Source organism: Hippopotamus amphibius, chromosome 4 (genome assembly GCF_030028045.1).
Source record: "Hippopotamus amphibius kiboko isolate mHipAmp2 chromosome 4, mHipAmp2.hap2, whole genome shotgun sequence".
Classification (NCBI taxonomy): Eukaryota; Metazoa; Chordata; class Mammalia; order Artiodactyla; family Hippopotamidae; genus Hippopotamus; species Hippopotamus amphibius.
In genome coordinates this window covers 25,349,777-26,503,209 of record NC_080189.1, presented here as the reverse complement: position 1 = coordinate 26,503,209, position 1,153,433 = coordinate 25,349,777, and the positions used below count along the sequence as shown (strand labels likewise).

Here is a 1,153,433-nt window from a genome sequence, read left to right as displayed (position 1 = left end):
ATATCCACTACCAAATGTAAAACAGATGGCTAGTGGGAAGCTGCTGCATAGCACAGGGAGATTAGCTCCGTTCTTTGTGATGACCTAGAGGGGTGGGATAGGGAGGGTGGGAGGGAGGCTCAAGAGGGAGGGGATATGGGGATATATGTATACATATAGCTGATTCACTCCTCTGTTGTACAGCAGAGACTAACACAACATTGTGAAGCAGTTATACTCCAATAAAGATGTATAAAAAATAAAAAAATGAAATAAAGTGGAATTAAAGGTAAGACATCAACTAGAAAAAGCTCTGTGTTCATTAGAAGCATGTTTTCCTGAATATACTCTTTTTAATTGGAGAAATATTAATTTATTGATATTACTAGAAAGTAGGAGCAAATTGTCAGAATTCACCTTAAAATAAGGATATTGTTTTAGCTTTAAGATGACTTAACTATTAACATATTTATATATTGCTTGTAAATAGTTTTTCCACATTAATTATGTTTCATATCACTTCTGCTTACATGCATGCATACACGCACACACACACACACACACACCCCATTTAGAGGACTAAAGAAAGTAACTAGAAAACATGTCAAACATCCTTATATTTGTAACATCTCGCAGTCACATGCTTTGATTTCAAAACTGTTCTAGGGTTTGATGCAGATTTAAATGAAATATCAAGCTGCATGGAACTCAGATCTAATCTTTGGTTCATTTGGCTACTAAGCCAATATAAGAAAAAGAAAGGAAATAAAGGGAGAGAAAGGATATAGAAAGGAAAAGGAAAGAAAAGAAAGGAAATGAAATGATATGATAGAAAAGGAAATGAATTTGTAATGAGAATTTAAGTCACTGAAGAGTTAGACTAAAGATTTATAAAAGCTGAGGTTTATGTGCGTATTACATAGTGGTATATTTTGTATTGCTATATATTTTGCCTTTTATTTATACTTAACGTTTAATTATACATTATTCATTTTTTAAGAATTAGATTCAATAATAGATAGGATAAAAGATTTATTATTCACTGTATTTCACATATCTATTTAAAATTTAGTCCGAGCAACTAAACACAAGGTGGACTCCTACATCTACTACAGAAGTACAGTGATTACTAAAATGTTACCAGGATAATTCAGTCTCCAAAATGTACTTCTTCCAAAGTCAAAAATGAGATGAAGTGGCAAATGTCAAAATAAAGGAAAAGAGATAGATTGCATATAGAAAATAAGAACACATATATAATGTCACCACTGTATGTTCTGTAAAGAATCCTTGGTCATTCAAGTCCAACCCCACTTAAGCATTGTCTGTGTGTCCCCCTAAAGTGAAAAACATAAAAATCCATATTCAGAAGGGAACAGAAGCTTCTAACTTAAATAGCTAGACTTGCTTCAGTAATTTTCTTTATATCTTTTGAATTTGTAGAAGTCAGTTCTGGTGCCCCTGAAGTAATCACACAAGGAAAAGTCTCATCTGTTGATAGTCAGCCACAATTCAAGGAGACACTTTGTATAATCTTATTTTAGGATGGCAGAGTTTCCACATAGCATTTTTCAGAAAATGTCCCAAAAGGCAGCTTAGCAATAGCCACCAGCAGCAAGTCAATACAACAGTCAGCAAAGAAAGTACAAGCTGTCGGGTAGAATTGTTTGCAAAAAGCACTTTACTTGTTTGATAGAGAGACTTGGGATGCTTTGTTTTATTTTGTTTCTTTAGAGTAAATCTTTTTACTTAGTTTCTGGCAAGTTCGGTTGTCACAGGAAATGCCTTAGTAAGCTTTCTCAGTGCCCTTTGAGATAAGAGTATAATTTCAGAGAATACATAATTAATCAAATTATATTCAGTTATTGTGAGAACAATTATCTGGTTCAATATGATCGTATAATTCTAAATCAGGTATCAGTATACATAATTGTACATTCTTAGCTTATTATACCCTCTTCAATCTAAATTAATTAAATGGAAACATTGACTAAACATAGTAACTCAGATAAAGCAGCCCTAGAAATAATCAGGTTCTTCAGTACGCTTGAATCCCAAGCTTCTAAATAAATAATTATTTTATTTTGATTTTCTTGCATATAATTCTCCACATAATATATAATTGTCCCACTTATGATAGTAAACTTAGTATAATTTACTTCTGTTTTATAAAACTTGACAACATCCTTTAATTGAAATAAAGTTCTAATTGATGTTTAATATACTCAGTGGACAAATTTAGAAAATGGAATGGAACCATTTTATGACACTTAGTAATGGATAGCACTTATATTTATATTAAAGGATGACAATGTTACATTATTATATTTATATTAGTATGTATGCTTTCTTTATGTAATTTTCTGGTTTTAAAATTTCTGCTCACACCATGATATTTTGTACTAATCACAAACTTTATGATGAGCTTGTGTTTTGAATTCTAGGGTAAAGTATTTTATCCATTCTGAATAAGTAAATTCTTAAATGCTCTTTGAATGTCAGTGGGTTTTATGCACAGCTCTTTAATGTTGCTGTGCTTCAAGACATGCATCATTGCCTGTTCTTTCACTGCCCAGAGTACTCTAAGCTGTTAGGATTTTGGTTAATTTCCTATTTTTACTGGTCTCAAATAGAGGTTTTGTCCATTAATTTCCCTGCTTCAGGTAATTGGGGAAAATAGTATTTGTATTAATTGAAAATTGTTTAACTACTAGGTTCTCAGATAGAGGAGAATTTTGTTGGAACAATTGAGGTTTTGTGTTTCTGTCTTAAGGCTCCAAGGAAGAATGGAATCAACAGTGTGGGTGTTGGATGGATGGGAGAATGATCAGTCAACAGTAGAGTTGAAAATGACACAAAAGAGCTGTCCAATTTAAGAGTATATCAAATACAGTTATCCAATTTGGAGTACAGAAAAATAATCACATGTACCTTTATTTGAATGTCAGTGATTTACCACTGAATACATTAACAGGTCTTGAGCACATCTCAGTATTCTGGTGCCTTACAGTAATAAAGCAGTAACATATTCTCAAGGTGCAACTGTATTCCATTGAATAACAGACAGATACTGGATTGCGGCACTTTCAGAGAAATCTACTGCATTGGCAGCTTTAAGTTTTTTTGTTTTTTTTTTAATACCTCAGTCTTGAATTCACAATAGCATTTTAATTGCACAACATGAGAACATTTAAAGATATGGGTTTGAGAGTATGTATGATGTGTATGTAAGGAGAGAGAGAGAGAGGCAATGTAAAAACAGTCTACAGCATGAAAGTACTCAGGGGATGCTGCAGTGTGTTGTATGATATGACTGAGTAGACACTTAGGCAAGCTTGGAAGCTATCACCACGTGTACCTTAATTTAAGTACTAACGAAATCTTGTCATTTTAAATTCAACCTGGGATTCCAAATGTGAAAAAAATCTCTGTGCAGTTTTAAAAATTATTGAAATGGATTTTGAGAGAATCCTATCTTTGGCTTTTGAGAAATCAGAGCTCATTCTTTGTTCTCTCATGGTTTTGATGTAATTTGTCCATTATAAATCAGTATAGACCATGGACCCCCATTCATAGAGGTAAACGGCCACACACTCAACAGTGATTCAGTGGTTTGTTTAAATCAAGTTTCACCCCCCAAATGCTGCATTCTTAGCACTCTTCCCTCCCCATGTCACTCCATGAATATTCAGCTAAATGCAGCAAAGCTAACACAGGAGTTATTTCATTCAGAAAATGTGGAAAAATTATATTCTTCAATTTGTGAAATTTTAAAAGCTTAGGAGAAGAAAAGGGAATATCTAAGCATGTGGGGTAAAGAAAGGGTTTTTATTTTTTATTTTTATTTTGTTTTTTTTAATAAATTTATTTATTTATTTATTTATTGGCTGTGTTGGGTCTTCATTGCTGCACACGGGCTTTCTCTAGTTGTGGTGAGTGGGGGCTGCTCTTCACTGTGGTGCACGGGCTCCTCATTGCTGTGGCTTCTCTTGTTGCGGAGCACGGGCTCTAGGCACGTGGGCTTCAGTAGCTGCGGCACGTGGGCTCAATAGTTGTGGCTCACGGGCTCTGGAGCACAGGTTCAATAGTTGTGGCGCACGGGCTTAGTTGCTCCGCGGCATGTGGTATCTTCCTGGGCCAAGGATCGAACCTGTGTCCCCTGCATTGGCAGGCGGATTCTTAACCACTGCACCATCTAGGAAGTCCAAGAAAGGGTTTTTAAAGCAGACTACTTCTATTGTCACTGTTCTCAACATATAAATTAACTATTACATTAAAAATGGATTCTCTATAAAATCTGTATTTGGTGTACTATTTGATGTTTTACAAATGCTTTTTCCTGGTAAGGATATGCTTTTATGAATTAAAAATGAACTTCCTAAAATGTCTAAAACATTTACTATGGAAAATTAAGATGTGTACAAAAGTAGTGAGTAAAGCAAAATAATCTCCCATGTAACCATTACCAATTTTAACAATTGTGCAATGGCCAGTCTTATTTCATTGATACCCTACCCAATAAATCCCTTGGAACTTTGGAAGCAAAGGCCTGATATCATTTAAATTTAACTCTAAATACTTCAGTGTTTATCTCTGAAAGATAAGAATTCTTTTTTCTTAAGTAATACCAAATTCTTAGGAAAATAAGGGTAATCCTTTAATGTCATTAAATATCCATTCACTGTTGACATGTCCCTGGTTGTCCTAAAAAAGTTTTTTGTTCTGCTTTATTTTTGGATTTTTGGTGTCTTGATTTACATAAGGTTCATACATTGTTTTATCTAACATTTTTAATGTTTAGGTTCTCTCCCATTTGAGGCTAAGTTAAAATATGATGCTGTATTCCCACTTCATAGTTCAGTATATATTTCCTTAGTGCTAAACACAGTGCAGTTTCTAAAAAAAATAACAAAGTAACATTGAGAGAATACTATGATGTAATCTGCCAAAACTCAGTATCACTAATAGTCTTGTCTTTATAGGAATACCAAAATTCAGGTCAGGATCCAATTCAGTAGATTATATACATTTAGTTGTCATAGCCTTCAGTCTCTTTTAATCTGCAGTACTCCTTGTCCATGGTGAATTTGAAACTTGGAAAAGGACAGACTAGATTTTACTCCTTTGTTTTTTCTTTTCTTTTTCTTCTTCTTCTTCTTTTTTTTTTAAAGTCACTCAGTTTTGGTTCGTGTAATGTTTCCTTATGAACAGAAAAAACTCATGCATTCTTAGTAGAAATACAAAGATCATGTTTTATGCTTCTTAGTGCATCATCTTGGGAAAGATGATTTTGGATTGTCCCATAACTGGTAATAATAACTTTAATCACTTGGTTAACATGGTGTCTGACATTCTTTCCATTATAGCATTACTATTTTTCACTTTTTAATCAATAAGGAATCATGAGAATGTACTTGAGACTATGCAAAATGCTATTTCAGATCAAACATTCCTCACTAGGTTTGGCATCATGAATGATTCTTGTGTGAATTAATTATTACTATGATGGTTTGAAAATGGTATTCTTCTAACTTTGTCAAGAGTGGAGTTAGGGATGCTGGTAATCAGTATCTTTGATGATGGTTGACATTTTATTATAAGGAAGAACTTGTATTTCCCCTCCCTTAATAATTTATCAACAAATTTTATTTTTTGTTTATTAAATTTCCCTTGTCTTTATACTGAAATAAACATCTCAATAATTATTACTAACCTTATTAGTAACCTTAAATACTAAGAAACTATCTCAAAACTGATATCCCACATGACTCAAAATCAAAAGCAAAAACAAGCCATTTAGAGTTCAATATTTGTTTATATTTGTTCCCCCCTTTGCTCCAGAGGTGGTATACAGTCAAAATATATTGTTCAAAAGTGATTTGGGTTGCTGATGTCTCTCATTTTTCACCTTCTCAAGGACTTTGCTCTTGCATTTATACCTTTGTACGTGCATTTGTCCATTTTACCTTGTCCAGTTCCATCAGCATATAATGGCATTTTGTATATCTCTCATCTTAAAAATGAAAAAAAGTGACAGTTTTACTTTTTCCCTTCCAATTTGGATGCTTTTTATTTCTTTTTCTTTTCTGATTACTATGGCTAATGTTCTATTCAATATTGTGTTAAATTGAAGTGGAGAGAGTAGGCATCCTTGTCTTGTTTGTGATTTTGGGGGAAAAGCTTTCAGCTTTTCAACAATGATTATGATGTTAGCTGTGGATTTGTCATACATGGCCTTATTATGTTGAGGTAATTTCCTTCTATACCAATTTTTATGAGAGTTTTTATTATGAGTGGATGTTGAATTTTGTCAAATGATTTTTCTGTGTTTATTGAGAGGATCTAATTTTGAGAATTTTGGAGAAAGGCAGAAGGAATAATTTTAAAAATGCAGTGATTTATTCATTTATTTATTTATTTTCTTTAAGAACTTTTAATGGGATACAATTGACCTACAATAAACAAAAATGCAGTGATTTCAAATTCCTGAAGAAACGTTATGAAAGAATCTTCATTTTTATGGATCTCAGTTGCCTTTCATATTTGAAATTGTTTGCCTGATGCCTTCATAAGCCTGTTTACTACACACTTAAGCACATCTGACCTTAGAAAGAAATGCTGTTATATTGGAAAGAAGTAAGTAGTTTCTAAGACATCAATAGCATAGTGGAAAGATTTTAAAACATTTAAAACAGCTGTATCCCGTTGCTTTTAAGTCTCAGATACTGTAGGTGGCTGCTAGATATTCATTTAAAAGAATTCAAAGGTAAAAATATGGCTGAATGAATGTCAGCCAGTAACCTGAATGCTACTGGACCTGCCACATACGATTCTAACAAAATGACTTTACAGAGAGTGAATTGAGTATTGTATAAATAGGGTCATCAGTGTTCATTGTTTGATATTTGCATTATGATATTGTATCGACTAAGAAATCATCATGTCAGGCCACAGGAGGGGAAGAGAGAGCTGCTGATTGAAGTCCAGGACAACTGTATTTTTAAATGACGCACCTAGGAATCTGAGCTGAGAATTAACTTTAAATTCAAACCGAAATAAAATTAGAAGATGCTACTGTATTTTATTTTTTTCTTTGCCAGACATGTAAATTAGAGGAATTATTGTTAAAGTATCACTGTCCTTAACTGTGATCATTATCCTTGATTCAGCAAAATAGCATTTGCCAAGGAATTCCCACTTTGCAATTGAAGGGAAAAGTGTGGCTGCTTTCTACTGTGGAAGGGGTTGATAACTTCCAATGGTCTTGCGATGTTCTATATAATAAGAATTGCTCGGTGTTAATAGACTCAATAATTGGTTTGAATAATAAGAATTGAGAGATCCATTTAAAAGAGAACATATCTTTACTACAAACATATCTCTGGAACTCTAAATCAGGTGTTCAGAAACAAAAACAATCAATCAGGCGATGTAGCCAAACAGTACTTGACAGCCATAGTAATTTTCATTTCCACTAAATTTTGTGACTTAAAATTGGTTGTTGTAAAAAAAAAAAAAAAAATTGGTTGTTGTCATATGAATACAATATTCTATTAATTATAAACTAAATTTTCTAAAATTCCATCTCATCTTTTAGCACAATATTCTGTTTAAAGCTGGCACTTTATAAACTTTTGTTGACTAAATGAATAAGTGAACAGTGTAAGTACATGAATTGCTCTTTCCTTGCATTGGTGTTCATCTTTCCTTGTCTATGTGACTTTATTATGAAGGAAAACTCAGAATCGTTATCTGGATGAGATACATAAATTTAAATGAATGCCTTTTTAATTTACAGAAATAACCTCATCCTATTTTTCAAAAGGTGTATCAAAAGCTAAGATGCATTACCCCACAAAGAATAGACTGTAGGGTTGTCTGGGCATAAGTGGGGAAAGAGCTTTATTGCCCTGGATAGTTTCATTGAACTAAACTCATACATGAATTAGAGATGGACGAATGAAATGAAAAAATGTCTCCAAAAAAGATGGGTACATAAAGGCTTGGATCAATTTACTCACAGTAGCCAGAAGCCAGAAGTAACTTGAATATTCACCAACAGAAGTATGAATAAGCAGCGTTAGTATATCCAAACAGTGTTATACTACTCAGCAATAAAAAGTGAGCATCTTCAGATAATACACAATATAAATTAATCTCAAAGGTATATTATTTTGAACAGAAGAAGCCAAGCACTAAAAATTTATATGATATGACTTTATTTATGGGAATTCTAAACAGACAAAATGTGTCTATAGTGGTAAAAATTAAAACAGTGTTTTCCTGTGAAAAGCGGTGGGGATGCCTGGAAAGAAACACAAGGGAATTTTTGGCAGTGATGGAAATGTTCTGTGTCTTTGATTTGGGTGACAGTTATATGGGAATATACATTTGTCAAAAAACATTGACCTGTGTGTGTACTTGGCATCTATGCATTTCACTTTATAGAACTAGAAATACAGATTAGAATCACCTGGGAATCATGGAATAAAGAATGAGTTAGTGATATACACATCAATCTAGATGGATCTCAAAAATATTCTATTGAATGAAGGAAGCCAGGCAGAAAAGAGTACATTATGTATGATTCTATTTATAATACTTTCAAGAATATGAAAAACTAATCTGTGGTGATAGAACACTAGTTTATCAGTGGGAATGAGGTGGCCACTGACCGGAAAGGATCACTAGAGAACATTCTTGGAGGATGTTTTATAACTTGGTTGGAGTGTTGATTTCATGGGTAGGTACATTTGATAAAACTTACCAAATTGTATATCAAAATTGGTACATTTAATTGTATGTAAATTTTACCTTAAAAGTTAATAATACAGAAATAAATCAATATATTGCATAAAAATATCTTTGATGGCTGATAGTGGGAAATTGATTTTCTCTCCCTCTTATTCTCCAGATGTGAAAATGTCATATCCTTTACTGTGAGGATATCCTCTTCATATAGGTGAGGACGCCCAACCTCATTAACCCACAACCCATTTCTTCAACTTTGGATTCATAGAAGCTGTAGTTTGGATGTCAGTAATTCTTGTTTTCATTCAAGTAAACCACATCTACAAAAAATATAGAAACATAAGGAATAGAATTGACATTCTTTTAGAGTAACTAGCCACATAAAAATTGGACCGGAACAATGATATGTTGAAAATATTTTCAAGAATAAATCCCTGCATTCAGGCCCAAGAATCAACTAAATGAAGGCTAATTTAATATGAATTAGTTTCTCTAAATTAAGACTGTATACTCAAGAATATGTTGAAAAATCATCTTTAATATAGAACAAACTGTAATATCTGTATTGTCTGATCTCTCTCTATAGGATTTATTTTATTATTTTCCAGCTCTCTTGAGAAACTAGATACCAATCCAAAAGCTCAACGTAGGTTCAGTTAGTAACAGGACTTCAAGAAACAATACTTTCACTATTTTTTTCTTCCAATCCTCCAGAGCCCAACTAGCAACAGACCAAAAAAACAAGCAAACAAAAAAGAAATAATAATGGAAACTTACAGATAATATTGAATTTATCCCCCTTTTAATGTACATTGTGGTTCCAGTGAAGCAGAAACTAGCAATTTACAGTTGATGGAAATGCCACAAAATGCCTAACTTGAAAATTAAATACACACTCCCCTAAAAAAAAAAAATCAGGGGAAACGAAACACAACAAACAAGCCAACAGAAAATGTCTTCTCCTTATTACTACGAAAAACCTAGCCCAGTACAATTCCTGAACTCAACTATTTTCTGCTCCCGCACCTTCTCTACCCAGTCACTTTTTGCTTGTTAGACAGAAAGAGAGCATAACAGAAATAAGAGAACCAGAAAGAGAAAAAAGGAGAATGTATATGCACTAGAAACAGGGGTGCATCACACTAACAGAAGGAGAATTAAAAAGAATAGTGTTCTACTGCAGTCTCTGACATTGTTTCTTATTGATAATTGCTTCTTGGATCAATGTATTTTCTCTTATGTATATATGTACTAAAACTTAATACATGTGTATGTATTAAAAACATCCTTTTCTGTTCAAAAGAAATATCAAAATAGGAAATTGGTTATTCTTAATTCTTCACTGATGAAGCATAAAAAATTCTGTTGCTAAAAATCATTCAACAGGTTGATGGTTAATAGTTTCATCTCTGGGGGGAAAAAGATGAAAGGAGTGTTGTTAAACTCCTTTACTCTGCATCCTGGAGATAAATCCCACTTGGTCATGTATACTATCCTTTTAATATGTTGTTGAATCCAATTTGCTGGTATTTTGTTGAGAATTTTTGTGTCTACGTTCATCAGAGGTATTGACCTTTAGTTTTCCTGTCTTGTAGTGTCTTTGATTTTGGTGCCAGGGTAATGCTGTTATTATAAAATGAGTTTGGAAATGTTCCATCATCCTCAAATTTTTGGAAGAGTTTGGGAAGGGTTGGTATTAATTGTTCTTTAAATGTTTGGTAGAATTCACTAGTGAAGTCTTTTGGTCCTGGATTTCTCCTTTTGGTCTTTGATTACTGACTCAGTCTCCTCACTCATTATTGGGCTGTTCAGATTTTCTGTTTCTTCGTGGTTCAGTCTTGGTATGTTGTATTTCTAGGAATTTTTCCATTTCTGCCAGGTTATCCAGTTTATTGATGTATAATTGTTCATAGCAGTCTCTCATGATCCTATTACAGCAATTTTGTTTATCTTTTGAAGAAAACAGCTTTTAATTTCATTGTTTTGTTTATTATTTTTCTATTTTCTGTTTCACTTATTTTGCTGTAATATTTATTATTTCCTTCTTCTAGTTTTAGGTTTAGTTTGTTCTTTTTACTAGATCCTTTAGGTAGAAAGTGAAGTTGAGTTAAGGACTTGAATAGACATTTATCCAAAGAAGACATGTAAAGGGCCAACAGGTGTATGTAAAGATTCTCAACATCACCAATCATTAGGGAAATGCACATCAAAATCCCAATGAAATATTGCCTTACACCTGTTAGGATGGCTGTTATATTTTTAAAAAAGATAATAAATGTTGGCAAGGAGAAACTGGACCCTTGAATTCTGTTGGTAGGAATGCAAAATGGTGCAGCTGCTATGGAAAACAGTATGGGGGTTCTTCAAAAATTTAAAAATATAACTGCCATTTGATCCAGCAATCCCACTTCTGAGTATTTATCCAAAATAATTGAAATAGATCTTGAGAGCTGTTAGAACTTCCATGTCCATCGCAGCACCATTCACATAGTCAAGATGTGAAAACAACTTAAATGTTCATCAATGGATGAATGGATAAAAAATGTGGTATATACATTACATACAATGGAATATGGTTTGACCTTAAGAAAAAAAGAGGAAAATCCTGCAGTGAGTGGCAATATATATGAACCCTGAGGACTTTATGCTAAGTGGAATAAGCCAGTCACATAAGGAAAAGTGTTGCATGATTCCACTTTTGTGAGATATCAAAAATAGTCAAACCTGTAGAAGCAGAAAATAGAATGGTGGATACCAGAAACTGGAGGGGGGGGGGGAGTAGAGAGTTGCTCATCAGCAGGTATGACATTTGAGCTAGACAAGATGAATAAATTCTGGAGATCTACTGTCCAACCTTCTGCCTGTAGTCAAAAATACTGCATTATACACTTAAAAATTTAAGAGGGTGGATCTCATATTAATATTCCTTTTACAAGAAAAGAGGAGAAAAGTAAAGAAAAGAAACGAAAGGAAATCTTAGCTGTTCTTTCTTTGTAGGCTGGGAATGGAGAGCATGGAAGATGGGAAAGCCATAGTCAGTGTCCTGGCATTAGTGGGAAAAGACACTTGTAACTTACTTAATTCTTGCCAAAGACCCACCTTGGCTTCCAGTATCCAGCCATCAAAATGAAGATACTCTAAAGGCAACTGTGTCTTAAAATGCATAGCTACATTTGCTGTGTATCGAAAAATTTCCCAAAACATTTTTTAAAAAGGAAAATATATAACTATGTTGTAAACAAACAAACAAAAAATATTGTAAGGGTAATGATTATTGACAATAATTGTGCAATTAACTGCTAACTTTTCATTCATTTGCCTGATTTTTAATTTCTAAATGAAAAACAGTAAATACTTGAAACAAAATCTAAGCAAACACAAAGCAAACAAAAATATTGGTTGGCTAACACGAATTATAGAAGGCATGTAGACCATGGTCTCAAAGAATGCTGCTTCAAGTTCCTAGTCCAACTGGAGGGCTTCTCCTCCAATGTCTTGTAAGGTTTATAAGCCATGCAACTAGCCTGCATGAGATGCACAGTCCTGCAAGTGGAATGAGAAGGGACTAAGTCTGGGCCAGTGACCTGGAAAGGTGACAGGGCTTTGTATGCTGGGTAGGGTTGGGGTGTGGTTGCAGGATGGGTATGCATGTTTGACACAGTGGCCTGGGGAAAACAGTGACAGCGTAGTGACTAATGCACAAGGCGCATGAGTCATTAGGACACCTTGAATCTAGGAAAGACAGCAGACGCCCCAGCCACTGGCTGCCATACTTTGACCTTTAACAATGTCTCTATTTGTTTTTATTATTTTATTACAAAAAGTGAAATCTGGAAACTTAAATGCTGCGTTTTACTTTATTTTAAATTCCTAAATTTTCCATTAAAGCAATAAAATTGGATAAACCTGGTGTGCCCATGTAAACATATCTATGCATTATTCAGTGGAAACTCAAGAAACACTCTTCATTTAAAGCTCAAAATCTTTATCTACTTTGGTGTTTTGAAGGGAATTTAAGGTTCCCAAATTGTTGGAATAGTTTGGAAGCAGCCTAAACATCACCTTGGAGATTTTAACACCATTGTCATAGCAAGAAATGAAAAGTAGAGTGCTTAGTGAGGAGGCATAGTACCGCCTTGTCAACTTAGAAAGTGCTTCTCCTGAAATATCACGCTGCAAGGTAGCATTTCCAAGTGGGTTTAAAAAAAAAAAAAAAAAAGAATCTTCTTAAGAATGTGCTTTAGTAAATAAGCAAAGGCTGTTTTCAATCAAAAATCTTCTGTGAGAAATGTCCCCCCCCAAGGAGATTTTTTATGCACTTTGCCTATTTGCATTTTTAGATATAAGAAAGAAAATAGGAGTAAATTGACATATGTAGTTTGAAAAGAAATTGCAAACAAATAGTGACATCTCAAGTGAGATTTTGAAAAAGAAAGATGCAGGTTTAATTGTTTACCATAGTCTTCCAAATTAGTTGCTTTTATTTTAATTTGGAGAATTCCAGAATGAATTTAATACTCTTTTATCAAATTCAATTCCAGTGTGTAAAGATACACAATGCATTTGTCCTAGTCAATGATTAGCTTTCTTAATCTTTTTTTTAAAGTTATGGCTCATAAAATATATGTTTTTGTTGATAAAATAAAACTGTACTACCAATCTCCATGTTAATAATTTCATGTGACAGCTTTGTCTACCCATCTTGCAATTCCACCATCCTCTCTGATAATCACTATAATACTTTTTAATTATCTGTGGCCAAAGTTTTCTAAAACAAACTCTATAAACGGTCACCAAATTTCTGGATCTGAATCTGAATTTGAGATGTCCTTTTTTCTTCTACATGATCCGTGAGAGAAATAATGTAAAACTCAAATTATGTTTTCAACAAATAAGGAAGTAAAGAATGCCTCCACTCTGTAATGTACCTAAAATTTGATTTTAATGAGAAGTTGATTAGATAATAGAGATCAGTAATGTCACAGATAAATTTTGGATTCCAGATACCATCATGGTTTGTTCAGGATAGAGGAAAGTACTGTTACTAGGAAAATAGCTGCCTGGCCTCAGTAATGAAATTCTAATTTTTCTTGGTAATGGAGAATAGAAAACAATCACCTCTCCTACCTCAATTCATACCTATTATTTGTTGCACTTTTTTCTGGAGCTAAAGTTGTAAGTCACAACTAGAGAATTATTGGGCGTTGTTGGAGTGATGGTCTGAGCGGGCCCACAGTGTCTTGTGCTTGCTCAGTGTGGACTGGGTAGGGGAGGCAAAGTGGCCAGCCATATGGAGGAAAGAGCAGCAGCTCTAACTTTTATTAAGCGAAACTCTATGCTGGACACTTTACATATATTATCTTACTTATTCCTCTCTATAACCTTGCAAAGTAAGTCTGACTCATGAATCTATATCATGTTTTAGTCCCCACAAAAGATGGTAGATGTCAGAACTAGAATGTAAACCCAAAACTGAATTCTCTCCATTAAACCTGTCTCCCTAAAGTCAAAGTGTCATGATCTATAGAAATGTACTCATATCTTCAGACTGAGGAACTCTGAGTATCAATCCTGTGAATATGATAAGCAAATGAGTTAGACATGTTAAATCACTTTATACTGAGATGTTATAGGATGTGTATCCCCTGGGTTAGAAAAAGTACAGGTCTTAAAGTCCAAAGACTGAGATTTATTCCCTGCTTTATCATTAACTGCATACACTTACACAAATCAACTTCTACTATACCTTCCTTCATCTTCAGCATTCCCTTCTTGTCCATGTTGTGAGGAGCAAATAAAATATCATGGTAAATAGGATTTTTAAACAATAAATCATTATGTACATGTTTATTATGAATAAAGAATTGTTATTAGAGCAGTAGCCCCATACTCAGATGCCTATAGCCGAGGTATTATAATGATACCTTAAATTTTTTAATCTCAAAGATGGATGATTTTAGCTTGAGTATTAATATGACGGAATATTCTTCACTTACAAAGGAATGTATGGTTTCCCTCAACTCTTTTTTAGAATCATGCTATGCTTTAAGTGTATTTTTATTTTATATTTTTTGATAGAGATGTGTTTGTTGTGCAGGAAACATTTTTTCCCCTCTTGTTTTTACTGTGAGAAAAATGGCAGCATAAGTATAAAGAATAAAAATTGGCCACTCATGCCTGTCCTCAGTGTTCAGACACCACAGGAATGGCTTGACACATTGACAGCCTAAAAAATCACATGCCCTGTGGCTGTGTGGGAAGAGAGATCCAATTTAGTCAAATTTCCCAGGTTTTAGAAAGGAGTCTCTGATCGAGAATTTTTGTAGTTAAGCCTAAAAACTAAAGATTACCAACTAGTCATACATATGAGTATATTTATATATGTATGTGTATATTTATGTGAATGAGATATAGATATAGATATATATATAGATATAGATATATATAGCTATAGATATATCATTGTGAAAGGACACAGGCAGTGGCAGTGGTGGACATCTAGGCCAAAAACTCAGCCATCATCTGGCAGAGAGATGACAGTAACCCAGATGATAGTAACCCAGAGTAAAGAAAGGCTGAAGCATGTGGATTTGAGATATTTTCTTGCAGAAATAGAACTAATACAATTGACTGATTAAATGCAGGCATGAAGTGAAAAAGGCTTAAAAAATGACTGTAAGAGTTTGGGCCTGAGCATCTGGATAGATGGTGCTTCATTTTACCAACATGGGGAACATTGAGGTGAAGCTGATTTAGAACAGCAAGAAGCAACCAGTATTTGTTTTGGCTGTGTTAAATTTAAATGCACATTCATTATACAACTGCAGAGTGTAAATTCCTGTGGGTAAGTGTATATGTGCATGTATGTGTGTGTATCTCTGTGTGTTTCTAGTAAATACCAAAAATGTATGGAACTGCCTGTCCCCTAACAGCTATTCTGATGAGGACAGAAATAGTCATTTAATAGCATATAGGCTTGTGATTCAGTTTTCAAGTTACTTAGCCTTAATTTAAGATGGTTACAAAGCTATGTATGTGTTTCAGAGGCTTGGTTGTGTGTTTAATGATGGTGGGAATAGGCCCGTTGGGGGCACTTTTCGGCCAGGCCAGCAGGAGCTCAGCATGAGAACATGTTCTTTCCTGCCTGCTGAATGGAAGGCTGTGTTTGACTGGTCCACTGAGCAGTCTCTCCAGGAGCAAGATCAGAAACCACTCGGGCCATGAAAATCTCCTTGCTTTGAATAAATGAAGCCTGAAAAGAATATTTACCCAGGAAAAGTGGCGAATTCCATGTACTTTATACCAAAAAATAACTTCATACAAGAAATCGGAAGCTGAAAAAAGTTGGATCTATTGACAGAAAAAGGGTCTGAGAGGCCACTGTAGTAGCCTTTAAAACAGGAAGTGCAGAAGTCATCGGAAACTCCTACCAGTGATCTCAGCTGCCTGCAGCACCAGAGTAGGTACTTTACAAGGAGACTCTGAACCTGTGGGCAAGAGTTCTCCCTGGTTGTCCTGTCCCCTGAAGCCTGTGTCCTGCCTGCTTCTGCAGCAGAAGCAGTACTGGCTTCTGCTTCCCTTTTCCTTTCCAAATATCAACAAGTGACTGTTTTGGCAAAACCTAAGCTGGCTGCAAGGAGGCTTTGGGGAAGGATAGACATGGAGAAAAACACAAAAGAGTTGGGGTGAACATTATAAACAGTATGCAGCACACTCACCTGTATGACCAACACCATGTTCTGGGAGAGTGAAACTCTCCCTTCCTTCACAAGCATTGTCTTTTAGTGGAGACTGCGGACAATAAAGTTACAAACAAATTAAGGTGAACTATTATGCCAGGCAAAGGTGAGTGCTGTAAACAAAATACAGTAGGACAAAGGATGAGAGAGGGTTGAGCTGGGGGTGTGGATGTGCTTTATTTTAACTAAAGTGTCAAAGAAGACTTTTTTGATGTGGTGGTTGCTATAGACTGAATGTGGGTAGTCCCCCAAAATTAATTGAAAGCTAACCCCCGATATCATCGTATTAGGAGGTAGGGCCTTTGGGATGATTAGATCATGAGGATGGAGCACTCATAAATAGGGTTAGTACCCTTAGAAAAGAAATCCCAGAGAGCTCCCTTGCTCACTTCTGCCATGCAAGGATACAGTGAAAAGGCTGCTAAATGAACCAGGAAGCAAGTTCTCACCAGACACTGAATCTGCTGGTGTCTTGATCTTGGCCTTCAAAAGGCTTCCAGAACTGTGAGAAATAAATTTCTGTTGTTTAAAAAGCCATCTACTCTATGGTAGTTTTTGCTATAGCAGTGCAAATGAACTAAAACACTTTTATAAATGTTACAAATATTTTCTCCCTCTCTGCTATTTTTCTTTGATATTATCATTTTGATATTGTCTAAAAAAATCTGTCAATTTTTATAGGTTTGTTTTAAAGAATTTCTGTGCCTCAACACTGTACATATATTTTACTCTTTATTTTTATAATTTTGTGAGTCGTACAAAGTAGAAATGGAGCTTTATTTTTTTTTAAGAATTGATCACTTCTTTCCAAATTATTTTTTAATTAGTCCACACTTCTCCACATATTTTAAATTCCAACTTAATCATATTAAATTCCCATTTGCACATGCATCTGTCATATATTCATTTTCAAGCTTGGAATGAGGAGTGGGAAGAGGTTGAAGGTGAAGAATAGCCCAGACTTTTCTGGACCTTCTTGTTACTTGAGGCCATGCAATGTCATCAAAAGTCTTAAGGTCTTTCTTAAGGTGTACCCATTAAGCTTATAAACCCTTTGGAAAAAATGTTTTATATTCCTTGAATATGAAGCAATTTGACCATTAGAGCAAAGTGTTTATCTACAGTTTACTTTGTAATTATAAAATAAGATATTTCCAATTTTTCATTAGTATTTTAATTGTATTTTATTAGTATGTGGGAGTTATTCTGATGATGTAGTGTAGACCATTGCTAGTAATTTCTCTCCTCAGCCCTACCTTCCACAGAAACAAAATGATATTTCCTTATGTCTAATACTATCTGTTCACTTGATTCAGCAGTAAACATTATTTTATGTAAAAATAGAATTGAATATCACTATAATGTCTCTCTTTTAAAATTAAGGTTTAGGAAACAAATGACTTTTCTAGAGCCAATGTGCTCCTTTAAAAAATATCTCCCTTAGTTGACAGGGTAAGTCTTGTAATTTATCATATACCTTTTGTCCTTTGCACACAAGAAAGTACTGAACCAAATGAGTAGCCCAATTTAAAAAACTGCATGTAACTCATAGCTGCATACTCTCTTAATTCACATTCATATTTCCCATGATAATATATCCCTTTGTTATGATTGTTTTACTGTATTGAGTATATTCTAAGAAAACTGCCTCAAAGTTTCTGTGAAATGAATCTGAGTGAAGTTATATTTATGACATATGTAGACAACTTAAAACACAAACAGCACAACAATATAAATAACTGAGGAAATAGCAGTGAAGTATACTAATAGTAAGAGAAATAAAATGAAGCCAAGGATGAAGTACATGCCATAAGGTCCTACACAGTTGTTAGAATTGGGCCACAGATTTTCTCTGAACTTTCTAGCAATCACTGTCAAGGGAGAAAGATCCTCAGTTACGGGATTCACAGGGCCCAAAATTAAAATGAAGTTTGGAAACTCTATTCCCATTTCTAAGACCTCTGTGAATCTTGTCCCATTAATCCTCATAAGGACCATACATTGTGATGTATAGATCACTATCATCAATATCTACAATAAATAACTTCAATTTCTCTTCTCTGGCAAATATCCACAGAGCAGAGTTTTTACGTTGCTAATTCAAGGAATCCCGCATGTTTTAACAGTAAGCTAATGGGCGATGGGGTTTTATCTATTGTGAAAGCTGAGGCGTCAAATGAAGACTCATGCCTAAATGGCAGGCTGCTCTACCTAAATGTAATGAAAACTGGATGACAGAAATATGTATACATATACGTACTAATTAATTCCAGTGTTAGGAATACGCACAACATTCTCTTCAGAGACTATGTTTTAGTGAGTTTACATGTTCATTGCCTTGCATAATGAGGGCACATCCAATATATTATCACTCCATGTACAGTAGAGCAAGATGTTTTGTAATAAGGTTTAGGTATGATTTGAACTGAACAAGGTGCTTAAATTTCTCTAAATGAAAAGTGGAATTGACAGCACTTAACCTGCAGGGATATTATAAAAATAAGTGCAGTGGGTGTTTGAGAGACACTGTATATGTAATTTCTGTAAATTACAGAAACTGTAAATTCTCTGCAGCACATGTATTCTGTATAAAGCAATAATATTGACAAATTATTGTAAGATTGCTAGAGTTCTGTTTAATTACTCAGTTTCTATATTACAATGTATATTTATTATGCTTTTAAAACTGCAATCTGGGCTTTAATGCATTTTAACCAAGGCGTTGTAACATATACAATAAAACTACAAAAGATGCAGATAACCATAGAAATCACATATCAGTATGATACCATTTTAAGAAGCAAATATGTCTTACTGCTGCCTTGGCTGAGTAAGCATTCACATAAATGTGTATTTTGCACAATAAGTATTTTAAAAATTTTCTTCAACTTAAAACTATCTTTGGACTTAGTATAGGAAATGAATTGATGTGAAAGAATATAGTTCTTTATGCAAAAGGCACATGTATATAAGATCTTTGAACTAGGACCTTATCACCAAGTAGCCCAGCATACATGTATTCTGAGATGTTTTCATAGAGTCTGTTCTTTCTTTTAGAGTTCAAATTACTTGCACTTTATTTTTTATTTTTTAAATTTTTATTGGAGTATAGTTGATTTGCAATGTTGTGTTAGTTTCACGTGTACAGCAAAGTGAACCTGTTATAAATATACATATATCCAGTCTTTTTAAGATTCTTTTCCCATATAGGCCATTACAGAGTGTTGAGTAGAGTTCCATGTGCTATATAACAGGTCCTTATGTTTTGACCCAAACACTTCTTTCTCATGACTAATGGAACATATCAGCAAGTTCCCAAGTTTGAATGTATAATCTATGACCAAGGAAATAGGAATTAAAATGACATCAAATGAGATAGCATATAGTTCTACCTTAGTTTGATTAGAACTATATGCTAATCAACTTATGTAATCAGGAGAGGGATAAACTATAAAGTATAGCTCTGCCTGAAAAAAAATACTACTGAATTTCTGCATTTCTTTTTATGAGAATTATCTAATTTCTCATAATTTACATTATAAGAATCTGTATTGCTTAATACCTTTAATATCCAAAGTTCAGTAAACATTATATCTAAGTCTGTTCAATGTGAAATTAATGACAAAAATAATTGAAAAGAAATGCAATATCATTGTTCTGATACAGAAGGTTTTACTATATTCCTACTTACATAAGTTCTATGTTATTTTTAGTGTTATTTCAAATGTGAATTTTTTTAATGAAAGGAGTTCTCTAGAATCATTTTCAATACAGTTGAAGAATTCTTATATTTTTATGTAATGCAATTTATTAGGGAAGTAAAAGACATTAAAGTTTTTCAATTTGAAAGAGAAATAGGGCCCAGATTTATTTCAGAAGAGTACATCCTTTTGAAATTTTACTTCTTTTACATCTTCATTTTAAAACAACTTATATAGTTGGTCCTTCATACCATGGATTCTGCATCTGTGGATTCAACCAACTACAGATCAAAAATATTTGAAAAACAAATTCCAGAAAGTTCCAAAAAGCAAAACTTGAATTTGCCTCATGCCAGCAACTGTTTACATGGCTTTTTTCCCATTGTGATCCATATTGTAAGTAATCTAGAGATGATTTAAAGTATATGGGAGAAAAAAAAAAGTATATGGGAGGATGCACATAGATTATATGCAAATAGTGTTCCATTTTATATAAGGGATTTGAGTATCTGTAGATTTTATTGCCTTCTGGGGATCCTGGAATCCATCCCCACAGATATCAAGGGACGACTGCATCTATCTCTGCCATAACTAACATATTTTAATCTGGTTTTAGTATTCTACAGAACATAAATTGATAAAGATCTTTTAAAATTTCTAATTATTTCAGTGTGGTTTTGACATTAACTTTTGTTCCCAAGAAAGATAAATGCCAACTGAAATTGTGTGGAGGATTATCAACATTCTGTTGCCCAAGTCTGGAATGATCACAGAGGATTTGTGAATAAGGCATTGGGGGGGAGGGAAAGATACAGAAAGTGTCTCAGTGTTCACTAGGAGAACCTCAGGAAGAAAGATTATGTCTAAGCCTCAGATTATTGAAAATAAGTACTGTTCCAATAGTGTATGCTTTTTTTTTTTTTAAGTAATATCAATACTTAGATTATCTTCATTTTGTTTTTAATCTTTATTGGAGTATAATTGCTTTACAGTTTCTGCTGTACAACAAAGTGAAAGAGCCACATGTATACATATATCCCCATATCCCCTCCCTCTTGAGCCTCACTCCTAACCTCCCTATCCCACTCCATTAGGTCTTCACAGAGCATCAAGCTGGTCTCCCTGTGCTCTGTAGTAGCTTCTCACTAGCCATCTGTTTTACATTTGGTAGTGTGTATAGTTTGATGCGACTCTCTCACTATGTCCCAGCTTCCCCTCGCCCTGATGTTCTCAAGTCCGTTCTCTATGTCTGCATCTCTGTTCCTACCCTGCCACTAGGTTCATCATTACCATTTTTCTAGATTCCGTATATGTGTGTTAGCATATGGTATTTGTTTTTCTCTTTCTGGCTTACTTCGCTCTGTATGACAAACTCTAGGTCTATCCACCTGACTACAAATAGCTCAATTTCATCCCTTTTTATGGCTGAGTAATATTCCATTGTATGTATGTGCCACATCTTCTTTATCCATTTGTCTGTTGATGGACATTTAGGTTGCTTCCATGTCCTGGCTATTGTAAATAATGCTGCAATGAACATTGTGGTACATGTATCTTTTTGAATTATGTTTTCTCTGGGTATATGCCCAGTAGTGGGATTGCCGGGTCATTTGCTCATTCTATTTTTAGTAGTTTAAGGAAACTTCATACTGTTTTCCATAGTGGCTGTACCAACTTACTTTCCCACCAATAGTGCTGGAGGGTTCCCTTTTCTCTATACCCTCTCCAGCAAAATGAAATTATCTCAACTAAAATCCACCCTGTAATACACTGACAGACTAAATTTTCTAACATATCACTTTCAGCTGGCCAAGCCCTGGGACAAGAATGTATAATATCTCCCAAATAAGCATTTTAACAAGTTGAACCACTACTTATATCTTCTATTTTTATTAGGTGAGATTCCTCACTAACAAACTTATATTTCATTTAAGTAATATATTCTGAGTGAATAATATGTCCCAAAAAGATACAAAGGGGCAGGTCTTGTAAAGTTATATTAACTATATTAAAGAATATGTACGCTATCCTAAGTGCACTGAGAATCTATTAATTTTTTTTTTCCTGAGCAAAGTAGTAAAGTCAAAGTCTAGAATTCCCAACTAATATCTTAGTTGGAAAAAAGACAGCCTTTATTTCATATTTGAAGACATTTTTATCTCTTTTAGCTTCGGGTCAGATGGGGCTGAGGATTGAGACCAAGATAGAATTCTACAGAAATATAAAAATAAATGAAAAATGTTTTGAACTGCTATGGAGTGATTTATAAAATGTATTTTTAATAGAATAAGAAAGCCATGATAAAAGAATGTATACAATATGCCATCATTTGCTCAAGTAAAACTAAATAAGAATACATGTATTTTCTTAGTTTTGTAAAAATAAGCAAAAATCATACACCAAAAACTAGTCAAATTGACAATGTATTGTGGATGGAACTGATATGAAACTGATATAGGAAATGTGGCTTCTCTGCTTATACCTTTTGTTTTATATATTCAAATAATTAATGTGATTCAGTGAGAATTAAAAAGTTTTTACATGTGATTATCCCAATGCAGTACAGCTGAGAAGAGAAAGAAGAATGGTAACATGCAGAAAAATGTTTAATGAGCAGAGAGCAGACAACAATCCCAAAAAAGAGACAAGGAAACCAACAATAGAAAATCAGAAAGGAGTAGGAGGACATTGGCAGAGTTCTGTGATAAAAATCAAGGGAGGAGGGATGTTTTCCATTCAGTGCTACAGGGAGGGAAAATAATAAACACTAGGATGACCCATTGGATTTGACAATTAGGGGAAATTATTAGCCAAAAACCTGAAAGGAATTGGGGTGGGGAAAAGGGAAAGAGAAAACTGTAGATCAAAAAAGGAGCTCAAGATGTCCCTCAAAGGCAAATATTTCTTCACCATTTTGCCCAAGGCTCACTCCAGAATTAATATATTTGATGAACTGGTTTAATTCAGTTCTTCAGTGTTCATACAAACAAAGGAGGCAAATGTAAAACAAAATAAAACAAAACCAACAAAACAAAGAAGAAAGCAAGCAAACAAGAAGTCCCCAGATGATTGTTTAAATTAATCTCTTAACAACAGGGTTTGTTTTAGTTTTTCTTTGTTTCTGTGTTCAAATCTGAGTCTTTTGCAGGAAAGCATGTCTAGGGCTAGAACAATTCTCCAGAGGCCCTGGCCCTGGAAATCCTTTCAGGATGTTTTAGTTATTTTCCCATGCACGGCGTGTTTTGCCTCTGAGCCCATTGTTTGAAATGTCTGTTGCTCTTCAGGTCACAGAGGAGCAAATCTTTTAAAATGGCCATGCTGGCTTAGCCCGTGGAGAGGGAAGTCGACATACAAGAAGTTCAATTACTGTGAATTTAAAACAGAAAAATGTCTTTCTAAAGTCACAGTTATGTTCAACTAGAAGCATCCACATCTCAAAAACGGCATTTTTCTGTTTTAAATGTACAGTCATTGCTATCCTGCTGCTCTCCCAGGGGCTAAGCTAGTGCTGTCAATTGCATTGTTCTGCTCTGCTGTGAACAGAATAGTCATGGTGACTTCACATGGGCTTGCCGTAAGTAGAGCCAGGTCTGTTAAAAGAAAAAGCTCTTCATATATGAACCCCAACATAAGTGCTGATGAGGATATAAAGAAAATAGATAATAAATAGAAAGATGGATACACACACACACACGTAGATGGACAGACAAAAGGGAGAGGAAATTAATGTTATCTGAAGGCTTCATAGGAGTGGAAACTAGGTTTTTTTTGTTTTCTTTAAGAACTTTTATTGAGATGCAATTGACATACAATAAACTGCATATATTTAAAGTGTACAATTTGATATTTTTTTCTTATTAGTAATGTATACATGGCAATCCAAATCTCCCAATTCATTCTCCCCCAACTCACCTCGCTTTCCCCACCTAGTGTCCATGTGTTTGTTCTCTACATCTGTGTTTCTATTTCTGCCTTGCAAACCGGTTGATTTGTACCGTTTTTCTATATGAAACTATGTTTTTTGTTTTCCCATAGAATGAGGAGTATCTCTTAATAGAGGAGGCAAAATCTACCCCTGAAAACAAGAAGTCATATTCCTGTTGGAGCTTAAGTGTGGGCCCCACACTCACAACATTTTGAGAAGCAAAGAAATTTTTAGTTCCTAATGTCATTGTCCCAAACAAATTTATAGTTCCAGGCCTAATCCTTAGCATTGCCAAAGATCCTACCAGAGTTTCAGTTATGTCCACAAAAGGAAATATAAGTACAAAAGAGAAAACTTGGTTCAATCTTGCCTGAATGTCAGTGATTCTATACTAGTTTTATACGGTTTGAATGCCCATGTAACGTTTCTCACAAATTGAGCCATTTTTGAGAAAGAATGAACTGGAGGGGAAAAATGCTAAAATATTGATTTTCTCTGTATTTTTCTCTTGAAACTGCCAAAGTTCTTCTATTTGATTTATTTGTTCAAATCTATAAGAAATATTAAATGAGTCTGCTTGCTATAGTCTCTCCACAAAATTAAGAGATTATATCTTAATATGGCTTCCCGCTCCTTCTTGAAGGGTATTATCAGGATGAGTCTAAGATATTATCTCTTTTCCTCTTTCAGTTGTATTTTGGCCTCTGCCATTGTGTAAGTCAGGACCACCATAGTAAATAGCTATCAGACTCAAATTAGGGTAATTTAGTAATTAACAAGGGACTGTCTACAACAGTTTGGACACAAACTGTACCACAAGGGACAGTGCAGTCCCCAGGACTAGTGATGATAGACAGTTACCACACTTAAACCTAAATGGAGGAGGAGACATAGTGATTAATAGAATCTAGAAAGATAGAGTGGTGTTGTTAATACTCCAAAGCTTGAATGGGTGAGGGAAGGGAGCAGATACCTAAACCCAGCAGAATCGTATAGAGAGGGCCAACTTGAGAGGAGCTGCGACCGTCAGTGAAAGGATATAGCCAACCTAAGGAGAGCAAAAGAGAAAAAGTCAAGATGGTATGCATCCCAGTATCACTCAGTAATGTCTTCTTCCCTCTAATCTCCTCATAGGGCTCCCCATTGACTTAATCAAAACTGAAACTGCCCATGGGAGCCCTTTCATGTAGCTCATACAAGTCAGTTCCCCAACACAGAGAGCAGGAAGGGAAAAAAGTGGAGAGAGGTTCTGAGGGATAAATGCAAGAAAATTGCAACCATCTATATCTTTTACCCTTCGGCAGCCACTCTGTCCTTTGTGTAGTGAAGCATGTGTGTCTTAGTCACAGAAGGTCCACAGATTGCCATCAAGATATGACATCATCTCAGGGTTACTGCAAATGTATTATACTCCCAAGTTGAAATCTACAACATTAGTCACACATAACATTTTCTTCTATAAAAAAAAAAGCATGTCCTCTGGTTGAAGGCAGTATTATTGATGTAGCAGATGCCATGGCTGTGTATAAAGGATTCAGGAAGTGATAAAATAATAGTATGGACAGAACCACTACAGAAGGGAAAGGCACATCCATACCTGGGACACATATGTGTTCTGGTAACAATAAAGTGCCATGTTGCTGTGAAAGGAGGCGTCTAACATGGTAAACCTACTGCTGGGAAGCCAGCTGGTTTCCCCAGAGAATGATGATATACTAGGGATCAGCATTTGCCTCTGCTATTGGAAGGTCTGGGTACTCAAACAATCTCTTCCTTTACATTAGGTGACCAAACAGCTTTACCACCAAAATTGTGCCAAGTGAGAAATTTTCCCTTCGAAGTATAAGGATAAGGTCACTGCTAAGTGATGCAGTAGTGTGAAAGCCATCAACCTCAGCCTAGGTTAGAATACCGTGAAAGTTTTCCCATAAACTTGGCCATTGCTTTTTTCTCTTATGTTAAATGACCATGGTTTGAGATAGAAGTAGTGAAGTAGTTAACTCTAGGAGAGGCTATGCTCTGACTCTATTTTGGGATTTTTCAGAATCTCCTACAGTATAATTCTCTGCTTTAGACCTTCCAGTATGAACCTCTGTGGGGTCATATGATCTGAGTGGTAGGGTGTCTTGTACTACAGCCTAGATCTGCTGCAGAAATTTGTGCTCCAAGTCTCAATCGTGGTTGTCTTACATAGGGATTATCTACAAGATGGGAAGAGAAGAACAGTCAAGTGTAGAATATGTTACTCTAAAATCCAAGTGGCCTCACAGAGCACTGTGCCTCCTGCTCTTGATGGGTGGTGTGAAGTGAAGCAAGGTTGTTCTTACTTTACTAGGAATATCCCTAAATGCTCCATACCACTGGGTCCTTAGAAACTTCACCAGTAAGGTAGGTCTTAAATTGTTGAGTGTCTACCACATTCTTGGAAGCATATCCAATAGTAGGGCTTCTAGTATTCTTACTGCTTTTACTAGATCCAGCTAACATAATATTTTCAGTGTAATGGAACTACAAGATATTATGAGGGATATCGAGATGACCAAAAGTGTTTTAAATAACATTGTAACCAAAAAAAAGTGCAAGGCAGTAAAGGTATACTATTGTCCTCAGTACATAAATGCAAACTGCTTCTGGTTTTCCTCACTTATGGGAATGTAACCAACAGCATTTGGCAGGCCTGTAGCTACATACCAGGTGCCAGAGTTAAGATTATTTTCCCCAGTAAAATATTGTATCCAGTACGGCAGCTGCAATTGGCATTAGCATCTCATTAAGTTTATGGAAACCTGCTCTCAACTTCCCAAGCACATTAGACTTTATACAGGCTATGCAGGTGATATAAATGGGATGTGACAGGATTCACCATCCCTGCATCTTTCAGATATTTGATGACAGTTCTGTACTCTATATTTGCCCTAGTGAAGCTATATAGTTTTTAATTTACTGTTTTTATAGGGGTTGGTGACATTTCCAGGACTTTTACTTTCCCCTTTCTGCCATAATGATTCTCACTTCACAAGCTAGGAAACAATACAAGGAATCTATCCGTTAGCATCTGTTTCCCCATTCAGTCTAGAGTTACAGGTTGCGTACAGAATGGCACTATCTCCTCTTGAAACTAGAGTTTTTTTCATTCCAAGTTGTGGTAGGAACTGTGGTGGACACTGCCAAAAGTGACCTCCAATGAGCCACGCCCTTACGTAAGTAATTCACTCCGCTTTAATGGCGGTGGACTCTGTAACTTGCTTCTAACCAATTGAACATGGCAAAGGTGATAGGATACCACTTTCATGGTTATCTCATGCTTTATGGCAAAGGAGAGGGGATTTTACAGATGTAATTAAGGTCCCTAATCTTTTATTATTTCAGTTACCCAAAAGAGAGGACCATCGTGAGTGGTCCTGTTTTAACTGGGTGAATCCTTTACAGCAGAGCAGAAGCCGTCCTGAAAGTTAGAATCTGGAAGAAGTGTGTGTGTGTGTGTGTGTGTGTCTCTTTCTCTCTCTCTCTCTCTCTCTTTCTCTCTCTCCATTTTGGCCAGGGATTCTACAGCCACCATAAAACGAATTCTGCCAACAGTCTAAGAGAGCTTGGTTGCATCCTCATGGGAATGCAACTGAGCCAGCACCTGTTGAAACCTTGAGTAGAGAACTGAGAACGCAGCTAATCCTCACCCAGACGGCTCATCTGTAGCGGCTGTGAGATCATAAACAAATTTTTTTTAAGCTTCTGTTAGTGGTCATTTGTTTCAGAGCATAGAAAACATGTATAAAAACTTTTACTGTGGTCCTAAGAGCAGGATTTCTCAGCTTCAGCACTCTGAGATTTTTGGCCAGATAATTCTTTCTTGTCAGGGCTTGTGCATGTAAGGTTGTTTTGCCGAAAGCCTTACTTTCTGTTTCAAGGCTTGTTGGATTCGCTGGCAAAATAACCAGTCTACACTCAGTTAAACAAGAATTTAGAGACAGTTTACTGAATTAACAAATATTACAGCATACTAAGAAAGAATAGTAAAGACAGAGGTTTATACATCACCGAATTGGGGAAGCACCTACATCCAGATTCAAGCAGCGCTGGGAAGTTCCGAGTGACAGCAGTCTGGAGCCCCAATTGGGAAGGGTCCCAGGCCGTGTGTCCACTCCATGGGTGAGACTTCAGATTGGAGTTCTAGGGACTTCTGTTTATAATTCCAGGCCGCAAACTGTTTTCATGAGTTTGCATGCAAAAATGCAGCTCTGGATTTACTTTAATGATGTTGTTGGTTTCACCATGTGAGTCACAAGATTTTCCAGGTCCCGGGTGACTGGCCAGGTCCTGAGGGCTCAAGAAATTCCAAGACCCGCTCCCTTTCTTATCATAAGCGCCATCTGACTTGCTAGCAGTGATTGTTAGGTATGGAAGCAGGCACGCAGTCCAGGCAGGGTCACAGGTCGGTCAGAGGCCTGCTTCTGTCTCTGAGGCCTGGACAAGACTGTATTACTGACTTCCCCAACAAGGATGTTTAGAAGCATCTCTGGCCTATACTCATAGATGCCAGTAGCACCCACCTTCCCAGTTGTGACAACCAAAAATGTCTCCAGACACTGTTAGGTGTCCCCTGGGGGGACAGAAATCACCCAGGCTCACAACTACTGCCATGGAGGCAACAAGGAGTAGCAGGGAGGGGCCCATAACAGAACCAGCACGCTCTTGTGAGGTTGTACAACAGTCATCAGGAGTGCAACCATTAAAAGCATTTTTTTTTTTTTTTTTTTGGTACATGAGAGAATCGGTTTCCTCCATAACAAATGTGTCAGGGAAATCTAAAATTTCAAAAATGTTCATCTCACTCATATCTTTCCACAAGTCTCTATGCCTCGAAAACCTGCTCCCTCCCCAACAACACCCTTACTTCAGGCTTAGAAGACTTTTGATCTTCCTATCCTATCAGACTTTATAGAGAGTTTGGGAACATTAAAAACAACGTTGTCACAATCGACATCTTTCTTGAATCTTTTTAATGCAAACTTCATATCAAGTTTCACCAAATTCTAAAAAGATCACACTGATCAATCAGAAGAAACTGTTTTTCCTGCTTACAAACTTTAACAAAATATCACAAACACTTTACATTTTAACATGCAGCCTGAGAAGTGGATTATCTGGGAATGACCCAAGGAGAATACTCTATGTTACCTGAACAATGAGTCACCTGCAACCTGGGGTCCACTTCTCCATGAAAGTGTTTGTACCCAAACTCTTCTTTTCTAGTGTCTAGTGCCTTCCTTCTTCTTGCAGGAGGTACTGTTCCTGAGCCCAACTTCCCATTGGTCCCAAAGTAGTCCAGGTAATGGGCAGATGTCTTTCCCAGGCAACAACTGTAAACAGATGGAGCTGCAAATCAGACTGCTTGGTGCCCAGTAATCTGATCACCCTACTGCTGAAACAGCTACTTCTAAGAAGGTAAGGGTTGTAGAATACTTCCTCTTACTGTTAAAAATAAAATATGTCACTGCATATCCAGCAATTTTCTTGATCCTGCATGCTTCTCCATGAGATTATTGAAAGGAATGGGAGTCAAAAAAAAATGTACCTTCTCTTCTTATTGAACACCTGGCTTGTACATTTTCCCTGATAAAATCCATTCTTTAGTTTGTGCCTTGTGTTGTGGAATTGGCCTGATGAATGCCAGGTAGTGACCACAAAGGGATCTTCTTTACTTAGGTAAATGTCCAAAATGATTCCCAGTACTTTTTAACCAGATAGAAAGAAATAAATTCCTCTTTATTGGGCTTGGAAAATAGGACTTCAGTTTAACAGGTTCTCTACGTATATATTTTCAGTAATCAAACTTACAAGCAGACTCTTATTATGACTTTTACTCAGTTGAAAGCTCTCCAGTGATAGTATATAAAATATTTACAAAGAAAAAAGCATAGTATACTATACTATTATATACTACATAGATGATGTGTATATATGTACTACATTATATGATACATTGTACTATGAAGATAGCCTATGTAGATACCGTAATAGACTACGCTATGGAAACATCTATAATTTTGCTGGCATATTATTTACAAATCAGAAATATAATTGCCTTTCTACAGTTTCTAACCTTAGCAACTTAAATTGTTTTTTATTCAGTGATGGAAAACAAGCTCTAATAAATGAATTGCACAGGCATTACAGATTGGAAAAAGCAACTATGGTTTTTGCAGCGTCAGTTCTATTCTGTCCCTCTTTGTATAAATAGCCAGAGGCAGACTTGAATATCTTACTTTCATTTGAAATCGACCAGTGATTTCAGATTTATTCGTTCCCTGGCTCCACCCCCAGCAATGCTGCTACCACTACATCTATGCATATATAAACTTAAACTCTTGTTATCTTTAACCTAGGGGTTGAAGCAAGGTTCTCGCAAACTATAGCAATGTTTCACAAGTTAATGTATGGTTATCTCCATTTCAAGCATGAATTATAAACAGAGAAGAAAATGAAAAAGAGGTAAATTAGAATCACCCTTTGAAACAGTTTTATAATTCCCATCTTAGCCCTTAAGCATAAGTTGTTGAAAATTCTAGTATTAAATTCACTATTATTTCTGTCTCCATCTATACCAAATATTTTCCCCATTATCTACTTCAGGAGTCTTATTATCTTGCTTGTGTACAGCTGTTACTTCCTGTGGTCAATGAGTGAAGGAATGAATGAACACTGATGACAATGTTTTATGTTTGTAAAAGTATTTTAGATATCTGCTATTTTTTTTCTTTTTTCTTTTTTTTGTCTTCTCCACCTCTTTTCTTTGGGCACTGGCCTTCCTGAACAAATACTGAAGTACTTGACTCATGTCAGTTAATCAGAGGACTCTGTTCTCCTGGACCACAGTTTTGCTGTAGGAGTTTGCACGTGACTCAAGTAGAATGAACTTGAGGTGGGAGATAGCCTGTCTCTTTCCTTTTGAGAGGGCAAACTATGACAGTCATGTAAAGCCTGAGTGGCTGAAGAGTTATTTCCAGTTGTTGGCAAAGCTCTCACTAGGGAATGAAGCCAAATAACTGAAAGCAGAGGTGAAAACGTAAGTAACACAGAGACGTCATTTGATAACTGAAAGAGTCTATATATATGTGTACATATATGTATATATTGTGGTTTAAAAAGTCATTTTGAGTTGTTTATGATGTTTGGAAATGAAAGATTTCTGATTGATATAATTGTCCTATATAGTATAAATTTCACCACAAATCAGAATAACATTTTGGCCTAGTTCTTTTTTTAAAAGACGAAAGGCTATAGTAGTTAGGCTTCTGGCAGGAAAAGCATTTGGCATTCCCAATGGGTAAATTGAAAATAATTATTGAAGAGACTACTCATAGAGGTGTGGCAGGGTCAGAGGAACCAGTAAAATATGATGAAGCTAAAATGAAAATGTCCTAAAGTTCATAATATTTTAAAAATTAGCATAGTATTCATATATACAAGACATATTTGGATTTTTGGCCTTTTCATCTCGCTAGTGAAAATGTTCTAGAAAAAACATAATGATAAGCTTTCTAATACATTTTTGCAAACGCTTCATAAAATTTCAGTTGCAATACTTTCAAATTTATTGAAAAAAATTTTTTACTCAGAAAAATGCATTTGCCAAATCTAAAAAAAATGTGAAACAATAGTCAAGAGATTAACCAAATTAGAACATTTCCAACATTATTGATTTTTCTTTTCACAATATCTACCCAGAAAGAATATGTGAATATTTAGAAAGTTTTTGTGAAGATATAATACATGTTTTTAGATAAGTTCCTTAGACAATGAAAGAATTGCCAAATTTTCCTTAAGCCTGCTAGAAATTTCTGTTGTAGCTTACCTGAGAAAAGAACATTCCCAAGTAAATAATATTAATATATTTTAAGTGTAGAATATACAGATGGTTGAATCATTCAGGGGCAAAATATACTTAAAACAAGTTTCAAAAGCCATTCTGTGAATAAAACGAATGATTAATTTTGTCATAAGTTATATTTGATACTAGTTTGGGCTAGAAACGGTCTCAGTTATCCTCAGGTAATTTTTAAGGATATATTCTTAGAAACAAGAAAAATCACAATTATATTACATATGTTTTCTAAACATACAGAATAAATTAGATTCACATTTTAATCACTTCAGAGGCACAACTTTTGCATTATTGAAATATTTGATTGGCTTCATTTGCTTTATTCCCTCAGTTCTCTCAATCTGGGAGTAACAAAAACTAATGACTACCTAGAAATTTCATTCAGCGTATTGGAGCATTGCTTTTTGATAGGTGCTAGTGTGTTAATATCAAAATAGATTCTTCCTGCAGCCACATGTACTCCTGGTATACAGTTGGTGCTGAGTTCTATGTCAGGATTAGAACTGGATAATATTAGAGTTAAGTGAACACTAGGAGACTCTTATTTTAATATTTATCAAGAAAGTGAAGTTCAGATAGCTTAAGGAATCTGTTTAAGAGTATGTAGCTACAGGAATAAACGCAGGACTGTAAACCAGATGTTATTTAGGAGTGCGTTTTTGGATGCTTGGTGGAGACTTTACTTAAAAAAAAAATTACAGCTATTATAGTGCAGTTATTACTATTATTATTATTATTTTTATTGCTTGATTCCTATCATTAGCAATAGGCTAAGAATCATTAGGTTATTGTAGTTTCTCTTGTAAATTTGATCACTTGCATTAGCCTCAGTGTGTTGGTTTTAATAATGTGCCATGCATGGTGCACACCTGGGATTCCTACAGTACTTATGATAGTGGCTTGTACTTCATAAATATTGAATAAGAAGCTATACATTGCACCCATGTAAGCCGTCTCCAAGCTCAGAAGTCATGGCTGTAACTGTTGGGTCCATTTTTACCATAGGTCTCTATCACTAAATCACAGCTGTTACATCTCAAAGTTGACTCTGCCCAGTGTCCTTTTGCCTAAACAAAGATAACATAACATGGTAATAATTTATTTTGTTAGGACATTGATTACTAAATACTTTGAACCATGATTTCCTAACTGACAGTAGTAAATATATTTTTTTAATGACAAGGAAAATATAACTGTTTATGAGACAGGAATACTTCATTCATAGTGGTAATAAAGTGATATTTTATGTTTCAAGATATAAGCTGAAAATTTTTGGTCAAGTCAGTGTTGAATTCAAATTGCTAAAAATTCTGAGATGATACCTAGAATGAAACTTCAGCTTGTCTAAAAAACACTTTGAAAGTTGGAGAACGAGAAGTTCCTCATGAACGCAGTGATATTCGTGCAATAGGTAATTCGGTTAATAGCTTGGGAAACCTTCTTCTTTCAATTTTAGTTGTAAAATAGAGATCTACTTCCTACTTTTTGCTGGATTCTGGAGAGCAGAGAATTCCCTAGAGAAAATTCAATTTGAAACTGTTTTTGAAAAAAGCTTCTCAATGAGGAAATTGTTGAACTATCATTTAAACTGCATAGGATTAAGATGCAAAAGCAATAACAGATATGGTAATACACAGAAACAGTCTAGTGAGTGTTGGGGCATCAGGAAGTGTTTCAAGCAAAGATAAGCCTGAAGCCTTGAGGGATAGTTGTAATTTGAACTCGGTTTGGTCTAAGATATCCTGGATGCAAAAATATTTACTGATGAACCTTTTAGTGCCCCTAGAACAAACGTCCAATTTATAGCTATCTTTATTTTAAATTTGAAGATTCTTTAGTCATTATCAGTGGAAAATAAGTTAAGCAACACTTATTTAAGCAATAAGCAGTTAAGTATATTTTCTTTTACAATTAAACATAGCTTGAAGGATTTTGACCCAAAGCACTTGCTAAGTCCTCAAAGCGGTAATATGAAAGATTAGCTTCTGGACACGTTGTATTTAATGAACCACTCCAGCAGGTATCATTTTTTGGCTCTTAACATTAAAATCAGAATGATTTTATGTCACTGAGCTAGAATATGATTTTAAGAGCCCATGGAACAGGCCCAAGGACATCTAGTGTGTCATCTATTTCTGTCAAGTGGGGAAATCCACCTAATTGATTTATATTGCAGCATATTTAAAAATAAAAACTGAGCAAAATGACTAAACTAACTGGCTTCTGTGAGGGAAGCTAATGTAAGCCTTTAAATAAGGATTATATTTGCCTAGAGGATTGAAACCTTGTTTATCGCTCATGGCAACACTCAGCTAAGAATTACTCAGTAACGCTTCCCAAGTCCGTTTTAGGAGCTGGATAGAGTTGTGACTGATGCATTTGGTTTTCTCCAGAATGTTTCTAATAAATACAACATACTCAGAGCATCTGGGCCTGAGCTTGCCTCTGAAGCTGGGGAACAAAGCATGTGATTCCATTATTCTTAAAAGGCATAGTAACTTGTTGTAAAACCCCAGAGCCCTCAACAGGGTATCATTTCACATTCTTTTCTGTATGTACCGTTCTGAGCATGCAGGAGTTCCAAAAGACATTAGAACTGTCAGATTCAGGAAATGTTTGGATCCAATAATTACCATTTCCTTCATTGTATATTAATTCATGATGGTTTCCCTTTTGTTTCTTAAGCATAAATGGTGCTGTGTGTTTTTTTTTTTTTTTGAAACAGTTGGAATATGCTTCTATTCAGGGTGATCTACAGCTCCTTCGGCAGCCAATCTGTTTTTTTTTTTTCCCTTGAATAAATGCTGAAGGACATTATTTGGGAGTGAGAGGACAGATAGGGGCGGGTGATTTCCAAATAGTCTTCTATTCAAGAATGTCATTATTTCAACATATTTCTAGAAAACAGGTATTCAGTATTCTGCTTTCCATGTAATGTTTCCCATAAGGTCACAATAATATAATAAAAAATATGTACACATACATACATTGTTCATGAGGAAAATAGAACAAAACCCACGTGATTGCAGGTCATATTTTTTCACGAAAAAATAAGATTTATAATTTAAGATTTAAGCAGTCAACCGACATGCCTGATTATATAATATAACCTGTAATTGTGCCTCTGTGTGAGGTAATTGGGAAAGGCTATCAAGTAAAAAGACACAATCCTTGCTCTTGATCAGGTTACAATCCAGTGTGTGAGACAGATAAGCAAACACAATGATAACACAATGAGGTGAACGCTGTAGTGGAGGCATATGGGAGAGTGTAACTGGCATTCCAAGAGGCAAGTGGATTGTGGTTAAACTCAACCTTGACGAATGTGAAGGATTCCTTTATCCAGCAAGGAAGAGAGGTATTTTAGAGAAAGCTACCAGCACATGCAAAGTTCTGTAAATCTGAGGAAAATGGGCACGCAAGTAACAGAAGGACATTCCTTTAAAAGAAATACCAAAGTAGATGTTGTAGAGGGTGAAAAGTGAGGTCACTAAGTATTGATTAAAGAATAGGAAAGACAATTATGGCTGTTTTTTAAAACAAGAAAACCTTAAGGTTAGAATTTTTAGAATGATGAAAACAAGATTTCAGTCCCGACAACAGAGATCAGTATCCAAACATTCAAGTAAGGAATTTTCTAAACTACAACCAGAGTAAAAATCTTGTGACAGAGATAGCTTAAATAATAAAATATTGAGGCATAAGGTCTAATAGTCTTCATTTGCTGGGCCCTTGCCTAGAATCGACCAAATAAAATGTTATTGTCATTCAGAATAAATATGCACTTGCATAATTAAATTTGCATTTGTAATTTGGTAATATATTTTTTAGAGAGGGCATCCAGATTGTGTAAGCTTTGGGCTGCACAAATCCTGGACTCTTCCTTGCCTAGAGGATAAGTCCATGAAAGTACTAAAAAAGTCATAACTAGAAGTCAGGAAGTCAAAGTAACTGATTTAATTTCAAAAACTAAGTAATTAAATTATAAGGAAGAATTATTGCTGTTAGGTATACATGATGGACAAAACAGAGATGTTTTTATTCTCACCTACAAACAGGAAGTGTTTTTTTCCCACCAATGGGGATTTAAATGCTGCCCTCAACTACCCATCCCAGCCCTGACTTGGGGAGAAGTCTGCCACTGATCACACGACGTCTGTTCTCTGATTCCTTGGAGATGTGGTGTGCACAGGTTAGAGACAGTACACAGGAGTTCTGAAATATGGTTGCTCCATTACAAAATTATACAGAGCATATAGGAAGGAAGCAAAATCGATTAATAAAGTATCTATTCTACTATTTAAAAAACTGCATAAAGAGGGATTATTTTAGTAAAAAAAAAAGAAAGTTATGAGAAATGGAGAAATGGAAATACTAGTGCAGAATAGACCACACGACATAATAACAATGAGATCCACAGGAAGGAGGAGATTAGATGACTCCAAAAGGTTTAGGATCCACATGCCAAGGGATTGTATCAATGACGCTAAGCATATTTTAAAGAATATTCTATGTCCTGAATTTTCTATAATTGTGCTGCTTATTGGATTTAGTTATTAACGTCAACTTATACAAAGCTGGGATATTGCTTATCGAATCTTTCACGTTAAACAAATGGGGGCACCTATCATCAGATAGGTCATGAATACAGCATACATACAGGTGACAGTCATATCTATATCTTCATATATGTAAACTCAATTTCCATAAAGTGAATGCCCTTGTATAATCATCACCCATCTTTTAAAAAGAATATTACTGACACCCTAAAAAGTCCTTCTCTGTTCCTTTCAAGGCACTATTCCTACTGACAGTAACTATGATCCTACCAGGTTTTAGGATAACTTGAGAGGTTAGTGTTGTCTGCCTTTGAAAAGTCATACTGTATTACTCTTTATATCTGATTTATTTGCTTAATTGAATATATAATTTATCCTTGATGAATATAGAGTGGTTCATTCATCTTCATTTCTGTATTGAATTCCATGGTATAAGTAAATATTTAAAAATATATGAATCTTCCCCACTGTGGACTGACATTTAGATTGTTTTCAGTCTGGAGCTTGATGAAAGCTCTGCTAGGAATCTTGTTTATGGATGTTAGTGAATATAATTAACACTTCCATTGGGTACATAGCTGGGTCGTAAAGTAGCTGCATAGTCAATTTTAGTAAATGATGTGAAACAAAATGCTTGTCAAATTTATACTCTCAGTGGCAGCATATGAGAATTCTAGTTGCTTCATATATCTTTAACTATTGCCATTTTGGTTGTTTAGTAATATCTCGTTGTGATTTTTATTCCCCTGACGTTTGGTGAAGTTTACTGTCCACATGTTTATTGGTCATTTGGATATCGTCTTTTCTGAAGTGTCTGTCATTAGTTCATTGTCCTGTTGGAACATCTGTTCTCTCTCTTTTTTTTCTTTTTTGATCTGAAGGAACTCTTTATATATTGTGGCTCAAAAATTTTGTTATATGAAGTACAGCAAATACCTTCTCCCACTTGGAGGCTTGCATTTTGCTCTCTTAGAAATAACTTTGATGAACAAATGTTCTTAATTTTAATACAGTGTATTTATGTTTCTCTGATTTTTGTGACCTTCACACAAACCTTTTGGTTTAGGTAAAGAATATGTTGTCCTGTATGTATAATATATCAGTGAATTCTATTTAGAGAGTGACTCCTAAAAATGAAACAAGTAACTCATGGTCAAGAGAAAACATTTTAGTTCCATATGGCAAAAAAAGTAGATAAGTAAACATACATTTTTAGGTAACTTAAATTCTCCCTAAATAACATCATTAATTTTTGTTTACTCTAAAAGGAAGAATACACCTTGGAAGCAAACTTTCTTTATCATGTATATCTCTGCATACTCTAAATTACTTTTATTTATTTGTCTCTATATCATGTATATCTGTGCATATACATATACTATTGTATTTGTTATTTGTGAGAGATATGTCTCCTCAATTCAATTGTGACAATATACAAAAAGATGGCAAAAACTCTAAGTGAATTTACAGCTATATTTATACTCGACTAAAACATCTAATTGGTTTATCTGTGGCTGCCTAAACATTAACACAGAAAGTGTAGAATTTTAAGAAAAGTAAGTTAATTCAACAGTATTTACTCTTTGGTGTATACATGATGGAAATATCAAAATAAACAAAAGGAGAAGGAGAAAGGAAGGAAGAAAGGAAGGAAAGAAGGAAGGGAACAAAGGAGAAAGTATAGTTTTATTAATTTGTGAGAACAGGGAAAATAGTGTTTATACAATTATGATAGTCCACTTTACATAGTGGTATGGTTCTATTATCATAAAACGATATTCATCCATCTGCTTGAAGATTAGAAATATGTGCTTGAGCCACAGCTGCTGCAATAAATGCTATTTGTGAATTGAAGTCGACTGATTGTATTGTTCTCAGATTTAAAAATTCACTCCTGGTTGACATGCACCACTTTATGGACATGCTAAAGCAATATTAAGTAATTACATGGCAGAATGTTATCTCAGAGTTTTTCTCCTACCATTCATAAACACAGTGCCTTCATGGTCATACCTTCAATAATCAAGAACAATCCTGATAGAATTCTGGCTTTCATCTAATGTGAGACGTATGCTTAGATTCTCTGTTCCATCCTTATAATGACAGATATTGGGATATGTTAATTAGCCTGATAGTGGTAATCATTTCACAGTGTATATGTATATCAAAACGTCAAGTTGTACACCTTAAATACATATAATTTTCCTATGCCAATGATATTGCTCAGTAAAGCTGTTTAAAGAAAGAAAAAAAAAATCATCAAATCCCAACATTTTCCTTGAAGCTGGAGAATGACTAAATTATCTAAGTCAGAGAGTTGTCATTCTCTGCTTAATGAACTTAAGAAATAGGTCTCCTCAAGCTCTCTCAGTAGAACTTCCAGGGTTTTGTTTCTCTTATCATCTAATATGACTTTTCCTAATGTTTAACTGAAATGATTCTGGCTATAGTATGAAATTTCATAGTTGTAATTATATTTACATAACATGTCTTATTTTATTTGTATCTACCAATTAAGTCAGCCCATTGTATTTAAATTTTTTTCCTTCCTTTAAGCTAGATACATCTAAATACTGTACCCTTTCCATGTAATATGTGAATTCCATTCACTTGGGCATTTTACTTTTTAGTGTTTATGAATCATCACTATCTTTTCTGAATTAACCACAATATTTTTATTCATTTCTGAAACCCGTTGGTTTTCTCTAGAACTTTAAAAAAAACTCTGTTACACCAAGAGTTAAAAAGAATGCAATTCTAATAAAAGGAATACTACTCATACTCAGTACTCCCTCTGTTATTTCCCATTGTGTGACTTATGTTTTGTAATCATCATTGCTCAACTAGTCCTTCACCATTCTTTTCGTTTTCATTAGGTAGAGGTCAACCTTCAAGCTCATCTAAATTAAATTTAACTCTTCAAAATGATAGATTTTGATAAATGAGTGTATATCTGAATATCAATGTTTTATTTTCAAGTTTGATGACTGTGAAAAGAGATACTAAAAATGATTATGCAAGGGTCAAGGAGTCAAAGTGCTCTGTGTGTTATCTGAAATGATCCTCACCAAATCTTACAGCTCTTTACCAGTGTTGAAAAAAACAAAAAAAGAGGTTCCAAGTATTCTCCATTCCTGGGTTCAAGAAGGCACACCACAACTCAGGGAGCTCTAGAGAAGTTTCCCACCCCCAGGCCTCTAGACATTTAAGTCAGTTCCTTCCATCTCCACAATCTTCATACCTCCATGACAAAAATCCTGCACCTCCCCCTCCTCCTCCAACAAACTCAACTTCACAGCAACCAAAAATGCCTATGATGCTAAGGACTGTTGTTATACAACCTTTATCTCTGTACACCCCAAGAAGACAAGAATTCCCACTGTTCATCCCTTATTCTCCATATAAGTCTGTGTTGGGAGTGAGCAAGTAACCTTTATACCATACCCTGTCAGGATTCCCTACTTTATTTCTATAAATAGCACTATCATCTTGACATGTTATGTGTTTTAATTAATTATTTGTTTTTCTCTCTTTACTTGAATGTAAGCCCTAGAAGGGCAGAGATTCTCTTCTGTTTCATTCACTAATATATCCCAAACAACTAGTGCAGTGCCAGACACTTAGTAAGCAAACGTGTGTTAAATGAATATATAAATACAAATAAATTTAAAACAATCATTTAAATAAGCACAAATATATGAAAATTATATCTGTTATTAATTTATATTGTCAGTGCACATTATATATTCACAAATAATTAGGTCTAGACAATTTTATATTGATTTGCTTGTATTAGTTATACAGCAATAGAAGACCAGTATAACTATGAAGTCCTCAAGAACTATATTATTATCTCTATCAGTCAAAAAAAGTATTAACACATGTAGGCCTCAAATATGTGAATGTCAGAGTAGTTATTTACCTAAAGAAAAATATATCACAATGTAATAATAGTAGTTTTTTTCCATAAAACCAGTTGTCTCGTGTTAGGAACACTTAATCCTCCTGTTAACATTGCTTGCATTCTGTTTCTTGCTAAAAGAAATCATGGCTTTGTCACAGTCAAGGGTTCTGCCTTTTTCCTGGGAATTTTTTCATTTTAAAATGCCTCCATAACTGGGAACATTTCTGCTGGAGCCATACCAGATGATGGCACCATCCCAGAGATGTTGTCTTTGGCCCTTGTATTGAAAGAGAAAGAGTGGGAGGAAAGGAGATGGAGAGGGAGGGAGGAAGAGGAGAGGAGAGAAAACAGAGAAGGAGGAGAAGGAAAAGAAGGAGGTGGGGAGAGAAGGAAGGAGGAGGACAGGAGAGGGAATTGGGGTGATTGGAGCCAGATTATAGAAGAGGACAAAAGAGACCTGAAAGGTAAATTAGTAAACATTCAAGAATAAGTCACAGTAGAAAAGATCTGGCAATATTTATGGAAATGAATAGTGTCCTTCATTTATCAGAAGAATGCAGAGGGAAGCCTGGATTTGCTAGAGACCTAGAAGATGAAGGAAATAGTAGAAGGAGATGGATGAAGGAGAATAGAAATGAGTAGATAGAAAGTGGAAGAAATGTGGAATATAAAGCTGACTAGATGAACCATGTGTAGAGGGCCACATAATTCACATTACGGATTTTTGAAACACTACTGAATGGTGTAGTGAAAAATGAAAAACAATCTGATATGTGTTTTATGAAGATTACCTGACAGCAGGGAGATGATGTATAGGAGAATAAAAGTGAATATCAGGAGACTAGTTTTGAGGTTCTGGAGGTAAGAAGGCAATATATAACTGTAACTTAACCTTATGTGATGGTGATGGTGATTGACAGATATAAACTTTTTACAAAATGATTTCCAAAATAATGGTCTTATCCTGTTACATCATGATGTAGTCAGATTGTCATGGTTTTATTGTTGCTCTCATATGCTAAAACTCAAGAATAAACTGCTCCTAAGTTATCATATTGTAAACTTTTGTTTTTTTTAAGTTTGACTTTGTTGTCAGCTTTCCAGCACCAGGGTGTAAAAATACTAATTCCCAATTTCCAAACAAATCTCTCTGGCAGAGTGAAAGCGTAATACCTATGCCAGAAATTCTATTGTCTGCCTTTATTTTTGCAAGAGGACAGTAAAAAATATCAGTTTAAATATCCTTGGAATTATTATTCATTGTCTTCATTCAGGTGAATAATGCACAGTTTTAAAAGCACACAGTACATATTTTATGATAGCATTTTATAAGCTTCCACAGGGCAAAACTATTTTATTATTTATTAGTTTTGTACACCCCTTCACAAATTTTGGATAGTGTTATTCTCCACCTCCTTAAGTGCTACCCTTTTCCTATCTTCCCTCATGTGTCAAGAAACAGAACAAGAAAAACAAATTTTTGCATTCAATTCAATGGCCATTTATGTAACTGATCTCACGTACAAGGGGAAGTGATAAATTAGAAGCCCTGGTTTTTATATGAATCATTATTTAATCCCGGCTGAGTGTAACATACAGGCAAAGTGCCAATGTGTAAGTTTTGGATCAGAATGTGATTAGCAAAATAGCTTTGACTATTATTTGCATTTTCTTATATATTTTAGAGCAGCTTCTTCATATTTACAAAAAAAAAATACTGCTTAAATAATTTTGAGGGGATTATTTATTTATTATTTATGTATTTGGTAGTATGGTAATATATTTTAATAAACTAAATTTAGTTGCTTTCCATATATTTCTATTTCATGAAAATATTATGTATCATGACAACTATCTGTTCCTTAAAAGTTTTTAGTGAGCCATTTGCCTTGAAGTCGTGCGCTGGAGAAAATGTTTTGGTTGCATTTCTACCGTCTTCTAATTGCATTAAATCTATACCTAAATTTAGATGATTTTCATCAGAACTATGCTAGGTCTTCTAATTCATGAGCTTGGTGTATTTTCTTTGATAGTAAATCTTTGATTCTTTTTATCTGCATTTTGTGTTTTTAGCATACAGATATTGCATATGTTTTATTAGATTTATACATTAGTATTGAGAGATGTAGTATTTTAGAGATCTAGTAAATGGTATGATAGATAAATTGGCTTCCAAAGGTTGATTTCCCAGTATACAGAAATAAAATTGATTTTTGTATGATGACTTTGCACTCTGCAACATTCTAAATGCACCAGGTTTAAGGAGATTACCTGTAGAACTTAGGGATTTTCTACTTAGTTGTGAACAATTATGTTGTCTACAAATATTTGACAGGCTTATTACTTTAGTTCTAATATTTCTGACTTTATTTTTCTTACCTTATTTCATTGGTCTGGACTTCTGATATAATTCTGAATAGGAGCAATGTCTCCAATTTTATGGGGAAAGAATTCAGGTATTCAGAATTAAGAGTAATGTTAGGTTTTGGCAGATGCCATTTATCAGGTACTTCAATGTAGCAGGGTTTTTAACATAAACTATGTTGAATTTTTTTCAACTGCATTTTGCACAATTAATGTTATGGGGTCTTTTTTTCCTGCTTTACTTTCTTAAAAATGATGAATTACACTGATTTCTTTTTGAATGATGAACCATCATCTATTCATGACTGGGGTAAATTCCAGTTGGTCATCATGCATTTTCTACTTTTTGTTTGTTTACTTGTTGTTTTTAATTAGTATATATCACAAGCTTCATTTTTTTTGCTTATATGTATTTCTCTGTTCTATCATTAGAATATAAGCTTTGAAAACATGAGTTCTATATGACCTTTTTCAAAACCCATTTTATGTACTGTATTTATATCCCAATACTTGACAAAGATTTGGTGGTTCACATATTTCTGAGAGAAGGGAAGAAAGGATAAAAGAAAAAAGAAAAAGCAAGGAAATTTGTGTTTCAGTGACTGTATCTTCAGTCAGCTATATGATTAATGTTCTGTTCTCTAAATTACATGTAAATATAACTACCAGAAGCCAAGTTAAAGTTCAGTCAGTTTAAGCAATTAATTTAAATTGTGATATCTAATAATGTAACAATAGTTGAATATCACAGATAGCCATATTCTAAGATATCCAATTATCTTAGGAAAAATCTCATACACATTTTCAAGAACAATACTCAATGTAGTAACAGTGAAAAATAGGTAAACAGTATGCGAACCATACTCTTTCTTTTCTTTCACAATTAGAAAAAAAGGTATGGTAGAATGAATTGAGTTGTTAATAAAATATAATGCATTATTAATTCCTCAGTGAAGTGTCATTTAACATTATTATAGAAAAGTCTATGTCACATCAACTGATTCACGCATATATTACATGTATAGTGTCTGTGAATGTAACTATGAAATTCAAACTATATAAATATTGATTATTAATCATTAGTTGTTTATTATAAACATTATATTGTATTACTATAAATCTATCTTATTAATCTTAGGTTCATACTACCACTCCCTCTATTTCATGATTACATAAAACTAAAGTGTGGAAATATTCTAACAGTGAAAAAAAATTTCCATCTTCTATAATAATCATATGTACATTGCATCCAATTTTTCTTATGATCTCCATTCCTTCCTAATTAGCCTTTATCATCAAACAAAAAACCCACTGTATATCATTAAAGAATAGTCTCTCAATGCAAAATCACCAGTCACCTTAATGTATAAACATCAGTGACATTTAATTAAATTATTTTGCATATGCTATAGAATTAAATCAACCTAATGTTTTTAAAACTTTGAACACTGGATCTGTATGGGTAGGAATTTTGCATGTTTGGGAACACTACAGTTAGAATTTTGTTTCTTTGGTTATAGGCTCTATCTATTTATAGGTGAAGATATTCAGTAAAAAAGATGCATTAAATATTTCCTAACATTTATACAATAGAATAAATTAGTGTATAAAACCTTCACCTAAAGGAACAATTATCAAAATTGGAAGGGAGCAGAGAAGTTACTGCCATAAAATGGGTCTGGAACTTTCTAAGTTTAACTTTTTCTGTGTTAAAATTTGGTCTTATCTAGGGTAGCAGGTAACACAAATGTTTATAATGTGGCAAATAACTGGAATTGCTCATCACTGGAATCTTGTGGAATTCCTTTGTGAAGTGTTAAAATTCACTTTTAAGAATCCTCTCACTGCAATTTTTAGATGAAAAGTTGTGGGTGACTTTCATTTTTCCACTTGGGACCAGATGGAATGGTATGCATTTTTTAAAACCATCTGTCATGCAGCACCTTAATCTTCTTACATCAACTAGAAGAGAATAAGAACATCTGACTTTGTGGAGATAAAGTTAACATGACAAGATGTCAACCAAACTCTTTAATATGGTGCTTCCAACATTTTGTCGAGTCACTTTGAGATCTTTTCAGTTAGCTGTCTTATGGGCTTAAGAAAGCAGAGAACACAATGCCTATTTTAGAAGCCTGTGAATGTCATTTCTTTCTTGCCAATATGTTTTTTTTCAATTCATCTAATTCTCCAGAAGGTCAACCTGAACAGAATATTCCCTCTTTGGAAGTGGCAGTGCATAAATTACCTTTAACTATCACCAACTATAAAGCTTACCATAAATAATATTGTATTGATATCTCAAGTACAGAATTTTTGTTTGAAAAGAAACTTAGGCAAGACTAAGTATTAAAGAGGTAGGTTGAAGTCATCTTTTCATCCTTTACTTAAAACGTTGTGTAATTTAGGGTCCCCAAAGAAAAAAGGTAGCACAACTAGAGTAATTGAGGGGAATTTAATGAAGGGACAACTTTCTTTACAAAGATGAGAATAGGATTTACGAGAAAACATCAAAGGAAACAACCCAAAGGTAGCAAGAGCTGAGAGGGTTCACCACTCCTAGTCCTGAATATAGTAAGGGAGGGATAGGCTTCCAAAATGCAGCAAGAGCTAGAGTTGATTTTTTTAAATGGGCCATTTGACCCTAAAAAGGAGCTGTGGCCTTAGGCACTTTCAGTTTAAGCTTATCAGGAAAGGAACAGGGGCAAATATACTCTGATCTTCCCTTTCCCCTCTTTCTTACTTTGGCTGAAACTATACAGAATCTATAGGACATGAAGCCTAATTGATGCAAGTCAAATAAGTCAGCTTCTTGAAGCATATTAAATTATAAGAAATGGTAGACAGTGGATTGTAATGAGAATTAGAAAATGTCTAACACAATAATTTATTGTAGATGTCAACTAAAATATGATTCACAACCCAATAGTTGAGAGTTATGTTTTATTGGGCAGGAATTTTTAGGACTTCAAGCCCTGGGGGCAGCATCTCAAGTAACCCTGAGAGAACTTTTCTGAGGAGGCGAGGTGGGGAACCAGTTATACAGAAGTTTTGCAACAAAGGGCAGTAGCCTGAACATCAAAAGATTATTGTTAATTAAAGAAAACCAGATACCCCAAGCACTTTTCTATGTATGGGAAGATGTAGGAGTCTGGACTCACTGAAATCATTCCTTTGATATGCACCTCAGCTGTCTGGGGCCAGTATCCTGTGTTTTCACATCCTGAGTTTCCTCAGGGCTCACTGTAGGGAGTGGCTGGAGTCTGATGGCTGTCCTCAGGGCTCATCCACTCACATTGCAGGGCTGCAGTTGCGGATGTCTGTGACATCCTTTGTTTACTGATATGGCAGGAAATATTCCATTTCTCAAAGGCATTGTATTCCCTTTCTTATCACCTTTACACTTACCAAAATATTCAGGACTGAGTGTGAGGAATTATTCAGTCAGTCAGTTAACAACTGGAATAGAGAAAAATTTTAGTCATATGGAAATTTGCTAAGAAGAGCTATCAAAATCTCATTTTGAGGATACTCCTACTAAAATTTTTAAATGTAGCATATGTGTTCATTAGGCTTATCCTAGAACACAAATATCGGGCTCTACATTTTGAGGATACAGGAGATACAAGACATAATACCTACTCTTAAGTGTGTTATCTAATATGAAGAAAATAACAAACATACATAAAAAATAACTAAGGATACAAGAACAGATAAAGATAACTTTTTTCCCATATGACCTAGACTTTAATTATTATAAATATGAAGAGGAGAATGTTATAGCAGTAGTAAAAACTTACTGTAACATCTATCTCTAACTGAACTTAGACTGTGTAGAAAAGACAAGACATTCCAGAAAAATAAATTTAAGAAGCAAACACCAAATATATGTAATTAGAAATTGGAGTAGACTGAGTCAAATATGTTGAGGAATTTTGGAAAAATAACACTTGTATAAGTTGTTTAGGATCATATATCAGGGGGAAAAAAGACAGACATTTTTTATTGCTACTTATCTAGAAATATTTATCCCTTGATGGCACATATAATAAAGCCTAATTAATGAGGAGGGTAGCCAAAAGAAAATTTGTCAAAGTAGGGAAAAGTACCATTTCCCTGTCCATGGAAGATCTACACAAAAACAAAAACAAACACGTCATCAAACTAATGCAGATTTTATTTTTTATCAGTTCACTTCATTACCAGGAGATGTACATCTAAGCCAATATAAACTATTCAAAGAAATCCTTTAAAAAAATCTAAATTAAGCAGTGAACATCCATATGACTACCTCACTCGAGTATCAGTCATCAAGTTCCTCTTCTTGGTAACGTAGTGAATCAATCATGCTGTGTCAGATAGTGATTCTGTGTTAACTAAGAATTATTTTCTTATGTCCAAACTGACCCTGAAGCTATGGAGGTGCCCATTTATATATTAACCAAATTTTCCATTAAAGGTGTCCAGAAATCTGTAACCCACAAACCTTAAATATAAGATTGGCTTTCATTGTTTAATTTTAATTTTCAGGGAGATATTATCCATAAAATAAAATGTGAAGATGCTATTATCTGGCAGTTTTTGACATCAGATTTAGAGATGCTGCAACTAAGTTCAGACAAACAAAAAAGATGGAAGGAAGAGGGAAGAGAGTTACTGATGTGGTAATTGTCAAATTCTTTTAGTGTTCAATCACTTTTATTTCACTTTTTGGCCAAAAGTTGTAAATTTGAAGAGTTAGAAAATTGGTATTTCCGTCCTGCCTTCTCTTGAATTATTGAATATTATTTATAATTCCATTATAATTTATATGTTAAATGAAAAAACTATTCCTTTTGCCTTTATGTTTTCATTTATTTTAGTGATTATAATATATAGTCTTAATATTTCACTTTAAGCCTTCATGTTCTTTTTAATGTAAAATTGATAAATGTTGCAAGTGTATAGACCTTTCCCATCTACCCTGTTCTTAATGCAATATTTGTTGTGTGCATTATAAATATATGACAAAATCCATATGACAGTACTATAATCATTGCTTCAAATAGTCCTATGCTTTTTATAAAAATTAAGAATAGAATAGTCTTTTCTCTTTATCCAGATATTGAATATTTCTAATGCCCTTTCTTCAGCTTTCTCTGGAGATACAAGTCTCCAAATGGTATCATTTTCCTTTAGCTTTAAGAAATACTTTTATCATTTCTTACTGTGGGTCTGCTAGTAATAATTTCTTTGAGTTTTATTTGAAAATGTCTTTATATTTCTGTAATTCTTGTACATATGTGTTGACAAGTTTTATTTTTATGGTTTCTCCTTTTAAATTGAAGTATAGTAATTTATAATGTATTAGTTTCAAAATATATTTTGTATACAAAATATACTATTTTATACAAAATACAGACTATTTTATACAAAATACAAACTATTTCATACAAAATGTATTTTGTATACAAAATAGTTGTCCAGTATTTTTTGGTATTGTAATTCATTTAAAGGTATTGTCTACTATTGGTTATATTCCATATGCTGTACAATATATCCTTGTAGCTTATTTATTTTATATATCCTAGTTTGTACCTCTTAATCCCTTACCCCTATCTTGCCCCTCTCCACTTCCTTCTCCTCTCTGGTAACCACTAGTTTGTTCTGTATCTGTGAGTCTGTTTCTGTTTTGTTATATTCATTCATTTTTAAATTTTTTATATTCTACATATAAGTGGTAACATACGATATTTGTTTTCCTTTGTCTGACTTATTTCACTAAGCAAATACCCTCTAGCCATCCATGTTGTTTCAAATGGCAAAATTTTGTTACTTTTATGGCTGAGAAGTATTCATGTATTATTATTATTATCATCTATATCTGTCACATCTTCTTTATTCATCTTCTGATGGACACTTAGGTTGCTTCCATATCTTGGCTATTGTAAATAATGCTGCTGTGAACATTGGGGTGCATGGATCTTTTCGAATGAGTGTTTTGATTTTGTTCCAGATCTATACCTAGGAGTGGAATTATTGAGTCATAAGGTAGTTCTATTTTTAGTTTTTTAAGGACCCTCTATACAGTCTTCATAGTGGCTGCACCAATTTGCATTCCTACCACCAGTGTACTAGGGTTTCCTTTCCTTCACATCCTCACCAACATTTATTGTTTGTGGTCTTTTTGATAATAGCTATTCTGACAGGTGTGATTTGGTACCTGATTGTGGTTTTGATTTGCATAACTCTTATGATTAAGGGTGTTGAGCAGCTTTTCATGTGTATTCTGTATTTATAAATCTAAAGATTTATGTTCTGCTGAAAGCCTTACTTTCAGTTTTAAGGTTCGTGGAATTCTCTGGCAAAATAACCACTCTACACTCAGTTAAAGCAAGGATTTAAAGAGAGTTTATTGAATTAAAGTTTACAGTATACTAATTGAGGAAAGAATAGTATAATTAACTAAGGAAGAATTATAAAGACAGAGGTTTATATGTCACCGAATTGGGGAAGCACCTCCATCCAGATCCACGCAGCGCTGGAAGGTCCTTGGAACAGCAATCTGCAGCCCAAATTGGGAAGGTCCTGGGCGGTGCGTCCATCTCACGGGTGAGACTTCACATTGCTGCCCAAAGAAGTCCTGCTTTTATCACCAGGCGGCTCTGGCTATTATGTTAAATGCTTGTATTTCTAATCGTAAGTCTCAGAATGTTCTTGGATCCCCAGGAACTGGCCAGATTCCCAGGACCCAGGAAGCTTCGCAACCTACTCCCTTTGCTGGTTCTCAAGACTTGCTGTACTTACTCCCTTCTTTATCTGTTAGTTCTCAAGACCTACTTTCATGGCTTCTGCTGCTCAGCAGTTTGGCATGTAACTCTTTTCAGGGTCTCTGTGTAGTCAAAGACCTGTTATTGCCTTTGAAGCCTGAACAAGACTCTTAATTTCCCCAACATTCTGCTGCTTTTGAATGGAATGTCCTATAGATATCTATTAATGTAAGTGGGATGTTAAAGTCTCCTACTATTATTATATTACAGTCAATTTCTCTCTTTCTGTCTGTTAATATTTGCCTTATATATTTAGGTCCTCCTATATTAGATGTATATATGTTATTTTGATCCCTTTATCATTCTATGATGCCCTTTTTTTGTCTTGTTATGAACTTTGTTTTAAAGTCTACTTTGTCTCATATGAGTATTGCTACCCCAGCTTTCTTGTCATTTCCACTTGCATGGAAAAATATCTTTTTCCATCCCTTCACCATCAGTCTGTGTGTATCTTCAGCTCTGAACTGAGTCTTTTGTTAGAAGCACATAGATGGGTCTTGTTTTTTCATCCAATCAGTAACCCTATATCTTTTGATTGGAACACTTAGTCCATTGATATTTAAATTGATTATTGGTAGGTATGTACTTTACTGCCATTTTGTTACTTGTTTTCTGGTTGTATTTGTGGATCTTCTCTGTTCTTTTCTTCATTTAGTTTCTTCCCTGTGGTTTGATGATATTATTTAGTGGTATGCTCCTGTTCCTTACTCTCTAGATTTTGTGTATCCATTGTAGGTTTCTGATTTGTGGTTACCATGGGGTTCAAATATGTTGATTTACAGATATATCTACTTGTTTTAAACTTCTATTCATTTAAGTTTAAACACATTCCAAAACATCCAAATTGTTTTTAATTTCCTCCACCACATTTTGTGTTTTTGATGTCATCTTTTACATCTTCATGTTTATTCCTTCACTGCTTATTGTAGTTATAATTGATTTTACAATTTTTGTCTTTTAATCTTTGCACTAGGTTATTTAAGTGGTTAACCCATGGCCTTTACTATATATTTGTCTTTACTAGTGGGATTTTTCCTTTCTTACAAATTCTTCTTATAGTAGCCTTTTCTTTTCCACTTAAAGAAGACACTTTAACACTTCTTTTTGGAGTCAGTTTAGTATTGATGAACTCTTACAGGTTTTGCTTGTCTGTGAAGTTCTTTCTCTCTCCTTCAATTACGAATGATAATCTTTCAGGACAGAGTATCCTGGGTTATATGTTTTTCACTTTCAGCATTTTCAATATATCATGCGACTATCTTCTGGACTGCAAATTTTCAGCAGAAAAATCAGCTGATTGTCATATGGGGATTCCCTTGTATGCAACTCTTTGCTTTTCTCTTGTTGCCTTTAGAATTCTCTCTTTTTTAATTTTAATTGTTATATGTCTTGGTTTGAATCTCTTTGGGTTCATCTTGTTTGGGACTCTCTGTGATTATTGTACCTGGATATCTGTTTCCCTCTTCAGATTTGGGAAATTTTCAGCCATAATTTCATCAAATATTATTTTTGATCCTTTCTCTTCTTCTGGAACTCCTATAATGCAAATGTTAGTGTGTGTGATGTTGTCCCAGAGGTCCGTTCAAATGTTCTCATTTTTTTAAGTTGTTTTTATTTATTTTTTTCTGTTTGGACAGTTTATATTTTTCTGTCTCCAGATCTCTAGTCTGCTATTAATTCGTTCTTGTGTGTTTTTCATTTCAGTTACTGTATTCTTCAGCACTGACTGGTTATTTTTAATATTTTCTAGCTCCTTGTTATAATTCTGTGTTCAACTATTTTTTCCCTAGTTCAGCTAACATTCACTTTACTAATACTTTCAACTCTTTATCTGGTAAATTATTTATCCCTGTTTCATTAGTTGTTTTTTTTCAGGTTTTTTTTTTTCTTTTCTTGTTCTTTTATTGAAACAAATTTTCATTTTGCTTAATTTTCTCTGTGTCTATGAAATTAGGAGAAACAGTTACCTATCTTGGTCTTGAATGAGTGTCCTTGTGTTGAAGTATCACTATAAAGTCTACATGTGCCCAATAACTTTGGTAGGAGATCTGGATCTGAAGTGAGCATGGGACATGTCTTCTATTTTCAAACACTATCCTCCCTAGTCTCTTTGACCCCATTTTATTTGACTCCAGTCTTACAAATGTTAGATATTCACATGTTGCTCCACAGGTCCCAGAGGCTCTGTTCATATTTCTTTTAGTATTTTTATCTCTATTTTTCAGATACAATACATTCTATTGATCTAATTTCAAATTTACTGACTTTTTGTCATACTTTTTCTAGTTAATCTCATGAAGATACTTTCATTTAAGCTATTTCATTATTCAGTTCTAGATTTTATATTTGATTGTTTTTAAATTTCTATTTTCTGCTGATTTCCTACTTTTTCATTCATTGATAGCATATTTTAAATTATTTTATTGGCCATAGTTTTAATAGCTGCTTTAAATTCTTGCCTACTAATTCCAACATCTGGTAACCTTGGAGATAATCTTGACTCGATTGTCTTTTCTCTTCTATGTGTGTCATATTTGCCTGGACTTTCATTTGGATTGTATCCTGGACATTGTGGGTGATATTTTTGGAAATTTTGTATTTGTTATGCTCCCCTGAGGAGTTTCGATATTTTTTTATGTAGCAGGCAATTAATTAGGTCAGAGTCAAATGTAAACCTCTATCTCTAGCTTCATGACCCACATCGCATTACCCTCACACAAAACACAGATTACACACATTGAATTTGTGCTTCTTTGAGTCTTCCTATGTATGCATGAGTCATGGATGAGCCAGTGACGAGGGTTAATTCATTCACATCATTTGGGTGAAAGGCTAACTGTGAGAACCAAACGATCTCTTTGGGAGGTTAAATAGAGTCCCCTCATATCCTGCAGTGAAAGAACAGATACTGCTGAGCATCAGACTGAGTATTTGATAGAGTCAGAAAGCTACAAAGATGCTGAAATATGTCATCCAAGGATGATGTGCTCATCCATGGTAAAAGCATTGTGCTAAGATCAGAACCCTGACTGAGAAAACCTGGAACCCTCCAACATAGCTTGGGGACATCTAGGTGGATACCCCTGATTATGTGGCCCCTCTTATCTAATAGTTTTCAGAAGTAGTCCAGTCTTCCCTAGTGAGAGGTAATATTTTCACCATGTTAGGAAATGCTGCAAAGACCTCACCCGAGCAATGCAACAGATGCCCTTCAGAAGTTCCTTCTATTTCCTCTTTTGGATGCTATAGTGGTGATTAGGGTTAAATCTAAGCATATCTAGGTCTGAGAAGGGAAGAAAAGATATACACCAGAAGAGCCACAAGACCAGTTAATGACCAGTTAACACTTATAGAAGCAAAATAGATGGGCAGGCAGCAAAAAAGGACTTACTTAATATATAAAACTAGAAAACATCTTAATATGTAAAACTAGAAAAAAGCAAGAATGGAAAATAGGATGATGAAATGGTCACCTGAGGAAAAGGTCAGTTTTCAAAAAGGAGCCACTTTTATAATCACCAAAGAGGTGGCTGGATCCTAGGAAAAAGGATGCTGCAGTGTCACACCAAGTATATACTATGATGAAAAAAAATTTATAAGCATAGTTGCAGGACAAGAAGAACAAATTCTGTCTCAACTTGGTCTCTTTCTGTGCAAATAAATGACAGGTTATAGAAGTGCAGAAAATAAAATGCTTCCAAAATTTTTCTTCTGTGGCAAGATGTCTCTCATATATGAATATAATAGGAAAATATCAGATAAGCAAGGGCTCAGAATATATAGAACTGAGTTGTCTTTCCTTATAAAATGAAGTGGATACAATATTAAATGAGTAATGTCTCCAGCTGAAATCCTTTTTTACTGAAAGATTTTTTTTTTTTTTTAGGAAATCTGCAGGTTCTGAATTAAGGAAAATATTTCATTTGTGTAAATCAATCAAGAATATGTTATGAAGGAACTTAGACCAGAATAGTCTTAAAGGAATACATGATTTCTGAAAGTAAAACCAAGATGAACACAATAAACATCATGGATAGCTCAGAAAATCAAATTAAGGAGTTAAATGACTAATATGAGAAATTTATTCTAGAACCCAAAGAAAAGTTTGATACAAGACAATGAATAGGGAAGTGAGTGAGATGAAGGAGAGATTCAGGTCGTTTACTTTATGCTTCATAGAATATTCACTAATTGTACAGAAATAATTTGGACATGAACAGGATTTGCACTGTACTAAGCAAAATTAATGTTTTTGAAATGTGCATACCCAGACTTAATCTAGAATATTTTAAAATGTCATGTATAAACAAATCATTTTAGGATATTCCATTTTGGAAAAATAAGTTGTTATAATAAATGAATAAAAATCATCCTAGCTTGAGTCCCTCTTCACATTTGTAAATGTATGATGGTAAAATTGTATTTACAAGGTCTTAATGAAAATTAAAAAAAAGATGATCACCCAAAATTTCTGTAAACAGTCACATAGCCATCCCTTCTGAGGGCAACTCTGTGATATCCCCATGTATTTGAGACTTCAAAAATTGGAATAATACTTTATATGTTCCCCAAAACATTTTTTTTTCAAATGTTTGCTCAAGAACACTGAAGGTAAACCAAAACAAGGAACTAAAATTATAAATTAATAAAGAAAAAGAGTTGGCAGCAGAAAAAAAAAGTAGCTAAATATAGAGCTAATCCAAAATGAATCTAATATTGTAGATTTTATTGGCAAGACTTGTGAATTTGTGAGAAAGGCAAGAGGGGTAAGTAATAACGTGAATTTTCTTATCATATCCTTGTTATATATGAAGGTTACCAAAATACACCATTTTCACTTACTATTGATGAAACAGTAGAGAAAGATAACTATCAAAATATTCTAAAAATTAAAATTACTTGCACAAAATATAATATTTGAAAATCCAAATAATTGTAAAGAAAAAGCAAGTAAACAAAAAAAAACTATTAAAATACACACATAAGGATGCCTGTATATGTACATACATACACATACTCACATATTCATATATGGAAGAAAATAAAATTTTCAGATGTTATCTCTTTGGTGGGATTGGAAGTGATCTAATTTGAAGTTATTTAAATGTTTCTTTATAATTTTTATATATGTATGGTATTTTTTATCTATTGCAAAATGATTATTTATTCCTTTTATATTTTATGAAGAAAATAAGTATGGTGAAAGAAAATATTTTTAAAAGCACTGAGATCTGAAGTAAGGACTTGTAGATGGGTGTAATCCTATTACTCTCTCCTTGATACATCCATGTTATCTGTTGGATGCTGAGCAGTCATGGGCAGAGCTGCAGCCTAAATCTCAATCTATAAGCATGAGTTTATATAGGATCCCAGAGGCCTCCAGGATAAAGAGGCTGAGACTCCCAACTCCTTTGCTTTGAATTTCAAAGAAATTAAAGTAACTTGGTTTTGGGGCTAACCTAAGCCCAACACAAAATGCTATAGGTAATAGTCAGCAGGCTCCCTATGGCAAAATTCACCAGGGAGTTAGAAGAACTGATCTGAAAGTCTGTCCTCCACACCAAGGACCAAGGATTTAGGGGGAATAATGTGATTTCTGGTTTGTGAGGCAGCTTTAGAGAACCTGCTATCATGGTGGAGGCTTTATATTATAAAGGAGATGACTGTATGACTTAATCTAGAGCTGTAAGTATAGGGACCTAAACAAATTTGAGCTGTGGCTACACTTGGACAATTGTAAAGCAAGAAAACTGTTCCCCTTCTCAATTCGACCAGTCACCATGGCTGAAGTGAGCTCTACATTGTACATGTTGGCAGAGCCTGAATCAGGTGGCTCAGCTGGAATCACGTCTACTGTAACTCAGGTGTTATATATAATAGCAATAACCAAAACACCCACATATAAAATATCATGTGTCTGAGCTCTTTAAATACAAAGTTTAATTCTCTGAACAGCTCTGTAAGACAGTGCTATTGTGTCAATTTAATAACAGAGAGAACCGAGACACAAAATGACTAAGGACATTGATCAAATGGTGGAGCAAAGCTCTGTATTAAAGCAGTGTCATTCACGAGTCTGTGTGCTGCATCACTACACTATGTCAGTGGCAACAAAGGTTATAGATAAGCCTCTGGGGATTGCATTACCCATGTGTAAATTACAACATCTAAACTATCCTTAATCACTAATATGTTGAAATTAAATTCATATTAAGATGGCAAGGTGTCATGTCAATAGAAACGTATAGATTCATGGATTATGATGACCGTATACACATTCCCTTTAAAAAGAAGTGCCAAAATCTATCCCTGCCATGGGGCCCTTATTTTTCTTGCATTTTGGTAAGATTTAGACTGATATAAGCCTCTCTGAAGACCCACAAGAAACGAACCTCCAGAAAGTGACTGTCAAGAGAAGCTGTTATTTTGTGCTTCAAAGTAATAGCTATTTATATTAGCCTTTATTACTTTCTACTGCTTAAATGGAAGCATTTCTGATAAATTAGACAAATTTGCATTGTCTTGATTACCCAGTCTAGGCATTAGACTGAAAGCAGAGATCATCCAGCAGGTCTTCAGGAGTAAAATAGTAATTTTTAAATATTCAGAAGAAATGGAGAGATTTCATCCTGAGCATATGTAAAGATGATACAGAATCCAGAGCTGTATTCAAATTCTGAGATCTAATTTCATTAGGTATCGTTATTTTATAATAATCAACAACAGTTATACCTTTTCTCCTGGGAAAGTAATATTCAAGATCCATTGGTTCTGATTCAAGATCCATATAGTTCTGAAATACTAACTAGAATCATAAGTTTCACATAAGCTAATCAAAGAAATTTTAAAAAGTGAAAAGAGCTATTTCAATCCATGAGTTGTCAGGCACAGGGTAATTGATTAATGCAGATATTTACAGAGGCTACCAATTACTGTGCATTCCAGTTCCTCAGTGAAACATATGAAGCCTGGAAGACTTTTCAAGAGGGTTTGCTTTTCTTTTATTATAGTTTTATCCAATCTTTTCAGATAAAAATATGTGAAAGAGGGATAACAAATAAAAATTAATGCAGAAATACCTTGGAAAATAAGTCATGGGAGAGATCTCACGGGGTATATTCAAATATAATTAGGCTTCTAGCTTTAGTTTTGTGGTGTAATTTTATGCATTATATGAAATTTTGTTCTTGAGCAAATTGAAAAAGGCTTTGATTGGAATAAGGTGAATTCCATTAATATTATATTTTCCTTCCAGTTGTTTCTCTTACTTTTTGTCTGTCATGATGATGATGCATTTGTTCCTCATGTTAGGCATTTTTTTAATATGTAAATAAAAGTTAAACAAAAACATTCCTGAACCCGAGGAGAGTTTCCTAGTGGAACGTTTCATTGAGGAAAAGGATAATTTAATTATACAAATATTAATTGTATTTTATGTTTTACTATTTTTAGGTTTTACAAGAAAAGGTTGTCTTGATACAAGATAAAAGAAAATGTTTAGGATAACAAACAAATACGCAAAAAACTCCAAATGACAACAAAAAAATCAATGTTAGCCAGTGTTGATTTCACACATAAAAAAATCTAATCAATGATTAATTTTACCCTAGCAAAGAACTCTTCTTACATAGCTTGTGTCTAATGATTTTAGGCTCATCTCTTGTTTAGTTTCGCTGCATAATTGTGTAGCAACGTCAAAAATACTATGAGGAATTGAACTCTGCTTACTCCCATTGGTCTGCTGTACATTTTCTGTGCACTTACCCTGCTGTTTCTGGCTCTATCACACATGGTGGGAAATCATATCTGTTTAGAACTCCTAGGATAAAAGGTCTTCTCTAAAATCCAATAATCCAATAATAATAAGACAGAAACACCATGAAGTGGATAAACATTTTACTGATGAATCATTGTGCAAAGAAAAAGAGAGTGAATTAACACTCAACCTGTTCCATTGCTAAACATTCACGATGAGAATTTAACATCTGGACTAAAGAAACCAGATGGTTACAGTGAGAAAATTAGGCAACTTAAAATAACGTCTTCAGAAAACTAAGAGCTCCCCAGCAGGGGGAGCATGATAAAGGTTGATAGAGCTTAAATTCACCTAAAACGATAAATAGTCACAATTTTCTGTTATGGGTACCAGCAAGAGGCATATGAAGTACATTATGTGGAGACAGTTGGGCCATTTTAATTCCTCTTTTAATACTTTCAATATTGATCATAGATTACTAAACTGTAAATTTCATGAGGTTTGCATCCTTCTAACGCTAATTCTCATCAGAATGCTTAGCACAGTACATATTTGATGAATGTAAGAATGCATGAATACATTGATGGAAATACCTGCATTTACAAGTTTTTAAGAGTACGTATTGTTCACACTGTTACTATGTTCATGTTACAAGAGAAGCAAACTATTAAATCTTCCCTTTGCCAGATTTATAGAAAATTTTGCTCATTCCATATTTCAGTAGAAACTTCAGGTTATCTCTTCAGTTCTTCTGTATATTTATCTTCTTTTCAAAATCTATACATGTTCAAAAAGTGTTGTCTACCTCTCAAGTTATTCAAAGAATTCATTCCTCAGATTGCCTGTCTATTTTAGACAGTCTTCAAAGATAAAACATGCATTAATATCACTGAAATACTGTTCACTGTGGAGCCAAGTATAGAGGTAGTGGCATGACATTCATTATTGGACTATAACAAGTTAATTCATTGACCAATAAGTGTCACTTGTTTAGAGATTCTGCATACACACACACACACACCTCTCCCCTGGTGGAATTCTCAGAGCGGGAGGAGGAGAACCCCCAGGCGTTTTGCTGCATGCAGCCTTATTCCCGAATACTAGATGATTTATAAACAAAAATTTAACTTTATCACAAACTGGCTACCTAATGAAATCTTCTTAAAAAAGTAGATTATTTTTATATGTAAAAAGCCTTTCCTCCATAGGTTTAAACTGAGAGTCCCATAATAATGGATTTACAATATTGCTTACACTAATAGTATGACGACAAAGACCAATGTTGAGTTTAGCAATCCTAGAGGAAATATGTAAGTAATCTGTTTGGGTTTATTGGACAATTAAAAGGATTTTGTTTTTGTTTTTGTTTTCCTCAATTGTTTCTTCGTTCAAGACCCTCAACTCACGTCCAATTTTCAGATACACACTTTAGTCAGTTAAAGCACAGTATTTTAAAATGTGTGCAAGAAACATTTTTTATATTTCATATCATCCACCATTGTTATAAATTATATAATTTAATTTAGCTTATTTTCAATATCTCATAAAAATGCAAAAAAATCCTGTTTTCTTTGCTTGCCAACAAAGGAGCAAGAAGAGCCTTTGAAATTTCATGAGTACCAGTAAACCACAGTGATTCTAACATAACTTAGAATGTCGGCAGTCATATACACAGGAGTGCCTGTGGTGTGTCTTAGAAGAACTTAGTGAATAAAGTAGGGATGCCAAAGTCCATGTTTTAGCTGGGATTCCACTTCTGTTATGATTTATACTAAATATTGGTTAATATAAGTGACTCTTGAAGTCTTACCTCAGATCTGGTTTAAGGGAGTAGAATGTGCCTTGACCAATGTAAAGAGAATCATTTAAAAAAAAAATCAGGTGTAGCTTGAACAATAATTACACTTTATGGGCTACTTTCAGTGGCTACCTTAAGATCATTCATTCACACATGAGACTGTTTTTCAAGCATTTCAGAGCCCAAAACCACATAATAATAAAGGTTATTCACCTTTCTATGTGAACATTCCATTACGATGTCTCATGATACTGCTAATCCTATTGCTGTCATCGTTCTATTTTGCACCATAATATGTATACCAAAGTCTTCATCTTGCAATAACAAGTAGTCACCCGTAATGCTTAACTGTGGTTATCAAAGCCAGTTTTATACTATTACATGTAACGAAAATTTCTTGTAATGGTCCTTATATTAGTTTGCTAGGGCTGTCACAACAAAGAACCACAGACTAGGTGCCTTAAACAACAAAAAATTGTTGTCACACAGTTCTGGAGGCTAGAAATCCAAAATCAAGGTGTCAGCCGGGCAGTTTCCTTTGAAGGGCTATGAGGAAAGGATCTGCTTCAGGCCTCTCTTCTTGGCTTGTTAATGGTCATCTCTCTGGGTCTGTTCACATTGTCTTGTCTCTATATGTGTCTCTGTGTCTAAATTACTCCCTTTTATAAGGGCATCAGTCATATCAGATTAGGGTCTACCATAGTAACTTCACTTTAACTGGCTTACCTCCATAAAGATCCTGTCTTGAATAAGGTCACATTCTGAGCTACTGGGGATGAGGACATCAACAGATGAATTTTGGGTGGACACATTTAACCCATAACAAACCACATGAAAAAGTAATTTAACATTAAATGATTAGATAAATGATTAAGGACAAAGCCTCGATCCAGATTTTAGGGGTTATAAATCCTGGCCCTGCCTGGTCTTCCACTTGCTATGTGTATATAAGCTGTTTGTGCCTCTGATCCTTGATCTGTAAAATGGAGATAATGTTATACCTAGTTTGTTGGAATGTTCATAGAACTATCATTGTTCTCTGTATTATCACTTTTTTATTTGCCAGGAATACATATGCATGCGTGTATGCGTATCTGTTGTTAATACCTAGGTATTATTATTTTTTTACTCTTATGATGTGCTTTATGGTTTCCAAGGTATTCCCAATGTATTAACAGCACATACATACATATACGCGTAAGTATTTCTGGCAAATAAAAAAGTGATTTTAAAGTGTTTGCTATTAGTATTAGCAAATAGATTAAGGGTAAATGCTCTTTTAAGCTTTGTTATAGTGTTGATACCTTTGCTGCATATAACAGAAATAATGCCAACTTATTATTATTGCAAGGTACACATTTCTTTTTTTTTTGACCTAAAAAATAAAATAATGTATAGTGCTCAAGGTAGCTATTCAGGAGGATAAGACATTCAAATTCAATAATTTAAACTACTACTTAAATAAAACTCATGTATTTTCAACTACTGGTAGAGTACATAAAAAGAAGACACTGATGGAGGTATAAGCTGAGGAAGGCATATAACTTACTAGTTTCAGAGCATGGACTTTGAGTAAAAAAATGTTTTTCCTCCCTCTCCTATCTGATCTTAGGCCAGTTACTTAACCTCTAAACTCTCAATTTTCTCAGGCATAAACTTAAGTGAATAAAACTAATTAAATTATTAAGTGGTGGCGAGCATTAAATAAGATAACATATAAGGCATCTAGCAAATATCCTGCCCCATGTAAATTCTCAGTTAGTTGTCATTACTTGTATAAACTTGGGCAAAATACTGAACTTCTGACCTGGAAGTCCCTAATATGTAAAATTGATATCTGACATCTCAGGTTTTCATTACACTAAAAGTTTATAATTTTTTAAATTTATAAAGCAATCTCAGGCAATATATTGGGTTGGTCAAAAAGTTTGTTCAGGATTTTTAATGATATGTTACAGAAAAACCCTAATGAACATTTTGGCCAATGCAATAAAACAAAGTCAGTGAAAAATGTAAATTTTTTCTCATTCAAATAATATTACTAAATTCTTATTTTAAAAATACACTGTGTTTTGGTGACTAACATTTCACTTAACATAATATCCTCAAGGTTAATCCATGTTGTAGCATGTACAGGATTTCTTCCTCCTTCATGGAATAATATTCCACAGTATGTGTATGACACATATCATTTATTCATTCATACATCAATGGACACTTAGGTTGTTTCTACCTCTTGGCTATTGTGAATACTGCCGGTGTGACCATAGTTATACAAATATATCTTTGAGGTTCTGTCACACTTAAAAATAGCTAAGATGGTAAATTTTATGTTATATGTTTTTTACCACAATGTAAAATTTAAAAAGATATATAGTCCACATCAAAATATATTCTCTAACTGTGTGTGTGCTTTGTTCAAAATATTCAAAAGTCTGTTCATCAAAAAGAAAATTTATGACAATAGAAATTTGTAAACATAAGTCACATCAATGAAATTTTCCACATGCTTAACAATATTTAAGAATTATAATCTCAGAAATATTATTTTATACTTGTTTTCATATTTAATTCCAGGAACTCAATGTTCTAGGACTATTCATTATATTTAAAATACCAAAGTCTGTGCATTAAAATATAATGTGATAGTCAAACAATGTAGTTATCTCTTGATAGGTGCTATGACATGTTTGAGATAAGGACTTGAGAGAATTATTGCCACTTTCTTGTTTTTGTTTAGATATTTATAGGAGCACAACTTTTGAATAATGGAAATGTCTAAAATTAAATAAATTCTGTTTACCAATGAGTTATTTATGAAAAATGAAAGACCTGCAGGTGGTGTAAGGTTTTATTTTCTTTTTTAAAGTTCTTTATTGAAGATTTTTTTTTCCTTGTTACCATAGTAAGGTTGAAACTATATGAGAATCAAGTTCAATGATCAATATATACAAAACAGCAAAACCTGTGGGACAGTAAAGAAATTTTAATGAAAAGATAATCCATTTCCCTAAGAAATCATCTCTCTGTGGAATAACTGTAAAAATCTCATTGGGTTAAGATCCGTGGAATCTGTGTTTTTACTTTTGTTTAGCCAGCCATTAAAGTATATTGTGATGGATAGCAAATCACATACAGCCCTGAGCTTCAGTTTCACCTTTTGTTATCTTATTTCACTGAAAGGATAGATAATCAGAATAAGAAATCAAAAATAATTTGAAAATGTAAAGTGTTAGAAATTATCATTAGGGAAAATGGGATACATATGATGTCTTATTTCATGATTCATTTGATCATATTTTCCTTGTTGAGTAAGATATTCCATTTAGTAATGAGTCACTAAATTATTTAAGAGGGTTGTGAGTTAATTTTCAAAATGCCTTATAATTCTGGTACTTCTACAGTTAAGTTGGTCATTAGCAACTTCTAAATTAGTCAAAGGCATAAAGCAGAACTACTGTAATTAGCATAATGCTCGAACATTGTGGACCCTCAATAAGTGTTTGCTGGACCAATATTAATTGGAAATATGAGGCATTTATACTTGTACAGCATGCAAGTAACTATCTTTGTGAGAACATAATTATTCAGTTGTTTTGCTTTTATAGACATAGCAGTGGTGTAAAATAGTGTCCTGAAAAAAGCACAGGATTTAGTGTCATACAGACTTGTTTGAATCTAATTTGGCAAGAGTGAATGATTTACTTCTGTAATTCTCACTTACTCATCTACTAAAAGAAACAATAACATTATATTTAGAAAAAAAGAGGTGTAGTGTTATCAAAACTACAAATTGAAACCAGCCATAAGTTTTTTTTACATCAATTGAAAAAAAAGATTTATGAAGATAAAGAGGAAATTGGTATATTAATTTGAATTATATCAGTGGACAAGATGTTCTCTGAAGGAATTTTTTGGTAATACTAATAATCTGAGATTCTATTAGAAATGAAATTTAATGTGAATGGCAAATATGTTTCAAGTAAATTTTAGCCTACTGAAAAGTCCAAAACTAGAATAGATATTTTTCCTATCTTAAAAATAACCTTTTTGGAATCACAAAAGACCCCCAATAGATGAAGCAATCTTGAGAAGAAGAACAAAGCTAGGGGCATCATGCTCTCAGATTTTAAACTATGTTACAAAGCTAAAGTAATAAAAACAGTACAATATTGACATTAAAGCAGATGCATGGAACATAATAGCCCAGAAATAAACCCACATATATATAGACAATTAATTAATAACAAAGGAGTCAAGAATATACAGTGGGGTAAGGACAGCTTCTCAGATAAATGGTGTTGGGAAAACTGAACACTGACATGCATATGAATGAAACTGGACCGCTAGCTTACATTATACACAAAAAATAACTCAAAATGAATTAAAGACTTGAATGTGTGACCTGAAACCATACAACTCCTAAAAATTATTACTTATTTCTTTGTCATAACCATGTTCACTTTTTCTTCTAGCCATTTGAATATATGTAGTATATGTATATTGATAATAGTTCTTTTAAATGTCCTAATCTGTTAACTCCATTAAATCTGGCATTTTTGCTGTCTTTTTCTTCCTAATTATTAATCATATTTTCCTGTGCATTTGCAAGTACGGTGTGATAGAGAGACTCTTGGGGTAGCCCTCACAATCACCACTTCCCAGTGTTCATGCTTTTCTGTGATCTCCTCCTTGTGAGTGTGGATGGGTCCTGTATTTTGCTTCTAACCAATAGAATACAGCCAAGGTAACAAGATTTGCATGACTGTTTACGTGGAATTATGTTACATAAAATGGTAGCTCTCTCGTGCTGAGTTCTCTCTCTCTCTCTGTCTCTCTGTCTCTCTTTCTGTCTGTGAGGAAGCATGCAGCATGTTAGTAAACCCCATGTGGTGAGAAACTGTGGTCAGCCTGTAGGGATGTACCTCCTGACAGCTGAGAAGACAGGAAAAAACCTGAAGCTATCAATATGACAACTGCAAGGAAGTGAATGTTGCCATACACCACACAAGTGGGGCAGTGACTCCTTGTCTAGTAGAGCCTCTGAATGAGAAACTAGCCCTCACTGACATTTTGATTACATCTCTGCACGGGATCCAGATGAGCCAAGTCTGGACTCCTGACCCAGAGAAACAGAAGATGCATGTGTTATTTTAAGCCACTAAGCTTGTGGTAATATTGTTATGCAGCAACAGATACTATAGATTTTGGAGATGGGGGGCAAAATGGAGGCAGCAACTGTTTGGTGACACACACATGTTGGTGATCTGCTGAATCACACTGTTGGTGTAAAGCAGTGGCTGGGTCTTCAATTACTTTCCCTTCCCTCCTGGATACTCCTTCAGTTTCTCCAACTCCTGACGTATGCATTCAAATCTGGGATAAATGGTCCTGGATTGTACAAGATACCATTTTCTTTGTCACTAAGGTTAGAGACAACAAGAATGAACATGGGTGCCATTCTGATCTCATGGGATTCCAGCTTGTGCTCCTGGGTTCCAGACTGCTTGTAAGTTTCCCTTTCTGTCTGTCTGCCTGTGGAATTTTGGGCTCCAGAATTATGTGTAGAGACAAACTTGCAGAAACTGCTTAGCCAGATCCCATAATAATATAATCTAATCCCCTATAAAATATATTTATTATATATAAAACTGTATATATTTGAAGATATAAATAAATACATTTTATATATATGAATAGGTTGATTTTCTACTGGTTCTACTCCTTTGACAGAACACTGACTCACTGACTAATACAACTGGTAATTGGAGATTGAGTGCTGAACGTTGTAAATCTTACATTTGAGCAATGGATTTTGTTGTATTTCTCTAAATAGTGTTGAATTGTGCTTCGAATGTAATTAAGTTATTTGGATCAGTTGAATCCTTTCAAGGCTTGCTTTAAGATTTGTTAGAGTAGAGATCAGCTGTTACTATGGACATAATTAAACCCCATTATTAATTTAATAATATTCTCAAACCTTGCATGATCTATCATGATCTATGGGTTAGCAGGTCTTTCTATTCTGGTTAATAGGAAGATAAATTCTTCCCAACCCTGTGTGAGCTCCAGGAATTGATAATCCTACTACTTCAGGTAATTTTCTCCCTGCCCTTGTGTAATTTATTTTTATATATAGCTATAGTGATTCTCAAGTAAAACTTGAAGAGGCCCCTTTGAATATCTGTGTAACTCCCTTTTTTCCCAGTATTCTACCCCTCCCCCATTCTATCTGCATTAGCCTACCTGAATTCTGATATTGATCCCTTCAACAGAATAAGATCTCTGGATTCTATTTGCATTTCCCCTCCCTGCACAAGGCTTCATCCTTTGTTTACTTTCACCCAGAGATCACAGACCTGTCTTACCTGTTGTCACATGTGTGAAAATCATTATTTTACACCTTCTGTTCAGTTTTCTAGTGTTTTAAAGCATTTGAGACAATTCAATCTTTGTTAGTTCATCATGGTTGGAAGCAAAAATGCTACCATTGAATCTGTTACGCATTTCCTCTTCTCTTCTTTTGTACCGCCATTTATTATTGTAGGTAATTAGCTCTTTGTGATGATTATTATGCTGCCTAGCCTATTCCTGTTTACACCAGATAGTTGTAAATAGACACAATCCTGATACTTTTTTTTTTTGTCTAAGGTAAAATCCTGAAATAGAAAGCAGAGACATTCACTGTCAAGTGAAACACTTCCTATGACTGTTTATATGTTAGTAATTGGCTGTCACAAACTGACATAAGCCAATTTTTCATTTTGTAAATGACAGGTCCTTTTGGTAAAATCAGGAGCCTTTGATGATTGGATGCAGGTGGGATCTGAATGTATTGTACTTATCTCTGAACGCTGTTATTAGGTTGTGCATCACAATGAAAGCAAGTGCATATTTTGCAATTCTGCCAAGAGAGCAGGGAAACACAGCTTTGCTTATTGTCTGTAGTTCAAAGTGATCTCTCTTTCTTTGACCTCAAAATCACAGACTAACACCTTTAACAATATGACAATGTTTTTTTTATATTAGGAACAACACCCTAGTTGAACTAGATGACAAATCCTTCGATGAATTGGAGGCAGTACGGAGCAATGTAGCTAGATCCCAAGTGCTGAAATAATAGAACCCTGAGATTACCCACCAAGATAAACCAGTCTGGGACCTCCTCAGTCCCCACACATGGAAGGGTATGGAAGCTTGGAGGCCACTAGGATCTCCCATATTCCATCATGGGGTACATTCTCTCTGGTGCTAAGAGAGTTACAAGAAGCTGAGATTTTGGTCTCTTTGACACCTAAAAGCAGTGTGGGTCTCAGGGACCATCGCAATCACTCCAGAGTGCAGAGAGGGCCCTTCTTTATTCCTGGGGCAAATACCCAGCTCTGCTGGGCCTCCACCCTTGGGAGAACACCTAGACCCTTGTGCCAGATCCAGACCTTGTGAGGCCCTGGAGCAGTGGGAGAAAGGGAGATGGAAGTTTGCCAAGGAATCTGTCCTTATTGAGAGTAGGGGCCCAGGCCATCTGAATTTAAGCCCTTGATGAGAAATTGGGAGATATGGGATGGTCCCTTCCTTGTGCCCAGGCCGGGCCTCTGAACAGAGCCTCTGCTCCTGGAGGGACAGTGTCTGAGAGGATGAGCCGGAGCATGATAGCCAGCCATCCCTGTTTGCCAACTGCCTGCCCACTTCAGGGATAGCACCAACAGGGCCCAGATTCTCCACTGGGAAGGTGGCAGAATCCCAGGGCTAGAACCTTAACTCCAGTCCACAGCAACCCACCATTTTGCCCCCATGACACCCACCTGCTGGCTTCCCTGGCTTCTAAGAGTTGGGGCACTACAGCAACCTCTGGAGACTCAAGTCCCAGCTGCTGTCACTCTGCAACAAGGTCACTGACCCCCACCAGGCCACCTACACCAGCTCCTACTCTCAAAACTACCAACTTCCCAGACACCCAGTAAATCAACAGGTATTTAATATGTAATATATCCAGTGGAGATGTTGCCTATAAAGAGAAAAAAAGGGTGTGAGGCATGTGTATAGCTCCATCAACAAAATTGTGTCCCCAAACAATGTCCTCTGTGTCCATCATCAAGGAATTGCACTGTCTTCATCACATGTTCAAATGCTTCAAGTCTCTCTCAGTTCTTTCATGGAAGACTACTCATACTTTAACAACTCAGTAAATTAAAATGATAATATTTTATCTACTTAGATAAGGATTCTAAGCATGTCTCTAGACAGCCAAATACCCCTGGAATTGGGGACAAATGACCCCTAATTGAGAGCCACTAGAACTACATATTAAAAAAAAAAATTAATAAAAGAAGATAACCCAGAAGAGCCAAACCAATCTTGAAAAAGGAAAACAAAATTGGAAGACTCACACTTTCTGATTTCAAAACTGACTGCAAATTCTCATTAATTAAAACAGTGTGGTGCTGGCATAAGGATAGACACAGACCAGTGGAATAGATTGAGATCCAGAAATAAAACCTCATAATTACAGTCAATTGATCTTTGACTAGAATGCCAAGATAATTCAACGAAGAAGGAATATTCTCTTCAACAAATGTTGCTGGGACAGCTGGGTTAATCACATGCAGAAGAATGAAGCTGGACCCCTGCCTCACACCACATACAAAAATTAACTCAATACAGATTAAAGACCTAAATGCAATAGGAAAACCTATAAAACTCTTAGAAGAAAACATAGGGGAAAATCATCATAAACTTGTATTAGGTTATAGATTTTTTAGAAATTTTAATTCCACATTTTATTTCAGAAAATATTCACTGGAAACAACTGCCTAGCCAGTACCTGTTTAGACTTAAGTTATTTTGCACACCAGAATGACATGAAACATTCCCAGTGCGTGTCCATGCTTTTGAGGCTGGAAGCCACCTGAGGTGCCTACTGATGGTTTTTCATCCTCAGAAAGGAAAGGATGTTGAGGCTGGTAGCAGCTGTCTCCCATGGTTTTGCCCTTTGATGCCAAGATGCTAGTAGCCATCCATTGGGTATCTTGATGCTCCTGCAGCAAATACCAGAGGACTGAGAAGTAAGTTCCAGTGCAGAGCCACACTGCTGGAAACAGAGCAAGACTTGGGCTCGTTGTCTTCATTACAATACAAAACCTTCACCTTCCAAGCAAGGAAAGTTGTGAAGTGGCACACATTCTGAGTGGCTGTTAATCACCTAATCTTACATTAAAGAATAGCTTTTGAGTGCTGTGTTCAGTTTCCAGGTGCTAAGGGGTAGAAGATAGCACACATCAGCTCTGATAAATTCTGCACTGGAAACTTTGCATTTCAAGATGTAGACACAAAAGAGCACAAACAGTAAAAATTCAAACTACCAGAGAGAATTCTTTGATACCTATTTCCATTTTCAGATCACATCTGATCTCTTATATCAAAAGAAAATGATGAAACACTCATTAACTGATTTCCTGTTATTATTTCTACCCTTAGCAAAGATTCTAATTTTTCCCAGCTTGATTGACATATAAATGTATATATTTAGGGTGTAAAAAAATGTGGTCCTGCTTCTTTTTCTCTGTCCTCTCCTTGGATTTCCCATTTAATGTATGTTTGTGCACTTGAAGCTGTTCCATAGGTTGAGTTTCTGTTCATCTTTCTTCATTCTTTTTTGTCTAATGTTCGGAAACTGCCTCAGGCACTAAGCTGAGGTAAATATGAAAGTATGGGATGCATCTTTCTTGCTCCCTTTTCCTTCAGAATTCACTACCTGTTGCCCAGTGACAGAAAACTATCATCATTTCACATATATTGTCCTATTTTCTATATGTGGTTGGTGAGAGGATAATTCTCACAGCAGTTAGCAGTACTTAGGTCCATTTTTTTTACTACTGACTATTATACATTTGTATCCCTGTTTCTCTATTCCAAAACATGGTAGCTGTAATATTTTACTATGAATAAAAAATTGGGTTCTGCTCTTTATAGATATAAGAAAAAAAATTCTGCATTTAAAACAAACACATAAAACAGTCACAGAAGTAAGGATTTCATATGTAATTTAAATGCATTTTTAACCTTCTTTATGGAAAATTAAGGGTCTAAATATTATATAAAGGCAGAATTGGCAGCTGTGAAATACTGATTTAAATTTTGTTTCAGTTCTTCAAGTAAAAAACATACATAAAGAATAATGGGTGCAAATGATATGTTTTTTCCTAATGATTTGTGATCCTGTGGCCTCATTGACTTTCCTACCATCTGATGTTACCACTCTCTCATATAACCCACCTGCCATAGTAATGTGAGTAATAATTATATCCCACTGGCTTCCCTTGCAGTGCTTTCATGTGGCTAGTCTTTTATTGTTATTCCTTGCTGAGCTTTTTCTCCAGCATTTTAAATTCCCCACTGCCTTAATTTAAAGTTGCTGAAGCATATAAGCAAAAATATCATTCTCTTTGAAAATAGCTTTTTGAGGCTAGTAGAAACTCCAAATCACTCACTCATTTGGGGGGAAGAAAACCCAAACTAATTCAATATTATTAGTGTAAATTTTCTAATAGAAGACTTGTTCATAGAATATACAGCAGTTTGGAGGACTACCCAGAACTTTGGAAAACTAAGCTCTGGATAGGTATTATCTTACATTGTGGATAAAATATTAGTGCAGAGAATGGCTTAAAATATTTGCACAGAAAAGGGAGAAAATAGTGTAGGTTTTACCAGAATCCAATTTGAAAACCAACTTTGGGGGTTTATATAATTTTATTCTTAAAACAAAAAAATAATATTGTCTATAAGGACAAACCACAAGAGGCCATAAATCCTCTTGAAGACATTCTTTTGGAAAGGACAACTTAAAAAATAATTATATTCAAGATCCAGAGATTTTATTCCTGAAGAGTTACTTGGTGATAATACTGGAAAATCAGCAGACATATGTAATAATTACACTCATTCCTAAAATGTTATTTTGAAACAATAGCAATATTAAAGCATTCTGTCTTCATAATAGCTTCATTGAGCTATAACTCACATATTATAAAGCTCACCTTTTTTAAAGTATACAGTTCAGTGTTTTTTAATATAATCACAAAGTTATGCATCATCACTGCCATCTAAATTTAGAATATTTACACCCCCTCCCCCCACAAATCCCATACCTATTAGCAGTCACACTCCACCTTCCCCTCCCCCATGGCCACCAGAAATTACTAATCTACTTTCTGGACATTTCATATAAACGGAATCATACAGTTTATGGCCTGTTGTGTCTGAATTCTTACTTCTAATCTGTCCCCATGTCACAAAACTTCAACCACCAAAGTACTCCTCCAATATATTCTCCAATACTACTATTGTCTCCAATACTACTACTAAGGATCTATTCAAACTGTCATAATTTCTTAAATAATTTGTTGTATTCATCCACTAAATTATTTGTTTATTATCTCTGTTTATAATCAGTCTTGGTACTTCTCAATAAGCTCAGTGAGAGAGAGGGAGGGGCGAAGAGAAAGAGGAGGCTGAACAGAGAGAGAATGAATGCTTGCTTTGCTTTTATTGTACCTTCATCATGTGTAATGTTGAACTACACAATAAGAGGTGATAGTCATTCATGTTTTGAATACATATATGAGTGAATGAATGAATGAAAGGTTGAATGCATGACTGGAAGGCTTACTCTCTGTTACCATAGTGATTTTTTCTAAATGTAAATCTAGCCATGTCATTCTCAAGCTTAAAATCTTTTACTCTGTGACCTTAAATATGAGGCCCACATGATGTAGAATCTAAGAATATCTGTTGTATCAGTTTTCACCACTCTTCCACATACCAGTATGTAGCTTATAGTCAACCATTTGATTTTTTTTATCCTTCTCTGAAAACACCGTTTTATTGATATCCATGTCTGTGCATAATAAAGACATCTATAGCACTTCTTTAGACATTCACTTCCTAAAGAAGGCTGAGCACATTATTCACCTCTATCACAGGGCTATTAAGTTCTGTTATGATTTTTGGTTTAGTATTTATCTCCTCTGCGTCCCTTTAGAAGGTGAAACTTTCCAGGAAAGGATGGAGTCTTTGTATATCCAGGGTCTTGTAGACTCCTCTGCACTCAGTAGACACACAATATGTACTATTAAATTTTTTTTAAAAATTAATGAGCTAAGACAAACAACATAAAAAGTGGGCTGGTACATTCAGGTACTTACACAAGGTTTAATTTGAGCTAGATATCATTAGATTAAAGATCTTTTTTCTTCTTTTTTCAGGTATCCAGACAATTTGTAGACTTAAGAGATTTGATACTTTGAGACTTGAGTTGGAATTTAATATTTCTGCCTTGCTATATATTGATAAGCAAAACTTATAGGAATTTCCAACAAAGGTTGGGGAAAAGATGGCCACAGAATTTTCTAAAAAATGGTGCTTATTGCCCATACATTTGAATATGCATATCTTACTTGAAAAGTATTAACAGTTTTAGTTACATACTCAAACATTATTATCCCTGTCTCACACTCAAGAATATTGAGGCTCTGAGATGTTAACTTTTCCAATTTCATACAGAGAAAATAGCAGAGTTCCCAAATTCCTCTATGTTGTTCTAGCCCCAGAATAATGGAGAAGCCACTATGTTGAATTTTGATGGCCTCTGTAGCACAAAGAAAAGTGAGATGTCTGAAGACTGTTACACCAACAGCTTTATAAATGCTTTGCCTGGAAATAACTCATGTTACTTCCACTAACGCTTATTGACTGGAATGAATCACATGGCCACATTTAGATGCATATATTTGTAACTGTTATGTTTTCCTGAAGACCCTTTTATCTTTATAAGATCTCCATCTTTAGTAACACATTTTGTCCAAAAGGCTATGATGTTAGTGAAGTCTGATATTAACATAGCCATGCCAGCCCTCTTCTGGTTACTAATTTTATGGTGTATCCTTATTCATCTTATCATATTCAATCTATATGTCTTTGAATCTAAAGTGTATCTCTGGAAGACAGTATATGATTGTATAAGGTTTTTTTTAAGATTTATTTATTATTTATTTTTGGCTACATTGGGTCTTCGTTGCTGTGCACGGGCTTTCTCTAGTTGTGGTGAGCAGGGGCTACTCTTCGTTGAGGTGTGTGGGCTTCTCAGTGTGGTGGCTTCTCTTCTTGCAGAGCACGGGCTCTAGGCACTCAGGCTTCAGTAGTTGTGGCTCACGGCCTTTAGAGCACAGACTCAGTAGTTGTGGCACATGGGCTTAGTTGCTCCATGGCATGTGGGATCTTCCTGGACCAGAGATGGAACCCGTGTCCCCTGCACTGGCAGGCAGATTCTTAACCACTACACCACTAGGGAAGTCCCTGTATAATGGTTTTTAATCATTCTGCCATTCTCCAGCCTTTAATTAGAATGTTTACTCCATTTACACTTAATTACTGAAAAGATTATATTTGTGTCATCCATTTGTTATATGTTTTCTATGTGCCTTATATCATTTTTTAATTTTTTCCTCCTTTACTGACTTCCTTTGTGGGGTTTTTTTTTTTTTTTTTTGAACTTTTATTGAGATACAATTGACATACAATACCTTTGTATTAAATAAATGTTGTATAGTACATCTTTGTGAAAAAAAATTAATTTTACCCAAAGAGAGATCTGGCCTCTGCCCTTAGCTCCTGGGATGTAATATCTAAGCCCTTGGAATGTCTCACCTGATAAGAGTGTATTTGTGTATGTGGGAACTTTGAGCCACAGAAGGTAGTGACAATGTGGTTTATTTTGAGGATTTTCGGCCATGAAGTATCAGCTTGACCTCTGGAGGGGCTGGAGGTAAAGATCAGCCCCACATGTAATCAGCCATATCTACATGACAAAGCACCAAGAAAAACTTGGGCACCCAGGCACCAGCGAGCTTTCTTGGTTGGCAGTGATCCATGCATAGTGTCTGCCACACCTTGTTGCTAGGAGTCAGTGTTCTCCATGACTTTTCTGGGAGAGGAACACTGGAAGCCTTGTATTTGGAACTCTCCTGGACTCTTCCTCATGTGCCTCTTCCCTTAGTTAATTTTAATCTGTATCCTTGTACTGTAATAAACTGTAACAGCGAGTATAACTGCTTTTGGTGAGTGCTGTGAGGGCTTCTAGCAAATTATCAAGCTGAGAGTAGTCTTGTGGATCCCTGAATTTGCAACTGGTGTTAGAAGTGAGGTAGTCTTATGTCTGATTTCCTAACTTTACAATGGCATTTTTAAAAATTAATTAATTAATTAAATTTATTTATTGGCTGCATTGGGTCTTCGTTGCTGCACACAGGCTTTCTCTAGTTGCTGCGAGTAGGGGCTACTCTTCATTGTAGTGTGCAGGCTCCTCGTTGTGGTGGCTTCTCTTGCTGTGGAGCACAGGCCCTAGGCACGTGGGCATCAATAGTTGCAGCACACGGGCTCAATAGTTGTGGCTCACGGGCTTAGAGCACAGGCTCAATAGTTGTGGCACATGAGCTTAGTTGCTCCGTGGCATGTGGAATCTTCCCAGAGCAGGGCTCGAACCCATGTCCTCTGCATTAGCAGGCAGATTCTTAACCTCTGCAGCACCAAAGAAGTTGCTACAATGGCATTTTAATTCTCATGTTCCCTTTACTATATTTTTAAAGTTATCTAATTACCCAAATGTAATCCCCATGGGGATTATAATTAACATCTTAATTTAAAGCAATCTAGTTTGAATTAACATCTTATTTTCCATAGTATATAAAATTTTGCTCCAGTATAGCTCTGTTCCCCTCTTTTATTCTGCTAATGCCATGCAAGTTACATTTTTATACATTAGAAAGCCATTAACACAGTTTTATATTTATTGCTTTATATGGTTGTCTTCTATGTCAGAGAATTATAAATATAATGTTCATATTCTTTTTAATAGTTAGCTATGTAGTTATCTTTACCAGTGCTCTTCTGGTGTAAGTTTGAATCATGGTCTAGTGTGCTAGTGTTCCTTTTTTTTTCCTTTTTTTTTTTTTTTTTTTAAATTCAGGCTGAAGGACTCTCATTAGTTATTATAGAAAATTTCTGCTAGTGACAATTTCTCTCATTTGTTGTTGATCTGTGAATAGCTTAACTTCTCATCCGTATATGAGGAATAATTTTGCTGAATATAGAATTCTTAGTTGACAGTCTTTTTATCCTTTAGCAGTTTGACTTTGCCATACTGTGCCTCTTGTCTTCATGATTTATGAAAAGAATTCAACTGTTAATCTCATTGAAGATCCCTCATGTTTTATGAGTCACTATCTCCTGTTACTTTCAAGATTCCGTTTTTAGTTTTTGGCAGTTCAACTCTGATGCAACAAGGTGTATAATTATTTGAGTTTATTCCAGTTGGAATTTATTAAGATTTGTGGATGGGCAGATTAATTATATTCACTAAATTTGTGACTTTATTGGCCATAAGTTCTTCAAATAAACTCACTGCCTCTTTCTCTCCTCTCTTATGAGATTCCCATTGTACATAGGTTGGCATACTTGATGGTGTCTCTCAGGTCTCTGAAACTTTGTTCATTTGTCTGTATCTTTTCTTACTTCTGTGTTCAGCTAGATAACCTTAATAAGTATATCTTCAGGTTAGCTGATTCTTTCTTCTGCCAGTTCAAATCTGCGGTTACATTTCTCTAGTGATTTTTTTTCATTACAGTTACTGTACATTTCAACTCAAGAATTCATGTATTTTTTTTTAATTTTTCTGTCTTTATTGATATTCTCTATTTTTTAAAGTGTTATTCTTATACTTCTTTAATTTTCTAGATAATGCTTCCTTTAGTTATTTGAGCATATTTATAATAGTTCACTTAAACTCTAAGTTCTATGTCTAGGATTCCTCAGAAACAGCTTTCTTTGCTTTTTTTTTTCTTGTGTATAGGCCACACTTTTCTGTTTCTTTATGCATTTCATGGTTTTTTTTTTGTTGAACACTGGACATTTTAAGTAACAGAATGGGGCATCCATAGAAATCATATTTTACTCAATTTGTTTGGGTTTGTGATTATTGTTGGCTGCTGTTGTCATTGTAGCTGTTTGTTGATAATTATTTGTTTAAAACTTTTCCTGCACTAATTCTTTATAGCCTCTACCCTTTGTCAAGTGCAGCCACTGAAGTCTATGCTTGATTGACTTAATGGTCAGACAGTGATCAGATAGGGATATCTTTAAATACCTTGAATCAGTAAGTCTCCCGGTCTTTGTCTGGGAGCTCTGCAGGCTGTGGGGAATGCTTTCAATGTTCCAGTAGGAAATTTACAGCTCCAACTTAGCCTTCATCATCTGCTTGCACAGACCCTCAAGGTTAGCCACAGGTGAAAATTTAGGCCTTTTTCAATGCTTTCCTGTACATGCACACAGCCCTACACCTATATGTGACCTTCATAGTCCTAAGACTATGTCAGAGCTTTAACAAGCTACCTATGGAAATCTCTTTTTCACTTAGTCCTTTTAAGACTTTTGGTCAGACTGTTGTTACCCTCAGTGGGTAACATATTGGTGAACAGCGATGTTAAACTACTGTTGCTGATTGTTTTCAACAGGTGTCCTAGAGAAAGGGCAGTTCAAACGCAGTTCAAACAAAGGTGTTTCTAGGTCAGATTAAGTAAAACAAAATTCTGATAATGGAACTTCTCAAGGAATTGTCAGCCATGACAAATGGTGAGAGTTCTATTGGTTTCTGATTTTCTTTGTTACCTTACTTACAAAACTGTTGATTTTCAAGGCTGCCCCTCAGCTGAGAAGAGAAGTATGGGAATAGGATAAGTTAAAATCCACAGATTTTTTTTTTTTTAACTGAGGTTTAGCCATTCTCTGGATCATTACAAGCTTTTGGTTAATTTTCATAGTTCTGAAAAGTGTTGATTTTGGTAGTTGTTGTCAGTGTTGTCATTGTTTTTGTGGAGAAATGGACTTTCAGAGGTCATGTCTCCACCATTTACTAACTTTGCATGTAAAATAATTTGAGCTAAATATGAAACATGAGCTTTACATCAAGCACTACGAATGGTGCAGACTTGGAAAAATGAAAATAACAGGAAAACTAAGAGAAAAGTCAGATTTTGAGGGCTTGTTTTTATTTTTATCACCAACTTCAAAATGAGTGAAATAAAAAAAATGAATCAGTTTTAAATGTGAGAGGGTGGGGCGAGGGGGGAGAGAGAAAGAGAAAGAGTGTGTGTGTGCACGCGTGTCTATTTGATTCACCAGGCATTGGGCTTTGTAAAACAGGTCCTGAGGAAAAATAAAATTAATATTTTTCATGATTTTATTATCTGAACCCTTCAGAGGTTAATGGGATGTGTTTTATAAGAACCTATTTTATGTCATGTTTATATTGACCTGTAAAATAGCATCTGCTAGTCTAATAGAAATACACAATAGCTGGTTCCCCTGTGGTCTCCCAACAGTCAGCAATGCAGTGGAATTTCAATTAGTCAAGTGACAGTCAGCTGCAACCCCAAAGGAGTGGATCAGATAATATATAGGACGTTGTCCTTATGTTGGTCTGAAAAGCTTAATTATGAACACCAATTATTTATTTGGTCATTATATTATTAGTGTAGATGTTGCTTTATCAGCGAATTCTGGAAATGTTATTTTTGCCACCTGGTTATTTTAGTGATCTTGCATCTCAGAGTGTGATTCAAACAGCCCAGGATTCTATTGGAAATGAGAGAGAAAGAGAGAGAGCAACAGGCAAACAGTCTCATGCCAGCAGTCCTGAGACTTTGGGGAAAGACGTCTCCTTTCATTTCCTACGTAATAACTGTAACTTTCATTTTATTCACGTGCTATTTAATTCATCTGGTGGTTCCTGCTCTAATCCAGTTGGTGACTAAACTATCAACTTGATAAGGCAAGGTGAAATAGGTTAGGGAAAAAACCTTGGATTGCTATTATTTATGAATGTTTAATTTGAGAAATCTCAAAGAGAAACTTAATTTTCTTGTTAAGGAGGGGTGTAGTTTATTATGGTGACTTTGATATTTTTAAAAATAATGTGTGCTTTGCCCATGTTTGATACTAAATGAAGATAAATGTTCTATCTATGTCTGATTATGTTCTCTCTACTATGCCCCAAGTAATTTTGATGAGTTTACATTTATCATTATATTATCTTAAGACAGAAATACATATGTGAAAATATAACCAAATAATTTAGATTTATATAGATTGATTTGCAATGACTCTGCTTCAAGAATCCTAATATTCCTTACATGCCTAATTTAAATCAGGCATTTTTTTTAAGCTCTTTATTGGAATATATTTGCTTTACACTCTTGTACCAGTTTTTGAGGTACACCAAAGTGAATCAGCTGTATTTATACATATATCCCCATATCCCCTCCCTCCCGCGACTCCCTCCCACCCTCCCTGTCCTGGCCCTCTAAAGCATCATCCATCATCGAGTTGATCTCCCTTTGTTATAAAGCAACTTCCCACTAACTATTTTACATATGGTAGTGTATCTATGTCTCTGCTACTCTCTCACTTCATCCCAGCTTCCCCTTCTCCCCCAACCCCAGCCCCATGTCCTCAAGTCCATTCTCTACATCTGCATCTCCACTCTTGCCCTGTCACTGGGTTCATCAGTACCATTTCTTCAGAATCCATACATATGAGTTAGCATACTGTATTTGTTTTTCTCTTTCTGGCTTACTTCGCTCTGTATGACAGTCTCAAGGTCTATCCACCTCATTACATATAGTTCAATTTCATTCCTTTTTTATGGCTGAGTAATATTCCATTGTATATATATATATATATATGCCACATCTTCTTTATCCATTCATCTGTTGATGGGCATATATTTTTTAAATGCCATGTATAACAGCAGCAGTGGTGATAGAAATCTCAAAGTGCAAATCTGAAAGTCTTTTATTTCAAAATGGCTTGTTTTCACCAATTAAATGTAAAATGATGTTGAAACAGGTAACACGTGACATCTGCTAATAACCACATTTGGGAGCTTTACCTCTCCCATTGTTAGCATTTACCAGATTCTTGTGCATGGTCTCTTCCTACTTTTTACTTGAACTCCTGGTGTGGCTATAAGGAACCTAAACATATTGACCTAGCATAACAGCTTTGAAGAATAACTTACATTATTAAATGCATTACTTAAAATAATTTATTTCAACAATAAAACCTGTGGTGGTATCTTAGTTCACTCTTTTAGGGTCCATTTAATGATATATCTTGTGATTATTTTTTTTTAACAAACATAAATCAATACGAGCCACATTCTTATACTGTCAGCTAAAGAAGTTTGGTTTTGAGTTAACACAATGTGTTGTTGCCTTAGGAATACTTACTACAGTCCCTTGAGGTGGATGGACCTAGAGTGTGTCATACAGAGTGAAGTAAGCCAGAAAGAGAAAAACGAATACTGTATGCTACCTCATATATATGGAATCTAAAAAAAATGGTACTGATGAACCCAGTGACAGGGCAAGAATAAAGATGCAGATGTAGAGAATGGACTTGAGGACATGGAGTGGGAGGCAAAGGGGAAGCTGGGACGAAGTGAGAGAGTAGCATTGACATATGTACACTACCAAATGTAAAATAGATAGCTAGTGGGAAGCTGCTGCGTAACACAGGGAGATCAACTTGATGATGGGTGATGACTTAGAGGGCTGGGATAGGGAGGGTGGGAGGGAGTCATAAGAGGGAGGGGGGATGTGGGGATATATGTATAAATACAGCTGATTCATTTTTTTGCACAGCAGAAACTGGCACAACAGTGTGGAGTGATTATACTCCAATAAAGAGCTCAAAAAAAAAAAAAAAGAGTACATACTGCAGTCATTGAATTTGAACTCTAAACAGGACAATAATTCCTTTTGATTTATTCACTATGTTGTTTGTGCAGTGTATATATGTATGTTTATATTTGTGTGTGTGTATATGTATTGCTAGATTTGGTGTTAGTTAAATAATTTTCCAGGCATTCTATGGTGATTGTTAGAGCTACACTTTTTCTCTAGATTAATTTGTAAATAAAGTAGAGAAATAGTTAAGAAATTCTAAGACCATTTACTTAAAATTACCTTATAATTAAGGAGCAACTTAATGAGAAATTATTTCATATTAGTTCCAAATATCACAGTTATATTTGATTTTACATATATGCACACATGTATATTTTACATATATATATAATCTCCTAAATAAATATTTCTCTAAATTATCTACAACTAAACTGTAAATATTTACAGATTATCAATTGCTAATAAATTACTAAACTCTTTGAGAATAAATTTTACTCATATGAATTATGGTCTGAAAAGAAAAAAAATTATACTTTAAATTATTTTCCTTTTTTTGCAACTGGAAATGCTACCTAAATCACTTATGTAATATAATAATACAATTTTAAAATGTCCTTATTTGTTTCATTAACAATAGGTACAGAAGATATCTCTGAAATTTTGTTGTAGGGCACAATTTTTGTACTAAGATACCTGATTAGGTCCTATATCATACAGAGTTCTTCAGAGAAACAGAATCAAGAGGATATTAATGTGGTTGTGTATATATTGATCTATTCATAATGTATATATAATAAACATATATCCATATCTATCTAATATAATGTTTGTGTATATAAACACACACATTAATATCTTATGTAATATATATAATTGTTTGCATATCTATTCATATTATATAGATATAGATATGGATATTGATACAGGTTTATTTTAAGAAATCAGCACATGCAAAGTGGCAGTTGGCACGTCTGAAATTTGTAGGGCAGGCTATCAGGCTAGATACTCAGGCAGGAGTTAATGTCGCAGTCTTGCGGCACAATTTTTTTTCTCGTGGAATCCTCAGTTTTTAGTCTAGAGGCTTTCAACTGATTGGAGGAGGACCACCGACATTATCAAGGGCACTTTTCTTTACTCAGAATCAACTAGTTTCATTAGCACACAACCACATGTTCACAACATCAACGAACAGCCTTCACAACAATGCCTAGATCAGTATTTCATTAAATCACTGGATATTTTAGTATAGCCAAGCTGACACATTAAACTACCACATGTATATGTCTATGAATGTAGCAAATCCAGGTCTAATTACCTTAGGCATATGTATATATTTCCAATCTCATTGAATTACATCCATTAGATGCTAAATATTTTCTACAAGAACAGAAATTAAGTGCATAGAAGAAAACTTAACACTAGTGGTTAATGAGTGGGCACCTGATTTTTTCAGATGTCAAAACATACTGCATAAAGCATTATGTTCAAAAGCTTTGGATCAGATATGAATTCAAAGGTCAGGTCTACCATATGCTAGCTATGTATCTTTGAACAATTTGTGTCATCTCTCAGAACTCAATATCTTCAACTGGAAAATAGAGATAACAATATGTCTGGTGCATAATGTGTCCAGCACATCATAAGCACTCCCTAGACAATGTTTTATATGCAACAGGAAAATATTTTGTTCTCTCAATTGCATTTAACATCAACAAAAATGTTTTTGTTTGTGATTTATGATCTTTCCACTACTCAACTGTCACTGCCCTACTCTGTCTTTTCTAAATCAGTGGCTTTTGATAATTGGAACACCTGTTTTCTAATCACACATTCATTCTCACTATAAAGAACTTTCACATTCTTAGAGGATATTAATTGTTGGCTTTGAAAAAGCTGCGACAGAACTCAACAAATGTACATGCAAGGTGAAAGACCAAGAATAAAATGTTTGAAGAGGCTGAAGGCTGGAGCCCCAAGGCTAGGGGCCAGGGAGAGGTGACTGAGAATCTAAAGGAGAGAAAACTAGAAGACAGCAATTTGGTAGAAGAGACTTGTTCAATGTCCATTGATAACCATTATCACCAGCATTGCCCCTTCCTCTAAAACAGATTCTCAGTGAAATTCATACTTTGCACTCTGTCTTCTGGAATATATTTTATTTTAGAGAAATAAAGATACCCATTGAATTCTGCTCCAGATTTGGTGTCAGGTAATAGCAGTGGTAATAACAGGAGCCACACTAGCATTTTAGGATAATCATTTATTTGGTCCTGGGATGAGGAGAATGAGCAAAACCAATAAAAAGATATAGAGTGTTTAGAAACAGACTCAAGTGTGCATATAGAAATTGTATACATGAAGTGAGGCATTTCAAATAAGTGAGAAAAAGCTGGGTTTGTTCAGTAATGTAGATGAAGTGATGAACTCTTTGGGGAGGGGGAGGGCATTACACCAAATAATTTGAAAATAGATTATAAATTGTAACATTTCCTAAAAGCCATTATTATACTAGGAGAAAATTCAAGCTCTGTATAGGAAGGGAATTTTTTTTCTTTTTTCTGTCATGTTTATTTATGTACCTCTCATTCCTAGAAAAATAACAGGCACGTGATTGGTATTTAGAAAATACTTATTAAATTAAGTAATAAACACTGTGAAAAATATCTTAAAGGATATTCTTTTTAGTTTATCAGATTATTTATCCTAAAATAGATTGTCAAGACTAGCCAAAATTTCTCCTGCAGCAATTTTCTTCTACTAGTTCCAGAAGTAAAGTAAGCGGCCTTTGACTGAAACCACTTCAACAGAGTCTACTTCTACCCATATTACCCAGGAAAAAATCCTTCTCTATTTTCATGGTAATGTCTCTAAATAATCCTTAAAAACCTTAGGATCTTTAATAAAACCTGAAGAAACTACAAAATTTACAGAGTACGGAGGGAAATTTCTGTTAACCCATGAACAACCTGGAAACATAATTAATATAACACTCCATTACCAGACAACTAGTCTAGCTTTTACTATAAACTTAATAAATGTGCTTAAAATAAAAAGATCATTTCGAATAGATGCAGTTTCCAAGATATGTTTCATGGAGGTAGTAAGTTGAAGATCTCAAGAAAGTGAGACAGTCTTTGGCAGAGAGAAAAGAATAGAGCTTTCAGCCAGTGGCAATGAAATGAGAAATGGATAATTAAGGATTGAGTTAAAATTAGAGTTTTGAGCCGTCAGTGGACGCTTCAGTGGTGGGAGTAATGTTGAGCCCTCAAGGCCTGACATCATTTGCGAGGAACCTCAGAGAACCCAGCCAGCATGCCAACAACAGCAGCGGCCCATGCCACTGTGAGATGGAACAGTTTCAGAGTGTGCCCAGAACCATGGTGACTTAAGCTTTGTTAAGAGTTTTAGCGAGATGCTGAAAAAAATGCAGATTTGCGTATGCATTAACTTAATCAAGAAGTTCAAACTGAAGAAATAGAAAGGCATCTCTCATGACCAAGTTAATTTTGCATAGAAATATAATTGATAGTGAAAGTTTAAAGTGTAAACCCACCTGTTAAACCTTTTTGTTATCATTAATAGCTTTCTTGCTTCAGAAGTGCAGTGGAAGAGGCTGTTCTTCCTGTACAGTTCATTGAGTTGGTATAGAGTTTGGGGCTGGGCAAATGTTTGTGTGGCCTCCTGAGTCCAGCTTTTGTGATGATATTGTTTGTGAATTAATAAGAATAAAGTGAATTTTTTTTTATACATACACATACACAAGAAAACAAAACAAAACCCTAGTGAACTGGTTTGCTTGTCTCAGTGTATCTGTATGAGAACTTCTTTTTATTAATTATATGAAATAGCTGCATCATCCATAAATGATTTATATTTATACTTTATAAGTTATATATTCATAACTATATATATTTGTTACAATTTTTAGAAAATTTTGAACTTTAAGATATTTAAAAATGTGACTAATTCACCATGGATAATATGTAAGACCAAAAACAACAACTAAAAGTCCTCAGATAATATTTTATGACAGTGTTCTGTATTGGTGGTGTATTCCTCTCCACCACTCCAGAGCAAGAAATTGCTGGCACATTGCAACAAATAATCGAATAATATTGTCCAAGTGGCTTCACAAGAAATATACATATAACTGTTTAAGATATTTATATCATTTTAATATATATAACATTTTAATATAAAGTGCCATTTAAAAAATCACTTGAAAGAATTATAAAATATACTAAATTTCAATTTGCATGATTTTCTAGAACCAGTAGAAAGATTGTCATATCTTCTTTTTAGCTTTCTCAGTTATATACATATTTTTTGACCAGACTTCTTTGACTACTCCTTCAAGAAGCCATAATTAATCTTTCATGTTCTCTTGGTTCAGAAGAGAGATTCCTCTATGAATTTATTTTTTTGTCTCTTAATATCAGTTGAATTTCTCTTCTGTTGATTAAACAACATTTCCTCCCGGGACAGCGTGGTTATTAGTGATGTTATGTTCGCTTTTCATTATCATATTAAATCCAATATTTCTAAGGAACTGAGGCAATTTTCAAAATCAAATACTTGTCTCCTACTCCTAAGGAATTGTGTAGTAACCATAGATGTGTTACCAGGACCACACAAATTATAATGGATAATTAATTTTTTTTGATTATGGAAAAGTTCATGAATACAAAAGGAATGATAACATATATATACTAATTATAAATACTAACAAAGACCCAAACACCCAGTTACCAAACAACAAGCATGGAAAATAGAACATCTCTCATATTTTGAAGGAGCCACTCCATGATGCTATCAACCCTCCTAGAGATAAATAGTATCTCTAATTTTGAGTTTATTGTCATTACTTATGTATCTCCCTACAATATAGTATTAGTTTTGTCTGTGTTTGAATTTTAAATGCATGAACCCTACTGTGTTTAGGTATGAGAGTATGTTAACTTAGTGCTTACCTTGCTGTTTAATAAATTTATATTTTTTTATGGAAAACAACTTCTGACACCTTTAGCATTGATCTAAATTGATGCCAGTGTTTGGAGAAAATGTTCTCATTCATCCACACAAACATTTGCCAAAGTAACACTTAGCACTTGGTGGCATGGGACAGTTTCCCAAGTCTATAGTCTGATGACATCTTGAGTCTTGTAGAATTAAATTCTTTGGAGTTATACTTTAAAACCTTAAGAAAGGAACTTCCCTGGTATCCCAATGGTTAAGACTCCATGCTTCCAATGCTGGGGGTGTGGGTTTTATCCTGCTCAAGGAACTAAGATCCTGCATGTGGCATGGCATGGCCAAAAAAAAAAAAAAAGTAAGAAAATAGTAAGTTAATTTAGGTGTAAATTGTAACTCACAGTGAGGGCTGAGGGAAAGCAAGAGGTAGTGAGAAGTATTTGAGTGCTATTATGAATGAATTAGATGGTGATTCTACATTTTCTATAACATAAATGAGTTCAATAAAATGAGTTGAATTCTGTAACAATTATCTAACCTAACCTGAAAGTTATTATCACTGATTTTATTCCATCATTTAATTTTAATTAATTATTCATTAAGTATTTTAATATTTTTGAGCTCACACTACCTACTAGGGCCTGTGCTAGGCACTGGACAATTAAACAGGAGCCTGAGCCAAAAAAGAGAGCTCACTATAGATCTTGCAAACTAGTATTGCAGAAAGAAGTTAATCAAGCAAATACGTGAATAATTGTATACTTATAAACCATGATTGGTTCTAAATAAAATCTGACTTGAGGTAGTAATAGAGAGAAGAAAGCCATAATTTATCTTCCTTCACTGGTAACATAAAGTACAGAAAAGTAAGATTAGCCTCTGATTCTAAGCAGCAGTTTTCTTGGTCACAAAAAAAGTAATAAAATCCAAAAACCAAACCTCAAACTAGCTATACAGTCACAGTTATTTCCTAAGTTTCAAAAGCCAAATTATAAGACCATTCAGTAACTAGCTAAGTAATCCAACCAAAGGAAAGAAAGGAAGGAAGGAAGGAAGGAAGGAAGGAAGGAAGGAAGGAAGGAAGGAAGGAAGGAAAAAGAAAGAAAGAAAGAAAGAAAGAAAGAAAGAAAGAAAGAAAGAAAGAAAGAAAGAAAGAAAGAAAGAAAGAAAGAAAGAAAAAGAAAAGAAAGAAAAAGAGAAAGAAAAGAAAGAGAAAGAAAAAAACAAGTAGCTTAAGTAGCTCTCAGGTCCTGGTCAGACTATAAAGGGAAATTTTTAATAATTTTTTTGCAATTATTACATCACTCAGCATTATATTGGTAATCAGAGCTCACTTCTAATAAATTACCATCTAATAAGTTTCTATTTATGTCTAAGCATTATGTGTGCAAAATCAAGTAGGAATACGTAATTTGGACTATAATATTAAAAGCTGGACTATAATATTTACATAAACTGGAAACATAGTTTATGGACTTCTCATTCTATGATCAACATTCCAGGAATTATCTTTTTTCTATTTTCCCATTATCTTTTCAACCATCGTTCAAGAAGACCCTATAAGAATTCAACTATAAAGCCATCTCTTTTTAATTACTACCAAATGATTTATACATGCGCTATTTCCTTTTTTATATTACAGTGATTATGAAATCAATACAATCAGATTGTCCTCTTGCAGATTCTAATAATAATTAGTCAAATGACTAGTATCAGAATACTACATTTCATCTACTTTCAGAAGGACAAATATAAGACTCCCACTTATTTTAGTATTCACTTAGATTCATGGTCAATTCTCAATTTTCTCTGTCTTATAGCAGCGGTAATTTTGCAAAGATAAAAAGACAACCAGGATTCATCACTCTAAGGATTTTTAAATGTATACTTCTGAATATTTTGAGCATTGATAAAATGATATATTATTTCTAGGATACAAATGAACTATCTGATTACACTGATGGTAATCAGAACAAGAAAGTAATCTATGTACTTAACCCTTGCCCTACAAATGAAAAAGAGTCCCTTCAAAGTATATGAATTTATAAATTCTAGAGACTCCAAAATAATAGTAATAATAATGATAACCTGGAAAAGATAAGCGCAATCAAATAGCATTTTCTAATGCCTTTCTGAGATAGCCTACAGGATTGCTCTCTGAGTGATAAAAAAGGAAAATGCATAAAAAGGGTTGGCCTCACCTGTAATAGACTGTAATAGATAGTTTCTGTTAATGAAAATAAATGGAATGGACTGCAATTAGACATACTAAAGGCAATACAGACCTGTAATTTGAATTAATATCCTTAAGAAATACAGGAATTACACATATCAATTCACAACAATGAAAACATTGTTTAGTGTAAATAAATTGAATAACAAGGTGGTTCTGGGAATTCTGCACGTTTCAAATAAGAATTTAGTTTATAAAAATATTTATCAAGTATCTGTATACGAAAGATACCAAGCTATGGACTGTAAAAAAGAAAACCATAACATTCAAATATTTTTTCCCCAGGTAGCCTATAACCTGGCACATTATACATGAATAAATGAAATTTCAATCTTTGAGTTAAATATGGACAGAAAAATCAGAATATGTGAATAAAAATTTAAGATTTTATTCCATGGAGTCCAATAAAGTTGTCATTATAATGTGTTTTTATTGTCTACATATTTTCTTATTTCATAAACACTAACTGTGTGCTATATACAAATAAAAATAATTCAGGAAGTAAAAGAAAAATATTATAAACATAATTGTACTGTCTAATGACAAAAAACAAAAGCTTTAGAATAAAAATACTTATTTACTTCTATTATTCATTAATATAAATAATTCTGAGTTCTCCAACAGAAACTGTTTAAGAAAGAATGAGTTACTGCATAACACAGGGAGATCAACTCAATGATTAGTGATGACCTAGAGGGGTGGGATAGGGAGGGTGAGAGGGAGGCTCAAGAGGGAGGGGATATGGGGATATATGTATAAATACAGCTGACTCACTGGGTTGTAGAGCAGAAACTGGCACAACAGTGTAAAGCAATTATACTCCAATAAAAAGCTGAAAAAAAGAGAATGAGTATCAATAGTACAATGTATGTCTGATAAACCATTTTATAATATAAAAGATTAAGAACAAGAGTAGGAGATGTAGGAAAAGATTAATAGCAAGACATAGAATTAAATTGCTCACATTGGTTGTTCTGTAGTCAACAAAATTATTCCTAAAAATAAATAAATGATGGAATGGGAAAAAATGAGAGATGAAAAGACAATGCAGAGATGAAGGGAATAAATAAATTTAGACAAGTTCTTAAAATGTTTGTTTTACATTAAGGAAGCTACTTAAAGTTTTAGGTCTGACATGTAAAGAGATTGGAAGTCATCAACCTCATCCTTACAATAAAAATCTGAATGAACTGAAAATCAGTGACTTTTCTTGGATCCACCAGTGCACTGAGGTCACAAGGCAAACTATCATGCAAAACTCTGGAGACAGGTGCAACCAAAGAGGCATAGCATAGACCTGTTTACATGGAGCCAATATCCCCTAGAGCCACATACTAGTAGGAACACTAGAATGGTCATTTTTTATGAATTACTGGAGACTGAGGGTTACCATGAGTGAGAATTCCCCTGCAGACTAAGGGGAATTCCAATATGGCATGGGTTTTCCTTCCAGGAATTCCATCAGGTTCCCACACTGAAAAACCTAGAAAAATCACCTCATAGTTCTGATAGGAGCAGGAAGGGAATTAAAAACATCGTTAATAGACCGAAAGGCTTCAAGGAAATTGATTGGGAATGCTACAGCCAGGGAAGAGAGTAGGAGTGAGGGCAAATGTATACACTAAAGAAACACTTAGGAAAGTTATAGCCTTGAGACACAGACCTAAAAAACTAGATTTAACCATAAAATTATTGAATGTTCCTCCCCACATCAGACTACTGCATCAGTAAGGATTTAGTATAATGATAATGGGTTACAGCTAAAAGAGTTCACAAGACACTGTCTGTCTCTGATGAGTAGTATTTAGGGCAACAAATTCAAAAGGGAAGACAAAAATAAGGACACTAGGCACCCATAACTACAGGAAATATTAAGTTCAAGTCCTAGACAGATTTAAATAAACCCTCACACCAGTGGTCTATTTACCTTAATTATTATTGTCCAATAAAACATATCTGGCTTTCAACAAAAAATTTACAAGCAGGCCAAAAGGCAAGATAAAACACAATCAAAAGAGACAAAGCAAGCATCAAAATCAGAGTCAGATATGCCACAGGTTTTAGAATTATCAGACAAAAAATTAAGATAACTATGATTAATATGTTAAGGGCTCTAATGGAAAAAAGTATACAGATTGCAAGAACAGATAAATGATGTAAACAGAGAGATGGAAACTCTAAGAAAAACTCAAAAGGAAATGCTAGAAATCAAATACAGTGTAACGTAAGAGGAAAAAATGTCTTTAATGGGTTCATCAATAGATTACAGCCAAAGAGTTGATGACCTTGATAATAGGTCAATAGAAACTTCCTAAATTGAAATGCAAAGAGAAAAAGGATGGAAAAACAAAAACCAGAAAACCAAACCCAAAGAGAAAATTGTGGAAAACAGAAAAAAAAATTAGCCATGCTAATTTCATAATAAATAGACTTCAGAACAAGGACATTTGTAAGGAATAGAAGTCCTAGCAGGATGATAAAGGAGTCAACTCTCCAAAAAACTTAACCTTAACAATCTTAAGTATGTACCTAACAAAAGGTTGTTAAAATATATAAGGCAGAAACTGATAGGACAACAAGGAGAAATAGAAAAATCTGCTGTTATGGTTGGAGACTTCGACACCTTTCCATCAGTAACCAAAACATTGTAAAGGCAGACAGTTTGTAAGGACATAGATGACTTCAACAACACTATGAATCAACTTAATCTAATTGACACCAAAACAATACTCCATCTAACAACAGGCGAATATCTATTCTTTTTGGTCTCACAAGAAACATTTCTGAAGATAGATCACATTCTAGGCTGTAAGGTAAATCTTAACAAATTTAAAATAATAGAAATTATACAAAGTATATTCTTAGGAAATATTGGAATTAAACCAGAAATCATTACCAGAAAGATAGTTTGAAAAATCCCTAAATATTTGAACATTGACATCAGTCGATGCAGAAAGACTGCACAATACAATACCTCTCGTGGTCAAAATTCAGCAAACTAAGAATAGATAAGAATTCCTCAACTTGGTAAAGAACATCTACAAAAACCCTATCGCCAACATCATACTTAATGGTGAGAAACTGAACATTCTCCCTCTCAGATTTAGGTTATGAATATATTTTGAAGGTAGAACTAATAAGGATAGTGAGATGGAGAGATTCAGATGGACAGATTATGGAAAATGAGAAGAGTCAAAAAAGAATTCAGGATTTTTAATTTGGGCAACTGAAAATAGAGAGTTGCTCTGTATTAAGGGAAACCTCTACTACTGAACCCACCATATAGCATAATTGGAGCCCTCCCTGATTGCTTCATGTCTCAATAGGCTCCAGTCATCTGTGTGTGGCCATGCCTTCCAATTATTTTTCCTTTTTTTTGATTTACCTCTTACTCTTGGGGATTCTGAAGAGATACCAGGTAAATATTTATGCTTACTTGCCATTTTGAACTAGAAGTCCAGTTGTTTTTCTTTATAATGTAATTGATTGTGTTGGTAGATACACAAATATATAAACTTGTCCAAGCTCATAAAATTAAATACTTGAAGTGTATGCAAGTATGTTTATAGCATGTAAGTTATGTTTCCATAAAATTTATTAAAATAATCAGGTAAAATAGATGACAGGCTCTTATTATTATTAGGCTCTTATGATAATCAGTTCACCAATATAAATAAATTGGTTTATAAATAAGTTTGATTACTTTGTTCTAGCTTCTCAGAAAGACAAGAGTGATGGGTAAAACAGAGTTCTCTCCTCTCAGAATTAATAGTTTTTTCTTTGAGATCTGCACAAGAGTGGTAACTGATAGTTTAGGTGATGAATGGTCACTCATCTATCACAGTACTCAGCTTTCAAGGCTCTGCCAACATAACTCAGTAGGGAAACAGCAAAAGAAGTAAACCAGTTTTTTTTATTAAAGAAGCAGAATCCAACATGCAGTGCTATAACTTCAAATAGGTAACTCAATTTACTTATTGAAAAGTATACTTTATTAAATTAAAAATTCCTGCATGTCAATAGAAATGTTTATCCTTCAAGCTGTATCATCTTTTCACAAAAATTTTAAAATTGATATGTAAATAACATGTTCAGTGTGGTTTGATTGGCATTGATGCTTTTACTTACCAGGGAAGGTACATGACTCATACCTGGCCAGTTACAGTTTAGCACCTGAATAATAGCCACCATTGTCACAGAGGAAAGGATGGGAAATAGAACAGTTTTATGATATCATTTGAACTTCTTAATTATCAGTACCTGAAAGCTCCCAGAAATCCTGGTTAAATGAGTTAATACATCCTTACCTCTTTAATCTATGTTGAGTTGGGTTTCTTCCAGTTACCAACAAAAAATAGTGTATAAATACAAATGGTTCATTTGTCAAATGACATTGTGAAGGCTATGTGTAACATAAGCATTTGGAACACTCAGAGAAACACATTAGAAATTCTCAGCAATCCAGCTTCATTTTATTTTATCCAAATGTATTTGACAGAAAAAAGTTATCTTCTTTTTTTTCCCCCCAAAGAACCCTATTTGTATTTTACAGGGCTAGTTTTCAACATGACATTCTTTCATAAATGACAGCTTTTAAGTGGTATTTTTTAATTTAGCTAGTGATAAGAAAAATGTATATAATGAATGTAAAAGAGAATATCACTTTGTTCTGATAGTTATTAATTGATAAAAGTGTAATGAAAAGTGAGGTGCTCTATCCCATATATAAAACCATGGAGATATCTATACTTAGGTGGCCTTTCTATCAAAGAGAAAATTAATGGTCTTTATCAGTAACCCAGAAGGCTATCAATAAATTAGAGGCTGAAGAATTCATGGACTATCTAAAACCCCATTTGAGACAACCTGGGCAAACTTAAGTAGGACTAAAATAGGATTGAATTCAATATGATACTGTATTGTTTAGGTTGTCTGTGTCCATATTCATGAGGGATATTGGCCTATAGTTTCCTTTTCTTATAATGTCTTTGTCTAGTTTTAATGATGGCCTCATAATTGTTTTTGGAAATATTCCCTCCTCTTCTGTTTTCTGAAACAGACTAAATAGAGATTGTATTATTTCTTTAAATATTTGGTAAAATTCTCTTGTTAAACTATGTAGTGATTGGAGATTTAACTTTAAGAAAGTTTTAAATTATGAATTCAATTTCTGTAATAGGTATAAGATTATCCAGTTATCTGTTTCTTCCCAAGTGGGTTTTGGTAGTTTTCTCAAGGAATTGGTCCATTTTGTGAAAGTTTCTGACAACAGAGTTGTTATGGTATTCTCTTATTTTCCTTTTTATGTCTGTGTGGCCTGATGTGATGTCCTTTATCAATACTGCTATTAGCTGGTTTTGTCTAATCCTCTTTTTACTGGGTCTAGAAGTTTACCAATGTCCATGATCTTTTTAAGAAGCTGACTTTTAGGTGCATGGGTTTTCTGTATTATTTTCTTGGTCTTAATTTTACTGATTTCTCCCCTTGTCCTTGGTATTTCCTTCTATTTTTCTTTGAGTTAAATTTGCTCTTAATATTCTAGGTTCTTAAGGTGAAGCTTAGCTTATTGATTTGAGACCTTTGTTCTAATATAAGATTTTAATGCTACAAATGTATTTATCAAAAGGCACTGCCTAATTGTATCATTGTGATTACATTTTCCTTCAGTTCAAAGCATGTTTTGATTTCGCTTGAGAATTCCTCTTTGACCCATTTGTTATTTAGAAGTGTATGATTTAATTTCCAAATATATGGTGATTTTCCAGATAATTTTTCTTGTTACCAATACTTTAGTTTCATTCAGTTCTGACATGAGAACATGTTTTATATGATTTCTACTCTTAAACTTTTTAAGGTTTCTTTTATGGTCCCAAATATGATCTTGGTGAATGTTCCACATGCACTTAAGAAGAATATGTATTCTTCTGTTGTGTGGAGGAGTTTCGTATAAATGCTAATTAGGTCAAATTGAATGATAATGCTGTTCAGATCATCATATACTTACTGATTTCATGATTGGCTTGTTTTATCAGTTACTGAGAGATGGGTGTTGAAGTCTCCAAATATAGTTGTAAATTGTGTATTTGTGCAAAAACAGTTTTTGCCTTATGTTCTATTGTAAGATACATACATATTTGATTGTTATATCTTTTTAGATTGTTGATCTCTTTAGCATTATGTAATGTCCCTCGGTATCTCAGATAATATTCCTTATTCTGAAGGCTGCTTTGTCTGAAATTAATGTAGCTACTCCAGCTTTCTTTTGTTAGTATTTGTGTGGTACATCTTTTTTGACCTCTTTACTTTTAATCTAATTTAGTAAATCTAAATTTAATGTGTTTCTTGAAGGCAGCATACACTAGGATCTTCTGGGGTTTTTTTATATAATCCTCCAATCTCTGCTGTTTAATAGATTATGTAGAGTCTTTATATTTAAAGTTATTACTGTAGCAATTAAATTAAAAATTTAGCATTTTGGTAGCTACTTTCTATATGTTCCATTTCTTTTTGTTTCTATTATCCTTTTTTCTACCTTCTCTCAAGTTAGTATACAATTTTATGATTACATTTTTATCTTCTATTTTTTATTTATTATTGCTAACTTTAAAAAATTTTTAATGTATATGCTAGGATTACTGATGGACATCCTTAATTAATCAGAGTACACCATCAGATACTATTGTATGGATTTACGTGTAGAGTGACTTTCTCTCTACAGTATATTCTCAATTCCTTCCTCCCATCTTTTATGCTATTGTTTCTGTAGATTTTAATTTATCTATGCTATAAGCCATAGCACACTGCTATTTTTGTTTAGATAGGTATTTTTAGGTCAAATAAATAATACCTTTTATTTTACCTTCATTTATTTAATTTTTTTGTCTGTGTGTGTGTCTCCTTGTAGATTCTAGTCTCTGTATAGTAATATAATATTTCTTTGGCCAAAGGGGCAAAAAACTTCCTTCAAAAGTGTAAACCTACTGGAAATTATCTCAGTTTTTGTTTCATTAAGAAAGTCTATCTTTCAGCTTCATTTTTTTAAATCATAATTTTACTGGGTAAAGAATTCTGTATTGGCTGAATTTTAACTCCTCTCGGTACTTTAAAGTGTTACTCCAGTGTCATCTGACTTGCCTGTTTTCTGATAAGAAGTCAGCTCTCTCACCACATTGGCTTTTGAGACCACCTGGTGGAGTCCATAACAGGAAAGCCTGAGAGAGTGTCCAAAATCTGCTGTATCTGGCTTCTAGGTCTTCTTTTATCTTATACCGTTTCACAGTTGCCTCCACTAATTTGTTAACCGCTGTGGCTGAGTGCTTGACTGCACAGCTGTGACTCCCCAGTTAAGTGGCCACAGCCCACCTTTCCCCTCAGGTGATTGTCTCCGTATATTTTGGACAGTAGGTTGCCCTGTATTCTTCACTCTCAGAAAATATATACAAATTTGTGTTTTACAATATGGGAAAATCTGTATAATGTGGGTTATCAAGCGATAAAACAGGTTACTAATAGAATCCCCTAAGCACTTGCTAGGACTACTAAATCATTGTGATTTGTTACTTAATCAGATTTTTAGCAAACAAGTCATTAGTGTGGTAGGCACTCTTGCAAGAATGTGGCAAGGTGTTCTTTGCTAGCCTAATACAAAAGTATGATTTTAATTTTTGTAGGTTTTCTGTTATGGTTATCGTGTGAGCAAAAAAATTGTTTTTTTCATTTTTCTACATTCTAACTGGAAGTTAAGGTCCAAATTCCTTTAAAAGGAGTACACAGAGGACTCAGTTAAGCTAGATGGTTGCCAACTAGGTACTGAATTTACTTTTTCTGATTCCTTGAAAAGTGCTTTTTTTTTTCCCAATCAATACTACAGATGAATTTAAAATAAAAGAAAGCTAAACAACTTCAAGAACCCCAGCCACATTCACAACCAAAGCAACAATGTGATCAGTTAGAGCTAAGCGAAAATATCTGAGTGCTGTGTTTTTCAGAATTTTATTTCTTACCTATGTATAGAGAATCTAACATATTAAGGGAGGACTCTAAACTGCCCTCAATTATCTAAGAACTCTGACATGCTTACCTGGTTGTCACCTCAAGTCTCACAATGAATAATGCTGTCAATCAAAACAGACTGTTTTTTAAATTGTCTCTTAAGACATTGCTAGTAAAAGGAGGAATTGTAGAAAAGCAAGCTCTAGGTATCAGATATCTTTATTCTTTCTTGAAAGAAAGAAGTCTTTTCAAATACCTGTCAAAAAGAACATGTAAGTATATCTTTGATATATAGCTCATCATAGTCTGCTAGAAAATTCAAGAAGGACGAACACAATACTCATGGAAATGAATTCTTTCAGCATTGCTCAGTTGGAACACAATTTAGAATATGATATTACTTCAATTCATTGATCTTTCACTTTAAAGGACAAAATAAATGAACAACTGATGAATACAGCATTAGCATTCTTAATAGTGCTTAGACAATGGCTCTCACTTAGTGACTTCACTGAGATAAAATGGAGATATATTCTGTACTGAATGTACATAAAGAGAATTAGATTTGAATACAAGAGTAAAATATAGGGTGTTTTAGAAATGATTCTCTTTGTTTCTTACATTCTCAAATGAAAGAATAACTATTGCTTTAAAAGTATAAAGTATGCTGGGGAGGAGAATTGGAAACAATGATCTAAGCAGTATTATTATTATTATTATTATTATTATTATTATTATTAATTTGTTTTTACTTATTCTAACATTTTTAAAGAAAAAATATTTGATCACCTGGGACACTGTTCTGGAGTTTATCATTTTGGAAAAGAAATTAAGCAGTCAAGTTATGGGTAGAACTTAATAATTTTTTTTATCATTTATTAGTTTTTACTATGTACTGGTCACCATTTGTAGGGTTTTATATGCATCATCTCATTTATGTAAAAGACATGATATCAATTAAATACTTTTGAAAGTGGGTAGTGTCCTGGTAAAGGAAAAGGTTGTTATGGCAGTAGGGAGGTGACATAGATAATAAGTAGGTTTGAAAATAGGTGTTAAGAAGGTCAGTGTTAAAATGCTTTAAAAATTTTGCTTTTTTTATATAAAAACGTGGATTGTTAGGGAAAACTGTCACCATATAAAAGGAAAAATGCTTAAAAAACAATTGCATAAAGGTAAAACAAATTCTCAGGCATTTTTGAAAAAAATAAAGGTTGTATCTGGCCTTCACATAAATGGTATTTTAAACAATTAAGAACTTGATTTCAAATCTAGCATCTTTTTTTTTTAATGAAACAAAATAGATGGAGGAAACATTATTTTGTGGTATGGGGAGATATCATTAAAGTACTCTAGCTCTTTTGAAACAAATTCATCACCTCATCCCCTCTTTGAGAAGAATTTTGATGGGTTCTGAGAGATTACAAAATAGTGGTCTCAAGACGTTTTAGTTGGGAGGACAGAGCTTAATATGATGAATTTATGAAACATCCTATAACTACTCTAAATATGTCACAAGTGAGAACATAAAAAACTACTGAATGCAAATGTCTGAGCAGAGAGTGCTGTGGGTTCTGGACTAGCCAGTAGGTACTTCACAATGTGAGCGAGTCAAAGTAAATTTTAAGTATAGATAAGAGGAGAAAGAAAAGAGATTTTTCTGTTGCAGGGGACCCGGCAAGGATATATAGTAATGTATTTGTTTTTCTCAAAGTTCTTGATTGTGGTAAACATATCTGAAAATTTGTAGGCTACTAAATTTATTTGAAAATTAAATTGATCTATGTAAATTTACTGTGGCTATCATTTGATTTTAAGTAAAGAAATTTTTGTATATTCTCATTATCATATCTGATGGATTGATTTGTAAAAAATAATTAGGGGAGAGCTCAATTTAGATTATACCAGTTTTCTTGTTGTAAAAGAAATGTGATATTTATATACAAGGTACAGAGTTTGGCAGTTACCTTCAGTCTTTAATATGTATAATAGTGCTTGAAGTTTCATCCACTATTTTTTTTTTCATGGCTGAATTTGTAAGATTTTCAACTCTTCCTTTTTTTGCTACTTTAATATTCTAGAACTGCATAAAGACCAAAGTCTGAAATAATGTCTAAGCTAAGATAGGAAAATTTCTTTAGCTATAAAGTCTACATACTAGGTGAATAGGAGAACATATTCAGATTGATTTATGGACACAGTAGGCTTGAATTGTCTAAGTAGAGAAGGAATCTGTATATTCACATTTCTTTCTCTTTCACAATCCTTTGGACATCAGTACCAATCTATATAATATTGAATTATCTTTCTGATTTTTCCTGTTTTTAATTGAGAGTTGGTTGAGACTGAGAAAAACACCTGTATAGTTCATCAGCAGGGAAAAAACAAATGAATAAAATTACAGTTTTCCAATAGAACAAATTAAATCCTATTTGAATGCCAACCAAAGTTCCATATTTCTAGATTAGCCAGTAAACTGATAAAAGTTTTAAAAAAGGTGATAATACATATTCTAATTTTAATATCCCAGAGTTCAGAGCCAATGCTATTATAATGGAAGAGTATTAGACCTGAAGTCATAACACTTAATTTTGAGGACTAGTTTTATCATTTCCTGGGTTTCGTTAGTCACTGAATGGCTCTGAATTTGTTTTCTCGTTTACATAATTACACATCTCATCATTTGATACATTCTAGTATAAGATTTACAGACAGAAAGAAGCTTCTTTAAGGCAATTGTGTAGGTAAGTGAACATCATCTTTTTGAACGTCACCTAATACTAAAATTCATTTTTGATTTCCAAAGTTGTTCTTATCTCAAACCTTCAGCATTGGAATTATAGTTTTTTGTTGTGTTTATCTTCTCTCTTCTCTTATTTTATATGACTTTTTTATTCATTCCATTGCTTTCCTCTTAGAATATTTATAAACTCAGCTTGTGAAAAGTTCAGTACAAGTAATACATCTATAACAATTTATTTTTATACTGCACTGATAGGAAGATGTGACTTACCACCTCCTTTATGAAAGATGATTATTTAGTACCTCACACTTTTTCCATATTAGTTTCGAATGTACTCAGCAGATGAAATAAAAGTAGAAATAGTTTTTTAAAAAGTTCTTATCTGGGAATGGGCCTGAGGATGGGAAGAAATGAATTGAGCATATGTTGCTTTAAATTATGAGTTTTTCTGTTTTTATAAGTATTTTTTCATCTGCATGTGCTACTTTGGCAAAAATAAAATTTAGAAATAATATGAAAAAGGAAAAATCTCTTTCCTGTTAGAAAACATGACACCATTGATCAAGTGGCATAGACACAGCACTTGAATTATTATGATATAAAATGGTCCCTAATTCCAGGATACTTGGTGTGTATGAGGAGGAGTAAAGGCAGTTTTGTTTAGGGCATTTATTTACACAAGGACAAAAATTGTTGTGAAGCTTCACTGATTGGTCTTATCTGTTTTTATCCTTAATCTATTCAGAGATAGGTAAAGGTAGAAGGATGTGTAGAGATATTTAACTCAGTTCGACAGATCATTTATTTATCACCTGCTGTATGTTGTCTATTATACTGTCCTGGGTATTAGAGATACAGAGATGTAAAGTCATGGTCCGTAGCCCCCAGGAAATCAGTAGAGAAAAATATGGGGAACTGTGCAAGTTGCTGTTTTGTCATCTATATTTCATGTTACCTTCAGAATCCCACAGAAAATCTGTACTGCCGTGTGATGGAAAGAGAAGGGCAGAGGGAAACTGCGATAGATGAGGTGGTCACCAAAAGGGGAGAACTGTCATTAGGGAGATGAGTAATCACTGAAGAATGAGAAACTGACAGCATGTGCAGAACCAAGAGAAGGCTGAGAACAGGAAAGTCAGAGACCCTCGTTAATTAATACCTTGAAGATATCCAGGGCAGGGGGACTTCCCCAGTAGCACAGTGGTTAAGAATCCACCTGCCAATGCAGGGGACCCAGGTTCGAGCCCTAGTCTGGGAAGATCCTACATGCCGTGGAGCAGTTAGGCCCATGCACCACAGCTACTGAGCCTGTGCTCTAGAGCCCGTGAGCCACAACTGATGGGCCCAAGTGCCACAACTACTGAAGGCCACATGCCTAGAACCTGTGCTCTGCAGTAAGAGAAGCCACCACAATAAGAAGCCAGCGCATCACAATGAAGAGTAGCCCCCGCTCTCCGCAATTACAGAAAGCCCGCAAGCAGCAATGAAGACCCAACACGGCCAATAAAAATTTTAAAAAATAAATTAATTAATTTTAAAAATCATTATTTTATATATATACATATATATATATATGTATATATATATATAAAAGATATCCAGGGGAAAAATGAAGACCAGCATAGCACATGGAGAATCAACCCAGAGTGATATGACAAGAAGTCTGAGAGGCAGGCAGGGGCCAGGCTCTGCTGGACCATGGAGACCATGAAGACCATGAAAAAGTATTCTGGGGAAATTAAAAGATAGTGGGGAAGGAAGAACTAAGGCTTAGTGTTCATTCAAAAGATGACACTAAGGGTAGTAAGGGGAATGGATGGTGGGAGACATGTGAAAGCAGGGGTGTCAGCTGAAGGCATATTGCCTTTAGTCGGCTACACTGGTCAGGACAGCACAGCGGATCCTGTGATAACTTAACACCACCAACGTATCAGTGACTCCTGGCAACAAAGGTTTATTTTTCACTCACACAGCATTTCTGTTGTGGGTTGTTGAGGTTACTGTGTATGTAAACACCGTCCTTGGGCTGGGATCCAGGCTGATGAAGCATGCCGTCTCTGATACATTGTCAATGACTGTTTCAAAAGGGGAAAAGGGGAAAGCATAGTTATCTCTTAAAACTTCTGCTAGGAAGAGGCAAGTCTCACCTCTGCTCACATTTTATTTGCTAAAGCAACCATATGATCAAACCTGACTTCAGTGGAGCAGAAATGTATATTCTCCCCCAGGTTAGGGAAGTGGATATTGATGAAAAGTAGTATTGTCTACTGCACCAAACAAGACATGGTGGTGGCTTTGCTCAAGATAATGATCGTGTGATAGAAATAAGTAATATTCGAGATATATATTTGGGACTTGAGCTAACAGGACCTGATGATGAATAAGAGAGTGGAAGGAATGAGCTGACCCAAGAATAAATCTTTTGGCTTGAATACCTATGAAGATAGTAATAGGTCCATTAACTGAGATGGGGAAAAGTGAGAGGCCAAGATTAGAGAATGAAGAAACTATGAATTACATTCTGGCATGTCTATAAGCTATATAACTGGAAAGATCGTCTTATATCTATCTATCTCTATCTATCTATCAATCTATCTATCTATCATCTATCTATCTGTCTATCTATCTATCTATCTATCCATCCATCCATCCATCCATCCATCCATCCATCCATCCATCCATCCATTTATCTTTCCATCTATCTATCTCTTCAGTTCTGATCGCCTCCCTGGCTCCACACTTAATATCTTTCTTTAGAATATCATTAGAATATGAGATTTAAGGCCATGAGATGGAATGAGAACGATGAAGAAGACAGTTCATATAGACAAGAAAAGAGGGCTCAGAAAAAATGCCTGAAGCACGCACAATTTACGGGGCACAGGAAGAGCAACTAGAAAAGAAAACTAAGTTGTAGCCATCAGCTTAAAAGGATGAAAGCCAAAAGAAAACCAGAGAAAAGTGTTTAGGAAATAAAGGATAAGCCCAATGAGTGAAAATGCCACTGTGAGACCCAGTAAGACAAGAACAGAAAAGCAGCTGCTGCATTTGGCAACACAGAAGGTGTTAGCAACCGTGACAAAAGCAATTTCAGTGGTTTGGAGGGAAGGGTTTGATCGTGATAATATGGATACAGGAGATGTTCGAAGACATAAACAACCTCACAGGTGATATTTGAATCCATGAGATTGGATTAACTCATCCATAAAAAATATTTACAGAGTGAGGGCAAAGGGAGCAGAGTTTAGAAAGGCACTGATATTTTAGAGGCACTATATTTAAGAGGAAAGAAGAGGAAGATAAGGAGGCAAACAATATGAAAATAGAAGATAGAGAAGAATTAAGAAAATTTGAATAATATACTCTCAGAAAGCAGAAGAGTAGAAAGTTTCAACAGAAAGAGAATAAATGAAAGTATCATGAGTGAAGCACAATCATAATAAATGGAACTGATTGTCAGTGGGGTCTCAACTCTGTGAGAGTAGCTGCAGGTATGAGGCAGAGCTCAAAATTTGGCCGTGTCGGAGAGTAGGATTGCAGCAAGCTCTCAGCACAGTTAAAACGGGAGAAGGAGGCCAGCCATGACTAGCTATATATTACAGGGTGCCAGAAGGTAGGGTAAGGTGGAGGGTGGGATTAGCATCAGATGCCAACATAAATTGTTTAAGAAAAAAGCTATGATCTGGGCAGCAATGTGAAAGATGCCAAACCATGATTCAATTTTGGAGGAACAGATAAGTTTGCAAACAAAGATGCCAGGTTAGCGTAAGGCAATTGCCGATTCAGAGTAGCTTCTTATATACTGAATTTTTCTAATACTTCTTGTCCTCCTACTGCTCAAAACTGACTCCTCCCGTAGTAATCCATTCCCTGCCCCCCCTTCTCATCCTTTAATGCATCTTTATCCTGCCTAAAATGAATCTTATACATCTGATAGTTCACTGAATTCCATCTGGACTAGAGCATAGGATTGCAGAGGATTGTATTGTATTGTAAGTGCAGATAGTAAATTGAGGCCTTATTACAAAAATCATTGAAGAATATATAAAAAAAGTATTAATTTGAGGTATTGAGCATGTCATAGATGGATAGGAGGAGGATGTCTTTGGCATCTCAGAAAAGATTTGAAAGTAGAGGTAACAGAGAAGGAACTAAATAAAGACTATAATGAGAAAGGAAGGTAAAAGGCATAGATATAAGTTAAAGATTAAAATAAAAATTTTGATCAATTGAAATTGAGTGTAAATATTGAGATAGACCCTGAAACATGTATGTGTGAGTTTAGATGAAGAAAATATGTGAAGAAAGAATAGGAGAGTATAAATACAGAAATCCAATGATTATAATGAAAAATTATTATACACTATGGTATATTTTATAACCAATATAAAATGTTTTAGAATTTAACTTAAGTGGAAGGATGAGAAAAGTAGCAGAAAACTTTGTCTCCCCCGCCATTGGTTAAAACCCAGTACAATCTATTTGCTTTATTCATATTCGCCAAATAGTTATCTAATGGGAAATGAATATGTATTATATAAATGTCCATAAAATATAAATCATCTAATATTTTAAACTTGTAATCAAATTCTAATCTTAAATTTCAGAGAAAGTGGACTTTACTGGCAAGGGGTATTTTTCTGTTCATAAAACAGAGTCTAAAGATTATATATGACAGTGTGTTTTGGTACTTCTGTCCCCTCTGGGTCCTTTCTTGATGCTAAATCCCACTTGCTAAAATTCCTTGATGCCAATAAAATTCAACTTGTACCAAAACAATATTAAAGCATTCAACGAACTTCTTTTGAGTATATGTTGCTTTTTGTTACTGAAAGTTTTGATATTGTCACCAGAGTATGTTCCAAGTTTCCTCTCTTCCTTTCCAATAGAGAGAGTAAAATTGCACTATATTACCAATTCTCTCACTTTAGCTGTTTACTATGAAAAATAATTACTTCAAATAGTTAGTGAAAAGTCAAAGACCAGGGAATAGAACCAAACAAATTAGCTTTCGTGGAGATGCACCTCATGCTTGTTTCTCTCTTAGTATATTCTAACTAACTAAGCCACATAATGTAAGAACAGTCATAAATTATATAACTGAGGTAATCTAGGTTCAAAAAGATAAAGCATAACTGTGGGAGAGTGATTGATTCAGAATAATTTTTGATCCATTTACATAAAATGTCACGGAAATAATGACATTCTAGTGAGTCATTGGAGTATACTATTTGAGCACACTAGGAAGACAGTAAATAAATTATTGTATTCTGAAACTTGGAGAATTAAATTCTGTTAGAACAAAGGGCTGCAGAGTTCCTCAGAATGACAAATAAATCAAACCCAAATCATTATTTAATTCCTCCAGTATTTTGCTTGTATAAAAATTAAAAATTAAACCAATTAAAATTTCTTTTATTTGACACGTGTGGGGAAAGAAAAGGAAATAGGGAAGAATAGTTGTATTTGTTAAATAATAATAGAGTGTAAACTTTCAATTTGAAATTTTTGTTGCCATTTAGCAGTGAGTCAATAAATATTAATATTTTAGGCTCTATACCCTATTCCAATGCGTGGAGGGGTTTTTTCTCCCCAACACCATCAAGCGATGCTTAGGTCTCGAACTGAATATCCTACAGTTCAGCTCAATTCTGATACTATTAACCAGGAGATGGCATCAGATTCCAGTCGCATGACTGCCCTCCACTTCAGAGATCAATTGCAAACCCAGGTTGTTAGCTGTGCTTCTGGCCACCAGCATACAGTTGGGAGGTTCCCATGAGCCCCTCCTTGAGTGCAATTAATTTGCTACAGAGGCTCATAGAACTCAGCAGACCCATCTACTCACTAGATTACCAGTTTATTGCAAGGATATTAAAGGATAAAAATCAACTGCCTGTTGGAGATATATAGAGTGAGATCTCTAACTAAAGATCTTCTGTCCTCATGGAGTTTGGGGCCCAGGAGTGTAGCACATGAAAGGTTCTGGTTCCCCAACCTGGAAGCGTTTTGGACCCTTCCTTTTGGAGTTTCATGGAGACTTCATTACGTAGGCTTGGTCGATTAGCTTATGGGACGTCGGTAATTGATTCAACCTCTAGTCCCCCCGCTCCTCTCCCCAGAAATCAGGGGGTGGGACTAAAAGGTTAGTTCTCTTGGCAACCAGCCCCCATCCTTAGGTACTTTCCAAAGGTCACCCTGTTAACATAGACCCAGTTGTGGTGGAAGGGGCTTATTGTGAATAACAAGGTGCCCATTTCACCTTCATGGGTCTGAAGTGTTGGCAAGAGACCAAATACTATAACTAAAGATGCTCCCATTGCCCTTATCACTCAGGAAATCCCAGAGTTTGAGGAGCTGTGAGCCAGGAACCGTAGATGAAGACCAAATATATATGAGAAATATATATTTGAGTTATCTTAATGACCAAATATTATAGTTCATGTAAATCACAATATCACAATTAGTAATTCGCTATTATAATTGAAGTTTTATTATAATAAATATATGATATATATAAGTATAAATACAGATAATTTATATGATATATTTATAACACCCCCAGTTAGACTCAGATGAGATTCTGGTTAAAGCTGAACTGTGTACGAGTGTTATTCAGAACCTATTAAGTGCTTGATGCATATGACTTCCATTGTACTGTTTTGGTATTGCCTGAAGTCTGAGCTCATCTGATGCAACTGGGAAAAAGAAAACAGGTCAGTTGTATGGAAGGTGACTCCTGCCCATTTGTTTCAGTTCTTGTAATTTATCTAAAGTGGACCCTTGACCTTCGTTACTTTTACATACCTATAATGCATGAATAGCTCAGAAGTATAAAACATGGCACTAGTAATTAAGCAAAGCTTAAAATATTACTTTGGTGAGACCATGGCTTGGGTGAATGGGTTCTGATTTTCAAAATGAATTTATTTCCACTTAATACAATACTGCTGTCATCTTATCTTCCAGTGTGTTGTCCAGTGTTTCAATTGCTGCTATTTCAATGAAAAATGAATACATGATCTGCACAAGAATTCTCATTTTCAAAGCAAGCAAAACCTCACCTAGCTAAAACCAATCCCTTCATTTACCAGAAACTGCCAGAGAATAAAAATAAAAAAAGGATGGAAAGGACAATTTGATATTTTGACATCCTACTTTACTCAAGATTCAAGATGACTAAAGATCTGACAGGAAATAAAACAGTTTTGAAAAGTTGGAGAAGGTGACAAAATTGAATCAGATGATAACATTTATAGAAAGTAGCAACTTCTGTGAATGACCATTTATCAAAATAGATTGACTAAGTTTAGTGAGCATGTCCAGAATATAAAATATTGAAATAGTAGCAAATGTACAGAAAAAAATTATGACAGAAAATTTGGGATAATTTTTGGAAATATTTTGTAATACATTATTTCTTTCAACATTTCGGGCAAGGAGTACCAGGAACAAACATCAGCATTGTCACTACTTAAAAAACAGTTGTTTTTTTTTCACATGCCAGAATCTGCAGACCGTAGAAAGTATATTTCATTTTACGTTTTACCTGTAACTGGTGGAAGTGTAGCCATGTTTCAAGTTTATGAAACTATGGCTTCAGTCAGTAAGTTCTTGTTATACGTGTATTGTGTGCATAACACTGGAGAAACACACACTCACACACACACACAAATAGTAAAACTTTAGTTAACTAGAATTTTTTATATTTCTTTCTCAGTAAAAAAGCTTCCATACAAATATTTTAAATTTTCTTTATTAAGTGGGATTTCTGTATCACTAAAGGGTGACCTCCCTAAACATCAATGTTTACAATTCTAGGAATGTAGATATGTAAGTTGACTTGATTAAATGGAACTAATAATGACTGATCACATTGTTTTACATTACTTCTTTCTTTCTTACAACATGTCAGGAAAAAGAATACAATAAAATTTGCTATTCCCGATCCAAACCAAGTTAAGAAAATTATGGCAGTTCTTCAAGAAATTTGTAATTTACATAGGTCAAAAATAAAACAAAACATGGACAATAGAAAAATTATATAGAAGCAGAAGTTTCTAAAAATTATATAGAAACATTTTTCTAGTTTCACAGAAAAACGTGCAGTTGAAAATTATTCTTGGCTCTCTAGAACCTGCTGTGATAGCAGCCATTTCCTTTTTCTTGATATGCTTCTCCTTTTTAATAAGTAGAACTTGGATTGTTCATAGTTTATTCTAAAACTGCTTTCAGTTGACTATGATATAATGACAACAGAAGGTAAGACTCCTTCTGAGAGTGTTTGCATTAAATAAAAATGACTCAAAAGGATTGAAAAGCTTCTGTTACCGTCACAGTAGAACAACAAAATTGATGGAATGAAAGGATGTGATAGAAATTCAGGTACAGGGAGTCCTGCCTATGATCTCTTCACATCACACTCAAATTACATCTGCCGTTATAACAGATTGTGTTAGGAAATTATCTTTATCAGACTGGAAAGGATGTGATGTAGTTGTTAAATGCAAGGAGAACTTGGAGAATAAATAAATCATATATTTACAGTGTATAGGAAGAACTTAATACAAACTTGGACTATAAGTATGTCAGGTGTATCTTCACCTCAACAAATCAAAATGTTGCCACCCTTGGGCACCTGAGCCCTCGAGAGAGGAGCAGCTCTGATCTCAATCGGCAATGCTGGAGAGTTTGACCTCAGGCAAAGACTACACATGCTGCCTCTTGAGAGATTTTGAGAAACTACATGAGACCTTCTGTGGCTTTTGGAAGGATCTTGAAGAAATGTTTGAGTGGCTGTGAAAGGCTACAGAGATTGAAGAGAAAATTATTAAGGACTTTAGCAAAAATCAACAGAAAGCAATCGAAACACTGACTGATAAAAAAAAGAAATTTTTTCAGTAATTTCGTGAATGACAAATTTCATATCCATTAGAGGAATTTCAATATGCAGACAGCCCGGAGATCCTTGATATCGGTGGCAGGAGGCAGAACCAATACAATGTGTAAACAGAGAACAAGCATATAAAGGTTCTGTTGGCCTGAGTCTGTGACCCAGATAATTTGGTGGTCTAATCAGCAAGCCATAGAAAAAGACTTGATTCAGAGTTCACAAAAGGCATGGTAAATAAGTCAATACCTTCCACTGTCATCTTCTGAAGCTGGTCAGCTTAGGGTCCTTATTTGTTATGAATTTTTTTTTTTTCTATCATTAAGCTACATATCCCTAGGTGAAGTCAGTTCTCCACCTGTCATCCCTATCTTGGCCAGGATGGTATTAAGGAATTAAGGTGAAAATAATGTGGGTTTACATCCTGGAGACTTATTGTGGAACAAGAGGCACAAGACAATGGACAAGTAGTAGAACTTCATTACATTTACAATATTGGCCAACAAGGTTACAAAGGCCATGTTCATGCATTTCAAGAATAAGAAGAAGAGAAAGAGAAGAAGATGAGTATTAGAAAGAGGAGGAGGAGGAGAGGGAGGAAGGAAAGAAGAGGAAAAGAAGGAGGAGGCAAGATTTGAGCTGTCAGAAGAAAAGAGTTACAAGCCATGAGCTGAGCAGAGACACTGTACAAAGCATTGTATATGTGGGGAGGGCATAAAGAACTCTTCAACTATTAAAAGGCAACGCAAACTGGGGAGCAGGGCAAAGGTTTTGGTTTCCGTGCCATTGATAAAGCTGTTCATTATGATTTCCTGACTAGGAAGTAGTATGATAAGTACAAGGAAGAGTCATAGGGCAATAGCTTCTCAGTGTGAATTGGGAACGTAGAGGTCAACAAGTTTCACCTCCTATTAGATGCTGTGTACCTATCAGACAGTAATTGTGCAGCTTAGTTATTGGAATGAAGAAAATTCTGTGATTTATTAATATTAATTTCTTAATGATTAAATTAATAAAAGGATTAATTCAAACAAAGAAGACTCCTCCTTTATGAAAGCCTCAAGTCGCATAATTTAGAAATATCATGGTAAGATGAGAAATATTTGACCAAGTTCTGTGTCTGTCTAAATAATCAAGACCTCGTTCACTGCTCATTAGGTTGATATTTTATAAATTATCTTCGTAGAAAATTCACATAACACAACTCCCACCTAAGTAATCATTCAGAGAAACTGCGACTCAATGTAACATATGAATTAAAGGTGCTTTGGAAAGGATACATTGCTCGCTGACTGGAGATGTGATTCTGCAATGAAGACTACTTAAGGGAGAATACTGAGGCTGAACAAATCACGCAGCAATGACACAAAAATAAAGCAGATTAATTCTCAATATTGTTTAGAATACCACTGGAATGGAATTGAAGTTCTGCTGTCAGAATTTAAACTTTACAAAGGAACGTAATTGTGCACTTAATGCCACTAAATATCGGTTAAAACTTAGCTGAAGGAAGCTATGTTTGGGGGGTTTTCTGAAGGATACTCGCTACAAGCATTCTGCCAGATTCTTACTTGTCATCTCTAGACTGGCAAAACACACAGGTCAGGGGCTTTGCCTCAGCATGGTGTGATTAACCCCAGCTTGCCGCACCCCATCCCCATGACACCCTAGCCAAACACACACCACGCGCGGTGAAGGGCATGCACCCGCCCCCCACCCCCCACTCGGACAGCTTTGCTTTGTGCTTTGGTATGAGGACATGGAAGACTATCTTAAGGGTCAGAGTGAATCTTGCTGCTAGAATTACTGTGAAAAAAGCTGCTTTGGTTGAAAGTATTTTCTTTATGAAGATTCTTGGGAGAAGTTTCTTTATCCTCCTAGTGTCATCGATACTTGTGTCTTTTCCAGTTAATTCCAAGGCTTTTCTCTTTTGGACACTGTGAATTATGTAAAACTAATCACCTTCATCTTTTAGCATTGGCTAAATGAAAGCATAAGGTTTGTTCGGGTTCTGTTGCTAGAAACTGTAAAGTTGTCATGGTACGCGTTTTGTATCAGCCTCACTTGTGGTTCCATGTGATAGCTCAGCCCATGTTTGTCCCATATGTCCTTTTTATCTACTTCCAATGTTTGGCATTTTGCTTCATTTCATCTGTATTTTATTTACATTAAACACTTTTGTAAATCCACTTTTATCCAAAAGGTTTTCCATCTAAAACGAGAGACGGAAAGCAGGCAATTTTTCCAAAAGCAAATTTTTCTCATTTGAGGATGGAGATTGGGAATAATACTTAATGCAATATCCAGTATATATCAGTATCAATAGGAAAGACTTTTAAAAAGCAAAGTATAAAAATCATTAGGGAAAACATATTCAATTGAGAGCTTTCCATTCTTTCATAAAGAAACTAGCGCTTAGAGGAGAACTTCAGTCAACAAAGCACTTTTGGAATCTGATTTTTACTCAATATAATTAAATTAGAAGTAAGCCTATAGACTTTCTTACACCATACACAAAAATAAACACAAAATGGATTAAGACTTAAATGTAAGATCTGAAACCAATAAACTTTGAGAAGAAAACATAGGTAGTGTGCTCTTTGACATTGGTCTTAGCAATATTTTTTTGGATATATCTCCTCAGGCATGGGAAACAAAAGCAAAAATAAACAAATGAGACTACATCAAACTAAAAAGCTTTTACACTGCAGAAGAAACCAACAGCAAAATGAAAAGATGACATACTGAATGGAGAAGATATTTGCAAATGATATGTTTGATAAGGTTAATATCCACAACATATAGAGACTTCAAACAAGTCAGTATCAATATCTTGTCCAAGAATGTTCATAGCAGCCTTATTCATAGCTACAAACTGAAAACAACTGAATATTCATCGAGAGAATAACGTATCCTTCAAGTGGAATACTACTCATCAGTATATAAAGGAACAAACTGCTAATAAGTGCAGCCACAAGGATGAATCTCACAAACGTCATGCTTAGTAAAAGGAACTACACAAAAACTGTATATAGGAATTTCAATAACAAGTAAAGCTAATCTATGTTGATAGAAATCAGAAAAATGGTTCCCTGAGGTAGGAGAAACTGTCAGTTTTCAAAAGAACACAGGCAACCTTCTGGGGGTAAATTAACATTTTTAAAGCTTAATTGGGGTGTGGTTATATGACTGCATGTTTTTGTCAAAATTCAGAAAAATATTCATTTAATGTCTGTGTATTTCACAGTCATTTACATCTTTTTTAAAAAATAAGGCCACTTAAGATTCAATTCATTCAGTTCAGTTAACTCCTGGAAACCAACAATGGTATGGAATTTATAGTATGAAATACAGGCTGTAAGGGGAGCTAGAGTAGCACCTCTGCATGTAATGATACTGTAACGAAGAAACAGTGAATAACTGCTTCAAAGTTTCTACATAGCTTAGGAGGCAGGGCACACAGATGTATGGTAATCAGAGGCAAGATGGCTCATTTCAAACATAGACCTGGGAAAGTAAACATCACTAAATTTTTTGCTCAACTGAAATAACTTTTTAACAGACTATGAAGAGGAGAAGTAACTCTGTTATCGGTGAAGACTTTATAAAAGCCACAGCTATGCATTAAACAAAAGTTTTTTTCAGAAGACATATAAACCTTTTCAGTTTTCAGCTAACTTATGGTTAGTAATAATCACCTCCAAATATCTTATTGATCTTATTACTTTAACAAATATTCATTAACTCACATGCAATAAATATCTTTCTAGTTAATATAGATGGATAAAATTCTACACTAAATCATGAAGAATTATAGTTACAAGATGGCTTAATTGAGGGGAGAAATAGTACTCAATATTTTATTTTGCTGGGGACTATTTTAATTATTTATCAACTTCTGAAAGTGTATAAACTTTTTAGAGTGCCCATACATAGTTTCTTTACAGTATTATAGTGTTTAACCCCACTTATTTTTTTTGACCCCACTTCCTTTTTATAAATGGAATAAAAGTCATTGGAACTAAGATTTAAAAGGGGCAAAAATTATTTCTGATGCATGAGGTCTGATTATTATTACCTCCCTGTTTAGTCTCTTATGTTTTCCTATTATTTACTTTTCTTCTTTCACTCTTAGAAAAAAAAGCTCATTTTCTGATTAACTGATTGCTCTTAAAATTTTTCATTTCGTATGTGAAGCACTAAGGAATAAGTTCCCTGAGACACTTGTTATTTATTCCATGTCTGTCCACCCAACACAAAGCATAATCTTTAGTACAGAGTGATAATTTTTAAAGATTATTAAAGGCATGCACATATGAATGACTTCAAATGAGCAAATTAATAAATACAAGTTTAAATTATACACAGTCATTTCTTTTTTGTGGAATAGTTTTTATCTGAGAAAATAAAAATCTTTTATTTTTAGTTACACTCTAAATTAACTAGGTTTTCTTATTTTTAGTAAAATTGGGGGAAAATAATTAATGGCATTGAATGAAGCAAATTCCAGAATCATTTACTTATTCATTTAGTAAATATTTATTGAGAGCTTAGTATATGTAAAGTGCTATTCGATATGCCTAGAGTATATTGGAGAACAATATCGATAAATATTTCTACAGTTATGGATCTCACAGATGAGGAAATGAGCAGAAAACTATCCCTATCTTCTGTATCTTCTGTTGTCCACATCTAAAATAAGATACAACGAAAGGTGAAAGTAAAAATGGTGAATTGATGCAAGATGTTTTCTAAAATAAACTTAAATAGTGCACCTCCAAGATAGGGAAATAAACAGATGCTTGCAGAAATTTATAAACAATAAGGATTAAAACAAATAGAAATTTTAGCTTAACCAGCAATTATCCTTAACAAAAAATACATTAGCACACATTTTAATTCGTATGTATCGCAGCTTTTCTCTTCTGATGTAGTAAAGTAACCATCTACTAATTAGAGCTGTTGACTAAAAGTGAGAATGGAATAAGAGAAAAAAAAACTACAGAAATTTGTCATTAGGTCTTAGATTTGATTAATAAAAATCAAAGTGCTCATATCACAATCTAATTTACATTCATCCTAATCTAAAGAAAATTCCAGTATCATGCATGTTTAACATTGTCTTATCTTTATTATATAGTAATATGTTAATTACCTTTAAATATTGCTAACTTATTTAGACTTCTAAGTTTATAATAATCCTGTTTTATGTCCAGAGTCAAACTATCTAGAAGAAAATAAAATATCTCTTCATGGGGAAACTGTCAAATAACCAAACTTGACTCATTATGTAATACTAATAAATAACAATGGTATTATACATGTGGCAATGAAATGAGCATCTATATGTTTAACACAGACTGTCCTATATCCTCAGTTTCTTATCCCCCCCTGCCAAGAATTTGACCTAATTTTTATTTCTTATGTCAGCATGCATTACTGGCCCTTCTCACCCACTGTAATGCCTGAAAAGGAAAGTCTAGAATGTTCTAGTACCTGTTATAGGAACTCTCATTCATTACTGGCAAAAACACAAAATTGTCCATCTACTTTGCAAGACACTTTTGCAGTTTCTTGTAAAGTTAAACATAGATTTACCATGCACTACACCAGTTGTATTCCAAAGTATCTGTCCAGCTGATTTGAAAACCTATGTCCAAACAAAAACCTACACGAGAATGCTTGTAGTAGCTCTATTCATAATCACCAAAAAATGGAAGAAACCAAGATGTCTATGACAGGTCAATATGTAAACAAACTGTGGCATATACATACGATTCACTGCTATGAATTCATAAGGTATTAATTGATGCAAAAATTATGGTCGAATGTAAAATGCATTTTACTAAGTGAAAGAAACCATACCTCAAAAGCTACATACTGTATAATTCCTTTCACATCACATTTGGAAAAGGCAAAAATATAGGGGTGGAAAACAGAGCAGTGGTTCCTAGGTGATAGGGTAAGCGAAGGTGTTTGACAAGGGGAAGGACAGGGAACATTTTAGGGTGGTGGAACTAATCTGCATTGTACTATTGTGGTAGATACTCAAAATTCTGCATTTATCAAAATCCATAGAACTTTACAACACAAAGATTGAACCTTAATGTATACATTAAAGAGGTTAGAAGATCCTAGGATGCCCTGCAGATTGTGATGAAATAATATAGCTGTATTACATCTGTATGACAACCTCACTGAGGGGGTTGGGTGAAAAGTATGCTGACTTAACCATCTTTGGAAAATGATGTTTTGACTGGAAGCTGAAAACCTACCGATAAAAGGAGCTGTATGTAAAGAATACAGGCTATTTAGCAAAGTTGTTTCCCATGGGTGTAAGGGTTCACCATTCTAATACCGTTATATATGTTATATATGTCAATGAACAATTAAATGTAAGGATGGCAGAGGGTGGGAGGCAAGTTTCTTACTTTGGAGTGGGTGGTTACAGATAAGCAAAGAGAATGACCCATGTGGTAATGGGTTAAAGTTAGAAACATCAGTATGAGCTCAGTTTTCTGCTTAATATAGATACCAATGTTACATATAGAACAGTGTATGCATATATATGTGTTAGTATACACCCATATAGTTGCTATCTGTCAGCGAAAACGGTCTAGAAGTAACAATACTCCAGTAGCAGTGAACATACTTAGAAACCAGATTGTGGCTGATATTGTTCTCAAAAAAAAAAAAAAAAAAAAAAAAGGAATCAGCACTCCTTGGAGAAGGAAATAATATGAACCTGGAGCTTCCAATGCCAGAAAATAAGGAATTCCTAAAAAAACAAACAAACAAAAAACATAAAACAAAACAAAAAAGTATAATGAGGGGGCTACATCAAAGAGACACAGGAACCAACTGAAAGAGCTCCCAGGGGCCAAAGATGGAACAATTTGAGCAACAAAACAAGCAGATTTGGATTATAACTCAAAGTATAATAAATATCTGTGAGTTCATGCTGATACATATATAAACGATTGAATAGATAAATGGGGAGAAGAGGCAACTCTAGGGGTAATTCCAGATAATTTGTGTAGATACTCTGATCTCAAGAAGGAGAGCATAACTCCTCACTCCTTAAGTATGAGCTGCACATAGAGACTTCCCTCCAAAGAGTACAGTAGGGAAAGAGGGAGAAGAAAGTAACTTTACAGTGAAGAAAGATGACAGTCACTCATTCAGCCAGATGATCAAGGTTAACATCAACAGTGGTGAGTCATGTTGATGTATCTACCCTTGATATATTGTGATGAAAATGGCACTTTACCTCTGTGCTCTTCCTCCCTAGAAAACATAACCTCAGTTTAATAATAATAGTAAAAGAAACTCCAACAAATCCCAATTAAGGAACATTCTACAATGTATACTTGACAGTATTCCTCGAAGCTGCCAAGGTCATCAAAAAAGGGAGAGTCTGAGAAACTGAGACAGCTAAGAGAAGCCTAAGGACACATGACAACTAAATGTGATGTGGTATGCTGGATGGGATCCTGGAACATAAAAAGAATTAGGTGAAAATTATTAGAAAATCTGAATATAATATGGGCTATAATAATAATAATGTATTAATATTGGTTCATTAATTGTAACAAATGTGCCTTATTAATGTAAGATAATAATCATAATGGAAAAAGAGTGTGGAGTGTATGGAGTATATCTGAACTATTTTTGCAGTTTTTCTGCAAATCTAAAACTGTTCTAAAATTAAAAGTTGATTTCAGAAAATAAAAAGTACTGGGAGAGCTGCTTCAGGAGGGAAGCTATCTCAAAAAGCTTGTCATTTTTCAACGTTTCCTTTTTTTGGCTTCACAATGGGTTGGTTGGTTTGCTTGGTGGTTTGGGCCAGCTATGGTTCAATGGTAATTGCTCAAGATCAGGTTTTGTACCTTGAAATTTCTTACAACTTAAGTGCTTTTCTCAATTCCTGAAACTACCTTTAAACAGAAATTTGATCCAAAGTTCGTGAGCGGTAAAGGATAGTTTCTCCACAGTGTCTAGATTGAAAATACATTTTCCATTCATGCAGCAGGAATTCAGATCATGTATATTAAACATTCCCAGGCATTTTATTAATTATCACTGTATGTCCAGTATATGGGGGTAAAGAAATAATATATATGTCAAATGTTGCGGTAAATTCATTATAGGTGCTAAAAGAACTGTGCAGCCCATGAGTCCACATGGGATAAGAACTTTTTAACCTGTTTTATACTGGAAAGAGGTCTGGCACCATGGAAATTCTTCCAAGTGATGGGTCCCCTCTGAGGAGGCTCTGCTAGCTATGCTTGCTGAGAAAAGACAGGTGTCATAGTGAGTGTTGGTGGTGGGAGAACAAGGATAGGTAGCCAGGAGAACCTCCTGAGTACTCAGGTTGCAACTCACATTTTCTGCCCACAGAATTTTTCCTAAGAAAATGAGTGGGATGAGTTCATATACCTGCTCAGTTCTGACATTAGTAGGCAAATTTCTCTGAATCTCCAATCTTTACCCAAATCTCCATGAAACCAGTATAGCTTATTTAGAATAAACAGGGAGCTTCTCAACCCAGCTTGCATGTTAGAATCCACTCTGGAGCTTTTAAATTGCCATGCTTGGGCCCCACGCACAGCCAATCAGAATCTCTGGTGGGGATGGGGAGCATAAGCATCAGGAGTTTTTAAACCCTCCAGGTGATTCTAAAGTGCATGCAGGATTGAGAGCCTTTGTGGTAGAGGAAGCTTTAAACCCCTATGGACCTTAACCTTTTGAAAGTGAAGCTGCTGGTACAGGAAATGCATATAGGATTTCGCCTGATCCTAATGTTAAGCTCTTGCAACTTTCAATTAAAAACGAAAAAATAAAATGGAAAAAGAAAAAAAACACATGCACATAAGAGAACCAGAGAAAATGCTCTGGGGACTTTCTCATATCTTATGGAAGAGTGACTTTAAAAATGCTTATATTTAAAATTCTCTCTCTTTTGTTTTTTTGTTTTGTTTTTTGCATTTCTTGACATAATTAGGCAGAGGCATATTTCTGACTTCTAAGAATAAAAAACCAGTCCGGGCTGGAGCTACTGAGCCAAGAAGAGTACCTGGGAAAGTAAGAAGGACGGTATATACCTAGTTCTTTAAATCATACAGACTGGAGCTTATCCCTCAGGTACTCTGTGTGCTCCATAACTCCAGCATCCCTGACATCATTGTGTTCCTAAATGCAAAAATTATAGGTCAATTATAAAGATAATAAAAAAGCCTCAGACACAGGATGCCAGGACTCACCAAGCAGTACTGAGGTATTAGATCTAAGTAGCAATGAAACCTTAACTCTCTGAGACAGTTCACATTCAAGAAGAAAGAGAGGTGATTTATGACACTCAAATTTAAGCAGAAGGAGAATTCTAAAATATTTTTAAAAATCTGTGAAAGTGTGGCACTTTTGACTCTATGCATTTTTATTTCACTGTTTTAATCCAGAGATGACTTATTTTTGTGATCTTTTCTTAGAAAAACAATTATTAGTAAATAAGCAGTGAAATGAGACACTAAATAAACCTATATCCTTAAAAGCTTCTTATAGGTGAGAGTAGAGCTTATAAATATGTACATCTTATTATACCATCTGCTTTTTAAGATAAATAGAATTGTTATCACAACTTGTATCTGAAATTTATTAGCTTAATAATTTCCAGAAATCACTAAACTGAGTATGTTGTAGCAAATGAAGTATTTTATCAAACTAGTGAATCTTCTGGTACTAGGGAAGATTCACTGGGTCTTTAAATGCAGCCTATGAGAGTGTGTTTGGCCAAGAAAAGAACCACTAACTATCTGTAAACTCACAATTATCTTTAAACTTTCAAAGTAAATGGTTTTCAGGGGGACACTTGCCTTTCTAGCTTCAGATGCTCTAAAAACTGTAACAAACTGCAAGTAGTCAGGTGACTCCTCTGAAAAGTATGTTCAATTTGGGTTAATGTCAGTTTAGGATAAATCTTGATAGGAATATCTTCACTCCCCTCTACTAGGTACAGATACTATTCAATAAGTTATAAAATACCTAGAAAAATCAAACACCTTTTCTGTCTCCTTGGTACATTAGATTGATTTTTCTGCAATAATATATCAAACCCATTGCCTACTTTCCACCCAGTATCCAGCTCTCAATAAGTATGAATTAATCAAGGACTGCAAAAATGAATATATTGCTATCCCTGTCTCACATAATCTTAATCTAAACTCAGCAGTTGAACGATAAACAGTTACAAGGTATCTACTATATGCCAGGCACTGTGCTAAGTTCTAACAACACAAAATTGAATACGAGTTTTATTAACCCATTTCAGAAAACAAACTGTTTTTCATAAGAAATTCATAATATTTCATAATGGCTAATAGCTGATGGCAAGTGAGTATTTCATATTCCTGATTTCAATGGAAGCTCAACTTATGTATACGTACCTCAGAAAAGGACACTTGAGAAAATATTAGAACTGTTTATGATAGATCTATTGCCAATGTCAGTATAATGTGCTGGTCAAAAGTAACCCTCTGAGTTCAGATTCTGACTTCTTTGCTAGCTGCGTGGTTTTGATCATGCGTCTCGGTATTTGTAAACTTCAGTTTCCTAATTTGTAAGGTGGGGAAATAATGATAGTGTCTGTCTCGTAGTGTCATTGTGACAATGAAATGGAATCATCTAAATCTGAAATAGATTAAACATTTAGTAAAACCTACTACTATTAGGTTCAGTAGTGGGGCCAGCTTTACAAAACAGGGAGACACAAAGATGGTGATTTCTTTGCAAGTAGATAAAACTAGTTCGAGGCTGTATTTGCAGAGCAATTTACATAAGATTGAGAAAATATCTTGGGCCTTTCTAAGTATCAAAGAATAGGGGGAAAAATGGATGCATCTCATGGGTATCTAAGGTGCCACCAGAATCTCGGCTGCTGTCACCATTAGTATTTATTACTTCATGTTACCACTTCATGAGGAATAAGGAAAATATGTCACACTAAACTCTGTTAGTTGCCAGATATTCCAATTTTTTAGTATTGTGAAAAGAGAACTGATAATTGAACATAAAAATTATTCTCTTCACACTGCAGATTTAAATGAAAACTCTAAGGAATATGAGGAGCCTCAGTAGGAAATCTCACTGCCGGCCCTCATTCATTCATTCATTCATTCACTTACCCAGGTATTTGCTTATATATATTAAAAAAATGGTAACGTCTATGAGGAGCATTTTTTGAGACGCACACATTTCTAGCTCACACTAGTGCTGTTATAATGATCAAATTAAAACAGAATTTATGCAAAACAAAGTTCTTTCTAAACCTCCTGCGAGGACAAGAAAGAAAAGCACATTGCTGAGTAAGCTGTTTCCTGAAAAACAGAAAAAGGCAACGATAAGTCTATGTCAGTCAGCAGGGAATTCCATCAGTGACGTTGTGTGATTGCGTGCAGTGGGGAGCAGTAACAGTATAGAATGTTAAATTAAACATAGGTTGGATTTCTTGAACATTTTTGGAACACTCTTCATAATCAAATATAAATGATGAGGAGGGTGGGAAGGGCAAAATCAGTGAGAAACTACAAATTGCAATTTAAAATTATTAACTGCATTGCAGGCTTAAATGTGGTCCATGTAAATTAAATTCCCTGTAGCATAGGGAAGTCTCTCATGAGGTCACATCACTGCAACAGTATCCCTCTTTTCACTCTACAGTTGCATAATTATCATTTTGCCAGTATCCAAAATATATACATTTATTTAATTTTAACCTGTGAAAGCTGTCTTGCCACTCATTTCTGAGCCCTATCACTCAGGCAGTGAACTACCGAGAATTGCCAGCTTAGCCACTTCCACCAACCACCAGTGAATGCTGAGTTTCCCAACCATTCTAAACTCTGTGTACTCTTCTGGGGACACATTTGCATTGTGGGCCCCCACTTTGAAATGACAAGATCTGAGCACAGTCAGAGCAGCATTTGAAAACCTCTGCATTCTCCTGTGACTGTTTTCCCCCATTGCCAGTGCATCTTGTTAGCACTGTGCTTGAATCCACACCATTAGAGCAGTAGCCCAGCTGCTGTCATTCTCAGTTATCTAGGGCTCCTGCTAAGACAGACCAACTCTGAGAAAATGTCTCTGCCCCCCATTTTATCACCCAGAGGCAAAACCTTGAAAACATACAACCAATTATTTGAAGTCTCTGCAAGACTCATAGGATAGAGCCAACTGCCTTTCCAGACTCAGAAAAAGAGCTGAACTAACGCAAATAGGGCAGGTCAGGGCTGATCAAAACTAACATTCAGACAGGAAGGACCAATTAAGATGACTGCTAGAAGGGAATGCAAGATACCAAAGAAGCAAGTGTTTTCAATCATTTTTTTCCGTTTAATTTGAGAGAATTATAAGTAAAAACTTCCATGATAATCTACAATTCAGTAAGTTTTTGTTATAATTTTAAACATATATCCCTTGTATTATTTCAGGCAGCAAAAGAGATTACACTCAAGGTGTGTGCAATGAATTAAAGTGTGATAAAAATTTATTTAAATTAGCAAATAAAAGATGGAAATATCTTTCATGGATTTAAATACACTTAATTATAAGAGGGTTTTTTTTTTTTGCTATTTTGGAGGCTAGTTTCTGATATTAGATGAGTTTTGAGATTAAAGATAATTTGAATGTTTAAAATTTGGGTAGGGGAGGACTTCGACTTTTGACTCTAAACATCAGTTCTCAAACATGGCTGCACTTCAGAATCACTGGGGAGCTTTGAAAATTATTTTATGCCACTATAAGAGTGTAAACACTAACGATTAAATTATCACTAATCATAAAGTGTAAAATGCATCCTCATTTCAGAGAGATTACACATGCAAAAAATAGTGAGATGTAGAACTGATAATGACTGTAAAGTTGACTTTAGAGGTTATCAGCCAGGGGGAATGATCTAATTAAATTTTTCCTAGCATTGGGAAAATAGGTACAGGAATAGAGAAGATAAAGCCAACTAATCATGAAGAATCTTACTTGTCTCTCAACTGTGAAGTTCTAAAGGAAAACACTGATGGCTATCTAAAGTTCAAGGGATTTTATGACACTAGTTGGAGAAATACTAATCATATGAACAATGTGATTATGATTACTTCTCTGATTTTTCTTTTGAGGGAGTCTAGAAATGATAACATTTTCTTTTAAAAACTATATGTAAATGATTTGAACTCTAAAGGCTAATATATTCCCACATATTGTGGGGTGATTTTTACAGCCACATAAAATATGTGGGACAAAAATGTCAGTGATTTACATACTGTGTTACATTATGATCCATTTCTGTTGGTGTACACCTTTTCTATCACCAATTCATCACACTTGTTGACATGGTATTTCTTTATGAAAGAAAATATTTGTACTGTGCAAAAACAAGGAAGCTATCATGTGTAAACTTTGAAGATAAACATTTATCTATGTACTAAGTATACACCCATATTCAACTCTTAAATCCACTCTTAGAATTAAAATGTTGAAAGAAGGAAATATAAAGTTTACTTTAAATTTTCTGTGGGCTTTGCTTCAAGACTTTCATGAGTAGAGTAGGAATTTGTACACTGATGTATCACATACTCACCATGCACCTGATAACCTAACTTAATAAGTGCTACGTATTCCCTGTTCTCAAGTTTTTCTTGATCCTACACCTCACATGGTTAATCAAAGATTGTGTCTTTGTTTTTATCAATTAATAACAGGACACCCCACTCAAGCTGGTTTAAACAGAAAGGAAATGAACTTTCTCATATGACTGGAGATTCAGAGGTAGTGCACGTGTCCTCGTTGATATATCCTGTGGTTCCAGCTTGAGTTGCCTCTTGTCTCAGACCCCTTCCCTGTGAGGTTATAGCAATTCTGAACCTCATGTCAATGACAGGAAAGTCCAAAGGAAAAGAGAAAAACAGAAAGTGTTTTCTGGAAGTATCCCAGAGGATGTCAAAGAACTTTCTCAGAAAATTGCTCTTAGTATCTCTGTGTGCCCAAATGCTAGTGATTAGCCAATCATTAGAAAGTGAACAGGACTGCTTTTAGACCAATTATATGCATTCAGCCCATGAATATAGTCGCCTTTACCTGAGACAGAGGGTCTCATAGGAGAGGAGTGGATTTCTGAACATGATTATCATTCTCTTCGGAAGGCACACGGAAGCATGGATGTTTGGTGGGAAAAAAAACAATGTTCACGGCAAGGAACGATGAAGGCAGGGGGGTTTGCAATAGGTAGACTTTGCAAACAACTTACATGTCCATCAGAGGAGGTTTTAAAAAGTATCTTACATCCAATACAGATAAACTCTCTGTGCTAAGATGGAAGATGACTATTAGATCCTAAATAAAAAGCAGCATTACCTTATGTTTTATACAAAATATGTAAATAGAAATGTATATCTAAACATATCAAAATACATGAGTATGATATCTACAACACATATATACAAATAGAGATATACTGGAATTTAGGAAAGTACCAACAAATGTTATTTTTAAAATATCAGTATTGCGGACTATCTTCGAGTGAAAAAAATCTCCTAGGTGATTTATATGTTAAAATATGTTAGATAATTGAGTTCAGTTGTACATTTAATAATGAAAAAGCAAAATGTTTCAATAACTTAAGAAGTTTAAAAGCTGTTAATTTGTATAAAATGAGTATTAATAACTAAAATAGAGAAATAGATTGACTGTTAGTATGAATAATACAAAAGCACCTTTGCTAGGTAACTTTAGAAAAAACACAATATCCTTGTCAAGTCAATAATCTATTTAAATCATTTAAATTATAATACAATCCTGAAAAGCAGGTCCTAAATATGGTAATTCCATTTTGTTGAAATGTTAAATGTGTTTACATGAATGTTATAATAGGAAATAATAACTCTTACAAACTGCATTTAATAGCTAGTTGTTGAATTCAATTTAAGATATTAGTTATAAGGAAGAAAATCTCCAAATCATGAATAACGACATCATAACAGCAATAACGATATGAAGGGTTTTAAGACGAGTATTAGAGAAAAATGAAATTAACCCCACTCTACTAAAATCTTTAACTTGTATGAACATCTGGTAAAACTGAGCCTCTATTTCATTTTGTAAATGTAAGATATAAGGACCATAGGTCACTCTTGCATAGAATAGTGCTGAGAATTTTTTGTTACAGCATTATAATTTCAAACATTTAAATGTGTATAACTGAAATTTTTAGTAATGCAGCTGAAATAATTATCTTAAATAAAATTTATTCTTGTAGTATAGAAGTTCACTCTACTTGGTTTTGAGTAAATGCTTATGCTCATACTTTACTATCTCCCATGGAACCAAATGGTACTTGGAGAGACATCTATTATGTGTGTATGCCTATGTATGTATGCATATACATATATATATGTGTGTATTTATATATATTTAAATATGCTTATATCTTTACATATGATGTATGTGCATGTACATATATGTATATGTGTGTGTATGTGTGTAAGAGGGAGAGAAGAAATTCTAGAAAGCTTTTTAAATTTTTAATGATAAATATCTCTGCAGGGTGTCATCAGTGGAACTTTTATTTCCAGCACATGTATTTCTATTTTGAGTGTTTTATTTTTAACATTGATTACATCTCTAATGAGGAAAATTAAATATAGGGAAAGCACAGTAGACTTTGGTTTTCAGAAAGTAAAGACTAAGTTCTTTGGGAACTTAGAGTATATTCACACTGGAGCAATCATCCAATTAAGACAGAGAGTAAGGTTAAATCCCATTTAGGACAATTATTCAGTTAATTACTCTGGTGTTAGTATAGCATTAGTTTAAGAAACATAGAACATGAGCCTGTATCTAAAGGGGAAGGAGGTCAGGGCCATTTCCCCAGCAAACCAATTTAGAAGATTTAAGTGAGCTGTTCTTTAAGCCAAGAAAGAATCACTTTTTGAAAAATTAGCATTTAAAAGGATAGTACCCTTAATTAGTACTGGACACAAACCCTAAACACAGACTTATCACCAGAGACAGATGTCAAGAGTGGAGGATTTTTACAATCAGGTGGCCGTTGGAATAGTTTAGCATCTTTATCATGCCAAGCACAAATTGTATGTAAAGTCATTCATTCACTTACTCTTTTCTTTATTTGCTATGTAAATATTTATTGGGTGTCTAATAATGTAGATGAAAAGTGTCTGCTGTTTTAAGATGAGGGAAAAGTCAGAGAAGCCAAGAGATAGAATGGGTATTTTCTGCTGCAATGTGAATTATAAGGATCAAAAATGCCATTTGGAGGATCCACAATCAGTCTTGAGTAATGACCCACAATTGTTTCCTTTATTCCAAAGACTTTTATTTTACTGTGTTTGTATCTTAGCTATTAAATGGCATCTTTGTGCTGCCCATCTCTGGTCCCTTAATATGCAAAAACCAAACCACTACTCAGTCATGATGCAAAAATCCAGATATTTGTTCTGATATACCGCGTGTAGGATTATACAGCTAAGCTCCAGGAATATTTGCCTTGTCTCTGTAATGACATTAAAATCCAAAACAAATGAGATACTAATGTTGTATTTTTTTTCCCTTCTTCCCTTCCCCCTTCCCTACCTTATTAGTCTGGCATTGGGTTTGCAAGGATAAGCAGATGAGGCCTTTTTTTCATCTTTCTGCATCACTGAAGAGTTCATGGAATGAAATGGATCTGTTTCCCAAAAGGGGAAAATCAGAACTCTTTGTTTCCTTGCACTTGGAAAGCTGCTCAAGCATGAGGCTCTTCTTATTGACAGTGCATCTTCCATTTAAAAAAGAGTCTCTGGGTTTATTCTGGGTTCTTGAGAGAGAAAGCAGGGAGAAACATGCTGTCTGTTAACTAAACCATGTGGGTGATTCATTTTTTAGCTGGTGTAATCATGGTCCCTATAGAATGAAATTGTTTATTTCGAAATTTATATTATAAAATTTATAAGAATACAAGTTATAGCATTAATTACAAATTTAATCTCATGTCTTTAGCTAAGATTCTGTTTTACTGAAGTTTTAGGATATTACTTACTAAACTACTGAATGCAGTTCAAGTTTTTCCTAGGATCCTGAAAAAGAAAATTATTTGTGAATTGTCAGGCTCTGTATTGATCTACTTAACTCTATGCCTCTGAATCCCATAGAGTATTGAATCTCTCCCAGAATTTTGGCCCTGCCCCAAATGTGTAAGCAATCTTGTTCCCAGACAGGAAGAGTAGTAAGACCCTTTCATCAGTAATCCATGAGATCAGAATTAAGTCCGAATTGCTTCTCCTACTCTGATGTTTTAACTTCTTTCTAGTAAGTAATCTCCTGCCTCATTTACCTATATCAAAGGGAGTATGTAAAACTCATTTCCAGTGATATTCTTATATTTCTTATCTCCTTTTATCTAAGTAGTTTGGAACATCATATATGCAATTAGTTCATGTAATTTTGATTATGTGTGTGATTTTTTAAAAGTAGCCTGTTTTTGCATATGTACTTTTATGTATATATTACATGTAATGTTTTTTCTGTACATTATTTTACATACTGTATATTTATAGATGAAGATTAATTTATAGGATCATCTAAATCAGATTATGTTCACTATACTTTATGGGCCATATAAGATATTGTCAAAGTCAGTGCTGACTCATTGAATTTTGCCTTCTGTGATTAATTTAGAACCTAATTTCTAACATATAGCTTCTGTATTAATTTTCCATTGTTGCTGTAATGAATTACCACAATTTTTTTTTACCATTTTTATAATGTTGAATTACCAACAATGTTGTTTTAATGGCTTAAAACAGCACAAATTTCTGTCTTACAACTCTGTAAGTCAGAAGTCTAAGAAAGGTCTCATCTGGCTAAAATAAAAGCATTGGCAGGGCTGGATTCCTTTCAGTATGTTCTAGGTAGGATCTGTTTCTTTGCCATTTCTGGCTTCTAGAGGTCTCAGGTATTCCTTGGCTAAAAGCTTCCATGTATCTTCAAAGCCAGCCCAGTGACAATTCCAGGCTTTTTCACATTGCATCACTCTGACCTTCTCTCCTGCATCCCTCTCCCACTTGTAAGAAGCCTTGTAATCACTCTGGGCTCACCCACATAATGAATGATCACCTCCCTATCTCAAGATCTATACCTTTAGTCGTAAGTGCAAAGTTCCTTTTGCCATCTAAGGTAACATATTCTGGAAATTAGGATATAGGTCTCTTAGGAGTCATTATTCTACCTACCACCTCCATTGTGTTTCCAGCAATATAGTTACTGTGGAAATTGTATCGTCTTGCCTCTCACAAGAATTAATAGGGGCGAAGAGAGCAGACAGCAGCATCAAGCAGTATCAGCCGTGTTTCATCTTGTGGAACTGAAAACCACAGCCACAGAAAATGAAAAAGCAGAGGACTTTGTACCAGATGAAGGCACAGGATAAAACCCCAGAAAAACACCTAAATGAAGAGGAGATAGGCACCCTTACAGAAAAAGAATTCAGAATAGTGATAGTGAAGATGATCCAGGACTTTGAAAAAGACTGGATGCAAAGATCAAAAAGTTTGCCAAAGACCTAGAAGAATTAAAGAGCAAACAAACAGAGATATGCAACACAATAACGGAAATGAAAACTACACTAGAAGGAACCAATAGCAGATTAACTGAGGCAGAAAGGCGAATAAGTGAGCTGGAAGACAGAATGCTGAAAATCACTGATATGGAAAAGAATAAGGAAAAAAGAATGAAAAGAACTGAAGACAGGAGGGTGGCGGGGACTCGAGGGGGGGGGAGTCAAGGAAGGGAGGGAATACGGGGATATGTGTATAAAAACAGATGATTGAACCTGATGTACCCCCCCAAAAAAAAATAATAAAATAAAAAAAAAAAAAAAAAAAAAGAACTGAAGACAGCCTAAGATACCTCTGGGACAATGTTAAATGTGCCAATATTCGCATTATAGGGGTCCCAGAAGGAGAAGAGAGAGAGAAAGGACCCAAGAAAATATTGGAAGAGATTATAGTTGAAAACTTCCCTAACATGGGAAAGGAAATAGCTACCCAAGTCCAAGAAGCACAGAGAGTCCCAGGCAGGATAAACCCAAGGAGAAACATGCCAAGACATATAGTAGTCAAATTGACAAAAATTAAAGACAAAGCAATGTTATTAAAAGCAACAAGGGAAAAATGACAAATAACATACAAGGGAACTCCCTTAAGGTTAACAGCTGATTTCTCAGCAGAAACTCTGCAAGCCAGAAGGGAGTGGCACAAATATATTTCACGTGATGAAGGGGAAGAACCTACAACCAAGAATACTCTACCCAGCAAGGATCTCATTCAGATTTATGGAGAAATCAAAAGCTTTACAGACAAGCAACAGCTAAGAGAATTCAACCCCAGCAAACCAGCCCTACAAGTGCTAAAGGAACTTCTCTAAGCGGAAAACATAAGAGAAGAAAAGGACCTACAAAAACAAAAATGAAACAATTAAGAAAATGGTAATAGGAACATACATATCGATAATTACCTTGCATGTAAATGGACTAAATGCCCCAACCAAAAGACACAGACTGGCTGAATGGATACAAAAACAAGACCCATATATACGCTGTCTACAAGAGACCCACTTCAGACCTAGGGACACATGCAGACGGAAAGTGAGGGGATGGCAAAAGATATTCCATGCAAGTGGAAATCAAAAGAAAGCTGGAGTAGTGATACTCATATCGGATAAAATAGACTTTAAAATAAAAAATGTTACAAGAGACAAGAAAGCACATTACCTAAAGATCAAGGGATGCATCCAAGAAGAGGAGGTAACAATTATCAATATATATGCAGCCAGTATAGGAGCACCTCAATACATAAGGCAAATGCTAACAACTGTGAAAGAGGAAATGCAAGGCAGAAATAGAAACACAGAGGTAGAGAATAAACACATGGACACCAAGTGGGAAAAGCAGGGGGTGTTGGGGGGGGGGATGAATTGGGAGATTGGGATACCAAATTGTACACTCTAAATGTATGCTGTTTATTGTCTGTTAACTGTATGTCACCCTGCTGGGTGCCACTCATGATTGATTGACATGAGGGGTGTAAAACCTAGCTTAGAACAACCTTGAAAGTCCATTCTAGTTCAAGAGCTCCCCATGGAGTAGGCTAAGTCTGTTATTGGACCTCCATCACACTTGGACTTCATCCTCTACTCTGTCCTGCTCCCTTCCTTTACTTCTGTAGGGTTTGATCCCAAGAGCACCCCATTAGTAAACATTCTGCAAGCTAGTATCTGTTTTAGTGTTGGCTTTACAGAGAACCGAAATTGTAACACCCTCTCAGAAAATGAGTTGCCTTTCATACTAATACGTGTTTTTATTGTCTTCATAAGTTTCAACTCAAATATTTTTCTCTTAGAATCTTTATAACCCTTCTAGGCAAACTGAGTTATTCTTCACAGGCTCTCCCATAACCTGGAACAGAAGACCTTTCACATAAGAAGTTAAATACTAAATTGGTAAATATTACTATTTCTCTTTACCTATCACAATGTGTTTTCGCTGAGAATAGGCATTGTGTCTCTTTTTCTCTTTCTTGTTAGCTCTCTAACGTCTAATGCAGAGCTTGGCATAGAGATGCTTAGTAAATATTTTTAATGATTGTCTGAATAAGCAGTCTCTTCTGCATCCATTGAAATCCCAAATTAGTTAGGGTTCACCATATTCCTATTCATACCGAGTTAGCACAGCATATAAAATCTTCTTTGCACTAAATATGTATTCCACCCTTGCTCTATCCCCACACAATCATACTTTACTACATAGTTTAGGAAAATAGAGTTCATAGGCCATGCTAGGTAGACTAAATTTCTATCATTTGGAATGCTTTTTGCAATTCTTCTCCCCAGTTGTTTTCTTATAGCTTGCTCCCCAGTTCTCAATCACGTTGTCTTTCCTGCCTATCTATCTATGTAGGTTGCACCTAGCCAGGGTCCAATTATCAGGAGATGGTCAAAATCCGTAATGCAAAATCACTCATAAAAAATTGCATGAGTATTGTCTACCTATGAGTAGAACTGGAGTGCTTTATATTCTTAATGGGCCTGCTTCCTTGGAGAGGTATTTGTAGTCAATCAGAAAGAGTGGAATACCAGTGAGAGTTCATCTTGCCCTCTTAAAAATATTCTCAAGCCTCTAGTTCACTACAACTTTTCTCTTTATTTCAGTTGCTTAAGAATTAGGAATTATCTTCTACTTATTACATATGTGTGTGTGTGTATAAACTTATTTCCTTCTCCTTGGCATAGTTATATTATTATATTATATTATTCTCTGATTTTCACAGCACTGTTGACACTTTAATGCACTTTAATTCCCATTTATTTGTGCTCTTTGCCTGTTAATCAGTAAGTATGCTGGGATCAGGGAGATGAATAAACAGCTTTAAATCTCAGTGCCTGATATTTTTAAAATCCTGATATCCAGACTGTTTTCTTCATTCATGATTCTTGTTGTGACTTCTCCTGGTTGGGCTATGATCATGCTTCTTTCAGAGTTTTCCATATTTCATCCATAACATCTAAAAAGAAATGGCAGTACCAGACTCAGAAACAAGTCTGGAAGGTGTATGGTGCTTCATGGAGTATCACGTCAATGGTCTCATGATAGAACTGCCATGGTGTTGTCAACCTGATATTTACCTAGAATGCAGTGATTATACTAAGACAAAACTTCAATTCCTGCAAAAGTGATAGCATTTTTCTCTTCACATTATCCCCAAAGTTCAAGAATGTTGCTTTAAATTTATCTTCATATGGGCATATTTTGAAATGTAAAATGTCAAACTAAGTAAAATCATACAAAAAAATATTCATTTGGTACTTCTTATAGCTTAAAAATAAGAACTATGATCCACAAATATTATGGAACTGTCTTATTTGTATATAATTTATTTATTAAATTGAAGTATTACTCTATAAATAAAGTAACATGGAAGTCAGAACTAGAGGAAGATGAACAAGTATAAAATATGATAAACAGACTTCCTAAGAATGGAATTTAGACAGAAAATACTGAATTAAGAGAAAAGGTGATCAGAAGTAATTGACAAGATTGATTATCCCTTCAATTGGATGTTAAATTATTGCTGTAACATTTCTATGTTTGCACAGAGAAGTAATCTGTTGTGGAATGCGCTAGAGAGAGTGATGAGGCTGGTGATGAAAGATGTGGAGAGTTTATATTTTGTCTATTTAAAGATGGGGCTACAGATGGTATTGCTGACTTCTGAATATAATAAGAATGGTGGAGAACAAGAATTGGTGACCTAATGTTCTTTCCATGCTGAGTACAAATCTGTCTTACTGATTCTGTCTATTCATAAAGACCTTGGTGTTGGCAGCTTTCTCTTTGGGCTTAGAAGCTGCATGACACCTCACCAAAGCAGGCTCCTTATTTATGAATTGTGCATTTCAGAGCCACCCGGTCATATCTGTTCCTGAATTATTGCATCAAAGACATTCAAGGATGTCCTCTTAACTAAACTAAAGAATTTTTCAAGATACATAAATTTGAAAAATAGAAATAGCCTCATATTTGTCTTCAGATTCCTTATACCATCTTCCAGCTGAATTGAACACACATGGTTGGATTTACTAGAACACATCAACTTACTACTCATTTAAAATAAATTAATTTAACACAACCAATCTTATTTGGTAATGCCCTAATCAACTGTACTATCTCAATCACTCAAGAACATCTTGGGGAAACAGTATTCACAGTAAGCTGTCCTGGGAAATCATAACATTTAGAGATTTTAAAAACAAATTCACTTTGAAACAGTTCCATCTTTTTATTATGTTCTCTTATAATAATAACATAGCAATGGAAATTTAAGATCAAATGATATGTGAAATGTTTGGCATACAGTAGGTGCTAAAAAATAACTACTTCCCCTTAGGGTCCCAAAGCAGGTAACATATGTAATTGAGGAGGTGCAAGTTAGATCTTCCTTGACAGCATCATAACATACATGGATCATTATAGTTTAATTGGAAAGTACAGGCCAGAATCAAGACACGAAATTGTCCTATTTGCTTATGTAAGGGGAGGAGGAGAAACCTCAAAGCCTGGTCCAGGGCAGAGGCAGGGAGTAAAGAGCCAAAGATGATGGTCATTTGCGTAAAGAGTAATTTCTAAATATCAGTTCTTTAACCAAATTCTCTAGAAATTGCCAGTAACTAACTAACCATGGAGCCTAGAGTTTCAAATTATAGAAACCATTCTTGACTCAAGAAAGAGAAGAATATATATTTTAGCATAGGTTTATTCAAATTCTAAAAGATCCAAAGGCAACAAAAGATTTAAATTTTTACCACTGTTTGCCAAGTTTTCATCTGGCATTACTTAGATCTCTTTGTTTTTCTCCTGCTTACCTCTTAATTGTTATATCTCTAATCAAATTCCATTAAATAAAGCTATTTCTCACAGACTCCTAAGCACTTCCTACCCACATGAAATTTTAAAGAAAGCTTTCTGCAAGTGTTCTCTGTTTTAACAAAAATCATTGGAAGTGATTTTGAGCTTACATCTCTCTGTAGTCCCCTTCACTTTCATTCAATGAGTGTATCTGAAGCATTAGCCATGTTCTGGACGTGCTCTGATGCACAGGGTATAAAATAACGAACAGGGTCATTCCAGTCAAGCAGCTTTAAATATGTAATAAGATTGTTGATCCCTGTTAGTGATGGCTTAGTTATTAGAAATACATTTGTTTTAAAAATGAATAAATATATGTCTGGTAAAGTGTTATATTTTTAAAATGAATACTGAAAACATCAATCCATGGGACTACGTGCTTTAAGAAGTTTTGCCATAATGATTGAACCTTTGCCAGGTCTTGGGTACTTGACTTATATTATCTCTATTTTTTCATTATAACAGTATTATGAATTTGGCATTATTATTCTCATTTGTCACATTAAAGCAATGGAGGCCCTGAGAGTTTTGGCAGTGTACCCAAGGTTAAGCTGCTAATAAGTAGTGGTGCTATTGTATGAATAGCTCATGCTTTTTCATGTAGCATTTTCTATAGTTTGCATTGAAACCATTGATGCACCTGACAATTTCACTGCATAGGTGCTTTAATTGTCATATTGTAGTGTATTTTCTCATCCTCACCTAATCCCTATACAGTGTATTTAATGAATCCTAGATAATAATTATGCTTATACTCTTAGAGCATTTCGTGAGTAATGAAACATTTACAGTGAAGCTCAGAGGTATAGGCTGCCAGGACGAGCAAGGCCTGGGGTAAGATAAATGCATATAGTGTGTACAAAATTATAACATTGGAAATGCCAAGATAAAATTAAGATTGGTTCCTTTTATGACTTTAACTAAAAACACTAATGAGGTTCTAACATTACTAAGGATCAAGAAATAGAGTGGGGAAAAATAAAGAAGGCAATGATAGAAGTTGAAACTTTTCCAGGATAGTTGTAAACAGATCTGTGATACCAACTGATGTGATAGGACTGTAGTTTGCAATGTCATTTCAAATGAATTATTAGTGTTCTATCTTGTGATGCAGTTATTATTAACAAATATAAAGGATATATACTTTGTTATTTATACTAGGATGTCTGAAGTTGTTTTTAAGCTTCATGCTTTTGTTAACTCTTAGCACACTTGTGGAGTTTTTAAGATATGTTCTCTTACAACTTCATTTTTAATATGGCAATTCATTATGTTATATAATTTTAACAATATGTTTTATTAATCTAATCATCAAATACTTACTGAAAATTATTAGGAAAATGATTGGACATGATGATATAGTCACTCTCCTAAAGAAGCTTATAGTCTAGTAGGTGAAATAGCATGGATATACTGATAGAGAAAGAGAAATAAAAGGACACAAGACAGTATAGAAAGGATAAGCAGAGTTAAAAAAATGCTCCTAGGTGCTTCATGGCATTTGAACATATTGTTGAACAATATGTGTCATTTTAACCTACAAGGATGAAGGTCACGTCAGTCAGAGGACATGACACAAATCAAAGCGTTTATTTAGCATGTTCAGGGAAAACCAAGTAATATTCTTTTGGTACAGGATACATGATATGTAGTCTTATAAGATGGGCTATTTTAACCTCAGATTTTTCAACAGCTTGAGATAAGTCTTAATAATATTTTTTATAAAATAGAGAATTACTGACAATTTATAAAAGAAGGTTGAGTATATAATCAGAATGGTAATTTAAGAAGGAGTATTGTGGTAATTTCCTGAAATTTGCACTAATCAGTGGAATGGACAGTAGACAAGAGATCAGTTAACAATAATCCAGGTGTCAGGAAATGAGAGACTAAACTAGAGTGAGGACAATGGGAATCACAAAGAGATTTCTGGCATAAAAATTAAAAATTAATAAGACTTGCAACTCACTGGATTTAGGGATTAGTGCTAAGTGAAGGAGTGGTGAATGGATAATGTGACTTTTCAAGGTCAATAATAATAAAATGCAGAAGCCACAGGAGGAGTTACTTTACAACTGATATCTAAGTTTGAAATATAAGGGTTAGGTTGGTTAAAGATGGTGGAATAGAAGGACGCACACTCACTCTCTCCTGTGAGAGCACCAGAATCACAACTAACTGCTGAACAGTCATCGACAGGAAGACCCTGGAACTCACCAAAAAAGACACCTCACATCTAGAGACAAAGGAGAAGTGACAATGAGAGTGCAGGAGGGGCACAATTGCGGTAAAATCAAATCCCATAACCTGTGGGTGGGCAACTCACAAACAGTTATACCACAGAAGTCTACCCACTGGAGTGAGGGTCCTGAGCCCCACGTTAGGCTTCCCAACCTGGGGGTCCAGCAATGGGAGAAGGAATCCCCAGAGAATCAGACTTTGAAGGCCAGCGGGATTTGATTGCAGGACCTCCACAGGACTGAGGGAAACAGAGACTCCACTCTTGGAGGGCACACAAAAAGTTGTGTGCTCACCAGGACCCAGGGGGAAGGAGCAGTGACCCCACAGGAGACTGAACCAGACCTACCTCCTGGTGTTGGAGGGTCGCCTGTAGAGGTGGGGGGCAGCTGTGGCTCACCACAGGGACTGGGACACTGGTGGCAAGGGTTCTGGGAAGTGAGTCCTCCCAGAGTCCACCATTAGCCCCACCAAAGAGCCCATAAGTTCCAGTGCTGGGTCACCTCAGGCCAAACAACCAACAGGGTGGGAATGCAGCCCCACCCATCAGCAGACAAGCAGATTAAAATTTCACTGAGCTTTGCCCACCAAAGCAACACCCACCTCTACCCACCACTGCTCCCTCCCATCAGGAAACATGCATAATATAAGCCTCTTAGATAGCCTCATCCACCAGAGGGCAGACAACGTAGCAAGAACTATAAGCCTGCAGTCTGTGGAATGAAAACCACAGTCACAGAAAGAAAGAGAAAATGAAAAGGCAGAGGACTTTGTACCAGATGAAGGAACAAGATAAAATCCCAGAAAAACAACTAAATGAAGTGGAGATAGGCAACTTTCCAGAAAAAGAATTCAGAATAATGATAGTGAGGATGATCCAGGACTTCAAAAAAAGACTGGATGCAAAGATCGAAAAGATGCAAGAAAGTTGAACAAAGACCTAGAAGAATGAAAGAACAAACAAACAGAGATAAGCAATATGATAACTCAAATGAAAAATACACTAGAAGGAACTGATAGGAGAATAACTGAGACAGAAGAATGGATAAGTGACCTGGAAGACAGAATGGTGGAAATCACTGCCATGGAAGAGAAGAAAGAAAAAAGAATGAAAAGAACTGAAGACAGCCTAAGAGACTCTGGGACAGCATTAAACATACCAACATTCACATTATAGGGGTCACAGAAGGAGAAGAGAGAGAGAAAGGACCCAAGACAATATTGGAAGAGATTATAGTTGAAAAATTCCCTAACATGGGAAAAGAAATAGCCACCCAAGCCCAGGAAGCTGAGAGTCCCAGGCAGGATTAAACCCAAGGAGAAACACGCCAAGATGTATAGTAGTCAAACTGACAAAAATTAAAGACAGAGAAATGTTATTAAAAGCAACAAGGGAAAAACGACAAATAACATACAAGGGAACTCCCATAAGGTTAACAGCTGATTTCTCAGCAGAAACTCTGCAAGCCAGAAGGGAGTGGCATGACATATTTCAAGTAATGAAAGGGAAGAATCTTCAACCAAGAATACTCTACCCAACAAGGATCTGGTTCAGATTCAATGGGTAAATCAAAAGCTTCACAGACAAGCAACAGCTAAGAGAATTCAGCACCATCAAATCAGCCCTACAACAAATGCTAAAGGAACTTCTCTAAGCAGGAAACATAAGAGAAGAAAAGCACCTACAAAAGCAAACCCAAAACAATTAAGAAAATGGTAATAGGAACATACATATTGATAATTACCTTGCATGTAAATGGGCTAAATGCTCCCACCAAAAGACAGACTGGCTGAATGGATACAAAAACAAGACCCATATATATGCTGTCTACAAGAGACCCACATCAGACCTAGGGGCACATACAGGCTGAAAGTGAGGGGATGGAAAAAGATATTCCATGCAAATGGAAATCAAAAGAAAGCTGGAGTAGTGATAATCATATCAGATAATATAGACTTTAAAATAAAGAATGTTGCAAGAAAGAACACTACATAAAGATCAAGGGATTAATCCAAGAAGAAGATATAACAATTATCAGTATATATGCACCCAATATAGAAACACCTCAATACATAAGGCGAATGCTAACAACTATGAAAGAGGAAATTGACAGTAACACAATCATAGTGGGGGACTTTAACACCTCACTCACACCAATGGACAGATCATCCACACAGAAAATTAATAAGGAAATACAAGCTTTAAATGATGCAATAGACCAGATAGATTTAATTGATATTAATGGACATTCCATCCGAAAACAGCAGATTACATTTTCTTCTCAAGTGAACATGGAACAGTCTCCAGGATAGATCACATCTTGGGGTCACAAATCAAACCTTGGTAAATTTAAGACAATTTGAAATGGTATCAAGCATCTTTTCTGATGCTATAAGATTAGATATCAATTACAGGAAAAACACTGTAAAAAACACAAACACATGGAGGCTAAACAATACGCTACTAAGTAACCAAGAGATCACTGAAGAAATCAAAGAGGAAATCAATGAAATGTAAGGGTTGAGCTTAGGAGGGAGGTTGGGAATGAAAGTACTGATTTAGGAATTTAAAGAGAGATGGTAACTAAGCCCGTCCAATTGCAACAACAGTAATAAAATGTCCACAGAGTGTAAGAAAATGACCTCAATGGAGGTAAGAAACAGTGGCTTGGGAGATAAGAAGGCGATGATGAGATCAGAACAGTATAGAGAGAACCTAACTGAGCACTGCATCCAGCAAGAAGAGTGTTCTTAACGGTGACTCGGTGAGTAATAGGAAATGCTGCAGAGATAAAGAGAGGTGCAGCTCCAGCAAAGGGCATCAGCTCAGCAACCTTGACGTGCCTGTGTGCACTCAACTGTGACTCCAAGGATGTTTTCCTGTATCTACTTTGAGCCTGTGCACTGTCCTCTGGTGTCAGCATCTCCCTTGTGTCCACTCCCAACCACAGCCTCCATTACCAGGTACATAAAGTTTAGAGAGTATGAGACCAGGTTTTAAACTGGGCAAGAATACACACATGTACATTTTTGTTGTTTGTTTAATTGGAAATATCATCATCCTATTCCAAAGATAAAAAGGAATTATTTCGTATTTCTTATGCAAGTTGTCTATGCACACTTTCTTACCCCAGTGCAGCTATGATTCTGTAAGATCATCATAGATTTGTCTACTAAATAACAGGATACACCATGAAGGGCCACTCTGGTAATTTAAAGAGAGATTTTTCAGGATAGAAAATAAAAGGCAGAGATTTCTCAATAGATGGTAAACAGGGATATTTATTTTTTACAAGGGGTAATCTTACAAGATACTTAACTATAGTCAGATTCAGAGCAATATTAGACATTATAAAGTACTCCGGTATTTTTAAGCATTTACGTATGCTCTTTTTATTCATAAGTGCCAGGGTCAATTTGTCAGTTTCTGTTGTTATCCAATGCTAGTTGTGTCTGAGTACATGCTTGAGAGGAGAGGTGTGTGTGTGTGTATGTGTGTGTGTGTGTGTGTGTGTGTGTGTGTGAGAGAGAGAGAGAAACAGAGACAGAGCAACTAAGAGCGAGAAGAGGAGATAGAGGAAAAGAAAGAAAAAATGAGAGAAGAAAGAGTGAGGCACTCTGCTATTAGCACAATGTGCTTAGTTCAAAATGGTATAATTCTAATAATTAGGACTGTGATATCCTAAAGTATCCTTATCTTCGCAAATTCTCTGTGCATGAAATGAAAAAGAAGACACACTTCTAACAGGGGCTGGTTCCCCAATACTCACAGAACAGGCTATTCATTTTCAGTCATTTCTTTCCTGCAATACATTTTGTAATAAAATAAGGCAAAGGAAGTGACTGGTCTCTGACACTCAATTTGCCCTCCTGGGTGCTCTTCCTTATCTCACGTCTCACATTTCTTCCAGATGCATGGCTCTGAGCCTCTGTTCTACCTCCTCCCTTGTTTCCTTGGGTTTCACTGAGCAGTGCAGTGATCAAATAGTAAGCTACATTTCTTGTGGCTTATGAAAAGATCATTTATTCATTCATTTAATCACCACTTTTGTAACTCATATAATTGGATGAAGACAAAAGTCTGAATGAGCTACTTAGACTAGACCTCTGCATGTCATTATTTATGATTTCTTGATTACAGCTGTTCTTTTCCTATCTGTGTTCCTTTTTTCTGTTGGCCTGACACACAAAAGGAGTTAAATTGCATTTCAGATAATTGATACCTCTACTTATCTTGGCAAAAGAAGGAAGACATTTTATTTATCTCATTACAATGTGAAACAAATATGATTGAGCATGTAGAAGCTCTCTCAGCTCAGTTTTCTGTAACTATTCTGATGATCTGAAAGTCAGTTATTAAGAGCATTCACTCATTCAAAATACACACACACACATTCATATTTTTAACAATTTTGTATCCTGTCCTATCTACCCCATCAACATATGTATGTACAGAAAGTTAAAGTGCATTGTTATTACTTATAAGAATAATTCAGTTTCTAATGGAAAAATTAAGACCTCAGTGTGAGATTAAATGATGCTGTGTGATACTCAAGGAACATATTTGGGGGCCTCATGAAGTATAAATCCTGGGATGAGATATCTATGCTACGGAGGAAAAGATAACTGCGTTCCTTGTTACCATTATGTGCCTTCCCTGACCTAATAGGAATGTATTTGGGGTTTGTTCTTCTATCAATGCCAGGTGTCTTCTGGTTTTATCCAAGTTTATATGCAGGAAGCATTCGATGGTTAATATGTGCATATTTTAAGAAATATTGGTTTTTAAATGGAAATTTTAAAAATTAAAAACTAAAAAGCTCCCTACAGTACTTGGAAGTTCTACCATTTCAGACTGTTTCCTTAGGATTAGAGTTTTCTATAAATATAGACTGGAGGCACGGATAAAAAATAGATTGGGGCACAGGAGAAGTAGTTTCAAATTTCATCTTTACCAGGGTAGCTCACTGTATGCCTTTAGGCATATAAACACTTATTACACAGTCGTCCTTAAATGCCAAGTATCTTTTGAACACGCTTTCAGTATTTTGTTAATTTTCCCTTTTGTGAATCCTACCTCAGCAAGGTAGAAGCCCGAATTTGCCTTTCCAGTCTTGCTTAGTGATACAACACAGGTTTGTGTGTGGCTTAGAATCCTTCAAAGGATCACTCAGAATAAAGTAACAGGAGGATGGTGGCCTTGAGCAGATTCAGTATGGATGGAGAGGGTGGTGGTGTGCTATCGAAAAATTAAAAGCTCTCTGCAGTAGTGCCAGAAGCCCAGTGACACCATTGGAGGCCTCGTGACACAGTGCTGGCTGTGGGGCCCGTGCAGAAGCATTAGGACAGCTCACATGATCAGTCTACAGCTGTGATGTGGCTGTTGTTCTTAGTGGCATAGCTTCCAAGCCGGATTTTCGGCTCCTCCTACAGTTTATGAAAGCTATCTACTCTCTGTTATCAAATTGTTTTTGCTAAATTTGTTAGACTAGGTTCCGATGTTTATAAGTAAGATCCCTAACTGAACTGAGCCCTAACATATTACGGAATGTGCAGTTTCTCAGACCTGTAGGCTAGCATTCATATCTCAAATGCCAATGAGAGACAGATCTTTTAAGCAGAGTGGAGCCAGTGTGTTTCATTAGTGAGTGGCGGGGAACTTAGTGACTGGGGCTTTGCTGTACCCCCACTAGTGTACCCAGCTCTAGCTATTAGGCCCTACTATTGTATTAGTTCAGTCTTCTAGCTTATGCAAGAAACTAGAAATATATTTTATTACTTAGAATCTTCCAATTTTGTAAATATTGGCTATTAATAAAAATGTTTTAAAGCATGGTGGGATCAGAGAAAGCATTTATATTTTGGATGGGGCCTGTGGGCTTCCAATTTGTGAACTTAAAATGATTTTTCATGATGCTACCTTTCTCGGGGATATTAAGCTGAAATGACTCCTTAAGTATTTCCTTACCATCACCTATATATCTACATCCATATCTATATATCTGTATCTATATACATATCTGTATCTATATCTATATCTATATCTATATCTATATCTATATTACACACATGCACATACATGCCAGGGGTAGAAAGATGACTTTATTCTTCTAGGGTTAAAGATATAAATTGGAAAAAAAATTAATTTACCACCTTCTTATACCTCAAAGAATACACTAATAAAGAAATGAGTCCATATTTCTTGTAGTCCATCCATAGTGCCCCAGCTGAGTAGAAACTCAATATTTATTAAATCAATTATCATGTCTTTATGAGTACACACTTCAGAATAAAAAGTGCATGCTCTACTGCAAGAACTATTTGTTTAGTAAAATTATTGAACAATAGCCATTTAGAACCAGAAAAAATTTTTAGGCATAATCCAGCTCAGCTGTATAAATTTGCCTATATGTAACAGAGACACAATGAAGTAAATCAACTTGCCAAAGCCATAAACTTTCCTGAAGCAGAGCTGGGACAAAGCCCTGAAAACCCTAGATTACAACACTGACATGGCTATAGAGCTGGAGTTTGTGATATGCCCTATAAAAAATAAGTTATTTTTAAACAAGTATATAATTGTATCTTGAATTTAATGCCTTTAAATGGAGAATAAACAAATCCAGACACTTTACACATGTGCAAAAATCGCAATTTAGACATGCATAAATGTATGCATGCCTTGTATTTGGTTTAGCTCCATTTTAATACGCTGTTTTTCTACTGTGATTTTGTATATACTGTTTAAAATATTAGAGTTCATCTACGTAAAGTTTGAAAATGTTTTTAAACAAGAAATATCCTGTTGGTAAGAATGTTTCAGAGGTTTTCCAGAATGTTCTTTAATTATGCCTCTGTGTCTCCATTTTCATACTTTTGCCATATACTCTGCTGTTGATTGCTTCTCTTCCAAGTAATGGGAAGCAGTTTCCTGCCATGCACTTGCTGCACACTTGTATATGAGATGCCAATATACATAGCCAAGGGCTGTGACTGCTATGCAGGTGATTTGATTATACGGAGCCTCCATATTCTATTCCTCAGCCTCTCTAGGGACTATATACCACCTCCCATACCCATTCGTTTCACATAAATGTTACAATTTTATTTTCAAATTATATATTTTCTATTTCTTCCCACATTGTTAAAATCTAGAAAAACACCTTAATTTCCAAATAAAACACATATTATTTTTAAAGTTTGTTAAAAAGAAATCACACTTGGTGACTCGCTTGCTGCCAACAACATGAGGAATTAACACAAGCCATAGAATGAGTAAAGGATTTACCATTAAAACTAGTTTAAATGCCAATGACTATAACCTTGAGCAAATTAATTAATTATGCTCCATAAGCCTCAGTGTTCCAATTTGTAACATGTTGATAAAGGTCCCAATTTTGCCAGGTTGCTGATAAAATGAAAAATGAATTGTTTTAAAAGGTTTAATAATTGCTTTTGTGTTTTTAATCCCTTGTTGTTTTAGTTAAGATCAGATACATGGCAATTACACTCCAAGATAACACTAGCTCTCCTCCAAAACTATAGTGTTGCAACCCCAGCATTCCTTATACTCTGGACCCATTACACAGCAGCCTGCAGTGTGGAGGTATTGACCTGTCAGGAGCTCCTGGGATTGAGACCTCACCCCTCCTTGACACAGTAGACTAGCTCAGGAAGAAACAAGTTGAGTTTTCTAATTAAAGCCCTAGACTTTCATCTAACAATTAGAGGAAGAGAGACTCTATTTCTGGATGTTTTTAACATGTGCCAAATTGAGGACAAAGCAAAAACATGGAAAAGAATCTGTACAAGAGAAGCACAGAGAATTTTATTATATTGTTGGTGAACATTTTATATCAGTGCACTACCATTGACTCAAGGCAGTAAACTGCAGGTTATCTAATCATATTTATGTTACTCAGCATTTACACCATTTCCTAATTTTTAGGCTTTTTAAAAAAGATTCTGAAATCAATGTATTTTTGCTAGTATTTTTCTTGTTTCCTTGAGATTGTTTCACCGGAGTTAAATTATTGGGCTAAATAATATGAGTGTGTTTACAGCCTTGTAACATATTTCCACAGTACTTTCCCAAACTGTTGTGACCATTTTTTCTCCTTCTCTTTACTGATGTGTGAGGAAGCGTGTTTCTCTGCATTTTGTTCACTGTTAGGAATTATCTTTGAAAATTGTTTTTCAGAATTGACAGACAAGAAATATTCCAAATCATATATTAATTTATGATTTCTTAAGAGTTGATTAGTTGAAATGTTTTCTTTAATATGCTTAATCATCATGGCAATCTTCCTTTCTTAAAAGGGTCCATTTTAGATTTGAGAGCAGGATTTTTAAATAACGATAAAGAGCAAAATTTTAGAAATGTGTATATCATGTGATTGTAACTATGTAAAAATCAGCTAGTCATAGAAAAAATACTAGAAGCAAACAGAATTGGGTCCTGGTTTTTGTCCTTAAATTGCTGTACATTAAACTTCCTTAAACTGACTATATTCTATTCATATAAGATTTTAAATTAATGAAATTACCTGAAACTTTAAAAAATAAGTGCAAATGAATATTGGATTTTACACTTTTCGCAGGGTAATTATGAACTTCTACATTTTTCACAAGGTGATTATGAACTTCTTCTTTGTAAACCACAAAACAGCAAAGCTAGTTTTTATATCACTGTTACTACTACTACTACTACTACTACTACTACTACTACTACTACTAAGATGATGATGACACTAGAACATTTGCTAAACAATTATGATGAAAAACCTAAGATTGAAAACTTCCAGTCAAATACCTCACACAAATAAAGGAAAAAATATTACCTGAAGATTGCTTGGAAACAAACGCCATAAATATATAAACATACAAGTGAGTTAAGAATTTTTTGTGTCTGAATAAACAGTCTAATACTGTATATGAAGCATGCTTGAAGCTGCTTGAAAAAGTAGCCAGATAACAAATTTCAAAATATTTGAGAACATTTTAATATTGAAGAATTAAATCTTTAATCTCTCTAAAAATGTGCATGTTAATCATAAAATCGTATTTAAACTGTACACAATCCCAGCTGTTGCCACACAATTCCCACTCCTGTCTACAACCAAAGGGAACAAAACTTAAATTTTCTCTCATCTTAGGAATGTCATGCGAACAATTGAATTATTGCCTCAAAATAAATTTAATGGAATATAGGTGTAATTCTAGAATTGATATTTCCGGGATCTTACGAGGAAGTTCTTGCTCTCTCTCTTTCTCTTTGGCTCTTGCACTTGTTCTTTCTCTTCTGAAAAAGAGTTTATAGGATAATTTAAGTTGCGTGAATTCACATCTACCAAAATCCCCACAGCTGGGATATGGGGAGATTTCTAGAAGGACAAAGAATAGAGATTCTGAGAAGGAAGGGTAATGAAGTGTATTCTTGTTAGTGTTAATGATTGTGCATAGACTAATGATCTCAAAACTAAAGAGACAGCAGTTGTTTAAAGAAAACCTGCATGGAACTAGTCAGGACTATAATTTGAAATTTTTTAATAAAGATTATATAACTCTCTCTGTGTTTTGACTGCTACCAGGGCTCCTCCATTACTTCATAGATTAGCACACTAAGTGTCCTATGTCTGATTGAAGAGGATAACAAGAGATCTAGCTGCTGGTCAAACTTGTCAGATACAGTCTGGGAGACCTGAGTTTTTTAGTTATTCCATTATGCATAAGAAGCCCATACATTCTGAACAAGAACACAATGAAAACTCAAAAAGATTAAAATATTCCACATTTTGCACCCTTGTTCTAAACATTTCCCTTGAGTGAGTTTACAAATTTGAAATGATTGGGATGGAGCCTGTGCAATTCTAATGAGCAACATAAACCTCTGTTAAGGTTTTATTTAATGGCTTGTTTCTAATTCTTTATATGATGCATTTCCTAGGTCATGTTAAAGAGAAATTTGTAAGGTATGCACTTTTTAAAAAATTCTGGTGAATTAAATGAACAAATAACTTACAGACATGAGTCCAAAATCACAGATATATTTTTATATAAAAATAAAATAAATTTTGCTTCACACCAGTTTAACCATATCCAAATAATAAACATAAATGACCAGATTTTCTTTATCTGTGCAATACGAGAGTTAAGCATATGTATCATGACTCCAGAAGAAAAGTGCAAGATCATGTGAGGCAAAAATGAATTAGTTGGAAAGAGAAAAATAACAAGGAAGAACAACCAGAGAAAATTAATCTAGCCCAATTTGTCAAGTTTGTAGCAAATGGCCAGAAAAACATGTAGCTATTTTTTTCTGCCCTAGGAAATTTCTAGATGACTACCTGATCCCACTTGACGGAAGTCTAGTAATTACTAGGCTTACCGAGTCTAATGATTTAGTAAATATTATTATAGTTTAGCTAGATCAGTTTTTCATTTTAAATCCATTTATTTAAAAAAAACAAAAATTTAAGTGGCTATTTTAGTTATGTAGGAAAATTCTTGTGGCTTGTTTCTCTTGAAATTAAGAGTGGGTTATTAAAACATTCTTTATTTAACTCATCATGATAAAAATTCATCCGTAAGAGTTGAAAGGAGATCTTATTCTATTTTATCACGGGGTACATGTTACTTAATTCAAAAAATATATCACATTAGCCGTATTAAATCTACTATATGATAAGAAATATACTTATGTGTCTATAGATAATTAATTTTATGTAAATTTGTGTATAATTGACTTACACAATAACTACTTATATATGTTAAAGACTTGGCTATCATCAATCTAAATTATCTTGTTTATTTAGTAATGCACACACATACAGAGATGTGAAATTCAGACTTTCTGAACCCAGAATTTTGGAACTTCAAAAGTGAATTTACAAATGGTTGCACTTAGTGGAATACAAGAGGAAAAGTTCCAAATCTGTGTGACATTCTAAATCTGTGACTATTAAAAACATCTCTGGGATATATTTACCATAATTAACAATAGTGCAGAACAAAAGAAATTTAAACGGATATACTCAGACACGGGGGAAAAAAAAAAAAAAAACAGTGAAGCACTCTCAGACATAATTAACACCAAACCCTTTGGAATCAGTTATGTTGTTGTATCCTGGCCTATATAGTGTTGAGAGAGAAAAGTAGCCTCTAATATCTGGAAGCTGTCTTGACACAGGCAGACCTTCATATACTCCTAATGAGCATAAACAACTTTATAAACATCAACATCAGACAAGGCCACTCCATGATCAGGGGATTAGACAGAAACAAGACCACTCAGAAATCACATCTAAACACAGAAAAAAACGTGAGCAATTTTCATATGACAAAAAAGAGCAATATCCTCCTATCTTGGCAAATGTGACTGCTACTTCTTTGCCAATTACAGCTTTAGTCTCTCTCTCTCTATTCTTTTCTCCCTCTAGAAAAGATTTGTTAAAATGGTCAATCATATAATTACCCCTGCTTCCTGACACCATCCAATTTAGAGCGAAACCCCACTTCCTTAAACCCTTCCCCAAATCACTGACACAGGCCCAAATCCTACAATAACCCCTCTTTAACACCCTCTTAATAGGACAACTAGTGGTTCCCCAAGGAATTTGTTCTCCCTCAATGCAGTGATTAATAAGCACTACCTGTTCAACCAGTAATTGTTAGCAAGAGAGCATTGTCAGAGAAAAATCATCAAATAGGCATTTATAGACATGTTACACCTGACATCAGTTGTATTATTTATTAATGCTCTTGCTATTTATTTTTATAATATATTCTCAGATGCTAAAACTATAAAAGTACCCATAATTCAGCTTTTTGGTTGAGAAGTCTTTACATCATATTTATTTACATAGATTTTTTTGAGTTGGATGCACAAGTTTAGGATTTAAGTGTATAAAACCACATATGATACCAAAGTTATCTAACCATCTAAAATTAGAAAAACACAGAATAATTATTGTTTGTATATGAAATGTCAACCTAAATAATTAGCATTATGAACAAATGTTTGGTAATTTAATAGACTAGCTGGAATCTGTTAGAACTAATGAGATAATTCAAATATTCAAAAATCAACATTATCTTATGTATCTAGGAGACTAGAACATAGAACAACATTCCCATATGAAACAACATCAACAACAATATATAAGTAGGAATAAACTCAGTAAGAAATATCTGGAACATATTTGATGGAAATTTTAAATTTTTATGCCCAGATTTTTATAAAGATTGAATGGAGATGTGTGTAGGAGGGATGTTAGTTTCCCTTGTACTAATTTATAGGATCTATGCAATTCAAATTAAATATCTAAAGAATGTTTCTTGAACTTAATTAGTTGTAAACCAGTTTCTAAAATAAATACATGAGAACATTTTTAAAAATAAAAGCTTATGAGGATACACTAAGGCCTGCCAGAGATTAAACTGTAATAGAAATCAACAAAATTCAACATATTACAGCAGGAGTATACATACCAGACCAGTAGAATAAAATGAAAGCCTCAATGATATACCATGGTATGCAAAAAGAACTTACCAGAATGTAGTAGGCAAAATAATGTCCCCCACTCTCCACAATGTCTATGTACTTCTCCCTAGGATGGATGAACATGGTACCTTATGTTGCGGAAGAGACTTAGCAAATGTAATTAAGATTATGAACCTTGAGATGGGAAAATTATCCTGGATTATCCAGGCAGACCTAATCTAATCATGAGTCCTTAAAAGCATAGAAGCTTTCCTTGCTGTGGAGAGAAAGAGAATCAGTGATAGAAGGGTCAGATCAATGCAGCATGAGGAAGACTTTACTCACCCGTGTCTGCTTTGAAGATGGAGGAAAGGGGCCGTGAACTAAGAAACACAGTCATCCTCTAGAAGCTGGAAAAGGCAAGAAAACAGATTATTCTCTGCAGAATCCAGAAATGAATGCAGCCTTGCAGATATTTAGTGTTAGCCCAATGAGACCTATGTTGGATTTCTGATTTCTAGAATTGTCAGATAATGTGTGTTAATTTAATCCACTAAATGTGTGGTAATTTCCTGTAGCAGCAAAAGAAAACAAAGGCACAGGAGATATTGTAGCTTCCTAAATCCATATGGCAAAAGTGTTATCCAATAAATGGCACTGAAACAAGAGGTTAAATTATTTTAAAAGAAGCAACATTATAGATCTCCATCTTATACCTTACAATGACAAAATCCATCAGTTATGAAATTGAACAAAAAAGAAACCATCCTCGTTAGATGATGTAAGGGCCCGTTTACTTACTCTTAGGATGGATAGGATCTTTTAAAGCACAACAGCAATTGAAAAAGTGATGAAAGAATAGAACAATAGTCCATGAAAGTTATAAAGGCTGGGTATCAAGAAACATTGTGGGAAAGTACTAAAAGGCAACGAAACTCTAGGAGACAATAACTTTAAAATAAATATAACAAAGGGTGAGCTTTCTTAATAGGCAAAGGGCTTACATGTGATGTATGTATGTTATGTATATGTTTTCTATATATATTTACATTTATAAAAACCTAAAATTATCACAAATAATACTTTAAAAATTAATATTTTTATCAATAAAGTGATTTTGTAGTCTTCTTTCTAAATGTCTGTATTTTCTAAATTTTCTTCAACATGCGTATATTTTGGAAGACATTCCATAAGACCTATTCAGTCCTTAATAAGCTGAAGAATCAGCTGTTATAACATTAAACTGAAGATTTATTTATTAAACTCCTGTGGCTCTTGTAGAGTGAAACGTCACTCTGAATCTATCACATTTTTGTCCTGTTATGAGAACAGAAAAAGCATAAGTGATGGTATCTACACTATTCTTCCCATTTGAGTATTTTGGGTAAAATCCCATATTTATAAATTATCATTAATGTTGTTTTAATGTTGTCATTTAATGTTGTCAAAATGTTGCATTTTTCTAACTTTCCATTTTCAATCTTTGACCTACGTATACAAGCTATGTAGAATTGGTTTTGCATTGTGATCAACCCTGAAAATTATTTTTCTTTTAATAGGCAAGTTTAACACATACATTTCTTAATATTACTGACAATTTTCTTCTTATCACTAACATTTTTTTGATGTTATGTTTTCCTCTTAAGTTTTTGTTTTGCATAAATCTTCATATATACAAGAAATCTTGTATTTTTGGTTTAGTGGTTGTTTTAATGTAATAATTGATCCCTTTTAAACAATATCTATTTCTTACCTATTCTATAAATAATTATTGGTTTTGCCTGTCTTTTCCTCCCTTTCCCCTTTTTCATATCCAATTTAATCAATAGTATTATTTTTCTTCCTCTTCACCTTTGTACTATTAACGTGCTTATATCTCTATGATGAGATTTGTGTTATCACATATGAGGTAATCAGCTAGATTATCCTACTTACCACCTAATTCCCCTGACTTCATATGCCAACTCCTATTATTATTATTTATGCTATTTCTGTACTCACTGGATGTATAACATCTACATTATATTCAGTTACCCTATGCACACCTTTGTTTTAGATTTGCAGAAAAATATATTTGGACCTTTTGCTGAGATTCCCCTCAGTGACTTCTAGCTTGAAGTTTATCATCTAGTTGTTTCCTAAGAACTCATGTGAACAATATCCCATGAGTTCTTACATGTTCAAAATTCTTTGGTTATAGCTTTTATCCTATAAGCACTACTTGACTTGATATAAAATGCATGGCTTACACATCTTTCCTTGAGTATATCATAAGTGTTCTATTTGGATTGTTTATTCTTTAGTATAAGAGAGGGATTCTGATCTATGTTGCCTACAGTTTCAACACAAGGTCTATAGAGAAAATTTTAATTTAATACATTTCATTCTCAAAATAAGGAACTATATTAGGAGAAAAGTCACAAAGAAAGATATGCCTCTGATAAGACAATAGCCCTAAAGCCTATCCTTCTCTGAGGAATGTCTTCACAGTGTGCTGACAAAAAACATACATGGAAGCATTCACAAGCTGTTAACTAAAATCACGTTTGATTTTCCTATATTTAGATACTTAGCATGAAAGAGCATTATCAAAAGAATCTCAGTTTACCATAAAGTGAAAATTCTGGCTGTATCATCACATGAAATGTCATTAATTTCATTTAGAATACACTGGCAACCCCTATTTCTTCTGTAGCAAATAAGCTGTTAAATTATTTCTGTGGCATTGTACATTCCAATAAAAAATTAAAGGCTCCTGTTAGGAACATCTGTTTATGTAGATAAATTGACAGGCCAATTGACATCTACCTAAGGGTTTTGAAAGAACTCAAGGGTAAAATTAGGAAACCACTAGCCAAAATGCACAATCTTTAATTATAAACAACTATATTATTGAGGAAATAGATAATTTTTAATCAGATTTTCCATATACAGCAAAGATGTAAAAATCCTCCTTAGAGGATTGCAGTGATTTTCTTACTAATCTCCCTGCTTTTAGGTGATGTTCCTACAGTTCAGCCCATACACAACCGCAGGAGTTCTAGTCCTCTGATAGTTTATGTATCAATTCCTGGCTCAGAAACCACTTACTGTATAAAAGGCAGGCTCCTTGGTATTTAACACCCTTCTCAGTAAGATATCAATCTCTTCTTCTAATTATATCTCTCATCATTTTTCTCTTAGATTAGCCCTCTTTGAAAGATCTAATCACTGCTCTTGGAACATATAAAACAGACCTCTGTCTTTGCTTATATCCTTTTCTATTTTTTATCCCTAAATTACCCTTTAGGATTTCTTGCCATCTCCTCTCCCTTCTCTCTGTGAATATCCATCATTTCATTGAATAGTCAGTACAAATCCTACAACTTCTGTGAAACTTTGTCCACATGTTGACACTCTTCCTTGAAATTTTGTAACTACTATTGAAATAGAGACAAGTAGACAATAGATTTGAAAGAGAAATACTAAAGTAAGGGATACTTAATATTATAGTTTGGACTTATATATCATGTTTTTAAATTCTAGAGGAAAATCAGCACAAAATAAAATTTCTAAGGCTCTGCATTTTATAAATATCTGAAGATATTTCTGTTAGGTGAGAGACAAGATGAGAATGCTGCTAATACAACTTTTAAAACATTTTTCTGAAGACCTAGGCAATAATATAATAAGAATAAAGATAAGAAACCAATGTATCTTAAAGGATATGATGAACATAACTATTTACAGGTGATAGAATGTTCTGCCTCGGAATCCCAAGAATATTACTAAAATTACAATGCATATTAAAAATGAATAAGCAAAATAAAACAACTCTCTTTTGTATCAGTGAAAAAATAATTCCAAAAATAAGTTAAAATTATAATATATTAATTTAATGCAACTGAAATAAAAATCCATAAGCAAACATTAAATACTTCAATAGAAGAGGGTATAATGATATGAAAAATACTCATTCACTCTTAAATAAAAAATATTGTTTTGTTTAGAGGGTAAAAATGAAAGTAATTATACCCAGCATGGAAATAAACAAAGATCACCCAAATTAGAACAGCAAAGATTATTTATTCAGAGCTTACTGTAACAAGGGAGTCAGCCACCATCACCTGATGGGTCCAAGTTAATGATACTGGGCCATGTCCACAAAATAGAATTCAATGGGACCATTCGTGAAGATGATAGTTTTGATACAGAAAGATAAGCAAGTGAAAATAGCATTATTACAGTATTATTCAATTTTTGTAATATGCATATATGTATATATGTGCATAGAAAGTCTGAAAGGCTATAAAACAAAATATTAACAGTTGTTATCTCCGAATGATAGAATTGTTTTTTTTAATGCTTTTCAGTAAACTGTCGGCATTTTACAAAGAAAATATATGACTTTTGTAATCACAGAAACACCTGTGAAACTGGTTAATAAAATATTAATACAGAGAAACTCCTAAATCTACAAAAATAAATCATGGTGTTAAGCTATTAGGCAACAGAGAGGTATTCTGAAGTATGGCTTTATATGTACTTTAGCTTTTTTTTCCCCCTAGCCAAATGGTTTTCAGTATGGGCAAAACAACCTGATAGAATTTCAATTAAGGCGGCACTTTGGATCTATAACTGGAATAGAATTGTGACTTTTTGTTCTGTCTGCCCTATACTACTCATACCCTCAGGGCAGTTTATCTCAGTTAATGTTCCTTCAGTCTGGCTGGTTAGGTATAATTTGGAATTCATTGAAAAGGAAGGAAGGAAATGGCGGGGGGGGGAGAGGAAAAAAGAAAAAAGGGAGAAGGAGGGAGGAAGGAAGGGAGTCAGCCACTGCCCCTTGTATTTAGCAGAGACGCAAAGGCAGGCAGAAGAGTGGGAAAGCTTTATAGTGGAAAAAAAGGGAAGACTTCAGGTATTCCCTATTGGAGGTTATTAGCATGGGGAAATTGTAGGCAGGCTAACTAGAAGTGGGTGTTCTTATGTGATAGGTTAGGGTGTGCATATTTGGCTTTCTCTGGTTGGTTTTAAGTTGGAAGCAGGGATAAAAGTTAGAAAAGCTGTCAGTTATTAATCAAGTCCTGGTCATTTGGGGCCAATTGCTACAGGGCTATTGTTTGGCTTCCTAGACTGGTTTTCAGAGATAGAGGTCTGACTTTCTAACATGTCTGACTTACAGATAGTAGGATGGCTTCCTAGGATGATCCCTGCACATTGTGGGTCAGGATTCTGTTTTTATGTATGGTCTGGCCATTGTCTGATTGTATATTCAGTTTCTCTCTAATGTCACAATATTTGACTAGCGGTAGGACACACACGCACTATCAGTGGGTATGCAAATCAGTAACATTCCAAGAAAGATAATTTGGTATTTTACATTGAAAGCCTCAAATTTCAAACGATGTTTGAAATGGTAATTCCACATCAGAATTATGCTACAAAAGTGTTGATGATGCATATACAGGGACACATTGCAGCATTGTTTAAAGTAATTAAAAATTAAGAGGAAAAGCTAATGTCCAACAATGGAACGAGGAGGAGGAGGGGTTGAGTAAATTAAGTTAATCTATAATTAAAATACTACTCATTTGCTAAAAACTAAAATCATGTAAAATTATTTATTGGCAAGAGGATTTGTTAAAGAATGTACGTAAACTTTATATAAGCAGTCTGAGAAAAAGCAAACTACAAAATGTCATTATAGATAAAAGATAGAGAGAAAGACCAACAAGGAAAGAAGTTAGGAAAAAAGGAGGGAAGAAGGACAAAATTTAAGATACATTCTAGAAGGAAAGTAGTAATCTTTGGATCCTCATAACTAAAATAGAATTTTACTATTTACCAGGTGTTCTTCTAAGCATTTTACCTGTGTTAACTCATTTCATTTTCATCACAACATTATAAGGAAGGTTCTTATACAGATGAGGGATCTTGGGTCCATAAAGAGTAAAAAACTTGCCAGAATTACAGAGCAAGTAAATAGCGGGGTTGGAATTTGAACTATTGTTGTCTGACTCTGGATCCCAGCATGTAATTTTCTCCTTTATGTTTTTTGATGTTGACCAAGTGTTCTGCAGCTATTTATTAGTTCCAGCCCTCTTTAGAGATTTTTTTTTTTTGCTGAATATAAAGCCTTTTCTCTTTTGAAGTATATGGTACTGTGCTCTTCTTTTTATTTCCAGGGAATAGAAGTCTCTCTAGAAATACATTTTTTTATATTGCTATAGTGCCTTTAGCATAAATAATAGCAGTAGAAGTTAAAGAATTTATGGAAATTACAGATAATTATCGTACATGTGTTTAAAATTAAAGGACATTGTCCCTAGGACACAGTAAGGACTAAGATTGTGATAAATGATAAATGATGATTAAATAATAAATGAATAAGTATCTACTAATCAGTAATAGTAACTAATAAACCAATGCCTGTGGGATGCCTGTTACATTAAGTATAATTGATATTTATTGCTTCCAGTGATATTTTAAAGTAAATTACTATACTATACACATATAGAGTGGTCTATAGTTATTAAAATTTAAAAAAAAAAGAAAAAGCACAATAGCCACTTGTCCTTTACTTGCACTTTTTTGCCAAAACATTGCGCAACTGGGGCATAGCTAGGAATGACTTTTTTCCTTTATGCTAGTTTTATTTAAACATAAATATTTTATGCCATTGTCTAAGGGTACAAAGTAATCTTTTTCTCAGATTGTCATTAATATCAAGGATAGCATTCTAAAGAAATATTATCGCATGCTCTGGAGATTGTATAAAGATTAGAAAAATGTAACACACCATAAAATAATTATTCCCCGCAACGATAACATTTTGGAAAGAAGGAAAAACATACATTCTCATGTTAAATGTATAACCATACATTTACGTTTGTGATCTCAGTAGTTTAGGTTAGTTCACTAACTTTAATATGATATTAATGTTTTTATCAACTGATAAATGTTTTGAAATTCAAATATCTTTTTCTTACAAGCTTGAGGGGATCAAATATATAAGACTGTTTATACTAGATAAATTATTTAATTTTAAAAATGGAGTACTCAAACACAAAATTGAAAGAGTTCCAGTAGAAAACAATATAAATAAATACCCAGTGAAAGTGAGTTTAAATAGAAATAAGCACTGCTAATTCCCAATTATAATTTTGTCTTACCTGCATAGGCTATTATGACAAAAATTGGACATATATTGGATTTTTAAATTAACCTTGAAACAAACAAGCCAATGATGCTAGAAATAATGAACCACCTATTGTTTCAATTCACATAAAAATGGCTACAGTAAATGATATGAATCTCAGCCCATAAGTATACATTTACAAAATAATCTTAATTCCTAGCTCCCATTCCATTCAGGAGGGAGATTCCATCCTCCACTTTTTAGTGTTCTCCACAATTATGAGGATCACATGGTCCCAGAAAACAATAAAGGCAAATAATACAGTATTTTTCAAACTTTGAACAAAAGTGAAATACATTTTTATGAAATATTTATCCCATTAGATTTGTTAGTCTATTAATTTACTTAATTTTTCTAATTCAATAAAAATTCTATATACAATCCATATATGCAATGCATATCATCTCCTAAAGGTTTGTGACCCACAGTTGAAAATCACTGCTGAAATAAATCAGATTTCCCCCACTAATATCTCCAACATCCAGACCGCAGTGATCTCTGGACATCCTGTGGCAGTGTGCTTCCTTTACTTCTGCTAAATAAAGGAGTATTTATTGAGGCAGGAAACCCCAGTGCTTAAGGTTCAATTGCTTGAGATAGATCATATAGCTAATATACCTGACTTCCTACTGCCTAATTTCTCAGAAGTGTAATAAAATGTTTTATTTCATTGCCCTCAGCAGACCAGGGGAAGTGCCTTTCCCTTTCCTCCTACTTCTCACAAACCACCTTCCACCACAATTTACAGAACCTGTAACAGACTCTCTTCTTGGGATCTGGCTTTTTCAAAACATGTGAGTTTCACATGTGTAGAATTCCTGACACAAGTTGTTTTAAAGTAGCTTCTCTTTTGAAGAGGGGTTATCAGAAAATATGTGAATGACTTTTGAAGATATCAATCAGAATTTGAGCAGTTCAGTCATTTGAATTTTCTAGGACTTACTCTCCACTTTGATTAATGAGGTTTGTGAACTCTTTAATAATCCAATTTAGCAATTTTTCATGGATCCATTATTCTAAGTAGTTTGAGACTACAGATATGTTCATTTTATGCCATTTTGCTTTTATGTAAGAGCTACATTAGTACCTGTTTTTGCTAACCAAAATAAATCCTAGGAGTATTTTCCCTTTTCAAAAAAAAAAAAAAAAGTGAAAAGCAAAAATAGCATTTAGCATTTGTTTTTGCAAGGAGCCTTATAGAGGCAACACATACCCAAGCAGCCAGCATGGCACCACCAAGTTCCTTCCTCAGGAACCACACTCAACATCTCAGCATCAAGCCACCATAGCTTTGAACTATGTCTGTGAGCATCTGTGCTTTATTTCAATTTATTTTGTACACAGTTATCAAGATGTGTGCTAAGCTAATTGCTTCTTAGCTTTAAGCCATTTCAGATTGTCCAAAGGTTTCATTGGAACTGTCTGCTTTTGGATAGCTGGGAAACTTCTCTGCATGTGTCCCTTCTATTTATTCATATGTTGAATAATGATTAAATAGCAGCTAAAAATAATCAAAAATTATAGAATCAGTCATATTATACATGAAACCTTGCTACTGTCCATGTGACTTTGAGCCACTTAAGCATATTGGTGCTTGGTTTTTGTATATGTAAGTTGGGAAAATATATCAATACCTATGCCAAAGGGATAGTGATTCAGAAGATTAAATAACATATTATATGTAAGATTCCTGCTGTAGTATTTGTGAACTAAATGGAGGGTAACCTCCCTCTGCTACTTATCACTATAATTATTATTACTCTCACCATAATCATAGACATTACTATATATTCACATAATCAACATACTTTTTTTTCATAATATGAATCAGGGACAGTACTGGGTAAATACTAGTGGTTAAGATGTGACTAAAATTAAACCAAAGCCAAATCTACAATCACAGGTCAAAATATTGGTCTATGCAGGAAAGATAAATTATATTTCAGAATGCCTGAACAACACTAGCACTGAAGCCAATTATTTAAATAATTCACTCTCAGTCTCTAACCTGTCTTTGAAGAACTGGCCAGAAGCCTGCATCTCCATTTTCCATATTATGTTCGAAGGAACAGTAGTCACGTCAGATGTTCCTGGGGAAAAAGAGCAGGTTTCCATGATAAAAATAAGTTGGGAAACACTGCATTATGTCTCCTTTGGAAATTCACAGTGTGTAGTGGCATGTTAACACCTCTGAGAAGTTTTCCAGTGAAAAACTGTTTGGTTTTATTTATTCCCAGAGCATTAAAAAAAACAAATTTGACTTTGGAAACCTTTTTAAGTAAAGGCTTTTGACATCCTTTGGAGCTACTTTATGCAAAGGTACCCAATTTTTACCCAATAAATTATTAGTAAAATTTATTAGACGCATCTAAATAAGAACTATGTGAACCTTCAAATGTCAAGTCACTAAAAGAGTTTTACAATATAAATAATATCTCTGTGCATGTGTGTATGTGTATATGTATACACATATTTTAAAGTTGTAAAGCAGTTGTTTTTAAGAGGTAGGATTACTGGTGATTTCATTTTTTAAATACTTTTTTCAGTAATCCAAATTTTCTGCAATGAACAAATTTCTTAAATAATCAGGAAAATTAACAAGATATGAACTTACTGTAATTTAACAAGGTATAAACGTACTGTAATTTATCTGAATATTAAAAATTAAAATCTTATCTTAGTAATTATTATACATGTCCCAGCATGAGGGTTGTTAGATAACACAAAATGAATTTTATGAAAGAGCAATAATTATCTAAATATTTAGTATTTACATAATTTAAAATTTATGCCATTATCTATTAGTCATGTAAAGACATCAGCAATTTTCTAATGATCCCCACATTCTAGACACTATACAGTTCAAAGGCAACTTAAAGTATTGATCCATGAGTTTCAGATAGTTCCTTTCTATCTGTAACACTACCTTAATAACAAAGAATAACGTTGCCAATTTAAATATGATGTGACCATGTGGTACATGTATGGCAATAAAACAAACACATTGATTCTATTGATTACTGAACTTAAGGCACATACAGGTTTTTCATGGGAAAAAACAAACAGGGAATCGTTTACTTTTATATTATCAAAGAGTCAATTCAGTAAAAACCTGCTTGACTCAATTTTATTTTAATTAGCTTTGCTGTATTATTTAAGTGAAAGTTAAAGAAAGCTGGTTACTTTTCTCTAGAAAAATTTATAGCAAAAATTTATTTGTAGCAATATTTTGAGGTGCTTAAACATAAAAATAACAATGCATTAACTATATAATAAAGAAGATTTAAGTGTAATCTATCTTTTTATATAATTCAGCAAATCAAATGAGCTGGACAATGTTGCTAGCTGTTGATAGCAATTCACTCTCTAAGCAGTCCACAATACCTATAGAATGCCCCAAATTTTGCAGTTCCCAGAGTGTATAGGACAAAGCAATGTTTATATTTATTTTCCTGTAATTCCTTTACATCTTCTTTCTTTAAGGTGTGTAATCACTCTAGGAAAGATATGAGATTTTCCACAGCTATTCAGTTCACACACACATGATACCTAGAAGCAAAATTCAGTTCTTCTACATAGGTGCAAAAAAAATCTTACATATTTTAGGTCATCAAGATCTTGCACTGAAATTCTTGATCAGTGAGTACTTCTTATCTTAGCAGCCTGTTAATTCATCAGTGCCTCAAAACTGCAGGAAAATCAAAGGAAAAACTGGAACCCTGCTCCTCTGATAATTTTCAGAATTGCTATTAATGAGGAAAGATATTTAAGAAAGTTGTCTTCTATTACTCTTTTCCCCAATATTAAGTTTGAGTCAGAGTGTGTGTGTGTGTCTGTGTGCGTGTTCATGTGTGTGTGTTTGTATTACAGGCAGGGAAAGAAGTCAGGATACATTGTTTCTACAACACAAGAATTAGAATCAATCCTATCTGTGAAGGACTTGAACTTTGAACTAAAGTGTAAATCAACATTGATCAAAAATAATTGAAATCCAAAAAAGTGAAGAAATTTTGCAGACCACTTCCCTGCTGTAAATGAGCTTAACTCCCACTGCCAAAAGAAATTTACTCCAGGGCATTGTGGTATCACACAGATGAGGAGATGTCAGTTACTGTTAAGAAATCACAAACTTTCTCAAGAATGGAGCCAGAGAAAATTTAATTTACAGGAGGAGTTAGAAGATAGGATGAAAAAAAGCCAATGAAATTTGGTGCTAATTTTGCATTTCAAAAAAATTTATTTTTTATTGTGGTAAAAACACTTAAGAGATCTACCCTCTTATAATTTTTAAGTGCACAATACAGTATTATTAACTATACGCACAGTGTTGTACAGCAGATCCTTAGAACTTATTTATCTTGTATAAGTGAAACTAAGATTTCAAAGTGAATTTGTAAAATGATAGATTGTGAGCACTTTGAAAACAGTGAAATTCATGAAGACCGAACAATATATTCACTAGGAATGAATAACAAGAAGAGGTTTATTACCATTTTTTGCTAGGGTATCTACATTAATATATCAGAGAACTATGGTAAAAACAGCTTATCTGAACTTCAGCAAAAGATTTCATATTATTTTTTAAGTAAGGGAGAAGATTTGGTTGACTAACCCGTTTCAGAGAGGTGGATTAATAGACTGATTTACTTAGAAAAGTGGCACCGTTGGCAATATGTAAGGATCCAGTTTCAGCCGTTTCTTGATTCCTTATCAAGCAAACCTTTACCACATGACTCCTATATGCCAGTCAATGTACTAAACACCTAGATAAAAAGGGTATACCATCCACTGGGGGAGACTTGCATGTAATCAGGAAATGACAGCATTGGGGGAATATGGAGGGAATGCAAAGAAGGTCTATAGAAAGTCAGCTACTGAGGTGAGTTGTTGAGTAAAAGCAAAGTTAGGATTAAAAAAAATAAATAATAGCAAAAGGACGCACAGTTCACATGAGAAATTGCAAGTAAAGCATAAAGCAGGGGAGAAAGTGGAAAAGATGTGAACCTAATATTATAATAAGAATTCATAAGAAAAAATGCAACGTGAGTCATGCTGAGAAGTTTGCACTTCACCTTGAAGACTACAGGAGAATATTTAAAATATATAGATGGTACCTGTTAACTTGAAAAATTATTCTAATTGATGGAAGGGGACTCAAAGATCAGAAGCAGGAAAAACAGTAGAGAAATTATTGCAGTCATTCAGGTAGGAGACATGATGGCCTCAGAGAAAGTCACTGAGGATGGAGGGACAGAGCATCTTTTAAATATGGAGGTTGATGATTCATTGAACAAATATTTGTTGAGTTTATTATGTGTATGCAGTTAGGCACTAGGACTCGAGTGCTAAATTTCACCGATTCCATTTTTGCCGTCATGAACCAACAAGTGACAGGTAATGAGAGCTTACCAGGTGCCAATTACTGTGCTGAAATCATATTCTCAAAGTATCTAATGCTATTTTAATCTTAGCACCAACCTGTGAGGCAGATTGAGATGAGGAAAAATAGACTCAGAGAGTCTCTTTTGTCCAAGATCAGTAATGACTATTAAAACGAGGTGCATCTGGCTCCCAAGACTCCACATCTTATTTATCCACTGAGATGAGTTTCAGGGATGCCCAGAGATTCTATCAAGCAGAACATTCATTCCAGTTAGTAAAAGAGAGGGATAACAAATTCATTCAAAGGGTGATTGAGAAGAGGAGAGGACAGAAAATGAATGGGAAGTAGTCCAGAGATTAGCTGTGGAAAGAAATCATTACTATCCTAGGGCTAGGAAGAGGAGGGACCCCTGCCACAGCAAAGTCAGGGCTATCCCATTGGCAGCTGACACCACAAAGGAATTGCAGCCATTTTTAAAGACAAAGGAGGAGGTTTTTCTCTCCTCACTGCTCTTCCTCCAACTTGCCTCCAATTCTTGCCTCTATCCCCCACCCATATCTCCCAGTGACTGAGCCTAGCCAGAGCAGAGGGAGCTGGTAAGAGAAACAGGGAAAAGGAGTGTCCAGGATTGCCCCTCTACCTATGCAAAATGAAAACTTCTTTGCATCTTCATGGAGGTTGGCCTTAATCTATAGATGTTTGAAAATGTCATGATTCTTCCTAAAATAGTGAACAGTAGCTTAAGGTTTGTGTTTTAGATAGATCCCTTTTCAGTTGTAGTATGGGTAAAGAAATTGAAGAATGCAAGACAAACCAGAGAAGCTAGCTGGAAGATGTTTTGATTAGTTCAGAAAAGAGAAAGGATTCAGTGGCAGCGTGATGCCATTAACCCAGAAAAGGGAATGGGGGTGGGGGTGGGGGTAGGAATAGATTAGACTAAGGAGAGAAGGTGGTGGGTTTAGAAAAATGCTAAGTTTAAGGTGTTCCAAAAGAGAACTGTGGAACAGGGAGTCTGTAGCTTAAGTGCTGTCAGAAAAGAACATTTATTTTTGAAAGCACTTGGTTAATATAGATAGTAGTTGAAGCCATGGGTGTGGTTGAGGCAATTTAGAGTGAAAAGAGAAATATAATGTCAAGATGTCCCCAGAATGATATCATCAATTCTAACTAGTGTAAGGAAAATCAAGTAATAAACCTCTCTGTAACATTTTCTAAAAATACAACTTACATGGATCAATGGGCATAGAGCAATGGAGGTGAGCTAAGTGGTCTGTGAAGGGCCCTCTTTTGTCCATTTAGTGCCACTAATGTGCACTAAGTAAAGGCAGGAAGCAGAAGCGGATAAAGTCTCAATCTTTTAAAATAGATGGAGAGTGGCTATCCAGTGTGAAGTGTGTGTGAAATAGCTATCCTAAAAAATAAATTCCCTTCTAAAGTTTTAGATTTTAATATGATTCAATGGATTTGTATTTCTGGAAACTAGATAATGCCTGTATTTTGCCCTATGGATAATGAACATATTCATAGATATAAAGACGTTTTCATTCACATCTTGATAGAATCAATTGATACGAATCAAGAATTTTATCTATCAAAGAGATTATAAACATATAAAGCATGTGTTAATGTATGTACATCTGTATATACACCTTTAAGAAGCTTGCCTAAAACAATACATTTTAGTGATTTGAAATGCCCCACAAATCACATGTATCTACATGATATATGCCAAAAGTTATAAAAGGAACATTACTCAGTTCAAAACATTTTAAACATCTCATATAAGTAACACCTGAAAATTAGTGAAAAAAATGTAGAAGGCTATATATTTACAATTACAATAGTGAAAACCAGAGATTTATCTGATTACTTGATGAATCACAGAATATTTTAAAAATAACTGGGAAATCACCAGGCAAAGAAAACACCCTTCCCATCAGAGCAGTTTTAAAAGACACTAATATGCAAGTTATTTATACACATTCACCCAGACATATATTTTAAGAACTACTCAATATCTTAAAAGCAATCACAAAATCAGTCTTTAGCTTAATTCTCATCTGCATTTTAATGATTTCAAAATATAGCCACATTATAGGGCTTGAGGTTGCATATTGCTGCATTACTAGTTTCATAACATTGTGGCTTTCCATCTTGGTAGCAATAAATTTTAGTAAACAGAGCCATTAACAGCATTTTTATAGGGTCAAATGGAGCTATGGCACTAGAAGTGTGGTGCTAAGTAAAACTTGAAGGCTACTATGTTATACTCAACTATTTATTAAGGCATTAAAATCAAGTCTTCCCAGGGATGTCTGAGTGTTTTTTATGATCTTTTCTCCCCTTGGCAGTTTTAGCTTTTATGTGGCAATTTGGAAAAAAATGATTACCTAAGATTTCACAAAGTTTGAAGTTCTCATTAAAATATGAGCTTTACAAAAGAATACTGCATTCTAAATAAAACTAGGTGGTAAGTCAAAATGCTCATGATCATATTTAGAAATCTATATATTACATTAATAATTTGAATACTCATAATAATGATTTTGAATATACATAAAATATGGAGCTTCTTTAATTAATAAAATTCATCAAAACTGGGATTCCCTAGTTCTCCAAAAAGGTGTCAAAGAAAGTTTTGTCTTAATAAATTGAAATACCAATATAATGTTACCCTATAAAACCATTCTTTAGTTCAGAAAATTGTTCTTCACTCACCTAAGCATCTTTTCAGGTTGTAAAAAACATGTTGTAGTAAGTCTTCTTACACACGTAATTTCATGTGAGCATAAAAAATGAAAAACTTATATAAACTTAATTTTATATTTTGACTCTTATTTTGAGCACATAAAAATAACTTATTCCTTGAAATAACAGACTACATAATTATATCTTAAATATCTTGTAATATCAATTAGGTTTTACCATAATTTGAAAGATACTAGTGTTGAAAACAAATTTCGTGCTGCGTTACTAGTGATATGGGAGATTATTTTAGTTTGTTCATAGGCAAACACATTTTATATAAACAACGTGTTTATTTTAATCCAAATTAGAAAAAAATACGAGTCAAATTTCATAAACACACGATTTCACAGCTACTACTGCTTGGAATGAGGATAAAGTGAGAATATAAGTTTTAGAAACTAAGTTGACAAAATAATATTCATTAAGCAATAGCAAAAATGGCACATGAGTATGATGAAAATCTTGAAGGTGATATGTGAATAACTAATACCAGAGAAACACAGACGTAGTCCATTCTCTCTGCATTATTATGAGACAAACTGAGGTGCAGATGATTCACACCATTTAACAAAACTCTTAAGTACAAAAGCGAATCAGAATACCTGCCTTCTAGTACAGGTCCTTCTGTTAGAGGAGGGTAAACCACCTTTCCTCTGCTATCCCCTTCACAACTGCACTAATTGGAATAGAACAGAGTATAAAAGTTATAAGTGCATGCATGTAACACCTCTTTTAAGAAAAATTGTAGACACTGATTCAAGCAACCAACTAGAAACAAAACTACCCATAGATACATAGATACATACCCTGGCACTTTCTAGAAACAAAAGGAGTGCCGCATTGTCTTAAATCACCTATACAGTTTTTGTTATGAGAGTGGGTAGTCATATTTTACTACATTTTGGTAAAATTATTTTTGTGTTAATTCTCTTACTAAATTAAAATTTTAAATAAGCATTTGATTGAAATCTGACTTTCCATCTCTTCACCTGTTTTGTTCCAGTACCTTTGTATGCCACGTCACACATAAATATTTCAAAATATGGTCCACTGCAACATAATTTACATACACTTATGCTTTAAATGTATTACTTAAGCATAGTAATTTGGATTATGCTTACGTTATTGATGTGTATTTGCTCCAAAACAAATGCAAGGCTAAAAATTCAATAGGTGGCTGTTAGCATTTGTACCGCATTTTCAATAAAACTTTTCCCCATGGATCCTAAAGAAATTCTTTATAAGATAATTTTTAAAGTGTTTGCTCTTTTTATTCTCTACTGGCGAATTTATCATGAGCTATGCTTTCATTAAGATGTCTCTCAAGATGTGCAAGCCTTTAGTTCAACCATAAATTTTGATAATCCATTCCCATATAGTAGAACTTAGTAGATTTTAATGTAAATAAAAATGTTCTTCTTTTTAAAGTTCATAAAAATAGAAACTTTTAATGGGTGTTCTTTTATATACCTACCTATGAAGTCTTCTCTAAGATCTATTTCCCTAAGTCTGTTCCCTCATTGTCAGGGAAAGCTATTCTTATTTGAATAAGTTATATTTATATGTGTCATGTATATAAAGAAGATCTACAACCTATTTGACAACTTCCCAAATATTCAAATTCCAATCGTATAAGTTGTTTATTATGAAAGTCCTACTCTTTTTCTCCCCTTCTTCAATGTTGTAACCATTTTATGTGTGACACACCCCTAGCAACAGCAAGAAGAGAGATGGAACACAAACTTAATCATCATGTTTAATTACTGATTAACATGGCAGTTAATGAAACTTTCCAAAACTGAAATGAAGGATTTCAGTGTAAGATTTCCATTAATGGACTACCCACAGCCTCTTTCAGGAAGCCAATTAAAATTTAATTACAACTAATTAGATTTGAGACACTACCACACATCTTTCAGAATGTCTTTAAAAGTAAAGTGACCGTACCAAGTGCTAGTGAAGATGAAGAGTAACTAGAACTCATATACATCATTGATGGGAATAACAGATAAGCTGAATACTTGCCAACGAAGCAATGGACAAAGGATTAATCTCCAAAATATACAAGCAGCTCATGCAGCTTAATACCAAAAAGGCAAATAACCCAATCCACAAACGGGCAGAAGACCTAAATAGACATTTCTCCAAAGAAGACATACAGATGGCCAACAAACATATGAAAAGTTGCTCAACATCACTAAATCATTAGAGAAATGCAAGTCAAAGCCACAATGAGGTATCACCTCACACCAGTCAGAATAGCCATCATCAAAAAGTCTAGAAACAATAAATGTTGGAGAGGGTGTGGAGAAAAGGGAACTCTCCTGCACTGTTGGTGGGAATGTAAGCTGGTAGCGCCACTATGGAAAACAGTTTGGAGGTTCCTTAAAAAACTAAAAACAGAACTACCATATGATCCAGTAATCCCACTATTGGGCATATTCCCAGAGAAAACCATAATCCAAAAAGAAACATGTACCAAAGTGTTCATTGAAGCACTATTTACAATAGCCAGGACGTGGAAGCAACCGAAATACCCATCAACAGATGAATGGATAAAGAAGATGTGGCATATATATACAATGGAATATTACTCAGCCATAAGAGGGAATTAAATGGAGCTATATGTAATGAGGTGGATAGACCTAGTCTGTCATACAGAGTGAAGTAAGCCAGAAAGAGGAAAACAAATACTGAATGCTAACTCATATATATGGAATCTAAAAAAAAAAAAAAAAAATGGTTATTGATGAATCCAGTGACAGGGCAAGAATAAGGATGCAGATGCAGAGAATGGGCTGGAGGACACGGGGTTGGGGGGACAGGGCGCGAAGGGGAAGCTGGGACGGAGTGAGAGAGTAGCATAGACATATATACACTACCAACTGTAAAATAGATAGCTAGTGGGAAGTTGCTGTATAACAAAGGGAGATCAACACGATGATGGGTGATGCCTTGGAGGGCTGGGACAGGGAGGGTGGAGGGTGTCATGGGAGGGAGGGGATATGTGGATATATGTATAAATAGAGCTGATTCACTTTGGTGTACCTCAAAAGGTGGTACAAGAGTGTAAAGCAATTATATTCCAGTAAAGAGCTTAAAAAAAAAAGTTTCTCAGTCTCTTGTGAAGTTATACCTACACTTATCATCTGACTCAGAAATTCCATTCCTAGGTTTTTACCCAAGTGAGAAAAAAAATTTCTTTACACAAAAGCATTACATGAATGTTCATAGCATCATACCTCAATTTAGGAATGGATAAACACTCAGTGATGAAATACTTCTCAGCAATAACACAGAATGTGTTAATGTTATACCAGTAACGTCAATGAATAACAGACCTACCAGTTAAGTGAAAGAAGCCAGCCTCCAAAGGCTGTATACTATATGGTTAGTGTATACAACATTCTAGAAAAGGTAAATCTTTAAGGACAGAAGACAGGTCAGCGATTGCCATGGACTGAAGAATGGAAAGCAGGGTTTTATACAAAGGGCAGAGGGAAATTTGGAGACACGAAGAAACTATTCTACATGTGGATTATAGTGATGGATGCATTTGTTTCTCAAAGCTTACAGAACTGTACACTAAAAAACCATGAATTTTACTGTATAAAAATTATACCTTAATAACAATATGGAAAATTTTCCCTGTAGAAATCTTAGAAGTGGTGTAATGGGATCAGAGTCATACTTGAAATAATAAGTTCTGTCTTTGACACTGATGCAACTCTTTGATAGAAGTGTGGCCTCAGCAATTTACTTCAACTGCTTGGATCTCAGTTTTCTCATTATGTGAGGATAGGTTTTAATAACTTTAATAATATTAACACAGGAGGTCTATTATGAGGGTGAAAATGATATCACAGATGTGAAAGTGCCTAAAATGAATTGGATTCCCTAAAATAATATTAGGGTAACAGAGCTTTCCCATTGTCTGGATCCATTAAATGCAAAGAACTCCAGTGTTTCAACAAAAATGATGGTCTCATAATACATGGCAATAATAAATAATGTTTTGATGGAGTCATCCACATTTTATCCATCAGCACCAGCTAAGTGAACTTGAAGTAGAACTAGCAAAGGAAACAAGAATGCAGTATATTTGGGGCTTAGACTAACACTAACTTAACAGGATTTGAATTTTTATTGGAGAAAACAGTCTTGCTTTGTGTTCCCACAAAATGTGGCACATAATGTTTTAGAATATTTAGCATACTGTTCAGAGAGAAATGTCTTGTATTCTTACCTGCCACATGGAAATTTGCCCAGTCTACTAAGTCAGCCAGCCCCCAACCTTATTGGCACCAGGAACCGGTTTCATGGAAGACAATTTCCCGCGGACTGGGTTGGGGGGGTTGGTTCAGGCAGTAATGCAAGAGATAGGGAGCAGTGGGGAGCAGCGGATGAAGCTCAGCTCCCTTGCCCACTGCTCACCTCTTGCTGTGTGGCCTGGTTCCTAACAGGTGGAGGCCCAGGGGTTGGGGACCCATGTGCTAAGTGATTTGTCATTAAATAAGTGAGTTAGAGATTACTTTAAATTTTTAACTGCCTCTGTGTTGGCCTTTAGACCTCCATATTTACATCAGTTCCTACATTTGTGAAGCTGTTGATTCCATCCCGCCATGCTTAAAGGGGAATTTAAAGTACCTTTGAGTTTATTTTTCTAAACTTGCTACAACAAAACATTTTGTTGCTATCCTGAAGAGAGTGGATGTCCACAATACCCTGGGGTCTTCCCCTGAACTAAATACCATGTGATCTTTGCATTGTTGAGTTTAATATTGAGCAAGGAAAACATTTTATAGCCGAAATATCAAGTGAAATAAGGTAGCGAAGGCAATAGGCAGATTTTTCTGGATTTTAAAAATTAGTTTAAATCCCACCCTGAGATAGTTATACAGTTATATGGCTTTTCATTACTGTTTCAAACCAGAGCATGGATGGCTAAAGGAAATCAGAAAATCATTTTTATTTTAAAGACATTTTGCCAAATTCCTCACACAACAGTCATTGTAAAATTGGGGGCCATGCATATTATTTAAATGTCACTTTTGCATTCAGTTTTTTTGCACATTAATGTTATGAAACAAGTATTCAATAAAAAGAGAGTAAGTTAAACTGGATCCACACTTGTGGGGTGACATTTCTGTGCTTACCCTGGTCTCAGGAGGCATAATGCTGTACGTTTACAGCCTTTATTATTCTTCAGTCATTTCTGATAGGCGCACCAGGCTTAGATGTGTACTCTCTCTGATGCATGCAGTTGCCTTCAAACAGCCCCACTTAGATCTCTAATAAGCATTTCAAAGTTTACATGCACAAGGCTGAACTGTTGATTTACTGCCCCCAAGCCTACTTATCCCCCAGTGTCCTGCATCTCAAGTTTAAAAAAAAAATTAACTTTGCCCTTCTACTTTCTCTCTTATCCTACATCCAGTCCATCTATAAATCCTTTCAGCCTTACCTTCAAAGTGTATCCCGAATCTCACAATATCCACCATTATTACTAATTCACGTTATCACTACCTCTCACCTGCAACAACGAAATGATGTCCTCACCTCTCTATTAGCCTTTCTATAATCTATTCTCCAGAGAATCCTGATTTTTAAATATAAATTAGATCATAGAATACATAGTACCTTCCAAAAATTTTCCATCAGAGGTGACAGTCAGAATTCAGCTCTCAGATCCCTGACTGAAGGGAGTATGTTGGACTGATGATGGCCCCAGCTTCTGCTTCTGAAATCCATCATCTTTTTTTTTTTTTTCCTTTTTTATTTTTCCTAAGAACTTTTATTGAGATACAGTTAACAGACAATAAACTGCATATGTTTAGAGTGCACAATTTGGTATCCCAATCTTCCAGTTCACTCCCCCACAACCCTCCCAGCTTTCCCCACTTGGTGTCCATGTGTTTGTTCTCTACATCTGTGTCCCTATTTCTGCCTTGCATTTCCTCTTTCATAGTTGTTAGCATTTGCCTTATGTATTGAGGTGCTCCTATATTGGGTGCACATATATTTATAATTGTTATCTCCTCTTCTTGGATGGATCCCTTGATCTTTATGTAATGTGCTTTCTTGTCTCTTGTAACACTTTTTATTTTAAAGTCTATTTTATCTGATATGAGTATTGCTACTCCAGCTTTCTTTTGATTTTCATTTGCATGGAATATCTTTTTCCATCCCCTCACTTTCCGTCTGTTTGTGTCCCTAGGTCTGAAGTGAGTCTCTTGTAGACAGCATATATATGGGTCTTGTTTTTGTATCCATTCAGCCAGTCTGTGTCTTTTGGTTGGTGCATTTAGTCCACTTACATTCAAGATAGGTATTGATATGTATGTTCCTATTACCATTTTCTTAATTGTTTTGTTTTGTTTTTGTAGGTCCTTTTCTTCTCTTAAGTTTCCCACTTAGAAAAGTTCCTTTAGCATTTCGTGTAAGGCTGGTTTGGTGGTGGTGCCGAATTCTCTTCGCTGTTGCTTGTCTGTAAAGCTTTTGATTTCTCCCTCGCATCTGAATGAGATCCTTGCTGGGTAGAGTATTCTTGGTTGTAGGTTCTTCCCTGTCATCACTTTAAATATATCATGCCACTGCCTTCTGGCTTGCAGAGTTTCTGCTGAGAAATCAGCTGTTAACCTTATGGGAGTTCCCTTGTAAGTTATTTGTCATTTTTCCCTTGTTGCTTTTAATAACTTTTCTCTGTCTTTAATTTTTGTCAGTTTGACTACTCTATGTCTTGGCGTGCTTCTCCTTGGGTTTATCCTGCCTGGGACTTTCTGCACTTCCTGGACTTGGATAATTATTTCCTTTCCCATGTTAGGGAAGTTTTCAGTGATAATCTCTTCCAATATTTTCTCAGGTCCTTTCTCTCTCTCTTCTCCTTCTGGGACCCCTATAATGCGAATGTTGGTGTATTTAACATTGTCCCAGAGGTAACTTAGGCTGTCTTCAGTTCTTTTCATTCCGTTTTCTTTTTTCTTTTCCTCATCAGTGATTTTCACCATTCTGTCTTCCAGGTCACTTATCTGCTCTTCTGCCTCAGTTAATCTGCTATTGGTTCCTTCTAGTGTAGTTTTCATTTCAGTTATTGTGTTGCATACCTCTGTTTGTTTGTTCTTTAATTCTTCTAGGTCTTTGGTAAACTTTTCGATCTTTGCATTCCAGTCTTTTTTCAAAGTACTGGATCATCTTCACCATCATTATTCTGACTTCTTTTTCTGTAAGGGTGCCTATCTCCTCTTCATTTAGTTGTTTTTCTGGGGTTTTATCCTTTCCCTTCATCTGGTACAAAGTCCTCTGCTTTTTCATTTTCTCTCTTTCTATGGCTGTGGTTTCAGCTCCAGTAGATGAAATACTGCTGATACTGCTTGATACTGCTCTCTGCCCTCTTGTGGAAGAAGCTATCTAGGGGGCTCCTGCGTGCTTCCTGATGGGAGGGACTGATGGTGAGTAGGGCTGGGTGGGTGGAGCTCAGTAAAACTTTTATCTGATTTGGTGGGCAGAGCTCAGTAAAACTTTAATCTGCTTGTCTGCTAATGGGTGGGGCTGTGTTCCCACCCTGTTGGTCATTTGGCCTGAGGCTACCTAGCACTGGAGCTTACAGGCTCTTTGGTGGGACTAATGCCAGACTCTGGGAGGGCTCACGCCAATGAGCACTCCCCAGAACCCCTGCCACCAGTGCCCCCTTCTTCTCGGTGTGCCATAGCCACCCCCCAACTCCACAGGCAACCCCCCAACACCAGCAGGTAGGTCTGGTTCAGTCTCCTATGGGGTCACTGCTCCTTCCCCCTGGGTCCTGGTGAGCACACATTTTTGTGTGTCCTCCAAGAGTGGAGTCTCTTTTTTCCCCAGTCGTGCAGAGGTCCTGCAATCAAATCCCACTGGCTTTCAAAGTCTGATTCTCTGGGGATTCCTCCTCCCGTTGCTGGACTCCGAGGTTGGGAAGCCTGACGTAGGGCTCGGAACCCTCACTTTAGTGGGTGGACTTTTGCAGTATAACTCTTCTCCAGTTTGTGAGTCATCCACCCAGCATTTATGGAATTTGATTTTAATGTGATTGCACCCCTCGTACCATCTCATTGCGGCTTCTCCTTTGTCTCTGGATGTGGGTCTTTTTTGGTGAGTTCCAGTGTCTTTCTGTCGATGATTGTTCCACAGTTAGTTGTAATTCCAGTGCTCTTGCAAGAGGGAGTGAGTGCACATCCTCCTACTCCACCATCTTGATCCTATCCTCCCTAGCTGATCTTCTAACGTCCACTCTCTTCTACAATCTGTCTTTCACTCAAAGAACTAAAGATATCCTCCAAAGACACTGAGCTGATTGAATCCACTCACTTCAAAACTTTAAATGGTCCTTCATTGCTTATTGACTAAAGCCCAGACTCTTTTAGAGTAGCAACTAATCTCTTCAAACTTATCTTCAGGAAGATTTTCTGGCACTTGAAATCCATCATCTTATTAAGACAGAGACTAGATTCTTCACAGGCCACTCCCAGCCAGTGCCTCAGCACCACAGAGATACTGATACAGACTCTTTCCCAGGCATCTGCAAAAACCAACAAAAAAATTATACTCAGTGGTGAAGAACTTTCCCCTAAGATCAGAAAAAAAGCAAAAGTGTTTACTCTCACCACTTCTTCAACATTGTATTGAAAGTCCTGGCACTGGAAATAATATAAGAAAAAGGAATAAAACATTTAATTGGAAAAAGATATGTAAACAGTCTTTATGTAGATGACATGAATGTCTATATAGAAAATCCTAAGTCTATGAAAAGTTACAAAATCTAAAAACATGTACTTTGTAATATCACAGAATACAAGTTCAATATATGTATAAATCTATTGAATTCCCATATTGCAGCAACAAACAATTATAAATTAAAAAATTTAAGTATCATTTAAATGCCTTTAGAATAGAAAAATTTTAAAGGGATAAATTTAACAAAATATATGCCTGATTTGTTCAATAAAATATACAAAGAAATCTTAAAAAACACAAATAAACATAATAATAACAAACATGGATCTAAGACTCAATATTGTTAAAATGATAGTCCTTCCCCAAATTAAGTATAGATTAAATAAATTCCAATTAAAATAACTTTTTGTAGGAATTCACAGCTAAATTTTATATGTAAATGCCGTGGATCTAAAAGACCACAAAATTGTGAAAAACAGCAACAAAGTTAGAAAATTTATACTTTATTATTTTAAAGCTTATAATAAAACAACAGTAATCAAGATAATATAATTTGATGTCAAGAAAACATATAGATCAATGGAATAGAATAAAGAATCCATAAATAGACCCACACATATATGACCAATTGATTTTCAACAAAAGGTGCTAAAGCAATTCAATGGGGAAGAACAGTCTTTTCAAAAAGCCATGGTGGAATAACTGAATATATGCAGAAATATAAATTCTGGTCCTTACCACTCATCGTGTTCAACAGTTAACTCTAAATGGATCAAGGACCTAAACGTAACAGGGAAAACAAGACAACTTCTAGAAGAGAACATTGAAGAAAGTCTCAGTGGCTTTGGGTGAGTAAAAATTCATTGAGTAGCATACAAAAAGTAAATTAGGCTTCATCAAAATTTAAAACTTGTGTCCTTCTAAAGGTACTCTTAAAAAAAAGGAATAGAGTGGGAGAAAGTATTTATAAACTACATATCCTATAAAGGACTTACATCCAAAATATATAAATAATCCTTACAACTCAATAATAAGAATGTCCAGTAAAAATGTTGATTTATAGAGAGACTTCAACAGAGTACATACAGAAGTGGCAAATAATCACATGAAAAGATACTCAACATAATTCATCATCAGGAAAATGCAAATTCGAAATTAAAAAATGCTGTTAAATATACACTAGACTGAGTAAAATGAAAAAGACTGACAAAACCAAATGTTGGAGAAGGATGTCTTGAACTGAAGCTCACCCATTGCTAGTTAGAATGCAAAATGGTAAGTCACTTGGAAAACATTTTGGGAATTTCTTATAATGTTATGATTCTTTTACCATATGTCCCAGAAACTCCACTCTATTAGGTTGTTTATGGAAAAGGAAAATATATATTCACACAAAGATGTGCACATGAATGCTTGTAGAAACAATAATATTAATAGCCAAAAACCTAGAAAGAACTGAAATGTTGATCATCTGACATATGTGTAATCAGGTTATATCTAAACAATAGTACATTACCTAGCAAGAAAAAGAACAAACTATAGATAGATGCTATGACATGCCAGAATTTCAAAAATATTCTAAGTGAAAGGAGCCAGAGGCAAAGACTGCAAACGATAGGAAACCCTAGAAAAGGCAAAACTATCCATCCTATTACAGAGCAGATTAGGGAACTTCTGGGGATGATGGGAATGTTCTGTGTTATGATTACGGTGATAGTTACACAACAGTATACATTTGGCAAAATCATTGAATTGTATGGTTCAAGTTTATAAATTTTAGTTTTGTAAATTATATCTTAATAAAGCTGACAAAAGCAAAACAAAACAAAAAATTATTGAGGACCCAAAATAGCTTTTGTTTTCATGGGTTATATATATTGGTATTTATTTTATTATAAATTAATACTGTAAAAATTTGAATATGTATTAATTTATTAGAAAACATTTTTCTGTGAACACTTCTGAAATAGTTTATTACCTAAAATATACATAATGTACAGAGATTATGAACAGAAACAAAAATATATTTCACTGTCTTTGAAAAATAAGTCTACTACTGTTTAACATAAAATATTTCATGAAGAATATATTTTTCAAAATAAAATTAATTCTATGAGAAGAATAGCATTATTTTACATTTTGCAAACATTTTTAATGTCTGGCTTAATAGATAGCTGGATTCTCATATCTATTTCTGTATTTAATTTGTTGTTATATGCTTATGAAGAAAATCTGGTCTTACACATGTAAGTATTTTGAATTGGGAGGAATATTTTATAGCCTCTTCAAGTGATAGTTTCTTAAAAGTGAGTTACGTTATGGAATGGGAAACCCTATCAATCAACCTTCTTATTATTGCATTGTACCTTTAATGGATCTAGTATTACCCATTTATGTAATACCAAACATTGGCTAAGATATAAAGCAGTAAGACCTGGTATGCATTCCTGGTGAAGGAAAAAATGCTATACGCATACAGTGAAAGCAATCTGACATTATCTTTTAAAACTGAACAAGTATGGACCTTAGAAAAACTTCCACACCTGTGCCCATACAGACAGATATGAAGATATTTACAATGGTAATGGTATCGTTTCTAATACCAAAAAACTGGAAATCTCCCAAATGCCCACTATAGAATAATATATAAAATAGTCACACAATGGAATATAATTATATAGCACTGATGAAGATTGACCAAAAGCTGTTTAACAACATATACAGATTTTTGAAAAGTATTATTGGCTGAACAAAAATAAATTGCTTAATTACATGTATTATGTAATGCCACGTTAAAATCAGGTTTACAAGTAGATAAAGCTGAATAAAATATTATTTAAGGATATATGTATTGTGACAACTGATAATCACAGCAGTAAGTAAGGAAACAATTCAAAATCATGAGTACCTCTGAGGGGAAAGAGGACAGTATCTTCCCCAAAGAGTAAGGTTTTATTTCCAAAGTTGGTGTTTGTTTTATCATGATTATGATTCATAACTTACATATAACTTGCACGGGTTACATATTTTATCTATGTACATGTGATAGGATTCGGGAATCATTTAATCTTGAGGTAGGCCTAAGACATAACATTGCCCACTTCCATGATGATATGTTTTCTGAAGATTTTTGAGAAGAGGACTTTGCATCTTCTTTATAGTCTGCGGAGATCTCATACAGTTGCACTTATTTAAAGTGGGACGTAACATAAAGTAGTATCAAATATGATAAGATTTTCCTAATAGTATGATCAAAGAAAAAAACATATTTTTTTCAAAAATCCACATAATATGCACACATGTAGACATATGCTACACAATTATATAAAATAGTATTATGACTGTTAACACAGTTGAGACCAAATCAGTGACCCATATTCTTTCTTTCTATTGTTCCATTAATTTCTATTCTGCACAAACACAAGCAGCGCTTTACATGAAATATGCCCAGAAATTGCCGCACAGACATCCATTCTTGTGAAAACAAATAAAAATCAGAAGCAAACTAAATAGAATCTCTCATGCTATTCATTGCATTTCCTTTTGGTTTCTGAGGGGTTCTTTTTAGACCTATGCAAATTCATTTAAGCTCTGGTGATGCAATACAACATTTATTTTCATGACTGCCCTATTAAATTTAACAGTCAGGCAGTAACAAGGGACTATATATTTTCATGGCATTCTTTCAGGATATTAAAGTATAATAACTTTGAATTCCGACCTTATTTTCAAGGTCAGCTATACAGTTCATGAAAACAATATTTATGGTTTTGTAATAGAATATTTGATGTTATGCAGAAAAAATTCTCTGTAGGATTTTATAGGGAACTATCATGAATATATTTTATTTAGTAAGATCCATTGTTGACTGTGAAGTGATATAAAGAACAGGCTATTATCTGATACACAGCCTCAGTGGAATGGTCACAATTGCTATTTGGGCAACATTAGTAATGCTCTTTTTTCCGATTATCTAGCCCTTAATTTTACTTTGTATTGACTTTAATGTATTTCAGGTTTAAGACAGCTTTGTAAAAGAGTTAATACACTATACCCGCATTGTAAAGGTGCCTTTAGGAGTCATATATTTTGATCATAATAAGTAGGCTGTATTATGTTAAGGATAATTATCATTGACAAATTTACACGTTTGGAAGCCAATAAAGAACCAGTAGTTTTATACAATTACAAATGCTCTGAAAGGAAAAGAATATGTGCTCTTTAATTGATAATACACATTTCTTTCTTGAGTCTCAATAATAAAAGAAAAGCAGAAGAATTATAAATTATAATGTGTTGAGCTAATTTTTCATTTTAAAAGATTTCCTTTTTGTGTGCCATCAATAGAATAAACCTATTATGGTAAATCTACTGTTATTGCCATTTATGTTTTTATAATAAAAAGATGTGTAGAATATTAATTTTATTATCAAAACACTACAGTACTACATCAAGAAGAATACCATTCTTAATTACAGGATATCCACCCTATTTTATTTTATCTTGCATGAATATAGATAGTAATAAATGATATATTACCTTCATGTTCTCCATACTCAAAATTGTCATTCAAATATATAAAATGTCTCAATTCTAATTGTTTAAGAGTTATTAAACTTGTGGCACCTTTGGACTTTATACTTATAGGCCATAACTTAGAAGACTGGGGTCAGGGATGCCTGATTACCTTATATAATTCTGGTTCAAGGAAAAATGCTATTATAAAAAATAATTCATCCACATATATTGCAGTTACCTCAAATAGAGAAAGACAAAAACACAACCACACTTAGAGGCTAAAAATCCTGAAATAGTAAAGAATAATGGATCTTCTTCTTACTAGTACAGCCAATAGTCAGTACTTTCAAGTTAGGGATGCTTGAAGTATCTTCCCCAGTTCTTCCATAATTCTCTACACTTCTTCATTTGTAATCCCTGAGCTTGTTGGAATGCTGGATTTAACCCAGTCACTAGTGTTCACCAGTCATGTAGATGGCAATTTGGAAATTAGACTGTGGAAGCTATATCCTGAACTTGCATAAATGAAAATGAAATTGAAAAAGGCTGGCAACATCAAGTTTGAAGAAGATAACATAGCACCAGAAGTTTCAAATTTACAACTGTTACAACTACTCTGTTCTAGATCTAACTGAAACAATTGATATCTTCGTCCCTGGTATCTCAAAAATGTTGTCCAAAAAAAATACAATTTCATCTACTAACAAATATGCACATCATTAAAAATGAACAGTTTGATTGCACTTTTTTTTTTCCAATTGGTCTTTCTAATTTGAATAAAATCGGGTTGGTGCATATAAGAAGTGCAAAGGTTTTACCTGAGTTCATTTGAAAAATTAAAATGGTTTAGAATACAGACACTAGAAAGACATTTTCCTGGATTTTTAGTTTGGTAATTATAATCTTTATTTCTCACCTTCCCGTGCACACCCTAACTCTTCATACTTGCCAGGGAACAGAAATAAAAAACCATAAACTTCAAGATTTTCTGATGAGTATGTGATAGGACCCAAAAGTGACATAACGCTGGAGAAGGTACAGTCGTCACTGGCTTGAAATATTTCTTATTGGCCAGTGGGACAATCACAGCATCAGGCACTCAGCCCCAGTGCACACAGAAATTTATTTTCAAAGTGGCTTAGACTTCTTCTTAAATAAACTTTTGGAGCCTTGGTCTCTGCAGAATTAAACTCTGAGAGGCACAATATGAAAGGTCCTATATAAAAGCATGGCACAGGGAGAAGAAAAAATGACTTATGTCCAATTCCTCTCTCATTCTTTGATTTTTCTGTTAAAAAAGTAAATACACATCAAAAATTCCACTAAAAAAGAAACTAGAATTTTAAATAATGTCAAAAGGTACCTGTGTTTTTAGGTATTTCCTAAATTTGAAGACTTGTATGATGTTTCATCTACCCATTTTTATATAACTTTTGTAAGAATACAGACTTCGAATAGTTAAGTGCATCTTGTGAAAAAGTAAGGTATATTCAGATTTTATAATAGATATATAATTATGAATAAAAGAATAAAACCAGAAGTTGAATAACCATATATGTAAATGTCTTGTTGGAAAAGATATAATTACTAAAAAACAAAACAAAGCTGAATCTACTTGTCTTTTGCAAATGAACTGATCAAGTTTATCTAATAATTTACCATACCATAGTAAGTTTTTCTGGAAGAGTATATATAAAATTTGGCACAGAAAGATTTTCTTTATCTCAAGACACATTAGAATAAAATTTAATACATCAGTGGGACATATTTTTCATTGTACTTACTATATCTCCCTTAAGATAATGAACATTTTGGTAGCTTGAATCCAAAGGCTGGGATGAGATCCAGGGTGGGTGGATATAGAAAGGCACGATGTAGGACAGATGTCTTTGTAGGTTAACATCATGCCAAAATCCTGCAGAACTCTCTCTTGGGTTTTAGTGCATCAGAGCCAGTTCTCCTGAAGCTGACAGAAATCTCTGTATCTCTAATTGTTATATAATTGTAGAGGAATAATATCACCCTGTTTTGATTTAGCAAATGGAATTTTTTCCGGGAAACTCTATATCAAGGTTCAGTTGAAACAGCTGTGCAGCTCTTGCATGAACCAAACAAAAGCAGACCTTTAAAGCATAGACAAAATTCCATGCTTTCTAAGCTCCTTTGACATAGAAAAGAAGCATTTTCTTCCCAATAAGAATAACGTGATATCCTCACAAGGTCATTTTCAATAGAATTGAAAATCAAGTTATGGAGGGATTTTTCCATTTTTCTCCTATGATGATCAAAATATATAACTAAAACTGAGCAGAGGGCAAAGTCGTCTCCAGTGTTTACATCACACCCACTTCACCACAGTGCCCCCTGTATTATCAGTTTATAAAGCCCTCAGTCATGCAGTTCAGACCATGGTGAAGAGGGTCTTGAGTAAATATGTGTTGAATTATTCATGGACTCCTTTTTTTTTTAAAATCACTTTTGCTGAACTCATTTTTAGTATAAGTAAAAACTACTTTTGACTACATTAAAAATTTTTGGACAGTATTAAACAACTCCCGATGTGAAAGATGGAAAAAATTAGCAGTCGTATGCCCTACCTAACATCTCCCAGCTTCTTGATTTTTAAATTATATTTTTAATATTAAAATGTCTCAGTTAAATAAGAACTCAGTTAAGCCACAAGTTATACAGTTCTGAGGGTTACAGAAATGGATGTAATGCAGCCCTTAAGCTTAAAGAGCCTCATGTGGACAAAAACTAGTAAGTCACAACCTAGGATGAGAGAGACTAGATGAAGAGTGCAGGGTAGGTCAGCTTGTGGAATGTGTAAGACTTTCCACAAGAGATACAGAATGTTGTACTGCTGTGACAAGTGGGATCTCATAATCCTAATTGTTGGTAGAAAATGAGAACATGACAATATTAACTTATACTCTTTTTGAGGCTTTAACTCCCAACTTAGCATTTCTGTCCTCTCTATGAATCTTTTAAGGAAAATTTCAAAGAACTCGGAAACTAATAGAGCAGGGTTTAACTAGAGACTAAACTTTGAATCAGTCATGTCTATAGATGTGGAATTTATCCTCGTACATGTCTACCTGTATAGGTTTCTTTGTATGGCTATAAGGGCACCTGGGAAGAGGAAGTTCTTTCCCATGTAGCTGGGAGACAGGGCATTAGAGCATACTATGTAATGGATAATTCTTCCACATCTGTGTGGAACAGAGAACTCTCTAGGAATTTATGCATCAATGGAAGCATCACAATCACAGCTACAGTGAGCCTGGGGAGAAGGAATCCCCACTGAAAGGCAGCATCTCTCTTTTGTTGAACATCAAAAGTTTCTATAACAAGTGACCTTGTTCAGAAGAATGTGTGAGAATGCTCAGATGTCCTTGTGAGTAGGGATGGGGAAACTTTTTAGGGGCCAAAGTTCTAGAGTTGAGCTGGTTAGGAAGATGAGCCAGGACAATAATAGTATAAAGGTAAAAGTAGCCCTATTGTACCCACAGGCTAGTGGTAGCTGGAGAAATTCAGGTTACTTTAGAGAGATTCAGGTAAAACTTCATTCTTTTCATCAATTTATCCAGGGACTTAATTAGGTGACTCACAAAGTTGCCTAAAATGATCTCTGAATACCAAAGGGAGCACAAGAGGTCTCATTGCACTAACTCCAGGGAGCTGCTAAGAGAATGCTTTCCAGAAGTAAATATGTATGGAAGTATCTATCAGCCAAAGAACCATTAAATGCCTTGAAAATTAATTTTTACCCTTTTAGCTATAAGGGTAACCTTCCATAATTCCTTCAACTGGTAGATTTAGATTTTGCAGTTAAAAGAAATTTTATTTCTTTTATCTCTTTTCAAATTAAGACTTTAGATATAATGGATATCATATTTTCATAGTAGAACTTTCTTTTGTTATTTGCTTAAAACAGGCTTCAATCCTAAAGAACACTATGCGAAGTAGGACAACTTGAAAGGTTTTTATTTTACCCAAGAGATAAATTTTTGCAACTAATGAGAGAAAACGAAGTTAAAGTACCTATAGAATTCAAAATATCATATAGGTATAGAAAGGGGAATTAAGAAATTATGATGCAGTATATTTGTGATCACAGATACAAAACCCAGTTGTCATTCTCAAAATGGGAGCCATACCCAATGTGGCATCAACAAGTACTGCCAATCACATTGAGTGATAAGCACAGAGGTATTGGCAAGGAATCCAAGGCCACACCTCTGAGCATCCTGACATTTGAGCATCTCTGTGATAGTTTGACTTTGTGAACAGATCCTTAAAGCAACTCAGGTAATAATGTCAGTTCAGATATACTTTCCTCTGTGTTTCACCACCTGCAGCCTGAAAGCATCTTTTAACAACTCTTCTCAAGGGGCTACAGAGACTACCAGAGATAGCATGTTACCAGAAAAAACATTCACAAGGGAACTATTCAGTTTTGTTAACTATAAGGTATTGACGTTATAGTTGTACCCAAGGGATGTTGCTTGAGAAAAAAATAGGATAACATATAAAATATATGCCAGTCTCACTTATTCCTTTATAATGATAGGAAAGGTATACTAAGAAAGAAATATAATATTTGGAAGCTTAAAAAGAGTGAAATAAAGACATATAAACATTTCTTGCAAAGGGGAAAATTCTCTTTTTTTTTTCTAAATAAATGATCAAGATGTTATACAAGACAGAAGAGGCACAACAAAAAGTTTCCGTATCTCTGGTATTTAATATTCATTAATATCTCCTCTACTCCTCTCTGCTCATTTTTGGTCGTGAAAGGAATCTAAAATGTATTTTCCTCATAGAGATGGCTCCCTAAGAACACCTTTAGCAAAATCAAAAGAAATTTTTTAAAAGTACAGAAAATTAAAATTATTGGGAAATAGTTGTATTTTTTTATACCAACTACTCCTCCCTGAGGAAGGAAAGGGATCAGCATTTATTTAAGACAATTGGAAACTATATGTGGCAAAACATCGTAATGCTTTTAGTAGCAAAGTTACAAAGAGAAAATGCTCTAGTGTAGTAAAAAGCCAATAAAGAGCAACGCAATTTGCCTTTAGGAAAAATAAATCACAAGTAAAACCTCCCTTTTTCCACTCTCCCTTGAGGATTTTTATAAGAGCATTTCACTGATTTTAAACAAGAGGATTTGTGCATGTGGGAGAAGACATTGTTTAACAACTGTGTTAGTATACTTACAAAAGAGAAATTGATGACAGTTTTGAAATAATTTTAATATTGTGGAGGTAATTAAGGATGAGAAAGAACATTTGCCTGTGTTGTTTGGCATATAGAAGACATTTATGAAAGTTTGATAAATTAATGAATGACTATATGAACAAATAAAGAAATGGGTAACTTATTTGGCTAGAATACTGATTTTGCTCTAGAATAGAAATGACTGGAATTCTGTATCCTCCATAAGCAGGGTTAGACTTCTGACACTAATCACGTATAGCCTCAAGTTTTTCAACTGTATCATCATTACCTTTGTTAATAGTTCATGTGTGGACTGAATGAGATCATTGCATGTTAAAGATTTAGCAGAAAGCTTGGCACATCATAGGTTCTCATTATTTGGTAGTCATTCTTATTATTAAGATAGGTGCAACTCACTGAACTTCCTGAAAAAGACATGAGAATCTTCAAAGAAATTTTCAGATGAGAGTCACCTGCTCCAATAATTCCCTGAACTATTCTGAACAATTCTTTTAAACTGGGACCTAACAAACACAACAAGTAAGGTTAATACAGAATGATAAAATCTATATTAGTAAATATAACATTATTTAAATATAGTTAATCTAAACAATTGTTCATATGCAACAAGTCATAAGTAATACATAGTGTGAGGCCAGTATGATTTACCACATTTCAATATTTACCACATTATAAACTAGAGAAAATCTACCCAAGAATGATTAAGGAAAATATTTCTCTTCTTGTCTAGCTTTTATCTTCTTCCTTCATCACCCATTAATGTTTTTATCCACACACTGTCACTCATGCCATCTAACAAAATGGTCCTTCCTGTTTGTCAGAGTTTTAGGATCAATTAAGGTGAACTCTCAGTGTTTCCATTGTTCTCTACTGTCATATATCAAATACAGAGTATTTGTCGACTAGCTGCTCTGTCCTGATTTGCTCTTGCACAGAAGTCTTCATTTTTCCAATATGCCTGTAATTGCTGGCTGTGGGGTATTGAGAGAAGGAAAACTTAAAGGCAGAGAGTGTGGATTTTAAGATCCACTCTAAACTGTATGGCTTTTCACAAATTATGTAACCTCTCTGCAGCTTAGTATCACCATCTGAAAAAATGAAGCTAAAAATAGTACCAGGAAATTCAGATCAAAAACCACAGTGAAATACTACCTCACACCTACTAGGATAGCTACTATTTAAAAACAAACAAACCAACAAACAAAAACCAAAAAACATGCACAAAATAAAAAATGTTAGTGAGGATGTGGAGAAATCAGAACACTGGGCACTGTTGGTGAGGATGTAAAATGGTGCAACCACTATGGAAAACAGTATGGTGTTTCCTTAAAAAATCGAGAATAGAATTACCATATGTTCTAGCAATTCCATTCTGGGTATATATTCAAAAGAAATGAAAGCAGAATCTGAAAGATATATTTGCCCGCCTATCTTCATTATAGCACTTTTCACAATAGTCAAGAAGTAGTAGCAACCCCAATGGTTATCAACTGATAAATGGATAGATAAAATGTGGTATGTATATGGAATATTATTTTCAAAAGGGAAAGAAATTCTGATGCATGTTACAACATGGATGAATCTTGAGGACATTATGCTAAGTGAAATAAGCCAGTCACAAAAAGACAAGTGCTGTGTAATTCCACTTCTATGAGGTACCTAGAGAAGCCAAATTCATAGTAACAGAAAGTAGAATGGTGGTTTTCCGGGTCTTGGGAAGGAGAAAATGAGGAGTTGTTGTTTAATAGGTATAGAATTTCAGTTGGCAAGTTGAAAAGTTTTGGAGATTGCTTGCACAACAACGTGCATATACTTAACACTACTGAACTGTACACTTAGAAATGGTTAAGATGGTAAATTTTATGTTACATAATTTTTACCACAATAAAAAATAATTAAAAAAAATAGTATCCAGCTCATGGGGCTAATGTAAATGTTAAATAATACATGTAAAATGCTACATTAAAGAATAATGACTGAAACCTTGTAAGTACTCAGTAATTGTCAGTTATTATATTTTAGAACTAAATTTCTACTACGTCCATTTCTCTTTTGTCTGTGTCGTAGCTTGCTAAACACTGCTTAGGCAATGAATGACCTTTATATGAATTTGCTTTTGTAATAGAGAGTGCTTACAAGCTTTTTCCATCCAGGAAGTACACCTGTAGTAGATATAGTTCATGGCTTAATTCCCACTGTCAGAAACTTCTGGCTCTCTCACACCTGGATTTTTGTTATATAGCCATTTCACTTATGTATAGGCTACAAAAATCCATAAAAACTAAATAAAAATATAACTGATATTTTCAGTATGTTTTCTAAAATCAGTTCAGAATGGGACTTACATAGGTCATTTCCATAAAGTTATGTGAATATTATTATTTATAGCAGCATGTGGACAAGAGGTGTCTTGTTTGATTTTTTCTCCACTAGGATATATAATTCTTGACCACCTTCTCTCTCTTCACTTAAAATTTATGAAAAAAAAAGGATAAAATCAAGGATAGGGTATTTTTCATGTTTATCTAGATTTAAGAAAAAGTTGTAACCATCAAACACAGCTGTGATTTCTATCATGATGTCATTTTTATATGCCATGCCAGAATTTGTAGGTTTGTCTTATTTGTAAGCTTATGAAGATTGCTTTTTGCATATGATTGAGAAGTGCTTTGCAATCCATTCCTGTGTTACCATTTCTATAAAAGTGTCTACTAGCCTGCTGTCACTCTTCATTCTGTTGCCAGAAAATATATACATTGCTCTGAGACATAAATCTCCATCTTCAGTGGTATAATGGGTTATAGATGAGTAATCTAAATTTTTAAGATGAGAAAGCAAGTAAAAACCTATTCCTCAAAATGTCATAACATGCTGCATACCTGAAAAAGAACTCGTATGGAACCCCCTTCATCATCGTAGCAGCTGTGATTGTAATCCGTTTTAAATGATGTGTTCCACTGAAAGGGGTTGATCACACATTTTATGCAAAGTTAGAATACCCAAATATATCTCCTTGTCTTGTTTTGTCATCAGATGAATGAAAGCTTATCTGCTGCTCTTCATAAAGTCTAAATATATTCTATACACCTCATCATTGCAAAACAGTGTCTATCCTTGAAACCTAGTCCTCAGTTACTCAGGTGTGATCCTAAATACATGTAAATGACATGTAGCTTTTAAAAAAAATAATTCTAAAACTTCATCGTTAAATATGGCAATATTCTACTGTTCATATATTTGAATCAATTTGAGAATGTAGTGTTTTCTTTCTTAAATATTTCTAGAGAACTTCTAGATTATCTCTGTCTCCTTATCCATAAAACTGAATGCAATAAATTATTTCTTTTGGGTTGAGGACGCTATTGTCTTATCACTTTGAAAAATATAATGGGACAATAATGGTGATGTGTCTACTACATGTCTTTTCTACAGAACTGGAGTGTATAACTTCAACAGAGAATGTTCTTGCAGCATCCATGAAATCATGAATTTCTTCTGAAAGTGTTCACACAGGTCTCTGTGAACTAAATCCACCCCTATAAGAAGAGTCCACATCTTTGTCTAGAGAAAGTTAACTGTGCCTACTTGAGATTCAGTACTTCCTGCACTCAACCTTCGTTTGACCCCAACCACACAGGTTATAATGTGTCTATCTTTAACCATATTTCACAAGATGCCTAATTCTCCTAGAAATACCAAAATACCCTCCTCAACTACCTGTGTCTTTACTTTTTATCATCCACCATAGCCTATTGGGTTAGAACCCAGAGTCACCACTAGCTTCTGTCATTTTCCTTCTCTGTAATTTGGATTCTGATTTAAATTTGCTTTCTTTCCACTCCTGACCTTAGAGTTACCATTGGCAGAGAAATCCTCATGGGAAAATTCGTGTAAGACAATTACTGTCCACAAAACTCTCAAACTTTCAGCTGTCATCCAGACTGCCTACTAAGCCCTGCTTACTTGCTTTTCATATCACAGCTCCCTGTGTGCTGAACTGCCTGGCTCTGCTCTTTTTTAGCTGTGTTTCTGAATTTGGGTTGGTTATTCCAGATCTGTTCCTAGAGGCAGATTTCCACCCTGGTTTCTGATCATCCCTTCTCCCTGACAGAGTTGCAATGATATGAATTTCTCCATACTTCATGCTTACACCTGTCTGGTGGCATGAACCACAGGAATAACACATTGGGATTAGACTTGGAATTAATGATTTTAACATATATTTTATGCACAGAGACTGTGGGATTTTGCTAAGCATAAATCACATGTATTTATTATTTTTTACTGCATTATTTAAAAAAATAATTAGTGCAAAGGCATGTTAATACAGCAATGAATAGCTAAATTCCAAACTAATAGCACGGATGCTTACTATTTTGTTTAGACAACTACATAATAAAATTATTATGGCTGTTCTTTCGTTATTATTAATGAAATGTTTAAGTCATTTATACACTAAGTCTGGGCTCTTAGCAAGGCCCCCATCGAACTCGGCTAATTTGGATACAAATTCCATTTTGTTCTCTTTGAAATTACCTGCTTTTTATCATCTCTAACTTCTCAATATATTTCATTGTTTCCTGCAATGTTAGATGAGCTATTATTAGTCATAAAATAACTATCATTTATTAAATATAATTTTGTAATAACATCTATTTTAATTTTCATACCTTTAGGAGATAAGTATTTTAAATATTATTATGTAAAACAAAGAAGTTATAAAATTAGAGAGATAAATTTCTTGTCCTAAGTCGCTAGGTCATACTTCAGAGACCATGCTATTTCCTCTCTTCTGTCCCCTTTTAAAACAAGCCTGGCCATTTTGTCCCTTTTTTATCCTCTTCTATACCTATCACATTTATTCACAGACTGACAATTGTTTCAACTCTACCTAAGAGCTTATCTAGTTATTTACATATGAGAAAGTATGGGGATGGTACAGCCAGAGCTAGGCAATACAAATAGAAAGGCTTAATCTTGTGCTTCCCAAAGTATCATTCATCTTTATTGGAACCCCTTTCAAACATCAACATATTTGGGGACCTTTACATTGTGCAAATACCTCCAGTATTTACAGAATGAGGAAACGTATGGCTAAAATCAAATTATGTATTCCATTACACCTTTTCATGTTTTTATTAATCTACCTAGCATATACACATTCTAAAAGTTTTTATATATTAGTATGTGAATTATGTACACTATAAACACTACTGTTATACACATTAGAAATATATAGCACAAGTACATTATTATAATTATACACATTATACATATGTATATGTAAGTTCATATGACAAATTGTATATAACTAGTAGATATAAGTATATATTAACATATGTGTCTATATTAAAATGCTTTTTAATTTTAATTAAAATTAAAATTAAAAATTCTGTTGCCAATGTTGAATTTTCATGACACTCAGAAAGATACTGTCCTTTCCTTTCTCCCACAAACCCACTTTCTCAACACACATACCTATAGGTACATACACACACACACACACACACACACACACAAGGGTGAGCCAAAAATATGTTTTCTCTAAAGATTAACTAATTTGATTAAGTTGTTAGTGTGTTTTCTTTAGAGATTCAAATATTTCTCTCTACTAGAATCCACATATGCCCATTTATTGATATTAAATGCATAATATCAGTTAGAATCTACTACCTCTAAATAAAGAGAACTCCTATTTAAATTGGCTTAAAGAAACATTAAACTCATTGTGTCAAAAACAGTAACATACTCTTAAGAGAAAAATAACAGAATTTAGAATCTCTACAGTTTAACAGTAACAAACTAGATATGGAAGTAATCCTCCTCATTTTTTTCTCTGTTAAATACCAGCATCATATTCAAGAATGAAAGACTAAATGCTTTCTACCTAAGATCAAGAGCAAGGAAACAGTGTCTATTGTTATTACTCTAACATCACAGCCAGTGCAATAAGGCAAGAAAATGAGATAAAATGCAAAATGATTGGAAGGAAAGAATTTAAATAGTCATTAATTTCAGATGACATAATCATGTATAGAAAACCCAAAAGGATCTACAAAAGGCTATAAATTACTGGAACTAATAAGGGAATTTAATAAGGATACAGAATATAAGGTCAATATAAAAATTAATTATATTTCTATACTAGCAATGGGCAGTTAGAAGATGAAGTGTTAAAACATCCTCATTTATATATAATATCAAAATATTTATGAATATATTTAATGATATGAATGATCTGCTCACTGCAAAAGATTACAAAGAGAAATTCAAGAATATCTAAATGTTGGGTTAGCCAAAAAGTTCATTCGGGTTTCCGTAAGATGTTATGGAAAAACCGAAATGAACTTTTTGGCCAACCCAATGAATGGTGGGCCATACTGTATTTATGAATTGGAAGACTCAATATTCTTAAGATAGTGATGTTGCTAAATCAAAGAAGTCAAATACAAAAGAGTACATTTTGCATGATTCTATTTATGTGGAATTCTAGAAAAGGCAAAACAATAGGGACACAAAAACACTAAAGAAAGCACATTAGTTCTGGAGATTTTGAGAGAGTGTCATAATTGGACAGGGAAAGGAGGCTTCCTATCCTTTCCCACTCACCTTGCTTTATGCATCTCTTCCATATGTCTCTTGATTCATATCCTTTAATATCCTTTGTAATAAACTGGTAATCTAGGCAGTAAACTGGTTTCCTGAGTCCTGTGAGCTGCCCTAGCAAGTTAATAGAACCCAAAGAGGAGGCTGTGGGAACCTCTGATTCACAGCCAGTTGGTTACAAGCACAGGTAACACCCTGGACTTGGAACTGGTATCCAAAGTGGAGGACCATCTTACAGAACTGAGCCCTTAACCTGTGGATTCTGATGCTATCTCTGGGCAAATAGTGTTAGAATTTTGTTGAGTTGTAGGATACCAATCTGGTATCAGAAAAACTACTTGGGGGTGTGGGGAAGAACTCACCTACAGACATTGGAATTGGTGTCAGAACCTTTAGCAACCACATGTGACTTTTACTTGACTCAACTATTAATATGGAAGTTGCAAAATGGTGTTTTTCTCACTCTCTTATTCCTTGCACATTTCTTACTCTGCATTTTACTGTAAGGAAGAGCTTTTCACCTTCCTCCACTTAAGTGTGTATATATATGTACATGTTACAGCATTTTAATTTTCTTTTTAAATTTATTTGTTTATTTTTGGCTGCACTGGGTCTTCGTTGCTGCACATGGGCTTTTCTCTAGTTGTGGCAGGTGGGGGCTAATATTCCTTGCAGAGCACAGGCTTCTCAGTGTGGTGGCTTCTCTTGTTGCAGAGCACGGGCTCTAGGTGCATGGGCTTCAGTAGTTGTGGCACTTGGGCTCAGCAGTTGTGGCTCACGGGCTCTAGAGCACAGGCTCAGTAGTTGTGGCACACAGGCTTAGTTCCTCCATGGCATGTACCCTGCATTGGCAGGCAGATTCTTAACCACTGTGCTACCAGGGAAATCCTGTTACAGCATTTTTAAAAGTAACACTATAATAATAGCAGGAGACTTTAAGACCCCACTTACACCAATGGACAGATCATCCAAACAGAAAATAAATAAGGAAACACAAGCTTTAAATGACACATTAGGTCAGAGGGACTAAATTGATATTTACAGGACATTCCATCCAAAACTACAGAATACACTTTCTTCTCAAATGCACATGGAGCATTCTCCAGGATAGATCACAAATTAAGCCATTGTAAATTTAAGAATATTGAGTTTGTATCAAGCATCTTTTCTGATCACAATGCCATGAGATATCAATTACAGGAAAAAAAAAAGAAACTGTAAAAAATGCAAACACATGGTGGCTAAACAATACACTATTAAACAACCAAAAGATCACTGAAGAAATCAAAGAAATCAAAAAATACCTACAAACAAATGACAATAAAAACACAATGATTGTCCCTTTAGCTCCGAATTTTGGTTCCTGATGAATGGCTTGTGGAAGTGAGCTCCACAGTCTCAATGTAAAATCTCGAGTTTCTGAAGACCCCTGCTGTTTCTATTCCCGCCCACTGTGAACCTGCCCTTTGTGAATTTAAGCAGAAAAAGGGTCTGTTTTCTTATACTTTTTCTCTTCTTGTCCTTTTGTAGGAACTTTGCCCAAAGTAGAACAGTCAAATAATAAATCATAGCATTATGTTAAAGACAAAAAAAAAAAAAAACACAATGATCCAAAACCTATGGGATGCAACAAAAGCAGTTCTAAGAGGGAAGTTTATAGCAATACAATCCTACCTCAAGCAACAAGAAAAATATTGAATAAACAACCTAACCTTATAATCTAAAACAATTAGAGAAAGAAGAACAAAAAAAACCCAAAGATAGCAGAAGGAAAGAAATCATAAAGATCAGATCAGAAATAAATGAAAAAGAGATGAAGGAAACCATAGCAAAGATAAATAAAACTAAACCAGTAGCCAGACTCATCAGGAAAAAAAAGGGAGGAGACACAACAGAATTAAAAATGAAAAAGAAGTAACAACTGACACTGCAGAAATACAAAGGATCATGAGAGACTACTACAAGCAACTATATGCCAATAAATTGGATAACCTGGAAGAAATAGATAAATTCTTAGAAAAGTACAATCTTCCAAGACAGAACCAGAAAGAAACAGAAAATATGAGCAGACCAGTTACAAGCATTGAAATTAAAACTGTGATTAAAAATCTTCCAACAAACAAAAGCCCAGGGCCAGATGGCTTCACAGGAGAATTCTGTCAAACATTTAGAGAAGAGCTAACAACTGTCCTTCTCAAACTCTTCCAAAATATAGCAGAAGGAGGAACACTCCCAAACTCATTCTACAAGGCCACCATCACCTTGATACCAAAACCAGGCAAAGATGTCACAAAAAAAAAGAACATTACAGGCCAATATCAGTGATGAATATAGATGCAAAAATCCTCAACAAGATACTAGCTAACAGAATCCAACAGCACATGAAAAAGATCATACACCATGATCAAGTGGGGTTTATTCCTGTAATGCAAAGATTTTTCAATATATGCAAATCAATCAATGTGATACACCATATTAACAAATTGAAGGGTAAAAACCATATGATCATCTCAATAGATGCAGAAAAAGCTTTTGACAAAATTCAACATCCATTTATGATAAAATCTCTACAGAAAGTAGGCATAGAAGGAAACTACCTCAACATAATAAAAGCCATGTATGACAGACCAACAGCCAACATCATTCTCACTACCTCAACATAATAAAAGCCATGTATGACAGACCAACAGCCAACATCATTCTCAGTGGTGAAAAACTGAAAGCATTCCCTCTAAGAACAGGAACAAGACAAGGGTGCCCTCTCTCACCACTATTATTCAACATAGGTTTGGAAGCTTTAGCCACAGCAATCAGAGAAGAAAAAGAAATAAAAGGAATCCAGATTGGAAAAGAAGAAGTAAAATTGTCACTCTTTGCAGATGACATGATGTTGTACCTAGAGAACCCTAAAGACTACCAGAAAACTGCTGGTGCTAATCGATGAATTTAGTAAAGTAGCAGGATACAAAATTAATGCACAGAAATCTTTTGCATTCCTATACTCTAACAATGAAAATTCAGAAAGAGAAATTAAGGAAACACTCCCATTTACCATTGCAACAAAAAGAATAAAATACCTGGGAATAAACCTACCTGAGGAGGCAGAAGACTTATATGCAGAAGACTATAAGACACTGATGAACGAAATCAAAGACAATATAAACAGATGGAGAGACATACCATATTCTTGGATTAGAAGAATCAACATTGTGAAAGTGAATATATTACCCAGAGCAATCTACAGATTCAATGCAATCCCTATTAAATTACCAATGGCATTTTTCTCAGAACAAGAACAAGAAGTTTTACACTTTGTATCGAAACGCGAAAGACCCCAAATAGCCAAAACAATCTTGAGAAGGAAAGACGGAGCTGGAGGAATCAGGCTCCATGACTTCAGACTATACTATGAGGCTACAGTGATCTAGCCAGTATGGTACTGGCACAAAAACAGAAATATAGATCTATGGAACAGAATAGAGAGTGCAGAGATAAACCCACACACATATGGGCACCTTAATCTTTGACAAAGGAGGCAAGAATATACAATGGAGAAAAGACAGCCTCCTCAGTAAGTGGTGCTGGGAAAATTGGACAGCTACACGTAAAAGAATGAAATTAGAACACTTTCTAACACCATACACAAAAGTAGACTCAAAATGGATTAAAGATCTAAATATAAGGCCAGACACTATAAAACCCTTAGAGGAAAACATAGGCAGAACACTCTATGACATAAATGAAAGCAAGATCCTTTTTGGCCCACCTCCTAGAATAATGGCAATTAAAAACAAAAACAAACAAATGGGACCTAATGAAACTTAAAAGCTTTTGCACAGCAAAAGAAACCATAAACAAGACAAGAAGACAACCCTCATAATGGGAGAAAATATTCACCAACAAAGCAGCTGACAAAAATTAATCTCCAAAATATACAAGCAGCTCACTCAGTGCAATATCAAAAAGCAAACAACCCAATCCAAAAATGGGCAGAAGCCCTAAATAGACGTTTCTGCAAAGAAGACATGCAGATGGCTAATAAACACATGAAAAGATGCTCAGAATCAGTAATCATTAGAGAAATGCAAGTCGAAGCCATAATGAGGTATTACCTCACACCGGTCAGAATGGCCATGATCAAAAGATCTAGAAACAATAAATGCTGGAGAGGATGCAGAGACAAGGGGACCCTCCTGAACTGTTGGTGGGAATGTAAATTGGTACAGCCACTATGGAAAACAGTTTGGAGGTTCCTTAAAAGACTAAAAATAGAACTATCATATGACCCCACATTCCCACTACTGGGCATATACCCTGAGAAAACCATAATTCAAAAAGATACATGTACCACAATGTTCATTGCAGCACTGTTTACAATAGCCAGGACGTGGAAGCAACCTAAATGCCCATCAACAGATGAATGGATAAAGAAGATGTGGCACATATATACAATGGAATATTACTCAGCCATGAAAAGGAGTGAAATTGAGTTACTTGTACTGAGGTGGATAGACCTAGAATCTGTCATACAGAGTGAAGTAAGCCAGAAAGAGAAAAACAAGTACCATATGTTAATGGATATAAGTGGAATCTAAAAAAACGGTACTGATGAACCCAGTGGCAGGGCAAGAATAAAGACACAGACCTAGAGAACAGGGTGGGGGGTGGGGAGAGGGAAAGCTGAGACAAAGTGAGAGAGTAGCATTAACATATATACACTACCAAATGTAAAATAGATAGCCAGTGGGAAGCTGTTGCATAACACAGGAAGATCAACTGGATGACTGGTGATGACTTAGAGGGGTGGAATAGGGAGGGTGAGAGGGAGCCTCAAGAGGGAGGGAATATGGGGATATATGTATAAATACAGCTGACTCACTGGGTTGTACAGCAGAAACTGGCACAACAGTGTAAAGTAATTATACTCCAATAAAGAGCTGGAAAGAAAAGTAAAATAAAATACATTACTGTCAGAGCATTAAACAAACAAACAAATAAATAGTAACACTATAGATTCCTGGATTTTATTTTAATTCAATATATTATAATCCATTATTGTATTACTCATCTTGATGCTCTTTCTCTCTGTATATGTATGTATGTGTGTGTTTGTATTTTTTTAAATTTTGCCAGTGTGAACTCCTACAGTCTGGCTCCTGTGTACTTCTGAAATGTCCCCATCATTTTGTGAGCAATATCTTACTTTCTGGAACGAAAGGATCTCCCAGGCCCTTTCACTTCCCCTTCCCCAGCCCTGGAATCATCATGTAAGAGAATGTCTTAGTAATTTATATTTAGAAACCAAGATTTGGGAACTAGCTGTGCTCATTGGCCTAGGGGTATCACAGGTTCTAGAAAACAGGGCTAGAATACATATATTCAAATCACTAGTTCATCCTGATACCTCAAATTTCAGTCTAATACAACAGGATACATTCTTTTCTTCCCTCTTTCCTTAGTTATACCCCACTCTTCCTCCCACAATGAAAACCCTGAGTCTGAAAAGCAGCAGTATATTTACATATTTGCTGAATCCAGTTGTACAGACACACATACACACAAATAGCTTTAGAATACTGGATAACAACAAAAACATTAAAGTTCAAGATGTTTTTCTACTTTATTCTGTCTTTAGACTGAGCTCATACTGAAATTACTTGGAAATAGGGTATTTTGTTCTGACATGTGGTTATGTTATCAACTGGATATAAAGTTAGTTTCAATGTTTTTCTGTTTGTTTTAAATGTATATTTGTTACCCTTGAAAAGACATAACTATTTAGAAATATACATACATATACACAGTGTATTGTCACTCCTCCCCCTGTCTCTTGCATACTTTTCCTGTTTTCCACTCTATGGGCAACAAACTTTGTTTATTCATCTTTTGTTTTCTCAAGCACAAGCACATTTCTGCACACCCACACACTGGAAATAACTTATCAGTTTATTAATAGTCATATTGTACTATGTTGCATAAAAGTGAAATATTTCAATCAATTATTTTTATGTCTGGACATTTAGGTTATTTCCAATATTTTGCAGTTATTTAAAAAATGCCTCAATAAATACCATCATATATATGTACATTTTGTATGATTGGAAGCGTCAATTATGGTAAATTCCTATGTGTAAGTTTGGTGGTGTCTTAGTCCACTCAGGCTTCTGTAACAAAATACCACACACTGGGTGGCTTAAACAGCAGCAATTTATCACTTATAGTTCTGCAGTCTGGGCAGTCCAAGATCAAGGTGCTAACCAGGTAGCTTTCATTCTGAGCTCTCTTCTTTTAGCTTGCTGGCAGCCACCATCTCCTTTTGTAGTCACCTGACCTCTTCTTTGTGTATGAGTGGTGGGAGTGAGAGATATTATACTCTCTGGTGTCTCTTCTTATAAGGATACTAATCGCAGCAGATCAGGGCCCCACCCTTATGATCTCACTCAACTTTAATTACTTCCTTATAGGTCTTGTCTCTAAATGCAGTTTCATTGGGGGTTAGGGCTTCAACAAATGAATTTTGGGAGGACACATTTTATTACATATCAGTTGTGGAAACTGTTTTTTTTCCTGCCATTGTTTAGATTTTCCCTCACTATGTTTTCTTTAATCTTTTTTTTTTTTGTAAAATGTATATATAATAAAATGTAAAAACTTCTATTATTAGTTCAAAAGTTTTAAATTATCCAATGCAGAATATATAATTTTTCCATCACTTTAGAGATTTCACTCATGCCCCTTTCTGGGACATTTACCCCCTTCCAGAGGCAACCACTTTCAGACTTTACTTAGCATCATGTTTTTGAGCTATGGCTGTTAGTGTGTATATTCATATTCCATTCCTGTTCATTCAAAATAGTGTTATTGAGATTCATCCATGTTGCTTTGTGCATCTGTAACACATTCTTTTTCATTGCTAAGTATCATTTCATTGTATGACTGTAACACAGTTTATTGATTTATTTTCTAATTGGTGGATATTTATGTTATGTCCAGTTTGGGGCTGCTATAAGTAAGGCTAATATGACCACTCTTGTACAAGACTTTTTGAAAGCATATATTATCATTTCTCTTTAATAAACACATAGAAGTGGATATATAAATGTTATATCATAGAAATATGTTTCATTTATAAGAATTTCCAATTTTCCAAAATGATATACCATCTTATGCTCCTAGCAGTGTATGGGTATTCTAGCTACTCCATTTCTTACTAACATTTGTTATTAGCAATCCTTGATTTTAGCCATATTTGTGTATTTTAATTTGCTTTCTGTAATTAATAATGATTAATATTTTTCATGTGCTTATTTCTTTTTATATATCTTCTTTCTTGAAACATTTATACAAATCATGTGCCTGTCTTTGAGGGTAGTTTCCCTTTTTAATGTTGTTCTGCAAGAATTCATTATATAGACTAGACACAAATCCTTTGTTAGGTAAATGTAATGTGAATCTTTTTTCCAGTCTGTGGCTTGACTTATTTATTTTCTTAATCACATATTTTAAGTCAATTGCTTGCTTTATCTCTGAAAGCCTGGTTTAGATTTATCCCATTGAGTATTACATAGTGCAAAGATCTTGGCAGTTTCTCAGAACAAAGAAGGGCAGGTGAGGGCAGCCGGAGCATGGGTTCACTCCTGATTGATCCTGGAGGTGTAGAATCACTTCCATTCAAACTGCCTTGACCTTAAAGTAAGTGCTGACCACCTAGTACTGCCCAAGAGACCCTTAGCATGACAGAAAATGTGCTTACCTTTTTTGGCTGTGGAATCACTATAATAAATTTACTAGTCTTAAAGCACTGCTTATGCAATTATAGTACTTACAGTTAATTGAGTGTTGTAACCATACGCTGTATATTATCCAAATAAATAAAATGATATGGAGGTTTGTTTTTCAGTAAGCCTCTTCTTTTCTTTTGAGTAACTAGAAAGAATAAAGGCATAGGTTTAGACTTTTTTTTTTTTAATCACTAAACTTTTTCTCATATCTATAGCCCTGGTTGCAGGTGAATTTGCCCTTTGTGTCCTCCAGGCTGGACTACTGTGAGGAATTCTAATCCAGGGTTTCTTGAAGAGCTTCTCATAAGTTTCCCTAGTTGCAACCAGGGGAGAACACAGCATAGAGCTTGTTAACTGCCTCTGATTGCTAAGGGTGTGTACCCTGAGGGAACAGTATCTGAATATTGCCTCCAGCTATGTAAACCTCCCAAGGTGCTTCATTTGATATTAATGGCTGAATCAAAACTCTTATTTACTGAAAATCCTTTTTTAGCCACTTGAAGATGGAGAATTTAAAAACTTTTTTTAAAAGTCCCTACCATATCTAGGCCTTTTCCATTTTCTGTCTTTATCCATTTCAGTTTGAAAGTCAGGGTCAGGTCAGCCTGAAAAGAAAAGGTAAGCCTGCATATTTCTCTCTTTCTTTTTTTTAAGCTACAGTGACTGCTAAGTATCTTTGTTACTCTTAAGACCAAAAATAAAAGTGAAAACAAAACAAAAAAAGCACCATATACTCTTAGAACAATTAACCTTAAAAGTCCATTTCTTTGATGTATATACATATGGAGTATACACGTATTTATGTTTATGTATAATGTGTAAATATATATTGTCCTATGTACATATGAATGGCAGAAATTTAAGAGTCAAAATTATAGCCCCAAGTGGCAGAAATTAATGATGCTAGTTATAACACATTTTGGCATAGCTATCCCTTTGAAGCCATTTGATATTGTAGTACACAGACCATAAAGTTAAGTATTTATGGCCTATGCCTTTCTTAGCCCTCTCCTGAATGAGAAGAGAATAAATGCAAAGTAAAACCTTTTCCCTAACAAATATTTTACAGGGTTGCTGACAGGAAGTCACATGCAGAATGGAGTTTTATCTCAGCTCACATCCCTACTTCTTGCTTACACTCTGATGCTAATGAGCATGGCAGTGACTAAAAGGTCTGAAGCAAGAGCCAGGAGAATAAGGGGTAGGGTCCTGGATGAAAAGATTTGATAGATGGTTCTTGAACCCTCAAGTTGTTCCTTGAGGTTGTCAAGTACGAACACACCCATGTTCTGTCTGCAACGAAGAAGGTAGCTCACATTATCTAGGTAGTTTATTAATCCAAATGCACAGGGTAATTGTTTGTAGTTTTGTAGTAAACAAAGAATTCTAGCCCACTGATAGATTACTACCTAAATAGTACATCTTTGATACTTTATATTTGTAAAATACACTCACATGTAGAATATCATTTAATCTGTTTTGCAGTATTTTTTCCTTTTATAATTGAAGAAACTGAGGCTTGGAGAAGTTCTGTAGTTCTTTATTTTACGAGGCTAGTAAGTATCAGGTTATTGATACAAATATGCCTTTTAATCTATATTTTTAATAACTCTATTTATAATATCCATATAAGAAATAATGCTGAAAATTACGTCTTCAGTAGTTCAGATATTGGCAAAGAGAAAACGTGTGATATCAGTGGGTTGGTGGTTAAGAACACTACCCATACAATTGTACTGGAAAGCCATAACAAATGGGCTTAAATTCCTGGATCTGGTCTGATAGACAGAACCCCTAACTGGAATTTCTAAGAAAGGTCTGTTATTGAGGCATCATGGATAGCAGTGCCATGGAGTAGGACTCATTAGAGAGGAAGGTGAAGGAGTGGAGAAATAGGTAGCTGGGAGTCTGGAACGCATCAGAATGTTTTGGGTCTCAGGACAGGTTTCAGTCTAAATTGGTATTAATTGAAAAAAAAAATTAGAAGCTAATTTGAATAAAAATTGACCATGGAGAGTTATGAGAAAGTATGCCACATACTTAGGTACAAATAGTTAGAAAATAGAAGAGGTTGGAATTTTAGTCATTCTAAAGTGGTAGAGACACCTCTTGTAGACAGTTGGTTCTCAATTGTTGACTCCTTGAAAGGCTACCAGAGAAACTTGTTGATCAAGTTAATTTTATTAGATTTACTACAGTAAGGGAGAACACAACCTTGACAGAGTCTTAATAGTCTCAAAATGGGAAATGAAGACAAGGGATTTGTAGAGTTCTAGGGACTGAACTGGATGATCTTAAGGGGGTGTTGCAAAACTAGAAATTAGTTAGAATTTGGTAGCATTTGTGACAACATAACATTGTGTTGCTGGGCACATAAAAGCAAGGATCTTGAAGCATGTCTTGATAGGAAGCTGTTAGACTTGATAAGTAATCCGGTTAGTTGGTTCTTACTCTTATCTTCTAGAAGCAGGTATTTCCTGAAGCAAGCAGCTAAATTACTTCTGCTTGGTTCCAGCATAATTTAACACAAGGAGAGGGAATTATCTGGGGTTCAATTCTCATAACCTAGAAGAATTGAATTCCAGTGGCCCTGTATGTGTGGGGCGGGGGGGAGGGATGCTGAGAGAAAATTATAATTTAATTAAAGTAGATAGTCATCATCCCCTAATTGTTCCTGAGATGCAAAACGTAACTCTGATATTTCCTTCAGGTATCTCAGTCCTTATGGTGAACATATGATTCACAAATCTAAAGTATTTTTCATAAATTAGGGCTTATAAACACAGATATGTTGATTGGCCTGGTACCCAAATGAAGAAATGGAACTATCTTTAGTCTTTGAAGGTTTACAGGAATTTTCAAAGATCAGTTTCCTATTAGCGACTTTCACCTTACCGGTTGACAATAGCACCCCATCCTGCATTAGTTATCATTCACTCTACCAAAGCATATGGCACTTAGTTTCAATGTGATGCCTACTGTGGTCAAGGGAAGCCCAGGTAGGAAGCAGGCATGAGCGTGTAGGTATCTATCTGGTCTTAGGGACTACTCCAGCTAATTAGAGATGGAGAAGGGGGAGCTGACCTTACTTAGTACTTATAACCATTAATAAGTCTTTTCAAGGAGGCAGACAGAGGTAAGGAGAAAAATGCTACATAGACAGGCAAATTTAACTGCATTTAAAACAGAGGTTTCAGGCACATTAAAACAACAACATATTTTGATAGCCTCACACATTTATCTAGGTGCCTTTGCTTTTTGCCTAAAAATAAATGAAGGAAAATTACTGAAAAGTATAACACATGTCAGCAGGATACTTCAATTGATGACTATGATGATTCCACATTTCTATCAAGTATTTTGACACTTCTAGGTTGTCAGTGTTTCATATATTATCAAATATTTAAGCATTATAAAAGCTAGCTTTTGTCCGCAGTTGCTTTCACATGCCCCTAAAATATGTACCACCAGATTATTTTTTGACAAAAATAAGCTTCACATATGCTCCCAAATTAATAAAACTAGTAACTGGTAGTATATTGATTTTATTCTGAAAATAGAAGCTTGGATTTCTTAACTGCATTATTTTGGCCTAATTTCTCATGGAATAGTCAACTTAGAAGGTTCTAGACAGAAGCCTTTGTATTATAATTAAAAAGCAAGACTGAAATATTTTTTAAAATTAGAACTGTGCAAAGATAGAATAACTGCTTTGTGAGATAATCACTTTAACTGTCAGAGCTGATAAAGAATCTTGTGAATGACTAGCTCTCAGACTAACTCTCAGAGTCAACCAAAAAGGAATTCCTACATTGGGAGAAAGTTTGGAGTACGTGACATTTGAAATTCTTAGACTTTTCTAAAGAGAGTTTAGTGTAAGAACTAGCTCTAAAGCCTCGTTAGGTAATTTGGTATGGTATCCCATTTTAAAATACCATTTTATACTGACCAAGGTGGACTTAAAATTTCCCTTAGCTTGACCAAATTTTAGATAGACTTCTTCCTGCTTCCAGGTCCCTGACCTCCCTTTCCTTACAGCATTTACTTTAGAAAATTGTACTTATAAATTCTGCCCCTTTGAGATATAAATTTTTTAAAGCCTTCTGTCAGTTTTACAACACAGGACTGTCTTTTTCAAGGACATGGGAGTGATTCCTTTGAAATACGATCATCAAGGAAGATGGCACCCCATCTCCCTGTCTCTTTGGGAGGATAGGAGGAGACTAACTCCAGTAGCAGCCTAACTTCAGGACGCACCTTGGTCCAGGTAGTGCAGTGTAACTAAAACAAGTTTTCCTGAAGGGAAATAAAACCAGAAAATTAGGTTGATCTAAGTCTTGGAGGGTCTTGATCACCAAGCCAAAGATTTTGGATTTTATCCTATGAATAGTGAGAAGCTGTCGAAGTATTTTAAACTAGAGAGAAAAGTGGTCACATTTGCATGCCAAGAAGTGCACTTGACAAGATGCAATGGTTTTAAAACATTTTTGCTTATATATTCCCTAAAAAATATTTTGAAAAAAATATAGCAACTCATAAAGATGTTTTCTCAAAAGCAATATTTTGAATTGGCATCTTGTGAAGAGGACATGAGAAAGGAATACCAGCATGATGCCTTGTTCACAGGAGCATTCTCAGGCCCATGGAATCAGAGGATGTGGAAAATGATTCCCTTAAAATTATCTGGCCTGATGTATTTCTTGGCAAATCTTTACCATTCCCATCAATACAAATACAGTGTTTTGAAGACTGCTGAGGGACAATGCAATGGTGAGTATGAAGGCTAGAGATAGAACAAGAGATTTTTATATTAGTCTAGACAAAAGTTGTTTAGTGCAGGAAAATGGGCAGTGGAAGTGGGCTTTAGCTATTACTGCATAAAAAATCACTTCAAACTTATTGGTGTAAAATAACAACCGTGTGTAGTTGCTTATGAATCAGGTAAAGTGGGTGGTGTTGGCGGATCATGGCTTGACTTACTCATAGATCTGTAATGTGCTGACAGGTAGGCTGGGGCTTCCCTGGTTTGAATGGCCTCATTCACAAATATTGGCGACCTTTCTGTTGGAAAGATGAGAGTAACTGGGACATATGTGTTTTCTTATCCATCAGGCTAGTCCAGATTTGATCATATGGAAGTGGCAGAGTTCCAAGAGAGAGCAGAAAAGAAACAAACAAGACATCTTGGAAGTCTAGGCTTGAAACTGGCACAATATTGTATCTGCTACATTCTGTAGACACAAATATATCACAAGACCGGCCCAGAATTGAGGGGTCAGGTTGTAAACACTAACTTCTTGCTGAGAATTTTCAATTATGTGTTCCGAGAAATATTGTCAAGGTATAACTAAAAGAAATCCACAGTGAGTTTAAAATTCAGCTTTCATCATTAACTGCAGCCACTTTCCTTTTCAAGTGTTTAATAACTGATCTGCATGTTATCCTAAATCATGATATTTAAGAATGAAAAAAGCCTTGGAGAGAATCTAGTCTAGTTGTTCTAAAACTATTTTGTCAGGGCTGTGCAGATATACCTTATGTGCTGCTGAGAGGGCAGGACTCCAGATTTAGTCTAGGACCCAGAGCAGTTTTCCTGTTATCTGCCTTCCATTCAGGTGTTTGGTGTAGTTTTCTTCATTGATAAGGGTTTTTTTTTTAAATAAATTTATTTATTTTATTTTTGTTTATTGGCTGTGTTGGGTCTTTGTTGCTACGCACAGGCTTTCTGTAGTTGAGGAGAACGGGGGCTACTCTTTGTTGTGGTGCGTGGGCTTCTCATTGTGGTGGCTTCTCTTGTTGCAGAGCATGGGCTCTAGGTGTGTGGGCTTCAGTGGTTGTGGAGTATGAGCTCATTAGTTGTGGCTCGCAGGCTCTAGAGTACAGGTTCAGTAGTTGTGGCATGGGGGCTTAGTTGTTCTGTGGCATATGGGATCTTCCCAGACCAGGGATCGAACCCATGTCCCCTGCATTGGCAGGAGGATTCTTAACCAGGTGGATTCCCTGTGCTACCAGGGAAGCCCCAGATAAGGTGTCTTAAGGATACAACTACTTTTCAAAAACTTAAACCACCGGCGGTCTAGTCCAACACACTTTTTACATGAGGATATTGATGTGTAAGTAAATTATAAGTAAAGTCACTTGCTGAAGGTAATAGAGCTAGTTGTTGGCAGAGCTGGGCAAGGATTCCTTTTCCCAACTGCCGGCCTCCCTCTACTTTGAGGCAGGCAGAGGAGCAATGGCAGTGAAAGGAGGAAAATAATACATGATATTCAAAGGTAGAACATGAATCCCACATGATTGCCTGAGAAATATAGATATGCCTGCAGCTAGAACACACATTTGTTATGTAAATAGAGGGATAGATGCAGTTATAAACACAAACACATGTGTGTATATGAGTGTCTCTGATCATTGCGAGTGCTCTCTCTCTCCTAAGATGCAGGTCTTTGGACTCACAGATGCATGAAAAGACTCCATCTGTGAATCTTCTATCATACCCCTTTCTGCCTTATTCTCTTTATCAGATATGATCAGACAGTGGCTAATCAGTGTTCTGTTTAATCAGGTCTCCTGATTAATAAGTAGCTGTACATATTTTACAGATAATTAAATTTCCAAACACTAGAATTCAAGTAAATATCTTTGACATTAAGCCTATATAAAACAAAATATAATTTTTCTTTGTTGAATCAACAACCCTAATAGTTCACAGTTATTATGATGAGTTTCATTACCATCTTACTGCTGAATTGCAGAATGGTCTATCCACCGAGTTCCAGGAGCTCTGGAATACCACACAATAGGCAGATTGTGCGTAAAAGAAGACAAGAGCGAAAGAGATTTCCCTTTTTGCACATCCTGCAGAGACCTTCCTGTTTCTATTTACAAATTTTACACGTTTACCAATGTTCATTTTGGATAGTAAGACTGAGGAAGAAGCCCGTTAGCATCCTGATAGTTACAACAGATGGTGTTAAGCATGTAAGGATGTTTGATATACAGAAAAATGACTTGTTACTTAGGGAGGGCTCTGTCTTATACAAATGCTTAGCATAATGCAAATCAATTAACTCATAGTATTTTAAACCAACGTCTAATGGAAAATTTAGTTACTGAGAATTGGGGATAATATAAAAATTAGGTTTTAAAGAAGTAAATTTAAATATTCATTCTGGATGTAAACAAAATAATAGAATTTGGTAATCCTCAGTCTTTAAATGCTTTCTGAAGCTAAATTTGTATAGGCAATATGATCTCTGAAGCAGACAAGTTTTATGAAAGCAATAATTTTATTCAAAGAAGCAGAATTTTCCTATGACTAGAATATAAGCTATTAGGAAAACCTCAAGGCAAGAATATTTTTCAAAACCAGTTTCTCCTACAAGGTAGATATGGAAATAATAAGAAGAAGTTTCCAAGGTTGAAGAAAGAGTCATATATATATAATTATTTTCAAAAATAATAATCAGATTTCTGAAGGGGTCTTTGTAAATTGCAAAGTAAGCTTATGCACAAGGATATGTGTTTTTGTATGTGCATGTACAAGTTCTTTTGTGTATGTCTTATATGGAGGAAAAATTGTCAAAATTTTTATCAATGTCCAGGATTATTCATTCATTCAAAAAACATTCACTGCATGTCCACACAGTGCCGAGCACTGTACTCAGCACTAATATATAACAATGGTTTCCATTAATGGGTCAGTGTTGTGAATCAGATATCAGAGAGGTCTGGCTCACCCTTGTGATTCAGGAGACCTTGATTCTGGAGACCTTTGTGTCTCTATATGTTCTTTTTCATTCACCAGTCATCACTGTAGTTAAATATTTAAAATAAGTATAGGATTTTAATGGTTTTAGGAACAGGTTATCAAGATCAGATACTTTGCCAGTCATCCTCCAGGTCAAGTGCCAATAGAAATACCAAATCTTTCCTACATATAAACTCAGCTTACAAATTCCATAAATGGAGCCTGAGATCTTGCTAGCCATTGGTCTAGACTACTGGTCTTCAAAAAATTTGCTCATATACTTTGTTAGAAGATTTTCTTTAAACCATGCATCCCCAAATGAATTTTAATTTTGAATCTCGGATTTTTGTCACATTTATTATAGTAAATGTGATTTCTTTAGAATTACAAATAAATGTGGCCCCTATCTACTCTGCAGACAATTGACACCCACAATCAAACATTTTAAAATATATATGATCAAAGTTTCTCTAAATGGTCAGAAATTTCATGTCCTTTCTTTATTATGGGTGTGCTGAGAATGTATTGCTATATAGGCACCATTAACTTCATCCTTTCCAACATGTGAAAAGGTGGTGAGGGTATGATTGTGATGAAAATTAAGAGGAGACAGCAGAACATTCTATAATAATAAAATATCCAAAACAGGAACCATTCTGAAAGGCAAAGTACACATCATTCAAGAAAAGGACTGTGCCTCGCTTAAAAATATCCAGGGACAAAATGTCTAAATTCTTCTTTAGTGATTTAGAACTTATGAACAGTCTTTCGGAACCCACACCACTATCAGGTAGAAAACCTTCTGCGTTCCCAAAAACACAATGGAAATAAGGAACTATTCAGTAATAACCAGTGACCATTATTCCAAAGATTGGACTCTTTAGTAATCTGAACTACAGTAAATAGCTTAGACACTAGCTAATGGGCTTCCTACTGATTCTCAAACTTAAAGCCTTAACACTAACCAGTACCAGTAATTCCCAAGCACCTAACAACTTGTGTGAAAGAAGAGATAAATAGGCTGGCTGAAATTATGCCCAGTGTGACGGATTTGGACTCAGCTTTCTCCATCTGCCTTCTGAGTGTGGAGAAAGACTCTGAGGTCACCATACTCATTTATGACATAATTTAATGTATGGAATAATCTTGCCAATGTAAAGTTATTCTAACAAAAGCTCAGAATATAACTAAATCAGGTGAGTATTTTATCCTTTTAAGTAGGAGTGAGAAGGTGTAGGCAGAATCCCCCCATAATGCAAGACTGTAGATTGAAAAAAGTGCAAAGAATGACCAACTTTGTTCATTCCAGGTAGTTGATCTGGCTGTCCATTATGGTAGCTAATAACCACATGTGACTATTTAAGTTTAAATTAATTAAAAGTCAATAAAATTAAATGTTAAATTCTTCAGTCATCATAGCATATCAAGTGCTTAATAGCTCCATGTGGCTAGTGGGCATCACATTTGACTGGGCAGATATAGAACATGTCCATCATGGAAGGAATGTTGCTTTGGCCATCATCAAACAGGTGGAAAACTGGTTTTGTTTTTTTTAATAATATACCCTTGGTTCTTTGTAATAAATATTAGACTATTTAAATATCACAACATATAAATGTTATGTGAGTAATATCATATGACTCATCCCTAATATAAAGGAATAAACAACTTATTTTAATAGATGTTAGCATCTTTAAAATCACATGAATATCATTTGATGTGTGGAAAGATGAGATTTTTGTACTAACCTGCAGTTTAATAAATTTCCAAAACTGAGCAATTTATAGGAAAAGCTCAGGTCTCTAGTGTTTAAAGCAATCTCATTATGTAAAAATAATTTGTGCTAAGTCACTCATCTAATACTGAGAAATAGTTAACTCAGATAATTGAGTAGTCATTTTAATCTTGACTTTAAGCCTTTAAAATAGGTGTATGATTATTATATTGTGATATAGATGAAGGTGTGTGTATGCATATGTGTGTATCTGTATGTGTGTGTGTATCTGTGTGTGTTAGGGTTTTTTTTTTTTAAATAAAGCTTTATACTTTACACACCCATTGTAAGTGCATAGTTTGATGAATTTTTATAAATGTATGGTTATGTAACTGTACCACAATCAGGTTATAAAATATTTCCATCATCCCCAAAGTTCCAGTGACCCACTTGGCAACCCTTCTCTACCCTAACACCAGTACCTGGAGACCACTGATCTGCTTTAGATTAAACTTATCTTTCCTGGCTTCATATAAGTGGAATTATACAGTATGTATGCTTTCATGCCTGGCTTCCTTCATTCAGCATAATATTTTAAAGAATAATCCACTTTGTTTTGTGTATTAATAAGCAATATTTTGATACTGAGTATTAAAATATATATTGTACTTTGTTTAATCATTGACAAGATGATTGACAGAGGGTTGTTTCCAATTTCTGGCTTTTATGGATAAAGCTGTTATGAACATTTGCACACAAGTTTTTAATTGGAAATATGTTTTCATAACTCTTGGGTAAATAATCAAGAATGGAATTTCAGGATTACATGATAAATTTAACTTCAAAGAATATTTCAAGCTATTTTAAAAATGTTATACCACTTTCATTTTCAACAGCAATGTGTAAGACTTATGTATCTTTTCCAGTTTTAATTTGCATTTCCCTGATAATAATAGAAGCATCCTTTCAAGAACTTATGGGTCATTTGTATATCTTCTGTGAAGTATGTGTTGAAATGTTTATTGGATTGTTCGTCTTATTATTCAGTCATAAATATTCTTTATATATTCTTTACAAATTCTGGGTACAGTTAAGCTATGATCATTGCAAAAATACTTTCTCCCAGTTTGCGGTCTGTTGGTTCACATTCTTAAAAGTGTCTTCCAAAGAACAGAAATGCAGAGTGTAGAGAACTCAGTCTGGTGCCACCTTGCTCCCTGTTGATACTGGGTGGGGGTGGAGGTTCAGCTCCTGCTCCACCCCACTAAGCCCACCCTGGGAAGGTATCAGAGCCTTGCCTGCTTCTGCAGGAGGGGAATGGAATATCAGCTCCATATTTAGCCTTGGAGATACCATGACACAGGGGAATCTAAGTGTAACTGTGCCACCTGCTTTTCTATGGACAAGGGGAAATGGGCTAGTAAAGCAGCCTTCCTTTGGACCCCACTTGGGGGTGGGGAAAAAATATTTTGTAGGTGTTCAGCTGAAGTAGGGTGGGTGTGCTAAAAAGGCTTTCTGTGTTTAGGCCACACTTTCCCCATCCTTTGGCTAGAGAAAACAGGTTTTTCTTAAAGACTTACCTGTACCTATTGATAGTCTGTAGAGGCTTCTGGGTTGCACTGTCTGGGGTATATGGAAAACCAAGGAACTCACTGCCTTGCATGTCTCAAGTCCTAAGGTCCCTAGGGGCATGTCTTCTACTTTTCAAATTAAAGAGACTTCCTGTGCCTGCTGGTTATGTTTCTAAGGGTTTCTAGTTGTAAGGAGGAGGAATGGAGCTAATATTTCTATTTGCCAGGAAAAATATATAAATTTTAAAATCCCGTTTATAATAGAATCGAAATATCAAACACTTAAGGACTATATCATCTAATTACTAAATTTCATATGTTAAAAAGTATATAAGATTTTTAACTCCCAAACTACAAACTTTACTGAAAGAAACTAAAGAGGACATAAATGAATAGAAAAACAAAAACGCTGTTCATGGATTTGAAAACTCAATATTGAAAAATATTTTTAAATAATCAATATATAAAAGCAATCCCAATCAAATCCATAGATGAATATTCTGGATATTAGCAAGGTGATTATAAAAAAATATTTGGAAATTCAAATAACCTAGAAAAGTCAAGACAATATTGAAGAAGTGAACAAAGCTGGAGGAGTTACACTGAAAGATTATGACTTTCTACTCATTAAGGCAGCACAGTATGTTCCCAAGGGTAAACATACATACTAGTGAAATAGAAAGCCCAGAACAGATCTGCCTATATTTATCAAGCTAACATATAGTGCAGTAAGAAAAATATTTTTTTTAATAAATGATGCTTAGGGGGTGGTATCAAGATGGAGGAGTAGGAGGATATGCGCTCACTCCCTCTTGCAAGAGCACTGGAATTACAACTAACTGTGGAACAATCATCGACAGAAAGACACTGGAACTCACCAAAAAAGACACCACACATCCAGAGACAAAGGAAAAGCCACAATGAGATGGTATCAAGGGTGCAATTTTGTTAAAATCAAATCCCATAAATGCTGGGTGGGTGACTCAAAAACTGGAGAAGAGTTACACTGAAGTCCACCCACTAAAGTGAGGGTTCTGAGCCCCACATCAGGTTTCCCAACAAGGGGTCCAGCAATGGGAGGAGGAATACCCAGAGAATCAGACTTTGAAAGCCAGCAGGATTTGATTGCAGGACCTTCACAGGACTGGAGGAAACAGAGACTCCACTTTTGGAGGGCACACAAAAACTAGTGTGCTCACCAGGACCCAGGGGAAAGGAGCAGTGACCCCACAGGAGACTGAACCAGACCTACCTGCTGGTGTTGGAGGGTTGCCTGCAGAGGTGGGGGGCAGCTGTGGATCACCAAAGAGATGGGGGCACTGGTGGCAGGGGTTCTGGGGAGTGCTCATTGGCCTGAGCCCTCCCAGAGTCCACCATTAGCCCCACCAAAGAGCCTGTAAGCTCCAGTGCTAGGTAGCCTCAGGCCAAACAACCATCAAGGTGGGAACACAGCCCCACCCATTGGCAGACAAGCAGATTAAAGTTTTACTGAGCTCTGCCCACCAAATCAGATTAAAGTTTTACTGAGCTCCACCCACCCAGCCCTACCCACCATCAGTCCCTCCCATCAGGAAGCACACATGAGCCCCCTAGATAGCTTCCTCCACAAGAGAGCAGACAGCACTATCAAGCAGTATCAGTAGTATTGCATCTTGTGGAACTGAAAACCACAGCCACAGAAAGGCAGAGAAAATGAAAAGGCAGAGGACTTTGTACCAGATGAAGGGACAAGATAAAACCCCAGAAAAACAACTAAATGAAGAGGAGATAGGCACTCTGCCAGGAAAAGAAGTCAGAATAATGATGGTGAAGATGATCCAGGACTTTGAAAAAAGACTGGATGCAAAGAGCGAAAGGTTGCAAGAAAAGTTTACCAAAGATCTAGAAGAATTAAAGAACAGACAGAGAGATTTGCAACACAATAACGGAAATGAAAAATACACTAGAAGGAACCAATATCAGATTAATTGAGGCAGAAAGGTGAATAAGTGACCTGGAAGACACAATGGTGACAATCACTGAAGTGGAAAAGAATAAAGAAAAAAGAATGAAAAGAACTGAAGACAGCCTAAGACACCTCTGGGACAACATTAAATGCACCAACATTCATATTATAGGGGTCAGAGAAGGAGAAGAGAGAGAGAAAGGACCCAAGGAAATATTGGAAGAGATTATCATTGAAAACTTCCCTAACATGGGAAAGGAAATAGTTATCCAAGTCCAGGAAGCGCAGAGAGTCCCAGGCAGGATAAACCCAAGGAGAAACACGCCAAGACATAGAGTAGTCAAATTGACAAAAATTAAAGACAGAGAAAAGGTATTAAAAACAAGGGGAAAATGACAAATAACTTACAAGGGAACTCCCATCAAGTTAACAGCTGATTTCTCAGCAGAAACTCTGTAAGCCAAAAGGGAGTGGCACAATATATTTAAAGTGATGAAAGGGAAGAACCTACAACCATGAATATTCTACCCAGCAAGGGTCTCATTCAGATTTGATGGAGAAATCAAAAGCTTTACAGACAAGCAACAGCTAAGAGAATTCAGCACCACCAAACCAGCCCAACAACAAATGCTATAGGAACTTCTCTAAGTGGGAAACATAAGAGAAGAAAAGGACCTACAAAAGCAAACCCAAAGCAATTAAGAAAATGGTAATAGAAACATACATATCGATAATTACTTTGAATGTAAATGGACTAAATGCCCCAACCAAAAGACACAGACTGGCTGAATGGATACAAAAACAAGACCCATATATATGCTGTCTACAAGAGACCCACTTCAGATCTAGGGACACATACAGACTGAAAGTGAGGGAATGGAAAAAGATATTCCATGCAAATGGAAATCAAAAGAAAGCTGAAGTAGCAATACTCATATCAGATAAAATAGACTTTAAAATAAAAAATGTGACGAGACAAGAAAGAACACTACCTAAAGATCAAGGGATCCATCCAAGAAGAAGAGATAACAATTATAAATATATATGCACCCATTGTAGGACCACCTCAACACATAAGGCAAATGCTAACCACTATGAAAGAGGACATCAACAGTAACACAATAATAGTGGGGGACTTTAACACCCCACTTACACCAATGGACCGATCATCCACACAGAAAATAAGGTAACACAAGCTTTAAATGACACAATAAATCAGCTTGATTTAATAGATATCTATAGGACATTCCATCCAAAAACAGCAGATTTCACGTTCTTCTCAAGTGCAAATGGAACATTCTCCAGGATAGATCACATTTTGGATCATAAATCAAGCCTTGGTAAATTTAAGAAAATTGAAATCATATCGAGCATCTTTTCCAACCACAACGATATGAGATTAAAAATCAATTACAGGAAAAACACTGTAAAAAACACAAACACATGGAGGCTAGACAATACGCTAAGAAATAACCAAGAGATCACTGAAGAAATCAAAGAGGAAATCAAAAAATACCCAGAGACAAATAATAATGAAAACACAACAATCCAAAACCTATGGGATGCAGCAAAGGCAGTTCTAAGAGGAAAATTTACAGCAATACAATCCTACCTCAAGAAACAAGAAAAATGCTAACAAAACAATCTAACCTTACACCTAAAGAAACTAGAGAAAGAAGAGCAAACAAAACCCAAAGTTAGTAGACGGAGAGAGATAAAGATCAGAACAGAAATAAATGAAATAGAAACAAAGAAAACAATAGCAAAAATCAATAAAACGAAAAGCTGGTTCTTTGAGAAGATAAATACAATTGATAAACCTCTAGCAGGACTCATCAAGAAAAAGAGGACTCAAATCAATAAAGTGAGCAATGAAACAGGAGAAGTTACAACAGACACTGCAGAAATAAAAAGCACCATGAGACTACTACAAGCAACTATATGCCAATAAAATGGACAACCAGGAGGAAACGGATAGATTCTTAGAAAGGTATAGCCTTCCAAGACTGAATCAGGAAGACATAGAAAATATGAACAGACCAATCACAAGTAATGAAATTGAAACTGTGATTAAAAATCTCCCAACAAACAAAAGTCCAGGACCAGAAGGATTCACAGGTGAATTTTATCGAACATTCAGAGAAGAGCAAACACCCATCCTTCTCAAACTCTTGCAAAACATAGCTGAGGAAGGAACACTCCCAAACTCATTTTATGAGGCCAGCATCACCCTGATACCAAAACCAGACAAAGATACTACAAAAAAAGAAAACTACAGACCAATATCACCAATGAATTTGATGCAAAAATCCTCAAGAAAATACTAGCCAACAGAATCCAACAACATATTGGAAGGATTATACCCCATGATCAAGTGGGGTTTATCCCTGGAATGCAAGGAGTCTTCAATATACGCAAATCAATCAATGTGATACACCATATTAACAAACTAAAGGATAAAAACCACATGATCATCTCAATAGTTGTAGAAAAAGCTTTTGACAAAATTCAACACCCATTTATGATAAACGCTCTCCAGAAGATGGGCATAGAGGGAACCTACCTAAACACAATAAAGGCCATATACAACAAACCCACAGCATACATCATTCTCAATGGTGAAAAACTGAAAACATTCCCTCTAAGATCGGGAACAAGACAAGGATGTCCACTCTCTCCACTACTGTTCAACATAGTTTTGGAAGTCCTTGCCACAGCCATCAGAGAAGAAAAAGAAATAAAAGGAATCCAAATTGGAAAAGAAAAAGTCAAACTGTCACTGTTCGCAGATGACATGATACGATACATAGAAGATCCTAAAGATGCCACCAGAAAACTACTTGAGCTAATCAATGAATTCGGTAAAGTTGCAGGATACAGAATTAACACACATAAATCTCTTGCATTTCTATACACTAACAATGAATGATCAGAAAGAGAAATTAAGGAAACAATCCTATTCACCATTGCAACAAAAAGAATAAAATACCTAGGAATAAACCTAACCAAAGAGGTAAAAGACCTGTACTCAAAAAACTATATGACACTAATGAAAGAAATCAAAGACGACACAAACAGATGGAGGGACATACCACGTTCTTGGATTGGAAGAATCAACAGTGTGAAAATGACTATACTACCCAAAACTATTTCAGATTCAATGCAATCCCTATCAAATTACCAATGGCATTTTTTACAGAACTAGAACAAGAAATTTTACGATTTGTATGGAAATGTGAAAGACCCCGAATAGCCAAAGCAATCTTGAGAAGGAAAGACAGAATTAGTGAAATTAGGCTTCCTGACTTCAGGCTATACTACAAGGCTAGAGTGATCAAGACAGTATGGTGCTGGCACAAAAACAGAAATATAGATCAATGGAACAGGATAGAAAGCCCAGAGATAAACTATGGTCAACTAATCTATGACAAAGGAGGCAAGGATATACAATGGAGAAAAGGCGGTCTCTTCAAAAAGTGGTGCTGGGAAAACTGGACAGCTACATGTAAAAGAATGAAATTAGAGCACTTCTTAACACCATACACAAAAATAAACTCAAAATGGATTAAAGACCTCAATGTATGCCAGGCACTATAAAACTCCTAGAGGAAAACATAAGAAGAACACTCTTCGACGTAAATCACAGCAAGATCTTTTTTGATCCACCCCCTAGGGTAATGGAAATAAAAACAAAAATAAATAAGTGGGACCTAATGAAACTTCAAAGCTTCTGCACAGCAAAGGAAACTATAAGCAAGACAAAAAGACAACCCTCAGAATGGGAGAAAATATTTGCAAATGAATCAACAGACAAAGGATTAATCTCCAAAACATATAAACAGTTCATGCAGCTCAATATCAAAAACGGAAACAACCCAATCAAAAAATGGGCAGAAGACCTAAATAGGCATTTCCCCAAAGAAGACATTCGGATGGCCAAGAGGCACATGAAAAGCTGCTCAACATCACTAATTATTAGAGAAATGCAAATCAAAACTACAGTGAGGTTAGAATGGGCATCATCAGAAAATCTACAAACAGTAAATGCTGGAGATGGTGTAGAGAAAAGGGAACGACCTTGCGCTGTTGGTGGGAATGTAAATTGATACAGTGACTGTGGAGAACAGTATGGAGGTTCCTTGAAAAACTGAAAATATAGTTACCATATGACCCAGCAATCCCACTGCTGGGCATATACCCAGAGAACACCATAATTCAAAAAGACACATGCACTCCAGTGTTCACTGCAGCACTATTTACAATAGCTAGGACATGGAAGCAACCTAAATGTCCGTCAACAGATGAATGAATAAAGAAGTGGTACATATATACAATGGAATATTACTCAGCTGTAAAAAGCAATGAAACTGGGACATTTGTAGAGACATGGATGGACCTAGAGACTGTCATACAGAGTGAAGTTAGTCAGAAAGAGAAAAATAAATATCATATATTAACACATATGCAGATATAGAAAAATATAGAAAAATGGTACAAAATCAACCGGTTTGCAAGGCAGAAATAGAGACACAGGTGTAAAGAACAAATATATGGACACCAAGTGGGGAAAGTGGGGTGTTGGGGGGGAGTGAATTGGGAGATTGGGATACAAAATTGTACACTCTAAATATGTGTAGTTTATTGTATGTTAACTGTATCTCAGTAAAAGTTCTTAAAAAAAAGAAAGCAGGCAAGAGAGGCGGTAGCTCAGACTAAGGCCTTATCTGTGGAGGTGAATCGTGAAATGTGGTGGGATTTTGGATATATTTTGAAGTTAGAACTGAAAAGATGTCCTGACCCCAGTAACCGTGTTCTTATTCATTACATACTACTGAATTGATTTAAAAAAAATGCTTAGATAATTGTCCAACTATATGGGAAAATTAATTATCTGTCTTCTACTTCACACAATACAGAAAAAAATGCCAGATATGTTGTGGATCCTAAGGTGAAAAATTATAACATTGAAAGAAAGGGAAAAAATCTTCACTTTGGAATAGGCAAATATTTAATATGCTTAACACAATATCCCTAGCCATAGAAGTACATTAATATTAAGAAATTCTCTTCGTGAAAAGACTCCATTGAGAAAGTAAATAAAGAGGCCCCTGAGTGGGAAGTATATTTGCAACACATATGTATGGCAAAGAAATTGTTGCCAGAATAGAACAAACAATAAAAAAGGCACACGGCCTAATAAAAAATGTGCAAAATATCTGAACAGATGTTTAACAAAGAATATTCAGATGGCCCGTAACATATGAGAAGATAATCTAAATCCATAATGCAATACCACAAAACACCCACTAGAAAGACTAAAATGAAAAGAAAAAAAAAGACAATAACCAGGTTTTGGGATAGACATTCAACAACTGGAACTGTCATGTGCTTATGGGGGAGTTTGGCTTAACACTTTGAAAACTGTTTATCCTTATCCATGAAGATGTATCATAGTCTACGGTACAACAATTACATCCTGTGGTATATAAACCCCCAAATATGTACGTACATACCTTTATCAAAGCATACTAAAAAGAAAGTTGCTAGAAGCACTACTTTTAATAGCCTAAAATTGGAAACAAGTAGCTATATATATATATATATATATATATATATATATATATATATTCCAGTATCCATTCAATTAAATACTATGCAGAAATGAATTAACAAACTATAACTACACAAAAACAACATAAATTAATCTCACAATTATGCTGAGAAAAAGAAACCTACACAAAACACATACTGTGGATACCATTTATGCAACATTTTAAAATAAGCAAACTGATTTATGGTAGTAGACGTCAGGATGATGGTTTACGTTGCGCTGGGAAGATTGTGATTGGAAGAAAACAGAAGGGGGGCTTCTGTCATGCTGGTGATGTTTTATTTCTTTGTACAGGAGCTGGTTACATGAGTGCGTTCACTTCTGACTTGATTGTTTCTATATGTATGTTATACCTGAGTACATTTCCTTGGAAATGAGTGTGTATGTATGAATATGACCACCCCCTACCATCTACACTGTAAGTACTCTGATTCAAGTTGTCAGCATCCATTGCCTAAACCTTTCTATAGCTCTGCCCCTCACCCCACCCCACGCTGGTATCACTACTTCTACCCTGGCTTTTCTTCAGTCTAGTCTTCACAGAGCATCAGATTTTTCCTTTTAAAACATAATTAGATTATATAACTCCTCACCTCAAAGCTCTTCAACAGCTCCCCATTCCACTAAGAGAGATAAGTTCAGTGCCCCTGTTCTACCAGGTAAATATGGTCTACCTACCTCTCTAAGATAATTTCCTTCCACATGCTTCATTCAGACTCCAGCTACACAGGCTCTCTTGCATTCCTCAATCATACTTCCTGTGCTCCTGCCTCAGAGCATACACCCTGGCTGACCTCTTCCTGATGTGTCTTACTTTCATATATCTGCATAGCTCATTCTCTTACATCCTGTAGGTTTCTTCTTATATAGCACCTTCAGAAGGGAAGTTGGGCCCATTACTTTTGCAGAAGTTGAAAAAAGTACCATCATTAAGATAAGGAAGAGAAAGATTTGTATCCATCTTTTTGGAACGTGTAAGGTGACAGTGAAGTCTCACAGTTAGAGAATTAGTGGATTTTGCTGGAGGAATTAGAGATACTCTCTAGTAAGTGGGTAATTCCTCTTCCCCAAACACTACTGTTTTGGCCAGAAATTTTCACCCCAAATAGGTAGTCAGCAGTACGTGTGTTTGATCTTTGTTCCTGATTAGAAGAGCTAAAATGAGAGAATCCTGGACTCTCAGCCCTTAGCTTGATGACTACAATCATATTAAACAGATCACATGTTTTTCTTTTTCCCCAGCAGAATATTTTTTTTTTATATAGAAAACAAAGATAAATACATCTCAGCCCTGCAACCTGCCAGCATGCCTTGTTTGTACAAGATGCAAGTTAGTCCATGAGACTAAGTAGCAAAGAGTCTTTAGGAGCATTTGGTTGGGAGAAATAGGAAAAACAGATCTTAGGGAAGCCTGGGCAAGCCCGAAAGCTGAGATACATCCCTGAATATTAGAGCAGTCCTTATCTTTTCAGATTCTCATTTATCTTCTTATTCACAACATTCCCTGATACTCTTCTTCAGTATCAGGCTGGCTGTAGTGTCGTTCTGATGCCTTCTGTAGTTTCAACTTGGCCTACAAGAAGATGGTGTCTTCAGTCTGTTTCACATTAGCAAGGTTGGCAGCGTTTGGACTGCCCAAATACCTAATGCCATGAGTGTGACGTCATTCATCAAAGTGCTGCTGAAAGGCCTTGGGACCTCAGTGGCTGTAATTTCCACAGATCTCACAGTTATAGTTGATATTTATGCCATGAAACTTTTACAGCCAGTAAGGAATGGGTTTGCCATTCTAACCAAGGGACAGGTTTGGGGGATTGTAAAAAGATCTCCTAGCTTCAGTTATTTTCAAGGATTTTGTCTTGATCCATCTCAGCTGTACTGTAGCCACTGCCTGTAGTGGAAGGTGATGATTTAAACCCTGGAGGTATCAATGACAGTAAGGACTGGATCTTTATTTGTTATCCCAGGGGGAAAAAAAACTGTCCAGATACTGTATCGAATGCTCATATGTATTAAGTTGATCATCCTGTATTTTTCAGATTGTATACCCCATGAGCCCTCCCAGGGTCTGTTCGTGATCGTCCTATATGAAGACCTCAACTTACTTGGACTAATGACTAACCTCAATCTCAATTCTTGTAGGTATCAGCTTCCCTAACTCCAGCCTTTACAACTGGCAGCAGATACTGGGTCTGTACTTTGGTAACACACCTATTTCTGGACCCAGCCTTCCAGGTCTCTCCTTTTATGTTAGTGAGTAGGTCCCTAGCATTCCATTCTAAGAGAGAATGAGATCCCAAAACAATTCACATGTGGATATGACCTAATAAAAATGTGTTTTCAGTTTATATGTTTTCATAATATGTGATCAACTAGCCTGTTCAGTGTATTTCTTGAGAGATATTTGGTATAATCAGAAAATTTCTAAGAGCAAACAGAATATACTTAACTTCAATATCATTAGCCAAGAATTAGGACAAAATTATCAAGATCATTGTCCTCTCTAGCAATTATTGGACTCAAGTCTGAATAAGTCATACCTTTGTCTAAATAAATATTCTCTATATCTATTGAAAAGGGATTACAACAAATGTTTAATTAATTTTCTCTGAAACAAAATAGTTCTGTAAAATGTTGTTCCCTATACAGTTTCCTGAAATTTGGCACTTAACTAAGAACTCCCTATATACTTTTAAACCATTTCATCCTCGTAACTGAGTCAATTTCATAGTTCATCAAAGAAGAATTGTGAGTGACTTATACTCATAAATTCACCATTAGGGACAATTATACATTACAGTGGCTCTAAAAATCATTGGATCTTCAGTAGGACACAGCAGATATTAGATGTGAAACATCCCTTAATGCACATCATATTAAAGCACAATACCAACTTACAAAAATGTGGTTGTTCTTAAAACTTTCTAAAATTCAAACCTTACTGAAACTAACTTCTTATAAATATTTGCAGAGCATCAGTTTATAAAGATGGACATGCTTTACAACTGTTCAACTTCATTAAGAGGATATTAAGGTCTCTTTTGTAGAAGTAATTAAATTCAGTCTCACTTGCATACATTTCTTTTGCAAAATTGATTAAGATTTGAGAACAGAAATGCTTTTTGGATAGGCTTAATCAACTGTAAATGGTCACCCAGGGACAAGGCCGTGAGCACACATGAGCAAAATCAATAGCTTCCCATCTTGTGTGATTTGAGATGCTCAGGGAAATAAGTACATACAAACTCCTCCCCCCCTTGACTTGACCAGAAGAGTTGCAATTCAGTTACTACTCACATATTCAGTTAAAGAATGGAGGCCCTTGCATAAGATATAAATGTTGTCTAAAAGTATATCATTTATCATTTTTCAACCATCTAATTGTTATATGGATTAATTAAACACTTAGTAAGACCTTAACTGCTTACTCTTAGGAATGATAAATTTTGATAAGGATAAAAACTGTCCAGAGTACAGTGCAATAAGCATCTTTGCACATTGTAACTAGGAGCATTCAGCGGCAACTTCCAAAGATCTGTCAGGCAGAAAGAGTGAGAGCAGAAAAGAGGATACAGAAGGATGGAAATAGGGACGTAAAAGTGAATTTCACATGCTTCAAAGCTGGGACACATTTTGCCATTGCACAGATGTTGTAGAACCTTTTTAGAGAAGTTTATGGATTCATGTCTTCAGTCTGTATATGTGCAGGTCAACAGTAGTTGAGTAGTTTGATGTAGCATTTACATGCTTGCATCATATTAAATGTAGCATTTATTCCACCTGTGAATCTATGAAATTTCCAGATCACAGGGGAGAGAACATTTTACTATGTCATATAACAGGCTGGCTGCCCACACTCTGCTGTATAAGAGAACCTTCTGATTCAGCTTGCACAGATATTCTTATTGCTTCATGTCAGTTATCACAGATGTTTAAGGCTGTATGGAAACTCTCCTTTATCAATGGCAGTATCTGGATAAGGAAAATTTCCAACCAACCAATTTTTTCCTCTTCACACTCTGCAGAAAGTTAGAAATGTAGTCTTTGGGGCAAAGGAAAAGCATGGAGATGCTGCCTTATCTAGCTCATCTCCAACCGTATGACTGCTGCCAGCACTGCCCTGGGAAAAGTAACTAACAGCATTAACCATGGACAAGCTGCTCAACACTCATTCCTGACCATGTCCTTCTCTATACACAGTAAAATCAAAGAAATTAAAGTCATTCTGTCACATTCAAAGTAAGTGTAGTACTGAGATGGGAGAGGACCAGTTTGTCTTCTCCTAGTATCATAGGAAATCACTAAAGCCATGAGATTTTTGGAAGGGAGAGTATGATTCAATAATGATGTTGATCATCCTTATAATTGCACATAAATTATGAAGCTTTTTACTACTCCAATTGTATCATATAGTTAGAAAGTAAAAGAAGAATATTTCCTATTTTCTGTTCCTGAAGGCAGATTCTTACTTTCTGCTAAGCTAGCAGTAGAGAATAGGATGCGCTAAATCACTGGAAGAGAATGGATAACTCTGAAAGAAATTTGTTAATCCATAGACATGTTCTAAAGTACCCATGCATTCTACTGTTGTTTACAAAATTAAAACGTAACCAAAAATAATGCCTAAAATGTACTCTGCTCAGCCTGGATGTGCAGTTCTCAGAATCGGTGGGCGTTTTCTTTCATGGTGGGGCCCTAAATCAACAGAGACAATGTTATTCATAGAACAGGGACAACAAAAAGCTGTCAGCTGTACAAGCAAAACATCAGGCCAGTAAAGCTGCCAGCTATCTGCCAATGAATATTTATTTAGACGATACCCTCTGGGAATCCTTATTAAGTGTATATAATTCTCAAGATGCTGCAGCCTCATAGACACTGTCACTTGTACTCAAAACCCGATCCCATAAATTCTACCACTCCAATTTGACAAGAAGTTATCAACCCAAGTGCATTAGTCCACCCATAAATAAAGGGCTCCTCTCTGCTCAGTTTGCCTTCCTTTCTAAGGCATTATTCTGGCTGCTTAACAGAGTTGTGTCAAATTATATTGTTATAGTTTTATTTTTTATTTCCTTAGTTATGTTTTGCTCTAGAGTTTACATTCGGTACTCAATTAATTGTCATAACAATCTTATTAGATAGATATGGTTGTTAAACTCCTTTTATATGGGAGGAGGATGAACAACAGACTGAAAATTTTCCCACATTCATGAAATTTATAAGTATAAATACGGATATAGAACCAAGGATTGGTTGATCTAAACTGCTGTGCTTTGCTGCCTCATTAGTACTGGCCCATGATGGCTCAAAGAGGAGCAAATAGTTGAAACATCAGTGTAGTGTGTTCTAAGATCCTTAGTGAATATGCACGTTATTTATTCACCTGATAATAGATTCAAAAGGTATGTCTAACAGAGATTCTGCCTGAAAAGGAGTATATATTGTGTTTCTTAAGGATAAGGACATTGCAACGGGTTTTCCCAATAAAGACACTAATTAATAGATTCCCAGAAATTGCTTGGAAACAAACAAACAAAACGAATGAATAGGTTTCTAGTCAGGCATGTAAGAAGCTTGAAAGTCACCACTCCATCCTCAGAAAAAGTAAAAGCTGAAATAAAAAATCAACAATTCTTTTTTTTTAAGAACTTTTATTGCGATACAGTTAACAGATAATAAACAGCATATATTTAGAGTGTACAATTGGTATTCCGATCTCCCAATTCATTCCCCCACAACCCTCCCCGCTTTCCCCACTTGGTGTCCATATATTTGTTCTTTACATCTGTGTCTCTATTTCTGCCTTGCAAACTGGTTGATTTGTACCATTTTTCTATATTCTGCATATGTGTTAAGATATGATATTTGTTTTTCTCTTTCTGACTAACTTCACTCTGTATGACATTCTCTAGGTCCATCCATGTCTCTACAAATGTCCCAGTTTCATTGCTTTTTACAGCTGAGTAAAATTCCATTGTATATATGTACCACATCTTTTTTAAATCCATTCATCTGTTGATGGACATTTAGGTTGCTTCCATGTCCTGGCTATTGTAAATAGTGCTACAGTGAACATTGGAGTGCATGTGTCTTTTTGAATTATGGTGTTTTCTGGGTATATGCCCAGCAGTGGATTGCTGGGTCATATGGTAACTTTATTTTTAGTTTTGCAAAGAACCTCTATACTGGCTCTATACTCCATAGTGGCTGTATCAATTTACATTGCCACCAACCACGCAAGAGTGTTCCCTTTTCTCCACACCCTCTCCAGCATTTACTGTTTGTAGATTTTCTGATGATGCCCATTCTGACCGGTGTGAGGTGATACCTCAATTGTAGTTTTGATTTGCATTTCTCTAATAATTAGTGATGTTGAGCAGCTTTTCGTGTGTCTCTTGGCCATCCGTATGTGTTCTTTGGATAAATGCCTATTTAGGTCTTCTGCTCATTTTTTGATTGGGTTGTTTGTGTTTTTGATATTGAGCTGCATGAACTGTTTATATATTTTGGAGATTAATCCTTTGTTGATTCGTTTGCAAATAAAAATCAACAATTCTTAGCGGCATAAGAGAAGTGGATTCACAGGGCAAATTGCTGCCCCCCAAATTGGACCAACCCATAGATGAAGAGAGAATCACAACTTACGCACAGAAACCTCTGAGCAAGAACCAGTGCCAGGGTCAGGGAACCTGAACCCTAGCTAATGAATTGCTGGAGACTCAGTGTGGACATCTCTACGTGTAAAATTCCAAGGGGAGCCTGTCATGGGATTCCCAACATTTTTGTTAGTTTTACCTACAAGATCTCTCTTGGTCTTCACAGGGAATGTGGAAGAAGAATCCCCTTATACTTCTGGCGGGAGGGGAGGGGAAAAGAAATGTATTTAACTATATCAGAACATTTTGTTCTTCTTAACAAGCTATGCTCTCAGGAAGAGGTATTTAACCAGAGTCTAAGCTGTTGGGGTATTATCAGAGCCTACCTAACATGGGAGAAGGTAGATACCCAACTCCAACCAGCTCCAGACTTCCTATTCACCTAAGGGGAGGGGATTGATTTGCACCTTTCAGTCAGTTCAAAGTTCACAATTCAGAAGCATAGGCTTATCTAAAAGACTCAAAATACTAAAGCCTATTTACAGCAGTTCCTTTTATCCTGTACATCATGCCTGGCTGTCAAGAAAAAAATTCCGAGACATACTTAATGGCAAAAAAATACAGTTTCAAGAGACAGAGCAAGTATCTGAACCAGACTCAGATATGGCAAGAATGTTGGAATTATAATACTAAGAATTTAAGACAACTATGACTACTATGCTAAGGGCTCTAATGGATAAAGTCGATAGCATGCAAGAATGGATGGGCAATGTAAGCAGAGAGAAGAAAATTTAAAGAAAGAACTGAAAAGAAATGTAACACAAATGAAAAAAATGATTTTAATGGACTTATTTCACTGGAAATGGGTGAGGAAAGGGTGTCTGAGCTTGAAGATATCTTAATAGTACCTCCAAAACTGGAAAGCAAACAGGAAAAAAGACAAAAAAGAAAAGAACAGAATATCCAAGAACAGTGGGACAACTACAAAAGGTGTAACATACATGTAGCGAGAACACCAGAGAAGAAACAAAAGGACAGAAGAAATACTTGAAAAATTAATGACTGAGTACAGGTATTCCTGCTTTTTGAAAGTTTGCTTTATGTCATTTTGCTTTTATAGAAGACCTACACTAGTTTCTGTTTTAACTAACTGAAAGAAACCTGAAGAGTATTTTCACTTTTATTTTAAAAGGTGAAAAACAAAAATAGCATTCAGCATTTGTTCTGCAGCTAAAGCCATTACGTATAGAGGCAGCACACACCAGAGCAGAGAGAGTGGCATGAAAAGCTCCTTCCCCAGGAACTACACTCAGCATCTGGTCATCAGGCCACCGTAGCTTGGAACTGTGTCCGTGAACAGCTATGCTTGATCTCGATTTATTTTGTGCATCTGTTAGCAGGATCTGTCCTATGGTAGTTGCTTCTTCATGTTATGCTATTTCAACTAACAAAAGGTTTCATAGGAGTGCTGTACTTTTGGATAGCAAGGGAAAACTATGTTTCCCCAAATTAATGTCAAATTCCAAACTAAAGATTCAGGAAGCCCACAGAAAACCAAGTAGGTTGAATACCAAAAACCCCAACAAACAAACAAACAAAACCCCACTGTACCTAGGCATATCTTTTTCAAATGATGGAAAATGAAAAATAAAGAAAAGAATCCTCAAAGGAACCAGAGGGGAAAAAATACCTTGCCTATAAGAGAGCAAAGATTAGAATTACATCCAACTTCTCAGGCACTATACCTACAAGAAGAGAGTAGAGTGAAATATTTAAAGTTTTGTGAGAAAAAAATTACCAACCTAGAATTCTCTACCCTGCGAAGTTATCTTTCAAAAGTGAAGACTTCCCAAGCAAACAAAAATTGAGGGAATTTATCGCCAATAGACCTACCTTGCAAGAAATGTTGAAGAAAATCCTTAGCCGAAGGAAAATGATATTGGTCAGAAACATAGATCTTCATAAAGACAGCAAGAACATCAAAGAGGGAATAAGTTGACATAAAAAGATAAAATTAAAATTTTTATTTTTATTTGATTGACGTAACAGATAATAATTAGGGCCATGGAGAGCAAGCTTCCGAGAAAATGAAATTCAAAGTGAATAGAAAAGAACAGAGAGGTTAAAAGATTAGATTAATGATAATAGAGACACGTGATGACAGAGTGTTACGTATAACAGGTATCTCTACAGAAGAAAACTAAACAAATAGAAGAAAAAAATATTCAAAGGTACAATTAGGTAAAATTTTCCTGAACTCAGATTTAGAAAATTGAAAGAATGCAACATGTCCAAAGGAAAAAAGGGATACTGTCAAATCAAGCCAACTTATAAATTAATAAAGAAAGGGAGCTTCAGAGATTGAAAAAACTTTGGATATCTAGACAAAAATATTAAATCACCTAAGAGTGATTAAATCCCCTCACACTCATCAAATACCTCAAACCTTGGTACAATACAAGGTCTAAATTCAGGGCAAAACAATTTATATAGTGAAAGTACAATCCACAATAAATTTCTGACACTCAGGTTCAAATGCCCTAAAACATTCACAACAATTTTGATCTCATATTAAGGTATAAGTAAATCATCAACTAATTCTCCAAAGTAGAAATAGTATAGATGGCATTATGTGCTTATCATGTAAGGAAACTGGAAATTAATAACATAATCATAGAGCAAAGGAAATGAACAAACATCTTAAAACCCTAATCTAGAAATAACAGTGATGATGATGATGATGATGATGATGATGTCATAAAATAATAAAATATTTAGAAACTTTTGGCTTAGTTGGGTTTATGAATTTTACACAAGGAAATATAGGTAAAATACTCGAAAAGTGCCTAGCACTTAATAATTGCTCTATAGGCGCTAGTTTTTTTATTATAAATTGATGATGGATATTGATGATTATCACTGCTAGAGAGTTGACAATCTTTCATAAATTTTGGATTGACAACTCTTTTTGCATTTTTTTTATTATTATTAGGAATCAGGAATATTTTGATAGTTTTTCCAGAATCTTGAATGTGCCCAGGACTAGAGTCTAGCCCAGAGTGGCCTGTTGTTGAACAGTGTGTGGGCTAAAACGAAGTAATTGCCAGTAAATTAAATATCCTGCTTCACTGTGTTTTAATTACCTTATCAAAATATTTTTCAGTTACTCATACCCATAATTTTAGATATGATTTTGCATATTGTGAGCTCCATGAGAACAAAGCCAGTTTAACCTTTTTATCTCCAACAGTTAGCCCAGCATCCAGTTGGTAGGAAAGAAATGTTGAAAGTATAATAAATAACGAATAACAGATTTTACTAACAAGGATAGCTCTAAGTTGAGAAAAGTCATTTGCTATCCATAGAAAAGATATTGATTTATATTTGTTCTATTGATTTAGACTCTGCAAGGAAATCCCATGCAGAAAAGTGGGGCAATAACCACCGTAGGTATAATCCAGAAGGGCGGGACTCTCCAGACTCTCAGCTCTCAACTCCCACCGCAGGGTACATGGTGAGCCAGGAGGACCTAGAAGTCCAGATCCCTTCATATCTTTTTCTTGCTATTATCAGTTTCACCTAATGTGATTCCAGGAAACTAAAAAGAGCTTGTTCAAATATTAATATGAGCAAGTGAATAAAAGGAATAAATACTAACATTGATGTATGCATTCCAGTGCTCAGGTCTCAAATGGATACTGTGCTATTGACTCTTTTAAACAAGAGGCTAACTTTCTAAGTAACTCAAGTTTGGAAATACATCTAATTAATAGTTAAAGCGGAATTTACATTAAACCCATAAACAAAATATTTTTTTGATCTTCCTCTGTATGCTTCCTCTGTATGAAACCAACTTGTTCGGTTGAGATATTCTATTTTAGACTGTTTAATAGTTCCATAGTGTCTTTATTCCTTGACCTGGCCCCAAAGGCCATCCTATGATTGAGCGTCTGCTTACCTTTCTGGCTTCTCCCACTTTTTCAATCTCAGTTTGATCCTTGCAATTGGGGATCTCTCTGCCTGGAATTAAAACAAATATTTGTTGAATGGCTGAATGGATAAGTTGGCTACTAAGAATTAAACTCTCTGTTTAAAAAATGAAATTGACCATTCTTTAGGTTTTTTAATGCCTATCTGTTGAACTTTGCTTCCTATGTCATTGTGCATGAATGAACTTAGAACTTCTTTTCTTTTAAGGTTAATATTACAAACCACAATTCTAGCATATTATATCATCATGCAATTACCTCTCTTCTTCACAGCCTTACACTATAAGTAAGTGATATTTCAATGCAATTATCAGAAAATGTGAGAGGAAAAGAACACTGCCTGATTGGGCATCTGTGTGGAACGGAAGGTGTCTCTTGGGATCATGACTGACCAACTTTCTCTGAGATGCCGCTTTGTTCATATTGCAAAGGAAGTGCAACTTCCTTCAGTGTTTTTAGAGAAGAAACATGTGAATAATTAGGACACCAAAATTCTGAAACAGAAACATTTTGACTTAAACCTCCCACTTGGGGGAAGATATGATTTAATTTTGCAAAGCACTGGAGTGTATTTTGGGGCATTTACTAAGATAAACAACTTTAATTAAAACTTGAAATATAGAATACTCTCTTAGTTGCCATAAATTAAAAGCAAATTGTCTGCAATTTTATTGTGGTAAAATACTGAGAAAGTGCCAATCTAATGGAAGTGACCACAGATTGTAATACCATAAGCTTACTTTTTCTGGCTTCACTTTAATTGCTTTTCTAAGAAAGAAATATAGATGATGCCGAAGAATGTATTGGTTAAAGCTTAGGTTATAGAACGAAAAGTATATATCCCTAAATACTTAAGCACTAAAACTAGATATGAATATATCACTATAAATAATTATTTAAACTTGATCTGAGCAAGATGCTTAATAGCATATATTGGTTCTATCAAAGTAGAGATCTTGGGACTTCCCAGGTGGGAAGTTAAGAATCCACCTGCCAATGCAGGAGACATGGATTCAATCCCTGGCCCAGGAAGATCCCACATGATGTGGAGCAACTAAGCCCACGCATCACAACTACTGAGCCCTTGCACCACAACTACTGATGCCTGTCCGCCTAAAGCCCATGCTCCACAACAAGAGAAGCCACTGCTCGCCACAACCAGAGAAAGCCCCAATGCAGCAACGAAGACCCAATGCAGCCAAAAAAATAAATGAAATTTTAAAATAATAATTAATAATAATAATAAAAGTAGAGATCTTACTCCACCCTGAATTCCACTTGCTTAGGTATTGGTAATACTAACAGGCTATTTAAGCTGAGAATCATTAAAGCTATTTTTTTCTGGTTAAAATAAGCAGATAGGCAAGTTTAGATGATAAAGTAGCATTAGGAGTAGCAGCAATTAATATTTATTGAGCACTTACCATGTGCCACTTTTCTAAGAATTTTATATATGTTAACTTATTTATTCTGTTACGTTATTCTCATGACAACCACTTAAAGTATATATTATTATCTCTTTTCTCCAGATAAAGAAACTGTCTTCTAATTTGCCCAAAGTCATTTAGCGATTATATACCCTGCTAATATGGAGTCAGACTCAAGAGCCGGCCCTCTTAACCACTACACTGTACTTCATTGTGTCAATGTATACATGTTTGAAATGGCCATGAGAAGCTAACTTATTACAGACAAACTCATAAGAGAATAATTTCCTATCCAGGTGCTAATTCATTATTTGATAACTTGCCAGCTGACTTGGATATCCAAGCGGCACATCACTCTTTCCGATGGAGAATTTGACACAAACTCTGAATTAGGTTGGATTCTAATTGTTTTGTGAGTATAGAATCAGAACAAGGGAGGCTGAATATTATTATGGGATATTGCTATCAAGTTTCAATAATATGATGGATAGGTCATTCATTTGGGGGTATTTTTTTAAAAGCAATAGAACTGTTAGTCTATGGTTATTTCTGGGTGATATTTTTTCTCTAGACATCATAATATTTTCCCCCTGACAGTGACTCATTTGTTACTTCTGACATATTTAAAATAAATGACTGAGGAGTTTTTTTCCTTTTCTTGTTTAAAACTTTCCACTTCTGGCAACAGAATCTGAATTCATTGTTATTAATAATTGTTTTAAGTATCATTATCCTTGACTGTAGTTTTTGTAGGACAAAAAACTTGTTATGCTCCTTCATACCTTAGAAAGTCAATATAATTCTATAGATTGAGGATGAAATTCAGAAAACATTGCATCTGAAGAATAGAATGAAAATTGTGCTGAAATACCAAGCTAAACATCTATTAATGACTCAGAGTCTTCACTTATCTAAAAATTAACAGAAATTATGGAAATGCAAAGTTACTAGGAGAATTAGAAACAAAGGCAATTCTATTTAGTAGAATAAATCAAATAATGTAAAGAGCTGTATTACAGTTTGAAATCCTATGCCAAATTCTGAATTATATGACATAGAGAACATGTGATTTAGAACAAGAATGGAAAAAACAACCAGAAAAGGGAAAACTTTAGTAGCTTCAATGAGATTACCATTAGTTTTTCTTCCTTCTAAATTTAGATGCACTTTTCAGAAGCCTAAGGGCTTCCAGAAATATCTATTAATAATTTTATCTGTTCTCTACAACAACCCTCTCAATTATGGCTTTCTATTTTAACCAATATTTTTCATGTTATAAACAATATATATCTAAAACTGAAAATTTTGGGAAATTTTAAAGCAGAATCTTTAAAGCACTCATTTTTCTTTAAACAACATAAAATAAATTCAGTTTTGATGTATTTCCTCTCTTTTGTATTTGTTAATGCTTAAATTATACTTCATATGTTATTTTATAGTTTAATATTTTTTATTTTAATATTATTTTCTAAGTAATTTTCTGTGCTACAGATCTTCATCAAACAACCTGCATAATGGCAGCATAAGGTTCTCATTGAACAGAAAAGTTATTGTTTGAGCATTTTCTTATTGGATATTTTGGTTTAGTAAAATTTTTAAATCTATAACTAATAATACAGTGATTGGTTTTTAACATTCGTAGCTGTACACTTTTCCAGTTACCACTTTTTAGAGTAGATTCTTAGAGATATAACAACTGGGATAAAGGATATGCACATTAAAAAATCATATTCTTTATTATTATATGAAAGTTGTTTTATTTCACACTCCTTCCTGCAGTGTATGAAAGTGCCCAATTCATTACACCTTCAGTACCATTGAATATTTGCATTAGTCATGTTTGTCTAGAGAAAGAGAGAGAGAGAGACATGAAGTTGAGAGGGAGAGAGAGAGGGAGAGAGAGAGGGAGAGAGAGAGGGAGAGAGAGAGGGAGAGAAAGAGGGAGAAAGGGAGAAATTTATTATAAGGAATCGGTTTATGTGATAGTGGAGACACTTCTATTCCATGATCTGCCACTTGCAAACTCAAGACCCAGGAAAGTCCATGGTGTAGTTCTAGTCCAAATCTGAAAGTATAAATCCGATCCCAATCTGAGGGCAAGAGAATACTGACATCCTAGCTCAAACAGGCAGAGAGAGAGTGAACTCTTCCTGTTTTTTAATTCTGTTCAAGTCCTCAACAGGTTGAATGATGCCCACCCACATTGGAGACGGCAGTTTGCTTTACTCAGTCTTATCGATTAAAATGCTAACCTCATCCATCCAGGAACACTTACAGACACACACAGAAATTATGTTTAGTCAAATACCCCAGGATTCAGTCAAATTGACCCATAAAATTAACCATCACAGCCTTATTTTTATTTTTCTCTTTTCTGACTTCATGGATGAGAACTGGTCTTCTATTTTTTTTTAGTTTATTTTTTCATTATTTATCATATTTTAGAACTTTTTAGCAAATTGTTTCTCTTCTTATTTCACCCTAACACTTCTTTTCTATTGAGGTGTTAGTGTTCTGCTTATTTTTATTAATCCTTTACATTCTAAAGGTAACATACAGCTATGTATGTTCAAATATGACTTTGTTTAACATTTCTAATAATTTTATGTGTCATTTCAATTGATGATTATGTTTTAAGCATGATGCCCTCTGGTGCAGAAGGTTCTCTTCATTTCATCTTGGCACTGTAGAATGAGCAAGGTCTGATAATTCTGAGAGTAGTTAGCTCTATTTGTAGAGTGTGCGTCGGTGTAGTTTCGGCATTATTTTGTGGCACTTGTTGACAGTGCCTCTACATTTTTTTTTTCATTAGCCCCTTGTTTGTGTTCTGTGGAATCTGCCACGCAAGCTACTTTCCGTGTGAACAATAGTCAATAAAGGCAAAGAAAATATTCACAAACAAAAGTGTATAGAGTAAAAAGGATGCTTGTGGGTGGATGTGGATTTATGAAGCTTGACAATGGACCAGCTAATCTGAGGGCAGGTCAGCTTGCCTCTGAGAAATGTTTTGTGGATAAACTCAGACCTCCAACCTGCACTATACCCCATTATCCTGGTTTCTCTTTGCCCTATTTCTTCTACTCAAGGAACAGTCAGAATTTGTCTCAAAATAGCATGTGCCTTTATCTCATTGCAAATAACTTGCGTAAAAAAAATAATATGTATTTTATGGAAGAAATTTTAAATCTTGTGCCTGAGAGAACAAATGAAGTACTATAACAATACCCAAAGAAATAAAACACAAATCAGTCCTACTATTCCATCTAATTATAAGCTCTGAATTTCTCCTCATGTAAATATGTTTGTGGCTTCCTATTCTTTCCACTTGTGTTTGGTTCTCTGTACACATAGGTATACTTTGTTGTTGCAGCAAAATTCCTGGCGTGGATCAGCAAACTGTGTTTACTAAACTCAGCGTGCCGTCCGTGAGACAGCACTGGAATTACTACGAAATGGTCAGTGCTGCTTTGTGTTCATCCTGTTCATTTTCCACAGCTTCCACTGAACTCTCTGGAGTCACTGGAAAGAAGATGTTTTTCGCAGCAGAGCCTTAATGAAATCTAGGCAAGGATAGGTCTCCACTGAGGTGACCTAGGATACCTCATCTCAGGGGACCTGTAGGCTTTCCTGATAGGCTACTTGCAGAATTTCATCTTAGAGGAAAGGAAGAAAATCTTGAGAATGAGTTTTAACTTTTCTCTTTATTTTAAATATTTGCATTTCTTAAAGAAAATTGTATACCATACTCCATGGCTGTTTAAAGCTCTTTAACAATTCACTGAGGCATAATCCTTCCCATGATATATCTGAAACAGACAAGAAAACTTTTTATTGAGTAGCTATTCCAAAAAAAAAATGTTTGTTTACATTGATGTTTAAAATAACAAAGCCCATAACTAAGCTGCATGGCTTTAATGTTTAGATGTGGAAATAGGTGAAGCTATAGGAAAACCAGTGTTTGAAATGAGAGATTGTATATATGGCATTGATTGAAGTTATCAGGAAGTGATCGGTCATAAGGCCATAAAGCCTCCCCCATTTTACTAATGCCTGACAGTTCACTATTAGACCTCTGACATTTTTTTTTAAGTTTAGAAAAAGTAGAACTCTCCCACTGCCTTCAAAGAAAGTTCAGATGCCTTGCTGTACCCATAATACAGTCCCTGCCTAACTCTTTAACCACATCATCCCTCTGTCTCACATCTTTTCTGTGCTCAAAGTGATCATATAAGATAATGTCCAAACTGAACATCTGTGACCAAAAGTGAGTATCGTTCATTATGCTAGAACAAGTATGAGCTAGGAGGGCCCCAGAAAACTTGGGACGTATTCTTACCATGTCATTTGCTCTAGACTTCATGTATCACTTATAATTTTCCAAATGGATCAGTGCCCACTGCCATATCACTAATCATGCTACTCCTTCTGACCAAATTGTATCCCCCCCACCCCATTTCAACACAGCCACAGGGCAAATTTGCCTCAAGCTCATGTGAAGCCCCTTTTGGAACACTCTGTGTCTGGTACATGACTCTCACTGCACACATGGTTTAGGAGTAGATTGTATAGCACTTGTCCCATTAGAGATGCCCACTGAATAGATGGATGGAAACACTCAGTGCATTTATTAGAATTGTAAGTCCCCTATCTCAGAGTATTGATAAATTTACCTGATCTTCCTGAGGTAGTATTTTAATGAAGAGAAGAAGAAGAAGAAATGTGGATGTTGGCTGCCTTGCAGAAAAAAGGGAAAGGAACATCATTGTTAAATGGGAAAGAGTTCAGTAAAACAACATTATGCATAGTGAGAAAACGTTGCCTTCTTCAGTTTCACAAAGGTCCAGTCCCATCTGAAGCTGATCGTTAGGTTCCAGGAGTCGGTTTATTCTTAGAATGAAGTGTTTTGTTTTAATTGAACGAGGCTAGTACTCACTTTGCATTTAGAACTGATTTCTAAATTAATTTTTTCATTCCCCCTTGTCATCTGAAAGCATCTAAGGTAACGCAATTTCCAACAATTTAAAACCAAATGGCTTCAATTCAACTGCCCTATATTTTATGCCTTTTAAAAAATTAACTGTTATCACAGCTCGGTGTGCCAAGTGTCACCCTTATCAAAATTCTCAGTGCCCAAGAAAATGAATCTAATTGCTTCCTCTCTATGATATATTGTACATAATTGGCTTCCTATCACAAAGCAGCTGGAAAATATTCACAAATTCTGAAAGAAGTCTGCATTTGCATTTAAAGCATAGGCTCAAATGTGTATTTTCACTGTAATGTAAGTTGTGACAAAAGCAAAAATAAAGTTTTGGTTGATATAAGGGAAGTAACAAAAACAAATAGAAGAATTCATCAATACTTTCGAAGCGTTTTTTAAGAAGTAAATAAAGCCACTGAGGTCAACTCTGTAATGTCTCTGACATTTTATAATCCTATTAATGTAATTGCAATTGCATGTCACTTCATGTTCTAACATAAGCGAGAGTGTTAGTATTGAGATTTAGATATTTTCTGTACCACTTAGAAACCCATGTGGGACATTGATGACAATAGTAATATTTATTCACCTATAATTTATAGAGCACTGGTAGTTTGTCAGAGCCCCTGAATGAGAGCTCGTACCCTTATTTGTTTGATTGCACCCCTATTATGTTGATGACTAGCATGCTTCTGGTACCTCAGATAGTGACACAGGGGAACCGGATGAACTCACCTGTGTGAAATGTATTGCTTATCTGCTAAAGGAACATCGTTGGCTAAGGGATCCGGCTGCTATACTGTGGGTCCGTCATTATATTTATTCCAAGGTCATGCTTACCGTTGGCTGCTTCCAGTCAATGTGAAAACATAGCAGGGGTAACAAAGAGGTCCTTTTTTATCCAACCTGGGATCCTCCTATGGAGAACTTTGACTCAAGGACTCACCACTGGCCTGGCTACATTTTCTTAGAATTCTGCTGCTGTTTGATACTCTTGGTACACGATCCTCCATTCATTCCCCTCTCCTTCAAGGTATCAGACCTGCATCACTGCCATTAATAAGCTCTCTCCTCCTTCTCCTGGTCCCTCTCTTTTTTCCTTTACTGGCGCTTCTACCAATAAATATCTGAAATACCTAATTCCTTCTTGACATCTGCTCTGTAAAGCCCTTGAAAACACATTGTTTACTCTTATCTTGAGGAATTGTGTCTCAAATACTATCTGTTCTTGGGTCCTATTGCATAGAACAGAACCAGGCACAAACCTTGAGAACCATATGAATCTGTTTGCCTAAATGCCCACCAGGTCTGAGCAAGTACAGGCCATGTACTTCACCCTGTTCTACCCCTGCTTACCTTCCAGCTCAGTGGTCCATAAACTTTTTTGAAGTTAGTGGCCTCTGAAAATCTGGTGAAAGATATAGACCCCTTCACAGAGAAAAACACACATGCACACAAATACAAAATATAGCATACATTTTCAGAGGTTTGATATATTAAGGACCCATAACTAAATGTTACTCTTTTAAAGAAAGTAAAAGCAGCCGTAGTTAAACTTAACTATAATTATAAATTGGCAGGACATTATTGAAATAATTGGTGAAATCTGAACAAGTTATATAAGTTAGATAATAGTATTACATCAGTGTTAATTTCCTGTTTTTGATAATTACACTGCAGTTATGTGAAACAATATATTAGTTTATAGGGAGACATATTGAAGTATTTAAAGGTTGGGGGGCATGATGTCTGCAACTTACTCTCAGACGGTTCAGAAAAAAATTATATTTACATAATAGACAAGGACAGAAAGAGAGAGAGAAGCGTATGGCAAATATTGTTAAATGTTAACACTGAGAAATCTGAGTGAAGGGAATTCTTAGTAATATTGCAACTTTCTGTAAGTCTGATACATCAAAATAAAACGTTTTGAAAAAATCAATCCCAAGTGATAGCCAAAAGCATATTTTTTAGTATTTTATTTGAGGCATATGGAGCCTATCACCTTCAGTCATTATCCTAACTGAAAGTACACATTATAACATGGTTGCTGTTATAGTCTACATCTTAATGAGTTAATAGCTAATAACTCTGGATAAGTAATTATAAGCTCTAAAAAAGTATAAGCTAAAAATAATAATTAAAATGTTTACATTAAAAATAGATAGATCTACAAATGAACATCTGCTATTGCCAATTATGTTTAGAGAAATCAATATTTTAACTAACTGGCTAATCTTTGATCAGTAAGCATATACGGATAAGGATGACTGTGTGTGTCTGTGTGTGAGTATAATAGTGGCAGAGACTTTGTAACTAAACCGTGGTGTTTGTCCTCTCTTTCTGAGCTTTTATTTTTTAAGCCTTCAACAATATCTCTTGACACCATCATGGTATCACTGGGATCTTACACAGTGTCTGGCATGCACAAAACAGATGACTCTCAAAATTACATAAATTAAAATCTGAATATAAAACAAGAGAATCCTAAACTGTGTGTAAGAAAAGGAGATCACAAATTTTGATCAGCACACTCCTTTGGTAAATCAGAAAACTAATCAACACAAGTCTTCTATTTAAATCAAGATTTACCATTAATACACACACACACACACACACACACACACACACACACACACACATGCACTAAAGAGGGTGCTTCTTAAGAGGTTAAACCAGTTATTCTTCTGGAAAAAATAATGTTCCTGTGGCAAATTGCCTTTTTCTTATAGTTTGCCAGTCAGAAAGTAACATGTATCACTCTCTTCTTACTAGAAAGATTAAAGTGAATACAAATAGAGCTGAGAATTCTCCATTTCCTCCATACATTCATATATCTTATCTTTGTGACATTTTGGAACCTTTCAGTAAGAGCTTTGAATGTGGAAGTGGAGGTGATGATTGAAGGGCCAAAGTACAATGCTAGTGCCAGACATAAAGGAAAGCTAGAGTATAAGATGATAAGGGATTCAGGGAGACTCATCTCTCACCTCTAACAGCTTACTGGACAGAAATATAATCAATCAACAGAATCATCAGCCTTGGGTCAGAGAGAAATTTGTTCAGGCCAAAGGCTGGAGAAATCATATGAGAGTCGCCAGATATGCCTGGGCTTAAAGAGCCAGCCCACTTCACCTCCAATAATCACATATACACACACACACGTAGACACACATGCACGTGTGCGCACAGCCATCACCTCTCTCCAACTATAGGAAGATGGATGGTTACTACTCAGAATAAATAATTATCCCTCCTCTCTTGTCAGAGACCTAATCCATTAGAATCTTTATCTTCCTTGATTTTCTTCAATGTTTTTAAATTTCTTCGTTTGTGTGTCCTTCTACCTAAAAGAAGATGTGATTATCTTGAAGTCTTAATGAGATAGATATGTGCTTAGCATCTTTCTAAATAAAATCCCTCACTTACTTATATAAAAATCACTTGTAAATATTAAGATTAACTTTAATAATTAATCATGTCCAAATCCAGACATGCAGGGAATCGAGGAAGAGTAGATCACAGTTAGAGTTCACTGACATTTGGTAATCTGGTGATCAACTCAGTTTTAGTGTTGTCATCCTAACTCAGAATTTTTCATTTATCTCTTGAATTAACTTTCTCCTATCAGCAATAGTGCATTTAAACACTGTCCAGGATAGGAATATTTTAATTAACTGCCTCAATATTTTAGATGGAAATCTTTCCCTAAAATTTTATATAATGATGATTTGAAAGAAGTGTTTGGATATGATGCTTTAGAGAAGAGATTTGTGATCTAGTGGATAACAGCAGAGAAGAGATGGGAGAGCCAGATTCTAGTTGTATGATTTTGAACTTCAGACAAATTATTGCAACTCTACATACCTCATTTTCCTTGACTATAAGAGAAAGATAATAATAATTCCTAATTTATAAATTTGTTATAAGAATGAAGCAGATTGATGTATAAAAGCACTAAGCCCAGGGGCTTCTTAGGTAGCACAGTGGTTGAGAATCCGCCTACCAATGCAGAGGACACAGGTTCGATCCCTGCTCCAGGAAGATCCCACATGCCACGGAGCAACTAAGCCCATGTGCCACAAGTATTCAGCCTGCGCTTTAGAGCCCATGAGCCACAACTATTGAGCCCATGTGCTGCAACTACTGAAGTCCATGCGCCTAGAGCCCGAGCTCTGCAACAAGAGAAGCCACGGCAATGAGGAGCCCTCACACCACAACGAAGAGTAGCCCCCACTCACCGCAAGTAAAAAGAAAGCCCCTGCACAGTAAAAAAGACCCAACACAGCCAATAAAACAAAATTAATTAATTAATTAACCAAAAAAGCGGAAAAAAAGCACTAAGAACACTAAGTTTTCAGTAAACGTTGTTACATTTTGTTTCTCACTTTAAATAATGTGAAAATTAAAGATCGTGTTCATATCTGTTCAATAGGAAGGAAAAATAATTATTGACAAATCTTTCTGTATTTAAGCTCTATCCCCTCCCTCTTCTATATTCAAGATTCACTAGCTCCTTAATACACGTAAATAAACTGACAACTATAGAGGCTCAGGAATTTGCCAAAATGTCAGAAAGTGTAGACAAAACAATGAGGATTCAAGGTCCGGGCTTTTGTACTGCACAGTTCTTACCTTATCACCATCTCACTTTGCCTTTCTAGTTATGTTTGAGAAGGACATGAAAATTAACCATGGACTGAGAATATTTAAGCACCGTATTTGCATAAATACGGTTCTTTATATCCTCTCCATGGCATACAGTTCTACCCCAAGGGTCAATTAAGATGTAACAAAGCCCTAAGCAGAAGTTTTGTGGCTTCATTAATATGTCATTATCATGTTTTCCCCTTCTCATCCTTTTTGCCCCAGAGAAAACATTAAAAGCAGAAAAATGGAACAGGAAGGAAGTGGAAGGGTAATGAATCTGTAGCTCACTTTCTGCTGATGTTGGAGAAAGACAGCTGGACACAAGACGATACCAGACTAGTGGAAAGAGGATTGGACACTAGATTCCTCAGGGAATTTCATCTGAAAATGGTTTACGAAACTGCTCCACGCTGTGAGGCTGAGTAAAGCACTAGGGTCAAATGGGCTTAGTCATACTCCACTCAGTGGAAATCGTTAGCTTGTCTGATCCTCCCTGCCTTTGGCATACCCCAATCATCTTCTCAATGACCTGCATGTCTCACATGGGCAGTTGGTGCTTGCTGTCCTCACATCCATATGCCAGGAGTGAACACTTTATAAAAATTAGTTGAATAAATAAACGAGTAAAATAATTGACGTATTTTTGTGAATATAAATACACACACACACACGCCTTCACTGAGAGCATAAAATAAGGTATATTTGTAAAGACCACATCAGTATGTCATTCTAAACTCTTTTTCTGAACATTACCAACTGGAATGGTATTCAGTATTTTGAAAAACTCTTTGTACATTGTTTGGGTTTCAGGTATAATGAGATGCATCCCAAATGTAAAAACAAAATTAAAATTAAATTTCTGTCTGTTGTTTTAAGTTGTTGAATGAATTTGAAACATTCGGATGGATAATCACCAAATTTGCATGGCGTGTTTATAGAATAGGACATGTAGGTCCTCACAATTCTGTTTCAAGTTATCTTGGTGAGTACCTCAGAGAAATAAGCAGTCATTTTTCAGAAGATGAAAAATATGCTACCAAGGTATGCCTTGTGACCCACAGTGACATGCATATAAATCATGACATCATGAACAGAAAACCAACATTGGTTTCAGCTGCACACTCCAAAATTGGAAGCTTTGATGGCTGATTCACTGAACTTGGTTGCTGATTTGTAATTGAGCTGCTCCTCACATGGACAACTCTATACACTGTGCTGCAAAGGTTGTGGCAACACAGACATTTATTTAATGATTGTTAACAATATTCTCAAGAAAAAAGTGGATAATAAAATTAACATTTAAATAACATAGGTCATGTTATTTATATCAAGTTTTCATATCTTCCACCATGATATAAAATGTTATTTTTGACTGACACTTCCTTAAGTCATTGAATAACTCTCTCCTTCTCACTTCTCTTAGCATTTGTGTCTGGGTTGCCTAATTTATAGAGGATACTATTGGGAAAATACCAATCAGGAAGGAGACAGGGAAGTTCTGAAGATAGCAATAGATTGTGATTCTGTGACTGTAAACACAATAAAGGCACAACCCAGCTCTCTTTCTGACCTAGGACTTTGCAGTTTTGCATTAATGAAACAAGAGTTATTGATTCCTCCAGAAATCTTAGAGAATTTGTGAAGAATAATGTAAATTGTCGATATAGGTTATCTCAACGTGGCAGCATGTACTTGACAAGAAAACTGAAAATTCATCTTATTTCTTTCTAAATTTAGATCCTTTGTGCTTCCACTGTTGTGAAATTTTTGTGAGAATTTCTTTAAAAATGTGAATTTCTTTGCTGGCATCATTTCCTCTGGGATATCTTCATCTTTTCCATTACAACCACTTTCCTCATTTATGTTGGTAAATTCACTGTCATTAAGCCCCTCTGGCTGCATATCTAGGGTCTTTCAAATGGAGTAACATTAACATTTACAAGATCATCTATTTCTTCTTTAACTCCATTTGTATTCTATTCTAATTTTACTTTTAGCGTTATCAGCTATCACTTTTTCTTTCTTTGCTGCACTTTCTTTTTTGTTGGCCAGTTTTCTTTCTCAATTATCACTTTTGTAAAATATTCTGTGAGTTTATTATTGAGAGACAAAGAGGTAACACAAACGCTTTGCTGTCTGTGCATGAATTGAATAACAAATACACAATGGCCAGTTATCAACAGACTTTGAAATAAGTGATATGATTGATCACTGATGATGAAATGTATCTGTTATTTATGTAGCAACTTGTGGACTGAAGAGGTAGCAGCAAAGTTTGTAATGTAGGCAATCACCTCGAGTTAATGCACTATGGTACCTGGAATAGGAACTGTTGTTGGAAGGCTGATATAATTTAAAGTTTGGTTACTGAAATGTGTGTATCCTGGGACCAAACAAAGTGAGGACTGCCTTATTTAAGATGTCTTTTAGATAGCCCCATGTAGATGTCAAGATAAATTATTCTGAAATTCAGGGAAGAAATCTTAGAAGTGAAGAAAACCAAATCAAAATTTGGAGTCATTGAAAGCAAGAGGCAGACAAAAGTTCTGGAGCAACTTTAAGATTTTACTATCATGTTTATAATGCATTCCAAATACATAGATTTGGTGTTGTATTCCAAACATTATATGTCAGGGATCCTCACCTAACTGAAAATTATTACGTTCAAGTTTATATATCCTATAAAGCACTTAATGATTTCCAGCCACATTGTTAGTGGTGAACCTCCCGGGCCCTGGATTTATACTTTCTAGGTTGATCAGACCACAGAGCGCTCTATAATTGTCTAGGGTAAGGTAAGTATTAACTTGTATTGGGTCACTTTATTCTTTGGCATAATGCTCCATTTTAAAAAATTACATTGTTCATGTAGTCAAAGAAAATTCAAGAACTTACTGAAATGCTCAAGAAACATTTGTCCAAGTATGTCACAGAGGGGAAGAACCTTTAAATCTCCATAGCATATTAGTTCCAGGAAACACAAATTCAAGAATTGTGCCTGAGCTATCTCAGTGTGTGTGATAATTTTCATAAGAAGTATGTAGTGTAGCTTTAGGAAAAAGTAAAACCAGATGAAACAAACTATTTTGCCTTAATAACTATTTAAAAATGGTTACTTAAAACTGCCCATTTGTATTCTCATTCAAAAACTATAAAACATTTTAGGCATGCTGATATTAATAAATGTTGAAATGTAGCCTTATTATTTTAATTAATTTATTTATTTATTGACTGTGTTGGGTCTTTGTTGCTGCACACGGGCTTTCTCTAGTTGTGGTAAGTGGAGGCTACTCTTTGTTGTGGTGTGTGGGCTTCTCACTGTGGTGCCTTCTCTTGTTGTGGAGCACTGGGACTTTAGTAGTTGCGGCACATGGGCTCAATAGTTGTGGCTCACAGGCTTTCAAGTGCAGGCTCAGTAGTTGTGGCACACGGGCTTAGTTGCTCCACAGCATGTGGGATCTTTCTGGAGCAGGGATGGATGGAACCCGTGTTCCCTGCATTGGCAGGCGGATTCTTAACCACTGTGCCACTTAGGAAGTCCCTAAATGTAGCCTTATTCTTACACTAAGAAATTTGCTGTGTCTTGATCTCAGTAACTCAGTATCAAAGATCAGCGTATCTAATACATGCTCTTTATGTAAGACTATGAATTAGAGGGGAACATATTATGTGATTTTAGATAGTGAACCTTGTTATTCTTCCTACCTCCCCACCCCATTTATGGGGCATGTTGATTCTGGGCACCACTGTCCAACGAGTAATCCTCAGTATTCTCCTACTTCTGATTTTATCATGTCTCTTTCCTCATCATGGTGCTTCTTTCCCTTCGATTCCCTAAGATCTTTATAAGCTACATCCTAACTATCTGAGATTCCTTCCTGTGAAACTGTACCTTATCTTTCTCTCCCGGGCAGACTTGCCATATTCTACATCTTCCCTCCGTCATTTGCGCCCTTCAAAATGTACTTGGCTTATCCCAGTGCTTAAAAATTGATATAATAAATTGTTAATAGCTAATAATAGGTTAACACCTCTATGGAGATTTGAATTTTAATCAGAAATCACTATATATACAGTTCAATCAGAAGGAATTTTGTTCAAATGGTGGTATTTCCGCCACCATGGCTGACTACTTGGGAAGATATTACTGATTAATAACCTGAATCACTATGCAGTTGGTTTCCTTAGCAACCACAGCAGTAGGTTCTCCCTTGAAGTTTTTTTTTTTTTTTTTCCAGTCTAAACTCAGAAAGATCTTGAAAAAATTTGCTTTTGTAAGGACATTAGTGGGATTTCCCTCTGAATTTGAAATCGGAAGTCTCAGAACTTAAAAGCATCCTCAAGATCATCTAGCCCCTGAAACCCAGTTAGGTTAGATGACTGACATAGGGCCTCTGAATTTCCTAATAGAATTACTTAAACTCCTAGTCTCTCCGTTGTGCCTTTCTCAAGTGTAGAAAAGATGTAAAACATGTGGTTTCAATACAGAGCTTTAAGCAGTGCCTGCGTAGTTGCCAATGGAGTATTGAATGCTGTAACACCAGTAGGTGGATGCTGAGCTTGAAGAGTGGACTGCAGTTTCCAGGGGTGGCTTGGGTTGGACTGTCATTGCAGTGGGGAGCTGCCATCACTCAGCATTGCTTTATGATAAACTACACAACCAAGAAGACACTTCAATCAGAGTCTGAATTTGCAACAGTCAAAAGCCTGAGCTCTCTCCGTGACTAATAAGTATAGGAGATGGATAAACCAAGGTTAAGATCCTGAAGAGGGAGAAAGACACCGAAGACAGGTTGGTATTGGGGCCAAGGGCCCAGGACTTCCTTCCACACAAACAATGGCAGTGAGTATCTAGACCAGGAATCTTTATTTTTCCTGATGTGCAAAAAATACTCAGGGGTATTCTAGCATATGAACATAATGCTGAATTGTTTAGGCTACAACTCAACTCAGAGCACACCCCACAATTAATGAGGCCAAGGTCACGAGTTTATTCCTTTGAGGACAAGTTTAATTTCATTCTGTTCATGCCCTCTGACTGCAAACTGCCATGGCTCTTTGGGAACTAGAGGAGCTCTACTACTGGAAAAATAACTGGAGACTGTCTTCCCCTGTCAGAAAAAGCACAGAATCATTTATACATTGGCCTTGAGCTCTTTTTTTTTCCGGACTAAATCATTTAATTTATATCTAAACTAGTGAATAGAATGGTTTTGTTCCACTTTATTTTAGACAATCAACCTAGTTGTATAGGATTAACAATATGCAATAAGTAGGAGGAAAAATCAAATTCTAGTTTTTAAGACTAAACAAATATATAGATATTTACAAATACGTTGCTTCTGACTGCAGAATCACCTTAACACATGTATTCGACTCATTGAAACTGCAGTCAGGATGGACACTGCAACTGGATTGAGCAAGTGTATTAGTTCTCTTTTGAAAATAGCCTAAATCAGTTGCTAAAGGAGAAAGAGGAAGAGGATTACAGTGAGAAGGAGGAGGGAGAAGGAGAAGAACGATTTGAGAGTCCCAAAGCCTTTTTTTTTTTTTTACCATTTTCTTCTGTTAACTTCGTGATTTCACCTTAAGATCACCTGTAGTTTATCTTAAACTGTATTCAGTTTAGTGTCTCCTTATGTAACAGTGTTAGGCAGGAAGCCAGTGATATTTCAGTGAGCCATTTCCCCATCAACATCCAGTAAACTCTTTGTACTAAATTTTTAGGTAGCTGTTCGTGTGCCTTTATTCCTCCATGTGTGCTTTGTGTTGTTTATCAAATTTCACAAAACAACTTCACTGAAAATTTTACAAATTAATTTTATGAAAAGAGACATTGTTGTGAAATGAAATTGTACCATCCAAGAGTGTGACATATCTCTGCATTTATTCAGACCATCTCCTATATCCTTTACTATAATTTTAAAGTTTTCCTCATTCTCTGTTCAGATAATTCCTGTGGTTCACTTTATACACCTATTGAGGCTTTAATATTTTACTAGGAAAATACGTTTTCTGTCACCCTTAAATTGCTTTCCCGACTCCTGCACACTGTTGGTATAATTATTAAGCCAAACAAACTCGGAACATTCTTTGAATAATTCTTTGAAGGCCTTGCTACATAGTGAGAGCCCCAAAGTTATCTGTACTCTACTTGAGTACAACGGCTAAACCTAAACCCAGTACAGATCTTGAAGCCGTCACTGAGACTGCCAGTTTGCATTGATTTGAGAGTTGCAAAGATCTCTGGTTTGGGCGGACGCTTTATCGCCAGATGAAGAGCAAATAGTTCCTGATAAAATTAGCGTAATAGAAGCCTGCATGCATCTGTACAACTGATGTGATGGTTAGCTAATTGTAGGTTTGGATTGGGGAAAACATATGCCTCTAAATGTATTAGAACATGTATAAATAACGATAAAGTATAAATCCAGTCAGAAAATTGAAAGGCACGTGCTTGATATAAGACCTATATTCATACTTTAACATTTTAAAAACTAAACTGACAAACATTGCATGTTAATTGTACTTGAGAGCAAAAAAGAAGGATACTTTACAGAAATTAATGCGACTGAATCTCTGAAGCAGTAAATCTCAAATGAGAGGGCCATGTTTTTCAGTATTTCATAAAGTACTTGGTATTATTATAAGATAAGCAAAATAAGTGATTACTGAATTTCTTGAAGTAAAACAATAAATTAAAAATACTAAAGATATGCTATGTAAGACAAAGTAATTAAAGAGATGTTAACCTGAAAATCTCCAGAATCCTAAGATGCTCTCTCTTTACCTGCAATTTTCTTTTCAGCCCCAATTCTCCTTCCCTTAGTATTCTAATTAACTCCTACTCCTTTATCAGTTAATCAGTTTAGATTTAACTCCAACTGGGAATCTTTATTAAAAACTGTTGCTTGATGGCCAAACTTCAATTAATATTTGTTTGATGAATGAATGAGTGAATGTCAAAAAAAGGGAAAGCCCAGGAACTGACTCATACCCTCCTTTTTCTCCTCTTCCTTCTACATCCCCCCTATCAATCCTCAAATCAAATTATCTGGTACTATATTGATCTTGCCCAGGTTATGTCAAGACTATTTTACAAAAATAATTGACTACACTAATATCATTTTAAAATCCCATTATGAATCATGGAAATGTTATGGATACAATGTACCCTTCACCTTTTGAAGGTATATCAGAGCTCAAAAGAAAGTAATACATACATCAAGATGAATGAAAAATGAATAGGAAGTAGAAAGTAAGCATGGTCAACTGGGAGTGATATGTCACTTGATTACTTGCTGATCTCAATAAAAAGGAGCTTTGGTTCTAACATGAATTAGGGGACAAGAGACAAGTTTTGGGCTGATTCACATTGGGAAGTGGGATAAGTTGCTCACACAAAGCCTGGATTCTCAAATGATAACAATCTCAATAAATGGATAGACTAGAAATAAACAGCTTAAAAATTTATTCGCGGGGTTAGGGGAAATGGGGAGATATTAGTCAAAGAGGCTAAAGTTTCAGTTATATAGGATAAATAAGTTCTAGATCTAATGTACAGCATGATGACCATAGTTAATAATAATGTATTGTATACTTGAAATTTACTAGAAGAACAGATTTTTAAATGTTTTCACCACCCACCCACACACACACACACACACACACACTATGTGAGATAATGGGTATGTTAATTAACATGGCTATTGTAATTACTTCACAATGTATATGTATATCAAAACATCATTATGTACACTTTAAATATATACAATTTTTACATGTCAGTTACACATATATAAAGCTAGGAAAAAATGAGAAACAATGAGGCTTCTAGAACAAAGAGCTCCCCTTTCATCTTTAAGTTTCTAGGCTTCTGTGATTTCTTAGCAAGGTGTGAATGTACATTTTGCTACCTATGTCTTGGTTTTTAAAAGGGAGTTACTAATTTCAATAAAAGAAATTTTTTTAAAATCTTCTATTCAGGAAAGAAAAACTTTTCTCTTTTGATATGAAATCTTAGAGGGAAAAAAATGTTTACCCCGAGAAATTTTAATCATCTGTCCTTAATTTAGGTTCAGGATTTACATTTATAATAATAGCACAGCCCTCCCAAACTCCAAAAAAAAAAAAAAAGGAAAGAAAAAAAATCAAAACAAACAAAAACCTTAAACCACTTGAAATAGAAAAACCTTTCTAAAGCTGGTGAGGAACATCTGTAAAAACCCAATAGGAAACATCACACTTAATGGTTAAACATTAGGACTGAATGTTCTAGAGGAATATAAGGATATCCACTATCATTACTTCTGTCTAATATTGTGCTGGTGGTTCTAGGCAGTGTTGTGATAAGAAAAAGCAAAGAACTGACTTAAGGAACAGAAAGATAGGAAATAAATGCCAGTGTTGAAAAAATATGTGATCATCTTGTAGGAAATCCAGGAGGCTCTACAAATGAATTAACGGAGTTGGTGAGAGTGTTAACAGTCTCCCTGGGTATATGGTTGATATTAAGAAATCAAGATTTTTGTTATATATCAGTAACAAAATGTTAGAAAATGTAACCAAAACCAGAATGTAAGTAATACTAGCAATAACATATATAAGATACTTAAGAATGATTACAACAAAAGATATTTAAGTTCTTTACAGAACAATTTAAATAAAATTTAAAGACATTATCCAAAAAGTTTTTAAATGGATAGATATATATCTGCTATTATTAATAAGCAAACTCAATGTTGTAAAGAAACTAATTTAACCTATAAATTCACTTGCATTGCAATAAAATTCTGATAGCCTGTTTCATGGAATTTAACAAGGTGACTCTAATTTTGTATGGGTGCAGCAAGGTATCAAGACTCACCAAAGTAATTCGATGAAGTGCAACAAAGTAGGAATACTTGCACAGCTAGATAGCAAAACTTATTATACAACTGTTGTGAAGGCAGTGTGATGGAAACATCATTGATGGAGACAGAGTCCATAGTGCAATAGATTAATAAATATTTCAAAAGAAAGGCATAGGTAAACTTGATATGTGATCAAGGTGACATTATATTAACAGGGAAAGAACAAATTATTGAATAATTGCTTCTAGACAATTGGATGTTCATGTGTAAACTTTTAAAATTGAATCTCTGTCTTATAAAATATGTAAAAGTCATTTCCAAGTAGATTAAAGCATAATTTGGTCTTATTTAGTAATAGCAAAGATTGAATATTAAAAGACCCAAAAATACTACTGTAAATTATATACTGAAGGAGAAAACCTTACACGTTACTGAACACAAGTTTGTGTGCCGAACGCACAGTGAAGCCAAGCAAACCAAAATGTCAGAGTTTGAAGCAGTGAAAGGTTTATCTCAGGGCCAAGCAAGGAGACAGGTTGCTTGTGCCAAAAAATCCCCAAACTCTTTGAAGGGTTTCAGCAAGGCTTTTTTAAGGCAAGGTAAGGAAGAGCTTGGTTAGTTGTTGCAAAGTTCTTGATGTGGGAATCCTTTATTCTTGCAGCTGTCCGCATAGGTCAGGCCACTATGTTCCTGTAAATCTCCAACAAGACAAATGTTATTCTCTGTTCTGCAATTTTTTCTCTCTATATGAATGGACTCTTAAAGGCCAGAGCCCCACAAGTAGGCTATCCTGTATATTTCAGGCTATAGGTAACATTCTTTAACAAAAGGTGCAGAGGCAGCATGTAAGCACAGACAGCAAAACACAAAAGGTTAAAGGAAAAGGAACAGATCTAATATGGAGTCAGATTTGTTCTTCCTTATTACAGACATATTTATATAGCTAGTTGTACAAGCATGTTTATATTTTTGTAATAACCAAAAAATGAAATATCCATCGAAAGAAAACTGGACAAATAAAATTGTGATTTATTGAGAGAATGAAAATTTGCAGCAAATGAACAAATCAGAGCTACATGTAACATTTTGGATAATGCCATAGATATAAATATGACCAAAAATAAAAAGTTTCAGGAAGAAAAATATGGTGAAACACAACTTGTATAAAATATATTTAGGGAGGACATAAAATACACATGCATACATGCAGCATAAGAAAGATAAACAGCAACATCAGGATATAAAATGATCATTATTGCTGTTCATCAGTATTTCCAGTTCTTATGCCTTTCAAGCCCATAGCAGGTCTGTACTTCTCATGCCTTTTGGGTTAATGGGACAATGTGATTTGTTCCAGTCAATGATCTGTCAGTGGAAGTAACATAATTTCTTTTCAGGTAAAGCATTTGTTGTTGGTGTGAGACTACAGAAATCTCCCTTTTCTTACTAGCATGGAGGATATCCAAGTTCAGGATAGTGGCGACTCTTATGCTGGGTCCTTGACTGCCTGCCTACGTGGACTTTTACCCTGAGTAAGAAATAAATGGTTGTTATTTTACACGACTATGATTTGGGGCATAGTTTATTATCTAGTCTATCCTCACTGATGTACAGATATAGTTAGCTCTGATGTGACTGTAGAGCGTTTCCATTAATTTCTTCTCAATTATATTTACTTTGAAACATTTTTGGCAAAATGGCAAAATGAAATATTTGTTAGATTTAGCCTTAAAAAAAGATTGATAAAAGGTAGGTTGTGTAGTGAAGTGGAGAATTCACATAATGGTTTTGGAATGAACATTTCTGATATACTTTAGAATAAAAGCATATACTTTAATTCTACATCTTCCTTCTTTTCATTTTCCCTTCTCTCTCATTCAGTTTCTGCACTTTCCTCCCCACACCATCTCCTAGACTAAAAAAAAATTTAGAATAAGCTAAATGTAACTGCATTACGAGAATGTTCTGCACTACAAGGCAGCATTTTCTGTCCACAGCTCCTTGTGCAGGAGTGTGTGTGGGTAAACTACTGAATTGGAATCCATACAGTTTCCAAAAAATTACAAGGTAGATGATGTTGATGATGATGTTTCACAAATATTGCCTCACTAAAAGAAATCACAAATGATAAAAATTTAGTGTACCTCAGAAAGACCCTAAGGAGGTATTAGTCTTTTCCTTGAATAACATTTCATAACTTTTTTCCTCATCGTGGATAGAAAAACAACCCATTAAAAGTGCTTCAAGAAGTAGCAAAAGCAGAAAAAAATGTGTCAATAACACAACTGCATTTCAGAAGATGAATCAATTTTAGAAACCAAAAGAGTTTTTGAGTCATGAAACACATTCCTTCACTCTGCAGAACACAGCTGAAATAATCTTAATGACTTGCCTCCTACTCAGAATACTTCAATTTACTTTTATAGTGTTACATTATTGTGGTATATGAACTGAATAAATAATAGAATGTTAATTCCCCATGATAAATTAAGAAAGAAATCAGTGTAATAGCCCTCTTCAGGGAGACGTGATAGGAGCAGTTATACGATCCATTAATGAATCATATTTATTAGCTTCTCAAGAGGGACTTCTATTTAAACATCAATACTTTCTTCCCAATATGCACAATTACCTAGAAATTAGGTATATTACTCATGGAAGGTGTTGTCATGGGAAGTTTTGCCATAATTCAGTCAAGTGCATAACTTTGGGATTTGTCTAACCTGTCCTCTAATCCTGTCACTCACTCACAATGAAATCTTAAGTGGTTATCTTTTTATGCCACATATGAAGACGATAATTCATTCAGGTGTTTGGGGGTTAAATAGGTTACACCAAGTACTTATCATAGAAGCTGAAACATAATACGTGCTAAATAAATGACATAAACATCATCATCATCACTGGCTTTGTGAATTAAATGTTATTATCACTAGTCAACATTCAAGGAAGTTGAGTATCTGAGAAGTTAATTATCTGGTCCAATTTCATACAGATGTAAGGAGAAGACACTAGTGCTGCCAAATTCTTCTGTATCCTTACAGAGCCAGAGTATTCAATTGTAGTTTGAATATGTGCCTAAAACTGTCAATAGTACTTTTTGAGTAAGACAAGAAAATTCAAATATATGCAAGTAAGCACAATAAGTACCATTTTCTGAGAAACATTCTGTGGGCATGTTATCCCAAACCTTGGTTGGAAATATCTCTAATTTTTATTTATCAATCTAAATCAAGGTTGAAATATTAAATCTCGACTTCCTCAAGTCTCAGCTATCAGCTTCCTTACTTTCAAACTGCCACTTAAATAACTCGAGAGTGGAAAAGACAAAAAGGGAACACTTTCAGTCCAGTGATGCATGTAGACTCCAAATTGATACAAGGGCCTGAAGCCACCAGTGCACCTTTTGTGATGTATGTCATGGTTCATTCATCTTTTTTTTCCTTCAGTAAAATATATATTAGATGTCTTCTAAGAGCGGGGAAGCGTATTATGCCCTGGGCACAGAAAAACTCTACCCCTACTTTGGGAGGGACTCACTTTCCAAAGTGGGAGGACAATAAGGAACCAAATTCACAGCAGACTCAATAGCCCTGTGACAGATGTCAGTCGTGTGCTCAACTTCGTTCACGAAGTAAATGTCTAAAAAAAGTGCTCTAAATGGATTTGAAAATAATATTATGCAGGTAGACATGGAGATGAGAAACAAAATAGTGTTTTCAGAGAAGGGCAGAAAATCAAATGGTTGAAAATGAGATAGACACTAGTTATGTGAAAGAATGGTGAAAACTGACTTAAAAGATGTTCTTAAATTGCACATCAGGTAGGCGTCGTATTTATGGCCAGAGTAAAAAAAAAAAATCAAAGATGAGAGTGGCATGTTTAGATTTACATTTCAAAAAATCAGTATGAGTACAGCCTACAGGATGGTAGGCTGAATACATCTTCCCAGTCATGCACTCATCCCCTTATTCATTTATTCTTATGCGTAGTGTTCAAACATATGTTTTGCTCACCTACTATATGTCAAGCGATGTAACACATACTGGAGATACAGTGAAGAACAGAACAAGCATTCATTCTCCCCTCCCACCTTTAGCTCCCTCCATCCCTCTCTCTCACGAAGCCTATTGAGACGTGCTGGAGACTGATAGTAAACAAAGATGGATAATAAACAGAATAATCTAGGGGACAAATACAGTAAATCACATAAGAAATGAAGGGGGTTTGAAATAAATCTCTAGTAGTAGGATTGGAGAGGCATGAGGAGGTTGGAGAAGCATTTAAGAGGTAGAATTTATGGGGCACAGAGATTGGTGGAAAGTAAAAGGCAGAAGAGAGAAATGTTTAAAAGGACTCTAAGGTCTCAACTCTGACATTCTGATGAAGCCAAGCCACTGGCCTATTTTACTGCTTTACCAAATAGGCACAGTCAGATTGTTTGGTACAACTGAAGGCAGCCATTCTGAGTTTCGGGCATCTATTTACAGGTGGCCTTTCACTCGTCTGGCGGGATTAGGATCATTAAGTCACGCAGTATACCAGTGCTTACACACGTATATTTAGAGAAGAAATGGATAATTTTGAGTTTTCTGTACCAACTCTCTTTGTCTCATAGTCACCTAAGAAACAATGGACCGAGCACATAGCATGCAAATCTGAGACCACAGCCACCCCAGCCCAAGGTGAGATGACCAGACTATCACATCAGGATTAGGTCTGTTGGGGGAAGGTGGGGGGGGGGGGGCAGTAAGGAGAGTGGTAATTATAGAGCATTTGAAAACATGAAGTAGGTGAAAGAGTCCACCTTATCGGAAGCCCAGGTCATGGTGTGTGACACCAGCCGTGCCTGCAAGTGTTGGTTTACACGGTGGAGATTTTTTCTTAAATGGACGCAGCCTAGAAGCCAGGAATCTTCAGATAGGCCCATGTGTTAGTAAATATATTAGGTAAGAATGGCAGACACTTACACGTGGTGCCTCTCTGCGGTGTACACACCCTGGAACCAGATACAACTTCCAACTTTCTGATTTCCTTTATAACTTGGACTGTAACTTTTTTTTTAAGAAAAATCATTTTTACTCAGCTAAAAGTAAATCTTTGACAAACTCAAATTTTGGATAAATCCTTCATCCTTAAATAACTCCGTGGCTTTCACGTTGGTCACTTACACCAAAGCCAGAAAATCAGGAATGTACTATTTTGCAGCCAGTTCACCACTCTGGTATCTGTTAGCGACAGAAGAGAGAGCGGAATGAAAAGGTGTTTGAGTTCCTGTTGAGGGTCATTCGTTACTACTTCGAATGGTCCACACTGCTCCAGAACTCATGGTCTATTTATCACAGTTTTTCCCCTTGCTTCTCTCCCCCGTCCCTTCTTCCGGTGGTCTTCCACAAAGCCCTCTGTAGCAGACTGCCATGAGGGAGCTAAAGGGGACACCACTACATCGATGCCCCACGTATTGTGGGTTTCATTTATTCTGTGCTCTCGCTAGGGAAGATGAAATAGCCGTCTGCTTCTCAATTCTTTGCCACGTTGACATTCAGGAGAACAAGTTACTTGTAGCAGTAGCCAGAACAGCATGTTCAGAGTTTGGCCACCCATTCTGAGTGGTCAGGAAAGGTCCTTAAAAAGAATAATAATTTAAAAAAAAATAGTGACAGAAATGCCTAAGAATAAGATAGGACAGTGCCCAGTTTTTGAACTTGAGAATTATAGGAATCTTTATGGAGAAATGAATTAACTTTATAGCATAAATGAAGGCTAGAAACACCCAGAGATCATATATGCAGATATAAACATGAAATGTCACTTTTATAGATGCCTTCTAGCTCTGATAATTAATACCTTCAAGGTAAGTGGCAATGGATGTGAGAACTAATTTCCTGAGTAGAATTTTAGAAGTAACTGACCTACATTTACCATAGAAATGCTTTATTAATTCAGGTTCAACACATCACTTTTATATTTTTATAACCTGTTTCATATGTGGTCAGAGATAGCCAAACTCCACAAAGCAAGGTGCCTAAATCCTAATAAAATGAGCACACCACCAGACAGAGTCTATAGGAAGTATTATTTCCATAAGGCATTACCTGCTCTATTCTAGACCTAACATTTAAGCAAGCCTGGGTTGCTTTGGGTCACAGTAATCAAGTTAATTAACAAAAGCTAATGCAACCTTTCAAATATGAAAAAGAAATGTACCAACTCACAGAACATTTTTTCTTCACCCTGGAAGCAGACAGGGAGTACATAAATTAAACACTTACTGGTGGACAAATGACTCTTCACTTATCATCTGCTTAGTACCATTCTTTAGAGTGAACCTGACCTCAAATAAGGCTTGGAGTTTTCTGTTTTTCTTCAAAGCAAATCTAAGGGTAATTAAAAAGATTTCTAAATCACTAATTCATAGAACTTCTATTAGGCACTTCTATAATTTAATGTGGGTATCTGTTCATTTAACACTCATATGTAGGGGGTCTACTTTGTTAAAAGCATTATGTATTATAGTTTTGTAAAGGAGAATAACACCTTTAAATTCATCCAGTTAGCATTTCTTTCACATGTACTAATAAATGTTTTTCACCACCAGATAGTGTATAAACTAAAAGAAAGTTACTTATGAAAGTTAATAGTATAAAATAAAAATGAAAGAAATGTAATAAGGTATGTGTTTAAATGGTGATATAGGAAATAAGTTCAGAGAAGGAAACATTACAGCAGAAGGCAAGCAAGAAGGCTTAAATTAACAAGTATATAGTGAACTCTAACCATAGTGCATGTAAGGGATTGTGCCGGATAACACTGATTGCAGAAAAATACACCAGGAGTTTAATTTTGTACCGGATGTAATCAATGAGAATGAACAAAAATACAATCAATATGGCATAAGTCCCTAAGTACAGGATGATCATTTCTACAAAAATTTAGAAGAGGCAAGTCACCTGTTATGATGATGGAAGATTTTATGTAGAAGGTGGTTTGGATCAAGCCTTGAATAATAGTTATACTTTTATATAAATGGGGTATTTTAGTTAGAAGAGCTGTTTTCAGCAAAAGTTTTCATTTGAATGAAAGTTTTCTGAAGTTAGCATTTGCCTTGGCGTTGATACCAGAGTCTAGGGCCTAGGATCGTTTCCACACGCTCAGAAGTTTGATTTTGTCAGCTTTCCAGGAGTGGGTCAATTGCTAAGGATGAGACTCACATTAATCAAGTTTGCAGAGCCTGAAGTATAAATGAGAATATCAATTTATTAATCTACAATACAAGCAGAAGTACTTGGGGAGCCAACTTCTAATAAAAAGTTTGCCTGGTGAGCAAGAAACCAGAGCAAGACTGTAAGAGGATTTTGTTGTAAATATTCGACATCGGGTTATGTTAATCACTTACTTCCATCTCTAGAATAAATAAATGCCTAACAAAATTAACTGAGCCCTTGAGTCTGCAGGTTGGTCATATGGAGGAGTTGCTTGTGCAATCACATGCGGATGGGTTCTTCGTCTTGCTCAGCCCCATTTATCTCTGCCTCCACAGCAGGTCTACTCAACAGTCCACCAAAACACATTCTTTATTGCAGAGGAAATGTGTTTGATTTTATTCCAAATTTGATATTGCAGGAAATCCAGTTAGAACTATAGAATATTAGAGCGTTTAATTCACTACCGTACAATAAGTAGTCTTTATTAAAAAAGTAGTATATGGTCATTATAAAAAGTTTCAGAAAATACTAAAATATTCAAAATAAAAAATGAAAATCTCCTTCCTCTACCAACTGCTGCCTTAATTCCTCTCCTCAGCTGTAGTTATTGTTAGCAGTTTGGGGTGTATTTTCTAGCACTTCTTTGCATGCACATGCAAATAAAAAAGCATGTGCGTATGCTGTTTTTAGTGTAATCAAACTATGTATACTAATCTCCACTTCTTTTGCTTCAAAATGAAATTATGCATAATCTTCCTATAGCAAAACTCATAGCTATAAATCACTCTTCATTAATGGCTCCATAGTATTGCATCTTAAGTGTGTAGCCCAATTTATGCATGCGACCTAATGTCATTACTATGCATTGAAAATCCTTGTACGTTTAATGAGCACTTGTTTGAGTAAATCTTATCATAGGCTAACTTTCAGATGACATATGTAGTTTATATTTTGAAAAATTCCATAGTTTCCCTACAAAAATTGGTACAAAGCATCTGTACGCTTCTGACAAAGGGTGTACTGATGCTCCCCTGTTTTAAATGACATACAATTTTATAAATGTTTACAATATTTGCCAGTCTAGTTGGTAAAGAAACAGCTAAATGTTGTCTTATTGGCATATTTTAATTAAATGACGTGAGCTTTTATGTATGCTATTAGTCATTTATACAATGTGCGTGTGTGTGTGTACGTGTGTGTGTGAGAGAGAGAGAGAGAGAGGCTTTCCAGACCCTTTCCCCATTTTATGCAGTTGTTCATTAAAAAAAATCATTAATACTTATTTATAGATTAATGAAATTATGCCATATGTACTCTAAACATTTTTTTCAGAATTTTTTAAACTTTATTGACAATGAATCATTTGGAGTTTATTTTGTTGAGAAAGGTAAGAGTCCAGCTCTTTTTTATTGAAACATAGCTAGTTTATCCTAATGCAATCTGTTGAGTAATCTGTCTTTCCATCACTGAGTTTTGAAGACCTTTATTTATCATGTACTAAATATCCCATCCCATATAAATGGTTCTATTTTTGTATTCTGTTCCGTTGATTTTTCAGCCTATAAGCCATTACTGCATGGTTTTAATTAGCACAGCTTAGTTAATACTTGACAGGAGTAGTTCTCTACCATTAAAAACCTTTTTTGTCTCTTTTTCTTATCCTTACACATTTATTTATACATACAAATTTTAGGAATTTTTTTCTAAAATTGAAATCAAGAAGTAGAATGAGAAGGAGGGGAGGAATTAGGATAGAGAGTTATGATACTAGTTGATTTAGATGTATTCAACTTATATTGCATCTACAATAAATTGATGTGACTATTTCTATGCAATCACAAGGTATCATACTCTAGTTATTAAATGTTTCTTTCCTGTCTTAATAGAAATTTAAATTGTGTATACATTTATCCTGCGGAGGAGTTTTTGTTAAGTTTCTTCTTAGGTGTTTTGTACTTTGTTATCATTTTAAAAGGCATCATCTTTTTGGAAAGCTACTTTTTGGTTAATGTTTAATTTGCCCTGATCACAGTTCTGATTGCTTTTAGCTAATAGTCATCATCCGCTTCACTCTTTCCCCTTATCGCCCAAATCTATACATTTGCCAGTTCTCTCATTAATGCCTCGTAAGTACCAATAATGTTCAAATTTCTTCTGTCTTCTCTATTGCTACAAACCATGCCCACCCAAATTCAAACTTGTTATTCCCTGGACTGTGCCATGCTCAATTTCATTTTTTGCTAAAGTATAAATCTATATATTTCATACTTAAAATTCTTTAGTGATTTCCATACATGAAAAGAAAAAAAAAATCAGGTTTCTTAAACTTGCACCACTGTCTCTCAGTCCCCATTGTTGCCTCTCCATAATTCTCATTTTATACCCCAATCAGCACGCAGTGAGGCTCTGAGAAGTTTGTGTCTCTGGACTTTGAATTTCCTAGAGCACACCCTCAATTATCTCTCTCCGCACTGGAATAGCTCTATCTACCCCTCTAGGGTAAGCATAGTATCTTCCTCAAAGTTGTTCCAGCCCAGACTGAATTCTGTGTGTTTCCTCAGTGCTCCCATAATACACAGTTTACAAACCTATTTCATATTACAATTTGCCTTATAATTATTTGTTTAAACATTTGTCAGCCAAGTATATGGAATTTTTGAAAACAGATTTTGTTTCCCATTTATCCCAGATTTCTTCCCATATGAACTTGTTTAGGTGAAAGAAAGATCAGATGTTACTGAAGGTCTATTATGTGTCAGGCACTCAATTCTAGGTGCCACATATACAACAGTGAACAAAACACGAAAATACCTGCCTTCATTGATGTTACATTGCAGTGGATAAGGAGAGTCCATCAGAAAATAATTAAGTAAATATGTAGTGTATTGGGGATTAGTAAGGCTTAAATAAATGGAGAATATAGCACAGCATGGGAAGTTTCAGTTTTGTAATGATACACTTATCTCAAAACTGATCAAGAGATTCATTTCAATTAAAAACAACTGTTTTCTTTTCCAAATTGAGACATTGATTCTCTATATTCATTAAATAAATAAAATTTAGTGAAAATTTCAGAAGATGGTAGAACTAATGAGTTGTAGATCCCTGTCGGGTTGAAAAATTGTTTTAGTAAAGGTACTAGAGGGGATAATATGGAAAAGGGGATAAACAGAAGCTCATTGTTTATTATTATTATTTATTATTATTATTACCTGTCAAATTGCTGCAAAAGTGTGTGAACGGCTACTCTCAATTTCTGCTCTAACTTCAGAATGTGTGGATGAGCTGCATGTGGCAATGTGGGAGGATGATCAACTCATCCTGGTTTGCCTGGGACTTTCCTGGTGGTCAGAGAATGTGGTAATTACAGATATTGGTAATGACAATTTTTAGAATATGTCCCCTTGGAAGTCTCAGGAAGTGTCAAGAACAAGAGTATTATAGGTCACATATCTAAGAGTCAAGGTTATTGGAAGAATTACCTACATGGATATTAAAATTGCCATGGCATTAGCAATTTTGGAGAAAATAATAGAGAACCAGGAGGTAGAATCCTTAAAGGATAAGGAAGAACAATTGGGGTTAAAAGCATTCCTCAAAATGTGGTCCACAATTTTTTGTTACTCATCCACAATGAGAATCATTAAATCTAATAATAATTTTTAAATGACCTTCTGGTTTATGCCCATTTTGCTTCATTGTCTATAATTTTTTTAATCTTATTTACTGCTCCAAAATAGATTGGGGAGAAAAAAGGCTGGTCCTTCCCCACAGATAGTTTGATAAGCACTGGTATAGTTGACTGTAACAGGTAGGTTTGTGGGTAGTATCCTAGCAGTGGAGATTTGGTGAGACATTGTCTATTCTGAATAGATACAGTTGTCCAATGGGGGGGAGATTTCTGGTTCCTGGTAATGAGACCTTGTTCTCTGGAGAGAGACAATGCCAGCTTCTAGTTTCTGACTTCTCATTTATCCAGCCTCCATGGGGACTATCAGCTTTGAGTTTGCATTTGTTATTGTAGGATGCTCATTCCACGTTACATTCAGATCCCATTTCAGGATGGCTGCTCCAAGAAGACATGTGCAGATGTACCTTAAGATTAACTCTAAGTTGCCTTAAAATGGCAACTGCCTCTGAGAAGCTTTTGAACAGGCAGAATTGAACCTCATGGGTTGGCAGCTAATTCCACACGTGGTACGGGAGCTGTCTTATGAACTCCTGTCATAGGGAGCAGCGCCGTCTGCCTTGTCCCTAAATTAAACGTCCTGTCTTAATACCAGTGTAATTACCTTTCTATAAATAGTAAATTCCCATATATGCAATTCCCACTCCCAGTTCATCTTGTTAAATTGAAAGTAAAGCTGTAACATTCCAGCTTAGGGGATGCCCCGCAGTACTTTATGAATGATATTGGCAGTGGTCCTCAGACTTTAATCTATATGTGAATTATCTAGAAATCTCATGCAGAGTCATAAGATCTGTTATCGTGCAGATTCAGCGGGATGGGGGTGGGCCCTGAGAGTGCGCCTAACAAGCATTGGAGATGCTCGTCTGAAGACCACACTGGGAGTAGCAAATGATTAAGGGCTTTGTAACTAGCATCATCTTTGAGTAGTGCTTTTTGCAGGCTTCATAGTAACAGTTGCTCCCACCGAAAAATTTCTACTATTGGTAGCTCTCAGCAACTTAGCCTCCCTGCAGCAGACCCACTACAGATATTTTCAGTCAGATTCTTGATGTCTTTCATCCCTTAGTAAAGTTCCTTTGAGCCCATGGGTAGCCCAGGTGAGCATAGTTGTTAAGAGCCTGGGCACTGCCATTTAAATGCAAGGTGACTTTAGGCAGTTTTCTTGATTTGTATACAGTCTCAGTTTCCTCAATAATAAAATGGATGAAATAATGATGATGATAATTAAAATATCATATAATCCCTAAGAGTGTTATCAGGATCAGTGAGATGATGTGTATGAAATTTTGAATATGTAGCACTCAATACATATATTTTATTATTATTGATATAACTGCTACTATCTGGTTTTGTGTTATCTCATGGAATTAGTATCACATCTGCCCCTCAATACTTTTCTAAATTCTGGGTTATCTTGTCCAGTTTAGCTTAAGGTGAGGTGTCATCCCCTCCCAAGGCTATACAAGAGGCTTATACTGTAGTATCCATCAGTACCTCTTAGCATTATCTGAATTCAGACCTCAGCGAAACTTGGAAAAAGCTCCAGAATTTTCTTAATACTCTTGACCTACTCAAAAGCTTAGGGTACCCATACAAATAAATTATAAAATTTCATAATTTTCCAAAGTATAACTAATATATGAGGGTGAGTCAAAAATTATTCGCACTCCGGTTATATTGAAACATTTATAAGTTCTACAGCCAGAGTGCAGATAATTTTTGATTCACCCTCATACTTTCAGTTACTTAGGAAAAATACAATTCTTCGCTTAGAGCAGAATCCATCATTGGAAGCACATGTTTGGCAGCGGTGAGGTGGAAGCTGGGTGTTAAGTGAGAGAGGTGAGTTAGCGTGAGATAATTGTATTTCTTAGACTGTGTATGATTAGGTTGATATTTTTTTCTGTATTTAGCAACTAAAAACGAACTTCAGAAATGGCTTAATTAATCCTCGAATCATGTCAATTTTACCCTCCGCTGGATAGGCACTAAGAATTTGTATTTAATGAAACTCCTTTTCTCTTAGATCACCTGCTGATTCCTGCAGGAGACCTACCTCACCCAGTAATTTGTATTCCTATTTAAAATTATGTATAACCAACATTTAGGTGACTCCTATTAACAGACAGCTGCAGGTGCAGGAATAAAGAGATTCTTCCCGTTTAGATACAGTGCACACTTTTGCTCTCGCTATCAGCAATTTGAAGTTCACAGATTTGCTTGTCTGTATATTTCCCAAAGAGCTTTGCTATTATCCTAGGAGAGGAATATCATCTGGGCACCAAAATGTTTTAGGTAGCGTGCAATTTTGTTTTGTTTTGTTTTGTAATTCCATTGCTTTTGGTCACAACTGTTCCTGGTATGTACAGTGGACAATTTCCTATATAAGCAATAAATTATCAGAGATTCTGAGACATCCCACACCATCTAACGTAATTACCTACATCAAAGTTCTTTACTTTCTAAGAAAATGGAAGAAATGAATACTATGAAATAAAAGACTTTGGAATTTATGGTTGAGGAGGTAAAATTGGCTTGATTCATAGAGAATTTAGGGAATCCTGAAGCAAGTGGCTTAACTGTCACAAGTTCTATCTCAGACTTTCTGAGCAACTGATGAAATACAAAGAGCTGTCAACTCAATCATGTTGGTAAGAAGTCCGACAAATCACTCACATGTCAGATTAAGTGCCTTTTATTCTGTCCTCACCTCCCAGCCAGATTTATACTGAAATCAGTCCAGCAAATGAACCCACGGAGAGGAATTTTACAGAGGTGAGACTGTGGATAGCCTACAGGGGAGGTCTCACCCACTCTTTTTTTTTAATAGTTTCAATTATTATTATTATTATTATTAGCCACTCCGTGTGGCATGCAGGACCTTAATTCCCCGACCAGGGATCAAACCCGCACCCCTTACATTGGAAGGCGAAGTCTACCACTGGACTTCCAGGGAAGTCCCCTTCACCCACTCTTAATATGCAAACGTATACCTTGTTTTTGGATCTTACCAAGAGTCCAGCATCCCATCTTGTGTCAGTGGTTGGGAATACTAGAGGCTAATGCCGGTCCGAAACTACTGTCGTGTATTTCCTCAATTCTGTGTCGGAAGACTCTGACCAACTGACCTCTTCAGTGCTACTTGCAACATTTTATTTACTAAGGAAATTTCAGAATCGTTTTAGAACAACATGCAACAGTTAGTACCACATTTACCATGATTAGTTACTCAAATATAAAAGAAAATGTTTTTAGAAACAAAATTATCTTAACTGAAATAGCCATTCATTGTAGATTTCCCAATACTTTAACTGACTGCATATTTTTACAGAAATCTATTATTGGATTTTAGGATGTTTTGACCAGCACTTTTTAAGTCTACTATAAATATCAGTATTCTCTCCTAGAGAGATACAATCCTAGCATCACTGAAAAAATGTCAGTCACGCCTGTGACTGTGTAGGTACACACACAGACTAGTTGACTTTTTGACGGATTTGTCTACTATAAGGACTCAAAATGATCCAGCTGGTGCAATTGTCAACACGGCCTATGTATCAAAAGTTGTCAGGCTCAGTTGAAAATGAGTGTACTTTCTTAGCATCACTAACAGCTATCTTAATAAAGCTGCCAGCATGGCCAAATACAGCTTGCTGGTTGAGAAGCTGAAGTCATGTAAGGACTTAGTGTACAAATCTAGAAGCGATTAGAGAAATATCACATGGTATGTTAATTGGATTTGCTGTTTTCTCATTTGATACTTGATAAATGAGTTGTGTTTTCAGTGCTTGTTCTACGCTCACTAAACCAAAATTATGAGAAAGAAGTTTGTGATATCCCTGTAAGGGGTGGGTGGGGGGGAGAGAGAGAGAGTGTGTGTGTGTGTGTGCGTGCGCATGTGTGTGTGAGCACATGTGTGCGTGCGTGTGTGGCACTTTAGAATTAAAGTTACACTTTCCTGAGTTCTTCCTATGTGAGTTGCATGATTCACATGTTTTCTTTTCTTCAAAGTACATACACACACATACACACACACACACACACACACACACACAATATTTACCATAGGTGAGAATATCTTGTTTTGATAGAGCAGTTTTCTCCAGTACTTGTTACTCTGTTTTTACCATTTCAACTTGCACTTGCACTTCTTCATGTTGTCTTTTAAATTTTCTCTAATGATTTCAAGTATCTGTTTCCCTTATTGACAACAAGATTAAAAGGAAACAAAAAAGCTATTTTGAAAAGATATATGCACCTCAGCGTTCATTGCACCATTATTTACTATAACCAAGATATGGAAACAACCCAAGTGTTCAATAATGAATGAATGGGTAAAGAAGATGTGGTGTATATATACAATGGGACCCTACTAATCTATAAAAAGGAATGAAATCTTGCTATTTGCAACAACATGGGTGGTCCTGTAGGATATTAGTGAAATAAGTCAGAGAAAGACAAATATTGTATATTTTCACTTATATGTGAAATCTATAAAACAAAACAAATGAATAAGTGTAACAAAATAGAAACCAACTCACAGATACGGAGAACAAACTGGTGGTTGACAGAGGGGAGACGGGGGGTGTGAAATAGGTGAAGGGGATTAAAAAGTACAAACTACCAGTTATAGAATAAATAAGTCACAGGGATGTAATATATAGCACAGGAAATATAGTCAATATTTTATAATAACATTTTATGATGTATAGCCTATAAAATTATCAAATCACTATGTTGTACACCTATAAGTCAACTATACTTTAATAATTTTTTTAAAAGTCAGTGGGAATGGGACTTCCCTGGTGGTCCAGTGGGTACGACCCCACACCCCCAATGCAGGGGCCCAGGGTTTGATCCCTGGTTGGGGAACTAGTTCCCGCATGCATGCTGCAGCTGAGAAGTCCGCATGCTGCAACTAAGACCTGGCGCAGCCAAAATACATTAAAAAAAAAAAAACGTCAATGGTAATGACTACCTTCCATTCTTTTGTATTCCTAAGGCATTTTGCAATGTATTGAGCACAGAGGAATTGTAAGCACAGATAATAAATAAATGCAAATGTATTTATTGAATGCTCCTAGTGTCATGCATGGGCATATGGTTCACCAAGGTAACTGCTTTTAACAGTGTCCTACGTAAGTCTTTCAGAATACACACACACTCGTCCTTGTAAAAAGTTATCTAGTGACCATTTAATATACACAGTTATGTTTCTTAATTTAACTTCATTTTATTTAATGGCTGCAGAGTATTATATTTTATCAGTGTATTATAACTTATTTAACCATTTTCCTGTCAGTGGTCATTATTTCCAGGTATTTTTGCTACCACAAACAAAGTTATAACAAAGATCCTTGAACATATATCACAGCATAATTTTGCAAGTGTATCTGTAGAGATAATTCTTAGCCATAGAATTGCTGGCTCAAAGAGTGTGGCCATTTTTCAATTTGATGAATATTGACTGTTTGCCCTTCACAACATTTATACTAATTTAGGTGTTCATGGTGCATCTACATTCAAACTATTATGAACTGTATCCCAATTGGAAACTTTAAATAGGGAATCTCTTCCAAACTATTTCTGGATAGTTCAAATCAGGATTTGATAGAGAAATCCACAACATAACTCTGGGCCCAAGATTCCTGGAAATTGTGTGTTTATGTGGGCAACTTCATTTTTCCCTACGGAAAAAGTCCATAGTTTTTATCCGATTTTCAAAGGAGTTTGTGATCCACCTACACTCACAAAAGTCCACCTATTTCCAGAAAAAGTTTAAAAAATACAGCCATTCAATTTTTTTGTCTTTACTAATTTAATATAGTTGTGAAAGTAATTTTTTTAATTCTTGATTTTTTAATCTTGCTGATAGGAAAAAAATAAAAAACACCCCCCAAATAAAAGAATGTGACATCACTTTGGTCAATCTTAGAAAATGTCTTACTGATTGCAACAATACCTGAACCAAGATTGAATCTCCAGCAATCTTCCCTCTTCCCTCCTTTCCTCTCTCCGTACCACAGCCCCTCTTCCCAACCACCATTTTATCCCTCCAGCCTTGCTAGACAATGCTGATTTGCTGTTTCTACCTACTCACTTGTTTTCATCCAAGGTTATGTTAGTATATAAAGCAGTCATCTCTGTGGTATGAATCCCGAATTAGTCAGAGTGGGTGAGTTTATGCAGCAGTAATGATAACCCTAAAGTCTCAAAACACAAACTTCCTTCAGGTTAGTTTATGCAGCAGTAATGATAACCTTAAAGTCTCAAAACACAAACTTCCTTCAGGCAGCAGTAATGATAACCCTAAAGTCTCAAAACTCACAAACTTGAGTTTCATGGCTCTTGCATCTTAACATAGCCTCGTGATCTCTGTGGCAGGACAACAGAGAGTGTGCAGAATCGAATTCTAGCTCTTTAGATACAGCCTATTGGTTAGAACTCATCCTATGTCTCTGCCTGACCGTAAAGCTACAGGGAAATTCAGGAAGCCAATGTAATATGTGAGAATAGTGACTGCTTCTGTCACAAACTTCCATCAAAGAAGTTTTTTGGTTACAAATACCTAACAGCTATGATTAGCATGTGTCAGATGCTGTTAAAAGACTTGCATGTATTATCTCATTTAATCTCATGAAAATCTTATTGTAAATTTGAAAATGAGTCACAGAGTGATTATATAACTTGAGATTAAGTGGAAGATACAGGAATCAAAACTTAGCAGGGCACCTGCAGAGCTCCTGATTTTACCCACTATCTACACTGCCTTTTTCATCTTTTCATGTATGCCGCAAATACTTACCAAGAACCTGTGGTGTATATGATATGGCGGTAGGTGCTAATGAAATACCTGATCCTGGTCCCAGGGAGTTCATAGCCTTATGAAGGACACAGGTCAGTGGGGAAGGGATTCAAGGTTAAGAGAGTCGCATATGCAAAGGTAAAGAGATGTGAGCATGTGTGGTGGGTTAGGAGAAACTGGAGTGTAGAGCATGAGGGGAGGAATGACAAGATATATGACTGGACAGATAGGCAGGAACCAGAATGGTAAGAGCTGCTGGTGCCTGAAATTAGCTATAAAATACCAATTGTGACATGGTAAGCATTGCTCTTTTTGCATTGCTGTGTTACAGACCAGTTCCCCTAAGGCAGTGAGCTCCTTTAGTAAAATCACGTTGACTACTTCCACTGTGATGAGTGCCTCCCATGTTAGTCTCCAGGCACCTTCCCTTAGGGAAATCCCTTCATCGTACTTCTCCTGATTTTTGGAAACTCATCACTCTCTTCCCGCAGACTGTAATGATTAAGGACATGTGTGGTCAAGTTCATCTTGGATCCCCAGCAAGAAGGTCAAAGTGCCATGAAAGCATTTAGCTTTTTATTTTTACTCTCTCTATTCTCTTGAATAACAAGATATTTCCAAAAGGCTTGGTTGCCTTAGTCCAATCATAAAATACTTTATTAAAAACATTTTCTCTCTTGCTACTAAAATTTGATAACATAGACAATATTAATGAATAAAAATATGCAATGTGTTAGGTATTCCCATCATGAAAAGAAAGAGCATAAAGGTAAATAGAGGCCAAAAAAAACCCCATACTGCCTGTAATACCTATCTCTTGGGATTTAATAAGATTTTTTACTCTTTGAATATAAAGGAAAGCAGTCTTGTCAAGTCATAAATCAAGTAAGTATTTTGTAACAAAACTGAGGTGGTAGCTGCTTCTCTAAAAGATCAGGGCCTGGACATCATTAACCAGTTTTCTCCCTTACTACTCATCAATTTCTAAACTGAATACCTTGCCCCAAATAATTGGTGTAAGGAGAATAAGGTTCTTTCCTGGATTATCAGCATCTGTCATTTGGGAAATATCAGTAAGGTCTCAAATAAATTCAAGGCTGCAGTTTGAATTTACTTAAACTTGTCTATTGACTAGAATGAGTGGCTACATTCTCAGGTACTATGAACAAATACAATTTTAACCATCTTTAAGTTAAGGTTTAACTTAATTTTCTTCTCCAGTATATTTATTTAAATCATCAAAGACCTAAAAATAATTCTGGTGTGTTGCCTTCTTCTATTTTCCTAATACTTATTTTTAAAAACATACTGGACATCTGAATGTTGAGTGTTTCTGATGCTTTTCTCAGTGGCCTTTGATGATAATGTCCCAAAGATGAGTCTGCATCATTTGTAGTCTGTACCAATCTTTATGGAACTTCCCGACTCTGGAGACATCTCTGTGGAACAGAAACTCGAATTGTATATAGCCTGTTACCTCCAGCTGATTTTTGTGTTGACTTGACATATCCTGCCTTTTATATTGTGTTATTTTCCCTGTTTCTGTTGAACTGTTTGTTAAGAGGGAAATCTAGTTCCCCTGGCATTTTTTTTTTCTTTCTCAGAAGCATAAACATAACCACAGTATTGGCACCTTTTCTCTCTGAGTCTCACTTCAGTTTGCCCAACCAGTGTATATATGCCTGACCTTTACCACTTCTAATTTGTATTCTTCTATCTTTCTAATGCCTAGTGAAGATGTCATGATTTATGCTACTCTCTAAGGGTTTTCTAAGAAGAGTCATATGTGACAAAATGCTGCAAACAGGTATGACTTGGTTTACTGATATATTCCTTTAGCTCTAAGATGCTACCTAGAGAATCTTGGCACTGGAAAGGGCTAGCAAATGTGAAAACAACAGCCACATTTTCCAGATAAGTGAACGATGGCCTGGAGAGTATCGCTGATTTATACAAAGTTCAAGGCGGAGATGTGAATGAGAGCCCGGGAAGCCAGAGTCACTTCCACAGCATACAGCTTCTCTCTTTTGGAATTGCCTCTAGTGAATAAATTTGACTTTGGGGGTGACCAGGATTCATACTCAGGTGAGTGGGAATCCAAAGGAAGACAAGAGGCAGAAACACTGCCACATATCAAGGCTGAAAAGAGGGTAGATATTCCTTCCCCCTTAGGTTCTAGATGATCTGAGCATAAGCAGTCAGATGACCTTGTCTTGATTCTTGAGGGATTGAAGCAAAAGGAAGGGTCACTGAAGAATTTTTTGTGGTCCCTACAATGGAGTGGAGAGTCCAGTGGTGTGGTGACAAGAGTTCAGAGTGCTGGAGTCCGGTAACCAAAGGATGTCTAGAGGTGATGCCAGTTGCAGAAGTGGCAACCAGTCATCAGTGATGTTGGCTCTGGTGTTGTCTTGGCTCTGCCTTGCTTGGTTTACAGCATAGGCTGTATGTGGCCTTCCTGCAGAGTCTGTGAGATATCCCCCACAATTTCAACATACTCATTTTCTACTTAAGTCACCCAGAGTCCATTTAGTTATTTGTGACTAATAGAGTAACTGTAAGAAACCCATTAGGGATGCCGCTACTAATTTCCTTGGCAGAAAGGCAGTTTCTCTTTCTTCTTATCTATTGTCAGATCTCGCTTTTTGTTTTTATTCAGATTCAATCTGAATCTATTTCACAGCACCTGATACTACAGATACGTGCTAAAACAGCAAATGTAGAAAGACCGATGAAAGGAATAAAAAGGGAAGAAGGAAAGAAAGGGTGAGAGAGGGAAATGGAAGGAAGGAAATGGGAAGGAAGAGTAGAAGGAGGACAGAATCTTCCACATTTTCCAATTTCTGAGGCTAATCCTTCAATAAGAGTCAGCAGCTCTGATTCAGTAGTTCCTGATTATCTTAGGATCATGTTTCATTCTTTATTTTTTATCTTTAATCTCTTGCTTCATTGGTACCTTCCCTATAAACTTCACATGCATTTAGTGCTTTCTCATTCTTAGAAACCAACAAAGCTTTCTTTACCTTGCCTCCTTCGTAAATTTCCACATTATTATTTTCTTTTCTGCTTTTCAAATATAAAGTCTTGAAATATTAATATTTCTGACATAGCTATTAATCCTCTACAAACTGCCTTTTTTTCCTACTGTTTATCCATCTTTCAGGTACACAACATATATTTATTGGGTATTTACTTGCTTCACACGTTGTTCTAGTCAGTGGAACACAATATAATTGCTTTTTAAAAAATTTATATTGAAATATAGTTGATTTACAATGTTATGTTAGTTTTAGGTGTACAGCAAAGTGATTCAGATCTATATATATTTTCTTTTTTACATTCTCTTCCATTATAGGTTATTACTGTAACTGCTTTGTTATCAGTTACCCTGGGTGGAGAGAATAAATAAGCAAAAGAAAAAATACTAATAATAAGCAAACAATACAATGGCTTTACAGAGAAACACAACTGGGTGGCCACTCCTAACTGAGAGGTCAGAAAAGATCTATGTGAAGTGATGATTTATAAGCTGTGTGTATTTGTACAGTGAGTGATGGAGAAGTGCCTTGTGGGGAATTGCTTGTGGAAGGCATGAAAGTATGTATAAGGCTATTGAAGTCATCCATCCAGGATGCTGTGGGGTTTTTGGACAAGGAGGATAGTACTTGAGATGGTGAATAGTAGAGGAATTTATGATATATTTCAAATTTAAAAGCCTCGGAACTTACTGTGGTATCTATTGGATGACATGGAGTGGGGAAGCGTGTAATCAAAATTACTCCTTGACTTTTGGCTTCAGGAACTGGGTGGATATTGGCTGGATGTTAAACCAAGATAGGGAAGAATCTGGAGAAAAGAGTGTGGATGGCAGATGGAGCACAAACAAACCAGAATTATGATTTGGATGTGATAAGTTTAAGATGCCTGATAGCCATCCAACTAGCTCTATCAGGTTAGTAATTTGGTAACTTTATATTATAGATACAGTTAAGAAGTCATTAGCACAGGGACTTCCCTGGTGGCGCAGTGGTTAAGAATCTGCTTGCCAATGTAGGGCATACGGGTTCGAGCCCTGGTCCAGGAAGATCCCATGTGCTGCGGAGCGCCTAAGCCTGTGTGCCACAACTGCTGAGCTTGCGCTCTAGAGCCCGTGAGCTACAACTACTGAAGCCGACATACCCAGAGCCTGTGCTCTGCAACAAGAGAAGCCACCGCAGTGAGCACAGGCACCACAATGAAGAGTAGCCCCTGCTTGCCACAACTAGAGAAAGCCCACGCGCAGCAACAAAGATCCAGTGCAGCCAATAAATAAATAATTTTTTTAAAAAGTCATTAGTACATAAATGACATTCTAAACCAAGGTACTAGGCAATATTATCTAAGAATAAAGGGTAAACAGAAATGGAAAAGTAGCCAAGACCAAATTCTGGATACACTCCTACATTTATATTTCAAGTAGAGGAGGCAAGTCCCATGCAAAAGACCGAGAAGGAGCAGCCAGCAACACAGGAGAAATAAATAGAAGAGTGTGGGATCCTAGAAGCCAAGGGAGGAAAGCAGGAGTCACCTGAGATGAAGGCCAATGAACATTCAAATGAGAGAGGACAGAAAAGTGACCCCCGGGTGCGGCAACACCCACATTGTGGGTTGCCTCCATCAGCACATACATTAATGGCCTTCGTCAGTACTCTTTCAGTGGAGTGGTGCAGAGGAAAGCCCGATCAGAGTGGGTTGAGGAGAGGTGTACAGATGAATTAGTAGGAGTAGTAACTACAGGCAACCCTTTCAAGATATGTTTGTCTGTGAAGAGAAAAAGTAGGGCAGTAAGCACAGGGAGCTGTGTCATTGTTAATGTTCCCCTTAGAGTCCTCCTAACCCTATTGAAGCTGCCTTCTATCATCATGTTATTATCGGAGCTCTCCAATATGGTATTTGCAGGCTCTTCACGAACGATTTCATTCATTTGGATTGCTTTGACGAATTCATACACTCAAGTCACACACTTGGTTCCAGCTGCTTCCTTTCTTTTCAACACAAAAGTCTTTCAAGCCCCTCAAATATAACAACTTGTCTCAGAGCAGCCTCACACCAGCTTTCTCTTTTGTGTGGTCCATATCCTGCCCATAGGAAACATTCACATACTTTGTCCTGACAAATTCTCGGAGTGGAATGATGACTCATTCTTGACTCAGCAATTTCTCCTTTGCTCTTCTGACTACAGTTAGCTTGCTTATCTCTTAGCTTATATATATATACATTATTATTATTTTGTATATTTATAAATTTTTATTTTATTACATTTAACATATAGCCCCCTTTAGTGGGAGTGATGTGGGGTATAACATAGTTTAAAAATCATCCTCAAAAATGCTCTTTAGCAACAATACCTGGAGCTTTTATACTTAAGACATGGGGAATGTATTCAAAAGCCGTGAAACCTTTTTTAGCTAAAGGCTTAGAAAATATGTGACTCTTTTACCTTTTTGTGAATGGTTCTCTTTATTATATCTTGTACCTCAGCAGATGCTTGCCTCTAACATCCTTCTATGTCCTATTTTATAAAGCCAACTTTCTCATTTCTTTGGAGTCCTGGGACTTCTGAGTCTTTTAGTGCTTACTGAATGACAAGCAGCAGAAGGTGAAATAAGACTGGACAGTACCTAACCCAAAAGAGGATGCCCAGGTCAGTTAGAACTGTCCCTTCTTTTTAGAGCCCGTAAATGATCACGAAAGTTGATCATTTTTTCCTGGAATACATGTCTCAAATCTGCCCTCTCCCCTTTTATCCAGTCACCGTTGACCTTCTTCATTCAGGGCCTCAGCTAGACCACCGAGATCCTCTCAATTTTCCTCCAGCATCAACCCTCCAAGTTGTGGTAATTAGCTTTCAAAATCACACATCTGGACCTATCCCTTCCTTGCTTAAAAGTGTTTCAAAGACATCCCCTTGCCTAGTGAATAAACTCTAAACTCCATCACAAATTAGTCTCTAATTCCTTCTCCAGAATTCTCTCCTGCCAGCTCTTTCTCACACACACATGCAGTGATACTGAACTATAGTCTGCACATGGGGTGATGGCAGGGCACTTCTTAAATAGTTGGAAATAAAGGAGACAAAATTATCTTCTCATAGTTAAATTATAAAGTCATGTTGCAATAGAAAAGAGCAGAGAAATATAAATTCACTTTAAAAAGGAGAGCATGATTTCTGTTACGGTGGGTTTATTATGCCAGCAGACCAGAAGAGGAAGAGCAGAATTACTGGTAGTGGTATTTGACCCTGATTTTCATGAGGGGCCAGACTCGCTTCGTGTGTGGAGTATAGACCATAGGAATTGACTCCCTGGTGAGTTTCTTGGTGCTTTTATAACTGGTAGTAACCATAACTGGCCAACTGCAGCAACAGCTCCCAAAGAGCACGCTAGTCAAGGACTCCGACTCCTCAGCGATAAAGAGCTGAGGACCGGTGAAGGATGAAGGGAACTTATGATGACTGGTAGAGAAGGAAGATGATAAAAGTCAGTTCCTCAGCAAAGACTGCGGCTGCAGGTATAATTCTTATCCTGCTACAGTTCCTTTCGTAAGTCTTTCTTTTCTTTTCTTTTTTCTTTTTCTTCCCCAGAAATTGTTAGTGACCACCAACTTAAAGCACCACTGACAGGACAGATTGAATCTAATGTGCGTCAAAACTGGATCTGAGGTGGTACAAGGGGTTTATCCTCTCTACCCTCAGCGCCTCAGCCATCACCACTATCCTAGGGCTCACAGAGTCTCTGATTAATGACATTCGACCTTACGTAATGTTGCCTTGGACCAAGGAACCCACTTTGCGTTCAACAATGGGCATATAACCAGAGAATCCACTGCTCCTACCATATGTACCAGAAGCTTCCAGCCTAACAGAACATTGGTATGCCCTCCCAAAATACATTTGAAGTGCTAGCTTGAGGAGTGGATATGATCATTCAAGGTTCAGTAAGTACTTTGAACCAACCAAGATTAGGAGGTGCTGTATTCCTTATGACTAGAAGATGTTGATTTGGAACCAAAAGTAGATGTGGGAGGAAATCTCATTATCCCCTCATTATCCCTTGAGGAACTTATGCTTCCCTTTCTTACAACCTTAGTTTTAACCAGCCAAGAGGTCTAGGGATGGAAATGCTTCTACCAGGGAATATGGTAAGTGTTTGTTGTCACTTAAACTTAAGACTGCAGCCTGTTCAGACCACACCCATTCAATGTTCCCATCCTCAGTGTCAGGCTCTGAGTTTAGCAAAGACTAGCCAGGGCTCTGAATTCAGATTTGTTTGAAAATTCCCTAATCTCACAATCATATCTAAAATGTAGACTTCAGCCCATTCTGTCCTCTGGTTATTAAATAAGAATCTCTTTTAATGGTGCCCAAAGACCCTCTGGATTTCACACTGTGCCTTGAGTTGGTAGTTGAGTGACCTGAGCCTGACATTTGTTTTTCCTTCAGTGTTTCAATGACACTTGACAACAACCCTCTGACTTCCCAAACCTTGAATTTGCCATTGCCCCAATGTTTCACAAATACCGGAGATATATAAACAATGCACCTCCTTCTACCAATATCCCAACACAATTCAGCATGGGTGAGCATCTTAATAATTGTGATACCACAGCATGCCTGCTTACCATCCTCAAGGCTAGCATCCCTTCCTGAAGGATCTGAGTATGGAAGCAGTAATTCTCCAACCTTTTCAGCCTGCTGTATTCACTGGTAAAGCAGGCTTCAGGGATGAAAGAGCCTTCCAACAAAGAAATGCAGGTGTGGCAGCTGACACCCTTTCAGTAGATAGGGCAGAACAGATCGGCAGGGCAACAAACACATCAGCTCTTAGAGTCAAGGCCAGGAAATTTCGAAGTTTTCTAGATCTTTGCTCCTTCTCAGTTAGCTCTCCTCCGAACAAATTCGTGACTTTCACAAACTCCTTGTTTCAAAATATAAAAGAACTATTGGAGGACTTCCTAGGTGGTGCAGTGGTTAAGAATCTGCCTGCCAATGCAGGGGACCTGGGTTTGACCCCTGCTCCAGGAAGATCCCACATTGCCACGGAGCAACTAAGCCCGTGTGCCACAACTACTGAGCCTGTGCTCTAGAGCCAGTGAGTCACAACTGTTGAGCCTGTGTGCCACAACTACTGAAGCCCGCGTGTGCCTAGAGCCCATGCTCCACAACAAGAGAAACGACTGCACGGAGGAGCCCACGTACCACAACAAAGAGTAGCCCCTGATCTTTACAACTAGAGAAAGCCCATGTGCAGCATCGAATACCCAACACAGACAATAAATAAACAAATTAATACATTTAAAAATAAATAAATAAATGTTCATTTTTAAAGGACTATTGGAATTTTCCTGATGCCTCCACCAAATGAACTACTCCACGCCTTTATACACTATACACAAATGCGTTAGAATGTCCTTCTCTGATCCCAGCCTGTACAACTATTTATCGTTCCAGAGAGTTTAGATTTTCCCTCCTCCCAAAAATATTATCTGTTTCCCTGGTTATCTCTACTAAGAAGTCACTCCTGCCTTTCTACTTCAATGGAACCTCATGCTTCACTTTATTACGGTTCTCCTCATACTACATTGTCACCCCATGTGTCGTCCCAGCTATGCCAGGAGATTTTTCATGGCCTTACCTGTCATGGCTTAGCCTGATGTCTGGTATATACTAGACAATTATACAGTGAATTAAGGAAATTGAAGAGATCCATTAACCTTGAGAAGTATTTTCTCCTTTGGTTTAGCTATCACAATGAAAAAATGAGAAGATAGATATGAACCAGAAACAAGGAAAAGTTAATTTCATTAGAAGCCAGTTACTAAGTCATCATCATATATTACAGACATGTTTTTAGAAAGGGTCTGTGAAATCAAATTACAACAACGTATGCAAGCAAACTGAGCTCAAGAAGAAATATACTGGGCTTCCTATGTGGTGCAGTGGTTGAGAATCCGCCTGCCAATGCAAGGGACATAGGTTCGATCCCTGCTCCAGGAAGATCCCACATGCCGTGGAGCAGCTAAGCCTGTGCACCACAACTATTGAGCCCGCGCTTTAAAGCCCGTGAGCTACAACTACTGAGCCCATGTGCTGCAACTACTGAAGCCCACGTACCTAGAGGCCGTGCTCCGCAACAAGAAAAGCCACGGCAATGAGGAGCCCGCGCACCACAATGAAGAGTAGCCCCCACTTACCACAACTAAAAAGAAAGCCCATGCACAGCAAAAAAGACCCAACACAGCCAATTAAATAAATAAATAAATGATTAATTTTAAAAAAAGAACAAATATACTTGAGGGCTTTTAAGTACAGACTTAATTAAATTACTAGATAATAACTACTACTATATTTCTTCCCTTCTCCCATGCTCTACAGTCCTTATCTTCCTCTTTCATTTTACTTCTCTCTTTAGATCTTATAACTATAGTATCTGAGCTCTAACTAGAAATATAAGCTCCTTCGGGATAGGAGTTTTTATGTTTCTGTTTTATTATTGAATTTCTCAATGCCTGGAAAAATTGCCTGACTCACAGTAGAAACTCAAGCACTTATTAAAAGATTGAATAAATTTAACATTTTAAGCAATATCCATGTGATGTATTACTTTGATTACAATTTTTTTTAAAAAGAATAAACACAAAATTAAAAGCTTTATAAATGGTGTTGCCATAGACAGCATATAATTTGTGTGTTTAAGGTAATAATTTGAGTTACTTTCAAATTAAAAAATATATTTATTCAATTTTTAAAATACAAATACTTGAAGTTATTGGGGAGAGACTTTTTAAAGCAATAGGAAAATTTAATTGGGAATATCTATACTATGGAATGTAATAAATAATTACTATACACACACATGCATATAATAAAATTAAAACTATTATATAGCATCTATTTAATTCCTTATTATTACAGAATTGTTGAAATGTGTAACCAAAAGTGACTAAGGAAGATGTATGTTCTCATTTGTTTTCTCCTTCAGCTATGCATTGTGTTGTTATATATACCATCTAATCTATAGCAAGGTGGCTTCACTGAGTTAGAACTTTCCATTTGTTCATATAAGCATCACCCTCTTGTCTACCTTTACTCCGAGTATATTTAAATTATAATCTTGATCAACTATATATTTGTCACTCTGTCTTTGTTCCTGGTTTATTACCAATTAATTGATACAGTACTATACTTCTTAAAATAACATGATTCTTCAAAAAGGAAAGAGAGATTTGGTGTAGGCACCTGTTTAGTAGAGGAAGAAGAATCTCTCTTTCTGGGCTGCAGCTCTTGTCTGTGATAGCCATCCCTGACCAGCTTGCTTCTCCTCTGAGCTGCAGCAGTGGGATGCGGAATATAGGCTTCCCTGGCTTGTGACACGAAGTGATTTCTAAGTCTGAATCCCCCCGAAGTTATTGCTCCTATAATGTTTCCTGTGTCACACCATGAAATGCAACCCTCTGTTACAGCCCAAGATTTTGTGATTAATCATTAGCTGTGGATTCCATAATTGTTGCTTCATCTCTTAGCTGGAAAATAGTGAGGCAGGTTTTCCTTCCAGCCTTATATCCCTTTTATGAGTGAAGGGGCTTGAGTCTATGGCTTGGTAACATGATGGGTTTTGAGGTAAATTTCCCAAACTGAAGCAAGAGTAAGAAATCTGGAAGGGGCTTCTGAATTCATCTTTTAGAAGGACAGGAGCTATTAGACTCTGGAGAAAACAAATAGCAGCTACAGAAGGTATGGAGGACTCCAGGTTGGATTAGGGATGTCAGAAATAACTAAGCTGTTCATTTAAGGGCAACTGAAGGAAAATAAAAGGATTTGAGTTGTTTGTCTTAGCTGAAAGCACTTTAAATGGAGGAAGGCATCTTCAGCACTTACTTATAAGCTTAGGTAAAGAATTAAATTGAATTTCATTGGGTTCTTTGATAGCTCTTTCCATGGACTTAGCCTATATTTTATTGGATTTCATTCTAAGACTATCTTTTGACCAAATAAGCTTTCCCAGAATAAACTATTTCAGAGTAGCATCAGGCATACCTTTCTCTAAAAGATGTTTCTTCCTGTTCACTACCAAAATGAATAGGCACCCTTTTCATATGATCCTTTGGAACAGAGTCACACACTTAGTTATATAATAATAATATTATTATTTATTGAATGTCCATGTGCTATGCATTATATCATTTGATCTTCACAAACATTTGGGAAAGGGGCAACATTTTCTGCAGTTTATTAATGAGGGTCACAAAGGTTAAGGGACTTGTGGATAGAAAACTCCTTGTTGATGGCAACACTAACACTTGAAGTCAGAACTAGTTGATTAGTGGTAATTAGCACTCAGAAGCCAGACTTCACCAGGTATGTATATCAGAATCGAATGAGAGGCTTTCCAAACCCATAGCTCAGGCTCCATCACACACGTAGGACCAAGACTTTGAAAAAGCTGCCTATGTAGCTAAAATCCACAACTCTAGAGGATGAACCCAAGTTGCATCCCATCTATGTCCCTGTTTGCAGATAATGCTGAAGGCAGCACTCTAGGCCATACATACTCACATAGGATAATGACAGGACTTCTGGACAGAGTTCTGCTTGCCTTATCACTGTTCAGTGTCTAGTGAGTGTAAATGGAGGGACTGTTTCCCTCACCACTAAGGAGTGGGCGGCACCAAAATGTTGACATCAAGTTTTGTTTACTATATTGAGGAGGAGAAACAACAGATCCGGGCAAAAGGAGAGTCCAGAAAGAGATTGGAAAAGTCATTTTCTTGAATAGAATTTTGGAAAATCAGAAAATGCTATTTTCGCCTTTCTTCCTGGCATCATGGTTCCTAATTACAGTGATGGAGCCATGGTCCAGGATGCCTTGAGTAGTGTGGTCCAGGATGGTCACCTGTGCCCTGAGCAATAGAAAAAGGACACAACTAAAAGAAGGTACTGAATCATCACATGGTAGAGGTGTGTAGTGGAAATCTCCCTGGGTGGGGTGCTGCTAGGAACAAAGAATGGTATGAAAAACTAATGAAGCAAAAGGCAGTGAGTTGTCTCTCGTAGTTTCTCCCAGAGGAAACAACTCCAGCTAGGGCCTGTTTATGCATTTACTCATTTATTAAATAAACATTTACTGGGTATCTTTTCTGTACTTGTACTAAATCCCTGGGATGCAGAGTTGATTAATCAGCCTAGATTTCAAGGAAGGGAAAAAAGCTTTCAAACCAATGGCTGTGCCCAGCTTTTGAATTGCTGATAATTCATCTTGTATTTTGTTTTCTGTTGTTTTAGAGAGAAGCTCTTCTACCCACTCCTGGAAGTGGGAAATGTTTCAAAAAGTAAAATGATAATAATAATAATGCCTACTGTGACTTGGGTGGGAAGAAAATCTTTCTGCTTCTCTAAACTGGATGATTAGAGGTCTGTGCTCTTAAGAGCTGAGGTTTCTTTATGATAGTTGATCAAGCATTTTTGGGTGGATCATCAAGCCCAATTAAGGGAAGGGAAGTGAAGAAACAAAATTAGGGAAAAAAGGTGCTTTCTTTTTCTCTCTTGCCCTAATGATATGCTGGGAGGAAGTGACCGAGAAAAGAAACTTGGGTTCTAGAGTTTAAATCCTTGGGTTCTATTCCTGTGATTGCTCAGTCTGTGAGTGGGACCAGGGAGAACTTACCGAGAGGATGAATTACTCTCAGTTACTGAGCCAAGGTAAATCGTATTTTCAACTCTGTATCTGGAGTGGTAGGATACCATGATTGTCAGTATAATCAGACCACGACCAGAACAGGGTGAAAAGAATGGTTTCCCAAAGAAAAATCTTTAGAACAAATACACACTGGCTATATTGATGTTAGCTAGACAGTCAACCCAATTGGGGTCTACGACACCTCTAGCCAAGACATATTAACTTATCTGTCCCTTCATAAAAATACAGAAAATATATTAATCCTTTATAAGCGCTTAATAAATAGGAATATAATTAATGGAAATTGAGGCTGAAAACTTTTATGTATATGTGATATGTATATTCTTAAACTTGAAAATTTTGGTTTTAAAAAGCATATTAAGAGCAGATGTGGAATATTCAATAAATGGTGTTACAAGAACTAGGTAGCCTTTTAGAAAAAGTGAAAGTAAAGTTTTTTCATAACTTGCAGCATAAGAAAATGAATCAAAGATATAAATCTTGAAATAATAAAAATACTAAATCATCCATGGACATGTAAAAATATGATATTGGTGAGTATTTTTTCTAAATATGAAATAAAACCCTAATTCAAAACAAGAATTTGGTAAATTTTACATTAAAAAAAAAAACCTATAGTGACAAAGCTTCCATAAGAAAAGCCAAAAGAAGAAGAACGTGTTTCTTTAGAAGATATAAAGCATTGATACATCAATGAAAAATTCTCCATCAACACAGCACGAAGAAACATGAGCAAATGGTTTGAAGGAAGAAGGGAAGGGCCGAGAGGATCAAGATGGCAGAGGAGGAGGAGGTGCACTCACTCCCGATTGCAAGAACTCTGGAATTACAACTAACTGCTGAACAATCATTGACAGAAAGACAGTGGAACTCACCAAAAAAGACACCCCACATCCAGAGACAAAGGAGAAGCCACAGTGAGACAATAGGAGGGGCGCAATTGCATAAAAATCAAATCCCATAAATGCTGGATGGGTGACTCACAAACTGGAGAACAGTTATACCGCAGAAGTCCACCCACTAAAGTGAGGGTTCTGAGCCCCACGTCAGGCTTCCCAACATGGGAGTCCAGCAACAGGAGGAAGAATCCCCAGAGAATCAGACTTCGAAAGCCAGCGGGATTTGATTGCAGGACCTCCACAGGACTGGGAGAAACATAGACTCCACTCTTGAAGGGAACACAAAAAAGTATGCTCACCAGGACCCAGGGGAAGGAGCAGTGACCCCATAGAAGACTGAACCAGACCTACCTGCTGGTGTTGCGGGATTGCCTGTGGAGGTGGGGGGCAGCTGTGACTCACCAAGGAGATGGGGGCACTGGCGGCAGGGGTTCTGGGAAGTGCTCATTGGCATGAGCCCTCCCAGAGTCTGCCATTAGCCCCACCAAAGAGCCTGTGGGCTCCAATGCTACATGGCCTCAGGCCAAATGACCAACAGGGTGGGAACACAGCCCCACCCATTGGCAGACAAGCAGATTACAGTTTTACTGAGCTCTGCCCATCCAGCCCTACCCACCATCAGTCCCTCCCATCAGGAAGCACCCACGAGCCTCCTCCACAAGAGGGCAGACAGCAGTATCAAGCAGTATCAGCACTATTTCGTCTTGTGGAACTGAAAACCACAGCCACAGAAAGACAGAGAAAATGAAAAGGCAAAAGTCTTTCTACCAGATGAAGGGACAAGATAAAACACCAGAAAAACAACTAAATGAAGAGGAGATAGGCACCCTTTCAGAAAAAGAATTCAGAATAATGATGTTGAAGATGATCCAGGACTTTGAAAAAAGACTGGATGCAGAGACTGAAGAGTTTACCAAAGACCTAGAAGAATTAAAGAACAAACAAACAGAGATATGCAACACAATAACTGAAATGAAAACTACACTAGAAGGAACCAATATCAGATTAACGGAGGCAGAAAGGCGAATAAGTGACCTGGAAGACAGAATGATGATAATCACTGAAGTGGAAAAGAATAAAGAAAAAAGAATGAAAAGAACTGAAGACACCCTAAGAGACCTCTGGGACGACATTAAATGCACCAACATTCACATTATAGGGGTCAAAGAAGGAGAAGAGAGAGAGAAAGGACCCAAGGACATATTGGAAGAGATTATCATTGAAAACTTCCCTAACATGGGAAAGGAAACAGCTACCCAAGTCCAGGAAGCGCAGAGAGTCCTAGGCAGGATAAACCCAAGGAGAAATATGCCAAGACATATAGTAGTCAAATTGACAAAAATTAAAGACAGAGAAAAGTTATTAAAAGCAACAAGGGAAAAACGAGAAATAACATACAAGGGAACTCCCATAAGTTTAACAGCTGATTCCTCAGCAGAAACTCTGCAAGCCAGAAGGGAGTGGCATGATATATTTAAAGTGATGAAAGGGAAGAAACTACAACCAAGAATACTCTACCCAGCAAGGATCTCATTCAGATACAATGGAGAAATCAAAAGCTTCACAGACAAGCAACAGCTAAGAGAATTCAGCACCACCAAACAAGCCCAACAACAAATGCTAAAGGAACTTCTCTAAGTGGGAAACAGAAGAAAAGAACCTACAAAAACATAAACAAAACAATTAAGGCAATGGTAATAGGAACATACATGTCAATAATTAGTTTGAATGTAAATGGACTAAATGCACCAACCAAAAGACACAGACTGGCTGAATGGATACAAAAACAAGATCCATATATATGCTGTCTCCAAGAGACTCACTTCAGACCTAGGCACACATACAGATGGAAAGTGAGGGTATAGAAAAAGATATTCCATGCAAATGAAAATCAAAAGAAAGCTGGAGTAGCAATACTCATATCAGATAAAATAGACTTTAAAATAAAAAATGTTACAAGAGACAAGAAAAGACACTACATAAAGATTGAGGGATCAATGCAAGAAAAAGAGATAACAATTATAAATACATATGCCCCAATATAGGAGCACCTCAATACGTAAGGCAAATGCTAACAACTATGAAAGAAGAAATTGACAGTAACACAATCATAGTGGGGGACTTTAACACCCCACTTTCACCAATGGACAGATCATACACACAGAAACTTAATAAGGAAACACAAGCTTTAAGTGACACAATAAATCAGCTTAATTTAATAGATATATAGAGGACATTACATCCAAAAAGAGCATATTACACATTCTTCTCAAGTGGACATGGAACATTCTCCATGATAGATCACATTTTGGGTCATAAATCAAGCCTTGGTAAATTCAAGAAAATTGAAATCATATCAAGCATCTTTTCTGACCACAATGCTATGAGATAAGAAATCAATTACAGGAAAAAAACTGTAAAAAACACAAACACATGGAGGCTAAACAATACACTACGAAATAACCAAGAGATCACTGAAGAAATCAAAGAGGAAATCAAAAAATACCTAGAGACAAATAATAATGAAAACACAACGATCCAAAACCTACGGGATGCAGCAAAGGCAGTTCTAAGAGGAAAATTTACAGCAATACATTCCTACCTTAAGAAACAAGAAAAATGCTAACAAAACAATCTAACCTTACACCTAAAGAAACTAGAGAAAGAAGAGCAAACAAAACCCAAAGTTAGTAGACAGAGAGAGATAAAGATCAGAACAGAAATAAATGAAATAGAAACAAAGAAAACAATAGTAAAAATCAATAAAACTAAAAGCTGGTTCTTTGAGAAGATAAATAAAATCAATAAACCTCTAGCAAGACTCATCAAGAAAAAGAGGGAGAGGACTCAAATCAATAAAATTGGAAACGAAACAGGAGAAGTTACAACAGACACTGCAGAAATAAAAAGCACCATAAGAGACTACTACAAGCAACTATATGCCAAAAAAGTGGACAACCTGGATGAAATAGACAGATTCCTAGAAAGGTATAAACTTCCAAGACTGAATCAGGAAGAAATAGAATATATGAACAGACCAATCACAAGTAATGAAATTGAAACTGTGATTAAAAATCTCCCAACAAAAGTCCAGGACGAGATGGCTTCACAGGTGAATTTTATCAAACATTTAGAGAAGAGCTAGCACCCATCCTTCTCAAACTCTTCCAAAACATTGCAGAGGAAGGAACATTCCCAAACTCATTTTATAAGGCCACCATCACCCTGATACCAAAAGCAGACAAAGATACTACAAAAAAAGAAAACTACAGACCAATATCATCAATGAATTTAGATGCAAAAATCCCCAACAGAATGCTAGCCAACAGAATCCAGCAACACATTAAAAAGATCATACACCATGATCAAGTGGGGTTTATCCCTGGAATGCAAGGATTCTTCAATATACACAAAAGCTTTTGACAATATTTAATACCCATTTATGATAAAAACTCTCCAGAAGGTGGGCATAGAGGGAACCTACCTCAACATAGTGAAGGCCATATATACGACAAACCCACAGCAAACATTCTCAATGGTGAAAAACTGAAAGCATTCCCTCTAAGATCAGGAACAAGACAAGGATGTCCACTCTCCCCACTTCTATTCAACTTAGTTTTGGAAGTCCTTGCCACAGCCATCAGAGAAGAAAAAGAAATAAAAGGAATCCAAATTGGAAAAGAAAAAGTCAAACTGTCACTGTTCACAGATGACATGATATGATACATAGAAAATCCTAAAGAAGCCACCAGAAAACTACTTGAGCTCATCAATGAATTCAGTAAAGTTGCAGGATACAAAATTAACACAGAGAAATCTCTTGCATGTCTATACACTAACAATGAAAGATGAGAAGGAGAAATTAAGGAGACAATCCCATTCACCATTGCAACAAAAAGAATCAAATACCTAGGAATAAACCTAACCAAGGAGGTAAAAGACCTGTTCTCAGAAAATTATAAGACACCAATGAAAGAAATCAAAAACGATACAAACAGATGGAAGGACATACCATGTTCTTGGGTTGGAAAAATCAACCTTGTGAAAATGACTATACTACCCAAAGCAATTTACAGATTCAATGCAATCCCCATCAGATTACCAATGGCATTTTTTACAGAACTAGAACAAGAAATTTTACAATTTGTATGGAAACACAAAAGATCCTGAATAGCCAAAGCAATCGTGAGAAGGAAAGACGGAGTTGGTGGAATCAGGCTTCCTGACTTCAGGCTATACTACAAGGCTACAGTGATCAAGACAGTATGGTACGGGCACAAAAACAGAAATATAGATCAATGGAACAGAATAGAAAGCCCAGGAATAAACTATGGTCAACTAATCTATGACAAAGGAGGCAAGGATATACAATGGAGAAAAGGCAGCCTCTTCAATAAGTGGTGCTGGGAAACTGGACAACTACATGCAAAAGAATGAGATTAGAACACTCCCTAACACCATACACAAAAATAAACTCCAAATGGATTAAAGACCTAAATGTAAGGCCAGACACTATAAAACTCCTAGAGGAAACCATAGGAAGAACACTCTTCAATGTAAATCACAGCAAGATCTTTTTTGATCCACCCCCTAGAGTAATGGAAATAAAAACAAAAATAAATAAGTGGGACCTAATGAAACTTCAAAGCTTCTGCACAGCAAAGGAAACTATAAGCAAGACAAAAAGACAACCCTCAGAATGGGAGAAAATATTTGCAAACGAATCAACAGACAAAGGGCTAATCTCCAAAATATATAAACATTTCATGCAGCTCAATATCAAAAAAACAACACAATCAAAAAATGGGCAGAATACCTAAATAGGCATTTCTCCAAAGATGACATATGGATGGCCAAGAGACACATGAAAAGCTGCTCAACATCACTAATTATTAGAGAAATGCAAATCAAAACTACAGTAAGGTATTGCCTCACACCGGTCAGAATGGGCATCATCAGAAAATCTACAAACAGTAAATGCTGGAGAGGCTGTGGAGAAAAGGGATCGCTCTTGCACCATTGGTGGGAATGTAAATTGATACAGCCACTATGGAGAACAGTATGGAGGTTCCTTGCAAAACAAAAAAGAGTTACCATATGACCCAGCAATCCACTGCTGGGCATATACCCAGAAAACACCATAATTCAAAAAGACACATGCACTCCAATGTTCACTGTAGCACTATTTACAATAGCCAGGACATGGAAGCAACCTAAATGTCCATCAACAGATGAATGGATAAAGAATATGTGGTACATAGAATGAATATTGCTTTTTACAGCTGAATATTACTCAGCTCTAAAAAGCAATGAAACTGGGAGATTTGTAGAGACATGGCTGGACCTAGAGACTGTCATACAGAGTAAAGTGAAAAAAGTCAGAAAGAGAAAACCAAAAATTGTATATTAACACATATATGCAGAATATAGAAAAATGGTACAAATCAACCGGTTTGCAAGGCAGAAATAGAGACACAGATGTAGGGAACAAACATATGGACACCAAGTGGGGAATGCAGGGAGGGTTGGGGGGAATGAATTAGGAGATTGGGATACCAAATTGTATACTCTAAATATATGCTGTTTATTGTCTGTTAACTGTATCTCAATAAAAGTTCTTAAAAAAAGAAAGGAAGGGAAGGATGAAGGAAGGAAATAAAGAAGGAAAAACAGGGAAGAAAATTCACAGAATGAGGCATATAAATATCTTTCAAACGTATGAAAAGATTCTGAACTTCACTTGTCCCAAGTGATATATGAAATCAAACTAGGATTCCACTTATCCACTATCAGGTAGATAATGTTCAATAGCATACTGTAGTTACAGAGGTATGCAGAAACAGTTCTTTCAGACATAGAATATAAATCGAAATAGTCTCTATGGAGTCTAACTTAGAAATATCGGTCAAAATGTAAAATGCATATTCCCATTGGGTGGTTAATTCTATTTCTTAATATTTGCCCCATATATTAACTGATGTGTGTGAGAATTGGCATTTATTCAAGGATATTCACTATAGTCTTATTTGGAATAGCTGAAGACTTCACTGGCCTTCACTTTGTGTGATGATGTTTTAATAATATAATGGGATATTATGCAGCTATGAAAAAATTTTTGAAACTGAGCAAGCTCTTTTTGTACTGATATGAAATGATTTTATTTTTTAATGAAAAAAGTAAAAACAAGGTACATATATTATGCTAGCTTTTATAGCTGCTGTTGTAACAAATGAACACAAATTTAGAGGCTTAAAACAACACAAATCTATTATCTTACAGTTCTGCAGGTTAGAAGATTGGCATGGGTCTCACCAGGATAACTCAAGGTGTTGTCAGGGTTACATTACTTTCTGGAGGCCAAAAAGAGGATCTGTGTTTTTGCCAGTTTCTCCAGGTCCCTCACATTCCTTAGCTCATCTTTCCCTCCCTTTGTCTTCAAAGCCAGCAGCATCACACCACTCTGTTCCTCCTCTGTAGTCACACCTCTCTCTGTTCACAGCTGGGGAGGGTCGTCTGATTTTAAGCATTCAAGTGATCAGATTGGGTTCATCTGGATAATCCAAAATAATCTCCCCATCTCAAGTGCATTCCTTTATTTACATCTATAAAGTCCCTTTTTCCGTGTAAGGTAACACAGTCACAGGTTCAAGGGATTAGGGATGGACATCTTTGCGGGCAGTTACACTCCTTCCACAATACACATTCATGTGAATAAAATGCTAATGTTTCTTTTTAAATGATAAAAAATAAAAAAATAGTGCTAGAATTTTATGTAAAATCATCAACACAGGTTTCCTGAGGGGAAAAGGAAAGACATAGACCTGAGAGGGAGACTTCTCCTTGCGTTCTCTTCTGTACTGTTTGAATTTTGAATCATGCAAATTATTATCCTACAAAACCTACATGCTTTTTTAAAGGAAAAATCAAGCCTCTTTGCAAAATATAAAATGAAGATACATGCCAACTGATTTCATCCCAGTCTGGGACTGTGAGCCCTAGTATTTGATGAATAATCAACATGCCTTAGAAACACCCCAGGGTCCTTGTGAAGGAGAGCCAGTGTGAGAGAGCTAGGGGAAGAGCTAGAATGTGGTCACCAAAACATGGCAGGAGTAGCGGGGGCTGCTTCATTGACCTCTTCCAGCTGTTAAGGTCTCCCTGTATTTTTATGTCAGCAATTCCACAGGAGCCTGAAGAGAAACTTGCATTGCAACCAGCCACAGGAGAGAAATAGAAAAGGGGAGGGAGATTCTGCTCCTTTTATTGGCATTATCCCTTTCAGACTCAGTGGTAGATGCTCTGATTATAAAAGACAGACTACAGGGGGCAGAATGAGAAAAGTTGGTCCCTCTCTCAAGTTTTTAATACTTGAAATGGTGGCCTGGGGACAGAGGTTTTTGTGTAAGAGGTTAAATACCACTGATAGAGTAGCAAAAGATATCCTTATGGAAATTTAATTAGTTAAAATTGACTGGAGATATTTTTCAAGTAAAGAATGAAGTCCCTTCCAACCAATCATTAAGAAAAAACAAATAATTGACTAGATTTAGGCAAAGATGCCAATGGAAAATTCAAACTTGAAAACTTTAAGTGGTTAAAAAAACATGTGAAAAGTTTAGCCACAATGTTAATGAAAATTAAACACAAATCAAAGTAAAAAGAAATACCACTTCACATTTAATAGATTGACAAGTTTTAAAATTTGACCATGCTAAGTGTTGACATGGATTTGGAGAACCTTTAACTTTTCGGTTCAATTTGGCAAAAACTAGTAAAGGTGAACACACACATATACTATAACATGGAAATTCCACCACTGGCTATGCACCAGTGAAACTGGCATTTGTCCACAAAACGATGTGCAGGGTTGTTCATAACAGCTTCAATTTGTATATGAAAATAATAGAAACAATGTCAATAACCAGCAAAGTGAAAATAGGTAAGGGAATATAATATAGTCCCTAATGGAATACTCATCACAGTGAAAATGAATGAACAAAAGGAAAGAATATCATCATGGATTTATCTTTCAGTGATAATTAGAGAAAAGCAACCTACAGAAGACTACATAAAGTCCAGGTCCTGTCCGTCTGCCTGGGCTATTATATCAAAACACCATAGACTTGAGTGGCTTAAAGAGCAGACATTTATTTCTCATAGTTCTGGAGTCTGGGAAGTACAGGATCAAGGTGCAGGCAATTCCGTTCCTGGTAAGAGTACTCTTCCTGGCTTGCAGACAGTGCCTTCTCATTGTATCCTCACATGATGGAGAAAGAAAGAGAGGAAGCAAGCTCTTTGGTGTCCCTTCTTATAATCCCATTGTGAAGGACCACCCTCATGACCTCATCGGAACTTAATTAAAGACCCCATCTCCAAATACCATCACACCATCACAGTGGGGATTAGAGCTGCAACATATGGACCAGGGATGGGGTGGGAAAGGACTCAACTCAGGCTATAGTAATGCCCGGTATATTAAATTTAAAAATCTAAAAAGAAAATTCCATATTCTCAACCTTTCTAGTAAAAGTGTGAACACTTGCATGGGAATGATGAACACCAAAGTCAGGATGGTTATTCCCTTGGAGATCAGGCATGGCAGATGGGAGAGGAGAAAGAGATCAGTAAGACATGCTTGGGAAAATTCAGAAATATTTAAAATGTCTTTTTCTCTAAGTTTGGTGGTTGTTTTGAGTATTTGTCATATTCTTAACATCATTTTTATTTATTTATTTATTTATTTATTTATTTATTTATTTATTTATTTATTTATTTATTTTAAGCTCTTTATTGGAATATAATTGCTTTATACTCTTGTACCAGTTTTTGAGGTACACCAAAGTCAATCAGCTGTATTTATACACATATCCTCACATTCCCTCCCTCCCACGACTCCCCCCCACCCTCCCTGTCCCGGCCCTCTAAGGCATCGCCCATCATCGAGTTGATCTCCCTTTGTTATACAGCAACTTCCCACTGGCTATCTATTTTACAGTTGGTAGTGTATATATGTCTATCCTGCTCTCTCACTTCATCCCAGCTTTCCCTTAGCCCCCCATTAGCATCATTTTCATATCTAAAATGTTTTAAAATGTTTAAAGGGGGAAGGGATATGGGAATATATGTATAAATACTGCTGATTCACTTTGGTGTACCTCAAAAGCTGGTACAAGAGTGTAAAGCAATTATATTCCAATAAAGAGGTTAAAAAAATGCTTAAAAACACAAAGCTTTCTATTAGCATGTACAGCTTTGTCTCACATTCTAATTTTAGTAAAAATCTATGGAACCAAACACAGCTGTTTCACTGAAAAAAGAAATTAAAACAAATATATTGAGATTAAGTTTATCTTTCAGTGATAGAAAACTCACAAAAGGGTGACTTCACCAAGACCAAGATATCAGTTTATGTTTGTCATGTTACTGAAGAGGTGAACAGTCCAGACACAGGAAAGAAGGTGAGTCCACAATCATTGCACAACACAGTCCTTCTGGTTTTTTGCTCTCTATCTTCAACATATTTGGCTTTCACTTCTTGACCCAAGTTCGCTGTTCCAGCTCTAATCACTACATCTATATTTCAGCCAGCAACTAGAAGGGAAAGAGGAGAAAGGCATGTCATTTCCCTTTATGTACACTTAACAAGAAACCTGAACACACTATCACTACTTGCATCCTACTAGCTAGGATTGTCACGTGATTATGACTAATCGCAAGGGAGGCTGGGAAATAGTTTATTTGAGGTCACCATGTGCATTGTTCTCAAATGTTAATTGCTGTTGTTGATATAACTTTTATCAAAAGATGTATTATTATTCTTACAGAAAGGAATATTTTGGGTTATTACTGATCTGTTTATTGATTGCAAAACCAGAACCATAGGATTTGTAAGTAGTGTAACACTTTAAAGCATTGAAAATGTATAATACGTTTAAAATACATAGTATATAACACATTTTTGTCTTCATGTGAAATATTTACTGTTCTTCCAGGTGAAATTTACAATTAAATTACAAGTCCTTCTCAAACCTCTGCAGCAATGCCAATATCATTTGGAGGGTTGTTTTTGCATCATTTATTATAGCTATAGCTCTGTACCTATTAAAATATATCAGTATGTATTAGCAAAAAACATAATTTTTTCATTAAAACGTTTGCTATCTTTTTAACTTTAGAAAAATATCATCAAAAATGTTCTACAACTTTAATAATTTTTGTTTAAGATCTGTCAAAGACTAAGATCCATGCTAATCTCTCTCTTCCGCAGTTACATTTTTGTAAATTTCTAATACTATTATTTGATCTATATAATTTGATTTTTAGCACATCAAAGTTCATTAAATCAATTATTCCTTTTATCAGTGTGAAACAAATCTCTGTCATTTTTGCCTTTTGCCTGGAATTCAACTTTTCTGTAAATCATGGGCATTATGTTTATAGGTTGCTGCTTAATTTTTGTGCATCCTTAATTTCCAACCTCTAATTGTTCTAGATGTGTTTCTTATGAGAAGCCTATAGTTAGATATGTTTTTAAAATATTACATTTATATAAATATTTCCATAACCTATGTGTGGTTATAGTTCTCTCACATAATTTTATTTCTTGCTATTTCCTTTGTTTTCTCTTTTGCTATGTGAATTATGCCTTGGTTCCACAGTGATTTGGAATTCTTGCATTTGTAATTCTTCAAATGATTTTCTTTGTTTCTCAAAAACATTATCCAGTGTATACTTCTCAAATTAATCAACCAATAATAGGTCATCCTTCGCCTATTCTTTACAAAAGGCTATACATCTAAAACCCTTTATTTTTATCTGCTTTTCAACTCCCCATTTGTCTTCTTCTGCCAACACAAACTTAGTCTTTCTTGTAATAGACTGATCATTTGTACAAAAATAATTTCTATTAAATTTTATTAAATTATATACTTACCTTTTAATTATCCCATTTTTGTAACCATAATTGCAACGGTTATTTTAACCTTAGTTTTAATCATTTTCAATATCCTCTATCTGCCTTCTGTCTCACCATATTTATTTATTAGTGCTTTTAATCTTGGTTCATGTTTTGTTTGGCTAAAGTAAGTTTTTCCAAGGTCACCGAAGGCATATATTTCTGAAATAGTTTTTGTCTAGAATTGTCTTCTATTTCTATCTTACTGTCAGACAATCCTCAAGAATCTAAAATTCTTTGCTGGTGATCTTTTCATCTTAAATTTGTACTGATCTGTGGCTCTGAACCTCTTTTGGTTTCAAACATCTTTAGGAATTTGATGAGAGGTGCAGGCCTCTACATGGAAAGCAAGTGTTTATCTATTTAAAATACTAACAAAATTTAACAGAGGCTTTTATAACTCAAGAGCTGCCTAAAGCTCATACCTTAATCTTCAAGTTAAGAATTTCTGAAAAGATGTTTCTAAAGGATGAATGAAACTAATCTTCCGGTCCTTTGTGGGTAACATGTTTTACCTACCTAAATGTTTATTTGTAAGATTTTATCTTCATCATAAAAATCCATTACTTTTTCATTGCTTATGTTGGGTTGGAGTTTTAATTTGGATTGTTTTTAATTCCGCCTGCCCTGGGCCCTAGGAGTCGGACCTAATCATAGAACTACATCAATGGCTCTCTTGCCCTCTGGCTTGAAGCTGGATTCTGCCTAGGGGAGCACCAGTAGGAGATTGAAGAGCAGGAGGGAATGACTCCAGCAATGTATTCCCTAGGCTCCCTCCTCCATTCTGTGTTGTTTGCTGTAGGTTGGGTGCCTACAGCTCTGGACAGTGGCCCCTCTCCAGACAGCTACCTTCTTTGGGTTCAGATAGCCACTCTCTCACTTCCCATCAGACCTGAGGTGACTTCACCAATGTTACCAAGCAATCCTCTATCTGTCTCTCTATCTCATGATTTCTGTTGCTTTATGATCTCTGTTAATGCATACTTTCTATTTACTGCATTTTCTCTATTGTCTTTTAGCCTCTACCTATCCTTCTGTTGGCTTCTTTCTCTGTGTGTTTCATAAAGGAGGACAAGAACTGCCAGTCTGTATCCACCATGGAGAAACCTCCTCTCCTCCAGCAGCCTACAATGGCTGATGTGGATGACAGGCAGCAATCACTGCCCCAGTTTCATGAAGGCAGGTAAGTGGAGTCACGTGACAGAGTGAAGCATTTAGTAAGAAACCTCTGAGAGGTAGCCTAAAAGCATGGTAGAAACACTGCAGATGAAGAGAATAGAGCTCGTGACTATCCTATAACATTCTTACTTTTCTAATATATCAGCTTAAGTTACTCTTTTCATGTTCAGTATCGATCTAGAAACTGCTGCATTGGAGTTCTGGTGGTGAACACTGACTTAACTTCTTGCATCCTTCCAAGATTCCCACCACTCCTCTAATCACGCTCCCTCCTGTGGATGTGCACAGACACATGCACTAGAGCATACACATTACTCCCAAACGGAAAGGCTTCCACTCTTATTTCTGTGCCCTAAATTTACAACTTTTCATTTAACCTGCTTTTTCCTGTGTCAGGGTACTTAATAACATTTGGAGCGGGGGCAGGGGAATGTATCAATTTTTTCCATTGATGTTACATGGAAACCAGAGGAGAGTTTCTGAAGCATTTGAGTGATTTTTGTTCTTGTCCTGTTGTGATTCACATGAGGATTTTTCCGACCATAATTTGGTTATTTATTTCCATTCCAAATCTTTGGCTTTCTTCCTCCAGAAAATTGATTATTTGTAGTTTTGATCCCTATTCTCTGTCTTCCAAAGTAAAAATGGTGTTTCTCATTATTTTCTTGTTTACATCCTTGATGAATTTATTTGAGAATCAATTCTGCTGCTTACAGCTGCCAATGAAGATTTTAATTCCATCATCATGATTTCAATTCCTTTCAGACTTCCTCCCTTTCTCATCTTATTCCCTTTTTATTTCAGTTTGTTGCCCTTGCCTCTTATTTTGTGGATTTTTAAAAATTTCCTCTATTGTATTTTATCTCAGTAATTATTTTTCTATGACTCTCTGCTCCAGCTTTATAGAAAATTCACTTTCATTAACTTACAGGTACCAGTTTTTTTAAATATTTATTTATTTTGGGTGCATTGGGTCTTAGTTGCCACATGTGGGATCTTTGTTACATCTTGTGGAATCTTTCACTGTGGCATGCAGGCTTCTCTCTAGTTGTGGAGTACAGGCTTAGTTGCCCCACGGTATGTGGGATCTTAGTTTCCCAACCAAGGATTGAACCCGCATCCCCTGCACTGGAAGGCAGATTCTTAACCACTGGACCACCAGGGAAGTCCCTACAGGTACCAGTTTTTGAAGATTCTTTGAAGACTCTTCTACTCATCAACTTATTAATATTTTTTTTAGAATTAGGTCATTCCCTCTCCTCTGTGTAACTTTCTTCTGATACTTCACACATTTTGTTGTTGTTTTGTTTTTTTGTTTACTTTTCTTCAAAAAACAAAAAGCTGACCATGCTCAGAATCTGCCAACTGGGAGAAAATTTGGATTCCCTGTGTCCCTCCTCCTTTCTCACGTGGGTGCTGATCAAATCTTGTTCTTAAACTTACAGCTGGGGCAGTGGTGAGTCTAAGAACAAGATCACTTCCTTAACCCAGTTCTAGTGGGCAGAACTCCTCATTTCCTGCAAATCCGCTGGACCATAGTGCCCTGTTTCTGGGAGGATGCAGTCTCTACCATGATCCAGGCAACTGGGGAAACAGATTTGTGAATCTTGGCACAGAATGTTGAGAGGGAATGACATAAAACTGGAAAGAATAAAGGTGACATAGAAATATTTTCCATGTAATAAAGGGAGTACTACCCAGCTTTCTGATGGGTACAAATCAGTTCCTATGAATTAGTGGGTAGAAAGTAGAAGAAAGCTAAAGTATCTCTTCTGTATTACTTATAGATGGTGGTTTGCTCTTTTCATGAGATGAAGCATAGGCAGGCCACCCATTGTTTTTCTCCAGCCACTTTCATCATTTTTAGTAAGTGAAATTCCTCTGAGATTTGGACATTTCATTGGTTTTCAGAGTTGATACTTGATTTTTGTTTTACTCATCTTGAGTTTCAAATGAAAGTTTGAAGAATTTCAAATGAAAGTTGAAGTCTGCTAACTAGACACAACTTTTAAAGGAACCAAACTGAAATTCTTACAAAAAACAATCTATTTATGCTGGACAAGTTAGATAGATGGATAGATGATAGATAGATAGATAGATAGATAGATAGATAGAGGTATAAATATATATTTTTCTTGCTACCACCTACTTTTATTTAAATTGCATTTGGCTCATAAAAACTTCATTATTTTCATAAGAGTAGATTTTGAATTTGTCCTATGACATGTTATCATGTTGGAAGAGCCATGGCTTTTAGAGTAGCGTGGTATACATCTAGACATGGCCCGCTAAAGTTACCATAGTAGGTTTTATATGTAAAGGTAATTTTAAATAAGTATTATAAAAGTTGCATGAGGCTTGTACTGAGAAATCTAAAGATATATGTTTTCATTCTGCTTTTGTTGGTAACTAACTCTGTAAGCTTGAGAAGATTGTTTAATCTACAGATTTATCAATGTCTCCCCTCTGAAAAGTAAGAATATGTCCCCAAATTATTTGCCAGAATTGTGATCACACAAAACATAAAGTGATTAACAACTGCAAACTATAATAATTGATCCAATCATCTTATTTCATATATCTCTGTGACGTTATATATCAATTTGTTTATTTGTTTAATGCTTATAGCTCCTGATTAGAATCTAAACTCTGTAAAATAGCCTTTTCCTGTCATAGTCTCTTCTGTATCTCAAGACCTAATGACACTCCCTGTCCCATAATGGGCGCTGAGTAATTGTTGAATAAACAAATGAAGAAGCCAGCAGGGTATTGGTGATATAAACATAAACAATTTATAGTCCTTGACCTGCTGAGTCTCACATTAGCCATAATTATAAATTTAGAACATTCTTCATAAATGTTTCCAAATGAAAGTTCATAAATACAGAGTAAAATGTGCTCATTAAGAACAAATTCTAATTCTGAGAAATAATAGGCCCAAAGTACTTAGGTCAACGCCTCTTTTTTGTGGAATAATTTTACTTCAATTTTAGTTTCTTACTTAAATGTCTACTCAACTACTCTTTATTTAAAAGAAATAAATCAGCTGGTTCTTGCAAAAATTTATCCACCACATATAAGCTACTGACTTCTTAATATGCATGATTCTTTTATGCTAAAAACCCAAGAAAGACTTGAAGTTGAATATCAGACTTACTCATAATATTTCACTTTGAATCCATATTTAAGAAAGTAGTTTTAATCTGAATCTATGCTTAAGTGTAAACAGCTGAGAGTCTTTATTATGCTGGGATTAACAACTGTCCTTCCCTCTTCAAATCGTGTCAGTTGTTTAAGAGATATCTTTGTTACATATATAAATGTTTAGCAGTTTGATATGGAAAAGTAATTCTCAAATTTAAAAAAAATTCCAGATTAACTAAATAAGAATAATATGTCATTCAATCAGGTAATGTACACCAACATGTCCTGCAGACAAATTGCTGTGTTTTCAAACCCTGACCCTTACTTCACACAATTATTTATCCTCTCTAAACTTCGATTTCCTTATCTGCAATTGAGAATAATGTTGATACTTACCTCACAGAGTTTTACAAAACTCAAATGAGAAAATGCAAGTAAGGAACTATAGCTCACAGTAATTGCATTTTTGAGTGCTTCCTGCCAGGCACTCTTCTGTGTGTGTGTGTGTGTGTGTGTGTATACACACACACACACATATATATATATATATGTCATCCATTTAATCCTCAGAAAGATCCTTTTCAGTAGGTGCCACTTCTATAATCCCCAGTTTACATGTGAAGTACTTGAAGTAAAAGGGTTAAAGTGTGTGTTCATAGCCCGATAGTCAGGTTAGGTTGTGGGCATCTTTAGTAGAACATTATTCTGCCCACCACAGGCACTGAAGGGTGACTGATTAGATGAGAAAGGAGGAAGTAAAAGGCATGGAGGATAATTCGTAGGTTTGTAACTGGTGGGAATAGAGAAGTCGATTATCACAGGTGTCTAAAATGCTATACATAGAGCTATGAGCAAGAAGGGGCTGTGTTATCTCAGAGTAAGAAACAACTAACTGCCTGTAAAAACTGGATAGTTTTCCCAGAGGAAATGGAAAGTGTCCTGGATCTTCAAGGGTTACTGGAAGCTTACCAGGCAGAGAAGTGTGGAAAGGGTGCATTAGAAACCAACTGGGCAATGCCAAGGAACATAATACAAGTTACTAATTCCCTGTGCAATTCTAATTTTCTGTTTAATCTAGTTATTCAAGAGCAATGTTAAAATGGAGTTTAGCTGCATCTTGAATTCAAACCCGAAGCAAATTGTGAGCTATTCCAGGGACACCAAGACCAACATTACATATTCCATATGCTCCATTTCACTACAAATGAACAGCTTTATGACCTGACTCCCTTGAGAGTCTTCAAACAGAGATTTAATTAGAAAGCATTAGTGAAACTCATCCTGAAATAACAAAGGCAGTGGTAGCCATAGGAAGATATTACCCTGGTGAGAACTTGGTATACTCACTGCAGATACTATTTACGAAATAGGCAAATGAGAAGATTATCTCTGAGGACAGAATTTTGCAGTATCACAAGAGGTATTGGTACATATAAGCTTACCTTAAAATAATAAATGTTTCTAAATGTATTTCTTTTAATTAGGCTTAGTTTATTAATTTCTGCATCATCTGTGGAAACCTATCAGGAAAAAGGTTTAGGAGATATAGTGAAACAGAAGAGAGCTCTCTGAAAATGATGATTGCTCTTTCTGTAATTATGAGTAATTTATTATAATTAAAATTTGCATTATATTAAATTACCAGTGTTTATAATAAATATTTATAAATATGATAAACTTTTGATTAATAAATGACTGATACACCTATTGATGACTTGATCTTTATTTATACTGTTGATGTAATTTTCTAAGTTTATATGATCTCTTCAGAGCCAAGTATTCATTATGCAAACAGTGCTAAAATACATATATGCATGAGGTTGCAATTGCTATCTATTCCAGAATCATAGATAAGGTCTATTTTAGAAATAACTGATTTTTGTCTAAGAAGAAATGAGGAATACTTAAATGTCATGAATAACTTTTCCTCATATATAAGGTGGAACTAGCTGTGGGCCATTGCATTTTGTAGTCTTTGGTCTAAACAGCTCTTGCCAAGAGTTTTTCATTCCTAAGCATATGTTAACAAATATCTGACACAGCCCGTATTTGAAGTGAAAATGTTTTTCACCTACTGACTCATCAATGAAAATCAGGGTTCTGTAGAAGAGCTAATAGGGTGCATGGTAAGGAATAAGGTAGGGCAAAGTGGCTCTTAAGATGGATGACCATAATGAAAAATAAAGGAAAAAGAAGGAAAAGAACGAGAGAAAAAGAGTGGTAGTACACACACACACAGACATACATGCAGGACCTGTTAAAAATTAGGGATTATAAATGAACTTTCGTATTAAACAAGTATTTGAGCATCTACTGAGGTTACAGCACTGAGGATACAGCAGGGAGCATGTGTCTCTGCATTCATAGTCTTATGTTCTGGAGTGGAGAGGCAGACAATAACAAGAGGAAATTAGTGGTAAGAGAAAAATAAAGCCAATAAAAATCATAGAGAAATGAAAACGGAGTAGCACTCTTAGAAGCTCTCACTGATAAGGGGTCATATCAGCAAAGATGTGAAGTAGCAATAGCAACCCATAAGGGTATTTGATGACAGAAAGAATAGCTACCATAAAGGTCTTGAGATGCCCTCTGTGTTCCGTAAGGAGTGGGAAAGCCAGAGGACTGGAGCAAATTAAGGGAGGAGGAGTATGGTAAGAAATGAGGGCACGGGGTTTGTGGGATGCTGGATCATGTAGGTCTTGTTGATTGTATTAAGCACCTAGGACCTGTGCTATGCAGTACTGTTGTCATCGACCAGATGTAGCTCTTGAGCACTTGAAATCTGGCTAGTGTGACCAAATATTAATTTAAATTAATTTAAGTTAAGGTAAACCAACATGTCCTGCAGACAGATTGTTAAATTAATTTAAATTAAAATTTTAAAATTGATATGTGATTCAGTTATTGGCAAGCTTTTAAATATGTTTCGAACAGCTTGGATGTGTGAATATACTTTTTTAATTGTAAATTTAATCAATTCTAAACATGAATCAAGTATTTTCAATTAAAATTCAGTGTCTTAATTGAGATGTGGTAGATATATAAAATACATACTGATTCAAATATTTAATACACTTGAAAATATCTCAATTTTGATAATCATATTCAATCATCATATTGATTATATGTTGAAATGATGTATGTAATCTGATTATAAACCATCCTAATAGGCAGAGGAGTATTATTAATTGTGTGAAAGTGAATATTGGTACATTTCTGTTGGGATCATATAGTACAGAACTTTCTGGGAAATATTTTTGAGAAAATACAGCAAAAACTGTTAAGCAATTTTACATGTAGAAATATGTCATACAGAAGTAAATATCACAAAAATAAACCTATGAACATGCTCCTTGCAATTTATTTAAAAAGGAACCAAGCTAAATAGCCCCAAATAGGGGACGCATTAAATTAATCATGATATTTTCATACAATTAAATTCTAGGAAGCCTTTGATAAATGTATGTGTCAATATGTAAGGTTGGTCATAAATTATTAAGTTGGAGAAGTTGATTATCAGTGTGTACATATACATTTTGTAATATCATATTATAAAATTTCATAAAATACAAATAATAAATATAAGTAATTTCATATTTAAATTTATCATATTTTAATTTAATTACGTATTTTAGCTGGATTTCTATTTATCTTTCTGAGGGGTACATGCCAAAATTTTAACAGTTTTTTTTTTATTATTTGTAATAATATGAGTAATTTTTATTTTCTACAGTTTCTTATACTCTAAACTTGCATACATTTTTTGTAACATTGATGTTAAGACTGCAATGATAGTTAATAATGTGAAAAACTAAGTGTTTATTCTTATTTTTTGCTGAGGGACTTTAAGAGTACAGTTTGAAAAAATGCATATATGTTTCAAAATCACAGGCTGTTGTTGAAGTTTACTGGTCTCCTTTAAGTCGTGGAGATGAAATTTTAATAGGTGACATCACTGGTAACAATCTCATTTTTTAACAGTCGAATGAGTTTTAAAACACATATTGTTAAATAACTTTCGCATATGTGTCAATGAAGTACTAATGAAACATTTCTAACACACTACAATGTAAGCTATTATACAACAATTAATATAGGTTATATAAAAAAAGAAACCAAAATAATGGAAAAAAATCAGTTTCTGGTTCAGAAGAATTCCCTGGTGTCATGAGCTCTACCTTAAGTGAATCTAAGTTCTGCTGGGCTTAAAGAGACTGCTTTATTTTTATTTTGTTTGTTGTTGCTGACTGTGCAAAGTGCAATTTTTAGGTGAGTAAAATATCATTATGACTTATTTTACTGGAAAAGAAAAGGGGAAATTTCATTCAAGGTGCGGAAAATATTCTTAAAGATTACAAGAGGCATAAACAAGCAGAGTGCAAGGAAAGGAAGTTGATGTAGTCTTGCGGACAGTTTAGAGAAAAAAAGTGTGTGCAGGGAAAAAGTGGGAGTGGTTGCTGGAGATCCTTGAGGATGAGCACTGAGGCCTTATGAGACCGCTATAAAAACCCGTGACGGCTAGATCAGGGGAAGAGTCCTGAGAGTCTCTTTGGAGATTGAAGTGATCACTACTATGGTCATTGAAACTAATAAGCCCTAACGACCTCTTTCAGACCTTGGAGTCTACATTTCTTTATGTGTCAACATATGTGTCTGGCTCATGCCCTGCTCAACTTCACAAATCCAACAATTTTACAAGAGGACAAGCAGGGGCTTAAATAAAATGCTACCTTTTATTTGCAGTAAAGCTCTTCTATTGTGTTGGTGGTACAGGTCAAGGATCACAAATGCAATCATAGGCCTCTCGTAAAAGAAATACCTATTTTGTATATTCAGCACTTATGCAGTTGACCTTCCACTTGACTCAAGCAATAGGACAGTGAGATTGCTTATACTAGGATGTATCTTTCTGATTTTCTTTAAGTAAACACTAATGTCCATCTTCCAGGGAAAATCTTTTAAGATTTTGATTAAGCACTCTTGATCTCCTTTACCTTAGTGATCTTTTAAGAAAAATCACTCTCTTTGAACCATTCTCAGTGAGTTATATACACCACACTTACAGTGTAGGACCAGATACAGAATATATAAATGGCACTAAGAGCACACCTTAATCTCTCAATTTACTACATTATTTCAAAGATTACTAAATGTGATAGCACAGAGTCCACTCAAACTAGCAAAAGTGTTTAATTAGAAAGAGCACACAGTTTAAATTTTAGTCTTGTTCCGTGAACTATTTCTACCTTTTTCTGTGAGATAGAGAAGAGAGAGAGGAGAAGAAAGAAGAGGAAATGGGCCTTTCAATTCTAAATATGTTTATGTCATTTGCTTGTAAAATGCAGAATAAACTTGGGGTTTAAAAAGCAAAAGAAATAATATTTGCTGTAGTTTTTGTTATGACATGAAGCATCAAAATAAATGATTTTGCTCAAAAACTGAATGAGCCATAGCACGAGCCCCACAAAAGAAAACACAGTAAATTGCTCAAATAATCAAAAGACTCAAGCACCGAAGATCACTGAAAAAAGACTCAGAATTTTCGGAAAGGCCAAGGAAATGCTTCCGTTTTCAGTCTCGAACATTAAAAATGATCTCTGTCCTTGCAAGCTCCAAAAAAGCTGTGGCTCCAATTCTATGGCCCAATAACCTTGTTAGCTGCTTGAGGGAGTTGGGTCAGAATTCTCACCCAATCCACCATTAGCTTTTGCTATCACCATGACAACTTAGTGCTGGTTAAAAGGGCTCAAAAGGCTTGTTAGCAGAAAATTAAGGTAATGAGTTCTTCATTTTCTTTTTTGAAGTAGTTCCTAATCAGTTCTCTCAGCTATGACCACTCAATCATAATATAGTTTTAAATAGATTGGATGTCTCACTCTGGAGCAAATGGGAGTTCAAATGAACTCTATTTCTGTTTGCACCATTAATAACAATAAATCCACTACAATATCAGGGACTTTATATATATAGATCCTTCTTGTGGAGAAGCACAATGCATTTCACATTCCTTGAAAAATATATTTGGCAAAAAGTTTGCTCAGAAGTAGCTAAGAACTAATATTGAGCATTGGATTGCACAATAGAATTATTTCATATATGCATCCTCTCTAGCTAGCACTCATCTTATTTAGTGCTTTAATTTCTAAGCATGTCAGGACATCCTAGGTGGCGCAGTGGTTAAGAATCCACCTGCCAATGCAGGGGACACGAGTTCCATCCCTGCTCCAGGAAGATCCCACATGCTGCGAAGCAGCTAAGCCCATGAGCCACAGCTAGTGAGCTTGCGCTTCAGAGCCTGTGAGCCACTGCTATGGAGCCCATGTGCCACAACTACTAAAGCCCACGCGCTAGAACCCGTGCTCCACAACAAGAGAAGCCACAGCAATGAGGAGTCCGTGCACCACAAAGAAGAGTAGCCCCCACTCAACACAACTAGACAAAGCCCATGTGCAGCAACAAAGACCCAACACAGCCAATAAATAAATAAAAATAAATAAATTCCTAAGCATGTCAAATATAGTCTCAATATCAACTTTACTCAACCTTTTTTCACATGAAATTTTATAGAATGTTATTTATCAATGCATGTAAATTATTTTACACATCTTCCTCCATCCCTGAGAAATATGGATACAGTCTATCAGAAGACTGTGCCTCTTATGTAAGAACCAATTATATGTGGAATCTGAAAAAGCTGAACTCATAGAAATAGAGAGTAAAATAGTGGTTACTAGGGGCTGGGGGTTGGCGGAATTAGGGAGATGTTGGCCAAAGGGTACAAACTTCCAGTAAGAAGATGAATAAGTTCTTGGGATCTAATGCACAGTGTTGTAATTATAGTTAACAGTACTGTGGTGTTTACTTGAAAATTTCTGAGAGAGTAGGTTTTAACTGCTCCCACTATTAAAAAAAAAGTGGTATTTATGTGATGTGATGGTGATAATCAGATTGGAATATGTCAACTATACCTCAATAAAGTTGGAAGGGAAAAAAGAAAGAATTGCTTCTGTATTGATTCTCTCCATTCTTTTCCTCTAACTCAACTTCTTTGTCTGCCGAAGTCATTAATGTCTTCAAGGTAAATTCTTCACTCTCCTCTCTCACTGTCCTTTGTTAGATTTCCCTCCCACTAGACTTAGTGAAGGTTTCTCATTTACTTCATAAATGTTTGGGTCCTGAGCATCACTTTTATCCTGCACTCAGTTCCCTCTTGTGGGTTCTCTTCTGCACTCACTCGACACCTGCTTCCACCCCTGCTGAGAGCTGAATGCCTGCTGCAGTTCTCTTGGGGCTGGACCAGCACACAACCCCATTTAGAATATCCCGTGGATTCTTGATCATTTCAGCAGTTTCAGATTTGGAGTGTTCTGATTTTCAGTCAGGCAATTATTTCTCTGAACAGAGTTTTAGGTACAGATTTCCAAGAAATAATAATTAAAAACATTTAAACTGCTTCACTGGTTTGCAGATAATTAGAAACGTAATATGACCTCTAAACTTCGGGGAAACCATTTGCTCACTTTGAAATATCAACTTCCAAATACTTTCTTCCATCTCTATATCTAAATATTATTCTAGAAATTCATTCACAAATATAAAATCCCTTTCATAGCTATTTATTCTTTGACATAAACTGGGAGTACATAGAACTAAAAATGTCAAATATATTTAAAGGCAGGTAGTCGGCTAAACCAACAATATCACATTCAAGGCAGACAATACATTTGCTTCTTTAAAAGTAAATCAATACATCCATCACATACACATGCTTGAGTAAATTTGATCAATTATTCAGCCATCTCTCTGAGTATCTCAGCAGTTTTTAAAAGCTTACTCTCAAGTGTTCTCTAATATTCTCATTCATTTCCTAATTAGAAATTGCAATTTATTGAGTCTAAGCCTATTACAGATATGTGTGTTGCAAGGATATATGTGGAGGAAGCAGGGGAAAGTCTCCAAAATACAGATTTCTTTCTTATGGGAAAGAATGAAAACTATAAAACTAATTTTTTTTTTTGTTACCCAGTTTTGAGAGTCGTGTTGCACAGTCTGTCTATTGAATGGGCTTCAATTATAGTTGGTATCTTTATATGACACGTAAAGGTGTTAATCAACTCAGGACAGAACTGTACTTGGTTGTAATTCAATCTTCCATTAAAATTTTAGAACTGAAGCTTGTTTTTAGCATTACCATTCCTCACAGTTGGTGTTTCTCTTTCTTCATGCTGACCAACATCTGTTTTTGCCCTTACTTCATCCCTCCATAAATATTCTCACTCTATGCAAGACCCTGAGATTTACACATATTTATTTATTCAGAAAGTATAATTTAGAGTTTTAAATATTCTTTGACTTACTGATAACACTCATTATATTACCTTCTGCTATAGGCTATTGAATTTAACAAATGACCCAAGACGTCACCTAAAATAATGTAGCTCTAAGAGAGAAATCTCACGTTTTAGTAAAGGGATTTGAGGATGGGGTGGGAAATAAAGGAACTTTACTATATATATGTACCTAAAGCCAATCTCAGTCCTACAGCTTGGAGCACACAGATTGTTTAAGGATAATACTTCAGGGAAAATGTGTCATTCCAAGCACATTTTTCATATCTCATGAAAAGTTATAGGTCACTAAACCATGTAAAAGGATCTTAAATCTCTCAACTTAATATCATGCCAATTTTTTCATTTGTGAAATGAGGGTAAACATATAGGCATAAAGTATATATTATGGAGCTATGAACATTTAATAAGTGACCTTAAAGTGCCATATTGCATAAATGGTAATAAGGCATTAACCTATGTTAACCAAAATATTAACCTAAAGTTTGTTTGCTTAATTGAGAGAGCATTTGTTTTTTCAAGAGTTTTCTTCCTTTTTTTACTTCTTTCTTGCCATTAACTTTAAAATGAACTCACCATAGAGTTATATATTGTTTAGATTATTCCCCCAATTCCATGTGGAACCATAATCCCTATGTTTCTATAACAGAATCTTAGTTGTTTTCCACCAGTTTCTCCAATTTTCCCCATCTCTCCTCAGCAGTCATTCTTATTTCCTCTAACAGGAGGAGAGAAGGGATAAAGGTACCACCTTAGTCTTTTTCTTTAATTTGGAGAAAATAAGTGTGATAGACACAAAGTTACATACCTGACATAGGTCCACTCTTCTTTGCTAAGAGAATCTCATTTTGAGTCTAAAGATGATGCACCTGGTCCCAGACAGAGACTCATGATTTGATGAAACCAACCGCAGGGCTGCTGTCCCCACCCATTCTCACACTTCACTCATCCACATTCGACCAGTGATATAAAGAAAATCTGCAATGGTCACTCCAGGAAAGGACTGTGCTTTCCCAGTAATGACTTCAAGCTCTGAAAATACGTATCTGGGGAGACAAGAGGTAGGCAAAGGGGACCGTTTTGTTTTCCACTGGTTAACAATTTTGAAGTTTGTGGTTTAGGAGTGTTCTGATCAAGTTAATGGCAATAGATTTCTTTTGCTTATGTTTCTAATTGATGTTAGTTTTATTAAGTATTTGCATTAAGAAATTTTTATGATCTTAACTTTACTCTTCCACATTTAGTTAAGATATTCCACTAGATTTCAAACAGATGTGTTTGCTACTGCTTATGCTGAGGGTGAATAACAAAAAAGTATATCTATTTGGTTTTACACCTCACCCAGTTTTGGAAATATGCCGTTATGAACACATATACCTGTGATCTGTGATAAAGGAAATAGAGCAGTTTTCTTTTGGTGCTCAGAGTTTTTAAAATAGTAAATCTTACTAAAAAATCTAGAGAAGGTGCTAAAAATTGGACTGTTGTCCAAAAAGAAAATTAAATTCCTGGATAATGATATAGTATTTGGATATTCATCAAGAAATGTGGTCTGAGGAATTCCATGGTGGTCCAGTGGTTAGGATTCCATGCTTCCACTGCGGAGGGCATGGGTTTAATCCCTGGTCAGGGAACTAAGAACCTACATGCCACGCAGTGCGGCCAAAAAAAAAGGCAAAAAAAGAAATGTGGTCTGGATTGTCATTTTCAGAAATGAAATCGAATAATGGTAAACAAAAGGTAAACACAAAGTTAAATTCTATAATGGAGCAGTACGAGGACAACCTAAAGGGTGTGGTGTACATATATTCTCTTTTCACTTTGTCCTCCCAAAACTGCATCAAAATTTGGATAAAAAAATTGGATCAATAATCCAAGTATTTTGTATTATCACAGATCGCAGGTATATGTGTTCATAATGGCATACTTCCAAAACTGGGTGAGGTGTAAAACCACATAGATGCACTTTTTGGTTTTTTGTGCTCAATGTAAGCAGTAGCAAACAATGTAAGCAGTAGCAAACACATCCATTTGAAATCAAGTGGAATATCTTAACTAAATGTGGAAGAGTAAAGTTAAGATCATAAAAATTTCTTCACTATGGGATAGTGAAGTCTTGGTAATCTAGATTGCTGCTGTTGAAATAAAATGGCTCTAGTTTGTATAATAGTGAATAGCCATGTCTAATTGAACACACCTGTTTTCATTTCTATTTCCTTTAAAATAATAAAAATCACCAAAAACTGTCTCTAATGGCAAAACGTCAGATGATGCTGATAAAGCAAAACTGAAATGACTAGGGAAGTCCAGAACTTGCAAGTGAAATTCAAAAGGCTTTACAATTGCTGTGTAAGTTGGCTGATGTGGCAAATCACATTTAATGCTGACAACTGTTAAAAATAGTGATAAATGGGGACCAAAAATAAGCAGGTAAATGAAGCAAGCAAACCAGAGTCACTGAGCTCCTAATAGACAACAGAAAGTTCTGGCATGGGTTGAAATCCTTTGAATGGTAAGAAATGTGAGAGGGAGCATGGAGGAAACTGATTTACTAATCTCATGAGTTTAAATCCTAAGTGTACATTGTTTCCACATTAATATTTTAGCCTTCTAATCTGCCCCAAATTGTGTCTGAAGTAGAATTAAAAATACACATTATGTAGTTTTTTAGATAAAGAAATATTCAAATTTATAAACTCCTAGACAAAAACTAGTTTGAAAGGGAAATTGTTCAGTCTTATTTTTAAAAGCAAATTTTATAGAAAATGTTCCAAAATAATTGGCACACCTTAATGTTGTTTCCCACTCCATCCTGAAACTGCCTGATGTTGACAAATACTGAAGTTAGAAATCATATCTTACAGGTCTTGAGATTAAAAGAGCATTCCAAGCCCGATTCATATTGAGACAACTATTGTAGCTGGTCCAAACACTGTCTTTCACATTCATGACAAAAGGAAAGGTATTTGTGGGAGCAAATGAATGGTTTTATGAATCAATTCAGTATTATAATAGGAATTAATGATAAGCTTCCTCAATCAGCTCTAAGCAGGCTGTGTTGCCAGGAGAGTGTATCAGATAGCAGGTATACATGTGCCTAATAACCCTTTTAATCAGATCTAATAAAAAATAACTTCCTGTACTACCGAAAGCAATTTACAGATTCAATGCAATCCCTATCAAATTACCGATGGCATTTTTCACAGAACTAGAGCAAGAAATCTTACGATTTGTATGGAAACGCAAAAGACCCCGAATAGCCAAAGCAATCTTGAGAAGGAAAAATGGAGTTGGTGGAATCAGGCTTCCTGACTTCAAACTCTACTACAAGGCCATAGTGATCAAGACAGTATGGTACTGGCACAAAAATAGAAAGGAAGATCAATGGAATAGAATAGTGAACTCAGAAGTAAGCCCAAACACATATGGGCACCTTATCTTTGACAAAGGAGGCATGAGTATACAATGGAAAAAAGACAGCCTCTTCAATAAGTGGTGCCGGGAAAATTGGACAGCTACATGTAAAAGAATGAAATTAGGACACTTCCTAACACCGTACACAAAAATAAACTCCAAATGGATTAAAGACCTACATGTAAGGCCAGACACGATAAAACTCCTTGAGGAAAACATAGGCAGAACACTCTATGACATCCATCAAAGCAAGATCCTTTATGACCCACCTCCTGGAATCATGGAAATAAAATCAAGAATAAACAAATGGGACCTCATGAAACTTAAAAGCTTTTGCACAGTGAAAGAAACCATAAACAAGACAAGAAGACAACCCTCAGAATGGGAAAAAATAGTTGCCTATGAAACAACGGACAAAGGATTAACCTCCGAAATATACAAGCAGCTCATGAAGCTTAATACCAAAAAAGCAAATAACCCAATCCACAAATGGGCAGAAGACTTAAATAGACATTTCTCCAAAGAAGACATACAGATGGCCAACAAACACATGAAAAGATGCTCAACATCACTAATCATCAGAAAAATGCAAGTTAAAGCCACAGTGAGGTATCACCTCACACCGATCAGAATGGCCATCATCACAAAATCTGGAAACCACAAATGTTGGAGAGGGTGTGGAGAAAAGGGAACTCTCCTGCACTGTTGGTGGGAATGTAAGTTGGTACAGCCACTATGGAAAACAGTTTGGAGGCTCCTTAAAAAACTACAAATAGAACTACCATATGATCCAGTAATCCCACTCCTGAGCATATACCCAGAGAAAACCATGATCCCAAAAGAAACATGTACCATAATGTTTATTGCAGCACTATTTACAATAGCCAGGACATGGAAGCAACCTAAATGCCCATAAGCAAATGAATGGATAAAGAAAATGTGGCATATATATACAATGGAATATTACTCAGCTATAGAAAGGGATGAGATGGAGCTATATGTCATGAGGTGGATAGACCTAGAGTCTGTCATACAGAGTGAAGTAAATCAGAAAGAGAAAGACAAATATTGTATGCTAACTCACATATACGGAATCTAAAAATGGTACTGATGAACTCAGTGACAAGACAAGAACAAGGACGCAGATGCAGAGAATGGACTGGAGAACTCGAGGTTTGGTGGGGGTGGGGGGTGAAGGGGAAGCTGAGACGAAGTGAGAGAGTAGCATAGACATATATATATACTACCAACTGTAAAATAGCCAGTGGGAAGTTGCTGTATAACAAATGGAGTTCAACTCGAGGATGGATGATGCCTTAGAGGACTGGGATGGGGAAGGTGGGGGCGAGACGAGGGAGGGAGGGAATACGGGGATATGTGTATAAATACAGATGATTGAACTTGGTATACCTCAAAAAACATAAATAAATAAAATAAGGAAAAAAATAACTTCATTGGGGTGATTGTGTTATTCTGTCTGCTAAATCAAATGTCTATGAAATGTCTATGAATGCACTTTGTAAGTGTCAAGTTGGTTTATCAGTATGCAAGAGCATGTGCTATGAAGGATTCTGGACTAGTTTCCTCCAGCCAGAAACAGCCGTTCACATTTACTCTGTGTTGATAAATAAATATTATTTTTTATATATGTCATGATGTCAGAATTGCGGAAACTACAGAAAAGCTAACATAGGATTGCAACAGGGATTATCAGTGTCATCAGCAGAATACTGAATAGCAAGTCCAGAATTTGGCTGAGAGGACAATGTTGGTCATTGCTGCTAATAGGTATCAATATAATTTATTTTTGTGTTTTGATCTTGTATCCAACCATCTTGCCAAACATATTCATTCTAATGATGTTCTGTAACGGACATTTTGGTTTTTTATGAAATGGATTCCATCATATGAGAGAATGACGGTTTGTTCTTGTTTTTTCCTTTAACTATCTTTTTTTTTGTTTGTCTTTTTAACTTATATACTATTATTTGCTGATGCCTCCAGTAAAATGATGAAGTAAATATGGTCATAGCTGATATTTTTGCTTGTCACTGATAGAATGAAAAAAGCTTTCAACAGTAAAGACATTTTGCTATAGAATATTGGAAGATAATTTACCACATTTAAGAAGGTTCCTTTTCTCCTTAAATTACTAAGCATTTTAATCATGAATAGGTGCTGACTTTTATCAAATACTTTTTCTATATCTTTTGAGATAAGATTATTTTCCTTTCATCTGTTACTATAGTGAACGTCATTTATAATTTTTTTAATCACCACTTTTTTAATAACCACTGGCTCAGTCATGATACTTAATTTCAAGTTCCTAGATTTGTTGTTTTCATATTTTGCTAGAGTGTACAAATAATTTGATGTATTTATTGTTGACTTTTCATATATCATTCTCCCTTGCCTGTTTTTACAGTTCTAGGTTAAGTCAGCTCACAGTTGAGTAATGTTTTCTTGATTTCCTGTGCTCTGCAAGAGTCTTTATGATACTCATTTCTGACATTTCTGGAGGTTGCTTTATGACCACGTACATGCTCAGTTTTCACGTATGTTTTCTTGCATGCCTGAGGATAATGTGGGTTCTCTTATTGTTCCCCTCAGGGCTCCATATCGGTGCATTAAATTAAACTTACTCATCTTCCTGTTCAACGTTCAGTTCCTTCTCTAATACGTGCTGTTGCTTTTAAAGCGATTCTTGGCGTGACTACGATTATCAATTTGGCAACTTCTCTTTTTGGGTCTATCAGTTTTGTCTTTACATATTTTGATTTCATTAGAGGTACTCAAATTTAGGATTTTTATATCACTGGTGAGTCGAACATTTTATCACTATGTAATATATCTCTTACTCCTATAAAGTTCATTGTGGATTAGGCCTCATGCTTGAGTATATGGTGTCTTGGAGATACAGACTGCTACAATATGGGGGCAACAACTCAATATATGGCTTCATTGTCATTTCTTGAAGAAACAGTAGAGAGGGAAAGAGGACTCTAGTTTCAGCCTAGAAGGGACTCATGCCATTTTTACTCATGTTTCATTGGTCTGAATGAGTCACATGGCCATTGAAGGTCAACCAAGGCTCTGCCCCATGTCATTCTCCCTGAACCTGGCAGAGGAAAGCTCCATCTCCAAGCTTTCTTAACTGTGAAGGTATAAAAAGGAAAGATGGAACATTATATATTGACTTTTAAAGCTTTCACTTGGAAGCAACAGACAGTATTTCCACTCACATTTTATGGGCCAAAAAAGTCACATGGCTAGGCCTAACTTCAAATGAAGTGGGCAAATACATTTTTGACAAGCCCTGGGAAGCAGACAGCTCAAAATACCCAGTGAACATAACTATTGATTAGCATATTAGTTAAGTAATAATGATTATATGGACTGAGAAAGTGGCAGAGATGGACATAAATGCATTCTTTTTAATATATTTGCATGTACAAGCAACAGAATGTGCTGAGTGATTAGATAATGAAATAAGTGACTTTTCCAGCATGCTGCCTTAGTGGGTGGTACTGTCAATTAGAGTTATGTGGAAGAATGGGGAGAACCTGGTTTTATTCTCACTGACGCAGCAGGGGAAATCAACTTCATCTTTAATTATAGAATGTAAAGCCAAAATAATGTACACATTTTTAGTTCACTGCATCTCCTTTTCATAGTTTGGATATGCAAAGCTCTCTAAGAAGCTGTAAACGAGAGGAAAAACCCTAGTTCCTTATGTAGACATATGAGAAAGGAGCTGTTTAAAAAAGGAAAATTTCCCCCATTATGCCCAAGGCCACACCAGTGTCTATTGTTTGCACTCCTAGTTCAAAGTCCACTTTTTCTGTGGCTCTTTTAAGAGGCTCTTGTCAGTTTAAATTTTTTGGCTGTCAGGTACAATGGTGATGTGTTTCATCTGGTTGTGTCAAGCGCATCACTTTATTCCTGTTCACAATGAAGAGAGTTCAGCTGGAAAGGCATGCTTTGGGGAAGACTTCAAACCAACTAAAATCCAGCCTTACCTTTTAAAAAGATTTAAATTAAGTTTGACATGAAGTATGGCATACTGGACCATTCAGATTGCAATTAACTTTAACAGTGTTCAATTGATTACAGCTTTTATTGTGATTATACAGAGACTGTTTTGCATATTAAATTCCAGGATGTTAGCTATCCAAAATTTAGGTCTCCTTTATCTCCAACTGCAGAGGTATATTATTTGACATTTTTCATGAAAAATATTTATTCTTCACATAAAAAATCATAGACGTCTCCACAATGCTTAGAAGAAAACTTTTAGTAAGTTCAAAATTATTCATTTTTGTTTAGTTCAAACCTTACTTTCTAGCCTTATTTTCCCCCAAACTACTACATAGGTTGGTGCATACCACTATCAACATGCTCTTAATTTCAGTTTATCTAGATTAAACAAACAAATGAGTTGAGTGTTAAGAGAGCTCCAGTTCTGTTTCTCTGTCACCCTTTTGGCCACACCTTCCTCTAGGGCACTCTAGCCAGGCTCCCTCATGGGTTAGCTCTGCAAGATTCCATCCCCCACAGAAGCAACTCTTCCAGTAGGTCCTCCAGAAAAGAAATAAAGCTCTTAGACGTCAAATATCCAGAAAACACCTTCTTTAGTCTGTTTTACCCAAACTGGGTCAAATATTTATATGCGAACCAGTCTCTGTGATTGGAGTATGAGAGTTTGGCTTTATCCAATTAAGGTCATTGTCAGGAACAGAGAGTGGGGGTGATTGAGGTCAGATCCAACTTATCATGGCTGAGGCGGGGGAACAGGAGTTCCATCAAAGGTGAAACAAGCACAGGAACTACATATTATTCATTTGTTCTCTTACTATGTAGTATTCACAGATGTTCAACAAAAATTTAAAGGGTGAAAGGACTGTGGTCCTTAACATTTTAAACTTTTGTATTACACTAAATAGTAAGTTTAAATTATGCAAAGGAAGAAAAATGGATAAAGGCTGTAACCAGTGAAAGTAAAAGTATATTCTGAGAAAATTTGTCTTCATTATGTTTTTTTCTCAGTGTACTCCCTCCCCCCTTAATTTGCTGGCCTATGCTTTCTCCATAGCTTCCCTATTCCCACACAAAGCCTTCTTTCAGCTACATGTTTATTGTTGGCTCATGAGGTGACTTCTGTGAATTAAGAAGTTTCCACTTTGTCCAGGAGAATAGAGCCCTACTCAAAAGATTCTGGGATGCATGGCTCAATAGCTAGACTATGTACCAGATGTCAGCCCCCACTCTCCTCTAGCTCTCTTCCATGACCCTTGTGCAATGAACATTCTATACAACCATTATATTTAGGAAACGTAAACAACTGACTGACTTTTTTAGAATCTTATCCCTCACATAGTATTTGCATTTTAAAAGAGAAGATGGAATCATATATATATATATATATATATATATATATATATATATATATGCTGTGTGTGTATATTTATATATACACACAACACACACATACAGAACGAGAGTGGGAGTCACACATATTATATGTATCGTACATAATATATATAATTGTATATATATACATATATATTATTATATCAGTTATAGCATATACAGTATTATATATTATATATTGTGAATTATATGTTATATACTAGTATATAAAAATTATATCCTGTTACATATTGTATAATGTATTTTTATCTGATTACATGTTAGATATAATATATACATTATGCATGATATACATTATATAGTATCATGTTATCATACAAAATTAGATACATTTTATGCTATTATTAAACATTATATGTATATATGGTTGAAAAGAAAGAAATAAAATGCCTTTATTCAGAGACAATAAGATTGTGCAGGTAGAAAATCCTAAGGATTCTACCAATAAGCTACCAGAAATTATAAGTAATTTAGGAGAACATCAGATAAGTATACAAAAGTCAATTGTATCTTTATAAACTAGGCAACAAATAAACTGAAAATGAAATATAAATATACCATTTGTAATACATTTAAAAACAAAATCATTAAGAAGAAACTTGGTAGAGATATGCAAAGCCTCTACCCTAAACCCCACAAAATATTGTTGAAGAATATGTTTTATCTGCATAAATGGAGAGATCTTATCATGTGCATGGAGGAGAAGATTCAATATTATTAAAATGTTCATTCTTCTAAAATTGTTCTGTGTTTTCATCATAATCCTAAAAGGCTATTTTTGGCAAGGGGAGAATTGGCAAGTTGTTTCTAAAAAGCATATAGAAATACAAAGGCTATGGAATAGCCAAAAAAAAAAAAAAATCTTGAAAAAGAGCAAAGTTCGAGGACTTAGAGCAGCTCAATTCAGGACTTACTCTACATCTAAGATGGTCATGATAGTGTAATATTGGTGTGAGGATAGACAAATAGATCAATGAAACAATGCGGAAAGCCTACAAATAGACCCACACTTACACTATCAATTAATTTTCATCAAAGGTGCTCAGCCAGTTAAATAGGAGAATAAAATCTTTTCAACCAAAACTGCTATAGCTAGTTAACCATATGGAAAAAAGTTATTTTTCTCTATTTCACTCCATCCAAATATCTTAATCCTATATGAATAGCAGGTCTAATCATAAATGCTAAAATTATAAGTTTCCAGAATGATTCATTGAAGGAAATAGAGAATGTCTTCACAACATTGGAGTAGCACTAGTTTTCTTGGAGGGTAAACAAAAGCTCAAACTATAAAAGAAAAAATGAATGAGCTGAACTTAATTAAAATGTAAAGTTCTGACCATAAAAAAACATAATTATCTTGCCTGTGTAAGGAGGAGCTTACCTTACAGTTAGACTGGGTCAGCACCATGCTTATATCCAGGATACCTGGAAGTCTGGTACAGACCCTTGGCCAAGATAAGGATGAGATGTGTTGATAAGTGAATTATATTGTGCTATTCAAAGTTTGAAACATCCCTGGAGACACCCAGTACTAGCATGTCTATGTTGTATACTGATGCATAGATTGATAGTTTTCAAATGACTTAATCAGTTATACCCTGGCTTTAGCTCCCTGATTAGAGGGGTATGAAAGACTCTGCAGCAAACTCAGGTCTGGGTTCCCATGAAACTGAGGTGCCTCACACATACCTTGGTCTTTCATAATCCAAAGAAGAAGAGCTGGGGAACTGATCCTGACAGTTTTTGGAGCTCTCTGTGGTTGTCTGCACTTTCTTTCTCCTCTTATGGATGGTATGAAATAATGTTCAAAAGTAATTTTTACCAGTTGTTAACCAGCACCATAGTTAACTGATTGTTACAGCACCTTTTGCTGAAAATACATTCCTTTTCCATCCTTTATTGAAAATGCATCCCTTTGAGTTTTATTTAAGCCTTAGGTGAGTACACCCTATAGAGTCCTTTGTAAAAAATATTTTATTGAAATATAGTTCATTTACAATGTTGTGTTATTTTCAGGTGTACAGCAAATTAATTCAAATATATATATATTTATTCTTTTTTAGATTCTTTTCTATTATAGGTGTTATAAGATATTGAGTATAGCTCCCTGTGCTATACAGTAGATCCTTGTTGGTTATCTATTTTATATGTAGTAGTGTGTATATTTTAATCCCAAACTCCACCCTATAGAGTCTTGTGTGTCCTTTTATTTACAGGCATACCTCATGTTATTGGGCTTCACAGATTTTGCGTTTTTGACAGATTGAAGTTATGTGACAACCCTGCATTGTCAGATGACGGTTAGCATTTCTAAGCAATAAAGTATTTTTTAAGTTATGTACTTTTTTTTAGATATAATGTTGTTGCACACTTAAAAGACTGCAGGTTGGTGTAAACATAATTGCTACATGCACTAGGAAACCAAAAAATGTGTGTGACTCTCTTTATTGTGATATTTGCTTTATCTAACCCACCGTATCTCTGAGGCATGCCTGGATCTGATCCTGAGTAATAATTCCTCTCCCATTGCTGCACTACTGAATATAGTGCTGTGGTTAAGATCATGGACTTGTCCTACAATTTATGCTTTGAATCCTTATTATTCCAATTATGAGATGTGAGTTTAGAGACCAGTAGTTTACATTTCTAAGTTTTGTTTCCTCTTCTGTATAATAAGTGTAATTGTAGTACCAACATTATGGGTTTGTTGTGAGAATTAAATGAATAATTATATGTAAGGTGTTTAAAATTGTGCTCAAATAGCTATTATTATTATTATTATTATTTATTGCAACCTCCATCATCAACACTTCTACTACCGATACTACTACAAGTATGTCTATTATTATAACTTAATTATTAGCTTATTATAGATTTGGGGATTGTTCACACTAGACGTCTGTTGAATTCGGTGCTCTACTGTCTGTTCTAGTCTGACTCCAAATTATATTAATGGAATATTTTGCCCCTGACTTTTTAAATTCAAATAAAGTTACATTTTAAAAAGAAATTATCATTCAAACTCAATTACCCTAGCAAAATATGTCTTGGCTTTTGCCCTATTTATTTATTTATTTTTGGTTGCATTGGGTGTTTGTTGCTGTGCGCAGGCTTTCTCTAGTTGCAGATAGTGGGGGCTGTTCATTGAGGTGTGTAGTCTTCTCATTGCAGTGGCTGCTCTTATTTCAGAGCAGGGGCTGTAGGCGCACAGGCTTCAGTAGTTGCAGCCTGTGGGCTCAGTAGTTGCAGCTCTCAGGCTCTAGAGCGCAGGCTCAATAGTTGTGGTGGATGGGCTTAGTTGCTGGTGGCATATGGGATCTTCCCAGACGAGGGATCAAACCCGTGTACCCTGCATTGGCAGGCAGATTCTTCACCACCACCCCAACAGAGAAGTCTCTGGCTTTTGCCCTCTTAAACGTGGTACATAAAATTCTCTATCGAATATGCATGCAACTCATTCTAGGCTATCTTATCTGTATTTCCAGCATAGTTTACAACTCAACTCCATTTTTAGAGGAACAGATAAATTCTGATAGCTTAAATTGAAAAAGTAGGATTAGATATGAACTAATTTGGGGGGATATGAGAAAATTTGCACTATCCTAACTCAGATAAAAATTTTAGGAATGTGTCAAAACAAACATGGTCTAATTAAAAATAAAAGAATGTTCCAGTGTTTTCCTAGAAATGGATCATTCAAAATAAAGATAAAAGTATTCCTCATAATGTCTTTAATGTAGTTTTAATTAAGAGCAGAGAACCCAGTGTTTCAGTTGCTGATATATAATTTTAATACCTAAAACAAAAGTCGAATCAATGATTAGTGTGTAGATTTGCATAATTGCAAAAAATATATCTTAGGTATTTGTTTATAAATCATATGCTATTGTATTAATGACTTAATATGTTATAAAATATGTAAAATATAAATTAAAAAATAAAGATAAAGTACTTCAAGTTTTATTTTATTTATTAATGATTTAGAAAACATTTCCCTCATAGGTATTATGATAGAAAATGCTTTGCTAATTTTGAAAATCTAGCAAAGCTCTTTGAGTCCACAAATTCAAAGTTTAATTCTTTAGTTTATATAAATAATTGATTTTAATTCCTGTTGCAGATAAAAAAAGACAAAATGAGGTTATTTTCAAACTGAAGAAGTACTGTCAACTATGCCTACCATATCATGATTTTAATATTTCAGTCACACACACAAATTCTGTCAACATTTTTACTGAAATTGTCCTGGTAAAATTTCATTTTCCCTAATACTCAGTACTTCTTGTAAGCTGATCAGAAAATGCTGCCTTTTAATATTGTTAACAAGTAGATTCAACAACCATGGAAACATTCATTTAGAAGATTTTTAAATATGTTAGAAAATTTTATTTCTGAGTTTGAAAATCTAAATATTTTTATAGGTGACACACATTTATTCTTAGCAACAATATCACATAATGGAAATAATCACCAAGTAGCCATATCAAAAATTTTTACTCTGTAGCACAAAAACTCAAAACCTACCTATTCACTGTTAAAATTCTACTGTACTTTGAAGGGTCACATTTTCTCTTTAATATTTGCCTAAAACCATATGAGAAAATTTCAATGTATTTGGAGAATTTCTTTTTTCTCTAAAATAAAAAATGTGTAGTTCCTATCCAAGTTCAGCTCTTAAGTTTTTGTGACAAAGCAGTCAGCACATTTCTAAGAAATACATGTGATTATCAAGGTCACATCTCTTCTCATTATGAGCTATTTTAAAGTTTTACTATGTATAAAGATTTTGATTTTTAAATTAATAATATGGACATAGTAAAGCGTTTTGTACACTGCTGCCTTTATTTTCCTTGTTTTAATAGCTTGGCTACAAATAATGTAATAAGTGCATTTCATGCATGATGTGATTTCCTCAATGTTATTTTCCACACATTAAAAAAAAAAATGCAGTCAAGGCAACCAGTCTATGGTGGTTACATTTACATATTTTTCTAATTAATTAAAAGAATTATTTACTATTAATTAAAAGAATTATTTACTGTTGAAATTTTATTCAATGCATATCATTTTGAGAGGTTCACAGAAAAAAATAATTTGAGTATTTTATCATCTATCAAATTTCCTAAGGTAATGCTTGTTAGAAATATGTTCTTCCATCCAACTATATAGCAAACTCCCACACTGTCCTTTGATCTATTAGTTGCTTTTCTAAATCTTCAACAATATTTTCTATGTATCTTATAACAGTATTTTCTGATAAAAGAACACATTTTAGTTTAAGATCAGATTATTTTCTGTGTATTATTTCAGCAAGTTTCGCTGTGAAGATAATAAGTGTTTCTCCAATTATATCTGATTATTCTTTTTCAAGACTAAGAATTCTCAAAAAAGCCTTCTAAATATTTATCATTATGTTGACATTCAGTGATACTTTATAAAGCGTTGTACTGAGCATTGTTTTTAAAAATCACTGAAACTATTGTAGATGTTTTTAGTCCTGTTTTGTATGCTTAGTTTTAAGTGTATTTTGTTATTCATGATGAATTCATGTGATAATTAATATCTAAAAGTAAAATATTTACTGAAAGTGTTGAACATTTTAAGAATAATGTTATAAATCCATGTTACAAATATTATCCTTAAATGTGAATGTTGAGAGCAAATTTATGTTCAGGTCTGATTAGTTTATTGTTGTTTTAATTTTGTGCTGTGGCTCATGAAATGACAGGCTAGATTCAGCAATGTCAGGTCTGCCAATTTGACACAGACTGAGTGAGAATGCTAGTGATGATCTGTATCACATAATAAAGAGAAAGGGGTAGAGTTGCTTGAAGAAATTATGGTCAGAAACTGCTAAAAATTGATGAAAAACAATGTACACAACTCAGAAGCTCAACAAATTTTACATAAAGTCAAAGGGATCCACATGCATCATAATCAAACTAATAAAAACCAATGGCAAAGAGTCTTGAAAATAGCAAGACTGAAGCAACTCATATACAGGGAACCTTAATAGAATTAACAGCTGGCTTCTCCTTGGAAACCATGGTGGCCTGAAGGTAGTTGTCTTAGTCTGGGCTGCTATAACATAGTACCATAGCTGGGATGGCTTACAAACAACAGAAACACAGTTCTGAAGGTTGGAAAGTCTACAATCAAGGTGCCAGAATATTCAGCGAGTGGTGAGGTTTTGCTTCCTGGATCATAGATGGCAGTCTTCTCACTGTGTCCTCAAAGAGCTTTCTGGGGTCTCTGTTAGAAGGGCACTAATTCCAATCATGAGTGCTCCATCCTCATGGCCTAATCTACCCCTAAAGGCTGTCTTAACACCATCATATTAGGAGTTAGGGTCTCCATATATGGAGGATCTATAACAGTAGTAAGATGACATATTCAAAGTTCTAAAAGAAAAAAGCTGTCAACCGTGAATTCTGTATCCAGCAACTATCCTTCAAACTTAAAGGACAAAATAAACATTCTCAGAGGAATAAAAACAGAAAGAGATACACACTCTAGGGCTATTAGACTTGCCCTGGAAGAAATGCCAAAGGGAGTTTTCAGGCTGAAATGAAAAGGCATAAGATAATATGTAGAACCTATAATATATATAGGAAAAAAGGTTTTGTATAAAACCTTTAATTAAAATTAAATAGGTATTAATTCAAACTAGAGTGTTAATTTATTGTTGATTATGACTCCCAAGGCAACCACTAAAAAATAACTCAAAAACAAATAATATAAAAACAATGAGACTGATAGACAAGAAAAGATCTGTTTAACTCTTACAAGGCACTATTGGGGGAATTAAGGAACAGAAAAAGATATAGCATAGAGAAAGCAAACAGCAGATTGGCAGAAGTAAGTTCTTTTCAGTAATTACTTTAACTGTAAATAGATTAAGATCTCAAGTTAATAGGTAGAAATTGTCAGAATACTATTTTTCCCCCTAAGATCAGGAATAACAAGAATGTCTGCTCTTACCACTCCTATTCAACATTGATCTAAAATTCATATGAAAATTCAAGGGATCCTGAATAGCCAAAATGATGTTGAAAAAGAAGCAAGTTGAAGGACTCACACATGATTCCAAAACTTACTACAAATCTGTAGAAATTAAAAGAGTGTGATACTGGCATGAGCACAAATGAATATGTCAGTGGAATAGAATTGGAATTACAGAAATAAAGTCACACATCTATGTTCTATTGATTTTAGACAGCAATGCCAAGACTATTCAACTGAGGAAAGAATAGTCTTTCCAACAATTGGTATTGGGACAATTGGAGATCCACATTCAAAATAATAAATGTATTATCTCTTTCCCTCATATTATATGCAAAAATTTACTTAAAGTGGGTCAGAGGCTAACTATAAGAACTAAAACTAAAACAGAAAGAAACATAGGTATGTATCTTCCTGATTTTGGATTAGGCAATACTTTCTTGAATATGACACCAAAACCACAAGAATATTAGAAGATAACTATTAGAATGGGAGAAACTATTTGCAAATCATGTATCTGAGAAGGGCCTGAATATATAGAGAATCCTTAGAGCTCCACAATAAAAAGACAAACAACCCAATTTAAAAATGAAAAGAGGATTTGAATAGATGTTTCTCCAAAGAAGAGATACAATGACTAATAAACCTGAAATGACAAATAAAAATGAAAAGACCTTATTTAAAAAAAAATAAACAGAAAATAGCAAGTGTAGGTCGTGTCAGTAAGTATGTGGAAAAGGTGAGACCCTCATATATTGGAGGGCATATAAAACACACAGTGACTATGGGAAAGTTTGGCAGCCTCTTAGTAAGTTAAACAGAATTACTATACAACCCAGTGATATAGCTTCTATGTATATACCCAAGAATATTGAAAACATATGTTAACACAAAAACTCATACATGAATGTTCATAGCAGCATTATTCATAATAGCCAAAAAGTGAAAACAATCTAAATGTCCATCAAATGGTGAATAGGTTTTTTAAAAATGTATCTACACAATGGAATATTATTCAGCCATAAAAAGGAATGAAGAAAGTCCTGATACATTCTGCAGTATGAAGAAATTTGACAACATTATGCTAAGTGAAAGAAGCCAGACCCAAAAGGTCACCTATGCATGATTCCACTTATGTGAAGTGTCCAGAATAGACAAATCTGTGGAGACAGAGGGTAGATCAGTGGTTGCCAGAGGTAAGGACGAATTGGGAGGTTTAGGGTTTCTTTTTGTGTCTAAAATTAGTGGTGAGTGTTTCACATCATTGTGAATATACAAAAAATAACTGAATTGCATACTTTAAAATGGTTTTAAAAAATAAAACTATCCTCAATATTACTATCCAATATCCCCTGAAATGCATTTTCACAGTCTCACCTTTGGGAGATAACCCCTGTCCAGAAGGATCCTATTGCAGTGAAAGATGCTCCTATGTATGCTGGTCCATTAAGTCCCACCATTGCAAATATAATTAATCACCTACCCAGAATAAGGCAACTGGACAACAGCAGCTGTGAGAATAGAGAAATGACGATGTGGTCAGCTCCCAGACACATTGTCAGTTAACCTCTGCATATAGAGGCAATGTCAACGTGCTGCAGGAAGAAGGCTTTACAATAGAAGCAGGATTTTAATGGAAACCGGAAGTTTAAGGGAAATGTAATTACAAAGTAAGGAGTGGACATCAAAAGCAGAGGTAACAGCATGAGCAAATGTGGAAGAGTGAAGTAGGACGAAAAGGTATGCTGCAAAGAGTACAGGTTTCCCCTGCTATCTGAATGGAGAGTGTTCCTGTGAAAAATTCTGTAAGCTGAAATGGTGTAAAGTGAAGAAGCAATTACCTTAAGACACATCTTGATAATGGATGCACAAAATAAATCAGGCTAAAGCACAGATGTTCACAGACACAGTTCAAAGCTATGGCGGCTTGATGCTGAGATGCTGAGTGTAGTTCCCGGCGAAGGGGCTTGGCGGGGCCGCCCTGGCTGCTCTAGGTGTGTGCTGCCTCTAGGACGGTTGGCTGCAAAACAAACGTGTAAAAGCAAAAAGCCTTTGGATTTATTTCAGTTAATGAAAACAGGTACTAATGTAGGTCTTTCATAAAAGCAAGGTGGCATAAAGAGAACTTTTGAAAAGCAGGGAATGCCTGTATCTACTGATGCAGGATAGGTGCAGCTCCTCAGAATGGACTGTGAACTTATGGCAGCATAACAAATTCAAACCATAAATTTAGATTGTTCCTTACTACTATTATTGTTATTATTACTATCATTATTATTTTAAGCAAAGAATACAAAACTACCATAGCTCCACGTGGGGATGATGACTCTGTCATCAATGACTACCCAGAAAATTAGGAATTTTTGGATTTGAAAATCTTAAATTTTTGCTGTATCCCAGTATGTTTATAATTTGGATTCTCATCAGTTTTCAGGGGGAAAAAACATATTCAATCATTTTATGCTTTCAATAGAAAAAATTACAGACAGCTGGGCTTTCTTACCTTATGCTCACATTGACAAGATCATATTCTATTTTAAGGAGAAAGCAATTTCAGTGCCTGGCATCCCTTGTTTCCTTTCTCTACTCCCCAGCTGTCCAACCTTCCAGAAAATTATTTACCTTCAAAATCAGGATGAAACCAAGTGACTGAATACCTTGAAAGTTACACTAAGAGGTTAAATTCCTTACATAATGATATTCAAGAAGATTAAAGAGGAAGGTAGTGATATGAGTCTACCAGTGGATGATAAGAATATATAACAATGTGAAAGGCTAGATTGTGGGGCAGTATAGAACATGGGTAGGAGGGCATTGCATAGTCATCGTGAACGTTGATGAGGGTTTGAAGTAAGGAACTGGCAGTACAAATAGAAAGGGGAAGTGGAAGTAGGGACTGCTGCACAGGTAGTTTGGTAAATAATTGGCTGTAAGACAATGAAGACAAGGAAGCCAGGGTGTTGGGAAGAATGGAGAGACTACTGTACAAAGGGGAGAAACAAAGACATATTTCAAGAAGATAATGGTTCTGATTCTAAAGCATGCTCAGTTGAATTATCAGTGGGAATTCCAGTGGTAGATACTCAGCAAATAATTGTTAATTGGTGTCTGTTACTCAGAAAATTAATTTGAAAGAAGATTTTGAATTTGAGACATATCAGTTTAGAAGCAATATTTAAGTCTATTATAGTGGAATAGAATATTTAGGAAAATAATTCAGTAAGAAAAGTGTCCTCCTGACTATTTCTAAATCACTGTAATATGCTTGTGTACCATAAACCCTTACAGCCATAAACATGAATCCCAAAAGTGCTGAAACTATCCCAAGCAAAATTCATAGACTCTGTTCTGCTTGAAATGTCTCTCATTCCTGTTCTGTTTTCCCGTGGATCTGAGTTAGTAGACCCATATGTCATTTACAAAGTTTTTACTTGGGGTGTGCCTTTTTGGATCTGCCAAATGGATAATACAACATAGAATTTCTCCCTGATTGCCTTCAAGAATTTAACGGTCACTTTCCCTGATGGTAGTTATTTCTTCAATGTAAAATTTGCTGCCACATTTCCCTGTCTCTCTCTACTTTTTTACTGAAAATCTCCTTAAATGCTAGTCTTTCCATCACTGCTCATTCTGTCTTGAACCTACACCAAGCAAGCGTTTGTTTCCAACATCTGAACAAAATTATTATTGTCAAAGTCATGAATGACTTCATATTGCAAATCCAAGGATACATTCTAAGTGTTCATCTTCCTTGACTTCTCAAAGTACCTGATACAGTTCACTCTTGCAGACCTCTCCTTACTTGGCCTCTTGGAGGGATACATCATTGTCCTCTTGCTGTCTTGCAGTCTTCACTTTTTCAATAGGCTTCATTGGATTCTCCTCTTTCCAACCAGTACTCCTTTTGGGGACCTATTCTCTCTTCTCATCTACACTCAACCCCTGGTTATTCTATTCAGACTCATACTTTTAAATACAACTTGGAAACTGATGACTTCCATTTTTACAATTCCAGACCCAACTTCTTCCATAACTCAAGACTTTTATCCAATTTGCTATTTAATATCTCCACTTATATGTCTAATAAACTCAAATATATCTGAAACTGAACACAATTCTCCCCTACTCTGTTTCTGACTCGGTTTCTCTATGTGAATAGATGTCACCAACATTTACCCAGCTGTCAAAAATATTGGAATTATCTCTGTTGCCTCCTTTTTCTCCACCCACATTCCTCATCTACTCCATTAAAGTCCTTCAGTTATACATTTAAACTATCTTCTGAAGTCAGATCTTCCTACCACATTTGCTGTTGCTCTCCTAAACTAGGTCCTCTTATCTAGCCTAGGTCACCATAATAAATAACTTGGGTTACTGATATCATATTCTACCTGGTCTCCCAGCTTCTACTCTTGTCACACTCATTCCACCACCCCAAACACACACACACACACACACACACACACACACACAGAGTTGATTCTCCATATAGCAGCCAAAGCCACTGAAATGACTTCTTTTGAAGATCATACCTCTCCCTGCCTGAAATCTTCCCATAGAACATACCATAAAAACAAAGAATGCACTATGGCTTCAAGGTCTTACATAAGCTAACTTCTAGCTACTTCTTTGCTCTAATTTCCAGCCACTTTCCCTTCATCTAACTTTCCAAAAATGTCAATATACATTCTTCCTTTAAGCCTCTGTTTGTCCTGCTGCCTAAAAATACCTTTTCCCAAATATTCACCCTGTTCACTCCCTCACTTAAGTCCCAGCTCAGATTATAGCACCAGAAAAAGCCCTCCCGGATACTGTCTAATCTTCTCCCCTTACTTTGCTTTATTTTTCTTCTGTCTTTTTTTTTTTTTTCTGCTTTCTTTTTCTTTTTCTTTTTTTTTCTTTTTGGCCATGCCAAGAGGCATGCGGGATCTTAGTTCCCTGACCAGGGATGGAACCCACACCCCCTGCAGTGGGAGCTTGGAGTCTTAACAACTAGACCCCCAGGGAAGTCCCTCTGCTTTATTTTTATTTACAATACTTTTCAATATCTGATATTTCATTATGGATTAATTTTTCCTGTCTTCTAGACTTAAGCATCATGAGGACAGAGAATCTCTTATTTTGATCCCTATTTTATCCCTAATACCCCAAATCATGTCTGCTACAGAGAGGGCTCTCAACTTTTTGTTGAAGAAATGGATGAGTGAGAGGATTATCAATACTGTGAACTGATATAAAAGATGTAATGAAAAGAGTCTACTTCATTTGAGTGATAAGAGGCCTTTTATGACTTCAGAGAGGGAAGTAGTATAATAGGGGAAGATATTAGAAGAAATTGAATGTATTTTTGTGAATGTTCCCAGAGTACTTGGAGGAGGAGATTATGATTTTGACAAAGCTAAATATGTTATTATAGGTAGAATAATAGATAATTAAAAAAAAATTCTTTCAGTAATTTGTTTATTTTTTTTAATTTATAATTTGTTTTTTGTCATACTGGATTATTACATCTATAACAAAACACATTAAAACTTGACATAAACAAGCATTATTTTGAGTATTTAACATCCAAGGCAATCCATGGGACAATTGTCAAAGGTGTAATATCACTATAAGTCTCTCTTCAGAGTAAGTTTGGACACTAAGCCAAAATATAGGGTGTAAAGTATTAGGTTTTTAGCAAGTTCTTAAATAGGAATTCTTGTTCTTAGAGTACAATAGAGATGTAACTTACTGTTTTACTTCAGTCAAAGGGAGAGAATAGTCACTGATGAGATTGAGTGACATCATGAACGTGTCAGCGCAGAAGGGCAAAGTAAGTCATAAAATTTGGTAAATTAGTTTCACAAGAAATTTCGTATACCCGGGAAAAGTACAGATCATTGGGAACATATGAACTGCTCTAATGTAAATAAGTAAATGTATTATGACTTAGACCTAAGCCTTTTGGCACTTTTTCTGGTCAGTGCTTTTTGACATTACAGTGAATCCTGCTGTCATTCACAATGAGCTTTTTCATAATCTGCAATTCCAGCCATTCTGGAACTTTTGCTGCTGCTACAGGAAGGGGTGATTAAGTTTATAACTATCTATCTTGGTAGCAAAAATGACAGTGTTATAAGAGGGCCAGTTATTTGTTACAGCAATGTTACTCCTCAGCTATATATCCTCCCTCCCCCAAACACACACACACACACAGACACTAATATTAGCAGGAAAAATCCAAGGGACTATACTTACACTGAGATAAACAAATATTGACTCCAAAAACAGCTTTACCAATGCATATTTCAAATAGAGTACAAAACCACGTGATGTTTGACTTTGCCCTGGTTTTGCCCCTCAGAACAAAACCATTATGATTAGGTCTTCTTTCTTTGGGCTTTTGATTCTCAATACCATTAACTGCTTGGATGCTGGCACGCTGGAAACGTAAGTATATCTAAGGCAACTTTGTCAGCTGAAAGGCATTTTAATTTTCAAGACAAAAATATTACTGCACTATTTCTGTACCTGCTCATTAAAGAAATCAAATTTTGTTTGATCAGTTACTTCAGATCACATTATTAAAAGATTATGTTTCAGTACAAACTGGTCATTTTGGGACAGAGGAAGCAAATTAGATTGTAATTCAATTCAGGCTGACAGGTTTTAGATCAAAGACTGGTTCCTGGCAATTTTTGTAATTATGAAACTATCTATAAACATGAGGCTTGCGATACTTAATTAGAATTCAGCATGGACCACTTTCTCCTGGTGTATATAGAAATGTGTCACTTGTTTTAAATGAATAAACATGACTTTAGTAACAAGTTCTTGCATTAAAGATAACGCGCTGATTATTCTTTTAAAAATCACTTGGATTTCAATAAGTTCAGTTTGTTAGATCGTAGTGTTCATGGGAGTCAAGTCCCTCGTATAGACGAGTTAGTTTCCCTTGGCTCCATGGTTTCAGATAACATGCTAACCCTGACTTATTACAGATTATTATGACTGGTCCTAAGGAGGATCAGGCTAAAACTTTACATCCTTTAGGGCAAACTCAGCCCTTTGAAAGGGAAAGAAGAGCAAAATTCACTAGGGAAAATCAATGTGTCACTAACCCGGATAAAGTTCTATTGTCATGCCATGTTTTACATGTTTGGTATTCACATCATATTGCATTGGGACTGTGACTAAGAGAACATTGTGAAATGGTTCACTGGGAAAGGAGTTTTTTCTTTGTTATATGTTCTTTAGTCAGAACAAATACTTTGGAGCTAGGTTAGAAAAAGCCATGCCCCAGTTCCTATTTTGTCCCGCTGGGAAATATAGTATCAACACTTTCCTGAGATGCTGGTATTCAAACCAATTTTTATTCTCTTTTATAACACTTCCAAATGCCAAAGGGCCATACACAGTGTCAGTAATTATCCAAAGCAATTTTTATTGGGCATCTAGTACACAGTGCTTTAGGCTCGTGGGAAGAAAGCATCTGTAATGAATCAATTTCTGTTTATTTTTTAAAAATCAAGATAATAGACTATGACCTCAAATGCATAGTCTTTGATGCTGGGTTGAAAAATTAACTTATGAGGGGGGGATATAGCAGTTTTAGATGATTTGAGGTTTAGAACAAAGGAGGAAATAGAGAAGTTGGGAAAATAAAATGATGAGAGAAGTAAGGGAATCTGGAAAGAGCATGGCAATGGTGCTGCATACTCTGTGAGTCTCCCTAAAACTCTTTGTAAAAAAAAAAAAAAGAGTAGCCAAATAGGAAAACCCTAAAACCAAGGTACAACATTTAAAATTAACAGGTCCCCCCAAAAAATAATAAAAAAAAATTAAAAAAAATAAATAAAATTAACAGGTGACAGGATATCCTCCATGAACTCCAGAATACAAGTGGGAGGGAAAACATCTCCCACAGACTCAAGATGTGCATTTGTATTAGCATCTGTGTGGGAAGGAGCAGAAAGAGGCTGAGGTATGGACAGATCTAAGAACAGAATCCATAACAGCCAATATGCCAGCACTGGAATGTACATCAGGCCAAATTTAGAACAGCAGCTCACACAAAGAGGGGTTTAGATACATCCAATAACTGGTATGCAAGGGGCTTACTGTCGAGTGTGAAAGCTGGAGCAGTCTAGATCTGTGATCTCAAAACTGACCAGCCAAAATTGCCTTCCTGGACAGGGCGAGACAATGGGATGAGACTTCTGGAATATGATTAGAATGAAGCACAATGGAGACAACAGAAAGGAAGAAGGGAAGATTCAGATAAAGAGAAGGGAAAATTGCAGAGAGCCATGAAATCTCAGAAAGCTGTTGTGAACAACATCTCTCTCTAAAACCTTAGGGGAACTAATTTTTTACAAAAAAATAAGCAAAAAAAGGGGTTGAAGTCAAATTCCACACAATGTTACTATAAGAAAAAAGAAAATAACACATCCATGAAATTAAAATCATCAATATTTTTCAAAATGAGCTAAAATTTTAAAATGATACAAAGTATAAAAGAATGACATAAATCAAAATTTTAAAACTTAAATAAGATAACGGAACTTAGAAAAGAATTACAATTAAAGGAAAAAATTCAGAAATGAAGCGTAAATCAGAAAGAATGAGGGAGCAAATAACTTAATAGATAATGACTTCAGAGAAAGGAAACTATGAAAAGTAACAAGATATTAAAAATTAAAATGAAATAAATCAATGAAAATGATTCAGGTAAAAACATATATTGAAAATACAAGGAAAAATTAGCATGGGGATAATAGAAATATCTGAAAAAGAAAACCAAAGCAAGAGAAAACAAATGCTAAAAATATTAAAGAAAACTCACTTGAAATTAACAACAAAAAAATTGAAACTACATATTCTCTGCATACCAGAGAATATTGACTAACACTAAGGTATAACTGGTAAAATTAATGAGCTTTAGAGAAAATGCCAAAAAAAAAATACTTTAGGGATCTAGGCTAAAAGAGTATGTGATGTATAAGAGAAAGACAATTAGATGTGTGGTAGATTTTTTGTAAAAATGGACCATTTCCCACTCTGAGGTAGTTCTCTCTCAGTGAAACTGGCTTTGCCCATGTGTTTGCGTTGGCTAATGAGGTTTAAGAAACTTAATAAATACTTGCACACTGAAGTGTGCCATCCCTTGTGGCTCTTTGGAACCCTACAACCACTCTGATGACTTCTGGGTTAGCCTACTGGCTGATAAGAGACACGTGACCCAGTCATCCTCATCATCCCACTTGACAGCATCAAAAGCCAGACACATGAGTAAGTTTCCTGCAGGTCAAATGAGGGACAATTTGAATTCCAATAAGTATAACAATAGCAATGAATTGAAATCCATTGTTGTGGACTGAAGTTTGTGTCCTCCCAAAATTCATATGCTAAAATCCTGAGCTCCCTAATGTGATGGAGGTGGGGTCTTTACGAGGTGATTAGGTCAAGAGTTTGGAGCGCTCATGAATGGAATTAGTGCTCTGAGAGACTCCAGAGAGCTATGTTACCCTTTCCACCATGTGAGGACACAGCAAGAAGTCCTCAGTCTATGAGCCAGAGGAGAGCTCTCACACAGCCTGACCATGCTGACCCCCTAATCTTGGACGTTCAGCATCCAGAACTGTGAGAAATAAATTTTATAAGCCATTCTGTCTATGGTATTTTGTTACAGCAGTCTGATCGGACTGACACTCATAAAATATGTTTAAATCCATGAGTTGATAAAGGTGCAAAAAAAGGATAAAAGAACTAATTTGTTACTTTCAGACGGTATTAGGGGACTAATTCACTATTGTGGGAAAAAATGGAGAAAAAAATGAAACATTTATCCTGCCTTACCAATATGATTGGGTATCAAAGTAACAGTTGAGGGAGACCCTCTATGTATAGAATTATTCCATCCAGTAAATCAAAATTAAATAACAACAATGAAAGACCACCATTTTATAACTCCCATCAAATTAATGGACCTAGTCATAGCATTCACAGCTGCTAATATCACAAAAAAGGACAACCAAACAGCATGTGCTTCCTAATAAAAGAACACAATATAACTTGCAGTGTTGCCAAAGGAACTGAGTCTGAGTCTAATCAGATCTCTGCATCAACTGCCAAATTGTGGGAAATGCAGAGGATAGAGGCATATTCAAAACTACAGGTCAGATGGACCTAGTTTTTCAAAAAATAAATTGTAAGAATAAGTAAGGATGGAAGGCAAACATATAGAATAATAGTGACTTAAGAGAGAGATTCAAAACTCACCCCAACCCCCCTCAAAAAAAAAACAAAAAACTAAAAACAGGAAAGATTAAATAGTTTCTAAGGATGTATACTTGAGGAATGCATCTTCAGTGACTTAACTTGTTTAGGAATTTATTGAATACATGCAATTTACAGAGCTCTAATCTAGTCCCTAGAATATCAAGGTGATAAGACTATAAAGAAATGCAAAGAGATGGTTAGTATAAAAGAAAAGAAAGTTGCCACTTTTGTTGTGGAGGAAGGTGATTATAATGAGATGGAGCACATAGAGGACCTTCTGGGGTTCTGGGCATAGTTCAGTTTTTTGCCATGAATGGTGTGTTCTAGGGTGTTGGTCTCATGATAATTCATTAAGCTCTATGTTCATATTGCATATTCTTCTGTATTTGTATGTTATTTACATTTTAAAAATTAAAACAAATAAATTCCAAAGGTTAGGAAAAGTAATTCCATGGTGACACCTAGAAAAAAAGCAGGGAATTGCCATTTTTATTTTCTTGACCCTTTCAGTCCTGGGTGACATGGTCCCAGTGCAGTAGCCAGAACTGAGCTCTTATTTCCAGACTGTTACCTGCTTTAGTTTTCCTTCTGTATCTCTAGGGATCAAAAGAGAGACTAGCACATATTAGGTGCTCCGTAAATATTTGTTAAGTGATTTAATATCTAAGTTCAAAGTTTTTAACACCTCTTAAAATCTTTAAATCTAAAAAGAAATGCTCTTTTAATGCTAGCTGGGGGAAAACTGTTCTTTGCAAGCTTTAAGAGGAGCTGGCCTTGTAATTTGAACTCTTCTTCATAATAAGGTATCCATTAAGATGCTTTCATGAATGTGCAGTTCCTATTTTCCTGATAAGTTTCCAGATCATCTTTATTATGTTTTGCTTACCTAAGTAACAAAGACTAAATCATTGCTTTTGTAAAATTTAGGTGCATCAAATGAATCATGGTACAAAATAGCCCTGATTCAAAGCTAAACAAATTACAGCTGAAATTCTGGTAAGAATATACATCATAGGATCAGAAAACAACATTAAGCCAATGATCAATGATCTGTAATTATTTAATTTTAAAACTGTAAAATGTCTTATTTATTTTCAGTTTTATGCTGGGAAGATTCACTGTCAAATCATTAAATTTTTGTTATCAATTTCCAATATCATTTCATATATAAAATTTATACACAGAGATCAGTTTTCTTATCCAGGTGTGTTAGGATTATAGACAGTCTTCCCAGGTTCTTAAAAGCAGATGAAAACAAAGGGCAATATACACTGGTAAACTTTAACTTTTTCCCTTTCTATTCCCATACTGAGGCTGATAATACCAAGAATAAAATGGTAAGAGGTTTCACTGGAAGTACGTAAATTTTTTTAAGCTCTTTATTGGAATATAATTGCTTTACACTCTTGTACCAGTTTTTGAGGTACACCAAAGTCAATCATCTGTATTTATACACATATCCCCATATTCCTGCCCTCTCTTGACTTCCCCCCACCCTCCCCATCCTGGCCCTCTAAGGCATCACCCATCATCGAGTTGATCTCCCTTTGTTATACAGCAATGAAAGTACATAATTTTAATAGCCTTGATCATAACCAAAGTTTCAGTTTCCCACTTCCTAGAAAGAATGAAATAAAGGCATAAATGAAAATTAAATGGGAAAAAAATCAAAGCCAAAGTCAGAAGCATCTGTTCATAAAAGATTAGAAACACTTCTAAAAAACAGGAAAAAAAAAACAAAACCCTACATGAAAGGTTGTTAAAATCACTAGAGCTATTCAGAAAACAATTACACTAGATGGCATCCTGAGGGGACGAAAGAACCTAAACACAAAAGGATAAACCTCTACAGGTTGAGTGATCCTTACTTATTAATCTTTTCCTTGTTCTCCCAAAGGTTCATTTGTATTTGGATACTGGTTACTGTGTGACAGTCCACAGATTAGGTTAATACATCTTACATCCCAGTTTCTTTTATAATATTCAGTGCATTAAGGGTTAAATCTGGAAGACTCAGTTCATAAGGGTTCTCCAGTAAGAATGAAGTGGTGGTCTGGGACCATGAGGTCACCAGGCTTCCTAATCAAAGGGAAAAGGAGGCTAAGGTGTAGGTAAAAGGCTGAGAAAAAACAAAAAAGAATAAAAACAGACTATTTATCTCTGGCCCTATGGTATAGTACAGAGGGTGGTGAAAGAGGCAGATATGAGAGTCTAGGCTTATCACACACACTTGGCATTGGCTGGGGACAGGGAGAAGCAGCAGTTAAGTAACCAAAGGAAAAGAAGAAGTCTTGACTCCACTCCCCGTTTGGAACCTTCAGAGGAGGCTGTCCTCATTACCAAAGGCTCAGGTTGAACTTTAACATACAATAAGTTCTATCTTTGTCTTTCTCACCCCTCTAGAGCTAAGCTTTGGGTCACCAAACACCTTAGAGCCGATTATGCTGAATCCAACTGCTTACCACAGCAAATATTCTAAGACTTCTGAGCTTCAACTTCTACATTGATAAAAATAAAGGGATTGGTCAAATTCCCTTTTGATCTTTGGCTTTGAAATCTGATGATGGTAAAGTAGCAGGATACAAAATTAATGCACAGAAATCTCTTGCATTCCTATACACTAACAATGAAAGAGCAGAAAGAGAAATTAAGGAAACAATCCCATTTACCATTGCAACAAAAAGAATAAAATACCTAGGAATAAACCTGCATGAGGAGGCAAAAGACCTGTATGCAGAAAACTATAAGACACTGACGAAAGAAATGAAAGACAATACAAACAGATTGAGGGACATACCATGTTCTTCGATTGGAAGAATCAACATTGTGAAAATGACTATACTACCCAAAGCAATTTACAGATTCAACACAATCTCTATCAAATTACTGATGGCATTTTTCACAGAACTAGAACAAGAAATTTTATGATTTGTATGGAAATGCAAAAGACCCCGAATAGCCAAAGCAATCTTGAGAAGGAAAGACTGAGCTGGTGGAACCAGGCTCCCTGACTTCAAACTATATGACAAGGTGACAGTGATCAAGACAGTATGGTACTGGCACAAAGCCAGAAATATAGATCAATGGAACAGAATAGAGAGCCCAGAGATAAACCCAAGCACATATGGGCACCTTATCTTTGACAAAGGAGGCAAGAATATACAATGGAAAAAAGACAGCCTCTTCAGTAAGTGGTGCTGGGGAAATTGGACAGCAACATGTCAAAGAATGAAATTAGAACACTTCCCCACACCATACACAAAAATAAACTCCAAATGGATTAAAGACCTACATGTAAGGCCAGACACTATAAAACTCTTAGAGGAAAATATAGGCAGAACACTCTATGGCATACATACATTTTTGACCCACCTCCTAGAATCAGGGAAATAAAATCAAGAATAAACAAATGGGACCTAATGAAACTTAAAAGCTTTTGCACAGCATAAGAAACCATAAACAAGACAAGAAGACAACCCTCAGAATGGGAGAAAATACTTGCCAATAAAGCAACTGACAAAGGATTAATCTCCAAAATATACAAGCAGCTCATGCAGCTTAATACCAAAAAAGCAAATAACCTGGTCCACAAATGGGCGGAAGACCTAAATAGACATTTCTCCAAAGAAGACATGCAGATGGCTAACAAACACATGAAAAGATGCTCAACATAACTAAATCATTAGAGAAATGCAAGTCAAAGCCACAATGAGGTATCACCTCACACTGGTCAGAATGGCCATCATCAAAACATCTATAAACAATAAATGTTGGAGAGGGTGTGGAGAAAAGGGAACCCTCCTGCACTGTTGGTGGGAATGTAAGTTGGTACAGCCACTATGGAAAACAGTTTGGAGGTTCCTTAAAAAACTAGGAATAGAACTACCATATGATCCAGTAATCCCACTCCTGGGCATATACCCAGAGAAAACCATAATCCCAAAAGAAACATGTACCGTAATGTTCATTGCAGCCCTATTTACAATAGCCAGGATGTGGAAGCAACCTAAATGCCCAACAATAGATGAATGGATGAAGAAGATGTGGCACATATATACAATGGAATATTACTCAGCCATAAACAGGAATGAAATTGAATTATTTGTAGTGAGGTGAATGAACCTAGAGTCTGTCATACAGAGTGAAGTAAGCCAGAAAGAGAAAAACAAATACCTTATGCTAACATATATACGGAATCTAAAAAATTGTTATTGATGAACCGAGTGACAGGGCAAGAATAAAGATGCAGATGTAGAGTACAGACGTGAGGACATGAGGTGGCGGGGGGTGGGGTGAAGGGGAAGCTGGGATGAAATGAGAGAGTAGCACTGACATATAAACACTACCAACTGTAACACAGATAGCTAGTGGGAAGCTGCTGCTTAACACAGGGAGATCAACTTGATGGGTGATGACTTAGAGGGCTGGGATAGGGAAGGTGGGAAGGAGTTGCGGGAGGGGGGATATGGGGATATATGTGTAGATGCAGCTGGTTCACTTTGTTGTACAGGGAAAACTGGCACAGCAGTGTAAAGCAATTATATTCCAATAAAGGGCTTAAAAAAAAATCTGATGATGGGTTTGCTTAAAAAAAAAAAAATCCGTGGTCTTATTTTGCTATTCAAAAAGATGTTTCTGCTAAACCTGTATTATTTTTCTCTTGTATCTCCCTATTACTTATCTTTTAACAAACTATGAGAGTTAGCTGGATATATTGAACTACAGTTTTATTGTGTAAGAAAGAAAAAATTTATTAAAGTTATAGAATCACAATTTATAGTAATAAAGCAAACTACACTTCTTCAAGAATCTTATAAATACAGAAGTAGAGATGGGTCAACAAATCATACAGTTTGCAGAGAAAATAAAATAGGATCTGAGCAAAAATTATCTAGGTTAAGAAAAGTTATAAATGTGAATATCTAAACATATTTATGTTTTACCACCAGAAATAGTTTTCCTCTATAAACTACATATTCTTTCCATTTGGGGAGAAATTTCTCTTAGAAGAGTTTTATGACTCTGGACGGTGTGGGTGGAGGCAGGGGATTGAATTCCAACCTTTTATGTTACTCATACCATTTCCATGCAAACAAGAGACAAAGGGAAATCAAATACTATTAGGTGTTGGATTATTTCCATCCCAGGCTAAAATATTTTCTTAACTATGACAGTGACTCTTTTTCCTTAAATGTCTGCATGATTGAATTCTCATAAGCCTACCTTGTAATCTACTCAAAATCAGTGATATTTTACCCAACAAAACCTAAAGGGCTGCTACATAAATATCTCCTGTTCATTTAATGCTACTTAAGCACTTGGCTTATCTTATTATCATTACAGCAACAAAAGACTTTCCTAATGACCATATAAATGAACCTGAGGAGCATCTCTGGACCTTGCTTCTACTATGAAGGTACAACTCTCATTCTCATGACTTCATTTATCCTCTTGGTCCTTGCACTTTCAAGGAGGAGAAAAAGACATAGCCTTCCTGGGGCTGCAGTTATCTGACTCATACTTGCTTAAAATAGCGCTTTATCCACTACTTGTCCTGGTCACAGCATACATTGATAGAGATATACTTAATTGAAGGAACTGAAGGCTAATTAAGATAAATGTATAGACAAAGTAAGTGAAAATTTTATGGAGGAGCTAAAGTGGGATTTAAGACAGGAAAATCAAGGTCACAGTCTATGGTTGGTTATCATCGAAGAAGGCAAAAAACATCAAATAATTGAAATGATACATATTTTATGGGAAAAGAACAATTTTTGGATGACCACCAACAAAGACAGGACATATGGTAGAAAACCTTCTGAAATTAAATACCTACCCTACAGAGACAGAAACAAAATAATTCAAGAAAAGTCATTCACACAAGCAGAGTAAAATAGCCAATGCAATTATTTGAATGATTAAGAACAATTACCGACAAAAATACTTGCTGTTGAGAAAAATAAAAAGATTTTCCTCTTAATATCCAGATTGACTGGCTACATTAATCTAATTCACAGGATTGATTAATCACTTAGCTTTGTTTTTATCAGCACAGCCTTGGTGTCCTAAAGCCTTAAACTCTGTAGGGTATACTTTAGTCTCATTCTCTTCAAACTGAATCTTTGAATCAATTAATCACAGAATGTTTACTTACTGTGCTCCATGTATGTGTGTCTCACAAATAATATCATTTGTGATTAAAATGTATTTTTTAAAACTCAACATGATTATTTGTTTTTTAAAAATTTTAGCTCAATAAATAACAACATTTATTAAACATCAACTAACTATATACTAACTCCTTTTTCACCTTAGTAATGACCTTTTTTGGCAAACAAACAGTGCAGTTCATTTTAAATAATTTATCTCTTTAGGCAGATGTTCCTATATCACCCATCTTCAACTTCTCCAGGCCTCAGAGATGATCTTTTAATACCAAAATTGCCTCTGTCATATGTGATCAGAAGAAGCCAAGTCTTTACCCCTTTTCTATTTTTGAGAAATCCCAATAAGTGCAGTTGTGTCATATGCAGCCTGATGGCCTCTTATTTCCCCTCTTCCTATAGTCCTCTATTCTGTCAAGTTCAGCTACTGTCTCTCTCCCACACTGTGTCATCCTAAAGGACAATGTCAACCCTTCTCTCAGCTCTCCAAATAAATTGTCATACCTGGCTATCACTTGTAGTAAAAAGTCACCAAAATCTTGGGCATAATAGAAAGGTAAAGCAATGCAAAAGTAGATTAAGAAGGAAAAAAAGGATATTCCTAGTCATAGATCTTCACAGGTTCTCTTACTGGATGGATGTAGCTCTCAACTCAAGCCTACTATGATTTCAAGAGGCCAGTTCACCAACCACATGGGGGGACCCCCTCTCTCAGGTCACCCTGCCTGGCTAGACTCTCACCTTTTCTGAAATTCCTAGTGAGAAAACAAGAGCTTTCCTCCATTGTTTTATGTTATTTCACTGTTATTTCCCTGAATGTAAACCATGTCACAGATGCAGCTTCATCTAAAAGAAAATAAACTTTTAATTATTATGCATATTTTCATCACTATTCAGCTTATCCTTACCTCTAAATGTTCCCTTCCAGACTAGGATAGTGGCCTTTACATTAGAAAATCAAAAAACCTATGAAGGCCATTCCCTTCTTCCCCAAAGTTAAGGTACAATGTGCTCTCAAAATTGAACTCAAAATGTCATATCCTAGAGAACATGAAAAAAAAAATTGACAGCTTTAAAGTTGCTGGGTTTTTCCCCACAATTAATTATTTAGGTTTTAGTAAATCCTTGGATCTCATCCTTGCTATGGTACTCTTACTATATTAGAAATTATTTACTAGCTAGTTAGTAGCTGGTTACTCCTAAATTAATCATTGTGCAAATGAAATCAGTGGAGAGTTTCTCAACCAATTTGCATGGGTAGTTCAATAATATGTCTGAGTTTATGGATGTTTTGACAATGTCCTTCCTTAGCCCAATATGTTGGAAACTTGAGAAACACAGGATGCATAATTGACTTTAGTTGAATATTGTTGGAATGTATGGAGCTATGAGTCAAATCATTTATTATCTAACTGAATCTCACTTTTAAAACACCATGTGGGAATTGTGCAGAGCATTTTAATTATTTTAAAACATAGAAAAAAGCCCTATACACATCAGACATTGAATTGTTCACTTAATCTGCTTTCTCCCAAAAAAGAAAAAGAGAAACCATCTACAACTTTCACATGAGACAGCAAAGCACAACTATTTTAAAATCCTAGATACTTTTGGAAAAGAGCCAGATATGTAGTCTTATTTTCTAGAAATAGTGCCCACCCCACATAATATTAAATTTTCCAGTTTACATGAAAATGAATTATGGATTTACTCAGTGGACAAAAGGCAGAATCTAATTGGGCTCTAATCCATAATTTGGAAATAAATTTTGGTTGGGAATTCTTTTACAATTAGCACAGAATATGATGGCCAAGTCCTCAAAACTCCTGAATGTCATATCCATGTTTTGTGAGAGCCTCGACTAGATTAGGTGCAAAGATAGTAGGACAGTATTTATAGAGTATTTGCTTTCTGTGTCATGATTATTAGAAATTTCCTATAAACCAAATCAGGAAAATGAAGAGACTATGATATTAATAACAAGAGAGGAAATCATAAAAGGAACAATTGATTTTAACAGTGAAGAGTTTAAAATGTTTATTTACTAAATACTACAAGTATACTCCCCAAATATCCAGTTATTTGTTTTAATTGATTTTCTCAAACTAGTTTATGCTTACACATAGCCCAATTCAGGCTTTTCTTTTCGTGCAATTTGTTGTAGATTTATGATGGATTTATCATTTTTTCTCTCCATGGCTAGTTCTTTCATTTCCTCATACCCAAATTTCCCTAGAAAATACTTATGCAATCTTGCCCAAACCGTGTACCATATTTAGTAGTTTATTATTCTGTATAAGACATGCTGGGATTATAGCTAGCTTGTTGACAGGGAGCAAGCTTCTGCCACACCATTTATTTTCTTCATGCATACATTTATTTATTTATTCAACAAAAGTTTAATGAATGAGAATGATGGTTCTGTTGGATTTATTTTCTGCACTTAGAAAATAAGCATGAAAAGGACAAACCATATCTGCTTAGATGAAGCTCATCATTTACCAAGGGATTCTTACTGGTTTAAGTATAGAAATTTTAATGTATTAATTATACAGAGAATATTGACATTTTATTATTAAAGGTGCTAGTAATATAACTGGTTAATGGGACAAATTAAATCATTTTCTTTGTTCTTCCTAGAAGTTGTTATGACTCATCATAACTGAAATAGGTTTGAAAAAGTAGAGAGACAGACATAACTATCAGGTAGCTGTATTCTGTTAGGGTAGGTTAAGAACTCAGTACATGATTGGGATAATCAAACTGTTCTGAACTGCGAGGACTTTTTATTAACCAACTAATTGGAATAGTTTATATCTTCTTTGATCTTTATGTTTTCTAATGAAAATTCTCTATTTGTCAACAAAGCATCCAGAATTAAGCTGGAAATGGTGGTGATTTGTAATATCTGGTACTCTGGACTATGTGACATACACTTAAAGGATATTTAAGATAACAATGTAAAAACTTTAATTTGGGAGTCATATCTAATTCTAATTAAAAGAATGAAATGTGAAATAGTTGCAAGGATGAAATCTGCTCGGTGCAAAATAATCAGAATCACAAACCAGGGACATTTAACATGAAGATGATGCTGAGAGCGCCAGAGAGATGAGGATGCTGTGGGGCAGCTTCCCAGGGACCTGCAGCCCCCACTGAAATCAGCCACTTTTATTTAAAAGTAGCACCAGGGATTCTACCTTAAATGCCACCATATTGATAGGATAGTCTTTTGAATGAGCTCCGTTTTCTAAATTACACTCTAGTAAAGAAAAAAAGGATGAGGTAAATAATTATAAAGTGATAAAGTATTAAAACTATAAAGTTAAGTGTGTGAACAAGGATGCCCTGAGGTCTGGGTGCAATATCAAATTGGAATCGCTTAGCGGCCGAAAACATTGTCTTAGTCCAGAGCCGGATAGTTACTCAGCCTCAGGAGTTGAGTTTCCATGGCGTAGGTAAGAATCCATGAGCTCCTGAAATTAAATCTTCTCATCCCATATAACACTCTTATGTTAAAGAAGGAGAGAAGAAAACATAGCATATGTATCAGTGTTACAAGTATTGGTATGATAATGAAATACATTTAATTGTGCATTTCATTTTTTTCTGATTCATTTAATTAACCTCATGACCAGGAATGTTCTATTTAAACTTTTTAACTTTTGAAGTAATCATAGACCTAGACCCACAAGAAGTTGCAAGAAATAGTGCAGAGTTTTTGTGTACCCATTACCCAGATCGCTGCAATGGTGCCATCTTATATAGCTGTAGAGCATTATCAAATGCAAGAAATTAATTAGAACAGTACAACACACTGTACTACAGACCTTACTCAGGTCTCATCATTGTTTGCATGCACTCATTTTTGTATGTCTTTTTAACCAATTCTATGACAATTGATCACATATATTGCTTTGCATAACCATCATCATAATGAAGATACAGAATTGTTCCATCACTACAAAGTGCTTCCCTCGTGCTACCCCTTTATAATCACACCCTACCTCCTCTTCCCTATCTCCTGTCAACAGAGCAATGTGTTCTCCATCTTTATAATTTGCCATTTCAAGAAGTCTGTATAAATGGAATCATAGGCTATGTATGATTTGAGACTGGCTTGTTCTGGCATCAGAATGCCCTTGAGATTGAACCAATTTGTCTCACATATCAATAGTTCATTCCTTTTTATTTCCAAGTAGTATTCCATTGTCTGGATACACCACAGTTTAAGAGTTCATACTGAAGGACATTTGAGTCATTTCCAGTTTGGGGCTGTTACAAATAAAGCTGTTATGAATATTCATGTACAGATTTTTGTATAAACATAAGTTTTCATTTTCTAGGATAAATGCCCAGAAGTACAAGTGCTGGGTCATATGGTAAGTATATGTTTTACTTACAAAGAAACTGCCAGACTAATTTCCTGAGTGGCTGTATCATTTATATTTCTACCAGCAATATATGAGAGATCCAGTTTCTTCACAACCTCACCGGCATGTGACATTATCGAGAGAGATATGTTTATATTTTTTAATTTTAGCCATTCTAATATATATGTAGTGCTGTCTCCTGGTGGTTTTTTTTTTTTTATAAATTTATTTATTTACTTATTTTTTGGCTGCATTGTGTTTTCATTGCTGTGTGCGGGCTTTCTCTAGTTGTGGTGAGCAGGGCCTACTGTTTGCTGGAGTGCCCGGGCTTCTCATTGTGGTGGAGTCTCTCTTTGCAGAGCATGGGCTCTAGGCATGTGAGTTTCAGTAGTTGTGGAACATGAGTTCAGTAGTTGTGGCTCTCGGGCTCTAGAGCGCAGGCGTAATAGTTGTGGCACAGGGGCTTAGTTGCTCCACAGCATGTGGGGTCTTCCCAGACCAGGGATTGAACCTGTGTCCCCTGCATTGGCAGGCAGATTTTTAACCACTGTGCCACCAGGGAAGTCCCTTGTGGTGGTTTTAATTTGCATTTACTAATGACTAGTGTTGTTGAATATCTTTCCCTCTGTTTATTTGCCATCTGTATATATTCTTTGATAACATGTCTGTTGGAATCCTCTGCTCATTTTGTAATTGGATTATTTGGTTTCTTACTGTTGAGTTTAGAGAGCTTTTTATATATTCTGGATATGAGTCCTGTCTGATATGTGGTTTGAAAGTGTTTTCTCTAAATCAGTGGTTTGTCTTTTCATTTTCTTAACGTACTTTTTCACAGAGCAAAAGCATTTAATTTTAAGGAATCCAATGATAGTTTTTCTTTTATGGATCGTGTCTTTGGTATCATATTGAAGAATTTGTTGCCTAACACTAGGTCATGGAGATTTTCCTCCTATATTCTTTTCAAAAAAATTTTATGGTTTTACACTTTACGTTTATATCTGTGGTCCATTTTGAGTGAAATTTTGTTTAAAGTGTGGGCTTTAGGTCAAGGTTCATTTTGGGGGGAAATTGATGTAATTGTTCCAACACAATTTGTTAAGAAGATCTTTCACTGAATTTTTTTTCCTTTGTCAGAAATCACCTGGGCATATTTTTTCACATCTTTATTTTAACCAGCAGAAAAGTCAAAAAGAGAAAAGGAAGTTCATGCTTATACCAGCTACATGGAGATAGGAAATATGGTTTTTATTACAGATAGGTATGTGTCCAGCTGAAAATTGGGGTATATGTTACTATATAAGAAGGGGGTAATGAATATTTGGGGACAATTAAGTCTCTACAAAAGCAGTCATCATTGAAAAACAAAAACATGATTTAGCAGTTTGGCAAGTCTTCCTTCCCATCAAACTCTGGCAGACAAGTGACATGGCTGACATCTTTGGGTGCTGAAGGTCCTCAAGTCCTTTCTACCTTCTTCCCTAAGCAAGCTTTAGTATTTAATTCCAACATTTTGCCTCCCTCTCCCCCTAATGCTATGCCAACTGCAGTTTTCTAGACTTGAGTCTACTAAACCACCCTTGATTTCTTTCAAGTGACTGTTTCACTCATGGCTCATGATCTCTCTATTTCTGACTCAATTCTGGTCAAGTTTAGATGATATATTAGCTAATAACTTGTCCCTAAAGTCCAATATTTTTGGATCTTGGGATTATCTTGATTTAGATAAAAATGATAAAACTGCTCAAATGGAACAGCCACCGTCCCTGTCTCCGAACATTGAAAGTTATAGGGGAAAAATGAGTGACACAGTTGGAAGGTGGATCTGGATTGAATCTCAAGGCAAGTGCACATTTACACTTACTTTTATGCAAGTGCCGGGAAACCTCAGGCTGAAGCTACAGGGAGGTTGAGAGAGCAGAGATTTGCCCTTTCTCATCCTTATTGACAGTAGTTGTGTACCACTTGATATCTAAATGGTACCCAAAGGATCCTTGACATATTTCATTCAGGTGAGAAACAACTAAATATTATTAGAAAATTTTCCTTGTTTAATCATAGGCTGAGTCGTTTGTGGTTCCAGGAGAGGACCAGGCTGGTCCCTATGTGGTTCATTTGGCACCAAGGTACAGCTGGAATGGGAGCTTGGCTAGAACAAAGAATGCATGTTGTCAGAAGATGAATCTGATTGCCTTGGACTCATTGAGTGAAAAACTGACATTCCTGTTACTTTATTATGTGTTTCCTTTTAAAAATGTTAAGTTTTGTAAATGAACACTAGGCTTTTCGCAAGTGACAAATAGGTGGATTGACAGTTTTAGAATTCCCAAGGGTGCCCTGGAAAGATGATCATAGATCTTTTTTTAGCATTGGTCACAATCCTTTTTAAACTGCAGAAAACTGAGAAGTTAGATCAACCAATAATATCTATATCAGCTTTAATGCTGGTTTACATGAATATGTCAAAAACAAACAAACAAGCAAAAAAACTCTCACGTACCTACCAGCATCAGGTATTAAATCTTGTCATTAATGGCAAATGCATTTTGGCACAATTATCATTGGGCTTCGACATCAATCCAGAGAGGGTGTTTAATAATCAACTTTGACCTACATTTCACTGTACTAAAAGATGTGTCACATAAAGGGAAGCAACATTAGTACTGCATTTGTAGGAGGTAAGTGGTTAGAGTGTGGGCTTTGAAGGCAGATGGACTGAGCTCTAATTTTGACACAGCTATTTAATAGATGGTAACTTTAAGTGAAATGCTTAATTGTCTGTGCCTCATTTTTCTCACATGTAAATCAGGGTACTTTTATCAAATACCAAATAGTTATAATATAGGAGATAATCCCTATAAATTGTTTGAACAACTGTAGAATATTTTATTTTTATCACATCTTCCAGTATTTTGCAAATATTTATTCATTTATTTACTCAGTCAACAGATATTTAAGTACTTAAGTACTTATTGTTCTAGTAAATTACAATTTAACAGTAAGTATAACCAAAGAAAATCTCTGCCCTTGGGAAGTTTCCTTTTTTTTTAATGCTTTTTTTTTAAATGCTTACTCTGAGTATCCAAAATTTTGCTTACTTGATTTATTTTAAAATGGCTCATTTTCACTGCATCTGAAACAATTGAACTTAACTTGCATGTTATCACTAATTGTAATCACAGCCTCATCTCTTCAGAGATGATCCAGAGAAGCTAGTCTCGATTCTAATGCTGATGACTTGATTTAATAGGAGAACACTGCTCTAACAAAGGAAGACCTTTACCAGGGCACTTGTCTGTGGATTTTGACAGACACAGGTGGTAACACCAGCTTCATTCCTTAGCCCTTGGCTGTTTAATAACCGTTTTATCCATTCAACATGTTTTTAAGAGAATGGGACAATGTGTCACTAGTTGCATTCTGTGCTGTCACTTATCTCATGTTGGATGAGAGTAAATGAATTTGCAACTTTTCTTAAAGAATTTAAGAGCAAAAGTTATTTAAGGGATAATATGATTTAAAGCCCTCAAAAGCACAACATTAACTACATAGAACTGTTTTTCTTCAAGAGACCTATTTTTAGAGAAAACCATATGTTGTTTTATTTTTTTATAGAAATGTCTTTTCTAGAGCTGTTTAATTGTACTGGCAAAATTTGGCAACTCCACAGAATGTTGATTTCTATAGTAACATCTTAGTTTCCTGTTTAACATGTATAAATAATCACTTTTTATAAAGAATAAAAACTCATTTTCTCACCGTAGCTTTAATGTATTAATATAAGATCTGGCACACCTTTAATCATTGTTCCTTTTCATGAAAAATTTCAGTGATCAAAAGATTGATGTGATCAAAATGATTGCTAGGAGATCCCTGTCTATTGTTCTTGAACTGCACGTGTATTTTGAAATGGGGTGAAAAATATAGAACTTATTCCTCCAGTCTTATTATAATGTTTCAGTTTTTCCATATAGAATAAAGATCGTGCAAAGATGCGCCTTACTTCTGCTTGTGCTCTTGCCACATCTATTCTTCTCACTAAATTTTTCCTTCTTTCTTTTTGCCTTGTCTCCCCATTGCTCACTTTCCAAATAAAATGGAAAACAGAGAACCAGGCACACCTAATTTAGACAGTAATCAGAGGAGAAAGCTTCATTTTCCTCTTATCTCAGGCCCAAAAAGCAGATGTGTATGTGGCTGTTGGTCAATTTTAATGCTTTGTAAACTCCTCAACTATTTAACTTTTTATCTTATTATGTTACCCAATACGAAAACTACCTCCTATAGCCATTTATTCATAATTAATTTGCACAGCCATTTCTCCACTGATAGTCAAGAATCATACACTATTCCCAAAAGCAGTGTAACGTTTTGCCTTTCACTAGCAAAGCAAAGCAGAATCTACTGAATTCACAGTAATCCAGTTCATGAATTTGTTACCACGCGGAGCTAAATCAGACTCCCTGTTAGATCTGTTTCTTTGACTTTAACCTTTGCTTTTTGTTGTTTTTGTTACTGTAATCATACATGATGGCCTGCCTCCCAGAACACTGCCCCTCTGCCTGAATGTTGAACTAACTTGCCTCTGTTCAGCCCACCAGCAGACAATCTGCCCTGCCCACCTGTGTGAATGGCTGAAATTAACATATCCCCTCATTGAGGCTGGTTATTCCCTGGAGATCTTTTGTAAGACTGATGGCCTTTTAACTTTACTTCCCCACAGCCCCTCCCTCTCTGGTTCTATAAAACAAACTAGCATCCATACCCCAGTGAGATGGTTTTCTAAAGACACTAGTCTGCCATCTTCACGGATTGCTGGCTTTCCGAATAAAGTTGTATTCCTTGCCTCAACACCTCGTCTCTGATTCATTGGCCTGTCATGTGGCAAGCAGTGCGAGCTTGAACTGGGTAACAAATTCAGATACCTTTGATCTAAAACTTTTTTTTTCCTGCCTGAACCATCTAGATTGGCTGCATCTGTAGCTCAGAGGTGCTAAGAAATTGGGCAGCCCTCTGTTTTGATGAGTAAATATTGACAGTGTTAGCATCACTGATAGTTGAAGATGTTTTATTTTGGCAGGGGACAGGAAGGTTGGGGAATCAGTGGAGACTGTAATCTGATGCTCATTCAGGTTGCCAGACTATTTTCACTGAAATCAGATAATTTAGTCTTAAACCAATCACATCAATCTTCCTACATATTCTCCACTGTCATAGATCAACAAAGGACAAGTTGATATAAGTAGTTGACCTCATCAGGTCAGATTTTGTAGGTTATGGAAACAGAGCTGCCTTCAGCATTTTAGTTTCCTTCCTTAATCTAAAAACCCACCTAGAAAGAAAAGTGATCAGGTAACGCACTGCTACATTTTAACATTGAGATGATTCTGCATAGCAATATTCATGTTTAGGTTGAAAATATTGTTACTGTACTGCTGTAAGAGATAGCCAAAGAAGAGTTTTGACCAAAATATTTGAGTCATTATGACCATCTTTGGCCAATCAGCTTCCTGTTGCCACTGCTCAACTCAACACAAACCCAAGAAACAGGTGTCTTATTTGATGGATTCATAGGTTGGACCTCAATTTTGTTAGCATCTATCACAAAGCTCTCCTTCATGAACATCATGTATTTAACATTGTAATGAGTCTTCAGTTAGGAGTTGATGATACATATATTTTGAGTTTATCAGACTTATGCAATTGTGTTTGAATCTATATCATTTGAAAAACTAAAACAAAAATAGGCTTTAAAAATCAGTTTCTTTTTAGAAAACAGAGGCGTATATCTTCAACAAGTACTATTGGCAAGAGTTGCTGATGTGAGGGGAACTATACAGTCTACTTCAGTTTATTTTGACCTTGCTATTTTGTGTAGTTTCTTCTCTTTTCTTTTCTTTTTTTTTTTTTTTGGTCTTATGCCATTTTCAAGAAACAGTTCATTTTCTTAAATGAAGAAAGAGATTGTGAGAAGCAGTCATTCCAAACAGTCTCCAGAACACAATTTCAAGCTACTGGTCCAAAGTATTTGGCACTTTAGGCAATAATTTATAATCCTCCATTAGACCCTGTCATTTGAAATCATCACAGTTTTGTTATTTTATCTTGAAAATTGTGTTCTCTGGGACTGCCATTCAAAGAAAAATATACCAAAATGTAGATAAAACCAATCATTCTGTCATTCCCTGCTCTGCATCTTAATGGAGATGATGGTGACAGATAAAAAATCTTTGAAAGAAGGATTGCCTGTGTGTATCAACCCAAACGTAACTTGTTTTGCATTGTCAGATAACAATGCTGACTGGAGCAATGAGAAAATAAACATGGACAGGGGCATCAGTGGAAAAGTCCATCACTCAATTTCTACCAATAATAAATGAATGGAGAAAAAATATATATTCATTACATGGTTGAGAGACCCGAAGCCCATAACATTTAGAAATGCAATTTCCAAACATCCTGTGAGCATTTTCAGAAGCTGTAGCTGAATATCAATAGGGTATTTGTTCATCCCCAAAGTCACGTCATTATTATTTTTTCTTCCCCATGTTTCAGTGTGTCATACTTCCTTTGCTGATCCAGTTAAACATAAAGGTTGACAAGGAGTGGATCAGAGCTACTATAAAATTGACAGGTATGTTCATGATGAGAGAAATTGGTGGAACTAGGTATCTATCATGGAGAGACACACATAATATTGAGGTTACAGCATTTTTCATACTTTCCAAATTAGAGAAGTTTTGCTGTTAATCAGCTGACATTGTTATTGTCAGGAGTCCCAAAGTTTTGCAACCATCTTAACAAGATGCGCTGAAGTGAATTGGAATGATAAATGTCTGATAAAAGGTCATAAAATCACTGGAAAGGCAGTACTATCTTGCATTTTGAGGATTGCATTCTGGATCTAAATATACAAATTAACTGCATTTTTGGACTGATCTGACCAGGCTAACCAGTCTGAATCAGACCAGCAATCAGAACAGAAAAGTCAGCCTTTGTGAATTGGATCCGATCTTCTCCAAAAAATGGCAACTGAGTGATACATGAAAGCAGAATACTTAGCAGACAGTGGGTACACTTTCAATTTTTACTTAAAATGAATTTATTTTCTCTACCTACTCTTTCATTTTCTTCAAAATGAAAACAGTCGCCTGACTTTCAGGATATGCATTGACTATATAACTTTTCCAATCTTAATGTTTACGGTGTTATTCTCAGAATTTCTTTCTACTCTTGCCTGTTTTATAATGTGGACCAAAAGAAAAACTGTCTTAAGCTGTGGAAGCTCCAGAGAAGTCAGTTGAATCTGGAAATTAATCAGGATGCTTCTTTTCTGCTCTTGGACTTTTGTTTGTTAAGTACCCCATAACATTGGGCAATGCAAGAACTTTACCTCACACTTGGTCACCTGTCATTATGATTTTTCAAAGGAAATGTATGTTTAGGAGCATTCAATCTCTCCTACGTCAGGCTGAAAGATCCTTGGCTTCTCATCCTGTTCTTGCCACAGACTATCTCTAGGTCAGCAGCAAAGCAATTGGAATATGAATATTGCAGAATTTTTGTGTGTTATTTTTTCTTTTCTTTAAAAAAATTATTTATTTTATTTACTTATTGGCTGCGTTGGGTCTTCGTTGCTGCACACGGGCTTTCTCTAGTTGCTGTGAGCGGGGGCTACTCTTCATTGTGGTGCACAGGCTCCTCGTTGTAGTGGCTTCTCTTGTGGAGCACGGGCCCTAGGCACATGGGCTGCAATAGTTGTGGCACACGGGCTCAATAGTTGTGGCTCATGGGCTCTAGAGCACAGGCTCAATAGTTGTGGCGCACGGGCTTAGTTGCTCCGTGGCTTGTGGAATCTTCCCAGAGCAGGGCTCGAACCCGTGTCCCCTGCATTGGCAGGTGGATTCTTAACCACCTCTCCACCTAGGAAGTTCTGTGTGTGTTATTTTCTTGAGTTATAAAATTAAAAGACCAGTATGAAAGTTTTCAGAATAGATATAAAAGTAATCATTATCAAAGAAAATTTCAGTCTCTTCCATGCTAGAAAGCAAAACTTAAGAATTTTTCTCTCTTTTAGGTTTGAAGAAATAACTCAATCCTGTAAGAAATGAGCTCTAATCTCTCCATTCCTTTAGATTAATGTCGTATGTTGGCTATAAATTGCAAGGAAACTAAAAATGCATACAACAGCAGAAGTTAGAGAAGGAAGGGACCCTCAGGGATGATAAGGTTGAAACTCCTTACTAGAGGTGAGAGAGGCTGTAAAACAGTCACTTGACGCAGAGCTGGGACACTACTTCTTTCTCAAGTATGCATACTGAAGATCTGTATCCAAGAAGATGGTATTAATTCAGATTCCATTAACTTGAAGTATATTATCATTTGACCTGGTCTTTATGTAGTTCAGTTTTATGCTCTCTCTTAAAAAATGAAACATATAAAGTATCATAGAAAATATGTTTAACCCATTTGAAAGAACTGTATTTAACGACTTTGTCACATTAATTAGTTTTGTATAACTAGATGTTGCTACTTACAAACCATGGAATCATAGGTCATGATCCAAAATGATCTTGAAAGGTCATCTGGTTTAGCCCTCTGTCTCCTAACCAGTGAAATCCTCTTCTATTCATTTTGCAGTAAAATCTGCTAATGAAAAGAGGTCAGTTGATACCTAGAAATATCTTGTGAGCAATTAGTCTTATTGTCATGATTGTTGATGTTTCTCTGGGTATAACAACACTGCGTTCTTAAACTAGTCTATAGTTCAGATTTTCTCCCAGATTTGATTATCCTGTCTCCTAATTAGTACCATTTAGAGGAGTCTTCCTATGGATGTGTCTGCTTTTACTCAATTTTATGCACAGAATTATGCCCTAACTTGTCTAAGTCATTGCTATATTTTTGTCTACTGTATTTAAAAACTGTGGTCGGTTTTTGTTTTATAAGTGATCAAGGCATTTTCATTTTTATCTGATAATTTCCTGGACCATCCTGTTAAATTATGTTGTACTCTATATGAATGACAAGTAGCATAAATCCGACGTGGAAAATATGTGTGTATTTACAAGATATAGCTATAATGAGATTAATTGGGTGTATGACTCGGGAACAGTTTTGCAATTTTATAACCATCCCTTATATGATTATAAATTTATTTTCCCCCAAACAGTTAAAATTTATGGGAAAAACTACCCTTCAGTCTTTTTGGAAACAGAGTTGCTGATAAGTAAATTCAGAAATATAGCACTGCATAATGCTTTGCAATCATCCTATTCCAGGAGCAGATCATGTAAATTGGACTGGACTGGTAGAGCTCATAAAAGGCCTTCAAGCCAAATAGGCAAAGAAAAAAAAAAAAGCTGCCAGGCCAGCTACTCATATTTGCTAAATGATTTTCACTTACTATTCTGCATATAAAGTTAACCCCATTATTTAGTCACCTGTCCTTCCTCCCGTGTGCATCTGAAAGAAGGCTCAGGAGGAAACTTGGAAGATAGGCTGACCTTCCACACCTATTAGGCAAATGGGTCCTGCTTTACAAAGTGAATTGGTACAATGACTGGGAAAAGAGAGACAGTGTAATGACTACAATAAGCTCGAAGTGAATAGGAATCTAAGGCTGTTAGTTATGTTTGTTTAATTGTGATCACTCGTCTTGAATTACAAAGTAAAGGCAGGAACTGTGCTTGCAGAGGGAGTAGGATTGGTGAGGAGAGTCAGTGGCTCTCTTGGATGATGATAAGGCAGAACCCTGCAGCATAGAGAAGCTGACCACATAGTATTCTGTGATTGTAAAGCTGTGTCTCTGAGCACCTAAAGACCTAGGGTGCAGGATGCCCTTTTCCCTTGAATTGACCTTCAATTCAGAAGCGTTTGTTCCGTGTCTGAATACACTACTTGGCATCTATATATCACTGTGTCACTTCCCTAGGATGGGACTTATTCTCATTAGTATTAGATTACGTCCATAGCCTTTCCCCTAACTGTCCCTCTAACACCTCCGGCCTTGTGATGATGTTCTACATCTTCACGGTCTAGTATTGCAGCCACTAGCCACGCGTGGCTACTGAGCACTTTCAGTGTGACTGATACGACCGAGGAACTGAAATTTTAATTTTAATTAATTTAAAATTGAATAGCCACCTGTGGCTATGGCTTGGAAACAGCATTGCTTTGGCAAAGTCACAAGCTACATTAGCGTTGACAATCTGAGAACATAAGAGGTGCCCACCTCTAGGGGGAGCTCGAGACCTTCGCGCATACCTCTGACTTCTCACCAAGGATAAAACCAATTCCTGGTCAGAGCCTCCCTACCCAATGAGATCAAGTGTTACTCAGGGTTGAGAATACAGATAAGAGCACTGAGCAGTGAATGTGGAGCAAAAAGATCACGGTGACTGCGTATATGTGTTAATATCCACGGAACCTGCATGATCAGGAGGCAATCGATGCCTGAGGCTCAGAAGGGAGAAGACTTGCTAGCTAGTGTCCCTGAGCCTCCTGAGGCACTCTTTCTATCTTTTCTTTCCTCTCACCTCTACTCTAGGACAAGAGTAAGATATTTAGAAGCCATATGCACTTAAAGATCATGGTGCTTCATCCATGTATCACTGTAAAGGAAAACAACATTAGAATAAACTGAACGTAAAGAGGGTTAGCAAAGTTTTTTTCAAAAATGGTGTTGCACTAAGCACAATGGTGCGTCTGTTTTAGATAACCAGGGACATCCCTGCCTCCATCCCGAGCACTTTTCTATTGTCCAATAGCTCCTGCCCTGTTTCGGCAAGACCTCTTGGTCTTTTGGGCAGGCAGCCCAAACCAACCCTCTAGAGTCCGTGAAATAAATGCTTTCCCTTATTCTGTCTCTCACTCCTTTTCCTCTCAGTGTGGATCTGCCTCTTTCCCCATTCTGAATTAAAAGCTAAAGACAACTTTGGGGGTAAGTAGAGAAGGACAACCCAGGGGCCATGGTTTATGTTATTCTTTTATGTTTGTGGTTCTTAAACTTGAGCCAGCACATCAGAATCACCTGGAGGGCTTGTTAAAATGCAGACTGCTGGGCCCCATTCCAGAATGTCAGACTTAGTAGGTCTGGGGTGGGGCCTGAGAATTTGCATTTCTAAGAAGTTTCCAGGTGATGCTTATGATGCTGGTCCAAGGACCATACTTGGGGAACAACTGCTTTAGTTCTCGCTTTAGAATTTAGGATCCAAACTCCCCCTGTAATGATAGGTTGTCTCAGCTTCTCTGCCAGCTCTGTCACGTGTCTGTGTATGTGTATATGTTCTCAGGGAACTCTTAGAGGAGCAGTTGTGGCTGAGGGCAAGATCCAGCTTTCCTGAATCCCCTAACGAAATGCAGCCTTTAAAATGATATTTTAATGGTGCCCAAGAAAGGGACCCAAATATCGCTTCTATTTTCTATTCTCTTTTCTTCTTCCCATGCTGCCATCTTTCATTAATCCTACTCTATGCTGGTGATCCTGTGGCTTTTCATTTCCTGAGCTGTAGTCCAGAGTCTGGGATATTGGCTAAAACAGAAACAAGCCAACCAGCCACGCCTGTAAGAGATAAGAAATCAGAAGCGCCTCCCATGACGTTGCCATTTTTTCCTGTGCCTATGGGAGAGGCAGAGCCTGGGATGGTGGTTGCTGGGCTGATATTGGTCTGCAGGACTGAACTTTCTTCTTTGGTAGAGAGGAGTTAAGGTTGAATTTGAGGTCTTAAGAGGTAAGGGAGAAAGGATATGAGGCTGCCTAAGACCATGTCCTAAACAGAGAATTAATGTTGGGAACCTGGTCATCACCTGCTCCAGTGGGGCACATCCGTGAATGGGCTGCTCATCAGTGTCCTCTGTGGGGCTTCCTCAAAGTACAGCAGCCTGGGCCTCACTCCCAGGGGGTCTGATTCAGTGGGTCTCATTTCATAAATGAGACACCTGAGAAGATTTATTTGTTATCACACCTACTAGCATAGTTGGATTTGAAATTCAGTTGCCTGAAACAATCAGTGCTGCTTCCACATCTGCCTCTCCTTACATTAGGTGACACTAATGATTCTCCCCCCAAAGAGAAAAATCGATCTTCATCCCCTCAGTTACAAATGGCAGCATTGCTGGGAGCTAACACTGCATGGGAAAAGGAATTTTATCCTTCTGACCCTAGTTAAAAAGCTGTAGAAATAGGAAGCATGTATCATGCTTACCTCTTCTATGAGAGCAGTCCACTTTTGTAAATAATCCGTATCTCTTAGGGCTCCAAAGACACACTTTATAAAAATCCAGATGTTCACAGACACTCTGCAATCAATTTCAACCTTGGATAATTGCACTCTGTCTATCCAAGGGCAGTTTCAACAGGATATGATATATTTTGTTTTCAGTTGCTATAAGTACCAATATCTCAAGAAGTGCTGTTATAATAACCCACTTTATCCCAGCTAGTGGCTGACTTCCAGGGAGCTTAAAACATTTTGTTATTAGTTTCTTATTAGTTATCAAAATTGAGGTCTTCTGAAGGAGATAGAAAGTCTTATTACTTCCATTTTACAGATAAAGCAGTAAAGGCCCAAAGGCTAAATGATTGTTTTGTAGCCTCACAGAATCTGGAGCCCTTGTGTTTCTGGGGTTAGGGGTCTAAGATCTAGAAATAAAAGCAAAAACAAAGTCCTGCTGTGTGAAATATTTGTCTTGTCATCTCCTAATCTAAAAGAGAGTAGAACTTTCTTTCTGGCAAGTCTGTCATAATTTATACTTGACTCACAGAATGACAAAACATTTTTCTATCTCCTCTCATTGTCTGCTTTTTTTAAAAAGTAGATTTAGGCATGAGATATTAAATATCACCTTTGTAAAATTGAACGTGTTTTTCTTTTGTCTCAAGAATCAGCTGTATTCAGAAAAATCTGTCCAGATTTGGAGCTTTGTGAAAGCATAGATGGGACTTAGAAACTCTGTGCTCTTCTGCAGACTTCATCTTTATTCTCTCCTGTCTTTGTGACACATGTGGCTGTGTATAAACACTGACAGTCCAGAGGAGGAAGAGGAAACCATCGGTTAAGTCCTCCTATTTGTCCCCAGAGCTCCCCATGCTTGCTTCTAACATAATACCCATCACCCCAGCACACCAGCTTGAAGTTACCTCTTTACTTGTCTGAGTTCCTGGAGGGCAGAAATTGTTTCCTTTGTCATTGTACCCCACATATGTAGAAGAGACCTTTGTACATATTAGTTATATGTGTCTGATCTATTCCGTTTGCCTCTCTAGAAATCCTACCTTTAATACTCTGTCCTGTGCCTGGTAGGCTAAGCCACATGGAAGCCATCCAGGCACTGCCTTGGGTTTAGCCAGTAGGAAGCATCTCTAGGAGATTTTGAAGGCAGGAGAGTGAGGCTGAGGTAGGTGGTCTTCTGTCTCCCTCTTTCCTGGGTTGCCATGGGTAGTTCTGTCCATCGTGATTAAAAAAAGCCATGTAACAATGTTCAAAAACATTTCATGACACTGTGTATAGAAATGACACACTTAAAAAATAAAAAGAGAACAAAACAAAACAAAACAAAAAAGGCAAACCGTTTAATGCTATCCTTTCCAGAAACCTGAAATTTATACTAGGTTGAATGTCAGGCAACTATTAAAGGTAATTGATATGGTTTGCTGTTAAAATACAGATTGAGACATTTAAATAAGTTCTAACATGTTCATATTTGCATTTCACAATGTTTGTTTTTATTTATCAGTAAATTATACACATGTATACCTGGAAGAGACCTGCTTCAGGCTGATATATGATTAGTCATCCTGAGCAGATAATTTTTAAATTGTTTTTGAGAAATACCTACAACCGCTCATAGTCACCAGTACCAGTCTCTGTGGTCAGGGTATACTTGCTAGAGTCATAGGAGACTTCTCTGCTGTCTAAGATGGTTTGGTTCCAGGTTACTTTGAGTTGACAAATTTTGAACCCTTGTTTCATCTTACTCAATGCCATGTTAAAAAACTGTATGATGTTAAATCTCAAAAGGCACCCACAAATCAGAGATTCTTAGAGATGAAATGTTGCCCAACTTTGAAACTCGGTAGGGATTTTTAGCTTTTTCTCTAACATCTATCATAGTTGAGACCACAGATGGTGTCTTTATTTCTCTGTGTTCTTTGCAGCCCTTGGCAGGATGACTGGCACATTGCAGGTATTCAGCCCATAATTGCTGGAATAATCTAAGGCATCATCTAGTTGCACCTTATGATTTAAAGCAAGAAATTTCTGCACATAATTTCTTAGAGATGGTCATATAGCTTCCATCCAAAACCTTTCTTCCTTGATAATTTGACCAAATTCAATCCTTCTTCTAAGGACAGCCCATGAATCTGAAGTCAGTTATTTTGCATTTGCTCTTTACTTAAGTCTTCTTTCAAACTTAACATGTGTAGTTCTTTTTTTTTTCTTCTTCAAAAAAATCCTACTCTATAATGATTTCAATTCATGTTTATTTAATTATGCTCCAATTTGTTACTATTTCTCTTCAACTGGCACCAAAATATAAACCTATACATTTGGTCTCATTAATATGGAATGTGACAAACTTGTCCTCTCATATTCTGAATACTATGCTTATTTTAGTGCTGAATGAGATTCCATTGCCTCCAAAAAGTGAGTTATTGCATTTTAGTCACCTAAGTGAAAAGACAACTGTTAGCATTTTTAAGAAAAGAAAGACAGTGGCATGCCAAACAGCACACCATTATCCAACAGGTCAGTGAGAAAAGAGGTCCTTTTCATGAGGGTTTTTGAGATCTGACTTCTCAGTAGAGCTTCTGCTGTTTAACTAGCCATCATCCTGGGTCACAAAGAGGCAAGGGTCTGGAAAAAACACATCATGAATACTTAAGTTTTTTTTTTTTAATTTGTGCAAAAATGCATTACATAGACCATTAAAAAGGACAATTTGATAACACGAGGCAGTAATGTGGACCAATAAGAGAGATGACATTTTTAGAATTCTTAAAGAATAATTAATAATTTCCATAAAGTGGTCTCACTATCTATTACTGTTATAGCCAATAGTCAAATTGAACAAATTTTGCATGCCATATTTACTCCCTAGAAACCCATGAATGATAAATTTTTTCTATTTAGTTTTCTACTCCTTGCTTGAGATACATGACTAAAACATTGGTGGGAGAATGACCCCTGTTATTCATGTGCATGTTTAAAATGCAATTCTACTGATTGAATGAGGAGTGCAGAGTAGAGTAAGATCAGAGGAAAGTCTTCTCTAGTTTGCCAGACAGAGAAGTACATGTTATTGGCCTTTGGATTTATTAAACAGAAAAAAGGTAAAGTTAATAAAGGTGTGTTGAAGACTTTTCATTTAGATCAAAGAAAAAGCCAAGATAGATTCTTCATATCATAGAGGAACCGTATATGGTCTTGGCCATTTGAAACTCTCTCCTGTAATTTCATGGTCAGTTAAAACCTTCATATACTTATAAGTAATTATATTATGGTACAAAGAACCTATAGAATTAAGGCTAAAAAATAGTAAAATTTGACAAGAAAAACTACCTGAAATGCACTGTGTATCATGGACCATTTATGGGAGAAATTTTCTCCAACTCATCCTTCCAATCCAGTGGTTCTCAAACTTACTGAGTACAAATACTCATTTAAAAACAGATTTTCAAGACCCATACCGTGAAATTCTAAATCCGTAGGCCTCTAGCAGGGCATCATAAACTACATGTTAAACCACATCCCAATAGACCCTGATGCAAGTGGTATTCAGGCCACTCTTGGAGACACTTTGGATTAAAACTATCCTTAAAGAATTTTCATTTTAGTTGGTTTCTGAAATAACTGTGTTCTACTTGACCATCAAAGTAAATTTCTGGGCTTAGTGGGTACTAGTCAAAGAAGAGAGGTGAGGCAAATTTATTTAAACAACTTGTATTTTAAACTAGTTTTAGTCTTACATATTTATAGATTGTTTTTAAAGGCCTGGCTCTTAAATGGTCCTTCTACGATGCTAAGCATGGTGAAATGGTAATATAAATTGTGGTAGACACACAAAGACTGAGCTCCCTGTTTGCTTCTTGCTTATCTTCTAAAGTGACTTGCCCACATATATTTATATAGGCTTTACATATTTAATTTAGAAAATTGTCACCATTTACTGATATACACTATACACTCTTTTTTGTTTTTGTTTTTGTATTTATATGCTTCATAATATGATGCCAGTCAGCTTAGTCTGTGGAGAGACCATACCATATTCATAGCATTTAAATTAAGTCCTAAAACTATATAATTTTAGAATATACTCTGAATATTTACTGCTAAATTTTCCATTAAAAAAAACTATCTGTAGTTTATGCAATAATAAATAAATCTTATGCAGCCATTAAAAAGTTCAAGAAATTTTTTTATCAGCATGTTGCTATATTAGTGACCTGTGCACAACCTCTCAACAAAATATCTCCATTAAATATTTCAGTTGCATAGTATGGCTGAATTTTGTCATTCCTGCATGTTCAAAGTGATTTTAAATATTTATTTAGCTTAATTCAGTATGAGTCATTTCCTCCTGGATTTTAGTGCTAACCTTGGAACATATAATGATTGAAAGAAGGAATCATTATTATGTATTAATGTTGAAAATTAAGTTAAAATATATTTTAACACACTTGTGAATTTCTAAAGCTGACAGCAAGGAATATACTAAGAAGACATTTTCTCTTCATTATTCATATTAAATATGCCACTTTTATATTCCTTAGGCAGAATGAGACCCATAAATATGGTAATTATATTTGAATACTATGCAGTCAATACACTCAGAAACTAAATATGTTGAAGCAGCCAAATTCTTCTCTTAGAGGTTACTAGTAGAGAGATACCTGCTCTGTGGGGGACAGCTGTCACTGTTAGTTAAAAATCCCTACTGTGTAAATTAGTATTTAGGTACTTTTGAAAAGTGAGGGTTTTGCTATGGTAGGCTATTATAGCTTCTTCATAACAATTAAGGCCAGTCACATTAATCCTCTGTGTTCTGGTTCACTGACCTACTCCATAAAGTCATTACGGATGATTGTGTCTGTCCAACAGCCCCGCCCCAGGGCCCCATTAAAGATCTATTTCAGATCTCAGATCCCTGCTGATAGAAGACACATGTTCTCAAACCCCAGTTACAATGCATGAATAGGTACAACAATTTTTGAATTTGAAGTTTCTATTTTACATAACACAAACTTGGTCTAGTTTTTGCTTCTTAAAAGTCATCACAAATGTTGAAGTGCGTGTGTCTTTGTGTGTGTGTCTTTGTGTGTGTGTGTGTGTTGGTTAGGGGGAAGTAGGGGAAAACTGGATGAGACTGAGACTATTACAACCTTAAAACACCTAAAAAACCTTTTTCTTAAGTTGCACACTGGACCCAGTATAGTGCAAATAAAGGTGCTTGTCAACTGACTATCCAAACACTTTTCTGCTCACCTCTGACCTAGAAGATTGGACCTGCCAGTAAAAATGCAGCAAGGTCTCTGCCAATTCTGCCTTTTTGCTTTGTCACTGTTTCCACTGTAATAGACTCCAAGACTGTAGACAACTTCTTCTAATGGCAAATGCTAAGGTTGTGGGCCCAGTAAATAGCCATTAGGTAATAACACTGGTCAAGACAGAAGGAGGATGGCTGGGCTCCGTTTGGCATAAGGGGTATTAGCCCAACATTGTGGATTGTACATTCCTATTCTTGGCTCAATTAGTGATGGGTGATTTGACATTGAACTTTAATAAGCTTCAGCTTTGGTCTTCCTGTATGTAAGATGTTATGATAATAATGTCTATATCTTAAGAAGGATATCGTGCACTGATTACTAAAGAAACCAGTTGTGCATGAAAGAAATGATCACAGCTTGCCATCCTAAAAATATAGGAACACATTTACAAATGATTTGAGTGAACTTCTGAATAAAGTTACCCTATATATAGCGATTATAAAACTAGGTTGATTTGTGTGAACTTACCAGTAAGTTGTAAATATATCCCTCAAGTGGTCTTTTCTTTTTCATTTTTTACTTCTTTCATAGTATTTGAAAATTTTCAAATGAGATATAACAGATCATAAACCGTGAAGAAAAAGGCCTGCATTCTGTGTCTGGTCTTATGATGTACACAGATAATTGTAAAAATTGCACATTAGAGGTAACTCAGAATAAAAATGAAAACTCTCAAGCAAATAAAAAAGTTAGCACTAACTTGAATTTATCCAAAGAATATCCCTCATCAAAATATATCCCCTAGAATTAGGAAGGATGTATAGCTGTCCTGGAACAGATCATGATACACGAATATCAGAAGCCAAGTCAAAGGATTCCAGGAACATGAATAGACTTGTGCCTGATATTCCTAGCTGATAGTGTTCTGACTCTCAGGTGACACATTCTGTCCAATACATAGCTCTGTACAAGCTCCACACCTAGGCACTATGTGATCTCCAGCAAGTTAGCTAATCAATCTTCTTCTCTGTTTCATCATCTACAAACAGGAGTAATGATAGTACCAAACCCACAAAGTTACTGCAAGATTTACTCCAGTGCAGCACTTAGAAAGCTGTCTGATATCAGAGTGTCATAATCTTACCGATTATAATTTTTATTAAATTATTGTAGTTGTTCTTATCATTAGGTGACATCATCTCCGAGCTTGTAAGCTCTTTGCATCTCCACACAAGAATTAAGATATGATTTTCACATCATTCTTACTGAAGAAATAAGCGAATGATTGAATGAATTAATGAATTTTTTAAAAGGCAAGCCCTTGAGAAGTAGGGAGCTTGTATACTAGCAGAAAACATAACGAAAGTAGTATACTCATGCAGCCCCTTAATATTTATTATAATCTCAGGCAATATCCCATATATTTACTTATTCTATGTTTCAGGCAGATAGGAGTATTTCTTAAGAAGGCAATTGACCTCAGACGAAAAGAGAGTTTTGATTGGGAGTAAAAAATAATTTTCCTGGGGTAGATTCTGAGGCACATCTTTCACTTTAAAATATCTCAGAAGCCAAGGAAACAGAAAGAGATTAAAGTTGATCCAAATACCCACAGGCCATTCCTGAGAAAACAACAACACTGTATCAACAACTACAACAATAATCAAGCAAAATATAAAATACTGCACAAGAACTGGGATAGGCCTCAGGAGGTAGATAAGTGCTATTGAGAGACTAGGAAGAAATAAAATCAGCTCAGGGATCAGCCTGGAAGAGGGAGTTTAGAGAAGAGAGAAGGATTTGGTGACATCAAGAGATGATCTGAGACCCTGCTGAAAATATCACAGAGGGAACAAATGCTCAAACTATTTCCTGTCTCCAAATTTATCCCAGGATTTCTAGAATTATTCCAATTAGTGATCCATGCAGCTTTAAAAATGCAAATCAAGGAGGCTGGGTGGGAAGAAATATTGGACATTCACACTTTAGTATGAATTATGTTTCCTTCCATTCATTCTTCTCACAGTCTCATCATCTCCATAAACTGCAACCATGCTTTCAGCTACTTAAGACAACCCCTGGAATCACCCTTTTCTCTCAACCACACCTATGCATCAGCAAATTAGTGAAATTTTCTATTAAAATAGAAAGTTTAACCAATTTTCATCACCTCCACTGCTTTTCTCAGCCCACTCCATGATCATGTCTACTCTGGATCATCCAAGAGTCTGTAACCAGTGTCTGTGTTTCTGTCGCTGCCTCCTTGAGGCTAATCTCATCTTATTACCAAATTTATAAAGATGCAGTTAAAATTAAGACCCGTATGCCACTCCTTTGCTCAAAACCCTGTGAGGGTCTCCCATCAGTCAAGGTAAAAGTTCCAGTTCTTTCAGTGATCTACAGGGCCCTTCAAGATCTTCTTCTCCATCCCACTCCTCGCCTTCAACTTACCTTGCTCTAAATATGCTCCTGTCTCAGGACTTGTCTCCTTCCTGTTCCCTCTGCCTTAGAATTCTCTTCCCCAAGATGCTGTATAAATCAATCCCTCCTTTTCTTCAGGCTTTTAATCAAATGTCATCTTTCCTAGCCACCCTACCTAAAATTTCAACCCTGTACTCTATAAATGTTACTTCTTAACTTATTTCCTATCCATTTTCTCTAATTTGTTTATTTTTCTCATCAGTATTTATTACTGTCTTACACATTCTATATTTCTACATTTATCTTATTATTTTTCTCACAGAAATATAAATGCCATGGGGACCAGGGTTGGTTTTGTTGTTGTTGTTTTTGTCCACTGTTATATTCTCAGCACCTAACAATATCTGCTACATAGCTGGTCCTCGGTAAATAGTTTCTAAATAAAGTGAATAATTAAACTATCTTAAATATATGTTTTATTACTTAAAATCCAGCTGTAGTAGCTTCCTTAGGGGCCTTTGATATGCCTATTTGATATCTGTGTGTGTTGAGGATGGGGACAACTTTGACATAGAAAACTAATGTGGGATTGAGGCACTGGAGCACAGTAGGGTATTAGTGGGTCCAAAAATGGAAAATGGAAAAGTGGATCTCTGAGTACCTAGAATGTATGAAGAAGCTGTTCTCGTCGACTTGATGACATCTTCAGGAGGTATGAAGAAATTCAAGAACATTATGAGAAAAAAAAAAAGAACAGAAAAGTCAAGTAAACCACGTCTCATCTATTTTATAATTTTGCTTCCTACACGTTGCTTCTTCTTCCTTCTTCCAGATTAGTAAAGATTCTCATTGAGCTCCAATGCTACTAGTATTCCATTCAGAAAATTGAAATGAGCAGTAGATGGGGCTTCATAAATTCTAGGATATGTGTGGGAAAGCAGAGCTCTATGCATCATACCTCTTCCCTTGCCAACTCTGGCCTTCTGACTGCAAAGACTTCACTCTTGCTTCTCTTGCCTGGAAGATGCCAGTGGTGGGATCTGAGAAAAGACTTTTTGGGGATGGATCAGGGTTAATAGCCAAGGACAACTAGAAGATATGCATGGATATGGGATAAATTATACATGGTTTGTCATCTTTGGGGACACTCTTGAAAAACTAATTTGCCCTTTTAGGGTAATATACTATGAAAAAAGGGAGAAGAAATACCTCCTAGAGATGACAATACCTCTGGGACCAAAGGAAGAAGTCACATTTTCACAGATTATTTGTGGGACTGCCAGATAGGGAACTGTGAGCTGAAGGCAGCTTCACATTTATTCACATTAATCCTCCATATCATCTTATTCAATCCAGCCTCTGAATTGCACACACAGTAAAGAGGAAAGATAGGAAAGAATAATTAAAACTGATTTCCATCTCAAAACCCTTCCTTTACTAACTTGGATTATCTTAATATAATTTTAGGCATGTATGTGTTTATTATTCAGATACTGCAAATGCAATGCTTGAAATTAGGAAAAAAAATACCAATAAAATATAACTTGGAAAAATTATCCAAAACCTGGAAATAGGCAAAAGATTAATGGTGAATTTTTTTTCAGTACAGTTCTACATTTGCATTTCTATCAACATGGTTATTTTATAGCTCTGTAGATACGTGTGTTAATTTGTCAATTTTTATCCAGTAGACAACTAATGTCTGTCCAATGGAAGAGATAACCTCTAAGTTTATGGTTTATTACACCTTAAGACACTAAACTGGCTTTCTATCTAATCCTCTGATTTATTCCAATATTTATATACATATATTAAGTATATTCTATATATCATTAACTTCTCAAATGCTCCTTGTACTAGTTTTAACATCTTACTGGTTCCCTAATTAATAATTGAATAAAATCCTTGACTTTTTCATTTTACCTCTTTATGAAAGTTGTATTTTTAACTCTTTCAGAATTGTACTTTTAACATTCTGATAGTTTTCATTAGCTCTCAAGAGCATCCTATGTTCTAGTGAACTTACCTAGTGAAACTTAGTTCGTTGACAGGCTAACTTCAAAATCTGATACATCACACTGATCATTTGCCTTTCCTGTTTTCTATAACCACATCACCCCTACCTCCCATTCCAAGTCATTACATGGCCAATTCTTAAGTTTTAATAAGTCCCAATCCATGCCTGGCCTTCATGATTTTGTAACAAGTTATTTGTCAAAGTTAGCTTTGCTAAAGCTATTTAATTAGGCAGTGCACAATTAGAAAAATAAATAATAGGTCAAATTTCTTTTTTCTATCCTTATCCTGAAAGTAGGCAAAATATAGTACAAGGCTTTACATTTATAATACACTAAGTTCAACGGAGAGAAAAATATTCTAAATGTTCCAATGAAGGGTTAAATTAAAATAGAAAATACTGGCATCCATAAGTCATAATATCATTAAAGTTTATGCTACAAAAAAAAATTTGTAAGGAAAAAACTGAAATAGAACAGTCATAGACAATATTTTTTTTAAACAATTGTTCTTCTTTTTGCTATTATAATATGACACTTTCCAAGAATGACAGCAAGTTTCTGAACATTCATAGACTTCATTTCTTCTTTTCTTCTAGCTATGGTCAGATGTTTCTTCATTATTCATATCTCCATTAGGGGAAACCATAATAAAAGCAAAAAGAAGCATTTCTAAAGATTATTTTGTATGATTAGAATATTCTGTCGTTTGGTATTATTTCCTATTCATCGTTTCACACAACCTTATTGTTATTTTTAGCAATTTTATTCTAAAAGATGGATAAAATACTGACATTAAAGGAAATTAAATAAATGAAATGAGAAAAATTGGTAAGGTTGCATAATAGAGTTTAAGAATGTCTTTTCTTCCACTGTTGACTGAATAAAGCATCAGTGTGGGCTAACATAATTTAGGAAATTGTTAGTATTCTTTCTCTACTGTCATAGGTAAATAATAGAGAATTTAGAGTCAAAGGGGAAGGAAATAAAATGACACAGACTTCTGTTCATAGTGGGATTTCCTGTAAAATGGTATTTAAGTTAATTTGAAAAACTACAATCCTGTTCATCTGAAATGCTAAATTTTCTGTAAAAATTTCTGATAAATACTAAAAATTAAGCTTAATCATTTAGTTTCATATTCCAGTGGTCATCCCTCAAATTTAAATTTATGATTAGTTTTCCTTAAAAATAAAATTAGTTTGTGCCAGATCAACCATCATGGATTTAGATGCTTTTAAATATTAGCTAGTATAAGCTAAAGTTTTTTTAAAAATTGGGGTCAGATTTGGTTGGCCCAAGGTCACACAATATATAGCTTATTTTCTACTAGGGACATTTGCTGAATGTTACCTTAGGCTACATTTTTAGCATTCCCTCTGGCATGCTGAGATTAGATGTGACATTTCTTGGCCAGAATAAAACACAAGGTCAATTTCTAAAGAATATGCTACTATATTTTTTCCATGCAACTCTACATTTGCTTATCTACAGTACACAGGCAGTTCGTTTTAAAGCGTGGGACTTACGAACCACTACTGGCACATGCTAAATCCTTCTCCTTACAGGGTGCCTCCCCACAATGTCCCAGCCTGTATAACTATCTCCTGAGCCCTCAGCAAAATCCCTGAGAAAATTCCCACAGTGGAGGTCAGAGTGCTGTAGCTCCTACTGTAAGAGGTTGAGCGAGTTTATCCTCCCACTGCTGGGGAAGGGTGATAGTCTATCAAGAAGAACATTTCCCACTGAGATAGTGTTATAAAGCATGATTGGCATATGTAAATCTATGAGAACTATTATTCAACTTAAATAAGATTTTGTAGGACACCAAATAAGTATCAATTATTTATGAAAGTACTTAGGAAAACAACCCATTAGTAAGTCTGTAATAGGCAGAATAATTTTGAAACTTCATGAATTTTACTTATTTTATTTTTCTTCCTAAAGCCTTGAAAGAAAAAAGTAATAATAATAATAAAAATCCACCGTTGGCCTGAGAGCCAGCTTTGCTCTTATAATCATCCTGTTGCATCCACTTACCCTGACTAGAGTCAATTAGTGAAGGAAAATATGAATATATACTTGAATTTCTCTCTGAATGAAATGCAAGGCTTATAAAATTTCAGCATTTTTCTCAACCAAGCATGTATATTTACTAGTTTTAAAAAAATCTTTAAAATGACTAATAATCTCTAATACAAAAAAAACTGTCAGTTTAAAAATTAAAATACAATAATAATTACTTTTCTTGGCATGGCTGTTGGTACTGAGCTACATGGCACAATAAAATAAATATGCAATTATGAGTTTATTTTGTTTTAAACGCGGCCTTATCTAGAAAGGCACACCTAGAGGTGGGTTTACCATCCTGATTACAGGATTGTATTTATCAGTAATTCAGATTATCTGAAAACTTGAAAACAATACGTTCTCTCTTGATTTAAATATTATCTACAAACAACAAATAACTATTAGGAGAAACTCAACAAGAGGCCAATAAGTATGCATTTCCTTCTGCATGCAGCTCTCTGGCTGGGTTGGTACCTAGGAAATGCTACTCTATGCTGAAGGAGGCTGAGCTATGCTACTTCAACTCTCTCTATTAAATAAAGTGACTGTCAATATCTGGTTGAAGCTACAGAGCACAGACAGCTCTTTATATCTATAAAGAGGGCAATGAGCCGTCCAAGCTAACTCAGCAGAGAGAACATTTACTAACAAAATGATTGTAGAGACCCATTGACTTGATGGATGTCTGGGATTGTGTAGAATAGAGGCACCCATGATGAAAATGGTAGCAGATTTGAAAGCCTTTAACAGGGTCCTCTTATCCATCCTGGCATGGTTTATTAGCATGACACAGGCTCCCTGTTTCTGCTCTCTTTAATGATACTCTTCTATGAACGAATGAATGTTTTCATTTGGAAAATAAGAAAGCATTGACATGTTATCTGAACTGTGGTTTCTTTAGTGATGCCAAGGGAATAAATATGCTAATTCTGTGCTTCGAAGAATGTGTTGGGTAAGGCCCATTACTTCACTGATTTCAGTGGATACCAGGCCCAGGTAAGAAAAACTTCATATTCCACACCTTGGAATATTTCATTATGCAAAAGTTTGACTTAGGAAATGGAGAATTTCAGTGACACTTGGATATACTTTTAGATGGTGGTTTTCAGATCGCATTCTCCCAAGTCAAGTGTAACTCATCACTTGTTAATTATGATACCTGAAGCAAGTGACCTCAAGCTACTGCTTGATTCTTCATGAAAGAAGCAGTTACTATGAAAAGCTACCACAGAAATCTTGAAATATTCACAAAATCTTACACAAATAACTCTTTTCCATATAGAAATAAAAGACAATCTTCTTCCAATACACGCAAATGTACAAAAACACATTCCTCGAGGAAATAGTATTTTCTTGGCACAACAGGGCTTTTAGAGCAGGAGTTAAATAACAGCAGAAGTGCCAACTGGAAAGAGTTTTCCCTGGCTTTAAAACTGGAACGAAACAACTCTCAACATTTGCAAAACATTCCTTTATTATTAGAAATAAATTATTTGTATAAAAAATTGCATGCGTCAACCATTGCATTTAGTTTTAGCACAACCCAGGGCTTCAATCCGGTCAGCCATTACAAGAAACAGACTCAATGTCTTATACAAGTTGAACAATGTGGGACAGGAACGGGAGTTCTCACAATCACAGAAAAATACTTACAAGAATAACATCAGACATGGTTTATTTCAACAGCATTTTTTTTTTCCACAAGCTAACATTAGTTTTCCTTTTGTGATTTTTTTTTTTAACTGCTCATGAGTAAGCAATACTTTAGCTTGACACTCATCAGTTGTATTGTATAAAACAGGTGTCTTCACTCCCTGTTATTGATACTTTTGGCTTTTGGCTACTTTTTGTTCCTTACAAGATTGACTATTGATTTGATTGATTGTAGTCTACAGAGATCTCCAGGAGTGAGTGTTGGTGGTGTCACGTTCATCGTTTAAGATCGCATACCACATTTCTTCCTATTGTGTCATTTCCCTGTTTCAGATTGAATGATTGCTATAGCTGATATATGTCGTCTTGGTAGAAGAAGCTGTTAAGACAAATTAAGACAAATTGTAGTACAGAGTAATAAATTAATTTGTTAAAAATGATTTTAAAATTCAAATCTTGCAGTGATTTTTTATGGTATGTGGTCTTTACAACATGTTACTTATTATTTTAAAGTGTAGTAGGAATACTACAATTTTGAAAATAAAAATGCAGCAGAATTTTTAATCTGTAAAACCCAGTCTCATTTATAGTGTAGACATTTAGCATAAAACTAAAAATGTCTGGTCTTTAATATATTTAGGTAAAACTCAATTTAAATGTGTATTTTGATTAACAGATACTTGCAATATAAAAATGAAAGAACAGATGAATTCTGTATCTTGCAAAATAAAAAGAGAATTTTTTTTTACAACCCACATTAAAGACCTCAATTCTTTGAGTTTGATTTGATGACCAAAAATGGGTTAGTCTTTATAATTAGTTCTGCTTTGAGAATGAATATATCTCCCATTTAAAAATAATACTTTTAGACTTTATATGTGAACAGAGTAAAATATCAATGTGTACTGCCAGCACATATTTATGGTCTAGTTTCATCCAAAGGATACAAATGGAGATGTTTAAAAAATAAAGACTCAAAGAAGGAAATGAATAATTGTCTGGTACCAACTTACCATGAAATAAAACTCATTATTGTAAGATTATTAGAAAGATATGAACAAGAAAACATTCTAAGCCAAATTTATATTCATACTTAAATTTCCAGAAATACAAGCCTAAATCCAAGTAATTCTTCTGTGTTTTTGAAAGATGTGATGGAATAAATCTCTGTTCTAAAATTCAAATGTGATGTCCTCTTTTTCAATGGAACTCTGGAATGAATAATCATAAGAAGAAAGAAGAAATACAAAACATGTATGTATTTCACTACATAAATCCAATTCAGGGTGAAATAGATTTTAGAGAATAATTTAGTTTTGAACATTGAATAAGGAAATTGTAAAGTTCCTTTAATGAAATAATTGGCATTTAGACTCATCCCACTGTAGTGGACATGAACACTAGTAATTGACCGACAAGTTCTTACCAGAGAACAGGATCCTACAAAGTCCACAATCACTAAAATTAATGCAGGTAACCCAGGAAGTGCTAGTTGTAAATGTTTTTGCTATTTTTTATTTCATTGAAAATTATGAGTTTCATGCCCCAAACAGGTGGGACCTATCTGCTTATCTTTCTATATTGCTCCCATTAGGTTATTATTGAGTCACAGTGGAAAGGAAGTAGATCTTAGACTTGGTTTTAACTTGCATTCTCTTCTCTACAAAATGATTGAAAAAAGGTCACTAAACCAGGTTACAGGGCCTCGGTTTCATCACTGCTCCACAGTCCACAACATTGGATTTTTGTGAAGATGGAGACAGGGTAGCTTTGTTGTCTTAGAGAATCCATATAGAAAGCTACTTTTCTATTTACCCTTCTAAAAGGTAGGGTGTCTGTTACATTTGATTTGCTATGAAGTGAAACAGTGATTTGATTTTTATGGTCTTTATTTTATTTTTTTAATTTTTAATTTCTAATTTATATAATGTTCTCATATGTCTAAATATTTTCTAGGAAAATAAAATCTGTACTTCGACTATGCTTTTGAAAGACTTTCATATGATCTTTGTAGACACGATGGAGAAAAATTATGTTAGAAAAACGACCCTTAAAAAGATGGTTCAGCTTCCTGCCCTATTCAGTATATTTAACAGTAACTAAAAATGTATGAAATGTCTATCAAATTTTTAGATAGCTAGAAAGAAAAAATATGGTTGTAACAGGGGAACAAGAGCCAAAAGACCTTGACAAAGATGATATTCAGATGGTAATCTTCAAGGATCATTCCAGCTTTAAGACTCTAAAGCTCTTTAGAAATTCATATTTCATTTTTTGAACTCTTAGACATAACCTTCAGGGAAAAACATGGTAGAATTCTATTGAGAACTAAGACTATAATTTACAAAAGAAAGTAATCTTATTTTTTCTGATTAGAAAAGGGATGTAAAGCTTTGGAAACATTTAGTTAACACTGAAATGATGATAAGGGGCAAAGTTTGTGAATGGCAGATATCTTGCAAGAATCTTCCCTTTTTTCTTGCAAGAAGAAAGAAAGATGGATGCTAAAACAATAGCATTTTTGAATTTTAAGTCATATCTTTTCTATTAATCGCAGACCAATCTAGATTTTGTGGGTTCACTTCCAGACCACTGCAATTAAGTGATTATCGCAATAAAGCAACTCACATGAAATTGTTTTGTTTCTCAGTGCATATAAAAGTTATATTAACACTATCCGATAGTCTGTTAAGTGTGTAATAGCATTATGTCTAAAAACACAATGTACATACCTCAATTAGACAAAAATACTTTATTGCTAAGAAACGCTATCATCTGACAATGCACAGTTGCCACAAACGCTCTTTTTTGAAAAAAATGAAGTATCTGAGAAATGCAATGGAGAGAAGCACAATAGAATGAGGTACGTCTGCCTATTTTCATGGCAGCAATTTTACCTTTATCCCAGAAGTGTTACAGAACAAAAGGGATCAGAGATGTACCTGTGAGCTAATGTAATACTTCCAATGATGAATATGCTTATATGAAAATCAGGTTTGAATACAGCAACAATGAACTTCCTGTGCACACCACACTGTGTTCATAAGCTAGAGAAAGCAGGTCTACCTCCAGCAGCAGCTGTTTTCATGAATTATGCATGAACAGAGCTTAAGGAATACCATGTTACAGCATTTGTTATTTGAGTACCATTGATAAAATTCATATATCAACTTTGTTTCTAACTCTCTTTCCACACTTTATGAAACAACACTTGACCTTTTTATGTGTGAAATGTAGTATTCTGCAAATTCAGTCATTAGCATGGACTCATCTGGTCTCCCTTCCAGCTTCACATTCCTTTTATTTATTCTGTGTACCATTAGAAGCTTTAAAACCTTAAACGTGATAAAAATTTCTGGCATTAAGTCATCTTTAAGATGAAATTTCTAACTTGGTGTACCCCCCAAAAAATAATAAATAAATAAATAAAATTAAAAAAAAAAAAGAAAAAAAAAGATGAAATTTCTAAGTATGAAGGACTTGTAGAACTCCATGGCTATGAAGGAAAAACATTGCATGTATATCATAAATACACAGTTAATTGGTCAGAAAAAAATCCCAACTGTAGAATAGTAGCCATAATTATCAAACTTCTCCATATATTAAAAAAAAGGGATGCTAAAACAATAGTTTTTGAATTTTGTCTTCTCTTTTCTATTACCCATAGACCAATCTGTATTTTCATACATTTACTTTTATACAGTGATTTATAGTTTACAAAACACTGTCCTGTATATCATTGTCACATCATTGTAGTAACAGTGATTTATCAAAAGTCTGGTAGCAGAAAGTATGAGAATGCAGCAACATGGGTACTGTTCCAGTGGATTAACTAGTCCTAGATTGATTGAGAATAAGCTCCACCGGTTTTGAAAGGAGGTATTTTAAATCTGAGGAGGCATGGTACTAGTTACAGGGAGTTGAATGGCAAAGCTTTTCCAATATTCAATTATACTTATAAAGACGTAAGACACACTTCTAGGAGAGAAATATTACATTTAAGCTCCTCAAGTTTTTGGTAGTTTTAGAGAGTTTGTGATTTTGGAAGACTTTTTACTCAATTCAAACCACTGGTATGTGTGGTAAAGGGAACAGGCACACAACTAGTCCATGGTAGCTAGTCTTGTAAGTGAACAAAGGTTAGCAACGGGTACCAGGAGTGGGATTGCAGAAGGATGTGTGAAAATTTCCTACAGTGTCTCTCCTGAATGTGTAAACTATAATCACTTTATCTGAGCCTAATTTATTCAACCCAAACCATTCCTGTAAAAGATGAATACTACAATAAAATCCCCAAAGTACAATTTAACCTTCTTTGAGGTCATAATTGACTTTATCTTGATTCACCTTAGCTTTCTTTTACCTTCCAAATGTGAGCATTCAAGTCCCCTAGAATATTATAGGCTTACCTGCCATATAGGCTCCACATTTGTAATCTTTCATTCTTATTTTCAGAGGAAATAGGGAAATGTACACATGCTATGACATTTCCATTTCTACATCAACAGAAAATAATAAAAGGAAACAAAATGTATGAGACCTATTTCTATGACATGGGATTAGTCTTTACCAATCCCCGAAATTTTCCCTTCAGAGGACCAATTTATTTTTTAAAGGGGTAGAAAAAGCTTATTAATTTTTCCTTACCACATTTCAGAGGATAACTGGTATTTATTTTATTGCACGTTTGGTTGTTTCCACTTGCAACCATATTATATAAAGTTTTCTGGATTGCTGCTAAAAACCAAGTGCAACTATAGACTCTGGTGAGTCATACTGAGAAATGCCAGTGTTCAAAGTATATCACTGGCCAACAGTAGTTTATTGGCATCCTACAATAGGTTTTAACTTCCTGCACTGATGCTTTCAAGGCAGAGAAGCACATAAAATTCTGCTCTGAAATCACAAGCATTCTACTCTGATGCCTTTGAGAGTAGTTACAGTACAACCTTTGCTAGAAGCCCCAATAGCTCCACTATTAGTCAGTTGCTTACCTGTAATCAGAGATGATTATAACAATTTGATACCAAAACCCATCCTTATTGTGGCTTCTCGTGCACTTTCTCAAGATTTCATGTTTGCAGAGGGGTGAATATGTGGGGAGTGTCTGTGAAATTTTTAAAAGGCTTCTTTCTCTACAAGCGACTAAATTTGATATTCATGAACTGAAGGTCATCTTCCTAGCAGACCTGGACAATCATTCCAAGAATTCTGATAGTAATTGAAGCCAGTAAGTTTAATTAATCAATACTTATCTTCTAGGGATAGTTCTGCATATGGGGCTTAGTGTAGACAGTGTTCATCTGGAACTCTTAATGCAGAGGAAGGTTTGTGAATCTAGTGAAGACTATAAGTTGTTATAATAATTAAATCAGATAAAGTCAACTCAGTCTTCCCTGTATTTCATGTCAAAAGTAGAGAAAAAAGGAGATACAGCCTCCTGGCAGAATCCAAGAGGAAGAGGGTATTTTTGCATAGGGCTTTATCCTTAGTTATTAAATACCCGTATTATATTTCCAAAAGACAGGAAGCCACTCTAATGCAAGGGCCTTAGCTTTTTTCTTTTTTCTTTTTGAACCATCTACAGAAACTTTTAATGTAAAGGTTTTATACATATATATATATATATATGTATATATAAATTGTTTTCCACTGTATTCAGCTTTCTGGTATTTTGCAATATATACCTTCAATCTATTTGCTACTCTTCCATAGATTCCAGGATGCACTTGAACAGCTCAGTTAAACTCTACTGGCTTAGTTTCGTACCAGTGTATTGTTATGTGCTTCTTCAGGGATGATTATAGAGAAGAAGAAGATAGGTGAGGAAAGGAAAAGTGGAGTGGTGGTTGTAGAAAGGGTACTATTTTCAGGGTCATGAGGCTTTCAGAGAAGAGCTCTAATTATCTTAATATATCCAAGAACGTAAATCAAGGGAAACCAAAGAAGGGGATCACTTTGGGGAAACAAATATAGATTATGAGTTAACATAACATATTGGCTAACCAGTTTTCTCACTTTCTTGAATACCTAGATAATATATCATTTATTTGTGTAAGATCTTTGGTAGCCCTCTCCATAAATACTAGTTAACTATTAATTCTGTGAAGTGACAAGTATTGAAATAACAAAGATTGTAGAGTAGTTCCTAAGCACTAAAGGAGAATTTTATAAATGGAGCCTAGTTCCAAGCTTCAAGCTCTGTAATGCTTCAGAAGAGAGACCTGAGCATCACACTTTGTAAGAGAGATTTTGTGTTTATGTTCATGCTCTGGAGAGGACCCACTCGCCTTGAAATTGTTTGGTTCTAACCAACTGGTTCTAACTGCTGTGATGGTCTCATGGTGTGCGAGTACCACCATGCCCCTGGAACCATGTAGCACAGTCCCCAAGACCAGTAAAAGAATGTTCAACGTACATCTATCAGGAAGTGCTCCCACTCTTGACCATCGGAAAGTCTACGGATGACTTACTGTTGGTTTCAAGACTCTCACAGAGTTCGCTTTTCACCTCGCCATTTGGTCTGTCATTTCCTTTTTGGATCAGTTTGCTTTGCATGGTGGCAGCTGTCACCACAGCCTTGAAGCTCCTCTTGCGTTTTTGAACATTCTGCTCTGGATGAAAAATTATAATATAAACCTTAGGCATGTAGAGCATGCCCAGTGACACCGAAGCACTTAAACTCATGGAGACAGTAAGTGTTGTTGTCTGGATGTACATCTGAGGAAGGAAAAAACAAAAAAGAATCAATGTTGGTAAGCCTGATAGAAGATAAAGCAAATAACATAGCCACTTTGTGAAATCATTCCAGCTTCTCTGCTAAAGGTGCATTAGAAGGTACTTATTAAAATTGCCCTTAATTATAGTCAAACATTCCTTTATCCCCACCTGCAAATGTGGGTAAAGTTGTACTGTTTATGAAGCCCAATGTTTTAAAACAAACAAAAAAAACAAACAAATAAGCTGATGGAGCTTAGTTTCCTTTTAAGGTTATAATTAAGGGTGTATAAGGAAGGCAGCAAAACCAGTCTAACAAAAGACGAACATTTTATGTCACACAAACCTTTTTCAGGAAGGTATCACAGGGTCAGATCTTATTCTTTCAACAATAAACTTAACCTAGAAGGTAAATTATATATAGTGAAGATAGAGTGGGGGTGAAATAGTCCCGGACATCACTATTGTACACCACTGCTTGAATGATGCTAGTGTTTGGCTCTTTACATAATTACTTAACTCCAGCTTCCAAACCTGATAAATCACAGGCATGCCATAGGAGCTTGATTCTTTTTAACAGACCCCCTAAAGGATAATTCTGGAGGGTTTCTAGAGGATTGCATCAGATCAAAATAAATGTGGGTGCTTTTAGAAAATACAGAAGACTTCCTCCTTCCAAGATTGAAATATGCCCTTTGGGGATGGGTCCTGACATCTGCATGTTGAAAATTCTCCCCCTGTGCTCATTCCTTATCCTTATTTCACTGAAACTGACTGCTCTGGTACTTACAAAGAGAAGTCCCTCTGGAAGATTTTTTCTTCCTACCATCTAGAGGTTAATGAGCTGAAAAAGTCAAACCTAAAATCACTGCTTTGGGCTTTTTCATTATGTTATGAAAACAAACATGATAGTATTTTAATCTTTTTTTCTTCCCCAATGTTATTTAGGTATAATGAAAAAAAATTGTATATTTAAGGTGTACAGCTTGATGTTTTGATAAACACGCACTATGAAATGATCATCTCAATCAAGTTAATTAACATATCCATCACATAGTAAGTTTTATTTTTTATTCTTTCTTTTTCTTTTCTTTTCTTTTCTTTTCTTTTCTTTTCTTTTCTTTTCTTTCGTTCTTTCTTTCTTTCTTTCTTTCTTTCTTTCTTTCTTTCTTTTCTTTCTTTTGTGGTGAGAATGCTTAAGATTTCCTCTCTTAGCAAATTTGAAGTAAACAATACAGTATTGTTAACTGTAGTCACATATTCATCTTGCATAACTAGAGGTTTGTACCTTTTGACCAATATCTCCCCAGTTCCCCTTCCTCTACTCCTGGTAACCACTGTTCTGCTCTCTGCTTCTATGAGTCTATTTTAGATTCCACATGTAAGTGAGATCATGCAGTATCTGTCTTTCTGTATCTGGTGAATTTCACTTAGTATAATATCTTCCAGGTTCATCCATGTTGTCACAAATGTCAGGATTTCCTTCTTTTTTTAAAGAGTCAATAATATTCCATTGTATGAATATATCACATCTTTAAAAATAAAAACCTTTGATCTATTTACATTTTTCATGTCCAGAGCTCAAAATATAATTTCTCCCACATAACTTGGAATACTGAGGCACAAGGTTGACATGTTTTGAGATTATGAAAAGATCTCTTTATCATCTCTTTGATCTTCATTAATATCTGTTCACTCTAACAATACCTCTGAAAATGTAAATTTGTCAGATTGCTTCCAGCAATCCCCAAACTAATCGTGTCCTTTTTAATAAAGTCTCAAAATACATTTACCTTCAAGAGTAAATACCTGAATCAGCCTTATGGCTGCCTTTTCCTAGGGGAGACTGTTTCTCATAACAGATGATAAAGCCTTGAGGTAAGAAACTGTCCAAATCATGAAGAAACTTCAGGCACCAGTAAAGAGACTGTCCCTGTCTGAGAAATCATATCCTGTGGATTACTGAATTTACTGTTCAATTTATCTACCACAAAGGCTGTCCTTTGCTTAAGACCGTATTGTGAGTATGGGAACACCCTTCAATAAGGTGATATTTAGGATTGATTTGTTTCAAAGTTCACCTCCTCCAGGAAGTCCTCCATGATAAATCTTAATTATAATCTTATTTTACTTCTAAGCAGTAGTGCATTAAAAAATAAATACAGTGGAGCACTTGCTAATGTGTAACTATGTGGTTACAATAATTTATATGAACTTTGTAATAATTCATAAAAAAATGCACAGCCAGGGTATAAACTTTCTTAGTGTCTATAATCTACATTTTTCTTATATACTTCTAAGAAATTACACAATAATTACTCAGATACCACTCATTATTTTTAAGTATATAAAGTTCTTTAAGAACCCTTAATTTACACAAATCATGCAGAATATTCTTTCCATAATTTTCCACTCTTGTCAAATGGACATCAGGGTTGATGGCATTTTAAGTAAGAAACACAAAGTGATGAGGTATGAATCCATTTTCTAGGTTGGGCTCATGCATACCAGCCTCAATAGAGACATGATTCAAATGCATCCCTTGGCAAAATGATAAATTACTACATGTCATGACCTCTTAGGCTACCTGCCAACAAGTGAAAACCCTTGTTAAATTTGAGAGAACCAAAGATCTACGATTAATAATCTCCTGATAAAATGTGAATATGTGCCTTTAAACCACATGAACCTCCCTAAGCTTTGCTACCTACTTTTAAGCAACTTATTATTATGATTACTCATAAGCTTCTCATGTGATAGTTAATCCTCTTTGAATTCCTGCAGAAAGGCTATGCAGAAAATGGGCTGCAGAGAAAGGATGTACAGATAAGGAAAGGACAGAGCCAAATGCAAACCACACACATAAATATTCCAGAGCCAGTCAAATAGGTAACCATCAGTTCTGTCCTAGTCAGACCCAGGCAAGTCACTTTAACTTAAAAGACAAACAAAAACCAAACAAAAACCCTCCAGAGGTCAAATAGCCATGAACATCCACATTGATTAGTTGGATTCTTTTCATGTCTTAACCTGCTGGTCTTGCTAAAACATGTAATATCAATCCAAATAATTCATAAAAACCTTTCTAGTTTGACAATCTTACAAATTGTATCTGCCACCATAAATATAAGTGATAATTTTCTTCCCTTATTCAGAACAATTTCTGTAATACACAGTAAATTTGATTTTACTAAATATTAACCATGAAGAAGATTCTGGAATGCTAGTTTCCACATTAAATATATTTTTGCAGTCTATCCTTTTAGCAAAACAACTCAATAGAAGATGTAATAAACATAGACATTAGGATTAAATAGTACTATGCTTAGTGTCCCAAGCCCTCCATTAGACTCTGTGCTTCCAAATCACACCATAATGCTGATCTTACTTATGTGCTCTCTTATAACAGCTTCTGAAAAATTTTAATGTGCATTTAATACATAAAAAAGCATCTATACAAAAATCTTACCCTAAAATCTAAAACCTTTGTACCCTTACAGTAGCCAAGCCTTTGTTACAGGATTTTGAACTATGAGTAGACTGAGTTTTTGAACTTCATCTTAGAATATTTAATGAAATGAAAATGTTGTATATATTATAACCTCAATGAAAGCAATAAGAACAAAATAACCAAGGAAATAAAATGCCACCGACTGTCATTCTAGAGAAGCTAATTTCTTATCATCATGGATTATAGGATTTTCAATATCTCCCATATTTGAGAAGAAATAGAAAGATTTTATTAAAAGATTGAAAATGAGCACTTGTTTCCAAAAAACTCATGGATTTTTTTTTATGCCTTTTGAATATTCTAGTTACTTGAGCCATGTAAGGAAGGAACGTGTTGGAGCAGACCTAAGCTTGGATTCCAGCACCACAGCTTATAGTTTTTTTTAAAAGATGAAGACGTTTACAGAGAAACTCTAGAGTTGCCTTGTGGGTGGTAAAAGCCCCTAGTCAACCCACCAGGTGACAATCCGAACTCTAATAAAACTTCCCTGGCAATTGAACAGTTGTGAGATCTTGTGTTCGTCTCTGACCTTTAATTTCTTACCTATGAAAGGGGGGGAAATAATACTTTTCTCACAGAAGGGTTATAGGTGGAATGACATAATCTTATCAAATGTCTCAAAGGTACAAAACAGGAGTAGCTCAACAAAGATAATTTGCCCTACAACTTTGAATCTAAAAGGCTGCCAACAAAGCATCCTTCTATGGATATAGAATGAGAGAGGGGCCTATGAGCCAGTTATCCAAAGTAGACAGTTTAGTGAAGAGTTGACATCTCTGCTCTAACTATATGTCAAGGAAAATGCTTTTCTAATCTTACTTCAAAGTAGGCAGAATAAAATTTTGCCCAAAAGTCAACTCCTATTTGCTGATAGAGAATAGAATAGCGCACTGGCTCTCTGTATCAAAGTTACAACTCACCAGAATGCTGTAACTATATTAGAAGGGAACTATATTAACTCCCTATAACCAACATAAAGCCATTGAGAGATGCTGACAGTGGTCCTGGATATGTTAATGTAACTTTCTTTTTTGCATCCTTCTTTTATGCCCCATCTTCTGCCCTCCGTCACTCCAAAATATTAGTGCCTGGAAGAAGGGGAGTGTCTTTTCTATCATGTCCACTGATAGCCTGTCACTTCCTCTGCCCGCACGGCCCCTGGGCATTTTGAACCTGAAGCAGTCAGATGCAGTGAAGCAGACTTAAATGATCTCTGGCTAAGTCAGGGAGGAGTTGGCACAATGGAGCAGATTAACATGACATCTTTTCTGGGACCTATTACAGCTTCCTCTTCAGTCTCTGCAGGAGTCATTTGTGCGCATCCAGGGTCTACTGAATATAGGTCGTGGCCTGTAATCACTAAAGACTCCAGGAAGAGTGAGGAGGGAGGAGATTATATTACTCCAAGAAAAAGGTCAGTCTTTTACTTTCAGCCAGCTGCCTGCACACAGAACTCTACAGAAATCCAAGCTGGTAAGCTTTCAACCCCTAAGTAACCTGTTATGAAATCTAACACCCAAGACGGGTTTGTGCCATGTCAGAAACAGATTCATTATTCCTCAATATTTCTGCCTTACCCTGGATGGTTTCATCTCACTTTTTGCTGCAGTTGACTAGCCAGGTCCTATTTGGCTGCTTCACACACAGTCTGACCAGTGAGAAAGCTACATTTACACTTAAAGCCTGCCTTTGCCTTTCTCTGCTTTCATTATCTATTCCCTCATCTGTGCGTTCACCAGAGTGGCACCTGCATCCACAAATGGATTTCCTGTTTTTCAGAAGGGTTTCAGCCAATGGACTTCAAAATCTCATTAATTACTAGTGACTAAAATAATTTTTTATTTTAAGGATAGAGAAGTTTACAGAGAAACTCTGGAGTTGCCTTGTGGGTGGTAAAATCTTCATATCAACTCATCATGAAACAACCCAAGCTAATAAAACTCCCCTGGCAATTGGACACAGCAAACACCAGAGGTGGGACTTCCCTGGTGGTGCAGTGGTTAAGAATCTGCCTGCCAATGCATGGGACATGGGTTCAATCCCTGGCTTGGGAAGATCCCATATGCCGCAGAGCAACTAAGCCCCAGCGCTGCAACTATTGAGCCTATGCTCTAGAGCCTGTGCACCATAACTATTGAGTCCATGTGCCACAACTGCTGAAGCCCATGTGCCTAGAGCCCATGCTCCTCAGCAAGAGAAGCCACTGCAATGAAAAGCCCACGCACCACAACGAAGAGTAGCCCCCAATCACTGCAACTAGAGAAAGTCCCCACACTGTAATGAGGACCCAACTCAGCCAAAAATAAACAAACAAACAAACACCAGAGGCAATAACCCTCCAGCTCTTTGGACTGAGCCTGGATACTAATGAACCATCCCAAGTTCATATCATTTTATTATTGTTTCTGTTTTGTTGAGTTCAAATACCTTGCTGGCTTCTCCTTCTCAGTCAGTTCTGAGAGAACCTCCTCATTCTCTCTAACATCTTTATCTTGAAGTATCCCAGACCTCAGTCCTATATCTATCATCTATCTATCTATCTATTTGGCCACATTACTCTCTTAATGATAACATTCAGAATTATGGCCTTAAAGCAAGACTAGCTTTCTGGGTGCACTGCCTGTACAGAGACTCCTTCATTCAGAAAGGCCTCACACCTAGTTTGATGTTCTGCTGTCACTGCTTTGAAATTCTTAATAATTTTTGAATAAGGAAGCCTGCATTTTCATTTTTTTGGGCCTCACAAGTTATGTAGGTAGCCCTGCCTTAAAACTATTTATATGTGGATCAATTCCAGGCTTCCCTCAGGAAACTCAACTGCCTTCTGGGTAGCTCCCCTTGGACATCTGACATATGATCCAAAACTAACAAGCATCTGAGTCCCATCTTCATTCCTAAACTACTTCTTCCAGTGGTCCTCCTCATCTTAATTCTCTTTTCAGTTGTTGGGATGAAAACAAATAGAAACTATCCTTGACTCTTCTCTTACACTCTATCTGTGACTGAATCCTGTTAATTCTACTTTCAAAATTTGTTCATATAGGTTATTTTCCACTACCCCCACTGGTACTGCATTAGTCCTAGCCAACGTCACGTCTTATTTGGATTTTCACTTGACATCTATACATTTCTCCTGTTCTGCTCTTACTCTCTTCTATCTGATTATCTGATTGATTTTTAACACTGTAGCTAGAATTTAATGCCATTATTCATAAACTGGGTTAGGTGACCCCTGCTCTCAAAACTCTACGATGATTTCACATTGATGGTGTCCCTATAATGGTCTACAAGGTCCTCTGAACTTGATCTGGCTTTTCTCTTTCCCTCATTCATTCTCTTCCCATCATACTGGCCTCCTGGTTAATCTTGGAAGATATCAAGCATGCTTGTGCTTTGGGGCTTTTATATTTGATGAACTGCCCCTTCACTTCTTTCAGGAAGTGTTCCTTTCTGAACTGTTCTTTCTCAGTGAGACCTTTCCTAAACATGAAGTGAAAAATTGTAACTCCCATCTCTCCATCAGCTTTTATTTCCATAGCTTTATTTCACTCCTCAGCATGTAGCATTTTCCAGCATAAAAGTCTATACTTTACCTATTGATAATTGTCTCTTTCCCTTAACTAGAGTAAAAATTCCATGAGTCCAGGGATTTTTACCTGTTTTGTTCACTGCCATAAGCTCAACACCTAGAACATTGCCTGAGTACATGAATTTCCTGTTCTTTAAGGCAGTGTGGATGCTTCTTCTTGAATTTGACATTGAAAGGAAATAACCCATGTAGTTTTAAGAGGAAAACAATAAATCATATTGTAAAGTTAGAAAGTATATGAAAATTTGAGGACCCTATACCCCTCCAAATCAATACCTAGGCTGGGACAGAAACTCTTGGATAGATAGACATGATGATCATTTTATTTTGGCCTTGCCACGTGGCACACGGGATCTTAGTTCCCTGACCAAGGATGGAACCTATGCCCGCTGCAGTGGAAGCAGGGAGTCTTAACCACTGCATATCCAGGAATTCCCAATATGATGATCTTTTAAGTATGACAATCAAAAGTCAATTGTCTCCACTCTGGGAACATGAAAGCTCTGGGCTGTACCCTGCATCCCTCCCCAACTTAAGGAATGTACAACAGAGGATGAGGCATTCTCACTATTTATAAACTTCCACAGACTTAAAGAATTTAAGGAGGCAGTGTATGTAAAGCAGGGGCACAGCACCTGGCACACAGTAATCAATAAACAGCAGCTATTATTATTATTACTTAGCCTTGACTCTACTCTCTCTGAGTCTTCCTCCATTCCTCACACAGTAAAGACATAACAGTACCGCTCTCTCAAACTCAGCCATGTCTTTTTTTAGCCTTTTTAATAAGGAATGCCCACACGCAAAAAATATTTGTTCATAAGGAAATATATTTTATGCTTGTGGAAAACACATTCAAAGTGTCATAGTCTAGTTTCATTCTGGAAAAAAAATCACCATTCTGAGTGTTTTGTCTCTTCTGTCAGGTAGAGATCTTAGGGTTGCTAACCCGTTGGCAGGTCAGAAACATTACATTGTGTTTTCATCAGTGGAGATGGAGATGGGTTTGCTCTGACTCATTTGCCGTCTGCCTTTTGGCCCCTTTTGGCCGGAGACACATGTTAGCACAATGAAGAGTCAAACCAAAGGGCGAAGACTATGGATGCAGAACTGGGCTTGTTCACACATGAGGTCTGAATCCTTAAGCTTGGACTTATTGAGAATGGTGGGAACCAGCTTCAGAGAATAATAAAGCATCCACCAATAAGTGAACGGTCAGCTTTGCTAAAGATAGGAAAGGACAAGTGTAAGGAAGCTCAAGATCCTCTAAAGAAAGATATTAGATGTATAATGAGTATTTATAATTAAATATACATGGTATTTAATATTTGGATCAGTAAATAAATTTTCTATTAAAGGCTGATAGACATTTCTTGAAGTAGATGTTTTAAAATAGAGCATTATTAAATAAAATGTAGTCTTTAATTTTCAATTATTCTCCATAAGTATTATTTATAGAAACATAATAAAAAAGTCATTCAAACAGTGGTGCTATATTTTCGACTGTGACATCTGCAAATGAATACAAAACATCTGCTTGCTGAGTGCTTATCATTTACTCCTTTACAGGTATTTTTTCCTCCATGGTTCCCTCCATGGATTCCTGCTTCCATGCCACCTTTTAGCCGTTTATCATTTTTCAACAGTATGTTCAGAACTGAGAATAGAAGTAATGGAGATACCTTTAATTATTATGATTTTAGCAGTATCTATTTGAACAGATAAAATGTAATCAAGAGACTATTTACACAGAGAGACCATTTTTTTTTAGGAAGAAGTAGAGGAGAAGAAACAATTATTGTAAGAACAAAATTTATCTAGGAACTGTGTAATTCACACACACACACAGACGGTCCCCAACTTAGGATGGTTTGATTTGAAATTTTTTGACTTCATGATTATGCAAAGGTGATACTCAATAAGTAGAAGCCATCCTTCAATGTTTGAATTTTGATCTTGCCCAGGGCTAGTGCTATGTGCTATGGACACTCTCTCATGATGCTGGGGAATGGCATCACCACAGTTCCTAGTCATCCGCATGATCAAGAAGGTAAACAACCAACACCCTTACAGCCATTCTGAACCCACACAACCATTCTGTGTTTCACTTTCAGTACTGTATTCAATAAATTACACAGTCCTATATTCAATAAATAACACCCTATTATAAAATAGGCTTTGTGTTAGAAGATTTTGCCCAACTGTGGGCTAATGTGTTATGATGTTTGGTAGTTTAGGTGTATTAAATGCATTTTGAATTACAATATTTTCAACTTATGATGGATATATTGGGCCATAACCCCATAGTTAGTTGAGGAAAATCTGTATATATATCCCTATCTATCTATCTATCTACCTATCATCAATCATCCATCTATAGTTATCCTATAATTATCACTGAAGATAGAAGCTTTGCTGAAATTTAAACTCTAGGATAAATTTATTACATAGGTTGTATTATTAAAAGATATTTGGTAACATTATGGAAATAGTTTCAACCATAGTTTTCTAAAAGGCACTAAATCATTGTTCCAGTAGACACTTCCTATATAACACTTTCTAAAGCCAAAAGAATTAAAGCAGTACCTCAGTGCAGGTACTTTTGTGGAGGCATAAGACGTTGTAGAAATACTAATTTTTTTCCTGGTGATATTACTTAATGCAGGAAGAACTCAGAGTAATGGTGTTATGGGCTGAATTGTGTCCCCTCCCCCTGCCCCAATTCACACGTCCAATTTCTAGCCCTCAGTACCTCAAAATGTCACTGTGTTTGGACGTGGGGTTTTTAAGTAGGTAATTAAGTTAAAATGAGGTCTTTAGAGTGGGATGTAATCCAATCTAACTGTTGCCCTTATAAGAAGAGGCGGTTAGGACACACAAAGTCACACCAGAGATGTGCGTATACAGAGGAAAGACCCTGTGAGGACCTCACAGAGAGAGAGTGGACATCTAAAAGCCAATGAAAGAGGCCTCAAAGAAACCAAAACTGTCAATACCTTGATTTCAATTTTCTAGTGTCCAGAACTATGAAAAAACAGACTTACGTTGTTAAAGCCACCCTGTCTATGATACTTTATTATGGCATCCCTAGCAGGCTAACACAAATGGAGAGTTAAAGTCACTCAGAGAGTTATAAAAATTCTTTGATTGTAGTTGGTTTGTGCTTATACATACTAACAGGATTTCAGGGATCTCTGATATTGATTAAAGAGGTGAATTAAAGAGGCTGCACAACAATTACAGCCATAATATCTATTAGTTATTGAGGATCAGGTATCAGCATTATTGCCAAACATTTTTGGACATTAACCTTTCATAATAATCCTGTAAATTAGGAATGGGTCCATTCTGGAGAATTTAAATAACATCTTGCAGAGTCACACAACTCATGAAGATAAAGTGGAGGTTTAAACTGAAGTTTGTCTGACTTAAAAGCCCATATCTTTAGCACACACCATACGGCTCCCGTTGATATAGAGATGTGAAAGAGCAGGGTTAGTATGACTTGAATCCTTACCAAGTCAGAAAATCATCCTTTTCTAATAGAGTTGGGCCAAATTTCTTAAAAATAACAAAGTCTCAATGAAAGCACCTGAATTAATATTTAATTGAGAACCCAGAGAATTTTTTCGGACGGCTGTTATCCATCAGCTACTTTCCTCATTAAAAAAACCAAAACCCAAAAAACAAAACAGAAAGCAAGCAAAAAAATCTCATTGTGGATCCTGGAGAAGCTCTTTCTTAGAACTATATCTTGTTGAACTTGACAGAATCACCTAGCTGGAAATACAGACTTAAAGAGATGGATAAATTCATCTTTTTAAATGAAGATACGTCGCACCCGGTTTGCACTGGCCAGAGAGGAGTATCCGATGGAACCACCGACCACCAGAAGGGACAAGGATTCCCTCCATTCAGAAGACAAATGGCTGGAACATTGTTCCTGCACAGGCAGTGCTCCATTTCCACAGCCATCAGACAGGCTGCTGATTCACAGATCCAGATGAACAGACGCTGAGGATTAGCAAATACTCAGAGAAAACTGATACTATAAAAGAGAAGCATCAAATTCCACAAAAAGAATAATAAAAATCCAAGAAGACAGATCCACTAATGTTAGTGGAAGAAGACTTTAGAGATGAAAATAATCATCTTTGCAAAATTTTGAAAGAAAAAGTATCAAATAAATACCATAGAAATGAATATTTTTATCATTAAAATTAAAATCTCAATAGATGAAGGACTTCTGATTCTGGCTATGGAAGAGTAGCTGTGATCAAACCAATTCACCCATTGAGAATAGCTATAAAAGAATCATAAATTTGAAAAAAATGCTTGGAGGCATCAGAGAAAAAGCAAGGCAGCCAAGACTCAAGAGGGCTAAGATCTTAGGACACATGCGCACACACACACACACACACACACACAAACAAACACACACACACTCTCTTATGTGAGCCAGGCATTTCCCATTGCTTTTATCCATTGGGAATGCGCTGATTCATTGTATGGGTATTAGAGGGCAGAAATCTTTAGACGGGCATTTTATCAGTCTCATGTGGCTGGCAAGACAGAAAAATGGAATTCAGGGTTACCAATGCAGCCAGGTCTCAAGGACCCAAGATTCCAGGGTACTACAGAGAAGTGAACCTGAGATTTACACCAATATTTTTTCTTTAGAGTTTGGTATATCTTAAGTGGGAGGGAGCAACAGACTAAAAAAACAAACAAACAAACAAACATAATTCAGATTTAGAGGCTAAAAAGTTAAGCAGTGTCATAATGCTTGGGAAACAAAATTTGGAATTTGGGTCAGTTGAGGAGGATGGGTAATTATAAACATCCTGGACTTTCAGCTGATATATCTGAAGGGATATCCTGCAAGAATAAAGAAATATCAAACATGGACAAACCCACAGAAAGCCTGGAACCTAGTCTCAAATTATCCCAATCTTGGATTATATCAAGGTGAAATGCTTCTACTTTCATTGTGGACAGGTAGAAAACTGCAGCTTCTCTGAAGGAAAATGGCAACGTCTATAATATCTACATTTTTAAAATGTACAATGTCAGATATTCAATAAAAGATTACCAGCTACCAGCAAAGCATGTCAGAACATAAGAACAAATTACCAAAACCAAAGAAAAAAAAAACCCAAGAGACAAAATGGTGTCACAAATGATCGAGATACTGTATTTCTCAGACAGAAGTTTACAAAAGCTTGAACATAAATGTATTGAAGAAAATACATAGTAAGATAATGAATTGAACTAGGGAACTGGAGTGTGTGTGTGTATATATATATTTAAAAATGTATTATATATTTAAATGTGCACACACATTTAAAAATTAAATTAAAGGGCTGAAAAATATAATTATTGAATTCAACAGATGATTTTAACAACAGATTAGATAAAGTTCAGGACATGACTAACAAATTGAAAGATCTATAGAAAATATCCATATTGAAGCCTGGAGATAATAAAGAAGAATTGACAGTGAAAATTAGAAATTATTTTGAACTGAATAATAATGAAGATTCAACATATCAAAAGTTGTGGGATGCAGCTAAAACAGGCTTCATATTTATTAAGAAAGAAGGAATTGTGCTATAATTATCCATCTCACAAAACTAAAGAGAGAGAGAGAGAGAGACGAGTATACTCAATGAATATAGAAGGAAGGGAGTAATAAGGATGAAAGATAAAAGTCAATAAAGTAGAAAAACAAATGCAAAATAGGGAAAAATCAATAAAGCCAAAAATTCCTTGGAAAGACTGTAAAATTAACAGCTCACAAGGCTGACCAAAAATAAAAAGGACAAGACATGGTATAAAGTCAACAAAATATACCAGTAAACTAGTTCTGGAGGTCTTTAACAAAAAAATAAATAAATAAAAGTAAGTAAGTAAATAAATAAATAATAAAGCATATGCTTAAAATTTAAGGGCAACCTAAAAAAGTTAAAATAAGACCTAAAACTTCTGAACTATCAAAATGGAAAAAAAGAATGAAAATTTGATCAGTTAAAAAAATGGAAAGGAAAAGAATAGAAACATGAGAGTACAGTAAATAGAAAATAAACTGGCAAACATAAACCAACGATTTTCATGATGTAAATTAAATTCCCCATTTAAAAAACACAGGTTATCAGATTGGATTTTAAATGTAATTCCAGTAAGGAGAAAGTTATATGTCAAGGCTGAAAATAAAGTAATTGGAAAAGATGTACCAGAAAAATGTAAAGACAAAGAAAGATGAAATAGTAATATTATTATGGAACAAAATAGAATTTAAGATAAAATCTTAAATTATACAAAACACATCTATCTATATAGATAGATCACCAACAATACATTATCACAATGTGTGAAGCAACAAATTATAAAAATACAAGAAGAAATGGACAAATTTATAATCATTATGAGAAATTTTAATTCATCTTTTCAGAGATTTAAATTTAAATATACAACATAAAAGTAAGGTTAAAAATAGTTTAACTCAAATAAAAATTGAGGTTTTTTTGCCAAAGAATTTCCATTTTGATTGCATTATTTTAAAACCTAATGGGCTCTTCAGAGAAATCAATCATGAATTAGATTACCCAAAAACAAAAATTAAAACAGGAAACTTACAGGCTACATTCTTTCCCCTCAAAAGGCAATCAAATTAGACTTAAAATTAACAAATATATAAATAATTGTTTTTATTTGGAAACTAAACAGCATGCCTGTAAGTAACTTGCATTAAAAAAGGAAATGGCAAACTATTTTAAAATGAATGATTATGAGAACAGTACCTGTGAAAACTAGTGGATACAACCTAAGTGCTTGAAGGAAAATTTAAATCTAAAACAGCAATGTTAGGAAACAGGTAAGTCTCAAAATTAACCACAAAACTACTCAAAGTAAAAAAATTAAACTCAATAGATCTAGAAGAAAGGAAATTTCTGAGATCAAAGAAGAAATGAATGAGACAGAAAGCTAAAGCCAGCAGATGTAACTAACAAAACCAAGTCACATTTGGTAATATTTGATTTAAAAAAGAAGATAAGACATGACTAATTAACACAGAAATTATAAAGAGGATATAAATATAGATACAAATTAGGTTTTCAAATTATAAGAGCAAATTATGTATAACTTAATACCACTATATATATACATCTAGAAAAAATGCATTATTGCCCAGGAAATAGATATGAGGTTAAGGGGGAAAAAAAGATTAAAAAAAAACTGGATTTTTTTGGGGGGGGAAAGGACCAGAAAGGTGTTACATGATTGACAAAAGGATGGTAACTCAGCACTGAGGACAGAGCCAGCGTTGGTTGCACTATACCGCTGGGTGAGGTGAGAATAAGGAAAGTGCCCACCCCAGTTCCCATTCGGTTCCCACCTGTCACCTGGTGACATATTTACATCAACATTTCTTTGGTGTTTTTGCTCTTGTATTAGGTAGGGCCTAAGACCTTGGAAAGTTTACAATCCCATTCAGAGTTAGTGATTCAAGTGCTCATAAAATATACTGGCAGAAACAATTTTTCTCAGGTTCAGTCTCCTCTAAATCTTCCCTCCTGCCTCACTGCTATTGGAAAGGAAGAACATGGCAAAGCGCCTCCTTCTCCCAAGTGCTGAAAAGGCTACAGTGGTGATGCACTCACCCCTTTATCTGTGTGCTATCTCTGGGGAGCATGAATATTTATTACCAGTGACCCCTTTACCAAGATTAGCCCTAAGACAAGGTGCATTGGGAATGATATAAATGTAACTCTATTGGAAAAGGTGACAAATCCACATCCAACTCAGCCTCAAAGACTCAAAACCCTCTCTGTGTTCCAGACCCTAATGAATAACATCTTCTATAACTTAAGGACCATGACTTCTCTGCCCCAGCAATATTGTTATCTACTCTTGCCATGTCCCTGCCTGGCAGTTCTGGACTCATCACGTCACCATTTCTGAGATAATCTATATAGGAACATTTTTGTTTCCAGGACTAGTGCTTCTAGAAGATACAGTTGAAGGCCAAAGTAGCCAGGTTTCTATAGATGAAAAGCCTGAGACCTAATATTGCTTTACTTCATACAACTGTCTTCTACCATGTCTGATATCGACACACAAGTTTTCCTGGATGCCAGCTCTGGCTGAAGCTTTCAGGAGAATTAAAATTTTACCCATACATATGCTGACTTCCCTAGGTCATCACACCTAGCCATGGTGAAGATGCTACCCATATCAGACCAGGGATCTGCTACACAGTGTATGGATCACACATATTGGCACTGGTACTAGTTCTAGTACCCAGTTCTCTCACACTGGAGACCCAGTTCTTTGTAGTAATGACAGCTTTCAGGAAAAGAAAGAATTATTTCAAATAGATCAAAGACATTGAAATACCCAGCAATCCGACCAGTGAAAGGTGGAGCATACTTTCAGCAGGTCACAGCTAAACGTCCTTTTCCAACAGGTATAAAGTCTATGATGTGAAAGAGAGTTTGGTTGTTCTGCCATCCCACCTAACGCTGAAAAAGCTCATCCAGGTTTAGCAAAGGCATGCTTACTGTGAATGAAGCATCTAGCAGTGCTTTAAGATGACCATGGCCAGGCACCTGACGAGGCTAAATGCAGAGAGTGAAGGAAAAGAACCTCTGTGTGATATTCTATGAGAAACTAAGCCAAGGTCCCTCCCACATGGTTTGATCCAGCCCCCCCAGGACCATTTCCCTTAACATTCACACTAGCTTCCTGGTAGTCCTGCAAATGATACAAGTTCTCAGAACAAGAGACGTGTGAAGCATGGGCTAGAACCAAGAAACTTTAAAGCATATTCTAGAGCCAAGAATCAATTAGTATCTAAGTCTTCCAGGATACTGAACCCAGAAGTTGTCTTAGATTTCTCTCCTTCCAAAGAGTCTAGTGCCATTATTGGCTTCAGTGATAAGCTGGATGCAGATGACCCATTTTGTCCCCACGCAGGTCAAGTGGACCACGGCGTGGGTCTTGACTGGCCTGACCTGTTGGTATGTAACTGAGTTTTCTCCTGCTGTGTTGTTCTGCTGAGACTACAGCTACCAGATTCTTCCTGCAATCATTAGTCCACTTCCAAAGCGATATAGCTCTGGCATGAAATAGTCTCTTCAACCATCAAGCAGAATACTTTGAATTTTCTTGAAACCTACTCAGCTCTTTGCCCTCCCCTCACTTATAAACCAGTCTTAGAGTGCTTTGTAACTCCTTTTCCACATAAACTCCTCTACATCCTCAATCTCTTCTCCCTGCCTCCACCCTGAGGTCTCAACTGAAACTTCTCTTTTCCTAAAATTATTTTCTCTCCAGCCTCATAAGAGATGGTTGTTTGTATTCTCTGAATCCACATTCCTCAGGGAGGGTGATAAAGGCGGGGCACTGCTTCCTCCCCTTTGCTGCTTCTGGATCATTACACAGGCTCATCCTTTTCCTCAATGTCCTGTCTTTGAAACTGCCACAGCCTCAGATACATATCCTCCTTCATCCTTGTTTTTGCTTTGTGTGTTATCATTTGTCCTCATGCATTGGACCCTCTGGCCCTGACCCACAGTCTTGCTCTCTGTCCCAAGCAGTGTGGTTGTTTTGAATGACTTCTGTGTCCATGTACGTGATTGTTCCAGTCCCCTGACCTATCATTTCCTTAACCTCCTCATTTCCAGTGATGTCCTGGTTTACTCCATCTCAGCCAATCTCTTTCATGATTACAAGTGGATCTTAAATACTGTTTTCATTTTTTGTTATAAATTCTGTAAAATACTTTTGGCTTAATATGTTACTTTTTGGTAAGAGATTATTTACATTATCTTGCATTTTCCTCTAAGCCATTCCACTGGCCACTTATAATAAATAGAAAGTTATGTTCACAGGCTTCAGTGATGTGAACACTGTTGTTGCCCATGAGTGACAAAGAGCTAATATCCAGAAGGGATGAGTATTTCTCATTTCTCATAATGCATGTTTCCATATGGAAATAGCCTACCAGGTAGACTATTACGGTGCCAGTGTTAATGTAAATGCATACAGGGACCTTTAGAAGTAAAAGTTGTTATGACTTGTTCCAAGTATTTTAAAATTGGGGTTGTTAACTTTGACCATACTTCCCTGTGATAGAATGTCAACTTTTCCAAGTGTGAAAATACAAGTATTAAGTAGTATGACTTGTATTTTCCTAAATAATAAAAAAGTAAACCGGGTTATTATAAAGTATGTGCAGTTATAATAGCTGTTTGATACATTGTAGTGTCAACATTTTAATTAAACATTTTACATTCAGAAAATGACTTTTCATTTCTAGGTTTTTATGTTAATTCCCAATATCACAACAACAATATTTACTACAGTTTTTATTTCAAAGTTCCTGTGTCTAAATTAGATGATAGGTTAAATGGGCTTTTAATGGATGTCATAGAGACAATCACCATATGTGATATTGTATGTATAAAATAATATCTCAAAGACCACAAATCAATTTATAAACAGAAGTTTAGAACATAAACCATTCTTAAGTTGGAGGACCATCTGGATGCTATTATTAAAACTGTTTTTCTAGGAGTAGGAGTAGAGAATTATGTGGATAAATTATTCCACTGGTAAATCTGATAGACTGAGCTCCAAGTATGTTCAGACTATTGATGCTTCAGTCTTCAGAATAATTACACCCAAGTGAGACCTTTAATTGCCATGGAGGAAATAGCATTGAGTATGCTTTCTTTTAATGTTATGGAAAAAATAGTCCTGTACTTCTTTTTCTTTTACTACTTTTACATGGCAACTTTAGGTGCAAAGTTATAAATAAAATAGCTCTTCAAGGAGAAAAATATGAGAAAAAAATACATTTTTAATTGGCAAAATGGGTGTGGCAGGGGTATCAAAATGGGTGCCCCTCCTTCTATTGTATGGAATTGTTTCTGGGGAGTGCCTAACTAACCGGTCTACTCCAACTAGGACCTAGTGTGACCATTTGACTAGTTTTTGACCAATATAATGTGAACAAAAATGACCAATGTCAAAAAAGTGTTTATTACAAGAAACCAAGAAATATTTCCCCTTGTTGTTGATGGGTATTTATGATAATGAGGCTGAAAAAGCTACAGGATACAAGAAATAAGGGTTCCTAAGTCACTACATGGAATGGAGCTGCCAGTCAACCAGGATGTCTCAGACTATTGCGTGAGTGGGAAATAAAACTGTATACTCAGATCCTATGCTTTGAATTATTTTTCTATAAATGGTGGATTTGTGTTGCACAACTGGTTCCTCTGCCCCTCTGACTAATGTGTGATGGCTGAGCAGGGTGAAGGATAACGGCTATGGCTATGGCTGGTTATGGCAGAAAAATGAACTTTTGACATCCTCGGATAGATGGTAACTATTGACCTCATTCACATCATTACCATGTTCTGACAAAGTGTCTAGATTATCAAATATAATTCCAAGCCATTCAATTTATTCCTAGGTTCAGTGACCTCGGTCTTTAGTTAGGGAAAGAGAGAATCGAGCTGGGTTTTCTATTACATTTTCAAGGAAGAATCATTTCAGGCACTTTATATAGGTTTCAGTACCTGAGGGAGATTACAGGAAAGGAAGCCTGTATAACTCAGCACTTCTGAAAGGAAGCGGGGTTGTCAAATTAATCGTCTAAAATTCCGAAGTCAGCAACTTAGCACTTGTGCCTGACATACAGCTTTCTCTTTTGACCTCTTTCCTGCAGGTAGTTTATATCTGACACTGCCTCTAACCAACTTCTTTGTCACTGGAAACAACTATCTCTGAGTACCTAAGGAAAAAAAATATTAAGCTACAGAATTATCACTGAGACCTCTTCTCTCACAGAGTAAACTTCTCCCAAAGTCTCTTCTTTCTTATTTTTTTTTTTTAATGTTTATATTTTGTATCTACTGCAAAGACATTCCCCTGTATCCTTTTAAATTTATGAATTTCTGTTGTATATTATATTATTTCCCTCAATTATTTACTCTGCTCTTCCTCATAATATGATTACACACCTTTGCCCATTATCCTATGATTTCCAGAACCACTCCTTGGGAAGGAGCTTTCTTCTCCATCCCATCTTTGTCAAGGTTCATCATGCGATATGTTTTAAACAGTGAGTCAACAGAAAGAATGTATACCATGCCTAAGCAAAAGCATTAAGCATCACTGAGTGATTAGTCCTTGCTCTTTCTCTTGGCCAGGAGAATGGTATCTTTCAGATGGAGGCTGTCCATCAGCAATGCAGTCGTAATCCCTGACGTGTAATGTAGGCAAGAAATAAAGCATCGTTGTTTCGACAAGCCACTGATTTTTGTGTTGCTTATTACCGCAGCACACACTAGTAAAAGCTGACTAATATATTATGGAGACTCAATTTTATGCAGTCGAAAGGCCATTGTATTGAGAGTCAGAAAACCAGTGCTAAATGCTTGCCTTTGTCACTTCTGGATATGGTAATATATTAACTTCTGTGAGTCTCTTCCTCTCATATGGAAAACAGGAAAATTTTTCTTCTGACCTGATAAACAGACAGGGTTGATTGTGAATAATGTATAAGAACGTGTTTTGAAAGTACCTTTGGGTGTTAATATTATTCAGTATTGATATCTTCCCTCAAGTATTTCTGCCTCCAGCTTTCCTGTCAAATATAAGGGGTTTGGGAACATCTTGCTTTCATGAAGTGTTGATAATCGGCAAGAAGAATGAAGCAGCACAGCCAAGCAAAGAGGTAATTAGAAAAAAAATTCAGTCATCCGGTCAAGACCACGATCCCACTAGGAACTCAGAAAACCGTAGACAAGGTGGGGAAAGCAAAACTTTCCTGCCATAGAGACTGAAGAAAACCCAAAAGACTGAGTGCTAGAAGGGAAGACACTTCTGGAAAACCTAAGATAATCAATAAAGTGTATTTTTACAATAGTGTTTATTATGTGCCAGGCTCTTTGTAAGCACTTTACATGACTTCTCTCTTTATGTGAATTTACACAATTGTTTAGGGGGGTACAATGTTTATTCCCATTTTGCAAATAAAGAAATGAGGCACAGAAATGTTAGGCCACTTGCCCAAAGTCAAAGGGCTAGTGAGTAGCACAACTGGAATTCCAACCTAGGTAATCTGGCTTCAAAGTCTGTGTACTTCTCTTTAACCAGATTTGTGAGTCCATGACTCTAAAAAGGAAAGGGAGCAAAGTCCCATAAATTTTGAAAAAACATTGGACTCGAAGGGTCCATATAAAAGAAAATGGATGCTTAAAGTAAATCTATCTATTCCTATGAAAACTTATTGCCATCAATGCTTAAAATATTAGGGAAAATAGAAAATTTTACTGAATCCATTTATTGTTTTTCAAGCCAGAAATGTCTTATTAGGAAAATATTCTATTTAAAATAAATGAAAAATCAGATATTTTGGACAAAGATTTATTTACAAAGATGTTCATTAGGAATTACTTATTAAAAATGAGAATTTAGCATAACCCAATGACCAAAAATATAATGAATACAGATATCATGGCATAGCCATAATTGATATTTATGAAGAAATTTTAGTGACATGGTAAACAATATATAGAATAATATATGTTGAGACAGAACTATATCTATACTATAATCTCTAAGGCCAAAGTTAGAAGGAAATAAACCAAAACATTAACCCTGATTGTTCATATGAGGAGAAATCATGAGTGATGTTTATTTCTTTCTGGTTTTTTGATCTACATTTTAAAAATTTTCTAAAATATGTGCAAGTTACTTTTATAAAATGAAAAAAATAGTGGAACTTAATCAAAGGAGACATTCTTCCTTTTACAGGTGAGTGTATGTATATGTGTGTAACATTAAAAACAAACCAACAACTAATGAAAGGATAGAATGAGATCAGCTTTTGGTAGCTCCCTCTTGCCATGGGGGAAGTGTTGCTTAAAGTCAACTAAGCAAACCATATTCACTCATTATCCCTTATTAACCAAATTTAGAGAAATATGAGGGATTTGTGTGAGTCTTTGAACATGACAAAGAATGAAACTAATTGCCGTCATAGAGAATTACTCCTGTCTTTGGTATAGGGATTATCTTAATGAATTATAAAACAAACCTTTTAAATCCATAATTTTAAATATAGGAATATAATAATTGAATAATTATGCAAACATGTACTATACACATATATATTTATTTACTGTTAATTTTGCAATCCATTTGAATGCTAGTTTGCATTTATCAAATATATTTCTACAAGGTCAACAAAAATTTCTTTATAAAATGTATCTTACTTCAAAAGAACTATACATTATTAGCATTCAGTCCATTAATATGTATGTGAGCTATTTTACATGTTTATTTACATTTACTGCAAGACTAGGCAGTATGAACTTAGGAGTTCAGGAATGCCCAACTGTTGGTGAATTTTGCTGTCCCAAAATATATACAATTTGTTACTATATATTTCCTTTTTATTTTAGGAACTTATAATCTTTTTCATGAGACTAATTTCCTTTTTGGAATTAACTCATGTTTAGCAATAACATTCAGTTGTTACATTTTATATAATAAATTGTATAATTTTGTATTATTTTAAATGAGTACATGTTTTCCATAATTAGAACAGTGTGAATATTAAGTGTTTGGCCATAGACATTTAAAAGTACCTCTTAGATATTTTCCAAGTCTATTAATCTAATTTTAATAATCACATAATTCCAATACTATTGACAGCATATATTAAAATAATATCCTGGTGTTACATATTTAGATTTTTGTTTCTCATTTGGTGACATATTATCTAAAATTAAACACCTCTTCACTCTCTATCCTTACTTCAAAGCTTGAACTTTCAGCCCCTCACAACCTCCTGTTTACTACATACCTACACTTACTCCACACATTTGTGGATATCTTTTCTCAGGTATTTTTACTTCAGATATAACATTTCTTTAAAGTTATTCTTAGGAATAGATTTATTTAGTACAAAATATTTTGAGCTTGTATACAATGACCTTGTTAAATTTACTTATTAATTCTAATAGCATATCTGTAGTTTCTTTAGGAATACCTGTGTCACCTGCAAATAATGAGAAGTTTTGTGGGTTTTTTGCTTTTTCGGGTTTTTTTGTTTGTTTTTTGTTTTCTTTCTAAACGTTATTGCCTTTTATTTGTCTTCTGATCTTGCACTGGATAGGAGCACCAGCACTGCAGTGAATAACAGCGGTAGTGGGCACTCTTGTTGTTTTCCCAAATTCAGAGATATAATTTTCAATAACTCAATAAGTATACATTTGCTGCCTTTTCTGAACTACCCATTATCAGATTAAGGTAGTTGTTTTCTATTTTTAGTTTGATAATAATGCTTTTTAAGTTATAAATGGATATTGATTTTAATGAATTTCCGTTAAGAATTGGCATTTTTATATTTTTTCTTCCTGTCTACACAATACCTACTTTATTTATTCAGATCTTGTTTTAAGTCTTTCAATGGAGTCCTGTAGTTTTCTTAAAATAGGTACTATGCTTTCTTTTTAGTATTATTCTTGGAATTTTAAGGTCCCAGTATAAATAGCGTATTTTTTATTCATTACATTTTCTAATTGGTTATTACCAGGATACGAGAAAGATATTGATTTTTTTGCTATTCATACTGTATCTGGTCATTGTATTGTGACCTAAAATTTCTTATGAATATAAGATGGATTTATTTGATGTCTTTTGATATTCTAGTGATATGATGGGAAGGTTGGGAAAAAAAGATACTTTTCTTCTTGCTTGTCAAGAACTAGAACTCTTAATCTTGTTTAATGTCTAATTGCATTACCCTAAATTTCTGGAAAAATTCTGAATAAAATTGATGCATATTCCTTATTTTGTTGCTGATTTTTGTAAAGAAAGCCTCTAGAATCTCATCATTATGAATAATTCTAATTCCTGGTTTTAGTTACGTATGCTTCATTATAAAGTGGGAGCATTTCTCTATTATTAGTTTTCTCAGAGACTTTTTTTTCTTTTAAAAAAGGACAGATATTGAAAGTTTCACGGATTTTTTCATACTCCATTGATAGGATTGTAAGGCTTTTATGATTTGACCCATTAATTGAATATTCTGGTATATTTATTATCTTTACATTTTGAAAGTGTTGATGTTCTGTTGAATAGTTGCCCCCTGTATTTTATTTACTATCATATATCTATATTCATAAGAATAGTTAGTCTAGCACCTTTTAAAAAACATGTACATTCTTAATAACATACTGCCTTACAAAAACTAAGGCATCTTAGGAATTACTAACTGTTCTTTAAAAATAAAAACAGTGTTTAAGGACAGGAGAGAAACAATATGAAAGTATATTCTATAACTAAACTAAAATGTGTTTTAGAACTTAAAGATAATGCACTTTCCTTATCATAAATTCCCATTGCATAAAATGGTACACAAAGATAAGACTTTTATGAAAACATCAAAGAATAGTTTTCATACTTAATAAATGTCTTACATTCACCATTCTCAAACATATCCATGTGGAATATGTTCCCATGAAAAAACATTGTCATTTCCCAGCCATACCAACTTTGGCAAATGATTTAATATCATCAAACTTCCATTTCCTCACCTATAAAATTGTTATAACAATGCCATCTCTAATTGCCTCACTAGATAACTATGAAAACAAAATGAGATAATGCATGTGAAATTGCTTCATAAACCGTAAAGACCATAAAGTATTGTGGGACATTTTAGCTATGTGGGGTTGACCATAAAATTTCAATATCTGCCCCTGTCACTTGCCTACAATCAAAGAGAGACAACGGATGCAAATAAAATTAAAATGCCGAATCACAAGAGAAAGCACAATGTATTATTTATATAATATTGGTGACTTATCAGACTAATTATTTCTCTCTCTATTACACAATTCTTGCTGCTATCACCATCTACACTGATGATCTGTCCAATTTCATGGCCTCTCAATTTCTTGTATTCTTCACTTGTAATAATCATGCCCTGCATCCCATTTGTTTTAACAATAACTGCACACCTGCCAAAGTCTCAACTTCAAGCATCCTAAGCTCTGTCTGATAAACCTACTCTTTCAAGCCTATTTCTTTCAGTGCCACTGTCAACAATTCTTCAACCTTACAATTTCCTCCAAAACACCAGTGCTTAAGTCCTCTCTATTCCTTCCTTATCTGTCTTAGATTTCATTGTCTGTCATTAAGAGCATTGCTTTGAAAATACCCTCTACTTCCCTGTTCCTCTCCTGTCATTGCTTGTGTCCAGAAAATATAATTCTAACTCCATTTAAATAGAACTCACTGCTGCTTCTATGTCTGTACTGACTGGAAAGCTAAGAGTGAGCTTGTTATAAATTAGTCTCATTTTAAATTGTTAATAATAAGCCTCAACTGAGCCTCAGTTAGCCTTCAATTCTATTGGATGGTCCTCTTCAGTTCAGTATCCCATTCTTCAAGAACATGACTAATTCGCATCTCTTTCCTCAAAACTGCAATACCCATTCTTCTCCTCACTTTCATTTGATAACTAGCTTTTGTCTGGATTTTTTTTGTTTGTTTGTTTGTTTTTGGCCTTGCCACATGGCATGTGGGAATCTTAGTTCCTGGACCAGGGATCGCATCCCTGCAGTGGAAGCTTGGTGTCTTAACCACTGGGTCACCAGGGAAGTCCCTGGTAACTAGTTCTTATTTCACTGAGAACACAGAAAAGACAATTAGAGAACTTTCACGCACTTCTGTACCACTTTCAGTAACGTAATGACTTCTGCAATAATTATTTCTGTCTTTTCTCTGGTTACTCTCTAAGGCCAGCTCACCACTTGTGCACAGGATTCCACCTGTTTCTTCTCTTTCAGCACTTCTAATGATTTCCCCTCTCTTGTCTACATTGTCAGTCTTCCCATTTCTACTGGATTATTCTCATCATAATAGAAATAGGCTATCATATCCCATTTTATGACACTCCTTCTGTGATTCCCTCATTTCCAAACATTAAAAAATGCTTGTTTGCATCATTTTGCAGCAAAAGTCAGTGAAATTGTTGTCTCCATTTGCTGAATCCTCTTGTCTTCCTCTCAGTTTCTGCTAAACCCACTCCAGTGAAAATTGTTTTGGTCAAGTTCACCTCCACATTGCCAAATTCAAATGACCATTTCTCACTTTTATCCTGATTTATCGCTCAGCAACATTTGACACATTGAATCAGCCCAATTAGTTTCAGCTGCTGTCCTAGGACAATTCAGAATATTCTATTTTCCACATTCCAAAGTGAAGTGTAGACCTCCAACTAAACAGGATTTGTAAAGGAGATGTTCAAAAATTGTATATATTTTTAAATACTTAGCTGACCACCCATTTTCATCCTCAAGTTTGAAGAGGCCTAGAGATAGACCAGAGGTTGGATAGGCAATTTTCTTGGAATATGTTCTTCTACTTCTATAGCTTTTTCCCTCCTGGCCTACTAGGGGAGGGTTTTTACACCTCCTGTAAGACTAATGTAAGAGACAACACAGAAAAATTGTTATGTTTGTGTCACATTTTGGGAGACCTAGAAGAGTCATGCCTAACTGACACCTAAAGGGCAAAAGGCTGACTGAATTGGCCTTTGACATCAGAGAAAACACTTAGAATAAGTTGCTAATTCCCACTAGAAAAAGTGAAGAATACATATGTTTTTGTGAGCCAGGTGTGGGCAAAAAGAGAGGGAAGAAAGATAGGAGAGAGAAGGCAAGTTGCTCTGGAATCTCAAGGTATTTTATCCTAAAGGAAACCAAGTGGCAAAATGGGACTCCAAGAGAATGTCTCCACAGAGGACATCTGCCCACAGGTAAGCATCTACCAAGTAGTTATAGTAGTTGCCTGAAGAGGCATCTCTCATGACATGAAGTTAGGATGAGGTGTTTCCAGTGATGGGGAACTCTGAAGATCCCACATAAATGCCCAATGAGAAGTGAGTCAGCTCAGAGAGTAAGAACAGCACCTCATGACAGTACCAGTCAGGTAAGACCTCTCCTGCCCTCTCACCTCTCCTCCCTCCCATCCGATCCCTTTTGGACCCGTGAGGTATCAGAAATGATGACGCACCAAAAACAAATTGTGCAGGCATGGGGGAGGAACTACGTTTGTTTTAAGTATCCTCAGTCATGGTATCAATCACTAAAATACCCATTGAAAACTATCATTTTTCTCCATGATCATAGTTGAGCTAGCATGTAGCTGTAAGAGCATGAACTCGGAGGACACATATACATATCTGAATAAATAAATAAGTGGAGGAGAAAGGACAGCTCTTCTTTAAATAATAATTTCAGTTAATAAATGGAGAAAGAATGAAGGAAATAGAAAATCATCTTTAGAACATCACAGTAGTAATTGCTGCATGCAACATTCAGTTGTGAATGCTAAATATTTGGTTGGGGGAGATACTTTGAGACTATGCAAATGTGTGTTTAAGATAACTAAGAAAAGCATCTCTTCCAAAGAAAAATTTATTAATTACAGTGGTAAAAAATGGAAACTTTATAGTGGGGAAACCTGGAAGAAAACTCCTTGATAAAATAATCAAGGTTAACTCACCAGTAATAAGACATATTACTACATATTTCTACATAATGCATAAGACATCTTATCCCTGCTATGATGCAATGATAAGGGGATGTTATCTGTGTTATATTCTTTCCAATGATGCACGAATTCAATATAGTCAAGAGAAAAGTGAGGGATATTGTTCATAATGTCTACAAGTGCTGCAAGTCACTGGCAAGTACTATTCAACATTCTCAAGGTCATTAAAGTTGAAGAAAGCCTAAGGAAGTATCACAGATTGAAAGGGAACCCTCCTACACTGTTGGTGGGAACGTAAATTGGTGCAGCCACTGTGGAAAACAGTATGAAGGTTCCTCAAAAAAATAAAAATAGAACTATCATATGATCCAGCAATTATCCTCCTGGATATATATCCAAAAGAGATGAAAACGCTAATTCAAAAAGATACATGCACTGCAATGTTCATTGAAGCATTGTTTACAATAGCCAAGATGTAGAAGAAACTCATGTCCATCAATGGACAAATGGATAAAGATGTGGTATGTATATACAATGGAATACTACTCAGCCATAAAAAGGATGAAATTTTGCCATGTGCAAAAACATGAATGGACTTGGAGGGTGGAATTCTTAGTGAAATGTCAGAGAAAAACAAATACTGCATGATATCACTTATATGTGGAATCTAAAAAAATAAAACAAACTAGTGATTTGTGATTACCATCACTAATTATTAGGGAAACACAAATCAAAACCAGAATGAGATACTACCTCCTACCCATTAGAATGGCTACTATATCAAGAAAACAGAAAATAAAACGTGTTAGCAAGGATGTAGAAAAATTGATTGTACACTGTTGTTGGGAAATGTTAAATGGTACAGCTGATTTAGAAAACAGTACAGAAGTTCCTTAAAAAATTTAAAAAAGAATTACAATATAATCCAATTCCACTTCTGGGTATATACCCCCCAAAACTGAAAGCAAAACTCAAAGTGACATTTGAACACCCATATACATAGCAGCCTTATTCACATTAGCTAAAACATGGAAGCAGTCGTGTGCCCATCAGTAGATGAATGGATAAGTAAAATGTGGTACATTCAGATAATCGAATATTATCCAGCCTTAAAAACAAAGGGAATTCTAATACAAGCTACAACGTTGATGAAAGTTAGAACCTTATGCTAAGTGAAATCAGCTAGTCACAAAATATAAATACTATGATTCCACTTATATGAGATACTTAGAGTAGTCAAAATCATAGCATCAGAAAGTACAGTCATGATTGCTGGGAACTGCAGGAGAGATGGTGGAATATGGAGTTATTTTTTAATGGGTATAGAGTTTTAGCTTTGCAAGGTGAAAAGATTTCTGGAGATGTATGGTGGTGATGGTTACACAACAACATAAATATACTTAATATCACTGAACTATACTCTTAAAATGATTAAAATGATAAATTTTACATTATGTGTATTTTATCACAATAAAACACATTTTTTAAAAGTTAAGGGAGAAAAAAATGACTAAGGGCTGATATTTGTGAGTTGGCAAATGTGTTTAGGAGTTTAATCTCAGAATAGAGGATTTTGGCAACTTCTATAAAAGTTTTATATGGTAATTAATCTCAAGACTTTGCTTTTCAAATTTTCTGACAGAGACTCACAGTAAGAAAAATGTTTATATTTGATTCAGGATGTATAATATATACATATAGCTGCAATTAAAATTTCACAAAACAAAACTTACCCTTAGCACCTACTACACACTCTTTTACATTCTATTCCTGCCCTCTCTTTCCCCTCCCTCCCTTCCTTCCTTCCTCCCTGCCTCCCTCCCTCCCTCTGTTTCTCTCTCTCAGTCTCTCTCTTTGTCTCTCTGTCTTTGTCTCTCTGTCTCTCTCTTTCCTTCTTTCTTTCTCTCAGTGCTGGTCATGATTCAGTAAAGACATTTTGTGATCTACTGAAAGGATTACAATAACCACTAGTGCAACCGTATCCAAAAGCTGAAAAACAAAATTTGGTCCAGAGCATCGATAATGACAGCTCATTATCTGTTTATCAAATTTTCATTTTTCCAAAACCCTTTCATCCATACTTGAGCATCAGCCATCACAATTTCTATCTCAGGTACTTTAGAGGAGTGTTCTGCCTCAATGATAATTACCTTATCAGAAGGCCTCAATTTATAAAGCATTTAGTTACTTAGTGCTTATGACGTAAATGTCACAGTTCAAGTACTTGATGGAGAAAAAATATTAAGTGAAGTGCACTTGTTTTGAAGATAATTTCATTTAACATCTCCAAAGCAGGGCATAATTAAGTTATTCTGTCCTACAAAATGATGGAGGCTTTAAATAAGTAACAGCTGGTTACCCCGATGATGGAGCAACTGCAGGGCAGCCCTTGGCAAGAAAGCTGTGCAAACTCAACCCAGGCAGTATGCTAATAGACCTACATTAGGACTAAGGAAGTAGCTGAGATGGAAGGACACCTGGAAAAGCAATAAAAGGCATGTTCTATGCCTGGAGCTCGGAACATGCACATCAATAGAATTCATGTGTAGAAAGATTAGTAATACATTACTTATCATTCCTGTACTCAGATGGGTGTCTTATGTCCAGATACATTTAAAGTTGATCATTGCAAGGCAATGAGCACACTTGTTAAGAAGTGCCCTCATTTAAATGTAACTATTTAAAGACCATATTCAATCCAAACAAGAGATTAAATATAATTTATTCATTACTTCAATATTAGCATTTTAAAATGTTATGATAACCTATTCCAAACCAATCTGATTTTCATTTCTTTGAAAACTCTTGCACAGATTTTTATGAAATTGTATCTGCAACAATGACCTTAAAAAGTTAGAGTTGGCCTTCATAAAACAAATGTGATTAAAAATATTAACTAATCACCTCCCTTTTTGGAAAGCTGAGTACATTTTCCAGCTACTCAGGACCTACTGCATGGACATACTGCTAAATTTTTTTCTCAAAACTCATTAGTGTCATTTGATCTATATGTCAACAGGGAGAAAAAAATGAGTTCGATTTATGTACTTGTTTTATTTGTTTATCAGAATTATTTTTAAGTCCTATTGTTGACCTTTCTGACTTGAAATCATTTTGAAAGCAGTTACCAGATTAATGCTTCTAATTAGTATTTTTATTATATCAGTTATTAAATAAGAATTTACAATACTGTGATTCATTAAGCAAATTTAAACATACAAGCATTTTTAAGTGGCAACCATGCATTAATTAGGTTCAAGGTCTCTGTCCTCAAGAAGCTAACTAGTCATGAGATAAAACAGACACAGAAACAAGAAATATCACAATAATATGCTAAGTGCTAATGTTGAGATATAGGGGCATGAGGAATCAGCACAAGATCAAGAGTGGGAGTTCAGTTACCGTTTCCTGAGGGAGATGTGCCAATCTAGGTCTTGATAGAAAAGTCAGATATAGGCAGGAAAAAGAAAAAAAAGGAAGGGTTTCCAGGCAAGGGAAACAGCAAGAGAAAAGGCGTGAGCATGTAATAGAGCATGACAGGCTGTGTTTGATCCACATACATAATGGTAATATGTAAAATGACAAGTGCTGTCTAGGGAAAGAAAGCTAAAAAATTTTCTTAGAGGTCTTCATATGAAATGTTGAAGAATGTTAAAGAGCTTGGTCTCTAGGGGGATTTAAAAAGGAATTAGTAACAGAGCTTTCTATTGGAGCGTAAAGGCTGGGAGTAAGGGAGACAAAATTGAAGACTCAGAAATCTTCTGTGATTACCCTTCTGCCAAAGTAGCAGATCTCACCCTTTCTGGTCTTAAGAACTCCTAAAATTTTTACAGATTACTGAGGCTACCTAAGCGCTTCTGTTTATGTGGGTTATATCTATCAATGTTTATAACATTTGAAATTAAAATAGAAATTTAAAAAATATCTATTTATGAATTCATTTGAAACAGAAATTTAACAAGACTTAGCCTAGTATATGTTTTAAAAGCAACACATTTTAAAAACATATTTATATTCATTTTACATTTAAAATATAATAAATTTTTATTTATTTAAAATGCTATTAAGCAGTGGCAGGGTTTTTGTTTTGTTTTATTTTGTTTTGTTTTTTTAATTCTTGGCTCAATACAAGACAACTGGATTCTTCTATTTTCTTCTATAGTCAACTTATGGTCATATGTTGTATTGGTTAAAGTGTATAAAGAAAACTCAGCCTCAGGCACATAATATAGCTGGAAAATGAGGAGTATTCTAATAACCTTATCAGATAATTATAGATATTTTTCTCTGATGCTATTGTAATACTTTACTGTAGTAGTTTCTTAAAGGTTAGTGATGTTGTGGAAACCAAAGAAATATCAGTGAACTTCCATATACTACTACATTAAAATCCATTGGTTTATTTTGCATTTTGAATGAATCTTTCATCCAGGCATGATCTTGTAACATCACGTATTTATCATCGGGTAAATATTGGTTCACTAAGCTATACAAGCTTTTCATGTTGATACATTTCAGGATGCAATATTAAAATTTACATTTCTTAATATCACCATTGGTCTCATCACGCAAGTCTTTAAGAACTGAAAATCTATCACGTTTACATTGATAGTATAAGTTTTCCAAAATTCTGTTCTTTTGCTTGAAAGCTAAAACTTTATCATTGACAACATATACTGTCAGTTGTTTTCCTTGAAGTGACAAGCTCATTCCATTCATTTCAAGGAAATCTGTGCCATATACTTAAGTTTGAATAACCATAATTTTTCTGTCAGTCCCTGGAAAAATGGCTCTCTGTAAGAAAAGCAGCTAAGTTCCACTTGCAACTCAATCTCATGAGAGTTTTCCCTTGAGGCAACAATCATACTGTAGTAAGTATTAGAAGTTCTCTTCCTTCATCATATAGAAACCTGGTAAACCGAGATTTAATAAAATTAGTAATGGTGACTGTTTCATCAATAGCTCTCAACTGAAACTACTTTTGCTTTTTGTTTCCTAAATGTAAGCACTTGGTGGCAAAGAATGCAAAGACCAGTAACACAGTTTTAGTGCTGGTGTCTTGGTTCATGTCAAGATACTAGTTGTTGTAACAAGCAGTTTTGTATCGATTGTACAGATATCAATACGAAATTTTAGAAAATGGTATCTTAGTATTATGATGAAAATAGTTTTTATGTCACAGACACCTAAAATGTTTTGGGGGAATCCCCATATGTCTTCAGGCCACGTTTGGAAAAATGCAGTGCTAAAGCCTCAAGTCCAAATTCCTATGGCTAACTAACATCCATACATAATCTGGTTCCACTCTACTACTGAATTAAACCAATTTTATCATTTTGAAAAAGAACTCTTTTCCTCACCTGCTAATTTCATGTATTGTCCAGTCTTCATCATATATAAACCTTTCCTTCTTCCAAGATCTAGCCTGATTCACTTCCATTTCACATGTTTCTATAGTATCAAATTAGGCACATGATTGTATGCTGTGATGGTTAATTTTATGTCAGCTTTACTGTGCTAAAGGATGCCCAGATCGCTGTTAAAACATTATTTCTGAGTATGTCTGTGGGGGTATATCCAGAGGAGATTAGTATTCGCATCAATAGACCTCATGAGTAAAGAAGATGGCCCTCACCAACGCTGGTTAGCATCATCCGATCTGTTGAGCTGGATAGAACAAAAAGGCAGGGGAAGGATGAATTTGTTCCTTGTTTGAGCTGGTACCTCCATCTTCTCCTGCTCTTGGATATCAGCACACCTAGTTCTCAGGCCTTCAGATTCAGACTAGGATTTATACCATCCCATCCTCAAGCCTTTGGACTAGGACTGGGCCTTCAGATTGAATTACACCACTGGCTTTCCTGGTTCCCCAGCCTGTAAATGGCAGATCATGGGACTTCTCGTCCTCCATAATTAGGTTAGCCAATTCCTATAATAAACCCCTTCTATCTATATCTATCTATCTATCTATCTATCTATCTATCTATCTATCTATCTATCTACCATCTATCATCTATCTATCATTTATCTATCTATCTATCTATCTATCTATATCAATCATCTATCATCTATCATCTATCATCTATCTATCATCTATCTATCTATCTATCATCTATCTATCTATCTATCTATCTATCTATCATCTATCATCTATCATCTCCTATTGGTTCTATTTCTTTGGATAAACCTGACTAATACATATGCTATTTATAATTTTTCTTTGGGAATTAGAATTATTGCTCAAAGTAGGCTGTAAAATCTCCAAGGTGAGTACTTTTTAGAGTATGGCACAGATACACAGATACACATGTGCCTCTGTATATGTAAATATTGTTATATAGAAAATTAAAATAATTTTGTCTAATATCTTCTATTTTAGGTAATCAATAACAACAAAGATATATTTAAAATGGAACATCAATTTATGAAGTAATGTAAAACATTGTATACAAATATTATGATAATATAGCTATGTATAGTGGAAAGAAAGCTGGACTAGTAGAAAGAAAATCTGTAAGTGTCCACACAGTATGGACTTGGAAAACTATATGGACTTAGAGTAGCCACAAACCTTGAGTCTCAGTATCTACAGCATACTTATAACAGTGAAATTCCCCCCCCCCCACCGCCTTACTGTGATATTTAAATGAGAAATTTCATGACAAGGTGTTCATTTGGTAAACAAAGTAGTATTCAAATGCAATCTTTTGATGTAAGTATTACCCTAAAAGACTTGCACATTCATTGTAAACCAGTAGCAGTTATAAGATGACTAGACATACAGCACAACAATTAGGAGGACTTAAGACACATAAATGACACATCTTTGAGAATTAAATCCATAGCACTCCACTTAGAGAATGACTTGAATATTAGTTAAGTACTATGTGTGTACACATCTCACATGTAAGCCATATAAAGCTAAGAAGCCTCATGGTCCAGTATTAACAGTCTAACCTTGAAAGCCTTGAAGAATAATAAGGCTCTGAAAAGAAGATATAAATATATATTTGTATTTACATCACTACAAAGAAAGATTTCATAAAAATCTTTAGACTTCTCTTTCTCCCTTTATAGTTTTACCCTCATCTTCTGCAACCCTCACCTCTCGGAAAGTTACCCTTGCCAGCATGCTTTGTCCTAAATCAATTCCTCTTGCTCCTTCTACCCAGATTCTCTAATGTGACCACCCCCTTCACTTCAGCCAGACCTCTGATAAGAGCGCTTTTCTCCCAGGCTGAGTACTAGACTCCTGAAAATGGTAGCAGTATTCTGCTGAATAGAGGCTCCCATCTTGTACATAAAATCCTGAATCCTTAACAATGGAAATTCATGCCTCAAAGAGCTTTTGCAGTCAGTAATCACAGCACCTTGACCAAAAAGTGTAAAAGCATGTGACATTTCTTAAAATGAAGTTGGAAAAATAAATCCTTATAGAATAGGTACTATGCCAGTGGGCAAGTGTTCTGGTCGCCCCTCTTATGCGGATGGATAAATAGGGAAGGTAGTTGATATTTTCAGAGGTCCCAGTGGGACTGGGGCCTTCATGGACTCTAAACCTACCCTTCTCTACCGCTGCTTCCTTCCTGGTCCTGCTCACCATACTCCCTCATTCCTCCTTCCTGGTATTTCTGCCCAAATAAACTGCCTGCACTCAAGTCTCTGTCTCAGCCTTCTGCTTTCAGAGAAATCCAAACACACATGATCACCATCTTTCATGGAAAATGCACTACATTCTAGACTCCTCACATAGATGATTTCTAATCCTGGAAGAAGGCTGAGAAGACTGGAAGTCTCCATTTTGAAGATAAGGAAATGGTAATTCAGAGAGATTAAGTAATATGCCCAAGGCTATACAGTTAATGCATAACAGAACCAAGATGGGAGTCTACCTTTGGACCATTTAATAGTTACACTATTTTTTCTATGCTATAGCAATTTTGTCAATAATTGCAAACATGAATTAAGTAACTCCTATATGCAGTTTATTTAATCTATATTTACCTTATCCATTGTGAAGTCTGAGGTTTAAGTCTCTAACCAAATTGGTTAATCTTGACTTTTCAAAAGTAAGTATTGCTCTACAACCACTTGTAGTATAGCTCTACAAGCCATCTTATGAATTTCATGAAATTATATATCATTTCACAAAATTATAATTTCCCTCTCTATAGACTCTAGACAAATTCCCCAATGGAGCCCATCTTCTTGTTTTATTTTAATGAAATTTAATTCAGCACTATTGTAAATGTTCTAAAACTAAGCAAGTCCTAAAATAGTGTGTTTCTATTATCTTCATTTTACAGGCAAGAACAATGAAATGGATATTGTTGTTTTCCATTTAAGTTTTCATAAATACTTTATAGGCTTCTTCAAGGAGTTTCAGTTTAAGGAAACTATTATTCACAATTTAGAGCACTTGCATTTTATAAGTATGCAAACGTAAATGTAACAACTTCACAACTTTCACAAAATTTCATACTGTTAGAGGTAATGAGGCTTCATACAAATGATAATGAACTAGAAATGAAAGGCATGTGGATTCTCCTTCTTATTCTTGTCCTGTAGCCTCCATAAACCTTTGGTCAATCTATTTTAGTTATTCTTAACAACAGATGCCTTATTTGTAAAAGAAGGTTAACAATCAGAAGGACTATTGAAAGAATAAGGTAAAGGTGGAAAATAACTTTAGAAATATAAGAAAATAATAAATCAGTGGATGTGGAAAGATTCTCACTGTTTCCAGTCTAGCCTTCAATAAATTTCAGATTATTATATCATTCATACAGATTATATATGTTTCCACAAGACCTGTTTCCTTGTTTATCTTTTTGAATTGGCTTCTAAATAGGTAAGTTGACTTCAGAGAGCAATAAGAAGACAAACTATCCTTTCTTTCATTGTATAGTTTTAATTTTGTAATTATACAATAATTGCATAAGTCTCATTTAAGGTGCACTCTTTATATGCCAGGAACTGTACTAAGAACTCTACATTCATTCTTATCATAATTTAATCCTAACACAGCCAATGAGTCAGATCTTATTATTCACTTTTTAATCAGGAAGAAATTTGAGCCATACAGGGGATAAATGACAAGTGCCACACAGAGAATCTTACACCCAATCTCCATCCCAAGTTTACTGTCTCCTGAAGCCTTGTTCCTGCTCTACACCCCATGCTAGTTGTTTATTAATATGGTTTGGTCTTAGCAACAATATGTTCATATTTAACAAAATAGAAATGTTTTCATAAAAATTAGATTTAACTCGTATATTGAACTTAGGTAGTTTTATTATGTGACAATCATTGATTTTATAGATAAACATGGAGATAGATTTATCGACAGGTATTCCTTATATGTAAATCACAAAGTTGAGTAATTCTATGAGGTGGACTCCACCTTTTCCTTGGCAGAGCTGATGTACAAGCTAGAATTCTGAATATCTGTTCGTCAAAATAGTAACAGATGCAGAAATCACAAATGAATGTTTTTAGTGACAAACCCATTTGAATATTGCCTGAAATGCTTCTCAAAGTCCATAAAAATATCTGTGCTAGAATAAATGTGAAACATAGCAGAATAGGCACCAGTATGTATGGTGAAGGGAAAAGGCATTGTGAATGTGTGTTAGTTTGTTGATTTTGCTGGAGAAGGTTTTTGAGGGTTTTGCTGTTGTTTAAGTTATCTTTTTTATTAGAGTAGAATGGATAAAATATTTTCATCGAATTAAATTGTTCTAATGTGAAATCCTCTCTGCCTGCTAAAAACAAGTAATTATCTTAATATATTTAAGAAAGAAATTGGAGATTAAAAAGCATCTGACTTTAACAAACCAGAGGCTATGTTACTAAATGCAACTGCATTTTGACTAACAACAGGAGAGACAGGGAGCCCATGATCAGATCCGGAGCACAGATTGTTTGCCACCAGGTGAGAGGGAGCAGGAGTGATACTGGAGGGGAGGGGAGAGCAGAGGACAGTGACCATAAGACTAGGGTGACCCTGGCTCAGAGACGTTGAAGTTTCTCCCAGACAAGGAAGAAAGCAGCATGCACCACAAGATTCATAAGAATATGCTAAGAGAGTAATGATCATCTTTCCCTGAAGAACAGATTTTAGCAGAAGATGAGTTTGAGCTGTTAAAAAAAAATCCTATGGCAGCCTCTGTGTAAGAAGAAAATGAGAAGATGTTTGCATCAGCACCATTTTATAGCTGTGCTGCTTTTGACGAAGGCAGCCTCACTGAGTGGAACATCGAAAGCTTTGCTCCATCGGTTACTAGTTCCGTGACATTGACTGAGCCTCTAATCTCTACCAGGTTGCTTTCTCATTTTCTAAGTTGGAACAATAATGGCCACCTTAAAGTTTTCAACCATCAACTCTATATGGAGGTCTCACTAATCTATCTCTAGTCCCAACACCTCCCCTATGGTTCCCTCTGGAAGAGGGAGTGATTTATCTGATGGATAAGATTAGGAAAAGGCAGTACGAATGCACAGCTCAGCTACTTGCAGGCTCTCTTTTTGGAAGCAACTGGCTATAGGAGGCTCATTCTTCTCTCTGCAACTGCTGTCATGAGGAACAGCTTCTCACGGCATGACTGGCATGAGAGGACTCGGCTCTGTAGACCCGCTCACTCTCTCTTATAATGAGTCTCAAGAACCAGATTTGATGGCCACTGGGGAAGGTGGGGGGGGGGGGGGGCAGTAGGAAGCCAGAATTCAGTTCCCAGATCCCAGCTGTATTTTCCAACCTAATTTACCAGTAAGACTATGATCATTTTCTTACGTACTTGTAACTGTATTAATCTTGCAGTTGGTTTAGAACCTAGAAAGAGAAGCCTGATTGTGATTCTCATACACTCACAAGACTTTTCATGGAAAGTTGTATATACTGTCATCACCTTTCAAAGAAACAATCTAATCATTAACTCAAATAGATGGGCATACCGCTTAGTATTATGGAAACTAAACATTATTTCAAACAATCTTAGTGAATATCTGCAAACTACATGCAGCTTAATTGTCAGTGTCATACACTTGATTGTAATGATTTTGGGGGGCACCTTTAATAGCTTCATTAATCTACCACATTATACTACTTGTGTGTATTTATACAGCATATCCTATTTTATATTTATATATTATATGTAATGTATATTATATATAAATACCCAAGTAACTGTGTTCATAATTTACATTTTTGTCTCTTTAAACAAACAAATATAAACCAGTAGTACAAGGAAGTAGCATATTAAGTGTTTGCAAATCCTTAGGTAAGTCCGCTTAAAGGAAATGCCTGGGGAAGACAGGCAAACTCATAATCTACTTTTTTTTCCTTTATTTCAAAGGGCCTCTAGTGCATCACACACACACACACACACACACACACACACCAAAAAAAAAAAAAAAAAAAGAATGAATGAGAGAAAGATAACACAAGAAGTCTTCAAAAATAGAATTTGAATGTCACTGCCACTGATTAAAAACACAGAATTTCAAATGGCACTTTTCTTGAAAATATGTTCCTTCTCTGCTAATTTAGGTGACTAAAATCACAAAATGCAATGTTTAAGAATGTACAAAACACAGGTTATTAAAAAAAACTGAACACTGGGAAATACTATATGCTTGATAAAAATAGATGTTTGCTAGTGAAAAATGTGCTCTGTGTAGTTCACAGCATAAATAATTTCCTGTTAGTGGGGGACTTTAACACCCCACTTACACCAATGGACAGATCATACACAGAGATAATTAATAAGGAAACACAAGCTTTAAATGACACAATAATTCAGCTTGATTTAATAGATATCTATAGGACATTACATCCAAAAACAGCAGATTACACATTCTTCTCAAGTGCACATGGAACATTCTCCAGGATAGATCACATTTTGGGTCATAAATCAAGTGTTGGTAAATTTAAGAAAATTGAAATCATATCAAGCATCTTTTCCAACCACAATGCTAGGAGATTAGAAATCAATTACAGGAAAAAAAAACCTATAAAAAACACAAGCACATGGAGGCTAAACAATATACTACTAAATAACCAAGAAATCACTGAAGAAATCAAAGAGGAAATCAAAAAATACCTAGAGACAAATGACAATGAAAACACAATGATCCAAAACCTATGGGATGCAGCAAGGGCAGTTCTAAGAGGGAAGTTTCTAGCAATACAAGCCTACCTCAAGAAACAAGAAAAATGCCAACTAAACAATTTAACCTTACACCTAAAGAAACTAGAGAAAGAAGAGCAAACAAAACCCAAAGTTAGTAGACGGAGAGAAATCATAAAGATCAGAGCAGAAATAAATTAAATAGAGACAAAGAAAACAATAGCAAAAATCAATAACACTAAAAGCTGGTTCTTTGAGAAGATAAATAACATTGATAAACCTCTAGCAAGACTCATCAAGAAAAAGAGGGAGAGGACTCAAATCAATAAAATTAGAAATGAAACAGGAGAAGTTACAACAGACACTGCAGAAATAAAAAGCACCATAAGAGACTACTACGAGCAACTCTATGCCAATAAAATGGACAACCTGGATGAAATGGACAGATTCTTAGAAAGGTATAACCTTCCAAGACTGGAACAGGAAGAAATAGAAAATATGAACAGACCAATCATGAGTAATGAAATTGAAACTGTGATTAAAAATCTCCCAACAAACAAAAGTCCAGGACCAGATGGATTCACAGGTGAATTTTATCAAACATTTAGAGAAGAGCTAACACCCATCCTTCTCAAACTCTTCCAAAACATTGCAGAGGAAGGAACACTCCCAAACTCATTTTATGAGGCCACCATCACCCTGATACCAAAACCAGGCAAAGATACTTAAAAAAAGAAAATTACAGACCAATATCACTGATTAATTTAGAAGCAAAAAATCTTCAACAAAATACTAGCCAACAGAATCCAACAACACATTAAAAGGATCATACACCATGACCAAGTGGTGTTAATCCCTGGAATGCAAGGATTCTTCAATATACACAAATTAATCAATGTGATACACCATATTAACAAATTGAAGGATAAAAACCACATGGTCATCTCAATAGATGCAGAAAAAGCTTTTGACAAAATTCAACACCCATTTATGATAAAAACTCTACAGAAGATGGGCATAGAGGGAACCTACCTCAACATAATGAAGGCCATATATACAACAAACCCACAGCAAACATCATTCTCAATGGTGAAAAACTGAAATCATTCTCTCTAAGATCAGGAACAAGACAAGGATGTCCACTCACTCCAATACTGTTCAACATAGTTTTGGAAGTCCTTTCCACAGCAATCAGAGAATAAAAAAGAAATAAAAGGAATCCAAATTGGAAAAGAAGAAGTCAAACTGTCACTGTTCGCAGATGACATGATATTATACATAGAAAATCCTAAAGTTGCCACCAGAAAACTACTTGAGCTCATCAATGAATTCGGTGAAGTTGCAGGATACAAAATTAACACACAGAAATCTCTTGCATGTCTATACACTAACAATGAAAGATCAGAAGGAGAAATTAAGGAAACAATCCCATTCACCATTGCAACAAAAAGAATAAAATACCTAGGAATAAACCTAACCAAGGAAGTAAAAGATCTGTACTCAGAAAACTATAAGACACTAATGAAAGAAATCAAAGATGGCACAAACAGATGGAGAGATATACCATGTTCTTGGATTGGAAGAATCAACAGTGTGAAAATGACTATACTACCCAAAACTATTTCAGATTCAATGCAATCCTGATCAAATTACCAATGGCATTTTTTACAGAACTAGAACAAGAAATTTTACGATTTGTATGGAAACACAAAAGACCCTGAATAGCCAAAGCAATCTTGAAAAGGAAAGAAGGAGTTGGTGGAATCAGGCTTCCTGACTTCAAAGTATACTACAAGTCTAGAGTGATCAAGACAGTATGGTTCTGGCAGAAAAACAGAAATATAGATCAATGGAATAGGATAGAAAGCCCAGAGATAAACTATGGTCAACCAATCTATGACAAAGGAGGCAAGGATATACAATGGAGAAAAGGCAGCCTCTTCAATAAGTGGTGCTGGGAAAACTGGACAGCTACGTGTAAAAGAAGGAAATTAGAACACTCTCCAACACCATACACAAAAATAAACCCAAAATGGATTAAAGACCTAAATGTAAGGCCAGACACTATAAAACTCCTCAAGGAAAACATAGGAAGAACTCTCTTCAACGTAAATCACAGCAAGATCTTTTTTGATCCACCCCCTAGAGTAATGGAAATAAAAACAAAAATAAATGAGACCTAATGAAACTTCCAAGCTTCTGCACAGCAAAGGAAACTATAAGCAAGATGAAAAGACAACCCTCAGAATGGGAGAAAATATTTGCAAACGAATCAACAGACAAAGGATTAATCTCCAAAATACATAAACAGTTCATCCAGCTCAATATCAAAAGAACAAGCAACCCAATCAAAAATTGGGCAGAAGACCTAAATAGGCATTTCTCCAAAGAAGACATATGGATGGCCAAGAGGCACATGAAAAGCTGCTCAACATCACTAATTATTAAAGAAATGCAAATCAAAACTACAATGTGGTATCACCTCACACCGGTCAGAATGGGCATTATCAGAAAATCTACAAACAGTAAATGCTGGAGAGGGTGTGGAGAAAAGGGAACACTCGCGCTCTTGGTGGGAATGTAAATTGATACAGCCACTATGGAGAACAGTATGGAGGTTCCTTAAAAAACTAAAAATAGAGTTACCATATGACCCAGCTATCCCACTGCTGGGCATATACCCAGAGAAAACCATAATTCAAAAAGACACATGCATTCAAATGTCCACTGCAGCACTATTTACAGTAGCCAGGACATGAAAGCAACCTAAATGTCCATCAACAGATGAATGGATAAAAAAGATGTGGTAAGTATATACAATGGAATATTACTCAGCTGTAAAAAGCAATGAAACTGGGACATCTATAGAGACATGGATGCACCTAGAGACTGTCATACAGAGTGAAGTGAGTCAGAAAGAGAAAAACAAATACCGTATATTAACACATATATGCGCACTATAGAAAAATGGTACAAATCAACCGGTTTGCATGGCAGAAATAGAGACACAGATGTAGAGAATAAACATATGGACACCAAGTGGGGAAAGTGGGGAGGGCTGGGCAGGAATGAATTGGGAGATTGGGATACCAAATTGTACACTCTAAATACATGCAGTTTATTATCTGTTAATTGTATCTCCATAAAAGTTCTTAAAAAAAAAGAAAGCAATGACTGTGAAACATGTTCTTAATACACTTAATTTTTAAATAATTAATTAATAATTTCCTGTGAACATTTACTAATGAGCTCCTTAGAATAACAAAAATGTTAAAAATCAATTTTAACCAACAAGGATCTACCATATAGCACAGGGAACTACACTCAATATTTTGCAATAATGTATAAGGGAAAAGAATCTGAAAAGATATATATATGTATAACTGAATCACTTTGCTGTACACCTGAAACTAACACAACATTGTAAATCAACCATACCTCAATAAAAAAAATCAATTAAATGTACAAAAAATATAACACACATATATATGTATATTATATAACTGAATATTCTTTCAAGTGGTTATGGCCTGTTAATAATAAAACATTTGCACATCGCATTATAGTCCCAGGGCAGAGACTGTGGCTCTAACCAAAAGACTGGGAAAGAATTGAGAATACAATCCCACAAGCAGGACTCAGTGAGACATCTGAAAAGCTGTGGCCTTGGAAGCAGAGGTCAGCCAGCTTAGCAAGTCAAAGTTGGTTCATACCTAAATGGCAAAGTCAGAGACCAGAAATGTAAATAGGAAAGAAGATCCAAAGAGCTTAGCACTAAGTGGGGTGAACAGATTAAAATCCATTAATCCGGGAATGCTACTAACACTGCAGCAATGACAGTACAGCAACCAGAAGAGATGTGATGCATTGAGAGGTCTTGATAATTTTTCAATCAAAGTTTGATAATTAACTGGAGTAGAAGCCAACTATCCAGACACTTAAAAGTAGAATAAGAATTGAGGACCCCAAGCTGAAGAAAGGAGTGTATGAATAAACAGGACCTGCAGAGTAATAAAAGTGTTAAGTGATTCTGTCATTCAGTCATCTTCATTAGTGTTTCCTAAAATACCAAAATCTGTGTTCGCAAAGAAATCAACCATCAGTTAAACCATGATATGGAAAACGAATGTGTGAAGATCAGCCCGGCCTTTTCATGTGACAACTGTTGACAAATATCCTGATAATGAACACCAGCAAATGTGCTCATATCTTTCTGCTTTGTAAGGTAACATTTAAATCTACACATATGTGTTTCTATCTGTGTGTATCAATAAAAACTCATTCATGGGGTGACTAGAGATTAAAATACCCCATCTCTGACCAGGCACATGTGCACAATGGTGACACTGTTTGCACAGTAACTTTTGGTCAACTCAGTCATCCCTTTAAGAGTACAAGTCCAAAGTCAAAGACTGCAGAATTGAAGGACTGAATTAGGCAGTCTTCTAACTGCATTCCACAGGACTGAAGAGTTCTAAGTTCCTTAACGATTGCTGAGGTGGGGGTAGCAAGTTGGAGCGGCACCGTGGCCGGAGCCTTACCTCTTCATCTTTGTATTTGATTATCTCACAAGAGATTTCATTTGTGAAAAGGAGTTTTGGTATGAAAAAAGGAGGGAAGGGGGGAAGGAAGGAAGGGACGGAGGGAGGGAGGAAGGAAGGAAGGAAGGAAGGAAGGAAGGAAGGGAGGGAGGAAGGGAGGGAGAGAAAGGGAAAATCTACAGATTTTATAGATTAGGCACTTGAGGTCTAGGAAGGATACGCAACATTTCACACCTTCCTGGCACAGACAGGACTAAATCCAAGCCTTCTGATTCTTCCACTACAAGAAGTATTGGTGGCTCCATTTGTGCTTTTATGAGAAGAGTTCTCTGAGGTTTTGATCCAAAAGTTTCAATAGTTCCACTGTTGTGAAACCAGAGCACACCTGTTACTTCCACTCAGATGCTAGCAGACTTTTCTGAATTCGGAAATGTTCAGTGGGGCCAATTTTCCTGCAATTGCTTTTTCTATAATATCTGTAATTTGTCAACCTCTCCCACTGGGAAGGAAAATTGCCCAGAGATCTATTTCACTTATATGACTATCACTCACTAACTCTGTGGCCTTGGACAAGTCATTTCACCTCTAAGCTTTCTGTTGTAGACCTAGTAGGAAGGTTGCAGGAGAAATTGGGGTACTGCAATTACATAGAGCAGTATCTCTCACCTTTTTCATTTTAGTGGCCTCAAGGAGGCTTTTCCCTCTCCCCACAATGAAATTTTAACACCCTAAATACACTGTATATCTCTCTTTGTATTAAATACATATTGGTGCCTTAAACAGAGAGAGTACTGCCCCCAACACCAATTTTCATCCCCTTGGGGCCAATACCACCTCCACTGAGAATGCATGAAATATGCATGTACTTGGTAATATTAATGCATGTACCTGGTAATATTAAATACCAGGTACATAGAAGGAATTTAATAAGTAATGGGAATAGTGATTATGGCCAATTTCAGCATGAAGAAGGAATAAAGAGCAGCACAGTGTCAATATCCCCTCAAATAAAAAAAGGAGTGGTATATGGACAGAAGATGGAGGCACACATGGGAAGTTACTGTTTGTTACATATGTTACCTGGGTTTGAACTTTACATTTGCTATTTCATGCATTTTCATAACAATCTTATGAAAGTCTTTAAAGATGAGGCAATTTGGGTACAGCTCGTATTATATAAATGAGCTACTTAAGGTGAAATAGTGGATGGAGGGGCCATCCTTCAGACCTGGATACGTCTGACTTGTAAATCCAGACCCTTTTCATTAGCACACAGTCCCCTAAGTTGGCATTTTTAAGATACATCAGCCTGAATTTACTCATTTATAAACAGAGATTAAGCATTAGGCAGGTGCCGTTGGCATCATCCCACCTGGGCAGTCTCCTTGGCCTGTTGATGTCCTTACCCTATTTCAATCCTTGCAACAACTCAGGAACTAGTTTAACATCTTAAAATTCTTCTGGGTGGAATGTTTTCTATCCCTTCTGAAGAAATTGCAATATTTCTGTATGCCAATATACAATACTGGTATATGTGAAACTTTATAGAGTTCCTACCAGAATGTGGGATTACTGTAGGTTCTGAAGTAGAAATGTGAGTCTTAAATGATAAGCGATTGTAACGTACGATGCTGAGAGCGCCCTGTCATAAAAGGGAGGGAGGACTGGGTGGTCAGGTCAGCCGCAAGGAGGAGCTTCAAGGGGCCATTTGTCATAGAGTTTAGGTGGGAACTTCTGGCTTCTTGAATGGAACACAAAGTTCCAGGGAATGATAAGAACTCAAAATAGGAGGTTTCTAGATGAGGACCAAGAAATCGAGGCTATGACAAAGACTTCCCTTGATCCTGAAAGTGTCCTAGAGGAGACAGGAGACCGATTCTGGAAATTTAAAGGTAGGCACAGACCCTCAAGGATTAGAAGATTTCATAATAAGAGGACAGCTCTGAGGTTATAAACACTCTCAGAATTTAGCACAAGACACCACAGTGCTGCGTATTGGGAGGGACAGCTTTGCATATTGAAGCTGCAGCTACTTGGGAAACTCACTTTTTTTTTTTTTTTTTCCGGCCTTGTGCAGCTTGTGGTATCTTGGTTCTTAGTTCCCAGACCAGGGATTGAACCCGGGCCCTTGGCAGTGAGAGTGCAGAGTCCTAACCACTAGACTGCCAGGAAATTCCCAAAACTCAACTGTTTTGATGCTATATTTTTACCTAGTATATTTTCTCTTATATTAAACAACAACAAATGGCGAAACCTTGACTGTCCATGCATGCTGAATTGTGTTGGATGAAGTAAAAGGAGAATGGTATCCAGGGCCAAAGAGAAGCCTATCTTCTGGTCAAGACCACAAAAACAGAGTTATTAGCATTTTGACCTCTGAGCCCTGGTGGGGCCTCAGCAGATGAGCTTCCAGCAGGAGCGCCTGGTTTCCTGGGCCCTATAGTATCAGACCTCATCTTGGGAAACCCCTATCCGCACATCCCTGTGCGCAACTGAAAACTCTTCTGCAGGAAATACTCACCCACACAAGAGATACTGTATCTCTAGAGAAGCAGAGGGAAATGGCACTGCTGGCTAGCTTTATTATTTTTGCCTGATTAACAAGTTGGAAATTAATGTTAAATATTTTATAGGATAATTTACTTCACTTTTCCACCTTACTTCTGTCCTATTCTGTACCAATGTATACAAGCTTTAGTTTGGCAGTATCAGTAAAAAATGAGCTCTGATGGCTATAATGTAGCTATGGTGTCAAATTAGGCCTTTTATGACATGAAATTTGATTATGGGTCATAAATTACATATTTATGTTGTATTAAGTGATGAAAGTAACTTGCTAATTAAGGAGAAATCAAAGTTATTGACCTATGGTGAATGTCTTTCACATGTGCAGTTGCCATAAAATAGGATGTCATGCCATGAATATAAATGTATATTTATTTTGTTACTAGACATATATGTATATTTTTAAGCCTCTGGGAAAACAAATGTACACCTCTCCACTTTGGGAGAATTGATGAGAGATTTATTCAGAATTCAGATTTGTTACCTTTTCAGGTTATGAAGTTGTTTTCTCGCAGCTCCAGATCCACCCTGTATATACTCTGGTTTGCGATGGTGGAACAGGGTCCTTGTAAAACTATGTTGCTTCCTGTCAGCTGGATTTCTGCTTCTGGTGCCAATAGAAGGTACGGGAGGGAGACTGGAAGTTGAGGTGAGAGGAGAAGGGGCTTCCTCCTTCCCGAGAGCGCCCAGCCATGACCCTCACCCCAGCAGCTGCCATGGCTCTGGTGTCCGTTTCCGGTCACTTCTAGAGGCGCCTCCTGGACTCCCCATCAGAACTAGCACAGCGGAGCAGCACTCTGCCTCAAAGGGATGAGTTCTAGGTCCAGGAAACTCTTCTCTAGGCTCCTGAGGTACCAGCAGCAGCCACGCTGGGCTCCCTCCTCAGAGGTCTGATCCCAGCTCTGAAGGACCCTTCTCTGCCGCACAGCAAATGCTCCCTGCACTCCACACCCAAAGTGTGAATCGTAAATCCCCAGGACCCCTCCTCCCAGCTTCTAGGTTCTGATCAACCTAGTTTGTTTCCCTTTATTTCTCCAGCCCTAGGGACTTATTACTCTTATTACTTCAGCAACTCTTTTAACTTTTTATTGCCCAACTCCCTTTTAACCAATCAATATGCATTTATTAAAATGCTCCCTGAAACTAATTAAAGTCCCCAAATTAACAACTTTCATCTAGCCAATATTTACCAGCTTTGTTATTGTTGCTTTTGTTGTTTTATTTTTTTAATTTATTATTATTTTTAAAACTTTTTCATGTTTGCTTTTTTATATAAGGTGATGTGATTCTCACGTCATGAAACTACTTTTTGAAACAGAAAACAGACATCTTACTACATTTCTCCACGCAAACGCATGTAGGTAAGCATTGTTTTATGTTACAGTTTTGATGGTCAGATTTTTTGTTGTTGTTGTTTTAAATGGAACAGAGCACAGGACAAGATTTGCCATCTTTAATAACTGGCTTCTTTATATTTGGGAACTCACGGGGTCTTCAACTTTATTTCTTTATTTTTGTTACTTTTTTATTGGTGTATAAGATAGATACCGAAACATGCATAGAAAGCATTAATCTTGGATTTATAGCTCAATTAATTTTATATATGTGACATCCAGGTCCGCATATAGCTCATTTCCAGCACCAGAGGCTTCATATTTCATAAGAACTCTCAGAAGCAGATGATTCTTTACAAGGAGAGAACAAAGAAGAACAAACTCATTTAAATGTCCAAGATAGAGCATAAAACATTTAGTGGTGTCAATGCAAAGCTAGTAGTCTGACCATTTTAAATAAAATTTATAACTCATATGACAGCTCTTTCCTCCCCACTATAAGTTAAACAACTTTGTTGATCGCTCACAGCCATAGTGTTTAGGTACACCAAATTGTGTTATCAAGGGAAATCATGAAATAGCATCCATTCTTCTGATCAGGAAAAACTTTAAAAATGCTTCCTTTGTGCCAAGCACTAAGTCAAATATTAAGGCTATCAAGATGAATCTAACTCCTCACACTGAGTACAGATAGCTCCAGCCAAGGGGCAAATGTACAGGGCAAAGGGTGACACAGATAGCGACAAGAAAAGGAAGGAATTTATGGGGCCATAGGTTTGCTTCTTTCAAGGCAAGAGGAATAAAGAACATGTCTTTCAGAGAAAGCACCTTCAGGAGCAGTAAAAAATTTAGAAGGTTTGGAATATAACGAGAGATGTAGGCTTAAGAGAAATATACTAGGAAGTTTGGACCTAAGAAAATCCATGCAGATTTTTAATCCAGAGGATTTTCTCTTTTTCTCTCTCTCTTCTTTGTTTTATTTTTAGGACAGTAATACTGGATGTAGAGTGGAGGATAGACTTTAGGGGGCTAAGGGGATTAGTGGTTAGGAGACTGGTAGATTTTTGTTAGTTTAGGTGAGACATAAGGAAGCATTAAACCAATGGGAGGTAGAAATATTGAAGAAATAAGGCCAGATTTGAGAGGTTTCTGGAGAATTTTGGAACTCAGAGATTTTTGGTGACAGAATCTATGTGGGGAATGAAGGAGACAGAGGAGTCAGGGGTGCCTGGGGTCAGGGAGTGGGGCATTAGCAGAGATGAGAAGCTGAAAGAAAAGCAATGATTTCCATTTTTGGTTTGTTCTCTTGAAATACCTCATGGACATATGAGTCGTTATGTTCAGTAGCAGCTGGAGATGCAGGTCTGGTGCTTAGAGGAAAGGTCAGAGATCAAAATAATTTGTTTGGGAAACAATATCAGGAAGGAGGATAAAGGAGTTCACCCGAAGAAAGAATATTGAGTTAGAAAAGTAGAGAAATAAGAGTAAGAACACTGACATTTAAGATGGTGGGAAAGAGAGAGGAGCCAGCAAAAGTCCCAGAGAAGGAACATGCGTAGAAGTTGGAAAAGAACCATATAAGTGTGATATTTTATGTTATACAGAGGCAGTATGACTGGGTGTGTGCCCTGAAGACTGACTGCCTGGGTTTTACTCCATTCTTTACCACCTAAGACTCTGTGACCTTGGACCAGCTGCACTCAGATTCTTACGTATAAAATGGTATAATGGTAAACTACTTCCTAAGGAGATTGCGAGGAATCAGTAAGTGAATGCATGAAAAATGCCCAGAAAAGGGTTTGTCACATACAAGCTATTAAGTGCGAATAAGCATTAGCAATTATTAAATACCAGAGGCTCGGTTTTTGCTAGTCATCTCAGAAGGTCTTCCTTATATAACTTTTGATGAATTATAATATAAATTATGAGATACTATATCAACCCAAAGGGGATTAGTCTTAATTTTGACTGCATTATATCAGTGCCCTTGTGCGAATGTTTTCTTATTTTGTAGACCATTAAGCTATTTGTCATCTATTATGCTATCCTTAGTTTGTATTTATCAAGCCATATTTAATTTTCCTGATCTTTTAAAAATAAATCATCTTTAGTACTGTACTTTATTCTTATAATTTCTTTCCAAACCCTTGCTATTTTGTTTACATCAAACCAGTAATAATATGCTTATTTGAATAATGGTAAGACTTTGTACTCACATCACATAATTTATGAATGAATCTCCAAAAGTTCTGCATGAATTATTTATTTTTAACCGCAGGATAGATAGGAAAGTAAATGCTAGTGTTTCCATTTTCCAGATTTTTATAAAATAAGTATAGAGCTAGAAAATTATGTTTTAAAACTAACTCATAGAATAGTTGAGAGAGCATGGTTTTATTATGGAGGTGCAGTGAAACATTGGCTATTCAGAAATCAACCTTCCAGAGTTACAGAATTTCCAGGAATAGGGGAAATTCTACTATTTTCTCTTTTTAAAAATTACATATATGTCATATCATGTATATAATATATAATTATTTTAGAGCGCTAAGAAACAGAATTTTACCAAATGTTCTTTTTTCAAGTCAAATACAAATATTCATTTTTTTCCTTTAAAAATGGAGGGTTTTAAGTATTTGTCCCATATTGCACTACCCATATGATCACAGATGAGAAGAACTGAGACCCCACAAATAACACAATGCACTGAGATTTTTAACTATGTGAAGCCTAAGAAGCCTGGGGAAGGTGGCAGTGAATGGAAAAACACAGGAAAAGCAAGTAAAAGGAAGAAGGGAAGATGGACAGCTCAGCACCAGTAGCAGAGATAGTATTTATTAGGAACAACACAGTAAAGGACAGATTAAGTAAAAGAGCAAGCCCGTGTCATCATGAGGTTTGCGTGACTCTGGACCAGTCAGATCAAGTTAGACAAGCTCTAGGGACCCAGTAAACTCCTAACTAAACTTAACTCCTCCAGGAGAGCCAAATACCAAGCCAGAAAGCAGGTACAGGCAGGCTAGAAGTTGGTGCCAGAGAGTATGTCAATCAATGAAGGCTGCTACAAGAAGGGAGGACACAGTGCCAGTGGGGGCCAGAAAGAGCTGATAGTCCAGATCTGGGCAAACCAACTCTCAGCAGTCTGGACTTAAATCAGCCTGAAGGACTTCAGTGCAGTGGCAGGGTACATGCTATAGGAGTGATCAATGCCTGGCAGATAACAGATGCTCATAAAGTGCTTTCAGAGTTTGATGACTAGACCAGCAGCAAGGCTGAATTGATTATATTTACCATATGACCTGTTGGGATCAGTTATAAACTCTTTGTCTTAATGGTGAACAACCTGCCATTATGAGTAAGTGACTTTGTCTTTAGATATGTAGGCAGCAGAGGTTGGGAATGTTCATTACAAGAATGAAAAAAATAGAACAGATGTATAATTTGGCAGTCATTGGGGAAGGGGAGAAAATGGAAAACAGCTAAGTGCCTCTTAACGCTAGAGCAGTGAAAGGCACAGTCTACTCCTATGGAGACAAGCTAAGTAAAAACAATATGGCAGCCTGTTTGTCAGGTATGCAAGTGCAGAGCAATCAAGTCACAGGTAGTTTAGAAGCCTTCCTACAAGATCTGTTTACAGGAGAGGGGAGATGGGAGTTTCCAAAACCATCTGCCTAAAGTGTTAGCGATAGACCTCATTGCAGATATTCTATTTTTAATACACAGAAGTTCATACACCAAAACCCTCCATTTTTAAAGGAAAACAAATGAAAATTTGTACTTGACTTTAAAAAGAAAATTTAGTAAAGTTCAGATTCTTAGTGTTCTAAAATAATTATATGTAATATATGTGATATGACATATATATATAATTAACATGTAATAGTCCAAAATAGAGCTTCAGATTCTTATTCCTTATAAGTTATTCTTAATAATTTGAGAATGCTATTATCTCCAATTTAATGCTTATTTAATATATTTTCAAAAACAGAGACATAAAAATGCTATAGACTGAATGTATACTTTATAATAGGTAGTTTGGGGTCTAATATGAATACAGAGTTAGAGGAGTAGATATAATTATCAAATACGATGCAAGGACATAGGTCCTATCTGGTCCTCTGGGAACAGTTCCCTGCTCCACATTCCAGGTGCTTTCAGTGGTGCTGTCAAGCAAAGATCCTTCCTTGCCATCAACTACAGGGATGGTCATGGGTCCCAAGTCCTTCTTTAGGATTTCATTCTTCTGGTGAGTGGAACTGGTTAAAAGTTAGGGAGTGAAACTCAAGCAGAACCCATCACAGTGATTCCCAGGAACTGATACATTATTCTCAGAGAAAGAAATTCTTTTTCTTCTGAGGTTGTTAAGCTGAGAAGTTGTGATCTAGGATCATTAACCTTCCTCTTCTGCTGTCATGAAGAGGAAGCAGATCTGCAACTCAGAGAATAAGGCTCACAGGAAAAAGAAAGTGAGCAGAGAGCAAAAAGAGGGACATGATGGAGGAAGGGGATCAGAACACATGAGTATAAAATGAACGTGAGCTGTAGCTATGACCAGCTGACCAGATATGTGACTGTTCGTATAACCTTAATAAATTGTGGTTTCAGAAAGCAATAGATATGGACCAAATTACTTAGGTTTTGGGAACATCAAGTATTGATGTGGGCATAGGATTAGAAAGCTAGGAATTTGGCAAAGAAACAATTACCAAATCATGATATAAATATTTTTCTTTTTTCATAGAAGACTTGTTTTTAGCAACAAAATATGGTGGTATTTTATCAATAAATATTCCAATCCTGGCTACTATTCACCAAATAGCTTTGTGCTGTCCCACCTTCCCCAGGCTCCGTGCACATAGCGGAGAATGTGACAAGGTCAGATGGATGACATGTGAGCAGGAGTGGCATGTGTCACTGCTGGGCTGAAGTATTTAAGAACCAGTGCTTGACCCTCCAGCTCCCTCCTCCTATGCCACAGTGATTATGGGGTTTACACACTGAGATGGTGTAACCACCAGACGGAAGCCTCTTTCACTGCTGAGTGACCACACGGAGGACAATAGCTCTGCAGGCGGGGGCGTCACCTAAGTCACAGCAGGCTTTGAATAAAAAAAAAAATAAACCTCTGTTCTGATGAGTCATTGGGATTTCAGGGTTATTTTATTACTACAACATAACTTAGTCTATCTTCACTAATACTTCCCTTTTAATTTCCCATTTCATTTTGCTCATAAGATTGAGTTTGACAGTGTATGAGCAAGGCATTTCCAAAAAAAAGGATCCAAAACCTTTTTAACATAAGTACCATCTTGGAACTGTAGATGTGATTTATGGAAATTCTATTTTCAAGGAATCATATAGATGTGTGTGGTTGTCAAATGTTTCATAATTAATTACTGATCAAAATATGCATATTACATTTTAACAAGATATAAGCTTATTAAAGTGAAAGTGAAACATTTTAACATTCACTATAAGTTTCCTATTTCCACTTATAATTCAGGTTTCTTTTGGTAGTATAAGTCAAAATTTTTCCTTCTTTGGGAACATGGACTTTTTCCCACTGATTTATTTTTTTTTGCTATTCGCTACATTTATAATGATGATATATACATACAGCATAAGTGTTCTGATGATTTTGCAACTAATGACTTTTAATTTTTTTATTTCTCATTGGCATACAAAACATTATGTTTTCCATCAATCATTTCACCAATTATTTTCCAATTATTCTGTTAAAATCATATATGTATATAATAATTTAAGACATCAATTGATTGGTTCTGGTTCATTTTTCTCAGTAAAGTATTTACTAATGTTTACAAAGGAGACATGATTTGAAAGGGGTGAAGGCCTGAAAATTTACAAAGCTGTGCTGGAAAAGAGCTTATTACCCACTAATTTCTAAATAACTAAGTTTTTGTTACTAACTATAGTGCAAAATATCAAACCCACAAGCTAGCAAGTAATAATAACTGGTAGTGGAGCCAAATTATAGAGGTTCTTCATGGGAAGAAGGGAAAACGAAGGTCTTCAACTGTGCAGCTGTTGTCATTTTTCAGTTTCAGGTTTTCAAAGTAGAATCATGAACAAGAGAAGCAACTCTTGTCACCAATTAGGTTTCAGACTGATGGATGCAAGCAAACTCTTGCTAGGACTGAAATTGATTTGTTGTATAAGCAGATGTATAAAAACTACAACCATTCTGCTTTCCTTCTCTCATCACCTAAATTTCCTTTAGTGTCTTAATTGTGTAGGCTTACTAATTAATCTTACCACTAATTAACATGAGCATTGACTAGAGTGGCCCCAGTTCAATACCTTCAGTATCTTCTTGAATAGACATTCAGACTGGAGATCTTTCCATGAGATTCCTTATTGAATTTATATATTGATAGCTTTCCCCCACACATCCCCAATCTAACCATGGTTCCTATTCAATGAAGGCAGTGCAGGCTAGTGATGGCTTGGCAACCCCTCAGAGTCTAGAACAAGATGAGTGTTTCCCAAAATCAGTGGAGCAAGAAAGGGACAATTGCTCAGCTCTGCAATCTGTGTTTATCTGAGGTTAAAGGTGAGAAGAGTCAAACTAGGAAAAATTAAACAAACAGCTTCAGTCTCAGTCTGCTCTTTCTATATGTCCCCCACCCCACTTTATGATGCTCCTTTCAAATGTGTTCCTTGCAAAACTCTTGCCTTGGCAGTGTGGATTTCAGACCTTCCGCCTATTCTAACTTGAAACTCCCAGAAGGAATTCTTCTTTCCCAGCAAGCCCCTTTCCACCTCTAAAAACTATTCTCATCATTTAAAACCTCGTTAATTCATTTATTCAAGAAACATTTCTCGAATGTCTTTCTCTGTGTCTGGGCAATGAGGATGAATAAATGAGAAACAATTTCTCCCTTGAAGGAAATAACAAACTAGTGATAAAGACAGATGCAAATCGATATGTAAAGTATAATGCAGTACATCACATGGGTGTGACATACAAAGATACCACAGAAGTACAGGCAGAGGGCGCTAACCCAACCTGAAGAGCCTCTCAGTGAAGTCTTCCAAATTACCCACAGCCAAATAAGTGTTTCTCCCTCTTCTCCTTTCCCAACATAATTACCTTTGTGACAGTGTACATTACCATTAAGAACTTGATTCTGAAGCCTAATAACATGGCTTCAAATCCCAGCTCTGCCATTTGCCTAGCTTTGTGACTTCAGGCAAGTCACCTCCCCTCCCTATACATCAATTTCTTCATCCATCTCATCTATAAGATGGAACAGTAGTAGCACATATCTTACGGCATTGGTATGAGGTTTAATTGGGTTGGTACATTTAGAACGTCCTGTTAAATCAGTGCCTGGCACTTAGTAAATACTCAATAAATATTGGCAATAAATATATATATATATTTTTTTCCTCTCCTGCAATAAGAGATTGTTATCAGTATAACTATACTATAATCTTTAATCAATTGTAATTTCCTTTGGGGAACTTTTCTATGTTGCCAAAATTCAAACAGCAGGGACTCAATAACAACTTCTTGATCGGTACTTTTTCTGCCTAGACTCCTGGATTCTTCTCTTTTCTGAAATATAATTGTTTGTATTTGCTCTCCACTCCTGGCAGTATTAAAATACCAACTTCCCTTTGACCGGAGTCCAGAATGATATCTAAGTCCTGAATGGAGCATCTGTTCCTGTGAAGAGTTGCTTCTGTTGGTGGCACGTCCCCTCTTTGCAAAAACATTCCCCTACACAACACCCCTTTCTTCTTCAACTTTACTTTCCTGTGACCCATCCCAAGTTTTCTATGGTTTCAGTTTGTTTAACAATAACCCCACTTCTGTCAATAAAGACATCTTTTCTGGGCTGTGGATATTCCTTCTCCCATCCCCACTCTTCAGTATGAAATCCACTTCACTGCCATTGTTTTACTCATGGAGATACTGAAAAGTATCTGTACTGGCAGGACAGGTATAGGATGGCAATATGTGAGCATGGTTAACAAACCCTCAGAGTAGTTATTAGTTATGGTTGAAGGAGAAAATTACATGTTCAACTTCAGCTTCTGGCCTAAATTTCATGTTTCTTCATACCTTTGGAAAGTATACATCTTTTTGGTATTATAAATGAATGAGATTTATTTCACTGCCATAAGTGAAGAGTTGAGAGGTAGGTTGGTTAAGCTGGATGAGTCGCCTCTCAAATAAATGATCTAGCATGTGTTTCGAAGAATGGATGACATGTATAAGAGAAAGTTTAAAGACATTTTGCAACCCAGGAATGACATGAACTATATGAAATTCTGTGCTAGTGAATAAATTAGGACCATTAGTAAATAAATACCAGATAGTAATTGTGTTTGCAAGAACCAACATCGTAATGAATGGAGGGCATCAATGCAAGGGGCGCTACGCAGACCTGGCCAAGTTGATCTATATACGGTTATCGCTCAGTAACACAAACCTGGTTGTGGGGGGTGGGACAAATCAAGTAATTGCTACTGATTACTAGTTATCCCAAGGGGCTAGCTGGGATACAAACTAGGTGGGAGAGAGACAAACAATGATTCCAGAGACAATTTGCCAAGCATGCTGAAACTCTGAAGATGGGCAGGAAAGTGATATTTGAAGATAAAAGTATCCTTAATAATTTTTTTAAAAAATAAATTTATTCATTTATTTTTATTTTTTAGTTGCATTGAATCTTTGTTGCTGTGCAAGGACTTTCTCTAGTCGCAGTGCACGGGCTTCTCATTGCAGTGGCTTCTTTTGTTGTGGAGCACAGGCTCTAGGCACACAGGCTTCAGTACTTGTGGCTCAGTAGTTGTGGCACACGGGCTTAGTTGCTCCATGGCATGTGGGATCTTTCCAGACCAGGGATTGAACCCGTCCCCCCCCCCCACCCACCCCCCGCATTGGCAGGCGGATTCTTAACCACTGCACCAATCAGGGAAGTCCCTTAGTAACTTTTTTTGATTTAGGGTTAAAATATTGGAATAGATACGTGACTCCTGGAAGAGAATGGCCAGTTGCATAGGTAATGTCATATGGGATTTTGATTTCTGGGATATTGCTTATGGTGCCAGAAAAATAAATCCTTGAGGAGACAAAGTACATTATTTTGTGAGATTCAGAAAATACGTACTTGTCCACAGAATGGCTGATGTCATCATAAATAATTTAAATTGAACATGGAGGGGGAGATGAATAAAAGCCCACATTAAGTTGTGAAATCAATTACAAATTGAGCACATTGTGAAGATAAATGTAGTGTAGAAACCACAATATAACCAAGTAATAATAAAAGTAAGCATTATTGCCATTCATTGAGTGCCTACTATTTTCCAGGCACCTGAAAGATATCTAATTCAATGTTCCATTGTCCCTCTGAGGTAGGTAATTATTGCCTCCAATACACAGATTGTTTTAAATTGTATTTAAATTTAATTGATTTTAGTCACTTGCTAAAAATCTCACAGCTAGCAAATGGTGGAGATAGTATTTGAAATCAGAACCATCTAATTCCACAGTTCATACCGTAAACCATCATGCTATAACTGCCTCACCATGGGAGACATTTAAGGAGAAAACATATGGAGAGGGGGTAGAAAACATCTTAAAATACCACAGACCCACCTACACATAGGATATAAGTGATAGATATAATAAAATTGTCATGATAATACAGGTGAAGATTAGAGATTCATGGGTGTAAATAAAGCCAGGAAAAATGGGACAATTATTCCCTTCTTTGTTATTCCAACAAGACTGCAATAGAAAGCTTTAACACACACACACACACACACCCGCTGGTTACAAAAAGGAAAAGGGAAATCATCTGAAAAATCCAGATTATATTCAGCTGTAACAACACTGACGTCCCCTGGCCGAAAGAAAGACACAGATAAGACACTCCTGACACAATCACAAAGCCACCACTGTAGCACATGTTTATCTGTTGCTGCACAACCTGTTTGGCAGAAAGCAGGAGCCCTTCTATGTTCTTTCCTAAGATATACAGCAGCACCTTAAAAGCAGGGAAAGACTATGCAAACAGCAGTGGACACTAAAGATGGGTCTGCAGCAATACAGTTAAAAAAGGTGTGGGTTTTAGTTGAAAATAAGCTCAATATGATTCAAGAGTTGGTACAGCTTCCCGATGAAAGCTGATGTGATCTGAGTATTCATTAAGAAATCTATAGAATAGAGTTCCCCGATATAAGTGACCTGTGCTATTCCCATCTCTGCTGGTATACTTTGTGTCATTCTTGTCAAAAAAAAATTCAAAAGGGACTTACTGAACATGTGAAATTGGAAAAACCAGAATATATATGAAGGACTTTTGAAGGAAATTAACACAATTAAAATAAAACCAAAACCTCAAATATGTAATGGATTAATTGATTGCCATGTAGAAGATGGAGAATTGGTCTTGATGTTTTATAATCCCATCAATATACGTTAAATAGAGATAAATTTTAACTCAACCTAAGGAAACGATTAGAGTCATCACTGACAACTATGTTATAAGTTAGCTGGGAAGATAAGGAGCTTTTAGTCACCAGAGGTGTCCAGGCATCAGGCGGACATATACTGGTTAGCATCAGTTCTTGATAGGCAATTGAATTCAGTGAGTTTTAAGATCTCTCTCAATGCTGACACTGATTTGTACATACTCCGTCACTGTCCCCCTTGTCACATTGATACATATTTATGAAATATTTTGACTCAAATCTGCAGCCAGTCTTTAGACACAACTACCTTGAGAATCATCATTAGAGTCTAATCTGTGAGATTTAACCTTGGGCTTGGACTCATTAGTATCATATCCTCCAAACCTGAACCTCTTACATAGCTGTGGTTGAAGTGTTGGTGAAGGAAACAGGTAAAAAGCCATACAGAGATATTCTTAAAATTCATACATGTCAACATATTGAGAAAATTGCCCTTTTTTCCTGTGGAGATACTCATAAGCAGTCCTCCTTGGTTAGGCTGTGGGGCGTGGGAAGATCAACACTGCCCATAGCAGCTCCCATGGTCTCCATGGATGTAGGGAGACTCAGGTGTCACTAAAGGCAAGCTCAGTGGAAAGCTTAGTATTTATTTCGGGCTGTGCTGTCCATTCAAGTATGCTACAGTATGGCTGCCCACCACTTCCTGGTTTATCCAATGTTAAATTCCAGTAGTCAGTGATGTATGTGATGAACTTTGACGTGATGACAGGAAAGCTGATTTGAATTAAGTGGTCTTAGCAAGACGTCTCCTTGAGAATTTTAGAATGGACAAATCCATAGACAACCAGACAAATATTTTTTAGAATCTTTCTTCCCTCTAAGATGGATTGTGATGAGAATGGCTCTATGGGGTATGCCTTCTATCCCACTGAGGGAAAGGTCTCCTAAGGCCACCACAAGGATTATCAAGAATATGAACAATGAATGCCTCAATGGACAACTGGGTTAACGGAGTGTTAATAGGATCAGATTCAAGGAACAGTGGGAAATTACAGGTGGGCAAAGGCCAAGCAATGTACCGGTCTGAATTTAGGAAACCTTCAGAAGAATGTGGATAATTAATAAGAGAAACAATTCTTCAGGCAATTTAGTAAAACGTTGTGTTCATGTAATGGGAGAGCCCAATGGGAAATTTCTGAGATTTAGCTGTGAGTTAAAAAAATACATAAGAATGCCAAAAAGGCCAAGGAAGAAATAAATGGAAAAGAAACCAGTGGTAAGATCACGTATAGGGTTGGATCTAGAAGAAAGTTGAGCACATAGAAAAAACTGAGTTAAAACAAAAATTTGAGATCCTGAAAAGGAAAAAAATAAATGAACCAGTATAAGAAGCTGAATCTCTAGATTAAGGATCTTGATAGTGCCACAGAAATGAAAAGTTAAAGGACTTTTCTCCATGTGGATTAGTAACTAATACTGGAGGATAGGAGAAGCAAAGAATTGGGAGTCATTTGCTTCTCTTCTCCAAAAGCAGAGAGGAAGAATATGGGTCGTAATGGTCTCCAAGCCACTCTACCCCTTCCCAGAAGAAGTTAGAGAATAAGATGGGCATGATCAACTGTATATGCAGCTCATGGCTGGACTAAGATAGCTCCTGGCCAATCACATTCTCAGTACAGATCTGCATATTATTCAGCTAACAGATTGGTTCAAATGAAACCTAGTGTTCACTGGCAGCAATGTAGGAGAACATGATTGACAAAGTGCTTTCTGCCAATCGGGCCATGCCCAATCCCTCGACACTTGGCCTCAACTCATGATACTCCAGCCTTTTGTGCCTCCCTCAGTGCTTGTATTTTCATTATCCCCCCTACTGTGCAGAACTCTGCCACCCAGTATCTGCTCTGGCTCATCAGGTTTTGGCTCTGCCTGATGCCCACAGCTTTTGATACAGAGCTGCAGACACTATAATCTACGGCTGAAACACAGGCAGAGGAAGCCTTGGCCATTTCCATGCCGACTCTGCACTCCTTAGGACCCAAATAAAAGAATAAGGAAACATTTATCCTGATCATGCAAACCATGCATTCAAAGTTGATAAATGAATCTGAACTCGGGTGAAACCTGTTTCCAGGTTATGGAATAAAGATGAGTAGAAACATTGAGAAAATGAGTAGTGAGAGGAGAGAGTTTTAGAGACCCTGTTGGTCCACATTAATTCTCAATCAAGCTAAATACATTAAAGACTTATGCTTGAACCCACTCAGATGATCCAGGATAATCCACCTATTTGAAGGTCAGTTGATTAACAACCTTAATTCCATGTACTACCTTAACTCCCCTTTGTCATGTAATGTAACATATTCACAGATTCCCGTGATTAGAATGTTTGAATCTTGGAGAGGCCTTTATTCTGCTTACCACATTTATTAGCCATTGAATTTTTATGCCATCTGTCTAAGGAACATTGGCTTATTTTGATATAATTTAAATTATATCTTTTCTTATAACAAATTTATATTTGCACTGTAAATTAATGTTTTGTGCCTTAAATATATACATAAAGTTGTGTTAAATTGTTGTAGCAAATAATTTGAAGATTTCAACCTTTTGTTTGTTATGTATATTCATTTGATAAATCTAGTCTTATCAACCTAGAATAGAGTTGCCTGACAAAATACAGGGCACCTATTTAAATTTTAATTTGAGATAAGTAACAAATAATATTTTAAGATGTCAAAAATATTATACAAGACATATTTATACAAAATAATTACTCATTGTTTATCTGAAATTCAAATTTAATTAAACATTTGTATATTTATGTAATAAATCTGGCAACCCTACCCTAATAACATTTTTTTAAGGAAGTTTGGGAAATGATGACTTCTATAAACTGAGTTGAGATGTAAAATTGAATAGATAGTTTTTGCTTATCAGAACTCCACACAGAAACAGAATATTTTAATATTATAAATATTAATAATTTTCCTTCTATACGTATTAACAATTCCAAATTTGCTTTACTATTCTAGGGTACTGAGATTTTAGGATGCTATGACAAAATCACATTTTAACTTATAGTTATAGAGCTCTTCTTTTTATATTATGATGCATGCAGTATTTTGTTTCAATAACGAAAGGGATGACTTGAAGGGGACCAACTATTCCAAAATAAAGGTAAAATGCTGGAATTGTGGAATAAGATATGAAAAAGGGAATGTAAGTTATTGAGAAAAATGAGCAACTGAGTCCATTTGTAAGCGGCTCTTCACTAAAATGTACACTAATTGAGGAAACTCTGAGCTAATAGAGGAAACAAAATTGTTCCTCTGGAGAACTGAAAGAGAATTTGTAGGATCATCTGGGAAGACTTCTTGTGGGAAACCAAAACCTAAATCGAATGCATTTGATGATGTTGGGATGGCTTCAGATAGAAGCTGAAATTTGTTCAGATTTTTAAATGACTGAAAATAAATATTTGGTTAACAGAGTTCAGTGGGAAGCATGCTGTTGTAGCACATGGGACTAAACTAAGCAACCATCTATATCTTCCTGATACAGAGTATGAAACCAGTAGTGGAGTGATGAGACTGAGAACAGTTTGGTATAATATCAGATTATATAGAATAGCTTTAAATTATTGTAGTATTGTGAGAAAGAAGATGTGAACCAATTTGAAAAAGAAGCCATGCTTTAGGAATTTATAATATAAGGAGTTCAAACTGAAAAATGTCATGACTTACATATACTTGACTTTAAGATACTTTCTAGAAATGATATTAAAGTGAACTTTACCATGCAGAAATACATTTTCCCATTGACTAACATTAAATTGAAGCTGTTTTTCTCCAGAAAATATATTGTTCATACTTTTTTACTATACATTACAAACACAGCAATTTTTTAAGAATCACATAGTTTGAGTATTTCCTGATAGAACATATTATTAGTGTGTAAGGAGTGTAGGGAATAGGAAAAAAAAAACTTATAAGCAAACTGTTATAACTTCTTTTCTACTTACAGTCATATTACATCATAAAAATAGTCACAAAAATAATTTTACTTTTAATGCAAAATCACATCATAATTGATATTAAATCATTAGGCTCTATTAACGCAGATGAAACTGTGAAACATTTAGTGTCTGTTTGGGGCTAGGTCTACACTTAAAGAATAGGATGCTACAGTTAGGGTAGATTTCTATAACAAGGATATAAACTTAAAATGTCTCAAATACCCAAATGCATCAGCACAGACAGTAGGGAAGGTAGAAGATGGAGAGTGCCAAAGCCGTTCAGGCTGATTGACTGTAGGAAATGAAGGATCTCTATCTCACTATCAGGACCATCACCAACACTGGAATTACAAGAAGCAGTAGTCTAATCTTGCCTGCTAAATACTGTTGGTATCCCCATTTTACAGATGAGAGCTGAAGCTTAGAGGATAACATATGCAACACATTGTACGTATGTGCAGCACAGAGCAGCACTTGGCCGAACTTGGATTTGTACACCAGCAGCCAGGCTCCATATCCATACTTGTAACCACTACCCCAAGCTGCCTCCATGGCGTTAGACTGAACACAATTCAACTGCTCGTGGTATAACTTAAAATAGTGTGCAGGGTATAAGTATTTCACCTTGTGGTCAGTTAAAATTGACCCTAAAATGTTCTGTGTGTTACAAATATGGCCTTTATTTTTCAAAATAAATATGTATTTCTCTGTGTGTCTTATAAGGTCCTCAATCAACAAGAAGAGAACTCTTGTCACCTACATGGTTATCGTACTTGAATTGTCTCAAACTAGCATTAATTTCTTTTCAAGAAAATAACTTTTGTTTCCCATTGCAAAAGGATGTTAAAGCACCAGCTTTCTCTCAGGGTCCACAGGATGAGTGAAATTAGGAGAGAAAAAAAATCAAATGAGAGAAAAATTCAAAGGTATATAAGGGAACTTAACTGGTTCTTGCTACCAACATTTTATAATTTGTCATGAGAAGGCTGCTTAGTAGACATAATTTCCTTCTCTCTTCCTAAGGCATTGTGGCAGAGCAATTTATGATACTACATTAACTAGAAGTACAAGGAAAATGTGGTAGCAGGGATAAGAAACTCACTAATGTGAGATGAAATCAAAATCAATCTCTAACAAGAGATTACTTTACACATCAACTTCTCTGGGGTCACATTAAAGTCTTCCAGCCAGTGGTTCATGTATTTCTAGCAAGGGAAAAATAATTTGACTGGTAAACAAGGAGTAAGGATGAGTAGAACGTGCCAAAGAAAAGCGAGCTAAACTAGCAAAATCCGATGAACTAGGAAATGTCTACGGTCAGCTATACCTTATAGCTCGCCTTTGTTTCTTTCAACCGGAGAGCAAAGACATTTAGAAATTAATGTGGAGGATTGAGTATTGAGTGCCTTTCTCATTTTCTTGCCTAAGATATCTCAGTGAAACTGAAAGAAACATATGGTGTGAGTACATGCCCCATAGGGCTTTTTGGAAAAGTAATTTAGACTCTGGATCATACGTTTGTATCATGCTATGTTAATGTGAATGCACTTGATTAAGGCTTATGAGACTGATGACTGCCTCAAGCACATTTATCAGCTAAAATCCTTCCTGCATTCATTTGCATCCTTCTCTACATATGCATAAAAATTTTCATGTGCATTTGCTTAAAATTAGGTCATATCTCTGAGTAGTTGACCATTTCCTATGTAGCCAGCAATTTTCTCCACAAAAAGAGCATCTTAGAATTAGATAAGGTCTCAGAGAAATTGTGAGGAAATCAAATATCCTGGAGGCAATTACATTTCCTAGGCTCTGACATTCCAAATGAGCCTGGAAGTGAGGCTGGAAGATAGACCACCTAGTCAAGCCCTATTTTACAAGTGAGGAGACTGAGATTCAGAGACAGATTCAGAGAATCTCGTGGCTTTATCAAGGCCACCGAGATGTTAATGAGACAAGAACCATTCCATTCCAACTTCCCCCACTTTTGCTTAAACTCACTTTCTGGCACACATTGGCTCCAAATTGGCTTGAAAATGTTTACCGCTTTACTGTCCATCTAATTCAACAAAAACCTTTTTAGCTGAGAACTATTTGCAATGTACTTTGTCAGGTATTGTGGGGCTAACAAGCAGTGAGAGTCTGGAAGATCACAAAAGAACTATGATTATCATCTTTTCTGGATGTCCTGAGAGAGTGTATATATGTTCAGAATCTCTAATGTTTTGTAAGTCAGAGGACAATTCATAGGTTGGTTGATTTGCAAAGAAAATTGGGTTCAGTGAAATGAAGGGCTGTGAAAGACAAAGTTTAGGTTTGAGCTAATGGTCAATAAAAGGTCCTTTTAGTTTAAGAAACCTTCATAGCATCTTTGGTAACACCTTTAACAATTTTTATTGAGCAATTATTCTATAATTATCAGTTTAAAATCTAGTAGAATTCAAGCTCCGTGAAGCCACATTGAGCTCAATCAGTGCTGTCAGCACTGAGCAGAGTGAAGGTGATAAAAATTGGCGATTGAGTAAATATTTAAAAAACTCAGAAGACATTCTTGAGGAGCAAGTGCAGAAGGTCAACTCTTACGTCATCACAGAAGCCCAGACTTAGAGAATTGATCTTGGAAGTGGGAAGGACAGGGTAGAAGCAGGAAAAGTTTCAAACGAATAGTATAATTTGCTGACAAAGAATAAATAAGAGTGAAAGGGAAGAGGAAGTCTATGTTAATTCAGAAGTTTGGATCTCTGAAAAACAGAGAGAGTGTCGATAGAAAGGAGAAATTAAAATAAAGATTAAGCAGATTAAGGAAAATGGAGAAATATAAAGTAGCTCTAAAAGTGTGAGATCTGTAATCAAATGGAATAGGTTCAGCCCAGTCTACTCATAGAGGCAATATGAATGTAAGAATTATGGACTTAACTTCCCCATCTCTGTAAAATTCATCTCTTAGAGATGAAAGGTCATTTAAACAAAAAAAGTTTAGCCAGGTTTTTGGCACAGGGAGGCATTCAATAAATAGTGTCTATTTCAAGTATGATAATTTCAGTTTTAGATGTCTAATTTCACAATAAGGGTTTTGGATTGCTTAATTTCACTTTTGTACATGTGAAAGAGAAAGGATTAAGAAAGCAGCGCGAAAAGCATGAGTGCGGCATGTATAGCAGAAGCCATCTGAACGATGAGTTCAAGGGAACGGTGCCTGGGAGAAAGGTCAAAGTCAGGGTGAGTTGAGCAGAAGGAAGATGAGGTCAAGAAGAGAAAAAAATAAAAAGAGATTCAAAGCAACTTGGTTTCTCAGAGTGCAGGGGCGGAGAAAATAGAAGATGGGGGTGGAGGGGTGCATGTATTAGCAATCTCAAATGTATGTGTGTTCTGTATATAAAATATGCTATAAAATAATAAGCCAACTAGAAATAAGCAATTTGAGGGCCTTCTTTGGAGACATGTATTTTATAAGCCTATGGTACTGACTGCCTCTACTCGTTGCCGCTTTTCTTGCCACCTTCTACACACATTTTTCTTTTTCACTCCAAACGTAATTATTTATTCCATGCCTGTCATTGTCAGTTCTTAACAATAAGTAGGCAATATAACCAAATGTTCGATAAATTGCAGTGTGATTGGATGTTTTAGCATGGCGAAAGTGTTTTGTTGAAGAAAGGGCAGTGCTACCGTGATAAGCTGCCTGCTGATGTAAACACTTTATGGTTTTATGACAGGCTCACAATCTACCAATACTATTTTCAATTCAATTCAATTTGTGTGAATGAGGATTTTAGAGAAAACAGCTGGCAGGAGAAACATATGACATTTAATCTTGCCTGAGAACATGAAATCCTTTACAAAGCTATATGTATACGTGCATGTGAAATGTGTATGCTAGTATCTACTCACAAAGGTTATATAGGGAGCTGTATTTTACACAATTTGGGCCAACAGACAGCAGAAAACATCACATTCCTTGGTATTTTTCTGTAGATACACTTGACTGAACAAATAACTTGGTGAGTCTAAAATTCAGATGAAAACAGTCAACTGATTGCAATTTTTGAACTACAAAGATTTTTTTTTTCAAAATGAGAATAACCTGAAGTCATCCTTAAAACCAACAAATGAAAACCCTACAATTAATGTTGTAAGTCTTGATTGATTCAAAACTATTCCCTGTGACCAAGATTCTGAACACTGCTAAAATGCAGAACTTTGCAGTTTACCTTAAGAACTCAATACATGACATTTTCAAAATGATTTTAAAAGGAAACAACAATATAATTGAAAATTGATTTATTCAAATTTTATATGCAAGGTGCCCAAAGTTACATGAAAGAAGATATATAATAAAGAAAAAAATATTGATTGAATTTGGTCACGACCATGACAAGCAGAGAAAATCAAGATAACCCTAAAATTTGCCCAAGATTACTAGACTATAAATCCATCTAACGTCCAAATTTTATAACAATGGGGATTACATATTTAAGTTGGATTCATAATCATTTAGAAATGATTTGACTTTTACTTCTAAAGAGCTTGGCTTTTTGTTTCCACTATCAAAATTCATTTGAACATTAGTTAGCAGATCTGTGTACTGAAAATCATAGTCTACCAGATATTCTTGTCCTGTATTCTCACCTTTGCTTTTATCCACACACTGATTTTTACACAACATCATTATTTTAGGACCAAATATCCTTCTCCATACTTGGCTAGAGGCAGTCATCAGCAATTTAAAAGAATTGCTTTCTCTCCATCAGCCCAGACCAGAGGAAAAGCTACAGGCTCTTTCTTGAAGTTTGATTAGAGTCCTTGCGGCAGCCACAGAGAAGGTTCAGAATCACACACAGACACAGACCACACAGTGCAAGCACCTCACCTCCCACTCTGTCTTCTGTTCCCAATTCAATTGGAAATGAGTCTCTTTTTTCCACTGCCACGAGTCAAGCCCCCATATTTCTTGCCTGGATTTCTTCAATAAGCTTATTATCGTCTTTTTCTTATCCTTACACACAACAACTCATCTGATTCATCACCGGCAGAGAAATCTCACAAAATGGGACTGTATTGAGAGTACAGTCACGCTCAGAAAGATTCAAATATACTCAAGTCCCTAGCAAAAGAAGTACAAACTTGGCATAAGTTCCACCACGAATGGCTGCCAATTATCTGGCGAGCCTTATTTTGTGGGTAACCATATAATTTATTGCTCACACTGGAAAATACATTTTCAGAGTAAAAGGAGTGCTATTAACAATGGGGGCGAATGGGGACATATGGTCACCCAGCACCCCCTTTGATGTGTTAAACTCAGATCTGTTCTTCAGTCACAGGTTTTACACACAGTGCCCCAACTTTCCCTTTTCTGAAAGTTTAAACCCCCTGCTCCTATTAGCTGGAAGATGGCTTCCATCCATTTCTCTCCACTCTTTGAGGCTGATTTAATCCCCACATGCTTCATGGAGATTTTCTTGATCCCTCAAGAGGACAGACTCTCTTCCTTCCTTCTCCACCCCAGCCCCAAGACTTCATACCAGGCACTTAAACTCCATATGTTCCTCTGCTTTGTACCTGACCTCTGCGTGCTTGGTTTGGCTCCGTACTTGACCCTAAACAACTTCTTACTCATCTTTGCATGTTCCTAGACACCAAGCAAAAGTTCTTGCTTATAGCAAACATTTTAAAATGCATTCGCCAGCTGATAATTAAATTGTGATCCTTATTTATTTAGTAATTGCATTAACCCTAAAGAAGAGGAAATTCATAAACCATTTGTGACAACCAAAGATCTTGAGTCATTTAAACAAATTCGAAATCACTCACCCATTTCTGTATCAAAAGATTTTCTCAAAGTACATATTGTACACCTAAAGTCCCTAAGAGAAGGTAAATTCATGTTATCATAGAAAAATTTTTCCTGAGACTTTCACTTAAATCATTCTATATGCAATGATTTCTATTTTTATCATAGATTTGTTTATCAAAAAATAAAACCTAAGTATGTATCAAATAAAATTAAAATCCTCCAGCACCCATCTCCCTATATCCTGATGCTATTCTACAGAGTTAACAAGTTTGAACAGCTTTTATTATTTATTTATTTATCTATATATTTTATGTATTATTTATTTATTTACTGCTGTTTAAATAATGCACTTCCATCTCTTGAGCTACCAATTTTAGATTGTATTTGTTGACTACTCAGAGTAAAAGGTGGGTGATGGAGATTCTTACATAACTCCCATCCCTATTGCCCATCCTTAAGCACCTCCCAATTTTTTCAAAATTATATTACTATTTTTAATTTAGCATAGTTTATAATATTTACATTCACTTCAATAAATTAACATTTCTGTGTTTTGTTCCTAGATTCCTTCTAACAGTGTAAGACCAATACAAAAAGCAATTGCTGTATTATGGCTGCTAAATATTACTCCCTTCAGATTCATCCAAGTAGCATGACTGGACTCATAGAGAAGGGATAAACATAATCATTGAAACCCTGCCTTTTAAGGGGTAATTAGACGCTAGGTCTAATATATCTTTTACAAATGTTTTTAAAATTTCTTTCATTTCTTCTAGATCATATGTGATTGCCAATGTTATCCATCTCATATCAGATATGCTTTTTTTTTGTTTTGTTGGATTATATCTAGAATAATTCATACATAAGCTATGTAGGCACCAGATTTTCTGAGCCACATTCATTTTTAGCTTCACATTGATTGATAGTTTGGCTGGTTCTATAATGGTAAGATAGATTTAAAATATTTTTCCCTCAGTAAGTCTTCCCTCTAGAAGTCTCATTGCCTTCTAGAATCCAGGGAGGCATATGAGGTCCAATTTTCATTCCTTTTAGGAGTAGTTACCACCCCCTCACCACCGCCCCCCCACCAAAAAAAAAAAAAACAAAAACCACTCTTAGAATTTTCTCTTGATTAGTAAAGTTTTACTAAGAGGTGTGGCCCTTTCAATTTTAACAACTGCCTGTCTTCGGTTTGTAAAACTTTTCTTCTGCTATTTTTTTAGATCATTTCTTCCCCTTCTTGGTCTCTTTCTTCTTCTCAGATGTTTTTTAGATATATGTTGGGATCCTGGGTATAGCTCAGTGTGTTCTAAATGTTTCTCATATTTTCCTTTTTTCACTTTTCTTCTTTCCTTTTTGGTTTTACCTTTTATTTTACCCTGCAGATCATCACTCTGGTCTTTAGCCCTAGCCGCCACATGTTTAAGATGTTCAGCTTTTTATTTTCACATTCATACTCTTTTTTTTTTGTTTAATCCCTTCATTGGAATATAATTGCTTTACACTGTTGTGCCAGTTTTTGCTGTACAACAACATGAATCAGCTGCATCTAAGTAATGTACATTGTATATATTTTTACATACAATGCTATTGCACAGCTAATAGACTATAGTATAATGTAAACATAACATTTATACACACCGGGAAACAAAAAAAATTTATGAACTCGCTTTATTGTGTTATTTGCCTTATTGTGCTGGTCTGGGACCAAACCCTAGTATCTCCAAGCTATGCCTGTAATGACCTTCTCTCTCTGTCTCTCTTTCTCCCTCCCTACCTCTCTCTCCCTCTCCCATCCTCCCTTTCTTCCCTTATCTTCTTTTTCTTTTCTTTCCTTCTTTTATTTCAGTATCACTTTAGAGGCAATCAATATATACTTTTGTGCCAGCCCATATCTAGAACCAGAAGCCAGACTAAGTATTTGTTTATATTTCTTTTAATGATGCAAATAAATCTGCTTTGCATTCATTTTAAATAGCCTGGAATTTTTACTAATATTTGGTTAAATATTTCTCTACACTTTGGGATGGGTGTACTAATCCACGTGATACTGCATTTAGAGATTTGAAAAAAAAATCTCCAACCTAAAAATGTATATATGGTTGCAGTCAAAAGGAACTATTTGCTTGCAATCTGTTCTTCCTGGCACCCTGTGTGCTCCCTGAGATATAAGCAGCTACTGAATCATGGAAAATGCAATTTGAAGTTACATAAGGAAATTAGTCACTGCATTCTGTACTATGAACAGTCTGGGGTGTCATTAAAGTTCTGCCTATATAGAAAAAATTGTCTACTTGTATGGCATTCCTGCTAAACATTTTGAAATAAAGTCATGGTCTCCATGTCTCCTCAGAAAGTTTTCACACTTTGGTCTCAAACAAATCTAGTTCTCCAGCATTTCAAAGATATGAAGAAAGCTAAACAGTTTTTAATTTTAATTTTAATTTTAATCGTTGGCCATGCCACGCAGCATGTGGGATCTTAGTTCACCAACCAGGGATCAAACCCACACCCCCTGCACTGGAAGCACAGAGTCATAACCACTGGACCACCAGGGAAGTCCCAAGAAAGCTCACCATTTTAATGAGATACGTTAGCTCTAGGACTAAATTCCCAGGTTGACTATCTAATTGTCTAATTGATTAACTTATTATAACTTGGGCACAGAAAATCCAAATTCTTTGTAAACTCAATTTCAATTAAACAGAGAGAGAAGAGAGAGGGGATGAGAGAGAAATATGTAAATACCACAATCTTACTAATGTTTAAATTAAGTAGCCCCAGACCACACAGTTTCCTCTGAGCCCCCAAAAACTGGGATCATGGAATCTAAGCAAGGTTCATGGACCAAATATTGCTTTGCGCTGTCCAGTAAGATAGGCCCTAAAAATTTGCCCTAAATGTGTAAGTTGGTAATATTCTGCAGCAGTAATATGTAGCACAAATGGAAAAAAAGTAATAAGCCTGGCTAAGGCAGCCTTCCCTAGAAGAGATACTCAACAGGCTTGCCTACACTGTGGCCGAGAAGCGCCGTACTTTCATTTTTTTCTTCTATATCTTTACAAGCATGTCTTTTTTGAGTGCATAAATGAGATCCTATAAATGTTTTCTTTTCCAGTTTTTTTTCTTTTTCCTTTTTTATTTTGTTTTTCTTCCAGAGTTGATTGTAACAGGCTGGTATGATTAATCTTGCCTGGACACAATCTACCATAATACCTGAAATAGTTCTGTAACCTGGGACATTGTGAAAACTTTAAAGGCATCAACTTCAAATGACTGTAAGTGAACAAGAAATGAAAACACTATAAGGTTTACAACAATTGCAGACACACAGGAGGGACAGTGATCCTTGTTTCCACTCCTCTCCTTTCCATAGAACTGGAGAGAAGTGAGGAGGCAGTTATGGTTGGTCTGATCTCTTCTGAAAATTACTTCCATTGCTGTCGAGGTTATATTGACACTCTTACTCCAGGTTTTCAGGCTGTTCTTTTCTCATCTGGATTATTCCTTAAAGCAGGGATTTTATTATTGTTTTCAGGACTATTGTTCTCACAGCGCTTGTTAGAGTTATTCACTTTCCAGTCTTAACCCAAGTATTTCAGCAACTGCTTCCTGATGACTCTTTCCTTTCTTCTAGTATTTTCTGCTAAATACATGAAGGCACTTACATATTGCCTCAGGAACAACACTCTCGTGCCTTTCTACCTAGTCCTGCATGTTCTGTCTCTGTCTTTAACTTCTGTAATCTTGTGTGATCTACCCTCAGGCAAGCCCCTGAGTTTGAGAAAACACATCTGCTTGGGATGCTCCACAGACATGGTCTGAATGGCTGGAGAAACTGATGCAATTATCTGGATGACTTTAAATGCATTCAATAATTCAACAAATATTTTTGGAGAACCCATTCCGGGCCCGATTTTATGCCAAGTGTCAAGGATATGATGGTGAAGCAAATAAAATAAGATCTCTGCCCTCATGAAATACAGCCTGATAGTAATAACAGCCAACATCTATTGATTGCCAATGATGTGCTAAACACGTCTCATGATTCATAGCACGTAACTCAGCAAAACTACCACGAGGTATCTGTTAATACAAAAACACACCATAATGAGACGAGAGGATTTTTGTAAAGTCAATCATCTCCCTGCCCGTTCCTAGATGGTATGAGCTCAACTCTGCTTTAGTTTGTGGATAGGGCTGGGCACAGATGGCATGTGAGTGTTTTATGCCGCTTTACAGCTGAGTTTGCATTCTCCAGGGAATAATTGCTATCTGAACAATGTAGCCACTTAACTACATTTTTTCAGCTAGTTTACCAGAGCTGCAGGATCTGAACACACATCCTCCCACTCCAGAGCTCATGATTTTCCTCCTCCACTCTTCTGCCCTTATAATTGACAGACAGAGTAAAAGAATAAGGGAGATGTTTTTGGCATGGCAAAAGTAGCTGGAAAATAGCATCAATTCTCCTTTGATTTGTGTATTTTAGACAGAACTACGGACAGCTATGAGAATTCCCTTTTTGCATTTTTCCCTAAATATTTAGCAGCCCAAATCAGAGTAAGTAAAACCGAAAAAATTTTAAAAAGGAATGTATTTAGCCCACCATTCAAAGGAGACAACTTATTTTTCAAGGAAAGAAAAAAGTTGTACTGGGGATCACAATGCGATCACTACATGAAGTTACCATTATGCCATACTCTAGCTTAAATAATAAAATAATACATAAGCATTATTATAGTATATTATATTATCATTACTGTGCAAGGCACTCCATTCACTCACTCAATAGGCATTTATTGAGAATATACTACATAAAAGGCTTTGTGTTAAGAAGTACTCATTCAGATATACATTAGACAGACATGGCTTACCCTCCATGAACTGGTAAAGGATGACATTTGAAGGTGAGATGAGGAAATAAAGGGATGAGTGTGAGTAAAGGGAGGACTCTAAGATATTGACTCCAGTTTTCCAGTATCTCCAGGTATCCGACTTAAGCTACTAGATAGAGGATGTATGACTTATGGGCTGAAGGAAGAAAGTCTGGTTCAGGACATATGGAGTGTTTGACATTTTGGAGTTTTATTTTCTTTTCCATTTTGAGGGTGTTTTGTTTTGTTTCCATCCTATGTTCTGGTTGAAGCACTGTGCTCCTTGAAGCTTGGCGGTGTCATAACCTTTGTCTGATTCTCTAGGTCTTATGAACCCAATTAGAGATGGTAAAATATGTATTTAAGAGATTTCTGCCATCCTAACAGCCCCTAACCATCCCTGAGGATTGTCTTCCTGACTATTACATTAATTATACTTTAATATTTTGCCTTTTCAACCTAATTATGAAAGTTTGTGACGGTCCCTGTCCATGCCTCAGTGGTCTGCCCTTCCTTCACACCACTTTTTTATAGGAAAACAAGTGCATTTAAACAATGATTTAGTAGAATGCAGCAGTAGGTACAAAGCTAATAAATGATGTCATTAAAATCTATTGGAAAAACATGATTCATCTTGATTTTGAAATCTGAAAAAAAAAAGAATGTGGAGAAATTAAATCATGCGTTATCATTGAAGACAGCTGTCTGTCCTCATGAATGCTACAAATGTCCCTTCATAACTTGATTTTACTCAGAGGTTTTCTAAAACATCTGTCTAAATTATTCAACTAATTTTACTTTTTATTCCTACTTCTCTTGTAATTTCAAAGAGATCTGTGTGGCTAGATGGGTTTTCTTCTGTAGACATGACTCTATGAAACATAATTAAATGCATACTGGAAGAAATTTTGTTCTTCTGCTATCTTCCATATTATAAATTCTATGTCACTGATGTATAGTTACAGGATCCATAGTTTTTTTTTTTTTTTTTGCTTTTTCATCTCACATCGGACTCCTCACCATCTCCCCCTGCCCTTGAGCCTGATCTTCTCCTGCCCTTGAACCTGGCACTTGCTGGTGCTGGCAGGTGTCAGGCAGCTTCGGCTGGGAGCCAGCCTGAGCCTTTGTACAAGGAAGGCTCGGGGAAGCCGACTGACGTGGTTCAATAATTAGCACAATGCTTGACACAGTGCTCAATTACGATCTGCTGAATTAATGGCTGCGTGCGCCGCCTGACTGTGGCAAACACTTCAAGCTGATAACGTGGGGTTAACTGGCTGAGCATTATAAATGAAAATGGAGAAATGACCAGCTCTTTGGTCTTCCAAAGTCAATAAAACTTAGAGAAAGCCTGCCTTTAGAGATATAAAAGTTTTATTCACTTTTAATATCTGTCTCAACGTGAAAAAAAAAAACACTCTTCAAACATTTTGTGTATTGTTTTGAATAATTAAAGATAATTGACAGAGAAGAGCAGGAAGCAAATTTTAATGTGAAGTGTTAGGATGACACATAAGTGTATTATACAAAATACTTCAGTAGTAAATCTTAGCTACTTATCATATAATAGCTCTTGATGTACAGCTGGTCTAAATGCAGCAACACCAAGCCTAACTAAATAATTTGAGCACTTTCCAATGTTCTGAAAATTCCTAGACTTAGTGTTTCTTCTTGATTTCTTCAGTCATTCCACATTCAATCACATCACGAATACAAATAAATTCCAATTAACATATTTTATAAATTTGTCTTACAATGTGCTTCTCTGACTTACTTTGATTCTGCAAAGCTAAAAAAGAAGAATTCTGGCTAGCATTCAGTCATCTCTCTGGAGGCATTGATAGATCTGCACCCACAAGTATGTACATAAACTCCAGGTTTTCGGATGGTTGTACAGCCCCCCAAAGGCCAGCAGCACTGGGCAGCCTCCACCACCTGGCTTATTCGTGTGTCCATGTCACCCTGAAACTCTTACTGTCTCCATCACTGCTCCTCAGGGGACAGCTACAACTCTGAAGAGTTCTTATCTGAGAGACAACAGTGATTTTTTTTTTGTTTTGATTACCTTAAAAAACTTAGTGTGATGTATATTTGAATCACTATGAAGGCAGCCAATAGCTTGATGTAGGACCACAATTTCATTTATTCTAAAGATCTATTCTAAAAATCAAGTCATGGAAAGAGTTCTCTGAATAGAAATAACATCTTATTAGCACTTACATTTGCTCCCCCAGGCCCTTGAAGCCACAATATGAAAAGTAAGAGTAGACTGTCATTTATAAAATGTAAAGGAAGAGAAAGCAAAAGAATAGGGAGTTAGATATCAGAGCTCAGGAGATTTTGTTTGGTTAAATATTTGTTGTCCACAAGAAAGCAAAATAAACTACCTATGGCCCTCTCTGGATAAAACAGTATATTAAGAAAGACAGTTCTAGGTTCAAACACAAATACAAGTACCACTTATGTTGATGTTATCAATAATTCACATGATGTGGACATTCCCAGACCCTGAAAAACATTCATTATTTTTCCCTGACTCGTCCAACTAACCGTGTCAAAACAGATCTAATAAACTTTGAGAGACACATTTCTTCCTAAGTTAAATTTACGAGTTTGATCCTGATCAATCTCCATCTGCATATGTCAAAATATAAGGTTTTCTAGTTGTTTCCTGCCAGGAGCATGGTCCTATACAAAATATTCATGGACTTCCATCAGGCCACACAGGTGGAGAAAGGTCACAGGTCTGGAAACCATGGCAAGTTTGCTCTATTCTGCAGCAGATTTGCAGAAGTACATTTTTTTGCCTTTCAAAGTTGAAGACCACATCAATGGAGAAAGGGATGAATGCTCATACTAATGAGCTCTCCCTGCCCTTGTTGAGTACTTTTTCCTCTGAATTAGTTGGAATTTTAAGAGTCGTGCAGGATCTTACTTGGAACGTTAGAACCTAGGGAATGTAATCCACCCCCACCCGGATGTTTTGACTTCCTCACGATTTCTGATGATGGAGGATGGAATAATCTTTACCTCCTCAAGCTGAGAGAAGAACTTTCTCATATGCACTGAAGAGCTATCACTTCAGAATGGTAGCATTTGCCTTTGTTTTACAAGCCTGGCTGTCTCCATCACACTACCCAAACCTTGGAATTCATGGTTAACAATAGCTCTCTGCTTCTCCACACATAGAAATACATACATTCAGTTCAGCATGTATTTCCTTTCACACACAGATGTTTTTTACATGCGGTGTTTTATGTGGAGAAGTTAATGGAAGATTAGTAACAAAAGAAAATTATTTCAGGAAATTCAATTAATCTTCAACTTCTAAAAAAACATAAACTACATTGTATAATTGCCTATTGCTTCTTCTTTCATCCCTCATCATCATCCTCCACATATGGAAAAGTAATAAGAATGGGGGCTAAAAAGAAATAGTTAGATGGTATGATTGAACTAAGCAATTTAGTTTCTTTTTGCTGTTGCAGTTTGCTTTCATGACTAAAGCCATCATAATTATTAAGGAATAGCTTTTATTCAGAGTCACATTAGAACCAGGAGAGGAGGCATTTGTCATGCATTGAGATACCTCTGGAATAGCTCACCCCGATGAATCATGTCTTTCTCCCTTCCTCTTTTAACTTTGGAACAGTTATGTTAGTCGGTAACAGAGCTGGGAAGAGAGACTGAGAAAGGGATGTGAGCTCTGTCAATCTTCAACCTTGCCAAGGAGGACACATTCAAGTGTTTTTCATGGAAAATCAGCTTTAGTCAACACATATTCAGAGCAAAGTGACCTTGAATATATATATATATATATAACACACTGAAGCTTCTTGAGAAAATATAAGTGAACCAAAAAGAAAGAAGGAAAAGCATTCTAAAGGAAGAAGTTAAATCCAGGAAAAGGATTGGCAAATGCATTTCTTGCCACTTACCTTTTCTGCTGACTGGGCTGTACCAAAAAAGATGGGGATGAAAGCTAACCAAATGATGCAGGTGGTATACATGGTAAATCCAATAGGTTTGGCTTCATTGAAAGTCTCTGGAACTCCTCTTGTTTTAATGGCATAAACAGTGCAAGTGACCATCAAGAGGATACTGTACCCCAGTGAACAAATGAGCGAGAGATCAGAGATGTCACACTTGAGCACTCCCCTGGCGTTCTCCGGGTCTAGAGTCCGCTGTTCTCCATAGTCAATGATGATGTGCGGTGGGTCCACAACAAACCAGACGCACACTCCCAGGAGCTGGATGGAGATCAGGCTGAAGGTGATCACCAGCTGGGATGCTGGACTGATAAACTTGGGTGCTGTGACAGATTTCTTCCCCTGCTCAAATATTCGGTGGATTCGGTTTGTTTTGGTGAGAAGGGCTGCATAGCTAAAACACATGCCGAGTCCTAAGAAGATCCGTCGGAAGGAGCAGATGATTGTATCCGGTGCAGCAATCATTAAAAAGGTGATTGAATAACAGAGGAAAATCCCCGTTAGGAGCACGTAACTAAGTTCGCGTCCCGAAGCCCTCACTATAGGTGTGTCGTTATAGCGGACAAAGGTCACGATCACAAATGTGGTGGCGATGATTCCCAATATGGCAACGAATACAGGCACCACAGCCCAGGGAGAATGCCACTCGAGTTTGATGATGGGGATGAGCTGGCAGCCTGTGCGGTTGATGTTTGGTCTCTGATCCAAAGGGCAGAGTTCACAGGAGAGCTCATCCACCTGGTAGTTGTAACCTTCACAGCGCTCGCAGTGCCAGCAGCAAGGGACTCCTTTCACCGTTTTCTTCCTCTCCCCCGGCTTACAGGGCAGGCTGCAGACCGACGCCGGGTGAGTGTGTTCTCTATTGGCCCACTGCATGTCTTCCACCTGTGGGTATAAAATATTAATGAGCCTTCCATTTTTCCCCCATTTATAATATCCTAATCCTAGCCACAGGTTTGTAATAAATCACTGCATGCTGACAGTACAGTTTACCATAATAAGAGTCCAGAGTTTCTTTCCCTGATATTGACTTTATGAAAGTGTTAAATGATTGGGTCCAATAAATCATTCACATCATCAACTTGATGAGTGTCATTAGTTTCCATTTACCTCCTCAATGTTGACCAATCTGACATTTGGAGAGAGATTTATTGGCCCAAACAGTTTCAAAACGAAAAAAGAAAATAAGTCCCATGGAAAAACGTGTTAGAGCTAAGCTCAGATATAAATGCCAGAACCACTGAATGCCTGAAACACTGGCTAGGATATAAATGCACATAGAAACGGTGATCCAAGTCTTTCCACCGTATTTGGGGAAATTCAAATCTCACCGTTTTGAAAGGAAATGGCAAAGCGAGCTCCTTTAATCTCTGACACTCCTTGTGTGTTCACAGTGGTAACTATCTTAATGTTTTTACCTCTGTTTAAGCTTGAAATTCACTTATTCCCCCAGTCTTGCATTTTCACATTGTGGAAAAGACCAACTGAGTGAGACAGCTTGATGGTTATGTTTTCCATTGAAGGAAAGGAGGCTTAAAGCAGTGAGGCTGGTACACATGACCGAGTTCTCCTGCTATGGTCTCTATCAGCTTCAGGGCCTTAAAGTTCCACGGTACTTTTTTGAATTAGCTCACAGAATACCTCTATTAAAACAAACATGTTATTTTAAGGGAATTTTGCCAATCATTGACCCCTTTCCTTAAATTTGTTTACTAAAGGTTCTGGACCCAGTTCCAATGTGGGGGGCAAGGGAAGTGGGGTTTCCCACACCACCAAGCAATTCTTGGACACTGGCTGGGTGTCCTACAAGTCAAATCAATTCTGACAATATCTACCTGGAAATAGCATCAGATCCCACAGAATGCTAATGAGACAAACCAGAAATTATGGATCATAGGAGACAACTTATTATGAAAAGCAATTACTATACATGAAAGCTAAGCTCTGTGTGTGTGTGTGGGGGGGGATCTTGTTCACTGGTGTGAACAATCAGTGATTGACACACAATTCATCATCAAATATTTGTTGAATTTGTGAGCAAGGAAGGACGGGAAGGGCACCCCTGAGGAAGGAGGAGCCAACCTGAAAGTACTGGGTTATGGAAATAAAGGATTGCTCAAAGAGGCAGAGGGATGAGGGCTGAAGGAATGTTTAAAAAGACAAAATAAAACAAAAACCAACCAAGACCAGCTCTATAAACTCCCAAGAGAAAAATCACTCTATCCTGTGATAATCTGCCTCCAAGATGGCCCCCAATAACTTTACCTCCTGGAGTCATGCACTTGTGGAGTCCTCCCCCACTTGAAATGGGGCTGATTTATGTAAACAATCATATACTCCAGAAATGATTGCATGTGGTTTCTGAGGCTAGGTCATAAATGATATTTTGGCCTCTGCCGTATTCTCTCTTGGATCGCTCACTCCAGGGAAAGAACCAAACTGTCATGAGAGCTCTCAGACAGCCCTATAGAAAGGAACTGAGGCCTGCTGCCCACAACCAGCACCCACATGCCATGCATGTGAAGCAGCCTCCTAGTAGTGAATCCTCCAGCCCCAGTCAAGCCTCCAGTTGACTGCAGCCCCAACTGACACCTTGACCACAACCTCATGAGAGACCCTGAGCCAGAGCAACCCAGCTAAGCTGCTTCTGAATTTCTGATCTACAGGAACTGTGTGAGATAATAAGTGCTTTATTGTTTAAGATGCCAAATATGGTTATTTGTAACACAGCAATAGAAAACTAATGTAGCTCAAATTAAGCCTACTTACCCATTCTGTGACCACCACCAGTATAGTAATCTATTGGGAAGCTACTGAGAAGGTAGTGACAACTATCTTATACTAAAAAATATCCAAAGTGTCTAGTGTCAGTAATAGTCTATCATCACTCTTAATGTTGCCTCCCCTTTGGGAACTGTGTAACTAAGATTGTTCTCATAAATAGATCTATTGCTTAAGGATGCTTTCCATTCTTAATTGTGGGGTGAAAAACGGAGGGCAGAGAATTGTAGCCCCCAATTTCAACACTTGCAGAGAACTGTCAAGCCCCCCCACCAGGTGGATGAGAGAATTCATGCATGTTTAATTTCAAATATCCTCCCTTGAGAAAGTAGATGGTACTTCACGTGTCCTAAGGGCACTCAAGACTATTAGCTCTGCCTTGTCTGTTCACTACAAAGGAAAAGCAATCTATCATAACCCTGTTAATTTTCTATTAGGTTTTAATGATTTAGAAAAGTTATTTTATTTATGTATAAGATTCCATTAGGCAAGAAAAAAAAGTTAAATTGAAAGTGGCTTCTCTCAAAAATATTGAGAAAAATGAAATGCTCCACTGAGTGGCTAAAATATTGATTTTATACCCTAATGGGCTCTCATAAGATAATAAAATACTTTTTGTGAAGGTTATGTTTCAAAGCTAATTATTGTAAAACCAAAACTTCATTTTGTTTGGGGCGTCTATAGATTTATAATGTACTGTTAAAAAAAAAAAGGCAGCAAAAAAACAAAAACAAAAAAAAAAAACAAGCAACAGAACAACAGAAAAAACAAACTCAGAAACATTAAACTTCAAGTTTGGTAGAGACCTTAAAGGTCAGCTTGTCTAACCATATGTCTAATTCTTTAATTCTCAATGCACTTTATTTTCCAGAAGGAAATAAGACTTATTAACAAAGAAATATACCCAAATCAGATAGGCCTCATTACAGACGATAAATATTCATCATTATAAGCTAAATATTACATTTTTCTTGATCAGTTTTCTGAATAATCAACTGGTGGAAAAATGTTTTTCATGAATAAAAAATAAAGTTATAAGATAATGAAAAAACCACAATTTTTTAGCAGTTGTAAATTTTCTTTAAGTAAAAAACAATATAGTCAAGCAATATGTATGACATTTCTTAATATAATGGAGAAAACTTTATATATGTTTCAGTAAACATGTTAAATATACATGACTACATTTTCATCAAGGAATCTATTTATGTATAACTGTACTGTGTTTTGATGCCATAGCTGAAGTCTGGGGACCAACCAATATCCACTTCAAGGAAGAACAAATGGAAAACACTTGAATCAAGGTCTTGTAAATACATTCGTATTTGAGACACATAATTTATTTTAGATATGTTGCCAAATTAAAAACAATACAACTTGAGAGTAAATTAAACTTCCTATTTTTCACAACAATGCTGTAAAGCATCAACAAAGATCATTCAGGCCTTTTGCTTTGCTGTATTAACAAATTATACCATTTTTCATAACAAGTAAAAAGAGAAGCTGTATTCATACATTTTTAAAATGTGTCTTCCTCTCCTTTGGCATTATTCTGATATTATGATGTTTTCTGTCTAAAACATGTGTTCTAACAAATGGATGATAGTTATACAGATAGACCTTCCAGGGACAAAACCAGAGCACATTCCTGTCTTGACAATGTTCACCAGCAGTGATTCATTCTGTAGGCTCCAATCTAGTACACTTCATAGAATGTGAGCCATCAACTGGTTTCTGCTGTCAAATTCTGTTTTTACTGCAGACAAATTCACCAACGACCACAAAACCAAAACTTTCTGAGTGAGTGTGCTTACATTTTTTAATCTTTAATCTTTCCAGACCAAAAAACCTAGTGTAAAGTTTCATAAATTAGACATTATTTTTTAAAGAATAATTTTCTTCTGTGTAGTTTTAATAACTCTTGGGAAAAAAGGACTAAAAGAATATTTCCCAATTAAAAGTCCCACTGTAATTAATCATTTTCCGTATTCACTTCAAAATTCTCACTCAATTTCATACCTCTATTACAGTGTTTTTCCCACATATTAAGTGGTAGCCTCAATATTATGATTACTATACATGTGGGAAAATTTTAAATATAACACTTAAAGATAATTGATATCTAGTCATACCATCCTTAATTAGCTCTTTTCATCTTGCTCTATAAATAGGCATAGTATTAATAATCATTTTGGTGACTAGTTTGCCACTCTGTATTCAAAAATCCAACTGTTCATCTGACTTATGTAACAGCAGATTATACATGCAAACATTTCCAGTGAAACTGGGCATTTTTTCAAAGGTTTACCCATTAATTTCCATATAATCAATAGGTTTAACAAGTGCACTTAAATAGCACGAGTATTTAAAATGTCAGAATTTGGTATCGTATTTTGTGAATCATATGACTCACATATGAATGACTACATGTTGCACAATTAATTTGATAATGCAACTCAAAATAAAGTTTCTCAATATATTAGTATATACATTCAGATATATAAGTATATTTGTATATAAATATATATTACCTCCTTAATATTCATCCTTTCCTTTGGGTCATGCAAACTTTCTACTTCTGTTCAAAGTAGTAAGTAGGTTTAGTATCCTTTGAAAATCTAGTATATGTGAGTTGATTCTCAGATTGAAGTCCTAGTTTTATGTGATATTACAGATCTATGTAAACTTTAAACATGCGAAGACTCTTCCTATTTAAAAAGACAAGTTTCAATGAATTAAAATTTCATTTACAATAGCATCAAAAGTAAAATATTACTTAAGAATAAACTTAAGTAAAGTGCAAGATTTTTTTTAACTAAAAACTACAAAATATCATTTCAAGAAAGTTAAAGAAATAAATAAATGAAAAGATATCCCAAGTTCACGAATCAGAGGATTTAACACTGCCAGTGTGGAAACACTCACAAAAGTGATTGACAGATTTGACATAATACCTATTAAAATCTCATCTGGCTTCTTTGCAGATATTGACAAACTGATCCTAAAATTCATATGGGAATGTAAGGGACCCAGAATAGACAAAACAATCTTGAAAGTGAAGCGTGAAGTTGGAGGATTCACACTTCCTGATTTTAAAACTTACTACAAAGCTATAGTGATCAAGCAGCATGACACTGGCATAAAGATAGACTAATCAATGAAATAAAACTGAGAGCCCAGAAATAACCTCTTACATGTACAGTCAATTGGGATTTTTGACAAGGATGACAAGAAAATTCAATGGAGAAAAAATAGTCTTTTCAACAATGGTGCTGGGACAAGACATGACACCAAAAGAATAAGCACCAAAATAAAAATAAATAAATTAGACTTCATCAGAATTAAATACCTTTGTGATTCAACAGATGCCATCAGGAGAGTGAAAAGACAACTCACAGAGTGGGCAAAAACATTTTCAAATCGTATATCTGATAAGGAACTTATATCCAGAATACATTTTTTAAAACTCTTAGAATTAAAACATTAAAAAGGCATACAATCCAACTAAAAACAAGCAAAACAAAAGAGACATTTCTCAAAAAAAAAGAAGTGTAAGTGGCCAATATGCACTAACATCATTACTCATAAGAGAAGTGCAAATCAAAACCATAGTACCCACTAGGATGGTCATAATAAAAAATACAGACAGTATCAAGTGTTACTGAAGATGTGGAGAAATTAAAACCCTTTACATTGTTGGTGGCAATGTAAAATGGTGCAGTTATTTTGGACAACGGTTTGGCACTTCCTCAAAAAGCTAAACATAGAATTGCCATATGACCTAGCAATTCCACTCCTAAGTAATTTCAGTCTAAGAAAACTGGAGACATATGTTCACACAGAAATTTGTACATGAATGTTCATAGCAGCATTACTCATTATAGCAAAAAAGCAGAAACAACTCAAATATCCACAAATGAAATGTGCTTTATCTATTCAACCAAATATTAAAAAGAAATAAAGTACTAATAATAAATAATACATGCTATAAAATAGATGAATCTTGAAAATATGCTAAGTGAAAGAAATCAGTCATAAAGAGCATACAGTGTGTGATTTTAATTTATATGAAATGTCCAGAATAGGCAAGTCCATAGACAGACAGTAGATTGGTGACTGCCGGGGTTAAGGAGAGAAGAAATAGAGAGTGACTACTCAAGGGTATAAGATTCCTTGAGAGGTGATAAGAATGGTCTAAAATTAGTGGTAATGGATATACAACTCTGTGAATCCACTAAAAAATCATCACTGAATTATGTACTTTAAAAAGGGCAAATTTTATGGCATTTGAATTACCTCAATAAAGGTGTTATTTTTTTAAAATATTCAAACTATGTTGATACAGTCAGGAAGTATTAATACTCAGTCCTTCATTTGCTGTATACAAAAGATATTGCATGCCCACTCTGTTCAAGACACAATGTTCAATGTGGGGATTCAACAGTGACCAAGACATGGTCCCTGGCCTCCAGAGACAGTGCAAGTGGAGAATGAGAGAAGCAAAGGGCTAGCCGCAGTTCGGTATGAGACTCCCTAAAAAGAAAAGGGGTGAGGAAATAGTACTGCTAGAAGAGGATCCAGCAGGGCTACCAAACTTAGGCTTCAGGGATGTGTGAACAGCAGCCTGAAGGATGTATAGGGGGTAAAACAGGGAAGGGGATCGCAAAAAAAAAAAAAAAAAGATATCAAGGTTTGGGGTGGGGGGGGGCAAGAAGTCATAACAAACTGGAGAAACTAAAGGTATAAAGAATAGCAAAAATATAAATAAAATCACTGGGTGCAGTGGCAAGAGGCAGGCTAGGGAATAGAGAAGATGCTAGATCATGAAGAACGTTATAGGCCATTGAGAGGAGTTTGGATTTACCTTGAAGGTGGTAGTTGGGATCCTCCAAAGGGTTATAACAAGGACAGGGATGATGAACTTTATCGTTTAGAAGAATTGCTGTGCTACAGGGTAGAGAGAAGACTGAAGGAACCCAAGGCTAGATACAGCTCAAGCACCAGTCATGCTGAGGCTGTTGCAAGATTCCAGATGAAAGGCAGTGGTGACCGAATCCAAAGAAGAGCAGTGGGCATGGAGGATTTTTGTAAGCAGCTCCAGGTTTTCAGATTTTATTCTCAAGGCCATAGAGGGTGATTAAAGGATTTTAACCAAATGTGTGATCACATATAAAATATAAATATAAACTTTAATATAAACATATAAAAATACATATTTTTCATTTTGGAGATCACTGTGGTGAGAGGTCAGGGAAAAGGGTGATACAGAAGCAAGGACAAGAATTAGGGGAATAATGTCATGATTCCAGGCAAGACAAGAGCCTGTGAACTGTTAGAAGCAGTGGTGATGAAGAAGATGGGATGGATTTAAGATACAGTAAAGAAAACAGAGATAAGGGAGGCAAGAGGGAAAGAGGAACAAAGTGATGGCATCCTTAGCACTTCACTTACCTCAACCTCATGTCTGATCAATCACCAACTACATGGCCAGGCATGATCTCTCCCCATGCCTAACTCCCAGGTAGTTTTGTATCAACCCACCTTACTCCCCTATTACACATCACACAGCACCTTGTAGTCTTCTTCAATGGTTCTTTTACAGTATGTAATTATGCATGTATTTGTTTGATTTTTTTTTTTATTTAAATAAGCGAGCTTATAAATTTTAAGTTATGTTCCTCAGAATCTCTTAAACGGTTTACTTAAAATACATCTCACTGGGTCCCAGTTCTTAGAGATTACAATTTAATAGTTCTGGGAAGGAACCTCAAGTTGGCATTTTTAAAAGAAGCCTTTCTTCTTCCAGTGATTCTGGCATGTAATTAGCGCACCATCCTTTGCTAAGCACCAATTTAAATTTATTTTCCTCAGGAGAGTAAGAGCCTGGTTTGTTTTTCCACCATTGCATTCCGAAGCTTAATGTAGTGACTAACCCCCCACGGGCCTGAATAAATGTTGAATGAATGAAGACGGAATGGAAGAACAAGTGAACAAGTGATGGTGTCCTTCACTCAGAGTCCCAGCGAGGCTTCCAAGCCAGGAAGCTCAGGAATCAGAGGAACACATGAGCTATGCGCATGAGTCAGGTTTGCCTGCGGCAGAGATTTCCCAGGCACAGTCACAAGCAAGCCAGTTGAGACCATGCATGTGTTATTAGCAAGTTCTCAGTCACAGAAACAATGCAAAGTGTGAAGGGAAAATGACACAAATGGAAGCATGGAAAAAGCAACATTTAAGGAGCAGACAGAGGAAGATTAGTAACAGAGGATGGAAACACATGGCCAGATGGAAACCAGGGAAGAATCTAGTCCAAGGTCCAAGAAGCCAAACAGGTAATTTCAGGAATGAGGAAGTGGTCAGTGGTGCCCAAAGACAGCCAAATTTCATGAGGATGCAATTTGAAAATTGAGAGTCCCTGATTACCTCCATGACAAAACATTTAATTTTTCTGTGAAGTCTTCCCTGACCGACCCTACACCAGTCAGGTAGTCAGGCTCCTTCCCTGGATTTCATTATATTTCATTATGTATTTTATTATAACTGACCTTATATTAGAACTATCCATTCATGTGTCTTTTTCCACACCAGACTGAGAGCACTGAATCTCAAGGACAGATATTTTTACCTCCCATTACCTGTATGAAGACCTAGATTCAATAGGAATTCAATGTTTAAAAAAGACTTAAGTTGATTGATAAATAGAATGTATGGTAAACACATCTATTACTACTCCAAATATATAACTACTCTCTATTCAGGGTTTTGAGTAGGCTGGTAGTAAACTTATTCTTTCCTAAATCTGTGTGGTCTCTAGATTATTTCATCCATGCCTTCAGAGCAGCTAATTTTGGGGAGGCTATGGACTCTGACACATACCTTATAGGGACGTTGGAAACATCTAACAAGCTAATATCTGTGAAAATGTTTTGTGAACAGAAAATGTAAAAGACAGTCAGAAACTGCATATACCGTGATTTAGGACTAAGAGGCAGCACTAGAAAGAAGGTACCTACTCTCTATCTATAACTAAATATAGCTGCTCTGTTAAAAAAAAAAAAAACTATGTCAGCAGCAACAAGCAAAACCACTGTCTTTGGATTTCATCCAGATCTGCTATTTCATGCTTTTATTTTCCCACACTCTCAGCTCTTAATGTCAGTTCCTGGTAATTGCCACTTCTCTCACCCCAGCTCTGTGCAGAGAAAAGCATCTAGGCAAGTGCCTTCTGCCCTTGACTTTGAGGTCAGAGAGGGTGGCATCTGCTGTGTGGATGTTGGGATGTGTTTTGTGGGACACTTGGTTTGGGGGACCAGTATAGGGAGTCAGACCTACGATACTTTTGGTGAATGGCATACACTAACCCTATGATAGGTTTCGGCCCAACACACTGCATATGCAAACATCCAAGGAGTGCAGGGTATTTGTAGCCATAGTATTGAAACAGAATACTTTTTTCCTTAATTTTAAATTTGTGATAAAAGTTATAATTTGAATACTATGAAAAGCGGTCATTTTAAATCATAAGACACTGAGCTACAACTTGTATTACTACGTTCACAATTATATTCTCAATGACCAAGACAAATTTTTTGGTAAAATCTTTTCACTTAAGATTAATTCATCTGAGTGTTTACGATAAAAATAACCGTTTTCACCTCTCAGGTTGATTTGACATGTCAGATCTTTTCTGATTATCCTTTAAAAGCTTCCGTATTTTTAATTTGAAATCTTAAAATGTGACATAAATGTCATATAGGAATAGCTACCTTTTATACATTGTGCCAGTATTTTATGATGACTATTCCGTTAAGCAGCTCCTTCATTGCTAATAAGTAGAAGTAAATAATATGAACATCAGTTCAGGGGTAATACTCTTTCCAGGCAATATTGTTAACTCAGGATATTCCTTTAAACTATTCACATTTCTTATTTCTCCTACACTACGTTGATTTAGTAAACGCATGCAGAAACTAAGATAATTCATTATAACGCATTTTGTGATATTTTGAACAACATAATAAGTGTTTAGTGCAAAAACACTTGTCTATGTCAATCTTAGCCCACATCACTCAATGTATATTTAACTCAATCCGTGGACATTTATAGGAAGTAAATGCCTTTAGGATGTGAAAAGACAGACAAAGGCGTTTGGAATGAATTATCAGTATTTCCGGTGGAAAGCCACGTTGTACTGCTAAGCACACAGAGCATAAGAAGCCATGATGATGATGATGATGCCTAACACTTGCTGAGGGCAAACTATGTGTCCTAAGCAGTGAACGGCAAATGCTTATAACAACCCTGCGGGTTAGGTACCCCTGACCCCACCCCGTTTTGTTTCAGGAGTCACGAAGCGGTAGGTAACTTGCCCTACATCACACAGTTACTTAATGATGGAGGGGGCCTGAAGCCACACACCTAATCACAGCATTTTATTGCCTGTACCTGACAACTCCCAGGGCAGTACATGCCATGGTAGGTAATAGAAAAAAATTTACAACTGACTGAAGATCCAGAATAGGGAGCAGAGGAGACAGGAGACAGTGGAGTAGGCATAAGGCATTTGAAATAATAGTCTGGATGAAAAGAGGGTGGCTCCAGACAGGAGAGGCCCTAGACAAGAGCAGAAGAGTGGGTGAGACCAGGGCAGTCAGTTTACTGGGAATGGAAAAGAAAGGGTGAGTTCAAAACAGGTTTAGAAAAGAAGAATCAAAGAATTTGGTGGTAATTTGCTGAAAGGATTTTTTCACACCAGACCCAATGTAAAAGCCTGATGGTAAGAGAAACATTTGTTTCATGGCTTCAGTATGCTCCATCCTGGGGATTCCTCTCCCCTCATAGTTATTACAGTGAACCCTTGTCTCCAGTTAAGATTCATCTAGCTATTTCATTCCATAGATGAGCATCACAAGGGTTACTGTATCAGTTTAGGATGCTTTATTCACGGTAACCCTAAATGGAACTCTTCCTGCCTAAAAGGGATTTATAACTTAATCCCAAATGAATATGTGCAAAATAAGATACCTTATTTGAGATAAAAAGAGGAGATACCCAGCTTAAAAAAAATCTCAATTCCATATTGAATATCTAGGGATTGCATGACCTTATTCTACCCACATAGAGATAGGCAGGAAACTCCCAAATACCAACAAAAAAGGCTCCTGCAGCCAGGGAGGAATAGAGCTATCACAACTGGGACATGTCCTAAAAATAAATGACTTCTGAAAAAGGGAGAGAAACTGATGTTGCTTTTCAGCCCCAGACCTAGAGACTAGAAACTCTTCCCACAGACTGCAGAACAGCATAGAAAGATTGAGAGAGATTAAGGAAAAGTGCCCTTGGATTCAGCAGCAACAAAGTGACCAGACAGAAAACAACAGAGATGAATGAGAAATTGAACTGTACAAGAGGAAACCACAGCCAGCAGGGAGTATGGCTCAGGAAGACACAAATATTTTCCAGAATTGCTTGTTTCTATGCTTCAGTTAATAGGACAAATGGTAACCAAAGCTATTGAAATACAATGTAAAGACTGTGCTTAGAATGTGGAACCTTGAACAGCAGCAGACCTTGTAGGGACACTTGTAGGGAAAACCTACATGATATTGACATGTTTATTCTGACACAGAAGTGACAAATAATGTATCAGAACTAAGGCAGCAATATAAGAAAAGGAGCTCTGTGATGTCAGAATAGAAACATTTTCAATCAGGCATATCTAGCCAAGGGTTTCCTCAATTTATGAAGTTATTTATTCATTTATTCAAAAACATGAATTGCAATAACAGTATAATCAACAGGGTAGGTACTAGGAATATAAAAATGAATGAAGCAACATTTGGAACACAAAGATCTTGGCAATATGGAAGGGACTCGAATTCAACACTAAAATCATGTGATCAAATACAAGGGTGAGTCAAAACTTATCTACACTCCGGCTGTAGAATTTATAGAAGTTTTAATATAACTGGAGTGTGGATAATTTTTGACTCACCCTCATATCTGATGATAGTAAAGCCAGGCCACTGTCTTTCCCATAACCTGACAGGAAAAAAAAAAAAAAAAAAAAAAAGACTAGCGATTTACTCTCTGGAGAAGGTAAAACATAGGGTCTCTTGTATGCAGGACACCTGGAACAGTTGGGATCAGGTTACCACAATAACATCCGTTGTGGTAAGTAAAAATACGAATGCTGAATTGTGAGTTTTCCAGTCCTTTTCCCCTACCTGACTCACAGAGTACCACCAGCCTCACATAATCCTTCAAGGGGAGGATTTGAAGACTTATCTTTGGGAGGCTTTTAGATCCATCAGCCTAAAAAGAAAAAAATCTAAACATTCTGATGTGAGGTGATTTCCCAGTAACATGCACTGTTAACAAACACATCCATGTGCAGAGAGCTGTTGATCATCCCTTGCCTGTACTCCTAGATGTGAGTGGAATCCAAGGGTCACTGGGCATGAAGAAAATTTCTACCATGAAGCTAGACAATAAATTAAGCAAAGAGGGGGAAAACAGCAATTTAAGTAAATAAAGGCTATGCCTGGAGAGGAAAGCATTAAAAATTATTAATACCTTCAGAGAGTTTTTGAAAATGCATGCATAAAACAAGAAGTTTCTATAAAAAAGGAACGTTCATAGAGCATGAAATAACTCATAAATTAATTCTAAAGCTTTATAATTAATAATATACTTAAATTACATTATTCTATTCATAATTACAATTCTAGATAACTGAATTAATTATGTCTGAATTATAATTTCAGAAACAGAAATCAATAAAGAATTAGAAGGTAAAGTTGAACTAATCTCCCGGAAAGTACAGATTAAAGAGACATAGAGAAAGAAATCAGAAGAGAATTAAAGGATCAGTCCAGGATTTAAATAAGAATTCCAGAAAAAGAAAATGGGGCATTGGGATAATTAAAGAAAAAAAATTCCTAGAAGAAAAGGATAAGACATTCCAGAGTAAAAGGTCCTCCTGAGTGTCCAGTACAATCAATAAAAATTATACACATATTAGGGTATATCCTGTTGAGAATTCAGAATAATGAAGACAAATAGATCTTAAAAGATTCTGGAGACCAAAACAAACAAACAAACAAACAAAAGACAGGGAAAATGAATCGAGGATCAGAATAACCCAAGAGCCAGGGAATAATGAAATAGTGCCTTCAAATTCTAAAGTAAAATGATTTCCAACCCAGATTTTGGCAATCTGTTGTTAAAGCACAATATTAAAATTGAAGACACTGTTATAAATGCAAGTTCTCCAAAAAATGTATCTTCCATTTTCAGTCTCAGGAAACTTTCCCTTAATATGTTGTACCTAATAAAGGAATAAATGAAGGAAGAGGAAAGTGGATTATAAGAAACAGAAGATGCAGCATAAAAGAAATGTGAAGAAAACCCTCTGAATTATGGTAAAGGAAGATGCTGGGATGCAAGCTTTGCCTTTATTAAGAGACATACCAATCTAAATTGGAGAAGCTGGAGCGCTGTCTCTTAAGAACATAAATATGGTTAACCAGATGTCTTTTGCTGAAAAGTTTGGAAGTGAATTGGCTTTAAGTATATAAAAATCAAAACAAAGGCAACAAAACACTAAGCAACCAAACAACTTTGTAAATGATGATTATTAGCTACATGAAAGTGTAAGTTATGGTTTATCCATGTTGGGAGGATGATGGGACAGGAAGTGTAAATGGCAGAGGAGGACAGGCATAAAGGAGATAATTCCTCATATTCCACAGTGAGAGGTTAATATAAACTGACACAGCAGAAAAGTAAGAAGTAGAAAGTAAGTGTAAGCAAGTTATTCAGAAATACAGAGTAAAACACATCAAGAAAAAAGGAGTTGAATATAGTTGCCTTTGGTCACCTGACAACAAGGACAGACATGTTGGGGGCTGCTTTTTGCAAATCATCCTTGTGAAACCAATGGACTTTTTGTAATCATATATACAAATAAATTTAAATAAAATCAGATTTTATTTAAGTAATACCTTGATAGTAAAGTAAGATGAATATGAAACAGAGAAGTGCAGGAAAGCTAGAAATGAAATGCTCACTGAAAATCCACACAGGAAGCATTGAAGAGAAGGAAAGAGTTTGCAAAAAATTACATTCTTGTATAGAGACCAACTCGTAAAGCTTCTCAAACCATTGAGGGAAAAAAAATGAAGAGAGGAAACAATAATAGAAAAAAATGGAAGAAAACAAGGAGACTATGAGAGACATTATGGATAACTAACATTTCTAGAGAAATCAAAACAATTGTTATGGAAAAATATAATCAAAAGTATGAGGAAAGAAAATATTTCTCTGCTGAAGAAACATCTATGCAAATGATTGAAGCGTAAAATTAGTGAAAGGGACTGATAAAACATAAAACTTTTTGGTGGGAGGTATAAAATTAAAGAAAAGCCCTGTACAAATCAAGCAAAATAAAACTATATAACAAAAAATAAAAATAAGGATAGTCTCATACATTTCCACCACAACACAAATGCAGAATAAAAAGAAGTATAATATTTTTAGGAGAAACTCTCATGATCACATAATTAATAACCTGACAAGTTTTCTTTTACATTTGAGGACTAGACTTTCGTAGGTATGCCAACACTGAGAAAACATAATATTTTTAAAAGACTTTATTGGAAAAAATTTTCTTGAGTATATAATCCAGTCAGCTGAAAATTAAAGCAAACTTGAAAAGTCCAGAAAGGGGTTCATAATATAAAAGTTGTGACCGTGATGATTGAAATGTGTGAGAAATCTACCAACATGGAAGTAAGCATAATTATAAAGCTGGGTACAATTAACAAAAATAGTTTAAAATGATGTTTAATGTAAACCAAAAAAATGCAATCACATAATCTGGATCCGAAACCCCCAGATTTCAATGAAGATATAACTTGTATGTGCTTTTATGGACAACAAAACAAACAATGACAATGAAAAAAAAGAAGTTAGAGATATGATAAACTGACAAACTCCAGAGCTCAGAGAAATGTATTTAAAAATGCGTCATAAAGAAATTCTTGATAGACTAAAATAAAATAAAACAACCTTGTTTAGACTACATTTTCTGATTCAGTTTCCAGTAAAACTAGAAATAAATTAGTCATAAACATAAATGCAACCACTTAGAAATTAAACAATGACTCTTCAAAAAGTTGAGTCATAACTGCAATTAGGGCCATTTAGAAATAAAAGGTAATGGGGATGCTACATACAGCATTCTGTACTTAGAACAAAAATTTGCATTCTTCAATGCTTTTTTTATAAAATAAGAAATAATACAAATTAACTTAGTATTCAACTCTAGAAGCTAGGCAAAAATAATAACAAAACTAAGGAAAGTAGAGGGGAAATTAATAATAAAAGCATGCATTAAAGACTTAGGAGACAGAATAATGGTTAATTAATTAAAAACAGTATCAAGAACAGTTTTTATGGAATAGCCAATAAAATTTATAGATAACTGGCAAGTCTAAACTGGAAAAAAGGGAAGAAGTCAAATACATAGCCTTAATTCTGAGCTTACAGATATAACTATAGATACCAAAAAAGGGGAGAGAAATAAGAAAATCCTATTTAGCATATAATAATATAACATAGCATATAATATAATATAATGTAAGGTAATGTAATATAGCACTATACTGCTTTATAAATATACTCTGACTCCCAGAACTTGAAAATAGTCTGTGACAGTTGTATTCTTCAGTTGATGTTTTCTTCCTCTTCTTTCTCTCTTGACCAATCCCTTGGAAACAATGTTGTATGTCCTCTGCACCATCATCCCTGTGCAAACTAACTTTTGCAATGTACTCATCTTAAACATTATGTGAGAAAAGTATCTGCATTCAAATCCAATGACAGCTCCTCAATCCATCTCTTTTCAGAAACCCTCCTTTCTTGATGAGAGGTTTAGAACCCTATCACTATTCTTTCTCTCCTACTGTCATGAATGCTGGTCCTCTCTTCTTTGTTGGGATCAACTCTTTATCCTCAATGTTTTCTGACTTCTCTATCAGACATCCCAACCATTCTGTGGCTTGAAACATCATCGCTCTCCTTCAATCCTGATCTTGTTACTTGCCAGCTATTACAACATTTCCGATGGCCTGCTGACCAAGCACCATGAGACAGAGCCAAAGTATGAGAAATAAAGCTCATCGTGTCTACAAGTGTGTTCATTATCCGGTCTAAGGAGTTTTCGTGATTTCTCTAATTTTGTTCAATTGCATTTCATAGCCAGTATCGACCACTATGTACATCTTTCTCTTTCATTCATCCAATGTTTTGTCCAGCCCTACTGCAGTCATTTATTATAATGCCATTCCTTGACCACCCCAAAGGGCTTGCAATTGGCTGTTCTTTCTCTTCTAATCCACCTTTTACATACAAATCAGGGCTGGATAAAAATATTCCAAGCATACGCTTTTACTAGTTTCCTTCCCTGACAGAAAATCACAATGATTTCTCAATGATACAAAGCAAAAATAAAAGTTGGTAATCTAACTTTCAGCCCTCAAACCTCGGCCCCAATCTGCCTTTCGAGTGTTACATTAAATGCTCATTCAGGAATTATATGCTTCACTCAGTTTTTGTATTCATTTTTTTGAAATACATATTTGGGTTATCTTTCTCTATTTACTCCTGTTTTGCCTCTGCCTAGAAAAACGTTTCCATTTTTGGCTATCAAAATATTACTATTCAGCTTTGCATGTAAGGACCTCGGCAATTGCCGTTCCACTCTAACATGTAAAAAGCTGAACAGAGTGAAATCCAGCAATAGTTCTAAAATCCCCCAAAAAAAGTGAGGACACAGGGAGTATCACTGCCCCCAAGAACAGAGAGACAAAAAAGCAAAGAGGGGGAGTCATATCTTGTAGGAGCAGATTCCCTAGCAGGAACCATCACAGAAGCCAGTGGTGGAGTAGGAAAACCTGAACTTAATTGCTGGAGGCTCAGTGTGGACAACTCTAGGAGTTAGAACTACAGTGGAACCCAGTTACAGGGGGCCCCACAATTGTGGCATTTATTCCCAGGAGCTCGACTAGGTTCTCACAATAAATATCAGAGAAACAAACAGTCCAGAGGCACAGCCCCATTAAGACTGGGCTCTAATCACAGAATTACATATACAACACTTCCTCCTTCCCATTTTACCACCACAATAATAATGCCTATGTACAGTAGTTCCTTTTACCCAACACATCTTGTCCAACTATCAACAAAAAATCACCAAGCAAACCAAAAGGCAAAAAAACACAACTCAGAGAGACGGAGCAAGGATAAGAACCTGCCACGGCAGGGATTTTGAAATTGTAAGATTCAACATTAGATTTTCGAATCAGAATAGGATTTAAACTCTGTTTTATAACTTACTCAAAGTATTTCTCTGAGCTTCAGTTTCCCCAACTGTGAAAATAGGTCAGTAATACCTCACTTCAAATGATTTTTTGAGGACTGAATGAATGAGTCCATACAAACGTCCTGGAACAGGAAAAGACTGATAGCATAGTAAGCGTCGTCCTCAACAACCACCACAACCCCCTCCTCTTCACTCATCTACTTCCTCTACCTGTCATTTCTCTTCCCAAAATACACCTGACATCTCCCCTACTTGCTGCTTGAATGAAATGCTCTATTTTCTTTTTCCTATCCTAAAATATTTATAATAAACAACATATAAATTACTTAGGAAAAAAATCTAGATATTCTATTCTCTGTATAAATTTTTTTTCCAGAAAATATATATCTCTGGTATGTCATTACTATAGTCTCATTACTGTGTGATTGACATATTCTATGTGCTGTTTTCTTTTTTGGTGGTATTAAATAAGCACAATGGTATTCCTACTTAATATTGAATGGCTTCTATTATTCAGAGGTCTCTGTAAGCCTCCTAAGTTGGGGATGTAGCTCTAAAAATATATCCTTTTTATCGTTTCAAAAATGGATGTGAAATATTAAAATGTCAGCTTTGTTATCTTGTGTTTCCTGAAACAACATTTCATTTGACCAAAGACAATTCTGAAATAGTGAATTTATCACATGAATGAATGAATGAATCTCAATGCAATATTTTGCTTTCCACGAATAGGTTGTGTCTCCCTCCCAAAGCCCAACATGAACTCTGTAATACATTCGCTCCAGCCTAGTAATCTGGACTCAGACTCAGACATTAGGCTCTCAGAGGTTAAGCTAACTGTATTGATTACAATATGAAATAATACTTCATTGCATTCCTGCATGCAAGTTTGTTTTACTATTTCCAGAGGTTTGTTAGGTGATAAGATTAGTGAAAATTCCACACATATAACTATGGATATAGCTGAAAAGCAAATCAATGACAGGTTATCAGTCAAAATATAAGAGTACAAGTAAACTCAAGATAAAAGCTGAATGCCTTTTGTATTGACAATGGCGAGGCCATTAGTTTCATTACTCATCCAACCACAGATGATATGAAATAGACATTACCGCCCTGATCCCAAATCTCATGGTACTCTTTTGTGGTTGACTTTTTCTTCAATTCCAAATCCTATCTTCTGCATGCACATATATAATAAGTTATCAATGTTTTATATTTCCAGAAGCATACTATATGGCAAATCTTTTCTCAAATAAGATTTAAAATGAGTTGAATTAAATAGAGCCTTCTAACAGTGTTTAAGTTTTTGGTTTCAGTTTGATGGAAGAGAAATTTGCATTCCTGTAATCAGAAAATGTTTGAGTGCAGATATTAAGAATACTCCAAATTTTGAAGATAAAAATCAAAACATGTAAAGTTAAGTTTTGAAGAGACGACTAAAGAATAAATCCAACAAAAGAGTGGCATGGGAGAAAAGAATGAGGAAAAAGACAAAGCACATTGGTATAACATAACCTAAAAATAGTTTTCTGCTATTAAGGGGAAATCAGATTAGAAACTTTAGTTAATTAAAATTATTTTATAAGTCTTTAGAAGTAAGTTTTTTTGTTTTGCTTCTTTTCTGACGTTTCCAGTCTTCCTCTTTATAGTCCTATGTGTTACTTTCCAAGACACTATACCATTTAACTTTGTTTTAACAACTGTGTTGTTCCTGACATTCTTAAACAATTTTCTATTTCTTGTTTGGAGAATAAAGAATAAAGGCAAGAAGAAAAGATTAAATTGGAATTTGAGATTTCAATTTCTGGACATAGGTTGCTCTTATTTTCAGAAGAGCATCATGAAAACGATGAATGTGTTGCCTACAACTCAAAATAAAGGGGTGAGAGCAGTTAGAATAAATTATGATCTCCCAACTCAAGGAAACACTTAAAAACAAAACAAAAATAAATAAATAAAATTCTTTAGAACAGAAACACCAGTAGAACAAAACAGATACAATTTACCTTCTTGATAGATTCATGGAAAGCTTAATCTGGTCCATGTGAATAGGGCAGACTAAGCTACAATTTACAGTCTAATCCCATGACACTGTGCCACGTTGCACACAGGGTATTCATAACTAGATGTGAAAAAGCAAAGTATGCAAATGATGAAAGGAGCTTCAGATGAATTGCTCAAGCAAGAGAAGATCTTCATAGCTTGGATTAAGAGCTAAGAAGAATCCAACAGGGTCTGGCTAGACTTCCCTTACTTCACTACTACCAGCTTACACAATGCTGGCAACAGCTCTGAACCAGAATTCCTGCCTTGTCACACATACACTTCTCTGTAGGATTGTTTTCATTGCACCATTAATTATTGGAAATGAACACAACACAAACATCAGCAATTACTGTACTTGCTATATTCCAAAATCTTATCAACTGTTCAAATGATTGATTTCTTGTCTGTTTTACAATAGTTTTTCTTTTTTAAATGATTTTTAATTAATTAATTGGCTGTGTTGGGTCTTTGTTGCTGCGCTCAGCCTTTCTCTAGCTGTGGTAAGCGGGGGCTACTCTTCGTTGCGGTGCACGGGCTTCTCATTGTGGTGGCTTCTCTTGTTGCAGAGCACAGGCTCTCAGCGTGTGAGCTTCAGTAGTTGTGGCACATGGGCTCAACAGTGGTGGCTTGCAGGCTCTAGAGTGCAGGCTCAGTAGTTGTGGTACACGGGCTTAGTTGCTCTGTGGTATGTGGGATCTTCCTGGACCAGGGATCAAACCCATGTCCCCTGCCTTGGCAGGCAGATTCTCAACCACTGCACCACCAAGGAAGTCCCTACAATTGTTTTTCTAAATATTATAATTGACTATCATATTAATGTCAAGACAAAAGAAAGGCAAACCAAGTATTCTGAGTGTTGCTGATATTTGATACTTCAGATTATTAGATGAAGGCTCTACTAGCATCGTGCTACTGTTGTTCAGCTTTTATAGCTTTGTTTTGTTTTTATGTTTGATGTTTGTTTATTTGTATGGCTGTAAATGCCCAGATAATTTTTTCCTCCAAGTGTAAAATAAGGATAGAATACAAATGGTCTCAGAATGAATTCCACTTTGAACACCACATTTAAATCCTCTCTGCTTAAGATTTGGTAATGCCCATGAAAAGTAATTTGATTTGCTGTAAAAGGACATGCCAAGGAAAAGTCATATCTCAGAATACTAAAGTCCAATGACTGTCTACAAAGCACCAAACACATCCAGTTGAAAAGTGAGCATACTCTCATCTCTGAAATACAAAAAAACCCCAGCTTGTGTGCTTTGTTATCCTCACTTCCCCCAAATAACAAATTATTTTGAGATTAGATACATATAGTTGGAAAAATATCCCACTTTGTCTAAAGTTACTTGAGTGAGAGACAAAACACTTTGTAACCGTGAAACAAAATTATTCAGGACGGCAGATGCATGTTTGAATAATTTCAGTTCTCAAAGTGAGGCAAGCAGTTAAAAATAAAGTTATTGTTTTGTGGTTTTCAGATTGGCACGTACATTGTAAAGCTTCAAAATAGGGCTCTGGAATGACAATGCAGCTAGAGTTACAATGGAGAAGCAACCCTCTTTAAAAAAAAAGGGTACATGCTTTTACAAATTTTAGTTAGAAGCCTTTCCTCATTTTCAGAGGGAAACTCCCGTCTTGCAAACATCAATCATGCTTGAAACTATTTTAAAAAAAGATATAAAAAAAGACTATAAATGAAATATGTTTTTCATCCCCCCCAAAATTTTTTTTGCCTCTAAAGAGAGTGTTAGTTCCATTGCATTGTCCTTAGTTTCTTTCTCTAATCAGGTATAAATACCAAGCCTTCTTCATCGGTATCTTTAGTTTTATTTAGAATCCACAAAGATACATGAAAAAATATGGATATAATAAGTATTGTTTTGAAGAGAGGGGTTAGAAGACAGCATAAAGTAGAAACACAAATAAAAAGATGAAACAGAGCCTTGCTCTTGCCCTGTGAAATGAGCTGCCTGCAGGGAGGCTGCACCTCAAGAAAGGGATCCTTTCCTATGATGTTCACTGGACCACTGTCTCCAGACAGACTGGCAGGCATAGCAGACCTCAGCAGTGCCTCACCAGTGACTTCCTTCTCCATAGGGCATTTTTAAGAAGAAAACTTTGCAATCTTAAGACAGAACCAAGGCAGCTGTGCTAGAGTGAAACTGGATAATTCAGAAGCCAGTAATACAAGGACAACAAATAAGTAGAGAAACTAACACTTGTGACAAAGCCAGGCTCAGATGCCCTGTTGACACTTAGTGAAGAGGATCTAGTGCTGATGCAAGACAGCCTTATACGCGTTTGACAGAGCAAATCATGGTGTATAAGTGGTGTGAGTAACATGCACTGTGCACAAGGGAATGGGCCGCAGATATCTGGGAAAGCAAAATAAGTCCAGTGCTCATCTTTAAGGAAGTATCAGCTACAAGTAATTTCAACACCAGTTGAAGAGTTTCAACTTTAATGAGATTCAAATTCCATCTCAATTGCCCATTATGTCCGATAATTCTTGAATGGATCAAATTGTCTTGTGACTCAGTTCCTTCTAAAATGCCATTTAAATAGCCTAACAACGTACTATAATGAGACAAGGTGGAGGGAAGGGGGTGTGTGTGTGTTTAGAACAGAACGAAAAAATGTTCCATTGATTTGGTGAATTCTTCCAACTGTACAGGAATATCTGAGGATAGATTGGGACTTTCAGGGCCCCACATGGTATGAATGTAAACCGTTATTCTAAATTGGAACTGAAAATTCAAATCTTATTTTTTCTGTTGTGTAGGCTCAGTGTAAGAGCAGTGAGCATAATGCCTCTGGAAGTGACATGTGTGTCCATTTGCAACTGGATATATTAGATTTTCTCTTTGAAAGTCTCTTCAATCACTCTCCGGTCTTGAATAGCAGCATCTGTAATTGTGTCAACAGACATGATCATTTTATGATCTGAGGAAGCTGGAGCAACAAATGAGATGCCACTTGAAATCTAACCCAAAGATAGAAAGCTGCATTGTCAGAGGAGACGGCTAATCTCTACTTATGTATCAGAGCAACATTTATATCCTATGCTTCCTTTGCTGCAAATTTAAAGGCACACCTGAACTTCTATTTCAGATAAAAGAACATAAAAAGTTTGGACAGTGAAGTTTTCAAACCCATAGCAACTTTAGTCTATCTTAGTGATTATGTAAATCATTGATTTTTAACACAAGCCAGGTTATGAGCAAGGCTTCTAATTATAATGAACTACTAATATTCTATCTGGTTTAAATAACCTAGAAATAATGTTGTTCTATTTGATGGAAAGGTAGCAAGGGACAGAGAAAAAAAAAATTATGTAAAACCTATTGTATTCTTGGTTCATAAATTTTAGGGAGATGTTTGTTTACATCTTGAGATTTCAAACAGCAGGAGGAAGTACTTTTAGTCAGCCTTCCACTGTTACTTATAAATGAGACAATAAATAAGTAGAAATCTCTGCATAGAGATGAAATGAACCAGAAAAACACCAAAGAGTACAATGTAAAAAAACAAACACCACAGATGAAATTTACTGGTCAAAATATGTCCTTTTTGGATAAGAACACAGTGTGATGAGTAGTTAGAAATGATTTGGTAAATAGATTACTTTCCATAACAGGCTTCTTCAAGGAGACCAAACATACTCTAAAGAAGCACTGCACTAATTCTATAAGTATCATTATGAAGAATTAGCATTCCAGCCTTGGAGACAGGAATAAACAACTCTGGGATTGATGGCATTTAGAAATAGGATGAGGATAGTGCAGCTCTTCAATGAAGATCAATAAAATGTACATTTACTAAGTTAGCTAAATAGGAACTTTAACAAAATACACTAATGAATGACAGTCTTGTGTTTAATTATTGTAGCAGCCTGTGAAGATATGTGAGCTTCCCCAAGTCCTCTTCTTAATGCGAGTTGTAAGAAAATGGAGTTTCAATACTAGAAATCAGCTTTATATAAAACTTTATTAGACAATTTTTCCTCCCCATGACAGACTCACTATATGATCTACTGATCCCCACCAGATGTTCACACAGTGGAATATACATTACATTATTTTTTTCCTTTTTTTTAAAAATTTTAAATAAATGATGATGGCTTCTTTTCATTATATTTACTTCTAATATTTTTTTTTAAATTGGCCGCATTGGGTCTTCATTGCTGCACACGGGCTTTCTCTAGTTGCGGCGAGTGGGGGCTACTCTTCATTATTGTAGCTTCTTTGGTTGTGGAGCATGAGCTCTAGGCATGTGGGCTTCAGTAGTTGAGGCACATGGGCTCAATTGTTGTGGCTCACGGGCTCCAGAGCACAGGCTCAATAGTTGTGGCACACGGGCTTAATTGCTCCGAGGCATGTGGTATCTTCCCGGGGCAGGAATTGAAACTGTGTCCCTTACATTGGCAGGTGGATTCTTAACCACTGCGCCATCTAGGAAGTCCCTCTAATATTTTTAAAGAATAAGCTTTATTAATGAATAATTAAGCAATAAAATTAATCAATTTTAATGTATAATTTTGACAAATGTATACTACTAAGTAAACATCATCACAATTGAAATATAGAGCATTTTTATCATCCCTAAAATCCTCTTATGACCCTTTGCATTCAGTCTCTCCTTTGCTCTGGACCATGGAAACTCCTGATCTTTCCATGGCATTGGTTTTGTCTTCATCCTATAGTATGTATGTTATGTGTGTCTGGCTTCTTTCACTTGCATTATTCATTTGAGAATCATCTATGCTTCAAGTCTACCAGTATTTCTTTTTGTGACTGAGTAGTAGTCCCCTGTATAGTTACATCATTTGTTTATTCATTCATTACTTGAGGCATATTTGGTTTATTTCTAGTTTGGAGCTATTATGAATAAAACTGCTATGAACCTTCAGATATATCTTTGGATGGCATATATTTTCATTTTTCTCAAGTATATATAGAGGAATGGGGTTTCTGGGTAGTATGGTAAATGCACTTTCAGCATTTGTAAGAAGCTGCCAAACTGTTTTGCATAGTAGTACATTCCATTATTTCACCTCGTTCACCATGATTATTATTTTTGGCACCTTCCATCCTGTACCTTCTTAAGAAACAAAATTATGGAAGTAGTAAAGCAAAAACAAATTCAAGATGATATACCATGCTTTACCAAAATGATAATATAATGTTCTGATCAGCAACAATGGCCTATAGATTCTTTCTCATCTATCCATGGATTTTCTATCATAGTTCTTTAAAGTGGGTGTGTGATGTATAAGGCATTTTCTTTTACACTTTAGATCATATATCCAATTGATTTAGCTTTAAAAAAGATATTTCCCAAAGCCCCAAAATCTGGTAACATGATCCAGAGGATACATATGAAAAATTTAAAGATGATAAAATCATAGACTGCCAAGCTGGATGGGTCATTAAAAGGACTGAACAAAGGCTGAGTAAGGTGAATTGTCTTGCTGGATAAAGTTTTATAGGCATATTTGGGGGTGAAACTGTTGATAAAGAGAAAAGGGAAAAGATTATATTTGTGTCAATAATTTTCTTGTGGTCAGAGGAATGTACTCACTTCCAATTTTTATTAACTACTTACCCTGGGTGACTAGTGATGTCTGGTTAGATTTTTAATCTGTTTTTTCAGTTTTAATTGACCAGGGTATCCTGGAATGAGGGATATTTACTGTATTGAGTTTCATCCAAAGAAATGTAATACTAAATAAGTGTTTAGTGTTGAAGAAATACTCAGTTAGTGTAAACTAAATAACAAGTTTCAATGAGGCACATCATTTAAGAATCTGAATTAGCAAATGAAATGTATGTATAGCTTATCTGAAAAATAAACAAAGGCTTTAAATAAGTGAGCTCTAAATGTTGAAAAGGTGGCTAAAATGGAGAATTACTAAAGGAATGTATGTTTAAGTAAACCTCTTATTCAAAATGTTTCAGTACTTCCCATAGTACAGTATGTGGATATGATGTTTTTAAGCTTTTTAAAGCTTTAGTCCATTATAATGAACGTGGCAATCACCTCTTGGTACTTGTGTGTACTTCTGCTTGTTATATTGCAGTTGGCAAGGCATTTGACCCTGTGGAATCAACAGGCATTATACTCCACCCTCAGTAAATTATGACATCAATATTATTTTAAAATTCTTGATATTTTGAACCATTCTTAAGTCCCCTGTTTATAATATCAGACCTGTTGCTTGCCCTATGAAGTTAAATTGAAGACAAGCCTATTTTGCCAGCAACACCCGTTGCTTCTCATGTTGCCCCTGATAATACTAGGAATTCAGAATGTAACAGAATATTGAGTGGGACATTTTCTTTGACCCAGAAATCTAAGTAGAAACCCAAAGCTGAAAGGTATAAGAAGAGTTGCCCCCAAACTGCTTTGATTTACATTCTAGCGAGGAGTCAGTGAGCTACCCTAAAGGCCAATCAAGAAGCTTCAGGAGCACCCCACTTCAAGGATGGATTTCCCCTGACCTCACCATAACCCTGACCTCTCATCCACATATGGAGAAAATTGATGGGGAGGGCATCCATCTACAGGCATCCATCTGAGGCTCACCAGCCTTATGAGAAGGACAATATTCACAGTACAGGGTATTGGCTTCATTCCTCAGAATGATTCTCCAACCAAACCACTAGTAGAGACCACTGATATCTTCATGAAAGATGTTCTGGATGGATTTTTGCTGCATAACAGAACCTACAGGTATACTTGGGGCTACCATAAGAGAGACAGCTGGTCAGATAGTTTGTTAGAATATTTTGATGTCCTAACATGTGTGAGACGTGCTTATTGCTAGAGAGTTCTCAAGGCTGGAGACTTGCTAGAGGAGTGTGAACCAAGGGATGGAAGATGCCTTAGAGGACTTGGGCGGGGAGGGTGGGGGGGACTCAAGGGGGGGAGTCAAGGAAGGGAGGGAATACGGGGATATGTGTATAAAAACAGATGACTGAACTTGGTGTACCCCCCCAAAAAAATAAATAAATAAAATTAAAAAAAAAATGACAACAGTAAAGTGCCTCATCCAGTCCAAAGTTAAAAGTGTGATGATTATGGTTATGTTTAGCAATAGTGGCTAGCTTCCAGGACCTTGGAGATAGAGCAGAGGATTTAGTAGTAGTTCATGTGGCTCCACCTTTAGGTGAAAAACACAGAAGTTAGGTAACAGGCAGGTACTGTATGTAAGCTTTTCCAGCAGCCTCTGAGTCAAGCAATGAGACATCTCTCCTAGTCAAAGAGCTTTGATTGGAGATTTTGATCAATAGCAATGGCCAAGGGATATTATGGCTGTTGTTTTCTAAAGAGTTTCTTATTAAAGAAGATGTAGGAATGAAGTTGAACTCAACTCAAAGAGATCAAACCAACTACTGATTTGGAAACCACCTGTCAGCCGTGGTCACCAGCAGATGGAACTAGACTGAACTAGAGTGAGGTCAAAGATATTTCCCCACTACTGATAAGCCTCCTGATGAACTTAGTCTCACCAATTGCTCCTTCCTGCCCCCAACCAGAGAGAGGGAAATAAGATGTTTCAAAAGAGAACACCAGCCTTGGATACCTCCACCCACCCATCCCTGCACACAATCCCTCACTCACAAACACTTCAGTGGGCCAAAATAATAGTTCTAGCCTACACTGGGGGTGGAAGGGGTAGAGCTTTGAATAGGATATGAGATTGCAGCCCTAAATGATGCTGGATTCATTTTGATAGCCAAAAATTATCAGAAAGCTATGGAATCTGCACTCAGCTTTTCTAAAGAACAGGAAAAGCAGTAAGCAATGTTTTATTTACACCCCCAATAAATTAAACTTATTTAATAAAGCAGTTATAATAACAATAAAGGAGGAAATCTGGCTGTTGTTTTAGATGAGTCTGAGGGTATCAAAATTGGAATGAAGAACAGATCAGAGCTGAGTAGAAGGCAAAAAAGGAGGGAAGCTTCAAAACTTTATATCATCTCTTGACTTAGACCTTTCCAACATGAATTCATTACTCTGTTTAAAGTTTTGTGAATTTCATGATATCAAATATATTCACATTTACATTGATAGTTAAGAAAAAAGATATATTAAAAACTAAAATATTTCTAGATGGTTCAATTTTTAAACTTTAAAATTCTTTTCTATTAACATGGGTGATTCAGAGCTGATGTCAATCTTAAAAACCAAACAATTTAGGGTTATCTGATTAGACAACAAAACATGTTTCTCTGGTTTACACTTCTCCATGAAAAATGCATGGCCTCTCTCTCTGTCTCTTGTCTCACTGTGGAGTATTATTTTAACTTTATATAATTTCAAATTTTAGAGGATTTTAAAAATGACAGAACTTGGGGTAAATGATTAATCTCCTAAATTTATTTGCAGATCATCAATTTGTTGTCTGCTGAAAATTATTAAAATGTACAATGCTTTCCGTTATTTCTGTTAATAACCTAACAAAGTTAAAAATATCAACCAGGTTAAAAATACATGGAACTATTCTTCTATAGGATTTTTATAACATTAAAGTTAAATTTTAGAAAGGGTGATGCTAGAGCATCTGGTGGCTTCCACATTAGGACAACTCTGCAGCTTTTAATCAGTTGGAAACCATGACAAAGAGATTTGGACCTAGGTAGGATAAAAGATGCTAAGCAAACGTAAAATCATTACCAAGGCTGATGGTATTGAAAGGGTAATCAAGAAGTAAGAGCAAATCAAGTCTTGTAATTCCTGAATAGAAACCAGAGAATAACACCTTTGCAAAGAGGCTACTAAACAGCCGTGATCCAACCTCATATTCATGATTCTTCAAAATTGTACTCTATCATACTTCTTAAAATTATTCTTTTAAAATGTATACCCCAAAAGTTTAGCTGCTCCAAAAGAACACAAAAGGTTCACAAATATCTAACAAGGAAAATGTTATTTCTTTTCTCAAAACAGTGGGCCATCAAAGACAGAGGCGTTTCTTTTTCTAGTTTTGTTTTGTGTCTTACATAATGTAGTCAAAAGCCAATGTTTCCCTAATTTGCTCCCTACAATGAAGCTGGCAAAAGTGCCAAGTAGATATTGTTTTTGCAAAGAGGTACTTTCCAACTTGAATATTTAACAACTGTGACAGGCTCCAAGTAGGGAAGTTCTTGTTCTCCCAAGATATACTGAACTTCTTCAAAAAGAGACAAAAATGCTGAAACAATTTTATTTTTCATTTTATTCTTCTTTCAAGAAGAAAGGGACACTTTGTATTCAGATCAGAGCTGCCAATTAAATCCTGACAGACCAGTATTTCTCAGGTAGTATTAACATTTGTCACCAAAATTTGAATGAAATTAGGTGGAGAACTCATGAAGAGGAAGTTTTTCTTGGCCAGGGTCAGTCCGTTTTGCTTTGACTGTGAGAATCGAAGGGGTCAAGTGGTTTCTCCTGGTAACGTGTGTAATGTGTTTCTTCCACACACCCCCAATAACATGTTATCCAAAAATGCAGTCTCATCCATTCAGAAAGGAAAATCTACTCTATTATTGGTTGCAAAGTGTTCAAACTCTAAGTTGAATACAGAAAGGCAGATTAGAGGCACCCAAATCAATCCCAGGTCTGCCAGTTTTTTCAGATCTAAACAATATCAATCTTAGAAATTATCTTTTTTCAAATTCCAGTCCTTAAAGATGCTTAGAGTTTTCAATCAGAGCTCCAAGAACAACCTACCCCGTAAGACAAATTTTTTTCTCTCTACAGTCACCTGAAATGTGAGTTTATTGCTTATTCACTTGGATTTCAAGACCAGCACATTCTGATTTTCCTCTTAACCCTTCCCTGGCTCTAGACTGCATCACATTTTTTCAATCTCCTTGATTCCTAAAGTAACTGATATTTCTTTCAGTTGCCATTGGCTTTCTCCCCCAGCTGCTTCTTTCTCATCTCATTTCTTCTCAATTAGCACTTTGCCACATGCCCACTTTTTATATCATGTATTCATATTTTCTGGCCTTCAGTCATTTTATGTTTGATTTCAGTTCACATGCTCTCCCCCACTGGGACACAGTATAGAGTAATGTTGGACAGAAAAATCCTTGCATCAGTAACCGTGGAGTGGGATATGGGTCCTAGACATCTGTCAGGTAAGATATTTCTTGAATTATAACTTCAGGGCTCAAAGCATTGAGCTACTACAGCTGCAATAGACAACTTCATTGTATGAACATAAACTAGAAATTAGAAATTCAAAGTATCTCCTATACTCCTAGGAAGTGACCTGCCCACTGACAAGGACTAGAAGTCTCTGAAGAAGTTTTTGTAAGTGGTAACAATGAATGATTTAGTTTAGAGCTATTCCTAATACCCATAGATTGGAAGGTTGAAGAGCTCTTGAAAAATACCTTTCTTTGCCACTGATGCCAAATTATAAAGCTATTAAAATCTTCAGGAGCATTCTCTGACATTCTCCCCACCAACTCCGACTCATAAGAGTTACCATGACAGCACTTCCTTTGGCTACCCCATCCTAGGAAAACCAGGATGTGAAAGAGCAGAAACACAATCCAGAACTCTTTCTGGAAAGTCAGTGTCCAGTTAATTCCTATATTCATTCATAAATATCCCAACAAAATATTGCCTTAAGAACATACATTTGGAACATTGGTAGCATAAGTTATGGCCAGATTCTTGTCTGACAATTCTGTTCTAAATCTAATAATCTACACAATTAGCAGGCAATTTCCCTCTTCACAAGTGAGACAACATTTCATGAGGTTACTTTCAAAACCACATTGACACTGCTGGTCTAGATTGGGGAGTGGACTCATGAATTTACTGGCCATCCTTTCAGGACCCCTCTGTAGGAAGAATCTAGATGCATAAGAAAGAATAAAGTCATTTGAGACTATGGAATTACACAAAATGTAACAGACAAGATTTTTAGTAAATGCCAGAAAAATAGAAAGTGGAGGCTTATAGGTTGATAGATAAAAATAAATGAGAATTCATAACCTAAAATATATGGCTAGGGGGATTCAAAGGAAAATGGTGTGCTCAAAGGGAACCCCATGAAGATATAACACCCAGAGTAATTTGAGTTTTATGAGCTTTAAATGATATTAAAACATTTTATTGAATAGTAGATATGCAGGATCACTGATGGATAGGACATCCATCCTACTTAATTGGCTTTTACCACCAGGCAAGAAACCAGAAGTCTCTTCCTAAAGAAATTAAACAAAAATCTGCCAGAATACTAAGACTTCTAGTGTGTATGCTGGCCCTTCTCAGGAGAAAAAAAAATACTCATCACTGGCCCACAGATACACCCCACCCTCCGCCCACTTGCACAGAACTCCTGGTCTGATTTCTCCTTCAGATCAAAGATTTGGGGGGTGGGGAGTCAGTCATCTTTCAGAGAAGCAGAGGAAACACATTCCAACCGTCCAGGAATTTTTTAAACCAAGAAACACCAAACAGAAAAGGGAAAGCGAAAACAGAAGATTAACTGAAACTCTCTGATCTGGAGGAAGTGGAGGTATTCCACAGAATGAAAAGAAACTTTAAAAAATTGTGAATAACATTCACAATATTTTTCATCAACTATACGTCAATATGAAATAAATTAAAAAATTTACAAAAACATTCACACAATGTTAAAACTAAAAAAATAAAATAAAAACAAAAACTAAAAAAGGAAAATATACCCTTAAATATAAATAATATGCTGTTAAAAGTGAACAAAAATGTTACTATTAGAGATTAATAATATAATTGCTGAAATAAAAAGTTGGAAAGATTGGAAAATAAAATTGAGAACATGTAGAATGTATAAAGCAAAAAGACACAATGTAACAGAGGTAAAGAATCATCATACAAGGTATGATATTTGATTAAGGGAATAACAGAAAAACTAGAGAAGATTGGGGGTCATATAATATCTAATGAATAATACAAAGAAATGTTCCAGGGCTTAGGACATGAGTCTTCACAGTGAAAAAGCCCAGAGTCTCCTGTAAGAGGAATGACAGGTGATGCCAAATCACCCCTAGTTACTTACAAAGGTGTTCCTCATTAGCAATACTGGATATTAGAAACAACCAAGTAATCCCTTCAAAATTCTGATGAAAAATATTTTCTATCAATGCTTCCAAATCCAACCAATCTATCAATTAAGTGCAAACCAGAATAAAGCTATTTTTGAGACATTTACTAAGATAGTGTTGTTGTTCCCTTTCATCCTAGCATGGGAATTCAGTTGAAGATGTGTCCCCAAAATGTAGGAATTCAACTAAGTAAGAGGAAAACATGAAATTCATGAGATGAGATTCCACCCTGAAAGAGAAATCAGGGGAAGGCATTTATACAGCGAACTTCGAAAGCAACCAGTAAAGCTGGGAGCAGGGAGACAGAGAGGTACAGAAGGAAAATTTCCACGGGGGTTGAAGGAAGACCCATGATGATAATAGGGAGAATGAGAGAGAGAGAACAGTGACAAACTCTACGAGGAAAAATAAACAGAATGCCTATTGGAACAATCAGGACAAATAGCTTCTTTTTTTTTTTTAAGAACTTTTATTGAGATACAGTTAACATACAATAAACTGCATATATTTAGAGTGTACTATTTGGTATCCCAATCTCCCAATTCATTCCCCCCCAACCCTCCTCGCTTTCCCCACTTGGTAGGACAAATAGCTTTTTAAAAATCTGAGTATAAAGCAAATAAAAATGCATTTGAATTTAAAGCAATAGATTGAGTATAAGAAAAGAGATGCCACCTGACCTTGAAGGCAGCAACATCCTCCTCTGAATGGCCCAGATTTATGGCAGCAGACCTTTTGGAATAGGAAATGCAGAACTTAGCCCAGAACTTAAATAATGTTGACATACTCAAAATATCGTAAATGTTTAATTGTTTTCTACTTTTACAGTCAATCTAGGGACAAAGAAAGGAAAGCCTTAGCTGTCCTCCTGGGACAGAAAGTCAATGTTAACAACTTAATGATATAACAGTGAAAGTGTGGCTCCAAAAAAATGGGTTGTATCCATGAAAAGAAAGCATAACAAAGTGTCTATGTTTTAACACTTTTCTTATAAAACAGAGCTTAGAGATATGTGTCATAAGATATATGTCAAAATGTTAGAGCCAGAAATAGAGGCTTAAGCATATTTTTAAGTGGTCACAGAATCTACCAGAAGAAAAACCAGAATCTCAAAACAATACCATAAAAAACAAACACTGGGAAGAGAAGAAAGAGGGGAGGGTAGCCAAAGTGAACTGTCTTTGTCTTCCTCATGATGATGTCAGTAAATAACTTGATAAAAGAAGAATTCAAGCTAAAAATAACATATGAAGTTATCACACACAAAAAAACCTTACAATTAAAAGAGATTTCCTCTCTACCCTGGATGCAGGCTCTAGAGAGCTGATGTCAGAAATTCTTGCTTTCCATTTCAAGCCATTTTCTAAAAAAAAACTTCAAAAGAAATTTAGAAGTGAAACTTGAAACACCAATTTAAGTAATACCACTGTTATCATCAATTAACCTGGGAACTGAATTCATATTTCCGGGTTCGATGATGCTGTTCAGTGTGCTATCACTGAACAGTAACTATTGGTCTAATAACCTATTACATCAAAAACATTATTCTTGTTACTAGCTCAATATTAAACTCTTTATCACTGCCGGACGCGAGCAAATTCACGGATTTCAGCCAGGCTATAAGAGCTACTTAACAGATAACCATAGAGGGTTCATCATGATTGGGTGAAGCCTTAGGAAGCAGTGAAATAAGTCTGAGCATAGTCTGAGGGGAAATAAAGAGATGTGATGAATTCGGAAAGCCACAAACTCATCATGAACACATTCTGATGCTGGATGCCTTTCCTTTGGTGCTAAGGATTTTCCCACCTATCCTACAGTCAGTGATAAACCTATACTTTCAGGACTGGCCTTTGTTTAAAATCTGATGTGTTTTCCAACTGTGTTTTCACTTTTTTTCTACAAAGTTGTCTTTAAGTGCTTCAGTATCCGAAATCCCTCAGGACAACTAGAGTACTATTTCTTGCTTTTTCTTCTTCCTTCCTCTCTTCCTCCCTTCCTCCCTCCCTTCTTTCTTTTTCTTTCTTTCTTTCTTTCTTTCTTTCTTTCTTTCTTTCTTTCTTTCTTTCTTTCTTTCTTTCTTTCTTTCTTTCTTTCTTTCTTTCTTTCTTTCTTTCTCTTTCTTTCTCTCTCTCTCCCTCTCTCTCTTTCTTTCTTTTTAAATTAGACACTTTCAAACTGCAGTGCACTATTTTTTAAAAAAACAGGATCCTTTTTTTTTTTGGACTGTTTTGCAGACTGGCCCAGAGACTACATCTATTGTCTGACACTATCGATTGATCTGGCTCTTAGGCGTGTGAAATCTGCACTTCCTGTGCAGAGGCTCCCTGATGAATACTGACTAGATTAGGCAAGGAGAGCATAACATGACTCATACTCTCCTGTCAGCCCTACCGAATTCCAAGCTCTGTCTCACAACCAGCTCACTGGCCTTCTCTTAAATTCTCCGGTGGTCCTTTCCCCAAGTTAGCTCTGACCTGCCACACACTATAAGGTTAGACAACACATCCTTTAGGGACTAAAAGAAAATCTGCTATTTGACCTGTGAGTCTTGTCTTCAAACCTGAGGAAAGAAAGAAAAATAGTAACCAAATCACTGTAACTGAATAATCAGATGTCAATATGGGACTCAGGGAGATTATATTTGTTTACATACACCGTATTTTTTGACTTTGTAAGCCTATGATATGCTTACATTTATGAGGCACTAACCCCTTAAAAGAACATTCTATGTCTTAAGGTACTACTGCAAGTTTTACTTTCTTTTCTTGTACTTGTGTCTCTCTTACCCTGGCAACTTAATTTCCAAGTGGAATTTTAGGTCTTGTATCCTAATATATTTCTCCCATCAGCAAATCTTTAGCCTCTCCACCCTCAGGGCTCCATCCACTCTTCTCCCAGAGCAGTCAAGAATAAGAAACATGACAGAGGCTGACAGAGGTAGACATTGTGTAATGCAAGCAGCTTGAGCCTTGGTCAAGCACTATAGCTGAATCGTCATGAGTAAATCATTTCTATTTTATAAGCCTTGGTTTCCTCATCTATAAGTATGCTTAACACTTGCAAAGCCAATGTGGACTGGACCCAGCATTATATAATATTTAAAAACTAACTTCGCACCAAAATTTGAAAAAGCGGTTCAAATATTGATTGATGTCACTCACAAATACCAAGAGGACTGAATTCATAGTATATAGCAAAATTTATGAAAAGTCACCTTTCCCCTTTTTTAAGTTCTCTAATACTTACAACCATCTCCAAGTCTCTTCCTGTTTTTAAAACCCTACATCACAGACATAGAAAACAAACTTATGGTTATGAAAGGGGAAAGGGAGAAGGGGAAAGATAAATTAGGAGTATGGGATTAATAGATACAAACAACTACACATAAAATAGATAAGCAACAAGGATTTACTGTCTAGACAGGGAACTATATTCAATATCTTGTAATTACCTATAATGGAAAATAATCCTAAATAAATGTGTATATATTATATACAACTGAATCACTTTGCTGTACATCTTAAACTAACACAATGTTGTAAGTCAACTGTACTCCAATAAAAAGAAAAAAAACTCTGCAGAAATTCCTCTAAAATTACCCCATACTGTTTCTTGTCTTCTTTTTCTCTCCTCCCACTTTTTTTGATATTTTTTTCCCTTCTATTCTTTTTTTTTCCCCCAGATCATTATTGGATATTTTTACTTTCTCTACCTCAAAAACTCAGTCAAGATCCTGACCTCACAGGCCCAGGGTATAAATTCCCTCCAGTCTTAATATAGTAGAAACCCCTTCCCTTATTATCAAAGCCTAATTGTATATTACATTTATATTCGCAGCCTCTATTCAGCTCTGCAGTTCCCTTTCTAGGTCCGTGAGGCAGTCCTCTTCAGAAGAATAGGTTGTGCAGCCTTTGAATCCAGGAAAATAATCCGAGAGTCACAACATGCAGTCGCTGATGCTATGGCCTCCAAGGCGTATCACAATTACCCCAATTCAGCAGAAAACACTCTGTAACTCAGAGGGCTATTTTTCTGTCCTTGGCCATCAACTCCTTAAATTGCTAGAATCACTGTTGGTTTCCAAGTCTAACCACTAGGAGTAGAACCTCAGTCAGTGGAAGAGGGCTGTAAGCCATAGACCAATCTGACTTGATGCCACACCTCCTGCCACTGATCTGAATGGTTCCTCCTTTCTTAAGATATTTGCTATCTTCGGAGGTAAGGTTAAAAAGCTAATTTCCAATCTGCAGTTATGTAAAGGAATGTCCTAGGCTGTCTCAGTTTAGTGAATTCATGCAATACTAAATTTTTTTTTAAAGAAGTAATAGATACAGTAATCTGAAGCCAAATAGTAGATTACCATCCTAAACCATTATGTTAATCTCAGAGTAGTAGCTAAAGTTTCCCTCCAGGTCTGGTATGGTATTCCAGGGACAACCACAGACAACATCTAGTTATCTAGAAATTTCTATAAAATTTCCAAGCTGTAAAACACTGAAATTTTCATTCTAACCCACATTCTAGGTGATGACTTACTCAAAAAAACACTAGGTAGGACACTTTCTGCTCAAATACTATAACCACAGAAAACTCAGCAGCCTCACACACTACAGCATAGTGACTAAATATCCAAATAATAATTTGGAAGCAACTGAAATATTCATTGACATTTCTCAGTAATTCCAAAAGATGAATCTCTGTGTAACCCAACTAACCAAGCACAATTTTTAAAGAACATTTGCATCTGTCTTGAGCAAGCTTTCTTCCATGGATGGTCTCTTGATCTCAAGCACTCAAGCATTCATTTCTCTCTCTTTCTCTCTCTCTGTAAATTCTGCAATTTGCAGCTACTTGAAAGATTCTCTCTTTCTTCTTTCTCACCTCTCAAAATCTCCCACCAAACCAGCCCATGCTCCTTTCTCTATGTTCATTCTGATCTGCTAGATATACTCATTTCTTTCTCTGATCTTTTCAGTGAAAATTAGTTGAGCTTATTTCAGTGATTCCTGATTCTCCCCTCATTCATAGACTGATATGGACAGCAAGGATGCTTCTCCTTAAAGAGAAGACTAGACATACTGTTTCTGTTACATACAAACGCAATGTCATCATAAAGCGTTGCTTTGAAGCTAAAAGGAAATGATGTATTTGCATATATTCCTGACATAAGAAGAATTTTTTGTTAAAGAAATAAAAGTAGTGAGATGGGAAGGAGGACAGTTTGACCAGAATTCTGCACCTCTTTGGGTACTGCCTCTTAATCCTGATCTCACCTAGCATCCTGTAGAAAGAATGGGAATGAGAGGAAGAAGGAGAAGGGATGGCAGAGAAGAGATGGGTGATTGGTATGAGGAATGAGCAACTGGTGTGGAGAGGAATACAGCTTGGCTTAGTGTGTCTGCTGCTCCATGAGCCAAGCTACATGTGTGCCAGGTGGTGAGGAGGGCAGGGGAAGCCACAGAGCTCCAGAACAGCTGCTCCTTTCTCTTCTTCCACTCAGCGTTTAGAGAATACAGGCACTTTGGGGGCAGCCACTAGGGAGCAGCAGCAGATGCCTGCTTTGCTCTAGAGGTGCACTCTTGAATGGTGAGGGCTCCGGTTATCAAAAGCCACTATCTTTTATATGCCAATAAATATAATCTACCAAAAGTCTGCAAAACACACATTCATGGAAAATCACCACTTTTCATTCGGGGCTTTAATTTAGTTATCTGATTTCACTAGTATCTTATTTTATATAACAGCTATAGGACAATTATTACACTTAACGAAAAAAATACATATTTTCTCTTCCCATCTGGACTTACCCCAAAGGAGAAGTGGTCAAATGACAAACCCAAGAGGGAATTATTCAGATTCAACCCACATTTACTGAGAACCTACTCTGTGTGCCAATTATAGTACCAGAATGTTCCATGGACATTCTTATGTGGGGTGAGTATGAAAAGTCAATTCTTTAAGGTAAGGTAAAAGATTTCACTTCATACACACACACCAAAAAAAAAAAAAAAAAAAAAGATGCAAAAATCAGAGGAAACTAAATACTAGAAGTTCAGTTCCATGGAAATGTATGCAAATCTGATTCGGACTAATTTTATATTTACCTCAATATATGTCAAAACTTCTCCCAAATGGGAAAATGACAAAGTTGAGATTTTGTTTTTAAATGTGATTTTGTGTGGCTGTTATTCTCTATACAAAATGATTATGGCCCTCACAAATAATAGCTACCAATTCCACAGCGTTTTGAAGCTTACAAAGTATTTTCACATAAAAAACTCTTTTGATCTTTAGGAAGATTTTGTAAAATAGGAGCCAGTATATAGTAGGAAGCTTTAATTCCTAGTTGAGAAAAGATTTCAGAGCTGTAAGTGTGCTGACTGGAGTTGGCCTCTGTTCTGGAGCAGTGACATTTTAATAAGCTTATGGCAGGCAGCGGGCATTATAACAAGGCTTTTCTCGGATATCAGTAGAAGGTGTCACCACTGGCCAACTAGTTTTACAGAGTTTTTTACGGAAAGGGCAAAGTAGTTGGTATTCTAGGAAAATAAAATTTTCTTGCCTGTCTTCTGGGGTGTACCAAGAGTGGCCATAATTTGTCAGCTGACCTAAAAGTTCAGCCCTGATAACTCCTCAACTTGTTCACTAAATCATTTTATTTACATATGCAAAATTATGGCACTTAAGGAATTCCTGAAGATTAATTTAAACAATAAGATATCTACTTAGTGCTCTGTTATTAACTAGTATTATAGAAATGGGTATTAAATAAATTTTGAATTGTTGTTCTCTCTACCTCAAAATTTCCTAAATTCCTTAAAACGAGATCAGTTCAGTTCAAGAAAGTACTACAGAATAGACCGAGGTGTTTTATAAAAAGAAAAGTTTCTTTTCCCATTTGAAGAACTAAGTTATGTTTAGAACAAAGGATTTTTAAAAATTTTTTTAATAAATAAGCTTTCAGTTAAAGGCACGCCTATTCACTAATAATATAAATGGCTAAGTGCCGCTGTTAAATTATGACTGTCTCTGAAAGCCATCCTTTTTTATAGACTGATGGCAGTTAATCTTCCTAATGTCCAGGTGTCCTCAGGTCATTTCTTTACAGGGACTGATGCTAGCTATAGAATGATATCCACACTCAATGTTGACATCCAAATTCTGAAATTCCGGCTTTGATTAGATCTTCTGTGATTCCCTTTCCTATTCCCTCCATTCCTCATGAAAATTCCAGAGACTCCCTTTCTCCACATCTATGCAGTCTCCTTCTTACCCTTGGTATGCCCGGCCGTCATGCCCCAGAATATTCAAGATCCATCTAGCTTAAATGTGACTTCCTCTGTGAAGCTTTCTCCTAAAAGCAATCTTTTTCCTAAGATCTTTCTCCTGCCTTCTCATCTTCTTAAGAGACATCGTGAGTTCCATATTTTTTGGTTTCCCATAGCCAACCATTCACCAACTTCTTGATTTTACTTTTTTAGTATTCCCTGAAGCAGGCACACTGGAGTGAGATATATATGCCCGTGAATTTCATCTATGTTTCCACTAGCTGAGTGAACTTAAATAAGCAACTTATTGTTAATCTTAGTTTCCTCTTCTATAAAATGGCCGTTCTAAGAGTATCTAACTCACAGGGTTATGACAAAGATTAAACGAGTTAATAAATGTAACTTAAGTGGAAGATTCAACTTAAGCCAACATTTATTTCTCAGAGTGAGTTTCAAGGAATATTAGTTCCATAAAATGTTCTTCAAATAAAAAGGGATTCACAGTTAAATCAATTTATTAAACATTTCATTCAATGCTCACTTCTCAGTCAGCCATGATGTACATTAGTATATTAAAGTCTCCAAATTCTTGTAGGAAAACAAAACAAAACAAAACAAAAACAGTTGTCCTAACCTTCCCTAAACTTATTTGACCAGAGAGCCTTTGTGTGCATATACAGCAGATATTTAAAATCCTGCAGAACCAGTGTTCTAAGGAAGGCATTTGAAAAAAATGCTGACTTGGACAAGAACCACAGTTATCGTTTTGGAAGTTATTTCAGCCTCAGGTTTCCAACAATTTTAGAATTTTTTTTTTTTTGTGGTAAAACATACTACTATCTCCTAATGTTCAGTCATCACAAACTCTCAGAAAAATGAAACAAATTGTCCTGTGCAAAGCTGTGTCATAAAGATAGTAGAATGGTATGAACTTTCTAAGGCCAAAGATTTCTTCAATCTCTTCAAAGATATGAAAAAAGTTCTATTGTTCATGCAACGCCCAGTAATTGCTTAGCCAGCCTGTAACAGATGTGAAACTTCATCTCAGGAGAAAAGTTTAACATACAAATATGTAAAAATCCGATAAAGAGTGGGAAGAACTCTGAGGAGACTCAGGAAGTGGGTAAACTCATGCCTGTCATGAAGGCAGACTCGAGGTGAGATCACGGTGCCTGAGTTCCGATATATCTACCTCCGACCATAAAACTGTTGACCGTACATGAGTTAAGAGAGCAATAAACACTGTGGCCTGATTGCCTCAATGTCACAGGCTGAATGAAACCCAGTTTTTGGTGGCACAGTGGGAATTCCGAAATCATCTTATTTTTCTCTTTTTATAGGAGCAAAAATAAGCCAAGCTCACATTTATTGCTCATGTGTGGCCTGTTCTTCTCTACCATGACATCCCCTAATTCTTCACAAACATATGACTTAGCCCTCCTGTTAGAGATAAACTAGCATTTCTCAAATCACATTAGTCATTTCTACTTAGCCCTGTTTGAATTCAGTCTAACTAATAGAATCAACTTAGCTTCCCTATAGCAGAGTCCTATTTTTTAAAGCATATTATAAAAACATGTAGCCGGGAGAGCAAAAGAAAACTAATTATCATATCCATTTTAACAATTTTTACATTTCTATTAAAACCAAGGTAGCAAAATACCTAAGCTGTCACTATTAACCTCTCCTATTTTGGTTTTGGTTTTCATAGGGTACGAGCAGCCATGCTTCTTTAAAATAAACACCCCAAGCTGAAAAAAAAATCACATAAGGAAGATCTCTGTCTAGGGAGGTTTACATGGTAGGATCACTTTGGTATAGATAAATGATAGAGACCTTAAACTTTTAAATCTAAGAAACAAGTAAACAAAACAGGAAAACACATCTAACATAACTCTCACTATTTGAAGTATCCAATTCGGGAATAATAGATCTGGAAGAAATTTTAGTAAATAACTACATTAAATTCCTAATTTTATAAACATGGAACTTGAGCCTCCAAATATTAAGTAATAAAGCACAACCCTATCTCAGAAAGAGTGAGAGGTCAGGGTGAAAATTTCATAGTTTCCAATGACACTTTCCACACATGCAGAACTTCCTGGGGTCTGTCCTCCAAGTCCATGTGTGCCTTGAACAACATAAAATCACACCCCTGTCAAATATTTTATGGTGACCATTTATAAAAATTAGCTGATTCCCTGATAAACTAGTTTAAGGATAGGATAATTAAGGAATTTAATTCACAGTTGCCAAGCTTAAAGTGGGTTCCTGCTAGGAGATTTATACAGCATATGCCAACTGCAGTGTTCCTGCAGATTCCCTTTAAAAATTTTACAAATTTTAGATCAGCAGTCTCAAAGATCTTACAGTGGCTTAATCTAGAAATCATTCCTGAATCTTGGAATCTTAAAAATATGGCCTGAATGCAGAAAAATGCATGTACCAACAGATCTGACAGCTACAAAATCAGTCAAATGAGAACTAGCCACAGCAAAGCCTAGCAGAATGTCAGACCAACTTCAGAAGTACAGGATAGGGATGACTTTGAGGAAGTCTTGGAAACTCAGTGAGAGTCGGGTTTTAGTGTCATAGACAGCAATTTCAATATTACACAACAGTGTAATATTGGTAGAAGGGATGTGAAAGTGAAACACACTAAGAAAGAACATAGATGTGTTTTCACAGACTATAACATTAAGAGGACGTAGACCCAGGTGGTATTACTTTTAAATGAGAACTTTTTCTCTTAGGTATGTTTGCTGCGATTATAGTAAGAACACTGCAGTCAAGGTGTCACTATGCCAGTTATGAAGGATCTGAGGTGTATGTTGCAGCAAGAAAGTTTCCTTTTCTTATTTTCTAAAAATATTCTATGTTAAACATTAAATATGACTTCTAAAACTGTCATATAAAAATGATTTAGTCCAGTTCTGAGATGAGACATCACTCTTCCCTGCTGTTTCTCTCTACATACAACTCAACAAATACTCATAGCAGGTTGACGCATAATTATTTCACAGGAGTCCTTCAAAGAGGGAGTAACTAGACAGAGGGTGGTACCTCCATACCATGGACCTACTCAGCAACTAAAAGGAACACAGCAACATGGATAAATTTGGAGGAAACATGCTGAGTGAAAAAAGCCAAACCCAACAGATTACGTACAATATGATTTCATTCACATGTTCTTAAAATGACAAATTTATAGAAATAGAGGATATATTAGTTGTTGCCAGGCACTGAAGGGAGGCATATGGGTAGGATGTAGGTGTGGCTATTAAATGACAATTTGGGGTCCTTGTGGTGATGGAAATGTCCTATATCTTGACTATAGTGGTAGATACATGGGCCTACAAAGGTCACAAAAATGCATAGAAACACCTCCCCACACATATACGTGAAACAGGAGATATGAACAAGATTGGTGGACAGTATAAATATCAAGATCCTGCTGGTGCTGTTATGTCATTGTTTTTTCATGATGTTATCATTGGGGGGAACTGAGTAAAGGAGACGGGATCTTTATCATTACTTACAACTACATGTGAATCTGCAATTATCTCAAAATAATTTTTTATTACAAATTATTTTATAACAAATAAAAGCAATCAAATATTAGTAAAATTTAGTACTTTTCTGTGTCCTTGTTCTATTCCTCTGTCATTTATTTATGGATTTAAGAAAGAACATTATGGACTTCCCTGGTGGCGCAGTGGTTAAGAATCTGCCTGTCAATGAAGGGGACATGGGTTGGAGCCCTGGGCCAGGAAGATCCCACATGCCACAGAGCAACTAAGCCCGTGTACCACAACTACTGAGCCTGTGCTCTAGAGCCTGTGAGCCACAACTATTGAGCCCATGTGCCACAACTACTGAAGCCTGCGTGCCTAGAGCCTGTGCTCTGCAACAAGAGAAGCCACCGCAATGAGAAGTGTGTGTACCACAACGAAGAGTAGCCCCTGCTCGCTGCAACTAGAGAAAGTCGGTGGGCAGCCATGAAGACCCAATGCAGCCAATAAATAAATTAAATAATTAAAAAAACAAAGAAAGAACATTATTTTACATCTCTACCCCTGAGTTTATGTGCAGTTGCACATTTCTGCAACTTCACTTGGAGATAAGGACCCATGACCTGAATAAAATGGAATAGGGACTTGGGGAGGATTCCAGCTTCTGGCTCTGTTTTCCTTCCTTAGTGGATGCTTTGAGGAAAGATGTCATGTTGAACTTTTGATTCAGTCAACAGACATCTTAGCTTTTTTATTTTTAGTTTCATGCTCTTATCAACTACTGACTTCCATCCACAGCTAGAGGCGACATATTTTCTTCATATATAACACTTTTCAGTTCTTACTTGTAATTCTCTTGTACATTGTAGATTTTTACATAACCCTAATGTGTCCACTGAGCTTTTTAAAACTACCCTAGGATACAGGGTTCACACGTATTTTAGTAAATCTACCATAAGAAAATGATTTTTTACCAGTTATTCCTCTATTCTACATTATCATTTTATGTTTATAACCTTATTTTAACCTTACTGATTGTGTGCATCATGTTAAAATTACACTTATTTTACTCCTCCCAAGGTTAAAATAAGGATTAAAATACCATTTATTATCATTTTTATTACTTTATTATCCCCATAAAAGTCTAGAGTCACCATCTTCTTTTGCCCTTCTTTGCTATATAAAGAGGCATTTGGTATAAAGAGGCATTTGGTATAAAGAGGCATTTCTATTTTATGTTATGACCTTCTTTAGTTGCAACGTATTTTTTGATTTGCCTTTTCCAATTTGACCTCTATCATTTTTTAGCTTTCTTTTCCCTTTCTGTATCATTTTCATTATTATTTATCAAAGTAACTAAGCACTTATGACTTTTCCCATTTTACATGAATAATGATAGATTTTTCAGTGCCTCACTTGTATTTTCCCTGATGAATTACTAGATTCTTTAGATACTATGAGATTATCCCAGGAACCTGTCTTCAACTAGATTCAGATAACTGAATCCAGCATCTCAACTCCTAATCAGATTAAATCATTTTACATGGCATAATTTTGTACTTTCTTAAGATAACAGCATGATTAGTTCTGACTCTACTGAAGAGCCTAGATAAGTCTGTTGGCTATAATTACTGATAAGAAAATCAAACGACTACTAACTCAAATTTATCAACTCCCTTGATCCTTTCTTCCTAATATGTCTTTATTTTTCCTACTGTGATAATGTACCTTAGTAAGTTCTTTTAAATATTTCATGGAACAAAACTCAAACGAAGTAGATGGCAGATAGGGCAGAAAGAACCTGCTAGACAATTAGGTAAAATAAGAAATTAATTCTTAATTATGGCTTCTACTAAATAATGGAACAACCTCTTCTCCAGCCACTTTACTGCCCAAAATGTTTCCCTGAAGTTTAAAGTTAAGAATATCTCTATTGAAAAGCTTACTGTAGCCTAAAGAATATCAACTCGTGTTCTAACAGTTTTTGAAACCCTATAAAATTTAGCTTTAAGCCATCTTTCTTCATTCTGCACTGTATGCTCTGCTCACATAGTCCTCTACCCTGGCAGCTCAGGGTCACACTCAGTTCCCTAAATAAACTGAGACCCTTTCCACCTCCTTATGAAAACCCAGTCAACACTCCTCATCTCCATTAATGTGCTTACAACTTATACTGTGTAGGCAGAATATGCCTACACATGCAATAGATGTGCACACCTAACTCAGGAGTGACCTTGGGGACCTAATCTGAAACACCTCTAAATCATTCCAGCACCTCATAGAGCAATGGTACATTGGAGGCACTTTATTCTGGAATGAATGTATAGATACATGGACAGAAGTGTGGATGGATGGATGGATGCATGGGCTACACACTATTCCAACCATTTCTGGCCACCAAAGTAATTGAGGATCCAGTTTGAATTCAACAAACTTTATCCAGTTCCTCTAGCTGGAGGAGATTATTATATATTTTAATTCGTAGTTTCTTCTTTAATCTGTACTGTCTAATTATGCTTTTATTATGATTATTCAAGTGTATAGTTGCCTTTAATGGATTGTAAATCACTTTATCTGGGAGTTTATTTTATTGACCCCTGTACGCCTCAACGGTTTAGCATCCTGCCTGGTAGGGAGAAGTCACTGAATAAATAATCTCTGCACAAGTCCACTTCCTAATCAATAATCTTGGATCAGTGCTCCATATTAAGTCAGTGTTTAGAAAATATCAGCATACTGTTCATGACGTATTCAACTAGTCCTTATTGAACCCTTACTCTGCGTTAGCAAGAACGTAGTTAAACTTTAATCACCTTGACTTTGCTTGATGTGTCAAAAACATGAATTTCCCAAATGTTTATTTTCTCATAAACAAAATATAATTACTGACCCCAAAATGACTTATTTTGAAAAGAATAAATTTGCATGTAGTGAACACAAATATAGTTTTGACAATTAATCATCTTGTTACAAGGAAAGGAAGCAAAAAAGAAAAAGCCTTTTCAGAATAGAATATACAGGCATGAACTAGGGTGGCATCTAAAATCCTATTGGAACGTAGTAAAGGGTCTCAGAACATTGATTCACATTCATACTTTGTAGGATGGGCAGAGCTTTATATAATGCTTGTCTCATAAGGTGAACGATCTTTTATACTCATTGACACTCCTATGAAAGACCATTTTCAAATGCAGACAGCTTTGCAAATGGGGAAACAGAGGCAAAGAGAAAATGCTTGACTCCTAAGAGTCAAAGCAAATAAAGGGTCAAGCGTCCCCTCAAACATTGTTTCCACTCCATTCACTGCACCCCCTATTTCAAGGCTGTTTCAGTACCCTTCATTATAGAAAAGCTGTTTCTCTGTGACCTAACGGAATCTAATGATTTTGGTTAAAAACTTTTTTTTTTTGGATCCTTATGAATTTTATTAATTCAGTATAAACATTATCTTAGTTATTTGACCATTTGGCACATATTTTTTCTTTTTTTTTTTTATTATTTTTTGGGGGTACACCAAGTTCAATCATCTGTTTTTATACACATATCCCCGTATTCCCTCCCTTGCTTGACTACGCCCCCCCTCGAGTCCCCCCCACCCTCCCCACCCCAGTCCTCTAAGGCACCTTCCATCCTCAAGTTGGACTCCCTTTGTTATACAACAACTTCCCACTGACTATCTATTTTACACTTGGTAGTATATATATATATGTCTGTGCTACTCTCTCATTTCTTCTCAGCTTCCCCTTCACCCCCCGCCCCCTCCCATACCTCGAGTTCTCCAGTCCATTCTCTGTATCTGTGTACTTGTTCTTGTCACTGAGTTCATCGGTACCATTTTTAGATTCCGTATATGTGAGTTAGCATACAATATTTGTTCTTCTCTTTCTGACTTACTTCACTCTGTATGACAGATTGTAGTTCTATCCACCTCATGACATATAGCTCCATCTCATCCCTTTTTATAGCTGAGTAGTATTCCATTGTGTATATATGCCACATCTTCTTTATCCATTCATTTGTTGATGGGCATTTAGGTTGCTTCCATGTCCTGGCTATTGTAAATAGTGCTGCAATAAACATTATGGTACATGTTTCTTTTGGGATTATGGTTTTCTTTGGGTATATGCCCAGGAGTGGGATTACTGGATCATATGGTAGTTCTATTTGTAGTTTTTTAAGGAACCTCCAAATTGTTTTCCATAGTGGCTGTACCAACTTACATTCCCACCAACAGTGCAGGAGAGTTCCCTTTTCTCCACACCCTCTCCAACATTTGTGGTTTCCAGATTTTGTGATGATGGCCATTCTGATCGGTGTGAGGTGATACCTCATTGTGGCTTTGACTTGCATTTCTCTGATGAGTAGTGATGTTGAGCATCTTTTCATGTGTTTGTTGGCCATCTGTATGTCTTCTTTGGAGAAATGTCTATTTAAGTCTTCTAACCATTTGTGGACCAGGTTATTTGCTTTTTTGGTATGAAGCTGCATGAGCTGCTTGTATATTTTGGAGGTTAATCCTTTGTCCGTTGTTTCATAGGCAATTATTTTTTCCCATTCTGAGGGTTGCCTTTTAGTCTTGTTTATGGTTTCTTTTGCTGTGCAAAAGCTTTTAAGTTTCATGAGGTCCCATTCATTTATTCTTGATTTTATTTCCCTGATTCTAGGAGGTGGGTCAAAAAGGATCTTGCTTTGATGGATGTCATAGAGTGTTCTGCCTATGTTTTCCTCTAGGAGTTTGATAGTGTCTGGCCTTACATGTAGGTCTTTAATCCATTTGGAGTTCATTTTTGTGTATGGTGTTAGGAAGTGTTCGAATTTCATTCTTTTACATGTTGCTGTCCAATTTTCCCAGCACCACTTATTGAAGAGGCTGTCTTTTTTCCACTGTATACGCATGCCTCCTTTGTCAAAGATAAGGTGCCCATATGTGTTTGGGCTTACTTCTGAGTTCTCTATTCTATTCCATTGATCGTCCTTTCTATTTTTGTGCCAGTACCATACTGTCTTGATCACTATGGCCTTGTAGTATAGTTTGAAGTCAGGAAGCCTGATTCTACCAACTCCATTTTTCCTTCTCAAGATTGCTTTGGCTATTCGGGCTCTTTTGCGTTTCCATACAAATCGTAAGATTTCTTGCTCTAGTTCTGTGAAAAATGCCATTGGTAATTTGATCGGGATTGCATTGAATCTGTAAATTGCTTTGGGTAGTACAGTCATTTTCACAATGTTGATTCTTCCAATCCAGGAACATGGTATGTCCCTCCATCTGTTTGTGTCCTCTTTGATTTCTTTCATCAATGTCTTAAAGTTTTCTGCATATAGATCTTTTGCCTCCTTAGGCAGGTTTATTCCTAGGTATTTTATTCTTTTGGTTGCAATGGTGAATGGAAGAGTTTCCTTAATTTCTCTTTCTGCTCTTCCGTTGTTAGTGTATAGGAATGCAAGAGATTTCTGTGCATTAATTTTGTATCCTGCTACTTTACTAAACTCATCAATGAGTGCTAGCAGTTTTCTGGTAGAGTCTTTAGGGTTTTCTATATATAATATCATGTCATCTGCAAAGAGTGACAATTTTACTTCTTTTCCAATGTGGATTCCTTTGATTTCTTTTTCTTCTCTGATTGCTGTGGCTAAAACTTCCAAAACTATGTTGAATAATAGTGGTGAGAGTGGACACCCTTGTCTTGTTCCTGTTCTTAGAGGGAATTCTTCCAGTTTTTCCCCATTGAGAATGATGCTGGCTTTTGGTTGCTCATATATGGCTTTTATTATATTGAGGTAATTTCCTTCTATGCCCATTTTCTGGAGAGCTTTTATCATAAATGGATGTTAAACTTTGTCAAAAGCTTTTTCTGCATCTATTGAAATGATCATATGGTTTTTATCCTTCAATTTGTTGATACGATGTATCACGTTGATTGATTTGAGTATATTGAAGAATCCTTGCATCCCAGGGATAAACCCCACTTGATCACGGTGTATGATTTTTTTAATGTGCTGTTGGAGTTTGTTAGCTAGTATTTTGTTGAGGATTTTTGCATCTATATTCATCAGTGATATTGGTCTGTAGTTTTCTTTTTTTGTGACATCTTTGCCTGGTTTTGGTATCAGGGTGATGGTAGCCTCGTAGAATGAGTTTGGGAGTGCTCCGCCTTCTGCAATATTTTGGAAGAGTTTGAGAAGGATGGGTGTTAGCTCTTCTCAAAATGTTTGATAGAATTCACCAGTGAACCCATCTGGTCCTGGGCTTTTGTGAGTTGGGAGAATTTTAATCACTGCCTCAATTTCCGTACTTGTGATTGGTCTGTTCATGGTTTCTATTTCTTCCTGGTTCAGTCTTGGAAGATTGTATTTTTCTAAGAATGTATCCATTTCTTCCAGGTTATCCAATTGATGGGCATATAGTTGCTTGTAGTAGTCTCTCATGATGTTTTGTTTTTCTGAGGTGTCCGTTGTGACTTCTCCTTTTTCATTTCTAATTTTGTTGATTTGCATCTTCTCCCTTTTTTTTCTTGATGAGTCTGGCTAATGGTTTATCAATTTTGTTAATCTTCTCAAAGAACCAGCTTTTAGTTTTATTTATTTTTGCTATGGTTTCCTTCCTTTCTTTTTCATTTATTTCTGCTCTGATCTTTATGATTTCTTTCCTTCTGCTCCCTTTGGGGTTTCTTTGTTCTTCTTTCTCTAGTTGTTTTAGGTGTAAGGTTAGGTTGTTTATTCAATAATTTTCTTGTTTCTTAAGGTAGGACTGTATTGCTCTAAACTTCCCTCTTAGAACTGCTTTTGCTGCATCCCATAGGTTTTGGGTTGTTGTGTGTTCATTGTCATTTGCTTCTAGATATTTTTTGATTTCCTCTTTGATTTCTTTAGTGAGTCCTTGGTTGTTTAAGAGTGAATTGTTTAGCCTCCATGTGTTTGTCTTTTTTGCAGTTTTTTTCCTGTAATTGATATCTAGTCTCATGGCGTTGTGGTCTGAGAAGATGATATGATTTCAATTTTCTTGAATTTGCTGAGGTTTGATTTGTGACCCAAGATGTGATCTATCCTGGAAAATGTTCCATGTGCACTTGAGAGGAAAGTGTAGTCTGTCGTTTTTGGATGGAATGTCCTATAAATATCAGTTAAGTTGAGATGGTCTAATGTGTCATTTAAAGCTTGTGTTTCTTTATTTATTTTCTGTTTGGATGATCTGTCCATTGATGTAAGTGGGGTGTTCAAGTCTCCCACTATTATTGTGTTACTGTCGATGTCCTCTTTTATAGCTGTTAGCATTCGCCTTATGTATTGAGGTGCTCCTATATTGGGGGCATAGATATTTACCATTGTGATATGTTCTTCTTGGATGGATCCCTTGATCATTAGGTAGTGTCTTTTCTTGTCTCTTTTAATAGTCTTTACTTTCAAGTCTAATTTGTCTGATACAAGTATTGCTACTCCAGCTTTCTTTGGACTTCCATTTGCATGGAATATCTTTTTCCATCCCTTCACTTTCAGTCTATATGTGTCCCTTGGTCTGAAGTGGGTTTCTTGTAGGCAGCATATAGAAGGGTCTTGTTTTTGTATCCATTCAGCCAGTCTGTGTCTTTTGGTTGGAGCATTTAATCCATTTACATTTAAGGTGATTATTGACATGTGTGTTCCGATTACCATTTTCTGAATTGTTTTGGGTTTGTATTTGTAGGTGTTTTCCTTTTCTTGTGTTTCCTACTTAGAGAAGTTCCTTTAGCACTTGTTGTAAGGCTGGTTTGGTGGTGCTGAATTCTCTTAACTTTTGCTTGTCTGGAAAGCTTTTGATTTCTCCCTCAAATCTGAATGAGATTCTTGCTGGGTAGAGTCTTCTTGGCTGTAGGTTTCTCTCTTTCAGGACTTTCAGTATATCCTGCCATTCCCTTCTGGCCTGCAGAGTTTCTGTAGAAAGGTCAGCTGTTATCCTGATGGGGTTTCCCTTATATGTTGTTTGTTGCTTTTCTCTTGCTGCTTTTAATAGTTTTTCTTTGTGTTTAATTGTCGTTAGTTTGATTAATATGTATCTTGGTGTATTTCTCGTTGGGTTTATTCAGTATAGGACTCTCTGAGCTTCTTGGACTTGGTTAATTATTTCCTTTCCCATGTTGGGGAAGTTTTCCACTAGAACCTCTTCAAATATTTTCTCAGACCCTTTCTTGTTTTCTTCTTCTGGGATGCCTATAATTCGAATGTTGGTACGCTTAATGTTATCACTGAGGTCTCTGAGACTGTCTTCTATCCTTTTTATTCTTTTTTCTTTCTCCTGCTCTGTGGCGTTTATTTCCCCCATTCTATCTTCGAACTCACTTATTCGTTCTTCTGCCTCAGTCATTCTGCTGGTTATAGCATCTAGAGTAATTTTAATTTCAGTTATTTTGTTATCCATTGCTGTTTGTTTTTCTGAGTTCTTATGAACTGTTTCTTGTACTTTCTCTATTTTGTTATCGAGATTTTGTATCATTTTTACTATCATGACTCTAAATTCTTTTTCAGGCATTTTTCCTATTTCCTCCTCATTTATTTGGTCTTGTGGGTTTTTTTTCCTGCTCCTTTGCCTGCATGGTGTTTCTTTGTTTCCTCATGGTTGTCCAAACTTTTGGGGTTGCTTGTCCTGGTGATAGAGGTGTTTATAGAAGACTGTCCAAGCCTCAGACTAATGTCCAAGTATTGGATTAAACAAATATTCAGTCTAGGAAACACATACATGTATAAGACACACAATTACTGAATCCATTCAGACATAAGGCTCTAGAAAGACCTGACAGAACCCCAGTGTGCTATCATATATTCAAAGAGAAACCCAGCAGAAATTGACAACTGAAACAGAACAAATCAGAGACAAAAGCAAAAGCAAACAAACAAACAAATAACACCTTACACATACAAACATTAATCCAGGGAGATTTTGTAAGCTAGGATCAAATATAGAAAAGAGCCAGAGTACCACCAGAGAGAATGGAGAGTCTCAGAATGTAATTAGACAACTGTACTAAGAACTAAGATAAAGACAAAAGCCTAATATTAAATACCAAGGCAGTGGGTCATCTGGAGAATAGAGCAAGGAGTCTGAGCAGACCGATAGTGTTGCTTATAAGTATGTTAAGATAAAAGAAACTTAAAAAGGCTGGAAGAAAGGGGAACAGAAGAGCGTAATGTGGTTGGAAATATGCAAATAAAAAGAAAGGAATAGAAATGTATAAAAGATAGGGATGAAAGGAAAGTATGAGAGATATATTGTCCATACTACCAAAAACTTAGCTAGATATAGAAGTATATAAAAAGGCAAAAAAAAAAAAAAAAAGAATAAAAAATATCATTAAAAATTATGTTATAAAACTTGTAGATCCCTTAGGGCTAAGATTGTATTTAATAAAGAAAAAAAAAAAAGAGAGAGAGAAAAAGAAGAAAGAAAAAAAAAAAAAATCCAGAACTGATCCCAGAATGGACCAGTTCAATAGGTATTGATACTACTACTTCTGTTTCCTTAGTGTCTCAGCTGTAAGTGTCCTTCTCCTTGCCTTGGGTTTTTTTTTTTTTTTTTGCGTTATTCTGTGACCAGCAGAGGTTCCTTTATTGTTCGTCTGTAAGCCTCGGTGTGTGGGGAGGGAGAGGGTACAATAGTGGCTCCTTCTCCTGGGAGTGAGTGAGCAGTGGCGCACTGTTGTTTCAGTCCGGCTTGGAGGTGCCTGTTGCAGAGGGATGCTGGTGGCTCAGGCATAAACAGAAAGTCTTAGAGTTGGGCCTCTCTTGGGGTTTTTTTTTTTTGTTGCTGTTGTTTTTTTTTTTTTTTTTTTTCTCTCCGCAGCCTCCCTGCTGCTGGCGTTGCAAGAGGTTTTAATCTAGCCCTGCCCAAGTGCCTGAGGGTGCTTGTTATCCCTGAGCACCTTAGGTGGCCCATGGGCATCTCTCCACTGCCTGTTGCAGAGGCACAGAGAGAGAGAGCGGCTATGTGCCTGGCTCCTCCCCCCCGCCCATGAGCCTGCAGCCTCCAGCCGCCATCATGGCCGGGCAGCTCTCTGGGACAGGCACTCCTCTCCACGGACCTCCTCCCTCCTGTCCTCTTGGTCCGTCACCGTACCGGCAACAATGTTTCTCACCCTGAACCAGCTCTCCGGTTCCCACGCTCCCGCTCCCGGACCCTCAGTTCAGCCACGGATCGATGTCTCGGTCCGGGAACGCTGAGCTGCGCTGTGGACCCTCCGTATGTTTCTCACTCCCTCCCATCTGCCACAGCTCCGCCGCTTCACCCTCTCTGAGCCCTCATAGATGCCTCCCTACCGTCTGTGTCGGGCTCCCCGCAGCCCTCTCTGGTGTCCGAGGCCGTCTGCTGGTGTTCAGCTGGTTCTCTGTGGGAATGACTGCGTCCTTCCGTGCATTCCCAATGCATCTGTGGAGAGGGATGCACTCCACGTCCCTCTACTTCACTGCCATCTTTTCTCCCCCCTGGTTAAAAACTTTTGATGTTTCTACAAAGCAATATACCCATGACGCAAATGAGGAGACCCAGAAATTCTCTCTTTCTATATTTCAAGCAGGTTGAGGAACCCCCAGTATATCATGTATTTGACTGACCATCAACAGGCAAAGATATTTATTCAATTAAAATATCATGTTATAAATATTACACTACAGGTATGCAGGAAAGATGGAGTTAATTGGGCTAAATTCCACCAGAAAGTTTGCTCAAGTTTCTGGTTGTCCCCAAAGCATTGACTCATGTAGCCCACTTTTTTTTCATACCAAAATAAACATTTGGGGTTTACTATATAGGCACAGACAAGTTATAGTGTATGCACCTCTTTTCACAGTTACTCCCTACTCAGAACACCGAGATAAAGGCAGAAAAGACTTTTCACGTATGGAATTTCAGATTGCAATACCCATTATAGGTCCTCTGCAGTAAGCTGGTTATTCTGGCAAAACAAAACAAAATGAAATTATTATTACCATATTCATTTAACACAATATGTAGCAGGCAGTGTTCCAGGATCTTTGTATAGGGAATTTCCTCTAATTATCTCAATAACTCTATGAAGTAGTTATGATTGTTTCATGCAGATGAACAATCTGAGGCTAAAAGAGGTAAAGTAACATGCCCGAGGCTCAGGAATGGAAGATTGGAACACAAAAATCTTCTTTTTGACTTTGAGGTCTTTTTTTGACCACTATATTCCAATGCACTTCATCTTCATAATAAGCCTATTATCCCCACTTAACAGATGAGAAAACTGAGAGTCAGAATTCAGTACCTGGTCAAGAGTTTCTTTCTTCTATGGAGTGGCCCACAGAAAATTAAATGAAGCCCTTCTCCTTCAAATCACCCTTTCCAATTGACACTGTACTGCTAACAACTGTGGTTGAAACACTCTTGTGAAGTTATTATCCTTTACTATTTTTATCTTCAAATTATTTACTTGAATAAAAAGAGAAGAAAACAAAAACAACAAAATAAGCAAAAAATATGCCTCATTCTCACAGTAACCTAGAAAGCGTGGCTCTGGTTGGAAGTATGAAGACGTAAGCCCTCAGTTATTTTAGGCCCATCCAGTAACCTCCATACACATTTTTCCCTCTGGACTCGAAGTAGCATATGGCTGTTCCTTTCACAGTTCAGGCTCCGCTGTTTTCTCTGAACCTCTAGGTTACAATGTTTTGTAATCACTAACAAGGACCACCTGCCTCTTGAGAGATTCAGCCTCACAAGATGGAGAGGCCTAATTGCTCAAATTCACTCTCAGGTAGACAATACGACCTTCATGAGTAGACTGAGATTACTGTATAAAAAAACTAAATCAGAATAAACTATTACACTAACTGATTGTAATTGCTAAGTTAAGAACATATGTTAGTTCCATAAAAAGGAAAAAAAAATTGGAACAATAAAGGCTATGCTTTTGAGGAAATAAAACACCTCATAATTTTCTAGGAAAATAAAAAAAGAAAGAATAACCTACTTGTTTTAAAATTTCTTTCACTCTGCTAAGATATATTCAGGGCAAACTTATTGCACTCACATACGTTTAATCACATATCCTCTGTGCACAGACTTATCCTATGGTTGCATTCAGTCAGGAGAACTGGCTCTTTGAAAATAAGAATGATTCAATCCAATAACTGACTGATAAATGCTTACCACTGAGAGTGTGAAATCTATTGTGAACCTGGTTTAAAAGAATAAGAAGAGATGGAGTACATGGGGAAGAGTGCCCTCCCCTGCCCTCAACACACCCCCCACCAGCAGTCAGGCCAGATTAGGAGCCTGTCTCTGGGCTGCAGGTGCAAAACCACAGACATACCTTTATCTGTATCCCTGCCTCATTGCACTAAAATTGTTGGTCTGAGTGTCTGTCTATCCTTCCATTCTGAGTGCCCTGAGAGCAGGGTCCACATTTTCACTCAAATCTCAACTCTTAGCATTCAGTATGTGCACAGAATGAATTTATCCATTTCATCCAAAAATAACTGCCTAGGTGACAACATCTAGCCATGTGCTACCATAGGAAATGAAACTGTGTACTTATATTAAATAAAGTTTAGTTTTTAAGTGCAGATAAATTTGCTGAAGTATTAGGGCCAATATTAAAGTCAGGCAATGGGCAATAGGGACAAATGGTCCCCATTTTAAATGAACAGATTCTGAACTTGCTAAAGCAAACTCAAGTGCCTCTTCTAATAGAACCTTCACTTCTCTACTCACCACGCTCATTCTCAGATCTCCCACTGAGCACAGAGAATCATGAGACACTGGATTAATAGTAGGTAATGTTTATGAATGTCATGTGTGCCAGGCCCTGGACTAACTATTGTGTTAGTTCATTTAATTCTTATTACAACCATCTAAGGTAGGTGCTATTAATGTTTCCACTTTACAGATGACAAAACTGAGGCAAAGCATTTGTTTGGTGCCTTGCCTAAGATCTAAACAGAACTTTAGTAAATAAGTCACTTTCCAAAGAACCCCTACTCCACCTCCAAACATTACTAATCCAGTTCCCAAGGAGAAATAGTCATTCTGTTTGTCTGATAAAATTCAGAGTTCAACCCTTGACTTACGACATCTCTTCACAATCTAATTCACTCTCTTTTCTTCTGAGAGTTGATTCTCTCTGTTTCAGTAAAGCTAGCGTGGCTATGTAGTTATAAACAATCATAAGCATGCATGAGAAATAATTCTTACAAATTGTTTTGATATATTTTATGAGCAATAACACAATAATAAACATAAGGCTTTTCATGCACCATAAATGTACATAAAAGAATAGCTTGAGATTCAACATAAAGTTTTATAATAAATATATCATATATAGAGAGAGAATGTGTGTATGTGTGTGTGTGCACTTGTGCATGTAATTATTTTAGGTAACTTCGTATTATACATTAGTGCATGTACTTTCTAACCATTGAATTTTGTTATTTAAATCCTTAATCATAAGACTATAGTAAGCAGTTTGGCATTCATAAAAGTCAGATAAAAAATAATTTCTCTGTTTTAACCCTTATCAAATTTTCTTTGTTGTATTTAATTACTTTATTTCACAGAGGTCCACTGTCAAAAGGACTTTTGCCAAGAAGCGATTGATTTTCAGATTGGCATCAATAACCCATAGATTTATCAAAGCTTTGTTTTGATAAATTTGGGTTGCAAGACAATGGATAAGATTTCATCAGGCTGCAACATGTAGCGAGCTGTAGATATATGGTCTTACATAGTACAACCATAGTTGCAAACATAAGCTGTCTTTGTACATTATTGAATGTGGAACTGTGATAATTATCAGGAAGTCATTAAAGAGACAATAAATCATAAATATCCTAGTTTTCTTATTTCTCATTATCTGCTTCTTTTCTGAGAACTGTGGTGACTGGTGCTGTATAAGCATAGCACTGCAGGGGCTATATTTGAACATACAGAAGTGAAAAATACATTAAAAACACCAAATCAATGTCTTTTGAATGGGTTCAAACACAAGAAAGCACATACACATGTGTAAAACACACACAGGCAAGAATGATCTGTCTTCCCACCCTCATGTATGTCCAAAGTGTTTACCTTCCAGCTAGGATAAGCTACAGCTAGGAAATGAACTTAATTATTCATTTAAGAAATGAACTCAGCTCTACAGTGTTATGGTAGCTTTGAGAATCAAGAAGGAGGAGGTACTTTTATTAGAGGAAAGAGTGAAATACACATTAGAACAATATAACAGTAGAAGAGTATGTTTCTGGTTTATTTGACACATTTTAAAAGCACCTTACTGCCTACAGGGGAAACACTGCTGCTGTAGTGATTCCTTGGCCACTCAGTTCTCGTAAACAGTCCAATATTACAGATGTATTAGGGGATGCATCATGGACATTAATGTTCATGTATGAAGGAACTCCAATCCTTAGCTGAGACAATCGGGCACACTCCTTATTTCTTTACACCAGAAGGAGCCGGTGTGCACAGATATGGCATCACGGGCTGCTAAATTTTAAGATAATTCCTTACCCAGTGGCAAGCAGATGCTCCTCCAACCGCTCCCACGCCCTCCTCACGCAGCCACTGCCAGCCCTACGCTCCATGACTTCCCGGCCTCCCTATCTGTCAAGTTCAGGACTGGCTTTCTACTCTGTAGCCCCTTATGTTTAGTGGGTGCTGGTACCAGACAACTCTCCCCAGTGTCCCCAAAGACCCCTTTCCTAGGATAGCCCCTCTGGAGGGCTGCCTGCCAGACAGACACATCTGAAAGAGCTCTTCCTCCTGCCACCATCCCACGTGTCCCCCCTACCTGGTCCCAGCAGGAGAAGACAGAGCCCTGGGTGGTGGTGACAGCATTGCACCCAGCAGGCAGATGCCCGATTGCCTTTGGCACCGCCTCCAGGCCCTGGGACCTTGCTTCCGGCTGGGCTGTCCAAGTTGTCCTCATGTGGCCACTTGTAGGAACTGCAAAATCTATGGGCCTTGGGCCTTGATGGTTCTCTAGGGGGACAGGGACAGCTGGCAGCTCTAAGGGCTGTTAAAAAAATCTGAACATCTCTTTTGGGTACATTAACTTTCTCTGATGTTGTGATTCAAAGACATAATGTAAATACAGATCATGGTTCACTTCCGTCCATCAGATGTCGCCATTAAGATCTCAACTTACCATGTGGCAAAGGTGAAATACACTTATTTTTAAGCACCAACTTTGTTATTCATGGCACACTTTGTCACCCCTCCCCCCCAACACCCACACACTGTACAAACATGTAAACAAGTGAGCCTTTCAGAAAAGTATATCATTTCCCTAAATGTATATTTAGTCACTTAAAAGGAAATGAGATCTTTCATGAAGTCCCTACAAATAGGAAATTTCTCTGCAGACATTTAAGACTTTCCATAACATTTTAAAGTTGAGGAAGAATCAGATCATACCTTTTCTAAAAATTTATTTACAAGAAAAGCAATTCTAGCGAATGTCATACACTTAAACGTAAAGCACCTCTCCTTGAGAACCATATACATGAATGTAAGTTTATATTGATACTTGCTTTTAGATGAAGCTGATTGGTCCAGTGCCCAATGATTTTGTATTCTCTACTTTTGTTGGTTATCTGATACTGGAAGATATCATAACGGCCAGGAGCATCTCCGTTTTCATTAAAAGTGACCGGTGTCCCAGCACTACCTATAAATGTTGGAAAACAATGTTAATAACTTCTCAGTGAGATAGCCCAACGGCTTATTTTTCTCTAAGAAAAGAATGGTAGGTAAAAATAGATTGTGCATAGTAAGAGATATGGAGATTGTAATCCATACAAGGTCATTCTTGATAGCATAATATCTCTGACATGAAAAGAAGCCCAGACGTAAGTTCAGGAAGAAGACGCGCTTCATTACGCACATTAGAAAGTACATGATGAGGATCCAAGTTCGGCGACGTACATAACAGTTAAATAAAGAAAAGTTGATAGGCTGGATAGCCAATGGTGGCTACAGAGAATGACAGTTAATAGAGAAGAGTGTAAATGCCTTGAAGCGTAACAGCTATTGTACAATATGAACTATGAACAGCAACTCAAAATGTGGCAGGAGAACGTCCCACCAAGATTTCCTAGAGTTTTGCTTTATTCTGACCTGAACTCCACTCTGAAGCAATTGCCCTGTTCAACGTCTCTTCTAAGCCTCTGCTTTTGCTACTTCTGCCCAAGAATCTATCCATGTGGGCTACTGTTGGGACCCTCTCGGTGGGTGAGGCAGTGATCGCTGGGATGTCTCAACTCTGCTCAGATCATAAAAATTCCCCGATTCACTGTGATAGTGTCCTAGGGGCTGGGCACCAGGATGCAAGAAATGTCACCTTTTCTAAACTCCCATTTCTCTCAGAAGCTTTCATCTTTTTCTCTTAATAGCTGCTGCTCACTTTTACTTTCCCTCTTATTAACTTTTACATAATCACAGGTTTTAAGATTAGAAATGAATCACTACCTGCTTGTTTTCTTGTTCCGTCTCTAGGCTCACTCTCTACATAGAACTTCCTTTTCTCTAAGAGCCTTTAGATGCTGTCCCACCCCACTCCCTGCATCTTCTTGCCTTACTCTTTACTATCTTGACCAATTCATCTGACACCAGTCTCTTTTCTTTGTGTCTATCTTCTCTCTGCAGGTTCCATTCCCTGAGTTTTTTCTCACCGCATACCAGATTCAATTTCTATACTATACTAGAAAGTGTCCCCTTCTTGCTATCGCTTTTCCATACTTCACTCTCCAAAGATATATACTACTAAGAGTTATGCATGTCAACTCTATATATTTCCACCTCATGATGAGTTCCTTATTCTCCTTGTGGAATTTTTAACTAAAACCAATAATCACAAAAGTCTAAAACATTTGACTTCTCAAACAAAATGGGTGACTTAAGATAGTAACTTGCAAATAAATAAAATAAGATTCACAAGCAGCAATTAGGGCACTTTCCTAGTTTTCCTAGAGAAATGTCTAATATCTTCTGTTCTCTTGAATCCTCCTAAAATTTGAATGCAGTGTGAAGTCTCTGATGAGATGCCTGGTATCTGCAAAAGCTGCTGAGGACACAAGAGATGGCACAGCGCGAAGGAAAGAACACTGTTTTGAGAGTGAAGAGCTGCACATTCACACTCACTTTGCTTCAGCATTTATTTTCAAAACTTGTGTATGTCTCTTCTTCACTTGTCACATAGGGACTTAACAATGAAGATGAACATACTTTCAAGTCTCAAGAGATCTATATGCATTCAAATTATTATTATTAGTTCACAAGGGAAATGACTTTATATGTGAGGGTGAGTCAAAAATTATCTGCACTCTGGTTATATTAAAACTTCTGTTGGCCACACTGTCTTATTCGTGCTTTCCATTCAAGGCTACTATCTCCCTAGTCACTACTGTGCAGGTGTGAATGTGTTACATCAGTTCATTTGTAACTGCAGTGTGAGCAAAAATGGAGGACCCACTTTTGATTTGCACAAAAGAAGAGCAGCGTGCAGTGATTTGTTTTCTGTGATCTGAGGGTGTGCACGTCCACACACTTCTGCCCACACTGTTGATGCTCTGCAAATACTTGGTTTTGAGTGTTAAAGCATCCTCCCTATAAGCCTGATCTTGCTCCATCAGACATTCACCTGTTTGGTCCCCTGAAAGCAGCCCTATGAAGATGAAGATTCACTTCTGATGAAGTGAAGACAGCGGTGCATTCATTACTCACAGTTCAGCCTAACACATTTTTTAGTGAAGGAATATGAAAGCTTGTTGACAGATGGACTAAGTGTATTGAAAAGCAAGGAGATTGTATTGAAAAATGATGTATTTGTCTTTTCTAAAAGTTAATTAAAGTAAATTCTACAGCCAGAGTGGAGATAATTTTTGACTCACCCTCGTATAAAACAAAACAAAACAAAAAAAGGAAATTAGAGAATAAAATAGAAGCTCTCCAATCAACCATGATCTTAGCTACTCCTTAGATACTCAAGTGCAAACCCGTGTTCCATAACTGATTCAAAACCTTTTCTAACTGCTTGTGAACCTGAGCAGGTTAACTTTTAAGTCCTCATCAGATTCTTCATCTGTAAAACGGGAATAATAATGACACTTTTATCATAGAGTTGCTATGAAAATTAAACAAATACTTAGTCAAATGCAAAGAACACTGCACACGGTGATTAAATATGATGGTGATGGTGACGATTCACCCCCATATGTATTTTCAGTACCTACCAGTGCAGAGCAATAGATAGGATGTTGAAAATTCTTTAAGTAATATCTAGACAAAGGATTATGAAAATTCAACAGGTGAGAGATTACTGGATGGAAAAATACATATCAGTTATGCATTGCACTTTAACATCAGCAACAAGTCCTGACATTTATATACCATTTCAAAATTCTGAGGCCACACACTCCGTGAACAAAGGAATATTTACTTTTCTCTAACAAAATTCCCCATGTTGTCATATTCCTCACTGAATGGCTCCATATCTCCTACAACAGCATCCCAATCTTTTTTTACCATAATGACACCCGTGCTAGGAGAATGCCACTTGTGTAACATAAACTCATGAATGTATTCTGAGTTATGCATAATTCCTAGTGTGCCAGCTGCTTCTATATCTCTTTTCTCCAACTCGAGAAGGTATGTTGGAAAGCAAGTGAATGAGAGCTGTGTTATCACAAAAATAATTGTCCAACTTGGATACTTCAATATAATTATTAATAGCAAATTACACTAAATTTGGCATTGCATGAAGAGGCAATATACTAAAGTATACATACTATAAATAAATAAGTAAATATATATATACCCACACATATATATACACACTAAAGTATAATATACTAGAAATGTGGGTTTGGGGGCCAGATCACTGGATTCCAACCCCAGCTCTGTCACTTATTAGATAGATGATCCCAGGTAAGTTACTTGATCTGTCTGTACCTCACCTGGCTCATTTTAAAACAGGCTAATTGTAATTCCCACCTCAGAGGAATATGTAAGGATTAAATGAATCAATATATGAGAAACATTCAGTAAATAGTAAGCATTATACAAGTATTAACTATTACTTCTTTTATTGTTTTATGGTAGTGCTGTGTTTGAGATCCAGGGTCCATATGAGAACATAAGAACTTCTCAGTGAGCATGTATGGCTTTTCTGTAGTCACCCTTTCTAATCTATGTTCTCCTCTTCTAACACAAGGCCACATATACCTAAAATCCAATTATTTAAGTTTACCATGCCCTTTCTCACCATCCTGTTTTGCACTTGTTATTTTCTATAAGTTCACTTCCTCCTTTACCCTAAGCCTCCTTCTCTATATAATTCCTTCAAGATGTGTCTTAAAGGCATGCCTATAAGAACCTGACCTTCTAAACCTGGAGCAGGGGCCCAAGTGCCTCTTGGTGTCCTGTTCTGCTCTATCATGGCACTCACTACTCTCTGTACACTTGTACTACTCATCCCCATATCTGATCAAAACCTTCATTCAACAGATATTTATTGAGAGCCTATTACTTGCTCAATACTGGGTGGACCCTCTGTCTTCCTCACAAAACTGAAGTCTCCTTAGTAAATGCAGAGCGCATCTCTTATCTTTGTGGGCACTGCACCAAAGACTGCTTGATATTGAGTATGCAATCAATAAATTACAGTAGAACATGAAAGAGGCACCCACTAATGATTCTAAGCAAATCCAAGTTCATCCTCTTCATAATATTATGAACTTCACTTAATATCACCTTTCATCTTTTATATTCACGAATGAAGGGACCAAATCAGTCCCTTTTACACTATTATCAGTGTGACGTTAGAAACTATTCTTGCAGCTTGTTTTACTAATCTGATTTCTGATCTTGTACTAGGCTTGCAGTTGAATTACTTCAACCTTTTCAACCAAGAACTGATTCAATTGCATATGGGCTTATTTCAAATAATTGCCCTGGTAGTGTGGTCTATGTGACAAAGAACACCCTTGAGTAGCCATGAGGGGCTATATTGTTTACTAATTTCTACAAGTAGATATTTAAAAGATCATCCCTTGTACTGAATCTAGGCACCCTGGAAAACAGGATTAAGTGGCATGTTGTACAGAAAAATAAAAACTCGAAATGACAAACCTCTCAATATATCCATCAATGTATTATGGTTTACTAACAACATAGGTAAGAAATATATTTTTCTAGGCTAAATTCATATACATACAGTAAATTATGCTCCAGCAAATTTTCTTGTGTTTCTTTCCATCCTAGGCTTTAGTTATTTCAGAAATTTTGAAGTGCGCTGATTTTTTACATACTCTTTAATCAATGTGGGCTGGTGGAGAAATGGGAACAACATGGAGGCAGAGGTAACTTTTGCTAGTCAGATACTGCTCTCAGAGTCTATATATCACCATAGATATTTTCTGCTCAATAAGAAATGCATGGAAAAAACTATACTTTTATTACTAGGCATGTCAAGCATTCCAAAGTGCTTTTGTAGAAAAAATAATCCATCCAATGAAGATTTTATTTGAAAATGTTGTTTCCGTTGAATATTGTTCTGGGGGAATATGGGCTTGGGATTTGGGAACTGGGGTTTGATTTCTGGTTCTGCCAGTTACCTGTGTGATCTGGGCAAGTTACTCTCCTGAAACATGTTTTGTCAACTGTCAAGAGAACGTTATAACCCATCTCCCTGGGCTATTACAAGGGTTACAGGAAATGATGCATGTAAAGCACTTTGTGTGTGACTGGCGCACAACAGGTGTGCAATAGAGGAAAACTGTCACCATCACTATCCATTCCTTCACCTACACTTATGCTCCCTTGATCTACATTCTCTTGTTCCACAATGCAAAAAGCCATGCAAGAGTAATCCATTCACCTTTATGTGCAGATCTTATAAATGTACCTATAAGTGTAAGCCACTCAGTGTATTGTCATGTTTATTACTTTGGTTTCTCTTTCTTGCTACAAAACTATCCGTTTTCCTTCTCCTAACCACCTGTGCTATTGGGTAAGCAGGAAAAAATAAAAGAGCTAAAAATAAAACCAGTTATCTTAGTCATTTTTAGCACCCTTAAAAGAAGAATGCGTATATGAGATTGAAGTCATTGACCAAAATGCTACAGGAAACAGCAACTTTCAACAGAATCTCAATTACTCATTCTCTCCTTTTTCTTATCCAATTTATTTTTATCAAGTATTTATTACAATCAATAAGCAGAACTATATATTTGAATTAGAATCATATTATAGCTTAAATACTTAGGAATCAGATTACTCTTATATACCTCAGTTACTTAGCCTTTGTTCATTGAAAACTTTAGCAATTGGCTCACTATATTCCCTTCCATCCATATTCCTGTTATCATTTCTGGTGGCTTCATCAAGGAACTGAATGGATCAGCATCCTGGCCTCTACATTAGCTGACTCTCACACTTCCAATTATCACTCCTTTCATGCATCTCACCCACCACTAACATGATCAGACTCTAAAATCTGTAATTACATCACCTTCCAAACTTTGCTCTCTGGATACCATCTCCCACCCTACCTGCAACAGTTCTATGAGCTCCTAAATTTACTGATGCATTTATTACCCCAATTTCCTATTATATTTCACCCCCATGATAGTTTCTCTTCCCTTCTAGTCTTGCATAAGTTCTATGATTTTCCTTGCAAATGCTTTCTGTAGTTTTACACTTCTCACTCTGTCCAATTTTATTCCTCTGCCAAAACGCTCATGATTGAACTCAATTGTACATCTTCTTTTCTTCTACTCAAGCAGCTGAATGTTGTTTGAAAAAAATCATAAACCTATACTGTCTGGCAAGGCCAGGACTAGATTAAAGCATGTGAAATGCCTTGGGTGTGACTGAGAGTGGGTGCCTCCCTAAATCCTGCACATTAGGTGCCCCACTTGCTTCACCTAGTCCCCACCTTGCTTTCTGGTCCTACTTTAAACCTCAGATTCGAATGTGTCATCTGCTCTGCTCTGTGATCCTACCACACTTTCCCAGTGAGTCCACTTCCCCCACTGCTGGATGACTGAGTGTTTCATGTCTCACACACCCAACATCTTCTTCCCCTGCCACGTCAGGTTGTCTCAGACTTTCTCACCGAGAAAAAAGCAGCAATAAGACAAAGACTCCCTCTTCACTCTCCCACAAAACCTACAGCCCACCTGCATCTATGCTCATATGAACACTTCCCTCCTGCTGAAACACACATCCTTGATCCAATCAAAGGTGTACTCCTTCCCTAGTGCAAGGACCCCTTCACTCTCACTCTCCATGTACTTTCAGTCTCACAGTTATCTTTTCTTTCTTTTACATCAACAGATTTAGACTGTCTGCAGTTGTCCCTTCAGTTTACAACTGAGGTCTCATAGCTCTCATCTTAAAAAAAAAAAAAAAAAAAAGCCAGCAAACAAATCCCATTACTAACCCTACTACCTCATTTATCCACTCTCCTTAGCAGTAAAATAAAACTTTTTCAGTGAGCTGCCCTCACTCTCTGTTTTCCTGTTTCCCATTAACACATCAGACCATGTTAATTCGAAATGTACCCTCACACCTCCACTGATGAGTCTCAAATGTATACATCTAGCCTGGAGCACAGACTTGCCAATTACCTGTATCTCCACTTGGTTGTCTGATAACCATCTTACACTTTAGGTATCCAGACACAGCACTTGATTTTTTTTTTTTTCATTTCCAGACACATTCCTCACAATCTTTTTTCTCTTAGTAAGGAGCTGAGGACTGTCTATCCATTCAATCAAGTCAAAAATCTAAGTTAAAACCCCGCATGTAACTGTAAAACACAGAGTGAATGTAAACTAGGGACTTTAGCTAATAGCAATATATATCCATATTGCTTCATTATTTGTAATGAATGTGCACTAATACAAAACATTAATAACTGGAAAAACTGTGTGTGTGGAAGTGTGGAATATGGGAACTTCTGTACTGTCTGCTCAATTTTTCTGTAAATATAAAGTCGTTCTTTAAAGAAGTTTTAAAATATAAAAGAAATAAAAATATGTTCATTAAAGCATTTGAGTAACCCAATATATGTGAAGTATTATGACATCAAAATGTAACCAGTATACAAATATTAATGAGATATTTTATACTTCTTTATATATCATGTCTTCAAACTCCTGTGTATACTTTAGACTTACAGATCATTGCAGTTTGGACCAGCTGTATTTCAAATGCTCAATAGCCATCCGTATTTAACTGTGCAGGCCTAAAAGACTAATCATTTCAGCAGGCATTGTTCTAACCCTTCATTTACTGGGGAAGAAATCCGTAGCTGAGCCTTCCTGACCTGGCTTCCACTTCAGTTTCAATTGGACGGACGCCCCACCTAAACCTCCACTAGCTTCTCCCCTAAAGAGGTGCAGATCCACCCAAGTCTGACCCAGGGCCCAGTAGATGCCAAATTGGAGATAAGATCCTAAAATAAAATTCAAGCTGCTCCACTGGTAAAAACAAACAAACAAATGCCCACATCTACGACATGAATAGGTTCTGTCTCCAAAACATATCCAGCATTTTCGCATTCTCTCGATTTCCTCTTCTCTGTGCTGGTCCAGGCTACTGTGATCTCTCCATGTACTCCTAGCCTGTACCTGTGACACTGTGAAACACACCGCAAATCAGATGACTGCTCTACCTCAAATCATGCAGTGGCTTCCCATTTCACTAGAATAAAACACAAATGTCTATCATGGCCCTTAAGGCTTTGTTAATTCTCCAGTCACTCATTTCTATATTTCATCCACGCTGGGCTTCCTTCTGCTCCGCAAACACATGAAGTTTGCTCTATTTCAGGACTTTGGTTTTCTCGCTCTCTCTCGTGAGCACTCTTTCTCTCTCTCTCTCTCACTCTCTGCTTCTCTCTTTCTCCAATGTTCTTCCCAGTTGGATCTTTGCACAGCCCGGCTCCTTCTCATCTGCTAAATATACACATACACACTGCTAAATATAAAATAGATAACCAACAAGGATGTACTGTATAGTACAGGGACCTATACTCAATATTTTGTAATAACCTATAAGGGAAAAGAATCTGAAATGGTTTTCTTTAACTGATTATTTTACCGTGTGAAACAAATAGGACAAGGAATGCAGTCGAATGACATTTCCAATTCTCTCAGCCAACCCTCCTTCTTGATTTTTCCATCAAGAAACTGAACTGACAATAGTACTTCTCTTGTGGAAATGTCTTTATGATTTTGCATTAAAGGTGTTTTAAGAATGAGTGTGTCATTGTCATGAATGAATAGCACTATTTGAGAAGTAGAAATACAACCTGTAATTGCATTGATGATACTCAAATAAGCTGATTGAATGTTTAAAATACAAAAAGATCCATTATTTAGTGATATACATTTCAGGGAAACAGATGAATTAGGAGGTTTAAATAAAATCTCTTAGAAGAAAAGTGACCGGAGAGATGATTAAACAATCAAACGTTTGTTTAAAGGAAAGAAATGGAAAAGAATATGTAATAATTAGGCAATATTAAGTAGTACATTTTAAGAGGAATTTGGGAACAAACCAAAGTGTGTTGCAATACTTGGATATCAGTATATTTTCATTCTCTGACAGAAAACCTCTCTTTATCTAGAGCAAGTTAAACATTTTGTTTCTTTCCTGGGGTATTTAATACATTATATATATTTATTTGTGTATATGACTTTCACTATAAGTTTTAATTAATCATTGTATCTCTAACAGTGCTACATTTATGAATATATTTATGAAAGAGAAGTGTCTGTGTATGTGAGTGTGTGTGTGCGTGTATGTGAGTGTGTGTGTGCGTGTGTGTGTGTGTGTGTGTGTGTATGTATATACAGTCTTGCCTTTTCAAATTTTCTGCGTGCTGGAAGGGGGTCTCTGACCATCTAGTCCAATGTGTTGCTGGAAAAAAAAAGATGCTTTTGCCATCTGGATTTAAAATAGTCAACTTCATCAATTTTTATAATGAATGCTTACTAAGAGCTTTAAAATTTTGCTTTTGACACTTGCATTTCTAATCTACCCATGGTTGACTTATGGTGTGAAGTTAGGATACAATTTCACCTCTTTCCGATATTGATAATCATTTTTTCAGCACTACTCCCCTTTTCTAAATGACTGGACAGATGCTTCTCTTTTATAGCTAAGTTACATGGAGAAATGTGTCTTTTTCTAGCCTTTCCCTCCTATTCCATTTGTCTATTTTTGACCCAACAGCATACTGTATAAACCACTAAACTTCCATAACAAGACTAACACTGGTATGGCAAGTCCCCGCTCCTTATTCTTTCTCAGAAGTATTCCAACCTCTCTTTGCTTTAGACTCTTCTGTATACAATTTAGAACCACCTTTTTAAGTTCCATGAATAATCCTATTTAGATTATGATTGGAAGATATATGAAATCTATAAGTCAATTGGGGAAGATTTGATATCTTTATAATACCTTCTTATCCATGAGTTTAAATTGTCTCTCAGTTGTTCAGATCTTCTTTTGCATGATCTAATGTAGCCTTATAATTTTCTTTCTACAGCACATAACCATTTTTTGTAGACTTACTCCTAATATTCTCTTATGCCATTGTAAATGGTGTTGTAAATTATAGTATCTACTACTTTGCTGCTAGTATAGAGAATTCAGCTGAGTTTCTTTCTTCTTTCTTTCTCTCTTTTTTTTTTTCTCCTGTATTAGTCTTTTATCTGGCCCAGGGGTTCTCAGTTGGAGGTAATTCTGTCCCCTAGGGGTATTTAACAATGTGTGGAGACATTTTTGGATGCTGCAATTGGGTGAGTGGAACTCCTGGTGACTGACTGGTAGAAAAGGCCAGGGGTGATACTAAATATTCTACAATGCACAGGACAGACACCTCCAATAAAGAATTATCTAGTTCAAAATGTCAGTAGTTTTAAGGCTGAAAAACCCTTGCAAAACTCTCTTTATTATGCTTAAGGATTTATCTATATAAATTCTTAAACTTTCTTACATTACTATGTAAAGAATCATGTTGTCTGCAAATAATTACAATTTCATTTTCTCCTTAACAATTCTTATGCCTCCATCTATTTCTTTCTTTTTTTATTGCACTATCTAGGACCTTTAATGCAATTTTCACATGAAGTGGCAATAGTGGCCATCCTTATACTTTTTCTAACCTTAAAAGAATATTTCTCACATTCCTCATTTAGGATTATATTTAGGTTAGGCGTTTTACAGGTGTTTCTTATCAGTTTAAGAAAGTCCCTTTTGTCCTAAATGTCCTAGTATTTCTACCATGAGTATATTTTTAATGTTAGCAATGTATTTCATGCATCTTTTGACACAAAATATTTTTCTTTTACTCTGTTACTATAATGAATTACATTTATACATTTTCAGGTATGTCATGGAAGCTTGGGATGGATCCAACCTGATTTCAATATTATTTTGCTCTGTTGGATTCAATCAGCTAATATTTTGTTTAGAATCTTTATATTCATACTCATAAGTGAGATGGATATCTAATTTTTCTTTCTTATAATTTCCCTTTTGTTTTGCTTTCAGCGTTATACTGGCCACATAGAATAAATTGGAAAATATTCCTTTTTTTTTTCCTTTCTCTGCAAGAATTTTTATAAAATTGTAATATCTTCCTTGAAAGTTTTGTAGAACTCACCTGGAATTATCCCAGATACCATCAAAAGAGAGAATAAGTCAATTGTGATATTTGGAATATTTACACAATGGAATGTTATACTGCAGTCCAAGTGAATGAACTACAGAGACTACCATAAATATGGATGAATCTTAGCAATATAATATTAAGTGATAAGAGAGAGTACTGAAAATGCATTTTACAAAGGTATAAATGATTAACATTTTAAAAATTTGTGTGCCTTTTTTGGGAATACATATGCAAAACAAATCTATTTTAAAAGTAGGAATGTTGACCGCTCAGGAGGGATGTGGGGATGGGTTAGTGATGGAAATATATTTTGGATACAGCTTTTTATCACAATCTTAGCTTCTGGGGACAGGGGAGTATTTTCATAGATGCTTATTACATTCTTTGAAATAACCAAATAACTAACTAAATAAATAAGTGAAAGTCAACCTTGCATAGAACAACGAAGAGCATGCCTCACTAGCCAAGGAACCAAGAGGAGAAAAAAGAAAAAGAGAGACAGAGAGAGGGGAGAGAGGGAGGAAGAAAGGGAGTAAGGAAGCCAAATGAAGGAAAGGTAGAAGTAATGAATAAAAGGATGAAAGAAAAGAAAAGAGAAATACATTAAAAATTATAAAAAAAAGGAAGGGTATATTGAAAGACAGTGCTTTAACTGTTGTGTAATTCTGTGAATTAACTGAATGCTATACTTAGCTCTGTTATTATGCCCTTGGAGAATACGAATCCTCCCTGAGGGTCTGTGAACCCAAATAAAATAGGTCACAAACAGAACTGTCTTCACTCAATTCTCTAAAGCAGCTTTTCTATATACTTTTGGATTTTATACTAGTCAAGCTTCTGTAAGAATTCCCAGTTTATAAAATATAACTGTCTGAGATTAGAATTACATTATATTTTTAAGCCAAAAATCTTAATTCACTTCTCTATTATGAAGATTTTTCTGAAGAGTAAAATAAAGCTAAAACTCACCTCTTACCAGTTAAGTTATTACTTCATCTCTTGTTGAATGTCAAATTTTTCTTTTATCGTGGGTTATGCATGCCTTTGTAGTAATTCATTGTTTGAAATATCATTAACATACAGTCTTTCAATGTATTTCAGAATTAATATTTTGTTAATATTTGCAGAATTACAGTAAGCCAATCAAATACAGATAATTCTATAGGAACAAATGCCAAAGTGTCTAAAGAAGTGGATAAAATATCAAACTAGGAGAGATCTACTCATTTCTGACAATAATTTATATATTAAATTTAAAAAGGATACCAAATCATTTATTTATAATAGACCTGATTTTCTGTAATTACACAAACTGTCAATGTGTATTATGCCACTATGATAAATGTGAATTGTCTATGTTACCATGGTGATTTGAGGTGTTTCTATTCTATGCTGCATGCATAACAATTTGGAGCATAATTAAAAGAAACAGTGAAATATATAAGTAAAAAACCATCATAAATTAAAAAATAAAAGTATAGCTTGACTCTTGCATATCCTTTTCAGAAGCTGACCTATTAAATGGATGAAAACAATAACTATTAAATAATATATTTTATTTCAAATATATATAAAATACTTACAAAAAATTATTTTCTGCCAAAAATAAAATATGAATAATTATCATAAACTAGAACTCTCAACTCATTCTCTGACCACTGTTCCATAAACTGGAATTTTTGATGAAAGCTTTTAAAAGATTAAAAGTTAAAGCAAGACTAAGGAAGATAAACATCAAAAACTCCTAAAGATTTAGAAAAAAAATTAAGTGCTCATGTTAATTAATTCTTCAGTCAAAGAGTATTAAAACTAAAATTATAGAGTTCTATTTAACAGATACCAACATATTTCAAAACTAGAAGATATGGTCAAGCCTGCCCTCAGAGACAAATTTAGAGAATTGAAATCTATTGCTGCACATGGCTTAAATGTATTTATAGAAAACATTTTTTTTAAATCTCAAAATGATAAATAGCTTTTTAAGCATGACATCAAGTAAAAACTACTAAGGAAATAATTGATAATTTTAACAACATAATATTTAAAATTTCTGAATATCAAAAAACAATTTTAAAAAGAATCAGCCCTTAGAAATGTAACAAGGGATTAATATTCTTAATATGAAAGGAACTCTTGAAAATAATTTTAAAAAAATTTAGCACTCCAGCACAACTGGGAAATAAACAGAAAATTCTGAAAATAAAATATATACAATTATAGTAAGCATATATGTGATAGTCCATCTAACTAGTAATAAAAAACATCAGTGAGACATGAATGTTCGTTCACATTTGATCCAAAAATAAATATTATAGGTGAAGGTGGGCTAAAATTGATACTTTCATACTCTGCTCATAAAAATTTAAATTGACACAACCATTCTGATAACAAATTTTCAAGATTTAAAACACACTTATTCTTTGATCCAATAATATACATTTATGCTATGAAAATGGGTAGGTGACTGTACAAAGACACATGTATAAACATGTTAACTGCACTATTATTTCTGCATTAGGATAATGGAAAAAAGTTGACAATCTAAACGGACACAGATATACAAATCTTTAGTCCATTTTTCTTTAATACAGGGAAAATGAAACAATATAAATGTATATCAATCAAGGCATGGATAAATACTGACACAGCCATACAATGGAATATAATGATGCAGCCATTAAAATTATAAATAGTTACTATTAATATGGAAAGATTCATGGTATATTTTTACTTTAAGAAGGATTACATACACCCACTAGGATGGCTATGTTTTTCAAAATTGAAATTAACAAGTGCTTTTGAGAATGTGGAGAAATTGGAACATTTATACACTGTTGATGGGAATGTAAAACAGTGTAGTCACTGTGTAAAAGGATTTGGTGATTCCTCAAAAAGTTTAACATAGAGTTACCGTATGATCCAGCAATTTCACGTCTAGGTATATACCCAAGAGAAATGAAAATATGTTCACATAAAAACTTGTACACACATGTTTACAGCAGCATTATTCATAGTAGCCAAAGAGTGGAAACAATTCAAAAGATGCTAAATGGTGAATGGAAAAATGTAATATGATATATTTATGCAATATTCAGCTGTAAGAAGAATGATCCATGCTACAATATGCATGAACCTTGAAATCATTGTGTTAAGAAGCCAGTCACAGAAGGTCATGTATTGTATGATTCCATTTGTATGAAATATCCACAATAGGCAAATCTATAGAGTCAGAAAGTAGATTAGTGTTTGTCAGGGGCTGAATGAGGGACAAAATGGGGAAGTACTGACAATAGGCATAGAGTTTCTTTTTGGGGTGATGAAAATATTCTGGAATTATATAGTGATGGTGGACAAGATAAAAACCTCTAAATTGCACAGTTTAAAATGATGGATTTTGTGACTTGCCTGGTGGTGCAGTGGTTAAGAATCCACCTGTCAATGCAGGGGACACGAGTTAGATCCCCGGGCCAAGAAGATCCCCCATGAATCGGAATAACGAAGAATGTGTGCCACAACTACTGAGCCTGTGCTCTAGAGCCCACAAGCCACAACTACTGATCCCATGTGCCCATGCACCTAGAGCCTGTGCTCTGTAACAAGAGAAGCCACAATACTGAGAAGCCTGTGCACTGCAACAAAGAGTAGCCCCAGCTTGCCACGACAGAAAAGCCCATGCACAGCAACGAAGACCCAAAACCAGTCAAAATTTTTTTAAAATGATGAATTTTATGTATGTGAATTATGTATCAATTTTTAAAAATTACAGGTTAACATATAATATTATATCATCTTATACTATATATGTGTGATATAGACAGATGGATGGATAATGGACATATGGTAGATAGATACATAGATAGAAGAGGATACAGGTACATATTTTGAAAGATAATCACCAAAAATAGTTATCTTTGGCTCATGAAATGAAAACTGACCTACATTTTCTTTTTTATTTTCTCTATTTCCTGCAATAAATGTCTTATTTTTATACAAAAACAGAGAAACAAACAAAAAAAAAGCTGTTTTCTTTAAAATATAGTAAAGACAAAAACTGGAAGAAATAAAGATGTCTTTTGGTAAAAACCACACTTCATATCAATGGCTAAAACACACAGATATAAGCAAAGACAGAAGTAGCTCTCAGAGTGTGCTGATAGCTGTGTTCTCCCCTACACAACTGAGAAGAAATATGGGAGAGTCTGGTTCAGTTACTCTGGTTCTATAAAAAAATTGCAATTCACCAATGAGTTCAGTGCAGATCAGTCATGTAGCTTATCTCTAAGAAGACCCCCCAATAGTATTCCTGTATTTTTGTCTAAAAGATGTTAGTGCCTGAAAAAAAATGGAGGTGTTATGTTGAATAATTAATGATAGCTAACACTGACATTCCTGAAGATCTTGATATAATACACTCTGGGTCTGGGTCTGCAAATACTTGGAATTCTTGAATGACAAAATCTTTTTGATTAAAATGAAAACAACTTTGTACTAAAACAAATGGATGAAGGCATCCTCAGTGGCACAGAGGTTAAGAATCTGCCTGCCAATGCAGGGGACATGGGTTCGAGCCCTGGTCCGGGAAGATCCCACATGCCGTGGAGAAACTAAGCCTGTGCGCCACAACTACTGAGCCTGTGCTCTAGAGCCCTCGAGCCACAACTACTGAGCCCCCATGCTACAACTACTGAAGTCCTCGTGCCTAGAGCCCATAACAAACGAAGCAACCACAATGAGGAGCCCTCGCACCACAATGAAGAGTAGCCCCTGCTCGTGGCAACTAGAGAAAGCCTGGGTAGCAACAAAGACCCAACACAGCCAAAAATAAATAAATAAATAAATAATAAAATAAATAAATATCATTACACTGATATTCTTGTATAATTTAATCTTAATTTTTGAAGACCTTCAAATAGCTAAAAACATATTATTTCCTAAAAAGCATTAGAAATTCTTAAGCTCCAAATCCAAAAATAATGTGTATTAAAATAACGTCTTCCTTTTAATAACTATAGGGTACGTACAGAGTACCTATATTAACAAGGGATTTAAGTCTGCATTTTACAATTAGTTTAGTTTAGCCTTTATGTCAGTTACAAAAGAGCAATCAATTTCTCATATGTTCTAGTACAAGTATCACAAGTATAGGAAAGAATAACACTTTTATCTTAAAACAGAGGTATATTTTTAAGTCTATGTTTATAGAATTTTTCCAGTATATAATTACAGTTTTGTACTGGAATGCTATATAGAAATTAGTTTTAATTAGGAATAAATTTCTTGGTTCCACTTTAAAGAAAAGTGGGTGTATTATTCATGACCAATAGAGAAAGAACTTGTCATTTTAAAGTTCTGTTTTATGGAAACACATTGGATTAAAAAAAAAAACTAATTAAGGAATTAAGAGCAAGTAGAAGTGTTTTGAAGTGGCTCTAAATATGTCTGTGAAAATAAAAAGTTAGTTCTCTGCCCAAGCCACCATCAGCTCTCTCTCTTTTTAACTGCTTCTGGCATTCCCATATCCCAGGACACAGCACCATAAAAAATATGTCATGAGGAATATCTGACCCTACCTTGGGGACTTCTCTAGGCTTTGTGCATTTCTTTCTTCTCATTCATTAGCTGAAGGGGTTTGCTAATTCCACAGGCTATGAAGCTTGGTTTTTCATTTTCCTTATTACCTTTGCACTTCAAAACCCAGCTCCTGACTATTTAATCTCAGTGTTGATTTAGACCCCTATAGGGATCTGCCTCTCATATTTGCTACTGACTACAAGCTCCAAATTAATAGAGCAGACTGCTTTCTAACCTAACCTAGTCCTCTTAGACACCTAGAACCAGGTCCTTGTCAACCGTCCCCCTTGGCCTTCCTGCCCTCCCAGGGCAATTGTACCTCATCATCATCTCCATTGACATCATCACCGACACCATCAACCAGGTTTGAGTCTTTAGTACTTGCTGTACTTTGTGGATATGCACAAACATGAGGTTACCCTTTACTTAAGTTGACCCATGAGATCTTAATGATTTTATCTTTCTTTAAAGCAGTGTTGTTCATGCTCACGTTCAACGATGGAATGTTACATAATGAACACGAGCATCCGGATCAGATATCTATTCAAAGGGAGAAGGGTCCAGTGGGAGAAAGAACAAAGGCTTTGGAATCAATCCTGCCATAGCTCATGCATCGCTGAGAAACTATCACTGTGTGCGCTCCCTCTTCTGCATGAGCTGAATATCACTTACATCATAAGGTGGCTGGAGAATGATAAGATATAACATTTAAAAAACATCGTATGTTAATAATTATCATAGACCCCACCCCTCAGTGCCAAGTCTATGAAAGTAGAGGAAATCAATAACTTTGTTCAACCAAAAAATTAATTAACTAAAAATCTGTTTCCCCCATTGATTTAATCAGTTGAGTGCAAAAAATTAAACAAGTTGACATTTCATTTCTGTCAACATGAATTTCCATTTGAAAGGAGTTAATGCCTTGTAGCTATTTATGTTCACAGTGGTGATTAGAATCAAATTTCTGCATTTCACTCTATATTTAGCTAATTGAGAAATTGATCTGTTGAATATCACCAAAATTATGAAAATGTAATAATCAAAAACACTAAACCCACCTAACCCTTTACTTTGAGCTTTGAAGACCAAATTTCATGGAGGTTTAATGTAATTGTTTCTGTGAATAAAACTAGAATTTCAGTACATTACAAAACATATTCTTTCAAAATTAAAATTTTAAACCAGATAAACTCTGAGGAATATATTTTTTATTTTCTGTTATGAATCTCACATTTTAAAAAATACCTTTACCTTAGAACTCTGGCCTATCACTAGAATTAGCACAGTAAGTAAAGTAGCATGTCAACATGCATAATACATGTGATGTATGTGTCCATCATGTCACATACAGAGAGAAGAGTTGATCCCTTGCGTTGCACTGGATGAACAGGGATTACAGGTGCACCTGTTAGAGTTCTAAACTATCGTCATTCAGCTTAACCATGAGTTGTTCACTCACTGTAATAATAAGATGATTAAATAATTAATTTATTGCTTTACTCAAATAATATTAGACTTCCTAAGTATACACAAGCATTTACATATCATAAAGTCATAAAACCAGAGAGTCAAATAGTGATTGTTGAGGATTAGGGGGATGGGGAAATGGGGAGACGTTGGTCAAAGAGTACAAAGTTTCATTTCTGCAAGATGAATAAGTTGTAGTGCTCTACTGTACAACATATGGTGTCTGGTTAACAATATGGCAAGAGTTGACCCTACTGTAAATTATGGACTTTAATTAATAATAATGTATCAATAATGGTTCATTAATTATAACAAATATATCACACCAATGCAAAATATTAATAATAGGCAAAACTGAGGGCCAGCAGGGACAGGGGTAATAAATGGGGACTTTGCTTTTTGCTCAATTTTTTTCTGTAAACCTAAAACTGCTCTGAAAAATAGTCTACAAAAATAGCATCTAAAAAAAAAAAAAAGAAGCAGTATATGTACATGATGGAATATTACTCCATCATAAAAAAGAACGAAATAATGCCATTTGCAGCAACATGGATGGACCTAGAGATTGTCAAACTGAGTGAAATAAGTCAGACAGAGAAGAACAAATATCATATGATATCACTTCTATGCGGAATCCAAAAAAATGGTAGAAATGAACTTATTTACAAAGCAGAAATAGAGTTACAGATGTAGAAAATAATCTTATGGTTACTGAGGGAAAGGGAGGGAGGGATAAATGGGAGATTGGGATCGACATATACACACTACTATACATAAAATAGATAACCAACAAGGACCTACTGTATAGCACAAGGAACTCTATTCCTTGTGTAATACTCTGTAATAGCCTGTATGGAAAAAGAATCTAAAAACCAGTGGATATATGTATATGTGTAATTGATTCACTTTGCTGTACAGCAGAAACTAACACAGCATTGTAAATCAACTATACTCCAGTAAAAAGTTAAAAACGACATAGCACTGTATACTTGAAAATTTGCTCAGAGGGTAGCTCCTATAAAGTGCTCTTAGCACACAAACCAAAAAAAATTTGAAAAAATATAAATAAATAAAAGGGGTAGGAGAAAACTTCTGGAGGTAATGAAGAAATTTATGGCCTTGACTGTGGTGAAGTTTCACTAGTATATACTTATCTTTAAACTCATCAAGCTGTATACATTAAATATGTACAGCTTTTTATATGTCAATCACACCTCAATAAAGTGGTTCTTAAAAATTTACTACCAAAACCATAAACATTTCTCTTTTAGAAAGTTGGATATCCCAGGTTAATGGAGATAAAAAGAATTTTTTAATTCATAAGATGAAGCTCTAAATGTTCCCAAACAAATGTCTGAAAAGAATAATAACAAAAATATTCTTTGGAATTTTTATGAAGCTCTGTTTTTCTTCCTCTGAAATTGCTGAATGTTTTATGCTTTCTGATTTAAAAGTCTTCAGAAATTGAGCTCTCAGAAGTTTATAGAAGCACTTAACTTTACGACTAAAACACCCTCAGAAACTTATGTAAAATATATATTTTGTATTTTTTTTGTCCTGAGAATGGCCTAGGAGAATAGTGTATATAATAGATTCTAGACAACAGGATTCTGCAAGTCTCTTTTATTTGAAGAAAAACAAAATCAGAGGCCATACTTCTGGGGGTTTTTTTGTTTTGGGGTATTTTTTTTTTTTTGGTCCTCTGAAAGCCTGTAGAAATTCTATCTATATCTATTAGCTACCTCATAATCAATTAATTTGTTCTTATACCCTAATTAAATTCAAATAGAAAATGGGAAGTTAGAAAAAATAACAAAAGCACAATAATGGAAAGTAGCTTAAAAAATTTGGATGCCTTTGTAATGATATATCTTTCTATTCATTTTCCCTTACATTTAACTTTTGTCACATTAGTTTCTAAAGTTCCTCACCTTCTCAGTGAAAATAATATTATTGCAACAGTTATACCAAATCTAGAGGATAAGTTGTAATGTTACCTGGCAATAATCAATAATTAGATTGTCTCATTGGGGAAGGGGAAGATTTAGTGTCCACATTTTCTTGGTCCATAGTCTGGTCTGCTGTGTATACAGATGGAAACTGTATCCAAGGGCCAACATCCAATAAGATATGCTCCATCTAGTCATTGCCCTTTCAAAATCAAACTCATGTGATCGACCATCATATCATAGAAAATAGGAGGAAGCAAATTATAGTCAAATATCAGATGAAAGGAGCCGAATATTAGTGTTGGAGAACGATGCTGATATTCCTATTTTTAACTTAAAATATTCATTATAGAGATATTCATGTTTATTGTAAAAAATCTGTAAGTCAAGATAAGCAAAAGAAAGATAGAAGAATAAAAAAAGAATACTGGCCCATCATCCTACTATCATTTAGTGAAAATGATTATTATTTGAATCACATTTTTTCCTGTTGTATCTACCACTATCTAATAAAAAAATCTAATACTATCTATGCAGTTGTAAATCCTTCCTTTTTTCAATTAACAATAATTATGGAAAACTCTATATGTCAATACATAACAATCACTAATATAACTTTATTGGCTACACATTCATCCTGTTTCTATATCTACCATATTTTACTTAACCAATATCATTGCCAATTATTTGGTCATGTAACAATATTGCCAAAAAATCTCATGCTCTTTTCTTTGTATAATAGTCTGCTCTTTTTTTTTTTTAATTTATTTATCTGGGCTTGCTGTGTCAAAGTGAACAAATATTTCAAATTCTGATGCGAGTAATTTCCTTTTAGGAATTTTACATCCAAATAGCAGTGTTTATGAATAACTACTTTTATTTATATAATATGGAAAAGCTTTAAGAATTATTCTAGAATGCAAACACACACACACACACTTTTTTTTTCTCTGGCTTATTTGTGTGCAGTGCTTATTGTTCACACAAATCACCAGGGATATTTTTCAAAGGCAGCCTCCAACTCAGTGGGTCTGGGGTGGAGCCTAAGTGTCTGCATTTCTAACATGTCTAACAAGCTCCCAGGTGATAACAGCCTTGCTGATCTGCATACTATGCTTTGAGTAGTAAGAACTTACAGATTTAACAATGTATTGTTACAAGATCATGAGGAAAGTTTTCACCTCCACATCTGCACATCACTGATGGTTAACCTAAATTCCATAGACTTCTAAGTGCTCTATAAAAGAGCTTTATGAAATGTTTATACCACTTGTAATAGTAAATGGCATGCATGTGAAGATGCACTATTCTGAAGAGAACAAGTACTTTCATCTAAAATTCAAAGGGGTCATGACACCAAATAGCTTGCTGATGATTTTTTTCTTCTGCTTTATGGACCGATCAAGGTGTGTTCCAAAATTTCATCTACGTGCCCCATCCCTCCTCCAAGGGTCTTTCCCAAAGAAACATCATGACAGTTGACTAGTCCACGATCACTGCATTTGTGTGGCACAACACAGATAATCTAAAGAGGAGTATTTATTGGTTTAAGGAATAAATAAACTTAAAAAACATTTGGAATGATTAAAACTGCTCTTAAAGCAACCCCCTCTGAAGCTGCTGTGAAGCACGGGGATGTCAACTCAACACTGTTGACTCAGAATTGCCATAATTATGATGGGCTTCTGGCTTAAGCCTTAGCAACACAGTCTTGGAGAAGCCAAGCATTCCTGTATTTTTCAAACTGAGATGTCAATTCTATTGAGAAGAGTGGGGTATATGATTTATCTTCCTGAGAGAAACACATTGTGAATTGAAAACCTATTATTGAAACAGTTACAAAATATGGAAGGAGAGAGGCTGTGATAACAAAAGAAAAAGAAAAGAAAACCCCAGTTCTTCAAGTATACAAAATCATATACACTAAAATCTCTATGGAACAAAAATAAATAAGGACTCTTCTGGAGGTGGCGGATGGTGATGGTTGCACAGCTCTGCCAATGTACTTAATGCCACTGTTCACTTAAAGAGGATTAAAATGATAAACTTTGTTATGTATATTTTACCACAATTTTAAACATACAAACAAATAAAATAATAAACAAATAAAGACTTCAGATATTGCCAGATTCCAAACAATCAAAAAGCAAATATAATAATGGCTTAGAAACTGTTGCTTTGCACAAAAATGTTTGTCTCTCCTGGTATAGAAAATTACAACATAGAACATTAGTGTCTCTCCAAAACATGTGGCTAGAAAAGAAGCATTAGCCTGTTGTTTAGGCCAAATGTAATTTAGGTAATTATGTTCTAGCTGCCTCAAAGTCCCCTAAAGTCTCTCATAATCTGTGTCACTTCTATGCTTAATCTGTTTACAGCAGTCCACGCTCTTTCAGGTGGTCATTACCATCTGCCCCTAAGGTGGCTGCATTTCAGCAGGAGAGGACATGATTCCTATTACAGAGGTACCCAACATGAACAATTACTCCCTGGAAGGTTGATGATGCAAATTTACCTGGAAGCACCTGGGAAAGAAATGGGAAGTCTCCATCAAGATAGGTCATTGTTAGAAGTGATCAGATTAGCTCCCTGTTTTTCCTATCTCCTGAAGTTTGATTTAATCAACACTTTTTCAGGATGAAGTACACTTTGTAAAAATAAAACGAAAGCATTTTATACCAGACTTTCCTGTAACATGGTGTGTTTAATACTAATACTATATTTTGAAAGAAATGATACATCTATATTTTGAAAACAAACTTATGTTAGGTGCTAAAATATATTTTTTGTTTTGTTTTGTTATCTTGTATTCTGTAAATATCACTTTAATTTTAGTAATACTTTCCTTTCCACCATAAAAGCTCTGTATAGAGCCAACTCCTTCCAGAAGCAGAAAAGGTGCACTTTATGTGACCCAGATGCCTCCAGAAATCTTCCTACTTCTCCAGCACAAGGCAGAGAATTCCCACTATGAGCATAATTGTTTAGATTAAGCAGAAGTTTATGTGTAAAATGCAACAGCATTGCTCTGAGAGGTTAATCCACTAACTTGTGAATGCATCAACACAGAGAATTGCATCTGTTAATTAGATCAGTGCAAGATTCTGAGGGTTTGATGAATATGAACAGGCAGGTTTCTTTAGAAAGGTAGTTCAAAATATTGAAAGGCAGCCTGGGTGGGTGAGTATGGACAGACAGCCAGAAGGCACAACAGAACAAGATGAAGAGTCAGCAGGATCAAAGAGGAATTGTCAAATATTGATCACTAGCATGTGCCTAGGATGACATTTACCTACTTCATCACTTAATCTATTTCATGTCTCTGCTATACTTCTAGGTGCTAGTCTCCAGAATAAGTTGACAACATCCCAGTCTAGACACTCTCGAGTTACTCTCATTCTTTCCCTAAATATTCATCTCAGTTTCTTCACAAAGTATGATCTTTGACTTCTGAAAATTCTCCCATGTATCTTTGTTTCTTTCCAATCCCATACATATATCCCTTGAAATCTGATCTAGCACATGAACTTTCTAACTGGTCTCTGTGGTCCTCCGTCGAGCGGAGTGATGGCTCTGAAACAGTCGAATCATACTACTCAAAAACCTAGGATGCCTCCTAACTGCCAATCAGATAAAGGTCAGTTTTGTTTTCCTGGCATTGTAAGCACTCCTACACCCACCTTTGCACACTAGTGTGGCCTCACTGCCGTTTCCATCTCACATGCCACTGGGTCTCACTGAGCAATCTCCTCTAGCCACATAAGATACACACACTAGACTCCCCAGGCACAGCATCCACTCTCCTAATATTGCTCAAGTTTTTGAACAACCTGAAATGCATGTCTGTCTTTTCTTCTGCTATCAAACTCCTAAGCCCTTTTCAAGTTCTTGTCCAAATGCCACCTCCTTGGTGCTTTCTTTTTTTCCTGCTATTTGGAAATAACTTTAGCCCTTTGCTTCCCTCTCTATCACATCTATTTAATTTTCCATGGAAGTACATCTACTGACCTTGTAGGATGTCTACTATCTCACACACTATGAACTGTATGAAGTAAGGATGTACTCTGTCGTCAGATGGCATAGTGCCTTACACAAAGCAGATGCTTAATAGCCATTTATTGAATTTCTTCCCGGGAGTGTAGAATCCAAAGGCCAAGAGAAGAGTAATCCAAAAAAAGTGGAGACAAATTGAAGGGACTTAGAGACAAAGTGTCACAGGTATTCCACAGGCTTATATGTTGGCTTCATTGTACTTTCTGCGATAGTTTTCTGAATTATACTAGTCAAGGGTCAATAAACCTTCTGGAAGTCAGTCTCCAGAAGGAGTAGCTCATTTTGGAGTTATAGTCAAGAAAGAGGAGGCACTGGCAGAAGGACATTCCTTTCCCTCCAAGTCTAGGAAGAATGGCTTTCCAAAAGCAAAAGGTAACAACAGATGAATGGATAAAGAAGATGTGGTACATACATACAAGGAAATACTACTCAGCCATAAAAAAGAATGAAATAATGGCATTTGCAGCAACAGAGATGGAACTAGAGATTATCATACTAAGTGAAGTAAGTCAGAAAGAGAAAGACAAATACCATATGATATCACTTATCTATGGAATCTAAAATGTGACACAAATGAACTTATCTATGAAACAGACTCACAGACACAGATAACAGACTTGTGGATGCCAAGGAGGAGGGAGGGGTAGGGGAGGGATGGATTGGGAGTTTGGGATTAGCAGACACACACTATTATATATAGAATGCATAAACAACAAGGCCCTATTATAGCACAGGGAACTATATTCGAAATCTTGTGATAAACCATAATGGGAAAGAATATGAAAAAGAATACACACACACATATTCTGAATCACTTTGCTGTACAGCACAAATTAACACAACATTGTAAATGAACTATACTTTAATAAAATGAATTTAAAAACAAAATAAAACAAAACAGAAGCAAAAAGTAAAAGTGGGCTAAATTAAACTAGCAAGACAAAGGCACAAACATGAGACAACAATATTAATACCAATCATGATAAAATAATGTAGCAATACCCAGATTTTCATTAGCCAGTTCCCACAGTAAAAACTTTATGTTGAGCAGCCTCAGAAGCTGTGATGTGAACACGACCTTCTGCCAGGAACCTGGGGCACTCTGGTTGGATGATGTGAAGGATCATTAACCACATCTTGCTGAAGAACATTATGGATTATAAAAATGTCATCTAGACCATGCCGACAAGCCCATCTGTATTTAAGGCTGAATCCCTTTGAGAGAAAAGCACTCCATGTGACTCAATGGGGCTGTGATTTCAGATGTCAGAAAACTATTAACACATACCCAGAGCATACAAGCTGTAAGAGAGTAGTTGAAGGAATGTGGGATATGAAATCTTTGCAATTGCCTCACTTAGAGCCTAAGTACTCATCAGTACATCTTAGACAGGAAAAAAAAAAAAAAAAAATTTAAAGAATTTTGTAACCTATCAACAAAATTAATTGGAACCTAAGATAGCTTTTTCTGCAATTGATGGCTGAAATTCTATTTGACCGGATGGTGAGGAGGAGAGAGAAAGATATTTATGATTGGCTCTGGATTCCATGGGGGTAAAAGTGTTTTGTGAGAATTAACCAGGATAATTTAAAAGAAAATATTATTTCAAACTGGGATAAAACCAAACTGGTCTATTTTCTAGAATCACATGAATGGAATGGATTGATGTCTGAAAGGAAATGAACTCTTCTATATTGATGCATATTTATTGATTGTATAAAGTTGTGTATTTGTATTTTGGATGTGTTTTTCTGTGAAGCTCTTTCTTCATGTGGACATATAAGAATATGTATTAAGATGTGCACATGTATTTTTCCTATAGTTTTTGAGTGCAGTAACCTCTCTGCCTTGAGCTCTCTGCAATATGTCTACTCCCTCTTTTTACTCTCCTTACCATGCTTGTCATCTTTGAAACTAGGTAACTCTTCTAGAAAAACCTTGCTACACACCTTTCCTCCTTCCTTTACTCCTTCTCCCTCTCTCCTGCTCCAACCTTCCTTATCTCAAACGTACACAGGTGAGGAAGTCTCAGGAGGAAAAGAGAGGCCTAGAGCTATATTTTAGTTTTTTTCATACCCTGTCATCATCATAATAACTAGAAGAATATCCTGCTGGGGGATGTATCATCACAGAGTTTAATTACTTCTAACCAAGAAGATTTTTCATTCTCTAGTGTGGATCAGTAATCCTATTACCATTATTAGCAATTTTTAAAGAAAACTGGTGTAAATGCATCAGAAAATGTCATATTGACGGACTTATTCCTTACTATTTTTGTTACTGTAAAAAAACTGCATAGTCAACATCAATTTATATTTCATTTGGAATCGTATTGTTACAGTGCTCTGTTAGCAATGGAAATACTTTATCAAAGGTTCTCTAGCCTAAATCTACTTACTTGCTCTCTTTAAAACTTTTTAAATTGACCATCCACTATTCTGAACCCCAAACAAAAAAATACATCTGCAAATCTATAAAATAAATTCAGGCTGGCTTAAGGTTTAAAGTCATATATACACACACATATTCATACAATAGTTACAAATGTATGTTTTTATATGTATCTTCTGTGTCTATATATGTATATATATATACATATTACATATATATATAAGCATCCTTAATTGGATACATTGTCACTATTATTATTTTGAACAAATTTTATCACTTAGATCAATTAAGCATAAGGAAAATAAAAGTCATTTTGCCTTCATTTATTCCTTCTTTGATGTCCTTCCTTCCTTTATGTAGATTAAGTTCTTAACCTATATTATTTTTCTTCCTCTCTAAATAACTTCTTTTAACATTTCTTGTAAGACTGTTCTACAGGCGACATATTCCCTCAACTTGAGAAAGTATTTCTCCACTTTTAAAGGATAATTTCTCAGAGTACAGAATTCTAGGTTGGAGGTATTTTTTTTTCTCTCAATATTTATTTATTTATTTATTTATTTTTCTTTCTCTTTTTTATTTTATTTTATTTTTTTTATTTTTTTGGGGGTACAACAGGTTCAATCATCTGTTTTTATACACATATCCCCGTATTCCCTCCCTTCCTTGACTCCCCCCCCGTCGAGTCCCCCCCACCCTCCCCACCACAGTCCTCTAAGGCATCTTCCATCCTCGAGTTGGACTCCCTTTGTTATACAACTTCCCACTGACTATTTTACAGTTGGTAGTATATATATGTCTGTGCTACTCTCTCTCTTCGTCTCAGTTCCCCTTCACCCCCCGCCCCCTCCCATACCTCGAGTTCTCCAGTCCATTCTCTGTATCTGCTTCCTTGTTCTTGTCATTGAGTTCATCAGTACCATTTTCAGATTCCGTATATGTGAGTTAGCATACAATATTTGTCCTTCTCTTTCTGACTTACTTCACTCTGTATGACAGATTGTAGTTCTATCCACCTCATGACATATAGCTCCATCTCATCCCTTTTTATACCTGAGTAATATTCCATTGTATATATATGCCACATCTTCTGTATCCATTCATTTGTTGATGGGCATTTAGGTTGCTTCCATGTCCTGGCTATTGTAAAGAGTGCTGCAATAAACATTATGGTACACGTTTCTTTTGGGATTATGGTTTTCTTTGGGTATATGCCCAGGAGTGGGATGACTGGATGATATGGTAGTTCTATTTGTAGTTTTTTAAGGAACCTCCAAATTGTTTTCCATAGTGGCTGTACCAACTTACAGTCCCACCAACAGTGCAGGAGAGTTCCCTTTTCTCCACACCCTCTCCAACATTTGTGGTTTCCAGATTTTGTGATGATGGCCATTCTGATCGGTGTGAGGTGATACCTCACTGTGGCTTTGACTTGCATTTCTCTGATGAGTAGTGATGTTGAGCATCTTTTCATGTGTTTGTTGGCCATCTGTATGTCTTCTTTGGAGAAATGTCTATTTAGGTCTTCTGCCCATTTGTGGATTGGGTTATTTGCTTTTTTGGTATTAAGCTTCATGAGCTGCTTGTATATTTTGGAGGTTAATCCTTTGTCTGTTGTTTCATAGGCAATTATTTTTTCCCATTCTGAGGGTTGCCTTTTAGTCTTGTTTATGGTTTCTTTTGCTGTGCAAAAGCTTTTAAGTTTCATGAGGTCCCATTTGTTTATTCTTGATTTTATTTCCCTGATTCTAGGAGGTGGGTCAAAAAGGATCTTGCTTTGATGGATGTCTTAGAGTGTTCTGCCTATGTTTTCCTCGAGGAGTTTTATAGTGTCTGGCCTTACATTTAGGTCTTTAATCCATTTGGAGTTTATTTGTGTGTATGGTGTTAGGAAGTGTTCTCATTTCATTCTTTTACATGTTGCTGTCCAATTTTCCCAGCACCACTTATTGAAGAGGCTGTCTTTTTTCCATTGTATACGCATGCCTCCTTTGTCAAAGATAAGGTGCCCATATGTGTTTGGGCTTACTTCTGAGTTCTCTATTCTATTCCATTGATCTTCCTTTCTATTTTTGTGCCAGTACCATACTGTCTTGATCACTATGGCCTTGTAGTCTAGTTTGAAGTCAGGAAGCCTGATTCCACCAACTCCATTTTTCCTTCTCAAGATTGCTTTGGCTATTCGGGGTCTTTTGCGTTTCCATACAAATCGTAAGATTTCTTGCTCTAGTTCTGTGAAAAATGCCATTGGTAATTTGATCGGGATTGCATTGAATCTGTAAATTGCTTTGGGTAGTACAGTCATTTTCACGATGTTGATTCTTCCAATCCAGGAACATGGTATGTCCCTCCATCTGTTTGTGTCGTCTTTGATTTCTTTCATCAATGTCTTAAAGTTTTCTGCATATAGATCTTTTGCCTCCTTAGGCAGGTTTATTCCTAGGTATTTTATTCTTTTGGTTGCAATGGTGAATGGGAGAGTTTCCTTAATTTCTCTTTCTGCTCTTCCGTTGTTAGTGTATAGGAATGCAAGAGATTTCTGTGCATTAATTTTGTATCCTGCTACTTGACTAAACTCATCAATGAGTGCTAGCAGTTTTCTGATAGAGTCTTTAGGGTTTTCTATATATAATATCATGTCATCTGCAAAGAGTGACAATTTTACTTCTTCTTTTCCAATTTGGATTCCTTTGATTTCTTTTTCTTCTCTGATTGCTGTGGCTAAAACTTCCAAAACTATGTTGAATAATAGTGGTGAGAGTGGACACCCTTGTCTTGTTCCTGTCCTTAGAGGGAATTCTTCCAGTTTTTCCCCATTGAGAACGATGTTGGCTTTTGGTTTTTCATATATGGCTTTTATTATGTTGAGGTAATTTCCTTCTATGCCCATTTTCTGGAGAGCTTTTATCATAAATGGATGTTGAACTTTGTCAAAAGCTTTTTCTGCATCTATTGAGATGATCATATGGTTTTTATCCTTCAATTTGTTGATATGATGTATCACGTTGATTGATTTGCGTATATTGAAGAATCCTTGCATCCCAGGGATAAACCCCACTTGAACACGGTGTATGATTTTTTTAATGTGCTGTTGGAGTCTGTTAGCTAGTATTTTGTTGAGGATTTTTGCATCTATATTCATCAGTGATATTGGTCTGTAGTTTTCTTTTTTTGTGACATCTTTGCCTGGTTTTGGTATCAGGGTGATGGTGGCCTCATAGAATGAGTTTGGGAGTGCTCCGCCTTCTGCAATATTTTGGAAGAGATTGAGAAGGATAGGTGTTAACTCTTCTCGAAATGTTTGATAGAATTCGCCAGTGAACCCATCTGGTCCTGGGCTTTTGTGTGTTGGGAGATTTTTAATCACTGCCTCAATTTCTGTACTTGTGATTGGTCTGTTCATGGTTTCTATTTCTTCCTGGTTCAGTCTTGGAAGATTGTATTTTTCTAAGAATGTATCCATTTCTTCCAGGTTATCCAATTGATTGGCATATAGTTGCTTGTAGTAGTCTCTCATGATGTTTTGTATTTCTGAGGTGTCCGTTGTGACTTCTCCTTTTTCATTTCTAATTCTGTTGATTTGCATCTTCTCCCTTTTTTTCTTGATGAGTCTGGCTAATGGTTTATCAATTTTGTTAATCTTCTCAAAGAACCAGCTTTTAGTTTTATTTATTTTTCTTATGGTTTCTTTCCTTTCTTTTTCCTTTATTTCTGCTCTGATCTTTATGATTTCTTTCCTTCTGCTCACTTTGGGGTTTCTTTGTTATTCTTTCTCTAATTGTTTTAGGTGTAAGGTTAAGTTGTTTATTTGATCTTTTTCTTGTTTCTTGAGGTGGGACTGTATTGCTACAAACTTTCGTCTTAGAACTGCTTTTGCTGCGACCCATAGGTTTTGGGTTGTTGTGTTTTCATTGTCATTTGTTTCTAGATTTTTTTGATTTCCTCTTTGATTTCTTTAGTGATTTCTTGGTTGTTTAAGAGTGTATTGTTTAGCCCCCATGTGGTTGTATTTTTTGCAGTTTTTTTCCTGTAACTGATACCCAGTCTCATGGCGTTGTGGTCAGAGAAGATGCTTGATATGATTTCAATTTTCTTGAATTTACCGAGGCTTGATCTGTGACCCAAGATGTGATCTATTCTGGAGAATGTTCTGTGTGCACTTGAGAAGAAAGTGTAGTCTGTCGTTTTTGGATGGAATGTCCTATAAATATCAATTAAGTCGAGATGGTCTGTGTCATTTAAATCTTGTGTGTCCTTATTTTCTGTTTGGATGATCTGTGAATTGATATAAGTGGGGTGTTAAAGTTTCCTACTATTATTGGGTTACTGTTGATTTACCCTTTTATGGCTGTTAGCATTTGCCTTACGTGTTGAGGTGCTCCTATGTTGGGGGTGTAGATATTTACAATTGTTATGTTCTTCTTGGATGGATCCCTTGATCATTATGTAGTGTCCTTCCTTGTCTCTTGTTTGTCTGATATGAGTATTGCTACTCCAGCTTTCTTTTGACTTCCATTTGCATGGAATATCTTTTTCCATCCCTTTACTTTCAGTCTATATGTGCCCCTTGGTCTGAAGTGGGTTTCTTGTAGGCAGCATATAGAAGGGTGTTGCTTTTGTATCCATTCAGCCAGTCTGTGTCTTTTGGTGGGAGCATTTAATCCATTTACATTTAAGGTGATTATTGACATGTGTTTTCCAATTACCATTTTCTTTATTGTTCTGGGTTTGTTTTTGTAGATCTTTTCCTTCTCTTGTGTTTCCTACTTAGAAAAGTTCCTTTAGCAATTGTTGTAAGGCTGGTTTGGTGGTGCTGAATTCTCTTAACTTTTGCTTGTCTGGAAAGCTTTTGATTTCTCCCTCAAATCTGAATGAGATTCTTGCTGAGTAGAGTATTCTTGGCTGTAGGGCTTTCAGTATATCCTGCCATTCCCTTCTGGCCTGCAGAGTTTCTGCAGAAAGATCAACTGTTATCCTTATGGGTTTTCCCTTATATGTTATTTGTTGCTTTTCTCTTGCTGCTTTTAATATTTTTTCTTTGTGTTTAATTGTCATTAGTTTGATTAATATGTGCCTTGGTGTATTTCTCCTTGGGTTTATTCTGTATGGGACGCTCTGTGCTTCTTGGACTTGGTGAATTATTTCCTTTCCCATGTTGGGGAAGTTTTCCACTATAACCTCTTCAAATATTTTCTCCAACCCTTTCTTTTTTCCTTCTTCTTCTGGGATGCCTATGATTCGAATGTTGGTGCCCTTAATATTGTCACCAAGGCCTCTGAGACTGTCTTCCATTCTTTTTATCCTTTTTTCTCTTTCCTGCTCTGTGGCAGTTATTCCCCCATTCTGTCTTCAAACTCACTTATTCATTCTTCTGCCTCAGTTATTCTGCTGTTTATACCATCTAGAGTATTTTCAATTTCGGTTATGTTGTTGTCCATTACTGTTTGTTTGCTCTTTAGTTCTTCTGAGTCCTTATTAACTGTTTCTTGTATTTTCTTTATTTTCTTGTCGAGATTTTGGATCATCTTTACTATCATTACTCTGAATTCTTTTTCAGGCAATTTTCCTATTTCCTCTTCATTTATTTGGTCTTGTGGGTCTTTTTCCTGCTCCTTTGCCTGCATGCTGTTTCTTTGTTTTCTCATTTTGTCTAATTTAAAGGATTTGCTGTCTCCTTTCCCTATGCTGCCTAGTAGTAATTCCTCTTGTTTCTGTCCTCTGCCCCCTGTGGTGGTGTTTGTCCAGTGTGTTGAGTAGGCTTCCTGGTGGGGGTGTCTGGTGTATGCTTTCTGGTGTGTGGCTCTGTGTCTTTTCTCTCTGATGAGCAGGGCCATGTCAGGTGGTGCATTTTAGAGTATCTGTGGGGTTAATATGGCTTTAGGTAGTCTCTGTGCTGATGGGTGGGTTTGTGTTCCTGTCTTGTTTGTAGTTTGGTGTGAGGTGTCCAGCACTGGCAGTTGCAGACAGTCGGACGAAGCTGGGTCTTAGACTCTGATACAGGGCTCCGTAAGAGTTCTCTGCATTTAATCTTCCCTGTGTCTGAGGACTCCCTAGTAGTCTAGCATCCTGGATTCAGTGCTCCCTCCCCAGAGCCTCCTACTTGACTTCTGATGGAGTAATCCAGACTTCAGAGGTTGCTTGTCCCAGTTATGTTGGGATCTTTGCAGTCCTTTCTTGTGTCCGAGGTCATCTGCTGGTGTTCAGCTGGTCCTCTGTGGGAATTATTGTGTCTTTTGATGTATTCCTGATGCATCTGTGGAGAGGGATGCATTCCACATCCTTCTACTTCACCACCATCTTTCACATCTCCCCCTTAGCATATTAATCAGAGTTGTTTTAAATTTCCTGTCTGATAATTCCAGTATTCCTGCCATGTCTGGTCCTAATACTTGCTCTGTCTCTTGAAATTATGTTTCTCACCTTTTGTTACCCCTTGTGATTTTTTTCTTGATAGCTGGACACAATGTACTAAGTAACAGAAACGTGTAAACAGGCCTTTAGTATTGTGGTGGTGAGGTGTAGGAGGCGGGGAAATATTTTATAGTCCTATGACTAGGGTTCAGTTTTTTAGTGAGTCTGTGCCTCTGGACTATGAGCTTCACAAGTGTTTTTCTTTTTTTCTTTTTTCCTCCTTCCCAAGATGGAACAGGATGGCTCTGGTGGGCTAGGGTTGCATGTTTTCCTTCTCCAGTTCAGTTAGGCTCTGACAAAACCACAGGAGGTTAGGCTCTGATTAACTAGTTTCCCTTGAGAGAAGGCCTTGTTAATAACACAGTGTTCTGGTATATTTCAGAATGGTTCCTTTTCCCCTCCCTGTGCTGGAAGCACAAGGAAATTTTTGATATTTACTATGGAAACCTGATTGAGCTCTTGGAGGTAAAGCTAACAAAACTGGTGGGCCTCCCCTTTGTCTGACTCCCCCCAGGATTTGCAATTCAGAGTTTTACACACTGAACCTCCATCAATTTATCGGGTTTTCCTACCCTGGCACTGGTTCCTATAGTGGTTTCCATTTCCGAGTCTCTGCTCCTGCAAACCCTGACTCCCTCCATTTCTGTATTTGCCTATTTATGTCTCCACTTATGGATTGTTGATTTTTCAGGTTTTTTTTTCTCCAGGTTTTTACTTGTTGTTAGGGCAGAGTGCTAACTTCCAAGATCCTTATATGCAAAACTAGAAACTGGAAGTCTCACAGTATATATTTTTAGTTCAATAAAAACACAAATACTATGACCAAGGGCCTGTGGCTTCAAGAAGCGTCCTTTGGTAATGAAGACACAGATACTATTAATAAAAATAAAGAAAAAATAGTAAGAGACATGGGATAAGTATGGTACAGAGTAACTCTCAGGGGAGAAAGAGCAAGATCATTTCTACTGAGTATATACATGAGAAAGTGTCTTTGAGAAGCTGCTGTTTTGTGCCAGGTGCAATGAGAGACAGCTTTCCTACATTATTCCATTTAATCCTCACATTCCTGACAAATAGATGGTTTTAATGTCTATTTTGCTGGTGAGGAAAAAAAAAAAAAGTTTAGCAAGATGATTGGGGAAAATAAAATGTCCCATGGTCATTTGTTCACCAGGCCTCTTTCTTTAATAAGGAAGAACAAATCTGACTTCATATTAGATCTGTTTCTTTTACTGTAACCTTTGTATTTTATTGCTTTTGCTACAAGTTAAGAATGTTGCTTATAGCCTGAAATATACAGGACAGCACATTCTCAAGGCTCTGACCTTTAAGGGTATAACACTTTTCCATTCATATAGAGATAAAAAGTTGCAGAACACAGAATAACATTTGTCTTGTTGGAGGTTTACAGGAACATCTTGACCTGACCTCTGTGGACAGCTGCAAAAACAAAGGATTCCAACAGCAGGAAGTTTACAACAACCAACCACACACCCTCCCCCTTTTAGTATAAAAGAAGTCTGAATTCTGACTTGGGTAAGATGGTTTTCTAAGACATTAACCTGCTATCTTCTTGGATTCCTGGCTTTCCCAAAAAAGTTGTCATTCCTTGTCTCAACACTTTGTCTCCCAGTTTATTGGGTCCAGGCCGGTTGTGCAATGAGCACAACCTGCCTGGACCCAATAACATTTCCACCACAACCTAAGACTCTGCAGCTGATGCAGAAAGGTAGGTGAGACTTGGGGAAGTGAAATGAACAAAGTTTACAGCATGAGCTGAGACACAAAGGCAAGAGAATCAAAGACATGTTCAAGGAGCTGGAATATATGTCTCATGGCAAAATGGAGAAAAAAAATCTTTATATGGAGAAAAAAAACTTCCCCAGACCTTAATCTTCTAACTCCCAGCCATACCTCACTGGCTGGAATTGTCACAGGACAACGTCTAGCTGGAGATCAGGTGAGCATATTTCTACCTCAAAGGCAAACTGGACTGTACTAAAATGGATGTGATGAGTGGATATTGGGCAGGCACTAACATTATCTGCCACACACAGAAAGCACTGAAGAAATGGCAGCTCTTAATTATTATTAGTGTGTGTTTTGTTTTGTTTTGTTTTGTTTTTTGAGTCGAAGGCACATATTTCCCACATATTAACTTTTCTTAAATCAGTATGTGTTCTACAATTGCTATTAGGAGAAACTCGCACATCTTGGCTTTGTGTTGAAGGTATTTGATACTCATCCACGTGTTACCACAGTGAAGGTGTTTTCACTGGCAGCATCACATGTGATTGAACTTTAAATTTTTTATTTCTAATTGTGATTTAAAATGTCAAAAAGAGATGATGTCATGATATAGTAGTCAAGCAAAGGATTGTTATACCAAACAAAAACAGAAGTAGAGTTGAAGGGAGTAAATTTTCTGTTAGAGGCAGTGTATTGTTAATGGTCAAGAATACAGGTTCTAGAATCAGAAGCTTGTTCTGGTTCCACCACTTGGGAGCCGTGTGACCTTGGGGAACTTACTTCATCTCCTACGGCTCATCTGTAAAATGGGGGTGATAAGGAAGTCAGTGAAAAGATTCACTGAGTTAATGCTGATGAGAGTGCTAAGGATGATGCCTGGCACATGAGAAGTGCTCCATAAATGTTAGCTAATATTAATATTGTTTGAGGCAATGAATCACTGTAGGGAAATAAATGCCCTCTCATATTGTCTTTCAAGACCAAAATCAAGTGTTTTCTAATTTCTCAGAAAAAAGATATACACGTGCAAATAAAACTATATATATGTGTATATATATTTATATATCTCTATGTATATGTATAGTTATTCAAATTTAAAAATCACTTAATACACATGAGGAAGGATAATTGAAGACAACAGAAACTGTCAAATATCTTGGAATAGATCACAGGATTTGAAAAACTAAGAGAAATTCCATATACATATAAAGTTTCATTAGAGACTAAAACTCAGCAAATGTCAAAAGCTTCTGGCTGATATTCAAGAGAAACTGTTTAATATCTGGCAATACATACTTCTACATTGGAAAAATCAAAACTGTGAATTCAACTATGTAGGAAATGCAAACAAAACCTGATGTTTTTAGATATGCTTCAAAATTAGTCTGTCAGTCCTAAGGCAAGTAAAGAGGTCATGATCATAAGCACAGGTCTTGTGGAAAGCAGCTAGTCACAGTGCTGCCAAAGGTCAAAGGTCATGTAAAATACGTAGACCATGAATATGATGAAGGCTTAGACCCAAATGTTGGTTGTGATACAGAAGAATTAAATCAAATGAAATCAATTGAATGATTTTATACAACAGTGAGATTGGTTGAAAAACATAATGTACATTTAATGTAGTGTTTCTTTTTTTTCCCAGAAATATGCTTATTGAGTCAGTTGTGAATCTTGCATTTGGTGGTTTTTGGAATGATGTTACAATTCCAAAACTTGTCCTCAAGGACGAATTGAGAATAAATCAGACTGAACTTTATTTTTACAATAAATAATAATATTTTTAGAATAAAATTTAATATTGATATATATTTTGGCGTGACTTTTAAATTTTTAATCATAAACCATTCCAATGATATTAATAGCAGCCTATTCGCCACCAAAATAAAATTTTTTTAATGATAATCTGGTTAAGTTTTCTAAGGAATGTGGGCAAAGTATGAGAACTCACATCATCCCTTGGCTTTTCTAAAGATCTAATTTTCAAGAATTAAAAATGTCTGATGTCATGGCCATATGGCAGTGTTTCTCACAGGCAGAAATGATATATCCCCAAGCAGCTAAGCCATGCTGCAAAGGAAGATGATTTTTATCCTTTTGAAAATTAGCCTATTCAATCAAAATCTCTTGGAAATAATGATTGGTTTTTGGTATATAGCTGGAACTTCACTTGGAGTAGTCTATTGCCTGAATCTTCCTTATTCTGCAACAGTGCATATACCATCCAAATATGATATGTTACAGCCAATATCAAAATGCCTTCTAACTCCCACAGTGAAGAAAGAAAAATTGGTAACACAGTGAATTATTCAGTTTAACATGCAGTTCTCAAGACAAACAGCTGGTTGTTAAAGAAAGCATTATGCACTGATGATGATCCTTGGTAAAGGAAAATGTGAACAGATTTCACAAGTATTTTCAGTTTCACAGGTATTTTATAGGGATCTTTTTCTGATGCTAAGTACTTAAATCAAGGCAAAATGTCCTGTTTAATTACCCTCGGGAAAGGAAAAATAACACAATGGAAACGTTTACTTATTTTTCTTACTTTTCTTCCTCTAAGGATATTAGCTGGCACTATTTATTTAACCATATGTTTACATTACACTGAGTACCAAATACTTAATGTACCTTCAAAATATACCTCTATACATTTAAAGTAAATGAATTCTTCAAAGTGATGTGGGAACTAGCCTGAATGCTTGGTTAATGGGTATATGTGAGTACACAGTGAATGAGGGAAGAACTTCAGAAAGAAAGCTCACCCAGCCCTCTCCAGTGAGACACATTTCATATACTGCACTATAATTACCTGTGTGTTTCTGTTTTTGCCTTTCCTGGGAGCATCTGTTTCAGTGCGTACAGTGATAGTCATGACCAGGGTCCACAGAATCACGCCCAGAAAATGGCATAATAGATAACCATTTTCCCAAAGGAAAGAGTTATTCTCTGTGAGGATGCTGATGTCTCTCTGCTACAAGCCTTATTCAGTCCTCAATCCATTCTCCACACTCTACCCAGCATTATAGTTTTAAAATGTCTTTCTGGGGGTGAGAGGGATAATGCAACTTCTCTGATTAGTATCACTTTAAATTCATGATCAGTAACATTCAAAAGACTTCGACACTGCCTGGAAATCTCACTACATTTCTCTGTCAGCTCACTTTCTCTTATTTGTCCTCCATAAATATTGCCTGTCTTCTCCCTTCTACTAAGTCTCCAACTGTCCCCACCTTCCTCTTGCCTCAGCTGATGAGCCTATCCTATACTCCACTGGGAAAAAACAGAAGTCCTAAAGCATAGCCCCTAATTGTAGTCCACAGTGAATTTTCAACGTCTCTTACCCACCCCTCCCTCTCTGTCTCTCTGGCTAAAGTAGAGAAAGTGTCTGTTGCATTGAAGGTCAACCTCACTCCACACAGTCTGGGCATTACCTCCCCCACATGTTCAGAAGTCTGCCTTCATAGGTCATCACATTCCTTACTGCTTCCTTAACCTGTTCTTCATTACCAAGGTTTTATCAGTACATTAGTTTACATTATGACTGGGAGAAGAAGAGGTGGTGAGAGGGAAGGAAGGAAGAAAGGGGAAGGGAAGGGAAAGAAGGAAGGGAGGAAGGGGAGGGAAGGGGAGGGGAAAAGGAAGGGAGATATGGTATCTTCCTTTGATACCCTGACCCTTCTTCAGCTACTACCTTATCTCTCCACTTCTCTTCTCAGCCAGAGTTCTAGAAAGTTACCTAAAAAGGCTCTCTCCATTCACTACCCCATTTTTATTTACCCTTCAGCCCTCTAGTTTTCTCCCTCCCTTAGTATCGAAGCTTCCCTTTCAAAGGTCACCAAACAGCTTGCATCTGAGTATAGGGCAACACCCTCCACTGTTGCTTACATCAAGCTCCTGCAAGCTACCATTGAATATTCTCTTACCCTCCACACTTTCCAAGTGGTCAGTGTTGCCTGCAAAATACACCTTAAATTTCTCGAGTCATTTATATCACCATTTGCTACCATCCCAAATCAAATCACCATGATCACACAAATGAACCAAAACACCTGATTCTAAAATCCCTCACCCTTTTCCCACTTTGCTCTCTTTCAATGCAATCTCCTCACAGCAAAGTAAATGCTTCAAAACCAATACCATGTTATTCCTTACTGAAAATTTCTCAATGGTGTCTCTGCTTGCCCATGGGAGAAAATTCAAGATCTTTACCATCATTTGCAAAGCCCTGAGCAATTTGGATTCTGGCTACCTCTTCAGCTGCATTAATTACCCCCTCTGCTATTTATTTCATGAGGCTCCTATGTCTCTGACCTCACTTCACCTCTTTAAAACAGAACCTAACCCTAACCCATCAACAAATGAATGGATAAAAATGATGTGGCATATATATACAATGGAATATTACTCAGCATAAAAAGGAATGAGATGGAGCTGTATGTAATGAGGTGGATAGACCTAGAGTCTGTCATACAGAGTGAAGTAAGCCAGAAAGAGAAAAACAAATACTGTATGCTAACTCATATATACAGAATCTAAAAAAAAAAAAAATGGTACTGATGAACCCAGTGACAGGACAAGAATAAGGATGCAGATGCAGAGAATGGACTGGAGGACCTGGGGTTGGGGGGGGGGGTGCGAAGGGGAAGCTGGGATGAAATGAGAGAATACCATAGACATATATATACTACCAACTGTAAAATAGATAGCCAGTGGGAAGTTGCTGTATAACAAAGGGAGATAAACTCGATGATAGAGGATGCCTTAGAGGGCCGGGACAGGGAGGGTGGGGGGGAGTCGAGGGAGGGAGGGAATATGGGGATATGTGTATAAATACAGCTGATTGACTTTGGTGTACCTCATAAGCTGGTACAAGAGTGTAAAGCAATTATATTCCAATAAAAATAAAATAAAATAAAATAATAAAACAGAAGTGGTTTTCTGTATCAGGACCTTTACACGCACTGCTCTCTCTCTCTGCCATGCCAGCATGACCTCATGCCAAACTTCGAAGACACCGATGTCAGTGAAGAGTTAGTTCTGACTATACTCTCTGGAATCATGCTCTACTTTTCCTTCATATCACTTATCACACTTAGAAATTACCTATTTCTTTTTTTTAATAAATTTATTTATTTATTTATTTATTTATTTATTTATTTATTGACTGAGTTGGCTCTTTGTTGCTGTGTGTGGGCTTTCTCTAGTTGCAGAGAGTGGGGGGCTACTCTTTGTTGCGGTGCCCAGGCTTCTCATTGCGGTGGCTTCTCTTGTTGCCAAGCACGGGCTCTAGGAGCGTGGCTTCAGTAGTTGTGGCACATGGGCTCAATTGTTGTGGCTTGTAGGCTCTAGACCGCAGGCTCAGTAATTTTGGTGCATGGGCTTAGTTGTTCCGTGGCATGTGGGATCTTCCCAGAACAGGGCTCGAACTTGTGTCCCCTGCATTGGCAGGTGCATTCTTAACCACTATGCCACCAGGGAAGCCCGGAAATTACCTATTTCTTGATGTGATGTTTTATTATCTCTATTCCCTGTTTATCTGGTTTTCATAAGGATGATAACTGGTCTCATTTGTTTCTCTCTAATACTCCATGCCTTGTGTAGTGCCTGACACACAGAGTCACTGTTCAAAAACATCTGTCCAATATTTCAATTAATCATTTAAAATGGTAATACCCTCCATTGCTCTGCAGTCTGTGGTGCTTCCTGTATGTGATTCCTGTCACAGCTTTAAATAGAAGGGCAGGAATGATGGGACTGTCTAACAGGCAAATAGCTGAAGACCCCAGACCAAAGGCTTAATCTGTCTATTCTTTCAAATGACTACATGCTTCAGGATCAGGAGTAGACTGGTAGATACTAACAAGTCAGGTATTTTGAAACTCCATTATCTCAAACATACAAATAATATTTTAAACAGAAAAAAAAATCGAAACAATACTTTTAAATGAACAAATGCTGAACAATGATTATAATGTTCAAAGCCTGATTATCAGGGTGATGTAATCCTTAGAAGGAAAATACAGGCAAACACTGTATTCCCACCATAGTTACTGAAGCAGTTATTGTAGTTCTCTCTTATTCCTGGGTTATCCCTACAGTGACAACATAATTTGAGGGCTTCATTTGCAAATTACTTTCAAAATGTCTATGCAAAGATGGCCTCGGGCTTTTAGAAGCCATGTTAGCTTGGTGCATTTCATATTAAGTAAATCATACTATCTTCATCTATGTAAAAAAGTGTGGATCCCAAATGTGAATACCCAGATACGATGACAGAGACAAAGAAGAAAAAACCACTTAGGAGAGCGTGCATTCTTTATTTTATAGGTTTAAGATCAATTCTATGTACCTCCCTTTTCCCAAGGTTGGGAATCACTTTGACTTTGGAGAACAGCCCACCTCAGTGACACATACCCCCAGTTAGTAATTAGTCACAGCAACTCTGGCCTCACCTACAGTTCAGTGGGGATCCTGAAGGATAATAAGGATTCCCTGAGGAACAGAGAGGTGTACATTTTAGGGAGAATTCTCTATAAAGTATGTAAGGATCAAAGGGTTCAAAAGTGGTCAAGAGAAACAAGTGATATCAGTGTGGTTTTATGATATTTACCTCTACTGAAACCCCTTATGATCACCTCAGGAGGGGGCTGTGTACAGGAGGTGAAGGGGTGAACCCTACCGAAACAGGTAATTCAATTAGGGTCAAAGTCGTTCAAATCACTGATCATGAAATGGTCAAATAAGTGGACTTGTTAAATAAGACAAGAAAACTCTTTTCCAATGGCATCAGATAACTAATTTCACCTCAATTATATTAAATAAAGGAACTCCAACAGAAATAAGGAGACATTGTGCTGATTAGGTAGACAAGAATTACAGTTCCTAAAAGCATGAAACCTTATCATAGAATGTACTTACCCATATCAAAGCAGTTCACTTTTTAGGTGCCTCTAGGCTTACAATAAAAAAAAAGATTATGTTACATATGGAAACCTCAATAAAATAAAACCAAATAAAAGTAATAGTCTAGGGCAAATAATCTGTAACAAGAATACCCATGAATACTCTTGGTATTTATTTTAATATAGTTCAGTTCAATAGGGTTGTTTGTTTTCTAATCAAAGTGCAATCTATATTTCTATTTATCTTCCTCAGAAGTAGTAACAGAGCTCATCTTGGTAATATCCATCATGGGGAAGAAGGGGAAACAATTGGACCCAGGACCATATCAGATGATGCAAAACATTTCCTTTGATGATTCTCAGTAGATCTTATAACACAGACTATAAACGAGTGCTGGATTTAAAAGTCACAATGACATCCATAGTCTTAGAGTTCATATAGCAGGATTGTAAGAGGGCCACAACTTCCCCTAGAATCAAGAGAAGGTACCATCCATTTGAATTAAAGTGAACTCTTTCTATAATCATTTCTAATAACAGCCAGAGCCCTAAGCAGGTGCATGTATATTTCAATACTTCCTCTACATCTCGACTTGAGTTGACATGAAGTGACAAGAGCAATTTTCAGACCAGTTGTCATGACAATATGGTTTATGGTTATAATGAACTTCCCTGGTAACCAGTGGATAGCCAGGCTCCGAAAACAGCCAAGTCCCTGGGTTCTGGTCTGGCTTGGCCACTATCCAGGCCTGCAAATTTAACCTCTCTTGGCTTCAGGTTCTAAAAACTGGGGGCAAAAAAGTGGAATACTTCATCCTTAAGATCAACCCCCAGTTCCACATTCTTCATCAGAAAAATTATGGCAGCTTCGGGCTTCCTAGGTGGCGCAGTGGTTAAGAATCCGCCTGCCAATGCAGAGGTCATGGGTTTGATCCCAGCTCCAGGAAGATCCCACATGCCGCGGAGCAACTAAGCCCGTGTGCCACAAAAAAAAAAAAAAAAAAAAAGAAAAATTATGGCAGCTTCAAGAAAATAATTGATGATCTAAAGAATTAAAGTCAAAGAAACTTGCTGAGGTAAGCAACAAAATTTGCAAAGGACAATGTAAGGTTAATTTTCTTCTGGACTGAGTGAACTTATACTGGTATTTATGTGGACTTGAAAACTAGAAGTGTTTTTAATAAATTAAACCTAAAATGAAGGCATTTAAAATTATTAGCTGCTTATCAGCATGACACACAAAGAACACTGAAGTGTGAGATTTTTCCAGCGAAACTCATCATTAAACTTTCACTAACAATGCCATCATCTCTTTCCCCTCTGTGATCACACCATCTCTCAGGCACAATTTTAGGTTTAATAGTCTTAAAACCAGGCAAGACTAGGAAAGCTGAGCAGACAAATCAAGTGATTAAGTTTCAAAAAGTTTTACAGGTATTTAAGTCTTGGGAAAGCTTAATCAGAGTTAATGAAGAATTTAAAACAGGAGCAAAAATTAAAGCAGTAGGAAATGTTCAAGAAAAAAATGACTCTTCGGTCAAAAAAAAAAAAAAAAAATCCTGGGAAGAACCACAGGGAATTTATGCTAATTATCATTGACAGAAGGAATGGGCTCTAGCAAACACAGGGAGTGAACTGAAGAAACAGAACTGAGGAAATGAGGGCAGAAAAGGAAAAGGAAAGGAGATACATAAAAGGGAGAGTACAACATGGATTTCAGGCAGAATATTGATTCTGCTTAAACATGCTTTTCCTAACTTTCATATTATCATAAAGACAATCCAAATAGCCTCAGCTCTTAATATTCATTCACTTACTCATTCATTTAACATTATATTTGGAGCTAGTCTATTAGAACATCTGGCTGAGTTCTGTACCACGAAATTCACTACCCCCCATTCTGTGAGAATAGATCCCAGTTGCATCCCATAATCCAATGAAATAAAATGTAAAATTTTAAACATCTCATGCCTCTTGGTCTCAGTTACTGGTTACTCATCTGACTGATATACTATCTGTAAATGACCACATAATATAACATTTTCTAGAACATCTTATTGTAAATATATATTTGGCATGTGCAACTGTGGTGTTGTTTCAACTTATCAAATAATATCCAAAATGTCCAGATAACAGAAACTAAAGAGCTGGTCCAAATCTAAAGAAGGCAGTTTCTTTCTCTCAATCACTACAGGATTTATCAAACTATCCACATGCAATTTAACTGAATCCCGAGATGGTTATATTTCCAAAGCATGGCACAGGAGACTAATATAGCATTAAAATCACCTTCCAGGATATCTATATTTACAGAAATGCACAGAAAAATGGGCTAACCTTGGTACTCTCTCCTATTGCAAAAAATAAATATTGTGTTCATCCATTTCTCCATTTCTCCATTGTTGGCAATCTACCATAAACACTAAAAGCGATCGCTAAATAGTCTACCAAATAGTTATTCAAGTCAGGGAACTGCCCACTGAACTTTTAGTGTTGGCTTTCTTTCTTGCAGGGAGATAGGGGTAACAAAATAGAAACTAGAAATAATAACCATAAAATAATGCCAAAGGGGGGTTCAATGTCAACGGGCATTAAACGCCAACATTTTGGGATTTTGGAGAGTGATATAAGAGCTAATGATGGCCATGGTAGTCAGAATGAGTTGTGAGGGACTATGCCTCATTCCTTGTCACGCCCTGGCAGTCAAGACAGAGAGGGATGTGAAGGATGGGCACAGTCAAAGGCCAGCCTTGATCTCCTCGGGCGTCTGTTGGCATGCCAATTGCGGAGGGCTCTAATATCTGTGACCCGCCTCCGCATATCGCCATCTTGGAGCATCCATGAGAAGGGGGTCATAGGTAACAGCTGGGACTCCCGGGGGAATCCCTTTAATTATTAGAGACGCTTGCTTTCACAGACCAGCTGTGTTTAATATTAAAAATTTAAAAATAAAAAAGTGCTTTTTCTCATCGGTTAGCATCGCCTTTAAAGGCAATGTGTACCTAAGGAAACAAATTCATCCACATCTGACATTGGTTGCAGGGTCTAACCTTTGCCAAAGGATTAATGCATTAGCAAGAAACCCAAATGAAAAGTGCTTATGACACAGTACAATAGCTGTGATTTAGTAATGTTCACACAGCAATTTATATTTACTGACTGCTACAATGGTTTCCATTATTTATTCTTCAAGACAGATCCGTGAGGTATTATCTCTATTTTTTTAAATAAGGAAAATAAGGCAGCGAGTAGTTAATATGTAATCATGTAGACTGAGTCAGACTGTGTCTACATGCACAAAAACAACCTTTTGGGAAATAAAAATGAGCCTAAAAATGTTTGCTTGACATTAAATAGACCAGTGGCATTGAAATAATTTCTTAGCAGTAAAACTCTACTCTTTTTTTCAAAATAATGTTACATACAATTCCTTATAAACAAGATAAAAATTGCATTATCTTAGTAGAATTTTACTAACATTTTCTAATATTTACTAATTATTAGCTCAATTAGTGCTTTTATGGAAAAAAACATTTGAATCAGAGAGCATTCTAGTAGTAGCACACTACTATCCAGTAGCCCCAGGTGTCTATCACCCTCAGCATATGTGAATTTCAGAACTCCCGAACTCCACAGACCACAGGACCTCTAGCTATAGGGAGGAAATGCCAGCTTAACCTTACAGTGAAGAATTATAAATTCAATAAAACTAATATGTATGTGTACACATAATGCAATAGTGTCTGAGCTGGAAATGCATCAGAATCCTTGAATGTAGTCATTTAATTAGTGAACCAACTGTCCAGTCCAGAGCGGGCTGAGGTGAGAAGAACAAACAGAAGAAACACTTACACAGGGTGATGGAAAGGCTGCAAGAAGGAAGGCCTGCAGCCAGTTGGAAAAACTTCTCCCTGATCCTTGTTATAGATCTATCCTTTCTCAGGCGGGAAACAATGACCTAAGATTAAGTCAAGAGGGATGCTAATGGTTACATTAATTTTTTAAGAAGAAGCAATAGCTTGATGACCTGGAGGCTAGACTTGTCTGTCTGCTGAGAAAGAATTGAATGGAACTAGAGTTTTTAAGGGTGCATGACTTCAAAAGGAGAAAAAACAGAGGCGGGGTTGGGGGGAAGTAAAGAGAAGTAGGCAGGAAGCACAGGTGAGATTCAGCTCAACGGAGATGATGGCATAATATGGCCGAGACCACACAATGTTAGTGGGCAGTTCACAAGCCACGGGCTGAGTTAAGGCTCACCAAAGCACAGGAGGCCATTCCCAAAGGAAGCTAAATGTGGTGAATCTGGATTCCAGAAAGGATAAGGCATGCTTCTCCAGAGACCAGAGAGAATATAAAGAGAATGGCCTTGCTTTGGACATGAGGGAGGAAGTAAAATGAATTACAAAGAAGGTTAGGAACTAGCAACTGGAAACAATGAGCAGGACCGAATGAGCAGAGAACATAACTGGAAACTATCAGACCCAAGAGAGTGTCATCTAACCCAGGAAGCTGGAGGATGACATATGTGAAGCATACACATCATCTGTTAGCTCTGTCCACAGCCTATCTGATGCTTCAAACCTGGACACTGGGTTACTACAGTGCTTTGTATGAAGGCTGCCTTCTAGTTCAACTGTAGTAAAGTACTTTGGTTCTTTACAAAAGGAGAAACATGGATGATGTGCTCTAATGAATTACAGGGGAGGAATATATTTAAATAAAGAAGGAAGGCCAAGAATTCCAATAATGAATTTTTTGGAAAATAATTATTTTATTCCCCAAATCTGTGGAATAGAAAACTAAGTTATTGCAGGTGGTAGTGGGAACCGACCTGGGGGTCACATTTCTGTTAAATAAAAAACTGTATGTGATTGAGTTTTGTAAGCTAAAAATAACTAGAAAAGAAAAATAATACTCTGAGGTGGCCCTGGATTTCAGTCCTTACTTCACAAAGTGTGTGTGTATACATATACATATATTTTTCCTGAATATAAATGTGACAGATATACATTGCAGAATATTTGGGGGAAAAAAGGGAAAATATTTTTTAAAAAGAGAAATATTCAACCTTAAACTCTCCACTTAGAGATGACCACTTTGAACAGTTTGGGGCATTACATTCAAAGCTTTATTCTTTTGTACATCTGTGCCTTGTTTATGAATAAAACTGGGACCCTAATACTTCCTTTTTACTTGTCAACACATTGTGTACTTTGACATTTCATTATAATCTTAAAACATTATTTTAAAGGCTGCATGAAATTCTATTACTTTTAATAAATTTCCTGAAGTTAAAAGGTTAGGTCTTCAAATCACCACTATTTCAAATAAAGTTATGAATTGATGTCCTTGGTTTTACTTGCATTATTTGGTTACTGGTGAGATTGATCATTTCTCATGTTTTGGACTACTTGCATTTCTTTTGTGTATTGCCTTCAAGTCTACAGTCCATTTTTTTTCCCTGAGGTATTAAGCTTTTTAAAAGAGCTCTCTCTATACTAAATACATTAATCTATCCTCTGTCATGCATATTTAAAAATCTCATTAATTTGTCTTATTTCATTTATGGTATTTTCTGATATATAGGAGGCTTTAAAAATTTATGCAGTTAAATATTTTTTTCCTGGTTTTTGTTTTTGGTGTCAAGTTCTGAAAGATATCCTCTATGCTAAAACCACACATACATATTCACCAGTGGTCTCTCCTAGTTCCTTCAAGGTGTGATGGGCTTGGGGCTTGGAGTTTGGAAGCTATTCCTGATCATTACCTTAACCCTGTGCTCTAATCTGCCTCCACTGATCTGAGTGGTAATCTGATCTATGCTTTAATTTCCTCACCATAATATATGGTTAATATTAGCATCTACCTGGTAGGACACTTAAAAGTAATAAATGGAATAATTCATGAAACATACATGGCCCAGGGCTTGGCATATAATAAATACTCAACAAACTCTAGAGATTCTTTAACTCCCTACTGCAAATGAACATTGTTTTGCAGAACACAATAAAAATGAACTTAAATGTAAATGTTTCCAAATTTGTCCCAATACTATATTTTGAATAACACATATTGTATCCCACTAATTTGAAATGCCACCACTATTATATACTAAATGACTACAGGTATTTGGATATGTTTCTAGACTTTTTATTGAGGTCCATTGATCTGCCTGAATAGTAACACAACACTGCTACAATATTAAAATCAGTATGGCTGAATAATGTTTTAATTACTTTTAGTGCAATTATCCCTTCATAATTATTCTTTTTTCAGAAAATGCCCCTGACTAATCTGCTTAAAGCTCCAAGAGGGAATTAATAAAAGTATATGAAAACGCTATTCCTCTAAAGAACACTTTTAGGGCCCCCTATAATATTTGTAGAGAAAGTCCAAGGTGAACTTTTCTGTCTAAATTTTACCTGAACCCTCATCACTTCCTAGGTTCTGTCTCGTAGAACGTAAGTGTACAAAGGTCAGTATCAACTGTTTAAAAACAATCAGGTTTTAAAAGCATCTTTGTAAAAATCAGATTGAAGAATACTTTGGGCCTCCCCAAACCATTCCCTAAACCTAGCCCCAGGGACCCACGGGATCCTAATTCATCACAGGACCGTGGTCAGCCAACCCAAGCTGATGCTGCTCCATCCATTACCTCAAGGAAGAAGAAACCAAACACCTGCAGAGCCTGAGAACAGGCAGTCCAAGTGCCAGCTCTTCCTCGTAGGGTCTTTGCCCTTCAGTGGACAGATCGGTGGTGGTGGGAGTCTGACCCACCTCACTATCTGGTCAGTCATCACTCCTGTGGAGTAGCAAGCTAATGAAGTGGGAAGACAGGCACCAGAAGTGTTACCATCATACTACTCCTTCCAAGAGAGTAAACTTAAAATCCCCCCATAGAAATACAAGAACAAAAAAGGAGCTCCTTAGCAACTTGCTTCAAATCAATATCTGCCATTTGAATGAAAGAAAGTCCCCAAGTTTCCACAGTGGCTTGATTTCTGCCCCATCTACTATTTAATGTTTCTGGGGTTCTGTGTGCAAAGCATATGTCTTGATAGATCACTGTTGACTGTTAAAATGCCATGTCCTCGTTCCTAGTCTACTTGGTTTTTATTTTACAATACATACCTTAAGACTTTCAAAATTACTCTAAATTTACATTTTGTAACAGGTTTGGGGGGTTCTTTTACTCTCGCCAGAGATTGGGAAGCTGAAAGGAAAAGAAAACTGAAAAGGGATCTTTTAACAGAAATGTATAAATTATGCTGAAGACAGAAAAAGCAATGAGGAAAACTGCTATTTTTTTCATATTAATTCTGGCCATCAAGTTGATTGGGAGTGTGAAATGACAAAAAACATAGGAAAAACTTTATATGATATCTTAAGCCTCCTGAGAGCTAGTGAGAGGAATGTTAAGTTTAACCAGATGTATAGAAGTCAGGAAAAGAGGATTCCAAGAGTCCTGATAAAGGGAAGGATGAAAACACAGCAGAGATTCTGGAAGGGAATAAAGCTCAGGTTTATTAGGCTATTCAAAAAGAAATTTCAGCTTTTCTTCTGTAAATAAATTTTTAAAAAGGAAAAAGAAAAGGGTAGTGGAATCTGTGATGACATCAAATGTCATAAGAATTTGTGCACATGATAGAAGGGCAGATTAAGAGGAGGATATTTGTAGAATACAGAGTTGGAAAGCACATAATAAAGCTAAAGCATGTAATAAGCTAAGACAAATATATATATGTGGCGGGAAATATATTCTCCTCATCTTCCTCCTCCTCTTTCTTTTTTACATGCCATTCAGATCCAGAAGGGCCAGAAAGGCAAATGTCTGTTTCTCACAGAGGGAAAGATTACTAAATGTTTGGGGTAGAGAGTGGGGTGCTGCTCTACTTATCCTCTTCTGTAGTGGAAGACAGCTGTTGATTAAAGATGGTTAGGGCCAATACCGGCATGAAGCTAGCCAGGTGAGGAGACTGTGCAGGCACTTTCTAATTCTGAGTGAATTGAAGAGTCTCAACCATGTTCACTTATTGGTGAATGTCTTGGTTTGCCTAAGATAGTCCCAGTTTATGCCTGCCTTTCTGATCTTCCTTCTCTTAAAAATATCCTTACTTGGATGATAAAGTATATGGTCATCTTTAACATATATCAGAATGCCAAGGGTATCTCACATTGAATCATTTCTAATCATCTTTGAGAATCTATGGAGAATGAAGTGAAGCCATGAAAGTTGAGATGAGCATATGTTCTGATTTTCAAAAGTGGAAAGAAGGAATGTGTTATTATATCTTGACCGAAGAATATGGACTTGGTAATTGGAGGGATAGATTACCATACGGATTTTGTGATGACTTTGAGAGAGAAAAAGCAGCCACTAAGAGGGAACGTGGGTTTATAAAGACTAAATTAGGTGAGATCCACCTTCATTCCTTCTTTTTTCAGGCCACTTTTTTCAGTACTACTTGCCATGGGATTTCTGTCAACAGATGGAATGTGGATTTTTAACAAGACCTCAGACAAGGATCTTCTTGATATTTTAGAGACAAGGATAGAAATACAAATTGTCATACAGTTTAATGGATTTTAATTGGCTGAATGACTATTCCAAATAGTGTTGACTAATGTTCACTAATGAGCAACATTAACTCTGCCCTTGGCACTGTCCTTTTCAATATTTTTTCTCACCAAATTGGATTAAGACATGCTGATCAAAGTTACATCTGATGCATGGCAATAGCAGATACTGAGATGTCAGAGTCAGGATCCAAAATTATCTCATCAGACTAAGAAAATGAGCCAAGACTTAAAAATTAAATTTCATGGGGAGAAACAATTTCACAGGGAGAAATTTATTTTCCAAAAACCAGTTGCACAAAAACAAGAGAGGACGTGAGATTATACACTGGCACATATGAAAAAGAAATAAAGGTTTTGTTGCCTGAAAATCATAGTGTGGTGAGTTGGCCACAAAAGCATTAATATCAACTTCTAGAGGGTGATACACCAATTCTACTTTGAACCCAGCATATTGCATCCAAGATAACATGTTCTACTCTGGGACCTCAAGCTTAAGCAAGATGGTGGCAAACTGGGAACCAGGCAGAGAATAATCAGGATAGTAAATTGTAACAGTCATTTTAAAAATAATAAATACAATAGCAATAATAACACAAAATTTCAGCTCTGTATTTTCAGTTCCAAAATCCAAAAAGGTAGAAAACCAAAATACCTTTAACTAAGTTGTTGCCAAATCCTGGCCTGAGATGAGAGAGAGGCTGTCTTTATCCACTCCAACTTAGTGTGTGTATTCCTATGGTTATTTGCAAAAATATTAATGTACCTAATTATGAGATTCTGCCCTATGCCTTGCTGGAGATATTACATAATATCTCCATTTATCTCTCTACTGCCTTTTAAATAAAAATCCAATAAGAACTTCAAAAAGCATCAGACCGAGAGAGAAAAGATGGCGGTGAAGTAGAGAGACATGGAGTGCATCCCTCTCCACAGATGCATTGGGAATGCACAGAAGGACGCAGTCATTCCCACAGAGAACCAGCTGAACACCAGCAGACGGCCTCGGACACCAGAAAGGGCTGCGGGGAGCCCGACATAGCCGGTAGGGAGGCATCTACGAGGGCTCAAAGAGGGTGAAGCGGCGGAGCTGTGGCAGACGGGAGGGAGTGAGAAACATACGGAGGGTCCACAGCGCAGCTCAGCGTTCCCGGACCGAGACGTCGATCCGCGGCTGAACGGAGGGTCCAGGAGCGGGAGCGTGGGAACCGGAGAGCTGGTTCAGGGTGAGAAACATTGTTGCCGGTAGGGTGACGGACCGAGAGGACAGGAGGGAGGAGGTCCGCGGAGAGGAGTGGCCGTCCCTGAGAGCTGCCCGGCCATGATGGCGGCTGGAGGCTGCAGGCTCACGGGCGGCGGGGAGGAGCCGTGCGCATAGCCTCTCCCTCTCTTTCAGTGCCTCTGCAACAGGCAGTGGAGAGATGCCCTGGGGCCACCTAAGGTGCTCAGGGATAACAAGCACCCTCAGGCACTCGGGCGGGGCTAGATTAAAACTCCTTGCAATGCCAGCAGCAGGGAGGCTGCTGAGAGAAAAAAAAAAAACCAGCATCAAAAAGAAAAAACCCCGAGAGAGGCCCAACTCTAAGACTTTCTGTGTCCGCCTGAGCCACCAGCGCCCTCTGCAACAGGCACCTCCAAGCCTGACTGAAACAACAGTGTGCCACTGCTCACTCACTCCCAGGAGAAGGAGCCACTATTGTACCCTCTCCCTCCCCACACACCGACGCTTACAGACGAACAATAAAGGAACCTCTGCTGGTCACAGAATAACGCAAAAAAAAACCCAAGGCAAGGAGAAGGACACTTACAGCTGAGACGCTAAGGAAACAGAAATAGTAGTATCAATACCTATTGAACTGGTCCATTCTGGGATCAGTTCTGGATTTTTTTTTTTCTTTCTCTCTCTCTCTTTTTTTTTTTCTTTTTGATTTATTAAATACGATCTTAGCCCTAAGGGATCTACAAGTTTTATAACATAATTTTTTAATGATATTTTTTATTCTTTTTTTTTTGCCTTTTTATATACTTCTATATCTAGCTAAGTTTTTGGTAGTACAGACAAAATATCTCTCATACTTTCCTTTCATCCCTATCTTTTATATACTTCTCTTCCTTTCTTTTTCTTTGCATATTTCCAACCACATTACACTCTTCTGTTCCCCTTTCTTCCAGCCATTTTAAGTTTATCTTAACATACTTATAAGCAACACTATCGGTCTGCTCAGACTCCTTGCTCTATTCTCCAGATGATGCACTGCCTTGGTATTAATATTAGGCTTTTGTCTTTATCTTAGTCCTTAGTACAGTTGTCTAATTACATTCTGAGAATCTCCATTCTCTCTGGTGGTACTCCAGCTCATTTCTATATTTGATCCTAGCTTACAAAATCTCCCGGGATTGATGTTTGTAAGTGTAGGGTGTTATTTGTTGTTTGTTTGCTTTTGCTTTTGTCGCTGATTTGTTCTGTTTCAGTTGTCAATTTCTGTTGGGTTTCTCTTTGAATATCTGATAGCACACTGAGGTTCTGTCAGGTCTTTCTAGAGCCTTATGTCCTAACGGATTCAATAATTGTGTGTCTTATACATGTATGTGTTTCCTAGACTGAATATTCATTTAATCCAATACTTGGACATTAGTCTGAGGCTTGGACAGTCTTCTATAAACACCTCTATCACCAGGACAAGCAACCCCAAAAGCTTGGACAACCATGAGGAAACAAAGAAACCCCATGCAGGCAAAGGAGCAGGAAAAAAAACCCACAAGACCAAATAAATGAGGAGGAAGTAGGAAAAATGCCTGAAAAAGAATTTAGAGTAATGATAGTAAAAATGATACAAAATCTCAATAACAAAATAGAGAAAGTACAAGAAACAGTTCATAAGAACTCAGAAAAACAAACAGCAATGGATAACAAAATAACTGAAATTAAAATTACTCTAGATGCTATCACCAGCAGAATGACTGAGGCAGAAGAACGAATAAGTGAGTTCGAAGATAGAATGGGAGAAATAAACGCCACAGAGCAGGAAAAAGAAAAAAAAATAAAAAGACTAGAAGACAGCCTCAGAGACCTCAGTAATAACCTTAAACGTACCAACATTCGAATTATAGGCATCCCAGAAGAAGAAGAAAAGAAGAAAGGGTCTGAGAAAATATTTGAAGAGGTTCTAGTGGAAAACTTCCCCAACATGGGAAAGGAAATAATTCACCAAGTCCAAGAAGCACAGAGAGTCCCATACAGAATAAACCCAAGGAGAAATACACCAAGACACATATTAATGAAACTAATGACAATTAAACACAAAGAAAAAATATTAAAAGCAGCAAGAGAAAAGCAACAAACAACATATAAGGGAAAACCCATAAGGATAACAGCTGACCTTTCTACAGAAACTCTGCAGGCCAGAAGGGAATGGCAGGATATACTGAAAGTCCTGAAAGAGAGAAACCTACAGCCAAGAAGACTCTACCCAGCAAGAATCTCATTCAGATTTGAGGGAGAAATCAAAAGCTTTCCAGACAAGCAAAAGTTAAGAGAATTCAGCACCACCAAACCAGTCTTACAACAAGTGCTAAAGGAACTTCTCTAAGTAGGAAACACAAGAAAAGGAAAACACCTACAAATACAAACCCAAAACAATTCAGAAAATGGTAATTGGAACACACATGTCAATAATCACTTTAAATGTAAATGGATTAAATGCTCCAACCAAAAGACACAGACTGGCTGAATGGATACAAACAGAAGACCCTTCTATATGCTGCCTACAAGAAACCCACTTCAGACCAAGGGATACATATAGACTGAAAGTGAAGGGATGGAAAAAGATATTCCATGCAAATGGAAGTCAAAAGAAAGCTGGAGTAGCAATACTTGTATCAGACAAATTAGACTTGAAAGGAAAGACTATTAAAAGAGACAAGGAAGGACACTACCTAATGATCAAGGGATCCATCCAAGAAGAACATATCACAATGGTAAATATCTATGCCCCCAATATAGGAGCACCTCAATACATAAGGCAAATGCTAACAGCTATAAAAGGGGACATCGACAGTAACACAATTATAGTGGGAGACTTGAACACCCCACTTACATCAATGGACAGATCATCCAAACAGAAAATAAATAAAGACACACAAGCTTTAAATGACACATTACACCATCTTGACTTCATTGATATTTATAGGACATTCCATCCAAAAACGACAGACTACACTTTCTTCTCAAGTGCACATGGAACATTTTCCAGGATAGATCACATCTTGGGTCACAAATCAAACCTCAGCAAATTCAAGAAAATTGAAATCATATCAAGCATCTTCTCAGACCACAACGCCATGAGACTAGATATCAATTACAGGAAAAAAACTGCAAAAAATACAAACACATGGAGGCTAAACAATTCACTCTTAAACAACCAAGGAATCACTACAGAAATCAAAGAGGAAATCAAAAAATATCTAGAAGCAAATGACAATGAAAACACAACAACCCAAAACCTATGGGATGCAGCAAAAGCAGTTCTAAGAGGGAAGTTTAGAGCAATACAGTCCTACCTTAAGAAACAAGAAAATGATCGAATAAACAACCTAACCTTACACCTAAAACAACTAGAGGAAGAAGAACAAAGAAACCCCAAAGTGAGCAGAAGGAAAGAAATCATAAAGATCAGAACAGAAATAAATGAAAAAGAAAGGAAAGAAACCATAAGAAAAATAAATAAAACTAAAAGCTGGTTCTTTGAGAAGATTAACAAAATTGATAAACCATTAGCCAGACTCATCAAGAAAAAAAGGGAGAAGATGCAAATCAACAGAATTAGAAATGAAAAAGGAGAAGTAACAACGGACACCTCAGAAATACAAAAGATCATGAGAGACTACTACAAGCAACTATATGCCCATCAATTGGATAACCTGGAAGAAATGGATACATTCTTAGAAAAATACAATCTTCCAAGACTGAACCAGGAAGAAATAGAAACCATGAACAGACCAATCACAAGTACAGAAATTGAGGCAATGATTAAAAATCTCCCAACACACAAAAGCCCAGGACCAGATGGATTCACAGGCGAATTCTATCAAACATTTCGAGAAGAGTTAACACCTATCCTTCTCAAACTCTTCCAAAATATTGCAGAAGGCGGAGCACTCCCAAACTCATTCTACGAGGCTACCATCACCCTGATACCAAAATCAGGCAAAGATGTCACAAAAAAAGAAAACTACAGACCAATATCACTGATGAATATAGATGCAAAAATCCTCAACAAAATACTAGCTAACAGACTGCAACAGCACATTAAAAAAATCATACACCATGATCAAGTGGGGTTTATCCCTGGGATGCAAGGATTCTTCAATATACGCAAATCAATCAATGTGATACATCATATCAACAAATTGAAGGATAAAAACCATATGATCATTTCAATAGATGCAGAAAAAGCTTTTGACAAAGTTCAACATCCATTTATGATAAAAGCTCTCCAGAAAATGGGCATAGAAGGAAATTACCTCAACATAATAAAAGCCATATATGAAAAGCCAACATCGTTCTCAATGGAGAAAAACTGGAAGAATTCCCTCTAAGGACAGGAACAAGACAAGGGTGTCCATTCTCACCACTATTATTCAACATAGTTTTGGAAGTGTTAGCCACAGCAATCAGAGAAGAAAAAGAAATCAAAGGAATCCAAATTGGAAAAGAAGAAGTAAAATTGTCACTCTTTGCAGATGACATGATATTATATATAGAAAACCCTAAAGACTCTACCAGAAAACTGCTAGCACTCATTGATGAGTTTAGTCAAGTAGCAGGATACAAAATTAATGCACAGAAATCTCTTGCATTCCTATATACTAACAACGGAAGAGCAGAAAGAGAAATTAAGGAAACTCTCCCATTCACCACTGCAACAAAAAGAATCAAATACCTAGGAATAAACCTGCCTAAGGAGGCAAAAGATCTGTATGCAGAAAACTTTAAGACATTGATGAAAGAAATCAAAGACGACACAAACAGATGGAGGGACATACCATGTTCCTGGATTGGAAGAATCAACATCGTGAAAATGACTGTACTACCCAAAGCAATTTACAGATTCAATGCAATCCCGATCAAATTACCAATGGCATTTTTCACAGAACTAGAGCAAGAAATCTTACGATTTGTATGGAAACGCAAAAGACCCCGAATAGCCAAAGCAATCTTGAGAAGGAAAAATGGAGTTGGTGGAATCAGGCTTCCTGACTTCAAACTATACTACAAGGCCATAGTGATCAAGACAGTATGGTACTGGCACAAAAATAGAAAGGACGGTCAATGGAATAGAATAGAGAACTCAGAAGTAAGCCCAAACACATATGGGCACCTTATCTTTGACAAAGGAGGCACGAGTATACAATGGAAAAAAGACAGCCTCTTCAATAAGTGGTGCTGGGAAAATTGGACAGCTACATGTAAAAGAATGAAATTCGAACACTTCCTAACACCATACACACAAATAAACTCCAAATGGATTAAAGACCTAAATGTAAGGCCAGACACTATCAAACTCCTAGAGGAAAACATAGGCAGAACACTCTTTGACATACATCAAAGCAAGATCCTTTTTGACCCACCTCCTAGAATCAGGGAAATAAAATCAAGAATAAACTAATGGGACCTCATGAAACTTAAAAGCTTTTGCACAGCGAAAGAAACCATAAACAAGACTAAAAGGCAACCCTCAGAATGGGAAAAAATAATTGCCTATGAAACAACAGACAAAGGATTAACCTCCAAAATATACAAGCAGCTCATGAAGCTTAATACCAAAAAAGCAAATAACCCAATCCACAAATGGGCAGAAGACCTAAATAGACATTTCTCCAAAGAAGACATACAGATGGCCAACAAACACATGAAAAGATGCTCAACATCACTACTCATCAGAGAAATGCAAGTCAAAGCCACAATGAGGTATCACCTCACACCAATCAGAATGGCCATCATCACAAAGTCTGGAAACAACAAATGTTGGAGAGGGTGTGGAGAAAAGGGCACTCTCCTGCACTGTTGGTGGGAATGTAAGTTGGTACAGCCACTATGGAAAACAATTTGGAGGTTCCTTAAAAAACTACAAATAGAACTACCATATGATCCAGTAATCCCACTCCTGGGCATATACCCAAAGAAAACCATAATCCCAAAAGAAACTTGTACCATAATGTTTATTGCAGCACTATTTACGATAGCCAGGACATGGAAGCAACCTAAATGCCCATCAACAAATGAATGGATACAGAAGATGTGGCATATATATACAATGGAATATTACTCAGGTATAAAAAGGGATGAGATGGAGCTATATGTCATGAGGTGGATAGAACTACAATCTGTCATACAGAGTGAAGTAAGTCAGAAAGAGAAGGACAAATATTGTATGCTAACTCACATATACGGAATCTAAAAATGGTACTGATGAACTCCATGACAAGAACAAGGAAGCAGATACAGAGAATGGACTGGAGAACTCGAGGTATGGGAGGGGGCGGGGGTTGAAGGGGAAACTGAGAAGAAGCGAGAGAGTAGCACAGACATATATATACTACCAACTGTAAAATAGTCAGTGGGAAGTTGTTGTATAACAAAGGGAGTCCAACTCGAGGATGGAAGATGCCTTAGAGGACTGGGGCAGGGAGGGTGGGGGGGACTCGAGGGGGGGGCATCAAGGAAGGGAGGGAATACGGGGATATGTGTATAAAAACAGTTGATTGAACCTGGTGTACCCCCCCCAAAAAAGAAAAAAAACCATGATTGAACCTGGTGTACCCCCAAAAAAATAAAAAAAATAAAAAAATTTCCGTAAAAAAAAAAAAAAAAGCATCAGACCTCAAGTGTTCGAGGTAAAGGACTATGAACTAATAATAAAGGAAATAACAACGACAATAATCATAATTATTGCTATAATAATTATATAAATATAATCATAATATTATAGTACTTATGATATAATATCAGAAATAACGATGATAATAATAATAATAGGTAACAGGTAAATAGCACTATGTGCTACTGTGCTAATGACAGCATCTGGACCAGCAAAGGCATCATGGTGGCAGAGGTCGAGCCCCATCCAAGAGCAACATATGGCTATGAGGGTAGACTGTCAGATTTCTGCCTCCCTTTGCACCTGCTCTTGGAAGCAGAATTCATGCCCTTTGTGGATAATTTAGGAAAAAGACCTCAAAGAGGAGAAAATGGACTTATAGGACATACAGGGCTGTCTTGCAAGGTAGATCTCCTTAAGATCCCCATGATATGTAGAAGGATTGGAGACACATTCAACAATGTCACACAAAGAGTAGGCATTACTGGGGAAACCTACAAAGACAGAAGTAGCATGAAAAGAACCCATGGCTCTGCATCCTCCCATCATAAAGAGGAGTGTGGGGCCTGTGTGAGCTGTTAATACACAGTGCCCATTGCTTTTTTTTTTTTCTTTTCAAAGGGCAAGCTCATGCTTATCAAATTTGTCATGGTAGATGTTATCTGGAGTTCTTTAATCCTTCCAATTTCTGGTTCCGAAGTGTGTCTTAAACATCAAAGTTTAAAGAGATTATTAGCTGGAAAAGTAGTCTGCATGACCTCTAAGATACTTTCCAACTCAGAGTGTCTTTGGTTTTATGGGATGCTCTGGAAAAGTAGTACGTATTATTAATATTTCCCCTAATCTTAGTTGGCATTCTATTAGCCTTCTTCCCTGATACTGCACAGTGAATAAAGAACTTAAATGTATCAGTATAGACCTTTGTCCTCAAGTCTATTAAACTGATTCAGTGCATTATAAACTGCACTCAGGTTGAACATCATTTCTACCTAACTCACACACTACAATTCAATCTTTTCTGATTCTTATTCCATCTTTCAACTTGCTGTCCTCTTTCCATTTATTTACTTCTCCTACTTATGCTTCAGACTCAACAAAATCCATATTCCAGCTCTACTGTACTCACCAGAGATTTGATAAACCCCAGATAGCAACAGAGTAGATTTACAGTCATCTGTGTCATAACAACTGAAGGATATAAAAGGCAGTGTGTTTTTCCCTACTTATAATTCTTAAATGCAGGTGATAGCGTTTTCTGTGATCTCTTTGGGATTCTTTCTCATTTAAATAAGAGGTTATGTTGTCCTCCTGCAGTGGATGCTTTTGCCCCCAAATTTGTATCCATAAGTTTGTATCTATATTCAAAGCTTCACATCAGTTATATTCAGTCAGACTGGTGAGTGAATCAAATACAGATTTCTAGGAAATCTACCAGGTGCTGTGCACTGTTAGATACTAAGGAAATAATGAGATGTAGTTGTTGGTCCCCAAGAACTCACAATATAAAAATAAAAAATAACTATAATTTAATATAACAAGTATAATAAAGGAGAGAGGTGCAACTGACAAGTTCAAGATGGTCACGTGACCCTCAGACAGGAGGAAACATCATTTGTTCTGAGCAAGTTACCACAGCAATGAGAACAGTCGCTTTACGTTTACCCAAATTACATAGGTGAAAGTCATCTAGCAATTGTCATTAGGCTTGTGCATACCTGAACACAAAACCTGAGTTAAGACAAATAATTGAAAAAGAAAAAATTAAATGAATTGGAGTTCTGGTCGCATTTCTAGTCAGAGATCTAAAGTCACTGATGTGCTGTAAATGTGTGCATGGATGTGGGTCAAGCCTTCAGGTTCATGCTCTGGTACGAGAAGAGGAAAGGAACTTCCAGGCCAATCCCCTCAGGTTCAAACAGCCTCTTCTTTTTGTCCCAGGGATCCATGTAAATGTCATCACTTTCTATGGGTATTATGACATGAATGTGGGAAGTGAGAAGCACTAGATGGATAAGCCTTCAAGTTTAGGGATGATTAATTAACTGGTTAATTCACTCACTGATTTATTTATTCCTTGATAAATATATTAGTGGGTATCATTGGTTTGAAGCAGCAACATTGATGAAACCAAACATCAGAACACTAAGATTTCATATTTAACATTGTGATTTGAACACTTCTCTTTGAAAACTGCTTCTGGGCATAGGAGTTACATAGATCTAAAAAAAAGACACTCATTTCTGCTCTTCCTATTTGTTTTTTATATTTAAGTCATATCTGTTACATGTTAATAGTTGATAAATAAATATAGACTGGTGTCCCGATTTCAAGGAAAAAAATCAAATAATATCATGGAGGAATCTGACTTTGAAGTATCTTTGGTCCTATTAAAATTCTTGAGTAAATCCAGCTTTTCATCCCTAAAGAGCCAGTAAGTGCTACATTTGTGTGAAGTTTGGAGGAAAAATATGTTGGTTCTGAAAGATTCTCCAGGCAAGTGGAGGAAAAATAATAATATAGTGAAAAGAAAATATCTTTAGCTGAGCTTCTTAAAGCACTTTTAAACCAGGGGTTCTCCTCTTTCTGACAAACGAAGAGCATTCCTTAGCAGTACTCTATCAAAAAACACAAGCCGAAAAAAAGAAAGAAAAAACCCAGCAACATTTATTTTGTAAGTGATCTTCCATTAAGAGGTACTCAGCTACACCTTATGCCTCTTCCGTTGCTTCTGCTGCCTTCTTTTTGACTGATGCTCAGGTCCTGGCTATGGCTGCATCTAGTATCTCAATTTCAGGAACAGAAAGACTTTTTCAAAACTGACTCACGGTGGGGGTGGGGAGGCCTCCCATCAAGCACTTTGCTCTCCGCCACGGTCTTAAATGCAGATGATAAAAAATGCTACTGTAACTAACCATTTGAAACTGATTTTAAATTCAGGAACGCCTGTGTCTGAAACTCTGTAAATCATTCTCATTAACGCTTCCCCCTGAGTACCTGTATCTAGTCTTGTTTTTCCTTCAAATTCCTGAGACTTCTGCCTACAAAGCTCTCCATTACATTGTTTGTTTCTATTTTCCTATCACTTTATTCACTCAACCTCCCTTATTAATTCAATAGAGAGTGCGTGCCAGGGTCTGTGCTAGAAACTAGAATTAAAAAGATGAGTAATGCACGATCCCTGATCCCTCCCCTCGAGGGGCTTATAGTCCAATGGAGAATACTCTGCTAGTCCATTTTTAAAACTTAGTTCAGTAACTAATTTTTATAGCTCTAAAATTACCATATATAATGTGCATACTAGAGGAAATCTTTCCCAAACAGATATTCTACCTGTTATTATTTTTGGATGCGTGAACAAACAATTTATCATTAAAACCTAGACTTTCCTCTGGTATAAAATTTTAAATGTGGATACATTAAAATAAAATTAATCAAAGAATTTTGGGGTGAGAAGGGCTCTGCTGAGATCTTTTAGGATAATGTCCTCATCTTACTAATGGAAACATTGGTGCCTAGAGAGTGAAATAATTTTCTTTGCTCAATAAATATAATTGGAGCATCGACCATATGCCAGGCACTGAGGTAGAAGCTGGATAGAGTGATGAATGAGATCCACACTAGAGTGCGTAAGTAATACATAATTATACAAATAATTGAATTAGAATTGTAATAATTGCTATAAGTGAGAAGTAGGAGATGCTGAAAGAGTATAAAACAGGGTGATAAAACCCAGTATATACATCCAGGGGCTATTTTTCTCAGAGGGTCTCATTAAAGATGGGACTTAACATATAGGAGACTCTCCTCAGGTTACATAGCCAGTGAGATGTACAACTGGAACTAAAACCAAAGTTTCTTAAAGCATGAGTGGCACATCCTGTATTATAACTGGCAAGTTGCCTACTGGTGGTTATTTATTGCCCACTGACAATTGTCAGTGGAAGATTGTCTACTTAGTTTATAAGCTCACCCCTAGTCCTGTCTGGCCAGTCTGCTCACCCTTCAACAAGAGTGATGACTATATATATATATATATAAAAACCCACATTTCCTTGATCAAGAAGTACTTATTGCCATATATTGAAGTTTCCAAATAACTGGAACTTGCTTTTTAGTTGTTATGTATCTTTCATACCTATTTGATCCAGAAAAATATGGTTATTAATCAAATTTATTTTGCAATAAATCATAAGAGATTTGAGGAAATGCAATAAGTATACATACATTAAATATTCATATGTGTATTTTTCCAATTATTTCTTTCTGATAGTGAAGTCTTGCCCTTCTGTGCCTTACAATACAATCTATTTAATAAGCTACTTAAGGAAGGGGTATTTTAGATTTAGAACTCCTGTCAGTAACCTATTTGTCATTAATATACCCATTTTATCATTGTCCATCTGCCCTGGTGTACTGCCAACTAACATTATTAGCCATGTGCTTTGCTTACGAAGAGGCAAGGGGATAACCTATTCTGTAAATATTTGTTACCTCCAACATTTTGTTAATATTCAGGCACCATCCATGGTCATGAGCAACACCTTCAGTGCCTTTCAAAAGAGCACAGTCATCTGACACCTGGAATGTTTGTTCCTCTTTATGTTATCGATTTACCCTTGTTATTTCCTACAAACCCTCACACAGACACACACACACAAACACATGAAAACACACACAGGCATGCGTCTGAATTACAGTACAGTCTTTTCCTTCTTTCACTTCTATGGTTGCTTGGGACAAGAAAAAAACTCATTTTTAGAATTTAATGAGAAGTGATTCTAGAACTAATACACAAGTACTTTAGAAATATTTGAAGGAACAGTGAGCAGGTAGAGAAAATAAAATGTTAGGCAGCCAGTTCTTTGACTTCTTAAACCCTGTGTTGATCATACCTCATCTTTAGCACATTCTTGTGTAGAACAGCCAGCCCCTGACACCCCCCACTGTTATTTTAGGGCTCCCCACCAGATATTTCATCACTTAACAAAAGTTGCTCTCTACTGCTCTGTGGCAGCAGCCTTGTTTTCTCCACCAGCTCTGTCCCGTTCAGAGAGCTGCCCATCCTCTATGTCCACAACCCCTGAGAGCTGCTGCTGCCCACTTGCAGTTTTCTGCCCATCACAGGAGCTGAGTCCACCAGAGCTGCTCTCCCGATGACTGCACAGCTAGAAGTGCACCCCTCACAGTGACATGTTCACGTGAAATTACAAACTGGACAGAAAGCACTGTGCACACATTTTATCCCAGCACCTATTTCTCATCAGAGAAAAGAAAAGCTCGGCTGGAACTCAAAAGATTTGGAGATTTGAGGAATTTCCTCCAAACTGAACCAATCACTTATGACAGAGGAGGGATCTGATCTCATTCCCAAGTTCACAGATTTCCAGGCATCATGCTGACTTGTGTTTACTTTCAATTGCTAGATACATATTCTTAGAGGCAGATACTGGAAGAGCCCTCTCAGATGGTAAGTTCCGGGGCTCATTAGCTTGAATGATGACCCCTTCCTCCAATCCATATTTCTAATCAAAAATGGTTAAGTATCCAGGCAGGTATTCCACAAAGACACATTTTTGCTTTTTAACCTTGGAGATTATTTTTTCCCTTTCTCCTTCATTCACTGTATTTATTATTTTTAGTCAATTCTCATGGGTAATCCTCCATTCTCTCCACTTTATGAATATGTTCTGCCTGGGTTTTATGAGCTATCCCAAACCCAATATAGAGAAATAAATTAGCAACTGCTCAAAGGGTAAAGAGCGTCGTTCAAAGCCAGGAAGCTTCACAGCTAAACTGGATGTACCCTTACTAGTTCTCAAAGCATTTTTGACTTATGGTATCTTTCTTAGCACTGATCTTACACTATAAATGCTCATTCACTTGTTCATTTTCCCTTCTATACTATGTGAGTCCTTAGATCAGGGATAGACATTATGTATTGCAGTATCCCAACCCTACCAAATGCCTGACTCATGAAAGGCACTCACTAAATGTCTGTCAAACAACTAATTGAATGAATGAAGGGACAAATGAATTAGTGAGTGACTATTAATGACACCTTCCCTTGACTGAAGACATAATATGAATCAGGCACTGTGTCTGGACAGTTTTTATAAATGATTTGATTTAATTCTCATGATACCATAAGGTAAGCATTACGATCCCCAATTTGCAGACAAGAAAACAGCTGCCGAGAGAGGTTAAGCGGCTTGGCGAAGGTTACGAATCTCGTAAATGACAGCTTTAATTGCGACACAAAGCTGTCTAGTTTAAAGCCTGAACTCTTATTCACTAGGACAGGGGTCAGCAAAGTGTGGTCCACAAGCCTCTTGCCTGCCATCATTTTAGTAAATAAATGTTTTGTTGCAACATGGCCTCACCCATTCATTTACATATTGCTTCACAGCTACAGTGAAAAAGTTGAATAGCTGCAAAGAAAACTGTCTAGCCTGAAAGGCTGGGATATTTATTACCTGGCCCTTTATAGAAAAAGAGTGTGATCCCTGCCCTAGGATATACTGAAGGATCAGACCACAGTGGTGAGGGGGATGGTGAAAAGAAAAGCTGGGACTCCTGCCAAAGTGAGAGGTTTGATTTCCATGTTAGCTGAATACACAATTTTATCCTACTCTCCACTCCAACACAACTGGGTTATTGTGGGATTGAAAACACCCATGCAAGGTCCTAATTTAAATTCAACCAACCTATCCTGAGAAAACCATAATCCAAAAAGATGTGTGTACCACAATGTTCATTGCAACACTATTTACAATAGCCAGGACATGGAAACAACCTAAATACCCATCAACAGATAAATGGGTAAAGAAGATGTGGTACATATATACAATGGAATATTACTCAGCTGTAAAAAGCAATGAAACTGTGACATTTGCAGAGACATGGATAGACCTAGAGACTGTCATACAGAGTGAAGTGAGTCAGAAAGAGAAAAGCAAATATCGCATATTAACGCATATATGCAGAATATAGAAAAGTGGTACAAATCAACTGGTTTGCAAGGCAGAAATAGAGACACAGATGTAGAGAACAAACATATGGACACCAAGTGGGGAACGTGGGGAGGGTTGGGGGGGAATGAATTGGGAGATTAGGATACAAAACTGTACACTCTAAATATATGCAGTTTATTGTATGTTAACTGTATCTCAATAAAAGTTCTTAAAAAAAAAGATGTGGCACATATATACAATGGAATATTACTCAGCCATAAAAAGGAATGAAATTGACTTATTTGTAGTGAGGTGGATGGACCTAGAGTCTGTCATACAGAGTGAATAAGCCAGAAAGAGAAAAACAAATGCCATATGCTAATGCGTATATATGGAATCTAAAAAAAAAATGGTACTGATGAGCCCAGTGGCAGGGCAAGAATAAAGATGCAGATGTAGAGAGCAGACTTGAGGACATGGGGTAGGGGGCAAAGGGGAAACTGGGACAAAGTGAGAGAGTAGCGTTGACATATATACACTACCAAGTGTAAAATAGATAGCTAGTGGGAAGTTGCTGCATAGCACAAGGAGATCAACTTGATGATGGGTGATGACCTAGAGGGGTGGGAGGGTGGGAAGGAATCGTGGGAGGGAGGGGATATGGGGATATATGTATAAATACAGCTAATTCACTTTGTTGTACAGCAGAAACTGGCACAACAGTGTAAAGCAATTATACTCCAATAAAGAGCTTAAAAAAATATTCAACCAATCTTAGGTCAACTTGGTCTGGTCTGTGCTGTGGCCCTATCTCCTATTCGTCCCTGTTTGGTGCTATGTTTAACTCATCCCCAGTGAAGTCTCTGTTTGAGATGAGAGCAGCTGGAGAGCTGAATCTCCTATTAATTAATTAGACTCTCAAAGAGATAAGGTAATCACATTCATCAGCTCTCAATGTAAAGTGTGAAAACATTTCAGATCTTAGTAAGCCTTTCTGTTCTCTTCTTTAAGATGTCCTTTTCTCCCTTTTCTATTGATACTTCTTCTCTCCCTCCACTCATATCTCTACTTAACTGTTCATCTATACAACTTATTATGGACTTCACTGGTGGCGCAGTTGTTGAGAATCTGCCTGCCAATGCAGGGGACATGAGTTTGATCCCTGGTCCAGGAAGATCCCACATGCCGCGGAGCAACTAAGCCCATGGGCCGCAACTACTGAGCCTGCGCTCTAGAGCCCATGAGTCACAACTACTGAAGCCTGCCAGCCTAGAGCTTGTGCTCCGCAACAAAAGAAGCCATTGCACTGAGTAGCCAGCACACCACAACGAACAGTAGATCCTGCTGGCGACAACTAGAGAAAGCCTGCCCACAGCAATGAAGACCCAACACAGCCAAAAAAAAAAAAAAGAGAGAGAACTTATCAAATGTCAAGTATGTGTTGTACTTATTTAAAACAAAAAGTCGATGTTCCTTTCTTAATTAAACCAAGCATTTAAATATATTACATATGATAGATGTTACACAAACAAGATATTTCAGCCCAGGTGAGGGCCTAGACATTAGTTGCTTTTGTTGGAAAGCCTTATGGTCTTTGGGTGACAGACAGGTCCTTCTCTCCCATTGCTCTTTTTATCTATGAATGATAAGTTAATAGCAGATTGAAGGTCCCCTGGGAGAAAATAAATTTGGACTGCTTTCCCTTCCTGTGAGAAAGTTATTCAAACTTTTCTGAGGTTCTGAGATAATCCACAGTAAGGCCAGAAGGCAGGAAGTTGTGACCTTTGTGAGAGAAGGAACATGTTGAATTTTTCACTACTGTGTTCTACATTGCCTAGCACAGTGCCTGGCATGTAAATATCTGTGGATGAAGGCAAGGTGAGCAGAAGGGAGGGAAGAAGAGGGGATGGGAGCGGGGCAATGATGGAGGGAAGGAAGATACAGAGAAGAACAGGGAGAAAAACAAAAGGGAGTTCTTTTGAGCACACCCACCGCAACGGAGTGGATGGTCTAGACTGAGATTCTGGACTTAGCACCTGATTCGTGGAGGGAGACTGGATGTAGTCTCAGCAGACAGTGGCTGATGCTGGGGTCCCTCCTGGCACATGGGCTCAGCTTGGGGAAATGGCCTGTTTTGTGTATCATCACGCTTGGCTTCCAGTGATTTTTGCTGACTTGTTTTTTCCTGACATGATGCTATGGAGGAGAATATCCTCTTCCCCACTTTGATGAGTGAGGTTTAGGGAGAGGGTCAGAACTCTGCATCTGGGGCAGAAGTGTCCTCAAGCATCACACTGAAGTTATCAGGAGAAGGTGGCTTGGTGGTCCCCCTATCTGTAGACATGTCAGACTTTAACTGCACTGCAAGTCCATCCAGGGCAGCAAAAACCACTAAGTGGCCTCTGCAGGGGCAGCATCTGAAGAGTCTGACCTGGACAGGTTCTGCTGCTTTCCAGCACATGGAAACAGATTCATGACAAGAGGGATGGATTCATGGTAAAATGTGACCCATATGCAGATTCTCATGATTACCTGGACAGGGAAATTCTGGGGAAAGCCTGTTGTGTTTTTTTTTCCCTACTCATTTGAGAATTGGGAGCCCGTGTACCTTGTGTTCTGTGTATTCTGCTAACTGACTGTGTTAGTCGCAGGTTGTTGAAGTCTAAAAGCTCAGCACTTTCCTGTCACCCTTGACTGCCTTTCTCCACTGTGAGCTCAATGGAAAACACTGCACGACATCTGGACCAATGTGGTACTAATTCCTTCAGCTAAAAAGTATGTGACAAACCAGCCAGAAATCACTGGCTTGCCTCGTCCTCATCGAGGAGGCTATCACCCTACAATTCCAGTAGCTCGCTTCTACCTGTTTCCATCTTCATATAACTATATACAGATTTTCAGTATGAAATATAATATACAGAAAACTGAACAAAACCTAATCACACACCTTAATGAATTATTACAAAAACAAACATCCATGTAATCACCACATGGGTCAGGAAATAAAGCACTGTTGGCACTTTCAGACAACTGCTCCCCACCCCATGCACCCGCATGGACGCTTCTGTACCTTTTCCCAGTCACGAATCTATCCTCTTGTCTAAAGGTAACCACTCTAACTTTCAAGGCAATATTTTCCCTGATTTGTTTCTTATCATTTCCACCTAAATGTGCAAAATGTGCAGTTTAAACCTTCCAGTTTAGTTTTGCCTGGGTTTTTTTGAAATTTATGTAAATAAAATCAAACATTTTTTTATTTCCCTATTTGAACTTTATATAATGGAATCAGCTTATTTACCTTGCTACTTTGGATTTTGCTTGTAGAACGACTTTCACTGTATGGTTATGTGTAATTCATTTGTTTTCACTGCTGAATAGCATTCACTACATAGAAACACTATCATCTGTGTATTTATGCTAGCATTGATGAACATTTGGATTAGTTCTAGTTTGCTATTATGCACATTACAGTTATAAACATTTCTTTATATATGTCCTGCTACAAATGGATGTGTATTCCTGGTGGGTGTATAACTAAGAATGGAATTGCTAGATCCGCCAGTATGAATGTCTTCAAACATAACAGAAAATGCCTATCTGGTGTACTGAGTGGCTGAGCCAGTTATACTCCTGCCAGCAGTATTGGGAATCCTTATAGCTTCACATCCTTACCAATACTTGATAGTCTCAGCTTGCTCAAATTTAGCCATTCTCAAAGACACCACTACCTTATTGTAGTTTTAACTTGAATTTCCTAGATTATTAACAGAATTTAAAATCATTTTTACTTTTCTTTTTTTATTGATGTGTTCAAATTATATATTTTTCCTCTTATTGGGTTGTCTGCCTTTTTCTCATTCATTTGTAGGACTTTTTGACTTAATAGGTATTCCAGCATACAAGCACTTTGATTATTATATATATATTATAAATACCCTGTCCCATTCTGTGTCTTGCCTTTTAACTCTCTGCACTAAATCCATTAGGAGACACACATTAAAGTCTTTCTGGCAGGTTCTCTGATAGACATATATTCAGAGTACCGTTGAGTACAAAGAAAGAAATGCCAATTAAATCTAGGAGGAATGGGAACTCAAAAAAGGTCATATGAAGGTAAATCTTGAAAATATACATTCATATTTTCCAAGAAATTAAAGGGGCTTCCATGAATAGAAGGAAGTGAGAACAAAGGTAAAGAGAACACAATCTAAGCTTCACAGGTGATACTTTGGGAGTAAATGAGATTGCTAAGAAAAGTGAATAACAGAAAAGCAAAGGATCAAACCTTGGTAGCCGTATTTAGAGGAGCTGTCCGGAAAAGAAAAAAAAAAGGAACAATGAGACAAAAAAAGTTGAAGAGTGGTCCCTGCAGCAGGAAGAAAATCAGATCAAGAGAGTGTCATTAACAATCTCAAAGGCAGAACCATAACAAATGTGATATTTAATTTTTCGTGTCAACTTGAATGGGGTCCAGTTGTTTGATCAAACACTGGTCTTGATGTTGTTGTGAGGTACTTTTTAGTTGTGATTAATGTATAAATCAGTAGGCTGTGAGTAAGGTAGATTATGCTTCCTGATCTGGGTAGGTCTCATCCAATCAGTTAAAGGCCTTAGGAGGAAACACTGAGATTCCCCAAAGAAGCAAGCGATTTTGTCCCCAGTCTGGTTTTGGACTTCAGACCACAACATCAACATTTCCAGCCTGCCAGGTCTCTGCTTACTGGCCTGCCCTATAGATTTGGGACCTGCCAGCCCTTAAAATCATGTGAGCCAATTCCTTAAAACAAACCTTTCTCTACAAACTTACATATACTATTGGTACTGTTTCTCTGAAGAACCCTGAAAAACACACCGGATGATACAGAAGCCCTAAATATACCCATGCTAATGTGTAGCTGAACAGGGGTAGAAGGAAAACTTATTAAGATTAAAAATATCATGGCAATGTGATACTTAGATTAATTTCAAAACTAATGAGGATAATGAGAGAAGTTATGTGTTTAGCAATTGAAGTTATTGAGAAAAATAAATATTTTAAGTGGGAATAAATGATGCCAACTAGAATTGGGGGAGAGTGGTACCTAAGGATGGCATGGACTTTTAAAGAAGGATAATTATCCAGTGATGGTGGTGGAATGGGGGTGTTGAGGCAAACAAATACTGTGATTCCTCTCTTGTCCTGTAAATGCAAGAGAGAGCAGTTCTCTTGGAAGAAGAAAGTTTTCAAAAAAGGTCTGCTCATCATCTATTCAGTGATCAATAGAACCCTAGGTATCACTGAGAAAAGGTAAAAGGATTTAGAAGGATATTTTCACTTAAAATAAATATTCCCTGTGGTTTAAAAAAAGATTTAAGGGCAGATGTGTGGTTGTCCTGTGGCAGAGTAGAACTGAGCTGGGTGGCAATGAAAGTGAGTTTTGGAAAAAAAAGAAGAAAATAGAAGCTTGATAAATATTGCAGGCAATGGATAGCATAGCTTTGGAATCACAGAGATCTGGGTTTAAATTCTGCATTCCTCTAACACACACTTACAACTTGGGTGACTGGGGTATGACACAGAATTTTCAAAAAGTAACCTGAAATGCTCTTTCAATCACCTGAACGATAAAATAGCTAGAGTTGGAGCCCTCCCTTTTCCCAAGGGATAGAGTTAACAGTGTTTTCAGAAGAGGAGCTGTATCTTCACCCTGGGTTCCAAGGTGCCCATATTCAGAGTAGCTGGTTTTCTCACATAGCTGACAACTAATTGCAGATTGCCTGTCATCCAAAAAATCTATCTGCACTATCTTTACAAGAGGCTCATACCTTGTCCCCATAAGAAGAGAGAGCAGTTAGGGCAATGTTCTTCCACTACAACATAAGCCCCTATGTATCCAGCAGGGGGCTGGTCCTTATCCACCACTCCGTGGGATGTTGAGTCTTCAGGAACGTGTTCCTCTCTTACTGACATCCAATCAGCTCTTAAGTTTCTCCAATAAAGCCTATTCTTTGACCACGTGACTCTATAGAATTCTCCTTGAACCTTGTTGCACAATCGTGAGCTGAGACAGGTAACAACCATCCCTAGTTTTGATATCCTTACCTGTAAAATAGGAACTATGCCAATTACAATAATGAGTTATTGTGATGACAGAGCAAGATAATTCATTTAAGATAAATATTTAGCATGGGGTCTATTTTATATGGCTAATAGAAAAATTTTACTTATGGATAGAAGAATTAAAACTAAACAGCCTGGGGACTTCCTTGGTGGTGTAGTGGTTAAGAATCCACCAGCCAATGCAGGGGACATGGGTTCAAGCCCTGGTCTGGGAAGATCCCACATGCCACGGAGTAGCTAAGCCCATGCACCGCAACTACTGAGCCTGCGCTCTAAAGCCCACAAGCCACAACTATTGAGCCCACGTGCCACAACTACTGAAGCCTGAGTGCCTAGAACCTGTGCTCTGCAACAAGAGAAGCCACCGCAATGAGAAGCCCACGCACCGCAACGAAGAGTAGCCCCCGCTCTCCGCAGCTAAAGAAAACCTGTGTGCAGCAACAATGACCCAAAGCAGCTAACTAATTAATTAATTTTAAAAGAAACTAAATAGCCTCAATTTCCCAAATGAATGATAAGTCATGGTTCTGGCCTCAACAAAATCACTCTCAAGATAACGGAACAGAGAGTGACATTAGCGTGTGTGGATAGCGTGACTGGAGGTGGTGTGGCTGGAAAGGTTATCTACAAAAAGGGAGGGACTGCCAAGAAGTAGATCTACCTCTGCAAATTTATCCTACTAACAATTGTAGATTGTATTTTCACTTGTAATCGTAACTCAAGACTTCTTTCTTTGTGTTTGTGTATGTACATACAATTTATGTATATGCCAAATATATGAGCAGAAGTCCCTGAATTATCATGGGTAAATCTCTTGCTATATGACTGAACTCTAAGGACATATGTGTCTACAGCCTTTGTTGGATTGATTGGTTACTATTTGCCGGGGATCTGTTTTAAGACTACGTGGACAGGAAGCTGTGAGGTGGAAGGTTCTCTACAAAGCAGGTTATTATAAAGAAAGCTGGCCAAAGGAAACTATATAAAAGATAAGCTATAATTGTGTAAATAAAGCAGTCCAAGCAAAGACAAATTCTTGTGTTGCAGCTGCTCCTGAATCTATTCTTACTGCTGCTAGGGCTGGCCAGAAGGACCAAAACTTCCGTTATGGGCAATATTGGAGAAATGAGACCGCACTTGGGCCCGCTGCGATGCAGCCTGTGTGCCTATAGGGATGAGACCGGGGCCCAGGAAGGAAGAAGGTGAGCATGTGAGCAGGGGAGTAAGAGTGGATCCGATCAATTTCATCGTGCATCCTTGTTCAGGAACAGAGCCAGCTGGATAGGAAGGAAGAGGCACCAATCCCCACAGGACTCCCCAGATAACTCAAGGAATTCGACTCAATCAGAATTTAACCCTGTAGACTACTCAGACCTTTGGGGCCTTTTAAATGCAAATGAAACCAAGAGTGATGGAAATCTTACCATAAATGAACTAATATTTGGATCTGAGTGTAAAGGAGTATAGGAAGCTTTTTCTCCATGGCAGTTACAGGGTAGGATGGAGACAAGACAAGAGCTCTGGTACTGCGAGGGAGGGAGAAACAGTCTGGGAGGAGAGGGGACTGATGGGAAGTGAAAGGCAGGGATGGAAAAGACCATGTTGCCGAATCGCAGGAGAGAGTCAGGCTTTCCCTGGGAGGAGGGCCTTGACAGAGGAGTGGGAAGCCTAACACTCTCTGTATCTCTAAAATCAGAAGACACCCCTGAGAGCCAGCATTTTAATTTTCACACTGCAATCTTTGATGCTTTGCTATAATTGTGTCAAACTCTGTAGTAATGGCAGATATACAGACTTGCTGTAGAATAAGAGGTAAACAGAATGGTGAGGAAATGCCTCATTGTTGAATCCCAAAGGCCTCTAGTTGTCACCCACCAAGGATAGTGACTGCTAAGGCCACTCTCTCTGTCCTTGCTGTCAACATTGGGTGACACGTGTTAAAAGTGCTGGGAAGGGAGCTTTCTGTCTTTAGGACAAAGCATTGCTCTCCACTTGGAAGGTGCATTCAATATGCCATCGTAGGACGAGTGAACTCTCCCAGCAGCACATAACGAGAAAATACTGCAGCCCTGGGCAATAAACTGCGAATATTTCAGAATCTCAAAGACGACACCCGTTGTTGCTTCCTCTAACTACAGAATATGGAATTTTACACGGTACTAACAACAACAGCAACAACAAAAAGCTGCAATTTTTTCTCTTCCTTACCATGGAAGAGTTCCTTAGTAATTTCAAATTTAGTTAAGGTCACTTTGCGTTTTTCTTTCAGGAATTGATTCCTAACAAATGTCAAATCCCGCAAAAGTAAAATAATCACCTTCCAAATATCAATCTTGTAAAACAGAGGCAAGATCAGAAAATTAGTAGATCATACTTTATGCGTGAATTCTTCTCACAGCCTAACGCTTGGTTAATTTAACTACCCTCATTCAATTATCACAAAGAATGGTGTTCCCCTCCCCTTGCTCCACTACCCAAACCCTCAACAAGGAAGAGTTGGCTGGAGAAGTAAATGACTTAATAATTGCCTCAAAATTCACTAACATTAATTAGATATGGCACCTCCCCTAAAGATCACAGTAGTCACCTACTGGAATAACAAGTGACAAGACAGGAAACCAAATTGTCAACATAGGTACAAAGACTGCTAATTTATTGAAGGTTGGTGAATAACAGGGAGTGTTTTATTAATATTATTCCCTTGTGCTCCATCTTCAACCAAATCCTTTTATTCACACTGTTTATTTTCCTGATTTTGAAAATAATAAATGCCCCTTTTGGAGAAATCAAGGAGACAGAGAAAAATACAAGAAAACAATAGTAATTAATAATAAACTACCAACCATACATACTCATTGTAACAGACCAACATTCTTCTTTCAGTTTTTTGGTATATATGAGTCTTATCCATCACACCATGTATACAATTTGCATTTTAGCCTTAAAAGGATATTCTCTTTTCATTAAACTATTGTAATATTAATGCCTATATTATATTCCATTTTACTGCCATTTGAGTATTTTTTCTAACATTAAAAGCTTTAACAAAAATCTTCATGCACAAATAGTTTTTATTTCAGTTGACTTGTTAGAGTAAAACTCTTGGAAGAGGTATTTCTGAACCAAAGGGTTAGAAAAGAATAAATGGTAAGTTATTTTCCAGAAAGTTTTCTTTACTTTATAACCTACTTAATCTTCTGCCAGCCATATAAAAGGGCGCTCTCATCTCTGTGCCCTCTCATCAACCCAAAATATTTCTCCTGAACATATTTTCTAATTCAATATGTGAAAAATGATGTCTCAAATTATGTTTAATCGATCACTTCTAAAGCTGAATCATTTTTACAGTCAAGTGTAGTTTCCTTTTGTGAATTGTTGGAATATGTTCTTTGTTGATTGATATTTTAGGATTTTGAGGGAGGTTGTTAGAAATTTGTATAACCATGGTAAATATTCAACATCGTAATGTTTTCTTTTATATTTGAAGTAAATATTTCTCCCAGCTACTTTTTCTTAACTTTGTTCATAGTGTTTAAGCTTTTTATTTAATTAAATGTTTTTATTGTCCTATGTGGTTTTTTCCCTCAGTTCCTTTAAGTTTAGAAAAATTCCTCCCCTTTTGCAGATTAGATATGCACCATCTACATTTTTAAAATAATTGATTTATGGTTGGCTACTACACGTAAGACCCTGATTTGATCTCACTCTGATAATATTGGTGTACGACTTGTAAAAGTTAAACTTGAGTCTTTTTCAAATAGGAAAATGCATTATTTTCCCCACTCATTTGTGATACCAGTTTTTTCCAGAAATTCAGTTCTAGTATATTCCAGGATCTACTTCTGCTTAGGCCAGTCTAATCTTATTTTAAGTGTTGCCTACAGATTTAAAAAAAAAAAAATAGTACTTGTTTTTTAATTGTTACTGTTAAAATTAAATGAAACTGAAACTTGTTAATGAAATTAGCTAACCAAATTTTCCACTGCTGACCAGATATTATAAGAAACATTGAACCTATCATGTTTAATGGTGCATAGATTTTCCCAAAGTGGATAGCTGTGAAATAGAGTGTAACCAACGATTTGAGTATAACTGTGATTAAACTTTCCAATGTTGGAAGACACTTTTAATGGAAGCTATTATCTATATTTATAGTAGTTTCATTTTTTACTTTAGCTGTTTCTTACTCATTTTTTCTCCTTTTTTCTGCAATTGATTTGCAAAGTATTCCATTAATTGCCTCATAACTGTCATATCTATGGAAAATTCTTAGTACGCCTTAAAGTGATCAAGAAAGCTCTTGAGTGTTGAAATATACTATCTTATTTTTAGATCTCTGTGTCTCATCCAGGTTCTGCTTAGGCAAACCTAGTTAGATTTAATGCTGCTGTCATGCATTTGCTATTAAATTATATTAATCTGGGTCAATCAGACCCTTGAGATATGTTTGTCTCTCTAGATTCCTTGCCTGGACTACGTGTCCATGCAATTTCTGTCCAGCTCCAAAGCCAGAGGCATTTAAGCTGGCCAACAATGGTCTCTTGCCTTGATAATATCATGTATCTGGAAGTCTACCTTAAGAATGAGAAACAGAATTTGTGTGGTCCTGTCTGATACTTAACTTTAGCCTTTGCCTGCACCCTTGGTCTTGCCTCATGGATCTCCTATGAAAAAGTCATGATTTGTATTTGTTTGCCTGTTGCAATGTCCAGCGACAAACCATTCTTAGCACCCACTGTTCAGAGCACTGAGTGTAGAAATAGCTGCTCCCTCCCTGTGCCCATGGTGCTCACAGGTCCGGCATCTACAGGGCAGCGTCCCCTCCCTTCCACCCAGAAAAAGTCATGATTTTTAAGGATCTCTATTCCTACTAGGATTGTCCAGATGGGGTAACTTTTCCAGGAGCATGTAGTAAGGTTGGGTATGGAGGGGAGGGATTGAGGTGTCTATATTCAAGAATAACAAGTTCTGGGCCAATAAACACATCATGATCCATCCCAATACAAGGTTAGTCATATATGAAAATAGTTTTAAAGAAAATGTTGTTTATATCATAAATAAAATAAGAAAAGAAAAAATGATAGCCAGACTGATATCTTCTATAATTTGAGAAATACCTACTTTGCATGAAGAACTATATCAGCACAAGAGACAAAATGTTAAAAGATAAAGTCCCTGTCCCCAAGGAGCTCAGAGCATGGTGAGCAGACTGACTAGGAAGTAGTATAAGAGCTATGAGGATGCCTAGCTCGGAGTGTAAACAGCTGGAAGACTTCCTGGAGAAGGTGACCTATGAACTGAATTTTAAAGGAAGAGAATTTCAGGTAGATAAAATAGCACACTAGAAGGATCAAAGCTATGAGGAAACAGTCCATTTATGGCCCTACAAGTATTCAGCAAAGATCTTAATTGGTCAGTGGCAGGAGGTGGAAATGACAGGTTGAACAGGGCCAAATGATTAAGGTTCTTATATGTTTTGCTAAGGATTCTGGATTCTATTCTAGGCTGTGGGAGGTACTGAAGGATTTTAAGTACTCAGGGGAATGATCAGATTTTCATTTTCAAATGATTTCTCTGGCTGCAACCATGTAACCAGGGAAGGATGGGGGGACACACTGATATAAAAAGGATCGAGGATGATTATAGCAATTCTGGAAGGAAATTATGAGGGTCTTATCTTACTCTGAAGAAATATTAAAGAGCTAAGTAGGCAAAATATGATCATTGATTACATGGTTGAGGAGATGGGGATAAGAAAGAATGAAGGCAGGTCCAGGATGCCCCAGATTCCTGGCTTTGGCAACCAAGTAAAATGTAATGACGTTCACAGAAACAGGGAGCAGCAATATGAGAAGAGATTTGACTGAAGGTAGGCACAACTATCCTGAGTTACTGACCAAATGTGCTAGTGGATACACGGGGCTAGGATTAGGGTGAGTGAGGTACTTGATTGGATGCAAATATCAAGGGTCAAAAAAACTCAGTAATCAAAAGAAATACTATGTTAATGAAAAAAAATTTAAACCAAAATTAAGGCAGAAGTTCATGAGCAAAATTTTACCAAAATATTAAAGGCAGCATCAGTACCAGCGCCATGCCACCACGCAGAAGCACATTTGAGGAAAAGGAAAATCAGGAATACCTATCCTGCTACAGGATTCAGTGGCCACATCTGGAAGCCCCTGCTCCTTAAAGGAAGCTGTGATTCAGATGGATCAGATAGTCCTCAGCTGTGCAGGAGGTTTAAAGAAGGTGTATTTTGTGGGGTTCCCCCCAGCTTTATTGAGAAATAATTGAAAAATAAAATTGCAAGATATTTAAAGTGCACATCGTAATGATTTGACATACGTATACACTGAAAACAATTCCTCCCACCTAGTTGTTCAACACAAGGGAGGTGTTCTTACTTATGTCTTTTTACCCTTCTTTTATAACAGAAGACACTTGAACATGTCTATTGTCTGAGGTTAGAAAGAGCTGACGATGGAGGGCGGGCTTTGGGAGCAGGAGAACAGAGAAGCACAAGGAGAGATGAGGCTGGAGGGAAGGAGGGGAAGATGGGGGCTGACGTAGCTTAGTTAGTAAAGATCTTGAGAACAAAAGGAGTTTCCACTTCGGAACTGACAGTTTTTATTGTCTGGATAACACATCAGTACATCATCCCTTTGCAGATCATTCTTTTCATCTTTTGAAATGTTTATAACATTTCCTCACATCTTTCTACCTTTCTCCCCATCCCCAAATTTAGAGGAATTAGTATGCTATACTTCTCTCCCGTAATCCCCCTCTCTTCTGAGCATCAATCAGCAGTTACTAATGTGAAGCTTCAACAAGGGAAGAACAAAGAAGCATTAAAAACACTGTTTGATGAAAATAACAGAAGTGGTGCTTAAGTGCTGCTCACATCATTTCAAAAATGCTCTTACCCAACCTTCAGGTGGAAATTATACTCAAGGCTGCAATGGTCAGATCCCCAAGTTCACCACAGTCTGCACCTTACAGCAATTTTTCCATAAAACAGTTCTTTTATTTTAGTAATAAAATATCTACTAAAAAGGTGAAAAACAATGCAAGCAAATGCAGTAAATGTTTGCTATTCAGAGAAGCACGTTATTCCTTTGTGCACTACCATTATTTGAGCTAAGTTCCAGAGGTTAATACTAATGGAATGGATTGCAGAACTACTTCTCAAACATGCGATGTATCCAGGCTGTCAAATTAAAGAAGTCTCCAAGGCTGGTGCTTCTCTGGTCATCTTTAATTAAGCAATACTCTGGTGAAACCCTCACAATTAATCTTGAGTTGTTTTTCTCCTACAGTAAATGAAAGGGGAGTTTTTAAAGTATATGTAGTGGCTTGCTCTTTGTTACAATTTTATTTAGAGGAGTATGTTACAAAGACTGAAATGTAATAAAATTGTCCTATTGTCCCCCATTGAAGGAAAACTAAACAAACATAAATTTGCCAGAAAATTAACAAAAGGGATGCTTATCTTTTATATTATTTTATCAATATTTAACTCAATATTATTTTTTGGTTGCATCCATGTCACAAAATACTCCAGGCATATCAGGGCATGTGCTACTCAGTAAACGTAAGTGTATGTTTAGTAATGCTTTTCCACCTCTGGGATCTATTTGGGAAGGAAAAGTGTAATGTTATTTTTCTGTACCTGGAATGATCCAGACTTATCTGCCTGTTAACACTTTACCTATTTGATGCTTCCTACAACATTCAACCTTACCTTATAAGCTATTTTTTCCTTAATTTATCAAACAGTTATTGACTACCATAAATCAATGGATAAAACAATGAAGGAATGAATTAATCAATCAATGTGGTCAGATTCTATGAGCTACATACCTTTGTGACCCCAGTGGAGCCTACCATAGTGCCTGGAACATCAGCAAGTCAAATAAATATGTACCAAATTATTAATTACCTGTGTATTGCACATATTGAAAGACATTTAAATTTACTTCAAGGAATTCTCGCTAAATTATAATCATAGCTTCTGAGGAGAAAATATGTTTCCAGCAACCTGGTCCTTAAAATCTTCAGAAGCACTTTTTCTGCAAAGAGAAATAAACTTTCTTTTGAATGTGGTGGGAGAAGCTGTGGATGATTTCTGAATGTCTGGTTGCTGTCCTCAAAGTTTTAGCAACCACCTGAACCTGAGGGACTTTTATCTAATCTTAACCCTGCACCTGACTGCCAAGCAGAGCTAATCACTTAAGTTCCAGTAAATTAATGGGCTCATCTGTAAAACAAGATTGCCATCAAAGGGCTTCAGAGGAAAGACTAATGATAGAATGACTGAAATGACAGTAGATTTAAAGATTCAGCAATGCTATCCAAATTCAGGGCAAAGCCATTTTCCACACTGTCCCTCAATTGTAACTGTGCTGCTTTTATGAGGATTGAATTCAGTATAAATAAGCTTATGAGAGCTCAGTTGTGCTGTTTTGTATCTGCTGGATTGATGCCAAATGTAAATCCCCTCGCTTTCAAAAATATTAAATGGAAAGCACTTGGAAAATTCATGATATTTTCATTAGATGCCCAAAGACTCTGGACTTAAATGGACAGAACCCTTCCCTATGACTTTGTTAAAACTGCTAAATAGAAAAGCAATTCATACGTTTCTTTTTATCACCTTCTTCCTCTTCTATTTCCTTTCATTTTTCTTTACATTTTGAATTTGACTTTTATGTTTCTGCATCTATGTATTTTTTCACCCTGAAGCAGTTGGAAGGTTTTTGCAGACTCCAGGGTGCCATTTTCAGTGTCTGATGAGGTTCCCCCTTCGATGTGTGTCAAACAATCATTTCCAGGCTCCAGATAAAGAGCCAGGGTGCCCCAGAAGTGCCCTAAGCCCACTGGGGGCTTGCTTGCCTGAGCTGGTTGTGTCTTTCTGGCTGCAGTACATATTTTTCAGCACAAGGATAAATACTGGCTCAAAGGAGAGTGATGAAAAGTATTTCTCAGAGACATAAGATCTGAAAAACTGATTGTTTTTTTCCAGGCACTGTGACATTTATTCAGGATAAGTAAGCATCACTGCACAAGGGGATAGAGGATGTTAACTGAACTGGTGTTGGGTCCACAATGAGACAGAAGAACATCAGAACCAAGGCATACACTGTTCAGATAGTTCATAGGGTCCTTTTCATCACCCGCTTGACTTTACACATCGCCTTAATATGTGGGAAGTTGGTATAGAGTAGACAGAACAACTGTAATTCCACAATATTGGACCACTGATGAACCTAAAAAGCTGTTTCATGTGCAGTGTCTGAAAGAAACCATGTCAGACTTAAAGGAAATCTGGAATCCAAGAATTCAATTTAAAGAAAATAAAGCTGAAGACTGTAATAAAATTGAATATCTCATACCTCTACATTCTAGCAATTAATGATTGATTTTTAAGAAAACCTATTTCTACAAGAATGCCAAGTAATCTTCTTTAGATCTCACTTTTCAATATTTCTTACCACATTCTCATTTGTTAGCTCACTTGATTCTCTTAACAACCCTATAATTAAAAAGTTATGATAATCTACATTTTAGAGTTTAAAAAGCTGAGAGGAATAAATTATATAATTTGATAAGGGTGGTAAAGAGGCCTCTAGAACTCCAGGCTCAATTGAGTGCACCTTGCCCAAAGCCATTCTCACATCATTTGATGAAATAAAATTATCTATTGCATTTATTTTTAAGTTATGTTCAGCCAAAAAAGCTACCTAAGCTCTCAGATGTCTGAAAATCAGCCCAATGAAGTTTAGTTTTTTGACAGTCATCAAACAGTGGAGAAAATAATGTCATCTCCTCTAGAGACTTTAAGCATTTATGTTCTTAAGTCAAAATTCCATCCTGACCTAAGAACAGTAAATTTCTTTCTATGCTATATTTCCCACATTATCCCATTACTTGCTTCCTCCCTCTCTCCATCCCTTCCTCCTTCCCTTCCTTCTTTTAATAAACATGTATCTATAACTAGTAATTACTAAGCACTTGCAATGCACTGGACAGTGTGCTAGGCTCTCCATTGCAAACATTTTAAAGTACAATAAGAGAAACAGGAAGCAATGAAATGAGTCAGCTATTTTGGGAATCAGTTTAGTCACAGTTGCTCCCAGCTGCAGGTGCAACATGTTGGGTTGGGCTGCCCTGAATAGCAAGCACATGCAAGGCACACAGCAGCCTGGCAGTTCACCCTGCAGGCCCATTTATAGCTCTTATCTTAGTTAACACCACTGCTTATATATGTAAAAGATACTTATTAATTCTCATACCAAATATGGAAGGGACCTCAAGATAGATCTAGTCCCCCGGGTTTCAAATCTAACCATGTGCAAGAGGCACTGGTGGTTTTTAAAAGGAATGGATTCTTGAGCTCCACCAAGGAAATCATTGTTTCCAGGAAGGAATTAAAAAAATAAATCTGTGTTTCTAGTAAACTCTCCCAGTGGCTTCTGAGCAGCCTGTTTAAAATGGCATTGGAAAACCTTAGACTATAGTCTTGCTTTTGACTTTTATTATTACAAGATCTAGAATTAGTTCCAATTGTCAGGTTTTCTGAGAAATGCTTCTGTTGAGTCTTGGAAATACCACCAAAAGTAGAAAATGACTTCATAGTCCACTTAATCCCAGCCATTGGAGATGACAGAAGCAAACAGAGTAACCGAGTAGGCCAAGGTAGAGACAACTGGACCCCTCTGGGGCAACCTGAGTAGTGAGTCTGCCAGAGGATAGTGATCATTATACGTAGGCTGACTGAATCCCCTGGTTTGTTTTGGACAAGCCCATTTCTCATGCCCTGCTCGTGGCGACAGTGGCACACCCTGAAGCCAGAAGTCGGGACAGTGATTTCCTGATTCCCCTGCTTCCCGATGAGGCAGTGATGGTGGACCAGTTCTGGGGTGGTATTCTTGGAGTCACTCTTGAAAGTCCAATCTGGAGCTCTTCCCAAGCCTTTCCAAAAAATTGTAAGCACCAATTTATCATGTTAAATTCTTTTCTGCTAAAAATGGAGTGGTTTCTGTTGTCTGTTGAAGAATAGTAAGTGATAAAGATATGAAGAAGGAAAAGAAGGCAGGTGACAAATCAGGAAAAGAGAATTTTAGGCAGAGAGAACAGCAGGTGCAAAGGGTAGTGAGGTTGGAAAAGGACTTGGCATGTCCAAGGAATGGAAGAGGTGATTAGTGCTGGAACAAACAGGTGGGAATGGAAAGGATGAGATATAGTAGGAGACAGACCAGGTCTATGCCAGTGAGATCAAGTTCATATTTTTTCCCAAACAGTGGGAAAATCAATTAAGAGTTTCAATCAGGCATGGTCTAGTTTTAAGAACTTACTCTGGATGCCTTGTAGAAAAAGAAAGCAGGAAGACTAGTTATGGGGCTGTTTCCGTAGTAGTGGTGGTGAAGGTAGTAGTAATAGCAGCAGGGGGGAAGGAGGAATTAAAGATTAGTGCTCAGCTTTAGCTGAGTCAAAGGATAGATGTGGTACAATTCACTGAAATGGGAACTCTTGGGATAGAATAAGTTTGTGTTTGAGGCATCAAGAATTTTTTTGCACAACCTGAATTTGAGATGCTAACTGGACATCCAAGGGTCTGTGTCAAGGAGAGGTGGTAAACAAGAGTCTATAGAAGAACAGTTTCCCATCTAGAGACCCTCATCTGAACCAGGTCAAATTTTTTTATTACAAGAGTCAGGAAAAAACCCTCTGAGCACAGCATATCCAAGCACCTATTTCTTATGTTGGCTATTATCAAAGACCGTCAGCAGTACTACACTATTAACCCTACTACCATGGCCCCTGTGTTTTCCCCCAAATTCATGAATACTTCCTCAGATCCAGTCAGGTCTAGACCTCTCCTGCCTAGTTACCATCTACGAAAAACTAAATCAGGCTGTCTGGTCATCTACAAGCCTCTTACTGTGTATTTACTTCTACCTCTAACACAGACCCTGAGAGAGTAACCTCCAGTCTTCTCGATTTGCTCTAATAACTAGTAACTACCCAGAGAAGCCGATTTGCTCTTCTTTATAAACGTATTCACAGCATCACTAGATATGATGTGCCACAATGCCAGTCTCCTCGTTGGTGTGTAAACCTGCCCACTGCATATGCATGCTTTACCATCATAACCACCAACGTCATCCTGGTGGTGGTCATTTTCATAATTGCTGCATGGTGAAAACTGGCTGTATCAGTCATTCTTTGAACCTATACTTTATCTCCACCTAAATATATTTGTGTGCCTGAAATCTTTACAGAGAGAATACACACGGATATGTGTTGACGCACCTATGTTTTTTATACACATATATGTATGTATGTATATGTGTATATATATGTAAGTATCTGTATATGTGTGTGTGTGTATATATATATAAAACTAGCATTTTGTCATGAATGTGTTATTTTAATTCACAGCCACTAAAATATACAAAAGATTTAAGATTTCACTATCTGAAAATACTGGAGAGTTTCAAAATGTTTAAATGTTCAAACTTTAAGATGAAAGCACTCATCACAAAAAAAAAAGATTCTGGCATATGTATTCAGGAATGGTAGTAAGTAACCAAGGGATTGTTTCTTTTAGGAAATTTCACTATGTTAACTTCAAATCACTTATTATTTTACGTGTTGTCTGGTTTGTTAAACCAGGTTTGCATTAGGTTTGTTACCTAATGCAAGTAAAGAAGACCCAAGCAATCATTAAGTATCACTTAGGGAATGAATTTTAGATAAAAGTTCCATTATTTTAAGATAGGAGAGAACAGATAATTGCAAGGGTTGGTATTAATTTTAATTTGACTGACATTATATTTAGTAGGAAGGAGACGCAAGTAATATCAAGCATGTTTCTTTTCGTTTCGATATCCATGTGAACCTGAGAGAAATCACCTATTACACTGGGAAAATGTGTAAAGAAGGTAATTAGTTAGGGCTCCCCAGAGAAACAAGACCAATAGGATGTGTTTGTGTATATATATATGTGTGTATATATATGTATACACACACACATTTATATGTATTTCAATATATATATTGAAAGAGATTTATAAGGAATTGGCTCATGCAATTATGAACCAACAATCATGGAGCTCAGCAAGTCCCAGGTCAGCAAGCTGGAGACCCAAGACAGCCTCTGGTGTAGTTCCATTTCAAACGCTGTCAGGTTCAAGGATCAGGAAGAATCAATATTTCAGTTCAAGTGTGAAGGCAGGTAAAAGCCAATGTCCCAGTTCAAAGGCAGTCAGGCAGGAAAACTCCTCTTTTACTCATGGGAAGGTCAGGCCTTCAACTGATTGGCTATGGCTCATCCATACTGGGGAAAGCAGCCTGCTTTACTCAGTCTACCAATTTAAGTATAAGTCCAAAGATACCCTCATAGAAACACCGAGAACAATGTTCCACCAAATATCTGGACTCCTCGTGTGGCCCAGTCAAGTTACCACATAAAATTGATCATCACAGGAGGTCAGCATTCTCTCAGGACACAGGATCTTTTGTCTTTTCTCCAACTCCATATAGAGAAGAGTGAACATGAATAGTAACTGACAGAGAGAGCACAGACCACTCTAAGTCTGGTTTTTAAAAAAATTATGTGCATTTCCCTCACATTCATATTTCCAAAGACTCCCATTATTCAATATGCTTCACCCATATCCAATATCTGCCATGTCTACTGGAAACGTGGATAAAACACTCACGAAGACCTTGGTCCTTGTTACCTCATGCCTACCTGGCAGTCCTATCACCAGTCTTTCTTCATAACAATCCATTTCTATACAATCACTTGATAAATTTTCCCAAAACATTCCTATCATCACAACCCTCCCATAGTCAAGAACCTTCAATGGCTCACCAGAGCAGCAAAGGCAGATTAACTTTCATCTCTACAAAGAAGCCATGACTATTATTATGTATTAGACATTAAAAATATTAGAAGTTAAAGTCCCTATATTCACTTTTAGAATTTCAGAACTGTAAGCAAAGTGGAAAGAAGATGAGTATTCTAATGGTACGTGGGGTGTGCATCAGAAGCAAACTGTGAGTGTGCATCGGGGGAACTGGAGTACCCGTCAATATGTCACCTTAGTGGCTTTTCTTTCCTTCATCAGCCTTTTATTTAGTGTCTTCTCTGCCTTAGTCTACCAGGATGGGGGTTACAAAACATTAAAGGCATAGTCCCTGACCTTATGGAACTCAGAAACTAGCAAAAGTAATTCAATAAGGACATTATCCACTTATAGAAGGCTAACTTTAAGACTTTAAGCCAGACATTTGCATTCTCTAGTATAGCCAGACACACCGTAGCTGTTTAATAATAATCTATGTGATACAATTGAATTAGGTTAGGAAACATTTAAATTTAGGCATGTGAATTGAATAAATGTATTTATTTTTCCTTTCTAAAAGGCTAGCCTGATCTCTTTCTCAAAACAGTTTTTTTTTTTTTCCTTCCTTATATATAGTCAGTCTCAGACTCCTGACTTCTCAGTCTAACTGGCCTAATTTAAAAATCATGTTGGCAGCAGCATTTTCCATAACTATCTGGAGTTATAAAGCAGTTAGCCAGAGAAGTGTATTTGACAGCTAAGTTATGTCTCTACAGAAATGCACTGAAATTTAGAACGAGATCAGTTAGGCTTGTAATAACTACTGTTTTCTATAACACCTTTCCCTTCCCTGCGGTGTCTGCCTATGTCATTCTCCTGGAGTCCCGAAGGTGGGTGCTGCGAGAAAGTATCCCGTCACGATGTGTCCCACCCACTATAGCAATAACCCCTTCCTAAATGCCCCTATGAAATGTCAGTTCTCATCTCCTCCTTCTGGCCCCACATCCTCCTCTGTCTAAAACTTCTAACGCATTTTCTATTCCATCTGTGCCTGTGCCCAGAAACTTCAAGAGCCAAGAAACTTTGCTCTCCCTGAGGGTGTTTTAAAGTATCACTCTACTCTCATGCAGAGACAGATTTATTTGAGAATATTTGTAGGCAGAAGACAAAATATCAGTGAAGTGGGAGAGACTAAAGAAATGGCAGCAATTGAGAAAGGAAAGCAGGAGAGTGAAGAGGAAGGATCATGAACATGAGTGCAGGGTTATTCTGGAAACAAGCCCAGCGAGCTGCTCCTCCCTCAATGAAGAGCGGCAATAAACATGTCAAGCAGAGCAGGAAGAAGATAAGAGTTTCTTTAAAAATTTTATGAGGTGGAAAAAAGTAACTGTGGACCACCCTAGAGAGTCTAACCATTTTCCTTAAAGAAGTAGGAAGTGAGATCATTCACGTGGGAAGTGCAGTCGATTATGAAAAAGACTTAAGGCCACCTCCATGAGAAATGTCTTTGGGCATCTATAAAAAGTTAATAACTGTGGTGAGAGCCCAGAGGAAAGTGGCTGGCACAAACATATAATGGTGTAGTCACCGGACTCCTGTAGCATTCAGCCAGTCCCGGACAGGGAGGAAGTCAGAAGTGTGAACAACAGAGCTGATTCTGGAGGCAAATAATTGTAGGGACCGGAAATGGAAAGCCTTAGTGTGACTAACTGACAGGTCCAGGCTTGGGAGGCTGGAGGGACAAACAGGAGCCTGCGTGTACCGTGAGTGTCAGCCGTCCAGGGACATGAGTGGCAGGGGTAACAGAGTTCAGTAGACACAGCCAACTGTTGCCCTCCTTTATGCTGGGAGAGTAGGTCAAACTTGGATGAGTCACACAGCTGTGAACAGGTTTTTCCCAAAAGAGACAATCGAGAAAAATAAAGCAGGTCAATAACCATGCTGTCTCTACGTACAATTTTCTCTACATACTTTTCGATGCAGCCTTTATTTCTACTTCAAAGTTTTGTGACATCGAATATTTGAAAATATATGTTACCCCATATCACATATTACCAATTTATATGTTTGTAAAAACTGCATCCACAAAGCAATTACTTAATCAAAATAATAATAGATTTTAAGTTACCAGTTCTTTTGATTAATGCCTGGAGAATTTTATGGAAACATTTGTTTTCTTGGAAACCATGCTGAGAATAAAAATTTATGATTATCTAAAACCTATTTTCTATTTCTAGAAATAACTCTTTCACAAGAACATAGTTGAGTGGATCCCGTAATTTGAACAGTGATGCCTTTCAGAATTGCAGTGAGTAACTTCTATTTTCTCATTTTTCCAGAGGGAAGGCTAAGCTTGCTTCATATAGGGAAGTTTAAAAAAATATGCATTCTTCAGGGACCAAGTGTGTTCTCACCTGACTATCTCAGAATCAGGTTCTGGAACAGGGGATAAGATTTGATTTACAGAGGTTTGGGGTTTTGATTCAGAAATTCCACAACCTGGCATGAATCAGGTAAAAGAATTTGCGATGACGAGCTCTGTCTCTGTGCTGGTGAGTACCTTTGCTGGTCAGAGCTGGAGGCCAGGACTTGTCAGGGTAGAGACTCCATTGGCACCTTTGCAAGGGCATCATAGGCCACTGAGAGTCAGAGGTAGATGTAACCACATGCTAACTTTAGATTTTCTGTTTGCTTGCTTTCCATTTCTAGTCTCTAGAATTGTTTGTTTCTGGAATCAGCTCTGCTGTCCATGCTTTCTACCTCTTCCCTGTCTAGACTTGGTTGAGAGCTACAGGATTCTGGTGACTACAACATTATACATTTGTGCTGGCTTCCTTCCTTTGGGTTTTCACCAGAAATATTAACTTTGTACAGATGCTCAAAGACATTTCTCATGGAGTGGCCTTAAGTCTTTTTCATAATCAGCTGCGCATCCCAAGTAAACGATCTAACTCCCTACTGCTTTTTTTCTTTTTAATTTTTTCTTTAATTTTTTATTGTTTACAATAAACTGCATATATTTAGAGTGTACAATTTGGTATCCAAAACTCCCAATTCATTCCCCCCCAACCCTACCCACTTTCCCCACCTGGTGTCCATATGTTTGTTCTCTACATCTGTGTCTCTATTTCTGCCTTGCAAACTGATTGATTTGTACCATTTTTCTATAGTCCACATACATGTGTTAATATACGATATTTGTTTTTCTCTTTCTGACTCACTTCACTCTGTATGACAGTCTCTAGGTCCATCCATGTCTCTACAAATGTCCCAGTTTCACTGCTTTTTACAGCTGGGTAATATTCCATTGTGTATATGTACCACATCTTTTTTATTCATTCATCTGTTGATGGGTATTTAGGTTGCTTCCATGTCCTGGTTATTGTAAATAGTACTGCAATGAACATTGGAGTGCATGTGTATTTTTGAATTATGGTTTCCTCTGGGTATATGCCCAGTAGTGGGATTGCTGGGTCATGTGGTAGTTCTATTTTTAGTTTCTCAAGGAACCTCCATACTGTTCTCCATAGTGGCTATATCAATTTACATTCCCACCAACAGTGCAAGAGTGTTCCCTTTTCTGCACACCCTCTCCAGCATTTAATGTTTGTAGATTTTCTGATGATGACCATTCTAACTGGTGTGAGGTGATACCTCATTGTAGTTTTGATTTGCATTTCTCTAATAATTAGTGATGTTGAGCAGCTTTTCAAGTGCCTCTTGGCCATCGCTACGTCTTCTTTGGAGAAATGCCTATTTAGGTCTTCTGCCCATTTTTTGATTGGGTTGTTTGTTTTTTTGATATTGAGCTGGATAAACTGTTTATATGTTTCAGAGATTAATCCTTTGTCTGTTGATTCATTTGCAAATATTTTCTCCCATTCTGAGGGTTGTCTTTTCATCTTGCTTATAGTTTCCTTTGCTGTGCAGAAGCTTTGAAATTTCATTAGGTCCCACTTATTTATTTTTGTTTTTATTTCCATTACTCTAGAGGGTGGATCAGAAAAGATCTTGCTGTGATTTACGTTGAAGAGTGTTCTTCCTATGTTTTCCTCTAGGAGTTTTATAGTGTCTGGCCTTACATTTAGGCCTTTAATCCATTTTGAGTTTATTTTTGTGTATGGTGTTAAGAAGTGTTCTAATTTCATTCTTTTACATGTAGCTGTCCAGTTTTCCCAGCACCACTTATTGAAGAGGCTGCCTTTTCTCCATTGTATATCCTTGCCTCCTTTCTCATAGATTAGTTGACCATAGTTTATCTCTGGGCTTTCTATCCTGTTCCATTGATCTATATGTCTGTTTTTGTGCCAGTACCATACTGTCTTGATCACTGTAGCCTTGTAGTATAGCCTGAAGTGCAGAAGCCTGATTCCACCAACTCCATCTTTCCTTCTCAAGATTGCTTTGGCTATTCGGGGTCTTTTGAGTTTCCATACAAACATAAAATTTCTTGTTCTAGTTCTGTGAAAAACACCGTTGGTAATTTGATCAGGATTGCAAAGTATCTGTAGATTGCTTTGGGTAGTATAGTCATTTTCACACTGTTGATTCTTCCAATCCAAGAACGTGGTATGTCCTTCCATCTGTTTGTGTCGTCTTTGATTTCTTTCATTAGTGTCTTATAGTTTTCTAAGTACAGGTCTTTTACCTCCTTGGTTAGGTTTATTCCTAGGTATTTTATTCTTTTTGTTGCAATGGTGAATGGGATTGTTTCCTTAATTTCTCTTTCTGATCTTTCAATGTTCGTGTATAGAAATGCAAGAGATTTCTGTGTGTTAATTTTGTACCTGCAGCTTTACCAAATTAATTGATGAGCTCAAGTAGTTTTCTGGTGGCATCTTTAGGATTTTCTATGTATAGCATCATGTCATCTGCAAACAATGACAGTTTTACTTCTTCTTTTCCAATTTGGATTCCTTTTATTTCTTTTTCTTCTCTGATTGCTGTGGCAAGGACTTCCAAAACTATGTTGAACAGTAGTGGTGAGAGTGGACATCATTGTCTTGTTCCTGATCTTAGAGGGAATGCTTGCAGTTTTTCACCATTGAGAATGATGTTTGCTGTGGGTTTGTTGTATATGGCCTTTATTATGTTGAGGTAGGTTCCCTCTATGCCCACCTTCTGGAGAGTTTTTATCATAAATGGGTGTTGAATTTTGTCAAAAGCTTTTCCTGCATCTATTGAGATAATCTTGTGGTTTTTATCCTTCAATTTGTTAATATGGTGTATCACATTGATTGATTTCCATATATTGAAGAATCCTTGCATTCCAGGGATAAACCCCACTTGATCATGGTGTATGATCCTTTTAATGTGTTGGTGGATTCTGTTGGCTAGTATTTTGTTGAGGATTTTTGCATCTAAATTCATCAGTGACATTGGTCTGTAGTTTTCTTTTTTCGTAACATCTTTGTCTGGTTTTGGTATCAGGGTGATGGTGGTTTGAGTTTTTTACAGTTTTTTTCCCATAATTCATTTCTAATCTCATAGCATTGTGGTTGAAAAAGATTGTAGATACAATTTCAATTTTCTTAAATTTAGCAAGGCTTGTTTTGTGACCCAAAATGTGGTCTATCTGGGAGAGTGCTCCATATGCACTTGAGAAGAACGTGTAGTTTGCTGTTTTTGGATGTAATGTCCTATAGATATCTATTAAATCAAGCTGGTTTATTGTGTCATTTAAAGCTTGTGTTTCCTTATTAATTTTCTGTGTGTATGATCTGTCCATTAGTGTAAATGGGGTGTTAAAGTCCCCCACTATGATTGTGTTACTGTCAATTTCCTCTTTCATAGTTGTTAGCATTTGCCTTATGTATTGAGGTGCTCCTATATTGGGTGCATATATATTTATAATTGTTATCCCTTCTTCTTGGATTGATCCCTTGATCTTTATATATTGTCCTTTCTTGTTTCTTGTAACATTTTTTATTTTAAAATCTGTTTTATCTGATATGAGTATTGCTACTCCAGCTTTCTTTTGATTTCCATTTGCATGGAATATCTTTTTCCATCCCCTCACTTTCTGTCTGTATGTGTCCCTAGGTCTGAAGTGGGTCCTTTGTAGACAGCATATATATGGGTCTTGGTTTTGTATCCATTCAGCCAGTCTGTGTCTTTTGGTTGGAGCATTTAGTCCATTTACATTCAAGGTAATTATCGAGAAATATGTTCCTATTATCGTTTTCTTAATTGCTTTGCTTTTGTTTGTGTAGGTCCTTTTCTTCTCTTATGTTTCCCACTTAGAGAAGTTCCTTTAGCATTTGTTGTAGGGCTAGTTTGGTGGTGCTGAATTCTCTTATTTGCTTTCTCCATTGAATCTGAATGAGATCCTTGCTGAGTAGAGTATTCTTGGTTGTAGGTTCTTCCCTTTCATCACCTGAAATATATCGTGCCACTCCCTTCTGGCTTGCAGAGTTTCTGCTGAGAAATCAGCTTTTAACCTTATGGGAGTTCCCTTGTATGTTATCGTTTTTCTCTTGTTGCTTTTAATAATTTTTCTTTGTCTTTAATTTCTGTCATTTTGACTACTATGTGTCTTGGCATGTTTTTCCTTGGGTTTATCCTGCCTGGGACTCTCTGCACTTCCTGGACCTGGGTAGCTATTTCCTTTCCCATGTTAAGGAAGTTTTCAACTATAATCTCTTCCAATATTTTCTCAGGTCCTTTCTCTCTCTCTTCTCCTTCTGGGGCCCCGATAATGCGAATGTTAGTGCGTTTAACATTGCCCCAGAGGTCTCTTAGGCTGTCTTCAGTTCTTTTCATTCTTTTTTCTTAAATTTTTTCTGCATCAGTGATTAGCACCATTCTGTCTTCCAGGTCACTTATTCGCCCTTCTGCCTCAGTTAATCTGCTATTGGTTCCTTCTAGTGTATTTTTCATTTCACTTATTGTGTTGCTTATCTCTGTTTGATTGTTCCTTAATTCTTCTAGGTCTTTGGTAAACTTTTTGATCTTTGCATTCAGTCTTTTTTCAAAGTCCTGGATCATCTTCACCATCATTATTCTGAGTTCTTTTTCCGGAAGAGTGCCTATCTCCTCTTCATTTAATTGTTTTTCTGGTGTTTTACCTTGTCCCTTCATCTGGTACAAAGTCTTTTGCCTTTTCATTTTCTCTATCTTTCTGTGCCTGTGATTTTCAGTTCCACAAGATGAAATACTGCTGATACTGCTTGATTCTGCTGTCTGCCCTCTTGTGGAGGAAGCTATCTAGGAGGCTCCTGGGTGCCTCCTGATGGGAGGGACTGATGGTGGGTTGGGCTGGGTGGGCGGAGCTCAGTAAAACTTTAATCTGATTTGGTGGGTGGAGCTCAGTGACACTTTAATCTGCTTGTCTGCTGATGGGTGGGGCTCTGTTCCCACTCTGGTGGTCATTTGGCCTGAGGTGACCCAGCACTGGAGCTTACAGGCTCTTTGGTGGGGCGAATGGTGGACTCTGGGAGGGCTCACACCAATGAGCACTTCTCAGAACCCCTGCTGCCAGTGCCCCATCTCCTCGGTGAGCCACAGCTGCCCCCCACCTCTGCAGGCAACCCTCCAACACCAGCAGGTAGGTCTGGTTCAGTCTCCTATGGGGTCACTGCTCCTTCCCCCCAGGTCCCGGTGAGCACACTTTTTTGTGTGCCCCCCAAGAGTGGAGTCTCCATTTCCCCCAGTCCTGTGGAGGTCCTGCAATCAAATCCTGCTGGCTTTCAAAGTCTGATTCTCTGGGGATTCCTCCTCCCATTGCTGGACTCCCAGGTTAGGAATCCTGGCGTGGGGCTCAGAACCCTCAGGACTTCTGCAGTATAGCTGTTCTCCAGCTTGTGAGTCACCCATCCAGCATTTATGGGATTTGATTTTAACATGATTGCGCCCCTCCTACTGTCTCATTGCAGCTTCTCCTTTGTCTCTGGATGTGGGGTGTTTTTTTTGGTGAGTTCCAGTGTCTTTCTGTCGATGATTGTTCAGCAGTTAGTTGTAATTCCAGTGCTCCTGCAGGAGGGAGTGAGTGCATGTCCTCCTACTCCGCCTATCTTCAATCCAACCACTCTCTACTTCTTTAAGGGAAAAGTTTAACTCCCTAGGGTCATCTTGCTTTTCTCCACCTTAAAAGAAAATTAATCTATAATCAATATCATATGCTGTGAGAGAATGTAAATACCTAGCTTTTGGAGTCAAACAGATGGTGAGTCCAATCCCTAGAGTAGCCACTTAAGAGGTGGGAATTTTAGGGAAATTATTTAACCTCTGTGAACCTCAGAATTTTTTTACCCATAAAGTGGGTGATATGCACTTTACAAAGTTACTGTGAAAAATAAATCAATAAATGAGATAATGTATTTGAGCATTTTGCATAATTCTTGTCATACGGTCAATATATGGTCACAGTAGGCATTACTTATTTTTAACTTATTGGGTCCTTGCAATATAGAAGCATATTTTGAAAGTAATTCTTTTAACATGAAGTAAATATAGATTTTATTTTCTAAACTTTATTAAGTGGTCAAAGTTGAAATGTTTATTCAATAAAGTATTCATCAGTATGAATGGTTCTAAACCCGTAGGAATTCTGCTGCAATCAAATACCGGGAACCCGGGAGGCATAGTTCAAGTATGGTACTAGAAGGAGCCATAAAGAAGGTTGTAAATGATTTTGTCAAGACTTCAGTCCGTTCCCATGAAATTATGCTGTTGTAATCTGTGACAGTCACCATGTGTGAAAGATGACAATATGGGGCCTTGGAACCACTGAGAGAACTTACAGAGGTGTATTATTGGGAAAGCCTTGTGCTAGTTCAGGTTTACTCGGGCTGTGATCCACAATAGTACTTAGCTGGGCAATCTTTCTCTTGAAAAATGCCACACAATTCACCAGGCCTCCAGGGAGCTGGGAAATTACAAATAGAGACTTGAGGAGTGGGTGGATTTTTTTTTCTTCAAAGCAGCAGCTGTTAGGATAAAAGGCAATCTTGAGTCTTTAAAAAGGAAATCAAGAAATACAAGGTGTTTACTGATTTCTGTAGCAAGTTCTATTTTTTCTCTTCCTTTACTTCTTCTCTCTAAATTCCAATGTGATTATTTTTTAAAGCAACATTCATAATTTTTGCTTCTTGCTAATTTATAACACCCTTAGAAAAGGAGTGGATGTGTCTCTCTACATCATAAACATACCCTTTCTTTCCTTGTCCTCCCTCCCTTCCCCCGCCCTTCTTTCCTTCCTCCTTTCCTTCTCTCTCTTCTTTTCCATCCTTCCTTACATCCAGTTAACTCACTTGATCCTCAAAAGTTTTCTCTGAAATAAGTAGCTGGATAGTAGAGCCATTGTCATTCTTATGACAGATTACTTCTCTGTCAAGGGCACTATATGTGACTATAAAGAAAGCAAAATTCAATTTTTAAACAAAACTATCACTGTATGATTATTTAAAAGGGATGACATAGGGACTTCCCTGGTGGCACAGTGGTTAAGAATCCACCTGCCAAAGCAGGGGACACAGGTTTGATCCTTGGCCTGGGAAGATCCCAGATGCCACGGAGCAACTAAGCCCACACGTCACAACAATTGAACTCACACTCCACAACTACTGAGCCCACTCACCACAACTACTGAAGCCCACACGCCTAGAGCCCATGCTCCGCAACAAGAGAAGCCACTGCAATGAGAAGCCCACACACCACAAAGAAGAGTAGCCCCCACTCACCACAACTAGAGAAAGCCTGCATGCAGCAGTGGAGACCCAATGCAGCCAAAAAAAGGAAAACAGAGAAAAAAAGGGGATGACGTAGAAGGAATAACTAAATGATTTTTAAGACCTCCTACCATCTTTAAAATTAAAAGATTTTAAAATTTTTGATTATAAGGAATATACTGATAAAACATAAAACTGGATGGTTACAATATAAATTAGGAAAAATACATCACTATCTTATATAAAACTGAATTTACTGTAATATAATCATACTGCCTTGACTAAACTTATTTCTTTATAATGCATGCCTTATTTTTACAAATGAAGTGAAAGAACATTTTCACTGGATGGGGGTAGAATTTTCATCTCTAAGAAAAGTTTGAGGAGACTCAAAGCTTACAGATGGCTTTTTGGTAAACTGCTCTGTGATTGTTGTTTTGCTGCCTCCCTTCACTTTTTCCTTCTAGCAAACACAGGGATTAAAGATCAGTGTGCTGGTCATTCTACTGTCATCAAAACATAAAATGTTTTCTGCTCTCTTGAGCTGCCATCTCATCAACACTAATAGCTTGACCTTATACCCCAATGGTATATAGGATATACCTGTCTTTAAAATGTGTGAACCGAATTTTATCTGCAGTGATTTTTCTTTTTATCCTTTCATCTGTCACTATTTCTTCACAATGTCAAAAGCCTCTGCTTGGCTTGAATAGTGATCAAACTCAAAGGTACACAATTTTGGTTCTGATCCTGAATCTGTACAATCAAAAATCTTTTCAATTCTCATTCAAACCCTGCACCTTGCCTTAGAACAGTAAAGTGCAGCCATCAGTAACATACTGCTTTCTCCTTTAAGCTTTTAAAAAATGAACATAATGAGGTTATAAAGAAATGAAACAGATTTTTGTACCAATTTTACTATAATAGCTGCATCTAAAGAAACACGTCCTTTTGTGACCCCTTGGAAATCTAAACACTTCTTTGGTGCTGTGGGCATTGGAATTCCTCTTTGGAATTGACTTCAAAGATAGTTTCTTAGGTCCATCAAAAATTCAACATCATCAATTCATTTTCACAATCCATTCAATTGGCCTAATATACTTTCTTCCTCTCATTCTCTTTTTCTGTCTCTCTCTATTTGGACTTGTCCTGTCATGCACTCCCCTCTGAATGTTGATTCACTTTCATTGAATGAAGATTCCTCTAGAGACAAGCTCTGTGAACAAGACTTTCCCACACTTTCATTAAACTGTACTGTCAAATATTTCCTCTTTTTGCCCTCTAACCCATTCTCCAACATTTGAAGAGAAAATATCAGTAATGGAGCTTTTTTTCTTTTCTAGTCCTAATCTTCACCTCATTTTGCAGATCTTATTGTTGTTTTGATTTTTTTGTTGTTGTTGTTTGCTTTTTTGAGAAATGAGCGGGCCCCAACTTTGTAATCATAGATTTGAAAGCCCAAATGGTACCCATGGCCTCCTTAGGAGAAGCACCTTCAGACAGAGGTCGCTAATTGATTCATGTGTATCTAACAACATTATGCCTCTGACTGGGTATCATGAGCCATCAGAAGGCACTGGACCATCAAGTCAACATTTAGACTATTTCCTTAACTTTGCTCCTTGAGTGCCACACTTAATTTATCTTCTTTCCCACTGGACGTCAACCTGAATGCCCCATAGGGAATTCAACTCAACACACCCAAAAACAGACTTTCTCTCTAAAGACCTGCTCCTCCTCTTGTATGTATTTTAATTATTACACTTCCATCACCTAAAAAAATGAGCTATCATAGATCCTATTTTCTTTCTCCTACCTTTAGCCAAGCATTACCAAGTGCCTACATTGTTCTCGAATATGCCCCAGGCTCCGTCTCTACTGCCACTGCTCTCCTCATCACTCACTGGATGTTTGTCAGAGCATTTTAGATCTTCCTACCTCCAGGCTTATCTCTCTCCAATCAATCCTCCATAAGGCTATGAGGATGATCTCTTAAAATGACAAACTAGTCATGTTACTCTACAATCTGAAAAGTCTTTGTTGACTCTTATGGCCTTCAAGATAATTTTCAAACTCTTTGCCGCTGCTTATATTTAGCTAATACTACCTTTTCTCACTAAATCAACCAAGCTCAACTAATAATGCATCCATGACAATCTCTTCTCTCTTTTTGTCCTCAGTCTGTTTTGAGCTATCTTCTAATGTATTATAATAATAATTTGAGATTCGTCTCTATCACAGCACCATTAAATCATTAATTGTTCTCTCAAGTGTACTTTACAATCCTTAAGAATAAAGCTATCACCCAGCTTTTGGTACAGTCCTTGTTGTAGGCTGAATAATATCCCCTTCCAAAGATGTCCACGTCCTAATCCCCAGAAGCTGTGAACCTATTACAACACATGGCAAAGGTCAGAAGCTTACAACAAGCATGCAGGCTTGGGGCATGGGGAAATTTACATATAAGGGAAGCTGGGAAATACAGTCTAGCCTGTGCCCATGAAGAATAAAGAATAAACTGATGGACAATTAGTGGTCCCTGATATAGCCTCATAGCATGAAGGAATAGGTTAAGGACTGGGATTGATCGGGGAGATGAGGGTCTAAGGAAATTAGAATGAGGGAGGAATTTCTGAAATTAGTTTTAGGAAGAATGAGTTATGACTAATCATCTCTGACATCTATCTGAAGATCTCTGGGGCATTTAGGGCCTGAACTTCCTTCATTTTCACCCAAAAGTCTAGTAACCTAAGTGTGGGAAGAGTCTGGTCTCCTTTTCACAAGGATGTGGAGATATAAGTTGGGATGATGTATGGATGAATAAAGTTAGGGCAGGCTGCCCATCTTGCAGGCCCTCCTTTGGCGGCACCTGCCCTCTCCTTAAAAGAACTGATTCCCTGTTTCCTCAGAAAGAGGTAGAAATTGAAGGGCTAGCTGTAAGAACCCCCCTTTCCCTGTGCCCTATCTAAGGTTAGGTAAGTGACAGATGAAAGCTAGGTAAGTTTCTGCTGGTGGCAGTCAAGGATATGGTATGAAGGAGCATGGGAGAGATCTTCTTCACAATTATGCCTCCTTCATAAGACCACTTACATTTCTTCATTTAAAATTTCTGTCAATTTATGACTCCCTTTTGCTGTTAACTGTTGGCTTCAGCTGAAAAGTTACTCGAGATCTGGGCCTGGCAGCCAGCAGAATAGACCAGGGATGGGAAATAGAGTCCGCAGAAGTGATCTGGGTTAAAGAATAAGCCAAGCATTAAAGAGCCCCACAGATACTAGAAGTCAGAATGCCACCAAATCAGAACAATGGCTCAGGAATTTGCAATTATTAATGCTCAGAGGTAAACTGAAAGCACCTCATTTTAACAAGAGGATAACAGCGGGTCAAAAAAGATGAAAGGAACTGGTGTTTGTATTAACAGCAACACTTGGGCAACTTTGGACTCACGGGTATGGGCCACTGAAAGTAGTTACACTGAAAACAGTGGCCTGGGGGCACTATAACATGTCTGAATGAGGAGTAAGAATGAGAATGTCAGGCAGATTTTACATTTGGGAGTCAAAGGGAATTTTACAATTAACTATATCTTAGTGCAAATCATCTAATCAAATTGCTTTTCTCGTAACATCTACTAAAGTTCAGATGCCCTGGGCAGTGTGTGGAAAGTAAGAGCATTGAAGCAGTTGGGGTCAGGGTAAAAAACACAAGTGATCAGGAATGATAACAAGAAGGAAAAAAAAAACACACCCAAATTGGTAATTTTACTAAAGGAATGGCCTATAGATAAGAGACCACCTTTGGCCTCTAGGAGTTCACATTTACAAGGAGGGTATACAGGTTTAAATAGGTGTCTGTGGGAGGGGATTTTGTGAATGAGTTCTTATGTTTTCTCTTCTTGGAGCTATCCTTCATTCACTAGACCTACTCTTGGGTTAGAGGAAGGGATCCTACTCAGCCACTAGAGTGAGTTCTCTTTAATGAGACAAATCATACTAGCTTGTTTTTCACCAGACTGTCTCTCTTTCCTCCTGGGTGGGCAGTGACATTTCCCAGCATCCCTTGCAGTGAGGTGTGGCCATGACCACAATTCTGGTCAATGAAATGTGAGCAGAAGAGTTGCGTGACCCTTCCAAGCTTGCCTCTGAAAGACTTCCTACTGGATCTGCTGTATTTTCTCTCTTTCCTTATTGACTAGACAGGTACAAAGATCTAGAGGGGAACCCTGAGGCCCTAGGGGTTGGCAAAGTCAATGTGTGAAAGGAATCTGCATTGAACCATAGCATCGATAAAGAAATCAACCTTTATCATGTTCATCCACTGAGATTCTGGCATTGCTTATTACAGCAATTGGTTATCCTAATAAGTATGCGTATCTCAGGGATGCTTCATGATGATCCACTTATATTGCCTACTTTATGAGTGTGAATGTGTATAACTTAAAGACATGTTTGCTTAAAGCACATTTTAAAATATGTGCCTGAAAAGGGGAAGCTGGAAATATGCACATATGCATAATAAGTGCCTATTTTAGAAAAAAAAAAATGATTGGGGATTTTGGTTGTTTTCATACAAATCTCCTGTTACCATCTTCAAAACTGATTTTAAGCAGCACTTTAAAAAGAAATGAAAAATCAATGGCAGCATATAATGGAGCTTGGGGAAGAGAAAGAAATGAAATAAAAACATATCCAAAGTTACTTCAATTGATGTACATTCTTATATGTAGCTAGAAACAGATAGTACCTCATGTCAGCCTTTATAGTCTGTGGGTTCTCGCAGATGAGGTACACGCTGTGAAAAAGAATTGCAAAGGAAATCGCAAGAGCAGATGTTCATTCAAGACAACTGGAGATTTTCTGAAAGCATCAAAGCACAGTCTACAAGTTATCAACAGCCAGGCAGATTGAAGTGAGTCACAAACCTCCAGGTTTACATCTTCAACAAAGCTGGCCCCTCCAAGAAAAATCGCATTATACTCAATAATCAAAGAGAGCGATCTGCCGTCTGTGCCACCTTTAACTTAGATTGTCAGTTATCACATGCATAAATACTTATGACCTGTGCATATTTCAATCCAGGGCATCTCTCTTCACAACTTTGGGTGCAAAGCACATGCAATAGTTGGGCCCCTGACTGTGATGCTCGAGACCTCAGGAACAGCAGCAGGAGGAGGCCCTGTGTGTCCCTTCCAAGCCTTATCCCACCCCTGGTAAAGGTCCACAATCCCTATGTTGCTTAATAATATGGCAAGGAGGAGCGGGAATACAGAACTCAATATGGCCAGCTCCTTGTTTAACGCACTGCCTGCAGCAGAAGGTCCACTGGCTTCTGAACAGAGACAGGGAATGACCTAGAAGTTCAGAACCTAAGCTGAGGAGACAGACTCGTCTAATTCCTGTGTTGAATATTAAATGTACTTCTCTGTGCCTCAGTTTCTTCATCTTTTAAATAAAAAAAAAATACTTTCTCATAACATTTTTTATGAAAAATCATATAATTAATGAATATTAAGCACTTTTAAAAGACTGTCTGACACAGATGAAACTCTGTGCCAGCTGCTAGCAGCAGCAGCAGCATTGGTAGATGGTATCAAAAAAGAAAAAAGGAGGGGGGAGACCCGTCCCTGATTTTAGTGGCAACCACAGACTCCTTCTTCTGTGCTTTTCTGAGGGTAGCAGGGACTCACTTCAGGGGCTAGCCTGCTAGATGGGCTGGGGTACTCAGAGGCAACAGTTCTGTGATACCCCAACCCAGACCCTCTCAGAGGCATACGGATCCAGACTCCGAAGGACATGTCACATCTCTGTGCTGATGTAGATGAGTAGCTCCCTGCTCTGGCCACCACCACCGCTCTTTGACCTGCAAGACTTTTCCCAGGAAGAGTCAACCAAGGTCCCCATATGACCTGTTCTTTCTGTCACTTATGCCCCCTTCTAGCCCAGAACCAGGCTTAAAAAATATTGTCAAGCATTTAAAAACTGCTCCTTAAAAATACTGTCAAGCACTTAAAAATATAATTTATATATCCTCCACACATCATTTTTCTTCCTTAGCAAAATAATATTTCACTGTACTTTATTAACTATATTCCAATGACTATAATTTAAAATCTATAAAACAGTATTTTAAATATTATATATACTATTAGTAAACATGTATAGATAATTAAATATGCTAAATATTTTATTTAATAATATAACTATACAAATATATACATACATATATAATTATTGAATAACAAAAATCAAGTAATTTTAGCTAATACCTAAATGTATTCAAGTAAAATATTTAAATAGGTAAATACACAATGACACATATAAAGTATACATTTAAATGCTAATGAGTATCAATACATAAGTTCAGTAAGATAGTATTTAAAATGATCTATAAAATTCTGTGGTTTGAAGTATGAGATATGTGAGTACATTAAGAACATACTTATAAAAGAACTCTCACCATTGCTATGCATAAATTAATGTATGAGAGCTATAAAATACAGAAACAATATCTGCTTCAGAATTTTATTGCCTCAGAATGTGTTTAGATATAGTTTTTAACCTAAAGCAATTTAAATGAAAAATATAACTTTATTGAATCGGTGAGAGTTAAAAAAACTATGAAATAAATAGTCATCTAGGTAGATGTATCTCATACAGACGTCTAATGTCCCATTAAAATAACTACGAACCCTCAGAAAAAGTGAAAAGCAAATACATCATCTAAAGAAAGTACTAACAATAAGGCTAATTCCAGGATTTGAAGCGAATCTTTAAATGGCTTAAAGTGGATTTAAAAGTAGCCCCAGAGGGGTGCCCAGGAAAGAGAATGCCTACTCACCTGAAATTATGCCAACAAACCAAAGGTCCCCCCTCCAATGCGTGCCTTCCTCGACTCCCTAACCTTTAAGACATGACAGATTTTTGACCACCTGAAACCAAATAGCTGGGCATTGAGACCAGCTATGAGGTATAGAGCAAGTAGTTTCTTACTAATATTATTTTAGAGACACTTGAACACAATTACATCTAAGAGTATATTAGTACTTGCATTCTGATGCAATTCACAAATTCAGAAAGCAAGGGTGAAGTCATCTCTAGCGCATTAGGAATCACGAAAACCCCTGTAGACACACAGAAAAGTGGGTTGTGCATGTGAATATCATTTTAAGAAATGCCAGGAAGAATATAATTGTTGAGAAGCTGTCTCCTGCACAGCCACTGCTTTCTGAAGCAGCAAAAACAATCTAAGTTTGCCACTACTGCCCTGCACCCCACCCCCAGGCCCGCCATCAGGACTGCTCCTCGCAGATCCAAGGCCCTGCCACAGAACTCCTCCTGGCTGTGCCTTTGCCTGCAGCTCTGTGCAGGATGCTATCTGTGCATAACCACTAATTTCCCTTTACTTCCCGAAGAAACATGGACCCCAGCCAGCTGGCTCACAGTGGGAGTGGAAGACAAGATCCCAGGGCAGAGCAGTGACACTGCAGAAAAAGAAAGCCTCTTTGCTACTAGGATGGGGCTTGGGCTTGGGGTTTCGTGCATTCCCCCATCATCTTCTCTGTCTGTGAAAGACCAAGCAGAGAAGAGAAAGAATCACACAGAAGCATCACACCCACAGTGGCTCTGGAGAGGTTGCCCCTGTTACACAAATGCACAAATAAAAAAATAAAAGCACACAGTGCCTCTGGGAAACACTCCACATCCACAAGGAAAAAGAACCTGATTCTGAAAAGTCAGAGGAAAAGACCTTTGAAAACCTACCAATAGAGGAACTCGATGAGCATCTTGGAAAACTGATAGATTCAACAGGAGACAAGAAGGAGCAGCATTAATGATGTAGGAGCCAAAAGCGCAGGAAGCTATACTCAGGCTTCTGGGCCCCACATGAATACGGCCCGTGGCTGCCTGTCATTCTTCCCTGTGCTCCCCTTGCTCCACCACCCTGGTCTCCTTGCTGTACCTTAAACACGGCCAGACCCTCTCCAAGCTGGAATGTTCTTCCTGAGCTTAATCCTAGGCTCACCTCCTCCACACCTGATTCAGGTCTCTGTTCAGATGCCCCCTTCAGAAAGGCTTTTTCCTGAGGAACAGCAACTTCCTTTACTCTTCATTACCTTACCCTGCTTTAAAGTAGGTGGTTTTCATAGCACTTGAGCACAAGGCAGTTTAACCCAGTGATTAAGGGCCTAGGTTCAAACGCCAGAGCTACCACTTCCTGGCTGTGTGACTTACCTGCTCTTTGCTTCATTTTTCTCATTTGGTACTAACTGTAGCCAACGGTATTACTGCTTCACTCCCTCAAGACTAGGATGGCCTCCCACTGCAGCACCTACAATCTTCAGCCAGAAAGCATCCTCTGGCCCAGAGAGGATGCCCCATCTACCTGTGGGGCTGGCCAGAAGTGCTAAGGAGTTAAAACTCCAGGGAACAGCCTCCACATTATGGTGAATCAAATTGTGAAGATAAATATCTCAGCTTTCTCCCTCCTTTGGTGGGACAACAGAAGCCAGCTCTACACCAGAGTTCTGCAACTGGACTGTGCCCCAGTTGCCCACAGCCAATACAGCCTGTAATGACTTTCTTCTCCTCCTTTCCTTCCTCATCTCACTTCTCCACTCCCTTACCAGTCCTTCCCTAGATCCCTTCCCACCTAAACTAGTCCTACTCAAATGCTAGTCTCAAGGTTTCCCTCTGAGGGAACCCACCTATGAAACCTGCATGATAGGGTAATTGGGTAGATTAAATGAGTTGATATAAACAAATATTTAAAACCATGCCTGGAAATAAATAAGCATTCAGCACATATTTATTGTGTTATTCATTGTAGTATCTCGGTGTCTGGAACAATGCCTGGTAAAAGGTATATGCTTAATGAATACTTTGTGGAATGAATTTTTTTAAATGGATAAGAGGACAACAATATGAGAGAAAAGGGAGATGAGAGAAATAAAGAACCATAAAAAATATACATGTGGCAGCTCTATTATAATTCAAATTAGAGGATAGTAAGGGCCTGAAAAGACATGAAGAAAAATCCTGTTAGAAATACCGAAGCAGACTTGAGAAGCTAATCCAGAACATAAAGAAGAGCAACAAAGAGGTGAAAGTGACTGGAATGGATATGATGGATATGGAGCCGAAAGAACAAAAATGAAAGCTAAGAATTTTAGGAGTTCCTAAGGAAGAAATCAAAGGTTCTCTTTGTGGGGGGGGGGGGGGGGGGTACCTAAGTATGCAAAGGATCATCTCCACTTTCTTCATCCACTTCATAGCTCTCCACAAAAAAGCAAGCACTCATTTGTTTGGAAGGATCCCGAGACATTCTTTGGCCACATTTTACTAATAGGAGAAGGGAGTTGCTGTGCATGAAAAGTGAAAAAGCCTGCCCACGTGCTCATTTCCTACCGCCATGTGGTAGGAGACTCCTGGAGCTTGACCCTTGGGCAGCTGCCATCATCGGTGTGGCTGGCTGGATGTGTGGACTCGAGTAAGGAGATAACTTCACTAAGCCCCATCCAATGAGTTGTGCTTTCTAGTTTAGATATTCCACATGTGGGGGATACTGAGTGCTGGACTAGCCCTAAAGAAAGTGATGCATCATTTTTCATGTCATTAACCTTGTTTTTTCTGTGATTTTTCCTCATCCAAGATCTCAGAAAGAAGAATTCAGGCCCCCAAATCCCACTGGACCCCTAACAATTCATACCTAAACACACTCTGGCCATTATTTTTGGAATTACAAGGATAAGGAAGTTGAAGTCTCTTAAACTTTGAGGCAAAACACAAGACCTTAACTAGAGAGTTAAGATTAAGAAAATCACACTGTTCTAAGATATCTCCATGACATTAAATGTAAGGAGACAACGTAACAAACCTAAACAGTTCTGGAGCAAAAATCCAAGACTCAAGGGTTTATATCCAGCTAAGCTAAGAGAAAAGAAAGATAGTCTCAAATATGTAAGAGTTTAGAAAGACCATCTTCTATTGAGAAAGTTCAGTAGGAAAAACAAAACATATAGACTGAATGAGAGATGAATCAAAAGTAAAGACTTATAAGGAAGCAATAATGTAAGAGAAATGTTTGAGTCTCTTCTATTCGGTTCAGATCATGATCTAAGGCTTATGGAACGAGTTGAGAAGATTAGCAATAGATCCACACATAAAGCGTATGTGTGTCAAAGAAATGATATTGGCAAGCACTGATTTAGAAGCAGAAAAAATAATGAAGGCTATGTAGCTTGAGCAGGGATTTGAAAAAAAGCTTAAGACTTGCATGGATACAGAATACAAAATAAGGGAACTTTTGAAGTTGGAAAACGCCTGAGCAGAGATCCAAGATATGGGAAGTTATAAGGTCAATTTGTGCAACAGTAAATATACAGTTGGATTAGAAATACAAGAATTACTTTAGAGATATTGGAAAGTAAGTTTGGAAATGAATTTGAGGTAGATCATGAAGGATTCTGTATGTCAGTCCGGGAAATTAATGAATCTTTTTGTAAATAATGCAGAACTATTGAAAACTTTTGAGCATAAAAAATGTAATAACTAAGGGGCATTAACCTGTGTATTCTAAACAAGAGGGGGACAGGATACAAAGCTATCACAAAAGTTTTAAAAGGAGAGAAGGGAAAATGGAAGAAATAGTGTGATGGAAAAACAATAGCTGGTTCCTGTTTAAATATGAAGCTCAATATGCAGAAAGATATTATTCTAAAGTATCAAAAGTAGGATGATGTTCAGGTTATTAATTAAATTAGAAAATTAAGAAAACAGAAGTATTTTATGTACACAGCACAAAAGGGGTTAAGTTATCTATTAACTATGCACACTTGGGGGTAATAGCTACCTAGTTAATTTAATTATCAAATTCACCTTTTGATAACTATGTATAATGTCTCTCCTCTTGAATATAATCATTTTCATGAACACCACAATATTTTACTAATGAATGTGGCTAAAAGTTACAATTTAATTAAACTATACCTATTATTTTAAAATATGTTTTAGAATACAATTATTTGTTTAAAGGGACCTCAAAGAATGGAGGTTTTAGGTTATTTTTTCATATTAAATCAACTTTGTGAACTGGAAAGAAATTTGTGAAGGTAAAAACAATGGGATCATTCTTTAACCATGTGCTCTCCTGATGTCCTGGCTTAATATGGATTGACTGCCTACAATGAGATAACATTTGATTAGTCTGATAACTTGGCCATTATCAGCAGGATGTGAAAGAACCACTGGATATCCTGAGAACTTGTTGTGTAACTAGGTTAAGTGTAGACCTAAATTTGACCTACATATTTACCCCAGGGGCTTGAATCATCTCAGAAGTTTAAAGAATGACTTTAAGGGTTTCCTGACTTCTATTTCCACCTGCTACCTTTCTAATATTTCGTTAATCCTTAATTTTCTAAACTTGTTTTAAGAAGAAACTGAAAGAACATTGCCTGGATATTCCTAATGGCAGTAAACAGAAGAGAAACAAAATCCATTCCAGAAATTTCTCATTTGAACTTAGGCATTCTCTGACATTTTATTATCAATATAGACGACTTCCAGGCATCCCAAAATGTCTATTTAAAATTTATTCATTTAATATATTGTCATATTCCACAATTTCACAGCAGTAATAAGTCAGTAGAAGCAAATACTCAGATTTAGATTTGTATATTTCATTAGGATATGCACCATCATAATAACAATCATGGCATTATGATAAATGCATATATATTCATGTAAGTTATGAATATAAATATTTTCCCAGGTACAACAAGAATATATTCTTTTCTAATTTTCTCTGTCTAATAAATATCTGAAAATAGAAAATAACTCTAAGCAATCAATTAGATACATCATTTGTACTGTCAAGAACAGAGTTTTGTTTTTGCTTTTATTTTCTGTTATAAATGAGGTTTTTATAGTGCGGTGCTATAAAAGCTTCCTCTAAACAAGAGATAATATACATTTACTATTTGGGAACTAACTTTATTCGATATGGGAAGAATTGCCATGGGGTGTAAAGTCTAGGAAGCTACCATAGTGACTATCCCTTGGAATAAAAGTACTACCAAAACCCTAATTAGTTTAATGTGTCAGCAGTTCTTCCTTTCATACAGTCATTAACCAAACTCAGTCTGTAGCCAGAACAAATATCATCACATGTTTTTTCACCACATTAGATGTTTAATATAATTTTAAATAAACTAATTTAAAATGTAACTGAAAGACTGCAGGCAGATTATTAAGGATGATAAAAGACCAGTGGTAAAGGAACATCTGTTGTAAAAATTAAAAGACCCATTAAGAAATCTAAGAAATTATGTAATTAAGTCTTCTGTATCTTTTCAGAGAAATAGCAATGCTCTCTTAAGTTATCTAAGAACATTTCAAAGACTCCAATGAAAGTTATTTTTATTCTTTTGAATTTTACTTCTTGTATGAGTATCACTTTGAGAGTTTGTAGGAAAATCTACCCATCTCCTAATTTAAAGGAAGATATATTAGTGAAGTCATCCTATCTACTGGTTACAGTAACTTAAATCATGAAAGAAGAAAACATATTTTTCTTTTGTTTCATCAAAAATATTCATATAGCACATAGAGAGCTTTATAAAATATATTTTAAAAATTCACCCATCCTGCTTTATACAGTTCATTTGAGTTAGTAATTTCTGCCTAGTTGAAAGTCTAGTCAAATATATTATAGCACATCTACACATGAAAAATAGTGGTATGAGAAAAATACTTTCTTTTTGCTTTATCATTATTAATTTTTTTAAAAATGAGGAATTATTATCTTTTCACATAGCAGCTTTCTACTTTCCACTGAATCACTGTTTTCTGAACAAAGATGTCAAGGAATGGAAAATAAAATTTTTCTTAAGAATAGTTAGAGTGAAGAACAATCCAGTTTATTTTAAAGGCAGGCTCAATCTAAATCAATTATGCTTAAATCATCTTAGTGATTGTCCTTTTTTTTCTCCTTCACTAACCCACCTAAAAGGGCAATGTCTTTCTGATGAATAAGGCGAAATAAAAACATTAGAATTATTAAAGAGTATTTCTAACACTGACTGAATTGTCCTAATGGAAGTTGTAATAAAAGAAAAGATTAGCAAGTACAGATTTTCCTTGCTTTCCCTTTGTTAAAGTATTTTCTTCACTTTATTACATATAATACACATGAAATTGACATCATAATGTAGAATGTATTGTGATGTCAGGCTATATGTTGGGCAATGAGCGGTGTTTCTTCCTTCCTAATCGAAAAATAAATTTCCACGAAAAAGATTCGTTTAAAAAAAGTCCTGCAACTAAATCTTATAAGTATGAATGCAAAAATTCCTCAATAAAATACTAAATATTAAATAATATTAGACCTAGTATTACGTTAAAAGAACAGTACGTAGTATCTAAAGAGTAACTGTTACACATATAAAAGCAGATTTTAATTATACAAAATCTAAATAAATTAAAGAACAAAAATATATTATCATGTCAGTAGGTGACAAAAAAGGCATCTGACAAAATTCATATTGAATCATGTTTTTCGGAAAGTTTTGAATTAGCAACAGTTTTTAGCATAGTCAGCAGTAATTATCACAGATCAAAAGTAAGCTTTATAACCCCAAAACTGTAATAGCAGAGGCATTCTCATTAATATGGTCAAAACAAAGATGCAAAGTATTATAATCAGAATTTCATGTCATTGTAGATGTCCTAACCAGTGCAATAAAACAAGTAAAATAAATAAGAGATAAATACATGGAAGAAAGAGACAAATTACTCTCACTATTAGACATGAATGTTTATTTTTTTAAAAAAATTGAAATTCCATTAGAAGCAGTTAAAGAGTAAATAAGAATGAAACTTACAAAACCCTTATTTGAAAAATATTAATAAATTTCCAATATATCTACAATAATCACCTTAAATATTATGGGAAAAGAATCCCATTAATAATATAAGCAAACATAAACTGCTCATAAATATACTTAATGAGAATTTTCTAGAACGACATTAAAAACTGGAAATATATTACTGAGAGGCACACATGAATTGAATAAAACATTTTACATCACTGCTCAATATAGATACAGTACTCTTTCCAAGTTGATGTGTAAATTCAGCCTATTGCTAAAGGAAGTTCCAATTTATTTCGGAGGGGGGAGTTTTATGAAATGTATCTAAATGTACAAGAATAAAGTCAAGAATATTTTGAAACCAATACAAATGATGGTGACTTTTTCTACCAGAGCTTAACACATATTATACAACTACAATATTTAAAACAGTGTTGTACTAGCACCAAAAATGGATAGTCAGATCAGTGGGATATAAAATTCATCAACAGATCCAGAAAATGTAATATTGTAGTATATGATTTAAATGGCATTTCAAATCACTGAAACAGATGATGGCTTTTTCTATAAATAAAGCTGGGTGCTGGCTATACATAAATTAGAAAGTTAGATGTCTACCACATTATCCTACAACATAAAATGATGACTTCAATATTTTATTGTAAAAGAATAAAATCATGAAAAAGCTACAGGAAAATATATTTCTTAATTATTCTGAAAGCATATTATATCTGTTTTAGTCTAGTTTAAAACTAGTTGGGGCTTCCCTGGTAGCACAGTGGTTAAGAATCCGCCTGCCAATGCAGGGGACACCGGTTTGATCCCTGGTCCAGGAAGATCCCACATGTCATGGAGCAACTAAGCCCGCAAGCCACAACTACTAAGCCTGCGCTCTAGAGCCTGTGAGCCACAACTACTGAGCCCAAGTGCCCCAACTACTGAAGCCTGCACGCCTAGAGCCCATGCTCCACAACAAGAGAAGCCACCCCAGGGAGAAGCCTGCGCACCGAAACAGAGTAGCCCCTGCTCTCTTGCACTACAGAAAGCCCGTGGGCAGCAAAGAAGACACAACACAGACAAAAAATTTAAAAATAAAATAAAATAAATAAATAATAAATAAATAAATTTAAAACTAGTTGAAAGATCTCAGCATGAACAGGATGTAATGGAGAACATATACTCCCAGATATGACTAAAACAAAAGGATTTATTGACACCTGCACCCAGGAGGCAGTGGTGAGAAAGAGGAAGGGTCTTTAGCACTAGCAAAAAGAAATATTTTTGGTGGTTAGTCTCCAGAGAGGGATTGTTCTATACTAGCTGAAAAATGTGGGGAAAACAGGAATGGAATGGAAGTAGGTATCACAACATAGTTGTAGGTCTAAGGGGAAAGGCTGGGTTCACCTCTATAGCATCCCATAATAGTAACAGTGGGCATCAGAAAACATGCACCTGTGCTTGCATTAATGTGTGTTTCTGTTTGTCCCAGAGAGAAGAGCAGAGGACAGTTTCTCCGCCTCCTGAAGTTAACTTAGAGTAGCCATGCCTCCCACTGGTGATCAAGTCTTCACAGGCTAACCTGCGCATAGGCAAGTGATACCCAGCCTTCTGAAATTGTTTCACTAAAATCTAATTACATTTTTGTAATTCAAATATAACATTCACCTTAATTCAAACTATTGTACTACAATAAATTTGTATCATTTGACTTATGATTTGAGGCACTTAGATTCCAAATAATTTAGTAGATAGTTTGGAGTACAAAAAGAAAAGCCTCATTGAAAGGTAGTATTTTTGGAGAACCCAGGCCTTCCACAGAAGATTTTCCATGGGACTATCAACACACATTCCTAAGCACAACACAATGACAGAAAGTATAGAGAAAAATCTTGATGGACGTGACCTCGTAATTTGTTTAAATTGTGGCAAGTAACACTATACATGAAAGAATGAACGACGGAAATAAATTTAGGAAATATATTCCAGACAAAGGGTTTACGTACTTAGTCTAAAAGAGATTCTTACAAATCAACAGGAAACAGGGGAACACTCCAAAAGAAAAATAGGCAAAGTAATGAACAAGCAATCTGCAAAAGAATAAATACAATTGACTAATATAAAAATGTTTAAGCCCACTAGGAATCAAAGACATGCAAACTAAAATAATAAAATTAATTTTACCTCTGGTATTGAAAAAGATGAAAAAACAATAATACCCAATTCTGGTGAATGTATGGGAAGATAGGTAAACTTATCCACTACCATTGTGTGTACTTGATAATATCTATCAAGAATCTTAAAGGCAGCAATCACACGTCTAAGAACACTTCCTAAGAAAATAATTGAGCAAGTAAACAGATTGTTGTCATCTTCTTCATATACAAAGGACACCGTGTTATTACCAAGATTCTGATGAATTATTTATTTTTCAGAATAAAAAGCTGTTTAGTATTGTAGAGACCCTATCCTCACAGTATACCCAAATCAAGAAAACGCAAAGATTCTTTTTTTTAGATGGCACCCACAATCAAAGGCTCTAATCACAAGAACAAAGAGAGACACAGAATAAAAGAGACAGATGGAGACAATGTGAGTCCCATTTGTGCACCTGCAGGGAAATGGGTTCTCTGGAACACTGAAAAGCTGGAGCAGAAGCAGGGACACCTGGGCACTAACTATCTTTCTTTCCCTGGACGGGAAAGAAGCCTTGCTAATGCTAAATTCGATTTAAGAACCAGAAGATCCTAATATTTGAATATAATACCTTAAACAGAAGTGAACAGATTGTTAATGTTAGTTTCTTCCAGGAGGCTGATGTAAGCTCCGGGTACAAAAGACTTGTGGCTCAGCACAAATTGAACATTTTCATACATTGAGCTTCTCTCTACTCAGTATGGGTAATATCAACAGCAGTTCTGCGATCTATTTGGAAACCAGGGGCCAGGAAGACCTCCATCAAAATATGCTGGGTTAAATCAGAAATTTAACCTAATTTACAACATGTGTGAATATATGTGAACATATTATGCGCTCTTCTCACTAACTGGAAATGCGCAACACCTTTACAACTACGGACCTATTGAAATTTTTAACCACTTAAGCTATGTAAACATAACCCTCCAAAATAGGGATCAGAAATATCCCAGACTTTGTAAACATAACCTGCTGAACCAATCAGAAGTGTTTCCACGTCCATGTCTGATATGTTCAATTCAGCCTGTAATTTGGACAAGGTCATTCATTCATTATGTGTGTCAACATTTTGAGTCTGTAATTGCAATTTGGATGTCTTTCTGTTTCTCTCATTATATTTATGGAATAAAGTGCCTTAAATATTTCTGACCTTTGCTACTCTTTATCCTCTGAGGCTACATGATGCCAAAATATCTTAAGAGAAATGAAAAAGTTCAGTCCGTCACTATTCTCAACAGTTTTTCTATAAGAAATCAAACATGCTCATATTTTTTAATATCCAAAGATTTGTCTGATTGGAAAATGTTGCCATTACAGCAACACTGTCAAGTTTCTTAGAGATTCAGAATTAATGTCTCAACTGAGTACCACTTTAATAAAATATAGTCTTTCTCATTTTCCCTTTAAAGATAACTGCCTACATATTAAATTTAACCCTAAATATTTATTGGCATTCAATTGTTCCATTCCTTTCTTGACCAATGGCCAGACTTACAAAAGAGCCATTCCTAATGCCCATTAATTTCTTTCTTTATTCAGGAAGTGTTTATTGAACAGTACTTCGCTTAGCACTGAACCAAGCCATGAGAATATAAAGTTAAATAAGTCATGACTCCTGCTCTCAAGAATATTATAGTCTAGGTAGAGGCAGATGGGTAAATTAGCAATTCAACTGCAGTCCAGTGAGAACTACCTACTGATTAAGAGGCCTGGAGGAGGAGCACACAAACCAATCTAATGCTAAGGAGGATGGGCTCAAGTCAGGGAAGTCTTTCTAGAGGTGACGCTTGATCTGAGTTGGGAAATAGGATGAGGAAAAGGTGACAGGAGGAGAATTCTCCAGAAAATGGCAACAACATATGAATCATCACAAAGGTGTGACATGGTATGATTCATTTACAGAAATCACAAGTCCAACATAGCCAGAGTAAAGGGCCCATGTGGCAGAAAGAAAATAAAAACCTTTTCAGGAGGATGTGATTGCTAAGCCAAGGATTTGGGACATGATGCTGAAAGCTGCAGGGAGCCATGGCATGGCTTTACGAGACAGAAAAATATCATGAGATAAATGCTTTGAAAACAAGCCCTCTGGCTGTTCTATAGAGGGTACACTGAAAGGAGAGCCAACTAGCGAGAGGGAAATGGGATGTTGTCGCAATAATCCAGGCAAGAAATCTTAACAGCTTCAATTAAAGTAGGAGAGATCTAGGGGGGAGAACAGATTTGGAATATATTTCAGTACTGGTGAAAAGCTGTACATAGGGAAAGGAGTCTGAACTGGTTCTAGATTTCTGATTTGGAGTACTAAGTGAAGGCTGTTTAACTCACTAAGATGAGAAATTCAAGTGAAGGAATAGGTTTGGAGTGAGAGATGGTAAACTTAATTTTGAAATTGATGAGTTCAAAATCCAAGTGGATTCATGCAGAATACAGCTGGATAAGTGAAAGGTCTCAGTCAGAGATGCAGGACTTAACAGAAGAGGTAGTTGAAGTCATGGGAGTGGTGTCAGGGCTATGGAGGGCGGGGGCAGAAGATGGGATGTTATTCAGAAAGAAGAACAGAGGTACCAGCATAGAACCCTGGGAAACTCTAAGTTGAGAGGAGAGCAGGAAGCAAACTACAAACACTTAATACTAGAGGAACAGATGAGGAGAAGGAGGAAGAGGAGGAGAAGAGATTTAAACAGGTTGATGAAGAAGAACTCCAAGAAGGTAAAGTGTTTCAGATGCTTCAAAGAGGTCACTTAATACGAACAAGACAAATGTCAGAGCCTTTAGCATTGTGGAAATCAGAGCTGAAGGAAACAGTGGTAGGAGGAAAAAGGAAAAGAGAAGTAATCAGATTCCAGAAGGCTAAGGCAGGAAATGGGCAGTGGGGACCAATTTTCCTAACAGTTTATCAAAGAAAGAAAAGAATGATGCAAACATGCTCCGTATCAGCCACTAATTTTAAATTAAATAATTATTACCAGGTCTAATTCTTCCACAATGCATGTTTTGGCGACATCCTTTTCAAACAGAAATGAAGTCTTTTGCAAACAGTTTTAATGGAAGAGAAGATAAACTTTTTTTTCCTTTCTACTCTGATGCCAAATTTTTAAATAAATAACATCAACAGCAGAAGCAGCAGTTGGGAATTAGAGTGAATCACCTTGAGGTTTCCTTCCAAAGTTATTCAAAATCCTGTTTGTACAGATACATGCCATTCACACAAAACAAACTTTACCCTACTAGAGTGTAAATAAATATGTAATATTCACTTCATTGCATCTTATATTTCCTTTAAGATCATGGTGTTCCGCTTAGTCACCTAATATTGAACACTAGTATTTTCGATTAATTCTTCCAAAGAGCTTTAAATCATTTGCTCTCAATCTTCCTAGTGAAATCTCCTCTCACTATTCCCTTTTCGGACTGGTAATTCTCCCATAACCCCTTTGTATAAATATATTTAGTTCTTACTAATGTTTGTTTCTAACTCTAATATCAGCTATAAATATTTAATAACTATGGTGACTTACATTTGTATAGCATTGTTCACCCTGAGAGATCCCAAAGCACCTTTCCAAACTACCCACTGCTCACATAAATAAATGCCAGGCCACATTAAGGATGATGAAATAACCAGTCACACAATTAACATGCTGTTTACCTAGCTCCAGAACAATAAAGATGCTTCACAAGACTTGAGCTAATATCAGTCACAGGAGATGCTCTACTGAACACCAAGCCACAAGCTGATATGATCTCTGACTGTTAACACGGGCCATTTTTTATGCACTGGGATATAACTCTTAGCGAGTCAAAGAGAATTTGTTTTGCCAAAAAGATCAGTGGTGTGGGAAGACATTCTGGAACCTTTTTGAAACATTGAAAATGTTGAAGTATGTGGGCCAAGCGATGGGATTCAGAATGTCCTGCTTGAGCAGTGGAGGAGCTGAGGGTGCGGGGCGTGGAGACTAATATCACCCTGTTTGGTCCTGAGGGATGGCTGGTTAGCCAAAGACGGGTAAGATTCCTCAGAGGAGGAACAACCTAAGACAGGCACAGCCGCAGAGGGGCCAACACGGGTGGGGCACAGACCCTTAATCCTTTTGAGAGAGGTCTCCTGCCCCCAGGGCTGCTTTGCTCTCCACGCCCAGCTCAAATCAGGACCCAGGAGGCAAACAAAGATCATTGCCCCCAGTCATGTGAGGCCTTTGATTGTTTATGGGATTAACCTGGGAGTGTTAGACCCTTAGGCTATGCCGAGAACTCAATAAAAGCAATGTGGGATCAATCAGCGAGGCTCTTGATCCTAGAGGTCTTGAGTCCCCCGGTCCCATCTTTCTCTTCAGTCTGTGTCTGTGTGTTCTTCAAGCTTGCGGCACCCATCACTCACCTCGAGTCGCCGAGTTGATCCCGGCACAATGGCTGTTTAAAAATGCTTGAATAATAAAAATGCTTGAATAAAATGCAGGTACTTTATGCATACCTAAAAAACCCTTTCTTTCTTAAACTAAGCTTTTACTGCTAAACAGGAAACTTTTTGCTAATGGCTGACACAAAATGTGGCTCCCAAGTTATAAATCTCAATTCAAATAAGCACTCCTTCTGTGACCTAGAACAAATTACTTGCACTACCTCTTCGTTTCATAGGTTTGGAAGGAAAACTCTATTATTTCTGACTTCCACTCAGCAATTTTTTTTTAATCTTTTTTTTTTAATAAATTTATTTATTGGCTGTGTTGGGTCTTCGCTGCTGCACGCCAGCTTTCTCTAGTTGTGGCACGCCGGCTTTCTCTAGTTGCGGCACGCCAGCTTTCTCTAGTTGTGGCACGCCAGCTTTCTCTAGTTGCAGCGAGTGGGGGCTACTCTTTGTTGTGGTGCATGGGTTCCTCACTGTAGTGGCTTCTCTTGTTGCGGAGCACAGGCTCTAGGTGGGTAGGCTTCAGTAGTTGCGGCACATGGGCTCAGTAGTTGTGGCACACGGGCTTAGTTGCTTCTTGGCTTGTGGGATCTTCCTGGAGCAGGGATCGAACCTGTGTCCCCTGCATTGGCAGGCAGATTCTTAACCACTGCACCACCTAGGAAGCCCCTCAGCAATTTTTGATTTGAAAAACCATGAAAGTTTGCTGAAAGATTCCTCTAGCCACAGATGATTTTGGCAGAGAAGTTCTGTCCTGAAACCTCACGTTGTTTCAGGCACGCACGTCAACCAGCCATAATAGTGGGTAAATTAAATTTTCATGAAAATACTAAAAAAAAAAAATAATAAGGCTTAATATTTACCACCCTGATTAACATCTTCCTCCAGTAAAGCACATAAGATCTTAACTTTTGCTATGAAAATGAGAGGTTGAAAGTGGGGGAAATTAGGAGTTATTGATAAATAAACCCAATAAGGGTAATTGATTAATCCTCTAAATAGAAAATGATAGTAAGTACAACATATATTTGCCAAATGGTAAAACTTTACTTGTACAGATTAAATTGATAAATTATTATTATTAATATTGACATAGTATATACTAGACAATATGCTAAATGTATTAGACGTTTTATCTCGTATGATCTTCATAACTACTTTATTAAGCAGTTACAGTAGAGTCTTATATTTGTTAGCAACATATTCAATACTCTTGCAAATAGCTAAATTTTCAAATATGGAAATTTTTATGTAAGCTTCTGGTCTTTAAAACCACATTCATGTTTAATTCAGTTGTTTCCTGTTCATATCTTCATAGTGTAACCTAATTTTCAATTGGCACTAAAGCTTGATTTTCTTTAAGTTGTTTTGCAAAGATGACAGGATTTACGAAAACAGTTTTAGGAAGCACTTTCTCTAGTTTCTATATATGGATTGTAAGAAAGAACGAATCATGTCTTGGATCTGACCCAGTAATGAATTTGACATTCTAGCTTTTAATATATCCCAACCTTCTATCTGCTAAGAAACATCACTTTATTAGATTTCTTCTCATTTATTTTCCTTTTCAGCATGGTCACCAGCAGTTGACTTTCTTTCAGAATCATTTTTTTTATAAAGAAATAGAGATTTTTACAGGTTCAAGAGAAAATCTGCAGAGTTGATTATGCTCACTGATTAGGTAAGGAATTCATTGCTCTGAAGCACATGGTTTGCTACATGTTGTGGAACTTGGAAGTTGCTCTCAAATATGGAAACATATGAATGCTAGACCCATGAATGGCAAGGGTCAATTTTATTGTAATCTGTATTCACAGAAAGGAGGAAGGCGAAGCTCAGTAAAACTAAGTAATATACCCCAGCCACACACGCAGTAAATGAGAGAGGCTTTCAACTTAGGTCTGGAGAACTCCAAAGCCTGTTTTTTTCTTTTATAACACAGCCATCTCCCAGCCAGTCTAGCATCGTGAATGGTCTGACTTCCTGGAACTACTTTAATGAAAACTAGTTTTACTATAGTTTGGATTAGAACAAAAAATTTTTAAACCTGTCTCCTAGCCTTGATTTGGCAACTAACCAGTTTTGGGATTTTTAGATAGACACCTTAACCTTTCTGGAATTCAATGTTTTTGTCTATAAAAAGGAACAGTTTGTCAGGGTTTAACAAGCTCCAAGGTCCTACTGGCCTATAAAAGTGTTGCCAAACAGATTCACTGCCAGGAAAAGCTGTGTATGTGATTGTGTACAAGTATATGCTGCGAGGTAATTAAGATTTGTTGTTGTTGTTCATCTAATTGGATCAAACACCCCTCATGCAATTGGACTACAAAATTAATGTGCTTACTAAGTGCTTGTGCTGTAAACATTTTAAGAATGAACTTCAGTGTATTCTACATCTGAGCAACATTTCACCTTGATTTTAATTAAATAGGTCTAAACTTACACTGTTTTACTGTAATATTTGAACAGTGCACATTGAATTTAAGTGGGATCCACAATAGAATTGTCCTGGGTTTGTTCAGGTATAATTATCCTGCTCTTCACATAAATAGGGAAATAGTGCCTCAGATTTATGGAATTTTCTCACCCATCTCTTGTCATCTCTCTAAATTACCATATCTTCTAAACCAGTGTCTCTCAAACCAGATTGTACCTAATAATCATAGTATATGGAGAACTCAAATACAGATGATGAAATGAGGCACAGAAAGGCTACCTAACTTGCCAAAGCTTCATAGCTGGGAAATAAATCAATGAGCTCTGGCTCTAAAGACCCAGCCTTTTACCGTTGCATTATACTGCCTCAACCAAGAAGCTTTTTGGAAACAGATGACTGGGTACCACCTGATACCTAGTGAGTCAGAATTCCGGGAACATGGTTGTTTTGTGTTTGTGTGTTCAATGTTCCCACGGTGATTCTAACGGGGCTGCTTCCAATGCATGAAAATCACTAAACTAGACTACTTGCAAAAAAGAAAAAAGAAAACCTCTATTTGCAAGCGGAAGAAATCAGCATCCAAGCATCTGGTCTTCTGTTGAGAGGACTGTCATACAATAGCTTTGCTTACTTCAGAGATGCACTTAATATGCCTGCAAGGGCACACAATTTTGTAAGCATCAGTTGCTCTCTTTCCACTTACTCCAAGAACAGGCCAGGTTTTTGTTTTTTTTGTTTTTTTTTTTTCTTGCAAATCTAGTCCCAAATGTGAGAGAACTGAAATGTCCTAGGGAAACAAGACCAGTCCAACACAAGCTGACAGCACGATGTCATGAAAAGAACAAAGGCTTGGGGGGAACAGCAAATAGAAGCTAAAATCCCAGCTTGCCATTTGCGAAATGATATGAATACCAGCAAATTATTTAACCTCCGTGTGCTTTAGTTTCCTTATTTATAAATAAGGAATATAATAATAGGAGCCACTTCCGCAAGATTGTGAGAGGCAGTACAGCTTGACAGTCAAGGGTAGAATCAAATCCTAACTCTGTAAATCGGGGATTCCGAGACTCCCCAGAGAGTGCCGAGGAGGAGTCAATGAGATAACACGCGCGTTATTGCTATTAGTATTGGGATTGCTACAAGGATTTAAGTTAAACCTTTGCAATGAAACTGGCCCAATAAAGGATTTGTAAACATTCCTTTCTCATTTTTTAATCTCATCTACAGGTAGAATGTCAGGAGAAACCATATACACTGAATGTGCTCAGAAACCCATACACCATCAGAGAGATTGAAAAAATAAGGAAAGAAGCGTGTTGAAGGCATGTTTCAGGACTGTAAAAGAGTCCTAAAATAGAATCCTTTGCTTTCCTTTGAACTGGGATTTTAAGAAGACCTAGGTGAAAAATAGTATGGAGGTTCCTCAAAAAATTAAAAATAGAACTGGGAAGTGATCCAGCAATTCTACTTCTAGATATATATCTGAAAGAAATGAAATCACTGTCTCAAAGAGATGCCTATACCCCCATGTTCATTGCGGCATTATTTGCAACAGCCAAGACATAGAAACAACCTAAGTGTCTACTGATGGATGACAGGATAGAGAAAATGTGGTACACACATACAATGGAATATTATTCAGCCCTAAAAATGAGATACTGCCATACATGACAACATGGATGAAACTTGGTGCTAAGTTCAATAAGTCAGAAAAAGACAAATAATGTAAGATCTTACATATATGTGGAATCTAAAACAAACAAACTCATAGAAACAGAAAGTACACTGGTGGTGGTTGAGGGAGGGGAGAAATAGGTGAAGGTGGTCAAAGGGTACAAACTTACAGTTATAAAATGAATAAGTTCTGGGGATATAATGTATAGCAAAGCAAATATAGTTAACAATGCTGCATTGTATATTTGAAAGTTTTTCTTAAAAGAGTACATCTTAGAAGATCTCAACACATACACACACACACACACACACACACACACACAGACAAAACTATGGGAGGCAATAGGTATGTTAACCTTATTGTGGTCATCATTTTGTAATATATACATATATCAAATCATCATGTTATACACCTTAAACTTATGCAATTATATCACAATAAATCTGAAGAAAAGACCTAGGGCTAGAATTTCAAAGATGAACCTCTGCTCTTTATCACAGCCTCCACCAAAACCACACATCAAACTACTTAAAAGACCACCCTTCCCAGCTACCTCTCCCTCTGTGTCCTACTGCCAACTCACCATTTTAATCAAACACTCTTGAGTATCTTGTTCCTCGGTGCCTACACTCTTGCCCTTCTTTCTTCCTGGAATGTAATCTACCAACCACATCATCACTCAGCAAAATCTAACTCACTCCCACAAGACCTGACCAAATACTATTTCTCCTTTCCCTAAGTTTCTCAGGCAGAATGCATCTTTCCCCACACTGGGCTCCAGTATCTACAAAACAAGTATCTGTGTATACCTTCATTATTAATTCTAGTCACTAATTCATTCTGATATATCTTGATAATTGGCAATTTATAAAACTTGGCTTTCCACTAGATTTCAAGTTTCCTGATGGGAGTTTATCTTGCATATCTTCATGTTTTCCCATAGAGGCTGAACTACCGCCTTGCATATAGTAGGCATTCAACACAAATTTACTGGAATAATATGTGGGCACTGCAGAGTACCATGGCCATGGATGGAACACAAAGCAACACTTGTCTCAATCACGTGGTCCCTGCCATGATGCCTTTAATTCAGTGTATGGCAGACACTAAATGAAACTGTGCTCTGAAAAATAAAGTATAAAGTCTTTAATATCTGAAAAACAGACTAGTGCAAAACTGAGCCTGGGGCATATGTAGTAAAATTTCAGTGAAAGGATGCAACTAATTGGCAGTTTAAAAAGTCATTCTCCCATATAAAGATATTATAGTTTAATGTACTGTAATGCAGATTCAATAAAACCTCTGCCATTTTCATTTTAAAATATTTGAAGACATACAGGGTAATGTCCCAGGAACAGAAATTAATTTTCAGTGTATGTGCTATTAAAGTTATTCACTTTTCGTATCATACCCTACACTGACACTTTTGACAAGTTTTTAAAACTATACTAAATTAGATTTCAATCATAATCCTACAGAGAGAGAGAAAAGAAGGAAAGAAGGAAGGAAAGAAGGAAGGAAGGAAGAGAAGGAAAGAACATGGGGAAGGAGGAAAGAAGGAAGGAAAAATATATTTAACTGCAGTGGAAAATGGAGGGGAAATCCAGCCATGCCTAAATATAACATTTTCTCTACCTTGGTATGGTACTCCTTGAAGATACTGTACCAAGTGGGGGGGTACTGACATTTTTAAATGAAATAATATTTCAGCTGCTTCTGCAACAGTATAGTTTGCCTACACGTTTTTACAATAGTTTTTTCTTCCTCCTCCTTACAACAGTACTTATGGAAAAATATTATTCAAAAGAGTAGCTCTCAGTGTAGCCCACAGGGCCCTGGTGTTCCTTTTCAGGTGATCCACCAGGTGAAAACTGTTTTCATAGTAATATTAAAATTGTATCTGCCTCTCCCATCATGTTGATATATTCCCTGATGATAACAAAAAGTGATGGGTAAGACTGCTGACCTCTTACCATGAAGAAAGCACGGGAGGCAAACTATACTAGGTGTCAGTATATCCTCCAACTGCTACACACTCACAGTAAAAGAAAAATTGCTAGTTTCACTTGAGAATAGCCTTAATGAAGCAGTAAAATCTATTGATTTTTAAAATCTTGACTGGAGTAAAGATCTTCTAAATATCCTGTATGATGAAATGTAAAGTGTACATAAAGCACTTCTGTTACAGACTGAAAGATGATGTTTGACTTGGGGAGGGGTTGGGGGTAGCATTTATACTATCAATTCAGTTGTGAGTTGAACTAGCCACCTTTTTAATGGTACATGATTTTTACTTGAAAAGTCTACTGACAGATAAACTACAATTATTAAGACTTGGGTGTGTGGAAGATTTTTCTCAAAAGTGAATAAAGTAAACCTGTTAACTAAAGAAAAACGGAAATTTTGGCCAATGATTAAACTTGAGCTTTCAAGTGAAAAATAATATGTTGGAAAACTTATACCTTCCATACATCTAATCAGGCTTTTCTGATCACTTTTCTGATTATATTGGTGGTGATATTAACAAACGTAATGCTTTGTTATCACATAATAAAATGTTCCAACATTTGAAACAGATATATAAACTCAATGAACCAATATTATCCAAAAATTTCAAAATCTTCTATAGTTAAAAGATTCAATCAAACAAACACATAGACAATGGATTTTAAGTTTATTGCTATAGTCTCAGATTCTATATTGAAATTATCTTTAATGAAAAAAAATTTGTCAACTTTAGATGTAGTAACAAAGATAATCTGAAAATGTCATTAAAATAATCTTCCCTGTCACTATGCATCTGTGTGAAACCAGATTTCTTTTTTTTTAATGTTAATCATTTTATTATTATAATGACAAGACAGTTTTTCATATCACCATTACACTCATGCTAGGGATAACAATGCTTCCTCTACTATAAATGCTACTTGATATTTTTAAGACATGTTATTTACTATGCTTGGAATATCTGGGCATGCTTAATGAAATAAAAAATTATAAAACATTCCAAACTTTTTTACTTAAGCAAAGTACCTAATTTTATACAATTTACACACCTTTTAACTTTAGTAATAGAAACAATGAAACTATTTCACTTCTTGACATTTAACAATTATAAAAGTTTAACTCCCCAAGACAGGCACTACAATCATAGAATAGATTCTGTCATCAATATGATGGTCTTGGCATCTTATATATTATGTTTCCACTTTAAATTAAGTCCTACTTACCAAAAGAAAAACAAGCTAAGATAATGAACAGGCAGTTTATAAAAGAATAGAAACAGCTAATAACAATACTGACATATCAACCTCATTTGAAATGAAACAAACACAAATTTAAAAAATAAGGTACCATTTTTCACATATATTGGCAAAGATTATATTTTTTTAAAAAAGATCCTATCTACAGATGATCAGAGCATGTAGGTGAGGGGTGAGAGAGAGTGGTCACACATATAACACTAACTGGAAGTATAAACTGTAGGGCCTTTTTAGAGAACAATTTGGCAATACTTATCAAGGCTCTAAAATGTTTAATTCCTTTGAATCAATCATTCCATTTGCAGAAATCTACTTTCTTAAGGACATAATTAAACATGTACCTCAAAACGTGGTTACAAGGATATTCAACGAATCACTGCTTATAGTAAAAATTCCAGACATTCAAAATGTCTAACACAGAGGAAAGAATGAGTAAACTGTGGCACACCTCCCTTATGGTAGGCAGTGGGCTTCCCCTAGATGTCACTCTCCCAGACCTCGCCTTAGCTTCTTCCTTACCAGGAGTTCAATTCCCACAGAAGCCACAGATCTCAGAGTTCAGCTTTCTCAGTGACGTGACCTGAGTCAATGTAAACTTTGGGGAAATTTTCTGGGGGCTCTTAGGAGGAAAAAAATCTTCCTCATTGACAAAACTGAGATGTGAGAAGAAAAACAGCCTTTCCTGCCTTTTAAATGTAATTTTTATGAAGATGTGAAGCTGGAAGTTACAGCAGCAGCTCTTATGACCATGAGGGAGACAAGCCTAAGGCAAAACCAGAAAGCTGAGGCTGAGACAAGAAAAAGTGTCCTTAATGACGCCTCTGAACTGTTTTGTTATGTGAGAGAATAAATGTCCTTGGTTACTTACGTCAATTATATTTGAACATTATTACCTCTGGTCAATAGCATCCTGAAAACAGCCATATAACACAATACTTTAAAGTCACTAAAAGTTATGCTACTGCAGGAGATTTATGAACGCTAGATGTACAGTTAAAGAGAAAAAAAATTTTAAATAGTATGTTCCCATTAAAAAAAAGAGTAAGTACATTAATATGGCATCATTTGCCAAGAAAAAGGTCTGGGAAGATACTATAGGTTTTAGGGATAGTTACCTCTGAAATAGTTATCTCTAAAAGCTAGGAATTCAAATGTTCCCTTTTTGTGTATTCATATTTTCTATTGTTTTCTACAATGAACATGTATCACTTTAACATTCTGCCACCGATTTCTATTTCTTCAGTAAATCTAATGTGATTTTGGGGAGGAAGAAGAGGTAAACATATTCTAGTGAGCGATCTTGAACTGGGAGTCTGCCTTTTTAATAGGAAAAGTTGTTTCTTTTTTTTTAAACTGTTCTGTGAAATAAAATTGGATAATCTCAGGCATTTATTTTTTAGTGAATACAGAAGATTAGTTTTCATTTCCCTTTGTTACTCAAAAAATCATATCATGAATTTGTACCATTTCGTATTGAAATTTCTTCTGTGAAGCAAAAACAGTCGCAAAATGAAGGATCTTCAGGGGTCATAGGAACAGCAGATGATATCAAATCATTAAAGGTGAGAACAGTAAACTGCCTCTGGGTTGGTTTAGAATCATCTTGAAATGTAACATCCTGATGTCTCGATCCACTGGGTTTCCAAAGAGCTACTGCAACAAAATGGTGCTCATCTATTTTGCTTTCCTCAAATGCCCATTCTTTTTCTTCTTCCCCATCCAGAAACAAACGTGTTTCTTTATAAACTTGGCCTATATGCAGGTTTAATGGGGATATATCAAATTCAAGCCGTTGCAATTCAAATCCTAATCCAACACCTATTGCTTTTATGAAGCTTTCTTTCAGTGCCCAATTCCTATAAAACATATCCAGCTGAGTCCATTCATCCTTAAAACTTCTGATTGTTTCCCATTCTTTGTTGGTAACTTTTCATAATATGAAAAAATTCTGGAATTGAACCACGACCTGGAAAACTAGTCTTCATTATGTCAATTCCAACTTGTAGCTCAGATTCAGCAGCAAGTACAGCATAGTCCCCTTGATGAGAGATGTTAAAGTTGAAATTGGGGTAAGGATTCAATGAGTCTTTCGCAAGAACTGGTTTTCCTTTTGCAGTTCTTTGCAAACGAATATTATTCCAAGGTATATTCAATTTCTCTGCAACTAATTTCCTTATCATCAGACGACCAGCCAAGGCTGCCTTAGCGTCCTGTGCAAAGACAAACTGGCCAATGCGCTCCTTCTCCTTGGGCTGGATCGATCGCACCGCCAACAGCCATTCGGCTCAGCTCGGCAGCCAAGTGCCACAAGAAAAGGCCCAGCGCATGCCCTCCATAGCTGGCACCGAGCAGAGTCACTTGGCAGGGAAAACCATCCACTGAACACCTCACCGCCACCTCGGGCTTGATCAGATTTCTTTTTAATATTCTCCACCCAAAACTTCATGTTGCAACAGATTTAGTGCAAAAGATGAGACAGCGAGCTATTTTCTATTACTCCATACATTAAAAAGATTTGTAAAAATGTAAAACAGTGCTACTTTTCTCAGAAATTTTTTTCTTCTTTTAGAATAGTTTTCATTAAAATGTTATTTACATCAATATGTAATTGGTTTATTATTGTTATTTTTAAATGAATTAATAACTAAATGTTAAAAATTTTTAACACTAAATTTCTAATGTGGTCAATCAATAGATACAATGCATATAAACAAAGCTTTGGGGGGTTCTTAATAATTTCAAGTGTAAAAGTGCTGGGACCAACATGTTTGAGAACACTGCTGATTTAGAATATACTATACATTAGGAACCTACATAGTCTGAGAGAAAAAAATACAAATTCTCTGGCTATGCTATTTTTCATTCTGTTGAGTTTGGAATTTTTCGCTATACAGATTCAACGATCTTTATGTCATTTATTCAACAACCATTTCTCAGTCCCTGCTATAGGCCAAGTGCAATGGGAAAAAACAAGAACATTAGACAAGGGTCCTGTCATCAGAGCATTTACAGCTTCCATCGTTATCCATACAGTGATATATCGATATATTTATTCCCATCTCTCTTCTGCATTGAAACTCATGTGTATGTGTCTTGGTGTGCCTCTGTATGGCTGTGTCCTGCTGCCTCAGAAATATCTTCACTTGGATGTTCCACAGAGAGCTCTAAATGGTCCAAAACTGAAATCATTCACTAAATTGCATATGCTTATTAATGGTAATTATTAATTACCATTAATTACCGTATGCTTTGTGGTTTTTTCCCTAACATTAACACTAAGCATAAAATATGAAGAGATTCTTTTTTTAATTTTTGTAATGGCAAACCATAGCTGTGAAATTTCATTCCTTTTTGATTCTATTTCATAGTACAACCTCTGCTCATAAACCTATTCTCTCTAACTCATGATTATTGAATTTCTTTCTGTAAACTGAATTTTCACAAGATTGTTCCTTTTATCCTGTGTTTTTCTCCTTTCAAGTAGTAAATGTAAATGTCATCCTCAAAATAAAAAGCAATTCAGAATATATTTTATATATTCAATGTATATTCTACTTAATACGTCATTGTAATTCATTAGCAACTCAGAAGCAGATAGTAAATTTACACCTTCTGAAAATTATCTTATTATTTGCATACATTCATTTCCCTAAAGAAATTGAGGAAGTACTGCTTCTTAAAGTGCCAGTGAGGTCCTTATCATAAAATACTATGATATGCGTTTTAATGTGATTGTTTAAAGTAGATGGGATACATACATTTTTAAACTCACCATAGAAAACATCAAAAGGAAAATTTGGAAGAATTGAGTCATATTTTTCAAAATATCCCAACCCCTATGAATTAGAAAAAAATAATAAAAACTAACCTTCAAAGTATGATATACTTGATTACAAGAGGATAATCTTATATAGTGATGTTACATTTTTAGAGACAGATTACGTGTCTGTAGTTGGCTGTTGTTATTCTTTTCACTCTTTATAACTCCATCTGCAGGAATATTTGGTTGGGCAAACAAAACATTTACATTTGGATTTTAACACATTGAAATGCATACATTCCTAGCTACTAGCCCCATATTCTTCTGTGCTCTTGTATCCTGCCAGTTTTATGCATTTATGTTACCTGCTTGGCCAGTTGCTCTAAGAAGATCAAACCCTTTGGTTTGATAAAGACTTTATAATCAAGACCAAATAACCCATTTGATGGTAACTTACTAGAAATAAAGTCCTGGTAACACAGCAAGAAACTAGAATGGCTCCCTTTTGCCTACATTATCAGATCTGAATTATTCTACTTGGTTTTCACTAATATCCATATTCTGATGCCAACATATTAACCAATCTTATTTTTCATTACCCACCAATAAAAATATTTACAATATTCTTTCCAGTTTCTTTATGCTTACATTTCTCATGATGCTAATTGAATACCTATGAAGTTCTTCCTATTTGCTTCGTTTGTAAAAATATTACCTGTTTTTTTCTCTTTCCATCAGTTTTATTCCAAGTAATAAAACCACACAAATACAACTGAAGAGTTATGAACTTTTCCTAACCCTTCTCCTTCTCCTCCTTGCTTGCCAGAGAAAACCAGTATCTCAGGTATTTTCATTCCTATGTATGTTTTTATTCATTTTATATACATGTTTGTATCTTTAAAAGTATATAATGTGTATTAATCTTTATATAATATATTTTATAATATTTTTGGTATCATATGTTATATTATTCTGCAGCTAGTTTATAGCATTCATATTTTCTATATTTATCCAGGTTGGTACATCATCTAAATGGTAAAAGATAGAATTATTTCTGACTAAGATAGGGAAAAAGAGAAGGATGCTTACTTTTACCACTTTTACTCAACATTGTACTGAAGGTCATAGCTGATACTACAAAGCAAGAAGAATTGAACATACATATTGCCAAGAAAGAAGTAATACTGTTTTTGCAGACAACATGATTGTTTATGTAGAAAAGCCTAAGGAAACTATAAAAATAGCTAAAATATGAGTTAATAAAAGTTACTTTATAGAAAGTGAACATATAAAAATCAATTTTCAACTAGCAAAAAGTTAGAAATGGAAATTTAAAAATAACTCCACTTATAAGACTATCTAACACGTGAAATAAGTAGAGGTAAATTTAACAAAATATATGCAACACCTTTACACTGAAAACTACAAACATTGTACAGAGAAATTTTAAAATATCTAAATAAATGGAAAGAAAAACCATGTTCATAGATGGAAGACTCAATGTAGTTAAGATGCCAACTGTCTCCATATTGACCTGCAGGTTCAATGCAATTTCAATCAAAATCGAAGCAGGGATTTTTTTTTTTTTTTTTTAGAAATTGACAAACATTCTAAAATTGATATGTAATGCAAAAGACATAGACTAGCAAAGCAATTTTTAGAAATAAAAACAAACAGAATTTAAACCACCTAATTTCAAGACCCAATATAAAGCTGTAGTAATCAAGACAGTGTGGTATTAACATAATCATAAACATATAAATTTATAGAACAAGATAGTGATTCAAGAAATAGACCCACATATATGTGTTCAAAAGACTTTCAGCAAAAGTATAAAGTTACTCAAAAGGAAATGGGTAGCTTTTCCAAAAAAAACAAAAAATGTCAGTAGAACAATTGGATATCCATATTTTTAAAAACGAAACCAGCCCTTACTGCACACCATATTCAAAATTTGTATTTCTATTGATCATATTTAAATGTAAAAAGTAAAACTATAAAACTTCCAGGAGAAAAATTTGGTAATCTTGAGTTAGACACAATTTTTTTAGCTAGGACAGAAAAAGAAAAAGTGATATGGTGGCCTTCATCAAAATTAAAAATGTTTATCAAAAGACACCATTATGAAAATAAAAAGAGAAAATATTTGTGTAACACAAATATTATATATTTGTATACATATACAAATGCATATATAAAAGAAAGAACTCATTTCTAGAATGAATAAAGAAAATCTACAACTCAATTACAAGAAATCAAACAATGCAGTTTTAAGATGAGTAAAAGATTCGAAAAGACAATCAGAGAAGGTACAAAAATGTCATATAAGCATATGAAAAAAATATGCAAAGATTAGTAATCACAGAAATGCAGTTAGAGCCACAATGAGAAATCACTACATACACACAAGTATGGCTAAAATTAAAATGACTGACAATATTAAGGGTTGAAGAGGAATGGAGTAACCGAAACCGTCATACGTTGCTGCTAGGGATGCAAAATGGTACAGTCACTTTAGAAGAATGTTTGGCAGTTTCCTATCAAGTTAAACATCTTTTTCCCATACAATCCAGCAATCCCACTCCCAAATATTTACCCAAGAGAAACAAAAGTATATGTCCTCACAAAGATTTGTACTTGCATATTCCTAGAAGCTCTTTTCATAATGGAAAAAGCTGAAAATAATGCAAATTCCATCAACTGATGAACGAATAAACAAATTGTGATAGATTCATGAGGAAAAAAAGGCAATGAACCACTGATAAATACAACCTTTACAATGGGTAAATTTCAAAAGCTTTATGCTAAGTGGAAAAAAACAGACAAAAATTGCAAAATATATGATTTCATTCATATTAATTTTTAAGAAAGCAAAAAAATATACTGACAGAAAGGAGACCACTGGTTTCCAGGAAATGATATCATGGGAAAAGAGCTGACTGAAAAGAGGCAAGAAGAAACATTTGAAGTGATGGAAATGTTCCAGACCATGACTGTGGTGGTGGTTATACAATTGTATATATTTGTAAAAAACAGATCAGATTGTACACTTAAAACTAGTTGGTTTTATTTTATGTATATTTTACCTCAGTGCAGCTCATTAAGTAAAAATTACTGGGCTGGCAGGAACCTTAATGGCCACTCCTTAGTCTCAAGAAACCCACAGGTGTTAATATCCAAGACTCACGTATGATCGGTTGTAATGAGCTTTCAAAAGATTTACCTTGACTTCATATTTGTTATATTCACTTGTCTTGCAACTCTTGGAAACAACTTTCTTTTGATTTTTGCTGCTCAACTGCTATTTTCACTTTGTTTCAGAACTAACTTGACTCCTTGAGTCCCAGTGTTCTATTGCAATTATAAAGGTTCTTTGTTTTCTGTTTTAGACACATGGTTTTTCCACTAACAAGTTTTCCCCTGTTTCTGCAAAAGCACTTATCATTAGAGGTAGTATACCTTAATTAACACAGTAAATACCATAATCACCATAATCACCATAGTAATTAGGTGTGCAACTCTGAGCTACGGCTTCAAGTGCTCAAACCCTGGTTCCATCACTTGACTAGGTAAGTGAACTAAATATGTGTTTCAGTTTCCTCATCTGCAGGAACAGAAATAAAAATTGTTCCTACTTCTTCAGATTGTCTTGAGGATTAAATGAGATAATACATAACCAGAGTTTAGAAATATACCTGGAACATCATACAAACTCAATAAATGTTACATTTTTATCAGCCTCATATTTTCCATTGGAAATTCCAGAGAAAAGAAATGGAACCAATGTGATTGAATAAAGTGCCAACCAGGGATTTTATATAAATGCAAGAATTTTACTCAATTGTAACTTCAAAACTCAACAGAAAAGTCATCCTCTGCTTCTCAGCTTTGGGTGGCTTCCTTATTTTTTCTTATCATTGCATTCTTAATTTTCTGGTTTATATTACAAGGAATGGGGATAAATTAAAGATTATGTCTCAGGATAATATTTCTTATACCTATTACACCCTTCTACACCATGTATGTACATTTGCATTATGAATATGTGTATATACTTTATCCTATCCTAAATTTAACTTGGGACTCTTTAAAGGACTTGCATTGAATATATTATTTGGATAGAAAAACTAGGAATACTCAAGTCCTGCCTTGGCTTAACCAATCCTTCTATAGAGGCCTCCAAGGAAACATATACATAAAGAAGACAAAAGAAAGTACTTCATGATTAGATTACATTGATTAGATTTTTATTAGCTGTGACTTTGGCCTCAAACTCCAAAACTCCCATCCAAATATACCTCTTCCTCCTTGGGGGTTGGGGGCACTCAATCATGATTCAGATTGGAGAGTCTTTGCTTTCCCTATAAGCCCACAGCTGTTGTCAAAATTTCTGTGAAAATTAAAATTTGACTAGTTATTATCTGATGTACTTTTCTGTGCTATACTTCCCCACTGCTGCTATTATAATCTGGAAAGTATTTGCAAGACAAAATATTTCTTCAGAGTTCAGTAGTATCGTGTTCACAGCGTGAACTTCAAAGAAAACAATTTTAAAATCAGTACTGCCCAACTTGCCTGGACCGTAAACTCTATGAGAAAAGTTGCATGGGCTTCCATGGGTCTCTACAAAGTATTTACAGGATAATGGGCCATTTTGAGAATTTTAGGAAATATCTTTTTCGGTAAAAAGGTCTGTGATTCTAGAAACAGAAGAGAAGAATTTAGTATGAGAGTGACACAAATCTCTTCTGTCTTATGGTTTTTGTACCAGTTTTTTCCTAGGCTCTTGTCCTCCTCACAATTCAGGTCTAAGTTTAAATATCACCATCTTCATGATGATTTTACCATCTTCCCTTCAGCCCCACCCTCGTTCCCTACCATATTCTTTCTTTTATTAGCATTGTAATGCTTCACATTTTGTAGTTGTTTGTTAGCCTACCGCTTGCCCTACTACACTGCATCCTCCCAAGGGCAGACACTGCCTTTTGCTCATCACTGAATGCACGCAGAGATAGCAATTTTAATAGGCTACCTTCAAAGCAATATCCTATTTCAGCTCCTTTGAAACTTCTGGGTCTAGTCTCAACTCCTTGATTTAGTATCTGGGAATCTTGAATATATTACTTAACTTTTAACTCTGTTGTCAGATGGCGTAATAACATCCACTTATTTACCCTCCCACGTATGACTGTTAGGGCTAATGAGAGAATACATACGAAAATACTTTAAACTGAAAGGCATTAAGGTGCCTGGGATTGTTATTGTAATATGATGAAATTCAAGGTAATTAGCACTAAAAAGACTTAATATGGATAAATTTAAAATTTATCATCAAAAGAAATCTTTCACCAAGACAAAAAAATAAGAAAACCTGAGGAATGATTATTAGAGTCAGTCATCTTCATACATACACGTTTGTTTGAATGTAAATCCCAAACAACGAGATTATTTTTCACCTAAAATACTAATAGGATTTTGACAATTCAGAGTTTATGATTAGGACAGAAAACAATACACAAAAGTTTTCAGAATTTTTTTTCCCTAAACAGTAAATAGCTAATTTTATTTGACCCTTCCTACTGTATATTTCAAGTGATCTGAACCCACCCCATAATTATTTGTATTTATGACATCGTGGTCTTTGCCAGGAAACTATGAAAAGTCTTTTTAATCACAGTGATTAAGTAATCATATCCCTTATCCACAGAGGGAAGTATTTAAAACCTTAGAGAACTATCACTGGATAATGACAATGATATTTAATATTTTATCACTAATTCAAATCAAATGATAGAGATGGATAAGCGAGTCAGGAATTATTATTTCAAAGAACTCTTGAAATGCACAGGGTTAATTTTTTATGTTAGGTTGAATCTCTAAACATAGCTCCTGGTGCTATTAAGTGGGACCACAGACCACCTAAACTCACATCTGGGCCTTTCGAATGGAGGATCTAAAATCTGCAGTAGATTGCTAAGATTTTAAAATAGCACATTATGCTAATCTACAACGACATCATGCCGAAATTACGATGTTCTAAAAATGTGGTAAAGAAGATGGATGTTGATCACAGTGCTCTGTACCTTTCTGATTCTTGCTGTTATCAATTCTTAAGATTAAAAAATGATAAAATAATATAGGTAGTGAACTGACTGTGGAAACATTTTCTGTAAATGCCAGCCAAAGTTAACACAAGTGCAAATGTCATTTAGTTTATCCAAGTCCCTGTTCAAAGATATGAAGCAATTCAAAAATTCTACTCTTACTCAATCTCCATAAAGTTAGAAAATAGTTAGAAAATTTACCTTGGCATTGGCAAGGAAACCTAGCCTTTCTTTCCATCATATTTTACTATTTTTTATTCACTTCCTCTATTTCTATAGAGAAGGGTGCATGTGTGTGTGTGTGTGAGCATTCATGCACTTAGAAGCTTTTGGTATTAGAAATTCACTTTCTAGTTAGATCTATTGCAGGACTTAAAGCTGCTCAGCTGAAACCATTCCTGAGTTTGCTAAATATGTTATTTTATTTCTATACACATTTTGTGTGTAGAGGTTGCTAGAAAATTTATGAAGTGGTTATTTTCTGCTTCAATATCAGTGAAGTAGATTGCCATCGTGCTCAAAAGCCAAAAGATGACTTCAAATAATGCTGAAAAGAAAAAAAAATCCAACATGAAATAGTATTTGTTCATTCATATATTAGCATATAATTGCCCAAAGTAGTATCATTTAAATTTTGCATCTACAGCCCACTTTAAAGGCTAAGATGGTTCAAACTGATGAAGCACACCCGTAAAGCTATAAAAAGAAAGTATTATGCAAACATTGCAATAAAAATCTCATTATTTTTTAACAATATCTGACAGTTTGTGCCTATGTAGGTATACCATATTAAAGAACAAAAGAAAAACTTTCTCACCCCAAACTACTAGTTAACTACAGTGTTTAACAATGGAAAAATATCATTCTTCTCCCTTACCCCAAACTAGTTTCTGTGTATAAAAAGTATCAGTTCTCTCTTTAGCTTGGGTTAAAGCATATCTAGTAGGATCAGAAAGATATACCCAACTAATTCTTATTTAAATACTACCTGGAAAAAGATTTCTGAAATGTCAGTCTGAAGCCTTTTTTTTTTTTTTAACAGATGGCCAATGTTATTTCAAAAGATAAACATAGGGATAGAAAAATCAGATATCACTTATTTCCAGAAACGGATGCAACGTGCAATCAAGAACACTGCAGGTTCCTCAAATTCCTCTGAGTACTCTAGGATTTATTGACTCTAGAATTTGTGACAACTTGAACATGTTGTCATTAATAGCTAAGTAAGGAAAGTAAATGTGTTTTCTTTCCTGGTAAAATAAAAGGATTACATGCTAAAATCCTTTTGCTAAGTTCTACACTGGGTATTCGGGAATTATCCTAGAGCATAATTTCATTTTCTTTAGTGCCTAGGACTGAGACTGATGGAACTAGGAGTATTTTTTCATGATGCTGATTAAAATTGAAACAGTTATGAGAATGCTATTTCCTGGAAGGTGAAATATATATAATTGTTCATTTGTCAAAACCTATAGAATGCTCATCAAGAACCCTACCGTAAACTATGGACTTCAGATGATAACACTGTGACAATGCAGGTTAATGGACTGTAACACATGTACCACGCTGGTTCCGGATGTTGATAGTGGGAGAAGCTGTGTGTACGAGGGCAGGGGGATTTGGGAACTCTCTCTACCTTGCACTCAACTTTGCTGTGAACCTTAAATGGCTCTAAAAAATACAGTCTATTATTTTTTTTAGATGATGGGAACATAGCCAAGATGAGAATATTATTGGAAGTACTGTAATATTTTTTACCACTTTCTAAGAAATTGTAGGTATTGTATTAAAATGTTAATTTTTCATATATTTTAAACCCCATTAATAGATATTGAATGATATTATTTCATAAAATAATTCATTAGGCTTTAAAAAATTAAATTCTTAATATGTAACAAAGTAAATTAAATAATTGAATGATGGTAATAGAGAGAGAGAATGGTGGGAATGTGCTTTACTTCTTCTTTATCAAAAATCACAGTGAAATGAAGCCAGGCATAAAAGAGTACGGATTATGTAATTTCATTTATATGAGCAAAAAGCTGGCAACCCTAGTCTGTGCTGTTCCAAGTAGGGACAGTGACTTCCTAGAGAGACGCATACTGACCGGAAGAGCACAGGAAGGTTTTGAGGTGCCGTTTGGGGATACGGGGTTTAATTGGCTGTTCTGCATACTGGTTTAGATGTTTTCAGTTTGTAAAAATTCATGGAGCTGTAGACATTGCACTTTTCTGTATGTATGGTATACTTTTTTTTTTAAGTCAAAAAAAGGCAATAAACATGGTTCTTCATTTCATGAAGTTTTGACCGAAGCAAAGAGGGGATTCAGATGAGGGTATATACATTTTTACATAAGCCTGTGGTCTATATAAGGACAGAGAAGAATGAAAAGGAAGTTAAGAGAGCTTAAAGGAGCAGGGAGGAATGGCCTTTTGGATGTATTGTTAAATAGGTTAGAATTTCTCTGAGAAAATATAAATCATAGGGACATCTATATAACCTTGACAGCCAGCAAAGGAAAACATAAGATCTGAGGAAAGTTAGAGCTTTCTTAAGCAGGATTAAGGATTACGAGTAAGGTAGGAATTAATAAATATCTTTGTGGGAGACTTGTACCACATCCCTTTTATCTGCCAATATGTGCATTGTCATTTTTATTTGAATTACTTTTTTAAATGATAGGGCTTATGGCTATTAACTAATTCTTTCGTGTGGAGTCCACTCTTCTCTGTTCTGTGGGCATGGACAACTCGAACGGGCTGTACATTGGTACAACAGTTTCCTCTAACTGAGCTGGGTGCAAATGATGACCTTCAGCTAAATTCTTTGCACAGGTCATAGATGTCTCTTTCATAGCCTATGTCTAGGTGAGTTTCCCAGTTTCTTTACATAGGAGGTGTATTATATTCCAGTACACGTTCCCTGAACACCATTTCAAGCAACAGCCTCCACCACTTTACCAATCAGGTCATTTTACTCAAGGCAAAATGTATTAGAATGGGCTTTACATCCTTATTCCCATCTCTCACCCTAAAGTGCAAATAAAAAATGAAGTGCTCAAAAGGGGATTAAAAGAGAAGAGAGAAAAAGTGAACAAAAAAACCTAATAAACCTTGAGAATAGATGAGTTAAGCCTTGAAGAAATAAGAAGTTAATTTAAGACAGCACAATATTACTGATTATAAGAAATGTATCAGATGCTTTGGAATCTAAGGTGTGTAAGGGAACGTATGTGAATGAGTGTGTATTTCAGGGGGTACTTATATGTGTATGTTTGAAATCCAGTAAACATATGCAGCAAATTTATTCTTGCCATGGGGTAGAGGAAAAAATAATAGTTACGATTCGTTGATTATTCACAATGTGCCAGCAGTTGTGAATTATCTCATTAAATTCTGATAATAACACTACAAGGTAGGTATGATTATCATTCCCATGCAAAGATGAGAACATAGAGGTTTATAAAATTTAAGTGACTTGTCCAAGGTCTCTCCATCTAAGTGCGAGAGTTACAGCAACTTTAGTTCATCTCTGTTTCAACTCAAAAGCTCACACTCTTACCCACTGCTACCATCTTGATTACTGAATGATCACAAGAGCAAGTGGAGAAACGTTGGGTAAGAAAAGAGGGCAAAGGGAGAAGAAAAGAAGTTTAATATCTAAAGGAATATGAAGTAAGAAAAAGGAGACGTGAGAAATGGAAGGGAGACAAAATACAAATAGCACAGTTCAGGCACATGACAGACATCCAATAATTGTTTGTTGAATGAATGCATATAACATATATAAATGAATGCCATAAATACACACTCTCTAAATTAAAAAATAAATAAATACAATAATTTTCCCTTACCTTAGCTACAAAGGTATTTATATGGTTCAAAAGACTATTTTATAGTCATGGTTTTTTTTTTGTTTTTTTTTTAATTATTTTTTGGGGGGTACACCAAGTTCAATCATCTGTTTTTATACACATATCCCCATATTCCCTCCCTTCCTTGACTCCCCCCCGCCTCGAGTCCCCCCCACCCTCCCTGCCCCAGTCCTCTAAGGCATCTTCCATCCTCGAGTTGGACTCCCTTTATTATACAACAACTTCCACTCATGGTTTTTTAATACATTCAAAAGACTGAGAAAATCAAAATCCCCAAAGTGTAACAATTAGATACCTGAATTAAAAATAATTTTCTCATTCATATCCTTCACTTTCAAACTAACTTCTTGATTAAACTTTAATGTAATTATAAGAGTTAATAACCTTAAAGAGAAAAATAATCAAGTCTCCATTATAATTTTCTGGTAGATTCTTTCTGAGGCGAAATATCACTAGAAAATAATTACCCCTAATAACATGGGAGCTATTCTAATAAATACTTTCCTTCATTAAAAAAGTACATAATTTTAAAGGAAATAGAAGAAACAGTGAGAGAATGAGCCCGATTTGATCTACCCAAGACTCATCAGATGCTCATATCAACAGTAATGTATTTTGCCATGTACTTTGAGAAGGCTGTAAAAACATTCACATTTCCATTCCTTTATCTAAGAAGCTGACACTGCTGGGGTAACTTTGTTGATTGCTGCCCTGGCAGAAGCATCTTTTCCAACCTGTGCCTTGTTTTCAAGCCCTTAGTTCCATCCCACTCATCTCATCACTTTTATAAGGTGATCCAAGTACAGAACTAACTTCATTATTTTTCTATTGATAAAGTATTCTTCACATATAAAACAGTATTCCACATATAAAACAGTATATCTCACATTAAGCGCTTTGTATATATTATCTCCTTATAGCTAGATTTCACAGGAACTCTAAAATGTATATACTATTAACATCCACATTGTATAGATGAGGAGCCAAATATTTAAAAAGAGGTTTTGTTACTTGACCAAGATTACAAAGTAGTGAGTGCTGAAACTGAATTCAAACTCTGTGTATAAAGCCTGTGTTTCTGATCACTATGATAAATACAAACCATTAAATGTGAACTCCTTCAGAAATGCTCCACCATCTCAGATCCTCTCTGCTCCTTCATCTCTTCCCCTATCCTTCATTCAAGGATCACTGCTGCCTCCCTGTTTAGACCCAACGCCAACACTTAACCCTCAGTGAGCCCATGGCAGCCTCTGTTTTGGAGATTTGCTTATTATTTATCACTAATTTTTGGCACATGATGAAGTTCATGACTTACAAGAATAAAGAAGCGGGGCTTCCTAGATGGTGCAGTGGTTAAGAATCCACCTGCTAGTGCAGGGGACATGGGTTCGATCCCTGCTCCAGGAAAATCCCACATGCCGTGGAGCAATTAAGCCAGTGCGCCACAGCTATTGAGCCTGCGCTTTAGAGCTCGTGAGCCACAACTATTGAGCCCATGTGCTGCAACAACTGAAGCCCATGCACCTAGAGCCTGTGCTCCACAACAAGAGAAGCCATGGCAATGAGGAGCCTGCGCACTGCAATGAAGAGTAGCCCCCACTCACCACAAGTAAAGAAAGCTCGCGCACAGCAACAAAGACCCAACACAGCCAATAAAATTAATTAATTAATAATAATAATTTTAAAAAAAGAATAAAGAAGGAGTAAAAGAAACCCATTGCAGTGGGTGAATTTGAGGAGGATCCAAGAAGAACTAAGGCAACTCCATTGATTGTCCTGAAGCTTCAAAGAATGCTGGCTCCATCTTGGCCCACATGTAAGTCTTTATATATTAAGGGAGGAAGTGATAGTCCTTGTTCTTCATGACTATAAAAGAAATTAAACTTTAAAAAAACCCCACAGTTTATCACCTTACTCAGAAAATAGAGGCAGGTATGATTTGCTGGTAAATCTCATGATGGTTTAATTTGTAGGATTAATATTTTATAACCAGCCTGAAGTTTCCTTAGTCAGAAACTGAAAAATCACCTAATTTCAATTCAGTCTGTTTATTTCTATATATTCAATATTGCTGCACATGCCATTCACTTTTTTAAAAATATACAAATATTTCCAGGAATAACTTCATGACCTGCAAACCTCTATCTTCAAGAATAAATTATATGTTACATCCAAGTTATTAATAATGATTTTCTTAATTTTATTTCAAATAAGGCAAATATCAAAGAGGATATTTGTATTTAAGGTTACCATAGAACCACTTCATCACCTTTGACTTTGCTTAATATCTATTATCAAATAAGTAATATCTAATCATAAGGAAATTAGGCATCATAACTTCTATAGTTGACATCTTATGTCAGTTTTTCCATATATTGGCATTTTATGTCTCATTTTCTTCTTATAAAGGTAGATAAAACAAAGTAATGTCAAGCCAATTTCATCAATGGTATATATACTAAAACACTCTATTCAATGCTCTGTGGTAACCTAAATGGAAAGGGAATCAAAAAAGAGTGGAGATATATATATATATATATGATTCACTTTGCTGTACAGCAGAAACTAACACAACATTTTAAAGCAACTATACTCCAATAAAAATTAATGAGGGGAGATAGGATCAAGATGGCAGAGTAGGAGGCCGTGCATTCACTCCCTCTTGCAAGAGCACCGGAATTACAACTAATTGCTGAAGAATCATCGATAGAAAGACACTGGAACTCACCAAAAAAGACACCCCACATCCAGAGACAAAGGAGAAGCTGCAAGGAGACTGTAGGAGGGGCGCGGTCACATTAAAATCAATCCCATAAATTCTGAGTGGGTGACTCACAAACTGGAGAACAGTTATACTGCAGAAGTCCACCCACTAAAGTGAGGGTTCTGAGCCCCATGTCAGGCTTCCCAACCTGGGAGTCAGCAATGGGAAGTCCACCCACTAAAGTGAGGGTTCTGAGCCCCATGTCAGGCTTCCCAACCTGGGAGTCCAGCAACGGGAGGAGGAATCCCCAGAGATTCAGACTTTGAAAGCCAGCAGAATTTGATTGCAGAACCTCCACAGGACTGGGGGAAACAGAGACTCTGCTCTTGGAGGGCACACAAAAAAAGTGTGCTCACCAGGACCCAGGGTGAAGGAGCAGTGACCCCATAGGAGACTGAACCAGACCTACCTGCTGGTGTTGAGGGTTGCCTGGAGAGGTGGGGGGCAGCTGTGGCTTACTGAGGAGACAGAGGCACTGGCGGCAGGGGTTCTGGGAAGTGCTCATTGGTGTGAGCTCTCCCAGACTCAGCCATTAGCCCCAACAAAGAGACGGCAAGCTCCAGTGCTAGGTAGCCTCAGGCCAAACAACCAAGAAGGTGTGAACACAGCCCCACCCATTGGCAGACAAGCAGATCAAAGTGTCACTGAGCTCTGCTCACCAAATTGGATTAAAGTCTTACTGAGCTCCACCCACCCAGCCCCACCCATCATCAGTCCCTCCTATCAGGAAGCATGCACGAGCCTCCTGGATAGCTTCCTCCACAAGAGGGCAGACAGCAGTATCAAGCAGTATCAGCAGTATTTCATCTTGTGGAACTGAAAACCACAGCCACAGAAAGATAGAGAAAATGAAAAAGCAGAGGACTTTGTACCAAATGAAGGGACAAAATAAAACCCCAGAAAAAAAATTAAATGAAGAGGAGATAGGCACCCTTCCAGAAAAAGAATTCAGAATAATGATGTTGAAGATGATCCAGGACTTTGAAAAAAGAGTGGATGCAAAGATTGAAAAGTTTATCAAAGACCTAGAAGAATTAAAGAGCAAACAGAGATATGCAACACAATAACAGAAATGAAAAATACACTAGAAGGAACCAATAGCAGATTAACTGAGGCAGAAGGGCGAATAAGTGACCTGGAAGACAGAATGGTGAAAATCACTGATGCAGAAAAGAATAAGGTAAAAAGAATGAAAAGAACTGAAGACAGCCTAAGATACCTCTGGGACAATGTTAAATGCACCAACATTTGCATTATAGGGTTCCCAGAAGGAGAAAAGAGAGAGAAAGGACCCGAGAAAATATTGGAAGAGATTATAGTTGAAAACTTCCCTAACATGGGAAAGGAAATAGCTACCCAAGTCCAGGAAGCACAGAGAGTCCCAGGCAGGAGAAACCCAAGGAGAAACACGCCAAGACACATAGTAGTCAAATTGACAAAAATTAAAGACAGAGAAAAGTTATTAAAAGCAGCAAGGGAAAAATGACAACATACAAGGGAACTCCCATCAGATTAACAGCTGATTTCTCAGCAGAAACTCTGCAAGCCAGAAGGGAGTGGCATGATATATTTCAAGTGATAAAGGGAAGAACCTACAATCAAGAATACTCTACCCAGCAAGGATCTCATTCAGATTCAATGGAGAAATCAAAAGCTTTACAGACAAGCAACAGCTAAGAGAATTCAGCACCACCAAACCAGCCCTACCACTAATGCTAAAGGAACTTCTCTAAGCGGGAAACATAAGAGAAGAAAAGGACATACAAAAAGAAAAACAAAACAATTAAGATAATGGTGATAGGAACATACATATCGATAATTACCTTGAATGTAAATGGACTAAATGCACCAACCAAAAGACACAGACTGGTGGAATGGATCTAAAAACAAGACCCATATATATGCTGTCTACAAGAGACCCACTTCAGACCTAGGCACACATACAGACGGAAAGTGAGGGGATGGAAAAAGATATTCCATGCAAATGGAAATCAAAAGAAAGCTGGAGTCGCAATACTCATATCAGATAAAACAGACTTTAAAATAAAAAATGTTACAAGAGACAAGAAAGCACATTACATAAAGATCAAGGGACCAATCCAAGAAGAGGCGATAACAATTATAAATATATATGTACCCAATATAGGAGCACCTCAATACATAAGGCAAATGCTAACAATTATGAAAGAGGAAATGCAAGTCAGAAATAGAGACACAGATGTAAAGAACAAACATATGGACACCAAGTGGGGAAAGCGGGGAGGGTTGGGGGGGAATGAACTGGGAGATTGGAATACCAAATTGTACACTCTAAATATATGCAGTTTATTGTCTGTTAACTGTATGTCAGTAAAAGTTCTTAAAAGAAAAAAAAAAGAAAATGAAAACACTAAATAAAAAATAAATATGGACCAAAAAAAAATACTGTATTAGCTCTAGTAATGGAGTTGTCACAAACAGTTACAAAGAAGGATCATTTGGGGAAGTAAAGCTAATTCTTAAAGCCTTCTTGTTTCCAATCAAAGCACAGTGCCTAGAACAGAGGCAGCATCCCAATGATTCTTTGTTCCCTTCCTCCCTCTTTCATTTCTTAACATTCCAAATGTACTTTCCTTTTCCATTTCAGGCACTCTTCTCTCCTGGAGATGATTGGAACTGTCTCTTAACTTGTCATCCCCATCTCCAGCCTCTCGCTCCTATCTGCAAATTGCTGCCATAGTTATTTTTCTAAAACACAAATCCTAGCACTTCACTGTGCTGCTCAGAAAGCTTCAGTTCCCTGCTGCCTCCTGTGTCACATTGAAACATCAGAGTCTGGCAGGGATTTCTAACCACCCCAAGTTATGTTGCTCGTCTCATCTCCAGGCTGCTCTCACATGGCTCCCTTGAATTCTTACACTGTGGATGCTCTCTTTCTCAGAGCACATACTATTGCCTGTGTTCCACCTACTCTTAAACTGCTTTGTCTGCCATGAATATCTTTTCCCATCTTGTCCACCTAAAGAAATGTCACTTTCTATTTGTAATTTAAGTCAGATGTCACATGTTCTCTGTGTTGTATTCTTTGAGTCCCCCTTATGCAGTTTCCTAATCTCAGCCTTATGCTGCGCTGGTACATGCCTATGCCTCTATCAAATCGCTTATCAAATTGAATTATTATTGGTAACATGTTTGTGTCTCACCTCTGTTAAGCTATAACATTTGAAAACTCATAGAACCACATTTTATTAATCTGCATTTTTGATGCCTAGCAGAGAGCCCTTTTATTAGATACTTTGTAAGATTCCCAATAAAATGTATGTGGGCGAAAGGCATGATTTATAAAAAATAAAAATAAACGACTAAAAAAACAATAACAGTAAGAATACTGATAGGCATCTATGTTTTAAAAATATAGCTTTATCTTTAAAATAATCTGTAATGAATATAGACCTGGAAGAGACATCAGAGTTTAGATTAGTTTAGTATAATCCTTCCATCTAAAAGATGAACCATCTTCTATCTTCCGTATTTTCTTCTTTTTTTTCTTTTGCTTCTCCTTTTCACCTAACTCTAAAATAAATTCCAAATGGATAATACTTATGATTACAGAAATTACTGTAAATTGAAAATCAATAAATAAAATGGCCTTTTCCACTGAGTTCTGACTCATCTTTATCACATCATAAATTCATATGTATGTATATACACATACATGTACAAACTGACATTTACTATTTTATGTATTTCTGGCTATTTCTATCTGGTTCCATTTACTGTATGTCTGTTCTGGTGCTAGTTCCATTGATTATTATAGCTTAACATTATGGAGAAATGTTAAATGTTTGGTAGGAATATTTTTTCTTCAAAATCATTTTAGTTGTTTTTACTCACTTTTTCTCACAATTAAAATTTTAAATGTTATTTCAAATTCCTGAAAATACTCCTTTGTCATTTTGGTTGGAACTATACTAAGCCTGAATACAAATTTACTCAAGAGGGACTTCCCTGGTGGCGCAGTGGTTAAGAATTCGCCTGCCAATGTAGAGAACACAGGTTTGATACCTGGTCCAGGAAGATCCCACATGCCACGGAGAAACTACGCCTGTACGCCACAACTACTGAGCCTGCACTCTAGAGCCTGTGAGCCACAACTACCAGGCCCATGTGCCACAACTACTGAAGCCCACACGCCTAGAGCCTATGCTGCACAACAAGAGAAGCCTCCGCAGTGAGAAGCCTGTGCACAGCAATGAAGAGTAGCCCCACTCACTGCAACTAGAGAATGCTTGCGCACAGCAACAAAGACCCAATGCAACCAATAAATTAATTAATAAAAAAAAAAAGATTTACTCAGAAAAGATGAACATTTTTCCTATAATTAGTTTTTCTGTCTACAAACAAGAGATGTCTCTCAATAGGGCTGTCTTCATGTAGGTCTTTCATATTTTTGTTTCAATTTATTCCAAGATATTTTCTATATATTTTTGCGAAGAAAACAGTCTCATTTCCCATATGAGTCAATGATTTCTTACTAGTATGTAGGAAAGTTCTTAATGTTTTAATATTAATTTTATATTTTATCATCTTAAAGTAAGTACTTCTAATGTACTTTTCAATTTATTGTCTTGAGATCAAATCACTTGAAAATAATCATAATACTACTTTTTCCTTTTTAGTAGTAATCTCTGTTATTTTTGTTTGTTGTTTAATCTCATTGGTTAAAATTTATAGAATATTAATAATAGTGTTAATAGGACTTATCCATCTCTGTAATAGGAATAACTATAAATATATAACCAGATACAGACTGAGAGAGATGCACTTATCATGTTAAACATTTATTCCATTTCTAGTTTGTTTCTGCACTTGCAACAGAAATGAGGGTTATATTTTAATCAAATGGCTTTTACAGAATCTTATGAGATATTTTTCATTGCTTAATTTGGCATATTAGTGTGTTTGTAATACATTTCCTCATATTAAGCAGTATTTATTTCTTTTAGATAGCTGAAAGTTATTTTATACAAAGAAATTTGCTTTAAAACCAGCCTATAGTGTTCAGAGACTCTCAAAATTGTGTATTTGGAAAATTTGCAGTAAGTCCCTAAAATCAATAAGGTTTCTAAAGAAAAGAAAGTGCTGATAAATTCCATCTCTATGCTGCTCTCTGTAATCAGGCAAGTTTTCACATATGTTTCTTAGAATATTGAGCATTGAAATGCTTAGATCACTACCTCACTGTGAGTTTAGAAAAACTGCTTCATTCAGGAACTTCAATCACAACATGAAGGGACTTAAAATACCTATATGTTAATCTTAGCATCCTGAACAAATAGCAACTAAATTTTACTAATGTGGATGGTCTTCTGCTACCTACCCTGTGGACCTAGAAGTAGAGAAAACCAAAATAAAGAAAGCCAAACAAAGCATTCAGAGAGATATTTGGATTTCTGAAAGGTTTTAGTACTTGTAACCACTTATTTTCTTAGACCTTTCTCTATTCTGCCATGGGGTTTCTTGACACACCCTCATAAATCCTTCCTTTCAGCATAAAGGAAGATTAAGTTGGTCTCTGTTACCTACAGTCAAACAACCCTGATTAGTATGCCACTGTGCCTGCCCTGCCCTGCTCAACCATAGAGAAGTAAGGAGACATCCCTGGAATTCTATGCAACACTTTTTCTTTATGATGAATAAGGTTCTCATGGCAACAGAAAAATCTTTGATTCTATACAAGATGTTCAGTTTATTGTCTATAGACCAGACCAGAGTAAGGAATTGACATTGTTGTTTAAGTATCTGAAAAATCTGTACTTCTTGTCTTTATTTTATGTTTTTCTTTTGATAAATCTTTGCATTTAAAAAATTTATAGAAATAGCATTTTGTTCAAATGGTAGCAATAAAAGTAATCCTAACAGGCAGGCCTTTGTTTCCCTCTGGCTTCTCAAGTAAAATTTTGTTAAATAACATTGCTTATTAGGCTGTAAGAAAATTCATTCTCTCCTTAAAAATAGGTAGGCTTGCTTCTATCATGTAATGAAACATGTATGCCAATGAATGTCTATATTTTGGCTGCTTAGGAAGCTCAGAACTTAACGCAGGCCTGCATTCTGGTTACTAAAGTAGTTTCTTCCCTCTTCAATGGTTTTGATGGTGTACTTCTACTTTAACAGCCCTATATGCCTTTTTATCTGAAACAGGCAAAGTATTAATAACAAATGAACACTAACAGTAAGCCAGTAATGAAATCAAAAAATTGATAAACATTCTGAAAATTACTGAAAATCAAATTATATACCCTGTGGTAATCTGCATATGCTCAGATCTCTTACCCTATTATTACAGTACTATTACTACCAGCTATTGGAACACAGCCAAATTTCAAGCCATTAGCAAAACAAATCTCCAAGGAGTTCAGAGAGATTCTCTTTTAAGTTCATACACTAACATCCATGTATTTTACATGCTCCTTATCTGGAGTACACTTACTTTTGTATCAGACACAGTTCCATTACGCTTTAGTGGGTTCCTATTGCTTTCAAGATGAAGAACAAATCTTAAGAATGACCTGTAACTACAATGAGGTATCACTTCACACCAGTTAGAATGGGGCATCATCTGAAAATCTACAAACAGTAAATGCTGGAGGGGGTGTGGAGAAAAGGCATCCCTCTTGCACTGTTGGTGGGAATGTATATTGATACAGCCACTATGGAGAACAGTATGGAGGTTCCTTGCAAAACTAAATATAGAGTTACCATATGACCCAGAAATCCCACTGCTGGGCATATACCCAGAGAATACCATAATTCAGAAAGACCCATGCACCCCAATGTTCATTGAAGCACTATTTACAATAACCAGGACATGGAAGCAACCTAAATGTCCATTAACAGATGAATGGATAAAGAAGATTTGGTACATATATACAACGGAATATTACTCAACCATAAAAAGGAATGAAATTGGGACATTTGTAGAGACATGGATGGACCTAGAGACTGTCATACAGAGTGAAGTGAGTCAGAAAGAGAAAAACAAATATCGTATATTAACATATATATGAGGAATATAGAAAAATGGTACAAATCAACCAGTTTGCAAGGCAGAAATAGAGACACAGATGTAGAGAACAAATATATGGACACTAAGTGGGGAAAGCGGTGGTGGGGGCTGGGGTGGGATGAACTGAGAGACTGGGATTGCCATATATACATTACTAATAAAAAAAATCAAATTGTACACTTTAAATATGTGCGGTTTATTGTATGTCAATTGTATCTCAATAGAAGTTCTTAGAAAAATTAAAAAAAAGAATGACCTGTAAGACCTTTCATGATCTATCTGGTCCTGTCTACTGCTTTATCCTTGTCTCTGACCCTCATCTCCAGATTCCAGCTGTCTCTAACTCCTTAGAATAGGGACGTATTTCCCTATTATAAACTTTAGTCCAACACACCCCTTCTTTCAATACTCATTGCAGATTATATAATTATACCTTTCTGTGCTTATTTGATTGATATCTGATTTCCTCAAGAAACTCATGTCTGTTTTGACTCTTCTTACCAGTAACGTAACTTTAGCACCTATCATAATGCTTAACACATTCTATGTGCTCAAGAAATATCTCTTGACTAAGCGAATGAAATTTTATGTGTGTTTCTGTGTCCATAGTATATTGAAAGAAGCAAATTATGGAAGGGATCAGCCCAAAAAACAATCACATCAACAGTGGTCTGATAATGTAGAAGGGGAAAAAAACTGTAAAAAGTGGACAGAAGAACTCAGAAATCATTGGAGTCTAGAGGCAAATTGTCTTAATAATCATTAGACATTATGATTTTTTAGTAGTCTTTAATAGCATCATTATATTGCAGTATGGTATAATAATTAAAGTCATCAAGGAATGGTTAGGTTTTTAACTATGGTTGAGAGAAATTTATAATTCACCTTTTAAATTCTTTAAGCCAGTGTTTCTTTAAAAGATCTCCCTGTCTTCTGGAGAGGAGCTTCAGTTAATGAAAAGCATACTCATTTGCATTTCTCTTTCCACTTCTCAACAATCTGGATGAATAAAGTGTTCCCCAACCTCACGTTAGGGTAAATAACTTTGTATTGTAACTCCTCTTTTGCTCCATTTAATAATTGTAAGAAAATTATTTCCAAATCCCCCTTCCTATTTATATTCTTAACAAAAGGAACAATGTTATGTCATGTTTCACCAAAATTCTGCTGAAAAAGAGGATACTTTGTGTTAAATGTAAACCAAATTGTGTCTCACGTTGCCTGAACAAAGCAAAAGAAGAAGTTTCCACTTGAATTCTAAATTGAAGATGACCTTGTGCTTTTTTGAGAAGGGCTGGCAGCTGAGGTCACTGGAGTGTATTATGACGGACAGTGCAGTGCTGCGCGTGGCTTGGAGGCATGTCCGTTGTGTGGATTACAGCCAAACAGAAAGAATTAGACAGCTCAGAGCATTCTATCATTTCATTTGAAAGTAATGGTCAAAGTCATGGGCAGCAGCCATTACAACTTTCTTGAAAGAACTTCAGAATTCAATAGTTCCATCACTTGAGACAGGCAGTTTGGCTATTCTCAGCTGAACACTATGAATCCAGTGTATTCTGTACCAATTTCTTATGACACTCACAGAAGCAGCATTTCTGCTTCTGCAGTAGGCAAATCTCATCTATACTTGATTGTATGTATTTCTACCCTACACGATGCAGCTCATTGCTTCAAATTCACCCAATCATTGAAAGAAATACACGGAAAAAGAAGAAGCAGAAACTTAACACAGAACTCAGAATGTAAATATACAGCAACTCCAAATCATTCACTCTCCTAGAGTCATCTTACCATTTAAAATGCTTAAAATTGGTTTCAAAACAAAATGTCTACAATTCCTTCTCTAATAACAGCGTGAACAAAACACTTTAAAAGAAATCTAATCTGTTGTCAGTAGTTCCAAGTGAGCTTCCTAAGTTATTTCTGAAATAGTGATATTTTGATTGATAGAGGCTTATTTTTAACTTCTGCTTCTTTCAGTAGCAGATTAATGGTAGCACACAAAAATATGTTTGAGATTTAAAAGCAGGTGGAAAAACTCACACTTCTGATTAAAAGGGGGAACTGCTTCTAATCTTGTGCTTTCCACTCTGCTTGAGTATACTCTATATATAGGGAGAAAAAACACACCCTGTCACTTCTAAAGTATTTAGATACAAAAAAAAGTTGTGACTTACCGTTAAAATTTACAGCCCGGATATAACCGAGTAGTTCTTTCCCATCAATGGTACTCATTCGTGGGCAAAGGCCAATGTATCCAGGGCAGAGATCTTTGTGCATATTATGCAGGGCATAAGCCATGGAATACACAGCATCAATTACAAATTGGACCTTTCCTTCCTGTTCGTAAGATGAATCCCTAGCAATTCGCTCCAGCCCTGTAAAAAAAAAAAAAGGGAAGACCATCAACTGGGGTTAGATTTTTCTAAAAATTTGGCATGAAGGCTAAGATTTTCATCATTTGAGACACATACAAATAAGACAAAACTATTCGATTTTACTCCTGATTATTTTAGTCCTATACTTACTGAGACAGGTTTTTAAATTGGGTATTAAATTTTTTATTGGGAAAGAACAGAAACTATTTCATTAGCAACAAAAAGATATAAAGTAGATAAAAGACATACAGTTTCATTTTCTTTATTTCCACCTTATGAGTTCTATCATACTGTACATGCTAATAATTACCTACCATTTTGATAGTGATTTGATCTTTTAAGTAAAATATGTGGACTATTCTTTTCATCCACCTCACCTCAGCCAAAGTAAGATCCCCTCCTCTACCTCAGGTCTGTCCTTGTTTAGAATGTGCTCTGTTTGGGAGCTCTTTTTGTTAATATTAAATGACAATATTTCCTTAAGTGAACTGCTATCTTTAGAAGAATCATTCAATTTATTTTCTTCTTGAACTCAACTTTTATTTGTTTCTATTGTTTAATTTTTTCCAGCTTATTGATATATAATTGACCTACAACACTGTGTAAGTTTAATAAATACAATGTGATGATTTAATATATCAATATATACATATTGTGAAATGATTACTGCCATAAGGTTAGTTAACATATCCATCACCTCACATGGTTGCATTTTTTATTCCTTGTAGTGAGAACTTTTAAGGTCCAATCTCTTAGAAACTTTCAAGTATACAACACTGTGTTGTTAACTATAATCATCTTGCTGTACCTTAGATAAAAGATGTAGGGCTCTCAAAATGAATGTCATTCAGAATAAGTGTACCTGTTTTAGGTATATTTAGGGCTGAGAATTGGCATTGGAAATTACCTTTAGCTTGATGTTTATCATTTAACATGTAATAAAAACATAGAATTAAAAATGGAAGATACATTTGATGTTAAAGTTAGAAGATGCCTAATTAAATTACAATCCAACATTCTCATTTTGAAGATGAGGAAACCAAGATTATAGAGGAGAAATTCACTTAGACATACAGAGCAGATACAGGAACCATTCACAGGTCCAGCATGTTGAAATCTAATATTTTGTCAATCCCCAGGAAAATGGGGTAGATGGCATGAATGTTGGACACACAAGGAAAACAACAACAACAACAACAACAACAACAGATAGGATGTTGAGGACTTATTAAGGAGAACAAAAAAGATCTCCTATCATTTCCACATCCCCCCAAACTTTATACATCTGGTACCACTGGGAGAGATCATATATTTTCCCATAAATGTCAGTAAACTTTAATAAACAGTCTTTAAGTTCAACAAATATTTCCTTTCTTCACACAAATGCATATTTCCTCTAAATTTAGAGAGGTGAATTAAGATGGTTATCTTTTATTTGGGTTTTTACACCCTGATAAAATCAGTGACTTTTGTCTAGACAAATGCAGTGGTCAATTCATTCATTTTTATTCATCCAATCTTTGAGCATTTTTTCCTCTGGTCTCAATCACTTGTTCCACTCAAACCCTTTAAATGCTGTTGGTTGGTGCTCTATTCCTTGCAGTCTTTTGTGATGCTAAATTCTGCTCCTCCCTTTCAACATGCCTTTTCAGACTTTTTTGGTGACTCAACATTCCATTCTCCAAGATTGAGTCTTCTTTTTTTTCCCCAACCTCACAACCTCTCAATCTCAGAATCCATTCATTCTCAGTACTCTCAACTATTACTATTTCTATGGTCTATAAGTAGAAACTGAAATCCAAAATTTTTGTTACAGAATCCAAAACATTAGATCAACTTATAGCATCAATTTAATTCATTGTGGACTTTAGCTTTCTGGACTTTACCATCATTTAGCTTCCAACCCACATTTCCATTTGCCTACCATATTTCTATGTAGTCTGCTTCCATATCAAACTCATAAGATCCAAAACCAGGCTATCATTATAGGGAAGTACATTACTATTTTCCAAAAACCTCTTTTTGAGGGTTTGGCAAGTTTAGGAGCAAAAAGAGAGAGGACAGATCTAACAGAGAACCTCTTTGAGGTGCCAAAAGGTATATTGTCTCCTTCAGCCTGCCTTAGTTGTGTGATCTAAGCTAAGATTCATGCAGATATGGGGGCACTGGTCTCTCCCTATCTCTGTAGGGAATCTTGTCTCCCAGGTCCTAGGACAGTACTGCTTATGTTCTACTGTCATCAAGTGACCTATGAAAACAGCCCTTTAAGCTTCTACCTAAAGTTTCTCTCCCATAGTTTTAACCACAAAATAGAAAATTCATAAATAAATATTGATGAATGGTCACAAAAACCAACAGTACTCAGTTATGTCTTTAAAGACCTTATCTGGTGACAAATGGTTCTGGTTAGTCCAGGACTGAGGAGTTTCTCAGGATGCAGGATCACAACCTGGACAGTCCTGGGCAGAGTAGCATGGTTGCTTATGAAAAAGGAGACAAATGATGACAGAAATTTAATGATAAAAGACTGAAATAACTACAGTGAGGGTAGGTCCCTAGGTGTATATAGAGAGATCCTTGTGTTTCATTTATTTTGCATCACCAAACTAGATAACTGACAATGAAGACTAGGCAGCCCAGAGCAGTTGTCCCTGTCTTACTTATCTTCTTAAATAGAGATTCCTCAGCACCATCCATACTTTCTGACTCAGAATCTCCCAAATTGAGGACATGAATAATCTGTAATTTCAGAACATATATGTCTAACTGTCTTAGTCAGTTTGGGCTACTATAACAAAATATCATAGACAGGGTGGCTTGTAAACAACAGGAATTTGTTTCTCACAGCTCTTGAGTCTGGACATCCAGGCTCAGGATGCCAGCATTGTCAGGTTTTGGTGAAGCCTCCCTTCTGGGTTGCAGGTGGCTGTTATCTTACATCTCTTATGGCAGAGAGTAGAGAGGAAGCAAGCTCTTAGAAGTAACTAATCCCATTCATAAGGGCTCAATCCTCAAGACCATATCTGATCCTAATTACCTCCCAAAGGCCCAGCTTCTGATACCATCACACTAGGGGCTAAGGATTCAACACAGGAATATGGGGGAACACAAATATTCAGTCTATAGCACTCACATTCCAAATTATGTTGATTGTATTGCTGCTCTGTAAACCCTTTTCCTGTGCATGTGCGCACACACACACACACACACACACACACACACTTTAAAAGAAAAAGAGGAGAGACAGTTCAACATGGCAGAGTAGAAGGACATGTACTCACTCCCTCTTGCAAAAGCACTGGAATTACAACTAACTGCTGAACAATCATCAACAGAAAGACACTGGAATTCACCAAAAAGACACCTCACATCCATAGACAATGGAGAAGCCACAATGAAACAGTAGGAGGGGTGCAATTGCAATAAAATCAAATCCCATAACCTCTGGGGGGGCAACTAACAAGCTGGAGAACAGTTATACCACAGAAGTCCACCCACTAGAGTGATGGTTCTGAGCCCCACATCAGGCTTCCCAAACTGGGGGTCCGGCAATGGGAGGAGGAATTCCCAGAGAATCAGACTTTGAAAGCCAGTGGGATTTGATTGCAGGACCTAGATAGGACTAGGGGAAACAGAGACTCCACTCTTGGAAGGCACAAAAAGATTGAGTGCACACCAGGACCCAGGGGGAAGGAGCAGTGACCCCACAGACGACTGAACCAGACCTACTTGCTGGTGTTGGAGGGTTGCCTACAGAGGTGTGGGGCAGCTGTGGCTCACCATGGGTACAGGGACACCTGCAGCAGGGTTTCTTAGAAGTGCTCATTGGTGTGAGCCCTGCTGGAGTCCACCATTAGCATCACCAAAGAGCCTGTAAGCTCCAGAGCTGGGTTGCCTCAGGCCAAACAGCCAACAGGGTGGGAATGCAGCCCCACCCATTGGCAGAGAGGCAGATTAAAGTTTTACTGACTCTGCCCACCCAGCCCTACCATCATCAGTCCCTCCCATCAGGAAACACATACAAGCCTTTTAGATAGTTTCCTCCACAAGAGGGCAGACAGCATTACCAGCAGTATTTTGTTCTGTGGAACTGAAAACCACAGCCACAGAAAGAAAAAGTGAAAAAGCAGAGGACATTGTACCAGATGAAGGGACAAAATAAAACCCCAGAAAAACAACTAAATGAAGTGGAGATAGACATACTTCCAGAAATAGAAGTCAGAATAGTGATAGTGAAGATGATCCAGAACTTTGAAAAGAGACTAGATGCAAAGATCAAAAAGATGCAAGAATAGTTTAACAAAGACCTAGAAGAATTAAAGAACAAAGAAACAGAGATAAGCAATACAATAACTGAAATGAAAAATATACTAGAAGGAACCAATAGCAGATTAATTGAGGCAGAAGAACGAATAAGTGACCTGGAAGACAGAATGGTGAAAATCACTGATGTGGGAAAGAATAAAGAAAAAAGAATGAAAAGAAATGAAGACAGCCTAAGAGACCTCTAGGACAATATTAAATGCACTAACATTCGCATTATAGGGTTCCCAGAAAGAGAAGAGAGAGAGAAAATATTGGAAGATATTATAGTTGAAAACTTCCCTAACATGGGAAAGAAATAGCTACCCAAGTCCAGGAAGCGCAGAGAGTCCCAGGCAGGATAAACCCAAGGAGAAACATGCCAAGACACATAGTAGTCAAATTGACAAAAATTAAAGACAGAGAAAAGTTATTAAAAGCAGCAAGAGAAAAACGATAACATACAAGGGAACTCCCATAAGGTTAAAAGCTGATTTCTCAGCAGAAACTCTGCAAGCCAGAAGGGAGTGGCATGATACCTTTAAAGTGATGAAAGGGAAGAACCTACAACCAAGAATACTCTACTCAGCAAGGATCTCATTCAGATTTGATGGAGAAATCAAAAGCTTTACAGACAAGCAACAGCTAAGAGAATTCAGCACCAACAAACCAGCCCTACAACAACTGCTAAAGGAATTTCTCTAAGTGCGAAACATAAAAGAAGAAAAGGACCTACAAAAACAAAAACAAAACAATTAAGATAATAGTAATAGGAACATATGTCTCGAAAATTACCTTGAATGTAAATAAATGGACTAAATGCTCCAACCAAAAGACACAGACTGGAGGAAGGGATACAAAAACAAGACCCATATATATGCTGTCTACAAGAGACCCACTTCAGACCTAGGGACACATACAGATGGAAAGTGAGGGGATGGAAAAAGATATTCCATGCAAATGGAAATCAAAAGAAAGCTGGAGTAGCAATACTCATATCAGATAAAATAGACTTTAAAATAAAAAGTGTTACAAGAGACAAGAAAGGACATTACATAAAGATCAAGGGATCAATCCAAGAAGAGGAGATAACAATTATAAATATATATGCACCCAATATAGGAGCACCTCAATACATAAGGCAAATGCTAACAACTATAAAAGAGGAAATCAACAGTAACACAATCATAGTGGGGGACTTTAACACCCCATTTACACTAATGGACAGATCATGCACACAGAAAATTAATAAGGAAACACAAGCTTTAAATGACACAATAAACCAGCTTGATTTAATAGATATCTATAGGATATTACATCCAAAAACAGCAAACTACATGTTCTTCTCAAGTGCACATGGAACACTCTCCTGGATAGACCACATTTTGGGTCACAAATCAAGCCTTGGTAAATTTAAGAAAATTGAAATTGTATCTACAATCTTTTTCAACCACAATGCTATGAGATTAGAAATGAATTACAGGAAAAAAAACTGTAAAAAACTCAAGCACATGGAGACTAAACAATACACTACTAAATAACCAACAGATCACTGAAGAAATCAAAGAAGAAATCAAAAAATACCTAGAGACAAATGACAATGAAAACACAATGATCCAAAACCTTTGGGATGCAGCAAAAGCAGTTCTAAAAGGGAAGTTTATAGCAATACAATCCTACCTCAAGAAAGAAGAAAAATCCCAAATAAATAATCTAACCTTACACCTAAAGGAACTAGAGAAAGAAGAGCAAACAAAACCCAAAGTTAGTAGACACAGAGAAATTATAAAGATCAGAGCAGAAATAAATGAAATGGAGACAAAGAAAACAATAGCAATAATCAATAAAACTAAAAGCTGGTTCTTTGAGAAGATAAATAACATTGATAAACCTCTAGCAAGACTTTAAGAAAAAGAGGGAGAGGACTCAAATCAATAAAATTAGAAAAAAAACAGAAGTTACAATGGACAGTACAGAAATGGAAAGCACCATAAGAGACTACGACAAACAACTCTATGCCAATACAATGGACAACCTGGATGAAATGCACAGATTCTTAGAAAGGTATAACCTTCCAAGTATGAATCAGGAAGAAATAGAAAATATGAACAGACCAATCACAAGTAATGAAACTGAAACCGTGATTAAAAATCTTCCAACAAACAAAAGTCCAGGACCAGATGGATTCACAGGTGAATTTTATTAAACACTTAGAGAAGAGCTAACACCCAGCCTTCTCAAACTCTTCCAAAAAATATCAGAGGAAGGAACACTCCCAAACACATTCTATGAGGCCACCATCACCCTGATACCAAAACCAGACAAAGATACTACAAAAAAAGAGAATTACAGACCAATATCACTGATGAATTTAGATGCAAAAATCCTCAAAAAAATACTAGCCAACAGAATCCAACAACACATTAAAAGGATTATACACCATGATCAAGTGAAGTTTATCCCTGGAATGTAAGGATTCTTCAATGTATGCAAATCAATCAATGTGATACACCATATTAACAAACTGAAGGATAGAAAACACATGATCATCTCAATAGATGCAGGAAAAGCTTTTGACAAAATTCAACACCCATTTTTGATAAAAACTCTCCAGAAGGTGGGCATAGAGGGAACCTACCTCAACACAATAAAGGCCATATACAACAAACCCACAGCAAACATCATTCTTAATGGTGAAAAACTGAAATCATTCCCTCTAAGATCAGGAACAAGACAAGGATGTCCACTCTCTCCACTACTGTTCAACATAGTTTTGGAAGTCCTTGCCACACCCATCAGAGAAGAAAAAGACATCAAAGTAATCCAAATTGGAAAAGAAGTAAAATTGTCACTGTTTGCAGGTGACATGATGCTATACATAGAAAATCCTAAAGATGCCACCAGAAAACTACTTGAGCTCATCAATGAATTTGGTAAAGTTGCAGGATACAAAATTAACACACAGAAATCTCTTGCATTTCTATACACCAACAATGAAAGATCAGAAAGAGAAATTGAGGAAACAATCCCATTCACCATTGCAACAAAAAGAATAAAATACCTAGGAATAAACCTAACCAAGGAGGTAAAAGACCTGTACTCAGAAAACTATAAGACACTAATGAAGGAAATTAAAGATGACACAAACAGATGGAGAGATATACCATGTTCTTGGATTGGAAGAATCAACAGTGTGAAAATGACTATATTATCGAAAGCAATCTACAGATTCAATGCAATACCAATCAAATTACCAATGGCATTTTTCACAGAACTAGAGCGGGAAATTTTACTATTTGTATGGAAACGCAAAAGACCCCAAATAGCCAAAGCAATCTTGAAAAGGAAAGAAGGAGTTGGTGGAATCAGGCTTTCGGACTTCAGGCTATACTACAAGGCTACAGTGATCAAGACAGTATGGCACTGGCACAAAAACAGACATATAGATCAATGGAACAGGATAGAAAGCCCAGAGATAAACTACAGTCAACCAATCTATGACAAATGAGGCAAGGATATACAATGGAGAAAAGGCAGCCTCTTCAATAAGTGGTGCTGGGAAAACTGGACAGCTACATGTAAAAGAATGACATTAGAACACTTCCTAACACCATACACAAAAATAAACTCAAAATGGATAAAAGACCTAAATGTAAGGCCAGACACTATAAAACTCCTAGAGGAAAATATAGGAAGAACACTCTTCGACGTAAATCACAGCAAGATCTTTTTTGATCCACCCCCTAGAGTAATGGAAATAAAAACAAAAATAAATAAGTGGGACCTAATGAAACTTCAAAGCTTCTGCACAGCAAAGGAAACTATAAGCAAGATGAAAAGACAACCCTCAGAATGGGAAAAAATATTTGCAAACGAATCAACAGACAAAGGATTAAACTCCAAAATATATAAACGGTTTATCCAGCTCAATATCAAAAAAAACAAACAACCCAATCAAAAAATGGGCAGAAGACCTAAATAGGCATTTCTCCAAAGAAGACATACGGATGGCCAAGAGGCACTTGAAAAGCTGCTCAACATCACTAATTATTAGAGAAATGCAAATCAAAATTACAATGAGGTATCACCTCACACCAGTTAGAATGGTCATCATCAGAAAATCTAGAAACAATAAATGCTGGAGAGGGTGTGGATAAAAGGGAGCCCTCCTTCACTGTTGGTGGGAATGTATATTGATACAGCCACTATGGAGAACAGTATGGAGGTTCCTTGAAAAACTAAAAATAGTGTTACCTTATGACCCAGCAATCCCACTGCTGGGCATATACCCAGAGAACACCATAATTCAAAAAGACCCATGCACCCCAATGTTCATTGCAGCACTATTTACAATAGCCAGGACATGGAAGCAACCTAAATGTCCATCAACAGATGAATGGATAAAGAAGATTTGGTACATATATACAATAGAATATTACTCAGCCGTAGAGACATGGATGGACCTAGAGACTGTCATACAGAGTGAAGTGAGTCAGAAAGAGAAAGAGCAAATATCGTATATTAACACATATATGTAGAATATAGAAAAATGGTACAAATCAACCGGTTTGCAAGGCAGAAATAGAGACACAGTTGTAGAGATCAAACATGGACACCAAGTGGGGAAAGCAGGGTGTTGGCGGGGAGGTTGGGTGGGATGAATTGAGAGATTGGGATTGCCATATATACATTACTAATAAGAAAAAACATATCAAATTTTACACTTTAATGTGTGCAGTTTATTGTATGTCAATTGTATCTCAATAAAAGTTCTTAAAGAAAAAAAAAAAAGAAAGAAAAAAGAAAATTTCCACGTGTCCATTACTAAGGGAGTGCGGTCAGTGGGCATAGGATTGGCAGAAAATGCCAAAGCCAAATTGATTCAAAGAAAGCAATGGCCATGAGAACATTAAGGAATTTGGAAATTTTCCACAATCCATGGGGTATATGGAAGAGCTAGATATGTATGAATATTTTATATTTTTTAATTTACTCTATCCCCAAATGTTCTGAATTTGACATACTAGGATTTTACTTCAATGCTATTGCAACCCCCTATAAGTCTATGAAGATATTTCTGAGCATTCAATAATTGAGATAAAGTTATATACAACACTTTCCTGATATATTTCAATATAGATACCCGAACTTAATAGACATACTCTTCCTTGGATACCCCCCCTCAATTTTTTTTTCAACTTTATATATAATGAATTTACATTAATTCTGAAATACCACACCATCTTATTGAAGGAAAATATTTAAATTTTCACTAGTCAAATTATTTATTTCCTTGACTAGTTATAAACTCCAATTAGTTTGAATGAAGATTAAATATATCCAACTTTGCTTTTTTTTTTTTAAAGTAAGAGTTCATAAGGCTGTCCAGTGACTATTGCCACACAAGTCAATGGACACTATAAGACATTTTTCATAAATCAATGTATGTACATGGCGACAAACTAAAAGACTGATCACAATTACCATTTCTAAATTTGAAAAGAAATCACCTTATTTCTTTTCAGGCTGTTTAGACGATGTATTTTTCTATTCCCCAAAAATTCAAACTCATAATGACACAAGATTTTACAGGAGTTAGAGTTTGTCCCTCACTTCCTCTATCTGCTTCTCTTGATCATCTAAAATAAGAATTTAGGAAGCTGACAGTGACTCATCAACTTAAGTGGCTGTAAAATTTCATTATGCTATAGTTTCTAAAGTTAGTGTTAATGTATTGCTATAAAGTGCTAAATATTATCAAAGGCTGTAGGTCAGCCACCCATTTAAAACACTAATTGTAAAGTTGTGATGTGTTTTAGTGTATAGCTTAAAATTAACAGCATATAGCTAAGTGTTTGTGTGGTGGGAGATGAAGTCAACCTCATAAATTTTATAGCAAGATTGTTTTATGTTTTCATCAACGAAATCTAAAACCCTGACCGTATCTTTGTCCCTGGAACACACAGTAGTAAATTCTTATTTGCACAAGGGATACCACATGGACCTCAGTTAAGGTCTTTTGCACATAAAGGTGTATCTTTTTGGTTTTTGTTCCTTCTTGGTGGAAAGGCAAATCTGCTCAAGTTTGCAAAGCGCTGTACACATTACAATGTGACTTCCCAAGATGAACCTGACGTGAATTTTAAATTCTTTGACACATAGTTGTTTAGCTTTGCTTTCTAAGAATTTCTCGTTTCTCAGGAGATGGTTTAGTTTTGTAAACTGAGATTGTAGGGGCTATTTTCCTTTTCCTGAAATTATTATAAGACAAAATGTTACTGCAGTGATGATTTAATAAACAGTTGGTCAATTCAGTGGGGAAAATATGTAAGTCATATTAGTCCTTTTATTCCTAGGAAAGCAAACATCCAATTGGTTGAACTTTTTACTACCATCTTAGCATATAGTACAAATAATCCCACACTCTAAATTTGTAGGCTAAAAACTATTTCTTTTTTTAGCTCCTCCCTGACTTTTTCTTAAGTATGCAGCAACTACTTTAAATAATTAAATCATTTTCTTGTGGTTGCTGTGGGGAAGCTGGTAAGAGAGAAGAGAACATGTGAGTTGCTCTGAATAAACACATTTATGCATACAGGACCAAATTTAAAAGTCATTCTGAATTCCACAAGAACTCCATTTGCCTAACTCATTGATACACCAGAGACAAGACTGTCACACTCTGCATCCTGCTTTCCAGATACCGCACATGTATGTAGTGACTGCATAGTAATTCTTAAACCAGTGAGAATCATGCCAAGAACTGCACCGCACACTGAAAAGTAATCTCTAGCATGTTAGCAAACATAAGTCATCTTATACTGAATTAAAACTGATTTGGTTTCAAGGACACAATAGGGGGAGGATGGGAAAGAAAGATTAGCATGTTCAGTTATGCAGGAATTAAGCACTAGATACACAAAGGAAATGTGTACACTTCCCAAACTGCAGAGGAATGAAAGACAAGGCAGTTTTCTGCCCATAAGGCAGAAAGACAAACTGACTAATGGAGGCAGCTGGCACAGGTGAAGAGGACAGACCAGTCAGCAGAGCTGGATTCAGGCCCCAGTTGTACAACTCAAAAGGCCTGGGACACTTTCCTGAACCTCACCAAACCTAGGTCTTCAACTGGAAAGGTTGCCCACAGGGACCTCCAAGACGGGCTCCCCATCTCTCCAGCCTCATCTTCTGGTACCACCCTACCTCTCTCTGCTCCACTTTCAGGTCCTTGAATACAACCTGAGTTGTTCAAACCACGGAACTTCACTTAAATACTACACATAAATATTGTTTGGTTGGGAACAGAGAGTCAAGACTGGTATTTAAAATTATTTCTGGGAATGATGTGTAAAGCAAATTGAAACAAACATAAGTTGAAGGTAGAGATACAAGTTGGGAGGCAGAGCAGAAATAGGTTGAAACAGTAGAAAAGAGAAAGAATGAGAGAAAATAAATTTCATATGTCAAATGAACAGTATTTGGATACCCGATTAAATATGAGAATTAAAGTTGGAGGCGATCAACATCTCAGGAGTTTTGAGGACAAGCAGTAGAATATTGGCACCATTAACAGAATTTGGATAATCAGGTGAACAAGAAGTTTCCATTTATGACAGTTAAAAAGATTGATTTTTTATTGTATGTCAATTATATCCCAAATAGAAGTTCTTAAACTTCTAAAATAAAAAGACTGATTTTTAAGATTCTGTAGTATTTATTATATCCTCTAACAAAATATAAACTTTATATAAATTTGTTGAATTATTAAAGAATAATGATCCAAATGTTTAGAGTAATCATGTAACAGTGAAATGGTTGATTATTTGTTTATTTATTATATAATACTGTAATAATTTATGCCACCTTAGAGTGAAATACCTTATGCGGTGCTGCCTTAAGACCAATGGTTTCGGAATCCAGACTTGCATTCCAGCTCTAATACAGTGACCAGCTGACGTTGTATCATTGGTCAAGTTGTGATCCCTCTGGCATTTATTTATTTCTCAGTAGAAGTTAGAGGATTGAACAAGATGATCAATCAGGGTCCCTTTAGTTCTAAAATTCTAGATTCTAGGGCAGCTTCTTCTCCTCACACTTTCTAGGACCACTTGAAGATTGCATTAGGGTGTGACTAAACAAATACCACTAAACTCAATTCTCCAAAACAGGAATATCCAGTAACTGAGACCTGGAAATTCTGCACTAACAAAAAAAATATCAAATGTCAGCCTGGATTTTTCTTCTTGAATTCCCAGATTAACTGAGTCACTACATTTTCCTTATTCTTAGATTTGAGCTATATATCGAATCTGGTTCCTCACAAAGGAGAAACGTTTCATTTATCTTTTTATTTTGATCCAATGGTTAAAAGAATCATTTATGGAAAATCAATTATGAAGACATGAAAGGGAAGAGGGAGGACACAGTCAAAATGGGTAGGACTCTTCACAGATAGCTTCTCTTTGATTGTAAATTATTATTACTCCTTTCTTTCCTCTTTTCTTTTTCTTTTTTTTAACAGATAAAGGGACTAAGACTCAAAAAGTTGAATAATTTACCCAAGATCACACAGTTATGGCAGTAAATGGTCATCATGTCTGACCCCAAATGTCTGCCATTTACTGCTTAACTTCCTCCTCCTTTGTGACGTTTCCTTGGATTCTTCCAGCTCAGCCTTAACTTTCACTTCTCCGAACTCCTGTTTAACTTTCAGCTGTTACATCCATGATTGGTTTATCTCCTAGTTAAGTATAGAGAGTGTGTGTTCATGTGTGTGTATGTGTGTGTGTGTGTGTGTGTGTGTGTGTGTGTGAATCTTAAAGAGAATAGTGGAGCAGGGATTAAAGAATATTATAAAATAAATACTTTTACAAAAATAGTAACTAATAAATACTAACAAACATTAACAAATGACAATACCTATATTGAAATGATAAAAGGGGGAAATACATTTCTATAACTTTTTTTTAATATAAATTTATTTATTTATTTATTTTATTGGCTGTGTTGCTGCACACGGGCTTTCTCTAGTTGCGGCGAATGGGGGCTACTCCTCCTTGTGGTGCACAGGCTTCTCATTGCGGTGGCCTCTCTTGTTGCAGAGCACGGGCTATATGCGCGTGGGCTTCAGTAGTTGTGGCACATGGGCTCAGTAGTTGTGGCTCACGGGCTCTAGAGCACAGGCTCAATAGTTGTGGCGCACGGGCTTAGTTGCTCAGCGGCATGTGGTATCTTCCTGGGGCAGGGCTCGAACCCGTGTCCCCTGCATTGGCAGGCAGATTCTTACCCACTACGCCACCTAGGAAGTCCTCTATAACATTTTAAGCATTTTTCTGAACTACAAAAAAAAATTTTGTTTGTGAACTTCAACCACACACCTGAGATAAAATTGGCATAAAATGGCTGAAATTCATAAGCAAGATGATTGGATATTTGTAGTGAAATTCAAAGCTAATAAGGACTATAACTTTATATTTATAAAAATTATAGAGGTATTTTAGCTTTGGAGGGTTAGAATGTATTTGTGTGTGTATTTATATGTCTAAAGGATTTCTCTAGGAAAATAACACCAAGCTCAAAAGAGAATTCCACACCTAAGGTTCTGCTTCATAGATTCTATAGTAGGCTTTGTCAAGGACCTGTATAAACAGTTGTATCAGACTAACCAACTAACTTGAGACTTGGCTTTATCTATTTATACAGGGCAGAGAAATGAGAAGATAAGGGTCCTCAGCTGAAAATCACCTGCTCTCCATCTTCTTCTGTAATTTAAATGTAGTCCCCAAAACTGAAGGCTCTTAGCTGCCTGAGGACAACTCAGGAGACTCTTGTAAATCAACCAGTGAAGAGTACTACAGCAGCCCACAATAACTTCTCTCCTTTGTGCCTGGCAGGAAATGGAAAATGCTTCAGGCAGGTGCCAGGTGTCCCCTTCAGGTGTTAAATTTTCCATGCAATGCCCTAGGGTTTTTAAAACACTGAAAAACCTAAGGTAAATGGCAAATAAGATTAAGAGTGTATCTTCAGGCAAAACTACCAGTTTAGAAGAAAGATATTCAGAAGAGAAAGCCCGTTCATAGGTATCTCCCTAGGTCCCCAAACAAAAAAAAAGGCATTTGATTAAATTCAACCAGTTGCATTTTTCTACATAATTATCTTAGATCATATACATTAGAGACAAATTTTGATTGAAAATAGTGTGTAAAATTCTTGGTAAATAGCAGAGTTCATAGTTAAGAGAAGAGCTTTTCTCTTTGAAGCATATTAAAACTCCCTCATTGAAGAATTCAAATTTTCCCTTCATGATTCCCCCTTCAGTGGGTAGGATTCCTAATGCCCCACCTTCCACCTCAAAATATGTTATACTTGTCATTACAGACCATATGATAAGGCTTAGGATTTGCCTTAACAAATTTTTTCTAATTACCAAAGTAAATCAGTCTTTGTAGAAATGTGGGGGGCTGCGGGGGGAAGTATAAAGAAGAAAATAGAGAATATCTATTGGCCCACCATGTTAACCACTATTTGCACACTGGTCTATTGCCTTACAGCATTTCTTTCCCTCTTTATTTATAAAAATTAAGATAATTCTGTGCATACTTTTAAAATATGCAATATTCACTTTATCTATAGTGAGAATTTCCCCATATTGTAGTAAAGCATGGTTTTTAATAGCGGTTGTATTATAGCTCACTTAATGGATTCAGGTTTTTGCACTTAACTCCTGATACTCAGTGTGATATTTGGTGCAAGGGAGGGATTTAACTTTGTTTTCTACATTTTAAACCTATTCTCCAGGAATAGTCCCCTAATATCTCATGCCTCAGTTTCCTTATCTATAAAAGGAGGATAATAATAGTATCTCATCCCATTGGGGTTGTCATAATTAAATGAGTTAATATATATAAGGCAGAAAGTCTATTTTAGCAGGAAGTACTATATAAAGGGATGTTGTTATCACCATCTTTATTCTCTATCATTGTTCATCATTGTATGATGTATTAAGCACTGAGCTGGATACAATGGTAAACTAAAACTCATCTAGTCCTTGATGTCATGGAATGACACTAGGACTAAGATCTAAAGGGTAAACAGGAGTGAATAAGGTGAGAAAGGGAGGTAGTGGAAGCACAAAAGGCAGGATGACAGTCATAGCGAAGGTCCAGTGATAGAAGAAACCTAGAACTTGTAATTAATAAATGAGGAATGCTCACACTAAAACAACCCTAAAAATCATCCTCTCTGCTGTTTTTAAGCTTAACGACATGACCTATGAGTGGTTCTTCAAATCAATGTAGTGAGTCACAAACAGCATATCTTTAAAATAAAGAAAACAGAAATCAAATGCATCACATATAGTAACAGGAAGTATTATTTCTTGAAACTTTTATTTCAATTGCAAGGCATGTGCGTACTGGGTTGCCATGTACAACAAATTATTAATCTACAGTGAAGTCCAAAAAAATTGAAACTCACTGACCTAAGCCAATCTTATTTTACAAATAGTGAAACTAGGGTAGAGGAACACTGAGTGATTTTTCTGGGTTTGACCACTCAAGCAGAGGCAGAGCCAGGGATAGAACCTTAACCACCTAATTCCATGACTCTTCCCTTTAATCACCTTGCCTGTTTTCAGCTGCATTTTCTTTCCTTTGTAACTGAGTTCCATTGAGGATAAGTAAAACTTGAGGGAATCACTAAATGAGTTTGCCCATGAGGAAGAAAAAGTCTTGAAAGAATTAGTTAAATGAATTATGGGGAGAAATGAGTAACAAAAAGGTGTGAGTTATGGTAAGGCTCTCTCTCACGCCAACTTAATATGAGTATCAGTGGAAACCGACAACATTCAAAGAAACATGGTTTTTGGTTGAAAATATCAAAAATATAAAAGCAAAGAATTTTATAACAGAAACTTAAATTTTAAAAAAGAAAACCTGAAGTACCTTGAGTATAAGATGAATGTCCTTTCAATGGAAATTTTAGGGTATCTTTCTGTACTACTGGACCACCCAGAAGCAAAAGGAAAACAATCCTCACCTCTGTACAATATGGTCCATCCTCTGGGTGACTGACTGGGTCTTTCACTTCTCCTCCTAATTTTAAGGGTCACAGCACAGGCGTAGGTGTAATGCCAGTGGCTGATTAAAGCAGGTCGCAATCTGTCTGGGAGAGTTTCTATGCCATCCTTCATAGGAACAGGGACCAGACAAGATGACCTCTCTTGTTGCTTTCCAATTAATTCAATAAGCCTCTGCTTCCATAAGACACCTTCAGGGATGCAAACCATCCACTCATTCCAAGTCCTCATCAGGAATGAGTAAACATAGAGGCAGCTGACTGTGTTTAATGAATAAGCAGTATTCATCTTTCAGTCATCATTCTTGATTTACAGCTTGTTTCTAAATATTATTTTCTCTCCCAGTAACCTGAAACCTCATGAAGGACAGCGGCTGGATCTGCGTCCTCTGAACACCCACTGGGCATAGAATGGTGCCCAAATACGTCTTAGGTGAATATCAATGTTTGTTAAACCAATTTGCACCAAGTTTCTTTCTAAAGAAGGGCTTATATCAATAAAATAATCCCATTTAGCTGTGCATAAAGCCTCCATCTCCTTTGCTTTAATATTCTATGAAGTGCCACTCTACAAAACTATTATGGGATATGATAAAGTACAACTGGGAAAACTTCTGTCAAAGAAACTAAAGCTATGCGTTTTATTTTTATGTTCAAATAAATGTACATAAAAGATAGAATCAGTAGGAGTGTTTTGTTTTTTGTTTCTCTCCACTCAGACTGGTAGGATAATTTCCATAATAGAGGAAACAGAACATCTGAGATTAACTGCATTAGACAGCATTGAAACAACAGATCCAAGATGAGGTAAGTGTTCATTTCAAACTCCTCATAAATCAGGAAACTGTGGGTGTATTTCCTCACTTCCTAAACAATCAATAAAACATCAGTATTCATTAAGCCGAACTTATACACACAGTTGCCCAAGATCAAAAATTGTGGCTTTTGACTAGGAATTTACAACAGAAAGAAAGTAGATTTGTTTGACATCTTTTTTAAAAAAAAATCTAACTAGTATAAACTGTGGTGTCCTTCAACATTACATATAAACTAAATTATAGCTGATGATTTAGTGTGAGTACTATATGGACCTAGAAAACGTTCCAAGACTAAGGTGGAATTCTGGCCCTGTAAGCACTAAGGATCTGTTCTGACAATCAGCTCTGATTTCAACTGGAAAAACAGAGCATGACCAGTTGGAATCGCCTATTATTACCCCTATATGAGAATGAGAAAAAAAAAATTGAAAATATTTTCATCTTTAAACTTTCAATGCATGCAAATGCAAAAAAGAATTGAAAATATTTTCATCTTTAAACTTTCATTGCATGCTTTAAATACCAAAACACATTTTGTGAGAAAAATTATAAATAGAAATTTGATATATTTAGAACCAATGTGAAAATCATAGCCTGAGATGCTCTTTAAATTTATTTCTAACAAATCTGCTTTTTGGAGTCTGTTCTCAGTGGTTTATTTTTACTCCCCAAATTATGTTACTAGCATCAAGGACTTGAGTAGAAAACAGGGAGATATGATAAAGGAAACATGTAGACATAATGGCTCAAGTGTACAAATTTTCCTAAACAGCCTTTTGAGAAGCTAGGAGGAAGAAATAAGATTTACTGGGATCTATTGTGAGCCAACATCCATGCTAGACAAGTTGGACATGTTCTTACATAATCCTTGTAATAACTCCATGAAGCAAGTTTTATTATTCTTCCCATTTTTTTAAATGAGGATACTGAGTCTCAGGTTAAAAACCTGCCTGTTATCACAGACATAGTAATACGTAAAGCCAAGACTCCAAACTCTGTCTATTCAAACTGTCTTGCTTTTTTCTTACAACTCAAGTCCAAACAATAAAGACTGTGCCCAGGTACAGCATAATGGATTTAGATTAAGATATAAACCTGCTACCAGGTCCTTGAATAGACCTGTCTCATTTGCACTCTTACGTACCTGGTAAACATTTGGCCTTTGAAGTCCTATGACAGTCTTGTGTGTTCAGCTTTTGTATGAAGAAGCAATTTTTAATATATGTTTTCTTTTTTTTAATTTTTTTATTCGATTTATTTAAACTAAACTAAAAAAAAAAATTCCCCCATTTTCCCATCTCCCACCCCTCACCTCTTGCAATCACCAATCTGTTCTATCTATGAGCTTGGTTTGTCGTTGTTGTTTAAATTCCACATATAAGAGAGATCATACAGTATTTGTCCTTCTCTGTCTGACTTATTTCACTTGGCATAGTGTCCTTAAAGTCCATCCATATTGTCACAAATGGCAAAATTTCACTCTTTTTTTTATGGCTGAATAATATTCTAGTCTATGTGTGTGTGTGTGCGTGTGCATGTATGTGTAAAACACAATCACTTTATCCATTTATCCATAGATGGACACAGGTTGTTTCCATGTCTTGGCTATTGTAAATAATGCTGCAATAAATAAGGGGATGCATATATCTTTTCAAATTAGCGTTTTCGTTTCCTTTGGATAAATACCCAGGAATGGAAGGGATAAATCATATGGTATTTCTGTTTTTAATTTTGGGGGGAGGCTCCATACTGTTTTCCATTGTGATTGCACCTACTTACATTCCCACCAACAGTGTACAAGGATTCCCTATTCACCACATCTTCACCAGCACGTGTTATTTCTTGTCTTTTTGATAACAGCCATTCTAACAGGTGTGAAGTATTATCTCACTGGTTTTGATTTGCATTTCCTGATGACTAATGATGTTAAGCATCTTTTCACATACCTGTTGGCCATCTGTATGGCTTCTTTGGAAAAATGTCTATTCAGATCTGCCCATTTTTGTATCAGACTTTTTATTTTTGCTATTGAGTTATATGAGTTCTTTACATATTTTGGATATTAGCCCTTTAACAGATATATAATTCGCAACTATTTCCCCCTATTCAGTAGGTTGCCTTTTCATTTTATTGATGGTTTGTTTCCTTTGTTGTGCAGAAGCTTTTTAGTTTGATGTAATCTCATTCATTTACTTTTGCTTTTGTCGCTTTTGTTTTTGGTGTCAGATTCAAAAAACCATTGTCAAAACCTATGTCAAGGAGTTTACTGCTGATGTTTTCTTCTGCAGGTTTCATGGTTTCAGATCTTATGTTCAAGTTTTTAATCCATTTTGACTTAATTTTTACATGTGATGTAAGATAGTAAAAGTTTCACTCTTTTGCATTTTGCAATTTTCCCAACACCAAGAGACTATCCTTTCTCCATTGTATATTCTTGGCTCCTTTGTCATAAGTTAATTGACCATATGCACATGGATTTATTTCTGGTCTCTAATGAGTTTTCTGATAGTCTTTCAATCAAATAATTTCAAGAATAAAACAGACTCAGGTATGGGAGTCATCTGGTAAACCACCCTGTTTCAAAGACAAGGTTCTTACAAGAGTATTTATGCCCCCACTTCCTCATTTCCATTCACATCTTGATTCCTGCAATTTGTCTTTCAGCCCAACCACACATCAAGGCTATCTAGGCAGAGACCATTAATTGTACCTCAATACCAACTCACCACTTTTTCCAGAACATTAGAACTCATGATTTTTATCAGGGCACATAGTTGACCAGAATAAAGACTTCGACATCTGTCCTTTGTCCTTATAATTTTTCAAACTTTCCTCCATCCTGACACCTAAAAGTCAAATGTGATAACTGGAACTCCACCTGTCATCTGGAACCAGGAGGAATAGAGCCACACCCCAGAGATGGCAGAGTAGCAAACTAGAATCATAGGTCCTTGAGTCCTGAGAAAAGCCAAGCCATTGCACCATTCCTGGACTACCTCCTCCAGATTTTACCAGACAGAAAAACAAAACTCTGGCCTCTTTAAACCAGTGTTATTTTCCCTGTCTGTTACTTATAGCTGAATATAATCCTAAATGATAAACAACCATGATCTCTTTGTGTCTAAACCCAAGGACAGTAATTTATTCGCCACATTTTGACTTTTAATTGTACCAGTCTTTATAAGGTAGCATGGAATAGTAGGAAAAATAAAAAATTTATAATAGAAATTCCTCTGCTTAACTAGCTCCATGATCTATGGCAAATGACAACCTCTCTTGGTCTCAGTGTCTTTATTAGTCAATGAGAGGAAAATGACCTCTTACCTCAAAGTTTTGTAAGTAGTCAATCAAATAGAAAATACAATTTCTTGTGTCCTTTTTCACAGGATGGAAGGACTTTAGAATTAGAAATTTTACACCTTTGAGTTTAAAGTATCTTTCAACCGAAGTACCCCTTTTCTAATTTCACCTACCACTGAATTAGTGGACATTCTGGTTTTCTTCAAATGAGTCATTGTTTATAAAATAAACAAGGAAAAAGCTATCTTTTGAAGGCACTCTCCTCTTTGTTGCTTCTAAAATCATCTCTGTATCCTATCTTATTTTAAGATAGTGTCATTAATGGTCCACAAGGGCAGGGACCATGTTTATTTTCATTTATCATTTTACTTCCATGCACATGGTAACATCTCAATAAATATACCCTCTACCCCATCCTTCCGTGCTATTAGTCCCATTATCAAAGGGTCCTTTCTTCTCCCATGTAATAATAAGTTATGAATAGATTTAGATCCTACCTTTACTGGCCACCTCTTGTGGCCACCTCTTATCCTTTACTTTCTAAGTATAATCTTATAGCCAAGTATGTTCTACCCCACACTCTTATGGCTTAATAATGAACATGATAAAGAAAGCAGACTCAAAAGTTCTCTACAGTTATTATAATCAGCATGTATAGACTTTTTGTCAATCAACTGGATGTGTTGGTCTAATTTAGCAAAAGATCAGATTAATGTGACAAAGTGTTTTTTAACTGCATGACTGTTTTTAACTCTTCTTCTCAGTTAACTTCACAGATGGAGTAATTGTAAATCCTTCTCAATTTGCAAATGCTGTTTGTCTCACAATATTGGCTCTTTTCTGCCCCCACAATTAGGGGCTCTGTGTAATCAAGTTATGAGGGAGACTAAGTTCATTTCCAATTCCTCTGGCATCTGTAGTTCTTGATCATGTTTCTCCTCTAAACAGCCATCCTCCTGTCCCTTCATCACTGCACAGCCAAGTGCCTGATACTAGCAAGATAAACAGCTTCACAAAGAAATATTAATGGCTGATAATGTTCAATGTGTTATCACCCTGAGTATATTTTGTTAACATGCCTTCACTTCTGGAATGTATGTTATCAGCATGTTGTGTATAGGAAAGAATAGCCAAATTTAGATGGCCATTTATGTCAATTATGTATCCCAATGACGATCCTCTTCCCAGATTTCTAGGAGTCAACAAAAAGAGGGGAGGAAGTAATAATAACTCCAGCCAGATTCTACAGTATTCCCTTTTTATTGGACACTAGTCCATTGAAATTAAATGTGTTAAACACATTTAGCTTTAAAAAACATTTCCTATGTATAATTTTTATTAATAAATATTCTACCTTTCTCAAATCCATTGCTATCTTTCCCTCTCAATCTAATTTTTAAAAAATGCCCATCAAGACTTTTTATTCCTGTTATATTTACAAACTGATGAATAGAGAGAATTTTCTATTTACTTTGATCAATTTTCCAAATGGTGTCTCATCTTCTTTGTTAAATCATTTACTACTTATTATGTTTTCCTCTTTAACTTATTGATAATCATCCCCAGCTTTTACCTGCTGTGGCACAGACTTGTGTGCTTCAGTAATTTGGCGGAACTTTTAGTTCTATTTTTGGATCATTGACCTCATTTCTTGTACATATTTGTAGATCATCATACCTTAATTATGCAACTTCTTCCAGTAAGGTAAATTTTACTGAAATGTAATTCTTGGCAGCTTCACTAATTTTCAAAGAAATTCCTAAAACTTTTATTTTATAATCAATTTCATTCTTTTAACTAAAAGACATCAGCTGAGCACCAAATACAAATGACTAAAGATGAGAGGGAAATCCCCACCTAATTCTTTCTATTTCAAAGTTTCATATTAGAAAATTCACTTGTTCCATTTACTTTCTTCAGTGAATCTTTGGTCAAAACCAACAAAACATCAAAAGTCATCTGAAAAACGTATGGCTAATCTATCATTCAAAATTCTCTTTCAGATAACCTTTATTTTATTCCTTGTACTCCAAATTATACATACTTTTTAACATTTTCCATCCTACTGATACTACAATCTTCCTGAATAGTCCCCCCTATTTCCCAGAGTCACTCAAATATCTCTTAGGCCTTAGAATGTGGGAAAATTTGGTTCTCCTATCTATTGCAATGATAAAATTAAATGCAATTACATTAAAAGACATGAAGAATGAATTCTATTTTACCCTTTAAATGGGCTTTATCATAATTATACAGTTAAACACACAATTAGTAGCAAACCAAGAAAGCATTTAGATTAATTAGGCCTAGACTCTAGGAAATGAGCTCACAGATTATGCCTGTGAGACAGCATTCAGGTCGATTTGGTCAATTTAAAACAAAAAAATAAATCAGCTCAGATAAAGAAGAAAAAAAACTGTCAATAATTCTGCTTTTCAGCTGATGTAAATGCGGCCTTAATGAAAGATAAGCTATTCTTCACATGGAAATAGATTTCATGTTATCCAAATCATACTCAAAATCTTGTAACATATGGAATTCTAACTTTGAAACAGCCTTTTCTGAACCACCTATCTGACAAGAAAGAGAAGTAGAACAAAGAGCAAAGGCGAGCAACATCAAACATGGTACAAATGAATACAGGTAGAAAAATAAGATGTTTTGTTTCTAGTATATACTTAGTTTTCCTGCAATGTGATTTATAGCATACAATGAGATAATCACTATAAACATCTTACATATTTTACACTTCTTTTGCATTTCCTGCTTGCCAGAAGCCATACTGAAATCTAAGATAGCCTAATAATGTTAAAAAGACTAACAACCACCACAAAAAATGGCAATGAAACACCATCACAGAGTAATTACTATTCAGCGAGGAGAACAATGGAAGCATCTTTTCTCTAGCTGTAATCAGTTTATAATTATGGCCCTGCAAACAAGGCAACACATAAAGAAACAGCAAGAAACTCCTAGTCAGCTTCCATGTTATAAATTTATGGTGTCTTGAAGCTTTTTATCTTCACTGCCCTGACACATGATGGGGATTCCAAAGTTCTCATTTCATCAGCACCAGCATCCAGACCAGATGTATGGGTTAATGTTCCACAGAAGCTAGTTTCTTTTTTTAATGTTAAAACTCCGTAGAGCATGACAAATAACACAGGTTGAAAATATAAATAATTCAAAGTAAGCATCAGGAGAAAGTAGCTTCTTACTTGTAACAAATAACAAGCCTAAAGAAACATGAAACATGCTCTTTCTAAAATATGTGGCTATCATCTAATATTATGACTTGCTAAAAGTATTTTATTTTAGTGAAATAGAAAGTTTGAGTTGCCTTCTGCTACTCTCACCATTTATATCTTCTATACAGTGACTTTCTAGAGAAGGTTTGCTATATAGATTATGTTATATAGACTCAGAGATCAATTAATCTGGAAAAGGAAGACCATAAAGACTCTCTTAATTTATTTAGAGAGTTGAATAATCTTTTTTCTAACTGGCAGTTTGGAGTATGGAATTCAATATCTGTTTAATTCCAAAAATCAATCTGTATAAGAGCATATGCTTAAAGACATAGTCAATGAAATTCTACCTTTTTTTGAACAAAAAAAATGCACATCATTAGTATAATCAAAGTATATTTTGAAATTTCTTTTCATCGAATAAATATGGGGATGCTGTACTTCCTAAAGAGAAATCTTTTATGTAGCTTCATAAGGATGCAAGAGATAATATACCCATTCACACCTAGATTTTAAATTAAATGTTAGGTATTGGGATTTGCAGTACTATTTATTCACATTGTAGTTGTATTTGTCATTGTATTAAACCATCGTATCGGCATTTTATTTAAAAGGTTGCTTCTCTTCATTAAAAACTATGGTTTTAAGTCCTAGAGGTGAATCAGCTATGTGTTCAGATGCTTGCGCTACGGTGATCAGAGGGTGAAGAAAAATTTGCCAAGTCAGAGACCACCTCTGGAGCCAGGGCTGCACTAATGGGGACAGGAACATATGGTGAGGATGGTTCAGAGTCCAAACAGGTGAAGGTGAACGCGGAAGAGCAGCAGTGTTGCCCCATAAACTGTGGATGCAGACAGGAAGACAGGAATGAATGGAGACTCGGTGGGTGAGAATGGGGCTCTGCGTAGAAGGACTTGACATGAATTCAGAGGGTGCCAGCTGCTTTGCTAGACTGCAAAATGTGAGTCAGATGCCTCTCCTGTGGCAGAGTAAGTAGGAAGTTTGAGATTCTCATTAACTCTTTGAGATCACTAGGGTGCCATTTGAAAAATGACAGTGCCGGCATTCTGGTGTTCTAAATGGGGCCCAAGCATCTGTTGGAATAAGCATACATCCTAAAGTGGCCATTATTAATATACAGTGTGACCGCACCCAAAGAATGCATGTGATAATGACTGGTACATGTCATACATGCAGTTATTATATTAAAGAGAGAAAGAAGCGGAAAGAGATATATTCAAGCCTAGCGTGCAGTTCTTAACAATACTACACTAGTACATTTTCACTTTTTTATAAAAGGGCTTAATTTGAGATGTCAGGTTTAGATAATTGAATATCTTCACTTGCTACCAGCTTTCTTTGTCTGCATTTACTTTGACTTGCATTTACAGCACAGACCTTCTATTAGCATTATTATTTTCTTTCTACCTTCTGCACTAAATTCATATTTTTAATGTAAAGCATTGTCTGTATTGTTTCATAGGAGGCAGCTTCCCCAGACCAGTTGTTTTTTTTTTTTTAAGTCCTGCTGTAATGAGGGAGGCTGCCAACTCTGGGTGGTGACTCACACGTGGAGCTCTGCATACATTCAAGTACAGAATCAAGGAGGAGGGCATTCCCTTTTCTCCTTGTGCGGGAGCTCTGAAGGAGAAACCGACTTGTAACATCTACTGCCAATTCACAGGATTGTGTTCAAAAGCATAGCCCTTACATAATCTTTCAAATCTTTTGCTCATAATTAGTATTTGTTGCCATCAGGTGAAAAATAGCCTCTTGGGCAGAGCTCATGGGTGAAAGAACTATGAGTGGTTAACTGAATTCCATTTAAAAAAACCAACTCTAAAACAGATAAACATCGATTTTAATCAGGCCATTAATCACTGTGCTGAAATTGAACATGTAATTGCAGGGAAACAGGTTTTTTGGAAAGATGGAGAGATGGAGACAGAGATACTGAATAGCACACCTGAGCATTCTGTGTTCTTCCTCAATGCAGTGTAAGATGATGCTGAGTTTTCTTCGGAAATTAGGAGTGCCTGGTATTTGTCAATACCCTTTCAAAGAAAGCTCACAGATTATAAGTGAAATGTTTCCAGAGGGGTGACTTAAAAGACTTGTGGCACATGCAAAATGCTGCTATAATTTCCAGTGTCTGGCAGGATGATACTCTGGAGGGCCAGGTTTATGGCCACACTGTGTCCCTCAGGAACAGAGAACTGGGGGAGGCCAGCAGGGGAATCTCAGGTTGCTCCAGTCCCGGTAGCCTTTCCACATCTGAGCAGTATGTTTTCTTGATGAGAATTTTTAAAAACTTCACAGTGAATGGTTGTGTTCTCTATTTACCAATATCCAATGCTGCTGGAAACCCAAAATAATCAAGGCTACCTTTAAATCGGTGGTCTGCATGGAGTGTGTGTGGTCCCTGAACGGGCCACAGCAGCAGTAGCTGTCAGGGAACTTGTTAGAAAAGTAACTCCTCAGGTCTCACCCCAGATCCACAGAAGCAGAAGCTCAGGACCGGGGCCCAGCAATCTGTGTTTCAACAAAGTGATTCTGATGTACCACAAAGTTAGAGCCACTGGTTTAAACTGTGAGCAATTAGCTGTAGTTATTTTACATGTCTCTCAGCTCTAATCATTAATTAAGCTGAATCTGGTTGTCTTACTGACTTTACTATCACAGGCCTTATATCTCAAGGAGTTTCAACCTAAAACACATCCATAGTTCTAGAAAATAAAGCTATGTTTCTGATTTTTTTAAAAAAGCCCCCCATGTAAGTTATCTGGTGATTTTACCATCCCAGCCACAACAGTATATTGACTCTGTTGAAGCTGTTTCAGTGACTGAAGGAAACAGAACGATACTTGCCAACTGTCAACAGGATTTCTGGCCATCGCCTGTGCCCAATTTTTCTGTGGCCTCTCCTGCACTGCCCTCAGTACAGAAGATACAGCCTCCTTCCTCTTTCCTCACTCCCTCTCTCATCTTCTTCCCTGTTGAGGTCCACTCCATAGAATTTACATCACATTCTTCCCTGAAATTTAATTTGTACTGAAGAATACTCTTTCATGTTCATGCTAATCCCCTATACCTCCTTTCCCCTCCCAGAAACAGAAGAAAGTTGGGAGGAGTATGTTGTAATCAAGCTGCCGTGTGAAGTCTGTGCACCACAATTCTACTAGCTCGCTTTCGAATTGTCCTGTGGTTTCTGTTTTCTTTTTCTACTTGTAATGGAAAGTGTCCTCTTTATCGACTTCCTTTCTGAACCATACTTTAAAATTTAAAGTAACGGTTTCCTTGGTAACAGTTACCCTCCCACCACACTTTTATCTTCTTTTGCCTGGGTTGGTCTGTTCTAATAAAAGATGGTTACAATAGAGTGGAAAGGTCACTACAGGTCAGAAGGTCTGTGTTCAGGGGACGATTCTAGCACTTACAGACTGATCGGCACATGCCACTTGAAACTCCGAGCCATAGTCTCCTGATGGACGACGGAGTTAATAATTACCCCTGCCCTGCAGGCTCTGCACAGCTCTTAAAATCACATTTAAAAATGCATAGGATTAACAGATACACAGTACTACAGATAAAATAGGTAAACAACAAGGACTGACTATACAGCACAGGGAACTATTCTTCATACCTTGTTGTAACCTATAATGGAAAAGAATCTGAAAAAGAATATATATATGTATATATACGCATATACATATATACACACACACATACATACATATGTATGTATAACTGAATCACTTCATTGTATACTAAAACAACATTGTAAATTAACCAGCCTTCAGTTTTGAAAAACCTATGTTTTAAAAAATGTTGAGCAACCAAATAAAACTTCCTATACTTAAGGTGATTAGCAACGAAATAAACGTATGTGGTGTCACGGTGGCCACAGGAAACCTGAGTTACTAGAATCAGTGACATAGCTTACAGACTCAAAGCGAAAGCCAATAGAACTAGGATTTGAAAGTCATCACATGTCTCCTCGGATTAAGAGTGGCCTTTAATCTACAGAGTCAGAATACCACAAGCCATTCAGACAGGTTGATCCAATTGATAGCTAGTAAATGTCTATAATACAAAGCAAAGAGTAATTGTTCAGTTTTGCTGAAGCAGTTCTAAGTAAAGATAGTTAGAAAGTGTTGCCTAAGATATTTCCACATTTGGAGAAAAATTGGAACAAAAAGAGCCAACCTATCAAAGATCACACTACCTAAAAGAACCATGGAAAGGGATTTGGGGTCAATGATCCCATACGTAAATGTTTACTAATATAAAATAGGCTTGGGGATTAATCAATAATGCATCAATAGATTATGGAGAAAATCACACCCATAAGAAATTATTTTATATCATTAACAGCAGTATAGATGCCCATCAATTTAAATAACCCTTAAAAATAAAGCATAATATTTATCTCCCTCGGTTTTTTTTTTTTTTAATCTTAGGAAAAAATATCAATTTGGAACTCAGAAATCACCAAAACAAAGAGGCTAACAAAAGAATGTCTTTGCTCTCTTTATTACTGAAACCACATAAAAAATGGAGAAACAAAACCACCAGCCCTTGGCCCTAGCGGTGTTACTTACCTACATTACTTTTCCTTGTATGTAATCTTGAAAAAAATCAGCCTATTAACCTTGTAGAGTGCATTCTCACAGAAATTTTGCTCAGCATGAGTTTACAACCAATCCCAAACTGTTAGTGTCAATTGCCCAGGTTTAATGCTTCCCAAGGTCACTTTCTTTAGTTACCGAAGATCAGAGTCCTTTTAGCAAAGCCGGCTCCTTAACGTTTACATACTGTCATCACAAAGACCTGTTTTCCAATTCAGAAGATAAATGTCTTTAATTTGTCACATAAGAAATGATAGAAAACAAGAGAACACAATTCACATTGATTTTTCTTTTTCTTTTGAAAAACATCTTTCTAATCCACATCACTTATTCTAATATACAAAAATAAAGTGTTCATTCTTATCCAGTGTGTTATACTATACCCTGTGATTTTATCCTTCTGGGATTTTCCTTAAGTAACATAAAAGGATAGGATTAATTTTTTTTTTTTTTTTAAAGAAAGAGAAACACCAGTGCTTGCTAATGTGTCCTAAAACAGAGTTTTCAGTGTGTGGTACAAAAACCACCTGCAACAGAATTAACTAGGATACTTGTTTAGGTTCCTCATTTCCATCCAGGTGAATTAGACTTGGGGGAGGGAGAACTGAAAAGCTGCACGTTCACAAACACTGCTGTTGAGTCCTATGCACACTACCGTTTGTGAAACACTGTTAATCTTATGCAATAGTTCCCAAGTCACTGCACATTATACACACCTGGGCAATTTATAAAAACACCAATGGCCATAACTCACCCCAGATCAAAAAACAAAACAAACAAACAAAAAACAATCAAAAAATTGGCAGATGACCTGAACAGACATTTTTCCGAAGAAGACATAGAGATGCCCAATAGGCGCATGAAATGATGCTCAGCATCACTAATCGTCACAGAAATGCCAATCAAAACCACAAGGGGCTATCACCTCACACCTGTCAGTATGGCTATCATCAAAAAGACAAGAAATAACAAGTGTTGGTGAAGATGTGGAGAAAAGGAGCCCTCATGCACTGTTGGTGGGAATATAAATTGGTGCAGCCACTATGGAAAACAGTGTGAGGATTCTTCAAAAAATTAAAAATAAAACTACCACATGATCCAGCAATTCCACTCCCGGGTATTTATCCAAAGAAAATGAAAACACTAATTCAAAAAGACATATGCATCTCTTCATTCAATGCAACATTATTTACCATAGCCAAGATATGGAAGCAACCTAAGTGTCCATCAATAGATGAATGGATAAAGAAGATGTGATTACATACAATACATGTGATACAATAGAATATCACTCAGTCATAAAAAAGAACGAAATACTGCCATTTGTGACAACATGAATGGACCTACGGGGTATTACACTAAGTGAAATAAGTCAGACAGAGAAAGACAAATGCTATGTGATTTCAATTACATGCAGAGTCTAAAAAACAAAACGAACAAACATAACTGAACAGAAAGAGTCATAGATTCAGAGTACAGATAGTGGTTGCCAGAGGGAAGGGAGGTGGGAGGAGGAGAGAAATAGGTGAGGGAGATTAAGAAGTAGAAATTTTCAGTTACAAAACAAATGTCACAAAATTACACACACACACATACAAATACATGCTATAGATAAGGTTGCCAAATAAAATTCAGGACATGCTTTAACAAACTTATACTAAAGAATTATTTGTGGTTTATCTGAAATTCAAATCTAACCAGGAATCCTATATTTTTGTTTATTAAATCTGGTAATCTGAGTTATGCAGCCTCATCACAAGGTTTCTTCTCTTTCAGTCAACTGGGCAGCTAAGGTTGAAAACAACTAATTCTAAACCAAGGCTTTAAAGACATTGGAATATAAACTCTACAGACGCACACAGGCAATAGGGGTAGAATTGAGATAATCTTGCTCAAAAGTAGGCTAAAAAAGTAAAATATCTGTCCCACCTTGACTACTTCCTGTTTTCCCAAAAATTTCATAGGAGTTGACTAATTTTAAATTAGGTACATAAATATAAATAAAAGGCAAGACTTAGGTTTTACATATGGAACAATCTATCTTTTTTACATTGAAATATTCTCTTAGAAAATACTAAGTAAAAGGGGGGCCTCCAAAAGGTTGGTTTCCATGGTTATTTAAACTCTTTCCTAATTGGTAAATTGGCTTCTACAGTGACAAACCCCTCTCTAGATCCCCAGGATTCCCAGCAGAAGTCCTGAATAATAGCCACCTCTTTCAATGTAATTCACTATCTACTGTCTATAAAGCATCTGAAAAGTAATGCCATTTCCCCCTCAGAAAAAGGTTGGGAACCTTTAGACATTACCCAATTGTCAGAATAGGGATCCAGATGGAATAAACACAGATGCAAAGTCATTCACAGGTTTATACAGTGAGGGAGAAGATTAAGGTTATTGAATATATGCTACTGTAGCTGGTGAAGTGGGAACAATAAAGTAAGGTTGATAAGTAACAACCCTAAAATTTCTGTAGAGTTCTCTCATTACAGTCACCCCAAATTTGAAACCTCAACCTTATCTGTAAATAATAGTTTAAAATAAAATGATGAATATATTACCATTGAACTGATAACATTATCTTTAAAAGAATTGCAGCTTGCAAGTTTTCTCACCGTGAATGAATTAAAATTTTAAAGATTGAAATTTACACAAAGCTGAATTCTAATCAGATAAATGATTTCAGGGGCTAATAAATTTTAGCAAGATTGCACCTTTGTAAATTGAAGAAAGGGTACAGACAAAAATCAATCAATGCGGGAAAGGCAATGGCTATTTTAAGCTTTTTTCCTCAACTGTATCTCTATAAGATGGTCCACATGTCATATTCCACAAAAACGTCCTAAGAAGGTGTATGTCCAGGAAACACCTACCAGCCATCATCTTAAAATGGAATTTTAAAGCAATCTTGCTATCTATTAGTATAGTTCCAGATTTGGTAATAATTAATCCACATCTTCAAAGGATGGTGTTTATCCAAGAAGGAAACATAAATGACCAGCAGATGATTGAAATGACCTTCACTGAGCTGGGTCTGTGACAATAACGATACACTGGGCAAGCCGGTCATCACACTGACCTGCACGTCTCGCAGGATTTGGTGGTATTTACGATGGCAGTATTTAAGATGATCATTTATCAAAGCTCCTGGTAGGTGTTTCTCGCTAATAATTATAACAAACTGGAGAACTGGAATCTGCTGACTTTGTGTTGACAACCAAATTCCTTTAAGTTAAAAATAAACTGTGTGTAAGATGCCACCACATTTGAGGTCCACAATGTGCGCATTTTTCCATTTTGGGTCTAGGAAGGCATTAGCATGTTGTTCTCTGCGAAAGCATGGCAGAGAATCCATTTCCTAAGGTTCTCCTTTTAAAGGACACTTCAAAAAGTATAACTCTCCTGTCACAGACAGTATATTCATTACCAGCAAATAAGCATTCAATACATCATTCCAAGAAACGTTTTTGGGGGGCTATTTGGGGGTTCAGATCAATTCTAGGCTCAGTCCTGCTCTGAGCTCACCATCTTACGTCTCTTCAAGACATGCCTTCAGGAAAGGGAGTGCTCTGTTCTTTCCCCTCAAGTGGGAGAATTAAACAGGACATTTAAAAATACTAGTTTCTTTACTGCATTCGAGACCATGGAAATGGTCATTAAACCTGGAGGTTTTCTACCCCCACCCTATGAGTTCCTATCAGAATTGCAGATCACTAATCCCTGAGATTTTCACAGGTTATAATTCCCCCAGCTTTTCTGTCAGTGTAAAGGTTAGGATTTAATCAGAGTTACCATGCTAAACCTCTTAATTTTTATAAATACTTCAGCTGTGTTGTGATTAGCATTAGTAAAGATGGCTTAAACTGAATGGCCTAAGAACATCATTTATGATTTGTCATTTATGATTTACATTTTTTTACACTTAATCTGGAATTAAAAGTACAATGACATATATTCTTATTTAAAATACTCAGTGATATATAACATTCCTGACTGCATTTAACTATTTTTTTTTAAATCACAATTTTAGATTCCTCTAAATATCAAGCCCTGCTCCATGGTCCATGAATATATTCATTAGTCTGCAGCCAGTGGTGTGCAAATTTATCAATAACTTGCAAGTAAGAGAACTGAAAGACAGCTCTAGTTTGAAGTCTACTGACAACTATCTGAAGCTAAAACCTTCAGTCTCTCAAGCATGGATTTATTCATGATTTTTGACCTTAAGAGATTTAGGAGAAAAGTGTTGAAAAAGTGCAGGTCTAATCATTGGATAAAAACTACTCCTAGAACATGAAATATTATTCCAAAATTCGTAACTAGCACTAAGAGAGCGTAAAACAACAAAGGATTCCAAATTTGCTGCCCCTTCACTTCTTCCTTAAATATCAACATAAACTTGTGCCTGGTTTATGCCTGATACTATCTAAAGATATGTTTTTTATGTCCACATTAAAAGTAGGAATACAGAGATCAATATTGGGCAAGTCCATTTAAAGCATAGACATATAGCTAACCACCAATTGAGCATTTGAAAGAGAGTCAGGATTGTCTTCTTTGGGGATAAATTTACATCTCCAGAAAAAAGGCCGAGAAGAAAACAGCTCTGTGAGAAGAACCAAGTGATATCACAATACTCTAAGTTCTGCATCAAAGAATGTCTCAGAATTTCTTTCCAGATTTACACAGTGCCAAGTCCACTGTCTTCAGTTTGCTGTGCATTGTATCAGGATTAATAGCAAGGTAGCAGGGGAAGATGAAGCAGTTCACTTCAACAGGACAAACTGAACTTAATGGAACGCCTATATCACTGGGTGAGGTTGGAGGGCTTCCTGCCTCTGATGCAATACCGAGAGCAGATGATTGATGTTCCTACAGAAGGTGAGGGGACTTGGGGGGGCCAGGGCTGTTGGAAAGAGCCTTACTCACAACTTTACATAGGAAGGTCCTCCAGGAAGGATCCGTTTTTGCCAAATGGGAATGAGAAAGAACAGCAGTGATGATAACTTGGAGCAAAAGTTCAATCTATGTGGCCCTACTACTGGAGACTATTCCAGAGACTGCTTTGACTGCATCAGAGATGCTAGGTAGGGAGACAGAGGAGTCACTTGGGGAGCTGAAAAGAGGTTAAATATACAGAAGGAATAAAATGCAGAATAACTAGTTTAGATACTCCAGCCTTTTGCTACCCAAAGTGCAATCTGTGCACCAGCAGCAGTAACAAATACCCCGTGGAAGCTCAGAGAAACGCAGTTTCAGGTCTCAGACCTCTTGAGAGAGAATCTGCATCTTGCACACACTGATGTTAGAGAAGCACTGCTTCAATATTTAACTGAATCACCCAGGATACTAAAGCTGAAGGTGAGCTAAGGAATCCCCATGTTAGACAGACATCCCTGGTGAGACAGATAAGAGGATGGCAACTCCCAAGCAGTGGAGGAACGTTAACCTGAAGCAGATGAGTAGGATAACTCTAAGGGTAAAGGCACAAGCAGCAGTCATTCCGAAGTCAGTAACAACAACGTAGACATGACTGTGCCTATGCAGTAGGGTCAGCCAAGCCAACTTAAATCTACCTCTTTGATTCCAGTCTCGGTACGTAAGAACATAGGATGGATAAAGTATCGAGGAGTCCTCTTTATACTCAGGAAATTCACCTAAAGGTAGCACCTCCATCCTTTTATTTTCCTCCCCTAGACTGTAGGAAGCAGATCCCCCAGCTGGGAGACTTAGCTACTAATAACTAGAACAGTGCTTGTGCAGAGTACAAGGAACGCTGTCTGGCATACACCAGGTGTTCCATCAGTGTGGTTACCGTTGTTGTTATAATGACAATGATTATTACTAGTATCTTGGCTGTGCCTCCTCATCAATCCAACCTGCTCCATAAAGACTGGGTTTACTTAGTTCCTTGATACTTAAGAACCTGAGTGAGACAGACCTGAATTTGAAGCAAACCAGCCCAAAGTTGTTGAATCCAGTCATCTTCCCCTTCCCAATCTAAGGAAATAGAAGCTAGGGAAAGTAAGAGACGAACACTAACGTCTCTCCAAAAGATATGCCTGGAATTGGAAATCATCTCTCATTACAAAATCAGAAAGCAGACGTACCCGTTTTTCAGGTTCAATGACATGATCATCCTCAAATAAAAGCTCTAACTTTCAAACTATTTCTGATTTGATTTGACTTTTTTTTTTTTTTTTTTGCAGATGATGGCCATGATGATAATGGTGACTAATGCTGCTGAAAATAGTCCACCTTACCAAATTACTTTGTGGTACCTTAAAAACCATAAGCCCTACAAATCTCATCATATCCTAATGCGTTGCTTTGTACAGACCCAGGAAGGAGACCAGCCTCTGTCATTCATCAAAGTGTCCTTCCTAATGCATTCTAGGTTCCCCTTAGAAATCCCTCATCTGCACACCAGGTAGGCTTCCTTCTCACTCCTCTTGCTATGAAATCACTGTCTTCAATAGATTTCCCCTGTTTTCCTTATTTAAATATTTATAAGTGTAATGTAGCTATGCCCCAGTTCATCAATAGTAATTCTTCTTATACTTAATGACAAAGAAATGTGGACCATTAAATACAGAGTTAGTGCTTCCGTCTCTCTCACTACATGATGATTTGTTTCTTTAACTGGCCTCTGAGCTTGCTGTTCACATCATCCCAAATCTTCCCTCAGAGTACAGTCAATACTTGAAGGGCATGAAGCTTTATAGAATATCCAGCTCTCTGGGATCATTTAAGTGGTGTTCTAGCCAACGATTTAGAAAAAAAAAAAGTGTTAAATCTTTGTCTTAAATGTACATCAAAATAAATTCTAGATGAATTAACAAGTTTAATGTAAAAATCAATAAATCATTTAAAAGAAAACAGAGCCCAAATACACCTTGACTTAAGGAAGAACTTTTAAAAGCATGATACCAAAGTCAGAAACCTTAAAAAGAATGATTGATATAGTTAATGGAATAAAAATACAAACCTCATGAAGTGCAAAAAAGCCATATTTTATCAGCAATATTAAAAGACAAGTAAGTCTCTGGGTAAGTATTTGTAACATATGATGTGTAAAAGATATAACAGTTATATGGAAAAAAACTGTTTGAAATAAATCAGAAAAGAAAAAAATGAGAAATGTCTGAAATAAGTAAAAAGAATTAATGGCAAAGGCTATAAAAAGGATATTTTAAAAAGAGAAATACAATCAGTCAATATGCACACAAAAAGTGTTCAACCTCATTTGTCAGATACCAAAGTGACACTATAATACTATATTATGTACCTATTAATATCCCATACACTGCTAGTGGAAAGCATGTTGATTCACATTTTCTAAAGACAAACTGCTAATATTTTTTTAAACTTAAAAATGTGTATAAGCTTCACACAATGCCACTTATAGAAATAAATCTTAATTAGATGTAAAGCTGCTGCTTATTAAAGCCAACCAACAATAGGAGATGTATAATGAAATACTTCGTGATCATAAAAATTTATTACCTAAATCTATAGTTATTAATTTAAAGGTTGCACATGATATATTGCTATATTAGCAAAAAAGCAGGTTACTACATGGTATTTTTTCTTACAAATTTATTTTGTGTAAAATGAAAGAGTGATATGCCTATGTTTACATAGGATACCAAAATATTCAGCATTAATATCTAGGTGGTATTTAATGGGTTATTAATTAAATTGTTTATTATCTGTATTATATAATTTTCTATAATATGTATGTGTTAGCTATTATAACACATATTGGTTAAAATGAAAAATAAATTAATATTTACAATTTGAGGATGGGGAAAGGGCAGGACACAGCATATGAAATATTCAGAAGGATGGGCTTCTCTACTTTTTGTTAAGTACAGAGGCTCGTCCTTTCAGAGTGACTAGTTTAGAGGGAAGACAGGCATCGGTGGTGGTGTTTCCTTTGCTCTGACTCGGATTCCATTAATTGGTCCACTTTCTCAACTATTTGAGGAAATATAGACAATTAAATGTCAACATGGGTTATAATGAGCTTCTAGCAAGTGAGAGTCTCCTAACGGTTTGTTTGGCTCATGTAAGCAATAGGTACCAATATACTTATTTATGTGAGATTTCAAAGGACTGTGATAGCTCTGATTTTCTCCTGTTATGGTAAAAGGGCCATGAGTGAGCCCCCCTCTAGGACTTCTCTGGCTCACCTCTGCATCTGGCCTCCCCCCTCTTCAGAACTCCTACCTTAACCCCTCCAAATACAGCCTCTCCTAAACATGCTCCTCAAAATCTGGTGCAAAAGTGACGGTATCACTAGAAGCCATTCTGAAAACCAGGATAAAGTCATAACATTAATTTTTTATTAAAAAAGAAAAACCTTTGTAATTTGAAATCACCAAGGTCAAAACGTGCAGGGAATGGCGACGACTGCACACTTCAAGGAAGAATGGTGCTTGTTGACATAGACCATCATGTGAATTACACTTTTAGATTGGGGGCCTGAATTCGTTGTATGGGCATAGGTTTTCAGGTAGTTCTTGCCAGGATTTACTAACCTTGAAAGAGAGATCCAGACAGATATTTATAGACGCAGGTCAAAGGGAAAGGTTTTCAAATGGTCAGTTCCCTACTACTAAATAAAAACCCGCTTTGAGTAAGTTGGTGGTTCTCTTGGTTCTCATGAGGCCTAAAATTATTTTGACTTTTCATTGTAAATTTTTGGTGGTGTCATGATTCACTTCCCTGTAGAACGCCATCCCTGAGGTGCCCACTATCTAGGAAGGACCCTGGAACCTTGTGCCTGCAGTTCAGAGAAGCTACTAGCAGATGGCAACATTGGGTAATTGAGCAGGTAACAGCCTCTAGGCACAAACTGTAGGTAGTCCCATAGATACCCTCCCTAAAATGTCTAGTTTAATTCTTTCTAAACACAAAAACTATTTGTGAAGATTCCAGCACTTAGAGAAAAGAAGGAACCTTTATCAATCAATGTGTATAAGTACTATAGAAAGATTATAAGAAGTGAGGTTTTATTTTCAAATACAAATCAAAGTTGAAAAAAAAAAAAAAACTATAGGAATTTTTAAAAGTCTCCCACTTATCTAATACCTTATTATCACTTTTGGTAAATTCCATAACCAACATTTATATGCTTCTACATTCTAAAACACAGCCTCAGTTGCCTTTCTTCCAGCCCTTCATGTTCTAGTTATTGAGATTTAAGCATTATTCTATGACCCACCCCCCACAACCAAGTAAACTGATGTCCTTAATTATCCCTAAGTAAGGATGCTGACCACTATGGTCAACAGCTATGGCTCAGGGGGTCAAAGAGCCATGGGTTTAAATTGTTCACCATTTACTTGGGCAGATGATTTAATCTTATTAAACCTCAGTGTCCTCATTTGTAAAAATGGGGTTAACAATACACCTGACTCCTAGGATTAAACGAGCGAAAATGTGTTTAAAGTGCTACGTTTAAAGCACTGTACCTGAAGCATCATTAGCCCTCACTAATGCTCTATTATGATTACTCATGATAAGTCCTGGATTGAACACCTTTTCCTCTGTTCGAAAGTTCAGATGAAAAATGGCTGCAGCTGACCCACTTTGGCTTCCTACCCTAATCACAAAGGATGCAGGACAAGGCTGCCACATCAGCAACGGTGTTCATTCTCCCTTTTACAACTGATTTCAATCTCCTCTCCAACTTCCCCTCTGTCTGCATTCTGCAGTTACAGCTCTTATCAATGTTGTTTTCCATTGGGCTGGTTTACCAGCTCCACGACTTTTCCTGCAGCTTTCTGGCAGATGAGCATTTTTCCCCCCTTCCGTTTCTAAAACTTTAACAAAATTCTTACTTAACAGGGTCATTCTGTCTTCTAGTTTATTTTTTAAAACATATTCCAAACATGACCAAGATATACTGAAATGACTGTACACAAGCATTTTGTTTTCTACAAATCCCCTCCAACTCTATTTCATTTCATTCTCTTTCCTCAGTTGATTCTCCTACCTTAGTCGGCCAGGTTAGTTAGTCAGTTGGAATAAACGTTATGTCATTAACCTATTGATCTCAGAACCTTTCCCTCCCCTTTTATCTACCGGTCTCAGCTGAAAGGAAATTTAACTGTAATTCCATTTCACAATCCAACAAAGACATCTGCATTTTATCCTCATTGTCAGTGTACCATTCTGTTTGACAGTCCAAAAATAGTGCAGCCTTAACTCGAAATAGTGACCTTCTCTTTAGGGCTGCATTATAGCAACTTGGTAGTAATAGCTGAATTGCCTCTATGTGTTTGTAACCAGGGAGAGGAGATGGAATGGACTGAATCAAGTTTCCATCAAGATCTATCCTATCTATGTTAATGCTTATTAACAGTTTGTAGGTCTTTTAGCATCTTAATCAGCTCTGTCCTGCTCTGCTAGAAAGTATTCTAGAAGGAACCCCTCCCATGCCCCCAATCAATCAATCAATCAATCAATCAAAGGCAGGACTGAATTTTTTGCCCAGACTATGGTCCTCTCACCATTTGATAATCTCCATCCATCTGAGAGCCTGAGTACACAGACAATGCCCAGGCCATAAATGACAACAGAACTCAGAACCCACACCCCCTACAGTAATCAGCCTGGTAGGTCAAACCACAACTCTGCAGGAATTGGCCCAGAAAGATCAGAACTTGACCAAGTCAATGACTGCCAGCTCCCTATTTTTTGTCTCTGTTTTGCTTCCAACTCAGGACCCATCAGAGAAAGACGATTATGCTCCCCAAATCAATCACATAAGATGCCCCACCTCGCGTCAAGGAAGGGAGGGAATATGGGGATATGTGTATAAAAACAGTTGATTGAACCTGGTGTACCCCCAAAAAAAATAAAATAAAATAATAATAAAAAAAAAAAAAAAAAAAAAAAGATGCCCCACCTCTAGGTAGTCTATTTTCAGCTTCTCCAGGCCAGTAATGTCCAATCAGAGCAAACCTAAAATGGCCTTTTTTTTTTTTTTAAATATAAAGCTTTCTCTTCCCCTGCCATTCTTTTGAGTCTGACAAATGCAAATGATTGTGGCTGACTCCCTTGCTAGAGCAAGTGCTGAAGAAATACCTCCGTTCAGTCTCATTGGGTAGTCTTCGTCAGTTCCACAGTACTCCTGAACTTTTCACTGAGGTACGGTCCACGCTGCCCACTGCTGCTGAGCTGAGGTTTCAGTCAGGTGCGGTACCCATGGGTATCCCTCGTGTCTTGCTGCCTGTGGCTAACTGAGCCCATACAGATGCACTAAATCAGTACCAGCTGAACTCTGCTGTTCATTGAGTTCCTCAGCTGTTTATTATGTTTGCTACCCAAGTTTTATTATTAGTTCCCATTTGTTTGACATCCTCGGCAGGCAATTCCTTTTCATCCCTTTTCGTGAAATCTTTTGTGCTCGTTTGTGTTGCGCTGTCTGAAAGTGTTGTTTATCATAACACCACTTAACCACCTAACAACACTGTGAAGGAGAATCACAGGGTAGAACACAGGCATAGGCCCCAGAAGCCTGCTGTCAGAGCCAGCGTCACAGACCAGTGAGTCTGCAGGTTTTCATAGGACCAGCTTCCATCTGGACAAACTTTGCTGTAAGTCGTCGATAAAAATGAATGAGGTCTTGCTTCTATTTCAATTTTCTTTCTTGGGAGCTTGGCTTTGGTCCAGAGAGAGAGAGTTCTCTCCACTTTTCTGTCTGCCAGGAGGCACAAATTGTCAGGTCTGTTTTTTTTGTTTTTTGTTTAAATAGGCAGCCAGCTAGTTGGGGGTCTGAGACATGAAATACATGAGTGTCATCTTTGGCCAACCATTGTCAGATTTCATGGGGTCATCAAGTCTAAATCCTCTTCTCCAAGAGAAACGTCTGCTCCTTTTATGTACTCTCAGTACAATCCTAATTTGGGGGCCTCTCTCTCTAAGAGGCATTAGCTTCAAGGATTATTTGAGCCTTCAGAGACCATTCTAGGGAATATTTGACTTGAACAAAATTGTTCATTTCAGAAGTGACTTAGTGAAAAGGGGAATAAGATTTCTCAGGCCCAGTGGGCAGCATTTCTTGATTGGTATACAGAGGCCTCCCAATGAAATGCTGCTCCAAAAATTCTTTACAAGAATCTTGGGCCAAAGCTAATGAGCAAGCTGAAGACAAGCAAAAACATGCTCAGCTCATTTCCCTGGTAAATCCATGACCTCCTTGTCCTCCACTGCCTCCCTGAATCCAGGGTTCCCTCTTCCCCTCTCTGTCCACCCCTCTGTCATCTCCTCCTTCCTCTTCCCCTTGTTCAGACCCCCTATGCTTTCCCAGTGCTTTTCCTAAGGTCCTAAAATGCCAGTTGCCTCTAAAGATCTATCCCTTCCAAAGCCAGTTATGCAGGTAACTCTAAAATTGATACCTCAGATATGAGCTGAATTACAAGCAATAATTAAGGATTTCCCTAGACCCAGACAAGACTAGCAATTATCCCTAGAAGAATTTAGAATTCTTTCGAGTACATGTGAACCATGGATACCTGACCTATTTCAGCTTAAATACACGCTGGTCGGAACATCTCAGATGCTAAATTGTAAATGGCAATCGCTGATTGGACTGACCAAAAAAAGGACTGACAGGATTTCTCTTTCCACAACAAACCTGCGAGTCAAAAAAGGATGAAGAAGTAGGGCAAAGTCTCATAAAAACCATAGCTGAACATTTCTAATAAAAATGAATTGGACCATAATTCAATCATGCAAACAGAAAAGATGAAACTTTAGGACATTTTCGGGTTAGACTAGAAAATATCTTCAGCCATACTGGGGAGTTAAAAAAGGTGCTGATGTAACAGCGACCCTTTCATCTAATTTTGTCATTAGTTACACCTGAAGTTGGCAAACCAATTTTTAAACGGAAATTAGAACAGGAAATACCTCTTTACCTGAACTACAACATCCTACAGAACATGTTGAAAGGGTTTGGAACAAAAAATGAGACAGGATCCAAAATAAACTTATGGTCCTGCAGATCCAACAGCTAAATAGCCTACTTTCTGACTGATCACCTACTGACAAGGATACCTGTAGATACTGTAAACCATAAAAGAAGAAAGGACGCTGGGGATTATCCCATCTTACAGAAGAAACACCAAGTCGAAGAAAAAAATCCCTCAACTCAGATAAGTAAGGATGTTCTAAGGAAGGAAAAAGTACCCAATGTCCTGTTAACTGTAAATATAGATGGTTGACTTCCTGCTGGATCCCAGAGCTACTCTTTCTTTATTAACTCCCATCACTTTTGCTCAACCTCTTCCTCAGAATAATCATACCACACAGGTGATAGGTATTTCAAATAATGCACAGGTTTTCCCCTCCTTTCAGCCTTTAACTGAACCCCTCGGGCCCTGGAATGAAAAACATTTCTTCCCACTCTATGATGCTACTACCCTACAAATTTAATAAGGAGAGACTTTGGAAATGAAATTGTAATATTAAATGCAAATAAGAGGGACTATTTCTTGAGGTTCCAAAGGACTCCTCTATTCATAATCAAGTTGTAAATGCTATAGATACATCTTTGCCTCCTCCATGATACTTGATAAAAGTCTTGATATGTGGATTATTTCAATTTCCAACTGCTTCTGTAACATATTACCACAAACACAGTGGCTTAAAACCATATATGGTTATCATTTTACAGTTCTGGACCCATAAATCCAAAATGAGTCTTAGTAGACTAAAATCAAGGCATTGGCGGAGCTGCATTTCTTCCAGAGGCTCTAGGGGAGAATTCATTGCCTTGCATTTTCCAGCTTTTAGAGGCCACCTAAATTCCTAGGCTCATGGCCTCTTCCTCCACCTTCAAAATGAGCAGTGTGGCATCTTCAAATCTCTAACCCAGACTTTCTTCTTCTTATAAGGACGGCTGTGATTACATTGGGCTTACCTGGATAGTCTCGGCTAAGCTCCCATCACAAGGCTAGATGATTAGCAACGTTAATTCCACCTGCAAATTTAATTCCCCTGGTCACATAGCCAAACATATTCACAGGCGCCAGAGATTAGGATGTGGCCCTCTTTGAGGGTCTATCATTCTGTGTATTACAACCTGGTACCTAACGCTAAGGGCTAAAACTCACACAGGAAAAAAATCACTGGAGGAGAACCTATTAAAATTCAGATAGATCCAACCAAACAGTTATCCAAGCTTCCCCAAATATCCCTTGCAGCCAGAAGCAAAGGAAGGCCTCAAGTCTACAAATAAAACTCTTATATCCAAAGGCCTTTTCATTTCCTACACTAGCCTTCTAACAATTGTCTTGCCAGCAAAGAAACCAAACAAGAGAAGATACCGATTTGTTCAAGACCCCAGGGCCATCAACAAAATCATTGCTTCCCAGTAGTACCAAATCTGAACACCATCCTATCAACAATTTCTAATCAAGCCACTTGCTGCACTGTGGTTGATCTCTGATCTACCTTTTACAGTGTGCCTCTAGACCAGTACAGTCAATACGTTTATGCCTTCACCTGGAGAGGACAACAAAATACCTGGACAGTCAGGCCTTAAGGGTTCACTGAAACCCTCTCTATTTTCCCCAAATTCTCAACGAAGACTTAAAAGATCTTAAGTCCTCTGTGATTTAGTTATGATACAGTATGTAGATGATTGACTTTTTTCAAAGGACCATAAAGCCTACACAAAGAATTCCTTTTATTTGCCCTAAGTCTTGGCAGAAAAGGACATATCACAAAATAAATTACAGTTTTGTCAAAACAGAGTCCATCATTTAGGATATGAGTTATCTATGAAGGGGAAAACACACTCTCCTGGTAGACTAAAGACTATCCTAACTTATCCTAGCCCCCTCACAACACGACAGCTTAGAGGATTTCTATATTTAACTGACATTGCAGACAATAGGTACCAAATTTTCCCAGGATTGAAACATCTCTCCATAAATTGGCTAAAGCCTCAGATAAAGAGACCCTCTCTTTGGAGAAGCCAAGCACAAGCCTTTTGGAACCTGAAGAAGGCTCTTTAAAAGCCTCCTTTCCCTAGGCATCCTTTGCTAGAAAAAGCCCTCATATCTGTTTGTACATGAGTGATCTGGACAAGTTGAGGTCTTAACTCAATTTCATGAGAGCATCCAAAACCCACTGCTTACATAGCCTCACCCTTGACCTGGCTGTCAAGGCTTAACCTCCTTGTGTCAAGGCAATAGCTGCTGCTACAAAACTTGTCAATGCTTCTTCTGAATTAGTTCCAGGCTCCCTGCTTGATCTCATGGTTCCTCACACAGCACAGACACTGCTACTGACTAAGAGCAAATGGCATTCTTAGCCACTCAGTTAACTGCCAGGAGACTCTGCTACTCTCCCTTTCTCACATTACTCTTCACCACTGCAAAATCCTGATCCTGCCACTGCCAGGGATTACTTTATGATCATTTTCTCTAAGTTAGGAACTTTCTATACCTCACTCAGATTCAGTAAAGACTCCCATAGAGAACCTTGACCTAATGTTATTTGTTGATGGATTGTATCTCAAAATTAAGACTGGATATTTTATCAAGCAGGATATGCTATCACTAATTTTTATCCTTTAGAATAGAGTCCTCTAATTGGACTCAAATAAGCTGACGAGCTTATTAGAGCTTGTCATCCAGCCAAAGACTGGAGAAGAAACATACACAGAGAGCAAGGATGCTTTTGGAATAGTACATGACTTTTGAACGCTTTAGATCCGAAGTGGTTTCTCACCTCTGCTGGAGATTCTATCAGAAATGGACAACAAGTTAAGGAATTTTTAGATGCTTCCTAGAGAGGTAGCTATTGTAAAGTTTGAGGCTGATGCAAAAAGAAATAAAGGGGATGCTAAAACAGATCATTCTACCAAATAGGCAGCCCTCATCAAAGTTATGATCCTAAGTAAACCATGAAAGGTTAAATCCCTTAAGGGATTCAAAGGGTCTGTTAGGAAATAACAATATTAAGTTCATGAAAAGGAAGAATGGAAAAAGTATGGTTGTACCTTTTACTCAGATTATCTCTGGCACTCCCAATAAGGAGGCTTAGGGGCACATGATAATTTCAAATGAATACCAGCTGAATTTCTCTATTAAGTTACTCATCACAGTACAAACAAATTGGTTACTATCTTACATCAACATTTGGGGGAAATTTTATAAAGGCAGATGAGGCTATTTTCAGGTCATGTGTCACCTGTTAACAACACAATCCTGGAAAAACTATAAAGGTGAATATGGTCAGGAACTAAAGCCTCAAGGACCCTTTGAACACCTTCAGATGGTTTTATCCAACATGCATCCTCTATCAGATTTGAATATATTTTAGTTAATGTATGTTTATTTTTAGCATGGGTTGAAACATTTCGTTGTTGAAAAGCTACATCCTTCATAGTCACTAAAAAGTTCCTTGATGACATGTTTCTAATATGGGGCTTATCAACTTTTATGTCAAGCGAACAAGGCACATACTTTGTGGGAACCATTATAAAAGAAATCTATGAGGCATGACCCTCTTCTCAAAAATGGCCACAATCTTCTAGAATGGCTGAAAGAACCAATGCCATTTTTAAATTTAAATTAACAAATTTTTCAGAAATCCATAAGCCAGCATCCTTTGGGAGCCAAAGTTACTTTCACTACCTATCCCTCAGGAGCATAACAATTTTCTACCTAGGAACTGATCATTTGAAGGCCCTTTCATTCAGGAGCCTCTGATACTAGACCTGCTGCACAAAGATATGACAAAATACTGCAAAGTATTCATGTAGTTATACCCAGTCTTATAACCAAACAGTTATAGCTGCCTTCCTAAAACGTCTTCAAGATCTTCAACCAGGAGATTCCAACCACTGGAACAGATGTTGGAAAAAAACAGCTCTTGATCCTCTTCCTAAAGGACCATATCAGATACTCTTAACAAAAAAGACAGCAGTGAAACTCCAGGGAGTCTATCCTTGGGTCACAATTCAGTCTTCCACATAATTAGGAGGCTACTTCAGTATGGGATGTTAACCTGAAGATTCTTGGAGATCTTATAGATATAGTTGGTCCTCAGATGTAGACAGTGGACCCAAAACCTTCAGAAAAGGGATACAACCTCAGATAGTAGACAGCTTCTGTCTAACATATCAGATCAAAACCTCTCGCTAATTCCTGTTTTGTCTTATCTTCTTGCCTATAACCATTCTTCTCATTTTCTAAAGATTCGTTTGTCATCTACTCATAATGGCCCTCTTCTCTTTTTTTCTCTCTTTATTATAATTGTTACATCAGAACATAGTCCTTCTCATATCATTATTAGATTCTCCCAAGCAGGAGCTACTGCCTTCAATCTTATAGGCTACCGTACAGGTCATCCATAACCAGATCTCCTGATAAAAACCCCTGAGCAAGCCTGGTCTCAACAAATGAGATCATAAGGAATTATTCCAATGGCATTTCCACTTGCACCTGCATGGACAAATGACCTTAAACAAGTCAACCTGTGACTTCGCTACTGTCCCTCTATCCTAGAAAAAGAACCAATGATTACCAACTATTTATCAGACACTAGAGAATTTTAAATTTGAATTTCATAATCTTCCCTGAATGATGGGCTGATTACTTGCTACCTGGAAGATAGTAATTGATATTTATTTTTATTTGTTTTTTGTTCTTTCTGGCCATTATCATTTTTAAGCTCTTTATTGGAGTATAATTGCCTTACACTGTTGTGCCAATTTCTGCTGTACAACAAAGTGAATCAGCTGTATTTATACATATTTAAACACATACTCCAGCTAATGTAAGGTCTGGGTTCCAATCTCATGTCATGAATAATTCTATTTCTCATGACTCTCCATGTGCCCCTACTGGTCATTAAAACCTTTGTGACCAGGATGCCTGGTTATGTTTGCCTCCAAATAACACCTCATACACTTTGGGAATCATATTCTGAGACTTTTCTATATATAGGCACCCTAATTCTATACATCAGCAAGGCTTGAAATTCCAACTCAAACACAAGCTCCAAAAGAGAGGCCACTTTTGAGTATTCAGGCTCTCTACCGAGGAGAATCACTGACTCACTGTTTACATGAACAATCAGAGCAGTGCCCCCAACAGTAGGAATCATATAAATAGAAAAGACCGTTAGAAACTTATCATTAACTCTAGCGGAAGTTATTAACAATATCATGTTTAACCTGTATGAACTATACACCACTCTCAATTCATTGGAAGAAGCAGTAATGGACAATCTTTGCTCTAGATTTGTTTGCTAGCCTTTGTGGCCTCTGTGCCATGACTAATACTTCTTGCTGTTTCTGGATCAATGAAGCAGACAAGGTAGGGGACAGCCTACATTTTGCCTTAAGAAAAAGCTATTTGGATTTCTAATGTGATACTCATGCTGTACGAAATTCGTTCTCGTAAACTGATTTGTGCAATTGGGTTCCTGTTCCCAAAGTATCTTACAGGGACTATTAATTTTTCTTGTTTTAGTCAAAGTGATCCTGATGCTGGCCTGTTGCACTTTATCTCGAGCCTTAAATGTATCTGTATTTAAGCAAGTCTGTTATCAGATGGCAACCATAATGCTATAGCAACATGAAGTTAAAGATCTTGGCATACAATGATTATGGAGACAACCAAACATTCCCTGAGTGCTGATGATCTGGGGCTCTAGCTTCCCTTGAATTGGTCAACCTTTCTCAAGTAAGAGAAATACCCAAAGGGGAGACTGAGAGACTGAATATACACATGGACAATGACCAGACCACATATGACAATAGAACTCTGACCCACAAGCTCTGTAGCAACCAGCCTGGGAATCAAGCCACAGCCTCAGCAGAAAGCTTCAGCCAGTTTCCCTATTTTCGTTCTTACTTCTGACACAGGACCAACCCAGAAAAGCCAAATATGCTCCTGAACCAATCACATAAGATGCCCCACTACTAATCTATGTCAACAATGTCCAGAAATTACCTGGAGCCTTTGCTTTTCTTCCTTTCCCCAGTATAAAGTTTTCCTACTGTCTTGCCTGTCTCTGGATCTCTGACAAATACAAGCGGTGGTAGCAGGAGACAAAGCAAGCCCTGTATAAATAGCTTAGCTTCTTTTCATTTGAGTGATCTTCATCTACTTTCACATATTTATATACTGTCCATAGGCAGTACAGCACGCGAGACTTTTGCAGGTATACCTATAATGTAAAATGGCAATATAGCTTACTAATGATTAGTTCTGCCATTCAGGATATGTGTATTATTCAAACTAAGTTATATCCCTAAGCATCAGTTTTCTCATCTGAAAAAATAAATATCAAAATATTACCCAAATAGATGTGTAGTGGTGATTAAATCTGATAAAATACGGACCATATTTATCCTATTGTCCAGCACATAGGTGGCCAATAAGCAGGAACTATAGTGATAATGAAGATGATGGTTTCTTGTACTTGCTAAGTCTGCGGTAATCGTGTCTTGTAATGGATGGTAATCACGTCTTGCCGTGTGCTACCTCACGGGGATGTTAAGAAGCTGCATATACAGTGGGTTATATACATATTATATATACAGCACATACAGAGGTACACAGAGAATATGAGAAGCCTCCGTACATTCACCACCCAGTTTCACCAAGTATCCGCTCATGGACAATCTCTTCCATCCATAGTCCCCCAGTTCTCCCTTTTATTTTATCTGAAGCAAATCCCAAGCAGCATATAATTTCATTTTTAATATTCCATATGTATCTCTAAAAAATAAGGACTCTTTCATAAACTATAACTGCAATACCATTATCACCCCTAAAATTCCTTAATATTATCCAATACCAGTTGCTTGTACTTTGAATCTAATATGGTGAGAAGTTCAACATTTATTTATAAACACTTTTTTTCCACACATTTATGGCTCCTTTTTTCATTTTTACTTTTCTTTAAATCGGTGTTCATAAAAATAAATGGTTAGTAATTGAATTACTCCTCTATTTTTGTCAAGATGGAGGATTTTGAATAGAATTGAATTTTGTCTCTATTAATACCTATTTTCACCTCTCTTTTCAATTTCTTGGTATTTTAATATCCAAATAACCCAGAGTAGGCTGTGTAATATTTACTATTTAGTTCATTTTAATACAGTAAGAGGAATTATAGCAAAATGATACCATGGAGAATATGTATGAGGATTCACTAAATCAATGCTATAAACATTCATTTAAATGTTTTCAAAACATTTACCAGTTTCCTCAGAAATAATTTACCTGAGGGATGATAGTTTTTGCTTGTCTGATTCTTTTGTAAGGCTCAGTTTATTTACTGAAGATTATCGATGTACAGTTACCTATAAATTGAGAAAATATCCTGTAGGTTGCATATTTAAGAAAAGTCTTTTCCTGTCATTTATCATCCTCTACACACATCCTGACCACTTTTGCCATCATCAGTTCTGAGCGATTGATTTTCAGAAGCAAACATTTGAGGGGAGTGGATGAACAGGAGGTCATTTGAGCATTTTTATGAGTCAATAACTCACTTCAATGAAAAAGATTTAATTTCACTAAGGTAAGTAAAGTATCCCTTTAGAAGGATAAAGAGAAAATATCTTAGATTCACCCTATAGCTATTTCATTAGATGTTCTTTTTATTTCCATTTCTCTTGACACACTTTTTTCCCCAAACTATAGTAAATGCCACAGCATCCCAAAATCTTTATAAGCCTTATGGATAAAACAGAATCAGAGGTAATTTAACTAGTGAAATGTAGTCTTTAACTCTGTCTGGGAAATAGTGACAATGATGAAAATTTTAAAATCCTTCAGAGATTTTTTTTTCAAACTAGAAAAAAGGATACTAAAGAAAGAACCTTCTAAAAAATTGATATTTTAACTTAATATAAAATATAGTAATCAATGTAATATTAACAGAAATGTCTTACTTTCGGCTGTCAAACAATAAAATTGTCTTCTAAATGAGATATGCCCGCCCAAATCTTAGAAGCTATCATTTGAGCTCCTTAGTGTAAGCATGACCTAAAACTAGTTAAATCTAAACTTAATTTTCTGTGCTATTGATTATCTTCTTTAAGTGAATAACATTAGCTGTTCTGCTAAATATTTTCCAGAAAGAACAACCAGAAAATATAATTGAAAGATGCAAAGATAATCTCTTCCTGCTTGTTATCATGAAACTAACTTTTAGGATTTCAGTGCCAACAGAAAATATCAAATGTCAAATCTTTCAACTATAATAATTCCATTCTTCTTGTCTTATTCGGTCCGCCTCAAATAAATTCTGTAAAAGGGAAGATGCTCTAAGCGATTCCTTTAAAATTTTTAAAGTTGTGAATTTTCACAGCTCTTATCAGAATTAATCTTGGCATGATGATGAACCAGGGTAAGTAAAATTTTCTCCAGCATAAAGACTCTTGTAAGCTACATCCCAACTATACTCAAACTGAAGGAAATCACATCAAGTTGAGAACTCTGACAAGGAAACGACAGTAGTAAGGTGAATGGCATATGGCCTAACATTCAGCTTCCCCATGTCAGGAAGCTGGTTCATGTTTGGCAGAACCTGAGGCGTGCTTTACGCTAGTCTACAGGTAGACCTTGTAATATCACTCAATCAGCGATTCCCTCCACATCCAATTATTAACAACTCCTGTCACTTCCACCTGCTAGAAGTCTCTCTAATCCAGCCCACTGCTAATGCCTTAGTTCTGGCCCTTCTTAGCTCTCACCTGAATTATAATTAGACTGGTTATCTGAGGGAGCTTCCACCTTCTGTGTCCACTCACCCAGTCACTGATCCTCAGCTGAACAACCCAGAAGGTCTAACCTTCTAGTGAACAAATCTTAGGATGGCTAAGAAACTAGAGTGTCACACACAAACTATTTCACAATTTAGTTTCGCACACTTTATCATGTTCCCACCTGTTCACACACACACATATCACATCACATTAACCCTAACCCCCTCACAATTCCACAAACACAGAGCCCACTTTAATCACCTTTGAAACAACACTGGATTTTCTCATATTCCTATCAATAAACATTTATTCTGTCTTCTACCTCGTTGCTAAACCATAAATCGTCTTAGTCTTTATTGTATTTATGTCCTTGATAAATATGCATTGAGGTGAAATTGACTCCAGTGGACAAATCAAAGTAAAATAATAGATATTCAATAAATAAACTATGAATATTTAAGTATCCATTAAGTGATAAAGATGTCATTTCAACTTCATTTAATGTTATTGGGATTTGTGGTAAAAAGTCTAAAGAAACGATGAGTCAGACTTTAGCTCATACAATACAAAATCATATATTCCAGGTATATTAACAATGTGAATAGCTTTTTAAAGAAAACTATAGAAATACTACAGGAAAATAAAAGTTAGCACTTATATTACGTTGAAGGATGAAAAAGACATTCCTAGGTATGACTCCAAAGGCAGACATCAATCAGGAAAGCAGTGATGGCTATTCCAATTAAAAAATAATTCTATAGCAGTGCTGCCCAATGTAACTTTCAGCACTGATAAAAAATGTCCCCTGGCTACACTCTCCAATGCAGTAACCACTAGCCATACATAGCTAAGGGACACTACAAATTTAACTAGAGAGACTGCAAGACAATTTTTAATTTTATTTCATTTTAATCAACTTAATTGCAATTCAAATTACTTTTAAATTTAATAGTCACATACAGCTAATTAATGCTATTTTGGACAACATGGATCTATAGGTTCAAATAAAATCTTATAGAAAGAACACCAAACCACAAAATTTAAAGAAAATAGGTGAAACCTATCTGTTGGTTGAATAAATATATCATATCCTTAAAATAGATCATTCTTACACATTAGAAAAAAAGTTCCCTTGTTGCTTATCTATTGCTTATACAGTAGTTTGTATCTGCTAATCCCAAACTCCTAATTTATCTCTCCCCAACCCCCTTTCCCCTTTGGTAACCATAAGTTTGTTTTCTATGTCTGTGAGTCTGTTTCTGTTTTGTAAATAAGTTCATTTGGGTCATATTTTAGATTCCACATATAAGTGACATAATATGGTATTGGTCTTTCTCTTCCTGACTTACTTCACTTAGTATGATAATCTCTAGGTCAATCCATGTTCCTGCAAATGGCATTATTTCATTCTTTTTTATGGCTAAGTTGTATTCCATTGTGTATATATATATATATATATATATATATATATATATACACACCACATCTTCTTTATTCATTCATATAATTGAATCACTTTGCTGTACACCAGCAACTAATATAACGTAAATCAACTATACTTCAGTAAAAAATAAATAAATAAATAGAGAGGAAAAAAAAAATCCCTATTGGAAAAACAAAAGACAGTTACGGACAATATACGAAAAGGAGAACTAAAAATGGCCAATAAATATATGAAAAGCATTCACTAGTTACCAGAGAAATATGAATTGAAAAAATACACTGAGCGCTCTAACTCCTCCCTATCAGTCCCACCCTATCTTCACCCCATTCCCGTTAGTCAGATTTGAGTCAATCCATTCTACTCTTTCTTAACATCATTCCCTCTCTTGATCAACTAATTTTGTGGCACCCACCCTGCAAAAACTCCGTCTTGGGTAAATACAACAGTCCGCAGCCTGGACTACAGAACACGCCGGAGAAAGCTGTATCACTGCAGAGATGGTGGAACCACAGGTGTGTGGTCTCACCAGCCCCTTCTTAGCACGCCCTGGCCACCTCGCATGGCCTTCACTAGCTCCTTCCCCTTTTCTCTACACTGGCTTTCCTAAAACCCCTCTACTGTCTCAAACTTCCAACCTCTCCTCCTACCTCACAAAGAAATGAAAAACCACTGAGAACTTTCTCACTCTCCGGCCAGTAACCTACACACTTCCTACCTTTCTACTTACTGTTTATCATAGCGTCCCCTCTTTGGGTCCACCCATATTCTGAATTCACCCTCTATTGTCTATCCCCTGCTTTTCTTGACTTGTCTCTCTCTCCCCATTTAGCAAGCATTTAAGCACATCTAATTTCTCTCCAATTTCAAAGAGAATATTGAATGCGGTGACTTAAGAAATCAGCTTCAAATCCCAGCTCTGCCCCTTACTGCTTTGTGGTCATGTTTAACCTTGATCATGCCTCCTTTTCCTCATCTGTAAACACAGAGTCACAACAACAGCAAAACAGCACTGTTTCCTCCGGAGAATAGTTACGAACACCGAGTGAAAATTTTCCATAAAACTCTTAGAAAATAATATCAATCATTTTCACAGCTATTGCTAATTTTGAACTCTCCTCGACCTCGCATCCTTTCCAGCCATCATCCCCCATCCCCTCCCTCCCTTTAGAGCAAAACATAAATACATGTTTTGCCAGTTTTCCACTAATGTCATTTTTCTGTTCCAGGACCCAATCCTGATCCCACATTGCAACTAGTTTTTATTTCTTCTTAGTCTCCTGTAATCCCCCTTTGTCTACCCTAGTCATGACCCTAACACTTCTGAAGAGAATTAATCAGTTATTTTGTAGACTGTCCTTCAGTTGGGGTTTATCTGATATTTTCTCAGGGTTGCAATTTGAAAACTTCGTGCATTTTTAGCACGGATACCACAGATCTGTTATTGTGTCCTTCTCAGGACATCGTATCAAGAGATTCATGACAGAAATATGTCACAGCAAAACTTTTTGTAAGAATTATCTCCTCTCTGTGACTTTACTTCATCTCTTTTCTCTTGGTTTTCGATCCCCTGTTCAGTGGCTTCACTCCCCGTCAGTGTACTGAAACTGCTCTTATCAAGGACACTAAGAACTCTTTAGTGGTTCGATTGCAAAGAAACTTCTTGGTCTTTTACTCCTGGACCACATGGCAGCCTCTACACTTCTGAGTACTCTCTCCTTCTAGACACGTGTGCTCAGCTGCAACAACACCACACTTCCTGATTTATCACCAACCTTTCTGGGTGCATTTCTCAGTCCCCTTCCCTGGCTCCTTTTCTGATATCCTACCAGTACATGTCAGTGCTGATTTCTAACTATGCACTCTCCCAGCACAACTGCAGCTCCATCTCTGGTGTTACTGGCCATCCATTGACAGACAATTCCCACAGCTACACCTTCAACACATTTCTCTTTCCTAATTTTTATACCCACATACACAATTGCATTCCAAACATCTCCATAAATGGACTTCCCTGATGGCGCTGCAGTGATTAAGAATCCACCGGCCAATTCAGGGGACACAGTTTTGAGCCCTGGTCTGGGAAGATCCCACATGCCACGGAGCAACTAAGCCCGTGAGCCACAACTACTGAGCCTGTGTGCCACAACTACTGAAGCCCGTGAGCCCAGAGCCTGTGCTCCGCAACAAGAAAAGCCACTGCAAGAAGTCCACATACCACAATGAAGAGTAGCCCCCCGCTCAACGCAACTAGAGAAAACCCGCCTGCAGCAATGAAGACCCAATGCAGCCAAAAATAAATAATTTATAAAAAAAAAAAAAACTCCATAAAATATCTTATAGGAATCATAAACTGAACATATCCTCCAACCAATCCTACCAAAGATCTAAGGTTTCCCTTTGTGAAATAAGACTTATTTTACATTTCAGGAGGACCTTCCAAACCTACTAAACCACTATAGATACAAACTCAACAAAGTAAAGAGTAGGTCAAGAATGTCGTCTGTTTTCTGAAAGAATAGATTTTTATTTTTATTAATGCAGTCTAAAATTGCATTAGGTTTCGTGGTGGCCACATCACGTAATTGACACATATGGGTCCCCATACTGGGTTTCTTTATAAATATATTGCTGTAGCTGTTTTCCCCAGTCCCGTAGTTGTAGAGATAAAATTTAAGACACACTATGTCACTCTGTTGAACCTGACCCATCACTCAAGACTGATATATTTTGGGATCCAAACACAGTAATTCAATTATTCATTGAATCGACATACACAGAGCAAGCACTAAAATTCTGTGAGACACTGAAGGTACTGTAGTGACACAGACTGCTAGTTGTCCCCTCAATCCATTTTCTCTTCCATAGTATTGCAGGTTAATCTGTGTTCCTGGCCATCAGCTAGATGCAACACTATTCAACAGAAATGTTATAGGAGCCACGAATGTGCTTTTGGATTTTTTATTGGCCATATTAAATGAAGCAAAAAAAAAAGAGGTGACATTTATTTTAATAACATAATTAGCCCAATATATCCCAAATACTATCATTTTAACACGTAATTAATATAAAACGTATTGAGACAGCATGCTTTCTTTTTTATTCTAAGTTTTTGAAATTGATGTGTATGTTACATTCAGAACACATCTCAATTCAGACCAGCCACATTTCAAGGGCTAAGGGCTCAACAGCCTCATAGGGCCATGGCTGCTGTAATGGATAGTTGAGAGGTGAAGAGACTGCATTTTCCTACAAGGTGTAGCCGTGTTCTTGCCAATGGAATGTGAATGAAAGTTACACTCACGACTTAATGATTCATTTGCTTAAAAGAAAACTACGTGTATTTTGGAGGCTCTGATATAGCAGCTTAAACCTTAACGTAAAGAATACAAGAGTTGAACAAGTAACCGCATTCCAGGCCCTGAGTTTCCATCCTGCCCATCTGCAAATTTGATGAGCTTGTCTCGTTTATCCTCATCTTAAACATGGGATCCAAATTCAGTAAAACAAACAAACAAAAACAAAAACAAACAAACAAAAAAACAGGAAATAAAAGGACAGAGCTCTGCCACACACAACTGGGGACTTACATACACAGGTTGTAGCAATCCATTAGTCAGCAGCCCTCTGGTACAGCCATTGACTAGTTACCAATCTTTATCACACTAGGAGAACTATAGGTTAGATGTAAACTGTCCTACCATTATGGTTGAGGAATTAGGAGACATTCATTTGGTCCCACAGGTTCTCCAGCACATCTCTTGACATTTCTAGGCTTATTCTGCCACCTATCAAGGAGTCAATTCCCAGAAACTCCTCAATGGTGTTTTCTGTGTCACATTGTACTCCCCTCCTCACCTAAGGAAAAGTGATAGTGACTCAGGGATTGGGTCACTGCCATGACTACTTACAGCAGGATGGAGATTAACCAAGAGTGCTAGGGTTTTTTTTTCACTAGTGGTTGGTGGGTTTCCAGGATTTCTAGACAGAATATATTTATATCCTCTGTGTGTGTGTGTGTGTGTGTGTGTGTGTGTGTGTGTGTAGCAGGGGCTAGGGAATACAAAAGGGAAACTGTCTTAAATCTCTATTTGCATAAAAAAATACTTTTTTGTTTAGATTGTATGTCACAAATCAATAAAGCAGGATTCCTAAAAATACTTATATTCATTTTTACATAAGACTAAGGAAAGCTTTTCATGTTGAAAATATCATCATCACTGTGATTGTTGTCCTTTCCCAGGTTGGGGTCACCAGGGCTCATCCCTCAGTGAGTCACTGCCTTTTTTCCAATGGCAGACAGTCTGGGGGAATTAACAGCAAGGGGATGTTGCAGAGTTTGTTTCAATCATGGCTTTAGCATTGTGTTATGATAAAAAATATATTTTATGTATAAATCACAAGCGCATGTGAGAAAAGAAAGAAGCCAAAGAACAAGTCGATAAATAAAACACCCTTGACTCCAAAAGCTCATTGATCCACTTCCCAGGAAGTCATTATTGTCTTATGAGGGCAGCTCTGTGTCTCACTTCCCTGTGTGGTTGATTGGGAGAAGGGTGCCTTGCCTCATAAAGGGCTGTGCTTGTCGGCAGGCCAACACGTCCTGTAAAAGGGCTACATCTGGCCATAGATCCTGGCTAAGCCTCTGATGCCCTATTTGGCATGTCACAATACTGACTGCTAATGGCACCTGCCCCGAATCTACAGAATTCTTTACGCACTGTAGCTTGAAATACCAGTGCAGGTATCTTTTTTAGCAAAAACTGGAATATATAAATTTTATGATTTTCTTTATCTTCTTGGTTAGTGACTAAGATATATTTTGAAGTATTTCTGACTTCATAACTTAGCAGTCCCGTTATAATGTATCCTCCTTCCTTAATCCATATGTAGTGAAATTACAGAAGACAACAAAGTCAGCTGAATGAGCATTAGGAATAGAGTCATAAAAACCTCTGTACTACAGAACTCCCTCCAGGAACCCCCTCTTTCTCATGAGACTAGTTTAAAAATAGCAGAACTTGGGCAGCCCTTCATGTCTATTGCTAGAAAGCAATTATGCAAACATGACCTTCTTTAAAATGTACAACAAATTAATGTGGCATTATTATTTTCTTTACTACTGTTATTATACCTGACTAATAAACAGAAAATCTAAGGTTTAGAGACATTAAACAACTTGTCCAGAGTCACACAGCTAATAACAGGCAGGTTACCAGATTTCTCAATTCAAGTCCAGAGTTCACACCACAAATGGCCTCAGAAGATGGCAAAAGCGCTATGCTTTTGGAAATGTACTTAAATACTGTTACAAGACCTGGTAAAATGAGAGAATCATGCCAAGAACGGACTCTGAATTTGTACTTTTAAATGACAACTTACAAAATGGAAACTTAAACATGATTTAAAAAAAATCAAAACTTTGAAATAGTTACACACAAATGAAATGTCCATAAATAAAATAGTCCCTTGTGCGTTAATACTGTATTTGAATGGCTGAACATCTTTTCTATTTCATTTTAAGAGTTTCCATCTCTGGGAGTTTAGTAGAGTAGATGTCTTTTTCCTCAACAGGGGAGAAAGCCATCTCAATAAGTAAGTATAGGCTTGCATAATTGTACAAATCCATGTTCAAGCATTTGTTGTGTACCTATTATGTGCCAAAAGCCCAAAGAACCTCAAGATTGGGGCAGAGTCATGATTAAACCTAGATCACTGGTCCAGGAGCTAGTATACACACACACCATACTGTATTCCAAAATAATGCCGTCGTGAGTGGATCAGATTCCTGGTCTACTCACGTCTCTGCTCTGTCATGACAGTGGTTCACATTGGAAGGGATGATTGTTGTAGCATATCAATTTCATAAAGCAAGGAATGAGCATCCAAACATCTTCCACCTATCATAATTTGTAATGCATTTTCCTTGAATATATTTAAGCTTTTCTTAAACTTACTTATATATTCAGGATCTAAACTCAATCTCCATTCAGTTAAAGCAAAAAGAAATAATATATACAATCAAACACAATAAAGCTGAGCTGGGATAACAACTTATTTTTTTCTTAACTTATAATTTAATAATTTGTCTACCTACATTTTTCACTTTTTAATTTAGATTTACTTAGATTTACACAATCAAGTATAGCCTTGATATTAACTAAGAAGCTATTCAGTATGAAAACTTTATTATGAAAGACGTGACAGCAGAGTGGCTACAGACTTTCAATTTTCCAAACCATGTGACTATCATTCCCAACAAAACTTAGGAAGAAACATGCACTTTTGGTACTTTCATTTTATAGGAAATGCTCTTCTATTAGTCTCTTTTTTTTCAAGCATTTTGCACTGATTTCCCTGGTTAATGGTAATAATCGAGAATTAAAAGCCACAGCATATGATGAATGGCTACATCACCCCATAAATCATAGTTACTACCATTCGTTAACATGCTGTTTTAATTTCAGAAAAGTCAATGATAGTTCATGAATTTTGCAGAATCTCAAAAACAAAAGATATGATTTTGTGCTGAAAACTAGAAGGATGTTAATTTTAATGCATACTGGGAGGTCACGTGATCGTCTCAAATTTAATGGTAAAGCAAATTCAGTTAACTCTGCAGAAAATAAGGAGTCTTGAACAATCTCTTGGCTAGCCAAGGGCAGACTAGGAATCAGGACATTTAAGAGTTTAAATCCAACACCAGAGACGTGCTTTGAAAACTTTTCCTCACTAAACGCAGCTTGTGGAAGGGGCAGTTTTAGGGGTAATAAAGGAGTGGTACGAAGATATCTGATAACAGACAATAATCACCACAGTAGAAAAATTGAGACAACAATTCTGTGCAAGAACTAATCTCCAAGTAACCATTCTTTGTACTCCAGGTCTTCATTCTCATCCCAAAAGATGAAACTACCTCTTATGTCTAGAAATGGGAAGTTTTCCCAAGGACACTGGCTGTCTTAGTCTTCTTGGGCTGGTGTGATAAAATACTACCGACTGGATGGCTTAAATAACAGACCTTTATTTTCACAATTCTGGAGACTGGAAAGTCAGAGATCCTGGTGCCAGCACGGACTGGATTCTGGTGAGGGTTTGCAGATAGCTGCTCACATAATGGAGAGCGGAAGCTCCGGTGTCTGCCCCTCTTAACTGGGCACTAATCCCATTATGAGGGCTCTACCCTAATGACCTCATCTAAACCTAATTACCTTTTAAATACCCCCCTCCTGACACCATCACACTGGGGGCTATGGCTACAACATACGAAACTGAGCAGGACACAAACACTCAGTCCATAATATTCAAACTTTAGTGTGCTCACAGACCCTTTAGAAAGATATAGAAGAAATGCAGAGGACCAGTCCGGCAACACTTGAGATTCTGATTCATTCTCTCTGGGAGGTGGCCAAGAAATACTTTCAAAAGCAATCCAGGGAAGTCTATTGCAAAGGTCCATTGGCCACGGTGTGAGAGATCTGCCCTAGATTAGCTTTGGGAAGACGGGATTGCTCACAAGTCCCTGCGCTGTACCTGGAGGAGTGAAAGGAAGTACTCAGAGATCAGACTGTCCTAAGAATGGTAAGAGCTAGAACCAGGAACTGCCAATAGAGGCACATCTACATAAATACCAGCAACGTGGTGCTGAGTAATGTATATATGAGTAATGTTAATGTACTCACTGCCCAATCCCCACTTACACTGCCATTTCCATGACCTTTGTAAAAGTATTTTTGAGCAGAAAAGAAATAAAAAAGGAAACCTCCATAGTATCCTCATATCCAACCTAAAGATGAGTTTTTAAGATGGATTTTGAGAGGGGCAGTAACGGGTAACTGACTACAATCTGGGGGGATACATCAGTGTGTAAGCCAGTGGGATTAGTCTGGCCAAAGAGAGCTCACTCTGAGCAAGAAGGCATCTCCTTGACAGTGTGACACCAAGGAGAAGACTTTGGAAAGAGAAACAATAACAACAGAAATTTTTTGAGGCTATGTTTAAATACATATCATATTTTTAAATTTATTGGCTCAATTTGTGTTCTCTGTTAAACATGAAGGGAAATCTATGGTCATAAATGGTTCAAACTAACAAATAAAAAGTAACGTTCAGAAAAAAGTCATAAGGAGAACTGATAACTCAGTTGTCCTAAAGTAATGCAGGATGGTCAGTTAAAAAATCTTAATGGACAAGCTTTGACAGAATTAACTGCTGGGATGAAGTGAGAGAGTAGCATAGACATATATATACTACCAATTGTAAAATAAATAGCCAGTGGAAAGTTGCTGTATAACAAAGGGAGATCAACTCGACGATGGTTGATGCCTTAGAGGGCCGGGATGGGGAGGGTGGGGGGGAGTCGAGAGAGGGCAGGAATATGGGGATATGTGTATAAATACAGCTGATTGACTTTGGTGTACCTCAAAAACTGGTACAAGAGTGTAAAGCAATTATATTCCAATAAAAAAAAAAAAAAGACACATGCAAAAAAAAAAAAAAAAACACCCAAATGTCCTGGCTACTCCAAGAGTGCATAGTTAAGATATCTTAACTGGTATCTGATATCATAGGTGTTATACTAACCGCTTTACTGTGTTGTAAACATCTACAGTATGGCATAATCCATTGTTTATAAGTGTTAGTCTTTAAAAAAAAAAAAAGAATTAACTGCTGGGGCTTAAATTTTAAAACACTGAAATCATACACTTAACAGCTTCAAAGTATTTCACAACACAGATATGATGATTTTTAAAACTATTATTGTTCATAAGCACAAGAGGGAAGAAACAAAATAAACATAATGACAATGTGGAGAAAATCAAAATTACTTTTAGTGTGTAACCTATCTCCCTACAAAAGTTCAAGTTGTCCTTCAAATATGAAAATATAAAAAAATTGATGTTTCAAATAAAAGAAAAATGAATGCCTTCATAGTGCTGCTCACTATTAAATTATTTATATATTGGATTTACTCAAGCTATGTTTTAGTAAGAGAACAAGCAAGTAAAACTTGTAGTATAATTCCTACAGGTCACTCCTCTTTAAAAGTAAAGACCTCCTTGATACTAACTTAAATTGCCCCTATTTTACCAGAAATATTCCAGGTTAAAAGTAGGGCTCAGGAAATACAATAAAAATCTATTAGCCTAGTTCCAAATGCCCAGGAACTTGTTATCACTGGTACATTCTGGAGTATTTTGATAACCATCAAAAATATTTGTAATGATAAATGATTAACTATTGTTGAAATTAAATTGAATAGTTCTATCTTTTAAAAATCTTAATTTCTTTGAAAATGTGATCTTTTCTAAAGATATAGACTTATGGATTTGGCCCCAGGTGATGTGTAAGTACTAGTCTCAAAATGCTATTTGGCACAGAAACATATTCCCTCAGGAAAGCAAAAAGTATGTAGATGATCCCATCTATGTGTCCTAAATATCTCTCTTAAATTTTAGGAAATTAATTCAAAAGAAAGAAGTCTAGGTTGTCTTAAAGCAAACAACTTCAAAGTGAATACATTTCTTTGCTTTAAAACATACTCATAAACTCACCTCTAAAAGGATTACCCTATCTTTATGGCCAAAGACTTGTTCAACATCTAGATACAGGCTGCTAAGACTGATGAACTAGCATGGAAGGCAAGAGAAAGAGTTGGCAATTAGTCAAGGGTATCATCCCACATCTTAAAAAAATTCCCACTTTGGGCAGCGCATTTCATTTTGATCCAAAGCACTATGCAACCACTTGTTTAATACAATGAAGAACTTATGTCAAAATGTAAGCTGAATTCCACATTATTGAAGTACACAGAGAATGAAACAGAGCCTTCTTAAAGCCTGATATTAATTTCCTGGCCTGAATTATGTCCTTGCAAAAGTTAGAAAAAAAAATGTAGTAGCCACCAGTTGTGGCACCCCACAGATCAAACTTCCACATACAGATAGTCTATGAGGAAAACAGTATATTTAAACACTAGGCAAATAAATAAAGACAAAAGAGTAAGAATTCTATGAGGGCACTGTCAGAAGTATGATGGTGTATGATGGAAATAGACACTAAACTTGGAAGCAGAATACCCAGGGTTCCCCTACTTCCAGTGTAATTTATGATGAAATTAAAATCCCATGGCATGACCTGCAATGCCTTGCACGTGCTGTCCACTGCCTCTCTGTCCAATCTCTAACATGCGTGGTCCCTCCCATCTTTGGCATCCATTGGCTCCTCGTCAATCATGTGACCCAGACCACATACACATCACCCCTCAAACTTCCTCCTTGCTTAACCCACATTCTTAATCAGGCACCCATTCTCATTCAGAGCACACTTTACTTTCCCTCTGGAACCTTTGTGAACATGTGTGATTATACGTTTGTGTAATTATTTATTTGTGTAATTATTTATTTAATCTCTCTCTCCTTCATTAGACCACAAGATTTCTGAGGGTTTATATATGGTGATCAGTGTACAGTAAATACTCAGTAAATGATGTTAAATTGATGAAATCCCAGTTCGGACAACTTATGTTATTTTAGACAAGTCATCTAACTCTCTGAGCTTTGGTTTTCTGGTCTATAAATATGGGCAACAACTCCATAGCCTTTATATATTTTATCTGAGTTATATTTACAAAAACATTTTACAAATTGGAAAGTGCCATTCAAACTTTAGGTATTATTATCTTTGTGAAATCAAGATTATAATATAAGAACTGTTAACTGACCAGTATAGTCTTCATTTAGTTGCTATAACACTGTATTGATATATCCAGAGAGGCCTCACATTTAATACTAATAAAACTTGGTATTTAAGGAATATTATAGACTGTGAATAACAAACAATGATGCTTTGTAATTTACAGCTAAAGTTGATGCTGCATTAGGATATCAAAATCTTGATTAACACTATTTCCTTTAATACAGTTTATCCCAAGATGCTACATAAAAAGAAACCGATTGGTATTACTTAATTGTTCTATTCATGTGAAACATTTCAGTGGTTTAGGAAACAATATAAGGTACATGCCACTTTATAATTCAAATATGCCTTTGAATGAACATGAAAACTGGAAATATACTTTATATACCAAAATGATATGACTTGCCAATTATGAATAGACTTATTGTCTGACCTATTTTTCCAAGAGGGAAGATTCATTTATGTTGCTCTATCCATAGTTCTCACCTCATTCCTTCTTCAAATGGGAAGATGAGAGGATCTATGGTCCTAGAGCACTTTTTATCAGAGTGAAGGAAGCCAACCAGCGGCAGAAGGAACACGACCACAGTCTCCTCTTTTCTATACCTTAACCCACTGGCCTAACGGCCCTGGACAGCAGAAGATTTGTGATGCTAAAAGAATTTACTCCTGCCTGGATATTTTGGGGGATTTGACTCCTGTCAGGTATTGCAACAAAATCAAGTGATTTCAATTTACCAAGCAAGGACAAGAAATGGTTTCAGGAAAAACCAAGGTGATGAACTATTGAGCATTCAGTTCATTAGCTGTCATCCGTCTTGACATCTTCATCTTTCAAGCAGTACTGCAGAAAATCAAAGACTTGTAGTGCTTCCCTTAAAAAAAATCCAAGAAGGAAGCCATATCCTCTTAAAGTTAAAGGGACTGTGAAGGCTATTTCAAATGGATTATGAAAGATAACCATTGCTGCAGAAGTGAAAATTTTGATAGAGGTACAATCATAATTACTACCTGTGCCTTTAAACATATTAATCTTAAAAATAATATCAAAAAATGCATACTGAGTGAATTGCTAGAGTATTTTTTAGCTTATTCTAATTTGATGAATTCTGCATTTAAATATGCAGTAGTAGTGATATGACAAATAAGTGACCTTTTAGAAATAGCATCTGAAAAAAAAAAAAAGACCCAAGAGAAAAAATGTTTTCCTGAAAAATCAGCCAAGAAAACATGGACAGTAAGACTCCAATGACACAGCCAAGTATTGGTAATATCACCTTCCTTCTTTTGTTTCTCTGCTCTGCTTGTTCAGCATCGAGGTACTGAAACTCCAGTTTTTTTGCACTTATATGCAGAGTTTCCTGAAATTACAGAGTAATGTAAGCAACCAAAGACATTAAAGAATTGGTTCATAATCTTCCCCTGCCACTATCTCTTACGAAGGGGAGAGAAACTGTTCCATCTTAACTTCTTGGAGGCCCCTTGAGATAAAAGTGCAATGAACATCATATTGTACTTCTATTTCCCACATACACTTTTATTAAATGCTTAGAGGCATTGTAGAGTTGTACTTGAATTCTCTCTTTCCTGAAATACCCAAAGAGTTCTCCAAACCTATAGATACTACCAAACAAAATAAAACAAAATCCCTCTCCCATGTCTCCCCCAACCCCTGAGTTCTCCACTTCAAACACCTAAGTCAGGCTATAAGAGAAAATGTTAGTTCACAGTGTCTTGTAATGACTGGACCACAGAGCCTAGACATGAACTCTTAGAAGCCTTTGTGGTCTTAAAAGTTATCGGACGACAACTGAGGAACAATGGAGGTGCGGGTCAGCCCATCAGGGAAAGGTCTAGCTGCAGGTGGTTTGATGGGCTGCTTCTGAGGACAGAGTTTGGTATCTAAGGAAGACTCTACACCTAAAACTTATTTCCAAAAACTTCAGCCTGAAATTCTCCAGCATATTATTAAAACTCTTGTCGTCAGCATACTACCACCACCACTACCATCGTGCATTAGATGATTCTTGGACAGAAACCACACCAGGCACCTTACATAAGGCACTCATACAACACCTGCAACAACTGTAGGAAGTAGGCAGTGGCAGGTGAGGAAACAGAGGCAGGAAACATGGTCAAGGTTTTTTCTACTTGGAGTATAGGCCATGGAATAGCAGCTACAGCATCACCTAGGAACTTGTTGGAAATGCAGACTCTCAGGCCCAACCCCAGATGACTGAATAAGAATCTACATTTTAATAAGATTTCCAGGTGATTTATACATATATGAATATTGAAAAGCACTGCTCGAAGGTAAACAGAATCACTGAGATTCAAACTTGGATGTATCTAGCTCAGAAATCCAGATATTAAAATAGTCAGCTCTTCTTGATGATGCAATTACAGCTAAAGAATGAAAACACTGAGGACATTTACACTTAGGCATGATATTTCCATTAGCTGACAAAATCCGATACGGAGAATTATAAATTTTGGAGGAGAAAATGGTGAGCTGGGAATCAGGGAGATAGTAGATACGCTTGACAGGGGAGTAGGAGAGAACCACTGGGAAAGCTAATTGAGCTAAAAACAAACTTTATCCAGTTTGGCTAAGGACTGAGGACTGACTCTGTTACCAACACTGTCCCAGTTCACCTGAATCGGTCCCTGACGTTGAATAACCTCATCAAGAAACTCAAGCAGTCTTTAACTGAAAGATGCACAGGATCACTTTCTCACGAACCACACCATTCCCTATCCTATCAATAAGATTCCAGAAACATTCCTTTGCCAAATGTACACACTCATTCTTCAGGTTTTTATATCAGACAATCAGCCCAATAGCTTTCTAGAGATACCAGCTACTTCACTAAGTCTGACAAATGGAAATATCTTCATGAGTGGTATTGCATTTTTTTAAAATGCAATTTTAGTTTTTTCCACCATAGATAATAAATCAAGCTATATTAACCCATCAGGCATCCATCTGGGATCTGCTTTGATGGAATTCAAACCTAAGAAGGAATCAAAATATGTTATTTTTCTGTGAATTAGCATCTGATCTTGAAAACAGTTTCCCTTAACCTTAAGTTAGCTAAGCATTTCTGCTACAGTCTTATTTACACTATCAAATTTTCTAAGCAAACCTTTTGTTTCCCAGAATAGAAAGTTAAACTGCAGGTCATCCACAATTCAAGTTATCATAATTAATTAGGTTTAATTTAGTTCTATTGCCTTTTCATTAAAAACTAACTGGATCCCATTATTTTTCCTTTCTCTTGTACTATTTTAGTAAATGCCTTTCACAATATCTAATTTTTAACACTTTAATGAGACAGTATTTTCATCTTTTCTTGGAGGAGAATTTAGTGCTATTTTTAATAGTATCTTTTTCTTATTCACTACAGGGTGTCATTGTAACCAGGTGACTCAAGGAGACACTCATGTTGTGTCAACATCTACGACTTTGAGCTTTATTTTAAAATGAATCTTTGTCCGTATGGTTTTTCATTAAGAAAACTTTTCCAAATTCCACATCATAGCATGACTTGCTAATGAATACATTTCCACAGAGGGAAAAAAAATGAGCTTTGTGTGCGTTTTTGATATAAATGAAAGGGAATACAGGGCAACTCATTTTTGAAAGGAACATTATAATTTTTCATCAAACTTTCATTTTAATAGTGAAAAGTATACACTAATTTTATGTCATAGATGAGATTAGCGCTTCTGTTTTTATAATCAATATTTATTAGATAACTCCAGCTCCTATCAGAGGAAGATCTGGAAATTTAATAAAGAAGATATATTTCATTTTCTGTAAGTAGCTGTGTATTTGAAGATTAAAGGTACTTGCAGGGCCTGAAAAATGCAGTTCTTTACTTTCTGTAATAGAATAATGCATGCATCAGCCTTGTGGCTGCTGTAAAATCTTATAGACTGAGACTTAACACGTCCTGCGTGATTCACTTTCAGACCCAGAAAGCCATCGGGTACTATGCTGGTCATCTCTTACAACGACAACCATTTTATCACCCATTATAATCTGATGGGTCAAGAATTCAAGGAGAGCCTGTCTGAGCAATTCTTCTGTGCCACAGGCCATTGACAGAAGCCACTTGATGGTATTCAGCTGGTGGCTAGGCTGTTCCAGAGCCCAAGCCAGCTTCACCGCATTTCTGGAATCTTGAAGGGAATGGCTAGAAGCACAGGCTCAGCCGGACAGATGACTGAAGCACCTTCATGTGGCCTCGCAATGTGATGGTCTCAGAGACATCACAGATCTTACTTAGCAGTCTAGGGTTCCCAGAAAAAGTGTCCTAAGAGTCCTGGACAGAAGCTATAAAGCTTCTTCTGACTTAGCCTCAGAAGTCCCAGAATGTCACTTCCACTGCATATATTGGTCAAACAAACCACTAAAACCAGACTAAATTCAAAGGGAATGAAATTAGACTCCATTTCTCAATGAGAAGGGTAGCAAAACATGTGCAACCATCTTTGATCCACTACAGCTTACCATTCAGATCTCTATACTTTTTGTTTTCCCTCAATTAGTAAGTGGCATTGGACTTGTAGATAGATAGATAAAGAAAAATGAAAGCATGTGTATATATGTATAACAGTAAATTTCCAACTTAGTATGATTTACACTTTCCAAAGTGTAATTCTCTCATTGATTCCAGGCCTGGAAATAATACAATGTAGAAAATTCAATTATCCTCAAGCTAATTATCCACATTAAAAGCATATATACCACCACCACCGTTCTTTTTTTCTCTTCTTTTGACCATTTATAACTGCTTAGCATGTCTTCCAGATGTGGCTAAGGGGACAACAATTAGATACTATCACAAACCTATCAGAATGGCTAAAATTAAAAGAACATTGACAATACCAATTGCTGGCAAAAATGTGGAGCAACAGACACTCTCATTCCTCACTGGTGGGAACGCAAAATGGTATAGCCACTTTAGAAGACAGTTTTGTACTTCATTATAAAACTAAAAATTGTCTTACTATATGATTTATCAATTGCTGCATGTACCATGATGATATGAAAGCTTATGTACAAAAAACATACATAAATGTTTATAGCAGGCTTATTCACAATCACCCAAAACTGGACGTAGCCAAGATGTCCTTTAAAAGGTAATGGATAAGCAAACTGTGGTACATCCATATAATGGAATACTACTCAGTGATAAAAAGGAATGAATTATCAATCCACACAACTGCATAGATGAATCCTAAATGCACATTACTAAGTGAAGGAAGCTGGTCTGAAAAGCCTACGTACTGTGTGACTCAATTTACATGACACCTGGAAAAGCCAATCACTGGCCGCCAGTGGTATGGGGAGAGGGAAGGGTTGAACAGGCTAAATACAAGAGAGATTTTTAGAGCTGTGAAACTATTCTGTATTACATTGAGGTTGTAGACACAGGGCCCTATTTATTTGTCAAAGCCTGTAGAACTTCATAACACAAAGAGTGAACCTTAATGTATGATTTCTTAATCAATCCGGTCAGAGGATTCCAGTATGGAATGCAGACCATGACAAAAGAATCTAATTGTATTACAAACGTGTGACATAACCTTCCTGAAGGAGGTGGGGATCAGTGGTGATGACCAAAGTAACTTTGGAAATGACTAAAGACGAAAGAAACTGTACCTAAGCACTATATTGTAGTTCATTAAGTGTCTTTCATGGGTACAGGTTAACAGTTCTGAAACTGCTGTACATGGCGAGCAAACAGTGGGAACTCACTGTTGGAGTGGAAGGTTACAGAGAAGCAAGAGGAGGAGACTACAATGACCCGTAGGGTGACAGATTAGAGTGTGAGAAATCAGTATGCGCTCACATTCAGTTTAATAGAAATGTAGGTGGATAAATACAGAAATAATTACAGCTACGTGTGTGTACATAGGTTTGTATATACCCATGGATTTTCCAAGCTCTGTGCACTGACTGAGAGGGTTTAGAACTAACGACACTCCAGTAGCCATGAGCACCCCTAACACTCAGATCTTGGTTTCTAATGTCATCCTCCAATGAAAAGAACCAGAACTCCTTGGAGAAATGACTGATTCTGGTGATGAGCAGGAAACATACAGGATAATTCTGGGATATCTTGTCATGCCAGAAAAATAAGAAGTGCTCAAAACGCAAACTGATTGTGGTATGTCAAAGGGTCACAGGAGCCAACTTTAAAAACTTCTGTGGTCAAAGATGGAACAATTTGAGCAACAAAATCAATAATGTAGTATTGGGCTATAACTCAAAGTATAAAATAAATGTTCATGAGTCAATACTGGTAAAAATAAATGATTGAATAAATTAATAAGTCAGGAGGAGGGGGAATCCCCTGCACAAAATTCCAACTAATTTCTCTGCTCTCAAAGAGGTGGTGCACAGCTGCCTACTCCTTAAGTGTGGTCTGTGTACAGTGACTCCTTCCAAAGAGTACAGTATGGAAAGCAGGAAAGAGAGTAGCTTTACTATAGAGAGACCTGACATACACCACTTCAGCCAGCTCATCAGAATTAACACCCAGTGATACGTCATGTTGATAGCATGCATCCTTAATACACTGTGAAGAGAATGGCACTCAACCTCCATAGTTTCCTTCTCAAAAGCCCATAACCCCAATCTAATCACGAGAATACATCAGGCAAACGCAAATTGAAGAACCCGCTACAAAATACCTTTCCCAGTACTCATCAAATGGTTGAGGTCATCCAAAACAAGGAAAGTCTGACAATCTGTCACCATCTAGAGGAGCCTAAGGGGACATTATGACTAAATGGAATGTGGAACGGACAGAAAATGGATACTGGGAAAAACCAAAGACATTTGAATGAAGAACGGTCTTTGGTTTTCTAAAAAATGTTACTAGAAGGAATAAATAAGACAATTAATATAAAAAGGAAGCTCACACAACTACATTGACAGAAAAAAAATTAGATATGACCAACAAATTGTTTAACCATTAAACATTTTTGTGATTTATTGCTAAAAATAGGGACCACAATAATTTGGAGGAAAATTTTAAATGTAGTTTATCTGCCTACATTGAAATGGGATAGAGAAAAGAATACTCTCAGAAGAGAATAAAAGGTTGTAAGTGGCAAAAGGAAACTACAAAGGCACAGCAGCAGACCCAGGAGGAAAACCAGGGCAGCCTTACATGGAAGAATAACAGGATAAATGAGGATAAGAGTTGTTGAAAAGATGTTTATGAAGACACAGGTTACTGAAAACCACTATAGGCCTTTATAATCTGTTTATCGGACCATGGAGGCAAACGATTCACAAATAGTTAAAAAGAAGAGGCACTCCCACCCAAAACAATGCAAAAAAAGGAAAAAGACTGAGTAAGTAATACTTAACCTCTGAAAGCAGAGAGAAAAAGAGAGAAAATACGTATTGTGGTAGGCAGAATAATGGCCCCCCCCCCCAAAGATGCCCACATCCTACTCCCGAGAACGCATGAATATGTTATGTTACATAGAGGAATGAAGGTTGCAGATGGAATTTAAATTGCTAATCAGCTGCATTTTAAAAAGGAGATTATCCTGAATTATCTGGGTGGACCCAATACAATCACAAGTGGGGAAGAGGGTCACAGAAAAGCCAGAACCAGAAAGATGGTATATTGGTCTGCTCGGGCTACATTACAGAACACCACAGACCGGGTGGCTTAAACAACAGAATTTTATTTCTCACAGTTCTGGAGGCTGGAATTTCAAGATCAAGGTGCCAGCAGAGTTGGTGTCTGCTAAGAGCTTTCTGCTGAATTGCAGACAGCCGCCTTCTCGCTGTGTGCTCACATGGTCTTCCCTTGATGTATTTGAGTAGAGACAGAAAGAGAAGGAGCAAGCTCTCTCTGTTTTTTTATGATAAGAACACTAATCCTACCAGATCAAGCCCTACCCATATAACCTCATTTAACCTTACTTATTTCCTTGGAGGCCAGGTTCTACAAATACAGTCACATTGGTGGCTAGGACTTCAACATACGAATTTGGGGGCAACACAAACATTTAGTCCATAACACAAAGCATCATGAGAAAGACTTGCTTGGTCATTGCTGGCTTTGAAGAAGCAAGGGGGCCATAAGCCAAGGAATGTGCACTAGCAGCCTCTAGAAGCTGGAAAAGGCAAGAAAACAGATTCTCCCTTGAAGCCTCCAGAAAGGAACACAGCCCTGCTGATACCTTGGTTCTAGCCCAATGAGAGCCATTTCAGACTTCTGACTGACCTCCAGAACTGGAAGACAATGCATTTGCGTTGTTTTAAGGCATTAGTATGTGGTCATTTATTACAGCAGCAATAGGACACGAACCCAATTATGAAAAATGTGTGGGGGACTTGGAAGAGAAAAGGAAAAGCATTTAATTTATAAACGGTTGCTCGAGGATGACAAAAATGATACCGAGACTTACAGGTACATTATAAAGGAAGATAACTGTTTATACCACATAATGCTTGACGTAACCCCGTCAGGGTCATAACAAATAAGCTCCATGTATTGTTTGGAATATCAGTCTCCTTCCTATTTTATTTAATGTCAATTTTGGCAGATCTAGACTTCAGTAACTAGCATATTGGTAGAAGCTCAAAATAAGGAATAAATCCATTATTTAAACTAAATGGGGCTATAAAATAACAGAACTCACTATCACATATGGCTTGTGAGATTGGGTACGTTAGCAAAGGAAGGAAGAGAGAAGGGAGCTAAAACTAATTGGAATAAAAATAGAAGTCAAATTGAGATCCAAGTGAAAATGCTAATACGTTCCTAGTGAGACATTTTTAACCATTAACAAAGCTTCTGAGTTGCAGTTGGGTCTTCATAACATCTTGCAAGCATGCATGGCAAAGATACAGCTGAACACCCACCAGCTAAAGCTGGGCTATGATTGTTCTGGCAAACACATAACCCAGAGTAAATATTGTCTTGCACGAAGATGTGAGGAGGTGGATTAGGCATTGTAATTACCATTTGCTGGGTATTTGGCATTCTTTTTAAAGATTTAATCATTTAGATGAGACTCAGTGTCTCTAAAAAAGAAGTCAATATTTCTGTGAGCCGGGGAGGTGAGGATAGCACTGATGTTTTCCTTCAGCTCAGCTGTTATGCGTGCCTACAAAAAAGTCAACTTCACCTGCTAGTTATTTATTTGAGACAGCACAGATAAAGAAATATGAGCAGCAACTTCCTTTAGTTCATCTCCTTGAACACACTATGTCTTTATATATTATTGATCAAAAAGCGATATTTAAATGGGTGGCAAATTACCCAGTAATCTTGTTATATTATCTTAATTTTATGGCCAGCACTCACCCACTGTCCTTTGTGGTAAATCTAAAAGATTAACAATAGCCAAGGCAGACTCTGATAGCAGCTTTCAGAATAAGACTCCATTAATCTTCTCCTTGTCGATTGGCATCTACTGACATAAATTCCTTTAATCAGAGTTCCTGGCAGTAAGCATTTGTAAAACAACATTTTGAGACACTGATTGGCGTACCATAACTTTGAGGTAGTGCCACTAAATTTAAGTATACAGATCACCTGAACTTCTGGATTCCTGGGCCCTATCAGAGAGATTCTAATTATTTTGGTCTAATGTGGGGTCCAGGAACCTGTATTTTTAATAAGCATTCTGGGAGACTCTGATTCATAGGATCAGGTATATGTAATCAGATCTGTTTTGCAATCATATAAAAATCTGGACAATGATGTTGTTGCTCGAACTCCTTTGTTCCTTTCTTTAAATTTCCAGGCCTTTACGTACATCATCTCTTTTCCTCCTCACAATAATCTTGTGATTTAGGTATTACTATGATTCCCATTCTGATGAAGAGGCAAAGGGTTCAGTCACTTTCTATATTAGTCTACTCAGACCGCCATAATGAAATACCATAAACTGGGTGGCTTAAACAACAGAAGTTTATTTTCTTATAGTTCTGGAGGGTGGAAGGCTGAGATCAGGGTGCTGACAGGGTCAGGTTCTGGTGAGGCTCTCTCCTGGTGTGCAGATAGTTGCCTTCTTGCTCTGTGCTCATATGGCCTTTCCCCGATGTGCTCAGAGAGAGAGAGAAAGCTTTCTCTCTTCCTCTTCTTAAAAAAGCTACCAATCCTATCAAATTAGACCCCTATCCTTACAACCTCATTTAACCTTAGTTATGTCCTAAAAACCCTATCTTCAGATAAGCCATGTGGGGATTAAGGCTTCAACAGATGAACTGGAGGGGGGTGGGGGCGGGGGTCATGCCCAATTCAGTCTATCACACTTGCCTGTTACAACTAGTAAGTGGGATCCAGACTCTGCACCCAAATTGGCCCAAACGGAGCCCACACGACTACCCTACCATACCTTGCTACTTCTCCGCTCCACTCTGGGCCATGGGCAAGGAATAGCAATTGCCCACTTAGGGACAGGGGCATGGAGGTTGCCTAGAATGAATAATCAGTTCTCAATTAACTGAGAATTGACTTTAACATAATCCAGATTACTTTATTAAGCTTTGAAGACATCGTACCTGTTGGCTATGACTATTTTATGCCTGCTAATTTATCACTAGTGAAGTATCTGTTCTCATGGAGACTATTTAGACTTCAAAATGCCATGTAAGGGTAGGCATCTGTGCCGAGGGTGAGACCCTTAGAGGACTACAGGGAGGGAGGTGGAAGAAAATGTGGGAGGGGATGGATGGGTGTGGGGGAAGGTAGACTATCATCACTGCCTCTGCTACTCTTCCCAGAAAAAAAATGACCATAATAATTACTAATTGTATCTCCTATTATATGCCCAACACTATATAATATTTAAATTATACATTCTACATGCAAAATATTTATTTTATATGTATGTACATATCTTATCTATCTCCTTCATAAAATTCTTGTGTATTGTATAAGTTTTTCTAGGTCCAGAAAGAGTCCTAAGAATACACGAGTGAAGTCAGAAATTGTCTACCTGTCTCTAGAAGGTGGGCCTCGATACGCCTGTCCCACCAGAGGCTCATCTTTTCTTACTGTGACCTGGGACCTCTTAATGTAAGTACAAATCAGGCAGCTAGAAATGTGCCACAGTAAAGGGAACAAAGTTCAAAAAAATCATCTTCTGTTATTACATGTTACGGGCGGATCAAACAAAACACAGGTAACTGGCAATGAAGAGAAAAGCTGTTGCCGAATCCAGCCTACACTGTCTCCACCAATCTGATTCTTTCCTGCTCTAAGGCCAGTCAAGGACCATCATTGTTAATTTAACCTAAAACAGCTGAAAGAAAGAGAGGCGGCAGGAAGTACTGGTACTTTTCCAGGTGATTCATCCTTTTCCAAAAACCTGGGCTTCAGGTCTATATTTATAAAACATTCCATCTATCAGGAAATTGTCATCTCTGATAGCTTGACTTTGAAAAAAATGCAGACGAGCAAAATCAATCAGTTTACGTCCAAACTATTTGGAGCAACATTAGGTCATTTGAACCACACTAAATTTAAAATGTTGATCAATCATTACTAGGGTCAACCCCAAACTTAAACATATTCAACAAGGGGGAATTTTATCTAGTTTTTATAAATGTATTTAAATATATAAATACATACAAATAAATATGATATAGAAATATGTAGAAGTATAATTCTATAATGCCCAAATATCCTGGTGCAAAGATTAGTTATGCAAGCTGGACTGTGTGAGGGATAAGCCACATGTCACCAGATTTTGCAAACACAACAATTGAAAATTCTTTTAAGAAAACACTCTCAGTACACTTTTAGATCGCTAAAAAAGGTTTATTCCATGTCACCATTCAGTACAAAAGCAAGGTCTAATCTTTCTAGTTCAGTTCTATAACTCTACTTACTGTAAGCTCTTTCTTTTCCTTTTTTTCCCTTTTTATTAATGAGGAACAAGGATAATTTCATATGGGGGAAAAAATGCATAGTGCTTACTCCATGCCACCCTGCCCCGATCATCTGTGGCTCTTTAAGCAACTGACAGAACTGCTACCATCTTAGACGTTTCCCCCCAGTGCTACACGCTGCCATTTCCCTAGCTAAACTTCTGTCTAATGATATCTAAGAAAGGAAAACAAAATCCCACATCCCAAGGTGTATCTCAAACAAAGCTGCTATGGGTCATCCTGAACCTGGCTGCCTAGGATCTGTGATACTCAGAAACAAGCACGTGGAACGGCCAGCGTGGGCCGCTCTGCAGGCAGGGAGAGGGACTCAGAAGCCTAGGGCTCCACTGGCCTGAGCCCGTCCCAGAGATAGTTAACTCCATCCACAAACAAGGATAAAACCAGAAAGCGGATGTGGAGCCACCCGCAATCCCACACCTGGGAGTACTTAACATCAACACCTCCAGCCCCCGGAGGGGCGAGGGGTGACCCAGCCTGCTCTTCCAGGCTGCCACCCCCTCTGAGTCCCCAGTTGCCCCCAGTATCCACTGTCCCCAGCATGCCAATGTACCATTCACACAACAAATTCTTACTGAGACTCTTTTCACAACAATGAGCAAAACAAACAAAAATCCTGCCCCTGTGGGAGTTATACTCCAGTGGAGAGAGAAACAATACATCAAAACAGGTAATAAAATATAAAGTTTACTAGACAGCAAAAAGTGCTAAGAAGAAAAAAATAAAGTAAGAAATGTCAGGTGTGGGAGGTTAATTTTAGAGAGGAAGGCCAGGAAGGAACACTCTAACATGACTTTGGGGTAAAGCCCTGTGGGAAATGAAGAAGTAATACACAGACATAGGTGGGAGAATAGCACTCTGGGCAGAGGAGACAATGCAACAGCACTGGGTGATTTTCTAGTGTGTTCAAAGGTCAGCAAAGAAGCCAGCGTAGCTGAAGCAGAGTGAGTAAGGGTGAGGGTAGCAGGAAATGAGGTCAGAGAGAAGGTCTAGATCACGTATGTCATAGAAAGAGCACTGGTGTTTATGCTGGGTGAGATGAGAAGCTAGTGAAGCATTCTCCATAGATGAGTGACATGATCTGATTTACATTCTAACAGGATCACTCTGGCTGACAAGTTGAGAACTGACTGAAGTGGAGGAAGAGCAGAAGCATGGAGAACAGTTACAAGCTATTCCGAAAATCCAGGAGGGGGATGATGGTGACAGAGACAGAGGGATAGCCCGGGAGAGGTGAGAAGTAGGTTCTCAGTAAATTTTGCAAGTGCAGCCAGAAGCATTTGCCATATATCAGATTTGGGATATAAGAGAAAGATAAAGTATGTAAGAGTCAAAGAAGGGAGAAGTTTGGGGTCTGAACAACTACAAAGGATGGAGTTGTCTAATCCAGGATGGAGAAGTCTACCATGAGAAACAGACTTGGAGGGGACTTTCAGGACCCCAGATTCTGCTATGCTCAGTTAAAAAGCCTTCTAGACAAAGGCTTTCTGGCTACCATGTCATTTTGTGGCTATAAGGACTATGCATAAAAATTTTACAATATTGAATACATTGATGGAATTTAAAGTCATGAGATTACCCAATGAGTAGGAAAGAAAAAAGCAGCCCCTGATTTCCAGGAGCCAGCCTAATACAATCAGTTAAGCCTCGGTATTCATTTGTTGACTGTAAACAATTTCACAGAACATTGACATCAGACAAGGCCACTCTGTGACCATCATGGATCAAGACAAGAATAAGACCATTCCTAATCATTCCTGAACACAGAGGAAACATCAACATTGTTCAAACCACAGACAAAACAAAACAAAACAAAAAACCCCAACAAATATCCTATCTAATATGAGCAAATTGCTTCTTTACCAATTATAGCTTTAGCCTTGCTTTAGTCTGCCTACCCCGCCCCCATAGGTAAAGTTTATTAAGATACTCAATCATAGAACTGTCTGAAAGCACCCAATCTAGAGTGAACTACCACTTCCTTAGACCCTCCCCAAAGTCACCCAGCAAAATCCTAAGCCCTATAATAAATCCTTTTTAACACTAGTTTACTAAAACACCTCACAGTTCTCCATGGTGTGGGTTCTCCTTGCTCTAGCAAGTAATAAACAAATCCAACTTGTTCAACTACAGGTGAGTTCCACGTGGTCTTCGGCTAGAGATCATTGACATGAGTAAACACACATACACAATTGAAAAACTCTAAGGACTTGGCGCTAGAGTATTCCAACATGTAAATATTGAAAATAAAAAGGGACCAATCAAGGACACTGAGGAGAACAGCTGGGGCACAGAATTTAGACCAGGCATGTGAGCTGTCCTGGAAGCCAAGGGGAGATAAGAATGATTAACTATGTCAAGTACTTTTAAGCGGTCAAGTAAGATGAGGACTGAGAACTGACCATTGGATTTGGCAACTTGGAAGTTATTAGTGACCTTGATGCGGACAGCTGAATGGTAGAAACTATAATTGGTATAGATTCAGGAGAGAATAAGGAAGAGAAATTTGAAGGAGCATGTACTGTCAACTCTTTCAAGACATTTTGATGTCAAAATATTATCATTTCAAAGAATAATATAAAACAAGATATTTTACATATTTTGTGCTTTTAAAATTCAATGTGTATTTTATACTTATAGCACATCTCAATTCGAACCAGCCATATTTCAAGTGCTCAATAACTGTATGTCATCTTATTGGACAGTGCAACTCTAGACTCTCATTTTCAACTGCCCCATGGACACCTCTACCTAAGTAACTGCAAGGATAACTTAAAATTTCCATATTAATGATATCCACTCATATCTTTTTCCCTTTTATGTATTCAATTTCTATTTTATTTTCCTCTCTCCTTTGTTTCCCAAGGGTCAGAACAGGTTCTCCTTGGAGTCCCTTTCGTTCTGTCCCTGACATCACAGTTCTCATAATGATTAATTTCTACCTGGACAATTGCAATAACCTCCTAAATAGTCCCTCTTCAATGGTCTCTCCATTGGTAATCTCTTCTCCATCCTATACTCTGATGCCAGAAAATTCACTGAATTCAGGTTGGATGTCACTCTCCTACTCATTAGCCTTCAATGGCTCCCCTTTGCCAATGGAATAAAGCCAAAACAATAAAAGGCATAACATGAAACTCCCTACTCTACTTTTTTCTTTCATTACGGCCTCTCTTCTATTATAAAGCCCAGAAAAATAAAGATACCTTTCATCCCCGAAATGGCTTTATCTTTCCCACCTTCTTACTTTCACTTGACTAGTTTAATCCCGTGGTACTCAATTTTAGCATGCGTTAGAATCATCTGAAGACTTATTAGAACACAGATCACTGGAACCACTCCTAGAGTTTCTCGCTCAGTAGGTCTGGGGTAGAGCTCAAGATTTTACACTTCTAACAAATTCCCAGTGCTGCTGAGATGCTGGTCCTGGGGTCACACTTGGAGAATTACTGGTTGAATCTCTCAGGAATGCTCTTCTACTCATCTACACTTATGTGACTGTTGCACTTACTTCATTCTTAAGTGCTATGCTGTATATGAGGTCTTCTCTAGTTGTTAATCCGAAACTAATTTATCTCTTATTTGGGCTTCTGTAGGTAGTTGGACTTCTCTTGGACTATCACCTAGCTTACATTAGACATAGTTTGTAAGTGAATATTCCTTAAGAGTAATGTTAGTAACTTGTATCTTCCATAGTGTGTCAAAGATATTTAATAAATATTTCTAACTGAGACAAAAATGCAGACCCTGACCTCAAGAAATTTAAAATATTTCAGAACAAGAGAATACAGGCTCTTTCTTTAAAGGAGAAAAAGGTCTTAATGATCAAGAAGCACAAACTTTCTCAAGCTTTTTTAAATCTGCTCCCAAGTATTGCTAAAATCCACTTTTTTTTCCAAAAGTAAATTCCCTCTCAGTTTTTTTTTCTTTTTTTTTGCCTGAACTCAAATAATTAATGAAAGATCAGGCTAATATACAGAATGTTATAGCTATGGACCTTACTAGCTCGAGTAATTACTTTAAGAAATATCATACCTTAAAATATTTCCAGCCAGTACCTGCTTTTTATTAGCACTCTATAAATTTGCTGTCACTGCGATATCTGCAGGGAATGCCTGTAAATTAAAAAATCAGGTAACAAAAATAACATTGCCACAATTTTTTTAGCAATGCCTCCTGAAGTATCCAGGTAGATACAGTTCAAACATGGACTTGGAGCTCAAGTGATTAAACTTATAGGAAAAATAATGCTATTTCTACTTGCCTTGCATTTGCATCTACTTGTTATTCTCCTAATTTTTGGGGGGTAGCTTCAGAAAAATTAGTTGAGTTCTGTTATGTGGTAACATCTTCCTTTATACCACTAAGTTCAGAGGTCAGTAAGACCAGTGGATAAATTTATAATGCCTACCCCCATGATATAGGGAACCTGGGAACATTTTAGCTAACTCACTTGGTGGTGACTTCTTTATGCAAGGATTTGGAAATGGGAGCAAATACACAGCAATGCTTGCCACCACCTAAATAAGGCAATGATGAAATTTCAAAGCCCTTAGATAGGGAAGAAGTTGCCAAGTTTCACACTACTGTGTAATTCTTGTTATGGGGAATGTCCAAGCCAAACATGACATACTATTCACTACAAGATTCATGCATTCTTTCATTCTGCCCTGTAGGAGGTAGTCTTCTCAGTTGGGTCAATTAGCTCTTGTCTCATGGTATTTGGAAAATAAGCATGCTTTTCTTCCCCTCCTTTGGGAAAGCTCTCCCCAGCTAGATTCTGGAAACACAGGTCTTAATGATAAGCAAGTTCTTTGTAACTGCATGGTACATTTACCCGGTGGCAAAAGCAAGGTAAACTTTCTGTGAGCAGGGAGGTCTTTACTCCAGGATCAAGAACAAAATTTACCTAATTACTCATGAAACAGAAACCATGCTTTTGTTAGGAAAAGGGGCAAGGGAGAAATACAAATAACAGGGAAAATTCTGTGGACTACCACAACAACTACACGGGATGGTATCTTTGCTTTTGTCGCTGCCTACAGAACTCTGTCTAAGCTTTATGGTGCTATTGCCTGTGATTCTGCAGACAGAGGTGGCAGCTGCATTTAAAAGCAAACATTTTCCAGTTAGTTACCCAGCTAAGGGAAGTCAAGATGTTGGGTTTGTAAAATACTCAGCAGAAAAATAGATGATAGATAGATAGATATAGATAGATGATAGATGGATAGATAGATATAGATAGATGATAGATGGGTAGATAGAGATAGATAGATAATAGATATAGATAGATAGATGATAGATAGATGATAGATACTGGAATGTGAGACCCATCGATAAAGGAAATGCCTCAGTTCTGACAATTGAAATGAGCCATCTTCCCACAGCACCATCATTTACTCCCTAAAAATTGATCATTTCCATTCACGAACAAAAATGTTCTAATACAGTTCACCTTAAAAAACAAACAAAAACAAAAAACACAAAAAACTTCCAGGCTTGACTAACACCCACTTCTACCTACAACGTCATGTCCATGATTTCCATCAGAGCAAAACTCATCGGGTGAGAGATACTAGCCAGCTCCTCTTTGCTTCTCAGCCGTATTAAGTCCCATGATTTAAATGCCACTGCAGACTATCAGTCCTCAATATTCATCTCCAGGCTACATTTCCTCTGCATTTTAGACTCCTATATGCAAAGTCATCACTATACGGATGTTTAGTAGGTACAACAATATGTGCGAAACAGTACTTCCCACCCTCTACACATTCAAATCAGAGCCTTCCTAATCACTTCCATTAAAGAAAAAAAAAATACTCCCACTCACCCACTTATTAAAGCCCCAAACTTGGTAATTAACCCTTTCTATCAGACCCCAATGCCAAAGAGGCCGGATCTGTTATGTATTTCGTAGTGGCAGAACTTACGTAATAACTCAGTGGTTTGGATATGGGGAATGTTCCTGTATCCTCTTCAGTACTGGCTACTACAATCCATTTTTCACAGAGAGTCATAGGAGTTGTAGTTTGCACACTTAAATCACTCTTCTACTCAGAATTCTTTAATTCATGCCTGTTACTCTCATAGAAAACCCAAAGTCCTAATCCTGGTCATAAGTATTTGCATGATCAAACTCACCTGCCCAGGGATCCTGCCTTTTACCTGTGTCCCTCTCACTCAGGATGCTTCAGCTGCACCGGCCCCTCCCTATTCTTTGAACGTGGCATACACTTTCCCACTGACCCAGGGCTTCTGCCAGGTCCTCTTCCTTGGGTACCCTTCCCTGTTCTTTGCATGGCAGATAGTCTAAGTCTCCACTCAGAGAGAGTGCTTCTCACCCACTACATCATAAAGGACCTCTCCCACAGCAGCTCAGTTGATTTTCATCACGGCCACACACCTCTGCCAACACACTTCCACCTCCCACCAAACCCCTGTCTCTGTGATTTAAAAATCTTCTTGTCAGTTTGTTTCCTTACTTCTCTCTTATTCACCACAGCAGCTCCAGTGCCTATGTAGACTCTAGCACATCACGGGTTTTCAGTTAAAACTTACAAAATAAATGAACAAAAGCTAGGCTTGTCCTGACCAAGTGTGACAAAGGGAAATCAGCTCCTAAGCCCTTTATCACACCACCTCACATTCACTCCCAGTGAATCGACTCACACTGAAGTCTGATTGACCAAGATAAGTTGTACTTTCCCCAGGCTTTTTGCACTTTAATGGTAGGGAAGGGAAAGAAGCAGCTTTTTTTTTTATGTTTGTGCAATTAGCATTTTGGCATTGAAAACTTAATTTACCCCAATGTGAAAAGTATCTTTCAATACCACACTCTCTTTATAAAGGATATTCCACTCATGTGTAAGAGCCAGTGCATATTAATATTTTAGGAAGTCATGGGTACTTTGAGTGATGCCAAGTCTGGATCAAAACATCTGGAAAAAAGTTCACATATGCAAAAAATTTACATACAATTTGAATGATACAAGGGTCCCTTGAAGTCTTCTCATTGCGCACTCTGGGTCCTAATAAATAATTCCTATATTTACTGGAAAAACAAGATTTCATTTCCCTTCATTGTTAATCTTTGGTCATTGTTGGTTTTGCTTAAAATTCTTCCTTAAGCCATCTGAACTGCCCCATTGCCCTTACAGATTGAAGAGAAAGAATCTGTAAATTGTGGGAAGGAGTGAAAGGACAGAATACTAACATTTACTAGACACTAATATGTGTCCAGTACTCTGCAGTATACCTTCCATGGGTTATTACATTTAATTCTCAAAACAACTCTGCAAGGTCAATATGCCCAATTGTTACAGATTAGAAAACTGAGGGAAAATGAAGTCAAGCAACTTCTATGTAAAGATGTCCATTATGGAGTCTAGATTCCTATCCAGATGGTAAATTCATTTTCTCTACGTTTTCACATATATTTATGCATTGAAAATGACTCATTCTTTCATTTAACTAATGATCTAGACACTCCCCTTAACTCTCTGACCTCATCTTCTGGTACTATCACCTTTGCCCACTTGATATAAGCCACATAATCTTCCCTATCATTCCTTTTTTATATATATACAATTTTTAAAAGTTACTTTTCAGGTACAGTTATTACAATATGTTGGCTATATTCCCCGTGTTGTATAAAACATCCTTGAGCCTATCTTACATCCAATAGTTTGTACCTCCCACTCTCCCACCCCTTTATTGCCCCTCTCTGCCCCACCACTAGTAACCACTAGTTTGTTCTATATATCTGAGAGCCTGGTTTTTCCTTTTTTTACTTTATATTCACTAGTTTGTTGTATTTTTTAGATTCCACACATAGCTATTCCTTAAACTAAGTTTCTTAAACAAAAATCAGCTGAGAGCAATTAATAGACTCTGTAGTCCTACTGTGATATATAATGATTTCTATGTATAAGTAAGAATCTATGCCTTCTTAAGAAATGTTGGTAAAAAAATTTATTTAGAAGACGATTGCCTCAACTAAGATACTAGCAATACAGATATATTTGTTAAATTAAATCAATTATGGAGAAATAATTAACAATTAAAATGACTACAGAACAAATAGTGTTATAACAAAAGCATAAACATAACCTCATAAAAAATGTGTTAATATCTTACCCAGTTTGCAGACATGAACTGCAATTCTTTAAAGAATTAATAAAACCACAAGATTTATTTATGGCAATTACAAGCATATGAGTTCAGATATTCTCCTCCACTCTATATAGCACTGACTGGTCAAAACGTATCTTAAGTTGGGAATATTAGGAGAAATACTGCACTTTTAAAAAAAATCTGTGCTCTTTTGTTTTTTTAAATATACATTTTTATATATTGATATCCTTTTGCTTTTCTGAAAATAAAATCACTTTTAGTCCTCATGACCTGTGAACATCAGTATAGAACTGAAAAGACATAAATAATGAAGCATCTATTTGATATGGTGAACATGTTAAGACTGTTCTATGGTTTGTGACTGCAGCAATTATTATAAATCTTTTATTGGTGAATTCTCCCTTTGTGGCCTTCATCATGCTCAGACATGTCTTTCTTATTCCATACCAGCCAGCTAGTCTCCTGCTGTTTGATCTCAGCAGTTCATAAGGACACCATGCTGGCTGGGACCTTGTTAATCTGAAATATTTCTAACATGCAGGAATACAGAGAGAAGGTTGTACGAAACACACCCACCACCAAGAATTTCTAATCCCCTTCCTCCCCAGACATAATCCCAATACTGAAGTTGCTGTATATCCTTCCCCATCCATATTTTCATTTTCCCTCATATGTATCTATTCATAAGGAATATAAGTATTGTGCCATCCTTTTATTTTTTCTATCCACCACTGTGCTCTCAAGATTTGGCCAATGTGGATAAAGAAGATCTAGTCCATTTATCTTAAGTCATATAATATACCACAATTTACTTATCTTTTCCCTTATCAATGGCCATTTATACTGTTTCCAACTTTTCACCATTAAAATCAATGCAGCAATGAATATCCGTGGGCGCATATGTGAGAGTTACTACAGTGTATGCATAAAAGAGGAATTACTTGTATAGAATGCAAATTTTCGATATTACTGGGTATTGTTAAATTGCCCTGTAATGTGGTTTTACCAATGTATTCTCCACCCATAGTGTGTAAGAGTTTCCACTTCCCTATAACTTCTCTTCTGTTTGGTATTGCCATATTTTTTAAAATCATTTTTCTTACCTGATGGGTATAAAATTATATGTCCTTGATTTTTTAAAATTTGTACTATCTTGATTACTGGTGAGCTTGAACATTTTCATATTTATTTGGCTATTTACTTATCTACTTTTATAAACTGCCTGTTCCTATTCTTTATGTTTTATCCTACTCAGTAAGTTGTTTTTCATTTCTCACTGGTTTGTTGGAGTTGTTTATATAGCCTGGAACATAATCTTTTTGTTTTTTATCTTGTTTTGTTTTGTTTATTGTATAAAAAGACTCAAATACATATACACAATTATCATTTCTTGGTCTGTAGCTGGCCTTTTAATTTTTTCTTTTAATATATAGCCGTTTTTATGTTGTTTTGATGTAGTCAGACTGATTGATTCCCCCCTTTTGTTTTATGCTTTTTTAAAATGTGTTTTTGAGTAAATCACTTGCTACCCCAAGGCAGGAAAAAAATAATATATACACAATTGTTCCTTGAACAAAGTGGGTTTGAACTGTGGGGGTCCATTTATAGATTTTTTTCAATAAATACGTACTACAGTGCTACATGATCCATGATTGGTTAAATCTATGGATGCAGAATCATGGATATGGGGATCAAATGTAAAGTTATACTCAAATTTTCAACTGCTTGGAGGGTTGTTCAAGGGTCAACTGTATATATTCTCCCGTGTTTCCTACAAATTTATTTAAATTTTGTTTTCCACATATATGTCTCTACATCTGTCCAGATTTCATTTTGCTTTAAAATGTTAAGTATGAACCTAATTTATTTCCTTTTTCCATTTATATAGCAAGTTATATCAATAAAATCAATAATCTATTCTCTCCACACTGATTTTTAATACCATCCCATTCATTTGACTTCCCATGTGGTAAGTTTCTGGGATGTCTATTCTGTTTTGCAATAAAGGTAGAAAAATAAGTTAATAACTAGGTATCTTCCAGGAGTCATTTTGAATTTTAAAAAGTGTAATGACATTTCTGTTCGTTTCTGTAACATAAGATTCTTAAATAATTCTTATATCCAACAAAATTATTGCATTTAAAATCTGTCTGGGGACTTCCCTAGCGGTCCACTGGTTAAGATTATGCTTTCCAATGCAGGGGGTATGGATTTGATCTTTGGTCGGGGAGCTAAGATCCCAAATGCCTCACAGCCAAAAAACCAAAACATAAAACAGAAGCAATATTGTAATAAATTCAATAAAGATTTTAGAAATGGTCTGCATCAAAAAAAAAAAAAAAAAGACTTTATGTAAATTTTCTTACAATACACTTATATTCTTCAAACAATAATTTTGTTATTTACTTTCTAATCCCTATATGCTCTTTTTTATTCCAGTCCTTATATGTTCCTCTTGTCTTATTGCATAGGCTAGGACCTAGCTACAATAAATAATAACTGATGGCATGCAATCTTGAGGAAGAGAGCAGCATTCTTACTATAAACTTAATATTTTAAATTGTATCAGTAAATTCAGGTTTTCTCTTTCTTCCTGTGTTGATATTGAAAATTTATATTTTCTTAGAAAATTGTTCAGTTAATCTAAGATAGCAAGTTACTTAAGTTATTTGGCATAACATTCAGAATAGTCTCTCAGGATTTAAAAATCTTCACTAGATCTGAAATTTTATTCTTTTTTATTCCTCTTATTGCCTATGTGTTTATGTGTGCCCTTTTTCAATGATCAATTTCACCATGGGCTTATCTATTTTAGCATCCTTTTCAAAAAAAACAGCCTTTGTATTTTATTAGTAATTCCTCTACTGTTTTTGTTTGCTATTTTATTAATTTGTGCTCCTTTTCATACAATTTTCCTCCTCCCACTTCTTTGTAGGTTCTCTGCTGTTTATTTTCTAACTGCTTGTGTTGGACCCTCATTCATTTATTTTCAAATGATTTATTTTCTAACATATACATTTGAAATTAGAAACTCCCCTTTTAGTGATTACTGCATCCTACAAGTCATTATATGTATATATTCACTGTCATTTAATTATAAATATTGCATAATATCTATTTTACTTTCTTCATTAACAATTATTTATAAGCCTATTTTTCAATTCCCAGCTCTATGGGAGAGTTTGGGCTATTTTTTATAGTTGGTACCTAATTTTACTGAATTATTTCATAGAATTTTGTTCTACTTTTTTTATAGCATTATGTAATGATAATACAAATTCTCATTGGTTAAATGTTTACCATGTGTTATGCATTACTATAAACAGTTTACATGTTTTAACTAGTTAAAACTCACAAAAGTCATAAGTACTATTATTATCTATAATTTACAAATGAGGAATCTGAGCCATAGCAAGGTAAAGTAACTTAACCAGATAGCACACCTAGTACATTGTGGTGCTAAGATTCAAACTTAGTCAATGAAACTCCAGAGTCTGCAGAGACTGCACTACATAAGAAACTGCCTTGAATGCAGCATGCATAAGGAAAAGAAGTGTTCACATTTGCTGAATGTGCAGTTGTATATACATCTGTTAGATCAACTTTGCTGCGTTATTTAAATCGTCTATATCTTTTCTAAATATCTCGGTCTGATTAATTTATTAATTTCTGAGAGATGTGTTAACAACATCTCCCATTTGGATTATAGTTTTGTCAATGTCACTTTACTGTGGCTTTTGTTTTTTATTGTTTGTTTTGTTTTATTGTTTGTTTATTTTATTTCAGTTCATAATTGTCATATCTTTTGATGAATAATATTTTATTAATTTATATTTCCCTTTATCTCTACTAATACTTTACAATAAAATTTATTTTCTCTGATTTTAATTGACTATATCACCTTTCTCTTTTCATTCAAATTTGCCTGGGTATTATTTTTTTATTTTTAATTATATGACATATGAGGGTGAGTCAAAAATTATCCGCACTCCGGTTATATTAAAACTTCTGTAAATTCTACAGCCAGAGTGCAGATAATTTTTAACTCATCTTTGTATATACATGTACACATAGGCATACATACATACACAATCGCATGTAAATGTATGTCTGTGTATAATATGCCACTTTTTAGCTGGATTTTAATCTGATATTTTTCTGTGTTTTAATTATTGAGTTTTACTGTAACTATTGATATTTAATATCTATTTCCACCAATGTATTTTGTATCACCTATTTACCATCCTTTTGGTTGTTTCTGTGTTTTCTTCTTTTCTCACTCCCATTGGATTGATCAGCTTTTCAGTACAACACACCCTTTTATGCCTCTAGGGATTCCTAAGCTATAATTGTACTTTTATTCTTTTAATTGTTAACCTTCAATTTTTAACATGCACAATTTTATAATGATGTGTTAGGATGATTAATATTTTTATATTTCTTCTGAACAATGCAAGGAGTTCAGGAAGGCTTAATTCCAACCCCTCAAACACATTATTGTTGTTGAGAACTTTACTTCCAATGCTAACCACTTCCTGAAAATCATTGCTTCTTACACCCTATTGCTTATTTGTAGAATCAATTTTCTTCTTTTAAAGTTAGTAGCTCCCTCAGAAAGAGTCTGAGAGGCAAATTCTCTAAGTATTTATATGATATAAAATATCTTCATTTCCCTTTATTCTTGTATGACAGTTTGAGTATAGATTTATAACTATTGTTATTCTTCCTTCAACATTTAAAAATATTTTTCTGCTACTGTTAGTTTTATTGCTGTACTATTATGGATAATTTATTTTCTCTTTGGCATCTTTAAAGCTTCCTTTGTCTTTGCATTTCACATTTTCACTGTGATGTGTCCAAGTGGGCCTCTTGTTCATTTAGCCCAAGGACCCATTTCATTCTATATATCAGAGTTATTCTCTATCATTATATATTTGGCTATTGCCTCTCCTTCATTCTTTCTATGCTTTACTTTTAGAACTCCTGCTTTAGAGTTTTATAGTTTTAGAGCTTACATTTAAGTCTTCGATCATTTTCAATTACTTTTATACATGGTGTGAACACAGTAGTATTTTTTAAGGTGACTACCACCTGAAAAGGTCTTCTCTAAGAATTAAAGATCTGACCAAAAAATGTCATGATTTGGGGTCACTACGAATAATTACTGTCACAGCAATATTATATGATACGAGACACCAACCTCTTTGCTATTTTGGCCTCTCTAAAAAGCATGGACTTATAAAAGCTTAGTTCAGAGATATTGGTTCTTTTACATAGTTTCAGGTGTGTATGTTTCTCTATGGTTAACAGAACTAAAAGAAACCATCGTTGCTGTACTTTTGATACACATTAAGGAGGCAGTACTAAAATACCAGGAACTAAACAGTTCAGTGAGATTTAAGCAACTTGAGTCACTAGTATGAAGGGTCCTAAGGAAATAAAAAACGCATTTGCATAGGCTGATTTCTTACAACATCCCAAGGCAGCCGTGTTCCAAACTCTCACTGCTGTGATTTACAAGAAATGAAAGACAGTAATAAATTGGGCACTTTCTTACCAAAACCACTGGAGGTTTATTTGAAATTTAATGTATTGACTAGAGATGTTTATGAATATCTGGAAATTGATGTCAATATTTTCAAATAATGAATCATTGGCAAAGGAGAAAGAACAGAAATTCTTTATAATATGGTAAATCCCAGTAAGTAATTCTCTGCATTTCTCTCTATATTGCAATATCAGAAAAAAAGAGAGATTAAAAGGAGAAGGGAGGGAAAAAAAGGACCCTGTCAAAAAAAGGGTCTAGGGGAACAAAGAATGGTAGGAATGCTAACAGTGAAACAAGAGGAGATAAAGGAAGAGAGGAAAGCCAGTGAACAGAGATGGGAGTACAGGAAAACCAAGGTGGTGAAAGGAGAGACAAAGACAAGAAACGGAGGGGGATGAAATACTGTCATCCACCTGTATAAGAAAGGATGTAGTCTGCAAACCAGGGAAGCGATCTTAAATGGAATTCTTGAGAAGTAATCAATCAACAATACATCTAAAAGTATTTATAAAGTGTCTCAATCTTAGTAACAGTTTGTAGCAGAAAAATCATTTAATCAGGACCTCTAGGATACTTATCCATCTTAAAATGTTAATCAGAAAAAATGAAATGTGAAAATAAAGGAGTTCCAGCAGAGAGGTGGTCATTAGTGGAGCACCACCTGGGGCCCTCTTGGCCTGGATGAGCTGAGGGGCCAGAGCAGGGTGGCCAGGCCCAGGCCCGGAGGCAGCAGGAGCCAAGCCCTCCTGTGATCTTACCCCTATAGAGCCCATGGGTCTCTGGGCTCCTGCTCCAGCTCTAGGGCAGCTGCTGGACCCTCCAGTCTCCAGGAAAGGGCTCCGCTGGGCGGGGGGCGTGGCAGGCAGAGAAGAGAGGCAGCAACCAGACATAGGAAAGGACTTGAGCTTGGCCACCTCAGCCTCAGCCATGGAACCACACAGATCCTGGGCCTGGGGTTACCCCTCGGTCCCCTCGTGAGCAAGATGCCACCCTGTCCCACCCCTTAAGGGGCCCAGAAGGAGCAGAGAGCAGAAATGGTTGGAGTCTTTATTCCACCAGACCTTGACATTGGAAGAGGGAAATGATAGAACAGCATCCCCCATTGGGCCCACACGGGGTGCCCACCACCTTTGGGGAAGATTTGTTGGCCATTTATAGAAGGCATGCATATGTAATATGAAGCAGGTGCTCTCAAGTTTCCTGCATCATTTTAAAAGAAAGCACTGTATTGTACAACAGAAATTTACTAAAAGAATAGAATTTGAAAGATCTTGCCAAAAAAATAAATGCATAAAAATAAGTACGTGGAGTGACGGATGTGTTAGCTCACTCGATGGAGGGAATCCTTTCACAATGTACAGGTGTACCAAATCATCATGATGTACACTTTAAATACATTAAACAATTTTGTTTGTCAACTATACCTCCATAAAGCTGAACTTTTTGAAGTCTTATTTTGCTACATCTGGGCCTTCTAGATGTAAAGAAGTTCTGACATCTGATAGAAAATCCCACATCTTAAATGTGTCCTTTTGAAAGAGAAATGAAGAAGAAATCATAGGAAAGAAATGTTTTCTGAAAATGACTTTTGGAAATGGAATGTTTAGACCACCACTAGAAGAAACACTAGGAATCACCCACATCTGTGTTTGTTCATAGGTTAGAGGAGGTGGAGCCCAAGGCCATGAAGAGGAATAGGATGGTTCACTATGCCAAACTGGTCAGACTTAGGAGATATTTTCATATGATGCCCATCCTCCTGGGTGTGCATTTAATTACTCACAACTGTATAGATAGTTAATCATGCTAAGTAGTTTTTTGAAATATCTTATCTTTGCAGATGTTAGGAAGGGGCCTGATTTATGTTTAGAGATAGTAAAACAACACATTTTATAAATATCCTTTTGCTAAAATTCATGTGAAATTTGTCTTTGGAAATGGACTGGCCAAACCACCTCTTTGAGGAGTACGCATTGTGTGTGTGAACTGGTTCTGGGACAAGGCAGTGCAGAGGGCTCCGTGTCAGCAGTTTAATCGTAAGACAAGATTAATCATCATCCTGTATGTTCTGTACATTTCATTTTACTTTGCTGTGTATATAATGGACAACATTATATGTAGCCCTAAGACTACAACATCTAGTCTTCCTAAATGTTAAAGAGGTTGTCAGCATGTGACAAAAATGGAGTCAGTAAACTATTTTGTGTACAGTGTGTTAAAATTCATAGGAAAGACTGTCTTCTGAAAATGACTTGTAGAAGTAATCTCTAAGCATTATAGACAATTATATTTGTCCACAGTAAACACTAGAATTACTAAATAAAAGGGAAAGTGTTAAATAGACAATTTTGTGTTTGATCATGATGAAATAGAGAACCCTATGCGGCCTTCCTTGGGACAGACCCCCGGTGTCCCCCACCTCTTGTTTGTAGAAAAGCTTTAGCCTCCTAGGCCTTCCCTGAGTTCCAAAGAGCAAATTTAATCAGAGAAGAGGAAATAAAAATGCAAAAACAAAGAAAGCAGCCAAGCAAGACAAAATAATAATAGTTTAGGCATAAAACAAATTCAAGGACCTTTAGCAACTCCTCAAGAGCTCTAGATAATATCCTGGGCCATATCCTTGAGTTGTTTTACAGATATTAAACCCCCCTCCTGGTGGAAAAAGTTAACTGCATGCTGACCATCAGAAAGTAGACCTCAGAGTAGTTGAAACCAGAAGGTTGATGACTGAGATTCCCCAAACATTATCCTGTTACCTCACCATCAACCAATCAGAGAATTGTGCATGAGCTGGTCATGTACCCTGCGACCCTCTCCTCTCACACTGTCTTTAAAGACCCTCCCCTGAAAGCCATCAGGGAGTTCAGGTCTTTTGAGCATAAGATGCCTATTCTCTTTGCTTGGCCCTGCAATAAACTCTGTACTTTGCTTCACCACAACCCAGTATCGTTAGGTTGGCTTTCCTGCATGTTCGGCGAGCAGACCCAAGTTTGGTTAGATAAAAATGATAACCTAAGACACTTCTAATACGCATGATTCATAAGATTTGTTATGTTCATAGATCCAAATTATCCTTTATGATTTATCCTTTGCATAAAGCATTTGCCAGCATTGTCAGCCCACAAGGAATGACAGTCAGGGAGTAAACCTGTCTATGTCTTTAAATGACCTGGGTGCTTGGCCTGTGGCTTGCCATGAAAACCTGCTTCTGCTCCTAATCTTTGTATTTGCATAGGATGGAGGGAAGGAAAGCAACTCTGCTGCTCTTGGGGAACTTCAGCTCTCTGTCTTTCATTCTGAAGATGAGCAAACGCTTCCAAGGCTTGTTCTGCCCTATCTCTTTTTTTCCAATTTTCTTGTTTTCTCCCTTTTTCCCTCTTCATTCTAAAATGTTGGCAGTTTGTGAAAAAAGAGATCACATAATTAGGATCCTGGAGGAAGAAAGCCATTCCCAGGAGGAAAAGGGGAGGCTGGGATGTACTGAGAGAGTAGCACTGACATATACACTACCAAATGTAAAGGTAGATGGCTAGTGGGAAGCTGCTGCAGAGCACAGGGAGATAAGCTTGGTGCTTTGTGATGACCTAGAGGGGTGGAGTGGGATTGGGAAGGTGGGAGGGAGGCTCAAGAGGGAGGGGATATGGGGGTATATATATATAAATATAGCTGATTCACTTTGTTGTACAGCAGAAACTAACACAATATTGTATAGCAATTATACTCCAATAAAGATGCATACAATTTTTTTAAATAAAAAATAAAATTCTATTAATCATAAGAAAAGCCATTCCAATAAAGACATAAAATTTTTTTAAATAAAAAATAAAATTCCATTAATCATTAAAAAAAAGCCATTCCCATCCCATAGCTTCTTCAGTCCAGACCTACTTGTCCTCTGTGGAGGCTACTTCCCAGCACCAAAAGGAATATTAGGAGCACTAACTCTTTTAACTGCTAAGATTCTGTTTATATCATCTCAAGTAGCAGTACTTTAACTAAAGAGCCTTCTGTTTTAAAATTAGGTGATACTAGTGCCTTAACCTATTTAGTATGTGTAATTAAAGTTGTATGGAAAGGGGAAAAAAATCCTCACCTTCTTTTGGGACCATGTTAACTTTTTTGAAACTCTGCATTATTCTTTCCAGTGGATAAAACATTTAAGGTCAGAGCTGTACTAGAATATCCAGATTCCCTGCAGTTGGTTTTCTGCCACTGAAACCTCAAAACCAGATATTCTCAGCAGTGTACTGCATATTTTACACAGGTGCATCAAAGATTTATCACTCTTCTTGGTCCACCTCTGGGGAGCATTTCATCATCGAAGAAAATAACTAAACTCATTTGAGCCCCTCTTTAATTTTTAAAATGAAAATCTATATCCATCAGGCATATGTCAGAGTTTTCACAGGGAGAAAACTAAGATAACTTTTGTGAAATTTCTCTTTTCTTTAAACACAGTTACCAAGCACTCAGATTATAAAAAACTTAAAATTCATTTTATATTCATAAAAAGAATCTACCAGATAGTTACCAAGTGTCTAGTATTATGCTAGATATTTAGGCTTTCTACTACAGTTTAAAACACACACACACTCACGTGAACACACGTAACTTTATAAAGTATAGTTTTCCTCTTCTGACATGTATCACTATTGTCTCATCTTTGATAACTTTCACTGAGGAGTTTTTAACCTAAATCGTGTCTGCATAGTGCAATCAATTTGGCTTTTTGATGCAATTGACAAGTCAATTCAAAAACAACCACACATTGCATTTTTTTTATTCTGTACATGAGCAAATCTACTGAGCATAGTAGTTGTTGCTTTAAGATACAGAGCTTTTTAAATTTGGGCTTGGTAAAAACAAAACATTTTAAAAGCTGGGGGGAAACCAACTGAATCTTGTAAACTGTATATTAGGAATTAGCCTAAATGTTTTGCATATATTATTTAATTTAACTCTCACGAACCCTTATAAAGTAGGTACTATTATTATCTCCATGACCCATCTGGGGAAACTGACACTCAGATAGTGAAATAACTTTCCCAATGATACAGAGCTGGAACTTGAACCTAGGAAGTCTAGCTCAAGAGTTAAGTGCCCAGCTACTATACTCTACACTCAGCCTCTCTAACTGGGCACATAGATAGAGTATAGGCAGAGAAATGCACTGATTCAAATTAACTAGATGTAACTGAGGATAAATAAGCCAAAAATATGAATCTCTGTGTTCCTGATCTCAATGTTTTCCAAAGTTGTCTCTGTCGTGAGCAGTGTTCTATGTCCAAGCTCTCTGATTGAGACATGCAAAATTCAACAATGTTCTCAAAATACAATTGGCTTCACCTATTCCAAATATGTCAAACATTTGCTATCATAGCAAAAATACATGGAAACTCAAATTGTTTTCACAATTTTATATTCCTTCTAAGTAAAATTTATGCAATTAATAATAAAGTCTTTCTTAATGAGTAATTCCTATTATGAATATTAGAAAATAAATGAATAAATATATATGTGAAATTTGTCTGCATACTTTTCTTTTGTTTGTGTCTAAGGAATTGTCAATCACTTTCATTCCTTCAATGTCATTTGCTTTGTTAAACTATGTCTTTTAAAGCTCTATCCTCTTCCTTGTGTTTTATCTCTAATTACCTCATGGAATTCTTCACCTGGATATCTAGCATGCTTTCAAAATCAACGTCATCATTTCTGAAGCTTCTAAATCTGCTTAGATCAAATATATTCTCATTGCTCACACAGGGGTGCATGACAGGGTAAAATAAAACTTTTTAAATGATACATTTTCTGACGACAAAAATTCAGATATGACTCATATTAGTGATCGAATCCTGACCCTGATCACCAAATTTAGAACTCATCCAATCCACCCGCTTCATTTTACTGATAAGGAGAGAAAACATAACTTTTCCAAGATAAACATGAATTTGTAGCTGAACTGCAACTAGAATCTTGACTCTATTTTGGTAATTGCTATTATTTTTATACTGAGTAATGAAATAAAATTCATATTTTATGGCAAGGTGAGAATAATTTAAACACAAAATTGTTCTTTGCCCACTTGCCCTCCTCTCTCCCTTTTAGCGTGTGTTGCACACTAGAAGGCGTGTGTTTATACAGTTTGCATTTGCAGGAGGGAAGTAGGTGACTCGGAGCACTGGTTTAGAGAAACTGACTAAAGTCAGGGGAATTAGAGGGAAGCAGACAAGGTTTGGGATTCTGACTCTTCCAGGGTGTGAACCTGGATGAACGGGTTCACACTACATCTGCATTAATCAGACCTCCTTAGAAGATAACCACCTTAAGCTCATAAAGGATCACAACTCCTTAGAAGATAACCTTCCTTCTTAATCATGTAAGGGGTCCCATGACCCATGACCTACTTGCTTTGTACATATAGATGTGAACTGTGTAAACGGTCAATAATGTCATTTGACATATAACCCCTTGTCTCAAAAACTTATAAAATTGTGCTTTGACCTCTAATGGGCATCTCCCAGGCTATCATCTTCAGATTGGCTTGAATAAAATTTTCCATTGCTTTCTTAGACTACTAGTTTTTTTTGTTTACATGGGCATATACTATGAGCCAGCCACACTACTCAGTGTTTTGCTTGCATGATCTCATTTAATCCTCAAAACCACCCTGTGAGGTAGGCAATATTATCCCACATTACAAATGAGGCAAGACAAGCTCTGGGAGGAACCCATTCAACCAGGTTTACATCCTGAAAGAGTCAGAATCCCAAACCTAGTCTGTTTCCCTCCAAATGCCCTGGCTTTAATCAGCTTCTCTAGACCAGTGCTCCTTCTGAGTCACCCACTTCCCTCCTGAGAATGCAAACTGTATAAACAGAAATACATTTGACCATAACCATTAAGGTTCATGTTATAAGGATTTCCAGAATAGAATCAATGTGTTAAAATACGTTACATTTAATACAAATTGTATGAATTCTCAAATAGTTCCAACTTGTAAAATATGTCTGCAAAGTATTTTATTAGGCTTTGCATTCTATTTGTCAGTAATTGGGTGTCATCTGTTTGAATTCTATTAAGCTGTTTATTAAGATGTCTAGTGCCTCTTTTTCTGAGTCACCACAAATATCACTATAAATCAGCACCTTTCAAACTTAATTTAATAACAACTCAAGATATATTAAAATCTTTTAGTGGGGGGTCAAAAAAATCTCAAAAATGATTTATTTAGTTCACTTACATTTGAATACTTAGTTTTTGGAAATCTGTATATTTTTTATAGTAATTTAAACTTGGAATGGGTCAAGAAGAGATAGAAAATAAGTTTTAAAATAGTATTACAGCTTTAAGTAATCATAGAAGGAAAAACAAACAAGACAAATTATTAAAGGGCCAGAATACCAGGAAGAATTTAAATAGGTAGTAAACAATATGCACTTTCTCACCTACATGAAGTCACAGAGTTTGAGATACTCACAGAAGCATCTGTGGAAACCACTTTACCATCGTTGGGAGTGGTATAGTCCTGAACCACTGGGATAATTTTGGAAAGTTTGTCCAATAGAAGTCCAATTTAAGCAGTGACAAGCTATGGACAGGCAATTATATGTTCTCCATCATGGTCAAAATGCACCATGTGGGCCATCTACACAATCAATGTTTCAGCAATCTAATTCATCTCATTAAGACAACGTGAGTAAAAGAATCAGGTAAACTACCATCTGGTTGTGTCATGCGTAATAAATCACCAATGATTTATCAAAAACGTCCTTTCCATTCTTCCTCTATGGGTACTGCCTTAGGTCAGACACCATCACCTCTCACCTGAATTATATTAAACTTTTAATGGATCTCCTATCTCATCAACCCCATATTATCCTTTAATGACTTCTCATCACTTTGAGATCAACTAGAAACTCCTTTTTGTGCTCTGGCCAGCACCTTTCTTCTCTAGCAATACCAGCCACTCTCTCATGGGAAACCTATTTTCCAGTCATGTTAAAGTCAGTGCTATTCCCGGGTCCATATTCCTTCTCCTTCCTTTTAATGTGATATTTCCTGAAGTGAATGCTTCTCTTTCCATCACTTGGTTGACGTCTCCTTTGACACCCTACTCAAGCTGTATCTTCCCCGAGTAAGGCTTTCCATGACCTTCCCCAGGCTGAGATGTTCCTCCTCTATGCTCCCTTTGAACATCTACCAAACCATTTATTCCCCCAATGGCATTTACTATCTCCCCAGTCAGAACAATTTCTTGATGCCAAAGACTACAGGTTTCCCCTGCTGTCTGAAAGTAGAGCGTTCCTGTGAATCCTTCATAAGCTGAAATGGCATAAAGGGAAGAGGCAGCTATCTTAGGACATATCTTGCTAACAGATGCGCAAAATCAACCAAGACAAAGGACGGATGCTCACAGACACAGTTCAAAGCTATGGCAGCTTGATGCTGAGATGCTGAGTGAAGGGAAGGAGCTCAGTGGTGCCAGTCTAGGTGCTGGGGTAAGCCTACTGCAAAACAAACATTGAACACTATTTTCATTTTCACCTTTTTACATAAAATCAAAAATCATCTTCGGATTTCTCTCAGCAAAAGCAGATACTAATGTAGGTCTTTTGTAAAAGCAAAGTGGCATACAGCAAACTTCAGAAAAGTGGGGGATATCTGTATATCCTATTTATGTTTCTGTCCCAGTATCTAGCTGAGTGCCTAGAACATGGAAAATGCTCAATTGATGTTTGTTGAAAAGGTGAATAAATGAAATAGATCAGAATTTCCCAAATCAGTCTGATCTTAAGAATCACTTAGATGCTTATTAAAAAATGCAGATCCCCAAACTAATCCCTTGGAGATTCATACTGACCAGCTTGAATTAGGACAAAAGATTATGTATGTTTTTTCAGGTGTTCCAAGTGATTTTCAGAAGGACCAATGAGGAAAGGGGAGAATTATTATAGTCATTTAATCATGAGAGGTAAGAAAACCTATGCCTTTGTACAAAATATGTCTGCCCTTGGGTTGCCTTTCTTTGAGGTATCCATGGGACACTTCCCCCTCCCCCTTTACCTGGTACCTATCCGTGCTGTGCATGTCAAAAGAAAACAAAACAAAACAGTTTTTCATCATATAAAAATAAAGGCATGAGGATAATCTAGCCTTAGCTCAGAATATAAACTCAGCAAGGGGCCTGGTTATGATTTCAACATTGTTTGTATTCTTTTAGCTAGTGTTTTCAACGTGGCCTAAAAATGTCATGACTCAGAGTAGTTATTTGTAGAATTGCTTCAAAATTTTATCTAAACCACTGTAATTTCACACCTGGCATTGAAACCTAGTTTACCTGCAAGAACTCCACTTACTTGGCGATTAGACAGTACTTGCTGGAACTAACTTAGTGTGTAATGTTTTATTCTTTAACTCTAGGAACACAAACTCATTCAAAAGAAGACTGTGCTCCATGCTGCCACCTACTCAACATAACTTACTCCCTAATCCTTGCAGTAATCTTTTCACCTCCACGGCTCAATGGAAACTTTTCTTTTGAAGATCACTAATAATCTCTGAAATGCCAAGTCCAACAAACTTCTTGGCACCTGTTAGCCTCTGAACTAACAGTGGAGGACAAGCCTCTCTTCAACACCCATTCCTCACTGGCTTCTCGTTTTCCAATTTCTCTCTCTCTGTTGCTTTTGCATCTCCTTTGCTAATTACCTCTTGCTTCTCCAGCTTCTAAGTATGTTTGGTTCCATTTTGAAATCTAAACATGTTGGTCTAGCAGTTAAGTTCTGATTTGACAGATTTGACAAAATGTTTTGGCTAATAATACAAAACTCTTCTCCATGACCCTAGGGTCTAGACCAGCACTAGTCACACAGGGCCTTTAACTTAATTAAAATTAAATGAAATTAAAAATTCCTCAGTTACACCAACCACATGTCGAGTGCTGAATAGCTACATGTGGTTAGCAGCTACCACATTGTACAATACATTTCTAGAATAATTATACCGTGGCAAGAAGGTTCTGTTGAGCAGTTGCTATTCTAGACAGCTGGACTACTTGACTTTCTCACCTGTAAACTTCAGTCCATTCCACTCCCCATACTGGAATGCTCTCCACTAAACATACCACTTCCTATTGAAATAGGACCCTTTCTTCAAGATTCATTCTAAATACTTACGTCTCCCAGAATCTTTCTATTCACTCTAACTGAAAGTGTTGCAGCCCTACTCTGGTCTTCCAGAGTTCTTTGTACCACTCTTACCCTCTGTTCTGTCATTATTGGTGTGAATGTCTGTTCTTCCTGATTTAGAGATTAAAGTGTCGGAAAAGCTGACATTTGCCAACTGTCCCTGAGTGCTTTCAGTGTGCTAAGCTTCTCAGATCCTTATAACTCCACAGTGAAAGGTGTTTTACCATATTATCATTGTATTAAGGAAACCGGGATTTAAGACGATGAAGTGATTGGCCAAATGAAGGTCTCAAGACGGGGGTGATTGCTGGGCTCATGAAGTGGTGAGCCCTGAGTCACCCTGGGTTGGTCTAACGTCAAAGCCCATGCTTTTTCCTAATCCCAGGGACACACTGTTTCCTCCATCTCATTCCATATTGATGTCCATCCACATGCCTCACAATACTAGACATAGCTCCATTGGTGAATAAGTTAATAGTGAAGTATGCCTTATATGTATAAGGTAACTTACAGTTCATAAAACTTGTTGACAGCCATAATTTATTTCCATATGATTTGCCCAACAGCTCTGAGACAGCTCTGCAGAAAACGGTGTCTCCATTTGACACAGGCTGAGAGAGTTCAGAGGCCTCCTGAAGTTCACATCGCTATTTAGCGACAGGGTTAGGACTTTAGCCCATGGCTTTTGCCTCCAAGTTCCATTGGCCTTTCTTTCAAACCCCCTGAGGGAAACTCATCAATAATCAACAAAGATTCAAAGTGTTATATCTCAATATAATGCGTTCTATTGATACTTGCCCTTTTTATTCTTTAAAAAACATGATAATGAGGCTTAATTGTTGATGTCCATGGGAGGGGGAAGAGGCAGTTTTGTCAAGTTTTCAGTGCTGGTTAAACTGCCACAAAATTTAGATCTTCATTGTATAGTTTTGCCCTAACCCCATTAAAATAACTTGCTTATATTAAACAAAATCCTGGGAATGGTAATTAGCAATTTAGCCATGAATATGCACGATTATTTTTAAGCCCACTAATAATAAGCATGGGTCTTATGTGTAATTATAGCTGCATGGGTTTTTTTCTCTCTCTCTCTCTCTTTCTCTCTCCTTCAGGAAAGCCATTCAGAATGCATTTGGGAAATGTAATGTTCAAAAAAGTTAATTCTAGTACTCTTATTTTCTAGAATTTTCTTAAATGTTTTATGGCTATAATTATTTTTTACTTCTCAAGGCAAAGCAGCATATCACAACATACATTATCATATTTGTTGACAAAATGTGAGATTCAAGGAATTAATTTCATATCAGTTAAATAACAAAGAAAAGTTATGCTGTATTTTCTTCTTTATTATATTAATTTTCTCATACACTTAAACAGTTTTGTATTTTGTCTTATACCTGCAGTTATACTTAAGAGTACTATCCTTCATTTACTTCATACCCAGCTTTGAGACTCATGTGTTTTTGTGTACATGTGAGGTTAGTTGGGGGTGGTATATAGGAGGATTAAACTCACCTACTTTGAGTGCCTTTTCTCAGTCATATGCAGATTCTTTACAAAAATTATGAGAAGGAGCCTGAAAAATAATTTGCCCAAGACAACCCTGCCAGAAAGTGGCAGAGGTCAGTTTCAAACCCAGACCTGACTTATGACCTTTTCACTATAAGTGACCAAACGGTTGAATGGCTGAATATTAAATGAAAGACCTCTTGGGTGAAACATAAGTGTGCCTGATACCTATTCCCTAAAATGTTTATTAGATGAATAAATAAACAAATGGGTACACAGAGCTCAATACACATCAGCTCATTCACCTCCCCACCAAAAGAGAACATTTTCAAATAAACATTCAGGAATAAACGATTAGGAAAATGTTTCAGCCATGATGGGGCTTTTATAGGATTACTCTTTCCAAGTTCAATAGTCTTAATGCACAAGCAATTTGCTTGAAGTCTATAATGCCCTTGGATCTCAAATTGAGGAGTCTGATCATCTGGAAACAGAAAATTAAAAATCTGAAATATTGTTAAATAAATAGGTTGAACTGAAATTAGCCTGTTAGGACTTTAGTGCTTCTACATAAGCCCAAGAGATAAACACAGGAGTGATGTTCACTTCAACGAAATATTGCCTTAATTCCAAATTTAACTTCTGCAATTTGATCTAATGTTACATGAAGGTATGTGGAGCCTCCACACAGGAAGCACTTATACCACTTTAAAGCAAATGCATCACACAGACAAGAATGCAGTCGTGTAGTAGTGATGTTTCTTTCAATATGTTTCGTTCCATGTTTTTTTCCATACCTGTGGCCACTATGCAAACCTGTCTCCCGTCACTTTACCAGGGGCTTATTTAAAAAGCGTTGTAATTCTTCTCCCTGAGGCCAATCTTTCTTTCCATACCCACTCTTCCTACAAATGGCTGCTAGAAAAATCTTCCCCAAAGACAGCTTTTATCACAAGCTCGAAACCTATCACAGTTCTCTAAAGCCTGGTATATAACAGACTCTTAAAGTCTTTATCCCTCTCACCATCCTAGTCTCTCACATCTCCTTGAGGCAGATTCCCCATTAGTTAAAAAACAAACAAACAAACAAAAAAAAACCTGATATGTTCTGTTGAAAGAAGCGTATTTCCTTATCTGTGTTTTTTGGCACACTAGTTATCTTAATTTAGAGCTTTTGAAATTGCTTTGCAAATTATCTATGACATATTTTCATATGGGTGTACCATCAGTCTCTGTATCAGTCAGGGTCCCAGAAGGAAACAGAATTCATCCCAGATGGTTCAAATGAAGAGATTTTAACTAAGGAGTTATTTACCCAAGTGTAGTCAGAGTTAAGGAACAAACAAGATGGTGAGGCAACAGTGAGACTAGCAACAGTGAGAAGACAGTACTACCAGTAGAAATGAAGAGACAGGAGAAGGAGTAGCATTTCCACAGGAGCCCAGTGAAAGCTGGAGGTATGGAAGGAGGCATGGAAGGCATGGAAAGAGGCACAGCCTGGAGGGAGTGATAGCCTGAAAGGACACCACCACAGCCAGGGCGCAGGGTCAAACAGGACATGGAGACGAAATATCCCCACCTCTTTCTCCTCTTGCCCTCCAACATGTTGCTAAGCCTTTCCATTGGCCAAGCCCAAGATGAAGACAGAGGGGAAGAGAGTCCTGGACATGCAACCTGTATGGAAGCTGTAAAGGCCAGCTTCCCAGGTCGCGAGGAGGACACAGAATGGTGGAGAATGGATGGGGGCCCAGCAAGCCCAGAACAGCTTGCATGGTCCCCAGCTCAGCCATAGCCTTCTGCAAGGTAGCAGTTTCTGTGATCACCTGCATTTGTAGTGAGGAAGCAGCTACAGGCCTCCCTGAAATCACACCTATTGCATCACTTTGAGCAACTTTACTTAGAGGCTCAGCTTCCTTACCTTTAATATGACAATAATACACAGTTTATATAATTATTCAGAATAGTAAATAAAAAATTGTCTATAAAATCTCTAGCACAATAAGCTCTAAATAAATGGTAATTACTGTTACTGACAATGAAAATTAGTTTTAAAATAAATAAATGTGTATATACAATAAAATAAATTTCAAAAGATACATTTATATAATAAATAAATAAAATGTAAGTCCTATTTGAAGTCATAACAAACTGACTCATAAAACATAATAAAAGAATGAGCCATCCAAGATAGGAGTCCCTGAGTGTTAGTGGTCACCTTTGTAGCTCACCTCTACCCCACATCCCCTTGCCTTAAAAACTGTGGCAGCACATCTTCAGGACTTGGCAGGCAGATGATTTCATTTTACACTAGTGACTTGGATGCCATTTCTCTTGCTTCCACTCAGTAACAGACGGTGCCCTGGACAGCAGTGACATCTGCAGCCCCAAGGGAGAAGGGTCAGCACAAATTTTAATTTTGCTTTTGGTTTGGGGCTTTCAGTACACAAACATTTTTTTTCTCCCTGTCAGTTTGCATCTAACTCTTTATCTGACATTTTTTAATGCTTTATGTAGTTGGACTAACCCCGAAATTTATAGCTCTGGGTTTTTGCTTATTTTGCTGTATATCTTTAATTCAACCTTTTTGATTAAAAGAAAAAAGGCAAGTGAAAATATGAAAAAGTACTCTACCTGTCATTTCTTTATCACTAAAGATGTTAGCAAGTGGGTATTCTGCTCTTCTTGAGCTTCCTCTCATTGCAAATGTTAACATTTTAATATTTTAAATAATAAGAAACAAGAATGCTAAAGGATAGCCTTAAAAATCTGTAGGCAATTTGGCTCAACTAGAGAAAGGGAACTCAAAAACTGAGAGGAGAATTTATAAAAAATTCACTAGAAAGGAATGAGATTCTACACTGATCTCTGCTATGAGAGTAAAAATAAATAAATAAATACATAGATAGATGATAGATATACATATAGATAGACAGAGGATAGATAGATGATAGATAGATAGATAGATAGATAGATAGATAGATAGATAGATAGGGGCTTTATTCTTAGAAGGTCAGGTGTCTGCTCTGGGAGCAGTTTGATCCTCCTGAGAGCGATTGTTTTAGGGGAATTTCTGTAATAGGAGACTCTCCTGACATTTGAATGTTGTGGCTACATCTGGGGCCATAAAAGTTTCCTCCTCAGGCATCCCACAGAGAAAAATCATTTATTCCTAAGTATATAAAATGGTATCGTCATTATTGAGACCTCAATAGTATTTTAATTTCCCTATGCCCAGGCACAGTCCCCAGAGGTCAAAGAAAACACCAAAGGCTATGTCTATAATATAATTAGATCAGAATAGAACTGAAGGCTGGCCTCAGGTGGCTATGCCTAATGGGAGTCATTCACAGGACAATAAAAACTACCATTCATGCCCAAATGTTCTCCTTGGTCAAGGAGAGACTGACGAGATAGAATCAGAACTCAAGGGTCATTTCTGATTGGCCTCAATCCAAAACACTGCAACAAAACTCAAGAAGCTTCACAGACAAATAATTACACAGCTAATTTAGGTGTTTGGATTAGATAGATGTTTCAAAGTCCCCTTCATCTTCTCAGTCTTGACTGATTCTGAGTGTACAACCAAATATTGAACCTCATTTCAACTATGCAGTGGGTAGAAGAAAAAGTAAAACAAACTGGGCCTTCTTCTATTTTGATGCCAGAAAGACAAATAGAATGGCATGCATAAATCACCCAGACTAGGAGATCAAATTAACAGCAACTCATTGTAAGATAGAAAGATACATGGAATTTCTGGTCCTGGTTCCTTTCCCTGGCCCTTAGACAAGTTATCCTAATTGATTCCAGTTTTCTAATCTGTAAAAAATAACCCAGGATAAATAGTCTCTAATATTTCTTCCAACTCTACAAAAAAAAAGCTGTTTTTTAATGTATCAAGAAGGGTAAAAATATGATTTTATGAATGGCAGATCTGTATTTCAATGAGGCTGCATTTCAGGTGGGTCTGAAGCAGCCAAATGTGTATCCAAAAACTTTAACATCAGGTAAAAGAAGGACTCAGCCAGAATCATGCCAAGTTGAAGAAGCCAAGTCACAGAAATGAAATAACTCCTTTCACCAAGAATATCTCATGTCTGAAGTAATATTATTGATAGATTCCACACCCATCTCTTTGATATGTATCAAAAATTTTGGTTTAGAGATACATAGATAGATAGATAGATTGTAGAGAGATGGAAAATGACAGATATTTTTCAACCGTGTTTTTTTAAAAAGCCAACAGTTGTAAAAAAAAAATGTGTGTCCAATGAAAAAATAAAAATCAGATGAGATAATGCAGATAGCTTAGCAAAAAAAAAAAAAAAAAACACAACAGATCAAGGGTCAGTAATAGTATTAAATAGCTGTCACAAGATCCTACACAGTAATAAAATGAGTTGTGATTTTTCCTTTTAGCTCCCTAGAACTTAAAAATCATCATCCTCAATGAGCACTAGTTAACAATATAATATAAACCATTTGCTGATGATATAAATTAAAAACAAACACAGAAAAAAACTGTATTCAAAATGACTGAGCCATTTAGGAACATTTCCTTAAAAGATGGAGACATGGAGACATTTTCCACAACCAAAAACTGAATGCCATTCAGCAGCAGATTAAATAAAGAAAATCAAAGAGAAAAAAATGAGCAGCCAGATTGACTGCATAAACCTTCATCAAAGATAGAAATATTTATGTAGGAGTTTCACAACTAAACAAAATGCAAACAACCCAAATACTTTTTCAACCAAATACTGGATATCAGTAGTTTAAGGAGGCTTTCATTTTTTCATTCTCATCATTCTTTTTTCATTCTTATCCAATGGCTTCAAAAAAAAAAAAAAAAAAAGAAAGGAAGAAAGAAAGAAAATGGAGCACATTCTTTGTTGAAGAGTTTGCGCATATCGGGTCACAATCCCATCTCTCAACCTCAAAGTCAATTTGGCAACTAGAAATGACATAGAGAAAATGGAGATCATGTTCTATTGGGGAGAGATGTCTTTCATTGTAGTGTAAACTTAATGAATCACAGAAGCAGTTTTAGGTCATTATTCATTCAACAGATACTTAGCCAGTGCCTTCTAAGTGGCAGACAGAGTGGACATAAAGGTGAGCAACGAAAACACACTTATTATGCTCAAGGAGCTTACAATTTAATAGGGGATCAACATCAATCAAACAATCCCACACATAATGTGCAAGCGAGTGATGATGTAAATGTGAGTATAGTGCTCCCTGGGCATATAGCAAGGAGATCTGCCCTAGACAGAGAGGTAAAACAAGCTGGAGGCTTTGTATCCTATTCCTGGAGTGTTGGTCATCAGCATCCAGGTGAGGGAAGCATTTCCAAGAAGAGAATGTGCCTCTGGACACCTGAAAGTCCTGTCCTGTGGGCAGCCACTGACTATATATCTCTGTATACAAAGGTGACCCTGCTTTTCAGGGCTTCCCTAGTGGTGCAGTGGTTAAGAATCTGCCTGCTAATGCAGGGGATGTGGGTTCAAGCCCTGTTCCAGGAAGATCCCACCTGCCAGAGAGCAACTAAGCCTGAGCACCACAACTACTGAGCCTGCACTGTAGATCTACCGAGCCACAGCTACTGAGCCTGTGTGCCGCAACTAGTGAAGGCCGCGAGCCTAGAGCCCATGCTCCACAAGAGAAGCTAACATGATGAGAAGTCTGCACACCACAACAAAGAGTAGCCCCTGCTCGCCTCAACTAGAGAAAGCCCCGTGTGCAGCAATGAAGACCCAACACAACCAAAAATAAATAAATAAAAATAAATTAGTTAATTAAAAAAAAGAGAGGCCCCTGGCTAATTTCCTTTTAAACAGGCAAATAAACAAACAAAAAACAAAGGTGACCCTGCTTTTCAAATGGACTTGCTGAGAGTGAGCTCAACACGTCATGAGAGACGAAAAAACACTCTGGCACAAACCCCACATCACCCAACATTTTCAAACCAAGAGCAGCTCAGTCTTGGTCCTTATCTATAAGGGATGCTTGCAGCACCATGGTGGCTTTGCAGGGACTCCAGTGGCACCCACTGCCCTCTCCTCCTCCATATTCCTACAGTGACACAGAATGTACGTTAACAGCCTCAGCAAATAATTCAAGGGAAGAACTAAATAAATTCAAACTTTCTAGAGTTGAGAAGCACGCATCCAACCACAAACTAAGTCCTAACTTCTAAAAATAGAGGTTTAATATCAAAAGATTTACAAAATCAACCCAAGATTAGTCCACAGTCCCATCCTACTCCTTCCCGTCCCCTGTGCCCTTAGAATAGTCAGAGGAGTACCCCAGCCATAATAGTCTTACTCAGTACTTGGAGGTATATAATCAAAAGCTGGAAAAAGAGCCCAGGTCTTTCACACCAGCAGGGAAATTGTTTTCTGTAGCAGGAAATCATGGGATGTTTAAGTATGAAACAGAGTAAACTTAAAATAGCCTTAATAGAGAAATTAGGTTTAGATGATTTCATACAACAAATCTGATAAAATTTTTAATTTTTGAAAGCATTTACTAATTCAAGAATGGTTTTAAACCTTCAGGGAGCAGGAGTGGGGGGGGGTAATGGTATTTCTAGCTATCTTCCACCTTCACATGTAACTTTTCTGAAATAAAATAAGGAAATCCAATGTGTAATCATAATAAAGGTTCTTATCTGAATCCAAAAGCAAGCTTGTTTTTCTCCTTGGAAAGGAAAGCCCCTGAAGGTCAGGGGGCTGCATTTTCTTATTCTTTGTGACACAGCACCGTATTATATCTGTCATATAAAGAACATGGAGTGATTATAATGATATAGTTTTCAACCCTACTCATTATAACCACAGAATTATCCAGGTAACTGTGTAGGTACAATATTCTGCTCTACTCAATTGACTTGTTCCAAAACAAGGGCTCTCTCATGAAGCCAAAGAAGGTGTTACAAGGCAGAGACATTGATGACAGGGTCATCCTGCACAGTCACATAACCTGCAAAATCAAATCTGAGCTTCCCCACATTATTGCTAGGACTTACGTGGACCCTCGTCAGACCTATTAACACATCTTGAGATCAACCAGTTAAGTATGTAAACCAACGAATGAAAAAATAGAGCAGCAAAATTCCAGACACATTTTATACCTGTTACTTTTTATTTTGATTGCAATTTTTTTCAAAGAAACCATGTCTACTTCTGCACATTTTTAGTTTTCCCCAGTGCATTTTGTATTACAATTTCAAAATAATTTGACCAGAGATCCAGTGCTATGCAAGTCCTTAAATGTGTCATCATCATCAAAAAACTTGCAAAGGCTGTAGCAGGAGGGTGTGCAACATCTTTTATGATGTCAACAGTGTTGCCAAGAAGACAAGAAGAGCTGAAAGGAGTGAATGAGAAAAACCATAGGATAAACAGGCTTCATTAATTTCTAAGCAGGCTGCATGAATTCATTAATACCGACAGATTAATAGCATGGTCATATAAATGAAAAGTTGCTGAAATACATTTTTTTCTGAAGAAAAGTCATAGTTAATTCATCTTACGGAGTCAAAATTTCATTTTCTGAAATATATATGTATGGAGAAGTTCTTGAGTAATACCTCCCATCCCTAAGTTACTGTAGTTTCTAGGCAGCCAGAGTCTCAGATAATAAAACATGTAAATCGTGGAATTCAATCTTAGGTATTTATCTAGCGTTTATTCTGAGTTGCAATGAAATGTCCTAGAGCAGCAGAGTAGGGGCCAGAAGAAGGGAAGGCTGCATTTTGGAAGGACAGAGAAGCATTATTTTGGAAATGTGTCCAGAATAAGGAAGACTCATTCAAGGGATCCAGATGAAAAAAGCCATATGTGGACTAAGATGTGGTCCAACTGGGTGTCTCGAAAAAAGCAAGTTTTCAATCTGGAACCTGAAATGAGCATGTGATGCACATGAAAATCAAACCTGAGAGACTTCTTTGTCAAAAACTAGAGTTAGATGAAAGAGTCAACTGGAGATAGATACCTAAGTGCTAGGAAGTGGAACCTATAGCCAGATTATAAGATTCCGTAGAGACATACTGAACCATGAGGTTGTGTGTAGTTTAAAAATGCATACAGTATTTGGCTATTTCCTTGAAGTAAATCTGCTCTCAAATTACACTTGCCATGTTCGAGATCGTACTGAGTTTTTCAGCGAGAGATCGGGGGAAAGTTCGCTGACCACAGGACCGTGGTCCTTGGGAAGCACTGGAACTCTTGAGTGGTTAGAAAGTCACCAGTGACTGAACATGCTGTATGTGTCTGTCTTTTTTTTTTTTTTTTTAATTTTTTTTAATTTTTTTGGGGGTACACCAGGTTCAATCATCTGTTTTTATACACATATCCCCGTATTCCCTCCCTTCCTTGACTCCCCCCCCTCGAGTCCCCCCCACCCTCCCTGCCCCAGTCCTCTAAGATATCTTCCATCCTCGAGTTGGACTCCCTTTGTTATACCACAACTTCCCACTGACTATTTTACAGTTGGTAGTATATATATGTCTGTGCTACTCTCTCGCTTCGTCTCAGTTTCCCCTTCACCCCCCGCCCCCTCCCATACCTCGAGTTCTCCAGTCCATTCTCTGTATCTGCATCCTTATTCTTGTCACTGAGTTCATCAGTACCATTTTTAGATTCCGTATATGTGTCTGTCTTTGAGAGGGAAAGGAGGGAGCTGGTGATGAGGAACTATGTTGAGTTTGCCCCTCTTTTGACAAATCTTACTCTCTATTTATATCAGCATCACCATCAGCACTACGCTCATCTACAAGGCCTACCCAAGTCTCTTGTTCATACTCTGCCCAACCCTCTCCACATTTACCCCCAAATACACACCAAAGTTATTAAGAGCTGGAAGAACAAATAGTTTGCCCAACCTCATAATCATCTGTCCTAAAAGGTCATTTAAACATTTAATCAAACCTTGCAGCCCTAGGGGAAGATGTGAGTCATGCAGTCAGCACAGCACACTCAAGTCAGGCTTTGTGTCAGCCATACGGATGATGCAGACTCACCCTGCAAAGAAATCAGTAACAGGGACATGTTCTGTCATCGGGCAGGGGAGAAAAAGCTAAACAGCTTTCTGGGTTCTACTGAATTAAACCTTCATATCTATAAAGGAAACCCTTTGGGATGCATCAAGCCAGAATTCTCAGAACATTGGTCATGTGTTGAGATGTAAACAAAGACTCCTGAAAAAGAGGGGTAGGTGGGCATTCTAAACCCAATTGACTTGTTTTTCTGCTTCTTTGGATCAGCTACACCACGGCTCCCTTTCACAGGTATAAATACACAAAAGAAGGCTTCTGTTTCATATAAGTAACTCAGACAAATGATACTCTTCAGGGTGCTGAACCCAGAGCTGGCAGCCGGCCCATTCTCCGGGCTCTGGTCTGCTGGTACTTTTCTCTTCCACAGCTATCAGCCTGCGTCAGACCTACGCCTTCACTCTGACTGGGGACAAAGAGAAGATCACAGTGGAAATCCTTCTGTATGCTGCTAATAAGCCTATTTAGAGTCAATGAGAAAGCCTCATTTTGCACCAAATAAAGCCTTCACGAGTTCTAGTGAATCAGTAAAACCGAAATGTGTCTGTGCCCTCCCTGTCCTCATTTCACATCAGGCTGAGAGGTGAAGCTCAGCAAAACGTTGGCTGTGATGACCTCTAAGTTTCCTTCCTTCTCTGATGTCCTCTGATTCTCTATGGGCTAGTGGGATTTGAATCTTATTTAAATGATCACATATTCTGATGGATTCCTGAGCCTTTCTTCAGTTTTCACCTCTGTGCTTTGCTGAATCAGTATATTTGGAATCTTGGATCTCTCTTGGCAAAGAACTGAATGTTGCTCCCATCTAACAGCTTAGCTATTATTGCCTATTTTCTTTCTGGAAGAGATCTGGGTAGGAGACAGACGTAGAGCATATTCCCACCTCCCACCTCCAAAAGGAGCTTTTTGAAGTGTTTCAGGAACCATGGTTTCCTTTGCTGTGCAAAAGCTTTTAAGTTTAATTAGGTCCCATTTGCTTATTTTTGTTTTTATTTTCATTGCTTTAGGAGGTGGATGAAAAAGATCTTGTTGTGATTTATGTCAAAGAGTGTTCTGTCTATGTTTTCCTCTAAGAGTATTATAGTATCTGGCCTTACATTTAGGTCTTTAATCCATTTTGTGTTTATTTTTGTGTGTGGTGTTAAAGAAAGTTATAATTTCATTTGTTTATGTGCAGCTGTCCAGTTTTCCCAGCACCATTTACTAAAGAGACTATCTTTTCTCCATTGTATATCCTTGCCTCATTTGTCATAGATTAGGTGACCACAGGTGCATGGGTTTATCTCTGGACTTTCTATCTTGTTCCATTCATCTATATTTCTGTTTTTGTGCCAGTACCATCCTGTTTTGATTACTGTAGTTTTGTAGTATGGTCTGAAATCAGGGAGCCTCAGCTGCTTACTCCAGCTTCATTCTACTTTTTCAAGATTGCTTTGGCTACTTGGTGTCTTTTGCCATACAAATAGTAAAATTCATTGTCCTAATTCTGCAAAAAAAAAAAAATGCCATTGGTAGTTTGATAGGGATTGCCTTGAATCTGTAGACTGCTCGGGGTAGTATAGTCGTTTTCACGATACTGATTCTTCCAATCCAAGAGCATGGTATATCTCTCCATCTGTTTGTGTCATCTTTTATTTCCTTCACTGGTATCTTAATAGTTTTCTGAGTATAGGTCTTTTGCCTCTTTAGGCAAGTTTAATCCTAGGTATTTTATTCTTTTTGATGTGATGGTGGGATTGTTTCCTTGATTTTTCTTTCTGATATTTTCTTGTTAGTGTATACGAATGCAAGAGATTTCTGTGCATTAATTTTGTATTCTACAACTTTACCAAATTCATTGATGAGCTCTAGTAGTTTTCTGGTAGCATCTTTAGGGTTTTCTATGTAGAGTATCATGTCATTTGCAAACAGTGACAGTTTTACTTCTTCTCCAATTTGGATTTCTTTTATTTCTTTTTCTTCTCTCACTGCCGTGGCTAGGACTTCCAAAACTGTGTTGAATAATAGTTGCAAGAGTGGACATCCTAAACCAGTATTTTAATGTCCTTAATGAACGATATTAATCATATTCCCAAAGGAAACTAAAATTCTAACCATTTGACCACAGTGATGTAAGCAAATAAACCTGCAGTTAAAAGGTTCTGTGTGGGACAATGGGTTAATGGAAAGTAATACAGGGGTGAAATGTCATCACCTATTGGTCAGAATACTAACTTCTGTCCCAACAGTCACATCCCAACTCAGCCCAGTGTTGGAAATGTAGTGGGGAAGTACATAAAGAAATAAGTACCACTTCTAAAAATAAGTTCTTCATTTAAGCTCAGTGTTCTAGCCAGAGGTCATTTTGGTAACATAAGGGAGAACCAGAGCAATTTGAATGGCCTTTGCAAAGGAATGTATACCAACAACAGCCACTACCATTACCACCAAAATCCAGAGATAGGAAAAATTAATGTTTATCAACCGGTTTGCAAGGCGGAAATAGAGACACAGATGTAGAGAACAAACATATGGATATCAAGTGGGGAAAGTGGGGGGCTTGGGAGGGAATGAATTGGGAGATTAGGATTGCCATATATACATTACTAATAAGAAAAAAAAAACAAATTGTACACTTTAAATATATGCAGTTTATTGTATGTCAATTGTATCTCAATAAAAGTTCTTAAAGAGAAAAGAATTCTTAGAAGTTAAGCTACTTGCCCAAGATCACACAGCTAAGATGCAGTGTTGGAGTGTCTACCAGTGAGGCTGAGAATTTTACTTGACACAGAAAACATGATAGATAGAAACACCTAGCTCCTCTTAGGTCTTATGATTTAGTTGATAAACTTGCAAGCACTTTGAACAGGTTTTCACTTACACTGCAAAGAAAAATGCTTAGCTAACTTACTCTCTGTCTGGGTGGTAAGTAGCACACCACCACCATCTGCAAAATAACATTTTGGTAGAGTAGAGGGCATGTTGCTTAAAGGAACCCAGAGGTGAATTAATTTAGAACAAATTAAGAAGCATTCTCTAATACTTGTGCTTTATAATTCTGCAACTTACACAGAAACATGTCTCAGTAAAAGATTGCTGAAAAGCTGTATATCATTTTAATTTTAATAAATCAAATCACTTTTACATTCACTGGCTGGGAAGTCAGTATTTAAGAACCCTGTGGTGAATCCATTTAATATAAACAATTTGTCTGTATTGCAAACATTAAACTCCTGATTTATTTTAGAATTTTAATTTCTTTCACATCCTCTTAAAATGAGGCATGTTCATGTCATGTTAAATAAATCATTCCCACTTATTGATAATACATTGTATTAGTATGCTTTCAGTCGTAAATAAGAGAAAACCCAAAGCAAAATGGCTTTAAGCTTGAGAGGGTTTATTATTATCTCATATCACAAGAATGGAAGGGCATTCCAGGACTGGTTAATTCAGAGGTTCAAAAACATCAGCAGTGACTGAGGTTCCTTGTACTTTTCTATTATGCTACCCTCGGCATGATTTCTTTGCTGCAGGTCAAGCCACCAATTGCAAATTTAACAAAAACCAGAAGAACAAAGACTCTCCACTCCCTGAAGCCTCCTGGAAGACTTTCCCATCTATCTCATTGACCAGAACTACATTACAAGTTACCCTTTTAACTGAACGCTGGCAAATAGGATAGGATCGCCAATAAATGGACCAGACCAATCAGAATTAACTGGTTTGCACGGGATGCAAGCTAAAATAAAATTCATGTTCTATAGGTCTGACAACCTAAACCTCTACTGTCCAATGTGATAGCCAGCTGCCACATTTAGCTGTTCACGTTTAAATGTAAACTAATTAAATTTTAATTTTAAAATTCAGTTTCTCAGTTGCACCAGTTGCATTTCAAGTGACCAACAGCCACATGTGGCTAGTGGCTCCTCCACTGGACAACATAGATATAGAAAACTGTCCTTATCTCAGAAAATTCTATAGCATGGTACCAGCCTAGAAGAAAGGGAAATTGCTGTTGGATAAGTTAGAGTACCTGCTCTACTCCCTATGTAGCAAGCAATAAGCTTTATGTGTATTATCTCTTCAAATCTTCCTATGTATTATTATCACATGTTAGTCTGGACACTAGGTTGCTAGCTAAGCATGGGAAAATTTAATTAGAAGGGTCTTGAACTATCTCACATACTTGCAGGAAAGGTATGCTTAAGGTTCTGACCACAGTCAGAGCTCTTTCCATTTGCCATCTCTGTTCTGGCTACATGTCAATATCATTATCCCAGGCCAAGCTTCTTCTCACAGTACAGAACTTGACAATCTCCCCAGCCTCACCCCTCACAGCCTCACCAACCGCCCCCCACTCCCCAAGGGAAAATGCTATTCCTCCTTCACTTCCAGTTCTAAATACCCGTTGGAGAAACTCTGGTGGTCCATCTTGGGTCAAGCATCCAGCCTTGGACTAGTCAGCTGTAGTTGAAGACACATTAAGAAAGAAAGTAGGGTCTAGGGCTGTAGATCAGAAATATGACCTTAGAGGATCCACTCATGGATAATGAAGACAATTCACAGAGAAACTGGAATTCCAGGGCCCTCTCCTTCAACACATTCCCTGAAGGCTGAGTCCGTCAAGCTCTGTCTCAGATCCTCTGCAATTCGCTGCACACATAATTTTTGGGTCTACTTCACTTAGTCTCATTTATAGGCTAGTGACTCCCAAAACTCTCTCTGTACAGCAAACCACTTTCCTCAGCTTCAGATCACATAACCAACTCACTGCTTCCCAGACACCTGCAACTGACTATCTCTCAGGTTCCTTAAATTCAGCATGCCCCAAACAGAACTCACCATCCTCTCCTTCCCCCTCTTCCCTAACCATTCTTATGTCAGGAACACTCTCTCAACTGATGACCCAATTTCCCAATCCAAGAATCAAGTTGTCATCCATGATTTTTCCACACCTTAAATAATTAATTGCTATGTCCTAAATCTACCTCTTAAAATATATCCATCTACTTCTTTCCACACCCTCCCCACCCCCCGCCCCCGTCCTGGGCAGTACAGCCATCATAACCTGGGCCACTATCATCCCTGGAAGAATTACGGTAATATCCAACTGGTCTCCTTCCTTTAGTGTTACACCTTGCCAGTGTTATACTACAGTCAGAATAATCTTTCTAAAATGGAAATCCAATTATGTCACTGATCTGCTTAAAACCTTTTAGTGTCTGTTCATTGCCTTTCAAAACAAATGTTAACTCCCTGGTGAGGCATGTAAAATCTTACATGACCTGTCCTTTTCCTAGGTCTCTACCCTTCTCTTTTAGTATTCTACCCCCCTACTCTGTACCAAAGCCATGCTGGCTTTGTTCAGTTCCTCAAACCACCATCCTCTCTCTTACCTACTGGTCTTTGTGCTTCTGTCTATTTGATTTGAAATAATAATCCTACTGATCACCTCTTTGTCCTGTCTAAATGCTACTTATGTTTTGATCTCAACTTAAATGACACCACTCTTCTCCCCTACACCACATTAGGTGTCCCTGATACATGCTCCCACTCTCCAATCATAATACAGTTCATTGCAGGGATGCAAATTAATTACTCATCTTCTCAAACTAGAAGCCCCATGAGGGCAAAGGCCATTTCTGTTTTGTTCACTAACATGCCCCTGACATCTAATAGTATCTGAGGAAAAGTAGACAGTGTATTAGATTCAATTCATTCATTCATTCAACAGGTACTTTAAGGAAGCCTCTTTGTGCCAAATGCCATCCTAAGAACTGGGATGCAACAGAGAACAAATCAAAGTCCCTGCTTCATGAAGCCCATGGTCTCGTGGGGAAAGAAAACCCACCAGAGGCAAATAAACAAGTAAACATGCTTAAATGGAATTCTTAAACCAACTCTTAACTGATATTTTCTATCATATTTTCCAAATTGTCTTTTTATTACTCTGTTACATTAGAGGTCATACAGATGTGTAGTATGCCCTACCCACACAGTATAAATGTAATTAAAATACAGCACTACAGAGCCATGGCTTTTATAATCATGAAACCAAATATTCCAGTTACATTTGACAGAAAGACACAGGCCTATATGTGTTCATAGAATTATATTCTCAGCTCCATATTAACAGTACAGTCAGAAATTTAAAGATAGATAAACTACCAGAAGAGTAAATTTTATCCTTAAATTATACTAAAGGCTCTTTTAATATGACCATTTGTATTAAGCTTTTTCTTTCACTAAAAATGCCATTCCAACAATTAAAATATTTGTCAAATTTATGCCAAATCAGGCCCCATCATCATAGCTACATGATTAGAATGAAGAGCAAGAGGGCTATTGGCCCTCGTTTTTGATGAATTAACTAACAAACATACAATGAATGCTAAGCCTGTGCTAAGTCCTGAGGATACAGGTCCTGGTTACTAGAAGCTTACAGACTAGTATCTTCATTTTTCTAACTACTGTCTTTTTCATAAAATATAAGGTCCTTGAGGAGGACTGAGCAGTTTAGCATGTTATGGAGTTTTAACAAAAGCTGCAAGTAATCAAAAAATAAGACTCTCCAGAAGGTTTTCTCAATTAGCCTTAGTAAACTCTGATCACACTTCCTTGATGTTTCCTTTGCCCTAATGCATCCAATTTTTTGTTCAGTTGAATATGTAGCTCTTTTTGTTTGGATGTGTTCCTAAGAATTCGTGTAAATCTCTTTTATTTCATCATCAAGTCATGGTGGTAGTCATGGAATGCCCTCAAATCTCATGGGTTTAAAAGAATCCCAAGGTAATACTTCTTAGGAAATAAATATTCCTTTTGTGATGTAAATAGTTGGGCCCTGTATTTATATGTTTTGCATGCTTTTTGAGGGAGATATTTTCTCAATATTTTCTTAATATTGAGCCATCTGTATATTCTTTCTTTCTTTGTTTTGCTTTGTTTTAATTAACTGGTTTCCTCAATCGAAGTTTAATAATCATTGAGGGAAAGATAATTTATTCTAACGTTTCTATGCTTTTCTCATCCCTCTCTCATCCTCACTGGCTCGAGCTTTATTATAGGTTTTCAAATAATTGGTTCTTGAAAATGCTTAGCTGTCACCTAGTTGCTTATATTCCCTTGTGCATTTCTGAGTCCTTCAGCATAACATTCCAGAGGCCATGTTTATCATCTTCTCCAGAGACACGTGTGACTCCCAGTCAATTAAGCTCATGCCAGAGTCCATTGCATATTTTGCAGGAAGAGATTTCTAGACTCCTACATTCATTTTGACTCTATAGAATGGATGTCCTTCTGTTTTAAGTTGCTGTCTTAAAAATGTAAGACTTTATGTGGCCTTGAATTTCTCTCTTCAAGGGCACTTCCTTATGCTTCCACACTTCTAGCAGTATTAGTGCTTCTCAGACCAAGAGCATCAATCTGACCCCCTTAGAAGTCAGGGAGCTTCACACAAAGGGAATACTTAATCTTAGATGGGTTAAGTATGTATGAAAACATTCAGGCCACTACGCCTGGGAAAAATAGTAGAATGGATCAGTGCAACTCAGCCCCTTGCTGGGAAAGGCTTTCAGAGCAGGAAAGGATTAAGGAAAGAATCAAGTGTTGAATCAGATTTCAGCCCTACTATCACCTTCAGGTAGCTATAGGACTTTAGACAACTCAGTACAGGTGGGCCTCAATTTCCTTTACTGAGAAATGAAAGAATTGAGCAAAATGATCTCTATGGACCTTTCTGACTCCTTTACTTTGTGTGTGTTTATAGCTGACAGTGCAGGTTTTTTTAAGTTTTCAGAATATTTTTGGATCCTGATATGGCAAGTTTTACTATCTACTTTACAGATTTCAGAGATACAGGTGCATCTGTGTACGTTTCTTTAAATTTAGTAATTAAGCTTCCCACTTTCAAATTTCCTAATGAGGAGACAAACACACACACACACACACACACACACACTACTGTCTCTTCATGCTTTACTAATCTAAATACTTACTGAAGATAGTATGTATAACACAGGCTAGTGATTGTACATGTTTATATTTGAAAATTTAGTCTTATTTAGATGACCTTCTTTAAGACAGCTTGAGTTTATCAACAACCTTTAACACAGTTGAGTATCTATTATGCTAATTAAACATCAGGTACTTCTGTTAACTCTATAAACTAACTCTAATTCCCACCTGTTACTTAAATTGATGCCCAGGGCCCATGGAATTCGCATGACGTGGAACTGGTCAGGAACGCAGACTGCCTCACCCTAGACCTATGAAATCAAAATCTGCATTTTAACCATGTGCTCAGGTGATTTATGTGCTCACTAAACTTCTAGAAGTGCTATTATACATTATAGTGCTTCCTGCACTGCTTTAAAATACATAGGGCGGGGGGGGAGATTCCTATAAGGAATGAATAAATGAGCAAACCAACTGTAATGTGACAAAGGAAATTTCTATATTTCAGTGCCACTGGGCTTAGAGTTACAGAAGCTTATGGTTGATAGCTTCTCCACTTCTTTCTAATATAGTCTAGGTTTACCCTCATAAATGGTGGGGGGCCAGGGAACTGGATGAAGAGCTTTATTCAGTTCAAGACCCACTCGCAAATACTACATACACACTGAAAATCAATATGAATATTACAATATTAGACTCTTTTCTAGAGGATTAGATAACAATCAATGGGTTATTTTTGTTTCACTTAATAGTTGGTGGTTTTAAAATTTCATAATGCATTGCTGTCATACATAAAGTATCATAAAGAGAAAAAAACCACTTTTCAACTATGTGGTTAAAACCTCTAAAATAAGTAAGTAATAAAATCAATCAAGGATATAAAATTCAAGTATAAGTTCAAATAAAATAGACAAGGATTCTAGTTGCAGTTCTAACACTGTGTGATTTTTCAACCATTCACTAAACTTCTCTGAGTTCCAGTTTCTTCATCTACAAAATGAAAGAATGATCTTGATTTTATGTCCCAGCTCTAAAATTCTGAAATCCAGTGTGTCTGAAATCAATGCCCATTTGTCATCTCAAATGCCTCTATTGAAATTCAGTATGAAATCTCAGAAGTGGCCTAAATAAGTTATTCTTGAATTTCTGCTATTTTACTTGCTAAGAACAAGAGCATATGAGCTAATGGCCACTTCGTGGTGCAAATGTAAAGCTATTGTCCCCAACAGAATTTTTTTCTATGCAAGGAGTAAATGGGTATGACCAAATACATTTTCATGCAGGGAAAGTTATCTTAGTTCCTTTCATTCTGAATCACTGAATCAAATTGTGTGATCCATCCCCCTTGCTAACTACCCAATTCACTCATATGGTCTCCATAAATCTGAGTGAATGGGTGAGAGCTTCCACCTTTCATAGGCACCCAAAACAGAGAAAGGTCAAGGGAGAGTTGCACCTAAAAAGTGACTTAGTTACTCTGGCACCAGAAAGTAAACTGACAGGGCTTTCAGGAGCTAATTATTGAGCCTGCTATTTGGTTCACTGACAGAATTTCTTGTTTGCGGGAAGAAACGTATTTGTACGTTGCTTTTTCCATTACCACTATTTCTATCATCATAAATAAGAATCAATAGGCCATTTTGAGTAGCATATGCTACCACCATTTAGCATCTGAGTGTCAGCCGTACACAAGCAAAGCAGCAGTGCCCCAACCTCCTGGCTGAGAATTCAAACCCACCAGGCAAGGAAAGCACTTCAAATTCATTAAGATGCTGTATATGTCTGTGTGAGCAATTTGAAGGCAAAGGTGATCTGTTCTTTGTCTGTGTCTCTAGCAATCTCTGGTACAAGGCCGGCTATCCAAAATGAATAAACAAGTGAATGAAGAATGAAGGAATGAATGAATGAAAGAACGGATAGTTGAATGAGGCAGAAGGTTTTAAGATGCAATATTGAACGGACTGGATTTTGAGGGTTGGTTAGAGAATGTTGTTTTGGTAAGGGCAGAACTATTTACCATTCATGATGGCGAAATGATGTCCAAGACACAGTGTGACCCAAGAGAGAGACTGCCTTTGATGAGCAGCTGCTCTGCACATTCTTGAGTTTCCCTGCAATATTCACTATCAGGCCTCACTGAGGGACACAAGAAGTCAGAACAATGGCCATTACAAGAGTCAAGTGAGACCTTAAAAGAAAACCTCTCCACTGTCAATGAGGGTCTTGCTGGACAAAGCAATGTTAGGTAAGGGACGGATCAGAGAAAAAGCAAGAAAAAGAAAAAATGAGATGGTGAAGGGGAGCAGCGGAAGGGGAGTCCAGGCAGAGGCCTGAGTGGGGAAATAGGTGTGTGAAAAATTGTGCCAAAACAAGGAGAGCAGAGCTAGACCCACAGTCCTCGAGGGAGGGTGTGGGTGTCTGAGTCAGGAGGAGCAGCAAGGCATTAAGTCTGGCAGAAGACAGGGAGGGAGGGAAAGAGAGAGAGAGAGGTCAGAGAAATGTCTATAAAATAACACCCATCACCGCCGATAATTATAAAAAAAAATCCTTTTTCCTTCTTGAGAAAGACAAAGGGAATTTTAAGTAGGATTAAGTAGTAGTAGCTTTCAGAACTCAGCAGCTCTCAGAAGCAATAATAACCACATAAATAGCTAAGTGGATGGTAGGAATTACTTCACTTTGGAATTCGGCCAGCATATCAAAGTTAACAGTAATATCACATCTTTTTGAAAGCTTTCCTGAGATTCTAGGGGGGAACATCATCTCAGAAAAAACTGCACCAAGTTAATTTTAGGAGGAGGAGGCTCCTCACTGCATGAAGACATTCTATCTCCTGAAAATTGATAAGACAGAAGCTCTAGCCTGCTGGGAAGCACTCTCTCATCTACGTAAATACATTGCCAGTATTTCCCCCAACGGAAGCGAATAATCACCTTCACAGATTACCATCACCTAATGTAAAATTTTACTCAAAGCATAACCCACAAAGGATGCTCTAAAGGCAGCAAAAAGGACCTGTGGATATCCCCCTTTCAGAGTTCTCTAACTTTTGGACTCGTGAATGGTTAGATGCAAACTTTGTAAGGCTAGATTTTGAAACACACACAACTGTATGCATTCATTTCTGAATTACATGGAATTGGGCGAATTGGAAATATAAATCATGTTCAAATTCACCTCTACTCATGAATATCCTGTAGGTTCTTCCTCTTAAGTACATTAAGTACATTTCCTCTTTGTCCACTAATGTGCTGATCATTGTCTTTACTTCCCAAAAACAGAGATAAAAACGGGGTGTTGATGGCAATTTGGGGTACAAATATCTTTTCTCACCATCTGGAAACATTCATGTGTTACTGTTTTCCAAAAAAATAAGTTAGAACACTGCACTCTTTTTTTATTTTCTACCCAGAGACAAGTTATTTCAGTATCACCCACTATGGAATTTGCATGAAAATCTGTTTACTGACCCCATTCCCTAAGGGTGCATTTGCCCTAGCACTTGGAGTAAACACCATTTTCATTGCATTAGAAATAGTTCTAATTGGACAGATTGTTACAATTTTAGCAACACCCAAATAAATCAAAGGAATATGAAGCAGACATGCCACCAAGTCTGGATTCTACAGCAACCCAGTTCAGTATTTATGCCTGAAATAAGTATTCCTTATACACCGTTGACAGATGCTGAAAGGACATTTGTAGACATCAACATTTTTTGGAAAGTATGAGTTTAGAGAAATTGATGATTCTGAACACAGTCCATTAAAAAGTTATATGATTAATTGCTAATTTTATCATATATATAATATATGTGTATATATATCACATATAAATATATATGAAGAACAGAGTTCATTCATTTCACTAACTGGTAAATTATCATTAATATGATCTAAACAACAATAGGATACAAAAGTGTGGATGATCAAACAATAACATTCAGAATTCAAAACTAAGCACAGTGTAAAATACACCAGGATGAGAAACACATAAGGTACTCTGTGTATAACTTTTTTTGAATCCTTCTATAAACTGACTGCTCATGTCCCATTATTCATTGACATGCACACTCCTCTCCAATAAGCAGAACCTCCCCACTGTTCTTCACACATCTCCATGCCACTTTCTGCTGACCTAACTTTGCCCTCATTTTGGATGCTTTCTTAAATCTTTCTTGTTAACAAACACTTGATACATTTTGTTTATTTTTTAAAATATTTATTTGGTTGCACCAGATCTTAGTTGAAGCATGCAGGCTCCCTACTTGTGGCATGCAAACTCTTAGTTGTAGCATGCATGTGGGATCTAGTTCCCTGACCAGGGATCAAACCCAGGCCCCCTGCATTGGGAGCTCGGAGTCTCATCCACTGTGCCACCAGGGAAGTCTCTTGTGTGTATCTCTTTTTCCCAACTAAACCACATAATTGAAAGGTAACACCTCCCTCTTAAGCCTCTCCCTAAAATTTCTGTCAAGATCCTACTCCTTATTTAACTTCTCTTTCTCCTGATAGTCCTTCCGACCTCTATGTTTATCTGAAAACATGCTTAAATGTGCCCTCTCCTAAAGAAACTTCTGCAACCCTGCTTATTTCTCAAGCTCTCCCACCACGTCTACTTTTTATCTCTGCCAAACGTCTTTACAAAGCATGCTTTCCTCTACTTCTTCTATTCCAGTTCTATCTCCAGCCCTCGCAATCTGAGTCTCCACCATACTTCTGTCCCTCAGACATACCTCTCTGCAGCACTGAACCTGCATACACCCCATCTTCTCTCCTGACCCCCAATTCACCTCCTTCCCTAACCTGCCATGCTCATTTCCTCTGCTGGCTCCTCCCTTAGAGGCTTAGATTGTCATCCCTCATCCCTGCTCAATTTCCTTCAGCAACTGCATCTCTGTCCTTCTCTTTAACTTCCAGGTCTCCATCTGCCACTTGCTAATCTGTATTTTCAGCGGGGCACCCTCTGTGGGGTCCCAGACCTTATGCTGCCACCTGCTGGGGAATTCCATGGGGCAAGCTCAGAACCAAATTCAAGTTCATCCCTCCAAATCTACTATTCATGCTGTTCTTTTCTGTTAAGTAATTTTCCTAGACCTAGCTGGCAGAGATTTAACATTCAGAACCTCCATCACTTACCACCACCCCCACCGTGTTAATCATGCACCATGTACTGTAAATACTACCTACTAGGATCTCTATACTCTGTGTTCCACCCCTAACTAGCATGTCTCCTGTAGGCTGTGACTGCCCATCACAGGGACTACTGGATGGGCCCTGACTGACCTTTCTCCTTTCTCTCCCTTAATCTTCAACCCTCCCTACACTTCTGCCAGAGGAATCTTTTTGAAACAAGTATCTGAGAAGTTCCTTAAATGAAAAGCCTTATGTAATTCTACCTTACATGTAGGATAAAGCCCCAACGCTTCAGCTCTGGAGCTTCTAGGAAGAATTCCAAGACCCTGTATGAGCTGGCCTGTCTCTTTATCCTCTTCTGCCCTCACTCTCCCTCTCACTCCCTATCCTTACTCTCACTCACTCCGGCCTCCCTGACCCTTTTTATCTGTACCTTGAACCAAAGAGGATTTCCCTGGGTCTTGGAATGGGCCGCCCTCATAGCTTCACATGGCTGATGACTCTTACCATTCAGGTTCATTCTCAAATGTCACCTCCTTGGCAAAGCATCCTGGCCAAACGATCTACAGTCATTGCCACCCTCCCGAGACCACCTGGTCATTCTTTTCACATTTACTCTGTTGTATTTCTCTGAGGCATCTGGAAGTCTCTGTTTCTTAATACATTTACTTATTTAGTGTCTGTCTCTTCACACTCAGATGTCAGCTCCATGAGAAGGAACCTTGTCTCCCTTCACTTACTCCAGTTCCTGGAAGTCAGATCCCTCCACAGGGTGGCCCCTTTTCCCACATCCCCATCCTCTCTCCATTTATGTGGCTGCTCTAGCACTTACCCGATTACATCTTTTATTTGAACAGCTATTTCCAAAAGAAGTGAACAGAGGCAAAGGAGGTCATATCAAAATATGGGGGCCAAGGGATAAGTGAAGGAGTGTCTGGTTATAAGATGCTCATTCAGTGTAGAAGATTTTAGTGTAGAAGATTTATGCATCTTTGTTGGGACTTCCCTGGTGGTGCAATGGTTAAGAATCCACCTGCCAATGCAGGGGACAGGGTTCAATCCCTGGCCCGGGGAAGATCCCACATACCGTGGATCACCTAAGCCCGTGCACCACAACTACTGAGCCCACATGCTGCAGCTACTGAGCTCATGAAGCCTGCATGCCTAGAGCCTGTGCTCCGCAACAAGAGAAGCCACCTCAATGAGAAGCCTGGGCACCTCAATGAAGAGTAGCTCCTGCTTGCCACAACTAGAGAAAGTCTGAGCGCAGCAACAAAGACCCAACGCAGCCAAAATAAACACATAAAATTAAAAAAAAAAAGATTTATGCATGTTTGTTAAAATTACCCCCAACTCTTTGTGTTCTTTTTAACCATGCTGTACATATTTCATTTTCTGTGTGTTAGTTTCTAATATATATATTTAATATATACATAAAATGGATTAAAAGAGATGTTTATATTGACCTTTTATCTTGTATTGATCTTGCTAAATGTACTACTTAGTTCTAAGTTACTTTTAAAATTCCATAGTTGTTTTTACATACACAATTGTGCTATCTGCAAATAAAAAGTTTCATTCTAACATTCAAAAAAGGCACATTTACTATCACTATTATTTTTAAGCACAAGATATAGAAAGTAGAGCATCAAAAAAACCATAGCTGATAGAGCCATGCAGGATATGGGCGACATGGATTGAAATAACAGAAAAACACTGTCTTAGAGCAATTCGTTATGATCTGTCATTCTCACTACATTTTGAGCTCCTGGCAAGCAAACTCATGTCTTGCTAATATTTGTCAATATCCCACCAAACCTAATAAAGTACTTTGCCTAAAGTAGGCACTCAATAAATTTTTTTTTAAATAGAATTAAAATACCCCAGCATTGGATACATGGCACATGTTCAATAAATACTTGTTCATTGACTGTAACAACCAATGAGCAAACCTAAGTTTGTTGAATGATCAATATAAGCTCAGCCTTACTGAGAAACTGTAACAAGAGATGCAAGGAAGTAGAGGATATTGCCATCATTATCCACATAGAAAAACTTCATTTCTCAGGTAATGATAAAGTGAATGCTCCAAAGAAAACATTTAAGTGGCTACCTGTGCATTTCTTTATGTGACTGTTCCTTTTGCCATGTGATCCTAACTTGCATCCAAAATTCTCCTCCCAAAATTCCGCAAACCACACATTTCTTCGATTATTGGCAAGAGTTCGGCTTCTAAAGTATCGATCAAACCCTATTTTAAAGAAGAAAGGTATGATTTTAATATTCCTTCAAAATCAAAAGCAAATACTGTTAGAGCTTTTGAATAGATATTATATTATGTTGTGATCGTTGCATGAAAAAAAATATATAAGAGATGGGGGTGGGCCAATAACCCAGAAATAAGGCTTCCCTTATGGCAAGAGTCAATGGGGATCTGTGGACAATATCCCCACCTCCACCATTCACCCATCAGGCACCTGGCTCTAGGGATGCGCACAGCAGGAAAGCCTGTTGGGTGTCATCCTCACCACCTCTCCCAGTCCTCTACGTCTCCCAGTGGCAGTGACCAGTGACTCACGCTGAATAATTAAAACCAACTCAGACTTTTCTCATTCTCCTCTCTTTCCGCTAGCATGAGTCAGTGTTCCAGGCTTCTGTGTTTCTACTCGCCTCAAGATTTATCTGTCCTGCATGTTCCATTCTCGGCTAATTCAATAAACTAATCACTACTAATGTAATCTTCTGGAGTCATGGTAATGGGCTAAAGTATCAGTGTGCTCAGGTAACTATCTAACTGAAGGGAGACCACCTGTAAATAATGCCTTACTCCAAAGGAAAATGGCAAAGGTAGGAATTTCAGTCACTGTCAAGATCATTGGAAAAGATATTTGGGAGACAAACTGCCTTTCAGGGATGCTCCACATCTTTGCTGTGGCATTTATTTATCCATAGAGTCAGGCCAGCGTCATGTCTTCATTTGCTATAAAGCAAGCATTCTCCTTCCAACAATGTTATAACCATCGTATATGCCCATGGAAATATGCAAACTTAGAGGGCGACTACTAACATCATGGAGGTATCTAAGGCCAACAATAGTGCTCCTTAAAAAATATCTAGCGGGCACTCTTTTCTAATAAAATATATTACATATATATATATTTACATATATATATGTAGTATGCTGAGTTAAATAGTTACTGTCTTGACCATTCTGCCATCAGTATTAAAAATTCTAATCAGAGTCATTAATAATGGATTCATTTCATTTATGCTGATACTCTGATTTTGTTTTTGAGTTTAGATTCAACTGGAATGAAACAAATTCTCTACGGTGCATCCTTACCATCAATTGATGCTCTTTTCGGCAAAATTGTCACAGCCCCTTCTGCAATCTCCTCCTGCTGATACACAGGTGCTATTTTAGATCCCCAACTATCTGAGCCAATCCAGAGAAAATGCCCACTTTGGTTTAACTTTTTCGCTGCTTCCAATATCCTCCTATTGGAATAAAAAGAAATAAAACATACCACATTTACCAAGAAACTCTACACTTATGTATGTTACCAGACCAGCCCTGTCAAGTCATAAACACTCAGCAGGGCACCATTAAACAGCTAGTCAATCATTCTAACTGCCTGAGTCCTATTGTCTCCTAAAGGAAATCTATTGGAGACTTTAGCTCCAGCACCTGATAATTAGCCTTATCCTTAACCTCACTCACATCATTCTGTTTCCCATCGTTATTCGTCTCATTTCTTTCAGTCCCCAGGTCTTACTTGATAAACATTTCAGACTGAAAAACTAGAAGGCTGCTGTCTCTATGTAGCAGAAGGCAGTCTGCAACTGCATGAAAATGTTGCAATTCCTGTGAAATCTCACAAGATTTTACATTGAACATGAAATATGTTAGAAAAAAGATGTGGGCTGCAAATCTAATCCTATACGAGGAAGAAAAGCAATCAGCACCTGATGTCATCTTCATTAGCAAACATAATCACTGCCCGAGCATTAGGTGTTTCTAGCAGGCGCTTGATAATTTTTTCAAATTCTCCAGGTCTTGGTTCACGTGGGATTTTCTGCGATTGAGCAATGCAAACACCACCTATTTTTAAAAAAAGAAAGAAAGAGAGAAAATGATTCAGAAAAGACATTTACTTAACACACTTAATGAGGTTAGCTACTTTATAAAAGTGCGTGACTCAGTAAAGTATTGTTGCTCAAAATATCTATCATTCTCATCTATTGAAAGCAATCACATTGTTTTGCATTAAAATATATGTATCAAACAAATGACACCAATGACTTAATCATACATCAGGGTTTTGGGTTTTTTTTTTTTCCAATTTTAAACATTATTTTTGGGCATGTCCTTAAAAAAACCGAAGTATACAAAATGCGGGACAAGCAAGAAAGAGTGGAAAGAAGGACTATTTTAATTCATTTAACAAAAATCCAAGGACAAGAGCCTGGATTAATAAAAGGTGTGAGTATGTCTTATAGCTGAGACCACCTGTGAAGAAGGAAGGTCCTTTTGCTACTTTTATTTATTAGTAGACATCCTTTAAAGTTAATTTCCTTGTTTAGCTCATAATATAGCAGCAAGATTCCTATGCAGCAACATAACATGTTATGAGACAAGTGGTCTTCAAGACTATTTGAGACAAGCCTCAAAGACACAAACCCTCAGTTGACATATGTCTCCACCATGAAAATCAAAATGGCAGAAATCCCATCCCCCTCACATAGCAAAAAAAAAAAAGAACTCTTCTTTGGCCTCTCCTTTTAAGGCAATGAGAAGCCAAAAAGAAAAGTTTATATTTTTTGTTGGGGTTCTTTTGTTTGTTTTTTAATCTTTATTGGAGCACAGCTGCTTAACAATGTTGCATTAGTTTCTGCTGTACAGTGAAGTGAATCAGCTATACATATACACATAACCCCTCTTTTTTGGATTTCCTTCCCATTATGGTCACTGCAAAGCGTTGAGTAGAGTTCCCTGTGCCCTACAGTAGGTCATCATCTATTTTATACATGGTATCAATAGTGTATATATGTCAATCCCCATCTCCCAATTCATCCCACTCCCCACTTCCACCCTTGGTATCCATACGTTTATTCTCTAGTCTGTGTCTCTATTTCTGCTGTGCAGATAAGATCATCTATACCATTTTTTAAGATTCCACATATATGCGTTAATATACAATATTTGTTTTTCAGTTTCTGACTTACTTCACTTTGTATGACCGTCCCTAGGTACATCCATATCTCTACAAATGACCCAATTTTGTTCCCTTTTATGGTTGAGTAATATTCCATTATATATATGTATCCATTCATCTGTCAATGGACATTTAAGTTGCTTCCATGTCCCGGCTACTGTAAATAGTGCTGCAATGAACATTGGGGGGGTGTGTCTTTTTGAATTATAGTTTTCTCTGGGTATATGCCCAGTGGTGGGATTGCTGGGTCATATGGTAATTCTATTTTTAGCTGCAGATCAATATCAAAAAAACAAACAACCCAATCAAAAAATGGATGAAAGACCTAAATAGACATTTCTCCAAAGACATACAGATGGCCAAGAGGCACATGAAAAGATGCTCAATATCACTAATTATTAGAGAAATGCAAATCAAAACTACAATGACATATCACCTCACAACCAGTCGGAATGGTCATCATCAAAAAATCTATAAACGATAAATGCTGGAGAGGGTGTGGAGAAAAGGGAACCCTCTTGCACTGTTGGTGGGAATATAAATTGATACAGCCACTATGGAGAACAGCATGGAAGTTCCTTAAAAAACTAAAAGAAAAGTTTAGAAAAGATCTCTGCCCTCTGTCAAAGGGCTGGGATAGGAGGAGAAGAAGGAACTTTCTTCCACTGCAGTGGTACAGAAGTAACATATTCTAATACTAGAAGAAAAAGCAATATTAACAAGATGTTTCAATTGCATTATGGTTTAAACAGGCTTTTTGAGTCGCTTGAGAAGAAAATCATTTATTTATAGCATTGCTTCTGTAGGCAAAGGCATTTTTACTTCCAAATAATTGACAATGCATTCCGTGACACAAATATTACTGGGTGCCATTATATGCTAAGCATTGGGCTGGACACTGGGAATGCACAGTCTAATCCAGCAATCACCAGCTAGTCTGGGAGAGAGGCATTCCAATAAATTATCATGGAACATGTAACAAATTTTAGAATGAAGAGAGTATACCACGCTTTGGGAACACAGAGGAAAGAGTAACTCAAGTGCATGAGAGAGCTGGATTTTAAACTGCAAATATACATACACATAGGGACAAAAGTGGGACATTTCTGGCAGAAGCCAAGGTATGAAAGAATCTTGCTTGATCGTGACCTATGGTCGAGACTGGCTGGGGTGGAGTTTGGAAAGAATGGACAGGTGCAGCTTGATAATGACTTTGTTAGACATGCCAAGTAATTTGGATTTTATCTTGAAAACAGTGGGAACCCACGGAAAGTTCATAAACAGGAGAATTACATGATGAGCTGTATGCTTTAGGAAGAAACCTCAGGGAGCCAAACAAAGATGAACCATGTGGTAGCCAGACAGTGGGTGTCCAGTGCGTTGTGATCAGATTTAACATATGTAACAACACTGTATGACTAACAGTGCTAGAGTACTGAAGGTTATTTTTCATATAAGTGAAAGTGCTGCCAAAGTTACCCCTGCAATAGCAATAGCCTCACTAACCATACGCTATGCTCTTCAGGGGTGGGAACTGCCCATAATCCACAGATGGAGGCTGTAGTTAGTAGCCTACTGATATGCCATGAATAGTTGTGATGAGTGATCCATTCCTTCAGTAAACACTGATGGAGCGCCTACTATCTTCCAGATACTGTGCAGGGGATCTGGATTTACAATAGTGAATAAAATAGACATGGTCCTTGCCTTCACAGAGTTTAGAGATGTTATGCGTAAAACAGGCTTAAGGCAAAACAAACCCCCAAAATAAGTATATAAGTTATGGCAAGTCCTATGAAGAAGAGCAGGGACATTTAATTTAGATTGAGGAATGCTCAGGAAAAGCATCCCTAAAGTCGGTGTCGCTTGGTTAAGTTCAGAACGAAGAGAGAATGGGAGAGAATCACATGGGGAAGGGCAGGAAAGAGGCAGTGGAGTTAATGGATGATGGGGAGAGAAGTGTGAGACAAAGATGAGAAGTAGATGGGGGCCAGATCACACACGGTGTGCAGGGCCTATGGAAGATTATGAGTAATTAAAGTGCCTAACTTTTAGAAGCCCATAAGAATATCTCTTGTCTATGACCACCACATTTCGTGGAAGAAAAATGAATGAGGACTACTGAATGATGTAAGAGGGCAGCTGGAGTGGAAAGAACAGGAGGCCATGAGCCCCGTAAGGAGGTTATCAGAACAGGCAATGGGAAATCATGACTAAGGCAATGCTACTGGTACTGAGGAGGGGCAGGTGGACCTGTGAGAAATTTGAGTTAGAATCAGTAGGGCTTTGTAATATTTTTCCCATCTTTATTGAGATATAACTGATAAATATGGTATATGTTTAGGTTGTACTGACATGCTAAGTAGTGAGGTAGTGGGAAACGATTGAGGTTTTGGCCTTAGTGATCAGTTTATGCGATGACATCACTAAACAAGTAGGAAACACAGGAGGGTGAGCAGGTTTGGGGAGGAGGAAAGAATGATTTTGATTCAGGACGAGTTGTGTTCAAAGTACCCATGGAACATCAAATTAAAATAATTGAGTCTGGAGCTAAGGAGAGAGAAGGGAGTTGTAATCCCAGTGTTGGCAGATGCAGACACAGTAAGTAGCTGAAGTGCTGGGGAGGAAGAGATCACTCAAAGAGAATACTGAAATCAGCAACAGGAAAAGGTGAATGACAGAGCTCTGAAAACCCACCAGCTTGGGAAAGGGAGAAACTAAATGAGACTGGAAAGGAGTGATTACATATTTTGAGAAGAAAACTTTTGGGACAAAGTCTTAAGTTGAAAATTACGCATAATGTGTTTAAAAATCAAACAAAGAAACAAAAAACTGTGGTGAGCGGAAGCCTTAGGTAACCATAGAAAGGCAAGACCCAAATTGTAACACTCTCTGGGGAATAGTAGCTATTTCAAAATATGACCGCCCTTTTAAGAAAATTGCTCTGATTACTTAAGGATCCCATTAAAGACATGCCATATTCTAAATATCATCCTGAGATTAATCCTGACTCTATAGCCAGAAGAAATGAAGGACAGAGAAATTTTATTATGATTATTTCATATGAAGCTTACGGGCAATCTAGACATGGTTTAGTCTGAATTTATTGATGTATTCATTTACTAGAGATCTAGTGAACATTTTTGTTTGTAAAAAGCTGAGTTAGATTGCAGTTTTACATGGTCTTTCCATATGTTTTTATTCCTTTACCTCACTTTTTATTTATCAGCCTGGTCAATTTGTATTTTCCTGGAAAGAGGGACTGCACAATTAACTTATTTCGGCTGAGCAAATCCTCGTGAAGATACTGCACCACGTGGCATGGTGCTGTTTGGTGCCTTACGGATATTTTATTAAATTGTGGAGTGTATTACTCTCAAATAACTGGAGTTAGAAGATTAGGATTTTCTTCTTAGCCTTGAAACTCATTCATAATTTCTATCTTTACATCAGTCAAAAAGCCACACAGTCCATTCATAAGCACACATGGTCTACTACGTTTCTGGAGCTACGGACATTCTATCTCTCATCCTGTCCACAACAGTCTTATAATACGATTGAATGACAAGGTGTACGCATAGGAAAAGCCAGATAAGAATATCAAGTGATCTACTGCTAAAAAATAACAGTATAAGATCAAGTCAACTGCAGTAATAAATGACAAGTCACTCCCCCAAATAGTCCAATGACTTCATAAGAAGAAGAGATCGTTATATACTGTTAGAGTTTGTTTAAAATACCAATGAAATTTAGTCAAACATTCAGGCTTTATCAAAGATGTGCTTGCCTTCAATACTTATTATCTGTTGTTTCAATTTTTAAAGAGACTCTCTGGCTTGATTTAGACCCCTGGGGTGGAGAGGAGGAAGAGGAGCTGCCCTCCATCAAAGTATATGTCTACTGCATCTATTTCTTCAAACCTCACTCTGGAAGAGTATGAATTGTGTACAATTCAACAAACCCTAAGTTTCTTATTCTACCACTATCCCCAGTTCTCCAAGAAATAATTTTTAAACCTAGCACTTAGGAAAGGAATGTTGTACAAAGGAATGTATCATTGGCTGTTTTCTAGAATTCTCTGTCTGATTTCCTCACCTGTGTAAATGTTTTCCCTTTGATTATTTAGTGATAATTAAAAGATCACTTGTTGAACAGAACATTTTGCATACCCTATGCAACACACATGATCACTCTTTCCCAGTCTCATTCACTCTATACATCCTGAGTCCTAGCAGAAGCACTCTAAGATTGCCACCATCACATTTCTCATGAGGCAACTGAGAAACAGGGGTGTCAACAGCTGGCAAGAGGTTGGAACCCAGGTTCAAAGTCAGATCCGTCTGACTCCGAGACTAGACTTTTTCCATCAACTTGCTCATCCATAATTGACTATACCTATGGCTTAATGGTTTAGTGGATATCCATGATTGATGCCTAAGATAAAGCAAATTCAAAGACGTTCAAAAGACCCAGCAGGTCACCCTTGTAAATCTAATTGATAGCTACACAAATGTAGTTCTTCTATTGAGCACGAAGAACTTGGTTAAGATACTTAGAACTCATGCTAATTATAGAACTGACTTAAATTTCAGTATATAACAAGTCCATTCTCAAAACTTTCCAATTGCCCCTGCAAATGCGTGTCTTCAGAAAAACTTTCCTGTGCTCTCCAGTCTTCCACATCACCTTTGCACTACAGCAACCACAATAACTGTGTACTTTAAAAATTCTGTTATCTTTTTTTTCTCACCCTAGACTATAAGCTCCATGACTACTGAATGAACCTTGTCTTTCACATTTACCACCATATCCCCAATACCCGTCGTTGTGCTTGGCACAGAGAGACTTCAACATATATATTTTGAATAAACAAATACAAGACGTATAAGAGGCACTGCTGGTATAAACAGAAATGAGACATTTCTGCCTCCAAACACCTCTCAGTCAAGTAGGGAAACAAAAGCATACACATAAATATATGCTTTTTTAAAAGTGGCACCAAAAAGTAAAAAAATTTGGAGCATTGTAATTCAGAGGAAGTTTTCACTGAAATGGCCTCTGCCACCCAAAATAGTTTTTATCAGAGTGCAGTAAATTAAAATATCACCTTGGCCTTAGTTTGTTTATCCGTGGGATTGCATGATAATTTGCTCTTATGATACAAGAGAAAATTTATAAACAATTCCATTCGTAATTTTGATCTCTTTATCTCAGAGGTGAATAGCCTGTTATTTAAGGTCTAAGAGACGAGAGGTTCTTTTCATACGTATTGGTTTGCTATTATATTAATATGTTGGAGTGAAGAAGAAAACAGACCTAGGTCAGAAGACCTGAGGGTGGGTCCTGTGTGATCTTTTTTTTTTTTTTTATTTTATTTTTTTGGGGGTACACCAGGTTCAATCAACTGTTTTTATACACATATCCCCATATTCCCTCCCTTCCTTGAGGCCCCCCCCCTCGATTCCCCCCCACCCTCCCTGCCCCAGTCCTCTAAGGCATCTTCCATCCTCGAGTTGGACTCCCTTTGTTATACAACAACTTCCCACTGACTATTTTACAGTTGGTAGTATATATATGTCTGTGCTACTCTCTCGCTTCTTCTCAGTTTCCCCTTCACCCCCCTCCCCCTCCCATACCTCGAGTTCTCCAGTCCATTCTCTGTATCTGCTTCCCTGTTCTTGTCACTGAGTTCATCAGTACCATTTTTAGATTCCGTATATGTGAGTTAGCATACAATATTTGTCTTTCTCTTTCTGACTTACTTCACTCTGTATGACAGATTGTAGTTCTATCCACCTCATTACATATAGCTCCATCTCATCCCTTTTTATAGCTGAGTAATATTCCATTGTATATATATGCCACATCTTCTGTATCCATTCATTTGTTGATGGGCATTTCGGTTGCTTCCATGTCCTGGCTATTGTAAAGAGTGCTGCAATAAACATGATGGTACAAGTTTCTTTTGGGATTATGGTTTTCTTTGGGTATATGCCCAGGAGTGGGATTACTGGATCATATGGTAGTTCTATTTGTAGTTTTTGAAGGAACCTCCAAATTGTTTTCCATAGTGGCTGTACCAACTTACAGTCCCACCAACAGTGCAGGAGAGTTCCCTTTTCTCCACACCCTCTCCAACATTTGTGGTTTCCAGACTTTGTGATGATGGCCATTCTGACTGGTGTGAGGTGATACCTCATTGTGGCTTTGACTTGCATTTCTCTGATGATTAGTGATGTTGAGCATCTTTTCATGTGTTTGTTGGCCATCTGTATGTCTTCTTTGGAGAAATGTCTATTTAGGTCTTCTGCCCATTTGTGGATTGGGTTATTTGCTTTTTTGGTATTAAGCTGCATGAGCTGCTTGTATATTTTGGAGGTTAATCCTTTGTCCGTTGTTTCATAGGCAATTATTTTTTCCCATTCTGAGGGTTGCCTTTTAGTCTTGTTTATGGTTTCTTTTGCTGTGCAAAAGCTTTTAAGTTTCATGAGGTCCCATTCGTTTATTCTTGATTTTATTTCCATGATTCTAGGAGGTGGGTCAAAAAGGATCTTGCTTTGATGGATGTCAAAGAGTGTTCTGCCTGTGTTTTCCTCTAGGAGTTTTATAGTGTCTGGCCTTACGTGTAGGTCTTTAATCCATTTGGAGTTTATTTTTGTGTATGGTGTTAGGAAGTGTTCTAATTTCATTCTTTTACATGTTGCTGTCCAATTTTCCCAGCACCACTTATTGAAGAGGCTGTCTTTTTTCCATTGTATACTCGTGCCTCCTTTGTCAAAGATAAGGTGCCCATATGTGTTTGGGCTTACTTCTGAGTTCTCTATTCTGTTCCATTGATCTTCCTTTCTATTTTTGTGCCAGTACCATACTGTCTTGATCACGATGGCCTTGTAGTATAGTTTGAAGTCAGGAAGCCTGATTCCACCAACTCCATTTTTCCTTCTCAAGATTGCTTTGGCTATTCGGGGTCTTTTGCGTTTCCATACAAATCGTAAGATTTCTTGCTCTAGTTCTGTGAAAAATGCCATTGGTAATCTGATCGGGATTGCATTAAATCTGTAAATTACTTTGGGTAGTACAGTCATTTTCACGATGTTGATTCTTCCAATCCAGGAACATGGTATGTCCCTCCATCTGTTTATGTCATCTTTGATTTCTTTCATCAATGTCTTAAAGTTTTCTGCATACAGATCTTTTGCCTCCTTAGGCAGGTTTATTCCTAGGTATTTGATTCTTTTTGTTGCAATGGTGAATGGGAGAGTTTCCTTAATTTCTCTTTCTGCTCTTCCGTTGTTGGTGTATAGGAATGCAAGAGATTTCTGTGCATTAATTTTGTATCCTGCTACTTTACTAAACTCATCAATGAGTGCTAGCAGTTTTCTGGTAGAGTCTTTAGGGTTTTCTATATATAGTATCATGTCATCTGCAAAGAGTGATAATTTTACTTCTTCTTTTCCAATTTGGATTCCTTTAATTTCTTTTTCTTCTCTGATTGCTGTGGCTAACACTTCCAAAACTATGTTGAATAACAGTGGTGAGAGTGGACACCCTTGTCTTGTTCCTGTTCTTAGAGGGAATTCTTCCAGTTTTTCTCCATTGAGAACAATGTTGGCTTTTGGTTTGTCATATATGGCTTTTATGATGTTGAGGTAATTTCCTTCTATGCCCATTTTCTGGAGAGCTTTTATCATAAATGGATGTTGAACTTTGTCAAAAGCTTTTTCTGCATCTATTGAAATGATCATATGGTTTTTATCCTTCAATTTGTTGATATGATGTATCACGTTGATTGATTTGCGTATGTTGAAGAATCCTTGCATCCCAGGGATAAACCCCACTTGATCGTGGTGTATGATTTTTTTAATGTGCTGTTGCAGTCTGTTAGCTAGTATTTTGTTGAGGATTTTTGCATCTATATTCATCAGTGATATTGGTCTGTAGTTTTCTTTTTTTGTGACATCTTTGCCTGGTTTTGGTATCAGGGTGATGGTAGCCTCGTAGAATGAGTTTGGGAGTGCTCCGCCTTCTGCAATATTTTGGAAGAGTTTGAGAAGGATAGGTGTTAACTCTTCTCGAAGTTTATAGCAATACAGTCCTACCTTAAGAAACAAGAAAATGATCGAGTAAACAACCTAACCTTACACCTCAAACAACTAGAGAAAGAAGAACAAAGAAACCCCAAAGGGAGCAGAAGGAAAGAAATCGTAAAGATCAGAGCAGAAATAAATGAAAAAGAAAGGAAAGAAACCATAAGAAAAATAAATAAAACTAAAAGCTGGTTCTTTGAGAAGATTAACAAAATTGATAAACCATTAGCCAGACTCATCAAGAAAAAAAGGGAGAAGATGCAAATCAACAGAATTAGAAATGAAAAAGGAGAAGTCACAACGGACACCTCAGAAATACAAAAGATCATGAGAGACTACTACAAGCAACTATATGCCAATCAATTGGATAACCTGGAAGAAATGGATACGTTCTTAGAAAAATACAATCTTCCAAGACTGAACCAGGAAGAAATAGAAACCATGAACAGAGCAATCACAAGTACAGAAATTGAGGCAGTGATTAAAAATCTCCCAACACACAAAAGCCCAGGACCAGATGGATTCACAGGCGAATTCTATCAAACATTTCGAGAAGGGTCCTGTGTGATCTTGAACAAATCTCTCATCTCTCAGTGTCCTCATCTCTGTGACAAGGTTCATAATAACTAACTCCCAGGAATGTTAAGAGAATCAAATTTAAAAGGGTAAGATGATAAAGTTCTATACAAGTGTGATGCATTGTTACTAGTGTTAACCATCATCACTATCATAACCATATAGACATCGTCTCCAAACTTGAGAGGGGAGATAGTTGATATTCAGACCTAAAACATGGGATTGTCAACAGGTTGGATTCTTGAACCCTCAACATTCTTCGTATAATATCGAATATCTTAAATGCTAAGAAGTGGTACTTGCCCACTTGTCTATGCCAATAAATAAGATGACTAGATTTCACTTAGCACTTATTATTGGTCATCACAATGTGATCAGGGCAGTTTCAATGTGAGAGAATGGAAAAAGTGACTTATTTCTCTTTTGCCACCCCTGAATTCCTACCCTAAGACTTCAAACCTCCTTTTGGAGGGAGTTTATAAATATTTTGAAGATCCGGGTTGAAAATTAGAATTTAATTCTTTAAAAGAATAATAGCATGGTGAAAACTATTACTTTATTAATGGTGCCAACTATTAAGCAGCAGAAGTTGTGGAAACAACCAAATGTTCTGTTTTATTTAAATGTTTGCCTATAGATTATTAAGAGGCTGGAATATAAGGTGTGAAGACATTATCGTTGCAACCTCAGGAGTTTGAAATGCGTGATACTTGCCCTTGGCCTCCACCAGATGGAAGACCAGGGATGGAAGCAGGACTGGGTAAAGGAGAAGTCCCACTGGCTGTGGCCCAGTGACAAACTCCCAACACAACGGGGAGCTCTGAGGCAGGAATGGCCTCCAGTGTTGCTCTGGATTAGGTTGGATAGAACAGGCCATTATACTTCCACGTTCACCAGTCACAGGATGGGGCGAACACCCTGGGAAAGGGAGCAGCCACATTGGGCAAGGCAGCTCTCTGCGGCCAGGCCACCCTGTAGTGTAGCCACGCTACAAGGCAACGGCACCAAGAATCTTCACTGAATGGGGCTCTGGAGGGCGACTTATCACAGATGAAAACTGAAACTTACAGAGAACTGACGATATCGTATCTCTGAAATGATAGTACAAGTCAAACAATTAATAAAATATTGTTTAATTTCAAAACTCCTCTCCAGAGAGGACTTATTGCACAAAGACAGGTGGCCTATACAAACAGTACCGTACTGGAATTGTAGCCAGCTCAGATGAAAGAACTAGGATCATAAAACTCCCTGTATGTCAACAGAGAAGTTTTGTTAAAGCAATCTGAGAAGATAAAGAAACGCGTTTTTTTAGTTGCTTATTTTTAAGAACAAAATCTCTATTAATAATGTAGAAGGAGAAAAATAAAACAAGAAACAATGTCACAGCACCAACTTCCAACTGTGATGGAAATTGAGGAGAATTAAATTATTAGGAATGAAATTACTTACAAAGCTGTGTTTAGAATCTTGAATGTGATTTTCTTTAAACAATGTGATTATCCAGTGTCTCAAGTTAGTTCACAATTTCTGTCAAGTTCTAAGTAAATCAGATCAACTCTCCCCGGTTATGTAACTTCTTAGATCTGCATGACAGAATGGTTTTGATACATAAGCAAATCAACAAAGTTACCATTTTATGAATGGTTAAGGTTACTGGTAAAAAAGTAATTGGGTGGGCTTCCTAGGTGGTGCAGTGGTTAAGAATCCGTCTGCCAATGCAGGGAACACGGGTTAGATCCCTGCTCCAGGAAGATGCCACATGCCGCAGAGCAACTAAGCCCGTGTGCCACAACTATTGAGCCCATGTGCCACAACTACTGAAGCCCACATGCCTAGAGCCCGTCCTCTGCAACAAGAGAAGCCACAGCAATGAGGAGCCCGTGCACCACACCACAATGAAGAGCAACCCCCACTCGCTGCAACTAGAGAAAGCCTGTGTGCAGCAACGAAGACCCAACACAGCATATAAATAAATAAATTTATTTTAAAAAAAAAGTAATTGGTTAAAATTGTTGGTTAACCATAAGAAATTGCTTATAATTGACCCTAATAAGAATGTGATATAGTCAGTCAACTATTATTAAGTTATTTCTTGTGAATGCACCTGCAAATAAAAGCAATGTGCAAAACCAAATAACCAGGTTTTTTTGTTTCTTTCTTAAAGACAACAGAAATATGTTAACCCTTAAAAGTGCCCAAATCCCACTTCCAATTCATAGGGGGTGAGGAATTTCCCCACCATCTCTAGGCAATTCTGACAACTGGGTGTCCTACAATTCAACTCATTTCTGATACTATCTACCTGAAGATTGTCAGATTCCACAGGTTAAGGGTTCAACTCCCCTCCCTGCCCCACTTGAGATGTCAGTCACAAGCCCTGGTTGTTACCTGTGCTTCTGACCAACTGGTTATAGATCAGAGGTTCCCAAAACCTGCTCCTTGGGTTCAATTAATTGCTAGAGAGGCTCACAGAACTCAGAGAAACATTGTACTTACTAGATCACTAGTTTACTATAAAAGGATATAACTCAAGAACAGCCAGATAAGAGATGCACAGGGCAAGGTATGGGGAAAGGGCAGGGAGCTTCCATGCTCTCTCTGAATCTCCAAGTGTTCACCAACCCTGAAGCTCTCCAAACCCCATCCTTTCCAGTTTTTATGGAGGCTTCCATAAAGGCTTTCAATCACTGGCATGATTGAAATGGCCATTGGTGATTAAACTCAATTTTCAGCCCCTCTCCCCTCCCTACAGGTTGAGGGGTGAGACTGAAAGTTCTAAACCTCTAATCCTGTGGTTGGTCTTCCTGACAACCAGCCCCAACCTTAGGTTACCTACAGGCTTCCCCAAAGTCATCTCTTTAGCATACAAAAGACACTTTTATCACTCTCATCGCTTAGAAAATTCCTAAGATTTTAGGAGCTCTGTGCCAAAAACTGGCTAAAGACCAAATACGTATTTCTTAATATAAATAACAATATCACAACTCTTTGCCCTAATTACCCTTGACACCATTTCTTTCCACCCTTCTGGAGACATAAGTAAAATAATTTGGCCTCATGTAATTGGTCCTTTAGCGATAGTTCAGTAAAATTTGTTCTAAGGTTTGAAGAAGTGTAATCACGCCTCTTATAACAGTATTTTCACCTCCTTAAGTGATGTTCAACTGGGACTTAGCAGCAAAGTGCACAATGTGATGAAAGTGTGTCTGTTTGTCAGCTTCAAGTGCACTTTGTGAAAGAGAAGATTTATCTCACACATCACAGTGAAGAAAGAGTGTCATCTTTAACAACATGGATTAAAAGAGTAAAATTGCACTTAAATCTGTGCTTATCCCCCCACAGCAAACCACCACCCGCCATACCAAACCTATTATGCTTTTTCCTCTATCAAATGCCACATCACCCTTAAAGGGACTGAAAAGCAATGAAATGAGTGAATGAAAGTCCTGGTACAGAAGGGGCATGAGCCCCTTCTACTCTCCTATTTGTCCCCTAAGAGTAGCAATAGGAACCATCCAGTAGGGAGAGGACTCGCTCAGAGAGCCCCTTTCCTGTCGGTCTCCATGTGACTCTCAAAGCTGCTGATGCTCAGAAGGCAGATTGGGCTGGGACAGGTTCACAGGGACAGTTTTCTACATACTAGGCTTTCTAACGTGGCCACGTTTCATCACAGATCCACTCAGAGGCACATAGTGGTATGGTGGTTATGAATGTTGTCTCTGGGGCTAGACTTCCTAGCTCCAAATCCTTGCCCTTCTCTGACTAGCTGTGATGCTGGGTAAGTTATGTGACCTCTCTGTGTCTCTGTCCCCCAATCTGAAGATTGAGGGGATGCTAGTATCTTCCAAATGGATTAGGATTAAATAATCCCTCAACAGATTAATTTTTTTCCTCAGAAAACACATAGGTTGTAAATTATTTAAAATAAAAACTGACAAACCCCACACAGAAACAGTAACTCACTTTCACCAAGCAATACTTACCTATAACATTAATTCTAGATATCTCAAATTTCACTCCCCAAATGGACACAGAATAACAATTCCTACTAGCTAGTCCAGTGAACGAGGATGCTAAGTACAAAAGGTTCTACATTAGAAGGGAAACTTGTGCCCACCACCACTAGAACTAAACTTCTAATGTGTTGCCTCTCCCCCCTCCTAAAAACTGGAAATGTCTAAGGAGACATGGGTACAGTCGATGGGGAAAATTCAGGGAAAGAAAGGATGAGGAAGAAGGAGAAGAAGAGGAAGAAGAGGAAGAGGAAGGGGAAGAAGAAGAAGGAGAAGGAGAAGGAGGAGGAGGAGAAGAAGAAGAAGAGGAGGGGGGGAGGAAGGGGAGGAGGGGGAGGAAGGGGAGGAGGAGGAGAAAGTGCAGAAGTAGGGGAGGTGGAGTGGGGAGAGGGTGAGAAGGGAAATGAAATGACTTGGGGGAAGAAAAAGAAGAGGAAAAAGAACAAAAGTAGAGAGAGGAGAGACTAGAGGGCAGACCATCCACACCAGAAGTATCTTTGGAGCAGGGCAAAAAAATCCATTCTCTGTAGGGTAAAAACAGCAAATGTGGAGTTAGGAACATTTGGAGAAGGAGCACTTGATGAGGTTTAAATAAATTTTACTACTGTGTTGTGTACATTTGTATTTACATGAATTATTTTCTGAGTGCTGCTTTTGGAGTGTTTTGGGGTTTTTGTTTTCTTTTATCTGTTCATTTGTTTTTGCTATTTCAAAGTGGATTCCCAGACACTGGGGCCAAGAGTATGACAGGAAGTTTTCAAAAGATAAAACTAACTCTCTATAAGTGTTCAAATGCTCAATATGAACAAACTCTCTAAGAAAAGAGAAATTTCATATTTTTCTAGCCCATTACCTGGAAAAACCAGAATGCCAATGACCACCGGAATCAAAGTGAGCACGGTTTAAATTTCTTACACTTCTGGATTAGGAAAAAACCAGTATTGGACTTTGAATTAAGCTCACTACAGTTATAGATGGGAAATTAGTAATTCAATTACAAATGAGGAATTCATTACAGAATCATGCCAATTAAATTAGTGAGGGGGAGGGTGGACAATCATGGCATCCACCCTTCTTCAATCATTCAACTAATACTTATTGAGCACTGTTACACGCCAGATACTTTTTAGACACAGCGTATACAGCAGTGAATAATATAGAGAAGGTCCCTGACTTGATAGAGCTCACATCTCAGCGTATCCCTAGGGTCTTATGAAGCCTGATACCTGCGGGCATTCATTGGACGTGTGATAAATAAATGAATGAACAAGAGTTCCTATTTCATGATGTAGTAGAATGATCCAATAAAGAGATAATAAGCATATCCATGTATTAAAAATACCATCATTAAGAAAAAGGCAAAGCATCTCTGCATCTATATAATATATGTATATAACATAAAGTCATTTCCAAATACCTTTTGCAAATAGGACACTCTCACCAGTATCTCAACAGCAGCTATCAGAGCCTGCAAACCGTGAACATTCTTCTACTCAAGTAATATCTTAGTCTACTTATCAGCATTACCTGAATTTTGCTATATATTGGCTTTCAGTCCAGTGGTCTTTACTCAAAGCAGCATTTTAACAGATACGGAAAGGGGGTTGACATTCTTGATTTAAAGAAGAAGGAACCAATAACTGAAAGGTCATTATTGTTTTAGCTAAATAACTCTTCAGAGCAAGGCTTGCACCACAACCAACAGTGACTAAGCTAAAGAAGAGGACTTTAGATAACAAAAATAAAGCACCAAACGCATCTAAAAACTCCATCTTTCAAGCAAATGAAAGTACTTGTAGTGTTTCTGTAGGTAGTACATGATAATTCTCCACAGCAAGATTCAATCTATGTGTTCGAGATATATAAAAGTTTAAAATACAGTTATATATATATATAACTTCTTGGATTCAAATAGAACTAAAAAGAGAGAGGAGTAAATTGACATGTTTTTGATAGCAAGCCATCATACTGTTTAGTTAAAGAACTTTTAAAAAAATATTTTAACAGTTTTATTGAAGTGTAATTGATATACAAAAAAACCCCTGCATATGTTTAATGTGTACAATTTGATGTCTGCACATATGCATATACCTATGATACTATCATCACAATCAAGGTAACAGACATATCCATCATTTCCAAGTTTCCTTGAGTCTCACGTCCCCTTTGTGTGTGTGTGTGGTAAGAACACCTAACATGAGCTCTACCCTCTGAACAAAATTTTAAGTGAATACCATGCTGTTAACTATAGGCACTACTTTGCACAGCAGCTCTCTAGACCTTATTCCCCTTGCATAACTGGAACTTTGTCCCCATTGAACAACAAAGTCCCATTTCCCCTTCCTCCCAGCCCCTGACAACCACCATTCTCTCTGCTTCTATAGTTTGAATACTTTAGACACCTCACATACGTAGAACCATACAGCATCTGTCCTTCTGAGACTGGCATATTTTACTTAGCATAACATCCTCCAGGTCCGTCCATGTTGTCTCAAATAGTAGGATTTCCTTCTTTGTTAAAGCTGAATAATATTCCTTTTTTTTTTTTTTTTTTTTTTTTTTGGCACACGGGCTTAGTTGCTCCGCGGCATGTGGGATCTTCCTAGAGCTGGGATCGAACCCGTGACCCCTGCATTGGCAGGCGGATTCTTAACCACTGCGCCACCTAGGAAGCCCTGAATAATATTCCATTTTATGTATATTCCACATTTTCTCTATCTATTCATCTGTCAATGGACATTTGGGTTGTTTCCATATCTTGGCTATTGTGAATAAAGCTGCAAAGTACATAGGAGTGCAGATAACTCTTCCGGATCCTGTTTCAGTTCTTTTGGATAAATACCCAGTAGTGAGATTGCTGGATTGTACGGTAGTTCTATTTTGAATATTTTTGAGGAATCGCTACTATTTTTCATAATGGTTGTACCATTTTACAATTCCACTAACAGTGTACAAGGGTTCCATTTTCTTCACATCCTTGCCAAAACTTGTTATACTTTGTTGTTTGTTTGTCTGATAATTGTCATCCTAACATGTGCAAAGTGATATCTCATCGCAGTTTTGATTTGAATTTCCCTAATAATTAGTGATGCTGAGTACCGTTTCATATACATAGTGGCCACTTCTTTGTTTTCTTGGGAGACATACCTGTTTAAGTCCTTTGACCATTTTTATGTATTTTAAAATTTTATTAAAGTATAGTTTATTTACAGTGTTGTGTTTTTGACCATTTTTAAATAGATTCACTGGGTTTTTGCTATTGCGTTATAGATGTTTTTAACAAGGACGCTTGTTAAAATAAATTTTAGACTAGATTTTACTCAAAATAGGAGGCAATTAGTAACTTGAGATGCAAGACACCCCATACACAAAAGAAATCAACTCTATTACCTTTTCCTTAACTAAAAACCCATTTAGAACAAATAGAAAATAATAATAGTGTATTGAATACTAGTTCACCATGCTTTAACATCTCATTTCACCCTCATAATATCCCAGCGCTACTGAATAAGTAGGGTAAACATCACAAACTTGAGGAAACTGTCCTCAAGGTTACACAACTTGGAAGCAGTCAAGGGCAGACCTTGTGACCCTTACCCTAACAGCCAAGTATATTCATCGTATTTTGCTATTATCTCTCATAATTGTCCCCTTGATCATTAAATCTCCTCAGTATACATAATTAAACAGCATCAACAGGTAAGGCAGTATAACTAAAATGTGAACTCCAAAGTTTTATACCATCAAGACTGAATAACTTAGGAAAACGGATTTTGGTCTGGTTCAGGTTGGACAAAAATCTCATTCATTAACATCCTCACATAAGACTTTCCCACAGGCTTCTTCTCTACGTGCACCTGGGCACGCCCACCAGCATGCACAGAGCATTAACTGTGTGCTTACTGCATGCTGAGTGCTCTGTTGGAATCTGGAGATACAAAAATGAGTAAGAACACACGGTCCCTGGTCTTGAGGCACTCAGTAAATAACACAAAATGTAAATAGTATTACAGTTTGATGTGAGAAATGCTACAATGCAGGGTAGCCTAAGGACATGGGACCAAGAGAACAGAATCTAGTTAACTATGAATAAGATTCACTGGGTTCTGTCAGTGACTTTAAGAATACATGGTCAAAGAGGTGTAAAAAGTAGCTCTACGGTACACTCATACACACCGGGATCAACAAGTCAGAAAACATTTCAGAAGTAAGCTTATGATTGACTTAGCCAGCCAGAAACCAGCAAAATCTATTTCTAATGGATACTACCAGTCTTCAGACATGTCTGGTATTTCCTGTGAAAATGTGATTGTCGTTAATAATTTAAATACGATGTAATAAGCACCTTGCGTTTATGTACAAGGGGGATTTAATTTTACTTTTCCAAAATAAGAAACAGACAACTCATATTGAAGAGGAAGGAATACATATAAAAAATTTAAATAAATATTAAAATGGCCATTCAAAAGGAAAATAACAAAACATCAGTTCTAAGAACCAAGGATTTTGGTTGGGTTCAATACATTTTAATCACAACTAGTCAAACAGTTTATACATGGCTTTATTTATTCCAATGTTAAAACATGTCAGAACTTGCAAGAATTTTTTTTTTAATTTATTCCTATTATTGCAAGCTGTGACTGTACAAGCCAAGGCAAAATTGCATTATTTAGGGATTCACTATCAGTCTTTCTCTGAAACCAAGAAACGTCTATACCCACAGTGTTATAGGAAATAGAACAGGTGTGTTATAACATTTTGCATTAAACTATATCATTTATCTAAGGGGATTCTTAGAAAAGAACATTAAGCTTTCAATAACCCCAACATTATTCAAGCACAGAAATGAAAACTGATCAGAATGCAAATGACAAAAGGATAACCATTTGTTACATCATAAATTTCTGTGATGTAATTTCTACAATTTCCATTCATGTCATGACTCCCAGATAAAACTCATTCTCTTTACAAATGCATTATATATTAACCATACACTATCACAAGTGAATATGTATAAAATAAAAAGCAGTTCAGCTTGTGGAAAAAAATCCTGAAACATGAATAGTATGACAGATGCATTGGTTCTACTATTCTAGCAACAAGTTTACTCGTGACATGATAGGATTTTCTCATTCCTACACTGGATCACGCCCATGTTCCCTCTGTAGGACTCTGTCTGGCTATCAGTTTCCTCATTTGTAAAAAGAAGGGTGCTTGATGGGGTGATCTCAAGATTTCTTTGAGGGGTTTTCCTGGTGGTACAGTGGTTCAGAATCTGCCTGCCAATGCAGGGGACACGGGTTCCATCCCCGGTCCGGGAAGATCCCACATGCCTCGGAGCAACTAAGCCCATGCACCACAACTGCTGAGCCTGCACTCTAGAGCCTGAGAGCCACAACTATTGGGCCCGTGTGCCACAACTACTGAAGCTCACATGCCTAGAGCCCGTGCTCCACAGCAAGAGAAATCACTGCACTGAAAGGCCTGCTCATTGCAAACAGAGAAAGCCCGCATACAGCAATGAAGACCCAATGCAGCCAATAAATAAATTAATAAATGAATTAACTAATTGAAAAGAAAGATTCCTTTTCATTTCAACGTTTTGTTTCTATGAATACACCACATATACTACCTTCCATGAGCACTGTGAATTATGTAAGTTCTAATATGGAAATAGAAAGAACATCATGTAAAATACAATAAATCACTTTTTTAAAAGCCTAACAAGAGAAGAACCAGAAGAGACATAAGAAAAGTTATTCAATTCAAAATTATGAAGCCTGGCTTCATGAGTCAGAGCATGACTGGGTAACTTAAAAACTAATATTTAAGAGGGTAGTAGAGTCTCAGTCAGGTGCTTGGGGTCTGGAGACCAGTTTGTCGAAGCGCTCTCATTCCTTCTCAGTTGATTGAAAAGGAAATGAGACGGGGGGATCAGCATATTTATGAGAAGATGGAGACATCCATGTGGATTCGTCCATTAATAGCTTTCATTTCACTATTCGATAAGAGCCTCCCTTCTCCTCTCCTCTTTTAATTTCTCTCTTTTATTTCTTTATCTTACTTCACTTTCCTTTTTTTCCTTTCCTTTTCCTGTCTCTTACTCCATCCACTCCTCTTTCGAACACAAGAAAATGGTGACAGGTCACCTGACACAGCACCCTTCCAAGTCCCTGCTGTTCCCTTAGATTCACTAACAGGACAGAGCAGCTAAAAAGAATTGCTGTGTGACCTGGAGTCTGGGTAAGCATGGAAAATAGAACGCATTCGTTTATCTCCACTTCCTCCAAATATCCAATTAATCGTTGAGTATAAAGTGGAGAAAACAGGAAAAAAATGTCATCAATGTTTTGAAAGCTGAAAAACAGATGATAATCAAGTCATAATTGACTTAGCAGACAGAAAAAAACTGAAAGGAAAGCACACAAGCTGTGGGGATGCAGCTGTTACCAACAGAAACAAAGCAACCCCTCCACCCAACACCAGGAAGCCTCTAGGAGTGGAGGCGACAGAGAGTCCAGAAGGTGGGGTGAAAATAGAATTGGGTGAAAATCTTTGGGTCTTCCTCCAACCCCAGCCCCTCTGCATGGAAGATCAGAGGGTCAGTTTCTGTAAAGGATAAACTCAAGGATACCAGACCCAGCAAGGACTGAGCAAGTTTCTATAAAGTGAAAACCTGTAGTATGCTGAATGCAGGGCCCCTGGTCCCCCTTCCCTGCTGAGCACCCAGACTTCAGCGGCCGAACTTTCATCTCCCAGGCAGGAAACTGGAAGAGTCTTCTCTGAAGAAACTGGCCAAAGGGTAACACCAGGCTGATACTCATAGATGGATGTCTCTCTATTAGGTAATCATGTCTACCTGCTCATTTTAAAGTGAACCTGACTCACACTTCCCAAGTTTCCAAACAGCACCAGGACCACATTCTTAATGACACACCAAACAGAAGAGAAGAACTGAGCGGACACAGAAACAAGACATAAGCAGAAGATGACTTCAAGAATATATTAATAACCTCAGAGAGAAGACATTCTGTCCATGCAACAAGAACAAGAGGCTATTAAAAACAGGAACATTCAGAGAATAAGAAAGAGCTCCTGGATATTAAAAAAGATAAGTGAGATAGAAATACCTCAATAGATATGAGAAAGTTGAGGAAATATTTCAGAAAGTAAAACAAATGAAAAGTTGTCACGAAATTAGAGGATTCACCCAGGAGGTTCAACACTCAATCTTTGAAGTCTCAAAAAGAAATAAAGAGAGGCCATTACCAAAGAAATAAAAGAATATTTCTGAGAACTGAACACGAGTTTTTGAACTGAAAACACCTGTCAAATTTCTAGCAAAAAGAAAAGCGAAGAAAGAGGAAGGGAAAGACCCACATGAAGGAACATTCACACAAGATTTTTAAAATCACTTGAAAGTGAAAACAGATGATAGAAAAAGGATTGGGGCTCAGAAAGGCTTCCAGATCCTCAACAACTGAACTGCTGGTCAGAAGAAAATGGAGCAACACGTTCAAAATGATGAGAAAAGATGAGTTTTATTCCACACAAACGCAACCACCAAACTATAAATCAAATGCATGGGTAAAATAAAGTCTATTTTGGACATGCAGAAATCTAAAAAAAAACCCCCCAAAAAACAAAACATTTACCTTCAATGCACACTTTTTAGGAAGCTTCTGAAGGATGTACACCATCCAAACTAGGAAGGAAACAGGAAAGAGGAAGACTCTGAATTTGGGTAAAAGGTGACCCAACACAGGAAAGGTAAAGGGATTTCACAAAGTGATAATGAAGGGAGGTCAGAGTTAACAGGTGTGGAAATAGTCTAGAGATCACCCAGTCCAGGTTAGAGCAGGAAGATGGAAGACTCCAGAAGTAGCGCCAAGAAAAAAGAACCAGAATTTGTGGACTGTTTGATGTGTTTGGATGTACTTATGGGGTGTGTATTGTTCTGCCAGAGTTTGAAGATGAATTCATAATAGATACATAGAAAATGAAGCTTAGAACAAAGCAAGGAATTATTAATTCCAGGAAAAATAAAATGTGTATCAGAGGAGAAATGTTTTTTCAGTACCCTATGTGGATCAATTGTGACATCATGTGCAGAGTCATGATAATATAAACAATGAATATTAATTGGACCAAAAGTGTGAGACAATCCTGCTGGAAGGACTGAAGGAGAAGTATGTGTGTGTCTATGTGCACATATGTGTGCAACTTGTGTATGGTGTGTACTTGTGTATGAGTTGCCATCATCTTCCAGAGGAGGGAGACCATAGAGATGAAAGTTAAAAAATCAAGATAGCAGCATCAACATGTCATGTGGATAAATGAAGATGAAAGGCGGGGGGGGGGAGGGGGGAGCAGGAACTAAAGGAATTGAAAACAAATTTTCTAGGGGATCAAGATTCAAAAGTGGGAGGAGTGAGGTGTGTGATTGCTGTTTTTTGTTAAGCCTGGTTGCATTATACATGATATTATTCAGATAAAATGCATGCCTGGGGCTCTGCTTTTTAAAGTCATAAAGAAGTGGCAGATGGGGGGAGCTGAAATATGGCTTCCTATCTGTTAAGGGAAGCCTCTTCTGTAGCTGAGTTTCTCTTAAAAACATTTCTGCATCTTTACACCTAAGCCTGTGTTTTCTTATCTAACTGGGGTTGGTTTGGGTTTTTTTTTGGTGGCATAGCAGATGCTTGTTTAATCTTCTTGGGACCAAAATCCAGACAACAATGTATATTGATAAAAAATAATAATTAATAAGAACGATATGACAACCCACATTGCCAGAGCCCATCAGCTTTCATCTCAAAGCTAACCTGTCCATAAGGTGTTTCCTACCCAGACTCCAAAGACTCTTCTTCTCAGATATATCAGTAACTGTTTTCAATGACATAAAAGACCTATCATTTAAACAAATCCACAACTGACACTTTACCTTGATACTATCTGCAACTTAATATAATGTTTGTTGTTATGTTAAAGAAAATGAGTTCTCTCACATAAGGATATAATTGCTACCCAGGTAATCTTATTTGAGTATTTCAAGTACCACAAGGGAATGAAGCTCTATGGATGAAGTTGCTGTGGAGTAGAGGGGAGCACAGGGGCACCCAGAGGTGCGTATGTGCAGCTGCGGGCATTGGTAGAGGTGACTCTAGTGTTCTAGCTAACAAGCATGTGAGTTTATAGCAGCTTTGGTAGATGTTCAATTGTACTTCACAAGAGAAGCAGGTGGAAATGAGAAATATACCAGAGGCTATCATCCAAACCCCATCCAAACCACCTTTGCCAGGGTGGTTTCAGTAAGATATGAGAAGGTATGGAGGAACTCCTTGGCCAGATTTTAACTAATCCATCCAGAATTGAAACTTGTGAGTCTTAAGTGAGAGAGAAATCACAGATTTCAATAATCTGTGATTTGAATACATCGACATGTATTTTTAATATATGTTGTACATGGAAGCAGTGGAAATTAATCTGTATATCACAGTTCTCCAGAAAATATTTGATTTCTTTTCCAAGGACAAATGGGCTGCCTCCCTTTAGATGACACGGTGAGAGACGAGGCCCCTGCCTCAGCACTCGCAGGGGATAAAGGCTAAGCAAACAGCAACAATGGGGAGAAAGTCTCCTGCCAGCGCCGCAAGGGCATGGGGGATGGGAGACCAGACCCCGATTTTCACAGAATTTCGGGTCCAAGGGCTGAAAGAAATAAAAGTTACTGGATCCGTAAGTCATTCCTTCATTTTAATACCAAATAATAAATAATATTCATTTTAAATCTCATGGATTTTGCAACAACACCAGCTGGGCATAAAACTGGAACAATCATGCAACCTAACAATGTAACTCAAAAAGTGTTAAGTTCTTTTCCTGCATTAGTCACTGTGCAACAGGGATTATACTCTGTAATCCCTCTGGGTGTCACGGGTGGCCCAGATATGGTGATTTATGTGAAATCAGGTGGTAACATTGTTTTCTGCTAACAGGTTTTTCTCACCCTCCACCAACTCATATCTACAACCCTCACAAGGGTGCTATTACCTTTCTTTGCTTGTTTTTTTTTTAGTCCTATTAACATGACATCTGTGTGATTTATCTTTTTTATTTAAAACTAAATGCACTAATCTTCTCAGACCTCGATGGTGTCAATAGGAACCAGGCTCTTATCAGGCTCTAATTGGACATCGCATTGTGCAAAGGAAATTAATGGACATGGGAACCTCTCAGAGCCAACAATTTATGTGAGAAGTTTAATGAGGAAACAGAGGGAGACAGAGGTCAATGCCTTTCATGAGGACCAAATCCAGAGCCAAATAAATGCTAGCTCACTGTCCCTCAAGAAACTCAGTCTCCAGTGAGTGTCTGCGAGACTCAGGTAGGCAAGATCACAATTTACATGAGAAAAGGCAAAAAGTGGGCAAAGAGGAGAGAGAAGAAGGAAAGGGAAGGGGCTACATACAGCATCTGGATGAAAAGGAGATGGTTCTGAATAGCTTCAGGTGGGATGTGACACAGAGAACAGTAAGAACTCAAATATAGGAACTGTTTCTTCCTGTTTTCCATTTATTATTATTAAGCATGAAAAATAGCCAAAATAACACTTGGTTTGTCATTTTTAGAGCTCACAGCATACATTTCATCTATTTTCTGCAGCATGGGTAGCATTCAATTTATTTTTCCATGGGTGCTATAGCACAACATGGGCATAAAACTGTGAAAAATTAAATAGCTCAAAAGTGTAGGTGGGTTTCTGTGAAATTTGTGCTGAATGAATTTTTAGAAAGCAGAATGCAGTACTCGAATTGCTGCACATGTGTTCTATTATTAAATATCTAACTCTTCTAAATTGGGAAGGATAATAACAAGCAATCTTGTGGAAAAGCTGAAGGCCTACACAGTACAATTCTGAAACCAAAATAAAACTGTTGTGTTACTTTTTTACTTTTATAATTGTTAAAATATCATTGTGGCCTCATAGCACAAAAACAGAAAGAACAACCGCTTAAGAAGAACATGGAAAAGAATACTCCCCCAAACCTTATCATCCTAGTGTTAAATTTTTTTTTCAACTTATTTCAGGCTTTATCCACATAAACCCATAATTACCAGTTTTTATTAATGTGCACATACTTTTTGTGTTTGGTTTTCCACTGAGCATTGCACTGTTAGTATTCTTCCATGCTATTTCAAGAGAAGCAGCAGAAAGAACACTGGATTTCTAGCAAGATGTGCTTTAAGTCTTAGCACACATGAGTTCCTTGTACAGTCCTCATAGTCATCATTTTCTTAGCTATCCAATCTTCCTTGGAATTGATAAGCCAATTTTACTTAATTTTCTCCTTGTTCTCAAGCATGAGCAACAGTTCACAGGTCTAAGTACCACTGCAATACACACTTCCTTAGCATAGCTCTTTTCTTCTTTTGACTCTCCTTGATATAATTTCATGGCAAGGTAAACATATTTTTATATGCTTTATACCTTTTGGTACATACTACCAAATTGTTTTCCAAAAGATTTATACCAATTTATACCGTTACCAGCAATATAAATATGATTGTACACAACCTACAGAATGGCAGAAAATATTTGCAAATGATATGACCAATAAGAGCTTAATATCCAAAATATATAAACAGCTCATACAATTCAATATCAAAAAAAACCAATTAAAAATGGGCAGAAGATTTGAATAGACATTTCTCCAAAGAGGACATGCAGATGACCAGTAGGCACATGAAAAGATGTTCAACATTGCTAATCATCAGGGAAATGCAAATCAAATCTACAATGAGATATCAACTCACACCTGTCAGAATGGCTATCATCAAAAAGAACACAAATAACAAATGCTGGCAAGGATGTGGAGAAAAGGGAACCCTCACACACTGTTGGTGGGAATGCATAAACTGGTACAACCACTGTGGAAAACAGTATGCAAGTTTCTCAAAAACCAAAAATAGAACTACCATATGACCCGGCAATTCCACTCCTGCATATATATACCTGAAAAAAACAAAGACACCAATTCGAAAAGATATATGCACCCCCATGTTCACAGCAGGATTATTTACAGTGTTAAGATATGGAAGCAACTTAAGTGTCCGTCAACAAATGAATGGATAAAGAAGATGCAGTATATACACACAATGGAATACTACTCGGCCATAGAAAGGGATGAAATTTTGCCAATTGCAACAACATAGATGGACTTGAAGGGTATTATTCTAAGTGAAATAAGTCAGACTGAGAAAAACAAATGCTGTATGATTATCACTTATATGTGGAATCTTTAAAAATATAACAAATTAGTGAATATAACACAGAAGAAACAGACTCACAGATATAGAAAACAAACTAGTAGTTACCAGTCAGGAGAGGGAAGCAGGCAAGGTCAAGGTAAGGGCAGGGGCTAAAGAGGTACAAGCTATTATGTATAAAATAAGCTACAAGGATATATTGTACAACATGGGGAATATAGCCACTATTTTATTAAAACTATAAATGGAGGATTACCTTTAAAAATTGTGAATTGCAAACTATATTGTACACCTGTAACTCTTATAATATTGTACATCAACTAAACTTCAATAACAATACACTAAAAATAAGATTATACAGCATCTTTGTCAATCCTGAGTATTTGATGTTTAATATTTTGTTAGCACACCTGAAAAAGGATATCCCACCATATTTTGTAGATGTTAAGTGTTAGCTTTATTATATTTTATGATCATTCGTGGAAGTTGTCAGAAGTCCAGAAAGTTAACAAAATTTTAAATTATGACCCACAGTTCTGTAAAGGACTATTATGACTACTAATGTTGATTAGCATGTGTTTCACCCATGGAGACATTTTTGCAGCAATCTCTTTGATTGAAACCTGGCCATTATCCTAGACTCCTTACTGTGCTTAATTGCCCTTATTCAATGTGTTACTAAATCCTGCTGTTTCAAACCCAAATCCCTCTTAAATCTGCCTGCTCTTCCCTGTCTCCCCTGCATGGCCTCAGTTCAAGCCCTCCTTAGTCCTCACCTGGATTACTGCAATTACCTCTTTTCTAGTATTTCTGCCTCCAGTTCTATGGTTGGCATCGTGTGTGGTCTAAAATATTAATCCAATAGTGAGTGTTACTCCTTGCTTAAATACTCCAACAGCATGCCATTTTTTTTTTCAGGACAAAAATCTAAATTTTGTGACATAGCATGCAAGGGTCTTCATAGTCTAGCTCAGCCTTTAGTCTCATTTCTAACCAATAACACCATACCCATTCAACACCCACAAAGGTCAAGCTCTAACAAGCCTTCACTTAGACAACTATTATCTTGCAAGATTCTTCTTAGGGATCTACCCCTCCAGAAGACTTTCCTAACTCCACATCCTCCCAATGTTGCTTGGTCATTCACAATTCCATCAACACGGATTAGAAATCTCTAATCAAAGCATTTATTCCACCATGTTATAGTTGCTTATTTAGCCGTTGATTTTCCCAACTAGCCTGTTGGCTCCTTTTGGTTAAAGATGTGCCTTTAAATCTGAATCCTCAGTGCCCTGCAAAGTGTGAGCTCTTAGTGGTAGGGAATAAATGTCTGTTGGATTAATAAATAAATGAGCGAATGGTCTAGTCACTGTTCAATATCTTCTAGCGATAGTATCTAACAAAGAGCCCAACCTGCTTGTTGTGACTTTTAAAAACTAGAGAGCTGCTACTAAATTTCTGTTCCATATGACTGGGCCAATGATCTGTTGAAATGTGCAAGGCACTGTTAAAGTACTGGCTGGCCGGAAAGATACATGAAATTGGTTATCTTGGGTGATTTACTAAATAGAATTCTGCATGCTCTTTGACATGTGCATTAAATATGAGTTCTTTCCTAATAATAAACAATTACATAGTAGGAAAAATGCAAATAAATACATAGTGTATGAATGCCTTTAAGGAAAAATTGAATTCAAGGGTGATGCAGAGCCTTAGGTCCAAGCCGGCTGTCTCAGAGGGTCCTCCTGCAGGTCAGGAAAGCTGTCTGAACGAAGTGAGTCTGCCTGGAGGCAAAGGTGTTGACACATTTAATGGGCTTGGGCAGCTGCTTTCACACATTTTCAGTAAGGAAGAATGAACTGAAGCAAGAGAACTGGAGAAAAAAAAAGAAAGAAGGAAATAGGACCAAATGTATTTGTTAAAAGGAAGAAGTAAATAAACAAGAGGAGTGAGGGGAAGAGACATGGTATCCTTTTTATTCTATGAAGACATTGATTAAAAGATGAGATGGTCCAATACCAAGGTGATTTAATTACTATGTGCCTCATTTAAAAGGAAATACTGCTTTGCCTGATCTGTCTAGTGCCACCCAATAGAGCTTTCTACACTGACGGACATGTCCTATTGCTGCACTGTCAGGACGGCAGGTGCCAGCAATGTGAGGCCACTGAGCGACATACAAAGTGGCTGGTGTGACTGAGCAACTGCGTTTTTCATGGTATTGGATTTAAATCAGAATTCTATAGCCCCACAAGCTTTAAGAAATAAGAAAACTTTTAAATTTAAGAAGGAAGAGGACTTAAGAGACAAGGTTACCTGTTTGGGAGGTAATGAAATACTATTTTTATTGGTCTTTGCAATTTATAACGTACTTCCATGTGTTTTATTTAACAAGTATAGAAGCTGAAGGTGAAAGTGGAGTCGGCATTGAGAGGCAATAAGAAAGGAACCAGGGCTGGGGTGGGATGAATTGGGAGACTGGGAGTGCCATACGTACATTACTAAAACGAAAAAAAAAATACCAAATTGTACACTTTAAATATATGCAGTTTATTGTATGTCAATTATATCTCAATAGAAGTCCTTAAAAACAAGATAAAAGAAAAAAAAAAAGAAAGACAGGAATCAGGGCCCTGCATCCTCACTTAATTGAATGTAGCTCCTGTAGAGTAAAGACCTTACTGAGCCACACTGGACAGGCAGGGGACAAGAGTGACTAGGAATGCAGACATTGGAGCCAGACTACCTGTGCCCAAACCAGTTCTGATTTACTAGCTGTGTGACCTTAGTCAAATTACTTAACTTCTCTGCACCTCATTTTCCTCCTCACCTTAATGGGAACAGGAGCAGTATTGACCCCATAGGATTGATATGAGTTAACACATGCAAAACACTTAGAACAGAGCCTGACATACATAGTAAACTGCTTATAACGTGTTAGCAATTAACCAAGGGCTCAGCAGTCCCCCCACCCCCAACACACGGTCTTTTGGAAGGACACACTGCTCTGGTCTTGGCTGGTCCTCCTTCTGACTCTCATATGTCTTTGCCTCATGATTGTCAGGTGAGATCTCAGACGGGGTTCCAGACAAAGGAAAGCATAACATTAAAAAAATAATAATAGATGATCTACAACCAAGTTTTCCCTTCCTCCTGATAATCCAGTTCCAACACCCTATCAGCCTAATGGTTATTCTATTTTGCTTGCAGGGCCACTTTTCCTTTTAACTTCCTAACAGGTTACAAACTATAGGTAAGTTATGAGCTGATGATTCCTATCAACTATTAAATGTTTTCATGTGAGTATAACATAGTAAATGATATTCACAGGCAGAATTCTTGAAGGTCCCCTACTTTTCAACTTGCAACCAGGAGGTATTTTGTATTCACAATCTTGCTCTTGATTACACCCTAGCCTGTTTCTGAACTTGCTCTGCTTTTCCAAGCCTCCACCATCCTCTTCCAGCTGTCACTCATCCACCCCTCACCTCTCCTTCCTCCTCTTTCCGGCCAGCACCCTGCTTGGTGCAGGTGGATAGCAGCTTTTAAAGTTTTATGGAAAGCTCTCAAGAGCAGTGACATAATTTGTCTATAAGTAGAGCTGATATTGAACACATTAGAATGGAGGTAAAATTTAGAATAACTCAGAAGAAAAGCATTAGTTAAAATAGAGAATGATAAAAAAAAATAATAATTTCCAGGAGTGATGTGAAATAAATTAAAGATTTTCAAGGTATTGCAGAGCTAACAAGCCACAGCATATGACAAGGGACCCTATAATTGCTAGGAAGGAAAATGCAAGAGTATTTTTTATTCTCCTCCAAATAACAAATTCAATGATGTGCTTTGAATCAGTAGAAGAAAACACTCAGGTTGTGAAAATGCTATGAAAAACGGCCATCTCTAGGGACTTTATGAATTAATCCTTACCTGAGGCATGCTTCTGCATGCTTAGCGTAAATTATTCTCTATAAAATTACACTGAGCAGAATAGAAAATATAGCTTGTAACTAGGTTAAGAAACAACAGATTAATAGTATTTCATGTCAGCCATAGATAACTGAAAAGTCAAAAGCCCAAATATATATTTATCAAGAATTCATAAAATATTTTTTTAGATAGAAGTCATGCTCTGTCCTTGATTTCTTGCACTTGGAAAACACTGGTGATTATTCCAATAATTCCAGAGGGCGGAATTCTCACCAGGACACTTGACTAATGTAAAAGTGTCTTTACAATTCTTCATTTTCTAGTTGGAAATTGAAAAACTCATAAGAAGGAAAACACAGTCTCCTGCAACAATCTGAGTTACTAATGAGCCCATTGCTTTTCAGACAATCTTGTGCAATATCTAGACAAATGCTTCAGCCAGCACTACTTGGTGTCATCAGCTCACACTGCAATATATTATTCCCTGATGTGTGTAATAAATTACAAATACTTAATAATTTATCATGGTTGCTTTGAAAGCATCACAAGGCACTTAGCATCTAACTCAACAGAAAACAACTATTGACCTTCTCACAAAAAATTCCCAAGCCCTCATTTTTACACTCACTTGCTAACGTTCATTTTAATCCTCTTCTTTAATTTTGTGTCTAAATTTTAAAATAGCATATTACTTGGAAAAAAACTTCAGGGTTATCTAGGGTCCACCCTCCCCATATAGGAATTTTTTCTAGCATCTCCAACAGATGGCTATAAATGATTTTTCTCTTTTCCTGAGCATCTCTGAAACACTGTTTTGTTTGTCACTGGTAGGTCAGCTACTTTGTTTGTTTTGGCTTTGCTGTGAGTCTTTCTTTAAGAATATATTATGTTCATTTCATCTTTTGGACTTTTACGTTAAGGATAGTGGAAATCCAAAGTATGTGAAGGCTAACTCCTCTCCATGCCAACACTACAGACTGGAAGGTAAGAAAGTCAATCAATGAACACATTGTTTATCTTTAGTTAATACCACATAAAGTGTGTGGTTTCAGTTGGCAAACTAAAGTCAAGGTTGACAACACACAGAGCAAATCACAGACAACTAATAAAGAATCGACACTGTATTTGTCATTTAGGAAATCTTTTTGAGTATTCACAGTTGGCCGACACACAGGACTCTGTGGAAGAATTATAAAGAAAAGGCATTGTTCTCATCCTTGAAGAGTGTGCAGTCTGGCTAGGCAACATAAGCAGGCATGTGCATAGAGTTGTATTATTGAGTTCAAAGGATATCATGTAAATAGCATACAACAATGCCTGGAGACTGGGAATAAAGTTTAATGAACTGAGTTAATCAAAGAAGAACTTCTGGAAGAGGTATAGGTCTTACAAATTAAAACACATTTTTAAAACACGAATGAGAAAGCCCTGTGTTCAGGAAGGAGTGAACATTATGAGAAATGAATTTGCACAGTTCAGATTGGGGAGGCAGGAAGGAAAGGTAGAGGTGGAGCCTTTAGCTGTTTGGCTAAGACTAGATTCGCTATGAAAATGAAATAGAGTGAGAGTCCACTTTCTAGAGTTGAACAATATTGAAAAGCAGTAAGTTAAGAGGTCTGGCAGGATTCCAGGAGCCCCATTATCTATCCAGGAAAGGGATAGAACCAGGATGGTCATGATTCTGATGGTGAAAAGCTCAAGATTCTTTTCCTTAGGAACTATGTCCTGTGACCTCTTAGAAAGACTCATCCTCTCGTGGTTGCAAGGATAAGGACCTCAGAATCACACCTGGACATCAAGCACAGCTGCAAAGTGGCTATCAGCCCCAAGCAGGACACAATTAATGGAAACATACTTCCGTACCTCTCCTCAAGAAAACACTGTGAAAGGGGCAGACTTCAAAAGCTTTTAAATGAAAGAAGGCAGCAGGTTCAATGAAGTTGTGCACAATCACACAGGTGTTAAGGGAAATGCAAGCAAATAGTGCATCCTGAAAATAGGTAAGAGCATAGAGATTAATGATTGGACTGAGGTTATCTGGAAATTGACTCCAGCCAGGTAAAAGCGTAGTTTTTCACTTGGCCCAGTCTCTCTTCTGTTCATATTTAACTGGCAACTTATTCTTTATATGTTCTCCTCTAACCCCACACCACTTGCTAACCCCAGTTAGTACCTTGTACTCTTCCTTCTCGGCACTTGTCACAGTTTACAGGTTGATAAACCTGTACATATTGGTGGATTGTGTAAGAGGGAGCTGTAGAAGCCAAGACTTAGTGTTATGGAGATAGTTGCTAGGGTTCAAATCTTGGTTCCAACACTTATTAGTTGCAGATATATCCCATGCCTCATAATGGTTACTGTAAAGATCAAGTGTTAGTACATGTGAAGGTGGCAGAACAACATCTGGTATATAACAACATTCCAATAAATATGGCGTCATTCCCACTGGATCCATAAGAGCAGGGACCCTGTCTATTTCATCTACCACCTCCTCTGTAGAACATAGCACAGTGTTTGGGATGTAGAGGTAGCCTGGTGAATGTATAATGGAGTATAATGGAATGAATGAATAAATCATTACTCCATACTTTGTTCCCCATCAAACCCTTGAGATATACGTAGATACATGTACACTTGCTCTCCAGGAACTAGGGACAAGACATCACTCTTTTTGTATGCCCTATATAACTGCTCTTGATGATCAGACTTAAACTTAATCCAGTGCTTTGCCAATACTTAAGAAGCCAAATTTAGAAAAATGTGGGTGGAGGCAAAATCCCCCAGAGCTCTCTCAACTAGGCTATCAAATTGATTTTACATCATAAATGTATGAAAATTTATAATTTTAGTATATAAGAAGGCAAAGAAATAGTCAATCCCTCTAACTTAGCTGTGAGTCTTTCAGCCACAAAATGTAATTATTTAGGCCTGCTCTAAATCATTCATAAAAATGTTTAGGAATGGGTCTCCACAGCATGCTTGTGACTTTCTAAAATTGATTTTAATAATGGTATACACAGAGGTTAAACCACAGAGTTAAAAATGAACATACCCGTCGTTTCTAGGCCAGAGAAAGTAGCAATATAAAAAATTGAAAGGTAAATAAATAACATATATTTTCAAATGACTGGAGATATTAAAGTCAACAGACCACTAAACAGTATGAGGTTCCACTTGAGGGTCAGGGATAGACATCTCAGGTACTTTGTGCCTGCAGTTAAGGTCATGCAGGAGGCAACTACACTTATATGGGTCAAACAAGACATGGCAAGAGACTAGACCTGCTGGCTGGACCGGACCTATGAGTCATCTTTTCTATAGTATGATTCCTAGGCTTCAGAGAGAACCCTTCCCCTCACAGTAGCCAAGATATAGAAACAACCTAATCAATAGATGAATGAATAAAGATAAACACACTTACATACACACACACACACACACACACAAACACCCCACATACACACACAATGGAATATTATTCGGACTTACAAGAGAAGGAAATCCTGCCATTTGCAACAATGTGGATAGATCTGGAGCACATCATACTAAGTGAAATAAGCCAGTCACAGAAAAACAAACACTGCATGATCTCACTTATGTGTAGAATCTAAAATATCCAAATTCATAGAAACAGAGCATAGAATGGTGGCTGCCAGGGGCTGGGGGAAGAGGGGAAGGGGGAAATGGGGAGACGTTGGTCAAAAGGTATGAAGTTTCAATTATGCAAGATAAATAAATTCTGGAGATCAAATGTATAGCACTGTGAATATAGTTAATAGTATAGCATCATATACTTGAAATTTGCTAAGAGGGTAGATCTAAAATTGTTCTCATTGCAAAAAAATAAAAGAAGAAAGAAAAAGAAAATGGTATATAAACAAGGATCTACTATATAGCACAGGGAACTATATCCAGTATTTTATAATAACCTATAATGGAAAAGAATCTGAAAATTATATACATGTATGAATCACTTTGTTATACACCTGAAATTAGCACAACATTGTAAATCAACTATACTTCAATTAAAAAAAAAAAGACAAAAAGAAAAGAAAATGGTAACTATGTGAGGTGATGGATATGTTAATTAACTTGATTGTGGTAATTATTTTGCAATGTATATGTATTTCAAAACCAAGTTGTACACCTTAAATATATAGAATTTTTACTTTTAATTTTATCTTAAATTTTTATTTGTCTATTATCCTTCAATACAGCTGGAAAAATAAAACATAAAATAAAATAATAAAGGGATTTTTAAAAATCCCTTAAGTCAAATCCCACTTTTAGAGCTCAGTTTCTTAATTTCTTTTATTTTATTTATTTATTTACTTATTTATTTATTTATGGCTGTGTTAGGTCTTTGTTGCTGCGCAGGCTTTCTCTAGTTGCGACGAGCAGGGGCTACTCTTCATTGAGGTACGCGTGCTTTTCACTGCAGTGGCTTCTCTTGTTTCAGAGCACGGGCTCTAGGCACACGGGCTTCAGTAGTTGTGGTACACAGGCCCAGTAGTTGTGGCTCATGGGCTCTAGAATGCAGGCTCAGTAGTTATGGTGCAAGGACTTAGTTTGCTCCTTAGTGTGTGGGATCTTCCCAGACCAGGGCTTGAACCCATGTCCCCTGCATTGGCAAGTGGATTCTTAACCACTGCACCACAAGTGAAGTCCCCTCAAATTCTCTGACTAAGAAAATATGTATTTCTTAAACTAGAAAACTTTGACTCCCTGGAGGTTTGGAGCCAGGTGGCTAACGGTTGTGCAAAGCCACAGGATAAACATGGCTTATTTTCCTGCAAATTAAGTTTTACTTGAAGATTTGAGGCAGAGGGAGGGAAATGTTTTGACCATTAATTTAAATCATTTGTTTATTTAAATGAATGGATCAACTGTGCTGCAGAATCCAAGATTTGCACTCATTTTAAAAACAAAACAGGAAACTGCAAAGAAGCATCATGCTTGTAGTAGCAGATCATTTTAAGCTACTGAGGAGTTCGTACTGAAGACGGAGAAGTCACTGTGAATGATTCAGAAAGAAGAGGACATAAAAACAAAGTTCACAATTTGGCTGAGACCCAGGCCTGCTCAGGAGCAAGCGGGTCAGACATACCAAAACCAGAAAGTCTCAACACCCAAACAGGAGGGCAGCAACTAAAACTGACAAGACCCTAGCAAAGTAGATCATCAGGCCAAGAAGATTCTGTGTGGGAATGGAGAGGAGAAAAACTCCATGACCAGGGTAGGACAAGGGCCAGAGCATCAGAACTGCAGCTGCTTGTTGACTCAGCAAATGGAAAGGGAAGCAAAGACACACACATGCACACTCATATGGACCCAGAAATGAATGTTGACAATTGTGTGTGTAAGGGAGGAAAACAGACCTCCTTAAGTATAAAAAGAAACTGCTTGCAGCTGTCCAGATGGACCTACCGTATCAGAAAACAATACACGTGTCTACCTTCCAAACCATACTTCCCAGTATACTAACTTTATCAGGTACTATGACTCTTCCGTATTTTCCTTTTCCTCTTTTCTTAAATAAATTTGTTCCCCAATGTGAACCTGGGAAGCAGTTTTGTCTACAAGTTCAGTGCCATCAGAGGCAACAGACAATCAGACTGAGTAACTCGAGCTGGCCACTCAGCTCATTATTTTTACATCTTCATGCAACAGAATACAAGTGTGCTTGTTTTCATACATATATGACTCCTAACAAGCCTAAATTACTCCATCTGGTCTGGCAACATTGTCAGTATTAAGAAAAGATGAAAATCACCTAAACCATGCTGCTTGGAATCAGTTATGAACATACGTTTTCAGATACATGAATAAGTTCCCGTGATGTAATTACCATGCGATTGGCTGAAAGGAAACCAACAAATGGTGGATATTTGACTTTCAAGCAGTTGATCGCTTGTCCTGTGGTATTTTTCCTTAGAACTCAATGCACATTGTATTTGTAAGAATACAGGGACAGAGCTGAACCAACAAGAACAGAAGGATGTTTTCCGTTCCTAGCATTTCCATGATGGATAGCCTCCTTGCAAAGGAGCAAGCTTCTAAGAGCATGCCAGAAATCACGTCACATTTAACCTCATTTTATAATTAGTCAGCAGGGTTGTGATAGGGCCTCTCTGACTCCCCAGTATCCATTCATCCCTCTTCCTTCAGGGGGATTGTAGAATCCCCTGAATTTTACTTAGATCTCATTCCTATCCTTCTTAGCCCCAGGTTTCCAACTTGTCTCCCTTTTCTACATACCCTAGAGGCAGGCATTTAAAACAAACAAACAAAATCTCAATCCACCTCACATAGAGGAAGAGAGATTTAATCCCAGCCAGTGGCACCAAACCAGGGGCTTAAAGGAAGTTTCCCTTTATATAGCTGATAGCATTGTATTATACGTGTATCAAATTACCATGATATACACTTTAAATATCTTACAATTTTATATGTCAATTATACTGCAATAATGCTAAAACAATTTTTAAGTATATTTCATTTTATACATGGCATGGATATGTATTCAAGGGAGCAGAAACCTTAAAAAACTCCATAAAAGAAAAGTAGTAGCTGCCACACTGGAGACTATTACCCTGCCCTCCCTGTTCCCAGCATCCTTTGCATCTAGTTGTGGCTACAGAAGTAAGTTTTTGGCCAGTGAAGTGTCACTGAGAAGGATGCATGTAACTTCTGGTTCATGTTTCCATAAGCACATTACTTACCCTCCACTCTGTCTCCCACTCTCCTACCTCCTGAAGTCTGGAATGTGGACAAGATGGTGTGTGACAGCTTTAGTGATGAAGCTGAGGACAGCACCTCAGGACCAGGCAGAGTAACAAACAGAAGGAACCTGGTCTCCAATTGATGTTGTAGAGCAGAAGTGTTGGCCCATCCTGGACTACCTGCCTACCTGGAGAACATTAGATGAAAAAGAAATAAACTCCTATCTTGTTTAAGCCAGTATATTTGGGGTCTCTTTGTTATAGCAGCTTAGCCTGTCCTAATACAGAGTTGCTACCTAGATTCAGGGTCAGTACCTAGCAGAACTCAAAATACCTAGCAGTGGCTTAGTGACCAGCTGGCAGGTGGTGAGAACACAGATATTACAGGCTGCAAAGCTCGTGACCCCTGCTAGTAAAGCCAACTATTTCTCCTCTCCAAGTAGTAAAAGATAAAATTGTCACTGAGAGCCTACTTCAAGAACTTCCTCTGAGACTTTGTCCCAAGCTGAACAATGGGAACCAGCCCTGCTGCAAAGATTCAGATGACAAAGGCGTGCCTTCCCCATTCAAGCCCATTGCTCCAGAGGACATCAAGTTAGAACCCCTTAAAGTGACAGAGAGAACTAAGAGTAGGCTGTGCTCTGTAGCCAGTAAGTAAAAAGCTGGAATCTGCATACTTAAGAACTATAGCCAAGGGTTACTTTCATATGGAACACACTGGAAGTAAATAGACTGGAATTTTTGAGGAAATTGCATTGCCAAAGAAAACAAAAGGCTAGCTGACAAAGCCAATGATTGTTCAATCACTAAAACAAATCTCAGGTCCCCAAACATGCACCAGTAGAAAGCAGGCTGTAAAAGAAGAGCAGCTCCCAAGAAGGGACACTCTCCAATACTCACCACAGATGTGGCCACAAAAGACAGGAGCCACCAAGAACAATGGCAAAACATCACTCCCAGAGAGCAAGTCTGGGACTTCCTTCTCAGGTCGGTAAGCCACAAAATGTTGAACGCCTTGGACTTTAAGGAAAGGCAGCAACTCAATCAGGGAATTTACTTATAAACCAAGTGTGCTCATACCTTAGCATGAAATGAAGGATTAATATAATAAAATAAATATACTGATGAAAAATCAGATTCACGGATTTTCTTAAAAACAACTTCTAGATTTAAGAATTCCCTTTTTTGGAGAGGGATAAATTGGAAGATTGGGACTGACATATACACACTTGTATATACATAATTGATAACTAATAAGGCCTACTAATAAGGATCTATGCAGCACAGGGAACTCTACTCAATTATCTGTAATAGCCTATATGGGAAAATAATCTAAAAAAGAGTGAATATATGTATATGTACAGCTGTTTTACTTTGCTGTACACCTAAAATTAACACAACATTGTAAACCAACTATACTTCAATAAAAATTGAGATAAATAAATAAATAATAACAACAACAGAACTCCCATTTCCCCATGGTATCCTTACCTAAATAAGGAACACCAGGTCTTTGAATTATTATTTCCCAATTGTGTGATATTGGGCAAGTCCCCAGACACCTTTGAGACTAAGTGTCCTCATCTGTAACATGGAGACAGTATCTGGCACATCGATTGCTATGAGTATTAAATGAGATAATACACACAAGATGCTTATGACAATGCCTGGCATACAGGAATTATTCAGATAGCGGACAATGAAAACTGTCTCTGGTGTAGTTATTATTACACAAAATAGTCAAATGCCATCCCTATAAGACAATAGCACCGTCCCATAAGTTTGAGACCCACTGGTTGCCAGGCACACACTTTGTGCTATTTTCCTTATCACACTAATGGGTCACGCTGGCCACTCTAGCACATTCTCTCCCAATTTTCATCGATACCAAAACATTATTTTTGCAAGCCTGTTATCCAGGGATGAGATGCACTAGTGAAACGTAGATTCTCCCCTCTGTCAAACTTAATGCTTCCCATGAGATGGTATTCTCGATGTTGTTTCTTATTAGTGCCACATTCTCTCCAACGAAGCTGACCATGCCAGGCTTGTCTAAGCAATAATTACAGCAGTGTGTGTCACCCAGCACCCTCCAAGACTTAATGATTTCACAAAACCAAAATTAAGTTTGCAAAGAAAATGCCCTCTTAGCCTTCAGGGAGCTGATTGGGACAATTAGTGTCATCAGCTAACCCAACATCTGGGGTGGAGCAGGGAGCTTTCTCTTTCACCCGTAACATGGAGATAAGACTGAAACTAAAAAACATGCTTGAAACTAAAGGGAAAATGAGCCTTTTTTTTTTTCTTCTGGATTAAAATAGAACCTTTCCTCCTCCACCTCCAATTCCAATTCTTCATCCCATTTCTATCAGGGCAGAAAATATGTAGCATCGCTTCTTTTAATCCATTGTTTCATGTTTATTTTTAAAACAATCAATTTTGCTCAGGTTAACATGTTTATAGTGTTTCCTCTTGCAGATTTCTGATTACGTCACCACCCCAGTCTGACCCAAATTTCTAAGCTGATTTTTCTCAGCCGTGGAGCTGCTGGCTGAGTGGCTTCACGGTTCCTCTGCTTCCATTCCCTTATGCCATAGTCCCAGGAACCTTCTTGGCTGCATCTGGTGGGCACTTCTGGGCACTTCAGGAAATGGTCACTACTGTTGCCCTTCTGTACACAGGCCCCAGGTGAGTATATAGGCCCTGGTCATACTGCTTAGTGGTGGCAGACCTAAGACCAGACTCCATGGTCTTTGTTGTCACCGTGCAGACAAGAGCTCTTGAACCTCTATAAATCAAATAAGAAATTTAAAAAGAACTCCAGCTGAAGTATTCTACTGGGTGGCCCCATGTAGGCACAATCTTATTCCAGGACTCCTGGCTATGCCGTAATAGCCCCTTGTAAAGTCTTGGCCATATTTTGTGATTGTCATTTGGGTCTTCTTTTTTTTTTCTTTTTCTCTTTTTTTTTTTTTTGGTCCTTTCTCTTCCTTTGAGAATGTTTTTGGCTTTGTCCAGTTGGATTGTTTGCTGATTGGCTGGTTGTCCTGGCTAAGAGCCCAGCCTACAGCCAGTGCCCACTGTGTAATCGTTGCAGATTATATGATTGAAAAGGGGGCTTTGTATATCATTACTTGCCTGCTTGGCCAGTTTTCAGGCTATTTGTTTGCATCTACCTTGAAACAAAGGCGATGATAATGAGGTGCAGAGTTTTACGCATTTTAGTTCCTTATCTCCGCAGCAGGTTTTTACACAGGAATGTGGTCCATGTTCAAATTCTACCCATCCATCCAAACCCAGTCCACTTGTCCCTGCTTCACTGAGCCTTCCCTCACCCCCTCACTCTTGTTTCCTTCTCTGGATGACCACAGCACTTCTCTTTGTATCTCCCATGACAATATTTCCAACCACGTATTAAAATGATTCCTCTCATTTTTTGTCTCCGCTACTCACTCACAAGCTCTTTGAGGACAGTCTGCAGGCCAGCTCTGCCCACGGAGCCTTCCCCGGGCCCTGCGCTGCCTTTGCCATGTGCTCAGGAAACACTGGGCCAAAGGACACACCGCACAGCCAGTGGCTCTCTTCAACCTGAGCAGGAGCAATTCTAATTCTTCACCTTTTGGAAAAGGATCTTGCTATAACCAAAGCAAGCAATTAGAGCTCTTCCTAAGAATCAGATCTGTACTCCAGCAGGACAAGTTCACATAATTTTTTAAATAGTTAATTTTTACATCCAGAAAAATAGCAAAGAAGATAACATTCAAATACAACAGTGGTAGCAGAAGCTATAAACTCCAAAGTTTGTTAGATTTACAGATAATCGCTATTAAATATGAAAAGTGGATCTACCTAGAAACATTTCTTTTGAAAAAAAAATCTATTGTCAATTTCCTCTACTTTTACATCAGATAGGGTATAGTTTCTTCCAAATATGTAGGATAAATAAACGCTTTCCTTTTCTTGAAAAGTTTAAATGTAATTTATAATTAAAATGCACTTTGGCATATCTTTCCACCATACTTCTTAGTTGGATTGGAGTAAAAATTTGACAGAATTAGTAAAGCCTGTTGAACTCATGAATTGTTTTCTAGGCAGTGAAAATGAGGAAGCAATTTCTCTAAACTTGCAAAAAAAATGTTAAGTTAGAAAACTACTTTCTGGATGGTTTGATTACATAAGCAAACAAACCTCCAAACATAGACCTACCCAACTAAAGAGAACAGCATGGAGGGCCTTTGTTACTATATTGAGAATGTGTCTATTTTTAAAACCCCCAAATCTCCTGATAATGAAATAGTCACCATGTGGTCAAGATAACCACCCTGAAGACCTCTATGCTATTATTTTTTTCATTCCGCATGTCTTTTGTCCTTCCTTCCTTATATTGTTTCCCCATTTCAGACTGCGAAAGTCGCTTGAGGGCTAAGACCATATTGCCAATAGTTCACTCTAATTGGAAGCAGTAGGTGATCAAGCACTCATTACCTGACGGGGAACTTCGCAATAACAAGCTCAGTCTGTAGGTGAGTGCTAATAAGGCCAGGGTCCTGGACCTGACATGAGTGGACATAGACTCATGAGCACTGATCATCAAACAGAGAGTACACGCATTGGGCAGGTGAACAGGGCTATCTCCATCATTTGTGGGGCACATATTTTGAACAAAAGGACCCTGATTGATAATAAAACCCAGCACTGAATTGAAATGCAGTCCAGTGGAGTAGTGCCTATCAATCCCTTCGGGACCTTGTTAAATTATGGTTTCTGAATCTCTGAATCTTGGGTGGGACCTGAGATGCCACATTTGTAAATAAGCTGGCAAGGGGTGCCAAGGCTGCTGGGTCCTTGGACCTCATTTTAAGTAGCAAGATTTGGGAGTTTTTCAGATTGGCACATGTACAGGAATCCTGGCCCTCAGGAGACCAGACCGCCAGGAAAAGTTTTCAGAAACTGACAAATACTAGTGGTCAAGGTCACCAAGTTTTCAGGAATCCAAAGATCTGACCACGTGCAATCACTCAGAAGGAGAGGTCACAATTAAGCCTCAGGGAGTGGTAAGGGGTCTGAGGCAGGTGCTCCCCTGTCTCTGCTACCCAGGGCAGGCAGCAAGGGACTGTGGGACACAGGACAGGGGCCTGATCTTGAGGGCAATGGCAGAGAGCAGTCGCTGCAGCTGATACTAAAGAGACAGGTGCACGGGCATTAAGAGGAGGCTGGAAACCTATGGGAGGCAAGGAATTTAAAAGACGTTCAAATCTCAGATTGCCACTGTAAGGTTAAGATCAGAATTGTGCAGCTATTGGCCAGAGGTTGGCACAAGGCTTCAACAGATCATTACACACAAAAGCTGGAGGATGGCTGGGCCCTCGTGGGCAACCTTCTCCATTTCAAATACATTAAATCATGGCACCAGAGTCCATTTGCGTGGAATAGGGTGGAATATCTCTTTGTCTAATCCAAGGTGAAATGCCAGCCATTTTTCCTTCTCTAGTTGAGGTCTCTTATATAAAAGGTGGTAAGGCAGCTGAAATTAAGCTTATAGAGTCATGTTCACAGAAGTGCTACAAATGAAGGTGAGTCAGCCATGAGTTCAGTGCAGTGTAAATAGATAGACAAATTTAATACACTCATATATGGATTAATTTAGGCATTTGTCAAATATTTGCCAAAAGAGCTTTTCCCTTGTCTAAGGAAGACACAGCCCTAATATTTTTCTTTCTAAAGGACTCATTTTACCAGTGAGTTTGACAAAAGTTTAAATACTAAATGCCTAAGCTGAAAATGTGCACTAATACCTTCTATACCTTCCCAAATAACTCAGCTGATCCCCTTCCTGGGCTAAATACTATTTGCATGCAAATAAAACCGAGATCCTCGGGTTAGTTACTGTGCCCAAGAGACACTAATAGTCCTCATCAGCATCAGGAATGTAACTGTGGAGCCTTTCCAGCCACACGGCAGAGAAAGCTGATACGGACCTTCTTCTGACGGGGAACACGTGGAAAGTTGGAGCAAACATAACCCAGATAAATACTATAATGTAATCTGAACTCGAAGGAAAGATGGAAGAGTCTCGGGAGTCATAAACAAACAGGGAAGTCACAGTTGGGATGCAAGTGGGAGCTGGGGCTGTGGTATCCCAAAGGGGTATTACGAGAATATGCGCTCTGAAGGCCGGGCCCTGGCCTCAGATCTTGGCCCAGTGGAGAACCAGAACTGAACACCTGGCCCACTGGGGCTGCCCAGGCCTTGAAGAGAGGACAGGAAAAGCCCCATCCCTGCCCAGAGAGCCTGAAGCAAAGCCTAAGCTCTACCCTAAATAGACTTAAATGATTAAAGCTGTTAAAGTAGCAATAAAAAGAAATTTAGAAGTGATATTTGCCATTACCCATCTTAAATTCAAACTGTTGCAAGAAACAGAAAAAAAAAAAAATAATAGCCAAACTTTTACTGACCTTGCTATCCAAAGGATAACTAAACAAAGCCAAAAGACAAACCACAGACTGAAAGAAGATAAATGAATGTACATAAAAGACAGTGTCAAGAACATAAAAAGGACTTATAACAAGCAGTAAGAAAAAGCCAAACAATTTCATGCAAAAAATGAACAAAAGATACATTTTGCTATTTCACCAAAAATAAGACTCCAAATTCCAATAAGCATATGATAAGTTGCTCAACTTCAATAATAATCAGTAAAAGGCAAAATGACTAACGGCATGATGTAATTTCATATCTATCAAGATAGTATATGTATATGTATACATTATACATACATACATACATATAGGCCTGGAAAAATAGAGAATTTTTGATAGTGTCAACCTTGGGGAGAAAGTAGGATAGAAGACAAAAGTCAAGAGGGGATTTTTCCCTTTTACTCTACCTAATTCTGTATGGTTTTCATATTCATGAACATGTGCTCACATGTTGTAATATACTGATTGCACTGAGGCCCCGACTAATGACCTTCCCCTATTTACAGCCTTTGCCCTATAACTTCACAGTCTTCTTTCATCTGACTCAGGCTGGCCTTGTGAGTTCCTTTGGCCCATAGAATACAAACGAAATAATGGTGTGTCACGTACACAGTAGGCCTCAAAGGCTGGCAGCCTTCTCCTTGGTCCCTCTCTTCCACAGTTGGACTAAGATTTCCTGGAAAAAGCCTTGACTAGCCTGCTGGAGAATAAAAAAAAAAAAACAAAAAAAAAAACCCACGTGACAGAGAGTCTAGTTATCCAAACCAAAGCTATTCTACACCTGCCTATAGACAGTTAACCCCAAACATATTAGAGCACCCAGTCAAAATTAGCAACTCCGCATACTTGACCCACAGTGACTACAGAAGCCTAGCTGACACCAGAAGAAATGTCCAGCTGACCCATCAACTCATGAACAATGATAACTATTTAGTGTTTTTAGCCATGGAGTTTTGGAGTGATTTTACCATAACACATGCATTTGCCACATATAAGATTTTTAAGAGTAAATGTCCATTCATTCTAGCAAATGTGACTTGCTGACTCCTATCTAGACACACATAGGTAACAACTCTAAGCCTTTATTATTAATGTCATCATTAGGGTCTGACATCAAAACTTTCCCTATTCCTCCCACATACGGTCCAGTTTCTTATATGAAGATATTTATTTCATCTTCTATGAAACAGGGGCCCCACTAAGCAAGATTCAAGTGGCATCTTTCAGCATATGTTCTAGCATGGTGTGTCCTGTGCTTTCATTTATCCTTCACGAGCCTTCTAATTTAAACAATGATGGGAAAAAAAAAAGGAAAACAAGCAAATTGCTACATGTGCTCCATTTGGCAGTAGCTTACAAGCCAATATGAATAAAGGGAGAAATCAAAAGATCTATTCTTTCATTTTCTGCCCCAGACTGAGTCATCTGTGACCCAAAAGTATATCTTAGCACAATGTTACTCTGTTTCTTGATTTCATGACACAGATCAAGTACCTGGTGTGGCAGAAGGATACAAACCTGAGAATCCACAGCTGCATCCTGCCACCAACTGGCGCTGTGACTGAGCAAGTCACTTAAAGTCTCCAGGTTTTAATTTTTTTAAAATAAAACGAAGAGGTTGAATGACTTAGCTCTTAGATTCCTCTCAATCTGAACATTCCATGATTCTATGACAGTGAAACAAGCCCTGAGACCTTGCTATCATAAAAGCAACCTTTTCATTCCACTTCAGTCTCCAAAGATTTTGATGTCCTTTCTCTCAGTCCAAGTCACTCATTTGAAAAACTTGGACTGAAATAAAGATTTCAGCCACAAGTAAGCTGAAAAGTAGCTGCCATCTGAAGCTCCTTCATGTTTCCTTGTTAAACTGGCTAAATTGTAAATGTCCTCCAAGGAAGAGACACTGAAGACTACGGTCAACATCTTTATCTCCCAGATGAGGAAACCAAGGCCCTGAAAGGTCCTGTAATTTACCAAATGCCGTACAGTGTTTTGGTGGGCAGGGTAAGTTGTAATTTAGTTTTCTAATTCCTGATCCATCCATGAATCTATTCAAGGAAGAATTAATGAATCTTTACCAGACACTGCTAGGCACTGAGGAAACACACAGTACTAAGACAAACTCATTGCCCTCATGGAGATCACAGTCCAGTGAAAGTGAAGAAGGAGGGAACAGTTGCCAAACCCTAACATACAAGCCAAGGCAGAGGTATTTGTGGGATCCTTTGAGAATCCAGAGGAAGGACTACCTCACTTTGCTTGAAGAGACATGGAGAGTTTCATGGAGGAGGAGACATTTGAGCTGCATTTTGAAAAATAAGGAGTCTATAAACATGCATGTTAGGAAAAGGCAGAGAGTACAGCATGTGCAAAGACATTTAAAATGCACACACAGGACTTCATAGGTGGTGCAGTGGTTAAGAATCCACTTGTCAATGCAGGGGACACGGGTTCGATCCCTGCTCCAGGAAGATCCCATATGCCGAGGAGCAACTAAGCCCGTGCACCACAACTACTGAGCCTGCGCTCTAGAGGCCACTAGCCACAACTATTGAGCCATGTGTTGCAACTACTGAAGCTCCTGCGCCTAGAGCCCATGCTCTGCAACAAGAGAAGCCACTGCAGTGAGGAGCCCGCGCACTGCAATGAAGAGTAGCCCCCACTCACTGCAACTAGAGAAAGCCCATGTGCAGCAACGAAGACCCAACACAGCCAATTAATTAATTAATTAATTTAAAACACACACACACACACGTATGTATTTGGGAGACTGTAAGCAGTTGGATGAGCTTACACCTAGGATGCAGGTTAGGAATGTAAGGAGACATGAAAGAAGAAAAAGGCAAGAATAAATAATGCAACAAAAAGAGCTTTGACTTTTGTCTAGCAGATGGGGAATGAGCCACTAAAAGAGCACAAACAGGTAAAGGACATAGTTATCCTTGCTCTCAACAAAGAGCATGCTCCTATAAAAGAGGAGAAAAGAAAGCCCAGCTAATGATTTAGAGAAAAAAATGATTAGCGTGGAAATGAGAGCACTGGGAGGCTAATATATGTCTACTGCTCTTTCCACCAGTTTCTGCTGGATTTCATTCCCTCCAGCCTGAAAGTGCCATTCGCCACATAAACCTTGGTCCCCTGGGGAAGGCTTTGGAGGAGTGCTCAAGATTCCTGAGGGGCCCAGCCTAGGAGCAGAGCCTGCTGCTGCTCACAGCTGGATCAGTGAGTAAAGGCTGCGCTGGTCCCAAGAGAACCATGGTCACAGGGAATCCAGAGACCCACAAGACTCAGTCACAGGTGGCAATGAAGTGGGAGTCCACACATCTGGGTTAAATCTCATCAGGTGGTTTACTAACTTACTAGCTGTGTAACTCTGACAAGCTTATTTCACTTCTCTGAGACTCAGGATTCTCATCGATGAGATGCAGATAACAGTAACCCCTGCCTTGTATCATGGACGTATTGAATGAACGTTGCGTGTGAGGCACTCGGCACAGATCTGGCACTTGGTAAGCACTCCACAACCCTTATTATCACTTAGCATCGTGCAATCAAGAACCCTGCCTATTCCTAAAGAAGTTTGGAACCTGGCAGATGGCTCTGAAAACACTCTTCTCAATATTTCATCCCTTTTCTTCCCCTCTAGAGATCTTGCAGAGAAAAATGTTACATTTAAAGGGCCTCTTCTCTGTTCCATCATAGCATCTCTTACATTCTTAGGAGGCATATTTATGCTAAGCTCCATAAAGGATCAGATCTACTCTTGGAGTAGCTAATAAAATTTTTAAAAATTATTTTCTTCCTTCTACCACTGAATAGACCCTCTTTCAAAAAGTGCAAAGAATACTAGAATCAAAATATATATTACAGGCTTATATTTCATATAGAAAAAAACAGTATACCTACCTCTATTCCTTCTATCTCACGGTGGTTTTGTGAGATAAGAGTTGGGGTTAAGAATGTTCCTTTAGATGGAACTTTGATGAATTTTCATCCACTCACTTCTTGCCTTCATGAATTAAAAAAAAGAAAATAAAGCTAAATCTTCTATGTTGCTGGAAATTTTCATAAATCTCAGCATCATCTAAAATGTTGGCAATATTAAAAGATCAGCAATAAATACTTCTTGCATAATGAAGCCAGAAGAAGGAGAAAAGGTAGGAAGGAGGAAGGCAACAGAGGAGACCTTTAGGGAAGCTTTGCCTAAATAATTCTTCAAAACTCTGAAACTTTACTGATGACTTTTACAAACTAGTCATGATGGAAGTGCTTCCTTTAGAACTGCAGCCTGAAAGGGAGTTTGGAGTCTTCTGTCAAGCGTTTTAGATCAAAGCCAAGGGTTTGAAGTTGAGGTTAATTCCCTCACTTTTCAATACCAATAAAATGAACATCACAAACAAAAGTTTAAGAAGCAAGGGATTGATTCCTTGAATTTAACTCTGTATTTTCCAGGTAAGTGGTTGGCAAATGTTACACTTACAAAAATACAGTTGGTTGAGTTGAGCACCCAGGTAATTCAAATACCCAAATTTACAGAGCTTTTTTGGTTAGTTTGTCCATCTGCTTCTTTAATTTTGTTTCACACTTGATTGATCAGGCCTTAGACTGAAATAACCAAATGATCCAGTCGAGCCTTCTGGTAGGAAGAAAAATACTGTGGAAAAATAATCATAATAAAATGAAGATGGGGTACAAGGATGTATTGTACAACATGGGGAATAGAGCCAATATTTTGTAATAACTGTAAATGGAGTGTAACCTTTAAAAACTGTACTAAAATTTTTTTAATTTAATTTTTTAATTTTTAATTTTTTAATTTTTTTAGAGAAACATTGTTCTAGCCCTTGTTGTCTCTTTCTTTGCTTTTTTTAAATTTTTATTTTATTTATCTACTTATTTTATTTTTTATTTATTTATTTTTTTGCTGCATTGGGTTTTTGTTGCTGCACACAGGCTTTCTCTAGCTGTGGCGATGGGTGGGCTACTCTTTGTTGCAGTGCGTGGGCTTCTCAGTGTGGTGGCTTCTCTTGTTGTACAAGCTCTAGGGCCCATGGGCTTCAGTAGTTGTGGCGCATGGGCTTAGTTGTTCCATGGCATGTGGGATCTTCCTGGACCAGGGCTCGAACCTGTGTCCCCTGAATTGGCAGGCGGATTCTTAATCACTGTGCTACCAGGGAAGCCCCCAATTTTTTTTTTAATTTTAAATAAATAAAAGTTTATTTTTATTTTCCAGGTACATGGAAAATGGTACCATTTTTTGTTAAAATATATGTATCTTGTCAAAAGATATACACTGTGCGTATACGTACAAAAAATTATCTGGGAGGATTTATACTAAGGTATTAGTGGTGATTTTCTCTAGTTAGTAAAATTAGGGATAATTTTCATTTTCTTTTTATGTATTCTCTTTCTTTCTTTCTCTTTCCCCTCCCTTCTTGCTCTTTCTTTGTGCTCTCTGTTAGCATCACTTTGATATAAAAACAGCTTATTAATTACTAAAATATACCAAGTATTGCCAACTTTGTATATAAACCAAACCATCAAAAACTTCTGCTTAGAGTTATTAGTATAACAAGTTATGAAGGTGAGTCAAAAATTATCCATACTCTGGTTATATTAAAACTTCTGTAGACCGCACTGCCTTAACGGCACTTTCCGTTCAAGGCTACTGTCTCCCCAGTCACTGCTGTGCAGGTGTGAACATGTTACATCAGTTCATTTGTAACTGTGGTGTGAGCAAAAATGGATGCCCCACTTGTGATCTGCACAAAAGAACAGTTGCAGTGATCCGCTTTTTGTGGTCTGAGGCTGTATATGTCTGCACACATCTGCCCACACTGTTGACGCTCTGCAAAAGCTTCATTTTGAGGTGTTAAGGCATCCTCCCTATAGTCCTGATCTTGCTCCATTGGACATTCACCTGTTTGGTCCCCTGAAAGCAGCCCTACGGGGATGAAGATTCACTTCTGCTGAAGTGAAGACAGCAGTGCATTTGTGGCTCACAGCTCAGCCTAAAACATTTTTTAATGAGGGAATACGAAAGCTTGTTGACACAAGGACAAAGTGTATTGCAAAGCAAGGAGATTATGTTGGAAAATGATGTATTTGTTTTTTCTAAAAGTTAATTAAAATAAATTCTACAGCCAGAGTGCGGGTAATTTTTGACTCACCCTCGTAAAAGCAATTGGCAACAGAATAATGATTGTCATTCCCAGTTTGGGGCTTACCATGTTGCTTACACTGTAATGTTCCCCACAGTTAACTTTAACCCTATGAGGCAGACATTCTTATTATTCCTCTTCCACAGAGAGGAGAAACCGAGGCACAAGGATGCTAAATAACTTGCCAAAATTCGTATCACTGATAAGTTGTAAAAATGCAAAACTTTTGAGGGTGCAAACCAATAATGGCAGAGACTGCTCTTACTCACCATGCTAAAGTGTTAACAAAAAGTCACAGACGTGTGCAAAGGCATCTCCAATAGTGTTGTTAGTAAATTTTGATAATTTACTTCTGCTTTGTCCCATCTGATTGATATAAATGCAGCAGCTACATTTACCAACTTTGCCCAGCTTGCTCCATTTTTAAGTTTTTTTTTTTTTTCTTCTTCTTTTTTTTTTAGCTTTCCACTCTCTCTTCTGGTTGTTATAAGAGTAAATTTCGTTAGCCTATTAACTGGTATGCCTTTCTCCTCGCAAAAGGGATACATGAAGAAGATATTGTCATACAGCTATACAGCTGTAAACTATATTAAGGATGATCTTTAAGAACTGATATGGAGTGATTTCCAGGACATACTGTTAAGTGAAAAAAGCAAAGTGCAAAAGAGTACCTACAATACGATACCCTTTGTGTAAGAAAGAAATACAAGAAAATACATGTGTAACTGCCCATTTGTACAAAGAAAATATGGGAGGGATTAACCTGAAACCAAAGAGACTGGTTATGTAAAGGGGGTGGATTGGAAAGGGCTAGAAAGAAGGGGGAAGGGGTGTGGGGTAGCAGGGACAAGGATGGAGTGACACTCCTCTGAGTACATTTTGTAAAGCTCTGGCTCTTAGAACCACTGTTATGGTTCATGTTTTCACATACCCCCAAGCAACCAGTAGTTAAAACTAACTTTGAGGAATGAGGGGCAAAATACCAAAATGTAATACTAAAATTAACAAATGAACCTCACTCTATTACGAAAGAACCACACTGAACGGGTGGGGAATAATAAAACTAACTTAAATAACTATGGAAAACAGTATCTAGACTAGAGAGTGTAAGGCTAAAGATAAAAATAACTATATCAATGCTATAATCGTCAGTATATGTGTTTCCTACAGTGGTACGGGTTAGCAATTCTGAAAGTACATCACGCGCACACTAGAATTCAACAAAGAAGTAAATATATTGTAGAAAACAAGAACCAGATTTTTTACTGTTAGAGAAAGAAGTCACAAATAAAGGAATAGGGAAGACAAGGATGAACCCTGAGGTGACAACATAAATGTATGGCTTTAAATATATATACAAAGATAAATATAGAAATATAGACGTATTGTGCAGGTTGGTATACTTGCATATATTTCCCAGCTCTGTCCCCTGAGACGGCTCAGAGCAATGACACCCCAGTAGTAAAAAGTACACCTAGCACCCAGATCTCAGTTTCAAAACATCGTTCTCCAGCAAAAGAAAACTTGGAGAAGTGGTTGATTCCAAGGTGAGAGTGGGGAAAATACAAATGAGCCTAGAATATAGCGTGAGGCAAAAACATAAAGAAATGCTTAGAAACTTTTTTTAAAAAGATAGGGTTTATCAAGAGAGCATAAGCACCAATCTGAAGAAGCACCTAAAAGCCAAGGCTGAAACAAGTAAAAAATTAAATCATATTAATATTGGATTATTATCCATAGAATAAAATAAATATCCATGAGTCCACACTCCTGGATATAAATGATCAAGTATCTAGACAGATGGGAGAGAAAGGGGGCTCTTCCTTGCTATAGAATTCCAATTAATAAATGTGGAAGGAAAAAAAAGAATAGAAAATAACCATTAAGCAAATACCATAGTAACAACCACTACAGAACTGAGATTCACTGATGTATGCTAAAAACAGCGGTGAAAGTTTGAAGAGAAACAGGATTTGCATAGTCTGAAAGCATTTCCTCCAAGATATTTGCTAACAGCAAGGGAAAAGATAGTAACTCTCAAGTGAAGAAATCGAGCCGAAACCATCTTAACCAAGTGATCAAGGTCAACATTACCAGTAATGAAACATTTTGACATCATGAATCCCACGATATGATGCACTAAGTAGGACACAACATCATCTCTATGGAATTCTTTCCAAAAATAGTTACCTCAATCCAATCATGGGAAAAGACCAGACACACTCAACGTGAGGGACATTTGGCAAAATAACTGCTCTGTACTCTTCAAAGATGGCAAGGTCTTAAAGGTTAAGGAAAGAAAAACTGTTATAGATTTCAGGAGGCTAAGGAGAAATAACAACAAAATGCAATGTGAGATCCTGAATGGAATCCCAGAAAAAACAAAAACAACAAGACATTAATGAAAAAAACTGGTGACATTTGAATAAGGTCTTTAGTTTACTTATTGGTATTAAACCAATGTTAATTGCTTGACCCTACTAATTGTACTATGGTTAAGTAAGATTTTAACACTGGGGGAGGCTAGGGCAGGGGTATATGGAAACTCTCTGGACTAGTTGTGCAGCTTTTCTCAACATTTGAAATCAGTTCAAAATCAAAAGTGAAAAGAAAAGGTATTGTCTTTATTCCAACAGAAGTGGAAATGCTTCTGAAGAACTAAACCTCTTTTGAGGGTAAAGACCAAATTGGAAGGGGGGTATAACGTGAAAATAATGCCAGGGAAACTGCATTTGGTTAAAAATTCCAACTTTTGGAAAGTTATAATTTAAAAATCTGTGTCAACAACTCTGTCCCTTGTATTCATCACATTTACGAGTTTTTATTCTTCAACTAAAATCCATCTTAATTTTCCAGTTTCAACAGAGGCATCTTTCCTTTTCCCAAGAACAGGACCTCAAGAAACTTTTTGTCATCCCTTAGTTGTTCACAACTCCAACTGCGAAGAGCCTCTAGTGCATTTGATTTTAAGCCTAAAAGAACCCCATGGCTAAGATGGACAACTCAAGCAGTTTATTTCACTTTTGTCTGCTGAGTTGTTGTATTTATTTGCTTTCCCACATCATGAAAAGAGCCAGGTTATTTTTTTTTTTCTTTTTTTCTACTCCTCTAGCCCATTCTCCACTATTTAACAGTGTCTGTCAGAAGAAAGAGCTACCAAGAGGCAGCTATGCAAATTAATCAGTCAGGGCCTCGGCGCCTAGGAACTGTTTGTTACAACAGCAAAGGGAGTGAAGCATATATAATGAAGCCTCCAAGCAACAGACTAATTAATACCTCTCTCTTCTTTGAAGAAAATGACCCAATATTGAACTCCAATGAATTAGACATTTTAATTTACTATCTGCTAAAAGCATGACTACTTTTTTTTTTTTAATAAATTTATTTATCTATTTATTGGCTGTGTTGGGTCTTCGTTGCTGCACACGGGCTTTCTCTAGTTGCGGCAAGCAGGGTCTACTCTTCCTTGTGGTGCACGGGTTTCTCATTGCAGTGGCCTCTCTTGTTGCAGAGCATGGGCTCCAAGTGCGTGGGCTTCAGTAGTTGCAGCACATAGGCTCAATAGCTGTGGCTCACGGGCTCTAGAGCACAGGCTCAATAGTTGTGGCACACAGGCTTAGTTGCTCCGCGGCACGTGGTATCTTCCTAGGGCAGGGATCGAACCCGTGTCCCCTGCACTGGCAGGCAGATTCTTAGCCACTGCGCCACCTAGGAAGTCCAAAAAGCATGACTACTTTATACAAGGCATTCCTATTTATTCACCCTCTGATAGCACTAGAAGTCATTCAGATAGGACCCTCTGGCCAAGGTCTTAAAAGAAACACAACTAGGACAAGTAGCTATTTAATATGTGCCACTATACTCACACCTCTTGTTTCGACCAAAGGAGATGCCATATGGAAAGGATGCTGTATGTCGCAGGGACACAGGAGCAGTCAGGAACTTACACTTGTTGCTTCCTCCTTCCTGGCCTCCACCTCTTCTCCTCATCTTGTTATCGGTAGAATGTTTGCAAAGATTTGCTTTCCAGACAACAATTCAGAAAATAGGCAGGAGATAAATAACCTTAGAAATAATGGGAAATCTCACCTGGTGGTCAAATGGAAAACTGCTGAGGAATTAATCCAGAGGCAGCACGGCAAAGGCCTAAACCTCACATTGTTGCCAGTTATGGGAACATGAAAATCTTAAGACTTCTGAGGCTTTCTTCATCTGTGCAGTAAGACACTGGAGGTAGATGGCCTCCAGTGAATTCTCTGGCTCAAAAATGATTCTGCGAACAGTCAAGTGTTCTTAGTGTTGCCGGATCTAACAAAAATACAGGATGTCCACGACCCATGTGATGTTTGGGACGTACCCTAAAAGTCATCCGTTGTTTAGCTGGAATTCAAAATTTAATTGAGCGTCCTGTATTTTGTCCAGCAACCCTCCTCCCCTTTCTGAGAAATAGATAAATAATGCTACAATTTAACTTCCAGGTTTGGATTTTTCTATAAATCCACCACTTCCTCACTGTGGGGCTCAAGCAATTTATTTAATGTCTCTATTTCCCCATCTGTAAAATGGGGTAATAAAAATAAAAACTTCCTTCTAGAGTTGTTGTGAGGAGTAAATCCAACAAACTGCCCAGTGCTTGGCACAGTACTATGCAGCCACTAAATGCTGACTCTTATTATTGTAGGTACCTTATTATTGTTTGTACTATATAAAGTATTGTTGGGAGAGCAAACAGGCCAATAAGCAAAGTTTAGATTTTATCAGAAAGGTAGAAAATGTCTTTGCTAAGCAAGTAGAGGGAGAAGAAGAGTCTGTGAATAAATTGTGAAACCCTAAATTACTTTGTAAGATTTTCCTGTAATCTCTTAATAATAATTACTGTCAGGCTTCAGAATGAGAAACGCTTACTGAATTTTCTTGCAATGTTTTACACATTTCATTTTTCACTTCAATTCAGAATAAAAGACAGAAGAATTGGAGTGAAACAACTGAGATAAGCCCAAACAAAAATGAGAAAAAGGTATATATGTAAATTAAGAACACACTTATTACAAGCCCTTCAAAAAAAGAATTGACAGTGACCTCTAGTAAAATATTTCTGTGTAGAGGCTGGCTGGCAATTCCTTCCCAAGATTACCTATGCCTGGATAACAGCCAATATTTAAGCCTTTCTCTTAGAAGTGTCCTATCTGCCTCTTCCACCTTCATTTCGTCAAGAAGTCTCCTAAGAACCCATCAACGCCAATACAAAGGCTGGAAAATAACATTTTCCCCTTGGCTGGATGCAAAAACCAGAACAGCAGAAAGGTTCTCAATGAAAACTGTTTGAATCACTATCAACTCATCCTTTCTGCTGACTAAAAGGGTAAAAAATATATAAATAAAAGCGGTTCTCAGTCTCTAGTCACACCAGCAGTTTCCAGAGAACACTTCCTCTTCCCCAAGAGCCAGGATCAACACAAATGATTCATTTTCTTTATAACTAGTATTCATAGATATTTGAGGGTGTTCCACAGACTCAGATGAGTCCTTTTTCTTTATCTAGCCTCAAGAGATTAATTATTCCTGTCAATTCAAATCTGTCTTCCTGTTAAATCTCAATGGGGTTCTTTCCCTATTTAATCAGATAAAGTCCAGATTCAAGCATCTTAAGGAAACCTTTTTTCTGCATTTCACTGCCACCACCTCTAAAGATTATGTAGATCTCCATAGCATTTTCCTTTTCTCCCCCTAATATCCTTAATGAGAGACCAGTCTGACAACTTTGTCAATTTCATAAGTACACACTGATATTTGTTGTAGGGGATTTTCCCAATGATTATAAGAGCTTTGTTCTAGCCATCTCATTCCTATTTTCAATAGCAATTTTAAAAATGAAATTGAGATGGTCAAGTTGAGAGCTGAGTACATTAAAAAGCAGCCTTTGCACATGTATGTGTGACATCTCAGCACAGAGGACCACACTCAGTCAATTTTGGGATATTATCAATTACCTAAAAATAAATGGCACTTTAAAGCAGTGGGAACAAAGATGTGCACGTGAAGATATTTTATAAAATCTAAGTTCATCACTATAAAATTACAGCTTTATTAGTATTATTTTGAGAAGAAATGGGAGAAAGATATATAAATACCTCTGGGGTTTGAAAGTTTCCAAAGAGGAAATACAATGAAGGAAAAAATACATTGTGGAGTTAGAAGGACCCCACTCTATTACTTACTATTATTTTATAGTCTGAGCCTCCGTTTCATCTATAGAAGGCAAATAACCATGCTTAACTCAGTTTGTTGTTTGATTAAGCATAACAGTGTATACAAGGCCACCCAAGCATAGTGTCTGACAGTTAGTAGATGGTCAATAAATGCTAGTACCCCTCATGCTCTCTTCAGCATTCCCTTTTGAAATGAAAATGTAACTGAAGAAGCCCCAACTTGATTTCTTTATTACCTCCTAACATTTTATTTATTAGCCTGGCAGGAACAGGCAAAAACAAGAAGCACATGGTAGGAAGGGATCAATAACTTGTGATGAGGAGAGATGAATCTTCTTGTCAGAATTCACCATAGAACACACTAGGACCAAAGTTTATTCTTAGGCCTAATTAAACTTGCAAAGTTTATCTTTTCTCCTTTCTCATAATAGAATTCTTTACCCAAGACAGAGCCTACTATTATTGTGAAAATGAATCATGAAGATAGATCTGGAAGAAGAAAAATAATCTAAGCAATGGAGAACCTTCTAATGAATGCATGCATCTTTCTCAACCCTGGGTGACAAATTACAGAATCAGAAGCACAGAAGTGGCACCTTGTGTGAACACTTCCTAAAGGTTCGACAGATGATTCTGGTGCCTGACAAGTTTAGACCACCGCATTTGATGCAGAAGGAGCGTGTGCCTGGAAGGTAAGGAAGCTTTTAATCAGAGAGCTGAACAAAATTAGTAAGCACTTAAACATTAGCTGAAAAAAAGTAGAAAACCTGTAATAGAAGAGCCCTTCCACATCCCCCAAAGGATTTGATAACCATGGGATCTCTTCCCTTAAAGAAAAAAAGCTACATGGAAAAGAGCCGTGTCTATTGTATTAAGGGTTTTCTCTTCCTGCCCCCACCCTTAACCCCATGTACTGAAATAGCAAATAGTCAACACATGACCCAGTTTATTTCATGAAGAAGTACATTCAGTAAAGTCATCCAGTGTCATCAAAACTGTGAGGGAGTGACCTGCATGGAAGATACACTTAGATTTGAAATTTACTTTAGTGACTCCTTCACAGGCTTCTGAAACACGGTGGAATTTAATGCAGGCAGATGGAAGGAGAAAGCTGGAAGATGAAAGAAGAGGGCAGTGAACTTGTGAGAGAAAGCTGCGAAAAGACTTTGAAGGAGAGTGAAGGCTGTTAGCTCTACTTCACAAGGCCCTGGGAATGCACAGAGCTCTAAGGGCTGGCTTGATGTGATGTTTAATTGAGAGGAAAACGCCTCGATAAGAGACAGGAAGGACAGACTACAGAAGGTGGTGCCGAAGCCTGGAAGAAGGAAAACTACAACTGATCAGACCAGAGATGGAAAGTTCCTGAGCTAAAGCTCTGGCAGGGGCCTGGGAGAGAGGGAAAGATGGCATTTAGAGGCAAAATTTGACAAAAGTGAACTTAAAATCATTTAGTTTTGATTCCTTATTTGAGAGATGACAACATTGTCCTGGGATTGGGAGAAAGTCATAGAAACTTTATCTTCATTATATTTCATTCAAGCCAATGGACATGGGACCCAAATTTTGGAGGCAAATGGTACACTTTCTGGGGTTGGAAGATTTCCAGCAAAATGGAAAAACCTGAAATTCACTTGCTTATAATTATTATCAGTCCGTGTCTTCTTCTTCTAAAACAGTCTAAACTTCCTGTGGTCTTTGCAACTTCCATGGTGCCTAGTGAAAGCCTGGCTCAAATATCTTAAATTTAATTTGATCAAAAATCATAATTTTATCAGAAGCCATCTGGTCTGAATTCTTAAGTCATATGAAACTAGGTTGAAATCAGCTTCATCACTTAACCGAATGACATTGAATAAATTAATTATTCTCTAAACTCAGCTTCCTCATCTATAAGATCCAATTGTTGAGAAGATTAAGAGATAATGTGTATAAAGTACTTACCACAGTGGCTAGCAAATTACAGGCATTTCACAAATGGCAGTTCTCATTTTTATTACTGAGCTCCTTATTTTTTTCTTCTCACACACACAATCCATGGTATCTGAAGCTACACATGCATCAGTCAGCCAGAAACCCAAGTAAATCAATGAATAAGAAAAGAACACCAATCAATCTTCCGATTTTTCTATTCTGACAAGATCCTGGCAACTGGTAGTGAGGGTAAAAGAGAAATCTGCTGCAAAGATGCCTCATCTTCATTATCAAAATAGAGTCAGATGATATCACAGTAAGCAGAAGTCTTTACAAATGGAGACAGTTCTACTAATAATACAGTGCTATTGCATTCAGTTTTCTTCAAAGACTCAAGCAAAAAAAGAAAAAAAGTAAATGGAAAATACTCCCCCTAAAAACAACTGTGATATCTTGGCTTTTGAAGAAATGTAGAAAACAGAAAACGTAGCTTTAGTTATCTAAAAAGGAGACAATGTTTTATTAGAACAAGAATGAAAATTAATAAACTAAGTAATGACATTATTCTGGCTCAAAGAAAACACTGTTCTTAGAATGTTTGCTTACAATTGAAAATGAAATTATTTTATAGTTTATGAAGTTATACATTCAGAGAAGATGACTACCGGGGAGAAGGAGAAGCAATCATCTTAATATATTTGGAGCAGACTCAAGAAAATGTTGGAGCCTTAGACTAGACCTAGATTTGACTGTGTTCTAGACTCAGAAAAATTATTTGTGCATGATATTTCTCAGATACATATTAAAAAAGCAATTGAATCAAAATATGTGAATGGCATTGGACTACGTCACTTCCAAGCAAATAAATGTGAAAACTCAAACTATTTCTGTTTTGAAAACAGTGCCACTTAATTTTGTTCTTTTCCTGCTACTCCCACTTTCTATATGCATTAAGGGATATTCCAGATCCACCCCCTGCCACAAAACTGATTTAGCAATACTTAAAATTCAGCAAAGAACACTCCCACCTCCAGGAGATACCTACTTCATCATTATGGATGACTGACATATGAAAAAATGCGATGCCTAGAATTGGAGTCAGTTCTTCTCCTGCAAATATTCACACATCAAACAATTCTTTTTCCTCATTTTCATAAGTACAGTTCTGACCATGTTATCATAGCTAAAGGACAAAGTATATCACTCTCAAAACTCGATCTTAGTTATCTAAGTCTAACTCTAAATGAAGATAACAGAAATTCTTTTTCTATGTAAAAGGGTTAAGCTTAGGGAAGAAAAGTAGAAGATTTTCTGGTTCATTCCAAATAGGCTTTGGAGAAAGAATTGCTAAGTGTGAAACTCCTCACCTACTGCATTTCATTGATCAAAGCATTTTGTAAAACAAGCAAATGCAGAATTTTGAGAGGCATTTAAAGGGCTTGTCTTTTGGAAGTTAATTCCCTTCGCTTAATTTATCATTGATTTCCATTCTCTTCTCCTCTCTTATACCATCACCGTGTATAAGAGAATATAACAAGATTCTCATTTGTCTAGAACTTCACTTGAATTGTTGACAATGCAAATACTCATGGGGGCTGTAAAGTATAGGATGTGTGCATTCATTTGGGTCCTACCAACACCTTGACATCCCTACTATGTGCTGGGCTCTGGTTAAGCAGGCTGGTGCTGGCTTTGTCCGTCTCTGAACCCCACATAGCAAGTGCTTCCTGACATGCACTCCATACAGACTCTGCAAATCCCAGGATAGATGCTTTTGATTGTTCTGCTCACAAACTATCTATCAGGAACTACATTAATAGAGTCCCAGGAGCCTGAAGGAAAACACTGTCCCCAGGCTTGCACTTCCTTGCACACGTCCTTTTTGCTTAGACATCTGCTGGTCAAGAACAGCTGAACCCTGCTCCTGCTTCCGCATCAGAGGAGAATAGCCCAGCTCTGCTATAGCTCCTCACTCATCTGTTCTTGTTTTAAAGATTCCTCTACATCCACCGTAGACAAGATTTAACTCCCCAATGGCCCCAACTATAAATAGGTAAGCTTTCTTAATGACACCATGTACCCCTTCTCTCCCTCCCCAGTCCTTCTCCTCTACGCCTCACCTCTCCTTCCAAATGCTACAGGATAGAAGTAATAATAATACAGGTCACATATAAAATACTAGTTTCCATCTAGATTTTGATTACACAAAAACTATCTGTCCTGCTCAGAATGATTTTCAACCTTATAATAAGAAGAATAACAATATTTATAGACTTACCGTATGCTTGGTAATGTTACATTTCTTCCCCTAAATGGCCCTGCAAGGCAGGTATCAGGGTCAGGCAAATTGAGGCTTGGATAGGTTAAGTGACTTGGCCAAGGTCAAACAGCAAGTGATAAGAGACAATATTCAAACCAGGTCTGTTCAGATGCCAAAGCCCAGCTTTCAAAATGCCCTCATGCTGCTTCATAAGGTCAAGATGTGAGAAGCAAAGCAAAAAGAAGATTACAGTATCAGGTATTTGTTGAATACAGATTTGTTTCCTTTCAAGCTTATCAGAAAATAAACCGAAAAATATTTCATTTTATTCCAACGAAAGACAAACACTGTAGAATAAGTGAAAGTAGCCTAAACTTTTGATTTGTACTACTGTGAGAAGGACTTGCAGTAGTTTATGTTTAAATGAACTCTGGTAATGGAATAGAATATAATGCACCTTAATTGATTTATGGATACTGTGTCTCTTAATAACTCACAGTTAGCAATTCCCAATTTTAACCAATCCTCTTCAATAAGAGCTTGCTCAAAACACTTAACATCATTTTCTTTGAATACCTGTGGTTAGAGCAAATGTTGCCCACCACGATAACCCGATCAGCTAAGCCTACAGCAAGTGTTTCACTCCCACTGCCCATATATTTGCTCTGCCCAGTGGTTTGCCCTATAGGTCAAATTCTTCCTGGGTACTCTCCCCCCAAACTGGGTTTCATGCTCTGTATTCAAGGCAGTCATATTGTCTAATGACGTCAATCCTATAGCCATTTCTCCATACTTTAAAACCTTATACATCTTTGACCTTGGCTTCTCTTTCAATATATCGTTTTCCAACATTTATAAACATACATATATAGTTACAGACATCTATGCGAATAACTTATTCATCTCTTCAGCGTGCAAACCAAATAACTCACCCAAGGTTTGGTTTTGGTTTTGGTTTTTGTGTGAAGATCAGATAGACTCCAGTTTAAGAATATTTTTGTTTGGCCTGTAGTACAATGGTCATGACAAAAATGTCACTCTATATTTGCAATTCCCCCTTATTTTGGCCAGTTTCAAAGGACTATTTCATTTTCAATACTGTTATTTCATGTTTGCATACCTGATACCACTGATTCACCAGTTATTTCCATTTATAACATGAGCATTACCACTTTCTTAGCACACTTTTTTCTACAACTCATGCAATTAATGAATATTAACTGATTCTGAATTATTTTAAATATAGATCGCTATGAAGAGGAACTATTTGCACCAAACATAGCCCAAAACATAAACACTACCAATTAATTTGCCAGAAGACACTTATTAAGCATTTATTCTGTTAATTAAGCATCTCTGCCCCTTCCATGTAGATATCATCTAGATCAGTGCTGCTCAATAGAAATATGATGCAAGTCACACATGTAATTTTAAATTTTCTAGTAGCCACATTTAAAAAAGCAAAAAGAAACAGGTAAGACAAATTTTTATAATATAACATCACTTAAAGTAGTAATATAAAATGCATGAATTTTATTTAACCCAACATGTCTGAAATATCATTTCCATATGTAATCATATGAGGGTGAGGCAAAAATTATCCACACTCTGGCTGTAGAATTTATTTTAATTAACTTTTAGAAAAGACAAATATATAATTTTCCAACATAATCTCCTTGCTTTTCAATACACTTTGTCCATCTGTCAACAAGTTTCATATTCCCTCATTAAAAAATGTTTTAGGCTGAGCTGTGAGCCACAAATGCACTGCTGTCTTCACCTCTTCATCAGAAGTGAATCTTTGTTCTCTTAGAGCTGCTTTCAGGGGACCAAACAGATGAACATCCGATGGAGCAAGATCAGGACTATAGGGAGGAGGCTTTAACACCTCAAAATGAAGTGATCCAGAACAGACTTAGGTTTCAAAAAGTTTGTGCAAGATGGGTACTGAAACAAATCAAGGAAGAGCATAAACAGAAGCGTTTGGATATCTGCAAACAAAATTTGGACTGATACTCTAAGGAAGGTGAAAGTTTCTTAAAGAGAATCATTACTGGTGACGAGACGTGGATTCATCACTACGAGCCTGAGAGTAAACAGCAGAGTGTGGAATGGAAACATCCTCAGTCACTGACCAAGAAAAAGTTCAAAAGTCAACCATCAGCTGAAAAATTCATGCTTACAGTTTTCTGGGATTCTCAAGGGCCAGTATTGGAATATTAGCAGGGAAATGTTTCAACAATCAACAGTGCTTGTTACAGTGAGATGCTTATTGAAGAGCTGAAGCCTAAACTTCAGATTAAACTCAAAGGACTGCTATCCAAGGGCATTGTGATCTTGCATGACAATTCACGTCTGCACACTTCTGCCCACACTGTTGACACTCTGCAAAAACTTCATTCTGAGGTGTTAAAGCATCCTCCCTATAGTCCTGATCTTGCTCCATCGGACGTTCACCTGTTTGGTCCCCGAAAGCAGCCCTATGAGGACAAAGATTCACTTCTGATGAAGAGGTGAAGATAGCGGTGCATTCGTGGCTCACAGCTCAGCCTAAAACATTTTTTAATGAGGGAATATGAAAGCTTGTTGACAGATGGACAAAATGTATTGAAAAGCAAGGAGATTATGTTGGAAAATGATGTATTTGTCTTTTCCAAAAGTTAATTAAAATAAATTCTACAGTCAGAGTGTGGATAAGTTTTGCCTCACCCTCGTATAAAAGCTATTGAAATATTTTATATTATTTTGTAGTAAGTCTTCAAAATCTGGTGTACACATTTACATTTACACTCAGTTCAGACTAGTACATTTCAAGTGCTTGGTGCTGTACGTGGCCAGTGGCTACTGCATTGGACAGCACGGGTCCAGACCAGTGGTTTTCAACCTCACTGCTCACCTGGGGGGCTTCTATAAATTTTGATTCTCAGGCCACGCCCCAAACCAATTAGCTCAGAACCTCTGGGAGTAAGACCCAAACATCAGTATTTTCTAAAGCACCCAGGGGATTGCAATGAGCAGCCAAAGTTGGCAAACACTTGCAAAAACAGTATGGAGGGGGTTGTACATGAACTTCATCATTTTGTTCGTTTAAATGTCAGGGGGGGCAATGGTGAGTGACATCGAAAAGCTTGTAACTTGTGAGAGAGAGAGAGAAACGCTACAACAAATATTTCCAATGCTGTGATAACCACACAAATAAAAATGTAAAACAAAATATACAGCAGGATAGTAGAGAGAGAGAGAGCAATAACGCGTGATGAAAAGCTATTCCTCGCGCAGTGGCTGGTAGAGATTGCTAAACGTCATTGGATCAGGAGTGGAGGGCATTTTTTGAATAGGGCAATAAGGAGGTTTCTGAAAGGCATTTTAGTTGGTGCTATAAAAGCCTCCTTCACCAGAACCTAACTAATTCAGATTTTATAATTTCTGACAAGACGTTGGGGAAGAATTTACTTTTGCCCTACATCTGGGGAGAAAAAAACAAGATTTGTTAAGAAAAAGAAAATTTTAACAGATCATTTAAATTTCTCAATACATTATCTAAAGAATTTCAAAAAACTGACATATTCACAAATAAAGCTCTCTGAATCTAAACTAGTTTACTGCTCTGTATCTATTAAAATGTTATCAGTTATTCAATTATATTTTTAAAGAAAAGCATAGTAATTCAGATTTATTCCAATTGTATAAGTCTTTTTGTCATATGAATACAAATGTTCTCGAATCTGTTCTTCCACTGGAGAATATGCTTTTTAGTATGATAAATTTTTGAGAAAGTATTCTACCATATATTCTACTGCGGTTGCAAAATAAAAATATGCCTCCTGCACCCTCCCTACTTTAAGCTTTTTTTCTTTTTCTGACTAATATATCCTTATTCCTTTATTTGCTCAAAAATGAGCTTGGTGGGCTTCCCTAGTGATGAAGTGGTTAAGAATCCGCCTGTCAATGCAGGGGACACAGGTTCAATCCCTGGGTGGGGAAGATCCCATATGCCGCAGAGCAACTAAGCCCGCACACCAGAACTACTGAGCATGCTCTCTAAAGCTTGTGAGCCACAACTATTGGGCCCACGTGCCTCAGCTACTGAAGCCTGCGAGCCTAGACCCCGTGTTCCGCAACAAGAGAAGCCACCGCAATGAGAAATCCATGCACCGCAACAAAGAGTAGCCCCCCCACCACAACTGAAGAAAGCCCGTGTGCAGCAATGAAGACCCAATGCAGCCAAAAATAAAATAAATAAATAATAAATCTTTAAAAAAAAAATGAGCTCAGAATATTTCTCCTTCCTGAAGCCCTCCCTGACTACTCCCATGACCCCTCCCTCTGTGTCATCTGATACACTGTGAACAAGCTTCTCATTACACTTATGTATATCAACAAGCACAAAACAATGATTTTCTTGAAAGATTGTGAGCTGCTTGAGGGCAGTTCATATCTTTCCAGCTGCCTATCTCCAGCCACCAGCACAATGGTGGCACTTAGTGCTCAAAAATATTGCCCAAGTTAGATTAAAACAGAGAAAATGGCGCCTTGTGGAACCAAAGCAAGAGCCAAAATATATTTTCGCAAGAATAATAGAAAAGATTTACGCACCAAGTACGGAAGTACAGAGATTTCTTAAAGCTGTTTGTGACTATGTCACCTTAAAAGGAAAAGGAACCAGCAGAAGGTATCAGCTTGGCCCTAGAAATTTTCCTACAAATAATATTATTACCTCCCCTTGAAAGAGAAAAACATTTATGACGATTTTTACACGGAGTGTTTAGGGAGTGAACATGTTTTGTTCTAATAGCAAAATAATTGGAGATACCACTGCCAGAATAGTTCTGACTTAGTAAACTTTTCTTCCTAAGGAAAACAAAGCTAATTGGGCCAATACATATAATAACGTGCTGCCCAAGTCTCTCCCTAGATCTTCAGAAAAAATAAGTCAATGAGAAACAGAATTGCCTTTGAGAGAAACAGTGTGTCTCTGGTCTGCTCTGAAAGACAAGAGTCGGGGGCCAGGACAAGGGTGGGGACAGAGGGAAGCACACATTGTTCAGACTGGGGCTGTTAGATTTGCATTGTAATGTTTTAATGTCGCTCCTAGGGCCCAATCCTACCACCCTGATCTCCCCAGGGCAGAAAAAAATAGGGACTTACAGAGCCCTGCTCCATAAGACTTCCTCACACTGCATCTGCTGTTACACACACTCATCCTGAGACACAGAATGCCTGGACCACCTTGTACTGGGGCCATGGGAGAGAGGAGTTTCTGGTAGTTATTGGCATTGCTTCATTTGTTCACATATATTTATTTCATATGTGTGTGAAAAAAGAACCCAAATAATCCTGCAAATTCAAGGGATAACAGTGACCCATGTCAGAATAAGAATTCCACAAGCTAAGGTTATCTGCGAACCTATTAATCCACCCTCCTTGGGAAAAAAAAACATACAGCAATTTCAGATGCATTACATAGGCCTTGTCTTTCTTTAGACTGTCTTCTCCATTTTGTGCCCAAATATAAATGTGTCCCTAAAATTCCTGAAAGCATCATAAAATGTTCAATTACATAAAACAGAGAGCAGCCTTCACATTTTGAAACTTACAATATTTCATATACAATTTCTTTAATCCAATTTGTCAAGTCTTAAATTGGTTCAAAATTCACATATTGTCCTAAAAACTATGAGATAATAGTCCTCTCTTCAAAGAGAACAGTACTATTAATATATAACTGGTTAAGTTTAAACTAATAAATCATAATCAAGCAAAAGTAGGTCTTGAGGAAACTGCCTTAAGCCTTCATGCCTTTAAAGTTCCATATTCAGCACTCATAATATATAAATATTCATGCCTAGTTAAATGTGCATCTATAAGTGCACGGGGTACACATGCAGAGGTAAATGTGTTTTACGACTTCAGCTTATGAAATGTCTTACAGACACATATTGGTCTTGGAGAAACTACCACTTTGATATCCAAACACATGAGTTTTCCACTGGGCCATCCTCATAGTATAACACCATGGTCTGAGATTTATCTATTAGGCAACTTAGAAGTATGTAAATGCTCCAGAAATGCAAAGAAAATTGTGACGCCATTAAATCATGGTCAATAAAGCATGTTTGTGTCAGTCATAATCGAATCCGCCAACTCCATCAAGTTTTAACTATAATGACTTCCACAAACACTTTTACCACTTGTGGGTCTTCCTTTGCGTCCTTCTTCTAAGAATGACAAATTGCTTACATTGACTGGCTACTATCGCAAGGCCAAGCAAAAGCCAAGCATTGAAACCCAAACCAATGATTATATCTACAGATGCCCAAATTAACAAGCAGGAAAGACTACACATTAAATGCTTAAACTTTGTACTCCCTGAGTTCTACTATTTACTCGACCCAGGAAGCCAGAAGCCTGGAACTAAACATTTGTACTACATTACAGTTTCTCCTACAAAAATTCTTACAGAATTTTAAGAGAAAATTTCCTAAAATGTTTTTCTCATTGCACAGATTGAGCAAACCGTTTCATTCAATGGCCCGATCCTGATGAGCTTTAGCGGACAGCAGTAAATGTCTCTAAATAAATTATGTGATTCATGCTGCGTGTGTTGGCCTTGTCAATGGCAGGTTGTGGAAGGTTATGGGATGAAGGCAGGCAAGTCCGGCCGACAGGATAGAGACCGTGGCCAGGGACCAGTTTATACAGACAGGGGCTGGACAGTAGCAACGCTGAAAGCAAAGAAGAGGAACTTTCAGCCACTGTAAAGCTAGAAAGATCCCAGCCAGGGGGAGGAAGGACTTCGGATCTCATTGTCCTCCCAGCCCTTCGACCCTCTCCTGAACCCCCTCAATAAAATGGCTTGGTCCCCCAGCCAAAAAAAATTAATAGGAAAAAGCCCATAATAATAATGGGAAACGCATTGAACATTTAATCTACGTGTTAGACTTTGATTAGTGTCTTAAACAAATAATCCTGTTTTATTTTCATCAGCATCTATTCATTTGTTCAAAAAAAAAAAAAAAGGGACATACATACACATACCACTGGATATAAAGTAGATGAGGAAACTGAGGCCCAGAGAGGAGTTACTCCAGATCTCACAATTACTGAATTCGCTGATGGGGGCCTCAACTACAGGCAGATGCACTTAACCAGAACACGTAGCGGATGTGCTTAACCAACTCCCCCACCCCATGAGTCTATGAAGAAGACTAATTTCCAAGAGGCTGGCTGAACTTTCGTCATAGGCAAGGTTCAAGGCTGGGACAAGTGGTCTGGGCTTCCCAGTCCTGAAGTTCAAGGTGAGCAGGAGCACAGACAACCACAGGATCAGGGTATACAGGACAGGAGTCCAGAGATACATTTAAGGCGGAAAGGCCCAAGAGGAAACAGTGCTTGGGTAGAAATCATGGCCCATTTTGAGATTTAAGTCCCATATCAAAGAGTAAAGAAAAGATACCAAAAGGCAGCATTTAAAAATTAGCAACAAGACCCAAGACCCTTTTGCCCTATTTGTAAGGCACCAATCTGTGCTAATAAGTGTGTACAAGCCTATGCAGGCAGAGACAGGGCCTGCAGGTCACTACAGCCAAACACCAGGTCTTTTAGGCTGAAGACCACTCACGCTTCTGAAATCTCCACTCCCAAGTTCCAAATGCTATGCTTTCCTCTTTTCCAATTACCACTATCTTCATCCCCATACGTGTCTACTAGAAAAAAACAACAACAAGACATCTACTTAGTTCAGTCATCTGGGAAATGCCACGGATAATACAGTACTGTGGGTCAAATAATGCATTCAAAAACCAGTCAATTTAGTGGAAAAAGAACAAATTGCTTATTTTGCATCATGCAGAGCAAAAAAAATTACAATTTGAATGTTGTGTTTTTCAAACAGTTGTACTGATGTTGGGTAGGCATAATCATATTCACCAGGCATCTCTGCACTTTGTCTCTTTGGTATATTATTTTTTAAACTGCCTTTTTTTTCTTGGAATCAAATTTATTTATCCTTATGGGATGCTTAATTCCTTAACGTCAATCAATTTTTTCAGGAAAGCAAGCAAGTTTTTTGTTTTGCAACTAAATTCTTTAATCAGCTTTTGTTCAGAAACTGTTTATTTCTGCCTGCATTACAAATGCTAGATTTAACCAATCTATCAACCCAGGATAATACAAGGAGGGATCTTGTCGGTTTGTCCTTTCCTCTTAGGAACAAAGATACTGTATTCTGTAGTTTTGAAGAAAGGAAATAATAGGATTAGACTAAGGTTTGAGAACAAGAGGAGGTCAGACCCAAGAAAGGCATGTGGTCCTTCTAGAGCTTTCCCATCTAATACGGGGAATTGTAATCCATTCGTGCTAAATGCTTTGACTATGCTCATTATGCAAAAAACATTAGAGCCTAGTATATTTTGTTACCATAGTTCTGCCTACTGGGAACTATAATTAAAGCACATTTGAGCACATGCAATTTTATTTGTTATTAAGCAACTAAAAGCTTAGCCAACCTTGCAAAGATGGCATTATTTTAGGATTACAATATGAGCCAGCCAGCTAGCCAATAAACTTTATTAGGTCCTATCTTTATTAGCAGTGCCTTCTATTTCTATTGCAGGAGACCCCTATGCCATATAACAGTGGTTCTCAAACTTTAGGATGCCTCAGAATAACCTGAAGAGCTTGTTAAAATAAATTACTGAGCCCTACATCTGCTGTAGGGCCCTAAGATGTGCATTTCTAGTGTCCCCAGATGCTGCTGGTCTGCTGGCCACACTTTAAGAACCACTGCTATATAATGTCATGATTAGAGCTTTGGAGTCAGACCCACCTGGATACATACCCCAGCTCTTCCACTAATATGTATGTGTCCTTGGGTAGGTTACTTCACCTCTCTAAGCCTCAGTTTCTTAATCCATTGAGTGGAGACAATTATACCTATCCATTAGGTTTGTTGAGAGGATTAAATGAGATAAAAATATGGACAGTGCTTAGCCCAGTGCCTGGCAGGGGAAAAACCAATGCATAGCAGTGATGTGTTTATTATTGTTGTTACTAGGAGAAATAGGCCAAGAGCTAGTTCAGTGTATTTATAGCCAGCAGTGTGCATCAGACTCACCTGGAGAGCTTTTGTAAGATTAATGCAATGAACTACCTGCCCCCTCAAAGATTCTGATATAGTCCATATTTCATTGACCACTAAGATGCCATTGATTACAAGATGCGCCATTATTTTAGGTACCACGAAGAAAGAAAATTCTGTAATTATATCATGACTAAATTAATGAAAAGTGAGAGCATCCAGATTTCAGCAATGAGTAAATGTGAAAAAATGTGCACCTTGGAATTCATAAAATACAGTAGGTACAGATGTGGATTTGGGCATGCTTCACAAATTATTGTGATGTACAATTCTGATTACAAAACACTAACTTAGTCAATGTGGTAGCTGCAATGGGGACTCAAAAGTTCAGTTGCCTTGAAACTAAGAGCCTACAGGTAGGAAGCCCCATCCTTAGAACTATAACGCAGCCCAATATCACAAACCACCACACAATTCCACAGGCTGCTAATGAAATAGAAATACTTCCTCTTGGTTTGATAGCATGCACCCTCTAAACTTCTTCCGCTGGATGGCATTTCCCCATATGATGAGAGCAAATCAGTCTATTGATGGAGCCAATCAGATCAGGAAGGTGTCAGGCCAAGAGAGCTTTTTCTTCATAAACATGAATTCCAATCCGAAGATTTGAGGAGTACTGGAGGAGACTTTTAAGGAAGAAAACATGATTTATATTTGGGGGAGAAGAGAGGATGATGGAAGTCACATTACTGGGACTTGCCGTGATAAATTTTTATTTTCCATCTTTGATTTTTAAACATTGTAAAGTGTTGCAAATAAACCTGATTTTGTATAATTGTTTTATCAAGTTTATGGTAATTGCAATTTCCCTTTACTCTAGGAATTTTGTATGAAGGCAGGAGCAGCATATAACTTCCCTCAACTTTAATACTAATGCTCTCACCTACAGGAAATGCATCTGTTCTGTAATGCAACATAGAACAGGGCAATATCTTCTGACATTTTTATTTGGGAGCGCAAGATTTCTAATAACTTCGATAAATGGTCTCTGGTAGTTTCCATGCACATGAGTTAATTATAACGAGAAAATAAAATAATAGTCATTTTAGCTTCTGAAAATTCTAAGAATGTAAATCTTTAATGAAATGTTGAAATAAAATCATAGCTGCATCTGCAATTTTCCAACCACGAAAATTTCATTTTAACTCCTTCCTATCTTGTTGCTCCTTTAATGGATGTAATTGATAACAGCCACTCAACCCAGATGGACAAACAAACATATAAGATGTGTAAATCAGGGAGTATCGAGAATATTTTTAAAGGTCCAAATAGTGATAAACTATAGCAATGATAATTAAAATTTTAAAATACACTAGCACATATGATTTTCTCATTTTCTCACTGTAGAAATACACACAAACATAAACACAAACTACCAAAGATAAACACAAACGACTTCAGGAAAAAAAATTTTTTTTGTACCTTGGAAATCTCTTTTGCTCCTGGCTCATATTAAATTCCTTTCTCTAGTTTTATATTAAAAGTTTACCATAATAATATTTTTTAAACTGTGATGTTGAAATTTTTTCATGTTTATAATTACAGCATAGGAAATACAAGATATCATGAAACTCAACAAAAATGTCTGCATAATTTAAATGACTGCACATGTAGAATATCATTTAATATAAAACTCAGTCACCTGAATAATGACATCTTAGACACAGTCACACTGGTCATAGAGAATATCTGTCAACTTAGGTGAGGAGGAAGCAGTAATATCTTTATAGAAAATTAGTTCCTATTTTACTCTAAATATAGAGGATAGTATTTGTTCAACTGATTCTGTCTAAGGGTTTAATTACACAATGAATGAAACCCCACCCCTATTTTCCAGAGAAAAAGACAAAAACTGGTCTTGTAATTCTTCAATTCCATCCACCACTGTAATATCCAACTCACTCATTTGCATACACCCTTCCACAAGGGTTTATCTTTTAAAGAATTCTTTGTGCAACATATCCATTTTGACCAAAACGTGTATAAACTTCCTAAAGTTTCATGATATCAGTGTATATGATGATTCTAACTAGTTTCAATTCTTTGGAAATATAAGAAAAGCATTAAAAATAAGTTTTAGCAGAGTTTCTAAGATTCTGATTTGTTTTAACAAAAACATCATATCAAGTCCTTTGCTGATTAGAAAGTACTGGATCTCACCTGATAGTCAAAGCATTTTGATCTCATATTCTGTACTCCCATAAAATGCCTTGCCATTTCTAATAATTATCTGTGTTCAACTTTTTCCAATATCCTTCTCTTCATCTTGTGTGTCTGTTAGGGAATCAAAAGGTTTTGCTTGCCCAAGAAGAAATATGCTAAAGAGAGGATGACACAACAATTTCAGAAGGAAAGAATAACAGGCGAATGCCCTTCCCTTCTTTGGTAAAATTCTTGGGATTATAGAAAATATAGAGACTAAGCACACATCACCTTCAGAGAGACCTATAGAAGATCTTTCAACATATCCTTATGGACAAAATGGAGTAAGGAGAAGCTGAGTGCATGAATATTAGGGCAGATGAGTAACAATTTGAACAGCTATACCCAGAGGGTGCTAATTAATAGAGTAACATCCATCTGGTTCTAGGTTTCCAGCATCATAGAAGGATTCTTTCCTGGGTTCCATTTGTTTCAACATTTTACATTCTCATCAGTGTCCTGGATGAGACTATAGAGAGGACATCATAAAATCTGTAGACAGGCCAGTGACCATGTGGGATGACTGAACCAGGATCCAAAAAGAAGCTGACAGGTTAGAAACAAGGGCTAAATCCAATAAGATGAAAAGTAATAGAAATAAGTGTAAAATCAGGTGATTAAGTCCAAAAGGACAATTGTTTTGTACAGACTGGACAGTAGCAATGGCTTAGGAACAATTCATCAACTAAGGCTTAGAGATTTTAGTCTATAGAAAGGTTAAGATGAATCGACAGTAAACAGAATGTTTGTTGAATGAATGAATGAAGGTAGTATAGAATAATAGTAGGGATGAAGAAAGAAGAGAAGAGAAGGGAAAGGAATAAGAAAGGAGAGGAGGAAAGGAGGAAGAGGAGAGAATCTATATGAAAAGAAGTAAAAACTCCTTCTCTGTGCAGCCCAGACCACCCTAGGCATACTGCAGTATAAGTATGAACGGACAAACTGGATACACTAGGGAGTGATCTGAGATGGTGTCAAATCTACACCATTCGAGAAATTTTTGAAGGAATCAGGCATCTTTAGCCTTGGAGATCTGATAATCACGTTCAAGTATCCTAAGAAAGTCAATGGGAAAAATAATCGGAGGTGTGTTTGGATCCAATAGTTACAAATAAGACAATGAATGGATGGCACAAAGCAGCAAAATTAGATTCTGTACAAGTATCTCAGTGTCGAAGTTCTCCAAGGATGGAGCTACTGGCCATCCTCTCCAGGAGGTGCTGGAGCCCTGACTGAAAGATCCTAGGCAGGGCTCTTGCAAAATTAATGCAAGCATCAGATAGGTGATAGGATTAGGTAATCTTTGAAAGTCCCTCCCAATCCCAAGATTCCAATATTCAAACATTTTCTTGTGGTGCAAATTAGGTTCTTGCAAAAGATTTTCTCTAATAAAAACAATGAAAACAAATTGTTAGCCTGGGGAGGGGAACCAAGCCTTCAGGAAATCCTAAGACAATCATCTATTTTCTTGCACGTTTGCTCTTTAGAGAACTAATCTCCTTCCCCGGGAATGTATTAATATCTCTTTGTCCTCTTCTATACTGGCTGACTCTGGGAATTTGCACACAGCATGCTTCATCTTGCAAAATATAATAGTCCATCCAGCATTCTTCCATTGTGAGAAATTCCCATTCACTTTCATCAATTACGTGAATGGATGTGAAGCACACTTTCCTTTCTTCAATAGAGACTATTCCCAGAAGTAGCCTGAAACATGCCAAACATCTGCTCCTATACACAGTTCAATACATGATATTGATATGTATTGTCACTGGGTGAATTTGGAGTACAAAGCCAATTTAAAACACTCCTGAACAGCTCACTCCTCCTCCCATGGCCCCGTCACAGAAAGCTCAAGGAAATCAGAATAATTCTAATATTTGCCCAAGCAAGCAACAACTAAGCAGGTAAATCTGCTACAACAAAACCCACGGTAGACCATTCCAAAATCTAATATAAATTAGATAAGTATAATACGTATCACCAATGTTTCTCTAATTTAATATGTTTAAATATATAAGTACTTTTTATATTCAAAGTTGCTATACTTTAATATTCAAAGATGTTGCTTTTCCATACTGTGAGTTCCTGGGTGTCTGAGTGCTTGTTATGAATTTATCATATATGCCTAGTCCATGTTTTAATGATCGAATGCAATTATTGCTTATTGAAATTATTGTTTATCATGTTACAAAGAAAGTGACCAAAATCCCAAAGTTCTGAATTCTTTCTAGTCATCTACAGAGGTCTCTCCCATGTACAGTGAATTTCCTAACAGACATGTTCATAGAGACACTCAGAGTAAACACAACTTTATGGCCATCGAGGGTGTTGGCCCCAAATACCTCTCTGGTCTCCTTCCCTGGTGAAGTGACCTGGACCTCATATGAGTTTGGCAGATTCCTTCTGTCCCTTGGGCTAGAGATTAATTTTTAAAAACAGCCCTAGCAGCTGATCCTTGATTCCTTTCCCAAGTCCCAGTCTGATTCTAGTTCCTGACAAAGCCACTGCTCTCAAACAGATTACATCTGCCCCGAGGAGGCAGGTTTTCCTAATGGGTGAAGTCTTTCTATACACCTGTGCTGTCCAATACAGCCACTAGCCTCACAGGGCTATTTAAATTTAATTTTAAGTAAATTAAAATTAAGTAAAAGTTAAAATTCAGTTCCTCAGTATACTAGCCACATTTCAAATGTTCAATAGCCATATGTGGCCAGTGGCAATGTATAGGACACTTTCATCACCATGCATTGGACAATGCTGCTCTAGGATGCCTTTTTGCTCTTGACTTCAGCCAACCTTTTTCTTGGAGTTGGGCAGACTTTATTCCCTGCTAAAGATCAGAGTGTACAACTGTTTACTCATTTCTTCATTCAACACATGTTTATCTATTTCTTTTCTAGCTGCTGGATATATCACCATGAACAAAACAGGTATGGTACCTGCTCTCACGGAGACGTCATCCTAGTGGAAAAACCAACAATAACAGGTAAACAGCAAATGGAAACGATTACTGAAGTTATGATTTTTTTTTTCTTTTTTTTTGGCCATGCTGCACTCAGCATGTGGTATCTTATTATAGCTCCCCAACCAGGGATCGAAACCACGCCCCCTGCATTGGAAGCACGGAGTCTTAACCACTGGACCACCAGGGAAGTCCCTACGTTTTGAATTTTAATGCTAGTATATCTCCCTTTCAACCTCATGGTAACAAGGTATTTTTGTTTCATTCAAGTGAGCTCCTCCCTAAAGTTCTCAGCCTGCTTTCCCTTGACAGTCTTCAGATGGCAAACACTGATGGTTTTAGGATTTCCTTGAATCTACTGTTTTTCTTTCTTTTTTTTTTCCAGTCTTCTTTTCTTTAGAATTTCTACCCACAGCTTTGTTTGTTTGTTTGTTTTTTAATCTTAAGATTCTGATTTCAAAGCTTTATTTAACTTTGTCCCTTCTTGAGGAAAAAAGAGCTTGTTATGTTCCCATCATGTTTTTCATAAAGATACCATTACAAAAATACTTCAAAGTGATTATTTTACATGATCAAAATAACCATTTTCCACAGTCCTGTTTACTATTTTCCTATTTTTTCTGCCTTTTTCTTATTTAACTGTATACCCACAGCTTAATCCTCACCTGTATGCTTTATTCTGTCATCAGGGGTTCTCCAGGCTTTATAGTTTCAATGATCACATGTTTAGGTGTAGCTACTCTTATTTCTATTCCCAAATAGTACAACAAACTACTAGACATTCCCTCTTGGAAGTCTTCCACCCCCAGCTTCTTCACCTTGTCATTAGATCTTCAGAATGTCTCTTGAACTAATATCTTTATTCTATTCCCAGTGGGCTATACAATCTAGGCTGTCACTACTTATACCTGGATTACTAAAACAACCTCTCCAAAAGGTTTAATGCCTCAATTTCTCTTCCTTGCAATTGATCATGTACACTAAATCATGGTTAATCTTAAAAAGTCTGTCATTGCCCCTCTGTCTTCTCTGCACTGTGAGCAGCTCTTGCTACTCCTTCCACCCCCAGAAAATATATGCTTGCCCCAAGTTCATCTCCATCCCCTCACTGGTCAGGATCACCTCTCAGCTGCTGAGCTGACCACTCTTTGCAGTGGTACTAACAGATTATAGACTGGGCGACTTGGCAACCCCATGCCCCCTGCTTACTTATCCCTAGTGGCAGCTTCCAAAATGGCACTCTTTCAAGGGACATTGACACAGCAGCCAAGTTCATTGAGGTTGGAGCTGCCATCGTCAGAGGGGCTGGCCCTGGAGCTGGGATTAGGACTGGGTTTGGGAGTCTCATCACTGATAATGCCAGGAACCCTTCTCTGAAGCAACAGTTCTTTTCTTATGCCATTCTGGGCTTTGCCTTCCTGGAGGCCATGGGGGTCTTTTGCCTGATGATGGCCTTTCCCATCCTCTTTGCCATGTAAAGGAGCTATCTCCATCTCCCAGGGTTCTTTCTTCCACATCTCGTCTGCTCTGTATGTTCCTTTCCCTATACCTTCCCAAGCAGCCTGGGAAAAGTGGCTGACCAAGGATTGATGGAGGGAAGACAAATAAATATTGTATGAATAAGAAAAAGTATAGCCTGTCATTATCCTACAGATGAATCCACCTTGGCTCACTAATATCTATCAAATCAAGTTTATTTTTCATGAACCTATTGCTTTGAAAAAATAATGCTAAAACAATAATTCTATTACTAAAGTGACCTTTTCATTTAGGAGTATTATAAATAACCTATTTGGTCTCTGAAAATGATTTTGGATTTTTGAGGCTGATGTGCCACTGGCTTCTATGACTTATTATGTACCTGCATATGTCTCCTTATTTTATCGAGTTAAAAATTTCTTAATTATCTTCCTCCCAAGTTTCTAACAAACTCTTCTTCTACAGAGCGTGTGTGAGCGCACACACACTCACACACACATACACACACAGGAGGGAGGGAAGAAAAAAAGCTTTTAGAGATAATTTACTGAGTTCACTGACATAAATGGGAGTTTTAAGAAGCACAAGCAAACTATTTCAGCATTATTTTGGCCAATTGTATACACCTTCCCCATTTCCTTTACACCCATGTGAAGCCTACACTATGTCTTTTTCCACAGGATCCAAAGCTCAGTAGCTTGAATTAATTACAGAATGACATACAGGCAACTTTTGGTTCAACATCCACAAACTAAAATCACCTCAGCCTTTGAACAGAGGATCCAATAGTGATTAATAATTTCACCACTGACCAGGAGGATAAAAAATAAAAAGAGCAAACTCATTACTTTATTGTGATTTCAAACCAAATATTTATCTTCTATGTATTTACCTGTCTAAAGAACAAGAGTTTATTAGTAACTGAAGCAGAACTAATGAAAGATTCTTTATTAGAATGTTCTAGTTACCTTTTCAAAAATACCTATTTCCTTTTTCATGAAGATTAAATGTATAAAAGAAAATTCAAGTCTCATTATTATCATAACTTGCTCTAGCAATCAAGGGAAAGGAAGTTTTTCTTATCTTTCTGTCATATTTTATTGCAGTTAAATTAATTCTTGTAGTTGTATTATGTCTTTAATACAAGTTAACTGATGCTTAAAGTAACTAAAATCCAACATTTTTTTCCTTTTATTCTTCATAATAATTAGTTTCTATTATCATAAATGTACAAGACCCTGAGAAACTCTGGAGACTTTTATATTTGTTACTTTTATATTTTTCAAGATCCCTTGAAAAATGTTCAAAATTATTAATATACATACATTATACATAATATAATATACATTAATATGCATAAGCAATTTCACTAGATGAGATCATAGCCAATCAATGTTTAACCCACTTCTCAATACCATTCTGTAGGTGCTTCAGGCTACCAGAATTAATTTCCCTGACTTGGAAGAGTATAGAAGACATACGTTATATCACAGGTCACAGGCAAATAATCGTGCTTAAACGCTTCTGTATCTGTATGACAATATTTACTTAACAAACACATATAGTACTTTCATGTTTGAAGACTTTTATGAATGTAAATTCATTTAATCCTCCTAACAACCTTGTGAGGTCGTATCATGATCTCCATTTTACAAACAGAGAAACTGCAGCATAAGTAGGTTAAGGGACTTGCCCAAGTTTACAGAGCTAATAAATGGCAGATTCAGAATGCAGACCTAGAAATCTGACTCCAGAATCTGGGCTCTTAAGTACTCTGTGAGCCTGCCTCTCTATCTTCAAAATTATTTCCATATTTGGAATCTAACTTCAACATTAAGAATATTAAAGCTTTTAATTTTGTATAAAAATATAACATTTTCCCTTTCATATCTGAAATCATTTTGTGGCTGCTCCCACACAGATACCCAAGGGCTCCCTGCCCCCCCACTTCACTGGCTCAGGTGCCCTCTTGCTGAGCACCATCCAGCTCTGTGCCTTCTCCTATGGCAGCACCTAACACGGTTTCTGCATATTAAGTGCTAAGTTCTTTAAGGGCAGGGAGTATGTCTTTTCACAGTTGCATCTCGAACAAGTACCTGTGCAGATAAAACATTGTTATAAATCATCCAGCAGCCAAAGAGTTAAATGGCTTTCTTATCAAGTTCTGGCACTTGTAATAAATAGATTTCTTCTCTTTACCCACAGGAGTAGACACCCATTCCATTTTTTAAATTAGCAAGTGTGTGGAAATAGGCTTGGGATTTGAAGGAAATGATACTGCAGGAAAACAGGTAAATGAGTGGTCCACTTTTCTCATGTCTTGGAGCTTTCAAACTCTGGGGGGCTTCGAACTGAAAGATACTAGAGTCCCTCATTTGAAGAAGTGACAGCCCAGTGGCACTGAGCATTTCAAGCCAAAAGCCAAGGAATATACGCCAAGCTACTCCTACAAAACACTTCCATCAAAACTTCGCAGCAAGCAAACAATTGCCAGCCAGCACACTGCCCTGCACAAGAAATGATGTTATGTCATTTTGTGCAAAGGACATCAAAACAACTTGTCAGTTTAACAGAGGATTTAGATACACTAGGAGAAGCCTTTCACGTATCACTTTAAGCGTTTCCAGGAAAGTTGCTCTAGAAGTTCTTAAGGCACAATAATTTGAACCCAACTAGACTTATTAACCAACACAAACTGTAACTTTTCTAAAATCTCGATTGCTTTATAAGTGTAAGGATTTGTTAGAAGAGTCCTACTAACTCTTAGAAAATAAAGTTCGCAGAGAAATGGTGATTTTTTGCTTTCATTCAGCAATATTCACTTATCAAATTGTTCATTATGTACCTATTAGTGCTAAGCACTCTATTGAGTGTACTTAGATGAATCATTTTTCTGCCAATAAAATCATATTTTTTAATTGGGTTAGTAATTTCCAGATATTTTGTCAATTTTAACAACAGTAGATAGTGAGTTCTTTGTATTCATGGGAAGAAAGCAGAATTTTGGTTGACATAAATAATTCCACATTTTATCTTGAATGGTAGGAACATATGCTGGTATGTGTCCACTTATACATGTAGTTGGGATGTTCTGATTAACTGTCCGTTTTGCATTTTTGCCTAATTTGACCAGTCAGTTCACTGAAATAGTCCAATTGGCATTGGCATTTAGATAGGGCTGGCTGTAGGTCCATAAAATAAGAGAGCTGAATGGGCACTGGAGGACCACCCCCTCTGGACCACAAGCTCCTGAGGACAAGAATCATGACTTCTGTGGCTCTGGGGCTGCATGTATGTCTCAGCACAGACCAGGCACTGATATATGATTTTTTTTAAATAAACGACCCCACATAACCTCTCTCAAACCTATAAAACTATATCCCATTTATAAAAATTTCCAGAGGTACCAGACATGAAGACAATCACTTGGTCATTACCCTTATAATATTAACCCTTCCTAAATGCAGAGATCATATTGAGGCTCTTAAAGCAACATGATTTGAAACTAACTAGGTTAATTAACCAAGACAAGCTATAACTTTACTAACAGCTGTTGGGTTCAGTGAGATTTCCTTAATTCTCTTAACTTTTCACCCCGATACTGTTTTATTTGGGGTTTTGGTTTTTCACTTTTTTGTTATCTTTTGAGGTACTCCAGTTATTAAGTGCAAAGTTAACAAAATAATAAATTATAACACTGCTCCTTGGTTGCCAGCTTAAATTCTCTTAACAGTACATGATTACTCAAGCTTATCTCCTTTTCATAACGTTGATAATATTATAATATGAAATGCGCACCTCTCATCATGTTGTCCTGTACCCTTTCTACTATAATGCATGTTTGCTTTATCTCCCAACTAAACTGTGAGTTAAAGCAGGGTTCGGGTTCCCATTCCTCTTTCTTGCCACCCTCACACCCTGACAGGATACACACGACTGTATCCACTCCAGGGGCGTGCTGCGGAAAGATAACATAGTACTGCAAAATGGGGGATAGGAGGTGGCAGAGAAAAGCATCCCAAAGCCCTCTGTTGGAAAATTGAATGAAAACTTCTAAGACAAGTGAAATATTCTCTTTTACCCTCCCTCTTTTAGTCACCACTTTTAAAACTTATACATATCAAATTCCACTATAAACTGACAGCATCAACATTGTGAAATATTTACTGTGTCAGACACTGCTTGACCAACCAAAGAGCCGTTCTGGGGCCCCAGTCACCTTCTACTGTGGTTAGGAACACTAACGCTTACTTTCCCTGATTCTCTTGCAGCCAGGGATGCCCATGTGACACAGTTCTGGCTGGCACTTCCACTTTCCCTTCTTCCTGTCCTGGGCATGTGATGTCTGGACCTGCATGTGATGTCTGGAACCGCATTGTGCATTTTGCAACCATGAAGCAAAAAAATGTGAAAATGAAAACCCAGCTTGTTGGGAACAGTGAAACCAAGGAGAAAATAGCATTATTGAACAATGCAAGCAAACTAATGCAAGCAATCTCCTTCTTTCAGAAAACTCGATGTGAGGAAAAGACTCTTTGTTTGTGTAAGTCACTGTTACACCCAAATGCCTTCCAACTGAGACAATGATTAAGACAGATATGGTTTAAATCCCAATTTTGCCTTTTACTAACTGTGTGACTTTGGGCAAATTAATAAACATCTCTAAGCTCAGTTTCTCATCTGTAAAATGGACATAAGTGTAATTGCCATTAGAGGATTAATGTGAATTATTGTGAGAAATATGAAATAACTCATGTAAAGTAATTAGCAGAACTTTAATATTACTCTCAAACTTTAAAGGTACATGCTAATATTAAACTATAAACATATAGGAATGTTTTTAAAGTAAATGTTGTGTCTTTTTTCAAAAAAATTGCATATAAAAAATTAAATATTTAGGGTGGTAGAGAATTCAATGTTTTATAAAATAATTCTCACTCTACATATCTTTTAGGTCAAGACATCTACAATTAGCATTAAAGTGCACAAATACTCTCATGTGTGATAACATTAGGTAGTACTATAATTACTATGATTCAAATTTTTTTTGTTCTAATTTATCATCACAAAAAAATAAACTACTTCCTCAAGCATTAGAATAGACTGAAATGGCTCACAGTGGCCCCCAACTTTCTTTCATCACCTCACCCAGAAATCCAAGTCATTGTGAATCTTCAGTGTTTGATTTATTAGATTTATTTTCAGAACATTCAAACATTTCTCTTGGATCACTGAAGAAAACAGCAGGTCTCTAGGTTTTGTTTTCCTTTGTTTTAGTCACAAGCATTTCAGTTTCACTTCAGTAAGATCATCATTCCAAATGTTTCTCTTTGGAAGCTTATCTTGCAAGACCAATAAAAGACAGAGACTTTCCATTAAGCTTCTTAAAGGTAGATGTTATTCCAATTAAATATTTAAAAGGTAGGTCCTTTTATGAAATAGCTTTTTTATTAATTCAAAAAGAGATAATTATTTATACTTCTAAATCCTTTCTAATAGGATTTGAATTGACCTACAACAAAAGACATAAATAGATTAAGAGGAAAATAAATCAAAACATACCAAAGCACTGGAAAAGTGGATGCAAATATAAAAATCATCATTGATGTGATTATGCACAAAATTCAGCTCTGAGCTTCCACAAGACTAAGGAGAAAATGGAAATAGAGTTGATAAAGCAATTTCTCATGACTGTAGAGAGAAAACTGTAATACTTTTATATACCAACTCCAAGTGTGGTCTTGGTCCTAAATTCCATTAGGAATTTATCTTATGGGCCCTTTTTCAAGGAAAATTGAGTTTCACAATACATAGTATTTTCATCAATGAGGTTCAGTAGCTGCTTTGAACTTCAATAAAAGTCAATAGCATGACATTATGCCAGTAATTTTAAAATCATTTTTAGCCATGGAACCTGGAAAATAAAATGTTATGCAGCAGCTCATATATAACATAGATAAATAAGAACTGCTCTAATTGAAATAGAATTAAAGGGCCTGAAGCTACCATAATCACTGACTATAGAATATGGGTAAGGAAAAAGCCTGTGCAGCCAATAAACTGATTATATTAGTTACAAATATTAAAATGGAAATAAAATGTCCTACAGCTAATATCATACTTAATGTTAAAGATTGTATGTCCTCTCTGTATGACTGGGGACAAGGCAAGGATGTCTACCCATATCGGTGCTGTTGTACCTTACACAGGAGGTTCCAGCCAGTGCAATAAAGCAGGGGAGGTGGGGGAGGAAATGCCAGGCATACAGATAGGAAAAGAAAAAGCAAAACTACCTTTATTCACAGACAACCTGATTGGGTATTAGGTACATAGAAAATCTTAAGGATCTACAAAGAAAAAAAAGCCACTAGAACTAAGCAAAGTTGCAGGATACAAATTCAATAGCAAAAAATCACTTGTATTTCTGTAAACAAAAAACAGAGAATTGGAAATGAAACAAAAATACATTTGCAATAGCATCAAAAAAATATGAAATACTAAGAAAGAAATTCAACAAAATGTGTGTACAAGTAGTATACTTAAAACTACAAAATATTACTGAGAAAAATTAAACAAGTTTTAAATATGGAAGTTGTTGAGGACTAAATTGTGCACCCCCACTTAAATTCATATGTTGGAGCCCTAATTCCCAATGTACCGGTATTTGGTAATGGGACCTTTGGGAGGTAATTGGGTTTAGATGAGATAATGAGGGTGAAGCCCTTATGATGAAATTAGTGCCCTTTTAGAAGGGACATAAGCGAGCTTGTTTCTCTCTCTCTACACACACACAAGAGGTCATACAAGCACACAGCAAGATGGCAGCTGCCTACAAGTCAAGAAAAAAGAAACCACAGCATAAATTCTCTTTACTGACTTAATGTTGGACTCCCCAGCCTACAGAACCATAAGAAAATAAAATTCTGTTTTTTAAGCCATTCAGTCTATGGTATTTTGTTACAGCAGCCCAAATATGACAGAGATATACCATGTTCATGGGTCAGTTGGTTTAACATTGTTAAGATTAAGACATCAATTCACTCCAAACTGTTCTACAAATTCAGCACAATTTCAATTAAAATCCCAGAAGGCCCATATGGCCCAGCAATTCCACTCCTAGACATATACCTAAAATAACTGAAAACAGGTACTCAAACAGATACTTGTATGTCAGTGTTTACTGCAGCATTATTAACACTAGTCAAAAGTTATAAACAACTCAAGCGTCCCATCAACAGATGAATGGATAAACAAAATGTGGTACATACACACAATGGAATATTATTCAGTCATGAAAAGGAATGAAGTTCTCATGCACAGTAGAATATGAATGAATCTTGAAAACATTATGTTAAGTGAAATAAGTCAGTCACAAAAGAACAAATACCATATGATTCCATTTATATATGATGCCTAAAACAGGCAAATTCATAGAGGCAGAAAATAGATTAGAGATTACTAGTGGCTGGGAGTATTGAGTGTTACTCCTTAATGGGTACAGAGTTTCTGTTTGGGGTCATGAAAAATTTCAGAAGTAGTAGCAATAGTTGCATAACATTGTGAATGTAATTAATGTCATTGAATTGTATACCTTAAATGGTTAAAATGGCAAACTTTATTTTGTATACATATATGACTATAATAAAGAAAATTATTTACAAAAAAAATCCTAGGAAGCTTTTTTTGTAGAAAACAAGTTGATTGTAAAATATGCATGACTATGTGAAGGACCTAGAATAGCCAAAATCATTTTGAAAAGAATAACTAATTTGGAGGACTCACATTACCTGATCTGAAGACTCAGTATAATGCTACAATAATCAAGATAGTGTAGTATTGGTAAAAGGTACATATACAGATCAGTGGAAGAGAACAGAGCATCTGGAAATAGATTCATATACAACCAATTAATTTTTGACAAAGTACCAAGGTAATTCAATATGGAGAGGATTATTTTCAATGAATGGTAGAGAACATCTGGATATGCACATAAATAAGTGAACTTTGACCTTTCCTCAGGTTATACACCAAATTAACTCAAAATGGATCATAGACCTAAATGTAAAAACCAAAACTATAAATCTTCCAAAAGGAGAAAACCGTGCAAAAACCTGAAATTGAGTTTCACCAAAATTAAAATGTGATCTTCACAAACTCCATTAAGAAAATTAAAAGTTAAGCACCAAAATTGGAGGAATTGGGATGAAATGTTTAAATATATGCATATGTGTATATATATATACGCATATATGCACAAGTATATATATATGTGAATGTACATACATGCTCATATGTATGTATATATGTATATATATATATGAATGTACATATGTATATATATATTAATTCATACATATCAGGTATATCTGACAAAGGACTTGTACTCAGAACTTAATAACAAGACAACAACATCCCATTTTAAAAAATTGTCAAAAGGTTCGAACACTTTACAAAAGAAGATATACAAATGGCCACTAAGTACCTCAAAAAATGCATAACTACATTAATCAAAAGAAAAATGCAAATTTAAGCCACATTAATATACCATTGCAAATCCATTAGAATGGCTAAAAATTGAAAGACTGGAGCAAGTGGAAATCTCATGCAATGCTGGTGGGACAGTAAAGTGGTATAACTAGTTTGTAAAGCAGTTTGGCAGATTCTTATAAAGTTCAACGTGCATGTCATATGATCCAACCATCCCAAGCATGATTAAATTATATGCCTACCCTACAAGAATATCCATAGCAGATTTGTTCACAGTAGCCAAAAAAACTGTAAAACAAGCCAACTATCCATCAATAAGTGAATGGATAACCAAATTACGATACATCCATTCAATAGACTACTACTTAAGGTTAAAAAGAAATAAACTATTTTACTATTGTTACATGCAATGACATGGATAAATTTCAAAAACATTTTACTGAGCAAAAGAAGACATGCATATTATATCATTCCATCCATCTGAAGCAAAACTATTCAACAGTGACAGAAAACAGATCAGTGTTTGCCCAGGATTGTGGCTGGTAGGAGAGAGTGGTGACTGCAAAGTGGCAAGAGGGAACTTTTTTGAGTGATAAAAATGTTCTATATCTTCCTTGTGATGGTGATTACATAGATGTACACATCTTTCAAAACTCATGGAACTTTATACTGAGAATGGGTGCATTTATTGTGTATAAATTATACCTCGATAAAGGTGTGAAGAACAGAAATAAATATCTGCACCCATTACTGAATCCACATCATGTACTTGCTGAGGCTGTGACAAAATGGATTGTCAAAGCAATACAACCAAGCTCACCCACAGGTAAGCTAAAGTGTAGGTGTAAATTCAATTTGAGGATAAACGGAACCCCAAGTCACTGACAGAATCAGGGGCAAGCCCTCCTTCATGCCCTGCTGGGAAAGGTCCACATTCTTTTCCACTAGCAGTGTACATGCCCCAGGTCAACAGCTCAAGAGCCAGGGGAAAGACTGTGGGGCATCTTCCTCCTAGAAGAAGACAGCTGCTCTTGGCAGTGGGTACGTGAGATAGGACTCAGGAAACCTTTACTATGGCCAGCTCTCTAGAAGGTATATTATTTAGTAAACAATTTTATCTATGAATTAGATGTTTGTTCATTTTTGTCATTTCCATTGCTTCCCTAACCAGGACAGTCCACTAATTCTCAATCACCCACCTTCAAGATAGCCCAGAAACTATTTTAAAACATTGAAATCATAACTAAAGTGGTGATTTATATTTTCTTTGCACAGATAAAAATTCATCCTGTTTTCTAAATTTCTTAAGAAAGTTCATTTTCACTGATGATCATACAGGTAACTTCTAAAACTAATATTAATACTAATACTATGGTTCTCAAACACTTTATGAGCTTAACCAAATCTTCAGAGGTCTATAATGGGACTGGAATTAGGGCCCAAGGATATGCAGTTTAACAATTCCCTGATAATTCTAGTGTAGATAGCCTTCAAACATAGTTTGAGAAACATGGCTTTAATGGGTTCCCTGTTTCATTGCTTTGCCAGAGGCACAACTTTTCATTCTTCCAATTAGCTTGGAGTGAGTTGAGAGGCTATATAAAATCAAAATACATAATTAAAGTCAATTTAGTCACTATATACTTTCTTCAAACAGTCCCTCATGAAGATATAACATTATTTTTTATGGGACAATATATATATATGACTGTTGAACTAGCTTCTGTTAAACAAATTTTAAATACAAATGGCACTGATTCTATAAACAACACCATCCTAGGAAAACAACCCATAAAGAATCTTTAAACTTAACTCTTAGAGAATGGCAACATGGATTGCTTTAAAGAACATGATATAACTTGCTGCTATAGATTAAATTTCTTCTGAGAAAAGGTGTGAACTCTTACAGGTGGCATCCATATGGGGAATTAGTCTCTTCTCACCCACAGGAAGAAAGTCTATAAAACTTCTTCTACAACAGTGGAAGAAAGGGAAGACATTTTATGCCAAGAAATTTTGCACCTTGTGCATTGGAAGAGTGCAGCAACACATGGGAGGAATCCATATTATGTGTAACCATGTAGTGTCAAATAGAACAGATAACTAAACTACAGAAATTGAGTTGATGGAGAAGTAACATGTCAAAGCCTAAACTTTGAACAAAAGTAGACAGACTGAAACATTTCCACATCTATGTCTGGTTTGGGTCTTCTAAATGACCAATCCAACATGAGCCCACATCAGTCAACATGTGGTGCAGAAGGTGATCAGTAAATGGAAGGGAACTAGGATGATGACAGGAGAGGATCAATCACAACTAGGCAGAGACCCTCCTAGCCTCTCATGGTTAAGGGTTCACCAACACCTTAATGAGTCAAGCTGATAGTTAACCCCTGAAAGATATGTAGTCATACCTGCATGTATCAATAATTTATTTATAGATTTTTCCTTACATATGCCTAAGCTAATTAACTATTTGTTTCAGTTTAAACAGTTTATTTTGCAGGTTGTGGCCTCCCAGTCTTAGTAACTCCTTTTAAGGACTTTATAACCACTTTCATTATTAAGAAAAGGTATTCAAACTAGGTGAATCCAATCAGTAATTGTAATTATGATAAGAGCATCTCTTTTTATTAGTGGCTCTTAACTTTTAAGAAAGATTTTAAAGAAAATTCATTGTGAGTGTGTTAATCTACAAAATAAATTATTTGAATATGAATTCAAATAAACAAGCTCAAAACTAGATGATGGAACTACAAAATAAGATTTTAAAAAAAGGATTGCACAAGTAAGGAAAGAAATTGATGGTTATTATAAATTAATTAAATTAATAAAATAACAAACACATTAGTTAGATCAAAGAACTGAATAGATAAGGTTGAAAATTAAATTACTCACTAGAGGAAACACTTAAGAAAATCAAGTAAATGCAGAGAAAAAATACAAAACCTAAAACTATTAGAAGAAAAGTAACATATAGAGAAGGCATAAAAGGTAGATAACACAATAAATGCAACAGAGAAAATATTCAGAGATATAGTGCAGTTAAATTCTCTGACAATTAAGGGAAAAAATAAATCTGTGTATTGAAAGGGCACATGCAATTCCAAGAAAAACTGATAAGCAATGATCATCTGCAAGAAAGACCTTTGGCTACAAATTTTCCCCCAACTTCAAGAATGAAGAAAAACAACTTAGTTATCATTTCCTGCTGTCTATTATTCTACCCACATGCATAAACATAGAGAAATTTCTAAAATGATAATCATCAGAATTACAATGATTATTTCAGGGAGGTAGAATTTGAGGTGGGCAATCACATTTTTCTTTGTACCTTCCTCTATTGTTTTTATATTTATAGTGAGCATGTGCAACTGTAACAAAAGCAAAACATTATTGGAAGGAAGGAAGGAAGGAAGGAAGGAAGGAAGGAAGGAAGGAAGGAAGGAAGGAAGGAAGGAAAGAGTCTATGGATTTGCAAGATACTATTTTATCACTTTTCTTGTTACCTAATTTTACCAAAAAAGAAGAGGAAGAAGAAGAGGAGGAGGAGAAGGAGAAAGAGAGAAAAATCATTCATTTTGTACTGATCACTAATCATATATGTGAATTCTTGGGAATATCTGCTTATATCTGATACATTAGAATTTTGTTCTGATTTTGCCTGATATATTTCTCTAATTTGAAGTATCTGAAAGAGAACTCCATGTTTGTAGAGACCCAACTGTGCTACTGATTAAAAGAGGTCTGTGTTCCATAAATATTTACATTCCACTCTAGGAGAGCACAGAAACAACTTAGTGTGCCTGTTGCTTTCCCACTAAAACAGACTCTACTCAACAAAACCATTCTGGATAATTTTCTGCCTTGAATTCTCTTTTCTACCAGATCTCTGGTAGAATGTCAATTCCCTGAAGACATAGACTGTGCTTTCTCTTTATTACAGATAATGCTTTGCATGGTGGAAGCACTAAAACTAAAAAATAAAAATTGTAAGCTAATTGACAGTTACGGTGATGATATTGTTTCAAACTCCCTAAGGCCAGGCTATGAACTATCTTGACCAGACATGTTTCCACTAAGCTGCAGATCTAAGTGACTTTGCCAAGCACAATTCTGTTTGCAATGAGTCTCTTACAATTGTCTACTATCTTCCCAATCCCTCTCTTGGCATTTCACTTAGAATTTTAGCAACTGACTCACTGGAAACCTCTCCTTTGCTATGCCAGGCACTATTTTTAGTTACTCATATATGCCTTATTCTCTCTTTCTCTGCTGTCCTCATCTAGCAAAAACCAAACACTATCTACTCCCCACTTGCACCCCAGTACCTGAAAGTGGCTGGAGAAAAACATACACTTATCTGATCTCACATAAAAACTTTTAAGAAATAATTTTAAGAAAACCATTCATTTTTAAAAAATAAATGTATGACCATAAATCTCAAGAAACACCTCATCACCACTCAGCATCCTTCTATGCTTTCATAGTAAATTCATTTTCCTACTCTACCGAAAATTTATTTTATGTATTTTTCCTCTCACCTTAAACCTTCAGTACTCTCCCCTCCCTCTGCCTCTCACTCTGGACTGATGACCATGATTTGTAGTTCACTGAAAAATGAAAAGCAATCAGAAAAAAAAGTTCTCATTTTTTTTTATCACTGAATCTTCCAACCTAACTGCACCTGACCCACCCACTCTGTCTTTCTTTCACAATGGATGACTTCTCCTTCGTCCATTTAAACCAACCCTCCACCGTGCATTGGATTCCATTCCTCCTCCCCTACTGAGAAATTTTGTTACTGAAATTCTTCTACCCTTCTTTTCTGCTCCCTCATCATTTTTCCTGCCTCAGCTGGATCATTTCCCTCAGCATGTAAACATGTTATAAAAAGTTTCTCACCTTGAAAAGCAAACAAATAAACCAAACTTCCTTGACCCTAATTGCCCTCCAGCTTCTGCCCATTTCTCTGCTTGTCCTTTCAGAAAGTGTCTCCACTTGCTCCCATTTGCTCTTTAAACAACTCCAATCAAGCTCTGTTTCCACCACTCCGATGGAGCTCTTCAAATCAAGGTCATTAACAACTTCTATCTTTCCACATCTGTCTCCAAATTACTCAACCTCTCAAAGTATTAACTTAGTGGATAATAGCTTTGTTCTTGAAACACTTGCTTCACTTGGCTTCCAGTGAAGGATTCTTTACTGATTTTTCTCTTAATTCTTTGGCATTTTTTCTCAGTTTCCACTGCTGGCTCCTTCTGCTCTCAATATTAGCATTCTCCAGATTTCAGTCCTCATCTTTCTTTTCTACTATATTTACTTCTTCCTAGATTATCTCATCTAGTTCCATGATATTATATAATTACCAATAAGCTAAATATTCCCAAACCACACAGATATTATATAGTTCCCATATTCCATATTCTAACATTTGTATTCTATTTCCAGGCTCCCACCTGTGCCCTCAGCTCACAACTCTTGATGTCCTACAGTTTCCTATTCTATATCTCCACTAGGATGTCTACTAGACTCTTAAGCTAATGGTCAAAGGAAAACTTTTCATTTCTATCTTCCACAAATTTTGAACCTCCCCCAATTACATCCACCTCAGTTACCAGCACCATGACCAAAAATCTAAGTGTAATCATTGATTACTCATAATTTTGACTGTTAAATAATTTTAATTATCCTTTTCCCTCAACCCTGATCCAGACCATCAACAAATTCTGTGGGCTTCATCTTCAATATATCCCAAGTGCAACATTTGTTGTCATTTCCAATGCTATCACCTTTGTCCCAACTATATCATTTCTCAGCTAGACAACTGCAGTGCTTAATAACTGATCATCGTTGTTGCCATTCTTACCTCTCTATATTCTATTCTCCATTGCATAGTCAAACTGAACTTTTAGAAACAGGGATTAGATTGTATTATTCCCCTGTTGAAAACTATAATTGATATCCATCCATTGACTCTTGATGAAATTTAACTCCTTATATGGCTCACAGGGTTCCACATAATCTGGCCTTTACCACTTAGACCTCATCTCCTGATCACACACCTGTCTTCTTGCCTCCAAAAATATACAAAATTTTCATCTCTCTCAGGTCATTTACACGTGCTGTCCCCTGGAATTCTCTCCCCTAATATCTTCTCATAAATGGACCCTTTACATCATTCAGATATCCTCTTCAGCATCACTATTACAAAGAGGTCTTGTCTTACCAACCTGTGTAAAACACCCCCACCCCATCTTCCCATCACTCTATGTTCCTTTATTCTGCTTTCTTTTCTTCATAACACATTACAATGTTTTATTAGATGTCTTCTCTACTAGAATAACCCCTTCCATAGGGACTCTGCTATATTTACTGCTGTATTCCTGCACCTGCCAAAACCAGTATCAGCTCCACAGAAAGTCCTTAGAGATATTTCCTAAATAAATATATGAATGAATGTCTTTTGCATGCTGAAACAACCTGGCTGATTTAGCTCACTGATGGCCTGTGGAGGGCATGTTTTTGACAGTGTTAAAGGACAATCACTTTGTTTTCTATGTGGGGACATGATAAACCAGGTGAAATTTCAACATAGGCAATGCTCAACCTGGGAATTTTTGAACCACTTTCCTATCTTCTAATGTCCCTTCTCCCTCACCCACTGCCATTTAGCACTGGCTGCTGCCTGGTCGCTGTCTACATGCATGCACAACCCTCATCAGGGCTCCTGTTACCTCTAGAGCTTCTCTTCCATGAGAGCAGGCATATTGCAGTCACCTCATGGAAGGAAGCAGCAGTGCCCCAAACATAGCTGCTTCTATGCCCTGCAATTCAGCTGCCCCACTTCTCTCTTTGATGGAGAGTTCTAGGAACCTCTGGGCACTAAAAATTTTCATGAAAATTTTAAATAAGTGTTAAAGCATAACTGTGATGTGTCAAGCTGAGTAGGTTCTAGGGAGCCCAGATATTTAGTTGAACACTATTCTGGGTGTGACTATGCAGGTGTTTCTGAATGAGATTAACATTTGAATTGATAGACTGAGTAAAGTAGATTGCCCGCCCCAACATGGGTGGGCCACATCTGATGTGCTGAAGTCCTGAAGAGAACAAAAGGCTGAATAGGAGAGAATTTACTCTCTCTGCCTGACAATCTTGAGCTGGGACATGGGTCTCCTTCTATCTTCAGACCCAGACTGACTTACACCATCAGCTTTCCTGGTTCTCAGGTCTTCAGACTCAAACTAGAACTCACACCATGGGCTTTCATGCTTCTCAGGCCCTCTGACTGCAGATCTTGGGACTTCACAGCCTCCATAACCATCCTGTGAGCCAATTGCCTATAACAAATCTCTTGTTACAAGATGGATAGATAGATGGATGATGATGATGATAGATAATAGATACAGAGATAGATAGATGATAGATACATAGATAGACAGACAGACAAGGATAAATTCCATTTGTTCTGTGTCTCTGAAGTACCCAAACTAATACAATAACCTTTGTTCTTTAAGAAGCTCTGGAATCAACTTTCTCAGTGTGGAGATGCCTCACTAGTGAGGAGTCTTTCCTTCTTTTTTATTAAGAGAGCTTCATGGTATTCACCCAGCCTAAGGGTATCATCTAGAGTAGAATAGACGTTGGGATTATTGGTATAAAGTAGATTCCATCTTTCCCTAAAATTCTATCTCAGAGAAAAATAATTCTTACTCTTCCCTCGAGCAAAGATGGAGAGCTGCAAACTCTTCATTCCTTCTTTCCAGGACCATCATTTCCCCAGATAATCCCAGAATTATTGGTATATGAAACTAATACAAATTGTGGGTTTGTATGGTAGATATAGCAGTTGTTTTCACTTATGAGAATGGGTTGCCATTTTTGTTTAATTTCTACTTACACCTTTTAAAAAATAGAAAGTACATCGATTACTCATGACTATAGATAGGAGAGATTTTATCTCAATATGGGTGGTAAAAATATGAGTTCCTAATGCCATTTTATGCTCTATTTCTTAAAAAAGTTAATCCTCCCATAAGAAAACATTTTATCCCTTAGGGAAGAATCCTTGATTGTTCCCATCACTCTGCTTTACTTTATATTAATAACTTCTTTCATTAGTTTTACCATTAACTTTTGACTTCTAGCCATGTTTTATCACTAGTGAATTCTTTCAGGCAACCATAGGGTTATATGGTAAGGATTAACATCTCAATAAAGGAGAATAACTTTTTGCATTCTTAGAAAGTTCAAGGCAAAGAAAATTTTCTTATAATCATAGTTAAGAAAAGCTTTTTCATGGCTTTTATAAAGATGCCAAATGAAACTCTGTCTTAAAATACTTGTTATCAAGTACCTCCTTAACATAAATCCATACACATAGCTATTGCTTATGGAACTTCAACAAGATTACAGGACTCAGAAGTCAAAGACACCCCAATATAGATTGCATTATAACAAAGCTAAAGTCCTTCACTTCCAGTAGCTTCTGCAGATTCAACAGAGAATGTTCAGAGCATTGTCAGGCTCCTGCATTGCTATAAAACATTGTATATATACCTGCAGGAGTCATTTCATCAAAGTTTTTTAAATTTATAGGAGTCACCCAGTTTTTGAAGATCATCCACACTCCTTGTCAGGATTAATTGTTTCTCTGGATTTACCTGAAAGTATAAAGACAATGAAGCAAAGAAAGACAAGAAAACAAAGAAAGTCAAACTAAGAGGTACAGTCCCTACCAGCTATCTCTATTTTTTATTTTTAGGCAGAGGTTTTAAAGATATATTTGACTATATGGTACAAAGAGTAAATGGCTTCTTTCTGAAATTCTTCACGTGGGCCCAAACATCTAGCTAAGGTTGAATATAACCTTTTAACATTAACATGACACATAGGAAGAATTTTAACTGTAATCCTCACCCTGCTCCATCCTGCATCTGATTCAAAGGAGCATTCTTCTCAAAATCTCAGAAAAGCTGGGACCAAAAATATGTTAAAGAAGAAAAATGAGCTGAAATTTCAACCATCCACATTTTAAGGCAAATTCATCTTTATACATAGAGCACTATTAAAATTCTTCCTCATGCCTCAGGTCGTAGGTACTAAATTATCTCTGATGTATTTGTGAAAAGTATGTGCTGTTCTTTAAATTATTTTAAACTATTTATGTTTTTTTTAAAACTATTTATGTTTTATGTTGAAATCTCATCTCAGTGTTTGCTCAGATTAACTATTAAAAATAAAACATTTACTAAACCTTGTTTTTGTTTGTAAAAGCATTTCCACTTGATTTAATTTAAATTTATTTTTAAATCAATTAGTAGTTACAAAAACAAAATTCAAAAATTCCAAGGCCACTGTGAAAACAGTCTCTGTTCCCAGTTATTATAAAGCATCAAGCATGGGTCATGAAAGTGTTTTCCATATATTTTTAAGTTGCCTTCTATGTAGTGTAAATAAAGAATATAGCCATTGCTCATCCAGAAAAAGCAGTTAAAAATAAACTGCCTTGATTTTTCAGTGCTTCAAGTGTATTTCTACCTATGTCAGTGGGATAAATCACTTATGAAACTCTCATTAGAAAGTATCACACAACACGTGTCATCATCACGGCTGAAGTTTCTAAGGCCTATCTTTCATTTGCCTTCTTCCTTGTTTAAATTTGCCAGGCTGAGTTCTGAGACACATAGCTTTTCCTGAATTGACAGGGGAAACCAATGATGCAGAACTTACAAGTTTTCTTTCCCATTTCTGCACAAAATCATCTTGACTTTGATTAAAGTGATTGACCACCGGGGCTTTGACCGAATTGATCAGACTATTACTCTACCTGTTAGAAAATCACTTCTTGCAATCAAAGGGTCAATCTGATTGTGTTTCAGGTATAACCTGAAATAATCTTTATCCATGTTGAGATAACCACCTTCATAGAACATCCAGTCATTGCTTTTATGACCCACAGGGCAGGAAATAAATTCATGGAAGGAAAATGGAAGCTTCACTCTAAGTTATATTCTTAATTTTCTATGTGTTAAATCAAATATTTTGAACAAAGTTTAAGAAGAAGAGAATGTTTTTACCTTATCACAAAAACTTTAGAGCCCTGAAAATTCACAAACTACAGCCCCACTAATTTGGAATCATAAAAAAAATCTAGATTTTCTTTCTCTTGGTTGAAGTTTATATTTGACCCAGTGTAGAGAGAAGTTATTCTTCTCTGGATTCTTTTTCAACCCTTATAACATGGCCAGAGACAGATTCAGTTCGGCGTTTATACGTCTTTACCTCTTCTCTAATGTTTGACAACCTCTGGTTTTAAGAAAATTTAAATCAGGCTCAGTCTTTCTCCAGGTGACAGAAGCTGGCTAAAATTTAATAACATCATTTTCATCACATTATATTTATTTTTATAGCTGCCTTCTGTTTTCAGCAGAGGATACTGGTTTTCTATTCACAGTACTAATATAAAGTTTTCTCTTTAAATAAATTTAGATTGCAAAGTGAATCAGTTTAAAGAAACTATGGAGTAATAACTGTATAGGTGGTAAGCAAGTATGTCTAAAAATCATGAAAGTGGTAAAAATGGCTAGATGTCGGGAAGTAAATATATGTAAAAACCAATACATAAAAAAATGATGTGCAAAACTGTAAGAAGAAAACCATCTACTTGGGTGAATGAATTAATTTCAATCCCCTTCCCAGGATTTATTTGCATACCATCATGTTAATTCTATTTATTAAAGTGGGCCCATGGAAACCTTATTCAACAACATTTTAATAGCTTCTTGTTCAGTACAGCACAAGCTCAAAAGTTGTAAGATTGAACCCCTTAGAGAAAAAAGTTTGTAACTCAAAAACTTCATTCTACAAATGCTTATCACTCGGCACATCTGACATGGCATGCCAGATTTGGGAAGGGATAATAAGATTTATGTGTCCAGTCATTATTCAAAAGCTACTTTTTTTTTTGAGTCACTATGATGTTCAAAGTCACTTGCTGTATAGGATGTAATTAAAGGAAGAGAACAAGGAAGATGAAGAGGAGGAGGAAGATGGGGAGGATCCTGAACTCAAAGAGATTACCATCTCATTCATTATTACTTATTATTGTCCTTGAATTTTACTTATTGTCCTAGATACTATTTCATTTTCTCACATATTGCCTTAAAAAAAAAAAGTCAATGTATTATTCAGCCAGAGGTAATATTTAAGAGACATTTCCTTTGAGTGTCAGATTCTATGAAACTCAATAGCAAATTCATGGAATACAAAACAGCACAACCTTAAAACCACAGCAATGTTTATAAAATACATCAGACTTGGCCCTTCACACATTCTTTGTGAAAGAGGTGATGCTGTCCCAGAAAGGAAAAGACTCAAAATTTAGTAAAATAAAGTCACAGTACTAACCTGAACATATGCATTTAATATGAAAACCCACATGTGACTTGACATTTAATTATATAAATTTAAAATTGGTGGAAGGAAGCTGCTATCCTTCACAAACACAATGCTTCCAATTTTACTAGATTTGTACATCTTGCTTAGGATGAATGGAGTTGTGATGCTGTAATATATTTATTAAACTACTTGCATTTATAGTCTTCTTTTCTTCCTCTTTACTCTGTGTCTGAAGCCTATGAGGATTTCTCCTACAGAAAAAAAATAAACCTATTGTGTCCTGAGGAAGGGTGATAGTTTTTTAATATGAAAATGGATTTTGATGTTCAATGCTTAAAAGACATTTTCATTTCTGATGCACTAAAGGCAGATTTCCAAAAAAGTTTTGTACCATATGTGCTCACACTTCACTATTTTAAAAAGTAAAAATCTTAAAGATTACAAGACTTTCTTCATACCCTACATTCTGTGTGACAGTACTTTCTGTACCATTATGTCATGGGATGTCTTCCCTATGCATTTTAAGCTGATGATGTAACTGGCATGATTAATGTAGATAATTCAGTCTTACATCTGTATTGACTGCCCATCTTTCCCCAAAAGGATTATAAAACAACTAATCAAGCTAGTCAATACAAATATCAGTCACCTGTGAATGAACTTTAACTCTTTCATTACTGGTCCTACAAGGGAATGAGTGCACAGTGATCCAGTTCTGTAGGTCTCTGCCCTTCGCAGTCATTTCACCAGCTTCTGGGGCCAATTCTGTTCCTGCTGCAGCAAATGAAGGAAATACGGGTTCAGACACTATAACCCCTCTACTCCATCTGCAGCCTATCCAGCTCAGCTCCTATAAGCTGCCTGGGCTTCTTCCACCATGGCCAATCTCTCCCCTCCCCACCCCCATAGCACAGTTCTATTATCTGCATCATTTCCTGTCTTTTCTTCTTAATCAACCCTCATGTGGTGTGTCAGGTACTGTGTTAGCAATGAGAAACAAAGAATAGTAAGTCCCTCAGGGCAGGGGTGCTCACTAATTCCTATGATTTTAGATATCCTGTCTCCTGTGGCAACTTCATTTAATTTTGCTTACTATAAAAGTAAAATTATTGTTATTTTTTTCTTAATGTGAAAAATTTTGTAATATTCCATAATTGCAGCCATTTGGGTCTTCAATTCCACTTAAATAGCATTTTATCACCCTGGATGTTATAATGAATGCTTTTGCTTTTTCTTCTTGCAGTGGTTTTCCTTTAGTTCTTCCTACAGTTTCTATGATGGTTGTGGGTTGCTGGTTTCCTTAATTAACTTCTCATCACATAGAATCACTGGAGTATCCTGCTAATGGGAAATGAACACCTCAAAATTATTTTTGCCATAAAAGGATGTTTTTTAGTATTCTGTAAGATGTGCCATTTCCCTTTTATTTTTTTAAGCTCTTTATTAGAATATAATTGCTTTACATTCTTGCACCAGGTTTTGAGGTACATCAAAGTGGATCACCTGTATTTATACATATATCCCCAGATTCCCTCCCTCCAGCGACTCCCTCCCACAATCCCTGTTCTGGCCCTCTAAGGCATCACCCATCATCAAATTGATCTCCCTTTGTTATACAGCAACTTCCCACTAGCTATCTATTTTTTCAGTTGGTAGTGTATATATGTCTATGCTACTCTCTCATGTCATCCCAGCTTCTCCTGTGCCCCCCGCCCCCCAAGCCACGTGTCCTCTAGTCCATTCTCTGCATCTGCATCCTTATTCTTGCCCTGTCACTGGCTTCATCAGTACATTTCTTTTTTTTTTTTTTTTTTTTAGATTCCATGTATATGAGTTAGCATACAGTATTTGTTTTTCTCTTTCTGGGTTACTTCATTCTGTATGACAGACTCAAGTTCTATTCACCTCATTACATATAGCTCCATTTCATTCCTTCTTATGGCTGAGTAATATTCCATTGTATATATGTGCCACTTCTTCTTTATCCATTCATCTGTTAATGGGCATTTAGGTTGCTTTCATGTCCTGGCTATGGTAGTGTTGCAATGAATATTATGGCACATGTTTCTTTTTGGATTATGGTTTTCTCTGGGTATATGCCCAGGAGTGGGATTACTGGATCATATGGTAGTTCTATTTGTAGTTTTTTAAGGAACCTCCAAACTGTTCTCCATAGTTGTTGTACGAACTTACATTCCCACCAACAATGCAGGAGAGTCCCATTTTCTCCACACCCACTCCAACATTGATTGTTTCTAGATTTTTTGATGATGGCCATTCTGACCAGTGTGAGGTGATACCTCATTGTGACTTTGACTTGCATTTCTCTAATGATTACTGATATTGAGCATCTTTTCATGTGTTTGTTGGCCATCTGTGTGTCTTCTTTGGAGAAATGTCTATTTAGGTCTTCTGCCCATTTGTGGATTGGGTTATTTGCTTTTTTGGTATTAAGCTGCATGAGCTGCTTGTATATTTTTGAAGATTAATCCTTTGTGCATTGCTTTGTTGGCAAGTATTTTCTCCCATTCTGAGGGGTGTCTTCTTCTCTTGTTTTTGGTTTCTTTCACTGTGCAAAAGCTTTTAAGTTTCATGAGGTCCCATTTGTTTATTCTTGATTTTATTTCCCTGATTCTAGGAGGTGGGTCCAAAAGGATCTTGCTTTGATGTATGTCATAGAGTGTTCTGCCTATGTTTTCCTCTAGGAGTTTTATAGTGTCTGGCCTTACATGTAGGTCTTTAATCCATTTTGAGTTTATTTTTATGTATGGTGTTAGGAAGTGTTCTAATTTCATTCTTTGACATGTTGCTGTCCAATTTTCCCAGCACCACTTCTTGAAGAGGCTGTCTTTTTTCCATTGTATATTCATGCCTCCTTTGTCAAAGATAAGGTGCCCATATGTGCTTGGGTTTACCAGTGAGTTCTCTATTCTGATCCAATGATCTTCCTTTCTATTTTTGTGCCAGTACCATACTGTCTTGATCACTGTGGCCTTGTAGTATAGATTGAAGTCAGGAAGCCTGATTCCACCAACTCCATCTTTCCTTCTCAAGATTGCTTTGGCTATTCGGGGTATTTTGCGTTTCCATACAAATCGTAAGATTTCTTGTTCTAGTTCTGTGAAAAATGCCATTGGTAATTTGATAGGGATTGTGTTGAATCTGTAAATTGCTTTGGGTAGGATAGTCATTTTCACAATGTTGATTCTTCCAATCGAAGAACATGGTATGTCCCTCCATCTGTTTGTGTCGTCTTTGATTTCTTTCATCAGTGTCTTATAGTTTTCTGCATACAGATCTTTTGCCTCCTTAGGCAGGTTTATTCCTAGGTATTTTATTCTTTTTGTTGCAATGGTGAATGGGAGAGTTTCCTTAATTTCTCTTTCTGCTCTTTCATTGTTAGTGTACAGGAATGCAAGAGATTTCTGTGCATTAATTTTGTATCCTGCTACTTTACTAAATTCATAAATTAGTGCTAGCAGTTTTCTGGTAGAGCCTTTAGGGTTTTCTATGTATAATATCATGTCATATTCAAAGAGTCACAGTTTTATTTCTTCTTTTCCAATTTGGAATCCTTTTATTTCATTTTCTTCTCTGATTGCTGTGGCTAACACTTCCAAAACTATGTTGAATAATAATGGTGAGAGTGGGCACCCTTGTCTTGTTCCTGTTCTTAGAGGGAATTCTTCCAGTTTTTCTCCATTGAGAACAATGCTGGCTTTTGGTTTCTCAAATATAGTTTTTATTATGCTGAGGTAATTTCCTTCTATGCCCATTTTCTGAAGAGCTTTTATCATAAATGGATATTGAACTTTGTCAGAAGCTTTTTCTGCATCTATTGAAATGATCATATGGTTTTTATCCTTCAATTTGTTGATGTGATGTATCACGTTGATTGATTTGCATATATTGAAGAATCCTTGCATCCCAGGGATAAACCCCACTTGATCATGGTGTATGATTTTTTTAATGTGCTGTTGGATTCTGTAAGCTAGTATTTTGTTGAGGATTTTTGCATCTATATTCATCAGTGATATTGGCCTGTAACTTTCTTTTTTTGTGACATCTTTGCCTGGCTGTGGTATCAGGGTGATGGTGGCCTCATAGAATGAGTTTGGGAGTGTTCCTCCTTCTGCAATATTTTGGAAGAGTTTGAGAAGGATAGCTGTTAGCTCTTCTCTAAATGTTTCAAAGAATTAGCCTCTGAAGCCATCTGGCCCTGGGCTTTTGTTTGTTGGGAGATTTTTAATCACAGTCTCAATTTCCGTACTTGAAATTGGTCTGTTCATGGTTTCTATTTCTTCCTGGTTCAGTCTTGGAAGATTGTATTTTTCTAAGAATGTATCCATTTCTTCCAGGGTTTCCAATTGATTGGCATATAGTTGCTTGTAGTAGTCTCTCATGATCTTTTGTATTTCTGTGGTGTCTGCTGTTACTTCTCCTTTTTCATTTCTAATTCTGTTGATTTGCATCTTCTCCCTTTTTTTCCTGATGAGTCTGGCTAATGGTTTATCAATTGTTTTTATCTTCTCAAAGAACCAGCTTTTAGTTTTATTGATCTTTGCTATTGTTTCCTTCATTTCTTTTTCATTTATTTCTAATCTGATTTTTATGATTTCTTTCCTTCTGCTCACTTTGGGGTTTCTTTGTTCTTCTTTCTGTAATTATTTTAGGTGCAAGGTTAGGTTGTTTATTTGATCTTTTTCTTTTTTCCTGAGGTAGGACTGTATTGCTATAAACTTCCCTCTTAGAACTGCTTTTGCTGCATCCTATAGGTTTTCGGTTGTTGTGCTTTCATTGTCATTTGTTTCTAGATATTTTTTTATTTCCTCTTTAATTTCTTTAATGATTTCTTGGTTGTTTAATAGTGTATTGTTTACTCTCCATGAGGTTGTATTTTTTACAGTTTTTTTCCTGTAACTGATATCTAGTCTCATGGCATTGTGCTCAGAGAAGATGCTTGATATAATTTGAGTTTTTTTGAATTTACCAAGGCTTGATTTGTGACCCAAGATGTGATCTATCCTGGAAAATGTTCCATGTGCACTTGAGAGGAAAGTGTATTCTCTAGTTTTTGGATGGACTGTCCTATAAATATCAATGAAGTCAGGATGGTCTACTGTGTCATTTAAAGCTTGTGTGTCCTTATTTACTTTCTGTTTGGATGATCTATCCATTGATGTAAGTGGGGTGTTCAAGTTTCCTACTGTTATTGTATTGCTGTTGATTTCCCCTTTTATGGCTGTTAGCATTTGCCTTATGTACTGAGGTGCTCCTATGTTGGGGGCATAGATATTTACCATTGTGATATGTTCTTCTCCTGGATGGATCAGTTGATCATTATGTAGTGTCCTTCCTTGTCTCTTGTAATGGTCTTTCCTTTAAAGTCTAATTTGTCCGATATGAGTATTGCTACTCCAGCTTTCTTTTGACTTCCATTTGCATGGAATATCTTTTTCCATCCCTTTACTTTCAGTCTATGTGTATCCCTTGGTCTGAAGTGGGTTTCTTGTAGGCAGCATATAGTAGGGTCTTGTTTTGTATTCATTCAGCCAGTCTGTGTCTTTTGGATGCAGCATTTAATCCATTTACATTTAAGGTGATTATTGACATGTGTGTTCCTATTATTATTTTCTTAATTGTTTTGGGTTTATTTTGGTAGGTCTTTTCCTTCTCTTGTGTTTCCTACTTTAAAAAGTTCCTTAAGCAATTGTTGTAAGGCTGGTTTGGTGGTGCTGAATACTCTTAACTTTTGCTTATCTGTAAAGCTTTTGATTTCTCCATCGAATCTGAATGAGATTCTTGCTGGGTAGAGCATTCTTGGCTGTAGGGTGTTCTCTTTCCAGACTTTCAGTGTATCCTGCTATTCCCTTCTGGCCTGCAGAGTTTCTGTAGAAAGCTCAGCTGTTATCCTTATGGGTTTTCCCTTATATGTTATTCATTGCTTTTCTCTTGCTGCTTTTAATATTTTTTCTTTGTGTTAAATTTTTGTTAGTTTGATTAATATGTGTCTTGGTGTATTTCTCCTTGGGTTTATTCTGTATGGGACTCTCTGCGCTTCTTTGACTTGATTAATTACATCCTTTCCGATGTTGGGGAAGTTTTCTAGTATAATCTCTTCAAATACTTTCTCAGACATTTTCTTTTTTTCTTCTTCTTCTGGGATGCCATGATTTGAATGTTGGTGTGCTTAATGTTGTCACCAAGGTCTCTGGACTGTCTTCCATTCTTTTTATTCTTTTTTTCTCTTTCCTGCTCTATGGTAGTTATTTCCCAAAATCTATCTTCCAACTCACTTATTCATTCTCCTTCCTCAGTTATTCTGCTGTTTATACCATTTAGGGTATTTTTAATTTCGGTTATTTTGTTGTCCATTACTGTTTGTTTGCTCTTTAGTTCTTCTGAGTCCTTATTAACTGTTTCGTGTATTTTCTATATTTTGTTGTCAAGGTTTTGGATCATCTTTATTATCATTACTCTGAATTCTTTTTCAGGCAATTTTCCTATTTCCTCTTCATTTATTTGGCCTTGTGGGGTTTTTTCCTGCTCCTTTGCCTGCAAGGTGTTTCTTCATTTTCTCATTTTGTCTAATTTATAGGATTTGCTGTCTCCTTTCCCTATTTTGCCTAGTAGTAATTCCTCTTGTTTCTGTCCTCTGCCCCCTGTGGTGGGGTTTGTCCAGTGTCTTGAGTAGGCTTCCTGGTGAGGGGGTCTGGTGTCTGCTTTCTGGTGTGTGGCTCTGTGTCTTTTCTCTCTGATGAGCAGGGCCATGACAGGTGGTGTGTTTTAGGGTATCTGTGAGGTTACTATGGCTTTAGGTAGTCTGTGTGCTGATGGGTGGGTTTGTGTTCCTTTCTTGTCTGTAGTTTGGTGTGAGATGCCCAGCACTGGCAGTTGCAGACAGTCAGACGAAGCCAGGTCTTAGACTCTGATACAGGGCTCCATGAGAGTTCTCTGCATTTAATCTTCCCTGTGTCTGAGGACTCCCTAGTAGTCTAGCATCCTGGATTCAGTGCTCCCTCCCCAGAACCTACTACTTGACTTCTGATGGAGTAGTCCAGACTTCAGAAGTTGCCTGTCCTGGCAATAAAGGGATTTAAAGAAGACTGTCCAAGCCCCAGACTAATGGCAGAGTGTTGAGTCAAACAAATACTAAATCAAGGAAACACATACATGTACAAGACACACAAATACTGAATCCAGTAGAACATAAGGCACTAGAAAGACCTGACAGAAGAACCCCAGTATGCAATCAGACAATCAAAGAGAAAACCCACAGAAATTCAAAACCACAAAAAAAAAACAAAAAAACAAAAAAAAAAACCCACCACACACAAACACAAATCCAGGGAGATTTTGAAAGCTAGGATCAAATATATAAAAGAGCAAGAGTAACACCAGACAGACTGAAGATTCTCAGAATGAAATCAGACAGTTATACTTAGAACCAAGATGAAGACAAAATCTAATAATAAAAAACCAAAGCAGTGTGTCATCTGGAGAATAAAGCATGGAAACAGAGCTGAGCAATAATATTGATCATAAGTATATTAAGATAAAAGAAACTAAAAAAGGATAGAAGACAGGGCAACAGAAGAGCATAGTGTGACTGGAAATATGAAAAGAAAAGAGAGAAAAAAGAGAAATGTATGAAAGATGGTGAAAGAAAGAGGGTAGGAGAGATAAAGTTAGCACTACAAAAAACTTCGCTAGAAATAGAAATATGAAAAAAGTCTAAATATAAAAATAAAAGAAAAAATAGAATAAAAGAATAAAAAATATGTTATAATATGTGTAGATCCCTTAGGAGTAAGATTGTAATTAATTTAAAAGAAAAAAAACCCCACACACCCACAAATACATATCCAAGGAAATTTTGAAAGCTAGGATCAAATATAATAAAGAGCAAGACTACAATCAGACAGACTGAAGATTCCCAAAAGAAAACCAGACAGTTATAATCAGAACTAAGATAAAGACCAAACCTAATAATAAAAAACCAAAGCAGTGTGTAATCTGGAGAATAAAACATGGAAACAGAGCTGAGCAATAATATTGATCATAAATATATTAAGATAAAAGAAACTAAAAAAGGATAGAAGACAGGGCAACAGAAGAGCATAGTGTGACTGGAAATATGAAAAGAAAAAGAAAAAAATAGAAATATATAAAAGATAGAGATGAAAAGAAGGTAGAAGAGATACAGTCAGCACTATAAAAAACTTAGCTAGAAATAGAAATATATAAAAAGGCTAAAAAGAAAAAAAAAGAAAAAATAGAATTAAAAAATATGTTATAAAACATGCAGATCCCTTAGGACTAAGATTGTAATTAATTTAAAAGAAGAAAAAAAAGCTAAAACTGACCCCAGAATGGACCAGATCAGTAGAATTAATAATAATATTTCTGTTTCCTTTGGGTCTCAGCTGTAAGTGTCCTTCTATCTGCCATGGGCTTTTTGTGTTACTCTGCGACCAGCAGCACTTCCTTTATTGTCCATCTGTAAGTGCTGGTGTGTGGGGAGAAAGACAGTACAATAGTGGCTCCTTCCCCTAGGAGTGAGTGAGCAGTGGTGCCCTGCCTGGTTCACAGTGGTTCAGGTGGCTCGGGTGGTGCCTGTTGCAGAGGGATTCTGGCGGCTCAGGTGTAAATAGAATGTCTCCAGAGCTGGGCTACTCTGCGGGCTTTTGGCTCTCAGTTCCAGGCACTTTAGGCCAGCCCCACCCAGGGGCCTTTGTTATCCCTGAGTGCGTTAGCCAGGCCCAGAGGGATCCTTCCTTTGTCACAGGAGCCCAAGAGAGAGGCTACATCTGCGGCTCCTCCCCCCTGCTTGTGAGTCAGCAGTAGCAAGCCACTGTAATGGCTGCCCAGCTTTCCATGGTAGGCATTCTCTGGGGTAGATGTCTTCCCTCCTGTTTCTCACCCTGAACCAGTTCTCCAGTTTCCATGTGCCAGCTCCCAGACCCCCTGTTAAGCTGTGAACAGATGTCTCAGTCCAGATTCGCTGAGCCGTGGCGCAGACACTCCGTGTATTTCTCACTCTTTCCCGTCTGCCACAGATCAGCAGCCTCACCCTCTTTGAACAGTCCTAAACGCCTCCCTTCTGACCCAGGGAAATTCCCCATTGGAGAAGGGGTTTTCCTGTCAGATAAGGGACATTTCCCCAACTTCAGCAATCTCCCCTCTGTTTCAGATCCCCTACCCCAGGGTGTGGGACCTGTCCCTTTCCTTTCTTCTCCTCCTCTTTCTCCTTTTCTTTTTTTTCCCCTCTGTCCTACCCTGTTATGTTGGGATCTTTGCAGTCCTTTCTGGTGTCCGAGGTCATCTGCTGGTGTTCAGCTGGTTCTCTGTGGAAATTATTGCATCTTTTGATGTATTCCTGATGCATCTGTGGAGAGGGATGCATTCCACATCCTTCTACTTTGCTGCCATCTTTCTTCCTCCTCCTTTTTATTCTTTAAACTCTCTGTCTAAGGTTAAAGAATGTCTTTCCTTCAGAAAAGAGAAAAGGGGATTTCATATCACAAATCCAGGATATTCTTGAGCGTTTGGATGGTGAATTAATTTCCTATTGTTTAGATCTGTTGAAGTCTTCTAGCAGCCAGAAGGAAAAAATACTACTTACTCACACACTGAGGTTGACAGAGAGGGAAAAAGAAACAGTCTGGAATCACTGAGGCCATTGACAAGACAGTGAAGCAAATCTGGGCCTCTTATTTCCAGGCTTTCTGTTAAGTAAACAATAAAGATCCCTGTGGTTTATACCACTTTTAATCAGGAATTCTTTTACCTGCAAACCAAGCATCCTGTTACAGGCTCTGAGATCCCTACAAGCATAGCTTGACAAGCTTACTGGTTCAATTAAGGATGGATGGAAAGAGACACAGACTGGAACAGGAGGCAGACTCCTGGTGATTCATATTCTGGGCTCCAAGTTTTCTCTGACAGTTTTCTGTAGTTTGGTTTCTACAGTGAACATACATGGTCATCTTCTGCTCAGAGTCTCAGGACAGTAAAGACATGGAGACCAACACAGTGTCCTCGCCTCTACCTGTTCCCCTGGTGAAGATATTTGGGTCATGACCATTAGCTAATCCACAAAGGATAAAGAAGAGCGGATGTCTGTGGAACAAAGGAAAGGTTGTAAACAGGGATGTCCTGGTAAACTGGCTCTCTGAGAGTGGGAGTAGATGGAGGGGGGCCTTGATATGTAGTCTTTGCCAATTTTCCTGTTGTAAAATAATCCCACCATAGAGCTCAAACTACAAACAGTTTAATAACCAGCTAACAAAATTTCTGAATATTTGACAATCAACTATGGAAAGTCAGTGCTGGATATTAATGAGTTATCTTTTTTTTTCCTGAGAAACTATTGTGTACCAACAGGAGGCATTGTTGAAGGAAAGTCAAGCGTACAAAACTCACAATCAATTCTTCTCTTTGTGGAGCTTATAGTTTAGTTGCAAGTTCAGCAACATTTGTAAGATAGAACTAAAAATCACTTCTAAGACAACATATTTATAAGTGCAAATTAACTGAAAGCAAAGTGGTATCTAAGTACCTAAGACATAAAGAAAATGAGTACAACAGTCTCTCTCATAGGGTGGCTGAAAGGCCCAAGTGAGATCACGGATGAGAAGATCTTGGTGAGTTACAGGCCACTACAGAAACGTAAAGGATCATTCCTCATAGAGTGGAGTGAGACTAGTCCGACAAGGCAACATCTGGGCACCCAGAACATAGTAATTGATGATGACAAGGTCAAAGATGGAAAGGCAGAATGCCTAGGGATACTGGGGAGACAGAGCAGCAAACTGAGCCCACTGACCTCAGACAGTGGATGAATTGTGTTCTCAGAGCCAAATTATCTCCTACCACATTACCACTGCCTTTTTCATCCCATTTATTATACAACCATGACCAAGAATTTAATTTCTCTAATGGCTCAAAAGCTGCATCTGCAAAATTGTCCTCAAAGGGCTGTTTTTAGGATATTTAGGATAAAGACCTGCATGATCTTCAGACTAGGCTTCTCCAAATTCAAGGTCTGATCGTGGATAGCTTCATAGGGTAGAACCATGAACTTTGGGACAAAATTCTGACTTTACCACTTGCTAACTCTGTGCTTTGTGCAAGCTACTTAAACTTTTGGTGCCTTGGTTTCCCCATCTGTACATGGAGATAGTAGTTTGTGGTTTTTACAGGTTAAATGAACTAAGGCACATAAACAATATAGTACAATGCCTAGCACATAGTAAAAACTCAACAGCTGATAGATGCTGTAATTATTTATTTTAAAAGTATCACATTCAAAATTTGGATTAAAAACTTTTTAATAAAAAAATGGGCATTTAAATTAGTGTTACCACCTGTTTTTAAATGAGATGGCTTTAAATTATCTAGCATGTTTTCTTTCTACCACTTAAGGTGTCAGCTTCACCTTACAACTGGCCTTCTTATGACTGAAAGTCTGGTGATCAGTAGCAAGAAAGCTGCTGAATACTTTCTGTACATCTTACATGGGAGGGAAGGAGATAGAGAGAGACAGACAGACAGAGAGAGACCCAAGGAAGAGAGAGAAAGAGTCCTTCTTATCCTCCAACACCTGTCACCTCCTATCAGGTCACATAATCATCCTGAGACCAATTCCTATGCCGGAGGGTTAGGATATGCTGATTGGCTAGAACTGGAATGTTTGGGAAATTAGTGGTCTGGATGGGAAAAAGTAAGGAGGAAGGTGGATACTAGGCAGGTGACATACAAAAGGTTCCTATGGTTTCAAAACCATTTTCTTTATTTATCCATTGCCTTTAGACCATAAGATACAGGCTACTCATCAGCAGACATTATTTGAACTTGAACTGCTTCTAGTTCTTGTTCATATCATATTACACTAAAAACATGATGTTGGCTGCTATCCACTCTTACCAGTGGATTTTCTACCACCATAAAAATGGCAGAGAAAGAGAAAGTTCCATATAAACAGAACTTACTAGCTCCAATATTGGTTGTTACTTTATTTTTTTGATAGAACTCACTTTCCTATTTTACTATAGTGACATGTACCAAGGTACCGAGGTTAGTTGGATATATAAAAACATACCAGCCCAACGAACTAAAAAAGGAACTTAGTTTTATTGCTGAATAATGACAACCAATTTGAATGATGTTAGTCAAATTGATGAAGTGAATTATAACCACTTGTTTTAAGACATCCATGAAGATAAGATCCAAAGAAAAAGATTAGGCAAATATGATTTTTATCTCTTGCATGCCTTTTACTCACTGCTTCTATTATAAAAACAAGCTTAGATTTTTGACTTAACACTGCACCAGCTCTGAAGCCTCAAGTTTCTCCTTATGACAGTAGCTTTCTATTATTATGATGGATGAAAACCGAAATAATATTTATTCCAACCTCTTGGGGAAAAACATGAAAATGTCCAGAGGAGAAGAATCTCTAAAAGTAATAAATGAAATACATCCACCAATAAAGGGGAATAGGATTTTGGTCCCTGGTCTCCTTTTCCAGTATTACTCTTCCTGTGGGAATAAGACTATGGCAGAAATCTAAACATGCCTTAATTCCTGCATCCCAATGCTAGGTACATTAAAGGGACCAGAGCTAGCTGAAATAAATTTGAAGGGAAAACAATGCTTCATAGATCCTGTCTGTGACACATTTCTCTGTATGTAATCCCCAAAATCAAATGAATACTTGAATGATAAAGCAAGGGAAAGGGTATAAAATGAGGGAAATTAAGAGTGATGTGAGCCTCTTACTGATACCAGCTGTGCTTCTTTGTTTCTGTGCCCTATATATCTAAACATCTATCTATCAAAAGAACATATTCTAAAGAACAACATGGTGACAGAGATGAATTTCAATCTGACAAATGCGGTGAACTAAAAAATGAACTATATCATAAACCATTGCTCCTTCTCGATCCAAAGAGGAAAAAAAAATCCTGAATAACCTTACATTCTCTGTAGGAAGTAACCAGGGTAGTGTGGAAGGTGTTCACTAAATTTCTGCATACTGCATGACCAATCAATCCAAAGCAATGCAGAAATTATCCTTTCACAAAATGGCTTTAAAAGTTTCATGTTAAAATGCAACTTTGTTTGCTCATAGTTTTTTCAAACACTAGGGTTTTTTTTTTCAACAACTAATAGAGTTTTAGACTGCAAATGCTAAATAGAAAGTACCAAAATTTGTCACTTTTCAATCAATCATTCTGTCCTCATAGATACACTGTCATATTCATTTATTCATACAATATATCCATATGACTCACCATTTTCCTGTAAAAGAAAAATGTCCACCTTGATTAATGGGATAATCTGTGAAGCAATTGTGCTAACTTTTCTCAATTTCATAACTATTAATTTTAATAAATTTCCACTAATTTCCACATTATGAAATTGATTGAATGAGAATATCTAATCTGATTTTACAAAACGCTTTACTACCGCAACTATACTTCTCCAGTTTTTTAATACCATTTTGTGATCTTTTCATCAATACTGCAAAAGTCGTCCATACCTACCATCATAAAACGTCCCCCCATTTTAAGTAGCAAAATCCTCTCAAATTTTACTGCAGAGTAATCCCAAGTTATCAAATTGATTGTGCAATGAGTCATGAGCACCAGAATATGGTGTTTAAAAGCACATACTGCAACATAAACTGGCAAAAATCCTCTGCTCTGCCCTATTCTTGATGGGGAGCATCTGGCCAATTGACCCCTGTCACCTTTGATACTGCCACCTCACCTGTACCAGTACCCACAGACCCTGCACATTGCATAATGGGATGGCATCAACAAGAATAGAGAACAGCTAGAGCTATTTACCAAAGTAAAGAAAATGCAACTTAATGATATAAATAAATGATCCCACAAAGGACATCAAGTTTTCAAGCTCAAGTAACTAGAAGAAGGTGTCATCATTTTCAGAGACTAGAAAATTGAGATGTGTATCTAATGACTGTCATTTGGAATTTGTTGGATGTAGGGTGATGCAGGGGCATTCCAGTTAAAAAGTAATAGGCAAGTGGATGTGGGATACAGATACCTGAGTAAGAGAATTAGGGTGGACATATGGAGTTTAGGTAAAGATAACACTTATCCGAGAGAAAGGAAGAATAATCCAGAGAGACAGACACAGACCAAAAAAAAGGAAATATAAATGAATGGATAAATATGTATGAGAGTACTTGGAGAATGTTTCAAGTTAGAACAGAGGATGAGGACAAAAAAGATGCATAAAGAAAAGGAAGACCAGCAGGTGAGAGAAGAGCTTTAAAATGTATTCATTCATTATTAATTCATTCAACAAATATTTACTGAGGGTCTACTCTGTCATAGGCACTGCGCTAGGCACATAAGCAAGGAGGAATATAGTCTAGGGGGAGTTTATAGTCTAGTAGAAAAGAGAGCAAGACATTGAACAAATAACAAAACTGCCCCCCAGCTCCCACAAATAAGTATAATTGTGATAAACCTTCTGAAAAGAAGAAGAAAGAAAAAAAAAAAACAGGTCCAGGTGCCGGGGACATATATAAAAGGGAGCTGCCTAATCTTTTCTGAAGTGTCAGGGAAGGTTACTCTAAGGAAATGGCATTACCTGGCAAATGAGTAATTAGAAAAAGAGAGAGAGTGATCATCAAAGTCAGAGGGAGCAGAGACTGCCCAACACTAAGGAAGAGAAGAGTAAAACACACAGTGCCCAGCTATAAAGAGGCCACTGGTGACCTTGAAGAAGCCTCCTTTTCTTCTTTCCTCTGCACTTTCTACTCTAATCCCAAAGCCATTTGGGACAGTTCAGGGTTGGGGTTGGTGTTGGCAGGGACACAACTGTTAACCCAATATCTATTCACTGGTTCTGCCTTACTAACAGAACCCTAAGTTCTTTAGGGTGACAATGAGCCCAGCTGAAATACTCATTTCGCCAGACTGCCTTGCAGCGAGAGTTGACTTCATGACGCTTCTGACCAGGAAGACATAGCAGAATGCTGCCGGGGATTTCCAGAAAGTTTTGCTTTCACAAGAGCAACACAGCTCCATCCTGAGTGACAGCTGGTCTTCTTTTTCCTACCTCGAATGACACTGTGAGTCTGGAGGTGAAGCAGCCATCTTGTAATGTGAGCCAATCATGAGAATGTAAGTTTCATACTAAGGATGACAGAACTGGAACAGAGAGGGTGGCTTGAATTTTGAGGTTATCCTGGAGCCACTGTACCAATTCCAGGCTCTCTACCTATGGGCTTTTTGTTATGTGAGAAAAGCTAACTCTTACTTGGTTAAGCCAATGCAGACCAGTTTCTGTTACCTGTAGTCAAATATAATTCCTAATTGACGTAGGATTGTAATGGAGTGCGAAGGGCATTATCTTGTCAAAAGTGATCAAAGTAGAGATGACACAGACAGAAATAGGAATCAAAAACCATTCCCAGTCCCATTTTACAACATAGACATTGTTATTGCGACAAATGCATGGGATAATCAAGCTCTTCAATAACATACCTTATTTAAGATAATGCTTTGGAAATGTAAAAGTTACCCCCTGGAAACTGCTTAGCTTATACAGAAAGCTGGTATATCTAAAGACATCTGGTCGTCACATCACAACATTTTCTTAAAAAAACAAACAACTTTCTCCATCATTGTACATTAATCAAGACCACGTGAGGAGGGACTTCCTAGTGGCACAGTGGTTACGAATCCGCCTGCCAATGCAGGGGACACGGGTTCCATCCCTGCCCCAGGAAGATCCCACACGCCGCGGAGCAACTAAGCCCGTGCGCCACAGCTATTAAGCCCACATGCCTAGAGCCTGTGCTCCGCAACAAAAGAAGACACTGCGATGAGGAGCCCAAGCACCACAATGAAGAGTAGCCCCCACTCACAGCAACTAGAGAAAGCCCGTGCACAGCAACAAAGACCCAACACAGCCAATAAATAAATAAATAAATTTATAAAATAAAAAAGACCATCTGAGGAAGTAATGACAGTGTTCTGAGAGCTCAGCCATGTGCTGTAGCAGGTGGTGGACATTTAAATGGCATTATTTATCATAAGCAGCATTTAAGAAGTATCTTGGAGTCTCTGGTTCCAAAAATGTATGTTGATTTGGCAGAAGACCAGTGCTTTTTCAGTTATTAAAGCATAAGTAGGTTTCCAACATTTTCCTTGCCCTAATTATACACATTGATTTGTCATGACGCTCCCATTTTGAAAGGTATGTAAAGTCAGCTCTGGCCAGCTTGATCAAGAATCATTCTACTGGCACATTCTATAATGTTGTCCACTGTAGCACAAATTTCACTGTAAAGTGTGTCTAATCTAATGCAGCTTTGAAACCAAAAACCTTAGGATTTCAATCCTATCTCTAGAACATGCTAATTGTGTTACCTGAAGCATTTTACGAAACCTATCCGAGATTTGGGTTTCCTGAATACCTACATTTTGTGTGTATTAAATGATATCCTTTATAAACAAACAGTCCACACAAAGGCCTACAAGACTATAAGCTCTCTGCAAATATTATCTCCTTTATCTTTTGCCCATTCCTACACTGAACTGCATTTGAAGAATTTTCATAAAGCTAGTAAAATCTGTCCCTATAGAACAGATCCCAACCTAATTAAGTGTAACATGAAGAGAAGTTTTCTACTTAAACTCTGAAGCAAAGATACAACATACAGAACCTTAAATTCTGAAAAAATTTTCCACATACAGAGGGTGGTAAAAAATCATTTGCACCCATTATTGGAATATCACACAGACCATGAAAAGAATATTTTAAGGACCGTTTCCATTTTTGAAACACTAAGTTAGTATTATGTAATCACAAAGCCCAAAGCCCGAATCACAGAAAAGAATTTTGAGGACTCACTCTCCTTGTCCTGTGGACATGGGGTGGGGGATATGCCTGGGTACAGCCCTGAGCAGAAAAGGTTAAGAACGGAAGATGCTTCCTGATGAATCCTTCTGCTCCCATCACCCTGTGACCCCTACATTCACAGCTGTCTGCCCCATAGCTCTCTGTTTCCCTCACCTTGGACAAGTCCAGAGATAGAGCAAATATCACCTCAAGGAGAGCAGAGAGAGCCCCTCAGCTCTCCCTCTCTCCATCACCTCCCAGATGAGTCATTTCTCTAACTACTTCACTCTTTTCAGGGCAGTCTGGCAGGCGAAGGACAGTGAGAACAAAACATTTACAAGCAGGACCCTCGTGATAAAACAGTGGCAATATTTATGGATACTGAGAATTAATTTCTTTCTCTTACAGAAAATATGAGGGATAACATTTCCTTGGCCAGTCTCAAAAATGTCAATTCATTTGTGTGTTAATACAGATGCATTGCCTCACTCGTACTCTGATAGGAAGGTTGAGAGGAGTGGGGGGCGAGGGAGGAGAGCCATCCTCATCGCCTTGTAATTATTCAGAGGACGTTTCACGTTATTGTATGTTAGAGTGGCCAAATTTGTATTATTCGTCTGTTGCCCTAATCATCATCATAAATCAGGAAACAAGAATCTCAATGTCCAATTACCATTCAGAGCAGATACAGGAAGGAAATGAAAGCCTTCTTTCTAAGTGGAAGAAAGGGCAGTTCCACAGAGCTTCCTCGGGGAATGAACGCTACATTATTGAAACGAGATAAGCAGTTGTGTGATGTACAATTGCCAACACTTTCTCGTCTTTCAACTTCAGTTCTAAATGCTTACGAGGAATAATATCTCCACATTTTTCAAAGGCTGCTACAGGAGAAAGCCACTTACACTCACATTCACAAGTATTGCAAATACAGCAGTTATTATTTAAAGAAGAGACACAGAGACAGAGCCAGAGACCAAAAGAAACAAAGAGACTGAAGTCTTGGCTTCCACACTGTAGAGTGCCACGGCCAGGAATGTTTTCAACAAAACCCTGCCCTCAGCACCAGGCTCAGGGATCCTGTACCTCATCAATGGCTTTTTTAAGGGCCTCGAGCCAGGGAGCTACTGCAGAGGGAGATTTTCTTTTTTCTTCAAAGAAATGAATTTCTAAGAAATATAATAAGCCAAACCTAAACCCTTCAATTACTTTCTTTCCTCGGTAATTTTTCTTTTTCTGCCAGTAAAGGTGACAACTAAGTGATACTAACTTACAGCAAGTCAACTGCATACGAGTGTATTTAGTCACTATAGTTGTATAGCTGTAGGTGGTATAAAAGAAAAAAGTAAAGCAATCCAGTTGCTTGGACAGTTCAATCAATAAGTCAAAGTGGTAATTCTGTGAAATTATACCTAAATTAAATATCCTTAAGTAGACTTTGTTTTGCAAAAGGCAACATCTGTCTTATCATATTTCTAGAAAATCTACTGCCTGTCACGGTATTTTAACACAGGGATGTTGGCTATTCACACAACAACATTTTTAGAAAAGAGATGAATCTAGCCCCACAGTTAATAGTTTCTAGTTATTAAGTTTGCTGGACTAAACCCCACCATTTTTTTAAGGTAGGAAATAGAAGATTAGATTCAGATTAGAACAAGTACTACAAGATATAATGAAAAGATATGGACCATTTTTCCCTCTCCTGCTTTTGGAAGATTCTGTTTGTTTGTTTCCTTCTAGTTCGGCTTATAATTGAGTTGAATCTGATAAAACTGTATGTCATCCAAACCTAAGTCCTACATTTTAGGCAATTAATAATTGGCAACAATATTAAAATTGCACTTACGAGTTCTAACTTTTCTGTCTAGGAACTAGCTGGCTCACAGCCCAAACATGATAGTAATTGATAGTTAAAACTGTGTTTGTATCTTCTTAGAATAATACCACTTATTATCTTTCTCCACATTGCTGTTTTTTCTTTTTTTTCCAACATAAATTTCATTATGGCTACCATAGGTCACTGCATGGTAAATATCTGATTTATAAGTAATCTTTGAAGCAGTAGTTCTTCAAGTATACAGTAGTTCCATTGTAACCTATAAGGATCTTCTAGATGTTCGGAGGATTAGTCCAAACTCTAATTCATTAAAAAATGGAGAAATATTTAAAATATAGAATAGAGTTCCTACTGAAAATGTCAATTTCTAATCTAAAATACAAAAATTAAAAAATTAAATGACTATAATGACTCTTTACCCAACCCAAAGCACCCTCGCCCACCTTTGGCAGGGGAAGAAAGGCCAGCAGGAAGGAGGGTTCTGGGGTGGGAGAAGAGCAAAGGATTTGCTCCCTGGCAAAAAGGCAAGTAAGAATAGATCAAGATCAGTTTCCAAGATCATTTCTTTTAGGAAGAAGCATGTGAACCAGGAAAGACATCAGTGATTGAGAATTTTTTACTAGTCAATAAAACTCCATTGGTTTGTTGCAAGAATATTACACCTTTCTATACATTTTTATTTCACCAATCGCCTAAATTTTACAGCTTTTTACAGTGTTTAAAAGGCAGTGTAGTATAGTGACCTGAGTTCAAAATCTAACTCTCCCACTGAACTTTTCTAAGCCCCAGTTTCCCCATCTCTAAAATGAGAATAACATCTATTATATGATAACATGTTTTTAAGGCGCCTTGCAAAAAGGCTGACATGAGGTAGGCACTCAATTTATGGAAATAACAGAATACATTAGGCATAAAAATATTAACTGATTTCTAGAAACCCACCTGTGTCCTTATTCTTGCATGTGCTACCATTTATGACTAGCTGCACACTTTCACGTAAAGGATATTTTTTCTCTCTAACACTGAGAAGGAATACTTCCTCTCTTGTGTTTTCAATCGTACTTTGGCTTTCCAAGCTATTTTCTTCATAACAGGTTTTCTCTGCTTTCATCATGGGTTTTTTCTTTAGAATGAGAAATAAATGTTTATGAATTTTGTTTATTCATACATTATTTATAGTTTCTTATTATGGCAAAACATATTTTTAAGTCTCCATTATCAATTTGTGCCAACAACCCTCATGCTGTTTGGAGAACCGCACAGTATTTGTGCGAACAGGACAAACATTGAGGATGCTTTCTACCTGTACAGAGAAAAAGATAGATTTATTTCTAAACCTTGAAGCATGTTCTTAAATCAGAAATTTCTCTTTCCGAATATTCACAACAACTGGTCATCTTCTGAAATCTAAAACCATGATTATTTCTCCTTTAAGTTTTAAACTATTCATTTTACATTTCAAAGGGATATTCGTCCAGAAGCAAAAGGCTTTGATCATTTCATCAAGTAAAAACTGTAAAACTGAATTCATGGAGACAGACCAAAAAACTCTCCTTGGCTGACAAAAAATTTCCAATTTAAATCCATGGTCATCCCTCATTCAACATTTGCACAGTTCCACGGAATCTTGTTTGCTTATTAAAGCGAGGCCCTCCATAAATAGTGGGTCCCAGCGTGGTTTTTCTCTATACCGTAACTTTTCAGAATATTAAAACCCATAGCATCTGAAGGGCATTTTAGAAAGTGATTTGGTAATTTTTCTGAGATGTATTCCTGACAATACCTGTGACTTCAAGATAACTCTGCATCTAGAGAAGACTATTTCAAGTATTCCTTTTGATATGAAAGTCTGCAAATGAAGCAGTTGTTTAAAAAGATGGAATTCAGTCACATGTGGAATTGGTTTTAAATCACTGCAGGGCCAATCATTTGCTAGACTAAATTGATAGCTTATCAATCTTACCTTTGGTTATTATCAGCTGCCCCCTCTTCTACAGCATCTCTGGTGCATATTCTTGTGAGGATTAAATAAGGTAAGAGAAATTAACATGCCCAGCACAGGGCGTGGCATAAAGTAAACACTCAATACATGGCAGCTGTTAGTATTTTCATAGCAATTTTTTTACAATTGCTATTAAACTGAAAGAGAAAGAAAGTGACCTGTCCAGCATTGGCCAGCAGGAGTTTCCAGTGTTTTCTTCATCTTTTCTCAAGTCATCATTACTGATGACCCCAACAACTGAGATGTAATACTTTTTTGTCTCTTTCAACTGAGAATATAGAGTGAGTTGCTGTTGAATTGGTCTCCCTGCTTCCACTCCTGCCCTCACTCTCCCTATTCTCTACACAGCACTCTAGTCATCTCACGTACATCAGACCCCCACATCCCTTTCCTGAATGAACCCTCCAAAGACTCCACACTGAGAATAGAACCCAACTTTGTCCTGTGGGCCTGACACCTCCCAGGAACCAATCCGTGACCTCACCGCATGCCATGTCTTCCCCACTACTGGTCAACCTGGCCTTTTTTCTGTTCCTTGCCTTGGCCAAGCCTGTTCCCACCTCAGGGCCTTAGCACCTCCTGTTGCCTTTGCCTACAAATCTCACCACCTGTGAACTTTCCATGTGGTGGGTCCTTCTTTCTATAAAGATTTCAGCTCAAAGGCTGTGTTCTCAGGGCAACACTCCCCACCCCCTACCTAGAAAAGTGCCTCAGTCCTGCCATCCCACTGCCCCCAATCTGAGTCTGGTGCCCATTCTATTTTATTTCCTCCACTTCTTCCTATGCCTTTTTTTAATGTAACCAATTTATGGAGAAATCTCCACTTATTAGGATATAAATATGAAATAGTGCCTCTAACAGTGCCATGTCAACCCCCCTTTGTTGAGAAGTAATGGGTCCTTTATAGCATCTTGCTCAAAATCCATAGCTTTTAAACCACTTGTGGTTGAGAGCTATCTCATTTTGGCCTTTAAGACTTGGGCCTCTTCATTTTCAAATACTACTCATCTCAAAGTTAATTCAAAACTACTCTCTTCTCCATCCCCATCAAAGGCAAGACCATAGGGTCTTATGGGAGAGACTGGAGTGAAATCCACTATGTTTACACACTTCTTTTCTTTCTTTCAATTTCCTCACTCTTCTGGCCCCAGACACTGGACTCCCAGAGAACCTGTCTCACCCACCACACCCAGGAGAAGGAGCTCTCTCTCTCTCTCTCTTATTTTGCTTGACTTTTTGGAATATGACAGCATTTTCCCCCATCCTCCTCCCCACCAGAGCATGATGTTTTAGTTCCATTTTGTGCTGCTTCAGGGATCAAGAGCTGCCTCCTCTTTAGGGACTTCCCTGGCGGTCCAGTGGTTAAGACTCCACCCTCCAATGCAAGGGTGCAGGTTTAATCCCTGGTTGGGGACCTAAGGTCCCACATGTTGTGCAGTGCAGCCAGAAGAAGAAGAAAAAAGAAGAAGGAGGAGGAGGAGGAGGAGGGGGAGGAGGAGGAGGAGGAAGGGGAGGGGAGGGGGAGAAGAAGAAGAAGGAGGAGGAGGAAAAGAAAATAAGAGCTACCTCCTTTTTTAGTTCACCGGTTCATCTGTTCATTCATTCACATGAGCAGCCTTGTATTAGGCATTTGGTATGTTCCCAGGGGCTGTGGCGGGCATACACATCAACATTTCTCCGAATCTCCTGTACCTTCAACATTTGCTTATTTTTTTCTCTTGCAAGTCATGTACAGCTCACTGGCAGTCAATATCCTGTCCACAGACAGTCCACAAGATAGCTGACTAGAAGCAAACTCTATTATCTCTGTTTAGCTAAACCTTTGTAATTCTGAAAAATAGAGAAGCTAGCCTTGCTGTCAGTGGAAATGGCTATAGCTGCTTTCATTTAGCAATTAAAATCATATCAATTCTCAGCAACTCTGAAAGAGGAAGCCTCCTGTCAGATAAGCTATCATTTTTTTAATAGACTTTAATTTTTAGAGATCTTTTAGGTCTGCAGCAAAATTGAACAGAAAGTACAGGGAGTTCTCATAGAGACACACACAGACACAACCTCCCCCACTATCATCGAAGAGAAATTTTTATGTGCCTGGACATGCATTGGTGGTAAAAGGTTTTCTGTGTTTTATTCTGATTCAAGATGGTTCTAATGAATCTGCTTAGATGAGGAGTGGGGTTTTCTGAGGGAAGCACTCTTCCCCCTACCTTTCCAGGGTAGCAGCCATGGTACCTTTGCCTTTTCTCAAGTTAAGAGCCCCAAGACTTGGTCCAGTTCCTGCATTCAGCCAATTCTGACATGCCGCAAGTGGAGCCACCCTAACAACTGGAGACCTCATGCTTCTCATCTTGATGGTTTCCAGTAACCAGCATGGTGTAAACACTGCTCCGTCTCCCCAGGCACACCACACTCCCCTCTCCTAGGTTCTTCCAGGCTCGACCTTCAGACATACCTCCCCTAATCATCAAGAGTACACATCAAACATTTACTCTTATTCTCTTTAGAGAGGAGTCAGGGATGGAGCCTTACTGCTAGGCTCCATGAATACTCTCCAAAACTCTTCTACTCTACTCAAGGGACAGCATCAAAAAAGACCTACAGATTCTACCAAGGAATGAGATGCTAGTCCACCATTCTGGAGACACCCCCAATGTTGGTTCGCTCTGAGCCCTGCTCACCTGGATCCAAGGAAGAGAGAGGCCCTCCTACCTCTCTGTCATAGGGAGGGAAGGGAACAGCCAAGCTCTGAATATGCACCTCCGAAATGCTGACGCCCACCCCTCCTGCCAACACCTGTTTTTATAAAGCTCTAGAGCTTTTAAGAAATCAAATATGATATCTACAACAGTCCCATGTTCTACAGATAAGATCACCTTATTCTTGAAGATACATTTAAGTTAGTATGATATATAGATAGCTTGCTTATTTTCCTCAGAAGAACAACTAGTGAATTATTTTTTAAATTATCACAAACTATCCTGATTAACATCAATATGGTTGTTTTGATCTTTCAAAAATCTTTGTACCTTTTTTGAAGATCTGAATACCTACCCATCTTCAGGTTCCTCTTAAGCTCCATAAATGCCTGCAGAACATCCCAGCCCCTCCCCCCCATTTCCAGTGTCAAATCTTCACATTCCTTTTGTATTGGAGGCATTTAGGTAGAGCTCAGAGTACTGACAATGCCTAAACTTTCATCTATTATCTCCTCATCTCTCTTAGAAATTGTACTAGTCAGCTAAGCCTGCCATGACAAAATACCACAGACTGAGTGTCTTAAACAACAGAACTTGATTTTTTCCCCCAGTTCTGGGGGCTGGAAGCCCCAGGTTAGGGTGCCAGTATGGTTGGGTTCTGGTGAGGGCTCTCTTCCTAGCTTGCAGATAGCATGTGTCCTCACATGGCAGAAAGAGATAGAAGCAGAGCAAGCTCTCTGGTGTCTCTTCTGATAAGGGCACTAATCCCACCATAAGGGCCCCGCCCTCATGACCTCATCTAAACCTAATTATCTCCCAAAGGCCCCTCCTCCAAATGCCATCACACTAAGAGTTAGGGTTTCAACCTAAGGATCTTGGAGGGATATAATTCAGTGCATAGCAGGAATTAACTAGCTGTTCATGTTATTTATACTACTGGTCCTGCCCTTTCCCAATTTGAAGATTATTTGCTCTGCTGGAAAGGAGGAAATAGAAGAGAATTAAGATTTGAGTTTTCTTCCTTTTCTCCATAATCTATCCTATAATACCATCCTCTCTAGAGAGCCTAGTCTTTCATTATTTCTTATTCCAAATTTAAATCTTAAAAAAAGAAAACATTTTATAGTCCAGCATCTTTCAGAGCTACCGTTTCAGAATCCAGCACTGTGAGCCCTTTTTGACATCACTGTGCTCCTCCCAGGAACTTAGTCCTCACAGACAGGCTCAAACAGGTCTCACCCTTTACCTTTGGCATTTCACCTAATTGTGCATCCCTTCTTCCCCCAGGATTCTTGCTGGGCAAACCTGTCACGTTCAATTCATTTTCATTGTTGGTTTACTGGCCTCAGAAAGGCATTGATCCACCCCTGCCCATCACCCACCCAAGGTTCACTCTCTGCAAGAGCTGAGTTCTGCAGGCCACCACCAAAGAACACTCTTCCTGCTATCTTTCTAGCAATGCTCCTTAAAGAACATTGAAGCCCTGTACTTTGGAAAGGTTCATTTACAGCATCAATTTGGGGTACTTAAAAAAATCAATAGCAATCTTAATTCCCACTGGAGAGAAATAGCCCAAATCTTTAACTATGCATGAACATAGGAAATTTAAGAAAATATAAAAAGACCGTTTAGCCCTCAAATCATCCATTCCCATCTCAGAACTCCACTTTTCCCAATCTGGACTGCACCCAGAATTTGGGTATGAGAGGGGATGAGAGAAATAGCTGTGGTTTTTTTCCCTATAAGGAGGATAAGAGTTTTCTATTTTTAAATTTTGGTTTTGCTTTTTGTTGTTGGTGGTGTTTTATTTCTACTGAAGGTTGAAGTGGGAAAGATCTTTGCTGTATAATCTGGAGAGCTTTTATCCAAAACTTCTCTCAAAGGCCATTCTAAATATCCTTAATCAGTGGGTCTTTCTTGTCTTGATTTTTGCCAATATGGTAACTTGTGTTAATTATATTTTCTTGACCACAGTGAGAATAAGCATTTTTTTACCTGTGAATTTTCTCTACACATTTTTGTGCTTTTATCTATTAGATGTTATTTTTTAATTGATCACAAACATTATTTATATTCAGTAATCCTGTTTGGTATATGTATTGGATTTTTGTCTCCTAGTCTGTTGCTTGTCTTTTGACTTCTTTTTTACAATGTTTTCCCCACCCCAAAATTGTAAAAATATTCTTCTATGTCAACTTCAAATTATTTTAATCTATAGAACTGAGTAACACATGCTTTGATCTGATTGAAAAAGCAATATACTCTTTCTTCAGTCTCATCTTCTCTGGTCTAAAAATCTTAAAACTTATTTTTTCCAGTTTTTTTCCCAGGGTTCTATGTTTTAAGATTTGCATCATCCTTGAGACTTACTCCAAATAATCTCCACAACCCTTGTATCGGATTTTAACACCTGTATCTCTAATAATATTAATTATAATTATAATAATAGCAATATCTAATCATTTATTCATTATGGACCATGGACTGACCTGGTTTTTACCTGCCCCACCTCACTGAAGCCTTATAAAAACTTCATTTTATATATGAAGAAACTTAAGATCAAAGAAGTGAAGTAGTTGCTCAAGGCTGTACAAGCCATAAATGCTAGAACCAGAATTTAAATCTGGGAACTTGGGTTTTCTGTCTCCAAAGCCCATGTGCATAATCACAGCATTTTATTGACTATGAAAAAACATATGCACATTTCTCCCACAAACCTCTAGCTAGAAGGGATTTTCCTAAGTTTTAAGAAGTATAGTACTGATGACCCACAGAACAATTCTCCCTCGTATAAATTCTGGACACATACATTAAAAAGAATAGACTCCATTAATAATGAAAGCTAAAATCACATGTGTAAACACATTGCTTTTAATCTATTCAATTATTTCCCCATAAGTACCAACTGTGCATCACAAATTATGCTGTCTAGAAGACATACCACGAAACTTAAAGCTTGGAAGATTCATTGCCATGGTCTAATGGAATAGTTTTCTGAGAGAATGAAAATTTTGAACCCACAGGATGGAATGTCCCTATCCACTGTTTCCTCATTCTGTTAATCAAATTGGAGATGGACACAGAAGGCAAACTACACAGGGACATTGCTGCATAATTAATTTGCACATCTCTCCATCAGTTACATATAAATATATTTTCTTCTCATACACTTTAATTCAGGAGTTGCAAACTGGTAATGCTCAGTAGCCAAAATCAGCCTGCAGAAAAGCCTTAATTGTTCTGCACAAATGAGTGTACCTTTTCCAGTTTGCCACAAGCAGTACTATTCTCTGTTGCATCACATCTGGCCTGATGTGATACATTTATATACCCAGTCCCTCCTCTAGAGGCATTTGAGTTTATAGTCCCTGAATCAATCATGTGATTGCAAAGATAGTGAGACAAAAGCCCATATTAGAGACTTTATAATTTAAATCTACTACAGGCATATTGCCCCTGAAATAAACTTGAGGTAAAGCCACTATCCCAACTGTACAATCAATCAACAGTCACTCTGCTATCCTAATCCTAATTCTCCATGTTCCTTCTCCTTTCCTTCTCCCTACCAAGCCCCAAATGGCAAGGTTTATACTTGTACTGTTGTTGACTCAAGCTCAAACCAGGAGGATGCAGAGTCAGATTACAAAATTGGTTACACAATCTACGTCACAGAGGTACATCCCTGACCTTCCATAAATCCAGTGTTTTCACTGGGCGGTGTATGGTACAAGCTGTAGGGGATAAAAGCAAAATTGCACTCACTCCAACCCTCGAATAACCTTGAACACTGCTGTTGCGTGAGTGGATCATGGAAGCAAAATTGGATTTTTGGAAAAGAAAAGAACTGAATATCCTAAAAATAGCACTACCATAAGAAAGCCATAAAACTCTGAACTTTCACTCAAGTCATTTTAAAAGTCCTTGGATAGGGTGGGTATAGAAAAAAATCTGCAGAGCTTTAAAGGCAGAACCTAGGTAGTCATGGTCATAAACTAAAGCAGCTTGGTTTAGATCAGTTTCCAGTGAACAGCCAGGCAAAGAACTTCAGCCTTCAAAAAGAGATTTCAAATATATCTTTCTAAATCATAGAATTAATGTCAATGTTGGAAATATTTGCAGAGCTGTATTTTAGACAGTGAATAGTAGTCCATAAAAAAAAAACAATTCTCTTCTCACCATGGGGCAGGAAAGTCAAAACAAGGCTAGAGAACACTAGGAGCCCAGATTCCTTGGACAGTCCCATCAAATCATTTCAAAGCCAAGGGATTATAATAATATTTACATTGTTAAGGTTGTGTCTATATGATGCCAGCAAACATTTGATTAGGTTGATGCACTCAAACAACCAGTCAATTTAGTGAAACATTTACTCAAGCCCTTGTTATTTGCCTACATTAACTGAATGATTTACTGGCATGTTTGATTGGCTGGTCACTTTGCTGTATCTTATCTGTTCTCCCATGTCTCCTTTGACCACTTGGAGCAGTCACTCACAACTCTCATTCCCATTTCTACATTTCGCAGGATCATTACCTAATTACAAGTCTATCCCCCTCACTAAACACTGAGCTCTTTGCTCAAAGGACACAGGCAGCTTCCTATCCATCTTCTACCTCCAGCACCTAGTTCAGTATCAGGATTTGTATAGTGTGGGGAATCAGTCAATAGTGTGGTTATTCACAAGCTGCCTTTGGGGGAGGTGATAGAATTTGTCCCATTTCTTAATCCCTAAACATTATTTGTTTCAGCCTGTGTAGAGGGCCCTATAAAAAAGGTTAGATAAGTGCTCCCCCCAAAGATGCTACACAGTTTGCCATCTCTACATTCCTACCTATGAGGGTAACTTCTCTACCCAGTTCTCTCCACTTGAGTCTTTCCCTCTTCCAATTTCATAGGCCACACTTTCCACAAAGCATTCCTTTACAATCTGACAGATATTTCCCCATTCTGACTTCCTCTACTGTTTATCCCAGATATTTGAGCATTCAGTTACAATCTGCTGGCTTGTTCAGTATTCATCAGTATATATTTTGCATCACCTACAACAAAGATTGTTAAACTCTTTGAGACTTAAACCGGTACATCTGTTAAGCTGTGTCCAGCTGTTTTAGGGTTTTTTGGTGATTAATTAAATAATAAATGACAACTAACAGTTGCCCAGTGTTCTGTGCTTTATTTCACTCAGTTGGTATAAGGACATCTAATGTACCAGAGAACTCAGGCTTGGATAAGTTAAGGAGCATGGTTATGAGGATACAGAGGGTAAATCTCTCTTGGAACCTTCTTAGTGGAAGGGGGGTAGTTTTCTGTTCAGGTATATATTCTAACAAAAGCTCCTCAGTTTTCCTAAGATGTTTACCCTTTCTCTAGCATAAATGTTAAGGCATGTGAGTCCTAACATAGAATCTACAATCTTAATGGAAACTTATAGCTACCCAATGTCTCATCAACTAGGTGGAAGGAATCCTTTATCTGACAGGATTGCTTGAGGCACTGATACTCTCCACATGCTGGAAAATCTACTGCCCACGTACAAACAAGAGCAACAGAGAATCGGGCAGCTGGACCCCACAGTATCATCCCATAAGAGTCACAGAGTAGTCTCTATTACTGACCAAGCCAAATGGCAACTTAACAAGCCACCACCTCTGTAGGATTCGACTAGGGGTCCTTGGTTAGGAGGTTGTGAGGACACTGTTACATTGCAGTACCCCCTTCATTAAGATGCTTGGGAGAGAGTCCTGTCTGGTTTCAGTACCAAGGACAGAACTTCTTCCAAGCAATTGTTCTTATCTTTTCTTAAGGATCCTATGGCATTTTTAACTAACCAGTTTTCCCTTTTTGGTTAGAGCTGAATTTGTGACCTATCCTAAGCAAGTAAACAGGTTTTATGGTCATCTTAATCTTGTCCCTGAATCTATTTAATGGCTCGCATTTACTTTCCTTTTTCTTCTGCTTTTAATTTAAAATAGATAAACAGAAGGATAAAACTTCAGAGAGAAGATGGAATACTGCTTATCCTTCTGCTTCTCTCAACCTTTCCCAGTACCAACTATTAGTATTTTCCTCTCCTTCTTTAGCTCTCCGCTAACATCATCAGCCAAAAACAGATTTTTTAAAATTATTTCACATGATAGTGAAATGGATTTTAACCATTGTTTGAGTCCTAGCCTCCTTTGCTAAAAGCATAGATCTTTCTCCAGCAAAGTATACACCCCCACCCGAAATGCTCGGGTACCTACCCAGGAGCTCTTGCATATCTGAAGCTGGACCCTGGTCCATGGATTGCAGGGAATAAACCCTTGCTTGAGTGAATACACAAGGCCTCAGAAGCCATCTCCCAGGATTTGCTGCAAAGCCCTGCAGAAGGGATTTTTCCAAGCCCCATCACCAAGGCCTACCACACATCGGAGTCCCCCAAATCCCCATCTCTTCCTTTTCTGCCCAAAGATTGTGAAATAATGATCCCTTCAGTACTTCTTGCTATGTCCTTGCCCCACTTCATGCCACAACCTTAACTGGCATCCTAAAAACCCCACATGCCTCCTTTTTCTCCAAGGATGACCTTCTGCTGGGTCTACTAGCCCAGGCCTCAGGTCCCAAAGTTTTGCTGCCTCACAATTTGAGTGGTGGACAGAAGTAAGCAAGGAGCAGGGGCTATCGGGGCCTTGTGAATGAGAGAACAAAGAGAGGAAGACTAAGGAGCTTTCAGAAGCAGAGACTGAAGAAGAGTGCCTCAGTCCCACAGAGAACAAGGCTCCCAAGGAACTATGGCTAGACAGATGCTGAATGCCAGGTGTGTGTGTGTGTTTAAAATTACACCATAGGAACTTCCCTGATGGCACCTGAGAATCCGCCTGCCAATGCAGGGGAACTGGGTTCGATCCCTGGGCCGGGAAGATCCCACATGCTGTGGAGCAACTAAGCCCATGAGCCACAACTACTGAAGCCCACGCCTAGAGCCTGTGCTCCCCAATAAGTGAAGCCACCGCAATGAGAAGCCCGCGCACCACAACTAAGAGTAGCCCCAACTCGCCGAAACTGGAGAAAGCCTGCGCACAGCAACAAAGACCCAACACAGCCAAAAAATAAATAAATAAATGAAATGAAAATAACATTTTAAAAATAAATAAATAAATAAATAAATAAAATAAAATTACACTATATAAGGTATCAGCAAAATCTCCCAACTCTGATGCTTTTAATATATACCTTATAACTAATGAAGAGAAGAAAAACTGAAAACATGGTTTGACTGTGTAAAAGAAATGGCAATTACAGTTATATATGAAATATATTTACCATTTATCACCAATTACCATATGCAAAATAACTAGGATGGCAGTATACATATATATCATTAATTTTGTTATACATGGCATTTGATTTGCATGCTAAAAGTCTTTTCCTGTCAGTCGGGCCTCAAGATTTGCTGTTCACAATTTCCAACATTAAGGGAGACGTTGACAGGAATCATATCTTATACTCCTTTGTTTTTCTCTTATCCTCTAAATAAAACAGCAAGAGATGCCCGGAAATTGATAATCTCACTATGGGGATTAGAGCCTGCATATGTATCTGAAACCACTGGAGGAAAATTCAAGACAATATGTGAGAAGGTTACAGTACACATGATTTACAGAAAAATGGGGGTGATTTGCAAAAATCGGCCAAAGTAAGGCTGCATGAAGAAAGAGCTTTTGGAACTTAGTCTTAAAGAAAAGTCTAGGATAAGAATATGGTAGAAAGGCATTCCAGTCCAGGCAGAAAAATTGTTTTCTGTGATATAGAAAATATTCAAGATTTAAAAGAACTCTTTATTTCATATTAATGTACCTGCTATATTATAATGAAATAAGGTAAGCTTTGAACGAACTCTTATAAAGAACTTTAAAACCTTATTTTTATTTATTTACCTACAGAAATATATATTCATATCTTAACTATTAAGTTTTAATGCCAATGAAAAATTCAAAAGCCATAAAGCTGCCTATAAACCTTAAATAATAAAGTATAATTTATTATAAAAATGGAATAATAACATCATCAGTGGTGACACAACCAAACTTTCTATTCCTTGCTTAAATAAAGTAGTAGGTTGAGGAAAGGTGTTTCTTCATCTTGGTTTGAGCCTACTAATGACTATACTTGGTCAGATGACAACTAAAATGAATGACAGTGGATGGTAAATTCATGTAATCATGGTAATCGTAGAAAAACTTATTATATTGTATATGGTGAAAGCGAATGAAATGTTTGGAAGTCTGAGTTAAAGCTGAAGACTTTGGGAACTCACCAAAACCTCTAGTGGGCAAGGAGAGCTCTCACTCCACTTCCTCTACTGTCCCAGGGGCTTAGCAAACTCACGGCACTGCAATCTGAACTCCATGAGACCAGGGGGGAAGCTGGGAGTATTGGTCCATATCCTCCAAAAAGCAAGTGCCAAGACAGGATTAAGTGTGAAAGATATTTATTGGGGGTTATGGACTGAATTATGTCCCCACCCAAATTCATATGTTGAAGTCCTAACCCAAGCACCTCAGAATGTGACTGCATTTGGAGATCTTCAAAGACACCAAAGGATTTTAAAGAGGTTAAAATGTCTCTAAGCTGAAATGAGATTGTTAGGGACTTTCCTGGTGGCACAGTGGTTAAGAATCTGCCTGCCAATGCAGGACATACAGGTCTGATCCCTGGTCGGAGGGGATCCCACATGCCGCAGAGCAACTAAGCGCATGCACCACAACTACTGAGCCTGAGCTCTGGAGCCCGCGAGCCACAACTACTGAGCCTATGTGTCACAACTACTGAAGACCATGCACCTAGAGCCCGTGCTCTGCAACAAGAAAAGCCACTGCAATGAGAAGACTGCGCATCACAACAAAGAGTAGCCACGGGTCACCACAACTAGAGAAAGCCTATGCACAGCAACGAAGACCCAAAGCAGCCAAATAAATAAATAAATGAACAAACAAACAAATAAAATAAATAAATAAATAGATAATTTTTTTAAATAAATGAGATTATTAGGATGGGCCTTAATCCAATAGGACTGGTGTCCTCATAAGAAGAAACTAGGACACAGACGTAGAGGGAAGACCACATAAAGACACGGGGAGAAGATGACATCTCACAGCCAAGGAGAGAGGACTCAGAGAAAAAGCAACCCTTCCCATCCCTTGATTTCCAACTGTTAGCCACCAGAATTGTGAGAAAATAAACAGTCTAAGCCATCCAGTCTGTAGTATTTGTGTGGCAGCCCCAGCAAACTAATATATTACAGGAAGCTCCTATGAGAGGAAATGAGGAGGGAGGTGGTGGAGGCTGGGAGCAAAGCTGTTCTGACCTTGAGAGAAGGAGATAGATAAGGAAGGGTGAATGCGCAGTCTGAGACTGTAGTGCAAATCTAAGGCAAGTTTGGCAAAGCCATAGAAGAGTCTCATATCACCCAGAAACAGGCTCCCTTGGTACCCCTGCCGTGCTCAGTCATTGGCTGAGAACAGCATCAGGAATGGATTTTAGAGCACAGCAATTGGATTTGTCATTTTATTATACTCCCTACATCCAAAAATCTGAGCAATGCATTCTCATGGCTGTCCACACTGGGAGGCCTCCATGGTGCTGCACAGTTCAGAAAGGACTTTCCAATCAGACACCACAAATGTCCAGAGACAGTCTCCCAATTTGGTCACCACAGGAAGCTACAGAACTTTCCATTTTCCCCTCAGAAACAAATATTGTTCTAGGCTCTGTAGAATAAAAACCATTGTAGCTAGACTCTGCTGGCTGAAGAATTCTGGCCACATGGGAGATAACTGTCCTGTAATTTACCTCTTTATTACTTGTGAGAAGACTCAAATTAATTACTCAAATTAATAATGTTAATAAAGATAGTGATGACCCTGCTGAGGAGCTTCCAAAGCAGGGAGCAACAGGTGGTACAGCCTAGCTTGGCTGACCCTGGAGTGGGAAGATCAAAGGTGGTGTTTGAGGTTTGGCCCAAAGATGCTACAGACTCACTAAGCCCCCATGTTTTGAGCCTACCTTCTTTCATCAGGGTGGAGAATAAAAATGCCTGTTATTTTAGTGCTGTGAGTTGTCTAACATGCTATGGAAGAAAAAGAACATAAAAAATAAGCTTCCATGAATAGAGAATCTGTCAGCATCCAATCAAATCCAAAGTGTAACCAAGTTCATCTGACATGCAAATTCAATCCTTTTGTCTCCAATACCTAGCACAGGGGCTGAGAGTCAACGTTCAACTCATGTTAGAGGAATAAATAATGACACTCATATTGAATTATAGTTTTATGGTTATGAATAATAAATGAATATAGTTCCTGTAAATGATCATAATTGGCATGTCTGTGGTCAGGTATAGGAGGGGGTAAATCACCCAGAGCAGGAAGTTGCATGGAGGCTCTTCTGAAATCCCCAGCATCTAGAGTCAACCCCAAAAGTGGGGAAACAAAATGAGGCACAGATAGTGCGCTGGGATCAGCAGATTTTAGGGCGGGGTAGCATCTGCAGGACTGAGGAGGTTTCCCCTTATAATGCCAGAGCAGGGTAAGATTTAGAGAGAGAGAGCAGAAATACAGGATATGCAGGCTCCCCCAAAACCAGTATCTCCCCAATTCAGAAGTGTTCCTGATACTGATAAAATAGAAGTTTCTGTTCCTTCCTTCCTTCATTCATTCAGTACCCCTGATCAGGCACTACGCTATGTGCTGGAGAAACACAAATGAATAACACGTATTCTCTACCATTGAAGAGGAACTTCAATGTATCAACAGCGTGAGATGTGGTAATAGAGGTGATGTATAAAGAGCTCCCAGAGCAGAGACAGGGAAGAAGAAGTGGCTGCAGCGTAAGTAATGGGATCACAATAGGTTGACATCTGAGCCTGGCCAAGTGGGGCACCAGAAAGCAAGGACACGTAGTCTGTCTAGACGGAAGAGCTGAGAAATGGCAGGTGGGAAGAACAAGGGGACAATAGCTTTGACTGGGATGAAGGGGGAAGGTATAAGGGGGGATAAGTTTGTGCACAGGGAATGAAAAAGGAATCATTTTAAAGATAAAATCCATGACAAATAAGGGGTTCTGGAGGCAGCTGATGGGAATGCTGGGTAGCTGGGACACGGTGACACGGTGAGGCTCTGGGCTTCTGGAAGAGCAGTGGCCAAGAAGTTGCGAGAGATGAAGGGCACAGAGTCCTGAAAGGGAGTTGGAGAATACCAAAGACCAGCTTGACTTCTGCTCTGCATCCTTTTCACATGCCATGCTAAGTTTATTTATTTAAATGTCTCTTAGGACCTAACTTTCTTGAGCCGTGCCCAAGCCATTGCTCAGAGTGGAGAGGCAAGCAGTGGCTCTGAGAGGCACACACACACACACCTTTCTGAAGCTGAAGCCAGCTCATGAACTGGAGATTCCCAGTTCCCACTGTGGAGTGGGCCTCCTCCCCTTAACTCTACCTGCCTGCTGTAGGGAAGGAAGATCCACCTAGATGGCTAACATGCTTCTTCACCCTGGAGTAATCAAGCTTAAAAAGACACATTGACTTCTCCAAGTGGACCTTCAAATGGAGTCTATTTAAAAGTCCTAGTACAATTTACATATTAAAAGTAATTAAAACAAATCCTTTACCAGCAATTTACCTAAATTATGCATACAGTGTCTCTCCGTAGGTGCTCTTAAGAACTAGAGTTTCACTTTAAAAAACAAGCAATTGCTGTGGAATTTAATTTAAGTAACAAAGTTTGGCTCAAAACGCCAAATCCCTTCTTGTCAAGTAGGGCAGTAGAGCTAAATCAGTGGCAAAGTCCAGCCAGGAATGGAGTCAGGTAGGCTGAGGGTTATTTAAGGTCGCTATGGGCAGAGAATTAAATAGGAACATTTAATATCACAGTGATAGCAGCAAAGGCTCACATTCATTGTCTGCTTCTGTGAGTCAGGCATTTTCTTATTCAATTATTTCTTTTAATATTCCCAAAAGCACAAAGGAAACTACAGCAAAACCTATGTACGAAAATGCCTAATTTTAAAATTACATTTTGTTGTATACGCTTCAGATTTTTTTTCACTTAAAATGTTACAAATGAAGTCATTTATATTTCTTAAATCCCATTTTTTCCTTTCTCTTTCCACATACTCAGTACTATTTTCATGTTCTACTCCATTTATATGTACCTGTACATGCTAAAGAGATTTGTTTCAGATTTTTGTTTTATTTCCTGAAATCCTCTTTTATCAATTCAAATGTATGACTTCAAAATCTATTATTGTTGATTAATCTGTTCCATTGCACTTGTCAACTCTGAACATGCTACTAAATTTACTTATTTGTTTTGTTTATGTGACCTTCTTACCATGAGACTGTAAGAGAAATAGAGGGATTTTTTTTCTGTTTTATTCTATATTGTATCCTGAGCACATAAATAGTGTCTGCCACGTAGTAGATGCTCAGCAAATATTTGTTGAATGAGTAATTGAAATTCAGTTAATTTATTTAACTTCCAGAATAATCTATGTTGTACATGCTTCAGAACTTATTTATCCATTTCTATACTAAGTTATCTTGGAATGTTTCCTAAGTTTTTGATATTGTAAACAATATTGCATGAAATCCTTGTATTCATATGCAAATGTCCCTCTAAGGCATTTACATAGAGCAGAATTACTAGGTCATGGGATATGTGTACATTAAACTTTACTATATATTATCAAATTACTCTTCAAAGAGGTTGACCACCTTTCTCTCTTACTGCTTTGCTACTTGCTCATTAACACTTGGCGTGATCAGATATTTTTTCTTTTTTCCTAAAAAACAGAAGTAAAATGGTATCTCAGTTTTCTGTGAATTTACATCTTCCTGATTACTCACTAGTTTGAGCACATCTTCATACGTGTCCTGGCTCTCTGGATTTCCTCTTCTATGTGGGACCTATTCATATTCTTTGCCCATCTTCCTATTTGACTATTATCTGCTTTTCTAAAAATAACTTCTAGGAAGGAGTCTTTGGTCTGACATATGTACCAATATCTTCTACCGGCATGTGGCCTACCTTTACCCTTGTCAGGGGGTCTTTGGTCATTCAGAAGATCGCTAATCTCAAGTAGTCTAATCTGTTGGTTTTTCTTTCCCCTGATGTCATAAAGATATCCTCCAATTTCTTTATCAATCTATCATTTATGTTACAACTGTATTTCCTACATACAGTTATAAAGTTTTCTTTTTCACAATGCTCTCAAACCCATCTTAAATAAAAATAAATGGAGTAAGGTAGTGACCTAGTTTAATATTTTAACAACAACAACAACAACAAAATCAATGAAGAATCCATCCTTTCTGTACTGATTGGCAATCCCACCTCCATCATATACCAAGGTCTCATATGTGTGTGAGCACCTTGTCAAGCTACGTATTCTGTTCTATTTGATGTAGTTGTCTATCCCTGTGCTAATTCCAAATTCCAAACTGTGGCATGTGCTAAAAGCTTTTTATAAATCAATATACAGGCAAATACTTGTTTTTTGCTTTTTACTTGTTTATTTCAGAATTTTATGGATATCCTTGCAATGTTATGTTTGCATCTGAGTTTTAGAACCTGTCAAATGTCACACATACACACACACACACACACACACACACATACATCATTGATACAACTCTGCAGTACTGAAATATCTAATATGTGAATTTAAATAAACAGTGTTATCTCACTAATTATTCAGGTCTTCTTTATTTCTCAATAATGCTTATATTTTCTCCATAATGATTTTATATATTTTTCTTACATTTACTCCAAAGGACCATATCATTTTAGTTGATATCATATTACATTTTTTAATGGGCTATTACTCTATTTCTGGCATATAAGAGGAAGAAAAGCATTGCCACGAATTCTAGAGTCAGTTCACCCGGATTTCATCACATACTAATTGTCATCATGGACAAATTCTTTAAACTCTCTGCGACTCAGTTTTCTCAAATTTCAAATGGGAATAATAACAGCGCTACCTCATAAGGTAGTTGTGAGAAGTAAATAAGTTAACATATGCAAAGGGCCTGGTGCATAATAACCCGATGTAAACATTGGCTTTTATTATTATAAGAATATTATTAATTTGCATAAATCAATTTTATATTTGGCAGCCTTGCAAACTCTCTTGTGAGCTCAAATAGTTTGTAGATTATCTTCAATTTCATTATAATAATGATATAACCTACAAGAAGGAACAAACTTAGCGTCTTCCTTCTTCTTCCCTTTAGACCTAGAAATATTTCTCTTTCCTGTCTTAGTATATTATCCAGGGCTAACAGTATCATGATAAATGGCGCAGGAAATAGGAACATTCCTGCCTTACTCTCTTTGAAAGATATATTCTAAAGTTTCACCTTTAAGATTTATGGTGCTGTAATTTTCTGTTAGATACTCTTGATCAGGATGAGGAAGGCCCACCACATTCCTAGTTTGATGTAAGTTCTTGTCATGCCTGGGTCTCGATATAGATACTTAGATTTTCCTTCATTTAATCCCTGCACTGCAGTTTATACTGAACACTTAGTAACAATATATGTTGGGCCAGAAGCCAGCAAACTATAGCCTGGACAACCTATTTTGAAGAAAGATAAAATTAAAAACCAAAAAAAAGACTTCTCAGAACATAGCCATACCCATTGGCTTACATATTATCTGCAGTTGCTTTCAAACCATAACGGCAGAGTTGAGTAGTTGACAGAGACCAACGGACCACAAAGTTTGAAATATTTACCATCTGGCCCTTTACAGAAGTCTGCCCACCCTGATATACAGTATATTAAATCTTACAACTTTCACTCTACTTTGAGGGTCCGGGGAACAAGCAAGGAAGCAGGCCAAGGAGGCTTTTTAAAAATCACTTTTCTAGCTCCCTAATCTCTGTTCCCTCTACCATCTCTCATGGCTGTGGTTCTCTTTCCTCTTCTCTCTCCTTCTCCCTTTTCTTTTTCCCTTTTTCTTCTCTTTTCTTTATTTCTTAAATTGGGTGTAATAAAAACAGTGTTCCATGTTTTTTAAAAGCAATGCAAAATCTCTTCCTCTCATTAAGTCAAAAAGAATACTGGCCAACATTTCTTCAATGTCTAGGATGTTCCAGATGCTGTACTAAATTTCTTCATTCGAAATTAACCCAATACATACTGAACACTATACACCAGGTACTGTTCTAGGTGCTTGAAATATATCAATGAACCTAACAAAGATTCCTGCTCTCATGAAGCTTACCATTTAACAGAGGGAAGAAAACAATAAAAAAAAAAAAAAAAAAAGAGAGAGAGCAAATAATACATGATGGAAGAAGAGTGGATTGCAGAGGATATGGGGGTCGGAGAGGGAGGCAGGAGTACATTGCTGTACAAGGTGGTCAGCAGGCCTCCTAGAGGAATTGACATCTGAGCAAAGCCTTGAAGGAGAGAGGGAGGGAGCCCAAATGCCAGTGGCCAGAGTGTTCCTAGTGTGTTCAAGGAACTGCAAGGAGGCCAGTGTTGCAGGGTCGGATGAAACAGCGAGAACAGGAAATGACATCAGAGAGATTATAGGGACCAGAGGGTAGAGGCCCTGATAGACCTTACTCTCATTGAAATGAGAGGCTACTGAAGGGTTTTGAGCAGAGGAGTTAAGTGATCTGGTTGATTTTAAAAAGAATCACTCTGGCTTTTGTGTTGAGGACCATCACAGAAGCTGCAAGGCCATCTCAGGGGCCATTACATTATTGAGGGAGAGTTCGTGTCATTTAATCCCCAACGGCTGGATGAGATGGAGACTGTTATTACAGATGAGGAAACTAAGACTGCAAGAGCATAACCTGCCAGGTCACACAGTTACTAGAAAGCAAAGCTGGTTCAAACCTGGAGTCTGTCCAAGGTCAAAGGATGGTATATGGAATCATACCGACTTGGACTTTGCTATGTGAAAGCACTTCATAAATAACCTCTATATATTCAATAATATATGACATTATAATTATTTCCAAATTTCATGATTTTAGATTGATCATATATTATTTTTGACTCCTAATCTTTTAAATAAATCATATTTCTTTTTAAAAATTGTTTGGATGCTATAGGTCTAGATTCCTAGGTTTTGTTCTTGAATCGCTTATCAAAAAAAAAATTAAACCTAGATTTGCAAATGTTAGTTTGCTTCAAATAAATTTCAGGACCTGCAGATTTATTTGTTCTAGCCCTAGAAATGAGAAGCTCAAGATTATGTTCCTACTCCCCTACAGAGTCTCAGATTGTATTCTTTAAAATTCACTTCATCACTTGAGTGCTAGGTCTTCTTTTTTAAAATCTGCTGACTGACAGGTACCTTCCCAAGTTCAAATCCTATCTTGCACACTGGAAATGCTGTCTTCTGTAGTACCACTGGTAAGAAAGATAATCAGGTAGAAGGATTTGCTAATGAAATGTTTCTACTTACTTTTCAGTGACAAACTGGGTGACTCCAGCCACTCAATACAAAACATAAACAACACAAAAATAGTTCATGCAAATTCAATCTCTAGTCACTTGATGAGTTTTTAAACCTAACACAATGACCCTGGTTTACAGGTAAATGATGTTGAAAAATTTAAATTTGTGTGTGTGTGCATGTGTATGTACAATCAGTACACAAAAGTGCAGTCAAAAATGTAAATCAGTCAGCCACAGACATTTATTGCATTTACGGAGTGTTCCCTAAGCACTGTCTTAGGCCCTGGGGATTCAGTGCTGAGAACAAAAAGTCCAGGAACCCTGCCCTCCTTAATCTTACAGCCCTGAAGGGAAACCAAACAATAAGTACATAATTAGAAGCATTAGGAGAGCCTTGAAGGAGGAGAGAGGGTCCAGAGCTGCTCTTAACATGGACCAAACCCAGCATGATGGGAGAGGATGGTCAGGGAAGCCTGCCCTATGGAAGTGATGTTTCAGCTCCACTGAAGACAAGTGAGCAAGGAGAAGTGCAAAGAGGTGGAAGAGGAAAGAACTTTTCAAGTAAAGAGAAGAACCTATGAGAAGGGCTAGATACAGGAGTGAATCCAACGTGTTGGGGGAGAAAAAAAGAGCAAGAAGTCTGGTGGGCCTGCTGGAAACCAGGACAGGGCAGGGACTGAGAGAAGTGAAGCTGGAGACAGGCAGGGGCCAGGTCAGGTCAGGCTAAAAAGTTTAGATTTAACTCTAAGAGCAAAGAGATGCCACTAGGGGGGACTTTTAGCCATGGAGTGACATGTCTAGTTCTCATTTTTTAAAGGTCAGGCTGGTTACTCAGTGAAGAATAAATCAGAAGAGAACAAGAATGGAGAGCACTTAGGAGGCCCTGTAATCATCCAGAGGAGAGGCTGAGGGGATGTGGATGGAGCCGGAGGCAGGGCAGTGGGCAAAGGTGACAGATTCGAATCAGTAGGGACTGTGTAGGGGGGAAGGGCAAGAAAGAAGAGGCAACAATGACCCCTCGTTTTCCAGTTGTGTGGACGTAAGGGCTGTTCACTGAGATAGGGGACAGAGAGGGGGCGTTGCTTCACTCCAGGGGTGACTCCGTGTCAAGTATCCTTTAGGGCTGGAGGGCGGTCTGGGTGAACGTCAATTTCAGCACCACTTCTCCCTACCAACCTGAATTATTGCTTGTGAAAGATTTTATTTCATTGGTCTCTTCTTACTGAAGGTATAAGGAGAGGGTCATCCTTGCAGAGGGAGAGAAACAGATGTCTTTTGAGAAGAGCAGGGGGAAGGTTCTGAAGGCAGAACTTTCCAAAGAATCCTGAGCACTGAATGCAGTGCAGGAGGAGGAACAGTGTGAAACCATAATTTATAATAAGAAATATATATTTGGTCTTCATCCCGTTTCTGGCACAGAGCTCCTAAAACCCTTGTAATTTCCTGAGTGATGAGAGTGACAAAGATGTCTTTTGTTATGTAAATGAGGTGACTTTTGGAATGTACCTAAAGATGGGGGCTGGTTGCCAGGACAGCCACCCAAGTGATTGATTAAAGGGTAGGAACTGCCAGCCCCATCTCCTGACTGCTGGGGAGGGAAGAGCGGCTGGAGACTGAGTTCAGTCACCAATGGCCGATGAGTTAGTCAATCATGACTATGTGATGAAACCACCATAAAAACCCAAAAAGGATGGGGTTTGGAGAGCTTCCAGGGTAGTGAACACATGGAGATTTGGGGAGGATGGTGTACCTGGAGAGAGCAGGGAAGCTCCATGCCTTTTCCCCCTACCTTGCCCCATGCATCTGGCTGTTCCTGAGTTATATTCTTTTATAATAAACCAGTGATCTAGTAAGTAAAATGTTTCTCTGAGCCACACTAGCCAATTAATCAAACCCAAGGAGGGAGGGGGTCATGGGAATCTTTGATCTATCGTCAGTCAGTCAGAAGCACAGGTAACAACCTGGGCTTGCAACTGATGTCTGATATTGTCAGTGGGTGGAGGGATTTAGTCTTAATGAAACTCAGCCTTTAACCTGTAGAATCTGAATCTCTCTCCAGGTAGATAGTGTCAGATTTGAACTGAACTGTAGGACATCTGGCTGGTGTCCTGAGAATTTCTTGGTACTGTGTAGGAAACCCCCTCAACACCCGTGCTCAGAATACCAAAAGAGACAGAAACCAGAGTGGATCTCAAGAGGGATGCAACTTAACCAAAGGAGGTGCACAGGGAATAACATTCTGATTACTTTACAACTTTGCTAAGAGCTGACAATTTGCTTTCTGTCCTTGGTGATGGGTGATGTACCTATTGATTACGCCATAAAGATAAGAGGAGAAGGAAGGGAGGACTGCTTTTCTCATTCGATTGTCTTTTTAAAGCCCTCTTCCTGGTCCCAAACACCCAAAAGAGAATACAGAATTTACAGTTACAGGGAAGTTGTTTCTGAGCATAATTAAACACTCTTCATCATCCGTTCACACAAAAGCTTGCAAATACCAAGCTATTCGATTACAGAATCATATCATTTCTATTTTTATATTATAGCCTAGATTATATACTAACTATGATCAAACATTTGCAATAATGCAAAGGCATCTGAATAATCAATTGGAACTTCCTACTCAACTTCTAAATATACAGCCTAGTGGCTCTCAAGTGTGGTCCCCAGACCAAGAGCATTTTGTTAGAATGCAAATACGCTGGCCCCACTCTAAACCTGCTGAATCAGAAATTCAGGAGTTGGAGGGACCAGCAGTCATTTTAATAAGGTCTCCAGGTGATTCTAATGCAAGCTAAAGCTTAAGAACCACTGCCTTAATACAGTTCTTCCCAACCTTTTCACATCTCAGGCAAACATAGAAAGTGATGGTATCGGTACAGTACCCCATGTGAAGAGGATGAAACTGCCAGAGGCCTGAAGCCACCAGCTCCAGTCCTGTTCAGTAGTATGGCCGGAGCACTTCCCTATAACCCTCTCACAGGCCCAGCAGCAGGGAAACTCTGACCTACAGAAACTCACACCAGTGCAAAAGGAGATATATATGAATGTTCACCATGGCTTTGACTCTCATAACAAAAAATCAGGACTCACCAGAATACCTATCAATAGAGAAGAATGGAGAAATTGTGGTGTGTTTGTGTATTGGAATGCCACTCGCAGTTACAATGAATTAATTGGAGCTACGTTTTAGCACAGAGAAATCTCAAAAACATCATGTTGAGCCAAAAAAGCAGGTTCTGGAAAAATGCATAGAGCTTGATAATGGTTATGCAATGTTTATAACATGCTGAATAATATTGGGTATTATGTGTGGCATGTCTGCACGTAGGAAAATCATAAAGACAAGCGTAGCAGTGACAAGTAGCTCATACGGGGCAGGAGTTAGCTCTGGAGAAGGATGCTGAAAGGAAAGGGGACCAGGGATGTATACTAACAGGGCTTCATCAATTTTATTTCTTAAAAAACATCTAAAGAAAATATAGCAATAAGTTAAATTTGACATGAGGGGGAATGGGTACACTGGTGTTTCTTGTATTAATTTTTATACTTTTCTGTATACATGAAACAGTTCATTAAAAATTTCATAAGAAAAAAAATCAGTTGGAATCTACTATGATATTACCTGTTTTAAGGGCAACTCTGGTAACAGATCTTTAGCACTGGCAGATTATTTTTCTCTCTCAGGCCCTCAGTTTCCTTATTTTGCAAAATAGAGAAGGTTGGGTTCATTCTCTATGATCTATTTTTGATTTCAAAGAGAAAAATCCCCAGCCCCTTGCCGTTTTGGTCTCCAGACACAGGCTGCAGCCTCCTCAGGCCTTGGTCATTGTCCAGATGTCCGCCATAATAGCCCCCTGTTTACAATGGCCTCAGCAACTGGGATGCGCGCTAATAACATATCACAAAGCAGGAATCAGAGAACTGTGTTCTAAGCTGTATTTTTAAGGCAAAAAGAATAAAAATAAAACCAGAAAACTTTGGCATACAGACAAGCTGTGTGGGATTTAGAAAACGACCTTGAATTTGTAAGCAACCTTTCCTTGAAGGAGAATTTTATCCCTAAGCATGGATTTCACCAAGTGGAAGAGAATTTCGAATCAACATTGCAGCAACCTGCACGGCTTTATCTCTATTCTTTGGACATCACCTCCACATCCTTATCCCCCCCACTTTGACATCAGATATGATTTGACACAACTAACTAGTTGACTTTTTCCACGAAGGAAAACTTGCTTCTCATTTTCCATGGTTTCTTTTGGGCTTCCCTCAAGTTTTGCCTTACAAGAACAATTCCCTTTCCAAATAGGTTTGTTTGTTGATCCTTTAAATGTGATCACTATTCCAGTAACATGGACATCATAATATTGATGAACTATGCTTACAAAGTGACCAATTTTAACTAATCTATTATTTACTATAAAGTATTTCAAATACACAAAAATGTATACCCACCACCAAGATTTGTCATATCTTTTTAAGTCGTATTAATTTACACATTCAAATCAGCAGGCCAGGTTGAGATGGCATTTTTCACCTTAGGGTTTGTGACACAAATCATAAGTTTGAGGGTTCCAAGCCCCTTTGGAGGCATTTGTTCTGTGTGATATGGTAGGAGACATATCTAACGTTGACTGACTAGGATTATGAGGCAAAAACAAGCAAATCTGGTTCTCACTCTAAGATGTAGTAGTCTTGGGAAATCATCTCTTGGCTTCAGCTTCCTAATCTATGATATGCACAAATTGGACTTTATTATTTAGAAAGTCCCTCCGATCTCTGAAATCCTTTGGGTCTATGGAATGACCAAATAAACCAATTGTTCTGGCCTTGTATATACAGTCTCAGTCTAAGTTTTCAAACTTTTTGGCTGAAAAATGAAAAAGTCATTAATGAATCATGTAGGCTCCAGCTAGATCCAATGCAGTATGTCTGTATACATATTAACTTATTTATATATAATGTATATATTTCAATAGATGGCAAAAAATACACACTGCTCAGTTATTGTACAAAAACCTGCCCAGTCTCTATTACATAATAGCATAGAGTTAATGCTTACTGAATTAATTAATAGGATAAATTATAAGGCTCACACTACGCCAGGAACTATGTTAGGTACTTATGATGATTTCTCATTAATCCTTACAGCAACTCTGAGAGGCAGATACTTCCTACCTGGTATGGACCACAGTACTACTAAATACCAAGTAGGATTCTAAGTCTGTCTTAGCCCATTTCAGTGACAATACTAATACCCCAAAGATACACACATGCTTTGTAAATGAGCTTTTTAAGAACTGCACCTTGTATATCACTCTAACAACTTCTAGCCTCCATTCAACATTTACTTACAACTTAATACTTCTTACTCAAGTACTCCCCTGACATCTTCTATTATTCATTGTTATGAGGATATGCCTCTCTGGTGATGAAAAACAAAGCTAAAATAATAGAACCTAGAACGAGAATTAGTCTTTGGGACCCACCCAGGCCCCATTCTCACTTAGATAAATACAGTTGGCTTTTACTACCTTGTGGGTGATTGACTTTGTGAATTACCTGTGGTACCTATTTTATCTTCGCCAAACTTCTTAACATATTATGTATGTATATTAACTTCATAATGTTTCTTTGAGGGGACTAGGATCTGGCCAGAAAATGCAGCCAAAAATGTGCATTGGATTAGAGCAAAACATCTGGCAGGGACTTTCATACCCAAATGGAGTAGATGGAGAAATGTGGACTAGATGTTAGGACAACTTGTAATTAGATCAAGAGCTATACTCAAACCGCTAGTGATTAAGAATCTCAACCTGGACAAAGAATCAGGCTGTAGGGTTCTGTCCTTGACCTTTTTCTGTCCCCAAATATTATCAGTGGCTTAGATGAACAGACAGCAAGGACCTAAAATGTGAAGATGACAAAAAATTGAGTGGGATAATAAATAGATTATATAAACCAAAATAGATTTGACAGGGTGAAGCGACAAGTCAAGTCAAACAAATTGAAATTTAACACAGACAAGTTTAAGATCCAAAAAATAAACTCCTTAAGCACAGGATGTTTAAAAAAAAATGGTTTGGCAGCTACCTTAAAAGAGACATAGGAACTCTGGTTGACAGTAAATTCAATATGAAGCAACAATATGACTACCCGAAAGCTGGAGCTACCTTTAGCAATAATAGAAATAAGACGTTTCTACAATAACAGAAATAAGAAAAGTATCTCGTAGAAGTGAAGCCATAGGCTTGTTCTTCTTGGCTCTGGTAATTTGCTTCCATATTGCATAGGGATTTTGATGTTGAATCTTAAAGATATAGACAAAGTGGTGCTGAAACTTAAAGATGTGGACAAAACGGACCTTCAATTTCTCACACCTGAGGAGTCCCACGTCAGATGAAGAGACGTTAAAAAAAGTAATAATAAATTTTTTGCAAAGATCTGTTTAGTTCGGAGGAAAGAAGGATATAATAGCTATCTTTAAATTCTCTGAGGGACCCCAAGAGGTCAAATGAGAACTTGTAGGTGCAATGAAAACCGATTGTAACTTGGTATAACAAGGAAATTTACATACAGCATGATAAGTTTGTGAGTTCCCCCAGTTAGATAGATCGGTAACAAACTGAACAGTCTGTTGGTGGGACATTGTAACATATCAGTGCGAGTTTTATCTCAATGAATTCTGAGATCCCCATGCAAACCTGAAGGAAAATGAATTAGCAATATACAAGTTGCCCAGAAAAAAAGTGACTGTTAAAGATTTACTCTTCTTACTAATAATCTTGGCAAGATACGGTTTGAAGTTAAATCTGCTACCCACCCACTTCCCAAATATGTATACACACATATATAAAAAAAAATACAATTCTTGTCAAGTTGGATAAATACCAAAGTCTCATTAGTTCAGGTTCTACTCTTTGTAATTTGTGATAATTCAGAGGGGAACAGGATCAAAGTTTGTCACCTCCAGGGGAAAACATGTTTGCAAAATAAATTGTTAGTGTAAACAAGATTCTGGGAGGAGAGCTTGGTCTTATGTCTAAAGTCAAGAAAACACACCATTAAAAACAATCAGTTTATGATTTCTGTACAAATAAATCTTTCCAATTTCTTAATGATCTATTCTTCACCTTGTGTCAGGTAGGACTTACCAGTTACAAGTACTTGTCAGCAGCACTTATTCTGAATACTGTACAAACTTGAAAATAATACAGTTAAATTTTTTTAATGCTAAGAAATTCAGCTTTTGTGTGAACTGGGCATTTCCCAAGTTTAAATTAAGTCCCAATTACTTCAAGTTATTAGGGAGTATTTTTATGATACGTTGCTTTGAGTTCTTCTTGATTACAGATAAGCAAGAAATGATGATAGATCATTATTAACCAAAACAAAATAATTGTAATCTAGAGAGAGATAAAAGTGAGTATTATAAGCTGTCTGAAATTTACCTTAAAGGATCCAACCAAACCTAAAGATCACACACACTGGCCATATATTATAAAATCATTCAAAAGCATGATCATTCAAAAGCATGATTGCCAGGGCCACGTGGGCATGCAACCTATGTACTTGCACAAGGTCCTGCGGTTAGAATGGCCTTGGGCTCAGAGTTGACTGCACACTTGCTTTAATGATCTACTGCCAATATCTTGAAAGTCTTAATAATTTTTTATCAAAATATAGTTGATTTACAATATTGTATGTTTCAAGTGTAAAGCAAAGTGAATCCATTATGCATATATATTTTTTCAGATTCTATTCCAATATAGGCTATTATAAGATACTGAATATAGTTCCTGTGCTATACAGTAAAGTCTTTTTTTTTAATAAATTTATTTATTTATTTATTTACTTATTTATTTATTTATTTATGGCTGCATTGGGTCTTCGTTCCTGCACTCAGGCTTTTTCTAGTTGTGGCAAGTGGGGGCTACTCTTTGTTGCTGTGCAGGGGCTTCTCATTGTGGTGGCTTCTCTTGTTGTGGCTCTAGGCACACGGGCTTCAGTAGTTGTGGCACATGGGCTCTGTAGTTGTGGCTTGCATGCTCTAGGGTGCAGGTTCAGTAGTTATGGCACATGGGCTTAGTTGCTCCGTGGCATGTGGGATCTTTCCAGACTAGGGCTCAAACCTGTGTCCCCTGAATTGGCAGGTGGATTCTTAACCACTGCACCACCAGGGAAGTCCCTACAGTAAAGTCTTAATAATTTTTTAACACTGGGCCCTGCAGACTACGTAGGTGGTGCTAGAGACTGACACATCACGGCAAACACGAAAGGCAAGCAAATGAAATGCCTCTGCACTGGCAAGACCTAAATATAGTTCCATTTATTAATGAGCACCAATATCCTGTAATCAAGACACAGCCTGTTGGTTAAAGTTATAAAGAATTACTTTGCTTGTTTAATGTGTAAACCAAAGCTAATTCACAAATTTGCTAATTGTTTTTCTCTGCTCCAGATGTGAGCTGCCAACCAGTGGAGCTTGTATATTCAAAAGTAATCAGCCACCATTTCAAATGCCATCAAAAAGTCCTGTATCACTTTTAGAAGGCACAGAATTTTGGTACATTTTTACTGGAGTTACAGAAGGAGTGATGAAGCAAGTGTGAATTTTAAGACAACAAACAATCTCTTCACTTCACCACTGAAATTAGAAGTAGCAAAGAACCCTTGAAGCACTTCAGCCTTTTTCAGCATTCTTTGGATTGTGAACTGCCAAAACTGCATGAGAATGGGGGAATTTTGAACCTTTGCTCAAATTGTATTTTCCTTGATGTGGGTGATAAAGCTCCTTTCACCAGTGAAAAACAAACACCTTGAATCCACACTTACAGGACAGAAAGAATTACCAAAACATTAAAGATCAGAAATAAAATCTTGTGTATATCACTATCTTTTCTACTTCAGAATCAAATTCATCTCTGGGCACATAAAACTATAAACGAAGCGATCAGGAAAAAAGTTAAGATGAAATATCAAATGTGAAATCCACTTTAGTTTTAATTTACCAAAATTTTCCCTATTCGATTTCAAGTTCATAAGTAGAGCTTATGTAGCCCAGAAGAAGGTACTTAATAGTACCCTAGATGCATATAATAACATTTGTTCCAAAGAGCACAAAGAACATTCACATACAGCATATAACTTGTCCATACAATATCCCTATAAAAATTAGGAAAAAATGTATTATCCTCATTTTTTAAATGGTAGAACTGAGGCACAAAATAGATAAACGTTTGCCTAATATCACACACACACACACACACACACACACAAACTATATTTTTCAATTCAGTTCTCCTTTTTAACATTTTCATATTATTAGCATTTCAGTGGAAGATTATTATTATGAAATGTGTGCCTACAAAAGGTATTAGTTACAATGTAATTTCAATTATAAATCATTTTATCAGGAGCTCTATGAGGTACTAAATAATTTTTAACAAATATGCAAATTAAGAGTAGATTATATTTTCCTAATCTCATTCTGAAATTATATTTAAATTTAGCACCAGCTCATATTCCACAGACAAAAGAAAACTAATATACCGACAAACTCTGATAGGAGAAGTCTATTAAACAAAATTATATTTTTATTTTAAACCTGCCTTGCAAGAACAGGGGTTACAATTTCTGGAAGGAGCCACATACAAAAAAAAAAAAAAAAAGAGAGAGAGAGAGCCATGATTCATGCAAAGAAGCATTCTCTAATCTGTAATTTACAGTTCAGTTGCCTCACTACTTATATCTCAAGCCCTTAGTCAAAATAATTGCAGATTTGCTGCTCAATTTAAGAACCTTCCTGGAGTCACATCTTTAATTGGCGCTGTGACGTTTTACGTCATGATGTTGCGTCACCACGTGATGACGCTGTGTCATCACACACATCATCGCATATTGACACAATGTCATGGCATAATATCATCAAATTAAACGCATCAGCCTGGCCCCAGGAAGAGTGAGAACTAAAAGATTTCCTTTGCTCTTGTCAGTACTCCTGGTCTGTAGGAGAGAACCGCAGACTTCACCTATAATTTCCTGATCTCCTAAAACTTCCTGGATCTCAAATTAGCAGTGTTTGAAAGTTACGAGAGTTGATGCGGATGGTTTTCATGGGTTGTTCCTTGCTAATAACACCTAAATCCCATTTGGGAGGTAAACGTTTACATATATTAGTTTCCCCTTTTTTCAAGTCATAAGATAGGATAGTATTTGGGCTGGTGGCAATAATAAATAAATAAATAAAATAAACACCTGACTTTTTGGTTCCTCATTTCTTGCCCTCATCATCCATGTTCTTCCAATTCTTCTTCCTTTTCCCCCACGTTCTTCTATAATATTCTGAAATAGCAAGTCATGGAAGAGCAGCAGGCAGATGCAGTCAGTAGCTTGGACTGGAAACGTTTAAGGTTGGAGGGAGTGTGGAAAGCTGAGACAGGGGGCCTTTGGCCATCACAGCCTTAATGATAGGCAGAGTCACCATGTTAGCATCCATTATAAACGTGGGACATTTGGATGAGACATATCTCATCCAGACATTATCCAAACGACATCTGAACGTTTCCTGAATTTACTTATAGACTCTTCCCCCCAAAACTGTAGTTACCAGTTCATTAAACATGTCATGCATTTGTGCATACTGTCAGGGCATGACCTCTCTTTCATGAACTCAGTCACTATGTGCCTAGCACTGTTCTAGATACAAGGGCTCAAGTTGAGCAGAAGAAGCAATGTCACCTTGAGGCGCTCACAGAGCAGTAAGGGCAACAGGTGGGCAACAGATTTCAAGACAATCTGCTAAGGGCTCTAATGATGATAAGACAGAGTGTTCTGAAAACTCAGAAAAGGAAAGGAATACCTGGAGTTGCCAGGAGGATCCTACAGGGAAGGTAACTTTCTTTTGTTTGTTTTTTGTTCTTTTGTTTTTTGGGTTTTTTTTTTTTTTTTGAAATCACATTCTTTTTTTTATTGGGGTATAGCTGTTTTATAATGTTGTTTTTAGTTTCTACTGAATAGCGAAGTGAATCAGCCATATATATATATCCCCTCTTTTTTGCATTTCCTTCCCATTTAGGTCATCACAGAGCTCTAAGTAGAGTTCCCTGTGCTATACAGCAGGTTCCCATTAGTTACCTGTTTTATACATAATAGTGTATATCTGTCAATCCCAGTCTCCCAATTCATCCCACTCCTCCTTCCCTTCTTGGTCCATACGTTTGTTCTCTATGTCTATGTCTCTATGAGATTACATTCTTGATGCCAAACAAATTGCAGAGTTTCTTGACACGGATGCCAACTTCTCCAATGAAAGAAGAAAAAGAAGAAAGAAGCCTCATTTTTACCACAAATCCCAGGATCAACCCATTTATAATCCAAAAGTAAATGTCAGAATCAATGTATGCTTTTCCAGCTGCTCAACATCACTTATTATTAGAGAAATGCAAATCAAAACTACAATGAGGTATCACCTCACACCTATTAGCATGGGTAATGTTTTTGAATCTTGAAAAATGAGTAGGCAAAGGAGAGAAAAATTCCAGGCTTAATTTTTTTTAAATGGGCATATGGGAGACCCCAAAGTATTAGACTAATTAATCCTTTTGTAGATATTTTCTCAACATGATCCGTTCATGTAAAGGCTGTTTTGAGGGGCACTGACTCACACATTAACATCACCATAATTACAAACAGCTTCTAGATGACTCTGAAATATACATCAATTCAGTAGACTTACTGTTTATGAGAGTTTCTTTCATGAGGCTAAATATGTTATTCTCTCTTCATAACCAAATAAAAATTAGAAATCAAAGTCACTTGTGTTTTCTTGAAAGCATTTGGCCACAAAGACTTCGGTAACTTCTTTTCTGATATGTACATAAAGATGGATTAGAAAAATCCCTGCTGATGATTCACCTTTTTAAAATAGGCTTTGAGGAATATTTGTTTTTTCATATACCATGGGAGAAAGAACTCAGCCCAGTCAATGGTAAGTGGTTATATATTCTGACATTTGGTCCCATATGAAAGCCACTGTAGGTATTTTCTACTGCTACCAAAATCCTCAAGAGGTGTTTAAAAACTAGACATGACAAGAGAATAAAAACTCTAGAGGATTTCAGCCCCAAAAGACTTGCCTTCATCTCTCTGAGAATTACATGATGTTGAGAGGCAAGTTTTCAATCAAGTTTCTGAAATGTCATTTTCTAAGCTAGACATATGCATATACCCTTGGAAGTCAGCAATTATTTAATTAAAACTTGATGAAACCCACATATTTATGGTCACCTAATCTATGACAAAGGAGGCAAGAATATACAATGGAGAAAAGACAGTCTCTTCAATTAGAGGTTCTGGGAAAACTGGACAACTAAATGTGAAAGAGTGAAATTAGAACACTCCCTAACACCATACACAAAAATAAACTCAAAATTTATTAAAGACCTAAATGAAAGATGGGATATTATAAAACCTGCAGAGGAAAACATAGGAAGAACACTCTTTGACATAAATCACAGCAAAATCTTTTTTGACCCAACTCCTAGAATAATGAAAATAAAAACAAAAAAAAACAAATAGGACCTAATTTAACTTAAAAGCTTTCACACAGCAAAGGAAACTATAAACAAGACTAAAAGACAACCCTCAGAATGGGAGAAAATATTTGCAAATGAAGCAAATGATAAGGGATTAGTCTCCAAAATACACAAACAGCTCACGCAGCTCTATATAAAAAAAATAAATAAATAAATAAATAAATAAATAAAATGGGTGGAAAACCTAAATATACATTTCTCCAAAGAGATATACAGATGGCCAAGAGGTACATGAAAAGATGCTCAACATCACTAATTATTAGAAAAATGCAGATCAAAACTATAATGAGGTATCACCTCACACTGCTCATAATGGCCATCATCAAAAAATCCATAAACAATAAATGCTGGAGAGGGTGTGAAGAAAAGGGAACCCTCTTGCATTGTTGGTGGGAATGTAAATTGATACGGCCACTATGGAGAACAGTATGGAGGTTCCTTAAAAAACTAAAAATAGAACTACCATATGACCCAGCAATCCCACTACTGGTCATATACCCTGAGAAAACCATAATTCAAAAAGACACATGCATCCCAATGTCCATTGCAGCACTATTTACAATAGCCAGGACATGGAAGCAACCTAAATGTCCATCGACAGATGAATGGATAAAGAAGATGTGGTACATATACACAGTGGAATATCACCCAGCCATGAAAAGGATCGAAATTGGGTCATTTGTAGAGATGTGGATGGACATAGAGTCTGTCATACAGAGTGAAGTAAGTCAGAAAAACAAATATCATACATTAATGCATATATGTAAAATCTAGAAAAATGGTACAGATGAACCTATTTGCAGGGTAGGAATAGACACAGACATAGAGAATGGGTATGTGGACACAGGGTAGGGGAGTGGGATGAACTGGGAGATTGGGATTGACATATACATACCACAATGTGTAAAACAGATAGCCAGTGGGACTTGCTGTATAGTGCAGGGAGCTGAGCTTGGTGCTCTTTGGAGACCTAGATGGCTGGGTTAGGGGAAGGGGGGCAGGTGGGAGGTCCAAGAAGGGGATATATGTATACATACAGCTGATTCACTTCATTGTACATCAGAAACTAACACAACATTGTAAAGCAACTATACCCCAATTAAAAAAGAAAAACCTCACGAAATCTTTAAATGTGGCTTTTAACCTATGCCAAGTATACACACATATACATATATATTCATTAACATATCTGTTTTAATAAAATTAATATAATAAAAAGCAGAGAATTAGCACATAGACTCCTGAAGACATGCAATAAGCAGTAATTGTGAGAGAAAAGAACATTTCTAAATACTAATTCTTTCTTACACATAGAACATACAAAATTTTATCATGAATAGGAGAGTAAATAAATAAAATGCAGTAATAAATTTAGCTTGAATAAGTGATACATTTTATGAAACAAAATATAGAGAATATGAGGGAAAAGATCTGCAGAAGACAGGAACTCAAATGTATACAACAGTAGGCTATGGAGTTAATGAATTTCTTAACACTTGTTTCCTTGAGAATTTTAAGTATATCTTTTTTTTAAATTCCAACTCCAGAAGGAAAACATCAGAAATTTCCTGTTTTTGCAGATTTATTCAGATGGATGTTAATATACCTTTCATCCAGATAGTTTGTTTTATGCAACAGATACATGTGGAAAAATTGGTTTACCTGATTTGTACCTTTTAGAGCAAAGAATGTTTGCAGTAAAATAATCACCCATAACTTGCCTGTTTTACAAATTCAATACTAGCTTCCTCAAATTGGAACCCATTTCTGCAAATGTCTCAGTTATATAGTGATGTAGTGGGCCTGGGAATAGGGGCTTAGAAGTGTTCCCATGAGCCTGCCTGCCTCCATACTCCATGCCTACATGTTCTACTCCTATGTCTGAGACGGGTGTCACAGACACCTGTACTCATTCTTCCTACCCTGACATCTTTTCTTCAACTTCTTGAAGACTTTTCAGATTCCCATAAACTGGAGCAAAACAGCTCACAGGAAGATTTTAAATTGTATTTACCTACATGAATAATTTTCTTTAAATTACTGAATTCAGGGAAAGGGAAGGGTAAAAGCACATCCACTTACTAAGGACCTGCAAGCTACTAGAAACTGTTCTTGGAGCTTTACATATGCTATTTAATTCGATCACATCCTTAATGCTCTTGAAGAGAAACATATTAACCAATACACACTACAAAATTCAGCTGTTGGAATTAATCTGATAGCTCATCAGTTTTTTTTTTTTACCAATAGATACATTAATATTTTTAAGGGTCTCTATGAGCTGGGTATTGTTATATTAAAATTATCTCAACTTACTCTCAATTTACTGCAGTTTCTAGGTGAGTAGGCACAGATTAAGTTACCAGTTTGTTTTTCTTTTTTTTATCGGGGTATAGTTGCTTTACGATGCTGTGTTAGTTTCTGCTGTACAATGAAGTGAATCAGCTATATGTATACATATATCCCCTCCCCCTTGGACCTCTCTTCCACCTCTCCCCCATCCCACCCACCTAGGTCATCACAGAGCACTGAGCTGAGCTTCCTGTGCCTTATAGCTGTTTCCCACTAGCTATCTGTTTTACAGAGTAGTATATATATGTGTCAATCCTAATCTCCCAGTTTGTCCCACCCTCCCCTTCCCCCACTCCATGTCCACATGTCCATTCTCAACATCTGCATCTCTATTCCTGATCAATTTGATTAACAATGTCTGGCTTTGGGGCTGCTCTGGTGGAATACTCAGCCCCAGCACCATCTTCCTCTCCCCACACTCTTCTTCCTGCTAATGCTGGTGGACGTTCAAGTTCTGCTGTGTTCCCCAGACCCTACTTTGCCATCTGGAGTGTGTGATGCCATTTCTCTACTCTCCTTACTGATGACATGGACATCACCCATGCTATCCTGGCTCCCACCTGGTCACTCCCAGAGATCCAGGGCTTCAAAATATCAATGTTGGAGAGAATGCTTTCCCTCCCAGCATGGACATGGTCTACTGCTCTTTCAGAGGTTATACTTGCTTTTTCAGAATAGGGAGGGAGGGTGGGTCCCAGACTGTAACAAACTGAAGAAAGAGGCACAAATTGAAGTTGGGGGTTGGTGAACTTGTATTTTTGAAACACCTACTTGACCCCTTGTTTCTGGCCTTTCCCAAGTTCCCTGCAGGGGAAAGGCCAGTCCCAAGGAATTTAGATAATCAGAGCTGCAAGCCACAGGCAGGTGGCTGAACTGGCTAAGCCCAGGTGTACAGGGGCAGAATCCCAGCAAATCTAGGGAAACATCACATGCCCAAAAAAAGCTCCCCCAAGAGAGGAGTTGGAAGCAGCACACACTAGAGAACTAGTGCTGTTTACACAAGAGGTAATAGTTGAATGACAGTGGTATTAAGGAAAGATTCAGAAGGAACTGGAGGAAGCCAGTTGTTGGAATCAGAGCTTCCATGATACTGTAAGACTGAAAGCTGGGATTAGGCTGGTGGCAGGGAATGTGGGGGTCCAACCAGAGACATTCTCAGCAGGATAAAGGTCAGGACTCACAAACATATTGGTTATAAGAAATATTGGAGGGTACTCGAAGACAAATACAACTCCAAAATATTTTAGCAAGAGAAATGGGAAGAATGTTGGGCTATCAACAGAAATGGGAATGTTGGGTGGTGGTGGTGATGGAGGTGGTGGAGAAGGAAATTAGTTTCATTTTAGATGTGAACCATTTGAGATGACAACAGGGTACCCAAGTAGAATTCTCATGTTCATTGTCACTGTCTTGGTTTTGGAGCCACAGGAGAAGTCAGATATAGAGATCTATTTCCTGAGAAAGGGCTCAACACAAACCTTTTCAACTGCTATTAAAATTCCTAACCGAAATTCACCAAACCCATTCATTCATTCGTGTCACAACAACGAAAAATCACGTCTTTCCTTGTGAAAAAGAAATAGGTTTTTCCCTTACGTACTCAAAAAAACTAATCTTCAGAAAATGGTTGAAATCATTCACCACTCTGAAACTTTTACTGAAAAGCTTTGATTTGTTGGAAAAAAAAAAAAAAAAAACCTTAAAAAAGGGATAATTCCTTTAACATTCCAGACGGTAACTTGATGACTTTTTTTTCAGAGATTCCATTAATTGGTTTTTCTTAATGTTTAATAGTAGCAAAGTCATCACATTGAAGAAACCTTATGTCATTTATCAGCTTCCCTTCCAGAGCCCTGAGAACACCTGACGATTATTTCAATCAAACTGATCATTCACCGAACACATAACCATGAATAATTTAGTAGAGCAATAGATCTATTACTTAATATAGTGCTAACCTTTTATAATGCTTCTACCCAGGGAGAGGACTAATATCTGTGTCACAGAATAACTTATATGAGTCCCTAGCTTTTGGAGGTTACATTGTGACTCATGGAATACCTAAACACATGCAATTATAAACCACATTATGGGAAGATAGTTAACCTTTGCGTAGCATTTAAGAGTTTACAAAGTACTTTCTCAGACATTATCTCATCTGATGCTCAAAACAACCCTGGGAAAGAGATATTATTAAACCAACCTATTTTATAGGAGAAGATAACCAGGCACAGAGAGGGGAAGTGATTTGCCTAAAGCTGCGTAGCGACTAAGTGGTGGTGCTGAGATTCTACCCCGCAAAATCTCTGCTCTGTCCTCAGCACCCGCAATTCTCTAGCGGCGTTCTCTAGCGGCGTGATCAGTATTGATGCCAATGGCTTTTTAAAACAAGCTCTGTGCTCCACATGCAGCTCCCACATCCATCCACGCCGTGGTTCAGCTCTCCTTTCTGTCTTTCTTGGCCACCTCCCTCTGGTGGCCGGGGGTTCTATGGGAGCCTCTACAAGAGGAACATCATAAGCTACCATTTCCAGAGAGAAAATGTTTGTTGTCTCAGGAATCAAATCACTTGTAAGCATTTCTGCAATGCATACCCATCCTCTCTGTAAGCCAAGGAAGCTGCACATCTGGTAATAACAGGTGCTGTATTTATTCTGCGTAAAATGATTCCTGCCATGTGACGGTTCATGTAAACAGCAAACAGATTTCTACCCAATCAAGAATTACTCTTTATTTCAAATTCTTAAAGGAGACTCGCCTCACTGTAAGCTAATTTTATGACAGTTCATTTTGCCCATTCAATATTTAGCTTGATTTTAGAAACAATCTGGAATATTCTCTTTAGCTTTCCCTCCTCCCCCCTCTCCTTTTTCTCACCAAGACTGCCTAGAATGTTTTTAAAAAGCAATGCTTTAGTTCTATAATCGGTTCTTGAGAGTTCCTCATTATGCTTCTATGTCTCCCCTTTGTTTTAAAGGATATTATTCTGCATTAGATGCAAGCAATTAAAAGTGTCATTAGATAAAACTGACATTTATCTTATAGCAAAAGTAAACTCCAGCCAATTTACAATAATATGTCAGGTCCCTTCTTTATCAGCTCCATTTGTTACAATAATCTTCAGTTTCATCTCAATCATTATTATTTAATTTTTTAACTTACAAATAACGACACTCTAAGGATCACGTTAAACACACTTTTAGACAAAGCTCCAGCAAAAAGTGACTTGTGATTTAGGAAGAACTAGGGGAGACATGACTTATAATTGCACACAGGTAACTGTACATGTCTGATCTCTTTAGACCAATGAGTGCAAACAACAGAGCAGAATGCTTTCTGACTAAACAAAACATTTACTCTAATATGGTCAGACAGGAGATTTCCCCACCCCGTCCACCTCCTCATATTAGTCAAGGATAACTTCCCAAAATACCTGGTATTAACAGTACTCTTTAATGAACTGAAATTTTAATCACTTTGAATTCATGCTCAAAAGATGTGGTGGTTTAATAATCAAAATCATATTCTTTAGGGGAACTTGTCGCCAGAATCCTAAATTCAGTTTATTAATACACTCAGCAATAACTAAGGCATGCTGAAGCAATTCAGTCTGAGGCTTCAAACTTAACAAGAGATAAGAAACGCGCCAGGCCTAGTGCTACAGGGATGCTAGGCGCATTATCTACACGAGGGCTGGTAGCGGGACTGACCATTCCGGAATGCCCAGGACTGCAAGATTTCCCAGGACGTGGGGCTTTTGGTGCTAAACTGAGACAGTCCTGGACAAACTAGGTTGGTTTCCTTAGATTCAAGTTGAGGGAAAACCTCTAGCTGGAACTGGAGCACATAAGTAGGAGAACTTGCACCTGGGAACAGGGTAAAAACTGCATCCCTGGAGCCAGAATACGAGGTTGGAGCCGGATTAGAGGCCTTGATGCAATGCTTGGTTTAATAAAGGAGTATGGAAACTTTGACTGACACCCCCCTCTCCCACCCTGAGGACAGGATTGGCCCCAGAGCTGGAGACAGGCTAAGTCTGCAGTCAGGGCAGAGATGGCCACACAACAGAGCTTGGAGTAACATGGGAAGAAGACACCCAGGAGCCCAGTCCGTGCCCTCAGCTTCCCTTTGTGCTCCTCTGCTAGCCTGATGGGTCAGCTGTTTTTATGCTTTCATTTAAACCCAGATGCACCACTTTAGACTTGAACCTGTGTGGGCAGAGTAGCTCTCCCACTGCAACATAAGGAGATAAGGACTGCACCAGAGTTATAGGGCGTCCATGCTTTTGTGAGGGAAAACTCTCTACGTGTCACTAAAAACCTGAAAATTTAGCACTCAGTTGGAGCTTCTATTATACTGAAGTGTTTTTCATTGGAAGGCAACCGAAGTTCTTTTCCACTCTCTCCACAGGCAGCCAGATTACATTGCTGCATCTATTATAACCCATATTAAGAAACCCCCCTCTTGTGCTTAGGAAATCCTGTTTTCTGCAAAGACTGGAACCTGAAAATATGACTTGGGGTCTGGGTGTTGGTTGTGTAGTCAGGGAAGCGGATGAGAAAACCCCAAGAGGAAAGTAGAACTGTCAACATTCAGTTCCTCCCAGCAAAAGTTTCCTCTCTTGGAACTAAACATTAGCGATACTCAAAAACGTTGATGTATTTTCACTAAAGAAGACAACATTCCTTCACAAGTGAGCGACAATGTGGTGTCATGCCTGGGGCACCCATTTACTCTACTTGTAAACGTAGGATCTTGACTTGTTTCATAATCACTATGAGACAAACTTTCCTCATCTGAAAAATGGGCAGCAAAGTTCACGATCGGCAGGGCTTTTGCGAGAATTACATAAGGTAACAACTGTAGAATGCTACCTCTGACACTGGTAGATATTCAACAAATGTTAGTAATTTTCCTTTCTTTTTTCCCTGCCAATATCCTGTCTGCAAATGAAGAACTAGGTCACTCAAATTTGGGCAAAAAAAGTTCATTATCAGCATTTATTATCAATCTCAGTATGTATCCTGATGGGAAGTAATTCAGTTCGCTTCTTTTGTCTTTTATATTTATCTTAACCTTCAAAATCGAAATGTCTTTTTAAAATACCATTTATCAGAATAAATGGGTATCTGGTAGAGACAACCTGATATTTGTACTTGAAAAGTTCTAAAATAAACCTGGAGAACCAATTCATCTCCTCACTTATGTGTGTGTCTATCTACAAGTAAACTTGTAGATTCAAGATTCACTCTATAAAACAGGCTCCGGTCTAAACACCTCACTGGATTTGATTGTCCTCTAAGTAAAAATCATGATTTTCAGGTAGAAGAATGAATACTACATTTAAAAACCTCTGAAGTTGATTTTTACTTATATCCCCAGCACAGGTACAAAGTAGACGACGACAGAGTTCACCACCATTTTGAACAATGATAAAAAAGACAGCAGTCAGGAGTTCTTTCTGTGATAATATATAAAGGTCAATACAGTCAATAATTCTTCTCATACCTTATCCATGTAAAGACTCTCCAAGTCACTGGAAACTAGGATACATCATAGGAGCTTGTTTTAAAAAAGGAGCCAGCACAGTGATTATTTTCCTTAATTTTGATGTTTATTATTGCTGAAAATTAAGAGCTGTTACCATATGCCAGGGACTGACTCAAACACATGATAGATAGATAGATAGATAGATAGATAGATAGATAGATAGATAGACAGACAGATAGATGATATATATATAGATAGATGATAGATAGATGATAGAGTTGAACACAATAATTCTGGGCTGTAGGGACTATGATTATCCCCACGTCACAGATAAAGCAACTAACACTTGGAAAATAGCCCAAGGTCCCAGAGTTGGTGACAGCAGAGATAAGGCTTGAACCTATGTCTGTCTGTCTCCAAAGCCCATACTCTTCAGCCATTAAACTGTATAAGAGAAGGAATTTTTCTCCTTTTGGGTAACATTATAATCCTAACCAAGAAAGAAGTTGGACAGGTTAATTTCTTCTTAAGGTTCTAATAGCATTCAATCATGTGTCATAATATGTAACTTGGTTTTACCCCCCAAATTGTCCGTATACCAGGATCTGTAGACTGTGTTTCCTACGAGTTTCAGGCTCTGAATCATGCTTACTATCCTAACATTACTGCCAGAGAAGTTTTTATTCATCAAACTAACTTCTTAGACTTGACATAAGTAGTTTAAGCAAACGGCCTTTAATGTTCCCTTCATCATGGCCGGGAAAAAAAAAATTAAAGCTCTGAGTTTTACTCACTTCAAAAACTGAATCTCAAAAGATTTGAAAAAATGTTCTCGTTTTCAACTCAACTTTCAAAGGTTTTTAATGGTTGATGTGACATCCTAGAGTATTCAGCAGTATCCCTTAATGAGCTTCAAACTGGACTTTTTTCTCACAGACTTGGTTTCCAGATAAGGATTTAAGACCACCTCACCGTCTTCTTTGTGCGTTGATGTCATTAGGCTCAAAGTCAAGCATGAAGGTGAACAGATATTAATTTAAGACCATTTAGACCTACATCCTCTGCATCAGCCACAACAAGCCTCCTTTATTAGCCCCTGACGGAGCCTTCATTAGTTGGAAGAGATCAAAAGCTAGGTGGAAACAGCCCAGCCTGGCAACTCAGACAGCTTTCCTATTCCTCTTCATATCCGTAGAGGTCAGTTCAGAGATGATGGGAAACACTGTAACTCAAAAGAGAATGTTGTCTCTGAATGTAAATCAAATTAATAGATTAAAAATATGGCGGCAGTTGAGATTCATAGTTAACTTTTTCTATACCTTTTTATACCTTTGGGCAGAAATAAATCACACTGGCCTTATCTCTGTTCAAGATATTTTGAACTGAATATCAGACCCCACAACGGAAACTAAGTATGGTAAAAATAGAAATATCAGTCTTCCTGTTCAGGATTTTCCCTCTCGGTGCCCACATACCCAGCTGTGCCATGAGTGGAATGCCATGGATACTGTTGATAAATATCTCCTGAATTCATCCATTTCTCTCCATTCCCTTGGCTGGCTCAGTTCTTAAGATGTCCTCGGTGCTGCCCCTCTGCCCACTGAGATGTAATGCGGCTTATGCTCGTTTCCACGGCTTTCACCTAGCTTCCCCCATTCCGCCTACAGTCTCCCTGCCTCTCCACCTATGCGCACCTGGTCTCCTCTAACATCACCCTGTACGATCTATGTCTACCCAACCAACCCTCTGGGCTTCCGCAAGCATCTTCCTTTACCGTCATCACACTTGACTTGAAAGTCTCAAAAAGCTCTCCCTGTCCAAACAGGCTTTTTGTTCACATATGACGCAGCTATCTTCTTTCTAGCCATGAAGAGTTCTTGCCTGTTCATCTCTTCCAACAAGATGCTTTGAGGGTGCTAAGGCATTTCCCAAAGTTTCCCATTATCTATAGAATAAAGTGCATCCCCTGAGCCTGGCATCTAAGACTCTCCCAGGTCTCCCTGAATCTGTGGATTTTTTCCCCACTCACTTCAGATTATAGTGATCTCCTTTACTTGGAAACTTTTTAGCATTTATCTCTGTTTCATTGGTTCTTAAACTGAATTATATGCTCCCTTGTACTGTTTCATAAGGATTGTATGTGTGTTTCTTGCCTGTCCTACCTACTAAATGACAAATCCTTTTATCATATTTCTTTTGTAGCTTCTGGCCCAGCACCACACATATCATAGACTTCCAACAAATGATTATTAATTCAGCAAGATTGAATGATGAGTGAATAAAATATACAGCTACCCTGAAACATAAAGAAACACAAAGAATGTTTCATAGAGAGGTAAAAAGTACAACTGAAGGTAGAAAGCTCTAGGTGTTTTTCCAGCCCACATGTTAAACCTTAAACATTATTTTTAAGCAGGTCTTGAAGAAGGGCAAGGTAAGGTCAGATGCTGTTCTAGCTTCTTTCTCTTATTTTGGCAGGGGACCAAGGGAGGTGAAGCTAGCCCACCGAATGCTCGCAAATAAGCCATCCTTTCTTTTTTCTTTCTTCTTCTTGCTTCAAAAAGTAATATCCTATAGAGACGACTCCAAGAGGAGGGGAGGAAGGTGAAGGGGGAATAAGGAGAAAGAAGTCAGTCATTCATCACTGCCACAGCTGGAGGAAGGCAGCCTTCCTCTGCCCAGGAGGCAGGAACAAATATCACTGCCTTCCAGGCCACTGAGCAGACCTTTGCAGAGGATAACACTTCTAGGGACTGGAGGGACCTATTAGGGGAGAAATCACTTAACAGCCGAAGAGGGTCAGCCACACAACAGGACTTCAGGGTGGAAGGCTGTCTCTGGATCAGTCTGACCACATGAACAGAAAGAATAGAGTAATGAACCGTGACTCCAAAGGGGGCAGATGAATAAGTGCAGAGAAAAACAGTCTAAGTCCCATCAGTGAAACCCCAAGGATGGCTGTTCAGGATGTTTAGGATGGGAATGGGTTTTGAGCAGATGAACACTTTCAAAGGGCTTCCGAGGTTGCTGTTAGCTTAGAAGTTTCCACTTACTCTTTTAGGAGAGGCAAAAGTATGAGCCAAGGGAACTTATTTTGTCTGATTGCATAGGCTGCTTGGCTTGGTTTTCCCAAAGTCTACGAAACTAAGAGTGATTCATCCAAGATTGGTTTTCGTAGAAGCAGCAGGAAAGCATTCTGAGTTGAAGCTTTACGAGCCATCCAGGCACTCCGCAGTCACGAGGAAGGGGCAACCCACTAGATCAGGGACCCCATGAAAGACACAGCCCAGATTCTTGAGCGCAAAATCTCCTTCACACATTTTTATGCCCATGGTAAGACTGTGCTCCTCTAACTAGACAGAAAATCCTGTCGAGTATGAATCACTAGCTCTTGAATAATTTGAAGTTTCTGTAATGAATTTTTGTCCTTGAAAAGAGAAGTCTTCTGCAGATAGGACTGTAACATTAATAAAACCTTAGGTAGGCAAAGGAGTATGCTTTAATTTAACTTGTGCTTTCAGGACTACAGAAGTTTTAGTAATGCTGGAATGTGTTCACATACAAATTGCTGTAATGTGTTTGGTTTAATAAGACTTGGAAATGGAAGTAGTTGCTACTGATAAGCCCAGATGGCAATACAATAGTATGCTGAATTCATCTGATATTCCAAATAATATCGGGCTTTTTTAATAATAAAAGGTAGAAATAAAATAGTATTCTGATTAATTATGATCCAGAGTACAGGCACCATTCGTGGGGTAGGGGAAGGCCTTGGGGACTTCGATGTAAAACTCAGCTTTTTTTGCCATTTATGAAAATTTAATTCCACGTCGTCCATTTTTTACATTTCCAATTCTCATTCACGCATCACATCTGAGCATGAAATTGTGCAATATAGGCAAAGGACAAGGACAGCAGAGAGTCAAAGATGTGTGCGTTGAAAGGGAATGAGGCAGAGTGCAGCTCCTCCTCTGGGGACATAGCTTCTCGGATGTCCCCACTTGCCCTGTTCTGGGTGATGATCCTCAGCTTTGTAGGTCCAGCAACTTTGTTAAATACCTGGGAACTGGCTCCCACTAACCAATGCTCACACACTTCACTATCATTTGAAATGAAAAGATGATTTTGAGACATGTCTCTTGAGATAATATAAAGCATCCTTCCCCATTATACAAGTTGCCTTGCCCATAGGGCCGTAAGGTTCTGTCCAGTCTACTCGCCCTCTCTCCTAACAGTGCTGGATATACACTAACTGCCTTCTACATGTTCTCCTCCCTCCTTTTAAGCATTGCACTAATTTCATCTTCCGTTGGCACCTTCTTCTCTTGAATGTTAGTACCTTCAACCCTGCCATAGTTTTGAATCCGCTGACACAGTCAAGCTCTGTCTAAGGCTATATAAACCCTGATCTCTTAATTGAAAATTCTGGTATTCTGGATACTCTTTGGGTTCTCGTTAGTGTCCCATTTACAAACACTCCCCCCACTGGGGTGTTCCAACAGAAAGCCAACCTCCCAGGACTTCCCCGGCAGTCCGGTGGTTAAGACTTCACCTTCCAATGCAAGGGATGCAAGTGTGATCCCCGGTCAGTGAGCTAAGATCCCACATGCCTCATGACCAAAAAACCAAAACATAAAACAGAAGCAATATTGTAACAAATTCAGTGAAGGCTTTAAAAAAATGGTCCACATCAAAAAAAAAAAAAAAAAATTCTTAAAAAAAAAAAGAAAGCCAGCCTCCCCCTTGGTGTATTCTTGAAAGTCACTGTACTCTCAGCATTACAAGTGTATTTCTTACTCCCAGATAGCGGCATCTAATGTGAGGGTCCCTACTCATTTTGTATGAAGGCTTATTTTATTCTCCCAAGATTGCTGGGGTAGGAAACGCTGCCCAGAGTCAAGTTGCTGGTAAAGACCTAAGTGGCAGAGGTGGGAAGTGGAATAGCTGCAGCCAACATCCTACATTTCCACCAGGCTAGGTTTAAGCTCAACCTATGGGTTGCCCAGCTACAGACTGTGAATCCCTAATATGAGAAATCATGGGCCACAAATATGGTTTTCCACAGTAAAATGTAGCATTACTTGGAGTTGTCTTAAATCCATTAGAACTGGCTATTCCCTACAATGGTGCAGCTAACGAACCACACTGCACAAAATGTGGCTGTACCAGCAGTTCAATGAAATGAATAGATTAAAATAAAATTGGTGAAAATACAGCAGTATATTTACTGGATAAATGCATTCATGCATTATTTTTGTTGGAAAGCAATGGGAAAAGGGGCATGAAAAAAACAAAACAAACAAACAAAAAACCCAGAGAAACCAGAAATGGACAGGGTTATTTGTCTCCATGAGATAAAAATACCATATTGGTTTCAGGATGGAGTAAGTGGAGGCGGGAAGCAGTGACCTACAGAGCCTGCCAAGAACTTGTTGAACTTAGCTTGTGAACATAATCCTGTCTGTTTTTGAGGCAGCTGCCGAGGGGACTCATCCCATTATTGGAGGAGGAGGGGGCAGGCATGCAAAGAGCCAGTGGTTGGGCCAGAGGTATGATCCTGAAGAAGGGAGGCCCAAAATAGTAACCCACCCACTTACAACTACCTCTCAAGCTCAAATTCTTCGAACTGGAGTTCTAATAGGTTCTTATTCATCTTTACACAACCCAGAAGCACCTGGCAGAAGGGCTTCTGCAGAGGAAGTGCTAAGATATTTACTGACTTGCATTGTATGGTGGCAAATACCATGCTTTAAAAGTGTTAAAAGACTGTTTGATATGCTTAGTCTAGTTAAAAACATTGTATTTAAGAGACAGAAGCTTGGAAAAGGTGGTTGGTGGAAAGCCAGTTTGGCTAACAGATAGTTTGAGTGGCTAACAGCTGCATTAAAAGCAGAAATTGGTAAACAACTTCCCATAGTGTGGTAAAAGATTCATTAAGGCAGCTCTAAGTCTCAAAGAGGGATGGAAAAGGTGGAAGAAACCAAAAACAGAGGCAACTTGACTTTTTAAAGATGAACTTCACCTTTTTTAGAGCAGTTTTAGGCTCACAGCAAAACTGAGCAGAGAGTTCCCCTACATCCCTTACCCTCCCCCACATGCATGGCCTCCCCCATTACCAACATCTCCCCCCAGAGTGGTGCACTGGTTACAGCCGCTGCACCTGCACTGACACATCGTCACCTGAAGTCCATAGCTTACATTAGGGTGCACTCTTGGTGTTGTATATTCTTTGGGTTTAGACAAATTTATAATGACATGCACCCACCACTAAGATATCATGCAGAGTGGTTTCAGTGCCCTAAAAATCCTCTGTGCTCTGTGCACAAATAGACTTTCAATGTTTCAGAATACAACAAGAACAGAAATCCTCCACTTCTGTTCCACATTCAGACCCATCTTGAAAGCACAGCAAAGAGGGAATCAAGAGGAGAAGGGCATTTTTGAGTCATCATTAGCAACGAAGAATAGATAGTAAAACAGGTGTGGCTTCAAACCCAGGAAAACAGAGAGAACAGAGAGCGTCCACAGGAAGAAGAGGCAGAAGCAGCTTTAGGAAGCTTCCAGGACACCCAGCCTGCTGCATTCTTCTCTTCTGTTCCTTCTGTTTCCTCCTATGACAACATCCTGATTTTAATGTCCTCTAAGGAGCCCCAGAAGGGCAAGATCTGGCAGGGCTCCTCCAGGGATCTGGTGGTTGATGGGAGCCTCAGGCTCTTATGGGGTCCTCCGCTCCAGGTTTGGCTATCAAGTCCATCCCAAATCTGAGTTTGGCATTAGTTGGACTGGTCTGGCTCAGGCACTATAAACAGACATCCTCTCCAAATGAAGAACACGAGTCACACCAGTTACGCTTCAGGTTTTTTATGGATTCATAGGATGTTAGAACAGGAAGGCTCTATGGTTGGACAACTTAGTCCAACAAAGTCTTTAAGGAGGAAGAAACTAAAGTCCAGAGAGGGGAAATGATTCCTTAGGGTCACACGGAGAATTAGAGGGTGAACAGGGACAGAAGCCCTGTCTCCTGACTCCCTGTCAAGTGCTCCAACCACTATTCACACATGATATGCATGTGCTGTTCTGCCTTTAGACAGCTTGTGTCATTCTGCAGTGTTCTCCGTCCATGTTAGTTTCCCAGAGCAGATTTTTAATGAAGCGTGCGTATGTGCGTGTGTAAGTACGAGTCTGCACTGAGCAGAGCACCTGGGCAGCAACAGGAGCACACAGAGGTACTGTGAGTGCACACGTGCTCACTCTGGCCCTCTGGTGTTCTGCGCAAATGTCAAGGTTTTAAGCAATGTTCTTCTAACTGCTGTGTTCTCCCCTATAACCAGAGGTGTTCCTCCCGCTTTGAGATCTAAACTGTATTAGCCTAAAGCTCCATTCTATTCTCTGTGTACCTTCATGGACTGCCCCCAAATTGCTGTGATTTCTGGAGCAAGTTCTAGCCTTGTGGTTACCTACGATCCGAACTTCTCTTCTAACAAATAATTCCCTCTATGGATTAGCTCCTAGGACACATGTGACATTCCTTGTCTACACTGTATGTGGAAGCCAAATCTATTTCAAAAACACCCACGTAAAACAAAACCACCCAAGGAAGACCACCTTGTGTACAAGAAGCTTTGGGTGAGGGTGTTTCCTTTGAAGGAAGGCAAATCACTTCAAACTGGCCAGCAGACATGCCTGTTTTCAAGGGCCCTCCTCCAGGGATCTCTTTATTGGCCAGGTAAGTTCCTTGGTGAGCTAACTTTTTCCCCTCTCCCTGACTCCTCTTTCCTCTTCTTTCCCACTTTGTTGTCCTCTCTTTCTTCTCTTTTTAGGATAGCTGGGATTCGGCATTCTCGTTCTACTGTCTAGAGCAGCGATCCTCAACGGTGGTGATTCTCCCCACCCACACCCACCCCCCAGGGGACATTCAACAATGTCTGGAGACATTTTTGGTTGTCATGAGGGGCGGTGCTACTGGCGTCTAGTAGATGGAGACCAGGGATGCTGCTAAACATCCCACAGTGCACAGGACAGGCTTCCCCAACCACCAATTAGCCAGCCCCAATGTCACGGGGCTGAGAAACTCTTATCTAGAGAAACTTAGTTGTTGCAAGCTCTATTCTCAAATGCAGCTCTAGGCTCATCTAAATTCCTTTTGGCCACCTTAGAAAGTGGCTGTTATTTAAAATAGCATGTTCTTACTTCCATTGCACTAACAAGATGCAGATGAAACAGCACCTGCTCTTGCAGACTTCCCTGATCCCTCTTTCCACTCCTCCATCTGTGTCTTCACGGCACTTCTGCACCACCATCCTGTCATTCATCCATTTTGTTAAGACTACAGCTGCCCAGTGGCATAGATCAACCCCTTTTAGCCCCTCACCCAGCACAGACCGTGGCCTAGAACAAGCACTTAATAGCGTTTGTAGAGCTGAATTCAGTGGTCAATGAGCAGCTTCCCCCATCCCAGTACCAAGCCTGACAGAATGGCGGAGACTATTGGCAGCGGAGGGCAATCATAACTCCTGTTACACGGAGAAGGTGCTTGTGCCCCGGGAACGACTACATGGCGCTGCAAAATACGACCTTAGTTGGAAAGACCACACACTGGTCCTCTTAGTGAAGAGACCCAAGATGACTGAGCACAGCTCTCAGAAGCACCCACTGTCAACAGAGGATATCAACCAGATGAAACTGTTGCCATTGCAATTTTCAATGATGGCATCACAGCTTGCAATTTGCATTGCAATCAGGATTATTTTAAAGGAAGAGGTGTAACCGCCTATCTAAATATTGCGAAAGCACACAGAAATGCCCATTTTTCCTAACTGAGTAACGATAAGTGGTACAATTATTTTAGAATTAGCAGTAATTTTCCAAGGCTTTGTGAGCAGTTCATGAAGTAATGGAATTTCGAATGGTACCTTCTAGATAAATAATTGGTTAGTGAAAAAGAAAAAAAAAATGATGCCCATATAAAGAAATGCATGTATGAGAAAAATAGGAAATTTCATTATCACATTTATAATCAACGATTTTGATCTCATCTTCCAAATATTGTTACATCAAGCCACCCAACCGTGCCCTATATGAGCACAGCTGAAGTATTATGCAACATCATTTATATTTTTTTAAAAAGTCATGGCAAAGTTTGATGTTTTCTAAGGATAAGATACTGCATCATTTTGTTTAGTTAAAGATAAAATAAAAGCAAATAAAAAAATATCTGCCTCTGGAGAGGCAGAAGGAACGGTGGCAGAAACCATCTGGATTTTGCATGGCCTCATTCTTGCCAAAGTTAATGGCCCTCTGCTGGTTATCCCATTACCATTCACCCTTCCTCCTGCCTCAGCTTCAGGTCACTCTCCTGGAGCAGACCCTGCCTGTCTGTAGGCCCAACAGCCATTTTCCCTTCGTCCTTGCCAGTGGACGGTTCAGGGAGCACAGGCCACTTGCCTCGGGGCACATCGGCCCCTCCCATGCTCTCTGGTAGATCTTGGTTTAGTTAGTCTAACTCAGTATTTTCAACCTTCTTTCCCTCATTGCCTCCTCATGAAATCTTTGTTGACGTTGTTTTGCTCAAATACTCCCCAAACTCCTCCCATGATATTTTAATACCACAGATATACCGAACATCTGTTTATGTAGCACTTTGAAGGACCATGAACCATGGTAACATCTAAGTCTTTTCATCCCTGTGGCAGGCAGACTAATGGCCCCCTAAGCATGTCCACATCCTAATCTCCGGATCCTGTAAATATGTTTGGTCCCACAGCAAAGGGGAATTAAGTTTGCAGATGGAATTGAAGTTGCTATTCTGTTGAATTGCAGATGGGGAGTTATCCTGGTACACCCAGTGTACTCACAAAGTTCCTTAAATGGGGGAAAGGAGGCAGAAGATCAGAAAGAGAAAGGGCATCATGGAAACACTCCATTGGTCATCGCTGGTTTTGAAGACGGGGAAGGGGACCCTGAGCCAAGGGATGCCAGCAGCCTCCAGAAGAGCAAACAGGCAAGGATTTTCTCCTGGAGCCTCGAGAGGAACACAACCCTGTTGACACCTTGATATGGCCCAGTGCGACACATTTTGAGCTTCTAACATCCAGAATTATAAGATAATAAATTTGTGTTGTTTTTAAGCTCCTAAGTTTGTGGTACTTTCTAATAGCAGCATAAGAAACTAACCCTCCATTCACCCCACATCAATTTTTGTCCCTACAGGGGCAATTCTGCATAGCCTAACTCTGCCATTGTATTTCCACCTCCATACTGATTTAGGGATAGGCTTATGACAGAATTCTGGTCAAAAAAAACATGTTGGAGGGGGTCTCCTGGAGGTTTGTGAGAAAGGATTTTTGCTCTTAAAAAAATGAAGATATGCATAAAGAGAAATTTCTTTATTTCTCTATAAATGTTGCCATCTACATGTGATACCGGGACCTCCTACAATGAGACCATGAGGGCAGAAGGATGATGAAAAACCCCACCTGCTAAGGACAGCAGAGCAGAAAAGCAGAAAAAAGCAGAATCCTTGCTGCCTTAGTTGGGCATTGACATAACCAACCATGGAATTGACATACCTCCAACCTTCTTGTGATGGAGGAAGAAAAATGCACTTATTATTTAAGCCAGTTTTGGATCAGGTCTGAGGTTTGCTAGCAAAAGCAGCCTTTCTTCCCTTTACCAGAAATGAACTCATTCTGTAAGCAAAACACCCACCACTAGGTATCCCCTCATTAGCTGAAATTTAATGTGGTGAACAGAAATATTTGAAGTAAAAGATCATTTCAGTCACAGAGATTATAAGAATGAGATGCTAATTAGAGATGTTGAGCAGATAGTTTAAAAAAAAAAAAAACCCTAGAACAGCACAGAAGGTCCTTTCTGAGCTAGCCTTTGCCCATATTCCAAACCTATTCCCTCTTACTTACTCTATCCCCCCAGCCCCCACACTGCACTCCATACAGCCTGTACCCCAGTCACACTGAACGACTTGCCATTGCAAACATGTGCCTCTCCATCCCCGTGCAATTGCTCAGGCTAGCCCCTAGAGCCCTTTTTCCTGGCTAATGCCTTCTCATTCTTCACAGTTCAACTCATATTTGCTTCATGGAACCAAGCCTGGCATCACCACTACCCAGAGAGAATTAAGCATTAGTGCTCTTACTTTACCTCTGTTCCCACAGCATCTTCGGCACATCTTCATCTGTACCTTTCAAACTGTTAGGGTTGCTGTGATTGTGTGAGTCAACACTTGTCTCTCCCCTCCACTAACCTGGGCTCTGAAAACACAACCTGTGGTCTTCGTATGTAACCCCTCTACCTAGTTCTGTGTCTGGCCCAGAATGGGAAGGAGAAGGGGGAAGGAGAAAGAGAGGGAGGATGAATATGAATGAGAGAGCTTGAGTCTGGAGCTTGGATGAGACACAGGGATGAAGATCTCATTTGGGGAGTCATCGACACATAGACGATGGTTGAAAGTGAAAGCCTGGACGAGACTGCCAAGAACAGATCCTTCAGAAACATTAGCACTGAGGTGGGAGGAGGTAAAGATGCCAAGAGGGAAACATAGCAAAAGAAGCTCTGCCTGCTGTTAAAGAAGACACTTTCCAGAAGAAGATACTGGCCGCAGTAGAAGATGCAGAGGGGTCAAGAAGAAAGAGTGCTGGTAAAGGGCTTGGACTTGGCCTCTGAGAGATAGCCTCCAAAAGAGTGATTTCACAAGAAGGAGTAGAAAAGAGGCCGAATGACAGGGGAGAGAAAACAAAGAATTGGTGTGTCCACACTGACCACACTTACATGTGCTAGTGGCTGGACCAGAAAAGAAAGAGAACAAAATACATGACTCTGTCTTCTTTTGTTCCATATTCATATAGGCTGATAAGCCTGAAAATATTTTTATTTTTTAAAAAATTCTAATGTCTTTACATGTTTTGGTCCATTTAGGAATAAGCCTTTTAAGGATTGTATCAAACCAGACACCAGAAGACTGTCCTGTACCTTGCTGCACAAAGAAGGGTATAAAATACAGTTCTCTCTGCAAGGGCTGACTTGGCAGCCTGGAGATGGGCCACACAGTGTGCTTTTTTTCTTTTTGGGGGGGTGGGGAGGTGCCCTTTGCTCCAAGAGAAACACCTGAGTCCTGGTACTAGATTTTCTACTAACTCATTCTCTGACATTTATCTCTCTGGGCCTCAGTTTCTCCTTTTCTAACCCACTGTGTTTTTCTGATCCCACTCATTGGTACTGGGAAGGAATCCAACAATTCGACGTATATTTACCTATTAGTTCAATGAGCAAAGCATTAAGCTAAGAGGCTAATTCTTCTAATGCAAAACTCTGATCCCTATTATCACATAAAACCCTCCTGGGAAAGGTAACAATCTGAGCTGTTATTAGTCATTAACACTAATGTGTAAATGTTTCCTTGGTTATAATAATGGCAAACGTTTCTTAAGAGCTTACTGCCTGCTAGACCCTAAGCTTAAAACTTTACATGGGTTTTCTCTTTTAATCATCACAAGAACAATAGCAGTGAAGACTATGGTTATTCTCAGTTTACAAATGAGGCAAGTTGGGCTCCAAGAAGTCACTAACGTTGTCACATAGTGAGATCATTGGGCTGTGGCCAGAACAGGATTCAGAGCCATGCAGACTGGCCCCAGAGCCTGTTGTATAGTCAGGGTTCTCCAAAGGACCAGAACCAGTAGGATGTATAAACACACAGAAAGAGATTTATTTTAAGAAATTGGCTCATGCAATATTGGAAGCTGGCAAATCCAAAATCTGCAGGGTGGGCCAGCAAGCTGGGGATTCATGAAAGAGCCCCTCCATGGTACAGTCCAGGCCTGAAGACTGTCTGCTGCAGAATTCCCCCTTGCTTGGGGAAAGTCAATCTATTGTTCAATTCAGGCCTTCAACTGATTGGGTGAGGCCCACCCACATTAGGGCAAGCAATCTGCTTTATTCAACGTCCACTGATTAAAATGTCAATCATATTAAAAAAAAAAATCTCAAAGAAAAATCCTCAATAGTGTTTGACGATATCTTTGGGCACCATGGCCCAACCAAAACTGACCATCATATCTGTGCACTTAACACAACGGGGTACTTAATAATATTCTTTAAATTATTAGTTCACTACAAAACATTTCCTTTTGCTTTTCTCATTTCAGTTAACAACAGAATTCTCTACCTAGGTGTCCAAACCAGGAGTTTGGAAGTTATCCCTGATGCTTCCTTCTTCCTCACTCTGTACATCCAATTGCTTGCAAAGACCTATTGATTCTACTTCCTAACAGTGCTCCTATTTATCACCTCACCTCCATCCTCACTACCACAGCTTTATTTAAGACCTGTCACTTGTTGCCTGGACTATTGCAATAACCTACTAACTCATCTGGCTGCCTACAGATGGATTGAGTCTCTCCATCCATTTTTCAACCTACTGTCAGAGGGATCTTCCTAAAACACAAATCTGGTCATGCTGCTGCCCTATTTTAAATCCTTCAAAAGCCCTATCTCCTTAGTTTGGTGAAAAGGTCCTTTATAATCTTGTCCTCATTTATTTTCCAGTCTCATCTCCTGTCATCCCTCCAATAAACCCCCACACTCACTGCAGCCTCCCCCTTACAAAAATAGTTGCACTCCCTTAAAACTGCCATACTTTTTCTTGGCTCTAAATTTTGCAAATGCTGTTCCCCTCTGTTTCAAATGCCAGTTCACCTTCTCCCCAAATCAATTCAAAATCATCATTTTGTGAAAGTGTTTCCAGAGATCTGGACAAAATAAAGTACTTTCATACCTGCCTTCCCAGAGCCTCAATAGAGAATTTGCCAACCACTGTAACTTCCCCTCTGGGATGTAAATTCCTGGGAGACAGCGCTGTGTTCTGTTCATTTTGGTAACACAAATACCTAACAACATAGTACCTGGATATAGGACACCAGGTACTTTATAAATGTATTTAGCATAAATATGACCTTCTAGAGGTCACATTTGTAGTTCCTCCCTTAGTGAAAAAAAAAAAAAATGTGCCTCTTATTTCATAAGGTAACACAGGGCTTAGAAATCACCAAAGGTACCAAGAAACAGCAAGCAGCCCCATTTTCCTTGGGAAAGACTATAAGATTTTGTTGTTTGTTTTCTGAGAGTTAAAAAAAAAAAAAAGTTTCCCAACCTCTAAGGAGAATTGGTAACCAAGGAAGAAATGATAGCTAGAACAATGAAAAAGGACAGAGGCAGACTGAATCGCACTTCAAGATACTTGCAAACAAAAGGATCTTCAGACACAAAACAGATTAGGGGATGGATTCTTTTAAGGAGATAGGCTGACTCTCATCTTGCTGCCTCCAGCAGTTGTGCACATGAGTACCTGAACTGTGAGAGCAGACTGGGGAACTTTGAGTGTACGCTAGTCTGTGCTTGTTGTAATAAATAAGACATGAAACCACAAGTCACCTTCATTACAGAGGAGACAAGCTTTACAGTTCTCAGTGAACACAAGACCATTGATAATCCGGGGGACGTGAGGTTATAATACACCTTATATCTTAGAAGTCATTAAAACAAAGCCATGTCATGATTGTGTTCTATTATATATACGCAAAGGAAAAGAAGGTAACTGTTGAGGGGGACAGTGATTCCCAGCCTCACTCACCTTGTCAAGTCTGAAGATATTAAGAAGTGTTTCTGTCTCTTCACTTACCCACCCGTCCTGGCCCTTGTTTAGGAATTGCTGCTACCGAAGGCTTGTGAAGGAGATATCACAGTTCCAATGACAATGACATTCAGACCACTGAATGTTTCAGAATAAGAACAGGGTGACAAATCTTTATCACCATGAACATGGAAAAGGTATGGGACAAAACAATGCATACCAAGAATGTTGGGAACTCAGAGATATAAACCCTATCGATGGAGCGGGACCTTCTTGCTCATAAAATTGAAGTGAGGGAAAAACAAAAGCATGTATGCCACAGAAAGCAAATGAAATTTTAGTTTCATACAAGGGTGAGTCAAAAATTATCTGCACTCTGGTTATATTAAAACTTCTATTGGCCACACTGTCTTATCAGTGCTTTCCGTTCAAGGTAACTGTCTCCCCAGTGACTGCTGTGCAGGTGTGAACATGTGACATGAGTTCATCAGTAACTGTGGTGAGAATAAGTATGGATGCCCCACTTGTGATCTGCATGAAAGAAGAGCAACGTGCAGTGATTCATTTTTTGTGGTCTGAGGGTGTGCACATCCCCATACCTCTGCCCACACTGCCTACACTCTGCAAAAACTTCATTTTGAGGCATTAAAGCATCCTCCCTATAGTCCTGATCTTGCTCCATTGGACGTTCACCTGTTTGGTCCCCTGAAAGCAGCCCTACGAAGACAAAGATTCACTTCTGATAAAGTGAAGACAGTAGTACATTCGTGGCTCACGACTCAGGCTAAAATATTTTTTAATGAGGGAATATGAAAGCTTGTTGACAGATGGACAAAGTGTATTGAAAAGCATTTGAGAATTTTGAAGCCATCTCGTGTGTCTACCAATGAAAATCTTTAACTCTGTGAAACATACATGTTTTTAAATGCTAATGTCTGTCACCTCCGTCTCCATCCACATGCATGTCCTCTTCCTTCAGTACCTTGCCCAGCACTTCCCCTCTGTAAGGAAGGGGAATGTTTCTGGTTGGAACCCATCACCTCATCCTCTACACTCACACAGCTCATGACCTGTACTTCTATGGAACAATTATATTCTCTCCTCTTGGCTCTAAGCAACTGGAGGGTAACAGTCCCACCACATCTATCTTTGTGTCCCTCCCCAGTGCCTATCACAGTGCCTTGCCCACAGCCAACGTGCAATACGTCTAATCCAGTATGACCTAGGGACTGCTCCAGTTGTAGCAGAAATAAAAGAAACCAGGGTTCTGCTCCTGTTCCATCTTCATTAATCAAATCCTACCTCCAGCTTTTTGTTTACAAGCAAGGGAAAGAAAAGCTGAACTCACAAGTTCATGCTGCTGAGATCAAGACCCAAAGCATATGTTGGCCCACATGGAGGGCCCAATGCCAAAAGCCAGGGAGAAAACCAAAGCTTCTCCAAGGAAAAAAAATAAGTGAGGAAAAGAGGAGAAAACACCCTCCATCAAGGACGGACACTGCAGCCAGCCCACACCAGGAATCCCTGTGCCGGTGCTTTGGTAACTGCTGCAAGATGTTAACGCAGGGCCAGGCAGCTGGGGAAGGGGGACGAAGGGGACAGCGGGGACAGAGGGGCAGCAGAGCAGCAGCCAGCCACAGCCGCCAGCCCCTCGCCACTGCGGGGTTCCAGCCGAAGGCAGCTCCAAGCTGTGGGAGGGAAGAGACTTTCAGTCTGGCCAAAATTCAGTTTTACGCCACTGGGCTGGCCGTCTTAATAACTAAAATGAGACCTTTCATATATTTAGAAGTGACTAAAGGACTAAGAGTCTGAAGCCAACATATCCTCCAGAGGAGGGTGTGGGGAGACCTAGACATCACATATGAAGGATGGGTAGGAAGAAAAATAAATAAAGCTGTGGCTTAACGAATTTGCTTATGCAATTATATTCCAATAAAGAGCTTAAAAAAAATAAAAATTTAAAAATTTAAAAAAAACAATTTGCTTAAAAAAAGGAGTTGCAGTTTAAAAATAAAGAAGTGGCACTACGGAGGATATTCCACATGCCAATTAGATTTACACTTTGTAAGTCAGTTCTCAATAACGGGGCTTTCCCAGAGTGCCTTTCTCCCTGTGAGACGCATGGAACACATAGACGTCCATGCTTCCTGACAGTCCTCCAGGGAATCCCACTTTGTAATGGAGAAATCAAAAATTCATTGATTTCAAAACCATCAAAAGAACCAAAATATCTTCTTTGAAAAATAGAGAACACAGCCATGTTTAGAACAGTCAAACAAAATACCCTAGTTCTTTTCTTATGAGCTGGGCTCCTCGGACTGCTGTCCAATCAGCTAGTGGGCAGAACTGGCCCGTGGCTGAGAAGGCAGCTCTTTGGCCACTATGTGATCTGGGCTGTTCTCACAGATTGGACTTCCTTGGTGGTGGCGGTGGTGGTGGCGGTGGTGGTGGGCAGAGTGTGCATCTTGCCACAGATAACTGCTGAGGAGGTGGACGTGGCCAGCATTGAGGAGCGTGATGCCCCTGGCTTCATTCCTCTGGTTGCCAACAGGCTGGGCTGAGAGAGGCAGGACAGAAGGCAAAGCCTTTTCAAGGTAGAGGAGAACACTCAACAGAAGCCTTTTCTTGTCCTTGAAACTGCTTTGCTTCTCATCGTTTAGATGGAGGCCAAAACTATTTTTGACGAATATTATGATTCATGGCTACATTTAAATCTTATTTTTCAGAGAAATTTTAGCTACTGTAACAATTTAACATATGCTGATAGAGCTCTCTCATGCCGCAGGCACTGATGAATAAGACCAGGTTGCTGCTGCCCTGAGAAGGTCACGGTCTAGGTGGGAAGCAGAGAGGTTGACAGACCAACAGCACACAATATGCGCAGCAGTTTGCCTGCCCGGCAGCCTTTTCTCCTTGTGCTAGAAGAGCACCTCAATTGAGCACTGAGGAATGATCCCCCCTGTGGCTTTGCCCACGTGTTTCAAGTGGGCCTCTCCCCACCTTCCTCTCCGAAGCCCCAGAGGGCATGTGACCCATGTCTGGCCTCTGTGAACAGTGCTTTTCTTAAGCCATAGTGGTTGCTTGAGTGATGACATGAAATTAACATGGCAGGGCCACGTCTGCACCTCTGCTGGAACCAATGGGAATGAAACACACCCTTCCCACTAAGGTGGCCATGGTAGGTTGAAGGTATTCCCCCAGGAGATATAACCATCTAGAACTCAGAATGTGACCTAATTTGGAATAAGGGTATTCGCAGTTATAATGAAATGAGATCATCTTGGATGAGAATGGGCCCTAAATCCAACGACAAGTGTACTTACAAGAGACAGAAAAAGAAAAGACTCAAACACACAGAGAGGAAGGCGATGTGACCATGGAGACAGGAATCCGAGTTATGCAGCCACAAGCCAAGGGATGTCAAGAATTGCTGGCAGCCACCAAAAGCCAAGAGAGAGGCACAGAACGGATTATCTCTCAGCGCTTCCAGAAGGAGCCAACCCTGCTAACACATTGATTCCAGACTTCTGGTTCCACAATGGCTGGAGAATAAATTTCTGTTGTTTTAAGTCACACAGTGTGGTGATTTGTTAAAGCAGCTCTAGGAAAGGAATACAGTTGCTAAGCTGGCAGTACACAAGCCCACAGCTGCTGGCAGCCCTCCTCCCGCCACGTGGAAGAAACCTGAGGATAAAGCCAACATGCAAGTAAGCAGAAGCCAGAGCTGGAACAGGATGCATTCCTGTCAACCTCATTTTAAAATATGGAGCTTAGCTGACCTGAGGTCAGACTTACTCCTCGATTTTTTAAGTTTCTGAACCCCAAATTTTCTCGTTGGCTTACGTTTGAGTCCTGAGTGAGACAGTGAAATAAATGTTTTTGTAAAAAAATTAATAAACAGGAATCTCAATTAAAGAGAGTTGGGAGACCAGAAGGGGGAGCTCTCGAGCCCTGTGACCATAGCAGCGCCCAAGAGGGAAAAGAAAAACTCTTCCTCTGGCAAGGACTCAGCCAATGAAAAGCCATGGACTCTGCTTGCTAGAGCCCTCCCAGCTTCCTTTTCCCCTGTGTAAAAGCGTGCTCCTTCCCTTGCCATGTGGGGACTTGCCTGTGTCTCTCCATGGTCACAGACACCAAACCACAATTCTCTGCTGATCCCTGATAAACCCATCTTTGCTGCAAAACTATTTGTTTCAGGTCAACACTTTCTTCACTAAAGGTCTGTACAGAGAGTTGCAATTGCAAGAAAAGAGTTCAGCTAACCACTTCTGGGAATCTAGGAAGGTTTCACTAAGGAGGTATCATTGATTCTGGGTCTTAAAGAATGAAAATAGCTCCAGGCAGACACTGGGATGCAGCATTTCCAAAAAATGGAAGAGGACTCATGCAGGTGCATTAGAAAATGCTCAGGTTCATAAGGTGTAGCACAAAAGTACAATGAGTGAGGGGAGAGAGAAGGAAAGGCAAGAAATCAGACTATTTAAAGAGTATGGTCTCTTTGTCCTCTACACAACTTAGCAGGACAGGCTGAGAAACACGAAACCAAAGTCTGCAATCTCAAAAGAGAAATAGCAAGAGGCAGTAAAAAGAACACAAACTTTGGAGCCAGAGAACTCTGGGTTTGTATCCCATGCTACCACTTACTAATTAATTAGGTTATCTTGGGCTGTTATGTACTTTTTTGAGCGTTGGTTTTCCCATCTGTAAAATAGCTATAATATATGCCTCACAGCCTAGTGAAAATTCAGTTATATGGTACATGTAAAGTAAGCACTAATAGTTCCCTCTCCTTTCAATGAATTATCTAAGGACAACCTTGGACCTGGGGACAATAAGACAGAGAGACAGAGAGAGAGACTTTGGAAAGCAAACATTCACATGTAATAGAATGTGGTGCATGTTGGAATTTACAAGTCAAAAGTAATTAGGTCAAATCCTAATTTTCCATACTTTAAAAGAAAGCTGCACTAAACCTAATTTTTAGAGACCAACTTATCAAATCACCCATTTCTATGACCCTTGACTACGTGGACCCAGAAGTGTTTCCAGAGTCACCACTGTATTATGAAAGCACAAAAACGTTCAGAAGGCCGCATGATGATTAATGAGTCTTAAAATGAATCAGTAACACGAGAGGATAAAAGCAACAAGAAATATGAATTAAGAGGAAAATATTTAGAACCATTAAAAAGAAAACTCTAAACTGCAGGTTCTCCTAGAACACGAGAAAAATAGCAATAAGTATCTCTAATGATCTTTGTTTAAAAAAAAAAAAGTAACCACAACCTGGGAGACACTTACCTTTTTAGCTCTTTTTCACTGAAGCATTAGCCAGAGTGAAATTTTACCCAGAAATAATTCACTTGATCTCCCACCCCCGACTCATCCACTTAAAGGAGTCACATATTCATTTGGGACACACACATTCCAATCTAAGGGCTCTAAGACACACCCTGCCGTTGACCAACAAGTCTTACGGGAGTTTTGTTTCAATGGCTTAGATCCCGGTAGCGTCAAGTCGCCTCATTTTCCCAGGCCTGGGATTTGATCCTACCTGTGCCTGCGTCAACTCACACACCTCCCTGCCTTTACCCCGACCCGAGTCCAAGTCAACCCCAATAAATTTCGAACTCATATTCTGGTTCCATCCTGCCTCTACAATCCAGTTTTTGCACGATCCCCTTAAAATCTAGACTGTACCGTGCCACCCTACAAGCCTTTCAAAGACTTTCCACTGCTTGAGGATAAAATCCACACCCCCTGCCATGACCTATAACACTAGTCAATCACGCCTCGGACTGCTTTTCCCCTCCTGTGCTGCCACCCGCCCCCTTGCTGGGTTCTAGCCACACTGGCTTCCCGGATATCCCTCAAATAAATCATAAACACATATTTGTTTCTTTCTTAGTAAGACACTATTTAAAATTATTAGCTTGAGTTTTTACTTATTAGCTTGTTTACCTGTTTTCTATTTAAATCAGTCTCCCCACCAGACTCTAAGCCCCTTGAGGCCAGAGACCAGAGCTGCGAATTCCCAGCACTTAGCACCACAGTCCAGCTTCACACGGACACCAATCTTCTGTTGAATGAGTCACCAATGGACAAGCTCCCCAGGGCCTGAAGTCGTGAGTCTAAGTATCAGAAGCCCTGTACCTTTAGGACATCTGGCAGTGATGAATCATGAATCACTTATGTACCTGCAAGACTCAAAGCCAGTTGAAGGGGGAATAATACATCCAGCATATTTACCTACTTTGTGATTTTGCATCCACCCTATTTGTCAGACCTAGCAGAGCTCTAGCCCTTAATTCAGCTTTGTCCTGTCGGAAGTGTAGCTCCACCATTTTGTTCTGAATCAAGTTTAGCAGTCTGGGCATCAAACTTGCTGTCATCTACTTAAGCTACTGCTTCTGTTTCCCAGCTTAATCCTGGCCCTGAACTGATTTCTTGGTTCTCTGTCACTCCCTCCCATGCAGCTTACTGTTGCAGACCCAGCCGTGCCCCCAGACCCCATGTCTCCCAAGTAACAGCAGGTAGGTTGTGGATTCTTACCCCGGGCAGGGTCTCACCCTCTTCCACAAAGCTCTTTCATGCGGACTGCTAGCCTGTCCATCTACCTACCTCCTCCTCCAAACTACCCGCTTCCTGATGTCTTGTCACCTGGATTCACTCACCTGCTGTGTGTTCACATATTCACTCATTCAACAACATTTGTAGAGCATCTTCTTGACCTTGCAACTAGAGTACTATACAAAGACTAAATAGGCTCTGATATCAATTCCAGTGGTGGTTGGGGCCTCCCCACAAGCAGTTCTCAGGACACCAACAGGTGTCCTACAATTCAACTCAACTCTGAAACTATCTACCCAGAGAGTGTCAGATTCCACAAGTTGAGGGCTCAGTCCTACACAACTACCCACCCCCCCAACCAGCACTTCAGATGCCAATTGCAAGCCCAAGTTATCACCTGTACTTCTGACCAACTGGTCATCGACTGGGAGTTCCAACAACTCTTTCCTTGGGACTTCAAATAAATAAGGTATGCTGTCCACCTCCGAAGGAAAAGAAAAAAGTAATTAAAATCCACAGTGTAAGATATCTGCATGGTACCCTAGAAACAGACCAAGCGTTCATAGTTGCTCACTTCTCACCCTCTACTTTGTCTTGACATAAGTATACTCAGACTTCTCTCTTTCCTACTTGTCCCTGAACTCGGTCTGCCCCTAAATCTGAGCAAGCACTGAAAAATGGACCATGTCCCCTTATTAGCTGCCTCTGGGGAATTAGCTGACCAGAGCAGGACACTTTCCTGGCAGACTCCACTGGTCATTTCCCCTTTGCCTACCCAAACTTCCCTTAAAAGTTTCTATTAAGCTGTTGCTTACACCTGCCTACCATATGAAAGAAAACCCTTTCTCTCTTTGATTTTGTGATGCTCATGGATTTCTGAATCCAAGTCTTCTCTCTCTTGCAATCGTCTTAATTGTGATTAAAGTCTCTCCTTGTCTAAGTCTGGATTTTGTTTTATTTGAGAGAACACACAGAAGAGAAACCTCACTTAGGTTTGTCTGGGAGGATGAGGATGTGGAGATCCAAGAAGGTTTCCTGGAAATAATCTAAGAACTGAAGGATAAGGAAACATTAAGCAGATCAACATAGGGGCAGAAAGGAATTCCAGACTGAGAGGTGGCAGGAGTGCTTCTCTTGCCACATGGCAGTCAGTTCAGGATGTCACCCAGAATCATAACCTCTTGATCTATGCTCTGCGGGGCTAGATGGACTTCTTGTCTCAGCCTGCATTTGGTGTTGCTCCCAGACATCTGTACCTAGTGAGCTTCCTGAGTCCATATCTATCCCTCTGTGTGCCCACACAGACACCCTTTTCCTTCAATTATATCCCTTCCCCCAGCATGCCATGGACACGTCAACTGAACTCTGGCATCTCCAGAATACCCAAGGTATCAAGTTGTTGATGTGACAGATACAGACCCTCTCTGATTATTTTCATGGACTCTTGGTCTGAGGCATCTCACAACTGCAGGCTTAGGCTGAGTTCCCATAGCCCAGAGATAGGAGACTAAAAGCACACGAGAAATGTAAAGACTGCAAGCTTGACTGGAAACCCTACAAGGGCAAGGGCATTAGGTTGGACTCAGACAGTGCCATATCGCCAGCCTCCAAGAAGGGGGCCCCAACATGCAGTAGGTGCTCAGAGATTTCTTGAATGAAATGTCACATCAACTCCCATGAATATTTCTATCCAGCCTAGGATTCCTCCTGGCAGTCACATCAAGCCCATTCTGAAGGGGAGCACAGTGGTTGCCCTCCACGGTACTAAACACAAAAGGCTAACAATGTACTCTGCACTTTCCTCTTTCCCTTAACAGCCCATGATGTGGGTACCAGCGGTGACTCATGATGCAAATGTGGCCCCGGAGTCACATGGCCCTGAGTACCACTGCTTCCGAAGTGTGTCTGAGCTGCTACCAGAGGCATTTTTTTTCTCACTCATGGAACTGCCAGAAGATATGTTTAAATCATTACTTAAAATTCCTTTCTCGACCAAACCTCTTCCCGGAGCTGTTAACAAGAAACAAAATGTGCTGACTTGAGTCTCACTTTGCCTCCTTTCCCCTGCCTTCCCCCTGTGGGGTCCCCAATGAATCAGGAAATGGCTCTGACCAGGTAACATTGAAAGAAGCAAAGAAAGAAGCCTGGGACCTGTCAAACATGCAGATGTTAGAGAAGAAAGACCGTGCAGTCCAGTTCTGCCAAGGGATGTGACCCTTGAAATAACTGGCACCTTTTTCAATAAATTACTCATCTTTTACCCTCCTGATTGCACTATTCTTGAGCCACTTATTTTCAAGGAAACCATAATTATTGCTTAGTTGATAAGTTATGACAGAAATCAGGAAAACACACTCCTTCTCAGGCCAACTCTTTTAGGACCCACAGAAAGTGACATAAATGGATTCTGATGTTGCTTTGTTTCTGCAGAAAGAGGATTTTATATTATGTTCTTCAAGCAACACAGTAAACTACAGGTGGCACCTTAAAGCTCTCATCTAGCACTGGAGTTTCCAAACAGAGGCGCTTGAACAAGAAAATGACTTTGGAAAGGGAAATAAAAGAATGCAGCGTCTTTGGGGCTAAGCACGAGAGGAGAAGCACATGCCTGTCAGGATGCGGGTATTCAGCTGCACGGCAGGCAGAGCCCAGCTCGCAAGGACAAAGGGAAACGCGGCTGGCTAACCTGGTTACAGAAGCTAATCCCTCAGGAGAAACTGGGTATCTGTGGCCCAAAATCCATCTAAGGGACCGGGACAAATGTGGATTCAGTTCAGACGCCATAAATCAGGGCTCTCAATCCAGCAGGTACGGTGGGTGTTATGGCTGAACTGTGCACACACCACCCCGCCCCCAAAATTCATATATTGAAGTCCTAACTCCCAGTACTTCAGAATGTGACTTATTTTCATTGCAGATGTAATTAATGAAGGCTCATTACAGATATGATTGATGAAGATGAGGTCATCCTTACATGAGGTCACCTAATATGAGGTCATATTAGATTAGGGTGGCTCCCTCAGAAGGAACCACCCCTTCTGACACCTTGATCCCAGACATCTAGCCTCCAGAACCATGACACAGTAGATTATGTGGGGACTCTCTGGTGATCCAGTGGTTAGGATTCTGCACTTTCCCTGCCGAGGGCCCAGGTGCGATCCCTGGTCAGGGAACTAAGCCCCACAAGCCACGCAGCTGGCCAAAAAATAAAATACATAGAGAGATATAGATGATAGATAGATGATAGATAGATAGATAGATAGATAGATAGATAGATAGATAGATAGATGATAGATAGATGATAGATAGATAGATAGATAGATAGATAGATGATAGATAGATATAGATATAGATATAGATATAGATAGATATAGATATAGATATATAGCTATAGCTATATAGAGATATGTCATCTAAGCCACCCAGTTTGTTGCACTTTGTTACAGCAACCCTAGGAAACTCACACAGGTTGCAATAAGAGTTAGGGAGCAGGAAAAGAATAACTCAAAACAGGGACCACCCTGTGGATAACAGTTCCTGACCCTTCCTAAGCATTTAAATGGGAATCTCTGAGAGAGAAATTCAAACCATCCTCTGAGGCTGAATTCCTTTATTCTAGGGATTCAACACTAAAAGGATGTGAGAAATATAAAGACAAGATAGACAGGGTCAGGACCCTGGCACACTCTAGGGACCCAATAGACAGGACTCTGCTCAATAGCTTCGTGCATAGTCAGATCTCAATAACGGTGTGAGTCTCGCAGAGGACCAGACACCTCCATCCTGTCAGGTGAAAGAGTTGACAAGGAATAAGCAGTGTGTCGTGGTTCAACCTCAGAGGCCAGAGTCTGGGGCCAAGCCCCATTCCTAGGGATCCAGCATGTGAGTCAGGGTGGGACGGCACTGTAAGTTTGCAGTGACCTAGAAAGGGACTCATGGCTCACCCTGGGACCACTAGGCACACGGTCCATCTTGGCAAAATCATTCCAAAGCCCAGAAACTTGTAAGCTAAGGTTAGGACAAACGATTGGCCCTGATTAAGACTCAGGAACTGAACAAAACTGAAACTGCTGCCAAGGGCATGGGTGGTGCTGGATGGGAGTGAATGGGGAGCACAGGGGCTAAAGCTGTAGAGCAAGTCTGACTCTGGTCATCTGTAAGTGGACACATCTGAATAGTCATCAATAAGTCAAGAAATAAGAATTGTCAAAAACTATATGTATTTTTACATATTAATCATTTCACAAATACGCACATTACAAAGTTGGCATCATATTCTACATGTGTTTTTTGTGCTGTCTCTTTTTCTCAGGAAACTGTTGAATTTACCTACATTAATTTCATTCACATCACACAGTGTACTCCCTTTGAGCTTGAGGTCCATAAACTGTCACACTCCACTGCCTTATGGCAGGTCTTTTCGTTACATGAACTGCAGGATGCCCTCTCTTGGGCATAGTATTCTTGGACAGTGCCTCTAAATGATGCCTCCATGAAGGCAATGATCACATTCATTTGTAATTGTTTGTTTACATCTTTGTATCCTCTGATACACAGTAACCAGCTCGGAAACAGAGGCCATGAGTCATTTCTGGATCCTGAAAGCCTAGAACAAGATCCATGGTGGGTAAACAATAGATGCTGGCTGAGTCAGTTAACATACAGAAGGTTCAAAAGCAATAGGAGAAAGCTTATTTGGTGAGCCAACACTGACTGGCATTTAATTAATTCATGCACTCAACTAGGTGCCAACACTATTCTATGTAGGATGTTAGTCATGCTAAGAAAAAATAATAGTAATAGGATTGGTCTCTGCTTGGACGTACAAAGCAAGTTTCAGGAAAGAGGAGTACTGGCAGCTTTTATTTGAGCTCTTATGCAGCTCTTATGTAGTTCTCACTCTGCCTTATTTGCTCCCTGAGCAAACTGGGCACAGGCTCAGGGCAATAAGACAACTCCATCAGTGAGGATGCCTAACACAATATGAATTGGCAGTTGTTGACCACTTACCACACCTTGTTCTGTATGATTTCATTGAATTCTTATACAATTGTTATCCCCATTGCACAGATGAGAAAACTGAGGCACTGCAAGAGTAAGTAATTTACCCAAGGTCTTGTAGCTAGGATATGACAGAACTGGAAATCAAACCCAGCCAATAAGAAGCTCTTAGCCACTCCCCAGCACTGTTTGGCCTGAGGGATCTGGGGTGGGCTGAACCTATAGATTACAGGCTTTGGTATTTTCCAGTAATAAAAAAAGTGAAATCTGAGTGGCTGAACAGTATGCAAGCCCCAAAGCTTCCCTTATAGATTACGTGTTAGCAAAGAAAATGCATAAGCCATTGTTGGGACCATCTCTGCCCTTCGGTTCCCAGAGCCTGAGCGAGCCTAACCGCTAGGCTCACAGCAACAACACAGCCAAGAATCTGGTGACAACAGCCATTCAACAGAAATTCATGAAGCACCTGGCATATGCCAGGCACTCTTCTGGGTGCTGGGGTCGGGGGAGTGTCCTTCCATTGAGAAAAACACATTCTAGTGGAAGAGGTATACAGAGAAATTGGCGTTACAATCAGAGTGGCAAGTGATCCCACAGAGTTAAGCTCAGGGACTCATGAGAGCACATCACTAAGAATAAGGCAAGGTACCTAAAGCTGGTCCTGATACCTGAACAATCTTCTACCCAAACAATCAGACCCAGGCAAACACAACTGTTGGTGACACGATTAATAATATTCAACAACCAGGGGTGACAAGAATAAGACAGAGTAGAATATGTACGACAGCAGTTGTGAAGGACTAGTAAAGAGAACAGAGAGGGTAGATGGTCAGGAGCTACTCAAAATCTCCTCTCTGATCTTTCAGGCAGAATATGACCAAGTTTGAAGGTAATTAACAAATCAAGCAAAGTCTTCTCTAGCTATTTATCTTGCACACCAGGCAGCACATCCACCACCTTCATGATAATCTACAGCTTTGCCACACGTTCTGGAAAAAAATCTGTATCATCCCCATTCCTTTCACTAATAATACCTGATATCAAATAGTACTTTAGAGTTTATGAAGAACATTTCACAAGTATTCTATCACGTGATGATCATGCAGCAGAGGGCCACCATTTTATAGACGAGGAAATTAATCTTCAGACAAAGTTTCATAATTGAAGAAGGGAGATTGAGACACGTTTTTGACTCCTAGGTGGGTTCCACTGCATCAAATTTCCATTGTTTACTAAACACTTAACTACAGCATTAGAATCATAGGTTTAAAAGCATCTATTGAATGCTATTTGCCATTTCAACATTAATAGCAGCTGTTGCTACTTAACAGTTCCTAAGCCCTAAATATTAGGCAGGGCCAGAGTGAAGAACAGCTTTGAAATGACGCTCTATTTGATCAAGCTCTGCAGTAATTGTCAAAATCATATACACTTTCTTTGGATCCCTATAAAGCTTCTGCGGGATCGTTGCACCTGCAGTTCCAATTTGCAATTTCCTCAGCCCTCCTTTGAAGTTATTCTTGCCAATTAACCGGTGTTAATATTAATTAAATGTGATTTGCAACTTGAAATGTGGTGTTATCAATGGAACTCAGCTGTAGGAATATAAAGTAAAAATTTCAATTGAATTAAAATGTTTCCTTTCATTCATAGTATTTTACAACATTAATACGTTTGTCAAATTGATTTTTGCCTGCTGGAAGTCATTTTTCCAAAGCAATGAACATCTGAGGGAAAAAGCTGCTCTTTATGTATTTTTTTCTTTCTCCCATTGAAAATATTTTGTTTTAATCTTGAAGCGAATCCATTGCAGTTAACAGAAACTTGATTCTTGTTTATAACCCAAGAGGAAAAAATGCTTTCTTTTAAAACGGTACTGAGATACCTTAAAAATATGATCAGAGGGCACTTTTCCATTGTAGAGGTGGAATGAAATTTCCCTTACTTTATTTCTTGACCCACACTGAAAATAAATTACTATCAAATGCTTTGGCAAGTGTCGGTCATTTTATATACCCAAAAATGAATTAATTCAATTGACATCGCATTAACATTTCAAACAGATTGTGCCAGTCCAACGACCTCTGTGATCCCTTCTGAGATTTTAAGATTCTGAACACACGTCAGACAATAGTCAGAAGCTTCCAGCATTTGCAAATTAGAAGAAAAAAAGTCACGTATGGTAGAAGATTTGACAGAATCAGGTCTATTCTGCCCCCTGTAATGTGTGGGATGATGACTCGCAGGCCTGTCATCTTTAATAAGCCATTCATAAACATGATGACTGATTAAAGGAGGTGTGTCGCCACACTGTGCAAATCCACAGTGAAAAGATACAACGCTTTCACAGATCCCTTTTATCTTCAAAGATAAAGCTTTAGCTTCCTTGCCCCTTACCATGATCGTGGCAGCATTAACATTTATTATCCTGTCTTCTTTTTTAAATAATATAATAAAGTAAGACAAAGAAGGGAAAGAATCTGTCTGAAGCCTCAGGGAAGTCATTTATTGAGTCACAAGCTACAAGTTCCAGATCCTATGACAGAAAAGCATGGGCATGTATTATTAACCTCCTTATTATAATATCAATGAAAACATCATATCAAATCATTAAAACAAGACAGACATAGAGAACTGTGGCCCTAACAACTGAGTATGTGTAATATAGGTGATGGAGAAGTCTTAATAACCAGCAGCAACTAAGCTATTCCCTTCCCTCAAGCCAAAAGAGACCAAAGGGGGAAATAAAAAGAAATTAGGCCAGAAAGGACTCTCCAGGTGTCCATAATTTCCCAGGAGTCATTGAAAAGGACAATAGCTTGGAGAGGGGAAAGCAGCGGGTGGGGGCGGGGGTGTTGGGGTGGGATGAACGGGGAGATTGGGATTGCCATATATACACTACTAATAAGAAAAAAATATCAAACTGTACACTCCAAATATATGCAGTTTATTGTATGTCAATTATATCTCAAAAAAAAATCCTTAAAAAAAAAAGTACAATAGTTTGGAATCATACAAAGAGGGAGGCCGACAAGCCAGTACACCACTCTATAGGGAGTGCCCACTGTGATCCTACTGGGAAGCTCTTGACACATTCAGAATCCTGGGAAAGCCAGACACAAAGATCCCTCCACACACCCCAGTCCAGAACCCTGAGTTATCCATTAGGTCACCTCATCTACACAAGTGATCAGAATTGAGAGAGTAAAATTCTGCAGCACCTCGGAAGGAACCTTTGAGCTGGTTATATTGTGGTCTTCTCCGTTACCAAATTCTGTCTACTTAGCACCTCCTCATCTTGGCTGCTAACTGTCCGTTCTTCTGGTCTACCTCCCATCCCTGGACGTCACCTCCCTAAGTACACCCTTCTTCACTATCACCCTGTTATAGGTATTAAATTGTGTCTCCCCCAAAGATACACCCATTACCTCAGAATATGACCTACTTTGGCAATAGGGTTATCGCAGATATAATTAGTTAAGATGAGGTCATGCTGGAGAGAGGTGGGGCCTTCAATCCAATATGACTGGCATCCTTAGAAGAAGAGAAGATAGAGACACAAGATGAGAAAAGACAGCAACATGATGATGGATGCAGAAACTGGATTGATGGATGAAGCCAATGATCATCAGCAAATACCAGAAGCTACAAGAGGCAGGAAAGGATTCTCCCCTATAGGTTTCAGAATCAACATGGCTCTGCCAATACCTTGATTCAGACTTCTAACCTCCAGAACCATGAGAGAATAAGTTTCTGTTGCTTTTATCCACCCAGTTCCTGGTATTTGGTTATGGCAGCCCTAATACATCCCCTCTCAAGGACAATTCTTGATTCTCTGTCACGGTACCACTCACTTTCAGCTGTGCCCTCTGGCGAAGTTCCTGTCCTTTTATGAAAATATGCTCAATATCCTTGATTTTTTCCTCAAGAACTCTTCCCATCTCCCATCATGGAAAACTTCAAAGAAGTCTGTGAGCCTTCCCATGGCCAAAACCCATCAAGAGAAAAGAGAACACTCTGCCCTTTAGCTTTCCCTAACAAAATCTAGGCCATTATTCCCACATCTTCATTTTTTTATCATTTATACTAATTTCATTATTTCCAGCTTTATTGAGGTATAATTGACAAACAAAAATTGTATATATTTAAGGTGTACAACTCGCTGTTTTGATGTATGTAAACACTGTGGAATGATTATCACAATCCAGCTAATTAACATTTCCATCACCTCACATAGTTGTGTGTGTGTGTGTGTGTGTGTGTGTTGGTAGTGAGAACACTTGAAATCAACTCGGCAAATTTCAAGTATACAACAGTATGATTCATTACAGTTACCATTCTGTACATTAGACCTTCAGAATTTATTCATCCTGTTTAACTGAAGGTTTATTTCCTTTGGCCAACATCTCCCTACTTCTCCTACACTCCTCCCCTGCCCCCGCCCCTGCCCCCTGCCACAGTCCCTAGCAACCACCATTCTACACTCTGCTTTCATGAGTTTGACTTTTTAAAATTCTACATATACATGAGAGCATGCAGTATTTGTCTTTCTGTGTCTGGCTTTTTTCACTTAGCATGATGTCCTCCAGGTTCATCCATGTTGTCACAAGTGGCAGGATTCCCTTTTTTTAATGCTAAATAATACCCCATTTTATATATATTTTCTTTACCCATTCATCCATCAATGGACACCTAGTTTGTTTCCATATTTTGGCTATTGTAAATAATGCTACAATGAACACAATAGTGCAGATATCTCTTCAAGATATTGATTTCATTTTCTTTGGACATATACTTAGAAGTGGAATCACTGGATCATGTGGTAGTTCTATTTTTAATTTTCGAGGAAACTCCATATTATTTTCCATAATGACCATAACAATTTACACTCCTATCAACCGTGTACAAGGGTTTTCTTCCCTCTACATCCTCACCAATGCTTGTCATCCCATACCTTTGTGTAAAGCCTCTCCCCAAGAGTGTATCCTCTGCCCACTTTAATTCACACTCTACATGTTCTACCACAGCAATTACCTTTCCCACCTCAATTATAAATTTTGTTAGAATGAGCTTCAGACCTACATCTCAGTTCCTGCCTTCGCTCTAGACCAGTGTTCTTTGCTGCTCTTCTCCACAAAGGTGTGTACGAATACTTACAGTTTTTTGGGTTTATAACCAAACCATGCCATGCTTCCCATCCCAAACCAACCTTTCCATTTCACTGTTTTTTTTTCTCTCTCTTTTTTTTTTTTTTGTTGTTGTTGTACCACATGGCATGCAGGTTCTTAGTTCCCTGACCAGGGATGGAACCTATGCCCCCTGCAGTGGAAGCGTGGAGTCTTAACCTCTGGAACGCCAGGGAAGTCCCTCACTGTCTCTTTTCTATTCATGGCACTTGCATTTCCCAATTGCCCAGGTTCAGAATTTCAAGTTTAACTTTATTTTGGTCATACCATCAAGCTCTACTTCTAAGCAGTTACTAAGTTCCAGAGACTCTGCCTCACAAGTGCCTGTCAGGTCTGTTCCCTCTTCCATTCCTATTATCACTACCCTCTATGAGGCTAAGATTGATACTGCAAAGGCTTCTCAACTGGTCTCCCCATCTTTCACTTCTCATTAGCAAAATCTTAAATACATATCCTGATAGACTCTTCTCTCCTCAGTAGTTTCCTCCATTGTCTAGAAAACAAAGGATAAAATTAATATCCTATGAGGTAAAATATTCACCTATGTGCCCGCGTCACGCTTTCCAGTTTTGTCTTCCATACCTCACTACACAAACTTTGATCCAGTCAAATGTGCTGTTTGCTGATCCCAAATATTTTTTTGCCTTCTCCAATAAAAATGCTATCGTCAAGGATGCCTGGGGCTGAGACACTAACAGCTAGAATATCAAGAGGCTATCTGTCTTATTTTATCAACTAACCCCATCCCTCTCTCCCTGCGAAGGATCCTGACCAGAGAAGAGGCATCACTGACATCTGTGTTCATGACCAATACTCACTCATAAACTTTGTTCTTAAAGACTCACGAAGGACACTTCCCCAAGTCTCAGATTGTGTTAAAATGAAAAATGTTCTAATCAAACCATACAAGCAATGTATCACTACACAGATTTTCATTTTACTATCATTCCATTCTGATCTGTCAGAATTAATCAGAGACAAAATATAGGAAGCCTCAATCTACACTGAAATTTCTTAGCAATCAACATTGCTGAAGAGGGAAATTCTGAACAGAGTACAAGAAAAGTTATGAGTTGGCAAAATATACAATTTCATTAGTAGGCAGACACTCTAAAAAAAGGATGGATACCTCTCCTTCTCAGTCAAGAGACTAAGATTTTTAAAAACACTAGTAACAGTGACAGAGATGTCATCTATGTTGTAGTAAGAGGAGCAAATGTTACAGAACTGATGAATTTTCATTAGAGTCATCAGATCATTTCAGAATGGGTTAAGTTGCTGCCATTTGCCATTCCCATTAATATCATTGTCATGAAAAAGGTTTAATTTTCAGCTATTTTTGTTCTAGATAAAATCGTTGTCATTAAAATGAGGGATGATCTTGATATTTAATATATTCCATGGCATACTCTAGTGTGGTACTAATTTGGCCTTTTCAGTATTCTGCATATTAATTGACAATCCAGCCCTCCTCCATTCCCCAGATAAGCGAGAACTGAAATAGAATGGACAGCCAATCAAGTCACAAAATATTGAAAGGATCAACATAGAAGAAACAGGATGCTCTAATCAGGAGCATCATACACAAGGTGCTAAAATTATTTTCTCCTATACTAATGACTAAGATAGAGACAGCAACAATGAATGGTACCATCTTACTCCCTTTTAGGTGACAGTTACCTAAGTATAGCAATGCTCCCTAAAAGTGAAAACTAAGTGGGGGTTTTTAGTAAGAAGAATAAAACTGCACTCTCACTTAAGAATAATGCATGTTATCAGATTCTGCAACAATTGGCAAATCATGCCCTGTATTGAATTTTTCATAGTAATTTGTGTCATGGACACAAAATGTGTCCTATAGTTGAGAATGTACAAGATCACTGTAGAAAACTTCTCATTTCAACACACACTCTATTAGTTTCCTTCTTTCATTGAATTATCACTTCGGTGAGAACTGACCTCAGCTGCTTAAATAATGCATTAACCCCTGCTCTCAGAAGCTATTGTTTTCAGTTGAGTGGGCATTCCTCCTAAGGATAAACTCGGGATTCTTTTCCAAGAAGGTAATATAATTTACCACCATTTAAAGTTCAATTGAATGTTTTGAATCCTTTTATAGCAGTAGTGATATAATTTAAAATTCCAAAGAGCAAAGATTGTGGCGTCATGGGTATTTACAACAGGAATGAATCGTTGTCCCTTAAATAAATTAAGCCAAACTTTCCAAAAAGACCAGGTCTTTTCTATAGTTTCTGCAATAGCACAGCACTGGAACAAATGTTAAAGACACCAAATATTGTGTATAATGTTTCTATGCTCTGTTATATGCAAAAGAACAGATCCCAGTCATCTTCGAATCTTTCAAGAGAAAACCTCATTCCAATAACTTTAGACTCTTTGTCTTTGCTAATTAGGGAATAAGGCCAAATCACTCCCATGGTCTTTCCCAGCATTGAAGCTTCTAAGAAAAACAATAAATATCAATATAATTTCCTGCAAGTTACTCAAAAACAGCTAAAGGGCACTTTAAATTTTTGGCAAAACATTGTTATTACTTTTATAGAAAAATATGCAAATTTTATTCAGTAATTCTTATTAAGAACAACCGCGTTTGTTAAGTAATGGTAATATGTCTCCTTTCATCCACAAAGTTATATTGTTGGCCAATCAGCAATAAGATTTATGTCCTAAGTTGTTTTTGCTTTCTGGTTTTTCCACACAGTGTAATGAATTTACAGCCTCATGGCTAAATATGCACATAGTAAAATACCTACAGAGATTTGGATGAGAACCTTGGACAAACCCAGGACAGAGTTCACCAGCACCCTGTTCTAACCAAGTTTTCACATCTTGCCCTTAATCCCACTGTAAGTTTCATTGTTTAAGGTAAGAATAAAAATTCAAAAAGTCAAATATGACAATAAGAATATCACTTAAGTATAGCCTTGGGCGGGGGGGTGGGGAGACTTCAATATTGTTTTAAGATGATTACCGGTCTTAATCCCTCTAGTGTTGGATGTTAAATTCCACTGCCTTTTTTAAAAAATTTAATGACTTGCTAATGTAAACCTCCATCTAGAACAATCAAATAGTATGTCATTTATTCAAATTTACAGTGGCTCTAATGTGCCAGCAAACTCCCTCGTCAAAACAGACTTTAAAAAATGTTCACCTGAGTCAGGAGCACTACTTCCTAAATTAGCACCAAAGTGTCACCTTGACAGACCATGAACAACAAAATTATTTACAATAAGCCCAGCTTCCCCCTAGAGGGGACAGCCTGGGTCATGCATCTGCAGGAGCTCTAATTATTCCACACATATCAGAGAGCTCTTGGGGATGCTCAGACTTCTGCAACCTGTCGCCTCCAAATACGATCATCTGATAAACATACACTTACCAATCTCCCGCGAGATCTGAGTGAAGGCCTCCACGCCACTCTCTCCGTAGTTGCCCTCGGAAGCCAGAGTCGACACATAATTCCACCCCAGTGCTGTCACAATGTCCACCATGGCTTGCGCTTGGTAGGAGTCAGGGGGGACCACCCGAGAGAAGAAGTCATACCTGGTGTTATCACTTAGCTCTGGGGCTGTGGATGCATAGCTGATTTGAGGTATCTGCAAAACAAATGACACCTCATCTCAACCCATGAGGAATCTTGTCGCATGATGGATTGTCACACAAGAGACTAAAGAGCCAAAGCTATTCCAGAAACCTAGACAGATCAACCTGCAGCCGAACTATGGTTTCATGACCACCAATTTAGTCAGAAAGTATTTCATAAGGGTCTGTGGACTCACTTTCCTTCAAAGCACATTTCTAAACAGTTTGAAAGAATTCAGTTTTGGTTCAGGTCCCGTTGTTTCAGAAGCCAAAGCAAAACATTTGTGCTTTTTGTTGTTGTTTCTATTTTATTCTGTACATGATAAGTTCTAGTGCAGAAATGAGGCAGAAATGAACATGAAATGTACATACACGCCTCAGAAAAGGTCACCTCTGAAATCGTCTTTGGCTTCAGAACATAAAGGCTACATAATGACGAATAGGGAATTTAATATGACTTTCTTCTTACGCTTGATACCTTTTCAGTCTTAAGATTATATTTTTGGTATATTTTAAATATATAGTTTTGCAAGTCTAATCATTGCTTATTGATATAATCACTGAGTACCACAATAAGATTTGGGAACAGCTAACCATGTTTCTTTTAATTATAACATCTTCCTAGCCTTCCATCCCTCAAAAACATCACAAAATAGGAATTACCATACCATAATTTCTCTAGGAAAAGAGACTATTTTCAGGCATAAACAGGGTGAATTGCCAAAAGATATTCAAAATTAGAGATCATATGTCATTTCTCCTAAGTACATTCAAGCTGAGTAACAAATTAACTTCATGCCACAAATCTACCCCTAAAATGTTTGAAATTCAGTACTCACTCATATATACAAGTGAAGATTCTTACTCTACCAGTGAAAGGTGTTAGGATAGAAGAACACAGGGCTGTTAAAAGTACGGCAGAAGGACATGCAGGCTAGACGGAGCACAGAAGATGCAGGAAGTCTGGGAAATAGGCAGGGAAATATGTTTCAGCCACAGGAAACTGCATGTCCAAAGGCACAGAGTCAAGAAAGGGCATGGTGGGACTTCCCTGGTGGTCCAGTGGTTAAGACTTCGCCTTCCCATGCAGGAGGTGCGGGTTCCACACAGGGCTATACACTCTGGGATCCAACCATCCCCCACCAGAGGAGTACCAATCCACATGGAGATTTTGACTGTCCTCTTGACATCTTTGATGAACCCTCAACATCTGGATAACCTTTCTTAGGTCTAGAGTGTCCTACTCCATACTGGTAGCCAGTGAAGTGACATTGAACATGCTAATACATAAAAGCCTCATTACCCAGGGAAGAGAAGTAGAAGAATGTGCTTGGAGCTCTCCAGGGTGCTGCAGGATTTGTTTGGCTTCTGTAAAACCTGTATCTATCTATATTGCCTGAAACAATGATTTAGTCTATTTCACACCCAACTCTTCTGGGTCTTGTTCTCCTAGTGGGACCATATTAACTTGCCTGTTAACACTGTGGGATCATGAAAACCAGTCTTGACCTGCCTCCTTTTTGCCCCCTCTGCTTTCTCTGTGAGATACACCAGCCATCTCTTGGTAGACTGTTTCCTTGATGAGGCTTTGTGCCTTTGTAGTACATGACTGCTCAGCAAGGACACATGTCCAAATCTCTAACCACACACCAAATCTTGGCCTTTTTTTACCTTTTCTTGCTTGCTTCTAGAGGACCTGGGAAAGAGACAATGGATGACTCAGTGATGTCTACCCTTTACTAGGTAAAACTTTCCCAAAGATCAAGAGCATGTGCCTTTCTATGTTCTAATGAAAAAGATCCAGCAGTCTGAGCTTCATTTTGGAAGGAATTCTGTGTGTGTGTGTGTGTGTGTGTGTGTGTGTGTGTGTGTGTGTGTGTGTGTGTGTGTAGGAGGAGATAGGGAGCATTCTATAGGAAATTCTATAGCACTATACCATTTCCTTGTTCTATTTGGATATATAATAATCCTCCCACTTCCTCAGCTACTCAGAGTCCAGCAGTAAAATGCTCTACACAACCCCCACCCTTCCTATTATAATGAGCCACCCCTTTCTAAAAATGAGCACAAAGTGTGAAAATTGAGTGTTTGAAACCAAAACTAATTATCTCAAATTACTACCTTCAGTCACTCACTTTCAGGGCTGTTTAATTAGCAGTCAGCATCATGTTTAGGATTAATTAAACAGGTGTAAAGGGTATATAAAATAAAAGTGCAGATAAGAAATGGTTGTTTGAATAATTACGTAAAGGACTTTCTCCAAAGTCTTGAAGAGTTTTCTCTTTGCTGATCAATGTGCGGAAAAGTAATATGAGAGCATGTGTTCATGTTTCCATTTGTTCAACGCTTCCTATGTCTCAGCTACAATAATATATGCCAGGATATACTTATCATATTTCAAGACAACTTTTCAAACTGTCATGGAATCACATCTTATTTTTATTTTATTGTGGTTGACCACTAAGCATTGGCTTATTAAGCATTTGAATTTCTGTGTCAGGAAACAGACTGACAGACTTAGAGAATGAATTTATGGTTACCAAGGGGGAAGGGTAGCAGGGAAGGATAGATTGGGAGTTTGGGATTGACATGTACACATTGCTGTATTTAAAATAGGTAACCAACAGGGACCTACTGTAAAAGATATATATATATTTTTTATATAATATATAAATTTATATATAATCAAAAAACTGTTATAAAAACAATAAAAAAAATTTCACAAATTTTCTGTGTCACCATCCCCAATATTTCCACTACCCTCAAATTAAACCTCTACTGGCAACTGAAGTGGGAATTCTTTTAAAACCTAAAATTTTTTTTTTCTTTTCCCTACACTGAATGCATCCTATACAATCCCTTCACCCTGGAAGTTTCAGCTACCAGAAACAAAAACAGCAATAAAAAATGTGGTGGGTGGGGCATAGAAGTAAGGGAGGGAAATGAGAGGGGAAAGAAGGTGAGTGTACCAAGAAAAGAGATGCTAGGGAAAGCATTCTGCATCAGCCCATCCTTTGTAAGATGTCACATCCTTTATAAGTCTCTGTGAAGTCTCACTTGCCCATTCAAAAGATAATACCCCAACTCTTCAGTCTGGCTTCTGAAGCCCTGGTATCAGATTCTGTCCCATCCTCCTTCCCAGCTTCATACCTTTGCTGTCATACCCTGACAGCACCTGCACCCCTGCCCATGCTGTTCTCTGTGTAGAGAGACTCCTCTCCTCCACCTCACGATCTTCTGCACAAATGCAATATCCACCTCAAAAGTTTGGGATTGACATATACACATACTGTATATAAAACAGATAACCAACAAGGACCTACTGTACAGCATAGGAAACTATACATTTTGTAATAACCGATAAGGGAAAAGAATCTGAAAAAGGATATGTGTATGTATAACTGAATCATTTTGCTGCACACCTGAAACTAACACAACATTGTAAATCAACTACACTTCAACCCATTCATCCATCCATCTATCCCCTCCTCCCAGGGAAGCGTTTACTAACTCTCTCAGGCAGAGCAGTGTTTTGTCGCCCCTCGTCCCACAGCCTCCATCGTCTGCCATTAGAACCAAAATCGCATGCTGGCTTAGGGCCCCTCAGGGACAAAGTCTCAGTTGATCTACTTGGTGTCACCAGGGCTGAACAGAGCAAGTGCTCAATACATGTTTGGAGGCAATTAATTACTCAAACTGTGGCAGGGATTTTAATACAGCCTCTTCTCCACGGCCCCCTAGCCTACATTCCACCAAAATATCACATGGGCTTTTGCCGAGACCAGCTCCGCGACTCGAGGTGAGTGACGAGTGCCGCAAGCTTGAAGAAGACACAGACACAGACTGAAGAGAAAAGCAGGACCGGGGGGCTCAAGACCTCTCGGATCAAGAGCCCTGCTGACTCATCCCAGGTTGCTTTTATTGAGTTCCTGGGCTAACATTCTCAGGTTACACCCATAAACAATCAAAGGCCTCACATGACTGAGGCAATTATCTTTGTTTACTTCCTGGGTCCGAGTTGAGCAGGTGTGGATTTGAGCTGGGGGTGGAGAGCAAAACAGCCCTGGGGGCAGGAGACCTCTCTCAGATATTAGGGGTCTGTGCCCCACCCCTGTTGGCCCCTCTGCGGCTGTGCCTGTCTTAGGTTGTTCCTCCTCTGAGGAATCTTACCCGTCTTTGGCTAACCAGCCGTCCTTCAGGGCCAAACAGGGTGATATTAGTCTCCACACCCCGCACCCTCAGTTCCTCCACTGCTCAAGCAGGACATGCTGAATCCCATCGCTCGGCCCACATACTTCAACATTTTCAAGGTTTCAGAAAGGTTCCCCAATGTCTTCCCACAGGCTCTCCTCCATTTGCCCCTCTCCATCCTTCTCCATCCTGCTGTACGTTCTAGGCGGTTGCTTTGTGACTGTCTCACCTGGGCTCCCTCGCCGCAGGCTTTCAGTTGAATTTGGCCAGTGGGAGGCATCTACAGAAGATGTGAGGGCAGGAGGAGACAGGAGAGAGTATTGAAGCCCCCATCTCCTCCCCCACCCCCCAGCGCCAAGCTCCATGTTTCTCTACCTGAGTCCTCATCAGCAGCTGAAGCCCTCACCAGGCTCCCATGATGAGTCACTGCTCTTGGCCCGTCAGGTCTTTCCACAGTTGCTAGTGCCTAAGTTCTCCCCATCTCGGGCTGGGGCCTGTAACTGTGCCCGCACCTTATAAATGGTCCTTTTATTAACCTCTCTTCTCTTATCCTGTGAGTGTGCCAGAAGCCTACCAGTCCACCCACTCTTCCAGGGACATTCACTGCCCTGCCTCCCCACCCTCAGCCCTGCCCTAACCTCCTGCCCTTCTCCATCCACTTTCCCTCCCTGCCACCTCCATCACTGTCCTTACAGGGTGTCTTCCTTTTCTCCCTCTTTCAGTGCCTTAAGGCATCAAAATGCACCATTTTAAAACACCTGTCATTTTGCTTTTTTCATTTCTTATTTTCCTTGTGCTGAGATTTCATAATAATATGATGTGTGCTTAAAATAAGGCCATATTTCCATTATCCAAATAAAACATATTTGAGGCATGACTCAAGATACCCACTACCATACCCTTCTTTAAAAACTGCTTCAGCTTCTACTTTTCCGATAATTGTTTTAGTTAGGGAAAAAATCCTCTCTTACTCCCACTATATGTTCACTTCAGCCCATAAAGAAGAGATTACTACCCTCAACCTCACCCTTCTTGGCGAGTTCCAGAATGAGTACTTCCTCCCTAGACCACCACCTCTTATTTATTCTCCCCAAAGGGGAGGTGAAACTGAACAAGAGGTCAGAGTTCGATGTTTCCTGGGCAACAGCAGATAATGCTCTGTCTTCATTCTCTGACCTGCTCGCACACAGCCCAGGCTTCTTTCTTTTTCCTGTGTGCTAAGAAGAACAGGCAGGGTCTCTCTTCTTGGGGAGGAAGCCCACCCCTCTCCATATTCCACTGACAACCAGGTGTGAGAAAGCATGAAGCCCACGCCACTGGTTGAACAAGAGACATCAAGTCTTCTGTGCAGGCAGAAGCGCGTCCCAAGGTTGAGATGTGGTGTGGGAGTAGGAGGCACCGTTTTGGCCTCAAGTCTACACTGAATTCTTTCTAATCCAGTTCTTAACAGACAGCCATGTGTATGGGAAGTTATCTGGTGTTTGCTCAGCTGTTAATAAAACTAGTTACTTGATCCACATTTAGCTAGGTATTCTGTGAATCTTGGACTGATACATTCTATTATATTCCAAAAGTTTAACTTAGATCTCAAGGTGGCAAAAATCCTATTTGAAAAGAAATTCGTGTACAGTTTCTTAGATATTTTGTTAAAAATAAAAACAAACATATATATTTTTTTCTTTTTAAAGAGTAGCTAGCAGATATTATTGTCCTCTAGTGTCTGTTTTCTACTTCTTCCAGATAGAACTCCAGATTTTTACCTAGGACTTGGCCACTTAGAAGAAAACTACATTTCCCAGCCTTCTTTGCAGCTATGATCATTAGTATAGTGGTGAGTGTAACTTCTGAAAACATGTCCTTAAAGGGAGGCAGCAGGTCTTTCTCATGCCCCTCCCCCTTTCCTACTGGCCAGAATTTGGGCATAATCTAACATTCAATTAGACATCTCAGGCCATGCCATAGGGATGGTAGGACAAAACAGCACACCCCGACCTAGTCCAATCCACTGTGATACCCGGATTCCTGAAACCACCCGATGGTATTCCTGCTTCTATTCCTGTCTCTCTCAAATCCACGCTTTACCAGCAACCAAACTGATCTTTAAAAAAAATAGGTAATATCAAAATCTTGCTGAAAGCCCTTGAGTCATTCCCCCAATGACCTTAAAACAAAGCCTAAAAGGCTTTCCATAGGATTCCACAATTCGGCATCTGACCTCCTTTCCCCTCGCTCACCTGACTCAGCGCACTGGCTTCCTTTCTGTTCCCCGGTCCAGCCAAGCCCTATTTCTTCCCCAGGACTCATGCTTATTGCTTTATACACTTACTAGACAGGGCTGAGAGTGCTTACAGCTTCCTCAGGTAGACTGTGTCTCTCCCTGTTGAAGTCACTGAAAATAACTCCACGTGACTGGCAGGGTGAGATGGGATGTTACTGAGATGCAAAGGGGCTGAGGGGCTTTTAGGCACCATAAATATTCTTTCATGGCCCAAGGAGATTACAGTCCCATCCCAGCTGCTTTTTTAAGGTTCACCACTGTTTGCACATTAAAACACTATGTTAAGTTGGAAATTTTCCATGTCCGCTTAAAATTACATGAATCCCATGTCCGTTTCCCCCAGTTTCTGGTTTGCCAAAGATCCCATAGGAAGCCAAGTCACCCCTGACATGCAATGAGCCCTAAAGCACAGCTCAGAGGAAGCCCCCGAGGATCATAGGAAATGTAAGTCTTCCTGCAAGAAACTCACACACATCTGAGGACAGATTTACAGACAGAAGACATTTTAAAACCTGAGTGACACATATCTTCCCCATCAATTCCCACCAGCAAGGTTTTTGTGATTTTTCATCTCTACGAACAACCTCATCCATTGATTGCCAACCTTAATAGTGGAGGATGTTTGTAGGGTAGGTTCGTGGTGCTATTCAATAGCATCATTGGTTTTCTCCAGTGAAAGATCAGCTTGAAGCTGTGCTCTTCCTCAGGGGGTAGCAGTTGCCTGAGCACTTCTTCAGTGATGCTGGCCTTAGCAACAGCAGCCATCACTACAATAGCTTCCTGCCACCCGGTCTTGGGATGGATTTGTTGTCACTGCAGAACCAGGTCCAGAAAAGCATAATTATTACAGCCATTAACGTTGTCTTTTCAGACTTGACTGCTCTCTGGTATGAAAACTACTAGTTGCTTGTGGCAAAACGTGAGTACATAATCAGAAACTGGATAAAAATGAGGCGTCGGGGCTAGGAGTCAATGTTCAGCGCTGACCTTCCCCTCCTCACACTGCCCTGAGCTTTCATGCTCCTCTCAGCTTTGTGAAAACGGAATTACTAGAGGAAAAAGGAGAAAGGAACGTGGGGCCAAAGTGTGGCGTAATAAAGAAGAGTGATGACCATCCTGAGTTTGTTTTTGAAGTACTATTCCCCTCCCAAGCCAGGACCTGCTCAAAGAAATCCTGCCTACACAGTGGACAGAGAGTAAGCTTCCTGTTTGTGCAAGTTAATGTCAAGTGTGAAATTAGTCCACGACTCTCTTCTCAGTTGAATTCCCACTGTTGATTCAGAGAAGGACACAAGATTCTGTGTTTCAGTGCTTGGTGGGGTTTAGCAAAAGAAAAGTAGAGGTGGTCTATTGAAATGGGAAACCGTGGAGGCCACAGAGAGAGAGAATGATTTCACTGTATTGTAATATTATCCTTCTCCACAACATCAGCTCATCCAGAGTGAGCAAAATCTATCTACACACACACGCTGAAAGGGCCTGTGGTGAGTTAACACGGCTGAGTATAGAGTCACAGTTAGTACATTTAAGGTCCTGTGTGTAATTCTATCATGAGCCAGGATACAGACCTCACCTCTCAACAGAACCTTCCTTCTCACAAATGCACAGTACCCATAACCAAGCCAACAAGAGAAGGAAGAGACAAGGTCAATCCATTCTCACTAGTAGATAAATAATTCAATGATGGTTTGCTGCTGATGGTGAATCTGAAATTTCAGAGCCAAGTATGAAGAAGACCAAGTCATATTAGGCGCATTTTCTTCAAATCATTAAGAATGCCTTTTTGTACATATGTGTGTATGCCTGAACGTACACATACACTTTACACTACAAAGTCTTTTCTTGGTTTCACATAATCCACTTGGATATATTCTACTGAGTTTTAAAAGGGTGCATTTATCAGCACTTTTTCAAGTGTATTGTATGAGTCTGGGAAGTGAAGAAAACAAAGGGCACCCTTGAATTCCGGTCACTCAGGGGGGTTCATAAGGGGACTATTTTCAAGGCAGGGGCAGTAGAGAGGGAGTGGCAGTGAAAAGCCATAGTCAAAGAGAGTCAAAAGGGGGCAGTTGCCACCCCGAGCCCTAAGAACCAGAGGAGGGAGTAGTTACAGAAACCAGGAGGAGTCATGGACAGAAGCCATTGGAGAGAACCGGTGACCACCCACCCATACCCAGAGGGAGGGACACAACCAGTCCCTGGCAGCACTAGAGCAAGGGATCCGGGAAATCATATCCCAACGTCTCTGCTCTCCCTGACCTCCTGATGGCTCTCCCCTTGACCACATTCACTGGAAACCAAGGGGCCAAAGAATCTATTGACATCGTCTGGACAGAGATGCCTCCTAGGAGAGTGAACAGACAGCACAAGAGAGAAGGTAGATGGGAGGGGCGAGCAGAAGCTACCTGTCCCCTTTCTCATTCATCACTGACCATTAGACACGTTAAACAAATCGACGATGGCAGTGCAGATATCCAGTCTTCTCTGTTATTTTGCTTTTTTTCTTTTTATAACTTGATGCTTTCAAATACTTTTGGCAGAATAACTACACTAAGGCATTTTGGTTTGGCTACTGGAAATTCCAACCCTAAAACTAGGCCAATTAAGTTAGCGTTAGCTTTCAGAAAATAAAATATGTAATGCCTTGTTTTGAAAAAACAAACACAAAAAGAATTGTAATGATTTGAATCAAACTGGTAATGACATTTGACTTCTAACCTGTTTGTTTAAAATGAAAGACATGCAATTTGTGAACATGAAAGAATTTACATATAAACGATCATAATTATATCCTATAAGATTAATAAACCTTTTTTTACATGGGCTAATTACACTTTATAATGAGAAAGCACAGTAGCTCCTAGGGGAAAGAGTTGTTATAATCTATCAAGTCACTAGTAGTGTGGGAGTTTTTAAGCCTAACTACCCTGCATATATTCATTCAAAAATTCTAATAGCAAGTTGGACTTAAAACCTTACTTTTTACACATTTTAAGGGAGGGACTTTCATATTCCAACTATTTCTATAGTTCCTCTAGTTTATGGTTTTTCTTCATCTTGAATTTTCCCTTATTAAAAAGAAAGTGAACAAGTGAACCACGTATTTTTTTGTAGTTTCCATACATTTCGGTAGGCTGTGATTTCCAGAAAATGATAACCAGTGCATATGCAGTACTACACACAAATTACAAAGGTTAATTCAATACACACACTTTTTCTGATTAGGTTAAATTAAATTTAATGTCTTTTTAATGGTTACTTTTTGATTAATTCATTCAACAAATTAGCTCCCACTATGTTCCAGACCCGATGACAGGCTCTGGGGACAGGGCCGTAAACAACACATGGTCCCCCCCACCCCCACAGAGCATATGGTCAGATGGAAAAGACAGGCATTTAGTAAACAATCACCCAAATAAACATTTAACAGCAACTGTAATGACTGCTGTGAAAAAGAAGCACTGGCTGCTGAGAGTAATGGAGTAACTCATCCAGGGGGAGTTGGGGGAGGGGGTGGGCCTGGGGCAGGCTTCCCTGAGGAAATGACATTAAGCTGACACATGAAAAATGAGGGAGAAAAGGGAACAAACACCGAACACCAGCCGCAGATTGCCTCTCACTTCAGACTCCCTTCAGATTTGTAAACCACCCAATTTGTACAAGTGAGGAGGAGGGGCAGTCGACTGACAGGTACTTAATTTTAGAAGCTTGCCACAGGCAGAGTAATATTAAACCAAAGACCACCACTCCCCATGCTTTTTACACAGACTATTTTTAACTAGTATATATCTGATTGGAGTTCTCATATCAGAACTATTTGAGAAAATAACTAGGTAATTATTAGCAGGAAACTGCATCACTTCTCACAGATCCTGAGGTTTGTAGGGGTCCAGAAGGAATGAACAAATGAATGGATAGGTGGACGATGAAAGAATGAATGAATCCAGCAGAAACTAAGCCCATAGAAGAGAAACATCTTTAATGCAAGAACCCAGGAAAAAAAGTAAGTGTATACTTAATATTACTTATAAGCTCAAATACTTGTTTCCTTAGAAAAGTTTAAAAAGGTGGTTGAAAACTAGAAAAGAAACTCTCTTCGTTTTTACTCAGGCATTGAAGGCTTTGGGATAGGATTTCAAAAGACATGAGAAGCAGGTTAGAACTGACCCAGGAGAATAATCTGACTTTTTTTTTTTTTTCTTACAAGATAATATACATTTTCGGCACCTCTCAGGAGGAGGAAAGAGAAATAAATGGATTTGTCCACCTCTGAAAACTTTGTTCAGTGACCCAGCATCCCGAAGAGACAGGAGAATGTCACTCCCCGGTCTCATTATTTCCAACCGGTACTGCCAGGATTCCACTGCATTTCAGAGTAAAAGATAACTTCTCTGATACCTTCGCAACAAAGTTTTCAAGTAGCTTGGGATTTCAAAATGAAATCTATCTCTAAGTATTCTTTCAAACAGAAGAGAAGGAGAATTTTGCAATGAGTTGCTTAACACAGTGCAGATTTTCTGTAAAGAGGTTTTCTTACATGAGTACAAGAAAAGTGATCGAATATGATTTGTTATATTAGAAAAACCAAAATGATGGTGTGGCACTTTCTTAGCATCATTTGCTAAATCACTCAAAAGTTTAACTCTTCCCCCTACTCATTCCACTCACTGCTGACTTCAGACCATCACCTAGCACTTAATTTTCCTCTTCTGCTGATTTCCTTGCTGTGCAATCACCACTGTGGTTCAATTTTCCCCCCAAGCATGTCAGCACTCGAACATTATAAAATAAAAGTGAGTAATTATGACCAACGAATTGAAGTCAATAAAACGTAAGCTAGCAAATATTCCATTTAGACTGGCATTTTGCCACTCAATAATAACATGATTTGAATCCCAAAAATAAGGCAGAATGTTGGTAAGGACAATTTGTCTGTGCAAATAAGTTTCTCAGTTGACAATTTCTCAGATTTTCAGTGACTACCCACCTTGATTGATATCCTGGTCTCCAACTGATTATTTATCCCCCAGCTGGCATCCTCCAGGTACTGCTTCTGAACACTAAACACCACTGGAAATTTTCATTTCCTTGATGTTGTCTAAGCTGAACTCCGTATGTTACAAGAGGGTACAGATGAGATTAAAGGTCTTACTTAGAGCTCCATTTACACAGGAAAAAACAAAAAACAAAAAGCACTCTGAGTCCAAAAAGCAAATAGCTGACTTCATGAATGGCCATACTGGATAAAAGGAAAAGTAGATGAAATAATGTAAATGACTCAGATTCCGTCACTCCACTCCACACTGGAGAATGTGCCAAGACCACCTTCCTCTAACATCATCTCATCATCTTAGCATCCAAAGGGCATCACATTAAGTTTCCCCAAAGAGGACTGATTAGACTTTCTGACCATCTCTGCCCCATCCACAATCTATTTTTGAGAAGGCCAGCTTACTGCTCTTGATAAACCTCCTTTATGTGTAGATACCATCTGCACATCTAATTCATGAAAGATGATGTGCACGTGTATGTGTGTTCATGTGTTTGGTTGGTTTTGCCAACATTTATTTAACATGTTTGGCCAAGAACTGTGCTATGTGCTCTGTCCCCATTTTACAGATGAGAAAACTGAGATCTGGAGAACTTAATTTTTCTGAGGCTGAATAATTTGTGAATGGCAGAATGGGGTTCAAATCCAGGCAGTCTGACTCTCAATTCATCTCTTAAGCACCTCTGCCCTCCACTACCTCAAGTCCATTTTTAAATATTCATTCTTCAATAGTTTGCCTTCCATGAGTTCTCAGGTTCCTGAGGAAGCAACCATAGTTCCCTGTCCTTAGTTCTTCTGGTCACATACATGACTCCCTCAGGGTCACATGTCATGGTTCAGCTGGAGCTTGGACCACATCAACCATCATAATATAAAGCATCATAGTGAAAAGGAAATACTAACATTACTATCAGCAAATATGATCCCCCCCTCTTTGGTTTCTATCTGTTGCTACAGTTCATTACGGCATGGGGGCTTTCTAGCCCAGCTGGATACCAGCATACCTGTCAGAGACGGGGTTGGCACCTAGGGCTTGGACAGACTGGGCAGCAATCATCCAGGGCCACATGAGCGGCCAGGAGCAAAAGGGGATAGTCGAGGTCCCAGAGCCAGGGAGAGTATGAGCAAACACAAGAGGGAGTGGGTAGTGGATGTGGAGATCAGGAAAAGTGGAAAGAGAATAAAGGCTATTCCAGGCAGGGCAGACAGCCTTTGATAAAAACAAACATATGAAAGAATATGCTTAGGACACTATGTATAACAAGACATGGAAGCAACCAAAATGTCCACCAACAGAAGAATGGATAAAGATGTAGTGTATACAAACCATGGAATATTACTCAGCCATAAAAAAGAATGAAATGATGCCACCTGCAGTACCATGGATGAACCTAGAGACTACCATACTAAGTGAAGTAAGCCAGGCAGAGAAAGACAAATATTATATGATATCACTTATATGTGGAATCTTAAAAAATGATACAAATGAACTTATTTACAAAACAGAAACAGACTCACAGACTTCAAAAGCAAACTTATGGTTACCAAAGGGGAAAGGTGGTGGGGGAGGGATAAATTAGGAGTTTGGGATTGATTAACATATACACACTACTATACAGAAAATAAATAACCAACAAGGACCTACTATACAGAACAGGGAACTCTACTCAATATTCTGTAATAATCTATGTAGGAAAAAAATCTGAAAAAAAAATGGATATATGTATGTGTGTATATATGTGTGTGTGTATATATATATTATTTTTATTTTATATATATATATAAAACTGAATCATTTTGCTGTACACCTGAAACTAACACAACACTGTAAATCAACTACACTCCAATATAAAATAAAAATTAAATTTAAAAAATAATAAAATTAAAATTTTTTAAAATTTTTAAAGAATATGCTTAGGAAAATCAAGCAATCCAGTGATCTTAGGATAAGGTATTCATGAGCCCAGTTCAGTCTGGTTTTCTGTTTGTTTCTTTGTTGTGTATTTGTTTTTGGTTTTCATTTCAACAACCATTTGTTAAGCACCTGCTGCATGCCAACACTCTTACTTGGCTTCTATGAAAACTCATTCTCCCAATTGTCCTCATAAATCTCTGTCTCCTTTGTTGGCTCTTATTCCTTTGTTTCTTCCTTTAAATATTAGTATTCCTTAGGCTATGGCCTAGGCTCTCTTTTCACTTCACACCCACTCCAAATCTACATATCCAGATTAAATCTCTTTGCCAAGCTCCACACCCAGGTCCTACTTATTTGAAATCTCCTCTTGAGTGTCCAACTGGTATGTCAAAACCACACATCCAAAACTTGCCATGTTGCCCCCAGCATAAACTGGGAGTCAACTGGAACACCAAGGGTCTCAAATTACAGCAAGCCCATCAGCCTGGCTGCAAATGTACGTGACTACTACGTACTTTATTGTGAGTAACAGTTTCTGTCCACACAGCACTGAGTGTTTTCCATCTATACCATGCAATGCATGACTATGGTCTACCTTGTCTGGCCCTGATCTCTCCTATACCTCTCATTGGTCAGGGTAGCCACCATAAATTAAGATTTTTAAAAAATTAAATTTAGGTACAAAGTTCCTTGAAACGAAAAAAAATACCCACGTGACTTGGTATAAAAGTTGTATTCACATTGCAAAAAAGTTTATTTATCTGCATTGACTACAGAAATTGTAGTCTCTACAACCTTGCTGCTCACTATTGTCAGCAAACCCACAGCCTCAGCATCACCCAGGAGCTTCTTAGAAATGCAGAAGCTCAGGCCTCACCCCAGACCTACTGAATGAGAATCTGAATTTTAAAGAGATCTCCAGTGGTTCGTGTACACGACAAGTTAGAGAAGCACTGCTCTAGTCTAAAGCACTGGACGTACATTTGGGAGCCCTATATTTTCTTTTGAAATTTTTCCACATCACGCTCAAAGGGATTTAAATGCAGTCATTGCAAGGATGATTTGGGTAGATCTGGATGTTGTCATCAGAGGAGATATAAAAAGCTCTCTCAGAGTTCACTTTAAGAAGAAGTTGATACCTTGAACATGATGTTCCCTTCCCCTAAGGTGAACAACATCTCCTGATAGCTAGACATTTCTTTTCAAAAATACCCCACTACTCAAAAATTATAATTATATTTTAAGAATATTGTGTTTCAATTCTCTGCATCAAATTTTGGCATGAAGTTTATTTTTAGTGTCCTGGTAAATCTACAGACCAGTGAATACATCACAGCAACTGTTAAGTCAGTAAGAGGTTTTTAAATATGCTTACTTATTTAAAACTAACAGATGAGTTTTGGAAAAATAAAACTTTGACAAAGGCTGCATGATTGACTGTCACGTGGGAGATGCAATGTACCTTGTTATCAATAAATTTCTCATAGTATTCATATGCAGCATGATAATTTATTGACTATTTTAATCAAATTATTATTTCAGAAGACCCATGACATACTTTTTTTTCTTTTTTCCCTTTTGTGCCCTTCCCAAGAGCAATCAAGTCTGTATGCCCTAGAGAATAAACAGACCTTGTTTTTAGAAGCCTTAGTTTACAGAGACTGTACAGCTGAATTATCTAGAGAAAGAGGGTCTCCCAAGGTTTGAAGAGGAGGAATTGGAAATGGAAATTGAGGGGGGAGTGGTGCTTCATTTGGGACTTGGAATGATGGAGATCTTCATTTTGCTCCCTCCCAGTGCCCAGGACCCCAGGAACCTCATCAAAAAAGCCCCTTTCCTATTCTTGCCATGGAAGGAATGGAGTCACTGCCTTTAAATAGCCCATGGGGACTATAGGGAGCATCTGTACAGCGAACACCTCCATAGCACTGGAAACTGAAGCATAGGCCCAAAATATGACAGTGATTGAATTTCTTGACATACCAGTCAGTGTGGCTTAGTGCCAGAGCTATTTGATACAGATGAAAAAAGTTTCTTGCACTTGGGTTCCGAAAATCAAATTCATTCCTAGCGCCTACTCCCTATCAGAGGGTTGGCTTGAGAGCCAAGACTTGGGGTAACACTGTTGTTCTTTCACAGATGCTAGGAAAGTACTTTGTACATAGTAGATGACCCAGGTATGTTGTGGATTAACTGCTTACTAGTGACAGTAAAATAACTCAGATTTCTGACTCAATATCGGCAGCCTACCTGATGAAAGTTCTTCTCAAATCTTCCCACATTTTTGATGCTTAAGTGAAAATATACTTTTTTTTTTATGAAGAGCTACATCCTTTTTCATAAGCCATAATTTGGATATATGAAGACATGTATTGTTTTTCCAATTCTCTCTAATTTTCTAAATAATCTAAATATGTAAATGTTTTCATAACAGTTTACCAGACTGTATGTAAATATCACTGGGTCCTCTTTTTAAAGAAAGAAAAACAAAACAAAAAACTTTTCAGGCACTCTGTCTTTTAGAAAAATACTATTTCAATCTCAAACTTGATGAGACTTAGGTACTACTCTTTAGATGCCCTTTATTTTTTCCATCCTAAGGGAGAAAAATTTGAGAAAATTTAAAGCAGTTCGAGCTGGCATTTAAGAATGTAATCCATCTCAAATTGAGACTGAATACTGAAAATGTAGACTCTTCTTTCATAAACAAATAGAGAGTGGGAGAACAAGTGGGACTCAAGGTGGCTAAAAAAAAGAAAGCAAGAAGACAAACACACAAGAAGAGGAGGAATTGGAAATGCCGAAAGATTGGGGGAAAGGTTTTCAATAAGTAATGAAGACACTATTTTCAGGAGACGGATCAAGGAGAGTGAGAAGAAGGTTAAGGATTGGATGAGAAACTGGAACTAGAAAAATAAAGCTAGAGACTGAGAAGAGGATGGGTAGAGACAGCAGTGAGGCTTGAGAACTAAATATTAGAAATAGGGAAAGAAACCTGAAAGGAGGAGAAATGGGAGCCGTTAGCAGAGGACAGAACCAGCAAAGAAGCCACTGATTTCTCTCCAGTCTTCCATCCTTGCTAAGGGGCTACCATTGACCTAATCATCTGGCAGGCATCTTTCTAGACTGGTGAAGACTTGGATCAGGGTCGTCTTGTAACTGAGCAGGACACTATGGGGCCTTCTTGGGACAGACCTCCCCTCCCCAACCCCCGAGTTCCAAAGAATAAATTTAATCAGAGAAGTGAGGAAATGCAGAAACAAAGGAAAATAGTCGAGCAAGACAAAAATAATAATAGTTTAGCCATTAAAGTCAAAGACCTTTAGTTCCTCCTCAAGGGCTACAGATAATATTCTGAGCCATATCCTTTGAGCTGTTTTGTAGACACTGAAACTCCCATCAGGTGGAAGAAGTTAACCACATGATGACCAGAATTGTAGCTATGATATAAACTGCTCCATCTTGCACAATTCCAAGAATTCACCTCAAGGAAAAGGGAGCAAACTGATCCTGGAAATGAAGATTAACTGTACTTAAAACAATCAAGATGACACTAATCAGACCAACACATGACTAATTTCAAGGTGATTGTCAGAGTTGACTGGGCTGTTCTGCACATAGCACTCCCCACCCACTTGTGCACCCCTGAAACTCCCCTTTAAAAGCTCTTGCCCCCTGATGAGCAGTGGGGAGTTGGTTCTTTGGGACATGAGTCCTTGTCCCCAGGATTGCCAACTTCCTCAATAAAGCAATCTTTCCTTTTACCCAACACTTATCTCTCACTATGGGATTCTTGAGCAATGAGCAGCCGAACCTGAGTTCAGTAACAGTCTCATTCTATCCATTCTAGTCTCCTGGGTCACTGAGTCCCTTCATGACTAATTAGCAGCCAGAAGTTGTAACTGAATATGTCTGGACCTACACAGACTTAACTGCATTGTTCTGTTCATGGTTTCTGATTAAACATTAGCAAATTCATTTCAAAATTCTTCAGATTTATGTCAATATGGGACACATATTTTTCAAACATTCTCCAAGAGAAGTAGAAGCCATCAGTTAAAGATGGTGCTCAGTTTCCCTCCACCTGACTTCCTGGGCACCCATTCTCTCTCCTTTCCTTCTGTTGCAAGAAGATATATCACTTTTTCTATCTAAGGTCAAGTCTCAACTCATGAATTGCACATGCAGCAGCCTTTCTGCTCCTGACACTACAGATTATCGCCTCTCTCTCAAATCATTAACCTCATACCCTCAGTCAAGTCCTTCCCACTAGCATTTCTATACACTCAAAGTTCTCCTGTTTAAAAAGAAAACATTTTTTAAAAAGAAAAGAGGAGAGATGGTTCAAGATGGCGGAGTAAAAGGATGTGCGCTCACTCCCTCTTGCAAGAGCACCAGAATTACAACTAACTGCTGAACAATCATTGACAGAAAGACACTGGAACTCACCAGAAAGACACCCCACACCCATAGACAAAGGAGAAGCCACAATGAGATGGTAGGAGGGGCACAATCACATTAAAAATCAAACCTCATAACTGCTGGGTGGGCAACTCACAAACTGGAGAACAGTTATACTGCAGAAGTCCACCCACTAAAGTGAGGGTTCTGAGCCTCATGTCCAGCTTCCAAACCTGGGGGTCCAGCAATGGGAGGAGGAATCCCCAGAGAATCAGACTTTGAAAGCCAGTGGGAATTGATTGCAGGACCTCCACATGACTGGGGGAAACAGAGACTCCACTCTTGGAGGGCACACAAAAAATAGTGTGTGCACCAGGACACAGGGGGAAGGGGTAGTGATCCCATAGCAGACTGAACCAGACCTACCTGCTGGTGTTGGAGGGTTGCCTGCAGAGGTGGGGGGCAGCTGTGGCTCACCGAGGAGACAGGGGCACTGGCAGCAGGGGTTCTGGGAAGTGCTGATTGGTGTGAGCCCTCCCGGAGTCACCATTAGCCCTACCAAAGAACCTGTAAGCTCCAGTGCTGGGTAGCCTCAGGCCACTTTCACCAATGGACAGATAATCCACACAGAAAACAAATAAGGAAACACAAGCTTTAAATGACATATTAGACCATTGTGACTTAATTGGTATTTATAGGACATTATATCCAAAAACAGCAGATTACACTTTCTTCTCAAGTGCACATGGAACATCCTCCAGGATAGATTACATTTTGGGTCACAAATCAAGCCTTGGTAAATTTAAGAAAATTGAAATCATATCAAGCCTCTTTTTCAACCACAACACTATGAGATTAGAAATCAATTACAGGAAAAAAAAAAAAACATAAAAAACTCAAACAATATACTACTAACTAACCAAGAGATCACTGAAGAAATCAAAGGGGAAATCAAAAAATACCTAGAGACAAATGACAATGAAAACACAATGATCCAAAACCTATGGGATGCAGCAAAAGCAGTTCTAAGAGGGACGTTTATAGCAATATAATCCTACCTCAAGAAACAAGAAAAATTCCAAATAAACAATTTAACTTTACACCTAAAGAAACTAGAGAAAGAAAAGCAAACAAAACCCAAAGTTAGTAGACGGAGAGAAATCATAGAGATCAGAGCAGAAATAAATGAAATAGAAACAAAGAAAACAATAGCAAAAATCAATAAGACTAAAAGCTGCATCTTTGAGAAGGTAAATAACATTGATAAACCTCTAGCAAGACTTATCAAGAAAAAGAGGGAGAGGGTTCAAATCAATAAAATGAGAAATGAAACAGAAGTTACAACGGACACCACAGAAATAAAAAGCACCATAAGAGACTACTACAAGCAACTATATGCCAATAAAATGGGCAACCTGGAAGAAATGGACAGATTCTTAGAAAGATATATAACCTTCCAAGACTGAATCAGGAAGAAATAGAAACTATGAACAGACCAATCACAAGTAATGAAATTGAAATTATGATTAAAAATCTTCCAACAAACAAAAGTCCAGGACCAGATGGCTTCACAGGTGAATTTTATCAAACATTTAGAGACTAGCTAACATCCATTCTTCTCAAACTCTTCCAAAAAATTTCAGAGGAGGGAGCACTCCCAAACTCATTCTATGAGGCCACCATCACCCTGATACCAAAACCAGACAAAGATATTACAAAAAAAGAGAATTGCAGACCAATATCACTGATGAATTTAGATGTAAAAATCCTCAACAAAATACTAGTCAACAGAATCCAACAACATATTAAAAGGATCATACACCATGATCAAGTGGGGTTTATCCCTGGAATGCAAGAATTCTTCAATATATGCAAATCAGTCAATGTGATACACCATACTAACAAATCAAAGGATAAAAACTTCATGATCATCTCAATCAATGTGGAAAAAGCTTTTGACAAAATTCAACACCCATTTATGATAAAAAACTCTCCAGAAGGTGGGCATAGAGGGAACCTACCTCAACATAATAAAGGCCATATATGACAAACCCACAGCAAACATCATTCTCTATGGTGAAAAACTGAAAGCATTCCCTCTAGGATCAGGAACAAGACAAGGATGTCCACTGTCTCCACTACTAGTCAACATAGTTTTGGAAGTCCTTGCCACAGCAATCAGAGAAGAAAATGAAATAAAAGGAATCCAAATTGGAAAAGAAGTAAAACTGTCACTCTTTGCAGATGACATGATATTATACATAGAAAATCCTAAAGATGCCACCAGAAAACTATTTGAGCTCATCAATTAATTTGGTAAAGTTGCAGGATACAAAATGAACACACAGAAATCTCTTGCATTTCTATACACTAACAACAAAAGAGCACAAAGAGAAATTAAGGAAATAATCCCATTCACCATTGCAGCAAAAAGAATAAAACGCCTAGGAATAAACCTAACTAAGGAGATAAAAACCTGTACTCAGTAAACTGTAAGACACTAATGAAAGAAATCAAAGAAGACACAAACAGATGGAGAGATATACGATGTTCTTGGATCAGAAGAATCAACATTGTGAAAATGACTATACTACCCAAAGCAATTTATAGATTCAATGCAATCCCTATCAAATTACTAATGGCATTTTTCACAGAACTAGAACAAGAAATTTGAGTTTGTATGGAAACGCAAAAAAAGAAAAGAAAAGAAATGAAACCATTTCTGAAAACTCTCATCCAGTTACAGCTCTCAAGCTAACTCTTGTCTTCCATTTGCAACTAAACTTGTAAAAATTGTCTAAACTTAACGAGTATAACCTTCAAAAATTGTGAATCACAATTTTTGTATGTTGTATACCGAAAAGTAACATAGTATTGTAAATCATCTATACCTCAATAAAAATAAATTAATTAATGTTAAAAGAACTGTCTGAACTTAACCTCTCCGTTGTCATACCTCCTACTCTCTCCTCAGCATTAAATCTGGCTTCTGTCCTAATGCTCTCCTGACACTGCTCTCGGCAAGGCCACTCAAACTTTTCATGTCACAAAATCCAATAGCCAATTCTCAGTCCTCCTTTCACCTGAACCAGCATCATTAAAATCTTGCCAATCATTATCATGAAAATCTTGACAGTACCTTCCCTGGCCTCCTGGATTTCCAACATGCTCTCCTGGTTTTCTCCTACTTCTCTAAACGTTCTTTCTCTGTCATCTCCTCTAGGAGATGATCTCCTCATCTTTCTCTGCCTGGGATTTGAAAGTAAAGTTCCCTGAGGCCTGACCCAAAGCCCAGTTTTCTTCACATACTTTCATTCTCACAAGTGATAACATCCAATCATGCTTATGACTCTGATCACCTTCCATATTACTACAATTCCCAAATTTATCTCTTTAACCCAGATTTCTTCTCTAAAATGCAAATCTAGGGCTTCCCTGGTGGCGCAGTGGTTAAGAATCCACCTGCCAATGCAGCGGGCATAGGTTTGAGCCTTGATCTGGGAAGATCCCACATGCCGTGGAGCTACTAAGCCCATGTGCCACAACTACTGAATTCCGCATGCCTAGAGCCCGTGCTGCACAACAAGAGAAGCCTGTGCTCCATAACAAGAGAAGCCACGGCAATGAGAAGCCGTGCACCACAATGAAGAGTAGCCCCTCCTCTCCACAGCTACAGAAACCCTGCACAGCAATGAAGATCCAACACAGCCAACAAATAAATAAATAAATTTATGTTAAAAAATGCAAATCTAACAATTGCAAATGCAAATCTAACTGGACAATGGACTTCCATTTAGAAATTTCAAACTTGCCTGAAGTTCAATATGATCAAAACTGAAAACACAGACCCGAACTTCTGGCCATGATAAGACACTTGGGACTAGATATGCCCCTCACACTGTAAACAACTAGAAAAGTGGACAAAATATGTGAAATAACTATGTTAGACCAGAGGCAGTTCAGGACAATGATCTCTGAGAAAAGGAAACGAATCAGGTGAGCCCTCTGACTGCCCTGGCTGTCTGTCTGGAGGCACCTTCTGTGCTGTGGAGTGAGGAGGGACATCTTGAACAAAACAAGGTGATCCCACTGAATTGAGAAATCAGAGTTCAAAGAATCTGAAGTGACACTAATTTGTAGGCCAAAGAACCAAAAAAGCAGAAGCTAAACAGAGAAAAAGCTCCAGAAATCTGCTCAGGTTTCCCCTTGATTCTGTTGCTAAGTTCTAAGTACCTTATTCACTTTAAATATATCATCATTTTATTTGTCAATTATGTCAATAAAGCTGAAAAATAAGAAATTCTCTTTAATATAAAAGCACAGAGAAGTTAGAAGGAAGAAGATTAAAAAAAAATACCATAGAAATACTAATCATATGAAAGCTAAAATAGCTATGACTAGACAAAGAAGGCTTCAGAACAAGGAATACTTTCTGAAATAAAGAGAGACATTTCTCACCTGGATCTCTGGTGGCATCTCAGCACACACTCTGGTGTCCTTCTAACTTCCCACTCTCCAGCCAAATGCAGATCTGATGACAATAGCCCTCTATTTAAAAAACTGTAGCATCCTTACCATGATCTAGAAGGCCTTGTGTGGCCTGGCCCCTGCATGCCTCTCCAAACTGTTTCAATTATCCTTTAGACCTCCACAATGCAGCCACAGGGCCTTTCTTTCAGTCCTCAAAGGAACTATGTTTCTTCTCTATTTAAGGCCTTCTCACTTGCTGTGTTCTGTGCTCATCTAGCCCCCTCACCCAAGTCCCTGCTCATCCTTCAGATCTCTGCTCAAACATCATTTCCTCAGGAAGGCCTTCTCTGCCCCTTCCCCTAAACAGGTCAGAGCCCCCTGACACCGTTGCTTATAATACTCTGAGTTTCTCCTCCACGGCACCCACTTCTATTGGAATTGTATTATTTGTGTAATTTATTGTTTAATGTCTGTTATCTCCTGTAGGATTTCAGCTTCACAAGAACAGCAGCCCTGGGGAATTCTCTGGCGGGCCAGTGGTTAGGATTCCACGTTCTCACTGCTAAGGGCCCAAGTTCAATCCCTTGTCGTCGGGGAACTAAAATCCCACAAGCCTCACGGCACTGCCAAAAAAACAAAACAAAAAAACAAAAAAAAACAAAATAACAACAACAAACAGTAGCCCTGTCCACCTTATTCACCATCATGTCCCCAGTATCTAGCATTAAAAGATTCAACAAACATGAATAAATGAATAAGCATAGCCTACAGCAAAGAACAAAGTAAGACCAAGGAAGCCCACAGAAACAATAAAATAAAGTGTCAACAATGACCTTCACTGAAAGCAAGAATTTTCTTTAATCACTGACATTTTGTTTCTCAAATGAGTCCAGAGGGACCCAGAACTCAGAGTAGAATAAACAAGCCTATAAAAGGTGAATGTCATTTTATCTTTAAGGACTTATTCGTTGTGATCTCTATGTTTTAAAATCCAAAAAGAGATGGATTCATTATCTGGGATGGGACAATGTTCATCAAGAAGAAAAAAAACTAAAATGAATATAAATATATAATGATGCATGAATTCACAATAACGCTCAGAAATTCAGAGGTCACCACTGGAAGTTGCTTGGGCACTAAATCATTACACTAAAAATTGACAACAAACAGGGGGAAAAATCTGTATTTAATTTGCCTTTCAGTAGTTCAGATTAATTAAATAGTGAATGAGGGAAAGTTCTTTATTGGATAGAAAAATTGTATCTAATAACTGCAGAGGGAATAGTTGCTATGATGGTAACACCCAGATTTGTTTACTACCTTTAAGCCTAATTTCACTTGGTCTCTCCATAAGACATTTCAAACAGCACAGCCCACATGGCAAAGTCAAGGGTACCTTTCTTACTTCCAAGGATCTTCCATGCCAATGGATCAATAGGCTGAAGCATGGTTTGTATGAGGAGAGACTCAACACAGAGGTACGTTTGGGGATATTTTGTGGAGAACGTTGACGGCCAGTACAAAGAGTTTGTGCTTAATTTGGTAAGTGATGGGAAGCCACAGGAGATTTTCTTTCTTAGTGATGGTGTGACATTATCAGAGCTGTGCTTTATAAAAATAAATCTGGCAGCATACATTAAAATAGACTGGAGAATGAAGGGACTGGAGGTGGGGAGAGTGTTGTGAAGTTATTGCAAGATTTAAGGAGGCTGTCATGATGCCCTGAAGTGATCACAATGGGAATGGCAGATTCAGGAGCCAGAGGGGAAGGATAATTCGACAAAGGCTAACAGTTATGATTAAAAAGCAAAAGTATAAATGTATGAAATGATACCCATAGTGTGATGATTAATAAATGACTGTGACAATGATAATAATGACTGTCTGGATTCAGTTTGCAAGCTCCAAGCAGTCAAAAATTCGTAAGACTTTGTTGGTAAAATAAAATGTTTGATGATTAAGCAACATTATTATTAAGCATCAGAGTCTAACCAAATAATAGAAACCACTTCAGTACTGAAAGCAGAATTACTATAATATGGGGAATTCGTTTCACAGGTGACAGGGGAGGTGAAAACCCAGAGGCCAGTGATACAACCCAGAGCTTAGCACCAAGATGAAAACACTAGCATACCGAAGGCAGAGAGAGAACGGGGAGGGAGGTGGTGGAACCAGAGCCAGGGGCCAAGGTCACCCAATGAAAGCTGAAACCTTGGCAAGCCAGTACCACGAGAGTTGAGGCTTCAGAGGAGACACAGCCACTGCCACAGATGATTTTTGAAGCAGAGATGGAAGGGAAGAAATAATTTGAAATCTTTCCCCTTCCCATCTGCCAACCTCCTACCAGTGCTCCTCATTGACACAGATCAACCGGAAGCCAGCTGACAAGGGAGCCAAGGAAATGCAGACTGTAGGGGTCACCCTTCTGGAATACAGGGCAAACTAGAGGATGGGTGAAGAATGGATAGAAATGCGGTACACTCAGGGCCAGCACAGCTAAACAGGTCTGGGTGAAAGCCTTCAAATTTCCAGCCTAAGACTAAAGAGATACAAATATAAAATCAAACAAATTAAGTAAATATTCTGATTTTTTTTCAGATCTTTATTGGAATGTAATTGCTTTACACTGTTGTGCCAGTTTCTGCTGTACAACAAAGTGAATCAGCTGTGTTTATACATATATCCCTATATACCCTCCCTCTTGAGCCTCCCACCCATCCTCTCTATCCCACCCCTGTGGGTCATCATCAATCATCGAGTTGATCTCCCTGTGCTATGCAGCAGCTTCCCACTAGCTATCTATTTTACATTTGGTAGTGTATATGTCAATACTAGTCTCTCACTTTGTCCCAGCTTCCCCTTCCCCCCACCCATGTCCTCAAGTCCATTCTCTACATCTGTGTCTTTATTCTTGCCCTGCCACTGGGTTCATCAGTACCATTTTTTAAGATTCCGTATATATGCGTTAGCATATAGTATTTGTTTTTCTCTTTCTGGCTTACCTCACTCTGTATGATAGACTCTAGGTCCATCAACTTCACTACAAACAACTCAATTTCACTCCTTTTTATGGCTGAGTAATATTCTGTTGTATATATGTGCCACATCTTTTTTATCCATTCATCTGTTGATGGGCATTTAGGTTGTTTCCATGTCCTGGCTATTGTAAATAGTGCTGCAATGAACATTGTGGTACATGTATCTTTTTGAATTATGGTTTTATCAGGGTATATGCCCAGTAGCAGGGTTACTGGATCATATGGTAGTTCTATTTTTAGTTTTTGAAGGAACTTCCATACTGTTTTCCATATTCACACCGGTCAGAATGGCCATCATCAAAAAATGTAGAAACAATAAATGCTGGATAAGCTGTGGAGAAAAGGGATTTCTTTTATTTTTAAACAGGTATTTCCCAACTCTATCTATAGAAATTGCTAAATGCAATGACAAGGCAGGGGTAATGAAATTTCCTGGCACTCAGATTGTTGTCTCTAAATACCATTCCTCACTGAAATAAAGCATAGCTCCTTCTAGGAATCACTGATTCTAGACACACAGCAAGATGAATCTGGGACATCTTACTGAGCCTGAAAGCAGTGATATTATCAAGAAGTAACAGTGTTGTGGCAAAGGACACTGGAGCCAATATGAAGAAATTCCCACTGACCTAAGATGGGACAAATTTCATCAAAAAGATAATGACTGCAATGAATTGAACACGTAAAAAATATAATAATCTGAAAATAAATTGAACCTGAATCTAATCAAGCCTCTATATCAAATTATCAGTTTATAGTAAACACAGGATAGAGCAACAAGTTAAATAACATGAGAAAGCAATCCATCAAATCCAAAAGGTGGAATGCAGGACTTCCCTGGTGGTATAGTGGTTAAGAATCCACCTGCCAATGCAGGGGACACAGGTTCAATCCCTGGGCCGGGAAGATCCCACATGCTGCGGAGCAACTAAGCCTGTGTGCCACAACTACTGAGCCTGTGCTCTAGAGCCCATGAGCCACAACTATTGAGCCCATGTGCCACAACTATTGAGCCCACGAACCTATAGCCTATGCTTTGCAACAAGAGAAGCCACCACAGTGAGAAGCCTGCGCAAGGAAGGGTAGCCCCCCCACCCCCACTCTCCTCAACTAGAGAAAGCCTGCGAGCAGCAACAAAGACCCAATGCAGCCAATAAATAAATAAATAAATAAATATTTAAAGAAAAAAAAAAGAATCCACCTTCCAATGCAGGGTATGCAGGTTCGCCCCCTAGTGGGGGAACTAAGATCCCACATGCTGCGGGGAACTGAGCCTATGAGCCACAACTAGAGAGAAGCCCTCACTCTACAATGAAGAGCCTATTCACTGCAAACAAAGATCCCATATGCCACTACTAAGACCCAGCACAGCCAATAAATAAATATTAAAAAACAACAACAACAAAAGGTGGAACACTCTAAAGTATAAATGACAGTGTCTTCAACAAACTAATGATATAAAAAAAGAAGAAAGACTTAAGAGATATATCAACAAAATGCAATATGTAGACCTTGTTTGGCTATTGATTCAAATAAACCAAACATAAAAGATATTTTTGAGACAATTTGGGCGACTTGAATATGGATTGGATTTTAGATGACATTATGTTAATTTTGTTTAGAGTGGAAAAGCATAACAGTTTTTTGATTTTTTGTTTTTTTGTTTTTAAGATAAGAGGTCTTAAGAACACTTTGTAGCTATTCACCCAATAATGCCCAAAGTTGGTCTGGAAGAGCAGGGCCTAAATATTAAGAATTGGTTTCCAAAGCTGACTGATTATCAGAATCACCTAAAGCAACTTTTAAAAATTCATATTCCCTGCTTTGGGGTGACACTGAACAGTTCAACAGTTCTTCTGAATATCCTAAAAATCATCCAGGTTTGAATATCATACTATAAAGTCAGTGGGGCTCTTTGGAGGAAAGTCCCATGTCAAGACCTTCGAGCTGAGTCATTTTTGTTTACACCACTATTTCTATACAGCCTGGAAATCTGCCCGCTAAGCACAAGGTTTATCACTCACTCTGATCAAAGTGATCTTTCGCTGAAAGTTCCTTTCCATGTAGTAAAGCCACAGTAATAATATTTACCATTTGTTATAAGTTTTCTAGGCACTTTATGTATACCACCTCTAACTTTTGCAACAATCTTCTTAGGTGGATAGCATCTCTTTTATAGGTAAGAAAACTGAGACAGAAAGTTAAATAATTGTCCTTTGATTATATACGGCTAATGATGAAGCGCTGAGGTTCAAGCTAGCATCTGTCGGTTTCCAAAGACCACATTCTTTCCATGATACTATATAACCTCCCTAGGAATAGCAGGAAAAAAAATTTCCTGCCATTTATATCCTTTCCATCTACATTTCTTTATAGTTACATTCAGAATTTGTTTTTCTCCAGTTAGCTCGTGGATGGCAGCTGCCACAGCAGAAGTTCCAGCAAAAGATTGAGCACTAGCTAATATATGAGTAAAACAAAGAAAAAACCAACAAGAAGGAAAAAAACCCACATGAATTAAGGTCCTATAATAACTAAATTGTTAACATTAATCATATGACTTCAAAACAACTCCTTCTTTACCATATCTGACCTGATAAATTGGAATTATTTCTTCCTAGAAATAAATGATGTGTATAAATGACCATAAGTATGTCAGAATTTCATGCATGATGCATTGCATAGCAGGAACCCAGGTAAATTCAACATTTTAAAGTCCTGACATCTTTAATAAATTTACAGAATCATAGGTATAAACCAAAATAAATTATTACGCTTTCCATCAAAGCATACAAGAGACTAAATGCTTTTATTTCCCTTTCCCTGCTGCAGCTGTTAGCTAACAGACTTACTTTATGAAAAAGATATTCATTTCCCTTGAACTGCTTTCCCCCACATCAAAGCAAAAGTGTTCAATATCTTTGAGAAACTAAATTGCTGGGCATAAAACCAAACTCCCTGTTCTTTAGCATAATTTAAACCATCAATTTATTATACACTGAAAAAAAATATGCTCATTGTTGATTCACAATACTCGGAGTTCCCCAGGTGAGATCTGAAACTGGCCTCCGTACATGGAGAGCAAGGAGAGACAAAAGAAAGATGCGGGCCACTCCAGATTGGTAGGTGGCAGGCTTAACAGGTAAGGGAACTTACATATGAGGCTTGTCTTGAGAGGCTGCAAGACAAGTAGATATCTGCACCATGCCAGAATCTTAAAAGTTTATAGGGAGGCCTTAATGGGGTTCAGATAATGTCTTCGGTCCAGACGGTCTTAATAACACATTACTCTCTCAAGGAGGCATCCTTGAAATAGCTCCTAGTGTGCGAAGGGTGGGAAGACGTACATTCCAAAGATGGGGGAGGGAGTGAGGAGCCTCCAATTGTCTGAGTCCAGCTCACAGGTCAACCAGTGGTCACATTTGCCCCATGACCTCCTCCAACACTCATAAAATTAAGTATTCAATATAACCAAAAGTCAAATTCCTAAACACTTGTGCTAAACGGCTAAAGGCTTCCTTTCTCATCCTAATCCAGACACACCAAGGAACAGCTTGCCAAGAGACCAAACATTGCAATAAGTGAAAATTGCACATAGTAGGGGATTTAATTCCCAGGCCACAGGAACCTAAACCAATGAGAGAATCAATCTTAAAGACTACCCTAGGCAGCCATGAATGAGGTTATTTTCCCCTGTGCCAGGATCTTGGTAGACAGTTTATTTCTTCCTAAGCAACATTGGACATTCACCAAGGTGACAGAGATCTTATGTCACCACCCCCCTCCCTCCCCATAGAGTTCCTCATTGCAGTATGGAACTTAAAAATACTTTTTAGAATCCATATACTTAGCACAAATCAGAATATTTTCATAGACCAGTGCATGTGTCTGTGGTATCTCCTTCTTTTCCTTCTCCTTCTCCTTCTTTTCCTTCTCCTTCTCCTTCTTCTTATCATTGGTTTATTGTTATTATTATCCCCCCAAAAGAGCCTGAGACAAGAACTTGGGTACAGACAATTTTTTCAGAGGTATTTCCAGAAAGCAAGAAGGAGTTGGGAAGGTGATATGGAGAAGTCAAACGATGTATTATTACCTGGTTACCACTGGGGATCTGGAGCTCCACTCTGTAGGGGACTCACGGGAACTACATAAAATCTACCTTGGAGTTTTCCTTCTAAATGACAGGAGTCTGGGGCATTTATTTGCCAACTTCCTACTCCATTGGTTGAGGGTTCTGCCCAAGGCATTAATTCTCCCATTCCGTCTACACTAGAGCATTTTCCCATGACTCTGGAGAAAGTCCTAAGCATTTAAATTCTTAACAAGTTCCCAGGTGATGCTAATGCTGCTGGTCCTGGCACCACACTCTTAAGTCCCCAAAGAAAAGTCTCATGGGTGCCCACAAGCCATTCTGTCTTTGAAGTAGCCCAAGGCAACTGCCATGCCCTCCCTTCTGTACTGGCTCCTACCTGTGAATATCTACCTCCATCCACAAAGCAATGAGGAGGTTGCTCACCACTCATGCCCCTGTGGTGGTACCCACCTCAAGAAAGCCAATGCCTCTATTCTCCTGATACTCCTGAACCACTCTCTCAAGGTTGCAGGACCAATTCAGGATCCCACTGTGTCAGCTGGGGTCCTAAGCAGATATGCTGGTGCCTAGAATCTTACAAAGTTTTATATAGCAACTTGCATTCTATCAGGTCAAACCCAAGCAAGGGACCAGAAACAAAAGACATCATGCCGCACTTTCATTAATTCTAGTCTCCTCTCTTCTTCAAAGCTTTACCCCAACAAGACCCCACCGCCCACAGTCAAGACAAGATTTCTCAAAAATAGCAAAAAGTAGAAATTGACTTGGGAGGAAGCCCACAACACTAACATCTGAGTTCCTGAATTCAGCCTGTGAAAATCCCCGTGTTTGCTTGCGTCCCTTTGTTTCTATTTTTGTTTTTTTGTTTTTTTTATTTAAGTATAGTTGATCTACAATGTTGTATTAATTTCTGCTATACAGAAAAGTGATTCACTTATACATATATATACATTCTTTTTTTTAATATTCTTTCCATTATGGTTTATCACAGGATATTGAATATAATTTTTCATTCTATACAGTAAGACCTTGCTGTTTACCCATTCTATATACAATAGCTTACCCCAATCTCCCACTGCTTCCTTCCCCTACCCCCTTCCCCTTGGCAACCACAGATCTGTTCTCTATATCCGTGAGTCTGTTTCTGTTTCCTAGAAAGATTCATTTGTGTCATATTTCTGATTCCACATATAAGTGATATCGTATGGTATTTGTCCTTCTCTTTCTAACTTACTTCACTTAGTATGATAATCTCTAGTTGCATCCATGGTGCTGCAAATGGCATTATTTCAATTTTTTTTTCTGGCTGAGTAGTATTCCATTGTATATATGTATCACACCTTCTTTATCCATTCCTCTGTCAATGGAAATTTAGGTTGTTTGCATGTCTTGGCTATTGTGAACAGTGCTGCAATGAACATAGGGGTGCATGTATCTTTTTGGATTAGAGTTTTGTCTGGATATATGCCCAGGAGTGGAATTGCTGGATCATGGTAATTCTATTTTTAGTTTTCTGCAGAACCTCCATACTGTTTCCCATAGTGGCTGCACCAATTTACATACCCACCAACAGTGTAGGAAGGTTCCCTTTTCTCCACATCCTCACCAGCATTTGTTATTTGTAGAGTTTTTAATGATGGCCATTCTGACCAGTGTGAGGTGATACCTCTTTGTAGTTCTGATTTGCATTTCCCTAATAATTAGTGATGTTGAGCAACTTTTCATGTGCCTGTTGGCCATTTGTATTCCTTCTTTGGAGAAATGTGTATTTAGGTCTTCTGCCCATTTTTTATTGTGTTGTTTGCTTTTTTGTTGTTGAGTTGTATGAACTATTTATACATTTTGGAAATTAAGCACTTGTCAGTCACATTGTTTGCAAATATTTTCTCCCATTCTGTAGATTGTCTTTTCATTTTGTTTATGGTTTCCTTTGATGTGCAAAAGTTTTTAAGTTTGATTAGGTCCCATTTGTTTGTCTGTTTTTATTTTTCCTTTTGTGGGAAAATGTTGGGTATGTCTATTACCTTAATTGCAGTGATGGTATCGGTTCATGTATGTCCAAACTCATCAAATTGCACACATTAAATATGTGCAAATTCTTCATTTATCAAGTATACCTCAGTAAGGCTGTTTGTAAAAATCCCCTTATTTGTAACATATAATAGCACAAAAACATTTATCCCTTTCCTCTAAACTCTGAGAAATCTCTGGCGCAAGCTTTCCCCTGATCATGGTATCAGTTATCTATTGAAGTATACAAACCAGCCCAAAACTCAGTGTCTTAAAACAATGAACATTCATTGTAGTCATGAATCATTACATCATCAGTTCCACTGTACTTAACTGCTTTCAAGTTGATTACGAATTCTATAGGCACAGTCTCCAAGTAACTAGTAAAAAAGAGTAGTGGATTATTATGTGTTGAATTGTGCTCTCCCAAATAAGATATGTTGAACTCCAATAAAGATATGTTAGATACTACCTAAGGAGACAAAAGACCTGCACTCCAAAAACTATAAGATACTGATGAAAGAAATCAAAGAAGACACAGATGGAAAGATATACCATGTTTGTGGATTGGAAGAATAAATATTCTCAAAATGACTATATTACCCAAGGCAATCTACAGAATCAATGCAATCCCTATCAAATTACCAATGGCATTTTTCACAGAACTAAAACAAAGAATCTTAAAATTTGTATGAAAACACAAAAGACCCCGAATAGCCAAAGCAATCTTGAGAAAGAAAAATGCAGCTGGAGGAATCAGGCTTCCTGACTTCAGAATACACTACAAAGCTACAGTCATCAAAACAGTATGGTACTGGCACAAAAATAGAAATATAGATCAATGGTATAGGATAGAAAGTCCAGAAATAAACCCATGCACCTAAGGTCAATTAATCTATGACAAAGGAGGCAAGATTATACAGTAGTGGAAAAGACGGTCTCTTCAATAACTGGTGCTGGTAACGCTGGACAGCTACATGTTAAAAAAATGAAGTTAGATCATTCTTTAACACCATACACAAAAATAAGCTCAAAATGGATTAAAGACTAGATGTGAGACCAGACACTATAAAACTCCTAGAGGAAAACATAGGCAGAGCACTCTCTGACACAAATCGCAGCAATATCTTTTCTGATCCATCTCTCAGAGTAATGGAAATAAAAACAAAAACAAACAAATGAGACCTAACTAAACTCAAAAGCTTTTGCACAGCAAAGGAAACCATAAACAAAATGAAAAGACAACACACAGATTGGGAGAAAATATTTGCAAATGATGTGACCAACAAGGGATTAGTCTCCAAAATTTACAAACAGCTCACATGGCTTAATATCATCAAAACAAACAACCCAATCAAAAATGGGCAGAAGACCTAAGTAGATATTTTTCCAAGGAAGATTGCAGACAGCTAAGAGGCACAGGAAAAGATGTTCAACATCGTTAATGATTAGAGAAATGCAAATTAAAACTACAATGAGATATCACCTCACACCAGTCAAAATGTCTATCATCAAAAAATCCAAACTATAAATGCTGGAGAGGGTGTGGAGAGAAGGGAACCCTCCTACACTTTTGGTGGGAATGTAAATTGGTACAGCCACTATGGAGAACAGCATGGAGGTTCCTTAAAAAGCTAAAAATAGAGCTATCATATGACCCAGCAATCCCACTCCTGGGCATATATCTGGAGAAAAACATGGTCCGAAAGGATACATGCACCCCCCACCCCAATGTTCATTGCAGCACTGTTTACAATAGCCAAGACATGGGAGCAACCTAAAGGTCCATTGACAGAGGAATGAATAAAGAAGATGTGGTACATACATACAATGGAACATTACTCAGCCATAAAAAAGAATGAAGTAATGCCATTTGAAGCAAAATGGATGGACCTAGAGATTGTCATACTGAGTGAAGTAAGTCAGAGAAAGAGAAATATCATATGATATCATTTATATGTGGAATCTTAAGAAGAAATGATACTAATGAACACATTTACAAAACAGAAACAGACTCATAGACTTAGAGAATGAACTCATGGTTACAGGGGTCAGGGGGAGGAGGGAAGGGTAGTTAGGGAGTTTGGAATTGTGGGATTGACATGTACACACTGCTATATTTAAAAAGGATGACCAACAAGGACCTACCGTGTAGCACAGGGAACTCTGCTCAATGTTACGCAACAGCCTGGATGGGAGGGGAATCTGGGGGAGAATGGATACATGTATATGTATGGCTGGGTTTCTCTGCTGTGTACCTGAAACTATCACAACATTGTTAATTGGTTATACTCCAATATAAAATAAAAAGTTTAAAAAAAGTTTAAAAATCAATTAATTTTTTAAAAAAAGAAGATCTGTTGGAGTCCTAAATTCGAGATCCTAACTTCCAGTACTTGAGAATGTGATCTTATTTGGTGATAGGGTCTTTATAGAAGTTAAAGTTAAAACAAGGTCATTAGGGTTGGCCCTAACCCAACATGACTGGTGTCTTTATAAAAAGGGGAAATTTGAACACAGAAACAGACAAGCCTAAAAGGAAGATGATATGAAGAGACATGCACTCAGGGAAAAAATGACTATCTACAAGCCTTTGGGAAAATCAAGAACTCATCACTAAGTATATTTATATACAGAAAGTTTCCTTTCCTGAGGAAAAAAAATAAATTACTGAGAAAAAAAATGAGTGAGAAAATATCTACAATTTTGCAATAAAGTTCTTCAACACTTCAAAGACCAGTTTAAAACAATTACATCTTGCTACAGATCTCACCTCCATGAAATACCACCTCAACTTGATGAACTACCATTACATAAATTCCAATGGACCTGATTTAGCCTTAAAACCTGCTATGATTCAATGAAGGAAGTGTGAGAACGAAGTGGGATTATTTCAAGAATAAACTAAAACATTTTGCTATCAAAGGTAAATGCAGCCGAAATAGAATTTGAATTACAAGAAAATCAAAACAATTTTAAGAAGAAAAAATAAAAAATAAAATGCAATATTATTCAGCTTGTTACCATGATATTTTGAAAGAGTATAACTGTCAGAGCAATGCTTATGACATTTCCTGGTCTGTTAACTGATAAGCATTTTGTTACCTATGCAAAAAAAACTTTTAGCTCTTAACTGTAAAATACAGGCAAAAGAATGGCGGGATGAGTAGGATTTAGACAGGGAAAAGCAGGGAGGCAGGCTGGGGTGGGAACAGCTTCCCAGGGAGGTGAAGTATCATGTGAAAAGCATCACAACAGAGATTTCTTGAGCCTGTGTTTGTATTTTTCATAAATGGAATCATACAATATGTAAAAAAAAAAAATGCAGGAAAGACTTGTATCTTCTAGATATATAAAAGATTTCAGCTAAATGAAGAGTCTATCCAAATTTCAGCTAGCTTTCCTCTGGGTCTGTTACACATAGGTCTGAACTTTCACAAAGACCTTGTAACAGGCTAAGATTTCTCACAAACTTCAGAAAAAAAATTTGATACAAAACACATGACCAGTGAAGAAATATAGTGTGATGAAAATTAACAGGCGAGAGGATTTTTATATTTAACTCACCAGTGGTACTACCTGTTGTATTAAAGAGAATCACTGATTCAGATTAAGAAGATGTTTGGTTGTGTTGGGGTTTATGTATTTGTCATCCATTCTTTAATGGGGCAGTTTACTCAGTAAATTAATAGGATGGAAACATTTTTAGAAAACAGTATTTAACCCATTTAAAAGAAGAAAAACTATTTTGAAAAATCTAAGTATGCCCGTTTCCATATAAATAAATGTTAACATTATGTAAAACTAATTATAAATCAAGTTTTTAGCTGTTCATGAAAGCAGGTCCACGGAAATCTGTAAGTGAAAAAATTCCAAGCAATTCCTTTTAGGCATTGTTTGACCTATTACAGATGTTTGAAAATAACAAAACTAAATTTAAAATATTCATAATAATAAACAAAACAAAAAGACAACCCTCAAAATGGGAGAAAATATTTGCAAATGAAGCAACTGATAAGGGATTAATCTCCAAAATATACAAACAGCTCATGCAGCTCAATATCAGAAAAACAAAAAACCCAATCAAAAAATGGGCAGAAGCCCTAAATAGATATTTCTCCAAAGACATACGGATGGCCAAGAGGCACATGAAAAGATGGTCAACATCATTAATTATTAGAGCAATGCAGATCAAAACTACAGTGAGGTATCACTTCACACTGGCCAAAATGGCCATTATCACAAAATCTACAAACAGTAAATGCTGGAGAGGGTGTGGAGAAAAGGGAACTCTCTTGCACTGTTAGTGGGAATGTAAATTGATACAGCCGCTATAGAAAACAGTATGGAGGTTCCTTGCAAAACTAAAAATAGAACTACCATATGACCCAGCAATCCCGCTACTGGGCATATACCCTGAGAACACCATAATTCAAAAAGACACATGCATCCCAATGTTCATTGCAGCACTATTTACAATAGCCAGGACATGGAAGCAACCTAGATGTCTATTGACAGATGAATGGATAAAGAAGATGTGGTACATATATACAGTGGAATATCACCCAGCCATAAAAAGGATCGAAATTGGGTTATTTGTAGAGATGTGGATGGACCTAGAGTCTGTCACAGAGTGAAGTAAATCAGAGAAAAACAAATATCATATATTAATGCATATATGTGGAATCTAGAAAAAATGGTACAGATGAACCTATTTGCAAAGCAGGAATAGAGATGCGGGCATAGAGAACAAATGTATGGACACCAAGGGAGAAGCCAGGGTGGGGCGGGGGGAATCAATTGGGAGACTGGGATTGATTTATATATAGTACTATGTATACAGTAGATAATTAATGAGAAACTGATGCACAGAGAACTCTACTCAGTGCTCTGTGGTGACCTAAATGGGAAGGAAATCTAGAAAGGAGGAGATACATGTATACACATAGCTGATTCACTTCACTGTACAGCAGAAACTAATACAACATTGTAAAGGGACTATATACCAATTAAAAAAAAAAGCATTTCCGCGCACACAAAAAAATATTTGGGACTTTCCTGGTTGCGCAGTGGTTACGACTCTGCACTCCCAATGCAGGGGGCCCAGGTTCGAGCCCTGGTCAGGGAACTAGATCCCACATGCCACAACTAAGACCTGGAGCAACCAAATAAGTAAATAATTTAATAAACAATATTCATAATAAAGGCTTTTTACTAATTTCAACTGACCTTTCCCCTCTCTTCCTTCCATAAGTGACTTTGTTCTGCAGCTTTGGATGGGACTGGACCGAGGGAATAGGTGAGAATAATTCACTTTGAAAGTTAGATTTGGGAGATAATTAATAGGTGATTTTTTTCTGAAAAATGAAACAAGTATAAGATTGTTAGAAGTATTGGGCAAAGAGGCTCTTTTGCATTCATCTAGAATTGTTGTTCTTATTCCCAAGGAGAATTTAAATATGATAAGATAGGTCATTTTCTCCACCTGGCTAGCTCCAAGGAGCTTGCCACTCTCTGATAAATAACGAGGGAAATACCCAACACAGATCTCTTGCCTGTTATTATCACAGTAGACAGTAATTTCTAGAGAGCGAGGGTTAGTTCTTTCTCCTCTTCAAACTAACTACATCTTGCACAGTGCTGTGCACATCATAGCAATGAATTCCATTGAAAAACTAAGATTACTCACTAATCTTAGCCTCTCCAATGTCAAAGTATGAAGACAGAATCTGATAAGAGCACTGAATTCTAAACTGATTCAATGAGTCATAAATTATGAAGCACTTCCACCAATATATGGTTAAGTAAGGGGACCTAATCTTAAAATGACTTAGTTATTAAAAGACAAAAATAACACAAATGTCACAGAATTTTCAAAGGAGCTTTATAATTTGTGTAACTTGCTAGAATCAGGGTTATCAAATTTAATATGAACAGCTCTCATCAAATTTGGATTTAATGAATGCAGTTGTGAAATGGGCAAATCCAATAGACTGCAAACAGCCCAACTCTTAATTCATTCCACAGATATGATTTGCCCTTAATAGCCAGAAGCATCACTTCAAATAGCTTGTGTTATGGGAGAATGGATTATGTCGTATTCATCCTACCTACAGGAAGGAAGTTAGCATCCATAATAGTTGCATTCAACTGTGTGTTATAAAGCACAACCCAGCAGATCCTTTATTACATAAAATGTGAAGATATTTAAAACATAAATTTCATAGGTTGTGGCAGATCAGAGACTTCTCTCTTTCCACTAAAGGGATATATTTTTGATTCAAGTCTTTTAAATTCTAGTACCTGAGATCAGCTACAAAACTTACCCAGGATTGTGGAAAAATGTGTCAGCCTCTGCTGTGTACTCCTGAGACTCAACTCACTATTTCTATAAACATGTGCATGCACAGGAATGGATGTTTCTACAAAGAGCAAATTTATCATTCATTTAATGTGGAGGATGTGTCTGCATTTGAGAATGTAATGGACATTCGCATTTCTTCTTCCAGATAAATGTGTACCACACGATAAAGCTCCAGTTGAGAGTGCTATGTGTTCTAGTGCTCCCTTTTAATATTTCACTCGCAAGAAAATTCTCCATTACATATAAGCAATTTCTAAAATACTTGCAATCTAAGGAGGTTTCCAGATCTCCCTGGAAAAATGAATAATTGCATACCAGCTTGACAGAGAGTATACGAGAATTAAATCAGAGGGTAAAAATCACAGCATTCCAATGCAGAGATGTTTCAAGGTCATTCAGACCTTCAAGTTCAAATCTCACTTCTGAAAAAAAAACTAGCTACCTGATCTTGGACAATTTAATCGTGCTAAACCTCGCTTCCTTCATGTGAAAAATGAGGATAAAAGTAGGACTGCTGTGGGAGTTGAAGTTTACACACACACCACACAAGCCAAGTCTCCAGCATACTTCCACAGATCAGGCACTCCAGTGAATTGTAGCTGTACACGCATAATATCATGTGGACACTCTATAGCTGTCCTGTCCCTACATCCCATTTCCCACATTATACAGGCATTATCTGCTCATGTTCTCTCCTTCTCTCTGCATTACAGGCCATTACACGCAGAAGCTGTGTCATATTCAATTCTGTAACCTCAGGATCTAACACACGCCTGGCATATTGTATAACCCAGTCAACTGCTACTTATGTTTGGTGAGAGCAGCTGGCTCCTCCTATACGTTAACATATTTTATCGAGTAAGTCAAACAAAAAATGAAGTGCTCATTCTCAACCTATTAAACTCCCTCCCTCTGTTTTTGTGAAACCTACACAGGTGAACACTTATTTAGCTGTGACAATCAGCTGCTGGTTTTCTATTTAAAATGTGGAATTTTAAATTCCCCCGTTGTTTTACCTTTTGCTGGGTTCATCTGGGTACCATTCAAAAAATTGAATTTGCTTTGCTATTAAAATTAATACTAACAGAATTGTGGGTCTTGAACACCGGTGAGTTTCTTTTTTGATTCAAAATGAAACACACTTTCTGGGTAAAAACTTAAATAACTGATTTCTGCCTGGTGGCAAGATTCCCTGTTTACAGCTCTTTGCTAAAAAGGAAAGAAATGAAAATATTTTTGCCAGATTGTAAGCCCATAGGAAAGTTACAGATTAGAGTTTGTACTGATTGCTCAAGCTCTTTTCTTTTTCAAAAAGGAGATTCTAAATTTAACAACTTGCCAAGATTACAGCAGCCTATTTGGCACAACTCAGATTATTTTCATATTTCCTCTTTTTCTTGCTCCAACGGGTGGCCAATCCCAGACAGAAGTCTAAGCAGCACCTCCAGTCTCCTCTCCACGAAACATGCCAGAAACAGCACAGAAGAGGTGCCACCACCTTTAATTTGAACCTTTGGGATACCCTCGGTCCACAACTGCAAAGCTCTTCTTCAATTTACCTTTTCCAAACAAATAAACCATGGAATCTAATCCCACCCATCCCCCCACCTCACACCCTTTCTCCTTTTGATATATTTTGCTCTTTGCTTTTTATTTGTTTGTTTTTAATATATTGAGTCCCATATACCCAGAGTTGTCCTCCGTATCCATGGGGAATTTGTTCCAGGACCTCTGTGGATACCGAAATCCGCAGATGCTCAAGTCCCTTTTACACATGGCGTAGTACAGTTGGCCCTCCATATTCCTGGGTTCCGCATCTGCAGATTCAGCCAAATGAATTGAATTGTTTTGCTTGAATTGGCCGACGCAGAAGCACTGGAGGCAGAGGAGCCACTGTGTGTCCTACTCACTGTATCTAATAGAGCATCAAATAAGTAAGAAACCTGCAGAACAAGCAGGGGGCCCGAAACCTGTGCTTTCACAGGCCCTCCAGGTGGTCCTGATCTGCACCCAAGGTTGAAAACCGCTGCTCCAGCCCTTCAGGATGGAGCACAGACTGGCAGATAGTTTTCATGGCTTTTTGTTTTTTATAAACACAAGGAAGATCCCCAATTACCTGACTGATCCCAGGATCAGGATTTGAGTGGCTTGATGTTTAAGTACAACTCTGATAGAGGTCACATTTCCATTTCATAATAACTAATGTTCGCGTGAAACACCATTTGTCTCTTCGAATTTGAACTACCTCACTACAGATTTTTAAGTTTATTTGTATCACACACATCCACATAGAACCAAGGCAATTTGAAAGAGAAACCCAAAGGAATAAAGGCAAAACATCTGTCTTTAGTGGGGAAAGCATTTCAGAGCGTCCAAAAGCCCTACCTACCTAAAACCCAACTCTCAGCTTCCTCTCTCTAACAATGAGAAAATCAGAATGGAGAGTATGGAGTGCAGTCAGCAATAACAGTGATGATAAGAAAACAGGATTTCCCTGGTGGCGCAGTGGTTAAGAATCCATCTGCCAATGTGGGGGATGCGGGTTCAATCCCTGGGCCAGGAAAATCCCACATGCTGTGGGGCAACTAAGCCCGTGTGTCACAACTACTGAGCCTGCTCTAGAGCCCACGAGCCATGACTACTGAGCCCACGCACTACAGCTACTGAAGCCCAAGTGCCTGAAGCCCGAGCGCCTAAATCCCATGCTCTGCAACAAGAGAACCCACCGCAACGAGAAACCCGCAATGAAGGGTAAGCCCTGCTCGTCACAACTAGAGAAACCGGTGCACAACAACAAAGATCCAACACAGACAAAACTAAATAAAATAATTAAATTTAAAAAAGTAACAATTATTTTGTCCTTACTGACATAAACACTTTGTCAAAAATAAATTAATTAATTAAATTTTTAAAAAGTAACAATTATTTTGTCCTTACTGACATAGGCACTTTGTCAAAAATAAATTAAATTTTTAAAAAGTAACAATTATTTTGTCCCTACTGACACAGGCACTTTGTCAAAAATAAATTAATTAATTAAAATTTTAAAAAGTAACAATTATTTTGTCCTTACTGACATAAGCACTTTGTCACATAGATTATTTAATCCTCACAAGTTTTCCCATTTCACAGATAAGGAAACTGAGGCACAGAGATGTTAAGCAAACTGCCCAAGGTCTTAGAGATCTTAAGTGGCAGAGCTGGGACCCCACAATTTAGATTTGTCTGACCTGAAGCCCCACAAACTCTAACAACTTTGCTGTGCTGACTTCCAGCCCATCAGCCCAGATTTGGTAGACAGTGGGACACTCACTTGATTGTGCGTTATGTAGAAAGCTCTCCCAGGGACTGGACGCTGCAGTTTGGATGCTAAGTCTTTCTCACAAACCTATTGAGGGGTTCATTTTCTTCCTTCCACAGGAGAAAGATTACAAAACGTAACCTGAGTTCATCAGGCCTTGAGGCAAACTCTACCAATCACTGTAACTCACAATAGTCACATCAATGTGGTACCATCTTGAATAACAGAGCCATTAAGGCAAAAATATCAGAAAGGAAACAATAGTGAGCAAATTGCCTGGTAATGAAGTCTAAATAGATTTACTGGTTGAGAAATAATTCTGGCATATATTCTTCAAATGATATTTACTCACTCCAGAACAATGAATTGAAGTTTCAGCTTTGGAATCCATGGCTTGTTTTAAATGTACCAGATCGTCTTGAGATAATTATCCACCCCTCATCAGCCCTCTCCATTGCAAGTGCTTCAACACCACTATTTTCCCTCATCTGCACTGAATCACTGAAGCTCATGGAAAGCCTGTGTCAAAGTAGATCAAGACTGGGGCACTGGGCAGAAGTTCATGGAAAAAAAAGAAAGACACAAGTCCTTAACTTCAGGCTCTTTCCATAGGAGGTAAGAAAGAGGGCAGACCTCAAAGCAGCTGGCAAAGTCAAGTGACCTTTATAACACACTACACAAAATCCCATAGAAGCCAGCCCACAACTGGGACAGCTGGCCACTCACGCTGTTAGAGCAGATTCCCTCCCAGGTCCACAGAGAAATGTCCAGATGTTCTCTAGGCTTCCCCCCACCCCCACCCCTGCCCCCTCTGCTTGCTGGTTGGGTGGCTCTGAACCTTGAAGGCAAAATACTCCTAGTCATACTTCCTCTCTGGTAGAGTCACGGTTTGCCAACAACAAAGGTAAAACTAATTAATGTGCACCCAGAAATACATGTCACTGCTCATACAAATTCAATATTCAATCAAGACAACGTAGTAGTAACCTTACTCTATTTCCAGTGTTCTCAGTCTGCACTATTGACATTTTGGACCAGATAATTCTTTGTTGTGAAGGGCTTTCCTGTGCATGGTAGGATGTTTAGCAGCATCCCTGGCCTCTACTCGCTAGATCCCAATAGCAAACCCCCTCCCCAAGTTGTGACAACCAAAAAAATATCTCAGGAAGAGGAAATCACACCGAGCTGAGAACCACTGCTCTATCTGCTCAATTTGTCCCATATCAGTGTCTCTAAAAGGCAAATGTAATACTTCTGTACTACAATGCAACTATTAAAAGATATTAAAAGAGGGTGGTGGGGGAGTCGAGGGAGGGAGGGAATACGGGGATATGTGTATAAAAACAGATGATTGAACTTGGCGTACCCCCCCCCCAAAAAAAATAAAAATAAAAAATAAAAAATAAAAAAAAAGAAATAGCACAAACTGGAAAAAAAAAAAAACACAGATGATTGAACTTGGTGTACCCCCCCAAAAAAATAATAAATTAATTAAAAATAATAATAATTAATTAATTAATTAATTTTTTTAAAAAAGATATTTTACACCCCAGGTGATTGTCAGTCTCTGTGATTCTCTGTTGGTTATTCAGACATCAAGTGGCCTGCCTTTCTTATTCTGGTATTGTTATTGTATTAAAATTCCTTTGGCTCAAGTGCCAGACCCTGCCTGGTTTCCACCTCTCCACCTTCCTTTTCCAACAACCTGGGATCCTTGAGATCCACCCAGCTTCAGACACACTTCCACCCTTGTCCCTCAAGGACAGATCTTGATTTGGCCAGGAGGGAGACTAGCCTAATGTTCTCCGAATTGATGTCCTGTTGCTTCCACTGTTTGTCATTAAACCACAACCTGGTGACCCAGTTTTAAAACCGAGGTGTGTGCCTTGAACTGGAAACAAAGTCCCCACTCGTCACTCAGTGTTGATAATTTAAGTTCCATCATACTTTTACAATCGGTCTCACGATGCCATGATCCTGTGGAATCAGGACCCTGAATTATTCTTATAGTCCTGACTCAGAATTTGTGACTATCTGCATGCTGATGGAATTGTTAGCCCAATATTATTTTGTCTGCTCCTTGGGATTCCAAATATCACCTGCTTTGGAGTTGACCATCACTGAGCTTCTACGACCATCAACACATGCACATTTGACCTTGTTACACCTACAAGATACCAATGATTGTATTAAGCTGCTACCATTTGTGACTTCACCAACTCTCTGGATACCATGCTCAGTCTGTCAGTCTCATTCTGTAACCCTGCTGCCCCCTCCCCAATGCCCATCCCACCCAAGCAATTGCAGTGGGCCGGGGGGCGGGGGGGAAGTGTGCAGATCCAGGTCTTTGCTCATGATATGGTTGTTACCCTAGTGAGTCTATGGAATGCAGACCAAGACTGGATATGACAATTAATAATCAATTAGCTCTTCCAGGTGGTTCACTCAGCTCTACTTAAACCTTAAACCAGAATATTGCTTTTCTAGTTACATCATCCAGAAAGGGGTGAAGCTTAGGAAACGAACAGAAACAGGATCTCCAGTGTTCCTTCACAATGAACGTAACATTTGGGTACATTATCCTTTTTATTCCCACATATTTTCTCTCCAAAGGAAAGACTTTTGCAACTCCCACTCCAATCAAAACACTTAATTGCCTCAATTTCTTTACTTCATCTCCCGCCTTCTTCATAACTACAGCAAGTATAAAATTTAAGTACAAATAACTCAGAAAGAAATCAGAAACAAAAATAAAAAGACTTTAAAAGAGTCAAAATCCACCCAGTAATTAATTTTCACTTACGTATCGGCATGGACTAAAAGTAAGCTCATAATGGAGGGAAACTTAATGGGGCACGCCTCCCAACCTTATGCCTTTATGGAGAGAGGCACCCAAACCATGCTAATCAGGTACAGACCCTGGCTAGGCGATAGCACTACCCACAGTTAAAAATTACATGCGGGCTTCACAAAAACAAGACCCGTTAGAGTGCAGGAAATACTTTCAAAATTTCCCAGTAGCTGGGCCAGAACCCCCAACACTACTTGGCTTATTCTACCAGCACGCGGCAAGCTAGTGCATGGACTGGGGAAACACACAAGCTAAATGAACGCCCTGTGACAGCAAGAAAGAGAAGTCTCAATGACACAAGCCGATTTACACACAAAGCAACTGCTCCCAGTGACAAGCAGTGTTTTTCAAATTGCAGATCATAACCCAGAGGACTGAAAAGGATGACCTATGAAGACTCTCTCTCCAGTGAATGCACTGAAATTAACTAATAGGTTTCAACTGCAATTTTTTTTTCTCATTTTAGGAATGGAATAGAAAATTTCAGAATGCATTGCAAGCAAATAGTAAGGGTAAGAATGTTTCATGAAACGTTTTTCCTAGATAGATGATAGATAGACAGATGATAGATACATAATAGATAGATAAATGGAGACAGAAGTTCAACAACTATTTACTGAGTACCTACCATGTGCCAAGTACTTTTCTAGACAGATACATCAGTGATTACAACAGATAAAAATTCTTGTGATGCTTATACGTAGTATTTTAGATAGAAATGTAAAATGGACTTCTTGGTGTAAGTCATAGATTTTTTTTTAAAGTTTGAAAGACACTATTTATAACACAGAGGTGCCCAAACACCCTACCCACTACTCCATCAAGGCAGACCCACCCCAAAATCTCCCTGCCACACTGGGAAGCCCCAGACAGGAATGAAGTGGAAAGAATAGCCCACATCATTCCCCTCCCCCCTTGCACGTCCACCTTCAAAGTCAAGCCTATCTTCTTGAAGCCATCCTCTCTTTGCTCTGTTTCGCATTTTCCCTTTTAATTTTGTCTGCTTCCCACAGTTCTAATAGATAAGCCTGTTGAAAGGGAAGGAAAACAGCAAAATGAACCAGTTATTGGTGGCTATTCCCTAGAAGTGTAAGAGATGGAGAAATTTTGTTTAAATTTTTATTAAACATTCACTGCTAGTAAGAGGCAAACCACTGAAACTGTGATAGCTGATTCTCTCAGGCCTGTTAAACAATACATCTACATATATTCTCCCTAAGTTTCTGTGGAAACATCCTTATAGGTAGTAACAAGAGGCCAATCTGATACTTCTCAACCTAATGATTTCCTTATTTAATTTGAAGCTGCTGTGGCTCACATTTAGTGGTTCTCTTGGATGAGCCCAACATTGTGCTGTGTGCTTTGCCTTTCATCTTCACAGTGATCCTGTGAGGGCGGAATTATTATCTACCTTCTGGAAGAAAAGATATTAAAGCTTATAGAAGTTAAGTAATTTGTCCAGGATCATTCAACTAGTAAGTGCAGAGCTAAAGTTTTAACAAATGCCATATAGCTCCACAAAATGACTAATTGTATTCCCATTAAGGGCAGAAGGTATTTTATGTATGAAAAAAAACATAAACTCTGCTCAGAAAACTTACTCTACAAGCCCTGCTTTCCCTTGTTTGCTCTTAATCATTTTTCAATATTTTCATAATCATTAATAAAGTCTATAAATAAACAAATCATTAGGTTTACAACTGAAGTGTCAATACAAGTACTTTTTCCTTCCTTTAATGCAATAGGTTTAAATGTGTAGTTGCTCAAAATATTGTGACATTTCTTGCATTAACCCCTTTTAATAGCCATAAGGATAGTGGGAGGATAAGAGGACAGACTCTGTCTGGGTCCAGAATGTGTGATCTCAACTCTTAGCCCCACAATTATATGAAGCTCACATACAGCTATATAGCCTTGGGAAAGTCATGCCTCAGTTTCCTCATTTGTAAAATGAGAATAATAATAGTACTTACCTAGGGGATTATTTTGAGGATTAAATGAGACACTATAAGCAATGCACTTAGTGGACACTGAATAAATGCTATGTATTTGTTATTCTTATGATTATTACTCCCTAAGAAGCACTAGCTCATCTCACTCTACTAAGCATTAACATCTTGGAGTTTATCAAGAAAAAAAACCAAAAGAGTAAGTTCTGAGTAGTGGGGAAAAGAAATCGTTAAACTTGAAACTCTGTCAAGGCAGAGAATTATGTCTGTTCCATCATCTGGCCCTTCATTCTCCAATTGCTTGAGTTGCTGAAAGGTGCACAGTAGATGCTATCGCCTAACTGATGCTGTTTTTGGAAAGCATTACACTTCATAAATTATTTGAAAAGGAACCATTTTGTTTTTATGCTGATCTATGAGATCTCTTCGCTTTGCAAAACACAACCAGCACGTTTATTTACTGAACAGAGGTCAGTACCGTAAGCTGGCATGAAAAGAGAAATCATAACTATTGTCAAAAGAAAATTCAAGCCAATTTTGCAGCAGAGGTCTATATGTTGTTTTTAACAACTGTCTCAAATGTTGGTCAAGTGAAAAGGTCAAGTGTGCATCAGCATAAAAGAATATAAAGGCCCTCATTATCCTTTAGCCTGTTCTGTTGGTGAGACAAGAACATGTTTAAAGTGCATCTCCTCATAATCAATTTCTTTACTTACAAATGTCATTCTGAATGGACATTTTACAGCTGATTAATTTTGTCCCTTTTTCTCATATGCAAATACAAGACCATAATGCATACTTCTGGTAGATTTCCTTCCTGCTGATTCAAGTGCTGATTTCCTACAGATCTGCTATCTACAGCCCTGGCAGAAAAATGATCTTTCAATCTATGCTGCTATGTTGCTTAAACATATTCCTCTCTGCTTTTCCAAAATATTTAAGATAAGTGAACAATTAAACATTTGGTTGTAGAAGGTAGAAAACATTGCCATTACCTTTGTCAAAAAGTCAACACAATAAACATGCTACACATACAAATGTACTCAATTAACATTTTAATTAAGGATAACAAACAATAATTAAACAGATGACATTTTAATTAATTTTCTCAACTGTAAATAGCCTGATGGAAATTATTGTTAAATCTGATTTAAATATTTCTCCTTGCAAAAACAGTGACCTCAGACTATCCATGATCAAAAACATTTCCCTTTTATGTACTTATATGATCATAATGTCATAGCCATAAATAAGTTTCCAAGTAAAGTTTCTCAGGGTTATCAACCTTGTTCTCTTCACTTGATATGCAAACAATGTTATAGGTGAATAATAATTACATCTTTCAAGGCACTTGTTTATGTCTTTGGCAAAAACATAGCACTAAATTACCTCAGGGTTGAATACTGCAGTTAAAGATTCATGCTTGGTTATTAAATCCAGATAACCCATTTTGCCAAGTTTAGCAACCCAATTCCATGATAACCAGTTTTCACATTGCCATAGGTCAGTGAGACCTGTCCTTGGTTTTGCAACACACTAGGGGTTCCTAATTGTGCCAAATGGCATTATTAATTTCTCAAAGTGAAATTAGATTTAATTCATTTTGGTTTTGAAAATAAATATGGGCCATTCAATACTTCGAAGCACAGTGGAGTGACAGCATGGCAAATGATGCTTAAGATATTAACAGAGAGTGAATTGTCAAGAAAACAGAATAAGCCCTGCTATCAGTGTTGCCACATTAGCATTCATTAATTCATTGATTTTTGGTTCTGCTTTTCTGTCCCATGTTGGAACATACTTATACTAAAAGAGGGTTCATTATTTATCAGAAATTCAAATTTAACTGGGGGTTCTGTATTTTATCTGACAAGCCTACTTTTTAAAATTTATTTTATTGTAGTATAGATGACTTGCAATTTGTGTTAGCTTCTGGTATGCAGCAAAGTGATTCAGTTATACATATATTTTATAGCTTGCATTGGCTAATCCTGAACTCCCAATCCATCCCTCCTTCCACCCACCCTCCCACTTGGCAATCACGAGTCTGTTCTCTATGTTTGTGAGTCTGTTTCTGTTTCGCAGATAAGTTCAATTGTGTCACATTTCAGATTCCATACATGCCTTATTAATTTTCTTTTCTTTTTTTGAACGCCCAGAATCCTAACCACTAGACCACCTGGGAACTCCTTGGCAACCCTACTCTTAAAAGAGCAGTACCTATGAGATAAACTCACCTTGAGAAACGTTTTCTTGATCTCTGATATGGAGGGAGCTGTGGCAAAAATGCAAAGAAATCTGATGGTAGATGATGCTCTGGGCCTCTTGGGGCCTTGGGAAGGTACTTACGATGGGTCCTTAGCCAGCATCAAGAAAGCATGTCCAGGAGATAAATGCTGTTTATTTAGTAATTCATATCTGGAGTTTAAAAGTTATTGATCTGTTGTTTAATCTGCTCTGCTTTAATTGTTTTTTAATTGTAATAACTAGGTCTCAGAGGACAGTGAGCTGCAGCTTGGGGGCACTCTGTCACTGAAGGAGACACTTGGGGTCTATCACAGACTCTCCATGGTCTCCTGCAGGGGAATTCCTTGAAGACAACATAGTTCCCAGAGATGTGGCTGGAAGAGGCAACTGCTCTCCAGTGTAAAGTGAGCCTCTGACAAAAAGTAGGGTTCTCACGGCTCAGGGTGGAGAAGGACAGGGGGACAGAGACATCCACCGGCTGAGAGGCCAAGAGAAGGGAGTTCTTTCCAAGAACTTCCAGCTTTGGGAAGTTCTAGTATTTCTTCCTAGTTGGGAATGCTGATCAGGACAAATAGTCTCCTTGAAATCCCCATTTTTTACTCAACAGGATTAGAACTGAATATTTAAATTCAACTACCCACATATTTTGCCAAAGAGAAGTATCACTGCCAACAGGACAGAGCCAAGACTAGTATCCACCTCCCTTTCAAAAACATCCCCTCCCCACCTTCAATTACTCAAAAATCCCATTGTAATTTTAGAGTCACTCATTACAGTAACTCCGTACCCCACCCCACCTCTGCAGTCCCCACATCTCTTGAGAGAAACTTCCATAGCGTTAAAGAAGGGCCCTGGCTTCTCTTCAACTCAAAGAAAGGGTCTCCAGCTTAAAAAGGAGTTTGCTTCTGGAAATGAAAGGCAAACAGAAATTAATCACCTAACAGCAGTGTCTACCTGGAATGTAAGGTCTTTGGCAGGCATCTGCCTACATTAGATGCTTTTTTTTTTTTTTAGTATGTGGTTGTTATTGTTGCTATTAGCACAATGCAATTAGCACAACCTTGACATGAGGTTCAAATATACTGGGCACTCAATTCAACAGTATTGAATTTACAAATGGATGGACCGATGAATGAAAGTTGGACAGCCCACAGAAAACCTCAGAGAGAGCTAATCAATGTTTCCCAAGAGGTCTAAAGGCACTGTTCTCCCCTACCAGTCAAAGCTGGAAGTTCAAGTGTCCTGGCAGAAGTGCAGAAAGTAAGGATGCTGCCTTCTGACTGCTGTGGATGAGGGTCCTCTAAAAGACCCCACCAACAGAGGGTGTATTTTAAAGAGATCTTGTTGCCTAGTACATATTGTTAAACTCTCTCCTAAGGACCTATGCAAGTTTGGCTGGTGAATTCTCTGTTAACTACAAACAAGCGGCAGTTCTCTCTTGCTCTCAGATTTAAACAAGTCCCCCCTCGCCACTTTTCTTAACCTAGGGATTAAGTCCACCCTTTGTCCCTTGCAAGTGCACTGACGGCATAATTCCAACATCCTCCAGTGTTCATTTGCCATATCTTTCAAGCTGGGCTCAAAATACCCCTTTGTAGAAGTCCCTCTGAATTAACTCAGGGAATCCAATTTTATTGTTTTCTCCTTTTATCTGAACCCTTACACATTTGCATGTCAGGTCTTTAGCATATATTTTTATGTTATTTACTCAGAGAAAGATTGTCAGAACTTTGTATATTATTGGTGCTCCAAATGTAGCATTAAAAAGTGGGTGAGTAAATGAAGATTAGTGCAGAGGAGCACAGAAAGCTCTGTTGTTGTAAGACACAATGTGTCTACTACTGCCCATCTTGAAACCTAAGTGTTCAACACATTAATGTAGCCCATCCACTTGATACTCAAAGTACAGTCCATGAACTAGCATCACCTGGAAACTCATTGGAGGTTCAGAGTCTCAGGTTCCACCCCAGACCCACCACATCAGAATCTGCATTTTAACAAGATTCCTCCAGTGATTTGTATGCACAATAAACTTTGAGGAGCACTGACTTTCCCCAGACCCAGCATGAAATCATCTGCAAGGAATATATCTTGAATGGCTGTAACAACACAGGCCATTCAAGGGTCTCTAATGTTGCCCAATCAAACCTACCCATTAGGAAGCAAATTTTCTACCAAAGGAGTAGAAATCCTCTTCTCATTGCCTCAGTGACACAGGAAAGAAGAGATGCCTAGAATACAGGACTCAGATTAGAAAGAACAAATACCTCCTAGAAAACAATTGATGAATTGGTAATTAACACTGAAGGCATGGCAATAGCAGGGGTCACAGAGGTAGGCAGGCCCCTAAAGCCAGGGTGCATCTTCAGACAGTAGAAAAGGAGCACATGGATAAACAGCAGAGGCTGAGGGTCATCAGAACCAGACCAGGAAAGAAGACGAAGGTGCAGGCTGTCCCAAATCTTAATGGGGAGAAACTGGAAATTTATTTCACAGCCCCACTGGCTCATTCGTGCCTAGCGTTAGTGTGCCTGGAGCTGGAAGAAGCATTCCACCTACATGACCTCATTCGACCACATCTATAATAGACAATAAGTGTTACTATCCCATTCCACAGATTGCATAGCTGAAAAACCAGAAAGGTTGTGAAATTCACCCAAGAAACACCACTGAAAGTGACCTCACAGGACTCAAAACCAATCTGGCTTCCAAGCCCATACTTCAGCCTCTGCTCCATCACCTCCTTCTGTTCAAGGTCAGTAAAGAGTGTATGGTTTTTATTACACAGTGTGGACTCAGTCATCTTCAATTAACCCTTTGGTTGGCTTCATAAAATCCAGAATTGAAGAAGCCCTTCGGATGTTACTATCCACTCATGTCTGAATCCACTCATGTCTGAAGTAGGGAGACCCTACCCTACAAACAAGATGGCCATCACCGTGAGCCTAGGAGGCTGGCATTATGAAATGCTATCTTAGCAAGGAGGTTTTTCCCTTTCCCAGTTGGTACGTGCTATATATTACAGTGAGCATCAGGTTTTAGCAGAAACGAAGCACTTTTCCTTCCTTGGAGAATAGCATATGCCAGCATGACAAAGTGGGTGGCCACCTGGCCCTGTGGTACAGAGGACTTTGGGGGAAGTCAGATCTCATTAGGGCATCACTGGAGACCCTATATTCTGAAGGTCTCCCAGCCTGGCCCAGGGGGTAGAATTTAGTCCTCAGAATCTTTGCTATCCCTGACCCTTCTACAGCCTTGGCCTCTCTAAAGAAAATTACATCTTACACACTCCTACAGTAAACTCAGTCACCCTTAGTATACAGACCAGACCAACCATCTCCAGAAAAATTCCCCACTCACAGCACCCTGGTTAGAAGCAACATCTCTTCTAAGGATCTGCTTGTGTCATAAAAGAAAAAAACACCCTAAAACCCAATTGTGGGTGATTGTGAAAAACCATATCACACTAAGGAGTCATCAACAACATTTTCAACACTAAATACATCAGGTGATTTTCTGAAAGGTGTTCAGTCACATTGCAACTTCTGCTTTATATCACTACTGTCATCCCAAATTCTTTGACTCTCTGAGTTTATAGCTGTCTATTGGGCTTTTAGAAATGCATGTAGAGATTTATCAAAAGTGTAATAAGAGGTATAGGAGGTACACAGAGGGGAAAGCTGCTTTCATTTAGTTTATGATGACAAACCTGAAGATGGGCTAATATGGATCTTCAGGGGTCTTTAGAAAGCTAGACACCACCCTTTTCTTCTCTTCGCAGTATTACATGTAAATTGCATCTTGTACTCTGACTGTTTATTGGTTCCTTGTTTGCATTCCAAATACTTTTAATTCTACAGATCAAAAAAAGTTTTAATATCAGATGTTCCTAGGCCACTTTTAAATTAGTCTTACTGTTTCTCACTTGCTAATTATTGAATTTTCATGTTTATTTTAAATCTTCAAAACAGGGAAACTGCTAGCTTTCCTCCACCTCTCATCACCTTAGGGAAAAAGTAAATAAATATAGCGTAGAAACTACAAGAACAAAGAAGACTGGCACTTCACATGGATGCAATAGGGGGATAAGAAAGTAGATATTTTAAATTTTTCAGGTCCAAATTCTCATGTGGATTTTACCACTTACTGAGTAAACTTGAACTAGTTCATCAACCTCTGTGAATCTTGTTTTCATCATTTGTTAAATAAGCATAATGGCTGCCTTGCAGAGCTGGTCTAAGGTAAGAAACAATGGAGGTAAAGCACTTGGCACAGTGCAGAAACTCAAATTATGACAAAGATGATGAGGATGGCGGTGGCGATGGTGATGATGAGGGTGATGGGCGAAAAAAGAGAGGGTGAGGGCAGCAAAGTAAGAAAACAACACTGGATACAGTTTACCAATCAAGAAATGGTCGTGACTGAATACCTCTAACAAAGGAAATATTCCACCAACCTGATTAACAACTTCACTCTGCTTTCAAAGACACTTGAGCTAGATTGTAAATTCCATTAGGATCAACATACTATCTAACCTGACTTCAGTTTATCTCTGTGTTCAAACTCCATAGTAATAAATTCCAGGGGAAGGTGGATCTAGAGTGTCCTTAGGTGGCTCTTTCCTTTGCAAGTTTGTTTTTGAATCCTTCCTTTTTATAAATGAACGTAGGTATTATGAAACAAATTATTTCTTTAAATTGGAAGCACAGCTAATGACACTTGGAGAAAACAATTAAAAGATCCCTGAAGAAATTTTCCAAAGAGGAAAATTGTGCATAAAATTACTTTTCAGACATGTTTAATAGAACTAGAGTTCAAATGCTGTATGATTCTTATGTTCTTAACAATTTGGAACCATTTGTCAGTCAAAATTAAATTACAGGCATTCCGTTTGTAGAATAACAAATCAGTCAATCTTATTAGCGTGAATTACAAAAATCTCCTAAAGCTCTTGGGTTTCTTAAGGACTTTAACACCTCCCATTTTCTCAATGTGACTATTAGGTCACATTAATCACAAGACCGAAACCCACTTACTTAAAGTGTATATTACATAAAAGTTCACACAACCTGCTGTGAAATACTGTATCTTTAGCATTTGGATCACTTGGGACATTGAAAGGAAGAATTCATTAATGAAGTGTGAGGCTCATTTTATTTATAGTCCATGGGAAAGGCATATTTCACGGCCATCAGAAGCGCTTCTGCAGGTAAGAAGTCACAGTTAATCCAAACTCCATGCAAAGCTAGTGCAATTCCAATCCTGGTGTCCCTGGCAATCAGACATACAGTAAAAGAGAGAGAAATTCATTTTTAAAAAATTGATAACCGAGGGACTATGAGAATGTGGGAGAAGGTCAAATCCAGACCATGACTAGAACTTTCATGGGAATGACACCTTTGCCACCACAACAAGAAGGAAAGAGCAAACGTGGGTTTGGCTACAGGCTAGTTAAAAGGTTTGGTGGACATTGAGATGGTTCTCGGCAGATATCAGCAATTTTCTCTGTGAAGTAGTAGAAAGTCATTTGTTGAAAGATAGGAAGCGGAGAGAGTGTGATTTGAAATAGTCACGGTGGAAATATTAGGGCAAGTTCACTGGGACACCGAGGACTATCAGGCAGTTTGAAGGTGGTGAGTATGAACTAAGAGGAGCCTCAAACATCTCAAGCCACTTCTGTCCATTTCTCCTCTGAGATTGCACTCCTGAGGCCGTAATTGATTTTGTGTCACCAGCACCTAGGACAGCTCCTGGCACAAAGGCGTTATTCATAAGTATTATTTGAACTCAGTCAGACATAATAAATATCTGAATTGTCTGAACATAAACTTTTTTTATTGTTGTTATTATTATTATTATTATTATTATTATATTATTTGGCTGCGTTGGGTCTTCATTGCTGCCCTCAGGCTTTCTCTAGTTGTGGAGAGCAGGGGCTACTCTTCATTGTGGTGCACTGGCTTCTTGTCGCGGTGGGCTTCTCTTGTTGCAGAGCACAGGCTCTAGGCCCGCAGGCTATAGTAGTTGTGGCACCTGGGCTCAGTAGTTGTGGCTCGCGGAATCTAGAGCGCAGGCTTAGTAGTTGTGGCGTACAGGCTTAGTTGCTCTGCAGCATGTGGGATCTTCCCGAACCAGGGCTCAAACCTGTGTCCCCTGCATTGACAGGCATATTTTTAACCACTGGGCCACCAGGGAAGTCCCTGAACATAAACTGTAAAGACAAGAATTTTTTTAACATCTGCAAAATACAGTTGACTTGTTAGTGAAATCCAACGTATACACAAAGGAAAACCCAAGGCCTGGACTTTGTATTCAAGCTTAGTCAGTGGTCCAAGGGAGGCCAAGGGAGGAGCGGTCCAAGTGCAGGGGATCTGGGGAGCACGGGTGCGAAGGTTAGACGGCTGCCCGGTCACCTCTGCCGCATGCCATCTTGAGGGCAGCGGAGTTCCAGAAACAGGGTTAAGGGAATCAGCAGAGGCACCACACGCCCCTGATTCTCTAGGAAAATGATGCTTTGCAGGCTGGAATCAGGAGAAGAGCTCTGAAGGACCATCACTCTGATGGTCCAGCTTTCTAGGTTTGTAAAAAGCACTCTTCCCTGGAACTCAGAAAATTAATAGCTCAAACCTAGCTGTCTTTCTCAGGATCCAGCTCCTGCCCCCACCTGCAGTCCTGCTGGCTTTTTCTCGCCGCTTCCATCGTGGCACGTTATGTTGCAGCTTTTTCAAACTATTTCCTGGTTTATTCCAAAGAATTTCCAGGCTGTTTTAAGTTCCAAGCCTTGTACAGGGTGTCCCCTCTCAGTGGAAGGCCTTTCTCTCTCTCGCCATTCCATCCATTATAAACTTCTACTCCCTCTCAGATGCCACCTCCTCTACAAAGCTGTCTTCCCAGAGTAGAGGAGCCTACCCCTATTCGGTCCTCACCCATGCCTTTGGGCCTGGAAAAAACCACACTTTAACTGTTGCTCCCAGTGACTTGAAAAGCGACTTGCACGTAGTAAGGTAATCAGTGCATGTGTGTTATATTGAGTCTTGCCATTCCCCTACCTTGCAGACAAATGGCTATTTCTTAGCTATCAATTTGTTTTGACATTTCCTTTTTCCAACCTATGGACTAAATCTTTTTTTCTTTTTAAACTGATTCCAGGACCTCTTATTATATATACACTATTGGGTTTTGAATAAAACTTCTGAAAGATAGATTTTAAAATGAATAATAGCAGCACTATTTACAATAGCCAAGACTTGGAAGCAACCTAAAAGCCCACTGACAGATGAATGCATAAAGAAGTTGTATGTATATACAATGGAATGTTAGCCACAAAAAAATGAAATAATGCCATTTGTAGCAGTATGGGTGGACCTAGAGATTATTACACTAAGTGAAGTAAGTCAGGCAGAGAAATACAAATACCATATGATATCACTTATACGTGGAATCTAAAATATGACATAAATGAACTTATTTACAAAACAGACTCACAGAATAGAAAACTAACTTGTGGTTGCCAAAGGAAGAGGCAGGGAGGGATAAACTGGGAATTTGGGATTAACAGATACACAGTACTACATAAAAAATAGATAACCAACAAGGACCTACAGTATAGGACCTTTTTATTTTATATATATATCTTACATATATAATAAAGATGAAAAATGAATACTTTATTATATATATCTTTATTTTATATATTTTATATATATCTTTATTTTATGTATATATCTTATATATATATAATAAATAAAGATGAAAAAGGAATACTGATTACGCTGCTCTGTCAGGTTTTTTTAACACAGTCTAGAAATATGAAAGTTGGTATTGATAAAAAGATGCCTAACATATTACAAAAGATATGAAAGGTTACAGAAACAAGACTCTGCTCATTCTCCAAATTCAGGAATATTAGTATTAGAGGCACCCCTTGAAGCCTGAAGAAGGTGGCTTGAGAATAAACAAAACGGAGTGCTACTTTACACAGCAGGGGGCAAACATGAAACTCTTTATTCTGAGAATTGGTACAGACTTTAAAATACAAGTAGGTTCCAAGAAGGACTTAGCTATAATCTAGAATGATGGTTCCAACATGCTATTGAGTAGAAATTAGAGCTATTTACCTTGTCAGCAGGGTGCACCCACCTCTCACTTACCACAAAAGTGCCGCTTGTATCCTTGTCATCGCCATAGCACTAAGCAGGATACATCCAGTTTGATCAGATCTAACCCAGCATGGCATTTGCGGTGCTTTTATACTCCAAAATCACAGCTCTGTTGCTTGGGGAAATTTTACTTTTTTGAAACAGGATGCAATTCTTTCTATGACTCATCCTACATAACTTAACTGTCATCAATCTTTGAAAATAAAATATCTTCTAAAATAGTTAGTTCATTAAACAAGAACATGAGGGAGGTCAAAGAAGAGTGAACCCCAGCCACGAGCTGAATGTCTTTCTAAGCCATCTGCCTTTGGGGAGGGAAAAACTGCCAGCAAGTACACTGGAGTAGATGTGGGGTGTGCTGATACTGGCCCATGTAGAAAGGAAAAGGAAAAAGCAGAAAGATGTTATCCAGAACCAAATGGCAAGTTTGGTTCACAAAAGTTTTATTCACAAATTTTGTCATGCAGAGTCCTCAAAATCCACTCCATAAACATAATTTTCAGAAAACGTGCATACACATGGGCTGGAATCACGTCAGGATTATTTGAGGAAGTAGAGAAAGACAATGAATTAGTCACTCTTATACTCATTTTAATTTAACGTACAATCTGCAATTGGAAGATCGTCAAGGGATCTCTGAGCTTGCAACATGGGACTCAGCACCGGAGAGGAGGGTGGTGGAAACTGAGGATGAGGCACTCTTGATGGCTAGTGGGCGTTTAACAACCACGAGTGCCCAGTGTTACAGACTGTGGCTAATTCTAGCAGGGATTAGCTATGTCTATAGGGTTGCCATGTCATAAGAAAGATTTCTGAGAAGCAGTCACTATCCACTAAGATCCTTCACCTCTCACTGACAAAATCATGTATTGGCCCACACATTTCAGGAATTCTGTAAAATAACTGTTCCTCTATAATGACACCTAGGTGTAAACATTAAAGGTTTTTCTTCCAGCATGCAAGAGCTACTGAATTCTTCCCCAGGCCCAACCCTAGAGAAGCCATAAAGGAAAAGAAAAGTGCGCGCATCTGTTGACCTAATATAAAGACTATGAAGAAACTCTAAGGAGAAAAAGATTGGTAGTAACCACACGTGGAAGAAAAACAGCAGCCAGTGTGGAGGAGGGAGGAGCAATGCACGGACAGGTAGGCTGGGGGTGTGCATACGAGTCGTGGTTTTTTCATTCTGTAGAACCTGACTTGCCCCTTACCGAAAGAAGGGCAGCGCCAGCCCACCCTGCAGCCATCCTGGGGTAACTTAGGGGAGAGCTGGGGTCTGGTTGCTACTGGGAAAAGCTAAAAACAGGTGCAGGCTGTAGCCTGCCCCTGAGGGATCCCTCCACCTGTCCCCTCCACAGCCTTAGCTTAGGACTAGACAACCAGTGTAGAAAAGATGTAGCAAAAGCAAAGACTCAGAGCAGAAGCTCTGTGAACCAAGAGCGGTTCACTGGGGCAGTTTCTTAGTAAGGGGGAGCAAATGTGACATTCACGTCCAGACCTCGCTGCTATGAACTCTCTGAGCTGGGGCACACCATCAGCCTTCCCTCCTTAAACCCACCAGGTGTGACACAGGCTCGGATCCGGCTTTGGCCAGTACTGTATGTTCTTCTTTATGAATGCATCACAGGACAGGATTCAGTGGGAGGTCTAATAACTTCTGTAATTTTAAACAGAACCACAGCCAAATCACAACAAGCATGTAGCATGAATAAGAACACCTGTGCTACTGCTGACACTGAAACTTAGGGAATTGGTTGTGGGTAGAGCTGAGTGATAAAAGTAGAAAACAGGGCAAGGTTTACAGTACAATACCATTGATGGACATTAAAAACACACTCACTGCACAAGAGCACTGCAGACTTACCAAGGATACACACATATTTAAGATACCATACATTTAAGACATAGATCAAAGAGACCAGAGTGAATGCTAAAGGAGAGAAGGGAATTTGGACCAGTGATCAGAGAAGATGAAAGAGAAAGAAAATAAAACAAGAAGACGGCTTTGCACCCATCAATGATGACGATGCGTTATGAACTAAGGAGGATGAATAACTCAACTCTCTGGACCTGAGATCTGATTAAAACAAACAAATACTACCATGACAGATGATTGGAAGCTGAAAAGAAGTAATTGGCATTTATGAGAATAAATATAGAAAAAAAGATAGCAACTGAAGAGGTTGAACAAATGAACAGAGACTTTGTCAGGTCTAATAGCCGTAATGCTGCTGTTTGCAGAGATGCCCTTATCGCATCTCAAGAGAGTATGCCATTGAGGCCAGATCAGGAATAACAGCCTGACAGGCTGGAGAGGATACGGGATGGCACCCAGAACAGGTTTCTGGAAGGCTCGACATTGATTGTCTTTTCTGGCTCAGATATACGACACCCTCCCTGTCCACTCTCTTGTCAGAGGGACCCAGGGAAGACTCAGGAATCCAGTGGTTGTCCAGACGTTTGATGGAGATGGGAACGTCCCATCCATACCCAAAGGATGGCTGAATATACTCTTCTGGTCTTTTCAGGGCCCCTCGCTGTAGGTAGCGGCAATACATAGCTAGTTGGTGGTCCCTCTTCTGTGTCTATCTGAGTGTCAGACTCCCTGACCGGCACTAACCAAAACTAGAATGACAGCACACCAAACTCTCTTGGTCCCCCAACATGCCATAAAACACACTTCACAACAGAAAGGTCGCGTGGAAATAGTGCAGACGTGCTTTCCTGCATTCAGGTTTGGGAAGGGTGGACAGCAGAGGGGGGCAGGGCAAATAGCTGCTTGGCTGGAGCAGGACACAAAGAAGGGAAATGAAGCCTTCGCTTTCCACTCTCTTGGGTATTCTTCAAGTCATCTTCTTAATGAGCAGATCTGATCCACAAGGTTCTCTTCTCTAAGATTACTTATCTAAGTTAAGACTTTTAGTCACTGTTCAATAATAAGATGCAAGATAAAGTACTTGTGAACACAGAAAATGAATGGAAAGGAAGCACTGTCTGAGTGTATGCTGAGTTTAGCCACCAGCATCTATTTTTAAAGATGACCTAATTAATTGTTACATAGAATATGGGGAGAAAAGAAACACAGGCAACGCTTTTAGATAAACCGCTACTGACTTGAAAGGTATGACATTGCTGAAGCCATTTTACAAAAGCTTATAGCATGATTTTAATACAGTTGTCAAACATACCAGGAAGAATACATGAGAGTAGAAAAACCACTGAAGTCTCTGAAGAGAAAAAAGAGGATGGGGTTGAAAAGTGACCTTAAACAATGTTGTAGTGACTATTAATCTGTGTGTATCTCCTTAACATACTCCTCGTTCAGTAAGTCATGTTTTGTAGTCATTTTGCCACAGGCTTCCCCACGCACCCCACCCTGCACTGTACCTGTGCACAGAGCCATTGATATTTCCGCTATTTTTTTTTCATGAGAATTAATGTTATTTAAGTGGAAAGTAGATAAAAGATAGAGAGGACTTGCCCATTTATTAAATTAGAGCATTCTAAAATTTAAACAAAATAATCCAAATGCTGGATTTCCCCCTGAAGGACTGATACTGCACTTCAGTGCAATAAGACATGCTTGAAAGACTGAAGCCTGCTACTTTGTTATTTTTGCAAATAAAAGATGATTCTGAAAATTGGCTTTACTTCCACAGTCAGAAAGCAAAGCTAGACTAAAGAACAAATAGTCTAATGGAATGTAAAAGAACATATTTAACAGGGAGATTTTATAAAAGCCTTGGCTAAGCATGAGAGAACTAGAAAATAGTATCTTAAAGCCTATACATCTCTTTCAAGAAAACACTAATCTAATAGTATAGCAAAGGAGAGGTAGTGTGTATACACTTTTTACTCAGGCAAAACCCCAACCAACATTATAGCTCTCAAATACTTGCAGCTTGTCCTTGCAAGAAGGGTGGTTAGTGGCCTTTCCAAAGTCACACCAGACTGGACATGTGGACCTGCCAACGAGACTTCCAGGCTTGGACCACAGAATAAATTGGCTTATGTCATTTTCCTCCCAAACTTAATGAAATAAAAACTGGGGGGGGGGGTGGGGAGGAAGGTAAAACAAAAATTGACCAACACTTGGCAAACAAGAAGTCTACCACCTAAGACTGTTACCTCAGAAAACAGTGAGTGAGGAAAGAGAAGCTTTTGGAGTGGAGCAGAGACGCACTGTGTAAGAAGGTTCAGTGACCCCTGCCACACACACACACACACACACACACACACACACACACTCTCTCTCTCTCTCTCTCTCCTTCACAGCCCTCACAACTTACCCTTGGGAGCCGTAAAATCCCACATCCTCACATCAGTAATAAATTGCAAGAGAGGCAAGCTGAGTAGGCTGCCTCATTTTTCTCCCTCCTCTGGGGGGCTATGAAAAGGCTGCTGGGAGAGAAGTAGTAGCTCTCTGGCAAAAGAGAAGCCTCTGGGCTGCAAGATGAATTGAGGCAGGATCTAAAGCAAGTGGGGACCCCCTCCTGGGAATGCAGCTCACCTCACAAGCAGTGAGACATTTAGCATCACCTGGCTCAGAAGCGAGAACGGGGTCCAGACAAGCTAGCAACTGCCCCACCTCCGCTGCACCTGCCTGCTCCCTGCCCTGTTCTCAGCAATTAGTAAAGTGGATCAACTCCCACCCCCCAAAAAAAACCAAAGCCTGATCTGTCTTTTCTTAGTAGACACAAGTGGGTCTCAGTCATGGGGGAAAGAGAGTCAAGTATGGCGGTTCTTTCTGGATGATGGGATTGAGCTCATCATTTTTTCCTTTCTTCTCTACACTTTTCTGATTTGCTTAAAAAGACTTTATCATAAACTTGAGATTTTTGTACAAAATGAAAAAAAAATGTTTTCTTTAAAAACGAATGAAAGCAAGAACTGTGACTGTGGCGTTTCGCTCACCACACAGATTTTTAAGAACCATGAACCCGAGGTAGGGTTATGACAAACCACAGAATGTTCCTATCGTCATCAAAAAACCCAACCCATTTGGTACTTTGGCCTTTGAGAGGAGAAAAGAAAAGAAAGAAGAGAGGAGGGAAATAGTAAGAGTTAGGAAAGACAAGAAGAGCAAAGGAGGAAACAGATCTGTGAGACACGGAGAATCAGGCCCATCCTACAGCAGCTGGGGGAGATGGACTCTGTCTTCTGGTCTTAGTTTATCCCTCCCACCCCACACTCCTCCGAGTCGACTCTCCCATCACCCCAGTCATCACTGAGCCCTGACACCCAGTTTCGGCCATCTATAGTCAGGATAGCAATTGAAGGAGGCTGACATGAGCATCGGGTTACAGTGAAATGCGTGTGTGTGCCCCTGTGTCCGCATTGTGTGTGCGTGTTGTGTATGTGCGTGTGATCAGAGCAATGCTGCTTAAGCAGAATGGATGGACTTACTCCAAACATGAATAACTGATATCTGAAAGAAAACATATAGTCTATACGTGAATGTACTTTTTCTACCAATGAAAAACTTGTTAATAATTTAAATTAAATAACTGATCTCTATAAGATGTGAATAGACAAGACAATCATAATGCCAAGCAATATTTAAAGAAAGCAGAGAAGAATGCTGCCTTCTTCTGTCACTCTTGACCATATTTCAGCACATCTAAGGCATCACCTTAGCTTAAACGATGCACCATTATGTTATGTCTTTATGAAAAAAAAATGTTACCAAGTCAACTGGAACTCAGTACCTTCTTATCACATCAACTGTAGGACAGTTCTGGTTCCTGGGATGTTCAAATGTGGATCTTAAAGCAGATGAAATGCAATACCTCTCATCACTCACTCTCATCATTAACTGTGTGATTCTTTTTTTTTTAAGAACTTTTATTGAGATACAGTTGACATACAATAAACTGCATATATTTAAAGTGTACAATTTGATGTTTTTCTTATTAGTAATATATATATGGCAATTCCAATCTCCCAATTCATTCCTCCCCCAACCCTCCCTGTTTTCCGCACTTGGTGTCCAAATGTTTGTTCTCTACATCTGTGTCTCTATTTCTGCCTTGCAAACTGGTTGATTTGTACCATTTTTCTATATTCTGCATATATGTGTTAATATACGATACTTATTTTTCTCTTTCTGACTCACTTCACTCTGTATGACAGTCTCTAGGTCCATCTATGTCTCTACAAATGTCCCAATTTCATTCCTTTTTACAGCTGAGTAATAGTCCATTGTATATATGTACCACATCCTCTTTATCCATTCATCTGTTTATGGACATTTAGGTTGCTTCCATGTCCTGACTGTTGTAAATAGTGCTGCAATGGGCTTCCTAGGTGGTGCAGTGGTTAAGAATCTGCCTGCCAATGCAGGGGACACGGGTTCAATCCCTGCTCCAGGAAGATCCCACATGCCGCCGAGCAACTAAGTCCGTGTGCCACAACTATTGAGCCTGCTCTGTAGAGCCCATGAGCCACAACTACTGAGCCCATGTGCAGCAACTACTGAAGCCCACGCACCTAGAGTCCACGCTCTGCAACAAGAGAAGCCACGGCAATGAGGAGCCCATGCACCACAACAAAGAGTAGCCCACTCTCACCGCAGCTAAAGCCCATGCACAGCAAAAATAGACCCAACACAGCCAATAAAGTAAGTAAATAAATTTATTTTAAAAAAATAAAAATAGTGCTGCAATGAACATTGGGATGCATGTCTTTTTGAATTATGGTGTTCTCTGGGTATATGTCCAGTAGTGGGATTGCTGGGTCATATGGTAACTCTATTTTTAGTTTTGCAAGGAACCTCCATACTGTTCTCCATGGTGGCTGTATCAATTTACATTCCCACCAACAGTGCAAGAGCGTTCCCTTTTCTCCACACCCTCTCCAGCATTTACTGTTTGTAGATTTTCTAATGATGCCCATTCTAGCCACTTTGAGGTGATATCTGATTGTAGTTTTGATTTGCATTTCTCTCATAATTAGTGATGTTGAGCAGCTTGTCATGTGCCTCTTGGCCATCCATATGTCTTCTTTGGAGAAACACCTATTTAGGTCTTCGGCCTGTTTTTTGATTGGGTTGCTTGTTTTTCAGATATTGAGTGAATGAACTGTTTATATATTTTGGAGATTAATCCTTTGTCTGTTGATTCGTTTGCAAATATTTTCTCCCATTCTGAGGGTTGTCTTTTTGTCTTGCCTATAATTTCCTTTGCTGTGCAGAAGCTTTGAAGTTTCATTAGGTCCCAATATTTATTTTTGTTTTTATTTCCATTACTCTAGGAGGTGGATCAAAAAAGATCTTGCTGTGATTTATGTCAAAGAGTGTTCTTCCTATGTTTTCCTCTAGGAGTTTTATAGTGTCTGGCCTTACATTTAGCTCTTTAATCCATTTGAGTTTGTATATGGTGTTAGGGAGTATTCTAATTTCATTCTTTTATGTGTAGCTGTCCAGTTTTCCCAGCACCACTTCTTGAAAAGGCTGTCTTTTCTCCATTGTATATCCTTGCCTTCTTTGTCAAAGATTAGTTGACCATAGTTTATCTCTGGGCTTTCTATCCTGTTCCATTGATCTGTATTTCTGTTTTTGTGCCAGTACCATATTGTCTTGATCACTGTAGCCTTGTAGTATAGTTTGAAGTCAGGAAGCCTGATTCCACCAACTCCGTCTTTCCATCTCAAGATTGCTTTGGCTATTCGGGGTCTTTTGCGTTTCCAAACAAATTGTAAAATTTCTTGTTCTAGTTCTGTGAAAAATGCCATTAGTAATTTGATAGGGATTGCATTGAATCTGTAAATTGCTTTGGGTAGTTTAGTCATTTTCACAATTCTGAGTCTTCTGATCCAAGAACATGGTATATCTCTCTATCTGTTTGTGTCTTCTTTGATTTCTTTCATTAGCATCTTACAATTTTCTGAGTACAGGTCTTTTATCTCCTTAGTTAGGTTTATTCCTAGGCATTTTATTCTTTTTGCTGCAATGGTGAATGGGATTGTTTCCTTAATTTCTCTTTCTAATCTTTCATTGTTAATGTATAGAAATGCAAGAGATTTCTGTGTGTTCATTTTGTATCCTGCAACTTTACCAAATTAATTGATGAGCTCAGGTAGTTTTCTGGTGGCATCTTTAGGATTTTCTATGTATAGTATCATGTCATCTGCGAACAGTGACAGTTTTACTTCTTTTCCAATTTGGATTCCTTTTATTTCATCTTCTTCTCTGATTGCTGTGGCAAGGACTTCCAAAACTATGTTGAATAGTAGTGGAGACAGTGGACATCCTTGTCTTGTTCCTGATCTTAGAGGAAATGCTTTCAGTTTTTCACCATAGAGAATGATGTTTGCTGTGGGCTTGTCGTATATGGCCTTTATTATGTTGAGGTAGGTTCCCTCTATGCCCACTGCTGTGTGATTCTTGACAGATCCCTTAAACTTCCTGGTCTGTTTCTTCAATTGTAAAAGTGTTGGGCTTTCATATATGATATATATGTATGTGTACATACACACACACACATATAATGTATAAGGTTCCTTTATGTTGTAAAAATTCTGTAGCTTCAGATCTCTGTTTTTCTCCCAGAACTAAGATAGTCTGAGGCCCTGAAGCCTTTCATGCTGTGAAGAGCAGGAGGTCTGGGTTGGTTTTGCTGCTTGCAGAGCCTCAGTGGACTCTGAGCCTGGTTGGTACTCCAATCTCAGCTTCAACGGGAAGGCATCCCCCCCACCCACTGTCACCACCCCTCTTTCACCAACACCTCCAATCAGTGCTCGTCCTCACTTGCTTTGTCCTATATGCCTACTTCCTGGTGCTTTTTCTTCCAGACCAGAAGAGAAAGATACAGAAAGGAAGACTGAAGGTCTCTCTTCCATCCAATCAAAACTTTGGCTTTCTTCCAGTCTGGGAATAGTTGCCTAGGTAACCAAGTATTAACTAAAAGTAACTCCTATTCTCTTTTTGTTATACTAATCATTTTTCTGGTTCCTCCCTCCTGTCTTACTAGGGAGTTAATAGTAAAAGGATTTATTTAACTAGACTCTTCCTTTTATAACCCCTGCTGGCTTCCAACAGCAAACTCCAAACTGCCTCTTACAGGAGGCTTGTCTTAAATGAACCAGAACTACTTTTTCTCATCTAAATATTTTAAACCTAATTGGAACACAGCAAAGCAAAGCAAGTTCAAAAAGCAGTTAGAGAAGCTTCCTTATGCCTAGATTCATCAGTGTCTGAGGTTGGTATATTGAAATACAACTCTTGTTTTACAGCATCAAGATCAGCTGAAAAATAGGAATGGTTTTGAAAGGGGAAAAGGAAAGGTCTTCCTTTACCAAGATATCTAACCCCATTGGCTTATCAGTGTTGACAGAGGACATTATTTTCTTTAGTTGTGTGGGTGGTGGGTGGGGCCCAAAGTGATAGAGCCAGGGTCTGGGGTACAGTGTGGTGAAGGCAAGCCTCAAAGGCATCCTTAGAAGAAGGTGTGGCATAGAAGCACATATGTGATGCTAGGTGAGAGTGAATTGCAGCTCCAAATCTACTCTATCCCTCACCTTCCCGCTGTGGGCTATGTGCCTGGGAGGCTGACTTCTATGAACCATACCAGCCTGTTGAGTTTAGTCAATGGAAAGGACTTCCCAGGGCTGAGAAGGTAGGAGGGAAGTAAAGTTGGGATACTTCTAGCCCCCATTCTCTCCCTGATGGGTTGACAGTGGCTGTGTTTCCTCCCCCAAGGCCACAGCTCCTGCCAGGCAGACCTGTCCTCCAGCTCCAGGTCTCCATGGGTTTCAGCAATCTCTTCAAGCCTGGATAGAGGTCAAAGTAGCTTCCCATGTAGCCAACCCTTGGGTGCTTCACCAACCCTTGTTGAAGCCCCTGGAAACTTAACCCTTTGTAAATTGACCCTGCAGTAGCAACTTTCTTAGGAAATATTCATTTCTTGGAGTGTGACAATGATACTGTGATTATTTTTGAAAGTGGTCTTTATCTTTTAGAGACATATCTGGAAAGATTTAGGGATAAGATGATATTTAAATGAAGCCTCTTTGGCCCTGAGTTGGTAATTGCCAAAGCTAAGAGATTGATAAAGGAGTACATGGGTCTTCTTTACAATTTTCTCTCTACTTTTGTACATGTTTACATTTTTCCATCATAAAAAGATTTTAATGGGAAAAACCTCTTTTCAATCACCCCTTTGGGGTGTGCTTTCTGTTCCCCAGGGGAACCTGGACTGATACAGGAGTAGAGGAGGAGCCAATAGAGAATATCAGCAAGATGAATATGGCCCATTACATAATGTTGCCTGGAATTATCACTAAAAAGCAAGGGACACAAAGAATCTGTTTGTAGTCATTTCTAAACCGGAACTAGACAGAAAAACCTCACTAATTCATCTTGATAAGGAGAACACTTCAATCAGACTCAGAAAATATCTATGTATTAATTTTTTTTATTTTAATACTTGAACAGTTTACTTATTTTCAGCCTCAGACTGGCCTTCATGCACTCTCCAGTGTTATCTCACATGTACCTTTTTGCAAATCTTGATGGAAAACTTCTTTTACAGCTGTCTTAGACATGCTTTCCTCATACTAACATAAACTTCCTGGCTCTTTCCTCTCCATTTCAAAACTCACCCATCTGAAAGCTCAGCTTGTTTTTCCTCTTCTTTAAAGTCTGTCTTGAGCCTATTGGCCCAAAATGAATTCTCTTTTTTAGGCTTACTATCTCTGCTTCACCAGTCACTGGGTAACTTTGGGTAAGTACCTACTCTCTCAGTGCCTCAGTTTTGTCAGCAGTAAAATGGAGCTCATAACAGGATGTGTTTGCTGGGATTTGCATGACTATTAAGGGGGTCTATTTGGGATTGACTGATCCTTTGCATTTAATCAATGTTAGCTACCGTAATAATCACTTATTCAACAAATATATATATTGAGCTTCCACGATGTGCCTGGTTTTTTAAGTCATGAGGACACAGCAGTAAACAAAACTAAACACTTGCCCTCCTGGAGCTTCCTTTCAGCAGAAGAGACAGATCATAAACACATAAACAGATAAATTTAAAGTTTCAAATAGTGCTAAGTGCTACGAAGAAACTAAAACAGAGTAAAAATGATGGGAGCTATTATTTATAGATAAGGTGGTCTGGAATGGCCTCTCTAAGAAGGTGACATTTTGATGAAAAGACACAGATTGAAATTAGTTTTTAAATCAGTTTCACTGCCAGAGAAAAATCTCTTAGATAAATGTCAAAAACACTGCAAAGGTTTGGGAACTCTATGTTTTCCAACTAAGTAGTAATGAGAATCCAGAATCCCAACCGGGATAAGTAGACCCATAATGAACAAATTCATATTACAAACCTAAGCATTCATCCCAAGCTGTCTTTCACCCCCGTCTTACATGTGATCATCTTGCCCATACTGTCTTTTTCACATCGACCTCATTTTTCAAACACAGTGCTTTGTCATCACAACTTCTTCACACTGTTAACAGATTCTTCCCTTGCCACTATTTCACAGACCCGGCCTCTTAATTTCTTCACCTTTAATTGTTTCCTAAGAAATTGCCTTCAGTCTGAATTATACCTTTAAACTGTTTTGAGGCTTCCGTTCACCTGTTTTCCTTTTATATCAGAGTCATTGTCACTGAATTCTTTCACCTTCTTCCACTTTTTTTTACTCTTTCTTTTTGTCTTTTCACTCCCATTTATAGCCAGAAGGAGAGGAGATTTCAAAACAAGCCTCCAGCCCCCCAGGGACTGGTGTGAGTATGGAGGGAGGGGGAGGAGGGAGGTTACACTGATGGGAGTGGAGGATTCAGAGACTAAGAAGTAACATGATCTAAGGGCCCCACCATTATTTTTCTGACAATTTCAGCATCTGAGAATTCATAAAATAAGGATTTATGTTAGGAAGTATCAGGAGATTCAGAAAGATAAATATGATGCTTATTTCCACCGAGAAGAAAAAAACTGTAGTAAGGAAAATTGTCACCTTAGGAGACCTTTGTAAGTGCGTTAATGGATTGAATTTTTTTTAATTCTACCTAATTAAAATAATAGCGGACAGTTTAATCCTAAGTCCCCGGACGCATCCCCACATGAAGTAATATACACAGGCAAATAACTGGCTATCAGAATGTTCCTCTTTACCTCTTGCTCCCTTCCTGTGATTTTTTTTCCTTCTCCTTCATACACAGGGCCCAAAGTCAGTCAAGAGTAGAAAACACAAAAAGCTTAGAAATTAAATGCGTAAGATTAACTTCTAAGGAATTCACTTCAGACCACATAAATTTAGAGCCTTTCTTCATCAGGAACTCAGCAACTCAGATTAATGTCCCTGCTTTCTGAAGTTGTGATGAATGAGGGCCACACAGAATCGGCTTGGTTTTCATCTGGTTCCACATCCCACGTGAGCGCTGGGATGGAGCCACCGTCCAAAGATTGGCTGGTGCACCAAACGTTCCCAGGTACCACTTAACTGTCTGTGCAGGTGGCACTCTGGCGTGGGCAACACCAAATGTTCCAAATAGGAAAGAAATTAATCTGAGAGAAAAGACTGCTTTCTTTTCAGCAATAATAAAAACAGGTTCATTATCTCACAAGTTAAAATATCACAGAGAAGGAAAAATACCTGAGAGTTCCAGCTTTTTGCTCTCTCACATCCTGATACACAAATTTCCCTCCTAAAAATATGCTGCATTATCCTAGTTTAAGGGTTTTTTTTTTTTTTAATACAAGGATCTTGATATTTCTTTTTAAATGGCAGGTTAAAATTAATATTGGTTCACCTTCAAATGGGCTCTGGTGGGACTGATGCATTTTAATCTCCTAGACCATACATTTTCCTGATCAAAGGAAAGAATTTTTTTTTTCTCCTTTTGTGTTTGGATTAAAAATTATGAGGGGCAGAGTCAAGATGGCGGTGCGGGAAGACGTGGAGATGGCATCTCCCTACAAATAGATAGGTTGCCGGAGGCCGGCAGGTGACCTGAGGCTGAAGGAGACCACAGGAACCCCGGAGAAACCAGGTAGACCTGGGGGAAGTCAGGGGGGCAGGGAAGGGGAAGCCAGACAGGCCCGGTGCCGCAGGTTGGGGCGGTGGGGGCGGGGGGGGGGGGGGGGGGCGGGGTGGATGGGCGAGCAGGGAGGTTCCTGCCTGGAGGGACCGTTGGGCTCCCCAGTGGGGTCCCCCACCCTCCAAGGTCCCCTCTGGGCTGCCTGGGTCCTGGGGATACGGGAAGGAGGGAGGAGGGGCGAGGAGGTGGAGAGGCAGACAGATGGGGGTGGGGCTTTGAGATCGGGGGACGGGTAGGTGAGAGGGCGTTTTGCCTGCCCTCTTGGCCAGGGAGGCCGACTGGGCTCCCAGGCCTGGTCCTTCACTCTCTGGACTGCTCTGGCACGAGGGTTCTGGGGGTGTGGGGAGGAGGGGGACTTGGGGAGGGAGAGAGGCAGACAGTGGGGGTGGGAAGGGATCTCTCCAGGTCAGAAGAATAGGGGAGGCGCCACCGGGTATTTCTTCTGGGCGGGTCCTCCACCTTCCAAGGCCCCTCCAGGTCGTTGGTCCTAGAAGTACAGGAGGGAAGCGGTGGGGGGGGAAGAAGAGAGGTGGAAGGGGGGAGGGGTCCTCTGGGATCAGAGGATGGGGGAGGAGTGAAAGGCATTTCCGCTGCCCACTGGCCCGGGAAGCCTGCTGGACTCCCAGGCCCAGCCTCCAACTCTCCAGGGTCCCCTCCCAGACGTGCTGGTCCCGGGGACATTGGAGAGTGGCAAGGGAAGAAGAAGAGAGGCAGACCTGTGGTGGGACGTTCCAGGAGCAGAGGACCAGGGGAGGTGCAGAGGACCTTTCCCCTGCCCACTTGGGCCTGGCAGCCTGCTGGGCTCCCGAGTCTGGTCCCTCAGTCTCTGGCTGAGTGGGTCGTACAGGCATGGGAGGGAGGGAGAAGAGGAGAAGAGGAAGAGAGGCAGACAGCGGTGGGGGGAACCTTGCAGGACCGGAGGATCAAGGGGGATGCTGTGGGAAATCTCCCTACCCACTTGGCACTGGGAGGCCTGTTGCGCCCCCAGGCCTGGTCTTTGGTCCTCCAGGGGCCCCTCTAGGTCTCACTGGTCCTGGGGGTGTAGAAGGAAAGCAGGGGAGAATAGGAGAGGCAGGCAGGGGAGGGGACCTTCTGGGATTGAAGGATCAAGGGAGACAGGGAAGGTATTTCCCCTGCCCACTAGCCCTGGGAAGCCTGCTAGGCTCACGGACCTGGCCTTTCACACTTGGGGGCCCCCTCCAGCTGCTTGGGACCTAGGAGAGTGGGGGTGCGAGGGAGAGGAGGAGAGGCAGACAGGGACCCTGCAAGACTGGGAGATCTGGAGAAGTGCCGGAGGTATTACTCTAGCCCATTTGGCCCTGGGAAGCCTGTTGGGCATCAGAGTCTGGTCTCCTGTCTTCCAGTGCACCCTCCAGCTGTGAGGGTCCTAGGGAAATAAGAGGAAGGAGGTGAGGAAGAAGAGAACCCAAGGGGGAGTGACCCTCCAAGACTGGAGGACTAGGGGAGGTGCCTAGCATTTCTCCCACCAACACAGGCCAGGGGAGCCTGCTGGGTACCTCGACCTGGTCCTCTGCCCCCAGGACCAGAGGCAGCTCTGGGCCCCTCTGCCTCATTGGGCCTAAGCCCCATTTCCCAACACCCCCAGGGCCTTTTCTAAGTGTAGGCCCGGCCCATTGCCTAAGCCCAAGCACCCTTGTCTAAGGCCTGCCTCCACAGCCAATGCCTTTTCTGGCTTTTTTTTTTTCCTTTTTTTTTTCTTCCCACCTCCTCACTTCGGCTATTGCAGTTGTTTTACTTTCCAGTTGTTGCTCCATCTTTTTGTGTTTTTTTTTTTTTTTTTCATTTTCCTGCTCCACATGGCTTGTGGGATCTTGATTCACAAGCCCAGGGTCAGGCTTGAGCTCCTGAGGTGGGAGGTCTGAGTCCAAAACATTGGACTAACAGGGAAACCCAGATCCCAGAGAATATTCATCAGACTGAGGTATCCCAGAGTTTCTCACCTCAACACCAAGACCCTGCTATACTCAACAAACTACAAACTCCAGTGTTTGAAACCTCAGGCCAAACTCCCAGTGGGACAGGAACACAATCCCGCCCATCCAAAGTGGGGGAAAAATGAGACAACAAAAAAATATGTCACAGATGAATGAACAAGGTAAAAATATATAAGACCAAATAAATGAAGAGGAAATGGGAAAATTGCCTGAAAAAGAATTCAGAGTAATGATAGTAAAGATGATCCAAAATCTCGATAACAAAATACAGAAAATACAAGAAACAGCTAATAAGGACTCAGGGGAACTAAAGAGCAAACAAAAAATAATAGATAACTAAAAAACCAAAACTAAAAATACTCTAGATGGTATAAACAGCAGAATAACTGAGGCAGAAGAATGAATAAATGAATTGGAAGATAGAATGGGGGAAATAACTGCCACAGAGCAGGAAAGAGAAAAAAGAATAAAAAGAATAGAAGACAGTCTCAGAGACCTTGGTGACAACATTAAGCATACCAATATTCAAATCATAGGCATCCCAGAAGAAAAGAAAAAAAGAAAGGGTCTGAGAAAATATTTCAAAAGGTTATAGTGGAAAACTTCCCCAACATGGGAAGGGAAATAATTAATCAAGTCCAAGAAGTGTAGAGAGACCCATACAGAACAAACCCAAGAAGAAATACACCAAGGCACATATTAATCAAACTAATGAAAATTAAACACAAAAAATATTAAAAGCAGCAAGAGAAAAGCAACAAATAACATATAAGAGAAAACCCATAAGGATAACACCTGATCTTTCTGCAGAAACTCTGCAGGCCAGAAGGGAACGGCAGGATATACTGAAAGCCCTGAAAGAGAAAAAAAATACAGGCAAGAATACTCTACCCAGCAAGAATCTCATTCAGATTCGATGGAGAAATCAAAAGCTTTCCAGACAAGCAAAAGTTAAGAGAATTCAGCACCACCAAACCAGCCTTACAACAATTGCTAAAGGAACTTTTCTAAGTAGGAAACACAAGAGAAGGAAAACACCTACAAAAACAAACCCAAAACAATTAAGAAAATGGTAATAGGAACACACATGTCAGTAATCACTTTAAATGTAAATGGATTAAATGCTCCATCCAAAGGCACAGACTGGCTGAATGGATACAAAAACAAGACCCTTACATATGCTATCTACAAGAAACCCCCTTCAGACCAAGGGACACATATAGAATGAAAGTAAGGGGATGGAAAAAGATATTCCATGCAAATGGAAGTCGAAAGCTGGAGTAGCAATACTCATATCAGACAAATTAGACTTTAAAGGAAAGACCATTACAAGAATCAAGGAAGGATACTACATAATGATCAAGGGTCCATCCAAGAAGAACATATAACAATTGTAAATATCTATGCACCCAACATAGGAGCACCTCAATACAGAAGGCAACTGCTAACAGCCATAAAAGGGGAAATCAACAGGAACACAATAACAGTAGAAGACTTGAACACCCCACTTACATCAATGGACAGATCATCCAAACAGAAAATAAATAAGGACACACAAGCTTTAAATGACACATTAGACCATCTCAACTTAGTTGATATTTATAGGACATCATATCCAAAAACAACAGATTACACTTTCTTCTCAAGTGCACACGGAACATTCTCCAGGATAGATCACATCTTAGGTCACAAATCAAGCCTCGGTAAATTCAAGAAAATTGAAATCATATCAAGCATCTTCTCAGACCACAACACCATGAGACTAAATATCAATTACAGGAAAAAAACTGTAAAAAATACAAACACATGGAGGCTAAACAATATGCTATTAAACAACCAAGAAATCACTGAAGAAATCAAAGAGGACATCAAAAAATATCTAGAAAGAAATGACAATGAAAACACAATAACCCAAAACCTATGGGACACAGCAACAGCAGTTCTAAGAGAGAAGTTTATAGCAATACAGTCCTACCTCAAGAAACAAGAAAATTATCGAATAAACAACCTAACCTTACACCCAAAACAATTAGAGAAAGAAGAACAAAGAAATCCCAAAGTGAGCTGAAGGAAAGAAATCATAAAGATCAGAGCAGAAATAAATGAAAAAGTAATGAAGGAAACAATAGCAAAGATCAATGAAACTAAAAGCTGGTTCTTTGAGAAGATAAACAAAATTGATAAACCATTAGCCAAACTTATCAGGAAAAAAAGGGAGAAGACACAAATCAACAGAATTAGAAATGAAAAAGGAGAAGTAACAACAGACACCACAGAAATACAAAAGATCATGAGAGACTACTACAAGCAACTAAATGCCAATAAATTGGATAACTTGGAAGAAATGGATAAATTCTTCAGAAAGTACAATCCTCCAAGATGGAACCAGGAAGAAATAGAAACTATGAACAGATCAATCACAAGTATGGAAATTGAGACTGTGATTAAAAATCCCCAACAAACAAAAGCCCAGGGCCAGATGGCTCCACAGGTGAATTCTATCAAACATTTAGAGAAGAGATAACACCTATCCTTCTCAAACTCTTCCAAAGTAGAGCAGAAGGAGGAACACTCCCAAACTCATTCTACGAGGCCACCATCACCCTGATACCAAAACTAAGCAAAGATGTCACAAAAAAAGAAAATTACAGGCCAATATCACTGATGAATATAGATGCAAAAATCATCAACAAAACACTAGCTAACAGAATCCAACAGTACATTAAAAAAATCATACACCATGATCAAGTGGGGTTTATCCCTGGGATGCAAGGATTCTTCAATATATGCAAATCAATCAACGTGATACATCATATCAACAAATTGAAGGATAAAAACCATATGATAATCTCGATAGATGCCGAAAAAGCTTTTGACAAAATTCAACATCCATTTATGATAAAAACTCTCCAGAAAATGGGCATAGAAGGAAATTACCTCAACATAATAAAAGCCATATATGACAAACCAACAGCCAACATCGTTCTAAATGGTGAAAAACTGAAAGCATTCCCTCTAAGAACAGGAATAAGACAAGGGTGCCCACTCTCACCATTATTATTCAACATAGTTTTGGAAGTTTTAGCCACAGCAATCAGAGAAGAAAATGAATTAAAAGGAATCCAAATTGGAAAAGAAGTAAAGCTGTCACTCTTTGCAGATGACATGATATTATACATAGAAAGCCCTAAAGATTCTACCAGAAAACTGCTAGCACTAATCGATGAATTTAGTAAAGTAGCAGGATATAAAATTAATGCACAGAAATGTCTTGCATTGCTATACACTAACAACAAAAGAGCAGAAAGAGAAATTAAGGAAACTCTCCCATTTACCATTGCAACAAAAAGAATAAAATACCTAGGAATAAACTTGCCTAAGGAGGCAAAAGACCTGTACACAGAAAACTATAAGACACCAATGAAAGAAGTCAAAGATGATACAAACAGATAGAGGGACATACCATGTTCTTGGATTGGAAGAATCAATATTGTGAAAATGACTGTACTACCCAAAGCAATTTACAGATCAACGCAATCGCTATCAAATTACCAAAGGCATTTTTCACAGAACTAGAACAAGAAATCTTACGATTTGTATGGAAACACAAAAGACCCTGAATAGCCAAAGCAATCTTGAGAAGGAAAGATGGAGTTGGTGGGATTAGGCTTCCTGAATTCAAACTATACTACAAGGCCATAGTGATCAAGACACTATGGTACTGGCACAAAAATAGAAAGGAAGATCAATGGAATAGAATAGAGAACTCAGAGGTAAATCCACACACATATGGGCACCTTATCTTTGACAAAGGAGACACGAATAAACAACGGAAAAAAGACAGCCTCTTCAAGAAGTGGTGCTGGGAAAATTGGACAGCAACATGTAAAAGAATGAAATTAGAACACTTCCTAACACCATACACAAAAATAAACTCCGAGTGGATTAAAGACCTACATGTAAGGCCAGACACTATAAAACTCCTCGAGGAAAACATAGGCAGAACACTCTATGACATACATCAAAGCAAGATCCTTTTGGACCCACCTCCTTGAATCATGGAAATAAAATCAAGAATAAACAAATGGGACCTAATGAAACTTAAAAGCTTTTGCACAGTGAAAGAAACCATAAACAAGACAAGAAGGCAACCCTCAGAATGGGAAAAAATACTTGCCAACGAAGCAACAGACAAAGCATTGATCTCCAAAATATACAAGCAGCTCATGCAGTTTCATACCAAAAAAGCAAATAACCCAATCCACACATGGGCGGAAGACCTAAATAGACATTTCTCCAAAGAAGACATACAGATGGCCAACAAACACATGAAAAGATGCTCAGCATTACTAATCATCAGAGAAATACAAGTCAAAGCCACAATGAGGTATCACCTCACACCGGTCAGAATAGCCATCATCAAAAAATCTAGAAACAACAAATGTTGGAGAGGGTGTGGAGAAAGGGGAACTCTCCTGCACTGTTGGTGGGAATATAAGTTGGCACAGCCACTATGGAAAACAGTTTGGAGGTTCCTTAGAAAACTAAAAATAGAACTACCATATGACCCAGCAATCCCACCACTGGGCGTATACCCAGAGAAAACCATAATCCAAAAAGATACATGTACCATAATATTCATTGCAGCACTATTTACAATAGCCAGGACATGGAAGCAACCTAAATGCCCATCAACAGATGAGTGGATAAAGAAGTTGTGGCACATATATACAATGGAATATTACTCAGCCATAAGAAAGAAAGAAATTGAACTACATGTAATAAGGTGGAGAGACCTAGAGACTGTCATACAGAGCAAAGTAAGTCAGAAAGAGAAAAACAAATACCATATGCTAACTCATATATATGGAATATGAAGAAATGGTACTGATGAACCCAGTGACTGGGCAAGAGTAGAGATGCAGATGTAGAGAATGCACTTGTGAATATGGGTTGGGGTGGCGGGGTGGGGGGCGAAGGGGAAGCTGGGACGAAGTGAGAGAGTAGCATAGACATAGATACACTACCAATGTAAAATAGCTAGTGGGAAGTTGCTGTATAACAAAGGGAGATCAACTTGATGATGGGTGATGCTTTAGAGGGCCAGGACAGGGAGGGTGGGAGGGAGTCACGGGAGGGAGGGGATATGGGGATATATGTATAAATACAGCTGATTCACTTTGGTGTACCTCAAAAACTGGTACAAGAGTGTAAAGCAATTATATTCCAATAAAGAGCTTAAAAAATAAAATAAAAATTATGATCTGCAGGCGTGAGCTGAACAAAATTGAAAGGTTACTTTATTAAAGGAAGAAATCACTAACTCTAAAACATCCTTTTAAGAACCTAGGGACTGAGGGTTTAAAAAAAGGTCTAGTGTTTACAGGGCGTGCCAAAGGTATTAGGGGAAAAAAGGTAGGAAATTTGACTAAGATGCAGGCAAAAACGGGGGTGATATCTGTAGAAAACTTAAGAACAATAGTTAAACCAACAGAAAAAAAGCAGGTCTACCTTTGTATTATGACCACTCAGTTCTAACACAAATTTGTATCAGATTTGTGAGCTGGCCTAGGGTGGTAGATTCTGGGACAGTTAGAGGAAAATACCTCCTAGGAAGGGATAGAAAGAGGAAAAATGACACCTAAGTGGTGCATCTATTCACCCATGTATTCACTTCTCCATACAGTCAATAGAGAGCTAGTAACATCCAGCCTTGTGTCAAGTACTGGTCTAGGCACTAGGAATACAGCTGGGGTAAGCTTCATGCCCCATGGGAACTTATATTGTAATGGAAAGCACAAACATAATGCACAGGTAAATTATGTAGTATGTTAGAAGGCAATTAGACTTCCCAGGTGGCACAGTGGTTAAGAATCTGCCTGCCAATGTAGGGAAATGGGTTTGATCCCTGGGCCAGGAAGATTCCACATGCAGAGAACTAGGCCCGTGTGCCACAGCTACTGAGCCTGCACTCTAGGGCCCACGAGCTACAACTACTGAGCCCATGTGCCGCAACTACCGAAGCCCTCACGCTTAGAGCTTGTGCTCCACAACAAGAGAAGCCACCGCACTGAGAAGCCCACACACCTCAAGGAAGAGTAGCCCCCACTCTCCGCAACTAGAGAAAGCCTGCACACAGCAGCAAAGACCCAATACAGCCAAAAATAAAAACAAGTAAATAAATTAATTTAAAGAAAAAACAAGGCAATTAAGTGCTATGGAGAAAATGAAAAATGCATCATGCAATGGGGGATTGAGAGCATCAGGAGGTTGTAGTTTTACATAGGGTAGTTATTGACCATTGGGAAGATGATTTTTGATCAAACACCTGAAGCGGTATGCCCTTTCCTGTCCCTGACCCTCAACCCCAGGAAAGGTGGCAAAGGATCCCTCTTGGTAGCCTAACTGGACCTCTTGGTCCCTGAAATCTATTTTGTTAAGACTATTATTACAGTCATTCTGCTTAAATCTTCTGGCAGTAAAATTTCTAAACATTTCCTTGTCACAATGGAAGACCTTTAACTTCTCAGCTATCTTTTAAACTATCCTCCAAGGTAGCACTGTCAGAAGCAAGATGAAAAGGATCAAGCCGGATACCAATTTTTACCCACACTTTCCACTGAGAGTTGAATTTGAGGCTAGGATTGAGCAAATGTAAGAAATATTATTTCCTAGTAATGTAGAAAATGTGTTTTAAAAGATTTCTCTGATGTTTGCTAACACCAAGTATCTTGCTAGTGCTCACAGCTCTGAGCTGGTAATTTCCCAGTGTCAACCCACACTTCAGAAGCTCAGATTTGAATGCTCAGATTACAAATGTCTTCTATTCCTACCACAATCAGCTATGGGTGCACAGTGAGCTTTGTAACAAAAGTAATAGATTAGCCCCTTTTCCATACTTGACAGCTTCCATCCAAGCAAGACTCATGAGGATTAGATGTAAACTCCCTCTTTGATATAATTTAAAGACAGTAGGAAGCTTGTCCTGACTCCACCACCCACAAAGTTTCCCCACCCGAACACTGATACCTTGACATCATTAATATGGAGCAAAAATTGTACAATAAGGATTGACTCTCAAAATATAAAGTTAGTACACCCAGGGGAAAAATTAATAAATTTATACTAAAGGGTAAATGACTCATGTCCTACCCCTGCCTTAAAGAAAGTTTGTGTAGAGCAGAGTAGAAAGAACCCAGAAGGAGATGCAGATTTCAAAAGGAAAGAAGAACATTGACAAGTAAGACCACAAGCCCCCAACAGCCTAAAACCCACTAGAAAAGGTAAAATGGGGGGAACCCTCATGAGGTTGCCTTTTGCTACCACAATCAGCACTTAAATTCTAGAACACTCCCCTCCATCTCATCTCCATTCCTACTCAAACTTTCCAAAGGATTGGTTATTCTTGCACTATGCTATGAATTTCTAAATATTACTAAAAAGAAAAAATCTGATTTTCATAATTTCTATCTTAAAATCAGAAACATAGTCTTATAGCAAAAACAAATTAAAAGAGGTAAAAAAATTCCTTGAGAAAGAAGATAAGGCAGTGGATACCTTGTGCATATTAACCACTGTCTGGTGGGCAATGGAGCTCCCTCCAGTTTTCCTTGCTGACACTGCCATTAGCTCAACCTCCAACTCCCAATTTTTGCCCTGTCAACTACCCAAGTATAAATTCCCATTTGTAAATGTTCAAGGAGGCAAGGCTACCTTATAGAGATTCCTAAGCCTGTTTTTCAAGACCCTTTATGAATTGAGTCCTCAATCTACTTTGACTCCAACCATAACCACTACTACCCTACTCTGCCCTACTAGTCCTACTACTCCCCCATTTTAGCCAAACAGGATCATTTGTGGGTATTAGAATCTCCCCCTTTTCAAAGTATTGACCTTTGTTATAATACTTTAGTCCAGATAATCCATTCCTAACGCCACATGTCAAAACCATAGCCACCATACAAAACTAACCCAACACTTCCTGATGTCTTTCCTGATCTACCTACCTAGATGGAATTTTTCTTCCTCTGTATGCCTATCACCTATGTCTAGAGAAAACATTAAAAGCAGCCCAACTCCTAGCCATATTGACATAAAGCCTCATACTAAAGATCTTTTTACTTCATTTCCTATTGCCTAATATATCATGCTTGGCTTTCAACAAAAAAAGTATAAGGAATGTTAAAAGACAAGAAATAAGCAGTCTGAAGACACAAAGCAAGCATCAGAACTAAATTCAGATAATACAGCGCAGATTTTGGAACTATCACATAGGAATTTTAAATAATTTGTAATTAATATGTTAAAAGTTATAATGAAAAAAATCAGACAGCATTCAAGAACAGATGAGTAATGTAAGCAAAGCTATGAACTCTGAGAAATAATCAAAAGGGAATTCTAGAAGTCAGAAACACTGTAACAGAAATGAAGAATGCCTTTAATGGGCTCATTAGTGGAATCCAAATGGCCAAGGAAAGAACCAGTGAGCTTGAAGGTATATCAATAGTAACTTTCCAAACAGAAAAGAGAAAAACTATACAAAGAGAAAAAAAGTATGGGGAAAAAAAACAGAATATCCAAGAACTTGGGAACAATTTCATAAGATGCAACATATACGGAATCATAATACCAAAAGAAGAAAAATGGGGAGTAGAAGAAATATTTGAAATAGTGACTGAGAATTTTCCAAAATTAATGACAGATGCCAAACCAGATCCATGACATTCAGAGAATACCAAGCAGAAAAGACGCCAAAAACTTCTACATCTAGGTATATTATATTCAAACTGCAGAAAACCAAATACAATGAGAAAATCTTGAAAAAGTTAGGGAAAAAAAAACCTTACCTATTGAGGAACAAGATTAAAAAGCACAATCCATTTCTCATCAGAAACCAAGTGAGCAAGAAGATAGTGGAATTAAATAAAGTACTAAAAGACAAAAATTGCCAACCTAGAATTTTATATCCAGCAAAATTATCTTTCAAAAGTGTATGGGGATATGTGTATAAAAACAGATGATTGAACTTGGTGTACCCCCAAAAAATAACAAATAAATAAATAAAATTTTTTTAAAAAGTGAAGGAGAAATAGAGACTTCCTCAGAGAAATTAAAGCTGAAGGAATTTATCACCAGCAGACCTATACTGAAGAAAAGTTAAAATTCTTCAGGGAGAAGGAAAATTATATAGGTCAAAAACTCATGTCTCTAAAAATAAGTATTGTATATTCACATATATGTGGAATCTAAAAAAATGGTATAGATGATCTTATTTGAAAAGCAGAAATAGAGACACAGATGTAGAGAACAAACATATGGACACCAAGGGGGAAGGGGAGGGGTGGGATGAATTGGGAGATTGGGATTGACATATATACACTATTGATACTATGTATAAAATAGATAACAAATGAGAACCTACTGTATGCACAGTAAACTCTACTCAGTGCTCTGCGGTGACCTAAAGGAGAAGGAAATCCAAAAAAGAGGGGATATATGTGTACGTAGAGCTGATTCACTTTGCTGTAGAGTAGAAACTAACACAACTTTGTAAAGCAGCTATACTCCAGTAAAAAATTTTTTAAAAACTCATATCTCTATTAAGTAAAGGAAAAACAACAGAGAGGGAACAAATGGATATAAAATAAAATAAAATCATTTATTTTTCTTAAGATAACTCTTAAAGCAATAGTAGTATCAGTGTATTGGGTGATTGTAACATATGGATAAGTGAAATGAATGACAGCAATGTCATAAGGGATGGGACAGAGGAATTAGAAATTCTGTTATAAGCACACATGAAGTATCAGAGTGTTATTAGAAGGTGGATTTAGATTAATTTAAAATGTATCTTGCAAATACTAGAGCAGCACTAAGAAAAAATTTAAGAACTGCTAAGAGAGGAGATAAAATGAGATCACATAAAATGCTCAATTAAAACCAGAGAAGGCAAAAACAAAATAGAAAACAAAAACAAAAAAAGAATAAATGCAATGAGTAGAAAACAGTTATAAACATGGTAGATATTAATCAATCAACCATATTAATTACCAATTAAATGTAAATGGTTTAAATACACAATGAGTAAGACAGGGTTTTTTAGAGTAGATTAAAAAAAAAAAAAAAGACCCAACTGTATGTTGCCTTCAAAAAAACCGACTTTAAATATAAACAATAAAAAGATTAGGGGCTTCCCAGGTGGTGCAGTGGTTAAGAATCTGCCTGCCAATGCAGGGGACACGGGTTTGAGCCCTGGTCCAGGAAGATCCCACATGCCACAGAGCAACTTAGCCTGTGCGCCACGACTATTGAGCCTGCGCTTTAGAGCCCATGAGCCACAACTACTGAGCCCATGTGCTGCAACTACTGAAGCCCATGCGCCTAGAGCCTGTGCTCTGCAACAAGAGAAGCCACGGCAATGAGGAGCCCACGCACCACAACAAAGAGTAGCCTGCTCTCACCACAACTAAAGAAAGCCCGCGCACAGCAAAAAAGACCCAACACAACCAATAAAATAAATAAATAAATAAATTTATAAAAAAAAAGATCAGTGATTATTCAGGGTTTGGGGGCTCAGAGGGGTGAGGGAAGGAGGATTGTGTAGGCAAAGCAGAGGGGAATTTTTTAGGGTGATAAAACTATTTAGTATGATACTATTTTTGCAGACACATGACATTATGAATTTGTCAAAACCCACTGAACTTTACAACAACAAAAAATCAAAATCAGGGACTACCTAAGACACCACCAAAGAGAAAATTGAGTTCAACTTTGGAATAACCAAGCATACAGTACCCTCATGCTGCTTTCTGGCTGCCCAGTTTCCCCCAGCATACCAGCCAATCCAATCTGTCACCAGTCCAACAACTCTACTTACCTGCCCACTTATCAGAATTATCTGTTTCTGACCCATTTCTTCAGGGCTCTATTTCTACGATAGCAAGGAATACATAGTTAAGAGATAACATGTTCTAACTCTTATTAACTCTCTGAGATACAGGAACAGGATACTTCTAAGCCCAAAACTTTGACCCAAAGTGGTGATTCCTTAATCGGAGGATTGATGGTAATGACACAGAATTGGAGAGTGTTAGAAGAGACATCAAGGGCTAAGTAGACACTAGATGCCTTTCCACTCCATTCTTCAAATTTTCACTGTACAGGAGTAAAAGATTAAAACACCCACACTGCATTAAATACGTAGACCTTGCTGGCATCACCCATTCCTTAGACACTGCACTGCCAGGGATTCTGGATCCTCTCCTTCTTTGTCCACCAAATACGGCAAGGTCTCTTGAACAATGTTGGCCACCTGAGCCATTCTCCCTCCTATTGTATCCTAATGGCCACCCATGCACTGGACTCAGGCATGTTCATCAACTCAGGTACCAACATTATTCAAGAGACCTTGCTGTTATTTGGGGGACCAAGAAGGAGAGGATCCAAAATCCCTGGCAATGTAGTGTCTAAGGAATAGGTGATCCCAGCAGGAATCTACGTATACAATGTTGTGTATTTTAATCTTTCGTTCCAGCATGAGTGAACATTTTTACCCATGTAATCATCTTAAGAAATTTGTCTCTTGTCACTTTTCTCATTATGTATGCATTACTATCTATTTCACTGGGGTATTTTGAGGCTTAATTAATAATGTGCACTAATTTGAGCCATAAGAGGAGAAAGAGCTAAAGAAAAGGCCTTATGTATATATTTGTATGATACCATGGAGAATATACAGTAGTTTCATGATAAATATGCTATGACAGCATAAAACAAAAAGAGCTCTGGATTAGACAAGTGAAGGGGATGATGCGGAGAACAGAGACATGGAAACTGTACAAACCATGGCTAAAGAGATAACCAGGGAAGCTATCTGGGCAAAGAAAACCAATTAGAGGGACTTCCCTGGTCGCGCAGTGGTTAAGAATCTGCCTGCCAATGCAGGGGACACGGGTTAGATCCCTGGTCCCGGAAGATCCCACATGCTGCAGAGCAACTAAGCCCGTGTACCACAACTACTGACCCTGAGCTCTAGAGCCCGCCAGCCACAACTACTGAGCCCATGTGTCACAACTAGTAAAGCCCACACACCTAGAGCCTGTGCTCCACAACAAAAGAAGCCACTGCAATGAGAAGCCTGCACACCGCAACGAAGAGTAGACCCCACTCATCAAAACTAGAGAAAGCCCGGGCAGCAACGAAGACCCAACAAAGCCAATAAATACGTAAATAAATTTATTTTTTAAAAAAAGAAAACCAATTAGATAACTTATAAATCAGAAATACATTTCATTATTATTGTCTTGGAGGGAAGAGGGGAAATGGGCCCATGTCTTAATTAGACATGTCTCCATATGAAGGTTCAAACCAAGAAACATAACAGGTATTGTGCTAGATATTCTCCATTGCCTCTCGAGATACACACTACCTTCTCCATGCTGCCCCTTTATGGTCTGCATTAAGGGGTGCTGTCACTATTACTTCCCGTGAAAACCATGTTGCAGGAGAGCAGAAGGCAGGGGGAGAGTGAGACCAGAGTAGTTATTTCTTAGCTCCCTCTCAGCTATGTTGTGGGTGGACAATGCCCACATTTCTCTAGCAGAGACCACAGCTCCTGGCAAACAGCCACCTCTTACAGCCCCTCCACAGGTGCCTTCTGCTACATGAATGGCATCATTCTATGCTTTGCACCATCCCTTCCTTGTTAGCTTCCCTTCATCCTGCTCACATATTTGCAGCAGTCCATTTGTTTATTTCTGCCCAAATGTTACCTGCCTAGACCCTGATGGATACAGGTATAAAATGTATATAGACACAAAGAGAGAATATGAAATACATTAACTGCTGACAAAGACTTTCCAGTTTTAATAACAGAGATCTAACTTATACAAAATAAGGAAAAATAGGATTTACCTCCTCTGTGGAACTATCGACCCCAAGAGTTGGCTATGACTTCCTCTTTGTTCTTCTTGCTTTTTATACACATAATATCAAGGGATTGTCGTGGGCATGAATGAAGTTTAGACAAGAGGGTTTCATTTGGGGAAAGCTTCATGAAGTCATGGAATCTGAGAAGTACAAGAATTCCTGGAGATCTGACAGTTGGAGTTATGTCAACTCAAGACCCTGCGGTTGGCTTGCACAGTCTTGCACAACCAGGAGATAGCAATTGTTGCACAATTCAGTGAGGGCTCTCTTAACACATCTGTCTTTTCGGTGAGATAGTGAGATCAAGAGGAGAGTTTCCATCATCTCTTTACTCCCAATTCTAGCCCATTGCTCAAGACACATCAATGGATGTGTCTTGAGCAATGGGCTAGAACTCAATACACATCTCCTGCTGTAGTTGAGAACACACAATCAGGACACAGTCAGCATTTATTAATGAGCTCAGAACTATCTTCCAAGTCATGTTTTCTGACAAAGACAAGCACAAGCTATTTAAAAGAACATCATTTAATATCAAAACATCTAGGTTATAATAACCCCAACATCATGTACCTTGAGATATTATCCATACACACTTCTGTTTTTTCCATTGCTGAGACCAAACTATTTTGAGAGAGGATTTATTTTTAAAGGAAGAATGCTCATGTCAAAGCAAGCAGGAGTGGTGCTCTTAAACTCAAAGAGGAACTGCAGGTCTATCTGTAAAATCAAAGTGAGTCTCCAACCCCCGAAGTCAGAACATTAAATTTAGGGTTTTCCATTCAAATAGCAAATGGAAGTGCACTCAGATGCCCTCCAAAGCCATCCGCTAATGAGCCATAACTGGTACCAGCTCCCCAGTCATAAATCCGCATTTGGTGTTCTCATCTTCCCTCTTCTGAATCATGAACTCCTGGACCTTCCCCTGTGTAATTATTGGGCATATTCCCCCTTCACAGCCCCTCCTGTGTCAGGTCTTCCTGCCACAGGCCGAGGAGCCCACAGCTTTTTTTTTTTTTTTTTTTAATTTATTTATTTTTGGCTACATTGGATCTTTGTTGCTGAGTGCAGGGTTTCTCTAATTGAGGCAAGCGGGGCCTGCTCTCCGTTGTGATGCGTGGGCTTCTCATTGCAGTGGCTTCTCTTGTTGCGGAGCACTGACTCTAGGCATGCGGGCTTCAGTAGTTGTGACCTATGGGCTCAACAGTAGTGCTTCATGGGCTCTAGAGTGCAGGCTCAGTGGTTGTTGCACACAGGCTTACTTGCTCTGAGGCATGTGGAATCTTCCCAGAGCAGGGATCTAACCCATGTCCCCTACATTGGCAGGCGAATTCTTAACCACTGCGCCACCAGGAAAGCCCAAGGAGCCCACAGATTCTGCTCTCACTTCCTTCACTTCCTTGACTCCTTTCATTTCTACACCCAAGCCCAGTTTTTCTCCAATACAATCTCTTCATATCATTCTCCTGTCTGCCACATCCAAATGGCTATTAACACGAATGTACTCAGACCTGTTTTCTCATCTGTAAAAATGAAAATAGAATGGCACTAAGCAAAATCGACGTGCTCTTTTAGCTCTGATATTATTATTCCTCCACTGAACTCATCTGATCTTGGCCCCTTGGCCTCAGCCATCCTTCCCATATCCATCTAACATTTACTAAGTGGCTGCAATGGGAAGATCACAGTGCTAGGTGCTAGGAATACAAAAACATTCCTGCTTTTGACATGTAAGAGCAGTTACCATGTCTGAGCATGTCTACATGTGATATTTAAACTGGGCTCTTTGTATCCTCATGACAACCCTACAATGAGGTACCATTTTGCAGATGAGAAAACTAAGACAGATGTTAATAATATGGCCCAAGTCACACAACTAGTAAATGGCAGAGCCCAGAATCAAACCTAGGTAATTTGGTCCTAAATGACACTGCCACTTAAATAATAACAGTAAAAAGTTCTTATTTAAAGAAATGAATAAAACACTGGACAGAAGATCTTAGCTCTGCTAAGATTTCCAGGATGAGGGGCTGCTTAAGCTCCAAGATGCTTTCCACCCCCATCCCAGGTCCATGTCACGGCCCCATCAGGATCCCTCATCATATACTCTCAGCCAAGTCACTTCCATCTCAAGCATTGCTTAAAGGCCCACTCACCTCCAAAGAGCTATCTTCAATGAATTGACTCCTATCTGTGCTTTATTATTTTTGTGCCTGATAAGATTGTTAATTTATACATACACTACATCTGACATCATTTTTTTCTGAGTTGTTCTCATTGCCATGTTTAATCTCCCCAACTAATCTATCAAGGGCACCTCCAGCCAAGCTTGGTACAGTGCTTATCAAACAGCAAGCAAACTTTGTTAATAAAACAAATAATCGCTTTATCCAGGGAGTCAAATCACACCATCCAGACCAGTCTGAGGACACTCACTCACCTTGACCTGGCAGAGCCTCCCCCATCAATCTACCAGAGCTAAGCTGACAATCCTCCAATCAGCACTCCACACTCTCGTCCCCTTGACTTTTATCTTGTCTTAAATGATAATATAAACTCAGAGCCTCCGAAGTAGTGAAAGAAACTTTTATTTTCTCATGGTTTCCATTGCCCAGGTTTTTATATTATATTGTAAATCCAAAACTACCATTAAAGTTAGAAACTTTGAAAGTGCCTTTGTAGGAATTTGGATTGCAGTCAAACATCTACCCTCACTGTTCTCTCTCCAGTGGTGGAATGTCCTCCCCACTACCTAATGTGAGTACACTGGGTGTGTTAGGAAGACCTGCACACCTAAGCAGGTTTGAGCTAATTTCCCTCATTTTTTACTGTAAATGTGTTGGTGTTTGAGCTGGAGGGTATTCTTAAACCCTGCTGCTGGTGATGCTTCCTGTAAACAACAGTAATTCTCAAGTGCCTTATCATGAATGCAGTGATTCATCTCCAGCACAGAGAAGTGGCCTTATTTAGAATTGGCCAGGGGGGGAGGGGCAACATTATATTCCCTTTGACAGAGGATTTGCAAAATTCTGTCTCCTTTGCCCCATATAGCAGGTCCTGTTTGTTACTTTGTCTTTCTCCTGCTGCAAGAATTGCAGGTAAATATAGGGGGATATTACGCAGATAGCCTCAAATTGATGCTTTACCTAAAATATTTCTTCTTAATTGGTTCAAAGTGCACTTTGAACACCCTCCCTCAGTCTAGTCTGTGTGGCCCCATAATGATACACAGGAGACAGTAAATAAATGTTTAATTAATATTTGCTGAGCAATGAAGGGAAAATAGAAGTAAGAAAGGGAGGGAGGTAAAGTTGGTAATTGCAGGTGAAAAGAAGTCAAGATCATAGACTACTTCTCTGTCTGGTTCATGAGCTACTGAACCTTACAGGGCTTAGCATCTTTCTGTGACCTCACATGCCAATCAGTCTAATCTTGAATTTTAGTACTAGGAGAACCTTTAGAAAGACAGCAACCAGCTTAGAGAAATACATCCCCACTGCTGGAAATATACAAGCAAGCAAATTTTACCTCTGAAAATAAATCAGCATAAGTATTGTATCAGCTACCTACTGCCACAGTAGTACTGCGTAACAGCCACAAAAACTTCAGTAACATTCAGCAATAAGCATTTATTGTTTATGACTAGGTCAGCTGGAGGTTGGCTACACAGCTCTGCTGGCCAGGCTTGCTCAAGTGTCTGCAGTCACTGGCTGTTGACATATCAGCTGGCCACGGCTGGGACAACTGGGATTACTCAGCTCTGTTCCATATGTCTCTTCTCCTCCAGCAGGTGATTCCAGGCACCGTCTCACGGCACTGGAGGAGGAGCTTGCCATCAGAAATACATAGGATTCTTGAGGCCTAAACTCAGAGCTGACATACCCTTCCATCTACCTCATTCTATTGGCCAACACAAGTCATGTGACAGAAACCAGGGACAGGGAATTACATCCCACCCTCAGTGGGAATGGACCACGAGGTTGAATGAAAAAGGGACTGCTACAGGGAGAGATGGAGAATAGAGGCCAACAATGCAGTATACCACAAGTAAATATGTTTCCATAAAAATTAAAACTACAGTATTTTTAATTACAAACATGAAAACCAGGCATAGTGGCAGTCTTAAACTAGGAAACCAATCTGAAAGAAGGTGCCTATTTTTCCTAATAAATTCCTAGTTCAAACAGTATTTTTTTAACTCCAGTCTTATTGTTATTATAATTAGTTAAATATTAGCTTGAGGTAAGTAACATTTATGCTGAGAATGAATTGATTTCTTTCCTCTCTGGTTATTCTTTATTCAAGTGGCTTGGTAAAACATTTTTACGAGCTAATAAAAGCTTTAATCATTTTTGTAAGTCTATGACAATGATAAATCCTTCAAATTTTGGAGAGGAAGAGAATTGAAATATCCTATCTGATGTAACAAAGATTATGAATAAATTAGAAATTCATTTCAGTATTTCAAATTTAGTAAATACTTTCATGTAACAGTTTTGAGAAAACAAAGGCAGAAAGATATCTGATTCCTAGATTTGTAGTTCTCATCTGATTCAATTATATAAGTTTATATTTTGGAAATATCAACTCATTCACATCAGAACCAAGACTCACTCTGCAATATCAGAAGGAGATTCAGATTAAAAGAAGGCTGAAATGAAATTACATATCTGTGGAAATCAGAATCTGTATTTCTGAGTTCAATGCCTTTGACAGTCGAACTACCTACATTGTTTTTATCATATGAAAAAGGAGACTACTTTCATTTCACATCCCTTAACCTTCTAGCAATGAAATAGTCCTGGAGCATCTAATGAATATAAAGGGGGTCAATATTCAAATTACATTCATTTATAGTTAATTGGAAAGTTTCTTTAGTTGTTGAAGACCAGGGCCTTTTTGCCTATCAGCTAGTGGCTGTCACTCCGATGCCTTAATCTTCAAGTGAACATTGCCTTGATTCAATACAATTATGGTAACCTGTAAGTTAATGTAGTCCTATAAGAGATATGCCATTGTTACCCAGATTTATGGACAGAACCACGCCCATAAAATTTAGGTAATTGCTAGAGTACTGCCAGCCTATTCTGCCTGTTAATATAAATAATATTCTCAACGTTAGCTACCAAGAGAACAAATTTCTCATAACTGGCTTTGTACGTAATTCTGTCAGATAATCTCCTCTGCAATTTAATGAAGAATACACTGCGAACAATTTCTGACAACCTACGTTTTTCTAGTGTGTTTTGCTGAAGAGGCCCAATCTGTTGTTTGTTTGGGGTTGTTACCACATTAAATTGATTTAGGGACACTGTCTTCCATTCTTCTGTCTTCCATGCTCTGTTAACTTATGTCACATTTATTAAAACTCATGGTTGTGCATGTATGTTTCAATTTGTGGTAGCAAACTGATGAAATGCGTTTCTCCCCTCTTTTTATAAAATAGTATTTAACAACGGGTACTACTATTATTGTATTGCCACATCACAAGGAAACGCAACATGAAAAGATCTGCAGAATATTCTGATTAGGAAATACTACCTGGAGCATTGAATATATGTGAAGTACTTTTTCAAATAAAAACTTGGAGGAAGTAAATAGAACAAATGCATAAGAGAGGGACATATGTTTTATGTTACCAAATTATGCATCATTATTTTGAACAGCTAACCAAAGTGTGTTATAGGTACTAAAGTTTCATTTAAATTTTAGTCCATTTGCAGTTTTTTTCAATTTCCCAAGGCAGGGTGGGGGGTGGGGGGTGGCTTTTCTAAAGAGCTGAACTCTAAAATCTGTTTCTGGGAGATACTGCAAATTGTGGTCTCAGATCCCAGACTGTTCCAAACAAAGCTCTCTACTCTCCTGTTCGCTAATTTATGAGGTATCTGCTTTCACCCTCTAGGTTTGCGCTTTATCACCAGTCTCAGGGAGCCCATCAGGGCTTACAAAGAAAAGGAAGTCTGAGAGACATAAAAATATTTGACACCAAGCCAGGGAGCCTTTTATATGACATACAGCATAGGACGAACCCTTGGTGCTGAAAGTCATGGGTTGAACAACTATGGGGACTTGCCATCCTTACATTCTTCATGTTATTAAAACAAAATGTCTAGTTATACTTGAAGTTTCCCAAAGCCTTGTCTGGGAGAAGAGGTATCAGGCTGGAGCACAGACAGTACCCATCTCCCACTTTCCCTCCCATCTTCCCTCTGAACACTCAACACTGTCCCAACTCTGGCCAAACTATCAAATATATTCCCTGAATGTGTCTTGTACTTCCCACCTTCAAGGCTCTCACACCTAAATGTTGCCTGTATTTTAAGGTCCAACTCATTTCCTACCTCCTAGCCTTCCCTGAGTATCTCCTTTTAGAGAAATTACAGCTTTCATTTTCTCTACCATCCATACATCTACCATATGGCTCAAATAGTCACTGTTTCCCTAATATGTTATACATTTTGTAAGGATAAAACCATGTCAGAATTTTCAACAATGCCCATAAGTGGCCAATATTGTGCCTTATTCAAAGTAAATGCATCAAACAAATTTGTCTTTTATGCTTTTAATATTTTTATTTTTTAGTATTATTTTTAATGTTTTTCATCTTATAAAAATAATACAATGCTGTCATGTATACAATCTTCAAACATAAGTGATAATCTAAAAGCCCTCTCATCAATGTCCATTCAGAAGTGTTAAGTTTATCAGTTGAAGATGAAGAGTTTCCACCATTGACCTAGGCAGGTGTTTCAGGCTGTAGTGAAGCTTGAAATTTTCATATCATTCATTGGAAGACACAATTCAGTCAAAACCTACTCTCCCTTATCAGTGGATCCCTGAGTGGGTTAACTCCTCAGGACGAAACTTCAAAGTGAATGTGAGATAAAGTAAATCCCCAAGTCAACTCTAATTTGAAGCCACAATCCCAGGGCATTTCAAGAGGCTCTAAGTCTTCCTGAGGCTTAAAGAGTGATGTGAGGCGGTAGCTTATCCTGAGCAGTCATTAACACTATGGGTCAGGAACAGGAGTTATAGATCATATCCTCATAATCACCTTCGCAAATGTTACAGTCTTGCAACTGGCAGAGATGATGGGAGAAAAAATACTATCATAGTTTAGGAAGTTGCTTCTATAAGCTTCTGCATCTCTAAAAGTTACAGCCCAGTCATCCAAAAAGCTCTTTCTGAAATATGTTTTCAGAAATCATTTCTGTCATTGATCCAAGCATCAGAAAACAGAAATGGAGAAGAATACAGCTTAATTAAAACCCCAAGAGCATTAACAGCCCATCCCTGACACGACATGAATTATACCTGAAGCATAAGCAGGGCACATGAGCCCCCATCTCAGAGGTGTGAGAGGGCCACCAGGGAAGAGCAAGACCAGCTCTTACCACCACATGACCCATAAATTCAGAACTCCTCCAAGGACTCTTAGTCTAAAGATATAGATTCCACCCCCAACTCTGCAAGTGACTAGTCCCGTGCTTTCAGTAATGCAATTAGCTCATCTTTGCCTCAATTTCCTCCATATATGATGTAGCAGTAGAGGATAATAGTGAAGGATGTGGGCTTTAGAGTGAGAGTTCAGCAAACCTAGTTCAAATGTCGTTTCTGACATCGACCTGCTATATGACCTTGAACAAGTTAATCAATCTAAGCTTTGGTTTCTTGATCACTAAAATGAGAGTAATGCTCATGGGATTATGGTAAAAATTAAGTAGGTTAGTGTATGAGTGGCAGTAAACTGCAGCTGTTATCATCATTAATGTCTGCAGTGTTATTATAAGGGAGTTGGATTAGGTTATCTTCTAAATATTTGTTTCACTCCTAAGAGCTTATGAAACAATAGTAGAAGATGCTGAAGAAAGCCCCCATCCAACCTCTAACTTTCATTGCCATAGAGATTAATTTACTCCTTCTGCCCCGTAATGAAAAGGTGAGGCACCCATGTTGGCTCTGGGGCATCCCTGCTCAAGAATCAAATATGTTCTATTTTTAAAATTAAGAACATAGCACTTGGAAAATGGCCCCGTTTCAACAAAGTTCTTGATGGTTAATCTATAACAAATAATCCTAACTCCCTCATTTAACTAGCTTTCCTGATAGACTGCTTATATGGGATACAGAAAATGTGAGTATCAAGCAATGAGGCTGATTTTGGCAAGACATCCAGGGAAATCAGCATAAGTTACTCCTTATCACACTTACATCAGTCATTTTAAGAGACTATATCAAAAGGATTAATAAACACAAGTCAAGCCACTTTTGCCAGAGATTTTCACGCAACTTGGTGATTTACGCACAGGGGTCTAAATCTCCTTCCCTCCCAGGTCCCAAATGAAATGATAAATAGAATATAAAAATGTCAAAATAAAGCTTTGCTTCTGACTTCCCCAATATTATTAGGCATTCTAGTTATTGGGATCAAGAGTGATCGTATTCTAGACGGCTCGTAGTTTCATCCTTGGCACATAACCCCCACATCAGCCTTGGTCCTCCTTGCCAAAATCTCTTTGCTGTTCCTCTCACAATGACTACTTCAACCTCCACTCCATTCATTCATCTGTATCACTTTCCTTTTTCTCAGCTTTACTGAGGTATATGTAATATACAAAAAGTTTCACATATTTAATGTACACATTTTGATGAGTTTGGATACGTACATACACTGTGATACTATCAGCACAAACGAGGTAATAAACATATTTGTCACCTCTGAAAGACGTCTTATGTCCCCTCGCATGTGTGTATGTGTGTTAAGAACACTTAGCATGAGATTTGCTCTCAAATTTTTAAGCGCACAACACCTTATCGTTAACAACAGGTACTATGTTATACAGCAGATCTCTATAATTTATTCATATTGTGTAACTGTTGTTTTATACCATTGAACAACTAACTCCCCATTTCACCCTTCCCCCATGCCCTGAAATCCACCATCTGTGCTCTGCTTCTATGTTTGACTATTTGATACCTCATATAAGTGGAGTATTTGTCATTTTGTGACACATCTCACTTAGCATAATGTTTTCCAGGTCTATCCATGTTGTCACAAATGGCAAGATTTTCTTCTTTTTAAAGGCTGAATAATATTCCATTGGATATATACAGCACTTTTTCTTTATCCATTTGTCTGCTGATAGACATCTGGATTGTTTCCAAATCTTGGCTATTGTGTGTAATGCTGCAACGCACATAGGAGTGTAGCTATCTCTTCCAGATTCTGATTGCAATTCTTTGGATATACACCCAGAAGTTGCACTGCTGGATCATATGGCAGTTCTAGTTTTAATTTTTTGAAGAATCTCCATACGGTTTCCATAGTGACTGCACCATTTTGCATTCTCACCAGCAATGCACAACACATGCCATCCTTGCAACACATGCCATCTTTTGTTATTTTGAAAATAGCCATCCTAACTGGTGTGAGTCAATATCTCACTGTGGGGTTTGATTTCAATTTTTCTGATGATTAGTTATGTTGAGCTACTTTTCATGTACCTGATGGCCATTTGTATGTCTTCTCTGGAGAAATGTCTATTCAAATCCTTTGCCCATTTTTTTTTTTTTTTTGAGTTATTTGGGGTTTTTGCTATTGAGTTGTACATACATTTTGGAGATTAGCCCTTTATCAGGTCCATGGTTTTCAAATATTTCACCCACTCCGTAGGTTGCCTTTTCACTCTGTTGATTGTTTCCTTTGCTGTGAATAAGTTCGTTTAGATTGATGTAGTCCCATGTACCTATTTTTCCTTGTGTGACCTGTGTTTTTGGTGTCATACCCATAAAATCATGTCAAAGATTTTCCCGTTTTCCTGCAGGAGTTTTACAGCTTCAGGTCTTACATTTAAGTCTGTAATCCAGTTTGAGTTGATTTTTGTGTATGGTACAAGATCAGGGTCCAATTTCACCCTTTTGCATGTAGATATCCAGTTTTCTCAACACCATTTGTTGCAGAGACTGTCCTTTCCCCACTGTATATCTTTGGCATTCTGCTTATTTATACATGGATTTATTTCTGGGCTCTCTCTTCTGTTCCATTTATCTATACAACTGTCTTCATGCCAGTACCATACTGTTTTAATTACTGTAGTTTGTAATATATTTCAAAATCAGGAAATGTAATGTACTTTCTGATTTCAAAATACATCACTTTAAGAACTAATTCAAGGCTTTCCCCATATAAAAAGCCTGATTCTGCCCACTTACTCTTCTGTCCTGAAATACTGCCCTGCTGTATTCAAATTTCACAACAGTAAAATTTCATATAACAATGACATTGTTCATACATCTATTCATTGATATTCTGCTTAAGTGTGATTTCCTATCTCCCCCACCGGCACCTGTAATAGAACTAAACTTTCTACAGGATAAAAACTGTGTTTGTTTCTGCTTTTAAAACTTCATGATGGTTTTGACGTTCCTTTGAGATCTTCCTGAATAGAACTCTTAATTAATTAATTAATCAAAGAATAGATGAGAGGGCTACGTTTTTTCTTCTCAATGATGGGCAATTATGATGAAGATGATAATGACACAATTCTCCCCAAGAAGATTAATTCTGTACTTCAACTTATGTTAATTTTGCATGTCAAACCCAGAAAAAACACCGTTATTCTCAGCATATTGTAGTGACAAAAATCAAAAATTCTGAAATAATTAATACAAGCTTCAGGCAAAATAAAGGCCTCTGGAAAAGAAAGTCAACAAAATCCCTTTATAAGGCTAATCCTAGGATTCAGAATCAACACCTGTTTTGTAGCAGAACAATGTTCAGTGCAGTCCTAGTATGTGTGGTTATTTCTGAGGAAAGATACTTTCTGACCTGCGGTAGATCAGACTCCATGTAATAATGAAAAGTCCCAGAAGTGAGGTCAACTCTATGGTCGTTGGGTATACCATATATCACATCCCAATGTCCGCATTAGTCATGACTGCCCTTGGGCCAAAGCCATCAGAGCGGGTATCTGGGGTTCTGAGATGTGGTGAGTCCTAAAATCATCACTAAAGACCATGTGGTATCCAAGGTGCTGACCAAAAAAGGTGAACACTTTAGAGGTAGATGATGATTTTCATCCAATTTGGGGTGGGCAATCACCCCCAAAATTGAAATGGTCAATGCCCTGAGATAAGTATGGAAGAAAATAGCTTCTAAATCAACATACCCTTTTAAAGGAAAAAAGTAAAGTCAATCAATTTTAACAGGAAAAAACAGTCTTGTTCAGATTTGCACATGGGTAAAAAAGAAGGCAAACTCTTGCTTAAAATGATATTTTATCTCATCCAAACTGGTAGTGTATAATTTCTCTGTTAAGAATTGGGAAATAGTGACACTGATAAATAGTCCCTTAATAATGTACAGTTCAGGTTTTGTTTTTATAGATGACTTAAGAGACAGAGTAGCAACTTTTTAATTAATATGTCATTAATCAATGTCCCCTAGAGCAGGGACATTGATTTATTTGTTTCACTGGTAAAATTAATTGTAAATAATACAATCTGATCTACTATAGGTAATCAATGGAGTACTTCTCTTGAGAAGACAGGATTTCAAAAATATCTTCATTGTATTATTTTTTTGTTAGTATATGTATGTTTCCTATGCTGCTGTAACACATTGCCACAAATTTAGTAGCTTAAAACAACACAAATTTATTATCTTACAGCTCTGGAGGTCTTACTGGGAATAAATTAAAGTGTTAGCAAGGCTGTGTTCCTCCCTGGAGCTAGGGGAGAATCTACTTCTTTGCCGTTTCCAGTTTCCAGAAGCCCACATTCTTTGGCTCATGTTTCCACTTCCTCCATCTTTACAGCTAGCAGCACTGCATCTCTAAGTCCATCCTCAAGCTCTCTCTGACAACACCCAGGAAAAGTTCTCTGCTTTTAAGGACCCATGTGATTGCACTGGGCCCACCAGATGATCTCCCCACCTAAAGGTCCTTTACCTTAATTACATCTGCAAAGTCCCTTTCACCATGTAAGGTCACATAATCACAGGCCCCAGGGATTAGGGCACAGACATCATGGGGGGCGGGGGATAGCAGTAGTCTGCCTAGTACAGTATGCTCAGCAGAACAGTATTGCTTATGAGTTTAAAACAGACTCAAAAAACAAATCTTTTAATAAAAATCTGAAATAAAAACTTAGAAAGACTTAACTTTAAGGAGATAAAAAAACAGACACTTCATAATAATGGCCCAGAAGAAGTAGACAGCAAGTCAGAAGAAAAACATAGGCTGTAACACAAATATTCTCTTAACTACATTGGTGAAGTCTTATCACCAATTTGTTAATAAGGAATGGAAACTGATATCAAAACCTACTATATATTCGTTAAGTTTGGTTTGTCTTCTATTATCTTTTAAATATAGAGATAGACAGATAGATAGAAGATAGATAGATAGATAGATAGATAGATAGATAGATAGATAGATGATAGATGACAGATAGATAGATAGATGATAGATGATAGAATTGATAGATAAGTGATGGAAAAATAAAGCACGCATGTGTGTGTGTGCGTGCATATGTGTAAATTGCTATTTTATATGTAGTCTTCTTTATGGAGCTTAAGATTAGTGATGCAAGACAAATGATTTTGTCATCTTCAGGAATTCCAGGGATATGGTTATAGGTTCCTGGTATAGTGTTTTGTATATGGTCCACATGTTTATACTTTCTTCATACTTAGCATCTTCAATGTAACCTAATAACCTGTTAATTTACCATTATTTGAAGGCAATAAAGTGAGTGCTTAAGAGCACATCCACGAGCAAGACTGCCTGGGTTTGAATGCTAGTGCTATCATTTTGTAGCTGTTTGGCCTTGGACAAGTCACTTAACTTCTCTGTGCCCCAGTTTCCTCATCTGCAACATAGAGCTGGTAATGATCATACCCATTTTATGAGTTTTTTGTTTAGACTAAATGAGTTCATGTGTAAAAGAGTGCTTGATGTATGGTAAATCCTATAAGTTTAGCTTTATAGTAATTATTATTGTAATTAGGAATTCATATGCTATCACTGATCATTTAGGTTGTTTATTGATTGTTTATTTATATCACAACAGCATCTCTATGCATAATGGATGGTTACTTGGTTAGCTGGTTGCTTTTACTTCCACAGGATTACTCCCTTAGAACAAATCCCCAGGACTTCTACCCATTTCCAAAAGGGCTTCTAATTCAATTTTTAAATGCTCAACTGCCAAATTACTTAATTTTATATGTTTACCTGTAATCTAAAGACATTTTCACAAAACATCAACAACCTGGGCAGAGAGACAATTGGCAAGAAAATCAGAAGGGCCCAAAACTACTTTGGTTTTTATTTCAAGCTTTTCATCTCAGAGGAATCATTAATTCACCTTCTCTACATACATACTAGTGAGAGAGAGAGGGTTGTGACCAAAGAAAGAATACTTGTTTCCTAATTTGCTTCAGAACTCAAAATTCATTGATTTATGTGTGTATTTTGTTTTGCTTTGTTAGGTTGGTGGGTTGTTTGTTTGTTTGTTATTTTTTTACTGTCACTAAACAGAAATAGTTTCTTTCCTCTCCTTCCATGAGAAAGGCAACATATCTGTCAGAAAAAGAAAAAAAAATGAACAGGAGAACACCCCTCAGAGAAGGAGCAAAACAATAGGAAGGAAAACACTAAAACATGCCAGGAACATCTTTGATATCGTCCATCTACTTGTGGGAACCGAGCACTGAATACAGGGAGACCTGAAGAGAGAGCTGGCATAAGACAGAGGGGACAATATCACTTTTATTGTTCTTATTTCAGGTGTCTCTAGTATTAAAAGATTTGGGGCACAGAGAGTGGCCAAAGGCAAGGCTTGTTCTCTACAAATTTATCTCTTCTGCGCAATAACACATGTAGACTCAGTATCATTTCTTTAGCAGAAAGCATTTGAAATCCAAACTCCAAATCATATATGCATACTCTACATTTTTGCTTTCTAGAGGGGAAATCATCAAAAGAGATATTTTTGTTTATCTGGGCCTTATGAGGTTTTCCTTCATTCTTGACTACCAAATAGCTAATCCGTTTAAGCAATATTTAGGCTATTTCAGGCACCGGTCCTAACATGATGCATGCAAACTAGACAAAAGTCAGCAGGTCTTTATGTCATGATGAGTACAGATGTGTGCAGCCAGCAGCACTAAATTGGAAACCCATATCTGCTCTATGGCCTTAGTCAAGTTCCTGAACCAACCTGAGCAGCTACTGCCTATGAAATGAAAAGCAAAGCAATTTTGGTGCTTGTCCTTGCACAGCTAAAGAAGCTCATTCATGTAAAGCAGCTGGCACACAGGTGCCCAGTAGGCCCCTAATAAGGGCGAGCTATCATTGTCATTGTTTCTTTCATTGAGATGCTATGTGGAGTTTTTTTTGGTTATCCTATTCTAGGATTGGACCTCTAGCTTATGTTGTCTGGTACTCAAGAAATATGCTATCTTTCATTTCATACTCTCTGACAGATTTTCAACTTAACCCTGTTTAAAGATGATTGCTAACTTATCCAACTTACTTCACTTAGTATGATAATCTCTAGGTCCACCCATGCTGCTCCAAGTGGCATTATTTCATTCTTTTTTTATGGCTGAGTAATATTCCACTGTATATATGTGCCACATCTTTTTTATCCATTCATCTGTTGATGGACATTTAGATTGCTTCCATGTCTTGACTTATGAATTGTGCTGCAATGAACATTGGGGTGCATGTATCTTTTCAAATTATGGTTTCCTCCAGATATATGCACAGGAGTGGGATCACTAGATCATATGCTAACTCTCTTTTTAGTTTTTTAAGGAACCTCCATACTGTTCTCCATAGTGGCTGTACCAATTTACATTCCCACTAACGGTATAGGAGGGTTTTCTTTTCTCCACACCCTCTCCAGCATTTATTGTTTGTAGACTTTTTAAAGATGGGATAAATCAGGAGTTTGGGATTAACATAGACAAACTACTATATATAAAACAGATAATCAACAAGAACCTACCATATAGCACAGGGAACTCTACTCAATATTCTGTAATAACCTATATGGGAAAAGAATCTGAAAAATAATATACGTATATGTATAACTGAATTACTTTGCTGTACACCTGAAACTAACACAACCTTGTAAATCAACTATACTCCAATATAAAATAAAAATTAATTTAAAAAAAGATGATTGCTAATGAACAACCTGTTCAATGCTTATTAAGAAATTAAAACTGCTTTCAAATAAATGAAAACACGTGTCATGGATGAAGAAAGTTGGGCCTATTGCAAGTTTGTGACAATGTACCTTGAAACTACTGCTAGTGGTTAGCGAGTCCCTTCTTTGACAGGTGTGTTCCTCTCTGTAATGTGCAGAGATCACACATGGTAAAAGTCATGTTTTGCTGGTTTGGATGTAGCTCTTCCCTCCAGGATGACCATCACAGGCAGTTTCCGGCCTTGGTTTTTAAAATATTGTGCCACATTAGGAGAAAACAGAAGCCCATGAGGATAGGATTTCTTTCCCCTCTGTCCTGAAATCATCCCTCCACCTTTCAGTAGCCTTGTCTCAAACCACGCTGCATAGTCTTAAAAATGATGCAAATTTGTGCTTCCATGTAGAAAAGCACAAGCCATTCCCCAGTTCGCCCAGGTCCCAGAGCTACACAGGATCTTAATTAGCCAGAGGACCATGCTAACGATGGCAGTGCCTATTTTAAGCAGAAAGATCCTCTAAATGGAAAAACAAAATCTATGACAAAATACTGTTCAGTTCATTATACTATTGATTTTTAGAATATTTAACTTCAGCTTTGCTTCTTTGTAGATGTAGGTCAAATAACCAGGATCGCTTTAAGTTACATGGGGAAGTACTATCACATGTACATTTTTCTTACAGAAGAGAAAGAAATAGCTTTCGTACTGACTAACCACAGGCGCTGTGAGGCTGAGCTTGGGGAAACATGGAATGACTACACAGATTTAAACCTCACCAAACCCTATGTGTTTCTTTGCTCTCCTACAGTGAGTTAAAATGGAGCAGTAATTGAGATGCTCTGGATGTGTGGTTCAATTCCCACAGGAAGTATCAGTGCAATTCATATCCAACCATGCATTGACTCAACAAACACTCCCCAGAGGCCTAGGGGAGGCCCTACACTTGGTTTGGGGGTGTGGGGTCCACGAAGAAGAAAATTAAATCCCTTGCAGAAAATGCTGACACAGTCAAAGACTAAACTTGCCTGTCTTCTGCAGCCTATATGACGGCCCAAAATTGTTTGGAAAGTAACACAGAATGCTCAAGTCAGTTATGTGGCCATGGTCAAGATCCCAATATGATTTTAATTCTAAAAATGAGAATTCCCTTATGAAAATCTCCCAAGTTTCATTAGGTTTCCCCCTTCACATCCCTTTTATGGTCAATGTAAATTCACTTTAGCAAATGGATAGGACTGATTCATGAGAAGCTCAAAGCTTTGCCCCAACTCAAGAGTTCATTCCAACTTCTTTGGTGGATTTCCAAACAGAATTAGTACTTTTGGGAGCTCTTAGATGTAGACAATATCAGATTTCATTTCCACATGCAGCATGATTTCAGTCAAGTTCTAAGACCTCTTACTGATCTTTATTTTCAAGTTAAAGCAACGTCTTTACATCATTTTATATTATGCAAAATTCTAACCAATAAAAAGAGTGAGGTATAGTGTACTGACTTCCTAGGGCTGCTGTAACTAATATCACAAACTGAGTGGCCTGAAACAACAGAAATTTATTCTCTCACAGTTCTGGAGGCTGGAAGTCTCAAATCAAGGTGTCAAAAGTGCCCTGCTCTCTCTGAAGTCACTAAGAAAGCATCGTTCCTTGTTTCTTCCAGCTTCTGTTGGTTGCTGGCAATTCTTGGTACTCCTTGGCTGTCAGATGTATCCCTCCAATCTCTGCCTCTTTATTCACATGGCCTTCTCCTCTGTGTGTCTATGCATCTGTTTTCTCTTCTTAAGAATACAAGTCATTGGATTAGAGCTCATCCTAATCCAGTATGACTTTGCTTTAACTTAGTACATTTCTAAACACACTGTTTGTAAATACAGTCACATTCTGAGGTTCTAGGTAGACATGAATTTGGGGGAACACTATTGGACACAGAAGATATAGGGTGCAAAACTACTCACTTCTCCATTACTAGTAACTTTCAAAGGGAGTCAAAGTTAATTTGGAATCTTCACCAACTAATCAACATATGCACAACTTCGTCATATCTTGGATCATAAAATCAGTCGTCTCCATTGTTTATGTCGATATTGTGCTTTATGTTTTCCCTTTCTTCTTCTGCCTAGTGCGTGCGTGAATGTGACTGTGGAGAAAAATTGCTCCAGGTACATCTCTTTTTGCACCCCAATGCATAAGAAAAAGGAAGGAAAAGAAATTGTCATAACCTTAAGAAAGAACAAGTAGGAATAAATATTGTCCCAAATGTAGGTTATTTGAGCACAGACTTTAATCTTTCAATACTTGTTAAGCACATTCTTTGTACCCGATGAGGCCTGGGATAAAATGTACAATTTGGACCCTGCCATTAGAAAGCTGTACCTTCACTGGGAAGCCAAAGGCTAAAAGGCTCCAAGATGCCTTCTTGAACCTGATGTCTCAGGAACAAAATCTGGCTGAGACTGTGTGTGCGTGTATATGTGTGTTGTGCATGTATTATATTTATATCAACAGTTCTATCTCACACATATTATAAACACTACCACAAAAGCAGAACTTTCCCGATTCTTAATGTATTTCATCTTACTTGTTTAGAAATAGATGTTGCGAGGGAGAGAAAGATGGTGGCAAAGTAGAGGGACGTGTAATGCATCCCTCTCCACAGATGCATTGGGAATGCACCAAAAGACGCAATAATTCCCACAGAGAACCAACTGAACACCAGCAGACAACCTCGGACACCAGAAAGGACTGCAAGGATCCCGACATAACCGGTAGGGAGGCATCTATGACTGTTCAAAGAGGGTGAAGCGGCTGAGCTGTGGCAGACAGGAGGGAGTGAGAAACACATGGAGGGTCCACACCACGATTCAGTGTTCCCGGACTGAGACGTCAATTCACAGCTGAACAGGGGGTCTGGGAGCGGGAGCATGGGAACCGGAGAACTGGTTCAGGATAAGAAACATTGTTGGCAGTGGGGAGACGGACTGAGGGGACAGGAGGGAAGAGGTCTGCAGTGAAGAGTGCCTACCACAGAGAGCCGCGAGGCCACAGTGGCAGCTGGATGCTCCTGGCTCACGGGTGGTGGGGAGGAGCCGTGGGCGTAGCCTCTCTCTCTCTCTCTCTCTCTCTCTCTCTCTCTCAGCAACTGCGATGGACAGAGGAAGGACCCCTGTGGGCCAAGCTAAGGCACTCAGGGATAACAAAGACCCCCAGGCGGGGCTGGCTTAGAGTCCCTGCAGCGGAGAGCCAAAAGCCCGCAGACAGGCCCAACTCTGAGACATTCTGTTTACACCTGAGCCGCCAGCATCCCTCTGCAACAGGCACGTCCATGCCCTACTGAACCACCGTGACCCAGACAGGGCATCACCGCTCACACACGCCCAGGGGAAGGAGCCACTATTGTACCCTCTCTCTCCCCACACACCAGCACTTACAGATGAACAATAAAGGAAGCTCTGCTGGTCGCAGAATAATACAAAAAACCCAAGGTAGGTAGAAGGACACTTACAGCTGAGATTCCAAAAAAACAGAAATATTAGTATTAATTCTATTCAAATGGTCCATTCTGGGGTCAGGTCTAGTTTTGTTTTGTTTTGTTTTGTTTTTTTATTACTTATGATCTTAGTCCTAAGGGATCTACAAGTTTTATAACATATTTTTTATTCTATTTTTATTTTTAGCCTATATATATATTTCTATTTCTAGCTCAGTTTTTGGTAGTGCTGACTATATATCTTGCATACCTTCTTTTCATCTCTATCTTTTATACATTTCTATTTACTTTTATTTTCATATTTCCAGTCACACTACACTCTTCTGTTGCCATCTTCTATTCTTTCTTAGTTTATTTTAACTTAATATACTCATAAGCAACATTATCAGTCTGCTCAGTCTCCTTGTTTTATTCTCCAGATGACACACTGCCTTGCTATTTATTATTAGGTTTTTGTCTTTATTTTAGTTCTTAGTATAATTGTCTAATTTCATTCTGAGAATCTTCAGTCTGTCTGGGGTACTCTAGCTCTTTATTATATTTAATCCTAGCTTTCAATATCTCCCTGGATTTGTGTTCGTGTGTGTTATTTGTTTGTTTGTTTCTTTGTTTTTGCTTTTGTTTCTGTTTTGCTCTGTTTTGGTTTTGAATTTCTGTTGGTTTTCTCTTTGAACGTCTGATAGCATACTGGGGTTCTTCTGTCAGGGCTTTCTAGTGCCTTATGTTCTATTGGAATCACTATTTGTGTGTCTTATACATGTATGTGTTTCCTTGACTTAGTATTTGTTTGACTCAACACTCAGCCATTAGTGTGGGGCTTGGACAGTCTTCCTTAAACCCCCTTATTGCCGGGACAAGCAACCTCTGAAGTTTGGACTACCGTGAGAAAACAAAGAAACACCATGCAGGCAAAGGAGCAGGGAAAAAACCCACAAGACCAAATAAATGAAGAGGAAATAGGAAAAATGCCTGAAAAAGAATTCAGAGTAATGATAGTAAAAATGATAACAAAATATCGATAACAAAATACAGAAAATACAAGAAACAGTTAATAAGGACTCAGAAGAACTAAAGAACAAACAAACAGCAATGGACAACAAAATAAATGAAATTAAAAATACTCTAGATGGTATAAACAGCAGAATAACTGAGGCAGAAGAACGAATAAGTGAATTGGAAGATAGAATGGGGGAAATAACTGCCAAAGATCAGGAAAAAGAAAAAAGAATAAAAAGAATAGAAGACAGTCTCAGAGACTTTGGTGATAACATTAAGTGCACCAACATTCGAACCATAGGCATTCCAGAAGAAGAAGAAAAAAGGAAAGGGACTGAGGAAATATTTGAAGAGGTTATAGTGGAAAACTTCCCCAACATGGGAAAGGAAATAATTAACCAAGTCCAAGAAGCACAGAGAATCCCATACAGAATAAATCTAAGGAGAAATACACCAAGGCACATATTAATCAAACTAACGACAATTAAACACAAAGAAAAATATTAAAAGCAGCAAGAGAAAAGCAACAAATAATATAAAAGGGAAAACCCATAAGGATAACAGCTGACCTTTTTACAGAAATTCTGCAGGCCAGAAGGGAATGGCAGGATATACTGAAAGCCCTGAAAGAGAAAAACCTACAGCCAAGAATACTCTACCCAGCAAGAATCTCATTCAGATTCAATGGAGAAATCAAAAGCTTTCCAGACAAGCAAAAGATAAGAGAATTCAGCACCACCAAACCAGCCTTACAACAAGTGCTAAAGGAACTTCTATAAGTAGGAAACACAAGAGAAGGAAAACACCTACAAAAACAAACCCAAAACAATTTAGAAAATGGTAATAGGAACACACATGTCAGTAATCACCTTAAGTGTAAATGGATTAAATGCTCCATCCAAAGGCACAGACTGGCTGAATGGATACAAAAACAAGACCATCCTATATGCTGTCTACAAGAAACCCACTTCAGACCAAGAGATACATAAAGACTGAAAGTAAGGGGATGGAAAAAGATATTCCATGCAAATGGAAGTCAAAAGAAAGCTGGAGTAGTAATATTCATATCATATCAGACAAATTAGACTTTAAAGGAAAGACCATTACAAGAGACAAGGAAGGACACTCCATAATGATCAAGGGATCCATCTAAGAAGAACATATAACAATTGAAAATATCTATGCACCCAACATAGGAGCACCTCAATACATAAGGCAAATGCTAACAGCCATAAAAGGGGAAGTCAACAGTAACACAATAATAGTGGGAGACTTGAACACCCCACTTACATCAATGGACAGATCATCCAAACAGAAAATAAAGACATACAAGCTTTAAATGACACATTAGACCATCTCAACTTAGTTGATATTTATAGGATATTCCATCCAAAAACTACAGAATATGCTTTCTTCTCAAGTGCACACAGAACAATTTCCAGGATCACATCTTGGGTCACAAATCAAGCCTCAGTAAATTCAAGAAAATTGAAATCATATCAAGCATCTTCTCTGACCACAATGCCATGAAACTAGATATCAATTACAGGAAAAAAACTGTAAAAAATACAAGCACATGGAAGCTAAACAATACACTATTAAACAACCAAGAAATCATTAAAGAAATCAAAGAGGAAATCAAAAAATATCTAGAAAGAAATGACAATGAAAACACAACAACCCAAAACCTATGGGACGCAGCAAAAGCAGTTCTAAGAGGGAAGTTTATAGCAATACAGTCCTACCTCAAGAAACAAGAAAAATACCAAATAAACAATCAAAACTTACACCTAAAACAATTAGAGAAAGAAGAACAAAGAAATCCCAAAGTGAGCAGAAGGAAAGAAATCATAAAGATCAGAGCAGAAAAAAGAAAGGAAGGAAACAATAGCAAAGGTCAATGAAACTAAAAGCTGGTTCTTTGAGAAGATAAACAAAATTGATAAACCATTAGCCAGACTCATCAGGAAAAAAAGGGAAAAGACACAAATCAACAGAATTAGAAATGAAAAAGGAGAAGTAACAACAGACACCACAGAAATACAAAAGATCATGAGAGACTACTACAAGCAACTATATGCCAATAAATTGGATAACCTGGAAGAAATGGATAAATTCTTAGAAAAATACAATCTTCCAAGACTCGACCAGGAAGAAATAGAAACTATGAACAGACCAATCACAAGTGTGAAAATTGAGACTGTGATTAAAAATCTCCCAACAAATCAAAGCCCAGGGCCAGATGGATTCACAGGTGAATTCTATAAAACATTTAGAGAAGAGTTAACACCTATCCTTCTCAAACTCTTCCAAAATATTGCAGAAGGAGGAACACTCCCAAACTCATTCTACGAGGCCATCATCACCCTGATACCAAAGCCAGGCAAAGATGGCACAAAAAAGAAAATTACAGGCCAATATCACTGATGAATATAGATGCAAAAATCCTCAACAAAATACTAGCTAACAGAATCCAACAGCACATTAAAAAAATCATACACCATGATCAAGTGGGGTTTATCCCTGGGATGCAAGGATTCTTCAGTATATGCAAATCAATCAACGTGATACATCATATCAACAAATTGAAGGATAAAAACCATATGATAATCTCGATAGATGCCGAAAAAGCTTTTGACAACATTCAACATCCATTTATGATAGAAACTCTCCAGAAAATGGGCATAGAAGGAAATTATCTCAACATAATAAAAGCCATATATGAGAAACCAAAAGCCAACATCGTTATAAATGATGAAAAACTGAAAGAATTCCTTCTAAGAACAGGAATAAGACAAGGGTGTCCACTCTCACCATTATTATTCAACATAGTTTTGGAAGTTTTAGCCACAGCAATCAGAGAAGAAAATGAAATAAAAGGATTCCAAATTGGAAAAGAAGTAAAATTGTCACTCTTTGCAGATGACATGATATTATACATAGAAAACCCGAAAGATTCTACCAGAAAACTGCTAGCACTAATTGATGAGTTTAGTAAAGTAGCAGGATACAAAATTAATGCACAGAAATCTCTTGCATTGCTATACACTAACAATGAAAGAGCAGAAAGAGAAATTAAGGAAACTCTCCCATTTACCATTGCAACAAAAAGAACAAAATACCTAGCAATAAACCTGCCTAAGGAGGCAAAAGATCTGTATGCAGAAAACTTTAAGACACTGATGAAAGAAATCAAAGACGGCACAAACAGATGGAGGGACATACCATGTTCTTGGATTAGAAGAATCAATATTGTGAAAATGACTGTACCACCCAAAGCAATTCACAGATTCAACGCAATCCCTATCAAATTACCAATGGCATTTTTCACAGAACTAGGACAAGAAATCTTACAATTTGTATGGAAACGCAAAAGACCCCGAATAGCCAAAGCAATCTTGAGAAGGAAAGATGGAGTTGGTGGGATTAGGCTTCCTGAATTCAAACTATACTACAAGGCCACAGTGATCAAGACAGTGTGGTACTGGCACAAAAATAGAAAGGAAGATCATTGGATCAGAATAGAGAACTCACAGGTTAGCCCAAGCACATATGGGCACCTTATCTTTGACAAAGGAGGCAAGAATATACAATGGAAAAAAGACAGCATCTTCAAGAAGTGGTGCTGGGAAAATTGGACAGCAACATGTAAAAGAATGAAATTAGAACACTTCCTAACACCATACACAAAAATAAACTCAACATGGATTAAAGACCTACATGTAAGGCCAGACACTATCAAACTCCTAGAGGAAAACATAGGCAGAACACTCTATGACATCCATCAAAACAAGATCCTTTTTGACTCACCTCCTAGAATCACAGAAATAAAATCAAGAATAAACAAATGGGACCTCATGAAACTTAAAAGCTTTTGCACAGTGAAAGAAACCATAAACAAGACAAGAAGGCAACCCTCAGAATGGGAAAAAATACTTGCCAACGAAGCAACAGACAAAGCATTGATCTCCAAAATATACAAGCAGCTCATGCAGCTTCATACCAGAAAAGCAAATAACCCAATCCACAAATGGGCAGAAGACCTAAATAGACATTTCTCCAAAGAAGACATACAGATGGCCAACAAACACATGAAAAGATGCTCAGCATCACTAATCATCAGAGACATGCAAGTCAAAGCCACAATGAAGTATCACCTCACACTGGTCAGAATAGCCATCATCAAAAAATCTGGAAACAACAAATGTTGGAGAGGGTGTGGAGAAAGGGGAACTCTCCTGCACTGTTGGTGGGAATGTAAGTTGGTACAGCCACTATGGAAAACAGTTTGGAGGTTCCTTAAAAAACTACAAATAGAATTACCATGTGATCCAGTAATCCCACCACTGGGCATATACCCAGAGAAAACCATAATCCAAAAAGAAACATGTACCATAATGTTCACTGCAGCACTATTTACAATAGGCAGGACACGGAAGGAACCTAAATGCCCATCAACAAATGAATGGATAAAGAAGATGTGGCATATATATACAATGGAATATTACTCAGCTATAAAAAGCAATGAGATGGAGCTATATGTAATGAGGTGGATAGACCTAGAGTCCGTCATACAGAGTGAAGTAAGCCAGAAAGAGAAAAACAAATATTGTATGCTAACTCATATATACGGAATCTTAAAAAAAAAAAAATGGTACTGATGAACCCAGTGACAAGACAAGAATAAGGATGCAGATGCAGAGAATGGACTGGAGGACATGAGGTTGGGGGGGGGCGGGGCGTGAAGGGGAAGCTGGGACAAAGTGAGAGAGTAGCATAGACATATATATACTACCAACTGTAAAACAGATAGCCAGTGGGAAGTTGCTGTATAACAAAGGTAGATCAACTCGATGACGAATGATGCCTTAGAGGGCCGGGGCGGTTGAGGGAGGGGGGGATATGGGGATATGTGTATAAATACAGCTGACTGACTTTGGTGTACCTCAAAAACTGCTACAAGAGTGTAAAGCAATTATATTCCAATAAAAAAAAGAAAGAAAGAAATAGATGCTGCTAATAGCTACCATCTATTAATGCCTACTGGATGCCAGGCCACAAAGCACTTTCTGTACGTATCCCTAGTCCTTATGATAATTCTACCAAGTTCTTATTACTAATCCCCACTTTACCAGGATAGACTCTGAGAAGTTTAAGTAGTTATAGTCATTCAAGACCTAGTAAATGGATGAGCCAGAATGTGGACTCTAGTGCACGTAACTCCAAAGCCTGTCTGTACTCAAATCAAATGTTCACTCATTCATTTATATCAGATCATGAACCTCTTCGGGTCTGCCCTGTTTCATCCTAGACTCCTTAAAAATTAATCAGCCATCCTCTTCTTCTGAGATCCCTCTGACCTAATGGTGATTCAAAGAGGTAGGATCAAGAATTCTCATCTTCAGATATATTTGTCTTTTTAGTTCAATGAAGCCACAGCTTCTAGGCCTCTACTATTTAGACATGAGTTACAAGACAGAGCTAACACTTGTCTTAGAGGCCAAATGCTCATATCAGGTTTTCACCATAAATTATGTTTCCTGAGACATGGTTTGACCCATATTATAACTGGACACCTAGTAGAGATCACGTTATAAATGAAATTATATTTATTTTATAGATAGGTAAATATTATCAAGTGTATTTCTGCTTTTTTATTAGATAAATTTTTAAGGAAGCAGGTGATTAAGTGTGGGATTTTAAAGGGTTGAACTAAGCATGAGTTGGTTTAATAGAGAAAAGAAAACACAGTAGGGGAGACAGGAGCGGGAGAGAAGAAAAAAGAAGGCAGAAACTCCTCATAGCCAGAAAAGAAATGTCTGGATTGTAGAATTGTTTAAATTTTATTTTCATGAAACTGTTGAAATGAAGGCAATATAAATAAAGAGGCATTAAATTCAGTATTCTAAAAATAAAACATGCTAAATATGTTGAGGGTCAAAATGTATCGGTGTGCTGATTGATTATGGAGTTCATTAATTAATTTACATTTTCATAGCATAACAAAATATGGTAGCCGAGCTGTGCATTTCATGCATCACGTTCACTGAACTGTAGACAGAAAGAGCCCAAACACTAGAAAGCAGCTTTTACTATTCTGTAACATTCTATACCAAGCTGTTTATGCAAGACTTTATGAAACCTAGAACATGACATAACAATCTCCAGTGCATTATGATACAGATCTGATGCTCTCACATTTGCTTTCAGACAATCTGGGCAAAGCACAATGGCATCTGAGTTTTGTCACCCAGAAGCTGCGTGGTCAGGAAAGCAGCTCCCCTGTCTTGCAGCAAGACACCAGAAGGGCTTTGGATCCGAGAGCCAAGGGTTCCAGTGAGGTTTTCTAAAGTGCAGCCGCTGCCATTAGAAACTTCCTAGCCCTCAGATGTGCATTTTACAGAGCGTTCGGAGGGGGATAAACAGATCTTTTACTTGATTTGCCATCTGTGAATTTTAAAGCTGTTAAGGCACTTTTCAGTCTTTATTTCCATGATGCTCCTGATCACATTTTGCTAGTTAGATGCACTCACTAATACATTATCCAGCTCTACTCAGAAAATTGTACGGATGCATCTCTGATTTGGCATTAGGGCAGCGGTGCTCTTTCTTTTTTGATAATATAACAGGTAAAATAAACCAGCTTGAAACTCTGGCCTTCCGGAGTGCTTCAAATAATTCTTTTCATTTCTTCCTGACTGATAGCTTACATTAGAAGGCTGTTAATACATTTGAGTAGAATCTGTGTTCTCAATTCATCCCAGACTGGGAATGAAAAGGCAGGGAGAAGAAACATGGCCCTCCTGGACAGCCTGAATCAATAAGTTGTTACTCTTTGCCAAATGTAGCTCCCGTACCAATGGCTTCATTTCCATTCCCCTTTGCAGTCTGAGCCTAGATAAGCACTGTCATAGGAGCTTCAGGATTACACTGACCGCTGTCATACAGGCAGGACCCACGCGTTCTCGATAACCTTCGCCTTTTTTCATGTGTTGGTTTTCTGAAAGACAAAATTGTGCTGATCCTGATTGTATGAGACTCAAAAGAAAAAAGCCATTCTATTTTCCCCGGGGCTTTTGCCTTGGTTTCGTTCATCAGGGAGAATGCTGCACCCTAGCACAGCTGGCCCTGTAAGTGATTTTTCCAGTGGTAGCGAAAGTCATTCAATCAATTCAATCCGTATTTATAGAGCACCTACTCTATGCCCAGGACTGTTCAGGCAGCCTCTATGATAACGAACAAACCCCAGTTCCTGGCTTTGTAGAGGTTTCAGTCAAGAGGGTAGGATGGGAGGAGACAGACAGAAAAGCATGTAAACAAATAAGATTGTGATACAATGTTAGAAAATCAAAGGTAAGGTGATGGGTGAGGGCAGGGTTTCTCAGCGTTGGCACCAGTGACATTTTGGACAAGATAATTGCTTGTTGTGGGGAGCTGTCTCGTGCGAGATAGGATATTCAGCATCATCACTGACCGCCACCCACTAGCACCCCCCCCCCACCCCAGTCATGACAGTCAGAAATGTCTGCAGACATTGGTAAATGTTTCTTGGGAGACAAAATTTGAGAGCCACTGGGATGTAGATAGCCAGCCTGAGGAGCGGAGGGTGATGAGTGACAGTCTCTCAAGACAGGTGATTCTTGAGCTGAGACTTATAAATGAGGAGGAGACAGTTTTAGGATGATTTAGAGGGAGAGTATCTGAAGTAAAGGAAACAGACAGAGCAAGGCTCGGAGAGGAGAGCTGGCTGGCTCGTGTTCCCTCCCACAGCGAAATCACCAGGAAATTTCTCCCATAATACAACCTGTAGGGAGGAGACACCAAAGATAGAGCGATCAAAGTGATCACAATTCACACTGGTACCTAAGAGAACTTTTTTCTTAAATGTACATATGTGTTGTTCACAAAACTAGAGAACTACTGTTGGGTTTGGTACATAATTAGTGTTAAAGTGCAACTTTCTGGCATTCTAACTTGACGTAAAACCAAGCTGTCTGTCTTATGTTTTACTGATTTTTTTTTTTTCTATTTCACCCCTTCCTCTTCCATTCTGTTCTAAAATGGTTAAGCCTAGGACCCGGGAGCTCTAGATACAGTCCTAACCGCCACCAACATGCCCAATATCACAGAGCTAAGTCACTTACCACTTTTGCCTTCTGATTCTAAATCATGGAGGTTGCAGTAAATTTTCCTAAAATTCCTTCCTGTGCAGAAAGTAGTGTGATTTGATTTACATATTAGTGCTAAATAATTTTTGGCCTCATCTGTGAATACTGTTAAATATAACATGAGCATAGTAATTTTAGAATTAAAGGACTGTATACATTCCAAATACTGCAAATTTCACCAGCGCATAGATACAAATGTAGTCACATTTCCACTAATGCCTGAATTACTAGGGCTCAGGCCTCCTTTGAAGTCTCCCTCAATTATTTTGGGGGGACAATCAGCTGTTGCTTCATATCAATAAGCATAAAAACCAACCATTTTGGTTCCTCCACTCTGGCCTTCCTCTGAGCCAGGTGAAGACCTGGCACACTGCCATGTCTTCAGGGCTGCCATGAGCTCACCGACTTTCCGGAGGCCTCCTCTCCCCTGCTGCTCTGCCACTCTCCAGGGTGTCAAATCTTCGTGGGGTCCATGGCAGGTGAGGAGAGGAAGATGGAGGCTCACCTGCTTTCTAATATTACCTGGGCCCTGCAGTTCCTTCCTGCCCAGACTTCTACATGGTCTTTCATAGACACTCCTCCTTTCTCTTCTGACCTTTACTTCTCTCCAGCTAAACTCCATGTGCTTCCCTCTCTTCTCATCTCTTTCCTCACCTCTCTCCAGGTACCTACGAACAAAACAGAGCCCCCCCCCCCTTCCTTTTCCTTCTGAAACAGAAGAGTTTATGACCATCATCTCAGGCAACTACATCCCCATAGGAGGTAGCCTAACCTAGGATGTGACTAGCCTGATGATGCTCGATGCTGGACCCCAGGAGGAACTGCCAGGTGTGGATGGATGAGAGCCATTGGTATTAAGGGCATCAGTACCAGTATCAGTTTTTTGGTTGTTTTTTTTTTAAACAGGAGAAAATCAAACAAAAGTTTAATAATGTGTAAATGGGATAGACCCAGGAAAATGGAGTAACTCCCAGAATGTCTTTTTTTTTTTTTTTTTTGATGGCATGAGAAAAAATGTAATGCAAGCATTCTGAAACAGTTTCACAATATGCACCATAAGCCTTAAAAGTGTGAACACCCTTTAACACAGAGTTCAATATCTAGCAATTTCCTAAGGCAGTAACGAGGGGTAAATAAAGGTTTATATAGAATATTGTACATTGTACATTTTTAAAATAACAAATATTTGAAAAGAGTTTAAATGTCCCACAATAGGCAATTAGTTAATCATGGTACCTCCACGCATTCTGTGCACATTAGAAAAATATTAACATGAAGGTGTTCAATTTATTGATAATTAAAAATGTGAGTACCAAAGACTATTTTCTATATATCCTTTTTTTTGTTTATTTTTTAAACTCTTTATTGGAATATAATTGCTTTACACTCTTGTGCCAGTTTTTGTTGTACACCAAAGTGAATCAGCTGTATTTATACATATATCCCCATATACCCTCCCTCCCACGACTCCCTCCCACTTTCCCTATCCCAGCCCTCTAAGTTATTACCCATCATCAGGTTGTTCTCCCTGTGTTATGCAGCAGCTTCCCACTAGCTATCTATTTTACATTTGGTAGTGTATATATGTCAATGCTACTCCCTCACGTTGTCCTGGCTTCCCCTTCACCCCACACCCCGTGTTCTCAAGTCCATTCTCTACATCTGCATCTTTATCCAGAATCAGTCTTTAAACCACTCAATTTGACTTCCTGACAAATGCACTTCTGCACCCAACCACTGAATCCTAGACTCTTCCTCAACGTCTACCTACAGAGTTAGAATAATTGGCTCTTGTGGGTGATATGCAGTCGTGCTGCCCCACCAATGTGCTTATGAGTCCTTGCAAAGCTGGCTTTCCTAATCATGCTGGTAAGTCCGCCCAAATGTGGTAAATACACTTGCCCCAATGTGGTAAAGTCATCTCTTAGAACAGCTGATGTGAGACTATTATCCATTTAACTTGGGTTTTTCTAACCAATATAGAAACTTTTGGTCTCTGAATTCTGAAAGATTGATTCACTGTATAGTCCTACGTGATTTTCCCTGCCTATCAACTGCCCTAAGCAGGATAGCCTTAAGATACATGTGGGCTTTGATAAATAAAATGGATTGAATAAGTCATCCTTTCCTAATATATGAGGGGAAGTCAAAAATTATCCACACTTCAGCTGTAGAATTTACAGTTTTAATATAACTGGAGTATGGATAATTTCTGACTCACCTTCATACATAAAAATCTTTCTATGTTGGGTTTTTACACAGCTAGATCTTCTGTAATCCTGAGACCTTTTGTTTCCTTGGAATTAATATACCTCCATGATAACAGCAAACTTGAGAAAAACTTCAAGACATATGCACCTCAAATGCATGTCCAACTAGCTTCAGCAACTGTCTTCCTATACATAATTCACTAGAAGAGAAAGAAAGCACCTCAACATTCTGCAAACCCATAGAAATCCAAGCTGCTTAAATTTTTCATGAAAGCCATGTGCGTGAACTGGAGAGCTTGCCAGCAGCAAGTTCAAACATTTGGTGCCTTGGACATCCCTAGAAGACTTTTCCTCAATTATCAGTCAGGGCACTATGACATTAATTTAGACAAGAGATGACAGTAGCTAGACTAATACAGTAATAGCAGAGATAGACACAAAGAACAGATTTGGAAGCTAATCAGGAGATGAAATGGACACGGCTATACATATGTCCATGAACATGAATCGGTGAGGAATGAGGAAAAGAGAAGAGGCAATGATGACTCCCAGATGTTAGAAAGAATGCTGCCATTTTTTATTAAACATAGGAAAGGAGCAGAGCTGGAGAGAAATACGGTTAATTACATGCTGATTTATTCTTGCAAAGTGATGAAGTATATGGAAGGGAATATATTTTTGATTTATAAAATTCTTATTATAGTGTGATTTAAGAGAAAATATTTGTATTTACGTTTGATCCTTCATTATTTTCAGAACCCTTACTCCAAAGTTTTCTACATGTCTTTATACGTCATCAAATAATATTACCAACAAGGGAGGGAAGTCATTAAATGAAGATGAAACTTGTATTAAAACACTAATCATAAATGCTCACTTATTTATTCAACAAACACTTATTGAATGTCAGCTGTGAGCAAAGTACTGTTCTGGGCTATAGAAACATAGACAATAATAATAATATCTAACATGTAAGAAGTACTAGCCACTATGCTAAGTGTTTGACCTGCCATGAACAATCCTCACCTTACAACCTCGTGAGCAAGGTGCTATAAACAGCTGTGTTTTATAGATGATGAAACTGAGGCAGTGACATGTTGAGTAACTTGGGTAACAAGTAGGGAGCCAGGATTTGTACCCGACACTGTGACTCCAGAGCCACTCTGTGTGGTACCACCTCCCACACGGAACTCAGGATCCCTTCAAAAGACAGACCCATAAACGTAATCACCCAGCTTTTATAATTACCCCCATTGCTTGTTCACCTCAAATCTCACAGACCTGCCATTCTCAGGCCTCCAACCCCCTGATTCAGGACACCTGACACGGTGTCTTATTACTGGCCTCTCCTGTCCCTCACTCGGCCTGTAATCGTAGCTGTCACTTGTTTTCGGTCATTTCATTAGAGAGCAATATTGAGTTTTCCAGCTTGTAAGCTGCCTGAGTTTCTTTCCTTTTCTTTTTCCTGTTACTTGAGTTTTTGCCTGAAATGCCTGACTTTTCCCTGGGGATGCACAGTTCCCAGTTCCATTCCCCACACAAGTTAAACCCTGGAATGTCTAAGAGTGTGTGTGTTTCAGCATCAGGGAAACAAACATTTAAAGTGGAGGTCCTGCTTGATGCAGCTACCACTGCTGTGAGGACGGAGGGCCAGCCAACCCAAGGGACTTACCATGTTCATTTAAATATAGTTCAGGCTTCTCCCCTCTCTCTACCCCAACAAGATTTAGCACCTAGAACAAAACACTGAGCCTTCAGTTTGCACTCCGAGATTGCTGAGGAAGTAAATCCACCTGCAAATTCCATGTGAGAAGGAGCAGGGCTACAGAGCAGCTGTTAGGAAGAAATTACCCTAGAACCAGGGCCAGGTGCTAAATCAAAAAGGAAGCTCCTGAAAATCCCACCACCTTTCCCAAAGTCCAGGATGTGCTGTCCTGTATGAAACCCAGGCCAGATCTCAGTGTTGAGTGGTCAGAGAAAGAGGAACACTGAAGTAGTAGAAGAGCATCCATCCCAGAAATCCTAAGAATTCGGCAGCCCCTGCCTGGCTCTGCTGCTCTATCTGCCACTCCCCTCCCTGCCCAACTCTGAATTCCAAACATTCAGAGATAGATTCAGAGTTTCCAGGATGGTATGGGTACAGTGAACCAAGGGGATGCCAGGATCCTCCACAAAGTCTCTTGTAGGGACCAAGACCAGCATGGTGGTGGGAAAGATGGGGAGTAAAGTCTTTAGGGATTCTAATTCACCCAAGGGGAAATCCCATTGAGGTCCAGTCCAGGTCCTCTGAGCCTCCACAACTAGCCTGGAACAGTTCCATGTCCATTGAAGGTCCTCCAGCCATGACATGTCAGACTGAAGAGGATATTTAGGGCTTCCCAAGAAAGAGTTTAAGAACCAACCATGGACTCTCAACAAATACTAGCTGAATAAATGAGTAATGAATGACTACCCTACATAAACAGGGCAGCAAATCAGAGACATGCTGTGACTGTAGGATCCCCATGGACCATCGACATCCCCACACATGGTATTCACCCACTATCCCCACCCTGGAGAAAGATACAAGGCTCTGGAGTCCTGGCAAGCAAGACCCTCAATAGAAGTGGGAGAATTCCTAACCCTGTTAATGTTAAACTCAGGATAAAAATAAAACCAGCTGTTGAAAAAATATATGAGGGTTCCTCCCAATCAAAAAATGGGCAGAAGACCTAAATAGGCATATCTCCAAAGAACACATGCGGATGGCCAAGAGGCACATGAAAAGCTGCTCAACATCACTAATTATTAGAGAAATGCAAATCAAAACTACAATGAGGTATCACCTCACAACGGTCAGAATGGGCACCATCAGAAAATCTACAAACAGTAAATGCTGGAGAGGGTGTGGAGAAAATGGAACGCTCTTGCTCTGTTGGTGGGAATGTAAATTGATACAGCCACTATGGAGAACAGTATGGAGGTTTCTTGCAAAACTAAAAATAGAACTACCATATGACCCAGTAATCCCACTGCTGCACATATACCCAGAGAACACCATAATTCAAAAAGACACATGCACCCCAATGTTCGTTGCAGCACTATTTATAATACCCAGGACATGGAAGCAACCTAAATGTCCAACAACAGATGAATGGATAAAGAAGATGTGGTACATATATACAATGGAATATTACTCAGCTGTAAAAAGCAATGAACCTGGGACATTTGTAGAGACATGGATGGACCTAGAGACTGTCATACAGAGTGAAGTGAGTCAGAAAGAGAAAAACAAATATTGTATATTAACACATATGTGGAATATAGAAAAATGGTACAGATAAACCAGTTTGCAAGGCAGAAATAGAGACTCAGATGTAGAGAACAAACATATGGACACCAAGTGGGGAAAGTGGGGAGGGTTGGGGAGGAATTAATTGGGAGATTGGGATACCAAATTGTACACTCTAAATACATGCAGTTTATTGTCTGTTAACTGTATCTCAATAAACGTTCTTAAAAAAATTAAAAATATATATATATGAGGGTTCCTGCTCAACCTAGAGAAGCAGAATTCTTTTCCCTGCTTTTCAAGACAAACCCATAGTAGCTCATTGCCTGAATTACAAAGCCACACCACAAAGATGTTCATTCTTTCACTTCAGTGAGTAGCAGAAAGAAAAGCAAAACTTTAGGCATTATGATTTAGACTAGATCCATTCATGTAGATCCACATCTGTAAATATACTGATATAGATTTATTTACTGCCTTTTCTTGTTTGTTTTTTTTTAGATCACATTTATAATATCTTACCTCCTAAGCCCCAGTGAGTCAGAAATTAGCTAAAAAGGTTTTGGCTCAATAAAAGGAGAATGTTCTAACCCTGTGAAATATCAAGCAGTGGAGAAAATGATGTTGTAAAGAAGTAATCTCTGGTCCAGGCTGCAGGTCAAAGCTGGATGGTCATCTGTCCCACATGCTTTTGAGAGTTCTAGTAATTTGAGTGTGAGGTGAGAATAAATGACTCCTAAGAGTCCTACCAATCCTAAAGTACATGAGGAATATTTTTTATTGCAAAAGCATCCAAAAGTAAAGTGATCGGTGACTTTTCCTTAGTCACACAATCAACACTCCAACTCCTAGAATACAGTCGTCCCTTGCTATCCACCAGGGATTGGTTCCAGGACTCTGCAGATGCCAAAATCCTCAGATGCTCAAGTCCCTTATGTAAAATGGTATAGTATTTGCATGTAACCTAAACACATCCTCCTGTATACTTTTTTTTTAATTAATTTATTTTATTGGCTGTGTTGGGTCTTTTTTGCTGTGCGCGGGCTTTCTTTTTTTTAGTTGCGGTGAGTGGGGGCTACTCTTCGTTGTGGTGCACGGGCTCCTCATTGCCATGGCTTCTCTTGTTGTGGAGCATGGGCTCTAGGCGCGTGGGCTTCAGTAGTTGCAGCACATGGGCTGAATAGTTGTGGCTCACGGGCTCTAAAGCACAGGCTCAATAGCTGTGTCGCACGGGCTTAGTCGCTCCACGGCATGTGGGATCTTCCTGGAGCAGTGATCAAACCCGTGTCCCCTGCATTGGCAGGCAGATTCTCAACCACTGTGCCACCTAGGAAGCCCCCTCCTGTATACTTTAAATCATCTCTAGATTACTTATAATACCTAATGCAATGTAAATATTACATTGCTGCAAGTTTTGCTTTTTGGAAGTTTTTTCCTAAATATTTCCAATCCAAGGAAACCACAGGTACAAAGGGCTGACTGTCCTTTCCACTAGATGATCTTCAGCATCACCAGTAAACTCAGTCTCATGACACCAGGAGGACACTGGCATTGGCTTTGAAAAGTTCCCTTTGGCGTCATAGATAATAGGCACAAATAAAAAGGTTTGATATCTGATGGATATGTTTTCACATATCTTGTAAGATTATCAACTTAATATAAGTTCTACATTAGACTGAGACTGTTTCATAAACTTCTGAAAGCCAATATCAGAAGCATCTCAAAGTTAGTACTGTAGGACATTCTAGATCGCTATGTTCCAGTATTTTGGGATAATTGGATTAAACTAATAACTTCACTGCTAGCCTCATAATCAAACATACTGGCGGCACTTGTTTGGCTGAGTCGGTCTCATACATACACGAAAGGAAATAAGAAGAATTTTTTTCCATCATAAAGATTCCAACCTTACATAACAGTCTCCCTTGCGTAATAGTCACACCCCTATTTCTGGGCTGGCAGAGCCAGCATAAAAAGTGTTATGATTACACAAATAAACACAGCATGTTAGAGGTGTTTTTAAGGACAAAAACACATTTTCAACTTTATTACTATTTTTTTTTAATTTTTATTTTATGTTGGAGTAGAGTTCATTAACAATTTTGTGTTCGTTTCAGGTGTACAGCAAAGTGATTCAGTTATACATGTATCTATTCCTTTTCAAATTCTTTTCCCATTTATGTTATTACAGAGTATTGAGCAAAGTTCCCTGCGCTATAAAGTCGGTCCTTGTTAGTTATCTGTTTTAAATAGAGCAGTGTTATTACTACTTTTCAAATAGCAGAGGCTAGACAGAGGTTCCAAGTGCCTTGCTTCACTGCTTTTGAAGCTGTTGCAACAGTGACCCAACTGACTGCAGTCACGTATCCTACCCAAACATAGAATTTCCCAGGAAGTCTGAGGTTATTTGGGTCAAGTTCATAAGGTATTTGATTCAGAGCCCGATAATATAGCTTTTGTGGTATATGAGCACACGAGGATCTGGTGCTCTCTTTTAACTGAGACATAAAAACCAAGGTAACAAGCTACTTATATTCATTGTCAAGTTTTCATATCATTACAGACAAAGAAATGAAAACCACCTCCAACCTGCCTGCTTCTATTAATAAACACAGTGAACTTTGATGTAAATGTCAGACATGTTCACTTTAGGCTGCTGGTCAAATTTGCATGAGGATAATTAAATTCTGAGTTTCCAAATCCCCTCTGTAAATTCAACAGATATATTTCTCTTCAGGTAGTAAGCCCTTGTTTACTATTGCTCTGAACAACTGAACAGCTGCAATTTTGCAACTCATCGGATGTTGAAGGGTATAATAAGTGTACAGAGGGATGCGAATGCATGTAAACTCAAAGCTTGATGCCACCACTGCGATGTTACACTAACCCACATTCCTCCCAACCTCCCAACACATCCCTCTGCTACAGCTGGCTCACTTCCACATACCTAGTGGCCTTCAGTCAACTTTTCTTCCCTATACACCTTCATTGGTTAGATCTACGCTAATCTGGTAATCACTAGCCACATATGGCTACTGAGCACTTGAAATGTGACTAGTCTAAATTAAGATATTCTGGGGACTTCCTAAGTGGCGCAGTGGTTGGGAATCCGCCTGCCAATACAGGGGACACGGGTTCGATCCCTGGTCCAGGAAGATCCCACACACCACAGAGCAGCTAAGCCTGTGTGCCACAACTAAAAAAAAAAAAAAAAAAAGATATTCTGTAAGTGTAAAATTACACAGCAGATTTTGAAGACTTAGTATAAAAAAAAATGTGAAATATCTCATTTATAATTTTTATATTGATTACCTGTTGAAATAAAAATATTTTTATATATTGGGTTAAATAAAACATATATACTAGAAATTTTAAATTTTCTACATATGTGGCTCACATTATCTATCTATTAGATAGTGTTGAGTTAGATCACTTTAGGCTCTTTCTAGTTCAATTCCATGGAGCCTTCTTCAATTAGACATAAGTTGCATCTTCTAATTTTATACTTTGTCTCAATTTCTCTCTTTTTCAATCCTTTTGTCTTTCTATGCTGCATCCTGGATAATTTCTCATGTTTATCTTCCAAATCACTGATTCTTTCTTCACTGGGTCTGATCTGTTAATCCATCCATTTCATTAGTATGTTTGTTTTGTTCTGACATTTCAAATATGGTTTTATTTATTGTGTGCTCACATAAGATTTTACCTAGGTTATAAAAGGTTGGGAACTGTTAGGCAGCTCTACTAATACTGTCCACACGTGTACTCTAGGACCTCTCCATTCCACTCCTAGATACAAACCAACAGAAATGGATAAATAATAGCCAAAAACTAGAAATTATCCAGTGCCCCAAACCAGAAATTATCCAATTATCTATCATCAATAGAATGGATAAAGTGTGGTATATGTACACAATGGAACACTATATTAAATAACAATAAGCAAGCTACAAATAATAGAAAAACATAAGTGAATTCCATATTTTTTATTATTTTCATATGTTGAGAGATAAAGGTCATATGCAGAACAGTATATACTATATAAATCTATTTTTTTTAAAAAAAAAAAAGGACACTAAATATGGTATTAGAATTCAGGATAGTGTTACCCTTGGAGGGGGAAGATTATCTAGAGGAGCACATGAAGGAGCTTCTAAGATGTTGACAAGGTTCTGTTTCTTGAGCTGAATACTGGTTACAAAGTGAATTTAATTTGTGAAAATTCCTAAGGTTATATACACTTACGATTTTTATACTTTTCTATGTGCATTCCTTTAAGAGCATTGTACACTCAAACCTTTTATCAATTAGATTATCAAAACAAAATATTTGCTGGTTAAAACCTTTTTTTCTGAGTTTTCAATTTCAAATATAATAATATTTATTTCCAGAATTTCACTTTGTCTTTCAAATTCTGCCTAGTCATTTTTAACAGTTTCTTGTCCCTTGTTCATGCTTTAAAAGTTGTCTTCTATTTCTATAAACATTTTAAGGATACTTAGCTTATTTTCTGACTCTGATCATTCTTATATCGAGGTCCTTGGGACATCTGCTTCTACTGTTTTTTGTTTCTGCTTAATGGCTGTGTACTCAGTGTAACTGGTAACTTTTTATTGTGAACTCACATAGGGCTGACCTCAATCTGTGGGGATTCTAAAGCGCTTCAGCTATGCGTGCATTTCTCCAAAGAGGATCCTCATCTGATTCTGCCAGGCATTCTGAGTCTCTTCCATGCTGAAATCATCTTAATTCACTTGAGGTTTCCTGGACAGCATATGCAGAAAATGTAAACTTAAACCCCAAACCCTCATGAGGTCCGAATTCTCAGGAGAGACTATTTTTACTCCTACATTCCCAGCCAAGGCTGGAACAAACAACTTTTCATAGCAACCTTCTTTGCCAGATGAGTTTTTCCAGCCCATCTTTTCACTGAGGGTGCAGCTCTTCAAGACGCCTGGCTTTTGAAGGCTCTTAGTGAGTCTTAACTCCCCACCTTATAGTGCCCAAGACCTTGTCTCCCATCCCACAATGGGCAACATGCACTTACCCTCACTCACCCCTTGCTCTACAGCAGTTGAAAACCAAGACTCCAGGTTCCTATAATCTTCAGGTACCCACAAGGCAGCCCATAGGCCATACTGCTCACTCACCACCATGATGTCAGCTCTCTCTTCACTTTTAGCCCCTATGGATTTACCTTAAATTTTTTTGAGCGTGGCTACACATATTTGTATGATATCCAGCATTTCTCAGTGTGCATAATCAGGGGAGTTTCTCAAGACACTAGGTCTGTCGTGATACCAGAGGCAGAAGTCCACCAGGCCTTCCCTATCTGATGCTTAAAGGCTAGTGAGACAATACAGCTGTCACTTTGCCTCTCCAAAGCCCCCACTCTGTTACCTCCCAGCTTAGCTATATCTGAATTTTATACAACTAAAAAATGTTTGAAGTGAACTGAAATAAGCTGGCATGCCAACCAATCCATTTTCAAAATACTCTACCACCTACCACTTAGAGGACTTGCTGAAAGGTCATCCAACAAAGGGAACCTTGTTACTTCTTTATTTCAAAGGACAAAATAATTTGGAAAACATTTATTTATACAACACATATTCACCAAGAACCTACTCTTTGCCAGGCACAGTACAAAGTGCTAGACATACAAAAGTGATTGAAACATGAACTTGACCCTCAAAGAGTTTAGCAAGAATGCCTAAAAGTGTTTTTTTTTTCTTTTTCCTTAAGGGCAAACTGATCAATAAGTAGAGACTGGCTAGAGTATTGTGAAAAGAATCTGAGGACAAGTCAAGGTTTAGTAGATAAAAATGAATGTGTGAAAAATAGTCACCATGCCGTGTTCCTGCTTCAGCACCTCTACCAGCTTCCCATCATCCCAAGACTAGGATCCAGACTCCTTCATGGTCTCCAAGGCCACAGAAGATGTGGCCCTGCCTGTCTCCAAATCTTCACTTCACACCCTCTTCTTCTTACTCACTCTAGTCTCCCAGCACGGGCTTCCTTCTGTTCTCCAAAGATGCCAAGTTCGTTCTCATTTCAGCCCCTTTGCACATAGTCTTCTTTCATCTAGAAGACTCTTCTCTCAGGTCTTTATGTGGCACCCACGTCTCACCATCTGGGTCTCAGCTCAACTGAGAGACCCTTTGAGAAGACCCTTCTCTGACCACCTAGTCACAAAAAGCCCCACCACTATTTCATTTATCTATCACATCACATTTTTTCCTATTTTCTTCACATGACATATCAGTAACTTACATTATCAAGTTTTTTCTAATGGATTTCTCATTAAGTCCATACTTTGCTTTCCCTACATTCTCTAAATGTACTTGGTATATATAGTGGGTGCTCCATTTGCTTATGAGAATAAACGAATAAATGGTTAACAATGTCTGCAAGTGTGGAAAATAAGAGAGTGGCTTTCACTCATGCCACCTAATTGTATCCCAGGAAATAAGGCAAGTAGCAAAAACTTCCAATTAAGTGCAATAAATGCCCTAAGGTTCAGTAATGGCCAAAGGGGGAGTAATGAAATCTGGTGGGAGCAGGTGTGGAAAGACAGGCAGAGAGACTGTCCCAGAAAAGGCAGTTTACAAATGACCCTAAAGACTAGTAGGCAGGTACTGGCTGCACATAGTGGAGAAAAGCAACCAGACAGAAAAAGAGCAAATGGCAAGCAGGTTAGAGACTGCTGTCACCCTACATTCAGGGAATGCAGAACCTCCAAAAAGTTCAAGTTTTGGTTCCCTGTCCAGAGGTGGCCAGGCTTTCCTAACATCAAAGTCCTATTGTAGACTTTGCCGCCAATTAATTGTGTGATTTTTAAGCAAGTTGTTTCCCCCTCTGGTCCCTGGTTTCAGCATCTCTAAAACCAGCTCTGAAAGTCTGTTGTTTTCTTCTGTGTTTGTTCCAGTATATACGTTCTAAAATTGCTGATACTGAGAAAACCATAATTCAAAAAGACACATGCACCCCAATGTTCATTGCAGCACTATTTACAATAGCCAGCTCATGGAAGCAACCTAAATGTCCATCAACAGATGAATAGATAAAGGTGTGGTACATATACACAATGGAATATTACTCAGCCGTAAAAAGGAATGAAATTGGGACATTTGCAGAGACATGGATGGACCTAGAGACTGTCATACAGAGTGAAGTAATTCAGAAAGAGAAAAACAAATATCGTATATTAATGAATGGTATAGATCAACTGGCTTGCAAGGCAGAAATAGAGACACAGATATAGAGAACAAACATATGGACACCAAGGGGGGAAAGTCGGGGGTGGGGGGGCTAGGGTGGGATGAACTGGGAGATTGGGATTGCCATATACATTACTAATAAGAAAAAAAATATCAAATTGTATACTTTAAATATATGCAGTTTATTGTATGTCAATTATATCTCAATAAAAGTTCTTAAACAAAAAGCTAATGGTAAAACCACAAAAAAAAATTGCTGATACTGAAACTGTGAAACTTATAAATTCATTTTGATGGTTGTTTTTTTGCTGGTTTATTTTTGCTTTTTAATAATTACGAGAGAGTCTATGGAATATTGCTTGACTATGGCTCATGCATAAATCAATTATGAAATGCAGCTCTGAATTTTGGTAAATTCTAAAGCCTTGTGCACACCGACCAGTCAGCCCAGCCAGGATAAGGACAGGGCAGTTCCGTGATTCCCGCACCTTGGGCTTCTCAACGTGGACCCTGCAGACCACCCGTTGCATATCACCTGAGGTCCTTGTTACAAATTCAGGTTTCTGGGTCCAATTATCCACCCCTCCCCAGACCCTACTGAATTAGAATCTCTCATGAGAGGGGCCCAGAAATCTGCACTGCTAATAAGAACGTTAAGGTAATTCTTTTTCACACACCTTCAAGTACAGAGCCACCACCTCTCAGCTTCACTCTGTCCTGTGCCAAAAACAAAACAATAAACAAAATGCTAACAGCAGCGGCAGCTAGCATTTATTAGACTTGTACTCTGTGCTATAACCTGTAGAGGCCATCTCTGGCTGACGTCTCTTCTTGCCCCCACAATGTTAAATAACTTACTCCAGATGGAGGAGTCAGGATTTGAGCCCATGTTTCTCTGACCCCAGAGTGCCTGTGCGCTGCTGCTAACTAGACTGCAGCAGGATATAGAGCTTCAGAGCTGCAGCCCTGGTATCAGCCTCAATGAGTTCAAATCCCAGCTGCACCATTTACTGGCTGTGTGCCCTTAGGCAAGTTCTTTAGCCTTGGTTTCCCACTTGTAAGGTAGAACTAATAAGCATTCCTGCCTTCTAGGGTGGTTGGTTGTGAAGAATAATTGAGGTGAATCAAGTAGCATTTAGAGGTAACCCAGCACATCGCAGGCACTCAGTAAGCACTAGCTGTTACGATTCAGCCTCCCCTGTCTCCCGCCTTCAGGCTCCTTGGTGGCTGTCACTGGTCCCTAAGGGGATCTCTGGCAAGCATGAGAAGACAGATCTGAAGAAAATCTATCCCCTCTGCTGGAAAACAACCCATAGCACATGCTCTACCAACAGTGGGTCAGTAATGTGGTCTTTGGAGATAAAGGACTGCACATTATTTGAACTTCAATGTTCAAAGGGCGTCAACTCCTTTTTGCACAGAACACTTTCAGCCCTGCTGCTGCTTTTTCTTTCATGCTTCCTAATGGTTGTGTCTGTCATTATGAACCTTTCAGTTCTGCTTCAACAAAGCACAAAGGGATTCCATCCTTTAATCCTCAAAATAGTTTGTCTTTATAGTTTGGCAGGTAAGAGTTGGTTGCAGCAGTAACTCCTGAAACGCAGCTCTCATTATGCCAAGAACAGCAATGTGTTGCAGCATCAAAGCATGAGTGATAACAAATGCTTTCAGGTGGTGAGAATTGCTCTCTATAACCTGCCTTCCAAGTGCCCTCTTGACATGGAAGAACTTTTTTTGACTACCGTCAGTCGTCATTAGGAGGGGATGGTGCTACCTGTCTGGGTGACATCTCAGCCAAGGAAGGAAGCCTCATCCTTAGAATGTCAGCTACTGCAAGACTGAAATAGAGAAGTACAGTGAAGGGTTTTTCCCTTCCAAGGCAAAAATTATTCCGCAAGTCATGTTTTTACTAAATCTCCTAAGGAGGTACTTAAAATTATTCATTTTTCTTTCTAAATGAAACTATTTTTACAGTCATGCATAGAATTTTAAATAAGCCACTATTTACGACCACAGATATTTCAAGAGCCCAGAGAAAGGAGAGTCAGCAGAAAAAGCAGCATTGCCACACTATCCTCATGCAAATCCAGTGATGTGCCTGTGAGCTTCCACGTCCATCCCAAAAGCTCCACCCAGAGGAGACGAGGCATGCGAGGTGCACGAGACACAAGCCCCGCAGACCACGAATCTGCTGACCATGCAGCAAATTGACTCCTCCTTTGGAAAAGCCAATCCACTAAGCAACACCCAAACATGGCAGGACCCATGTAGACAGGCAGCTCACCCCTGGGCAGGATGCCTTTTGCTGTACCAAGCTGAGACCTTCCTCCCTCTGAAAGGGGCTGAAGCTTTCTCTGACGCAGAATCCTTTACACAAATGGAGGAAAGATACTGGTCCCATAAGAATCTGGTCTTTTTTATCAATAAATTAATCAAGCTTGAAAATTTCTTAGAAACTCCAGACAGTAAATGCTTGGCTTTTGGTGAAAGCCAACATAGGTAACTACACACAAAGAAGATGCCTGCTCAAGCTTTCTTCCATAACCTGCTGTGAAGCCAGTCAATTTGACCTGAGATCCAGTTCCACAGTCATGGTGTTTCTAGCCTGGGAGGGTGTCCAGTATGAGCTAAAGTTTGAGTGGTTAAAACTTTGTAATCAAAAGACCTACATGAAAGAAGAAACCTCCTCAGAAGTTAATTTGGATGGATGTTGACCTATAAATTCTTAAAATGTCAAACAAGTTTCAAGGACCAACACAGAATCTATGCCACTATCTCAACAAGAGCAGCTGAGCAAAATATGATGCATGTCATATAACAACAAAATGTTCTTATGAGAAACCTCCATCCTAGAGAATGAAACTGTCTGAATCAGAAGTTTTTTCTGCACAAACCAGTTACAAATTTCAAAAGTGTTTCTTACGCTTTAAGACTCAGTTTTTAACTTTGTAAGCTATATCCAAGAGACTTAGCACTTCTATATTACTATGTTTAATTTTTTTTTCTATTTTGGTTAAAAGGACAGTGGAAAAATATTTTCTAGCATTCTTGTTCACTTGGTTACATTTGTATAAAGGTCTGATTGCCAGTTGCTCAGATAACAAGTGACAAGACAGAATTCTTTAAAGCATTAAAGTTCCTTAAACCTAAGGCTAAATCTTGAATACATTCTTGAATTCTTTAATATCCTGATAGCTAGCAGATTGACAGCTGCACATTTGGCATGCTTTGTATTTTGGCTTTTGGTTTTTGGTTTTTGTTTGGGGGGGTGCTTTATTTTTCACTGAAGATTTGGCGATGGACAACACATTTTGCAAACTTGCATCAAATTTATGAATAAAGAACTTTTTTAATTTAAAAAATTCTTTAAATTAGAATTATAATTAGGAGGAAGAACTTCACTATCCTGAGAGCCCCAGGACCAACATAACTGAGGTTTCACTCTGTCCTCCAACTTCACATGCTCCAACTGCTCCCTGGAGCGGTCCAATTTCTGCACATGAAACATATGAAAATACAGAAACATCTGCCTCTTCCCTAGACCAGGGCACAAATTGCAATAATGAGTCAAAGAATTATTGCAAAATATTATGAATAATGCAATCATATTATAAAAAGGGCTCTTATGAGATGGATGAAATTAAAATCATGAAAAAAAGTTTACTGAATTGAAGGAACTGAGGTCCAGATGCTGAACACATCGACCCAAACGTCTAACTAGAGTAGATTCCCACTGCAACCACTTAGACAAGGAGCAAAGACCCTTGGTTCCTCCCAGAATCTGCTTTCTAGACGAAGTCCCTGATATGCACCTTCTTGCTGTCCCCTTGATCACTAAGCCATGCAGCTGTTCTGCCCCAGCCTGAGGCCTATGCGGGTCTAATTCTAGTTCTCAGCCCCCAAGGGAAGGAAGCCTCTTCTCTTCCAGGCCTCTGGGCTTCAGGCCAGGTGACAATAACCTCACAGTTGCCTTCTTTGCTTTTGCTGAAGGTCTCTGTGGGCCACAGGCCAAAAAGCCCAGGTCTTACTAGATCCAGTGTTCTCAATCAACTCACCTGAGTCAATCAGGCCTTAAGAGTCCATCTGTGCCAATCCTTTTTTTTTTTTTTTTTGCATGTAAGGCAGAGATAGTCAATGGCTTGCTCAAGGTCACAGAGCAAATTAGCCAGGCCTTCTGTTGCCCAAGCTAATGGTTTTCACATGGGGCCACTGATGAAGCCTGAGGCTATAGACCCTGTTGAGCCCTGCTCATGTTCCCAGGGGTCCCTATTCTAGCTGCTGCCAATGCTATTCCTAACCTCACACCTATACCCTTCTCCAGAGAACTGCCCTTGAGTGATCAAGCCACCTTGCCCAAAGGTGCCTGGGAATTAGCCCTAACTTAGGGCCAGGCTGTCCCTAGCTAAGGACTGGCTGGTGCCAGGATACAAAATCCCCACTTCCTTGCCTCCAGACAGAATAGACTCCAATGCAATGAATGCTACGGAGCAGCCCATGGGATCAGGCTGACACTACGCCTCATCTGAAACTACACCCTTTCTCCTGAGAATGTTCTTTAATAAGTCACCTGCATCTAGGGAACTTAACCTGATGCTGTGCTTCTCCACGAGTGTTCCGAGCTGGAAACCTGCCTGAGACCCCACAATGGTCCAAAGAATTGTCTTTATCCAGAGCCCATCAACTTGAAATCCAGTGACTCAGATAGCCAGGAAGAGCCCCCTTGTCCCTTTCAGCTTAGAAGTCCACCCTTCCCCTGGGAAAAGCACCAAGTCCCTCCTTCCTGCCATCTCAGATCTCACCTGACTTGTAATCAGGAGCTCAAAGACATATTCGGAAGTCAGCAAATGATCAAGCTGAAGTTATCAGCATCAGAGCATTGCCTAAAATACAATCAATGACTCATTCTTCTGGTTCTCCTTAGGGAACAGAGAAGCCTCCCCCAAGGTCCCTTAACTTGCTTCCTGCAGTGTGAAATCTTTTAAACAGAGAATGGGGGTCTCATCACAGCATTACCAAGCTACCCATTGCTTGTGAAATGACTCTACCCCACTTCCTTAGAGGAATCACTGTGCTTGCTCCGTGTCCTAACTGATGTTCTCATCCAGATACAGCATCTGGGATGAGATGTCATTTCTGGGGCTTCTTATTTAACTATGACTTGTTTAGAAAAAAACAGCATCCTCACTGAGTGTGGACTTGTTTCTTTCCTGGTAAAGGTCAGATTATTGACAAAATATCTGGAGAATTTATAACCTTCTTTGTAACAATAATAGCTGTTCTTTTACAGCACCAAGTATGTGCCAGACACCAGAAATATGCCACTTCTAATCCTCCTAACAGGTAGGAAAATAAGGCTCAGGAAGGTTAAATAATGTATCAGTGTTATGACTATTACATAATAGAAACAGGATTTGAACCCAGGTCCACCTAACCATGGAACATGCATCTTTGCCATTGTTCCAATGCTTGAGGCAGGTTCTACCCTGCAGTGATGTCCGTTCTGAGCTAAGCTTCCTACAGAATTATTGGATGTCCTTGTTCAGACCATGTTCTCTGATATTGAGGAAGGGAAGCAATATAAAGGGTGTGTGGTGTGGATAAAGATGAGGATCAAAAGGGACCCCGACAGGAAGATGGAATAAATATGCTCTTCCCTCTTCCTCCCATACCTATAGCTAAAAACGGGGACATTACATCTAAAACAAACATAACAAGACTCCAAAAGGTAGAGAGAAATCAAGAAAGCTAAGGACCTGAGGACCCAAGGAATGACATGGTAGTGAGTTCCTAGGTGGTTTTTTCCCCCTCATATGTTCCAGGCTAGATACTGGAAAAGCCAGCAACCTGGAAATGCCAAAGGCATAGACAGAAATAAAGAATTCCTCTCTCTAGCCCAAGAGCCAAGAAAGAGCATCCTAGCCCCTTTCAGATAGAAAACGTTTAGATAACAGTCACTTTACTCCAGCCAAACACTGCAGGGAAAACAGCAGTCCCACCCCCACCCCACCAACAAAGGCTTAGAGAGGAGCCTAAACTCTACCAAAGTGTCCCAACACCCCCACCAGGATGATTTCAGAGGTGCCTGAGTGGGGAGACTGGACTTTCCTCTCCTCCAGGTGCAACCCCAGGTGAGGAGCTGTCAGGGAACCTGGTGGAGATTCAGGACTTTACCACCTGCACTCAGCAGTAACCATCCCCAGGAGTATCGGTGGAGCTCAAGCGGGGAGTGGCATCCAAGTACCCCTCCTTCTCGCAGCCAGAGTGGTATAGCTTGAATGAGCAATTACGTTCTTGAAACAAATGAGAAATTGGAACAGTTTGACAAAGAAGTAGGAATTCTCAGCAAAGAAAGAGAAGCTAGAAAGAAGAACCAAATGAAAATATTAGAACTAAAATATACCATAACTGAAATTTAAAAAAAAAAAAACAAAAACCTCAATAGATGGGCTCAACAGCAAAATGGAACAGATAGAAGAATCTATAAATTTGAGGAGAGAAAAATAGAAATTACCCAAACTAAAAAACAGATTGAAAAAAATGAGCAGAGACTCAGAGACCTGTGGGATTATAATGAAAGATCTAAGACATAGGTCATCTGACTCCCAGAAGAGGGAAAAAAGGGTGGGGCCAAACAAAGTATTTGAAGAAATAATGGCTGAAAACTCCCCAAATTCAGCAGAAGACAAATTCAAGAATTTCAGTGAACACCAAACAGGGTAAACCAAAGAAATTCATATTAAGACACATCACAGTCACACTTCTGAAAACTAAAAACAAAGACAAAAAAAAAGTAGCCAGAGAGAAATGATGCATTAACTATAAAAACAATTTGAAAAACAATTTGAACAATAGAGGACTTATCATAAGAAATCAAGGAGGCCAGGAGGGAGCGGCCCAGCATTTTTCAAGTGCTTAACGAAAACACTGTCAACCCAGGACTCTATATCCAGAGAAAATATCCTTCAGGGATGACACTCCCAGAAGGAAAACTAAGACAATGCGTTGGCAGCAGACCTCCCCTGAAAGGATGGCTAAAGGAAATTCTCTAAACAGAAAGTAAAAGAAGGAGTCTTGGGACCCTGGGAAGGAAGAAAGGACAGAGCAAAAACATGGATAAAATACAATAGACTTCACTTCTCTTTAGTTTTCTAAATTTAGTTTACGATTAAAGCAAAAATCATAGCACTGTCTATTGTGGCTTTCAAGGTATGAAGAGGAAATATTTAAAACAATCATAAAAGGAAGAGGGGAAAGGGAGGTAAGTTTCTACACTTCAGTGGAACTGGTAAAATGTCAACACCAGGAGACTGTGATAAATCCTCTGTATATAAATGTAATATATAGAGCAACCACTAAAAAAGCTACATAAAGAGATACACTCTAAAACACAGCAGATAAATCAAAATGGAATTCTATAAAATGTTCAAGCAGCCCACAGGGAAGCAGGAAAAGGGCAAAGAAAAGACTGAAGAGGAGGGAGTGGGACCTCCTATGCCAGGGTCATTCCTGAGCTAACTAGACACTTTCCACGGGGGAGGACAGTCTCTCTGCAGCTCAGGTGTACCTTTGGGGCAGGGGCAAGGGGAGGAATCATCCAGGCCATTCCACAGAGCTTTGCCTGAGAAATTACAGTGGGCTGGTGATGTTCCTACAGACAATCATGGAAGGCCCTCGTCAAAGTCAGCAGGCTGACCTGCCAGCACACCCAAAGGGGCTCTTTGCCCAGGGCTGGGTGCTTGCTAACCTTCAGCACGGTGGAGGCTCCCTCCAGCGAGGATGGTATAGTTACATGCCAGTTACAGAAGCCAAAAGCCCACTTTGCAAAGACAAGAGGCAAGTGCGAGCATCTGGAGCCACGCCCCAAATGCTTAAAAAAATGAGCTTGCTCAGAATCAGTCACCCTTGGTAAACTCTCCCTACCAGGTTTACAGACCTATTTTAACAGGCCTCTTCAGTCTTAGAAATACTAAAAAGAAAATGAATTCTGAGTTCCAGTGTAGTTCAGCCTCCCTTTAATTGTATTAGAGGCAGGAATCCTGAATCTTTCCAGGCAGGTGGGGAGCCCCCAGTGTTACAATAAACCATTTCAGAGGACCTGCCGGCCCTGTGTTTCTGGCTCCCCCAACCCTGTGTCTTAGAAGAATGCTTCTGAAAACTTTCCATTACAGTTGTTTATCCTTTTTAAGCTTTAAAAAAAGGAAAATGTACAAATATCCTGGGGATGATATTTGTACATTTCATGTCATTCATTATTCCAAATGTAATTTTAATCAGTTCAGCATAAAAGCACCTTAATATCCTCAATGAAGGCATTGGTAATTTTAAATATTAAAATCTACATTAGGGAAAAAAAGGGGGCTCTGATTCATTCTCTCCTTCCAAATAAGCACAATCAGCTTGGCACACATCTCCAATCTTCCTTTCTCCTCTCTCCTCTTCTTTCCTTCTTTCTGCCTTTTCTCTTTCCTTTTGCTCTTCTCCCTTAGGAGGTAGGCAACAAAGAGCAGGGTTGTAGGGGCAGAGACAGAGTTGACCCCAAAAAATCTAATTATTCCTTCTCCTTCACAAACTCAGAAACCTAAGGTTTTTAATAAAAGTAGTAGTTCTATTTTTCCCCAAAAAAAATCTCTGCTTTTTATGTTCACCCTGTCTTGAGCCAGCTCTAATAGATTTTTCTATTGAGTTCTGGTCTATATCCCAGTTTCCTAAAAGGTGTATTTGCAGACAATACCAGGTAGATTCCTTGAGTTTCTAGATACAATCTTCCTTTCACCAAAAGGCAAAGAGCTCAAGGAAGGGTCTCCTGCACCTACATCCTCCTTTGACTTCCCGAGAGCTGGCCTGGCATTTGGAAAATTAGGGAAGGTTGCTGAAAATTCAGAAACAGGGTTTCATGGCTTTTTTAAATACTGTTAAATTTGAAATTAATGCCTCAAGTTAATTTAGCTCTTTCTGCCGTGAACTGATTAGTGAACACTAAATTTCATGCTAATTCTCCCAAGCCATTTGCCTGCAATGCAGGAGTCACTTTCCAAATTCTGCTGATTGCAGTAAAAATAAACTCGTATACGGTCACATCATCTCATGACCATGGTTCTACGGTGTTTCTATCCAGCTTGCACTCCTCTTCCAGGTGGGCTGGTGTTTACTGTGCTAGACCATTATGTTCCAACTTTCCACTGGCGCGTGAAGCTAGTGGTTTTCTAAAGTAGTCCTGGAATCCATTACCATGGAAACAAAAGGTACAAAAAGCTGTTTTTATCTAATAGGAAAACCTGCAGGAACTCTAAAAAGATCAAACGTGTTTTCAAAGCAAAGGTATGTAGGGCTAAATCCATTCTAGCTCGAGTTAAAGAAGCCTTGGGGTAAAATAACAAGGCAGGTTAACAGAGGAAGAACGAGGGCAGTAGGATGACAGCAAACACATAGCAGCTGGGAGGCTCTGCAGCTGGACAACTGGTGGACACACGGGGCTGCTGACCAGGTCTACCCCCAAAAGGGGCTGAAAAAACCCAACTCTCTCCCTCTGCCAAGGTACAGGAAATAGGACTAGAACTCTGATTTCTCCCCACATATGTGCAAATGAATCATCTATTTTCATGACATTGATGATATCATGCAAACTTTGGTCCCAACATCTCCACCCGACCATTCTAGACCAAACTCAATGGAAATGAGGAGTAACTGAAGGAAGCTTAACACAAATATGCCCATTGTATCATCTCTCCATTTGATCTAGAACTTGATCCCATGTGTTGAGAAAACGCTGTCATGGGTCATATTTTAGTTTGGGAAAGGAGTAGGTATAAACCACACTTATTTGTTTTAATGTCTCTCTCTTTTCCTGAAGTCCGAGTAGTTTCACCACATCCTGCCATTAACTTCAAAGAATAATTTTGGATATGTTAGTCCTTCCATGGAAAACTTCCTGATACATAAACTGCTCTGGCCATCTGTAATAATACAAATTCTTCCCATCCGGCCTCCTCCTCGGAAAACATCTGGTGCAGTAGGAAGCTCCCATCCATAGTGCTGAAGGAGGACCGTTTCCTAACATTTCCCAGGAGCAGGAAAGGCACACGGGGTCATGGCGGTCAGACTCCATCCTTGTATCCAGGCCGCTGCCCACTGAGGATGTACTGGCCAGACCACCTGCCATTCCGGCCATTTCTACTTTGAGAGTATGAGGCTTAGAGAGTTGAAGTCCTCTATGTTAACCTCCCTGCTCAAAGGCAATCTTTTAGAATGGCAAGGAGAAATGAATTTCACTTAGAAAAGCGTTAAACTAGCAGCAGGAGAGTATTCAGGAGAAGGAAACCATTACAGAAAGGATTTGAAATCATACTGTATGAGAGACTATGCAAAGCAGTGGTTGAAAGCATGAGTTTTGCATCTGTCAGACCAAGGTTTGACTATGGCTTGACCCCTTACTTTCTAAGTTATCTAAGGAATCTTAGGTAAGCCTCATTTCTTCATCTGAAAACCATACTTATCTGTTGGAATTGTAACAGGGATCAAATAAGATCTGGCATGCTAAGTGTTTAGCACAGTGCCTGGCATACAGGAAGCTCTCAATAAATGTTAGCTCTTGTGCTGTTACTATCAGGAGCAGCTAAAACAGTAGAAACTTTTAGCCTGGAGAACTCAAGACTCGGGACAACAAGGATCTTCAAACATTTGAAGAGCCATCCCATAGAATGAGAGACACATCAGAAGACAGGAGCGGGGCCAATGGGTAGAAGTGATTGACTGTGACCTCTGTTCCTGCCTTGAGCAATGGGATTGCCTCACTGTCCAAATGACTGGGTAGACTTCCCCATGCCTTCTGGAATTAAAGCCATTTCTAAAACTGCTCAAGGGGGAAGAAGATTTCAGGTCCAAATAAAGGGGAAAAAAAAAGAATGCCGTTACAAAATCGAGTGGGCCAGTTTGTGAGACTGTCAGCATCCCACCACGGACAGTGTTTAAATGTGTCAAGTCAGGATGCATTCTTTTGGTACCTCTCTGTGCCAAGGACTACGCCAAGTACTCTCGGGGACATAAAGATGATACATGCATAAGTGATTTACCTTGCTGTACACCTGAAACTAACACAACATCGTAAATCAACTATACTCCCATAAAAATTAAAAAAAAAAAACAAAGATAAGTAAGACATGTTTCTTGCCCTTGAGAGCACTGTACTCTAGAGGGGAGTTGAGTGGAGATGGATGTTTAACAGAATTAAGGGAAACAAAAGGCAGCATTGAATCACTACATGTTAAGGATTTTAGTAGATGAGATTCTTCTTTGGATGAAAGGCTTTAATAGAAAACCTCAAAAATGCCTTCCACCCCTGAGGTTTCATAGGCCAAGTATTAGGGGAACTAGGGAAAACAACTTTAAAATAAATAAATAAATTATTCTGTGCCAAGCTTCCTAAAACATTTTTAAATGTTTATTAGTGGGTATGATATTTGAAAACAGTGGACGTCTTCTACTGAACGTAATTGTTATATCAAACAAAGTGCAATGAGAAACTGCGCACTCTTCCTTCATAAGATCCATCTTCTAACTGGGCATAGCTTTTCAAGGCTAATTCTCATCCTGCAGATGTGATTAGCAATATTCGTAGGCTTTACATTTCTCTTCACTTCAAATCCTAAACTTGTACCACTTTACTTGAATGAAATATTAATGCTACTAAATACAACAAAATTTTTTAAACAAGGTGTTAAAATAACACTTATTCAACAACCTTGGGCCACTACAGTATTTTAGATCACTGATTTAACACCTAAACTTCTTTGTCCCATAGGCTATGCTTAACACTGATCAGTAGAGGCTGACATTTAACTGTAATGACCGTCCAAAAAGACAGTTTTCATTTGAGTTCCTCATATGTGAGAGAAATGCTTAAGGGTAAATCGACGTTTGACGCTTAAAATCCCAATTCTCCCAGCATGTGCTGAAACCCACCCTGCTTCACATGCAGACCCTTGGCCCCACACTGCTCTCAGCACAGTGTTGGCTGAGATCAGCATGGAGGTGACACATGGGGCATTCAGTTAAGGAGCGGTGCTGGGTTATTTCATTTCTGTTAGAGAAGGAAGCTGTGGTAAAAATATTCTCCATTTAATCTATTTTACTTTCAGCAAGGTGTTACCTGTAAATATTAATTTACACACACGCAAAACTCACTAGGTACTTTAGCTGTATGAATGTAAATCAAACAAAGTAATCGAAACTAAAAAATGGAATTTCCAGTATATTCTCTCCTCGGGCAGAAGGAAAAAAAATTCAAGGATTTAAAATTCCATCCTAGCGTTTTCAAAGACAACAAAACATCTCCCATCGAGCTCCCATTTAAAGTGGTGGGGTAACGAGAGTAGAAATTACAAGTTAAAGTACCACAGCATTAAGAAGAAAAATAAGCAGTTATGCCATTTTCAATACAGAACCTATTTCCAAGTCACTCAAAATGCTTTACACTTAGAATATTGCGAATTTCTCCAAATATTTTTACCTTACTGAGATCTATGACCACTTTGTGAAACAGAGAAAGTGCAGATACGATTCCTCCCAGTTTACTCGAGGGTCAAGAAGGCAGCAAGGAGAAGCAGTGAGCCTCTCAAGGACAGTGGCTTTCCTTATTGGAATGAGACAAATAAAATCCATTCACTTATAATGCATTTAATTTCTCTCTCAGCCATTAATTGTGTATCTATGCTTAATGAGAATAGTATAAACAGTCAAGATAGGCATACGGCAGATGAGAAAAAATTTTTTTGATCTTAAGCCACATGGATTTCCAAAGTGCAAAAACGAGGGGTGAAGGAAGGGCTTCTCCTGGGTCCACTAGCTCCTTGCTTGAATGGCACAGCAATTCACGTCCTGTATTTACTCCTACCCTGATCTAGAGGGCTTAGAATTCTGCCCTCTGGATGCTCCGTGGGAGCTGGGAACATAACCCTTCAACCCCCCCCCCCCCCCCATTTTCAGTCCTCCTAGGAGACTCTTAAAGGGGTCCTTTGAAGTTTTGTCATAGCAGGGAAATGCTAAGCAGAAGAAACAAGGTTTCCACTTACTTACATCTTCACGAAGCTGAAAGGCATCAGGTCAAAAGTTCTGGGATTCCCCACACCTGGAAGAGCCCTCCTCCCCGCCTGGCCTCTGGTGTATACACTCCTACCCATCCCTCTTGGCCCGGCCCAATCCCACAGTACCACAGGTAGCTCGACTGATAGCTGCCGCTTCCTCAGGTGAAGTCGGTACCACCTCATAGCCTTATCACATCCTTTTATACTATCTGTTGTTATCGTATACGCATTAGTGATTTCTCCCCAACCAGATTCTAAGCAATGTAAAAGCTTTAAATCCTCTACTTCTTTCACAGTTACCCCAGGAGTGTCAACCACGATGCATATACTTCCAAGGATGCTGAATAAACCTGAACACCTGCTGAGGATTGACTGGCTGTTACCTATTTCACTCGGTAAGTGAAAGAATGAGAATAAGTGGGTAATGTGTTGGTATTTCTTCATCCTATCCTGCTTCTCTTGGTGGGAAAAGAGAGCTTTCACACTCACTGAGTTTAAAAACAATACCAAGAACCATCCGGCAAGCAACACTCTGATAGGATTCTGTCCTTCCTGCAAAGGCGGCAGAATTATGCATTGCAAAAGTTATCACTGCTCTTTCCCTGTGAACTCGTTTCACATTTGAATAAACTATCCATGTTTGATTAAAATGAAAATGTACCAGGCCATAACTGATATGTGTTTGACTAGGTTATTTATATATTTTTTTTCAGCTCTTTATTGGAGTATAATTGCTGTACACTGTTGTGCCAGTTTCTGCTGTACAACAAAGTGAATCAGCTGTGTTTATACATATATCCCCATATCCCCTCCCTCTCGAGCCTCCCACCCGCCCTCCCTATTCCACCCCTCTAGGTCATCACCCATCATCAAGTTGATCTCCCTGTGCTCTGCAGCAGCTTCCCACTAGCTATCTATTTTACATTTGGTAGTGTGTATATGTTAATGCTACTCTCACTTCGTCCCAGCTTCCCCTTCCCCCTCCCCCATATCCTCAAGTCCGTTCTCTTTCTATTTTAAACAGGTGGCAGGCACATAAGAGGTCCTAGAGTTAAAGTTTTATATATTTACTTCCACTATTTTTCTGGTTGTCCAAAAATGAATGTGACTTCTAGAGAAAGTACTTCTGAATCTTTTTAGTGCTTCCATTTCTGACATTTGTATCAGAAGGTGATAGGTATAAGTGTTATGTAGTCCATAAAAGTATTCTCTCAATAAAAGGATAGTGTCTTTGTCCAGAGTGGGCCTATGCTTCCATCTGTGTTGGATCATTGTACCAAACAGGGCAAAGAAAGGGAAGCCCAACCCAAAAGACAGACTTAAAGGCTGCATCCAGCTTCGGGGTCAGTTAGCTGCTTATCCCATTGCTCCACCTCTTACACCATCAAATCAGGGGTGTTGGGAAAGAGGCCAAAGAAGCCAGAATTTGATTTTGGTTTTTTGTTTTGTTTTCAAAACTGAACCCTAGCAGCACTTTGGTTTGGGTCCTGGTATAACCTTAAAATTTAGCACAGCTTATCTTTGGGTCATCCAATCTTTCCCTTGGTTGTTTCTTCATTAAATAAAACTGACTCTGACCACCTAAGACATGAATTTGGAAAGAGGAGCAGTCCACTGCTTTCTTAGCTCAGCTGGCTGGAGCACGGGGTTGGTGAGGTCCCAGCCTCACGTTTGGCCTTCAGGCAAACAAGACAGCTTCGCTGTGTGCCAGAGCCTATTTGGACCTATTGATTGTATTATTTCTTGGTCAATGACCGCATCTTTAATGCTAACCTGCCACTGTTCACAAAATAAGGCAAGTCAGAATGGATGCTTGAGTATTGGAGGGGAGGCCTAACTTGAGATGTCTATCCTACTAACAGTGGGCATCACTACCTCCCTCCTCACTACCACCATCATAATTGTGTATCAGGGATCCTGCCTAGGACTCCCGGCACTTTATCTTATTTAGCCTCATTTAAAACCTCATGAAAGAGGTCCTATTACCATCTACTTTTTAGATCTAAGAAAGCTAACACAACATTGTAAATCAACTATACCCAACAAATGTTTTTAATTTAAAAAAATAAAATAAACACACATAAAAAAGAAAGCTAAGACTTAGAGAAATTGGCATGCTTAAGGTAGCAGAGCTAATAAGCGTTACATCAGAATGTGAACCCAAGAAGTCTGACTGCAAAGTCTGACCTATTTCATATAATTCACATTAATCTGTTTTACTCAAAAGAGTATCCAGCACCACTAGGTAAGTACATTACAATAATCTGTAATTTGAAGAGACAGCTCCTGATGACACACATCTATAGGACACAAATATCTCTACAGCAAATCTGCATAGGAATGATTTGCCATTTGTCCTCTAAACAATATGAATGCAAACATTCTCAGAGCAGAGATGATAAATCATTTTGAGAACTCTAATACCCGGAATTGCCACAATGTTAAATACTTAAATTGCAAACGTAAGAAATAGTGCAAACTAATAAAAGTTAGAATTCACTCCCAACCCATGGAAAGGGAAGCAAGGGTGAGCTGGAGCAAGAATACATCACCCTCCTCACATCCCAAGGGAGCCCAGGGGGGGCACAGGGGGACACAGGGCAGACCCATGACTTCGCAGGTGGGCCTAACCAGTAGATCTGGGGCTATATGGTACCAAGGAACCCAGCCTCCCCAAGCGCAGAGGGAGCCTGAGAGCATCTTGGAAGGAGAAAAATGGCCAACATTGAAAATACATGCCTACTGGCTTGCTGGGCCAAATGAAATAAAGCAGCAGAGATTGGCCTCGTTCTGGAAGCAGATAAAGGTTGGCTTTGGATGATGCTATACCTGGACCCCTTCCCGCCCCACCAGCCTGGTGCTCATTATGTATTTAAAATACATAAAGATTACATGTACATTTTTATATTTTTCTGCTATTAAGAGTGCTTAGAGATAGGGAAAGTCCCTTATTACAGCTGAAAGAGATGTCTCTGCCTTTTGCCAGAGAATATGTTATCAATTAAATGGGTAAATAGGCCCTTTTTCTCCACTGTGGGGAAAGAAGGGCCTCTTGTGACCCGCTATTGATTAAGACTGCTGGGGAATGTTATTTGCAATCTCATTGCATAATGGAAATCAGGAGGTAGCTGTCATGGTTTCTGAAGACTAATGGCTGGTAGCTGAGACAAATCGTAGCCTCTTTCGTCTCTTACTGTTCTCAGTTCCCAGTTAATGTGTATCTTACAGTCTAGGTTTCTTAAATCGGTCTGGTCCACTGTCACAGGTAGTAAAAAAGAGGAAAAGTGGTCATCAGAGCAACCCTGCTTTAGGAACCGTGTTCAAGTGACCATTCTGCTGATCATTACTTCTGAGCCATGTATTATTTAATAAGGAACACAACTTCCAAAAGGGCACACAATTAAAAATAGATCCATACAGCAGCTGCTGTGATTATGACCAATATGAACAGAAATTCAACCAGGCATGAGTCAAAAGAAAAAAGGCTGCTGCCAGACAGAATATTGTTCAACCTCATTTTCATCTTGTGTACTTTGACTTGCTAAGTCAGCCAGCAAGCAATCTGCACGGAGAGGAGGTTCTCAAAGTGCGGTCTGCGAAACGGCAGCCTCAGCATCACCTGGGAACCTTTAGAAATGCCAGGTCTCAGACCCCAACCCAGATTTCCTGACTCAGAAGCTCTGCCGGGACGGTGGGGCTCAGCTTCGGGGCTTTTACAAGCCCTCTGTGTGATTTGGATACATGCTAGAGTTTGAGAGCTGCTGGCTGGGAGCCAGGGGCAGCCCTCAGATGCTGTCTTCCCCGGAAGGTACTATAACCTTCGGTTGTAAAAAACTATCTTCTGAAGAGTCTGGGAACAAATCTGTCCCAGACAACTAAAACCACTGCCGTCTTCAATTCTGCTGTAAACTACAACTTCTCTTTAAAAGAAAATCAAGTCTTAAAATTTTTTTTAAAAACTAACCCCTGCAATCTTCAGAGTGAATGAGTAGAAAGAAGAGCACAGGACTTTCCTTATGCGAATTTATTTATCTTCATAAGCCCTGACTTGCTCGCGAAAGTTTTTCAGATAACTTCTGAAGCAAAACATGTGTAGCACTGTCACAAGCCAGTCTCTTGGAAAAGACTCCTCACTACTTTCAAAACAACCTCGTTATTACTTATTTATTTATTTTACTTGGATCAAAGGTTCTTTCAATTCTATCGTGCTTTACAATTTTAAAAAGTGCCACACATGATTTCATGTAATCTCGTAATCACCCTCTTTCCCCTTCCCCTTTTATTGTGCCCCCTCTTTCCTCTCCTCACCCGCAGCCACTAGTTAAAACAACCTGACTATTTAAAACACTCAAAAGATAGGCATTAATCACTACATAAGGTCTTGAGATTTCTTCAGTATTCACTATAGGATGTCAGACCTCTCAAGGCTAGGCAAAGGGAAAGTAAGAAATATTTAATTTAAATTCACCAAGTTTAAAATCTGCTCCAGGGACTTCCCTGGTGGCAGAGTGGTTAAGAATCCACCTGCCAACGCAGGGGACACAGATTCAAACCCTGGTCCGGGAAGATCCCACATGCCGCGGAGCAAGTAAGCCCAAGCGCCACAACTACTGAGCCTTCGCTCTAGAGCCCATGTGCCACAACTACTGAAACCCACACGCCTGGAGCTCATGGTCCACAAGAGAAGTCGCCACAGTGAGAAGCCCACACACCACAACAAAGAGTAGCCCCCGCTCACCACAACTAGAGAAAGCCCGCGTGCAGCAATAAAGACCCAACACACCCATAAATAAATAAATAAAATTTTAAAATAAATAAATAAAATAAAATCTGCTCCACCCAACAAGCCACAATGCTCTTTTAATGGTCTGAGCACATGACCACTACACTGGTTCTAAGTTACTATGTCATGAAGAGCCATGGCCTGTGATGTTGGCCTGTGTCATGTGAGTCTGCTGTACAGCAAGGTGGTTTTAGTAATTCATTAATTCAGCTCATTTGTTGGTCCAAGAAGGGGCTCTATGGTATCAAAATTCACTCTAGACCTAATAGTGCTTGGATGAGCCTCTAGCATTGTTTTAACTTTTTTTTAAATGAAAAATGACCTTAAGAAATCTAAGTCAAGGGCTTCCTAGGTGGTGCAGTGGTGAAGAGCCCGCCTGCCAATGCAGGGGACACGAGCTCAAACCCCGCTCCAGGAAGATCCCACATGCCGCGGAGCAACTAAGCCCATGCACCACAACTATTGAGCCTGTGCTTTAGAGCCAGTGAGCCACAACTATTGAGCCTGTGTGCTGCAACTACTGAAGCCCATGTGCCTAGAGCCCGTGCTCTGCAACAAGAGAAGTCATGGCAATAAGGAGTCTGCATACCAAAACGAAGAGTAGCCCCCACTCACTGCAACTAAAAGAAAGTCCGTGCACAGCAAAAAAGACCCAACACAGCCAATAAAATTAATTAATTAATTAATTAATTAATTAATTTTTAAAAAAAGAAAGAAATCAAAGTCAAGTAACCTATCAGTAAGGGATTCATTAAATAAATGATGCTCTATTCATATAATTGAAAACCAAGCAGCTAAAGTTTTATAGTTCTCAGCCCTGGACAAATAACAGAATCATCTAATGATCATTTAAAATAAACCAGTGCCAGGGCTCCACTCCAGTTTCATTGGTCTTGGGTATGGTTTGGGCTTTTCAAAAACCTACCCAGGTGATGGTAACATGCAGCCAGGGCTGAGAATTACTGAGGTGAATCTATATTAACCAACATGGAAATCTCTCCCAGGCATATTGTTATATTGAAAAAGAAAGCCATAAGACAGATCTATTAATAAAATTCTGTGTGTATGTAACTTTACTATTAGATATGTGTGTTTGGATGTGGTTTCTTTCCATTTTACACTATTTACTTATTCATTATTTAGACTTTTCAAAACAACAATGTGTTCATGTCTTTATTTAATTTTTAATTTTAAAAATCTGTTTAGAGAAAATGTGAATTGGTAGGAAAATGAGGCAGCACATGAAAATACAGAACACCCAAAATATAGTGTCTCTCCTTTCTCCCTTTCTCCTTGCTTCTGTTCCTTTTTCTCAATGAGTACAAAAGTAAAATATACAAAATCCCACCTCTATCCTATCTACCCAACACCTGTTATTTCCAATATCTGGGATTGGGGTGAGGGAGATGGAAGAGGTGGAAAGGGTAAAGAGATACAGTTCATTCATTCATTCATTCATTCAGCAAACATTTATTGGGTTCCCAGACAGGTCCATACTAGGTGCTTTGTTACATGCAACAAAGAAACAGTGTAGTGGAGAGAAGTAAGAAAAGACTTCTCTGAGCAGAAGTAGACCTGGGAGTAATAGCAGCCAATAGAACTTTAAGAAGAGGATGGCATGACCACATCTGATTATTTATGTATCTCTATGGCTGCAAGTTGTGTCAGTGACCATGGGCAGTGCCCACTTCCCCCTCCACTTAGGGCCACTAAGAGAGAACACCCGTCATCTCTCATCCGAAGTGAGTAGGCTCTTTACAAAACTAAATTAGAGCTTGCTACAAGAGCAAAGGATTGACTGAAGGAGTCTATCTTTCAATTCTCCATGATCTATTTGCCATCAAATAAGATTCAACATGAAATGTTACCTCCTTCTGAGTTTATTGATTGGGCTCATTTTTCTGTCCATCTGACTAGATGAGCCTGGATACGGCAGATTTACCTGTTCAGAGTTTACAGTTAAGAAAGCCCATTGTATGCCATAAATAACTTGCAAAACACTTGGCTTTACGCAAGCGGTTGATGCAATTAGTAAAGTCTCTTGGAAGAAAATATATCTTGGTAAACATAGCAGGGTAGGCAAGCACATCCAGGGTAATAGGATGCTTCCCTGTACTTCACTTACTTAACATGAAGGTCAGTTTTAGCCACTTATAACGAGGACACTTCCACATGGTAAGAAATTACCTAGAAATAATTCTAGATAATTACAGAATAATCCACAAGTGGATTTCTATTTGATTGCTTTAGGAAGTATACACTACAGACTATCTAACCCCTATCCTTCAAAAGTCGAAAATTAACTCTCTAGGTAAAGTTCACCAGAAAAACGTGAGAAAGAGAAATTATATCTGACACTGTCCTCTTCTAACCCCAATTCATCTTTGTGGACATTAATATGCATTACCTCCTGGTATCAATGTGCTATTTTTAACTTAGAATGTTCAATCTTTGCTCAAAGTAAGACATGTTATTATTGTTTTGAGCAACAGATTTGCTCTAATTTAAAGGAGAGGGGTGGAAATGTTCTAGAAAAGGGAAAAAACCCAGGCTCATTATAAAACATATGCAAATTCCTCGAAACTGCTTTATAAAACAAATTTAAATTATGGTCCTCCCAGTCAACATTTCCAAAAGGCCCTCTCATTCTTTTTGAATTCTTTTCAAACACAGTCTCTATCTGAGAGCTGGACCCCTCTTCTCTTCGGTCTCTCTGCAACACAGGAGCCGCTGAAATGGTATATTCACCCTCGTGCAGGTTGGAGCAGTTCTGGGTTTTCTGGGTTTGCCCCTCTGCAGTTACGGGTCACGTTATCCTCACTGATCCTACTACTATCTAAAACCATTAACTTGGTATAGGGATCAAACAGTCACTCGGTGACCACTCTGCCTCCACGTTAACCCGTATATGACGTGTGTGTGTCACATGTGCATGTGTTAAGGCTGTGTGTAGTGCTTCTAAAAAGTTCAGATCGCTGAAGTCTTGTTCTGTGACTCTCAAGCTTGTTTTCACTCCCAACACACCTGAGAAATGAGACACTTCACTCGGGAAAAATGTTCTCAGGAGGGGGTTGGGAGGCACACCCTCATCAGCGGGTCCTGTCACGTGAAAAGCCTCGGAGGTAGCTTTGATGGCCTACACCCCCCCACCCAGGGCATGAGGACAGAGGGTGTGAGCCCCCCACACTGGGGGTTGACCATCACTGGTTTAGCATGGCATTCAGTGCCCCAAGAGGCAAGGCCACAAGGCAGCTTCTGCCCCCCTCACTCCCCCAGTGGCGTGTGGCTCCACCTCCTGTCCAATTCTCGTCTGAAGTTAAAGGGCTGATTTTTTCCATTTGCCCCTGAGCTTTGATAGGAAGAGAAACAAAGATCGGGCAACATTCCTTCCCTCTAGAGATGAGCAGGAACTCCACGGCAGAGGTGGTGCCCACCCCACCCCCAGGCAAAGCACAGTCTCTGGGAGGCTGAATGAATCTCCTCCCAGTGCCTGAATCCTCTTTACAAAGACAAATCATTTCACTGAACCACAATTAGTGACCTCACGGAAAGCAGAATTCTCCTCTGACTTAAACACAGATAGACATGTTATATGCAGCTGACCGATAATACATGCACAGCTCCTTTCCTGAAACAAGGCTTCAATTAGGAGAACGTAGAGGGATATGAGGTCAGGAGAGGCTGCCACAGGGGAGCCAGACTGAAGGAAGAGGAAGATGAGCATGCCTGGAGGACTTTGTCTCCTTCACAAGGTAGCCCAGGCAGATACTACATGGCTTTACCAGGATTGTCCAGAAAAAGAGAACTGGGTCATTTGGAGATTACTTCTGATTTCAGCCCAAATATTTTCTATACAATTTTAAACAGATTACAGCTACCTTCTAAAAACCCTAACAAATGCTTATTGTTGAGCAGGACAGTGAGTAAATTCATTAATCAAGACCTTGTTTACATCCCCCATGGTCAAGGTTAATTGTTTGTGTTTTTCCAAACCAAGATGCTCGACCTTCTGCAACTCCATTAATCCAGGAATAAGTGGCACTATATTGATATCCAGGCATCTTTTTAGACACTATGGGTCATATGCTATCTTGGAGGGGCCCAAACTCCACAAAACTACCCTAAATGTTTAATTTTATTCTGATCTTAGCATTTGCTTAATCAAATTATTATATTTCAAAATGGAACTGTAAGCCAATCCCCAATGCATTATTTTGCCAATCATTCCTTTGATAACTATTCTAATATTTCATATCAGTCCTAGCATATGTGCTTAAACAGAATATATATTCACATATAAAGTGAAACATTTTCTATTCCGAGAGTGACCATCACCATTTCATAATTAATATCAGCGTGCAGTGCTGGCTGGAGGTCTCATATAAATCAAAGTAAATTAGAGTAGCACAACAATAATCAAGTTGTAATTATCAATTCATGGTCATGTGGTTCCAAGTTCAACTGGAAGATAGGCTGACCACTTACATCTCACTTTCTTGTTAAAGACAAATTTTTCAAGCCCTGGTGACTTGGTTAATAAATATATCTGCTTCCATATATTAAATTCTCACGCTGCGCCAGCATACTGGTCTTAGTTATGACATCTACCACAACCAATATCTCCCCCCAGCTAAAAGTCACCCACTCCCTGTGCTTTGGTAAACAGTGGCAGCCCCTTCGTGTGCTGACCACGGTCTCAAGAATTGACCTACAGCAGTGGACTCTGCCCAGAGTCAATGGTAATTCTCCCACCTGGTCAAAGAAGGTCCCTCCAGAGTTACCCAAGAGTGTAAGGAGAGAACTGGCCACTCAGTGAGAGAACAAAGCAGAGAGAAGCCAGGTCTAGTATGCATATAAACAAAACCTACCCTTCCGGTGGCCCGAAGTTCCCTTTGGCAGCAGAAGCAGACAAAGGACACTGTCAGATCCTGGTGGAATCCTTCATCTGCGTTTTCTTATCAAATCATCCAACAACCTAACGCAATGTTAACATCCCCATTTTACAGATAAGCTGATTCTGTAGCAAAATTAACGTAAACAAGCTTTGAAAACCACAATTAAGCAACTGTCGCCTCTACCTCACTCCTCAAATCTTTGCCCACTTTTGGCACCAGACTACAGGAAGGAGACAGGATTCATGGGAATTACAATGGGATTGATGGGAACCAGAATTAGTGTGCAAGGGGAGAGTAACAGGAGGAAGGGAGAAGATCCTCATGAAAGTCTCCTCTTCCCTAAAAGTGGGTGGTTATGAGCTAAGAAAAGAAAAGAGATGCTTTGGAGCATCGGGGGAAGAGAGATCAAGTCAGAGAAGAGAAAAGAATTGGGAAACTGGCTGGAGCTGGACATCACCCCAGAGCCGAAAATGTCGTGCAACTCAGAATCAGGGTGCTGGGAGAAATCCTAGATCTCAGGATGTGGGGGTAAACCTGGGGTATTCTGGTTCTGCATCTTGCCTCCAGGCAAGGGGTCAGTTAGCTCAAGAGAAAGTACTAACAACTTTCTAGTTTCCCTTGAAGGTTTCCAGAGATGGAGAGTTAGAGCACCCTTGGCTACCTATTTTAATCTTGCGTTCTCCTCCTTGCCAAGGGGCTCTTCCTAATGTCTGGCTCAAATATCTCTGGCATCCTCTGATGCCTGTGTGTGACTCTTCACTACTCCTTAGACGCAGAGATTCTGCTCAGCAGCATCCTCATTTGGGAAAATTTCATCAATCTGAAAATAGTCATTAAGGGGCCTCTTACTATGCTTTCCTCCAAACTAAGGGAGTTCACACAGAAGCTGTGAGGATGTTACAGACGTGAACCAGATTAGATGGTCCCTCAAGACAGCTTCCAAACCAGAAAGTCTTTGATTCGAACACTTCTTTCTTTTTTAGAAGTAAGTTTTCCACTATTTTGTTCATTTTTGCCACTATATCTGTCATCTGCCCAAATTCTCCATATTCTATTGATAATTTTAAATCTAACATTCACAGAAACAGCTTCTCACAATATTAAATGAAGACTCGCTAATGCAGAATAAGTTGGAAAAATCATGTCCCCACTGAGAAAAAAAATCAGTGAAAAGTATTTTCAATTTTTAAAATTATGTCTATTACAAAAGACTACATAATGGAAGTTAATAAATAAAATGAGAAAGTTAATGAAAGATGAATTACAATAACTTTATTTTTATGGGACTTCATGCTTTCAAAATATTGTACCATATATTATTTTATTTTGTCAATTTTATTCAATACGCAATTTATAGGTAATAGATCATCCAACCTAAACCAAAAAATCTCAAATTATTCTGCTAAATCTGAACTTTTAACTCAATAAGAATTACACATAATTATTCGAAGTCCACATCAGAGCAGTCTGAAGTAATGAGGTGCTGCTCTATTGTAGCTATAATAAACCTGACAATTTTATGGCCATCTTCTAGCCCAGAGTGTCACTCCCATCTACCCATTAGTAATAAATACTATTTCTTCACACAGGAACTTTTGTCATAACAGAGCCTCCCACGTTAAAGAACTTTCACCAAGTAAATCATATCTCAAATACCATAGAAATGTTAAATCTGATAAATGAGCTGAATTCATTAGACTCTCAAAAAACCCTTGCTTTGCTTTCAAATAAGCCTCAATAAACAGCATATCCCAAGGTGCTGAGGACTCAACATGTCACAGAAAGTATCACCTGTGGGTTCAGAAAAAAAAAGTCACAATTATTCCAATTAATTGTTCTTAAAAATGGAACGAAATCAACACTTGTAGAAGCCTAGACCCAAACTCCTCTCTTTGAGGAAACTGTGGCCCCGAGAAAGTCTGCGAGCGTCTTCATCGTGGGCACTTTCTTCTTAAACCTGCGGTTGGAGTCAGGACAATTTACCGTCTTTCCACAATGGTCAGAATTGTCTAGTGCCTTTACCTACCTTAAAAAGTCTTAAAATGTTAGCCACCATGATGGACACGGAGCTCGCGGCAGCACCTATGACGCCAGAAATCTTGTCAGGCTTGGTGAAAATGGGAGGATCTCCATTCGCGCACTTCACGTCGGAAGCGTCTTTCTCTATCAAAGCCTGCACGAACGTGAGTGACTGCTCCAAAGCGTAGGTGTCCCTGGAGCAGGTGTCGAGGATCCGGACACCGAGAGTGATATTGGAGAGGAGATCAGGGTCCTTATTAATCTGGTCAATTGCATAAAGCATGGCCTCCAATCTGTGGATCCCCTTTTCCTTCTTCAGCTCCCCACAAGGCACCCCTCTCTCTCCCTTTGCGTGGACAGGAAAGAGACCTCCCAAAATGATGTCCCCATCCACTCGTATGGAATGCGCATACTCTTGGCTGTGAGTTCTTTGCATCATCGTGAGGATCCAGTAGAACTTGGCGGTCAGGAGGAAGAAATAAGGGCAAGAGGCTGACCGCTTTCCCTCGCATACCATTTTCTCCACAGATGGTGTCACAATCCAAGACCCAAAGTTTATTCTTGCCACAGAAAAAGGGGGACCACCTGAGGCTGTACCTTCTGGAGGCTACCATCAGGGCCCATGGGGAAAAGGCTCTGTGGGTTTCAGCAAGTGTTCTTGATTTGAATGTCACAGTGAATTTCCATCAGACCCCAAGGTTGAATTTTATTTCCATATAAAGTCAACTTGCCTGGAATGATGCAAAAATTAGAGTAACAGCTGAGGTTCTGATGTTGGGATGAGGTCACCAATTCACGTCCTTGAAGTCAACCCTGTAGCAGAGTTATTCCTGGGGGGTGCAGAAGGAAGAAAAGAAAGGGTTCAGTTCAATGGGTCTGCATTTTTCATATTTTTAAGCCCTGTTTGCACCGACCTCTCTTTTTGTTGTTTAATTTTCCCTATTCAGTAAGAAACTAATTCTTTTTGTCCCCTTATGATTCCGAACACCTGGCTGCACTGCATCTGAACAGAGAGATTGATGACACTTTTGGAGCAAGGGAAACAGAAAAGTATCAGAAACTAGGCTGATTCTCCCAAATCAGAAAGCATTTTTATTTACCATTTTATTTCAATAAATCCAATTTCTGTGAAGGTAAAAATCCTGTGATTGATGGCATTATTTCTTTTCAAATCTGTTTTTACTTTTTACAGCTGTCTGAATTTAGCATTTAAATTTCGTCCACAAAATCAGAATGAAAGGCTATTTTCTCTGATGTATTCAACAAGCCAGTCATCTGTTAATGACATTTTTTGGTGCCTCAGATTTCCCAATGGGAAAAAGGGATTATTCAATCACCAGAAAAAGAGAAAGAAATCAACCCAAGGAGCCCAAAATGTATAAGTTATAGAGCTTGTGAAAAGATTAAACATAGAATGTCAGCTATTTCATATAAATTATCTTGTTGTTCCCTGGTAACAAAAAAATACTTGAAAATTAAACACATAGGGTGGGTTATGTGTGAAAATATTCCTATTACCATTGTCAGAGTTTCCTATTAATTTGTCAGAGTGGAAGCAATGGGTATGCTTACAGTTCTGAAGTAAACACTCCTTGATCTTAGAATCACTAGAAGCAAATCAGAGCTGGAGATCAATTGAAGAGCTTCTTAATTTTGTCTGTCTCAGTGGGGAAAACAGTTATTTCATCAAGACTAGAAATAACCTAGAGTGAAAACATCTACAAGCAAATCTATAGGAAAAGTTTATTCTAGGACCTTCACTCTTAAAGAATTACATGAGATTCTTTCAAAGGACTTTTGTGGAAGTTTAACTGAAAACAAGAACTGACTTCACATAAGGGAATCTGATGCTTAAAATGCACAAGCAATTAAGAGAATAAACAGCACCAACAGATTTTGGGAGGATGGTTAATCTATGTTCATTTCTAACCTATTTATACATATTGGTTGGAAACCTGAAATCTGGACAATTCTCCTCTACCCTAGCCAGCCAACATCTGGTTGTGTTTTCCATTCACTTGTTCAGTTTCCAGTTCATAAAATTTTCATTCCGTCCTCCCAGTCCCAAAGGAAAGGATGGTGCCTCCCTAGAGCACAACTGAACATATGTCCAAAAGCATTCAGAGAAAGCTGCACTTTTTTCACTTTCAGATTAGGAGGGGGGGGTCGTCACAGCCCACTGCCTGGGATTTCTGAGCATACACCTGGAGTACACTCAGAAATACAGCCAAGGGCCCAGTCTGCTGAGACAGTTCTAGTCTGTCTATGACAAGCATTTCCTGCCTCCTGGCACTTGCTAAGCCCTGGATTTCCCCCATTCTGCCCCAAAATACTTAGTTCTCTTCTGATTTTTCTCACCACTTGACTGATACTCCGTCACTCGCAATTCTCCTAGCGGATGCTTCTCCCTCAGAAAATCTGTGACTTGGAAAGAGCCTGACCTCAGGCATTCCACAAAAGGAAACACGTAGAAAGTCAACCTGACTTTCTGGATGAGACCATTTAAGTGATGGACTATGAATGACACCAACCACCCATTAAGAGAAGGAGGATTGTTCTTCATGGTTTCACTAGGAAGACCAGTCAGAGGACAGTAAAACCTTGTTGACTCTGACCACTAATTCAGGGCTTGAGACCAAGCCCACATGGCTGGGATGACCCTGAGCGTACGCTTTCTGGCACAGCACAGAATGAATGGATACTTGAAGGAGAAATGATGAAGGGGAAAAGGAACGGGATGTGCTGGTCTCCAAAGACCAGCCTTTCTTCATGACCCCAAGGCACCTCCCAATTACTTAAAACACTTCAGAGAATAAACGGTTTTCAATTATAGACGACCATAAACACAGTCCACCTGTTAATTACAAATCATCTTTACCTACGCTACTCACATGGCTTTAACCTAGTTCCACTTGCTATACAGCCCTGGAAATAGTAAATTGAGCTTCTTTTAAAGGTATTCATGTTTGTAATAATTTTTAGTCTCTTTAGCATCTCATAGGTCTGTTTAGAGCTTTAGGTTAAGGAAAGATTGGGGGGTAAGTAACAGAGAGACAGGAATTAGTTTTGTTTAGTGGATGGATACACTTAAATGGAAAACAAGAGGTTCCATTTTGGTTGTTATTTACTGGGCAGTTTGCTTAGAGTTTTGCGTAAGTTTCCTCCTTTGCAACATAGAATTAATGGCACATAACCTCTCTGAAGCTCGGTTTTCTAGTCTGTAAAGGGGTACCAGAGGCATACACAGAAAGCTCAGTAGCTGGCCCAGGGTAAGTGCTCAGTAAACAGGAGCTATCGTTGCTAATTTAGTCTGCAATTCATGTTCCACTAAAGCAGAGCAACTTTTTCTATATTTGCCCAGTTGGTGAGGTAGTTACTAAAAATTTTTGTCACTTTAAAAGTAAAATCAGAGCTACTTATAAAATGTTGAAATACAGCAGTTATTTTGAAATCTGATACACTGTCATAAAAATCAGACTTGACTAGAAGGCTTAGTTTCCCTTTTAAATTCTAAGGAAAAATATATTTGAAAGTTTGTGGAAAGTACATAAATCTGGTGGCATCATATAATCTTGCATTGCCTAATCTTGCTCTTGGGCAATTCTTGTGAGCTTTAATCTAAACGCATCCTAGTCGGAGTCAATGAATTTTAATGAAATAATGACCTTTTTGTGCTATGAAGCCAAACAGCCCTACTTCATTTTCTGTGCTTGACTTAAACTCGAACAGTTTTTCTCGCAAACTGACCTTCCTCTGGGGCTTGATACAAACCTCGCCTGAGCTGATGGACTTCTTCAAGGAGGCGTGAGTTCCACACTCCTGAAAGCGGACTCTAAGGGGAGCAGACACCTTCCACTATTTCTGAGCCTCCAGGAGGGGCTTCCGGGAGGGGGCTTCCGAGAGGAAGCTTCCAGGAGGCTTAACCATTAAATTCCCGTGCAGCCCTTCCTGTTCATTCCGTCCCGGCTGGTCCTAAGCACACAGTACATGGGTACCTTACAGATCCTTGGCTTTTCCATTAACCACCTCACTGGCCCAGGTCTGCTGAGGAGCGGGCCCCCCAGCTGGGGCATGAGTCTGTGGCTCTCTCACAGGCTCTAGCTATTTCCTGAAAGGTCAGGAGTCTGGACAGTTCCTCAAGGGCCAGGGCCCTGAATTCTGCTTCTTTTTATTTTCTAGGTACCTTCTCTGTATCAAAGTCTCAAGTACCTAACAGAGTATCTCACTGAATTTTCATACACCAATCATTAGCTCTTGGGTAAATGAGTAAAAAAGGCTAAAAGAGGTTGAGTATGGCCCAAAGCCCGGAGCTAGTAACTGGCACCACGGTCAAAGTCCTCAGGCCCTCCAGGTAGGTTCTGCCCTTTGAGAAAGCTCCCAGAGCTGCACAGACTGACCAGGACAACATAAGCAAGGGGGAAGGCCCTGCCTCTCCACTGAACTCTTTCAGAAATATGCATATCAGGACTTCCCTGGTGGCAGAGTGGTTAAGAACCCACCTACCAATGCAGGGGACACGGGTTCGATCCCTGGTCCAGGAAGATTCCCACATGCCATGGAGCAACTAAGCCCGAGTGCCACAATTATTGAGCCCGTGTGCCACAACTACTGAAGCCCGTGCACCTAGAGCCTGTGCTCTGCAGCAAGAGAAGCCACCGCATTGAGAAGCCCACGCACCCCAACAAAGAGTAGCCCCTGCTCACTGCAATTAGAGAAAGCCTGCACAGAGCAACGAAGACCCAATGCAACCAATAAATAAATAAATAAATAAAAATTTTTTAATTAAAAAAAAAGAAATATGCATATCTTCGATGGTTAGCAATTTAAGGAAAATAATGCACTAATTAGAAGGGGACAATCTGGGGGCATTTCCAGGGCAGGGTGATTTCCGAATCTTTCAAAGCGTTGAGAATATCAAATGCAGCTTGTCCAGACCTCTCTGCTTCAAATCAGGTTTCCCGGCCAGCCTGACACTAGTGAGAACACACCCACCAAGTCATGCGGCATCTATCCAGGTCCATCACCAGGTCTTCCTCTACCACTTGGAAAGCACTTTTGAGACACGATACAGTAAAATCCTTACAGGAGTAGCAATAGCTAAGACTTGTAACTGTTTTCTCACAAAAAGGCCAAACAACCTCCCTCTGCTGGATTCCATTCAACTCATTAACAAAAAGGTTAAGCTGAATATTGTCATCAATTCACGAAACGGCAAATTTGGCAGCTTCTGTTTAAACAGTCCACACTTGCAGCTCTTTTGGTCGTTTCAGAAAATGCATCATATTTGTTTATCACCTCCTATGCCGCCGCACATGTGCACGGCCCTAGGATCCTGGTGGGGGCAGAGTGAGGATGGGCTAGACGGGGCTTCCCCTGGCAAGAGAGGCCTGGAATTGGATCCTTGTCTGACAGTCACTGGCTGGTGACACAGAACATGTCACTTCACCTCTGTGTGCTTCCATTTCCTCATCTGTGAAATGGGTGAGATGGACCATATAATCTCTAAGGTGTCTTCCAGCTTCCCGTTCTGAGGTTCTGTTATTTAATAATATGGGAATATGAGATTATGCTCAAAACACCAGAGCAAGGCTTTGCCAACTGAACACAATAACTGACTCTGTTTGCAAGCTGAGTGGCTTTTTCTCATCAGTGAGGGAGGGTTGTGAAGTCTCTTCTCTACAAGCAGGCCCCATATTAAGAAAATCTGATACATGAGAAGCTCAACTTACTAAACAGACAAATTAGGTGATTATTTGCATTACAAAAGAATTCACCACAGGTTTCCTTTAAATAGCTAAATCCCCCCGTGCATTTAAAATGCAATCTGATTTAGTAGAATTCAATTTATGCCTTTTTTTCAATAACACAGCTATTGCATATTAAAGTAATGAGAAGCCACTTTAATAGTATGTATGATATAAGAAAAGGGAAAAGGGGTGAAACCAACATTTATTGAATGCTACAGTGTGCCTGGAGCCTCACACATGTTATCTCATTTCCATTACAAGATACACCAATGAGGTTGGTATCACAGCCCCCATTTGGGATATAAGGAAGCTAAAAACAGAAAAATTATATGAATGTGTCTAAAATCTTGGGCCCAAATTCAAATGCAGGACTGCTGCTATGTTCTTTCCCTTACCCCACACCTCTTGGGTACAACAGACCATGACGAATATCGAGCTGCACCTGATTCGATGATGTGGCATCCTAGGGTCTGAGAAGTACCCCCCAGTACTCACTCCGTGGCGCTGGGCAGGTCACTTAAACTGGGATCAGTTTCTTTGTTTCTAAACTGAGGAATGGCCACGTCCCAGGGCTGGTCAGACCTTAACAAGTCATGTGTCCAAGGAATCAATCAAGGGAAAACTGACGGAAAGAAGGACACAAGAGGAAAAGTCATTGGAAATCAACATCTGGCTAGAAAGCTGAAGTTCATGGACACTTGGAGCATCAAAGCGCTATTCTGAAGAAAGTGGTGACAAGATATTTTTCTATAGGGAGAAGAGGGCAAGAGGAAACCCTCCTAAATTGTATGCAGGATATGATGCAGAGCTTCTACCACTAACGCTCATTACCACTGGCAAAGTTAGCCAAGAAACAGCCAGAAGATTTCTATCTGCAGGTATACCCTTGCCTGGAAAAGTATGTACTCAATAATTTGCATATACTCCTCTTCAGCCTCTCCTATGTCTCCCCACTTCTGTGCACCTGCTCCCTCCTCTCCCAGACCTGGCTATCCCCCCTCCCTCAGGGCTGACATGTCCTACAGGTCACAATCTTAAGACCTGGTTTCCTGTTACCTTGGCCCTCTCTGGGGAGTGAGCAAATTCATCAACAGCTATCAAGACCTGAAGATGCATTACTGTCATCCCCTAGATGGAACATCTGCATTTATAAGACCCTTTCCAGGAGATCCATAATTTCTTTACCAAAGAAATGTCTCTAATAGTGGTTAGACTGGCACCATAACCAGCCAAAGCCAGGAGTTATCATGAGTCAGGAACCTCTCAAATTCCTCCCACAGCACTGTCCACCAATCAGAAGGCAGGTCTGGGAGAAGAAGGCATACTGCTCAAGGTCCTCATTCAGTGGGTGAGTTCAGCACAACTTGGCCAAGTACCAAGTGGAAATGAAAATCAAAGCAAAGAACTCTCTGAGCCAAGAAAGAATAAAAGAAAGAGAGAGAGAGAGAGAGAGAGAGAGGAAAAGAAAGGAGGAAAAATAGAAAGGAAGAAGAAAGAGAAAGAAAGAAAGAAAGAAAGAAAGAAAGAAAGAAAGAAAGGAAGAAAGAAAGAAAGAAAGAAAGAAAGAAAGAAAGAAAGAAAAGAAAGGAAGGAAGGAAGGAAGGAAGGAAGGAAGAAAAAAGAAAAAGAAAGAAAGAAAGAAAGAAAGAAAGAAAGAAAGAAAGAAAGAAAGAAAGAAAGAAAGAAAGAAAGAAAAAGAAAGAAAGAAAGAAAAAGAAGAGAAAAGGAAGGAAGAAGGAAAGGGAAAGAGAGAGAGAAAGGATGGAGGGAGGGAGAAACAGAAAAAGGGAGGGAGGGGGAGGGAAGGACAGAGGGAGGGAGGGAGGGAGGCAGGGAGGGAAGGAGGGAGGAAGGGAAGATAGTTCAAATCTAAATTTCTAGCAGACAGAAAACCCCTCTTGGGATGGAAACATTACAATCCAGCTGGCTCTCCATTCACATCCTTTTCTTCCAGAACAACATGGGGTGACTGTCCCCCCCAAGCAAGCTACATGAGAGAGTCTGGTGATGTCCAATCAGATTCTGTCAAGAAAATAGCAACAGTTTCCTGAACCTTCAAAAGCCAGCCTATTCGACAGGCATGGAGATATGGCCAGATCTTTGCTGTGGGTCCAGTTAAGAGATAAATCCATGCAACCATTTCTTTTTAAGACACTGGGACAGGAAAATCCCACTCCCCGGACTAAAGCAAAGTCCTCTTTCTGTTGAGTATTCCAACTACAGGAGGAAGACGATGGGAAAGAAACTTGGAAGGAAAAAATATTGCTACCATGAGTACATGTGTACAGTGTTCTATGCCTCATGCCCTGAAGACAGTGGAACGCTCTTACACAATGATTGGCATTAGATGTTGCCAACGTGAATGTCAGCGGGTTGTTTCTTGCATAAATACCAATTAAACAAGCCCCACAGCAGCTCCAACATACCCAGCCAACTTTGAAAAGAGCACACATCTCTCCAGACCTCTAACTTTCTCCTGCACTCATTGGAGCTCAACTCTTCCTTTTATCTATTTCTTTTGGATTTAGATGTTTTTGGAATTATTCAAGTAGTAATAATTTGTAAAAGGAGCAGGAGGGCAGAACTAGCTAGCACAAACCAAATAGAACAAATGGAGCCTAAATAACAGTGCAGAGCTGTGTTCTCAGCATTTTTTTCTTTATTCTGGATAAATCCTCTCCTGGGAAGCCTCCCCTCATCTATTTCTCCTCATATCCCTGATTTAAAAGCAAGAATTCTCTGTCTTTATCTCAAGTATGATACAACCTGTAGTTGACTCTGAAATGAGAAAATTGCACTTAAAAATCTTACTTCATCTTCCCTGATGGGTAAGGCTTTTCTCTTCAAAATTATCAAACCACATATTTTCAAGAACCAGGCAATGAATTTCACGCAGCTGATTCTGTCTCCCACAGAGATCTTAGGGCATTATTCACAAGCAAGTGACCAAGGTAAGCTAAAGTGGTTTCTGTAGCCATTTGCAATTATTGACAAACAATTTCATAAAGGAAAATGGAAATTACAGTCAAGTGCAATAAGCTGTTTATCCAAGATCTACCTGCTGGTGGCTCTTTTTCTCTTTTTATTTTTTCTTTCAAGCAAAATACCAGCTACCATCGGAATGCATTTCTCTGGGTTTTGATTCTCCTTATCAAGATCTCCACCACCAACCCTCTTTTCCAGTTTTGTCTGTTGGCAGGATTTGTATTCAACCGCGGTGGTGGCCGAGACGGTAGTGTATTCCTGGGTGTTTGCGAGACTCCCACGCCGTCAGGTCTGTGGGAAAGGATCACCCCCAAATGGCAAATAGGGCATTTTCTTCTGGGGCGGGACTCGCTCGGTTTGGGGTTTCTGCCACTGGCGGATGGGTCTATTTTCACCCCTGCCCTCCTGGGCACACAGACACCCTCTGATCCCGGGCTCTGCAATTTGGGCCACGCGGGAAACAATTCTTCAGGGAAGCGTGTGGGGGTGCCGTCTTGCGCAGTTGAGTGATTCTCACACCCCTCTGCATTTCATTTGCACCAAGTGAGCGAGTCAGACAAACGGGTTTGGTTTTTTTCTTTTTCCTTTTTCTTTTTTTGGGGGGAGGGGGGGAGGGGGTCTGTTATATTTTCGCCAACTGTACGAACCTCAAGGGATCTCCGAGCTGTTCGGCGCGGCTCAGAGGGTTCTCCACCTCTGCCTCTATCTCAGCCCGCAGCCACTCACCCCGCCCCCGCTCCCCTCTTCCCTGCCGCATCTTCCTTTTTCTTCTCTGTTCCTTCGGCTGTTGAACCCAGGCTCCGGATACAGCCAGGGCCTTGGGAGAAGTCCCTGGTTCCTCCTGTCTCTCCCGCGCCGCCGGGGTACTCCGGCGCCACCCCAGTCCCCCGGCGCGCCCGGGGATCCAGGCTCCGCGCGCGGCGGGGCAGGGAGCGCCTCCTCCCCAGCTGCACCTGGCAGCCCCGAGCGCCCACGCCCCGCGCGGGTCCGAGCCAAACTGGGGCCACGCTGGCCGCAGGGGCTTTGGAGGAGCTATAGGGTGCATTGCCTTTGCTTTTTAAACTCAAGATCCCGGAGACCATGCCTCCTCCCCCACCCCACCCCCACCCCCAACAGGACACAGAACTCCAGTGTTTTCCTGAAAGCAGCAAAAGAGGGGCGCGGAAATCCCAACCTTGCCGGGCTAACTCGGTGAACGCAAACTCAAGGTAGACGTGTGCTGTGCGGGGTTGTGTGGTCTCGAGAACCCCCAAACCACCCGGCTTCTCCCGCGACCCCCATCTTCCCTAGATCCTGCTTAAACATTCATCCAGCCCCACGCTCAGGAAGGCGGAGGTTACCCCCAACTCATCCCGGAAGCCTCTAACTTCGGAAATCCCTCCCGTTAGATTCGCAGAACGGAGGTACCTCGTCATCTCGGCGGGGCAAGTCCGGATTCCGCCAGGGCAGGTCCAGGAGGTCACCCGGGACAGGCAAGTCGAGGAAAAGCACTCTACAATCCTGCCGCCGCACGCCCCATCCGAGCACCCCAGGCGCGCCTGCCCCTTCCCGTCACCCTTCAGTCTCTCATTCGCCGACTAAACTTTTGGGGGACCACATCTCCAAGCCTTGGGAGTTCCATGCTAAGCCTCCCTCTTTTCTGAACCTCTTCACTGGAATGTAATCATGGGAAGATAAGAGGGGTGGCTGCCTTGTTCTTTGCAACGTAAAATCAACAGACACCCAATCAAGCTCCAATGCCCGGCCAGCCCCTCGCCCCCTGGTGCCCACTCTCCCTCGCCTCCCATTCCCGACACCTCCGCCCACCAGTTCTCTCCCAGACTCCGGGTGTGCAAGGCCATCTACTTGTGCCCAGGAAAAGCAAATCACTAAAGTGATCTGGGAAGGAACGGCGCACCTGGCTGGCCATGAAAGGTTTTAGGGAAGAAAACGGAAAGGGGAATAAAAACGGGGGAATTCTCTTTTTTCCGCAGGCACAGCCTTCGGGGAGAGTTCGGGGGTGGGGGCTTTTTTTTTTTTTTTTTTTTGCCTGTGGTTCGGCACTTGCTCTCCTCTTTTCCTCTTTCCGCTGCCGGGCGAGTCTTACCCTGCTCCCCGCAGAGGGCGCGGTGAGGAAGCCCGCGGGGGGCCCGCAGCTCCATGTCAGCGTCGCCGCCGCCGCCGCCGCGAGAGGCGAGCACCGCGGCCGCACTTGTGGCAGGTCTCGGGGCTGAGGGGGCTGAGCTGGCCCGGCCGGCGCCAAGTCTCTTCCATGTGAATAACAAATACTCCCACCGGCCGCCGCGATTGGTCTGCGCCCGGCGCCTCCCGATCCTCCGCCCGCGGCCATTCACCCGGCGCGGCGCGGGGAGCCGCGGCCGGGATCGCGCCCAGGATCGCCAATCGCTTCGCGCCAACCAGTCACCTCGGGAAGCAGGAGGAGGAACCCCGAGGGGCGGGACCCCCTGGATTTCGGCGTCTCGGAGCCGCCCGGGTGCGGGAAGGGAGAGGGCCACTCGGCCGGCGGATTCCCCTCTCCGCGCTACATCACCTCAGCTCTCGGCGATGCGGGGACCAGAAATGTCAATAGTTCTGATTTTAAAAATCACTGCACCCGCCCCGCCCCCAACAGAAAAGGGAGGACCCAAAGACTGGGGTGGGGAGCCGGGGAGGGTGGGAAGAAGTGCGGGCGGCTGTAAGGAGGAATAAGGCTGGGAAGGAGCGGAGCGTCTCCGACTGCCAGGCGAGCTCCGGACCCGCGCGGGAAGCAAGAAGGCCACCCGGAGCACGCAGTCGGGACCGCGAGCCCGGGGCTCGCCTTCGTGAGCACCGCTCCGAAAAGTGTCACCGTGAAGAATACACGGTAGACGGCACGTGTCCCGCCCCCACGCTTTCTCGTCGGGGATGCTCCAAGTGAAGCCCGCAGCCGCGTGCGTCCCCTGCAAAGTTTGCAGGCGCCGCGCTGCCGCTCGGCCATTCGTCCTGCCCCGCGGCTCGGGCGATCATCTCCCCGCCCCCGGCCCGCGGCTCTCAGGGAGCAGTCTACCGAACCCCGGCAGCCCGAGCGTGGACGGAAGGCCGGCCCGCTGCGCGCCCTGCGCAGAAGGGGGCGCGGGCCGGCACGGCGACCGGCATCTGATTGAGCTGATCCAAGCAGCTGCAGATATGGGGCGGGAAAATCCTGGGGACCCGCGCCGCCTAGCTTCTGGGTTCCCGAGGGGAAACCTCGGGATTCCCTTCGCCTCCCGCCCCTGGAAGCCCGCGGGGCTTCACGCGCACGGCCCAGCGGCCCTCCCCACGAATTATAGCCCAGGCACCCCGCACCTGCGCGGGCGAAGGAGAGAAGGAGCCTCTCGCAGCCCAGCGCCCGGGAGCTGCGGCCCGCCAGGCCTTGTGTTGGTGAGAAAGTTCCATCTAGAGGCGGCCGCGCGCAACTGCAGCCGGCGCCCCAGGCCTGACCTCCTACCCTGGCCGCGGGGTGAGCTGGGGAGCGAGCGCCGCCTCTCCCCACCGCCCAGACCGCGTGGGAACGCTGGGGGAGAGAGGGACAGCCAGCGGGAAATGGGGAGGATGCCGGTGGGGAGGACAAGCCCGGTGCAAGGCAGACCCACTACCTTCGGTCGGCATCTCTGCAAGGAATTTCAACTTCCTAAGTAAGCATCATGAACTTCTTCATAAGCACCATGACAGGTACCTTGCGTTATTCTGTATATTGCTTACCAGTGTGGGCTTCTTTCATTCTTACACCAACTCTGAGGTGATCAAAATTATTAAGTCCACTCTATACGTGAAGAAGGAAACCGAGGCTTAGAGACAGCTGGAAAGCACTAGAGCCAGAAACCGGAGCAGCCTGGCTTCCAAGCCCCACATACACTTTCTCTCTGGGGCTGTTGCTTTCCCCAAGGCTGGTGTTAGTGTACTAAGTTTCCTCTTTAATGAAGTCACCCTCGCCCTTTCTCACTTAGAAAATATCTACAGGTTTCCAGCCCAGGAGACCTCTTCTCCTTTCATTTCCATCTCTTCCCATTCCTTTCCCTTCCCTCTCTCATCATCACATGAGGGGCTATTCAATTGTAGGATCATTATTTTATGGCTACAACCACCTGGAGGGAGGATGGAGCGTTTGGAGAGAGAAAATATGCTGGACCCCCTGTCCTCAAGTTTCTACACTGGGATCCTCAATTCCCTGTGAATGCACACCACAGCCTTGAGGGAGGGACCAGCGAGCATTGCAGCCTGGCACAGGGAAGTTGCAAAGGGAGAAGATACATTGATACAGACACGCAGCTGGGAGGGCTCATCATTCACATGTCTGCACATGAAGTTTGGGGGACTTTCTTATCAACTGGGAGGGCCCCCTCCTCCCCCAGAAGGGTGAAGGTAAGCTGAGCAGTCTGATTTCCATACTAGACAGCCCACCCCACCCCACACTGCAGACTGGTGACATCTGTCTCAGCAGAGTAATGCAGGTGTGTGAATAAGTCCCTCTCAAAACCCTTTACTATATGTGCACTGATATACAAGGGTGAGTCAAAAATTATCCACACTCCGGTTATATTAAAACTTGCTGGCCGCAACGTCTTATCAGCACTTTCTGTTCAAGGCTTCTGTCTCCCCAGTCACTGCTCTGCAGGTGTGAATGTGTTACATCAGTTCATCTGTAACTGTGATGTGAGCAAAACTGGATGCCCCACTTGTGATGTGCACTAAAGAAGAGCAGTGTGCAGTGATTCGTTTTTTGTGGTCTGAGGGTTTACCTGGTGCTGTTATTTATAAAAGACTTTGTGCACAGTATGGAGAAAGTGTTTTGTCACGAAGAAGTGTGTATGAATAGATAGAGATGCTTATTGAAGAGCTGAAGCCTAAACTTCAGATTAAACACAGAGGACTGCTATCCAAGGGTGTGATTTTGCCTCACAATGCACGTCTGCACACTTCTGTCCGCAATGTCGACACTCTGCAAAAACTTTGTTTTGAGGTGTTAAAGCATCCTCCCTATAGTCCTGATCTTGCTGCTTCAGACTTTCACCTGCTTGGTCCCCTGAAAGCAGCTCTACAAGGATGAAGATTCACTTCTGATGAAGAAGTGAAGACAGCACTGCATTCGTGGCTCACAGCTCAGCCTAAAACATTTTTTAATGAGGGAATGCAAAAGGTTGTTGACAGATGGACAAAGTATATTGAAAAGCAAGGAGATTATGTCGAAAAATGATGTCTTTGTCTGTTCTAAAGGTTAATTAAAATAAATTCTACAACCAGAGTGGGGATTATTTTTGGCTCACCCTCATATTAGCCAGGAGGGACTTCCCTGGTGATCCAGTGGTTAAAAATCCATCTTGGAATGCAGGGGGTGCCAGTTCGATCTCTGGTCTGGGAAGATCCCATATGCCGGGGGCAACTACAGAGGCCACACACTCTGGAACCCACTAAAGAGAAGCCTGCGCACCACAAACAGAGAGAAGCCGGTGTACAGCAACTAAGACCTGACACAGCCAATTAATGAATTAATTAATTAAAAAGGAGGGAAGGGAAGGGAGGAGGAAGGGAAAAAGGAAGGGTATGTCCCTTCTTAAAAAAAAAAATGTAGGGGGAAAAAAGAGACATGAAGGAGCGAGCAGACAGAGCAAGGCCGAAGGTAGCCTGCGTCCAGCCCACAGAGCTGCTGACTGCACTGTGGTCTTCAGGGTCTGCTAGAGGCCAGCTGTGGCCCCAGGTGGGTTGTCACCCAGGCGTGCACAGAGGGCAGTGCCCTGGCACTCTGCTGGACCCATCTCAGGTACCAGGACAGCACAGCCAGTTGTAGCTTTGGAGGCCTAACAAGGCTGAGGGAGCTGCTCAGGCGAGAAACGCCTAACGAGCCTGCTTTCCTCCTTCCCGCCTTGATCACTACCTCCAGAGAACTGGTGTCCTGCACGCGCATCGCAGCCCTTTCTGGGGCAGCCCCCTGAGAGATGAGCAGAACTGGTCTCTCCTAGGGAAAGTATCATTCTGACATTTGCTTTTACACCATCTTTAACTCTTGGAAGTCAGAATAGGGCCATCATCCCAAACCGACATGGAATCTGGTCAATAGGGAATAGATTCATTCTACATATTCCAGAGTGTTTCCCATGACTTTATCTGGTGGCCCCTGAGCAAGTGACAAGCTCTTACACAGGTTAGAATCCACCCAGACTGATAGCCACATCAGGGCACAGGAAGAGAGATTGTCTCCACGAGTCATTGGTCTCTGCCAGTAACACTCACCTGGCTGCACTAGGCCGTCCAGCCCAGCCTCAGCAGGCTCAGACCCCATGGCTGCGATTGCCCTCTGCTGCAGCCTGTGTCAGCAGCTGATTCCTGGTCTCGCCTTGGGCTACCACAGCACAATATGAAATGTGTCTTTGGGAAGTGTCTGACCTCATCATCCATCCCACCCCCAAATATTTAGGCAAACCAAATCTATTTCCTGATGGTTAATCCTCCAAGAAGATTTGCCTATAATCTCCTCGTTTTCCATTGATTTAAAATGTGAAAAACTGCCCGTGTGTTAAAAATGCAAAAAAAACAATGCCATATGTTTGGGGTCCATTTAACTCAAGCTGTGATATGTATTTCACACATGGAGATTTATGCCACAATTCCTGCTTTGGGGTAATCATTGAGACTCAGAACCTTTGCAGGCTACTCACCCAGGAGGAATATTGACAGCATGAAGCTCCCACATGGAGCAAAGCTGACAGGGCAAAGTGGAAATACAATTTATTTCTTCTGGAAACTCAGACAATATTTTTTTTTTTTAACTAGACCATCTGCAGGGACTTCCCTGTTAGTCCGGTGGTAAAGAATCTATTCTGTAATGCAGGGGATGCGGGTTTGACCCCTGGTCAGGGAACTAAGATCCCACATGCCATGGGGCAACTGTGCCCGAGGGCCACATCTACTGAGCCCGCACACCTCAACTAGAGAGCCCACGAAGATCCCGCGTGCCGCAACTAAGACCCGACACAACCAAAAATAAAAATTAATTAATTAAATTTAAAATACATAAATATATAGACCATCTGCAAGTGGTGGTGACTACAGCATGTGGGTTTAGCTCAATTTATGAAAGCCCTGGATCGTGGAAGCGAGATCAGACATGTGAGACAGACAGGGCCAGTAAGCTTCAGGAGAGCAGCGTGCCCCTCCCCCCACCGTCAGCTCACCCATGTGCAGGAGCCCCGGGGCGGGGTTTCCTGAGAGGCGATCTACGGCACCGTGTACATGCACCCCTGCTGGCTTCAGCTGGGCTCCCCCAGAAGCACAATCTGAGACAAGGATTTAAGGCAGGTAGTTTATTTAAGAGGTGAAGGAAGGCCCAGTAGTGGAGTCAGCAACCCAGCCAAGGAAGAGTATGTTATCAAGCCAGCTGCCCCGTGGGGCCTGGGGATCTGCGTGTTTTGCAAACATTCCAGGTGATTCTAATGTGAAACCCACTGCTTTCAGGAAATCATTCTCCTCACAGGCAATCAACAGGCAGCATATTTAAATATGTAAAAAGTTACTTTCAAAGCCTAGGGAGGCAGACCTTAGAAATCAGGAGTCCAGGGAGGGGAGGCCAGTGCTGCCCCTGTCTGTGGTCATAGAAGCTCCTGGTTCTCTCTTTTCCACTCTTTTTAAACTGAGGAAGTTCCACCCAATGTTTTCTGAGGGGAAAAAAAGAGGCTGAGTTTCCACCCTAACTTTGCCATTAACAAGTCTTATCATCTTCAACATTTCTGCACCTGCTTCTCACCGGTAGTGTGGGTGTGGCAAAGACAGCCACCTGTCCAGCCATGATTCATGCTCCCCTATCAATAGTGTAGACGGGCTTCCCTGGTGGTGCAGTGGTTAAGAATCTGCCTGCCAGTGCAGGGGACACAGGTTCAATCCCTGGTCCGGGAAGATCCCACATGCCGCGGAGAAACTAAGCCCATGCACCACAACTACTGAGCCCACACGCCGCAGTTACTGAAGCCCACGCACCCTAGAGCTCGAGCTCTGCAGCAAGAGAAGTCACCACAATGAGAAGCCTGCTCACCACAATGAAGAGTAGCCCCCACTCCTTGCAACTAGAGAAAGCCTGCCTGCAGCAATGAAGACCAAACGCAGCCAAAAAAAAAAAAAAATAGTGTAGAGTTGTCACTGGAAAGGGGCAGAGACACACACACACACACACACACACACAGGGGCTGAATTTCCCTAGCTTCCTTGCATCTAGGATCTAGGTGGAGTCATGTATCTACTTGTTGTAGAACAAACAGAAGTGAGGCAGGCCACTCCTTGGCCAAGGAAATTAAGAAGAAAATGGTTCCTCACCTTCTCTTTCCCCTTCTTCCAGCCAGAAGCAGAGATCTCCATGGTCCTAGGATTGGCAGCTCAAGATGGAAGGGCCCTGGGTCCTCAAATTGCCAAGCTGAGGAAAGCTCCCCGCCTACCAGAATATCCACGCTGAATTGTTAAGTGAGCAAGAAACTTTCATGTGTTGTCATTGAAATGTAAGGGTTCAATTGTTACAGTACCTAGTTGTTATCCTAATAAGGTGATATTGAAGGCGGTCATCAAGAGGACATGACCACTTACCTGGCAAACTGACCGCAGGCTGTCAGAGGTCCCTCGCCCCCTTCCCAGTCCTTGGAATGTACATCTGCCTCCTGTTCTCATGATAGCAGCTGTTTCAAGGACGTAGCCATGAGAGAGTAAGGTGCTGCTGAGCCCATTGGACTAAATATGTAACTGAACCCAGTTAAGGCTTCTGTATAAACTTTCAAAATTCTGGTGAGCGGATGCGGAGATTTACTCATCTTACAGCCACCTAAGACAAGCCTCAGCTATCCCCTTGCTTATTAAACCAGTCTGGAGTGGTCCACATCTTTCTTCCATCTCTCCTTGCCCTCCGTGTACCAGGCCAATTTCAGATCTCACCCAGGGAGCTCCCAAGGTTGCAAGCCAGCAAGTGGACATGGTAACGGCTGTCCCCACTCACCTAGGAGGCAGAAGGGGAAAACGTTCCTGCTTCACTAAGGACCATTTGAGGTCAACCTGAGCACAGTCACATGCCCTTCCTCAGCAACATTTATGCACCCAGAGGCAGGGAGCCATGTTCACATCCTTCCCAAGCCCAAGTCTCCCTACCCCTTCCATAGCCTAGCCTGAGAGAAGGAAAAGATAACTAACGCCACGCCTCTACATCACCGCTGTTTGCCTCCTACCAGAAAAGCCACTCACTGGACATCTTCAAGCCAAGGGCACGGTACTCATGAGAAAGAAATTGCTTTTCACTTCTTCTTATACAACCTCCTTTAAGCATCAAAAAAAAAATTCTTTTTAACTCCCTGAGAAAGGAAAACTGTTTCCCAGCACTGAAACACACTCATTATTTCTTTTCTACCCATCCTATCTTTCCTCAAAAACCTTCCCAAACTTCTGGAGCATCCCAACATCACCCACACAGTTTGGCTTGTTTATATTCTTATACTTCCTTATTGCACATCTGTCAGGTTGACTGTATTGTCTTATGGTGGAGTAGCAGACTTCACTTGGGTCCCTAAGAATATAGTAAGTAATCATGAGTTACTTGACTGTTAACCTTAGAAAGAATGAAATAGCCACACTGCTGCCACCACCACCACCACCATCACCTCTACCACCACCACCATCACCTCTGTCACCATCACCACCACCATTACCACCCCTCACATATGCAATTTAGCTCCCTCTAAGGCTAAAATGTTACACTAGAGACAGCTTAATATATATCATATTTTTAAAATCACTTTATAAAAATTTCTGGGTGTAACCCAACCCTTAATATGACTTAATTTATATATTTCAGCTCCTTAGGTTTAAAAAAAAATTTTTTTTTACGTCAGGAGGCTCTATTTATTTATTTATTTTTAATTATTTATTTATTTATTTGCTGCATTGGGTCTTCATTGCTGCTCACGGGCTTTCTCTAATTGCAGTGCGCAGGGGCTACTCTTTGTTGCACTGCGTGGGTTTCTCATTATGGTGGCTTCTTTTGTTATGGAGCATGAGCTCTAGGCGCGCGGGCTTAAGTAGTTGTGGCACATGGGCTCAAGAGTTGTGGCTCACGGGCTGCAGAGCGCAGGCTCAATAGTTGTGGCACACAGACTTAGCTGCTCCGCGGCATATGGGATCTTCTTGGAGCAGGGATCGAACCCGTGTCCCCTCCATTGGCAGGTAGATCCTTAACCACTGTGCCACCTAGGTAGTCCCAGGTTTAAAAATTATTTGAGCCTTATTCTTCAATTATTCAATAGATTTTTAATCTGAATCTCAGAAACCTGGGTTCTTACAAGAAAAACCCTTAAAACGATGTTTGGCAAATAGAATATGTGTTAGCTACTAGTTGCTATTGTCCAGAAAACAATTTACATTACAATTCACATGGGTTTAAATTCATAAAAAAACTTCTTGTGATAATCTTGACGTTATAAATGAGCATTACTTTCATGAGACTTCCAGTGAGAGGATATTTTGGCTTGTTTTGCAACTTGACACCAACTGACCAGGTAATAATAAGCAAACAAAATATACAGATGAGAACAAACTCAATAAGGAGTCCAGATAAACTATCTGATTCTTTCCAAGGTTAATAATCAAGTAACTCATGGTTACCTACTTGGTCCAGGGAACTAAATGAAGTCACAGCCACGATGTCATAAAACAATAAAATCCACCCTGGCGGATGTGTAATAATATAGAGAAATGTAGGCAAATAAACCAACAGCTAAATTATATAGGTCAGAATAGGGTGCTCAATGAGTCTGGAAATGTTTTGAGGAGATAGGACCAAACTGGTCTTGGAAGGATGGGTAGAGAAGGAATAATAATTATGTTCTAGGGCTTGCAGGAAACACAGCTTTCCCTTCCCAGGTAGTTCAAAAGAATCTTACTAAAATTTTATTTTCTAGGTACAAAATGTGGCTTATGGTAAGCAAATCATGAGCCCCACCTAGGTGTACTGAGATACCAAAAAGACCCCATTAAAAGAAGAACTAACTTAGAAGGTAACATACTAGGTGTTTACTGCTGTGTAACAAATTCCCCAAACTTAGCAGCTTTAAATAGCACATATTTGTTATCTTGCCGTTTCTATTGGTCGGAAATCCAGTCCTGGCTCACTTAGGTCTCCAGCTCAGGTTCTCTCACAAGGCTGCAATCAAAGCATTGGCTGGGGTCTCAGCCATCTCAAGACTTGACTGGGGCAGAATCTGCTTCCAAGAGTACTCCAAGTGGTTACTGGTGGAATTTAATTCATTGGGGAATGTTGGACTGAGAGCTTCAGTTCCTTGCTGGCTGTTGTTCACAGGCCACCCCTAGTTCCTTGGCCAGTGGGCTTCTCTATAAGGCAGCTGACCGCATGGCACCTGGCTTCCTCAGAGTGAGGGAGAGGGCAGCCAAACGGAAGGCACAATCTTCTGTAATAACCTCCTCTTGGAAGTGACATCCCATCACATTTGTCCTATTCATCAGAAGTGAGGCACTAAGTTCAACCCCCTCTCAAGGGAGAGGGGGCAATTACACAAAAGAATGAACTCCAGGATGCAGGGATCTTAGAAGTCCGCCTCCTTCAGGTGGGTCTGCGGTTGTTGCTTTGAAGATCCTAACACGGGGGCTCGCAGAGCTTTAAACATGCATGTCTGTAGCTCGTCACTCAGAGCAGTTGTTTTTTAGTTTTTTGTTTGCTTGTTTTTAAATTGAAGTATAGTTGCTTTACAATGCTGTGCTTATTTCTGCTGTACAGCAAAGTGATTCAGTTATACATATACATACATTCTTTTTTTAAATATTCTTTTCCATTATCATAGGATATTGGATATAGTAATCTGTTCTATACAGTAGGACCTTATCATTTATCCATTGTATATACAATAGTTTGCATCTGCTAATCCCAAACTCCCAATCCATCCCTCCCCCACCAACACACCCCCTTGGCAACCACAAGTCTGTTCTCTATTTCCATGAGTCTGTTTCTCTTTCATAGATAAGTTTATTTGTGTCATATTTTAGATTCCACATATAAGTGATATCATATGGTATTTGTCTTTCTCTTTCTGACCACTCCTGCATACATCTGGACAAAACTATAATTCAAAAATGTACATGAGGGGGCTTCCCTGGTGGCGCAGTGGATGAGACTCCACACTCCCCATATATATGGAATCTAGAAAAACAGTACTGATGAACCTAGTGACAGGGCAGGAATAAAGACAGAGATGTAGAGAATGAACTTGAGGACACAGGGTGGGAAGGGTAGGCTGGGACATAGAAGAGAGTAGCATTGACATATATACACTACCAAATGTAAAATGGATAGCTTGTGGGAAGCTGCTGCATAGCACAGGGAGATCACCTTAGTCCTTTGTGACGACCTAGAGGGGTGGGATGGGGAGGGTGGGAGGGAGGCTCAAGAGGGAGGGGATATGGGGATATACATATAAATATAGTTGATTCACTTTGCTGTACAGCAGAAACTAACACAACATTGTAAAGCAATTATACTCCAATAAAGATGTACAAAAAAAAAAAAAAAAGACTCCATGTTCCCAATGCAGGGGGCCTGGGTTCGATCCCTGATGAGGGAACTAGATCCCATATGCATGCTACAACTGAGAGTTTGCATGCCACAACTAAGGAGACTACTGCCACAAGTAAGAAGCCAGTGAGCCACAACTAAGGATCCCATCTGCCACAACTAAGACCCAGCACAACCAAATAAATAAATAAATATTAAAGAAAAAAAAAAGTACATGCACCCCTATGTTCATAGTAGCACTATTCACAGTAGCCAAGACATGGAAACAACCTAAATGTCCATCAACAGATGAATGCATAAAGAAGATATGGTATGTATGTGTACACACACACACACACACACACACACACACACACACACACACACGATGGAGTACTACGCAGCCATAAAAAAAGAATGAAATAATGCCATTTGCAGCAATATGGATGGAACTAGAGACTATCATATTAAGTGAAATAAGACAAAGCAGTTGTTAAGCAAAGAAAAGCAGCTACTATTTATAAAACACTCTTCAAATGACAGTGTTAATATATTGTTGCATTTAAAAGGGGAAAAAAATGTGTGTGAGGTGGAGAAACAACAGTAGGCAGAGGTTCCATTGGTTTTTAACAGCTTTTTTAAAAATTTGAGGTATAGTTGATATACAATATTACATGTTACAGGTGTACAATACAGTGAGTCACAATTTTTAAAGGTTATATTCCACTTATAATTATTATCAAATATTGGCTATACTCCCCATGTTGTACAATATATCCTTGTAGTCTATTTTATATATAGTAGTTTCTACCTCTTAATCCTCTACCCCTACACTGGCCCTCCCCACTTCCCTCTCCCCACTGGCAACTACTAGTTTGTTCTCTATATCTGTGAGTCTGCTTCTTTTTTGTTATATTCACTACCATATGACCCAGCAATTTGACTCCTGGGTGTATATCTGAAAAAAACAAAAACACTAATTTGAAATGATACATGCACCCCAATGTTCATAGGAGCATTATTTACAGTTGCCAAGATGTGGAAGCCACCTAAGTGTCCATAAACAGATGAATGGATAAAGAAGAAGTGGTGTATATGTATACAAAGCAATACTACTGAGCTATAAAAAAGAATGAAATGTTGCCTTTGCAGCAACATGGATATACTTGGAGGGCATCATGCTAAGCACAATAAGTCAGACAGAGAAAGACAAATACTGTATGATATCACTCGTATGTGGAATCTAAAAAATACAACAAACTAGTGAATATAACAAAAAAGCAGCAGACTCACAGATAGAGAAAACAAACTAGTTGTTAATAGGTTTAATTTTATTCTTTTAATTCTAGATAATCACACAGCACTCTAAAGGATTTCTCCTGCCTGCACCTGACAGCAGTCTGATTTTCTCCTTTTTTCTCCTTTTCCTCTTTCCTTCTTCCATATTCAGATAATTTGTGGTGACTTCATTGGAAAGAAGAAGAGTGAAAAAGATCATTACTGTTTGGAATCATTATTGCGCTTCTAAATTTTTTCTTCCCATTTCAAGCTGAGAGAAGGGAGAAAGAGAAGCAGAAAAGGAACCAAAGAAGAAAGGAGAGGAGCAGAAATGAAGGTTCCAGGAAAGACTCTAGCCACCCGGGGTTTTATTGTTTTACATTAGAAGTGAGGGAGGAATTCCCAGCTCACTTTTCTGCACTTTCGTGGGTGCAATTTTCTGAGTGGGAAAGTAAGTGGTGGTAGAGGCAGATGCGTAAGCTGGCGGGAACACTCGGGCTGCAGACGGGAGGGAGGCCACACAGCTGTGGGGAGTGGGGAGACCTACAGAGGACAGAACCATGCCCAGAACAATAGTAGGTGGGAAGGGCCAGGTCCAGATAAGGAGATGTGAAAAGTGAGAACTTAAACAAGAGATGGAGAAGGAGTAACCTTTCCCCCAAAGACACGTTAATGGTTGCTCAGAACTGGGAGGGTGTTTAAACAGGCCCGTGGAAAGTCCCCATCCTTAACTCCTGGACCTGCTCACTTCTCTCTTCTCTCCTTCCCCTGCTTTCTCTGCCTTTGTCTCCCTAACTCTACCCTTCCTCTGTCCACCTTCCTTCTTTCCCAGCTTGCTTTTTCCCTTTCTTTCAGTCCTTACTTCTTAAGTGACCTTATTACTGAAGGATATTTACCATATGTTATACTTCCAGAATAGAATTTCCTGTTCTCGGTTCTATGTTTAAAACATTGAGATGGTTATTTGTTTAAAAAAAAATGTGTTTTAACTTCATTGTTTTTAATTTGTGTGACCTTCAATAGATTTCTTTTCGCTTCTCTGACCTTTGATAAGAAGTTTTCATGTCCCTACTTTGAACTATAATGGTTGGATTGAGTCTCTATATGGTGTCCTTAGCTATTAAAATAGCACACTTACTGGTAAATTCGTCCTTGAGGAAAGGGTCATTTTTTTTTAAAGCCCAAAGTTTCCAATTGGAAATTAGCATGATCTGTCCAATCTGAACTAAATTAAAACTCTCTGCATATGACCTGGGGATTGAGGATTTCTTACAATATAAAGTCAATACAAAGAGAGACATGTTAAATTGGTTTCAGTAATCTGTATTGCAAATATATTGCTACATCCTGACAAAGGACAATAAAGAGTTTTATTGGCAGCAATGGGAGAAAAAGAAAAAAAAAAAAAAAAAAAGGAGATAAAGCAACAAGACTTGAAAAAAAAAGCCTAGCTCTCAAAACCTAAAATTAAACCTTTCACCTCAGTTCTGATACTATTTTAGATGCATGTGTAGGGCCTCCAGCTGCTACACTCTGAGGTGTGATCCTGTCACTGTCACAGTTTAAGGAGGACTGTGTCACAGTCATGCCTTGACTAAGAGGACTCTCAGAGATACTTGGGTGTCACAAGATGGTACTCCAGCTGCCAGAAGTGAGGAGGGGTCTCACCCATCCCCCATCCCACCCCACACCCACTGCAGGCAAGGCCAAAACATCCCCTCAAGTCAGCAAACATTCCAGGCACACCCAGTGTCCTACTGCAAAGACATTCAGATAGTCACTGTGCTCAAGTTCAAATTAATCAGGTGAGGATTTTGTAAACTCCTCATGAAATAGACAGACAACACTATCATGTCTTCATGTTCAACCAGAAGTGTGTAGAGGCGGCCATTGCACCATCTGACAGGACCAGCCATCTTGCCAGGGTGGCTCCTTCTGAGGAACTGTTTTCAGACAAGTGTTATACATTCTCACACACTCATCTCAGAAGCTAAAATTAAGCACGTAAGGCCTAAGATTTTCTTTTGTAAAAGTTCATAGGTATAGGGGAGGAAATTTAGATCTTCTCTCTGTCAGCAAGGACCACCATTCTCACCTGGGCTTTGAGGAGACAAAGGAGTTAAGAAAACAAAAAGCAAGGAGGAAATAGAGAGAGGGGATAAGACAGGAAGGGAAGCCAAAAGTTTGCTTCAGAATGAAGGAACAGAAGTAAGTCACCCAAAAACCAGGACCATTGTTTCTAAAGAATTCAAATTTTGGCCAAACCTAGATTTGCTGAGCTGGAAAAAACTGTTGAGATGACCTTGTCCAAACCCTTCCAGTCACAGTGAGGAAACTGATGCCCAGAGCAGGGCAGGGACTTTCCCAGAGTCCCTGGTGAGTTAGAGGAAGAGATGGGAGTAGAAGCTGGCCTACTGGGACTTCCCTGGTGGTCCAGTGGTTAAGAATTCACCTTCCAATGCAGTGGATGCTGGTTCAGTCCCTGGTTGGGGAACTCAGATCCCACATGCCACAGGGCAACTAAGCCCACACACCACAGCTAGAGAGAAACCTGAGAAACCTGCACACCACAGTGAAGAGCCCATGCCCCGCAATGAAAGATCCCTAGTGCCACAACCAAGACCCAATGCAGCCAATAAATAAATAAATAAATACTTAAGAAGCTGGCCTGCTGACACCAGTCCAGTCCTGGGCACACCATTCAGAACTTGGACGAATAGTGTTTAGGTTTACGTTTTTAGATATGTATATATGGTATATATGTTTGCCATCTTACAGATTTTTTTTCTCTGAGTTTGTAGGTTATTCTATGCAATGTATTTTTCAAATTAAGGTAATAATATGTTTTCTATTAAATTATGCTCTAACGTTTACTGGGTATTTAAATTTCCCTGACCACACAAGAGGGCAGACAGCAGTATCAAGCAGTACCACCAGTATTTTGTCTTGTGGAACTAAAAACCAGTCACAGAAAGATAGAGAAAATGAAAAGGCAGAGGACTTTGTACCAGATGAAGGGACAGGATAAAACCCCAGAAAAACAACTAAATGAAGAGGAGATAGGCACCCTTCCAGAAAAAGAATTCAGAATTATGATGGTGAAGATGATCCAGGACTTTGAAGAAAGACTGGATGCAAAGATCAAAAAGTTTACCAAAGACCTAGAAGAATTAAAGAGCAAACAAACAGAGATATGCAACACAATAACTGAAATGAAAAATACACTAGAAGGAACCAATAGCAGATTAACTGAGGCAGAAGGACGAATAAGTGACCTGGAAGACAGAATGGTGATCATCACTGATGCGGAAAAGAATAAAGAAAAAGGAATGAAAAGAACTGAAGACAGCCTAAGAGACCTCTGGGAAAATGTTAAATGCACCAACATGCACATTATAGGGGTCCCAGAAGGAGAAGAGAGAGAGAAAGACCCGAGAAAATACTGGAAGAGATTATGGTTGAAAACTTCCCTATCATGGGAAAGGAAATAGCTACCTAATTCCAGGAAGTGCAGAGAGTCCCAGGCAAGATAAACCCAAGGAGAAACACACCAAGACATAGAGTAGTCAAACTGACAAAAATTAAAGACAGAGAAATGTTATTAAAAGCAACAAGGGAAAAACGACAAATAACATACAAGGGAACTCCCATCAGGTTAACAGCTGATTTCTCAGCAGAAACTCTGCAAGCCAGAAGGGAGTGGCATGATATATCTCAAGTGATGAAAGGGAAGAACCTACAACCAAGAATACTCTACCCAGCAAGGATCTCATTCAGATTCGACAGAGAAATCAAAAGCTTTACAGACAAGCAACAGCTAAGAGAATTCAGCACCACCAAACCAGCCCTACAACAAATGCTAAAGGAACTTCTCTAAGTGGGAAACATAAGAGAAGAAAAGGAACTACAAAAACAACAACAAAATAATTAAGAAAATGGTAATAGGAACATACATATCGATAATTACCTTGAATGTAAACGGACTAAATGCACCAACCAAAAGACACAGACTGGCTGAATGGATCTAAAAACAAGACCCATATATATGCTGTCTACAAGAGACCCACTTCAGACCTAGGGACACATACAGACAGAAAGTGAGGGGATGGAAAAAGATATTCCATGCTAATGGAAATCAAAAGAAAGCTGGAGTAGTAATACTCATATCAGATAAAATAGACTTTAAAATAAAAAATGTTACAAGAGACAAGAAAGGACATTACATAAAGATCAAGGGATCAATCCAAGAAGAAGAGATAACAATTATAAATATATATGCACCCAATATAAGAGCACCTCCATACATAAGGCAAATGCTAACAACTATGAAAGAGGAAATCGACAGTAACACAATCATAGTGGGGGACTTTAACACCCCACTTACACCAATGGACAGATCATCCAGACAGAAAATTAATAAGGAAACACAAGCTTTAAATGACAAAATAAATCAGCTTGATTTAATAGATATCTAGAGGACATTACATTCAAAAACAGCAGATTACACATTCTTCTCAAGTGCACATGGAACATTTTCCAGAATAGATCACATTTTGGGTCATAAATCAAGCCTTGGTAAATTCAAGAAAATTGAAATCATATCAAGCATCTTTTCCGACCACAAAGCTATGGGATTAGAAATCAATTACAGGAAAAAATAGATAAATTTCCCTTACCAAACATCTTAACCTCATTCAAATGAAGTACATTCAAATAAAGGAGACAAAGAAAGTGAATGTTGCAATTTATTTACATTACCCAAAAGCATTAATTAAGGACTGCCTACTCTTGAGCACAGCATTATCCTAGCTACAGCTTTCTATATTCAGTTTCATTTTCAAGACATATGAATAAAATGTGTGGCATCTATAACAGTTTAGACTCCTCCCTGAAAATAGGATGAATTCTGGGAGATGCCAACACACTGGCAAAGATGGCTAACACTCATCTCTCCAAGTGACCCTGACCTTAGTCCCCAGCCTTCTTCCTCCCAGCCCACCACACTCTCTCCTTCAGGAGCAAAATTATGAACATTTTAACAAAGGAACAATAGTGGAAACTCTTAATGCTTAGCATATGCAGGCTATTTCTTCATTAATGTGGACTATTCAGATTGCTAAACTGTGTCAAACCAAATAAGCCAGTGCTGAAAGCAGCTGTATGTTAATCAGGAAGACAAGGAAATACAATTTCCCAGATTTTGCCCTCAGCTAGGGTTAAGCTACCTGGCTTCTCAAGGATGGCTCCTAAGTGACTTACTTTGCAACCTCTGTGGTGTGTTTAGGAGGTGCCTATTTATATTAAGACAATGAGACCCTCTGCATTTCTAGCACCACTTTCCTTTCCCCGGTCAGGGCCCAGATAGCTATGGCAAGTATGGGGGGATTTCTGTAACGTCCTCCCCTCCCTTCCATTCCTTTCTCTCTCCTTAAGCAGCAAACTAACCAACCAATCAACAAATAACTAAGTAATCCTCTTCTCTCCAAAAAACAACCTATAACTAACTCCCTGAAAACTACCCCCCATTCTTAAGAATGACTGAAATTCCATCCATTTTCTTCATTCTATTGTTTCAAAGGGAGCTCTTCTTTTTTATTTCTTGGGTACTCAAATGCCCTCACATTTTCTATCTCTATCAAAATCTTCTCTCAAGAAAAGAATACACTACACTAAAACTGAAATGACTACTAGCAGCTTCAAAAGGATACATCTCCCTGGAAAGGATTTCCCCTTTTGCAAAGTTCTGTGAAGATATATGCCCAGTGCCTAACCAGTTCCCAAGGCTTAACAGACTCTCTAACTTTTTGTTGAATTGACAATTAGCTCAGTGAGCAAAATTAAAGATTTCTAAATCAAACTGTTTTCATTAGCATGCTCCTTTCAGAGTGAGAACTGTTACTATTGATAAAAGTTCATACAGACGGGTGCTAGGTAGGCATTTGGAAAAATCTTTGAAATATTGTTATTTTAGTCTAGGCAAACAAAATAACTCTTGTAATATAATTTTCATGGATGGCTTGTCCCACTAACTAGTTGATAAACTTGAATTCAAAGAAGACATAGACATGATATCTTAATTTTCCACAGCTCCTAACATATGTCCCACCTGTAATCAGAGTTTAGCAGACGCTTGCTGAATAAATGTGAAGACAAATGAGTAAAAGTGGGACAGAAAAATGGATGGATGTAAGGGTGGAAGGGTGATGTAAGGATGGATATTTGGATGGGTGGATGATTAGACTGATGAAAGAAAGAGGAGACTATCAATGGGCTAGAAGGGAAATCACAGGTTAAATGCCACAATTCACTTTCACCCAAGACAAAACTTTAGTAGAATTTCAATTGAAAGGAAATATGTATATTGGAAACAGTAAGGGGGGGAAGAAAAGGAGAAATAAAGGATCAGTGCAAGAAGCACCCTGGCATTTTCACACGACTAGAACAAGAAACTTTATGATTTGTATGGAAATGCAAAAGACCCCGAATAGCCAAAGCAATCTTGAGAAGGAAAGACAGAGCTGGAGGAATGTCTCCCTGACTTCAGACAATACTACAAGGCCACAATGATCAAGACAGTATGGTACTGGCACAAAAACAAGAATATAGATCAATGGAACAGAATAGAGAGCCCAGAGATAAATCCACACACATATGGGCACCTTGTCCTTGAAAAAGGAGGCAAGGATATACAATGGAAAAAAAGACAGCCTCTTCAAGAAGTGGTGCTGGGAAAATTGGACAGCTACATGTAAAAGAATGAAATTAGAACACTTCCTAACACCATATACAAAAATAAACTCAAAATGGATTAAAGACCTAAATGTAAGGCCAGACACTATAAAACTCCTAGAGGAAAACATAGGCAGAACACTCTATGACATACATCAAAGCAAGATCCTTTTTGACCCATCTCCTAGAATAATGGAAATAAAAACAAAAATAAACAAATGGGACCTAATGAAACTTAAAAGCTTTTGCACAGCAAAAGAAACCATAAACAAGACAAGAAGACAACCCTCAGAATGGGAGAAAATATTTGCCAGTGAAGCAACTGACAAAGGATTAATCTCCAAAATATACAAGCAGCTCATGCAGCTTAATACCAAAAAAGCAAATAACCCAATCCACACATGGGCGGAAGACCTAAATAGACATTTCTCCAAAGAAGACATGCAGATAGCTAACAAACACATGAAAAGATGCTCAACATCACTAGATCATTAGAGAGGTGCAAGTCAAAGCCACAATGAGGTATCACCTCACACTGGTCAGAATGGCCATCATCAAAAACTCTAGAAACAATAGATGTTGGAGATGGTGTGGAGAAAAGGGAACCTTCCTGCACTGTTGGTGGGAATGTAAATTGGTACAGCCACTAAGGAAAACAGTTTGGAGGGTCCTTAAAAAACTAAAAATAGAACTACCATATGACCCAGCAATCCCACTCCTGGGCATATACCCTGAGAAAACCATAATTCAAAAAGATACATGTACCACAATGTTCATTGCAGCACTATTTACAACAGCCAAGACAACCTAAATGCCCATCAACAGATGAATGGATAAAAAAGCTGTGGCACACATATACAATGGAATGTTACTCAGCCATAAAAAGGAATGAAATTGAGTTATTTGTAGTGAGGTAGATGGACCTAGAGTCTGTCATACAGAGTGAAGTAAGCCAGAAAGAGAAAAACAAATACTGTATGCTAACACATATATATGGAATCTAAAAATAAAAAAGGTAGTGATGAACCCAGTGACAGGGGAAGAATAAAGATGCAGATGTAGAGAACGGACTTGAAGACACGGGGTGGGGGGGTGGTGAAGGGGAAGCTGGAACAAAGTGAGAGAGTAGCATTGACATATATACACTACCAACTGTAAAACAGATAGCTAGTAGGAGGTTGTGGGAGGTTGCTGCATAACACAGAGAGATCAACTCGATGATTGGTGATGAATTAGAGGGGTGGGATAGGGAGGGTCGGAGGACGACTCAGGAGGGAGAGGATATGGGGATATATGTATAAATACAGCTGATTCATTTTGTTGTACAGCAGAAACTGACGCAACAGTGTAAAACAATTATACTCCAATAAAGAGCTTAAAAAAAAAGAAAGCAGCCTGGGCAGTAAGAAAGTGCTGATGGAAAGAAAACCTTAGCACACCAGGGTGTCATAAAATTATCTAAAACTTGGAAGGAAACAAAAGGAGATTACTGGGAACCCTTTCAGAGCAGTGCTAGGCTTGGCTTTTTATTGCCTGGGCCAGTTTACAACTGTGCAGAACAGAAGTTAACTTGTAGATTTTTGTTTGGTGGAATCGATAACCAGAGAGATTACAGCTCAGTTGGATATTAACCAGCTCTGTATCTATCCCCTCACTCTTATCTTTGTATTGCCTATAAATGTGTAGCTATTCAAATGTTCTTTGAACAAGTTTTACCATCTTACTTGTTCCCTCATTAATTAGGATTTAAATAAAACCTTTGATAAATATTCATTTTATATTTGTGTGAGAGTCATGATTTCCTTTTACAAAAATTATCAAAGATCTTGATAACACATCATAAGGGAAAGTAAGCGATTTAGCAGCTAGAACACCTAGCCTGGTTTTCAGGCTTCACAATACAACCAGCCACTTGACTGGTCCTCTGACATCTGGTTTCTCATCTGTGAGAATCTCATTATTTCCATCCAGTGCTATCAAAGGAGTGATAAGTAATATAAATATAACTTCATATACTTCATTTGATGACCAAAGTAAATATTTATTCATTCATTCCAAATATTTATTATGTACCTATATTATAGATTCCCTGTATTAGGAATTATGGGGAAATGCTTTCAATAATCTTCAAATTATAGGGCCATGAAAAGCCATTTTACAGTTTTCAATTTTCAAAAAAGAAATTTAATGGTTCTCTTTCTGTTTGATGGGAATTCTATACCCACGCCAGACATATGGCTTCAAAGGGGCAAATGCTTTTCTAAGACAGAAGGGAGAAATAACTTCAAAACCCAAGTTATTGATAATTGTTAATATTTGAAATTGTCAAGAAAATGGAGCAATGAAAACTTTTGATAAATCTTAGACAAATCTATCTAGCTGTAGTAATTCGCTTGAGGCCCACACAAAGCAAGTATTGCCCCTCATCTTTTTCATGGTTACAGTGAACTGGGATAACACATGTAGACTGGTTAGGTTGGTTAGAATGCTGTGTTAAAGAGGTCACCATAGTAGGTTCTCTTCCCAGGTGAGCTAGTTTGTTGCATTCAATTCTACAGCTGAGAACTGTCCCATATCTCCAGTTAGCCATGGGAACACAAAGCTGTGTGAATTAGAGTCCATACTAGGGGTCAGAGGACTGGATTTTAGTACAGATTCTACCACTAATGGGCTAGATGACCACAGATAAGTCACAGTCCACCCTGACCCTCAGGATCATCCTCAAGATGAGGTCTCTTTTGACATATATGTTGCCATTATTACTATGATTTATTTAGATAGTTTGCTGATAAAATTAGAGATGAAAAGGTAACTTGCTAAAATGTAGCAATAAGATAAATTGTTAATTGGTTTTAGAAATGGTGTTGTAATAAAAGTTTGGGGAAACTGACGCAGTCATAAAAAACAACAGGATCATCAAAAGACATATGTGTAACTTCAGCTCAGAAGAGTGAAAAGTGTGCCCTAAATAGAGATAACCAGGACTTATTTGGACAGAAATATTCCTAAGCTGGAGAAAGCCCACACAGCAATTAATATTAACCTAAATCAAATATCATTCTAGCAACACTCTATTTCCTCCTTTAACTCTGTGCTCACCAAAACACTCTCAGCAGCAGCCACCATACCACCCGAGGACAGACACCTCCAACCATCCAGAGGAAGTGGTCCTTCCAGTGCAAGTGGGTAAACTGGGATTCCTGTTTGTTCATAAAGCATCCTATGAATTCCGCTTGATTTCATCAACCCCAAGACAAGTTAAGCTTCCTGAAGTGACAGATTCAATGTCATGACTTTTTAAAAATGAAGATCTCACCCTGAACTAAAGTAATATAACTCTCAAACTGCAACCCATGAGGTTCTACCTGATACAGGTAGCCAGCCATACCCTTACCTGCAACGAGAGTACATGTGTGGGCCTTGAAGCAGAATTTAGCTATAAACAGGGAAATACTATTAGCAAACTCATTGATGAGGCTTCATTTTAATTATATCTTCGTTGAGGCACAGCTCCCGCCTACATGGTAACAACAAAGAGATTTCAAGAAAAAGGAGGATTTTTCTATACAGTGAAAGGCATTGATTCAATGTCCCAGCCTCTCTGGACTCTTCATAAACTGGAGGACTTGGGAGAGCAGCCTAAGGATATAGAGGCTTAAGACATTAACATTTAAACTTAACTACAGTAGTGAGGATAATTGTTACATTTCATTATAGAGAGCTCTTCCAGAGAGGCTGTAGAGCACTTGTGTTTCACATCAGTGAGTATTTTCAGAAGGCACCTTGCACCCAGTAACTGTGCATTGCAGTCACCACCCCTGTCAGTAGGTTCCAGTCACTAACCAACCAAATGGCAGAGGCTCCTTAAGGGAGCAACTGTTAAGCGCATTTGAACGTCTTAATGTGACAGACTCCTCCATTTTTTAGAGGAAAGAGATTAAAGCTGAGATACTGAATATTTTAGGGACTTGACAAGCCTCTATAAGGTCATTTTTTTCACTTATAAACCTTAGGGACAGATTTCTGACTGTGGTCTCTGAGTTACCTGTTTCGAAACCACAGAAGAGCTTGTTGAGAATGCAGATTTGGGTCCACAGATTTACCAAACCAGGGCTTCTGAGGCAGAGCCTAGGAATCTGAATTTTTATATACTCCCCAGGAAATTACTCAGCACGCTTAAGTTTGAGGGACAGTATCTTAAGAGATGTCGGATGAATAAGAACCGAAAAAAATACCCAAACTGAACACATACTGCTCACAACAGATCCTTTCTGACCGACATCTACTTACCCTCTTTCCCTTCTTGTCTAGATTAGTTTATTTCACATGTAAATTCAAGGATGTTGTCATTCAGCTTTCTGGGATCACCCCCTCTCTCTCTGATCCTCAACCTCACCCCACTCCCAAAACCTTAAAACTACGTAAAAGGTTATGTCCACGCCTAGAATCACAAAAAAACACAAGATTCTCTTGGTTTGTGTGGGGTTGCCGCCATCGTGTTATGTCAAACCATAATTCAGTCTGTTTTTATCAACTACAATTTCATTTCAGAGGATCTTATGCTGCCGCTAAAGAAAGCACATGGCTCTGATGCAGGCAGACCTGTCACACATCCTGTCACTGGCCCTTGGTAACTCCTTTAAGGACAAGGTAATCTGTCTGAGCTCCAGTTTCCTCATCTAGAAAACAGGAATCACAGTGCTTGGGATTGTGACGAGGACTACAGGTAATTTCTGTGATGTGGTTGTTCAGTGAGTTCAATCATGCAGTCAACATTTACTGAGCACTGACTGTGTGCGGAATACTCCTGCACAGTTAAATGAGAGGTGGTACAATGTTAGATCTGTGCTGGAAGGAAACGGGCAGGCATTTAGGAGGAACCACACAATCTTCCATAGGTTTGGGAATGGCTAGCAAGGGCAAAATGGGAAAGGGTATCCTGTCCCACTTTATCTTTCCACGGAAGCCCTGTCATGGAGCATCACGTGACTCAAAGAAATTTTACTGCTAGAACTTTGTGGTACATTTTAGGGATCCCAATAGCAAGAGTAGGAACTTCCCATATTTTGCTTCATTCCTGATATCTTTATTGAAAGTTAATTTCTCTTTACAGGCCATTGTACTTGCTAATAGTGCCTGAATAAAGTGTAATGGCGCCATAAGGTAAAATGTGTCCCATGGAACGAATAAACGCTGGGCTGTTGAATGGGGACCTTGAGCTCTGCACCTTTTGTTTGCTCTTCCATGACAACTGTATGATGAACTTCACGGGTGTTTTTACTATCAAAACTTCATACCCAAAAGGGACAAAATTGCATTACACTAACATGTTTATCTAATAAGAGATGAGTTCAACCAGTTATTACCCTGTGTTAATTTCCTTTTTTGGATTCATCTGGAAAATTGAATTAAGCCAGATCAAATCTTCTGATTGAACATACAAGCTAATAAACTTCCTTCTCTATCTCCCTTCTAATTGTAATGTAATCTAAATGCTGGCACTTGCTATTGTCAAATTATTTTTCTAAGGGTGTTTGCATCAATATTCAAATGGAATGGAAATCCTTCGAGATGGAAAATAAGGAAATTTAAATGTATTCCTTTACCAATATACTCAATAAGGGCAGGACTCTGGAGCCCATGTGCGCGGGTTAGAAACCCAGCTCTGTACCCACCAGCTATGTGATCAAGGGCAAGTTATCTAACTTCTGTGACTCAGTTTCATTGTCAGTGAAGTGGGACTAACAACAAGGATGTTAAGAGGATAAAGTGAATTAATAAATGAAAGCATTTAAAGCTGTACCTGACATGTTATGACAAGTTGTTAAATAAACAGGAAAAAAATCAAACGACTCTCTTTATGACCTAAAGAAAAAAAAAATAATGATGGGGGGACAAGAAAATCATAACCTCAAGCATTATTTTACCAGCCACTTTCATAGTTCACCTGGTCCCACTGAATCTCTCCCAAATCCTCCTATTTGAGGGACCACACCCTCCCCCTGCAAAGGTACCATCCCTGCAGGTGATTCTGGGCATGAGGCCAAAACTCTCCTCTCTTCTCTTCCTTGTTGACATTCTCTCTGGTTGTTGAGGAGGAATACCTCAGGCTTGCCTCTGTGAGAGGAAACTTAATACGGCCCTTCTGAGTGTTATCTGTGGTATTTATGGGAGCCACACAAAGCAGCAAACCCTGGGGGCATGAAAAGTAGAATTCAGAAATGGTTTTACAGGTCCACAACTTTCTGGCACCCTGGTGAGATGCTGACCCTGCCATCCCCAGGGATGGGGGTCAGTGATGAAATGGACCAAAATCAGAGGGATGTGCAAGTATACACACATGTGCCTGTAAATCCACACGCAAAGGCCACTCCCCAAAAATAGTTTGTCCTTCCACCCTTTGCCCCCAGAGGTGCTGCACATACTTCCTTTGCCTGGCACAGTCTGGTCCAGCTCTCAGGTTCCCTCCTCAGAAAGATCGTCTGTGATCAAACTTATGCCCAGAACAGTGGCTGGCACGTGACAGACACCTAAAACAGTTACACGGAGATGAAAGAATGATCTGTTTCTTCACAAAGCCAAAAAAGACAGTCTTTAGCATCTTTTTTTGAGGGGAGGTAACACACCTACATGGTTCAAAATTCAAGTAATACAAAAGGACTTACAGTGAAAAATCTGTAGCCTTAACGCCCACTCGTTCTCTTCTCCTCCCAGACGCAACTGATATTCTGTTTCCTGTGTATCCTACAGAGATATTAGAATTTGCCGACCAATGTGTATATATATAGTCTGTTAGCCCCGCCTCATTTGTGACCATTTTAAACAATTTTCTATCTTGCTCTGTTTTCCCAGAGCTCTTATAACTTTGCTTTGTGTTTTGCCTATTTTTAAAACCTAGTATAGTTGACCTTACAGAATTACCAAATCAAAGAATTATTATTTGAGTTCTTTTAAGTTTGAAAGCTCCTCTGGTGTTTTTCTAAAATGTTTTTGTTTATAAAAATTTATTTTGCAACTCATTTTTCAGAAAAGTCTTTGTGGCATAAAGCAAATAAACAAAATCTACAGGTAAGTTTATGAGCACATAACATTTCTATGGTCTCGGATATTTTAAGGATAGTCTCAGAAACACAACAATGTTGAAATGAGGGGTATTTTAATATTTAACATCAATGTGAAAGTGAATTTTAAGCACAGAGGGCTTTTGTAACAATTAACCACTTTTAACCTTTGATTGTTTTCTGAAACTACTAACATGGGTTAAAAATCTCAATGTCTTATGTGATTCAGATCTAATTATGCTGTTCGAGCCTCTAATGCCAGCATTCTTTTATTTTCTACCCACTAAGCTACAGGAAGCTCTGACTTTTCCCTTTCCTCCTTCTCAGAACACTTTCTTTCACTTGTCCAATTCCCCTCCCAGTGGTATACCAATCCCCACCCTGTTTCTTTATCCCCATTTTCAAATTTTCAGTTCTTACAAAATTTCTTTGAGTCTCACCCATGCTTAAAAGTGATGAACCACAGAACAGGTTAAGACCAGTGCTGTGTCTTGGAAATAGGAATCATTTCTAAATTAATTGACTTAAAGTCAATACTTACCCACTATGAAGCCTATTACAGAAATGAATAAAACTGTAGAGTAATGAATTAAAAGATAATTTTGCATTTTATACCATTTGCCATATTTGACTCACAAATTTCACATTTAAATTAAAGAAGTTGGGGTTGAAATAGAAAGCCATTACACGAGGGAAAAAGAAAAGTACTTAGCAGAAATTTAATTATCAAGGGCAGGTGTATTTCTCTTAAAAGGAAAATAAATTACTTTTGACAAAAGTGTTCAAACAATTGACATGACAATATTAGTTATGCATTAAAATATGAGTGGGTTTTTTTTTGCTCAGATAATTAGTAAATTGTCTTGGAAAATTTGGGTTTTTTCCCAACCTGTGGCCAACCAAACTGAACAGTATTCTTTGTACTTTGTCTCCTACCACAGGGAACCTATGTTTCAGACAAATGATAGAAGAATCAGAAAGTGTTAACTATAGAGTTTTGAAATTTTTATTCAGTATTATATTTTTATATTATGGAAATTGTGATTATATCATTCAAATATAAACATATATGTATGTGTGCATATATTTTTTATAATAGAAACTATAGAAAGCAGATCAATGCTTGACAACATTTCCTTGGCTGGAAGAAATATGCAGAATAACCACTGATTCTCAAATAGAGGTTTACCACCTGGGGGGGGTATTGGAACTTCAGAAAAATGGGAGAGGGAGATGAGATGTAAATTTTTTTAATCACCTATAAGCAAGAATGTTAAAGAATTGCAGAGCATTGGTGTCTGGGGATATAATGAGGGTAAGTGAGCATCCGGGCTATCTGGGCTAAAGAAGGAACCAGTCTCTGGGCTCCTGTCCTGAGCTCATGATTGTAACAGCCAGCATTTTGACCATCACTCTGTGCCAGGCCCTGGGCTAAGCAATTTGGCACCATCTCATTTAATCTTCCCCAGCCCTCGATGTACTTACTATTAATAACTCATCTGACAGATGAAGGAATGGGTGCTTTGAGGGCTCAAATAACTTACAGATCACAGAGGGAGGAAACCCAAAGCCAAGATATGAAAAAAGACATCCACGCTCTTAATCGTCTTACTCTATTCTACTCTACTGGAAAGGGCTGATTTTTGCCTCTCATTAAAACATTCCCATTAATACTGTTGCTATCTTTGACTGGAATTGCCTTCTATAGTCTCTTCTCTTAAACTGTATCATTTCTTAGGAGCTATATTCCAAAATTATTTGGGTAGTCAACATAAACTAGTAGTCATGGATTATATTAGGATTCAAATTGTCAAATCACTGGTTCTCTGTCGTGAGGTATATAAAGAAACTCTTTTGTCTAATAGAAAAACAATACTAACTAATCATTATTGAGTATGGCGTGCTAAGTATTGTTCTGAGAGCTTTAAGTTTATTAATTGAAATTGATTTAATCTTCATAACAACCCTATGAGGCAGGTGCTATTATATCCAATTTATGGATGAGAAAACTGAAAATGTGCTTTTTGAAGATCTATGAAAATATGTAATCCCTAAAAAGATATGAATAAAACCCTGCAAAATAAAAACAAATGCTTAATAAAATGTCTAGCATAAATAGCCTTACATAGGTTCTATTAATTTTTGAATCTAATATACTTAAAATCTTTATTATATCTGAAAACAACTTGTAGGATAGATTTTTCTCACTTGCAGGAGTCCCTGAGTATATCCACCATGCTTGCTAAGGTATCACTGCCAACTTTTAAATTAAATGAGTTACTCATAGCCAAATAACTCAAAAA

The 1,153,433-nt window shown here is 37.5% G+C and overlaps 1 protein-coding gene, 1 long non-coding RNA gene, 1 other non-coding gene and 2 pseudogenes across 4 annotated transcripts; 1 reads left to right on the top strand and 4 right to left on the bottom strand.

Moving 5' to 3' along the window:
- Positions 1–8,225: 8,225 nt before the first annotated feature.
- LOC130852588 (uncharacterized) lies at positions 8,226–28,296 on the bottom strand. Of its 2 annotated transcripts, none has more exons than XR_009053384.1 (4): positions 28,131–28,296; positions 25,069–25,143; positions 16,449–16,521; positions 8,226–9,050 (listed from the first exon to the last, which is right to left on the bottom strand). It is a non-coding gene; the product is annotated as an uncharacterized LOC130852588 (long non-coding RNA). The 2 variants fall into 2 exon arrangements; XR_009053383.1 differs by having other exon boundaries at positions 28,151–28,296.
- Positions 28,297–358,314: 330,018 nt separating this feature from the next.
- Positions 358,315–1,115,327, bottom strand: GRM8 (glutamate metabotropic receptor 8). Its single transcript, XM_057733569.1, has 10 exons — positions 1,114,818–1,115,327; positions 965,021–965,237; positions 774,361–774,496; positions 773,738–773,892; positions 772,508–772,645; positions 648,484–648,684; positions 500,227–500,363; positions 441,567–442,502; positions 364,989–365,235; positions 358,315–358,894 (listed from the first exon to the last, which is right to left on the bottom strand). Exons 1-10 carry the CDS (start codon positions 1,115,325–1,115,327, stop codon positions 358,845–358,847), a joined length of 2,727 nt encoding a protein of 908 aa, XP_057589552.1. The 3' UTR covers positions 358,315–358,844.
- Positions 576,087–576,179, bottom strand: LOC130852872 (small nucleolar RNA SNORA17). Its single transcript, XR_009053575.1, has one exon. It is a non-coding gene; the product is annotated as a small nucleolar RNA SNORA17 (small nucleolar RNA).
- On the bottom strand, positions 624,201–625,125 carry LOC130852498 (L-aminoadipate-semialdehyde dehydrogenase-phosphopantetheinyl transferase-like; annotated as a pseudogene).
- On the top strand, positions 849,508–850,012 carry LOC130851094 (ATP synthase F(0) complex subunit C2, mitochondrial-like; annotated as a pseudogene).
- Positions 1,115,328–1,153,433: the final 38,106 nt, after the last annotated feature.

Coding starts and splice junctions, on each gene's coding strand:
- GRM8 (XM_057733569.1), bottom strand. CDS start 1,115,327: ATGGTATGCGAGGGAAAGCGGTCAGCCTCTTGCCCTTATTTCTTCCTC. Junction 773,893..774,360: donor GCTAATGAAGATGACATCAG/GTGCTGATTGCT, acceptor TTATTCCAATAG/GAGGATATTGGAAGCAGCGA. Junction 442,503..500,226: donor CCAATCAGCTTCATCTAAAA/GCAAGTATCAAT, acceptor TTATACCCACAG/GTGGAAGACATGCAGTGGGC.